This window comes from Dromiciops gliroides, chromosome 5 (assembly GCF_019393635.1).
Source record: "Dromiciops gliroides isolate mDroGli1 chromosome 5, mDroGli1.pri, whole genome shotgun sequence".
Classification (NCBI taxonomy): domain Eukaryota; kingdom Metazoa; phylum Chordata; class Mammalia; order Microbiotheria; family Microbiotheriidae; genus Dromiciops; species Dromiciops gliroides.
The window spans coordinates 91559197-92685912 of NC_057865.1; the positions used below are offsets into that span (position 1 = coordinate 91559197).

A 1126716-nucleotide genomic window follows, 5' to 3' on the forward strand; every position below is an offset into this window, starting at 1 on the left:
TCTTTATCCACTGTGCCACCTAGCTGCCCCCTACATATAAATTTAATGCAAAGTAATTTGGGGGAAGGGCAGTAGGGAAAAAGGTACTAGTCCTAGTTCAACTTCTTTTTACAGATAAAGGAACGGGCAGCTAGGTGGCACAGTGGATAAAGAACCAGCCCTGGATTCAGGAGGACCTGAGTTCAAATCTGGCCTCAGACACTTGACACTTACTAGTTGTGTGACCCTGGGAAAGTCACTTAACCCTCATTGCCCAGCCCCCCCCAAAATCAATCAGATAAGAGAACAGAGAGGGCAAATGACTTTATCCAAGGTCACAAAGGTAGGTAGAGGAAGAGCCAGAATTCAAGCTCAAGCTCTGACTCCAAGTGCAGTAAGTATATGAGTGCCATCTATGAGCATATGAAACCTTTTGTTTCTTGATCTTGAGCCATGTTTCCCAGCATCTTTTTGCTATCCTCCTTTATGTCCATCTTTGTAATTCAATCACTATTAAAGTAGGAATAATAGTAATAACAAGGGCCATTTATATTGTGCCTATGATGTGGCAGGCACAGTGTTAAGTGCTTTACAAACAGTAACTCATTTTATACTTACAACAACCCTGGAAGGTAAGAGCTTTATTATTCTCATTTTACATTTGAAGAAACCAAGGTAAACAGATATTAAATGACTTGCCCAGGGTCACACAACTAGTAAATGTATAAGGCTATATTTAAACCCAGGTCTTTCTGATTCCAGGTCCAGCTGTGTCACCTAAAGTATATGTTGATTTAATTTGGAGGAACTTACCAAGTTCTTTATGGAATTTGTGTATACAAAAAATGATTTATGGCTAAAAAACCTTAAGAACATAAATTATTTTACATGCACATACTAAGGTAAATGAGCAATCAACAAATGTTCAATCTATTAAATAATTAATTTCAAACCCACAAGATCCTTTTTTAAAATTGCATTACATAAACAAATAATACACCTTGGACAACTAATATATATTGGAAAGAAAGCAGATATGATTCTTATCTGTCACTATGACTTTTTTCCTTTTCAAATTCCTCTTTGACTGCTTTGTGGAATCCCAAGACCCCACAGAACACAATTTAATAAATACTGCATTACAGCATACTGCTTCCTAATCCTAGCACTGATCCTTGCGAAATTTTACTTTTTTACTTCTCTCTCCAAATAACTGTCTGTTTATTCTTACCCTTTGTTTTCTGCCTACATGCCAATTCCATATCCATGATAAAACATTCTTTTAATCTCACTGGAGACTCAATTTTTAAAACAGCCTTTGGTGTAGGACAGTATCAGAGGCTTTTCAAAAGTATAAAAAATTCTATATACTAGTAACTCTTTATCTACATATATTATTCCCCCCTGAAAACTTAACAGTCATGCTTTCCCTTAATAAAAAAAAAAAAAACCAATATTGGGGCAGCTAGGTGGCAGAGTAGATAGAGCATTGGCCCTGGATTCAGGAGGACCTGAGTTCAAATCCAGCCTCAGACACTTGACACTTACTAGCTGTATGACCCTGGGCAAGTCACTTAACCCTCATTGCCCTGCAAAAAAAACCCAGTATTTTCTCCAATTATTTATGTTGATCCAAGTATTTAATAAGTCTATCCTTTATTCCTATCTTTTTTCTTTTTCCCCTTTCTTTACTATATGCTTTTCTTCCCTTTCTCTTATTTTCTTTATTATTTTAGTGAAGAAAAAGACCTTTCAAAGTCCTCATTGCTTCCACTAGCAGGCATATAGCAGCTACTCCTTTCCCCCATGACTCCACCTGCTCTTGCTGTGAAAAATTCAAACATCTGAACGTATGTCACAATCAGGAAAACTGTAAAAACAAAATAGTTTGCATCAGGCAAGCTACAGGCTGTTCTGAAGGGTCAGGCCAGAATTCAGCAACTAGATGGTTAATCTAAGCTTGGACTCATTTAAGTAGTGAAGATGGAATAAGCCATGGGTCATTGGGTAGGGTGTTAGGATGGATACTCAGGGGTCAAATCAGCAAAATCTAAAACTAATAGTTTACCAGTATGTATATTGGGAATCTATTAAGTATCTACTATATGGTAGGTACTAAGCCATGCTTTAAAAATATTGTCTCATTTAAACCTTACAACAACCCGGAGAGGCAGGGGCTATTGTTATTATCCTCATTTTATAGTTCAGGTAACTAAAGTGGACAGAGTAAGTGATTTGCCCAGGGTCACAGAACTAGTAAGTATCTGAGGCCACATTCCTGATTTAAGGCCTAGCCTTCCATCCATTGGGCCATCTTGCTATCTCTAACCTGCGTTAGGGAATAGGACAAAGCCAAACAGGAAAACTGACCAGACATCAGTGATCAGAAAGTCAGGTGAGTAGGTGATAGAATTTGGAAACAAAAACACAAATCCATGCAAAATGATGTTAAGAAATTGGTCAAAGGAATCCAGGCAGTAGGAACAGGGTCTAAATAGTAAGAAAAAAGCTTGACAGGCAAAATTTGTTCCCCATATACTTCTGTGTTTAGGAACTTACCTTAGATCACCTGGTCAAATTGGGGAATGAGAAGTCAGTTCCTGACCATTACAGAGTAGAAAAGCATGGGAACTAATTGTATAGCATTTTCTCTATCTCAATCCATGATAATATCTAAGTGTGAATTGTATCACAGATCTGCCTGAATATGAAATTTCCAACTCCTTAACCTTGGAACAATGAAGTCAGAATCATTTCAGGGGCAGAGCAATACCAGACATTATGGGCAATCATTAAATAAATGAAGTTAACCTTTTTTTTTTTAAACACCATTTATTGCATTTTTTAAAAGTGCATTTCACATCTTTCAAAACACACAGAAAGCTCCCTGATAGGATTATTTTCTCAGTCTTCTAAGTTGTAGAATTTGAGGTAATTTTGATTTCTTCTTTATTCGGATAGGTTAATTTTCTTTAGAAGGGAGTGGAAATATCTCCAATTCTGGATAGATGTTATCCAAATACCACTGAAATGATTTGCAACCTAGTATTTTTCTCAATTCAACACGCTCACTGATGTTTCCATATCCTTTACTCCTCAGGTCAGGTCTCTGTAAAAAAAATTGCTCCTATATTGGAAAGGTGGGGAGGGAAAAATCCAGAGGGTTAAAATTAGGGTTAGTGTTAGAATTAGGATTAGAAATGAATTAAGGTTAGAATATAATTCTGATGACATGGAAAAGCTGGAGGGGGGTTATAGGAGATTAATCAGGATGTTGAGGGGACAAGAGACCATGTCATACAAGATTCAGTTGAATGAACGGGGGACTTTTAGCATGGAGAAGAGAAAAGTGAGGGGAGACATGAAAACTATCTCCAAGAATCTGAAAGGCTCTTATGTTGTAAGAAGCATTATATTTGTTCTGCTTGATCCTAGAGGGCTGGTCTAGGAACAACAGGTTTAGAGAGGCAGGTTTTAACCTGAGGGGTAGAAAGGGTTAGAGTTTTCTAAAGCAGAATATGCTGCTTCAGGAAGTTATAAGTTTTTCATTACTAGATCTCTTTGAACAGAGGTTGGTTGGGGATGTTGTTGAGCAACCTCTTGTTCAGGTACTAATTAGACTAGATGACCTCTGAGGTACCTTCCACCACCAAGATATTCTGATTCTGTGACATATAACCTCATTTTGAAAGTGAAAACATTAATATTGACTTTTAAACTCGAAATACTAATGGCTCATATTCACGTTCTTTGAAATTCCTTTATCTGACCATGATCTTTTATCATCCCATCCCTTCCAAGCCTAACCCTGTTCTTTGCTGTCACTATGATTTCCAATTCCTCCACTTCTTGGTTCTTTTCCAGGCTATCACCTCTATACTGACTATATATACTCTCCTCCCTTTCCTATTTGACTTCTTGATGAATACACCTCTACCCTAACTTGTTTTTTCTTTGTCATATAAATATTTTATTTTTTCCAGTTACATTTAGAGAGAGTTTTCAACATTTGTTTTTATAATATTTCTAGTTTCAAATTTTTCTCCCTCCCTCCCCTCCCTCCCCCCTCCCCAAGACAGCAAGTAATCTGATATAGGTTATATATGTACAATCACAATAAGCATATTTCTGCATTAGACATGTTATGAGAGAATAATCAGAGCAGTCAAAAAAAAATGTGTCATTGCCTTGCTGAAAATAACTGCGTGCTTCCCAGCAGATCATCTTACACTATTGCTGTTATTTTGTATACAGTACATTTCTCTCTGTCTCAGTTTATGTGGGTCTTTCCAGGTTTTTCTGATAGCATCCTGTTCATCATAACTTTTATATAGTACTTTTTCCATAGAAATATTTTATTATTTTCCAGTTACATTTAGAGATAGTTTTCAACATTTGTTTTTATAAGATATGTAGTTTCAAATTTTTCTCCTTCCCCCCCTCCCCAAGACAGCAGGTAATCTGATATAGGTTATATATGTACATCACATTAAACATATTTCTGCATTAGTCATTTAATGTGAGAAGAATCAGAGCAAAAAGGAAAAACCTCAAAAAAAAGAAAAACAACAACAACAAAAACAATAGAAATAGTATGGTTCGTTCGATCTGCATCCAGATTCAATAGTTCTTTTTTTTTTTTTCTGGATTTAGAGAGTATTTTCCATCATGAGTCCCCTGGAACTATCTTGGACCATTGTATTGCTGAGAAGAATCAAGTCTATCACAGTTGATCAACACACAATGTTGTCGATACTATGTACAATGTTCTCCTGGTTTTGCTCATCTCACCAATTATCAGTTCATGCAAGTCCTTCCAGGTTTCTGTGAAATCTGCCTGCTCATCATTTCTTACAGCACAATAGTATTCTGTTACATTCATATACCACAACTTGTTCAGCCATTCCCCAATAGATGGGCATCCCCTCAATTTCCAATTCCTTGCTACCACAAAGAGAGCAGCTATAAATATTTTTGTACATGTGGGTCCTTTTCCCTTTTTTTATGATCTCTTTGGGGAAAAGTCCTAATAGTGGTATTGCTGGGTTAAAGGTTACCCTAACTTTTACACTTAAATCCATTGCTCCCTTCTCCTATCGCTGATCATGCCTTTTCAAACTCAAATGTAGATTACCTAAAAGATTGACTTGCCTCCTTTGCTTCTTATTTACAGACTACTGAAGGGAGCTAGAGAAAATCACAGAACTACTATAAATGTGTTTGATAACCTTAACTGGACCCTCACTATAGCAAAGGAATCTTTTGACTTCTTAAATCGATTTGCCATCCTATGTGCCACAGTTATTCTAAACATTTTCATCCCTCCTCAAGGTTATCACAGTCTCCCTCCCCCAATCTCTCAGCTGAGGTCCTTGCCTTATATTTCACTAAAAAAAATTGAGGCCATTTGCTTAGAGCAGCTTCTTCTCTTTTCTTCTCCTATTGTTGCCTATCAGCATGTCCATGTCTTCCTCATTCTTAAAAACATTCATCAATCATATTTCTCTTTTCCTCCTAGGTTAAAATTTTGGGGAAAGCTATCTATATTCCCACTTCTCTCACTCATTTCTAAATCCTCTACAGTCTGGCTCCCAAACTAATAATTCAACTGAAACCACTCCCTCCATAGTTACCAAAGTTCTCTTAATTTTCAAATCTGATGGCCTTTCTCAATTCTTATCCTTCCTGACCCATCTGCTACCTTTGACATTGTCAATCCCCCTCTCTTCCTGGCTACTCTTTCTTCTCTAGGTTTTCAAGACACTGCTCTCTCCTCTTGTCTATGTGACCATTCTTTTTCAGTCTTCTTTGCTGAATCTTTAGTCAAGTTATATCCACTAGCTGTGGGTGTTTCTCAAGGGTCTTATCCTGGGTCCTCTTCTCCCTAAACCATCAAACTGGATGATATTATCAGTTCCCATAGAATTAGTCATCACCTATATGCAGATCATTCTCAGACCTATATATCTACCTCTACTCTCCTTCCTGAGCTCTAGCCTTGCATTATTGACTGCTTTTTTAATATTTCAAATTTGATGTTCTGTAGGTATCTCAAATTCAACATGTCTAAACCAAAACTCACTTTCTCCCAAAACTTCCCACTTTCCCAAATCCCTACTGCTGTTGAGGGCACCCATTCTCCTAATCAGCTAGGTTTCCAACTTCAGTGTCATACTTGACTCCTTTTGCTTATTCTACTTAATCCAATCTATTGTCAAGTCTTGTCATCTCTACCATCACATCATCTTCTCTTAGGCATGTCCACTTATCACCACCCTGGGGCAGACTCTTATCACTTCTTGCCTAAAGCCTTGAAATAGTCTTTTGGTTAGTCTTCTTAACTCAAGTTCTTCCTATTCCCATATATTCTCCACTCAGATGCTAATGTGTCGTGTTTTTTTTTTCTAAAGTCTGATCATGTCATCTTCCCTACTCAACAATCTTCAATAGCTCTCAATTACTTCCAAAATAAAATATGAAATGCTGTTTAGCATTGAAAGCCTTTTACAATCTGGATCCTTCCTATTTTTCTAACTTTTTGATACTTTACTCCCTCCACAAATTCTCTGATCCACCAGCCTATTTGCTGATACCAGCACAGGATACTCTATCTCCTAAGTCTATGCCTTTTTACTGTTTGTCTTACATGTTTGGAATACTTTCCTTCCTTGCCTCTGCCTCCTGGATTCTTTCAAGATTCAGCTCAGATCCCATCTTCTGCAGGAGGTGCATAAATATACTGTATATACTTTATATGTAAAATTTTTCTCATGTCTTCCCCATTAGAATGTGAGCTCCTTGAGAGCAATTACCATGTTTGTTTGTCTTTCTTTGTATCCTTTCTACAATTTTCAGAACATAATAAGCACTTGAAAAAATGTTGTTTGACTGATTCTTTCCTTTTATCAACTTAAAATACAACTGATATCCAGTTACTTTCCACATTTCTATTTATTTATCTGAAAAAATAAAAGGCCTCTTGGTTATAGTCCTAATGAAATAAAAACCTCTGTTTTCTGGGTGTGCATCCTATCCTGCAATGGCTGGGATTGTGGGCCTTAAGGGAATGTATCGATGGAGATGAGCATCTTGTTCACTTTTGATGCTGTCAAACTTTTGACTGTGGCTGAATGGAAAACAGGTCCTAACCAGGTGAGGAGCTGGCATTTTAAGGCATAAGAGGGCTGTGGCAGATACAAATCCCATTGGTCAAAACACCTCCTTCAGTCAGAGTCCTTTTGGTAAACCATAGCCATTTCTGTTTTATACTCTGATGACTTGCTTTTACTGGTTTTGCCTTTCTTGACTCCAGTTCCTCTCTCTGAATTATAATCCTGTTGGCTTCCATCAAGCCTTATTGACTTGTTAGACTTCTTCCCTAGGGTTGGTACTCTAGGCCTGTATCCTAACTGTGTTCCCATACTACCTTCCTTCCATCACATGGCAGGGTACATTCTCTAAGTCTCTTCCATACTCCTCATTCCCCATGGAGTGAAGTTTCCTTAGCACCAGCTTTTGTGGTCTTGCTTCCCGTTACTCCTTTGGCCATAGCCAAAACACCATCACTGCTGGGACATTGCTGCCCTCTGCTGGCTATAGAAAACTAGAAACATCAAGTCCCAAACCCTGTGTGTCCTCCCTTGGGCCCTGGCAGAGAGGAGATGGGAAGTGAAAACTAATTAGGGACCCAATAACTGATGGAATGGAGGTAGGCCATGTTGGCTAGGGACACGTTCATTTACTGTGGGGAATAGATCCAAGGGAAGAATGACAAGGAGAAATGAAGGGAGTAAGAGAGAAAAGGGACTCATATTGACTTTTGCCTGACTGACTTCTGGGGAATTTAAAGTTTCTTACAGAGTAAAGTGAAAATAAGAATCAGAATTGACAGGGAAGTGAATAATGAAGATGAATAAGTAGGAAAAATAATGAAACCTCCTCCCCAAAGAGAAGGATAGAAATAAAGAAGATGCCAATCAAAAGTGAACATAAATGGATTTGAAACTGGAAGAGGAAAGGAGCAGAAAATATACCTAGAGCAGTTACTGTGTTTATTCCTCTTCTTTTCAAATTAGGAATTAATTCTTACCTTATATTCATCCAACCAAACATGTGCCAGCCGCAGAGAGTTATACTGCAAAGAGTCCATGATTTCATGAGCTTTTTGTGGTAACACGTTACGGGAAATGTGTCCAACTCTAGAGCAAGGGATGATGAAGAGCTTGCCCCCACACATCCAGATCTAACCATAAGAAAAGGAACATAGACTAACATCTTCTGATTGTGAGATGCAATTACTCTTCTGAAATGACTGTGATACAGATCCTTATAAAACTTGGCAGACCATTTTACCTAATTAAATTTAAATATTATTAAATAATACTCTGAGGGTTGAATGCTCTTATATATTATCTTAATAAAATATTAGAGTTAGGAGGGACCTTAGATTTCATCTTTTTTAATCTCCCACCTAATGCAGAGATTTTCTCTGACAGAAGGAATTCAGAGCTCATAAGATTGCCCATTCCATTTTCAAATTGTTTCTAATTGTTCAAAAGCAATTCCTTATATTAAACTGAAATGTGCCCCCCACCCTTGTAACTTTCATTTAGTTTTGCTTTCTGCTAAATAAATTATCTGATCTTTCCTAAATATGACAGCTCTTCACAAAAGAGATTATTAATCAGGGTTGCCTTGCATAGTCTATCCGAATCAGGTAAGAGCTTTTTCTGGAAGGGAGGAGTGGAAAACAGAGTGACCTAGGGTACAGGACATATGGGATGGTCGTGGCAGTAATATATTTTTATGCAAAGTCCTGGAGCTCCAGTTGTCTACTCCTTTTCATTTCTGCTTCCAAATATGTCCCTTTCTTTCCACTCCTACCACAAGGATCCTGGTTTAAGTCCTTATCACTTTTCATCTGAAAATGAAAAGAGCCTTCTAAATGGTTCTAATAGGTTTCCTTTCTTATTCATCCTTTAACCTTGGTAAGCTGGTAATTTTCCTCATTCATGGCACTGATCCACTCCTCCACTCAAAAATCTTTACTGGATTCTCATTGCCTAAATGATAAAGTTATTGTCCCAGTGTAGCATGCCCCTTGGATTGCCAAGGAGGTAAGGATGAGAGGAAGGAATGACATGCTTCAGGCAGAAATCCCAATCTATGATTCTTCAGGCTTCCTTAATCTCCTTGGGAGTCACACTGATCTTGGAATGACTTGGCCAGATTTTTGGCTGACAAACTAGCTCCTCTCATCCTAAGGGTAAAGTCAAACCTGCAGCAGTTGTGAAGTGTAAGCATGAGAGAAGTGGGCAGTGAAAAAAGGCACCTTGAGAGTGGTAGACCTGGACAGCAGAAGCAAATGCCATTAAACTGATCAGAACTGCAGAAATAAGGTCACCAGTACTGGACTCCAGGGCAACGAAATTTATCTGGATAGATTCTATTTATGCTAAGCTCACCCAGAGGGGCAGACCCAAGGCTGGTGATTCCTCACTCCCTTCTCCGTTTTTAACCCTGCCTTTCCCTTCTCTGGAGAGCATGTGTCTGTTTCCAAAACTTATTTGTTTCACTATAATTGACTTGAATTCCTCTTCATTTTGTCTTTAGAGTCAGTTTTAAGATAAATATAGTTAACCATTGCATTACTGATCTATGTGTTTAGGATGTCATTAAGAAATGACAACTAGGGGGCAGCTAGGAGGCACCAGTCCTGGAGTCAGGAGAACCTGGGTTCAAATATGACCCCAGACACATGACACTTACTAGCTGTGTGACCCTGGGCAAGTCACTTAACCCCAATTGCCTCACCAAAAAGAAAAGAAAGGACTAGAGAGAGAAAGAGAGAGAGAGAGAGAGAGAGAGAGAGAGAGAGAGAGAGAGAGAGAGAGAGGCAAGAAACATGGGAAGATGTGTATGAATTGGCATAGAGTGATATAAGAACAATATATACATCAATAATGTAAATGAAAAGAATGCCAAAAGGACAGGAAAATCTGAGTAATTATAATGACAGACCTTGATCCTGTAGAGCAACAGATAATGAAACATACTTCCCTCCCAGGGGTGTGCTAGTAAATGTTTAACAACTGGCTGGGATGGGAGGCCAGGGGGATGTATGTTTGACATACTTCAAAGTTTGATGTACATTATTACATTTTCTCTATCACCTTCTTAAGTCTAGACAATCAACTAAATGATAGATGAAGCCCTGATTTTCCAAGGTGTAAATGATCCCAATGAAAATGTAACCACCATCTTTCACAAATCAGTATTGGTTCCAGCTCAGCCTTGCTTCCTTCTCTCAGGTCAAAGGTGGAACACTACATGCCTCCATTATCTTGTGACATTCTGGTATTAGATGCACATAAAGGATCAAAATTCACTTTAAAGAAATAAAAAAGCTTATTAACATTTTTGGTGGTATTATTGTTGTTAAATTAGGAAGGTCAGTTATAAGTATGAAGTAAAAAAAATGGCATCAGTAAAAGAAGTTACTTCCACTTGATTGAAAACACCATGTCTAATGATAGAGAGATAAACATAGATAATTAGATAGGTGATAGGTGATGATAGATAGATAGATAAAATGATAGATAAACAAACCCAAAATATCTCTCTATGAAAAGAAAAGTCTGAGTGGAGGCAGTTTGATAACAAGGGAAAGAGCATTGGATTTAAAGATACAAGACCTTGGATTTGAATCCTGGCTCCGTCACTTGTTTCCACAACCTTGGGCAAGTCACTTAATCTGTTTGGGGCTTCCTTATCTGCTGTCCCTTTCAGTTATAAATCCAATGATAAACTGTTAAGTAACAAATTATAGAACCAACTCTGACCTTGTTTAGGATCACTGTTAATGACCTCAATGCCAAGATAAGAATATTCTTTTTGTGACTCTAACATAGAGTTTTCCCTCTATTCAATAACTTTGGAGGTTAAAAAGAAAATTAACACTGTTTGTGATCCACACTGTGCATTTGTACAGAGAAATTTAAAGCTATAAGTATTGTTCCTAACATGTTTCTCTTTTTTTCTGTTGTCTTTGATATGCATTGATAATATTTTTATTATACATGATTAATTACATATATTAGTATAATTCCAAGCACCGGGCATCCACTAAACACATTTTGGTGATAATAATATGGAAAAATGGTTGGAACCCTGGATGACTATCAGATTCTATTTGCTAATATTGAAAATTATTAATTTAACAAACATAAAGTCTCAATTACCCTAAATGATATTTCCAAATTTTCTCCTCCCCAGATATTCATGCCATTGTCATACTGTCCAATTTCAAAGAAATAGCGTCTGTTTATAGCAAAAATACCTCCAGCCATTGTAGGGGACCTAAAAAGAGAAAATATTAAGCAGATTCCATATATATAATCATCATCTTGGCTACTTTTTACTTAAAAACTATGACTTTGTGGGGATTGATAGAAAAGGTAGATTACTACCATAATAATAAATTATGATTCTGGTTAAAAGCTTAGGATATTTATCCGGGAAAAGCTACCAAAATGTAAATAACCATCATTCAAACATAAATAGTTCCTTTCAATCAGCTTATATGAGATTCTATCAGAAAAAGAAATATTAATTGTTTTTGAAAAGTGGTTTCATTTTACAAATGAGGTCAATTTAAACAGCATGATAACATTCAGGTGATGATTCAACTGGCTAATCTCCCACCTCCACAGGCATTGGGGAACGAGGGCTCTGTCCCTCACCAGCTGTGAAATCTGGCAAGCCCCTTTTTACACCATCCATGAAATAAATGAGTGTGCGTGCATGGTGTGTGTGTGTGTGTGTGTGTGTGTGTGTGTGTGTGTGTGTGTGTGTGTGTGTGCCACAAACCAAGAAAACCGACCTCCTTCAGTACAGACAACAGTAGGCTGGCTAAACCTTTCAAGCAACATAGAAGTCATAATGACAAATTATATTGTTTTTAATTATTTTACTGCTGAATGAAATTTATTCACTATGAATTTTTTCCATTGAAAAAAATGTACCTCAAGTAGTGTTGAAAATTATATAGGATATATGTACTACTAGGAAAATCCATTAAATTTAGGGTTCTAATTTTCCCCTTAGTAACATAAGTTCTAGGCCTGCTCCCAGCTGCCACTGACTAGATGTGTGACATTGAGCATACTAATTCCTTTTTCATTTTCCTCATGTATAAAATAAGGGGACTACATTAGTTGATTTCAAAGGTTCCTTCTAGTGCTTAAATTCTATGCTTCTATGAATATCTAATAATAACTATATAACATCTGTAGAGTGCTTAAAAGCCATTTAAAAGAAGGGATAGTAATAATTATAATAGCTAACATTTATAAAGTAATTTAAGGTTTGCAAAATACTTTGTAAATACCCCATATTATCCTTCACAAGTACTGTTATTATCATCCCTATTACATGGATGAAGAAACTGAGGCAGAAAGAGGTGAAGGGACTTGCCCAAGGTCATACAACTACAGTCATCCCTTCCATATCACAGGGGCTGGGCGTGTGGTGCCCTGTGATCTGGAAAATCCCCACAAAATTTTGTCCCTCTCCCCATACCAGAAAAGAAGTCTGAATTATTACAGTATTAAAAGATAGAAAATGTTGAAATTATATAATACTATACCTATGTTTTATACATTTCTGAGTTTCTAAACTTTTTCTGTGTCATCTGCTGGCCTTCTCCCGTCATCTGCGACCTATACAAAACTCCCCCCACAAAAAATATGCCAACCCACAACATATTGGACCGTGATGTGGAAGGAATAACTGTATGGAGTGTCTGAAGCTGGGTTTGTACTCAGGTCTCCAAATCCATGAGCATAAATTCTTGAAATGATGAAGGGTGTACTTCTTTCTGTATGAGTACACATGCATTACATCATTTATGTATATTATGAATGCACAAAGATCGTTTTCACAGACACGTGAATAAAGGATTCTAAATGTCCTCTAAAGAAGGCTATCTAGATGCAATGAGCAGAGTCTCAGTGATTCAGAAGAGGTATGAGATTTGATTTTCTGGATAATGGAACTTTTGGATAAATGAATATTATTAATTTAATGTACCAAAACTTTAGTTTCAATTCTTTTTGATGATGTGTGAAGTCCCAATTTATGTTCTGAGTAGCTATGGGGGGTGGGGTGGGGGGCATTTTCACATGTGTTCAGTCGTTCAGGAAAACTCTCAATATTTAGTAAATAGTTTAGTAAATTCTCTGTGGGCCATCATTGAGTAAACATCCATGTTGCTTGTAATCCTGTTTTCTTAGGTGTTTTTTAACTTTGTGTGATTCAATAGAGCAGGCCTTTCAGACACACAGACACACAGACACACATAGACACACATACACACACAGAGAACAGGGTCTTTGGGTCATTACCAGAATATCTAACATGCGGGCATCCTGAAGGGCTTGCTTAGACATGTCCAGACTGAGAGAACAATGGCTAGATTGATAGATATCTGTATAAAATCATACGTGTATGTACAGTTATCCCTTCCACATCACACTTTCCCTATAGTGGTTTTGATATATCATGGATTGACATAAGAAATTAAATGGGAATTTGGGGTGAGTTTTGCAGAAGACGCAGACAACACATGAAGGCTAGCAAATGATCAAATACTTAACCCAAATTGTACAATAGGGTACTGTTAATACCCCATAAAAGAAAAAGAAAAAATTCAGACTTCTCTGGTATAAAGGGAGGGCCCCAAATTTTTACATGGGTTTTCCAGATTGCGGGGGGCACTGTGCCCTTAATCCCTATGATTTGGAAGGGATACCTATATATGTATATGCATATATACACAACACTGTAATGATTGGAATGACGCCACCTGCTGGAGACTTACTGTAGAAGAGTTCCGCCCATGAAGGGAAGGTCTTTGAGGGCAAGACCAGGAGTCTTTTCTTTGGTGTCAGGAAGTGACGTTGGCTAGTGGGAGCTACAAGGAAGAGACTAGCGCTCTGTCTTGTGCTCTTTTCCTGTGGATGCTGGTAGAGAAGGGAACTAGAAACATGCCCTCCCTTTAATAGATAGATGAATGTAGGCCTTTCTCTTTACCAAATTCTTATTCTCCTTAATAAATGCTTAAAAGCCTAACTCTTGCTAAAGCTTATAATTTATTGGTGACCACTCATTAGATATTTTAGACAGACTAGCTAGAATTTTAGCCCCTTAACAACACATATATGTATCTATGTGAATGTATATATGCATGTACACACATATATGTATATGTGTTTATATATACATATGCATGTGTGTAAGTTGCAGAATAGATGATACTTTGCGTTGATAGAGAAAATGTCCTGTTTGAGAGTTCCTTCCACCACTGAAATTACTAGTCTGGACAAAGAAAAAAGATGTCGGCATACATTATCTGAAGCATGTCTAGTTTGTTAATCACTTGAATAGTTTTTATTTTATATGGGGAAGACTAACTTCTACATCTCAGGGGCAAAACTGTACTCTAGTTAGGAAAGCATATAATGGCTGTAATATGGTTGCTCAAGATAAGGCTTACACCTCTCACTGGTACTCTTCCATTTATGTTAGACTACCTGGCTAAATGGATCTCATCACAGGCTTTTTGTAGCTTTTATGATTGAGGTGTGTGGGGGGGAATGTCATTCAACAAGAGGACATTTTTGCTTAAAAAAATCATCAAGGATCATCTCCAAGCCTAAAAATACTATACAACAGAGGGATCAAACTCATGCCCACTGGCCACATTGCAGCCCACAATACTCCCTGAGTTCTGCCCAAACCAGATTAAAATGTAATTCAGAAATATTTAACAAAATACAATAGAACACAGATAATGTTAATGTGTGGTTTTCTTAGTCAATGTGTCCCACAGGTATCCTGATATACATTGTGGTAGCCTCCATTTTTATTTTAGTTTGATATCTCTTCTTGTTCTTGTTCTTCTTCTTGTTCTTCTTGTTCTTCTTCTTCTTCTTCTTCTTCTTCTTCTTGTTCTTCTTCTTCTTCGGGGCAATGAAGGTTAAGTGACTTGCCCAGGGTCACACAGCTAGTGTCAAGTGTCTGAGGCCGGATTTGAACTCAGGTCCTCCTGAATCCAGGGCCAGTGCTTTATCCACTGTGCCACCTAGCTGCCCCCATTGATACCACTTCTGTACAATATCTAAATTTACCTGTTTTATACAGCAAAGAGCTACTTGTAACAAAACCACAGGTAACTTGAAATTTAAATGAAAATGGATGTGATGATTTAGATTGTAATGATGAAGCTAAGCATGACAAAATACAGTGGCACATTGCAGCCTATGCAGTTACTTATATACAACACAAGCTGAACAACAGAAACAAACATATCTTAGGAGCCACCTACTTGTGATATATATTAGGGACTTCTTCAGGTACAAGGGTTCTTATTTGTTTTTGTGATAAAAACTATGGACTTCTTCCCAGAATCATGATTTTTAAGTGCATAAAATAAAACACCAAGGCTTACAAAGTAAACAATGTATATTGAAATACAGTTATCAATATACTAAGTAAATATTAAAAAACAAGCTCAGGGGCCCCAGTTTAAGGATCTCTGAAAGTAGTAAAAGGCAAAAGACAAAAATACAAGAATATTGTACTTTATAGATGACTTGAAATGGCCATGCATAGAGTGAAGTCTTAATCTTATCAGTAAAATAATCATTCATCCATATTAAATGGTATCAAGACTTAGAAAGATCATCTTTCCAAAGGCTTTGTCAATGTTGCCTCATTTTGAAGATATTAGGCTGCTCTGCACCATAAATAAAGCTATATGTAAGCACCAAGACCAGGTTTTATATTAGTAATTCTCTGTTAAAAGAGAAGAAAGTTGCCCCTATCTTAGAAGCATTATGCTAAAGAAAAGACAAATGTGTCTTAACAAAACACGGTTGATTGAGACATTTTTTGAAGGGTGGCTTTGGTGTTTTAAATTGAAACTTGGCATTAAAAGGCTAGATAATGGCTAGTGAAAAAGTCACCCAACTCAAAGACCACAGAATGATTCTGTGACTTTTCTTTTTCAAAGAGCAGTCTGAACAATTTCATAAGGTAACTTATTTTTGAAAATGCTTGACAATTTCTATCTGGACAGGTACCCACAAATTGAATCTCCTTGGATTTAAACAGAATAAACTTGAAATGAGTATTGTATAGGCTAATGCTGCAGTTTACAATTAAATAAAACCCTTTTTTAAAAATGAAAATATCCGAAATGATGAGCAGAAGAAGTTCAGAGAAACCTGGAGGGTCTTGCGTGAGCTGATGATGAGTGAGATGAGCAGAACCAGAAGAACATTGTACACAGTATCATCAACATTGAGTGTTGATCTACTGTGATGGACTATATTCTTCTCACCAATGCAATGGTACAGAAGAGTTCCAGGGAACTCATGATAGAAGAGGATCTCCAAATCCAAGAAAAAAAAAAAAGAACTGTGGAGTATAGATGCTGAATGAACCATACTATTTCTTTTGTTTTTAGTGCTGGTTTTTTTTTTTTCTATTTTGAGGTTTTTCATCATTGCTCTGATTTTTTTCTCTTATAACAGGACTAATGCAGAAATAGGATTAATATTATTATGTGTATATATATATGTGTGTATAGATATATATCTATATATGTATATGTATATAGATATAACCTATATCAGATTACCTGTTGTCTAGGGGAGGGGGAGAGGGAGGGGAGGGGAGGGAGGGAGAAAAATCTGAAATTGTAAAGCTTGTATAAACAAAAGTTGAGAACTATCTTTACATGTAACGGAAAAAATAAAATACCTTATATGTAAAAAAAAATAGGTATACCCCCCCCCCAAAAAAAGAAAAAAAATGAAAATATCCCATCATCCAAGAGCCTTGGAAGGTATTATAAGTATACCTGTTGTCTACAGAGTATAAGCTAATACATGAACAAGCAAAGGAACAAAATATCTTTCCTGACTAGGTTTCTTTCTTTCTTTCTTTCTTTCTTTCTTTCTTTCTTTCTTTTTTTGCGGGACAATGGGGGTTAAGTGACTTGCCCGGGGTCACACAGCTAGTAAGTGTCAAGTGTCTGAGGCCGGATTTGAGCTCAGGCACTCCTGAATCCAAGGCCGGTGCTTTATCTACTGTACTACCTAGTTGCCTCTTCACTAGTTTTATTACCTTTTGGTACTTTCTGTGAAAGATCATTTCAGAGCCATATATTTAGCCAAGGATATAAAAACTATTCTCTTGTTAGATAATTGCCAAGCTAACTTTAAGGAAGCAATGTTATTGTCTGGGAATATATGTACAGGTATTTTTGTGTGTATATAGACATATACACATAACATGGGTATGTGTACATATATTACATGGCAATATATGTATGTATGTATGTATAATATATGTGTGCATATATTTGGATAGATGGATGGATGGATGGATAGAGATAGATAAATAGATTAATAGATAGATAGATCTTACCACTTTCTGTCCCCCTATATTTCTGGAGTGATGCAATCTAATGGATCAAAATGTTATTTAGAATATGAAATGTTATTTATTACAGAGGAGATGTGAACAAGTTAATTCAAACTACTGGACTTTGAATCTTGGCATAACATTAAGACATATCTTTAACATAATGTACTTTTTAATGTTTTAATATACCTTTAATGTTGCTTGTACCTGGAATTCTGTTCCAAATCACACATTAAAGAGAGCTTGGAGGAATTATGACCTGGCATCATGTTGGTAGAAGTATCAGTCAAGGATCATTATGATAATAATAGTAATAATAGTTCACATTTTATATAACTCCTTATAGTTTAAAAAGTCTTTTGATCACCACAATCTTGAAGCAGGTAGTATAAGTGTCATTATCCCCATTTTACAGATGAGTCAGCTGAGCACCAGAGAAGGAAACTGACTTGTGCATAATCACAAAATGTCAGTACTAGCAAGCAAACCCCCACCCTGTTAGTCCATGGCCAGCATTCTTTTTCTATTGTATCAGGCTAATGAATTTATAGATGTTATTATTATTATCTCCATTTTTATAGATGAGAAAACTGAGATTGAAGAGGATACATGACTTGCCCAGGGTCACACTAGTGTCTGAGGTGATGTTTGAAGTCAGGTCTTCCTGATTTTCTATGCCTGATGCCACCTAGGAGCCACCGTGTACTTTTTTGGGGGGGAGGGGCAGGCCAATGAGGGTTAAGTGACTTTCCCAGGGTCACACAGCTAGTGTCAAGTGTCTGAGGCTGGATTTGAACTCAGGTCCTCCTGAATCCAAGGCCAGTGCTTTATCCACTGTGCCACCTAGCTGCCTCCAACAATGTACTTTTTACACAGTGATTAGCATTCTTTTAACATTCCTTTATTTTAGTATCAGTAACTTCTATGATGTCCTTTTACAATGGCATTTTTTTCTTTTCTTTTCTTTTTTTTGGCGAGGCAATGGGGGTTAAGTGACTTGCCCAGGGTTACACAGCTAGTAAGTATCAAGTGTCTGAGGCCAGATTTGAACTCAGGTCCTCCTGACTCCAGGGCCAGTGCTCTGTCCACTGCATCACCTAGCTGCCCCTACAATGTCATTTTCAACTCACACTATATATATGTATGTATGTGTATATATGTGTATGTATTTATATATAAAATATGTATTGATTCTGTGGAAATTTATTTTGATTTGGGGACCCTACCTTTAGGCTGAGATTAGAAAGCCTTAGGCCCTCAGGGTCTCTCCCCCTCCTCCTCAGCTTCAGCTGAGGGAAAAAGCCCTGTGGGCTATACAAGACGCCAGGTCAGACAGCTGGGGGGTGGAAAAAAAAGCCCCAGCTCCCTCCGACCTGAGCGGAGCTATCTGAAAGATCCCGGATAACCTGTGCTGAGGCATGAGGCTCGAGAGCATCCCCCCCCCCCCACAAACACCAGCTGCAGCTCTGGCTGGCAGATTAGCTTGGTCTGTGGGGGCAAAGGAAGCCCCGAGATTTGAGTGGAAAGAAGAAAAGGTATATATAGACCTGGGAGTGAGACAGGAGGGAGGACAGACTAGAGGACGGGCTAGATAGACAAGACTCAGGGGTTTGGATGGCTGAGGAGACGGCAAAGATTGGAGACTAGAGATGGGGCTACAAGGACGCAGGAGAAGACGAGAAGGACTAGGAGCAGGCAAAAGAGAGGCCGAAGGGCAAACTGACAGAGCAGACAGACAGAAGGTTACAGGCCTAAATACAAACCAGGGAAAGTGTAACGTGCCCTGAGGCTGGAGGCGGCTAAGGCCCTTATTGTATTCAAGAAGTTCTTTGAGCAGCAAGTGGGAAAGAGACGCAGTGGAAAGAGACCTCAGGAAAGCAGTCGGGTTGTACTTTATTTCCCTGTATTCCTAATTTGAAATAGTATCTCATAAATAAACTCTGCTTTGATTATTTAGTTAAGAGGCTTCTTAATCCTGTGCTTATCAATTTGGGAGTGGAGCAGTGTGGTGGAACTTTATAAACGGCCCATATTAAATTAAACGCAGTCAGATAGCCAGTTAGTCACAAGTCCCCAGATTAGTCATCCATAGTTTAGCCCCCCAAAATTAGCCCTAATTAACAAAATATTTTCACATTTGAATGGCGACCACGAAGGGACTTACGGCCCACTTATAATTTTTCTAAACCTATAATTTTTCATATAATCATAATTTTTCATAAGTCCAGTTATATTTTTCCAGGTTAGTTATAGTTATTATTAATAATTAATTTTTTGTACAATTCTTTAAACTAGAAAGTGGGATGTCTTGCTTCATTTGGAGCTTGATACTGTCTTATTTTATGGGTAAATATCACCATTTTGTAAACTTTAAGGCTATTGCCACTAAGGACCATGAAATGTAAAGTTATACATACTTTTCATCTTTAGTCTTTCTTCATTTCATTTCAATTCAACCAAATATTTTGTTGAGAGACCTATATTAAATTGAAAGTGTGCCAAGAATATATTCCATTTGTGAGGTCACAGCATTTTGCACGCTAACCAAATGATACACACTAGATGATGAAAGCATCTTCTTTCATTGCCAAGTACCAGATAATAGCTCTTACTGTACCTTTTGGTTCACCATCATACTCTGGCAAGAATCTGAACTACATTAACCTGCTTTTAAAAGTTAAGGTATTCCATCCATCTTGATTTCAATCTATGTACAAAGCTTTGTGTTGAAGAAACAACCACACAGATGCTTCAAGATAAAACTGCCCGCCCTGCTTAGCACTGGAAACACTGGAAAGCAATGTAGGCAGCAAGGGCTCTTCAGCTGGAGGGGTTTAGAGGGAAATAGAAGTCAGAACCAGCTGCACATATACTAACATTAAAATGCACACTGTGCAAAATGCTGAGTACAGCAAACTGAGGGGGAAACAATTTGCATTCCCACAACCTGCTTATCTCAGTGTCAAACTCTAGAAGGCTGACTTCAAACACTTTGATGATATTCTCTCTAAAAAGTGTATCCTAATTTCTGAAATTATGAAGAGACAATTTTGTCTTCTAACTGCATGACTTTCCTGATTATGCTCTTCCTTTGCTCCTCAGTTAAAGAGGTTTCAACCTGCAGCATGGAATCCATGTCGACTCAACTTATGAGACATCTCACTCCCATTTCTATCCCCACTAAGGAATAGGACTAAGAAGAACAGAATGGATCATTCATTCTGAAGCAAAAAAGGCACCCTAAGAGAGTTGGGAGCAGCATGTACTAGGAGAATCATTACCTCAAACATCAACCTCCCATCAAGCCATGACAGAGATAGTTTAGGACCCTGAGTCAAAGAGTCTTGGGAATAGCAGTGTCCCACAGACTAAAAGCCCTTCTTCCACTCTGGGCCCCATAGTCATCACTGAGGGGAACAATCACTGGGGAGAAGGGTCCCACCTTCCTCCCAACACCAGCACTATTAACCAACTGCTACCAACAATTGCTAAGCCCAAGAGCCCTGAGAGTAGCACCCACCACCACCAGCACCACATTTGGCCCTTGCAGCCATCGTTCCTAGAAGCAACCTCTGTGGAAGTTCAACCTGGCAACTGATTCTGTGGGTGCCTCAGCCACTGCTTCTTCAACAGTCACAGGTAGGAAAGACCCAGAAAAGAATCATCTCACCACTAAGGTCCTTGGCATTGTCAAATGGTTTCACATTAGAAACAGACATGGTTTTATCAGTAGAAGAAGCATTTTTCCAAAGAGCCCTAGGAACCTTGAGAACTTTCCATATGACTTGAAGCTGAAACCTCTTATATGTGTTGTCTCCCCCTATGAAAATGTGAGCTCCTTGAGAATGGGGACTCTCTTCACTTTTCTGTTTGTACCCTCAGCCCTTTGCATAGTATTTTGTGCATAATAAACACAATTTTTTCATTCATTTATTTAAAAAGGCATTTTAAATACCTAATTTGTATACAACACCATATGAAGCATTGGGAGGGATACAAAAGAAATATAAGACACTAACTATCTCTAGCCTTCAGATGTGAAAAAAAAACAAAGAGAAAACATTTAGGTAATATAAATGAGGTTCTTTCCTATTCTTGCCACACACACACGTACACACACATACCATCTCAGACTTGAGTTATATTTTGTCTGGAAAAAATTTTAAATTATGTATTTTGATTTTTTTTTTTAACCTGACAAATAACATGCTTAACATAGGGATATTTCTATACAGCCTGTAGGTCCCTAAACCTTTGCAAAAAACCCTACAGCAGGAATGATCTCAGCAGTGGGTTGTAGAGGAGAGAGAACTTCTCTAAAGAATTAGAAAAGACCTGGGTTGGAATCTAGCATCCTCCACTTTTCAACTAAATGAACGAGACATTTTATCTCTCTAATCCTCAGTTTCTATGTGTGTAAGACAGAGATAATAATAGTACTTACAGGATTGTTGTGAGGATCAAATGAGATAGTAGTCATTAAGCATTATGTAAATCCCAGCATTATTGTATCCTGAGGATAAGCAATTCAGAACAATAATTCCCAACGATAACAGCAAGAAGCATTTCTCCCTCAAGAACACTGCCATTTTCACACCAGGATGAAGACAGTTTCTGTGTCATCTTTGCTTGTGAGCTTTCTTTGGTTGCTTTTGGAACTAGTGGTTGGTGGATGTTTCTCCCTATCCGTAACTAAACATGGAAAGACTGGTGCAAATGACACTTGCAGTAGTGTCCTTTTACTCCTGTAGAGATTAGAAATAATGAATTTACTGCTCTCCTTGCTTAAAAGTCTCAGAGAAGAAAATAAAATAAAATCTGTTATTGATTTTAGAGTTGAAAAGAAGTATAAACCTAAGTTTTCCTTAAGATCCACAAATGAGATGACATTTATTTATTGAAAGCTGAGAACTTAAGTTTATCTGAACTCTGAATATTAAACCAATATTTCATTTGCCTTAACATATTTTCAAAATTTATGTCAATGAAGTTGAATTTATGCAGACTAGATTTTTTAAATCTATTTTTATCTCATGTAAGATGCCATTGTTTATGTTGAATAAGCTATTCCGGATAAAACTTTAATTCATAACTTCTTCTCTCTTACTTGCTTTAGAACACAAAAACCCCCACTTCTGTTTGGAAATGATAATAGTACTAAATTCAGAAATACAATGACATGTAAAAAGGTAGAAGAAACCAAAATTTCAATTTTAAGAAATCCATCAAAATTATTAAAAAATTATTCCCATGAGCTATGAAAATAGAAGGTCAATGAAAGATACTTTAACATTCTAAATTCTGACATATTCACATTTTTATCTTTCAGCAAAAATAAAACTTCAGAAGAAACAGAAGCCACTGTTTAGAAATTGAGACTGGTTAGACAGCGTTCCATGACATAAAAGTTCTACTCAATGATTTTGGGATTCCCTCTTGTCCCTTCCTTTTCTTCCTGAGCTCCTTTTATGAAAAACAATGTGTCTGACATATTTTTCAGGATGTAGGGTCCTTTATAGTAATATTTCTCTTTGCTTTCTAATAATATTGATGATTCTTTCTGTTCTCAGAGTTTTGCCTACTTCTCTTAAATGGGCAAAACCACAAGGTACAAAATTCTCCAAACTTTGGCAGTTTATGACTCCATTTGTAACAAACTAAACAAAACATTTAAACACAAATTCCATTAGCAAATGTATGTTATTTAAATAAACTAATCCAATACTTCAAACACAATCATTTTATGAGCAAACTAAATTATGCCTAATGCATTTTTTATGTTTTGAAACTAACAGTGAATTTAAATCTGGACAGATCACTAAAAACATATATTATATATGTTTCCATTTCCCTCTCAAAATATGCTGTTTCTTTTTTTAACAACAACAAAATAAGAGTTATTTGTTTTTCATTGACTTCAAAATTTTTGAATATTTTCTATTTCTATCTAGTAAGGATTTTAAAAACCCTCCAAATACAGAATTTCCAAAGAAAGAATCTTTGCTTTCATGACTATATCTAAGTCCTCTATCACACTATCTAAAGCCATGGAATATGAGAGTTAGAGGGGATCTAGTCCAACCTCTACCTGACAAATCATTATTCAGTGTCCCCTTGAACACTTCTACAGACAGTGAACTCACTTCTTATTGAAACAATTTGTTTCCTCTCTGGCACCTTTAATTATTAAGAAGTTCTTCACTGAGTTAGAAGGGAACTCACAAGTTATATTCAGTCCAGGCTATACCTGAACCAAAATCCTACTATAAGATCCAGCTCTAAATGTATGGTATGATGACCCATATTAAGTGGTCATTTGCTACCTCACCCTCTTCACCCTTCTGTGCCTGAAGGCAAGATGGAGAGAACTACATTCCTCCTTTTTTTCCATTTATTTAGAATTTTATTTTTTCCAAAATTACATGTAAAAACAAATTTCAACATCGATTTTTAAAACTTCATGTTCCAAATTCTCTTCCTCCCTCCCTGCCCACCCCCTTAAGAACTCAAGCAATTCAACATAAGTTATACATGTGTAGTCATGCAAAACATTTCCACATTAGTCAGGTTGCGAAAGAAAACAGACAAAAAACTTTAGAAAAAGGAACTAAAAATATTATGCTTCAATCTGTATTCAGACACTATCAGTTCTTTCTCTAGAGATGGACTGTCTTTTCCATAAGTGCTTCAGAGTTGTCTTGGATCATTGTGTTGCTGAAAATAAGTAAGTCATTCACAGCAGATCATCTTACAATATTGATACTATTTTGTATATGGTACATTTCACTTTGCACCAGCTCATGTAAGTCTTTGCAAGTTTTTCTGAAAACATCCTGCTCATCATTTCTTATAGCACAATAGTGTTCCATCAGAATCTCATCCCACAATTTTTCAGCCATTCCCCAATTGATGGGCATCTCCTCAATTTTGAATTCAACTTTTAAAAAAAAAATCTCTTTTTGGATAACAACCTAGTAGTGGTATTACTAGGTCAAAGAGTATGTATGGTTTTATAGCCCTTTGGCCATAGTTCCAAATTGCTCTACAGAATGTTTGAATCAGTTTACAACTTTACCAAGAGGGTATTAATGTCTAATTTCCCCCATATCCCCTACAACATTTGTCATTTTCCTCTGCTGTCCTATTATCCAATCCATTAGTTATGAGGTAGTACCTAGATTTTTTTTCCCCAGAACTGTTTTGACCTGCATCTCTCCAATCAATAATGGAACTCCATTCCTTCTAAGGCATCCAGTTCTTCTTTTAGACAATGCTAATTGTTGGGGAGGTTTTTTGTTTTGTTTTGTTTTGTTTTGTTTTCTAAATCATTTGGAGCTGAAGACCTTGATGTTAACTTTAATCACTTTAGTTTATGCCTTCAATTTCACCAGGCTGTCACCAGATGGCAGTAATATGATACTCACTGTCATAGTTACATGTTTGGGGGTGAAACATGTAATTTGATATTCAAAATACTGGCACACTGGTTTACCACCCACATATTTATAAGCATTACTTTTCATGCCAAAAGAACATCCAAAAACAGACCTTTCCATTAAGAAAATTAAGCAACTTTAAACAAAATCTAAAAGGGAATCCTTTGGAGATAGTCAACCCATGCCATGCATGCTGAAGATAGTATATGAAACTATTTGGAAAAACATTCATATAGCAATCCAATTAATCTCCCATCCCGGGACAGGAAAAAGCACATGGTTTTATTTCATCCCTTATCTTGGAGTGATATGACTTTAGTCTCTGTTACTGTGCTGTAACAAAAAACCAAACCAAAAGAAACCAAAACAAACAAACAAACAATATCTCCCTGGTCAACTATTCTGCCAACCCCTCCAGGGCCTAGCATAGTGTCTTGGATATTTTAAATGTATGTCATTAGTAAAACATTTCAAGATGTTCCAGGAACTTTCCTCACAGCATTGTGAGGTAATTAGTGTACATCGCATCACATATCACTGATAAGGAAACCAATTCTGAGTTCAATAACTTGACAGCCCATGGTCAAATAGTTTTTGAGGGCTGGAAAGTGGGATTAGAACCCAGGTCCCTTGACTCCACCATTCGTTTCCCTAAGCCATGCTACTTCTAAGTAAATGTTGAAATGAAATGAAAATTGGGTTTAGAACTGAGTGCTAGAGATTGAGAGACAGAAAACCATGAAAAGTGGTTTATCATTCTAATATTATAGTTCTTTCCATGTTGGTGGCAAGGAAAAGCTTTTCTTTGTTGTGAGTTTGTCTTTGCTGGGAGTCGTGGAGGCAACTCAGGCTAGGAGACTAGAGAAATGAATGACTTTGTAAAGTCATGTCACTTTTGCCAGTGAGCCAGGAGTTGAGGCATATATATAATAGCAGGGATACATCCTCCACTGGCCCCCAAACCCATTTTGTTTTTCACCCCCCTAATTCACTTATCATGGACTGATACGTACTATATTAACTTAGGGGCAGCTAGGTGGTTCAGTGACTAGATCTGGACCTAGCATGAGGAAGATTCCTCTTCCTGAGTTCAAATCTGACTTTAGACACTTACTAGCTGTGTGACCATGGGCAAGTCATTTAACTCTGCTTGCCTCAGTTTCTTCATTTGTAAAATGAGCTGGAAAAGAAAATGGCAAACCACTTCAGTATCTCTGCCAAGAAAACCTCAAATGGGGTCTGAAGAGTTGGATATGATTAAAAAAACAACTGAACAAAATATATTTACTTATGTCTTATTCCCTTAGTATACTGTAAGCTTCATGCCAGGGAGAATCTGATCTTAGTCAATTCATACTTATTAAGTGTATAATAATATATGCAAGGTGTTGTGATAGATGGTGGGGATACAAGACAAAAAAAGTAACTTTTGGGGCAGCTAGGTGGCGCATTGGATAGAGCACCGGCCCTGGAGTCAGGAGTACCTGAGTTCAAATCCAGCCTAAGACACTTAACACTTACTAGCTGTGTGACCCTGGGCAAATCACTTAACCCCAATTGCCTCACTAAAAAAAAAAAAGTAACTTTCTCTATCCACAGAGAGCTTACAGTCTACTTCTAGAATACAACATTTACATAGATGAGTAAATACATAATTATACAAAATAATTTCAAAAATAGGGAGGGAGAAGGAAAGGATGTGGCAGTTGAGCTTTGCTTTGAAGAAAACTAAGGATTCTAAGAGGGGCAGATAAAGAAGGAATACATTCAAGACAGACATGGAGGTGAAAGATGGAAGGTTGTTAACAAGTCAGTTTAGCTAGAGTATAAAATGTATGAAAGAGAGTGATGTGAAATAATACTAGAAAAGTTAGTGGGAGCCAGATTGCTTGGTAGCTTAATTGCCAATGCTGAGTATCTTGTATTTACCTCTAGATGTTTGACTACAGTAGTGACATGATTAGGTCTGTGTTTTAGGAGTATCAATTTTGTCATTATGTTGAGGCTAGTTTAGGGAAGAAAGATACTGGAGACAGGGAGCCCAACTAGGAGACTAACCAGGTTCTGATTAGTAGGAATAATGAATCCCTCAAAGAGATCACATTGTTTGAACTTGCACTGCATATTCCCATTGGACTGGAACAATGATCATATTTTACATGATTATAACTTTGAATGGCGCAAATTCAAATACATACAACTACTTTCGAGAATTCATTATTGGCAGTAATCTTCTATTTGTCCAGTTGAGAGGTGATGAGGGCCTGAACTAGGGTGGCATGTTAATGGAGAAAAGGGGATATATGGAACAGTTGTTGTGGAAGTAGAATATAAAGGATTTGGCAATTGATTGGCTGGGGATGAGGGTGGAGAGAGCAATGAAGAAATGATAGCCTTGATAGAAATAGGGAAATCTGAAAGACTATTCTAAAATCTGTATCTTCCTCAGCACCTAGGATAGTGCTTTGTACATAGTTGGTGCTTAATAGATGTTTGTTGAATTAAAAAAAATGTTTACACTTTCTTGACAATACTTCTCTTATTCTAAGAGGAGTCATGCATAGGCCTTGAAGAGAAAAATAAGTTTGGGTAACTCTGCAGAGAACAAGCATGGGGAATGCATGCTCAAGGATCATAGTAGTCTAAAATTCATTGCCCTAGGCCATATTGTCTCAAGATATCAGAGTTCAGATGTTTGTCTGCAGAAATAATTGGAGAATCAAACTTAACCAGAAGGGCAAAACCAGTCGGAATAACCAGCTAACAAAGTTGCTTCAGGAAAATTTTAAAAATGGGTCAGAGAGCTGAAAAAACTTACAGGGAATAGTCAAAGAAAGCTCCAAGAAAGTAAACCTGGCAACTCCTAGGTTAGTGTAAAAAGACCCAGAGCCTGGGAAAGAATCTTTGTAGGTCAATAGGAAAAAAAAAACTTTTTCTTGCCCTGGGAACCAGAGGAAGGAGAAAAGGAAGGATAGTCAATTTACTTGAGTTGGGAGTCAAAGTTCTAGAAATGCATAAGACCAAGTCCTGATCAAGAAATCCAAGAGGAAAATTACATTTTCCTAGTCTATATTGGCATAGGAGGACAGACAAAGAAGTCTGCACATACTGGGGATAAGGTCTATCCAAAGGTATGCTACCTAGAGTATTCCAGTATCTCTAGAGACTAAAAGAGGACTGAGGTTATGTACCAGGGCAGGAAGAGGGGAATCCCCAACTAGTGCAGGATGTGAGTATAAGTGCCAACTGGTAGCTCTGTTGCTCAATACCCAGTTCCAGTTCACACATCCACAGTGGACTCAGGAGGGAACCTGCACTTAGGGATAGCATTTTAGGATGACGTGTGGTCATAGGCTATGTAGTATGCTATGTAATGATCACGTAATAAGTTTAGAGGCAAATAGTAATGGAATAGGGATTAATTTCTATCTAGCCTCTAGTCAAGTTTGAAGCCTGCAGTGAAATAACCAGAACAATTCCAGACCAAAAGGGACCTGGCAATTTGGTCACTCTGAACCTGCTTAGCTTTCCAGCTGACTGATAGTGGCAGAGTCTAGCAGTAATCTATTGGAACTGCCAACCAGAAATAAGTCCACAGACATTTTGCTCAGACTCACATCTGGATCAAGAACTTATAGAGTTCAGACCAGAAAGGCAGTGAAAAGAATTTGTCCCACATCACACCACTTTGAGATCACTGAAAGCTTGAAGGCTTTCAACTTGAACAGTTCCCAAGATCCTGAAATAACACAGCATTCAATACCCCACCAAATCTACAAAAGTACCCAAGAGGAAAAAAATACTCAGCTCAAGCACTGTTTCCAGAAGTGAGCAGAGCCTGGATCTACCATACAGTCCAAATCAGGAAGAATGTTGGAATAATGAAGGAAAAAACATAAAGTGCTATTATAGTGACAGAGATGCTTAATAAAAAACCCAGAGGAAGAGAATGACTTTTACAAGCAAAGCACAAATACAACTAGAATTCCTGGAAGAGATAAAGCAGGAGGTTTTTTAAGAGCCAAAAATTACTTTAAAAAAACAATTGAGAGTGCTAGGTAGAAAAAAGGAAAAGAAATGAGAACTATGGGGAAAAGATGTTGAAAGAGAATTAACAGCTTGGAACAAGATATATAAAACCTTACCAAGAAAAAACCTCCCTGAAAATTAGAATTAACCAAATAGAAGCTAATGACTCCATGATATGTTAAGAAACATTAGAGCAAAGTCAAAAGATTGAAAAAATAGAAGAAAGTATAAAATATCCCACAGTAAAAACAACTGACCTAGAAAACAGATCAAGGAAAGATAATTTGAGTTATTTAACTACCAGAAAAACAAACAAAAAAGCCTAGACACCATATTTCAAGACATCATAAAATATAACTGCCCAGTTCTCTTATAATCATAAGGCAGAGTCGAAGCAGAAAGAATCCACTGGTCATCTTCTGAATGAAACCCCAACGTGAAAACTCCCAGGAAAATTATAGCCAAAACCTAGAGCTTTCAGGTCAAAGAAAAACTATTGCAAGCAGCCAGCAAGAATTCAAGTACTAAGAAATTAATCAGAATCACGATTTAGAATCCATTAATCAATAGAAGCCAGTCAATCAATGAGCATTTATTAAGTGCCTACTATATTCCAGGTAGTGTACTAATCAATGGGGATAAAACAATTCCTGGCCTCAAGGAATTTACAATTTAATGGTGAGAAATCTAATCTGTATCACCATTATAATGAATTAGAAGGCTTCCAGAAGGCAAAAGATCTTGAATTACAGCCAAGAATAACTCAGTAAAACTGAATATAATATATTTTTTTCTTTTTTAGTGAGGCAATTGGGGTTAAGTGACTTGCCCAGGGTCACACAGCTAGTAAGTGTTAAGTGTCTGAGGCCGGATTTGAACTCAGGTACTCCTGACTCCAGGGCCGGTGCTCTATCCACTGCGCCATCTAGCTGCCCCAAAACTGAATATAATCTTACACAGGAAAATGGACATTTAATAAAACAGGACTTCTGGGGGCAGCTAGGTAGTGCAGTGGATAAAGCACTGGCCAGGGATTCAGGAGGATCTGAGTTCAAATCCAGCCTTAGACACTTGACACTTACTAGCTGTATGACCTTGGGCAAGTCACTTAACCCCAATTGTCTCACCAAAAAAACAAACAAAAAAACCAAGCAAACAAAACAAAATAGGACTTCCAAGCATTCCTGATGAAAAGGCCAGAACTATGTAGAAACTTTGAAATATAAACACAGGAAACTAGAAAAACTTTTTTTTTAAGTGACGCAATTGGGGTTAAGTGACTTGCCCAGGGTCACACAGCTAGTAAGTATTAAGTGACTGAGGCCGGATTTGAACTCAGGTACTCCTGACTCCAGGGCCGGTGCTCTATCCACTGCATCATCTAGCTGCCCCACTAGAAAAACATTTAAAGGTAAACATGGGCAATCAAAAGAGACTAAACAATGATATGTTGTTTATGCTCTAATATGGGAAAATAATACATGAATCCCCTTGGATCTTTATCATCATGGGTCACAGAGGGAGTCTAATTAGGCAGAAAGTCTTTTATATTTCAATGATCTTAAAAGAAGAATGGAAAGGGAAGGAAAGAGGGATGCCCTGGAGTAAAGAGAGAGAGAGGAAGGATGGGGAAAATAAAATCATCACACATTATTGGTGTATGCAAGTAGTCCATATAAATATGGAAGAAGTGGAGAGCAGGTGATACTTGCACCTCATTCAGAACTGGTCAAAGGAGAGAAGAATACACTCACATGAACATACACTCACTCAGAAATACATTTCACTAGACAGAACCAGGAGGGAAAGTGGGTAAAGGAAACTAAGGAGTAAGACGGAAGGCAACTTAAGGAAGGCATTAGTTGTAAGAAAAAGCAACTCTCAAAGAGAAAGTGGGAAATAAAGAAAAAGATAAGAGAGTAAGATGCAAAGAGATGCATAAAGTGCTTGAAAGATCTTATGAGGGCAATAGGAAGAATATTTGGAGAGCCAATCAGATTAGAAATACTTCAACAAGCCAAAGGGGACCACATCCAGAACTGAGGTTAGAAAGCAGATCTCTGCATGTCTGAAAAACTAGTATTCTTGTCAAATCAAATCTATTTTGGCTAAAATAGATGACTAAAAACCCAAGTTTGATTCACAACCAATAGGACCAATGGCTGGTCCTATAGACAAGATCTGAAAAAAGAAATAAAAAAAGAAAACCCAAATAAAAAAGTTAAGGTCTAGCTCACTGTAACTTTTTAACTTTGCCTTTTGTTTATTATGCTAGATTCCTGTTTTCTTGCAGTCAATAAAGCTATAATTTGCATAATATTTTCCTAATCAAAACATTTCACAATGTCATTAATTATGCTATAACCAAAACCCACAAACACTGTGACATCAATAGCATTTATGTATTTACCTTATTGAATTGACCCCTATAATTCTATTAATATATCATGTTTTTTTGTAGACCAATTAATGACATTAGATGGGGGTGATTCTGTCAGAGTAAAAGCCCTTTCAAGAAAAGTATTTAATACAGCAGAGCATGAAAGAATGGCAAAGCCTGCAATCCTCTCTTATAGGGAAAGCTGGGCATGTAAAGCTGCATCTTTTTCTCCATTCCATGCCTTTTCTTCTTCCTGCTAGCTGAGAGAAGAAAAAGAGTAAAGCTAGAATGATCCTAAATTAGCTTCGAACCCAGGAAGCCATGCTTTTGCCAAGGAGACTTTTGATGACCAACTAAAACAGTTAATTCTAACTTATGTTAGAAGAGGATGTAATGGCAGCAATAAAGCAGAACAAGGAACCAATGAACCAAATTTTGAAGCTTGATCTGAGTTGGGGAAGATCCTATGATAAATTAATTAGCATTTCTTTCTTTCTTTTTTTTGGGGGGGGGTGGGGAAATGGTGGTTAAGTGACTTGCCCATGGTCACAGAGCTAGCAAGTGTCAAGCGTCGGAGGTCAGATTTGAACTCAGGTCTTCCTGAATCCAGGGCTGGTGCTTTATCTACTTCACCACCTAGCTGCCCCCATAATTAGCATTTCTTTTTTTTGGGGGGGGCTAGGCAATTAGGGTTAAGTGACTTGTCCAGGGTCACACAATAATTAGCGTTTCTAATGGAAATGATAACAGTTTGAAACCTACACTTTGAAATCTACAAGCATAAAAGAATTTGGGATGTACTAAAAATAGCTCATGGTGGCTCTTCCATTATCCTGTAGCCTTGAGTTAAAATCATCTTCACTTCTGCAGGTACTGCTTCAGAATGTGAAACCTCCACTGACTTGACTCCTAAGGAGCTATCCTTGGTCCTGTTTCAGCAAGGTCTGTTAGACTAGCGCTTTTTAAACTTTTTCCACTCACGACTCCTTTTCGCCTGAGAAATTTCTACATGACCGCAGGTATGTAGGTATATAAAATAGGTATACATAACCTTTTACTGTTGCCAAATTTTTCACAACTCCCACATTCAGTTAAGAATCCTTGTGTCAGACTATCTAGCCACTTGAATCTAGCATTCACCCGGCATCATAGTTACTGCTTTGAACATTGCTAAGCCTGGATTTTCTGCTACTGCCTTAAACCATTTTTGCACTAGATGCTAGTATTCAGTACAGTGTATTCTTTGTTTCATATTTTTCTTCCACCCCTGTTAATTAGTTTTTCTTCTGCCATTTCTTATACTGACCAACTATATGGAACACACACACACACACACACACATGTTTCTGTGTTCTCCATTCTTGATTTTAAAACTGGATGAATTTATCTTTTAAAACAACAGTAGAAAACCCAAAGAACTCTCGCATTTTCCATTGCCATGGAGTATCCTCCTGTTATCTCCTTTACAAATGGGCTCTGTGGCCTAGTACCCCCTTCCCCCGAGCCAGGTCACCCATGATCGTCCGCTGCAGCCCACTGCCTGACAGGGCCTGCTTGGGAGCCGCCACTGAGGCTTACATCAGCACAAGAAGAAACAAGCAAGATGACAGCAATACTGTCCAGTGGTTCACTCATAGCAACCCATGACTACTACTGAAGTCGTCTGGGTTCCACTTCCAGCTACAGCTCCTGTGGAAGTGCTGAGTACTCTGGGAAAGTGATTCCCCCACCATCCTGGTCTTCCCAAATCAGACCCAGGCCACTGGTGGGCGAGCTTCTTCTTCAGGAAGTCGAGTCATCCATTCATGACAACTGGATTGGAATCCCCAGAGCACTCAAGAACTTTCCAGGTTGCTCATGGCACGATCACCTGTGACCTGGCTCAGGAGGCCATGAGGAAGCAGCATGTCAGTGAACCCAGCAAAACCAACACTGGACCTTCTGCATGAACAGCAGCACCCTCTGTGCTGCTGCCCTGCTTCTGAAGTGTGCTAGGCATCAGAGCTCATTTCCCCCTTCCCTATTCCCTTAGAATAGACAGGCTGCTTAAGCGTAGAAATAGTTGTGTTGTGTGTGTGGTTTTTTATAAAGGAAAACAAAAGCAAAACACCAAAAAAAAATAATGAAAAGAAACAACATTGTCATTGTTTGTTTTTTTTTTAGTATCCAAATCACCTATGTGCTTTCCAGAAGCCTCTGTATCTTTGTTTACTTTGTACTCAACGGAAACTAATAAACTTTGAGCAGTCTTTAAAAAAAACAGTAAAATTAAATTGCTTTTTTTACTTCAACATAGTTCTTTATTGATCTTCCTCCCTACCCCTCTTTGTGGATCAGATAATCTCTATAGAAAAGTTATGCCTAAAAATAGCTTAGAAAGCTCTAAATTATTTGTAATCTACTTACCCCCAAAAGATTACACACATTAACCAAAAAAACCCAAAACAAAACCCTACCAGTTAAAGAGTTAATGCCCATGTTTTATTAATTACTAGGGGAGGTGGTTTTCTCTTCCCCTCCTCTCTTTCTCCTCCCTTCTTCAATCTTCCCTTTCTACTTTCACTTCCACATTATAATATTACCTCCTCCCCACTCAATTTCCTTCTTCCCCATTCTCAGAGAGAATTGGGGGTGGGGCATAAAATGTAATATGTTGTTTCTTTCTCAACTGTCCTAAACTTTCTTTTACTTTCTTCTTTTACAGTTTATTATAAACCTCATCTTAATATAATGATCTTCATTAGAATTATCCTTTATAATTGATCCTGTTTTGGCTAGTTGTAAAAAACCTCCTTAGCATAAACTTGGCTTTCTGGGTTTGAGGCTAGCCTAGAATCATTACAGCTTTGCTACTTTCCTCACTTCAGCTATCAGGAAAAGGAAATTTTATGGGGAGGGAAGAAAAGATGTAGTTTTGGGGGCTGAGATCTCATATCCTTATAAGGAAAGATACAAAATCTCTTTCTTGCTAGACAATAAGCTCCTTGACCAATTCCACACAGTCAAAGATGGTCATTCCCCTGTGCAATATCTCTGACTTTTACTATTTTTTTTAAAAGAAAATATTCCTGACCCAATTACTCTGGTATTTGACTTAATCTACATATAGCTTTGGTGTTACTTAGCCAAGATTGCCCCCTAGCAATTGCTTCAGCTATAAAGTGCTTTGCTTTTTATAGTATCCATGAGAAGCTATTTCCTTCAGAAGCTTTCAGGAACAGAAAAATCACAAACTTCAGACTTAGACCATTTAAAGTGAAGAATTAGCAGCAAATTAAATTTGGTTTGTGTTTTTATATAAACATAAATTAATGTATATGTATATGTATATATGTACACATATATTATTAGAAACAAAAATTTTCAAAGACAAGAATTAGGAGTCATATTAACTCCAATTCAAACTCTAGACCATAAATTCTTGGTGAAAAGTTATTTTGTTTGACCTTGACAAAATGTTCCTGTTGTGTGGAATTATAAGCAATGGTGCCATATAATTAATTTGACTAATATGCTCATATGCACCTGAGTATAGGATCCAAAATAAAGGCAGCTAGGTGACATAGTGGAGAGAACATGCACTTGAAGCCATGAAGACCTGACTGAGTTTAAATCCTGCCTTAGACACTAGTTATGTGCAGATCACTTATCCTCTCTGTGCCTCAATTTCCTCACCTATAAAATGATAGAGTTGGACTCAGTGGCATTTTCCATATCTCAGTTGATGCTTTAATACCTATGAGATTAGATGGGAAAACCAATACCATGAATATTTTGGAGCATAATGGTCATCTTGAGTTAATGTGCAGAGAAATAAAACCTTCCAGGTGTCTGGCAAGTGATAGTTCACTGAATCTTTCTGGGAAAGATGTACACGAAAATTTTCAATAATAACAATTAATCTGGAATTTTAACACTTTCTATTCTTTAAGCACAAGAAACTGAAGGAATTGCCTCTGAAATAATCCATTCTTTCCTATAAGGCACACACTAGTTTTCTATATATTAAGAGAAATCTTACTTTATTGGTGCAGCAGCTCCTTCTGGTCCTAGTAACTTAGATGGAGGGACAAACTCCCATTTAAAGTGTAGATTCCAGGTGAACCCTCCACGAAGGATAGGAGATGGCTTATACTTGAGAGTGTAAGCATTGATTGCATCAATCAGGGGGGACACCACCATGCTGTAGTCTTTTTGGATCGCAAACAATAAGGGCTGTAGCCACATTTTATTCACCTCACAGTGACTGTCTAGGAACACAAGAACTTTTCCTAGAAGCATAAAACCAAAGGTCAAGTAGATCTTAATAACATTCAGCTTAGATACTAGTACTCTTTCAATCCAAAATACCCATGTTAAAATACAGTTAGATTCAATGGGCATTCTTGAGCACCTAGTATATGTTCAGCATTATCAACAAGTAAATCAACATATATTAAGCACTTGATGTATACCAGGCACTGTGCTGTTTGGGGATATGAAGAAGATAGAAACAATACCTCCCCTCAAGGAGCTCTTAGTGTTGTAAGAGTTTAAGACAAGTATAAGACATAGCCTTTGTCTTCAAGAAGTATGCAACAGTTAAATAACATAACAAATAATACAAAATTATATGCCATTAACAATAAGTTGCAAAAAATATCACAGACAAAAAAGGATTATAGAGTTTCAAAAAAGAGAGGTTACAGTGGACTGGAATGGAGGATGATGAAATGGAATTGAGTTAGCTCTTTAAAGATAGATAAGATTTGAGTCAATTAAATAATTAAAGAATATTGCCCAAGATGTACCAAACACCATGCCAGATGCTTTGCGAAATAGAAAAGAAGCTTGATAGGTCCTTGCTCCCAAAAAGTTCATAATTTAGTTATGGTGACATGATCAACACAAAGAAAACAATAATATTACAGAATAAAGACTAAACTGTGTGATATTACAAGTGATATAATATGGAAGGGAGAGATCACCACAATCAAAGGAGGTTTCTTAGAGGATGGAATGAATGAAAGAATGAAAAAGCATTAAGTATTATGTGCAAAGCATTGTGCCAAGCTTTGGGGATACAAACAGAAAAGCAAGGCCATTTCTGCTCTCAGGGAACTTGCATTGGACAAGAATGGAAGATTTAAACAGGGGCTTATAGGATGAATGGGACTAGTTAGATGGCAGAAGAATTCCAAATTGGGTAGAGAAGGGTAAAGAACATTTTGCATGAAGGAATGCAAAGGCAAGAAAGTGGGAATGAATTTACCTTCTTCTTCTTCTTCTTCTTCTTCTTTTTTTTTTTACTGGGCAATGGGGTTAAGTGACTTGCCCAGGGTCACACAGCTAGTAAGTGTTAAGTGTCTGAGGCCGGATTTGAACTCAGGTCCTCCTGAATCCAGGGCCGGTGCTTTATCCACTGCACCACCTAGCCGCCCCATGAATTTATATTCTTTAAGGAAAATCATCAGCAAAGTAGCCTGGCTAGAGTGTAGTTCATAGTAGGGAAGAGAGGGAGATTAAAAATAGGAGGCAAAATATGGAAAGTTTTGAATGCTAGATCAGAAGAATTTGAGCTTTGTCCTGTAGCTAACATGAAGTCCTTGAAAATTTTTTAAACAGAAAAGTGTCCTGGTTAATAAAATGTTTATTGTCATTCAACTGCTTCTATAGATACAACTCAGAGTAAAATGTTAAATATGAACGAAACTACCAATCACAAATCAGGTCCAATGTGGGAAGTTTAGTCAAAAATTCTTTCTGAATGGAATTGCTACAACACAAAAAGCTTACCCATATGCATACAGAACTCTTAAACAATTTAAGCCCCCTGCCACCTTCCAATTTACTTACACAGGCAGCCCTGTGTCTGATTCTTCCAAAGTTCCCATGGCAACATAGAGAGCTGAATGTGATTATCTCTGAGAACTAAGTGGCCATAGCAACTGGATAACTGGAAATATGAGGGATTAGATTAATTTGTTTGTAGCTATGTCAATCAATCAATCAATCAATATTAATTTATTAAATGCTTACTATATGAAAGGAATGGGACACAAAGACTAAACTGGAATAGTTCCTTGCCCTCAAAGAGCTTACATTCTAATGTAGGAGACAACTTATCCATATAAAGTATATGTAGCATATAGACAAAGTAGTTTGTTGAGGGAATACGTTTGTGGTTGGATGGGAAGGGACTAGAAAAGGCTTCATGAAGAAGGTGGAGCTTGAATGAGTCTTGAAGGAAAACAGTGATTCTGAGAAGTGCAAGTGAGAAGGGAGAGTTTTCCATCCATGGAGACTGGCCAATGCAAATACATGGAGGCTGTGTGTGTAGGACAGGAAGCAGGCCAGTAGGATTCTCTCTGAAATTTTTGGTGAGGCAGCCAGCTGAAGTACTCCCTGCTGTAATCTACAGTAAAAGCTCGACATCTTGGTAGATGTGGGTCCAATTTAGCTGGTGTTACTTTGAGTCAAGCTACCCCTTTCTCCAAGCTCCACAAATTTGTATAAATCAAAAAGCAAGATTTCCATGATCATAAAGCAACTCAATCAAAGTGGGTCTTGATTTAGGATTGTATTTCATAGGATCATAGATTTATAGTAAAGAAAGTACCTTAGGGATTATCTCAGCTGGTGGTACAGTGGGTAGAGGGCTGAGCCTAGAGTCAGAAAGACCTGAGTTTAAATCTGGCCTCAAATAACTTACTAGTTTTGTAACCCTGGGCAAATCATTTAACCTTTGTCTGCCTCAGTTTCCTCAAATGTAAAATGGGGATGATAATAGCACTTACCTCAAAGGACTGTTGTGAGGATCAGATGAGGTAAAATTTATAAAGCACTTACTTTTAATAGCTAACATTTTTATAGTGCTTATTATGTACTAGACACTATGCTAAATGCATTGCAATTATCTCATTTGATGTGACTGGTGCATAGTAAATAATATATAAATCTTTATTCTCTTCCCTCCCTCTTTTATTTTATAGATCAGGAGTTGAGGCCCAGTCAGTTCTTTACCATCTCAGTTTGGATGCAAGCACCCTTTGACAAATTATTCAATTAAAGTCAGCTGATTCTATAGTAAACTTTAGGCAGAATCTGGAATATATTCACGTTCATATACCATTGATTCCAGCACCAATTTTGGAGCTGTCAACTTCTCTGGTTGTCTGACTCCACATAAAGCTGTTGATAAAATATATCTCATCCTCATTTCAGAAAGTCCTCAAAGCTACCCTATGAGATAAGAAAATCACCATCTCAGATTTAGAGGGGACCTCACAGGTCTCTTTATCCAAAATGTACCTGAACAAGAATTCTGTCCTCAATAGTCCTGAGAAATTGTCATCCAGACTCCATTTAAAGTCTTTCCCCTACCTCCCAAGAGAATCCACTTCCCCAAGAGCTAAGATCAGTGTGGAGGGGGATCCAGAGAGGTATCAACAGCAATGATGGGGTACACTGGTCACTGCTACCCTTCCAGTAATTCTTGGAGGGCAGGGACTATGTCTCATACTTCTTCCTTGGTCTCCCTCATGTCGAGCACAGTGGATTGCATAAGGTAAGCACTCAAAGGTTTGTCAATAATTTATAATAGTTGAGATATTTCCTCGACTTGCATTATGTAAAACATATGCATTATGTAGAACATTACATCAACTATGCATTGTGTAGGACATAAATGATGTACCAACTCTCTTCCACCACCATAGTCAGTTAAAGGGGGTGCAACACAGAGTCAGTATTCAGAGAGGCACTATTCTTATCTGCCTAACAATGCTTCTAGATGTGAGGAAAATCACCTTTTATCTCACATCTGTTTAATTCTAGGGAGGTTCATTGTGCATTTGAAGTGTTTGTCCAAGCCATATTTGTCCATATGTATTTGTGAGTCATCTCAATGGGCTGTGCACTTACCTGTATATCCTGTGTTAAGGGCAATTCTTTGAAGTGGTTTAAATATTAAGGAAACTCTATAGTGTTCAGGGTCTTGATGCTATCAGAACAATATAATCTGCAAACAAGAGTGTCTGAAGGACCCCGCCAACTAAAGGGAATCCTCTCTGTGCAGGACATCCTCCACAACAGTGACAAACATATTTGGTAAGTGTTCTTCTCCCTGTTCTATAACTCATCTGTGGGAACAGTAGAGGAACAATATAAGGAAGGTGGAGCTAAATGGAAATTGAAAGAGGTTTTCTATGGAGAAGCAAGTAAAGAAGTGCATGGAGTTGGTTCCATTGTGAATACAAAGGTAACAACAAAAATCATTTCATAGGACACTTAGCCATCTTGCCTTGTAATACTCATTATGAGCATTAAGCCCAAAGGCCATCCAGAGGATCATTATAATTTACATATCAATATCTGTTGTAAAGGATGACAAGGTAAAGAAATGCTATGAATAACTCAAGGCCTTCTGGCTTAATCTAACCTAAGCTATGAAGCTTGGTGACTTCAAGACAAAGATGGACAAGGGAAGAATGGTGAAAATAAGTTCATAAATATGACTCAAATTCAAGAAACAAAAGAAGCAACTTGTAAACTACACAAAAGCTTCTTTACCCTATGTCTTTGGACTAGTAACTGAAAAATAAATGTATCTTCCAAAGACCCTAAATTATGTTGTGTTGTTGTTCAGTCATTCTGTCGTGTCTGACTCTTCATGATCCCATGGACCACAGCACACCAGGCCCTTCTATCCTCCACTATCTCTCAAAGTCTGTCCAAGTTCATGTTCATTGCTTCCATGATATCATCTATCCATCTCATCCTCTGCTGTCCCCTTCTTCTTTTGCCTTCAATCTTTCCCAACCTCAGGGTCTTTTCCAATGAATCCCATCTTCTAGTTATGTGGCCAAAGTATTATAGCTTTAACTTCCTTATTTGATTTTCTAGTGAATAGCCTGAATTAATTTCTTTAAGAATTGACTGATTTGATCTTCTTGCTATCCAAGGAACTCTCAAAAATCTTCTCCAGCGACACAATTCAAAAGCATTGATTCTACGGCACTCAGCCTTCTTTATAGACCAACTCTCCCCGTCACACACTGCTACTAGAAAAACCACAGCTTTGACTATCCAGACCTTATTGGCAAGGTGATGTCTCTGCTTTTTAATATGCTGTCCTGACTTCCTAAAGGTGGGGAAATCTCCCTTTCTCTAAATCCAAGGGAAGCAAACCATCCCTCACTCCTGAAATTCCTTCAGTTCCAGTCTCATTCACATTGCCACCTATTGAAATCATTTCCATCTTTCCAGACTCACTCAGGTGTTGTTTCTATAACGAAGCCCCTCAAATCTCTCATAGCACTTTTTCTTTTTTTAGTGGGGCAATGAGGGTTAAATGACTTGCCCAAGGTCACACAGCTAGTAAGTGTCAAGTGTCTGAGGCCAGATTTGAACTCAGGTCCTCCTGAATCCAGGGCGGGTGCTTTATCTACTGTGCCACCTTGCTGCGCCCCCCCCCCCTTAGCACTTTTTCAGGAACTTCCTTAGACACTTTCCAGTCAGTCAATCAGTCAACAAGCATTTGTTAAGCACATGCTATGTGTTTACAATGCCCCTACTATGTGTCAGGCACTATGTTAAGTGCTAGAGATACCAAAAAAAGGCCAAAAAGAGTCTCTCACCTCAAGAAATTCATAGTCTAATAAGGGAGACAACAAACAAATATGTATAAATAAGATATAGACAGGATAAATAGGAAATAGTTAACAGAGGGAAGCACTAAAATTAAGAAGAATCAGGAAAGGTTTCCTATAGTAGATGAGATTTAGATGGGACTTGAAGGAAGCTAAGGAAGCCAGGGGGCAGCGATGAGGAGACAGAGTATTCTAGGCATGGGGACAGTGAGAAAACGTCTGGAGGCAGGAGATGGAGCGTCTTGTTTTGGAACCAGGTCCTAATTTATACTATAGATATGCAGAGCCTTGTCATCTCCTCTACTAGACAGTAAATACTTTGAGAAAAGGGAATAGGGGGCAGCTAGGTGGCAAAGTGGATAGAGCACCGGCCCTGGATTCAGGAGGACCTGAGTTCAAATCCAGCCTTAGACACTTAACACTTACTAGCTGTGTGACCCTGGGCAAGTCACTTAACACCAACTGCCTCACCAAAAAAAAGAAAGAAAGAAAGAAAGAAAGAAAGAAAGAAAGAAAGAAAGAAAGGAAGGAAGGAAGGAAGGAAGGAAGGAAGGAAGGAAGGAAGGAAGGAAGGAAGGAAGGAAGGAAGGAAGGAAGAAGAGAAAAGGGAATGGGTTTAATTCATCATTCTATCTCTAGCACTTACCAAACAAATGTACAGGACTTAAATCCTCAATAAATGTTTATTGAATTTAATAAGAGTTGGAATTTGTTCCAGATTAACTTTTTGCTAGGAGAGGGAATAAATAAACAATACCAAAAAAAAAAAAACACAAACCAATAATTTTTGACTCATACGATTAAAGTCTAACCACATGTTGTTTTCACTGCCACAAATTAATGGGGCACTTTTCTTTTTCCTTATTTTAACCTCATCTGGTCTTGGTTAGACTAAGAGGGGGAAAGACTGATAGAATTTTATCTGTAGGGTATACTTCTGAAAATCAATTCAACATTACAAAAGAATTACTGAAATAGATATAGTCCCAGGTCTCTCTGTTAGCCCCCAGCAAGGAAAATTTTCAACGTTCTATTAAGAATATCCTTGGGGAATATCAGGATTCAAAAATACTTGGTGAAGGAAAATCAAAGAAACACATAGAAGTAATGGGGAGCACAGAAGTGGCTTTTAAGACACAGGATCATAATTTTCCAGTGTAATACTGGCATACTATTGTGGTGTAAGCAATGATAAGCAGATGGAATTCAGAAAAACCTGAAAAGACTTCCATGAATTGATGCTGAGTGAAATGAGCAGAAACAAGAGAACACTGTACACAGTATCAACAACATTGTGTGATGATCAACTGTGATTGACTTAACTCTTCTCAGCAATACAATGATCCAGGACAATGCCAAGAGACTTATGGTGGAAAATGCTCTCCACATTCAGAAAAAGAACTATGGAGTCTGAATACAAACTGAAGCATACTATTTTCACTTTTGTTGTTGCTTTTTTGTTATTCTTATTTATTCTTTCTTGCATTTTTTCCTTTTGCTCTGATTAATGTGGAAATATGTTTAACATGATAGTAATGTATAACCTATGTCAAATTGGTTGCTGGCCTTGGAAGAGGGGAGGGAAGGAAGGGTGGGAGAAAAATTTGGAACTCAAAAAATAGCCTTATATGTAATTAAGAAGAATGAAAAATTAAAATAAAAAAATGGCACACAGTAGATGCCTAGAAAATATCTGATTTGAAAAACTAAAATAAATTTAAGCCATTAAGAACTAGTAATTTTTCAGTTCTTTATTCTTGCTATTCAGGCAAAAAGTCATGAAGAGTATTCAGTTCAAATTCAGGTAAAAGATTCAAAGAAAAGCACCAGATGTAGTCACTCAAGTAAAAACAAAATTTCACTTAGTGTTAATTTATTTTCAGACTTATTCCTTCTTCTCCAATCTACCTCTTCCCAACCCAATGGAACAGAATCTGTCAAAAGCAATTTGTGTTTGGTACAGTTGGCAACATTCTTACTTATGACAAAAGCCAGTCCTATTTTCCAAAGTCTATTAAAATTAAAAACAGACTGAGTTAACTGTCTTCTGAAGTAAGTTTGGGGTCTCTGAATCCCAGGGCACAAGGATCAGTCAATTGTGCTAAAAACCTTACAATTATCTCTTAATCAGATTTGCATATGGGAGGAATCATGCCTTCAAATGGAAAGCAGATATCTGTAACATGGGGAAAACTGGCCCTTGATGCAAGGTCACAGGTTATACTTGCCATGTTTGAGCAGTGGAACACTCCAAATCAGCAAAATCAAAGCAACAATGTTTAGTCACATTTTGGTGTTAGCAGCTGCTTATTCAAGGCTGATATTATTTTAAAGGAAAATGATAAGTGGTACTGCTATGGTTGGCCATGTAACAAATCCTGATTAAACTCCCAAACATTTATGGGATGGGCAAGAAACAATTTTGAGCAATTCAAAGATTGGGTGCATCTCTCGTGACTGAATTGATGCCTGTCTCTTTAAACTAAGGTGAAGGAGGCACTAATGGACTTTGAATACGACCACACACTGTCTTGGTGATATATGTGGCCATTTCCCACCAACCCGCCAAAAAAGTACATGGTATGTTATACCTGTAGCATTAGTTGCTCCAATGATTCTTCCTCGAATCAGTCCCTCTCGTTTGTAATTTCTTAATAATTTAACATTCTCAGGAAAATTTTCCTTGATATAATTCCTTAGGTCTTCTTTCAAATAATCTAAAAATAGAAGAATCATCATGTATTTATGAGATACAACCACACAGATATTGACCCACAAGTATTTAATATTTGCTGGAATCTTTAACATAATTATATTGCTCCACAGATCAAATGGATGTTAATTTTGTATTAAGAAACTTTAATTTACTTTTTAAAAGTTTGTCGAATAATAACAATAAAAGCATTTATATAGCATTTTAAGTTTTGCAAACTGCTTTACATATGTTATCTCATTTGATCCTCACAGCAGTTCTGAGGTAGGTGACATTATCATCCCCATTTTACAGATGAGGAAACCCAACACTAAGAGAGGTTGAGTGATTTGTCCCAGGTCACACAGCTAGTAATTGTCCAAGGTAGGATTTGAACTCAGCCTTTCCTGCCTGAACCCACTGTACCATCTGGAAAAAGGGAGAGGAAGGGCAAGCTACCAGTGAAAACACTTCAAAAATTTATATATGTATATACATATGTATATATATATATATATATATGTATACACACACACACATATATATATGCACAATTTTTTTTGCATATGTAGCAGTTGTGTACTTAGAGGATTCAACAGAAGTCAGCAGTCCTCAAAGGAGTCCTGTTTATACTGGCTGGGGAAAGGCCTGAACATTCATGCACATGTAGAACCATGAACTGTGGCCATGGGGGTTAGAAACCTTGCTTTAAAGACAGAGGAACCTAGAACCAGTAGTAGTTACCAAGTGAAAACCTAGAAGTTTCAGAGCCAAACTGAAACCTTTAGGAGCTACAATTATGTAGAATTTCAAGCTGAATGCACTGAAAATTATAGGACGTACTAAGAGATATCAGCCAAGAGCCATTACCATGGGAGTGAGGCCGGAACAAGGGGACAAGGAAGAGCCATAAGGAAATAAGTATATAGAAAGACACGGAAGCTACCTTCCATCCAGATCCTTGATTTCGTTCACACTATTGGAACATCACCTACTGGTGCTGTGAGTTTGCAAGGTCTAAGATTGAACTTCTTGGGGAAAAAGGAAACTGAACTCCAAACCAGATGAAGGATTATAATCTGTGCTTTGTTTCAGGGGCTTTGATACTAGCTACCAATCTTTTTGTGTCAATAATCTTTCCTATGTTTATTGCTTGGGATCATTATGCTTGCAGAGGACAATTAAGAAACACAAACCAGATTCTGAACTTCAGAGAGCTGAGAACAATATACCATAAGTACATATATATATATATACATACATACATATACATACACACATATATTTATTGGACGGAATCCCTGAGATTATATTCGGTCCATCTGTCAGGGGAGAGGAGGTACATTGACATATAGATCATACATCATACCACAATTTTAATTATTAAAAGAATAAATAATTTTTTTATCTGTTCCTCTCATTGCCTACCCCATTAAACAAATTTAAAGACAAACTAAAAACAAATCCCTCAGTAAATATCTACTTAGTCTGGCAAAACAAATTCTTACATTAGTTATGTCTTAAATAATGTTTGTCCCTTTGGGCATTTTAACTTCTTCACCTCTCTGTGAAGAGTTAAGTGAACTGTTTCAGCTTCATTTTTTTTTTGAGCCTGTGGTTTATCATTGAATTGAGGAGAGTTCTAAAATGTGTCAAAGTTGTTTTTCTCTATAATGTTACCATTGTATAAATTGTGCTCCTAGTTCTATTCACTGTGCTTTGTATCCAGTTTTCTCTGAAATTGTCCATTTCATCTTCTCTTATGTCACAATTATAGCTCATTACATTCATGTAGTGCACTATTTCTGTACTCGTTTAGAGCACAGCCTATTAGCTTCCAATCTTTGGCTACCATGAAATAAGATACCATAAATATTTTTATACATCTGGATGCCTTCTCTCTGTGTGTTCTTTGGGGTATAAGTTTAGTTATATACTTGGGGGAAAGGGTGTTTGGAAATTTTCTGAGAATAGTTCCAAATTGCTTTTGGGAATGGCTGAACCAATTCATAGTTTTGCCAATAGTGCAATAATGTACCTGTTTTTCCACAGCCCTTCCAAAATTTGTCATTTTCTTTTTTTGTTATCTTTGTCAATTTGAGAAGTATGGGTTGGACTTCATAGCTTTTCTATTTGTAATTCTCTAACTATTAGTTATTTACAGAAGTTTTTTACATGGTTGTTGATAGTTTGGATTTCTTCCTTTGAAAATTGACTCTTCATATCCTTTGATCATTGAGGGATGGTTCTTCATCATATAAATTTGCATCAGTTCTTTATATATCTTGGAAATGAGGCCTTTATCAGAGAAAATTGTAGTACCCAATCTGTTTCACTGATTCACTCTCTTTTTATTAACCAACATCAAGACATTTTTAAGGATTGCCATTTTGTAATAAAGTTTCAAATCTGGTAGTCACATACCCACTTCCTTCCTACTTTTTTATTATTGCCTTTGAAGTTATTGGCCTTTTTTCTTCCATATAAATTTTCTTATTATTAACTCTATAAAATATTCTTTTGGGAGTTTGGTGCAGTACTGAATAAGTCAATTAATTTAGGTAGCATTATCATTTTTATTATATTAGTTTAACTTCCATATGAGCAATTAATGTTTTAAATTCTGCTTTCTAAATCTATTCTGTAGTCTTATCTCATTTTATAGGTGAGTTCATCCCATTCACATTCATGGTTATGATTGTTAATTGTGTATCAATTAATTGCTCAGTTAATTTAAATTTAACAGTTATGTCCATCCATCCGATCCTCTTGTGCCTTGTCCTCTCTTTATTCCCACCTCCTTCTTTATAAATGAGAAGGTAGTAAAAGTGAGGGAATATGCTTGATATTTATAATCTTGTAAAACAGGCTGTTTCCTCTCTTACACCTTTTCTTTTCTCCTTACCTCATCCCAGTTCCAGGTTTTTACTCTTCCTTTCCTTTTAATATTCCTTTCGTGTCCCTTCCCAAAATATGTTTTACTTATGACTATTCTGTTACTTCCCTGATTCCTTGCCTCTATCTGACATTCCTTACTGTCCCTCCTTTGTCCCTGTTCCTTCTTATTTCCCTTGAGAGTTTAATTTATTTCTATACCAAGATCTCTGTGTGTAGTTGTGGTAAGTATATTCAGTTTTCTTTTAATTCAAATGAAAATGAGGTTCGTGGGATGATTCTTACTACCATTCCTTCCTCCATGCTTATATACTCTTCATTTTATGTACCTCTATTACAAAATAGTAATAGTTTTCTTCTTCCTCCTTTCCTCCCCAGTGTAGGCCCCCTTCCTTCTATTTTTGTCTTCTCCTAAGACCACTAAACATAACAAAACCCTTGAAAGCTTCTGGCAGAAATTAGGCTTAGATGAACATCTTAAACCAAATCCTACAATATATTTAAATAGATATGTGACATTATTAAAGATCATATTACTAAAAAATCAGAAGAAAAGAAAATCATTTATCTCTGACAGCTATGGGTAGGAGATATATTCTTAGCCAAACAAGGGAGAGGATCAATTACAAAAAATAAAATAAATAATTTTGATTACATGAAACTGAAAAGTTTCTGTACAGACAACATTAATATGCCTAGGATAAGAAGAGAAGCAGTTGAATGGGAAAATTTTTTGTATCAATTTTCTCTGATGATAAAAAAAAACCAAAAAGTTGAATTCAAAATTAGGAAGATGCCCATCAATTGGGAAATGGCTGAACAAATTGTGGGATGAGGTTATGATGGAACACTATTGTGCTATAAGAAATGATGAGTGGGCTGCTATCAGAAAAACCTGGAAAGACTTACATGAGCTGATGCAAAGTGAAATATACTGTATACAAAATAATAGCAATATTGTAAGATGATCTACTGTGAATGACTAAGTTATTTTCTGCAATACAATGATCCAAGACAATTCTGAAGGACTTATGAAAAATGCAACCCATCTACAGAGAAAGAACTGATGGTATCTGAATGCAAATTGAAGCATAATTTTTTCTTAGTTCCTTTTTCTAAAATTTTTTTGTCCCTTTTCTTTCACAACCTGACTAATGTGGAAATGTTTTGCATGACTTCACGTGTATAAATTATATTGAATTGCTTGAATTCTTAAGGAGGGGTGGGGAGGGAGGGAGGAAGAGAATTTGGAACACAAAGTTTTAAAATTGATGTTAAATTTGTTTTTACACCTAATTTGGGAAAAATTAAATTAAAAAAATTAAAATTAAAAAATTCTCTGATAAGGGTTTGAAATCTAAGACATGTAAATTATTAATAAATAAATAAAGGGATAAATTTAAATATACTGCTAATAGAGAGGCAGTGTACCTTAGAAAACCTATATCCAGGGCAGCTAGGTGGCACAGTGGATAGAGCACTGGCCCTGGAGCCAGGAGGACCTTAGTTCAAACCTGGCCTCAGACACTTGCCACTTGCTGTGTGACCCTGGGCAAGTCACTTAACCCCAATTGCCTCACAAAAAAACAACAATAGAAAACCTAGATCCAAAAGATCTAGGTTTAAATTCTACTTCAGATACTTACTAGCTTTGTGTCCCTGGGCAAGGCATTTAACCTCTCTGAGCCTCAATTTACCCATCTGTAAAATAATAGATAATAGTATCTACTATACAGACTTGTTGTAAAGCTAGCATTTTAAGGTTTGGTGAAGCACTTTACATATTATCTGATTTGATCCATACAACAACCCCATGAGGTAGGAACTATTATTCTCATTTTGATAAGGAAACTAAGGCTGAGAGGTTATGACTTCTCCATCTGAGTCTGAGGGGAGATGGTCGTTAAGCAATCAGGACCTATCCCTTCACAGGTAATATGAATCATGTGGACAATATAGGTCCAGAAAGAAGGTGGGATCCACCGGAATGAAGAATTGCTTGATGGGGGCAGCTAGGTGGCGCAGTGGATAGGGCATCAGCCCTGTGTGATCCTGGGCAAGTCACTTAACCCCAATTACCTCACCAAAAAAATAATAATAATAATAATTGCTTGATGCTGTAAAGAGGAAAAGATCTTTCCTAACTATAGATTAGTATAGGTAATATTTCCATTTGTGGTTTTGTGAGGTGAAATAAAACCTGTCTTATGTCCATTACTTTATTAGCCTGAATGCTTGCATGATCCTTTTGGGTAGAGTTGTGAGTCAAATTCTTATGTCCAGGGAAATTGCTGGTTGTGGGGAAAATGAGCAACAAAGATTATTGAGAGTGGCCCCCAAGGCAGATCAGATCCATCAGTGTAAATAAAGGATTGGGATCCAAATGACAGAAAGGTGACATTTCTATTTCCCAAGAAGTGGAAACCTAGTCCTCTGTCATTTTTCCAATTTTCACTTCATTCTAAGTTTTTCCTCAGGGACCCTGTTTTGGGTGCTGATCAGATATCTAAGTGGAGATGTATACCAGGTAGAGAGTAATAAAGGAGTTGAGTCTCAGGAGAGAGATTAGTGCTAGATATATAGATTTGGGAGTTAATTACATAAAGGTGATAATGGATTCCATAGGTTTGGTTGAGTTCAAGAAAGAGAAGAGAAGAGAAAGAGAAGAGGACAGACCCTTGGGGGAGACCCAAGACCCTTGGCATATTTAGGGAGAATGGGAGATCCAGCAAAGTAGACTGAGAAGAAGAAATCAGTAAGGTAGGAAGAAAACCAAGAGAAAAATAGTGTCAGAACATTGGGGCAGTCAACAGAATCAAAAGCAGCAGAAAGGCCTAGGATTGAAATGGTCAATGGGTTGAGAATATAAAAGGCTAATGGTAATTTTTGTGAATTGTGGAGTGGAAAGACAAATTACAATGGACAAACTGGGTGATAAGAAAAAGGAAGTGTGGGGAAAATGCTTTCCTGGAGTCTTAGAAGTAAGAGAGAAAGGGGCAGCTAGGTGGCACAGTGGATAAAGCACTGGCCCTGGATTCAGGAGGACCTGAGTTCAAATTCAGACTCAGTCACTTGATATTTACTAGCTGCGTGACACTGGACAAGTCACTTAACCCTCATTGCCCTGCAAAAAAAAAAAAAGGCATAAAGGGTTTTGTTTGGTAGGTAGAGATCTTGAATTACAGGGTTTAGGGGAAGGATTGAGAGACAGGTCCTGAGCTGAAGGTTGAGTAGACCCACCCTCTGCTTATTAAAGCTGACCTCAGGCTAATCCATTGACTAATGTCTAAGAGTATGTGGTTAGGGCCCAAATGTGTCTGGCATTAGAGCAACTGGAGAAGATACAGTACACTCACAATGAGAGAGATTTCCCATAAACCATTTTAGTTTTAAAATAACTTCCAAGTTAAAAAAAAATCCTAATGTTTAACCAAAAGTTCCTTTGACCTTTCCTAAGTGGATAATCTTGACTTTGACCTAAGATAACTATTTAGAAACTGGTGTCCTATTATTACACTCTCTTCATTTTCTTATGTTAAATAAGCTAAACTTATCAAATCTCTCTTCATATTTTATGAGTTTGAGTTTTATGACTCTTTTGGCTGCTATCTCCTGGACCTCTCCCAAGATATATATGTCCTTCTCAAACACTTATTTCCTAAATTGCATACAGTACAATGCAGTCAGCCCACAATTTGCAAGTGGTTGTTGTTCCAAAAGTTTGTTTGGAAACTCAGAACAGATTTGTTTTTCTCGAAAAACCCCAATATTTTAAATAGCGAATCATTACTTAGCTACTTCATTAAAGCATATCTAACCCAGGATATAGTAGAAATTACTTAATTTTTTTCTCCATGAGTTGAGTCATCTATTGTCCCTACACTTTAAAATCCTTCTTTTTCTTGCTCCTTCATTCTTCTGTGGTTTCTCATTTTTCTTCTCTTCTGCTCCTCCTTCATTGCCTTCTCCTCCTTTTCCTCCCATAACACTTCGGGTATATTATGGGCTTTTGTGGGCTAGCCTGGGAACCTAACCTCCATGTATCACTGACACTGTTTCTATGTGGAAAATTCATTCAGTGTCTCAGAGAATGTTTATGGCCTTGGCCATAGGCATAGTATTATTCCCTATGAGGGGAACTCCCTTTCCCTCTCCATGGTTCCTGGGAGAACCCTAACTCATCCATAGCATAGACCAGTTATTTATTAAGTGTAGACGTTCACAAGCTGTGTGATAGAAACCTTAGCAGTTCTTGTGCCCTAATAGTAACATAGCGTGATGGTCATGGATGATGACAACGATGGTTATGATGATGAGGAGATACATTTAACAGGCAGTAAGTGTATAGAACCAAATTTCACAGGGTGTGCATGACACAATGGAAAGAATGCTGTCTTTAGAGTCAGAAGACCCATCTTCAAATACTGGCTCTGTCACTTACTACCTGTATGATCTTGGGAAAGTCACTTTACTGGATCTGTTCACTGAATAATAATAGCTAGAATTTTTTTATGGCACTTTAAGCTGCTATAAAATATCTTATAAATGTTATCTCATTTATCCCCACAAACAACCCCGGGAGGTAAGTGCTGTTATTACCTCCATTTCACAGATGTGGAAACTAAGACAGAAAGGCATTAAGTGACTTGTCCAAGGTCACACAGCTAGTAAGTATCTGAGACAGGATTTGAACTCAGATCTTCCTGACTCTAAGTCTTGTGCTCTATGTACTGGGTTATCTAGCTGCCTATAAAATGAGGACAGTTAGACTAGATGACCCTGCCAGTTCTGAATCTATGATACTAATAACTAAATACCCTGATTTCCTTAAAACTAGTATTTATTGGATAGGTAAGCTCTTAATTGTACCTGGTCCCATCAGAATCACTGTGCTGGCCAGGAGACAGTCTATATCTTCATTTATGCCAGCTGTGTGAATGTCAATTGTCAGAAGAAAAGAGAAAAGCCAAATGCCTTGGGGACATCACTGTCATCCAAGGTAGAAGTCAGCTTTCATTTTTAACATTGGGATTCCTTACCAAATTCACTGTGGTCATCTATCAGAATAATTTCATGAAGGAGATACTGTGGAGTATGATCAATGACACTGTGCACTGTCCGAAGCAAGGCAGAAAGGACTTCATTGTAGAAACAAATGATAATGCTGGCAACTGGGAGATAGTAGGGATAAGACTTGGCTTTACATCTGAAGACAAAAAATAAGAAGAAAAATATTCATTGAAAAACCTTGAATGGTTCAGGCTCTGATTTGCCCAATCTTAGATACCCACTTCTAAAATCCTCTGCTTGTCCTTGAGCTCATTATATTTACGATGATAAGAGAAGCTGACATTTGTACAGTAGTTTACAGCTTACTCTTAACAATCCAATGATGTCAGTGGTACAAGTATCAATATTCCCATTTTGGAGATAGGAGAACGTGAGGTGTAAAGACCTTAAATGTTTATGGTCACAAGTTAACCTAGGTATTTTGCTTCCTAAGCCCAGTGCCCCTGTGCCCACCATAGTTCAATAAATAATCATAGCTTATAAAGTACTGGAAGAAGTCAGGAAGCCTTGAATTCAAATCCTGCTTGCCTCAGACACTGACTATCAGTGTGACTCTGGGCAAGTCACTTAATCTGTCTGCCTCAGTTCCCTCAACTGTAAAATGGGGATAACAACAGCATCTACCTCCCAGGGTTGTTATAAAGATAAAAATGAGATAACATTTCTAAATCTCTTAGAAATGTGAATTAGCTATTTAATAAGTAGACCTGTTTAATAATATTTAATAATTCATAAAATAAAATTATAATATTCAGGTTAGAAATAGTTATTAATAATCATTATTAACAAGAATTTCTAAGAACTAGCTAGCTATGAACAAACTTAATAATTAGCTGTTTGTAGCTATTAAAAGATAAAGAATATAGGATCACTTAGCTTTTTCTAATATTTTCCAAATAATTTTTTTTCTTGTTATAACAATGCTGACTGTTTGGCCTTGTTTTGGGTAAACTTCAGCATTGGAAGGGACTTTAAAGATCATCCTCCCCAATCCCTCATTTTACAGAAGATGAAATTGAAACCCAAAAGAAGCAAATATATTTTGCCAAGAGCCTACACATTTTCATCCCCAACTTTTTGTTGTGATGAACTTCCTGTCTCATTTTCATGAGGCAGAAGACAATGGAAAGGTTATAGAAGGCTAACTAAGATATCCAGCAGCATGTCAGTGAAGTGTCAAGAAGAAAAAGCATCGAGAAGGAAAAAAATTGAATTAAAAAAATTTTTTTAATGGTTAATAAGCTTCAGTGTGGTACAGTAGAAAGAGTTTTGTAGGCTTTGGAGCTGGCAGGTTTGAGTTCCAATTCCTCTTTGGACATTTATCACCCTCGTGACCTTGAGCCAATCACTTGACCACCATGGGCCACAGTTTCCTCATCTGTAAAACGAGGGTTAGAAGAAAAGACCTCTGAGCTTCCTTTCAGCTCCAGCTCTGGAGCTGGAGCTACCGATTTCTCTATTAGTGTGTCTTCCTTCTTTCAGTCTCTGTCTTTCCCATTAGTTGCAAAGGAAAGGAATTTTATCTCTCTAGTTTGTTTTTCCTTCCTCATGTACTATGAAGAGGGATTCTTTTTCTTTTGACAGAAACAATTATTTCCTTTAGTGATTCAAGCATCCTCAAGATTTTTCTGCTTTCTCACTGTATTTGCCAATTACATTTTTCATGGAAAAATAACTTTTAAAAGAATTGTTTTGGTCCCTATTTAAAAATATGTTCTATAGTTCTAATGGGCCTTTCTCCAAATTGGTCAAAATTAGGGTAACTGGGTTTTATGTTTATGACTCATTTATAATTTGTATGTCACATCAACTTACAAACAAACTTTTGGAACATAACCCATTTTTAAGTTGGAGACTGCCCATTCTCATCTGTATCTAATTGAAAAGGTTTTTTACTAGGATATCTGGAAATTCTGGGGAAATGGCAAAGTAAGAGGTTGCAAGGAAACCAGGTTCCTCACATTGCCCTCAAAAACAAAATAGAAATTCAGAAAAGAGAGATGAAAATGAGTAAAATGAAGTGCCCTGATGAACACATAATTACCTTTAGAGAAACATAGATATGTATTGACTGAAGCATATACCAGAACAGTGCACAGAGACAAAGAGGCTGCAAAAAACATCCCAAGAGATTACCTCAGATGTGCAGATGATATATTTAATGAATTAAATAAAAAATAAACATTGGCAAAAAAAAACCCCAAAATAGATTTTTGAAGCTCTTTAAAAATCATGGTAAGGGGCAACTAGGATGCCATGGATAAAGCACCGGCTCTGGATTCAGGAGGACCTGAGTTCAAATCCAGCCTCAGACACTTGACATTTACTAGCTGTGTGATCCTGGGCTAGTCACTTAACCCTCATTACCCTGCAATAAATAAATAAATAAATAAAATTTAAAATCAAGGTAAGGAACTGAAGGGAGGAATTGAATGATGCTTTTTTCCTTTTTTTTTGCAGGGCAATGAGGGTTAAGTAACTTGCCTAGGGTCACACAGGATATCTTTTTCTTTTTTTTTTCTTTTTAAAGAAAAAGGATTGGGAGGAAATAATTTAAAAGGAATTAAGATTCTGGAGAAAATTTGAAAATATTAAGTGAGAGAATCAAGAGCAGAGTTAATATAGATGGAGATAAAGTTATAGACAACACAGCGGAAATGAGGAAAACCAAAAAAGCAATTCAGCTGTTGAACACATTATTTCTGGAGAAGGAAATGCAATTGTTAAGGGCTAAAATTCTAGCTAGTCTGTCTAAAGTATCTAATGAGTGGTCGCCAATAAATTACAAGCCTTAGCAAGAGTTAGACTTTTAAGCATTTATTAAGGAGAATAAGAATTTGGTAAAGAGAGAGAGAAAGGCCTAGATTCCTATCTATTAAAGGGAGAGCACATTTTTAGCTCCGCTCTCCACCAGAGTCCAAAGGAAAGAGCCCGAGACAGAGTGCTAGTCCCTTCCTTCTTCCTCCCACTACCCAACGTCACTTCCTGATGCCAAAGAAAAGACTCCTGGTCTTGCCCTCAAAGACCTTCGCTTCGTGGGTGGAACTCTTCTACAGTAAGTCTCCAGCAGGTGGCATCATTCCAATCGTTACACAATGTGTTAATGAACACTAGAAAACTTGCTCAAACTCTCTAATAATCTGAGGGATATATTTAAAATCACATTATGATTGTACCTCACACCTATAAAACTAGCTCCCTAAAGGTTTAAAATTATAAAATTCAGTAGGGATTCAGTTTCAGTGAAGCAATATAAGTTATTTTGCAGCACAATCCATGCTTGCAACTGCAACAGTCCAGCACACAACTGATCATCCCCTCTGACTAACCCAGAGATCCCATTTTATCTTAGGGATGCAGAGGAGGGCAAAAGATCTATCTGAACAACAGTGTTTATGCTTACTTTATTTATAAGAGCAAAATATTAGAAACAGACTGTTTACCTAATAACTTAGAAATAACAGAATAAAATGATGGTATATTACCGTAATAGAATACCATTGTACTGTGCACAATGATAAATATGAAGAATGCAAAGAAGTATGGAAAGATCTAGAAGCTGATGCAAAGCAAGGGCCATAAAATTAGAGCAACATACAGTATTCACTAAGTACAACCACTAAAAATACACACATAAAAACGGCAAAATTTTATAACTACAGAGATGGATTTAGAAGGTGATACAGAACAATCCCCAATTATTTTGTTAACACTTACATTACATCGTATATATCATATCATATTACATTGTTATTTTTCGTTACTTTGTTACATTGTATTATATCACATTATATGATGCTATATTATATCATATTATGTTATAACATTATGCTATATTATAATTTTTCCTAGTCAAAATATAAGTAGTTTAATTTTTAATTTTTTTTGGTGTTTTACAACATACATTGAGTTTAAAAAAATTTTTGTTAAGTGCATAGGCCCAAAAAGAGAAAAAGACCTATTTGTAAAAAAATATTTCTAGTAGATTGTTTTGTGCTGGCTAAGAATTGGAACTCAAAGGAATGCCCATTAATTGGGAAATGTCCAAACAAGCTGTGGTCTATGATGGTGATAGAATTTTATTGTGCTATAAGAAATGACAAGGGGGCAGCTAGGTGGCGCAGTGGATAAAGCACCAGCCCTGGATTCAGGAGTACTTGAGTTCAAATCTGACCTCAGATACTTGACACTTACTAGCTGCGTGACCCTGGGCAAGTCACTTAACCCCCATTGCCCCACAAAAAGGAAAAAAAAGAAAGAAAGAAAGAAAGAAAGAAAGAAAGAAAGAAAGAAAGAAAGAAAGAAAGAAAGAAAGAAAAAAAGAAATGACAAGCAGGATGATTTCAGAAAGGCCTGGAAAGACTTGTATGAACTGATGTATAGTGAAGTGAGCAGAACCAAGAGAACATTGTGCACAGAGACAGCAATGTTTGATGAAGAACTGTGAAAAACTTAACTATTTTCAACAGTACAATGATCCAAGACAATCCCAAAGGCCTATTGATGAAACATACTATCTACTTCCAAAGAAAGAAATATTGATGGGACACGGACTGAAGCGTGCTATTCTCCACTTTCATTTTTTTCTTTTAGTCAAGTTTTCTTATACAAAATGACTAATATTATAATGTTTTACACATTCATGCATGTATAACCTATATCTGATTGCTTACTACAACATGGAAGGGGAGGGAAGGAGGGAGGGATAAAAATTGGAACCCTAAACTATAAATAAAAATGTTCATTACCTTAAAAAATTTAAGTGTTAGTAAGTTTCTAGGGGGAAAACAGATCACTGATTTTGAAGGACACATACACATTTTATCTCAGAAGCAGCCTGCCGCTAGCCACTGTATACTACTAATTAGTGACCAGCATCCCAATTCAAAACCCTAGTACTTGGCAGTAATACAGTATGAACAGAAAAAATCTTAGATCCTATTAAGCTCTATGTCTTCATCACGCTGTATGGAAGGGAAACATTCCTTCTGGGAAAGGGTTTTCTACTGTATTAGACTTGTAAATATTTACATCTTTCTTGCACAATATGGTCGAGATATTTTTCAGTTAGGTTTAATGATCACCTTTCTCCTATTTGCCATCTAATGAATCACATGGGACATCTTAGAGATTTCTGGATTAGGGTTTCATTTGTACATTTCATGGTTTCGAATCATTCCTGCCCTGGTGCCATCCTGGTCCTGAGCTCAGATGCAAACCTCCTTGATAAAAGGGAGATTATCATCCCTCTTGAGTTGAAGACCACCAGAAACTACAAGGTGTTACAAGGAGGTATAAAGGTAGTAATCAATCAACAAGGATTCATTAAGGGCCTACATACCAGAAACTAGTGAATGTAATCATAAAAATTGTAAGAGCCTTGAAAAGGAGAGCTATATAGAGAAAAATGAGGGCCACTAATTTGTGTCTATAATAAATGAAATCAGAGATTTGAAATTAGAGGAGACCTTGGAAGTCATCTAATCGAAAACTTTTATTTTGCAGATAAGGAAACTGAGGTCCAGAAACGTCGTGACTTGTGTAAGGTATACAAGTGATAAATGGCAGAGCCAGGATCCAAGTCCATGTCCTCTGTTTTTTTTTTTGTTGTTGTTGTTGTTTTTAAGTGAGGCAATTGGGGTTAAGTGACTTGCCCAGGGTCACACAGCTAGTAAGTGTTAAGTGTCTGAGGCCAGATTTGAACTCAGGTCCTCCTGATTCCAGGGCCGGTGCTCTATCCACTGCACCACCTACCTGCCCCATCCATGTCCTCTGACCTCATGACCTCTTTTTCACTGGTCCACATTCTTTAAAAAAAAAGTTACATCTGAAAATATAATCTCAGATGATTTCACTTGAAGTACTACAGTATTGGAATTTTTTCTCAGAATTAGCTAACAAGGGGAGGCAGCTAGGTGGTGACACGTACTAGCTGTGTGACCCTGAGCAAGTCACTTAACCCCCATTGCCCGAAAAAAAAAAGAATTAGCTAACAAGTAATTGATGGTTAACTAGAAGATTTCAGTGCCACCCTCATTTGTAAAAGGCCCCCAAAAGCACAATGTTAAACTGCATTTACAGAAAATAGTGACATACTCTATGCTCCTTGTATCTGGCACGTCTCTATGATAGCTCAGTTGGTTACTGATAAATACGTTGAAGCCATGCTGTTCAAAGCCCAAGTCTCTGATCTTCCGATTGCTTTCATAAAAAATCACATCTGCGACAGAAAGTCATGAATCAGACTATATTATGGAAACAAAATCAAGATAAATTGACAAAAATAATTTGCATTTCTACTCTTGGGACCCACTAGTAGGAAACAGAGTAAGAATGGTCAGATAGCTCTCCAAATTATCATTCCTGAATATGAATTTTGCCTCAAGACAAAAGATATTCACTCAAGGAAAAATTATAAAATCCTTCCAGAAAAAACAAAAGATGACATAAAAAAGAAAGATATCTTTTTATTCTGAGAACTGAGAAATAAAGCTGAGAATATTATATGTTTAAAGATGATAACACTCTTGCAATTATAGATTTAACTTAACATACAAATTTCATATAATAAATTTAAAATAATAAAGTAGATTTAATTTAATATTCATTAAAATACATAGAATATTTTACAGTACTTGACATACTAAAAGTAGCTAGCTTTATGTAGCACTTTAAGGTTTGTAAAGCACTTACAAATTTTAGCTCCTTTTATCCAAACAGAATCCCCGTGAGATAGGTGTTATTTATTATTATTTTCATTTAACAGATGAAGGAGGCAGAGAAAGATTGTGATTTGTCCAGGGTCTCACATACCTAGTAAATACCTGAGTGAATATTTGAACTCAGGACTTCTTATTCCAGGTCCAAAATTCTATCCACTGAACCATTTAGCTGCCTATAAACTTTTTTTTTTTGGTGGGGCAATGAGGGTTAAGTGACTTGCCCAGAGTCACACAGCTAGTAAGTGTCAAGTGTCTGAGGCCAGATTTGAACTCAGGTCCTCCTGAATCCAGGGTGGGTGCTTTATCCACTGCACCACCTAGCTGCCCCTGCCTTATAAACTTTTGAAAGTGAAATGGTTCTATGAGAATAATTGTGCAAGTCATGTCCCACTAGACAGTGGCAAGAGGAGGTACAGGATGGAACAAAACTGTTTCCCCCTTCCCTTCTTCCCCTCTCCTGTTTCCCCCAACAATAAGTTGGCAAGAATATAATATAATTTTTAGGTAATGATGATGGCCTTAAGGTTTGGAATAAAAACAGGAAAAAAAATGATCAGTGGAAAGGAATATAGGTTCCAGAGATAGACTCAAACTTTCTAAGACCCTCAGATATGACAAAATAGAAGTAAAACAATAAGAATAAATATTGCTATAAATGGATAAGATTTGACTTCCTCATACTTCATTCCATAAACTGCAATAAATTTCAATTGGTCAAAGAATCAATTAAAAAAACCCAATATTTTAAAAAATGGAATAAAGTGAAATAGCATATTCATCTCAGATATGCAGGGGAGATTTCTGAAGATTGCAGGAATAGAAGCTATCAGACATATTCAGATATACAAATTAAAAGGCACAGTGGGGTTCCATAAAATAAATTTCAAAAGGAAAACAACAGAAGGCAGAAACTGGGGGAAATGAATCAAATAAATATTTATTAAGTGCCTACTATGTTCCAGGTACGGAACTAGGCTATAAGGCCACAAATACAAATGAATAAGGCAAAACCTACTCACAAAAATGATAAAAAGCTTACTATATAGAATAAATGGAAAACAAATATTTAAGGTCAACAATGAGATTTCACTTATCAATTCACAGAGCTATAAAAATGTCAAATCTGGAAGAGATCTTAGAGATGATCTAGTCTAGGAGTTCATTTTGTATCATGAATCCCTTTGGCTGTCTGGTAAAATCTGTGTATAACCTCTTCTCAGAATAAAATGCAGAGGGTTAAAAGAAAACCAATTATACTAAAACGCTGTTATCAAATTAAAAAAACAAACAAACAACTAAGCTCTTCTGATCTTGCCTAACCTCTGTAAGGTGAAGAAACTTGGCAAAGATTGGATAGCTATAATTGACATAGTGGGGAACAGACAGTTCACACATGAAGAAATACAAATAAATCTCCATGGAAATATAACATGAAAGAACATATGGCACTACTAGCAATTAAAGAAATGCAAATAAAATGAGATTTAAGGAGCTTATAAACCACTAAGCTAGAAAAAATAAAATGCTTAAAAACAAGACTGGCAAGTTTATAGGATACACATATATTGCTAATGGCACTGCGAATTATTTTATCTTTCTGGAGAAGGATCTTACAATATTTAGCAAGAGTTATAAAACTACTTGTTACCCTTTGACCCAGAAACCTACCTCTTCATTTAATATTTATTATGTGAAAAGTACCATACCACAGAGTAGGGAAGACATAAATATAAATATAATTATAATTAAGACCTGGCACCTGTCCTTAGGAGCTTCTTCTACCCTGAGGAAATAACCCAAAGGAGAAAGAAAAAAAGCTGATCATAGAAGAACTGTTTATAATTACAAAAACTTAAGACATAACACGAAGGCTCTATAACACAGCATTACAAAGCAAATTATGATACAGATAGCTCCCGGATCAATGAATGTATATGTATTTCTCCTCATTCATATTTCCAACTACCTATTGGACATTTTGGTTGGATGTCCCATAATTGTCTCAGATTTGGCAGGTCCAAAACAGAATTCATTATCTTTCTCCCCAAATCTGTCGTTTTTGTCATTGAATTGTCTCAGTCATATCTGACTCTTCATGACTGCATTTGAGGTCTTCATGGCAGAGATAGTGGAGTGGCTTGCTATTTCCTTCTTGCAAAATCTACCCCTCTTCTGAATTCCCCTCTTTCTTTAAAGACATACAGTTCAGTAAAGACTTAACAGTCACTCAGGTTTTCAAACTTGGAGTCATCCTCAGCTCCTCATTCTCTCTCATCTCATATATTCAGTCAATTGCCAGGTCTAGTGCCTTCTTCCTCGCTTCTGCCTGGTAGAATTCTGAGCTTTCTTCAAAGTTCAGCTCAAGCATCACCAGCTTCTAGAATAACAGTGTTGAACTTATTGCAAGCAGCAGGCAAAACTCAAGGCCGTGACCAGAACCAGATTAAAATGTAATTGGGAAATGTTTAACAAAATAAATAAAGATGCAACATAGATCATGTTAATTTGTTGTTTTCTAAGTCAAAGTGTGGCCTATAGGGATTTGTTTCTACTTGGCAATACTGTGCTAGAGCATCTTCCTCATGCTGCTTGACATTTACTTTATGTGTATGTGTGCACACACATGTAAATACACATACACATAAATACAAACATACATGCATATACACACATGTACATATATGCAATACATATTTGTATGTGCACATGTGGTTTTCTTGATAGAATAGAAGTCTGAGGACATAAACTATTTTTATTTTTTGCATCTCATGTGCCTGACATGGTACCTGGTATAGAGAAAGTGTTGACTGATTGATAATGTCATTTTACCTCTTAGTATCTCTTAAATGAGAAGGTTGTATTAGATACCTCTAAAAATGGTTTCTAACTGTAGTTTTCTATAATCTATAATGTTAAATGAGTAGAAAGAGGATTGGGTTGGGAGTCAGGAGACAGAATCTCTGGGTTAGGAGGGGCCTCAGAGTTCTGATCAACATTAATTAGGGTAGGGAATCACAAGAGCGGAGTCGGAAGGGACCACAGTGTCCGTCTGGTCCTACTGGTATCTGAAAAAGATCGTCTAATATGACACAGCTGTCAAGTGGTCGCACAGCCTCCCTTGGAAGACCTTCAGTGAGGGAGAAGCCAGTACCACCCTAGGCAACGTATTCCACTTTCAGATAGCATTTTTAAGAAAAGGGGTAACAAGGTAAAGTGGAAAGATAAGTTGATAGGATGTCAGTGAAAAGATCGCTGGCTTTGGAATCCTATGGTCTGAGTTAAAATCCTGCCTTTGTCACTTAGATGTAGTAAGGACAATTGGCCCTTACTACAAGATCATGGGCAATTCACTTAACCTCTTTTCTCGTCTGTAAAAATAAGAGCAAGTCTAGATGGTCTCTGAGATCACGTCCAGGTCTAAATACGTGATCCTGTGATGTAGAGGCTTTATGACTGATGTCCTGGTTTTCATCAGGGCTCTGCCGCTTCCTACGTGCACGTCTTTGGGTGAGTCACACACTTCTGTGTGCTTCAACTTCCTCATATGTAAAATGAGAGGAACAGATGACCTCTAACAGCCATTTCAACTCAAAATTCTATGATTTAATTGCTAGGAAATTTGTTCTTCCAGCCAGACTAAATTTGTTTCTCTGAAATGTGCATCTTACTGTTCTTAGTTGTACCATGTGAGGCCAGCTAGCCTAAGTATAATCCTTCTTCCTCATAATAGCTTTTCAAGAATGTTTTGTTTTATTTAAAATCTTTAAACTTTATTCAGGATGTCCCCAAAGTCTTTTTTTGTTTTTTGTTTTTTTGGTGAGGCAATTGGGGTTAAGTGACTTGCCCAGGGTCACACAGCTAGTAAGGGTTAAGTGTCTGAGGCCGGATTTGAACTCAGGTCCTCCTGAATCCAGGGCTGGTGCTCTATCCGCTGCACCACCTAGCTGCCCCATGTCCCCAAAGTCTTACTGCAGTTTTAAAATTTTTTTCATACCTTTAATTTTTTTGTCTTTAATAGTATTTTTTCTAATTACATGTAAAGACAATTTTTAACATTCATTTTTTAATAAAATTTTGAGTTCCAAATTTTCTCCCTCCTTCCCTTCTCCCTCTCTAAAACAGTAAGCAATCTGATATAGGTTATACAAGTGCAATTGTGTAAAACATATTTCCATATTTGTTATGTTGTAAAAGAAGAAACAGAACAAAAGAGAAAAAACACAAGAATAAAGTAAAAATAGTGTGTTTCGATTTGCATTCAGACTGTCAGTTCTTTCTCTGGGTGTAGATAGAATTTTCTATCATGTGTCTTTTGGAATTGTTCAAGAATGTTTTTGAAGACAGTTTTCAGGCATTGGGGGTGAGAGGTGGGTGTGGGAGTGGGTGGAGAGAGTGTGGCCTTTTCTTCTGCAAGTTCTTTCAACCAAACCTTGACATAGACTTGAAGCCCTTAGTCATCCTAGCTGCCCTCCTCTTGATATGCTCTACCTTAGCCTGGTCCTTGAACTGAAAACAATATTCCAGATAAGCCCTCTAATGAAAGCAAATGAATTAAAACTATCAATCAATCAATAAACATTACTAAGTGCCTACTTTGTGCCAGACACTGTGTTAAGCATGGTGAAAGCAAATATAAAAAAGACAGTGTCTGCCCTCAAAGAACTTAAAATCTAATGGGGGAGGACAATACACCAAGGGAAGTGAGCCCTGGGAAAGTTACCTTATAGGGAAGGTGGCCAACATGTGGGCATTGATGTAAAAGTCAGAAAAGTCTCAAAGTTGTGCGGCTAGATGAGAAATGAGATGTTCTTAGCTGAGCTCCCTCCTTAAATGGAGGTTTTGGAGTTCAAGGGTCTACCTGAGGGACAGGGTATACAATCAGAAGGACAGAGGTATACCTCTAGATGCCTGAAAGTTACTCTTCTCTTAATGCAGTCCAAGATTACAAGAGATTTTTTTGGTTGCCATATCACATTATCACATTAAAACCCTTAGATCTTTTCTCAGACGAACTGCTGTCTAACTAGGCTTCTCTTATGTCATTTGTGAAGACAATTCATTGACCCCCACATATAATACTTTACATTTATTCCTATTAAATTTCACTTTATTAGATTCAGCCCAGTTTGGGGGCTGTCAAGATTTTTTTTTTTTTTTTTGGAGTCTGTCATCCACTGGTAGCTGTTCCTTCTAGCTTTGCATCATTGGCAACTTTGATAAAGATGCCTCCTACACTTTTATCCAAATCATTGATAAAAAATGTTCTATAGCACAGGGCCAACCACACATCCCTGGGGGGAATTCCATTGGAGAATGCCTACCAAGTTGGCATGGAGCCATTAATGATCAATTTGAGCTTTACCATTCGACCATTTTTTAATCCATCTGTATTCTTGACACATATTTCCCCACAAGAACAGCATGAGATGTTTTATCACATTTTTTGCTAAAAACTAGATATCTCGGGGCAGCTAGGTGGCACAGTGGATAGAACACCGGCCCTGGAGTCAGGAGTACCTGAGTTCAGGTCCGGCCTCAGACACTTAACACTAGCTGTGTGACCCTGGGCAAGTCACTTGACCCCAATTGCCTCACTAAAAAAAAAAAAAAAGTCTAAAAAAAAAAATTAGATATCTCTAGCTATAGCATTCACCTGACCCACCTAATATGACCTATGGCATAATATAGGCCATTTAGGCTATTGTGTGAAGAAGGTAATGTGTAATAAATCTGGAAAGGTGGGCTGGATCCAGATTGTGAAGGCTTTAAATGCCAAGGTGATGCGTTTGTGTACCGTCCTGAAGGGTCTAGACCACTTAGATCTAAGACTAACTCTTAGACCCAAATCCAGTCACCAAAAATCAGACTTCACAGAGTCAAGTAGCTTAGACTATATGTCAAGAGAATATGAACTGGGGCAGCTAGGTGGCGCAGTGGATAGAGCACCGGCCCTGGAGTCAGGAGGACCTGAGTTTAAATCCGGCCTCAGACACTTAACACTTACTAGCTGTGTGACCCTGGGCAAGTCACTTAACCCCAATTGCCTCACACACACAAAAAAAGAGAATATGAACTACTTGTTAAAGTTTACTACTTGCAAACTACCTTCTAATTAATAATGATAGAAGATTTCATGTGCATCAACAACAAAAAATCCAGTTTGCCAACAGACTTCAAAGCTCTGATACTAAGTTTGCACCTTTCCAAAGTGATCAAGGCTAGACATACCACCTTCCAGACAGCATCCTGATAAAGACAGTGTTCTCCCAAAGGTGTTTTATTTCTTTTTGTTAAATTTCTTCAAAAGAAAATAACTGGACATTTAAAAGAAGACATCAAGCCAAACATGAAGGATAGAGACCTCAGAGCCAGGAAGACCTGATTTCAAATCTTGCCCTAAGACACTGGTTGTGTGACCATTGACAAGTTACTCAATATCTTTTAGCCTCAGTTTCCTCATCTGTAAAACAGGTAACAGTAACTAACATCTACCTCTCAGTATTATTATGAGTATCAAAAGAGATGCAAACCTTAAAGTGCTACATAAAGACTATTATTATTATTAATAAAATTATTATTATTACCAAAGATCACTGAGAATGGCTCAGCAATCAGATCTACCAATTCTTTCTATACCAGAGGAATGATATCTGAGCCAGGTGATTTGAATTCATCAGGAGCAATGTGGTAAAGTGCACAGATTGTTGGACTTGGAGTCAGGAAAACCTGGGTTCGAATCCAGACTCTGATCCTCACTCATTTGTACGCACATAGGCAAGTCATTTAATTTCGGGGGGGGGGAGGGTCAATTTTCTTATCTTTACAGTAGAGATAAAATAATAGTTATAGAATCTGTTTCACAGGATTATTATGAGGATCAAATGAGTTAATGAATGTTAAGTCCTTTGGAAACTTGAAAGGGCTCTATAAATGTCACTTGTTATTATCTCCTTATCTACCTTGGGCTACCCAACTTCCAATTTAGACATTGTTGTTCTGCCCTTTCCAGTCCAAAGATCATTTTCCACAAGAAAACCAGAAAATATCTATCCTTAGCTAAGAGCCAGAGGTGTTCTATTCTGTTTCTTTTTAAGCAGTAGAAGTGTGAGCAGTTTAGTATGTTCTAAAACCATATTTTGTCCACTATTTTAAATCATCCACAAGAGAACTAGAAAAATATCCACCCTTGGTTATTATTATCCAGAATTTTTCTACTGTGTTTCTTTAGAATAAGAAATCCCCAGCCTGCCTGTTCCTGGATACTTAGGGTGTATGAGAAAATAATATCTCAAAATAATAAAAGAATTTGAAACAGAAAAAAAATGTTTGCAAAAAGTATTTAAATAGTCTATCTGTAATTTGATGCAGAGATTTAAGTGCTTCAATATTAGCATCTTCAGCTAGGGGCCCAAACATACATACCCAGGAGATAAAAAATTTCAAAATACAAAATACTGTTGAAATACAGAAATTCATTTAGAAACCATTTAAACCTATCAGGAAAGACAAGGTAGAGTCTGTTTTCCAAAGTAAAATGGAATTTAGGGTAATAGAAGTCTAAAAGCACTTCTAGGAAAATAGTATTAGCTCTGCTACTAGACATGTGACCTTCAGCCAGTCATTTTATATCCTTGGAGCTCAATAAAGAGTTTAAATTAGGTGATCTCTAGGATACCTTGACAGTTCTAATAATCTATGAGTTGATTTCAAATTATTTTGTTAGATGGCATTTTGTTTTCAGTTAGAGTACATTTTTTTCTTCTCTGTTCTTGTAAGTTTAGGACTTCAATCTTCTGCCTTCAGGTCTCTCAAGGGCAAACACAAAATTCATTCTAAAATATTAAACCCAATTACTTTTTTTTTTTTTTTTTAGTGAGGCAATTGGGGTTAAGTGACTTGCCCAGGGTCACACAGCTAGTAAGTGTTAAGTGTCTGAGGCCGGATTTGAACTCAGGTACTCCTGACTCCAGGGCCGGTGCTCTATCCACTGCGCCACCTAGCTGCCCCCAATTACTTTTTAAAAACTAATTCTAGCATTCTTGTCTTTTACCTTACTATCAACATAGTTTGTACATAAACGTCAAAAGGCAAAACATGTTTCCATTATTATACTCCAGATGCATTCCTGGTAGTCTAAGAAGAAAACTAGTAGATACATGTCAAAATGTAAAGCAAGAAAATGGCTCCTATTGGCTTCTTCCCCATCATTAAATATTTTCATCTCAGCAGTATGTTGTTGTTTTATCCTTTTTTCTCGAAGAGGACCATGACATCTAGGTGATGTCATGACTTGCACTGAATTAGATTTAAATGAAGGAGGGGTGTGCAAAGTCACCAACCTCACTCTCTCCTCCAGAGCCATCTGGGTCCAGTGGCAAGAGATACATCAGGACAAGTGGAGGTGGCCCTGGATGTTTAAGGCAATTGGTTTTAAGTGACTCACCCAGAGTTACACAGCTAGTAATTTTCTGGGGTGAGATTTGAACTCAGGTTCCCCCAACTCCAGAGCCAGTACTCTATCCACTGTGCCACCTAGTGCCCTTTAAAATGTATAGAAAATGAGTAAATATCTGAGTTTATTTCTTGATAAGTGAATTAATATTCTAAAGAATAAGTTTATGCAATAACTATCCATGGAATAGAATGGTCTAGCATGTTGCCAGGAACTGAAGTCAAGCTCATTGGACTATAGTTTTCCAAAATCAGGTTATTTGCCTTTCTCCAGTCTTAGTGGCTCCCTTTCTCTATAATCTTTCAAAGATCCTTGACAGTGACTTAGCAACTACATCTATTACATCTTTCAGGACCCTGAAACATACATTAATACATATACACAATGTATATATGTGAATATATTCATGTGTTCATGAAGAGGTGTCACAGAAATGATAGTGCAGTTTAAAGCTTTAATAACCCTTTGAACTTCAGATAGATAGATAGATAGATAGATAGATAGATAGAGATAGGTTTATATAATAGCTGCCATTTTTGCTCCATTCTTTCTAATCCAAAGATCCTTCTTCATGTTCATCAGATAAGAGAGAATCCAATAATTTTCAAATTCTCTCTCCTGGATGTATTTTCCAGGTCAGCAGTTTTTCCAAGAAGATATTTCACATTGCCCTCTATTTTTTAATTCATTTGGATTTGCTTTATTGTGTCTTGTCACTAGCTTCCATTTGTTCACTCCTCATTCTTAGGCAATTATTTTCTTCAGAGAGCTTTTGTATCTCCTTTTCCATTTGACTTTTCAAGTTTCTGACTTCTCTCATGACTTTCCTGCATCACTCTCATTTCTCTTTCCATTTTTTCCTGTACCTTTCTTACTCTGTCTTCAAAGTCCTTTTTGAGTGCCTCTATGGCCTGAGACCAATTCATATTTTTCTTGGAAGCTTTTGATGTAGGAGCCCTGACATTGCTATACTCTTCTGAGGATGCACCTCAATCTTCCTTGTAGCTAAAGAAACTTTCTATGTTTCCCAACTTTCTCTTCTTGCTCATCTTGTCTGTCTTTTACTTGACTTTTAACTCCCTCTTACAGTGGGGCCCTACTTCCAAGCTACACTGTCCCAAGCTTCAGAGGGTCCCAGGGGTTTTGGTTTAAGGAAGGGCAGGTTTTTCACTTGCTTGGCCTGTTCTCTGGTCTGAAGATAACCTCAGGACAACTTGCTAATTAACCAGTCAGAAAAACTTTGTGTGCTGCCGTTGTTAGCTCTGAGGAGCCTGCTCCCTCCCCTACCTGGCCCTCCTGTTGTTCACAATTTCTTCCTGGTTCCCTGCTGGGGCAGGACTACCAAATTCCTCCTTAGGTCCTACAGACACCCCTGTATCCTCCCCACCCCCAGCCAGCCATTCAACCCTCTCACCCGACCATAAGCTTAGTTCCAGAAGACACTGGAGCTGCAATGGATTTGGAGGCTCAGGGGTAAGTTTCTCTAGTGCAGCATGCCTGGGACTGGATTTGTATCAGTGGCAATTTCAGGGTTGGACTCTTCTAGCTTCCCAGCATGACCCACTCTAAGCTGTCTTTGGCTGGAAAAATAATCTCAGCCCATCTTTTTGTGGGTTCTGCTTCTCCGGGGGTTGTCTTATGGCTGTGTTTGGAGTAATTGTGCCAGGAGCTCTGAGTGTTTAATGCTTTTCTTCTGCCATCTTGTCTCCACCCTGAGCTGCCCCTTTTGAAAGAATCCCAATAAAAGAAAATCAAAATTAAAGTTGAATGACTCTGTCTTCTCTTCACTGACTTTTATCATCATGCCATCATCTCTGGACAAGTGTTCCTGCCTCTTCTTTAATCCTTCTGTTTTCCAAAATAGTTTTAAAGTCAGTTTTCATTGACCATAACTTTCCCTCCTAGCCTCAGCTCTCTGAGTGTTAGTATTCCTATCACTTATTGCAGGAAGAAGCCACATTTTCATATTCCATGTCTTCTAAAAATTAAAACTGGTTTCTGAGCTCTCCATGCACTCATGTTAACATCTTTAAACATGCCCTCATTTTCCTTCTCATTAGAATTGTTTCTTTGTGTCTTCAAGATTTAATTCTTGAGCACATTTTACCCTTCATGGGATAGCTTCTGTAGAATTTTAGTCTGTTGGATCCTTCTATCCTGTCTCTGAACTCTTTGAAAACTGCTCTCCGAAAATCTAGAGTGTGTGTGAGACTATGCCTGGCTTTCCCCTCCTCTAATATGATTTCTAAGAGGTAGTTATCACTTCTCAAAGGTTTCTGCAATTTCTACCTCAACAACCAGTTCCTCCTGGCTGGTCAGAATCAAATTTAGAGGGGGAAGCTAGGTGGCACAGTGGATAAAGCACCAGCCCTGGATTCAGGAGGACCTGAGTTCAAATCCTGCCTCAGACACTTGACACTTACCAGCTGTATGGCTTTGGGAAAGTCACTTAACCCTCATTACTCTGCCAAAAAAAAAAGAAAGAAAGAAAGAAAGAAAAGAAAAGAAAGGAAGGAAGAAAAAAAGAAAGAAAAAAGAATTGAATCTAGAATAGCAATTTCCCTCTAAGGTTGTTCTGCCTTTGAAGTATGAACTTATAAAAGGAAGTCAGGAAATTATTAGCTACTCTGCTTTTGACAGAGAGAGAGAACTATGGCAAGTTTTTGGATATCTGAAACCCCCCGTCACTGCTATATCACACTTCCAAGATAGACTTGTGATCTTTTTCCTCAGCTCTTCTTCTATTTCCTCTGTCTAGTCAGTCTATAGTATATTCTGATGACTATCATGTCTATTTCTGTCTCTACTGATCCTTACCCAAATGCTCTCCACCATATATCTACCCTCTAATTCCTGTGTGTATATATACCTATGTATGTATATGTATGAGCATTATTACATGTGTATATATACATATACATATCCACACACATATATGTGTGTGTATATATATATATATATATATATGTATGTATACACACATTTATCTTCCCTCCCCCCCTTTTTACCTCTCCCATTCCCTTTGAATAAGATATACTTTTCAAGTCATATTCTAGTTATGGTTCTCATCCCACAAAATCTCAATGATATCTATGAGAGTAAATTTGCCTCCTAGATTTAGGATCTCTAGTCCACCTTGCTTGTTATCCACATTTTGTACATTTGGGTACAGACATCGAAGGTCACAGGCTTTATTGCTTACTTTCTTGAATTTTGTTTTGTGTCAATTTCTGGCTGTCTCGACTGCTGATCTTCTTACACTGTGGTAAAAAGATGTCGTTTTCTCTTTCTTCCTTTCTTTTCAGGTTAAATCCCCTATAAATGGATTTGTTAGAATCCAGGCAAATAGTTTTACCAGACTTTTCTGGGTGTATTCCATCCTTGGCCAAATATTCATCACTCCTATATTACTAGCTATGGTCCAGAAACCCAAGTCTCATTCTCAGATGCCATCTTCTTAATAAGCCCTTCATTTCCTCACTGTCTTTCTCATTTAAAGCCCGTGCCTTTGATTAGCAGCAGTGACAAAAACACTACATGCTCCCTGAAGGCCTTTGGCCTCTTGTTCAAGACTTAATGATCCTAATAATTTATCATCTCAAATTGTCCCATCACAAAGACACTCTCTTAACTATATTTTCTTGGTGATGCTATCTGACTACAAATCAGGGAACAGTCTAATATCAAAAGAATTAAAGTTATAAATAACTCAGAGGACAATGCAGAGATGCATGGTAGGTACGAACAGGCTGAAAAAATGTTACCAAAGATGATGTGCTTGCAGAAAGCAGCAAAGAAGAGATTACAGAGCATATGTATGACCATAAAATAGATTTAGCTCTGTCATGTAGTGAGAATGGACAACTCAGTATTTTTTTTTTGGTTTATCAATATTTTAAAAAATACTTAATAAGAGAGAAGGAAAACCTCGCCAGCATTTTAGTGTATTCTCTATGGAGGATTATGGAGGATGGGAAAACTTGGTCAAGATTGATTGATAAGGTGTAATCTGTGTCAAAGGGAGAAATGAAGTCACAGCTTATTAAAAGTACCTAATTAAATACGCTACCTAAATTATCACAGGTTCAATATAAGTTCAATGTCTTTTGTTCTACCTACCTCTTTGTCATAGGTCACTAAAGATAGTCATTAAATCATCTTTCCTCAAAAAATTCTCTTTTCCAACCCTTTATTGATTTTTATTTTTTTCATCTATATTCTTATCTAGTAGGGGCCAGGCTGACACTTGCCATGTGAGGTAGTTGGTAGTCTTCCAGGGTAACAGCTGAGATATCTCCTTGCCCAGCATCAGAATGTGTTTATTGCCAGATGCTAGGGCTTGTTTGGAGCAATTTAGGAGCAAAAACAAAAATTAAAATTGTAGGTAACTAATCAGCAAATGGAAAACAAAACAGGTCAAGAGAAGGGATTTAGCCCCATCTTGTTAGGAACTTGTTTGGACTGTTAAGGTAAAGGCCAGGGTCCTAGGTCTATTTCTCCCTTTCCTCCCTATACACTCCCTGCTGGAGTATTGTTATAAGTGATGTCACCTTGCCTTTCCACTCTTCAGAATGAGGGAGGGGAGAAGTCCAGTATATTAGGGTCAGTGGCACATTCATCAAATATCAAGACCAGAATGGGACACAATTCTCTAATTAGAGCATGATGTCTACATAAAATCATAGAAATGTAGTCATGTTACTGACAACAATATGAAATCTAATTTTTAAAAAGGTAAAATGAGTTTTTACTCTGACCAAAAGGCTAAAATCCTAAGCAATATTCAGTTGAAAATACAATTTCGAAAAGTATTTTTTTCTAAATCCTCCAATGATTAAATTATACTCTCAAAATAGCTAATAATGGAAGCTAAATCCACTTACCCAGTTCAGGAGAAATAACTATGTTATTTGTGACTTTAATATCGTGATCTAACTTATTCTTAACATCTTTGGTTTTTAACTGGGGCCTTATTTGCTTTGGGAAGTTGGAAAAATTGTAAGAGACTTTTGTAGGAAATGCCTGATGGGGTCCAGCCCTCTTGAAGGGCACATTCTTAAGAAGTTGTTTCAGTTCAATATAATTTAAATAAATAAAGAACAACACAGTCCAGGTCAAGGATGTTAAAAAGCAACCATGGCCAAAGAAGCGCTTGATATTTCTCATTGTAATTTCAATTTCCTGAAAGAGAAGGAAAGAAAAGCCTTTTTAGATGCTTAAATGTCTTTTGAAATAAGCCACTAGACTCCAATTCAATATTAAGGGGGGAAAAAACAAATAGAATTCTTTTGAAGTCAAATGAAAAAACAACAATGGTCCCAGGAAACAAAAATGAAAAACTCCCTAGCAGAGATGTGGGGAACTGTGGATAGACTGTTGTATACGTTGTCAGACATACTGCTGCATCAAGATGTTTTGCTTGGCTATTTCTCTTTGTTACAAGGGAAGGTTCAATTTCAGGGGGGTATAGTGTGGATGCAGTATATCCAGAAATGGTTGCAATGGAATTTATTTTAAAACACATGTACACACACACACACACACACACACACACACATCAGCATCCTTTTGAAACCAAATATTACCATATAACATCATTTACAAAACTGAAGGCTATTTTGGTTTCTATCTAAATAATTCTTCCCTCCTTCCTTCCCTCCCTCCCTCCTTCCTTCCTTTCTATCTATCCACCTATCTATCTACACACACACACACACACACACACACACACACACACACACACACACACACGGCATCTCCTATAAGCAAGGCACTAAATAAAGCTCCACAAAGGATGTAAAGATTACTGAGACAGCCCCTTGGGGGGCTTTATGTTCTAGGTGCATAAGGCAAGTACACAATTAACTGTATAGTACAAAGTGTGATGGGAAGCCTGAGCTCCCCTCAGTGTAGCCCCTCCCCCTTCAGCGATGCCCAGGTTCATGGTTCCACATTCAGAGTTCTGAACCATCTCCCCTACCACCATCACCAATGTATCTCTGTATACCAGACCATGTCATGTGACAGGATTAATTCAAAGCAAAATGTATGTAATAAAACAGGATGCCAAGGTAATAAGAAATTGAATTAGTCACATTTGCTCCATAAGCATATTAAGTGCTCACAGCACCCATTCCTTAAAGATTCTTAATGTCATACATGTCCCAGAAGTACAGCCCAAAGGTTTTTAACTTGTGTGTCTTGGCAATTTGGTAAAGTCTATGATGGGTCTTTTCTCAGAATAATGTTTTTAAAGGAATAACATGAAATATGTAGAATTACAAAGGAAAACAATTATATTAAAATACAGGTTTTGAAATATTTATAAAAACTCCAAGTTTATGGACCCCACGTTAAGAATAACCAATGGGGCACATTAATTCGTTCATAGAAAGGTGCTAGGGAAACTTGCCACAGCTGCAATCTTGGGAACACGGCTGCTCAGCACAGAAACTACAGTACATTGTAGAGATTACTTTTAATTCTTTTTGTTCTTAATAGTATTTCATTTTATTTTCCCCAATTACATTTAAAGATAGTTTTGAACATTAATTTTTGTAAGATTTTGAGTTCCAAATTTTTCTCCCTCCCCAAGACAGCAAGCAATCTGATATAGGTTACATACATACAATCATGTTAAACATTTCCACATTAGTCATGTTGTGAGAGAAAAATCAGAACAAAAGGGTAAAATGCAAGAAAGAAGAAAGAAAAAACTTGTATGTTTTAATCTGCATTCAGACTCCATAGTTCTTTCTCTGAATATGGAGACCGTTTTCTATCATGAGTCTTTTGGAATTGTCTTGGATCATTGTATTGCTGAGAAGAGCTAAGTCTTTCACAGCAATATTGCTGTTACTGTGTACAATGTTTTCCTGATTCTGTTCACTTCACTTGGCATCAGTTCATATAAGTCTTTCCAGGTTTTTCTGAAATCTGCCTGCTCATCATTTCTTACAGCACAATAGTATTGCATTACATTAATATACCATAACTTGTTCAGCCATTCCCCAATTGATGGCATCTTGTCAATTTCTACTTCTTTGTGACTTCAAAAAGAGCATGTGGGTCCTTTTTCCTTTTTTATAATCTCTTTGGGATACAGACCTAGTAGTGCTATTCCTAGGTGAAAGGATATACACAGTTTTATAGTTCCAAATTGCTTTCCAGAATGGTTGGGTCAGTTTACAACTCCACCAACAATGCATTAGTGTTCTCATTTTCCCATATTCTCTCCAACATTTATAATTTATGGAAGGGTCTTGGTCTCAACTTCAGAGTATACATTAATATTTTATGACTGATTCTTATTGCTGAGCAATATACAAAAGGCAACAATATGGCAAATCACACTGTTTCTTTCTTGGTGGTGAGTGAGGCAATAAGAGCTGTAAGCCTCCACATGGAGAGACAGTAATAGTAGTAGCAGCAGCCTCCTGCTATGTTCAGTCATGTCTAACACTTCATGATCCAATTTGGGGTTTTCTTATCAAAGATACTGGAATGGTTTGCCATTTCCTTTTCCAGGTCATTTTACAGATGAGGAAACTGAGGTAAACAGGATTAAGTGGCTTATTCACAGTCACACAGCTAATAAGTATCTGAAACTAGATTTGAACTCAAGAAGATGAGTATTCCTGACTCTAGGTCCAGTATTGTATTCACTGTGCTACCTACTTGCTACCTATTTCTCTACCCAGAGTAATAGGTGGACATGAATATGGTGCCTCTGCTTCTTTTTCTCTTTGCATTTGTTCTTTTCTGCTCTCAAGTGAAATGTCAAAGACAAAATAGACTATACTATATCCTTCTAAGCTTCAAAGAACTATTAGGAGTTCAAGAATTATAGTTCCTTCCAGAATTGTTCAGCAGCTAAGTCAGGTGGCAGTACCATACTCAGTAGTAAGAACTGTTATGATGAATATGTAAACCACCTGGATTTGATGGAGCAGCCTTATTATCCAAAAGAATTTTGTGAAACCTTGGATTAATAAGATCAAAATGCTCTCCAACTGAATGCTAAACTGAACCCAAACAATATACAAGTGGGTGTCAGGCAAATTACAGAGTTATTTGGGTGTTACATATCATTTGTCTCTCCAAATGTCTGGGAACTTTATAGCTAGCAGATAAGTCCCTATCTACTAACTTCCTTCCCCAGGATAATAAGTCTCTATCTATTGACTTCATTCCTCAGGATAATTGGTAGATTTTATGGTTCTCTAAGGAACACCTTTGTCTGCTGAACCCATCCTTGTAAAAACATCTGGGCATCCATGTCCTTGACAACCCCTTTTGAATCATATAATCTTATCATAGTGTTTGCTTTTAAGCTAAACTATCAAACTGATTTTCATTTCATACATTCTTGTTATAGTGTTTACTTTTAAGTTGAACTATCAAACTGATTTGTATATTCTTGTTATAAGGTTTGCTTTTAGGTTGAATTGTCAGACTGATTTATATCATGCTAATGAAAAACTGATAACACCATGTACCAAAAGACCTAGGAAAACCAAAAGTTAATCAATCTGGATCTGATTGATTTACCAATAGAGACCTAAACTAAGCTCTGTAATCACACACAAAAGAGTCTTCGAGCTCTTTCTTTGGAAGGAGTTTCCACATGTGCATGCTTTTTGTTTTGGGGACAAATAAACTGGTGCTATGTTTTCCTGTATATTTCTGATCTGGTTTTTCTCGTAGGAGACGGTATGAAAATAACATTCTCTGATTGGCTTTCTGTAGAAGACCGGCATGAAAACAAAATTTTGACAGAACTAAAAGTTGGGAAGACACAGATTACTAGTGGAACACTAGGACTGGTATATACACGTAATGTCATTGATACAGTTCCCCATGTGGAAGAGTCTGGAGAGCCTGGTTCTGAGAGAGACAAAATAGTATGTAATGAATGTGCCTTGGATAGACTTTGGACATGTGTAGATATTCTAGAAGTGTTTCTGGTATGCTAACCACAAAGTGAATGGTAGCTTCTTTGGAAATGGTGGTGCCTTCAAAAGGCATTAGTTGCTCTAGACCTCTCTGGGTTGAAACTAATGCTGTGGGGAGAGGCTACAGCCTTGTGAATACTGAAAAGTCAGAGGAGTGAGCCATTCAGGAGTCCAGGAATCCTGGAATTCAAGAGTTCAAGTATCTGGAAGTTGATTCTATGCTGGATAGTGCAATGTTCCAAGGATCAAGGAGCAACCTTTAGGAGCCAGGTCAGTGGTAGCTGACATGAGAACTCAACTGTAAGCAATGTCCCATTTAGACATAAATTTGGTGGCACCGATGGTATGTAGGAACTGTGCTAAGTCGATTCTACTCACTTGCCCCAGAGACTGCAGTGTTGGGAAGAAGAAATGTTTATACTTTTGTTCCTGCTATACCTTCAAAGTAAACATCCCTTTGTAAAAGCTAATTGATGTTAACTGATTAAATGGAATTTGGGTGTTAGTTACTAATGACTAATTATGGGAAAGACAGACCCACAATAAGGCTTGAGGTCATAGCATTAGAAAGAAGACACCCAACAGTCCTGGGGTATGCCTAAGACTCTAGGGGGAAGATAAAGTCAGCCTGGTTCTGGGATAGTGCTACAATAGGAGGATTCAGAAGAGGAAAAAGTGTAACATCAAGTTGGGTGGCTCAAGGAAGATTTTGTGAAGAAGGTAACAACTGAGCTGAGCATTGAAGGATGAATAAATTTTTGACAAGGAGAAGATATTCCAGACAAAGGAACCGCATGAGCAAAGGCATGGACACAAGAAAGTACACACTGGGTATAAGGAACTGTGAGTGCTCCAGGTTTTCCAGAATAGAAAATATTTGGGGAGAAAAGGTTGGAAGAATAGGTTAGGTCCATGTTGAGGAGAGTCTTCAATAAATTACTCTTTTTTTTTTTTTTTTTTAGTGAGGCAATTGGGGTTAAGTGACTTGCCCAGGGTCACACAGCTAGTAAGTGTTAAGTGTCTGAGGCCGGATTTGAACTCAGGTACTCCTGACTCCAGGGCCGGTGCTCTATCCACTGCGCCATCTAGCTGCCCCAATAAATTACTCTTAAATTACATCACAATACAAACTCATTAAATAAAAGATAACATAATTAGCTTTGGATGAAGAACTTTCATTTAAAACCACAGACACATTTGTTAGTGCTCTGGCAACCACATTCAGCAAAATAGATGAGTTATGTTCTTTCATGCTTGGTTGACTTCTGGTTTGTTTTTCTTTTGAACATAACATTTTTCAGAGGGAAAAATAAAAACATAATTGTTAATTTATTACAGTACTTAGTCTCTTTCCCATGGAACTCAAAGCACTTTGGTTTGGTTAGCAGTATCCTTTCCTAAGATATTCTTATATTATTAAAAATGAATAGGTATGGGGCAGCTGGGTGGTGCAGTGGATAGAGCACCGGCCCTCGATTCAGGAGGACCTGAGTTCAAATCCGGCCTCAGACACAACACTTACTAGCTGTGTGACCCTGGGCAAGTCACTTAACCCCAATTGCCTCACCAAAAAAAAAATGAATAGGTGAAAGAAAGACAGTCCCTGTCCTCAAGGAGCTTACATTCTAATAGAGGAAGATAACACTTAAAAGGGAGCTGAAGAGCTGGGGTAGGGCATGGAGTGAAGTATGGCTATTCAGTCAATAAATATTTATTAAATGCCTAGCTTAATAAGCACCATGCTAAGTGCAGAGGATACAAAGGAAGACAAAAGACAGTTCGTGCTCTTGAAGATCTCAGTCTGGTGAGGGAGACAACATGAACCTAACTGTAGAAACAAACATGTGTGTGTATTCTGCCACTGCCACCACCCTAGTGCACATACATACACACATACATACACACACACATGTATACATATATATCTATTCCAGGGTGGTGGTAGTGTCAGAGGGAAGAAGGCAAGGTATATAAGAGATGTTACAATGGTAAAATGGACAGAATGGTTTTGGGAGGAACTCACCAATGGCACTAGGGAGTCTCAGAGACTTCTAAAGCATAATGGCAAAGTCTGCTTAAGTGAAGCACATCTGGTCTGGGCTTTTCCCTCAAAATGGAGGGTATGGGAAGTACTCCTCAGTAGGAGAAGGTGGCTGCAGGAAAGTCAGTTTATGTGGTAACACATCAGGTAAGGGAGAAGAGAAATTCCAGGCTACTTGCTCTGACAAAGAGTAATTTGATTCAATTTTATTTAATAAACACAGAATGCTTATTATGTTCAAGACACTGTGGTAGCCACTAGGGATATAAAGTGGGGGGAATACCCACACATAGAGTCTCTAGACTCATGGAGCTTATATTCTAATAGTGGAAATACAACATATATGAAATAAGTGCAACACAAGGTGAAATATGACGAGGACAAAGGAGAAATCCAGACAAAGTACTCTAGGAAAATCTGAGAAGAGTCCTGTTTGTTTGGAGGGATCAGGGAAAGAGTCATGGAAGAGGTGACACTTGAGCTTCACTTTGAAAGAATCAGAGAATCTGGTGAAGACAGTATGTCCTAGCCCCAAGGAATAACATCTGGACAAAAAGAGGAAGGAGAGGACAGTTTGGAGAAGACGGCAGTAATGCAGTTTTGCTGAAATATAGAATGCATGAAAGGGAATCTTGAAATAAGGCTAGAGGGGTAGTTTGGGGGTAGAATTGTACAGCACTGTAAGTGCCTGGCTGAGAAATTTGGATTTAACCTATAGGCAAGTAGGGAGGCAAGGAAAGTATGGGGACAGTGGAATGACAGGGTTGAGTGTGCTCTCAACTAACCAATGAGATGGAACAAGACTAGAACTGTGATTTCATGGCTATAGAATTCTTCCGGAAGAAACTTCCTTTACCCATACAGACTGGCATCTTCTCTGCAAATTACAGGCTATTACAGTTACCTTGGGGCAGTGAGCTTGTGTTGTCCTGGATTACACAATTAGTATGTGTCAGAGGCAAGATTTAAACCAAGGGCGTCTTGACTCTTGAGGCCAGCTGTCTCTTGGAGAATATGGAGCACATAACAGAGTTTAATGCATGTCTGTTGGGTTTCTTCTTTCAATGCAGTCCTGTGATTGGGATTATACTTTCCAGTTTCCCTTTTCAATGTCATGAATATAGCCAAGGATATATAGCCTATAAGTCAGAGGTACCTTAAAAACTCAGAGGTTTGGGTGATGAAAAGATGGACAGGAATGCCCTCTCTTGATCAGATAAAATACATATAATTCAGCCCCTCAATATCTTACATATGAACCCTTGACATTATATACCAACTCTTCTAGGTTTTTTTGTCTTATCCTGTAGGGGCAAGGAGGAAGCTTCTTCCATTGAGAGTCCATCCTTTTGATTCAGTTATCAATCATTTCTGAGATAGCCCCAGTCTTTGGAGTTCTCTGTGTCATCCCAGAATTTTGTTTTTCAATTAGTCATGTCCAATTCTTCATGACACATTTGGGGTTTACTTGGCAGTGATACTGCAGTGGTTTGCCATTTCCTTATCCAGATCACAGATGAAGAAACTGAGGCAAACAGGGTTAGATGGCTTGCCAAGGGTCACACAGCTACTAAGTGTCTGAGGCCAGATTTGAACTCAGGAAGAGGAGTTTTCCTGATGAAAGGCCTGGTACTCTATTTACTGTGCCACCTAGCTGCCCAAAGTACTCTATACATATTAGTTATTATTAAGACGACTCCGTTAGTTATTATGGATATGCAAGTGTTCCAGGAATTCCAGGATAGAAACAAAGAAAATCACACTCTTCCTGCCCTCGAGAAGTTTATAGCCCAATAATGATATACAATAAGTTGGTGGTTGGTTGGTTGTTGTCCTTTGTTCTTGAAGAGGACCAAAATGACATCACTATGGTAGGGTCAAGTTACAACACGTCCAGCTGTGGCTGATCAGACAAATATGGACTTGGAATGCTCTACCACGGGTTGTTCACAAATAATCCGTGTGAACATTTGGGTTGGATTCTCTAAATTTGCACATTTCGTGTTTCTTTTGAGCCACTTCAATTCTGCTTTTCTCATACACAAATATGGGTGATATAAGGTGGAAAGTGACAGAGACCAAGAGAAATCCAGTATACTCCAGGAAATTTTAAGGGAGGAGTGTTCCCTTTAGGTTGGAGGAACTAGGGAAAGCTTTATGGAAGAGGTGAACCTGAACTTGACCCAGATATCACCTGGGTCAAACAATGTGTCCAACCAAAACCCAAGTCATCCAGAATTGTAGATTACTTTCAAAACGTGATATCTATCCTTTCATTAATTCCTCAGCGCAAGCCACAAGATACTTCATTCCTTTAATGAACCTACATGATAAAATCCATGCCTTAAAGATATAATACTGAAATCTCACAGAGGATACATTCTTTTAAGAGACACTACTCCTTAGTTCTCATTAAAAGTGCAAGGCAGCACCCTTGGCCTACATTGACCTCATTACTATTCCACTACAGAAGTTAACTCTAGGGAATAGAAGTTCTCTCAGAAAATGGAATATTTCTTTGAATTTAAATTGATCTCTTACTACTTAAGAGCCTCTAAGCTTCCTGAAATTTCTCTGGAGGGTCAGAGATATCCAAGCAAAAACTTTCAAACATAATTTCTGCTCTTAAATTCTATTAAGGAGGAAGTTTGGCACAGTGAATAGTGTGCTAGACTTGGAGTCTGACTATATGTGTGACCGTGAGAGGATCACTTGACTGCTATGTTCCTTAGGGAAGTTCCTAGGACTAACCTATTAAATCATAGACAAATTGTGATCTGCTTTGGCAGATAAAACATCCATGCTGGAGCTCCCGCAAGAGATCATTTGCATGGTGCCATAATTTCAGCTAATAAATGTCTAGTGCTAAAAGACAATTGTAGGGGCAACTAGGTGGCACAGTGGATAAAGCACTGGCCTTGGATTCAAGAGGACCTGAGTTCAAACCCAGCCTCAGACACTTGACATTTACTAGCTGTGTGACCCTGAGCAAGTCACTTAATCCTCATTGCCCCACCAAAACCAAAAAAGACGATTGTATATCTTGCACATAGTAGGTGCTTAAAATCTTGTTTCTTGAGCTGAAATATCTGAGCTATAAGTAGTATGGGAGTTTGAGGGGCAAAAAGACATCAAGAAATGGGTTACCAATACCCACCCCCTTTTTGAAACCTAATTGAGGCTTGAAGAAGAAGCCTAAGAACACGTAGAATTCACATCTTAGTTTTCTCATTTTATCAAAAGCTTCCAACATCCCTTTGGGGAAGTAAACGCTAAATCAGAGGATGTTATAGCTTCAATGATGCCAAACTTTTATTCTAAATATCCCTTTTTTGGGGAAAATGAATATATTGCAGTTGTGCTCTTTCAATTTTATCCCTTTTGTTTCTTTTCTTTTCCACCATAATTGCCTTCATAATACCCCATGACCTGGTCTCGCCCTGTTTTCCCTCCACCTTACCCTTGTTACTAAATAAATGTCAGGTTCCCTTAGTCTTCACTCCATTCCACCCATTCCTTTAAATTCTAGCTTTATTTTCTGCCACTTAAACTTCTCATCTAAATTATAGCTAATTTCAGAAACACTTGAAACACATTTTGGAAAACAGTAAATAAGAATATCATTTTGTAATCATTTAACCAGCAGCTTTAATTTTCTAAAACAGTTCTGAAAATGGAGAAAGGGGGATAAAAGGTTTTCTGAACAGTCATAATAGGGATCATAAAGTCTATGCTCTAAAACATACATTTTATTCATATAAGAATGTCTTAGACTAGACCCACCTGAATCAGTCTATTTGCTCCTATTTCACACACAATTCTAACAAGCTTGGTTGCTAGTTTCCCCAATTTGTGGCAGATTTAAAGCAGCAAATTATAAGGGGGAGAAATGCAACTACTAGTGGCAAACATCTGGACACCAGCAAAGAAGCAAAAGCTGACAGCAAAAGACACACAAAATCATTAGAAATAGACTGAAGAATTCCAAAAGCACAGTAGCCTGAGGCCATTTAGTAAAGACAAATTGCTCTCCATACCTCAATAGCCCCTGAGAAATATAAATTTATTATAGCACAATAAAATAATTAATGCTCCTAAGAATGATCTTAAATTCCCCAAAAAGTTCAAAGTATTTTTGGTATCCTTTCATTTTTTTTGAACTAACAAAGTAAAGTATTTAATGTGACTTGTTAAGATTCCCATACAAATGTTTTGAGATGTAGTGTTGGGTTTTTGGTGGTTTTTGTTTGGTAGAGTAATATTAGTAATTTTTTTATGTGCTTCTTTTCCCAAATTCTCTGGAGGACTAAATATACCTTTTGCAATTCTCTAGCATTTTTATACCTTTCAAAATGAGAAATCCTCAATATCAATTTAGAAACTTTGTGTGTGTGGGGGGGGGCAATGAGAGTTAAGAGACTTGCCCAGGGTCACACAGCTAGTAAGTGTCAAGTGTCTGAAGCCGGATTTGAACTCAGGTCCTCCTGAATCCAGGGCCCATGCTTTATCCGCTGAGCTACCTAACTGCCCCCAAACCTATTTTTTCTAATTAAAATGCTTTAATATAGATCCTCTTTCATGAGTAGAAAAAAAGAGGTATGACTGAAATGCAAAAAAAAAAATGTTTTAAAGGTGCGAGTTGGGGGGGGGGGCGAGGTAGAAATAACAAGGTCATGTTTGGTAATCTGCTTCCTTTCAGATGAAGGGAGGATTTGCCAACGGAAGTTTTGGTTTTTTTTTTAATCAGCATGGAAATTCTCTTGACCTTAGAGAATTACCTAGGGTGTTGAGAGTTTAAGTGACTTTTCCATGAGCTAGTAGCTTAGCCTCCTTGGGACTCATCTATAAAATGAGTTTACATTAGATGATCCCTAAGGCATCTAAGGTATCCATCTCTATATCTATGGTCCTGTAAAAGTACTTTGTGGGGCAGCTAGGTGGTGCAGCAGACAAAGCACCAGCCTTGGATTCAGGAGGACCTGAGTTCAAATGCAGCCTCGGACACTTGACACTTACTAGCTGTGTGACCCTGGGCAAGTCACTTAACCCTCATTGCCCCACTAAAAAAGGTGCTTTGCAATTCCCAAGTGCAATAAACTCAATCTCTTTTTCTGATTCAACTCTATGCCCAGCTCAGCTGAAATGCTTCTCAAGGACACATATCCAGATGGGCTAATTCTACCTGCTTCCCTGAGTATCAGTCATTTTCCACCTACATGGTTTTCCAATGAATATGATTCAACCAATTTCTCATGCATTATGATGAATTCTGCAGTAATTTTTTTGTAAAGTAAATGTAGGCACTTCCAAAAATTTGTAAGAAATCTAAAGCTAGGAGCAGCTAGTTGGTGCAGTGGTTAAAGCACTGGCCTTGGATTCAGGAGGACCTGAGTTCAAATGTAGCCTCAGACACTTCACACTAGCTGTGTGACCCTGGGAAAGTCACTTAACCCTCATTGCCTCATTGACCTGCAAAAACAAAAACAGACAACCAACAACAAAAAAGAAATCTAAAGCTATGTAGAAGCTTTGTTTTAAAAAAAAATGGACACACATCTAGCAACAAAACATCAGAATGTTCCTGGGAAAGTAAAAAACAAATTATTTTGCTTTTGAACCAGTGCCTTCAACCATTTTCATTGACAATTCTTTTTTTGTTTTGTTTTGGGTATAGGTGCATGTGTGTGTGTGTGTGTGTGTGTGTGTGTGTAGGTACATAAAGTGGATACACACACACATATACATACATATTGTGGTAAAAATTATTGGAGTTTTAGCTGACTGATTTGGGAGGGGCCACACCTGGCCCACCCTGAAGTTACATATGCTACTGAGGTCAGAAGGAAAACTCGCCATAGGCAGTTTCTGAAGGACCTCCCCTTTTGGGGGAGGGAAGAGTGAACATTCCCTAAAGGGAAGCGGAGGCACTTGCAGAACACTAGCTCTCTCTCTCTCTCTCTCTCAGACTTCTGCCTGTAGACTTTCCAGGTTTTGGTGAGTTAATTACAGAAAACCCTAAATTCATTTGAATTAGCTTAATTGGAAATGATCTGGGGATTGCATAGGCTAAGTTTAGAGTTAAGAGTATTTATCTGTATTTCTTTTTCCTATTTCCTTACCTTTGATTTTTATTAGTTTCACCTTTGTTGTTTAATTAATTCCCAAGTAATAAAATCTGATCCTTTTGTGAATTAAAGCTTAAAGACTCCTTTCTTATTGGCCTGGGAGAAATATTTTAAAAGGGCAGTTCAGAGGGGAGGGTGAACCTAAAAGGTCCCTCATATTTCTGGGACCCCAATATTCTGGCGAGTCACCCAATTAACACTCTGTATATCAAATTTTGGCCCTCACAATATATTCATATATTCATACACACATCTGGAATCCCAAGACCTTTGTTGAATTCAAGGTGCTGGTAACCCTCAGACAGGATTGTATCACATTGTGAATGTAAATCAAGAATGATCACCATCACTTACATGAACTGATGCTGAGTGAGATGAGCAAAACCAGGAGAACATTGTACACAGTATCAACAACATTGTATGTTGACCAACTGTGATAGACTTGACTCTTCTCAGCAATACAAGGTCCAAGATAGTTCCAAAGGACTCATGATGGAAAATGCTCTCCACACCCAGAAAAAAGAACTATGGAATCTAGATGCAGATTGAATCATACTATTTCTATATTTTTTTGTTTTTGTTTTTTCCTTTTTGCTCTAATTCTTCTTTTACAGCATGTCTGATGCAGAAATATGTTTAATGTGATTGTACATATATTACCTATATCAGATTGCTTTCCATCTTGGGGAAGGGGGAGGGAGAACAATTTGAAACTAGAAATCTTATAAAAACAAATGTTGAAAACTATCTCTACATGTAACTAGAAAATAATAAAATACTTTTATGATAAAAAAGAATTATCATCATCTTAGAATTGGGGGTGACACAAAGAACAATGGGAAGACACATGGTGGGTGTCAGTTGGCTATAGTATTAACAACAAGGACTTAGAGGAATTGCATCAGGGACAACATCCAGAAATTGTATGATTGGAAAAGGAATGAGAGCAAGGGATAATATTGTGGCACCATATTTCCCTGAGAATGCTCAAGGCCTAGAGCAAAGGTTTTAGTATGTTGGACAGGTCCTCTGTAATACAGATTGGGATTTGGAGCCAGAAGATCTATGTTTGATTCCTAGAACATGTGACCTTGAACAATTTACCTTACTTCTTTTTTTTTTGTTTTGTTTTGTTTTTTTGTTTTTGTTTTCGGTTTTTTTTAGTGAGGCAATTGGGGTTAAGTGACTTGCCCAGGGTCACACAGCTAGTAAGTGTTAAGTGTCTGAGGCCGGATTTGAACTCAGGTATTCCTGACTCCAGGGCCAGTGCTCTATCCACTGTGCCACCTAGCTGCCCCAATTTACCTTACTTCTAAAGGCCTCATTTTCCTCACCTGTAAAATGAGGGGTTGAACTAAGTGATCTCTAAAATAACTTCTGGATTTAAATCTATGACTCTATGATTTATGGAGGGGTATGGACAGGAAGGTGAGATGTGGATGTACCATTATAAGCAGTACCAATGAGATCATAGATAAATTATAATACACATATCTGGCACAGTAGTGAGAGAGGGTAGAGGGTTATTTCCCCAACATCTCTGCCCAACCCTCTCCACCACCCTGACCTCACTTACAGTTAAGGTGACTGCTTGGCTTGAAATTCTATTTTGTGATCAAAGTAATTTCCAAATGGGGTGGAGAACAGACATTAAGGGAACATATAGCATAAGATGCCAAATGTGATTTTCCCTTGGGTCCTGTGCTGCTGTCTCCTAGGACCCAAACAGATACTCTGTCTGTATATTTTAGTGGCTGACCCTGCCTCTGTTGTACTGGATAAAGCCTCAGGATCAGACAACCTCAGATGGCCTTAGTGACATCACAAAAGACATCCACAGTTACCAGAAGCCCAGTCCACAGGTGGAATCATATGGTATTAGAGATGGAAAGAGTCATTAAGAATTACTTACCGGGGCAGCTAGGTGGCACAGTGGATAGAACACCAGCCCTGGATTCAGGAGGACCTGAGTTCAAATCCTGCCTCAAACACTTAACACTCACTAGCTGTGTGACCCTGGGCAAGTCACTTAACCCCAATTGCCTCACCAAAACCAAAAACAAACAACAACAAGAATTACTTACCTTGGGGGCAGCTAGGTGGCACAGTGGATTCAGGAGTACCTAAGTTCAAATCCAGCCTCAGACACTTGACACTTACTAGCTGTGTGACCCTGGGCAAGTCACTTAACCCTCATTGCCCCACCAAAAACAAAAACAAAAAAAGAATTACTTACCTCAACCTCCATAATTTTATAGAAATGGAAACTGAGCCCCAGAAAATTTAAGTGATCTAGAACTAGAATCTGCCTAACTTTTTGAGTGGAAGAGTCCAACTAAAGCTAGCCCCCTCAAGTTCTTTGAGTCCCTATAGGAACATGATTGATCAATCAATCAAGAAATATTTATTGGGCACCCATTATATGCTTGGTAGTATGTTAGGTGCTATAGTGAAAACAAAGAATAACAAATTTAGGTTCTTGCCCTCAAGGAGTTTAATTAGGAAGACAAACCAAAAACACATAAAAAGATAGAGATAACTTTTCTTTCCTGTCTTCTGAAAGGGGGCACCACATCTAACATTGGACTTCCCTGAGGGATAGGGAAGAGTTATTTCCCTTAGCCTGCTGAAAATGATGAGCTGCTCACATATGGCAGCTAAAACATGTGCTGGCCTAGATGAACTAGAGACTATACTGCAAAGCCCTAGATATTCCTTCTACTTTGTTTCTTTCCTGAGCATAGGTACCTTTATGGCAAGCCAAAGGTACACATTTCCAGCCTTGTGTATTTGACAGGTAGGGGAAGGGGATTCTGGGTCCTTCAGCTGGTCCTGGCTACACTATGGAAAGTGCTCCCTAGATCCACTGTAGCTTTTTTTAGAGGAGAACATAACTAGTCACGAGGAAGAGTCTAAGCCATGCCTTGATGTGACAAAATACTACTAAGTCAGTTGGACAGGGCAGAGCCAAGGTAAAGGTGAAATGCCTATTCAGCATGCCTACAGAATGTTACATGCTTGGAAATTGTATGTATCAATCTTCTGATAAAGTAAAACAGGAATCGGAACTTACTGTCATGTTCTACATCTTTGTCCATATGTCTTTTCAATTCTTGTATTTTTAGGATTTCATCTGTGTGGAGGAAATAAGTAGCTGTGCTTTTCCTGGTGGGGGGGGGGCGGGGAGGAAATGACAGCACTAAGTTCTATAGCATTTTAATTTTTACAAATACCTTCCTCACGACAATCCTGTTAGGAAGACTTTGTCAATCTTATTATTGATATTTTACAGATGAGGAAACTGAGGCTCTGAGAAATTAAGTGAGGTTCAAATACTTCACCTGCTACCTATTAGCTACATGATCTGCAGCAGTTTCCCCCTAAGTAAAAAAAGGGTTGATCTAAATGCCTCCCTTCCACCTCAAAAGCTGTGATTCTTGGATCTCTATGAAGACTTCTGGTTCTAATTGCATGAGTAAGGGAACAAAGATGGTTTAAGGGGATAGGCATAGAACGAAGTATGGAACAAGGGGAGGAGAAATGGGTGGGTGGGGACCAAAGAGAACCAGAGAGAATCCCTAGTTCAATGATTTTGACAGATAGAACTACTGCAAGAGATACATCATTTTTCAACTTTATCTTATTATCAGTGATTGATACCTTTTATTTTTACACCACATTCATTTCCAAATATATTGCTCCTTCTGACTCTTTCCCAATAAGCCATCCTTCATAATAAAGGTATTAAAAGAAGGGGAAAAAGCAATTCAGCAAAATTATTCAAAATATCGACCATGCTTGACAGCATATTTTATCAAAATAATATTTCTTAACGTTAGATTTGGTCATGCCATTATTCTTCTCAAAAATATTCAGTGGCTCCCTAGTATATATCAAATAAAGCTCTTCTGCCTTTTAAGACCCTTCAAAATCTGGTCACCCTTCTCTTTCCAGGATTATATATTATTATTCCCCTCCACATATTATATACTTCAATCAAAGGATAGTCATCTTTGTTCCCCAAATATTCACTGTGTTTTCCCACATCTATGCATTTGCTCAGGCTGGGCCAGACATCTAGAACATACTCCCTTCACCTCTTCAGCTATTAAAATCCTATACATCCTTTTAATGTCTCAGGTTCTGGAGTTGGAACACTTGAATTTGAATTCTACTTCTAACGTTTACAACCTGTAAACCTTGGGAAAGCCCCTTAATCTGCATAGTCCTCTGTTTACCTTTAAAATGAATAATTTAAACTAGAGGGCCTTTGAGGTTGCTTCCAGTTCTGGATCTGGATCTGTGATCCTACAATGTTCCATGAAGCCCTCCATGCCCACCCCTTGATGGTAATGACCTCCCCCTTTGGCCCTCACATGATACCATTTAATATTGTGAATTGAAGTTATTTGTGCTTGCATCTTACCGAATGTAAGCTCCCTGAGGACAGGAATCATGTCTCATCTAAACTTTATATTTCCTCCCTTACATGACACAAAAAGTTTGTTATTATTATTGCTGCTGCAGCCGGCCACCCTCTGGTACAAGTATACACACAGCATATAAAAGACATAAAGGAAAATCAAGGGGTACAAATGATCTACACACAAGGAAAGAGCCCCTGAATAATACTTTGACCATTTTCTTTTTTTTTTTAGAAATTTTTAAATTTTTTTTTTTTTTTAGTGAGGCAATTGGGGTTAAGTGACTTGCCCAGGGTCACACAGCTAGTAAGTGTTAAGTGTCTGAGGCCGGATTTGAACTCAGGTACTCCTGACTCCACGGCCGGTGCTCTATCCACTGCGCCACCTAGCTGCCCCACTTTGACCATTTTCAAAGCGTTGTTCCATTAATTGATTTCAGCAACAGGTGAGCCACTGCCCAATCTGTAGATCTCAGGCCTTCCATAAGGGGGAGCCATAGAACATTACAGAAGAGTGTCAGGGGATGATGATAAAAAGCAATCTTTTGAGGTAGAAAGATGGTAAAAGCTTTCACTTGATCAAGGCTTACTTAGTTTCACTTCTTGCACTGCTTGCTCTAACATCTGAGCCCTCTTTGCAAGGTCACACAGCCACTGAACAACTCCTGCTGTAATAAGGAGAATGTTTATGGCAATGGTGAATGAGAGTTTCTGGTGCCCACCTGTTAAAACATTATTTTAGAAATTAATCACATCATTTCCCATTTATCTTCCATATAGTTTGTCTAGACATAATTATTTGCATGCTGTCTCCCTCGTCAGACTGTGAGCTACTTGAGGGCAGGGACTCTCTTTTACATTTCTTTGGTTCCTTAGCACTTAGCACAGTGCCAGGAATGTATTGAGTGCTTAATAAATGTTTATTAACTGGGGAAAATAATATAGATTAAACTTTTAAAAATTATATCAAAAATGTTTCAGAGATAAGTCATAAGACTAGCAGAAGATAGGAATCAAGGGGTACAAAGATAAAAAGATAGGGAAGTATAAGAAGGTTTTTCTATGTGAACAGAGCTGCAAAGGAGAAGGTTCTCCCAAGACATAGCACAATAGAAAGAGCACTGAATTTAGAATTAGAACACCTGAGTTCCAATACCTCACCTGGTGCCTACTAGCTGCATGATCTGGAGTAAGTCCCATCCTCTCTCTGGACCTTAGTTTCTCCATTAAAAAAATGAGGGGATTGGGGCAGCTAGGTGGTGCAGTGGATAAAGCACTGGCCCTGGATTCAGGAGGACCTGAATTCAAATCCAGCCTCAGACACTTGACACTAGCTGTGTGGCCCTGGGCAAGTCACTTAACCCCCTTTTCCCCGCTCCCATCCCAAAATGAGGGGATTAAGCTAGATGATATCAAAGGTCCCTTCTACCTCAAAAGCTATGATCCTGTGATCTCTAAGAAGCATTTTGCTCTGATTTCATGAGTTTATGAACAAAGATCAAAAATGGTTCCAGGGGACAGGCATACAGAAGCACAGAAAAAGGAGAAGAATAGGGGATTGGGGTGGGGGACACCAAAGAATAATAAAGTTACCCTAAATCTGTGAACTCATGCTCCTTCCCAACCCAAGGCTGAATAAGTAGATATTCTATTTTTCAAATTATAAAGATGCTATAGTGATTAATAAAATACAAATACATTTAAGAGCATTTTGTTATTGTTGTTCAGTTGTGTCTGACTCTTTGTAACCCTAATTGGGATTTTCTTGGCAAAAATGCTGGAGTGGTTTGCCATTTCCTTCTCCAGCTCATTTTACAGATGAGGCAGTCAGGTTGAAGTGACTTCCCCAGGGTCACACAGCTAATAAGTGTCTGAGACCTGATTTGAATTCAGCTTTTCCTGACCCCAGGCCCAGTACTCTATCAACTGCACCATCTAGCTGCCAATCTTAAAACCATCACTAAAGTCAAAATAGCTTTTCTTAGGCATTTTCTCTCAAATGTCAGGAATAAGACCCTCAGAGGCCATCCAGGTCCTACACAGATCTCAAGCCTCTTGACTCCTAGTCTTAGTTTCCAGGTTACTTGAGTTTTTTGAATGGGGTCAGTCTTAATGTCTGGAGCTAGCTGCTTCTGGAGCTAGAAATCCAATTTATCCTTTAAAGTCAGTAAACATTTATTAAGCATTTACTATGTCAGTCATAGGGCAGCTAGGTGGTACAGTGTACAGTGCATTGGGCCTGGAGTCAGGAAGATTCCACTTCCTTAGTTCAAATCTGGCCTCAAACACATACTAGCTGTGTAACCCTGGGCAAGTCATTTCACCCTGTTTGTCTGTTTCCTCATCTGTAAAATGAGCTGGAGAATGAAATGGCAAAGCACTCTAGTATCTTTGACAAGCAAACCCCAAATGGGGTCACGAAGTGTAAGACACAACTTAATAACTGAACTGGAACCTCTTGACTCCAGGGCTGGCACTGCATCACCCAGCTGCCCCAGGGTATAGATATGCCCACCATAATATTCAGGTTGGATACCACTGCACAGAAATGGCAGAATCATGTGGTTGGAGGTTGCAGGGTTTGGAGACAAAGCCTAGATTTGAATCCTAACTCATATCATCTTATACAGCTTTTTTTTTTTGGGGGGGGGAGCAATGAAGATTAAGTGACTTTCCCAGGGTCACACAGTTAGAAAGTGTCAAGTGTCTGAGGCAGGATTTGAACTCAGGTCCTCCTGAATCCAGGGCCGGTGCTTTATCCACTGCGCCATCTAGCTATCCCCCTGGACCAGAAAACTTTTTTTTTTTTTGGTGGGGCAATGGGGGTTAAGTGACTTGCCCAGGGTCACACAGCTAGTAAGTGTCAAGTGTCTGAGGCTGGATTTGAACTCAGGTCCTCCTGAATCCAGGGCCGGTGCTTTATCCACTGCGCCACCTAGCTGCCCCCGACCAGATAACTTTTAAGGTCCCTTCCAGCTCTAAATCTAATATCTTATGAAAACAACAATAATCATTATAATAACTAGCATTTATGTACCACTTTGAGGTTTACAAAGCACCTTACATATTTTTATTCCAATTCATCCTCACAACAACAATGTGAGATAGGGGCTGTCATCATCCCCATTTTAGAGATGAGGAAACTGAGGCTGAGCAATCAACTTGATTGGGGTCATAAAGCTAGAAACTGTCTGCAGCCAGATTTGAACTTAGGAAATTATAATGCTATTGAGCCCAAGAATAACTATGGCTATGTCCCAATAAAAGATAATAAACATAATTTGGAGCTGTATGGTTTTTTGTGGGGCAATGAGGGTTAAGTGACTTGACCAAGGTCACACAGCTAGTAAGTATCAAGTGTCTGAGGTCAGATCTGAACTCAGGACCTCCTGAATCCAGGGCCAATGCTTTATCCACTGCGCCACCTCGCTGCCCCTGAGCTGTATGGATTTTAAAGAAGAAAATTGTTTACTCCAAGTTTTAGTATAGTATTTCTCCACCCCACCCGAAACACACACACACACACACACACACACACACACAGAGTCTGGCCAAAAAAGTTAAGATAGGCTGACTACATCCAGAAGCTACACTCCAAATTATGTGGTAGAAGCAAAGAGCAAGGTTTCTTGGTTCCCATAATGTGTGCCAAGCTCTAGGTAGATTAGAGCCAAGAGTAAGTCCTGGAAAATATCAGGCTAACAGACTCCCATATAATGAATGTAGGCCATGGGGTACTGGAATATTACTATAATGCTATTAATAATTTTATTCCATTTGTGGGTTTTCTTTTTTTAGTGTTAATACCTTTGAAGTTCCAGTGGTTATAATCTGCAAGGGTGTTAACAATGGGAAGGATGGGCTCATGCAGACACATTCATCTCTGTCTGTTTACTCATGCCTCTCCCAAGACAGTCATGCCTCTGCCATATTTACAGTCACATCCCCTTTGCTTTGCCTAAGAGATAAATCACAAAAACATAAATCCTGCAGTCAGAAAGTTCTAAGGGTCCTCAAAGTCACCTAGTTCCACTCTCCTTTTTTTGGGGGGAAGGAATGAGGATTAAGTGACTTGCCCAGGGTCACACAGCTAGTAAATGTCAGGTGTCTGAGACCGGATTTGAACTCAGGTCCTCCTGAATTCAGGACTGGTGCTTTATTCACTGTGCCCCCTACCTACCCCCTACCTAGTCCAACTCTCAACCCAGTCATGACCAGAATCAACAACATCCCTGGCACATGGTAGGCTGATAGCCTAAAGAATTCAGTGAAGTCCTTTTTAAGACTCAAGTAGTCAAGTAGTCAATCAATTAATCAATTAACAAACATTATAAATAATTTCTCCCTGGGATGCACTCAGACCTTGTTTACTATGCCTCAGTTCTTCATCCTGAAGCCTCACTCCAACCCTGTAATTTATATGTTAGGAGTATCCTCCTCTTCTGCAGCCTATCCCTCTGATTGGATGGCTCCTCCCAGGACTTCCATTTAAGGAGAAGCCAGCTATGTCTCATTCCTATCCAGACTTCTTCTACCACGCCCCAACATGGGTTCTTTTTTCCCCCAACCCCCCCCCTTCCAGCAAACTTTCACATGTTGTCTTTCTCCATTAGAATGTAAATTCCTTAAGAACAAGGACTGACTTTCTTTCTACTTACAATTGTGTTCCCAGCAGTTAACACAGTACCCGGTACATAGATTTCCTGTGATGGGAAACTCACTACTTCATTGATTCAGCCCATTCTCATTTTAGACAGCTCTGGTTGTTAGGAAGAGCTAAAATCGGCCTCATTTAACTTCCATCCATTGGTCCTGCTTCTTTCCTCTGCAACCAAGCAGAAGAAATCAAAACCCTCTTCCATATGACCATACTCCAAATATTTTATCATGTTATCTCATCCTCTAATCCTCTCTTGTGTAGCATGGTTTTGAGTTCCCCTACCACCGGTGATAGAAGCAATATTAGTGGGACCCAATAGCAGTAGACCCTATTGTGTAACTAAAAATTCAACATAAACGGCCCAAGAAGAATGGAAGGTCCTTACCATCTAAACTACTTGGCTTGTTTGTCTTAAAGGCAACAAAGTCTTGAGACTTTGAGACTTAATTTGGTGCAGGACATTAAGGTTAGAACAGATAGTAGCTTCCTCGTTACCTAAAGTATAAAGTATTAAAGTATAAAACTCCAACCCATAAACAGTTGCCTCAGGCCAAGACTTCTTTTTGTTTTGTTTTTTTGTTTTTGGTGAGGCAATTGGGGTTAAGTGACTTGCCCAGGGTCACACAGCTAGTAAGTGTTAAGTGTTTGAGGCCAGATTTGAACTCAGGTCCTCCTGACTCCAGGGCTGGTGCTCTATCTACTGTGCCACCTAGCTGCTCCGCAAGACTTCTTTCTGATGACCAGGTGTGACATCATGGCAAATGTGTTGGCCAAGAAGAAATATGCCTCACAGAACCAACACTGTATTTTTGCTACATATCCTTTCCATGTTATAATAAACATCCTTTTACGTTTTGAAACAATTTCTAAATGTCTTATTAATTTATGGATTTATTTTTGGTGAACAATGTTATATGATCTGTAGAGCACAGTGCTATAGATCACATTTAATGAGAAGGTGCTGTGCTCACTGAACAAAGCAGAATTGCAGTAGCTCTAAAGAAATGTGAGATGTGCCGCCACTCCAAATGTTCATGTGGACTATTTGTGCCTGACCTATGATAGAGCTTTTGGAGCTTGTACTGTTCTAATTAACCATAGTCAGATACACCTTGACCCTGACATAGGAATGTAAATTTTGTCCTCTTTGAGCACAAAGAACAATCACTACCACCAACCAATATGATATGTAAATATCTGATTTGATACTAATCCTGAGCCTGAATCACTGGTCTGAGTCAGGCCTATTGTTGTTGCTCATTCATTTCAGTCATGTTCAACTCTTTGTGACTTGATCTGAGGTTTTCCTGGCAAAGATGCTGGAGTGGTTTGCCATTTCCTTCTCCAGCTCATTTTACAGGAACTGAGACAAACAGGGTTAAGTGACTTGCCCAGGGTCACCCAGCTAGTAAGTGTCTAGGAAGACGACTATTTCTGCACCACCTAGCTGACCCCCAAAACACTGCCTATGTGCACTTTAGCTTGTTAATGCTTTTCTTAAAGATTAGGAGCCAAATTTAATATTTTCCATGTGGTTATTTGGTCTGACCAGCACAGAGTATAGAAGGACTGTCACTTCCTTTGCTCTAGATACTAGATTTCTACTAATATGGTCTCAGATCAAATTAAGTCTTTTGGCCATGCTATTGACTCATATTGATATGTAAATCTACTAGATTTGCTAGGTCTTGTCTTTTTTTTTCCCCATGAAAACTATTGTATCCCCAGTCACATCACTCCAGTCCTGTGCATATGTGGTAGATTTCTTTCTTTCTTTTCTTTTTAAAATTTTTGTGGGTTAAGTGACTTGCCCAGGGTCACACAGCTAGTTAAGTGTCAAGTGTCTGAGTTTGAATTTGAACTCAGGTCCTGAATCCAGGGCCAGTGTTTTATCCACTGTGCCACCTAACTGGCCCCGGTAGACTTCTTTTTGAAGCCAAATGCAAGAGTTTCTACATATCCTTATTAAGTTTCAACTTGTTAAACCACCATCCCAGCCTATTGAGACTTCTGTCAACTCTCATTTGGCCATCCCTTCTTTTTCCCATCTTTTCCAGCTTCGTGTCTCCTGCAAACAGGATAAACATGATATCAAAGCTCTCAACCAAGACATTACTAACACTATGACCAGGACAGAATTTATTGAGTGAGGGAACTATCTCTTCCTTGATCTTCCCTTTGCTACCAACACAGCTTACAAGTCATTGGTATTGTGTTTTGCACTTAGCCCAGTGGGTTTTTGACTTCCCAACATCATTCTTATCACTCTTTTCTGTTTATCCTTAGTTCTCTGCCCTTTCCTCCATCCTTCTTAAAACCTGAGTTTTTCAATGTGACCTCGCTCTTTTTCTACCATTCCTCTTGCACTCAGCCCTACTTGACTGAAAGAACAAGGGGGTGGGGAGTGATGGTGGTGCCAGTGGGGTAGAGGTAGGACAGGAAAGGAGAAATATTATTTTTCTCCAATGGGCCTTATAAGGCCTCCTCCAGTCATAACATTGGTCCTATTTTCAGTAACCTACTTTTCTTTCCTACAACAGTCTCAAATTCTCACAATGAACAGTAAGGTAGCCCCTGCCACCAAATGTGATCTACTATGATCTATCAATTAGTGAATCAATCAAATATTTATTAAAACACTTCTTATGTGACAGCTACTTTACTAGGTCCTGGGGGTACAAGTACAAAGAAACAATCCTTACTCATCCAGTAATGGTGACAATTACCTGCTGCTACCTCCATGACTGACCTCCAATGCCACCCTTTCTTCCTTTCTTCTTCTTCCTTTTTTTTGGGGGGGGGGCAGGGGAGTGGGGCAATGAGAGTTAAGTGACTTGCCCAGAGTCACACAGCTAGTAAGTGTCAAGTGTCTGAGGCTGGATTTGAGCTCAGGTACTCCTGAATCCAGGGCCAGTGCTTCATCCACTGTGCCACCTAGCTGTCCCCCACTCTTTCTTCTTATAGAGGAAGTGGAGGGTACTTTTTCCCCCCTTTTGCTCCCATAATGGAGTAAAAAAGTGATACAGCTCCTTTTGGAGGCCCTCTCTGTTGAGTTTTTGTTGTTGTTGTTGTTGTTTGTTTTTGTTTTTTTGCAGGGCAATGTGGGTTAAGTGACTTGCCCAGGATCACACAGCTAGTAAGTGTCAGGCGTTTGAAGTCAGATTTTAACTCAGGTCCTCCTGAATCCATGGCTGGTGCTTTATCCACTCCACCCCCTAGCTTCCCCCCCTCTCTAGTTTTTCTACCAATTCTAGTTTTGATTTTATAGGGCAAAGAATATGTTGGTCACATTTACCTAATGTGAAATAATTTCTTCCCCTTTCTTCTAGTTGTATCTTTCTAAGAGTCCTTTCCTTTTAAGGAGAAAGTGGATCAGAGAGGGAGTCTAGGGTCCTTTGAAGTTATCACTTATTTCATTACATATTAACATCTGTCCTTGTGAGAAAAGGGCATTCTGTAAGTACAAGGGAAGCTAATTATTGACCAGGTTACAGAATCAGTTCGTTGATATGCTATGTTTCTTTTTTTTTCTTTTTTTCTTTTTTTTTTTTGTGTGTGTGAGGCAATTGGGGTTAAGTGACTTGCCCAGGGTCACACAGCTAGTAAGTGTTAAGTGTCTGAGGTCAGATTTGAACTCGGGTCCTCCTGTATCCACGGCCTGTGCTCTATCCACTGTGCCACCTAGCTGCCCCGATATGCTGTATTTCAATGTTTTGCTCAGGACGTGAGTGGAATGGTTAAACTTTCAGAAATCCAATTACTAAGATGTGTTTAAGTTGAAATGAATAATTAATATTTTCCTAAGAGAAACGGGATTTTTAGTTTGTTTTACTTTAACTAGCCTGTTCAGTGTTATACTTTCAGGTAGATAAATTAGACACTCTGTTCTCTTGGATCTTTTCCTTCTCTCCATACAGGAAGGAAACATACAGGTATTGATTTTGTCTTCTGTGACTACAGTCCAGCTACAAACATCAACAGACATTTAAGACAAATATCGTGGAGTTTCATTCTGCTCTTTGAATTTATGAGGGTAGTGCAAGATGTCCTTCTGTTTGTGGAAGAAAGAAACACTTCTCTCCGACTCCTCCAGTACCTTGTTTTCCCCAATTGTTGGGCTTGAGTGGGAAATAGTCACCCTCCTACTGAAATCCCAATCAGAGTATTTGGTGAAGTTGTTTTCAAAGCTGACTTCACCGAATTCTTGCTGTCGATATAACATTCGAGCAATCAACATGTACTTTTTTTTTGGGGGGGGGCAGGGCAATGAGGGTTAAGTGACTTACTTGCCCAGGATCACATAGCTAGTAAGTGTCAAGTGTCTGAAGCTGGATTTGAACTCAGGTCCTCCTGAATCCAGGGCCAGTACTTTATCCACTGTGCCACCTAGCTGTCTCTTCAACATGCACTTATTAAGCCTTTACTGTCTTAATTGTCAGGCATTGTGCCGGGTGTGCTAGGGATACAAAGACAAAAGCGAAACCATTCCTTCCCTCAGGGAGCTTACATTCAATAGAGGGAGAAAACATGTACATTAAAAAGCATATACAAAATCCTGGGATCAGGACTAGACTTGATGCGTTCCCCACTTTCTCTGTAACTTATAGTCTTAGGGAGTACCCTAGGACACTGAGAGGTTAAATGATTTGCCCATAGTCACCCATACAGTACATGACAGAGGCAGGGTGTGAATCCAGGCCTCCCTAATGCTGAAGCCACCTCTCTATCCACTATACCCCACTGTTGTTATTGTTCTGTCAATTAGTCCTGTCTCTTTGTGACCCTATTTGGGATTTTCTTGGCAAAGATACTGGAGTGGTTTGCTATTTCCTTCTCCAGCTCATTTTAAAGATGAAGAAACTGAGGCAAACAGGAAGTGACTTTCCCAAGGTCACACAGGTTGGTTATAAATGTCTAAGGTCAGATTTGAACTCAGGTCCTCCTGACTCTAGGGCTGACACTCTATCTACTTGCACCACCTAACTGCTTCTATACCCCACTGTTTTTCACAAAATATAGAATATATAGGAAATAAAAACAAGGTAATTTAGAGGGTTATGGAAAGGTGTACCAACCACTAGGCAAAGAACAAGATGATGGTCTACCTATGTCTAGTCACTAGCTCGGGCTATGGCAGGCCTTCTCCAGTACTTTCTGGGCTCTACGGATAGGAATAGGTACAAGAAAAGTCATTCTATAAAGATGCACCCCACCCACAGAAAAGCTTTGTCCCTTGCTTAAAGCAAACACCAGAACCTTATCACATGGTCTCTATGCTCCAGGAATCTAGGTGGTACAGCTGATAGAGTCCAGGACTTGGAGTCGGGAAGACCTGAATTCAAATCCTGCCTTGGTCACTTACTACCTATGTGACCCTGGGCAAATCACTTAAAAAAACAAAAACAACTCTTTGTGCCTCCGTTTTCTCATCTGTAAAATGGGGATAATAATAGCACCTACCGCTCAGGGTTGTTGTGAGGATCAAACAAGTGAATATATGTAAAACACTTTATAAACCTCAAAATGCCACATACATGCTAATAGCTATCAGCAGTAGTATTACTCTTGTCAAATCTTCATTCCTCAATACTTTCTGACCCTTTTGTGCACCAGAGACTTTGCACCTACCCCACCCCTCATTCATGGAATGGACTTAACCCAATCTGCTTTTTTTCCTTTTAAATTTTCTTTTCTTTTTAATTTATGGAATAAAACAAGCATTTCGATAATATAGTATAATAAAAAAAGGTGATTGCACAGGAAACCACAAGTCTGTTATGTACAATTTGCTATTCCTTTTAAATATATAATAAAATTATCATGTAAATTACCTTATCTTTTTTCCCCTTACCCACTTCTGTCCTAGAGATGGCTGCCATTAGAACTAAATATGTATATACATGTAAAATCATTCTATACATGCTTCTATTTATCAGTCCTTTCTGCTTACTTTTTTTTTTTTACATTCTTTCTCTCCTAAATGTTGAGTTCAGGAACCACCTCCCCCTGTTAGATGTTATCCTTACCTCATTTAATGTCACAGGTTATTCTGTTTGACCTTTCCTACGCACTGGATCATTTTTTAACTTGTATTACAGTTACTTGTACACATTTCATCTCCCCATTTACTTTTAGAAGGTGGTTCTACGACTCTATGAAATTATGTCGTTTTTTTCATCTTCATATCCACTTGCCTTGCCCACAGAAGATACTTAATAAATGTTCTTTTAATTGAGTTGTATGGAATTGAATTAGCAGCACTATTCAGTATTTACATAGCACTTGATATTTACAGAGCACTTTGTTCAATCTTATTAGAGGTAGCTCGATCTACTGCAAAAACAAAACAAAGGACTGAGCACTAACCAGGAAACCTTGGATTTATTCCCAGGTCTGCTGCTGACTTGTGTGATTTTATGAAGGTCATTTAAATTTTTCCTGTGCTTGAGTTTTCCCTATTGTAAAATAGCTATTGTGATACCTTCTCTTTTCTTCCTACATGGGGAAAGAGAAGTATTATAATGCTAAATAGATCATATCTATAAAGTGCTTTGAGATCCTAGTAATGGAGGCAAAGTATATACTTGTATCACTGCATTTCAATGAAATAAGTCAGTATCATGAAAACCATTTTATAGCTAAGGAACAGAAACATAGCCCTTCACCTGGCCCTAGTATATCAGAGAAAAGGCTAGACTTCAAATTCAACATTTAGCTTATCAGGATGATTTCAGAAAGGCCTGGAAAGATTTGTATGAATTGATGTAGAGTGAAGAGAGCAAAACCAAGAGAACATTGTGCACAGAGACAGTAATATTGTTTGGTAAAGAACTGTGAAAAATTTGATGTTTCTCAACAATACAATGATCCAAGACAACCCCAAAGGACTATAGACGAAACACACTATCTACCTCCAAAGAAGGAACTGATATTGATGGAACAGACTGAAGCATGCCATTTTTCACTTTCTTTCATTTTTTTCTTTTAATCAAGTTTTCTTGTACAAAATGACAAATATGGTGATATTTTGCAAAATCATACATGTATAACCCATATCTGCTTGCTACCTCAGGGAGTGGGGAGGGGAGGGAGGGAAGGAGGGATAAAAATTGGAACCTAAAACTATAAATAAAATGTTTATTAAGGAAAAAAATTTAATTAAAAAAAGACAAAGTAGGAGCAGCTAGGTGGTGCAGTGGATAAAGCACCAGCCCTGGAGTCAGGTATAGGGACCAATTTTTAATTGGGGAGTGTTAGCCAGGCGGCTCGCTGCAATATTGGGGCAAGAAAGGAGACCAACAGCCTCCCTCAAAACAGAGCAGGATTTATTTAACAAGAATGAACTTTAAAAAACACAAACAGGATTAGTAGGATTAAGGGAAAGGAAATAAAATGGGGAAAGGGAAATTATACAACCTGAACAACACCACCACCCAGGAATCAGCTGAGAACACACAGCAGCATCCTGTCACCTTCCAGCTTCAAGCTAGAATTGTGAAAAACCTACCTTCTTCCCAGCAGACCCCAGGCTGACCACACACAGCCCCCAGCCAATTGGTGGGCTGCTCTGACAGTCACATGACTGCCCTCACTGGGTTTCCAATCATTATAATTTTGCCAGGCCCATGTAGGCGTTGGTGAGTGGTGATGACGTGAGGTGCCAGCGCCATGGCGATGGCTATAACCAGTGGGTGGAGCACCGTGCGGTTTTCAGAGCTCCAGGCCAGTGAGTGGGCCGAGGTTTTTAAAAAAATTCTAGCCAAAAGATGGGGTCATAAAAACCTCAAATAACAATTAATTTTTCTCCGTATCGTTCCAATTTTAGTATATGTGCTGCCAAAGCAAGCACAACAATTAATTTTTTACACAGGAGGACCTGAATTCAAATCCAGCCTCAGACACTTAACACTTACTAGCTGTGTGACCCTGGGCAAGTCACTTAACCCCAATTGCCTCACAAAGAAGAAGAAGAAGAAGAAGAAGAAGAAGAAGAAGAAGAAGAAGAAGAAGAAGAAGAAGAAGAAGAAGAAGAAGAAGAAGAAGAAGAAGAAGAAGAAGGAGAAGAAGAAGAGACAAAGCTTAGTTTATTTTCCATTTTCCAGGGAGATCTATGGAGATGAATGAGACCAGGTAGCTCATTGTATAGAATAGGAAAGTCCTTCTGAGTTCCCTTTTGTTGTTAAGGGTACCACCCAGGTCCTAGTCTCCCAGTCTGAAAACTTTCTTTTAGTCTCCCTTTATCATTTAATCAATAACCAGGTCCTTTCAATTATTTCTTAAAAAGACATCACAGATTGTCCCCTTCCTTTGCATTCCCATCTCCACCATCTTAGTTCAGGTCCTTGTTACCCCATGCCTTCATGCCTGAATTACTGTAATAAACCCAGAGGATGGCAAACTATGGCTCTGAGGGACATATCTGGCCTTTTGCCTGCCTTCGTATGGTTGGCAAGCTAAGAATAATGAAAACCATTCTTAGCATGTCCAGCTATAGAAAAACAGATGGTGGGGTGGATTCGGCTCATGGGTCATAGTTTGCCAACTTCTGTATAACCTCATGATTCTATGGGTTTTCAATTTCACCTTGGGTTAGTCTCCCCTGTATAATGCTGAATCTTCCCAGAATATTGATTATTCAGAAATTTTCAATGGATCCATAGTGCCAAAATAAAGTCCAAACTCATTAGCTTGGCATTTAAGACTGGATATGCTAAAGACATCTCAAATTCAACATGTCCAAAACTGAACTCATTAGCTTTCCTCCAAAACCCATGGCTATTCTAAATTTCCCTATTTCTGTTGAAGGCACTACCATCCTTCTAGTTTCCCAGCTTTACAAGCTTAGCATTATCCTAGATCCTTCTCTCTCTCTCTCTCTCTCTCTCTCTCTCTCTCTCTCTCTCTCTCTCTCTCTCTCTCTCTCTCTCTCTCTTCTTTTCTTTTCTCATTCCACATAACCAATCAATTATCCAATTCAGCCATTTCCATCTCCACAACATCTCTTACACAGGGTCTTTTCTCTCTTCTCACACAAAGCTGCCACCTTAGTTCAAGCCCTCATCATCTCTTGCTTAGATTGTTGCAACAACCTCCTCATTGGTTTCCTTGCCTCAAGTCACTTCCCACTCTAATCTCTTCTCCACAAAATTGCCCAAAATGATTTCCTTAAGTGAAGATCTGATCATGGCATTCCCTGCCCTCAATAAATTCCAGTGGTTTCTTATTGCTTCTAACATCAAATATAAACTCCTCTGTTTCATTCTGAAGGTCTTTTACAACATGGACCCGCCTATTTTTCCAGCCTCATTTTGAACTGCTCCCTCTCTTGCATTCTGCAACCTGCCCAAACTAGACTTTTCTATTGAACACACACAGCACTCAAACCTCCCCCCCCCCCAACTGCATACCTTTGTACTGGTGTCTCCCATGCTTGGAATGCACTCTCTCCTCACCTCTGTCTCATCGAATCCTTCCTTCAAGACTCAGCTCAAGTACCATCTTCTACACGAACCCTTTCCTGAGCCCATCTGCTAGTACCAGAATACCTTGTAGTTAACTACTTTGCAATTATTTTGTATTATTATTGTATTGTCAACCAGGTGGAACTGGCCCCTAACTTGTGAATGGGTCGGAGCCAAACAAAGCAGGTTAGAGAAAAGGGAGTTAGGACTCCCAAGAAATTTAATTTTCAAAGTGAGGAAAATGGCTTGCAAGCAAGGACACATGTGCCGGGGGCCCACACCCTAGTGGGGAGGCATGGGACAATGTGGGGAGATCTCAATACTTATACTAGTGGCTGCGCAGTGAGCTGGTGAATTATGTGATTTTGCCAGAGGGTGAGATCATCCAGACAGTGATCACAAAGGATTGTTGTCTTGCCAAGCTCAGGGCACAGCTTGCTGGCTGGGCCTTAGTGCTGGAAAACAGGGGGTCTCCTAATATTTCATCAGTATATACTTCTATATGTTATATTACATATAATTATTTACATACTCACATATGTATGTGTGTTTTCCCCTATTAGAATGTGATTTTCTTATGAGCAGGGACTGTTTCATTCATTTCATTCATCCTTAGTGTCTGGCACATATAGGACCAATAGAGACTAAGGAAGGAGACCACTTTTGGTTTTATAACCCTGTTGAAATCTGAGGACTGATTCTAATGATGGTAACATTTCTTGTTTTCTTAATTTGGTATTTTATTTTCCCCCAATTACATGTAAAAACAATTTTCAACATTCATTTTTAAAACTGAATCCCAAATTCTCTCCTTTCTGCCCCACTCCCCTCACTGAGAAAACAAGCAATTTGATATAGGTTATACATGTGTAGACATGCAAAACATATTTCCATATTAGTCATGTTATAAAAGAAAATACAGACCAAAATGAAAACCCAAGAAAAGTAAAGAAAGTTTAAAAAATGTACTTCAGGGAAAGCTAGATGGCGCAGTGGATAGAGCACCAGCCCTGGAGTCAGGAGTACCTGAGTTCAAATCCGGCCTCAGACACTTAATACTTAACTAGCTGTGTGACCCTGGGCAAGTCACTTAACCCCAATTGCCTCACTAAAAAAAATGTACTTCAATCTGCATTCTGATACCATCAGTTCTTTTTCTGGGGATGGATAGCATTTTTCATCATGGTCTTAGATCATTGTATTGCTGAGAATAGATAATACAATTAGCTATTATATCCACAGCTGATCATCTTACATTATTGCTGTTACTGTGTACAATGTTTTCTTGGTTCTACTAATTTTACTTTGCATCAGTTTATGTAAGTCATTCCAGGTTTTTCTGAGGGCATCTAGCTCATCATTTCTTATATCTCAACTGTATTACATCACAATTATATACCATAAATTGTACAGCCAGTCCCCAATTGATGGGCATGGATGGCAATGTTTGTTAACCATTAAATATAAACATCTTCAATGTTTGTAGTCATAAGATTTTAGTTGGTTAGAAAATCTTATTCATGGATATAATAAGCCTCAAAAGTAAAGTCAAGTCCCTTCTGGGTTTATCAGGTTCTGTGTTTTCAGATCCATTCAGTAAAGTCACAGATACAACCAGAAATAGCCCCCCCCAACTGTCCCTGACTCCTATGGCTTATGAATTACTGTTTTTCAAAATGATAGAAGGAACTAGGGAACTAGGGTGAGTGAGTCAGGAGGCTGTGGAGAAGAACAGAGTTACAATTTATGGTAACAAAGTCTCATAGCTGTAACTAAGGTGGATTGACTGGGGCTTTCTTCCAGGGCACTGATTTTTAGAGGTGACAACAGGTACCTCCCTATATATGCCTTATGCATATACTTCTAAACCCTGTATCTCCTTAGTAATGGCTTATCTTTAAGGAGCTTAGAAACTTAGGATATGCTTCCTTCCCCTCTGGAATCTACACCTTAAATGAATATTCTCCCTCTTCTGTGTGCTCACTCCTTTCTCTTATCCTTGTTCTGCTCTCCTTTCCCTTGACCCCCATAATCATCATAATTTCTTGACCCAGGTGCAATATTTTCTAATTATATCACTGCAATATCTACAGGAAAAAAGAAATAAACATGGGAACATCTGGAGTCCTTGGGATACGGGAGACCTTGGGCTAGGACAGGGAGGTATTTATGGATTTTAAAGCTGGAGAACCATAGACTGTATCAATTCCTTAATTATTGTTGGGTTGTGTCAGTCATGTCTGACTCTTCATGACCTCACTTGGGGTTTTCTTGGAAGAAATACTGGAGTAGTTAGCCATTTTCTTTTCCAGCTCTTTTTACAGATAAGAAACTGAGGCAAACAGGGTTAAGTGACTTGCCCAGGGACACACAGCTAGTAAGTATTTGAGGCCAGACTGGAAATCAGGAAGAAGAGTCTTTCTGACTCCAGGCCTAGAATTCTATTCACTGCACCACCTAGCTGCCCCAGTTCCTTAATACCAAAACTTGAAGAAAGAAGTTCAAAAGCTTGGTGAATATTTTCTTAAAATCTCAACACAAGAATAAGTAGCCCCATAAGTACTGTGTTATTCATTGACTAAATTACCAGACAATGGCTGTACCTAACAGCATAAGCTCCCTCAAAGATGGTCATTTTCCTGAAGCATCTAGAAAAGTAGAATCAATGAATGCATTTCTGCTAAATGTTTGATTAAAAGGACAGAAAGTGTTACCTTTCCAAAGACTTCCTGTCCTAACCATAATTTGTTTGCCTTCAGAGTAAAAATGAAGCTGTAAGGCAGTCATTTTGAAGCCATAAGCAAGTCAGTAGACAAGGCCATGATTTGGAATGTGATTTTTGGGGATTGGGAAAGGGCCCTTGTGTACAAATCTGTGAGAAATCTCTGCAACAGGGGACAATGTCTTCTATACCACATAGACAATGATCCGCATTTTAAGTGTACAAAATAGTTAATGGACAGTAACTTTGGTATTACAGGTAGCACAATCCACATTTTACAGAAGAGGAAACTAAGGTTTGGAGAACTCAAGTCATAGCTGCAGCCACACAACAAGGAAGAGAAAGTCTGGAGTAGAACTCGGTTTCTTTTAAATGGAAGTCCCATATCTTTTCCTAGGGTTTTCTGGTTGGCCTATCAAACTGTTGACTCATATGGAGCTTATAGTCATCTTGCCACTGGACCCAGCTGGTTCCAGAGGAGAGAGTAAGGCTGGTGACTTTGCATAGCCCTGCCTCAATTAAATCCAATTCATAGCAAGTCATGATATCATCTCCATGATGTCATGGTCCTCTTCAAGAATAAAGGAGGGGGGGGGCAGCTAGGTGGCACAGTGGATAGAGCACTGGCCCTGGATTCAGGAGGACCTGAATTCAAATCCAGCCTCAGACACTTGCCACTTACTAGCTGTGTGACCCTGGGCAAGTCATATAAACCTCATTGGCCCACCAAAAAAAAAAAAAGAATAAAGGACAAACAACAACTATGACAGTCATCTAAAACTCCCAGATCCCTTTCAGACCAACTGTCTAACCATATGGCCTTCATCTTGAACTTTTTTTGAATTCAAGCATAAGCAACTTCTTCTTTTTCTGCTTCTTCTTCTCCTTTTCCTTATCCTCCTTCTTCTTGTCCTTGTCTTCCTTCTCCTCTTCCTCAGGCTAATACTTGGACAAAAGACATATAAGGCATGACCTGAGACATAACTGTTGTCCTCAGACAATGGATATGTAGGGGGTCATAGATGCTATGACCTTAACCAGACTAGTCCTTACACAATAGACACAGAGGGCATTGCCAGGTCATTTCCAGTTTGCTAAGACCTGTCAGAGCTGGCACTTCACTGGAATAGCTTCTGAGAATTCAGAGTCTCACCAAGCCACAATGAAACATCAGAGCAGGCCTTTACTGGAGGTTTTAAGACCTACAAACTTAAAAAAAAAAACCCAGACTCTTTCCCTTCCCTCTTCCTTCATTTTACTTTTTCAGCTCTTGAATCCTTCCTTCTCCCTGATTCCAATTCTCTCTCTGAGCTTCTGAGAGTAAGCGAGAAGGAAAAGACATTTGCAGTAGATAAGTTGCATGGTTTTGTCAGTATTCTCTACAGTTTGGGTTGGGAAATGCTACCCTAGCAAGTTTAAATATTGCAAGGAGTCAAACATTCCTTGAGAGTATGAGAATGTAGCCCCAGTTTAGGTAGTCAATGGCCTGTGTCCACACTGTAGGAGGATCCAGGGTGGGGCACATCATCATTAGAATTGCTTTCTGGGGCAACTCTAGAGGACTTTAACCAAGTTCCCTTAAAGAACTTTGGAAGTCCATAGCTACCAGCAGAGGGCGCAGCATGGATATGCCTATGAGCTGCCCTCCAGGGTGGTGCTGAGAAAGTGCCACTGAGCTGTCCAGGTGCTGAGGGACTAAGGAGTAGTTTGAGGAGGGGACAGTAAATGTCCAAAAGGAACCCTGAGGCATCTTGCTTCTGCCTTGCTTTGCCACAAAGTCATCAGGGGAGAGGTTTTTACCACTGCATAGAGATTGGAAGGCTTAAATCATCTATAGAGACTATAAACCATAACCCAGCAGTCCCACCCTTTCATTTCTCAGTAGAGAGCATGGTTGAGGAAAGAAGGTTAGTTACATTTTCATTTACTGAATGCCTACCATGTTCATAGCACTGTGCTAAGAGCCAAGGCTGTGACAGTATTTACAGGGAAATCTGGAAAGCACTGGGTGATGCAAGCCTGGAGTCAGGAAAATTCATCTTCCTAGTTCAAATCTGGTCTCAGACACTTACTATCTGTGTGACCCTGGGCAAGTCACCTAACCCTGTTTGCCTCAGTTTCCTCATCTGTAAAATGAGATGGAGAAGGAAATAGCAAACTACTCCAGTGTCTTTGCCAAGAAAACCCCCAATGGATTCACAGAGTTGGACATGACTGAAATGACTGAACAACAAAAATCCAGACCTTTATTTTACAGCTAATATGAAGCCCAGAGAAACAAAGTGATTTGACCAAGTCACACAATTTGTATAGCAACAGAGACCCCAGACTACCTTGTGATTGGAAACACAAAGTGTACACATATTAAATAGATCATGTAAGGCAACATGTGATATGGGTCAAAATTAGTGGCATAGTTAGTAAGGGTTATAGGAGTTTAAGGAAAGGGGAGATCATTTTGGGATGAGGAGGTGCAGGAGGGCCTCATCAAAGAAAGAGGATTAGGGCTGACCCTTGTAGAAATGCCAGATTTGGTAAGAGGACAGGATTCAGAGGGTCATTCCTGAGCAAAATTTTGGAAGTGGGAATGAATAAAGGGTTGATTGTGAAAATAAGAGGAGGTCAGATTCAACAGGGAAGGTATAACTAGATTCTGGAGGGCTTTGAATGTTAGCTAAACCTAGTACAAGCAAAGGTCATAGAAATAGTTTAAGTATCAGAGAAATAGAAACACATTGGGAAAAATCCAAATCCAGAAAATGTGATCCATGGTATTTATTACTGGGATTTATAAGTGTTATTGTTGATGGACAGGAAAAAAAAATTGCCTTTTACTTTTATTAATGCTTTAGCTGCTGATAACATGAAATCTAATAAATTGAAATGACATCCTGAAAATGTATGTGCAGAATACACTAGTAATGTGAGAATTTTATAGAAAAAATTAAGTAATTTTTTTTTAGTGAGGCAATTGGGGTTAAGTGACTTGCCCAGGGTCACACAGCTAGTAAGTGTTAAGTGTCTGAAGCCGGATTTGAACTTAGGTACTCCTGACTCCAGGGCCAGTGCTCTATCCACTGCGCCACCTAGCTGCCCCAAATTAAGTACTTTTAATAAGTAAAAGCAAACTTAAAAATATCTATGATGGTAAAAATATTGCTTTTATTATATATTTGCTTACAGAATTGCTAAATGTAAAAAAAAGATCTCACTTGATAGAAGAAAATCTGATGCTACTTGCAGCTATTGCCATGGTCAAAACAACACTTGGTAAATCAATTGTAAGCAGCTTTAAATGGTTCTGCTTAGAGATAATGTGGTTGGAACTGCCCACATATGTGAAGATCTTAATGATCAATTAATTGAGAATCTAAAATATTCCTATTTTGAATTTCAAGTGGAGAAAGCAACAGATATAGTTTAAGATGCTCTTTTTAATTAACTATTTATTTATTTATTTTGCAGGGCAATGAGGGTTAAGTGACTAGCCCTGGGTCACACAGCTAGTAAGTGTCGCATGTCTGAGGTTGGATTTGAACTCAGGTCCTCCTGAATCCAGGGCCAGTGCTTTATCCACTGCGCCACCTAGCTGCCCCTTGGATGCTCTTTTTTATTACATAGTTGTTTGTTTGTTTTTTTTTAAATAAATGTTAGGGAAGATTTGTTATACAAGCCTTTTGATACCACCTCAAGAAAAATTTTCAACATAAGCAATAGATTTTTTTAAAAATGAAAATTCAATAATGTTGGAGAATTGCATTGAATTCTGTAGTGGGCAGAGCTCAATCAGTATGAGGATGAAATATAGGTCTATTAGCAAGTCATCAATCAAGTCAACAAACATTTATTGAAAACTTACTATGTGCCAGGCACTGTGTTGAGTATGGGGGCTACAAAGAAACACAAAAACAGCTCCTCCTCTCAAGGAGTGCAAAATATAATGGGGCATACAACATGTAAACAACTATGCACAAACATGAAATCTACAGGATAAGTTCGAAATAATCTCAGAGAGAAGGCTCTAGCTAAGAAAGTGACTCCTCAAACAATGTTGGACATATGGTATGCTTATATTTATTTTACATTTATATCTATTGCTTATACTGAGAAAAATGAGAGAGAAACTATATATAGTTTTTCATGTTGCTACAGGAGTAACAATAGTCCAATAAAAGGAAGATCATTTGCAAAATTGTGTGACAATCTGGGGGCAGAGCAAAGGGCTCTTTTATATCATTGTGAAACTTGCTGAGGGTTTTCTTATCAAAGTACTAGCAAAGGTGTTTGAGCCAGAAGAAGAAATAGTCATTTTCTCTTAGTGAAAAGAATAATATGAAGCAAATTTATTTTATAACAAAAACCCCCTTTAATGCATAGTTTGGAAAAGATAGCCACTAAAGTCCCTTCCAGATTTCAAATGTAGTGATTATGAGATTCTATGATTTTTGCTGAAACTTTCTTGTTTGTTGGATAATTTTTTTAAAAATTGGGTACTATAAGTCAGTGCAAGATCCTCAAATTCATACTCTGATTCAAAAAGATACAGTAACTGCATTTATGGAAAAAATAAGCTATGGATAATAAACTTACAAAATAGCATTTTAATGTTTTCCAATTTAAAAGCTACTTAGACTTTCAAATGAAATTGAAATTTAAGAAAATAAAGAACAACTGGTTAATCACGTGATTGGCCTCCAGAGGTAATTTTCATTTTATTTTAAAAATCTAAATATTTTAACATATGAATGGATAAGGAACCTCATTTGTTATGGACAAATAGATGACATTTGGTGTCATTCCATCTGAACAAGAATGGTTATTAAGCTTGTGATGATAAATTGTTTTGTTTTGTTTTGTTTTTGCGGGGCAATGGGGGTTAAGTGACTTGCCCAGGGTCACACAGCTAGTAAGTGTCAAGTGTTGATTTGAACTCAGGTACTCCTGACTCCAGGGCCGGTGCTTTATTCACTGCGCCACCTAGCTGCCCCCTTGTGATGATAAATTGAAATAAACACTTGAACCTGTAAACTTTACCTTCCTTTCATAGAATCAATCCCTCACTTCTTTCAAGACACAACTCAAGCATCATCTTTTCATAAAGTCTTTCTGATCCTCCAATTGCTAGTACTCTCCATCTTAACCACCCTGTATTTAAGTACTTTACATTTGCTTTGTATTAATTCTCTTTATATTTAATCTTATATACTTGTAGATGCATACATTTTCTGAACCCAAAAGCTCAATAGAGTATGAATTGTTTCATTTTTCTATCTTTGTATTCCCAATACCTGGCATATAGTAGGCATTTGAGTGCTTGTTAATTGATGGATATATATATATATATTTTTTTTTTCCTAATAGTGAATAAAGAGTTCTCTAGTTTATTGGAGTGATACTGGATACTGATATTGGAGTTAACTGCTGTTCATAGTGTCTTATTTGTGTGAAATGGGGGTTTCTGCTATAAATGCTATAAAGACACCATATTTTGAAAAAACTTTGTGCCCAGTGATCACATTAGTAATATTATTATGGTTGATGTTTTTAAAATTTGTCAATATGAAAATCATAAAGTATTACTTTATTTGTATCTTAATTTTAAGATTTGTTTGTGTTGTTATAAGAATTGTGATAAATGTTTGATTTTATTTGAATAAAATATGAGCTATAAAAACTATTTGCATAAATTGTTTTATGAAAATTATGCTTAACAATAAGAGTTTTTAATTAAAAATTTGGAAAGCATTGCACTAGACAGTAGGAAAGGATTAAAGGATTTTGAACACAAGAATAACAAGAAAAAATCAGTGTTTTAGGAAGTGAGTTGAAACCCAGGGATGAGAGACTTGGAAATGGAAGTGCCTTAGGGAATTGTTACCATACAGCAGTACAAGTTGAGGAAAGACTAAACCCAACTTTAGTAGCACTGGGAACAGAAAAGAAGGGATATGGATGTAAAAAAAATTCTCTCATAAGAAAGGATAAATGTGGTGAATTCAGAAAATCCTGGGAAGATTGTTATGAACTGATGCAGAGTAAAATAAGCAAAATCAAGAGAAATTTTTTTTATCCCAAATCACAATTATATCAGAGAAAATATCTTTGAAAGGCTTCAGCACTCTGATATATTCAGTGACCAATTTTAACTTCAGAAGACTGATCAAGCCTCCTTTAAGCTTCTTTGCCGAGGTGTGAAGGAAGGACTAAAGGTGCGTGTAGTTTGAGACATATATTTTCAAACATGGAGAAAGTATTGATTTGTTTTTCTTAACTATATTTACTTAATACAAGCAAGAGCTTCTGTTTGGGGAAGGAGGTTAAGGTAAGCGGTTATGGATAGAGATCCTCCCCACCACTGCCAAATAGCATTATAACACTTAAAAATATACCTAAGAAAACAAAAAAGGGGACACAAGCAAAAAGAACAACTTTATTATTACCTTGATAAATTTAAAATACACTTTTAAACTACAAACTTGTATAAAAGAACTCTATGGTTTCATATACCAATCTTCTTTTCTGTTCTTTGTAGATTGAAATGTTTGTTATTGGTGATTGTTAACTTTCTAATAAAAACTTTTTCTTTAGAAAAGGGCCACCCATGAGAGACACTTCAAAGAATTGATGGGACTTAGTGACTAGTTGGCTATGCAGTTAATTTTAGAAGTTTTCAAGAATAAGGAGTTGAGGGGGCAGCTAGGTGGCATAGTGGATAAGGCACCAGCCTTGGATTCAGGAGGACCTGAGTTCAAACCCAGCCTCAGACACTTACTAGCTGTGTGACCCTGGGCAAGTCACTTAACCCCCATTGCCCTGCCAAAAAAAAAAGAATAAGGAGTTGATAATCCCTGGTTAGACTTCATCTAGAGTTCAAATGTTGTCACCACATTTTAGGGGAGGGCACTAATAAGCTGAGGGAAGCTAGGTGGCCCAGTGGATAGAGTACCAGCCCTGGAGATAGGAAGACATCTTCCTGAGTTCAAATCTGATCTCAGACACTTACTAGCTGTGTGACCTTGGGCAAGTCACTTAACCCTGTTTGCCTCAGTTTCCTCATCTGTAAAATGATCTAGAGGAGGAAATGGCAAACCCCTCTAGTATCTTTGCCAAGAAAACCCCAAATGGTGTCATGAAGAGTCAGACACCATTGAAATGACTCAACAATAAAAAACTGATAACTGAAGAGTGAGCAGGGAAGGACAACTTCAGAAGGGTGAATGACCTCTATTCAACACTATATGGGGAACAGCTGAATGAGATGGAATGTTTAGCCTGAAGAAGAAACTACTCAAGGGAGATATGATAACTGGACTACGGTATTGGAAAGGTTGCTACATGAAAGCCTTATAAATGGAAGTTCTAAAAGGTCCTGGAGTATAGAACTATGAGTCACAGGTGGAAGTGACCATAAAGATTTCAGAGTCAGCAACATGGAAGTTATCTCTGAAGCCATGACACAGCCTTAGGTTGAGGAGGAACAAAAGAGAAGAGCAGAGAACCAAGCATGAGACTTGGGCAATTGGCAAAGGAGACCCAGGAAGAAAAGTCAGAGAGGAAGAAAGAAAACCAAGAATGTCCAATGCTTTGGAAGTCAGGGGTAGAGAGACTTTAAAGGAGTCGGGAGTGAAAGGTGTAGCAATAGTATCCAATGTTGCAAAGAATTCACGGAAGATTGGGATTTCCTTGAGGAGAGTTTAGGAGACAAGACCATTAGATATGACAAAGAAGTCAGTAAAGTGATGAAAGTGAACCTATAACAAAGAGGGTAAAGAAATAGAGGCAGGTATAGACCAAAGCTTCTTAAACTGTGGGTTGAGGGGACAGCTAGGTGGTGCAGTTGATAGAGCACTGGCCCTGTATTCAAAAGGACCTGATTTCAAATCTGGCCTCAGACACTTGACACTTACTAGTTGTGTGACCCTGGGGAAGTCACTTAACCCTCATTGCCCTGCAAAAATAAATAAATGAACTGTGAGTATAGGATCATATAACTGAATTGGGAGCGGCTCACAAAAAATTTGGGAGTAAATGTTTAATTTGTGTACCTATATACACAGGGTTGCATAAAATTTTCTTGGGCCCAAAGGGGTCGCAAGTGGGGGCAGCTAGGTGGCACAGTGCATAAAGCACTGGCCCTGTATTCAGGAGAACCTGAGTTCAAATGTGACCCCAGACACTTGACGCTTACTAGCTGTGATCTTGGACAAGTCACTTAATCTTCATTGCCCTGCAAAAAAAGGTAGGGAGGTGTAACAAGTGGAAAAAGTTTAAGAAGCCCTGGTATAGACCACTCATTCAAGAAGTTTGATAGCAAAAGGAAGGAGGTAATTGGGAAAGCAGTTTCCTGGAAACAGTAAATGCTGTTGTTTTGGTTTGATTTGGTTTGGTTTTTTTGAATGCTTATTTTTATTTTTGTATCAGTTTTTGGAGACTGGGCCTGCCTAGGTGACCCAGACCGGAAGTGAAATAGGTACTCATAGACCTGATCCTATTACCAATGAGCATGGGAGTTTAGACCTGTTCCATTTGCAAGCTAGGCTGGCTCCTTAGTCAGCTAGAGCTCAACACCTCCCCATTGCCCAGCAGTTCAGTGTGGACATTCAATCAGCTTTGGGCAATTCAGCTCAGAATTTCAGTACTCTGGCTAATCCACCAGCCTCAGCCTTCCCAGCAGCAGGGATTAGAGGAATGAGCCACTACAAATTAGCTGTTGGTTTTGCTTGTTTATTTTATTCATGTTGGAAGGTAGAGGTGGGAAATCGGTGGTTAGAGAGAGATCAAAGATCCTAAGAGAAAGAGAATCAGCAGGTACCTGACCAAAAGGGGAAGACATTTTTTCAAATGTTTATGCGCTATTTCTAGCCTTGATTATGAAAGGCTATCGCAGCAGCTCTCCATTTCTGGACTAGTCTGCAACTGCTTTCTGAAGATACCCCTTTAGTCTTGCTCTCTTACATGAGATTCCAAATGACTAACCGGTGTTGCTATTTAAATGCATTTGTATCATCCACACATTTGTATCACTCACCTCCAGTGAAATCTCATGTGTGCTTCCTGCCTGTGCAACTGTCTCCCTGACTGGGTCCTTTTCTCACACATCCAGCTTCCTTGATATACCATCTCTCTGCTTTTTTTGGATATGTGTCAACTTCTTAATTCCCAATATGAGATGCTTTTCCTTCCAGGATCTCTAGAGATTTAAAATAGACTGCAATTAAATTGTCTGTCTCTCTGTAGAGCTGAGTGAAGACTGATCACCTAGTAAATAAGCAGATTTCAGGAAGACCTATTCATGAACTGGATGGCAGCATTTGGCTAGGAGTCTTGCTGTAGTCAGAGGAGAGAACTGATGTATCTTTTCCTGTTAATAGCTATTGCATTCCTATAAAATCAAGGATTTCAGAGAAATAAGTGATTTTTTGGGAGGGGGTTGGGAGTAAGGGGGATGCTAAATATGTGATTTCATCACTATAGATAGGGATTCTCCTCCCCTCCCCGGAAACTTTCTCTATCAAGGTCAATTAGCGATTTTTCTAAAACTTATAGGAAAATTTATAGACACAATAACCTTTAAAGTACCTGTATCTCTAAATCTGTGATTCCATGATCTTAGGCTACCAATGGGTACCATCAAGGAACTTAGAATCTAGTAGAGACATCTCTACACCAATGTTTGGCTTGGGGGTTTCAGAGAAGAGAGCACTTAACCAGCCCTTGAAATATATGGAAGGTTCAAAGAGTAGATGGGAGATCAGGGCAACACATAATTTACAGCTGGAATATAATTTAATTTATAATATAACTCAGGGCAGGATAACATAGAGCTATAAGGGAACTCAAAAATAATCTGGCCTAGCCCCTGCATTTTACGGATGAAGAAACTGAGACCCAGGTAGGTGATGTGACTGCTCAAAGTCATACAGGTAATAAGTCTCAGTCCCTGGGTTTGAACCCTGCTCCTCTGACAGCAAATCCAGTACTTTTTTTTTTTTTTTGCGGGGCAATGAGGGTTAAGTGACTTGCCCATGGTCACATAGCTAGTACTTGTCAAGTGTCGGAGGCCATATTTGAACTCAGGTCCTTGTGAATCCAGAGCCGGTGCTTTATCCACTGCACCACCTAGCTGCACCCGGCTCCCCCTTCCCCCTTCCCCAGTACTCTTTCTACTAGGCCATATATAAAGGCCTGAGTAAAGACATATTAGGGAGGTACAGGATAGACTGGTTTAGCCATATCATAAGATTTCTATCACAACGTAGATAAGACAGAAGAAAGCAATTTAGATTGAGATTGTGTAAGAACTTGAAAACCAAGCAAAGGAGTTTAGATTTCACCCTGACAACCATAGGGGAAACTTTGAAGGTTGTTTGTTTGTTTGTTTTTAAATAAGGAAGTCAATATCATGATCAAAGTGGCGATTTAGGGTAGAGGAAAGGTTGAGCTCACCAGCTGTCTCTTTGCTGAAGTCATGGCTGTTACCTTGCCTTTTCAATATTTCAGGCTGAGAAATGAAGGGGAGGGGGGGAAGGAAAAGAATGAAAAAGAAAGGGGGGGAAGTACTGCAGCCTGTCTGTTTTTGACATATTTACAGTGCAAAAGACTTATTCTGGAATTCACCAGTTGCCATGGTAATGTATAATCACCAGGTCTTTACTGAAAATGTGAACAGCTGCCCTCCTACTAATTATTGATCTACAAATCCTTCATTTCTTCCCCCACAGATGATTTTTCTTGAAGACAGGTATATCCGAGGGAAACAGCTTCATCCTGACAAGATTCATTCCCTCACTGTAAAACACATCTGTCTGCTTGGTTGAGATGAAGGATGGGAAATAAAAACTTCAAGGGAGAGACAATTGAAATTTGTTACCAAATGTGTTGAGTTCCTGGCTCCTGAAAATAGGCTACAGTGCCCAGGCATCCTAGTCAGCTCTTCCCATGCATCATCGAGTTTAATTTCAGACTCGGGTGCATTTACGTCTTTGCTTGACATCACAATACCATGTGACCATGCTGGGGGAAATGAATGTTTCCTCTGCAGCCTAATCCTACACTGTGCTTGGCTCCTACTGTTTACCTTCAGTGTCTCTGTGTAAGAGAAGCCAAGCAAAATAAATATGTTCTAGGTCATTTCTAAGTAATGCTGCAGAACTTTGAAAAAGGAGAGTTGACAATTAGCTGCAAAGGACAATATTCCCCAAATGAGTTGACCTAAATGATCTTGACTAGCAGTGTGATAGATTAATGAATCAACAAGCATTTATTAAGTGCCTGCTCTGTGCTAGGAACCTTACTGGGTGCAGGATAAGTTCCTGCTCTCAAGAATCCTACATTTTAGTGACAGCTCACATTCTACCATAGTATAGTAGAAAGAGTCTTGGACTGGGAATCAGGAGAGACCTGGCATAGACTCTCACACTTTCTAATTGTATAACCATGGGTAAGTCACCTAATTTCTCTGTAGCTGCTTTCTTTTCAGCTAAATGGAGATAAATGTCTACAGCATCTACCTGACAGGGTTATTGTCAGGGGCAAATGAGATCATGTATATAAAGTGCTTTGAAATCTTTAAATTGTTAAAATAACATAAGCTGTCATCATGATCTTTGGATGTCCCTTTCAGCTCTAACATTCTCTGAGTCCACAACTCCATGAAACTTGCTAAATAACATGGATTTTATTTTTTTTTTAAGCATTGGGATCTATGGTTCAGGCGGTGTCTTTGTGTCTCAGATAGGTTGGACTAGTTTGCAGCTTTCCTTTGTTTAGAATGCTAATGCTGCTGCTACTATTGTTGATCCTTCATTTTCTGTCTTTAAAAAATTTTTTTATTTTATTGGTCCATTTTCAGGTTTATTTTATTTTTTATTTTAATTTTTAATTTTTTGGTGGGGCAATGAGGGTTAGGGGACTTGCCCAGGGTCACACAGCTAGTAAGTGTCAAGTGTCTGAGGCTGGATTTGAACTCAGGTCCTCCTGAATCCAAGGCCAGTGCTTTATCCGCTGCGCCACCTAGCTGCCCCCTTATTGGTCTATTTTCAAAGAGGACCAATGACATCACACGGGTGATGCCTTGCTACCTTCCACCCCTAACCCATTATTTCTGTGATCCCAAATTCCAGTTAATCTGATACCACCTCTCATCCACCCCCCCCATCTCTATACCCACACACCCACACCCACACCCACACCATACAGTAGTAACTATATGGATGGCTCCATTGTTTTCCCTAGCCATAGGACAGGCCAAACAAACTATTACCCATTTCTTCTATTTGAATGGCAATGGATTGGACAACAAGAAACATAATTTTCCTGTGACATTTGGTCAACTCCAAATATCACCATATATTGCAGAGAGTAAAGTTAACTTAACAAGATCCATCAAATAAGGCCAATATTTTCTAGGGCTATGGAGAATTAAGGACATTATTACACTAGTGGAGGAGGTGAGACTTGATGCCATCTTTCTTTCTTTTTTTTTTTTAAGATAACTGACACATGTTTTAATTAGCCACACTTCTTTAAGAAGAAAAATACAAGTGCTTTAGGACTATAACAAATGTTCTTATGAGTATTTTCCTCTATAGAATGTGATATCAAAGAGTATAATATTTGCAGTTTTCCCCCTTCTAAGACATTTTAGTTGGAACACTATATTTAGCATTCCTAATCTACAAGGGATTTAGAAAAAATAATTCAAGGGCAAAAATGCAATTTAAGGGGGAAACTATAATTCTACAGTGTTGTTATCAATTTAAAATTTTATTTTTGCAAAGAGCAAGAGGTTAGTCCTGATGCTCACCCTAAAAACAAAAACACCCTGAAATAGGCACTTTCACAATGGGAAAGTTTAAAAAAAATCTGAACCACAAAGAAACACACCATCCCTGTGTATATATATAATTCACTCCAAAACCTCTTGACTTAAAAATAATCAAATGCCACATGCTGCAATATCTAGTTCCCTCTCTCCCATCCCCATATAAAATATATCTTCCCTGTTTCTCATTTTGATAACTTATCATCCTGTCTGTAGCATGTCAGTATGTATACTCATATATACAAACATTTGCATATATACATAATACATATGTGTCTGTGCACGTGTACATATACATACACGTATACAATACTATGCATTGGGTTGTTTGTGTGTATATATATGTTTGTATATGTGTATGTATATATACATATGCGTGTGTGTGTGTATGTGTATACACACACACATATGTATGTGGTCTGGACCTACATATCTACTTTGTGTGGGGAACTCTTGATGTGCAACCTTCATTCACAGAGGTAGTTTGACCACTCAGCTGTAACTTACATTGTTCAAGAGTCACATGTAGCACTGAGGTTAAATGAGTTACAGAGCTGGTACATGTCAGAGGCAGAATTTGAGCTCAGTTTTTCCTATACTTTATCCATTACATTTTTTGTTTGTTTGTTTTTCAGGGCAATGGGGGTTAAGTGACTTGCCCAGGGTAATACAGCTAGTAAGTGTCAAATGTCTGAGGTCGGATTTGAACTCAGGTCCTCCTGAATCCAGGGCCAGTGCTTTATCCATTGCGCCACCTAGCTGCCCCCCTATCCATTATATTTTACTGCCTCTCAAGTAGAACACTAAAAGAAAAAAGGAAAAACACCTATCTGTAGACACATTCACATTAGCTATATTTACAATAGCAAAACAAAAAACAAAACCCACCTTAGATATAATGCATATTATGCCCAATGATTGGGAAATGGCTGAATGAATTGTGGCCTATGAGCACAAAGGAATATATGTGCTATAAGAAATTATAAAGATGAAGTATCATGTTGAGTGAGGAAAGCAGGATTAGAGCATCATATAACCAGGTTATGACTTTGTTAAAAAAAAAAACAGCAACAAAATCTTAAAAAATAATACACAGGAGAAAATGAAATCAGCAGGGGATGTGGTCGAAACAAATACCATAGGATCTTAATTTGAGAGGTATCACGGACCTTCAATGTCATCTAGTTCAACTTCCTCATCTTAGATTATTGTCATTATTTTGTTAGAATTAATATATACTTAAAACCTATAAATAACTGGGTTCTGGCTTAATGTATAGTCATTTGTTCACTTGAATGCTTTTGTTAATATTTACTAAATTTAAAATAATCTGTTTGGATGTAATTTCATTCCAAATTCTTTGATACTCAATGACTTCAATATAAAACTGAGCATAGGGAAGGATGGTGAAAACTGTTTTGAAAAATACTTTCAAAATTGTTTATACCTTAAGAAGCATATGGAATTAAATAATCAAATTGATGTGAAATAAGGACTAAAACCATACAAAGATACTTAAAATGTAACAACATTTTAGTAGAGCAAAACCAAATAAACAAAGAACAAAATCATAGTGTGGACAATAGACGTTCATCTTCCTCCTAGGTTTTCCTGTGTAGATAATTAGGTCAAAGTCTTTTGAGATATATATATATATATATATATATATATATATATATATATATATATATATATATATATATATATATATATACACATACATACATACACACACATACATATATATATATATATTTTATTTATTTAAGAATCCCTGACATGATCTGCATCCATACAGATCAACACAATGAGAAGACCTTACCACCTAATGGTAATCCAGGACTTTATCGGTCATTGAGTCCAACCTACTGATTTTTATAGATGAGGAAACTGAGGGACAGAGAGTTTAAGTGGTTTGCACAATATCACACAGTTACTAATTATCTGAGACAGGATTTGAACTCAGGTCTCCCTGATTCCAGGGGCAGCTAAGTGGTACAGTGAATAGAATGCCCAGCCTGGGGTCAGGAAGACTCTTCTTCCTGAGTTCAAATCCAGCCTCAGACACTTACTAGTTGTGTGACCCTGGGCAAGTCACTTCATCCTGACTGCCTCAGTTTCCTCATCTATAAAATGAGCTGGAGAAGGAAATGGTGAATTACTCTGATGCCCTTACCAAGAAAACCCCAAATGGGGTCAGACATGACTGAAATGACTGAACAATTTCCTGATTCTAAGCCCAGTGCTCTAACCACTTTATCTTACAGGATCTTAACATACTTATAGGAGATGCTGTGTTGGAATAAGTGAACAGCCACAGAGTTAGTACATAAGCATATGTATCTTGGATGAATGTAGAAGATAGACAATGAACTGAGCCTAGCATTGAATAGGATGAGGACTGAAGGTTGAACTACTTTAAAAAAAAATGATACAGGGCTCTTAATTAGCTCAAGGTTCTCCTAGAAACAAAAGATCATTTTTATTAATCACCTAAGGACTTCTGGTGACCCTATATGGTTACTGGTCATAGACCATCAAAGACTGAAAAGAATTAAATTTGGATATCATCCAAAGGATAATGGAGGTCCATTGTGATTATGAGTAGGTTGTAGCATGCTATTAACAAAGAATTGAATGGATGATGTTATTGAAGACATATATAATGAGAAAAGGGGGGATGGATCAGTGTTATATTAAGAACAAAAGTTAACTGATGAACATCCCATGTGGTCTGTTGGCATCCACACAATGCAAGAGGCCCACTACATTGGATGGACTACCCCTTTCCCCCATGAAAGATTTTTGGGAGGACTTGAGGAAGAATACAACAGGCTTAGAAGTCACAGGTGACCATAATCACCTTACTGCCATAAATCCAACTTGGACAAGATAGATGTTTTTGATGTACTATTGTATTTTATTTATTTGCATAAATATTCACTAATAACATTAGTCTATAATTTTATTCCTCAGCCTTCCCTTTGTCTCATTTCAAGCAGTCTATATACTATTATAGTGGACAACTAGGTGGTTCAGTAGATACAATGCAGGGCCTGGAGTTGGAAACACCTGAGTTCAAATTTGACCTCAGACACTTACTAGCTGTCTAACTCTGAGCAAATCACTTAATCCACTGTTTGCTTTAATCCACTGCAGAAAGGGCAAACCACTCCAGTATCTTTGCCAAGAAAACTCCAAATGAAATCACAATGAGTCAGACATGACTGAAAAACAACATTAGCAACAACAAAATATACTATTATCCAGAGACCAATTTCTTTTCGGTGCCTTTTTTGATTTCTCTTTCTGAAATTGGGTCTATTTAGGGTATTAATTTCAGTATTTCATAATTTTAGTAATTGTCTTCCATTTCTTTTGGATTTCCAACTTTATTGACACAAAGCCATGTGTAATAATCTCATGTGTTTCTTGTTTTCTTTTGCCTTCACTGAAATCACTTCATTTTTATTTTTAATTTTGATCCTTGGGTTTCTTTTGAATTAGTTGTGCCAATTATTTATCTTGTCTTTAAAAAAATTGTCATTAGATCTATGAATTCATTTTCTTAGCTTCAAATGTATTAATCTCTGCTGATTTTTGTTTCTCTTGATTTTTTACACATGTGTATGGCTTTTTAAATTTTCCTAGGCTTTTAAATTACAAATTCAATTTTTAAATTTCTTTCTTACTTTCTTATTGATATAGGCATTCAGTGCTCTAAGTTTTCCTACAAGTATATTGCTTTGGCTACATCCCATAGATTTTCATATGTAGTATCTATATTCTCATCATCTTTGACATTATCTGCTATTGTTCTTCTGAACAGGAAACAAAATTAGTTGTCTTCAAGTACTGTATTTCTTTCTTTCTTTTTTTGGTTTTTGTTTTGGTGGGGCAATAAGGGTTAAGTGACTTGCCCAGGGTCACACAGCTAGTAAATGTCAAGTGTCTGAGGCTGGATTTGAACTCAGGTTCTCCTGAATCCAGGGCCCATGCTTTATCCACTGCGCTAGCTGCCCCAAGTACTGTATTTCAATGACTGCCAAAGGGGAGAGTCATTAACTTTGTTCTCTTTCCTTCCAGGGGACAGAACAAGGAAAATCCCATTGCCTTTCCTGTTCCATTGGTCTTTCATCCTAGGTTCCCATTGTCTTAGCACCACTCCTCCAGGGTTTGGAGTATACTCTGTGATGCCCCTAGCCTCTCCCTTCCCCTGCTTCAAATATTTTAGAGTTTACAAATCATTGTCATATATATTTTCTTATTTTATCCTTATTACAAGCCTGACATAACTAAGGCAAGGGTTATTATCTTGTCTTACAAATGAAAGAGCTAAGGTGTAAAGTTGTTAAGTCTTAGCTATTTTATTGGTCAGTCAATAAGCACATTAGGCATCTACTCTGTGTTGGGCACTGTGCTAAATCCTGGGGAGACAAAAAGAATCAAAAGTCAGTCCCTACTGTCAGGGAGCTCACAATGCAATAAGGGGACATGACAGACAAACACATATATACAGAGCAAGCTATATACAGGACAAACAGCAAATAATTAAGAGAGGGAAGGGATCAGAAATAAGAGAGGTTGAGGAAAGCCACATATAAAAGATAGGATTTTAGATGGGACTTAAGGAAAGCCAGGGAATGCATTAGACTGAGATGGAAAGGGAAAGCCTTCCAGGCATGGGGGAATAGTCAGAAAAAATGCTTGGAGCTGAGGGATGGCGTGTCTTGTACATGTAACAGCCAGGAGGCCAGTTTCACTGGATTGGAGAGCACATGGCGAAGAGTAAGGTATAAGAGCCTGGAAAGTTCAGAGGGAGCTAGGTTACAAAAGACTTTGAATGCCAAAGAAAGGATTATGTATTTGATCTTGGAGGTCAGATGGAGCCATTGGAGTTTATCAAGTGGGTGGGGGTGACACGGTTGGACCTGATCTTCATCACAATCACTTGGGTGGGAGGCAGCTAGGTGGCACAATGGATAAAGCCCCAGCCCTTGATTCAGAAGTACCTGAGTTCAAATCCGGCCTCAGACACTTGACACTTACTAGCTATGTGACCCTGGGCAAGTCACTTAACCCTCATTGCCCTGCAAAAACAAACAAAAACAAAATCACTTGGGTGAATGGCCTAAACTTTTTCTGTCAAATGAGACAATTCTCAGCAGAGGGTGTAGGAGGGGAAGCCATGAGAGTTTTCAAGAAGGATGTAAAGATTTGGTAGAGTTTTTGTGGAGAATGGGATAGTCGTTGATGAGGGAGGAATAATAGGATTGCTAAGCAAAAGTGAGGGTTGCTAAAAAGGATCGGAGGGCCTAGTCTTAGGAGCATCACATAAATATGTAGTGGACTCAATCAGAATGGTTGCATGATTTTCTCCACCTTTATTCAGCAGCAACTGTGTAGGAACAAATGGTAGGAATGGTCCAAGTTTGAGGCTTGCAGCCTAGGGACTTAAGGAAAGTGTAGAATTAAATTGGTTCACAGAGGGATCAGATTGAGGAAAAGAGGAGAGAGCGGCTAGTGCAGGGGAGATGGATCTCAAGAAGTGAGGGGTTGAGGGTTTGGAGGTCACACTATGGAAAAAGAGTAGGATTTGGTAAAAGAAGACAGAGGAAGGAGTGGAAAGCCAATAGATTAGTCAGATAAAGGGATTTCAGAATTCTCAAATATGGATGTGGTCCATCTGTGGGTGGCCAGCTCAAAGATAGGACCATATCTGTATGTGACTGAAGTGGGGTGGAGGAGTAGGTCATGGGAAATGAGTAGTTAGGGTGTTTGAAGGAGAGTCAGTACTTATGTTGAAGTCCCCAGTATGAAGGCAGGAGTTGGGGAAGAGAGAAAAATTGTGAAAAATCATCTGTGCAGCCAAGGCCACATAGCTTGTTAGTGGTTAAGATATCTGACTCCTAATGCAAGTGTTCTTTAGAAGGGTCCTTGAGAGGAAACAGAAAGAAACGAAAGAAGGGAAGGGAGCAGCTGAAAAAGAGGGGAATTAGAATTTTTTTTGTTTTGTTTTTGTTTTGCGGGGCAATGGGGGTTAAGTTACTTGCCCAGGGTCACACAGCTAGTAAGGGTCAAGTGTCTGAGGCCGGATTGGAACTCAGGTCCTCCTGACTCCAGGGCTGGTGCTTTATCCACTGCGCCACCTAGCTGCCCCAGGAATTGCAAATTTTCAGAAGCTACTATAAGCCTAATAATAAGGAAGAGAAAAGTGTATTTAAAAAAAAAAAAAAAGATGGGGCAGTGAAAAAAAGGACAAGAAATAGCAATGTACTATTGGGATAGAAAGAATGCAGAGCTGGGGTCAAAGAGAGACTAATAAAAGAATCCCCTAAAGTAAAAGGGAACAAAAAAGGGACTTTATCCAGACATGAAATAAATAGGAAAAAATGATTGGCTACAATGAAAGCTAGAGTTAGCCCTCAATTAAACCAAGGAATTATGTGGCCTTCACTTAGTTGTCAGTTATAAAATGTTGCTTGTGCCCTGCCAGGATTAAAGCTATGAAGGGTAGAGCTAGAATAGACTTTTTGCAATAAGAACAAACTAATCCTAGGAGATGATGAATTTGAATAGGACATTTCTTATTCATTTTCTCTACAGGGTGACAGTATTATGTTTAAACATTCAAACAGCTATAGTCTACTGTGAAGGAAGAATAATTAGCAAAATCACAGACTATTTTTTTTTGTTTCGTCTTTGATTCCTAAGTCTACTTTTCCCCATTTAAATAAATTAGGCTTCTGTTTGATTATATTTGTTAATAAATGAAAATGTATTTGGGTTTTATAGTAAACTAATAAGTTCCCAAGAACTTTTTTTTTATCACTTCTGTACTAGATCTATGTACGAGCAGCTCTTTGACATAATAGCCAGTCAACAGTTGGGGTTTTAGCAATTCGAATTTGGTGATTCATTCAGTTGCTTGTGGTGGTGGTGGTGTTATCTTTCAGTGATGTCCATGTCTGACTCTTTGTGACCCCATTTGGGATTTTCATGGCAGAGATGCTGGAGTGGTTTGCTATTTCCTTCTCCAGTTCATGTTACAAATGCAGAACTTAGACAAACAGCATTAAATGACTTGCCCAAGGTCACATAGCAGTTGTTTCTCTTTCATTCTCGAAGAGGACCGTGAAACCAGAGTGATGTCATGACTTGCACTGAGTTGGATTTAAGTGAGGGAGTACTGTGCAAGGTCACCAACCTCACTCTCTTCTCAAGAGCCATCTGTGTCCAGTGGCAAAGATGTACATCAGAATGCCTGGAGATGGCCCTGGATGTTTAAGGCATGTGGGGGTAAGTGACTTGCCCAGAGTCACACAGCTACTAAGTATCTGAGGGTGAAGTTTGAACTCAGGTCCTCCCAACTTCTGGGTCAGTGCTCTATCTACTTTACCACCTAGCTGCCCCCGAGTCACCTAGTTAATAAGTGTCTGGGGCAGGATTTGAACTCATAAAGACGAATCTTCCTGATTCTAAGCCCAATGCTCTATCCACTGTACCACCCAGCTACCCCCTATTTGCTTGTGGTAAACCTCAAAGTATACTGTCTAATTTCCCCTTCAAAATCATCATCTATGCATGGCTAATAATTCATATTTAATCAGTATAAGACTTATGTGGCTTAAACTTAGCCTTTTCCATGTTCTGTGGATACAGGTAAGGTGAATTAAGACTAAGGTATTGGTGAAGTTTGTAGAAGTGATATTGGAGTAACGTCAACCTAATGGCTTTTGGTCGGAAGATTCCCCTTTACAATGTAGGTATTGTCAACCTACCGCGTGGCTGACACCACACAGCAATTGGCTAAAACTTGAAAGGTTTGCCACCAACCAAGTGTTTTGTCTGTTGAATGCTAAATCACTGTTAGAACAAAAGTTCTTACCCAGAAACATGGAGTCCAATGGTCTGAGTGTGGTATGGATGTTTGGCTGAGCTTTTGGTTAGGGCAGGAGACCCAGGCTGTCCATTGCTGTCATGTGCAAAAGCTGACCACCCCTACCTCTCCATGAAGTGGGCGAGAGGTAGACTTAGGTGAGAGAGAGAGACACAGAGAGAGAGAGAGAGAGAGAGAGAGAGAGAATAAACCAAAGGGGAGATCCTTATCTCTGGGTTTTGTGTGGCAAGAGGAAGGAGGAATTTCATCAGGGCCACGTTCGGTGCCAGAATTATGTCACCGGAGAAATGGGTGGTTGTGGGGGTCCTTAGGTGTACCTCTTTAAAGAATTACAACCTCTTGCACACAGATCCAATTAGAATAAAATAATCTTTTATTTAGGTCCTAGAGAAAGTTGGGAAGATGGTTCAGAGACCTTCTCTGAGATACCTATCTCCTCGAACAGGAGAAAGGCTATAGCCTTTGTAGATGGTATATTGGGTGATCACCTGAGCCCTTAGTGGGGGTGGGATGGGAGAAGCCGGGCATGGGACATCGGCTCTGATCTCTGGAGCCATCTCCGTCTCCCTGGAGCCACTCAGGCAGCAGCCACACCTAACGGGCTTATCTCTCTTGCTTCTCAAGGTGGTTTTGTCCTTGAGTTTAACTGGCCAGTTTAAACTTTAATAGTCTCAAATTCCCGACCCCATAACAGTTAAGAAATGCATAAATATTAATAAATAGTGGCTGAGTCAGCGGCCCCAGGCTGCACCTCTGCCTGCACCCCAGGGCCTGGGGCCTGCCCCAGTAGTAGTAGAAAGGGGTGAGGGTGGGGTGGTTCAGCCTAGCCCTTGTCAGCCCACTCCTGTCTCTACCAGAAGAAACACAATAAATATGGTGCTTTACCTTGACAAAGATCAGTAGTTTACTTGTGGGTGGGAGCCGAGTTGCAGATTGTGAGCAAGATTGCAGAATGGGAAGTGGGGTAGTTTTCTGTATTATTGCTGTTTCTTGAGGAAGAAATCGAGCAAAAACAAACTCAAAATTTGACATGTGCTCAAAATGTTCCCTACTCTATCAATCAATCATATTGGCAAAATTCATGTTTTTGAAACACGTTATATATTATCACGTGAGTATTCAAATCCATATTTCTTGACTCCAAATTCAATGAGGAGTCTGAACCTGGGAAGCTCTCCACCCCTTCCCCTGCCACCTACTTACACTTTATGTAGTAACATTATTTTTGGAGGGGGAGGGGATTTGATTTGCTAACCTCAACTTTATTCGCTAATTGTATTCTTTGGGCAGCTCTCAAGGCCTAGTTCCCACAGGCATTGCTTTTTCCTCTATCAAAAATATGAGGTTTCATATTCTTTTACCTTAAATGATAAATAACTAGATAGCTAGATAATAGAAAGGATCTTATTATAGCTGGACTTCTTATTATTGTGTCACTACAAATATATCTCAAGTCAAATCTAGTCTCCAAAACACAACACATACAAACACTGGAACCATTATGGAGGCCCGTTGGCTTCTGGGGCAGATGTATTCCCATCCCCTAATGCCAGCTATTGTATAGAATCTCTTGGATTACATAGTGCACTGATGAAAATGTGGTCATTCTCTGGCATTGGGTTGATATGAGTCATTTTGTGATTTCTAATTAAGACAAACATGTTAGCTCTCAATTGGGCTGCTATAGTATTGATCGCAACTTGTCTAGTTTCCATTTGGAATGGGGGTTAGCATCTTCCTTACACATAACATTGTGAGGCAAGACCTAGCTGGTCCCTTATGCCCCATGGAGAACTAGAAAGGCTACTGGGGAGTTTGAATACTAAATGAATTAAAGTGTTGAGGTCTGTCCCAAATCTTCATCAGATTTCCATTTTTAAAAATTCTGCTACTGTTAACTCTCATGTTGTTACTAGATGGGACATTAACAGTCAATTTTTGCTTATACTCTGCTTTCTGGGCTGAGCCCACAGACTGTGTTCCCCCAGGGACATGTGAATGGATGTGATATTCTTTGTCATTGGTCGGACAAAACATGAGGCTCTTTGAGCCTCAGTTTTCCCATCTGAAAAGTGGGGATAACATGGCTTGCCTATCTCATAAGGCTACTATGGTGAGATTAGATTGTGAGCCTCATGAGGGCAAGAACTCTTTTTTTTTGTATTCCCAGTGCTTAATAGAGTGCCTGACACATGGTAGGCACTTACTAAATATTTACTGACCGACTGGCCTTGTGGGATAGGTAGAACACTAGAACTGGATTCAGGAGACATGGATTCAAATGCCAGCTCCAACATGTATAAGCAGTGATACCAGGACAAGTCACTAAACTCAAGCCTCAGTTTCCTCATCTGTAAAATGGGGATAATAATATTTGCCCTCTACCTCAACATCATTTTGGAAAAAGTGCTTCGCAAACTTTAAAGTGCTATAGCAAAATGGACTTACAAGATGTAGTATAAAAACCATCAACATGGAAATGTTTGCTCAGAAAAGAAAGTGCGTCATCTGTGTTGGGATGAATGGAGGGAGGGAGGGAGGGAAGGAGGAATGGGTGGAGGGAGGGATGGAGGGAGGGATGGATGGGTGGATGGATCGAGGGAAGAATCAAAAAGGATTTCTTAAGCACTTCCTATGTACCACGCTAAGTGCTGGGAAGAAAAAAAAAAAGAAAAAGCCAAAAACAGTTCCTCCTCTAGAGGAGCTCATATTCTTTTTGGTTTTTGGTGAGGCAATTGGAATTAAGTGCCCTGCCCAGGGTCACACAGCTAGTAAGTGTCAAGTGTACGAGGCTAGGTTTGAACTCAGGTCCTCCTGACTCCAGGGCCGGTGTTCTATTCACTGCGCCACCTAGCTGCCCTGAGGAGCTCATATTCTAAGGAGGGGATAAGATACATATGTGAGGTTTCATCTACAAATCAAATGGAAACCCTGTGGTCCTTGGGGTTTAGCTACAGGGCAGACGGTGATGCGTGTTCTTCCATGTTATTTCCCAGGATAAGGTCATATCCATTTCTGAGGTTGAGCCATTTATCAGTGCCAAAGGGAGTGGCCAGGTGGAATCTCTGCAAAGCTAAACTCCCCAGCATAAGGGATGGTTGTGGGGGCTGGGCTGGAATCATGACTAGTGGTGCAGAGGGTGGGGCTATTTCTGGGGCCCCTAGGCTGTCTCCATTAGGGTCTGAGAGAAGATGGGGACAGTGATTGGATTTTTTTGGTATATGCTGCCCACTGTTTCTCCCTTGAGGTATCTTGGTTCGTCAGCTTCAACCCTGTCTCCTGAAGACAATAGAGACAATAGAAATGACAACCCGAATGCTGCACTGGTGATCTCTGAATGGTAAAATGAAGTATTTGTGGGAGTAAGTACAGAGATAAGTATGACAAAGATAAGAAAACAGGGACAGTTTTCAATATATTCTAGTGAAAAGACTCTCCATATCAGGGAAATCTATCAAAGTTATGAAGGAACATGAGTTATTACCTGTATCAAATTGCCTGTCATCTCAGGGAGGTGGGAAAGGAGGGAGGGAGGGAGAGAATTTGGAACTCAAATTTTTAAAAAGCAAAGGTTTAAAAAAAAGTAAATGTTAAAAATTATTTTTACATTTAATTGGAAAAAATATTCAAAGCTTAAAAAAGAAACATGGGTTATTATTATTAAATGAAATAGTGAATATAAAAACACTTCATAAACTATAAAGTGCTATATAAATGTGAACTATTAATATGTGCCAGTTCTCTGGCAAGGCTTGGGCTGGCTATAAAGACAGTGGAAATTGTATTTTTTTTCCCAGACTAGGAAGAGAGAAAACTAAGATGAGATCAGGGCTGGAAGGTTGATATTTTCCCATACTCAGAAAGAGTTTTTAAAGAAGTTGTGGAGAAGGAAAGGAGAGAAGACAGTAAGAGGAAAAAAGATGGATAGTGGGATCTTCCCCTCAATACACTGAGCCATGGGGCTAGCCAAGTGAATAGAGACAAGAGACATCTGCATTACCTTTCTTCAGGCCAAACTTCTTCTTCTTCTTTTTTTTTGGTGAAGCAATTGGGGTTAAGTGACTTGCCAAGGATCACACAGCTAGTAAATATCAAGTGTCTGAGGCCAGATTTGAACTCAGGTCCTCCTGAATCCAGGGCTGGTGCTCTATCCACTGTGCCACCTAGCTGCCCCCCAAACTTCTTTAAGAGACTATTAGACATGAGCTCTATGGAACCAGAAGAACATCGATATTGTACAATGATCAGCTATGAATGACTTAGCTCTTCTCAGTAATACAAAGATCCAAAACAATTCCGAAGGACTCATGATGGAAAATGCTATTCCAGAGAGAGAACTGATGGAGTCTGAATGCATATTGGCACATACTATTTTCTCTTTATTTTTTATAGCTTTTCCCTTTAGTTCTGTTTCTCCTTTCACAACATGACAATTATGGGAATATGTTTTACATGATTGCATATATAACCTATATCAAATTACTTACTATCTTAGGGAGGGGGGAGGGGATGGAGGGAGTAAATTTGTAACTGAAAATTTTATTAAAAAATGAATGTTGGGGGCAGCTAGGTGGTGCAGTGGATAAAGCACTGGCCCTGGATTCAGGAGGACCTGAATTCAAATTCAGCCTCAAACATTTGACACATACTAGCTGTGTGACCCTGGGCAAGTCACTTAACCCTCATTGCCCCCCCCCCAAAAAAAATGAATGTTAAAATTTGTCTTTACATGTAATTGGAAAAAATAAAATTCTATTTAAAAGAAAAAAAGGGGGCTCAAAATAGATAAGAGGAGTATATCACTTTGCAGTTTGGGGTTTTTTGGGTTTATTTTTTTTTAAATCACAGGTAATCACTCCAGTGACAGGAACCCTGAGAGAAAAAGTCATAAGGAACAGACAGCCCTTACCTCTTCCCTCTGTTTTACTTCAAGTGCATGAGACTGGAACTTACTCCTAAACATGTCCTTATATTCTGTTAAAGGCTAAATTTGACTGATCTAATATTATTTCCCTGTGGTTGACCTTGTCCTTACATTTCCTTATGTATCTGATCATTTCCAGAATAAGGCCACAAGATGGCCAGTCACCCTGCTGGAAATAAGGAGTTTGCTCCCCCACCTCAAAGCAGAGGTTCCAGCAGATGAGGACTGCCCACCATCAGAGGATGAAAGAGACAACATACTCATTAGGATGGATGGTCCCTACAAACCCATTTTATAATCCCATCTGTCCATCAGCACTTAGTTCCAATGTTCCCTCCTCCATGAAATCTTCCCAGATCATTGCCGCTGGAAGTAATCGTTCTCCTCTCTGAACTCCATCAGGGGAGTTCCAGCTATTTTGGAACATGTCTATCTCCTCTGCTAGACTTTAAGCTCGTTGAGGGCAGGGGCTATATCTCACATATTTTTGTATCCCTCCCAAATGCCATAGAAGCCCAGGGCACACAGTAGGCACTCCATAAATTTTTGAATTAATTTTGTTCTAGACCTGTGGTTCTATCAGTGCAGAAACCCCTCTACCAGAGCAGATCAACAATTTGCCTATGCCTTCTTGTTGTCATGAGTCACCTGCGTGCCCTGAGAGGGTTAGTGGCTTTTCCATAGTCACACGGGCAGCATCTAGCAGAACTTGAACCCAGATTTGTTTGTTTGTTTGTTCTTCTGAAAACACTATGCTATGCTATTTCTCATTTGAAGTGGCATGTTTATTTGGAAATCAATGGCATAACTTTCTAATGGCTTCCCACAAAATTATCTGCATCTCGAAAGGATTGGAGGTCCTGGAATCCTGCTATTATGTGTTCCTTCCCATTTTCCCCATTGGAATCAGGGTTGGAAAAATGAATCAAGAGGAACTGGAGGCAGGGGGGCAGGGGCGGGGAGGGGGTGCTGTACTGGATAATCTTTTTGATGTCCTTCCAGCTCTCAGACCTCTGATTCTGTGAAACAGGAACTGAGAAAGGGAAAGAGATACCGGGGTCAAAGGAACTAATGAGGAGAGGTAAGAACAAACCCCATAGAACAATGGGTTCTTTTATAACAGATTCTGGTTAATTCTCCATGAAGTAGAAACTTGACCATTTTCTAACCATCCTCACAACCTAGTTGTCTTATCCTGCCTCTCAGTCCATATTCACAAGGCCATGAGTTCTCCAGTTACAGTGCCATGCTGTGGAATTCCATCATAAATAATTAAATCTAAATTATGTCTGGCTAAATAAATGAGCAAAGTACATTCGGTAAGACTGAAGTCTTAGCTTCTGTAATTGCTCTTGGGTTTTTTTTGTGAGTTTTTTTTTTCCTTCTCCTTAACTTATAAAGTTGCTAATGGACGTTGATAATCCCAGTCATTAGTATGCTTTAGTCAGGTTTTCTGTGACTACAAAGGGGAAAAATCTCTTCCTGTACAAGAGGATTTATGCACTCAAATTCCATTAACACCAATTAGCATCTAAATCCCCAGATGGAGCATACAAACATCCCATGCCTTTTCTTTAGTTGGGCCTCTTTCTGGAAATGACAATACAGCCTATACAAGATTCTTGTCCAGAAGAGAAGAGAATACAGGCTATGGGGCAGGATGGAGAGTCCAGAAGCCTTCTCTGCCCTTCTCAGCAGATGGATAGAACTGGCTTTGTTAGGAAACTAAGGTGCCTTTAAATAAGACTTGCCATGTTCAACTCTGGTCCCTCCTCTTAAAAAAAATTTTTTTTTTCAATAAATGAGCATTTCTTTTCTCTCCCTTCTCCCCTCCCCCTCCCCATGTTAAAAAAACCTAACCCAAATAATGTTTAATAAATATTAGTAGTCAAGCAAAACAAATCCCCAAATTGGCTGTGTCAAAAAACAAAACAACAAAAAAAAAGGTGTCTCATTCTTCACCTTGAACTCTAATCCTTCCCATGGTTGAAGGAAGAATTAAAGGGCATTGTATAAATAGTGGATAGAGAGGGGCTTTCTCAAAACCAGGAAGACTTCTTTTCAAGTTCCTCCTCTGATTCATTAGTGAGCCCAGGTAAATCACTTAATCTCAGTGTTCTAAGTCTATAAATTATGGAGGGAGTTTCCTCCTCTGGATGATCTCTATACTGGAGGTACCGAGCATGCTGCCTACAGGCCACGTGCAGCCCACAACACTCCTGAGTGCCTCTGGAACTGATAAAAATGTAATTGGGAAATATTTAACAAAATAAATAAAAATACAATAAAACATAGAAGATGTTAATGCCTGGGTTTCTAGGTCAATAAGCTACCTGCAAGAGCAGCTAGGTGGTGCAGTAGATAGAACACCAGGTGTAAAGTCAGGAAGATCTAAGTTCAATTCTGGCCTCAGATACTTATAAGCTGTGTGACCCTGGATAAGTCACAACACTCATCTGTAAAATGGGGAAACACTGGAGATGGAAATGGCAAACCACTCCATTACCTTTGCCAAGAAAACACCAAATGGGGTCACAAAGAGTTGGACATGACTGAATAACAATAGGAATCCTTATGTATAGTTTAGGCGATCCTTGCTTGTATTTGAATATGATACCACTGCTCTATACTACTAAAATCATAGGTCTAGTCCCTAACCTCTTTTTTTTGGTGAGGCAATGGGGTTAAGTGACTTGCCCAAGGTCATACAGCTACCAAGTGTCTGGGGCCAAATTTGAACTCAGGTCCTCCTGACTCCATGGCCTGTGCTAGTCCCTATCTTCTTTAGACACTCTGGAATAGAGATTTGTTCCCCCTTTTGCCTTCCAAAAGAGGCAATCAGCACAATACAGGATGGGTGGGTCATTTAGAATCCAAAGTCTAATTTACTATAACGGAAGGAAGTTGGGGGGGTCAGGCTATAGCAGATAAGTAAATTATCATTATTTAGCTCAGTCACAGATTCCACTTTTCATAGTTTAATATACAATACATTTGGCATTTTCACTTTCAACTAGTTTTATTTCCAAACTGCACAGCTACCATTTTAGTTCTGGACCCTGATGAAACTGGGGCCTTCATAGTTAAGATCCAGGCCCCCAGCTCCTCAGGTTGAAACTCAGATTGCATTCTCCTACCTTCGCACTGAGATTTTCCCCACCATAGACCCCTAGATTCTACACCAAGAAACTCTTGAGCTCTTCTATTTCCTGAGACCCTAAGACCAGTTTCACAAAAGTTATCTCCCCCTATCCTAACTCTAACTTGAATGCCTGGTCTTTCTTTTATCTTAATCAGAGTCATCATTAAATTTTTTTATGCCTGAACAAGTAAAACAAAAAGCTCTCGGGGCAAATAGAACAGAAACCAGCTTCTACCAGTGTGGGTGTGAGTAGGAGGGATGGGTAGGGAGGAGGTGGGTGCTTCCTTACCCAAGGCAAGAAGACAGAAATCCTAAAGCTGCAGCTAGGGAGGAAAAACAGTGATGGATGGGGGAAGAAGCTCACTCCAGCAAACCATTTGGTAGCTTCCTATATCAAATAATTATTTTTGTTAACTAAGTGCTAAGCCCTGTTTGCTTCTATGCTGCAGAAGGACTGCAAGTGATATCAATGCCCTAGAAAATAGGTGCCCTGGAGCAAAGCACCATTGCCTTGCCCTAGTTATGTTGTTTTTTTTTAATCTCTTTCTATGACAATTACTTTAATTCCTTTCTCTGGTTCTTTGGAAGAATCTAATTTCCTATTTTCTAGTTCTTCTGGTACCAATTAATCTTATTGTAGTTGTCCTCTCTCTCTGCCAGTCAGTATAGGTCATTAATTAAATGAGCCTCCCTCAAATCAGGAGCGTGTTAGTGAATGTTTAACAACTTGATCCCTGAAAAAGTACACACTTAGAAGTTTGATGTGCATAATTAACATTGTCTCTATTTCTTTTTTTTTCAAGGCTATCGACTTTATTGGTTTTAAAAAAAACTCTTTACAATGGCAGTGAGTGTCCTTCTGCCCTAGTTACCCAAATGGCATAAAAGAGACCAGAAGTTAGGGCTTAAGGGGTGGGGAAGTCACTCCAGAGACCCACCCAGGAAAGCTAATAACTATTGCCACTGGAATTTATGGGATGGGACGGGAAGCATGCTGAGGTTGAGTCAAAAGGATAATCAACAAAGCAATAATTCAAGCTCTAACTTAAAGTCTCTGATTTCCAATGTGTAAATGCTTACAGTGAAAATTTAACAATCAGCTCTCCCAAGTCAGCACATGCCTGCCTCAAATCTACACATACATCCATCATTTAACATCATATAGCTTTGTTCTGCAGAAGAACTTAGAGTAGAAAGGGGATGGTATTTTTTTTTTCTTTTTGGCGGGGCAATGAGGGTTAAGTGACTTGCCCAGGGTCACACATCTAGTAAGTGTCAAGTATCTGATGCTGGATTTGAACTCAGGTCCTCCTGAATCCAGGGCTACTGCTTTATCCATTGAGCCATCTAGCTGCCCCTCAGTTCTTTATCCACTATAGCACCTAGCTGCCCCCGGGACAGTATTTAATCACCAGCTTTTTAATCTGGAAAATAAGATCTTTATCACTAGTAGTGGGGAGGGGGATCACCATATGTGACCTCAGACAAGCTATTTAATCTTTCTGGGCTTCATTCTTGGATTAGATGATTTCTAACAAACTTTTCCAGTTCTAAATTCTAGGCTCTTAACCACCTCCATTCCCATTAGACTTATGTCTAAAGCTCATTTCGTCTGGCAACATTTGATGCAATCTGCCAGACATCCAATCCATGGCTACACTCTCCCATGGGTAGTGACTAATGAGGAGGTCTCATCTTTTTGCCAAGTGTTTCCCCAGAGGAAGACACCCCAGACACAGCCTCTCTGTCTCTAGGTATCAGGACACTGCCCAAGCGGACCACTTTAGTCATCTTATAAAAGGGAGTAGAGCAAGAGTTCTTAACATGGATTCCTTGAAGGTCCATTGATAGATTTCAATAAACTTGTTGTTGTTGTTGTTTGTTTGTTTGTTTGTTTTTGCAGGGCAATGAGGGTTAAGGGACTTGCCCAAGGTCACATAGCTAGTAAGTGTCAAGTGTCTGAGGCCAGATTTGAACTCAGGTCCTCCTGAATCCAGGGCTGGTGCTTTATCCACTTTGCCACCTAGCTGCTCCTGAACTTGTTTTTTAAGAAACAGTTTGATACCTGAATTTCAATATAATTGGTCTCCTTTGTAACCCTTTGTGTTTTATTTTATGCAGTCAAAAAGAATATTCTGAGAGGTGGTCCAGAGATAGAACAGTAGGCCTGGAGTCAGGAAGAAGTGGGTTAAACTCCTGGCTGTTAAACTGTGACAGTGGGCAAGTAATTTAACTATCTGCTTCACCTTCCCCAACTGTAAAATGTGGATAATAATAGCACCTACCTCCAGCATTGCTGTGAGGTTCAAATGAGATATTATTTGTAAAGTACACAGTAGATGTTTAATAAATGCTTGTTTCCTTTCTTCCTTCCATTGACTTTACCTGACTGCCAAATGGGGTCTGTAAGAACAAAAAGATTAAGAACTTCTGGTTTAGAGAAGGAATTAGAAGGTAAATTCTACTTTTAAACTCTGGGGTCCGTACCCACCATGTATTTTCTTAATCTTGGCTAGATCAGGAACTCACTGACACATCACTTCCTCAATAATAAGGGTTTTCTGCTGAGGACAGGGAGTGCTAGAAAGCAGTGCCCAGAGGCCTGAGGAAAAACCTGAATGTTTTGCGTTTTTCCAGAGGATTCAAACAAGCCACAATGACCTGAGCACCCACGACCTCTGTTTATTGGCCTGGTGCAGTGGGAATTTGTCCATCTTGCTTTGTGGACATTTTCTAGCCCTACCAGGGTGTCATTACCTTAAGCCTTAAAATCACAGAATCAGAGCATCGTTGAATTTCAGAGTTGAAAGAAACCTGGAAGGTCATCTCTTTCAACTCCTATCTTAAGCATGAATCCTGTCTACAATATACTGACTAGCTCAGTTGGGTTCCTAGAGACAGTAGGTCATAATTTGAACCCAGGTCCTCTGTATCCTAACCCAGTGCTCATAATGTAAGGTCTGGAATATACGTTGAGTTATTCCTTTGGTGGTGATGGGTCTGCATGTATCCACCTATATTCCAATTAATAATAACGACTCCCATTTATGTAGTGTTACATGGTTAGCAGACCACTTTATATGCATTATCTCATTCGAGCCTTAAAACAATTCTGTGTGGTAGACACAATTATCCACATTTTACATATGAGAAAACTGAGACTGACCAAGGTTCAGTTAACAAGTATCTGAGCCAGGAGTCAAACTCAGGGCTTCCTGACTTCAAAGAAAGCATTTCATCACTACCCTATTTATTGCCTTTCTGCAACCCTGTGTGAGGTCAGGCTAGTTAGCCTAGGTTTACATGTATAGCTTGGAGCCACAAATGAGACAAAGCCACAATACATGACTCTGGCCTATTCTGCACCAGGATACTCATTCAAGTTAACCACAGGTGAGCAGACATGTATGAACTCTACCTCAAGGGCGACCATTCGACCTCTACCCACAGTCTGAATGCAAAGGGAGTGTGTCAGCTCTGAGCCTGGGGCTGTCACAATATGTCCTAGAATGTCTTCTAATCTGTCCATCACTCAAGCAGGTGGGGGAGGGAAATAGAGAGGAGACAGACCTGGGATTTTTATCAGTGTAGAGAACTTCCAAACAGGAAATACCATCCATTGATTTAGATCAGAAATTCTTTCTAACTTGCAATATTAATCACCTGGAGAGGTAAGTGACTTCTTCATGGTCATATATATATGTGTATATGTGTATATATACACATATATACATGTATTTATGTATGTCTGTCTATATCCATATAAATAACACATGTGCATGTATATACATACACACATACATATATATGTATACATATACATAGAGAGAGAGAGATAAGCTAGGTGGCACAGTGGATAAAGTGCAGGGTCTAGAGTCAGGAAGACTTCTCTTCATAATTCAAATCTGGACTCAGATACTGACTAAGCTGTGTTACCCTGGGCCAGTCACTTAACCCTGTTTGCCTCAGCTCCTCAGCTGCAAAATGAGCTAGAGTAGGATATGGAAAACCACTCCAATATCTGTGTCAAGAAAACCAAATGAGGTCACAGAGACATGGCTGAAATGACTGAACAACAACAGAGTGAGAAAGAGAGACAGAGACAGAGAGACTGACAGAGAGAGAAAACTTGAAATCAAGTCTTCTTGACTGCAAGGTACCATGTTCCCTCACATTCAAGTGAACAGCAATGAATAATTCTGAAGTGGCCCTAGTCTTAGGGGAGGGGTAGAGATATTGGAAATGTAGGGGAGAGAGATTATTATTACAGAAAAGAGAACTAAGTACTGGGGACTGAGAGAGGAATATTTGTGGGGGCTTAGAAACAGAGTTATGCTGTATCCGTTTAGTAGTACCTGTGTGTGTCTTTCTTGCTGGTGACATAATCTACATTCAGGATGCTCTGTTTTCATGTATTACTTAGAGGCTAGATTCTTAGGCAATTTATCCTTGAGAGCAGAAACAGTTTTTGTTTTTTTTCTTTGTATCCCCAAAACTTAGCACGGTGCCCAGGACATGGTAGCACTTAATAAATGCTTATTGATTGCTTGATTGATAAGACTCAGTTTCCTCATCTGTAAAATGGGAATAATTATATCTGCCTCCCTTACCTCCCAGGGTTGGCACTAGGATTAAAGGAGATCAAGTATGTGAAAATACTGGGCAAACTCGAATAGAGATGGAAATATAAGGTATTCCCATGCTATTTTTTTTTTTGGCTTTCCAACTATGTGGCAAGCTCCTTAGGAGTGGGAGCCCAAACTTATACTTTGCATCAGAAAGTATTTATTTATTAATTAATTAGGAGGAATTAAATTTACTTGGTAAGCAATGCATATATAGCTTATGGCTTGAACTGAATTTCAATCAAAACATTGAATTCATAACCATCCAAGGGCCATGCCTATGAATTCTTCTACTTTGCTAGACGTGAGGCCTGAATTTCCTCCTCATCAGATGAGGTGAATTAGGGACCCCCCGGAAAGCACCGTTTCCTAAAATCTTGCATAATTCTACTTTTCAGAATGTGTGTGTGTGCGCACGCGCACGGGCTGCTAAAATGCAACCTTTTCTTATCCCAGACACAATAAAGAGCTTTGCAAACTTTACAATTTACGTAAAATTCAGGATTTTATTAAACTTATTATTGGTTATTTTCATCTTTCTGTAAATGAAGGAACCTGAAATAGATTTTGGGGTTTTTTTAGGGGGAGGGGATATTTGAGAGAGAATGAGCATTAGGGCCCTTGAGCCCAGAGAATGGGGAGGGAATCCCATCAAGTAAAGTACCATTCTATACAAAAATACGGAGCTTATGGGGAAATGGGGCACAATACTCAAAATTGTTGTCAGTGATACATTAAAAAAAGAACCTAATAAGTAGCGCAGTTTTTATACACATTAAATTGTTAAGAAATACAGAAATACTACAATAAAGTGGCTAATCAATGACTTTCTTCAGTTACTTGGTCTAGGCTCTGAGCTTCAGAGAGGCAGCCATGGTGGAAGGGGGTATGGGTCTGGATCTGGGGGTGGGTGGATTGACTGGGGACACAGGGGGTGTTTTGTACCAGCCTCCCTTCACCCACAATTCGTCTTGCACTGGGAGATATGCAATAAATATGGGTACTTTCCCTTGACAGAGCCCTGAAATTTGCTTGTAGAAGCAGGCATCAGAAGGGCTGCAGCTTGTAACCATGAAGTGCAGTTTTCTGCATTTCCACTGTTTCTAGAGGAAGGAAATTGAGCAGAGACAAAGTCAAAATTCAAGTTCTGCTAAAATGTTCTCTAATATATCAATCTCATGGGAACAAGTTGGCATTTTCAAAACATGATAGCAGAAGTGACTATGTCCCCAAATACCACCTGGGGGCAGTAGAGAAGGATGAAACAGAGATCCGGAGAAGCCTGTAGTAAATACATTCCCACAATTTGGGTACAGGGTCCAAAAGTGTTATTACAGATAAAAAGAATCTAACATCTGTAGGATGTTATCTCTGGAAATTGTCTCTGGACACAATCTGCTTTACAACAGAGGCGTGTTGGTAAATATTTAACAACAGGCTCACTAAGAAGTCAGGTATCCACAAGACATTTTAAGTTTACTCTGCATTATCAACATTTTCTTAACATTTTCGTAAGTCTAGAAATCAACAAAACAATAAACCAAGCCCTGATTTATTGTGCTTGTCGATTTCAGGTGTGGAAATATTCACATCGAAATTTTAACAATCAGCTCCCTTCAGCTGATTTGAGCTGACTCCAGCATACCCCTACTATGAGATAGTTTGTAAATGTGATAATATGAAGATTGGGATGTCCCTGAAAGATCTGTTTGTGAAGCAGAAAAAAGCTCTGTATTTAATCAGAGCACCCACTTTTGATTCCCCAGCGCTGCTACTAACTACCCATTTGGTCCCTGAGAAACTCTCTTTCCTCCTCTGAAGGCTAGTTGCCTCATCTGTGAAAGGAGATTGTCGGACCAGAAGTCCTTTAAGGTTCATCACATATCACAAGACTCTGAGCTTAAGGTATCTTCCTAAATGAGAAGAATGAACTACCAAAAAAAGTAACAAACATGAAATAAATTGTAATTTAATTCACTATAACATGGCTATCCAGAGGCAATGATGTAAGTCCCAAAGCGTCCGGTGACTGGTGAGGAATATTGAATAGGGAGGATCATTTTTTTTAAATGAATACCAAATTGATTGTCCACAATTGCCAATGGTGGGAGGAGACAAAGTCTTTGACTGAAGCAAGTAAAGGTCACTAGAAAGGTTCCTTATTTAGTAAATGAGGGACCATCCATCAAGCTCTGCCACAATCTGGGTGAAATATCTGATAGATGATTCAACTCCTGCTCTGATTTTCTTCTCACCAAGCAACCTCTTGATGACTAATTCCGTTTCCTAGATACCTTGTTGCTTGGAAGAGGCTTCCCTAAATAGCAGACATGAGAATTCTGGTCACTGGAGAGGTTTGTCCCGCCTTGTGAATTAATGCAGGTCATTGCCACTAACCCTGAGTGTTCCCCAAGTATCTGTCCATGGTTCTCTTCTCCCTCTATGCTCTCTCTCTTTTTTTTTTTTTTTGGTTTTTGTTTGTTTGTTTGTGGTTTTGGTTTTTTTTGGTGGGGCAATGGGGGTTAAGTGACTTGTCCAGGGTCACACAGCTCAAGTGTCTGAGGCTGGATTTGAACTCAGGTCCTCCTGAATCCAGTGCTGGTGCTTTATCCACTGCGCCACCTAGCTGCCCCTCTTCTATGTTCTCTTTATGGTAATGTCATCAGTTCCCATGGGTTCAATGATCAGCTCTACGCAGATGATTCCCAGATCTATATATCCAGACCTGGTCTCATTCCTGACCTCTAACACTGCATTACTGACTGACTTTTGGACTTCTCAAATCGGATGTCTCATAGGTATCTCCAATTCAAAATGTCCATAACAGAACTCATGATTCCGCCCCTCCCCAAACCTTCCCGGCTTTCCTCTTGCCCCCTGTAGAAGGCAACACCATTCTCCCAGTCACCCAGGCCTGTGACTTTGGTGTCATCCTCCACGCCTTACTCAGTCTCATGCCATCTATCCAATCTGTTGCCAAGTCTTGTTTCTATCTCCACAATATCTCTTTTATATTTCCTCTTATCCCTATTCACTCAGCCGCCAACTTGGTGTAAGACCTCATCACCTCATGCCTGCACTCTTGCCTTCTGGTTGAGCTCCCCGCCTTTAGTGTCTCTCCACTGCAATCCATCCTCCACTCAGTGGCCAAAATGATCTTCCTAAAGTGCTAGTCTGACCATGTCACCATCAGCCCACTCAAGAGACGCCAGTGGTTCTCTGTTACTTCTAGGAGCAAATATACAATGCTCTGTTTAGCATTTAAAGCCTTTCACAACTTTGTCCTTCCTACTTCTCCAGTCTCCTCTCTACATATTCTATAATCCAGCTACATCAATCTCCTTGTTCCTTGCACAGAATATTCCACCTCCTGACTATGCATTTTCACTGGCTGTCTCCTATGCCTGGAATGTTCTCTCTCTTCATCTCTTGACTTTTCTGGTGTCCTTCAAGACAGCTCCAATCACCTTCTGCAAAAGGCTTTTCCCATTCCCCTCCTACAACTAGTGCCTTCCCTCTAAGATAACCCTGCATTTTACACTATATATTTTGCATATGTGAGTAGCATATTGTCTTCCCTATTAGAACGCCCTTCTGGGCAGAGATTATGTTTTTTGCCTTTCTTTGTATCCCAGTCCTTAGCACAGTGCCCGGCACATAGTAAATATTTTAAAAATACATATTGGCTATATAATAAAATAACATTCTTGCTTATAAATCAGTTTCTTATGATCTTGGTTAGTTTGACTCATTTCCTCAGAGGGTGATCACCCATCCCTTGACAAAAATATAATAAAATTAAAAAGTCTGTTTTCTGAACCTGAAAAGCTCAGGAGCCAACACTGGACACATGGTGACTCTCTCAAGTTTCAGATACTCCTCAAAAGTCTTCCTGAAACTGCATTTCTTGACCCATATTAATTTACAACTGAAGTGAAGATAACTTTGCCTGTTTTGCAATTCTGCTGAGTAAAAAGCCATATTATCTACCTCAGAAAAAGTGGCCAATGTTATATGTAATGTAGTAGAGTGAGAAAGGACAGTGGATTTAGAGACAGGACCTAACTCTGCCATTTACAATTTATGTGACCTAGGACAAGTCACTTCTCTGTGCCTCAGTTTACTTGTTTATAAAACCAGTGGGTTGCACTAGATGGTCTCCAAGACCTTTTGTAGCTCTAAATCAATGACCCTACACCAGAAATTGTGTAATTCACCTTACCTCATGCAAAAATCTGTCCCTTTCAAAAAATCTTCCAAATAAATAGCACTTTGCTCCCATCTCAGTAAGTATGTTATAGTAGAAAGAAGACTTGGGCTTTAGGAAAATCATTTCACCTCTGTGTGCCTCAGGTTCCTCGTCTGTCAAAATAAACGAAGGGTTAAGGTCCACTACAGCTCTAGATTTTATGAGCCTATGAACTAGAACCAGGGTGGGACAAGTTCCAAGAGAGTTGGAAAATAGTTGCTCCAACAGGTCACAGGGAATCCAAGGCTGACCTTTGTAAATGTCAATTGTGCATTTCTGAATTTAAAAGGGTAAAAAAGCAAAGGGCAGAAATGTAGAAGAGAATGGGGATGAAGAAACTTTCCAAACTCTTGGGCCCTTCCCTCTCGGGCCCCCCCCCCCGCCCCCCGCCCCAGCCCTCTCCCTTCCCCTGCTCTCCAAGTCCTTCCTTCTGATCAGCAGTGTTATGGGAAGGAAACCTCTTAATAATCTCAAGGGTAGACCCTGACAGCTCAATACAAATCCCCTGTTTGGAAAGTACTCCCCTGTCCCCCATGACCTCATGCGACATAATTATGCTGAAAGCTATATTAGGAACTTTTTACCAAATGTAATGACATAAATGACCCAAATGACATAAATAGATCTGTCCACTACCATTGTGCTCTATTTGTAGGCAAGTTCCTTGGGCTGAGAATTTTTGCTGGCCCATTTTGTGGCACTGAATGGATAAGGAATGATTATTGTACAGAGGGACCAAGATACAGAAGCAGAAGGATAATTTGGCACGTCAGGGGCCTTGGTTTCCCTAAGCAAAACTTTTAAGGGTGGATTATGAGAACTATAAACTACTTTGAGAGTTGGGATAGTAACACACACACACACACAAACACACAAATACACACACACATACACACAAATACACACACACATACACTCAAAATGCCAAAAAAAAAAATTGTTCAGAATCTCAGCATACCACTACTGAGAGGTGGCTAAATCTTTGGGGTAGTGCATATAAATGTAGTATTTTGGTGACTTTTTGATGAATTAACATAACTGAAAATCACAGCCCAGATCACTAGATCTGGGGACTACTTAGAATATCTGTGTATAAGAAGAGGCAGCCAAATGGGTGCAGCTGCCAGGAACTGGGGCAAATGGAGATAGCTATATTGCACCCTTTCAACATTGCTAAGTGAAACCCCAGGGTAATTGAAGTGATCCAGGTACTGATTGCTGGAGGGCACCAATGGGAAATGAAAGGTTAGCAAGAAGGTAAAGAAAGACTTTAGCCTAAGGATTTTTTTCTGAGCTGTCTGGGTATGGTTATGGGCTCGACTAAGAGAGGTAATGGGGGCTAGGGGAGAGTCATGAGTGAGGGTGGAGGTGAAATAGATAATCCAAAACACTAAATCAGAGGTGTCAAACATACCACCCTCTGGCCCACAACACTGCAGTGTTACCTGAACCAGTTTAAACTGTAATTGGGGGGCAGCTAGGATAAAGCACCGGCCTTGAATTCAGGAGGACCTGAGTTCAAATCTAGCCTCAGCCACTTGACACTTACTAGCTGTGTGACCTGGACAAGTCACTTAACCCTCATTGCCCCACAAAAAAGAAAGAAAGAAAGAAAAAACAAACTGTGATTGGGAGATATTTTTAAATAAATAAAAATATGATGAAATATAGATAATATTTAATGCATGGTTTTCTAAGTCAATAAGGGCCCACAGGGATCCTCATGTCCAATTTAGTGGCCCCATTTCTATTTGTTTGGCACTACAATGCAATATGTGATCTGACAAAAAAACATTCATAAAACCATTCAATTCGATTCAATAAACATTTAATAAGCACCTGCTGTTTGCCAGACACTGAGCTAAGCACTGTAATGAGAGTCCAGACTTATTTTCTGCTGAATGGGAATATGAAGAATCCCAGATGTCTGCTGGGAGGCCAAAGGAAGCCAGTTTGGGATTCGGAATTTGCCACAAATAAGAAAGAGTTTGCAGTTTGTTTTTTTTTTTGGTGGGGCAATGGGGGTTAAGTGACTTGCCCAGGGTCACACAGCTAGTAAGTGTCAAGTGTCTGAGGCTGGATTTGAACTCAGGTACTCCTGAATTCAGGGCCGGTGCTCTATCCACTGCGCCACCTAGCTGCCCCAAGAGTTTGCATTTTTATAGTGGTTTTGCTTTATTGATGCTATCTCACTTGATTTGCCCAAACAACATCATTAGCTAGATAATGCAAGTAATGTTATCCTCATTTTAAAGATGAAGAAACTGAGGCTCATAGACTAACTCCTGGTTCAAAGCTGCTATGGACCAGAGGAACCTGAGCTGGAGGCATCTCAGTTGTCATTCTCTTAATCTTATTTTTCGACTCCGAGTTTGCCCAGAGAACATCTGACTCTGGCTCATCGTTAGCTCCCTTCTAGGGGTATTCACTTTCTTCCTGCAAACAACTGAGATCACCGGGTCATTGGAGCATATCAGAAACAGGAAGAGGAAAGGTGACAGGAAGTGAGTTCCACACTGAACCCACAGGCTTCCTCCTCCCGTGCTGGTCAGGTCGCAGTCAGCACAAATTCTTCAATACTAAGGGGTCAGGTGCGCTGTTATTGGAGGTGTTGGCGATGGTTTGGTTCGGCTGCCTCTGTTCCAGCTTTCACCACTTCCTATCCTCCTGCCCTGGCTTTCTTGTATCCAGCACCCAGCTGTGACTCGGGCATATATGGTCATTACCACCCCCCCCCACTACCATCACCTGTAGCACCTGTCCACTTGCCTCAGGCACCCCCAGTTGTTCATCTTTCAGCCACAGCCTTAGCCCACTACCAGCTGGCTCAGGGCTCCTTTGATTGCCACCATCTCCTGGAATCTTTTTCTTTTTTTCTTATGATTTTTTTTCCTTCAAGTAATTACTCCTCGGTGCTGTTCTGGGCATGCATTCTGAGTCCACAGCATTGCAGGAAACTGAGTCATGGTATCATAGGATCATAGTTTTAGAAATAGAGAGGAACTTAGAGGCGATCTAATCCCAACCCTTCATTTTACAAAAGCTCATAAAAGGGGAGGAAATGACAGAACTAGGATGCAAACCCAATTCTCTGACTCCAAATCACTCTTTGTCACATCATCTTTTCTTATCAATACATGAATCCTTCCACTTCTTTTTGCCACCTGCAAATAGGGAAAGGAGAAGAGAAAAGAAAGAAAGCACTACTTTTTGCAACAGAACCCAGGTGTTCTGATTGAGAGTTCCTAACATAGTTCTTATCACTACACTAATATATCCAAAACGAATAACTAAGTTAAGAGTGAGCTACTGAATTCACCAAATCCTACTGACCCGTGGTAGCATACAATAAATGAAGAAACCAAATCTCTCCACTTATAAAGCAATCTTCCATGCTCAAATTATCCGGTAACACCTCTTCTAGAGCTATGCCCCAAATTTGCACTTGTACTGGTTGTTGGGATGCCCAATGGGTGTCTGCTACTCATGGTTCTCATGGTTCTCGGGGTAAAGCTATGGGGCTGGGTTTCTAGTACAATCACTCGCAATTCATCACAAGTGTGCTTCCCATTGGTAATCAGCTAGACTAACTTCTCTCTCTCTCTCTCTCTCTCTCTCTCTCTCTCTCTCTCTCTCTCTCTCTCTCACACACACACACACACACACACACACACACACACACACACAAGTCAATGGGAAAAGAGGCTCTAACTGTCCAGAAAATATGTGGCCAAAAGGCAAATTTGCAACTGCTGGTTATTGGATGTCTTTTCCTAAATCCATAGCCAACATTCCTCTGTGGTTCAAGTTATTACATTCCTCAAAACTACTTCCTCTCTTGATTGGCTGTCCATCCATGTTTGTCCATCTTTGTCCTCAGTGATTCCTTCTTGAGTCTCTCCTCTCTTGGACAGATGGATTGTTTTCTATTGGTTCAGTCTCTCTGACCACATGGTTAATGGGGGGATGGGATCAATGAATGGGCTCACTTCTCTGCCCCACTCCTCTTTATTGTCCTCTGCTACCAGACCAAAGGTCTATCACATCAAGGAAATGGATTCTTCCACCTGTTGACCAGCTCTCTAATGAGCTGAGCTCTGCTGAAATTCCTTCAGCACCAGAGGTGCTGTTAGTAAAGGGTGAAGTCACCCAGAGGTGTAGTTAGCCTATTTGGTTAACCAATAAGCCCTTCCCTTCTGGACCTAATCAGAGGTTCACACTTTGTAAAGAAATGACAAGAAATCAACCATAATGTTTGTACATATAAAACTCAGTCATGCTCTTGTATTCTTTCTATTACATTAACTGAGGTGGAGGTATAAAACATCCCCTCTCTCTCCTATAACAGAACAACAGACTCAACATTGGAAGGGGCCTCAGTCATCATTTAGTTCAAATCACATCTGAATAGGAATCCTCTTTACAACATTGCTGACTAAACCCACATGGAAACTCTATAATAGTTGACTCAACAAAAGAACCCATTTCCAATCAGTGCTGCTCACAGTCACTATCCTTAGCAAATAAAGGAAGGTAATTGTTTGGGATTACTCATTCCTTTATTTAGCAAACAGATGCCCCACGGTTGTACAAAGCTGCCCAGCTTTCGCCTGTTTGCTGAATCAGACATTCTTCAAAACGGCAAAGTTTCTTTTCATTTCCAGAACTGGTTGATACACTTGCTTATTCCCTAAAGAAAATAAGTGGCCAGAAAAACCAACATTTGAGAGATTATCACGTATTTCACATTCTCGTGTTCATTATTGCTTCAGAATCACTGAGAGAGTTTCTATTCCCTGGGTCTGTGTAATACAACCAAGGCTGTTGATCAGGATGGCTGGTGTCTGGGATGGGTGGGAATCTGAGACAAAAAAGAGAGAAGGGGCCTACACAGCAAACCCTACAGAAAGTTAATGGCCAAGTCAGGACAACATCATAGACTGGTAATAAGCCATCTCTCTTCCTCCCTTCCCCCTACCCTCAATATTAATAGTTCCACTTACATAGAGGAAGGGAGGATATCAGGAAGGTTGTGCAAGTAATCAATGCTTAAGCTAGGGGAAAAATGACCCTGGAATCTGACTCTTAGTTCAATGTTCCAGTGATTAGATAACATTCCCTCCATTTGGGTAAGAGGGTATTATATCAAGTGGTTTATCAAAGTATTCACTAAGAGTACATAGCTTGTGTGTGGAGATGGGGGTTGTGGGTTGTTATTTTAATTTGTTGTTTTATTTTTCATTGAGTGGCTCTTTTCAAATATCTGATTCCTTCAGGATTTTTGTTAAGGAAACTTGGTGATACAGAAGGCTGCCTAACCCCATTTCCCAGGCAAACAGATGTCTAAGAAATCAGACAAGTTACTTGCTCAGGGTCATCCATGAATAACCAGTAGGTTAGAGTATAATTTGGTAGTTAAGGAGTTTCCTCTATGATTAACTTTCAATAGGCAGGGCAAAGTTGGCAAAAATTTGAGAGTAGACATTGCTCAGGAATGGAGAAAGAAGGAAACAAGCATTTTATTAAGTGTATATGCTGGGTACTGTGCTAAGTGCTTTACAAATATTATGTCATTTGATGCTCATACAACTCTGGGAGGTAGGATATATTATGAATCCTGTTTTAAAGTTGAGAGGTTAAATGACTTGTCCAGAGTCACACAGCTAGTGTCTGAGGCTACACTGGAACTCAGGTCTTCTTAACTTTTGGTCCAGCCCTCTCATCCTCAATGTGCCACCTATCTGCCTCTAGGACTTGAACCAGGGTAGAAGTTACCAGGAAGCAGGTTTCTGTTTATATAAACAACCTTCTGAATTATCCACTCTCATGACTGGAAGTATCCAAAACATAGGGTCACTGGATTTAGTGATGGAAGTGATATTAGAGATTATCTAATCCACTCCCCTCACCCTAATTCAATTCAACAAACATTTATTGGGCACCCACTGTTTGATAGGAACTCTGTTGGAGCTTAGAGACACAAAGATAAAAACAATACAGTTTCTTTTTTTTTTTTTTTAGTGAGGCAATTGGGGTTAAGTGACTTGCCCAGGGTCACACAGCTAGTAAGTGTTAAGTAAGTGTCTGAGGCCAGATTTGAACTCAGGTACTCCTGACTCCAGGGCCAGTACTTTATCCACTGCGCCACCTAGCTGCCCCAACAATACAGTTTCTGCCTTCACAGAGCTTACAAAAAATGACAACATACATATAGATGAGTTAACACAAAAAAACCCAACAGGAAATAGCAGGAAAGGTCTCATGGAGGAGGTGGCCCCCTGAGCTTTGATTTGAAGGAAGCCAGGGATTTTACAAGACTAAGATGGAGGAGACCTTGCAGATATAGGGGACGGCCCAAGCTGAAACATGGCGATGGGAGATAGGATGTCACATACTAGAATTAACAAGTAAGCCAACTGGACTGGATTACAAAGTTCATGACGGGAAGTAAATAGATCATCAACTTAAAAAGATAGGTTGGAGCCAGATTTTTTCATGGCTTTAAATGCCAAACAAAGGAATATATATCTTATGCTAAAGGTAAGAGGGAGACACCAATGCTTTATGGGCAGGGGAGCAAATTATCCTTTAGAAATATCAATTTACCAGATGTGTGGAGAATGGCTTGGGGAGGGGAGGACATGGAGGAAATGACTCTTGGCCATCAGAGAGGCGATGAGGGTCTGAGATCTGTGTGAGTGGAAAGAAAGGGACAAATAGGAGCAATGTTGTAGAAACACAATCAACAAGACTTGGCAATTGATTTAGATACTGTGGGGTGGTGGGGTGGAAGGGTAGAGAGAGAATTCAGAGTCGAGGATGATTGAGGCTAGAAACCTGAGTGACACATTTTTACAGATGAGGAAGTAAAGGCCCAGGGAGGTGAAGAAATTTCCCCAAGGTAAGACAAAAATATTTATAGCGAACCCCAGAAAACTGCTGTTAATTGAAGTTATTTCTGGTCTTCATTGACAATAAGAGCTAACTCAATGACAGTAGTTCTTAAGTGCCCCTACACTGACCCAGACCTAAAGTCTAAGAATTTAGCCTTACCCAGGCACCTTTGGGTGCCCATACCGTCACCTCCCACCTCAGACTCTAGTCTACCCAAGTTAGAATAGATAGCTTCTAAAATCCCTTCCAGATCAAAGATTCTGAATCCACAGGGCAGGCTTCAGTTCTGATTCTGTGAAAATGTCACTTCACCCATCTCAAAATTTTCCAACTTATCAGTTGTCTACATGGGTGAACCACGTTACCATGGGAGCCACATTCAGCATTGTGAGCCTGCCCACCAGGGACACTTTAGATCTTTCAGAGATTTGACATAAAAAGATTATACCTAAGAACTGCTCTCTTATCTCTAATTTTAGTCATTTATTCACCCTCTCTATTAAAGGCTTGACAGGAAGACTGGCTCAATGCTAGTCAGACAGGAACATGGCACCATGACCACCCTCATCACCTAATTCCTGGACTATTGCAATAGCCTGATGGTGGGTCTGTCTGCCACAAGTCTCTTCCCACTCCATCCCATCTTCCAACTCAGCCATGAAATCCATCTTCCTAAAATACAGATCTGACCATGTCACTGCCACTCCCCACCCCCCAAACCCTATTCAGTAAACTCCAGGGGAGGTCAAATATAAAATCTTCTATTTTGGTATTCAAAGCCTTCATAATCTGGCTCCCTCTTACCTTTCCAGTCTTGTTTACACCTTATTCCCCTCCCCATCCTGTACTCTGCCATCTAGCTACTACTACTACTACTACCACCACCACCACTGTCCTACTTGCTGGTCCTCTCATAAGGCACTGGATAGACCAATTTTCATCGGAGGTTCCCTGGAATTCTCCACTCCTTTTTTGTTTTTTGTTTCCTGGCCTCCTTGGCTAATTTCAAGCCTCAGCTAAAAATCCCATCTTCTGAAAGAAGCCTTTCCTAATCCTTTTTTATTCTTTTTTTCCTAATCCTTTTTTTAATGCTAGTGCCTTCTCTCTGTTGATTATCTCCAATTTATCCCCACATCTATTTAATTTGTATATGTTGTTTACATATTGTCTGTACAAGTTGTCTTGTCCACATTAGACTGTGTGTTCCTTTGAGAATAGGGATTCTAGTTTGTTTGTTGGTTGTTTTTCTTTGTATCCCTAGTGCTTAACACAGTGCCTGACACATAGTAGGCATTTAATAAATGCTCATTTGACTGACTGATTGATATGAGAGGCAGCATGGCATAGAATAAAGATCTGGGTTCGGTCTCAACTCTGCTATATACTAGCTGTGTATATTTGCACCCGGGGCAAATCATTTAACTTTTCAGTGGTCTAGGTCAAGACAACTCTCTAAGACTATAAATTGCAAATAAAACTGTCAACCTGAGGGGGTTCTCTCATTTAGGAGTTCTTTGTACCAAAGAAATCACAAGTCTAATTTTGATCCCTATCCCTCTATCAAAGGTTAGTGGGACAGGAGCAGTGGCCCATAGCATTCCAACTCAGCACACAGTGTTTTATATATGTATATATATATATATATATAGTAGGTGCTCAGTAATTACATGCAGAATTACTGCCACAAGGAAGGGAGTAGGAAGGGAGGGAAGAAGGAATAAAATTGGAACTCAAAACTATGGAAAAAAGTGAACATAAAAATATGCAGAAGGAATAATTGAACAGATGAATAAATGAATTGCTCAGAATGGTGTAGTAGAAAGAGCACTGACTCCGAAGTCAGAGGACTGGGTTTAAATCCCACCTTACATGCTTGCTGTGACCTCAGTGGGCCTCAGTTTCCTCAGCTGAAAAAAGAAGGGGTCAGATTATGTGGCTTCTCAAAGAACACTCATCTTCATTGAATAATATGGTTTCCTAGGATTTTGCAGCTTTGAGTACTCCTCCAACGTCTGACCTACGGGGGAGGATGTGACCACTGGTTCCAGAAAAAGATGACACAGTGCTCAGACTCTGGCAGGCCCAACACAACTGGAAAGACTTTAAGTAGGACCCCTTCCTATTCCTTCCCCTAGAAGCAGACCTGTTGAATTGGATCAAATTCCTGCCCCATACCCTGTCCAAAGGACTATAGCCCTGACAGATAACTGGGGAGTTGGGGGGTGCTCCCTCACTCCATAGACCATAAATACTTTTACTTGGATGATTTCTAGACTATCTAGACTACCAATGTTCCTACCTCCAGTGCCTTAGTGGAGAGAGAAAACAAGCTGTGATAACTGGCCATGAGGCAATGAGAAAGTCTTGCTTTTTACTGTGCATTTATGTTTTGGTGGGGAGGCAAGATGAGAAAGAAAGACAGAGAGACAGAGAAAGAGGAAGGGAGAGACAGACAGACAGACAGGGACATAATATAGGTAACACTATACAGGCCTCTACTAGGAAGGTCGCCGGGCTTGTTATGTGCCAGGTCCTAGGATAAACACTAGGGATACAAAGAAAAAGCTTCCCCCAAGAAGTTTACATTTTAAGGGTGGAGATGCCAGATACAAATGAAAACACACAAGATAAGTACAAAGGAAGTGGAAGGTAAACTCAGAGGGAATGGGACTACTGGTTTGGGAAAGGGGTAGGAAAAGCCTCTTTGGGGAGCTGGTATTTGAGTTGAGTCTTAAAGGAAGCCAAGGATTCTCAAAATGAAGAAACTAGAAGGGAGAGTATATGGGAGACAGCCAGTGCAAGGGCACATAGTCATGATCGTCGTTAACATTCCTATTGTATCTATGACTACCAAGAGCCCAACCAGTAGTGTCAAATTCAAGTAGAAAGTGGGCCACCAAATCATTCATAAGGATTCCTGCAGGTCAATATCGACTTAGAAAGTCACATATTAACATTATCTATGTTATATTGTATTTTAATTTATTTTGTTAAGTATTTCCCAATTACATTTTAAACCTGTTCTGCACTAGGACAGGCCTTTGCTCACAACAACCTTGGGAGGTAGTTGCTATTTTTATCCTCATATTGCAGATGAGGAAACTGAGGCAAACAGAGGTGAGCTGACTTGTCCAGGGTGACACAGCTAGTAAGTATCTGAGGCCGGATTTGAACTCGTCTTCCTGATTCCAGGCCCAGAACTCTGTCTACTGTGCCACTTTGCTGCCTAATAAGATAAGTGATGAAATATCTTGCATGAGGAATAGCAAGTAGGCTGTTATGGATGGATCATAGAGTGTAGAGATGGGAGTAGAATGGAAGAAGATTGGAAAAGTAGGAAGTAGCCAAGATATGACCAGTTTTCTTACTTTGAACAATGTTCTCCCAGTTCTGCTCACCTCACATTGCATCAGTTCATCTAAGGATTCTTAGGTTTTTATGAAACCATCCTTCTCCTCATTTTTTATAGCACAGTAGTATTCTATCTCAACCATATACCATAATTGTTTAGCCCTTTCTCACTTAATGGGCAACTCCTCAATTTCTAATTCTTTGCCGCCATATAAAGAGCTGCTATAAATATTTTTGTACATATAGATACTTTTCCCTTTTCTGTTATCCCTTTGGGATACAAACTTAGTAGTGGTATTTTTGGATCAAAGGGTATGTCCAATTTTATAGCCCATTGGGTATAGTTCCACATTATTCTTCAGAATGACTGGACCAGTTCACAACTCCACCAATAATGCATGCATGAGTGTCCCTACTCTTCTATATTCCCTCCAGCATATCATTTTCCTTTTCTGTCATGTTACCAATCTGATAGGTGTGAAGTGGTACCTCAGAGTTGTTTTATTTTGCATTTCTCTGATCAATAGTGATTTAGAGTATTTTTATATGTGACTATTAATAACTTTCAGTTCTTCTTCTGAAAACTGCCTCTTCATATCCTTTGATCATTTTTCAATTGGGTAATGGCTCATAAAGGACTTTTTAATTAGCTTCTGGAGCTTACTAAATTGGAGGGAGGGAAGAGGTGTGTTTATGACATGGTCAGATCCATCCTTTAGGATGGCAGCTGTTACATGGAATAAAATCCAACAAAAGAAGCTGAGAAGAAGAGATAGGAAAAGAAGAGAGAGCAGGAGAAAGCGAGCAAAAACCCCATAGTTCAGAGAGAGCACAAGAGGAGAAAGGTGAACAACAGTGTCAAATGCTACTGAAAGGAAAAGAATCAAGAAGCGGTCATTAAATTTGACAACTGGGAGATCACTTTTTACCCTTGGACTTCAGTTTCAGTTGAATGAAGTTGGAAGCCGTCCTACTGGGGAGAGAGGAAATGGAGGTCCCATTGTAAATGTTGTTTTCAAGGAATTAAATTAAGAAAGAGAGAAGAGGATAGAGGATGGTAGCTGGTGGGCATGGTAGGATCTGGTGATTACTGATATTTTGTACAAGTTTGATCCTATTTCTATTTATTTCCCGTTAAAAAACCAAACCTCAGGGGCAGCTAGGTGGTTCAGTGGTTAAAGCACCAGCCCTGTATTCAAGAGGACCTGAGTTCAAATTTGGCCTCAGATACTGGATACTTACTAGCTGTGTGTCCCCGCAAAACAAAACAAACACCAAAACAAAAGCTCTAAATAAGTCTCTTCATGTTTTAACTTTGCAAACCTGTATACTCATAATGTCTTCCATGGGAGGAGTACAGATATTGACATTCCCATATTATCTAAGTGGGGTCTACAAACCAGAAAAACTGTATTCAGGCTATATTGGAGGGGGGGGCCTTGACATAAAAGTTACATATTGATAAGTGATTCTAATACTTCAGCACTACGAGCATCTGTGATTTCATTTCCACCAAAACGGAATGAAACTCCTCTGGGCATCAATTGCTGTAATTTTTTTTTTTAAGTAAATCATCACCTGGCAGCCAACCCCTCTGCCTGCACCTGAAACGCTCCTGGTTCTTAGATGGCAGACGCTGTTGCCAGGGCAGTGCTTGGAAGCCTTCCAAGCTCTGTCTGATGAACCCAAGATTCCCCTTTGCTGACACAGTCTTTGAGTACCTGAGATACTCCCTGATGAACTGGGCAGCAGGATTTTCAGGGAGGATCCAGAAAATAAAATGTTTATAGAAACCAATTTAACAAAACAATGTAGCGACTTCTAGACAAAGCCTTATTCATTAGGACAGGCTCTAAGCAAAAATGTGAGGTAAGTAAACCTTTGGGGTCTCATCTTTAGGAAGCTTTATCTTTTCACTATTAGGTGGCTCCAAAAAATCACTGAACTGCTCTAGTAATATAACCTCAAGAGACCCTGTAAGACTCTGGGACTGAGAGGCTAAGACTACCTAAGGTCTAATAATCCCCTCTATACCACAGGGATCCTTCTTCTTTGGGAAGGGGTACTTTCTAAATTAAAGGGCAGCTAGATGACTCAGTGGATAGAGAGGTGGACCTGGAGTCAGGAAGATCTGAGTTCAAACACTTACTAGCTGTGTGATCCTGGGCAAGTCACTTGACCCTGTTTGCCTCAGGTTCCTCATCTGTAAAATGAGATAAAGAAGGAAATGGCAACCCTAGGGGACAACTAGGTGGCACAGTGGATAAAGCACCGGCCCTGGATTCAGGAGGACCTGAGTTCAAATCTGGCCTCAGACACTTGACACTAGCTGTATGGCCCTTTGGCAAGTCACTTAACCCTCATTGCCCTGCAAAAAACCCCCAAAGCCCCCCAAAAAAACAACAAAACCCCCCACTCTAGCCAAGAAAACCTCAAACAGGATCAGAAGAGTCGGACATGACTGAAAAACAACAACACCACTTTCCAAAGTAAGGAGCAACCAGATGGCTCAGTGGATAGAGCCTGGAATCAGGAGGACCTGAGTTCAGATCCAGCCTCAGATACTTACTAGTTGTGTGACTCTGGGCAAGCCACTTCAACCTTTGTTTGCCGTAACCCACTTTAACAAGAAATAGCTAACCACTCCAGAAAACCCCATTGATGGTGTATGTTCCGCAGGGTCACCAAGAGGCATAGCCAACTGAACAGCTTTTCAAATTTGTTGTATGGGTGGGAAGTTAACCAAATCAAAGGAAGCTGTTACAAAAGCTCTCAGATGATTTCCCTCAAGCTATCCCCATCTCTCCTCCCCTTAGCCAAATTTCTAGAATAAACAGTTATTTCCTCTCCTCCACCACTTATCATATTTCAATACCTTACTTTTAAGTTTCTATCCCACACTCTACTCTAAAACTGTTTCCCCCTCCCCCAGGGGCAGCCTCTTAATTGTCAAGTCCAATGAACTTAAATGTTTTTGTTTGTTTTTGCGGGGCAATGAGGGTTAAGTGACTTGCCCAGGATCACACAGCTAGCAAGTGTTAAGTGTCTGAGGCCCGATTTGAACTCAGGTCCTCCTGAATCCAGGGCTGATGGTTTATCCACTGCGCCACCTAGTTGCCCCCAACTTTTTTATTTTTAAAAATTAATTTAGTATTTTATTTTCCCCCAATTACAGGTAAAAACAATTTTGACATCTATTTTTAAAACTTTGAGTTCCAAATTCTTTCCCTTCCTCCCCTTGTCCCTTTGAAAAGGCAAGCAATTCAATATAGGTTATACATGAACTTTTTCTTAACACTTTATTCTTTTGGATTTAATATTTAATATTTCACACCCTTGACCAAGGGTTCTTCAATATTCTCTCCTGGTCCTTGGTTTCTGTGAGTCTGCTCTCTACTGATTTTCCTACCTGTCTTTCTTCCTCTGGTTCATTGTACTTCTTCTGAGCCCTGAATATACATGTCTCCCAAGACTCTATGCTTAGCCTTCTCCCATGTGTGTGTGTGTGTGTGTGTGTGTGTGTGTGTGTGTGTGTGCCCTCTCAGCTTTCTGGTCTTCAATTATCACCTCTATACAGAATGTTCTCAAATCTACATACACAGCCCTCATCTAAGATCTAAATGCAGTTCAGCATCCCTATTTGGATGTTCCACTGGTACCCCAAAAGGGAACTCATTAACTCCTTCCAAAAATTCTTGCCTATTTCTGTTGATGGCATTACCTTTCTCCCAGTCATGGAGGTCCAAGATCTGGGAGTCATCTTTAACTTGTCTCCAATCCTTATCCCACACATTCAATCAGATGCCAAATACATGCAATTCTCTGTTTCAATATCAACACTGGATTTACTGGAAAGGTACAGATGACTTAAAAAGTGAACCTATGAAACCTAGGTTCAATTCTAGAGGTAATGGCAGTCACTGGAGTTTAGTGAATGGAGGGTGGGGATATCATGGTCAGACCTGTGCTTTTGGAAGTGGGAATAATGTCCAATTAGGTTGGAAAGACAGATTAGGGCCAGGTTGTGTAGGGTTTTAAAAACTAAGTGGGGGGCAGCTAGGTGGCACAGTGGATAAAGCACAGGCCCTGGATTCAGGAGGACCTGAGTTCAAATCCAGCCTCAGACACTTAACACTTACTAGCTGTGTGACCCTGGGCAAGTCACTTAGCCCCAACTGCCTCACCAAAAAAACCCCAAAATAAGTGGGAATTTATATTTGATTCTTGAAGCAATAGGAAGAAAATGGAGTTTCTTGAGTAAGAGGGATGACGAAATTAGCCCTGTGGTTAAGAAAACCACTTGGTCAGCAGTGTGTAGGATGAATTGGAATGGTGGGACATTTATATCAAGGAGACCAATTAGGAGGTTGTTTTTAATAATCCAGTCAAAGAATGATGAGGACCTGAACTAAAGTGGTAGCTGTAAAAATAAGAAGGGGTCATACATGTGAGATGCTTTGGAGGTAGAAATGGCAAGATTTGGTAATTGATTGGCTATGGGAGGCAAGTTGAGTTGATGCTAAGATTATGAACCAGTAGACTGGAAGAATGTTGGTACCTTCAACAAAATAGGGACATATGGAAGAAGGGTGGGTTTAGGGGTAAAGTTCGGTTTGAGACCCTGAGTCTGAGATGTCTCTAAGACATTCACTTTGAAAAGTCCAATAGGCAATAAGTAATGGGGGACTAAAGCTTGGATAAAAGACTGTGACTGACTATATAGATCTGTGAGTTATCTGCATAGAAATGACAGCTAAAGCTGAAGGGGCTGATGACATCACCAGGTATAAGTTAGAAGAGTGTAAAGAGAGAGAAGGCCCTAGATCACCTACAGTCATGATAGAAATGAATTTGCAAGAGTGACTAAGGAGGAGTGGTCAGAGAAAGGAGCAATATCATGAAAAGCGACAGAGGAGAGAGCCTGCCTGGCTAGAGAGAGCGCTCAGCAATGTAAACTATTGTAAAGTCAAGAATGAAGGGGACAGAGAAAAGACCAAATTGGCAATTAAGAAATCATTGGTGGGGCGGCTAGGTGGCGAAGTGGATAGAGCACCGGCCCTGGATTCAGGAGTACCTGAGTTCAAATCCGTCCTCAGACACTTGACACTAGCTGTGTGACCCTGGGCAAGTCACTTAACCCCCATTGCCCCGCAAAAAACAAACAAACAAAGAAATCATTGGTAACCTCGGGGACAGCAGTTTCGATTGAGTTAGGAGGTTAGGAGTCAGCTGTTTCCTTCTGTCCACCAGGTTAGGTCTTTATTATTTCTTGCTTCCTCCCTGGTATCTCTACCAGCAATCTCTTCTTCATCATTCAACCTGATGTCCCCTGCCCCCACCTCCAGTCTTCTTCTGTCACTCTCTTGCTCAAATACCTTGGAAAACTATTGCCAATGAGGTATAATCCGAAGCCTTTAGCCTGGAATTTAAAGCCCTCCACAACTGGGCTCCTTTCCAACCTTATTTTACACCACTTCTCTTCACACTCTTATGTTCTAGCCAATTGGGTTATTAGCCATTCCCTCATCTCCCACTTCTGTGCCCTTTTCATTTCATCCCCTGTGTCTGGAATCTATTTTCTTTTCATTCAAAGCCCTGAGGCTACCTCCTTTAGGAAGCCTTCTCTGATTCCCCTCCCGCTGAAGTCATAGTCATAGAGAACTATATCTCCCCTTCTTTGCAGGGAAATGAGGGTTAAGTGACTTACCCAGGGTCACTCAGCTAGTAAGTGTCAAGTTCGAATTTTAACTCAGGTCCTCCTGACTCCAGGGCAGGTGCTTTATCCACTGCGCCCCCTAGCTGCCCCGAACTATACCCCCTTTTGTTCCAATTAATTTTACTATGGCATCATGATTCTTTATGTACATGCCCTTTTGGTTATGAGCTCTAGAAGAAGAGCTGGTTTATTTCTTTATTTTGTTTTGTTTTTTAAATTTTCTCATCTTTGAGTAGACAGTACTGTGGACAAGAGTGATACACTGGGTTGGAATTCAGACTGACACTTGCTGTGTGACCAGTATATTTATATGTACACATCTATTCATATGCATATATATTTATATACACACATATATTTATATAGTTAACTTCTGTGAGCATCAATTTCCTCCCAGGAATTAGAGATACTATTTATAATTGGGAGAAAAGTTAAACAAAGGATTATTTGTGAGCTATTTAATTTTGAGGTGGCTGCTTATCTTCAAGTACCTTACACGTGGCAGGTCCTTATTAAATGTCTGTTAAACCGAATTAGGAATGTGGAGTGGAAAAGGACGCCTCTAAAGCAGTATCTGCTTCTTACAATGCCCGAAGACTGCTAATATATGACCTTTGAAGAGCATCAATATTGGGCAAGCAGAAAGCTAGACTCCAATGCTACCTACGTTGAGGAAGCATCAGCATTGTGAATGAATCCAAATGTTTCTCCTCCCATGCCTGCAATATCGTCACCCAAAGGGATACCGTATAGGAGCACACTATTTACTTCTGAATGTCAGCTTTACGTTGCTGAATGAAGAGACTGCAGACTTGGCTTCGAAAGCCTTGGTGATGACGGGGTGACCTTTGGTGAGGGGGTAAACATCCCCCTCCCACAAGGGGGGAGGCCCCGGGGGGCTTGATTTGGAAGGTCGACTGCGCCAGGATGAATTTCAGAAGCAATGCGCCTCCCTCCCTCCCTCCTTCCAGACCTCGTGCCTATTCAGGAGGGCACCCCGCACATCTATGGTCTCGGTAAGTACGAAACACTGACACCTCCCCTCCCTCTCAGAACCAGGGAAGGAGCTGCGGGGAACGTTGCAGCCTAAGAGGTGGCAGCGGTTGCCGCAGTGTTAGCTTGGCAAACACGTGGCCCTCCCGGTCCTCCGCGTAGCACCAAAGCCCTCGTACCCTCTTGGGGAGTCAGCCCACCCCTTTCCCCGGGTGTGTTAGCTATCCCAGGGCTGGAGGGCGCCCACCCGCACTGCATCTTAGCCCACACCACAGCGCCGGGATGGTCACGTCGTGATGGATGGATTGCGCAACTGCTGATGGACCTCGAAGACCAAAAAAAAAGGGCAGAATAACAACGCAAGAGCCCCAGGACTTGCTGTACACAATTATATCCGCAGTGGAGGGGAGGGTGGGGGGTGGATTGGGGGAGAGGACACGTATTCGGGAAGGGGGGCATTCCAGAAAACTGAGTGTCTCTGCTACTGAGGTGAAGGACTGCAGCTGGGAGTGTGGGGGAGGCCTGGGTTATTATTAGTAGTGTTGTTGTTTGCAAGGTGTTGGGTTGGGGGCTAGGGGTGGGGGGTAGCGGGGCTCGGAGAAATCAGTGTCTCTTCTTCACAGCTCCGGATAGCTTGCAGAGAGGGAATGCAAGCCCAGAATCAACTATGCATCCTTCTCAGGAGTAAGAGCACAGCCAGGGAGGGATCCTCGGCCGCCCTGGCTGGGCTGCGTCCCCGAGGCGCCCGGCAGAAAAGCCACGACCTTGGGCTCGGAGGCTTCAGAGATGTTCCTAGAGGAAGGAGGCTGTCAGAGAGAAAGTTGCATTTTCTTCGGTGCACTTCCTGTAGCGCAGCCTGCAGTCTTCCAGCCAGGTTGCCTGGGTCCGCTGCACGCACCCCCTCTTCTGCTCTAGAGCCCAGGGCTTGTGTGCATGGTTGTTGCAGCCCGTGTGTTCTTTCCTTAGCTCGCTACTGGTCGCAGGCGCATTGAGGAAAGAGGCCGCTTAGTTGGCACTGAGCAGTTGCCCCGGGTCCCCCTCTCTCCCCTGAAAGCGTGAGTCCCCGCGGCTGCCGGAACCCTTCTGCTTCTAGCTAAGAGGTAGCCCAATTGCAATGAGTATTTGCATTCGCACCTCCTCCTCCTCCTCTTCCCCCCCTCCTGCCTGAGAAAGGAGGACGGACCCAATTTCAGGCACCGAGCTGGTATTTATTTGCAAACTGTCTCGCTGTCGCCAGATTTGCCAATTAAGGCATAGACGCTTGGGAGGAGCCTTTCCACGATTTTTTTTTTTTGGCACCTGTCTCCTGGAATCTGCTTTTGGAGTGGAGGGAGGTGGGGGAGGTGGCGGGGTGCAGAAAATGTAACTTAACTTTACTAGAGGGGAGGAAACTTTGTCACTCCGCAGGAGTCCGTGGGCATGTGCAACCTGGTGGAAGAGCTCCACGCGGAGCAGCATTTTCTTTGACTTTGTGCTTTGCTCCTGATGACCCTCGCGGGAGAAAGAGGACATTTGAACTCCACGGTGGTTCTTCATCGCCGCCACCTCGCGGGGTGACAGCAGCGGCGGCGAATTACCGGCCCCTGGCTCCCACTCCCCTGACAGCTTCCGAAGTCCCCAGTAAGAACGCACTTGCCCCCGGGCGGAGGGGAAGCGAAGTCAGAAAAGGGCACCCACGGAGCCAACCTCCCTCTGCAAAAGAAGCGGGCCGAGAGGGGAGGAGGGTTACGGGGGTGGGGTGGGGGGGAGAAGGTTGCTTGCTGCTGGATTCCAGGAACAAGTCACCCGGAATTAACTTCTCGTTAAAGTTATGGGAAGTGCGGCCATGGACACCAAGAAGAAGAAAGATGTTTCAAGCCCCGGAGGGAGCAGCGGCAAAAAGAGTTCGGGCCAGAAGAAGCGATCGCTGCGGGTGCACATCCCAGTGAGTCCAGCCCCCCCTCCCTCCCCAACCCCCCCTGCATCTGGCCCCCAGTGCCGTCCTGCCTCAGCTCGCAGAGTCCTGGCGAGCAAACAGTTAATGCAAAAGCGCCCGCGGGACTAGGCGAGCGTGACCCTTTGAGAAGTCCGCTCCGCAGCCTCTGGGTGCCAGGGATAAACCCTCTTCCCCCAACCCCGACCTTCCCCCAACGTCCACCCTTGACTTTAAGGTTGCCCGGGCCAGTGGTTCGCTCGGTGTTCGCGGTTTCTGATTGCAAAAAAAAGCTCGGATGCAGCGCGCGTGCGGAAGCGCGCCGGTGTTTGGTTTTGTTTGTGTGTTTTTGTTTTCTCGCTTGTGTATGTGTGTGTGTGTGTTGCCGATGCGTACGCGCGCACTACCTAGTGTGAGGGTGCGCCGGGGGTGTTCTCGCAGGCGAGTGGCAGCTAGCGGGCAGCTAGAAATGGCTGGATCGGGCGTAGCGGTGTGGAAGGGAGAGGGCGCTCGTGGGAGGCTGTGAGGTTGTTTTGCAGAAGAGGGTTTTGGCTGCGGTCGAAGAGGAGGAGGAGGAGGAGGAGAGGGCGGACGTGGGCCTGCGTACTGCGGAGGAGAGAGAGGTGGGGCAGTGGGTGGAGACGGGGAGAGCAAACTGTCCGGGCTGCTTTCGGCCTCCATCGGCTGCACCGCCCCTTTCTAACCTCCCTGCCTGCCTTCCTTTGTAGCCTGGGGTTGAGATGGGTGGGGTCGGTAGCCCCCCCCCCTTTCCCCCCGCCTTTGCCTTACACTTCCACTCTAGCTTCACTAACTCCTTGGAAGTTGCGTGGGTAGCAAACGCGTGCTGGCGTTACGCCCCTCCCCCTTGCGCCCCTCCCCCTCCCCGACTTGCCTGTTCGGACTTTGGTGGTATAGATTTCCTCTGGAAGCTAGACTTTGTTCGCTCTCGAGGTGAGGCCCTTGGGGCTGTGTGCCAGCGAACCCGTTAACCCCCCCCCCCACCCCCGAGCCACACACTTAAGTCTCCCCGCTGTCGCGGGAAGTAAAACTCCATACCTGGGCTTTGACTTCAGTCATTGTCAAGACTAAGGATGCTGGCGAGAGGAAGAAGGGAGCTTCGAGTCTTGCTTCCCTCCTTTGAGGAGCCTCATGATGTGACTGCAGACCCAGGAGTTAAACCACCTTGGTCCATCCATTCTCCACGTGCCCTCATCCTTCTCCCCTGTTTATGAGGTTCTTGGAAAAATCATCCCATCCACAAACTACCTTGTGGATAGGGCCCTGTGTAATAGAGGACAAAGGAGTAGGACTCCAGGTGTTTGCTTTGGTGGTGATACTTGGGGTAGCATGAAGGAATGGCACCATTGGACATCTCTTCCTCAGCTGGGAACCACGTGGAGGAGGCAGAACAGGTGAATGGGAGCCACCTTCCACCTTCCTGAGCTCTATGGCAGCAGTGCGACCAGGTGTGGACCACACAGTGATCCATGTGTGGGAGAATTTAGCTATTGGTGCTGACTTCTGCTGTTGGGTTGTTTTTTTAAGATAAAATATATGGTTTGCATGGGCATTGGAAATTGTAGTTGTTACATTGCAAACTTGGCCCGGTAGGAAGGTTCTGCCCAGATTTTTCTATAAGATGACAACTTTAGTTGGAGTAAAAGTACTAATTAGACTTTGAGCTCCTTCCTCCAAGGCAGAGACCACGTCTTCTCTTACATGCATCACAATGCCTAGCATATTGATGAGCATATAGGAGGTGCTTGATAAACTTTGGGGTGACAACTACATTGTCCTGTGGCAGAAATGAACTTAGAACTAGGTTCCCAGGGCACTGTCCTGTCAGAAGAATTAAACTAGAAAGCAAAATAAAAAGATGGCAAGGTAAAGACCAGAAGGTCAGGCTGTGCAAGTGGGAACAATTCTTTTGTGAACAGGACACAGGGGCAAGTTCCCTACTGCCTCCCACAAGACCCATAGCTGTCCAGTGCTGAATTCTTGGTGTTGTCCAGCCATCTTTTTTTAATTTTTTTCAGTGCAGTGAGGGTTAAGTGACTTGTCCAGAGGCACACAGCTAGTAAGTGTCAAGTGTCTGAGGCAGGATTTGAACTCGGGTCCTCCTGAATGCAGGGCCAGTGCTTTATCTACTTGTGCCACCTAGCTGCCCCCTACTCCAGCCATCTTTAAAGATGGCAGTTGCTTTTTGGTTTCAGGCTCTTTTCAGTCAATCAACATTTTTTTCTTCCCCAGCTAGGTACAAGGTATTGTGTTCCATTCTGGTGGTGGTGAAGGTGGGGTGGGAGGGGAACCTTTAATTCATTAAGCTTTTATGAAGTGCCTTTAGGACTCTTGAATCGGTTCTAGACAAGTAGAGAAGACTGTGCTACAAAGAAGTATTAGATCTAATCCTTGTTCTCAAAGATCTAGGGTTTAGTTGGGGGGTTGGGGAAAGGTAAGAGTAGCACAGAAAAAGATAACTAATTTTATCAGGTTGTAATACACAATAAGAACTATGGGAACCGAGATGAAGGAGCAAAAACTAGGGATTGAGGGTAGGTAGGGGGATGGAATCGGAAGGACTTCAAAGAAGAGGGCCAGTGGGCTCTCCCTGAAGCATATTGGATTCAGATAAGCAGAAGTGGAGCTGGATGGCATTAGTTGGGAGAGATTGAAGAAGAATGAGCAGACCACTGGAGATATGTGTGCCTGGTGTGTTCAGGGGACAATAAGCAGAACTGTTTGACTAGGAGTAGAGGTTTGGGGAGGTAAGCTGTAGGAGATAAAATTAGAAAGGCCTTGAATGAGGAAGGAGTTTGGATTTTACCCTGTAGGCAGTGGGGAACTATAGAAAGTTTTTGGGTCAGGGCAGAAGCATGATATTGTGGTGGTGTTTTTTAAAGACTCAATTTCCCTATAAAACTTCCCAGGTTTGGAGGCAGCTAGGTGGCACAGTGGATAAAGCACTGGCTCTGGATTCAGGAAGACCTGAGTTCAAATCCAGCCTCAGACACTCGACACTTAACTAGCTGTGTGACCCTGGGCAAGTCACTTAACCCTCATTGCCCCGCCAAAAAAACCAAAACCAAAAACAAACCCCTTCCTATGTTTCACATAAAGTGGCTGATCCCACTACTTGTTAGCATGAGAATTTTGACCTGTTCGTTTCTGACTTGTGGCCCTTTCTATTCTCCTTAGGCAACCTGGTGTTCCCCTATTCCTAGAAACTTGCTAAATTGATTTCTGACTCTGTGCACACGCAGTAGGTAGGCTTTGTCCTGTTAAGGGCTAAAATTCTAGCTAAACTGTCTAAAATATCTAATGAGTGGTCGCCAATAAATTATAAGCTTTAGCAAGAGTTAGACTTTTAAGCATTTATTAAGGAGAATAAGAATTTGGTAAAGAGAAGAAAAGGTCTAGATTCCTATCTATTAAAGGGAGAGCACATTTCTAGCTCCCCTCTCCACCAGCGTCCTCAGGAATAGAGCCTCAGTCTCTTCCTTCCTCCTCCCACTAGCCGGCGTCACTTCCTGACGCCAAAGAAAAGACTCCTGGTCTTGCCCTCAAAGACCTTCATTTCATGGGTGGAACTCTTCTACAGTAAGTTTCCAGCAGGTGGCGTTATTCCAATCGTTACAGTCCACTGCCACTCAGAACTCCTGAGCTCAAAAAATTCGCTCTTAGACTTTCCAGTAGAAGAGACTATAGGCCTGAGCGAGCCACCATGTGCCTCTGAGGCAGTATTTTAAGAAAAGTAATCTGGCAGGAATATGCGGGCTGTTTTAGCCATGTTGAATTTGAGGTGATCCTAGGCCACCTAGGTGGCAGTGTTATCTGCCTTCCCATGCAGCCAGCCACTAGACTTAGTGAAGAAGGTAACTGGCTTAGGTGGGAGAATGCCATTCCTAGAATAGGAGTCCAGAGACACCTGTATCCTGAAAGATCTGCCTCATGTATGTCGAGGCCTCAGCATTAGCATCTTACTGTGGCTTTGTTTCAGTGGTAATTTCCAATATGTTCTTTGACTAGGACATCGTGGGGCCTCCTGTCTCTCTGTGAACAAGTAGCTCGTACTTTTATTGAGAATTCTCCCTTACCCCTTCTTCTACCCCCAAGATTTTCATCTATATTTCATGGCAGCTGATCCCCATCTCCAGGCATAGGAACCTAGGGAGGGGAGTAAGTCAGGTCTTGTGATGGGTTTGGTAAAAACTGCAGAATCCCCCACCTTAGCCTCTACCTTAATCACCACCATTTATCCATCCTCCCTCCATGATATCCTTGATATGATATGTTTAGGGACGTAGGAGAGGAAGAGGCTAACCCATGGTACATAAACTTGGAGATGTGGAGTTAAATTTTATCCATGACCATCCTAAACATGATGGAAGTGAACTGAACTCAAGTCTGAATGTAAAAAGTTGGGGTAGAGGGGCAGCTAGGTGGTGCAGTGGATAGAGCACTGACCCTGGATTCAGGAGGACCTGAGTTCAAATCCAGCCTCAGACACTTAACACTTATTAGCTGTGTGACCCTGGGCAAGTCACTTAACCCTAATTGCCTCACCCCCCCAAAAAAAAACAGTTGGGGTGGGGGGAAAGCAATTCAGCATGAAGGGAGGAGAGTTAAGAGACCTGATTTTGACCTTTGCTTGGACCATTTTGAATCATAGCAGTAAGAAGCAGTGTGCGATATATACAATAAGCCCTGCACTTGGAGTTAGAAGTTCTAGGTCCAATCTTGATCCTGAACCATACTAGCTCTGTGGCCTTAGACAAGCACATAACCTCTCTGAACCTCAGTTGCATCATCCATTAAAAAGGGAATAATAATAATAATAATAATAATAATAATTAATAATAATAATAAATGCTTGAATTATCTACTCCAAAGAGCTTTTGTGAGGTTATATGTGCAAAAATGCTAGTACCTACAAAGTTCTATGTAAATGGAAACTCTTATTATCAGTTCCCTGGTCAGGGCCTGAATGTATCTTAGCTAGGGAGAAGTGGGAGAAAGGAAGAAGAAAAGAAAGGAAAAGGAAGAATACGGATAGAAGTACTATTCGTAGGGAGCTTTGGGGTCCTGAAATACTAGATGGATTTTGGCTAATACTTGTACTCTTTTTTTCTTCTCCTCCACCCCCTGCTCAAGGCTTTAGGTGATAATACTTCAAATATATTTTAAAAGGTGTTTTTCTTTCATAGGTACTTTTTGGTGATGGGGGTGAGGAATGGTTTTGGAGAGTAATTCTTGGTATAATAAATGTGTCTGCAAGTGAGGTTTGTTTGGCCGAGAGCAAATGGGTTCTCTCTTGTCCTTATCTGTCTTGTTGCTGCCTCTGGTGAAGGCAGCTGTACTGTTTACGGCTGAAATTCATCATATTACAGTCTTATCATTGTGGTTATTAATGACTGGGTCATCAGAACCTTGATCAAGGAGACTGGGAGTAGGAAACTGAGTGAGGAGGGAGAGATTTTGAGAGAAGGGGCCTTGGTAGGAGTCTGAAGGATGCTCAGGTAGGACCAGAGCACTTATGGCTTGGCTGAGTTTCTCATTTCTGCACCACAGGGCACTGCTGGCAGAATGCATAGGTCACTGTACCCGCCTGGGACAGGTGTTCCAGAAAGCCGGCATAGTCACTGAAGGGAAAGGATAAAAATAGACAAAAGAGCAGATGGTGGGTCAAGGAGTATGGACGAGGTACAATATTGGTCCAGTCTAACAGGGGCAGACTGTTGGTGGGGATGTGTGCCTAGCGTGTCTCTGTAGAGATGGCAGACTTCTTGAGGCTGTCAATCCTGGCCACTCTGTATGAGTTAAAGAAACAATAACTCCTGTCCAAGTAGTTCCTCTAGCCACAGTTAGAGTCCCAGAAAAGGGAGGGCATCTGATGTGGGCATTACTGGGACTGGGGCTAGGGCTGGGCCAGGGGGGATGGTTCTATAGTATTGTTGGATACCTGAAATAAATATTGACTTACATCACTACTCAGCACAATTGAGAAATGAATGAGATTGAATTTGGAATGGATATGAAGGAAAATAGCCATGGGGAAGAAACCAGAGTGGTGTCATTGGATTGGTGGAGTTCTTCTTCTTCTTCTTCTTCTTCTTCTTCTTCTTCTTCTTCTTCTTCTTCTTCTTCTTCTTCTTCTTCTTCTTCTTCTTCTTCTTCTTCTTTAGTGAGGCAATTGGGGTCAAGTGACTTGCCAAGGGTCACACAGCTAGTACGTGTCCAGTGTCTGGGGCCGGATTTGAACTCAGGTCCTTCTGAATCCAGGGCCAGTGCTCTATCCGCTATGCCATCTAGCTGCCCCCTGATGGAGTTCTTCTACAGGTTCTCTTTTTTTTAGGTTTTTGTAACACTGCACACTCTTGGTTCTCCTCCTGTCTGACCACAGCCTCTAGGTCTTGTCATGTCATGCCCCCAAGCACATTTTTTGTAGGTCCTCTACTCCTATAGAACCTCACTTGGTGAGCTGGGCAGCCCCGACAGGTTCAATTATCATCTCTAATCAGATGATTCCCAACTCTTCCAACTCTTCATGACCCCATTGGGGTTTTCTTGACAAAAGTACTTTGCCATTTCCTTCTCCATGTCGTGGGGGTTTTTTTTTTTTGTTTGTTTGTTTGTTTTTTAGTGAGGCAATTGGGGTTAGGTGACTTGCCCAGGGTCACACAGCTAGTAAGTGTTAAGTGTCTGAGGCCGGATTTGAACTCAGGTACTCCTGACTCCAGGGCTGGTGCTCTATCCACTGCGCCACCTAGCTGCCCCTTGTGTTTTTTTGTTTGTTTTTGTTGTTTTTGTTTTTTACAGAAGAGCAAATAGGGTTAATCGACTTGCTCAACATCACATGGCTAGTAAGTGTCTGAGGCCTGGGTTTGACCTCCACCAAGTCCAAGAGAAACCTCAGACCCAGGCAGAGAAATATTGACCATTTTGACAGAGCCTACCCATTTGGCCCAGTGTGTACCAGAAAGTCACCATAGTTAAGTGTATGGCTTTGAAGCCTGAAGAGATGGATTTGAATCCTGGCATTGTTACCTGTGTATCTTCTTCTTCTTCTTCTTCTTTTTTTTTTTTGTGAGGCAATTGGGGTTAAGTGACTTGCCCAGGGTCACACAGCTAGTAAGTGTCAAGTGTCTGAGGCCAGATTTGAACTCATGTCCATCCTTAATCCAGGGCTGGTGCTTTATCCACTGCGCCACCTAGCTGCCCTGTTACCTGTGTATCTTGAGCAAATGACTTAACTTCTCTAGCCCTCATTTTTCTTTATCTGTTAAATGAAGGGGTTGTTCTTTCCAGCTCCAAAACCTTAAGATCCTGTGAACTTGTCAGAGACACAATGAACCCTGGGCCCCAGGATACAGGCAAAGGGACCTATTTTCTTTTGTTGGTTCATGTCTTTCTCTGCATAAATGTGAGAGTCCCTCAGTTGAACCATATGGATTGTAGACTCTTTGGTTCTTGGGTTCAAGGGTAAGACCAGAATACGTTTCAGAACTACCTTTCGAATCATCAGTTCTTGATTGGCTAAGTGGACAATTTTTTTTTTCAGTTTCCCAAGTTTTATTGCATTACTGTGGGTAACCACAGGGAGAGAACCAGAATATTGGAAAGGTATCTCTCCCTAAGTGGACATTCATGAAGCCCAAAGCAAGAAGTATTTTTTTAATGCATTTTGCTTTCTAAACCTTATTCTATGCGTGGGGTGAGAGGTGGTGGGCAGATACTAAAGAAATGAATTTACAATCCAGATAGGGAGCCTGCCCAGTGAAATGATTTACATAGAGGGGCAGCTAGGTGGCACAGTGGATAAAGCACCTGCCCTGGATTCAGGAGGACCTGAGTTCAAATTCGGCCTCAGGCACTTGACACTTACTAGCTGTGTGACTCTGGGCCAGTCACTTAACCGTCATTGCCCTGAAAACAAAAAGAAAAAAAGAAAGAAAAGGAAAAAAAAGAAATGATTTACATAGAAATGAGTAAATTTATGAAGGGCCAGCAAGCCATTCAAGAAATTGAGAATGTGGTCCTTGGGCAGCTAGATGGCGCAGTGGATAAAACACCAGCCCTGGATTCAGGAGGATCTGAGTTCAAATCCGGCCTCAGACACTTGACACTTACTAGCTGTGTGATCCTGAAAGAGAGAGAGAGAGAGAGAGAGAGAGAGAGAGAGAGAGAGAGAGAGAGAGAATGTGGTCCCCAGGCTCAGACTCCCTCATCTCTCTCCTAGGAGAGGTAATGTAATGAACTGGAAAACAAAGAACAAAAACTAACAGTGGATTTGGAATCAAAGGCCCTGGATTCAGATTCCCTTTTAGCTTACTCTCCCATAATCTCTCACCCTCAGCTTCCTTATCGGTAAAACAAGAGGGGTAGACTAAACAGCCTTTAAGGTCTGTCCAGTTCTAAATATGATCCTATAATCCTATTATTCCTACTTTACAAATTTGTTGTTGTTCAGTCATTTCAGATGCATCTGACTCTCTGTGACCCCATTTGGAATTTTCTTGGCAAAAATATTGGAGTGGTTTGCCATGTCCTTTTCCAGCTCATTTTATGGATGAGGAAACAGAGGCAAACAGGTTTAAATGACTTGCCCAGGGTCACAGAGCTAGTCAAGTGTCTGAGGCTGGATTTGAACTCAGGGAGGTGAATCTTCCTGACTAATTTTACGAATAGGTGGTCAATACTAAATTGTCAGTTAATGGTCAGAGAGGATTGGTGGAGGATAGTGGGCTGGTCCTAGTATCAGGGGGTCTTGACTTAAATCCTGGCTCTGAGGCTTGCTAGCTGTGTGATTGTTTTTGAACCTCAGTTTCCTCACCTCTAAAATGAGGGTCATAAATCTCAAATGGTCAGTCAGGCAGAAAGCATTTATTAAGTGCTTAGTGTGTGCCACGCACTGCCTCCCACACAGGGTTATGGTGAAGAAAGCATTTGATTTTTTTTTTTTTTTAGTGAGGCAATTGGGGTTAAGTGACTTGCCCAGGGTCACACAGCTAGTAAGTGTTAAGTGTCTGAAGCCAGATTTGAACTCAGGTACTCCTGACTCCAGGGCCGGTGCTCTATCCACTGCGCCACCTAGCTGCCCCTGAAGAAAGCATTTGAATCACAGGACTATAGATCTAGAACCAGATGAATGTCATAGGTCACCTAGTGCAAACCCTCACTTTACAAGTGAGGAAACTGAGTGTGTAAGTGACTTCCTGGAGGTCACAGTAAGTGATGGGCAGGATAAGAACCAGCCTCTCTTTCTTCCTTTCCCTCTCCCTTGCCCCACTCTCTCTGTCTCTGTCTCTCCTTCTGTTCCCTTCTCTCTCTTCTTTTCTTCCCTCTCTTTTCCCCTCCTCTGTCTTTTCCTCTCTCCCCTCCTCTCTTTTCTATCTTTTCTCTATTCCCCTCACTTCTCCTCTCTCTCCCCCTCTCCTTTTCCCTCTCTCTTTTCTTCTCTCTCTCTCTCACCGACCTCCATATGTTTATGCAATTTGTTTTGAAATCTTTGGATGAACAGCATTTTGTAAAAACCACATAGTATTATGATTAATTCATTAATTTAGCTGCCAGAACATTTTTTCACCTAAGGGACAAATATTCAAAATTGAGCTATGCCCCAAAAGAAGGAGCAGTAGTACAGAATACACAATCTAGCTAGTGGCTTTTATGTTACCATTTTTTCTCACACATCAGAATCTTCTCCCCTCCTTTTATTGGCTTCAGACCTTTCATTAGGGCTTTTTTTTCGTGCTTGTTTTCTTTTGATTCCAGGATGTATCAAAGCATGTTTGAATATGGTAAGGACAACTCTGGATGTTATTAAGGATAATTGATCTCTTCCTCACTAGACTAAAAGCTTAGGAGTATTATGACTTGTCAATATCTTCTCTATCCTTTTAAAAAGTTCATTTCTGTCCATTGCTTCAACTATTAATCAGTTCGTATTTTTCTTAAGCGCTTGGGCAAATAAGTGTACTCTTGATAGTTCATCTTTATTTTGTTCTCCCTCTCATAATTTTATTTATCTTTCACCATCTGACTTAGACTGCCTTGCTGCTGAGAGAGCATTTCCCCAAGGTTACTGAACAGCCTGGCACTCTGAGCATTAGGCTGAAAAGATTCCACCATTTTCCTACCTTTCTCTTTTAGTAGTCTTTCTTTTGCCCCCAAATAAGCAATTCTATCCACTCAACCCAGTGCAAATTTTTGAGGGAGACCCATTTGAAAATGTATTGGCCATCGTTATTCTTCAAGCTATTCTTACCCTACAGTGGTGTATTGGATTTGTTCAAGATCTGTTAAACCTTATCAAGACAAGTCAGCCGCCATGTGCCATTCACTGTGCTAAGTGACATCAAAAAACAATCATGGGGCCCATAGATATGAGATAGGTGATCTGATGAGTTTTGAGTGGAAACAGAGGTCTCGGTTTGGTTGGCTAAGTAACTGTGACTTCTCTGTGAGACTGGCACTGTTAACCTCCCTTGGAGAACCAGATAAAGCCATCAAGCCATCAAGAAGCCATCCTCCCACCCATACCCACTCCCACCCCCTGCCCTGCCCATTTTGTTCTCCGATTATAAAGCAGTCTTCCAAGTGTGGCCATATTGACAATATGTTTCCATGCTGATCCATACTGCCTCCCTTGCTCTTGAAGTTAATATTTTATAAAATCACTGCTTATTCTACCAGGCAGGGCAGTGGTTAATCCTAATTTCACTCACCTCTTCCTTTTACCCACTTTGAAAATAACTTAATCTCCATTCTTTACTTCCTGTCGACAGGAAGCTCTCCTCTGCCAACTCTGGGTTTATCACAGGCTGACCTAGCACCACAGGGTTTCTGCTGGGGCCGCTGTGTTTGGACATTCCCCCAGCCTGGCAGAGAAGTTGCTGATGAACAGACAACAGAGGTCAATTTGCTTTTTGCTACCCTGGGTGTCCAATACCTTTTTTTTCCCAGTATTAAAACAAGAGGCACATTTAGGCCCACAAGGCTTCCAGCAGCATTTCCAGCCCTCTGTGGTTGAATAAGGCAGCGTCTTTGGAGCAGTAGAAATGGTGGAGGCTTTTGTGGATAGAAAATAATAAATCCCTCTTCATTTGAAAGCCTTCACAGCACCAAAGCTGGCTTGATATCTTGAGATAGCTAGAGGCCCAGTGGGTAAGGTGCACTTGACCTGAGGTCAAATTTGGCTTCAGATCTGAACTAGCGGCATAAGCTTAGACAAGTTCTTTAACCTCTGCCTCAGTTTTCTCAGTGTAAAAAAGGGTGTTATAATAGCAATCCTCCTCAGTTGCTGTGATGATAACATGAGGTAATATTTCTAAAGCGGTTTGAAAACCTGAAAGTGCTCTATAAATTATTATTATGACTATTGTGCTGCAGGCTGTGAGTATTAGGACACAGTTATGGCTAACTTCACTTGTGGATCAGTGCCAGAAACATCAATGAAAGTATTTAGAGGTGGGCCTGTGGCACATTTGCTCTGAGGTTCATGGTGGGGGTGAGGCGAGAGGAGGCAGAATTTAGGAAAAGAAAGAAGGATTGATCGGGGTTGTAGGTGTCAACTTGAAAATTATTAAAATGATCAGTATAAACAAAATGAAGGTCTTTAATAGGGGCAGAGGAGTTGTAACTTGTGATACCACCATAGCAAGTGCTAGGTGTATCTGAAGATAGGAACTGGGGACAGGGTTTGTATGGGGTACCAGAACAGAGACAGACAGACAGACACACACAGATGGACTGATGGATGATGGACAGACAGAGATTGCCTTTAGAAAGAGTAAATTTTTCACAGGTAGGTTCTTTTGCATAACAAGCTAAAGATCTGGAAGAAACCTTGGGAATCTGAGGAAGAAGAAAATTGGGGGGGGGTTTACAAAATAATCAGAAGCTGGAATATAATGCTGCATCAGCTCCAGACAATTCATTGACCCAGGAATGAAACCAGATGGTGTTCAATCAGTTCTCAGTCAATAGGATTTGTCATGGCTATATCATAGAAAATTAGAATTTCAGAAATGGAAGGGAAATCAAAATTGACAATCTTGCCCAGCTCCATTATTTTACAGATGAGGAAATGACAACCAGAGACACTGCAGCATCATAGATTTAGGACTGGAAGAGACCCAGCCCAAGTCACACAGCTGCTTAGGGAGGGGCTGGGACTCAGGTGTGTTGTTAGCCCCTTGCTAAGTACTTTTCTACCTCCTGCATCATTCTTTCTCCAGCTGAGCCTGTGTTTGGAGGGACACGGACTTGGTTTTATCTTGGGGTCACAGAATAACAGAATTTTGCGAGTTGGAAGGAGCCTCAGAGGCTACATGGTTCAACTCATAGCCCCCAAAGAATCCCGTCAACTACAACTCATTCTTTGAGTGGTCATTTGGGAAAAAAGTCACTTTTGCTTGAAGACTTGAAGACAACAATGATGGGTAACCACATAGTGGCCCAATCGATTTTTGGATAGCCCTAATGGTTGGAAAGTTTTGGGTCATTCCCCTCACCTTTGTCCTGGAAACCAAATCTATATTATAGCTTCTATCTATTGCTCTTGGTTTTTTTGGGGGAAAACAAGTCTATTCTCTCTTCAGAATGACAATCTTGTACATGTGTCTCTATAGGAATCATGATTCCCTCCTGAGTTTTCTCTTCTTGAGGCCAAAAATTCATTCCTTCAGCATTTCCTTCTGTTTGCCTTCCTCTGGACTTTCTCCAGCAAATCGTTGACCTTTCTGACCCCCACACTGACCACAGTATTTCAGATGGAATCTGATCAGCTCAGAGTCCATTGGGCCTGTGGCCCCTTTCTTTATTCTTGGAAGCTGCTACTCTTGATGGAGCCCCAACTCCTGTTAGTTTTTTTGGCAGTCATATCCCATTATTGACTTTGAGACTTTGAAGCGAGCTTGCACTTCACTAAAACCCCAGATCTTTTCCAGACAATCTGTTGCTTCTCTTAGCCTGGCATCTGTCTTCCCCACCTGCTGACACACTCAGATTTATTGGTGTGCTGTGCCTGGCAAAGCCAAGTTGGTACGGGTGGCTTTAGAAGAATGAGGGCCTGTGGTGGGGGTAGGGGGAGAGAGAGAGAGAGAGAGAGAGAGAGAGAGAGAGAGAGAGAGAGAGAGAGAGAGAGAGAGAGAGATGGCTGGTTTGGCAGTTCCTGGGCTCTGGCTTGCTCCAGTCTATTCATAACAGACTCTGCTCAGCTTAGCTTTTTCCCCTCTGGCCTATCACTGAGACTCAGTCTAGCTTTGCAGAGCAAAGAAAGAGATCTCTGGCCCTTTCAACCTTGGAAGGACTCATTTGCCAGGCTTTTGAACTTGTGGGGGTATCTGTCTGTTATGTCTGTGTGATGGCCCCATTGAGCACCCTGGGCTCATTCCCCATTTCTTTTTTTTTTTTTTTTACATATAAGGTATTTTATTTTTTCATTCCCCATTTCAAAGACAGGCATTTGGTTCACTGGGAACTCTTGGGATAGCTCAAGAATAGAAGTGGAGGGGTAGACTTCTGAGGTTTTGACTGGACAGGAAGCTTACAAACACAGGAACATGGAATACTAAATAGAATCACTTGATGGCTTGCCTTCCAGTACTGTGGATATCTGGCCACTATAATCTGTAGTAGGGTTTCCTAATCAGAGAGAGAGAGAGAGAGAGAGAGAGAGAGAGAGAGAGAGAGAGAGAGAGAGAGAGAGAGAGTGTGTGTGTGTGTGTGTGTCCTGGATCCCTCTGGTGAACTCTTCTTAGAACAATATTTTTAAATGCATAAAATAAAATATGAAGATTTACAAAAGAAACCAATGGCTGTGGAAATATTTTTTAAAACAAGTCCATAACTCCTAGATTAAGGAGGCCTATTCTATATTTGGCAAGCAGTTGTTTTTGCCAAACCAGCCAGCTTTCTCTCTCTCTCTCCACCAGCCCTTATTCTCCCGAAGGCCCCCAGGTACCAAGACCACACCAGCTTGGTTTACCAGGGATGGTACACCAATAAATCTGAGTGTGTCAGCAGATGGAGAGGATGGATGCCAGGCTAAGAGAACTGGCAGTTTGTCTAAAAAAGATCTGAGGATTTTAGTAAAGTGCAAGGTTGCTCTGGGTAGAAGACCATTAGAAGGTTATCCCTTGGGCTTCTCTAGAATAAATTGTCCCAGTTCCTTCAATATTTTGTTCTCTAGTCATTTAATAACTTGGGTATATCAGAAAGCACTCTGAATTGAGAATCAAGGGACCTAGGTTCTAGACTCAAATCTACAACTAAGAGGGAGCAAGCCATCCCTCTCTGGATCTGATTCAACATTTAACAGCCAGTGGTGCTTCCGAGGGCAGTTAGGTGATGCAGCATCTAGAATGCTGGGCCTGGAGTCAGAAAGATTCAACTTCTTGGGTTCAAATCTGGACTCAGACACTTATTAGCTGTGTGACTCTGAGGAAGTCACTTAACCCTGTTTGCCTCAGTTTCCTCATTTGTATAACAAGCTGAAGAAGGAAATGGCAAACCATTCTAGTGGCTTTGCCAAGAAAACCCCCAAATGGGGTCACAAAGAATTGGCCATGACTGAAACGACTCAACAGATGCTTCCAAAGCCAACAGCTTCTTTTTCCCTGATAGAGGAAAAAACGAGAAGTTGCAGTGAGAGCTGTTAGGCTTCGGGGAGAAAGTGATGGTTAGTAGAACAAGGGAAGTGACTTTTCTTTATATGCAATTCTGCATCCAGGTATGAAAAAAAGTCTCCCCTAAAGTAGATGGGAAGATGCCAAGCAGCAATGCTGAAATGATGTGAAGTAGCTTAACTTTGTACATAGTCCTGGGAGGTAGCTAATGCAAGTGGGATTGTTTCTCTTTGACAGACGAGGAAAGGGAGGCATGAAGTTTTTAAGTGGCTTGTCCTAGGTCCCATCAGCTCTAGTGGAAGAATTGGGATTATCACCCAAATCTTCTGACTCCCAATCTAATGATCACTCTGCTGCTTCTCGAAATAAATTGAGACAACAAGCAGCAGGTATCATTTGTCTGCTCCCATTAGGATTAGGTTAAACTTGCAGGGGGTGGCAAGCCCTGGCAGGCCCTCTCAAGACAAAGGGGCTCAAGGTATAGGTTCAATGATAGACCGTCACCAGGAGATGAAGTCTGTTAGCTATAGTCCTCATAGTAGTCATCTACCAAAGCATGATGGGGTGGTAGAAAGAAGAAACCCCATCATCCCCATGATCTACATTGGAGTATTGAAGGGTGATGCTTGAATGAACCTTTTACCAGGATCATTGTAAAGAACATGCTTTGTAAACTAGAACGACTTCAATCTTATCCAGAGCTTGCCCTATAAAATAAATCTGTACCATTATGATTCCTTCCTTCCTTCCTTCCTTCCTTCCTTCCTTCCTTCCTTCCTTCCTTCCTTCCTTCCTTCCTTCCTTCCTTCCTTCCTTCCTTCCTTCCTTCCTTCCTTCCTTCCTTCCTTCCTTCCTTCCTTCCCTCTCTCTTCCCTGCCTCCCTTTCTTTCTCCCTTCTTCCTTGCCTTCCTTCTGATGTTAGGTAAAGGCAAAGGGACAACAGATAGAGCTCTGAGCCTAGAGTCAGGAAAATCTGAGTTCAAATCTGACCTCAGACACTTAGCTGTTGTGATCCTGGGCAAGTCACTTCTATCTGCTTCAGTTTCCTCCGCTATAATACCACAGATTATGCTGAAGATCAAAGAATGTGTCATCTATCAATCAATCAATCAATCAATCAATCTATCTATCTATCTATCTATCTATCTATCTATCTATCTATCTATCTATCTATCTATCTAATCTATAAAGTGCTTGGTACATAGGAGATGTTTAATAAATGTTTAATAAATTTGTTTTCCCTTTCTCCCTTCTGGTGAGGGGAAGGAGGCAATGCAAAGGTGACATCTCAAAGATAAGTCATGAAAAGACCTTATTGTTATATTCTTTCACTAAATCTTATCCAATGGCATGTAAATTGATAATTCATTTATGAAATTATAAGTGTAGGCAGGCACTCGCAGTGGAAATGGAACGGCAGTCACACATTGATAAGCACAGAGGGTTTGGAAGGCAAAAAAGGACAGGAAGTAGTAAGACAGATGGTGAAAGGGGTATCGAGGCAGAGAGTGTGGGGACAGGATAGGCTCATGAAAGAAGATAGTATGAGAAGGAGGTTGGGGAGGGAAGAAAGGCAGAGAGCATCACTCATGTAATCCTCGGGGAGAGCTGGGAGCACCAGGCAGCATGGACCCTATACGGAGAGGGAAGAGTTCCTGGGCAAGAGTTTGAGATCTCATTGTTTTTTTGTTTGTTTTGTTATTTTGGGGGGGGGGAGGGAAGAACAGACTAAGTCTTATCTGTGCCACCTTCAGGTTAGTTTATTGACATATCAAAATCATCTCAAAGTTGTCAGTAGAACTTTAAAGCTAACATGTCCACATTCTCTCAAAATGATCAGTGTCTTCTGGTGTTCTGGGAATGTCTGAATTTGTCATATTGTAGGTTCAAAAACCTTGACATTAGAGTCTAGATATTGGCCCTGATTCCGTACATGTTGTCAGGATGGGATTTTTGGTTAATATATGACAAAGATCCAGGAGCATAACTTATAAAATGTCGTCTGGGTGTCCCTTTGCAATCTTATTTCTTTCCATTTCACTTTTATACTGGTTACTTCAAAATTTAATATACTGACTGAAGGTGGTGGGTAAAGGGGACCAAAATCAAGTATAATTTTAATACAACTTGTATTCTGAGGACAAGATTATAGGGAAGCACAAAACTGTGGTTCGGGAAGGCTGAGACACCAGGGCAGATAGGTGGTACAGTGGATAGAGTGCCTGGCCTGGGCCTGTGACCCTGGGCAAGTCACTTAATTACATATACCTCAGTTTCTTCAAGTGTAAAATGAGCTGGAGAAGGAAATGGCAAACCACTCCAACATCTCTACTAAGAAAACTCTGAAAATTCATTCCAGTAAATTTCCTTCTCCTCAGGTTAGTGTCCCACCTTTCCTTTAGGCTCAAGAATTCCTATTTATAGCTCTGGGGAGGATATAAGAAGCTTCAAATTCTTTTTCAAGTTCAAATTATTGAGGCCCATAGTTCCCTGGACTCCTAAATTTGGGCCTTTAGTTTCATGATCTCCACCTTTCCAAGGTGCAGCATATTCAGTTGCTTTAATAGATCCTTTTTAGTTCTCATTAAATTGCTGCATCCCATTTAGGAACAACCAAAGTCCTTCTTAGCCCAGTTTTCAAGACTGGGGTGTTAGAAAACCCCACAAGTGTCTGTCTTTACCAAAGGTCCAAGGCTTCCAGAGGTGGATGCTTTAAATGCAAATATCTATAAGGAAGGCTATTTATAAATATAAACATATATATATGTGTATATGAATATATATGTGTGCAGATATAGATATAGATACACACACACACACACACACACACACACACACACACACTTTGGTTCACACCATAGTGAAAGGATATCAGATACTTAGCTGTGGGGAATGTTCTGATATATGGGAAGAGGAATATTCAATCTGATATATTGTTCTGAAATTCATCCCAATAAAAGCTGATAATGATTTGCATGGGACATAATTGCAAATTTTTTAAAATGGGATTAATTTTTTTAAACTAATGTGACTGTTTAAGCCTTTTATAATATTTTTTTTTGTTACCAAAGTGAAGGGACATGTGCATTGAGATCCTTTTAATTCCCCCTCCCTTTGTTTTACAGTTTAGCCTGTAAAGCCTCAAAATGCTTGCATAATAGGAAGTAAACAGTTTGTAATTTTCTGTTTTTAGATGGGAAAAGGGAGTTTGAGAACAATGGGTATACTCAGAGTTGGGGTAGAGGCCCCTAAATAAGGAAAAGGGCCACCCTCCCCTTTCAGTTTTGAAGATTTCTACTTTGCTCCTAACCTACCCCTGGGCTGATGATAATAATGAGCCTAGAGAAGAGGGTGGTGCAGTGAATTTAATAGTGTGTTGTAAGTCTTTATAGAGAGTTGGACTGGGAGGCTCAGTTGTTGGAGGCTGGTGGAAATAAGGGCTCTTTTGAAAAACTGAGTCTATTACAGGCTGGTTTGACAATGCTCATGGTTTTGATCCAAAAAGGAGCAGAATTACTCTGGAATCTTTTTTTTAATAATAATTAATTCCTAAAAGAGCCAATCTCTCTCTCTCTCTCTCTCTCTCTCTCTCTCTCTCTCTCTCTCTCTCTCTCTCTCTCTCTCTCTCTCTCTCTCTCTCTCTCCCCTCTCTCTCTCTCTCCCCTCCCCTCCCAAAAACTGAGCCAAGTTCATTGAATACATTTAATAACCACCTGCTGTTTACAAAGCACTGCTTGAGGCCCTGGGGGTGATACAAAGCTTACAGTCTAGAGGGAGTTAAAACTCTAATAACTGTATTATAAAATACAGATAATATCAGAGAATTGCAAAACTGTGCTTTGTGTGTGGTACAGAGAGAAGAGCATTACCATCTGGGGATCCAGGAAGCCGTTGATGATGAAGGATAGTGTTCAGTTAGGTTTTAAAGCTTGGGTACATATTCAATAGGCCCCAGCAGTTTTCTCATTCTGGAGAGATCTCTGCCACCCCACTCCATCCCACCCACGTCCAGCTGCTAAGTTCTTCCTTGGAACTTCCATTTGAGGAGGTCCTCATACCAGGTATGCTCACCTGGTTCAGCTCCTGACTCTCCCAACTGCTTTTCCACCATGCCCCTGTGAGGGTACCTCTCCCCTCCTCTTGTCAATTCCTTTTATGTGTTGCTTCCCCTCACTGGATTGTAAACTCTTTGAAGGCAGGAATTGTCTTTTTGCTTGCATTTGTATTCCCAGCTCAGGACAGTGCCTGGATCATAGTTAGCTTTTAGAAATCTTTTATCTAATCTACTTTAAGAACAGCATCACTGGCCTAGGGAACAGCTGAGCACAGGACATAAGTAGCAGGTGGTAGGTCCTCAATTGTAGATATAAAAAGTGGCATAAGTGACATCATGAGCACATGTGATCCTCTGATTGGCATTCAGAGCCCTTTATAACCTAGGCCCCTCCACCCTTTCCAGCCTTCTTATACCTTATTTCCCACCACTTCCTGGCTGCTTTATGAAGAAGACACTCCGTTTCTCAGCTCCGTATTTTCTTTGGCTGTCCCCTATGCCTGGAATGCTCTGCCTCCACTATTCTACCTACTGACTCCCCTGATTTTTAAGTGTCAACTAGAATCCCATCTTCAGGAAACCTTCCTCAACCCCTCTTAATTCTAGTGCTTTCCCTCCGTTAATTATTTCCGATTTAGACTGTATATGGCTTGTGTTATACATGTTTGTTTGCATATATTTGTCTCCCCCATCAGATCGTAAGCTCCTTGAGGGCAGGGAGTGTCTTTTGCCTCTTTTTGTATTCCCACTGCCCACTACAGTTCCTGGCACATACTTGGTGCTTAATAAATGTTTGTTGATTGATTGGTTGAGTATGACAGAGATAGAGGGTGGGCTGCCTATGTAGTAAAAGTTAGGGAGAACACATGGATAGCCTGAATGCTGCATTAGTATCTAAAGAATTATTAACATAATAGGGGAAAGGTCTTTGGTAGGTTCAGTAAATTCTTTGTGTGAGATCAAGGAAGGACAGGGATGAGAATCACCCAGAATCTAAAGGCAGTTTTTGATTCGCATCAGTGGATGGTTGTTGACCCGCTGCCCAGCGTTTTGGGCTCTTCACAACATCTTCTGGCCTGAAGGATCTAATTTGACCATCTGCGCTGATCAAATCAACTGGGTAAGTACCAGTTTTGCCTTTCTTTCCCATGTTGAGTCTAAAGTGATACACTTGTGACTGTGTTTTCATGGTAGGGAGTCTACAATATTGGTTTTCTAAAGTTCATTCTGGTCCCTGAAAATATTTCTAATTATCTCTAAGAAGTTATCTAGTTAATATTTATTTTATTTTATTTAATAGTTATCTAGTTAAAATGTCTAGTTCTCTCCAAGCTTTTTTGAAAAGAGAAAAGCTCTTGTTAAAATACATTGCACTTCGATAAAAAACACAACACTCAAAATTATGCCTGATGTTCCCTTTTATTCATTTGTTTTAAAGTTGAACCTTATTATATAAAAAATAAATTCTGGATATGAAAGCACATATGTTTGTAGCATTTAGTTTTATAATCAAATAAAATTTAAAACAGTTAATCTGATGCCTGGATAATGATAGTATAGCTTTGCAATTTACTTTTCTCTTACTACAACCTGCTTTTTTAGTATCATCTCACGTCAACAATACCCTTCAGGATGCAGTTAGGTGGCGCAGTAGATAAAGCAACTGGCCCTGGATTCAGAAGGACCTGAGTTCAAATTTGGTCTCAGACACTTGACCCTGGGCAAGTCACTTAAGCCTCATTGCCCTGCAAAACAAAAACCAAAAACCAAAAAAACAATACCCTTCATATCCTTATATTCCTTAGGTTTCTTATCTGTAAAGTGGGGGAAGGAGTATTTTACTGCCTATCTTCCAAGATTCTTGTGAGCAGAACACTGTAAAAATTTGGTAAAGACAATAAAATGTGAACTGCTGTTATTGTAGCACTTTTTATACACATATTTATCATTGTAGTTCATATTCTACTTACCTATTTTGGAGCAGCTAGGTGGTATAATGGATGAAGTGCTGAGCCTGGAATCAGGAAGACCTGTGTTCAAATTCAGCCTCAAACACTTATTAGCTGTGTGACCCTGGGCAAGTCACTTAATCCTGTTTACCTCAGTTTCCTCGTCTATAAAATGAGCTGGAAAAGGAAATGGCAAACCATTCCAGCATCTCTGTCAAGAAATCTACACAAGGGCCCATAAAGAGTTGGACACAACTGAAAACTACTGAACAACAACTTACCTGGTTGAAGTGTCATTTGCCATATTACATTGTAAAGTTTTCAAAGACCAGGACTGGATCATAGGATCTTTATATCTCCACCAGTTCCTACCATGCAAAGCGGATCCTTAATAAGTGTTTGTTGAATGAATGCTGAATGCTGCATGGTAATTAGGCATAAGATGATAGCCATTCACAGGAAATTACTATAATTAGTATTTCTTTTATACAGATAAACAGGAATTTTAGGGTTTCCCCCCCTTTTTCTGCTTTTGTCAGTTTTTCGGCATATCTATAATTGACTAGAGTGAGAATAGACAGTTTCCCATGATGACATTCAAACATCAGTATATCATCTCACATAGCTGAGAACAATAAGAAGTCACAATTATGTAGCACATTGAATTTAACAGCTTCCCCCACAACAGTCCTGTGAGTTAGGGAATACAAGTATCCCCATTTTACACATAACTGATATTCAGTGCCATCCTTGTATATGGATTGACTTTTCCATGCTGGCCAAAGGACTTGGGGCTTTAGCATTCCCTTCTAATCATATTCTGGCATCTTTATCTAGGAGTACCTATCAATCATTACCTGTTATTCATCACTTCAGTTCCCACCCACAAGCCACTCCTATTTCTGCCATAGCCAATCTGTTGTTTCAGTCACTTGCAGCTTCTAGGTAGTGGTTAAACAAACAGTTTAATTAGATTAATAAAAAAACCCAGCACAGTAAAATCAGGAAGCATTATCAATTTGTAACATAAAATGCCACATTCCAGACACTTTGCAGCTTCCTCCCCCAAGGCAAAGGGCTGCCTCTCAGGTTGGAATCTGTTTCTATTCATAGTTTCCCAAGCTGAAAGAAGGAGAGTAAAGACAGACAGACAGACAGACTCTCAGGAAATCCATTGCTTCATAAAAACCTGCTATCTTTGCACACATTAGGGGTGGGGAGTTAAAACTATTTCATGCCAGTTAATTCAGGAACAGGGGGTAACAGCTTGAAGACTCCTCTTTTTCTCTCTGTGGGCAGGATAGTGTGTGCTAGTTACCACAGACTTCACATGCAACCTGTTTTCATCTATACCAGAACATATTTCCTACCACTGCTGTTTGTTCACTCCTGGGTCCAGCTTGTATCTGCAAGCCTCTACAGGCAAGTGGATTGGAGAGGAAGGATGGAAGAAAGGAAATAAGCATTTATTAAGTGGCTACTCTGTGCCAAACACTCAACAAACATTATTTCATTTATTCCTCACAGCACCCCTGGAAGGTAGGCGCTAGTGTTGTCTCCATTTCACTGTTGAGGAAACTGAGGCAGACAGGTTAAGTGACTCACCCTAGGTCAGGCAGCTAGTGTCCGAGGGTAGATTTGAACTTGGAACTTTCTGACTTCCAGGTCAGTGCCATATCTATCTACTCTATCACCTAGCTGCCAAGCCCAGTGCTGCAAGCTTGGGAATGTGGAGAGATGCTCCCTTGTTGCTTGTTTCTCTTTTGTCCTTCTGCACATCCCATGTGCAGGAATGTGCATATGTACAACATGCATGGCCTCTTGGGAAGCCATTCCCATGGTACAATGCCATCTGGGACACATAATCCAGAGGGGGAGTGCTTGCCAATCTAGGCATGGGTCTTCTTCCAAATCTTTTGGGGAATACTTTGCATATGGTTAGGGCAACTGAGGCTCCAAGAAGTGCCTTGTTAGTGCTGTTAGAAAGCATATGGCTAACCTTGTAGCATATAAGTAGTAATACTCATTTTCTTATTTATAATTGTGGTAGAGATTATTATAAATGCTAGGGAAATCACACTACTCTCCATTGTGCTCAAGAGTTCATAGATTTAGACTAGATGGGGCCTTAGAGGCTGTTTAATTCAACCCTCTCATTTTACAGCTGAAGAAAAAGCCTAGAGCAAAGACAAATTACTACATATCCCGAGATGATTTTTTCTTTATTGCCAGAAAAGTTTTAGTATAGATCTTTAAAAAAAACAAACAACAACGACAAAACCAAACAACTATTTGTTACTTAGAAAAAGCTCACAGGTATGGTGACTACATGCTCAAAAAATGATTGTTTTGTGATTTTAAAAATATTTTTGCTTTTTTGCCATTTTGAACTGGACAAGCATCAGTAAACATCAGCACTTCCATATACAAAGAACAGAGAAAGAGAATTGCATGTGAATGCCCCATCTACATTACATTGCTCACATTACATACTTACACTACATTTTTTCAAAATTACATGATGAATATAAGAAATATTGGTTTCAAAGCTTCCTTGTTTATCCATGCCTTTTCTACCTCCTTTTGTTCTATTTATTAAGAAAAAGGAGGCTCTGTTGACCATCTTTTGTTTTGTTTTGTGTTTTTTGGTGGAGGACATCATTGTCATTGATAATTTCCCTTTTCCTCTCAAATTCCCCTCCAATTAACAACAGCAACAAGATCAAAACAAAATCACAAATTGGCCAACAGATGTCTTAGCCTGCACCTGCAGTCACTTACCTCTTTGTCAGGAGGTAGGAAACATGCTTCATGATTACTTCTCTGGAATCATGGTTTGTCATTGCATCCTTAAGTCTTTCACAGTCATTTGTCTTTACAATGTTGTTGTCATTGTATCCATTGTCCTCGTGGTTCTTTTAAGTCACTCTGCATCTGTTCATAAGAGTTTTTTTTAAGGTTTCTCTGAATATACTCCTTTCCTCATTTCTTATGGAATAATAGTATTCCAGTATATTCAGACACTGTGATTTGTTTAGCCAATTTATGAATTAATGGGTACTCATTTTATTTCCAGTTCTTTGCTACAGCAGAAAATGCTGCTATGAATATTTTTGTATATATGACTCCTTTTCCTTTTTCTTTGAGCTCTTTGACATATCAGCTTAGTTATAGTATCAGTGATCAAAGAGTATGTACAATTTAGTGACTCTTTTGGGTATAGATCTAAATTGTTTTCCAGAATGGTTGGACCAGTTTATAGATCCATCAAGAATGCATTGATGTCGCTGTCTTCCCACAGCCCTTCCAACAATGACCATTTTTCTTTTTTGTCCAGCTGTTGTTACTAAGACTTATTTTAATTTTCCAGCAATAATTATTTGAAGTTGCCTATATCTCCTGATTTTTTTCTGATAGGCCATGCTATCTTTTTCACACAGGTTAAAAGAGAATGTTATTAGATCTTAAATTTCACTGGCTGGGATGCTTCCTTGTCCCCAAACCACCAACTATATCCTAAATTTCTAATACTTCACTCCTCCTCTTCCAGTTACTAAAGTATTAAGGTCCTCTTTATATCCCTTCTGCCTAAATATAGAATAAACGCTTCTCAGTTTCCCCTCACCCTCCTGCCCCTCAGGGTATAAGGTAAGGCTAGATCAATTACAGGCATGTTGGGGGTTAGAGGAAGCCAGATACATAACTACACTACCCTATTATCCTTCTTGACTACCAAACAACCGAAAAATAACTGAGATGGATTTAACTTCAGGTTTTGCTTTAGAGCTAAGTATGATTTGACAAAACAAAGGAAAAGCCCTCTTCCCTGGGGAAAAATAAAGTGTCTTTTTCTTACTAAAGAGGATCACAGAGATGTAGAAGATAAGGATTATCATCTTCATATTTTTGCTAGGGGCCAGCCCTGTTCACCTTCATCTCTGGTAGGGACAAGCAGAATCTGTGTCCAGAGGTTAGTGAGGAGTGTGATTATAATGACGTGTCAATTTAAAAAAAATTAAAATTAAAAAAAAACTTCACCCCAAACATATCAGAAAAGTATTGTCTTCAAAGTGCCCCTTGGTAGACCATATACCTGGATGTTGGGATTCCCATCAAGGCCTCAAACAAAATGTGTCCAGAATAAAACTTCCTAGTTTTTACCCTTCTTCTGCTTTCACCCATTCCATTTTTGGCATTATTGTTCATCCATCCAGTACCCCGTGTTTGTAACCTTGGAGTTATTTAAAATTTTTTTCCCTCTCTTTCACCTCTTATATCCAGTCGTTTACCTGAGTCCTGTCACTTTGCATGTAACCCCTCCTTTCTGTTTTTACTGCAACCATCTAGGTGGCACAGTGGATACAGCACTGACATTGAAGTCAGGAGGACCTGCGTTCAAACCTCAGTCACTTACTAGCTGTGTGACCCTGTGTATGTCACTTATCCCCAGTTGCCTTAAATATCCAGAGCCATCTCCAGTCATCCTGATGTATAGCTTACCACTGCACCCAGATGGCTCTGGAGGAGAGAGTAATGTTGGTGACCTTGCACAGCCCTCCCTCACTTAAATCCAATTCAGTGCAAGTCATGACATCACTCTGATGTCATGATCCTCTTTGAAAACCAAAAATACCGGAAACAAAACAAAAAAACCCAACAGCAACCACCTGAAAAGAGAACTTCATTGCTACTTTCCTGGAATATTCCAACTGCTTGGCAGGTATTTCTACATCCACTCTCTCCTTCCCAATTCACTGCTGCCATCCTAAAACTTTCTTATGCAGAGATCGGGTCATTTCCCTCCTCTCTTGGTAAGTTTTAGATGTCTCCCTATGACTTAATGAGCAGAGTTCACACTCATCTGGTTGTCACCCATTTCTCTATCCTGGTATGGCCCTGCTTTTCTAGCTTGATTTCCTATTATTTTCCTCTTAGCACTGTATGTTCCAACCAGACGGCACCACACTGAGCCTCAAATGCTATGTCTCCATGCCTTTGTTCATGCTGTTCCCTTTTCCTCTTCACCTGCTGAATCACTCTTTATCCTTTAAAGCCTGGCTCTGATGCCACCTCATCTACAAATCCTTCCCCGATTTGGTTATGACCTTCACTTAGAGTTTTATAATGATCAGTCGTCTCCTCTTTTCTGTTTTGCAACTTTCTAACTCGAGAAGCAGCCTGACATCATGGAAGAAGTGTTGCACTCCACCTTAGGAGAGGTGGCTTTGAATCCTAAATCAGATACCTCTGACTTTTTAAGTTCTGTGGCCTACCCCTGTGATAACTTCATTTTCCTTTTCTGCAAATGATACTTGAATTATTTACCTTGTATGACTGTTACTTTTCAAGCTCCAAAACACTATAGAAATACAAGCTATTATTAAAGAGAGGAATTGGACTTTAAATTTCATGAGTAAGAGGAGCTTCTGGGTAAAGACACTCACTTTCCAGGGCAGGTCAACACCTTTTCTGATACAGTCTATAGACCTTCCTGGAATGCTTGAGTGCCTTACTCAGGGTCCTATAGCCACTTTATGTCAAGAGCAGCACTTGAACCCACGTCTTTCTGGCTTCAAGGATGACTCTCCATCCATTAAGCCACACCAACACCTTGAGATATGATCATCGTGGAATATTGTATAGTCTAACTATTCATGGTGTCATCTCTTCCCTAGTCTATCAGCTTTGTCTTATTTAAACTTTGTATCTCCACCGGGTACCCTGGCACAGTGCTCTTTTTCTGCATAGTAGGCCCTTAGCATGTTTTTTGTTTGTTTGTTTGTTTGTTTTTGCCGCAGCTATTGTTTCAGTAATACTGTTATTGCTTAGAACCTGTTTGAGCTCCTCAAAACTTCCTTCAGGGCCAGTTTCAGAGCTGCCTGAGGTAAGCTGTCTTTTTACTTTATAATTATACCTTTAAAGCAAAAGTTTTTTTTATTATTTTTTTTTTTTTAGTGAGGCAATTGGGGTTAAGTGACTTGCCCAGGATCACACAGCCAGTAAGTGCCAAGTGTCTGAGGCCAGATTTGAACTCAGATACTCCTGACTCCAGGGCTGGTGCTCTATCCACTGTGCCACCTAGCTGCCCCTAAAGCAAAATTTTTAAAAAGCTTCAGTTATCCACTGGATCACTCACATTCACCATGTTCACCAGCCTTGGATCTCAGTGGTGTTTGGCTATTTCTAAAAAAAAAAAAAGAATTCATACTCAAAGGATGAAGATTTGCTGTTGGTGAGGTAGGGGAGAGGGAGCACTGAGCTGGAAATCAGGAGAGACCTGGGTTTGAGTCCTACCACTAACACTTGGTTAAGTGAGTGACCCAGGACAAGTCACTTAACTTTTCTGTGCCTCAGTTCACTTATCTATAAAATAGGCTAAATGATACCTGTAGTACCGAGCTTCCAGGGTTGTTGGGAAGATCAAATGAGAAAATGTATACAAAGTGCTTTATAAAGGTCAGTTATTGTTTTTATTGTTATTGAGAGCATTCACAAGAATATAACCTCTCTAGATTCTGAAGGTAGTTTCAGAAGATGAGTTTCCAAAATGCTTGGAATAGCAGCAACATTATTATAGTAAATGCCTGGCCTTTGAAAGGGACAATGCCCATTTGGATATATATTGGTGAATTTATTATAACAATATGTCATATTACCATGTAGAAGAGCCAGCATGAGCCATGTATATATTGTAGGCAAATCTTGAAAATTGTCAAGGAGGAGGGTAGAACACTTTACAAAATTGTACCTCCTTTTCAGCTTTCTGGTGGCCTTAATCCCTTGAAGAATTTGAGTCTTCACTATAACACACATGACTTGTGTCATCACAAAACACACCACAGAGAGTAGAATTTTCTTTCATTAAAATATCTTTTATTTTAAAAGTCACATTAAAGAGTCCCTTCTTACCAATGCTCTTGGGCCTCATTGATGACTTCTCATCTTCTGTATTCTTCATCGGGAATACATGTACTTAAATGGCTCTGTGGTTTCATTCATGTGGGCACAAGCGATAGAGATATCGATCCATCCCTCTTCATCTTGGTGTTCCCCCCCAGAAGTTCTCCAAGAGAGGGGCCACCCAGCATGGTAGGAACCTTTTCTCATTTCTTTTGTCTACTAGTGAAGCATACAGGCTGCCTAGTGGTTTTTCTTGCCTCATCATATAAGCAGCCTATCTTCATTTTTCGACCCATTTATCACTATGTACAATTCACATATATTTTGGGGGTAACTAGTCTTTTAACTTCCTTGCTATAGAGAACTCCTTCAACCAGTAAGGGTGGGCAACTGATAATTTCAGAGAATCGCCTGGGGCCACTGAGAAACCGAGTAATTCACCCAGGGTCATATAGCCAGCATGTGTTAGAGGTAGGATTTGAACCCAAGTTTTCCTGGCTCTTGAGGCTGGCTTTGGCTATACTATGACATTCTTCCTCTTTTACATAGAGGACTTTTTGGGAGGAACTTCTAGAAAACAGAGATGAGGTTTTGAAACTCCACAAAGGTTCAGCCCAGAGAGTGACTTAAATCCTAAAGTGTTAGTAACCATGCAGCTCTGGAGAGCTCAGACAGAGAATACAGAAGGGAGAGTTGAAACAGTTTTTCTGGTTAGTCTGGCTCTCTTGGTCTGGCTGTCAGAATTGTTCCAGGTCTTAAAAAACACATTGCTTTTTCTTCTTTCCTTTCTTTGAATTCTACAGATAAATTTTACACATCTTTGCTCTGGCTGTATAGAAACAACTTCAGGTTGACTTTTAGAGACAGTCCTGTCTATTACCTTCTCTGGCAGGTACTTCTTGGTGATTTAGTCAGTCAGCCAACATTTATTAAGTGCTTATTATTTCTTACACCTGGGAAGAGAGTTGTGGCTGGATCTCCCCATCTGCTCACTCATTTTTCCCTCACTGCTGTTTTTCATTTGAATTCATTGGGAACTCTTGCAAAGAAACTAGAATTCAGTTCAATAAACATTTATTATCTCTTGCCATTCAGTTAAATCCATCCATCAGACATTTATGAGTTAGAAAATAGTTCTGAAGGTAGCAATTAGAAGGGATTCAATCCACGCTACTAAGTGCAGATTGATGTAAGAGACAGAAATGGGCACATGATTTAGATATAAAGGGTGATACCATAAGCAAATTAAGGGAGTGTGGAAAATAATACCTGTTATATAGATAAGGGAAAATTTTGTGACCAAACAAGAGATAGAGATGATCACAGGAAGTAAAAGAGATAACTATAATTATATAAAATTTAAAAGTTTTGTCACAAACAAAACCAATACAGCCAAAATTAGAAGGAAAGCAGGAAAGTGGGAAAAATTTTTACAATAAGATTCTCTGAGAAGGGTTTCATTTCTCAAAATTATAGGGAACTGAGCCAAATTTTTAAAAAATCGAGCCATTCCCCAGTTGATAAATGGTCAAAGGATATGAACAGGCAGTTTTCAGAGAAAGAGACCAAGGCTATCAGTAGACATATTAAAAATGCTCTAAATCCCTGTTGATTAGAGAAATACAAATTAAAACAACTCTGAGGTACCACTTCATGCCTATCAGATTGACTAATATGACAAAAAATGAAAATTATAAAAGCCAGAGGGAATGTGGGAAAATAGGGATACTAATACACTGTTGGTAGAGTTGTGAGCTGGTCCAACCATTCTGGAAAACAATTTGAAACTATGCCCAAAGGGCAGTAAAATTTTGCATACCCTTTACCTCAGCAACACCACTACTAGGTCCTTGGGATACTCAAAGAGATCAAAGGAAAAGGAAAAGGACCTATATTTATAAAAATATTTATAGCAGGTCTATATGTGGTGGCAAAGAATTGCCTTCTCAGTTGGAGGGAGAGAATTTGGAAATCAAAATTTGAAAAATGAATGTTAGGATAAGGTCAAGGCAAAGGTTGTCAGTTCAATTCAACATTTATTAAGCATTTATCATGTGCAAGGCCTTTGTTGTTAGTAGGGAGAAGGGCTCTCTCTTCCTTTAAGACATAAGGAAATAAGAGGTCATTTAAATAGAGAGATTGTGACGGGAACTTGGGGTGGGCTAGCCAGATATACCCTTGGATAGAGAAATTGGGTTGGCAAGAAGGTAGGTTCTGTTGTGGGTCACATGGAAACTGGGATGAATAGACCCTAACTTAGAGCTTCTTGAATAGGAACAAGGGGATTCCATGGATAGTAGGGATTGCCTTTTTGTGGGGAGGAATGGTATCTAGATAAAGTTATTTTTAAAATTCCATGACCCTAAGCAAAGAACTTTGAGAAAAAAATACTGGGTATGTGTAGTGGCTTGACTTTCCTGAGCTCCCTGGGGAGGGCTTCTATGTATATCTCTGTTGGAATTTCATTAATATCTTCTGTATAGTCTATGTGTTAGATGATAATTGAGGATAAATAAGAGGCACCTCAGCAGGGGAGAGAAAATAACTCTGGGGATAGCAATTAGAGGGAATTCAGGCCTCCAGAACACTGGCAGAAAGAGTGTTTTAGTTAAGAAGAGTAGGCACTCAACAAGGAGAGACATTTCTCATATAAAGGGAAAAGGAAAGGGAGAATTTTTTAAAATGCCAGGGAAAAAAGGAATTTGGGCTGAAGAGAGATTGGCTCAGGATAGCTAGAAAGAATTATCCAGACCAGGGTAAGTCAATCAGAATTGTCTTCTAGACTGAATCCAATTCAGTTCAACTGTTCAATTCAACAAACATTTAATGCTATGTTCAAGACACTGTACTAGGTGTAGGAGATACAGAGATGCCCAAGGATATTATACCTCCCTTCAAGGTGCTTACAGTCCAGTAGGGTGATAAGAGTATACAGAAATAAATATGATTCTTCCCAAATGTGGTAAGGTCAAAGGGAAGATGCTTCATGGAGGAGGTGACAAGGTCTATCCTAAGGATGGAAGGCTCTTTTCATAAATGCAAGAAAGGAGAGATTGGGGAATAAAGAACAGCACAGTTTGACTGCAATATAGAGTGTCTGAAAGGGAGCAGAATGAAATGAAGTCACAGCTAGACTGTGGAGGATTTAAATGCCAGGCCATAGAGTTTATAGTTTAATCTTATGACCAATAGGGAGATATTAAAGGTTTTTGACTGTGGTAGGAAGAGTTTAATTATTAGACTTGTTGGTCATGTCTGCCCAGTGTCTCTCTGAGCTCTTCCTTCTCTCAATTTATTAATTATAGTAAAGCACTTGTACTCAGGGTGATTAGCTGGAGAGGCTGCTGTGGGGAGGACTTGTGCTTGTGGGGAAGGAGACATGAGACAGAGAGAAGAGAGTTCCAAATACAGTACTATAAGAGTAATACTTTATATTTGATGTTTTACAGTTTCTTCATATACATTACCTTCTTTATCCCTCCAAGAACCCATAGCAAGGCGGAGCAGATAATAATTATCCTTAAGTTAGAGGAAACCAATTCAGAAAAGTTACAGGACTTTCCTAGGGTCATACAGCTTGTCGGTAGCAGAGTGTAGACAAGAATTGAGGTCTTTTGACTCCTGATACAATGTTCTTTCTTTTTTGTTTTCAAATAAATGTTTTGTTAATGCTTTTTTACATTGCTTTCACTTCCCAGTAACAAACTAAAATATTAGTCAAGTCTGACCTTGGGTGCCTCATTCAACACCTATAATCCACCACTTTTCTGCCAAAAGGAAGGAGGTATATTTTGTAGTCGGCTCTCTAAAATTGAATGGTCACTGCATCAGACAAAAGTGATGTCTTTCGGCATTGTTTTTCTTTTATGTTATTGTGTAAATCATCCTCTTGGTTCTGCTTATTTTGCTTTGCATCAGTTCATAGAAATCATCTTTCCAGGTTTCTTTGAATTCTTCATAATCAGTATTTCTTACCCAGTGGTCCTTATACTATACCATGATTTCCCCTTTTTGTTTCTGTTTCTTTCCTTCTTTCTCTCCTTTCCTTCCTTCCTTCCTTCCTCCATCCCTTTCTTTCTTTCTTTCTTTCTTTCTTTCTTTCTTTCTTTCTTTCTTTCTTTCTTTCTTTCTTTCTTTCTTTCTTTCTTTCTTCCTTCCTTCCTTCCTTCCTTCCTTCCTTCCTTTTCTCCTCCTCCTCCTCCTCCTTCAACGAAGTTTATGGATCCCAGGTTTAGAACCTCTGCATTTGACTATCTGGGTTCACATCCTCCTTGTTACTACATTTGCCACTTTGGGCACGTCACTCTCTGGACCTCAGTTCCCTCACAGGTAAAATGAGGGGGTTGGAATAAAGGATCATTTAGATCCTTTCCAACTTGAAATTTTATAGTCTGGTGCAGTCAACATTCTTTATATCCAGTAGCTCAACCTAGTTTCCTTATTACTGGCCTTTGGATAAAGCTGCACCTCACCCTCTCCATCTTCCTTATTTCCCAATCCCCCCAACTTCCCCCCACCCCACCCCTCACTGGTATTGCAGAGTTTTTGCCCTGTGAAATTATACTGATCTTCAGAAGTTACTTGGAGATGAGGGTGGGGTAGAGTGGGGGATGGAGGGTGGGAGGAGATCTGTCTGAGAACAATAAAAGCCATGTTAGCCAGACGTTTCTACTAATCATTGCTGTGGATTGAGTTGCAGAAGCCTGAGCATTTAGGCAAATGGAGACATGTTTAGGGTGGAAACAAAAATAGAAAAAAAAATCTAGCCTGTACAGACAGGCATGCTGGTCATTGAACTGACATGCCACAGAAGGTCAGTCTTGGGACAATTGTCTGCTTGGTTTGGGCGTAATTGGATGAGTTGAAAAGTTCTGGGCTTTTGAGTCCCCAGATTTTGGTTCCAAGTCTTGACTAGACTATAGAGAAGGACAGGAAGAACACTTTTTTGCCTCACTCCAAGTTCTTCCTTAAGGAAAATGGATTGCACCAACAACTCCTAAGTTAGCTTTTAAGTTAAAAGTGTTGGTGAGAAAACAATCCTGGGAACTTAAAGTCTTAAGCCTTCTTTATCTTGGACAAAAAGCTTACTTTGGGAAAGTCAGTTCACCTGTTGTTGTTGTTTTTTTGTCTTCCTGAAGAATGGAATTTACCAACTTAATCTGTAGTATCACCTAGAGTGCCGGAGTTAGGAAAACCTTGATTTGACTCTGTCCTGTGACACTTACTAGCTTTGTGATTATGGGCATAATTATTTAGCTTCTCTGAGCTTCAATTTCTGCATTTATAAATTGGAGATATTAGTGCCTACTTCATACTTAGCATCAGTTTCATTAGATTGTAAGCTCTTTGACGGCAGGGATTGTCCTTTTTTTTTTTTTTTTTTTGGTGAGGCAATTGGGGTTAAGTGACTTGCCCAGGGTCACACAGCTAGTAAGTGTCAAGTGTCTGAGCCTGGATTTGAACTCAGGTCCTCCTGAATCCAGGGCTAGTGCTCTATTCACTGCTCCACCTAGCTGCCCCGGAGATTTTCTTTTACTTCTTTTTGTATTCCATCACTTAGCAAAGCGCCTAGCACTTAGTAGGCTATTAATATGTTTTTTGATTGATCGATTGATATTGCTTTTTATGCTTTTGTGTACATAGCTTTTCCATCAAACTGTATTCCTAAAGTGTCTGGGACTTATATTGTTTCTTTCCCTCAGACCTAGCATATCCCTTTAGGTGTAGTTGGGCATTTAATAAGCGTTTGTTATCGATGCTACTACTATGGCATTTAAAAAGTTCGAGAGATGTAATTTCTGGGTAATATAATCATTTTATTAGTAGTGCCAGCATTTTAGTAAAAGTACCAGTAGCGGTCTCCAATGCCAAAGACAATCCTGGCAGCAGGCAGATGGCTTATATGGAGTGTACATAAGTGTGGCAGTCAGCTCTGATCGTTAACAATTAATGAGAGATGGACTTTACAAAGAGAAGTGAGCTCACTCCAGTGGGGTTCTGAGAGTGATAGCATGTCACTCTTGGCCAGAGAGACTATCCCTATACCCAGACCACCTCCAATATCCAGTAATCTAGACCCAAAAAAATTTCTCTCCCCAACCCAAGCCTGAGTTAATTAGGTGGAATAGCAATACCTACAATGAGGAGAATGTCAGTCCTGTCTTCCATCAGCTCTATCCTTGAGAAATTGGACAAGGAAATAGAACAGGGGAAAAGGCTTGGGTCTCCCCAGTTTTAATGATTGTCTATTAATATGAGAGAGAAACAATAATTTTTCTCTCCACTGATGATAAAAATAGAAGCATGGTAACAGAGAAACCATAGGATCATGGATTTTGAGCTGAAAGCAGTTGGGGGGGAGGGGCAATGAGGGTTAAGTGACTTGCCCAGGGTCACACAGCTAGTAAGGTCCTCCTGAATCCAGGGCCAGTACTTTATCCACTGCGCCACCTAGCTGCCCTGAGCTGAAAGCAGTGTTATAGATCATCCAGTCCACCATGTTCATTTTACAGGTGAAGAAACCGAGGCCCCAAGAGCTTAAATGCCTTGGCCCAATATTATACAGGTAGCACAATCTAGACAATATTTTAGACCTCAAATGGATCAGAACGACCCAACTCAGAATAGTCTGTCATAAATCAGAAATAATTTCAAGTCTAATGAAATCCATAACAGTCCATAGGGAACACCATCAGCAAGGCTTTACTTTATTGGTCCAGGAATGATAATAATGTCTATTTGTTTGCTTTGTGCACATGATCGGCTGCTTCCTATTCTGTATGTTATTACATATGAACATTAAAACAATCCTTTGAGATAGGTAGAGCAGGTGTTTTTTTTTTTTATTTTACAGAGAAGGAAACAAAGACTTGACAATGGCTAGTCTAGAGTCACAAAGATATTGAGCAAAAAGCTGCAGTTAGAACCTGTTTTTCCGACTATGGCGCATAGCTTAGGGAAGGGCTAATTGCTAGGAAAGGTAAGAAATATGATTATCCTGGTACATTTTGTTTGCCCAAATCTTGCCTTAGAAAGATAGCTTGGCTAATTTTGCTATTGCTAATTGAATCATAGCAGCACCTTCAATATGCCAGAAGGCATTTTATTTTAAATAACCAATCATGGATTTGATTGAAAAAACAACGATAAATGAGTCTGGCACCTAGATAGATTATATGAATCAGCAGAGGGTAGAAGACAGACAGAATTATTGAGCTAAGAGTCTAGGGGGTCAGGCTGTCTGGTTTGGCCACCCTTGAAAATCTCAGGGGTCCCTTCTGATGACTTGGAAGTTAGTGGGAAGCTAACCTGTTGAGGCTATAAGTGGGACATGGAAAGCAACTGTATAGTAACATTGTCACTTACCTTCTATTTTTGTTTGTTTTTGTTTTATATATTTATGTGTATATATATAATAAACATTTTTATTTAAAGTTTTGAGTTCCAAATTTTATCCTTCCTTCCCTCCCCCCCAGGTGGTAAGCAATCAGATATAGGTTATACACCTTCCATTTTCTTAAAAACAAACAACATTAGAAACAAGTTATCCTTAAACTATCCTCAATAAGAAGACATTTGTGCAGTCTTTTTTGGCATTGCTTTTCCCTTGTTTGCCTTCCTTTACCATCTGGAAATTCTTCCCCATTTCTAAGCTATTACTCCTATTATTTAAGCTTGTTTTCTGAGGCCATATCCTTAGTTGAAATGGAGAATGGGTGCCTACTGAGAAGGAAGGCATATCCCTTAGGGATATGTATGTATACACACATATTTGCACATATGTAGACACATTCAAACATGCATATATGTGCGCATGTGTGCATACACATGCACAGACACACACCACATTCTCTGAATCTCTTCTCTCAACCTTGATTGCAGGCTGGGTCCCCAAAGTGTGACGACTATGTTCCCTCAGAGCTTGTGTGTGTGTGTATATTCACAGGTACATATACACACGTGTACACATATACATATATGTCACATACGTGTGCTGCATATATTTATATAGTATACACACACGCAATATATGTATATATGATATTTGTAAGGGTGAGGGTTTATCAGTTACCTCTCCCTATTTAAAGTAATTGAAAAGATGCTATGCACTGATACCTGAAAAGTACTTGAAAGTCCTTAGATGAACTGGAGGGATATTGCATGGGAAGTGTGAATTGGCAGAGGAAACCCGGTAACTCTCTGTGGTCAGCTACATATAATAATACATGGAGCTAGTTCTAGAATGGAAGGATTTGAGTGAGTGGCACGCCAGGAGAGAGCCGAGTCTCTGAGGAGTCATTTGGGGTGGAGGAGAGTCGTTTGGTCTCTGCCTTAGTATCCCCTTTCCCCTCTTTCCCTCCCCCCAAATCTGGGATGGAGGCGGGACTTTTGAACTTGAAGGGGGAAGAAGTTTTGGATTTTTCACTTTTCCTGTTAGCACCTTAGCATACTCCCTCAGGACAGCAGCAACTGACAGCAGTGTTTACATTGGGACGTGAGAATAATCCAGACACATTGAAAAGCAGATTCAGCGCTCTATGAGGACTCTGGCAGAAAAGCCACACTATACCTAAGGGGAATATCTTGAGGGTTTAAGCAGAAGAAGCAGCTATGCATTCTCCCTATGGCCAAATATTTTTTTGTAAGCTTGATCCCACTTTCCCTTGGACTCTGTTCATACTAGTTAGAGTGTGTCACAGATCTTTTTGGAGATGGGGAATGTTTTGTACCAATTATATCTAGTAGATACCCATTTTAAAAAGCTAATTGTCTGTCTGACTAATTGATATCAACAGTCATTTTCCCCTTTTATTATCCCTGCCAATCTTATGTTCGTGAAGTAGCATCTTTGGGTTCCTTTAATTTTCGTTTTTCTAATTGAGAGTTATTTGGAACATTTTTACAAGTGTTTTAATAGCTTGGATTGCTTCCTTTGAAAACTAAAACCATTTCCTTTTCATGTCCTGGGACCATTTATCAACTGAGGAGTACCTCTTGTTCTCATAAATTTGAATTCATTTCCTTATATGGCTTAGATATGAGAGCTTTATTAAAGAAACTTGCTGCAAAGATTTTCTCCCATTAATGTTTATTTTAGCTGCATCGGTTTTGTTTGTACAAAAGCATCTCAGCATCCAGTATTGAACTTGGAGTCAGGATGACAGGAATTAATTCAAATTCTGCCTCAGTTATTTACTTGCTTTATAGCCCTAGACAAGTCACTTAAGCTCTCAGCCTCAATTTCTTCATCTATAAAATGAGAATAATATCAATACCTACGGGTACCTCTCCCAAAGGGCAGTTGTGAAGACCAAATGAGACAATATATGTGATATGCTATATAAAATTTAACTGTGATTAATTTTATGTGATCCAGATTTTTCTCTTCCTTGATCCCCTCTGTCCCTTGTTTGGTCTTGAACACTTCCCCTATCTATGGGGGAATCATCGATTTAAGAGCTGGCTAGAAAGGACCTTAGAGAGAGAATGTAAGCTGTTTGAAGAAAATGACAGTTTCATTCTTTGTAGTTTTATCTCCAGCACTATACACAGGTATAGGTAATGCTTAATAAATGCTGATTAATTGCTTGATCAGTCCAATAACCCTCTCATTTTTTCCAGATCTTTCCACTAGACCATATAACCCCTTCCTGGATGGGCAAACTAGTGGTATACATTTATACCTCCCTCTGCTCTGTGTTCTCCATAGAATCCCAAGGTATTATTTTGTAGCTAATAGTTCTCATCTTTTCTATTCCCAGGGCCTCTTCATTACTATTAGGAAGACCTTTCTAGTAGTCAGGATGGGGAGATAAAAAGTTGTGGTTTAGGGGTACTATGGCTCCAGAGTTTTGAAGATATCTTTGAGCCCTAAAATCCTTGACCCATGCTCAATATTAGAAGTGTTAACAGCTGTGTTGAGGCTGCAAGGGAGGGGGGTGGCTTCGAAATAGCTAAGGAAGAAGCTGGGTTCTGTTAGACCATGTTTCATTCATTATTCCATCATATCAGATTTTCTCCCTTATTTCAGACTCTACTGGGGATGTCTCCCCAGCCAATCATATGCGACCTGCCCTCTCTGAAGGCTTGAATGTCACATTGACACTTTTCACTAATCTGTTATTTAGCTTGAAATCTCAGGGACCTGTTTTTCCTGAATCTGTTGTTTGACTGACTGAAGAGGCAGCTGGCTTCCAGCCAGCTCTTCTTCCCCGGGAGCTGGTTGCTTGGAGGCTTCTTTGATCAGAGAGAGGCCCTCTGAAAGCTAGCCTTTATCGAGGGAGGCCTCAGATCCAAGACTTTTGCCTTTCATGCCCCAGACTGGCAGAGGGGGAAGAATGCCCCCTTCTGAAGGGAACACAGGGGTCGGAGGGGTGGGGGGAGCACCATTAATCCAGTTTCTACATTTTGCCATGTGCGGCCACACCTCAATCTATCAAGGTGAACTTTCAGAAGCTCTCGCAGTGGAGACGTGTCACAGCAACCCCAGATGTGTTCTGGATCTGGCAAACCCATCTTCCTCTTGAAGTGAAGGGGGCAGGCTGTGCTGGCTCACTGTGCTGGCTCTGTTCCCCTCCACTAGGACAGTGTTTGTTTCTTCTGACCCTCAACTCTTCCTCACCTGGGGATAGAGTGTGTGTATGTCTGAGTTAGGGAGATGAGGGGGAAGGGCCCAATTTAGATCCAGAGTTCTTAGCTTTTTTTGTATCATGGACCTCTCTGGCTGTCTTGGGAAACCTCTGGACCTCTTCTCACCATAATGTTTTTAAGCATTAAAAAATGCATAGTATTACAAAAGAAATAGCTACCAAATTTTTTTTAAATTTACAGTTGTAGTCACAGCTGACTCTTTGTGACCCCATTTGGGTTTTCTTGGCAAAGATACTAGAGTGGTTTGCCATTTTCTTTGCCAGCTCATTTTACAAATGAGGAAACTGAGGAAAACAGGGCTAAATGACTTGCCCAGGGTCACACAGCTAGTAAGTATCTGAGGCCAGATTGGAGCTCAAGTCTTCCTGACTCCAGGCCCAGAGTTCCATCCACTGCACTACCGCAAAAGTTTACAGATCCTAGATTAAGAATACAGTAGACTGGGGCAGCTAGGTGGCACAGTGGATAAAACACCGGCCCTGGATTTAGGAGGACCTGAGTTCCAATTTGGCCTCAGACACTTAACACTTACTACCTGTGTGACCCTGGGTAAGTCACTTAACCCCAATTGCCTCACCAAAACAAAACAAAACAAAACAAAAAAAGAATGGGAGAATTGGGCCCAAGAGAGCAAATGTACTCTCTTTTAATTCCTTTCTAGATGATAAATTCTATGAAGGCAGGGACTGTGTATGTCCTCCAGCACCTAATGTATTACTCCCTGTACATGGTAGAAGTTTAATAAGTGAATGTTTAAATTTAGCTTTTTCCTCACCAAACATTGTACTGATTCAAATGTCACTCCCTCATCTCATTCTCTCACTTACTCTCCGCTCTCTAAGTAACAGCAAACAGGAAGACAAGGCTGTCCTCAGGGTGGCAGAGATCTCAAAAGTGTGCCTCCCTGCCTCTTTTAGATGGGAGCCATCTGGTTTAAATGACCATCAAGGGAAGTTCTGAAGAGAAGAGTTTTTTAGAAGGGTAACTCATAGCCTAAGGATTGTGGCTCATTGTGTCAGAAGCAGGGAGGGGTGTCCAGTTTTTACTCACCTGTATACTAGGCACGGTAGATAGAGAGGTGCTGTAAGGAAAACCCAAATTCAAGTCTCATTTCCTACATATACTCACTGTGTGCAGATAGATTAATTCCTCAGTGCTCTCCCCAACATTTTAAGACTAAGTTACAGAGGGGGCAGCTAGGTGGCTCAGTGGATAAAACACCGGCCAGGATTCAGGAGGACCTGAGTTCAAATGCGGCCTCAGACCCTTGACACTTACTAGCTGTGTGACCCTGGGCAAGTCACCTAACCCTCATTGCCTCACACAAAAAAAGAAAAGACTAAGTTACAGAGAAGATACATAGATATACCTCTCTCTCTCTCTCTGTATATGTATGTGTATATATATTTGTTTTGTTTTTGTTTTCTGTATATATATATATATATATATATATTTGAATGAAGTAATTCCTCCCATCAATGCAGGTATGTATGTATGTATGTATGTATGTATGTATGTATGTATGTATGTATGTATGTATGTATCTATCTATCTATCTATCTATCTATCTATCTATCTATCCATCCATCCATCTGCATTGATTGGAGGAATTACTTCCTTCAAACCCTGTCTCCATGTGAGCCTCCCATCTTCTTTTGGAACTAGCTGGCTGGTACGAGGTCAGATGTTTGTTCTCTTTAGCAGGTTAAGAGCCTCCCAAAGCACTGACCCCATGGTGACTGTCCTATTTTGTTCTACCCTGTGTATGACTGCTGTAAGATGATAGCAAGCTAAGTGTCAGAATAGATAGCTTTGGACTTGGAATGAGTAAGACTTGTGTTCAAATCTTGCCTGATACTTACTAGCCGTATGACCCTGGACAAGTCCCTTAACCTTGGTCTTGCTCAGTTTCCACATCTAGTAAAATGAAGATAATAATAGCATCATCCTCACAGGGTGGTTGTGAGGATCAAGAGAGATAACATATGTAAAGTGCTTTTTAAAAAAAAAGTGCCATAGCAAGGCTAACTAAATTCCCAGCTGGAAGTGATCTCTTAACAACCATGGTATCTTCATCCATCCTATTCATACAGAATATCTCCTTCGTTGTTTTGTATTATAGCTGTCTGTGGACAAGTCATATCCTTAAAGAGAAGGCAGTGCCAGACCACTGTGGTTTAGTAGAAAGAAAATCAGAAGATTTAGGGCCTGGTCTCACCTCTGTGTGGCCTTGGGCAGTTCTGGCCTCTGTCTTCTTATCTGTAAAAATGGAGAGGGAGGCTTGGACTTGATGGTTTCTAAGGTCCCTTTTAGCTTTGAAGTCCTGTATTTGCATCTGTCATAGAACCTAGCTCGGTAGGTGCTTGGTAAATGTTTGCAGACTATGTCCTCAGTCCCTATGCAATTAGAAGCTGACCGGCTTGAAAATTTGCTTTTAACAATTGACTTTAGGAAGTGACACTTCCTGGTGGAGTGTTCTGGACCGTATCAAACCCCTCCTACCTCCAACCCCCCCATTATAGAGCCTAAAGAAATATTGTGGTGCTAGAGGCTCAGGAATATAAACTTATTCTAAGTCTCTTCCCATTGGTGCTCTCTCTTCCTCACCTTTTCTTAACCCCTTCCCCTACCATAATCATTTTTCTCTCCTCTCATTTCTTCTTCTTTGTTGTTTTTTTCTCTACCTCCTTGCCCCTGTCTCTTCTTGTCTTTTCTTTTCTCCGGGGTTAGATAACACCCAGCTTGAAAAACCTGCCTCTTGACCTAGTTCTCTTCCAGCTGAACTGTGGCATCAGCTAGCAGGACACCAATGTGCTCTGCTTTTTTTTTTTTTTTTACTGGGACACTTTCACGAGCATTTAAAATAGAATATGCTAACACCTTGGGCCCCCTCTCTCCTCCTCCGTCTCCTTTTCCAAATTCCCAGTGTCTAATGTGTGAGGTCTCGGAGGGGGTGGTCAGAGTTGGGGACTGGGTCATAGTCCCTGATCTGAAATTGGAAAGGACTGCCAAAGCCACCTGATCCAACGCCATCATTTTACAGCTGAGGAAACTGAGGTTCATAGAACCTGAGACCAAGGTCAAGTGCCAGAAGTTGGATTTTAGCCCAGGTCTTTGGAGCTCGAGCCAAAGTTTCCATTGTGCCCAAGTCTTGTAGGCCTGATCTAGATTAGGTTGTGGTCAGAATTGGGGGAGGGCTTTAAGAATTTTGAGGTGTGGTAGATGAGGTATGATGAACCAGATTCCCTCTTCTGTTCTCCCCATTTTCCCCCTCCCCTTGTCCCCATCTTCCCCCAAAGTCATGGCCCTGACATGCACCTGATTCTCCTGCCGTCTTGTGGAAACAAAAACCAAAAAGGAAATAAATATTGTCTCAGGGTCAGCAATGTTTTCCTCCCAGCATCTCTTCCCCTCTCCTGCTAGGAGGAGCCTCCATAGTCAGCTTTAGCAGGGGCTGGTTGTAATTGATGAGTCAGGATGAGCTGGGGCGCCCCGCTGGTTTGAAGTGAAGCTGCAGAAATGGGCTGAAATGGCGTTTTCCATTCAAGCTGGGTAGAAAAGGAACATCACACTCACCCAGCCGACTGTCTCCCTGGTGGGAGGAAAGGCAGTGTCATGGAAAGAGCGCTGGTCCAGGGGTCAGCAGCCCTAGCTTCTGGTCCCAGGCTGTTCTTAGTCTCCCAAGTTCCTCACCTGAAAAATGGGGATAAAAAAGTCCTTTCTTGCCTTAATGCCCAGAGCTGATGTGGGGATCAGCAAATGGGAAGGTATGACACCGATGGAAAGTGAAAGCTAATTGAGCAATAGCTCTCCCTCCTTTTTGTTGTTATTGGTTTGTGCACTAATTTCAATTTTTTTTTCTACATGTTGCCCTTAAAACATTAGATAATAGTGGCAGGCCTCTTTGTTTTTTTTCTTTTGTGTCATAATGTTAAAAGGGTTCTTAGAATTAATCACCTTCCTGTTTGTTTCACCCAAGAGTCTCCCAAAAGCAGAGGCAGAACTAGGGCAGGGTAAATAGAGTTTTGTCCTTAGGAGCGTGGAATTTATTTATTTAGTGAGGCAATTGGGGTTAAGTGACTTGCCCAGGGTCATACAGCTAGTAAGTGTTAAGTGTCTGAGTCCAGGTTTGAATTCAGGTCCTCCTGAATCCAGGGCCAGTGCTCTATCCACTGCACCACCTAGCTGCCCCCTAGGAGCGTGAAATTTAAAGGATACTAAAATTACTTTCAGTTCTTCAGCAATCCAGAAATTTAGAGGCATCTGGATGGTGGAAGTAGATACAGTTTAGGATGGGGAGAGAGAGGAAGATCTGAGTTCAAAGCCTACCTCAGATACTTACTAGCTATATGACCCTGGGTAAGTCACTTAACCTCAGTTTTCTCATCTGTAAAATGGGAATAATAACTTACTTTTCAGGACTGTTGTGAGACTCAAATGAGATCATGTATATACAGTAATTTGTAAATCTTAAAGCACCATATAGATGTTAGCTATTCATCATCTTTTTTTAAAAAGCAATTGAGTTTAGTGCTTAGTTTGCAAGAACAGTAAGTTATAATAGAAAACTATCAGATAATATGTATTTCTTTTTCACCCAGTGGCCACCCTCAGCTCAGCTCTTCTCTGCCCTTCCCATAATAACTGGACTCTCCAGTGAATATTGGATTTTCTTCAGGAGTTATTTGGCAAGACACTTCTCAGCAGGGCCACATTTAATAAGACAAAATTAAATTGGGACAGATGTACGATTCTGAGCCTCAGCAACACTTCATTTGAAAAAGATGGGGATTTGCAATTTGACGTGGCAGCCCCAAAGTCCACTCAGTCTTGGATTTGCTATTAGAGGTATCATGTCTAGAATGAGAAACAGGATGATCAGCTGTTCTGTCACGCAGGCTCATCCAGAATGTTATGTTGAGTTCTGGGAGCCATGTTTTATGAAAGACACTGGTCAACTTGAGCTCTTCATATGCAAGCGATAGGGATGATGAGAGCTGAACCCCGTGCCTTCTTCAGCCCTGTTGAAGAGAGATCTAGCCGTGTTGAGTCTGGAGGAAAGAAAATTTGGGGGAACTTTGGCATTTAAAACCCTTTACAAGCTCAACCTTTCTTCTTCTTCTTCTTCCTTCTTCCTTTTTTGCAGGGCGATGAGGATTAAAGTGACTTGCTCAGGGACACATAGCTAGTAAGTGTCAAGTGTCTGAGACAGGATTTGAACTCAGGTCCTCCTGAATCCAGGACTGGTGCTTTATCCACTGCACCACCTACTTCACCACCCTACTTTCCCGTCTTTGAATACATTATCTCCCATCTGCACTGACCCTTCCCCATGCCTGGATTAGTCTCCTTCATCATCTCCCCCTCTCAGAATCCTTGGCTTCCTTCAGGACACATCATAAGCATCATCTCCTGTTAGAGGCCTTTCCTAGTTCTAGCTGCTAAGCCTTTTCCTCTAAGGTTAATATCTGTCCACCATATCTATAGATATCTATATAGATAGATAGATATCTATATAGATAGATAGATGGATAGATAGATAGATAGATAGATAGATAGATAGATAGATAGATAGATAGATAGATAGATAGATAGAGGATATATATATATATATTTGTATGCCCAGGGCTTGGCACATAATAAGAGCTTAGTAGATACTAGTTGTTTGATTTTCTGATTTCCTATTCTGCTAAATTTCTAGAATTTTTTTTGTATACTTATTTTTCCTTCCTCCCACACTGAGAAATCCTTGAGGATGAGCACCCTGGGTTATTTGTCTTTGGTTTCCCCCAAGTTGAATTCAATTTAATTAAATAATTATTGAGTTCCTACTGTGTGCAAAATATGGTGCCAGGTGCTGTGGGGATTCAAAGATGAACAATGCATGATCCTTTCCACTAAGTGGCTTTATTACAGAGTAATAGGGAAAGAATGTGTAGAGTCCACTGTGTTACAGTGAAGAATTTGAAAAGTACTATAGGACAGGTACAAATAAAGCAGTATAGCTACACAGAGAAAGGAGAGACCATTTTTAGCTGGTGCAATTAGGAAAAGCTCATAGAGGAGGTAAGATTTCAATCAATCCATACGCATTTATTAAGCACCTACTATGTGCCTGGGGCAGCTAGGTAGCACAGTGGATAGAGTGCTGGGCCTGGAGTCAGGAAGTTTTGTTTTGTTCAATCGTCTTTTCAGTTGTATCCAACTCTTCCTGACCCTATTTGGGGTTTTCTTGGCAAAGATACTAGAATCATTTGCCATTTCCTTCTCCAGATCATTTTACAGATGAGGAAACTAAAGTAAACAGGGTTAAATGACTTGACTTGGGTCACACAGCTAGTAAGTGTCTGAGGCCAGATTTGAACTCAGGAATATGAATCTTCCTACTACCTAGGACTACTGGCACTACCAAGCTGCCCTAAATAAAACAATTTCTTATTCGGTCAGACTCTTTGTGACCCTGTGAACCTCTGTCCATAGGGTTTCCTTAGCAAAGATACAGAAGTGATTTGCCATTTCCTTCTCCAGGGGCAAACAGATGTTAAGAAAAGTTGACCAAAGTCACACTATAGGAAGTTTCTGAGGCTGGATTTGAACTCAGGTGTTCCTGACTACAAACCCAGTGCTCTATCCACTGCATCACCTCATCTGACCTCAGACACTTAATAGCTATATGACCTTGGGGAAGTCACTTAACTATGTTTGCCTCCATTTCCTCATCTGAAAAATGCGAATAATAATACCACCTGCCTCTCAGAATTGTTGTGAGGAGGATAGAGCACCGGCCCTGGAGTCAGGAGTACCTGAGTTCAAATCCGGCCTCAGACACTTAACACTTACTAACTGTGTGACCCTGGGCAAGTCACTTAACCCCAATTGCCTCACTAAAAAAAAAAAAAAAAGAATTGTTGTGAGGATCAAATGAGAGATTCATGGAGTGCTTGGCACAATGTCTGGCTCATAGTAAGTGCTATATAAATGCTAACTGTTATTATTAGACACAGTACAGTCCTATAAAGGCAGAGTATAGCACAACCATTGCCTTCCTTGTTCTGGGTGCTACAGCTACTATGTCAGTGAAGGACTACCTCACATTAGCTTTGTTGGCATGCTGAGCAGTCCTTGAAAACACCCAGGCCTTTTTCAAACACAGCCCCACTTCAGGGCCTTAGCACAGTGTGCGGCACATAGTAGGTGCTTAATAAACGTCTGTTGATTTTCCTGTCTTGTACAAGCAAGTTTTTTTTTAAATGATGGACAAGATTTTATATTTATCTCTATTTCACTTACTTTTCTTGTTACCTTAGGTTTTTGTTTGGTTCTTGTAGTGGTACTTTGCAGAGATGTTAGCGTTCACAGTAGTTTTTCTGCAATGAAAGGGCTGCCTTGCTGAAGGCCTTCTGACTCTTGCTTTTTACTAATACCCACTGCATCTCCAAGGCCGAACCCTTCGTGTTTCTCTTCCCCTTCTTTGGCTTCTGTCTTTTTTTTTAAGCAGCTGGAGACCTTTCCTTCCTCTTCTGCACAATGCAGTCTGCTTTTAATAAGTGTGGCCAATTTGCCTGGCATTGTGGTACTTGCAAACAATGGGAAATACAGAAAATGAGACCCAGTTCGTGCCATGGAGGAGTTTATGTTCTCCTTGGAGAGACAATTAAGCAGACATTTATTACGAAGGACTTGCTATGTTCAAAGCACTACTTGGCCTTGGCGCACAAAGATGAAAAACGGCTCATTCCCTGCCCCCAGACACATGGAATAATTGGAGGATAACCAGACAAGAGTTGTCTTCTTTTCCAAATGCTAAGTCAAATATATTCAAGGCCTAGAATATTTGCTCCACAAACTTCTGCCTTCTGGGGAGACCTCAACTTCCCTTTCGGGTTGGCTGGCTAAGTTAGAGGTCCCTTGCCAAATGAGAGAGACATGTGCCATTTTTCTCCTGGCTAGGATGAGGACATTAGATGTATAAGGACTCTGATTTTAGACAAAATGGTATTGGTGGCCGTTTGCGTGGGGTGGGAAACCAGTTCCTTCCCACAAAGAGAAGGTATTTACTAAATAGCCCATGGTGGGGAAACAAAAATGCTGGACACAATGTGACCGCTTCTATAGACTGCTGCTTTAGGGAGGAGATGAACCAAGCTAGAGGTAGAGACAGGGAAGAGCTCTCATGGGGTGTACCTGCATTGGAATAGGAAGCCTGGATATCTCCTAGTATTGGGAGTCTAACTGATTATTCTTGTTAGCTAAGGAACAAAATGATCTATCAAAATGTAATGTAATAAATTAATTGTGCAACCTCTCATCATTTAACATTTTTGTACCCTCTAAATCTCACTGTCCTATAGAACAACCCTAGTTATCATGCTGTTGTTAAGGCTAGGGTTCTGTGACTCATGGTCACATAGCATTGCTGTCAGAATATTGGTGTTAAAAAAAATGGCTTTTGTGGCAGCGGAATCACTGTGCGTTGTTCCAACTGAGATTCAGCCCAATTACCTCTTGTTCAGTTTTAAGGCCGGCTCATTATTTATTCTCTGTGTCTGTCTCTCTGTTTTTCTCTGCTCCTCTCTCCATTTCTGTCTTTTTCTTTCTTTTACCAGATAGATACATAGATACATAGATATAGTCAGTTCAAGGGGATTCCTTTCCAGTTACATATAGTTATAATTAGGGTCATATGAGGCTTTCATCCATTTTGTTTTTACTGTGTGAATAATCTCTTTTGCATTACTGTATAAGTTCCCTGAGAAGACATTGTAATGTTCCTGCCTTGGAGAGAGTCCTAAGTGGAGTCTAAGACCCAGTATAAATCACAGAGTGTGATTTTCCTCAGCATATTAATTATACAGATGAAATCAACGTAAAAAGAATATTAAGGAGAGCCTTAAAGACAAAGAGAAATCACCAGAGTGTTATGGAAGATGATAGGGTTTTTCTATGCAGTTTTTCTTGCTGATTAGTTATGGTGAAGATTAGTTATGAACTGATTTTGTGTGTGCATGTGCACGTGCAAGTGCGTACCAGTATTTTTTGCCTTTTCATTCTCTCTTTAGTCTTTCTTATTGAGTTAATGCTGCATGTCAGATGGTATGGTAGGGAGTGGCATAGGTCTGAAAAATCACCCTGATTTATGGTGCCCTAGGGACAGCACTGGCTGGGTTCCTACTTTATCCCATAGTTATCACCTAGAAATTCAGGTCAACCCTCTCATTTTACAGATGAGGCTACAGAGGCTTAATAATAGAAGCCAAACTAGCACCCAATTACTCCCAGTCAAAGAGGGTTTCTATCACACCATGGTGAATCCCATACTTTCCCCTTGAATTAGTATATCTATATCTATATCAGCTGCTCACTTTACAACTTTGCCAAAGGCCTACACATTCCACATCCTTATTCCTTGGTTAAAACAAACAAACCAAAAAAGCAAAAAAAAAAAAAATCTCCCCAGTGCCCTAGCTGGTCATATTCAGATTCAAAAAATGTTTACTAAGTGCCTATCATATGGAAGGCACCCGTGGGTAGGTGCTGAGAATGCAAAAATAGATGATATACAAATCAAATCCTGTCATCAGGGGGCTTACAATTTAAAAGCTTATATATTATAACTAAGCTTATATTTAAAATCTTACATATATATATAATAACTAAGATTCATATTCTATAATACACAGTGGGACAAGATAAAGACAAAGGAGAGGTTCCTGTAAGAAATTAGATGGGGGAGAGTTCAGTTTCACCTGGGGAGAAAGGGAATCTGGTCAGACAATGCAAAAGATGGTACCTATGTTGAACCTGAAAGCAAAGGAGAGATTACAACAGATGTAGATTAATAGTGGTGGTGAATCCACAACAGGAGTGGAGAATGGCATAGATATGAGAGGGCAAGGTAAGAACTAGGGTCAGAGATTATTCTGTCAGCGCAGAATATTAATGTGAGGGTGGCTTAGAAATAAACTGTGGGGACTAGCTCGGTGGCGCAGTGGATAAAGCACTGGCCCTGGATTCAGGAGGACCCGAGTTCAAATCTGACCTCAGACACTTGACACTTACTAGCTGTGTGACCCTGGGCAAGTCACTTAACCCTCATTGCCCCACCCCCCCAAACAAAACAAAAACAAAAGAAATAAACTGTGGAAATCTTTCAGTGCCAAAGTAAAACAATAGGGAGCTGTTGGAGTCTTTTGAGTAAATGAATGTCATGTTCAGAATAATGCCTTGAAAATAACATAGTAGGAGTTACTCATAGCATTATAATAGCCAATCCACAAGTTCTCTTGTGAGTTAACTGTTTTATAAAATAATCTCCAATTTAAAGAGACTGATTTTTCAAAGAATATAATTTTAAACAAATTATTTAAAACATCTGATTGATTGTATAGGAAATATTTTGTTCCCTGTCTGTCTCCCTATGAGCACTGGCACTGGAATCAGGAGGACCCAAGTTCAAATTCTGCTTCAGACACTTGACACTTACTAGCTGTATGACCTTGGGGAAGTCACTTAACCCTAATTGCCTCAAAACATCCAGGGCCTTCTACAATTGTCCTGATGTACATCTTGCCGCTGGACCCAGATAGCTCTGGAGGAGAGTGAGGCTGGTGACTTTGCATAGCCCTCCCTCACTTAAATCTAATTCCTTGCTAGTCATGACATCACCTCCTGATGTCATGCTCCTCTTCGAGAATGAAGAACAAATAACAAGAATGACATTAGACTAGAGGAAAATGACCCATCCTGAGTCAGTAACAAGGATTTTTGGCTTTCTTTGGGTGGGAACACTTATTAAAATAAAATAATTATTTATTGATGTCTTTTGTTTCTTTACATCGCCAAAATTTTCTCTAGTATCTTTTCCTTACTCTGTTCTAGGGAGTTATCCCCTATAAGAAATAATAATTTTAAAGAAAAGAAGCAAGATTGATGGATTCTGGAGGATTGTGGAAGATTCTAGAAATATGTGCAATGTATCACACTGGTGGACTTCTGGGTGGGCATTTTTTTTTCGGGGCAATGAGGGTTAAGTGACTTGCCCAGGGTCACACAGCTAGTAAGTGTCAAATGTCTGAGCTCATATTTGAACTTAGGTCCTCCTGAATCCAGGGCTTGTGCTTTACCCACTGCGCCACCTAGCTGCTCCCCTTGGGTGGGCACTCTTAACCTGTATATTACTATCTTATAGAGTTAACTGAAGCTCAGAGAGATGAAATGACTTGCCCATGCTCAGATATTTCCCCAGGATATATCATTGCCTTTCTTGTGTTACTAATATGTTCATTTGAGTCTGCTTGTTTCTTCTTCTCCCCCTCCCATGCATCCCTTGTGGTTTCTTCAGATTTTCCTATCCAGTGACGTGGGCGTACTTTACTGTTCCTCAGATACAACATAGCATTTCTCCACTTCCCCGGAAATGCTTTCGCTCCTTATCTCTACAAGACCTCTGCAAGAGGTCTTTCAGTGTGCTTTCCACTACGAATGCCTTCCTTCTGAGATTACCTTCCAATTCTACTCAAGCTCAGGCTTAAGCCTAGAGTTTCATATTGAATGTATCTTGTATATACAAATCTTTTGCATGTTGTCTTCCCAGAAGAATTTCGGTCAAGGACCATGTTTTTCACTTTCTTTGTGTCCCCCAGCACTTAATAAATTCTTGTTGACTTACAGATTCTCGACAGGGGCTAAAGGAGCATTTTTTTAAATTATTTTTTTCACAATTAAAACTTTATTTTCTTATCACTTGTAACAAATTTACACAGTCAAGCAAAACAAATTCCCACATTGGCCTTGAGCAAAAAAATTTTTTTTTATTCTTCACTGAGTTCATTACTTCTCAGTAAAGAAATTAGTCCCCTGGAATCATATAATTGCATTGGGTATTGGAATCATGGTTGGGTGTTGTACTGATAAGTCTTTCCAAGTTTGTCTTTTCATTGTCGTTACTATATAAATCATTCTTCTGGTTCTGCTTACTTCACTCTGTACCAGTTCATACAGGTCTTCCCAGGTTTTTTCTATACACTAGTATTCCCATTGCATTCATGTACCACAATTTAGTCAGCCATTCTCCAATGGATGGGTGCCCTCCCTGCCTTAGCTTCCAGCTTTTTGTTACTACAGGAAGAACAGCTATAAATATTTTTGTACACAGGGTCCTTTTTCTATTTCTTTAATCTTTGGGGGGCAAAGGTCTATTTACTGTTATCTATAGATCAAAAGGTATGAACTGTGTAGTGACTTTTGGGCCAGAGAAGAATAAAGCATTCTAAAGCAGGGGAAAAAATTTTCAAGTGCCTTCTCTCGGTTGATTATCTCCAGTTTATCCTGTATATTTCTTGTTTATACATAGTTGCTTTCATGCTGTCTCCCACTTTAGCCTGTGAGCTTCTGGAGATGGGGGGACTATCTTTTGCTTTTCTTTATACCGTAGTTTGTGGCTTCTTAAACTTTTTCCACTCACGACCCCTTTTTGCCTGAGAAATTTTTACTTGACCCTGGGTACATAGATATATAAAATGGGTATACATAACCTTTTACTTTTGCCAGATTTTTCTCAACCTCCACATTCAGTTATGCAATCTCAGATGGGATCTTGACTCACAGTTTAAGAAACTAGGCTTTAGTCGCTTAAACCCAATGCCTGGCAATTGGATAAATAAATATTTATTGACTGAGTGAGGGACAGGGTCTTAAGATCAAGATATCAAGCTGTCCTTATACCTCCCTGGGCCTACCCTTTCTTCCCTTTCACCTGTCCCTCCCCAGGTATCAGCTTTGTGGGAGGCAGTATCAACCATAGCCCCTGCCTGAGATGACCCGCTGCAGCACCAGAGGGCACCTGAGCCCCTATGCAGGGCATGTGGTCAGAGAGCAGCTCTGGGGCCTGGTGCACTCCTAGGAGGTGGGGAGGAATAGTGAGTTGTAAGGTTTAAAACCAGTTTTCTTTTATCTCCCCTTATCCTCCTCCACAACTTCATCTTATATCCCTATGATAGCCTGGGTTCTCCCTCCCAGGCCCTCAGCCCATATCTTAGAGGAGGCAGAGTTTGGGTTTGGCCACTAAGCCCTATCCTCTTCCCCCGCCCCCGCCAAGTACCCATCTTCCCATAATGTCTTTCCTTTCCCGCAGTGATCCCTCACAGAGTCAGCCTGTACCCCACTTCTAAAGGACTCATCCCCCTCCCCCCATTTAGTGAAAAAAGTACTGGATTTTTGAGATCTGAGTTTGAATCCTGACCCTATAGCTTACTCCTCTTAGGACCTCAGCCAAAGTAATTTCCCCTCTCTGCACCTGAGCTCATTGGGCCTTATTTGGCCTCAGGGGGCGGAGCCAGTAACCATAGGTGGAAGTGGCAAAGGAAAGATTGAGGCTCGATGTCAAGAAAACTTTTTCTGACCATTAGTGATGTCCCCAGCTAGAAAGGGCTGCCTGGAGAGGTGATGCGTTCCCCCTTCTTGAAGGTATTCAAGCTGACTCAGGACAACCACTTGCAGGGTGTGTTATAGATAAAGAGGACTCCTTTTTTGGGGGGGGGGGTCAGACAAGATGACAACTGAGGTTCTGCGCCCTTCTCAGATCCTGGAATGCTTCGATTCAGTGGCTAGGGGACTTCTAAGAACCCTTCCAGCTCTAAACCCTGCGATCTTTTTAAATAAATACCACTGGCATGTGTGCCCTTGCTCCTGCATACACTGCTAGGTGACTAGCTTAGTCGGACAAGGCTAATAAACAGCTTGACTTGATAGCTGGAGAATCCGAGATCTTGGAGGCCATCCATTGTAGGGCTTCATAACTTGGGGTTGGTGACCCTGCACAGCCCTCCCTCACTTAAATCCAATTCACAGCAAGTCATGAAATCATCCCAATGCCATGGTCCTCTTCAAGAATGAAGGACAGGGGTGGCTAGGTGGCGCAGAACACCGGCTCTGGAGTCAGGAGGACCTGAGTTCAAATCCGGCCTCAGACACTTGACACTTAACCCCAGTTGCCTCACCAAAAAAGAAAAAGAAAAAAAAAGAATGAAGGACAAACAATAACAACAACTTGGGATCCATGGACAAGGGCTTTGTGGGTGGATTGCAGGAGATCTAAAAATTACATCTTTATTTTCACTCACTTCTAACTGAAATTTCACATTTTCTTTACAACATTATTCTTGCCTTATCTTATTGCCATAGAGGTCCATGATGCCAAAAAGGTTAAGAGCTTCCTAGCTAATCGAATCCCTTCATTTTGCAAGTGATGAAACTGAGATCCCGAGAGGGGAAAGTGCTTTACCTGAAGAGTGTCAGACCTGAATCCAAGTCAATTAAGTGAGTCAGGGTATAGAGTCCTGGGCTTATTACTTGCTAGCTGTGTGATCTTGGCCAAGTCAACACGTACCTCACAGGCTTGTCCTGAGGATTAAATGGGATAGTTGTGAAGCACTTAGCACAGTGCCTGGCTTAATAAATACTTATCCTCTCCCCTTCTTAGGACCAGGGCACATTTTTTTATTCTTCCCAGAGATTTGCCCATTTTAATTGGGAGACTCCTGGGGATGTGATACCTCAAGCCAAAGGAATGATTCATTAATAATATAATTTTATGAAGGTGTGTTTGTGTGTACATATATATGTATGTATTTATTTGTGTCTATATGTAAATACTGTAAATATTTGGTTGGTGGAGGGGGGTGGGTAGGGTTTTGAGCAGCATTCCTCAAATTACATTCCAACAGAGGAAGGCAACACCTATGGGGTGGTAGAAAGTGGGAGAATGAATAGGAAGGGAGGGAAGAGTATATCTTGCAAGGGCACGATAAGGTGAAATGCTCCCCTTTCAGAACCAGGAACTAGGGGTAGAATTCATATTTCCAGTGGGGTGGATGGAGATGGTTGTACAGAGTTAGGCAGTAGTTATGACAGCCAGTATTGGTCAGAGGCTGGATGCAAACCCCAGGTGCTCTTGATTTCAAGGCCAATGCTCTTGCAACTACCCTCCACTGGTGCTGGATCTTGATTTCCTGGCAGTGCCAGTTAGCACAGTGCTCTTTTCCTATTCCATAGGAAGTATCCTTCTAACTGACTCCAGACCTTTTCCACCTCTCCGTTGGCTTGGGATGGCTGGTAGCCATGTTTAGGGTAGAATTTCCGGTTTCTGACCCATAGTCAAGTGCCCTTGTCAGACGTCTTAGACGCCCAAGTACTCCAGAATCCCTTTTGGATGGAATCCCTGAGAGTTCCCTGCCCCCACACACTCAACTCGGTTTAGAAAGTTGGCAGAGCTGATAGAAAATGCTCTTGATGTCATTCCTCCGAAAGCTCTCTGATGCAATGTTCAGCTCAGCAAAAGCCATTTAAGGCCATAATCTGTGTGATACCAGAGCAACAGGTTTGACTTGACCTTTTACTGGATTAACTAAATTAACTAATAGTGTTGAGAACAGCCTGACTCTAGGTGTGTCTTTTGGTAGAGAGCTTCTGTTGCTGTTTCCTTTTTTGAAGGAGACACTAACTAGCTGTGGGACTTACCTTGGGCAGGAAAAATGTTTTATCTTTCTCAGCCTCAGTTTCTTCATCTTTGATACGAGGGATTTGGCCTCTAAAGTCCCTTCCAGCTCTTGATCTATGATTCTGTCAAAAGCAGACTTGTAGTTAATTTCTCTTTTGCTTGGAAGTCTATGGGTAGAATTCCAAAAATGGACTGTTTACTGCTCTCCCAGAACCTGCCTTTGATTATACTACTCACTCAAGCTGTCCTCCAAATCTCTCCTCTCTTTCACTATTAAATTTAGGAGAGGGACCGGACATGGGGTTTTTGCTGGCACGGGGAACCCTGGGTGAGAATATGCCTCTACCAATGTGGGTTGCTGCCTTTTCTGAAATTTATAGTCTTAGAGACTTGCTTAGACGATTGAGAGGTTCCGTGACTTGTCACTCAGCCAGTGTGTGTCAGAGACATCTTGAATGCCAGGCTTCCTGCCCTTTGAGGACAGGTCTTTATTTGCTACACTATGCTGTCTTTCAAATTTAGAAAGCCTTGTCAATATTCATCTTCTCTGACTCTTCACCACCAGCTTACCCCTCAGTCTCCTGCAGTCTGACTTGTGTCCCAGCTACTGAAATGGATTTCTCCAAGAATAACCCCATAATTACCAAATCAATTGGCGTTTTTTTCCCCATTCCCATTCCTCTTTAAACTTTGTGTTAGTCATTCCCTCCTTGATAATCTCTCCCTTCATGCCTTGCCTTCTATAACATTGCCTACTCCTTGTTCTCTTGTTTCTTATCTGACTGCACCATCTCGGTCTCATTACCCTCTTTATTGATGGCTCACCTACTGCATCCTCCTCTCTGTGTGTGGGTGTCCCAGTTTTACATCCTTAGATCACTTCTTTTATCTGGGGAAGGTAGGTGACACAGTGGATAGAGTGTGGAATTAGGAGAAGCTGAATTCAAAGATGACTCCAGACACTAGTTGTGTGATTCTAGGCAAGTTACTTAATTTGTTTGCCTCAGTTTCCTCATCTGTCAAATGGGGATAATATGAGCACCTAACTCCTAGGGTTATTGTGAGGATCAAATGAAATAATATTTGGAAAGCACTTAGCACAGTGCCTGGCACATAGGTGCTATGTAAATATTAACTTAATTATTAGTATCATCATCATCCTTATTGTTGTTGTTGTTGTTACTGTCTGTCTATCTGTACATTCACCAACCAGGTGTTCATTCGGCACTTCAAACTTAACATTTGAAGACCAGTCCTTCAAAATAAGGATTATTCTTCTTAGGCTCAGTGGCCAAGAACCCATAGCAAAAAATGGAAGTTTCAGAGAAGTAGACCTTGGTTCCACAAATGGAGAGATTTACTAACAGTTTAGAACTACCCCAAAGTAAAAGGAGCTGCCTGTGGAGGTAGCAGTTTCCCCTTCGCTGGAGGTCCTGAATTTTGTAGAGGAAGACCCAGTTAAGCTAAGAGTTTGACTAGATGACCTCATCAGGTCCCTTCCAAATCTTGGATTTTGTGATTCTTTCATGTTTCAAACTGAATTTGTCACTCTTTCCTCCCAATATCTCTATTTCTGCAAACAGTCCCATCATCATCCAGTTCACTCATTGCTCAAAAACTGAGAGTCATCTTCTACTCTTTCCTCATGTCCACTCAGTTACTCAGACCTATCAATTCTGTCTCCAGGATACAGATATCCCTTGCATTTTTTTTCTTCATCACTTACTTACATTGTCCGTAGCCTAGTTCATATTCTCATCACCTTTCACCTGGACAATATTAATAGCTTCCCTACTGGTTTTCCTGCCTATCTAGTCAACATCTTATTCAGTCTGTTGTTCACAATGCTGCCAAAATGAAATTTCTGGCCATGTCATTTTCCTTTTTTAAAAAAAACAACAACAACACTCCATTACTTCCTTATTGCCTCTGTGATAAAATAAAAATTCCTTAGCTTGGAAATTAAGGATGGCCATTATTTGACTCTAACTTACTTTTCTTTCCAGACTAATTTTATTTGACTTCCCATCATACAGTTTCTTAATAGAAAATAGCCAAACTATTTTGGCCTCCAAAATGAGTCTCCAGCCATCTTGCATCCTTTTTTCCCAGAAGGCCCAGGTCAGGTGTCATGACCTCATTGTAAGCCTTCTCTGATTCTTCTTCCTGAAAATAATCTCTTACTCAATTTTTAAATAGCATTTTGTTTAGAACTTTTTTTATTGTCACATTACATATTGCATCACTTATATATGGATATCTTAGCTTTATATTAGATTATAAACTCCTTGATAGCAGGGAGTGTATCATTTTTCAGAATTGTATCTCCATTTCCTTGCACATCATAGATGCTTAATATGGATTTGTTGAATTTGTCCTATTAAATTAATTGAAACCAGAGACATCCTAGGTCAGTACCTATAGATGTGTTTCTGGTAGGCTTCAATAAAGGCAATGTGGCGAAATGGAACAAACCCTGAATTGGATTTAGGAGACCTGGTATATAATTATTAACTTCTTCATGACCTGTCGAAGGTATTTGATATATTTGTGCCTTAGATTCTTCTTGGTCAAATGAGATAATCATCCCTAATTCATGGAGAAACAACAAAATTTGGCAAGGGATTGATTATTTGCAGTGAGTGAGAAGTCAATGATGACATTGAGATTACCCACCAGGGTGACTGTAAGAATGGTGATGATTTCAGTAGCAATAGGAAAGTTTGGAAAAGAGCTGGGTGCGGGGAAGAAGATGATGAGTTTTGTTTTGGATACATTGAATGAGATTGAGTTGGATATGGGCTATCCTGTTTGAAATATCCGATAGCCATCTGGTGACAAGGGACTAAGGCTTGGGAGAGAGGCTAGAACTGGGAATAGAGATCTGGCAGTCATCTTCTTGGAGAGGGTCATTGAACCAACCCATGGGAGCTGAGGCGGGGAAGGAGAGGGAGAAAGGCAAAGAGTTTTTGGTTTGTTTGTTTTTTTGGTGAGGCAGTTGGGGTTAAGTGACTTGCCCAAGGTCACACCGCTAGTTAAGTGTCAGGTGTCTGAGGCCGGATTTGAACTCAAGTCCTCCTGAATCCAGGGCCGGTGCTTTATCCAATTTGCCACCTAGCTGCCCCCAAGAAAGACAAAGAGTAAAAATGAGGGCCCAGGAGAGAGCAGAGCATGATGTGCATGAAGATTGGACAAAGGACTCTGAGGAAGAATGGTCACAGGTAGGAGGGGTACCAAGAGAGAATAGCGTCACTAAAACCCAGAGTCTCCATAAGGAAGGGAGATCAGATGCTTTAGAGGTCAAGGATGAGGATGGCAATTGGACTGCTTTTATCACCCTTGGTTTTCACCATGTATAAATACCCCGCCTACCTCATGGAACTGTTTAAGACTCAGTTGAGGTCAGGTATATAAAAACATACCAATTGGAAAGCACTGTTGGAAAATTATATTATTTTATTAGTCTGTTCTGTTACCAGTTAGCAAGGCTGTATTTGACCCAGAACTGGAAGATAGTTCTCTAACCCTTTCTGAAATACTCAGTAACTTCACATTGATGATGCTCTTCTTCTTCTTCTTTTTTTTGGTAAGGCAGTGGGGGTTAAGTGACTTGCCCGGGGTCACACAGCTAGTAAGTGTCAAGTGTCTGAGGCTGGATTTGAACTCAGGTACTCCTGAATCCAGGGCCGGTGCTTTACCACTGCGCCACCTAGCTGCACCCCCCCCCACCATGATGCTCTTCTAAAGCGAAATTTCACTCAACAAGCTTGCTCCAGAATGAGCCATTCTCAACCTACAGAGCAACTTAACTGGGCATATGAAACTCAATGACGATGCCAGCCAGTCATCAAGGAAGGACTGAATATCTGAGGCTCATGTGGGAGATAGACACATAGTAAACAGATCAAAGATTCCAACCCTGTTCTTTTGAGGTTAGATATGGTACTTCTTCTACTAGACCAGAGTACTATCTAACTTAGGGCTGGAGGCTGGCCCAGGCTCTGAAATTAGGGTTCACCCTAGGAAGGAAAGCCTCTCCATTTGATTTAGATTTAAGGTGTGACTGTCTTAAGCTACTGACACATTGTTGAACTTGAAAAGGCAGCACCTCCCCACCCACATGGAAGTGAGTAAAGAACAACAGAACTGGGAGCATTCCTTTGAAGATGGAAAAGAGACTTTGGGAGATGGAAAATAGAAGGTAAAGCTAGGTTCTCTCTTACTCTCACTCATATGAGAGATTTGGGGAACGGAGTGAGAAAGTGGATTCTTAGAAGGGACAGAGATTCTTATCCTGGGTGTTTGTGGGTTTTTTTGTATTAGGGATCCCTAATTGGCAGTTTGGTGAAAACCTAGGGACCCTTTTTCAGAATAATGTTTTTCAATGCATAAAAGAAAATACATGATAAAGGATGACAAAGGAAACCAAGTGTATTGAAATTCACTTAGCAAAATATTTTTCGAAGAGTTCAGGGACCTTATGTTAAGAATCTCTAGACCACAAGGAAAAAGAAAAGATAATTTTCTAGAACCTTTGGTCTGGAGAGTAAGGGGTTTTGTTGTGTTTTTGTTTTTTGTTTTTTGTTTTTTTGAGGAGGGCAAGAGGTACAGTTAATGAGTAACTGATTGGTTTTTGTGTTTCTCCCCCAGTAATTCATATCTGACACTTTAGACATTCCAGGGCCGTAGGCAGTGGGGCTACATTCCCTCAAATTATGGAAGAGTCATGGAGTGTAGGTAGGTAAAAGCACTCCTTTGGACGGTGATGGAGGAGTCAAAGATCACACAGTGTCTTGCTGTGTCCTCTTGGGCAAATTACTATACCTCTCTGGGTCTTAGTTTCCTCATCTGTTAACTGGCAGGTTAACTTTCTAGCTTTCACATTTTATGTCACCCCTTATTCAGGAAACACAGGCTAGTGGAAAGACAACTGCATTTAGTCAGGAGACCTGGTCTAGTACTTTTTTCAGCCGTCAACTAGAATGGCACTTCACCCTTTTCCTGATCTCAGCTTCTTCATTTGTTAAATGCAAGGACTAGACTTAAGATGGTCTCTGAGGTCCCTTCAACCTTTAAAATGAGGTGAAATTCCATTTGTGTACGTAAGGAGTTAATGGTTGGATAATGACATGGCCTCTGGTCTGTAATTGTTGCTGAAAGAGGGACTATGGAAATTTCCATTTACAGCAGGCTTTGAAAAGAAACAAAACAACAACAACAAAAAAATCCCCAGCCAGTCTGACAACTGACTTTCTTTTGTGCACATTTAGATCCAGATACCAGAATAGAGGCAGAGTCCAGTGGGTTGACTGTCATAGGGAAGGGCAGGACAGATAACCAAGGGTAGAAATGAGTAGTTTCCCAAAAAGGGGAAGCTGGCCTGGTAAAAGCAGAAGGCTTTTATTTATTTATTTGTTTGTTTTGGTCACAGTCCCTAAACCAATCCATCTTTGATCTGTGGAGGGGAGAGAACAATGAGGAAATTCACCCCCTCCCTCAGTTCCATAAAATCTTAATTTTTTTTGTCTTAGGGTAAGTGGCACCAATTTTTCCTTATCACAATCCAGTGCTTATAGCAAGGTACCCACATAGTTGTTTGCTTCTGTTTCCTCAGTAATCCTTTAAAAAATTTTAATAAAAAAAAATAGCTGGGTTAACAACTCTGGAAGGGAGGTTGTGGTTGTTTTTATCCCTCAGATAAAGAGGTTCAGAGACCAGGAACTCAAGTGATTCATGTAATTATAATAAGTAAGAGCGAGAAGGGGATTGGATCAACTAGTCTAATACCCTGATTTTATAATTATTCGAATCCTACTTTATGGTTTTCTAGTGGCTTTTGGGTTACACTGCCTGGCACATAGTAGGCACTTTAATAAATGCTTGTTGATTTGATTGATAAACCAATTGATGTTCATTATTTCATTTGACCCTAATGACCACCTGTGAGGTAAGTATTACAACTATTACTCAAATACTGTAATGGACCCATGACCTCATCGATTGGGATTTTTTTTAAGCCAACTGTGTCTTCTGATCCTGTGTAGCTCTGTTCATGTCCTCCTGTAAATTCACCTTGCAACCACTGCTATTTTTATTTCTATTTTACAGTTGAGGAAACTGAGGCAAACAGAGGTTAAATGACTTGATTGGGGTCATACAGCTGGTAGATGTCTGAGGCTGGATTTGAATTCCAAGTTCTGCTCTCTATCCAGTGAGCCACCGTGGTAGATTGATCTTCTACCAGTTGCTCCCAGAAGACGGTTGGTTGCTTTAAATGAAAATTTAAATTATATTCCTACATTCCTCCTTGCCACCACTTAAAAAACTTTGGGCGTTTTGTGGGAAGAGATCACCTTTGCAAAGAAAACCCCTCACCCTGAAGATCAGCAACAATAACAGTAGCAGCAGCAGCAATAATAACAGACTGGAATTATCTCAGGGGTCATGAGATGCTTTAGGTTTTAAAATTTGTTTCTGTCTTTTCTACTTTCCCTCAACTCCTGTTGTCAACATTATTATTGTAAGTGACCTCTGACTTTTCCCTATACCACAAGAGGAGAAGGAAACAGGGCAGAGTACAAACACAGAAATATGCTGTACCTTCCGAGCACTAAGTAACCTAATGACTATATGCGAGGTCAGCAAGGATTTAATGAGTCTATGTTCCCAGACCTATTCTAGTTCCTGTGGGGATAGAAGATTTGGGGAGAGAAGAAAACACATGAAACAGACCACAATTGAAGACAACAGCTAATAACAGTAGCCAAATTATGGTGAATAAATCGTAGACCAGCAGTGACTGAACAGACTTATAAAAAAGATCTAATCACTATCTCAGTTTTACATTGGGAGAACACTGAGCCCCAAAGAGGGCTATTGGCTAGGCCCTTATTAGTGTGAATATAAAATCCCCTGAACTGGTCCCATATTCCAATTTGCACCATTCCAAGTTATAATTATATAACAGCTGGTCATTGGTTCCAAGTTAATGGGAGTAGACAGTACCATTGGCACCAATTAGGACCTAGCTGTACATAATTTCACTTATATTTATAAGATCATAGAATTTTTTTTGGTGAGGCAATTGGGGTTAAGTGACTTGCCTAGGGTCACACAGCTAGTAATTGTTAAGTGTCTGAGGCCGGATTTGAACTCAGGTCCTCCTGAATCCAGGGCTGGTGCTCTATCCACTGCATCACCTAGCTGCCCCAAGATCATAGAATTTTAGAGCTGAAAGGAGCCTTAAATATCTTCTAGTCAATGCTTTCATCTTATGGAGGAGGAAAAGGATCTTGAGAAGAAAAAGGACTTTCTACCCATCATATAGGTATTAAGTAGCAGAACTCAGTTACCCTCCAGATCCCACCAGACAACTTGTCCGAGGAAACCCAGATAGTAGTAATCAGAAGATCCTGGCCTTTGGGACTGGGGAGAGGGTTCATTTCTTCTGAATCCAAATCCACTGGTCTTTCCACGAGCCTGCCTCTTTAAGTGGGGTAGGCATCCCTGTAAGGAGTCTTGGTGCCTTGTGTTGACAGAGCTGGCTACCTGGCAAGGGTATTTATCAAAGTGCTTTTCTATTCTTCCATTCCACAGAGGGAAGAAAATCAGCTCCATTGTCCCCCTTGTCCAAATGTGAAAAATGAGGCATACAGGTTTTTAATAGTCTTACTGTTAGGCAACAACTGCACTGAGTTCAGCTCTAAAAGAACCCAAATTTCCCAGATTCCGAGCCTGGTGTTCTATCCCTGATGCTGTCTGGTCAAACTGGTATCCTTGTGCTTTCCTGAACTCAGCATTCCGTTTTCCACTTCATTGTCTTTTGCATAGTTGTCTCTCACACCCGGCATATAATGCTTCCTCTGCCCTGCTCCTTAACTTCCTTCAAGGCTTATTTCAGATGCTCCCTCTTATCACATTGATTGCTCAATAAGAATTCATTAAGTTCTTGCTAGGTGTCATCTCCTAGTCCACCTATTTTTTTTCTAGTGATCTCTCCTATAAATATCTTGTATTTACTTATTTGTCAGCATGCTGTATTCCTCTGATAGAAGGTAAGCTCCCTGAGAGCAGGGGCTGTTTTTCTTTCTTTCTTTCTTTCTTTCTTTCTTTCTTTCTTTCTTTCTTTCTTTCTTTCTTTCTTTCTTTCTTTCTTTCTTTCTTTCTTTCTTTCTTTCTTTCTTTCTTTCTTTCTTTCTTTCTTTCTTTCTTTCTTTCTTTCTTTCTTTCTTCTTCTTTTTTTTTGTGTGTCTGTGTGAGGCAATTGGGATTAAGTGACTTGCCCAGGGTCACACAGCTGGTACGTGTTAAGTTTCTGAGGTTGGATTTGAACTCAGGTCCTCCTGAATCCAGAGCCAGTGCTCTATCCACTGTGCCACCTAGCTGCCCCCACTGCACCACCTAGCCACCCCAGATGTTTTTCATTTTTGTTCCTCTCTCCGCAGTGCCTAGCATAGTTTCTTAATTGTAACAAGTTCTTGATAAATACTTGTTGAATTAAATTCAATTGAACTGAAACCGTTGGGTTGCTTGCTCACCAGGCAGTTTAAAATTCAAGGAAGATGCTTCCATGCCACTTCCCTCCAGCTGGGAGATCCTTCCCACGTGTTTCTAATGCATGCTGGCCTGCTGGGTTAAGCCAGAAAGTTTCCCCCCAAGAACATTTCATCTGAATATCCTCTCCCTTAAGCAGCTTGTGTCTTGGGTCTTGTAACTGTGCCAAGGTAGTGGGAGTATTCACTCTTTTCTACTAACACAATTATAATTCTCCTGTTTCCATTATAACCTTTCATTCCAGGATCTCAAACAGCTTTCCAAACAGTAATTAGTTTAACCTCACAACACCCCCTCTATAGTCTGGAGATATTTTTTTCCATTTGACAGATCCACAGAGTTTTATGGGTTTTTTAAAATAAAATTTTATTGCTATCTTTTGCTTTAAGTTTCTCTCTCTGTCCCTCTCACTCCCTCTTTTCAGAGAATCATCCCTTATAACAAAATTTTTTTTGAGAACAAGAGAAAGAAGAGGAAAAAGAATCAGCTAAACTAATCAGTGCATTTTAAAAATCTGTCGGGGCAGCTAGGTGGCACAGTGGATAGAGCACCAGCCTTGAAGTCAGGAGTACCTGAGTTCAAATCCGGCCTCAGACACTTAACACGTACTAGCTGTGTGACCCTGGGCAAGTCACTTAACCCCAATTGCCTCACTTAAAAAAAAAATCTGTCAATAAATGCAGTATTCTACACCTGTCTCCCCCCCCCCTTCTGAAAAAGGGTAGAGAGAAGTCTCTTCTCATATATGTTCTTTGGGGACAAGATTGTTACTGGTAATTTTGCAGCATTAACTTTCGATTGTTTTATGGTGGTTCTTTCAATTTACCATTGTTGTAACGTATTGAATATAATGTTTTTTTTGGTTCTGCTTACTTCAGTTTGTATCAGGTCATAATCTTTCCATGTTTCTCTATATTCATTATGTTTTTCATGCAGATGTGGTGTCAATCTCACATAGAAACAGGGGGCTACTAAATCGTATATAAGGATCCCTATGGGCTTCATACTGACTTGAAAACTACATGTTAGCATTGTCTATATCCTCTTGTATTTTGTTCAATATTTCCCAATTAGATTTTAATCTGATTTGGGCCACACCTAGGAGTGTTGTGGACTGCATTCTTACAGCACAATAATATCCCATTACCTTCACTTGGCACAATTTGTTTAATTTCACTTTTTTGTGAGGCAGTTGGGGTTAAGTGACTTGCCCAGGGTCACACAGCTAGTAAGTGTCAAGTGTTTGAGGCCAAAATTGAACACAGGTCCTCCTGACTCCAGGGCTGTTGCTTTATCCACTTCGCCACCCAGCTACCCCACTTGTCACAATTTGTTTAACCATTCCTCAGGTAAAGGGCATTTACTTGTTATTCCCCAGTTCTTTTGAAGATTTAAAAAAAATTTTTAAATCTTCCTCTTTTTGAAAATGGAGATATTTGTCTTCTAGTTCTGCAATGTCTCTCATTCTCCATAATCTTTCCATGACTAATGATACTGGTTCAGCAGTCATAGCCACTAGTTCTTACAGGACTTTGGGATATAGTTCATCTTGTGACATTAGCTCATAAAGGGTATCTAGGTGCTTTCATGTTCTCTCCCTGTTCCCCTTGCGTATTAGCCCTCTGTTTACTTTTTTCCCCCTTCTGCCCTCCCTAGTCCAAAGATTATTCTCCTTGGCAGAGAAAACAGAGGCAAAATCAAAGCTGAGCATCTCTGCCTTCTTTCTGATTAAGAGACTAATATGGGCATATCAGAGTTTTAGGAATACTAATTCAGCAGTTGTGTGGAGGATAGAATAAAGGGGAGGGGGGACTGGAAATAAAGAGACTGGCAAGGAAGCTATTTCAGTAGCCCATGTGAGACGTATAGGGGCCAGTACCAGGCTAATGATGACCGTGTGTAACTGAAGAAAAGAGGACAGATGTTAATGATGTCTTGGAGGTAGAATCAACAAGCCTTGGCTACTCCTATTATGGAAGCTGAAAGAGAAGAAAAAAAATCAAAGTCAAAAAGACTTCAAGGTTTCAAACTTGGTGCTTCCAACAGAAATAGGAGAGTTTGGAACAAAATGTAGGTTTGCAGTTGTATCAAGTGAGCTTCAATCTGATCTGCATATAGGAATCCAGGTGGAGATCCCCAGTGACAGTCTGGTGAAGCCTATGTACCTTTTCTCAGAATAATGTTTTTTTAATGCATAAAATAAAACGCAAAGGATTACAAAGGAAACCAATTAGGCTGAAATACCGTTATCCAAATATTTAATTAAAAGTTCACTGACTGGGGCAACTAGGTGGTGCAGTGGATAAAGCACTGACCCTGGATTCAGAAGGATCCAACCTCAGACATTTGACACTTACTAGTTGTGTGACCCTGGGTAAGTCACTTAACCCTCATTGCCCTACCCAAAAAGGAAACAAACAAAAGTTCACTGACTCCAGCTTGAGAACCCCTGGTCTAGAGCAGGCCTTCTTAAACTTTTCCCACTCTCGACCCCTTTTTTGCCTGAAAAATTTTTATCCAACCCTGGCGTATATAGGTATATAAAATAGGTTTACATAACCTTTTACTGTTGCCAATTTTTTCATGACCCCCACATTCAGTTACATGACCCCATATGGAGTCCCAACCCACTGTTTAAGAAGCTAGGCTCCAGAGGACCTGGTGTTCAAGAAACCGATTAGGGTAGGAGGTACAGGTTCAGGTGTCTGCATAGAGGTGTTAACTGAATACATGGAATCTGATGAGATCACTGGAGAGAGTGTAAGGGGAGGAGGCCAGGGACAGAGGGTAAGGGACCTCTGTGCTTAATTTAGTGGGGACAGTCGCATGATTAACCAGCAAAGGAGAGGGAAAGAGCAGACAGACAAGGTAAGAGGAGAACCAAGAAATATGAGTGTAAACCGAATCTGAGGACAGCATGTTAACGCTGTAGAAAGGCCACATAGAATGAAGAATGGAAAAAGGCTATTGGATTTGGCTGTTCAATTGTGGGTTACCTTGGAGACAGCTTTTTCAGTGAAAGGGTCGGGGCTGAAGCCAGTGATTGGAAGAGAACCCTTCTCAATGTAGGAGATCCCTAAGGTTTTATCCTAGGCTTTATTCTCCTTCCATCAACTCCCGGGTGTTTAATTATGATTTCTGGGCAGCTAACTCACAGATCCCTATGTCCAGCCCCAGTCTCTCCCCTCAGTTCCAGTCTTGCATCTTCTAGCAACATGTCTAAAACTGAACTTGTTATCCATCCAACACCTTCCCTCTTCCAAACTCCTCCATTTTTGTTGAAGGCACCAATGGCCTTTCAGTCTCCTAGATTTGTTACCTCAGCATTATCTTCAGCTCCTCACTGTACCTTATCCCACCTATCCATAAGTCAGTTTCCAGACTTCTTCTCATTTTTATCTTAACAATATCTTTCATATCTCCCTTTCTCCATTCACTTGGACCTTAGTTCAGGCCCTCATTATCTCTTGCTTAGATATAGCCTCCTAACTGGTCTCCCAGCTTCAAGTCTCTTCCCATTTCATTTCATCCTACACCATACTCTACTTCTTTTTTTGTGAGGCAGTTGGGGTTAAGTGACTTGCCCAGGGTCACACAGCTAGTAAGTGTCAAGTGTCTGAGGCTGGATTTGAACTCAGCTCCTCCTGAATCCAGGGCCTGTGCTCTACCACTGTGCCACCTAGCTGCCCCAATACCCTACTTCTAAAACAAGTTTCCTTAAGCACAGATCTGACCATGTCATTGTCCTACTCAATCAACTCCAGTGTCTCTAGGATTAATTATAAATAATTCTGTGAAGATTTTTGAGCCCTTCACAACCTGCCCCACTATCTGTTTTTCTGACCTTTATTAATTCCCCATCTCCCACTCTGTGATCCAGCCAAACCTACCTCCTCGCTGCTTCTGGTACACAATACCCCATCTCCTATCTCCCTTTCCATTGGCCTTTTCACACACCTGGAATACACTCTCCCCTTTTCTCCACCTCATAGAAACCCTCTCTTCCTTTAAATGCAACCCAAGCAGCATCATTCTGTGTGAAGACTTTCCTGATCTCCCCATCCACTAGTGCCCTCCACTAAAATAACTTATAGTTAATTACTTTGTACTTTCTTAGAGTTATTCACATTAACTCTGTATATGCTTATACATTTTAGATTGTAAGCTATTTGTGAGTAGGAATTGTTTTATTCTTTGTCTCAAATCCTTAGTGGCTAGAACTGTGCCTGGAGCATAGTAAGCTCTTAATAAACTCTTGTTGATTAATTTATTTGGGAGAGGTGAGGAAATGGAGACAGTGAGGTCTTTTTCTGGTTGTTTGTCTCTGAAAGGGAGAAAAAATCTAGGATGACAGTGTGAGAGGATGTCAGGGGCAAGTGAAGTTGGTTTTTTTGTTTGTTTTTTTAAGGATGACTCAGAGTGGTTCAGTAACTCTTATGAGTGTCCCTGAAATCACAATTTTGCCCCAGGCCAGCTCCACTCACCAATAGCCAGTCAATTGTGTTCCAGCCCCTGTGCAGAGGAAAAATTATCAGCTATCTGAAGAGGACTGGTTTTGGTAACATGTGCTGGACCACACAACAAAGTTGTTGTTTTATGTGTGATAATCCCGCTTTGTTCTTAGAATTGCATCAGCCAGTGGTGTCTCTTCTCCCTTCTTCTCCATCCTCTCCAGCCTTCCCTCCCCCATTTAGGGTTATGATTTTCTTATAAGACCCCCAGAAGCCTTCACTTCCACTGGGAAATTTCCTAGTTGCTCACTGATACTTTCCCCTCTCCTGAACAGAAGAGGCATCCCAGCGCAGGGAGGGGACCTAGAATGGATGAATACATGATGTTTTCTCTGTCCTTTTTTTGTCGTCTTCCTCTCCCCTTAACCTCCATTGATAGACATTTATGAGAGCCCTAACTGACATTACCGAGAATAGTTTTCTAATAAGCAGGTGGTGACTTACGGTTTTATGTCTAAAGACTAAATCCCTTTGGAAAACAACAGGATCGCATTCCAAACTGTGGACTCAGAGAGGGGCATCAAGAGTGGTTTAATATTCAAGGACAGATTTCACTTTATATATACCACTTGAAGCTCCCCCTCACACTACAGAAAAAGCTCTCCTGGGTTTGATGTGTTCTATACATCAGTAAGCACTGAAAACCATCGTTCATGGGCCCTGGCTTACATATTTACTTTAACCCATTAGAGAAGACAGAAACAGAAGACATTTAATCAGTGATAAAAAAATCCTCCAAATGTGGTTAGTAACCACACACACATCCAGAGAATGTAGATGACAAGGGAACCTTTATGAAGGGCACACTCTTAGGGAATGTGTCTTATGGCCAGGGAGCATGTGTGGAGAGGAACATACTCTGAATCTGCATAGCTCACATGGAGAACACAGAAGTCATGATCCTGTGTGTCCAGGACACACACACACACACACACACACACACACACACACACACACACACACGGAGGTTATACATGTAGGAATCTGTGTGGTCCAGTTACATGAGACACATAAATGTACAGAACAGCTCATATCTCTCATATTGTTGAGCTCCTGATGTCCTCTTGGGATGCCATCACATTGTTCTTTGTTTGAGATTTCATCTCTCCTGCACGGTGCCATTTCTCTTGGGCGTGTCTGCTAGTCCCTTGGCACTTAAACTACTCTCTGCTACCATCTGCTGGACTTCAGCTCTTCAATTTCATCTACACTGACATCTACTAAGGTGCCATGGCTAAAAAGCTTCTTCCTGACAAAGGTAGACTGATGTTCTTTGTGTTTCTGAGTCTCAACAAAGTCAGCAGGCTATCCCAAACTAAGATAATTTATCCCTTTGACTGCCTCTGTCTGGTGGTGACTTGAGGCCTTTGGCCCTGACAGCTATCTGACTTGGTATTAAAAGATTGCTTGTTATGTTTGTTAAATCTCTACTTTTCAGTCTATGCTCTCAAAACCCATTTTGAGGAATCTGCTAAAAAAAACAAAACAAAACCAAACCCCAATGTATTGGAGGTGCATGGGACGTTGTGGTGATAAGGCCCATGTCAATTTTTTGACTAGCATACAAGTGAAGCTAGGAATAAGAATAAGGGCTAGGAGAAGCCGACTGGGTACATTCCTCGCCATTTTTATACATATCTGTCAGCAAAAAAATTACCTCTCAGTTTTGTGTTACATTCCATCCAGTTAACACTTCCCTTGTCTCCTTGCATATACGCCAAAGTGGTCCAGAATAATTGTAAATCTAATTTGTGTGATGTATAAATACTTAGAATGTACCAAGAGAAGGCTGTTTAATGTAATCCTGTAGAGAGTGTTTTTTACAAAGCGAAGAATCCATTTATCATGATGATAATAATCACCAAGTCTGCTTATTGGGTGTGTCTTTCCGTTGTTTTGGTAACCTCAACCAGAAGCAGTACTATCCCTTATATCTTGAATTTGTTTAAAATTCAATATATCTGTATCTCAGGGGTGTGATTGATATGGACCTCAGAGTAAATGCGGGGTTTTTTTTGTCTTTTTTTCTGATGTATCACCACACTTTTCACTTGGACCAGATTTACAGACCAGAGAGAAGAAGGGGAAAATGCGAGCAACTTTTAGGAATGGTGGTGAAGAACTCTTGTCAGTGTGTCCAAGAGACCTTGATCTATGTCCATGGTTTTCTGAAGGAATTTTGATCTCTTAAAAAGGGAAATAAATGACCTAAAAATAGGCAGGTTTGTCAAGGTTTTCCTTATATTTTGGCCCTGTTGATTTGGAAAATGTTTCTCCTACTACCTTCAGGGAATATTTCTGAAATATTATTTTCTCCTACCACCTTCAGGGAATATTTTTGAAATGTTAGTTATCTTTGCCCTTTACCTCTCTTCTCCTTATTCTCTATCCTACAAAACCAACCCCCTGGTAGCCAAACTCTTAGCTTCCCTAAAATCTAACCTGAAGATTATATCAGAGAGGTATTAGTAGGACCAAGCTAGTTTCCCAGAGGGCTTATGTTGTATTGTACAATGAAAAGAACACTCACTGGCTGTGGATTCAGAAAACCTGGGTTCAATTCCTGCCCTGGATATTGACCATCCATATCACCTTGGTAAGTCTCAATTTCCTCAGCTGTGAAATGAAAGGGTTATAGTAGAGATGGTTTCTGAGGTCCCTCCTATCTCTGAAGCTAGGAGGTCTTTGGTCTTGTCACTCTTGGGAGTGTTGGGATTTTAGAAGGGCTGATTATCTCCTTTCACTTTCCTTTAATTTGATCAGTCTAAGTAGAAATCAAGCTTCCATTGAAACCTGAGGGGTGTGAGGTGGGGAAAGTATAATTCTTGTCTGGTCAGACTAAGCATAGAAAAAGGCAAAACGCTGGAGGGAGAGATGGACATTTTTAGTCCTAGCCCGGTAATGGGATTGATTGGGAGGGATAATAATGGAGAGGAGAACTATGAGATGTAGAAGATAACAGAGGTGAGAAAATGAGCTTATTTCCAACACTTCCCCAGCATGAACCTTCAACTCCAGTCCTGCTTCTGTCATTGTTCTGTGTACATGTTGTTCTTGCTGCCCTACCTTGATTCATTCTGTTGTTTTCCTCTACCTAACCAGACCCTATTAGTCCTTCAAAGCCCCACCCAGTTTCCTTTACTAAACTAGCAAATCGTGATCTCATGGAATTAGAGAATTTTAGAATGTGGAGAGATCCTAGTTAAAAATCACCTAGTCCGGGGGGCAGCTAGGTGGCACAGTGGATAAAGCACTGGTTTCAGGAGGACCTGAGTTCAAATTTGGACTCAGACATGACACTTACTAGCTATGTGTGACCCTGGGCAAGTCACTTAACCTTCATTGCCCTGTGTGTGTGTGTGTGTGGGGGGGAATCACCTAGTCCAAATGCTGGTAAAACTTAAAAGCATTTCAGCAGAAATTAGTTTAAGACAAACCTCTTACATCATATGCCACAATAAACTAAGATGGATACACGACCTAAATATTAAAGGGTACGACATAATTTTAAAAATTAGAATAGAAAGAGATCAAGTACCTTTCCATAGGTATAGCTAGGGAAAAAATTCTTAACCAAACAAGGGATAAAGGCAATCACAAAAGATAAAATAGATATTTTTCCTGCATTACATTGAAAAGCTTTTGCATAAATAAAATCAGTGCAACTAGGGATAAGAAAATAGCCTAGTTGGGGGGAAGAACCCAGTTTGGCACCAAGTTATATGCTGTCTTGTGTTCTTCACGGTTATTTCATATGTATTAATATTATCTTCTTAAGTAAATTGTAAGCTCTTTTAGGGATTATGTATTTCATGTGTCTTCTGTATCTCCCCAAGTACATTCTTGCTACATAGATGGCAGCCCGCCAACACTGGTCAATTGATTTATTAAGTTGCGTGTTAATTTGTTCAAGTAGGTGCATAATAAAATTTTCATTTAATTGACAAAATTGCATGGAAAAGATTATATCTAGGTTTGGTTAAGTAGACTTCAAAGCATCTTTGCACTTATGTCTCTTTAGAGTGATTTATTTTGTTAAATTTTTTGGTGATGTTTACAGCTTGACAAGTGCTTTCAAGTACAAGTTTAATATGAGTTTATTGGGTCTTATCCTCAATAAGATCCTGAGAGAAATGTGGTAAGCTGTTTCAGATTCTGTTGAGCATTTCAAATAAGCTGCATCGGTGAAATAAATATAAAGAATTTCATTCCCCTCCTCTCTACTCTTTGGAAGAATGCCAAGGTATTTCTAATCTATAACTTGATGTAGTAGAAAGAACAATAGATTTGGAGTGCCAGAACCTAGGTTTGACTCTTCACTCTGATACTAAGTACTTCTTTGAACTGGGACATGTTAATGCTTCTGAATCATAGTTTCCTCTTCTGTAAAATGGAAGGGCTGGGGGGGGGGCAACTAGGTGGTGCAGTGGATAAAGCACTGGCCTTGTATTCAGCAGGACCTGAGTTCAAATCCAGCCTCAGACACTTGACACTTAACTAGCTGTGGGACCCTGGGCAAGTCACTTAACCCTCATTTCCGTGCCCAAAACAAAACAACAACAACAAAAAAATGGAAGGGCTGGACAAGGCAATATGTAAGGTTCTTCTTAGCTCTGAACCCTATAAACTCGGCTTCACAGTTTACTCATTTTTGGCTCTAGAGATTAGATAATGGCCACTAAAATAATGATGATGATGATAAAATACTTCAAGGACTTGCAGTTGCATTGGTGTGCTTACTTCCTCCATCAATATAGATTGCAGACCTTCATCAATACTCTGGTGTAAAGAGTCTTTAGGAGTGGCTGTGACCAAAAAAATTCGTCACCTGGTGGCTAACTTTCTGATGATGAAATAATAATAATAGTAACAATAATAATAATAATAATAAAGCAATAGTATTTAAATGGGTACTTCCCTCCAGTGATTTCTGCCCATCTGTATTTTCCTATCCTGTGTAAAGAATTAATTGTTATTTGAGGTTGTTATGCCTCAGTGCACACTGGCCTGGGGCTCCGCAAACCTCACGGTGCTCCACCCACTGGTTATAGCAGTTGCCATGGTGCTGGCACCTCATGTCATCACCACTCACTACACCTACATGGGCCTGGCAAAATTATAATGATTGGAAGCCTAGTGAGGGCAGTCATGTGACTGTCAGAGTGGCCAGACAATTGATTGGGGGCTGTGTGGTGTTTCTGGGAACAGGGAGAAGTCGCCTACCTCAAAGAACAATTAATTCTTTACACCTGTGTACTTCTTGCTCATGTTCTTCCATAAATCCTTTGTAGAAGATGCACCTAATGTTCATACCTGCCGTGGAGGGTGAAATACTCCAATGTTTTGTGTATAATATTGCAACACATAGGCCATTATTCCATTTCTTTGCTATATAACTGACCCACCTTGTTTTCCCATCATATATACCCTTGATGAGGTCTTATTTTTATATTTTAAAAAATATCATTTCTTGCATGCAAGTTATTGCTGGTTAAATGTTGCAACCTATTTATACCCACCATTTCGCTTTCCTACATTCTTGATTCTTGTGAGATAGTGGTCTTTCATGATTTCTAGCCAATTGAGCATCATTGGAGAATACTGATGTTAAACAGATAGGCCTTTTGGGAAGGAAACAGCTTGGCCTCATCAAGAGCGCTGTGCCATTTTCTTTCTTGGTATGTAACTCATTGTCTGTCTATAGGGCCTGTCCATATATATGTTCAACTGCATGCTATAAGGTCATAGTGTGCCTTCTCTATCCTCTTGTTTCCATTTTTAGATCAATAATCCCATTTCTTTTGAGTGGCTATAGATGCCAGTGAGACCTTGTAATAGAAGAGGATTTCCTTGGCCTCCCATTCCCACACAAAACAATCGATATAAAAACAATGGTGACAGAAGTAACTATATCATAAGCATCAGGCTTGTTTGGAAATTTTTTCAATGTCACATTCTTTAGTGACACCGTAATATCTGTTGACCTACCAAATTAGAAGTTCTTCTCAAGCAACCAGAGCCTCAAAGTTGACAAGATTTGTCATCAAAACCCCTCACGCCAGTGTCCTCTTCCTATCCCATTTCAGCTGCTCTGGACCTACCACTTTCATGCCAGGTATAGACCTGCCTTTCATAAGCACAGCCCCTTGCTTAGGATAGCAATATTTCCTTACCGGTAAACTTCCTCCCTGTGTTCTGCTCTATTGTCTGTTGATGACCTGATAAATTAATTACCTACAAGGTATTAGTGACCATTGAAATCTCAGAGTTTTTTACCTACCAGATTACACATTTGCATTTTAATTTAAGTCTTTTGGAAAGCAACAAATAATTTTGAGAATTTTTGGCAGACAGACAAGGTAGATATTTTGGAACAAGAGGCCTTTTCGTGGTTATCAAATTATGTCATCTTAGCAGTCACTTAGGTAAGACTGGTTCCACCCATTATTCATTAAGTCATAATTCAGTTAATATATTTACTCATTAGTTTGGTTATTCATTCAGTGCATTTTAGGGGTGGGCCAAGTCCTATGTGCTAGGCACTATGTGAGGTGCTAGTGGCATACAAATAAGAAGAATATATGACCCTTGGCTTCAAGGAGTTTATAACCTAATGTAATGGTGCCAAGCTCTAATAGAAATGGGAACCATTAATGCTTACATCATAAGGATCCCTACAGGCCACATATTGCCTTCATTTTTTTCCAGGGCAATGAGGGTTAAGTGACTTGTCCAGGGTCACACAGCTAGTTAAGTGTCAAGTGTCTGAGGCTGGATTTGAACTCAGGTCCTCCTGAATCCAAGGCCAGTGTGCCATCTGGCTGCTTTTTGCCTTCATTTTAAAATGTATTGCTATATGTATTTTATTATATTCCTATTAATTTTATTAAGCATTTCCCAATTACATTGTAATCTTCTTGGTGGCACTCAGTTTTTGGCTGCAGGTGCCCATATTTGACTCCTCTGTTCTGGTGGGTGTAGCAGGCTGCAGTAGAAAGAACACTGGCTATCAAGTCAGGGGACCCGCATTCAAATCCCACCTCTGATCCTGTGTCATCTTGGATAAGTCATATATTCCATCAATTTCAGCTGTATCATCTGTAAAGTGGGAGTGGTTCTACTTGATGGCTTCTGAGGTTCCTTCTAGCTTGAAATCTATCTAATTTTGCCAGGAAATAACTAATATGAAGCAGAATGCACAAGAGATAAAAAGTGATTTTAGAGTTCAGAGAAGGGAAAGAGCACTTCTGGTTTAAGAAATCCAGGAAGCCTTCGTGGAGGAGATGGCATCTAATATTGGAGAGCCCTGAAGGATAGGTAGGATTTAGAACAGCAGAGATGGAGGTTGGGTGGGAATGGAGGGATATCTCAGGTCTATGGAATGGTTTGAGCAAAGGGCCAGAGATAGAAAAAAGTATATTCAGGAAATGCAGGTAGTCCCATTTGTCTGGAACATGGATTCTATGAGTGTTACTGTTAGCAAACGACTTTTTCTTTTTCAGTTTAGAATGGTTTTTTTCCTCCTCTATATACTCAAACCTTGTTATTCACAGATATTTGCTCTCCATATGTCATCGCTGCAGCAGATATCAGGTTGTGGGGTGGTGTGATACATACCCTCAGCACAGAAGGGGCTCAGTGGAACACTGAGCATGGCAAGAAGGAGGAGTGGGGTGTTGCAATGGAGGGAATAAGCAGCATTATTGCCTGCAGTGGGATTGCTGTTGCAGAAAAGTTGTACACTTGCCTATTGGAGGGGGCTAGATTATATTTTTCCACCCACATTCCCAGGGTTTTCTTTTCTGTTAGTGTTTTTCAAACCTTTGCCTTGAAAAAAAATTGTGTTTCTTTGTAGTTTGGAAATGTTCTGAGCTTTTGTTGATTTAAAACACGCACACATACAACTCTTTCAGTCCTTTGATGTGTTTGCCAATTTACATTTGAGGAGTGACACAGATGGGATGTGGCAAGACTATTGACTTCCTCTGCTCTATACAGTACCCACTGTCTTATAAATCATTGAAAGGAAAACAACTGTGGTAAGAGCATTAGATCTGGAGAAGGGGAATCTCCATCCTCTCCCCTCCTCCACCTGCCTCTCACTTGCTTTCTGGCTTTGGGCTAACCTAGTAATTAGAGCTAGAAGGAAACATTGAATTTAACCATCATTCCCCACCACCACCACTTTCAAGACAAACAAACTGCTTCAATTCCTCCATCCATAAAATGAGAATAATAAATAACCAATCTCCATGCCTCCCCAAGGTTGTTGTGAGGCTTAGATGAGATGAGATTGTGAAAAGATGCTTTCCAGAGCATTATACACATGTCCTATATTGAGCGCTGGGAGGGACCTTGAGAATGTTCTATTTCCAGCTCCTTCCTTCTACAGATGAGAAGATGGGAACACATGTTTAACTTATATTGAATTGCTTGCCTTCTTCAAGAGGCTGGGGAGGGAGGAAGGAAGAGAATTAGGAACACAAAGTTTTAAAAATGGATGTTAAAAATTGTTTTTACATGTAATTGGGGATAATTAAAATTCTAAATTAAAAAAAAGAATGAGTTGCACAGCCATATTGAGGAGCAAAGTTAGCATGAGAACCCGTCTGTAGACTTCAAGTCAGTGCTTTCTTCACTTTCCATTGCCTTTCTCATAGAGTGCCCAAACATACCTAAATACCTATATGGTATAGGGAGTAGGTGGGTAGTCTTAGAGTCAGGACACTTGCATCTCAGTCCTACCTCTGACATATGCTAGCAAGGGCATCATGGGCGAGTCATATGCAACCTCTCAATGCTCCTGCTTTTCCAAACAGAGCTAATATTTATCATGTAGTTTCTTCCTTTACCACCATTTTCATATTCACTGTTTTGTTTGGGTTGGGTGGAGGTGGGAGGGCAGTCTCCTACAAGGCCTCAATGGCATCCAAGGCCACTCAGAAGAAACTGGCCTATTAATCAAAATAAGTAAAAGAGCCTCTGGTACTCCAGATGAGTTAGTTCATTGTATTGGTGGAGGGGGTTACCACACTAGGAGTTCCCTAGAGAAATGAAATCACAGGTCTGGAACAAAATCTATCTGGGTAAATGATAGGGGTAGTTTTCTATAGTTCTTTTCTGATACTGTGGAAAACCTCCCCCCACCCCCACCCCCGCTTTATTTTTTCTTGGGTAAAATTTTGCTCGCCTGAGCACTCAAGTGAAAAAAGTATACAAGGAGAGGAAGATAAGGAAACAGACTGAATAATATGTCCTCTGGCAAAATGTCTGTGGAATTGTTGTCACCAGGCAATGCTGTGCCATGGCCACTTGCTAGGTCAAGAAGCCAGCTATGATTTCAGGAAGCACCTTTGGCTTCTAGGCTGGACTGATAGCTCTGTATGTGAGGCTGCTTCCACACGGGCGACACTCTGAGGCCTAGTAATGTTCTTCTGGCTCCTGTTTCTGGAGTCTAGGGAATAATTCTTCCTCTTGGAAGCTTCTCTGGTAATCCCATGATTCATAGCAGAGCTTTTGGAGGCTTAAGGATATAGAACTGCAGAAAAAGTTTTGAACAGCCGTTAACCAGCTAATTCATTAGAATAAGCATTTTAGAGATGTGTTGGGAAATATTAATACCAAGGAACCCTCAACCTAAGGAGAATCTCCAAGACTAGCCTATCTGAGTAATACTCAACCTTTCCTCTCTTGTCTCCCTCTTTCTTCCTTTAAGCTTATTTTCCCCCTCTCCTTACTTGTCCATCTGCCCTACTTTCCTTTTTCTCTTTCCATTTTTTTTATCCTTCTCTCCCTCGTTTCTTCTTCCTTCTCCCTACTCCTTTATTTGGTCATAATATGAAATATAAATGTGTTTTAAAATATTTTTGGTATTTATTGATCAATATTTTATATTCATTTTTAAATTTTAAAAAATCAGGACTCTTGAAAAGAAAAAGAAAAAGCAGAAAAGCCCAAGTAAAATAATTTGTCATTTTTATGTATTTGAATTGAAAAAAGGCACACCCGTGCACCCCACTTCTCCAGTTGCCTGGATCATAGTTTAGTACTTTATATTCTGTCTTGTGTATTGACCATTTCATACGTATATCACACCTCTAATCTATCCTGCATATATCTGGTTTGTATAAAGCTATTTGCATGCTGTCTTTCCAATTCGAATAGAGGACAAGAACTGTTTTTGCCTATCTCTGTATCCCCAGTCTTTAGCTAAGTGCCTTATGAATGTTTATTGACTGAGTGGCCTATTAAGCTCCTTGAGGGATGAAACTGTCTCCTTTTTCTCTTGTATCTCTGTAGAGTTTAGCACAGGTATGGGCTCCCAGAGCCCACTCAGTAAAGACTGTTAGTTAGTTAGTTGGTAGATTCTCTTTTGGGAACAATGGAAGAGGCCTGTCTGCCACCTAGGCTTCTAGGAAAGTCATGACTATCAGAGATAACTGCTTAAATCTCCTTTAGCCAGCCAAGGATATTGGGTTCTGCTTCTCTCCCCATGGTGTTTATTTAAGTGAACTCAGGAATAAGGGATGCCCAAGAACCATATTCCACTTCAGAGTCTGCAGCTCTGCCACATAATGGGACTTTAACACTAGCCCCATTCTTTGACCTGCCCTATGTTGGGGAAGAAGAAATCTGAAAAGCTGGAACACCAATCCCTTTATTATGGACTTCTCTGTGGTTGACTGGGGGAATCGGATAGGGACTGAAATCAAATCATCATAGAGCCCAAGCTAGAAAGGACCTCAAAAGCCACCTAGAATTTGCTACCCAGAAAGCTGAGATATAGAAGCCATTGGGTGGCCTTACATTTTCTTCTTGTGGTAAGAAAATTGGTATTCCATATGTGTGGGTGTTTTTGGCAGAAGGTGGGGAAGTAAGGAGGACCTTGTGATCTGTGGCTGTTTCTAGTGCATCACTGAGAAAGACAGTAATTGGAGGGAGGAATTAATAGTACAACAAATTACTTCCATCTTAGCCTAACTCTTTAAGTAGGCCCCCTGACAAAGGCCTAGTGAAATCATCTTTCACCTTTGTGTCCTCAAAGTCAAAAGGGGCTCTTCACTCAGCCCAGAGTTGCTGCACGCTATGGCTTAATCAGCCAGCCAGTCAATCAGTAAGTCTTTATTGAGTGCCGGTCCTATTTTAGGCACTATGGTGAATACAAGGCCCCTGTTTTCAAGGAACATTTTTAGGCTATTTGGGGAGTTACATGAAGGGAGAATTAGCCACCCAAGTCAGTGCAGACTCTGACAATGAGTACAATAGGCAAGTGCTATTAGACTGCAGGGATCAGGAAAGCCTTCATGAAGGATGAAACTTTATTGAATTAAATTAATTGGCAAATGTGGAAAATTGATCAACCACCAGGTTGGGCTGAGCTAGTTTTTGTGTGTGACTATAAGAATTGAATTCCAAGGGACTTCCAAACCCATATCCTCTTGCCAGTACAGATTTAGTGGTAACATTTAATTCAATTAATAAACATTTATTAATTGCCTACTATGTACATGATGACGGTGCTTGGCATTGGAGATATACAAAGAAAACCAAAATGGTGCCTGTCCTCAATGAGCTTATATTCCTACGGGGAAAATGCAACAACATGTACACAAATTAGTGTACAATAATGTATGGTTGGTTGTTATCCTTTGTTCTCAAAGAGGATCATAACATCAGGAGTTGATGTCAAGATTTGCATTGAGTAGGATTTAAGTGAGGGACGGCTGTGCCAAGTCACCAGTCTCACTCTCTCCTCTGACCCATCTAGGTCCAGTGACAAGATATATATTAGAATGATTGGAGATGGCCCTGAATGTTTAAGACAGTTGGGGTTATGTGGTTTGCCCAGGGTCACACAGCTAGTAAGTGTCTGAGGTGAGTTTTGAACTCAGGACCTCCCAACTTCAGGGCCAGTGCTCTATCTTCTGCCCCACGTAGCTGCCCTGGTAGGAGATTAGAGAAGGCTTGGGGAGGGATGCCTAAACTGAGCCTTTAAGGAAGATGAGAGGTACATGGTGTGGGGAGGTGGGAAGATGGATGTTGTTTGGGAAACAGTTTGTGGGGGTGTAGTACAAAATAAGGATGGAGAGATAGGTTGGAGTCAGAATGTGAAGGGTCTTCAATGTCAGGCTGAAGGGAATTTGCATTTTATTCTAGTGAAGGTTTTTGAACAGAAAGTAACTGGGTTAGACCTGTGCCTTAGGAAGATTGCTTTGGCAGCTGAGTAGAGGGTGAATTATAGTGGGAAGAGACTAGGGGTAGAGAGATCAATTAGGAGGCTTTTATGATTATCTAGATGAGAGGTAATGAGTGCTTGAACTAGGGTGCTGTTTTTGTGGGTGGAAAGACAGGGATAGATAAGAGTGATGTTGTAGAAGTAGAATTCATAAAATACATTAGATGACTGGCTGGGGGAAGGTGAGTCGGGTCTGGGATGAAGCAAGGGAAAGAATCAAAGATGACAGATTACACACCTGGGAAGATGGTGTTCAACACAATAGAAACAGAAAGAGGGAAGTAGGGAGAAGAGGTGGTTGTGGGGGGATGGGGAAGGTGGGGGTATATGTGCAGAGAGAATCAGTTCTGTTTTACCCATGCTGAGCCTCTCAATGCTTAATGTGATATCTGGGTAATATGGATGGGTGGGTGATTTGGGCTTTGGGGAAAACTATTCTGTGACTGAAATCTCTGGGCTGTCCCTTCTAAGGCCTACCAGAGGGATAGCCAGGCAGGCAGAGCCATCCCTGGGGTACGGCAAATTGGAATGATTGTCGTGGCCCTTGTGCTTTTGAAAGGTCATGCAATTTGTAAGGCCCTGTGTTGCTATAGGGACCAGACATGCAGACAATAATGACGCAGGGAGGCAATGGGAAGAAGGAGGAGGAGGCTCCCTCCGCTGGTCTGAAAATTGATCCTATGCTCATATATACACGGGCTTTTAAGTGATTATTGTCCTCCCATTCTCCTCCACCACCCCCCTCCCCCCATCATTTTCAAGCAGGGCTACCTAGGGATTTTGATGGACTTCATGCCTTTCCTAATCCCTTCAGCTGTACATACCTCCCACCTTTAAATTACTTTGTATTCACTTAATATATTTGTCTTTTATATACTTATATTATATACTTATATGTACTGTATTCCTTTAGATAAAAATTGAACACCTTTAGGTTTGTTTCATTTTTATCTTTATGTGCTCAGTGCTAATAAATACTTGACGGTTGATTGACTGGTAACAACTCCTCCCTACTTTTCCTCCTGTCCCATTCCTCCCCTTCCCCGACCCCAGCTCATGTTGTCCTTTTATAATTTAATTTCCCTTCCCAGGCTGCTCTTGATATTAATTTTTAACTATTTAACTTGAAAAATATACGGGAAAATTAATTTAAATGTAAATAGTTAAATATAATCTAGTAAAAGCAGTTCATTTAAAAATATCCATATTCAGGGGCAGCTAGGTGGCGCAGTGGATAGAGCACCGGCCCTGGAGTCAGGAGTACCTGAGTTCAAATCCGGTCTTAGACAATTGACACTTACTAGCTGTGTGACCCTGGGCAAGTCACTTAACCCCAATTGCCTCACAAAACAAAAAACAAAAAACAAAACAAAAACAAAAATATCCATATTCAAATTAATTCACATATTTTTCTACATTCAAATTAATTTAAATATAATCTATATTTAAATTTGCTTATGTAAATGTAAATAGTTCTACATGAATGTAAACAGTTTAGTTGTTTGTATTTATGTTCGATATCCCATTTATAATAGGGATGGGGACTGAACCTGTGATTTTATTAGTATAGAAAATTTCCTGGGTAAACAATACTCTCTACGCATGCTGGTTTTTACCTTCTCTCCAATTTAGAGTCTTAGAGAATGTCCTAGAGTATGGAGAAATTAAGTGACTTGCCCAAAGTCACACAGTGTGTATCCCATGTGAGACTTACACTCAGGTCTTCCTGGTTCCATGGCTGGTTCTTTATCTACTCTGCCTATCAAGTTTATAATAAAACATCTAATTGATTAAAAAATATGAGAGTGAGGGGGCAGCTAGGTGGTGCAGTGGATAAAGCACCAGCCCTGGATTCAGGAGACCTGAGTTCAAATCTGGCCTCAGACACTTGACACTTACTAGCTGTGTGACCCTGGGCAAGTCACTTAACCCTCATTGCCCCCCCCCCAATATATATATATATATATATGTGTGTGTGTGTGTGTATATGTATATATGAGAGTATATACATATATGAGAGTGGGACAGACACACTTTGAAATTTCTTGGACCCTTCACTCTTCTAAGGGATCAACTTCTAGTCAGGTCAGATCAGGCAATAGCTCTTAGTCTTTCTATAGCCATTATTCTCCATAGATTTTCATTCCGTGACCTCCGTAAGGGGTCTGCTAAACTGAGTCTGGCTCAATGTTCCATATCACCATAGGAAAAAATTTAATTTACTGGACCTGCTCAGTTCCTCATAGCTGTTAAAGATCTTAGTAGCTGAATGGGAGGAATCTTGGGCTCTCAGAGCTGGAAGAATTCTAGAGACAAAATCTCATGTCTGCTGCTTATCACCACTGAGTAAGTTGCTTGCCCCCTCTTGAGTGTCATTATCCTTAATTTAGAGAAGCAAAGGGTTAGACCGCATGATTTCAAAGATCCCTACCATCTCTGGAACCCAAGATCTCATAATGTCACATAGATCATAGAGAAAAGACCTAAGATTATAAGTGGTGAGATTTGCCCAAGGCATCACCATTGTTCACTGACTCATTGAGGTTTCCCTGACACAGAGCTCTCCCATCTCCGCACTCTGACTCCCTTGGAGCCTCCTTGTGACCTCTTTGGCTGTTCTGATTCTTCTATTAGGAAGCCCCTCTCAATAAGAAAGGCAGGTTTCTTTGTCTCTGAGTTTGCCGGTGTGTGTGTGCGTGCGCACATGCATGTTTCCATCTTTTCCAATCTAGAATACAATCAGATGTTATTAAACTCATCAGATGCACATGCACATCACATCCCCTCAATTCCAACATCTGAATAAAGTGGCAGCATTTTGTACCAGCTAATCAATGAATCCATTTCATTCATTTCCTTTTTATTTTACAGAGGGCTTAGAGTCCCTGGGCAAAAAGCACCATGTAATTATAAGGTACTGTGGTTGGTATTATTCTGATATAAATGAACTGGCATTCATTTCATTTTATTCCTCAAGATTCAAGTCAGGACAATCTGGACTCAATATGCAAATGTACTTGAACTGCCAGCTTTTTTGAAATTTTAGAGGTCAGTCTTGTTTTGTGGGGTTTTTGTTTGTTTTGTGTTTTTTGTTTAGTAGGCTTGAACAATTGGGGCTAAGCATTGCGGCTGGAAGTGCCCAAGAGACAAGAACATTGGTGGAAGGCTATTCCAAAGGGAACAAGATTTGATCTAAGAATTAGGGAAGCTAGACTCTCATTCCTGTCACTAACTTGCTCTGTGACCTTGGGCAAGTCATTTATGTCTTAGACCTTCTCCTCCCTCATCCCATCTCTCAAATTAGGGGGTTGCTTAAATATCTTTCTACTCTTGAGTCTTAGGAAGAGGAAATGACAATGCTAAGTACAGTATTCATTTTATATTTTTTCTATGCTAATTTGTGGATGTAATATCTTTAGCCCTCCAACACTCCCCAGCCTACATGTACATTGTGGGATAAATAAAGATTGTCAAGTACAGAATCATTTTTCTTATTTTGTTTGTGGTAAAATGAAGATGGGAAGAAGTTAGATGATTTTCCCAAGGTCACAGAGTCAAAGTCAACTTTGATTTAGTGCCCCAAATAATTCCCTGTTCTACTAAATCTCACTTCTTCTGGCCATATTATCAGCATCCTTACTGCACCTAGGTGACTCAGTGGATAGAGTGCCAGACCTGGAGCCAGGAAGACTAATCTTCCTCAGTTCAAATCAGGCCTCAGACACTTACCAGCTGTGTGACTCTGGGCAAGTCACTTAACCCAGTTTTTTTTTTTATGGGGCAATGAGGGTTGTGACTTGCCCACCTAACCCTGTTTGCCTCAGTTTCCCCATCTGTAAAATGAGCTAGAGAAGGAAATGGCAAACCAGTCCAGTATCCTTGACAAAAAGACCCCAAATGAGGTCACAAAGAGTTGGACACAACCAAAAGAACTGAACAACAGCAACACTGTATTACTCATCACGTACCTAACTGGGGGTGGAGGGGTTGCAAAGGGACAAGAGAAAATGCTTATATCAGATTAAGGATTATTAAAGGGGAAGCACTTAATAAACTAAAATTATTGACATGTTAGGCACTTATTAAATACTTGCTGATTTGTTGATTGATTGGTAGCAGAGCCGAAGAGCAGAAGACTAAGCTAGAGGAGCAGGGTTTCATCCTGGATTCTACCATGAACTTGCTCTGTGACCTAGTTGTTTCTCCTCTCTAGGCCTCAATTTTCTTATCTGTAAAGTGACAATCAGTCGATCCATAAGCATTTATTAAACTCCCACTATATGCCAGACACTGTTCTGGGCAACGAGGATACAAATACAAAGAATAAAAAAACAAATCCTCCTCTTAATGATCTTCTGCCCAAATGGTCTGCAAGGGCCCTGTCATCTCTGACATCATGAGACTGATTTGTAACATAAAGTACAAGTTTACTTAATATATTGGTAGGCTCCTTACCCATCCAGATGTCATCTTCTTCAGATGGTTCTTCATACTCTGACAGTTGGATATGGATGGGTAGCTAACAGCATCAATCATATATAATCCTGAGTTGCTTTCACAGTAACGTGGCCATTTGGGATAGAGTCTTATTAGAGAGCCCTAGGTTCTTGTCCTGGCTTCTCCACTGTGTGAGTTATGTAGCCATTAGATCATAGCATCATGCATGTAGAGTTGGAGTCGACTTTAGAGGTCTTTGGGTAATCAAGTCACTTCACCTCTGTGGGCTTCAGTTTCCTCTAATGCAAAATGAGGGGTTGGATTAGATCAGGGGTCCTTAACCTTGTGTGTCATAGACCCCTTGTCAGTCTGTCATGCTTTACGGATCCCTTCCCAGAATCATGGGTTTTTTAATGCATAAAATAAAATCTATAGTATTACAGAGGAAGTTGATTATATTGAAATATAGTTACTGATATTTTTAAGGTGCTTGGACTCTAGGTTAAGGACCCCTGAATTAGATGATTTCTGTGTTCTCTTCTAGACCTAAATTTCTATTCCAAAGTGCTCATTTTCCTCTCTGACAAAGCTAGAGGAACAATTTACCTCTCCACGTTGGTTTTCTGTTGGATAGCAAACTCAGAGCTGCTTAGAAATCCTTTGATGCATTCTTTTTTTAAATGTATTTTTAATTTATGGAATAAAACAAGAATTTCCATAGCATAGTGCAATAACAAAGATGATTGTATATGCAACTGCAAATCTATTATGCAGAACTTGCTATTTTCTTCAAATATACAACAAAATTATTATGTAAATTTCTTTTTTCCTTCCCCACCCTTGCCCTAGAGATGGCTTTCATTAGACATAAATAGGTATATACATGTAAAATTATGCTATACATACTTCTATTTATTAATTCGTTCTCTTGATGCAGATAGCATCTTCATATGTCATTTGTGGCTAATATGAGAATTTATAATAGTCAAAATAACTTATTCATTCAAAGTTCTTAAAACAATACTGTATACAATGTTTTCTTGTGTAATGATTCTGTTCATTTCTCTTTCTAACTCTGATGCAATCTCAAATGAGGCGAGTATCTTAATAGCATCTGTTGGAATTAGAAATTTTTTACTACATAGGGATGGAATGAGCTGTCAAGTATGTGTCCTATGCGACCACTTCCCTTCCTGGGAATGGTTATCTTAACTAGCCAAATAGCTTTGCACTTTTCTGAGATGCTGATTTGAACCTGAGATGAGCTAGTCTTGTCTGTCTCTCACACTGCTTTCCTCTCATGCTCAGTGGAGTAGGAATCAGGAAACTAATTAAGCCCTAACTCCTCCATTGATCTGCTGGGTAATTTTGGTCAGATTACTGTGTCTCTCTTTAGTGTCAGCTTCTTTGCATTTCAAAATAAGGGAAAGGCCTGTCTCATCTCCCATTGTCCAAGAATGTTGTGAGAGTGAAGCAAATTGATTCGGGGGGAGGTTGGAGTCTTTGGGGAAAGGTGTTATATAATTAATAATACATTGTAGTTGTTGTCTGCATGAGAACTTGCCTGCCATATTTCAGTGGGAGTAAGCGTGGAATATTTAACTGGTTTTCCCACTGAGAATCAGGTCTGTGCTTGGCAAGATCCTATAGCTTGAACCCAATAGCTGTCAACAAGAAGTACTAATTATGTGCTTAGAGCATGCATGGTCCCGTATCAAGTACTGACAGAGTGAGGGGAAGATGTCCTTGCTTGTAAGGCGTTTACAATTCAGGGGCAGGCAAGAGTAGTCACCTAATACCACCCAGATGGAACATGAGCTCTTCTTAATCTGTGTCCCAGTTTTCAGTGTGGCTTGTCTGTCATCTTGCATCCAAAATGCCCTTTGCCTCGTTGTTTATACAGTATCAAGACTAGATTTCTTTCTTTCTCTCTCTTATTTCCCTCCCACCATCTCTCCTTCCTATCTTCCTTCATTCCCTCCCTCCCTCCCTCCCTCCCTCCCTCCTTCCCTCCTTCCTTTCTTCCTTCCTTCCTCCCTCCCTCCCTCCCTTCCTCTCTTTCTCTCTTTCTCTCGCTCTCTCTCCCCGCTTTCTTTCTTTCCTTTCTTCAAAATCAGATCTTTTGAACATCAAGCCCAGTGTTTTGGTTCAGTGGAAAAACTGCTGGGCTTGATGTTCAAAAGATCTGATTTTGAATTCTGCCTCAGTCACTTATTATCTGTGTAACTCTGTCCAAATCAGTTCCCTTTTTCCAGGCTCAGACTCCTTTGTAAAATGGGGAAGATAATTGCACCTCCATCCCACAGTTGTTGTGAGGATCAAATGAGATAACATGTATAAGGTGCTTTGCAAATTTTTAAATGCAACTTAAGTGCAAGATATTATTGTTGTTTTATTGTTGTTTTGCTGCTTGTGTGACCACGATCCATTTGTTTTCTTAGTAATTATGGTTGGTATTTATCACCGTAGCTATATTGATCATTCTGTGATCCATATCAGTCATTCACAATGGCCAAGAAAAAATGTGGTACGATAATATTTTCATTTGCTATATGTAGATCATAATAGCTGATATGCATGTAGCACTTAATGTGCTACATAACACGTCATATTCATTGTCTCATCTGATACATCTTAGGTGTTGTTGTCTTTGTGGTTTGTCTTTCATTCTGGAAGAGGACCATGACACTGGGGTGATGTCATAGCTTGCAGTGAATTGGATTTAAGTAAGAGAGGGTTATGCAGGTCACCAACCTCACTCTCTCCTCCAGAGCCATCTGGGTCCAGTGGCAAGATATACATCAGGATGACTGGACATAGCCCTGAATGTTTTAAGGCAGTTGGGATTAAATGACTTGCCCAAGTAGATAAGGGCACACTACCCAAGTGCAGCTAGCTTCACATTCACACAAATATCAGTCATTCAGTCAGTCCAAGCACTTATTAAGCACCTACTATATACCAGGTATTGTGCCAAGCACTGGTTATACAAAGAATGGCAAAAAAAACCCAGCTCTTGCGCTCAAGCCACTTGTAGAAAGTTTCCCATTTTCAGATTGGCTGGTTAACCCAAATATGCTCTACTCCATGGTCCAGTTTCTGGATGGGGAACATGACAAATAGAGAAGGGTAAAACAGTTGAGTTGAGGTGAATGGTTTGTACATAGAATATTTGTTGTTTGGGGCCAATTTTACAGACCAGGAAGATTTCCTGGAGGTGAAATTTCTGGGCATATGGCCAGCCTCTAGGTTAGCGTGGTGCCCAGCAGCTAGGGCACATGGTCCAGTGGGAGTTTCTAGGACAGGGAGACTTGTGTGACCTTAAGTTATGGGGGAAAGAGTTAGATTACAAGAGGATTGGAGGTGGAAGTGCATGTGTTAATTATATGAAAGGAGTGATTGTTTTGAAAGTTAAGTGTGACACTCAAGGCCATGTAACATAACAAAGAAGTGGCAAAAGCAACACTAGAAATCAGATCTCTTGACTCTTTGTCTTTATGCCCCAGTGCCTTGGATTGATGGCTTATTGCCCAGGATATGTGCTCAAGGAAGGAAGCCTTCCTTGACTAACCCTATCCAATGCTGCTCCTTCTTGTATTCCATACCATCTTGGTTTTTACTACTCTACAGCATGATTAATTGGGATTGTACTCACAATGACTTTGTGGTATCTGCAAAGAAGATGGGCTAAAATTCATTCTTGCTTAGTAAACCACTTTTTTGTCAATTTCTCTATTTTGTAATAATTTTGTATAGTCCCAATAATGGATGGTATGTATATTGTCCAAGAACTAGAGCAGCTAAATTCAGAGAGACTCATGACCAACCTGGTTTTAGGGAGATTAAATTTTTGGCCCACTTTTAAAGAACTTCTCTTGAATCATAGAGAAATGTTAAGTCATAGGGTAATACTGGCAGGCTGCAGTAATGAAAGGGTATCTAGGTGGCACAGTGGATAGAGTGCTAGGTCTGGAGTCAGAAAGACTCTTCTCCCTGAGTTCAAATCTGGCCTCAGATATTAGCTGTGTGAACCTGGGCAAGTCAGTTGATCCTCTTTGCCTCAGTTTCCTCATACATAAAATGAGCTGAAGAAGGAAATGGCAAAACCACTATAATATCTTTGCCAAGAAAAACCCAAACAGTGTCACAAAGAGTTGGGCACTAATGAAATGACTGAACAACAATAGTACTGATGAAATCACAGGTGGTAAGACATATATTAACATATTAGAAGCTTAATAACATGCTCAGTGAATGCAAATAAACAACCCAACAAAATAGAGAGTAAATCTACAAATAAAACCTTTCCATTCAAAAGGTATCATTATTAGAATAATAAAAATGTGATACACATTTTTAACAAATTAGATAAGATCAAAATTTATTAAGTGCTTATATGTGCTAGGTTTTGTGCTAAGCACTAGGAATACAAATATAAGACTCTGAACCTCCCCCAAAACCAGACCCTATCCTTAAGAAGTTTACATTTTAGCGGAAAGGAAGACAAACCATAAAATGGAGCCAGACAGGAGCAGGGGTTGGGATGGGAAGGAGTTAACCACCTACATTAAGGGAGAAAAAGTCCAAAAAGTAAGAAGAGCTGGGAGAGGAGTGAGCATGAATGAACTGAGCTCTTCCTGAAATAGTGGTCCTGAGCAGGAACTTACTAATCACAGAAGGGGCTACAGGAGTGGAGGCATAGTAATCACTTCTTGTTGTTGTTCTGCATCCTATTCTGAATCTATGTACTTATAAAGCTTTGTTAGCTTTCCGAACAAGGCTGTGCTTTAATGGATCTGTTGTTCTCATTCTATTGGCATCATATTTGTATATGTTTTCCCATATCTCGTTGTGTTCTTCATAGTTATCATTTTAATGGCCCGATAGTATTCCATTCTATTAATATTCCATAATTCATTCTGCCATTTCACAGTTGTTGAACATAAAAGTTGCTTCAAGTTTTTTCACAGCTAGTACAAATTAATAGTAAGAACAAAATTTGTGAGTTTATATTTGGGGAAGCTGGTAAAAGGACGATTGAAGAGAGTAAAGAAACCAAAATATTTCAGAACGCCTCAGGCAATTTAGAAGTTGCTAACTATATATAAATAATTGATATCATAAATATAAATTATTTTATCTGTTTGTTTTAGCAAGTCCTCTAGGATGTAGGGATGAGGGAATCTCCGGTAAGCAAAAGGATATGACTTTAGTTTAGATGTTGTTTCTACATAAAAAAAGAATAAATTTTTGGAAAAATATTCACTAAGTCATACTTTTCTTGATTCCTATCTGCCTTTCCCTCATCAGAATGATAACCTGTGAGTGTCAGATGGGGTATCAGAAGTCATCCCATCCCCCATATATTTACAGATAAGCAAATTGACACTCATAGATCCAAAGTGATTTGATGAAGGTCATAAGTATCATAACTTAGATTTGAACCCAGCTCCTCTGATTCTAAATCCAGCATAGTCTTCCCCTACCCCAATCCCTTCACCATGCAGTCTTTCTGGAGAAGAATTAAATCAGTATTTTTGGACCTCTTTTGCAAATAAAACAGATGTGGTAACTACAGCGCTAGGTGAATGACCCTGAACCCAGAGGTATTGATTATGGCCAAAAGAAAGTCAGAGACTTGTAGATGACGATCGAGCCAGGGCCAGAGATGTTAGTTAGAATTACCTCACAGGTTTCTGGGGAAGAGACATCCTATTACCAAATAGCAGATTGGTAAGAGAGCCTTGAAAAATAAAGTACTTCAGCTTCTTAGTTAAGTTTTGATGTTGTTTTCATCATCATCATTATCATTTGATTATTATTATAGCACTGGTATTATTGTGCTTATTATGATTTTAATATTGAGAAGCAACTGATGGAAATGGAAAGAGAACCGAAGGAAGACCTGAGTCTGAATCTTAGCAGTTATATTTATGTGGATATATGACCCTGGAGCAAATTGTTTGTCTTGTCTGTATGAATTTATTCATCTGTAAGATGTGGATTATAATACTCATACTATATATCTGATAGGGTTATTATAAAAAAAGTTTTGTTAACCTTAAAACACTATATAAATATGCATATTATTATTACTATGATAAGTAATAATAACAAACATTTTATTTTCTAAGCCCTCATCAGATTCACTCCAGAGATGTTTTCAGTGCTTGGTGGTTGCTGTTGTTGTAGAGTTGTATCAACTCTTTATGACTCCATTTGGGTTTTTCTTGGCAAAGGTACTGGAGTGGCTTGCCATTTCCTTCTCCAGCTCATTTTACCTATGAGGAAATTGAGGCAAAGGTTAAATGACTTGCCTGGTCCCAGCAATACCACTGTTAGGTCTTTATCCCAAAGAGTTCATAAAAAAGGGAAAAGGATGCACATGTACAAAAATATTTATAGCTGCTTTTTTTTTGTGGTGGCAAAGAATTCAAAATTGAGGGGATGCCCATCAACTGGGAAATGGCTAAACAAGGTGTGGTATAAGAATGTAAGGGAATACTATTGTGCTGTAAGAAACAACGAGCAGGCAGATTTCAGAGAAACCTGGAAGGACTTACATGAACTGATGCTGAGTGAGATGAGCTGAACCAGTAGAACATTGTATGCAGTATCAACAACATTGTGTGATGATCAACTGTGATAGATTTTTCTCTTCTCAGCAATACAGTGGTCCAAGATAATTCCAAAGGACTCATGATGGAAAATGCTCTCCAAATCCATAAAAAAGAACTGCGGAATCTAGATGCATATTGAACCATACAGTTTCTACTTTTTTTGTTTTTGTTTTTTGAGGTTTTTCCCTTTTGTTCTGATTCCTCTTTCACAACATGACTAATGCAGAAATATGCTTGATGTAATTGTGTATATATATAACCTATATCAGATTGTTTGCTGTCTTGGGGAGGAGGGAGGGAAGGAAGGGAGAGAGAAAAATTTGAAACTGGAAATATTATAAAAAACAAATGTTGAAAACTATCTCTACATGTAACTAGAAAAAAATAAAATACTTTTATGATAAAATAATAAATAAATGACTTGCTCAGGGTCACACAGCTAGTAAGTATCTGAGTCTGGATTTGAACTCAGGTAGAGGAGTCTTAATGACTCTAGGCCCAGTGCTCTATCCACTGTGCCACCTAACTGCCCTCAATGCTGGGTACTGTCCTGATCAGAAGGTCCCTGATTTCCAAAAGAATATCAAAATCCCTACATTGAGTTAGCCCTACCATGGCATCTCCATGGACTCACCAAGTTTTCATCTCCAAGAGGGGCATTAAGAGACATTTGTGAAAAGGACTGATTTTTCTCATTAGCATCAGACTTAGAAGTAAGGAATGTATCCCAATATAATGGGCCTTTTTGGTTTACTTGTTTCTGTAAATGGAATTTTATTTTAATATACTTGGAAAACTTGCCATTTAAAGCAATTTGTTGGTGGACCCTTCTGTAAAATGCAGTTATTTTGAACTGTGGAGACTTGGGTTTGAGGTGCAGTGAGAAACGTGCAGGATTTGGAATCAGAGGCCCCAAGTTCAAATCTTTATGTGACCTATGTGACCTTGGGCAAGTCATTTCTTTGAGCATCAGTAAGCTGAGGGAGTTGGACTAGACCTCCAAGGTATCTTCTGGCTCTAAATTTAATGTCCTCTTCCCAGAATTTATCTCTCAGTTTCTTTTGCTTGGATTTTTATATAACGAGTTTGTTTTTTGCAAAGTTCAGCCCAGCTCTACAGAAAAGCCACAGGGTATCCAAGAGTTTGCTTTAGACAAATGTGATTCAGGTACTGTGCTTTGTGCTTGGCCCTCCCCAACGGTCTAAAACTATTTAGAGAGATCTAATAATCTTCTTTCATTTCCAGTTGAACCTTATATTCTATTGGCTGAATTGTTGCCATCTTGAATTTCGGCACCTTTTTTTTTTTTTTAGTCCGTGCCTGTTGCAAACTAAATCTGGAATGGAGACAGACTGCATCTGGCCCCTTCATTCCTCAAACCTCTTTATCAAGTTGGCCCTAACTGCTTCCTACCACCTACCAGTTGCCATTTTTCTCTTCTTGCTGTTTTTGTGCCTTAGAAACTGAAACCAAGTTAAATATTGACTTTCTCACTCCTTTGGCTTTAGAAACCTACTTTTTTCCTCTTATTTATTAGCAAGCCCCTTGATCCCTGCCTCACTGTCTCTATCCACACTTTCTAGCCCTGTGAGGATCTGAAGGCTTAGAAGACATACCCTGACCCAGAGAAGAGGCCTCTGCAGGGGGCGGGGAGGGGATAGGGGATCGTGGTGAGATAGCTGGATGCTTGTTTTTTGTCCTTGCTTATGAGGCATTCTGGAAGTATACTAGGCCATTCCCAGCTCTTTGGAACATCTGCATATGGGTACATCAGAGAAGTAGAAAACTCTGCCCTCATTAAATTACTTTTTTTAAAGCCAGTACTCTTTGATACAGAATCTCCTTTGCACTTTTCTGAGTGTATAATAACCTGGAGATTTTTCTGCAAAGGCCCCAAGTCAGACCCACTCCTCTACGCCATTAGACAGTCCATTAAAGTCAGCTAGAACTGTGAACATAAGGAAGGATTTGGCTTTTAACCTCTCAGAAGTGTAAAGTGTCCTTTTAGCAAGTTCAGAAGGATCCAGTGGTTGTCTTCCTGCCCCCTGAGGACATCTTCAAAAGAAAGTTTCAATTTCACTTCATAGAGGTGAGTAGGAGGGGATAAGGTCTCACAGCTCAAATGTGGTTTGACAGGGTCTTGGAAACATCTACCTGCTCTTTTGTGCCTGCACTCTCCAGCTTTCCTTTGCTCTTTGATCATCCCCATTCCCATCAAAAATGCCTTCTCTTTCCTTTTTCTCACTGAGCCTTCAAGGTCAACTTTGAATGCTACCTCTTCTAGGAAGGGATTAGAGACCCAAGAGATGGAACAAGGGAAGGAAAAGAACTAGACGCCCTTTTGTGTCTTGTGCTATCATTGGAAATTCAGAAACTTGCTATGGATCCAGGTGTTGATAATACTGAAGCCAACCCTCTACCCACTAGTCCACCCTACCTTTCAGCTGTCATATATCTTGGTCTCTAACTGTTTCATGTAGGTGGTTCTTTGACTGTATTGTGTTTTTCCGACTAGAATAGAAGTTTGTTGAGGGGAAGGGCAATGTTTCATACGTCTTTGGAACTGCCAACTACACCTACCATAAAACACATTGGTAGAATAGACAACTTAACTAGCCCTCCTTAGCACCATACTCTTCTGACTAAAGAGCTGAAGGAAGTGAGATCGTATGATTATTGAGAGAGAAAGTTGGGTCGTGTTATTGTTAAGAAGCAGATGAATTGGGGCAGCTAGGTGGCGCAGTGGATAAAGCACCAGCCCTGGATTCAGGAGGACCTGAGTTCAAATGTGACCTCAGGCACTTGACACTTACTAGCTGTGTGTCCCTGGGCAAGTCACTTAACCCCAGTTGCCTAATCGAAGAAGAAGAAGAAGAAGAAGAAGGAGGAGGAGGAGGAGGAGGAGGAGGAGGAGGAGGAGGAGGAGGAGGAGGAGGAGGAGGAGGAGGAGGAGGAGAAGGAGAAGGAGAAGGAGAAGGAGAAGGAGAAGAAAAGAAGAAGAAGAAGAAGAAGAAGAAGAAGAAGAAGAAGGAGAAGGAGAAGGAGAAGGAGAAGGAGAAGGAGAAGGAGAAGAAAAGAAGAAGAAGAAGGAGAAGGAGAAGGAGAAGGAGAAGGAGAAGGAGAAGGAGAAGGAGAAGGAGAAGGAGAAGGAGAAGGAGAAGGAGAAGGAGAAGGAGAAGGAGAAGAAGAAGAAGAAGAAGAAGAAGAAGAAGGAGAAGGAGAAGGAGAAGGAGAAGGAGAAGAAGAAGAAGAAGAAGAAGAAGAAGAAGAAGAAGAAGAAGAAGAAGAAGGAGAAGGAGAAGAAAAGAAGAAGAAGAAGAAGAAGGAGAAGGAGAAGGAGAAGGAGAAGAAAAGAAGAAGAAGAAGAAGAAGAAGGAGAAGGAGAAGGAGAAGGAGAAGGAGAAGGAGAAGGAGAAGGAGAAGGAGAAGGAGAAGGAGAAGGAGAAGAAGAAGAAGAAGAAGAAGGAGAAGGAGAAGGAGAAGGAGAAGGAGAAGGAGAAGGAGAAGGAGAAGAAAAGAAGAAGAAGAAGAAGAAGAAGAAGAAGAAGAAGAAGAAGAAGAAGAAGAAGAAGAAGATGATGATCCTTAGGCTCAAAAGGAACTTAATTGAATTGGGCCTCATCTTCTCCTTACCCCCTCCTCTTCTCATCTCCAACACACCCATATCACATGTGCATGTGCTTATGCCTGATCTCAACCAGCCTTGGTTTCTGACTTTTTTTCAAGGGTTTTATTTTGAGCCCTGACCGTAACTTTGTTCTTGCTTACATGTTAATTTTGGAAGTGTGGTTAGAAAAGCGTGCAAACACCTTTTCTGGATAGATGCCAACCTGTGTGTGAAGAGGGGATGGGCAGAGCTAATCAGAAACTTGAAGACTATCCACAAGGCCTCACGATTTCCCTTAGCGAAGGGGAGGCAGCAAGTTATAATTATGCCTGCTATACATATAAAGATGTTATTTTTTTTTAAAGTTCTATTCTTTTGAAAAAGCAATCTACAGTTGGGAATAGAGAAAGTGAAAAAATGCAGCCAAAATAATAATAATCTTTCATATTTGTATTCAGTCATTTTTGCATTATCCTCTCCCATTCCATGAACCTTCTCTTGTGACAGAAAAAAATATTTAAGCAAAACCAACCCACAGACACCTTGTCGCACATAAAATGCAACACTCCACACATCTCTGGTTCCCTATGGAAAAGAAGGGAGGTTCATTTCCTCATCTCTTCTCTGAGCCAAGATTGGTCAACCATTATGGATCATGACTTTTGCTTTCATTTTGTTGTCTTTGTTATTTATGTCGCTGTAGTTGCATATCCTCTTTTCCTGGTTCTGTTTACTCTGTAACAGTTCATGTAAGTCTTCCCATGTTCTTCTGAATTGTTCATTTTTATCACTTTTTATGCCACAATATGATTGGATTATAGTCACATATTTGTTCACCCATGCATGAACAAGTGTTTTTGAGTTTTTAATTGAAGAATCAAGGACTCCATACACTCCCCGCTCCTTGCCCCCCCAATTCTTTGCTAAAACAACTGTGACTATTTTGGTATATGTAGGAGCTTTCTTTCTGCCTTTGACTTCCTTCTTGTATTTTCCCAGGAATGGGGTCTTTGGTTCAAAGGATCTGAAAAATTTCACCTACATTTCTCACGTAATTCCAGATTGTCTTCCAGAATCTTTGGAACAGTTCATAGCTCAACCAGGAATGTATTAGCGTTAGGCTTTGTACTTTTCAAAACACTCTTTTTGTATCCATCCTCTTATTGAATTCTTATAGCAATTTTTGAGGTGTAGAGGGCAGATATTCCCTTTTACAGATGGAGGAACTGAGGTACTGAGAGATCAAGTTACTTGTCCAAGGCTACACATCAAATTAGTGATTGAGTTATGATGTGAATGCAGCATCTCCTTACTTCTAGTCCAGTGCTTTTTTCTAAAAGACACAAACTGTATTCCCTACTCCTTTGTCCTGCCATGATGCATTCCTAGGTCAACTTGGAATCACAGTCTTTTAGGATTATCTTGGTGGCAGTGGGAGTCGGCTGAGAGTACCCAAACTTTTCTACTCCCATAATCTATCAGGGACAAGAGTCTTCCAGTTTTCTTTAGGGTTTTGGTGACCTAAACTCAAGATAGCCCCTAGATTCTTCTTTGAGATTTAGAAGGCACCTTGAAAAGTCATCTACCAGTGTATACCCTTTGACCCAGCAATATCACTATTAGGTCTTTTTCCCAGGGAGATCATGGAAAAGGGAAAAGGACCCATATGTACAAAAATATTTATAGCTTCTCTTTTTGTGGTGGCAAGAAATTGGAAACTGAGGGGTTGCCCACCAACTGGGGAATGGATGAACAAGTTGTGGTATATGAATATAATGGAATACTATTGTGCTATAAGAAACAATGAGCAGGAGGAATTCTGAGAAACCTGGAAGGACTTGCATGAACTGATGCTAAGTGAAATGAGCAGAACCAGGAGAACATTGTACACAGTATCAACAACATTATGTGTTGATCAACTGTGTTAGACTTGATTCTTCTCAGCAATACAATGGTCCAAGATAGTTCCAGGGGATTCATGATGAAAAATACTCTCCAAATTCAGAAAAAAAAAAGAACTGTGGAATCTAGACACAGATCGAACTATACTATTTCTATTGTTTTTTGTTGTTGTTTTTCTTTTTTGAGGTTTTTCCTTTTTGCCATGATTCTTCTCTCATAACATGACTAATGCAGAAATATGTTTGATGTGATTGTACATATATAACCTATATCAGATTACCTGCTGTCTTGGGGATGGAGGAGGGAGGGAGAAAAATTTGAAACTAGAAATCTTATAAAAACAAATGTTGAAAACTATCTCTAAATGTAACTGGAAAATAATAAAATATATGAAAAAAATATATAAAATATATGAAAAAAAGGAAAAGTCATCTACTACGATGGTTTCAAAACTCAAACTGGATATTTGTTTCAGGCTTATGACATTAATTTGTTTATATAATTATCTAAATCTTACATCCTTCTTAATATCAACAAAACTAGGTGTCACCAAAACATAGAGTGGTGAGGACTCAGGAAGTCCTGAGTTCAAATCCCACCTCATACACTTACTTAACCAGGTGACCTTAGGCAACTGACTTAACCTCTTTTTGCCTAAGATTCTTCAATTGTAAAATGGGGATAATAACAGCACTAACCCTGGAGGATTGTTGTGAGGGTCAATGAGATAAAAATCTTATAGTTCTAAGCATGGTATGTGGAACATAGATGCTAGCTATATAATAATAATAATTATTATTTTATTATAATTAGGTGGAACACTAAGCATGTAGGGAAGTGGCAGTAGTTTGATATGCCTGATTCTGGTCCACTTCTCTGACTTTGGATAAGGTCAAATCCAAACCATCCACGATTTAGTGAGAATCTATTCTTTGAAAAACTCCCTCCTTTTCCAACCCTACCTTCAATTAATTAATTAATTAATTAAATATCTTCAGTTAATCAATTGTCTCATGACCTTCAGTTACAAGAAAGTATTTCTCATCAAAGCCCTCCTACAGTAGCTGAAGCCCATTTTAGTCAATAAACATATAGTGAACACTTGGTTTGTATAGAATTAAGCACTATGGGAACACAAGAACCAAACTACTCAGCAAGCATATGGTCAATTGGACAGACAGAGCAAACACATGAAAAGATAAATAACAGTACGTTTCAGCATGACATAAGTGCAAAGTAAGTGATCCAAAGAAGTGTTTGCTCTAGGAGCCCAGAAGAAAGAGAGATGAGCTATGGGTGAGTGCGGTCAAAGCAAACTTCATGGAGGAAAGAGAACTTTAGTTAGACCATGGAGAATGGTTTTAATTTGCGACCATCTTTGGGGTAGATACCCAGTCACTAAGAAGGAGGGGTTTCCTCACTGAGGAATGTCAGTAAGCAATGCTGAGACAAAAATGAAGAAGAATTCTTTGGTGCATGTTAGGGTCCTTTCTGCTTGGTTTTTCTTCATTGGAGATGGAGAATGACTATCCATTCTGGTCAGTCCACTTTCACATCTTTAAAGATCAGTATTAAGTTTGGGGTTATTTTTCTCTCTCTCTCTTCCTTTCTTCTTCCTATCTTCCCTTTTCTTTTGTCCCTCTCTATTTCCTTTCTTTTGTCATACCTTTGGGTATCATGCCTGTCTCCTTGGTAAAATATAGTCATAGAAGGCTGAGAGGTGGTGACGTCTGTGTCTGGTCCAGATCTGCTAATAGTCTGTGAGCCTCTGAATGAAGCCATTCTCTAAAACACCCAGAGGATTTGAATGATGTCATTCTTGTGTAGGTGGAAGGAAGTATGGCACCTTTCATGTGTAGGCTGAAGGAAGTATGGTCTGATGGTTAGCACAGTGGAGAGGAAGCCCAGTGAGTTGGACCATAGATCTGGAATGTGCTCTTAATTCTCAGGATGATTTTTGCTTTTCTTTCATCCTCAGTTTTTCTGTACATTGGAAAATCCCACCATTGCCTCTAGCAGATTATATGTCCCAAAAAGTTAAAATATCAAATATTCACTGTACTACAGGACAGTGCTTCTCAATTTTTTTGGTCTCTAGACCCTTTTAACACTCAAAGATTATTGAGGGTCCCAAGGAGCTTTTGCTTATGTGGATTATATCCATCAATATTTACCATAGTAGAAATTAAAACACAACATTGAAAAATATTAATGTATTAATCCACTTAAAATAACAATGGTAACATCTTAATGAAATATAACAATTTTCCCAAAACAAATTTACTGAGAAAAGTGGTGGTTTTGCCTATTTTTGCAAATCTCTTTAGTATCTGGTATAATAAAAGACAACTAGATTCTTATATCTGAGTCTACATTCAATCTTCTGTGATGTCATTTTAGCTGAAGTGTATGAAGAAACTCTGGCTTCACACAAATATGTTGTTGGAAAAGGGAGGAATATAATAGGCAAATAACATCTTAGGGTTATCATGAAAATAGTTTTGACTCTTCTAACTCCCTGAAAGAGTCTCACAAACACAAAGGCCCATGGACCATTGCTATGGAGCATCAGAGTTTCAGGGCTTTTTAGAGCACTTAATAAGAGTGGCTACGATTTGGTTTGGTTTGGTTTTCTGTTTGTCAAATCTATATTAGAACCTCTCAGTGTTACTGTTTTCTACAGAGTAAAGCAGATAGGGGCCGACTCAAAGAGATTTAGTTGCTCAGCTACTTAGGGGTTCATATTGAATTGTGGTCTCATTGGTCAGATTGTAGCATATAGGCCTTAAGATGGCTACAGGACTTTAGTCATCTGTATGTGAATCTAGACATTTCTATAATTGGGGACCACTCTAAGCAGAGTTTCAAGTGGGTGAAAAGTAGACAGCTTCTCCTTTTATGCTCTCTTTCTGGCCCATTTTAACTTTAAGTTACAACTATTTTTTCCCCTACCTGGGCCCCATCCCCCAAATTTACTATTTTTTTCCTCTTCCCTTATCATTACTTGCTCTCAGGCAAAAAATTTTAATGAAGTCCTATAAACAAAGGTATGCATGATGTAATGCATTATTAACTTTCTCTTAGAGATAGTTATATTTTATCTGGAATTTCAAGCATGGGGAACAGGTAGATCCTTATTTGGGAAGGAGGAGAAGATAACAGGAGCCTTTTATAATGCCTCTTGCTGGAAGTTGTGTTCTATCTGGAAGCCCCCTTGGTAGGAAACCAGAGAGGCTGAGTCACAGCTTATGGGAAATGCAGTACCTCATAGGATTTTGTGAAGAAATTGTCTTGTAAAACCCTTAGGGGTTCTGTAAATATGGCTTATTATTAGGTACTGCATTGTATTACCATCTAGCATTTTTCTCTGTGTACATCTTGTTTTCCCTGATGGATTGTAATCTTTGGAAGGGCAGAAACTGTACCTTCTCCTCTATAGCTCTGTATCTAGGGCACCACACTGGGCAAATTGTAGGTGCTCAGTAAAGATACACTGACTTTTTTTCTACCAATATATGTATATTTATTAATTCTGTACACATACTATATTACAATGTTTTATATATTAAAACATATTGTATACATTTGAAATGCATTTAATGCATGTCTATTTATACCTTTAATACAATATATACATTTGAAAACATTCATAAAATAAAAGATGAAATGAACAAATTTAAAAAATAATTTTCCAATTTTCCTTATTAAATGGTACAAATAACTCTTGGCTCTTACTAAAATAATAATTATTTACATGTTAAAATATTATAGATAACACTAGCATGCTTGAATAAACTTCATTATTTCAGAAAATACTGACAACACTTTGTGATACAGCAATGCAAAGGTGGGATTCTAATTTGGTACTTGGTTGTTGGTTTGTGTTTTGTTTTGTTTTTTTGATAAAAGTATTTTTTTCCAGTTACATGTAAAAATAGTTCTCAATATTTGTTTATATAAGCTTTCCAATTTCAGATTTTTCTCCCTCCCCCCTCCCCTAGACAGCAGGTAATCTGATTTAGGTAATATATATATGTATATATATATATATATGTGTATATATATATATATATACACATAATAACATTAAACATATTTCTGCATTAGTCATGTTATAAGAGAAGAATCAGAGCAATGAGGAAAAACCTCAAAATAGAAAAACAACAGCACCAAAAGCAAAAGAAATAGTATGGTTCAATCAGCATCTCTACTCCACAGTTCTTTTTTTTTTCTGGATTTGGAGATCCCCTTCCATCATGGGTCCCCTGGAACTCTTCTGTACCATTGCATTGGTGAGAAGAATCTAGTCCATCACAGTAGATCAGCACACAGTGTTGATGATACTGTGTACAATGTTCTTCTGGTTCTGCTCATCTCACTCATCATCAGTTCATGCAAGTCCTTCCAGGTTTCTCAGAATTCCTCCTGCTCATTGTTTTTTACAGCACAATAGAATTCCATTACATTCATATACCACAACTTGTTCAGCCATTCCCCAATTCATGGGCAACCCCTCAATTTCCAATTCCTTTCCACCACAAAAAGAGCAGCTATAAATATTTTTGTACATGTGGGTCCTTTTCCCTTTCTTATGATCTCTTTGGGAAAAAGACTCAAAAGTGGTATTGCTGGGTCAAAGGGTATGCACATCTTTATAGCCCTTTGGGCATAATTCCAGATTGCTCTCCAGAATAGTTGGATCAGTTCATAGATCCACCAATAATGCATTAGTGTTCCAATTTTCCCACAGCTTCTCCAACATTCATTATTTTCCTTTTTTGTCATATTAGCCAATCTGATAGGTGTCAGGTGGTATCTCAGACTTGTTTTAATTTGCATCTCTCTAATCAGTAGCGATTTAGAGCATTTTTTCATATGGGAAAAGATAGCTTTGATTTCTTCACCAGAAAACTGCCTGTTCATATCCTTTGACCATTTCTCAATTGATTTAGTTCCCTATATATTTTAGAAATGAGACCTTTATCAGAAGTACTGGCCATAAAAATTGTCTCCCAGCTTTCTGCATTCCTTCTAATTTTGGATGCATTGCTTCTGTTTGTACAAAACCTTTTTAATTTAATGTAATCAAAATCATCCATTTTGCATTTCATAATATTCTCTATCTCTTGTTTGGTCATAAACTGTTCTCCTTTCCAAAGATCTGAAAGGTAGACTATTCCTTCCTCTCCTAATTTACCTACGGTATCACCTCTTATGTCTAAATCATGTATTCATTTTAACCTTATTTTAGTATAAGGTGTAAGATGTTGGATTATGCCTAATTTCTGCCATACTATCTTCCCGTTTTCTCAGCAGTTTTTGTCAAATACGGAATTCCTATCCCAGAAGCTGGAGTCTTTGGGTTTATCAAACACTGCATTACTAATGTGATTTGCTACCGTGTTTCCTGTGCCTAGCCTATTCCATTGATCCTCCACTCTATTTCTTAGTCAATACCAGATAGTTTTGATGACTGCCACTTCATAGTAAAGCTCCAGATTTGGTACAGCTAACCCACCTTCCTGTGCATTTTTTTTCTTTATTTCCCTGGATATTCTTGACTTTTTGTTTTTCCAGATGAATTTTTTTATTATTTTTTTCTAGCTCTATAAGATAATTTTTAGGTAGTCTGATTGGTATGGCACTGAATAAGTAAATTAATTTAGGTAGAATTGTCATTTTTACTATATTAGCTCTGCCTATCCATGAGCAATTGATATCTTTCCAATTATTTAGATCTGATTTGATTTGTGTGAAGAGTGTTTGGTAATTATGTTCATAGAGCTACCATCTAGCATTTTTCTCTGTGTACATCTTGTTTTCCCTGATGGATTGTAATCTTCGGAAGGGCAGAAACTGTGCCTTCTCCTCTATAGCTCTGTATGTAGGGCACCACGCTAGGCAAATTGTAGGTGCTCAGTAAAGATACACTGACTTTTTTTTAAACTTGATTCTCAGGCCAGGAAATACTGCTGCAGGCAGGGTAGAATGGGCTGAGGATGAGACAAGGCTCCAGAAGAAGGTAGGAGGAGTGAAGAACTTAGTGGCTTCTTTTCAAGTGCCTGGGGCCCTAAAGCCGACCATCTTTGGGGTAGAAAGCTACAGAGGCTTGGACTGGTGCCATCCAATGAATCACCCAATCACTAAGCAAGTAGTTGTTGGCACCTATCATGTTTTCAACATTGTGGCAGGTTCTGTGAGGCATCTGGGAAAAGCTGGAGAAATATATACTCTCTCAACCAGGGGAACTAGACACTTTCATTTGAAATGTTAACAAAGAAGCCTAGACTGTTATATAACTAAAATCTAATCCATGGACGCTGCAGGCAGAAGATCCCTATTGACTAAAGGAGTCATAGAAGTTTTGGTTTTTTTAGAAGAGAGATGATTGAGAGAGTAGTTGTGCGATTGTAATATAGGGAAGAGAATGCTGACTATTGGAGGCAGGAGAGTTGTATTCAGATCCTGGCTCATATAGAAATGCCCACTCTGTGCTATCTCATTTAATCCTCACAACAGCCCTGAGAGACAGATTCCATTATTATCCCCATTTTAATGGAAACTGAGGCAAACAGGTTAAATGACTGCCCAGGGTCACACAGCTAGTAAGGGTCTGGGGCCAGATTTGAATTCAGGTCTTCCTGACTCCAGGGCAGTTCAAGTTACAGTGTATGGCTACAATTTACTGTGTAACCTTAGTTAAATCACTTTACCTCTCTTCATCTCAGTTTACTGATCTGAAGAATGGGGATCATGACAGTAACTACCTCACATGGTACCTTGTGAGGAAAGCATTTTGTGAAATTTAAGCATTTACATTAACTGGAGTTTTATTATGATTTGTGCCGGGCCTGAAAGGATGGACAGAATAGATGGACAGAAAGGATGGACTAGGTATAGAGGTAAGGAGACTTACTCTAAGTCCAGGTGGAAAGAACAACATAAATTAAGGCACAGAAGCAGAAATGGCCATGGTTTGATTACTAGAAAGATAAGGGATTTGTCTACTTGGAAATGAGGGTAATTTTTAAGACACACTGAGGGATGGGTTAGGGAGACCTCACTGCTTACAATCCTTTTATCCTTCCTTAATTGACTGTCCCAAGGGAAGTTAGGTGTTGCACTAGATAGAGTCCTGGGCCTTGAGTCAGGAAGACTCCTCTTCTTGAGTTCAAATCTGGCCTCAGACACTTACTTACAAGTTGTGTGACCCTGGGCAAGTCACTTAACCCTGTTTGCCTCAGTTTTCTCATCTGTAAAATGAGCTTGAGAAGGAAATGGCAAACCATGCCAAATATCTCTGCTTAGAAAACCCAAAAGTAGGTCACAAAGAGTCAGACACAGCTGAAAATGACCGAACAACAACAACAGATTGACTGTCATAGTGTCCATTCCAGCATCTATTTCAAATATTAATCTCTTTCCTCAAGTCTCCCTCCTTACTCTCTCTTGGCAGAGGACTTCACCTCTTGCTTTTCTTGGAAAAGAAGGAGCTATACTTTGTTAGTTCTCTCTTTTCCCCTATTCCACACCAACTGGAACTAACTCATTATACTTTCATCCAAGTCCGCCCCTCTTCCAAACTTCCCTGTTGAGGGTACCACCCATCCTTCTAGTTACCCAGGTTCACAACCTTGATGCTGTCCTTGACTCCTCCCTCTCTCTCACTTCTCTTACCCTGTTAGTTGATTCTACCTGTAAGGCATCTCTTACAGCTCTCCTATTCTCTCTGCTCATATTGCCTCCACCCTATTATCATCTTTAGACTATAGCAGTGGTTTCCTATTTGGTCTACTTCCATTTGCTCCCCCTCCCCAGCTGCCAGATCGATATTCCTAAACTGTACATTTGACCATGAAATTCCCCTATTCAGAAAATTTCAGCGGCTCCCTACTGTCGGTCTTTGGGATAAAATACAGACTCTTCAGCTAGCATTTAAAATCCTTTACAATTTGGTTCCCACCTACTTTTCCTGTCTTGTTTGAAGTACTTTCTCTTGCCAGCAGACTGGCCTGCCAACTGTTCCCAGAAAGGGACATAACATCACCTGTCTCCTATCCTCTGTAGAGGTTGGTTAATGCTTTCTTCTTAAAATTTTATATATTTTTGGCTATTTTCTATATGCTGTACCTTTGGTAGAATGTAAGTTTCTTGAGTATAGAGTCCATTTTGGTTTTGCCTTTGCATTTCTAGAGCCTAGGACATTGCCTTGCAACATAGCTCACACTTTAAAATACTGAATTTTAATCATAATAGCTAGTATTTATTTGTTTGCTTGCTTATTCATTCATTTATTCATTTATTTATTTATTATTAATAGCTACTATGTGCCAGGCACCATGCTAAGTAAGTGTTTTACAAATATTATATCATTGGATTCTCACAAAAACCCTGGGAGTTAGACACTGTTATTACCCCCTCTTTTACAGGTGAGGAAACTGAGGCAAGGTTCAATGACTTAACTCGGGTTCACACAGCTAATAAGTGCCTGCAGTCACATTTGAACTCGGGTCTTCCGGACTCCAGGCCCAGTGCTCTATCCATTGTGCCACCAAGTTTCTTACAACTGAATTGAGTTGAAAGTAAGATAGTCATAACTATTCTTCTGTAACCTAGATTTGTCCTTTAGAAAACCTAGCCTTTTGACTGAGGCTATTGTACTAAACTGGAATGGGCAAGGCTATGGATGAGCCACTTGGAGATTCAACTGGTAGGGGACCCAGGGGCCTGGAGTCAGAGAATGTAACGGATTCAAGTAACAAGAGAGGGAATTAGAGCCATGGAATCAATACATGAAGGAATTAATATGGGCCAAGACTTGTACTATGGATTTTATCATGGGTCATGGGTAAGAACTGCATGCCCATTCTTATACATATAGTACTACCCTTACCAAATCTTCTTGACTTTTGCCAGTTATGGGACCTAGACTGATAACCGTGTAGAAGAGATCATGTAATAGATTAGCAGTAGACTGGTCAGCTAGAGGTTACTGTCTCCCTTAGTGATGTCCCTTGAGAGGAGAGGCTGAAGGGGTTTCAAAGCCCCACTCACACAAACATTTCACTAGCCTTCTCTGAATCCATTTTCATCAGTAGCTTTTATCCCCTAACAGACTGATCACTTCAGGCCAGTTTCCTGGTTATTTTCCATTTATACCAGTAGATTCTTTTGCCAGGGAATCTTGGCTTTCTGGGGAAACACAAGGACCAAACCCATGTCCTTTGTGCTTGTTCTTAATAGACTGAACTCAAAGGGAGATGCACAAACTCATGGACCAGGCCAGTTGAGGGAGAGATCCCAGATCTTATAGGAAGGGAATTCCCTGGAAACACCTGGTACTTTATGAGTACACCATAATAGTGCACAGCATCCCTACACTGTAAGAAACTGTCTGAGTTCCCTCACCTGCCGAATGAGAGAGCTGGATAAGATAGATGAACCCAGAGGTCCTGTCCAGCTCAGCCATTTTATGCTTGTGGATCATGGCAAGGCATCCATATCCTTGTAGGCTACTGAGCCCTGCACAAATGAGGCAGACATTCAAAGCAGAGAGTTCCCAGTAGTCCTTGAGCAAAGAACATGTCACTTTGGTGCTTGACCCCCTTACAGAATTGATTCTAGCTTGTTGAATTTCTCATACTTTCTGGATTCTGCCCAACTAAGTGACTCATGTTCTTGCATTGGTGCTTCCAATTTGTATTTTCCCCTTCTGTACCAGATGAATTGACTCCCAGTGGAATACCATAGCTTGAGCTTGATAAACCTTCCCTTACTTCCTTCAATTTCATTCTTAACTCAGACTCCTTTCTACCCCAAGGCGACAGTAGCAGGTACATGGGGCCTATACCTTGACACAAGGATATGTTGAAAGGCAGCTCACTGAGGTCACCAGCATTACAGGAGTCTCTGATGGAGACACTTATAGGTTACCTCCAAAAAGAGATGGCAGCTGAAGAACCTGCTCTAGCCATGCCCTCCTCTGTGGTTGCTTAGATTTTGCAGAGAGCAAGGGTTTGTTTACTTCCTGTTATATGTCCATGTTCGGGAGTGCTAGGGAATTTCCCTTGACGAATTCATGTCTCTGACAGCCAGCCACAAACCGCTTTCAAATTTGGCCTACCCTCCAGTTTCAGTAACCAGTGCTCAGACTTCCCCTTTGCCAAACTTAAAGGACAAGGTTTTATTCTTCCTATTTTTGAAACTTAAGCAGATTTGTAAAGCATCCAGTCTTAACAGAGAACTCTACAACTAACTCCGAGTCAAAATAATATGATTTTAGAGAATCCCAAATTTGGAAGGGACTTGGGATATCTTTTTGTTCAACCCATATCGAAACAGGAATCCCTTCTATAATATTTGCAGGAGAATTGCATCGAAGAGTACATTAAATCCCCAGGCATCCCATTTTGTTTGGGGGCCGTTTGAATTGTTAGAAAAATTGTTTTCCTTAGTTAGAGAGGCATTGTGGGGCTATTGATAGGGTTGAACTGGGTTCAGGTCCTACTTCTGACTCAGAATAATGGACCTTTCAGTGCCCCAGCTTTACCTGTGGGCATACAGATCTTACCTGTTACCCATGATAAAGTATACATTACAGTTCTTGCCAGGATTAATTGCTTCAGGGATTGATGGTTCAGTTCCTATTAAGATCTCTAGGACCCTACACTACGAACAAGTTGTCTACTGTGATGAGATCACAGCTTGGGTCAACTCATAAAAAGAGGAACCCAAGTCTGAGTCTTTTCCCAGTGTGCCCTGTGATCCATCAAACAGAGGCAGTGCTGGTCTAAGTTGTAGATGGATGCTAAAGTTACCCATTTTCTTTTGTGTGTTTAATTCAACTGATATCAACAATAAGGCTTCCATATGATCACTGCATATGAATAGCCTATACAAAGAAGTAGGGGCATGGTTCATCAGAATTCAGTATCATAAATCCTAAAATATTTATTGTATTAACAATTTATGGTATTAACAAACCTGCATAACCTCAGTAGTCTGAGTGTTTATTTCAATTTACTATCTCTGAATTAGCTTGGATTTGTTGTTGTTTTCCAGGAATTTGGCTCAGTATAGGCAATTTGGGATTCTGGATTGACCTTAAAATTCTGTTAAGGGTATTTTGGTCTATTTGTGCCAATTAATCTGTTTTTCAGATTGGGAGAATAAATGGAAAGCACTGATGGATAAGATTGATATAAAAATGACACTTGCTTTCCTTATCTGTAAAATGAGCCCTTCATCTCCCAGCAGAGAGAGAACATTTGCTTCTCTTTCAGGTGCCAGATAAATGAAAGATTCTATCATGAAGTATGTTAGGCAAATGACTAAGCTTTAAAGAGGCATCTCATTCAACCCCCTCATTTAGCAGACAAGGAAACTGAAGCCTAAGGTCATGCCCAGTTAGTAAGTGGCAGAACTGAGGCAAAAGTAGACGTCACATCTCCTAGTCCCTCTTCTTTCCTCAATACTCTCCTCCTTATTAGCTATGTGGTCTGGTTGGACAGGATGCTAGAGTTGGAGTCTGGAAGATCCTGCCCCAGAGACTTATTTGCCATGTGACCATGGGCAAGGCACCTAAATTTCTGTTTGCCTCAGTTTCCTCATCTGTGAAATGGGGATAATAATAGTACCTACCTCATGGGATTGTTGTAAGGATCAAGTGAGATGATATTTGTAAAATGTTTTACAAACCTTAAAGCACTATGTAAATATTAGCTGTAATAATAATACTGTATACTATATAAATATTAGCTATAGTAATGACACATTTTATAGCAATAATAATGATTATTATTATTGTCATTAGGAATAAGTCTCTAGTGGTTTAATGATAAAATGAAGTCCATTGCCTAAGATTTTGTCTATCCTTAGACATCAGTAAAAGCACAAGTTATATTCAGATTTCCTCATAACCTTCCTTGGTCACATATACCACCCTCCTTAAGTGGATTACAGTAAAAACTGTGTGACTACTCTCTTTGAAAAGCTTGATAGATAAAAATACAAACACTGAAGATTGAGAAGCTTGGAGGTGGTTTGTCTCATTACTAAAGGACACAAAAGGATTTGCACTGCAGGGTTTCTGTGAATAGTAAATCCTTTAAGGGACTTTGAGATGCAGTCCATTTTTTACAAAAAAAAAAGATCGATAGCGTTTCAGAACATAGGAGATGACAGTCCTCTTCAGTTAGATTTGTCGCAACTTAGATTATTCCAGAGACAACCTTGAACCCAGAAGTGAGGCTTCTCTCTAGGGGAAAGCTAGTGCACTTTTTCCCAGATGAAGGGGATGTAGCCATCCTCAGACTCACACCCCAGATTTAGAATTGTAAAGTTAGGCCTTAGTAAGGCGGGTTATTAGTTTTCTCTTGGCAGCTATCAGTTCATGGGTTAGAAGGAGTTGCAGATAGGTTGTGTGTTTGGAGAAGTGATAGCTAATAGCAGACATACTAACAAGAAACAGCTGACAGTGAGGGAGAAGATAGAGGAATAAAAAAAAAATTGGTGCCTGCTTTGTGTAGGGCACTGTAATAAGAGCCACAAATTGTAGTCACCAACACTTAGAAAAGCTGGGTAGTCAAGAAGGCCATGCTAAACTCTAGACATCTCAGTAGCCAGAGAGATCCAGGTACCACCATGTTGTGTTACAACAAGTCCTGAGAAGAAGAGAAGTCACTTATTTTAAACCTTACAGTGAGTCAAAAAGTAAAAAAAAAAAAAAAGTTTAAAAAAATGAAAAGAAAAGTAAAAGTGGACTTGGATATCCAGAAAGGCAGTTCCAGGAAGCTAATGATGAAGGGCTTCCTTGTCTTTGCATCTGGAATGTCCCAGTTCTATAATGCTCAAAAAGTAGTATAATTATGCTATCTAAAGACCAAGAATCATTCAGTAAATCAATAAATATTTATTAGGCACGTGCTACATGCCTGACACTGTGCTAAACACTGGGCATACAAACAGCAGGAAGATAGTCCGTGCCCTCAAGGAGTTTATAATCTAAGTGGGAAAGACAACATGAAAACAAAGACAGATGAAGCAAGCCATATACAAAGTAAATTGGAAATGATTAACAAAGGGAAGGCACTAGAACTAAGAGGGGTTGGGGAAGGCTTCTAGGGAAAGATGGAATTTTAGTTGGGACTTAAAGGAAGACAGGGAGGTGAGTAAGTGGGACAGAGGAGGGAGAACTTCAGGAGAAGTGGGGTAGCTGTCCTGACCCCTCTCCATCTCATTTCTCCTGGCTGTGGGAATAGTGAAGGGAGAGGGTGGAGTCAGAGCAGAAAACAAAGTTACTGTGGATATTTCTAAGGCAACTTCAGATGTTAACAGTGATACTGCCAGGCTTGGCAGCAGGTCAGCTTCCCCATGCTGATGAATTGCCGGAGGTTCTTCTCTCTTTTCTTTCTTCCTTTTTTTTTTTTTAAATTAAGGCTGAGAATTTTCCATTGTGAATTAATTAATTGTTGAACCCACCCCCTGTGGACTGGGCCTGTTTGTGAGAAAGAAGGGAAGCTGAGTTGAAATCTGTTCAAAGCCATACCACACAAAACCCGAGGGGTCTGCTCATCCTCTATAATGATTCTTTGTGTTGTCCCCTCTAGGCCACCATCTCTCCTTCTTCCCTCAGGCCCACCGAATGGCATCCTAGGCAGGCTTTCTGCCTCTGTTCTCTGGTCTGACCTCTCCACCCCCATCCCTTCTGCACATTGTAGCCAGATATTCTTAAAGCATGGAACCAATTTCATTACTCACCTTGCTCAAAAACTTGCAGTAACAGCTTATTGTCAACATGATAAAATTCCAACCATTTAGCCTGGAATTCAGGGCCCTCCACAATCTTGCCCCAGTCTATTATTCACTTTGTGATATGCCTCCTCCCTCCCTTCCACCCCTGATCTACTTGGCTTCCCTAGAATTCAAACATTTATTGAATATCTGCTATGCATAAGGCACTGTGTTAGATACCAGGCATAAAAAGATATGAAATGGGGCAGCTAGGTGGCGCAGTGGATAAGGCACCGGCCCTGGATTCAGGAGGACCTGAGTTCAAATCCGACCTCAGACACTTGACACTTACTAGCTATGTGACCCTGGGCAAGTCACTTAACCCTCATTGCCCTGCCCCCCCCCAAAAGATATGAAACAACCAAACTCCCTTACCCTTCACTGTGCCTTTTTTCATGCTTGGAACACTCCACCCCTTCCTTACCACTTATCAAAACCCTACCTATCTTCCAAGACTTGGGTTTGTATCTTTTGCTCTTATAAAAGGTTCTTTACCGTCTGCTCTTCCCTTTCCTTTCTTCCACAATCCATGGCCCTATTTTTTCCCATGTCAGTGGCTCCCAATTGCCATCCTCTCACTACTTCTGACTGTAAGAATCCAGTCATCTTGTTGTAGACATGCCTGAAAGAGGGAAGAGCTTGGAATGTGTTGTTAAGGCTCCATTGTTGGGGTGGGATAATTCTGGCTGTGCCAGTCCAAAGGGTAGGGCCCTGAAAGATTGGGAAGACAGTGAGCCTGCGTCTGAAGGGGGAAGGTGAAGTTCTGAGCCTCATGAGATTTAAAGGCCGTTGTTATTCCTCTGTGTCCCAATAGAGTTTATCTGCTATTTAAGATCCAACTTGTCCACTCCATCTACCATCTCTATGCCTTTGCAGTTTGTTCTCCATGTTCTTGTTCTTGGAGTGCTCTGCCCCCTCACCCTCACCTATAGTTTCTCTGGCTTTCTTTATGACGTTGCTCAAAGTTCACCTTCTATGGGAGACCTGTCCTTGTCCACTTAGCTTTCAGGTTACCTTCCATCTCTCTCTCTCTCTCTCTCTCTCTCTCTCTCTCTCTCTCTCTCTCTCTCTCTTCTTTCTCCTCCCCCTCTTTCTACTTCTCCCCCCCCAGTTATTTATATGTTTGCTTTCCAATTACAATATGAGCTCTAAAAAAAATAAAAATAAAAAACAATATGAGCTCTTTGAGGGCTCAGGCTGGATTTTTGTCTCTATAAAAAAAAAAATTCCTCAGTACTTAGCAGACTGACACATTTTGTTTTGAGGTTGTTTCAGTTGTGTCTGACTCTTTGTGACCCCATTTGGGGTTTTCTTGGTAAAGATGCTTGAGTGGTCTGCCATTTCCTCCTCCAGCTCATTTTACAGATGAGGAAACTGAGGCAAACAGGGGTAAGTGACGTGCCCGGGGTCACACAGCTAGGAAGGGTCTGAGGCCAGATTCAAACTCAAGAAGATAAGTCTTCTTGATTCCAGGCCTGGTGTTCTATCTGCTGCACCACCTAGCTGCCCACTGTCTGGCACATAATAACTGCTTAATATATGCTTCTTGACTAATGAACTTTTCTGTGAAGCGTTCCTTCACTGTTCTGGCCAATAAATGATCTCACTTTTCCTCAATTCCTACATTATTGACCATCTGTACCACACAACTATTACTTACGGTTTTGTATTGTTCACTGGCTCTTCTAAATTTGTATATCTTGTTTCTCCATTTAGATTGTAAGCCTACCACAGTTAAGGGACCACGTACTATAAATCTTTGGTAACCTCTTGCAGCCCCTAGCATAAGACTGGGGCCTAGACCTAGAATAGGGTATTTGTATACTTTAGGCCTATTTAAAAACTTATGCCTCCTCTAGGTTACTCTACCATTCTTTATAACAGTGGGTATGACTTGGTCAGCTAGGTGGCACAGTGGATAAAGCACTGGCCCTGGATTCAGGAGGAACTGAGTTCAAATCTGGCCTTAGACACTTGACACTTACTCACTGTGTGACCCTGGGCAAGTCACTTAACCCTCATTGCTCTTCAAAAACACAAAAACAGTGGGTGTGACTTAATGTGTGCCACAGTATAATATTACTGCATTAAAAAAAATATATACACATATATGTGTACATATATATACACATATATATGTACATATATATACACATATATATGTACATATATACACACATACATATGTATAGTTATAAAAATGTCCCTCCTTGTACTCTGGAATGTTAATAACAACTGGCATTTAATTATTACCTATCTATATGTATGTCTGTACATACATATATACATATATAAATCACATTTTACCTTTGCAATAATCCAATAGGTTAGGTGCTATTATTATTTACATTTTACACATGAAGAAACTAAGGCTCAGATAAGTTATGTGACATATCCAGGCTCATAACTAGCTGAGGCAGAATTTGAATTTAGGTCTTCCCAGCTGCCTCTTGTCTACCATTCTAGGCTGCCTCATAGGTTATTCCAGAGATGGCTGCCTACTTTGCCAACTCTTTGTAGACCCATAATAAAGGTTCAATAAATACCGATTGAATTGAATAGTAGAGTTTAGAGATTGAATGGCCCATAGAGACTATCCCTCTCATTTTATAGATAAGGAAACGGAGGTACAGGGATTCAAAATACCTTCCAAAAGCTGAAGGATAGAGAAAAGGGGATGCATGTTCTGGGTTGTAGAAGGGCCAAGACCAAATGAAGGAAGAAGTAAAGCTAGCGGGGGATGTTTCTATAACCAATTCTTCTAGAATTTCTTTTAGGCACCTTCTAGTAATGCCTTACCTGAGGATAAAATTTAGGGAAGGGATCTACTTTGCTCCTTTGAGCCAAATTAGGAGATTACTATGAATATCTCAGACTTGACAAGATCCGGAATTAATGTTCTCATGGAATATCAACAGAACAACCTCTAAGTCAGAGGGAATATTTACTTCCCTTGCTTCTTTGAATAGTGCTTCCTAAACCAATAAATATTAATTGAATGCCTATTATTCATTTCAACCTTGCCAACGTGTATTAAGCATTTGTTATGTGCCAGGGGCAGAGAATACAAAAATAAACATGATGGTTCTTGCACTCAGGCTTCTCATATTTTGTTGAAGAGATAGGATGTTTTGAACCCCCAGCATTTAGCTCACTGCTTGGCACCTAGTAAGTGCTTGATAAATGCATGTTGACTGATTGACTCCTTGTATATAATATAGGATAGGGGATCAAGGAGATCAAAGGAGAGATCCAGGAAAAAAATTCTCTAGAATAATTAAGGAAGGAAAGAATACCTTTAATTGGAGGTATCAGAAATGCTTTCACAGAGGAGCCTAGCACTGAAGAAAGGTTCTGATAGATAGAGGTGGGGGGAGGGGGAAAATGTATTCTAATCATGGACAGCCTACATGAATTCAGAGGCAGAAGACAGCATGTTCAATCCAGGGAATAGTTAGCTTCATGGCCAGGAGAGCATATGAAGGAATGATGTCATGTAAAATAAAGCTGTAAGATACTGTACCAGATGCTGTGAGGAAAATAACAAGACATGGTACCTGCCCTCAAGAAGCTTATAGTCTAATTGAGGAAATAAGATATGTACACTTGAGAAGTCAGATAGTGACCTGAGGTAATTTGGCCAGAGATGGGACAGGGTAATCTTTGTAAAATGTCCAGTGAATGGTCTAGAAAATAAGCACTGTGGTAATTCAGAGGGGAGGTCACTTTGATTAGCTTGAAAGACAGAAGCATAATAATAATATCTACCATTCATAATAGAGCTTTAAGGTTTGTAAAGTGCCTACAAACATTATCTTATTTTATCTTCACAACAACCCTGGGAGATAGGCACAATTATTATCCCAATTTTGCAGATGAAGAAACTGTGGCAGAGGTTAAATGATTTGCCCAGTGTCACACAGCTAGCAAGTATCTAAGGCTGAATTTGAACTCAAGACTCTCTGTCTCTGGGTCCAGTCCTCCATCCAATCTTGTTATTCTGATTGGTTAATCCTCCTTATCTGAAATAAGAATCAATTCATTCAGTGACTTTGAACGGCCTTAATATTTTTTTTAAGTCATAGAATTTTGTGGTTAGAAGGAACCTTAGAAATGATCTCTATGGGTAACAAATGCTAAGTATCATGTAAGCATTCAGTCCCTCAACAAGCATTCATTAAAGTTCATTTATTATGTGCCAGCAGATACTGTCCAAAATAGAGATACACATCCAACAAATGAAATGATCCCTACTTAGAGGAGCTTACACTTTGGTTGGGATGACAAGTACATGAATAAGTACATACAGAAAAATACAAAGCAATTAAATGTGACGTAGTTTGGGAGGGTCAACAGCATGCAGAAGATGTTGCTTAGGCTGAATCTTGAAGGAAGATAGGTATTCTGTGAGATAGAGCTGTGGAAGGAAGGTATTCAGGTATGGGTGACAACTGGGGCAAAATCACAGAGGTGGGAGATCAAATATTATGTATAGGGAACATCAAGAAGTCCACTTTGACTAGATTTGGCTGGATCACAGAATCCAGGAGGGAAAATAATGTATGACAAGGTTGGAAAATAGGTCTGGACAGGATTATGAAGGGCTCTAAAAGATAAACAGAGATCTATGGATAGCAGAGGAGCTCATACCCAAATAAGAGATAAAGAGGATCACAGAAGATAAAATTGAAATTTTTGATTATATAAAATTTAAAAGGTTTTGCACAAACAAAACCAATGATACTAGAATTGGAAGGGAAGTAAGTAATAGGGGGGAGAGAATCTATGCAGAAAGTTTCTCTGATAAATTTATCATATAGAGAATATATAAGGAACTGATTCACATTTATAAGAATAAGAGCCATTTCCCAGATGACAGCCCAAGGATATGAACAGGCAGTTAGTTCTCAAAGGAGGAAAGCCAAGCTATCAACAACCATATGAAAAAACCCACTAATAATTAGAGAAATACAAATTAAAGCAGTTCTGAGCTTCCATTTTGCAACAGTCATATTGACAAAGTTGACAAAGAAAATGACAAATGTCCATGGGGCTCTGGGAAAGGGTGCACATTAATATACTTTTGGTAGAGTAGTGAATTGGTCCCACTACCCACTACTCTATCCAAAAAGTTACTATATGTTTATATCCTTTGACATGAAGCAAAACTACTAGACCCATATCCCAAAGAAGTCAAAGAAAGGAAAAGGAACCATATGGACAAAAATATAGCACTTTATTTGTATTGGTAAAGAATTGGAAACTAAGGAGGTGCCTATCATTGGGTGAATGGCTAAACAAATTACCACATTTGAATATGGTGTAAGAAATTATGAAAGGAATGGCTTCAGCTAAACTTGGAAGGACTTGCCTGAATTGATGTGGAATGAAGTGAAACAATGGGACAACAATGTATACAATAACAATTTTGTAAAGACCCAAAACTTTAAAATACTTAAGAATTTTTATTAATATAATGACCATAATGAAGCATGCAATCTATCCCCCCAGCAGAGAAAAGGTGGATTCAGGATGCAAAAATGAGATATATATTTTTAAAATATGACTGTCTAATCAAGGGGTTTGTTTGACTACATATATTTGTTACAAGGGTTTTCTTTTTTCTTTTCTTATACTTTTTTGTGAAGCAATTGGGATTAAGTGACTCACCTAGGGTCACACAGCTAGTAAGTGTCAAGTGTCTGAGACCTGGTTTGAACTCAGGTTCTCCTGACTCCAGGGCTGGTTTTCCATCCACTGCACCACCTAGCTGCCTCAATTTTTCTTTTTTTTCAATGAGGGGGCAAGATGGAAGAGAGAAAAAATAGATTTTTGTTAATGGAACAATGAAATTAAAAAAGAAAAACTAAACAAAGTTTATATTTGATCCTAAAGGAAACCATTTGAATTGATTGAGCAGGAGCATGACATGGTCAGACCTGTACATAATGAAAACAACTTGGCAGCAGTATGTAAGGAGAAACTTGAGGCTGGAAGACCAGTTGGAAGGCTATTGGCAAAAATGCTAACAAGAGGTGATGAGGACCTCAACTGAGGTGCTAGCCTTCTGAGTAAAGGGAAGGGGTCAGATGTGAGAGATGTGGAAATAGAAGCAGTAACATTTGGCAATTGGTTGGGAAAGTTGCAAGAGGGAGTAAGAAACAGGATAATGCTTAGGTTTTGAATGTGGGAGACTGGAAGGATGGTGGTATCTTCAATAGAAACAGGGAAGTTTGGAACATGAAGAGTTTGGGCAGAAAGATAATGAGGCCATTTTTGACAAGTTGAATTGAGATGACTCTGAGACATTGAATTTGAAATGTACAATAAGCTATTGTTTAGGACCTCAGGAAAGAAACTAGGACTGGATTATATCAGTCTGTGAATTATCTGCTTAGAGATAGTAATAAAACCTTTGGAGCAACCAAAAAAGTGAAAGGTAGAGAGGAGAGAAAAGGTTCCAGGACAGAGCCTTGGAGAACAGTTAATGTGTATGATTAGCTATTAAAGTAGCTAACAAAGGAGTGATCATGCAGGTAGAAGGAAAATCAAGAGAAGAGATTCATGTCATGAAAACCCAGAGAAAAGAATCTAGGAAGAAAGGGTGGTTCACACTATCAGATGCAGCAGAGAGGTCAAGAAAGGTTGGGGACGGAGTAAGGACCATCAGATGTGGTCATTAAAATATTATCAGTAACTTTGGAGATCGATGACATAAATACATTATTAAGGCAGGGCTAGGGCAGTCAGGAAAGGCCCCATATTGTTAGGACTTGAATTTGAACTTGAAGAGCAGGTAGAATTTAGGTGGAAAGGAATGAGGAGGACATGTCAAATCCAATAGAATCCAATCCAACAAGCATTCATCAGGCATCTACCATTTATTAAGTACTAGGTGGTGCAATTACTTACTAGCTATGTGACCCTGGGCAAGTCACTTAACCTTGTTGGCCTCAATTTCCTCTTCTATAAAATGAGTTGGATAAGGAAACAGCCAACCACTCCAGTGTCTTTGCCAAGGAAACCCCAAATGGGGTTAGGAAGAGTTGGACTGAAACTACTGAAAAACAACAAAGGGATAGCGAGATACCATCACTTGATTATCATTACAAGTACTGGGGACAGAAAGACAAAAACAACAAGAAAACAGCCTTTGTTCTCCATAAATGTTATGTTCTTCTGGGAGCAATGAAGAGACCAGCATGGCTGGAGCTAATGGGCTATGTAGCTGAAGAGCGAGACAGAAAGAGTATGGTATTTGCAAAGTGGTATTTTAGAAGATTAACTGGAATGGAGACTGAGTTATATGGTAAGTAACGCAGGGCCTTATGCTGCATCCACTGATCCCTTCTGCTTCCAAGGACGCTTTTTCAAAAAGGAAGTAGTAGACCAAAGGTTATGTCAAGTCCCATAAATGCCCATGACCTGCAGCAGGTATGATCCTGACTTTGTCCCTTAAAATAGTTAAGCCACACTGTTTTCAAACCGAGAAGGCAAGAGACAAGTCATGGGTCCAGTAGAAGTAATGAGAATCTAGGTCCTGGTGACAGAAGAGTGGAGGACTGAGAGAAGGGGACACAAAAGAGAATGCCAGCCATGTTTGCTGCATTGGAGCACAGTTGTTTGTGCTTCTAGTTCTCAGATGAGTAATACTGGGTACCTAAGACATGAGATATGTTGGCAACCCAGTAAGTAATTAACACCCCATATGTCATTCCCTGGACTTGCTTTGGATGGTAGAAAACCACGGTGTACTTTTGGATAACAGAGTTCACTTCCCTGGCATTTTTTTAGCTATTCCAAGCAAAACCAATTAGGGTTTTGTTTGGTTTTGTTTTGTTTATGGCTTATTTGTTTGCCTTGGAGCTAAGCATGCAACCAGTAACCAATCCTGCAAAAACCCAGATACAAATTCCAGAGCCAGAGGAAGAAAATATTATGATTGGCAGGAACTTTGGTGGCCTGCTTATGTTGGGGGTCTTTGCTCACAGTGGGATGTTGGATCTTTGCTGTGCTGTTATTCAATGGTGCTGACTTTTTGCTGAGTTTTGGATTTACTCAACTACCACCCTCTGCTCCCCTCACAGCCTCTTGGATTTGTAGAGGGCTTTTCTTGTTTATTATTTCTTGTGATCCTCATAATACCCATGGATAGAGTGAGTATTGTACCCATTTTAGGTGAGATGAGTAAAGCTCCAAAAGCCCTATCAACCCCACCCCCAAAATGTCACAGGTCACCTTAGTGGCCGAGCCAGGACCCAGTTCCTTTGGTCTGGTGCTTTTTATTTTGCACCACATTTTTTGATCAGGGCACAGGCATCATTGGAAATGGAACAACTTGACTTTGAGAAGAACTGAACCTTCTCAGATACTTTTCTTTCAAGATTCCCAAGACAAATAGATCAGTGATGGAGAAAGCAGTAGCTTCACCTCTTTTACATTCTGCCTGACTTCTTATGCAGAGAGAGAGAAAGTTGTTTCTTCTCTAAGCTCAGCTATAACCTTTCCCTACCTCCATTTTGTTTTCTAATAACCTATAAGGAAAAGAAGCATGTGGCATCCCTTTCTTATGTCTCTTGCATGGAGCCTTCACTGACTTGCTCTGATGTACTCTGCTGCTGGTGCAGTGGATAGAATACTACACTTGGAGTCAGGAAGACCCAAGCTAAAATTCTTCCTCAGATGCTTGCTAGCTGTATGACTCTGGGAAGGACACTTAACCTGTCTCTGCTTCAGTTTATTCATTTGTTAGATTGAGGAATCATAACAGCACTTACCTCACAGGATTGTTGTGAGGATCAAATGAGATAACATTCATATAAAGTACTTTGCAAACCTTAAAATGCCATAAGATGCTAAGCTATTACGGTTATTACCCCACATTGATCTCTTTCTTACCATCTGCTCCCTTCTACAATCTTGATGAAAATGCTCTCTTATCTGCTAAATCCAATGGCTAATTCTCATCTTCTGACTTCTACTTTTTGACACTGTTGGAATTCCTCCTCATTGGATACGTTTTCTTTCTTTAGCTTATGGGATGTTGCTCTCTCTTCATTCTTTTCCCACTTGTCTTACTTCTATTTATCAGTTTCCTTTTTCCCCATCCTTCTATTCCTGAAGTATGGATCCTGTGGTTGTATCCTGAATACTCTTCTCTTCTTGATCTGTAGCCTTGTATATCTGAAGTCTTAAATGATAAACTGTTAAAGGAAATGACAAAGGAGTGATGAGGCAGGTAGAAGGAGAATCGGAAGAGATTAATGCTATGAAGACCCAGAGAGAAGAGAGTATCCCAGAGGAAAGGATGATCAAACGTATCAGATGCAGCAGAGAGGTCTAGAAGGAATGGGGACAGAGAAAAGACCACCAGATCTGCAATTAAAATATTACCAGTAACTGGAGAGTGAGGGTTCAGAAGGTGAGCTAGGGCAGCAAGGAAAGGCCTCACATTGTAGGGACTTGAATTTGAAGACTAGATAGATCTTGGGTCAAAGTAATGGAGAGGATCTATCAGGGTTAGGGGTGATGTGATCATCAACTAGGGGCTCTGTTATTGTTTGGATATAGAAGACTACTAGATTTATACATCTAACCCAGTCTTTCTCCTGAAATTGAGTCCTGTGTTACCAAATGTCTATTGCTTATCTCTACCTGGATGTCCCATAGGCACCTCAAATTCATCATGTCCAAAATTGAAGTCATTCTCTTCTTCCCCAAACCTGCTTTCCTTCTAACTTTCTTGTTTCTGTTAAGGGCGCACACTGTCATCTTTCCAGTCACTCAGGTTTATAGTCTCAGAGTTAATCATGTTTTCTCTTCCCTCTTCCCCACCTCCCATATTTAATCAGTTGCTAAATCATGTTAATTCTATCTCCTTGCATCTATCCCCTTCACTCACACAGCTCTCATCACCCTTCATATACATTATTGTGATAGTGTAGATGAATAGATTATTATAATATTCTCCTAATTGATCTCCTTGCTTCCAGTCTCTCCTTTCTCCAATTCATTCTTTACTCTACTGCCAAAACAATCTTCCTAAATCTTAGCTCTGACTATGTCACTCAGCTCTGCTGAAAACAAAAAAACCAACCTTAGAAGTGCATTATTTTGTCTAGGATAAAATATCAACTCCTCAACCCATCTTTTAAGGCCTCTGGCTCTAACCTACCTTTCCAGCCTTATTTCATGTTACCCATTTTAATGAACTCTTCCTACTAGGGACTGGAAATGCCATCTCCTACCTCTGTTTGTACAAACTTCCCCCAATGCCCCACCCACTCTGCCTTGGAATACATCTGCTCAGTCATTCCTGCCACTCACAATATTTATTTTACTACAAGACTAAGATCATATAATAATATTAGCAATAGTTATGATGATGATATAGCTAGCATTTATATAATGCCCTATAAGTGCCAGGCAATGTGCTAAGTGCTTTACAAATATTATCTTATTTGATCCCCATACAAACTTGGGGAGGTGGGTGCCATTATTATCCCCATTTTACGGTTGAAGAAATTGAAACAAAGGTGAACATTTTGCCTAAGGTCTAGGAAGTATCTGAGGCTATACTTGAACCAGGGTCTTCCAGACTCAAGGCCCAGCATTCTATCCACTGCACCATCTAGCTGTTATCTCTTCCGTGAAACTTTCATCACCTTGCCCTCCCAGCTCCCCTTTCCCAACTCATACCCAGTGATTAGTGTTCTCTCCTTCCTGAAATTACCTTGTATTTACTTTTCAGAGTAAGTATCCACCCCAGTAGAATACTATATACTTAAGGACAAAGACAATTTTATTTTTGTTTTTGTACATTTGGTTCTTAACACAATGCTTTGTTTATAATAGGTATTTAGTAATTGCTTGTTGAATTGAACAGAATTTTCTGAACAATTGTAGCACTTACTGTCCAAACCACATAGTAGCCTAACTTAATCAAATATTTAAAATCATAATATGATTATATAATCTAAGAACCAGAAAGGACCTTAGATGCCCTCTAGTTCAGCCTCCTAACCATTTTAAGAATCCATTCTCCAACATCTCCGTGAGACATTATTTAAGCTTATACTTGAATACCTGTAGTGATGGGGAGCTCACTGTCTCACACTCCATTGCTGGATAACTCTAGTGGTTTAAAAGTGATTGATCTTTGCATTTGCCTTTGGCAGTTTCTTCTGTATCAATCAGTCATTCCATGAGTCTTACCTTTCCAGATAAATTATAAACTCCTTTGAGCAAGAATTTTACCATATACTATTTCCAGGCATAGCAGAAAGGTTGGATTTGATGCCAAAGGGAACCTGGGTTTGAATCTGCAATTTATTATTTAGCAGTTATCACCTCATCTCGGGTCAACCACTTGATCTCCTGATCTGCAAAATGATGAAGTTGAATGTTGTCAATTAATTCATTCTTGTCTGACTCTTTGTGACCCAGTGGATGGTGGATGAGATTACCTCTCTCATTATATCTCTCTCTGTAAAGCCCCAAATCTATGATCCTGTGGCTATTTTCTAATTGTTGAGTTGATTGGTGTTTAAGTGTCTGCCTGGTCTTAAGGTTGGGGGTGAAAGGGACCTGCTATGATATTTTTTAGCTAGAGAGAATACTGAATATTTCAGAGAGTATGCTCTGGAGAGATTTCAGATTCTACAATCTAAACTTGCTCCAGCTCTGAGCCTAAAATCCAATTTAAGGCGAATGGGTTATGATAGATGGTACCGAGCCTGGGGAAATCTTAAGGTCCAGATGTCATCAGCTGCCGCATCACCATTTTTGCTGTTTGGCCGCCTTGGTGCCTGTCTTTTTAAGAGATCCCAGCCCTCCCTGCTGCAGACATCCCCAGTACAGCGAGTAGTTGCTTCTCCACCAGCCCCGACACAGGTAGCAATGGTAGCTTGCTGCATTCCCCCCATCCACAGCTTCTGCAGATGGCCCCGGGGCATCTTGAGCGGGGACGCTGCTGGCTAGAGCCTTCCAAACCATTGCCTGTGATGTATCCTGGGTCAGCCCATGCTGCTTGCCATCCGCTTGTTGCGCTGCATCAGGGACCAGGAACACACCCAGCTCTAGTCCCCATCTGTTGCAGTCGTGCGGCAGCATTAGCATTGAATAGCAGCCGAACCTTAGAACCTGCTTGTACAAAGGAGGGGGGGCGGGTTGGAAAACCCCTTCTCTTATGGACCTTTCAAGAGAGGCAGAAGGATTTTTCAGAGCCGTGAGTGCTGTTTGTTTTCCATTTCTAGTGTTTTGTCATTTGGCTTTTTTTTCTGCTTTTTTTTTTTCTTTTTTACAGATCATCACTTATTTTTGTTAGCATTCAGAGAAAGGAAATGTGCTGTATGGTTTGGGGCTGAGTAAGCCAGCATTCTAGGAGCTTAGATTTGAAATGCATGGTGGTTGCGCATTCTGATTCCCCTGCGTCCTCCCACCCCCCCCACTCCCCATAAGATGTTTTGTCTCTTCTGCATGCAAAGCTGACAATGAGTTGTTTTGATGTCTAGGACCCCCTTACTAGGGTAGATCTCCCAAGGTTGAACAAAATGTTCCTTTTCCCCATTGGAGCTATATTATTTTTCCTTACATAACTTTTGCCTTGATGATTTAAGAAGAGATTAACCAGTGGGAGTTGGGGATGGGGGGGTGGCTCAAAGTGCTTCTGAAGAGGACGTGGGTAAGATTATTTAATTTCTCTTCTGTGGCCCGGGTTATACCTTTCCTTTATAGCCGAGGTGTGAGGCTGGTGTGGGCTTGGCCCTAGCAATCACTCATACAGGTGCTCCATGCCGCTTTACACCCCCTCCCCCTCCTTTTCTTTCCATCCCACCCCGATTTAATGGAAAGTTTCCTCACTGACATTTTCCCCAGTACATATTTGGTGCCCCTTCCCATCCTTGAAGCCTGCTCCTTCAGACGGAAATTCCACAAAGATACTAGCCAGGGAGCCTGAAGAGATTTGGAGAGAGCTCGGAGACAACCCGTTTTACCTATTTGGATTCTCCGTCTGGGGTGCCGTGCATCACTCTGCTAAATTGTCTCTTTTCTGAATTTTCCTCAGCTCTGGCTTCATAACACGCACCTGTTGCATGTTTAACTTGTAGGGAGAATCTTGAAAGAGAAAACCAAAACAAATGGGGGCTTGCATTCCTCCCTTCCCCCCCCCACTAGTAAACAAGCGTTCAGATTATTCCATCATGCCTCACTTTTTGTTTGATCTGTGGTAAGGGATGGAAAGTGGCCCAGGAAAATGGTCATATTCCTCAGGAGCTGTAATTAATTAGGCATTCAAACAGTGGAGTGGCTCGTGGGATTGTAAGCAATGAGTAAGAGTCAGGAATTCTGTGTTTTAATTTTGGCTCTTTCTCTAATTCTCTATATCCTAAAGTAAGATGTTTTAACCTATCTGGGCCTCAGTTTCCTCCTTATGTTACATGAGGAGGGGGGAGACTAGGTGATTTCTAAGGTCTATCCTGGTCTTCAGTTCCTGGGATTCAAAACAGAATGATGATTTTTAGGAAGAGTGGAGGGAGGGGAGGGAGAAGTGGAGGGGAGAGAAGGAGAAAAATTTGGAACTCAAAATCTTGTATAAATGAATGTTAAAAATTGTCTTTACAATTTTATAATTTATAATTGTCTTTATAATTGGGGAAAATACTATTGTATAAAAATAGAATTATGATAGCTAGCATTTATATAGTACTTTTAAGGTTCACAAAGCACTTTAAAAATATTATATCATCATCCTCATAACAACCTTGAGAGGTAGATTTTATTACTATCTTTGCTTTATGGATGAGGAAACTGAATATAGCTGCTAGTAAATGTTGAAGGCTGGATTTGAACTCGGGTCTCCCTGACTTCAGATCCAGTGTTCTATCAACTGCAACACCTAGCTGCCCCTAATATATTTAACTGAGCAGCTTACCATGTTTTTCTCTGGCTGTGATAGGATGTAATCCTATGGTCGGCCATTATTCTGGTGAATTATCTCTATTCTGAATCCTCTCAGAAGATCTAGCTTCATGACATGTACTTGTTGCATGTTTAACTTATAGTGAGAATCTTGAACATGTGACAGCATTCTGCCCTTAAGGAATTTACAATCTATTTGGTAAGATAAGACTAATAAAAAACATTTTAAGGGAAAAATACAAAGCTATATAGCATTAAGTACCAGTGTGTGTTTTTCTATTATATGTTTTAGGGAGATGGTGTCAGATATGTGTGGAACAATTCTCAGTTGTCACCCTCCCAACCAGATTAAAATCGGGAAATATTTAACAAAATCAAAAAGAATACACTGCAAAATAGATAATGTTAATTTGTGATTTTCTAGGCCATTATGTGGCCTGCAGGGGTTCTTATTAGTTTAGGTTTAGTGGTCCCTTTTCCATTTGAGTTTGACGCCGTTGCTTTAGATCAGACAAAAGGAAAATTGAAGCAGTCTGGAATAGTTGGGCAAGGCTATGTAGAGGAAATGGGATGTGTGAGCTGGGATCGTAGAATTTAGGATGTTAAAATTAGTAAGGACCTTAACAAACATCTGCTTCAAATCATTCATTTTATAGATAAGGGGACCGAGGCCTAAGGACTTGCCTAAGGTACTATGAGAATAAGAGCCAGGACTTAAACCTGGGCCGCCTGTCTGCCAGCACAGTGCTCGTTCTAATGGGCTTAAGCTCTGTACGCTTTAAAAAAAAACTGGTTCAAAATCCACTTGATTATACTCTGATCTAGCTCACATGCCCCCATCTTGTCTATAGGTTAATATGAAATAGAGAGACTCGGCCAAAGGCTTTGTTGAAATGCAAGTGTATCGTCTTCATAGCAATCTACAAGTCAGGTAACTGTCCAAAAACAAATAAATAAGTAGTGAACCATAAGCAGAGACATAACCAGAAATTCTGGTGCCCAGGGCAAAATTGGAGGGGAGGTGAATGTGGAGGAAAATCCTCTAGGCCATGGCCACAAAGGGCTGTGGGGTTTGAGAAGTGGGTGGTGGAGAAGACAGTTTGCCCACATTGGTTCAGTTTCACTTGGCAGCTCCCTGGAGGAATTGGGGATGGAGCAGTGTCAGGCAGGGGGTATGGGAATGGGACAAGAAAGGGGGCGGGGGCGGGGGGGGGGGGGGGCAGCTAGATGGCGCAGTGGATAGAGCACTGGCCCTGGATTCCAGATACTTAACACTTACTAGCTGTGTGACCCTGGGCAAGTCACTTAACCCCAATTGCCTTATTAAAAAAAGAAGGAAAGAAAGAAAGAAAGAAAGAAAGAAAGAAAGAAAGAAAGAAAGAAAGAAAGAAAGAAAGAAAGAAAGAAAGAAAGAAAGAAAGAAAGAAAGAAAGAAAGAAAGAAAGAAAGAAAGAGAAAGAAAGAAAGGGGGCAGGGGGACCCCTGAAGAGTGGTGGAACCCTTCTGGCAAGATGCGCTCAACCCAAACATCCCTTCAGAAAGGGATGGGTCATCGCAATGGAGTGGGACCTTCAAGGTGCATTGGTGCACATCACCCAGAAGACCATTAAGCTTTGAATAGGAAGGAAGAAGCTAGCCCACATCAGGTTGGCACCCTGGATCAAAGTTGCAGCTGCTCCTCCCTAGTTGCTTTTGTCTTTCATTGTATAGGTACCTGATAACAGGTATTCTGATAAAATTCCGTTCTAGGTTTCTAATTTGACTAAGGGGAGGGAAACTTAGAGAGGAAGGTCATTCATTTCAGTTCAGTTCTGCTCCTCTATTAAGTAAAATATCTTTTTCTTGCACTTTCTGTCATATTTGAACCTAAGTTTGCCATTGCCTGGCTGACTGATATCTTTATGTGGCTCTGCTGCATAGTTCTCCTGATAAAGGTCACACTGCTAAGTATTTGTTTAATCTGATAAGTATTCTTTTAATCTTCATAAATTCCTTCCTTTGGGGAAGCCACAGGGCTTAAAGGAAGGAGGGGGCTGAAGGAGGAAAAAAAAACAAAAAATGACAAAGTCAGACTTTTGTTTTCTTTATGGTTTGATTTGCTTTGCATTCGAGGTAAGCAGGAGTAAGATTTTATTGCTTAATGCATGTTTTCAAGAGAATCCTCCATCTGCCTTGGTAATTAGAGCTCTAGCTCATTAGTCACGGTATGTGAGGACAAGACGTGTGTAGGTTCCAGTAAACAACATAACACCCGTATTAAAATAGCGTGAGGGGCTGTCAAAACAACCTTCATCAGTATCCAGCAGCTTCACTAATGAAGCTTTCCTTGATCCCCCTTGCTGGTAATGACCTTATCCCAAGGACCTCACATGTTACTTCATTCTTCACCTGTCCAAAGCACTTTTCACACAGACTGTTGTATAGTATGGTTAGCTCTGTATTTATCTAATTCTCCCATTAGACTGCAGGTTCCTTGAGGGCAGGCATCTATCTTATCTAAATTTTTTCTCTCCTCAGGGGCATAGTTTGAGGTCTGCACAAACTAATGTTTGTTGAATGGAATCTTTTCACCACAGTATTTGGGATTTGGTGGCATGATGTGAGTTTCCTTCACCAGATAGCATCCTCTGACTATAGAGAGAGTTTGAGGAGCTGTCTTGATTGGTCCAGAGAGCTTTGGCTTAAGGAACAAGATCAGAGGTAGAAACAGGCAGGTTCTTCTTTGACTGGGGGTGGGGGGGAAACACTATCATTATATAAATACCTACCAGGATAAGGCTTTTCTTGCCCTTGAGAAGTTTCTTACAAATCTAATAAATTTCATTGTTCCTTCCAGAATGTGGGGCCCACCAAACCAGGGCTGGACTTCTCTGTGACTCCTCTCCCTTGCTTCCTTATACATCCTCACACCTCCTTCTTACTGGGTGAGAAATTCTGTAGGGAGTCCCTTTGGTTCCCATGGGACTTGTTGCCTTGTTTTTTCTCTTGAAGAACAGGTGGCATTGCCACGCTTTACCGGTAAGAGTCTTTCATAGGTCAGAACAATGAGGGTTTAATAGCTAAGATCGAGCTACTCAGCCTGACATTTAGTGCTCTCAACATCTGTCCCTGCCCTGCCTGTTAAAATGGATCTAGGTAGGACACTCTTCTTTCTTTCTTTTGGGTAGATCGTGCTGGCACGGCTAATGCCTTGCCAATGCAGAGAATCCTGGCTGAAGTCCTTCCTCTCCTCCACCCCAAACCATCCAGACCCTGGATGCCCATCTCAAATCCTACCTCATGACTCAGCCTCCTTGGACTTATATCATCTCTGCCAATTTCCTTTTTTCTCTGAACAGCATTCTAGTTTCTATGCTCTAACTCTGGATTCTATGTTGTCATTCATGTATCGGGATCATGGGCTCTTAGAGTTGGAAAGAACCTCTGTCCAACCCCTTCATTTTTACAGATGAGGAAAATGAGATGCAGAGCAGTGAATTTGTTTGTTCTAGGTCAGATGAGCTGGGATTTGAACTCAGACTTTAATGATTCTCACTCCAGTATTGTATAATTCAACAAACACTTAATAAGCACCAACTGTACACCAGGCGTGTACTATGTGCCATGTTTCCAAAGTCACACAGGTGATAAACAGCACAACTGGATTTGAACTCAGGCTGACTGATTCTGAATCCAGTGTTGTGTAGGTCACCAAACATTTATTAAGCACCAGCTGTGTACCAGGTACATGCTATTGTGATGTAGATACAGAGAAAATAATTAAAGTTGTCACCACCCTCAAGAAGCTTGTATTTTAGTGCATTGTGATATCTCATCTATTCTTCCATCGTTTCTCGTGTGTTATTTTCACCTTCTCCGGAAGAGTGTAAGTTCCCCAAGGTCAAAGATGGCTTCTTTAGACCGCACTGTCATCCTCTATGGGCTCTGACAGCATCAGATACATAGTAGCCATTTCATGGATATTTACTGACATGTAGCCATTAAAATTTCTTAGGTTTGGACTTCATGTTAACAGTAGTGCCAATTAATTCTCTCTATGGGGGGCACCTAGGTGGCACAGTGGATAAAGCACTGGCCCTGGATTCAGGAGGACCTGAGTTCAAATCCAGCTTCAGACACTTGACACTTACTAGCTGTGTGACCCTGGGCATGTCACTTAACCCTCATTGCTCCACAAAAAAAAAAAAAGGAAAGAAAGAAAAAAGAATTCTCTCTATGAATAATCTGTACATTCAAAATTCTGATTGACTTTTCTTGAAACAAGGGTTATCCATGTATGGTATAGACAGGGTGTCCCTACCATATAGATAGCATGCAAGATAATTTTGAAATGTCAATGTTAGCAGTAGGCAAAGTTTGTCTGTGTTGGCCTTTATCCCTCTCCTGCTTCCTGGTAACCACCTCCCCAGACAATCTGTTCCTCCCTCTTTCCCAAAATGGTCCTTGCTTCTAAATTACATTTTCCTCAACTCAAAACCCCATTCCCTCTATATGGCAGATCTCCCTTAGATGGTATGAAATGAAAGTAATTGAGTACTGAAGAATAAACGATGTGTAACCCCCACTCTGGGCTCATTTCCCCAACTCCCACTCTCATTGGAAGCTTGGATCTCTAGAAGACAGGTGGCTTCTTCTTCCCTGAGGGACTTACGGGTCATTGGGGGAGCAAGGGGTTTCTAGTACTGTCCCCATGAACCTCCATCTAGTGTGCTCCCCATTATCAGGCAAGCAGTACAACTTTAGTGACTTTTACAAATTAGATTTACTAAAAAAGGCATTGCAAGAATGGTCATTATAAAACTTTCTCCCCAAACTGGGGGTCTATTCTTCTCTTGCCCATACAAGGGGAGAGTGGACTCAGAATTAAAGTATAGTGGTAATTACATGCAGATGTAGGAAACAAATGGAATAAATACCTCCTGACTCTTGGACAGCTGAAGCTGTTGCCATCCTTGGGGGAAGCCATCTTTCCACCTCCATCTCTATCACTGACCATTCCATTGACCTCCATGCTACCAAGTGGGTGCTCCCATCTGTTTCATCTAAGATGAAAACCGAATGAGAACAAGAGAAGTGGGTGCTCTATGCCCACAGCTACATTCTTGGCATGCTTCTCTGGGCATATGTTTCTTGTCCTTTCCCTCACCCAGTGGCTCATGACAGTACTGCCTCCATCACCAGGAAGAAGAAGAAGCACAAGGGCCAACAAAGGCGGGTAGATCACACCTTTTGTATGTACATGCACTTCTGTCTTAGCAACTATCATAAGTCCTTCTGGCTCCTCAGTCAACCAGAAGACTTCTTCATCGTGACACAGAACCAGCCCCTTAGTCACTCATGACCAAGCCATTCCGAAGCTTGTCAAGCCTCTATGAGTAGTTGGACTGGAAAGAGGCAGAGAGTATCTCCATATGCTCTAATTCCTGAAGTCAATCAGGGCTATCTCTGCCTGGTCCCTTACTGATGGACCAGTCCCCTCAATACACCAGCCTTAGTCTTACCAAGCAACATTTGCCTTTTAAAAGAGAAGTTCTTGGCAGCTGGGTGGCACAGTGGACAAAGCACTGGCCTTGGATTCAGGAGGACCTGAGTTCAAATCCAGCCTCAAGACACTTGACACTTACTAGCTGTGTGACCCTGGGCAAATCACTTAACCCCAATTGCCTCACCAAAAAAATAAAAATAATAAAAATAAAATAAAAAAGAGAAGTTCTTTAAAAATCAAAGTGTAGGGGCAACCTAAGAAACACACAGTTGTAATAGCAAATTTTAGCTCAATACGTAGATTAAAATTATCATGGTAGGAAAAGGCTTTTTCTAAATTAAAAAATTCAATTAAATTTAAAAAATAAAACAAGGAAATTATTTTTTCAAAGGCGCTTCAGAAAACTTGGTGGGGTTTTCCATTTTTGCAGCTCCAATAACTCACAACATGTTTTTAACCGTAAATCCAAAATTGTCCACTGCTGTAAACCACATGGGATTAGGTCACATTCTAAATCACATTTTCATGGCTGAGCAGAAATGAAATTTTTGTGGTGGAACCCGGACATACCAGATGACCCCAAGGCACTGCCAGAAGGACTGGTCAGTACCAGAAAAACGTGGGTCAGCTGACAGGGTTTAGAGGTGGAGCAGTTTGGATCTGTTTGGCTAAAAAATACATTGAAGTGGCTAAGAGGACTCTGATAGCCAATATTTCTGGGTGTGGTCAGAGGATACAGGAAATGAAATAGCAAAAGCATCATTCCCTCATCTGATCATAATACAGTTTCTGTTTGTTACCTGGAATGCCGATAATAGAGTCGTACTTTTTTAAAAGCACTCATTTTTCAGAAGAAACACAGGGCAACAAACAAGAAAAAACATTTGTTGTTTAGTTCTGCCCAACTTCTCATTGTCCCATGGACCATACTGTCTATGGGACATTCTTGGCAAAGATACTGGAGTGGTTTGCTATTTCCTGTTCACTGGATTAAGGCAAACAGAGGTTAAACGACTTGCCTGCAGTCACACAGCTAATAAATCATCTGAGGCCATATTTGAATTCAAATCTTCCTTGACTCCAGGTCCAGTGCCATATGCCCTGAGACTAATGGTCTTCTAGGCAAACAGAGATTCAATGACTTGTCCAACCTCACACAGCTAGTGTCTGAGGCCAGATTTGAACTCAGGTCTTCTTTATTCAACCATGACTAGCACTCTGTCCACTATCCACTATCCATCTAACTGCTCCAAGAAAAACATAAATTTAGAGTGGGTTAAGGATCTTAACAGCCATTTAGCCACACCCTTTTATTTTACAGCTAAGGAAACTGAGGTTCAGAGCAGGTAAGGGACTTGTCATGGCCACACAGCCAGAGGCAGGATTTGAACCCAGGTTTTCCTGGGTTAAGGGAAAGCACTTTCCTGTGCTATGCTATTTCTCACACATGCCTAGGACATTAGAAAGGATCCTGGCAATGGATTCAGAAGACTATGGTTTTAAATCCTGACTCTTCTGTCTATTCCTCCTGCATGTGTGATACTGGGCAGGGTGCTTCACCTCCCTCAGCCTCAGTTTCTTCATCTGTAAAAGAGGGTATTGGACTATATAAATTTTAAGATCCCTTATATCTCCAGATCTATCATCCTGTGATAACCCTAAACTGGTTTCAGGGGTTGAGTCTAAAAAACAATGGGGGGGGCAGCTAGGTGGTGCAGTGGATAAAGCACTGGCCTTGGAGTCAGGAGGACCTGAGTTCAAATCTGGCCTCAGACAGCTTACTAGCTGTGTGACCCTGGGCAAGTCACTTAACCTCCACGGCCCGCCAAAAACCAAACCAAAACAAAACAAAACACAATGTGGAACGGATGATGGTCTGAATAATTTAGCCTAATCCTTTCTGCCTTCTGAGTCTATCTACAGTTCCAGACAAAGAAAATTCATATTCAGAGTAACCATCTCAATCAGTTTTGTTAACTGGGCTCTTCATATTTTATAAAGCAGGAAAACAGCCTCTTACATTTCAGAAATGTTTGTTCAGGCCTTAAAGTTTGGGAATTGGCGCAGAGGGAGTAGGGAATTGTTCTGGCTTATTCTCAGCTAAGGAAAAAAATTAAATTTACCAGATCTCCTTCATTGTGGTCAGTTGAAGAGGGTTATTTTCCCCCATATTTTCCATTTATTGTAATAATCTTAATACTTCAATTTCCCAACATTGTTGGTATCGTAGGAACAAGTGGACAGGGTGTTGTGGGTCCCCCCTTGGTGTTATAGACCCCTTTTTCAGTCTGGTGAAGCTTTGTAGGTGCTTTCTCAGAATGTTTTTAAATGAATAAGATAAAGTACATGGGGTTACAAATGAAACCAATTATATTGAAATGTATATATATATATATAATTTTTAAATTTGGGGGGTGAGGGGGAGCCAGGCAATGAGGGTTAAGTGACTTGCCCAGGGTCACACAGCTAGTAAGTGTCAAGTGTCTGAGGCCATATTTGAATTCAGGTCCTCCTGAATCCAGGGCTCATGCTTTATCCACTGTATCACCTACCTGCCCCTAAAATATTTTAAAAACAAGCTTAGAGACCCCAGGTTAAGATCCCCTTATGAACTTAAGGACATAAAAGTCTTCTAGTTCACCCCCTCCTCATTTAAATGGTTTGTTCCATATTAATGAATTTTCCAGGTAACTAAAGCGAAGAAACTGCATTATTATTGTAACCTGCTTTTTGATGTAAATCCTTCTAAAATGAATTACATATTTCTCTTGAAAATAAGAGTATACTAAAAACAACTTAACCTGTGCCCTGATGACTCAGGATCCTTGTAGCTGTCAGGAGCAGCTATAGTATAGGGAATGATTTGCCCTACCTAAAATGAACTGCTAGGGGGTGCAGTAGATCTGGTGTCAGGAAGACCTCAGTTTGAATCCTGTCTTGGACTTCTGCTGGCTTTGTGACTCTGGACAGGTCACTTAACTTCTCTCACCCTGAGTTTCTTCATTTGTAAAATGACTAGATTGGCTTCTAAAGTCCCTTCAGGCTCAAAATCATATTTATTTCATTTGATTTTTAATTTACAGGATAAAATGAGCATTTCTATAACATAGTACAATAAAAAAAGATTGTACATGAAACCTAAAATCTGTTATGTACAACTTGTTATTCCATTAACATATATAATAAAATCTTTGATCGTATGACCTTAGGTTATTACTTTGCTTTTGAGTTCTTCTGTCTAGAAGCTTTTCTTTTTCCTTTCTTGACGTCTGATTGTCAGCTGTCATTTCTTACTACTGTGAATGAACCTTCCTCATACTGTGTGAACCTTCCTTTACTGCTTATATTCTGCTGAGTTGGGATCCAGGTAACCAAGCTTCTTAAAATAGTTTGAGGTGAGGATAAATGGTCTCTGAGCAAGATGCATAAGGCCCATTCCTGTTTCTAAAGAATGTCCCACATTTCTATAGCTCTTTGCTTCCAAAGCTCTTCCCTCACAATAACCCAGTGAGGTAAGTCCCGTGATTTAGAACTGGAAAAGACAGAGATTATCTAGTTCAACACCCTCATTTTTACAGCTGTGGGAAACTGAGGCTCATCACAGGGAGGTGACTTGCTTTAAATCACGCAACAGCTGACGCAAGTTCTCTAGTTACAGATCTAATGCTATTTCTAGTATGTCCTATGTTATTCCCCTTTTATATTGAGGCTCAAACACTTGCCTGAATCAAATGCCAAGTAACTGTTGACTGTCAAAGTAGGAAGTCTAACCTAGATTGGTTTATTCCACATCCAATCTTCTTTCTGGTATATTGCTTTGTATTAATTTTGTATATGCTTTATTTTGCTTATCTGTGCATGAGTTGTCCTTGGCCACCCCCAGATTAGAATGAAAGTGCCTTTAGGGCAGGGATGGCTTGGGTTTATCTTTTATCCTCAGTGCTTAGCACAGGGCCTGGTTCACTGTAACTACTTAATAAGTATGCTTATTGAATTGGTTATCAGCCTGTCACCCTGCTGCAGGAAGTTGAACCCATGAGCTTTGTGGCCTCTGTTTTGGTTGTTCAGAGGCCTTTTGGACTATTTCTGGGCTCTCTGCAATACTATAATTAGTTGAACTTGCTCCATAAGTGATCTCCGAATATATGGGGCTGGATCCTACTTCCCATTTAAATGTATTTTCCGACATTTTATTATCTCATTTCATCCTCCTGGCATCCATAGATGGCCAGGAGAGCATGTGTGGTTATTACCACTTTGTAGAACACTTGGACCTCATTTTGTACCTATCCCATAATGCTAAAGTATAATTGTCCTTTGTGTGGGTTATCCCCTTAGGAGATCTTAAGCTCTTTGAAGGCAAGATATGTGTCTTTCATCTTTATATTCCCTCTTACACATGGTAGATGCTCAATATTTGTTGAATGAATGGATGATTATTCCTATTTGACAGATGAGAACACTGAGGCATAGAGCTAACACCCTAGGGCCACTCTGCCAGCTTAGTGAATCCAGGTCTTCAGACTCCTAGATTTAGGATCTCGCTATTAGACCATTTGGTTGAAATATGGCATATGATCGTCTATGAAATTCTCATTGCTACCCTTTGGAAAGATATAGGGACAGAGAAGGGCAGCTGAAATGAGCAAGAGAATAGGGTAAGAGACACAGAGTGTGTTGGGACTGAGGTTGGGAATTGAGGTTTAGCAGTATAAGAAGTGACTAAGATTAAGACTCATTATGGGAATTTTTCCATGACCACTCATGTATAACTTATTTTGAATTGCTTGAGTTCTTGTGGGTGGGGGGTAGGAAAGGAGGAGGGAAGAGAAGTTAGAACACAAAGTTTTTTAAAAATTGATGTCAAAATTTTGTTTTTACATATATTTTGGAAAATAAAATTCTATTAAAAAAAAGGACTCATTAGTCTGCAAAGAGGAAGGCTCAGGGTAGGCATATAATAACTAAAGCCTACTGAGGCCCAAGTGGTGAGGATTAGGTAAGCACAGACTTGTTCATAAAGCCCAGGAATTTCAGAACTATGCTCCCAGAACTAGTGTCCTGAACAAAGAAGTCATTTTAGGGCAAACAAAAAGAAGACATACTAAAGTACAAAATCAATATGGGGTGATTGACCTCCAGAAAGGACAGAGCTTCAAAAATGGAAGCACACTCAAGGAGTATTTAGAAACTCAACTGCAAGAGGTAGGTATGTTTGCAGGGCATTATCCTTAACCTTTAGAGATTTGTCAACAGGAAGGACAACTGAACCTTCCCACAAATAACCCCTGGGTAACCCTGTCAGAAACAAAACACAGGGCTGATGGTCTGACCTGGCCTAGAAATGTTTACATCTTTAGTCCTGTTGTTTATTCCCTTAACCAGTCAATCAACAAGCATTTATTTAACACCTTTGTCGATGCTCAGTCCTGTCTCTTTGTGACCACATTTGGGGTTTTCTTGGCAATGATACTAGAGTGTTGGCTGTTCCTTCTCTAGTTCATTTTACAGATGAAGAAACTGAGGCAGACAGGGCTAAGTGATGTGCCCAGGGTTACACAGCTAGTAAGTGTCTGAGGCCAGATTTGACATCAGGAGCATGAGTCTTCTTGACTCCAGGCCGAGCAGTCTACCCACTGCACGACCTAGCTGCACCATTTAACACCTACTATGGTCTATTTTCCCAGTGTAAACTATTCTCAATATTAAAGGTAGAGCTAACCCTGCAAAAAAAGTTGTAAAGAGGATAAAATCTATCTTTGGTACCTTCTTTCAGGGTTCCTTTCCTTCAAGTCCTCCCCTTTTTTGGCTCTGCTCCTTCCCATCCAAAGAAATGATTTTCTAATTTTGGAACTTCAGGGGCAAATACTAATAATGCATATAATTGATTTAGCTCTTTTAAGACTTACAAAGTTCTTTACATATAATTCATTGGATCCTTATAACAACCCTATAAAGTAAGTGCTGTTATTCCTCCCATTTTACAGATGAAGGAACCAATGCTGTGGGAGATTAAGTGATTTGTATAGGCTCACATAGCTAATAAGTACCACCTAAGTGCCTAGATACTTATACTCTGCCTAAGACCAGCTTTAATTCATACTTTGTACAATGCTGAAAGGCTAACCCTAAGAATCCTTTGTACAGAAACTGGCGATTGGTTGGGGACAGGGGGAGAGGAGAGGGAGAGAGCCCCAGTCAGGTGAACCAAAACTCACTCAGAATTACATTTCTTCTACCCAGAGCCCTTCAGCTCCTCGAGGGACAAAGCTTTTTAATGCTACAAGCCAATTGCTTAATTAGATTCGGCCAACCTTGGCATAGCCAGAGAGCTAGCTTTGTACATCTGTCACTACCCACTCCATATGAGTCATCCCCAAACTTATCAGCTCAGATCACAGAGCCTTGTGAAGCAATTACCAGTCCGTCTTCCAAGAGGAGCTCTAGACAAAAACAACATACTGGCATAGAAGAGGAGGAGGAGAAAAAGAATAAAGGAAGAGAAGGTTACAAACAGAGCAAAATGGGTGGGCTTCAAACAGGGCTTGATTTAAATGACTGTCCCAAGGACCCATGGAAAAACCCAAGATCTAAAGTCCAGTGGTTCAGCAAGTAGAACACTCATTGGGCAGCCTCACAAACCTTGTTGAAAATATCTCTGTTTACAGGTAAAGGATGGGAGAGAATAAGGGATACAGAGTAATTCATATGACAAAGATCCAGAATTTTTAGTGGACTACAATCTTAGTGGGAGTTGACAATGTGATATAATGTTAGTGTTTTTGGCCATCCTTTAGGCTGTTTAGAACAATAGACACAGTAGTACATATGTACTATACCCACACATACAGAGTATTGTTGTCAGACCTGGGTGTACTACATTTTAAGAATGGCACTGGTAAGTCATAATATTTGCAAGAGAAGTGACCAAAATAGGATATGAGGAGTCCAGAGAGAGTATTATGCAAGCATTGATTCAAGAAAATATTGAATTTGGTAGGAGAGCTAGGAAAACTTTACGATCTGGCCTTAAAAGTTTAGTAAGCTCTAATTGGTATATGTGCTCATGGACAATCTTTCTGAGCCCATGACCGATCTTTTGGGTAACTGAATAGACGATGAATACTTTCAGTGGTTTCATTAAGAGAAGGCTGTTAGGGGCAGCTAGGTGGTGCAGTGGATAGAGCACTGGTCCTGGAATCAGGAGGACCTGAGTTCAAATCTAGACTCAGACATTTGATACTTATTAGCTGTGTGACCCAGGGCAAATCACTTAACCCCAATTGCCTCACAAAAAAAAAAAAGAAAAGAAAAGAAAAGAAAGGAAGAGAAGGCTATTGTTTGGATGGGACAGTCTGTACTGCACAGTTTCTCATAATTAGCCTAAGGATTCATTCAGTAACTTGGAAGGTGACCGGTAGCTCAAGGTGGGCAGCCTGACCAGTGCAGATGCTAATGATTATCCTGAGAATGACCTTGAGAAAAGCTACCATCATCTTCAAGTTGCAGGAGAAAATCTAATTAAGACTTCTTGCAGAAATTTACTCAAAGGGAAAAATAACTGTTGGAATTTTAGCCTGAAAATATCGAGATAAAAAGCCACTGAATTTCAAAGAAAACCTTTTAATTCAACGTGCAGGCAAATGGGGGTTGCTTTTGTGTTTTCGGTATACAATAAATAATACATGAATCCAGTCTCATGTAGGAGCTTGGTCCATCGTTTAACCTTATTTGTAGAAATTCATACTTCACTGACACCTTGATTTGTGACATTCAATCACATAAGTCCAATTACAGAGGGCACTCAAGATGTTGACATTGGAGGACAGGGATATACAGGTTGAATTAGATTATCTCTAAGGTCCCTTCCAATCATGAGACTCTGTGACTCTTGTTGCCAACCTCAAAGTTCCCAAAGAGCCCTTGAAAGAGAGACTTCTTGTTAATAATTGTCTCACTTCTTTCTTCTTTGCTTATAAACTATTTTTTTATTGGTGGCTCTGGGCTTCTAGCTCCCTACTAGGGAGTTAGGGACTAGGGCTAATAACTTGTGCAAGAGATTTAATTCAAAGAAATTAAGTGCCTGCTTTATGCAGATATGAGGTTTAGATAAGACAAAGTCCCTACATTCATGAAATTTACAGTCTTATGGGAAGTGGCAGTGGTAGCTTTGGTCGTGACAAAAACACAGATAAATGTAATACACAGTAATACATAATAGAGTCAGATAAGTGGTACAGTGGATAGAGTCTAGACCTAAAGTCTTGAGTTCAAATCCAAACATATATATGTATATATAATATAGAAATATAAATAATAAACATGAATAAATATGTAACATGATATATATATATAAACACATATATACATATGCACACATATTTGTTAGCTGTGTGATCCTTGCAGGTCACTAAAAAAGCAAACAAACCCCTGCCTACTTCAGTTTCCCCATCTGTAAAATGCAGAGAATAAAAGAACCAACCTCCTGGGATTGTTATAAAGACCACAAAGTTCTCAAGTTTTTCAAGGTCATTTGTATTTGCAATGTTATTGTCATTGTACAAACTGTTCTTCTGGTTCAATTCATTTCACAAAGATGGTCTTGTTGGTTATGAAGCTCCATCAAAAAGCCCCCAGCCCATCAGCAGATTGGGTCATGTGCTCCCTTGTGCAGGAAATGCTCACTTGGATGTTCAAGTGGCACACTCAAACACAAATATTCACAAAACCGAACTTATCTTTTCCCCTAAACTGTCTCACTCTGACTTTACTGTTTCTGATACCATCAGAGACCCTTTGCCTGGGTCTCTGACGTTTTTAACATCGGAATTGTTTTCAATGCTTCCCCCTTTCTCTCCTCTCCTATCCAATGAGCCACCAAGTTCTGTCAATCCCACTTCTGCCACGTGTGCTCCCATCCATTTCCTCCCACCCAAGCCTTCAGCATCACTGATTTCCCCAGTTCTGCTGCATGCTGTGTGTGGGCTAAGAAGCAACATGAATCACACCCCTAGACTGATGCAGACATCTGTGAACACCCCCGCACTCTGCAGTAGAGGACACCAGGGAGCAGACACCGAAGGGACCGCTGTCACTGCTTCTCCCATCCTCAGCCAGCCTCTCCTCTGCATCTTCTCAGCCATAAGCCAGCTCTGTCCAAGACAGGTCAGCTTCCTCCCTCCCCACTGTGTGGCTTCTAGAACAACCCTGGCAGAAATGGTGGAGTCTCAGCTCTGGGGAGCATCCCATCATCCCAAAAGAATTTCTTGTGGGTAGCAACACAAACTATTCTACCTATGGTATAATTCAACTTCTGAATTTTAAGGTGCTTCCCACCCTCAGAACCAAAAATTATATGTTTTCAAATCATAGGTGGAGAGAATCCTATTTGACTTGGTGGTGAGTCAAAGTAGCTAATTGCCTTATTTCTGAAATGATATCGTCATCCTAAATAGAATTTATATAGTGTTGTAAGGTTGGCAGATGACTTTGCAAATTTCTAATTTGATGCTCACAAAGACTCTTGGAGACAGGTGCTATTATTATCTTCATTTTATGAGAAACTGAGGCAGGCAGAGATTAAATGACTTGCCCTGCTAAGCATTGTGTTCTGGTGGCATCAGAAATAGTAAAGTCAGAGTGAGACGGTTTAGAGGGAAAGCTAGGAAGTGTCTGGGGTCCAATTTGAACTTACATCTTCCTCATTCCGGCTCCAGTTCTCTATCCACTGCACCACCTAGCTGCCATCTTATTTCAGAAAGCAGAATATATCCTGGGAAGAAATGTCAGCGTGCCCGTTGAGATCTTAATGGAGGCTACTACTCCAAAAGGTCGGTGGCATAGTAAAGAATTTTTGTGAACAGAACACTAGATTTAGAATCAGAAGCCCTGAGTTTGAATCTTCTTACCCGTGTGCCCTCCAGTGTGGCCTTACTTTGTCCTCAGCGTCCTCTTCTGCAGAATAGGGTATTGGACTTGGTCTCGGAGGTCCCTTCTAACTTTAAATCTTTGACCCTATGATCAACCCTCCTCTTTATTCCTGTTGATACTCCCATACAGCCCTCCTCACCACCCTCCCTCTAATGGGGTTCATGCTATCACTTTTTCCCCACCTTTTTTTTCTTTTCTTTGTGGGGCATTGAGGGTTAAGTGACTTGCCCAGGGTCTCACAGCTAGTAAGTGTCAAGTGTCTGAGGCCGGATTTGAACTCAGGTCCTCCTGAATCCAGAGCCAGTGCTTTATCCACTGTGCCACCTAGCCGCCCCTTCCCCCACCTTTAAGGTATTTTGCTGATCTACTGATTTTTTTTTAATCATGTAAAGCTCTGGTCATGGTATGCCTCTGCTCCAAAATCTTCAGTAGGTCCCTGTTGCCATGTCTTTTGTTTCTTGGCAATCGAAGGCCCTCCATTATGTAGCTCTACCCTCCCTTTCTGGCTTCATCATCGGATAGTCTTGCCCTCTGTGCATTCTTACCAGGCTCACTCTTTCTTCCCCAAAGCATATCCTGTACCCTCCTGCCTCTCTTCTTTTCTTAGCCGTGTTCCCCTACCTACAGTGTGCTCCCCTCATCTCCTTGCTTGTTGGATTCCTCCTTATCCTTTGATGTCTAATCCTGAGCATCCCCTCCTCTATGAAATCTTCCCTGATTCCTCATGATTTTTGCCCTACAGATTCGCATGGCACTTTGCTTTGTAAATCTCTAATGCAGGTATAATGTATTATTATGTACCATAGTTAACAGAGGAGGCTACATCAGTGGGACTCAGAACAGCTGAGAAGACCCATGGATAGCTTCAGGTTGTTTCTTTCCTTCCTAACCCACCACCTGAGGCCCACAGACTTCTTTGTTATAAAAACATCAAAAGGAGTTATAGCATGAGGTCATTTGATCAGTCTGCCTTAAGGAAACTGTCCCTCTCCCTAGCACTCCTGAAAGGACACTTTTTTTCATGACACTTTGGGAGAAAGGGAGAGGGATAGGGAGGAACATATGTTCTTACTGGATTGGCCATGTGTCCAGGACCTCATCGGGACAAAGAGCAGAGATCTCAGGCCTCAGGCATTCTGTGATATTGGCTGAAATGGGCCAACCAGGGAAGTGATCGAAGATAAACACCATGGCAGATGTTCCTGAGAACAAGGGAAGGTCTCTGAGTCGAGGCACCTTTCATTCAGTCTAGTTGTCTTCTGTTTTGTTGTTGTTGTATTTTTTTAGTTGAAATAAAAGGTCCTTAATCTGTCTAAAGGGAAATAAAGATAGAAAGCACATGTATAAGGAAATGTTTCTCCTTATAGCTAAAGGCACGTGGTCATGTGGCCTAACAGCAGGTTTGTGCCATAGATGGGGTTCTATCCCCTACACGGTGCTAGGATATGCCCAAAGCCAGATTTGCATCACAACAAGGGAGGGTTTATCCATCTTCTAAGAGAAGAGGAATTGAGCTGGATCGGAGAAAAATAGGCTTTACATTTCTCTATCTTATGTATATACATACATATTAGGTATATGTATATGTGTGTACATACATGTGTGTATGTAGTTTTGTTTGGCTTGACTGCCAAGTTGTTGAATTGCTTAGATATAAAAACATAAGTTGTACATAATAGAATTTGCATTTTCATATACAGTCATCTTTTAAATTATACTGTGTCTTGGAAATGCTCATTTTATTCCATAAATTAGAAATAAAATAAATTTTTTAAAACTTTTTAAAAGAGATAAAAAGATCTGAGCTCAAGTTCCAGCTCTGTCATTTACAAGCACCATGGTCTTAGACAAGTCACTTAACCCCTGAGTCTCAATTCACTTTATAAGGTTATGAAAAAAACAAAACACAAATGAGGTCATGCATGTAAAGTACTTTGTAATCATATTAGACCATATAAACTAATATTATTATGACTGTCATGGTCTTTATCTTTTCTCTCTACCTTGTTTCTTAGTTCTTTACTACCACAGAGTGCTGCTGTGAATATGTTGGTTTATTGGACATTTGGACAGGTGATGTGGTATAGTCGATTGAATATGGACCTTACAGTTGGGAAAACCTGGGTTCAAATCCTGCCTCTAGTCTATATTGTCTGGATGACTTGGGCAAATCACTGTAATCTTTCAGTGATCCAGAGAATCTGCTAATCTGGTGATTTGCTTTGGTAAGAATGATAGTAATAGGGGGCAGCTAGGTGGCGAAGTGGATAGAGCACCGGCCCTGGATTCAGGAGTACCTGAGTTCAAATCCAGCCTCAGACACTTAACACTTACTAGCTGTGTGACCCTGGGCAAGTCACTTAACCCCAATTGCCTCACTAAAAAAAAAAAATTTAAAAAAAGAATGATAGTAATAATAGCTAGCATTTATATATCACTTTAAGGTTTGCAAAGTGTTTTGCAAATACTGTTTCATGCTAGCCACCCAATCACCTTGGGAAGTAAGAGCTATTTTTAGCCTTATTTTAAAGATGAGGAAACTGAGGCAGATAGAGGTCATGCAGCTATGAAGTATCTAAGGTCATTTTTGAACTCGGGTCTTATTCACTCCGTGTCCAACACTGTGGCTCCTAGCTGATATACAGGAATAGCCGTACCCGGACATGGCTACAAAAATGAAATCATGGAGTCTATAAAAAACATCAATTGCACCTTTGTACCCTGTAGTGCAATTGCTCAGACATAAACCAATCCCCTCATCCTACAGGTGAGGCCTCACAATTTATTAGGACTTGACTTGGACCTACAGTTCTGATCCAGTATGTGACTTAGGCAAATCATTTAACTATTCTGGGTCTTAGTCGCTTTATCTGCTAAGCGAAAATACTGTATTATTCCTAAGAGGCAGGCAGGCAAATTAATTGCGGGGTAGGGTGGGGGTTAGCGGAGGAGGAGGGTGGTATTTATTCCAGCTGTGAGATCTGTGTGATTCTGAATTCCGTCACTAAACCCTTATTTCAGCACTCCCCTCCCCATTGTGTGGAAATAACCTCTAAATCTCCAAAACAGTCAAACACAAGCTGTGCTTGATCATACCCTGGAAAGGCAGCCAGGTGGAGCTCTGGGTGGACAGCCAGTCCTGGACACAGAAACAGTCGAGTTCAAATCCAGCTGCAGACACTAGCTGTGTGGGGGAGTGAAGTCACTTTATGTGTTTTAAATTTCCTGGAATCTAAAAGGGGAATAGTAATCCTAGCACTTGCCCTTGAAGATTGTTGTGAGAGTCAAATGAGTTATTTGTAAAGCACTTTGCAAACCTTAAAACTCTATATAGGGGGCAGATAGGTGGTACAGTGGATAAAGCACCAGCCCTGGATTCAGGACCTGAGTTCAAATCCAGCCTCAAACACTTGATACTTAGTAGTTGTGTGACCCTGGGCAAATCATTTAAACCTCATTGCCCCAACAAAACAAAAACAAAACCCTCTGTATAAACACTGGCCCCAAATAAAATGGGCTTTGAGTTCAGGCTTGGTGACAGATTGCGTTCTTGTCAAAAACCAGCCCGGAGTCCAGCTCACCACCAAAAAGTCAGATGGGAGGGCTATGAATTTTTCAGCCATAGCTATTCGCAAAGATGGAATTGCATTCTCTGCAGCAAGAAGGGTACAGGGAATGTCCTCACTGATGAAATCGTAGATTCAGAGACCATAGGAGCCTAAGTGTGAAGGTAGTGAGCCTCTGGCTCTCCGGCCTCCTAAAGTGATTACACCCCAGTAGACTGCTAGTAGAACTGATAGGCCAAGCTCAAATTCTCCTGTAAGTGGACCCCTACATTATGCAGAGTTTTTCCTCCCTTATAGATTGTAAACTCAAAGGCAGGTGCTCTTGGATGTATCTCTTTCAGCTTCTAGCCAAGGTTCTAGCATGCAGTCTGGTTGATCACTTAGCTGGTGGGTGAGAATTGAGATTGTCCCACTTTGCCATTGTCAGTTATCATATGGGTTTACAAGATTAGCACTGAAGAAGAGGACTTTGTCTGCACATGGGGTATGCTGCCACAGGATGGCAATAAGGCCTTATTATATGGGCATTTTCTCGGCAGCTGCCTTTGCCCTAGTTTTTGTTGGAGGTTTTTTTAATCAAGAGTCAGTGTGACACTGTGGAAAGACTAGTGATTCAGGAGGCTTGGCCCCAGTAGTGAAAAGTACACTGTTCTCAGAGCTAGGAGACGTGGCTTCTGATCCCAGGTCTGATTCTCCTCAGCAACCTACATTACACTCTTAACAACTTGGCCATAACAGTCAGAAGCTGCTCTTGGCAGTTTTCTGGTGCAGCTTAGCCACTAACTAGTTGTATGATCTGGGATGTCATTCAGTTCCTCTGAGCCTCAGTTTCCTTATCTGATTAATGGGGAGAATGAGCCCAGCTTTATCTCACAGGGTAGTCATGAGGATAGTGTGATATGATGTGCAAAAGTACTTTTAAAAATGGTAAAATGATATACAAAAGTAAATTATTCTATAGAAGAACAGAGGAAGTCAATAGCCAATAAACATTTATTAAGTGCCTCCTATGTGCCAGGTACTAAAGAAGATGAACCAGTTTATAGTTGTTCAGTCATTTCCAACCTTTTGTGACCCCATTTGGGGTTTTCCTTGGCAAAGTAGTTTGACATTTCCTTCTCCAGCTCATTTTTTTTAATAATTTTTTTTTTTAGTGAGGCAATTGGGGTTAAGTGACTTGCCCAGGGTCACACAGCTAGTAAGTGTTAAGTGTCTGAGGCCAGATTTGAACTCAGGTACTCCTGACTCCAGGGCTGGTGCTCTATCCACTGTACCACCTAGCTGCCCCGCCAGCTCATTTTATAGATGAGGAAACTGAGGCAAATAAGGCTAAATGACTTGCCCAGAGAGAGTCACACAGATAGTAAGTGTCTGAGGCCAGATTTGAACTCAGGAAGATGAGTCTTTCTGACTTCAGGCCAGGTGCTCTACCCATTGTGTCACCTAACTGCCCTCAAGAAGACCCATAGGATCATAGATTTAGAGCTGCAAGGGACCTTAGAAGTTATGGGGTCGGGGGCAGCTAGGTGGCACAGTGGATAGAGCACTGGCCCTGGATTCAAGAGGGCCTGACTGAGTTCAAATTCGGATTCGGAAATGACACTTACTAGCTCTGTGACCCTGGACAAGTCACTTAACTCTCATTGCCCCACAAAAAACAAACAAAAAACCAAAACAACCAACCAACAAGCAAACAAAAGCCTATGGAGTCCACCCTTTCCTTTATAGATCTGGAAACTGAAGCATGGAGGGAGACTTTAATTGCCTTTCCCGAGGTTATCCAGGTAGGAACTGTTTGTTAGATGACTCTAGATCCAGGGCTCTTTTCATTGCTCCATATTGCCTTAGGAGCGGTGGAGGAGCAATGAGATCCTAGAATCCAACTCCATCATTTTCCTGATGAAAAATTACGTGTGAAGTCCAGGTTGGTTCAGGGGGCGTGTCTAAGAGTCATACAGATGATCTGTGACAGATGGCTGTTGTCAAGTTCCCACGGCAGAAAGGTTGTAGGAACCAAAAAATCAAGACCAGATGAGGTTGAAGAGGAGCTCACTAATATCACCCCCTAACTAGAGACCATGAAGCTCCTCAGATATTCATCTCTTCCTCAGGGAGGATACAAATCACAGTAAAATGAATGATTTTTTTTTTAAAGCCATGATATGAATTTTTCACTCCAAAACTGTGGATGACCGACCACACTGGAGGTAGGACCTTTTATGTAATCTAATTCTAAACGGATCCACTTGCCCTAGATGGGCAAGCAAACCGCCAGTGTAGTTGGAGGAATCTTCTCTGGGCACCTGCTCTTGCTTATGCATTAGTAGTGGGGCCCTGAATGGGCATTTGGATCCATGAGTGGCAGTAGTGAATTTTCTCCCAGAGGACAAATGCTGAGGTTTTACATGGTCTAGGAAATCATTTTTATGAGGACGTATCTCACCAGGTAAGTGTTACTGATCATGGATGGAGGCCATGCTGGTAAGAGAGTGGTAGAGGCTTCTGGGGAATAACAGGCACAGATTATTCTATCTGGGTAATAGAAACATGCAGGCTAAATTAGGCTGCAAAGAGGAGCTAAAAAACTTGATCAGCTCATTTGGGAAGAAAAAAAGAGCTGTGTTCTACCTTTAAGGGAAAGACGAAAAATCACCCTGTACCAGTCTCTAACTAAAAGATAGCCTTGTTTTCCATTTATAAGTGGAAGGATCACTTTCTGAATTGGAAAGTGGTCCTACCTCTACCACAAAAGTGCCTTGTAACTATATTCAGTTGTTTCAGTCATGTCTGATTCTTCAAGACCCCATTTGAGGTTTTCTTGGGAGAGATACTGGAGAGGTTTGCCATTTCCTTCTCCAGCTTTTTTTACAGATGAGGAAACTGAGGCAAATGGAGTGAAGTGATTTGCCCAGAGTCACACAGCTACTAAGTCTCTAAGGCTGGATATGGACTCAGGAAGATGAGTCTTCCCTACTCCAGTCCTGGTACTCTATCCACTATGCCACCTAGCTGCTCTTGTAACCATAGACAAGTCATGTATAAGGTCATAGGGCATTGGGAAGCAGGATCATCTCATCATTCCCTGTGCTTTTATAGATGTGGAGGCTGAGATCCACAGCTAGCAAATAGATATGGCATTCAAACCCTGGTCTTAGGGCCCTAAATCTTTGTACTACACTCCACTGCTCTCAAACCCTTCTCGGCCTCAGGTTCCTCATTCATAAAATGAATGGCGTGCATCAAATGCTCTCTAAGGGCTCTTCCTACTTTAAAATTCAGTAATTCCAGTTTCGGTGGTACAGTGGGTAGAGTGCCCTGCCTGGAGTCAGGAAGACTCATCTTACTGAGTTCAAATCTGGCCTCAGTCACCTATTAGCAGTGTGACCCTGGGCAAGTCACTTCACCCTATTTGCCTCAGTTTCCTAATCTGTAAAATGACCTAGAAAGGAAATGGCAAACCACTGCAGTATCTCTGCCAAGAAAACCCCAAATCAGGTCACAAAGAGTAGGACAGGACTGAAAAGCAACTGAAGGACAATTCCATAAATCTGTGGTCTAGGAATCAGAAGACTTGAGTTTTAGTGTCCTTTAAAACTCTAACTCATGATGCCCGGGCAGATCGCTCAGTGTCTCAGGGCAGCAGCATTGTGACAGAGCTCACTCAGGTTGGCCAAGAAACTGCTGAGGCAGGTGGCTAGCTGCCTTGGTGCTAGGCCATCCATCTAAGACAGGGTCACTGTTGAATGAAAAGAGGCAGATTCATGCAGGCATCTACTCATTATAAATAGCAGTTGTAGCTGCAGTGCAGGAAAGGCTCGGTTATGCAGTAAGTGTTCCTTCAGCTCCCCCTGCCATCACAGACTCTGCTCAGTGTCATTGCAAGGATCCATCTAGCATCAGAAAAGAGATGGAGCTGCAGAAGAAGCCAGCAAGCCCTTTCCTCACTCAGCCTTGAACTGATTAACCTGTGAGACTTGAGGCCAAATGACTTACTTTCTTCTTCCATTTAGTGGTAATTGTCCCACCTGCTCTATCTACCTCACAGGGATGTTGTGGGTCTCAAATAAAGCAATAGGTGTGAAAACACTTTGAAAGAGTCCATCATGTCATACAAATGCAAGGCACCATGATGATGATGATGGTGGTGGAAGTGACGAATGGTGGTGATGGTGATGCTGATGGTGGTGGTGGCGGTAAGGATGGTGATGGTGGTAATTGTGGTGGTGATGGTGGTGGTGGTAATAGTGATGGTGGTAGTGGTGCTGCTGCTGGATGATGATGAGAATAAGGATGATGATAACACTAATATAGCACCTGTCCATAAGGACTCAGTTGCCAAGTGCTCCCCCCCCCACCTTTGGAATTATGTAAGTAGGTCAGATTCTTTCCCAAACTCTTTTCTAGCTATACCTGTTTGCCTGACTCAGTTCTTAGCCCATACCTGTAAGCCACTTCTAACACAAGAGCTGCAGGAAGCATTTGAATTGACAAAGGACAGTAGGAGTGAGGAGATAGGAGTGAATTCTTCTAGCAGCTTGCCTCTCAGACAAAAGTCTTACATTTTTAAGTCTGCTGTACCACCTGAGTCTGTGTACTCTTGACTTGGTAGCCTAGGATCAATGATCTTGAGTCACATGATTCATCACCTCAGCTAGTTAGGAGCTTGTTAAAGTTAATAAAGCAAACCAAATAAAATTTGGTTCAAATGCAAGCTAGAGGAGAAATGCTAAGATTTGGGGGCTGAGTTTCAAGCCTTGGGCCTGTTTAATTCTTTGCCTTAGTTCCTAGTGCCTTCCATTGCAACCCTCCCTATATGCATTTAATAACAGACATGAGTCACATAGCAGTTATGAACGGTCATAGATTTATATGAAACAACAAGAATTAAAAGCAACTTAAGAAACAGAGGAGCCTTGTAGGAAATGTCTGCTGACTGCAGGTATAGGGGAGGAGTTAAACCTTCACCATTCTTTCCACTGATCTCGAGGAATGACAACCATCAACAGCTTCTACCCATTCCAGGCAAACCCATCTGTCTTTTCTAACAACCAGAGGCTGTAGCCACTGGAGCCAAGCTTTTAGTCTTTGAATCTGCATAGCAAAATAACTTCAGACATAATTGCTACATTTTCTGTTGTTTTCCTCTCCAAACCCCAAACTGAATTTTGTCCCCAGCCTATCTCAACTGCTCTTTTTCCAGGAAACCTTCACAGTCCATCTCATTCCTTTGTCCTCATAGTACTTGGGAGCTTAGCACAGACAGTGCTCTTTTCCTTCATTTTTTACCATCTATTTGGAATCAATCATGTACATAACATCCATTGTTACTTTGTATTGTTCTTTAGCATCTGTATTTTCATATGTGCTTTATTTCACTTTTAGTATCTTGGAACCAACATTGTCTCTTGTTTTTTACTTTACTTACATTGCCTTTTAGAACTGTATGCTTGGGGGAGGCTAGGTGGCGCAGTGGATAAATCACCGGCCTTAGATTCAGGAGTACCTGAGTTCAGATCCAACCTCAGACACTTAACACTTACTAGCTATGTGACCCTGGGCAAGTCACTTAACCCCCATTGCCCTGCAAAAAAAAAACAAAAAAACTGTATGCTTTGTTGTGGCTACTGTGTATATCATTCTTTGGGTACTGATTTCTTCCCCATATCAGTTAAATGTATATCTTCCAACAATTCTAGAAATTCTTCATATTTATTCTTTGTGTTGTGATAATATTCCATGAATTTTGACAGAATACAAATTCCTCGGGCACCGAGATTTTCATTTTTTATTCCTGGTTTATGGCACATGATTGGCACTGAATAAATACTAGTTAAATAATAGATAATGCAGTTTGTTCAGCCATTCTCCAATCAGTGAGCACATAATTTGTTTTTAACTTTAAGAAAAACATCTCTAGGCTTATTTATGGGTTAGTGGACCAATCACTAAATCTATGTAATTCTATACTCTCTCCATGAGGTATTATTAGGAATGGGTTGATGATGGTCTAGAGAAGTTGCTGTTGAGTTTTTAGATCAAGGACATTTGCAAAAAAACAAAACTTGGTTGGAGTACCAGACCAGGTGTAATAGCAGGAAAGGAAATAGGGGAGAGAACTCTGGTCCCTTCTGAAAGCATAGATCACTTTTTCTAAGTAATGTCTTTTGAGATTCCTTTGTAGAGTTTTGTTTTTTGATATTCTGTACGTGTCATGCTAAGAAGAGTCTTGGAATGGAGTTGAGTTCTAGTGTTGTCATTGTTGTCTTTTCTCAGGCTCCCCCTCAAAGTGTAGTTTACAAAAAAGAGTATAATAACATGGGTAAAAGGAAGAGGGGGGTCTTCTAACCCTTCTGACCTTTGGACAGTGTTTTCACTAATTTGTGATTTATTTGCTTCTTCAAGTCAGCCAGTCAGCATCCTCCTAATTATATGGAAATGCTGCCTGAAATCCTGTTTTATTTTATTTCCTTAAAAATAAATTTTTGTGGATGTATTTTGCACTTTTACATGATCATAGTATCCTATCTAACAAATAGAATTTTCGCATATCTAATCAGAAAAAAGTCTAAAAATATGTGCAACATACAGCACTTGTGGATTTCCCATTTCTGCAAAGTGTTGGAATGGCAATGTCTTCTTTCTAGCCATGCTTATTTGTTATAATGCTGCAGTATTCCCTTTTGATTTTTCAGGGAGATGGGCTTTTCATTTACTTTGTTGTACTTATTGTGCATATTATTTTCCTCGTTCTCCTTACTTCACTTTGCATCAGTTCATGTAGATATTTCCACGCTTCTCTGTATTCATCACATTTTCCATGTCCTGCAGTACAGTAATAATATTCCATTCAAGTACCACAATCTGTTTAGCCATTCCCCAATTGAAGGTCATCTATTTTGTTAAGAAGTCTTTGCTAACGCAAAAAGTGCTGCTATAAATATTTTGCTATATAGGGGAATTTTATTCTTATTAGTGGCCTCCTTGAGATATAAGCTTGGTATTGTATGAAAGGGTATGGACTACTTAGTCACTTTATTTGCATAATTCCAAATTGCTTACCAAAATGGTTGTGGTGATTTTAGTCCCACCAATAACATATTAGTGTGCCTATCTTCCCATAACTCTTCCAACATTGACAATTGGCATCTTTTGTCATTCTTCCATGTTGCAGTGTTTGAGGTGAAACCTCAGAATTATTTTGATTTTTATTTCTCTTATTATTAGTGATTTGGAACATTCTTTCATGTAGCCTGGTTTTGTTTTCAATTTCCGCAAAGTACAACCTAGAATAATTGGAGTTTTGTTCTTTGTTAGGATCCCAACACCTCTGAGTATCAGGACCCCACAACCCTGTAAAAGGCACACCTGAGGGAATAGGGAAGAACTCAGTAGGTTCTGTCAGGACAAAATCATCATGGCCTACTCTTTCAGTGTTCTCTGTTCTTGATAAATTGAACAGCTCTTGATAGTGTGGTAGATATGGATTCTCTAGGGACAAATGGCACAAGAACACAGAGACACATAGGGAAAGGGTTGTGGAAACCCCTCGCCCCCCCCCCAAACCACACTGTTCTGCTACACAGAAGTCTCAAAAGACTTTCTTGCCCTCTCTCAAAGACAATCAGCTTTGCAACTGGTATGCAATGGACCAACATAGGAATATCATTCAGGAGGATTGAGCTCCCCCTTCTTTTATGTGCGTGCTGCAGACCACCCCAGATTAGAAGAGAAATGGGTTCTCTCTTTATGGCCGTTGGCAGCGGGTGTGGGGTTTCTACCCTCCCCTTTATCCCCCTCCCAAGGAAAATTGTCTTTGTTTCTCTAATGTGTAGTAAAACTGGCCAAGTAGCTACTTGGAGAGGAGTGGTCAGACACTTGGTAAGGAACAGAAAGGACTTAACATCTTGGGACTCTGGGATAGACCTCACTTCATCTTTTCTTATTCCTTAACTTCTTTCTTGTGTATAGGAAAGCATAAAGGGTATGTAATTTAAGTCATCTGGGTAGGAGCCAAGGTCAGATGCTCTACTCTCTCCATCCATTCACGTGTCACTCAAAAAAATTGTTAAATAGTAGAATGGCTGATGCTCTGGTTTTTGGTTTGGCATTTTGTTGGTGGATAACCCCCAAAACCCAGCATTCTATGCTGCCCCTTCCAAAACCCTCTACTAGTTAGAACTGCCATGGTTTTACTATGATGTTTTAGAGCTGAAGGACAGGGACCCTAGGTCATTCAGACTAGGGGTTTAGGGCTTGGGGGTCCATGAATTTTATGTGTGTGCATATGCACATATATATATATATATATGCATTTCACTTAACAAAATATTTTAAATGTTTTTATTTCCCTTATAACAAGATAGTCTTATTTTTAATCCACTTATAACTATTATTCTCATAACAGATACATAGGCTTCCTCAGATTTCCAAAGGAATCCATGATACAAAAAAGGTCAAGAATTCTTGATTTAGACCAATTCCTTAATGTGAGGAAACTAAGGTGCAGAGTGGCAAATGACTTATCACAGCAAGTCAGTAACAGAGCTGAAACTAGAACTCAGTTTTCCTGGCCCCGGGTCTAGTGTTTCTACTCTATCACGTTGGGCAGAGTTGGTGGCTATGTTGTGATTTAGGGGACTTTCCAAAGACCAGTGCTGCTCTAAGCACTATCTCTTTACCCATTTCCCCACCTCACCTTTTGAATTTCATTTACTAATTGTCAGAAAATCTATCTCCATATGTATATAAACATATACATATATGCGTGTGTATTCTGTATACCAGATATGCATATAATAGACATACATACTCTATTATCTACATACCGCACTATGCTGAGACATAGAAAATGTAGATAATAACTCATGTCAGTAAGGCTTTAGATGAGATACAAACGCTGCCTTTGTGGTGGTGATGTTGTCTGTTATCATGGAACTGCTCCTGAAATTACTCACTGTGAGTTTATCAGATCCCTTCCCAAGAGGAGGTTTTGACAAGAGGGGAGGGAAATTGAAAAGGAAGGTATGGGGGCAGCTAGGTGGTGCAGTGGATAAAGCACTGGCCCTGGATTCAGAAGGACCTGAGTTCAAATCCGACCTCAGACACTTATTAGCTGTGTGACCCTGGGCAAGTCACTTAACCCCCATTGCCCTGCCAAAAAAAAAAATTTTTTTTTTTAAAAAAGAAAGAAAAGGAAGGTATGGGATACCTGAAGAAGCTAGGGAGTCATTTCCTCTAAGAAGGTCAAAGGTTAAGGAGTAGGTAAACTGAAAGGGGAGAGGAGGGAGCTGAAGAAAAGCTTTGCTTATGTTATTTTCTTAAGTAGGACTAGAACTGTTTGGTCATCTTCCAATCCAGAATCTCATTCTCTCTTCCCTCCCCCATGATAGTAATAACCAAAATGTATATATAGTCCTTTATAGTTTGCAGACTGCCTCATATAAATTCTCTCCTTGATCCTCACAAAGACCTGTGAGATACCACATTTTATTGTTGAGGAAACTGAGACTCAGAGACCCGTCTACGGTCAAACAAGCTATTAAACGTCAGAGGCAGGGGGCAGCTAGAAGGCTCAGTGGATAGAGCACTGGCCTTGGAGTCAGGAGGACCTGAGTTCAAATGCGGCCTCAGACACTTAACACATACTAGCTGTGTGACCCTGGGCAAGTCACTTAACCCCAACTGCCTCACTAAAAAAAAAAAGTCAGAGGCAGGATTAAACTTGGCTCTTTCCCAACTCCCAAGCCCCATGCTCTTTCCATTATGTTTCCTCCTGTTAGATACGTATTTAAGAGGAGGAACTGAAATTGTGATATATAGGCAAACTCCTACACTCTCTATGGGGTAAGCAGAGTGTGGGAGGTGAAGGATATATCGGGACAGGTTCTCACTTCTATCATGGCCTGAAAATAGCAGCTTAGGGGACTGTACCTCCAGAAGCTTCTGTTCCTTGGTGATGCCCAAAGCCCATCTTCTCCCACAGACAGATCATAATGTCTCACCCTATATTTGGTTTTTAATGAATGGCTGTGGTTTGGAGCTGATCCAGCCACTAACTGGGCAACTTGGGGTGGAAGTGTTTAGGAGACTGAAAGAACTGTTTACAGGATTAGGTGCCTAAGTGGGGGAGGGAGGGAGGAAGGGAAGGAGGGAGTTGAGTAGATTGCCTATTCTAGGCTTTTGGAAATTCCCTCGGTAGCTCTCCAGATTTCCCTCCTGGCATTAGCAACTTTCTCTTGGCCACCTCAGGATGAGTCAGACACAGATTGGCTCCTCCAGTTATTGCTGCTTGACACTCAAAGGGGGCATGTTTTTGTATATCGTTTCCAATAAAAATCTTGTTGGCACATTTGCCTGCATTTATTAGGTGAGTTGAAAACCTTTTCTCCAAATAACAAGCTACAGGCTGTCAGTGTGTTCAGAGCTGGTCACTGCGCAGAAAAAAAGGGAGGAGAATGTGAAAAACAGCCCTGGGCAGGGCTGTTTGCTCTGTGTTTCTCACTCATGTTGTTTTTCTTGCTCAACACTCCCAAATGAGGGTGTCAAAAAAGGTAGAACTGGGAAGAAAGATAAGCCAGGCGGGCAGCTGCCTAGACTCACACAACATCCAAAGAGACAAAACAAGGGTTGTGAGATTTTTTTTTTTTACTTTTGAAAGAAATTTCAGTATCTTTTGTTATTACATTACCTTTATTTCTCACTATATCCCACCGCCTTAGGCTAGTCCTGGGAACCATCCAACAAGGGGAGCTTTTAAATTTGAGTTTTTATAAATGTACATATTTTTAACGTCAAAAAATTCTGTTTTCCATGCATGGTACCTAGATCCGGTCCATGTTCTGATGAAGGCTCACAGACTCTGGTAGACTAGTACCATTGGTAAAAAAAAAAAAAATTCAAATGAACAATTTTCAAACCATCCATAGGCAACTCTTATGACTTATCCTAATCTTGCAAAGAGATGCCTTAAAGTGAAAACCCCAGAAATGGTTAGTTTCTGGGATGAAGTGGTTCCATCCAAATCCTACCCATTCATTCTTCACAACCCAGTTCAAACCTCACCTTTGAGCCTTTCCCTCACTGCTTTCACCCACTATAAACTCTGCCTATCGGGGCCACCCATTTCTACCTCTCATTTCATACTTATAGAGTAAGCACTCATCAAAGAGGATTGCTTAACTGTTCCATCTCTGTTCCCCAGCTATAGCATGATCTTTTTCAGCTCATCCCCAGCACTGTACTTGATGTACCACAAATGGTCAGCAAATTCTCTTGGCATGAATAAAGAATGACCCAAATATATTGAGAAAATATGCTCCATTTCCTTAGCTTGTCCAGGTCTGTGAACAGAGGCAGCCTCCTGTACTCGGGAAGCTGTTGCAGAAACAAAATGCAGGTTGTACAAGAGCCAAATCACTTCACCCTTCTGGGCCTCAGTTTCCTTATTTACAACATGAAGGAATTAGATTAGATGATCTCTAAGAAGTACCTTCTAGTTGTGACATTCTGTGAGTTCGTGATTCTGCAATTTCAACATGTATTGGTATCGTCCTAGCTCACTTTCTTCCCTCTCCTCCATCTTCTGGTTCCTGAGGCTTCTAGGCAACCCAGTACCCTCACAATGTTCCAGTCGTGATACTTACAATTACCCACCTAAGCTTGCCTCCTCAGGAAGTGCCTCTTGTTTCAACATGTTCCTTCCCTGAAGCAGTTCACAGTTGCTATGGAAATTAATGAGAGTGGCTGTGGCAATGGCTAGGTTGGAAGGAATTTAGGAAAAGCCGGAGGGTGTGGCTGGAGCAGCCTTAAAACCCAACCTGATTATCTCGGCAGTCTAGTCTGTGCAACAAATTGGAATTGTACTGATGTGATTTAAAATTCTCCTGCTCAATCGGCCCCAGTCCTTTGACTCATGAATCTCAACTCTGTCTCCTAATCCTACCACTCTTCCCCACACTTAATTTGCTACTGATTTTTAGCTGATATCCTCCTCCAGCATGGCTATTTCCTTGGACCCATTTGGTACCTTGACCAGCAGTATTGGCTACAGATGTTGGCTTCCACTTTGGTCGTCACTACCCACCATCACCCCTGTGATTTTCCTGTGATATCCTGATTGAAATTTTTTCCATAATACATGGGAAGGCTTGGGTCAACATCATGGAACTTGACTACAAGCCTGTTGAGTCCTGTTGTGTTCCTCACCCAAAGGTGAAGAGTGTATAAGTTAGTTATTTCCAGGCAAGACTCAGGAATTAAAAGAGAAGAAATCAGATTATTTTATTAAAGGAATTAACAGAATAAAAATTCAGGACTCCCTAATTAAAACATTGTATTTTCAAAGAAAAGCACCTTAATCCAAATGGAGGGCTTAATTGTCTGGTAGGGAGGCAGTGTGATGGGGCATTTTTGGAGTCATGAATACCTTGCCCAAGTCCCACATTTGACACAAATTGACTGTAATAGTAGACAAGTCATTTAGCCTCTCAATGCCCCTGGGTAGTTCTCTAAGATTAGAATTTTCAGAGGATGTGCTGAGGGAATTTTCTTACCAGGAGTTCCAATAAAATCACAGATTCCTCCCAAAGGGGAGGAAAATGATGATGTGTGAGGGATGATGAGATATGATATACTCATAAAATGAGATATGCTAAACTTTCCCCCCTCATTTTTTCTTATTGGGGCTCTCAGAAGTGGATGGGGAGGGGCAGCTAGGTGGTACAGTGGATAGAGCACCGGCCCTGGAGTCAGGAGGACCTGAGTTCAAATCCGGCCTCAGACACTTAACACTTACTAGCTGTGTGACCCTAGGCAAGTCACTTAACCCCAATTGCCTCACCAAAAAAAAAAAAGTGGATGGGGACAGAATGCTAGTCAACTTCCACATCAGAGGTTCAGCCTATGCTGTCCCAAGAAGGCCTTCTCACCTCAGATTTATTTTCCGTAAGTCTGGCCACCAGCCAAGGGGTAGATGCCACTTAGAGCAATGCCACAAAGATCCCTGGGAAGAATAGAAACACAAACACTCCACATAGTTCCCTTCAACATACTTGAGATGCACATGGTGAAATGAGAAAATCAAGTAAGGCACCTGGGGAATACCAAACTCAGGAGATTGTTTCCTGTCACTGTTTTCTGACTATTCTTAGCATTTGTGAAATCTCCTCCCCCCAGTCTCCATGCCCATTATGTCTACACCAAGGAGTCACTTGTGAGTCCTCGACATTGTGCCTTGCCTTAGCACTCACACAACTCTCTACACCTCGCAGTGTGACTCCCTGTTTCCAGATTCTGGTGCTTACATTTGCTGAACTATTACAGGACAAAAGAACAGGGGTCAGCAAGTCAGCATCACCCTCGGGGCCGAGCAGCCAGGGAACAGTGAAAAGGCAGTAGAAGGGAGATGGTGCCAAGGGACATGAGAGGGGCAATGAATTCAGGGATTGGGGAACAGGAGAAGGGAATAAGCATTTATATAGTGCCTCCTATGTGCAAGATATTGTGCAAAGTACTTCACTAATATTATGTCACAGCATAGCCAAGGGTTCTTAAATGGGGACCCATGGACCCCTGTGATAGAGTTCAGGGGGTTTTCAGGGAAGGAAAAAGACAGTTCTCAAAAAGCAGGAATAAGTTAAATTGGCTTTAACTCTTCCCCCCCCCCCATTTTAAAATCTGATGCCAGACCCTAAGAAAGAGGCTGATTTGATTTCAGCGTTAGATGGTGTTCAAGGTAGGGTAACTCTTGTGAATATTACCTGACAGTATGTCAGAGTGGACAGGTAGCTGTTTTCAGAACTAGGAAAACCTGGATTTTAAGTTCAGCCTCTGAAAAACATACCCCTAGTAAATCCCTTATCCCTTCACTGTCCTGGGCAAGTACCCAAACTCAAGTAGAAATGGGACCACCAAACCATACATAAGAATTCCTGACTTAGTTTTTTCGTTTGTTTGTTTGTTTTTGTTTTTGTTTTTTTCGGGGCAGTGGGGGTTAAGTGACTTGCCCAGGGTCACACAGCTAGTAATTGTCAAGTGTCTGAGGCCGTATTTGAACTCAGGTCCTCCTGAATCCAGGGCCAGTGCTTTATCTACTGCTCCACTTAGCCGCCCCCCTGACTTAGTTTTTAAATGCAATATAACCTATGTTTATTCCATTTTCATTCATTTTGTTAAATATTTCCCAAAGACGTTTTAGTCAGTTTCAGGCTGTACTTGGGAGTATTATGGGAAGTATGATGCGGGCAGCCACATACACACCCTAGACAACTCCTTAAGGTTTGAAGTATTGTACCTGTCCTGGTAGAGGGTGTTTGATAATCCTGGAGTTCCATATGCCAGGAAAATTCCAGGTTCAGGCCCCTCTCAATCAATCACACTGTTACCCTCTTTGTGGCAGTCTTGCATCCTATCTGTCCATCTACTGTATACTTTTCAAGGGGATGTTATCTCATTTCATTGCCATTGTTCCTCACTGGAAGAGCCTACCCAGGTTACCAGAGACCAAGCAAGAATTAAAATCCTCATTTTTCAAATGGGGAAACTGAGGCCTGGAGAAGCACCCAAGGTCATATGGCACATTAGTGGTAGAACCAGACATGGGATCATGGACCTAGTTGCTAGAGAGTGGCCTTAGAGGCCATCTGGGTTCTTTGTACTCAGATCTCAGGCCTCTTGACTCTTCATCTTAATTCCCAGGTTACTTGAGTTTTTTGAGTGGGGTCAGTCTTAATGTATGGAGCTAGCTGTATCTGGAGATAGAAATCAGTAAAGCATTTCTTAAGCATCTACTGTGTGTCAGGCTTAGGGCAGCTAGGTGGTACAGTGCACAGCACACTGGGTCTGGAGTCAGAAACACTCTATCTACTTCCTGAGTTCCAGTGTGGCTTGAGACACTTCCTAGCTATGTGACCCTGGGCAAGTCATTTTACCCTGTTTGCCTCAGTTTCCTCATCTGTAAAATGACCTGGAGAAGGAAATGGCAAACCACTCCAGTATCTACCAGAAAACCCCAAATAGGGTCATGAAGACCCTAGAACTGAACAATGTGCTAAGCACAGGGGATACAAAAAAGGGCAAAAAGCAGTCACTGCCCTCAGGGAATTTATGATCTCATCAGGGAGACAACCAGCAAACGAGTAAGCACAAACTATATACAGGATAAATAGGAATTCGTTAACAGAAGGAAGGAGGGGGTGAGAAAGGCTTCCTGTAGAAGATGGGATTTCCTTTGGGACTTCAGGGAAGCCAGTAGGCAGATATACAAATACCGTCTCTTCGAAGAAGTCTTCCCTGATCCCTTAGTCTCCCTCAGACCCCACTAATACTTTGCTTTTTAAGTATCTCATGCACTTATCAAGTAACAGCATGTGTTACAGCTATCCCAGTTGGTGTCTCTTCCCATGCTAGACTTATTATGAAGAGGAGGACAGATGACTATCTTCTTTAAACTTTACACCTTTATCAGATCCTAGGACTGTAATCTGGACACTTTAAGTGATTAATAAAGGGTTTTTGTTTTTTTTTTTTTTGTAATTTATTCCTCCTAGTGTAGAAAAGCCAACAAGGGTTGGAATTTGCCTTGAATAAATAAAGAATGCAGGTAGGATTGGATTGTTTCGTCTTGTCTGATTCTTCATGACCCCATTTGGGGTTTTCTTGGTAAAGATACTGGTAGGGGCAGCTAGGTGGCACAGTGGATAGAGCACCAGCCCTGGAATCAGGAGTACCTGAGTTCAAATCCGGCCTCAGACTCTTGATACTTACTAGCTGTGTGACCCTGGGCAAGTCACGTAACCCCAACTGCCTCACCAAAAAAAAAAAAAATATATTATCAGGTAAAGATACTGGAGTGGTTCACCGTCTCCTTTTCCAGTTCATTTAACAGATGAGGAAACTGAGGCAAACAGGGTTAAGTGACTTGCCCATGGTCACACAGCTAGTAAATGTCTGAGGCTGGATTTGAATTCATGAAAATGAATTTTCATAGATTCAGGCTTGGCACACTGTGCCACCAAGCTGCCCATGGGGGTAGATTATGGATTCCTAAAACAAGAGTTAACTTGGAAGGTTGCCTGCTTTTCCTGAAAATAGGGGTACTCTTCATCCCACTGTTGCCGATACTCTTGCCTTTTTTTCTCGTTTCATAACTCAGCCTCTACCAAAGGCCATACGGGCAAGGGTTTTTTGCAGGGTGGGAGTGTCAGAGGGACAGGGGACTAGGGAGTGGAGTGGGGGGAAGGGAGACAGGGACTCCTTGATATAGAAGCACCAGCTTTGGGGAGGCAAAAGAAGAGAAGAAATGCCCATATTTAAGACTATGTCAGGGAATTTGGGCACCAGAGAAGTCCTGGTTGAAAAATAAATTTGGAAAGTGCTTTCCCTATTTTGGCCACCATTCCTTCCCCCCGTCTAGTTCCAGTAATTCGGTGTTTGTTTCTTCCTATTTGTTTATTTACTTCTTGGTAGATGGTTATATAACGCGAATAATTTTCAGAGGTTCAGAATAACTGTGAAGAATGCCTACTATGCCCCCCTGCTCAGTACCAAGAATTGCCTCTTTAGGGGAAGTTCTTGAGGGAATTGTGCAAGGAAAATCAGTTTGGAACAGCCTTCCTCCTGTTTCCTACCTGCCATACTGTGCCAAGTGGCAAAGTTCAGCCCTCAGTTTAGATTCAGATGTCAATTGAATTGGTGAGGGTCACATACCAGCCATGTTCATGATTGGGATTACTATACTGAGAGTCCCCAGGGATGTGGGGAGAATTCCAAGACAGGATAAGGGTGAGATTAAGTTATAAGGGTGGAGATCTGGGTGGGGCAGATGCCTTTTTTCACTTGTTTCTTTTGGGTGAGTCAACCACAGGACACATCCTTGCCATTTCTAAATGCTTCTTACCAAAGTGGTTGGACCCATCTCCTGCATTGGGTTCCGTTCTGGGTACCATGTTTTAGGAAGATCATTGGCAAGTGGGAAGAAGAGGGGAAACACCTAAAATTGTGTCATATGAGTAAAGGTTAAGGAATTAAAGTATTTTCTCTGAAGAAGACTGCTTGGGGGAGGGGGGGGGTCCTGGGTGGTGGGGAGTGAGTTATGGAATAATAGCCATGTGAAAGAGGGAGAAGATTTATTCTATACTGGACTAGAAAAAGTGAATGGAGGCTACCATTAGACACAAATAGGTATACACACACACATATGTGTGTGTGTGTGTGTGTGTGTGTGTAAAATAATTCTATATAAATTTGTATTTATCAGTGCTTTCTCTATGCAGATAGTGTCCTCCTTCATATGTCTTTTATAGTTAATTTGGATAATTATGACTTAGGTAAATTTTGACTCAGTATAAGGGTGAACTTCCTGACAAGCAAGCTAATAGCTATCTGGAGTGAGTTCCCCATCACTGGAAGTATAGAAGCAGAGACTAAATAACAACTGGACAGAAATCTGAAGAGTATTCCTACATTGAATATGGGGTTAGATTAGATAATGATAATAATAACATCAGCTTCTATTTATATGATCTATATAATTTACAATTCACTTTCTTTCACCAATCCTCAGGTAGATAGTGAAAATATTATTGTTCCTATTTGACAGAAAAGGTAAGTGAGGTCCAGAAAGGAGAGAGGACTTGACCCAAGTCCCACGTGGTTAGTGGTCTTCCTGAGACTAGAACCCAGGTCTCCTGATTCCCAGCCTATCCCTTTTAGCGCACAAATTCTCCAGATCGTTCCCTGAATTCCTCTTTGGTTGGAGGTGGGTTTCTGCCTTCCCTGGCTTACACTGTAAGCTCATGGAGGGGCAAAGACTATCTTTTGCCTCTTTTTGCATTCCAATGATTAGCACAGTGCCTGGCCCATAGGAGACACTTAATCAATATTGATTTGTTTTGCTCAATTTCACACAAGGGGCATGTGGAAGATCTGGGATTGGAAATCTTCTAACTACAAATGCCCTGCTCTTTCCACTACAAACTGTGAGCTGCTGCTCCAAGGCAATTAAATCATTTGGTCAGAGAATGGTGTGTAATAGGCTAAGGCCAATTCAGATTAATTAGTTAAAACCTATAGAAAAATCTTGTGTTTACAGACTACATCCCACCAATAGAATTCTAGGTTAGTCAAAGGGAGTATATTGCTTGGCACAAATCCATCACTGTAACTGATAAAACCAATGTAGCCCGACCACCTCATTGCTGAAAGAGAAAGAAACTAAGACCCAAACAGGTTTTGACTTGCCTGTAGTTACACAGAATATTAATGAGAGAAATCGATCAATCAATCAATATTGATTAAGTGTCTCCATTGGACTTGGAGTCAGAAAGACTCATCTTTTGAGTTCAAATCCAGCCTCAGACACTTACTAGCTATGTGACCCTGGGCAAGTCATTTAACCGTGTTTGCCAAAGTTCCTTATCTGTAAAATGAGATAGAGAAGGAAATAGCAAACCACTGCAGTATCTTTGCCAAGAAAGCCCCAAATAGGGTTTTGACAAGTTAGATATGACTAAATAACAACAAAAAGAACAACAATAATAATGGAGAGCTTAAATCTCAGGGTCACACAGCTGGTGTCAAAAAGGGAGGCTTAAATCCAAAGGTCTTCTTGGCTCCATTTCCCATCCTCTATCTTCTTTGCCAGATTGATTCTCTAATAAAATATATGTTTTTGCTGATAGCCTATGTTTTATGTGTTCAATATTTTTGCTTATTCTAAAATGATAAGTGATCTAAAAAAATCATTTTTCATAATTGTGCTTGGGTCAGTTGTGTGACAACAAATAAATACAGAAGGGAACGTATACTTGAACATAGTCAAGAATTGACTGAGAACTTAAAAAAAAAAAATGTTTCTTTATCCAACTGCATGTGTGGTAAATGTCTCACTATTTCAAATATGCAGTGGCCAGTATAATCACACCATGAAGGATAAACAAAAATTCAATTTGCTGGGATAAACAAGAGCAAAAAGTGTACTGTTTAATACTTGGCTGAATTTGGCTCTGCTGTCTACAGTGGGAAGCAGACATCGTTTGTTCACCCTGGAACAGCATGAACATTGCCATGGCAACGGGGAGATTTGCTCAAGATGAAATGAAATTGTTCTGGGAGGCATTGTTCTAAGCATCATTTTCACAGGAGTTTGCTTTGAAGATGTTTAAAGACATTTTAAAACCTTAGGTTTAACTATTGTTGGTATTGGCCTCTCCAACTAGATCAAAGACTGGATTAAAATAACCAACTTCATTCACTTTTTTTTGCCACCTTACCCTGTCCTGGCTTAATGGTCCCATCTCTTGTTCCTCCTTTTATTTATTTTTTAATTTTAATTTTATTTTTAAATTTATTTTAATTCTTTTTCCAATTACATGTAAAGATATATTTTTTTAGTTCCTGACGTTTCTCTCATCCTCCCTTCCTCTCCTCCCTGCCCATTCCCAAAGCCAGCAAGCAATCTGATATATGTTATATATTACAATCACGTTAAACATATTTACACATTAGGCGTGTTGTAAGAAAAGAATCAGAACAAAAAGAAAAAAATGCAAGAAAGAATAAACAACAACAAAGCAACAACAAAAGTGGAAATAGTATGCTTCAAATCTACATTCAGACTCCATAGTTCTTTTTCTGAATGTGGAGAACATTTTCCACCAAAAGTCTTTTGGTATTGTCTTGGATCATAGCATTGCTGAGAAGAATCGAGTCTATCCACAGTTGATCATCGCACCATGTTGATACTGTGTACAATGTTCTCTTGGTTCTGCTCATTTCACTCAGCATCAATTCATGTGTCTTTCCAGGTTTTTCTGAAATCCATCTGCTTACCATTTCTTACAGCAAAATAGTATTCCATTACATTCATATATCACAACTTGTTTAGCCATTCCGTAATTGATGGGCATCCCCTTACTTTGCAATTCTTTGCTACCACAGAAAGAGCGGCTATAAATATTTTTGTACATGTGGGTCCTTTTCCCATTTTTATGATCTCTTTGGGATATAGACCTAGTAGTTTGTTCCTCCTTAATGTTCTTGAAGTAGTAAACATCCTTGTCTTAGCTATTTCTATGGGAGGGGATGTTAGAAGTAAAGTAGATAGAGGGTAGAAAATATGAGCAATTTCATCCACTAGATTGGCTGCTTTTGGTCACATCTCGCTTCTCCTTAGCCCAGGGAAGCTAAGAACACAATATTGTTTTGCACATTCTTAGGATTTTTCTAGCAATTGTCATTTGTACTGAACCATTCACATACTTTTAGCTCCTTAGTCTCAGCTAGAGTAGTCTATAAAATTTCTGGCTTGGAAAATATGTAGACCATTCTGGTGCCCATCTTCCAAGGAGTTTCTACCCCTGGTTCAAGATACTCTGGGTTTCACATATCCTAAAACCACAACTCATGAGCCCCAACTAATGTGTTTACCTTTAATGTTCAGCCAGAGGACACCATTAGTTTAAAGCAAAAGTATTTAATGAAATGGAATAGTAAGAAAAGCATCAATAAAAACATTTTTTTCTCTCCCCAAACCTGATGAAATATTGCCATGCTTTTTTAGCTTTGAGCCCATGGACTTTTTTCCAGCTCTTTAGAGAAGGCACTGTCATGGACCATTGAAATAAGCCTTCCTTGGTTCATCTGACTTGTTTCCTTAAGAATCTTGGTTAGTCTTTTTCTCACCAGGAGATTTTCAGCAGTGGTACTAAATACTTTATAGCAAAGGACAGGGTATTACCAGCTATCTGGTACCCTAGGGCTTAGTTTTTTTCTTTGAACTAAATTTCCTGGTTGTAGGTATTGGGATCTCCCAATGTAATTCATGGTGAGCAATCCATGTACCTCCCAATTTTAATCTCTGAAGGCTAGACTATAAACCAGATAATAATTGCTTGCTCAGTAACTAACAATTAACTTTGGGGTTCAGAGCTAACCTAGTTGGTTTTTTTTTTTTATGAAACTCTTAAGTCTCTTCCATTCTCCTATATAATAAGGGGATGAGGAAAGACAGCACCAAGCCCAAGGGACAGAGACATGTTTCTTCTACCTTCATAGCCATTCCTGATCCTTTGATATATAAATGGGGCCAACAAAGTCTGATGGGGCACTGGATCCATGATACTTATTTCGTTTTGTCTTCATGCTATTCTGACTGAACTAATATGGTAGACATAGGAAGTGAGATTGGAGCTCCCATACTTGACGGTGATTGTAGTTGGTTGAAACACTTGGATGTGCTTAAATTAAGAGGGAAACATTAAATTAACCAAACACATATAATTAGTGTAGCAAAACTCTCATTATGTATTCCAAAGCCAAAACCCAAACAGTTGTTGGATTTTTTTCCCCTGCTGTTTTGAAGAACCTCATGACTGCTTTCCGTTTGTATGAATAATCAAGTAGTCTGAAGAGACTGGGGAGGTTTTAACTTTTTTTTAAATGTAAAAAAAATATCAAAAATGAGGAGTTACTGTGGAAAAGGAAGACTTGTCCCTCTAAGCCAAAACTAAAACTTTTCTTCCTCTCAGTTTATTTGTTAAAACAGATATTTTGGATGATAAAATATTTTAAGACTTGTTCAAAAATGCTACAAATTTTACTTTTCCTTGTGGTAGCAAATTATGAGGGGGGAAAGTGGACTTTAAATTTGTTACAGCTGGAAATAGCGTCTACTAATTTTGAAACAAAACATGGGACTCTTTTATTTAGAACTCAACAAATTCCCCAGGTCTCCCCCTTGGTGGAACAACTCTAGATTTTGATATGATTAAATGGATGAGGCAGGAAAGGAATAACAAAAGACCTGGGTTTGAAGCTTGACTCTGCTACTTATAATAAAACATAGCAAACATTTATTAAGTCTCTACTTTTTGCAGAGAGCTGGAGCTAGGTCTTAAGAGTTATAAAAGAAAGTTCTATCCATCCAATGTTGAAAAATTCATATTGACAAGACGGCTTATGCCCCACTCTGTTCTGAGTGCAGGAATGGGGGTCTGCACATTTTGGCCAGGATTTGGCAGATGATAGAACACACGTCTTTCAGCGTTGCCTTCTGTGGCTCTGATTAACTTAAGGACAGTGTAGTAGAGTGAATAGATGGAGGGCTAGACTTTGAGTCAGAAAGGCTTGTTTGTTTGTTTTTTGCAGAGCAATGAGGGTTAAGTGACTTGCCCAAGGTCACACAGCTAGTAAGTGTCAAGTGTCCGAGGCTGTATTTGAACTCAGGTCCTCCTGAATCTAGGGCTGGTGCTTTATCCACTCAGCCACCTAGCTGCCCCAAGTGAGCATCCTTTATAAACCTTAATGCAGTAAATAAACGTTAGCTCTTATTCCGAGGGAATGACTTTTCCTGCCCTCAGTGTTCATTTTAACTTGATTTCAACTGAATAAACAGGCAACAAATGTTTATGAAGTACCTGCTGTGGAAGCACTGTGCTAAGCACTTTATAGATAGCTCATTTGATCCTCACAACCATTTTACAGTTGAGGAAACAGAGGCAGGCAGAGGCTAAGTAACTTGCCCCCAGGGTCACATAGCTAATAAGTGTCTGAGGTCATATTTGAACTCAGGTCTTCTTGACTCTAAGCACAGTGCTCTATCTGCTGCACCACCTCAGACATCAAGGCCACTACATATGACTTGTCTCTGATTCCCATTCTCTTAGGGGTTGTTCTTGGGCTCAGATCACTTGAGGAAGGTCTTGAGTGAATGAATGTTAGTGAGGGCATGAAAATAAAGAGGAGGAAACAAAGCAATCCTTTTAGACAGTGGCTCCCTGTTAGTATCAAATCCTAATTCCTCATCCCAGTATTCAAAGCCCTTCACCATCTGTTCCTACCTGATGTATCTGACTTCATCTATCACTCCTCCCCAGTATGAGACTCCACTTCAGTAGATTATTCTTCCTCACTGACATCTACACACTTGCATACTCTGTCTAGCTCATATTTCCTCAAGCTGGAATGCCTAAACCTCCCACCTCATCTCTGATTGTACAGATCCATCCCATTTTCCCCATAAAACCTATGCCAATTACTATAACCACCTCCTTTGACCTCCCAGACACTTAGAGGTTGGGTGACATCATTTTGCCTTTGATTACATAGTCCTCTTGTAGTGTTTCATGTGTATTCAACTTATCTCCCTAACTAGGGTGTTATTCTCAGAGTGTTCCAAATCTGTTTATCTTATCTTCCCAACTAGAGTTTAAGTTTCTTGAAGGCAGATATCACATATTTTGCACCTCTTGTATACACTACTCTACAGTACCCAGCACATTGACCAGTAGTAGGAATTTTAATACTTTCTTACTGGTTGATTGATCAGAGAGATTAAGGCATAAGAGGAAAGTGAAGCACACATGAATAGTTGCTAGCAGGAAAGAATTTAGACCGTGGTCACAGGACCAATTCCAGCAATCCAAGACTTTTGGAATGTTGTCAGGTCCTAAGTTGTGAGTACAGTATCACCCAGCATCCCAAGGGCAGAGTGTTTCTGGGTGAGCCTTGAAAGATGGGTGGCAAGATTAGAACAATGGAATGTGCCTGGAGGCAAAAACAGGGGCCTCTAACCCCTAGCCCAACCAGGGACTTCCTGGAGGGATGCTTGACCAGGCAAGAACCTTGCAATTTGTGTCCACATAGGACAAAGTGAAAGGACCATGGCCCAGTGATCAGGATGATTTGATCAGTGTTGACACTTCTAATGGATTCATTTCAGCCAACGATATCTGCATGGAATCCACTGTAACTACATTTTCCAGCAGTTGTCCACGGCTGCAGCACCTGTGGAATGTGGTATGGAGTGTCCTGAACTGGGAATAGAGCCCCCAATTTTGTCACTGCCTTATGTCACCCTAGACAAGATATAGAATCCCAGCGTCTTCAGGGACTCCCGAGGCCATCTAGTCTATGCTCTGCCCGAACCAGGTACAACACCCTCAACAAGCATTTTTTAAGTGCCAAGTACTGGGCTAGGTGCAGGGCATGAAGAGAGGAAAATGGAATTTTTCCCCATGGTCCTCAGGGGACCTTACACTCTCTCAGGAATAAGTAATGGGAGTTTGCCTCACTCTTTAGTTAGAAAATGAACAGATCCTAACCCTTGTCCCTTTCCTAGCTTCTCATGACACACACAGAATCAGAGAATCTGGGATTTGGTGGGGACCTCGGGTCATTTAGTCCAACCTACACTTAACCATTTGTTGAGACCTCAGGTTCTTCTTCTATGAAATGGGGGTAATGAGCTCGGCCCGATCTGCTTCACGGGGATAGCATAAGAATAATATGAGTACAGGAAAGTGTATAAATGTACAAATATACAAGGAAACAGCTAGCTGGTAAAGTGTGTAGAATCCTAGACTTGGAGAAAAGAAGACCAGAGTTCAAATCCAACCGTAGACACTTACTATCTGTGTGACCTTTAGCAAGTCTGTTCACTTCTGTCATCTGCAAAATGGGATAATAATAATGCCTACCTCCTAGGGTTGTTGGGAGTGTCACAGGGAAAACAAGGGGGCCCTTAGGTGTTCCTCAGTAAAGAATAACACTTTCAAACACAGTCCAGTTAGAATTAAAGTGGTCTTTTATTTATTTGGGGCTAGAGAAAGTGATGGAGGGTTAAGTCAGAAACTTCACCCCTGGGGAGGAGGTGGCTTGGAAACATTCTCATCCCAGAACAGAAGAAAGGCAAAAGCTTTTAGAGAGGATAGATGGGGTGTCTACTTGAAAGTGGAAAGTTCCTTTTGGGGTGGGGTGGAGAAAGTCTGGATGCTTGTCACATTCCTGAGAGTCGAGGGGGATTTTTCTTTAATGATGGTCCTGACCTCTGGGGTTATCTCTGTCTCCCAACTCCAGTCAGGTAGTAGCCACACCTAAGTGACTTTCCTGCTATAGAATTTTATGTCTCCTCTTGGGTCTTAGGTGTGTCTGTACTGATATCTAGTTGGTCAGTCTAAACTTTAATAGTCCCCGATTCCTCCATATGTCTGGTTATCTTTGGTTTTGCTTCTCACAGGAGAAACTTCTTCTGACTTCCACTAAGCTCCATGTCAGGAGGATCAAATTTGTTGTCCAGTGCTTTGCAAACTTTAAAGCATTCTATAGATATTAGCAATTGTGATTATATTGGGAACATAGGAAGAATTTGCTCAACATGCACCAAAGGAAGGGTGTGGGTATATAATTCTGCCCCTTACTTCTTCAGATTTCACCCTTGAAACTTCCATTCCCTGGAAAGTCAGTTACTCTGTCTATATGACCTGCACCTCTTGGAGGGGTCGGGAGGGAAGGTGGGAACAGGCAAGCCTTGTATTAAATCAAGATGAAGGTGGGGGATACCAAAGACAGGGAAGCCAGGTTCCCTAATCTTAAGAAATTTACAATCTAGTTGGGAATGTCCAGCACACCAGCAGAACACTCCTAAAGTTACTCACATGAATCTGTAATGAAACTCCTTGTGGTGTGGGAACTCCCTCTACAGCCCACTATGTCTGTAGCTAAGCCCTGACATACATAAAGACTTTACCAGGCTTATTCAAACACTAAGTGTCAGAGACTGGGTTTGAACATGGATTTTCCTGACCTCAGACCCTATGCTCAATCCAGCACTCCACTGCTGATCTGAATTATCCTGTTTATTGTTGTTATTCAGTTGTTTCATTTGTGTCTGACTCTTTGTGAATCCATTCGGGGTTTTCTTGGCAGAAATACTGGAATGGTCTGCCATTTCCTTCTCCAGCTCATTTTACAGATGAGGAAACTGTGTCAGAGTTGCCCAGGGTCACACAACCAGTAAGTGTCTGAAGCCAGATTTGAACTTAGAAAGATGAGACTGCCTGACTCCAGGCCCAGCGCTGCACCTAGCTGTTTTAGTGCTTTACATGGAAATACCTGACAATTAACCAGTCTGCTTTGCTAGAGGCAACTTGGAATAGTTGATAGAGGAGCCAGCTTTGGAACCCAGAACAGGGCTCAAGTCCTCTCTCTGACGGATATATGACCCTGGACAAGTCATTTAACTCTTCAGTGCTCGCGGCAACTTGCTAAGATGTGGATTCCTTAACCTTTTTTGTGTTTGTGTGTATGTCATGGAATCCTTTGGCAGTCTGGTGAAGCCTATGGACCCCTTCTCAGAATGAGGTTTTTAAATACATAGTATTACAACAAAAAATGATTGAAATACAGTATAAAATATTTTTTAAACAAGTTCAGAAATCCCAGGTTAAGAATCTCTGCTAAGTCTCTAAGTTTCATAGAGGGTGCCAGGCTATTTTGGTAAAGAACATTTTCTTATCAGAGAGTTTGCTGTGTCAGTGACATTGCAGATTCCATCTATCCCTAACCCACTTTGCTTCATTCTATGTAGACACAGTCCTGCTATCTGTCTGATACCCCGTAGCTCTTCTAAGTCTTGCCTTTTCTCCCATCTTGCAGGTTTCTAATCCAGAACCTTGTCTGAGAGGTGAATGTATATCTGGGATACCTTCCTATCCCAGCACTTTTTTGGGGGGGGGCAATGAGGGTTAAGTGACTTGCACAGGGTCACACAGCTAGTAAGTGTCAAGGGTCTGAGGCCTGATTTGAACTCAGGTCCTCCTGAAGCCAGGGCCGGTGCTTTATCCACTGCAACACCTAGCTGCCCCCCCCCAGCACTTTTATTTGAAGGTCTAGACCCATCTCTCTTCTTTCAGTAGCCCAAGAGCATCCTAGAAAAGTATTTCTATCTACCCATTTCTATCCACCTCCTCAGCCTCTTCCATTCTCTTTCCCTTCTTGGTCCTCTCTTCCTTCCCCTCCATCTTTCCCTTTTCTTCTGTTTTCTCACTTCTCTCTCTCCTTTTCTTTTCTTTGTGTTTTGGCTTCTTTGCTCCTTTCCTCCTCCACTCGCTTCAGTGCTTGGGGCAGGCTGATGTTGTTTTGGGTGGTCTGAGTACTTGTAGGGGTGGGCAAGTCTTTCCCAAATCCTCCCATTTTCCAATTTTTCCCACTTGAAGCATCAAGGTATGGTGGACATAATAACTGGATTTGAAGTCAAAATAACTCGGCTTCCATCTCTATCAGTCAAGTAGAGTCTGATGTCATCTAAGTCGCTTAATGTCTTTATAATTGTTTACTTGTTAGAAAAATTGGACTCAGTCTCTAACAATTCCTATAATTGTTTTTGTGTGTGTGTGTGTGAGTCAATTGGGTTAAGTGACTTGCCCAGGGTCACACAGCTAGTAAGTGTTAAGTGTCTGAGACCAGATTTGAACTCAGGTCCTCCTGAATCCAGGGCCGGTGCTCTATCCACTGTACCACCTAGCTGCCCCATATAGTTCTAAACACTGGGTTTCTAAGCAATTAAATCATCCCTTGTTCCCACTCAGTATCCCTCAGAACCCAAACCCTATAGTTGTGTCCTTCAAGATAGCCTGAGGCCTTCCTTACTTCAGATGGGCTGTTGTTGGGTAAATAATCTGTGACTTGCTTGGTGTGATCTCTGTTTGTTGGGGGAACGGGAAATTCTGGAACCTAAAAGGTCTTAGGTCATGCAGAATTCTGTGGAACCATTTAATATCCTCCAGAAAAGAAGCCAGAGAAAGGCGTGAGCGCCGCCATTGCTAACAGGCGTTTTCTTTTTTGTTGTTCTAGGATCTTAGCTCTTTTGCCATGCCGTTCTTAGATGGAGACCTGGAAAGCTCAGAAAAGCATGCTTCCCGGAAGGTAGGACCATCTCATTCCCAGCTTGTGAGTTTCCTGGTTGGAGGGAGGGAGGCAGGTGTATATGTGTGTGCCCTCAAGTATCAGTCGCACCCTGTGGTCTCATGGCTACAGGATGGGCCCTGCACCTCCACACCCCCTTAAGGATGCTGCTCATGTACCTCTGTATGGCCTGGGACTGATAATTCAGGTGGTAGATTATCCAGGCCTGGTAGTTCTTCTTTCTCCCTTTTGTCACTTACATTGGGGCACTTTATTAGCCGCAGTGTTCAAAGTCAAAAGGAATGAACATTAAATTCACCTCTTTGGTTAAACCCTATTAGCGATCCTGGGCATGAGAGAAAGGTGGTAGTGAATATGAGGTGTGGGTATTATCCGCAGGAGTGATTTAATTAAGAAAACTCTGCCCTCACTCTCACAAAGAACTCAAAGTCAATTTCAACCCTGAAATAGTCCAGATTTTGAGATCTTTTTTTCCCTGTCTTTTGCTGTGACCCTCACTCTTTCTTTCTTTCTTTCTTTCTTTCACATTCCTTTGCTCTCTGTCTTCCTCTCCTCACCTTTCCCTTCTACCTCTGTCTCCCTTTCTCCCTTCTGCCCTCCTTCCTGCTTTGTCTCTCTTCCTGGCTTCCTCTCTTTTTTCATTTCTCTTTTCTTTTGACTTTCTGTGTTCCTGCTCCCGCTCCCATTCTGTGACTTTTTGAACAATTACACTTAATTAGAATAATTTTTTCAAGAGAAGTTTTGTCCAATGCTCATAAATAAGAAATTCTGTGTTAAGTGTTTAATGAAAATGAAATGAAAATGAATGATGGAAACCTCAAACTTTGTCATCTGTTAAACGCCGGTTTTTCTGTCTTGCTATAATGACCTTTCATTTTGAAGGATGTTTGTGTTGTAGATAATTGCTCAAGTCTGGTGTTCAGACATCACAAAATGGTAAATTTCTTTAATTGATGCATTCCACTATTACCTGTAATGGTGGGAATGCTCAGATTTTGTGTACTGTGTTCTAAATTATATTAAATTAAAAGAAAACTATTGCTACTACAAAAAAAAAAAACAACGTTTCCTTTGAGTTTCTCAAAATCCTCCTCGATTTTTCCAGCTTATTTGTAGGCCTAAGAAATTCCCTAGGGCAAAATCACTGGGCCCCAAATCAATTATGAGGTCCTCATCTAGCTAGCAAGGTTCTAATTTTTCCTCCTCCTTAGCTTCTTCATCTCCTTTTCCTAAATTGCTCTTGTCCTCCTCCATCTCCTATTCCCTCTTCTCTCCTCTTTCCTGTCCCTCTCCTTTGTCCCTCTCCTCTCTTGTTCTGCTAGATCAGTGGATAGTGTTCCACTCTCAGAGTCAGGAAGACTCATCTTCCTGAGTGCAAATCTGGCCTCAGACACTCATGTGACCCTGGGCAAGTCACTTACCTTTGCTTGCCTCGGTGTCCTCATCTGTAAAATGAGCTGGAGAAGGAAAAACAAACTACTCCAGTATCTTTGCCAAGAAAACCCCAAATGGGGGTCATGATGTGTCAGACACGACCGAAAGGATCGAACAACAGCAGAATTACTTGAACTCATGTAACTCATCAATGACTCAGAGATGCCATCTGGGGTATGAGTTTGGAGACATAAATCTGAGTCAGAGCGGGCTTTGGTGGAGGATTAGGAGGGGAAACAAAGCAGCTGTTTTCCACGCTGTGTGACAGGGCTGGCAAAGGAGGCCTGTGTTTCTCTCCTCCAGTGGAAAAGTGAGTTTGTGACAGGAAGCTGGGGATGGAGCAGTTATCCCAAAGCCTATTATTCCCCTGACCTGCAGACACCTGTCTGGAGTAAATTGAGGAGTGTGGTCTGAACCTGAAGATACCAAAATAATCAGACAAGTTGCCTTGAAATGTGATTCTTTTGCTCTGAATGCCTGTAGGAGCTGGAATCACCAAGAGTAACAATATGAGTAATGGTAAATATTGTTCAGAGGAAGTTAGTCTTTGCTCTGAGGATTTTAATTAAATATAATTGAATCAAACTAATTAATTAATACAGGCCTGTGGGGCTCTTTTCTTCTCCCCCTTTATCTTCTCTCCCTGCCAAGAGTAGTTGGCTTCACTTTAACCAGCCTTATTAGTAGCTCTTGCAGCCTAACTAGATGAGAACCTCAAAACGGGGCCCAATGATTTTGCCTCAGGAATTTCCTGGGTCTATAAAGAAGTGGGGAAAAGTGGAGGAGGATTTCGGTGCTTAAAGGAAAATATTTCAAAGAAACTCAAAGGGAAATCTGGCTCAAGGACTAAGATCATAAGATGATCATTACCATCAGGGAACATTTACTGAGTACCTACTTCATGTTCAACAAGGTGCTTGGCACTACCCCTGCCTTCCACGAACCTATGATGCAGTTGGAGAGAGATCTGTGACCTAGAAGGGATTCAAGGGCAGGGCACATGTTGATTTTAACTATATTGAACTAACCTGTTTGTACTGACATCTAAATGTGTGTTTCTTTCCACAAAGATTTGTGAATCCTGACACATATTCCTTGAACAAGGGGATGTTTTGTATAATATAGATGGGGGAAGGGGTGGAAGGTGAGGATGGGTTTGAAGATGCCTTGTAAGGATAATAAATACTCTAGGAGCAGATGGGAGACCAGGGGTCTTATAGGGAGGGCATTTATCCTAGATAAAGCCCAAGGTCATCCATCTCTAATAACAGCTGCTGTTCTAGAAGGGGGCAGCTCACACCAGCAGGGCTGGAAGAAGCGGATTGCCCCTGGCTATTGAGTTTGGTAATCTCAATATTTGATCCTGCACTTTGTATATCTTTCTTTCCCTAGAAAATTTTGTTTACTTTCATTCCTGACGTTGCCTGAGCCTTTCTCAAGTGCTTCCAGACTCCCTTAGGCATCTCTTTTACCTCTCTGAATTTTGATTTGTAATGGAGCTTGCTAGAAGGAGGTTAACCAACCCCCAATCTCAACAAACTGTAATTAAACCTGCCGTACCCTAGACCTGTCGAAGGCCAGGACTCCTGGGAACTTTAAGTCTTGGACACAGAGTAGCAGCAAAGCTGAACTCCATAAAATCACACAGACACACACACACACACACACACACACACGTATACACACATGTTCTTCCTCAGTCATGTCTGAGTCTTTGTGACCCCATTTGAGGTTTTCTTGGCAAAGATACTGGAGTAGTTTGCCATTTCCTTCTCCAGTTCATTTTACAGATGAAGAAACAAAGGCAAACAGGGTTAAGTGACTTGCCTAGGGTTACATAGTTGGTGTCTGAGGTAGGATTTGAACTCAGGAAAATGAGTCTTCCTGATTCCAGGTGCAGCATTCTATCCACTGTGCCACCTAGCTGCCCCATATATTTGCTTGAAAAAGCATGAGGTTTAATGGGAACTATCAGATTATAAAAGAAATAACTTACTAAATGACCTAGAAATCAATCAGAATTTACTCCTACAGAATAAAAAGAGCACCATTAACAATAAACCTAAACATATAAGACTCATAATTATTCCATATCTGTCCTGGACCCAATAGGTGCTGCCCGGACATGAGGCCATATGGATTTGCCAACTCCTAGAGAAACACGCATATATGTACACACACTTTTGATTGCTTCTCCACCCATAGGAAGTGTTTTTCTACCTGAGTTCACAGAGAAGTTTAGGGGGAAGAAGGTGCACTTTAGCTCCCCTGCTGCTCTTTCACCCACTGAAGAGAAATCCAGAATCAAGAGAGTTCAGGCTATTGTTGTGCCATGTCCAACCAGAAACAGAGAAGGAACAAGGCCAGGAATAAACACGCCAGAAGACCTGGATGAAGCTTCCTATATCCAGTCAAGTCAGGTTTCAAGTCGGGTCTCCCAGCCTACTCTTGGGTTCATCTTCAAGGGTGCTGCCACCTCCTATCGTAAGCTCCACCACTTAATGCACAGAAAGAGACCTCCTTCCATCTCTAGTCCACATGACTTGTTAGAGAAGGGACAGGCTGCCAACCCTTCCCTATTCAAACATGTAGAGGATACCATTGTCAATTATGACAGTATCAAGATTCTGAGCTCCAAGGAGGCCTCTCTGGTTGTTTAGTCTTATGGCTCTGCATATCCTTATATGTATTTGGTTCTGTATTTCTGGTATTTTCAATAGATCTCCCTCATTTCCTCAGATTTTCTTTTTTTTTCTTTTCTTTTTTTTTAAAGTAATAAACATTTGTATTTATGGTTTTGCGTTCCGATTTTTATCCCTCCTTCCCTCTCCCTCCCCCATCCCTAAGGAGGTAAAACATTACCATATTAGTCATTTTGTACAAGAAAACTTGAATAAAAGAAAAAAATGAAAGAAAGTGAAAAATAGCATGCTTCAGTCTGTGTTCCATCAATATCAGTTCTTTCTTTGGAGGTAGATAGTATGTTTCATCAATAGTCCTTTGGGATTGTCTTGGATCATTGTATTGTTGAGAATAGTTGTCATTCACAGTTCTTCATCAAACAATATTGCTATCTCTGCACAGCATTCCCTTGGTTTTGCTCACTTCACTATACATCAGTTCATACAAGTCTTTCTGGGCTTTTCTGAAATCATCCTGCTTGTCATTTCTTACAGCACAATACCCTAAAATTTTCAAGGTAGATTCTTACCATGGATGGCAACCCAGTTCCTGCCCACTTCTGGCTCCAGCCTGGGTGAAGCCAAGTGAGACAGAATAGTGACAAGCCTTCTTATTTTTTTTATTTTAATAAACATTTTTATTTAATGTTTTAAGTTCCACATCCTGTCCCTCCTTCCTTTCCTCCCCCACCCACCCCCCCACCTGAGGTGGTAAGCCATCAGATATAGGTTATAAATATGCAATTATGTAAAACATTGCCATATTAGTCATTTTGTATAAGAAAACTCAAATAAAATTTAAAAATGAATGAAAGTGGAAAAAACAGCATGCTTCAGTCTGTGATCAATCATTATCAGTTCTTTCTTTGGAGGTGGATAACCTACTTCATCATTAGTCCTTTGGAATTGTTTTGGATCATTGTATTGTTGAGAATAGATAAGTCATTCACAGTTCTTCATCAAACAGTATTGCTGTCACTGTGCACAACATTCTCCCATTTCTGCTCACTTCACTATGCATCAGTTCATGTAAGTCTTTCCAGACCTTTCTGAAATACTCCTGGACAAGCTTTCTTATGACTTCCGAGATCCTTATGTCTGGATTAGCTGTCCTTGTTCCCTCCCATCCTTAAAGAGATGTCTCCTGGTCAACTCTTAAGCCAGGATGAACCCTTAAGGAACTTATAATATCCTTGGGAATACAAGATAAACCAATGTATGAAAGATTTAAAGATGATTTTTCAAAGCAGTGAAAACCAGGGCAAATTGTAGGCATGTGTGCTAAGGGAGATTTGTGGTACAGGCATACCTTGGTGATATTGTAGACCATCACAATAGAGTGAATATCACAATAGAGCGAGTCACACGAATTTTTTGGTTTCCTGGTGCATCTAAGTTATGTTTACACTATACTGTAGTCTATTGAGTCTGTAGTAGTATTATGTCTAAAAACATGTACATACCTTAATTAAAATATTTTATTGCTACAAAATGCTAACCATCATCTAAGCTTTTAGTGAGTCATGATCCTTTTGATGTTGATGGCTGTTGACTGAAGGGGGCTGCAGCAATTTCTTAAAATAAGACAATAATGAAGTTTGCTGCATTGATTGATCTTCCTTTTATTTGAACACTTGGAGACCATTGTAGGGTCAATTATTGGCCTAACTTCAGTGATATTGTGTCTTGGGGAATAGGGAGACCCAAGGAGAGGGAGAGAGACCAGGAACGGCAGATTGGTGGAGCAAACACACACAACATATATTGATAAAGTTCTCCATGTTATAGTGGGTTTGTGGTGCCCCAAGACAATTACAATAGTAACATCAAAGATCACTGACCACAGATCACCATGACAACTATAATAATAATGAAAGTTTGAAATTTTGCAAGGAGTACCGAAATGTAACATAGAGACACAATATGAGCATGTTCTGCTAGAAAAATGGCACTGGTAGATTTGCTCAACAAAGGGTTGCCATAAATCTTAGCTTTGTAAAAATGCAGTATCTTCGGAGCCCAGTAAAGCAAAGGGCAATAAAACGAGATGTGTCTATAAAGGGGTGGTGCTTTTCTAGGGTGTGTCAGTAGGGGAAAATTACATGAACAAATCCATTTATCTCCACATTCCACCTCCACTTTACAATTTATGAAAAACAATCCTTTTTTTCCTTAGAAATGCAGACAAACCTCTGATACCTTTGTTCACACAGTTCCTTCCTCCTCCACACCTGAAAGATTTTCTTCCCACTTCTAGATCTATGTGAATACTCATTCTTCAAGACTCAGCTCAACATTTTTCTCTGCAATGAAGCCTTGCCTGTCCCCACTTTCCAGCCCAATAATAAAGGGTAATGCCTTTCTTTGAATACATATGGTGTTTATTATTCAGATTGCTCATACTGTTAACTTAAATTTTTGTGAGCTTATAATCAATCAATAAACATTTATTAAATACCTACTACGTGCCATGCACATAGAGGCGGCAAGTTGGCTCAGTGAATAGAGCACTGGACCTGGAGTCAGGAACACCTGGGTTCAAATCTGGCCTTAGACACTTACTAGCTATGTGACCCTGGGCAAGTTACTTAAGCTCTGTTTGCCTTGATTGACTGAAGGAAAAGGCAAACCAGTCCAGTATCTTTGTCAAAAAAAAACCCATGGACATTATTGGCGTGCTCTGGTCCACAGGGTCCTGAAGAATGGGACACAACTGAATAACAAATATTCCAAGAGCTGTGCTAAGTGATGGGAATACAAGAAGAAATTAAAAACAACCTTTTCCCCCAAGGAACTTGCAGTCTCAAAGTTGGATTAGCCTCTCTTATAGTTGAACTGGAATCTCTTCCATATCGCAGTGTATCATGCTTCGTAGGTGTAAACACTTATTGAGTGGTTAGGACATATAACCCAGAGTAGATCTACTAAATAATAACACTTGGTTGCCTGAATTAAATGTAGGAACTCAGGTAACTAACTATATTTTAGTTTAATTCATCTGTGCTTATATCTGTAGTTTCTTAATTTTCCAGTGTTTCACTACCTTCCTTTTTCTTTTTCACCTTTTCTTTTTCTCCCTCTTGTACCTATTTCCTCATCAGTAATAACAGACAGGTAGACTTTCTGTGCTCTAAAGGCCCTTCCATCTCTAAAATTCTTCTTTTCCATTCTTCTCTAGCATTTTACCCTTTTCTCTCATTTCCCAAGCGAATGTCTCCTCTTTTGCCCTCTTTCTTCACACTTGCTTTGTTTTTCTTATACATGGCCTTTCCCACATTTCTTAGTGTTCTCTGTATGGTTCTCTATGTTTTTGATGAGGATCTGCCATTCTCTTTGGCCTATCTGGCACCCCTCCTCATAGTCAACCTAATGCACATATTTTCTTCATAGAATTCATCTGTGTCTATCCCCAAGTCTTGAACTAGCCACATCCTAAAATTATAACAGTTTTCCTATAGTGGAGAAAATAAATTGCCAGAATTTCAAGGTCCCCACTTAACCAGCAGCTCTTGTGGGATTCTTGTCCTAGCCCCTGTCTTCTCTTGCCCCTTGTCCTCCTTGGTTCCTGGCAATAAACTTTGCTCCTGACTTCATTGTCAATCTGTGTGTTCCTGCCTCATTAACTGTTTTATAAACCCTAGGTCAATCTGGCTTCCTTGTGCTTTCTGGATTGAGATAGCCCCATTGGCCCCTCCGATTTTGTTCGTGCTTTCCTTGTCCATTAGTTGTCTATCTTACTTACTATTCTTCCTAAACCTTTGAGTGCTGATGGGGGCGGGGGAGATCACAAAATTATGCTGACCAGGTCCATCACAGATATATTCTGTCCAATATTAAATGGGTCCTCATTGCTATATAATAATCTTTTTTTCATTTCTTCTTTACTTATCACATTGCCTACAGAGGCTGTGATTAAGTCATAAGGCCCCAGCAACTCTGGAGAAAATGACCTTACTAAAAAGTTTGAGATAATCCAGTTCTAGCTCCTCCAAATCCCCCCCCCCACCTCAAAACTTTTTGGTCTTTTTTCTCTCTGTTTTCCTTCTCTTTAGTTCCAGTGAGTGAGTTATCCTTTATTCTTTCCATGTATAACTCCCTCATCTATGGTCTTTGTTTATTTTTCTTTTATTTTTTCTTTTAATTTTTTGTGTGTTCTTATCTTTTTTTCTGCATTAGTCATGTTATAAGAGAAAAAATCAGAGCAATGAGGAAAAACCTCAAAATAGAAAAACAACAGCACCAAAAACAAAAGAAATAGTATGGTTCGATCAGCATCCATATTCCACAGTTCTTTTTTCCTGGATTTGGAGATCCTCTTCCATCATGAGTCCCCTGGAACTCCTCTGTACCATTGCATTGGTGAGAAGAATCTAGTCTATCTATCACAGTAGATCAACACGCAATGTTGATGATACTGTGTACAATGTTCTTCTGGTCCTGCTCATCTCACTCATCATCAGCCCATGCAAGACCCTCCAGGTTTCTCTGAACTCCTCCTGCTCATCGTTTCTTACAGCACAATAGTATTCCATTGTATTCATATACCACAACTTGTCCAGCCATTCCCCAATTGATGGACATCCCCTCAACTTCCAATTCCTTGCCCACACTGTTTTCTTTTATTAACATTTTTATTTCAAGTTTTGAGTTTCAAATTCCATTCTTCCCTCCTTCTTTCCTTCCTTTCCCCCACTCCCTGGGACAGTAATTTTCAAAACTTTCGTACCACTGATTATCCCTTTTCTTTCATTCATCTTCAGATCTCTCCATCTCTAAGACTCCTCCATCCTTTATAACAGTAGTCAGGTCTACCTAATCCCAAACAAACAAGCCATAAAAACACCTTTTACTGACTGTAACTTTTGATCAAGTTATCCCATCTTTCCTCACCACTTTTAAACTTCTAGGAAGAGAAGTGGACTGCACTCCTTGTTTCAATTTCCTCATCAATCATTCACTTCTCAACCTTCTGCAGTCTGACTTCTGCCTCTATCACTCCACTGAATTTTCTTGCTCCGAGGTCACCAGTGATGTCCCAATTGCCCGACAAGTCAATCAACAAGCATTTAATAAATGCTTGCTATATTCCAGGTAGTGTGCTCTGTGGTGCTTATACAAAGGCAAAAGTGAAGCTAGCAGTACCCAGTGTCAAGAAGCTTACATTCAAATGGGAGAAGTTGGAAGCCAATGTACAGATTTAGTTATAGACAAGATACAGTATGCTGTAAATAGGAGATAATCTTAAGCAGGGAAGGCATCAGCAGCCAGGGGGACTGTAAAAAGTCTGCTCAGAAGGTCAGCCTCACTCTCTTGAGCTGAGTCTTGAAGGAAATCAGCAATTCCAAAAGGCTCAGGTGAGGAGGGAAAGGGATGGCAGATAGCTGGTGCAAAGACAGTTGGGAAATGGGATTGTGGGAAGTATGTGATGGTGTGGCTGGGCCATCATTCCTCATCTCTCAGCAGCATTTGACATTGCTGGCCATCCCCATGTTGATCATTTCTGGTCCCTTGGCTTCTGTTACACCACTCTCTCCTCCTTTATGCCTCTCTGACCCCGCTCCAGCTCACTGGCTTCTTTTCTGTCCTCAGGCCATTTGCATGTCATATACCACCCTCATCTCCAACTCAGGATATCCCCAAACTGAACTTATTATTTCCCTTTCAAAACCATCCCTTCTACCTTTCCTGTTTATGTTGAATGCAGCAGCATCCTCCCCGTCACCCAGGTAAGTCGTTGTCTTTTCTTTCCCTCTGTCTTCCTACTTCTAATCGGGTCCCAAGTCCTATAGTTGTTTCTCTGCAGTATCTCTCCCATCTGCCCATCTTGTCACCACCCTCTTATTAACTTATTAACTTCTTGTCTAGGGTGCATGGAAGGGAGGACTAACACCTCTGGTGTGTGGGCTTGTGAACCCTTTTCAGGGCTGCTCATCCACCTTTGGTGTCCACCCTCACCCAGCTCTCCCCTGTGGCTCCAAGAAGCTGTAGCATGCACAGCAACCACAAAGCTATCTCAGCAGATGGTCTAAACCAGGTTGAGGGTAACCAAGATGCCTCAAACCTGATGGTGAGTTAAGGAGATATTTATTCCAAGCGTGTGAATATTTCCCTTGTGGAATGGGCAGGTGAGAATAATTTGTTCCAATGGTGGCTGAAGCAGGTGCTCTGATACACTAACAGCTTAGTGAGACATCAAAGATGCCAAGGTTGGGGCAGCTAGGTGGCACAGTGGATAAAGCACTGGCCCTGGATTCAGGAGGACCTGAGTTCAAATCAGGCCTCAGACACTTGAAACTTACTGGCTATGTGACCCTGGGCAAGTCACTTAACCCTCATTGCCCCACAAAACAACAAAACAAAACATAACATAACAACAACAAAAAACAAAGAAGCCAAGGTCATCCATGGCATCCCGGGCCTTTGACAGTCAGCCCTGACTTTTGTCTTGCCACTGAACTATAATGACATCACTCCATGATGTCACTGGTATAATAACAACTTCTCATCTAGGGTATTTTAATCACTTCCTAACTTCTTTCCTTGTCACTAATATCTCCCGTCCCCAATACAACCTTTATACCACTGCCAAAGTACTATTTCTACTGGGCAGGTCTAATCATGTCACTCCCTATTGCCTACTAACATGCAAACTCTTTAGTCTGGGCTTTCAAGGCCTTTCATAATCTGACTCTGGGCCCCATTTCCAGCCTTATCTCACATTCCTCTCTTTCACACACTGTATTACAACCCAAGTGAACCACTGCCTCAATTTTCTATCTGGGTCCGCAGTCCTTAGCACAGTGCCTAGCATATAGTAAGTACTTAATCTATGTTTTCTTGGCTCATTCCATTCTACCATTACCATTTGGAATCCTTTTTGTCTTTGTACATTGTGACTTTGGGGCTGTAGCCCAACATCTTTATCTTTGTTCTCCCCTATCTTGTCTTATAGGTTGAAGAGTTAGGCAGGAAGGGTGTGGTTTAAATGTATGTATGTATATGTGTATATTCATATATGGATATGTGTTTAATTATAGCCTCCTCTAGGGCAGGTGGGCAAGGAGGGAGAAAAAAATTAAAAGTGCACAGCAGAGAACAAAAGAAAACTTAGAAGGAAACACAAAAAAGCAGGGTATCTTTGAAAACAATGCATAGTATTTATTGCATAGTTTAAAAAAGTAAACAGTCTGAAATGGAAATTCATAGTTTTATATTGAATTCTCCCTTTATGTTCTTCTGTGTACATGGAAATGTTCTTTTATTCTCTTGTTGTTTGTCCATTGTACTCAAAGAGTATTTCAGTTTTTAAAATGAATAACAATTTAAAAAAAGGGGGGGGTAACTAGGTGGCGCAGTGGATAGAGCACTGACCCTGGATTCAGGAGGACCTGAGTTCAAATCCGGCCTCAGACACTTGACACTTACTAGCTGTGTGACCCTGGGCAAGTCACTTAACCCTCATTGCCCTGCCAAAAAAAAAAAAAAAGGAAAGAAAGAAAAGAAAAGAAGAAAAAAGGAAGGGTAATTATAAGTCAACTATTTAGGGTACAAAGCCTACTTTAGCACATTGGAGGAAAATTTGAAAAACAAACTATATATTCCAATTCAATCCAACAAGGACTTTTTAAGTGCCTACTATTAGCAAGAGTGAGAGGCTCCCCTAATCTCTCCCATCTGCCCCTCCTGTCACCACCCTCTTTTAGGGCCTTATTACTTCTTGTCTAGTGTAATTTAAAAGCTTCCTAACTGATTTGCTTGTCTCTAATCTCTCACTTCACCAGTATATCTTATACTACTGCCAAAGTGCTATTTAATAGAAAGAGAGCTAGCCTTAGAATTCTGAAGATCCATATTCAAGTCTTGTCTCTGACACTTATTGTCTGTGGACCCCTGAGCAAGTCTCAGAACCTCTCAGTGCCACAGGCAACATTCTAAGACTCTCCATTGCAGAGAAGGTGCTGATCCACATTGGGAGAGGGTGTTCCTCAAGGCTATTGCTATATACAGCAATGAAATCACAGGTCCAGTTAAAAACAAAAATGAGGCAGGTCCCGTTGTGTGGTAAGTGCTGTTAATGGTAGCACTATTAGGCAAGGGGTCTTTCCATCAAGGGAGCCCCTTCTTTCTGGCAGAAGTAGGGGCGGGGGCAGAGGGGGGATAGGGGAGATGTTGAAGGCCAGAGTAGGCAGACACAGCTAGGTTTAGGGCAGGAACAAAAACTCATGGGGCAGCTAGATGGCGCAGTGGATAAAGCACTGGCCCTGGATTCAGGAGTACCTGAGTTCAAATCCGGCCTCAGACACTTAACACTTACTAGCTGTGTGACCCTGGGCAAGTCACTTAACCCCAATCGCCTCACAAAAAAAAGAAGAAGAAGAAGAAAAACTCATTCAGAGACAAGCTAGGGTTCTGAAGTAGCAGTGGAGGAAGAATAAGACAGGAAAGAGCACAAAGCTGCCGATAAAATGATAATCTGCCATACATATTAAGCTTGTGCTTCAATATAGCATCCTCTTAACAGTGGGTCACACTTCTGTTTCTTTTTTTTTTGGGGGGGTGAGGCAATTGGGGTTAAGTGACTTGCCCAGGGTCACACAGCTAGTAAGTGTTAAATGTCTGAGGTCGAATTTGAACTCAGGTCCTCCTGAATCCAGGGCCAGTGCTCTAACACACTTCTGTTTCTTAAAGGATCTATTTTCTATCAGGATCCCCTGTTGGTTGGTATAGCTTAATCCAGAAGTCTGAGTTTTTCAGTTTTTATTTGTTTCATCTTCGAGTGAGTTAGAGTATCTCTCAACCCCAATTTTTGTACTAAGGGACATCAGGGTTCTTTTTGCCCATATACCATGTTCAAGGCTCAGGTCTTAAGTTGAAACTGTTTCCCATAGTTTCTCTCTCCTCACCTCAGCCTTTGGGAAGCCTTTCCTAATCCCCTCCCAATTTGTTCATTCCCTCCCAAAGCTATCTTGTATTCATTTTGTATGCCTTGAATATGTACTTATCTTTATGATGTTTTTGCACATTAGATTGTAAACTGCCTGAGGGCAGGGACTTTCACTTTTGTCTTTGTGTCCCCTCAGTTTAGCTCAGTGCTTAGTAAGTGCTTAATTATTGCTTGTTGATTGAAGTACTAAAATAACCTCTCTGAGCTCAAACTTGGGTCCTCCTGACTGCAGGTCCAGTGCTGGTTCCCCTACACCACCAAGCAAACCCACACCAGACAGCAATAGGCGTGATGTTATTACTCTTTGGCCATTGTAGCAGGAGAACAAGGTTTTCCTCATGCCCCCACTCCAGTGCTCTGCCTCTCACTGTGCCTGCAGAAACAGTGTCACTACTAGCTCTTCTGAAAGGATGAGGAACAAAAGCCCAACTCAAACTGCCAGCCTTCCATTAGCTTCCATGTAGTCAAGCAAACTCTTTTGCTCTTCTTAGTTCTTTTGTTCCTCAGAAACCAGGAAATCATCCAATTAAGTTTATCAAAGCCCTCTCTCCCCGCAGCTCACAGCCAGTGCAGAAATCAGCAGTACCCTTGGAATCGTCCATTGCCATTAATTACATTTGCCCTTCCCAGCAAACAGTGAAAGAATATTTTTCTTTGAAAATCTACCCTAATTTTCTTATCCTAAAACAGTATAATGAAGCCCAGGGAGATTTCTATAAGAGAATGTTACACTGGGGCCTAGTTTCAGCTAGACTGGGGCTGTTTTCAGTGAAAAGGGAGAACAGCAGGGTAGTAGCTTAATTGTTCTTATCAATTTCTACTTTCATGCATTCACGTTTTACCTTTCTCCCTTGGTTTTTATTTCCTAATACCCAGTTGTTTTCTGCAGAGAATTCTGATTTCTTCTTTCCTTTGAATTCCATTCTGTTGAGAATCCTGGTGTTTGCCTGTTAGGTCAAGTCCAAACTTATTAGTCTGGCATTCAAGGCCATTTTTAAAAAGAGTATTTTATATTTTTCCAATTATATGTAAAGTCCATTTTTAACATTATTTATGTTAGAAGAAACACCCAAAGGAAAAAAAAAACAAGAAAAAAAAAGTGAAAATAGTATGCTTCAATCTGCATTCAGACTCCATCAGTTCTTTCTCTGGAGGTAGATAGCATTTTTCATCATGAGTCCTTTGGAACTGTCTTGGATCATTGTATTGCTGAGAAGAACTAAGTTGTTCATGATTGATTATTGTACAGTATTGTTGTTACTGTGTACAATGTTCTCCTGGTTCTGCTCACTTCATTTTGCATCAGTTCATGTAAGTCTTTATGGGTTTTTCAAGACCATTTTCAAGATTACATCCTTCTCCCCCACAGAAGTCCTGGTGATATACTTTATGTCCCTCAAACATGCCATATGTATTTTCCTACCTACCCACCTTTGCCCATATGCCTTCCCTCTTCCTGAAATTTATGTCCTACCCTATCACAGCATATTAAAATCCTGCTTATCTTTGAACGTCCATCTCAAATGCCACCTATTCTCTGAAGCTTTTCCTGATTTCCCTAGCCAGAATCTATCCTCCCTCCTTTGTACTCATGTGTGAATTATTATCTGTTCAACTCATGCTGTGTATTATTCACGTGCCTTTTCCATCTCCCCAACTAGACTAAAATTTCCTTAATCTTTGGATCTCAGACTGAATTCAGCAGGAGGCCTTGCTCAGAGTTGGTGTACAACACTTTGAATGAGTGAATGAATGAATGAATGAATGAATGAATGAATGATTCCAACTGTGCCCTTTGGTGGAACAAAGGTAGGGAGAGAGATTGCATCGAGATGGTGAAAAGAACACAATTAGAGATGGAAAAATTCTCTTGGGTCAGCCAAAGAAGATGTGTGTGTTTGTGTGTTATTGTTTAGATGACAAAATTTTTTCAGCCCACAAGATTGGCTTCTCTTATATTTACTGGTGCCATCTGACCCTCTCTTCTTCTCAGCAGTCCTCCCTTTCTGCCATTCCTCAGATCATTAAGTCACAGGAACAGAAACATCTTGTCTATAGTACACACACTAAGAGTCCTAACACTACTATATAATCCTTATTTGTTTTACAAACACTTAGTAACAGGTCAGCTAGGTGGCACTGGCCCTGGATTCAGGAGGACCTGAGTTCAAATCCGGCCTCAGACACTTGACACTAGCTGTGTGACCCTGGGCAAGTCACTTAACCCTTGTTGCCCCACAAAAAACAAAACAAAACAAGACAAACACTTAGTAAGCTCCTGCTTCATTCATAGCCTGTATAAGCCACTAGGCCTGGGTGCTGAGGTATAGGGCATATGGAATAGGATGAAATACAAGAATAAATAGAAGGGTTTTTTTCTTGCCTCAAAGTGTTTACATGAGCATATTTAAAAGTGGGGGCATGGGGGCAGCTAGGTGACACAGTGAATAAAGCATCGGCCCTGGATTCAGGAGGACTTGAGTTCAAATCCAGCCTTGGACACGACATTTACTAGCTGGGCAAGTCACTTAGCCCCCAGTGCCTCTCAGAAAGAAAGAAAGGAAGGAAGGAAGGAAGGAAGGAAGGAAGGAAGGAAGGAAGGAAGGAAGGAAGGAAGGAAGGAAGGAAGGAAGGAAGGAAGGAAGGAAGGAAGAGTAGGGGTATGTACTGGAAGGGAATGGCAAGGAGAGCCAGTATTTAAGATGTTGCTGCCTAATTTTTACTCCTTGCCTGATTTCCTTTAGCCCTGAGGCTCAAGGTCATGCGATCATTTCCATGCCTGCCTTAGTTTACCTCCTATTGGCAAATTAACTGTTCTTTCAATCTAATCAGCCAATCAGTAAGCAGTTATCAAGTACCTACTCTGTGCCAGGCACTTGGGATTCAAAGATCCCTGCTCTCAAGGAGTTCATTAGAAGAGATGATGTGTGTGTATGTAAGAATATGCAGAATAAATATAAAATGAATGCGTGATAACGTAGTGAAGGGGGGCACGAGCGGTTGCAGGGATCAGGAAAGGTTTCCTAGTGATTGAGCTGAAATTCATTTTGAAGGAAGGAAGCATTTCATCCAAAGAATGGAGATGGGAGATGAGGAGCAATAGAGCCACTTTGGCTGGAAGAGTATGGGAAGAAGAAGGAGGAGGAGGTGGAGGAGGAGAAATAATGAAGGTGGAGAGAGGTAAGTGAAAGTTAAGTTTAAGTGCTTTGAAAACCAAAGGAGTAGATGTCTTATTCTAGAAGCAGTAGGGAGTCACTACAGTTTATTGAGGAGGGGAGTGACATGGTCAAACCTGCCAAATTACTTTGCAGCCATGTGGAGAATGGCAGGGAGAGACACGAGAGAAGACAATTTAGGAGGACATTGCAGTAGTCTAAATAGTCTGGTGAGGGCTTTGAACTAAGGCAATGACTGTAGAAGAGAATGGAAAAGCACTTATTAAGCAGTTACTGTTTACCAAGAACTGTGTTAAGTGCGGGGAATGTGAATAGAAAAGCCAAGCAGTCCCTGCTCATTGGAGAGTTTAGCTTCTGGGCCAATGGCAAGACTCAAGGATCCTTAGGTTGGACCATTGGGAAGAAGTATGATTTGTTTGGCACTCATATATTGCCTTCTATTGTTGTTTGGCAGTATGTATGTCTGTATGTATGTGTATACAATGTCAGTCTTTCTGTCTCTGTGTCTCTCTGTTCAACTAGACAGTAAGCTTCTAAAGGGTAAGGTCTGTTTCTTATACTTCCTTAACTTCCACAGTGCTTTATCAATTGATTTGATTAGACTTGTTGGTTAAATAATGGATGTGTGGAAATATACAGATTTGTTAGATAAATAGGTTCAAGAATCATGGCTACATTTTAAAGAGATACTGAATGGAGGTCCTTTAAAAAGCCCTGACCCTACGGGAGTGCCAAGTAGGTGACTCTCACTTTGTCTCCCGTGTGGGACGTGGGATGCAGAAGGTCGAACTGTGTGATCTCTAATGTTAATCAATCAATCAGCACTCGTTAAGTGCCTACGTTGTGCCTGTCAGATACATGACAAAAATCAATCTCTCATTTCAAGGGACTTAGGTTCTGCAATTAGGACAGGATGTGGCATATGGTAGACTCCTAAGAAATGTTCGATGATTGATTGAAAATGAAGACAAGTACATACATGAGTGTATAGGGAATATATACAGAATACATACACTCTCATTTTGGCTGTCGAGGCACTAGCAGCTGCATTGATCAGGAAAGGCATTGTCTAAGAGGTGGTGATTTTGTAGGAAATGTAGGAGGAGCTAAGTTTTGCAGGAAATCAGAGATTTTAAGACATAAACGTGGGGGGGGGGGCGGTGCATTCTAGGGATAGGGAACAGAGCCTGTTCAAAGACAAAGAGATGGGAGATAAAATCTGTGCATCCGAGAAACTGGAAGAAGGCTGAAAAGGTAAGTTAGAGGTTAGAGCCAGGTTGTGAAGAATTTTGAATGCCTAACATAGGAGTTAACATTTGATCCTAGAGGCAATAGTGTATTGAGAAGTGACATGGGACCAACCTGCTTTAGGAATATCACTTTGGGATGGTAGATTGGAGGAAGCAGAGAGACTTGAGACAAGGAGACCAATTAAGAGGCTATTGCAGGGGGCAGGTAGGTGGTGCAGTGGATAAAGCATAGGCCCTAGATTCAGGAGGACCTGAGTTCAAATATGACCTCAGACACTTGACACTTACTAGCTGTGTGACCCTGGGCAAGTCACTTAACTCTCATTGCCCCCCCACCCCCCATGAGGCTATTGCAATAGCCCAGGCAAGAGGTAACAAAAGCATCAAATAGATTGGTGGCCATTGCTATGTGACTCTGGGCAAGTCACTTAACCCTCATTACCACCCCCCCCAAATGAGACTATTGCAGTAGCCCAGGCAAGAGGTAACAAAAGCATCAAATAGATTGGTGGCCATTTGAATGGAGAGAAGGTGATAATGCCATTGTTAGGTTATAGGTTTTAGACTCGGAGGTCTTAGAAATGATTTTGTATCACTCTCTCATTTTATAGATGAGAATACCAAGGCATATAGAGGTGAAGGAACCAGCTTGGGGGGGGGTATATAGAAGTGGTTAGTGAGTTCCCTGCCATATCAAGTGTTCCTACAGAAGATGAATTATAATAGTGATTTTCCATATAAGAGGGTTGGAGTAGGTAAACTCTACACTCCCTCAGAACTCTTAGGTTCTATGGTTATACCATGCCCAAAGGCAAGAGTTTAGCGTGGGCTGGAATCATGAAGAAGGGTATTAGATAAAAGATGGAACTTAAAGGAAGGATAAGATATGTAGAAGTGGAGGGGGGCATTCTATTGGGGAGGGGGTTAAAAAGAATTAAATTTGAATAAAAAATTTAATTTCCTTTAATAGATACCTTTGGAGGCACTCATCTATTACAGAACAGGAAGTTTCCCTGTGGGTGATAGTCCTATCAGAGATAAATTAAAGGATTCAGGGTACTTAAAGATCCTAAAGTAATCCAGCTTCTCATTTACAGATTAGGAAACTGAGGTAAAGAAGAGTTAAGTGACTTGTCCAAGGCCACATATTTAGTAAGGAACAGAACCTGTGTTTGAACTCAGGTCCTCTGAGTCTAAATCCATTGCTCTTTCCACTACACTACACTGCCCCCTGTGATGAAATAATGGGATTTAGCAGATACTCAAAGACCCACCTGGAGATTAATCTATACTGATTGAATCAAGTGAGAGTGATTGACTGCTGATTAAGCCTACTTTAAGTTAACTGGATTGTAATCACACCTGGCTATCCCTTAAGAAGGTATTGTTCTCAGAAGCTAGACTGTGAACTCAACTTGAGAACACCTTCAAAGCCAATGGATTTGTATAACGCCAACCAATCATCTTGAAGCAGTGTGTAAGGACCGCCTCTGTTCCAGATCTATAAAAAGCTTCCACAAACAGCTTGCTAGTGTGTTCCTGATTAAAGCAGGCTCGTGGAGGAGGACTTCAGGAAGAACCCAACCAGGCTAGAACTCTAGGCTAGACTGGTGCTAAAGCTTCTGATTTAAGGCGACCACAATTTAGATTTTAAACATCATACCCCTAATGATGCTTGCTGGCACATACCTAAAGTGGTCCCCACTTAGGAAAAGGGGCAGAATAACAATCATGGAAGATTCTTGGCATCTTAAAGAAAAGGGGGACCAGCTGTCTCCCTCAATTCCCCATGAGCCTAACGCTGCTTGGTCCATCAGTAGCCATGCCTAGGCAGGGTTCAGAACACCAAGTGGGTATGGTCTGGGAAAGGTCAAGATTGTGGGATTCCAAGACGGAGTAATTAAATAGGGCAGCTAGGTGGCACAATGGATAGATGGATGTTGGGCCTGGAGTCAGGAAGACTAGAATTCAAATCTGGCCTCAGACACTTACTACCTGTGTGACTCTGGGCAAGTCACTTAACCCTGTTTGCCTTGGTTTCTTCATCTATAAAATGAGCTGGAGAAGGAAATGGCAAACCACTCCCAAGAAAACTCCAAAGGGGGTCACAAAGAATCAGTCTGAATAACAAGAATACCTGCCTTGGCTCGAGAGACGTAATACTCTCTGCTAATTCTCCTTTCCACTCTCCTTACACCTCTCCAACATCTCTTCTTCCTCCTTCCCTGATGCCTCAGTCTTTCTTCTTGACCCCCTGAAGGTGGGTGCTGTCCAAGGTTCTGTCCACTTTGGGCTTAGCCATTCAACCAGTTTTGGATCCCCCTCATTTTATACTATCATCTAATCTCTCTAACTTTCTGTCTGGTTCACAGAAACAGAATGAGAGACTTATTTTTTAGTAAACATCTAGCTAAACTATACCCGTTGCTATCCATGATTGATAAAGAGAAAAATTCTTTCCTCCATTAGATTGTAAGTTCCAAGAAGTCAGGGGCTGTCTTTTGTTTTGTTTCATCTTTTCATCCCCAGCGCTTAGCACCTTACCTGGCACAGGGCTAGTGCTTGATAAATGTTTATTGATTCACTAATTCTTCTCTCATGACCTCGATGAAACACCAAGACCTGGATGTTGAAGAGGAAAATGTCAGGTTATGAGTAAAACTATCCTTCCACTCCTGCAGGGAAGATTGCCTATCTGCATGTAAGATTGTGTGAAGGGAGGCCCTTTTAACTTTCAGTCCTGTTTCCTATTCCAAAGAAAGGGGCCAGTATGAGGAATTACATGTGAATAGAGGTTGGAAGAGGTCAGAAATTATATAGGGGTAAGTGTAGGCTAATAGCACAACTGGTTCACAACAGCAACAATCAAAGCAACTAGCATTTACAAAGTACTTTAAGATTTGCAGGGCAGCTAGGTGGCACAGTGGATAAAGCACCGGCCCTGGATTCAGGAGTACCTGAGTTCAAATCTGACCTCAAACACTTGACACTTACTAGCTGTGTGACCCTGGGCAAGTCACTTAACCCCTTATCGCCTTGCAATTTTATTTTATTTGATCCTCAAAACATGTTGATTACTGTATCACTGGGCCCATTTTGCAAATGAGGAATCTGAGGCTCAGAGAGGTTACATGATACCCAGGTTCACACAGCTGGTAAGGGTCTGAGGTCATGGTTGAATCCATGCCCTACTGACTCCAGTATCCCATGCTCATGCTTCATAGGAGATCACACTAGTCTTTTATTGTCATTCCATATGCCCTGAGAAGTGATCCTAGCCTTTCTTTAATTCTCTCTTTTTTCTCCCAAACCAAAAATTCCTTTCTTTGTTGTCCTCTGCTTTTATCGCTAGACATCTTATGCTGAAGGTTAGAATTCCTTTTATGCTGTTCTTCCAGGACTGCGCCATGCTTTTGTACTCAGCCTCCATTATCCTCCTTTGCTTTCATCTCCTGTTCATGTATTTTCAGAATTGGTTTGATCACTGACTTCCCTGTGGATCTACATTGGCTCTTCTAGGCAACTCTCCTTTTTCCTCCTCATCAGAATTGTTTCTCTTAAAATTCAATTCTTCAGAACATCCCCTCCTTCCTAAGACTGACTTCCCCTTTAGAATTTTAGTCCAGGGGAGCCTACCTACCCTTTCTTTGAGTTCTTTAAGATGTGTTTGCCCCAAATCTGGAGTACATGCTATATAATTATTATTATTACTGCCTACCTTACAGGGTTGTTGTGAAAATAAAAAGGTGTAATCATCTTGAAAGGGGGAAGAGGTTTTAAAAATTGAAAAGGGCAATATGAATACATTATCATTGTTATAATTACATATGACATTTTGATTTGTTGAAAGATCATCAAAGTAGAAGTCATTGGTCAGGCTTTCCCATTCTCCCTATGAACACTTTTTATTAAGTTGGAATCATCATTCAATAGTGTGTCCCTCCATTCCCTCTTTATCCAGCACTTATTTCTGATTATTAGCTCAGATTTTCCTATATTCCTAAACTTGCTTCTGTCGATTGCCAAAACTGCCTCCTTGCTCTCATTTTTTTCTTTTTCTGCAGGGCAATGAGGGTTAAGTGACTTCCCCAGGGTCACAAAGCTAGTAAATGTCAAGTGTCTGAGACTGGATTTGAATTCAGGTCCTCCTGAATCCAGGGCCAGTGCTCTATCCACTGTGCCACCTAGCTGCCCCTCCTTGCTCTCATTTAAACCTCATCAAAAGATGTAATTCTTCTAAAAAGTTTGAAACCTGACTCTCCTACTTAGGATTGTGTGACATTGGGCACATCATTTAATTTCTTTGAGCCTCTATTTCCCCATTTAGATAATGAAGAGATTGTACTCAGTGACCTCTGAGGCTCCTTCCGGCTCTGAATCCAGGATCCTATGGGTCTTCCTAAAGTGACCGATAAATGAGCAAAGGAAGGGAGAGGAAATCATAAGTCTTCTTAATCAGAGCTGAGCACTTTACCCCAATTTATCCCCACCCCCAAATGCACATTAGTGCATAATTATATCCTTAGCATTTATAGCTTTTGATGTGGCCTTGTATTTGGCAGAGAACCTAACATAGTTTCCTAGGGTGGGGCTGGAAAGGGTGCAGATTAAACCAAGATTTATTGGTGTGGTTAGTGGCATTACTTGCTAAATAATCAGGGTTGACCCTGGGCAAAATTATGAAGTCTATTTTTGACTCTCTTATTTTCTCTACCTTTGCCCTTTTCCTGGTACCCCCTCCCACCCACCTTTACCCATAGTGCTCTATTTATCCCATTTCTAGAGATCCTTGCTTTCAGTTGACCTTCTGTAGACTGGCAGCTGATTCTGGATAAAATGTGCATCATTTATTGTTGACGTGAGAGAACCAGGAAGGAAATAGGCAAGCCTTTTGGCAGCAAATATTAACATTGCAAAATCCAAGAACTAAATTTTGGGGCTGGTTAAACCCTCAAAGTAATACAAATGATGATGACCACAGCAGCAGCAGCAACAGCTAGCATTTATACAGAAAAGCTTTGTACGATTTTTAAGTTTTATAACATATAGCCCTTTCAGATTTGCAAAGTATGTTACAAATATTATTTTATCCTTAGGCAACCCTGAGAGGTAGATGTTGTTATTAGTATTGTTATTATCATTTATTTTACAGTTGAGGAAACTAATGTTAAATGAATTGCCAACAGTCACACAGCTAATAAGTATCTGAGGTCAAATTTGAATTCAGGTCTTCCTGACTCCAGATCGATTTTTCTCTCCATTGTACCACCTAACTGCCACTAACCTAACAAATAATCATTGATTACTTATTTAGGACAAGGCACTGTTTTGCCTTTATTATATTATATTATTATATTACCTTATTCACCTTTATATATTATTATAGCAAGTTTGCGTTATCTGGATTCTTAAGTCATATTAGACTAGAAGTGGCAAATTAGAAGGAAAAAGGTTCTGTTGGAGGCAGGGATACTGACAGCAACAAAATCTATAAACACTGACATATGGAGACTTGAAATGCATAGAGAGAAAGTAAATGGATATGTATGGACAAAGAATATTAATGGAGACTTGGAGGAAAGGACTGAAAAAGTGTTAAGATACTTTACATGTTGAAATTAATTTAAATTAAATGGTTTGGTGGTAGGGAAGGAGAAATGGTTAACATTCTCATTACTAAGAATGGAAAAGATCCTAGTGTCCATAACAACACATGTACAGTTGAGAAATTCTTTGTTACAAAGGAGGAATTAAGAGAGGATGATGGGGTCATTGAGAAGTACCAAGAACTTTTTTTTAAGTTCCAAAAAAGAGAAATTAATTTAAATATAAATAGTTGATGGGCAAATTTAATGGTATGTATGGATGATTAATGTTTCTAGTAAAACATATCATTTTCTTTTAAGACAAATTTCTCTGGGGCTATTTGATAGGGAGGCAAACTATCTAGCCCATTTTAATAGCCCCTGATCATAATGATTGTATTTCAGCTTGGTCTAGTGATTGACCTTGGGCAGGCCGCTTATTTAACTTTTCAAGGCCTTAAGACTAGAGAATATCAAAAGGTCTTCCACCTCTAAAAACAAAACAAAAACCTAACTTTAATTTGATTGGATATAAGGATGACCCCACAGAATCATGAACTGAATAGATTATAAAGATACAAGAGATCTCCAGGGGTCATCCAGTCCAACCTTCCCTGAAATATAAGTCCCCTCCACAATATTCCTGACATGATCTTTCACTCAAAGATTTTTGTAGCAGGTACCCATTGTCTCTCAAGGTAGCCAATTCCACTTTTCAGCAGCCTTAATTCTCAGGTTTTCCCCTTAAGTTGTACCAAAATATGTCTCTCTGTCTCTTGGATAGTTAACTACTCATGGATTTTTTGTTTGTTTGGAGTTTTTTTTTTTTGTTTGTTTTTGTGGGATAATGAGGGTTAAGTGACTTGCCCAGGGTCACACAGCTAGTAAGTGTCAAGTGTCTGAGGCCTGATTTGAACTCAGGTCCTCCTGAATTCAGGGCTGGTGCTTTATCCACTGTGCCACCTAGTTGCCCCTACTCATAGATTTTTAAAAGTATATATTTCGGGGGCGGCTAGGTGGTACAGTGGATAAAGCACCGGCCCTGGATTCAGGAGGACCTGAGTTCAAATCAGGCCTCAGACACTTGACACTTACTAGCTGTGTGACCCTGGGCAAGTCACTTAACCCCCATTGCCCCACAAAAAAAGTATATATTTCATTTTAAAAGGCAGAGAAGTGTGTAAAAGATTTTAGAAATGTACCATAGAAAAGAAGAAACATTTTTGAAGGTTTTGCCAGAAGTTGTAACTGTTAGCTTATAGAAAACTAACTTAAATAGAAGAACTCATTCTGTTTTCATGTGAGATAAATAAGATGTATCTTTCTCATGTTGTAATGAGAATACTAGCACCAAAGGGACCATGACACTCCCGGTACTGTATCAGCTTTCTGTCATGGATCCATAGCTTAAAGCTAGAAGGGACTTTATAGATACTATTCAGTTTCCTCCTTTTAGAGATGAGTAAACTATGGCTCAGAGGGAAAGGAAGTGACTTTCCCAAGCTCACACAGCTAGTAAATGGCAGAAGTGGAACTTGGATGCAGGTCTTTTGACTTGGATCATGGACAACTGAAGAGGTACAACAAGACGGGAGAAGGCCAAATGTTATCATGGCTTTCAAAAAGGGGAAGAAAACAGGGTCTGCAAAGCATATGCCAGTGAGCTTGAGTTGGATTCTTAGGAAAAATTCTAGAATGGATCATTAAAGAGCGTTGGTACATATCTACAAAGAACCAGCATGGCGTCATCAAGAATAGGTCACATCAGACTAACTTACTTTTGGCTTTTTGTTTGTTTGTTTTCTGGGGCAACCGGGGTTAAGTGACTTGCCCAGGGTCACACAGCTAGTAATTATCAAGTGTCCGAGGTCAGATTTGAACTCAGGTCTTCCTGAATCCAGGGCTGGTGCTTTTATTCACTGCACCACCTAGCTTCCCCTCCTTTTGGCTTTTTAAAACAATATTGCTAAACTAGAAGACAAGAGGAATGCTGTGGATATAGCTTACCTGAATTTTAGCAAAGCTTTTGATAAAATATCCAGTGGATTCAGAGCTGGTTAGATGGCCGGACTCAAAGAATACTTCTCAGTGATTTAGTGTCAGCATGGCAAGAGATCTTCAGTGGAGTATCCTGGTGATCCATGCTGGGCGTTGTGCTATTTAACATTTTAATCAATGACTTGGATAAAGGCATGCTAATCAAATCTGAAGCTCACACAAAGGTGGTACAGATAACTAGCACACCAAATGATAAAGTCGTGTTTTGAAAGGATTTTGTCATGCTAGAGCATTGCCTGGATATGAGAAGATAAAATTCAGAAGGGAATAATAAAAAAATCTCGCATCTGGGTACAAAAAGCCAACTCCACAACTATAAGATGAGGGATGCATGGGGGAAGGGAGGATGCAAGCATTTATCAAGTGCCTGAGCACCTACACTATGCCAGACACTGCTCAGGCCTGGGAATCATCAGTATATTTGGGAAGACCATTTAAGTCACTGGATGAGGCAGACATCTTATCCAATGTAATTGGCAGAGATTGATGGTCTTTTCCTCCCACTTCAAGTCCTGTCAGCCCTGGATAATGCATGTCTCCCCAAGAGGCTGTGAAATTAAGCTGAAGGCACATTCCACTGTAAACTCCTGGCTCAGGAGTTGTCAATTCAAGGAGAGAGGGCTGGAAGCCAACTCTTATTCTTGAGCCTGATCACCCATACATTCACCAGCCTGAGTGAATGGCCTTTCATCGCCATTAACCATCTGCTGTCTGTGGTCTCTTGAATTCTTCCTCATACCTCGCATTGTACAAGGTTTCAACATCAACATTAGATGTCTCATCAGAACAGAATGTGGCCTCCAAAATGTCCTCATCAGTTGTGAATAATAGACTTATCTCCTTAATGCTCTGGGGCTCCTGTCAGTGTTCCTGAAGCCTTGGCAGGTTCCCCTTTAAATATGCACTATTTGTCTAATAAAAAAATATTATCCCATTTGATCCCATTTGATTTGATTTGGGGGTTTTAGTGGACTTGGAGCACAATATATACCAGCAGTGTGATGTGGCAGCCCAAAAAGCTAACAAGATCTTGGGCTGTGTTGAGTGGGACACAGCTTTGGAAATAGGGAGGCGATACTCCCACTTGTTTGGAGTATTGTATTCAGTTCTGGGCACCATGAGTCAAGAAGGACATTGATAATCTGGGGAGTGTCCAAAGGAGGGTAATTAGGATGGGGCCTAGTCCATGGGAGCCATGGCCTTGAATCCATGGGCCTTAATTTAAGTCCAAGACATCCGGAGACCAGTTGAAGGAAATTGGTGTATTTACCCCCAAAGAAGAGAATGTTGGTGTGGACATGATAGCTATCTTCAGGTATTTGAAGGGCTGCTGAGTGGCATTGGATTTGTTCTGTTAGGACCCAAAGGGTAGAAGCAGGAGCAGCAGGCAGAATAGGCAATTTTAAGGCTGAGGTCAGAAAAACACCCAACTGCCTAATCATCGGAGCTGTCCAAAAATGGAATGTGTTTCCCTGGGACATGATAGGTTTTACCTCCTTTAGGTAGAAGGTGGACAACCATTTGGCAAGTATGTTGTAAGTGGGAATTCCACTCATGTGTAGGTTGGACTGAGTGACCGCTGAGGTCATTTCCAGTTCTCAGATTCTGTGAGTCTATAACTTCTAGCCTTAGGGCTTTCTTTCCTCCCCTTCAAGCAGCTGCTTCCAGAAATCATCAGGGAAACCCTTAGAAAAAGCTAAAAGGTCTGCACATCCATCCACAAAAGAGGCCTTTTACCTACAGTAATAAATTGGCCGGCACCCACAGGTTTTTAATTGCTTTTATTTACTGATTTGATTTACATTAAAATCAAACTTAATAGCTCAAAGTGTCAACAATTAGGGGATTTTTTACTGGCAGAATTATAGGATTTCCATGCTCAGCTTTGCCCCCTAGTGGTGAAAGACTTTATTCAGTCCTACTGGTTTCCTCTATCACAATTTTTAACCTTACCTTTTTTTTTCCCCCCCCACCGACTTTAGAGATACAATTTTGGTACTGATACTCTTTTTTTTTTTTTTTTTTAGTGAGGCAATTGGGGTTAAGTGACTTGCCCAGGGTCACACAGCTAGTATGTGTTAAGTGTCCGAGGCCGCATTTGAACTCAGGTACTCCTGACTCCAGGGGCGGTGCTCTATCCACTGCGCCACCTAGCTGCCCCTAACCTTACCTTTTTAAGAGGGTAGGGAGTAGGGGTGGCAAATGTAAAGGCTCTGACCTTAACCTGAGAGATTATGTTCCTGATCCATTATCAGTAATATAGATGTTTTGCTGTATTTTCACAGCGATAATGACAGGTTTGTGGAATACTTTTATCTCATTTCTCTGAATAGTGTCGTGTCATGGAAAAGAACATAGGATCATACATTTAGAGTTGGAAGGGACCTTAGAGACCATCGAATCCAACTCCCCCATTTTACAGATGGAGAAATTGAGGCTACAGAGGCTAAGTGACTTGCTCAGGGAGCTTGAGGCCAAAGTTTGAAAGCAGAACTTCCTGACGTCAGGTTCAATGCTCTATCTACTACATTATGCTGTACTGAATTGGGAATCAGGAAGCCTGGCTTCTAATCCCTTAATGGCCACTGACAACTTTGCAAATACAGGCAAGTCATTGCACCTCTCGTCCTCAGTTTACTCATCTGTAAAATAAATTTATTGAACCAGATGGTCTTTAAAGTTCCTACTAGATCTATGGTTATGTAAAGGTATACGAAAAGAAAAAAAATATTCTAATAAATAATCCATTTGTGTTTTTGTAAATGAACAAGAATGTTATAGCAATTTCTACATAATGCCATATAACTAACGATAATTTTAAGCATTTTATTCTTCTGCTTGATTGTAAGCCCCAGGAGGCCAATTCATGGCACCACAGTGTCTTAGCACAATACCCAGCACACAGCAGGTACTTCGTAAATGTTTATTGAGTTGCATTTTAAGTAGTTTGAAAAAAAGATAAAGGGTATCCATTTTAGTGAATAATCTCCAGTCCAGTCATTTAATGAAGCAGCTGGATAGAGGAATCCTTAACCTAGTGTCCACGGGCTTCAGAGAGAGAAACTTTAAGGGAGTCTGTGAAATTGGATGAGAAAAAAATTACTCTTGATTTTCACTAAAATTAACATTTCCTTCAATGATAAGTTTTTTTGAAAAAAATATTTTGGGAAAGGGTCCACAAACTTTACCAGACCTGCCAAAGTGGTCTCTCTCTCTGTCTGTCTCTCTGTCTCTCTGTCTCTCTCTCTCTCTCTCTCTCTCTCTCTCTCTCTCTCTCACACACACACACACACACAGAGTTAATTAAGAAGCCCTGAGTTAGAAGATAAAATTTCTATGTTTTCAGATCCCAACATGCATCCCTACAGAATTTAATCACTGACTTCTACCGAGATCTCTACCTCTGTCCTCTTCCATTTTTGTTGAATTTGTATATATTTCATATTAATTGATCTGTATGGATGCTATTTCTGCTCTATTAGAATCTATGCTCTCTAAGGGCAAGAGCTTTTTAATATTTATCTTTGTATCACCAGTGAATTACACATAGTAGGTGTTTAATAAATGTTCATGGGATTGAATTAAGAAAATATAGCAAGGGTGGGGGTGGGTGGGAAGTGAAGCTGGGCTTTAGACTGTGACCCTTGGGACAAAGTTGCTCACCAGGATTGAACCTGTGACCTCAATCTCTGTTGTTCAACACAACAGAGTTAAAGCACTAAGTTTCAAGCACATTCTGAAAAATCTTACCATAATTGTTGAATGGAGGTCACCTGAATGACAGCATGACTCCATGTACATTTTCCTGCCCTTCTCCCTCACAGGTGGACAGTCCTTTCAGTTCTGGGAGTCCTTCCAAAGGGTTTTTCTCCAGAGGCCCTCAGCATCGGCCCTCCAGCCCGGTGTCAGCCCCGGTGAGGGCCAGGAACAGCCCAGGCTCTCCCAAAACGGTGTTCCCGTTCCCCTACCAGGAGTCTCCTCCCAGATCTCCTCGGCGCATGAGCTTCAGTGGCATCTTTCGCTCCTCCTCCAAAGAGTCCTCCCCGAACTCCAACCCATCTACCTCACCTGGGGGGATCAAGTTTTTTTCCCGCTCGAAAAAAAGTAAGATATTGATCATACGGTTTCAGGTGGCTGTGGGTAAAACCATCCCTAGGTCTCTTTGCTAAAGAAGAGTCCATGGTGATGTTAATGCATCTGGTGACCGCTCTGTGCAGATGACATAGTAGCTAACAGTGACACAGGGGTCTGCTTTTTGGGTATGGTGAGAACAACAACAAAAAACTTTCAGAAATGGAAACAATTTTCTGCTAATGTTTCTTGTCTTTAGTTTCATACTGATAGGCTACATGTATCTCCTATGATTCAAGCTCTGTGGGTTTAGCTGTCTACATTTACTTTATAGATGTGTGTGTGTATATACATATATATATATATATACACACACACACATATACATATACATATATATATTCTATGCATATAGGTATACAGAATGGTTTTTAAATATTCCCCCCAGAGCTGGCAAAAAAAGTAAAGCCTCCACCTATTTAAATCCAGGTGTATCTGCCTAGGAGCAACCAAGTAAGAATCTGCCTAGAATTCCTATGTTTTTCTCTCTCACCTTTTTCTTCCCTTTTCGTTTGGCATTTACCAGGATCTCTGAGGGTAAGAAATACAAGCTAGGTTGGCATGCTCTTAACTGAATGCCCCAGACAACAGCAGAAGGGATGGGGGGTGGGGGGATGAGGGAAGGAAAGGGTTGCCAATGGAAATGTGTTCAGTATGTCAAGAGCCCTGATAAATATTCAGGCTTAATCTAATATTCATAAACTAAAAAAATTTTAATGCAAGTTTTTCATATATTCAAGGCTGGAAAAATGTCGATTACAGAGGATTAGTCCGAGCTAAAATTGTGAAGTAAACATGGTCTGGATTTTGTTTTTCCCATATCTGCTACTCCCTTTAAACGCCATTGCAATCCCTCTTCTCTCTAACTTGGCAGCCAGTGCTTTATCATTACTTCAGTTAAAGACAGGATCTTATTAAATAATTCACATATCAGCCCAGCCAGGAGTACTTGCTTTTGAAAAAAAAAAAAAGGACCTCAAAGGGAACATGTGCTTACTCAGAAATAATAAATAATGGCAGAATGATAGACCCTGGGGCAACCACATTGGGAAGAGATTTTGTAATGGGAAGGGAAAGCCTTCTTGAAGCCCTGTAATAATAAGGCATAGGCAAGTCATTCCTCTGAAGGGCCACCACGAACTCACATTCAGCAGAATTTACATGGTCAAGGTATTATAGGTACAGAGTTTGAGAGCTGGGAGAAATGGCCTTTCCAGGTGATGTATTGAGCATCAGAACCGCTCATTTCAGACCTAGACAAAAACAAAAAACAAATCTCTCAGGGACATAACCTGCTTGGTTGGGAACTAGCTATTTAATGTAGTCATTTATCATCCTGGTTTTGTGATGTAACAGATGGCCCCAGTTCTAATAATAGTTATTAAGTAATCAGCGAAACAAAAATTTTAAAATTTTACTTGACTTTAAAACACAATGATACATTCCGTGCTGCTTTTAAGAAGGATGTCTTGAAATTGCTGCAATTTCAAAAAGACTCGTTTCACACCAGAGGATAGGTGATGGTAGGATTGAGCTGTGCAGGAAAGGTCAGGAATGGGAATCTGCCTCTTGCAGGTAGGCAAGAGGCTGAGTCCAGGAAAGTTAGCTGAGGATGGGAAGGAACTCACAAGCATAGTCTAGGAAGGCAGACTCAAGAGCCAAAGAGATCAGGAAGGATCATTAAGAGCACCTGGGCCGATGCTGTCTGCTTATCGTGGGTGGCCAAAGGGAGGTCAGAAGCTTGGAGGTGATTAAGCAGCTGGGATGTACTACTACGTTTTGTGATGGATGCAAAAAGACAAAAACAACCACAAAAAATCCCTGCCCTCAGGCAGCTTACACTTTTCCAGAAGGTAATCATCAGTAACAGGGCTGAAGGGTTGGAAAGAAGAGTTTTCTTAACTCTGAGGAAAACAGTAAATCATAAGTATTCTGAATCTGCTTCCATTAAGTCCAGTTATTTCCCTCTGAGTAAGTAGCTGGTACTCCTGAGACTGAATTAGCCATTTGACTGTCTTATTTTTTCAACTGAAACACTTTCTCTCTTGGCTTCAGATTCAAGGGAACAAAGGAGCCACACAGCTGGGTTCAGATGTCCTTTGGGAAATTAAGAGGAATTGCATGGTGTGGTAAATGTTCCATTTACTAAATACTCAGAAGACTCATGGAACACTGGAAACAGAAGGCACCTTTAAGATATCATCTAAGCCAGTGGCATAAAATTCAAATAGAAACTAAACCATGCATAAGGATCCCTATGAGTGTATATTGACTTAGAAAACCACATGTTGACATTATCTATGTTTTATTACATTTTCTTATTTTGTTAAAAATATTTCTCAATTATATTTTAATCTGGTATGGGCCATGGGCTGCATATCTATCACCTCTGATTTAAGCCAACCCCTTTCAATTTTATAGGTGAGGAAATGGAGTTCAAAAGAGTAAGTAACTTGTCCGAGTTCACATGGATGATCAGTTGCTAGAACAGGGACTAGAATCTGGATCTCTTGACTAAGTTCAGTAACTCCTGTGCTCTTACTATTAAGCCACAATGCTATAAAGGAACCCACAAAAGAGCCCAGCTCATAATGTCTGTCTGTCTCTTTCTAGAACATGGAGCCATATGTAAATTTAATCCCCAGAAATATTTTCACTTTCACTTTCTTTCTGCTATAAATACAATTTTTGGAAAGTCTTAGCACTCACTGAATAACTTTTCACTGGACTTTACATTCATAGCACAGAGCTATAGGAAAAAAAATGCCTATTCTTGATGAAGTCAGTGTTGCAAAGGGAGTTAAGATGCCTGTTCTCCCTCCCCTTTAGCCTTGTGTAATCAGTTTCTGGTGATTAAGAGTCCAAGTATTTGTTCATGGAAAGGAAAATAGACTATATTTCCCAAGATCACAGGCGCCTCAACCAAGTCAAACATATTAATAATAGAAACAAGGATCTCATCTGTCAAACACACTCCATCGATCATTAGTTTGGATCCTTGGCCTGGAACTCTAGTATCGTCCACGGAACTCGTTATCTTCCTTTTATAGATTGCCCAAGAGGGAGGTGTCCAGTATTTCCTCCCAAGGGTTGGTCTGTTCTCCAGTGGTTCCATCTGGGCTATTTGTGTTGGTGGAGGAGGTTCTCTCTTGCCATTGGGACTTGAAGCCTAGTGTTCTCACCAAAGGACTTCCTCACTTGGGACAAATCATACTTGTATACCCCCAACTCCCATATGTATGCCAGTGAAAGTAGGTTATAATGAACTTAAAGTATTTACCTCCCTCATGTCTGTCTCCTCAATCTGTTCCATCCTCCATTCAGTTACCAAAGTGATTTTCCTAAAGTGTGGATCTGACCAGGTCATCACTGTACTCAGTAAACTGTAGTGGCTCCCCAGGATCAAATATGAAATGCTTTGTTTGGCTTATAACGACCTTCACAAACTGGCTCCTCCCTCCCTTTCCACTTTTTTTTGGGGGGGGGGGCACTGAGGGTTAAGTGACTTGCCCAGGGTCACACAGCTAGTAAGTGTCAAGTGTCCGAGGCTGGATTTGAACTCAGGTCTTCCTGAATCCAGGGCTGCTGCCCCACCTCGATGCCCCTCCTTTCCACTCTTCTTATACTTTACTCCTATCATCATACTCTGCAGTCCAGTGATGCTAATTTCTACGCTCAAGACATTCTATCTCCAGATCCTGGACATTTGTCACTGGTTGTGCCCCATGCCTGTAATTCTCTCCCTCCTGGCTTTTCTGGCTTCCTTCAAGTCTTGAAACCTTACTTTCTGCAAGAAGCCTTTCCTCATCCTTCTTAATGCTGGTGCCTTCCCTTTGAGATCACCTCCTATTTGTGTGTGTGTGTGTGTGTGTATTTGTAGTGTATATGTATATATAAAATATATTTAATTAGTGTATGTATATATGTATATACACATATGTACATCTCTCTGTCTATCTATCTTATCTGTACACAAACATGTTGTCTCCCCATTAGAATGTGAGCTCCTTTTACCTTTTTTTGTATACTCGGCACTTAGCACACTGCTTGACATGTAATAAATGCTCATTAATAAATGCTTATTGACTGACTAACTGAACTTGAAGGAGACATGGGATCAGAAAAAGGCATCCAAGATGACCTGAGAGGTATATGTGTGTAGAAATGGGAACGTTTATATGAAAAAAAAAAACAACTAGGATGTTCATTGTGGAGAAGAGAAGACTTAGGTGGACCAGAATAACTGTGGTCAAGTGATGGGCTATGTCAAGGAGAGATTATACCTGTCTTATTTAGCCACCAGAGGGCAGAACCAGAAGGGATGGGTGAAAATTGGAAAGTTTTAAGCTTGAGTCCAAAATTGCAATGGGTTGTTTTGAGAGCTGGTGAGTTTCCTCTTTTCCTAGGCCTTTCAGATGAGGCTAGATGACTTCTTGTTGGGTAGAGATTGGACCAGATAGCTGCTGAGGTCCCTCACAACTCTCAGAATTCTGTGATTCCATGAAATGAGGAGAAACAGTTTCACCTGACTGACTTTGATGACCGGTAGGGGTATTTATAAACTGATGTGCAAAAAAGAATCAGAGTTGTTGTTTTAAGCCACAGCCAATCATATTTTCCTTCTCATCCACGGCTTCCTAAAGTATAGCATAGGATCCTCCTGAAGAGCAAGGTCAAGTGTAATTGTTTAAATAGATCGTGCCCTTGGGATAATTCTGGTTTGAAATGGGGTTTGTGTTCTTGCCAGCTTCCAAGAAGAGATTAAGACCAATGCCATTCTGTTTTTCTTTTTTCCCCCCATAGGCTAGGGGTTGCTATATTTGTTTCTTATTCTTCATCTAATTTATTTCTTTTTATTTGTTTCATTTATCTCTTCGTCTAATTAGTAAGGACAGAAGAGAAGGGGGTAATGACAGAGTCTTGGAAAGCACCTTTGTTTAGGGGTGGGAGAAAGAAGAAGAGCCGATGAAGTAGGAAAGTAACAAGAAGAGAACCAGGATGGATAGTCAAAGGGCAGGGGTGGAAACTGAACTGTAAGGGATTAAGAAATGAGAACTACAAAGGAATTGGAGGTAGGAAGGATCAACTTCCCTTTGAAGAAGAAAAAGAGAAAGAAAACAGTGACTTGAGGGTCAGGAGAAACAATTTTGAGGCTAGGGGAGATGTGACCAGAGACATCTCGGTGGCACAGTGAATAGAACTCTGGGCTTGGAGTCAGGAAGACCTGAGTTCAAATACAACCTCAGATACTTGCTAGCTGTGGGACCTTAAGTAAGTCACTTAACTTGTCTGCCTCAGTTTCTTCACCTGTAAAGCATGGATCATAATATCACCTACCTCAGAGGGTTGTTGTGAACATCAAATGAGATAATATTTGTAAAGTGCTTAGCACATAGGCAATTAATTACACTTAATCCCCTATTCAAATACTTATTTCTTTATTCAAATGTTATTCCCTTAATAAGAAGGAGGCAGCAGCAGGCAGAGAGAGGTTGAAGATACAAAAAGGAATGATTACTAAAGCAATGCTCTGTGGAGGCAAGGAGAATGGGATCAAGGACAAATATGAAGGATTTAGCCTTGGTGAGGCTGAGACATACTTTTTATTCAACCAGACTAAAGGAAGAAAGAGAAGGTGAGATTTTCAGGGAGAAAAGAATAGAGGTGAGGGTGTGCACTTTAGATTCTTTCTAACACAGAAGGTGAGCTCACCTTTAAGAATCAGGTGTTAGAGCTGGGACAGAGGTAGTCAACTCAGATAAGTTGTTTAGGGTGCAATATACATAGGGGATCTGGGAGGGGACATATATCTATCTCTTCTTTATTCAAACTCATTAGCTTCATCTTCCAGACCTATCCCCCCCTATAGATAGATATAGATATAGATATAGATATAGATATAGATATAGATATAGATATAGATATAGATATAGATATAGATATAGATATCTTGTTTGTACATACTTGTTTGCATCAGGGCGTGAGCTCCTTGACAGCAGGGACAGTCTTTTGCCTTCTTTGTATCCCTCATGCTTAGCATAGTGCCTGGAATATAGTAAGTGCTTAGCAAATGTTTAGTGACTGACAGTGTAGATCACCCTTCCTTTCCAGTCTTATCTCATACTACTCAAAATAAATTGCTTTTAGGGGGCAGCTAGGTGTAGCAGTGGATAAAGCACTGGCCCTGGATTCAGGAGGACCTGAGTTCAAATCCAGCCTCAGACACTTGACACTTACTAGCCGTGTGACCCTGGGCAAGTCACTTAGCCCTCATTGCCCCACAAAAAACAAACAAAAACCCAAAACAACAACAACCACCAAAAAAAAAGAAACAAACAAACAAAATAAATTGCTTTTAGCCAAACTGGACTACTCACAAGCTGTAGACAGTACTGCTCTACCTCTGTGTCTTTGTTCATACTGTTCCCCATGACTGTTTTACCTTTTTTTTCTGCCCTCACCTATGCCTGTAGAAATCCTTTTGTTCAGTCCTTTCACTCAGGCTAACTTTTCATGATCTCATTTGGGGTTTTCTTGCCCAAGATTACTAGAATGGTTTATCATTTCCTTTTCCACCTCATTTTATGGATGAAGCAACTCAGACAAACAGGGCTAAGTGACTTGCCCAGGGTCACACAGCTAGTGAGTGTCAGAGGCCAGATTTGAACTCATGAAGATGAGTCTTCCTGATTCCAGACCTGGTACTTTATCCACTGTGCCATCTAGCTGCCCACAGAAATTCTACCCATCCTTTAAGACCTTGTTCAAATGTCATCTCTTTTATGAAGCCTTCCATGATCCTATTCTTCAATATTAATCATTTCCCTTCAGGCTCCATATTGTACTTTTGGGGGCGTCCCTTTGTTAGACATTTGTGTATTATTTTGTATTGTAGTTATTTACACATATACACACACACATATATGTACACTCACATATATACATATAAATATATGTGTGCATCTATATACACACATGTGTATACATGCATATACATGCACATACATACATACATACATATCATTTTGCCAGGTTGTGAATTTCATGAGAGCAGGGATCATCTCTTCATTCACATTCCCTTATCCCTAGAATACTAATGCAAAGAACTAGCTTGGTATAGAGGAAGAATGCTTAACTTGGAGTCTGAGAATTTTTACTACATATGCATATATGTTCATATATGTATATATGTACATGTGTGTTGACAACAGTATATTTCCGTTTACTTGGTTTCCTTTTTAATCCTATATATTTTGTTTTATTCATTTAACAACATTATTCTGAGAAGGGGTCCCTAGGTTTTACCAATCTGCCAAAGGGTTCCATGATGTACACACATACACAAAAGAAGCTTAAGGAATCTACATGTTAGAGAGTTAACTGAAAAGTTAAGTGACTTGCCCAGGGTCATAGAGCCAGTACCTATCAAAGGAAGGACTTGAACCCTGTCAAAAGGCAATCACGACATCTTGAGACTTATATGAAAACCAGGTTTATTATAAGAAAAAAGCCTTTTGACAACCCTGATTCCAGGCGCGCGCGCATGTGCGCACACACGCACACACACACAAATGGGGAAGAACCCCCCAGTATAGAGAAAACACAGCTGGACCTGGAATTTTAATCCAAGCTCAGACATTTACTTGCTGTGTGACCAAGGCACATCATTTAACCTTTCTGAGCCTCAGTTTTCTCATAGGTGAAATGGGAATAATAATGCTTCTAGGATCTTAGAATTTATAGCAAGAAGAGGGAAGAGAAAAGAAGAATAGAATAAGCATTTATAGAGAGCCTACTACATGCCAGGCACTGTGTTAAGCACTTTACAAACATGTCATTTGGTCCTCACAACAACCCTAGGAGGTAGCTGCTGTTAGAGACCTCATATGTTACCTGGTTCAGCCTCCTTATTTTATATGTAAATGAGGATACTGAGCCCTTAAAAAGTGAAGTGAAAAATGCCCAGGAGAATACAAGGCTGAAGTGACCGAGCCAGGACTTTTGGCTTCGGATCCATTGCTCACATGCTGTCTGCCTCCCAGGCATGTTGTGTGGGAAATGTGCTTTCTACCCTGTGGAAGTGTTAAGGGTAGATGACAGTGCAGCCACTGGTGGGGGTGTTGCTGTTTTAGTAGGTACCTAACAAATGTTTGAGGTTGTTGTTCAACCTGCTGAATATCTGTTTATATCCATCCAGTAGTTGCAATTTCACCTTTTAAGAGTGGATGTAATTTCGGGAAATGGTCAAATCAACTAGAGCCACATCTGGTGAGTCAGGTGGTTGATAAGTTAGGCAGCTTCATTTTGAGGTAAAAAGCAAATTCGATACTAGTGTAAAGCAGTTCTAAACCTGTGATCCATGAACTTGTTTTTTAAAAATATTTTTTATAATTGTTTCACTATAATTGATTTCCTTTTCTTCTCTACATGCGTTATACATTTCAAAACATTATTCTGAGAAGGGGGTCCATAGGCTTCACTAAATTGACATGAAACAGGATGAGAAGCTCTGCTCCAAATTAATGAGTCTGATTTTATTTTTTTGCGGGACTCCTTAACCTGTTCCAACTAGGAGGCTCTCCCAGTAGCAGCTGTGCAAAGAAAACTGACTAACCCAAGGGTGATCAGGGTTGGATCACCATTGCTGTGTGTTCCTTTGAAGGACCATAGCTAGGATCTTAGATTAAATCATAGAATCTTAGAATTGAGAACAGCAAGGAACCTTAGAGATCAGATTAACAAAAACTACACCCCCCCCAGTCCCAGTGCCATAACCCCAAAGCAAGAAACATTTCTAGTGTAGCCCAGCCAAGAACTTCTTATGTGACCCAGTTCAGACAGAAAACCATCCCTTAAGTATGGTTGTCCCCTGAGGCTTTGAGTGACAGCAGGTAACTGAAAGAGGAGGTAGCAAGTGAAGGCTGTTGAGACCTCTGTCATGGAGGGCAAGGCAAACCAAGGCTTTCCTCTAGACAGACAGCTTATGGGGATGGACCATCTAAGTCAGACTTGGGCATCCTCTGGCCACCACGGAGAGAATTCAGCCAGGGTAGATTGCCAAGAAGCAGAAAGCTCAGGTCCCAGAGACAACGAATGGTGATGTTTATTAAAATCTCCTGCAGGCTTTTCTCACAGCATTTCTCCTGTTCTTTCTTGGTCTACTTACCCCATACCTTGAGCTCATTCTACTTATTCCAGCATCTACTCTTAAGACAAGGGAATGTGTCTTCTGCTATTCTTTTGTCACGGTATCATGCCCCTTGTCTAGTCTAGAGCATCCCTTAAATGCCCCTGTCTAAATCCTGCTCAGAGAGCCCCAAACCACCCTCCCTCCCCCCATTTCCTAGATACATAATGCTTCAACCAGAGCATCGCAAAAGCAACCAAAACATATTCTCTCCCTCTCGGGTTCTGCCCACACGACTTCAGCCTAGAACCATTTCGAGCCAAACCTGCGTTGTAACAATTGGGACAGAGGGCCCCTCGGGCCTTGGAAGGTCTCTTCCAACACAAGTCCAGCCTCTGTCCCAGCCTCACATGAGCTCTCTCTCTTTGGCTTTCCTGTAGTACTTGGTATAATATTGACAGGGTATTTAGTATAGGCTACCTTGTATCGCTGGTTATTTTATTTATGCCCTATTAACCCTGGCTAAATTGTAAACTTCTTGAAGTCATGGATCATATCTTAGACTCTCGATATCCCACAATTCCTAGCATAGTGTTTTATGCACAATTACTTAATGACTCTGGGTTCGATATATAGAGAACTGAAAAGTTTTTTAAATAGTGGGACCCTCAGGCTCAAAGAGATTGACATCCTTCTGATTGCCTTTATGTAACTCATCTTAGGCATGTGGTAGATGGACAGGGGGAATGAGAAGTTTCAATGGGAATATTCCCCCTAGGGTATACTAGCACACCCAGCCCACGCTTTTTGTGCATCTCTGTAATTCATCTTTTCTTTCTCATTTAAGGACCATTATTGAACCTTTTGTTTTTTCTCATCTTTGCTTCTGAAGGGGGGCTGGATCACACTTAGCCTGTAGCCTAGCAGAAACTAGAAACATGCATGCAAAAGCAAATGAGTAGGTTGGACTCCATCTCTAAGGTCCCTTTCAGTGTTAAATCCTGTGAGTCTAGGAATCTGCGCATCTGCACTTTGATCTCTCTCCGTGGATAGAGCTTCCCGAGGTCTGCCCAGCTGCCCTCAAGACAGACATGATTGCGTGAGACAGGGCAGGGGTATCTGCCCAGATGGGTATTAATGAGCATCTGTGCTGCACAGCTGCCCTGACTCACCTTATCTTCATACAATCCGTCTAAGGCCTGGTTTGGAAGGGAAGCAAATGGGACTCAACCCATGGAGCAAGAGAACCTGGGAACCTACCTCTGACCACCCCAGGATGTTGGGAGGAAGCCCAGTTCAGAGGACACAGCCAGCTTTTCTTTATCTTTCTATGCCAACGAGCGGTGCCCCTGGCAGTTTGTGCCCAGTGTGTCTCTTGGCAGCTGCCCCCAGTGTTACTGTTGGCTTCAACTCTCTCACCAAGGCCTATTTGCGCCAGTGGCGGGTCTTCCTGTTTGGTCTTCTGGGTATGTCATACATCCCTGGGAGCCTCTCTGTCCTGGTGGTCAGCCTACCCCCAGCCAAGCAAAAGAGCCAGTGGGGCACTCCCACACATGGCCCCAAACCAGTCATTGGCTTGGCAAGACAGCTCGGAGCCATTTCTGTGCCCAGGGGTTCTGTTGTCAGCATACAAGCTGAACTCAGCTGGGTTCCAGACAGGGCCCCTGTTGGCAGAAGTTGAGAATAGAGTGTAGTTTGGCTGCTTTTCTGGGTTACAAGTCAAAGGAATCTACATCAAAGTCAATGTGGAGAATTCCTACCTTATGGAGGAGCAAAGCATTGTCAACTCAATTGGTAATGAGGAAGTGTACTGTCCACATCAGCCAAAGGCAGTGCCAGAGTAGGGACTTTCTTAAAGACCAGGGGCCTCTTCCAGATGAGGAGATGCTTTTGAGTTTCCCCAAGCTTAAGATCACTGACAGTCAAAGGTGGCAACCAAATTGGAGAATGACTAGTTAAAACACGGCAGTTGATCAGTATGATGGAATCAGCTAGTCAGAAGCTTCTATAATGTCAGCCATTAAGAAGGATTAGTAATAAAATTACATGTGTGTAGGATTTAAGGCTTACCAATTGGTTTACATGGATTATTTCATTTGATGAGAATGGTACACTCTGAGTCATTGGATGTGAAACATCTGGATGATTCCTTTTCCTTCAAAGTCAGTTCCTTCCCAAATCAGGTATAGACAACTGTAAACACAGACTACAAAGGGAAGAGAGAGTCAGCATAGGCTGGCATGGTCATGGAAGTCTTTAGTAAATACTTAGAATCAAACTAGGACTTGGAGGATGAATAGTGGGAAATAAATGGGGGGGCATATGCCAGGTAGGAGAGGCGTCCTATTAAATAACCTATCTCCCAGTGTATTTTAAATTTAGGCTAAATTAAATTTACTACAACAACAAAGATTTATTCAAGAGCATACCCAACTTTGAAAAAAACAAAACTAATCTTAATGATCCTTTTAAAAATATCAGTTATTTCTGGACATTACACCCCCAAACCACTACTACCTTTGTTTAAAAAAACCAAATGGACAACCAACAGACACACTGACCACACCTGACCTCAAAGGGCACATTTCACATCTTCAAGTTATGTTTCATCAGTTCTGAAAGACTTAAATTGTCTGTTATAGTTAATCTGCGTTAGAATGCCTTTTAGTGTTACTTTAATTTATATTATCATAGTTTATGTGTATTGTTCTTCTTCCTTTGCTCTGTATGAGTTCATACAAGCCTTCCTAGTGTTTCTTTCTTTTAGCACAATACTAATCTGTTATATTCATATATTACAATTTGTTCAGCCATTCCCCAATTGACAGTTACCCACTTTTCCTTCATGTTTTGGGTACCAGAAAAAAGTGCCGCTATGGATATTTTTGTATGTATGTGGACTTTTCCTCTGTCCTTAATCTCTCCTTGGAATTTATACCCAATAGTGGATTACTGGATGCAGGGATACGAAGAATTTAGTGACTTTTCTTGCCTAGTTCTGAATCATTTCCCTGAATGGTTGGACCAATTGAGAGGTACACAGTGTATTAGTGTACCTATCTCTCTACAGCTCATCCAATATTGATCCCCCCCTTTTATTATGTTTGCAAATTTGCTGGTTCTCAGGTCTTAGAGTTTCAAATTGCATTCGTCATATAAAATATTTTAAAATATGGTTGTTGACAGTTTACATTTCTTCTTTTGAAAACAATTTTTATATCTTTTGACTACTAATCTATTGGGAAATGGCTTTTGGTATTATATATGTGTCAATTTCCTACTTATTTTGGATATCCAACATATTTGATACAAATTTTTTTTCAGAATAGATGGACTCTGCTCTTATTCCAGATTTGGTTTGTAATAAAATAATTTAATGTGTTGGAAACTATTTTGTTTTTTATCATCCACTGTCCCTTGTATTATTAAGAATTTTTCCCTAGCCATAATTATGATGGATACTCCCTTTGTTTTCTCCTTTTTAAAGAAAGCTACGTTCTTTTATATTAAGGTCTCATATCCACTTTAAAGTTATTATGGCATATGGTATAAAGCGCTTCTTTAAATCTAATTTCTTTCAAACTGTTCTTTAGTTTTCTTTGACATTCTTGATGATAAGGAGTATTTCCCTAATAGTTTATGTTCTTGAGTTTATTAAACTTTGGCTACCATATTCATTTGTTTCTAGGTCTTGCTTATTTAGTCTGTCCTACTGATTTACTTTTCTATTTTTAATCAATACCAAATAGTTTTTATGATAACTGGTTTGTAATATAGTTTGATATATAGAAATGCTGTACTTCTTAATTCTAACTTTTTTCTTCTATTTCCCTTTAAATTATCAATTTTTTGTTATTCAAAATTCATTTTATTTTGACTAGTTCCAAAAAGTAAGCCTTAGGTAACACTAAATCTATAAATTAACTTATGTGGTATGATCTTTTTTTCATTGTATTGATATAATCCACTCATAGAACAATGGATATCCCTCCAATTTAATTTCCTTTAGTTCTTTAAAGACTATTTTGGAATTGTATTTATATAAATTTTTTTGTATCTTGATAGATCGATTCCCCTATATTTTATGCATTTTGTAATAATTTTGAATGGGATTTCTCTTCCTGTCATTTCCTCCTGGTTATTGTTTTTACCAAATGGAAATGGTGATAATTTTGTGGATTGATTTTGTATCCTATTTTCTTGGAGAAATTGTTTTGATTAATTTGTTTCTTTATTGGCTCTCTATCATCTATAGACATTTAATTTCCTTTTTGTTGATGTTTATGGCTTTAATTTGTTTATTTTGTCTTTTCTATACATGTTATTTTAAACACCATTTCAAATAACAGTGGTGAGTGGTAAGATTCTTGTTTTATCCCTATATTTAATAGGATATCTTATAGTATTTATATATTGCAAATAACAGTAGCACTTTGTGTTTTGGAAATGGCCTTTCCATATCTATGTTTTTTATGGTAGCATAAATATGCGCTATTTCATATCAAAAGATTTTTCTTTATTTATTGCCACACTTGTGTTTTTTTGTTGTTTATATGATTAAGTAGGTTGTTTTCATAATGTTGAACTATCCTTACATTCCTGGCATCAGTCCACCTTTTACTGATATAAATTGCTATAGTGGGGGCAGCTAGGTGGTGCAGTGGATGAAGCACCGGCCCTGGGTTCAGGAGGACCAGAGTTCAAATCCGACCTCAGACCCTTGACACTTACTAGCTGGGTGACCCTGGGAAAGTCACTTAATCCTCATTGCCCTGCCTCAAAAGAAATTGCTATAGTTTTTCCCCCTTAGGATTTTATTTAGAACTTTTGAATACATATTTATTTATGAGATTATTCTATAATTCTATTTCTCTGGTTTATCTCTCCCTGGTTTGTATATCACCACCATATTTGTCTTATAAAAGGCATTTGATAGAGTGCTTTTTTGTGTTTTTTTAATCAAATGTTTTATTAATTCTTATTTTTGTTTTATAGCACTGTAAATTCCATTTTAGTCTATTCTCAGTTATTGAGAACACTGTAGCACGTGTTATTTGCTTTTAAAATATTTGATATCATTAATTTATAAATCCAGCTGGACTAGAGTTTCCCCCTGCTTTTGGTAGGTCAATTATGGCTTTAGTTTTTCTTCCCCACATTAGATTAAGATCTCTATTTCTTGTTAATTTGAGGATTTTGTGTTTTTATAGGTAATGATTTCCTTTAAGTCCCTAGTTTTGCAGGAATGTAAGCTACATGTAGTACTTTCTGATCATTCTTTTTATTTTCTTTCTGCTCATTGTGAATTCACTTTGTCTTTTATTTTAGAAATTTGATTTTCCTCTTTAGAAAAAAATCTAGTGAACTAAATGAAGTTTTATTGAATAACCTTTAAAATAAAATCATTGTTATGCTAATAATATTAAAATATTTTTCTGTTATCTACTCATTTTAAAGTTTTTTTCTTTTGTACTTGACTAATTTGTTTATATTTTAGGTTTTATTTCCCACTGTTCCTTAGTTTATTCATCTTCTTTCTAGTTTGTTGAAATTTCCTCTGAAGATTACATTCTAGAATTTTGGGTATAGTTTCATTATCATTCCTGTTTATATAGTTATTGTTAATATTATTTGTTCTTTAACCTAATCATTCTTCATAGCCTATATTCTCTGTTTATGTTCCTTTTATCAGTCACTTTTATCATGCTGTGCTCTGTAAAGAATGTTTAGTACTTCTGCCTCTTTATAACTTCTTTATGCCTTAACACAATCTGTTTTTGTAAAGATGCTGTGTGATGTTGCATAATCTGCATATTCTTTAATATCTTCACTCAAAAGACACCACAGTTTTTTTAAATAGTGTTTTTCTGATAGACTGTGAAACTCTTTTCATTTAATTTTTTTCTGTTAACCTTGTAAAAATCTTAGGGAAGAACATTAAAAACTCCTACAATTGTATTTTATGTCATTTTGAAATTTCATAAGTTTTTCTTTTATGAATTTAGATGCAGTATCGTTCACTGTGAATTTGTATTGTCTGTTATCATAACTGCTATTCCAGCGTTTTTGGAATCTACTGATTTAATAGTAAATTTTATACCAGCCTCCCATTTTCATTTTTCATTACTTTCTTTGTATAGCAAATAATTGCATTTTGTTTTCTTCTCAGTTCTGCCATTCTCTTTTGTTGGAGAATCTAATCTATTCACATAATGATGGTTAGGGTTTTTTTTTTCCATCTAATTTTTTTGTATTTATTTTTTCCTTTTTTTCCCACTCCTCTTTTAAGTCAGTTTTTGATCCCTGCAATTAGTTTTGCATCTGCTATTTTTATCTAGGTCTCTTCTCCCAAACATTCTCCGTCTTAGTCTCCTACACCCACTTTAATATCTGTTCCATGGCAAGTTCTTATTAAGGTAATAGGGTAATACGCATTTATATAGAACCTACTATATGCCAGATACTCTGCTAATTTCTTTACAAATGTTATCTCATGGGGGCAGCTAGGTGGCACAATAGATAGAGCACTGGCCCTGGATTCAGGAGGACCTGAGTTCAAATTCGGCCTCAGACCCTTGACACTTACTAGCTGTGTGACCCTGGGAAAGTCACTTAACCCCAATTGCCTCACCAAAAACAAAAACAAACAAAAAAACAAACAAATGTTATCTCACTTGATTCTAGGAATAGCCCTATGGGGTAGGTGCATTTATTATTCCCATTTTCAGTTGAGGAAAGTGCCGCAAACAGAAGTTAAGTGGTTTGCTCAGGGTTACACAGCTAGTAAGGCTCAGAGGCCAGGTTTGAATCTCAAGTCTTCCTGACTTCAGGCCTAGCTCTTTATCCACTGTGCCACCTAGTTACTTCAGTAATTATTACACTCTCTTTCTATTAATTAACTTATTTTTTGTGTTCCATTCTTGATTTTTCCCTTTCTTTGTGCAGATAAGAATAAAAGTCTTAAAATCCCTGTCACTCCCTCTTGGGAAAGGAGCCTTTCCTAACCCCTCTCAATTTTTGTGCCTTCCCTCTCTTATTGGTTTATATGCTTATTGTATATAGCTTATTTTATATATTTGTTTGTTTGCTTGTTTTCTCCCCCATTAAGTTGAGGGTATGACCTGTCGTTTTCATTTTTGTATTCCCAATACTTAGCACAGTTCCTGCCACATATTAGATGCTTAATAAATGTTTATTGACTGACTGACCGAGTCAGCCTTTTAACTTTAATAACATTCATGTGTGGCACTCTTTTTCAAGAAGTAATTATTTGTCTGATTCCTTATTTCTTTCTTCTCAGGGCTTTTCTGAATTTTATCTCCCAGTTCATGGTATATATTCTTACCTATATATTCTTTATTTTCTCTTTGTCCATTATATGAGGTAGGGTAAACTAAGCTATATACAAGATAAAGAAAAAATACAACTATAGAATGCCTGGTCAAAAATGCCAATGTTTACAAGTAAGGATGGATCCTACTGGCTTTGAAATCCAGCATCTAGCCCATATTTCTTGAGTAGGTTACAGTTACAATTAGAGTTAAGCCATGTCAAAAACGGGGAGTTGATGAAACTCGTGTTCGGAATTACCAGTATATAGATACCCCCCCCCCCCCCACACACACACACACATGCATCCTTAAAAGAAACAGCAGCAGCTTGGTCTCTTCCTGCTCAGGGCTATAAATAACCCCCAGGACTACAGATGATAGTGTGCCCAAGGCTGCTTTTGATTCCCCATTTCCTCCTTCACTTTTCCCTTTCCTGTGGACCTTGGGCCCTGACCTGTCCAATCTATAAGCATGCATATTTCTCTCTGACAAATACAGCTACTTTGATGTGTAGATGAGGAGCAGGGCAAAACTAGCAGCTTATTTTTCACTTGGACAGCCATGAAAAGCAGTGCTCAGATAGATGGTGAAAGCAATAACGCCTGTCTTAGGGAAGCCTTCAAGGCTTTTGTGGTAGTTAGCCTGGCCTAGACTTATAGCCAGCGTGTGTTTTGGTGGCGCCTGTTTGAGGACCAGTTAGCTCTAATTTTTCTCCCTTGAGCACTGGCTTTTCTTAGAGCTTAGGTGTTCACACTTGTGTCCTCTTTCCTCTTCCCTTTCCTTTTATTGTCCCTGTGCCATTGCTTTCCTCCCATCCAGGGAGCAGCCAAATATCCCACCTAAAAAGTCAAGGCTTGGGGGCAGCTAGGTGGCGCAGTGGATAGAGCACTGGCCCTGGATTCAGGAGGACCTGAGTTCAAATCCAGTATCAGACACTTCACACTTACTAGCTGTGTGACCCTGGGCAAGTCACTTAACCCTCATTGCCCTGCAAAAAAAAAATGATTAAAAAGTCAAGGCTCACATCAACGTTTACCTCCTCTGGGCTTCCAGACTATGGTAACTCCTTTTGATTTCTCCACACTGTGAACTACATAGAGAGCCAACAGTACCATGCAGTGTGGCTCTTAATTGTTTTCTCTAAGGTTCAGAAAATCAAATACAGTCATATAGTAGGAGGAACATCTGATTTTTAAAATGGTTTTTTATAAAAACTTAGTTCTTTTTTTAGTTGATTGGAAGGTTGATATGAGCCACAGGAGTGGTATGGTTTCCAATAAGTAGTAAACAAGAGATGATAGTCCCTAGAGAGGAAATAGTTGTTCGGTATCTGGCAAAATAAATCTTGAAAACTGTTTTTGATCTGTGTATATCATACTTTAGGTTAACATTGACCAACTGGAACATGCCCAGCAAATGACCAGGATGAGACAAGATGGATAGATCTAGAAACTAAGTCATATGAGATTTGGTTAGAATCACTTCTAGGAACGTTGGTTGGTTGTTGCCCTTCATTCTTGAAGGGGACCAAAATGACATCACTATGTTGGGGTCAAAGTACAGTGTGTCCGACTGTGGCTGGTCAGACCAGTACAAACAGGGAAGGCTCTGTCACAGGTTGGGCACAAATGGCCAATATTATCATTTGGAATGGAGATGTCTCTAAATGTGCACATCTCACGTTTCTTTTGAGCTACTGCTTTGCTCATAGAGCACAGGGCCTTCTTTGACGTAGAAACGCCATGCTGGATGGTCCTGTGCCAGTGACTCCTATGTCTCACAATCAATTCTAGAGTTCTTCAGAGAGACCTCGAGAATGTCCTTGTATCACTTCTTCTGACCTCCATGTGAGCACCTGCCTTGTGTGAGTCCTCTGTAAAATAGTCTTTTAGCATTTCCTTGGAAAATAGAAGACTAAAGGAAGACATAGGGTTAGGTACCAGACTTGTTATTTCACTGCTAAATAAACTTCTACTAATGTACAGTCGGCACTTTTTCTGCAATTTAGTTTTGGAGAGTTGCCTAGAGCATGAAGAAGATAAATGATGTGCCCAGGGTCACGCAGCTAGTGTGGGTCAGAGGTGGAACTTGAATCCAAGTCAACTATCTCCAAATATTTGAGGGGCTAGCCTATGGAAGAGAGATTAGACTTACTCAGGGGCAGCTAGGTGGCTCAGTGGACAAAACACCAGCCCTGGATTCAGAAGTACCTGAGTTCAAATGTGGCCTCAGACACTTGACAGTTAGTAGCTGTGTGACCCTGGGCAAGTCACTTAACCCTCATTGTCTGCCCCCCCCCCAAAAAAAAAGCAATGGAGGAAATGCAGATAAAACTTAAAAGTGTGTGGTGAAATTAGATACTCTGTGTAGCTCTAAATGAAATAATTAGGACTAATGGATGATATCCATTCAAGGAGACACATTTTGTTAGAATTGTACAACATTAGAATCTGTTATTTTACAAAGTAATGAGGTACTTGTTTAAACAGAGACTGGGAAAACCACCCATGAGCCATGTTGAAAAAGACATTCATGTAGTGGGAAATTGGATTAGATAAACGTTGAGGAACCTCTAGGTGCCTTCATTTGTCTTGTTTTCCCAAAAAGGTTTTAAAAGGTGGGGCAGCTAGGCGGCACAGTGAATAAAGCACTGGCCCTGGATTCAGGAAGCTCTGAGTTCAAATCCAACCTCAGACACTTGACTTTACTAGCTGTATGACCCTGGGCAAGTCATTTAACCCTCATTGCCCCACAAAAATAAAAAATAAAAACAAAAAGAATAACAAAATAAAAGCCCTTGAAGGAAAGAAACTGTTCTTTGGGCCTTGTATTCCATCCGTGGCCTCTACCCTCCAGTCCAGTTATATGCCTGCCATATGCAAGTTATGGTACTAGGGGCATGAAAACGAAAAAAAACACCCTTTCTGCTCAAGAAACATATACTTTACTGGGGAAAATACATGTAGAACAGAGCCAGCCTGGGAAGGGCTTTGAATGCCACACTGAGAAGTCTGCATTTTATCACAGTAGCCACACAGCAAATTATTTATTGGGAAAATCAGGCCCTGTAGAAAGATGATTTGGGCAGCTGTGTGGAAGATGGATTGGCAAGAAGAAAGGCAGGGTTCCAAGAGTTCAATTAGGAAGCTGTGACAGTAGTGTGGCTGAGAGGTGATGAAGGTCTGAAATAGGTTGATGGTTGTGTGAGTGGAAGAAAGAGAACAGATGGAAAGAAGTTATGGAGGTAGAATTTAGAAGACCTGACATCAGACTGAATATGGGAAGGTAAGGAAAATGAAGTGTTGAGGGTGACTGAAGTTGAAACCTGACTGTTAAAAGGTTGATCCCCTTAACAGAAATAGTGAAATCTGAAGGAAGAGTATATTTAGGGAGAAATAATGGCAACAGCAACAACAGGCAGCATGGTAAAGTAGATACAGAGGTGGTCTTAGAGTCAGGAAGACCAGAATTCAAGTCTTGCCTTTTATGGATGAATAAATATTATCTGTGTCAAAAGCAAGTCAATTAACTTCTCAGTGTCCCAGGAAAGTCTTCAAGAATGTAAATATAGATAGCATTTATGTGGCCCAATACAAAGCACTTTATCTGTTATCTAATGTGGTCCTTACCATAGCCAATTGAGGTGGGTGCTGTTATTATCCCCATTTAATGGATTAGCAAACTGAGGCTCAGAAGAAAAACAATTTGCTCAGAGGTCACACAGCTAGTAAGGTAATCTGAAGCAGGATTAAAATCCAGGTCTTCCTAAGACTTCAAATTCAACACTTCAAAGCTTCTTAAACTGTGGGTCACAACTCCATATGGGGTTGCATAACTGAATGTGGAGGGGTCACAAAAATTTGGCAACTGTAAAAGGTTAGGTATACCTATTTTATATATCTATATACTCAGGGTCACATAAAAATTTCTCAGGTGAAAAGCGGTTGTGAGTGGAAAATGTTTAAGAAGCCCTGCACTATACCAAGATTCTGGAAAATTGGGGCATGTTGAATCTGAGGTACCCACAGGATATTTGGATGGAGATCAAGTAGGGCTGTTGGTAACACGGTTGTTCAGTTACGGATAGACATAGATTTAGGAGTTATCCACATAGAGGTGATCTTTGACCCACGGTAGCTTCTCATAGGAGGCACAAAGTGATAAATAATGGAATGAAGAAAGTGAAACATGGAGAGGCCAAGTTGTACATGCATGTTATCATCATCATCATGATGGCAGAACTTAGATTAAAACACTGGCCTTCCTAACTTGTAGCCCATTACTCCAGAAGGCACAAAGGAGTTTCAGTATTTAATAACTCCTTTATTTTTTGTTTTTAATTTACAATACCATAGCTTCATATACAGCATATATAGGGAATGCATTTAGATATGAAAAAGCAAATCTCATGGAGAAAAATAAAGAAAAATAATTTTCAAAAAGTTATTAAAACAGCATGACTTTTGGTCTACACTGTATCACCCTGATTTTTCAAAAATTTTCGATGGATCTCATCTACTAGTGATGACTAAACTGTGAACACCCAGTATCCCCCGGGAAATGAGGTGGGACTGCCCACTCCCCTTCCACACTTTCCTTCCTGCTCTCCTTTTTGCGACTTCTTTTCCCCTCTAAAACTTCCTTTGATGTTCATTTCAACCTGACCTTACCTACATACAAATGTTAGGGGGAGGGAGAGTCACAAGGGATGTTTTGACCCTTTCTCAATACAGCTTTCGAGTATCTACCCACACTTTGTCCCTAGTAGACATACACATCTCTCCCCTAAGCCAACTCGTCGGCGTTTTCGATGACCTTGTGGCAGTGTGGTCGCTAGAGGGCAGCACAGCGACACAGTCTAAGATCAGATAAGCAGTTCAGGCCAGTGAGGCCAGTCCCTTGCTTTGTTAGAGCTCAGGGAAGTACCTGAGAGAGCTCACTGTGGGGAGAAGGAAGAGGTAGTTTATAGAATGAACAAACTACCATAGCAACATACCTCCCAGCCAGTCAACCCAGAATCTCAGGGACCCAGCCCTGTAGAGAACAAAGAAGATCTGACAGAGCCTTTGATTCAAGGGGTGGGAGGGAAGCTATATGGTTTAAACACTCCAGGAAGGGGGTGGCAAGTGTAGATCAGCCATAGCAACTGAGAGCTTCTATCGGGGCTCCTTAACGTGACAATTAAAGATCTCTACATTCTAGTCCCTTTCCATACTTATCTCCCACTGCTGCTCTCTGCAAACCCTCTAAAAGCAGGGGGCTCTCTGGCAATCCGGTGAAGCCTTTGGACATCTTCTCAGAATAATGCTCTCAAATAATGGAAGGAAATGCTCATTTTCAGTTAGAGGTTAATGAAAGTAAAATTGTATTTTTCCTGGCATTCAAGTTCATGAACTTCTTGAAATCTGTTGACCGCCCCCTTGAGGGTCTCTGGACCTCAGGTTGCTTAGACAAAGTGGTTTATTCATGGTCCCTCAGAAAATTAGTGGGCAGCTCAATTCCCTCATTGGGCCTTGATTTTCTTATGTGTAAAATAAAGGGATTGGTCTAATCTCTAAGGTCCTCTTCATCTCCAAATGCTTTGATCCTTTGCTTCTTTTTCTATCCCAGGTGAAATGGATGAAAATGTGTGGTTTGAGGTCAGGCTATAGTCTTGAGGCCCAATTAAGAAGGATCTGAGGGGGCAGCTAGGTGGTGTAGCACTGGCCCTGGTTTCAGGAGGACCTGAGTTCAAATCCAGCCTCAGACACTTGACACTTACTAGCTGTGTGACTCTGGGCAAGTTGTTCAACTCTCATTGCCCCACAAAAAAAAAAAAAAAGGATCTGAGTTCCCTGATTTGCCACATTCAGCTTTCTGAAGGCATATGTATGATTTTGCACCTGCGTATATGTTTGTAGGTTTCTGTTTAGATTTCTAGATATATTTGTGAGTTTCTAGCTAGTTTCCCTGATTTAGTGCTGTGATCGATTATAACTTATTAGCAGTGTTTGTAGAAGGTCAAATTGGAGAAATCTCAGGACACATAGAGTCATTTGGGAGGAAGAAGGCTCAAGAAATTGGATTGGCATTGGAAGTGATGAATGATAAAATATCAGATTGCAGGGCTAGGTTAGATTAAAGAGTAATTGGACAAAGGAGGTGCCTGACACTCAGCCCACACCTAGTCCTGAAACAAGCTACAGGCAGCATGAAGTGGTCCCCTCCTCCCCTCATGTATAACCCATATTTAAACCCCTTCCCTTTGATAAATGACAGCCATTCCCTTTGCCCCCAACAGGAAGTACTTTGCAAAAAGACATATCATATGTGCTGAAGTAAAACTTGGGTTTTGAAGCAGGTGCACTCACACTGTATTTATGCATTTTTTCCCTGAGATTAGATAAAACTATTACTAACATACCATGTTTAAAAGTTTGAAAAGTAATAGTATACACTATCTCATTTGAGTCTGACAAGAACACTCTAAAGTATATATTACATGTATTATTATCCCCAATTCGATCAGAATACAGTATTAGTCGAGGTGGTATGATATTGCTAGGTATCTTTATGAATTCTTGACATGAATTTATTTTCTTCTTTCTTATAGAAATGAAAACACTTAAAGTTATTTTCTCAAAGGCATTGATGCCAGCTAAATTGCTTAAACCTTGTAATAAAGAATATTAAGGTCCTTTTAAATCCTATGGAACTCCCTCCAAGTTTATTTCATTATATAGTAGTTGTTTTGTGCCCTTTTTACATTGGCTATTGGTAGACTGGCTCTTCTCTTACCTTCAAATGCCTTCAGAGTTTATTTTAAAAGTTTATCTGGGGGCAGCTAGGTGGCTCAGTGGATAGAGCACCGGCCCTGGAGTCAGGAGTACCTGAGTTCAAATCCGGCCTCAGACACTTAACACTTACTAGCTGTGTGACTCTGGGCAAGTCACTTAACCCCAATTGCCTCACTAAAAAAAAAAAAAAAAAAAAGTTTATCTGCCTGTGACATTGTAGAGGTTTCATACTATGTGTGATTTAATGAATCAGGGCCATTTCTTTTAGAAACTCATAGTCTTTAAGGGGCTCCTAGCTATTATCTCCCTTCTACAGCTTGCTTCCAAAGAACAGACACAAAGCAGTTTGACAGCTTTTGAATACCAGTAGGACCCATTGTACCTAAATATAGGGCAGAACAACTTAAAAAATAGACCAAGACCTGAATATTTTTGTATGTTTAATTTTTTTTGCCTAGGGCACCAAGCTGGTACCAAACTGCTTAGTGATTTGGTAAGAACTCTCATCATCTTATTTTAGGTATGATCATTCACAGACCAATACGTTAGAAAGTACTTTATAGTTTTCTATTAATGGAATAGAGAGGAACCTAATAGAGGTTACCCCTACATTAAAGTGGCAGGGAGGGGCAGCTAGGTGGTGCAGTGGATAAAGCACTGGCCTTGGATTCAGGAGGACCTGAGTTCAAATTCTACCTCAGACACTTGACACTTACTAGCTGTGTGACCCTGGACTTTATCCCAATTGCCTCACCAAAATAAATAAATAAATAAATAAAGTTGCAGGGAAACCCCATTATTTGGTACTTTGGCAGTTAACTACCAAACAAATCATGAATTTTAGGACTGAAAAGACCTTCACATGATCATCTGGTCTGACCCACTGCCTGTAAGCAGGTAAGGTATTTTCTCTATTTTACATAAAAGGCAACTGAGGTTCAGAATAGACAGAAGTCATTTGAGAAAGGTCTCGTGCCCGTCGCTTATGGTACTCTTTTGTCTTCGGTACCACTGATGTCACTGGTAGTACATGGTCAGGAGAGGAGAAAAGTCAGAATAGAGAGGAAGAAGAAAACAAAAGAGAATTGAGAGAGCTAGAAGAAAGAAAAAGAATAGAAACTTTTTAAAAAGCGAGTGGCCAAAAAAAGTCACTATCAATCACCTTGCTGGTTCTGAAGGACCTCAGTGCCATAGGTTTCCTGACCCTATCCTAGAGGTATATCCATAGCAAACTACAGCAGCACCGTGGCAGTTAGTCAACGAACAAGTATTTAGTGAATAGAAGAAAGCAAAAATAAGTTCAGAAAGAGACAAACAGGGCAGTTTTGTTCTTTGTTAAATTTAATACACACTTTAGAAAAGACATTAGGTAACAGAAATTCACAATTTCATGTTCCAACCCTCATGAACATCAGAATGTTTGTGTTTGTTGATGATTTTTAGTCATAAATTTTTTTCATTTTTTCATTTTTCAAAAATCACAAATATTTTAGTGAAGACATACTCCCGGCTTCCCACTAAGCTGGCAATGGAGGAGCAGGAGGATGTGTGATCAGTACTCTCGAGGAGCTTTCTGACCAGCAAGGGGAACAAGATACACACACGTAATAGAACAGTCAAGTCAAGGAGACAAGCATTTATTAAGTACCTACTATGTGACAGACCCTATGCCAAGCCTCAGAGGCACTGTGCCAAGCAAACAATAGCAGACAGTCTTCGATTAGGAGCTAAGGCATACACCATAGCCCACATATGTTGTAGGTGTCCAGCTGTGCCAATAGTCTAGGGAAGGTTTCATGGATTCTCAAGTTGGGCCTTGAAAGCTTCCACCAGGCAGCACAGAGGCAAAGAGGTGGTCATTCAGCCCCTCCTGGGAGAGTCCCACTGACAGATAATCTACCACTTCCCAAAGTAGTCTTTTTCACTTTTGGAATACTCTAATTGTTAGGAGGTTTTTCCTGATATGATGTCTTAAATAAGCCTCTCCCACAACTCATCCATTGCTCTTCCTGTCATCCCCTATGGCCAACAAAAATTAGGTATCATTTGTCCCTATCGGAAGTCAGAAGTTGTTAGTCGTTCAGTTTTTTGTTTGTTCGTTTTATGAGGCAGTGAGGGTTCAGTGACTTGCCCAGGGTCACACAGCCAGTTAAGTGTCAAGTGTCTGAGGTCAGATTTGAACTCAGGTCCTCCTGAATCCAGGGCTGGTGCTTTATCCACTGTGCCACCTAGCTGCCCCTGTCGTTCAGTTTTGATAGTTCTCAGAAGGCTTTTGGTCAGTTTGTGGGTACGTGTCTCAGGAAGACTGAAGGCCTCTCTTGCTTAAATATTAGGCCTTGGTTCTCATTCTTCGTTTCTTCCTCTAGCCATTATTGGATAAATTTTCACCTGATGGCATCTGGGTAGCCACATCATTTATTCCATGTAGCACCAGGGACAGCCCAGCTCCCTCCCTTCCCCTCCCTTCCCCTCCCTTCCAAGAAGAAGCTCACACTTATTATATAATTTCAGATAGTCAGTGGTCCTCTTTCCTCTCTCTCTTTCTCTCTCTCCTCCTCCTCCTCTTCCTTGTCTTCCTCCTCGTCCTCCTCCTTCTTCTTCTTCTTCTTCTCCTCTCTCTCTCTCTCTCTCTCTCTCTTTCTCTGGCAACATTCTTTTTTCCTGACACACATAAGAATTCTATTCTACTTTTTTCTCTCTCTTTCCCTCTTTGTAATACTTTTTCTTGTTCTTTTAATATACACTTTGTTCTCAGAAAATGGAAATGCGTTCCTCTAGCCATTTAACTTTCTGGTATATAATGGGGACCGGCTTCACCTTGTACATGCACATGCGTTACATGGTCTTGACGAAAACATCAGTAGAGCGCATGCATTCTCGGCAGGTCACAGCAAAACCCTCTTTCCCTCCACACTTGCTGGAAGCAAGCTCTACAGTCCTCTGTCTTCTCTTGGCTAGCCCTGGTGGCAAACCACCTGCTTGCTCAAGATAAATACATAATGAGATCCACCCACCTCCTTTTACTTTGTCACATTCTCCAGATACTTCCCTGGTACTAAACAGGCACTTCGAATGAGGAGGAGGACGGACAGACAAGACAAAGTCCAATTATCTAATCTAATGAGACCTACCCACCTCCTCCTTCTACCTCACCACTGCCCTCCAATATCTTCCTTCTGCTCTGGTCCTAGGATCATAGACGGCTGGAACTCTAAGGGACCATAGCTACCACCGAGTCCAAGTTCCTCATTTTACAGATAAGACAGTTGAGTCCTAGATTGAGGAAGTGATTCACCCACAGTCACATGCCTGGAGAGAGCCTGAATTTGAAGGCAGATCCAGGAAAGGGGGGACGTTCCAGATGACACAATGTAAGGAGGTAGGAATCAGGATAACTTGTAGGTAAGAAGAGATGCTCAACTCTGGCAAGCTTCTTCCCTCACAATGAAATTCAGCTAAGTCACAGTTCTTCCTCTTGAATCTGGTGCTCACCTCAGAGCCACCAAAACTAAGGTCACCTTATGGCTCCAGCCTCTGATTGACTATATAAAGATTCTCTCTGTTTCATCTAATTCTGGTTGATTTCCAGATTGCCTTTTAGAAAGCAAAGATCTCAAGCAGAAACTGCATTCCTAACACTAACAGCTGGGTTTCCATTGGCACATTTCTCAGCCCCTTGCAAACACCCTAGGTCTTGTGGAACAGAGTTCATTCAGCCTCTGTATGGAGCCTCCTGGATCTTAGCGGCTGCTGTTGTCTGAAGTTGAGGCCTAACAGGGCTTTGAAGGAAAAAAAAAAACCATGACTCATCTTGCCTGCCCACAAAAAAAAAGGGAGAACTATGTGTGGCATCTAAGTTTCCGGAAAAGTTCAGCCAACTCTTGTTGTGTTATATGGACTGGCATTCAGAAAGAGTGATCTGCTGGGTGGGTGCCCACTGGTGGGTAGTATGCAGAAGGTTTTTTTTTTTCCTCTGAGACCTATAAAAGGAAACAGCTTTCACTTTAAAACTTAGGCTACCTTGAACCTATGACTTCTTTAGGCATTAGAGATCCCCAGAGACAAAAAATGTTAGAAAGTGGCTCCCCCTTAACAATTTTTAATTTGAATGAATGAAAAAACATATAATGATTACTGTGTGCCAAGCACTAGTAATACAAACACAAAATTAAAATATCCCTGAACTTGGGAAGCTTTCATTCTGATTGGGGATATAGACAACACATGGAAAAGTAGTGACTGGGTAGGGGTGTTTTGGTTTTGAAAGGCACAGGGATGGTGAATGGAGCCATAAAGATTTGATTACAGTTACAGAGATAGAAAATTGCTGCTGCTGTTCAGTCATGTTCAATTCTTTGTGACCCCACTTGTGGTTTTCTTGGCAGAGATACTGGAGTGGTTTGCCATTTCCTTCTCCAGCTCATGTTACACATGAGGAAATGGAGAAAAACGGAATGAAGTGACTTGCCCAGGGTCATACAGCTAGTTAAGTGTCCAAGGTCAGATTTAACTCAGACTCCTGACTCCAGGGCTAACACTGATCCATTGTGCCACCTAGCTGTCCGAGGAGGAGAATATACATGGTAAAAGAATAAATAGCAAGATGTCCAAGGTAGATTGTGAAGCATGGCTGGGGCACTCACCAGTCAGCACAGCATGAACAATGGCCAAGAGTTCCTAGAACTAAGTCCCCTGGAGATGGGATGGGATGGGATGGGATGGGATGGGATGGGATGGGATGGGATGGGATGGGATGGGATGGGATGGGATGGGATGGGATGGGATGGCAAGTCAATGACTCAGAGATTTCAGCAACAGGCATAGTGGATGGCATGGAGTGTGAAATATGACTAGGGATTCACATTTTAAAAAATAGTTCTCCAGCCCTCTACCCCTTCAAAAACTTTTATTGGAGGCGAGGCATTTGGGGTTAAGTGACTTGTCCAGGGTCACACAGTTAGTAAGTGTCAAGGGTCTGAGGCCGGATTTGAACTCAGGTCCTCCTGAATCCAGGGCTGGTGCTCTATCCACTGCGCCACTTAGCTGCCCCAAAAAACTTTTAGTAATCTCGACAGTTATTTAGTTAATAACAAAATCCATTTTATACATCTCAAGTATTGGTCATCTGAAGTTTAACGAAAGGTTTTGTCTCCCCAGTATAAAAGCAATTAAGATGTGAGAAACGTAACGATGTGTTGGCTTTGATTGTAAAATGAATGGAAAGTGAAATTTCAGTCTGAGGCCCTTGACTTTTTTTAACCTATTTGTATGCATTTGGCCCTAAAGCTGTTGAGGTAACATTGGGAGAAAGGGGGAACAGCTCTTGGTTGTAATTTAGTGTTATTTCCTCCTTTCCCACTCCTCTCTTCCTAGACTTCAGAAAGGAAGGAAATAAAACATTCATATTATAGTTGAAAATAAGGGGGGGGGCGGCTAGGTTGCGCAGTGGATAAAGCACCAACCCTGGATTCAGGAGTACCTGAGTTCAAATCCGGCCTCAGACACTTGACACTTACTGGCTGTGTGACCCTGGGCAAGTCACTTAACCCCCATTGCCCTGCAAAAAAAAAAGAAAAGAAAAAGAAAAGAAGTACTATCTTCTTTGCTCTAAACCTACAATCAGTCAAATTAGTGGTTTCATAAACTTTTTGATCTCACAACCCCTCTAACATTTAAAAATTATTGAGGATGCCCCCAAAGAGCTCTTCTTTATGTAGGTCATATCTACTGATATTTACTATATTAGAAATTAAAGCCTCACAGCATCATTATAAAAATATTTTTTATCTCATGGATACACCAAAATGGTCTTGGGGAACCTCTTGGGGTCCCGGACCACACTCTGAGAATTGCCATTTAGGACAATTGCCTGAGAAATTTTCACAGAGTATCTCTGCTGTAATCTAGTTTTTGGTTGGAGTTTTATAGACATCTGTTTCTAGGGGAGCCAAGATGGTTAATGGAGAGGGGAATCCAGAGTGGAATATATCTGTAATAGATAAGTGCCTAATCTAAACATTTCCAAGAAGTAACTTTTCATTTTCCCAGCTCCTTGAAATCATAAGGTGGTGAGCTTCTCTTCACCCCACCCCAAAGGCTGACAGTGAAGCCTCAGTAGAAGTGAGGTGCCCCTACCATCTACTCCCCTTCCCAGCGAAGAGGACCAGCAAAATATTGATCTGCCAGATCTGGCTTCAAAGGTCTTTTGAAAGAGCCCGATCTACAAAATGCCTGTTGCCCTAGATTAAGATGGAGACAGGGGAAGATAAGGAAGACTGCAGTTACGTTGAAGGAAATGGGTAGGGCCAAAATCAGATGAGTGGTAAAAATCATCGTGTGGCCTAGTGATTATAAAACTATTCTTGTTGTTCTATACTGAGTGAACGAGCCTTGAGATTCCTAGAGCTCAAAGGGAGTCTTTCAAAGCCACAGGGAACTGATGTAGCCCTGAATCAAGAGAACATTTAAATAGTGTCAAAGCCAATAAAAAACAAAGCAAAACTGTGAAGAAGGCTTCCAGGACCCCTCACCCACCCCCGCCCCTTCTAAGTACCACCTGCCCCAATTAGTGCAATTTCTCCCTCTCCATATAGCTCTCTAGTGAGTGTTTTCATGTTCCCTAGGACCTGCCCAACCCAACCCAACTTTTTTGGGCCACAGTCCTTTCTGTTACTAAAACTTGTCCTTACATCTGTGCAATTGGAAAGATGACAAAATCAGAGATTTTAGAGCTAGAAGAGACCTTAGCAGTCATCTAATCCAACCCCTCTTTTTACTGATGAAGAAAATCAAGCCCCAGGAGGGGAAATGACTTATTCAAGGTAACACCGTAGTAAGCAATAGAACTAGTCAGGAAACTCCAACTTCAAATAGCCCTATTTCCACATCAACAACAGAGTTGATAAACTTATTCATGGGGGGGGGGGGTTAATGATCAACAAGGGCTTAAGTCCTTGTATTTTAGTGAGCATTTTAAGTACTCAAATACTTGGTGATTTGAATAAAGAAGGATGCTTTAATTTTTCCAAAATGTATCTCTAATAGTAGCTTATAGATCTAGAGGTGTGAGGGACCTAAGATAGCATTTGATCCAAGCCTTTCATTTTATAGATGAGGAAATTGAGGCCCAGGGAAGGCCAATGACCTGCCCAAGGTCACATAGTCAAAATCAGAGAAGGGGAATTGAGCTCCTCTGACTTCAGAGACACTTCCTCTTCTTCTGCTATACCAGTATGACTCCTTTAAGAAATGTAAGCTTCGGGTGCAGCTATGTGTCATAGTAGATAAAGCACCAGCCCTGGATTCAGGAAGACCTGAGTTTAAATCTGTCCTTAGACACTTGACACTTACTAGCTGTGTGACCCTGGGCAAGTCACTTAACCCTCATTGCCCCTCAAAACAAACAAACAAAAGTAAGCTTCGGGAAAAGGATGGTAGGGAAAAGTATTTGGGAGCACAGGATTCTCCTTGGGTTACGCTAAATTGCAGGTATCTACTCCAGCCTTTCTCTTGGTGAGAAGCCTGCTGCATTGGACAGGGCCTTGCCTATCATGTAGCCACAAAGTTCTGGGTTCAAATTCTACTTAAGATAATCACTGGCTGTGTGACCATAGGCAAGTCACTTTATCTGTTTCCTTATCTGTAAAATTGAAGGGGTTGCATTCAGTGGTCCTTTCCGGTTCTAAATCCCCTGTAAGTCTTCAGGGAAGGAGGCTTCAAGGCTTCTCTGAATTAACTTATCCCAGCATTTTATCATCCTGAGAATCAAGACATCTTTTCAGATGCCCATCTGCAGAACCTTATGCTTGAGCAGAACTCTCATGAAGCCCCTACTAGGTGTGGTCACCATCTTTCCTGGGAAAATACTTCCTGGGCTCCCTACCCTTCTGCTCCACCCTCCAGGGCCCCTGATTCTGATGTTCCAGGAATTCTGGAGAGCAAAGAGTTGCTATAGCTTCCTAGTCCTTGAAGAAACCAAAGACAGAAAAAAAAAACCCTGTCAATTATTAGTAGATTCTCATATTGGCACCATTGAAAGAAGGTTGGAAATAAATATTCCAGTCCAACCTTTCTTGCAAACAAAGGCAGAGAGCGTATCAAGAAATGTCAGTTCTTTTTCCCAGTACTGTTGAGAGAAGGGAACATTTTATTTTTCAAGGATACTCCTGTTGACTGAAGTAAATGTCACCCTTTTATTTTTTTTCCTAAATAAATATGCAAAACCTTCAAATGTAGTGATGGCAAGTGAGGTTAATCAAGACCATTGGTTGTTTTTTTTTTTCCAAAATGTTATTTTTATATGACTGATTCATGAGGATAGGATATTCAAGGGAGGTGGTTAGGAAAACAGACCAGGGTCAAGGGAAATTGGACAAGAGATCAGAGGCCCTGGTTCCACAGCTCCTGATTTATTAGGGAGATTTACATACACTGCAGAAATCATTGACCTCTCTCCCTTTTAATCCTAATCAGAGTTATCTTTCCTGGGCCTTTGCCTTCTTCCCTTGGCTTCCTTGCTTTAAGTAGGCATAGATGGGATTTTTGCCCTGGTCTCAATTAATCAACAAACATTCATTCATTCATTCATTCACTCATTCATTTGTTTATACTGTTTACTATGTGCAAGGCTCTGAACTGAGAATACAAGGACAATAGAAAAATACTTACCCTTAAGGAGTGATTTATACACATATATGTGGAGAGAAGAGTATTAAAGAGAAGACCCCCCCCCCATCACTTGAGTTCCCCAATCTCCTTGATATTAAATTGTAGGCTATAGAATTGGAGTGTCTATTTGCATATGAAAGGATCAAGAAGCTAGTTGAGTTTGGCAGAGACAATGGATTTGCCCATGGGACATGGTATTGCCTTCCAGTCTTTACCCATGCAGAGGAGAAAAGAGACAAAGATTTTTTTAAATGGGATAAGCTGGAAAATATCAGCTGCAATCCTAGAATAAACACAAACATTTATCCAGTGTCTCCTATATGCAAGGGCACTATGCTAGGCATTGGGAATGTTATAACAAAACAGTAGTCCCCCTCCTCAGGGAGCATATCGTATACTGAAGTATTTGTATGTGTGAAACATGAGAAAGGTGATTTTTTTTGATTCATCCCTTTTTAACAGCTATGTTAGGCTCTCTTATGCCCTCTTGTCAGGATGGATGGATGGATGGATAGACAGACAGATATGTATATACTCACTTATATGTATGTATATGTATGAGTGGAGAAAGCATATGTGTATGCATACACACACACACACACACACACGCACATACATACACAGAGTGCACCGCTCTTTTTTGCTGTAACCATTTTATGGATGCTGTGTGTAATTGAAGGTATTTGCAAGTATAAACTAATAGTGGATATGTGAGCCAGGAGACTACCTGGAAAGAAAACTCAGTGATAGATAAAATTATTTGGAGCTGGGCATCTAAGATAAGGGAATGTTGCTGGCTGAACAAGGAACAAGAAGGAGGAATGGATCAGTAGGAGGATGAATCTGTTGAGAGAAGCTTGAGGAGAAAGAAGCAAATTTATGGATATTTCTTTAAACAGAAGTCCTAGAATTTGGAGTTCTGTCCAAGTAGGAATTGTTTCATTAGTTGTATTTGGATCCCCAATATGTGGATCCTGGCACATAGTTTTTCACTCGAGTTTTCCGGGGGATTGACTGCCTGAAGTGTGGTTTAGCCTGAACAGAAGTCCCGGTCATATGAATTAATGCCACACCTGTTATGTGCAAGATGAGAGGCCTCATGATGTAGTGAATAAGAGGATCGGGTCAGCCTTGGAGACAGTAAACACGGGGTTCCAGTAGCTTCTGACATTTACATTCCCTTTGTGACCTTGGGCAAGTTATTTAACTCCAGGCAACTCATGAAAACTCTAAATTGCTGAGTAGTTTCTGACCTGCATTGAGAGAGTTTCTTCTAAGGAAATTACAAGTCTGATCAAAAGAAAGATGCTATTGCTCAAGACAGCTTCTTAATGAGGTGTTTGTTGGAAGTAGAAAGGACTACTAATTTGAGCAGAGAGCCACAGAAGAGGCAGCATGGTATAGTGGAGAGCTACCTTTAAAGTCAGTCAATAAACATTTATTAAGCATCCAGTAGGTGCCAGGCACCATGCTAAACAGTAAGGATACAAAAAGAAGCAAAAGATAGTCACTGCCCTCAAGGAGCTTACAACAAGGAAACAAAAGTGTACACAAATAGATATTTATTTATTTATGAGACAAACAGGAAATTGTCACAACAGGGGAGACATTAGAGTTAAGAGGGTTTGGGAAAGGTTTCCTGTAAAAGCCAGAAAGACCTGGCCTCCAGTTCTACTTCTCACACATATTGGCTGTGGGACTCTGCATGTCACTTTTAACCTCGAGATGCCCATGTCAACTAAGAATTGAAATTACAGAGAAGGCTCAGCCCTACCTTGATAGATACACAAATAAAAATCAAGTCAGTAGTTTTGTTTTCAAATACACAGAATAACAGTCAACCAAAAAAAAAAGTAATTATTCTGAGTACCTTTAATTACTTAGGGGAAGGAGGTGAGAACCCAGGCTTTTAAAAATATATATTCATCTTTTCTTAAGTTCCAAATTCTCTTCCTCCTCTCTTTCCCTCCCCCACCCAAAATAAAGGTAAGAAAACAAAGCCATTACAAATATGTATGTATAGTCATGAGCATCTAGGTTGTGAAGTGGACAGAGTTCCTGTCCTGGAATCCAGAAGACTCCTCTTTGTGAATTCAAATCTGGCCTCAGACACTTACTGGCTCTGTGACCCTGGGCAAGTCACTTAACCCTGTTTGCCTCAGTTCCTCATCTGGAAAATGAACTGGAGAAGGAAATGACAAACTACTCCAGTGTTCTTGCCAAGAAAACTCCAAATGGGGTCACAAAGAATTGTACATGGCTGAAAACACAACTCAACAACACGTATAGTCATGCAAAACAAATTCCCCTATTAGCCATTTTAAGTGAGAGAAAGGGGAGGAGAGAGGAAAGAAAAGATGCTTCCTTTTGCATTCTAAGTCCATCAGTTCTCTGTCTGGAGATGGGTAGCATGTTTGATCATGAACCTTTTGGAATTGTAGTTGGTCATTGTGTTGACCAGAGAAGGAACCCAGTCTTCCTTCTTTAGGTAGCATAAGCTGCTTGTCCAAATGCAGTGGCTTGGCGTGAATAATACCTCCTCATAGCAGATGGCCTTGGGTCTTGGAAGGCAGAAGGTCTGATCCTTACACTAGGGTCACGTGCCACCGACGGAATTTACCTTGCTGCCAACTATACCAGGGAATGACATTTGAGCTTTCTTTTTAAGCCAGACATTAGTTAACAGCCAAGGAGATAATACCATGGGGAGATCAGATAAGGAATCCCAGCTTGCATCACAGGACCTTGGTTTGGGAGCATCTGGCTGCCACACTCTGTCAGATGAGGCCTTGACTCAAGGTGACGCACAGTGGCGGTTGCTTTGGATGGTTACAAGCAGGTAGTGTTCTAATGACAGGTTGTAAATCACGGCCTCTGGGAGCTGAAGACTTCTGAATGAATTCTTAACCAGAATGAGGGGCCCTACAGGAAGGTGAATTGAATTGTCCTGTTCTGATTCACTTGGAAAAGAGTGGTGGTTTGATTCTTGTGAAAATGTGTTTTTAACCGATATGCCAGAATTTGTGCATACGAGTAAATCTTTTGTATTTGTATCTCCGGGATCAACGCAGAGCCTGCCACATAGTAAACACTTCATCAATATTTGCTAATTGATTGGTTACCTTCAGAGCCACTTGATAAGGCACACAAGACCATCCGTTTCATTGCTCTATAATCTCATTTTATTTTCAATTTTTCAACCAAAATCAATATTGCAGTGCCTTGCAAGAGACACTTATTAAATATCATTTGAGTTGAATTGAAATGAATGAACTATGATTATTTCCAGAAACCATGCCCACCCTTTGAGGATGAATAGCACCGTTGACCAAGAGCATGATATAGGCACTGTGCCAAAAGAAATGTTCTGAGTGATAGCACCATCATTGGAATAATTCTGTGGCCTCTTAAGATGATTACTCTGAGGGGACCAGACTTATTTATATGTAAAGCTCCAGGATGTTTGACTAAAAGCAGAGTCCCTGTAGGTTCCTTTTTTTTTAAAGTCATATTGCTTCTCTCTCCCTAGTCTTCAAGAAAAGAATACTGTAGTGTAGTATATATACACATACACATACACATACGCACATACACATGCACATACACACACATACTGGTGGGAGCAGGGGCAGTGGTATCAGTAGTAACTACCCCCATAGTATGTCCTATCTTTCTTTCTCTCTGTATGTTTTGTGAGCAAATAGGCAAATTTTTTTTTAAGTGAGGCAATTGAGGTTAAGTGACTTGCCCAGGGTCACACAGTTAGTAAGTGTTAAGTGTCTGAGGCCGGATTTGAACCCAGGTACTCCTGACTCCAAGGCCGGTGCTCTATCCACTGTGCCACCTAGCCGCCCCAATAGGCAAATTTTTAAATGAAGAGAGTTTTTCCCCTCAACCAGTCAACCAAACATTTAGTCTCTATAGATTTGGCAAAATGGAGAGGTGAAGATGCTACATTTTGTTGGTTTGTATGTTTGCTTTATTGATGCTTTTGTTTTTACATTACATTCATTCCCAAAATATCCTTCCCTATTTCCTTGAACAGAAAGCCTTCACTTGTATCAGTGACTTTTTTTAAACAAAAGTTGACTAAAACCAGCCAACACAGGAATCATGCTTAATAGAATATTTACATTTGTATACCTTTAATCCCCCACCCCTCATCAGTGAAATCAGGGGCTAGTCTTGGCTATTATAATTACATGGCATTCAGTTTCCTCTTAGTGACATTTCCATGTTTTTTTTTTCCAATCTTATAATTTTTTTTCCTGGTTTTGCTTACTTCATTCTGTATCAGTTCATATAAATTCATAGGATCATAGTTTTAGATTCGGAATATATCTTAGAGATGAACAACTTCCTCATTTTATAATTGAGACCAAGCTGTTAAATGACTTGCCCAAGGTCACAGAGTTTGTTGAAGTTGAAGCCACTTTGTTGACAATAGCTTATTGTTGTAGGGAAGTGGGAGAGGAGTCACTTTCTCCTGGACCAAGATTTCCAGAGTGTTAGCCCCAGTAGCCTAAATTCACTTGATAACAACCCAACCATTCATTTCTCTGTCCAATAATAGACATAAACAAGAAGTACAAGGTACCTACAGGTATCCATATTCTACATCACAGATTTCTCCAACACAGTTTTGATATATGCAGGGTCACCATAAGAAATTAAATGGGAATTTGGGGGGGAGTTTTGCAAAAACCACTGATGACACATGAAGGCCATCAGACAACACAAATGACCAAATACTTAGCCCAAATTTTCCAATAAGGTACTACAAACACCCCATAGAGGAAAAAGAAAAAATTCAGACTTCTCCCATAGGTAGGGGGGGCCAGAATATTTTTACTTGGATTTTTTCAGATTGCAGGGGCACAGTGACCCCCACGATGTAGAAAGGATAACTGTAGTTGGTTTCAATCCATGAAGGTCAAAGTTCTGGCTGAGGTCCGACGTATTATGCATTTATAGGAAAACCAGGGTGCCACTGAATCCAATTTAGCCTCAGAGGGTACCCTTTTTTGCTTCTATCACTTGTATGATTTAATTCAACAAGTGTTTACACAGACAGCACAAGGTACATGGTAAGAAGTCCAGGAAGGCAAGCAGGGGAAGAAGGTTCTGGTTGATGTGTTGATTTAACTCAAGTATGGGTGCGAGATTCCATTGCCTAAATTCTGAGGGAATTGACTGGGTTGGCCAGTATCTTTTGGGATGTTTTCTCTTGGGGCAGAAATGAATCCCAGGGTTAGCCATGGTAGACTGCAGGGGGTCACCATCAAGCGGGATTGAGAAACATGGCGTTAAGCACAAGGGTCCAAACTAGAAGGGAGGGTGCTGAGTTAGAGCCTGCAAATCCTGATCCTAAATGTAATAGATCTACAAACTTGTAGATAATCTCTGTTCCTTAGCTTCAGTCAGGCCTCTTCACACCTTCAAACCATAGAGTCTTCTGTTTACCTTCCTCGACACAAACATTGTTGTTATTCATATTGAGATGCGACAAGTTAAAGCTCTTATGGCTTTGTGGAGTATTTCCAGTGTCCCCAGCATCATCTGGAGGCCTTCAGAGACAAAAGTGAAATAGAAGACACAGGCCCTTTGTTGAAGGAACTTGGATTTTAATTCGAGGAGACAACACCAAAAAGGAAGAAATAACACGGTCCCCACCTTAATTCATACTAAGTCTCCCATTTTTCCATCTTTATGAAGTTAAAGTGTAGAGAGGAGAAACTACAAGCTGGAACAACAATAATGACTAACGTTAATAAAACACTAATTTATGGTTTGCAAAGTGTCATCTCATTTGATTTTTCCAGCAACTCTATGAAGGAGGTACTTTTATTATCTCCATTTTACAGATGAAGAAACTGAAGCCTAACAAAGGTTAAGTGACTTGCCCAAGGTCATATAGCTAGTGTCTCAAGCAGGTTTTAAACTCAGGTCTTCCTGAATCCATCATTCTATCCACTACACCACCTATGTCCTATAGAGGCAGACCAGTGAGGCTGTTGCAACAATCTAGGAAAGAAGTGAAGAGGGCCTACACTAGAGTGGTGCTAGTTAGCTGGGAAAGGAGGGAACCATTAAATATATTTTTTTGGCGGGGCAATGGGGGTTAAGTGACTTGCCCAGGGTCACACAGCAAATAAGTGTCAAGTGTCTGAAGCCGGATTTGAACTCAGGTACTCCTGAATCCAGGGCCAGCGCTTTAACCACTGCACCATCTAGGTGCCCCAGGAACCATGAAATATTGAAGATATGTAGAAATAGAAGCAATAGGATTTTCCAATTGACTGTATATGCAACACAAGGGAGAGAAATGTCTAGGAGGTAGCTGGTAGAGTGGTGGTACCATAAACAGAAATCAGGAAGTTAGAGGAGGTTTTGGAGTGAAGGCATTTAGCTCCCAGGTGGACCCTATTGAGTTTGACGTGTTGGCAGGCCATCTAAGTGGAAGTGTTCTTTAGGCTAATCTCTTTTTTTTTTTATTTTTTATTTTTTGCAGGGCAATGGGGGTTAAGTGACTTGCCCAGGGTCACACAGCTAGTAAGTGTAAAGTGTCTGAGGCTGGATTTGAACTCAGGTACTCCTGAATCCAGGGCCAGTGCTTTATCCACTGCTCCACCTAGCTGCCCCTTAGGCTAATCTCTTGCCTGAAGTGGTACCTAAATTGCAATTTATGTTCTTCAGCACTTTAATGAATCCAGGATCTCATTGATGTATGAATTCCTCCATCAATGCAGATCACAATCTACCCTCAGCTTCTCTTGCAGGGCAATTCTTGTGTATTGTATTGAACATTCCTTTTGTATAAGGGTCAGACTAGATGGCTGCCGAGATTCTTCCACAAATCCTCCATTTTCTGAAGGCCTTGCTCTGAATCTTTTCACATAGAATGGGTATCAGTGAACTCATACTCAGTGTTTTCAGTTTGCATTACCTTTAGCATGGATTTCCTTGTCGTATGCTTGGTCTGGGTCAGCCATTCTTCCTGATATCATCTTTCCACCTGTCACTTCTCATTTTTTTAATAACACATCAGATGTTTAATAACACATCCGAGTGTGATGGTTTCTTTATCACTAATGATGACAAAGTGATTGCTATGGAGCATTGATAAATGTGTTATTTTTTACACCTACTTGTTGTCCTTCTTTCCAGGTTCATCTATGAATATTCTTGGGGTTCTATGGTTCCTCTGGACCTTACATCAAGCTTTCCTTAGATTTATTTGGCTTCTGCTGCTTTTCATTGCAATACTACTCATAATTAATTATTCACCCTCTTTCTCTATAGTGTTTTACAAATGAATTTCTATTACTAATTGGTGGTGACCTTGGCCACTCTTGCTTTCTGCTTGGCAAGGCTCTCAAGTATTTGTTTCCGGGGTCATTTGGCCTCTTTATTGTGGCATTTGTTTTACATCTGTCAAACCTTTGTATGAAATGGTGACAATCAAGGTCAATATTTTTTCCCGTTGTTCAGTAATATAGTAGCCTCTGTTCAGAGTGGCATTTTTGTTTGTTTGTTTTGGTGAAGCAATTGGGGGTTAAGTGACTTGCCCAAGGTCACACAGCTAGTAAGTGTCAAGTGTCTGAAGCTAGATTTGAAGTCAGGTCCTCCTGACTCCAGGGCTGGTGCTCTATCTACTGCGCCACCTAGCTGCCCCTCAGAGTGTTTTATTTTCCTCTTTGGCCTTCTTTTTCTAGTTTAATGTTAATTTTTACCTTTAACTAGTTTATGGCCTGACTACACATAAACAAGGCAGCTAGGTAGCACAGTGAATAGAGTACTGGCCCTGGAGTCAAGAGGACCTGAGTTCAAATCTCACCTCAGACACTTACTAGCTATGTGACCCCGGGCAAGTCACTTAACCCCAATTGTCTTAAACATATGGGGACATGTCCACTTGTCCTGATATATATCTTGCCACTGGACCCAGATGGCTCTGGAGGAGAGAGTGAGGTTGGTGACCTTGCACAGCCCCATGACATCACCTCAATGTTATGGTCCTCTTCAAGAATGAAGGACAGGGGCATCTAGTTGGCGCAGTGAATAAAACACCGGCCCTGAATTCAGGAGTACCTGAGTTCAAATCCAGCCTCAGACACTTGCTACTTACTAGCTGTGTGACTCTGGGCAAGTCACTTAACCCCCATTGCCCCGCCCCCCCAAAAAAGAATGAAGGACAAACAACAACACATAAACAACTGATTCTCATATGATTGACCATTGGTATCCAGGCATTTTCTTTCTGTTAAGATATAGTCAATTTCTTTTTTTCTTTTGCTAATGTTTGTTACTTGTCATGTCTACTATCTTTGAACACTTTTTTGGAAGAAAATGTGGTTATATAAGCCTTAGGCCTCTTTATTTTTCTCAAATGCAAACCGTATTTTCCAGCATTTTTTTAAACCATCCTCTCAGCAAATGTTCACTAGTTTTGGAGAATCTTGTCAAGTTATTTGCAGAATTTTTCTACTTCTTCGACCTTTTCAGCATTTTGTGAACTATAAGCTGCAGGTATCTTCATGTAGGTATCTCATTCAACTGAGTCTTTAGACCATTTCTTAGAAGGGTCAAATAGGTAGAAAGATTGAGATGGGGGTGAGATGGTGAAACTCAGAACAACTTACATAGAATTACAGGGAGAAAAAGACTTCTGTAATTCACAAGCTGGGGGTGGGGAAGGGGGAAGAGGGGGAAATTGTAGCTCATCAATTGCTAGGTTTGTGTAGAGTAGAATGAGTGTTATGAGCCCTGAAGAGAATATACAGTCATTGTGGCTTTATGTCAAGTTCTTACCAAGAATCCTCCTGATAATATACTTTACTCCTGTGAACAGGCCATCACTCACTCTGAGGGTCCAGGGTTGCCACAGCTGTGATGGGCTTCTAACTCAGGCTGAGGTTATGAGAACTATCAATGTTTAAGAGTTGGGAGGAGGACTGTGCTGCAAGCATGCATAGGGGAGGGCAGCAGAGAAGGGAGGGAGACCCATTCTCCATAGTGATAGCCTCACAAATAGTTCTCAGGAAAGAGACATCCTAGATGTTGATGAGATGACCTAGTCATCTCACTTAGTACATCCAGCGCAGAAATGACCTTTAGATTTTTCCATGAAACATGACACAGTATTTTGCAACCAATATGTGGCAGCCAAAGGGAGAGAGAGCTATGGCCAATGTGTGCTTGCTCATGTTACTTCAACGGCCTCCAGCTCTGTAAGAGGGGTGGTGTACCCTCTTAGGTAACAGAATTTTTTTTTTTGGATCATGGCAGTCCTTCCAAGGATTTCTGAGAACTTTTCAGGCATCATCACATGAATGTCCAAAAAGTTTTGTAGTTAGCTGCTTACTGCCGTGTCTCCCCCACCCCAACATTCTAACGAGACATAGAGAAGGCAGCAGGATTTCGTGGAAGGACATCAGAAGAGCTGGCTTCCAGTCCCAGCCATACAACTGACTTCAGTCAGTCAGTCGATAAACATTTATTAAGCACTTACCATGACATATAAACTCATTGAATTTTGTTGTTGTTGTTTTTGGTGGGGCAATGAGGGTTAAGTGACTTGCCCAGGGTCACACAGCTATTAAGTATCAAGTGTCTGAGGTCCAATTTGAACTCAGGTCCTCCTGAATCCAGGGCTGGTGCTTTATCTACTGCACCATCTAGCTGCCCCCAAACTCATTGAATTTAATCTGTCTCTTTCACAAAGTTGTGGTGGGATCTTAAAAGGCAATAGGTGTTAGAGCTCTTTGAAAACCACCTGAGAGGCTGGTACAAGAATCCATATCTTTAGGTCTCAGAAAGAGCAAAGTCACTAACCAGTATTAGCCAATACTGGTGTATGCTGATTAGCTTGTGTATGGGTGCTCTAGGGGCTTAGGGCTTTTCATCCTCTCTGTATTGGTTGTTCTGATCTTCTCCCTACTTTCCTACTGCCAACAGATTGGGCAATCCTGTTTCTTCTTCCTGTGGCTTACAGCTCCTACTCTTGTAATTCTCAAGTCTGATCCATCATGGCCTTGTTCTTCAAAGATTGGTAGAGTTAGTCTGGTCCTGAACACAACTGCGTGCTGTTCTTCATATAACTTCTCACTCAGCATTGGAGCATGTTGATTCCTGCATGCTCAGTAGTAGAGATGATCTGCCCTGGGCCATGCACAAATCCTTTCCTATGGGTCCCCTAATGACCTAATGTAAGATGATTAGCCACAGTTAGAGGTAGACCCTGGGAGACAGTAAAGCCAGCTAGACTCTTAGAACTTGACCTCAGTTCTCTGTTTGCTGTGGGAGAGGTTTTTGAGGTAACCTTTCCTGCCCCTCCTGGGAAGAGCTTCTAAGAAATTGAACTGGTTGACCATGAGTTTTAGAACCTCTAGAATTACTCAAGAGCCCTCAAGAGGTTGCATAGTTTGCAAAATATTGGAGCTCTGTATATCATAAATTTTCTAACTTCCCACTAACTGCTTGTTTTCCTTTTCTACTTCTCCTGCCCCTGATCCAGTCAGCAAACATTGATTAAGCACTTACCATGTTCCCAGGCTCTGTGGTAGGCACCGGAAACACAAATACAAGGAACGAAACAATCTTTAGAGGCAAGGAGCTTGTATCCTAATAGGGAATACAACAGGTACATGTCTAAGTAGGTACAGAACAAATGTCAATTACATGGAAGCTAGTTTGGGATAGAAGGCACTAGCACTGAGCGTCTCAGGAAAGACTTCATGTGGAAGGTGGTGCAGGAGCCAGGTATGGAAAGAAGGTTTCGTGACACAGAGTGAGGAGGGAGTGTGATCATTTTCATCTGTGCCACGCTGGATTTTCATATAATTGCATTTAACAAAAATTTGCTAAGCACCCACTGTTTGCAAAATTTTGTGCGAGGTGCTGAAAATCCAAAGATGAGTAAGACCTTGCTACCTACAAGGAGTTTATAATTTAAGATCAGAGGCATGCCGGCAAGAAGTCTGCCCAGCCATCGAGATGTTTCCAAGTATTCAGATATTATATGTCATAGAAACCAAAACATCTAGTAGAAAATAAGAGATTTGCATGACTGGCTGGGTTTCTTTGTTGGTGTCTTGTCATTTTTTTGGGTGTGGCTGCGTATGCAAATTGATGGGTTTCACTTGGTTGGAGGCCTAGTACAAGTATTAAGGCATTTGCTAATGCCAGAAACACCTGAGGGCTGGCTGGCTTCAGGGGAGTCTCTGTTATGGAATCTCTTATATCAGTATGCATCCCCACCCATGTGATTGTAAAGGCACCCCCCCAACTTCCAATTCCCAAGGGAATGAGGGGCACCATTGTACTGGCCTGACATTAGGGGCTCTGTGGCCTGAGGTACTCTTAGGCCCTTTCCCATAATCTCCTAAACAAACATAAACTGGAATGCATTTTTGCAACCCAGTGAATACAGGCTCAAAGTTGAGCCAAATAGTTTTGCTTTTTCTGTAATTTCACATGATAACTGTGTTTTTCCAACACAGTTGTGGGTTCACGGCCAACTCATGGCAGAACCATATAATTATCTAAATCTCTCTTTACTGTACCCAGCCTCTGCTTTCTGTGTGTCCCTTTTCCCTACTTTGGGAGGACCCGCTTCACCCCTCCTTTCCATCAACAGAAACCTAATGCCTTCATAATTTCTCCTTTTCTATTAAAAACCCAGTGGAAAATGTCTCGTATCAATTAATTGCATTTCAACTTGAATCTTAATTCCTATGTTTCCCCTTCCACATTTTAACTTTTTTTTTGTAATTGAGACAACCAGCTGTAACCTTTTACCCATTAACGTAATCTCAAGCATACTAGTACAGATAGAATGTCATCCTCCTGAAATCACGCCGTGTATGCACACACCTCCTGGCCTTATGCCAGATGAAGTTCAAATAAGATATTACCATCCGTGGGAGAAAGCCCTCCAGTGACATGGGTTATTACTATATTTGTACTGGCCACAGAACTTTAATTTAAAGTCATGAATCGAACCTTCAGCTCTGAAAAATTTTAGCCAGCCAGTCAGTAAGCATTTATTAAGTACCTAGGTACTAGGCACTGTGCTAAACCCTTACTATTGCACAGAACCTTTCTATATCATCTCCCCTAATTTATTAGACATTTAATATAGGCATGTTGACTGTCTTGCCAATAGACTGTAAGCTCTTTAAGTACAGGAACCATTTCATTTTTGTCACTGGATTTCCAGCACCTAGATATAGTGCCTTGCACACTGCGGATGCTCCATACATTTTGAACCATTTTCCTCTGCATCTGATCAGGGTGGATGACACAGGAGTAAGATGAGGATTCTGACTCTGAGACTTAGGAGTAAGATGAAGATTCTGACTCTTTTTTCCCCTTCATAACAGGATAAGAATCTGACCTTAGTCATATAATTCTTGACTTGGCTTTGTAGAAATCAGCACACACTCAGTCTCCTCTCCAAAAGCCAAGACCAATTGAGGCATTAATTATTTATTGAGCTCTCCCTTCCAGGGGCTGCAAAGCACCATGCCCGGCATTGGATTCATCTGGGTTGTTTTCATGCTGAGTTCAGTTCATAGCAACTGATAAGTTCTGGCCTTGCAGCAGAGAGAAAACTGTGTTGACTTTACTTCTGCCCCTAGCTGGGATTGGAATGTTTTGGACTGGATTGAATGAGTGAGTGAATGAATGAGAGAATGAATGAATGATCAGACACAAAGAGAAATACATATAAGTTAGGACATATATATGTTTGGGGTTTTTTTGGGAAATTCATATGTATTTAGACTATTTTACTTCCTTTTAGACTAACTTTGAGTTAATAAATTTGAAGAGTGTGTTATATTTCATAGAATCCTAGAATCATAAAATGTTAATATTAGAAGAAACCTAAAATATGATCTGGTCCCACCTACTCATTTTTTTTTAGTGAGGCAATTGGAGTTAAGTGACTTGCTGAGGGTCACACAGCTAGTAAATGTTAAGTGTCTGAGGCCAGATTTGAACTCAGGTACTCCTGACTCCAGGGCTGGTGCTCTATCCACGGTGCCACCTAGCTGCCTCCCACCTACTCATTTAAAAATGAGCAAACAGGCATAGAGAACTTTCTTCCCATATAATTGATAATACAGTATCATGATGTAAGATAATATGAACATTGTCAATATATAGATGAGGGCGAAATGTACTTTTAAAAATTAAATTTACTAGTTTTTATTTACTGGCATACTTAATTTGGAGGTATTATCCTAAGGGAACATGTAAGCTTTTTTTGTTAAAAAAAAAGGGGGGGGCAGCTAGGTGGTACAGTGGATAAAGCACTGGCCTTGGATTCAGGAGGACCTGAGTTCAAATCTGGCCTCAGTCACTTGACACTTAATAGGTATGTGACCCTGGGCAAGTCACTTCACCCTCACAGCCCAGCAAAATAAATAAATAAATAAATAAAATTCTATTCTTATTGACATCCATTTGTTTACCTAGTAAGAGTGAACTCTAAAAATGCTTGAGCTACCCCATGTCAAATTTTGGTTAAGATCTGAGCTTCAGGCCTTGACAGTACTGGCATCTATATTATACTTTTTGGAACTAGGTTTTTTTCTCCTGATGGGACTTGCAGTTTTATGCCATCCATCTGAACATAGACTTGATTGATGTGTTCTCCCATTTCCTCTTTAACTGTCCAAATCCCACCTAGCTTTCATGACCTAGAATCATGACACAGGTTTAGGAGTACAAAAATTTAAACCTAATGTGGTCCACTATGTCAGAGAGTGCCAGGCAAGTATGGTGGGTTAAGGCAAGAAGAGGCTCTAGGATGCAAGAGGTCAGAATCATCAGAAGCAGAGTTTGTGGTGATATCTGATCATGGGGTTATTTATTTGCTCACTGCTCTTTTTTACATGGCCTGTTCAGTGGAGGTGGTTCTGAGCCAGGAGGTATCAAATGTAGTAAGAAAAGCAAAGGCCTACAAACGACTGTGGGCAAGTTACTTAGCCACTCTGAACTTCAGTTTCCTCCACTCTGAACTTCAGTTTCCTCAACTGTAAAATGTAAGTGTAACCCTCAGGTCCCTTCCAACTCTTAGATATATGGTCCTATATAAATAGGTTAGTTTCCCATTTCTTGGTTTTCCTTTCTGTTTTTCCAATTGAGAGAATATGATTTTGAGAGTTGAAGCTATTATCTTATTAAAAATTGATTTAGGGGCAGCTAGGTGGTGCAGTGGATAGAGCACCGGCCCTGGATTCAGGAGAACCTGAGTTCAAATCCAGCCTCAGATACTTTACACACTTACTAGCTGTGTGACCCTGGGCAAGTCACTTAACCCCAATTGCCTTACCAAAAAAAAAAAAAAAATTTGATTTATATGAAATTTTTTTGGGGCGGGGGGAGGATTTTGAGAAGACTATTATTTCCAAAGACAATGAGTCAGTCAGTAAGTGGCTCTGGCCACCAGCAAGGGAAGTGGGAAAAGAAAGAAAAGGAAAAACGTGGAAACAAGCTGGAGTGCAGTTGTACACAATGGATGGGTTATTTTTTTGCCTCTTAGCCCTGGCTCTGCCAGAAATTTGCCATCCCTGGGTTGTTTTCATAGCTTCTCACCCTGCCCCTTTGCTTCCAGACGCACTACAGATTAAAGTCAGACATGCCAGAGATAACTAACAATTATGTTTTCATAACACATGGCATTTTAATTTTGAAGATTTCTCCTGTGTCCAAATAATGTGCAGTGGGTAAAATCCAAGCAGTTGATTTTCTCGTTTTGATGATAACTGATCTGATATGGTGTCACACTCAGCTCACACGGTGATTGAGAAAAAGCAACAGAGAAAAAGAACCTTTTTTAAAAAAGATCTAGGTTGGGGGGCAGCTAGGTGGCGCAGTGGATAAAGCACCGGCCCTGGATTCAGGAGTTCCTGAGTTCAAATCCAGCCTCAGACACTTGACACTTATTAGCTGTGTGACCCTGGGCAAGTCACAACCCCCATTGCCCTGCAAAAAAAAAAAAAAAAAAAGATCTAGGTCCCATTAAAACCATTATAACAGAGATTTTAGAGTTCATCTAGTGAAAAAACTGAGATTAAAAAAAAACTGAGGCTCAGGAAGATAACACATCTTCCAGCTAATTTTTAGAGGCTGAGCCAGAGCCAAAACCTTCCTGACCAAAGCTTTTGCCAGTGTGGTGTATCATATGGAACCAAGAGCAAATAGACCTGAGTTCAAATTCAGTCTCCCCACTGTTTCTAGCTGCTTGACCATGGCCAAGTCACTTGGTCTTTGAGCCTCAGCTCCCCTATCAGCAAAATGTGGATAAGATTACTTGCCACCATCTACCTCACAGAGTTCAAGTGGGGGGAAAGCACTTTGTAAACCTTAAAGCATTATACAAACGTGAGTCTATATTAGTATTCTGCTGAAGGTTTAAAGTCAGTTTGGCAAGTGGCAAAAGTATTCAGGGATTTCTTGCAAACATCTCTCTCTCTCTCTCTCTCTCTCTCTCTCTCTCTCTCTCTCTCTCTCTCTCTCTCTCTCTTTCTCTCTCTCTCTCTCTCAAAAGTCAGTCTTCTCGGGGCAGCTAGGTGGCACAGTGGATAAAGCACCAGCCCTGGATTCAGGAGGACCTGAGTTCAAATCTGGCCTCAGACACTTGACACTTACTAGCTGTGTGACTCTGGGCAAGTCACTTAACCCTCGTTGCTTGGCAAAAAAACCAAAACAAAACAAAAAACAACAGAAAAAAAGTCAGTCTTCTCAAAGCACATTGTGTGCAGGCTAGGAAGATTTCCTAAAGTCCAGGCCACTGGGGAATTATGCATTTACCGCAGACACCAGTTCAATGTCATTGGGCAACCCCGTGTCCCTCCATTAAGGAATTATCTCCATTCCTTCATTGACTGGATGCCCAGCAATTTCCAGATTAGAAACCAGTTACTTCTTTCTTTTTTTTTTTTTTAAGTGAGGCAATTGGGGTTAAGTGACTTGCCCAGGGTCACACAGCTAGTAAGTGTTAAATGTCTGAGGCCGGATTTGAACTCAGGTACTCCTGACTCCAGGGCCAGTGCTCTATCCACTGCGCCACCTAGCTGCCCCAACTTATTTCTTATTTCATCAAGAAGCAGCCCTCCTATTCCGTCTCAGGGGAGACCTAGAATACATGAATCAAAATAGTTATGTGATGTCATATCATAATGGGAATGTGCTGCAGCCAATTGGTGCCAAGAATTGTCTGTACAGGGTGGTTTCCTTTTACAGTCTTTTTAAGGAGACATCATGCCCAACTGCACATGACAGTTCTCTGCAAGAGGGCTTGGGCTTCCTTTGCCTATTTAGTCTTTACCACCCCCTCCTTAAAAAAAAAAAAATCCTGGAGCTTATCATTGAGTTCCTGACCTTCGCTACATAAACAAATCTACCCGGTGAGATTCAGCTTGAGGTGCTGGCAGCTTTTTGCCTACTTAAGGAGAAGACTGGCTGCTTCAGTCAGTAGCCTCTGCGACTGCTGCTGCTGCTGCTGGTGGTAGGACAGCACAACCAGTGGGCATTTCAAACTCTTCTTGCCCTCTGCAGATTCCTGGCAGTACAGTAAGACCTGTGTCCATACCTTGGCTACTGGCTCCGGTCTGCTTCCCCTTCTTTCTTTCTGGGTTGGTCTAAAAAGCCCCTCCAGTGGATCCTTCTCAATTTGACAGGTTATCACTTGAGCAGAAATTGCTGTTGGGAGACTTGAGGGGGTGGTGCATGTGTGTTGGGGGGAGGGAGCCTGTTGCCTTCCCTCCCTGCTCCTCCACGTGCCCCTGGGGGGGCTACCACTGGGCAGCCCCAGGCTCTCCACCACTTTTTCCAGCACTGGATATGATCTCAGGCTGCTGGTGCAGCTCATGAAGCGTTTTGGCAGCCTCAGGGGGAGCAAGAAACGCAAGGACCAGAACCGAAGTACTGAGAGGCGCCAGTCGGAACCCCATGGCCTTTTCGGTAGGAACCCATTCCATTCCCCAGTCCTTGATGCCCTGTGGTGGGCAGCTGGGATGAAACACTGAGGTTCATGCATGTGCAAAAGTCTACTACATAATCTCCACTTGCTCTGTTACTCCTAACAAGCCTTACCTTAGAGGGTTTTAAGTAGGCAGTCCTTAGATGAATAGTTTGAGGAGTTTCTTTCTGTCTGTGACGATTGGGGTACACCCAGTGCAGTCACCATGAACTGTGTCTAAAATGATGTGTTTCTGAAGTGATTTCTCATTCCCTTTGCCCACATGGTCCTGGAAGAATCTGTCACAGTACTTGGCGAAATACAGATTTCCAAATTTTTTGCCCTTGACTTTCTTTTAGAAGAAAACAGCAGCTTGGGGGCTGAGGGTGGAGTTTTAATGAATGAGTGAATTTGATATGTTTTAGCTGTTGTTTTGTTTTCTTTAAGAGGTATATTGTGTAAAGTGGTTAAAAATAATGCATATTTTAGGATCTCATTTAGTAATCAAATTGAGAGAGAATGAATCTTGAAGTGGGGGGGGCAGCAAGGAGTGGGGGAAGGAGGAAGACAGGAGTAAACCAGCCACAAAGGAGAACAAGGCTTAAAATCCGATCAACTAATAATATAAAAATTTACAGCCCCTTAATCTTGAGGTAGTTTTGGGTTTTGTTTTGTTTTTTTTTTACTGGAGTCTGAAGAAATAGAATGAATGTAAAGTATTTATTCAGTGCTTACCATGTTCAGACCTTTAGAAATACAAATAAAAAAGTATTTCTTGCCCTCAGGGAGCTTACATTCTGATAGGGAAAGACAAGTCACATGGGAGTGGTGGCTGAGACATGGTGAGTGGATTCATAAGGGATTTGATTAGCACATCCTATGCAGAAGCATTTGAGGTATCAATTTATTTGGGCACATTCTCAATGGCAGGGCAAATGGATGGCTGGGATTGGATACTTGTATGGGATATGAAGCATCATATGGTCTGAAGCAAGGTAGATGTAATGGGTAAGGTGAGTTTGTACTCACCAATTAAGACAGCTTGGCCCCAGGGTCGCGGGGCTTTTTTTTTCCTTTTCCTTCTTTTCTTTTAAATAGTATCTTATCTTTTTCCAATTACATGTAAAGACATTTTTTTTTAATAAAAGGCTTTTTATTAGGATTGTGGGGTTTTTTGTTTTGTTTTTTTGGGGTTTTTTTTGTGAGGCAATTGGGGTTAAGTGACTTGCCCAGGGTCACACAGCTAGTAAGTGTCAAATCTCTGAGGTCAGATTTGAACTCAGGTACTCCTGACTCCAGGGCTGGTGTTCTATTCACTGCGCCACCTAGCTGCCCTGTAAAGACAATTTTTAACATTTGTTTTTAAATAAAAATTTGAGTTCCAAATTTTCTTCTTCCCTTCCCACCCCCTCCCAAAGACAGTAAGCAATTTAATATAGGTTATATATGTGCAGTCATGTAAAACATATTTCCATATTAGTCATATTATGAAAGAAGAAGCAGAGCCAAAGGAGGGAAAAAACTTACAAAAAAGAAAGTGAAAATAGTATGCTTCAATCTGCATTCAGACTCCATCAGTTCTTTCTCTGGAGGTGGAGAGCATTTTCCATCATGAGTCTTTTGGAAATGTCTTAGATCATTATATTGCTGAGAAGAGCTAAGACAATCATAGTTGATCATCACACAACGTTGCTGTTACTGTGTACAATATACCATGCTGCCTATTTCCTTGAGGTACTTATTCCAACGGGTTGCAGAGACAGTTTGAGAAAGAAATGGTCTCACCCAGGGGAGGTCCACTCTTGGCTGTCTCTAGAGTTGCAAAGGATATCACGAGGCTAGCTTCCTATCCATGTGCAAGGCTGCAAGGCCTCCAGTCCTCCTCCCCACTTCGGTTCCTTATGTTGTAGAGTTGTTGTGAGCAAAGTCCTTTCTTTGTAAGCCTTAAAGTACCCAGACAGTGAAAAGAGCACTGGATGTAGGGTCGGAAGACTTGGATTCAGATCATGCCTCCAGTGACCTTGGGTAAATCACTTGACCCATCCTTCAGTTTCCTTGTCTGTAAAAGAAAGGGGTCTCAGTTTGATATCTAGAAATGAGAATTATTATCATTATTAATTATATGTTGTAGGCAGTCAGGAGAGAGAGTAGTCAGTCTTGTATAATTACACAATATGTAATGATACTACATTATAATTATATCATATTATTATATTGTATAGAGTCATTACATGAGATCTATAGAGAGAGCTATTTTGTGAGGCTTCATGGAAAAAGTGAACACCAGATTGGAAACTCGGTGAATGCAGGGAATGTTTCTTTTCTAATCTTTATGTTACCAGACCCTAGCACAGTGCTCTGTACCTCTGTAGGTACTTAATACATCTTTGTTGAGTGAATGAATGAACGTATTTTCCCTGTAGAAACTTGCTCTTTGCTTGGAGAGTACAAGATACAGGAAACCTTCGAGACCATTTTTAGAGTCTTTGTCATTCCATTAATTTTGATGTTTAATTACCCTGTTAGGCAAGACCAAGAATTGGAAACCTATTTGTCAGGAAGACTTTTCTCCCCTTAATTATAATTGGGTCATCTCCCTGCTTATAAAGATCCCCACGTAAAAATCATATATACCTGCCTACCTAGTGTTGGAAGTGCCCATACTCGAAAGTCAATTCTGATCTTGGAGTTAGGAAAATCAAGACCTTTTCTGGAATTCTCTGGTATTCCCAGGGGAGTCAAAGGCTCAGTCACCTGCTACTGCAGATTTGCCCTCCCCCCCAATAGAGTTCAAACCTAGAACCAGAGTTCCAGAGTTTTTGGTAGGATTTTAGCATCTGAGACAGTCGGTCAGGAGCCAAGACTGAAGTGAACCTGAATGCCCACACTGCCTCTGATATTTAGTACCCGGGTGATATTGGGCACATCATTTAATTTCTGTGGTTGGGTCTGATTCCTCATGTATAGAATAAAAAAGAGGTCTCATTCTATGATTACATTTCATCCCAAGTACTCTTCCTTTATCCCCCTCTCTAAAGTGTTTTTCATGGTAAAAGGTGACTATTTCCCAAGCCTTCTGTTCTCTCAGGGATACACTCTCAGTAACTGTCCATGTGCCCCCATGGTTAAATTCCTGCCTAGAAGAATTTGATATCTGACCTTCCTTTTCCCCTAGAACTGCCTCCCGTAGCTTGAGAACATCTGTCTTTGGCCCTTCCCAATGGGAGTTATACTCAGTTCCCTTTCATCTATTCAGTATGGCCTCGCCAGGAATGGTATTAATTCTCCACCCCCCCACCCCCCGATTCTCCCTCTTGTATCCTAATCCTAGGTGGGAGAGAAAAAACAAATAACATGACCTTTTTGAATCCATATCATATACATTCTCCAGGCTAGTGAAGGGAAAAGTGATGTGGAAAATCCCAAATGGCATAACCCCAAGATGGTTGGTTCTGGAAACCTCTTACATTTGAAGGTAGGGGTTTTATATGCTGGGAATTTACAACACTTCAAACAGTACAGTTATAATCCCCTTTGAATTATGGTCCTCCTCAGGAAAAGTTATCAAGCTTCCCCTTCCTGCTCCTCTGCCCAGTTTCTCTCTTGTACCCATTACATGCCAGGACTGAATTATATCACCTTTCATACAGGTCCAAAACATGAGCCCAAAGGGGACCTACCTAAACTTGCCGGTCCACACTTTCCTTAGGGTACTAGGTAGGGGGGCAGGAAAGATTTTGGTTTATAATCCCTTTTCTCTAGATGTTGTCTAAGTGAGAGTAAACCAAGATTCTGTTTATGTCAACAGAAAACTTAGTCTGTGATAAAATTGCTATGCACTTAAAAGAAAGATTATGGAGGGATAATATTAATACAGTTGGGTAGGTTAGAAAATTACTAAACAAGACCAGTGGGTTGTCTTATTTCCTTAGGCACTTCTTTAGATTATGGCTTCTTTGGATTTCCTACAAGTGCACGGTATTTTGTACTTTAGTAGGCACTCAATAAATAGTTAATTAATTAGTTGATGGTTTGTCTCCTGGCCACCCAATCTGTTTCATCTGACACTCAGTTGAATTTTTCTAGGTGGATGTAAATGTTAAAATGTCATTAAATTAAAAAAAATTATGTCAAGAAATATGAAAAAGGTATTCTTCCTTGTATAGCAAGAGGACCTCCTCCATTGCCAGAGATTAGCCAAGGGGCTAGGGTACAGATCAATTAACTCCTGCTATGCTCTTTAAAACTTGGCTCTTCTGGGGGCAGCTAGGTGGCTCAGTGGATAAAGCACCAGCCCTAGATTCAGGAGGACCTGAGTTCAAATCCGACCTCAGACACTTGACACTTACTAGCTGTGTGACCCTGGGCAAGCCACTTAGTCCTCATTGCCCTGGGGGGGGGGGAGGTTGGTTCTTCCTTCTCACTGATAATGTTGTTATCCATAACTGCTTGACCAGTATTCTAATGGCTTCATTTTTTTTTTTTACCTTAGTACATCAGTGGTCACTCGGAATTTTTAAAAGTACCTATTATAGTAGTGGTATTCTCTTTTATTAAAAGTTTTTTCAGCAAAAATCTTTCACTAAACCAATAAAATAAAATCGATTGCCTGTGCTTTTTTTTTTTCCGGGGCAATGGGGGTTAAGTGACTTGCCCAGGGTCACACAGCTAGTAAGTGTCAAGTATCTGAGGCCGGATTTTGAACTCAGGTACTCCTGAATCCAGGGCCAGTGCTTTGCCTGTGCTTTTTAATCCAGGCAGTGATATGGATACAACAGAACAGTGAAGTCAGTCTTTTGTGCTCTTTCCCATTTCCTTTCAGTTCTCCCTGCCTGTCACCCTAAATCACCTAAGTAGCCAGAATATCCTCTCTAGGGCCTATTGCTTCCCCCAAGTCAAAAATTCCCTACCTTGTGTCTGCTCCCATTACCCCAGTCCCTTATTTTTTAGATAAGACCAGGAATCTTAAGAGTATAGATTTAGAGATGCAAGGGACATTAGAAATCACCTAATGCCACCAGTCATTGTGAAATACACAGATAAGGAAACTAAGCCCATACAGTTGAAGCGTGCCTCAGTGTCACAGGTTGTTATTCAAAGCCGAGTCTTCTAACTTCAAATCTAGCACTTTCCACTGTACTGTACTGCTAACTAAACCTTTAATTAGCCAGGATTTTCTTCAGTCTTCTACTCTTGGACAAAATAGACAAATAACAAGGAAGTAAGTTAATAATAGGAATTAGAAACAAGCCACACAGGCTGCCTTGGCTCACTACAAATTCAGTCCATACTCTTACAGCACGTGCACCGAGTCCTAAATAATCAGAGCTTTGTGTTTTAAAATCAATGTGTGGAATTTATTATACATTTAAAGAAAAAAGTGATATGGAATATTCATAGTTTTATATACAATATTATTTTTTACATTCTGCTGTATATATGGAAATACTGTTTTGGGGTGTTTAAGTTCAATTTTTTTAAATTAAAATTAAAAATATGAGATCATGTTTGGAATAATTGCAAGAATTGCAAGTTCTCTTTCAGATAAAAAAGTTCAATTATCAATTAACCAATGAATTTCTTCTCTGTAAATGGGAGAAAATGGGAGACAGCTAAATAGTACATTCTGTAGAATAGTACAGTAGACTTCTGAGCTTAAAGCCAAGAACTAAATTCAAATCCTACCTCAGACAGACCATGGGCAAATGACTTCACCTTTCTCAGCCTCAGTGTCCTCATCTGTAAAATGAGGAGGTTGGACTTAATGGTCTCTACATTCTTGTACAACTCTAAGTTTATGATCTTGTGATTCAATCATCTATAAGGTTCCTTCCAGCTCTAAATTTATCATCCTAAATGTTTATTGAGAGTTTGCTAAGTATCTGGTTCTGCAGTAGGTTCTTTTTTTTGGGGGGGGAGTGAGGCAATGGGGGTTAAGTGACTTGCCCAGGGTCACACAGCTAGTAAGTGTCATGTCTGAGGTTGTATCTGAACTCAGGTCCTCTTGACTCCAGGGTTGGTGCTCTATCCACTGCGCCACCTAGCTGCCCTACTAGCCTTCTTAAAGAACCTACTGCAGGGGGCAGCTAGGTGGCGCAATGGATAGAGCACCAACCCTGGAGTCAAGAGGACCTGAGTTCAAATCTGACCTCAGACACTTGACACTTACTAGCTGTGTGACCCTGGGCAAGTCACTTAACCCTCATTGCCCCACCAGAAGAAGAAGAAGAAGAAGACTAGTAGGAAACATGAGTCCTGCCCTCAAGGAACTTTCATTCTAGTGGGGAAGAGCAAGAGAGACATATGAAATAATTAGAAAACAGTACCATGTGGTATTCAATCAAGTCCTAAGTCATGTTGAGAGTGTTCTATCTAGTTCACTGTCCCCTAGACTATATTTATAGGAGAGAAAAAAATGTAGTGGGACATAGAAAGATTTTCAGTGAAGGGTGAAGCAAAATAATTTTTCTGCCCTACCCTTAGTTGATTGAAAGTTGAAATGACAAATCTCCTGTCTTCCCACTTCCTGACAAATACTGTTCGTCAATATGTTGCAGGATGAATGGCAGGGATCCAAGAATGCCTTACCATATAGAGCAAAGATTAATGTCCTACCTAGGAAAATCAAGTGACATAGTGTCAGTTTCCCTTCCTGCCCTCTTTGTGCAAAAGCCATCAGAATGGTCTCTGCCATTCCGGTAGGAAATTCATTTTACCTAGAGTCTCTACTCTAGAGGAAACAATAACATGTGAGCTGCCAGATGGATTCCCGACCTGATCCAGGACTTTCCCTGTGATTCTCCATTCTCTGACCAGCTTGCACAATAATGTTGTTCAATTGTTTTCAGTTATATCTGACTTTTCATGACCTTGTTTGGGGTTTTTTTTTTTTTTGGTAGAGATACTGCAGTGGTTTGCCATTTCCTTCTCCAGCTCATTTTACAGATGAGGAAACTGAGGCAAACATTGACTTGCCCAGGGTCTAATATCTAGCGTCTAGGGTCAGATTTGAACTTAGATCTTCTGGTGCTTTATCTACTGTGCCACCCAGCTGCCCACAGTAACAGGCAGGGCTCTTCAGTTGGATGGTTTTTACCAATTTGAGACTGTTATCCTCACTATTTAAAGGATATCTTGTGTTCAGGGGGCCTTGGAGGAGAACAGTGGATCCCTAAGCAGAATGATACTTTTCCTCGGAAACTATTAAAAAAAAAAAAAAGGAGTTGCTCTTTTTGGAGTCCTTAGCCAAAAATGCTCCTAACAATGGCCGGCAGAGAAGCAATGAGATTTACCACCCTTCCAGTCCAGATTGCCATCAAAGAGCCTCAAAGACCTTGTTTTAAGAGGCAGTTGGAGCTATTGAGTTTAACAAGTGTGTTGAATTGAGACTGGACTGAATGACACAGAGAATACAGATGTACCGGATGTCCTAAAAGTTTTAGTGCAGTTTTAAGTGTTAATAGCTTAAACCATGGGAACTTTGGGGATACTGTTAGATTTCTACCCCTGCTTTATAGGAGTTTCAGTTCATTTGGGGAGAGAAGACTTAAATGTGAAACAACTATCATAAAATGGTTCCTAATAAAGTGGTAAATGTAATGTAGAATAAATATAGCTTTATATAGCACTTGAAGGTTTGCAAAGACTTTCCCCATATTATCTCACTGGAGCTTCACAGTAAACCTGGGAGGTTGGTACTACAGGTGTGTTATCATCCTCATTTGTTAGAAGAGGAAACAGAGCAATTGCCACACGGGTAGTAAGATTTAGATTTCAACCCATCTCTTCCTGATTCTTAAGCCCAGCACTCTTTCCCCTGTGTCAGTATCATGAAGCATCAAAAAGATTTCACTTAGACAAGCTGTGCCCTTGGGACATAATACTGGGGAGAGAAAAATGTGGCCTAAAGTACTTGAGGAAGACTTCATGGAGGTAGTTCTCGAGTTGGACCTCAGAGGACTATCATTCCCATCACTGGGCCCTACATAAGAAATGAGGAGCAAAGGGCAGCTAGGTGGAGCAGTGGATAAAGCACCCGCCCTGGATTCAGGAGCACCTGAGTTCAAATGTGACCTTAGACACTTGACACTTACTAGCTGTGTGACCCTGGGCAAGTCATTAACCCACATTGCTCCGGAAAAAAAAAAGAAAGAAAGAAAGAAAAGGAAAGAAAGAAAAAAGAAATGAGGAACTAGGGCATTCCGAAAGGGCATCTGGGCAGATAGGGTGTATGTATGAAATAGCGTTGAGTGAAGGTAGGAAGCAAAGATGGTCAGTGCAGTGGGACCAAAAGTCCTTTGTGGAGATATAGAAGGGAAGTAATATTGGATCAGTAGGGTGGAATGCAGTGGTCTGAAAGGCAGACATGGGAGGAAACAGAAGTTGAGAATTGCCCAAGGTTACCCAACAGCTAAGTGTCTCCTTGGTGTTCTCACACCCGGATGCCATATTGTCTTTTCAGTGGATTGAAAGGAGAAAGTAAATAGCCTTTAACTTCACTGATTCTTTGACTAGCCTCTGCCGAATTGTTTATGATCAGGCCAGGTCTGTTCAATAGAATCAAACTAGAAACTAGAGCACTTTATCTGGCAATGTAGACAGTAATCTGTTCACGTCATTCTGTTGTAGATTAGATAGTGGATTATCTAAATTGGTTGTCTATAGCTTTTTCCACTCAGGACCCCTTTTCACCTGAGAAATTTTTACTCAACCAAGCAATTTTTACTGGATCCCTACAGGCCACATGGTGACTTATGAAACCACAAAATTAACATTATCTGTGTTTTATTGTATTTTTATTTATTTTGTTAAACATTTTTCAGTTACCTTTTAGTATGGTTAGGGCTATACCAAGGGAGTTTTTTTTTTAATGTACTAAATAAAAGGGCTTATTGCCTTTATTTTACTTTTTTTTAATTATCATGAATTTATTTTTTTATTCTCTCACTTCTTCCTCCCAAATTATTTTATTTTATTTTTTTCAACCTAGTCAATTTTGAAAACATTACCATATTAGTCATTTTGTATAAGAAAACTTGAATAAAAGAACAAAAATGAAAGAGGGGAAAAGAGCATGCTTCAGCCTTTGTTCCATCAATATCAGTTCTTTCTTTGGAGGTGGATAGTATATTTCGTTGATAGTCCTTTGGGATTGTCTTAGATCATTGTATTATTGAGAATAGTTAAGTCTTTCATCAAACAATATTGCTGTCTCTGTGTTCTCTTGACTTTGCTCTCTTCACTATACAACAGTTCATACAAGTCCTTCTAGGCCTTTCTGAAATCATCCTGCTCGTCATTTCTTATAGTACAATAATATTCTATCACCATCATATACCACAGACCACAGGAGTTTTGAAGACAGGGAATTGGACACCCCTGGCTACATTGCTCCCACCTTCACCCCTTGAAATTTCACTTGATAATTCTGCAGCCTTCCACCCATTTTGGTTATGTAGATCTGGTCTTAAAATAGTGAGAATCAAATATTTTCTATCAGTCCTGTCATACCATCTTTCTCTCCCTAGCCGAAATCTGTGGTTTGTCTTATATACAGACACCCAAACAGTACACACCCTTAGACTTCACAAATACCCAGACATTACAGTCATACATCAGTATCCCAACCCATCCTCTGCCCTACCCTGCCACCTACCTCATTGTTGACAGATGTTTGGGGGCTTTTTACAGAGTACACCCATGCCTCCTGATGGATCAGAGGGATGTAATGAGAAAAATCTCTATCCTTTGCTCTGGGAAAGAAATGGATCACTAAGTAAGCTAGAATTTCTCTGGAAGGAGGAAAGGAGAAGTGGAATGAAGAAATTCAGTTCAATTCAATGAGAATTTAAGTGTCTCTCATGTACAAAACACTGTGATAGGTGATGGGATAACTGCCTTCAAAGAGCTTACATCCTAGTGGGGAGATATAGCAAGGAATCCTATAAGTATGTAAATAAAAATGTGGTGAAGGGGAGAACACTACCAGATAGGGAAATCAGCAGAGCTTTCCCATAAAAGGTGCCGTGTGAGCTGAGGGCAGACACAGGAAGGAAAGAAAAGGAAGGAGGGAGGAGGAAGGAAGGAAGGAGGAAAGAAAGAAAAAAGGAATGGAGAGAGGGAGGAAGGTTGAAGATGTGGAAGGATGGCAGGAACACAGGTTATGCCCTGCTCTGAGAAATCAAGGAAGTGATATGGTGGAGTCAGAATAGCTGAGATGAACAGGGTCATCCACCTTTGAAAGAGCAAGATAAAATTTGCCTGTATAGGAGCAGGTGAATAGTATAATGTTACCTGCTGTGACTGACTACTGCAGTTCTAGGAGCATCAGTTTGATAACCTTCCTGGAAAGTGGGGTTTGGGTCTTTCTTCAAGACTTGTTTCTCCCTGGTTTAAGAAACATCACTTAGGGGAACAATAGTCTGTGACAACATCCCAATGGACTACGAGTCCATTCCCTTCATCTTGACTTCCCAAAAGACAAAATAACAAAATGATACAACTGGAAGAACTTCAAAATCATCTATTCCAATTTTCTACCTTCCCTCTCTCATTCCCATCTTACAGGTAATGAAACTGGACCACCTCTGAAGGAAAGAAAATGTGATTTCCTCAGGGTCCATACACCTTTAGTTTGTGACAGAGCTGGGATTCAAACCTGGGTCTCCCAGTTCCAGTGCCCTCTCCACTTTAGTACACTGTCACTAGACTTTACTTCCCTGAAGGGAGCATTAATTATCCCTCCCTAGTTATCAAGGTAAAAGATCATGGGAAGTTCTTTTCCCAGCTGGCAAAGTTGTGCTTTTGTAGACATGAAAATAATGCCAACTGATGTCACCAGGGGATGCTTATTGTTACCACTCCAGGGTATTCAACACTATTTTGTTCTTCCAGGGTGGGATAAAGTGAAGCAAGGAATCCCATAGCAAAGGGCTTACAAGATTTACCCTGTAGGATTGTTGTAAGAAAAGCTTTCGGGGGCAGCTAGGTGACGCAGTGGACAAAGCACTGGCCTTGGATTCAGGAGTACCCAAGTTCAAATCTGGCCTCAGACACGTGACTAGTTGTGTGACCCTGGGCAAGTCACTTAACCCCCATTGCCCCGCCAAAAAAAAAAAAAAAGCTTTCTATCAATCAAGCTTTTATTAAGCATCTAAGACCAAAATAGTTCCTGCTGTCAGGGAACTTGCATAATATGGGGGGGCAATAACATAATACATACACAAGGATATACGAAATAATTTAGAAAAATAAACATAACATAATTTAGGGCAGGGGAAGGCGCTTAGAGCTGGAAAATCAGAGAAGATGTCATTTTGAAGATGGAGCTCAGTGTTTAAGGAAATGAGTAATTCCAAGAGGCAGAAGTGAGGAGAGGGTGACTCTCCAGATCTGAGAGTCATCTGCATAGGGATGAGAATTTAATCCACGCTAGCTGATGAGGTCACCAAGTGAACTAGTTTAGAGAGAGAAGAGAGCCCAGACCAGATCCTGGGAACCCACCCACTTTTAAGAGACATGATATGGGGGCAGCTAGATGGCGCAGTGGATAAAGCAATGGCCCTGGATTCAGGAGGACCTGAGTTCAAATCCGGCCTCAGACACTTGACTCTTACTAGCTGTGTGACCCTGGGCAAGTCACTTAACCCCAACTGCCTCACCAAAAAAAAAAAAAAAAAAAGAGAGAGAGAGAGACATGATATGCATGCCAAACCTGCAAAGGAGACCGAGGAGTGCTCAGACAGGTAGGAGGAAGACCAAGAGAAAGCAAGGATATGAAAACTTATAGAAGATAGAGATTTCCAGGAGGAAAGACTGATTTCAGTGGACTCAGATGCTGTAGAGAGGTCAAGGAGATGAGGATAGAGAAAAGATCTGGCAAGTAATGGGTCATCGGCAAGTTTGCATGCCCTCCCTTGATTTCTACCTCTACTACCTTAGAAGCTCCAAACTAAATCAGAGAGAAAGAGAGGTGAGTGTGGAACGGATTCTCAGAGGCAGAGATGAGGGAATGTATTTCAGGCATGGGAGACATCCAGGTCAAGGTCAGAGGCCAGAGATAGAGTGGCATGTGTGAGGAGGAATGTGCCTTGTGCCTAGGAGGAATCTAGCAAAACCTGCTTACCTCCATGGCTTGATAAGGGATCAAAATAGGAGTTAAATAGAGAGGGTGTGTGTGAGATATATGTGTGTATTAGATAGACATATACATATATGTATGTATATGGGCTGTGTGTATACTATATCGTAGAATATGATGATCTGTATGTATAGATTATACTTGCTGTAATATGATACATAGTATAATACTATAATTTTATATATTCTACCTAGTAAAATATATATAATGTACATGCATGCATATACTGTGTGTGTGTGTGTGTGTGTGTGTGTGCTTGCAAGTGAGAGAGAGAGAGGAGGTACTTTGAATGATTGGTTATCCTGGTTGTATTTTGTACTTGATCTGTAGAAGAGTAGAGGGCTTTAAGGCAGAAGAAGGCGTATTCTGTCTAGCAACAAAAGACAAAGCTAAGACCAACTGATAGAAGCCCAAGGGAGACAAATTCTGGCCCATAATTAAAAAGAGCTTTCTAACAATTAGAATTCTTAAGTACTAAAGTCACCATGACTGGAGTTATTCAAACAGGTGCCAGATGATTATCTGTCTGAAATGTTCCATGGGAATACCATGTTTTCTATTTATGTAGCACCACATCGAATTGTCTTGGAACATATCCTTTTCCCCTTTGGTGACCCAGGCCCAGGTGCCTTCCTTGCCACGAACTCCTCTTCCTTTGTCCCTGCTCCCATCATGCCCCTAAGTATATAAAATTCAGCTTTCTATCCCCCTTAGTACAAATTAACATACACCTTTAATAAAGACCTGTTACTTTTAGCATGGTAGCCTGAGACAATGTGGCACAATGGAAAGAGCACTGACTCTAGAGTCAGAAGTTTTTCTGTGACACTTAGTACCTGGGTGACTTTAAGGCAAGTCACTTAACCCTTTAGACTTTAGAGGGAGTTGGACTGAATCCTAGCTTCTTAAACTGTGGGTTGTGACTCCATGTGGGGTTGTGTAACTGAGTGTGGGGGTTGTGAAAAGTTTGACAACAGTAAAAGGTTATGTATACCTATTTTATATACCTACATACCCAGTGTCATGTAAAAATTCCCCTGGTGAAAAGGGGTCACAAGTGAAAAAAGTTTAAGAAACCTTGGACTAGATGACCTCCTGAACTTTTCTCTAGCTCTAGTGCTGAGAGTGAATAAAGTGTAAGAAATAATGAATCTAGAGATTTAAACATTCCCTACACTATTCATTTTAATCATCCCAGAGTTGGCCTCTGACTGTTGAATTCCTCTGTTTTCCTGTGTCCAGCTCTAGGGTATTGTGATATTGTTGTTCATCCTTCGTTTTTTGAAGACCAGTGACATCATGAGTGATGTCTTGACTTGGATTTAAGTGAGGCAAAGTTATGCAAAGTCATCAGTCATAGATGTTCAGTGGCAAGACAAAAGTCAAGATTACTGACCATGGCCAAGGATGCAATAGACGACTGTGGCATCTTTGATGCATGATCAAGCTCTAAACCACCTTCCTGATCATTGGGACAAATTGTTCTCAATCATCCAGTCTCCTGGGGGAAGTCTTCACATGCTTGGGATATACTTCCCCCTAACTCTAAAACTAACAGGTTTGAAGCAGGTCAGTTACCCTCAGCTTGATTTAGGCCATTTGCTGAGATGATTTACCAGGGTATAGCCCCTGCACATGCCAACAGCTTCTTGGAGTCACATGTGAGAGCTGGGTGAAGATGCACACCAAAGGTAGATAAGCAGCCTTGGAAAGGGCTAAGCAAACCCTCTTACCAGAGGTGCTAGTCCTCCTGGAGCCAAGGGGGTAAATATAGCCTAAGCATGTCCCTTAGGGCTTGAGGACTCAGGGAGGAAGGAGAAGGCTCTCTTCTCACCATAAGATAAGGATATTGGGGCTAGGGAGTGGGATGAAGTAGACCATCACAAAATTCTGCTTTTGCAAGTATCTCTTGAAGATCTGGCACCTACATTTATGGTGGTCTTCTTTTTTAAGGTTAAGATCATGGGACAATATCACCAGATAGTGTATCATGATCCACTTGTAAGCAATAGATAACAAACTGCCTTTATCTCTGACCTTCTCCCCACTCCAACCAGAGCACCTTCTTGACATCTTCTAATATAAGGAGTTCTTAACCTGGGTGGGGGTCCAAGAACTTGTTTGGGGGTTTTTGAAAGTATTTTGGTAACTTCAATTTCAATATAATTGTTTTTTCCTTTCTTATCTTATATGCTTTATTTTATGCATTTAAAAACATTATTCTGAGAAGAGGTTCATATTCTTCATCGTCTGACAAAAGAGTCCAGGGCACAAAAGGACAAAGAACTCCTAATTTAATTGGACTTAATCTGTTCTTATCTGGGGGACTCAGGTCGACCACACATTTCATAGGCCTGGCTACTGTCCTAACAACAACAACCACAACCACCACCACAACAACAAAAGCATAGAGTTGGTCTAAAGTAGAAGATTCCTCACTTTCAAGGGCTCCTTGTCATGAGCACCTCATGTCTGATGTTCTAAATCCTTTCCTGGTTCCAGACCTGCTGACTTTGCTTGACCTGGTGTGATAATAAGGACTTGGAGTCAGAAGGCTCCTGTCACTGAGTAGCTATGCCACCTTACCGAGTCACTGAAGGATATAGTAAGAACAGCAGCTACAAAACACTAGCCGCATAAACCTGGAGTGTGTCCTACCCCAAAGACACATAAGATCATCTGGGGGAAAAAAAAAAAGAAACTCTCTCGGGGCTTAATTTCCTCATCTGTAAAATAGAAGTAATAATATACTTCCTACATCATAGGCTTGTTTTAAGGATCACATGTACCAAAGATATTTTTAATAGCCATAAAATATTATATAAATGAAAATGACCATTATGATGATGGTGATGCCCAAGTAGCTACAATAGGACAGGATAACAAACAACCTAACACAAATGTCTTAGTTGCTCACCTGGCCACCCTCTACAGCACCCACTGAGAGAGAAACTAAAATTTCCTGTCACTTCTTTAGAAAAAAAAAAAAAACGGTTGGGGGCACTATCAGCAAAAACGTTTCCTTTTCTTGTCTTTCTTATTGAAAGGGCTTTTTTTTTTCCAGTGAGTCAATTGGGGTTAAGTGACTTGCCCAGGGTCACACAGCTAGTAAGTGTCAAGTGTCTGAGGCCGGATTTGAAATCAGGTACTCCTGACTCCAGGGCTGGTGCTCTATCCACTGCCCCACCTAGCTGCCCCGAAAGGGCTTTTTGGTTTCAGTGTCAGGGAATTCATCACTTAGCTTAATAACTACCACAGTTGACTGCCCCCAGGGAGCTTTTGGTCTGTGTTACATCTTTCTAGAATAGCAGGCAGCCACACCCTAAGTTATTGTCCCCACTCCAGAACAAAGAGTAATGATGCCTTGGAGGCTAGAATGTGAGCTTCAGGTGAGAAGGGATTCTTTATCTTTATCCCCAGTGTCTAGCCCAGTGCCTGGCACACCTTGGTGCTTAATAAATGCTTGCTAATTGATTGAATGCTGGATATTTTCTGTTACCAAATGACATATGATCCTTAATCCAAACAGGCACTGCTTGGATTTGTTTAAAGCTGTGTGTTTAGGCTGCTCTCAGGAAGCTTCCTTTTCACCAGCATTCACTGGCCACCCCAGCCCTCTTGGGTCTTTCCTTCTCCTGAATTCCTCAGTTAGCTACATCATGCCTTGTATCCCCACCACTTAGCAGAGTGTCTGGCACATATAGTAGTAGTAGGCCTCCATCAGTCGTGGACGACTATGGATCAGCGACTTGAAGAGCCACAGGCCACAGTGTGGCTGTGCTGGAGTGTCCTCTCCAGGGCGCTGGCCTGGGCAGATCAATATGGAAAACAAGCTGTTGCCCCTGCAGCAGGTTTTCCCTCTCCGAGACATTGGTGGATCCAAAGGAGAGGCAGAGCCAGTACAGTTTGGCACCAGTGCCTCCGCAGGAGTTGCCAGAGGGATGTGATGTCCAACATCCAACTGCCTAAGGGACTCTGACTCCTGATTTTTCCTCGGGGTTAACTCCCAAAGCCTTTCCTATATATGGGTATAGCCACAAGGCAGCAGAGGTTTAAAATCGGGGTTCCTTCCCCTAGGCGAGTTGCCTTCCAAGGCTGACAAGCTGCACCTGCCCGAAGGGACTGGTTTTAAGGCGGATAGAAAGAGCCTAATAAACACTGATTGATCAACTGATTGACTGACTGATTGAAGCCCCAGCCCAGTCAAATTCTTGTCTATACTATGTAGCCAGATAACCAATGCGTCAAAAATCAGCCCATTAATGAGCATCTGTTGGATGGCTTATTCTGTGGATATCATGGTAGATTAAAGCCAGGAACGACACAAGCAAGTGTAAGACGTGGTACCTCCCTTCGAGAAGTCATAAAGGGTGGATGGAGGTTGAGTAGGTGAAAAGCAGTACGAAAGGCATGAAGAATGAAATGGGGATCCAGGGTCTGTGAAATGTCAGGAGATCTAGAAGAAGGCTCCTAGCACATGGAATGCACCCCTTTGTGTAGTGTTTACATGATAGTGTGGGCAAAAGTAGCTCAAGATTGATTGGCATTTACAAGTTGAAGTCTACATTGTTGGGAGGAGCGTTCATATCAGTGGGACGATAGAACCATTAATGCATGGAAATACCAAATCTTTTCCAGGATATTAAATCATCATCTATGACTGTCATTTGAGTGCCCACTACATAGTGGGCTCTGTGCTAGGTACTGTGGGGATATAAAGAGATATGATATGGAATCAATCATAGATTTGTTGCTAAAGGAACTTAGAGGCCATCAAATCCAACTCGTTCATTTTACAGAATAAGGACACTGAGGCACAGAGCACTTAAATGATTTGCTCAGGGTCACATTCCTGGTAAATGTCTGAGATGGGATTTGAACTTGAGTCTTCCTGACTCCAAGTCCAGTGACCTCACCATTAATTCATGACTGATCAAAGTATATATATGCTGAAGATCCTAGAAGTGTGGAGCAGCCCTGCAATGAAGGGGGACAGGGTGTTGAGAAAATTTGGATCAAGTAGAGGAAGTTAAACCTATTTTCATACAAAAAAATTGCTGCCTCTTAACAGTTTTTGATACATCAGAATAATGTTGTTCTACTGAAGGAGGTACAACTCTCTGAAACTTTGTTTTTGAGGGAACACAAATAGCAATTTATAGAATCATCCAGATAAAGCTGGAAGGAACTTCTCTCCCTCTGTCCCAACCCTGCATTTTCAGAATTTTCACCCAAGCTCACATAAGTAGTGTCAATAGTAAGATTTGAACTCAGCTCCTCTAGACACCAAGAGCCAGTCCATACCATACCATACTCTGGCCAAGCTAATGAAAAGTGTTAATACAGAACTTTCTTCCCCTGACCATTGGGTTCTGCTACTGGTGTTTGGTCCCTCAGCCCAGCCTGACCTTCCCCCTTTCTAAGACCCTTCCCCCAGATTTGGCAACAGCCATGTCTTTGGCTCATGCTGAGATCTTTGCTTCATTAGCAGTTGCTCTCCCCTCTCTCTTGTCTTGGTCCTTTGCCAATGGTCTCACCATTGCTGCTTCAGTGTTTGCTGCTTCTGCTTCGGCAGCCAAAGACAAAAAACAACTGCCCCCCCCCCCAAGATCTGTACATATTAGCCCCCCCCCACCTATTCTTTCCCTTCCTTGGAATTAGGGAAGAGAGAGAGAGCCTTCTGCCTCTGTGTGATTAAGAATTACCAGCCTCTGACATTTTCTCACCAAGCTCTTCTTACCCTTCAGAAAACCAGGGATGTTCAGAAAGAATGACCTCTAGCCTTTTAAAGGCTTTCTTTTGGGGCTCCTTACAGTGGGGTTGGTCGTCTCTCAACAGTCCCTGGTGGATCAGCATTTATGATGTATAGCTTCTTTCTCTCAGGCTTCCGAAGGCCCCTTAAAGCTTCTTCTTAATGACAACAGGGAATGGGATCCACCCACCCAATCTCGGACCCCTTTTTGCAAGTTTCCTACAGTTTGGTGAGGGTCCACGGGGAAATCTCTGCTTCCCCATGTCAGAGGGGCTCCGTTTTGGGGTTTGTGCTTCACTGAGACGTGGTCCATGGACATCCCCATCTGCCCCTACCCCCCCCCTCCACCATGCATTTCCCTAGGGACCACAAGTTAATCGCAGGAGGGGCAAGGTTTCCCAATGCGATCTCTCAGGCTCAAGCTCTTTGGATTTATTTACCAACAGGAGGAACTACAGCAGGACTTGGTTTGTGGCAGCCGGCTGTCGCTATAGCAACTCTTCAGCTGCATCAGTGTCTCTTCTAAAAATAGATCACCTTCATCCCTGGGATAGATAATTAGGGAAAAATCAAAGGGTCCCTGTTTGGGGAAAAGGTTGTCGAGGCACTGACAGCTTCCAGGGAGAGCTCTCTTGTGCTTTTGATTTCCTTCCTATAATACCTGACATGCCCGTAACATTTTAAAAGGCTGCAGAGTGCTTCACATATGTCAGTTCACTTGATTCCCACACCAACCCTGTAATGCTGGTTTTACAGGTATAATCGCCCCTCCTTTACAGATGAGGAAACTAAAACTCAGCAGTAAAAACGACTCGACTGTGGTCTCACAGCTAATATGTGTAGGAGGTAGGATTTGAACCCAGGCCTCTCCTGACTTCAAATCCAGCGTGCTTTCCATTACACCATGCTGTTTCCCACACTCCTTTTTAACCCACTAAGTGACAGATTTAAAAGCAGCAGGGGCAGAGATGAAGTGGTAAAGTCAGCTATGGAAGTGTCACAGCCAGGCTCAAGTTCCGAGGACCTCTTGGAATCCCAGTCCAGCCATGCTAGCCTTTGATGATCATCCTCAAGGAGGACCTACATCCTGAGCCAGATTGGTGCTAATGACACCTAGAAACATCATATTCTAGCTTTTCTTTTACTGAAATCTTGGGCCCTCAGTAACAGGATAAATTTCTCAAGGTCAGGCAGATAGATTGTGTGTGTGCTGGGGCGGGGGGGGGGGGGAGCACCCATGCACTGTGCCCTTGCACAGTTACCCCATTGACTGAATCAACAAAATGAGTCAATTTGATAGGAATAATCGATGGACATAGTTAAGGGTCCAGAGGCTGTTGATTGAACTTAGATTGAAAGGAAATAAAGATCTTTAGATGAAAGCAAAATGGTCCTCAACGTACTACCTTTCACCAGGTCCAGGAGATTTCTGGAGACCCTTATTGTGATTCTCCTGGGGGTGGGGAGGAATAGTTGTCTCCTCTGAGGCCCCTGCCTTTCCCGTGCAGTGCTGGGAAGCCTCTGAGGTCAGCCTGCTTCCCTATTCTCACCCGGGTTTCATTCATTCCGTATGTACTGAACATTCGCTCTGGGTAGCACTGCCCTCATTGCTCAGGTGTCCGGAACAGATCTTTCTCACCCATATAGGTGAGGAGACAAGGCACACTGCACTTTTATGTAGAGACAGGATGGCAGCTTCAGAAAGGTCAGAGCAAAGAGAGAGGTGCAATCAAATGGCGAGAGAGACAGAGACAGAGACAGAAGAGAGACAGAGAGAGACAGAGACTTAGACTTCTAAATGGAAAATTTGCCCCAGGGACTGGAAGCTCTGACAATTCAGCCTTAAACCCTGGGGGAAAATAAAAGAGAGTGGTGGCTAAAGCAGACAGTGGGATTGCCTGGGGTGTCTCTTTATGAACTCAGGTTTATTTTGTGCAAGGTACTACATATATTAGGGGCTGTCGAGGTGGTAGGAGAGAGGGGAGGGTGTGCAAAGAAGTCTAAGACATGGTCCCTGTTCTAAAGGAGTCTGTGGCTTTGTATGGGGCTCACAACATGCCTGGGAGGGGTGGGGAGAAAGAAGGGAGGGCATGGGAAAGGATCTCATGCGATTACAGTGGCAACAAGATGCAGATAGGCAGCCCGGGATTCTATCCGAATTGCCTCAACATCACAGATCCTGCCCGTGAAACTTGCCCCCTAAGTCGCCCTGTCCCCGTTCACTGAGGGGGTAACAGACGCAGCTACAGCTCACCAGACCTCAGAGGGGAGGGAGACACAGACAGGGAGTTATTCCCATATAAGGGAAATTCCCTTGGAGACCCAGACAGTGAATGTCACTGCCCCCTAGAAGGCCCTAGAAGCTCCCACAGGTCTGATTCTGCCTCTGCTGATAGCCAAATATATTCTAGAGTGGCAGGGTTGCAACCAGTCTAATTATCTACCAGCAACAGTCACTGTCCTTCCTTCTCCTTAAACTTTCCTGCTAAATGCTTCTCCCACATGCCAGTCATGGTGGCACAATTACTGTCTGCATAATCCTGCTAGCAATAGTCACGTTCCTCATCCCTAACTGTCTCAGCCAAATGCCACCCCTGTGCTCCCACCCACCCACCGTGCTGTCACTTACAGTATGGGTTTAAATAACAATCCAGGATCACCATCAGTCAGTTAACCAGTCAATCAGTAAGTATTTATTAAGTGTCTAGTAGGTGCCAGGCAGTTTGCTAGGAGCTGGAAATAAAAGTCCAAAGAACAAAACGCCATATTCTCAAGTTTATCTTCTAATAGGGGAGACAACAAGTACACGCGTAAGTATAAGCAGCGTGAATATAGAATGAATAAATGCACATGCATACAAAGCAGTTAGATGTGAAGTAGTGTGGGAGGCAGAGCGCTAACCGCTGGAGGAATTAGGAGAAGCTTTAGGCAGAAAAATGGTGCCTGACTTGCATCTTTAAAAATATGCACAGCCAAAATTGCCACATCGACCATGTCCAAAAATATACATCTCATTCTACACAGGGAGTCCATCTATCACCTCTCTGTCAGGCCGTGGGTAGCATGCATCATTATTAGTCCTCTGGAATCATGGTTCATCTCTGTATTGAGCAAGGTTCTTCAGTCTCTCAAAGTTTATCTCCACAGTGTGGTTATTATTGTGTAAATTGTTCTCCTCATTCCATTCTTGAACCGCATCTTTTTTTTATTTAAATATTTTTTATTTAAAGTTTTGAGTTTCAAATTCCAATCTCCCTTCCTCCCCTCACCCCTCCCTGAGGCAGTAAGCAATCAGATTTCGGGTATACATGTGCAATTATGTGGAACATTTCCATATTAGTAATTTTGTACAAGAAAACCCGAATAAAAGAAAAAAATGAAAGAAAGTGAAAAATAGCATGCTTCAGGCTGTTTTTCATCAAATCAGTTTTTTCTCTGGAGGTGGATATGCTTTATCATGAGTCCTTTGGATTGTCTTGGATCCTTGTATTGCTGAGAATAGTTAAGTCTTTCACAGTTCTTCATAGAACAATACTACTGTCACTGTGCACGTTCACTATACATCAGTTCATGGAATTCTTTTCAGGTTCTTGAACTGCATCCTAAAGGAAGAGAGGGACTTCATAAGGCAGAGGTAAGGAAGAAATATACTCCAGGCCAGTGCAAAAGTTTAGCCAGTCAAGTCAACAAACATCTATTAAGTGCCTATTATATGCTAGGTGGTGCAATGGATAGAATACTGGGCCTGGAGTCAGGAAGATTCTTCTTCCTGAGTTCAAATCTGGCCTCAGACACTTACTGGTCTTGTGACCCTGGGCAAGTCACTTCACCCTGTTTGCCTCAGTTTCCTCATCTGTAAAATGAGCTAGAGAAGTAAATGGCAAACTAAACCAGTATCTTTGCCAAGAAAACCCCAATTGGTGTCATGAAGAGTTGGCTATGACTGAAAAAATGACTGAACAATGTACACTTGGGATTCTGCTGAGCAGCAGAGATACAAAGAAAGGGGAAAAACAGTCCCCACCTCAAGGAGCTCACAATATAATGGGAGATGAGTTGTGACATATTGGAGGGGAGCAGAAGAGAACACAAGAGCCAGAGAGAGAAAGAGACACACACACACAGAGACATAGAGAGAGAGGTTGAGATTGCTTGGATTGAAGAATGTGAGAGGGGAAGTACTGTTCAGTGGCACTGGAAGGATAGGTTGGGATCAGGTTGTGAAAGGTTTTAAAAGCTAAACAGAGTTTATATTTGATCTCAGAGGCAATAGGAATCCACCAGAGTTGATTGAGTAGGAAAGTCACACGGTCAGTCATATCAGGGATTAAGAAAAAAGACTTTGGCAGTATTGTACAGGATGGATTGTAGTGAGGAGAGCCTTTAGGAAGGAAGACCAATTAGGAGACTGTTGTAATAATCTAAGTGAAAGGTGATAAGGGCCTGAACTAAGGTGGGAGGTGTGTGAATGGAGAGAAAGTGTAAGCTATGTGAAATGTTGTGAAAATAGAAATTGTATGGCTTGGTCACTAACTGGATATGTGAGGTGAGAGAAAGTAGGGATTTAAGAATAATGTTGAGGTCATGAACCTATGAGAAGGATGGTGGCACCTTTGATAGAAACAGGGAGTTTGGAAGAAAAGGGAGTTTGAAGTAAATGGGTTTAATTTGGGGCATTTTGAGTTTGGATATCCAGTTTGAAATTTCCAATAAGCAATTGATGATGTGGGATTGAAACTTATGGGAGAGACTGAAGCTAAATATAAATCTAGGGGTTATCTACATAGAGATGATAATTAAATCCATGAGAGTTGATGAGGTGATCAACAGGAAAGTGTAGAGAGAAGAGAGTAGAGGGTTTAGGACAGAACCTTAGGGAACACCCACAATTAGGGGCCATGACATGAATGATGACCCAGCCAGGGTGATGGATGAGTCTTTAGACAGGTAGAAGGGAACCAGGAGAGAAAAGCATCACAAAAAGTTAGAGAGGAGATTATATCTAGGAGGAAAGAGTGATCAGCAGTGTCAAATGCAGCAGATAGGTAGAGGGGGACTGAGAAAGGGGCCTCAGATTTGGTCATTAGGAAACCACTGGTAACTTTGGATAGAGCTGTTTCAGTTGAGTGAAGAGGTTGGAAGCCAAGAATGCGATGGGTTGAGGAATGAGTAAGAAGAGACAAGTGGGAGACAATGAATATGGATAACTTTTTTAAGGAGTTAGAAAAAGGGGAGATATAGGATATCATCTCGAGGAGATGATAGATCTAGGGAAGATTTTTTTTAAAGAAAGGAAAACTCGGGCATGTTAGAAAGCGATGGAGCAGGGACCATTAGATTGACTGAGACATTGTTGGAGTGAGGAAATGAATCTGGCAGAGAAGACAGTAGAGGATAGAATCAGGTGCACATGTGAATGAGTTGACCTTGGCAAGGAGATCACCTCTTTTTCAGAGAGCATGGGAAAGGAGGGAGTAAAAGCTAACACCAAAGGATTTTTGAAAGGGAGAAGAGGGAGCTAAGAATGGCATCAGTTTTTTTTTTTCAGTAAAGTAAGACAAGATCATCAGCACAAAGAGGAAAGGGGTAAGAGGCTTGAGAAAGGAAGAAAAGGTTTGTAATAGCTTGGGGGTGGGGTGTGAAATAGGGAATAAATAGGAAGGAATAAAAGGGCCTACTTCAGGGTGGATAATATAAATTTGTAATGTACCCAGTCAGTGAGGTTATAAGTCTTCCTCCAGCTCTGTTCAAGGAAGAGTGGCTTGTGGAAATAGTCCAGTGGTTTTAGGACAAAGGGATAAGAAATTTGAAAACCGATGACATCATAAGCTTGGAATGGCTAACCTTTGGCTGGGTTGAAATTGGAGAGGGAGGAAAATAAAGTCACAACAGAAATAATGGTCTAGAAAGTACTATGGAATGGAGGGCTTGGAAGTCTTGATGAGTGCAAACAACAAGTTTGAGAAGGAAGGGCGGAATAATAGGAAGTTATGATCACATGTGGAAATGCCAAAATTTCTAGTCAACAAACTACAGCACTTTATGGGTAATGGTGAGATCTGGAGTGTGTCCATCCCTGTATGTAGTTAAGGTGGATTGAAGGAGGAGGTCATGGGATTTAAAGAGACTGAGGAACTGGGCTATTGAGTCATCTCTTTAGAAATGTAGTAAGAGGGGGCAGCTAGGTGGCACAGTGGATAAAGCATCGGCCCTGGATTCAGGAGGACCTGAGTTCAAATCCAGCCTCAGACACTTGACACTTACTAGCTGTGTGACCCTGAGCAAGTCACTTAACCCCCAATGCCTCACAAAAAAAGAAAGAAATGTAGTAAGAGAGGAAGCTTCATGGAGGAAGGGCCTTGAAGAGTTGATGAAGAGAGAAAGAGGCAAAGATTTAGATGATTTGATGACGAGGAGGAGGCAAAGGTTTAGAGACAGCAGTACACGTGGTATACTGAAGCATAGGAGTAAGATTTAGGCTTGGAAATAGGTAGGAGACAGATTGTGTTGCCTATAGGGATTTCATTGATTTCCTGTTGATTCACCCATCCCTTTGGGAATATACCCATGTCCGGCAAATCTCAGCACATGCTGAAGTGCAGGGGATACATTGGCCCTGTCTGCCGAGGGTTGCTTCTCTGTCCCCTGCTTTGATGCTGCAAGCTGTTGGTCATGATAAGGGAAGTTATGAGGCTCTAGGATAGGTCAGAAGCTGGAGCACCCCAAGGACCAACCACCCTAACTTATATATGTATTTTTTTCCTTTTTTTTTTTTTTTTGAGGCAATGAGGTTAAGAGACTTGCCTAGGGTCACACAGCTAGTAGCTGAGACTGAATTTGAATTCAGGTCCTTCTGACTCCATGGCCTGTGCTCTACCCACTGTGCCACCTAGCTGCCTCATAACTTACATTTAGACAAAATAGACACCCACCCATCTATTATGCATTGAGGTTCTTTGGAAATTAATGTGGGACAAGTAAATCTGAGTTTGGAGACTAGTAGAGGGAGTGGCCATGTAGGACACTGAAGTTTGTGAGGCCCTAGACAGCTTCCAGGATGGGAGCATGAGGTTACTGGGTTCCTAGAGAGGAGAGATGGAAGAGAAATACTATACAAAAAGGGAAATGAAAGGTCGCCCCACCCCCAGCAAAACCAAAAATAAACATCAAACAAAAATAGCAGCTGCTTCACAAAGGTGCCTGCCTCCAGGAAATTCTTCCCAGGATTGTGTTCAATTTTCCTTAGTCCCCGCAGCCCCGAATCTTAGAGCAGGCCTGCCTTCTTCCCACAGAGTGTGTCCTTATGCTCTTGCCTCTCAGAAGAAGGGTGGGGTACCTACCCATTGGAGTGTTTACAAACATCAGGTCAGACTGGGTTGCCCTGACTTATTTATGGAGAATCACATTCCTGGCCCTGCCAGGAGGATTTCGAAGGGCCCTACAGTGGAAAGAGAAAAGCAGGCAAGGCAGGGGGCAAAAGGATGCTATGAATAGCTCACTATCACTGGAGGAGAGGATGGAGTCTGAAGACAAGAATGATCTTGGAACCATTTAGCAACAGGAAAGGTTGAGCTAAATGGGGGAGGAGGTCAGAAGCGGGGAGCTGTGTTGTTGTTGTTGTTTTTTATAAGTATTTGTTTTTTAAATGAGGAAAGTGAAGAATGCCATTTAATCAAAACTTCCCTGGGCCAGCCCCTATCTAATCGGTTTCCGTGAGTGTCAGCAGCACACCCATAATAAGCAACGGCTGGTGTAAACCACATTCGGTGTTGACCTGTCGACTGATGGCAGGAAGGCTCTACGGCCTATTCTCATGTTCTCTTGCCATTACAAGCCCCTTTGGAGAGCACCAGGGCCCATATTTTGTTCAGATGTTCTCTCCAGACCCCTATTCATGCTTAGGTGGAATAAATAATATAGAAAATTAATCCCAGTGACAGAACTGACCTAGCCAAAGATCACCTGTGTAGTATGATTTTAGGTGTCCAAGGAAGAGATACCTCTCCCCTTGCTGCCTAAAATCCCTTTAATTGGGTACACACTTATATTCTAGGCTTAATATGCCAATGTCCCTGGGGGAAACAGGTCAGGGATTTCTTTTCTTTTCTTTTCTTTTTTTGGTGAGGCAATTGGGGTTAAGTGACTTGCCCAGGGTCACACAGCTTATAAGTGTCAAGTGTCTGAGGTCAAATTTGAACTCAGGTCCTCCTGAATCCAGGGCCAGTGCTCTATCCACTGCACCACCTAGCTGCCCCCAGGGATTTTTTTTCACACTCAGGTCCTTGGATTATAGGTTTCTTAGCCAGAAAAGCTTTCAGAGATCATCTGGCCTCATTTCAGAGATGAAGAAACTGAGGTGAAGTAAGTATAGTGACTTGTCCATAGGTAACCGACGTAGATAGCAGAGTTAGGATTAAGACCCATGTCTTCTGACTCCAAATTCAGCATTTCTAAAGGGGGAAATCAAGAAAGTTCAGGACACTGAGGGAGTGAAGAGAGGGGTTTAAGAAAGTGGCAAGAAGGAAAGCAGGCAGTGCTTCAGACAGACTTTAGAGGGCCCCCTGCCCTTGGGCTTCACACACCACACATGCAGGTTATAGCATTGGAAGGAAGCATTTAGAAGCCATAGAGTACAGCCCCTGAATTTTGCAGATAAGGAAACTGAGGCTGAAAAACGATGAAGTGACTTATCCTGGGTCGTACACCTAGTAAGACTTACCAGTGATATTTCTGCTATCTGGTTCCTACCTTTTTATAAGGAAGGCTATGAGGACAGGTAAAGGAATCAGTAAATCAAACCACCAAGGGATATGTTTTGAGTGCTTACTAAGTGTTTAGGCCTTTGCTAGAGGGATTTGTAAAATCAAAAGATCAGTACAAAAGTCCTAAGACTTCTGAGGTTCTGCCTTATAAGAGCTTATGGTTGTTGACATGTTAACAGCAAACAATAGAAGGCAGTGTTGCATGCTAAATTGTGTAATCCAGATGGTAATTGCTATGAGAGGAAGGGACCAGTGAAAGCTAAAATAGGCTCATGGAGCTAATGCTTGAAGGGCCTTAAAGGTCAGCTCTTACAACCTCCTTTTACAGATGGGGAAATCGAGGCTTAGAGAGGTTAGAAGAGATGCCAGTGGTCACATGGGTACTAAGTGTCACAGGTGGGATTCAGACCCAAATGCTCTCACTCTACTGAGTTAAAGAAGGTCTTAGGAGGAGGCAAGGCCTGAATTAGATGGACAGAGAGGAGAATAGAAAGTTACTTCAGAGTAAAAAACAAACCAACCAAAACCATGCACACACGAATGGTAGACACAGAGGTGGAATGGTATGGCATGTTAATTAGTTAATAAGGATACTGGCTTATATAAATATAAATGTTTACATTGGAGTGTAATTTGAAATAAGGATGAATGGGTAGGGGTATGCCCCAATAATACAAATACATGTGATTTCTAAGTAAAAAGAAAAGTGCTTTATAAAAGCAGTGTGTCATTTAATTTTAACTGTAAATCTTCAATCCCAAAACATTGAGTCACTCAAACCATAAACTTAATCCACTGTGTTGTGGATTGTTGTTATTCAGTCACGTCTAACTCTTCTTGACCCCATTTGGGGTTTTCTTGGCATAGATACTGGAATGATTTGCTGTTTTCTCCTTCAGCTTGTTTTACAGATGAAGAAACTGAGGCAAACAGGGTTAAATGATTTGCCCTGAATCACACAGCAAGCAAGTATCTAAAGGCAGATTTTAATTCAAGTCCTTCTGACTCTAGGCCTGGAGTGCACTACACCACCCAGCTGCCCTTGGTGGATAAGAACATAAAAATTCACTTAATAGTTTTAATAGTTTCCATTCCATAGTTCTTTTTTTTAGATGGGGCAGTGAGGTTTAAGTGACTTGCCCAAGGTCACACAGCTAATAAGTGTCAAGTGTCTGAGGCCAGATTTGAACTCAGGTCCTCCTGAATCCAGGGCTGGTGCTTTATCACTGCACCACCTAGCTTCCCCCATTCCATAGTTCTTAAAAAATGTCTTCCCTATTCCATCTTCTCCTTCTTACTCCCAACACAAAGAAACCACTAACTGTCACTAGATAGAGAAAATGGAGTTGGTTTAATTAAACAGACAGTCATGATATTTCCTGTCTTTCCTTGGGGAGAAAGCATTGGCATATTACCCAGTGCTCATGGGTGTAATGTCCCAGAACAAAGGAAAATCTCAGAACAAAGTGACTGAATGGTTGAATTCAGCTTGGCCATTCTGCCAATAAACCTGTTAGTTTCGGCATTGATCCCATCTTTGGTTCAGTGACGTCCCTTGGGCTTGGTTTACATAGAGTGTCTCAGTGAATCCGCAGTAGGGAGTAAGTCTAGAAAGAGAGAATGCTGACCCAGAGATGGAGAAGAACACTTCCTCAGAGGAAACAGCAATAACCGGGTTCCATCTTCCAAGTTCATAGTCTCTAACCACTGGACACCAGAAATGGTACTTCAGTATATATGCACACCCCCCCCATATTGATTGTGTGAATTACAACCCTCATTTAAGGACACTCCTATCTTTGTAACTTCTACTAATGTACAAAATTACATTGAACTCCATTAAAAATCTCATCAGCTATGACCATTTAGCATATATAATTGAGTAAGTGGCTGCTGTTTTCTTTCAAGAGGGTAGAATAAATCACAAGTGCAACTTAAAGAAAATCTTGATCACTTGATTCAACATTCAGCCAACATTTATCAAGCATTTACCACATGGCATTGTGTTGGGTGCCAAATGAGATAACGTAGTCGTACAGAATGTGGTCCCTTCCCTCTGGGAGCTTGAAACACCTTGTAAAGGAAATTAGAGTAACACACAAATACCTATAATACAAGGCACTTTGTGAGAAGTGCCACTGATCTTGACATTGGGGACCCCATCTCCTGTACATGCTAGCTTGTAACCATGGATGAGTCACTTTACCTGTTTCTCCTTTGAAAAATGTGTATATTACTTAAACTTGAAAAAACACAATACTTAATTCAAACCTAACAGGTTTGTTGTAAGGAAAGTGTTGTGTAAACCTTAGAAGTGGTGTGTGTATGTACATATGTATGTGTTTGTATAAATTATTGAAAGTGATACTAAATCAGTTAACTCCTTAGAAAGTCATCATGGAAACCAAGATATAGTGGAACAAGAAGAGTGATGTAGAAGGCTTAGAAAGGTAAGAAGGGCCTAGGTTGCGAAGAGCTTTAAATGCCAAACACAGTTTATAGTTGATCCTAAAATAGGAAGCCGCTAGAGCTTCCTAAGCAGGAAGGGTGATGTGGTCAGACCTCCACTTGGGACAATGACTTTGTCTGCCATGTGGAGGATGGATTGGAGTGAGGAGAGACTCAAGGAAGGGCATCCCACCTTCATTCTATTGCAATAGTACAGGGATGAGGTTATGAGGGCTTCAATGAGGGTAGTATCTGTTTGAATAGAAAGAAGAAAATTTTTACAAGAGGTGTAGTGGAGACAGGAACTACAAGATTTGGCAACTGATCGTTGGGGTGAAGGAGAATGAGGAGTAAAGGATGATACAAAGGTACAGAATTTGGATGACTGGAAGGATGGCAGTGCCCTTGACAAGAATAGAGTCATTTGGATGAGCAGTGGGTGTCTGAAGGAAGATAATGAGCTCTTTTTTGGGGACATGTTGAGTGTGAGATGTCTGTAGAACATCCAATTTGAAGTGTCCAATAGGCAGTTCACACTGCCTTGGTACACTATGTTCCCATGAGCTACTTACTTCTATGCTATTTTATTTCCCACAATGAAGCCTCTCTGGGAAGTCATAAATGCTTGAGAGAGATATTCCTGTTAACGAGGGAGTTTATTATGAAATTTAGATCTGTAAACATGCAATTTCTCATGGAGACTGAGTGCCTGTACTCTTACATAAAGAGATAAGACTTTACAGATCTCAGTCTTCTACATGATAAAAAGATCCCCATGGTTTCGGATATATGAGTGATTTTTTTTGGGGGGGGACATAATTCCCATGATACACGACTGGGAATATCATTGCCATTTTAATCCCAACTTGTTTATATAACAGGCTGCCAGACTCAAAGGAAAATACTCATTGTGGTAGATAGTAATTTGCTCTATTTACCTAAAATATAGGTAATTGGTTCTAGAGTTTTTCTAAACTATCAGAACATTCAAGGTCAGAGGTGAGCCTCGGGTCCTACTTACTCCTAAACAACTTGGTACATGGCAAAACTTTTTTCAGGAAAGAGGAAATGCAATTTATCGAGGAAACAGAGGTGGAATGTGCCTGCTCACAACTTGGCCTTTCCCTGAGGGACTGAAGACATATTCCTTTTTGTTCTCTGGTACATGATTAAAACTTTTTTTTTTTTTTGCAGGGCAATGAGGGTTAAGTGACTTGCCCAGGGTCACACAGCTAGTTAAGTGGCAAGTGTCTGAGGCTGGATTTGAACTCAGGTCCTCCTGAATCCAAAGCCGGTGCTTGATCCACTGCACCACCTAGCTGCCCCCCTCTCTGGTACATGATTAACAAATATCCTCATTTGATTATGTCTTCCTCAGTTTTTTTTGTTTTTGTTTTTTTTCTGACACCTCTGCTACATTCTTGTGCCTTGCTCTCAACCTTCTCAATTCCACTTACCAAGTCCAAAGTACTGCACATCTTGATTGCAAGGTACTACAAGAATAAAAATCCCCCTCCACTAGCAACAAGACCCTTCTCTCAGATTCTCTGAACTTCATTTTTTTTAATGTCACTAAAATTTGTTTTACATTAAATAACTGATTAGGCACTTCAATTTGAATAACATGCATAATATTTTAAAATTACTTTTTAATTTTAAATTAATTTTAAAAATTAATTAAAACATTAACATAATATGCATAGCACCTTGTTAATTAATTTATTCCTTCTGTCACTTTCCATTTTCTTTCATGACCATGCATTTCTTTATTTGTGTAGAGGCTTCCTTTTTCTTTTTTCTTAAACTTGGGCTTCATTATTACCTATAAAAGGTGACAGAAGAGGCATAAATACCTACCAACCATTATGCCTACTTTCTTGTCTACATAAACTTTTGGGGGGCAGGGTGGGGCAATGAGGATTAAGTGACTTGCCCAGGGTCACACACCTAGTAAGGGTCAAGTGTCTGAGGTCGAATTTGAACTCAGGTCCTTGTGAATCCAGGGCTGATGCTTTATCTACTGTGCCACCTAGCCACCCCATAAACTTTTTTAATTGAATTTTTTATTCTAAAGGCAAACACCCCTAAAAAGAATTACATTCAGCAGAACCTAAAAGAGAACTTTATATGAGACCATTTTAAAGTATATAATAAATTCTAGACCTTTCTTCAAAGCTGTCTTCTATGTCTTTGCTTCTTTCTAAATTTCCTTCTTTTCTCTTTTGTACATTTAAAAAAAAAAGTTTCAATGGTTGCCTTTTTTTTGTATCACTGTTGCTAAGTAATGAGGATAAAAAAAATGGTCCCTGCCCTCAAGGAGCCTACATGTTAATAGAGAGAATAAAATATGAGTAAATAGCTATATACAAGATATAAACAGAGTGGACACAAGGTAATGTTAAAGGGAATGGCACTAACAGTTGAAGACAATGAGAAAGAGTTTGTGCAGAAAGTGTCATTAAGCCAGGGATTCTAAGAGTTAAAGGTGAAGATGAAGAGCATTCAGGGCACAGGGGATTCCCAGTCCTCCAACTACTGAACAATCAGGTTATTTCTATTTCTTTGTAATTAAAAATGTTATGTTTCTGTAAATATCTTTGGATTTCATTGATGGCAGTTCATTATTTTGGGTTTTTATAATCCTCTTAAGGTATATTTCTGATAATGGGTCAAAAGTCATGAAGTTTTTTTATAACTATTAATGTGTAGTGCTGAATTTCTTCTCAAAAAGACTCCTCCAGTTTGCAATTCCACCAGTAATATATAGGCTCAACTGTTTTTTTTCCACAACTCTGTCAGCTTTGAGTTTTGTTGCTTTAATTTTTTGTGTTCCAGTTAAATAAGTGTAAAGTGGTACAAAGTCATTTTAATTTGCATTTCTTGAATTATTACTAAAGTTCACACTCTTTTCAAGTGATTATTATACCTAAGTCCTTTTCTGCAAATTCATACCCATTGACCATTTATCCAGCTAGTATGATTGTTACTTTCAAATATTTATATAAGTTCCTGTTAAATTTTCAGAGATAAATTTATATATCATAATTGCTCAAACTATTTTCCCCAGTCTATTAAATTTATTTTTATCTTCTCTAGCTTGTTTTCAATTTTTTTTTTTGGAGGGGCAGTGAGGGTTAAGTGACTTGCCCAAGGTCACATAGCTAGTAAGTGTCAAGTGTCTGAGGCCAAATTTGAACTCAGGTCCTCCTCAATCCAGAGTCGGTTCATTTTTTTATTCATGCTTCTTAAAGGCAGGTCTTCTAAGATGGTTATAAATTGTAATGAAGGTTGGAACTTGATTCTAAGGTGACAAGTTCTGACTCAGGTTTTGCCATGTTGAGAGGAATGAAGAAAGGGTTTCTGCACTGGCTGTAAATGGGAGTGGGTGGTTGTTAATCATATCACATTGATATATCACTTTATGGTTTACAAAGCACTTTCCTCATAACAATCCTATAAGTTAGACTAAGTATTATTATAATTTCCATTTTCCAGATTAAAAAAAATACAAGCTGAGGAAAGTTCACTGATTGATAGTGGGCATACAGCTAACAAGTGTTCATGCTTTTTCTACTACCCTTGGTGCCTGGAATTTTTGTTGTTTAGTCATTTTTCAGTCACGTCCAACTCTTCTTGACCTAATTTTGGGTTCTCTCGGCAAAAATACTGGAATGGTTTGCCATTTCTTTCTCCAGCTCATTTTACAGATGAGGAAACTGAAGTAAACAGGGTTAAATGACTTGCCCAGGGTCATACAGCTAGGAAATATTCCAGGGCCAGACTTAAACTCAGTAAATTAAGTCTTTCTGACTTCAGTCCCAGCACTCTATCCACTGGGCCACCTAGCTACCCATGGAATAATACCCCATGATAAGGCAAGGTGGAACAGCTTGAGAAAACGTTCATTCCTCAACCATTTAAGAGTTTACTACGTATTAACATTGAAGGGAGTTTCAGAATCTCTGCACTCATAAAGCCTTCATTCTTTTGAGAATATGAGTCAGTCAATAAAGTCAATAAACATTTAGTATTATAGTGACAACCCCCACTTTAGTGCAGTGGTTTGCAAAGTAGGACCTGGGGAACAGCAGTGACCAGTATACAGTCCCCAGGTAGACCTGTCAGCTGGCTATGTACAAAAATAAACGTATAAGACAACAGTGTTTATGTTTCTATTTCTGGCAAGAATTGATCCCTTTCTTATTACAGTTAATAAAAACTAGACATTGCCTCACCAGCTCTCAGCAAAGACAGCGTCAGAGGCCCCATTCACATGAGTGAAATCATCGGTGTTGTGGCACTGCCCCAGGCTTCCATGGCCCTTGAAAATTGGACCTGTGCCAGTGTGGTTGGTACAGTGGAGAGAGCCCAGTACCTGGGCATGAAGCTTGCCTCTGCCAGTTACCATTTGTATGACCTTGGGCAAATCCCTTAACTTCTCTTGTCTTTGGCTTCCTCACCCACAAAATGGGGGCAAGGTCTTTTCTGTCTCTCAATGTATGATCCTTGTGTAGATGGTTTCAATTGAAGGCCCTGAACATCTTACTAAACACATCCTTTGTGACAGAGCAGCTATCATACCTTTTTCCCACCTTATGAGTTCCATCTAGGGAACTACAACTTCTATCAGAGAAAGCCATTAAATACCCCACCTAATACCAAAGACAATCAGTCATCTAACATTTATTTAGCACTTATTAGGTGCCAGGAGTTCTAAACACTTTGTTGTTGGATCTGTTTTTCAGTCACATCCAACTCTTTATGACCCCATTTAGGGTTTACTTGGCAAAGATGCTGGATGAGGTTGTCACTTCCTTTTCCAGTTTATTGTATAAATGAGAAACTGAGGCAGTTAAGGTTAAGTGACTTGCCCAGGGTCACACAGCTAGTACATGTCTGAGGCCAGATTTTAATTCGGAAAGATGACTCCTCCTGACTCTAGGCCCAGTGCTCTATCCACTACATCACTTAACTGACCCAATGCTAAACACTAGAGAAAGGCAAAGGAAAAGAAAGGCTAAAAAAAAGTCCCTGCTGTCAAGGAGCTCCCAGTCTAACAGGGAAGACAATATGCCAACAACTATGAATAAACAAGCTAAATACAGGATCAGCTGGAGATAATTCATGTGGGGAAGGCACTAACATTAAGAGGGATCAGAAAGAGTTTCTTGAAGAAGGTGGGGTCATAGCTGAGACATGAAGAAAGCCAGGGAAATCAGGAGACAGAGAAGAGGAAAAAATGATTAGAACCCAAAGGACAACACTGCTTACACAAGACAAAAATCACCTTTCTGCAGTGGTGTCAAACTCAAGTAGAAGCTGGAGCCACTAATCCGTGCATAAGGATCTCTAAGAGCTGCCCGTTGACTTAGTTTTAAAATGTAACATTGCTTATGTTTTATTGTCTTTCTTCATTTTGTTAAATATTTCCTAATTGTGTTTTAATTTGGTTCAAGCTGTACTGTAGAGTGTTGTGGATCCAAGGGCAGCAGGCTTGACACCTTTGCTCTTGCAAATTCACATGGGAAGATCATCGGACAAAATACTGAGCATTATTTGGCTAAATACTCAATGATGAAGAGATTTGTCATTTGTATTTACTTACAGAATTCTCTGACTTCCATTTTGGTAAATATTTTATTATTAAGATGGTATTTGAAGGGCAGCTAGATGGCTCAGTGGATAGAGCACTGGTCCTGGAGTCAGGAGTACCTGAGTTCAAATCCGGCCTCAGACACTTAACACTCACGAGCTGTGTGGCCCTGGGCAAGTCACTTAACCCCAAAGGCCTCACACAAAAAAAAGATGGCATTTGATGAGATAAAACAATAGCTATATCTGCCTACTTTTCCTGATCGGAAGGCAGATGCCACAAGGCCCTGTTTACACTGTACCAAAATAACCATTCACTTTTGTCATGCCTTTGTTATAAGTAGGGGAGAAGGCAGATCAGCTAAACTATTGCAGGAAAGGAAAAGGATTCAGTTTTAGATACATTGAGCTTGAGATGTCTCTGGAACATCCCATGCCAGGCAATATCCAATAGGCAAAATATTTTAGCAAATATTTACTGAGCACTGTGTGCTAAATGCTGGGGTGGGATACATATTCACATACACACACACTCATATATACATATATACATATACATATACACACAAACACACACGTGTGTGTGTGTGTGTATGTGTGTGTGTGTGTGTGTGTATGGAGAGAGAGAAAGAGAGAGGAAAGCTTATCTCCCCAAAGAGATTAATGTACTTTTTGAGGCAAGCACAAATGTATATATGTATTTGTATATGTATTTATAAATACATGTGTGTTGGGCCCTAAGTGGAAAGCTAGGTAGCATAGTGAATAGAGAGTACTAGGCCTGGAGTCAGGAAGATCTGAGTTCAAATCCAGGCTCAGACACTTAGTGTCTGCGTGACCCCAGGCAAATCACTTCACCCTGTTTGCCTCAGTTTTCTCATCTGTAAAATGAGCCAGAGAAGGAAATGACAAAGCATTCTAGTATCTTTGCAAAGAAAACCCCAGATGGGGTCATGAAGAATTGAACAAGACTCAACAATAACAACAAAATGTGGGCTTAAAGCTCAAGCGTGAGACTGAGTCATCTGCTTAGTGGAGTTTATGAGGTAGGTTACCAGTGGAAAAGTATAGAAAGAGAAGGAAAAAAAAAGTCTGACAACAGAACCTCAGTGAAAATTTACATTTAGGGGGCATGCTATGGATAATGAGTCAGCAAAGGAAGCTGAGGAGTGGTCAGACAGATAAGAGGAGAACCAAGGAAGAGCAGGGTCACAAAAATCCCAATGGAAGAAGAACTGGTCAACAGGGTCAGATGCAACAGATAGTTGGAGAACAGGAGATTAAGAAATGACCATCACAAAGCTAATGAGTATTAGAACTAGGAGTCAGGTGAAGGTCTCCTAATTCTAAGCCCAACATTTACTCCACTATAGGACAGCTTGTCTCCCCAAAGAGATTAATGTACTTCTTGGGTCAAGGACTATTTCTTGTTTATATATATATTTACATATGTACATACATGTAAATTATATATGTGTGTGAATATGTATCCCACCCCCAGCATTTAGCATAAGATTGAGCACACAGTGCTCAGTAAATATTGACTAAAAGGACGTTTTTGTGTTTGGAGAACTATTTCAGAAGAATGCAGCTAAAGATACTTACATAAGAACCCAGGACTTGTTCTTTTGGGTCAGATCCTGGATCCATTCAGGCCAGCTTCATGTCTCTGCTTTTGGAACCAAGGGATTTTTTTTTTGGAGGGAAGACAAAAAAGGTACTCCGTGCAGGGTGACCTCAGAAGTTTAGTAGTGACCCAGAATATTGACAAGCTTCCCTTAATTAATGATGGATCCATCATCCATGAATTCATCAAAAATCTCATCAACAGATATTTATTGGGAAGCCTCCTATGTATAAGGCACTAGACTTGGAGCTATGGGGAAAATGACAGTATGAGAGGTGAAGCTTGTAGTCTTGCCTGGGAGATAAGACATATACAAAAATGCTAGGTGTCAGATAGGTGTTGTCAACAGTTAGTACTCTAGGAGTGCCGGTGAGAGATATTGGCTCTCCCTATCTGTGGGCTGAGATGAGATATTCCTCAGGCTTCTCAGAGAAGAGGGATATCATTTCAAGCAACAGGCACAGCATAAGCAAAGGCGTGGAGGAGAATAGGCATGTGAGGCAGTCTACTGTTGTGCATCATAGATTAAGAACCTCAGAGGACTTCCAGGCTAACATTTAATTTTGCAGATGAGGAAACTGATCCATGGAAGTTAAATGGTTTACCAAAGGTCACAGAAGTAGGCAATTTAAGGGACTTAGTGCTAGGCCTGGAGTCAGGAAAGCAGCGTTTGAAGCCAGTCTCAGACCGACTCTTACGAGCTGTGTCACCATAGGTGAGTCAGCCTCTCAGAGGTTTTGGAAAAAGGAAATAATAATACTTTCTCAACCTAAGTAATGAAGTTGTTGTGAGGAAAAATGGTTTGCAGACTTTAAAGGAGGTATTATATGGGAAGGAATATATATTTGGGGATTAGTGAACCTGAGAGAGAGAGAAAGAGACAGAGACAGAGAGACAGAGAGATAGAGAGAGACAGAGAGAAATGCAAAGAGTTTAATTGGAGTCAGACTGTGAGGAGCCTGAATACCAAGTAAACACGTCTGTGCTTTAGTCTTAATGGTTCTCTCACAACCTGGGTTCGATTCCTCTTCAAGAAATATTCATTTCCTCAGTATACTGAAAGCTAAATAAAAGCAGAAACCACGGATTATTCAGCGCGCGCGCGCGCGCACACACACACACACACACACACACACACACACACACACACACACACACACACACAATCCCCAGGGCCTAGCATAGTGCTCTAAATGTTCTATTAAAAATTGTTTATCAAATTGAACCGAACAGAACTATACTGGCAATTCTGTTGAAGGTTTTCCCAAACATCTGAAAACCACTGTTTCAGGAGGATTCGTTTGGCAGAGGTGTGCAGCATGGGGCAGAGGTGGGGAGGCCGAGGCTAGAATAACACGGTAATAAAAGGTGTACCTTGATTTCTAAAGAGCTCTCTCTTCCCGATGTCACCACTGCTGGCTCTCTGTTTCGAAATAAAGCATTGTCCAAGCACTAGGAAGTGGTGTGCTTAGAGGTAAGAAGGGCCAGAGATGTGTCCAGGAAAATAGAGAGAGCTACGAGGCCTGCAGACCCCATGACTTGGCTGCAGCTAGATCTGTATCCTGCCAAGAGGCATCAGAAAAACACCTGGCCAGGGAACAAGCCCCATCAAATCCCTAGAGGTCAAATCTGGGGACCTGGCCTTCTCCTCTGGGGCAGGTGGTATTGAACAGCAGGGCTGGGAACTCTACCCCTTTCCCTTCCTCCATGACTTGCTGAATTCCTTTCCACAGCTGTCCATCTGGCCAGGGCTCTCAGCCCTGGAGGATTTCATTGTAAGGTGTCAATTGGGAAGGACAGAGGCTCCACCATGGCCAAATTATTTTTTTGGGGGGGGTGAGGGTGGAGATTTACTACGATGATGTTATTCCCCTTGACAGAGTACCCTTGCTCCTAGCTCTCTATGGCCACCATTAAGAACATGACCCCATGTATTTTTGTTCTGTAGTTTGCTTTTGAATTCTGTCCAGGAGCAGATAGCAAATAGGAAGAATGTTAGCATTTTCAAAGGCATACTTATGTTATTTTTTATGTGAAATCATGATTTTATTTTAAAATAGGAACCGTAGAATTTCAAGGTAAGAGGGCTGGGAGAAGTCATTTAGTCCAACCCTTTATTTTATAGATGAAGAAGCTAAGGCTGAGAGAGTTTAATTCCTTAGTCCATGCCCTATGACCACTTGGAGAAACTTCTCACCCTTTTTATAATCCCCATCTAAGAACCAGACTGAGTTATTTCTATGAGCTCAGGAGTTATTTGTTCTCATTTAGGTCTTGTGATGAGAAATATTTTGAGCTTTTTTGTTTTGTTTTGGTTTGGTTTTTTGGCAGGGCAATGAGGATTGTGACTTGGCCAGGGTCACATAGTGAGTGTCAAGTGTCTGAGGCCACATTTGAACTCAAGTCCTCCTGAATCCAGGGCTGGTGCTCTATCCACTGTGCCACCCAGCTGCCCCTTATTTTGAGATTTTTTTCTCCCATTAAGTTTTATTTTCCCAAATTGCATGTAAATATAAATTTTGACATCAAAAAATTTTTTTAAACTTTGTGTTCCAAATTCTCTTCCTCCCCCCCCCATCCCCTCCAAGAACTCAAGGAATTCAATATAAACTATACATGATCAGTAGGCATACTTATATTATGAACTCATCAGGCTGAAAGAGACTTTAAATATCATTTGGGGGGCAGCTGTGTGGCGCAGTGGATAGAGCACCTGTCCTGGAGTCAGGAGGACCTGAGTTCAAATCTGGCTAGCTGTGTGACCTTGGGCAAATCACTTAACCCCAATTGCCTCACCAAAAAAAAAAAAACCCAAACCCCAAAACAAATAAAAAGTAGAAATATCATTTGGCCAACATCCCCCCATTTTAAAGATTTTAAAAAGGAGACAAGTGGATAAAGCACCGGCCCTGGATTCAGGAGTACCTGAGTTCAAATCCGGCCTCAGACACTTACTAGCTGTGTGACTCTGGGCAAGTCACTTAACCCCAATTGCCTCACCAAAAAAAAAAAAAAAAAAATGGAGACACCCAGATAAAGTCACTTGCCTAAAGTGCCAAAGCAAACTCAAGACAAGCTGGAACTGGAACCCAAGGCCAGCACACCTTCCATCATTCCACTTTTGAGATTTCCTCTTAGCCCTGGTCCCTCATAAACCACTCGACAGCCTCCATTTCCATTCCCTGTGCCTGGAATGCATTCTTCCCTTGATCTCATAGAATCTCACTCTCCCTTCCAGACTCAGCTCAAGTACCATGTTCTACAGGAGGTCTTTCTTGGTCTTCTCAGTTGCATATGCTTATTCATTCACTTGTCATCCCTAGTAAAATACAAGCTGCCAAATTAGGATTGTTTCATTTGCATCCTTGGGGCTACAGTGGATAGAGTGCAGGGCCTGAAGTCAAGGAGACTCATCTTTGTGAGTTCAGATCTGGCTTCAGACACTTGCTAGCTCTGTGACCCTGGCCAAGTCACTTAACCCTGTTTGCTTTACTTCTCCATCTGTAAAAATAAGGTGGACCAAAAAAAAAAAAGATGTGAAGAAGGAAATGGCAAACCACTCCACTATCTTTGCCCAAAAAACTCCAAATGGGGTCATGAAGAGTCAGACACGACTGAAAAATGACTTGGCAGCAACAAAATTTTAAGTCCTTGACTCCTCATGCTCCCTCGTCCCACGTATCCAGTCTGTTGCCAAATCTTGCCACTTCTCCCTCTAGTGATATCTCTCACAGCTGACCCCTTCTTTATAGTCACTCAGCTCTCACATCAAGGAGGGCTCTCATTGTCTCTCAGCCTAGACTATTTCAACAGTCTCCTCATGTGTCTCCTTGCCTCAAATATCTCCCTACTCCAGTCTATTCCACACATTGTTTGCAAAATGAAATTGAGGTTTACATATAACCCACTTTAAAAAAACTACAAAGACATATCTATTGAACCATCCTTCATTTGGTCCTATGCTTTGGATTACTTCTCTACAACTGGAGATAGATGTGCCCTGGTTCATGGTGTTTGCTGGATAGCACTGCTGTGTCTTGCTCCCTTCTGTGGGACACACAAAATCCTAGCTAACATAACATGGCAAAGGGGCAGCTAGGTGGCATAGTGGATAAAGCACCAGCCCTGGATTCAGGAGTACCTGAGTTCAGATCCGGCCTCAGACACTTGACACTTACTAGCTGTGTGACCCTGGGCAAGTCACTTAACCCTCATTGCCCTGCAAAAAACAAACAAACAAACAAACAAACAAACAAACATAACATGGCAAAAACTCAACTGCTGGTGCCCAAAATCTGAATTTGCTCCTTTTAAGGAAGCCTGGAACAGGTACCGGGAAGCATGATCTCCCTCACGTCAGTGGGTGTGCTGAGGGGTTTGGAACATCAGTGGGAAGGCTTGATTGATGCGGCTGGCTCTTACACGCCAACGAGTCTTGGGTAAGAAGGGCTTTCTCTCAGGTGGATCCAAGGCTTAGATGGGGGCTAGATTTTGCATAGCAAGGAATTCAGCTCTTTGCAACAAGCCAGAAGGAACATTTCCAAACTCTCAGGGCTAGCTTGATGTGTAAACAGAGGGTGATTTCATTCATAGTGCCCAGCTCAGTGCCTGACACACATTAGGTGCTTAAAAAGGGTTTATGGATTGAATGGATTGATTATACTTTATTGGTTTTATGAGTTCACTGATGTTTGTTCTCTTTCCATTACAGTAGGTCATGACCTACCCACACACAATTCATCCCAAATAATTCCTGTCCATGTCTTCCTATAAATCTTCTATAAAAGTTCAGATATTCTGCCCCTAGGACGGTGGTTCTTAACTTAAGATCCATGTACTTGGGGGAGGCAACTAGGGGGACAGAGTATGGGAGCTGGAGTCAGGAAGACCTGAGTTTAAATACTGCCTCAGAAACTTATTAGTGGTGAGATTCTGGGCAAGTCACTTAACCTTTCTCAGCCTCAGTTTCTTTATCTGTAAAATCAGGATTATAATAGCACATACCTCTCAGGGCTATTGTGAGGCTCAAATGAGATATAACATATGTAAAGCACTTTGCAAACCTTAAAGTACTGTATAAATGCTAGCTATTACTATTTTGATAATTAGGGGCAGCCAGGTGGCACAGTGGATAAAGCACCAGCCCTGGATTCAGGAGGACCTGAGTTCAAATCCAGCCTCAGACACCTGACCCTTACTAGCTGGGTGACCCTGGGCAAGTTACTTAACGCTCATTGCCCTGAAAAAAAAAGAAGGAACCTATTTTGATAATTAAATATAATTAGGTTCTTTTATAATCCCATGTATTTTATTTTGTGCAGATAAAATTAATATTCTGAGAAGGGGTCTATACCAACTGCTAAAGGGCATCATGTTACAGAAATGTTAAGAACCCCCATTCTAACACTTTTTTTTTAAATCGTCATATTATTACCAGTGTGATACTTGAGATGTCTGTGTAATCCCATGATCTTTCTATATGACCAACCTACCTCCTTCTCCAATCATATATTTCCAAGGTGAGATATTTTATGCTACTTCTTACACACAAATGATCACTTGTAACACACCACCTATTTTCACCTTCTATGTCTTTTCATGGTCCTTTGCCTCATCCACAATTTAGATTCATTGGAGAGTTTGACATTCCAAGATTTGTAGCCATCTATCAACATGGCTACATCAGTGTACTCTAAGATTCTACAAAACCACAAATACCTCAGAAAGGGGTGCCATACTGACAAACCAGTTCACACTAGAATGTGAATGGATGATATTAGATCCATTCTTGAAAGTAGGTTTTGATTAAAACAGTTGGAGAAAATATGAGGGTCCTAGGTCTGTCAAGGAGGAAGAAGTATTCAGAGAAGGGAGGCTAGTACCACAGAAGACAATCATTTCTAGAGGCTGATACTGTTTCCACTTTGCTGTTTCATGTGAAGAAAAGGAATTTCTTGCTACAGTAGACATGAAAGCTTCATAATATTATCCTTGCTATAGAGTCAAGGAACCATCCTGGAGGCAGCTCTAGTGTTCAGAGTAAAAAAACCAAACAAACAAACAAAATAAAACCCTGGGTTCAAGTCTTGGCTGAGCCATTTGTTAGATGTGCGAGCTCAGAGAAATGTCACACTTTACATGGTGACATTGTGTGCCAAAATTTCCTCATCTGTTAGACAGGGATAGTGATACTTATGCTGCCTCTCTGACTAGGGTTATTGTGAAGCTCAGATAAGAGGATGTATATAAAGCATCAATTGTTAGTAGTAATAGTATTAACCCACCCTGAGAAGGGTTGGTTTGTTTGGACTTTTTTTACACTAAGCTGGAATGAGCATATTCATTTACCAAATTCTGAGAACTCATCATTGCGGTTAGATGGATGGGTGGGCGGATGATTAGATGGATGGATAGGTGGGTGGATGGATGGATGGATGGATGGATACATACATACATACATAAATACATAGTCATAGAACTTAACGATGTATTAGATCAGAACCCAATCTCCTGCCAGGTTGGCACTGAGTCCCTAGGAAAGTATAATAGCTCATTCTACCTAATATTATCCTTGATAGAAGAAAGGTCATGGAGAAGGGAATGAATCCCTTTCCTCCCCACAGTAATTCAAAGACCACTTACCCTCCCAAAAAGTCACGCTTTTAACAGCTTTTAACAGCTACCTCTTTATTGCTGAGTGATAAAAAATCGTAATGTCCCCTATGATAAACTCAAAAATGCCTCCATAGAAAGTATGAGCAAGTTTGGGTTAGGGATGAACTCCCCTTCAGGACCATCCCTGTCATAATCAGTCAGTCAACAAACATATATTCAACACCAATTATGTGACAAGCAGCATGCTAGAAGGAGATACAGATACAAAGAATGAAACAAATCCTACTTCCAAGGAACTTAAATTCTTTTGGGGGGGGGCAAGGCAATGAGGGTTAAGTGACTTGCCCAGGGTCACACAACTAGTAAGTATCAAGTGTCTGAGGCCAGATTTGAACTCAGGTCCTCCTGAATCCGGGGCTGGTGCTCTATCGACTGCACCATCTAGCTGCCCCTGGAACTTAAATTCTAATAGAGATGAGAGGTACCTATGTGCATATAAACAGAATAAATATAAATTGGGTGAATATAGAGGAGTGAAATGTAAGACAGTTTGACAGGGAGAGCCCTGCTAGGGCAGCTGGGGAATCATGTATACAAGGCTTAAGAAATGTAGAAGATGGCACTTGAGTGGTTTCTTCTAGGAAGAGTGGGGGACCCCATGGAGTAAAGATGAGAAGAGAGGGCATTCCAGTTAGGGAGATAGGAGACAGAGTCCACCATCACTCCCATGTGAATCCATTGTTGCAAAAATGCAACATCATTAAGAAGTTCTTTACTTTCCTTAAAGATTACAAAATGGAAATGTTATATGCTCTCTTTTCTCATTCCTCTTCTCTCTTTCTCTCCTTTTCATGCCCTTTATCCCTTCTATGTGTCTCTCTATGTATGTTTCTGGATATTAAAGCCTAAAGCTGCACCAAGACTTTGGGGATACCCTGTGTTTAAACTTTTTATTGGTGCCTATATATGCTCTCTCTGCATACCTTCAGATATACCTCCTTTCTCTATGTCTGTTATTTCATCTCTTTTTTTTTCTATTTTCCCTTCCTTTTCTCTCATCTTTCCTCTTGATTCTCTCTTCCTTAACTCAGATCAATAATAACTAGTATTTATGTAGTGCTTTATTTAAGGTTTGCAAAGCACTTCATAAATCTTATGTCTTTTGAGCCTCACCACAAACCTGGGAAGTTTTATTCCCATTTTACAGATGAAGAAGTTGAGGTTGACAAAGGTTAAGTGACTTGCCCAGGGTCAAACAGCTAGTAATTATCTGAGGCTGGATCTGAAGTCAGGTCTTGGTCTCCAGGCCCCGGGTTCTATCTCCTGCACTACCTAGCTCCCTCTGATACAAGACTAAAGCAGATTTTGTTTTGTTATTTGTTTAATAAAATAGAGCATTTCAGACATCTTTAATTTACAAAGCAAATGTGTGGAATGCTTTCTATTACCAGCTCTAGTTTAATCAAATTAAATTATTAAATTAAATTAATTATTAAATTATTAAATTAAAATTTATTGTTATTATTATTAAAATTTATTAAATTTATTATTAAATTATTAAATTAAATTTAGCTCTAATTTAATCAAATTAAATTATTTTTTATTTCTAAGACTTCTTGATCAAAGTTGTTTTCTTCTGAATTATTAACCCTCAAAAAGAAAAAGAAAAGAAAAAGGTTCCTCACTCCAGGTAGAGAAGTCTCATTCAACCAACCAGCATTTTGGGGGGGGGGGTGAGGCAATTGGGGTTAAGTGACTTGCCCAGGGTCACACAGCTAGTAAGTGTTAAGTGTCTGAGGTGGGATTTGAACTCAGGTACTCCTGAATTCAGGGCCCATGCTCTATCCGCTGCGCCACCTAGCTGCCCCCCCAACCAGCATTTATTAAGCACCTAATACTTGCCAGTCACAGAGCTAGGCACTGTGGACATAAGTAGAGCTTGACGAGGTCTTTTACCTCATCTAACTCAGCTATTCCATTTGACAGCTGAGGACTGTGGCTCAGAGAGCTTGCGACTTTCCCAGGGTTCACTGTGGGATGAACAGTTTCATCCCCTGTCAAAGCTCTCTGGTGCATAGTTGCCCTAATGGTATTAGGAGAATTCAGTGGCTGAATCATCATTCTCATGTACAAGTGAGAAAGCATCCGGCATGTTCTTCTCCCCCTACTCCCGTCCCTCCTTGATCTAGCCTCTCTAATTTTCTCTAATGGACAATTCACTAAACAATTTGAAAGCCAGGGATGAGCCCCACAAGATCAGTATTCAGATCAGTGCTTGGGCTAGGGAAGAAGGGGACAAAAGTGGAGGGGGAAGGAGCTTGCCTTTCGGTTTTCTTTTTTTGTTGTTGTTTGTTTATACAAATGTGGTGATTTCCATCAGGCACTTCCTAGAAGGCACTGAAGAGCATCTGTGTTTGAATTTGCAAACCAGCATCTCCCATTTCCCAGACACAGGGCCCAGAATTCTACCTCAAATGACCCATGTCCTCTAGGGATTTTTGTCCTAGTTGCTTCATTCCTCAGTCCCGTGCTGTACACTTCATCATTAGTATACCCTCCTATCACTCCACTGTGTTTTGAGAACACAAATGAGAGAAGCCAGAAGTAGCAGGCTTGGGCTCCCCTCCCAACACCACCATCTTTTGGTCTTTTTTGTCTTAGTAAACCCCCTCCTCCCTCCCCAGCCGCCCTAGAGCTGAAGCTACGTCTCCTCGATTTGCTCCACAGTGTAGTCCTTGTACCTTAACTGCCATTTGTCATGGGTATTGGGAATTTTCTGGAACTATTTCAAACCTGTCTGAGTGAGAGATAGACTTGTTCTGGAAATTATAAATAATTGCATGATGATGTTGCATGACTAGACTATTTTTCCACTTGCAAGCTCCAAACGGACTTCAGACCTCAGGCAGTTTGGTCTCAGAACTTCCTCCCATGAATGAATAATAATAATAAGAAGAAGAAGAATGGGGGAGAGATGAGCTGTAACATCCACTCTTAGGAAGCTGGGCCCAGAAGAAGTTCCAAACACATGTGGGAATGGAATGCAAGGTTACTTGGCCACATCTACTCAGTCCACTTCAATTCAAGGGTGATGTGGCTGAAAGAGTTTCAGAAATAGGATGCAGAAGAATTTAAGGACTAGTCCCAGCCCTTCCACTGGATAGTGGCAGAGCCTTCAGTAAATAAATCAGCTAAGTTCATTCATCTGTAAAATGATGGGGCTGAGTGATTTCTCTGGTCCCTTCTAGCTTTCAAGGGCGTGGAAAGGTGTGTTGGGCACTTCAGGGGAGATTCAGCATGAGGTGAAAGAAAATTCATTGTTGGATGGGAAACAGAGGGCCTGGGACCCCTGATCCCAAGTTCATGTCTGTGTGATTGTGGACAAATTACTCAACTCCTCTGAGTATTAATTTCATCATCTGTAAAAAAGGAGATATTTTTGTTTTGTTTTGCGGGGCAATGAGGTTTAAGTGACTTCCCCAAGGTCACACAGCTAGTAAGTGTCAAGTGTCTGAGGCTGGATTTGAACTCAGATACCCCTGAATCCAGGGCCAGTGCTTTATCCACTGCGCCACCTAGCTGCCCCAAAAAGGAAATATTAATACTTGTACCACCTACCTCATGGGATTTCTGTGAGGAAAATGTTTTGTAAACTGTAAAGTAAAATAAGAAATGGGAGATATGCAGGACAGTGGATAGAGCACTGGCCCTGAAGTCAAGACGACATATGTTCAAATTTGACCTCAGACGCTGGACACCTTACTAGCTGTGTGACCCTGGACAAGTCACTTAACCCCAGTTGCCTCAAATATACAGGGCCTTCTCCAGTCACCCTGATGGGTATCTTGCCACTGGGCCCCGATGGCTCTGGAGAAGAGAGTGAGGCTGGTGACTACCTCACTTCAATCCAATTCAGTGCAAGTCATGACATCACCTCCTGATGTCATAGTCCTCTTTGAGAATGAAGGACAGGCGCTGGGGATCTATTTAAAAAGCAAAAGACAGGCCTTGCCCCCGAGGAGCTGACAATCTAATGGTATAGATGTAGATCTAGATTCTCCAAGGTTGTGCCAATGTCAGTAAGCTAAGCCGAGTGCTTCTAAGCTGAATGGGATCCTCAGCTGAGATAGACTATATAGCTCTTGTCTGAGAATTCTCTGTCTTTTGTCTCATTAGATGCACTGTAGTGCAGTGGAAAGAAATGCTTGGCTTGCAGTAAGAGGTCCACATCTGCCACTTATTTTTTTTTTAAGTGAGGCAATTGGGGTTAAGTGACTTGCCCAGGGTCACACAGCTACTAAGTGTTAAGTGTCTGAGGCCGGATTTGAACTCAGGTCCTCCTGACTCCAGGGCTGGTGCTCTGTCCACTGTGCCATCTAGCTGCCCCCACATCTGCCACTTATTACCTGTGTGATCTTAGAAAAAAATATTTCAACCCTCTTGGTCTCGTTTTTCTCAAGGGAGTTGTACTATCAAATGAGGTATCATGTAAGTTGCTGTGTAAACCTTGAAGTGCTATATAAATGCTAGTTGTTGTTATTGTTATTACTAGATGACCTGTGGGGTCCCTTCCAGCTTCAGGTCTATGATTCCACAACCCTACCACCCTGGGTAAGTTCAGAGAGGGGACGGTGACCCGGTTGGCCACATGTTGATGAAGACTGAGGTTCAGCAAACCGTCTTAAGAGCATCTCTTAACTTGTGGAAGGAATCTACTCTGTAGAGTATGTGCTTCCAAACTGAGGAGGTCACGGAGCCTTAAAATGTTCAAGTATAAGACTTGGCCCCTCTTTCTGGCCGGTAAATTCCCTTCACTTCCTTCCCTGATTGTTTGAGACTCAGTCACCATTTGCCAGGTGAAAATCCCTTTCTTCCACTTCCCGATGGCTCATCTCCCCGTACCTTAGCCTCGCCTCTCCCAAGGTCCTTAGCTTCCCTTCCTTCCCTCCATTATTGTCCTAGCCTTCTTATTGGTCGCCTGATTCCCCAGACTCTTCTGCACTCCAATCCATCTTTCACCTAGCTCACCAAAACCATCTCCCTTAAGAGTAGGTGTGACCACCTTGCTCAGAAATTTTTAGTCACTTCCTACAACCCCTCCTTATCTTTGATAAGATAATAGTAATATCTGGTATTAATAAAGCCCTCCCAGGTTTTCAAAGCACATTACATAAGTTATCTCATTTGATCTTCACAGCAACCCTTGGAAGTAGACACTATTATTATCTCCATTTTACAAATGAGGAAACTGAGGCAGAGAGAAGTTAAGTGACTCACTTAAGGGTCACACAGCTAGAAAATATCCAAGGCAGGATGTGACTTGAGGCTTTCTGCATGCCAACTCTATCACCATATGTCACTTAAATGCCTGACATCTAAAGCCTTTCATAATCTAGCTCTGGCCCACCTTCTCAGACTTACTATACATGACTTCCCTTTGTTCATTCTACATTCCATCCACACTGGAACCATTCCCATATCTGGAGTGTACTTCCTTTTCCTCTCCAATATCCCTTGCAATCCTTAGCTCCCTTTAAGACTCAACTTGGGTACCACTTCCTGCAGGAAATCTTTTCTTATCTTGGTCTTATTTAAGTTGTTGGTTCCCCTCTCCCCCCTTTCTCTCCCCACTCCTTATATTATCTTGTATTTACTTATCTGTTTACTTGTAGACCCCTCTAAAATGAGCATCAAATAAATATGTAAAAAACTTTGAAAAATTTAAAGTATCATATGAATGTTAGTTATTATTACTATTATATTCCTTTACTACTATATCCCTCCCTAAAATATAAGTTCCTTGAGGTTAAGGACCATTTAAAAAAATGTGTATTCCCAGTGCCTAGCATTTGGCACATTGTTGTTTAGTCATGTCTAACTTTTCATGACCCCATTTGGGGTTTTCTTGGCAAAGATAACTGGAATGGTTTGCCTCTTCCTTCTCCAGCTCATTTTACAGAGAAGGAACTGAGCAGTCAGCATGAAGTGACTTGTCCAGAATCACACAGGTAATAAGTGCCTGAGGCCAGATTTGAACTCAGGAAGGAGTCCTCCTGACTTCAAGCCTATTGCTCTATTCACTGCACACTGAGGCACTTAATAAGTATGAGTTGAATTGAAGGGACTTGTAAACAAAACGTAGCCAGGAAACAAGCAATAATAGGAAACAGACATCCGTGAACTCTACCACTGGTACCTCCAGTCTCTCTTAGATCCTTTCAAGGTTCCCCAAAGCTCTCTGCTGCCACCCCCTATCAGGTACTAATGCTCCCTAGTCCTTCATCAGAACCTGTTCTCAGGAAATGCTAACAAGCAGTGAATTATTTTGTCCATGTGTTTTCTCCTCCAAGGGTATTTGCATGTTGTCTTATATCTGGTGTTGTTTGAGGAATTAGAGGCATTAGCCTGCAGATAAGGAAAGTGATTTTTGGACAGGAGAGGACCTTTTCAACATCTCTAAATCACACAGCATATATGGCCAGCCACTCATTCCAGCTATAACTAAGACCAAGTGTTAGCTAGTATGTATTCAATAGTGGATGGGGGCGGGGGGGGGGGGAAGGAAGGGAATAAGCATTTATTAAGTCCGATATGTGCCAAGCATTGGGCTAAAAGCTTTAAAAATAAGATTTCATTTGATCTTTACAACAGCCCTGTAAGGTAGTGTCAGATCAAGTGGCAGAGACAATTAAATGCTCCAGGAAGTCTGGGAGGAGAGCAGTCACCCAGGGCTGAGTCATTCCTCCCTTCTCTGTGGCTACCCATACCACCCTGCTCCCATATGCCTCCTTGAGTCCAGGTGTCTGTATGTTACTTGAACTAACAAGAAAGTTAAATCAGTCAGTGAGCCTTCTGAATAGCAATGGAGTAGAAGGGAAGTGGAAGGCAGAAGAGGCAGTGGAAGGTGGGGAATTAGGTCATAGCTCTTCCTTCCTCGGTCACATTCTATAACGGGCAGAGGAGAGTGACAGGTGGCTCCCAAAGCCTTCCTGCCTGACCCTCAGCTGCATTTCTCATGCCAGTCACACACTGATACTGGATCTGCAGCAAAGACTGCATCATCCAAAGGGGATGATTTGGCCCACCCACCCTAGTCAGTGACAGAAATAGCCCAGGAGACATCATCAGGAGAAAGGTCCAGAGGCTGGGGCCAAGGCTGGACCACTGGCCAAATAAGGTGGGGTTGGCCTCAGGGGAATGGTACCAAAGTAAAAGTGTGCCCCTTCTGATTCTATTCCTGGTTCGCATCAGTGATGCCTTGCTGACCCTTGCAGATGCCCCATGCGGATGCCTGGGCAGCGGATAGCTATTTTGCACCCAGAAGAGGGCATGCCCCTCTTAGGCAAGGACGCCCCTAGGGAGGAAGCAGTTGAAGCACATTGGAGGTGTGTGAGGGAGGGAGGGAGGGAGGGGAGCGGGTCAAGTTCGAATGAACAGGAATGGACAGGAAAGGAAACAAGGAAATCATCATTAAATGCCCACTTTGCTCTGGGCACTATTTTACAAATAGTGCCTCATTTGATCCTCACAATAACACGGGGAGGTAGGTGCTATTATTTCCCCTATTTTTTTTTAGTGAGGCAATTGGGGTTAAGCGACTTGCCCAGGGTCACACAGCTAGTAAGTATTAAGTGTCTGAGGCCGGATTTGAACTCAGGTCCTCCTGACTCCAGGGCTGGTGCTCTGTCCACTGCGCCACCTAGCTGCCCCAATTTCCCCCATTTTTCAGTTGTGGAGACAGGCTGGCAGAGGTTTAGTGACTTGTGCAGGATCACACAGCCAGTAAGTATCCGAAGCCAGATTTGAACTGAGGACTTCCCGGCTCCAGGCCCAACCTTCTACCTACCATGCCACCTATGAGGAGGAGTGAGACTTAGCTGTAGACTCCGGCTTCCTCAATAAATCAGTAGCCTGGCAACAACAGTAGCTGTGAAAGTTCGTTGATTCCGATGATCTGAATTAGTCACTTTTTTTTTTTTACATATAAGGTATTTTATTTTTTCCGTTACATGTAAAGATAGTTCTTAACTTTTGTTTATACAATCTTTACAATTTCAGATTTTTCTCCCTCCCTCCCCTCCCTCCCCCCTCCCCTAGACAGCAGGTAATCTGATATAGGTTATATCTATATATCTCTATACATATACATATACATATACATATACATATACATATACACACATATATATATATACACATAATAACATTAATCCTATTTCTGCATTAATCCTGTTACAAGAGAAAAAATCAGAGCAGTGATGCAAAACCTCAAAATAGAAAAAAAAAAACAACAGCACCCAAAACAAAAGAAATAGTATGGTTCACTCAGCATCTATACTCCACAGTTCTTTTTTTTTTCTTGGATTTGGAGATCCTCTTCTATCATGAGTTCCCTGGAACTCTTCTGTACCATTGCATTGGTGAGAAGAATATAGTCCATCACAGTAGGTCAACACTCAATGTTGATGATACTGTGTACAATGTTCTTCTGGTTCTGCTCATCATCAGCTCACATAAGACCCTCCAGGTTTCTCTGAACTCCTGCTCATCATTTCTTACAGCACAATAGTATTCCATTGTATTCATATACCACAACTTGTCCAGCCATTCCCCGATTGATGGGCACCCCCTCAACTTCCAATTCCTTGCTACCACGTAAAGAGCAGCTATAAATATTTTTGTACATGTGGGTCCCTTTCCCCCTTCCATGATTTTTTGGGAAAAAGACCTGAATTAGTCACTTCTAATCCAACCTGCACTTGTCCAGAAATCCCTTCTACAACACTGCCAGCCAAATGGTCATTCAGCCTTCACCTGGAAACCCACATTAGGGGAGAGCCCACTGCCTCCCAAGGCAGTCCATGGCACTTTTTTTTTAAAGTGAGGCAATTGGGGTTAAGTGACTTGCCCAGGGTCACACAGCTAGTAAGTGTTAAGCGTCTGAAACCGGATTTGAACTCAGGTGCTCCTGACTCCAGGGCCGGTGCTCTATCCACTGCGCCATCTAGCTGCCCCCATGGCACTTTTGGTCAGCTCTAATTATTAGGAAGTTTTTCCCTATGTTAAACCTAAACTTTTTGAACCTGGACAGACTGTCTTCTTTGTTCTCCATGACAGCCTTGCTTGGAAGACAATTATCATACCTCCATAGGTTTTTACTTTTCAGATTAGGAGAGGAGGCAGTTACTCATAAGACTCAAATCTAGAATCCCAGTTAGATTTTTTTTTTTGTGGGGCAATGAGGGTTGAGTGACTTGCCCAGGGTCACACAGCTAGTAAGTATCAAGTGTCTGAAGCCAGATTTGAACACAGGTTCACCTGAATCCAGGGGTGTTCTATCCACTTCGCCACTTAGCTGCCTCCCACCCCAGTTAGATATTATAGTGCATAGAGTGCTGGACCTAGAGGCAGGAAGACCCGAGTTCAAAACTAGCCTCAGACACTTACTCTCTGTGTGACTCTAGTCCAGTCACTTGGCTGCTGCCTGCTTCAGTTTCCTCAACTCTGAAATGAGGATAATAATAACATCTATCTTCCATGGTTGTTGCAAGAATCAAATCAGATAATATTTGTAAAGTGCTTGGTATATAGTAGGTACTTAATACATGCTTGTTTCCCTCCCTACCTCTATGACCTTGGACATGTCACTTAACTTTTGTTGGTCTCACATCTTGGATGTGTATAATTCTTTTAGTTTCTATTACTGTGATCTTATTCTGGTTTGAGGATATAATTCAGAGCTGCTCCTCTACTTTGTGAGCACAGCTCTCACAGAAAACAGATAGTATCACATATCCTTTGACAGTATCTAGAAGTGATTCAGAGTCCAGGAAGGCCCAAATAAAGGATATTTTAATGATGGTTGGCACTGGAGCCGTCATCCAAACTGCTGAATGTCAGCATAATCTGGCTAATCTTCAGATGAGCCAGAAGCAAAGATCCAATTGGAAGCTCAGCAGTATTATCTTACTCAATTAGTATCAAGGAAGGACAACCTTACAGAGAGATAGAGTTGGTATTTGCTGTAATAACTAAGGAAGGACCCTCATCATGATAGAAATTAAATTGATTCTTCTTGGCTCCAGAAGACAGACACAGGACCAATGGGTGGAAGTGACAGGTTAAACAGACAGATTTTAGCTCAATGTAAGGAAGAACTTTCCAAAAATTAGAAATATCCCCCAAATGGTTGGGTCTGCCTTTTGGAGTAAGTTCCCCATCCTGGGAAATGCAAGAACAGAAATTGGATATCTGGCAGGGATATTTGAAGGAGGATTCACACATCAGGTAGGGAGTTGGGAGTAGAATGTTTTTTTTTTTTTTCAGGGCAATGAGGATTAAATGACTTGCCCAGGGTCACACAGCTAGTAAGTGTCAAATGTCTGAGGCTGGATTTGAACTCAGGTCTTCCTGAATCCAGGGCCAGTGCTTTATCCACTGCACCACCCAGCTGCCCCTGGACTAGAACACTTTGAAGGGTCGGGAAAATCTTGAGATTCTGTGTTTCTATGATGGGGGGAAAGGGAAAACAAGTATTTGTTAAGTACCTGCTATATATCAGGCACTATGCTAAGTGCTTTATAAATATTATCTCATTTGATCCTTACAAACCAAAATATTTGTTTTGTTCCAGAACATGCCTCTAATTCTACTAATAGACATTAATTCCTTTGTGTCAAATATTGTCTTCTTCTTTGTCTTCTTTTATTTTTAATTTGTGGAACAAAACAAGCATTTCAACAATAAAAAGATGAGTGCATATGAAACCACAAATTTACTATGTACAACTTGCTATTCCTTTTAAATATACAACAAAGTTAGGGGCAGCTAGGTGGTGCAGCAGATAGAGCACTAGGCCCTGAAGTTGGGAGGATCTGAGTTCAAATTTCACCTAAGATACTTACTAACTGTGTGACCCTGGGCAAGTCACTTAACCCCAATTGCCTTAAACATCCAAGGCCATCTCCAGTTGTCTTGATGTATATTTTGCCACTTCACCCAGATGACTCTGGAGAAGAGAGGGAGGGTTGATGACCTTGCACAGCCCTCCCTCACTTAAATCCAATTCAGTGCAAGTCATGACATCACCCCAATGTCATGGTCTTCTTCGAGAAAGGAGGAACTAACAATACCAAAGTTGTTGTGTAAATTCTTTTCAAATATCGATATCCTAGGGAGGGACAAACTTTAAACCACTGACATCTTAGTTTAAAATAGATCGTTTTGAGCAGCTAGGTGGCACAGTGGATAGAGCACCGGCCCTGGAGTCAGGAGTAGTACCTGAGTTCAAATCCAGCCTCAGACACTTGACACTTACTAGCTGTGTGACCCTGGGCAAGTCACTTAACCCCAATTGCCTCACTAAAAAAAATAAATAAATAAAACAAAACAAAAATAGATCGTTTTTCTCTGCTTTCTTAAATTACTAGAGGGATTTGAAGCAGAGTAGGGCGTAGACTACTGGCTCAGTTAAGGGCATAGGGACATAGAGGTTGCTGAAACCTGGTAAAATGATTCTTAAAGGGCATTGAAGGAAAACTTGGTCACTTCCCAGTTTTGTCAAGGGCCGGGTTTGGCAACAAAAGTTTTTAGTTCAAGTTCATGAGTGACAGCTTTTGCAACCCATTTAATGAGCATGTTTTCCCTGATTGTTCACAAGATTAGCCAGAACTCTGGGGGTGATGTTAAGATCATACAGCTAATTTTGGTATCAACCAAAGACAGGTATCTAGAGCACTGTATATACCTTTACTGGTAGCACTTGCTACCTGGTCTCTTCCCTGGGAGCAGTGGAATATCTCTGAATGGTGTAAGTGGCATTCTGTTTTTGCTCCCTGGGGAAAGTTCACTTTTGACTAAGCTTTGTTTACCTTGGCTTTTGGTCCGGCTAACTCCATTCTCTCTGGGTCCTTTGATTGCCTTGGGAGGTGGGGTGGGGCATGGGCAAGGAAGGGCAGAATGGGCCTCCTATGGCTGATTCCTGATTTCCATTGGCTCCCACATGGAGACTGAATGTTCGGGTTCGCCTTGAAGCAGCATTAAGTGGCTTGATTTGGAAAACTAAGTCATGAATCATATTACACACTCCAATTCCCAAAGGCAAAACAAATGAATAATGACTGTGGAGGAAACAGAAATTTATGGCAGCCGGACCTATATTCCATTCCCCTGGAGTCACCACCTCGATCCTCTGAGCTCTGGGGTCTTTGGGGAGATTAATATACATGGCAGAGAGTATACGAGTTGGATAGTCCAAGACCTTTGTGTAGTGGTCATCTGTATAGTGGGCTATTTTATAGGAGCTGAAGATCCTATGCCTATTTGCCAAGGAGCATGAGAAGTCCTTCCCCAATTGAGGAAAGGCAGCAGAGGCTGGGGTAGCCACGCGTGTCCCCAGAGCAACAGTAGCCCAGCAAAGGAGCTGCCCGGTGGATCACCAGGGAAGCTGCTTCCTTGATTGTTTGGCTCAGTTACTGAATGAATGCAGCTCTGTTTCTATTCTTCCTTCCACTTGGGCAGAGTATGCTCAGTGGCCTGGCTCCTTGACCTGAGTAGTACCCCCTCACACTTGCAAAGGAGTGAGGCACAAGAGTGTCCCAGTTGCCATATGCTTTAGAGGAGTGGGAATGGGGCCAGGCCTTTGGGCTGCCATGTGACCTAGTGCCAAATGCTCTGGGGTGAATTAAGAGTTATGGGGAAGGGGTGAGAATGGAGAGAGGGGGAATTCTTTCTCTTGCCTGGTATAGGATATTTAGGGCCTGGCTGAGCCACACTTCTCATAGATACTAGGGATCAAAAAGGACCTCCTGGGGGGCAGCTAGGTGACACAGTGGATAAGGCACCGGTCCTGGATTCAGGAGGATCTGAGTTCAAATCCGACCTCAGACACTTGACCCTTACTAGCTGTGTGACCCTGGGCAAGTCCCTTAACCCTCATTGCCCCCCCCCAAATAAAGGACCTCCTGAGCTAACCCCAAGACAAACTTCATACCAAGAGTTACAGATAAATTGCTGTTTTTAAACATATTCTTGGGGCAGCTAGGTGGCACAGTGGATAAAGCACTGGCCCTGGATTCAGAAGGACCTGAGTTCAAATCTGGCCTCAGACACTTGACACTTACTAGCTGTGTGACCCCGGGCAAGTCACTTAACCCCCATTGCCTCACCAAAAATAAATAGATAGATAGACAGATAGATAGACAGATAGATAGATCAAACAAACTTAAAACATATTCTTTAATCATGTTCTTTTTTTAGCTATAGAAAAAGCTCGCCTTCCTCTCTCCATTCTTACTGCTACTAGCCCAGCCTAAACCCTTATGCCCTCAGATTTGGATGGTTAAAGTAACATGTCCATGCTTCTTCCTGCTTCTAGTCTCTACCCCAGGGCCCCTCCAAAGTATCCAGTGCAAGACTGCCAGACTTAAAGCACCACAGTGACCTTTGCTCAAGAACTTTTAATGGGATCCTCATTGCCCACCATATCAAGGCCAAGCATCTCTCTGGCTTTTAAGACCTAACCATAAATTCCACTGTTTTCCCCCATGCAAATCCTTTGTTCTGATGAGGACATTCTCCTCACTGTCCCTCACAAAGCAGTGCTTGTTCTGTATTTTGACCTCTTGATCATTCTATTTTCCCAGCCAGAGACGTCCTCCCATCTCTATTCCATTCACCTAAATCTCTCCGGGCCCAGCTCAAATCTTCTCTTCTCTATGAAGTCTTCTCCTCCTGATCTATCTAGCCCAAAGCTTCTTAAACTGTGGGTCACCTATATCGGTAACAACAATTTAGCAACAGTAAAAGGTTATGTATACCTGTTTTATATAACTATATACCCGGAATTACATACAAATTTCTCAGGCAAAAAGGGATTGCAAGTGGAAAAAGTTTAAGAAGCCCCAGTCTAGCCCATTGTAACTGCTCCCTTCTCTGAAGCTCTATTACACTTACTCTTTCTTTCTTTCTTTCTTTCTTTCTTTCTTTCTTTCTTTCTTTCTTTCTTTCTTTCTTTCTTTCTTTCTTTCTTTCTTCTTTGATTCCTTCCTTCCTCCCTCCCTTCCTTCCTTCCTTCCTTCTTTCCTTCCTTCCTTCCAAGGCAATTGGGGTTAATTGGCTTACCCAGGGTCACAAAGCTAATAAGTGTCAAGTGTTTGAGGCTGGATTTGAACCCAGGTCTTCCTAACTCCGGGGTGGGTGCTCTATCCACTGTGCCATCTAACAGCCCCTGTTCTTACTTCCAACATAGAACTGTCCTTTATTTGTGTCATGTATGTTCAGGGTGCAGTGTCTCTGGAGTCAGAGAGCTTGGGTTCAAATCCTACTTGTGATGCTTCTTATCTGCCTGTCTGTGGACAAGTCATTTAGCCACCCCAGGCCTTTGTTTTTCTGCATGTACAAAACTTGGTTTGGGGGTGCTGCTAGACGGCCTCTGAGGTCCCTTCCAGTTCTGTATACGTGCTTCTACAAACCTCTTCTCCCCAACTAGATTGGAAACTCCTTGAAGGAAAGGACTGGCTCTTCCCTTTCTTTCATATCTCCCACAGTCATGGGCACAGAATAGGTTCTTTAAAAATGTTCTCCCTGATTATGTGAATTCAGTCATTTGGTAACTAAAAATTTGTATCAGCCAAAGGATCGCTCGAAGATAGAAAAGAAGCCTCAGGGCTAAAACAGACCTAGGTTACAGCAAACGGGGGATCAGGGGAAAAAAGAAGAAAAATGAGTATAGAAAACTAGGAATTAATCACAGAAGGAACCCAGCCAGTTGTAGCAACAACTCAAGACCAGCGACTTACAGAAATGGCCGTGGAATGCAATCCTAAAGACAGGTGGATCCCAGAGATCCCGAGCGTGGGCATCAGGGAAGGACAGCTTTGGACTTTCAGGGAATTGTAGTGAAAACAGTGATGACCTGAACGCAGGATTTGTAGTCAGAGACCACCCAGAAAGGACGGTGCTTTCTTCAGACAAGGACTGAGGGTGACAGGGCGAAACCCTAGCTTCCATGATGGAGAGCTGAGTCCAGAAGCCATCGCTGTGGTTTAAGCTGGTTAGAACTTGGTCATCCTGCTGTGTGCCTATAATTTGCCAAATTATACAGTGTAGAGGCAGCTAGGTGGTACAGTGGATAGAGCACTGGCCCTGGAGTCAGGAGGACCTGAGTTCAAATCTGGCCTCAGACACTTAACACTTACTAGCTGGGTGACCCTGGGCAAGTCACTTAACCCCAATTCCTCACCAAAAATAAAAATTAAATTAAAAAAAATTATACAGTCTGTACACCCAGGTTTGCTCACACTAAAATGACAAAACCAGAGGACATTGGGACTGGAAGGAACCATAGGGATCATCTAGTTTAACTTCCTCATTTTACAAATGAGGAAATCGAGGTCCAGAGGCCTGCTTGCCCAAGCTTAGTGAATTGCAGAGCTAGTGCTTAAACACAGGTTTTCTGACCCTAAATTGAGAGCTTTAGCTCATGCCTCTGAGAGGCTGCTTAAATGCATGCTGTGATCTATTTTATGTGTGTGGCATTGATAAGGGAGGAGGGTCATGGCTGCAGCCTCAAAGTCGGGATCAAAAGAAAAGACTGTCCCTTTATTCCCTGGGTAGTAACAGTAAGCAAGAGCAGTGAACTTGGGAAGCCATCTATTTTAGGAGAGCCCCTGGGGTTTTGTCACAGATTTGCTTTAAGTATAGTCACTGGGTTGTGGAATTTCCCCTGCTCTGTGTTATTTCCCATTGTCCCCTCTCCCCAATTCCTCTTCCTTGAAAGTCTCAGGAGTCTAGGAAACTGATGCATTATTCATTTACGCAGTCAACCTCAAGCGCCTATGAAGACAGAGGGCTCTCCTGGGTGCCGTGGAATAAGGAAAAATGAGATTGGAGATGTATAGGACAGGACTCTGACCTTGGGGAGCTTCTAGTCTAGTTGTCTCAATCATGTCACATATGCGCGGGCCTTCAAACCCAATCTATTCCACCTGCACCCTGGTGCCTATCTATGCAGATTTGAGAAGCCAAGGGAAGTCATTGCCAGGCCAGGCAGATTGCCCTTTTGGTTCAGTTGGCTGTGGAGGGCTCCGTCCGGTAGCTGCACCTGACAGTCCCATCCAAATGCTGCACCCAACACTCCATAGACACACCACACATGTCTTCAACCTACTTCTGAAAGTATCCCCTTGGGAAGATGTCAGGAAAACCCCGGTCCGCAACGTTGTCATAATAATTTTACACTTCAGCTCTGTGGCATTCATTAATGAAGTATTTCAGAGCTGGTTGCAAACCACTCAAGGCTTCCATCCCTTGCCTCGCATGAATATTAGTACTTCTCATTCTACAAATGGGCTCAATGAGAGACGCAGGGAATGAGTGCTCAGAGTCAGAGAATGTCTTGCATGGCTTTTGGGGATCCTTGAGGGCACGATCGCTGCAGTGACCCTTAGCCCAGACGGTGGGCAAAGAATCTGATTTCATAAGGTAGCCCTAGAATTGTTGAAATCAGGCTTCCAAGTAGGTGATGTCAGCACTAATGATGACAAAAGATTCTTCCTACCTCCCAATTTTGTCATCACCCACATAAAGTAATGCATCATTTTTTTCAGCATATAATTTACCGGATCATTCAAACTATACACTTTTCATCAACAAAACGATGTTTATTTTAACCATTTGGCATGAGAATCTTATAAACTGGGTTCTATCCTCCCCTTTCTTGGAGAAGGCAGCTCAGTGGTACAGTGGAGAGAACACTGGGCCTGGAGTTGTGAAGACCTGAGTTCAAATACAGCCTTAGGTACTAACTAGCTTTGGGATCCTTGGCAAGTTACTTAAACCCTATTTGCCTTAACTTCGTCATATGTAAAATGGGGAATAATAACAGCATCGACCTCCCAGGGTGCTTGTGAGGAGCAAATGAGATAATATTTGTAAAATGCACTTAGCACAGTTCTTGTTACATAATAGGCACTTAATAAATGATTGTTTCCTACCTTCTTAAAAAGTATGAATATGATTTAACCTTTTCATAATGACTCAGGGACATCATTATGAAAAAGATTATTTTACTGGATCTGATTTCTAGTTTTGCTGTCACTTGTCACTTTTTGTGTTTTGGGTTTTTTGGGTTTTTTTGTGGGGCAGTGAGAGTTAAGTGACTTGCCCAGAGTCACACAGCCAGTAAGTGTCAAGTGTCTGAGGCTAGATTTGAACTCAGGTCCTCCTGAATCCAGGGCCAATGCTTTTATCCACTGCGCTACCTAGCTGCCTCTCAGTTGTCACTTTTTAAGGGTGTCGCTGTGTCTGCTTCTAGAACCTCCTCACCTTCAGATGTCCTGCTTCTAACCTGTGGGCCTGGAAACCAGGGAACTAAACTGGCTAGCCATGGAAAACACTGGGGGTCTTCGTCATGCTTCTTCTTCCTCTTTGAGCAGCTTTCTTATTCTCCTTCAAACTCTGTGACTCTGATTCTTAAAGTACAAGGGCTATTGTAAAAACAACATGAGCTCAGGGGTTAGAAGATGTGGGGTTTGGGGGCAGCTAGGTGGCGCAGTGGATAAAGCACTGACCCTGGATTCAGAAGGACCTGAGTTCAAATCCAGCCTCAGACACATGACACACTTACTAGCTGTGTGACCCTGGGCAAGTCACTTAACCCTCATTGCCCTGCCAAAAAAAAAAAAAAAAAAGATGTGGGGTTTGATCATCTTGGAAATCTGATGCAGAAATCAGCCATTGGACTCAAAGTTCTAAGAAGGTAGAGTCTGGCCAAGTCTGACTCTTTGTGGTATGTCCCACAGTGCTTGGGGGGAAGGGGGAGTTGCTATTCATAGGAGGGGCTACAGTAGGCAGGCACTCAGTAGATTTGTTGAATTGAATTTAATCTAATCTGATTGCAGTCCAGAAATGTAAATAGATTTGCCAAAGGTCACAGTTGTATACTGTATGAAGATTTCTCCTATGGCACACCGGGATGATTTCAAGACCATAAATTGCTATTAATATTAATATTTATCTTGTGATCATACCTGACTTCATTGGTATAGGAAACTTCTCAGTCAGTAGACATTTATGAAGTTCTTGCTCTGTGTTAGACATTGTGCCGCATGCTAGGGATACTAATTCAAAGAATTAAGCAATCAAGAAGAGGACATGCTATTGGGGAAGACAACAGGTACATATTTAAGTATATGCAGAATAAATATTAATAAAATAAATACAAGGTACTTAGTGAGAATCTTCCCCAAAATGGTGCTTGCACTGCAAATGAAAGGGGGAAGGAGTGAATGTTCTAGACATGAAGGATGACTAAGACAAAGGCATGAAGTGCCATGTGTGAGGAACAGAAAGAATTTAGCTGGATCATAGAGTATGGGAAAAGGAATAATAATATATAAGGAAGCTGGAAGAATAGTTATCATCTTACAGAATTGCCAGGGTAGTCAGAGATTAAGTGACTTGCTCAGGGTCTCACATACCCAGTATATATCAGAGATATGACTTGAACCCAGGTCTTCCTAGTTTGGAGGCCAACCCTCTACTCACTATGCCATGTTATTTCCATTTTTAATATTAAGTAATAGGGGGCAGCTAGGTGGCGCAGTAGATAGAGCACCGGCCCTGGAGTCAGGAGTACCTGAGTTCAAATCCGGCCTCAGACACTTAACACTTACTAGCTGTGTGACCCTGGGCAAGTCACTTAACCGCAATTGTCTCACTAAAAAAAAAAATATTAAGTAATAAAATGGAGTAAAAGGACTTTACAGACAATTGATTGCTAGCTAGGCAGCACGAATGGTCTCATTTTGCAGTTGGATTTGGAGGACCCAGGCTTTTGATTCCCGACTTGTTTATTACCTACATAACTTTTAATAAGTCACTTAACCTTTCTGGCCCCCAGTTTCCCCATATGTAGGAAAAGGAAATTGGACCATATGATTTTCCTTATAGTCCAAATTTTCTAATCAATGACGGCTACCTTTCACATAAGTCATTTCTTTCTTTCTTTTCTTTTTTCTTTTTTCTTTTTTTTTTTTTTTTTTGAGGCAGATGGGATTAAGTGATTTGCCCAGGGTCGTACAGCTAGTAAGTGTCTGAGGCTGGATTTGAACTCAGATTCTACCGGACTCCAGACCTAGTGCCCTAGCCACTGTGCCACCTAGCTTCCCTCGCATAGGTCATTATTAAAACTGGTATAGTTCTTGTTCTGGGCTCCTATGAGATTGAATGGTCACTGGAAATACTAGTTTATTTTATTCCTCTTGATTCAGACCTTCTGTGACTGTGACTCCTATTTAAGGGGTGTTTAAAGGAGAAATTTGAGGTATTAAGTCATCATTATTTCACAAGGTGTGAGAGGTATGGGCGGAAAAGGTTATGGGAGTAAGTTTGTGCATGGGAGTTGGAGAAATCTTGACAATTCATAACACGTTGGTTATCTTGTGACACACCAGAAATAAACAGCTTGGCTTTACACGTCTCTATCAAACCAGCTGATACTTTTTTTTGGAAATCACAAATTTGTATGCAAGACGACAAAGTTGGGGTGAGCAGAGGAATGGCGTGGTATAGAATCACAAATCTTAAAGCCAGAAGAGACCTGCAGGGTCATCGGATCCAACCTCTTACCTATACGGATGAGGAAACCAAGACCCTAAGACTCAAAGTGACTTGCTCAGGATTTACACGGATTGTCATTTGTAGGTCAGTGGGATTCAAATCCAGCATTCTATCCACCACACCATGCTGCCTCTGCAGAACCTTTGTGCTCTGCATCAGTAGTGTCTGAGCATTGATACTGTCAGTTTTGGAAATGCTGAAGTAAGTTGAGCCTTAACTCCCAGGGCTCAAAGGAGACTTCATACTGGATTTCCTTGGTAAATGGGCTTTGCCACTTTTAGATAGAAAAGCCCACGTAATATCAGTCGAGCGATTGACAAGCGCTTCTTAAGTTCTTACTGTGTGCCAAGCACTGTGCTAGGAGCCAGGGTTACAGATCTAAAAGCCGAAACAATCCCTATTTTCAAGAACTTCAAGGGTCTATCATTTCATCAATATGGTGGAGTCTCTCTCACTCCACTCTGTGCCTTAGTAGATGGCCTCCTACAATTGTTGCTAGGGTTACAAAAATGAGCCAGCTAGTATGAGCCTTACCACACTCAAATGGCTCCTCAGACAATGTATGTTCCGTATCCTGGCTCTGTAGCACTTGCCAGAAGTAGTGCACACAATAAAGGTTTGATCTTTGAGGACCCAAGTGTCACCTCCATGTCATCAAGACATCAGGGCATGATTGTAGTAGGGGATGCTGCTGTGACCTTGGCCAACCCACTTAACTGCCTTCAGGTTCCTGATATGTAAAATGAGGCGGGGTTGGACCAGAAGGGTGCTTTCTCAGCTCTGAGTCAGGGGTTCTTAACCCTGTCTGTGTCCTAGGAGGCTGGTAAAACCTATGGACTCCTCAGAATAAAGTCTTGACATGCATAAAATAAAATGCATAGGGTCACAAAGGAAACTGGTTATGTTCAAATGTAGATTTCCAAAATATTTTTTCAGGTTAACCATTTTTATTCATATTTTTCTGTTCCAATCTCTATCCCTTCTTCCCTCCCTCCTCTTTCCCTTTCCTGAGGCAGCAAATAATCTGATATGGGTTATACATATATGATCATGCAAAACACCATCATATTTGTCACTTAATGAAAGAATGTGAAAAATAGAATGCTCCAGTCTGTTCCATCAATATCAGTTATTTTTTTTGGAGGTGGAGAGTATGTTTCATCAGTATTCTTTTGGGATTGTCTTGGATTAATGTATTGTTGAGAATAGTCAAGTCATTCGCAGGTCCTCACTGAACAATATTGCTGTCTCTGTGTACAGTTCTCTTGGTTCTGCCTTCTTCCCAATACATCATTTCATACATGTCTTTCCAAGCTTTTTTGAAGTCATCCTGTTTGCCATTTCTTACTGCACAGCAATATTTCATTACCATCATAAAGCACAGTTTGTTTAGCCATTCCCCAGTTGGATGGGCATACCTTTGATTTCCAATTTTCAGCCACCACAAAAAGAGCTGCTATAAATATTTTTGTACAAATAGGTCTTTTAATCTTTTGGGGATGTCTTTGGGATATAAACCAAGTAGTGGTATTGCTGAATTTTAATTATTGTTTTAAAAAAACAAAATCAGGGACCCCAAGTTAAGAACCAAACTTCTAGACCTATGACCCTACACTTAATACCAAAGAAAATGGAAAGAACCTATGCCTCATGGACCCTATGCATACTGTATGACAGTAAGGGGGCGTCCTGGCAGTCCAGAAAGTACGAGACCTTTAGCATACCAATTGCCCTGATATGGAGTTGGCCCTCTTCTCTTGCCAGATACATCATACTTTGGAGGAAAGGTCAAGCGTCTGCAGATTTGCTGGCTATTCACCCTTCCCTAGGGGCCTTCCCCCTTTAGCGTGAACTCTTTGGGTGTTGGTTGTGTTTTGCCAACTTTCCTGATGCAGAATGTAGTTTCTAAATATTCTATTTAAAGTTGTTTTTCTGTATTTCTTTTAAGACCAGACTGAGTTTCTGGGCCTCTATGGTTAACTGGAAGAAATTTGCTATTGTTCTGTAGCAATGGAAATGAAATCCAAAACTTCTAATGGACTATGATTGTTATTCCAGTTACTAGGAGGTTAAACAACCTGGACACCTCACCCATAACAATACCTCAACTCTGGGCCACCCCAAGTATAGTCTTATTCTGTTTACTTGGTTATCAGTGATCTTTGAGGGGCAGCTAGGTGGCGCAGTGGATAGAGCACTGGCCCTGGATTCAAGAGGACCTGAGTTCAAATTCGGCCTCAGACGCTTGACACCTACTAGCTGTGTGACCCTGGGCAAGTCACTTAACCCCAACTGCCACACACACACACACACACACACACACACACACACACACAATCAGTGATCTTTGAAATTCTGCTAATTCCAACTAGGACCCCTTTAAGGTGGTAAAGAGCCTATTATGGGGGTGGGGGTGAGGGGAACTGTATGGAACTTCAGAAGACTCCCTCCATGCACATTAGCCACTGGTCCTTTACACACCTCTTGTAGCTCCAGACCTATTCCTTTCCTCATTGCCCTCTTTAAATCTTTTCTATCCAAGGCCCATTCTCTCAGAACCATGCTGAGCTGAAGTCATACTAAGGTGGTGGGGGCTGATTATTATCACATGATGCTCTTCCCAAGGGTATTTTAACAAGAGCCAAAAATACTTCAGCCCTAAAGAAATGACACTCTAATGGTGGAATTTTATGTCTTTAGATACGTGGGTCTTTTGGCAATATTCCTCAAACCATGGAATCTAGGAGACTACCCACTACTTATGCATGTGGGCTTCACCAAGGGAGAATTGGAGACTATATCTTACAAAAGTTGGTTGGAAGGAATTGGCAATATTGGGGGGGGGGCAATGAGAGTTAAGTGACTTGCCCAGGGTCACACAGCTAGTAAGTGTCAAGTGTCTGTAGTCGGATTTGAACTTAGGTCCTCCTGAATTCAGGGCCAGTGCTTTATCCACTTTGCCACCTAGCTGCCCCAGGAACTGGCAATATTTAACCTGGAAAAGAAAAGTCATAGGGAGGGAAGTGATTGCTTCTGAAACAACCTGTAGTCTGTAGCAATCTTCAGATATTTGAAAGACTAGCCCATGAAAAGTTCTAGTCTTGTTCTGCTGAGGTCCACAGGGTAGAACAGGGAGCAACAAGTAGGTGGCAGTTGCAGAAAGGCAGACATTGACTCCGTTTTAAGAAAAGTTTAAGAGTTGGAATTGTCCGAACTCAGATGATCCTGGCCCGTGCTGATATTCAAAGAGAGGTTGGGATTCTCTTTGTTCAGTGGAGGCTACTCTTTGAAAAGGCTACTCCACACCACTTAAGGAATCCACTGAGAAAATGCCTTTCTGCCCCAAGGGCTACGTCAGTACACAAAGGGAGGAAAAAGATGCTTAGACTTAGAGAACAGGTAGGGGGAGAGCTAGGGTTTCTAAGATGGGGGAGAAAACCTCAATCAGCAAATATTGAGTCCCTATTCTATGCAAGGCATTATGCTGATCACTTTAGGGGATCCAGATGAATAGAAAACGTTGTACGGTCACTCTCCTCCTGGAGCTTGGAAGCCAAGGAGCTTGCTAGGGAAATAAGAAAGAGGCGTAGGAAAAAAAAAACAAACAAACTGAAAACAAGGCAGTGTATGTTTGATTGCCTGAAATCCTGTAGTCTGTTTTGCCAGGGCTAAACTTTTTAACCACCACAGCCCTTTTTGTTTCAACTCATTTAAAAATCTGTGTAATATAATAAGGGTCTGTGTGAGCAGTTTTGAATGATTGAATCTTTTTTTGAAGATTGAGTATATTTTTTAAATTGATTTACTGACATATCATCTAAATTTCTCCCTGTGGCCACTCCTCCCCCTTCCCCCCATCCCTTCTGAGAGCCATCCTTGATAACAAATGATTTTCTTTAAAGCAAAGAGGAAGAAAAAAATTCAGCAAAACGAATTAAGCTGAAAAAAGCTGATGTGTACAGTGGACCCACCCCCAAAACACATATCCCTGCAAAGGAATGGGAAGAAGTGTCTTCTCATGCCTCTTCTTGGGCACCAAGTTTACTCTTTGTAATTGTACAGCATTCATTTCTTACTGTTTTGTGGTGGTTGCTCATTCCATTTATGCTGCTGTATTGGTATATTGCTTTCTTGACTCTGCTTATTCCACTTTACATTATTTTGTGTAAATCTTTCTTTCCTTCTCTGCCTTCTTCCTTTTCTTTCTTTCCTTCCTTCCTTCCTTCCTTCCTTCTTTCTTTCTTTCTTTCTTTCTTTCTTTCTTTCTTTCTTTCTTTCTTTCTTTCTTTCTTTCTTTCTTTCTTTCTTTCTTCCTTCCTTCCTTCCTTCCTTCCTTCCTTCCTTCCTTCCTTCCTTCCTTCCTTCCTTCCTTCCTTTTTTTTTTGCGGGTCAGTGAGGGTTAAGTGACTTGCCCAGGGTCACACAGTTAGTAAGTGTCAAGTGTATGAGGGCAGATTTGAACTCAAGTCCTCCTGAATGCAGAACTGGTGTTTTATCCACTGTGCCACCTAGATGCCCCCCTCTTCACTCTTTCTTACAGAAGACTGTGTATCCTAGAGGACCTTAGTGTCACTTTATCTGACATAAATTCACACCATACAAGAATAGAAACAGAGATGTAGAAGCTATGTATATAAGGCCAGACCAAATGTGTATGAAGCCCAAGGCATCCCACCACTTGTCCTTTGTCTTTCCCTTAAAAACCGACTACAAAAGGTGAGATTAGTAGACATGGAGAAGTGGATTTCTCTTAATTAATGTTTATATTTAGAGCTGTCCCCAGCCTTACTGTGACTAAGTTGTTCAAGGAGGCAGTCAGTAGAAGATGGTAGCTCTGACAGCTCTTACAAAAAAAAGACCAGAGGCCATCCCTACCATACCTTCCGTAGGCTCATAACTTTGTCCTGCTGCTGCCTTACGAGATGAAGAGAGTTAGTTGCCTTTTCATTTTAATTTCTGCAAAATGTGTTTTCCTTCTCAAGGCTGTCCTTGATTATGTTAACACTATTTATCCCATATGGACAAATGGGTGATGTGTACAGTGGTATTCATTAAAGTTAGTTAGGCCCTTGCTAAATGAAGTTGGTACATAGCAAGCCTATTGCATTACTCCAGAGCAGCTGGGAAGTGAGGGGGGAGGGTGGGGGTGGGAAATCCAAGACCAATATCTCACATCAGGAAAGGTTAAAAAGCAGACAGCTGCTGCTTTGCCTCACTTGGTGAGACTCCTCACAGTATATCCCAGGAAAGGTCTTGATGAGTGCAAAGAAAATGGCAGCCAAGGGAGGAACAGGCAGCAGCCCCTAAGTCAGTCTGGTTTTGTTGTTGTTGTTTCAGCTAGGGACCAAACGCTTCTTTTAAATCTTTTTTCAGTAGCTACAGCCTTCACATTATACTCCTGGTTGCCTCCTGACCTTTCCTACAAAGACGTAAGACAAGATTGAGCAAAGGTTCAGAGGTGCAGGTTGGAAGAGATTATGGGAGGGCTCTTTGGAGAGTCAAACTTATTGAGTGGGATTGTTTAAAATTTGCCACAAGGGGGTGAAAAAAGCAATTTATAGCTATAGGAAGAAAATTTTCCAGTGTAATAATGATTGAAATTGTATCCTTTTACCTGTGTTTGCTAAGCACATTTCCTCACTTCTGCATTGGTTCAAGTCCCTGTAAAACTGCCAAGGACACTCAAAGTATACAAACCTCACATTCAGATGTCATTCTGCACAGAACCCATTTTATAAATAGGCAGAGTAAATGGTCCCTAATACAGTAGCATTCCAGGGATGCTGGAAATCTCCACAACTCAACCCCCTCCCCTACACACACATGCCTTCCGGGTGATTCCTGAAATTCCTAGAGACAAAACTTTGTAATCTCCAAATAAAGATAAGACTACTCCAGGTATGTGTGTTTGCTACTTCCATTGGGAAGAAGAGACCCTGAAGAAAGTGAAATTGATATAGTTCAGATAAGCAGTGCTACACTGAATGTGGTTTCAATTCCAAGCTGCTGAACAAAATATATGCGCCTGTGCCAACTTAAAAAAAAGTTAAATTATTTATTATAAAATAACATTAAATATAAACACAGTCAATTAAACTTGCTTTGCATCTGTTTACATTTAAGCAAGTTAACTTCAGTGCCTGCAATACAACTTTTCAGTTACTCCCTCCAGGTCTCCATCTGGATTCCTTGTCCATTCGTTCCCATTCATTTTTCCTTATATGATATTTACTTTTGAAATTTTCTTTCTTTCTTTCTTCCTTTCTTTCTTTCTTTCTTTCTTTCTTTCTTTCTTTCTTTCTTTCTTTCTTTCTTTCTTTCTTTCTTTCTTTCTTTCTTTCTTTCTTTCTTTCTTTCTTTCTTTCTTTTGCGGGGCAATGAGGGTTAAGTGACTTGCCCAGGGTCACACAGCTAGTGAGTATCAAGTGTCTGAGGATGGATTTAAACTCAGAGCCTACTGAATCCAGGGCCCATGCTTTATCCACTGCGCCACCTAGTTGCCCCCTTTATATGATATTTACTCTCTGCTTCTGATTTTTTTTTTTTTTTTGCCTTGCAAAATTTCATAAAAGTCTTTCTGTGTTTATTTCTCACATTGTTAAACTGATCTCATCAGCATCCATGGGTTTTATTGTCATCTCCTTACAGATAACTTCCAGTGCTCTATATCCAGCCCTGTTCTCTTTCTGAAGGTTTAATCTTTTTTTTTTTAAGTGGGACAGTGAGGGTTTAGTGACTTGCTCAGGGTCACACAGCTAGTAAGTGCCAAGTGTCTGAGGCTGGATTTGGACTCAGGTCCTCCTGAATCCAGGGCCGGTGCTTTATTCACTGTGCCACCTAGCTGCCCCCTCTGAAGGTTTAATCTTAAATCACCACCTGGGCAGCTAGGTGGAGCAGTGGATAAAGCACTGGCCTCGGATTCAAGAGGACCTGAGTTCAACTCCAGCCTCAAACACTTGACACTAGCTGTGTGACCCTGGACAAGTCACTTAACCCTCATAGCCCCACAAAAAAAACAAACAAACAAATAAAGGATGAGAATCATAGTTTAAAAAAAAACTTTAAAAAAAAATCTTAAATCACCAACTCTCTATTGGATATTTCAAACTGAATGTCCTATAGACATCTCAAACTCAACATGTCTCTTTCCCTCTCTCAAACCCAGTCCTCTTCTAAACTTCCCTATTTCTTAGAAGTCAAAGGGATCACTATCCTTCCAATCTATTGAGTCTTCAACATCAACATTATCCTTGATCCCCACTTTCCCGTGTGTGTGTGTGTGTGTGTGTGTGTGTGTGTGTGTAAACTATCAGTTGCCAAATTCTGTTATTTCTACCTCCACTGCATTTCTCACATCTGACCTCTTTTCTGTATTCACATGGCCACACCCATGTCCAGTCCCTCATCACTTCTTGCCTGTCTCTATCTAATCTAATTAGGGCAGTAGATGAGAATGGAGAGATTCCAATGGAACTGCAGTAAGGAAGACCTAAGTTCAAATCCAGCCTCAGACACTTAGTAGATGTGTAACCCCACACAAGTCATTTAACCATAGTCAGCCTCAGGTTCTTTAACTGTAAAATGAGGGTAATAATAGCATCTACCTCCCAGGGGTGTCATGAGGATCAAATCAGATGATATTTGTAAAGCGCTTACTACAGTGCCTGGCACATAGTAGGTGCATAATAAATGCTTGTTCTCTTCCCTAATCCATTTTCCACACAAATACCCAAGTAGTTTCCCAGGCCAGTCTTGTTGCTCCCCTACTCAATACATTTTCTCTTGCCTCTTGGATAAAATACAAACTCATCTGTTTTGGCATTTTACAATTTGGACTCAACCTACTTTTTTAGCCTTGTTTTATACACACACACACACACACACACACACACATATATACATAAAATATGGATGGATATTGCCTTCCTGTACTCAGTGCTCAGTCTAACCGGACTTATTTTGTTTTTTTGTTTGTTTTTGATTTTTTTTTTTTGGTGGGGCAATGAGGGTTAAGTGATTTGCCCAGGGTCACACAGCTAGTAAGTGTCAAGTGTCTGAGTCTGGATTTGAACTCAGGTCCTCCTGAATTCAGGGCTGGTGCTTTAACCACTGTGCCACATAGCTTCCCCCTCTAACTGGACTTCTTACCATTCTTCAAATATTTAAAACCCCTTACAACATGGACCCAACCTACTTTTTCAGCCTTATTTCATATAGATATAGATATCTATATATAGATATATCATATTTTCTTTCATATTCAGCTATGTGTATAATGTGTATATATATACAAGGTGGGTACAAAGTCATGATGTTTTAATAACTTTTTGAGAATGATTTTTCTTTATTTTTTGCCATTTATGATATTTGTTTTTTCACACATAGTATAAATTCATTTCCTACATATTCTGTTTATGATGCTATGGTATTGTAAATTAAAAACAAAAAATAAAGGAGTCATTAAATGTTGAAACTTTTGGCCCACCCTATATATATGTGTGTGTGTAGACGGACAGATGGATGAACAGACGGATGGATGGAGGGATAGATAGAGATAGGGATATCCCTTTTCTGCAGGCTAACTGGACTTGTTACCATTCCTCACATCCCCATCTTCCACCTTTGCACGGGTGTCTCCCATCCCTACAATGCTCTCCCTACTGACCTCTGACTCTTCAATTCTCTTGTTTCCTTCAAGACTCAGTTCAAACACCACTTTCTCTTTTAAGAATTTTTTATTCCCTTCTGCTCCAAAATATCCTTTTATTTTTCTGTATATTCTTTATAAACTTATTTATGTATATATGGTTTCCTCCAGCAAGGGGTATAAACTCCTTCAAAGCAGGGACTATTTCATTTTGTCTTTGTATCTCTAGCACCTAGAACAGTATCTCATGTAGTATATGCTTAGTAAATATTTGTGGGTTGATTAATTGCATCATAATATTTGAATATATTGACGTACCACAATTTATTCAGTTCATCTTCCCCTATTTTGGGGTCTGTACTTAGGTTAATTTCTTCCAGTTTTTTCAATTACAAATAAAACTGCAATAAAAATCTTTGAATAGCTAACTCTTTTTATGGTTTTTGATAACACTTTGTAGATATAGTCCCAACAATGAAATGACTGGATTAATGGCCATGAATAATTTTGTAGCTTTTACTGCATTCTACAAATTTGCTCTCCCAAAAGATTCATGTTTGCAACTCTACCAGAAAAGAATGAATGGGGGGCCTGTTTTTCCAAAACTCTGCCAGTGTTGATTTTCATAGCTTTCAATTAACTTTTCCAATTTGATGAGTATGTGGTGGCATATTAAAGTTGTTCTAATTTGCATCTGTCTGATTATTCATGAGGTTAAAATGCTTATTCAATAAATTGAAATGAATAGATCTGTGGAGAGAACTAAATGGGAGAAGTTGGCAATACTGAGTCTCTTCAGATATACAGAGATCAGTCACAAAATTGCTTGTGTATTAGGTCACAGAGAAGTTCTATGTAAATTCAACATGGCAGAAATTATGCATGCATCATTTCCCAACTACTAAGTAATAAAATAAGAATCAAATTGTTATGACATGAGCAAAACTTATAATACTACATGAAAATTTAAAATAAAACAATCTAACAATTAGGCTAAAGAAGAAAAAAAAATGTTTAATCACAAGCATTTAAAAGACAGTACCAACAATAATAAGATATATCAATATCAATGAAATGTAGCCAGAGCAATTCTTAGAGGCAGACTTATGCCCCTGAGTGTGAAAAAGAGAAAGGGGGATTAAAAAATAGATGAATAAAAGATTGTACCTAAAACACAAGAAAAGGAACAAAGTAAGCAGTTTGAAAGGGAAAAAAAATTAAGAGACAAATAATAAATGACTATATAAAGAGCAGAAATAAAATAATAGATTATGAAATAACAATTGGTAAATAAAACACGAGTTTTTAAACAGTAAAATTGACAAAGTATTAAATGAAAAAAGAATCCAGAAGGCATATATTTAGCAAAATTACAAATGAAAGAGGAGAGATGGTAACAAAGCTAAGAATATTAAAAGTGAATATTACTAAAGTATATTCTAATAAATGAGAGCACTTGAAGCATGTAGATTATTGTTAGCAATAATAAAAGGATACAGAAAGCATTTATTAACAAAATTACAAATGAAAAAGGAAAGGTCGTAGCAAACAAAAGAAGCTAAAATTAAGTGATACTACTACTAAAATATATTCTAAGAAATGAAACAACTTAAAACATAATATATAAATTATCAAAACCTAATGTGTAGATAAAGCACCTACCCTGAATTCAGGAGTACCTGGGTTCAAGTCTAGCCTCAGACACTTGACACTTATTAGCCATGTGACCCTGGGCAAGTCACTTAACCCTCATTGCCCTGCAAAAGCAAAACAAAACCAAACCTAATGTGGAAGTTAATAATTTATGTAGGCCTAAGAGGCATGCAATCCAATAAATATGTATTCAATGTAGGGCAACTGGGAGATGCAGTTAGATAGAAACTTAACCTCTATTTGCCTCAGTTTCTTCATCTGGAAAATGAAGAAAATAATAGCACCCATCCTCCCAGCATTATTATGAGAGTCAAATGAGATAATACTAGTAAAATGTTTAGCTCAGTGCCTGGCACTGAGTTAGTTGTTGTTGTTTTTGGTCATTGCTGCTGTTATACAGAGAAGAATATGTGTAAACAGTGTAATATATTGGTTAGAGAGCTAAACTCGAAGGAAGACATAGATTCCAGTTCAGCTATTTGACCCTAGGCAAGTCATTTCCTATCCAGTGGTGCAGGCCCAGGCAATTAATTTTCTTTTCTTTTCTTTCTTTTTTTTTGGCGGGGCACTGGGTATCAAGTGACTTGCCCAGGGTCACACAGCTAGTAAGTGTCAAGTGTCTGAGGCCAGATTTGAACTCAGGTACTCCTGAATCCAGGGCCCATGCTTTATCCACTGCACCACCTAGCTGCCCCCTAGGCAATTAATTTTCTGAGACTCTAAGTTGCAGAGAAGGTGCTGACCTGAATTGATAGAGGGAGTTTCCTTACCTATACTAATGTAATCACAGGTCTGGTCCCTAGCCTCCCAACAATCTGGGAGGCCAGTGTTAAGCCTTAACAGCGAATACCTTAGATATCAGAGTTGGGGAGATGAGGGAGAGGTACTAATGAAGATGTGGGGATATAGTTGCCACATAATTCTGGTACGCAGAATTACCTGTGTGGTATGAGTGTAGGATCACTTAGAAAGAATCCGGAAGCCCTTATAATATTTCCCTCAAACTGTTCAGCAGGGCATGAAATTCTATCTTTAGAGCTTCATTCCTTTAACTTTAACTAATCTTGGATTCCCCTTAAAAATTGAGATCCTCCCCTGGAATGGGTAATGCTTTGCTTTTATTTTCTTACGATAGACCCATCTTAAAGTGGACGAAGTCCACTTTAAAAGTTATTTATATTACATTTCATATAATATAAACATTATACTCAATAAAATATTTATGTCATATAGAAATGCATTTTAATTATATCTTATATTTATATTAAAGTTGTAAAGCACAATGCTTTTGGGAGTCACCTACAGCTTGTTGTGAGTTGTAAATCCTTTCTTGACTATAAGATGCCTGAAAGGGAAGGGAGGGAAGGAAGCAGGGAAGAAACAAGGGAACACCAATGAAAATAACAGGATTGGGCAGCTAGGTGGCGCAGTGGATAAAGCACCGGCCCTGGATTCAGGAGAACTTGAGTTCAAATCCTACCTCAGACACTTGACACTAGCTGTGTGACCCTGGGCAAGTCACTTAACCCTCATTGCCCTGCAAAAAAAGAAAGAAAATAACAGGATCAAGAATTGAAGTCACCAAATGACAAGCTTCACGTATTTTAAGTTGTCAACATTTATTATGCACCTGCTGTGTACCAGACCCTGTTCTAAGTAAGAGCCATCTTGTTGAGGTTGGGCACCTGCTCCTAGGACAGAGAAAGGAGACAAAATGGCAAGACGTGCTTCCTCTTCTTTTCCCATGAATATATATCCATCCTGAGTCACGTCTTTAGGTTCTTCAGGGCTCTCAGTAAAAAAGTCACTGCAGTAGGGGGAAAGCCCTTCCAAACAATGCCACTGAGAGAAACAGAAAACATCCTGTGGCTTGCATGGAGATAATCATCAGAGGGGATTCCTTCTGCAAGTTTAGAGAACCCTGGCCCCAGTCTGGGAAGAAAGACATTTGGGCTCCATGAGAATAGGTATTGTTCAGGCAGGTTATCAATCAGCAGGGGCTTAGAGACCTTATTCCTTAGTGTTTTCATCAGAGGCAGCTGCCCATTGCTCGGCCAGCAGAGAGGCATCGTCCCATTTGACAGAGACATCACTGGGGACTCCTGTGCTGCTGGCTGGGCAGTGCTACTGTCCAGGAGATGATAGAGGGACCAGTGACGATAAGATAGCAGTAGCTCTGACAACTGTCACTAAAAATGACAGAAGATGATAGGGTTTAGAACTGGAAACGGACCCTCGAGGTCATCCAGTCTAACTGCCTAATGGAATAGCTGAGGAACCTATTACTTAGGGTCACCCAGGTAGCAAAGGTAGCATTTGAATGCAAGTCTTGACCCCAAATCCAGGGTTTTTTACATTGCACCTCACTGACACCCATGAACCCATGAGATGATTGGCCCTTGTTTCCCCCTTCTTCCTGAGACTGCCGGTTGTAACGTTGTTTCCCCTTCAAAGCCGTTTTTGAGATTTATTTTTGCCCCCACCCCTTCAAATTGTAGAGGTATACAAAGTGATATGCCTTCCCTGGGGAAGTCTGGGGAACAGTTTTTTTAAAAATCCAACACCACGACAAAGCATTTGGGCAGCCTATATTAAAGCTTGCGTTTGTGCTTCCCACGCTAAATCACCCTCGGTAGCTAGGGGGATGAGGAGGGGGGGGTGGGCAGCAGGAGGGAGGGGTGGGGGGTAGTGATGGAAGAATGTTTCCCAGTACAAGCGCCTGTTTGTAGTTCCTAAGTTGAGCAAGGGAAGGATGAGAAGGCTTGGGGCTGCTGTAAGCAGCAGGAGCTCAGACCTCTGACAGACTGATTGGTGCAGAAGTCTTGGCTCTGGACCAGAAGAACTTTCTACCGCCTTCCCCTCCCCACCTCTTGCTCCCTCCAAGATAGCAGCTGCTTAACTACTTTCACTGACATTCAGGAATTCCCTGGCCATCAGTAAACTAAGACTATGTCAGGGAGCCAGGGTGTTGAAGGACAGTGGTCTCCCAGGGATGCCACAGACTGGGGAGGACCGCATAGTCGTTTGTTAGTCTGCAGGGTGGCCGGCAGACAATTAGAAGGCGCCAGTCCTTGGAGAGTTTTATTCATGAGCACTGAGACTTAGGCTGGAGCCTGCCTTAGATGCACTCTGAATGTTAAGCAGTGAGAAAAGAAGAGTGGGTTTTTAAAAATGCTTAAAACAGAGACTTGCAAGACTTTTGGATAATCTTGGTTTGGACTAGGAATAAAGCATTTTACATTAGTGACCCAATCCAGTCACCCAGTGCAGGCTCTGAAAACCCTTGGAAGTCGCTGGTACCAACTCATTAAGAGACTGAAAGGGAATCATCTAGATGTGGACTTAAGAAGCCTGTGTATTTCTCTGGAGAGTGACTACATATCTCCTGCCTATGAATGTCTGAAAAGCTCAAAGCCATTTAAGTATATCTAGGACTCTCCAGGGCCCACCCCAACACCACCCTCAAGAGAATTGTTTTGAAGGGTCTTCAGGCCACTAATAACGGGAACAAGTGTAACTGATAGAACTGTCTGTTCTTTAGGTTAAGGCCTATTTTGATTCACTCTTAACAATTAAAGCAATCCAAAATTCAGCTCAATTCACCAGTTACTCATTATAAGTATAAATAACCCAATTTCAGAGCAAGAAGCCAAAAATTAACTTACAACAACAACAAAAAACAAAACTCCAGGACCAGATGGATTCACAAGTGAATTCTATCAAACATTCAAAGTACAATTAATTCCAATATGACATATACTTCTTGCAAAAATAACAAAAGAAGAGATCCCACCAATTTTTTATCGCCTAGATACGGTTTGGTTATTAATACTGTAAACAGGATTTATTGTCAGTTACAGGTTGGACCAAGTGACCTCTGGAGTACCTTCCAATTCTGATTTTGTAGGATACAAAAAAGGGGGAGACAAGGAACTTACAACCTAGTTGGGGAGATGGAAAATGACTGTCAAACAACTGTAATGCCAAGTAGGATGTAGTAGGAAGTATCTGAGAAAGGTAGAACATGACATGGAAATTTAGAGGAAAGCTCACTTCTAACCAAGGAAATCAGGGAAGGCTTCCTGGAAGAGGTAACATTCACACTGGACTTTGAAATTTAGGTAGGATTTCAACAAGTGAGACTAAAAAGAAGTGATGTGAATAAATACATGGAACTGGGAACTCAAAGTGATAGTGAGAGCATAGCTAACACTTCACTTTAGTCAGAATATTATGTAAGAAAGTTAAGCCAAGACCAGGTTATGCAAAGCCTTGAATTTCAGAACTTTGGACCTTATTTGTATTGGATAATGGGGAGCCACTGAAAGTTGGGTTTTTTACTTTTTTTTTAAATTTTTTACTGGGGGAGTGACATGATCACCATTCTGTATTGGGAAGATTTTTGTGGCACCAGGCAATTGGAGCAGGGATAGACTGGAGGTAGAAAAAACCATCATAAGGCAAGTCTTATAGCCTTGGGGCAATGGGAAGACAGGAGACATTTGTCCATTGCTGATTTTTTTTTTCCCCTTGGAGTTGAAGTTAGTTAAGCATTGCCTTTATAAGCCTTCTTTTAAAAAATGCAAACTCTTCTGGGAGTTGGAAAATCTTCAGAAGGGACATTTTGATGTTTCTTAGCTTTTTGCCAACAGGAGAACTCAGGGTCCCATAAGAACATGTGACCTCAAGATCAAGGGGGGCACTCATGGTTAAACACAAATAAAGGTTAGAAAGCTAGCACATAAAACAAGTTTCACTGACTTAACAATTTTGCAAAGAGACTGGGGGGGCGCTATATACTTGTTGGTGCAAGATAGGAAACAGTAGTTGGGATGAACAGGTGACTACTTGTGTGATTTAAACAATGCTCCACGAAGGAGGCTTCCTGGACATAGTGGGTCCTTGTCTACAATCCACACCCTGCTTCCCCCTTCCCACCAATTTGGTAAATTCCGTGGTATGTCATGAGGGCACGTGATCGTAGCACCAGTGGGAGTAGCCACTAGGTAGCCCAGCTTCTTGCCAAGACCTGATGTGCTGCAAGTGTCCCAGTTGCCTTTTCAGTAATCCAGAGCTGCTCAGATAACAAGAGAAACTAGACTACAGAACGGGAAAGGACTTTAAATATCTCCCTGGAATGATTCCCCTTTTAGTGCCCATCAGGGCTATGGTAGTAAGCAACATTAGCCTAGCAGCAGCCTCGTCCATAGCCACTCCCTAGGAATAAAATCCAGGGTGCCCCTGAGCTCCAGAATAAGAAGGTTGGTTCCTGTGACATCTTTAGCAAATTCATACCATACTTTGTATTGATCATTCAGTTTAACAAACAGCAGCTGCCTGCTGAGTGCAAGGCACTTTGCTAGGAGCTGGAGATATACAGAAATGAGAAATAGTTCCTACTCTCAAGAAACTTATATTCTACTGGGATCTAACATGTAAAATTATATTATTATAAATAATTATTTATTATAATTTATATTATTATACCATCATATAATAAAATAGCATCATAATAACAATGATAAAATTAAAATATTATATAAAGCTTCTATTCTACTGGATCTAATGTGTAAACAGATAAATAAGCACAATAGAGTGAGGAAGGAGAGGACTCTAATAACTAGAAGAATCACGAAAGGTTTCATGGAGCAGGTTAACTGGGTGTCATTCCATGTCTTGCTGTCCCCTCTCCCTGGGATGCCTTCTTTCCCCACCTTTGGCTCTTGGCTTCTCTGACCTTCCTTCAAAAGACACCTCAAATCCCACCTCCTGCAGGAATGTGGGGGTCACAAAAATTTGGCATAAGTAAAATGTTATGTATCCCTATTTTATGTATCTGGGGTCGCATAAAAATTTTTCGGGCAAAAAGAGTGGAAAAGGTTTAAGAAACCCTGGTATAGTGGAGAGCCAACCCCAGAGTTAACAAGATGTAGGTTCAAAGTCTTGTCTCCAACATATTACTGGTAGTTATAAGAACAGGCTCAGAGACATTTAATGATGTCATTTCAGTAATATCCAGCTCTTTGTTGACCCTATTTGGAGTTTTCTTGGCAAAGATCCTGGAGTGGTTTGCCATTTCCTTCTCCAGCTCATTTTACAGATGGAGAAACTGAGGCAAAGGGGGTGAAGTGACTTGACCAGAGTCACACAGCTAGAAAGTGTCTGAGGCCAGATTTGAACTCAGGAAGGCAAGTCGTCTTGACTCTAGGCCTGGCACTCTATCCATTGCACCACCTAGCCACTCTACTTAACGATGCGTAAAACGAAGTCTAAAATAGATACAGTGGTGTCATTCCCACCAATACTACCTAAACTCAGCAGCCTTTCTTTGGGCTATTGTAAGATAATATTTAAGAAAGCACTTCAAATCCATGCATATAGAAAGACACACACACACACGTATATATATATAAACATATTTCCATATATATGTGCATGTATCTATAGAGAGATACACATGCATATATGTATGTATATATATTTATGTGTATGTATGTGTATATACGTACGTGTGTGTATATATATATACACACACATACACACACACACTTACAGCCAAAAGCATATATTTATAGCAGCTCCTGCTCTGAAGGAGCTTTTCTACCTGGCGAGTTCAAGGCTGAGGTTCATTGAAGCAGTTCTGTGGAGGCCGTATATTTCCATAGAATGTTAAAATTGGAAGAAAACCTTAGGGACGATCTAGTCCTAACCCCTTCCCTCCCCCCCCCCCCGACTTTGTATTATTATTGAGGAAATGCAGACACACAGACATGGAGTAACTTGCCTGAGGTCACAGCTAGTTGGAAGCCCAACTCTACTGCTTGGGGCTGCTGGGAATGGGTCCCAAGTCCTGCCTCCCCTTGGCAGGATTTCCCTGGGCCTCTCCCTGTAGCCTCCTCCAGGGCTGCACTTCCTCTCCCCCCAACCCCAGCCTCCATCCTGAGGAAGTCACAACTGGGCAGGCAGCTGCCGCCTCAGGGTAGGGAGGGGACAAAAGGGAACAGAAGCACATGTGATGATTCTACCAGGTGGCAGAGCTTTGAAGGCTTTTGGTGCCAAGTCGTCTTGTACTCTTCCTGTTCCCCTACTCAGCAAAGGCAGCTCTGTTCATTCATTCGTCAAGGGTCTCCCATGAGATTGATTTCCTCCATTTGTTGCTCTTCCTACAACATGTATTAAGTTTATCAGGTATTATCTACCTTTTGAAAGAATCCCTTTCAAACCTTTTAGCCTCCCTACCGTTAGGGCGATCATTAGGCACCTACTATTTATCAGGAACTGGGGATACAAAGTAAAAAAATCTAATAGTCCCTGCCCTCAAGGAGCTCCTATTCTGCCAGGGGGAGAAAGTATGCGCATATAAGTGTATACAAGACATATACAATATAAACGTAAGGTGCTTTGGAAGGAAGGGAGTCAGGAAAGGCCTTATGTAAGAGCTGACAGATGAGTTGAGCTTCAAAGCTGAAGTAACTAGGGGTCAGGTACATTTATATATGCACATGTGTATGTGTACATGAGTGTTTGGCCATGTATTTTATCTCCCTTATTTCATGATAAGCACCTGGAAGGCAAGGATAGTGTCTTATTCTCCTTACACTGAATTCTACTATACCTCGATATATTTGTTCCCCGAAAGCACCTTGATATGCAGAATTGCACAGTAAAAACCCCAGGGCTTTGAAGGGAAATGAGGTCAGGGGCACATTACTCAAATACTTCATCAGGGACAGATAAAAAAAAGATAAGTACCTAATTAAAATAGTAGCAATTTTATGTGTGTTAAATGATAAAGAAGTGCATAAATACTACAATAAATAGTAGAGGCATCCATGGCTCAGCCTCTGTTGAGTTCCCACAGGGACCAGGCTGGCAGAGTCTCATGGAAGCTGGGCGAGTAGGTGATGGTGGAAAGTAGAGGGGGGCATGGTGCAGACCTTCCCTTCTCTACCCTCAGCTACTCATGCATCAGGAGACATACAATAAATATGACACTTCACCTTGACAAAGACCTGAAGTTTTCCTGTGAAAGTGGGCATCAGAAGGGTTGTAACCTGTGAATGATGAAGTTTTCTGTCTTCTCTTAGAAGAAATTGAGCACAAGCAACCTTGTGCTCGGATTATTCCCTAATACATCAGTTGTGCTAGAACACATTCACCTTTTCAAAACAGGTGCAATAGTCAACCTATTTCCCTTCATTATCTGACGCACTGCTTCATGTAGGCACTTAATAAATGTTTGGTGATTGAACAAACCTGGATTCTTGGAAGGACTTAGAGAGGGAAGAGATTCAGGCATAAGGCTGTCCCAGAAGATTCTTTTCATTGGTTCTGGAAGACTAGATGGAAGGTCAGTAAACCATATCAGGGCAAACAGAGCTGACTTTAGCTGGGTTGAACTATGGGGGCTTCTTATCTCTCCTGCCTTCCTCTTCATCTCATCCTCGTCCCCCTGCTCATTTGAAATATTCTTCTATTCTAGAGTTTGCAGAGACAACTTGTGAAGTCAATAAGGTTTGATGTTCCCAGATTCCTCTTCCTCTATAACTTTCCCCCTTCCTCATTATCAAAATTTATTCTCTGCAGAGGGCCTTATATCATCCACCTACACCTTATTATAAATGAGACTTTAGGCTTCCTCTCCTAAACAGGGTATTTATATGTTAAGCTTTTCTTCTCATTGTGAATTCAAAGGCTTACTCCCTGCCCCTCCCCCTCCCCCTCCTCCTCCAGTTAAAATAAGTTCAGGCATCAGGGAAGATGAAGGGAAGGATGCGGAGGGAGAAAGGCAACTAGAGTGACCTACTACTGGTCTTAACTCTTATAATCTTTGTGTATTTGAGTGGTGAGTGTATCTGTAGTCTACCTGTAAACACCGGGACTTGATAAGTCAGGAAGGATAGTGGAATCACCATCTTCGGGAATCTTCAAAAGTGGACGCCCAGCTGGCTGGAAGAGTTTGGTATCATCACTCATGGGGACAGGGGGATGGACTGGATGGCCTTGGATTGTTCCCTTCTGCCATGGCCTGTTCCTGTGCAGAGACGCTTGATTCCCTTCTATCTGCAGCTTCCCAACTGGCCCACGGCCTCCCCTTTTCCTTCCTTCCCCCCCCCCCCATTACAGAGAATTTTACAAATTAATCACTAGGGACAGATAATTCACAGAACTCTCTTTCTGCATGATGTGAATGAGAATAGTTGAGATGCCCAGAACAGCACCATAGAAACAAGCCCCGGTGATGGCGACAGAAACAGCAGCTTGGACTCGATCCCAGTCGGGAAGGCCCCTCTGGCTTCCTCCCCACTTCTCCCTCCCCGCTTCACACATGGACAGGTTTCATTCAGTCTCACCAAGCATTACGTGCCCAGGGTGCCTGACGAGGGGGGGAGATACCAGGTGGTGTGTTGAGTCAACAGAGCCAAGGGCCTGTGTTCCCATAGCAGATGACTGTAGCCAGCACCCCATAAAGGGACATCCTAGGACTGCCCTTCTCTGTCAGGCAAGGACTAATAGGCATGGACAGGATGAGAGGTATGACAATCTCCTTGTCACAGTGAGGGAGATGGGGGCTCCAAGGGTCCCATGGGCTAATGTTAGGGTATATCCCTCAGTGTATCTCTGAAGTTTCTTTTCTACCTCCTTCAGGCTCTACTTGCATAATAACTAGGGGCAGCTAGGTGGTGCACTGGATAGAGCACTGGCCCTAAAGTGGGAAGGACCTTTGTTCAAATCTGACCTCAGATACTTACTAGCTGTGTGACTCTGGACAAGTCACTTAACCTCAATTGCCTTGAACATCTGGGGCCATCTCCAATTGTCCTGATAATAAATCTTGCCACTGGACCCAAATGGCTCCAGAGGAGAGGGTAAGGCTGGTAACTTTGCACAGCCCTTAAATCCAATTCATTGTAAGTCATGACATCTGTCATCGTCCTCTTTGAGAACAAAGGACAAACAGCAACAAACATAAGGAACATGTTTATAGCACTTTAAGATTTACAAAGCACTTTACGTATATTATCTCATTCGATCCTCACAACAACACTGTAAGGTAGATAATATTATTATTCCCACTTTACAGATGAGGAAACAGATTGAGGTCAAGTGATTTGGTCATACAGCTAGTAAATGTCAGAGGCAGGACTCGAACTCAGGACTTCCTGACTCCAAGCCTAAGACTTTATCCATTATAACACCATACATAACAGTAATACAAAGGGAACCCCTGTGGCTACCTTCTAAAATCATGCCCCAGGATCCATTTTCTCCCAATCCATACTATAGAACCATATTTCTCAACTTTTCCAGTCTAAGACACACCTGGGAAGATCCTGGGACATGGTATAGAGGCCTGGCAATGCTTTTCATTCAGAAGCCACCTTCTATCTCTTTATCCAGCCTTGGTTAGCCAAGGTGATTTCCTTCCTTATTTGGATAGATTTACCTCCGGCATACATTTGAATTCAGGCCCTGTTTGGGGAGCTGGTCTCAGCAACTATTAAAAGCTAAAAATGAGGTTGGTAGACAGCTGCTGGGGATGAAGGAACAGACAGTCTCATGCCAGAGATAGAGTGCTGTTGTGAGGTACTGAAGTGGCTGGGAAACAGTGGAATTAACAACTGGAGAGTCTGAGAGAAGCTAGGGACAAGAGAAGGAGGCTGCTAAGCCACAATGGTCACAGGCCGTGAAGCTGAGGAGTCAGCAGACCACTTGTTCTTGTGGACTGTCGGACCTACAAAGGAACTCAAAGGTCCCCTAGCCCAGATTTCTCATTTCATTGATTAGGGAGCAGCCCTAGGGAGGTTGAGTGTGTCATGCCGCAATGCAGTGGCAGAGCAAGGAGAGATAGGTCTTCTGGTTCCCAGCCCAGTGAGTATGTCTCTGCATCATGCTGTCTTCATTTCTAAGCCTTCTACATCCAGGTACTAATAGCCCTGCGCAGAGCTTCCTCTCAATAAAATATCTGCTATAACAGGGAAGGCAGGTCAGCCATCTCATGTTCTCTGGTTTCCTATCTCCCAGCTCACCTTAATCCTGAGTTTACCCCCAAACACAATTTGGTTTTAATAATAATACTGCTTGTTTTTAACAGACTGGCAAGACTCTTAAGTCCTTTGTTATAAACAGCTCTTCTAGGGGGAACAGGAGTTTGGTTTGTTAGCCTGAAATCATGCAGAACTCCAGGTGCTGACCGAAGAACAAAGCTGAGTGAGGCCGAGGCACTGAGAAGGCCTTCCCTACCTCCCAGTCCCACTGCCTGATGCCTGAAATTCCAGCTAGAGAGCATTACACCAGAGGATCACAGATCTGTTTCTCTAATCTAACAAACAGCCTAAGACCTTGGTCCCTCTTCAGAAAGACGCTATACTCTCGGGCGGAGTAATTTTAAAAGTCATGAATACCTCACTTTATGAGCTTATCAGATCCTTTTCTGAGGGCAAATTTTGAAAGAGGAGAGAAAACTTGAGTGTTGTTGTTGTTCATTCAGTCGTGTTTGACTCTTCATGACTCATGGACCATAGCACACCAGGCCGTTCTATCCTCCACTATCTCTCCAAGTCTGTCCAAGTTCATATTTATCGGTCCCATGCCATTCTCTATCCATCTCATCTTCTGCATGCCCTCCTTTTGCCTTCAGTCTTTCCCAACATCAGGGTCTTTTCCAATGAGTCCTGTCTTCTCGTTATGTGACAGAAATATTTAAGCTGAATTCAGCTTCAGCATTTGACCTTCCAATGAATAGTCTTAATGGATTTCTTTAAATATTCTTTAAATATTAACTGATTTGATCTTCTTGCTGTTCAAGAGACTCTCAAAAGTTTTCTCCAGAACCACAACACAAAAACGTTGATTCTGCAGCACTTAGCTTTCCTTAAGGTTCAACTCTCACAGCAATACATTTGCTATTAGAAAAACCATAGCTTTGATTATACAGACCTTTATTGCCAAAATGATGTCACTACTTTTTATTATGCTGTCTAGATTTGCCATAACTTTCCTTCTAAGGAGCAAGTGTCTTAATTTCTTTTTTTTTCTTTTTTTTTTTTGGTGAGGCAATTGGGGTTAAGTGACTTGCCCAGGGTCACACCGCTAGTAAGCGTTAAGTGTCTGAGGCTGAATTTGAACTCAGGTCCTCCTGACTTCAGGGCTGGTGCTCTATCCACTGTGCCACCTAGCTGCCCCCTTAATTTCTTTTTTAAAATGTCTTTTAATTTCATGGCTGCAGTCACTATCTGCAGTGATCTTTGAGCCCAGAAATACTAAATCTAACACTGATTCCATTTCTTCTCCCTCTGTTTGCCAAGAAGTGATAGGACCAGTTGCCATGATCTTAGGAGTTTTTTTTTGTTTTGTTTTGTTTTTAATGTTAAGTTTCAAGACAGCTTTTCTACTCTCCTCTTTCATCTCATCAAGGTTTCTTAATTCTTTTTTACTTTCTGCCATCACAGTGATATCATTTACATCTCTGAGATTGTTGATATTCCTCACAGCAACCTTAATTCTAGCTTTTGATTCATCTAGCCTGGCATTTTGCATGATGTGCTCCACATACAAGTTAAATAAATAAGGAGACAGTGTATGTATAACCTTATTGCTGAAGCCTAACTTGCAAATCTTAAGCATAACTTTTCTGGAGTGTACAGTAAATGCAATTATTCAATAATTTGAATATTCTTTAGCATTGCCCTTCTTTAGGATTGAGATGTAAATTGATCTTTTCCAATCCAGTGACCACTACTGAGTTTTCCAAATTTGCTGGTGTATTGAGTGCAGCACTTCGATAATAGCATCATCAGTTAGGATTTGAAATAGCTCAGGGGCAGCTAGGTGGTGCAGTGGATAAAGCTCTGAGTTCAAATCCAGCCTCAGACACTTAACACTTACTAGCTGTGTGACCCTGGTCAAGTCACTTAACCTTCATTGCCCTGCAAAAAAAAAAAAAAGAAGGAAAGAAAGAAAGAAATAGCTCAGCTGGAATTTAGTCACCTCCACTAGCCAACTAGCAAGGCTTCCTAAGGCCCACTTGACTTCATTCTCCAGGATGTATGGCTCTAGATCAGTAACCACACTGCTGTAGTTATCAGTGATGTTAAGTTCTTTCTTGTATTGTTCCTCTGTATATTCTTATTTATCCTTGCTATTCTCTGGAATTCTGCATTAAGTTTGTATATCTTTCCTTTTTACTTTCCTTCTTTCCTCAGCTATTTGTAAAGCCTCATCAGACAGACATTTTGCTTTCTTGTTCTTTTTCTTTGAGATGTTTTTTGTTGCTGCCTCTTTAGCTCATAATTTCATTGAGCAACAGAGGCCCCTCTGCCATGACTAGGCAGTGATCCAGGATGAGGAGTAATGGAATATTGGATACTTTATGAGGTGGGAGTAGTATGGTAAAGGAGAAAGGTCATGGGACTTGTAGTATGAGGACCTGTGTTCAAATCCTGCCTCTGAAATCTGCAGCCTGTGTGATCTTGAGCCAGTCCCTTAAATCTCTCTGTGACTGTTTTCTCATCTGCAAAATGAAAATAATTAAATTTGGTGATCCCTAAGGTCTCTTTCAGCCTGGAATCTGTGAGTATGTGAACCTTCACAATCTGTCCCTTATTTATTTCAACATTATTTCCCATTACCCTTGTTAAAGAAATAGCCATCATAGCTAAAATATATTTCTTTTACTGGAAAAGATTCAGTGAGACTGACGAAACCGTTCTGAACAGTAGGAATCTTTCAATAGATTAAATAAAGTAAGCTTACACACATACATATATATATGCACACATAACACAACATATGTGGGTATATGCATACATACATATACACATAACCTTAAGGAAACAGAATCAAAAGAAGGGGGTACATTACAGAAATATAGGCAACACATAAAGGAAGGACAAAGCACCAAAATCAGATCTATTGATAGAGCTGTAGAACTGTTCACATAACTCAAAAGCTGACTACTCTTCAGTGGGAGCCTCCCGAGTATTCAAAGAAAGGCAAAATATTAATGGATCTGGATTATAAAACTTCCACAGCCAAGTAGGCATGACTTTCATTGTTAACCCAGGGGCAAGTGGGCTTTTCCCATGTCCTTCTAGGCTGCAATATCTAAGATACTTGTAGCCCTTTACACTAATGCTAAGTTTCCAGACACAAAACAGAACAGACTTAAAATCTAGTAGGCCCAGTATTCTGAACCTATATCCCCTACTTCAATCAAATTGGTGAATTAATATTCCTTAAACGGACCCGTGCACATATCCTGCCTCATTTTTGTATCATCTGTTTCCCACAGTTCCTCCCATCTAGTCATGGTTAAATTCTACCCTTTCTGTCAAGTCCTGTCTAATCCCAGAAACCTTCCTTAATGAACACAGTCAAAGACTTTAGTGTAGTCAATGAAGCATAAGTAGATGTTTTTCTGGAATTCTCTTGCTTTCTCCATAATCCAGCAAATGTTGGCAATTTGGTCTCTAGTTCCTCTGCCTCATCTTACTTGTCTTCTTAGTGCTGGTCAAGAAGCAACAGTTATAACCGAATAAGGAACTAGATTGGTTTAAGATTGGAAAAGAAGTATGACAAGGTTGTACACTGTCGCCTTATTTATTTAACTTGTAAGATGATCTGGTACACCCATTTATTTGAGGACTTGGCATCATCCTGCCACTCTGCCCATCCCCCAAAATGCCTCTTTGAAAATCAGCCTGTCTTAATCAATCAACAAGCATTTATTAAAGACTGTGTGCCAGTCGTTGTGCTGGACACTGGGGGGGGGGGTAGAAAGACAAAATTGAGACCATCCCTCTTCTTAGGAAGCTTACATTCTTTTTTGGGGGGTGGGCAGAGTGGTAGGATGATGGTTAGATTATGTACATATAAAAATACATCTAAATAATTGGCACCTCAAATTGTTATTTAACTTTTTACAAAGGTATTTCTTGTTTCCCTAACTAAACTGTAAGCTCTCTAGGGGCAGGGGCTACATCTTGCTTGTCTTAGTTTCCTCTGATGTATATGGAGTCTAGGGTCTCATGTACAATGAGACCTCTAGGAGACAGAGTGGATAAAATGCTGGATTTAGAATCAGGAAGTCCTGACTTCAAATCCTGCCTTGGATTTATAATAATAATAATAATAATAATAATAATAATAATAATAATAATAATAATAAAACAATAGCAGTACCTCACAGGGTTGTTGTGAAGATCAAATGAGTTAATATATGTAAAGTGTTTTCCTAACCTTAACACAATATGTAAATGTGAGCTATTATTAACTAGTACTTTATAAATGTTGAATGTGATGATGAAAATATGCCCTAGGGTAGCCTAGGATCGATACTGTTTCTATGATTTGTTCTTTGACCTACTCATTCTTTTTTGTTTTTGTTTTTGTGGGGCAGTGAGGGTTAAGTGACTTGCCCAGGGTCACACAACTATTAAGTGTCAAGTGTCTGAGGCTGGATTTGAACTCAGGTCCTCCTGAATCCAGGGCCAGTGCTTTATCCACTGCTCCACCTAGCTGCCAAGCCTAGGATTAATAAAGATAAACTGAGCTGACTAATGGGGCAGCCAGGGCCAGTCCCAAACTTAATATGCATTCATCATACTCCTCACTATACCACATTGTTGCAGGAGGCAGCATAGAGGAATGGAAAGAGGAGGTTGAATTTGGGATCAAAGGATATGGTTTCCAATACCAGTTCAGCCCTTTAACTACCTGTGTGACCTCAAGCAAGTCACTTCATTTTTATAGAACTAATTTCCCTCATTTATAAAAATGAAACAATTAGACTAGAAGACCTCTGAAGTCCCTTCTGAGTTTAAATTTCTGATCCTTTTGCTTTCTAGGGTTAAATCTGTGAACCCTAAGTCAGTCAGTCCTGTTGAGTATGAAAATCTGGTTTATTTCTGTTAACCTAGATCACCCTTGTCACTGATTTGCATTTCCTTGGTTACCACAGTCTAAAAACAAAACAAAACAAAACATCACATTACCCAGGGTAGAAAAGACATGAAAGGAAAAAAGTGTCAGTATGAAAATCATCATTTCAAAGAAGCAGAATTTGGGGTAGTAGAAAAAACCTTGGAATAAAAGCTGAGACCTAGTTAGAGCTTTGCCACTATCTAAATGGGCAAATCCTTTCATTCCCAGGAGGCCTAGTTTATATACCTGGTTGATCTCTCTTAAGGTCAGATTCCCCAAGATTTTAAAGCTCTGTACAAATGCTAACTATTAGAGACAGCTAGGTACACTAGACCTAGTGTCAAAAAAACCTAAGTTACAAACCTGGCCTCAGACAGTTTTACTTTGCTGTGTGACCCTGGGTAAGTCACTTGACTTCTGCTTCAGCTGTAAAATAGGATGATAATAATAAAAACAATAGCAACAATACCTGTCTTCCAGGGTGTTTGTGAAGAGCAACATATATTAACGTGGATGGTGCTTTGCAAAACTTAGAGCACTATATAAATAAATAGAGTTATTATTATTTTCTTTAAGGTCTCTCTGGCCCTGAATCTTCCATTCTGTGATTATTCTAAATCACATTCTGTGATTCTAGGCTTCTGTAAATGAATGGGTTGTCCTGGATAACATAGGAGAAGAGTGACCAGGATGGTTCTAGGGAGAAGACTTTTGGAACCCCTTATATGGGGGAGATGGCTGGGGAGTGGGAGAAAATATTCAATCAGGAATGGAAACAGCTAGGGAAAGGCATCTAATTGGTTGCTGTTCAGAACTGTATTTCCTCAACAAGCATTCCAACAGACCAAATTCAAACTTTTAAAAATATTCCAACTCAACTTCAAAGCCTTTGGAATATAATTGATCAGGAATTTCATGAGGGCCCATCTAGTAGGACACAGTGCTAATAAATATCCCTTGTATATGAACATATACTGCTGTTGGCCCATCAATGAACCATATGTTTTTTGTGTGTGTGGTTTTTTTTTTTTGAACCATATGTTTTAAGCTGATGCTTTTCCAGTGATGGAGATGGGTTTTCACTGAACTGTCTACTCTTCCTTGCCCAACTCCTCTTGAGACTAAAGCCAGGCATGGGCCAAGTCCAGTCTGAGTTTGTATACAGAGCTCAAGGAGCCAATTAAAACCAAGTGTTGTGATTGGACATTCAACCTTGGCCTTATTCAACTGAACATTTACTAAGCATCCACCAAGTATATGTCACTGTCCTAGGTGCTGAGGATTCAAAGTAAAAAAAAACCTAAAACGACAATAATGACAAAAATAATCCTTGAACTGGATCAGTATACAAATTCATATCACACAGATTGCCAACATACTGAGGTGAAAGGAAACTACATCAGCCTATGCAGATTAGGTCCAAGTATCATCTTGATATCCTTGTTAAAAGGTAAAAACAATGATTGGCTGCTCCTACAGGTCCTTAAAGTTTGGGCAACAAGCTGCCTTAAGGGATTAGAACTCTCCTGGTTATTTCATTAACACTTTCCCACTTGAATCCAATCCTACTAACAATTTTTAAAGTAACAACTAGGTTCAAAGTCAAATACAGTTCCTGCCCTTAAGGAGTACGGGGAGAATATAACAAAGAGATAAGGAAGGATAGGAGAAGAAATCTTTTTTATTTATTTTTTTTTTTTTGCTGCGGGGCAGTGAGGGTTAAGTGACTTGCCCAAGGTCACACAGCTAGTAAGTGTCAAGTGTCTGAAGTCAGATTTGAACTCAGGTCCTCCTGAATCCAGGGCCGGTGCTTTATCCACTATGCCACCTAGCTGCCCCAAGAGAAGAAATCTTAAGGAAGGAAATGGCATGAACAACTCACCTGTAATTGAGGGTGTGTGTAGAAAAGCCTCCTAGAGGAGGTGATACCTGTCCTAAGATTTGAAGGAAGCTAAGGATGTTAGGAGGTGGAGGTGAGGAAGGGGAATGAATTCTAAGCATGAGGAAGAGCCTAGGCAAAGATATGAAAGCAGGAGATGGAATGGTGAGTTTGGGAACAGCAAGTCAACTAACTGGGCTGGAACAGAAAATCCAAGAAGAAGAATCGTGCAAAATAAGCTAAAGCTCTCCAGTTGTCTTTAGGTTTGGGTCCTCCCTGTTGGGGCTGACTTTAAGCCTAGATGAAGTAGGTAACCCCCTCTACTATGAGATCTGAAGTGCTCCTCCAACCAAAAAGATCTCCTTCATTCTTTCTCTGTTAAGACCCTTTCCCCTATGAAAATGCAAATAAATGCCCTTGGGAAGGAAGAATTAATCAACAAGTTTTCATTGAGCACCTATGCTCAGCACTGTGCTAAGTATTGTAGAGTACAGAAAAAGTATAAGAAGACATAGACCTTACCTTTAAGAGTTATAAGCCACTGGAGGAGACAAGCCAGACACTCATGAAATTATTAGAGAAAACTATGAGGCAGTGGGTAATTAAATGGTAAATTGGGTAGTACCAACAAGAAGGCTATAGGTATGAAGAAAGGGAAATTAATTAGAGGCTAGTTTTCCTCTCAGACACAAAGAGATGACTTGGACTGAGTCACCTAGAGGTTATTGACAGAGTTAGACAGTAAGCAACCAGAGGAGACAGTGCTTGAGCTGGATCTTAAAGAAATGGCTGTGTCAGTGCTCACGTTTTAGAAAAGAGGAAGAAAGGAGGTGATTGGAGGAGGACAAGAGGCAAACCTTCCATGAGTCACAAACCTCAATGGGGGTGAATCTTAGAGATTCACAGATAGGTCCATGGAATTCGAGGGGTGGAAAGGACCTTGGAAATCATCTGCTCCAATCTCCTTGTTTTACAAAGAAGAATGCTGAGGCTCTGAGGATGGATTCCTTTTTCTGACAGTAGCCATAAGTCATTGACATTGAAGTTTGGTGGATAAGGTGAAATGTTCAAGCTGGGAGATACCATTTCAAATCAGGAACACCATGTGACTAGAAAGTAATAAGAGACTTATTTTCATCCGTTGACTGATTGATGAAGATAAGGTCATGAGATTTAATCCTCTCCGGTCTGGACTGGTTATATTCCATAGCACAATCTATAGCCTTCACTCCAGCCAACCACCTTGCAGATCGTGTGCCTTTGGTCACAAGGGAGCCTGAGCCAGAGTGTAGATGACTCAGTGCTAATTCATCCCACTCCTAGAAAAATAGCTCAAAGGACACGTGAGTCAGGAATCAGGCTGTATGGGAAGAAGAGCACATAATGGACAATAGGACACACACATATTACATAATATATATTTCTTCTTCCAGATACCAAGCAAGAAAACCTTTTTTTCAGTTCTTTCCTTCCTGCTTACCAACTCTCCCCTAGGGGAATATAGAATGTCATGTATACAGTATGTCAGAGCTAAGACAATGGTTGACAAAAAGGGAAAATACAAGTGATTGGCAGTCGGGACACCTGGGCTCTGATTCTGGCTCTATTATTGTCTATATGACCTTGGGAAAAATCACTTCTCTCCATGTATCAGGTTGGACTAGATAGCCGATCCAGATTCAGGTTGTGGAGAGTGTCCAAGTCTCTTCCAAAAAAGAAACACTTCTCATCCTTCTGGCCCATTGAGGAATAGGCAAAGGGACTTTTTTAAAAGGTGTGAAAAGAATGGCCCCTAGCATCTCAATTTGGCAAGGTGAGTGAGGAAGAAGAAGGGAAGTAGGGGCAGGGTTGCTTAAAGATAAATAAGAGAAGGGAAGGTCATTGAAACATGGTTTTTTTTGTTTGGTTGGTTGGGTTTTTTTTTAGTAAGGCAATTGGGGTTAAGTGACTTGCCCAGGGTCACACAGCTAGTAAGTGTTAAGTGTCTGAGGCCGGATTTGAACTCAGGTACTCCTGACTCCAGGGCCGGTGCTCTATCCACTGCACCACCTAGCTGCCCTGAAACATGTTTTTTAAATGGACAGAAAAGAACAGGAGAGAGGCCAGAAGGAATCACAGACAGGCAGGACAGCTTTGAAAGCAATATGATGAGCTTATATGATGAGCAAGATGTATACAATAGAGATTCACAGTTTCATGAACAAACTTCTCTTTGTGTTTTCTTTTGTATATGGATATTCTCATTTTAGTTCAGAATTTTTTTAATGGGGGGGAGGGGCTTAAGAGGAGGAATGAAATATGCCTCTCACCTTACAGAGAAGTGATAGACCCAAGGTGCTGAATGAGATATTTTTGGATACAGCAAATGTGTGGGATTGTTTTGTTTGACGATGCTTATTTGTTACAAGAATTATATCTTTCCCATTTTATTTGAGGGGCAAGGGGAAGCCAGTGATAGTGTTCCAAAAGTAAAAAGAAGAAATAAAAGAGAGCTATTAAAGTATCTCAAAATGCATAGATGGGAACAGAAAGAAATTCAAAGATAAACCAAGGCAAGCAGGACAGTTCTGAGGGTAATATTTTGTGTTTATGACAAACATTTTTTTAAAAAGCTTTATATAATGGATATTAGTGGTTGTTCTACTTTGTAAATGGGAATGTTTTCTCTTTTTTTGAGTTGCTGATTAAATTCAGGAGAATTTTTTTCTAAGAAATAGTGCCTATGTATTTAAATTCCCCTTCAAGAATTGGAATCATAAAGAAACCTATTTGTGTCCTGTTTAGGGTCAAAAAGATTTTGTACTGGACAATCTCCAACTTCCCTTACATCCCCCAAATCCTATGATTGCATGATCTTAGGAGAATTTGCCTGATTCAACCCCCATGGGCAGGAAGGCAAATCTTCATCAGGAGCTAAGGGCATGAAACCAGACATCATTACTTCTTCCAAGAAGTAATCACAGGCTTCTTCTCATCCCCTTCTCTTCACCTCAACAAGGTTTCTCTGTGCCTTTTCAGTCTTCTTCTTCCATCTCTTGGGAGCGAGGCCTGCAGCCCCTCAGAGACAATCTCTCAGTGACCATCTCCACTTCCTGTCTGTGCATGCTTGAGGGTGTGCGCGCGCGCACACATAACAATCGTGAGTTGCAGCAATGAGTTTAGAGAAATAATGAAAGGGCAAAACAACTGTTAAAAGAGCTGCCACTGAGGTATAGGATGAGAAGCAGGCAGCCTTCCCTTTTCTCTGTTCTCCCCTCTCTCTTCAGTGTCATCAGATGACTTGGATCCATTCAGGACCCAAGATTAAAAGACAACTTAGAACTAGATCGTGAGAATTTAGAGCTTGGATGGACCTTAGATATCATTTAGTCCAACCTTTTCCTTTTAAAGATGAGGAAACTGAGGCTAAGAAAGCGGTTTGTCCAAAGTTGTACAACTCTCTAGCCGCCTAGCTAAGACTATAACGGGCCTCTAGACATCATGTCTGATGCTCTTTCCACCATGCTGTGTGCCTGATTAGAAGCTCAGCTGGGGTTCTCCTCTCTCCTGTCTTTTCCTTCCCTCTTTTCTTCTGCTCCCTTTCTTCCCTTTTCCATCCACTCTGCTCTCAGCTTTCCTTTCTCTTCCCCCTCCTCTTTTCTCTCTGCTCTCTCTTTTGTTGTCTCTTCTGTCCTCCGTTCTTCATTCTCTTTCCTTCTTTCTCTCCCACCTCCCCTCATCTGGCCTTATTTTTATTCCTTCCTCCTCCTTTTTCAGACAAAGCACAATTTGGTCCTCTTTGGTCACTGGCTTGTGGCTCCCTTGTGTCTGGAACCTCTCATTTGGCACCCTCTGAAGCAGCCAGGAGCAGTTTCTGTTGACTCACTGAACCTATTAACTTGTCTTGGCTGTAGGATTTAGAGAATCAAAAGGCATTGTTCACCCTCAAAGGCTTTACAGCTCTGTTCCTAAAATTAGAAGAAAAAGCATTCTCTGCAGAAAAAGAAATAGGCCTCCCTTAGAATAGTGTCTTCTTGGGTTCCTGTGGACACAGTATACTTTGTCCTATCTAGATAGGGCTTTAGAAAGGTAGGTACACATGTTGTTGTATATGAATGTAATAGGATATTATTGTGCTATAACAAAGGGTGAATAAGAAAAATACAGAGAACCTTGAGAAGATTTGTATAGATGAAGGTAGAGCCAAGAAAACAGAACCAGGAAATTTTTTTCTACAATGGTATAAAAGAAAACAACATTGAAAGACTTCAGAACTCTGATCAATAATCGCTTTGACATTTCTGACTAATGGCAAAGCATGCCTCCCACCTCTTTATAGGGAGGTGGTGGGAAATATGTGCAAAATGGGGCATGTTAGACACGGCCAATATGTTGATTTGTTTTAACTGCCCTTTTTCTGATATAAGGGATATTTTTATTGGGCAAAGGGATGGATAGTCATTGGGGTTTTTTGTGTGTATGTGTGTTTTTTAAGAGCATAGGGGGAGCACTGGCTCTGGATTCAGGAAGACCTGAGTTCAAATCCAGCCTCAGACAGTTGACACTTACTAGCTGTGTGACCCTGGGCAAGTAACTTAATCCCAATTGCCCCGCAAAAAAAAATTAAATTAAATTTTAAAAAAAGAGCATAGGGGGCAGCTAGGTGGCACAGTGGATAAAGCACCTGCCCTGGATTCAGGAGGACCTGAGTTCAAATTTGACCTCAGACACTTGACACTCACTAGCTGTGTGACCCTGAGCAAGTCACTTAACCCTCATTTCCCTGCAAAAAAAAGAGTATAAATAAAACATTTTTTAAAAGAGTTGGCAAATCTCTCTTTAAGGGAATCAGGACCCCATCTCAAATGCCTCTTCTTTGAGGCCCCCATGGACCACTCTAACCCACCTCTATCTTCTCCTCTATACTCTTCAAACTCCTATACAAAACTACTGCCTCATATCCCATACTACCTTATATATTTTATTTTGGTTTGTCTCTTGTATCTTGTCTCTGCAACTAGACTGTAGGCTTCCTGAAGACAGGGACTTGGTTTTACTTTCCTGCTGGCTCTAAATTCAAGGTCTCCCACATAGGTGCCCAATACCCACTGAATGGCTTGGGACCAAGGTCAGTAGTAGGGGTACAAGGAGGGAGGGAAAGAAGTTGACAATTTATCTCAAGTTTTTTTGAGAAAAAATGTTTTATTTGAAATAAAGGGTATTGAATATGCCAGGACTGTTTCTTTTCCTCTATATTATGCAATCTCAAATGCAGTAAAAAAAAATCACCCTAAAAGGCTCACAAGCACCAGTCTGACCTTCTTTCCCATTCAGTCATTGTTGTTTCACAGGCATTTCTGTTGTTAGCAACAACATTTCAGAAAAGCCCAGTTATCTTGGCTCAAGGACTGAACATCTGACCAGGCCCTTGAGAGTTGATTTTTCACACACACACACACACACACACACACACACACACACACACACACACACACACACACACACACACACCCCTGAGGCTTGTGTGTATACATCATATATATGCATATATGTGTATTTTCAATTTGCTTTTAGAAACTGGCTTTCAGGTCTATAAAAAATACCTAACATTTTCAGGAGAGGTATATGCTTAAGATAGAGTCAAGAGACCCGAGTTCTAGTTCTGTCTTTGCCACCAACTCACTTTGTGACCTTGGACAATTTACTTCCTTCCTCTGGGCCTCAATTTCCCATTTATAAAATGATGGTGTTTAGACTATATTGATCATCAAGCTCCTTTTTAGATTTAACATTCTACCATAAAGTTCAGGCATTGATTTCCTTAGTAGAAATGTCCTTACTTAGGTGGAGTAGGTGACTTCTTACATGTTATGATTTGAGAGGTATAAGAAAATGCTTCTTGCCCCAAATATATTTCCTATATTTATCTTGGATTCCTGTATTTCCACCATTAAAATGTTATTTCTTTGGGGTACCAAAGCATCAACCAGTGCTAAAATTCAAATTTCTTTCAAAAGGATAAGATCTTTGTTATCAACTATTAAAACCTTAGTGAGAATGAGTTTATCGGACCCTTTCTACTCAGACCTACCAAGTAGAGAGGAGCTTTTGCTGAGGTATCTTGGAGGTCCAAAGTAGGAATCCTATCTTAAGAAAACAGGGGCAGTGACCTTAGCCAGTATAATCAGAAACGAAGGCACCGGCATAGCCACCTTCATTCCCTTCCATCTCCACACGCTGCCATGTTTGCTTCCTGTACTGGCAAAACTGTCCATTTTAGGAGAGTGAATTTCAAAGAATCCTGAGGTAGAACAGGTATGATCCTATGGCCCAAGACTCTAAGGGTAAAGTTAGCTCGAGAACAATAAGAGGGTCTGATGAGGCAGACAGGCAGAATTTCTTCTGATGAGTAAATAAGGGGGAGAGTTCCCAAAGACACTGCTGTGGGTGAAGGGGGAATTCGTGGGAAGAACTCTTGATTTTAAAGGACATGTACAGGAGATACAAGTTAACCGAGCATGAAGATGTGAGAGTGGCAGAGATGGACGTTAACTGAGAATAGCATGAAGACTCAGAAAAGCAAAGGTCCAAGAAAAGGCTCGTGATACATGTTAAAGACAACGAAAAGGGCACTTTTAGTTACATCTATCGTTTGGAATCACACAGTATCGATCAATGGATTTAAACTGAGGCAAGAGGTCAGGTGTGAACCATTCTGCCTCATCTTCCTCAACTCTAAATATATCATAATCTCTAACATGCGATAGAGTTAGGATCCAGGACACCCACGTTTTGGTCCTGGTTCTGTCATCTAAATGAACTCAAGCAAGTCACTGAACCTTTGTAGGTGTCTTCATCTAGAAGAAGGGAATAATCATACCTGCAATACTCTATCTCATGGAAAATTGTGAGGCGACCCGAGTTCTTCTAGCCCTAACTCTGTCACTATATACCTTGATGACATTGTGCACTTCATTTTGAGCCTCAGTTTCCTGTCCTTGTGTATCTTGTAGCCCAGATGGGGAAATGGGATGCATTCACAAAAGGAAAAAACAAAACTATAACACAGGGTACAAAAATTATATTATGAGAAGGAAAGATCAATTCTGACTGGTGATATTAGGGAACACTTCTTTTTTTTTCTTTTTTTTGGCGGGGCAATGAGGGTTAAGTGACTTGCCCAGGGTCACACATCTAGTAAGTGTCAAGTGTCTGAGGCTAGATTTGAACTCAGGTCCTCCTGAATCCAGGCTGGCACTTTATCCACTGAACCACCTAGCTGCCCCCAGAGGACACTTCTTAGGAGGATAATATTTGATAGGTGACTTGAGGGATAAATAGGATTTTAACAGATGAAGACTGAAGGAATGAGAGGGAGGATTACTCCAGACATAGGAACAGTGTAAGTAAAATCAAAGTGGCTAGAAAATAAATGCAGGATTTAAATGGGGAAGTCTTAAAGCTGGAGCAAACCAAAAAACGATCATCTAGTTCATGGTTTTTTAACCTGGTGTATATGAATTTAATTTTTCTAAAATATATATTTTGATAACTATATTTCAACATAAATTATTTCCTTTGTAATTTCTATAGATTTTATTTTATGCATTTAAAAACATAATTCTGAAAAGGATTCCATGTACTTCACCAGACTATCTAAGGGGTCCATGACACAAAGAAAATTAAGAACCCTTGATCTCATCAAATCCCCTCATTATTATAAATAAGAAAACCAAGAACTGAGATACAGAGAGATTTTGCTTGAGGTCACAAAGCTATTCGAAGGTGGAGCTGGGACCATTCATTCATTCATTCATTCAGCAAACATTTATTAAGGGCCTGCTCTGTCCAGTACCATGCTAGACACTAGGGACAAGAGACAGAAACAAAAGCCAACCCAAACTGGGGACTCTGGGGCTCTTTCTGTTACAGCTTCCTTTGTCCTCTAGATGTCATCTGTGAGGGAATCCCTGATTCCTTGAAATTAAGGAGCTAGAGATAGCTTGGCCTTCAAGACCATCCACGATCTGCTTCTAACCCACTTTTCTGGTTGACTCCCCTACGTGATACAGCTGGTTTAACCAGCTGTTGCAGAACAGCCTTTGTATTCTTCCACCTCTATGCCCATGCCCGTATGCTCTCTGCAATTCCCTTCCTTCTCCTCTTCACTTGAAGGCCCAGTACAAGCCATGCCTCCTACATGAAGTCTTCCCTGGTCACTACAGTCCACAAAATTCTCTCCCTCTCCTAAAATGTATCACATTTATTGTCTGTACCAGTCACTTATTTCTAAAACATTTATTTATTTGTTTGTTTATTTATTGCGGGGCAATGAGGGTTAAGTGACTTGCCCAGGGTCACACAGCTAGTAAGTGTCAAGTGTCTGAGGCTGGATTTGAACTCAGGTCCTCCTGAATCCAGGCTGGCACTTTATCTACTGAACCACCTAGCTGGTCCCCCAGTACTAACACATTTAACACCTAAAAGAACTATTCACTTATTGTCTAGTATTGCTGCTAAACTCATTGTTATTTGACCTTCTTATGTATGCTTGGGGTCTCCTCAGGTAAGTATCATGCATACAGAGCACCATGATACTTTTTTTTTTTTTGGTGGGGCAGTGAGGGTTAAGTGACTTGCCCAGGGTCACACAGCTAGTAAGTGTCAAGTGTCTGAGGCCAGATTTGAATCCAGGGTCGGTGCTTTATCCACTGCGTCACCTAGCTGCCCCCCCATGATACTTCTTTGTATGCCCTATAACATCCTGCAAAGAAGAGGGCATCAAAAATATGTGTTGAATAGGGATGAGAGAAATACTGGGATTTGGTGAAGATGTGGTAACTGGAATCCTTGGGGGTGGCATGGGGAAGGGGATCCACAAGGAGCCCTCTTCTTTAAGGTGATTGGTATGGGCATAATTTGTGAGTCCTTGCAGAATTATTTTCTTCCCAGAAACAGAGAATTTGATCCAAGCCACTAGCCCTTGGGAAAGCACAGATTTTACCATCTGCTCTACTCAGTCAAGGCAAGCTTTCTCATAGCCCTTGTTGTTTCTCCTCCGCAGCCTCCGGCCTTTCGTCTTCACCATCCACCCCTACTCAAGTGATCAAGCAGCACACTTTCCCTCTTGAATCCTATAAGAATGAACGTGAGAGATTAGAAACTCGGATTTATGCCTCCTCTTCTCCCCCAGACACAGGCCAGAGGTTCTGCCTGCCTTCCTTCCAGAGTTCCGCCAAGCCTCCCTCTGCAGCCTCAGCTCCCTGTGCTACCTCCACAACAGTAAGTTGGGTATTCTTTCTTGGGATTCCAGGCGGGGCATACCATGGGGAGAGGCCTCTTCCTTAAAGTCTTTTCCACTGATAAAACGCCATCAGTTTCTGAGATTGAGCCATTTTACAATGTCCTTTGGTGGCAGGAGTTTTTCTCTTTAGGAGCGATGGCTGTAGCATCTGTGGGGACTCTCACAGCCCCACAAGGGTTGCTTCCTAGGATCATGGCTGCAGGCACTTGACAGGAAGCATTGTCATTCCCAAGGCTTCTGGGTTCGGGTCCTGAGCTGCCTCCATTGGAGTCTGAAAGGAGATGGAGGTGCTGCTGCTAGTGGTTTGACTTGCCTGGCACATTCTGTCTCTCCCCCAGGGTGCCTCATATTGTCTTAGCCAGGATGGTGCCCTATGAGCAGTAGATTGGCAGTTGGTAACCATGGCCATCCCCTTCTCCACAGAAGTTGCTTACCCAGATGATGCCACAGTCTTGTTCATTTCCCTGTTTACTGACAGCCGGATCATGCAGTGGTTAAAGTAGAGGATTTGGACTCAGAAAGATCAGACACTGACTAGCCATATGACCCTCAGGAAGTCTCTTAACTTCTCTGGGTCTATTTCCCCATCTATAAAGTGGGAATGATAATTGCACCTACCTCACAGGATTGTTGTGAGGATCAAATGAAAACCTTAAAATGCTACATATATGTTGTTGTTGTTGTTGATGTTATTTATTATTATTATTTTTTTTTTTTTGGTGAGGCAATTGGGGTTAAGTGACTTGCCCAGGGTCACACAGCTAGTAAGTGTCTGAGGCCGGATTTGAACTCAGGTACTCCTGAATCCAGGGCCGGTGCTTATCCACTGTGCCATCTAGCTGCCCCGTTGATGTTATTTATTAATATTATTACACCAGTGTCTGCTGCCCAGAGATCTTGGGTTCAATCAAAAGCCTTTCTTCTTTCCATTATCTCCCTTCCATATTCCTCCCTTTAGCTAATCTCATTCACAAACACTTAGCAAAGAGTGAACATGAAAATCCTGCACTAGTGGTGTAGATATATTTTCAACCTGATCTATAAACCCAGAGGTCATTGAGAACACATGTATTGTCTTCAGCGGAATGTTCACTAAGTACACTTATGAGGCTGTTGGTGCTAGCAGTTGTTGGGGGGATGGCAAGAAAAGAATAGGTGGGAGCTGATATTATGGTTCTCTCAGGTTCATATGAGTTATGACTGGACAAAGGACATCAAGTCTCTCGGTCCTGTTCTCACTATTGTTGAGGGCTCTTTCAGATCTAGTCAAGTTACTTAGGTTCATCACCCTTCTGTTAAGGAGCTGAATCCTTAGTTCCTGCTCAGTAAAAGCATCCTCAGAACTTAGAGAACCCTAAATATATTCAGGTTGAACTTCCCAATGTTAACAAAAGGAAGGAAAGTTGAGATTCCATGAACAATCATTGCCCGTATCGTAGTACTAGAAGTCAGTCAGATGCCTTTGGGCTGGCCCGCCTCTACCTAGACATGAGATACTGAATAAGTCACTCAACGTCCCTGGGTCTTTAAAATGGAGAAGCTGAACTAAATAATCTCTAAGATTGTCCAGTTCTGAATCTTATAAAATTATCAAAATTATTTCAGTCAGTGCTTATCATGCATTCCAGAATGCACTGTTGAGTCCTGGGTGATTTTAGAATGAGATTGCAGTACTAATGAAGCTTGCTCACACTGAGTTTAGCATCTAATTTAGATGAGGCAGTCAATAGTTTAAGAATATGTATAGATATAGGCACTTATATGTATCTATATCTATTCACGTATGTATATATCTACATACACACCACATATATCTTGTTAATAGACATTGATGTAATTATACAGGATGAGACATTTTAAATGGATAAGTTGAAAAGGCATTGTTGATTTTGTGTTCTTTTTTAAATAGAGAAGTGTGGACTTTATGAAAAATTGTCAGACAAATTTGGGACACAGGTTACCTTCCCCCCTCACCCTACACGTACCTTTTAGACTAGCTGGATTCTAGCAAGATTGACTGCCAAATGAATTTCTATAAAGGAAATTATAGAGATTTCTTGATTTACAGTCTAAAATGAGAGGTAAATTCCCAGGGGCATGAACAAATCCTCTAATAATAGTTTAAGTTGAAATCATCTGGTGGCTACTAGAAAAATGGTCAGAACTCTCCTGATTTCTCATCTGCTGTCAGCGGCACTCATCCGGACTGTCACACTCCTCAGACCCAAAGGATTTTAAGAAGTGTCTGAAGATCACCTTGCTGCTCTCAGAACTTTAGTTTAGAGATTGACAGTGTCCAAAAGAGCAATGCCACAATTTACCAATAGGAATTTCATTCTGACATAAGATATACTTATAAAGTTCCCTAAATTCTAGGCTTCCATTCATGTGAAACCTGTTTCCTACTTTATCATTATCTATAACCTTGAAATTCTGTACATTGAATTAAAATGGACACCAACACTATTCTTATTTATAAGGCTGATGTCTGCTATACAATGAGCTCAGCTGTGAGCCCGCTGGACAGTTGGGACTGAAAGGAAACCATTCTGTCTTGCATGTGCCAAGGCAGCAGGCATCAGTGAGCAATGAACTGGAAATTCCAGGATTAGTTTTTCCATAGCTTGGCTATCTTGGCCCTGCGTGAGTTAACAACTTTTTGGTTCAAATCTCAGTTCTAACGCTTACCACCTATCTGACCTTGACCAAGTCACTTAGTCTCCTTGGGCCCCAGTTTACCCATCTGTAAAATGAGAGGGATGGACTGGATGGCTCCTGAGGTCCTTCCAGGGCTATATCTGATCCCACGATCCCTTGGTTTCCACAGCTGAACTGGAAGAAAACCACTAAGTTGTCTCCAGGATTGTATTTGGAATTAGGAACCAGAAAAGATGATAAAACATGTTAAAATGCATCATAATTTCTCAGTGTTGTAGAACACTCTAATATATACTATTTTATATTAATCTATTCAGGTGCACTGCTTTAACTGAAGCAAAAGCCAATAACCAGAAATGGCCCCAAACCAGCTAAACTGCCTTTTATTCACCACAGATCGGACATTTTAAAAATAGACTTTGTGTCCAGTTGTGGATGGAAAAGATTTGCAATAGATCAAGGAGCTAGAGCTGAGAAATCAACTCCGGTAAAAGTGATTCATCTTGGAATTAGTGATCGTTACAGTCAGTGTTTAGAGAAGTGTTATCTTTTTGTTGAAGCGCCAAGCAAAGGATATCCATTCTCTTAGCTGTCAAAGGGGGGATGATCATTGGCATTCTTCTTTGCCTGCTCTGCTGAAGCCAGTAGAGGACGTGCAGAAAAGAACTAGGCAGATAGACCAGGAATTCGTGCTCATTTTGTACAATTGAGAGACGCTGCATTGTCTCTAGGTATGAGCAGTGAATGAGACCTTAGGAGACCTTGTTTGTTGTTTCCCAGAATAACCGAGTTCCAGGAGAAGTTATTGAATCTCCCCTGCCTCAGGTGCCTAACTTGTAAAAATGGGCTGCCTCTATTGAACGCCTAGAGGCCCAGAGGAAAACAAAAGAAGTGAAGGCTTTGAATTTCCTCTAGAGCATGTGGTTCTCAAACTTTTTGATCTCAAACACCCCTTTACCCTCTTAAAAAGCGAAGGACTCCTGGTGACTCCCACTTTGAGGACTGCTGCTATGGTGTTCTGTATACGGATTATTGGAGGAAAAGCTTAACTGAAGTCTTGCCCTTCTCCTTACAGACTGGTTGCTTATGAGATAGAGTTGAGTTCCATTGATTATTAAGCTCTCAGAAGGCACACAGCCCTGTATTAGGTATGGTAGTTGAGAAGGGGGATTAAAAATCAAGGTAGGGAATTTAGATTTCCAAGCCATGGTGGCTTTACTTATCTATCACCGGGGACCACCATGGATCCAGTTAAACTGGCTTCCCTTGACTATGTGATGATCACTTTGAGATTCATTATAAACTTCTACATCCCAAAGTGATAGCCCAGAGTTTCTGGTGGCCCTGTGCTACTGTGGGAGAGAAGGGTTGGTCAGTTCATCATGGTTACACGATGCTGTTGGTATGTCCCTGTGATTATTATGTTTAAGCTCTTCCACAAGATGATCATGTCTTCTCCTAGTGTCTCTTTTATTGACAAGTTCTCAGCGAAAGGTGTAGTAAATGCTAAATGATTTTCTTATTTGTTGAGAAATCATATTGATCAGAATGCTGCCAATTACTCATACTTAGAAAAATAGGTTATGATTGAGTACAATATCTGAACATTTTAAATGAGGGCCCAAGAGATGCTAGCATGGGCTTAGTATAATACTTTGGGTCTATAACACTTAATAGATTGTGTTGTCATTGGAAATATTTCAACATTTTTGTTGTTACATTTGGTTTTCTAATCTTAAACTGTATTGGGTCGATCTGGGGGCCCATGTGTCTCATATTCTGTCAGTACAGTATATTAAAAGGCAAGGATTCTTAACCTTTTTGTGTGTATGTCCTGGACCCTTGGACAGCCTGGTGAAACCTATGGATCCTTTATCAGAATATTTTTAAATGGATAAGATCAGAATGTTTTTTAAATGAATAAATCAGAATAATATTTTTAAATATATAAAGTAAAATATATAGGATTGTAAAGAAAATCAATTATATTGGAATAGTTGTCAAGATATTTTTAAAAACCAAGTCCACAGACCCTAGGTTAATAAGCCCTGTCTTAGAGGGAAGAACCTGACACTGGGAATTAGAAGGTCTAGGTTCTAGTCCTAATTCTTCCATTAACTACCTGTGTAACCTGTTACCTGTTTAACACCAGTTTTGTGCTAGTTTCTGTATTTGTCAAATGTAAATGGTACCTTCCAGACCTATCTCACAAGATCAGTGTAAGAATGATAAGCTCATAGATTTGAGCCAGAAGGGCTCTTGGACATCATTTAGTCCAACCTCCTGCATTTTGCAAATGAAGAAATTGAGATCCAGAAATGTTAAGGGACTTGCCCAAGGTTACACAAGTAGTAAGTAGCAAAGGCAGAATCAAAAGAGATAAAGCACTTGAAAAAGTTAGATGCTATGTATAAAGTATTGTGTAGTTTTAAGAGCAGAAAAGAGGAGAAAGGGAATAAAGTTTCTCTCAGATTTTACTTTTCAAAACAGACTGCATGTGGAGACTTTAATGAGCCAGACAGCATCTGACTGAATGCCAAAATCAATACAGATTTCCTCTATGCCATACATTAATTCAGTGCCGAGCTGGTAAATCTGAGCTGTGGGGAGCCTGCAGCTTCTGGGGAAGTCAATGCCATCACATTAGCAGAAGCCTACATCCTGTACAAAGGGAGAGAAGGAGCTACACCCTCAGGGAATTGGGGGGACATGGAGATAGGGGTGCAGAACCAAGAAGAAGAGAGGGATAGTGGAGGGAGAGAAAAGAAGGCTGAATATATCTGACGGGACAGCACCAGCAGGAGAATGATTCACCCCACTGAGGGCCAGGGATCAGCTTCAGAGGACAAGTCAGTTGCTTTCCACTAGGCCCAGGAATCAGAACCATCACGTAGGAATTTGGCATAGCTCCCTGGCACTGTTCCAGAGAGAGCCAAGCCTTCAAGACTACCTTCCCCTCTCTCCTCTCCCCATACAAGGCTTAAGGGGTTATATTATGGAGATTATGTTCTGGCTGTCAGCTTGGACAGAGGTATTTCTGTGAGGACTGAAAAAAACAATCCTTCTGTAGATGCCCATTAAAAAAAACAAAAAACACCTTTCCTTGTACTCTGGGGGACTCACAGTAAAGATAGGGGCAAGAAAATGAATAAAGTAAGGTAAAGACTCACTGGTACCATGTGTAAAAAGAACCTTACAAATAGGCCTGTGAACTAACCATCTGGAGAGCTCACATGCATGCACGGATATGGAAAACCCTGGAACAGGGGGAAGAGCATTAGACCCTTGAGAGTTGGAAGAGGTAGGTTTGAAGTCCACTTCTGATGCTTCACTTGCAGAAGGATTGTGGGCAAGTTCCTTAATCCTCTGAGAATCTTTTTGTACCACTATAAACTGCACATAGTAAGATCATTTGACAGCAGACCCCGCAGGCCAAGAGAGGTAAGCATGCCCAAAAGCACACAGGTTGTAAATGATAGACCTGTAACTGATAAACTCACAGGGTTGTTGTGAGACAGGAGCTTTGTGAATGATACATGTGAGCCATTACCATCCTAAGTGTAAAGTGGAAACTCCTTCTTCCTGCTGGTACTTTCTTCCTTCATTCCACCCCCTCCAGCCCCAACACAGCATTGCTGGGAATGGAGCTTTGAAAGGAGGTTAAACTGCCACTTCCCAAATGAAAGACTCAGAGTCTTTAGCTCTTTTTTGAATTAGTAAAAAACTCAAATAGAGCTAAGAACCCCTTGATGTGGATGAATGTCTCTTCCAACGATGAAGGTTGGAACCCACCTACACCCCAGCACTGCACAATGCCTGCCCATTCTGGGCAGGACTCACACTTCTTCCATCATAAGTTGCCCATGGAGGACCCTCCCCCATTTCTTCTGAGCTTCCTCCAAAATCTCAGGGATACCAGTGGAGTATATGGGAAGATAAATATACCCTTGCCCTTGGAAACTGGTTCTGCCAATATTTAAAGAAGAGGTTCTTCACCTGAAGTTTGTGAACTTGCTTTAAAAAAAAAATCACTCGTTGCATTTCAACGTAATTGGCATTCAGCATAAATGGCCTATGACTTTTATGCATTTAATAGCGTTCTTCTGAGAAGGGGTTCACAGATTTCACCGGAGGGTCTGTGGCACACAAAAAAAGAACCCCTGCTTTAAAGTCATCAAACACAGCCCTTAACATTTTGTAATTTCTCTTCCAAGAGATTCATTTTTTGACTTATCCACTTAAAATTTACGCTTTTTTATTCACTTATTCCAAGTCAGAGGTGCCAGACAGTTGAAAATGTTCCCAAGGACTCATGATTTTCAGGATGGTTTTGCCTGGACACCTATATATACAAACAAACATATCCTCCCCACTCTGTAGATTATGAATCATCATTTTTCCTGAAAACATATTCCTCACAAAGAAAATTAAGTTAGAGACAAGTTTAACAAGGAACTAAAGCTCTTTTGCTAATTAAGCAGCAGATTCTAACATAAAAGTAATATTTGCAATATATTACCAACTAATTAATATTAATCAGTTATTAAAGATAAACTGGTCAAAAGAATTTGTAAACTTTGTTAGCCATACTAAGGAAGCCATATAAAAGTAAGAGGTGGGGCAGCTAGGTGGTGCAGTGGATAGAGCAGCGGCCCTGGATTCAGGAGGACCTGTGTTCAAATCCAGCCTCAGACACTTAACGCTTACTAGCTTTGTGACCCTGGGCAAGTCACTTAACCCCAATTGCCTCACCAAAACAAACAAACAAATAAATAAAAATAAAAGTGAGAGGTTTTATGGGCAGCAAGGGGAGAATTATTGATAAATAAACCTTTCAGTGACCTGAATGAATAATCAATAATCTAGGAGTCAAAAATCCTGACTTATATAAGATGCAGCATAACATCAAGATGGGACAGAATTGTGAAAATGAATTTCATTCATAAGCTCACCTTGGAGCATTTTCTATTTATACATATTTAAAACATCTTTAGGCTGACAAAGATGAAGAAAGGCTCAACACGTGATCTTTAGGAAAATTACACCAAAACTATCAAGTGTTCATCCTCTTCTAAATAGGACATCTCTTAAACTTTTGTCACAGTGAAGCTCCTACCCTTAAGTTTCAAAGAAGAATTTTAAGGTTCAAGAATTTAAACCAGCCAGGAAAGATTATAGAAGCCATGAAGACTAGGACAGGTATGAGTAGGCAAGGGCTGAATGTGGCAAGAGCCAGGAAGTCTGATTTATCCTTTCAGTTGGAAAAACGCAGCTCAACTATCGATACCAGAAATACTTTTAAAGGCCACAAGATGAAAGTACTCCACAAAGGGAGACAATGCCATTTTGTGCAAATTTTAGATAGGAATTTAAAATCTTTGTGACCTTAAATTCTGGCAGTTTTACCCCTTTTCAAAAACTTAACTTTAAGAGGAGCTATTTCCCCCCAAAGAGCAAGGTTAGAGCTTTGCTTCTCAGAGCATTATTGCCAACATTAAGGCTATTTCTGTATTTTCTTTCCCTTTCTCCAAACAGGGAAAATACCAATGATAGATATATAGAGATACACACACACACACATATACACACACATGTACATATATATATGTGTGTGTGTGTATGTACATATCTATACATATACACATACACACACACATATCTCCCTGTCTGTGGCTTTCCTATTTGTGAACTTAAGAACCCAGCTTTTAATCTGCTTCTGATGCCCTACCTTCTTGCCCCTAGTCTACTATTTATATTTATTACTATTAATTGAATAGAGCACTGGTAGCACAATAGATAGGGTGTCAAGCCTGGAGTCAGGAAGACCTGAGTTCAAGTCCAGCCTCAGATGCTTACTAGCTGTGTGACCCTGGGCAATTCGATTAACTCTGCCTCAGTTTCCTCATCGGTAAAATGAACTGGAGAAGGAAACGACAAATTACTCCCGTATTTTTGCCAAGAAAACCCCAAATAGGGTTCCAAAGAGTTGGACATGACTGAATAACAACACTGAACAAGGGGGCAGCTAGGCGGTACAGTGGATAAAGCACCGGCCCTGGATTCAGGGGTACCTGAGTTCAAATCCGGCCTCAGACACTTGACACTTACCAGCTGTGTGACCCTGGGCAAGTCACTTAACCCCCATTGCCCCGCAAAAAACAAAAAAAAACCCAAAAAAACCCTCAATAACAACACTGAACAGAGCTGTGTTCCCTATTCTTATTTTTTAAAGTAAGTTGATGGGACAGTTTTATGTATTCAATTTTTAAAAACAACCAAAGTTGTTTTTTATTTATGGAATTATAGGGATGTTAGCTCCTCATTCACGGATCAGTGGTTCTCAACAAATAAGTTTTCTGAGCCCTGTGTGATAGGTATAATTTCATAATATATTCCATTAAGTAGTCTTCTTTTTGTCCATTTCAGTTTTCGCCTTTTTTTTTTCGGTCAAGAAAAATTAAGTTCCTAAAGGGCCAATAATACTTTAGCCTTCAGTGATTTTCCACCCATCATAATGTTTTCAGAAAAAATTACATTGGTGAATTCTGATTGAGGGTGTTCCACTAATGCTACAGTTATAGGAAAATGTATTTTTAGTGTTGAACATTAAATAGTGGAGAAATTACTACATATGAACTACTCATATATTCAAGATGGGGTTTCCTTGATTTGCATTTAGATGGGAATTCCTTCAGCTTAGATCCAGAATTTTCCCTCACTCAATAGTCTTAGAAAAGCATTAATTTTTACTGGTGAAGTACCAATATACACTTGTACAACTGGAACACATCATAACACTAGGATGAATAGTGTTGTCTTCATGAGCAAAAGTTAGTAATCGAAATGTTCAAAAGGTTTAATACAAGCCTCCTTTGATATCTCTCCAAGAAGGCAGTGCACTCCCATCAACACCAGATTGTTCCAATATTTCTTGCAATGGTAACACAGTTTCAGACAAGCAGGTGTGCTGCAATGGCTTTTTTGTTTCTTTCTTCAGTATTTGTAGCTTAGTACACAATCCAAACAGCACTGCACATTTATATTTTGATAACAAGTGACAGCTGCTCGTCCTTAGGCGTGTTTATGTGTAGACATGAAAGTTAAAGCATATATTGCAATAAAGGTTATCTCTGCAGCCACATAGAGAAAAAAAAGCTAATATGATTTATGTATGTCAGCCAATGACTGTTCTGTGAATTAACCTAGGGATCAAGTTTCCTACCTTTTTGACTCCATCTGGGTTGACCCATTATAATGAATAAATATAGGCTGTCTCGTTAAATATCTCTAAACCAGCACTTAGCACAGTGCCTGGCACGTAGTAGGCACTTAATAAATGCTTATTGTTTAATCTCTTCTGTTTGCTTCATTTCCTTTGCGTTTATTTTTTAAATCACACATCATATGCATCTGAAAAGGTCCTCAGTTTACTTTTTTATTTACACATTTGTTCACTGGGATGGTCACTAAATAATAGGTCTCATTTTCACAAAGTTCCCAGGATTGAGTAGTTATACAGCATTTAATTATCACTTCATACCACTCAAAATTATAGAATCAGAATGCTCAGTCTAACACAGTAAACTGAAAAAAATTATACAAGACTTTACCACTAAGATACTAATAGCCCAGAGTCGATTTCTAATGTCCCAAACACCCCCAAAAAGCAACGAATAAAGGCTGAAGTGCTTACTAAGAGCTTAAGCACTTTAACTGAGGTGCTTATGGGACACTCCTATGAAACCTGCACCCCAAGAAGCCTCACCTTTCTGAGCTATTTTTAGTTTTTCAAACATCCCTAACCCTTGTCTCCTCCAATGAGTTTATTATTTGGATAACAGAAAGAAGAGAGTCAAAGGAGAGGTTTTTTTTCACCTCCTTAACACTCTGTTTTCCCCCATCCCCTCCATGCCCCATTGTTGTTGGGTTTTGACTCATAGAGGGCTGTTGTTGAGAGTTGCTAGATGCCAACATATTTGGCCACCCATACTTCAGAACACTGGGATTCTCGTGAGTTATCAGTGTGGTTATTTGTTCTATTGTTCCAATTAGAGGGAATAACCCTCTCTACCAGCCCCTTCTGGCATAGCTGAGAAAAAATAAGAACATATTCATTCATAATGTCCCAATATGCAAGGCCAAAGCTCACACACTACTCTCCATAGTGGGCAAAAGAAGGAAATAACCCAAATAAAGATTCCTTTATGTGATGAAGTCCTCAAAATAGAGACCAGGCCTTCCCAGCTAGAGTCCCTTGTTACCTCCATTGCTTCCAGAATACACTTATAAAATGCCCACCCATTGGTCAGGCAAGGTACAATGTGTTTCATTCTTCTACCCAGAGGAAGCCTGACAATAAAAGAAAACCTAATTTTCTTTACCACTCCCCAAGCATAAATTATCAGACCTGGATGAGTATAGTTATTACTAGTCATTTACTATATGCATTAATGTGACATGCTACTACCTTAGCCATGCTGGGATATTTATTATTCAGTACAATGAGGTCTGCACACCAGCAAAGAACAACTCTAGCATATGATGAACACCTTACAACCAATGTGAATAACTGTCATCTTTATTTTAAGGTGGTAGAAGCAAACAAAGGGATTTTAAAAGCTGCCTCTGAGCCCTTATCTCCAAGGACTGATGGCTCATCTTGACACCCACCATTTCCAGAATTGCAATTTACATTCCATAGACTTTTAATGTAAGAGAACAAAGTTAATTCTTGATTATCCTGAGAAATGTAGGGCAGAGGCAAAAGGGGTGATGGGGAGTCCTTGTAGAGAGCAAAAACACAAATAAGAAAGGAGACCCATTCAAAAATACTATTAGATTAAATAGTCTATTTAAAAGTAGGCCACCTTGCACAAAATGTAAGTATTTTGAGCTACAAATACATACATAATTAGTATATTTACCTTCAATAAACAAACACAAAACAAGGTAATAAGTCAATTTCGGCTCTAATAGGACTGCAACAGATTCTAAACATCCTAGAACTGAGCAGGAAGGGACCCCTGAAATCATTTAGTCCAAACCTTTCATTTTACAGATGAGAAAACTGGGGCCTGGACTTATTTATTGGTCAAAAAATTGGTAACTGTTACTCGTTCCATTGACTCATTTTCCTTTTTCCTTATTGTTGTACGTAGTCGGTGAAGGACTAGTTTGTCAGTCATCAGCGAGTCCTCTTGCTGCTCCAAATAGTCCAGCAGGATTTCCACATAGTTTAATGCAGCACTGTGACTAATGTGACCCTCCGGAATTAGTTCCTGCTCCTCTCCTTCACTTTCATTCAGTTCAACTTTGATTTCTTCGGCTCTTGTTATCATCTCATTGTCGTCCAATAACTGGTTGCCAACTTCATGGTAATTGATCCCCTGCCTTTGTTCCACATGTGCAGCACGGCTCTTTTTGGGACTTCTGGACTGCTGCTGCCCATCTCCAAGTAAACTGGCTGATGGAATCCCTTCTTCATCTGGGTCAGAAATAATTTTGCGCCATGATCGTATGATTGTAACTGGCTTCACTAAGTTCCATGCTCTAATCGCTTGAGTGATAGCATCCTGAGCTGTCAGATTCGTCCCAAAGGATTTTATGTCATGCCCCTCTTGCACATGCTTTCTTAATAATCCTGTTCTGTAATGTCGCTTCATACATGCTATCACGCCCTGGTCCATAGGCTGGATTAGAGCAGCCACGTTTGGGGGCAAGTATTTCACAAAAATGTTGCCATCCTCAGATTTCAGAAGACCTTCATTGGGTTTGGAGGGGGCATAATCTAGAAGTAGCACAGCTCTTTCTGGAAGGCCTTTAGATCGTAAGTGCTCACGGACCTGAGGAACAAATTTCTTATCAAACCATTCTTTGAAAATTGTGCAGTCCATCCAAGCTTCTTTGTGGTTAAAACAATCAACTGGCATATTTAATGGATTAGCTTCTCGAAGCAAATGCAGATGCTCAGCTTTTCCAACCACACACAGTCTCAGTTTGTGAGAACCAGTTGCATTTACACAACACAACACAGTTAATCTCTCTCTATTGAGTTTGTGACTTGGAATAGGATGTTCATTCTCAAAAGCCAATGTCCTTGCTGGTAAGGATTTCCAGTAAAGCCCAGTTTCATCAGCGTTGTATATCTGCTCTGGCTGCAACCTTTCACTGTCTGTAAATTCTTCAAAATCTTCACGAAAATCAGCAGCAGCTGACTGATCACCATTTGATTTCTCACCTTGGTAATTTAGCTCTCTAATCCCATGTCTCTGCTTAAACCTAGTAAGCCAACCAGTAGAGGCATTAAAGTCCCCTTCCATTCCTAATGCATTAAAAAAAGCCTTTGCTTGTTTTGCACAAATTATCCCAGACACTGGAGTCCCTTCAGCTCTCTGCTGATTAAACCATTCCAACATCGCTCTATCCAGCTCCTTGTAAGTAGACTGCTTCATGGACTTGCGTCTGGCCAGAAGTGTTGCAGAGCCCGAGCTAGTTGCGTATGAAAGTAGCTGTGCTTTTCTTTTTTTTAAGTCACGAACAGTCTGTTCACCAATTCCATACATGATGGAAAGTTGCCTTGTGTTACCACCTTTTTCCAGTTTTTCAATGATTTCCAGCTTTTCCTGGATCGTAAGCACAACTCGTTTACGCTTCATCGCTGCCATGGTCAAAGATGGTCTATGTACAGCACTGGAAAAAAAAAGGAGAATCATAGTCCTCTGGCCTAGAGCAATAAACAACACACACACAGATCTGGCATTATGGCATAGATTTTATTTTTTTAACGGTAAAATTAGCAACTTTGATAGTCTGTCCACAGATAATTCTTATTTTATATGGTACTCTATCAGATTTCAATGCTCTTAAGAAGGAAAAAGACAAAAACCCAGGACTGGCTCATGGCTTGCTTGCCTGCACTGGTCTCTCCTCTTCTACCCAGAAGTTGGTGCAAAGGCTGGTGGGAGTTAAGACTGCCTCCCGATGTATCTTCTTTTGGAGCTCTTCAAGGGTATAAACTAATACATTTGTCTTCTTTTCTAAAGGAGGATGCCCAAGGAAATAACAACTGCTAGTCACTTCGTGTTACTGTAGACAATAAAGTTGCAATTCTCTGTCTACTTATTTCCTGAGCAATACCCAAATGACTCAAGTCAGTCTTTTCCTCTTCAAATACTAGTGTTGAAAAGGCAGGGCCATTTTTTTACCATTAAAGTAGTAGTATCCTATTATAATATGATTTGCTTTTATACTGATTTGTATGTATAGTGGACAGGTGCTAGACTGAAGTCATGAAGTAGAGCTGGCTTCAAATCCTGCCTGTGACATTTAACTGCCTATCTGTGATCATAGACAAGTCACTTACCTAAGTCTCAGTTTCTTTATCTGTAAAATGGGGGTAGTAATACAAGCAACAGACCTCAAAGGTTCTGTTGTAAAATTAAAATAAAATGCACATAATGTACTTTGTAAACCTTAAAGCACTATATAAAATGTCAAATATTATTTTTAATATGCCTCAAAAGGTAACCATATAGCATAAAACACTAATACAATAAGTTCCTATGATCCATGCCTTAATTCAGTGTCCTAGCATGAGAACTATAAAAAGGTTCCCATTGTATACTCCCTTGAACATATCTTAGCTTAACATATCAACTCAAATGTACCCAGGGTCTATGATGGACAAAATGTTTAATTCTCCAATAAACTGAATATAAGATGGAGGATTTTAAGGGATTTTTTAAAAATCAAGATTCTAATATGAAACTCAGTTTCTTGATTTCAATGGTGAGAATTTTCCACTGTAAAGAATATTATTTATGGTCTAAAATCAAGGGTAGTTACTTTTACATGGTAGTTACTATAACTTACATTTCTATAGTCATTTAAGCATTAGAAAGCACTTTGCTTGCAATTGTCCTGTGAGAGAAGCAACACTTTATAAATGAAGAAAGAAGGCTTTGAGAAGACAAGGGACTTAATAATGATCACCCAAGAAGTTGTGTAGTGACAGCTATTAAGTCATGTAAAATACATTAGTATTCTGATGCATGTTTTTAAGCTCTGATAGAATATTAAGGGACCAAGAAAAGTCTTTCTGCATTAGAACTGTTCATGCCTAAAACCTAACCCTTCCAGGAAGCGCTTCAACTCAGGCTCTACAATAAAATGGAGATAATTCTACTCTGCATTAAACTGAGGTTCTCTGATTACCTACGTATTTTTTTGTCTGCCCCTCCCCCAGACTCATCCCTCCTTTTCACAGATAACAGTGATAATAATAGCTGGCACTTACACAGCTCTCTAAAGTTTGCCAAGCATTTCACATATGTTATCTTGTTTGATAACTCTGAGTTGTCATTAGTTCAGTAATGATTATTATCTTTCTTTTAAAGCCTAAAAGGACTCAGTATTGTCAGGTTGCATTTTAGTTGTTTTTTTTTAAACAACTTTTGCTGAAAAGCTCTTTTACTACATAATAGAACCACAGTATCTCAGAGTAGAAAGGAGGCCGTCTATTCCAAATTTTTGCTAGGCAGGGATCCCTTCTATAGCATCCAACAAGTGGTTACCCAGTTTACACTTCAAGATCTTCATAAGTCCCTACCTCCCAAGGCTGCCATTCTACTCTATTTTTCTGTTTTTCTCATATAGGATATATGTATTATCCTACCTGTGTTCTCAATTAATTAACTTTGAGAATCACTAAATATTGCTGTTAATATTAAACAACATGAAATTACTGTTGTGAACACCATGATACCTCACTGCTCTGAGTCAAGGGTAGTAAGGGGTTAAATAGAATAACAATCTTTGATTCCGGGACAATAGAGTATTTAAATAGCTTTTTAATTGGCTATAAAAAAGGCACAAACTGTGGTTAAGGCCATTAAAAATAAGCAACACAATCAAAAGAAATCTGATTGCTGCACTGCATTCTTTTCAGCAAAGTTATAAAGCAGAACTGTTTAACAGTTAAAAAACACAATCTTGATTTTTTTATAAGAAAAAAAAAACCGAGTTAAGAAAAAGCAGGTGACAAAAGGCATAGATAACAAGGTTCCTTGAAAAAGCTTTTGAATCTTATTTACATTCACGTTTTTTACTGCTTTTGTTATCCTGTGGACCTCCTTTTACTGGCTTTCCTTTCCTTCCATAAAGACTTCAATGGCTATATTTAAGGGCTTCCTCACATCAGTAACTTGGTCATATGCATCTATTTTTAACTGGTTATTACTCACATTAAAAAAAAAAAACACTTTCAACCGAAATCCTTCTACAGAAAGACTAAACTCAGATTTGCCTTTTCAAAATAACATGGGGGGGCAGCTAGGTGGCGCAGTGGATAGAGCACCGGTCCTGGAGTCAGGACGACCTGAGTTCAATTCTGGCCTCAGATACTTAACACTTACTAGCTGTGTGACCCTAGGCAAGTCACAACCCCAATTGCCTGCCCCCCCCAATCTCAAAATAATATGGAAACTATGGGTTTCTACTGCCTAAAACTACCATTAGATTTGGGGGGGGGGGGGTGGAGCAATGTGGGTTAAGTGACTTGCCCAGGGCCACACAGTGAGTGTCAAGTGTCTGAGGGCAGATTTGAACTCAGGTCCTCCTGAATCCAGGGCTGGGGCTTTATCTACTGCATCACCTAAGCTGCCCCACCATTAGATATTTTTAAGGGGCATCTCCATGGTATTCAATTTATATTAAACCCTAGGATATATAAATAATTGTTCTTTAAGATTAAAATTAAATCTAATTCACAGCTTTGTCATTCTACTGAAACTATTCTGAGGTCTTCTCTGGCTTTTTTTTCTTCTTTTTTTCTAATTCTCATCATCACCTTCAGAAACCCTCTGCCACACTCAAGCCTGCAGACTATTCTCTCCTTTGCTGGCTCGGGACACCAGTCTTGATGATTCTAACCCCCTTTCGTTGGCTCCTCTTCTTCCTTGCCTAACATTAACCAAGGACTTATGCTCTACTTTTCCCCCATGTCATCAGAGTCAAAAATCTCCATTTCAACTATCAGCTTTAAATTGAGAGGAGATACATATAAAACTCCAGTGCTGACTCCATCTCTCCAATCCTTTACAAGACTTTTCTCCAGCATATCCCATCAATGGTTTTGTTTAGTTTTATTTTTTAAATCAGCACTGCCACTTCAGTGTAGAAAGCTCCCAGTGAGAAACTTCCTGTACTAATAAAGATAAGAAACTTCCCTACAACTTGTCTTAGAGAATTCCCTGGGGACATTCTATTAAACAATTCCACCAGAGTCACCCAACCAGTATATGTCAGAAGCAGAACTGGAACTCGGGTCTTCCTGACTCCAGCTTTGCAGCCACTACAAGCCCACTCTACCCAGTGCTCCCCAGAAGGGTCGAAATGTTGCAAACTGAGCTCTCCCATTACCACCAAGAGCAATACTTGAATCATTTCCCTCATTAGCAGAATTACCAGATCCTGGTCCCTGGGCTTCACAAGTCAACTTCGACTCTTCTTGCTCCTCCACTTTCTCTATTGAATCTGATACCAAATCTCTCTCCAACTTTGTTCTGACAAAATCCTTCCAATTTACTCATTTTATTCCCATGGGCACCACCCATCACCACTCATAACAGTTTAAATGGTCTCTACAGAATAACTAATAACAACTTTCCTAACATCTTTGCCTCTATCAGACACCTATTTCCTTCCATATAAGATTGATCTACAGATTCCTTAGTGGGGTTTCCTAGACTTCATACAACTCAATCATGTCCTAAATCTCACTTTTACAGTAATCAACTACAGTACTTCCTTCCACTCATCGAGTTCATCTGCTTGCTCTGAGCACGTAATTTATAAAAACACATTTTCTTACTCTTCATATAAAATGCTCCTCTCCATCTCTACCAGTTGACGCCCATCCCTCACTTTCTTCAAATCCATCTTATTATACCTATTCCAGAAAGCACTCTCCAAATGACTACAGCTGACAGTTCAAGCCTCTACTCGGAGCATTGTCAGTATATATAGTACAAAGTTCATGCTGTATTCTTTTACTGCATCACGTTAAACTGCTCTATAACTATACCTGTAGGTTGTTTCATAGGCAGAGATTTGGTCTCCCTGAGACTGTACATTCCTTGAGGGTAGCAGCCATGTCTGATATTTGTTATGTTCCTGAGTATCTGTGTAGAAGGGTTTTAGCACAGAGAATGGCTTAATTTGTCTTGCTAACAAGAAAGTTACAGCTTCTTTTTTTTTTTTTTTAGTGAGGCAATGGGGGTTAAGTGACTTGCCCAGGGTCACACAGCTAGTAACTGTGAAATGTCTGAGGCCAGGTTTGAACTCAGGTACTCCTGACTCCAGGGCCGGTGCTCTATCCACTGCACCACCTAGCTGCCCCCAGTTACAGCTTCTTTTAAGCCAGAAAGTATCATCCTGCATACAAGATGGAGTCCATAGTTAAGAGAGCAAAGTAAAGTGTTTCTCAAGCCCAGAAAGGGAATTTAGAGCTATAGCTTGAATGACAGGGTCATGCTTGCCTCTTCTTAAGTGATGTCTGTCCTCTTACTACCAAGAGTAAACACCTACCAATCCCTTGCCAATCACACTGTGTTCTTAAGAATGTCATATATTAACTAGAACACAACTAATAAAAAAAACAAAATGGGCTCATCTAATTTAATCCATTTTCTCCACTTTTTTTATTTACCTGTCACTTCCTTAGAAACAGGTTTTCAGGAACTTGCTGAGGTGTAGGAACAGGTTGCCACTCTGTCTGAAAATCTACTGCAGGATAATTGCCTATTATAAAGAGATTACAACAAGTTTTAAAAGAAAGGCTTTTCTTTTTCAGGCATTTAAAATGGTAACTTGGAAGGGAAGCAAAGTGAAGGCCACGTCATTTTCCCCAATTATTATGGTAAAGATAAAAGTGTTCATTAGCACAATACATTTTTAATTCTGGGAATCTGACAAGGGAGCATTTTCCATAGTATCATCAATAAGGATTACTGACTTTTTTTCACAGTGGTAGAAGCTGAGTTCTTTGGGTGGTGATGAGAAGAGGCAGTGTGGTTCAGTGGAAAGAATAATTAACTGCAGATCAGAGGGACCCGGGTTTAAATCCCACCTTGGTCATTTACTGCTTATGTGACCCTTGGGTAAGTCCCTTCAGCTGTCTGAGCCTCACGTTTCTAAAAAAGATGAAGGTGGCTTAGATGACCTCTAAGGACCCTTCCAGCTCTATCTCTGTGATCTTGGGGCAGGACTTTTGACAGTTCATACCATGAATTAACCCACCACTCTTGAGTTCTTGCTTGGATCAAGGCATTGCTTTATTCTTACCACTACAGGCATAGAGTCTGAATGTTTTGAAGACTTTCTCCTGGAGTCAGGACAGGGCTAAACTTTTTATAATCTTTTGAGAATATTCAGAAGAGGGTGATGTAAATCTGGAAGATAAATGAAGCTATAAAAAGTGAGAAGATATATACAAAGTAGAGTCAAGGAGGCTCAACAGGTGGGTAAGGTAGAGGGGTTGAGACAGTCTGAGATAATTGATTATAACATGTGGAGCAAGTGCCTTCCAGTGCTATACATAAAAACTGTACCAAAGGTGAAAGTACTTTTTTATATGGTCTTTCAGGATGGCAATACCTATAGTCTACTTCTGCAGTAAAGCTCTATACTAAAAAAAAAAAAAAGAAGAAGAAGAAGACAGGCCTCGAATTCTAGTTCTACACTATTATCAATTGAAGAGAAATCATGAGTTGGTAACTTTGCCATAGACTACTAAAACCAGACAGCTTGCTGCCAGCCATTTTTTAAGGCATTCATAGTGCTACTATGCAAAGTTCTCAATGCTTTATGGGTAAGTAGTTAGTTTCAATTTGACTGTTAGTAGTAATGGAGAAAGGGGGATATAAGTGAAATGTGATATTCAACAAATTTTATTTAAATTACTACGGTTCAACTTCTTAGCCAGTAAGACTCTAAATCAAGCATTTATTTAAGCAAGAGTTCTTAAACTTGGGGAAGAGTTCTTAACCTTAGGGCCCAGGTATTTTTTTTTTAATTTGTTAATTGTATTTAGACTAATTGGCTCCCTTTGTAATCTTATATATTTTTAAAGTCTTTAAAAACATTATTCTGATAAGTCTATGGGCTTCACTAGACTGCTAAAGGGGACTAGGAACACCAACAGATTAGAATCCCCTATCTAAAGGGATTTGCTAATGAGAACACCTTTCCTTTGTGAACTAGCGTGATTTCACCTCCTTCCTTTTTACATTTCCACCATCTGGAGGATGTCTAACTGAGCCAATGAAACAGTCCAAGAGATGGCAGCAGGAAGGAGAAGCACCTCGATATTTTATACACTGGATAAGTAGCCTCTAAATAATTTAGAGATGATTGTACTTGCTTGCATCAGCTAGTTTAAAAATTTTTTCTTTAAGCTTAAGTAAAAAGTTGTACTCTTGTGTTTGCATAAAGTCTTAAAATAATTTTTTTTTACTAAATTTGCTGCCTCTTAACTTTCAAACCCCTTCCCACACTTTATAATACAGCATTTTGCTATGTTGGAATACAGTTGATTCTCCAACTCTTTTAACAACCAAAAAATCATCACATGTGTAGCTTCCATGGCTAATTATGCCTTAGAGTTCCCTGATGGAATAATAACCTGATTATCATTTTTAGTCATTTCCACCCATGCCTTTAGTCTCAGGTTTATTCGACCCGACTCTCACCATTTCTCCACAATCCAGTAAAACCAGACTTTTGTTGTATAAGCTACCGAAGAGACACACTGGATTTGGAGTCACAATACCTGAGCTCTGCTACTTATTACCTGTATGACCTTGGGCAATTCATAATCTCTTTGAGCTTGAGTTTCCTCTGGAAAAAGAAAAGGTTAGACCGCATGACCTCTGAGGTCCCTCCCCAGAGGCTGTCATTATGTGAACCAGGCTTCTTCATCCCTTCCATCAGAGCAGAGGGTTTATCTTGGAATGGACTATATATGAGGCAAGTTCTGTTAGTTCCCCTCATAGAGCTTGGTATCTCCCTGTCACATTGATTTTCTCCAGTTGTCTGAGGGGATTTCTTTCTGATATCCAGGGGTGTGTTTCAGTTGTATTTCAACAGCAAACCTAACCTTTAGCATATAAGTCATTTCTGTAGAAACATTTCAAATATGACTGGGGGGCAGCTAGATGGGGCAGTGAATAAAGCACCGGCCCTGGATTCAGGAGGACCTGAGTTCAAATCCGACCTCAGACATTTAACACTTACTAGCTGTGTGACCCTGGGCAAGTCACTTAACCCCAACTGCCTCACCAAAAAAAAAATAAATAAATAAAATAAAATAAAATATGACTGCTCTGGAGGAACTTTTACAATCAACAAACAAAAAAAAACAGATTGGAAACGCATCTCTTCTTTTGTGTCTATAAACTTTAAAGAGATATAGTATAAACATTTCAGCTATTAGTCTTCTTTTCACTGTACTCCTTTTCTGAAAGGAAGGCATAAGGAGCCAAGAAATGGGTAAACTATGGGCTGAGGAAACTTCCTCCTATTCATTCAATTCCACTGGTTTCTTTACTTCCAGGATCAAATGTAGCATCCTCTTTGGCTTTTAATCCCCTTCATAACCTGACTCCTTCCTACTTTTCCAGTCTTCTCATACCTTACTCCTCACTCCATAACTCTGCTGCAGTGACACTAGCATCCTTTCTGTTTCTTGAACAACACAATTCCACCACTCCTTCTCCAGACTGCAAACTCTATCCCCACTCTCCTCATCTCTGGCCTCTTGGTTTCTTTGGATTCTTTCAGGTCTTAGCTAAAATCTCATCTTCTGCAAGAAAGACGGCTCTCCCAATTTTCCTTAACCTTAGTGCTTTCCCTCTCAGACTGCTCCAATTTATCTTGTATATATCCTGTTTAGGTGTTGTCTGCCTCTTAGGTTGGTGAACTCTTTGAGAGCAGGCACAGTACTTGGCACATAGTAGGCACTTAATAGCCAGTTGACTTATTGACTCAGAAAGAGAGAAGGAAAAAAAATGCTCTTAATGTCTTAAGGAACTGTAAGATCTGGTTCATTTACCACCCCCCCCCATTACTCTTCCCTTCTCTCCCCCACCCCAGAAATGGCTGAGGGCTGCAGAGAGAGACAGGGAACAGTGACAGCTCCTCGAATCAGGGTGACAGGGCCCCTGGATTCAGCAAAGGAGACAAGATATGGTGCCCACGGGCGAGAAATGGGCAGGTTACACACAAGAGGTCTTCTGCTGGGGTAGTCTGCCTCTCTTTTTCCTTGCCCGTCTCAGCTTTTCCAGCCACTCAGATGCAGCAGCATCGATGCCTGCCAACTCCACTTGGCCTCAAATCCTGCAGATGCAGGGTAACAGGCGTGGCCTGGACAGATTTAGATTTGTTAGGGAGACTAAGGCTTGGGCCCACTTTGAAACTCCAGGTCCCAAGAGGCCTCGTCAAACCCTATGGATCTGGTCCCCGTGGGACCTGGGGGCGGGGGGAGTGGAAGGTCACAGGCTGGGTAAAAAAGGGGAGTGGGATGAAGTGCGGGGCAGGGTGGGAGGGCTCAGTTCAGAGGGCTCACAGCATGGTCAGTTCTGGGAGGAAATATAGGGTTGGCGGGGAAGGAAATTTAGGGTGGGTTAGGGCAGTGGAGTTTGGGGTGTCCTTTCCAAAGAAATGGTAGAAAATGCAGCAGCCTTACCCCCCCCAAGTCCCCAGCTCTGACAGCATTAACCAACCCCTCCCTTCCCAAGGCCTCCCTACTACCCCATCACTGTAACCTCCAGCCCTCCCTCCTTTCAAATGGTTTGGGCCGATACCAGGGGAGCTGAAACCTACCGGACCGTACCACCCGCGGGCGACAGGGAAGAGAGGGGGAGCAGTGGTAAGAAAGGGGCTCTGGCTCGCTCGCTCTCCCTCCTACGACAGCGCCAGCTCCTGCCTGCCCAAGGAGGAGGGGTTGCGGAAGGACCGGCCGAACGGAAGAGGCCAACGCGGAGACGCGGTCCGACCAAGTCAGCACGGCCCCCTGCCACGGCCCTTCCTCCGCCTTCTCTCCACCTCCACCCCCCCAACCCACTCACCCAAACATAGTCCCGCCCACTCCCCCACTTTCACTCTCACCGTCTCCCTCCTCCCCCCCCCATGGGTAGCTACCAAAAGCACGGGGTGGGAGGGGGGCAGGCTGAGCCCACTGCAGCAAAACGGACCGTTCCACCCGGGGGAGAACGGGGGGAGCGGAGGAGGGAGGGGAGCAAGGCAGAAGCCCCGGGGAGCGGGGGGGAAGTTGGGGAGGAAAGGGGTGTGAAGTCTCCGTTGGTGGCCCCGGGTACCTGCGGCGGCGCGGAGCGACCCTTAGAGCTCCGGGGGGGCGGGGTTCCCCGCGGTGAGGAGACCCGGCGGCGACACCCGGAGGAGGCTCGCGGAGGGGAGGAGGGAGGTGGACTGTCCGGAAAGGGGGCGGGTCCCCAGAGCCCCCCTCCCGCGGCGGCGGCGGCGGCGGCAGCGGCAACAGCGGCAACAGCGGCGCCGCGCCGCGCTGGAGAGCCTGGCCGGGAGGTGCCGCCGGTTCCCCGGCTCCGCCCTCAGGGGGCGGGGGCGGGGCCCGGGGGCGGGGCTCGGGGGAGGACCCGAGCCCCGGAGCCCCTCCCCTGACCCGGCCCCGGCGGGTGAGACCGGAGAAATCGAGCCCTGTCAGGCCGAGCCCCGGCCGCGGCCCTCCCCCGCCACCCCCTCCCCGCCGCCCAGCCCACCTCGAGTCCCCGCCGGGCGGCCGCGGCAGGTCCCCGGGACTTCCTCCAGCCTGGGTCTGAATGCTGATCCTTCTTCTCCTCTCTCCCCTCCTCCTCCTCCTCCTCAGGCGGCTGTAGCAGCGGCCGCGGCGGCAGCAGCAGTTGCAGCAGCAGCAGCCCCAGGAACCGCTGAAGCCGGCATGCTGGAGAAATTAGAGTTAGAAGAGGAAGGTGAGTGAGCGGGCGAGCGAGTGTGTGCGGCTCCCGACCAACTCCCGCCCTTTCCCCCACCCTCCCTCCCCTCCGCGGTCGGGGGGCTTTTCATTCCTCCGGGGGATTGTGGTCCTCTCCGACACCCGCGGATGCTGGGCGAGCCGCCGGGGCTGAGGTTGCAACTTCACCCCGGGGTCCTCCCGCCCCCCCGCGCCGCCTTCCTTCCTCCCTCCCTCCCCTCGTGAGGATGGCTGAGAAGGCGAGGCGGAGAAGGGGGCTGCTGCCGGGCTTCGAACCGCCGACGCCGGTGTGGAAACGAGAGAGGGGATGCGGTGGGGGCGGGGGGCCGAGGGGAGCTACCCCACCCCGCCCTTCCCCCTCCCTGGGCAGAACGCCCGCCGGTCCAGGGATGCCCGGGAGCTCGCTCATCACCTTGAACCCCTCGCTGGCCAACTCTGCCGCTGTTGGGCGATGCTGCCTCCTCCGGGGGGTGCCCGGGAATCTGGGGATGGAGAGGGCACAAGTATGGGAGAGAGCGATGCCGGCGGGGGCAATAGCCCTCGTCTTTCTAACCGGGGAGATCAACACTGGCCAATTTTCAGGAGCTGGGAGGAGGGGTGGTGGTGATGAGCGATCCGGCCACCTCAAGCCAAGTGCTTTCGGTAGGTCCTTTTGTCCTTTACTGCCGGAACAACTCAAATGATGACTAGATACCGTGCAGTTCGTTTCTGTATATGTCGTCATTTAATACTTAGGTGTCCTCGCCCTAGCTTTTTAAAGCTCATACCTATAAATACACCGAGCTGTTAGGTTACCTTATTTGTGATAATACAACCCGTGGGTTGACCCCTCCCCTTTTAAAGAGGAAAATTCTCTAAGGGAAAAAACCGTAGTGTCTTCGTACTGAATTGTTTTCTAGTTTACTTGACTCAACCCCCGCCCTATTGCTTCTCCACATATTACTCATTTTTCCTTTATTTTGACCTAACCTCCAAAACAGTTCCTTGGATCTTTTGCTGAACCTGTCAGGATTCAAAAAGAATGAGCTCTTATTCTGTTAAAAACTAGTTCTTATTACTGAGCATGAAAGGATCAGAGTTGGACAGCATTTTTTTTAAAGTCTGGGCATCGTTTTTAATATCATGGCTTTATACAAAAAAAAATCTTGACAGTATGGGAAATTAAAACTAATATTATTCTTCCATTATAAATATATTCTATATGGGGTTTATATTTTCTCCCCAAAAGCTAATATACTGAAGCCCTGAAACAAAGAATGTGCCAGCCATGTGGATGCTGTCTCGGTGCCAACTTTACTTTGATCCTGTTCATTCACTGTCAGATGATTAAGTAAACTACACATTTTATTAGCCTTATGATATTAAGCAGATCCCTGCTTTTGTTTTTTCTTCTGGTTTTAGCCACATTGCAGCAATTCCACTGACGTATCTCACTGAGTATTGTTTTATAATAAGGGATCATAAAATTTGAATTTCTTTATTTGGTGTCTTCAATGGGTTGAAATAGCATAGTATTCTTTTTTGTTTTTTTGTTTTTACTATAACTTGATTATTACATCCCGCTGAAAAATAAGCTGGCATTTTCAATATGAAGAGTAAAATGTCTTTATATAGCATATTGCCACAGCATAGATTTAATCATACTTCAAGTCAAATTGTGACCCCTGTGTGTAGAATGATGTATAGCTTAGTCTCTCTCGCTAGGGCTCTATAAAGCCAAAACAAGAGTTACCTTTGTTCCCTGTGTCATAATCTGCATCCTCTATATTTTTTGTTTTCAGAGTATCGAAGGGAGAGAGAGAAAAATAGAGAAACATTTTAGTTAAGAGCACCATTAATTATTGTACCAAATACACAGGCCTCTTGAGATTGTTGTTTGTTTTTTGCTAAAGAATACACAACCAATTTAACCAGTCAGGATCTTCCTAAACTCTAACTAGTTAGATTTTCTCTTTATTTTTTCAATGATATAATTATAAGGCATTTCCAAAAACAAGTTCATGTGCTGTTTCATTGAACTGTCTCAGTTCAATTTATAGAACATCTATTCCTTACCTTCAAAGAGTATATATTCCACCTTCCATTCTACTGCTATTAAATTCATTCTGTACCTATTGACTTAAGTAATTGGTTGGAATACAGGTTAGGAGTTTAAGATTTCACATCTAGACAGTCTCCTTCTACCTGACTCATAACTTTCCCAGCAATAGCCCTGTCCAACTTTTCTAAATTTTCAAGGAGAATTAAACAATGATTTGTAACAGAGCTAAGCCAAAAAGGGGCAGTGTGTTGCTTTGTACTTGAGTACCCTTTGCAGTGGTGGAGTGATTGAGTCTTTATAGCACTGCTTTGTTTCCATTGAACTTTTAAATTGCTTATTCATCCAAAATGTGTGGGGGAGAAGGGGGGGGAATGAACATCAAACAGAATTTTACATTTGTTTAGACAAAAAACAAGTTTTACAGAAGAAGCTGGACATTATACTTTTAAAATATCCTGAGTACCAATGTTGCCAATGTGGATAATACTTTCACTTCTGTCCAGGAGGTCTCCTTTTAACCTTTAAACTTCTTTTTGTATCATGTATTAATATATTTCATGTGTCTAAAACATTAGGTACAAAAATACACGTGCAACCCAACATCAAATGCCTGTTACCAGAAGTCATATTTTCTCCCTCTTAATTATTTATGAATGTGCCCAGGAATTGGGGGTGGGTTGGAGTAGAGAGAGAAGAGTAGGAGGGATAGGGAGAATGTTCTTTTAAAATCTGTTTTAAGAAGAAGAAATAAGAAAGCTTCACTACGAAGCAACCAAGGATATATTGAATTCCAAAATGTCTTTTTGAACCCCTATTCTGTTTCGAGTCCTGTGCCATTTATTTCAGAGGATTTCATAGACTCAAGGCCTTTAGAGCTGGAAGGGACCTTAGAGCTCTAGTTGAGCTCTCTTCTTTTATAGACAAGGAAACTAAAGCCCAGAACTTGCCCAAAGTCACACTGGCAGTAACTCTTTTCTTGGGGCCACAGAGAAATCAAACTTTGGCCGCTTTTGGAAAAACCAAAAACATAAGCTTCTTGAAAAGAGGGACTTAACTGAAGATTTTTCTATCTCTAGGGCCTAGCACAATGCCTTGTAAGTTGTAGGTTCTTGATAAACATTTGCTAACCTGATTTTTAAAGAAACACCTGTCACTCCATATAAGGGTTTAATTTTTTTTCTGTTCTGTTACTTATCTGTCTTAGGTTACAAATTCATTTCAGGGCATGGGTCTAGCTCTATATTCTTTGTTCATCATCTAACCACAGCATTATTCATTGTAGCATTATGGATTTAGAACTAGAAGTAACTTTAGAGATCATATAGTCTAGCCCCTTCATTTTCTATATGAGGAAACTGAGGAGCAAGATGGCTAAGTGAACTTAGTCACTCAGTAGTGACTAAGAGTCAGACTCAGGTCCTCTCAACCTACAGCAAATATTCTTTTCATTGTACCATTTTGCCACTTTTAAATAATCAACCAACTCTTTGAGGCTGATGTTATGGAATCGTGGTCCAACCACATAGGTGATAGAGTACTGGGTTTGGAGTCAGGAAGACCCCAGTTAAATTCATTCCTTTGACACATTAATTGTTTTACCTTGGGCAGGTTTATGTGCCACAGTTTCCTCATCAATAAAATGGCAGTGATAATAGTACCGGGAATACCTACCTCACAAAGTTGTTATAAGGCTCCAGTGAACTAATGTGGGGAATAAGGTTTCAAAGCCTCAAAGCAGTAGCTAAAGTCAGCTTTTCTCAAACTACTAGTCTTCGATAGCCGCTCTTTTTCCTTGAAACATCTCAGTCGTTTTCTCTCGCCATCTCAGCTACCCTTAATCCTAGGGTGTTTTTTTTCTTCTCTGTTTCTTACTTCTGAATTTTTCATCCTATATTAACTTCAGTTTTGGAGGCAGCTTTCCCACACTTAGGAAAGAACTAAAATAAGTGTCAAAAATTAAAGCTATTTTTTAAGCTACCCATTATTCTAAGTCCCTGCTAACCAAATGCTGTCTCAGTTGTATCCCTCTACTAACTAGTCTTCCTCATTAGTAATTAATCTCTTCCCCTCTTATCTATCTGCACCCATCATACTGTCTCCCATCATATGAAAAAGGATATTGATTGACTTAGCTCCATCCATCTCAAATAGCTTTCTTACCTTACTCTTCCTATTCACATGCAAGATGATTGAGATCACCGTCTAAAGCTATTAGATAGTTTAAGATAAGGTTTGGATTAATCCATCATAGCTCTATAAATTCAGTGGAGACTGGGAAGTTTTGAAATTTGACCTTTGGCTTTCGATTTAAGGAAGACAGCTATTGCCATCCACAAAGCATCTCATAAAACTTGACTGATGAGAACAAAATTCTATTATTTGGTCTAACATCAATTATACTAGTTAACTGTATGCAAAAGCTTAGTCTACTTTTATACCACTTGACCTTTCTTTTACAACTGACACATTTATCTTCTGATCCTCAATTACCCTTTAACTTGAAACCCCTTTTTCTTCCCTATGACCCCAAATTTTCTCAAATCTTTTAGATTTCACATAGTACAGTGGAGAGAACACTGGACCAAGAATCAGGGGACCTGGATTCATGTCTCAACTGTGCCACTAACTGGAGGCACTAGTATGACGCTGGGTAAATCATTTTACCTTTTAGGGTCTTAGTTTCCTCATCTTTAAAATGGGTTTGGACCAGATTACCAAGGTACCTTTGAGTTCTAAATCTATGAATCTTCTAGCTGAGATAATGTTCCAATGATTTTAGCTTTGCTTTCTTTACAGTAAGAGTAAGTCTTCAATTTACTTTTATCTCCTTTATTTCCTTTCTCCAGTTTTGTCTTTTCTAGTCTTGCTTCCTTCTTGGATACTTTGCAACAGTAACAGTCCAGAATATCATAAAAATCACATTCTTCACCTTTCAAAGCCTTTTTCCTTTTCCTGTATCCATGATACCTTTTCCTTTACTTGGTATCCTGGTCATCTCCTGTATGAATAATTATAAATTATCATCTACTTTATTAATATCTACTTTTACAACTATCCTAAAATTGTATTTCTTTTTTTCCTAACCACATCATTCTTAGATCAAGTGGATAATTGTTGTTTGTCCTTCATTCTCAAAGAGGACCATGACATCAGGATGATATCATGACTTGCAGTGAATTGGATTATAGTGAGGGAGGACTGTGCAAGATCATGAACCTCACTTCTCCAGAACCGTCTGGGTTCAGTAGCAAGATACACATCAGGATGACTGGAGATAGCCCCAGATGTTTAAGGCAATTGGGGTTAAGTAACTTGCCCAGGGTCACACAGCTAGTAAGTGTCTGAGGTGATATTTGAACTCAGGTCCTCCCAACTTCAGGGTCAGTGCTCTATCCACAGCAATACCTAGCTGCTCCTAGATCAAGTGGATAATAAGATATTTTGAAGGAGTAAAATCCTATTTTTACAATCAGTGGAATGTTATGGAAAGTTAGTCATCAGAATGCCACCAGCTAGAGAATGCAGTATAATGACTGACATTGAGTTTGATTCCATAAGCATTTATCTATCACCTCCTGTGTGTAGGCACTGCACTAGGTGCTGCCATTTGACTGTCCTTGCTTTCAGGAGCTTTGGTTCTACTGGGGAAAACAACACATGCCCAGATCAGTAAATAAGAAATGCATACAAAGTGGTTTTAGAGGCTGTGGAGGGAGAACTCAAAAAGGTGGGAGGTAATCAGGAAAGCCCTCGTGAAAGGATGTAGCACTCTAGCTAAGCCTTAAAGGGAGCTGGGGATTCCAAGAGGTTTTGCCTCACCTTTATGCCCTTGCATGCTCTTTAGTATTAATGCATTTATTTTAGTCTACCCATTTGCCTCTGTCCCCTCTCATCTACCAATGGGACTTAGACCTGGAAGGGGCCTTGTAGCCCAGTCCCCTTTATGCCAGGTAAACAGACCTTCACCCCCTGATGTTCCATTCTTTATCCATAGGCTGTTTTGGTGCTCTCTCATCTAACATTTCCCAATCCTTCCCCTTCTGCTCAATTACTTTTGTTTTGTTTTCAGGACAAAACTTCTTTATTTTCTTTTCTTTTGAGCAGTCATGCAAAAACATTTCCACATTAGCCATGTTGTGAAAAAAAAACAAGGCAAAAACAAAACTTCAGATAAAGGAACTAAAACAAAAAAAATTATGCTTCAGTCTGTATTCAGACACCATCAGTTCTCTCTCTGTAGATGGACTGCATTTTTCATGGGAACTTCAGAGTTGTCTTGGATCATTGCATGTCTGAAAATAGGCAAGTCATTTACAGCAGATCATCTTACAGTATTGCTGTTATTTTGTATACAGTACATTTCACATTGCATCAGCTCATATAGGTCTTTCCGGGTTTTTCTAATAGCATCCTGTTCATCATTTTTTTAAATAGTAAATGACATTTATATAGTACTTTAAAGAGAGCTTTACTTACAATAAATCCATGAGGTTGATTCTTTCAACAACAGTAATAGATAACATTTATATAGTACCTTATACCTGAAAAAGAATTTTCTTCACAATAGCCCAGAAAAGTACCTTAAGTTTTATCATCATGATCAAATAATTCTCATCCCCAATCAGTCCTTATTGTCATCAGTCAATCAATCATCATCATCTTATATACTCTTGCCTCTGCTTCACAATTTTTTCACAGTTACTTTTGTTAACTGTTTCCCTCCATCCTGTTTCCTTCCCCATGATATTTACTCTATTTTCTATCTTCTTTCACCCTATCCCTCCTCAAAAGTGATTTGCTTCTGACTTCCCCTTCCCCCAATCTGCCCTCCTTTATTTCACCCTTTCCTCCTTATCTCCTTCCCCTCCTACTTTCCTGCAGGGTTAGATAGATTACTCCACCCAATTGAGTGTGTATATTATTCCCTCCTTGAGTCAACTCTGATGAAATTAAGGTCTTTGTGCTCAATTACTTTTTATAAATCACTTATTTTTAAACAGATTTTTACAGCAAGCTTATCCAACTCACTCTCTCCTGACCAGTGGGTGAGAATAGGATAGTGGACATATTATTGTACCAATAAGACTTAGGGTCTCACTCAGATGCTAACCAGCTGTGTCACCTAAGCTCCCTGGGCCTCAGTTTCCTTATCCATAAAATAAGAGAATTGAATGAGAAAATCACTAAAATGTTTTCTTTTTTTCTTTTCTTTTTTTTTTGTTTTGTTGTTGTTGTTGTTTTTGTAGGGCAATGAGGGTTAAGTGACTTGCCCAGGGTCACACAGCTAGTTAAGTGTCAAGTGTCTGAGGCTGGATTTGAACTGAGGTCTTCCTGAATCCAAGGCCAGTGCTTTATCCACTGCGCCACCTAGCTGCCCCCACTAAAATGTTTTCTGACTCTAAAAGTGCTGTGATTCTTTAGGGGAAAAATAGGGAAGATGCTACTTATCCAAAACAATATCATCAATAGTAGTTCCTCTACTAGATTAAGGAGCACACAAAGAGATCTTAATATTCATCATGTTTTCCTTAGGGCAGGATTACCTCCTTGTATATTAGGTGTGAAACTATTTAATTTCCCTCTTCATAGACCTTTTACAGGCAAATTCAGGATAGTGAACGGTGAAAGGTTATTGGATTTAATGTGAGGGGTAGTGACCTCTGGTGGGCAGAGCTGTTCCGAGGATAGAAGTCATCACATCTTTATAGAATTTGTGAGTAGCACAACCTTGGACTGTTGTTGGAAGGTATGGGATGTGCTGGTAGTCCACTGTCCACATTCACACGCTCCTAGACTGGTTATAGAGATTCACTACTATCATTTTGGCCAAAACACTGCTCCTGGATCCAAGGTAGTTTGACTTTCTTCCATAGCTAGCTGGTTTCTTTCTTTCTTTCTTTCTTTCTTTCTTTCTTTCTTTCTTTCTTTCTTTCTTTCTTTCTTTCTTTCTTTCCTTCCTTCCTTCCTTCCTTCCTTCCTTCCTTCCTTCCTTCCTTCCTTCCTTCCTTCCTTCCTTCCTTCCTTTCTTTCTTTCTTTCTTTCTTTCTTTTTAGGGTTTGTTTTGTTTTGTTTTGTTGGCTGGGCAGTTGGGGTTAAGTGACTTGCCCAGGGTCACACAGCTAGTAAGTGTTAAGTGTCTGAGGCCGGATTTGAACTCAGGTCCTCCTGAATCCAGGGCCGGTGCTCTATCTACTGCGCCACCTAGCTGCCCCTCTTTCTTTCTTTTTAAATAAAAGTATTTTATTTCTTTCCAGTTACATGTAAGGATAGTTTTCAACATTTGTTTTCATAGGATTTTTAGTTTCAAATTTTTTCCCACCCTTTCTTCCCTCACTCCTCCCCAAGACAGAAAGCAATATGATATAGGTTATATATGTACAATCACATTAAACATATTTCTGCATTAGTCATATTGGGAAAGAAGAATCAGAGCACAAGGGAAAAACCTCAAAAAAGAAGGGGAAAAAACCAGCCCCAAAGTAGAAACAGTATGGGTCAATCTGCATTCAGAATCGGCAGAGGGTTTTTTTCCTGGATGTTGAGAACATTTTCTATCATGAGTTCTTTGAAATTGTTTTGGATCATTGCACTCCTGAGAAAGCCAAGTCTATTACAATTGGTCATCACACAATGTTGCTGTTACTGTGTACAATGTTCTCCTGGTTCTGTTCTTCTCATTCAGCATGAGTTCATGTAAGTCCTTCCAGGTTTCTCTTAAATACTCCTGTTCTTCGTTTCTTATGGCACAATAGAATTCCATTACATTCATATACCACAGCTTGTTTAGCCATTCCCCAGTTAATGAGCATTCCCTCGATTTGCAATTCTTTGCTACCACAAAGAAAGCTGCTATAAATATTTTTGTACATGTGGGTCCTTTTCCCTCTTTTATGATCTCTTTGGGATACCAAATTAGTAGTGATATTACTGGGTCAAAGGGTATGAACAGTCCCATAGCCCTTTGGGCATAGTTCCAAATTGCTCTCCAGAATGGTTAGATCAGTTCACAACTCCATCAGCAACGCATTAGTGTTCCAATTTTCCCACATCTCCAACATTTATTATTTTCCTTTTTTGTCATATTAGCCAATCTGATAGGTGTGAGGTCATACCTCAGAGTTGTTTTAATTTGCATTTCTCTAATCAATAGTGATTTAGAGCATTTTTTTCATATGGCAATAGATAGCTTTGGTTTCTTCATCTGAAAAGTGCCTGTTCATATCCTTTGATCATTTCTCAATTGAGGAATGACTTGCATTCTTATAAATTTGATTTAGTTCCCTATATATTTTAGAAATGGGTCCTTTATCAGAAATACTGGCTGTAAAAATTGTTTCCCAGCTTTCTGCCTCCCTTCTAATTTTGGCTGCATTGCTTCTGCTTGTACAAAAACATTTTAATTTAATGTAATCAGTTATCCATCTTGCATTTCATAATATTCTCTATCTCTTGTTTGGACATAAATTGTTTTCCTCTCCATAGATCTGAGAGGTAAACTACTCCTTCCTCTCCTAATTTACCTATGGCATCACCCTTTATGTCTAAGTCATGTATGCATTTTGACCTTATTTTGGTATATGGTATAAGATGTTGGTCTGTGCCTAGTTTCTGCCATACTATCTTCCAGTTTTCCTGGAAGTTTTTGTTAATTACTGAGTTCCTATCCCAGAAGCTGGAGTCTTTGGGTTTATCAAACAGTAGGTTACTATAGTAAATTACTACTGTTCCATCGATCTGCCACTCTATTTCTTAGCCAGTACCAAATAGTGTTGGTGACTGCCTCGTCATAGTATAGCTTCAGATTTGGTACACCTAGCCCACTTCTTGTGCATTTTTTTTTATTAGTTCCCTTGCTGTTTTTGACTTTTTGTTCTTCCAGATGAATTTTTTTATTATTTTTTCTAACTCTATAAAATAATTTTTAGGTAGTCTGATTGGTATGGCACTGAATAAGTAAATTAATTTAGGTAGAAGTGTAATTTTTATTATTAATATTAGCTCAGCCTATCAATGAACAATTGATATTTTTCCAATTATTTAAATCTGATTTCATTTGTTAGAAAAGTGTTTTGTAATTGTGTTCATAGAGTTTCTGGGTTTGTCTTGGCAGGTAGACTCCCAAGTATTTTATATTATCTACAGTTACTTTAAATGGAATTTCTCTTTATATCTCTTGCTGCTGAGCTTTATTGGTCATGTGTAGAAATGCTTGTGATTTATGCCGGTTTATTTTATATACTGCAACTTTGCTAAAGTTGTTTCAAGTAATTTTTGAGTTGATTCTCTACCATTCTCTAAGTATACCATCATATCATCTGCAAAGAATGATAGTCTTGTTTCCTCCTTGCCTATTCTAATTCCTTTAATTCCTTTTTCTTCTCTTATTGCTAAAGCTAACATTTCTAGGACAATATTAAATAATAGAGGTGATAATGGACATCCCTGCTTCACCCCTGATCTTATTGGGAAGGCCTCTAACATTCTCATAACCTATAATGTTTGCTGATGGTTTTAGGTAGATGCTGCTTATTATTTTAAGGAATGCTTCACCTATTCCTGTGCTCTCTAGTGTTTTTAATAGGAATGAGTGCTGTATTTTGTCGAATGCTTTCTCTGCATCTATGGAGATAATCATATGATTTTGGTTAGTTTTGTTGTTGATGTGGTTGATTATGTTGACAGTTTTCCTAATATTGAACCAGCCTTACATTCCTGGGAATTGTTCTAATCTCCTTGCTAATATTTTATTTAAGATCTTTGCATTGATATTCATTAGGGAAATTGGTATCTAATTTGTGTCATAAAAGGAATTTGGTAGAACTTCTTCACCTATTTTTCCAAATAATTTGTATAGTATTGGAGTTAATTGTTCTTCAAATGTTTGGTAGAATTCACTTGTAAACCCATTTATCTGGCCCTGGAGATTTTTTTCTTAGGGAGTTCATTGATCGCTTGTTCAATTTCTTTTTCTAAAATAGGCTTATTTAAGGATTTTATTTCCTCTTCAGTTAACCTGGGCAAGTTGTATTTTTGTAAATATTTATCCATTTGATTTAGATTGTCAAATTTATTGGCATATAGTTGGGCAAAATAACTCCTAATTATTGCTTTAATTTCCACTTCATTGGTGGTAAATTCACCCCTTTCATTTTTTTTTTTGTAAGTGCCAAGTGTCTGAGGCCAGATTTGAACTCAGGTATTCCTGAATCCAGGGCTGGTGCTTTATCCACTGTGCCATCTAGCTGCGCCCAATATTTTAGTACTTTAGGGTTTGTTTGTTTGGTTGGTTGGTTGGCTTTTGTTTTCGTTTTTGTTTTGAGGGGCAATGAGGGTTAAGTGACTTGCCCAGGGTCACACAGCTAGTGTCAAGTGTCTGAGACAGGATTTGAACTCAAGTCTTCCTGAATCCGGGGCCAGTGCTTTATCCACTGCACCACCTAGCTGCCCCCCACCCCTTTCATTTTTGATGCTGGTAATTTGGTTTTCGTCTCTCCGTTTTTAAATCAAATTAACCAAAGGTTTCATAAAACCAGCTCTTAGTTTTATTAATCCTATAGTTTTCTGTCTTTCAATTTTATTAATTTCTCCTTTGATTTTCAGGATTTCTAATTTAGTATTTAATTGGGGATTTTAAAAATTTCTTCTTTTTTCTAGCTTTTTTTTTTTAGTTAAATGCCCAATTAATCAATCTCCTCTTTCTCTTTTTTATTCATGTAAGCACTTAGAGATATAAAATTTCCCCTAAGCACTGCTTTGGCTGTATCCCATAGGCTTTGGTATGTTGTCTCATTATTGTCATTTTCTTGGATGAAATCATTGAATGTTTCTATGATTTGTTGTTTGACCCACTCATTCTTTAGGATGAGATTATTTAGTTTCCAATTAATTTTCAGTCTACCTTTCCATGTAATTTTTATTGTATCATGATCTGAGAAGGATGCATTTACTATATCTGCCTTTCTACATTTGACTGTGAGGGTTTTGTGCCCTAATACATAGTCAATTTTTGAGTATGTGACATGTACTGCTGAGAAAAAGGTATATTCCTTTCTATCCCCATTCACTTTTTCCCAGACATCTATCATATCTAACTTTTCTAACATTCTGTTCACCTCTTTAACTTCTTTATTATTTGTTTTGTGGTTAGATTTATCTGATTCTGAGAGGGGAAGGTTCAGATCCCTCACTAGTTATAGTTTTGCTGTCTATTTCCTCTTGTAACTCATTTAACTTCTCTAAGAATTTGGATGCTATTCCACTTGGTGCATACATGTTTAGTGTTGATAATACTTCATTATCTATCATACCTTTTAACAAGATGTAGTTTCCTTCCCTATCTCTTTTAATTAGATCTATTTTTGCCTTTGCTTTGTCTGAGATAAGAATTGCTACCCCTGCTTTTTTTACTTCAGCTGAAGCATAATATATTTGGCTCCAACCTTTTACTCTGTGTGTATCTCTCTGTTTCAAATGCGTTTCTTGTAAACAACATATTGTAGGTTGTGATTTTTAATCCACTCTGCTATTTACTTCCATTTTATGGGGGAGTTCATCCCATTCACATTTACGATTAAGATTACTGTTTATTTCCCTCCATCTTTTTTTCCCCTTTGTTTGTACTCTTTTGTTTCTTCTCTTACCCTATTCCTCCTCACTAGTATTTTGCTTCTGACCACTGCCTCCCTCAATCTGTCTTCCCTTTTATCAGCTGTCCTTCCTTTTCTTTACCTCCTTTTTCCCCTGCTTCTGCTCTCCCTTTTATCCATAGCACCTTTTTCCCTTACCCTTTTACTTCCTTAAAGAGTAAGCTAAGTTTCTTTAGACAAATGGGTATATATGTTATGCCCTCCTCAGACCAAATCTGTTGAGAGTAAGGTTGAAACAATGTTCACCCCTCCTTTCTTTCCCTCTATTGTAATAGGTTCTTTCTTTGTGTGCCTCTTCAAATGATGTAATTAACCCCATTCCACCTCCTCCCCCCTCCCCCATTCTCCTTTTATTCTGCTCCTTAAGTTTCTTTATATCATCACATCAAAGTCAATTTAATAAAAATACCTTAATAGAGATATAGATCAAGTTAAAAGTATTATCCTCCCTCATAGGAATATAAACAGTTTAACCTCATTAAACAAGCTTTTTTCCCCTCTGTTTATCTCTTTATACTGTTCTTGAGTCTTGTATTTGAAGATCAAATTTTCTGTTCAGTTATGGTCTTTTCTTCAGGAAATAAATAAAATAGGGGACCTATTTTATTGAATGTCCATCTTTTCCCCTGAGAGATAATGCTCAATTTTGCTGGGTAGTTGATTCTTGGTTGTAATCCAAGCTCCTTTGCCTTCTAGAATACCATATTCCAAGCCTTGTAATGATCCTTTAATGTTGAAGCTGCCTGTGTAATCCTGACTGTGGCTCCATGATATTTAAATTGTTTCTTTCTGGCTACTTGGAGTATTGTCTCCTTCACCTGATAATTCTGAAATTTGGCTACAATATTCCATGAATTTTTCCTTTTGGGGTCTCTTTCAGAAGGTGATCGGTAGATTCTTTCAATGATGATTTTATCCTCTGATTCTACAATATCAGGGCAGTTCTCCTTGATAATTTCCTGGAATATGGTAACTAGACTCTTCTTGATCATGGCTTTTAGGTAGTACAGTAATTATTAGATTATCTCTCCTGGATCTATTTTTTAGGTCAGTTGTCTTTCCAATGAGGTATTTCACATTTTCTTCTATTTTTTCAGTCTTTTGATTCTGCTTGACATATTCTTGGTATCTCAGGGAGTCATTAGTTTCCATCTGCCCAATTTTAATTTTTAAGGCATTATTTTCCTCAGTAAACTTTTGGACATCCTTTTCCATTTGGCCATTTTTTTTTCTCCCATTTGGCCAATTGTATTTTTTAAGGAGTTGTTTTCTTCAGTCAATTTTTGTGCTTCTTTTTCCAGTGTAACTAATTTCTTTTCCCATTTTTTTCTTCTACCTCTCTCATTTGATTTTTAAAAGCCTTTTTGAGCTCTTCCAAGAAGGCTTTTTGGTCTTGAAACAAGATCATATTCCCACTTGAGTCATATACGTGGAATGTTGTAGGAACTTTGATATTCCTACTAGCATCAATGAGACCTTAAATTCCATGAGGGCAGAGGTGAGTCCCATGTGATGTGGCAGTGGTATGTGGATTTAAGTACTAACTTTGTTACATCCTAGCTGTATGACTATCAGTGAGTTACTTAATCTTGAGCCGTAGTTTTCTTCTCTATAAAATGGTGAGTCTTGTCCATTGTCCCTGTCCAACATCTCTTGCATCTATTCCCATCTCTCTACTCGAACAGTCTCTAGTACACTTGGTCTGTATCACATCTCTCCTGAACAATTGCTGTAACGTCCTGGTTGGTCTTCTTGCATCTAAACTCTTTATTCTCCAATTCATCTTCTTCCACACAGCTACCACACTGATACAAATTATAGGTTGAGAATTAGAAGGGACCTTGGAAATCATTTACTCTGACTTCTTCATTTTACAGATGAGGACACTGAGACACAGAGAAGTTAAGGGACTTCCCCACAGTCACACATGGGTAATAACATAATCAGGATTTAAACGAGGGTCCTCTAACTCCAAACCTTGCACTCTCTCATCTCTGCCTGACCACATTACCTGGTCTGCACTAAAAAGTCCTCAGTGACTCCCTATTCCTTCCAGGGTAAAAAACCTTTCAAGTATTAGTTACTATTACTCCCATTCCCATGCCGTCTTGGCCAGTCATATGGGTTTGCTAGTTGTTACCTGTACATGATATATCATTACCTTCCTCTGCAACTTTGCATGGATATTTCCCACATCTGAAAGGTGTACTCCCTCCTCAACTCTACCTTTTATAGTCTTTCCCTACCTTCAAAGCAGAGCTCAGATGCCACTTCCTGGGCAGCCGGGTGGCAAAGTAGATAGGGCACCGGGCCTGGAATGAGGAAAACTTGAGTTTGAATCCAGCCTTACAAACAATTTACTAGTCATTTGACCCCTGGGAAAGTCACTTAATCCCTGTTTGCTTCAGTTTCCTCATCTATAAAATGGGGATATTAATAGCACATACCTTTCGGGGGTTGTGCTGAGGATCAAATGAGATAATAATTATAAAGTGCTTAGCTGGGCACATATAAGGACTATATAAATGCTAGCTATGATTACTTGAGGTCTTTTCTGATCACTCCAGTTGTTAGTGCCGTCTTCCTCTTTAAATTACTTTGCATAACATTAGATCTATTTTGCAGATATAAACTCTTCAAAGAGAGAGACTATTTTGTTTCACTCTCTGTATCCCCAGCATTTAATACAGAATGGTCACTTAATGATATTGGATTGAATTCTAAGTTCTGAAGCATCATATAAATGTGAGCTATTATTAGCTAACCTTTTAAAAATTTAGTTAATTTATTTTTAACATTCATTTGAAAAATGTTGAATTCCAAATCTTTCTCTCCCTCCCTCCTGCCTTCTTCCCCACCTATTAAGAAGGCAAGCAATACATCATCTAATCTTTGTATCTCCTCCAGTACCCAGCCGGGTACTTTGAGCATATTAGGTGCTTAATAAATGTCGAAGTGACTTCTTTCATGTGATCCATATGCATGTAGTTATAGTAATGCCATACTAATGATTTTTTTTTCATACTAATGATTATAATGCCTCCTTGTCTCTCAATGGCATTTTCCACTTTTTCAAAGTACATTTATGTTCATTTTAATTGCACGTAGTATATTTTAGGCACAATCTTTTCATAAGTGCATGAAGCCTCATATCCATCTTCTAAATGGATCACGTCCTTAAAAAACAAAATTGGCAGTGTAAATAAAGTTGGAAGAATAGGCCGTATCCCCAGAGTGGTGAGAAACCCTTCACAACTAAAAATGTAATTTGCTCTAGCATCAGAAGACTAAAAATATACCCAATAAGTAATTGAAGAACTGGAAGGCAGTTCTTCATGCAGAGGAAATGTGGTGGCTTGCTTACAATGTACATTATCTGAGTGGAAAGGCTTTAAGATTTCTCTTTTGTTGCTGTGATAGCACTTGTGCTAATGTTAGGGAAAAGGCGAGCTGATTGAGCTCTAATTATAGAGGGCGAGAGTCGTGTTGGAGGAGGGGACAGGTTGAGGATCCAGTTTAATCTCAGGCTACATTTTTATAGCTTTCATTTATTGCTTTCCAGTACGTCTCTCTTCAAGCCCATTCTCTCAAATGTCCTTGTGGGAACTCAATTCCTATGGCTTAACACTAGTCATCTGAGTTTAATGCCACTCAGCTCCTTATTGTTTTTAAGTCTCTTCAGTAGGTTTGCTTGTATCAAGAGATCGTTACCGTCCTCTGCTTCGTTTTCCTTAAAATAAAATTTTTACAACCTGTCAAGAACATGACCTTTCATGTCCAGCTGTCATTTGTTTTCTGATTTTTGAGGGGACCTTGGTAGTCTTTAAACTGGTCACAGATAGCAACTTTGTAATTGTTTATGTGGTACTTTTAGATTTTCAAAGCACTTGACATTTATTATCTTAGTTGATCCTCATAACAATAGTCTTGTAAGGTAGGTGCCATTGTTATCCTCAACTTGAACTTGAGGGGTTTTTTTGTTGCTCCCTCTTGAGGGAAGCTAACCTATGCTTTAAAACTATTTTATTGAAAATTTTGCTGACTTGGTTGGACCAGCTTGTGCTTTTGCTTAAAAGAAAGGGATAGTAGTCACAATAATTTTAAAGGTTTGCAAAGCAGTTTGCATATATTTTCCCAACAACTCTGAGAACTAAGCACTTTTATTACCCTCATTTTACAGAAGAGGAACTAAGAGTCAGAGAGGTAAAGTAACTTGTTCCCATGATTGTACAGGTCCTAAGTGTTAGAAGGAAGATTTGAAGCCAATTGTTCCTAACTCAGCCCAGCAGCATGGGCTGCTTCTCCAGTATCAATCATCTAGGCATCCTGACAGTCCAGGCCTATCATTTAGAAGCCCTTTTTCAGCCACTAGCCTTGGAATATTTTCTGATCCCTTTCTTTTGGGGCCCTCAGTTGTTTCTTTGCTAATGTTCTGCCCAGTCATCAGATGCTATTGATTCTTCCAATATGATGTTGCTTACATCTATGCCTTTCCATTCTGATGGTCACAACCCTAGATCAGACCCATACCTTTGCCTAGATTATTACAAAACTTTCTTCCTAAATTCTCTGAATCAGCAGCTCCCCACTCCTTCCTCCCTTTCCTCTCCTATCTAGTTTCTCTCTCTTATTACCACATAAGTTTAACATTCAAACATTTCACAACTTTGTCCCTGCTTTATCTCTACTATACTTCCCCTATGCTTTAACCAAACACTACCATTACATGAACACCATTTCTGTTTCCCTCTTTTGTGCCTTTATTCTTTGTATTCCTTCCATTTAAACATGGACCCCCGTCTCTCCCTTGAATCCCTCCCCGTTCTCCACGTTTAGAAATCCTATCCATATTTTAAAGGCCCACCCTCTACGGTGAAGTCTCTCCTGATTATAACTGCAGGAAGTAATCATTTCTCCTCTAATTCTTATAGCACTTTATGCCTTTTTTATGGCAATAGTATGCATTGTTTTGTGTCAATTGTTGTCTTTTGTGCTAATTGTTGTCAATTATGTGTCAATATGTCTTTGCTCCTCTTTGAAATATAGGTCATGTGTAGATGAGTAGGTATATAGTAAGTACTTGTTGAGTATCTATGCCTTATATTTCTGCCTCACAAAAATCATCTCAGCCCAAATTAACTAGCCCCTCTTCTATTTCAATTCTGAATCCCCACTTTTGCCATTTGACTACTAACATCAGCTGTTCTTCCTCAGTGTGAACACTCTATACTAGGTGCTTGGGCTTACAAAGGCAAAAACAAAATAGCCTCTACCCTCAAGGAGCTAACATTTTTCCATCTATCCAGAAAGGTGTGGCATTTAACCAAATGAGTAAATACAAAGTTTACACAAAGTTTATGCAATATAAATTTAAGAGGGAGAGAGTACTAACTTCTTGGGTGTGGTGTGTTCAGAAAAGGCCTTGTGTAGGAAGTGGCCTCTGAGGCCTCCTCTGAAAGAAGCTAGAAATTATTAGAGCTGGAGGTGAGGTGAGCATGTTGCAGACTTTGTGGACTATCTGTGCAAAGTCCCAGAGGAAAGAGGTGGAATGTCATAAAGAGGTAACAACCAGTAAGTTTATCTGACTGGCCTGGATGGCATAATAAATGGAAGTAACTAATCCTAGAAAGGTAGATGAGATACATATTGTGGATGGCTTTTAATGCCAGGCTACAGAGTTTAAAAAATTTTATCCCAGAGGAAATAGGGAACCACAACTCAGAAACACACATGGAGAAATGCAGTTTTGCACATGTAGGACATAGGTCCCAAGGCTCTGGGGCCATGTAAGGTATTATTGAGAGTTGTGGTCTAGCATCCTAACAGCATCAGAATGCATACTATATTTCTGAATGTGGGGGTTTCAGTTCTCACCTAAACTTCATGATAAAATAAACTGTATGGTGATAATGAGATACAGAATTAGGAAGGAAGGAAGTTTCAAGAGAGGGCACTGACCCTTCCCAGCTAGCATTTAATGAGTCATGTTACTAGGACAGGATCAGGAACCAAATGCTAATTAGGGACAATTAATACAGAAATCAAAATCAGATTATCAGACCAGGAACACAAAAATGAAAGGAGTTAAGGTAGAACACAAATGGTTCAAAAACAGCTAAGTGGGTTATACCATAGTAATAACAACAAAAGCATCTTGTGCTTATGAGTGTGAAGACATACCTGGCCAGCTTCACTCTGTTGTGCCTTGATGCTTAACCCCTGCTCACATAGACAGTTTATTTTCTTTCTGAGCCCTGACAAAGAAGAGGTGCAGACTTGTGGTGGAAATTTGGGGTGCAATTCCAAGTGACAACTATGTAAAGCAAACCAAAATCTGATGGGAACCACTTATGGTTCTTAATCTACTGACAACTTTATATGTGCTATACCTTTAACTAAGAAAGGGAAGGAAGGGAATAAGCATTTATGAAGTGCCTGTTCTGTGCCATGTACTGTGCTAATGCTTTATACATATTATCTCATTTGAACATTTGGACTAGTTTTGCAGCCTTGCAGTGTTAGTTCTATAGTGTTGCCTTGATGCTACCTCTTTTTTATATTTCCTTTCTAATAATCCTCTCCTCTATTGTCTTCTTTATTTCTAAGGTAAGAAAATATAAGCTTTTCACTGGGCATGCCTACCCAGAATTCATCAATAAATATAGATATCCATGAAAATCAAACACAATGAAAACAGAAAGAAATATATTAATTTTTTTTTGGTCTGCTGATTAATAACCATTACTCTAATGCAGATTTGATTGGGAGTTTAACTTACGGTTATTTTATGCCTATTAAGTACTTTAAACTCATACTTTTACTATTTTAAAAACTGTACTCTTCTCCTTATATACTTTTTTTGAAAGTGAAATTAAAATTTATTGATTAGTCATATGACTAATTCATGACAAATAATTAAACAGCAAGATACATTCTGTAGTTACTCCTCAAGACTGGGGTTTTGGTGCCTCTTCAAATTTGGGGTCTTCAAATTTGAATGTTGGGAATGTATTCATATCTGCTTTACCATACATCTGCTTAAGCTTGAACAGTTCCCTGTCCAGATCTTGTTGATATTCAGGACCTATATCAACAGGTCCTCCAGCTGCCTGTCTCTTGGATTTATATTCTCTAATTTTGTCTACAAAGAGTTTTTGAACAGGATCAAGTTCCTTGTTAAATGCAACAGCTGTAATACTAATGTTCCTTCGAAAATATACTGAAGTTGTGGACTGAACAAAAGATAAAAACCTGGAAAGCCTTTTAAGAGCCATGGTAATCCTGGCCCCCACCGTTCAGTCCCAGTCACCTTCCTTATATACTTTTAACATGCATCATATTTCTCTTTTTTTACCCCAAACATCAAAAAAGAAATAAACTTACTTTGTTTTTACATTTTTATTTAAAGTTTTGGGTTCCAGATTCTATCCCTCCCTTCTTCCCTTTCCTCCCCCCTTCCTAAGATGGTAAGCAATCATATATTAGGTCATACTTGTGCAATTATGAAAAACATTTCCATATTATTCATTTTGTACAGGAAGGCTCAAAAGAAAAAAATGAAAGAAAGAAAGTGAAAATAGCATGCTTCAGTCTGTGTTCAGTCAATATCGGTTCTTTTTCTGGAAGTGGATAGTATGCTTCATCATTAGTCCTTTAGGATTGTCTTGGATCTTTATATTGCTGAGAATAGATAAGTCATTCACAGTTCTTCATCCAACATTATTGCTGTCCCTGTGTATAATATTCTCTTGGTTCTGCTCATTTCACTTTGCATCAGTTCATGTGAGTCTTTTCAGTTTTTTAAAAAAAATCATCCTGCTTGTCATTTCTTATAGCACAATAATATTCCATTATATTCGTGTAACACAGCTTGTTTAGACATTTCCCAATTGATGGGCATCCCTTCAATTTCCCATTCTTAGCCACCAGAAAAAGAGTTGCTTATAAATATATTTTTTACAAATAGGTCTATTTCCCTTTTTTGGATGTCTTTGGGATATAGACCTTAGCAATAGGATTGCTAAATCAAAGGGTATGCAGAGTTTTGTAGCCCTTTGGGTGTAGTTCCAAATTTCTCTCCAAAATGGTTGGATCACTTCACAGCTCCACCAACAGTGGTGTCCTACTTTTTCCACATTCCCTCCAATATCCAACTTTTTCCTTTTTTGTCATATTACCCAATCTGATAGGTACCTCAGAGTTGGACATAAACTTATTTTAATTCTTTCTTTCTTTCTTTCTTTCTTTCTTTCTTTCTTTCTTTCTTTCTTTCTTTCTTTCTTTCTTTCTTTCTTTCTTTCTTTCTTTCTTTCTTCCTTCCTTCCTTCCTTCCTTCCTTCCTTCCTTCCTTCCTTTCTTTCTTTCTTTCTTTCTTTCTTTTTTTGTGAGGCAATTGGGGTTAAATGACTTGCCCAGGGTCACACAGCTAGTAAGTGTCATGTGTCTGAGGCCAGATTTGAGTTCAGGTCCTCCTGAATCTAAGGCCAGTGCTCTATCTACTGTGCCACCTAGCTGCCCTGGACATAAACTTATTTTTTAAAAATACATAATGTGAAAGCACTGGCCCTGGATTCAGGAGAACCTGAGTTCAGATCCGCTTCAGACACTTGACACTTACTAGCTGTGTGACCCTGGGCAAGTCACTAACCCTGACAAAAAAAAATACATAATGTGAATGCATGGCTTATAAGTGACATAAATTACAGCATTGTGATGAAATTTCTATAAATTAAATTAGAGGATAGTTTGTATTGTGGTAGTTTTAGTTTTGTGTTTTTCAGCAGCTCTCTTTAATATATAATCTGCTTTAAACCTTTCCTATCAAATACGTTTATGAGAGGAGGAAATATGAAATATGTAGATTTTTTAAAAATAGGATTTTGAGCTAGAAGGAATCTTAGAGATTACTTCATTTAATCTCATTTTTACAGATGAACAAACTGGAGAGGTAAGTGATTTCCCTGCACAATTTTCTTGGGAAAATTGAACTATTTAATCTGCTTATAGTTCAAAAAAAATTTTATCTACTGCTTTTGATAACATTTTAACCTTAAATAACATTTTACCAACATGGCAAAATATTTTTTTATTAAAGTATTTTATTTTTTTCCATTACATGTAAAGATAGTTCTCAACTTTTGTTTATACAAGCTTTCCAATTTCAGATTTTTCTCCCTCCCTTCCCTTCCTCCCCCCCCCTCCCCTAGACAGCAAGTAATCTGATATAGGTTATATATATATATATATATATATATATATATATATATATATATATATATACACACACATATATATATATACACATATATATACACATATATATACACACATACACATAATAACATTAAACATATTTCTGCATTAGTCATGTTATAAGAGAAAAATCAGAGCAATGACAAAAAACCTCAAAATAGAAAAACAACAGCACCAAAAACAGAAGAAATAGTATGGTTCATTCAGCATCTATACTCCACAGTTCTTTTTTTTTTTCCTGGATTTGGAGATCCACTTCTATCATGAGTTCCCTGGAACTCTTCTGTGCCATTGCATTGGTGAGAAGAATATAGTCCATCACAGTAGATCAACACACAATGTTGATGATACTGTGTACAGCGTTCTTCTGGTTCTGCTCATCTCACTCATCATCAGCCCACGCAAGACCCTCCAGGTTTCTCTGAACTCCTCCTGCTCATCATTTCTTACAGTACAATAGTATTCCATTGCATTCATATACCACAACTTGTCTAGCCATTCCCCAATTGATGGGCATTCTCTCAACTTCCAATTCCTTGCCACCACGTAAAGAGCAGCTATAAATATTTTTGTACATGTGGGTCCCTCTCCCCTTTCCATGATCTCTGGGAAAAAGACCCAAAAGTGATATTGCTGGGTCAAAGGGTATGCACAGCTTTATAGCCCTTTGGGCATAATTCCAAATTGCTCTCCAGAATGGTTGGATCAGTTCACAGCTCCACCAACAATGCATTAGTGTTCCAATTTTTCCACAGCTTCTCCAACATTTATTATTTTCCTTTTTTGTCATTTTAGCCAATCTGATAGGTGTCAGGTGGTACCTCAGAGTTGTTTTAATTTGCATCTCTCTAATGATTAGAGATTTAGAGCATTTTTTCATATGGGAATAGATAGCTTTGGTTTCTTCATCAGAAAACTGCCTGTTCATATTCTTTGACCATTTCTCAATTGGGGAATGACTTGGATTCTTATAAATTTGATTTAGTTCCCTATATATTTTATTTGGTTTTTTGTTTGTTTGTTTTTGCGGGGCAATGGGGGTTAAGTGACTTGCCCAGGGTCACACAGCTAGTAAGGGTCAAGTGTCTGAGGACAGATTTGAACTCAGGTACTCCTGAATTCAGGGCCGGTGCTTTATCCACTGCGCCACCTAGCCGCCCCCTCCCTATATATTTTAGAAATGAGGCCTTTATCAGAAGTACTGGCCATAAAAATTGTTTCCCAGCTTTCTGCCTCTCTTCTAATTGTGGATGCATTGCTTCTGTTTGTACAGAAATTTTTTAGTTTAATGTAATCAAAATCATCCATTTTGCATTTTATAATATTCTCTATCTCTTGTTTGGTCATAAACTGTTTTCCTTTCCAAAGACCTGAAAGGTAGACTACTCCTTTCTCTCCTTATTTACCTATGGTATCACCTCTTATGTCTAAATCATGTATCCATTTTGACCTTATTTTAGTATAAGGTGTAAGATGTTGGTCTATGCCTAATTTCTGCCATACTATCTTCCAGTTTTCCCAGCAGTTTTTGTCAAATACTGAGTTCCTATCCCAGAAGCTGGAGTCTTTGGGTTTATCAACCATTACATTACTAGTGTCATTTACAACTTACTGTGTTTCCTGTGCCTAGCCTATTCCATTGATCCTCCACTCTATTTCTTAGCCAGTACCAGATAGTTTTGACGACTGCCACTTTATAGTAAAGCTCCAGGTTTGGTACCGCTAACCCACCTTCCTGTGAATTTTTTTTCATTATTTCTCTGGATATTCTTGATTTTTTGTTTTTCCAGATGAATTTTGTTATTATTTTTTCTAGCGCAACAAAATAATTTTTAGGTAGTCTGATTGGTACTGAATAAGTAAATTAATTTAGGTAGTATTGTCATTTTTACTATATTAGCTCTGCCTATCCATGAGCAATTGATATCTTTCCAATTATTTAGATCTGATTTGATTTGTGTGAAGAGTGTTTGGTAGTTGTGTTCATAGAGTTCCTGGGTTTGTCTTGGCAAGTAGACTCCCAAGTATTTTATATTATCTGCCGTTACTTTAAATGTAATTTCTCTTTCTATCTCTTGCTGCTGGACTTTGTTGGTCATGTACAGAAATGCTGATGATTTATGTGGATTTATTTTATATCCTGCTACTTTATGGCAAAATATTTTTGCTCCCAAAAGACATATTCAAAGCTCTTGGTCCACTCAAACGCAGCAAAATTAAATGCTTTTCTACTTTGTAGGAAAGGTTCAGTCATTTTTATTTGTCCAAAAGTATTGTCTCACAACATGGTATGAACATATTAATATTTTTAAATCCCCTCCAGAATTCATTTCCCTCCACATGAAAAAAAATAGAAATGTTGAAACTTCTTTAAGTATTCTGGCCATCACTGTAATCTTATATTCTAAAGTTGATTATTTTTCAAATCTACTAGAATAATTGTAGAACAATTCAGTCTTCTCAGTTATATTAACCAAGGAAAGACTTACCATAGTCTGAGAAGTAACTAGATTTCTCAAAGTGTCTCCTCATTGCTGTATGGTTTTCCTTGAGTGCCCTTTCAGGACCTGACTAGAGTCCTTCCTTTATGTGACTGAAGCAGCTTAAATACAATTTAACTATGTTCAATATACATAGGATTCCTGAATTTAATTTTCAATTTCTAATCATCTATTTTCATTTCATTATCTCTAAATGTTTCTTTGATATCTCTTTCCAACTTTTACTGTACTGCTTTAAAATGGGGGGAAGAAATTCTTCAAAATGCTTTTATCTTCTTCATTCAATATTGTTACTTCTTTTCTCTCCCATTCATGCCTTCAGAATGTTTTCTCTTAAATCTAGGTTGTTAACAATCCAGTTTCTTCATATTATCTCTTAAAAACAAAGCTAAACGGGTGTTCTCTTTTTCCATCCACACCTGACAAACCCCCACCCCCCACCCCCTTCCCTTCCCCGGCCCCACACTATCAATGTTCAAAGCCTGTAAGTACACAGCCAATTAATTCATGGTAATAAATATTCCATCCCTCATCTGGCTAGCTGTCTCGAAAATGTATATACAAGTCAGAAAAGTATGGAATGTTTAATTCAAATCTAGCATCACTGGTAGGAAAACAACTGCAACTATTATGTGCTTTCCCAAAGTGGACCACTGGTGCTTTCTTTTTGTGATATGAGCCTACTTTGCCACTACAATCATGTTACTCCAGACCACTAAACTGTATCTATAGCTCTATCTATAGTACCATAGACTTAGAAGTAGAAGAAACCTTAAAAACTATGTAAGCCAACCCCCTCATTTTACACATTCAGGAAATCGAGCTTTAGAGAGGTTAATAGAGTTGACAGAGAATCTATACATAGTAAGTGGCATACCCAGGTCCGCTGAGTGTTCTTTCTACTGCAACCCCCAGCTTCCTGTAATACTGTGTCATAAAGAGCTGGTTTATCTCTTTTTAGGACCTGTGGTGAACATGAATACCATTTCCTCTGCCAATATATTTATATCAGAGTTATAACCTTCATGTCCCACCCCCACAGTCTGTAAGAGATACCTTTAATGTATGTGGATTTGGGAATGCTAATTTTGACAGAAGCCAAGATATGACTGATAAGCAAGAAAATGATGGTGGAACCATTAAGTTAGTTACTGATTGAGGAATATGGGGAAAAAGTTTAGTTGAGTGATAAAAGAGGCATTACTGTTTTGGTAGGAAGAAGGATAGTGGAATGCTTTTGTGGGATTTGCCCTAGCTTGGAAACCAGGAAGAAGCTATTAAGCAGGAAGAGCTATTTGACCTAGGACAAACGAGAAAGGACTTTTATATCTTTGCTGCTTGGAAACTGGAAGTAGATCCTAAACAAGCCTGAAAGTGAAATAGGGGAAACAAATCAAAGAAGTCAGGAAGAGTGAGAAAAGCTGATTGAATTTGACATAGTGTCAAGTAGCTAATAGATAGGCATCAAATAGACAAATTAATTTTACTCTTTCGGGGACTGAAGCTAATATGGATGCTGGAATTAACTGTTATAAGTTTGACATTGACTGATAGACTAATAAAAATCTGTGGGTAACATTCTTTTTTGAATAAATAGTTCTTTTTATCTGTTTTTAAAAATACTTTTGAAAGAAATATTAAAATTCATTTTATAGAACATTGAAATTTTAGCATGTGCACTTTAGTATTCTTTATTATTGCCTTAGATTTTTCTACTGTAAATAAACATCTGTTTAAAGCAGTTATTTGTGTGACATCTCCTTACTAGACTTTAAGTTTCATGAAGACTGAGATTTGTCTTCTCTTAACTTTGTATCTCCCCAGTAACTAGCACAATTTATCATATATAGGTCATGCTTAAAATTTTAATTAAAAAAACAAAATACATTTTTAAAATTTCATATCAGTAACATGGTAATGTTGTGTTGATTTCCCTCAATACTAGTTCACTTAATGCATTGATTTTGATTGAGAAATTATATATAATGAAATTTACTGTAGAAAATAAGCGCTTTCATAGAGCAGGAGAAATAGTGCAGATTTATGGCATTCAAGTCATCAAAGATTCAATAAATACCTTCTTTGTGCAAGGAACTCTGATAGGTGCTGGGGATATAAAGATTAAAACAGACATAGACTTTGTCCATAAGGAGCTTAGACAATAATAGGGTCGTCCAGAATTGTACATGAATAAGAATAATATTAGGTAGAACAGGAATGAAAACAAAAAAGTTCTACACAAAGTGCTTATAAGGATATTTTAGAAAGGACAGATGAAGGGTACAAGAAATATTAGGGACAGTACTTGATAATTGGCTTGACTTTTCTTTCTTTCTCACCTCTTATATTAAAAAATAACTTTAGACTAATGCAGAAATAGGATTAATGTTATTATGTGTATAGATATATCTATATCTATATAGATATATAGATATAACCTATATCAGATTACCTGCTGTCTAGGGGAAGGGGGAGGGAGGGGAGGGAGGGAGAAAAATCTGAAATTGTAAAGCTTGTATAAACAAAAGTTGAGAACTATCTTTACATGTAACAGAAAAAATAAAATACCTCATATGTAAAAAAAAAAATAATAACTTTAGTAGTATCACAAACTTAGGAAGCTTGGTGATGGAATCTTCCATAGATAGAAATGGAGAAGGAGGAGCAAGTTTAGCAGGACAGATAATAAGCTTGGTTTGGGCCATATTGCATTTTAGGTGCTTTGTTGAGATACCTTATGGGTAGTTGGAAATGTAGGTCTGAATTTCAGAAGAAAGAGAGGTCAGAAAAACAGATTTAAATTTAGGAATAATCTATGTAGAATGATGGTTAACACCATGGGTGTGAATAAGATTGCCAAGGGAAAGAATTTAGAGAGAGAGAATAAAGGATGGCTAAAAAAAAGACCAATTTAAAACATCCATTTTAAACTCAGAGTCAGGAAGAAGATGAGGCTCCAAGTAAAGGAGATTTAGGAGTGGCTAGGTGACAGAGGATGGAAGTAAGGGAAAAGTAAGTTTCTAGTAAGAAAAAGGAGTAGTCAATGGTATTAAAAGCTACAGAAATATTAAGAAGGATGAGGACAACTGAAAAACATTTAAGTTGTTAAATTAGAAGTTTATTAATACTTGTGAGAGTAATTTCAGTAACATGTTTATATTTTATTCTATAGGCAGTAGCGTGTTGGAGAAGGCTTTTGGTAGGTGAATGACAATCAAATTTTTACATTAGGAAGTTTAATCTAGCAGAAAGACTGGAGGCAGGAAAGACCAGTCAGCTAATTTGTAGTCATCCGGATCAAAGGTGAAAAGGGCCTGAACTAGGGTGGTGGCAGTGTGAATGGAGAGGAGGGGACATATGAAAAATATTTTGTGGATGTAGTATTCACTGGATTTGCCAACTGAAGTGGAGGAGGGTGCAGGTGTTTTATATCCACTGAGAGAGAAAGAACAATCAGAAAATTACTTTGAAGTTTTGATTCTGGGTGGATCCAAAGTTAGGGAAGTTGAGAGGAAGGGCAGATTTTGGAGGAAAGATATGTTCAGTTCTGGACATGTTGAGTTGTTCAGTTTGATGTATCAGTAAAATATCCAGGTGGAGCTATCCAGCAGGCAACTGAAAATGTGGGACTGGAGCTCAGGAGAGAGATCAAATTTTTTATTGCAGTGGAAAGATTGCTGGCCCTGAAATCAAGAGGATCTGAGTTCAAATTCAGCCTCAGACACTTGCTAGCTGTGTGACCCTAGGCAAGTCACTTAACCTCTGTTTGTCTCAGTTCGTCATCTGTAAAATGAGCTGGTGAAGGAAATGGCAAACCCCTCCAGTATCTTTACCAAAAAACCCCTAAATGGGGTCAGAAAGAGTTAGACACTACTGAAACGACCAAACAACAACTCCTCTTTGCCAAGAAAACCTTATTGACAAAACAACAGCAACAACAATAGATCTACTGGCCCCGGGGGGGGGGGGGGGGGGGGGGATTGGGTGTTCTCTCAAAGCTTAGGTTTGACCCATTTCTAGGGTTTTCCCAAAAAAGGATTAACAGAGTTTCTTCTACAAAGTAAGTAATGCCTGTATAGGACAGGTATCTATTTCCTCCACCACAAAAGAAATGCCGTAAAACACAAAAGACATATAAATGGGGGTGGTGATTGGTGATTAAAAGCTCATCAGTGACCCTGAAGAGAGCAGTTTCAGTGGAGTGGTAGAGATGGAAGCCAGATTGAAGGCACTGAGGAGTGGGGTAGTGAGGAAATGGAAGCAGTGACTGTAATCAGCTCTTTCGAGATGTGAGGTGAGAGAGAAAGAAAAATAGCAAGAAAGAATAGGTAGGGTTAGGTTCTTTTTTTAAATGGAGAGTCTTTTACATATAATAAACAAAGAGGAAGGAGCCTGTAGAAAGGGGAAGACTGCAGATGAGAAATAGATTGACTAATTACCCTCCTCCCTTCCCTCCCTTACACACACACACACACACACACACACACACACACACACACACACACACACCCCTTCTGTCTTTGTATTCTTTCCCCTGCTGCCTACAAATGCTCCAAAGTCTCCCTCATCCTAAAAAAGTCTTCACTATGCTCTACCATCCCCCATTAACTATTATATAGCTTTCCTTCCCTTTTCAGCTAAACACCCTTAAAAAGCTGACACCCAAAGCCTCAGTGTCCTTTTCTCTCACAAGCTCCTAAATCCTCTCTGCAATCTGGCTTTCAGCCTCCTCGTCCAACTGAAATTGCCCTCTCCAAAATTACTAGTGACTTCTTAATGACCAGCCAGATTTAATAGCCTTTGCTCCTTCAGCATCCTGACTGACTCCACAGTGTTTGACAGAAATGACCACTTAGCCATCTGGAGACTTTCTCTTCTGGGTTTTGGGATCCTGCTCTTTCTTGATTGATTGGTCCTTCTCAGTCTCTTTTGCTGGATCTTTATCCATGTCGTGCTCTCTAATCATGCTTGTCTCCCAAGGTGCTGTCTTGGGCCTTCTTTTTCCTCTGCTCTTTTTATGACTGCACTCTCCCTTAGTAATCTCATCAGCTTCACTGAGTTCCATTATTATCACTATTCAGTGGATTCTCAAATCTAGCTCTAGTCTCTCTCCTGAGTTCCAGTCACTGACTCAGTAAACATTTATTAAGTACCTACTATGTGCTAGGCACTGTGCTCAGCACTGGGGATTCAAAGAAAGGTAAAAGACAGTTTTTCTTGAGGAGTTCCCAGTCTAATCGGGGAGATGACATGCAAATAATAACTATAGACCAACAAGCTCTAGAAAGGATAAATTTAAAAATAATCAACAGAGGGTAGGCACTAGAATGAAGAGAAATCAGGAAAGGCTTCCTGGAGAAGGGGAGCTTTTAGTTGAGACTTGAAGAAAACCAAGGAAACCAGAGGACAGGGACAAGAAGAGAGAGCATTCCATGCGTGGAATCAGCTAGTGGTGGGGTGTAAGGCATAAGAAAACTAGAAAGGTATTGGGGCAGGGGCACATTATGAAAGGTTTCAAATGCCAAAGAAGATTTTATATTCGATCCCAGAGGTGAGAGGGAGCCACTGGGGTTTATCAGGTAGGAGAAGTGTCATGATAAGACCTATGCTTTAGGGAGGTCTCTTTGGTAGCTGAATGGAGGTTGGATTTGAATGGGGAGAGACTTGTGGCAAGCAAACCCACCAGCAAACTGTTGAAGTAGTCCAGGTGTGGGATGATAAGAGCCTGCACCTGGGTACTGTCAGTGTCAGAGATGAGGATACCACCTGGGTGGTAGCAGTGTCAGAGGAGAAGATGGGGCATTTGCAAGAAATGATACAAAAATAAAAGTGACAGGCCTTGGCAACTGTTTGGATAGGGAGAGTACGAGTGAGGAGTTGAGGATGACATCTAAGGTTTGAATCTGGGCAACTGAGAGAATGGGAGATTGGTTCCCTCAGCAGTAATGGAGAAGTTTAGAAGGGAGGAGGAGGCTTTAGGGAGAAGATGAGTTTGAGTTTGGCCATGTTGAGGTAAAATTCCTATGGGAATACAATTCAAGATGTCTTATAAGCAGTTGGAAATACAAGACTCGTGGTTACCAAAGACGTTAGGGATGAATATATAAGATTTGAGAACCATCAGCATAGAAATGATAATTAAATCAATGGGAGCAGTCATATAGAGGGGGAGAGGAGAAGAGCCCTGTGGGACAGCCACCATTAGTGGGTGTGACCTGAATGAAGATACAGCAAAGAAGACTAGGAGACTGAGAAGGAGAAGTATGATAGATAGGAGAACCAGGAGAGTAGCATCCCAAAAACCTAGAGAGAAGAGTTTCAAGAAGAAAAGGATGATCGGCAATGTCAAAGGCTACGGAGAAGTCAAGAAGGCTGAGATTGAGAAAAAGCCATTGATTCTGGCACTTAATGATTTGGGAGAGAATAGTTTCAGTTGAATGATGAAATTTGAAGCTAGACTACAGTAAGCAGTAGATGACCTTCTCAAGGAGTTTAGCCACAAAAGGTAGGAATGATGTAGGAGCATAGCAGGGTTGGACGGATCAAATTGGGTGTTTTTGAGGATGGGGGCGAGACATGAGCGTGTTTGTAGACAATAGGGGAGGAACCTTTAGATGGGAAGAGGTTTAAGAGTAAGTGAGAGTGGGGATAATAAAGGAGGCAATGAGTGGGAGAAGATGGGATAGAGTGTGACCCATTGTACAAGGAGGAGGGCCACCTCTTCATAAGACCTGTTGAACACTTCAAACTGAATGTCCTGCAGGCATGTCCAAAACAGTTCATACATTTCCCCAAACGGACCCCTTGCCCAAACTGGCCCATTACCATTATGGGTACCTCCATCCTTCTAATAACCTAGGTTCAAAACCAGGGCGTCATCCTCAATTCCTCACTGACTCACCCCATGTATCCAAACAATTGACAAATCCTTCATTGGTAGAGTGAGTTCCCTCCACTGGTGAAATCAAAAGTCTGGGCCAAAACAAAATACAAACTCAGTCAGGTCTGGGACTAAGATAATGGTTGTGTGCAAGTACTTTGTTTCAAATCTGCGATTTTAATCTACTAGTGCAAATCAGCAACTGTTTTATAGCTTACAGGGTTTGATAGTTAACCTGGGCCACTAAGAGTTTAAGTGATTTAAAACCCCCTTATTACAAGGGGAAAAAATTAAAAGTAACCTGGGTCAGGCTTTGTCAAAGACTTGAACCCACATCTTAACAGTTTATCCACACTAAGCCAGGATATCTCACTTCTATAAAAGATACTTGGGAAGGAAAGGTTTGAATAATAACAAAGTGGAAGTGATGCAAGAATCACAGCAGATGGATTTATTAGGATTTTACAAAGCAAACTTTTATCCAAATATGTGTGTGCATACACACATACACATACATATCATTACTGTCATTTATTTTTCTTCTGTGGCTATTAACAAGGACTTAAAATCCATAGATACCTAAAATAAGGTTTTTTAAGCCTTGTCCACTAAGCAAAATCAGCTTGATTTCACCTCAACCATACGCCCTTCTGCGGAAGTGATAACAATCAGTGTAGTTACCACAACAACAGAAAAATGAAGTCTTTATTGTGACTGAAATTAGTTTATGGTGTTGCTGATAGTTTCTAACTATGGGACAGACTATATGTGCTCCATGGTTTGCTGAGGCTGAAGGTACACAGGAAAATAAATTCTTAATATCATCAGTTGGGGAGAAATATAACTTTTTCCCACATCCCTTTCTTTTTTAAACTAAGAACTATTTAGCTATTAACTAAGGAGTTAAATGTACTCAGAATATGTTTGGTACATTCTACCCTACGGGCATCCCTATAGTAATAACTGTTGGTTGTAGGGAACTTAATGTTTATCCATCTGATAACAAAGAATTCTCTACATACTTTACATTGGAAGCACTGCCACTACAATTTACCTAAATCAAGAATCATTGCTGGCTGCCAGCTACACTACAGAGGAGAATGAATTTCAGTCCGTTGTTTTTCTGGTTATTGTTGGCCTTGAAACTGAGGAAACAGCTTCCAACAGTTCTGGAGAAACAGGCTTATCAATTGCAGATCCCCTGTGGCCAGGACACCAACTGAAAGCCATAGTTGTTGAAGTGTACCATATTTTACACCCCTTAAATACTGTTAAGCTAATTTAGTATGAGTGAATTTATACTCCTGTGGGTTAATGCCTTTATTTTGAGATTAATGTCTTATGTGCTAAATTTGGTTACCTTTTCTCAGTTGTCATCCTCTTCAGCTTTTGACACTGTTGACCAACCCTTCCTCCTACTTTTCCTCCCTTGACTTCCTTAACATTGTTCATAGGATTTTCCAGCTAGATTTGGAAGGGACCTCAAAGACTATCTAGTCAACCCACCTCATTTTTACAGATGAAGCCGAAGGGCCCAGAGAGTTTATATAAGAGGCAAGATTTAAACTCCAGAACCTGTGTTTCCACTGTGCCACTGCCTGACTATTTACACTCACTTGCCTTTACTGTATCATCATCCATCTCGCTCCTGAGCATACAAGTCCCCAAAGGCTTTGTCATGAACTCTCCTCTCTTCTATGCTTTCTCTCTTAGAAATCTCATTTGCTTCTATAGGTTCAATTATCTTATCAGTACAGTTGAGTTCAAAATTATATGTCCAACTTGAACCTCTTCCCTGAACTCTTAATTCTTCACTCCCTGCTCAACATGTCCAAAACTGAAGTGCATAAACATTAACCCTTCCTCCTAAATTTCTCCATTTCCGTTGAGAATGTCATCTTCTAATCACCCAGATTTGAAACCTTGGGATCACCCTTCATGCTTCTCTTTCCATCACTGCCTATGCCCAATCAGTTGCCAAACCCTTTCTTATCTACTTTCACATCTCACAACTTGCAGAGCCACCACCACAGTTCAACAGAATTTGCCTGTGGTCTGGGCTATTGTAATAATTTTGCAACTCGTCTTTGTGTTTCTATTCTTTCTTCTTTAGTGTGCCTTTACTTAATTGCCATCATTTTCCCAATGTAGAGGTATGCCAGCGTCATGGAGCCTTGCTCAAAGACTTTCAGGAGTACTCTGTTGCCCTCTGCCTATGGAATAAAATTCAAACTCCTCAAGGCCAACATTAAATAACATGAAATGTAGTCCGGGTCATAGCAGTAAGAGCTAATAATTAATTTTTTTAAAGTTAACAAGTACTCACCCCTGCTAAAAGAACTGGTTAAAGCATTTAAAATATTACTTGAAGCTGTTTTCATGTCCATGAAAGAACAAAATGGATGAGATAAGAATGGGAGAAAAGTGATCACAGATTTGTGTTCACCACTCTTAGCAAACAATGTATTGACTAGACTAATAGATTACATATTTGATTAATAAAATGGTTGTTGAATTAAGGTTGCATAAGTATGACTATTAGAATGAAATTATCTTCCATTTTAAGATGCTAGATAAGAATGGTGTATTCCTGAAGATAAAGTGAAGCTATTTCACGACAAAGTAATAATTCTTTACATTTTACTGACTGATCCACATGAGAAGGTATTTATTTTTTCTTGTAAATGATCAAACATTCATAGTAATTGCCAACGTTTATGTAGCTCCATAAGGTTTATAAAGCTCAATACTCCTTGTATGATCTCACTTAATCCCCATGACAGATATATGAGCCAAGGACTCTAAGGATGGCTGCCCCTATTTCACATAAAAGGAAGTTGGAACTCAGAGAAATTAAATGACACGTCCATGGTCCCCTCTGGGCAGTTACAGAAAGTAGCTGTCAGAAGGGGTTCAAATGCAGATCTCTTGTGATTCCAAGTCCAGTACTCTTTTTTCAACCAGTTTTGTGTATTATCAGTTATATGTCTCTAAAACTAATGCCCATTTTTCAGTTCTCTTTTTATTTTTATATTCCATCACCATCAACTATTTATTGAGGATTTTCTGCTTGGATGGCACTGAAATTGAAGTCATGAGACTTAAACATTTTTTATATTTGTACCACATCCCTAAGAAACCTTACCATTGTTAAGGGCTAAAATTCTAGCTAAACTGTCTAAAATATCTAATGAGTGGTTGCCAATAAATTATAAGCTTTAGCAAGAGTTAGACTTTTAAGCATTTATTAAGGAGAATAAGAATTTGGTAAAGAGAGAGAGAAAGGCCTAGATTCCTATTAAAGGAAGAGCGCATTTCTAGCTCCCTTCTCCACCAGCATCCTCAGGAAAAGAGAGAGAGACGGAGTGCCTGCTCCCCCTTCTTCCTCCCACCAGCAAACATCACTTCCTGATGCCAAAAAAAAGCCGCATGGCCTTGCCCTCAAAGACCTTCCTTTCATGGTGGAGCTTTTCTACAGTAAGTCTCCAGCAGGTGGCGTCATTCCAATCGTTACACCATCTAGCAGAAATACATAGAATTGACAGATTTAAGATATTTTATTTAATTCAGTCAACACTTCTTAAGTATCTAGTCTGTGCAAAACATAGTATTTGGCACTAGAGAAGATATAAAGTTCAGATAGGACCTGGTCCCAGCCCTCATAGAAATTATAGTCTAGTAGGAAGATATGATGCATATACATATATAAAAAATAATTTATAAATGTATAACAGAGATACATGGAGAGTGCTATGTGAAGTTTAAGGGGGGAAGATATGGCAAACAAAAAGAATGTGAAAGAACAAAAATTGATGTAACAGAAACCAAATGATTAGAAGTGATAAAATTCCATAACCTGGAAGAAAAATAGTTCTAATTAAGTGAAATCTGTTTTTAAGCAAACATAAACTAAATGATTAGAATTGATAAAATTCCACAGCCTGAAAGAAAAATAACTACAATAAATTTAAATGTGTTTTACCTAGGGAAAAATATTTCTGGCTTAAAGGATACAACCTACTACTTTCCTGGTCTTTTTTAGCGCAAGTATTTTAATGGTGGATCTGAGTGAGAAAGCCAAGAAAATTGTCCTGTCATTGTCCTCTGAAGCCCCAGTCATACCTCCAACCTTGAACACTTTGATCAAGACTGCTCTCCTTACAGATATCCTCCATCTAGGGTAGTAACACTGTAACAACTACTACTACTTACCGTTCAACTTAGATACTCCAAGGGATCTATTGACTTCATCAGTGTAGGTACCCAGTCTCTCCAGCTGTGCAGAACACATCCCATCTAAGTCTGTTCATCTCAGACAGCTCTACTCCATGTCCTTCCTTAAATCCACTATGGAGAATCCACCTAACATGTTTGGAGCCTTTCTTTACTTCTCCTGACATCATGAAGAAACTATTGGAGGACATGGGCTAACCTAAGTTAATAGAAATTTTAGAGTTTACAATTTGCTTTCCTCACAACCTTGTGAGGTAGACAGTACAAATATTATCCCCATTTTTCACATGAGGAAACTAAAGTACGGCGAGGTTAAAATATTTGCCCTGAATCCCACAGTAAGTGTCCGAGCCAAGACCTGAATTTAGATTATCTATCTACTGTAGTGGTATTCCTTTAAAAAAGATTGTGCTTACATTCTTTAGCAGTTTATAGTTCTAAAAGGACTATTTGAGGAGCACAGGTATTGTTTCCCCAACTGATGTGTGAATAAAACAAGACACAGAAAGGTTAGGTATAAACATAGTAGTGAAACTATTCTATCAAATATTTTGATCTTGTACCATTTGCTTTTCCAATGTAATATCTGCTTCTATCTTCTCAACATAATTTTCTTTCATCAACAGGTAATTATATAAGCCATTTCCCCTACATGTGACATCCTCTTCTTTTCACTAAAGTTTATCCTTTCCTTCTTTCAAAAGACTCATTGCAACTCTTTGTAGGAAAGTCAGGTTGGGTCCTAGCACAGGATTCACTATGGCCTGACTCCTTCCTGAATCTGTACATACAGGGAGCCTTGGGATGTGTCTTATGGGGCTACAGATGGTGCTCTCCTTTCCCCTGCTCGAAGGCTCAGCTGTCCCATAGAGATACTTCATAGGTGGCACAGTGGATAGAATACCAAATCAGGAGTCAGGAAGACTCATCTTCCTGGGTTCAAATCTGACCTCAGACACTTACTGTTTGGGTGACTCAGGGCAAGTCATGTAACCCTGTTTGCCTCATTTTCCTCTTCTGTAAAATGTTGGAGAAGGAAGTGGCAAACCACCCCAGTGTCTTTGCCAAGAAAACCCCAAGTGGAGTCACAGATTCGGACATGACTGAAACGACTAAACAACAAAAATAGGATCTGCTTCAGACTTTTTGCTTGCTCAGCACCAGCTGCAGAATGTTCCCATTTGCCATCTTTCTATCTGTGTAACTTCAACAGACTTTCATAATGGAAATCAGAGTTATGGATTTCTAGCTAGAGAAACACCTGGATCACAGTCTTTCAATAATATCCAGAGAGCTGGCTATGCCTGCAGTTGAACAGAGCACAGGTGTGCTTTTAGGCAAAATTGGAACGTCCCTGCCAACAGGAATGCACCATTGCACCGTCCGACATGGGCAGTTAAGTCATTTTAAACTAGAAGTAGCAGCAGCTTTCTAAGACTGTGGAAGGAGAACCTAGTTTGTATTTTCCTCTCATAACTCCCCTCAGCTTTCAGTGAGCAGCCAGTGTTTTAAGTAATGGGCGGGGGGGGGGGGGCAGCTAGGTGGTGCAGTGGGTAGAGCACTGGTCCTGGATTCAGGAGGACCTGAGTTCAAATCCGGCCTCAGACACTTGACACTTCCTAGCTGTGTGACCCTGGGCAAGTCACTTAACCCTCATTGCCCACCCCACCCCACCCCCAAAAAAGTAATGGGCAGGGCTGAGAGATCTTGGGTGTATTCTTCCCAGAGTCCTCATTGCAGAAAAAACAAGTGCCACAATATGGCAGAGGAAATCTACAAATGGAAAGATGAGAAAAGAATCAGACGAACTGCTTCAGTCCAGTCTGCTTGAAAGTAGTACAGCCAGGGGCAGCTAGGTGGCACAGTGGATAGAGCACTGGCCCTGGAGTCAGGAGTACCTGAGTTCAAATCTGGCCTCAGACACTTAACACTTACTAGCTGTGTGACCCTGGGCAAGTCACTTAACCCCAATTGCCTCACTTAAAAAAAAAGAGAGAGAGAGTAGGAAGAGAACTTTGGGGGCAGCTAGGTGGTGCAGTGGATAAAGCACTGGCCCTAGATTCAGAAGGACCTGAGTTCAGGTCCAGCCTCAGACACTTGACACTAGCTGTGTGACCCTTGGCAAGTCACTTAACCCTCATTGCCCCGACAAAAAAAAAAAAAAGAAAGAAAGTAGTATAGCCCACTCAACCTCCCAAGCAAAAACCCAGAGGCTGATTTATTCATGGAGCTGCTCCTTCCTTAACTCGCCCAGATATCAGTGGCATATATTCCGGAAACATGGATATAGGAATAGACCCTCAAAGCACTTTTGGACCAAGAACTCTCCAGAAATCTGACTCAGACGGTTTTAGCATTGAGTCCTACGAAGGGACTCCAAAGCCGTCACCAGTGCTCCAGGATTAATAAGAATCTCAGTGAACCCAACAGCCGTCAAGCCACCAAAGTGGACTTTCCTGTGATAGGAGGGAAAAAACAACTTCCAGGGCTCATAACTTCAAACTGAGGGATATGAATGTGTTGATACCCAGAGGGTTTTGGAATCCATTTTTCATATGACCAAAGTTGTTCTCCTATTGTTGTATAGGGTATCAGACACTTTGTTTGCTTCCCATCTATCTACCTTGCACTTGACATAGGAAAGATGTCACACATTCAGAATCCTGCTCAAAGCTAGATTATGCTTGGGGAGATGGTGACTGGCTCTTGAAATGTTTGTAGCAAAGCTTAAATCCTTCTCTTGTAAGAAGACCCTTTATATTTTTATATTTTTATTTTTTTATTTTTATTTTTTTTTTATTGTGGGGCAGTGAGGGTTAGTTAAGTGACTTGCCCAGGGTCATATAGCTAGTAAATGTTGTGTCTTGAGTCCACATTTGAACTCAGGTCCTCCTGAATCCAGGGCTGGTGTTTTATCCACTGCACCACCTAGTTGTCCCCAGCCTTTTATATTTCTAATGATCCAAAATGAATCTGAATAATTTCTATGAGTATAGTTGAACACAAAAAACTAGCAACTTGTAGAACCAGGCTGAAGTAGCTAAGGAGAACAATTAAACCTATGTAGACTCTGTTTTGAACATTTATCCAAGATTTTTTTTTAAAGACTCAATGCTCAAGACTCACATATGCATATAGGTCTTTCCCTATCTTTTTGTCCATCCCACTTCTGTTTTATTAGACTGTATATGGCGAGAAACTGATTTTAAAATGAATACCTTTATAGCATCAATTTCTGTATGAAAGAGGATATTTGCATGTTTTGACAGAAAGCCCATTTCAATAGTGTTTTGCTGATGGTAGCTAGAAGGAATTTTGTTCCAATAAGAAAGCCCATATGACACATGCTTTCACAAGCCTTTATCTATTTAGCAGTCAGTATAATTATTGTCCTTTTGACAAGGAATTTATGGAAAATAACTGCATTTGAACATTGTAAAGAAGCTTCATGGATTCAGATACTTCTGGGATACCTCTACCAACCCAGTTCTGCAGGAAGCAAATGCTTCAGCTAAAAAGCTTCTCTACAAATCTGCCTATTCAATGCCCTTTCAGTTCTTCAGATTGCATCAGAGAAGGAACCTCTAGTGGGCCCTAATCTCTTATTAACGCTATATCATTTACTCCCTAATTGAGGGCTTGTCTCTATTTACCTCAGATATAGTGTGCAGTCTGCTCAGATATTTGAGTCAGCAAAATGATTTTAAAATTTATATAAAGTTTAAACTTTATAGTGCTTCCTGGCTTTTAGTGCCTAGGCTGGTTGATAGACTCTGAAGATCATCAGTAGCTTTGTGCAAGTAGATTTCTACCCTGAGTTGACTGGTACCCTAGAATTCTAGCTCCTATCAATTATGGAACCAACAGCCTAGAAGTACTCTAGAGGGAGACAGTGGCCAGAAAGTGAAAATATGGCGCCCAAGGGGCAAAGGAGGGAAAGGGGCAGCAGCTTCTGGAAGTGAGGGTGCATAAGAAGGCTCAGGGTCCTAAAGGTGGTGGAAATGAAGTAAAGGTCCGACATATTCTGTGTGAAAAGCATGGTAGAATCAGGGAAGCCATGGAAAAACTCAAGTCTGGAGTGAGATTCAATGAAGTTGCCTCCAGTACAGTGAAGATGAAGCCTGGCTGGGGCAGGAATTTGGGCTAGATGACAAGAGGCTCCATGGTGGGCCCATTCCAAGAAGCAGCATTTGCCTTGCCTGTCAGTGGCCTGGACAAACCTACGAACACAGATCCTCCAGTGAAAAGAAAACCAAATTTGGCTACCATATTATCATGGTTGAAGGGAGAAAATAAACTGTGATAAATGAATTGATCTTTATGAGCTTCAAAAAAAAGAAAAAAAGAAGTGCCCTAGAGCTTCGTTTTAATTTGTATGTTTGTGAGGGGCAGTTAGGTGGTACAGTGGGAAGAGCATTGGCCCGGGGGTCAGGAGGACCTGAGTTCAAATGTGGTCTCAGACACTTACTAGCTTTGTGGCTCTAGGCAAGTCACTTAACTCCAATTATTGTTGTCCCCACCCCCACCCCCACCCTGACCAAAAAAAAAAAAATTGTGTATGTGTGGAGAGGCTTTGGAAAGGTCCTTAGATATCCTATTCCAGCTTTTTAGCATTTGCTTCTTTTTTAAACTTTATTTTCAGTTACATGTAAAGATTTTTTTTTGAGTTCCAAATTTTTCTCCCACCTTCCCTTCCCCCTTCCAAGGCCAGCAAGCAATCTGATATAGGTTATACATTACAATCATGTTGAACATATTTCCACATTAGTCATAGCATTTGCTTCTTGTTGAACTAGGTTGATGGAGATGTAATCTCATTTTAATAGATGATGAAATTAAAGGAAAAGTGATATGTTTAGAATTACTCAGTCAAGTCCTTATGTGGCAAAACTCTAACTAGAACTGAGATTTCCTGACTTAAAGGCCAATGGTTCTTCAAAGCAAGGCACTTTACCTCCAAGTCTATAGATAGTCATCATTGATAAAGGGGTTGGTCCAGAAGTTGTCTTATTTTTTCACCTGCTCTAAAAAAATCCTGTGATCCTATTCTGAATTATAAATTCTTTTCTTTTTTTTAATGTATGAGGTATTTTATTTTTTCCGTTACATGTAAAGATAGTTCTCAACTTTTGTTTATACAAGCTTTACAATTTCAGATTTTTCTCCCTCCTTCCCCTCCCTCCCCCCCTCCCCTAGACAGCAGGTAATCTGATATAGGTTATATCTATATATCTTTATACATATACATATACATATATATATATACACACACACATATATATATACATAATAACATTAATCCTATTTCTGCATTAATCCTGTTACAAGAGAAAGAATCAGAGCAGTGATGCAAAACCTCAAAATAGAAAAAAAAAACAACAGCACCCAAAACAAAAGAAATAATATGGTTCAATCAGCATCTATACTCCACAGTTCTTTCTTTCTTTTTTTTCCTTGGATTTGGAGATCCTCTTCTATCATGAGTTCCCTGGAACTCTTCTGTACCATTGCATTGGTGAGAAGAATATAGTCCATCACAGTAGGTCAACACTCAATGTTGATGATACTGTGTACTATAAATTCTTTTTTAAAAACATATTTCCAGGGCAGCTGGATGGTGCAGTGGATAGAGTACTGGCCCTGGAGTCAGGAGTACCTGAGTTCAAATCCGACCTCAGATACTTAACACTTATTAGCTGTGTGACCCTGGGCAAGTCACTTAACCCCAATTGCCTCACCAAAAAAAACCCAAACAAACAAACAAAAAACCCCAACATATTTCCACATTAGTCATGTTGTAAGAGAAGTATCAGAACAAAAGGAAAAAAAAAACAAGAAAAAATAAAAAACAAGAACAAAAAAAAAAGCAACAACAAAAGTGAAAATAGTATGCTTCAATCTGCATTCAGACTCCATAGTTCTTTTTCTGAATGTGGAGAGCATTTTTCACCATGAGGCTTTTGGCATTGTATTGGATCATTGTATTGATGAGGACAGTTAAGTCTATCGCAGTTGATCATCACACAATGTTGTTAATACTGTGTACAGTGTTCTCTTGGTTCTGCTCATTTCACTAAGCATCTGAATTATATATAAATTCTTAAAGAACAATGAAAATGTTTTCAAAAACCAGATTTAATTTACTCCTTTTCTTTTTTATTATAAACTTGATTACCAATAAACATGTCAATTTACAAAGAACAAAAGAGGATTGAATATGAAACCATGAACTTCCATTATGTACTGTTCATTTTTTTAAAATGTATTATAAATTTAACAAGGTAGTAACAAAATTGACCTGTCTGTGTCTCCTTCTGAATATTTTGTTTACTTTTTTTTTTTTGCGGGGCAATGGGGGTTAAGTGACTTGCCCAGGGTCACACAGCTAGTAAGTGTCAAGTGTCTGAGGCCGGATTTGAACTCAGGTACTCCTGAATCCAGGGCCGGTGCTTTATCCACTTCGCCACCTAGCTGCCCCTCCTTCTGAATATTTTAAAGTGTTTTACTGATGCTTTCTTTTTCCTATATCTATCACAGCTCACAAACTTCACCCCAACACGAACACAACTTTATAATAAATCAATATACGGAAGCAAAACAAATAAACATAATTGGTCAGGTTAGAAAATTAATATACCACATTTAATTTTTTTAAATTAATAATCTGTTATGTAACATTAAAACAGTTACCCTGCTTTGGAAACAGCAAAAAAAGAAAGAAAAAGAAAATTCTCTTTTCTGATATACATTCATTTCTTATTATTTACAAATATGAAGGATAGTAAATATTTGTTTTATACAAATAGAAAAAAACTATATCCCATCTCTACCATAATAAGTTTCTATTTTTAATAAGTTTTGGATATAATGCAGCAGGTCTTATGTTATTTGCATTCATGCAATCCATTCTCCATGCCTCAAGTACACTCCCATCTCTTTACCTCTCAAAATCCCTAGCTTTCTTTATGACTCAATTCAGGTACTTCTTCCTATGAAGATTTCTTTGGCACATCCCTACCAACTGTTAGTGCCTTCTCCTCCATGTTTTCCTCATATTATGATTATCTATATACATTTGTTGTAATATCCCAGGAGAATCAGTTAACAAAGATGTATTAAGTGAGTACTATAAGCAAAGACAGTAGAATGTAAGTTTTTTAAGAGTGGGACCCAAATTTAAAATTTTATTTTGTGTTACCAGAGGCAACATGATGTCCTAAAGAGATAATAGATCTCTAAGGCCCAGAAGTCTTTGGTTCAAATCCTGACACATACTGGCTGTGTGACCCTAGGTAAGTCACTAACTTCTTAGTGCTCTAGGCAGCTCTTTAAAACTAGCTGCAGAAAAAGTGAGCACTGGTATTGGTAGAGGGAGTTTGATTATCTAGGAATTCTTTGTACCAATGTAATAACAGGTCCAGACTTTATTCCCATCTTTTGTTGTTGTTGTTATTGTTGTTTTAACATCACCTTCACTTTCCAGTATTTCCTTCCTTCTCCCTCTTCCAGAGGATAATCTGTTATAATGGAGGGGGAGTTCAGCAAAACCAACTCACACATCAACTAAATCCCACATTATATGCAGTATTCTATACTAACCTAACTAGGACATCAAAAAAATCTGACATACGAAGTATTTCGCACCTGTAGTGGCCCACCTTGGCAAAGAAGGTGGGTGGGGTCCCTTCTCATATCTCTTCTTTGGGGCCAGTCCTGGTCATTATAATATAAAGCCTCCAGTTTCAGTGATTTTGCTGTCATTCTTCTCATTTACATTGTTGTAGTCATTGTGTATAGTGTATATTGTGTATATTGTTTTCCTTATTCAACTTACTTCACTTTGAGTCACAGTCAACTAGAATTTATTAAGCACCTGCTATGTGACAAGCACTGGCAATACAAAGAAAGGCAAAGTTTTCTCCAGAAACTCACAGTTTAAGGGGGAGACAACATGCAAACCACTCTGTACAAACAAGATATAGACAGGATACATTGGGAGTAGTTTCAGTGGGAAGGTACCAAGATTAAAAAGGACTGGGAGGGGGCAGCTAGATGGCGCAGTGGTTAAAGCGCTGGCCCTGGATTCAGGAGTACCTGAGTTCAAATCCAGCCTCAGACACTTAACACTTACTAGCTGTGTGGCCCTGGGCAAGTCACTTAACCCCCATTGCCCCGCAAAAAAAAAAAAAAAAAGGACTGGGAAAAAGGCCTCTTTCAGGAGGAGGGCGGGGCCTTAGCTCAAGAAGCCAGAAGGCAAAGTACATTCTAGGAATGGAGGACAGCTTGTGAAAATGTTCAGTCTAGATATGGAGTTGTTGTTGATGATGACAACGACGACCCTTCTTTTCTAAGAGAACCAGTGACATCATGGGGTGATGTCTTGACTTGGGCATGAATGGTATTTGAGGGAGGCAGAATTGTACAAAGTCATCCGCCTCACTCTCTCTTCCTGAGCCATCGAAGTCCAGTGGCAGGACAAAAGTTAAAATGACTGGCGATGGCCCAGGATGCAATGGATGACCTTGGCCTCTTCAATGCCTGACTGAGGTCTAAGCTCTCCACAGCATAGGAATTACGACATTTAGTAATGAATTAGATACATGTTGTGAGTAACAGTGATGAGTTGAAGATGACACTGAGGTTGTGGATTTAGGTAACTGGGAGGGTGGTAATACACTCAACAGCAATAGGAAATTGAGGAAAGGGGTGGGTTTGGAGAGGAAGATAATTCTGTTTGAGAGGACTACAGGATATCTATTTTAAGATGGCCAAGGGACAACTAAAGATGCAGTGACTGTAGCTCAGGAGAAAGATTAGGACTGGATGGAGATAATCTGAGAATCATCTGCATGGAGATAATTTTAATCCATGGGAGCTGATGAGATCACCAAGTGACATACTATAGAACAGAAAGAAGAAAGGGACCCAGAACAGAGTGTTTGGGAGACACCCACATTTATAGAGTGTGATGGGGATGAAGAACCAGCAAAAGAGACTGAGGGTTAATCAGGAGAGAAAAATGCCATGAAATTTAAGAGAAGAGAATATTCAGAAGGAGGTGTTGATTGGCAATGTCAAAAGCTGCAGCAGAGGTCAAGGAAGATCAGGATTGAGAAAAGACCATTAGATTTGCTTCCCACAGTTGTGGGAAATACAATATGGCATCATAAAGTGGACTGAAGGGATTGTTAAGAGCACTAAGGGTCCAACCAAGATAAGAGCTTCAGCCCCTTCATTTTACAAATGAGGTAACTGAAATCCAGAGAACATTAAGTGATTTTTCTGAAGGTCACACAAGTAGCAAAGCTGGGATTCCTTGCCTTCCAAAAATAAAACTTTTGAACTTATTTGTGTGGCAAGTCACAGTCACTTTTATTTTCCCTGGCAAATGGAAATATAGGAATTCTATGAAAATTTGATTAGTACACAACATTTTAAGTTGATGAATTTCAAGTTTTAGAAAGGCATGAGTCTTCTAAAACAGAATGAGAATATTGTTGTAACTGTTGTAGTATTAATTCAGCTTATTTCTCTTAATGTGTAATGTTGGTACACTGCCCCAATAAAGCTTCTGGATAGGTTTCTCCAAATGGCAGCTATATATGTGCCACCACCTGTCTCTCTTATCTCTGTTCACCTACTCCAACTCTTGCTGGATTAACACAAAGGATAGCATCACCACCTCTGGGGCTGATGGTGTTTTTTACAACATATACACTATAAGGTGAGAAAGGAAGATATTACTAGTTATAGCCCAGAACAGACTATAGACTATAGAACAGAATTTCATATCTCCTTTGTGTTTCACTATAGCTCCACTGTCAAGACATTTCTCTTCATTTTTTTCTTGCCATCATAAAATGTCAAAAAAATTTCTCTCTTGACTTTATAAAAACACTATAGCATATAAAACATCTGTATATTCATTAAACATTTTTCTTAGAAGTAATTCCTTTTCTATTTTCTCTTTATTATGTAGAAAGAGGGAGAAGTTATGACTGAATAACAGAGCATTGTACCTGCCAATCTGCCTCTACCATTTTTAAGTACAATAAGGATTTGGGTTGCCATCAAGAGTGGACAAACTGGAGCAGTTTTTTAAATTTCAAAAAACCTCCTCCGCAAATAGTTAACCTAATAATGTATTACCCCAGGCTAAGTTCTTCTTTGGGCTTAAGTTTCTGCATTCCCTTCCAACCAAACCCTCTCCCAATCTTGGTTCCAACCTATACAACTTCTTCCCTTCGCTTCAGCTTATTCACTCAAGGTAAAGCCAGGTATGTGAGAGAATCTAGACATGGAGGCCAAGAAGCTCCTAAAAGAAGGAAGCTGTAAGAGAAGAATCTGCGTAAGGCAAGAGGATAAAAAGCAAGCCAGTCTTAAAAAGGGTGGTTCTGGGCTTTGATAAAAGAACAATAAAGTAAATAAAGTGACTTTAAGGATGATACCTGAGATTGGTCATAAACTTTAGTCCATCTGATGTAAATTTGACTCAGCTGAGCTAAGCTTATTTTGAGTTTAGTCCCTACTATATCATTTATAACCCTTGCCCCTCAGTTTCCATCTCTTCAAGATAAAAAAGTGAGGCATTGAATGAAAGAATGAATAAAAAACTATCAAGTGTTTACTATGTGCGAGTTACTGGCGGGATGTTCCTTGCTCTCAAGGACATCACTCTAATTAGGGGAAGCAACATAAATAGGTTTTAGCTACAGAGTGGATGGAAAGGCCAGATGACTTAAGTATATGCACTTATACACACATGTATCTGTGTGTGTGTGTTTAATTTAGAGATGGAAACTGAAGTATAGAGGTTGTAACTAGGAGCAAGGAATAGAAGTTGCAAAGAAACAAATACTATAGCCCTGATGTTAAGAAAAACATCCTGTGTTAGAACTATCCAAAAGTGGAATTGTCTACCCTGGAAAAGAGTGGGCTTCTCCTTGTTAGAGGTACTTGAGCAAAGAAAGGCTTGATGAGCACTTGTCAGATATATCATGGTCATACTTTTGGGGTTATGGGTTGAATTGGGTGGTTGCTGATGTCCTTATAAACCCTGAACATTATGTGATTCTGTAAGTGACACTCAGAGACTCAACTTAAAGAACTGACTTTCACTTCTTTGTTTAGTCCATTAGTCATTCTGCCTCAAAGTAAACTGGAAAAATGGTAACTGGTACCTGGTAACAATGAGCATTCGAAAGTAGGTTCACTATCATTTAAAAATGTTTCCACCAATTATCCTGCACTAAACCATTCAGTGCCCCAGGCAACACTCATAGACTGAGTAGCTGACAAGCTACCTTCTACATTGGTTCTTTCACTGATGAAACAGAAACTGTATAGTTAAATATTGAACTGGAAAAAGAAAGCTATCTCTATAGTGAACATTCCTGAACCATCCTCACTGCCGTTTAAACATTTTTTCTCTTATAAAATAAAGACATTGGAGTTGTACAACCTACTTGTTTTCCTACTTATAAATAAAAGTTGCATGCTCTTGGAACTTAGCAAGAATCAAACAATTAAGGTCTTAGTCAACCATTCTTATACATAAACACATCTCTAAACGATAAAGATTTTTATTTGTACTTCATTCTTGAAGAGGACCATGACATTGGGGTGATAACATGACTTTCAGTGAATTGGATTTAAGTGAGATGGGGCTGTACAAAGTCACCAACCTCGCTCTCTCCTCCAGAGTCACCTGGGACCAGTGACAAGACATACATCAGGACACCTGGAGATGGCCCTGGATGTTTAAGGCAGTTGGGGTTAAGTGACTTGCCCAGGGTAACACAGCTAGTAAGTGTCAATGTTCTGAGGCCAGATTTGAACTCAGGTACTCCTGACTCCAGGGCTGGTGCTCTATCCACTGCATCACCTAGCTGCCCCTGGCCCTGGATGTTTAAGGCAGTTGGGGTTAAGTGACTTGCCCAGGGTCACAGTAAGTATCTGAGGAGAGATTTGAACTCAGGTCATCCCAACTTCAGGGCCAGTGCTCTATCTACTGTGTTACTAGCTGCCCAAACTATAAAGATAATGGACTTCTGTAGTATAAAATCATATCAAGGAGAATGCTGATGTCCTCTCATATAACTGCCACTCTGGGAATTAGACATCATCAAGGAGAGTAATCAAGTGAACTACCTCACTAAGACATAAGAGTAGATTAAAAGTCACTATCTGAATAGTATCTTCAATGTGCTGAGATGCCACTGTGTTAATGGCACATTCAGAAGACCTTGTATGTAGAATTGCTGTTTTAAGGGATATAATTTGACCTGTGATACATCAAAAATGTTATTTAAGGGGAGGAAATTTGGTGTCAGATGACAATCTGACTTCAGAAGCAAGAAGAACTGGGTTCCAGTCCTGCCTTTGTTTACATACTGGCTGTTTAATCCCTAGCCAGTCACAACTATTCAATACCTTGGCCAAGTCTCATAGACTAAATTGCAGAGAAAGTGCCAAATACATTGGTTACTTCACTAGTGAAATTATAGGTTCAGATATTCCCTCCAAAAAAAATTCAAGGAAGAGAAGAAGGAAGGAGGAGGAGGAGGAGGAAGGACAACAATGAAGAAAATAGCATTCTTTCACAAAAAGGGACAAGGGACCCAAATAAATGTTGCATGCAAAGATATGCTAGACTAAGGCCCAGAATGCTTAAGTACTCTAGATATTAAATCAGGCATTTTCTCATTAGAACAGCAAGCTTCTATTATATTTGACAGTCATCTTTAAACATTCAAGATACAACAAGTTATCAAAATAAAATAGGGAGCAATTCAAGAACCCAGGCATGGAGTTGAGGCCACATGGTATAATAAAAAGAGCACCAAAGTTAGAGTCAGAGCCAATCCCTGGGTAAATCATTTAACGATTCTGGTCCTGAGTTTCCTTATCTAAAGCGAAGAACTTGGACTGATCTCTAACGTCCCTTCCAGATCTAAATACCATGAAATCTACAGAACATTTTATAATAATTAGGTGAAATTAGTAGTGTTTTGGGTAGTTTTATGCTGCCTTTTGTTTTATTGTCCCACACATTTGTTGCTCAGCCCATCAGTCAAGCCCTCACGTGTAACAGAGGAATAGAGTTAAAGCAAAACTAGCCATTCCAACAACCCCATTTGATGGCAAATACAATGTTCCACAAGGAAAAGAAGGCACATTTTCTCATTCTTGTATCTGGGCCACAATGGATCATTACAATATTATAGTTTTGAGCTTCATTTTAGTGGTGTCATTTACATTACTGTTGTCATGTATATTGTTTTCCTGTTTCTCTGCATCATTTTATAAGTTCATACAAGATTTCCCAGGTTTCTTTTAAGTCCTCATAGTCATCATTCCCCCCCCACGTTTTTTTTAGTGAGGCAATTGGGGTTAAGTGACTTGCCCAGGGTCACACAGCTAGTCAGTGTTAAGTGTCTGAGGTCGGATTTGAACTCAGGTACTCCTGACTCCAGGGCCGATGCTCACATATTGATTTAGAAAACCACATATTAACATTATCTATGTTTTATTATATTTTTATTTATTTTGTTAAATATTTCCCAATTACATTTTTTTTCTCTTTACAGATTTATTTATTTTTTTTTTTTAGAGTGGACTGTGACCTGTACTGGCATGGTTTTTTGGGTTTTTTTTTTTTGTTTTTTTAAGCAACAAACATTTATTTTATTTTTTCCAGTTACATGTAAGGGTAGTTTTCAACATTCATTTTCATAAGATTTAGAGTTCCAAATTTTTCTCCCTCTCTTTCTTCCCCCCTCCACAAGATCACAACCAGGTTATATATGTACAATCCACAAGTGTTCTTTTTATCAGTTCTTTCTATGGGGGTACATAGTAAGTTTCCTCATTAGTTCCTTGGGATTGTCTTGGATCATTGCACTGCAGAGAGTAGTTAAGTAATTCACAATTGCTCATTGAACAAAACTGCTGTCACTATGCACAATGTCCTCCCAGCTCTGCTCACTTCACTATACATCGATGTTCATTAGTCTTTCCAGGTTTTTCAGGGATCATCCTGTTTGTCATTTCCTGTAGCACAAGACCATTCCACTACAATCATATAGCACAGCTTTTTCCATCATTCCTCAATTGATGGACATTCCCTTGATTCTCAATTCTTAGCCTCCACCAAGAGTTGCTATAAATATTTTTTGTACAATTTTTCCCCCTTTTCTCTTTTTCATGATTACTATTGTAAACTGTTTCCCTTCCATCCTATTCCATTCCCCATGATATTTATTCTATTATCCATCTTCTTTTATCCTATCACTCTTCAAAGGGGATTTGCTTCTGTCTGTCCCCTCCCCCACTCTGCCCTTCCTTCTTTTGCCCCTCTCTCTTTATCCCCTTCCCTTCCTATTTTCCTACAGGGTTAGAGAGATTACTCCACCCAATTGAATGTGTACATTATTCCCTCCTTGAGCCAATTCTAATTAGATTGAAGTCTTTGAGCCAATTCTGATGAGTGTTAGGCTCATTTACTGCCCAGATTAAATAGATTACTCCACCCAGTTGGGTGTGTGTGTGTTAGTCCCTCCTTGAGGCAGCTCTGATGAGTTTAAGGTCTTTGAGCCTTTTCTGATGAGTGTAAAATTCATTTACTGCCCTGCTCCTCTCCCATCTCTTCCTCTACTCCAAAAGCCTTTTTCTGTTTCTTTCATGTAGGATTTCACCTCTCCCCTTCCCTTCCCCCTCCCCCTCCCCCAGTGAATTCCCTTCACCCCTCAATTTAACCCTAAAGATGTCATCACCTAGCTAGGTGACCCAGTGGACAAAGCATCACCCCTGGACCCAGGGGGATCCCAGACAAAACCCGGCCTCAGACACAAGACAGTCGTCCACTGTATGACCTCAGGTATGTCCCCCCGCTCCAATTTTTTATGGTTCTCTAGGGTCTTGTATTTGAAAGTCATATTTGCCATTCAATTCAGGTCTTTTCATCACAAATATCTGAAAGTCTTCTTTTTCATTAAAGTCCCATTTTTTCTGCTGAAAGATTATGCTGAGTTTTGCTGGGTAGATGATTCTTGGTTGTAATCCCATTTCCTTTGCCCTCTGGAATATCATATTCCATGCCCTCTGGTCCTTTAATGTAGAAGCTGCTAGATCTTGTGCTATCCTGACTGGGACTCCACAGTACTTGAATTCTTTCTTTTTTGGCAGCTTGCAATATTTTCTCCTTGACCGGAGAGCTCTGGAATTTGGCTATAATATTCCTAGGAGTTTTCCTTTTGGGATCTCTTTGTGGAGGTGATCAGTGGATTCTTTCAATTTCAATTTTAGCTTCTTCTTCTAGAATCTCAGGGCAATTTTCCCTGAGAATATCTTGGAAGATGATGTCTAAGCTCTTTCCTTGATCATGGTTTTCAGGTAGACCAATAATTTTCAAATTATCTCTCCTGGACCTATTTTCTAGGTCAGCAGTTTCTTCCAGAAGATATTTCACATTGCCCTCTATTTTTTTATTCATTTGGATTTGCTTTATTGTGTCTTGGTTTCTCATAAAGTCACTGGCTTCCATTTGTTCAATCCTCATTCTTAGGCAATTATTTTCATCAGAGAGCTTTTGTACCTCCTTTTCCATTTGGCCAATTTGACTTTTCAAGCTGTTGACTTTTTTCTCATATCTTTCCTGCATCACCCTCATTTCTCTTTCCATTTTTTTTCTCTACCTCTCTAACTTTATCTTCAAAGTCCTTTTTGAGCACCTCTATGGCCTGAGACCAATTCGCATTTTTCTTGGAAGCTTTAGAGATAGGGGCCCTGATGTTTACATCTTCCTCTGAGGGTGTCCCTTGGTCTTCCTTGTTACTGAAGAAACTTTCTATGGTCCTCCCCTTTCTCTGTCTGCTCATCTTACCTTCCTTTTACTTGACTTTTAGCTCCTTGAAGTGGGGCACTGTTTCTAGGCTGCAGTATCCCAAGCTTAAGAAGTCCCAGGTGGTATGATTTAAGGAGAATCAGGTTCTTCATTCGCCCAGCCTGTTCCCTGGTCCTTAGATGACCCCAGACCAACTTGCTAATCAACCAGCTTTGTGTGTTGTGGTTGTTAGCTCCAAGGAGCCTGTGCCCCTCCCCAACCTGGGCCACTGTACTCAAGTCTACCTCCTGGTTCTCAGCAGGGGTGTAAAATCTAAGTTCTGCCTTAGCACCAGCATAGACCCCTGTAGTCTCTCCCCTGCCCAGGACTCAGCCCTCTCTCCAGACTGTGAGCTTAGTTCCAGATGACACTGGCGCTTCAGCTGATTCAGAGGCTCTGGGGGTCTCCTTCTCTGATGAGGCCTTCCTGGGACTGGATCTGTGTCAGGGTGACTGTGGGGTTGGGCTCAACTCCTGTATCAGCAAGCAGCTCCCTCCTTCTGACCTTCCAAGCCATTCTTGATTAAAAGATGATTTCAGCACATTCTTCTGTGACTTTTGCTGCTCTGGACATTTTCCTATAGCGTTATTTAGATGTTTTTTTGAGCAATCATGTCATGAGTTCAAGAGCTCACTCCCCAATTACATTTTAAATCTGCTTCAGGAAGCACACTTGTTTGATACCTCTTACCTAAAGCCAGAGTGAGATTAAACTTCTTATCCAGGGTATACCACCTATAAACACAGCTACCAGGAAAGCTGAGCAATTTCTTGAGCTCAGCAGTTCTGAACTGCATTGGAATATGCTGATTGGGGGTCCACACTAAGTTTAGCATCATATAGTGAGCTTCTAGGATCGGGGATTTACCAGGTTGCCTAAAAAAGGGTAAACCAGCCCAGATAGGAAAGAGAGCAGGTCAAAACTTGTGTGCTGATCAGGAAGGTGATCTGTCCTACTGAGTACAGCCTCTAAACTTTCAGCCTGTGAGAGATGCAGTAGTTTAGTATTTTTTTTAAAAGCAACTTGCTAAAAAAAAGTACAAAAAAAAGCAACTTCCTCAGGGCCAAGAAGCCAACATAGGTCAGAGGCAAACAGCTCAGTGATTATGTCACACTATGCTGCCTGTCCTGCAAATAATAACAATCAAAAACCAAAGAATAGTCTTTACATGCAGAGTACATTCAAAGACTGTTGGTCACCCAGAGCTCTTTTTATCCCTTCATTTCCCTTCATTCATTGATGGTGATCAGTAGTGTCATCTTTAGTGATGAACAACAATGATATGTAATTATATCCCTGAAATTTGTAGTTTACCTACAGAAAAAGCATACATTTTTCAGATGCAGCCAAAAAGCGTAATTTGGGGGATAATTGTAATCAGACATAAATACAATAGAACCCCATTATAACATGGTTCATTATTATATACTTTGAATATACTACCATCCAAATCATAGTCTTCAAAGCATATTTTATACATACACAAAAGCCTGATGTAACATTCAATTAATTCCATCACCTTCCAAAAAAAAAATTAAACAGGAGTCACTCCACAGTATATGATAAGCTTCTATCCCCCCTGTATAAATAACAAAAGTATAGAACACCTAGCTGTACATTAAAGATAAATGGAAATGTGGTCCCTACTTTTAACCTACAAATAATTCATAAACTGTTTTAAGTATTAATCAAGTGGGATGCAATAAAATTACATTTAGCTTGGTTTTTCACTTCATTTTATTGCTCTATTGTAATGATATTTGGAGTAAGGAGAAAACAGATAGAAAAGGGATTGAGGAAAGAGGTAAGGAGGGGCAACAAAAAGCAGGAGAAATAAGAGCTTCTTGAAAAAAGGGTCAAAGAAAATGCAAAGAAGTGGAAGTGACTTGTTAATAGGAGAATGAGGTAGACCTGAAACATAGTCAATCTAAACCTAAGCAGAACATTCTAGCCCTGTTTTGTTTTAACTCTAACCCTTCCCAATCAGGTTCAACCTTTAGCTGTTACAATTCAAAGGATGTGACCCTGACACCCATCCCTGTTTCTCTTTGATCTACCTGCTTTTATTCCTTGCCCAGGGTTACTTCCTGTACATGTAGTCTCACTTATACATCTGGTGGCTCTGCAGTAGACTTGGGTACTTAAAGAACTGACTGCTGGGATTGCTGAAGCATTGTAAACAGTCTTTAAAGTAAGGACGTAGGGAGAGTATAGACAACTGGGGAGGTGCTACAGAACTGGAGAAGGTCAAATGTTGACTCCCCCCCCCAAAAAAAAAGAAGAGAATGGAGTCTGTAGACTATGGGGGATTCTTGGTGAAATGTGAGAGCAGATTAAAAGGATGGTTAGTGAATATCTAAAAGAAAACAAAACAAAGAAGGTATTATAAAAAATAGCCAGCATAGCTTCACCCAGAATAGCCCTTGTCAAACAAAGAAGCTTTAAGGAGGACTTAGAGAGAATGGCTGAAAAAATGTTAATTTAAGTCATTTAAGTTAATTAAGCAAGTTTTGTTGTTGTCCCATGTTAAATTTTTAATAAAACATTGATTTTTTTAAAGAAAATTAGTCATGCTGGAGTAACCTCATTTCCTTTTGATGATGGCATTACCAGACATAAATTGAAAATTCTATAAGCACAGCTTTATCTAGATTTTAGCAAAGCATGACAAAATTTCTTATACTATACAAGGCATGGCATAGTATAAAGAGTGCTGGATATAAAGTCAAGGTGTTTCAGTTCAAAAAACCTGACTCTATTGCTTATTGCCTGTGTGACTTTGGGCAAGTCACTTAGTCTCTTTATTCCTTAGTCTTTCACTTCTAAAATGATCTGGTTGGACTAGAAGGATTCAAAAGTCCTTTTCATATCTCTATATCTATATTCCCATGAGAATAATGCAGTTGGTTGGATTTGGAACTGGTTAAGATGGCCAGACCTTAGAGTGGTCATCATCAGTAGCTCACTGTTAAGACATCTCTGGTGGAGTGCTCTAGGTATATGCATTTTAGCCTCTTCTCCTTAATATTTTTACCAAGAACTTAGATAAAGACTATGGGGGTGTGGGGGTAGCTAGGTGGCACAGTGGATAAAGCACCAACCCTGGATTCAGGAGGACCTGAGTTCAAATCCATCCTTAAACACTTGACGCTTACTAGCTGTGTGAACCTGGGCAAGTCACTTAACCTCAATTGCCTCACCTCACAAAAAACAAAAGCAAAACAAAGAAATACCATCTCAAGTGGTCATCACACTTAGGCTTCATTGCCTAGAAGAAAAAAAAGACTATATGGGATGTTTATCAGATATGCAGATAACCTAAAACTAGGAGAAACCACTAATACAACGACTGGTTGGCTGATCATAACAGGACTTATAGTAATGGTGGTTGGAAGGTTGTATGGTAAAGGAGACCAGTGATGCTAGTTGGTATGTGGTAAATTAGCCACTATGTTATGCCACTCTCCATGTCAGTTATTAAGAGAGAAATGATGCCAGGGTCAGGAAGATTTGTAGAGTGGCTGCCAGGAGGTCTTGTGAGGAAAGTCCTTAATCCCAGCGAACAATTAGCCACTTGGCACTTGGCACTTTTTCTTTCTTTCTCTCTTTCTTTTTTTTGGTGAGGCAATTGGGATGAAGCGACTTGCCCAAGGTCACACAGCTAGTAAGTGTCAAGTGTCTGAGGCCGGATTTGAACTCGGGTCCTCCTGAATCCAGGGCCAGTGCTCTATCCACTGCGCCACCTAGCTGCCCTTCAATCATTTATTTTTGTACAACGCATTATGCTGAGCCATGGTGATACAAAGGCAGAAGTTAACTAGTCTTTGCCTTCAAGGAACTTGCCTTCCTTATTTTTTTTTTTTTTTTTTTTTTTTTTTTGGTGAGGCAATTGGTGTTAAGTGACTTGCCTAGGGTCACACAGCTAGTAAGTGTTAAGTGTCTGAGGCCGGATTTGAACTCAGGTCCTCCTGACTTCAGGGCCAGTGCTCTATCCACTGCGCCACCTAGCTGCCCCTACTTGCCTTCCTTCTAAGGGTGGCAGCAATGTGTGCACATAGGAGTATCTATAAAACGCATACAGAGCACACAAGGTAATCTTTTTTTTTTTTTTTTTTTTTGCGGGGCAATGGGGGTTAAGTGACTTGCCCAGGGTCACACAGCTAGTAAGTGTTAAGTGTCTGAGGCCGGATTTGAACTCAGGTACTCCTGACTCCAGGGCCGGTGCTTTAACCACTGTTCCATCTAGCTGCCCCACAAGGTAATCTTAAATGGGAAGGCATTAGCATCAGGGACATGGGGAACCAGGACAGGCTTCTGTAGAAGGTATCCCTGGAGCTGGCTCCTGAAGAAAACCAAGGATCCTAAAAGCAGAAGTGTGGAAAGAGACAGGAGATGGAAGGTCCCAAGTTAAGACCATCAAATAGGTCAATATGGCTGTGGACCTTAAAGTACATGGAGAAGAGTAGTGTATAAAAAGTCTGGAAAGCTAGGAAAGAGCCAAGGTGCCTTTTCCTAACCCTGGGGCCCCTCCCTCCCCATAACTGGAGAGTAGAGAATTTGAGAGCCTCTTTCAGAACCTCTTTGTAAAGACACACCCACACCAGCCCTCTTGGCTGAACTCCTCTGGACTTCTCCATCTCGGAGGGATGACAGGAGAGGAACCTCCTTCCCCCTGCTTTTTAGCATCCTTTTATGCATTGTCTTCCCCCATTATACTGTAAGCTCTTTGAGGGCAGGAACTGTCTTTTGCTTTTCTTTGTATCCCCAGGACTTAGCACAATGCCTTGCATTAAGCTAGAAGATGCTTAATAAATCTTTATTGACTAATTTGACTGAAATGCCAGACAGAAGAGTTTATGAAATTTGATTCTAGAAGTTACAGGGAGCCACTGCAGTTTATCGAATAGGAGGTGACATGGCAAAGCCCGGTGCTTTGGAGAAATCAATTTGGCAACTGTGTGGAAGACAAATCAGAATAGGGAGACACTTGAGGCAGGGAGACCAGTTAAGAGATTATTGGGAGTCACACCAGAACGGTTGCCTCCAAGCAGAAGTAAAAATGACAGCGCCTTCCATGAAAGAAAGGCAAGCTTGCTGGGGAGCTTGGGATGACTACTGAAAGTGCTTGGATGAAAATATTGATGATGCCTCTAAGTATAAAAAGTTAAGAAGCATTTTTGAATCAAGCTGCCCCCAGCATTGGATTCAATATTTTGATAAAAGAAGAGATTTCTTAAAGTTCAAAGAGAAGTTTGAAGCGGGACAATTTCAGCCTTCAGAAAGTACATCCTAGCTCTTTGTAAAAAAAAAAAAAAATTTTTTTTTTTTTTTACAATTACCAAGACTATTTGTGGACATCAGAAAATATTCCTTTGAATACCAGATTTCCTGAATTATGAAGTATGATAGATTGGCCTCATTGTCAGCACCGCTTTCCTGCTCTCAACAGTACTGGAAATGATCAAAGAATTCATCAGGGTTAGAATGTTTCATTCATCCAGGAAATAACTTGAATAAAATAGTGTAGAACACTTAATTTCTATTGTGGAAGTGGGTTTTATTGTTCATTTTCATAACACAAAATAAATATAAAAAGCTTTTTTTTCTTTTCCACATGAACTACAATTTAATTTGATAAAAACTGTTTTAGAATGATACTTTTAAGTGTTTATATTTATGGCATCAATATTTTAGAATGAAATGAAAAGTGAAATAAACACTAAGATATGATACAATGTAAAATTTTGAGGGGACAGAGTTTACATTAGAGTTAAATTTAAGTATTTTGCTACATGTGATAGTAAACAGTTAATTTGTAAATAATGTAGTCTCAAGAAAATAGAAATCAAGAGGCCATAACCTGGCCACATTGTTTTATTTCTGGTTCTATGACTGTCACATTTGTGCATTCATTCATTCATTCATTTATTTTTCATTTACTTACTTACTTATTTATTTTAGTGAGGCAATTGGGGTTAAGTGACTTGCCCAGGGTCACACAGCTAGTAAGTGTTAAGTGTCTGAGGCTGGATATGAACCCAGGTCCTCCTGACTCCAGGGCCGGTGCTCTATCCACTGCGCCACCTAGCTGCCCCACATTTGTGCATTTATAAAACGGAAATGTTTGATGATTGTCATAATAAAGTCAAGGGAAAACAAACAAAAAAAAGAGATTATTGCAGTAGTCCAGAAGAGAAGTGGTGAGGGCCCGAGCCAGAGTGGTGGCTCTTTGAGTGGAGAGAAAGAGATGTAAGTGAGAAATACTTTGGAGATAGAAACTACAATATTTGACAACTTATTGGATATGTGAATTGAATGACAATGAGGCTCAGAGAACAAACCGAAGAGGGGAAAGAGAAGAAAATCAATTAGAGGCTTTAGAAGTACAGGATTGGACTAAGGTAAAGGACTTGTGAGTGGGGAAAAAAAAAGAATAGATACAAGATGTGTTATAGAAGTAGAATGTATAGTTATTTGTTGTCCTAATTCTAATTCTTTCCCTCTGTATCAGTTGGATGTCTTCCTATGCTTTTCCAAATTCTTCATATTGTTTCTTACAATGAGTGAGAAATTTCCATTAATTCCTGTACTATAATTTTCATAAGCCATTCTCCAGTCAATGGACACTTATTTTGTTTCCCTCTTTTTGCTACCACAATAATTGTTGCTAGAATATTTTGGGTGTATGCATGCATGCATGCATGCATGCATGTATGTATGTATGACAAGACTGAGTTTAAAGCAGGCTTATGAAAAAGAAAACTAGTCTACCTCCTTTTTTGTAGTACAGTCAATAATTCAAGAAATGTTTAAGTGCCTACAACATACTAGGTGCCCAGGAACCAGATGAAAACAAAACAGTTTATTCACTCAAACAGCTAACTGTCAACTAGTGGATGTGCTGAAACTTGTTTTGTGCTGTTTACTCCTACAATTAATCTCTGTCAAGTTTCTTCAGAGATTTATTGCTTAGAAAAACCCTGTAGAAAGCTCTTAATTGTGAGTGATTCCTCACTAATGAGCAGGCAAGATTTGTTTTAGAGGTTTTTTTGTGGGTTTTTGTTTTTCAGAAGTATCAGTGCTACTACTAGTTATTCTTCTCAATTTAATCTTGGTTTATCTGTAACCTGAAACAATGCTTAAACGTTAAATGCTTAAAAATTCTCTCTTTCCCTCTACAATCTCAACAAAGCAGGCTTCTCTCTGCTCCTTACACACTCCATCTTCCATCTTCATACCTTTGCTCTACCCATCTGTCTGAAAAACACTATCTTCTTTCTTTACTTCATTTAATCTCCCTTTAACCCTTTAGAGTGTGAAAATATTTTTACTGAACTCGGCCTGATTTGGGGCGGGGGGGGGGGGGACACTGATCTATGGAGGACTAATCTGGGGACCTTTGACTAACTAGCTATCTGACTGCGTTTAAATTAATATGGGGCATTTATAAAGTTCCACCACACTGCTCCACTCCCAAATTGATAAACAAAATATTAAGAAGCCTCTTAACTAAATAATCAAAGCAGAGTTTATTTATGAGATACTATTTAAATTAAGAATACTGGGAAATACAATGTACAACCTGACTGCATTGCAGTGCGTCTCTTTCCACTGCATCTCTTTTCCCACCTGCTACACTTCGAACTTCTTGAATACAATAAGGGCCTTAGCCGCCTCTCGCCTCAGGGCACATTACACTTTATTCACTTTCACTTTGTAAATCCCCTGCTTCTAACTTTTCTGTCCTCCTTACTGCCACCGCTGAACCCGTGTTTCTCTCTCACCGACCTTCTGTCTGCTCCATCAGTCTGCCCTTTGGCCTCTCTTTTCCCTGCTCCTAGTCCTTCTTGTCTTCTCCTGCGTCCTTGTAGCCTCATCTCTAGTCTGCCGCGCTACAACCTTTCTAATCTTGCCAGCCGCCTCTTGACCTCTTCTCCACCCTCTGTCAGCAGCCCCTGTTCCTTCTCAGCCCCGTCTTTCCTTTTCTGAACCAAACTCCTCCATCCTTGTCCGTACCCCCTTGCTGTCTAACTCCCAGGTCTATATATACCTTTTCTTCTCTCCACTCAAATCTCAGGGCTTCCTGCGCCCACACACCAAGCTAATCCGCCAGCCAGGGGCATTGCGCTCCAGCTTCAACACAGGCTATCCGGGATCTCTCGGATAGCTCCGCTGAGGTCGGAGGGAGCTGGGGGCTTTTTTTTCCCCCCAGCTGTCTGACTTAGTGTCTTGTACAACTCATGGGGTTTTGGGGCTCAGCTGAAGCAGAGGGGGAGGGGAAGAGACCCTGAGGGCCTAAGGCTTTCTAATCTCAGCCTAAAGGTAGGGTCCCCAAATCAAAATAAATTTCCACAAGAGGCAGCTGAAACATCTTCCTCTTCTTGAAGCTTTTCCTGATTCCCCCAACTACTAGTCCCCACTTTCTAAACTACCTTGAATTTGACTTTGTTGTTGTTCAGTTGTCAGTCATGTCTGACTCTTCCTGACCCCATTTGGGAGTGGTTTGTCATTTCCTTCTCCAACTCATTTTACAGATGAAGAAAGTGTCTGAGGTTATATTTGAAGTCATGAAGATGAGTCTTCCTGACCCCAGGTCCAGCATTCTCTCAACGTTGACACCTAGCTGCCCTGTATTTAATTACTTGTATATACCCTCAAAAGCTTCAGTGGCTCCTTATTGTCCCTGGGGATAAGAAACAAATTCCTTCGTTTGGCATTACAATCTGCCTCCATCCTACCTTAGGAGCCTTGTTGCACATCACTCTCCTTCCCACATTTGATGTTCTAGCCAAATTGTCCTATTTGCCATTGCTTGTACACAACATTGCATCACCTTTGGCAATCTCTCTGCACAGGCTGCCTCTCATGCAGAGAGTGCCCTCTCTCCTCAGTTCCACTTATTAAAATTCCTACCTCAATTCAAGGTTTAGGCATTTGCTAATCCCTCCTCTTCCCCCACATTAGTCAGTGCTCCTTCCCACACAATTGCTCTCTTTAATTTCTTAGGCATTTTTTGGTGTCTTTTTTTGGAGGGGCAGTGAGGGGTAAGTGACTTGTCCAGGGTCACACAGCTAATAAGTGTCAAGTGTCTGAATCTGGATTTGAACTCAGGTCCTCCTGAATTCAGGGCCAGTGTTTTATCTACTGCACCACCTAGCTGCCCCCTTCTTATGCATTTTGTATTGACTTATCTGATTATATGTTGGATTGCTTCAATAGAATGGAAGCTCTTTAAGGGCAGACAGTGTTTTGCATTTGTCTTTGTACTGTCTTTTCCTAACAGAGTATGTTAGTGGGCATTTAATAGATGATTATCTGGACAGCTACACAGTATATGGCTGCATGGCTACATGGCTGCACGGTACATGGCCACATAGCCACACGATACATGGCTACATGGCTACACGGCTAGACGCTACATGGCCACATGGTACATGGCTACAATGCTACAAAGCTCAAAATAATATCCATAATAATTAGTGATAATAAAGGAACCTTCAACTTCAGTGATGTAGATCTTGCTCATTTTAAAGTATCCAACACCCCCTGACTTCACATTATGTGCATACCTACAAGACTACATGGCTACATGTACATGGCTATACCCCTACATAGCTAGATGTGGATACACAGCGACATGATAGATGGATACATGGTACATGGATACATGCTACATACTATATAGCTACATGGCTACATGGTACACAGCTACACTGTACATGGTACATGGCTACATGGTACATGTCTACACGGTACACAGCTACACAGTACACAGAACACAGCCACAAGGCATATGGCTACAGGGTACATGGCTACATGGCTACATGGTACATGTTTACACAGTACAGGGCTACACCATACACTGCTACAAAGTACACAGAACATGGCCACAAGGCATATGGCTACACGGAACATGGCTACACAGCACATGGCTACACTGCTTCAAAGCCCAAAATATGGCATCCATAATAATCAGTGATAATAAAGGAACCATCAACTTCATTGGCTATAGCTCTTGCTCATTTTAAATTATCCAACACCCCTGATTTCACATTATGTGCATATCTACAAGACTACATGGCTACATGTACAGGGCTATATACCTATATAGCTAGATGTATAATACACAGCATGACAGATACATGCTACATGGCTACATGCTACACTCTACACAGCTACATGGGACATGGCTACATGGCACATGACTATGCAGCCCATGGCTATGGCACATGGTACACAGCTACATGGTACACAGCTACACTGTACACAGTACTGGGCTACCCGGTACATGGTACATGGCTACACAGTACATGGCTGTACACCTACATAGCTAGATGTGTGATACACAGCTATGTAGTAGATAGATATATGGCTACATGGCTACACCATACATAGCTACACAGTACAGGGCTACACAGTACATGGTACATGGCTACATGGTACACGGTACTGGGATACACTGCACATGGTACTGGGCTACACGGCATGGGGCTACACAGTACAGGGCTACACGGCACAGGGCTACATGGTACACGGTACTGTGCTAAACGGTACATGACTACACGGTACACAGTACATGGTTACACAGTACACGGCTACACTGAACACGGTACTGGGCTACACTGCACATGGTACTGGGCTACACGGTACACAGTACTGGGCTACATGGCACAGTGCTACACGGTACACGGTACTGGGCTACATGGACAGGGCTACACGGCTACATTACTATATAGTACATGTTTACACGTCACATGGCTACATGGTACATGTTTACACGGTACACGGCTACAAAATACACAGGCCACAGCCATAGGTCACATGGCTATACAGCACACGGCTACACTGCTTCAAAGCCCAAAATATGGCATCCATAATAATTAGTGATAATAAAGGAACCATCAACTTCATTGGTTGTAGCCCTTGCTCATTTTAAATTATCCAACACTCCTGATTTCACATTATATGCACATCTACAAGACTACATGTACAGGGCTATATACCTACATAGCTAGATGATAGATACATGCTACATGGCTATGTGCTACACACTACATGGCACACGGCTACAAGTCACATGTCTACACGGCTACATGGTACACTGCTACACAGTATTGGGCTACACGGTACATGGTACATGGCTGTACACCTACATAGCTAGATGTGTGATACATAGCTATGTAGTAGATACATGGTACATGGCTACATGGCTGCACTGCTACATGCTACATGGCTACACCATGCATGGTTACACAGTACACAGCTCCATGGTACATGGCTATACCGTACATGGCTACAAAGTACACATAACACGGCCACAAGTCACATGGCTACAGAGTACATGGCTATACACTACACAGCTACATGCTACTTGGCTACATGCTACACAGCTACACACTACATGGCCACACATCTACAAAGCCCAAAATATTGCATCCATAATAATTAGTGATAATAAAGGAACATTCGGCTTCAATGGTGGTAGCTCTTGCTCATTTTAAAGTATCCAACACCCCCTGATTTGACATTATGTGCATACGTACAAAACCACATGGCTACATGTACATGGCTATACACCCACATAGCTAGATGTGTGATACACAGCTACATAGTAGATGGATACATGGTATATGGCTCCACATCTATATGCTACATACTATGTGGCTACATGGTTACATAGTACATGGTACATGGCATATGGCTACACAGAACATGGCACATGCTACACTGTACACAGCTACATGGCTACAAAGCCCCAAATACCTACATCCAAAGCTTCCAAGAAAAAGATGAATTGGTCTCAGGCCATGGAAGCCCTCTAAAAGGACTTTGAAGAGAAAGTAGGAGAAATAGAAGGAAGATTTAGAGAGGAGGAAAGAATGGAAAGAGAAATGAGAGCAATGCAGGAGAGTCATGAGAAAAATGTCAACAGCTTGAAGGAGACAAAAGGTCTCAGAAGAAAATAATTGCCTAAGAATTAGGATTGAACAAATGGGAGAAACCAAGACAGAGTAAAGCAAATCCAAGTGAATAAAAAAATAGAGAGCAACATGAAATATCTCCTTGGAAAAATAGCTGACCTGGGAAATAGATGCAAGAGAGCTAATTTGAAAATCATTGGACTCCCTGAAAACCATGACCAAAATAAGAGGTTAGATATCATTTTCCAAGAAATCATCAGGGAAAATTGCCCAGATATTCTAGAAACAGAAATTGAAAAGAATCCACCAATTACCTCCTGAAAGAGATCCCAAAAGGAAAACCTCCAGGAATATAATAGCCAAATTCCAGAGCTCCCAGGTCAAAGAGAAGCAAGCATCTAGAAAAAAGGAATTCAAATACTATGGAGCTACAGTAAGGATAAAACAAGACCTAGCAGCATCTACACTAAAGGACCAGAGGGCATGGAATATGATATTCCAGAGGGCAAAGTAACTGAGACTACAGTCAAGAATCACCTACCCAGCAAAACTGAGGATAATCTTTCAGAGGAAAAATGGGACTTCAATGAAAAAGAGGACTTCCAGGCATTTGTGTGGTGAAAAGACCTGAACTGAATGGAAAATTTGACTTTCAAATACAAGACCCTAGAGAAGCATAAAAGGTAAACAGGAAAAAGAAATCATAAAGGATATTAAAAGCTTAAACTGTGTACATTCCTACATGGGAAGATAATACTTCAAACTCATAAGAATTTTCTCAGTATTAGGGCAGTTGAAAGGAATATATCTTTTTTTGTTTTGTTTATCTTTGTTTCTTGTGGGGCAGACAGGATGGGGTGGTTTATTTCTGGGGCCAGATTTGGGCTCGGGTCTTCCTCAGTCCAGGGCTGGTGCTTTGTCCATTGTGCCACCTAGCACATGATGACATCTGCAATATAAAGTTAAGGGGTACAAACAAGGCACAAAAACAAGAATAGGAAAGGGACAGGGGAAAAGTAGATAACATAAAATAAATAAGAAAAAGCTTAAGGACAGGAGGGAAAGAGAGGGAAGGAGTGAACCTTACTGTCATCAGAACTAGATCAAAGAGGGAATAACATACATACTCAAGTGGGTATAGTAGTATATTTTAGCCCTGAGGGAAAGTGGGAGGGGAAGGAAGGAATGGCAGATTGGGGGAGGGAGCAGTAAAAAACAAAACACTTTCAAGGAAGGTGAAGATGTTACCCATAACTGCATATGTATGACATATTGAATTGCTTGATTTCATAGGGAGGGTTGAGGAGGGAGGGAGGAAGAAAATTTAGAGCACAGAATTAGCTCAAGGACCTTAATCTTAGAGTTGGCTCAAGGAGGGAATAACATACACACCCAATTTGGAGGAGTAATCCATCTAACACTACAGGACAGTAGGAGGGGAAGAGGATAAGGAGAGAAGGGTGAAAGGGGGGGCAAAGTGGGGAGTGGGCAGTCAGAAGCAAAACACTTTTGAGGAGGAAGAGGGTAAAAGAAGATAGAAAATAAATATCATGGGAAAGGAAAAGGATGGAGGGAATTAGTTATGATGATTGATTATAATGGCAAAACGTACGGTACCTACTTTGCTGGGATATTATGAAGAAAATTCTTTGTCAAGATTAAGGTACTGTATAAAAGTTATGATGAACAGGATGTTATCAGAAATACCTGGAAAAGACCTACATAAACTGAAGCAGAGTGAAATGTATTGTATACAAAATAACAGCAATAGTGTAAAATTGTCTACTGAGGAGCACGTGGTTATTTTTAGCAATGCAATGATACAATATAACACTGAAGGGAGAGAGGAAGAGCAGTTGGAACACAAAGGTTTTTAAAAATCGATGTCAAAATTTGCTTTTACATATAATTTGGGAAATAAAATTCTAAACAGAGAAAAAAAATGAAGTATCCAACACCCCTGATCTCACAGTATATATATATATATATGTGTGTGTGTGTATGTGTGTGTGTGTGTATATATATATATGCATTTGTGTGCATGCTTACAAGATAGTGATAATAATCTTCAACATCAATCTCTTGTATATCTCGTTCATTTTAAAGTATCCAACATACAGTTAAAATACAAAAGAGTGGCACTTCAGAAAAATCAATAAATTAATCACTCTAAATAGAACCAAAAAATAAATTTTTCAAAATCATAGGAGATACAAACACTCCACTCATTAGCACACATGTGCTGCACTGGGTTCTAGCTTTACTTTCTGAGAACATGAAAGTATTGTGACTTTCCCATTCTTAGAACTCATAACAAAAGAGGTTTCCTGGGCAACCAATATAAAGCCAAAATTCATCATAAAAAGCATAAAATAAGCCATCTTCAAACACCTTGTGGAGTCCAACCCAGTCTTAATTACTTAGCCAGAAATTCTCAATGACTTCGTTGGTCTTCGTCTTCTCTGGGTTCCTTCAAGACCAACCCTAGGCACCATTGTGAAGTAAATGAAGTTTGTTTTGAGGGCAGCCTGTTCATTTTTGTTTAACCTTTGTTTAACCATCCCAGCAAGGTACCCAGTGTTTTCCCAACTTCCCAAGTCTTGCTTGGTATGTGGCCCCTCTGGGCAAGCTTGTGATAAAGGCATTTACATTAGGGTGTTGATGACTTAAAGCTAAACCAAAGTTAACTTTATTATTCCTCATATGAATTTTTATTTTTAAGAAGGTTTTTATGGAGTCTATTTTAAATCCAAAGGAATAATTTCCAAAAGTTAAATTTCACACTTTAGTGGAAGAGAGATATTTGGCATTTTGGTGGAGTAGCCTTCTCCCTGTTCTACTCATGTTATCCTCATGTTGAGGATTTGCTCCTTCTCCTACCTGGTCAGTCTTGGAGACACTATAACCAGAGCTTTCAGGTCTGAGTTTCACAGGGTAGAAGCAAGGCTTTCTAGAATAGACTATCACTGAGCACACAGAGCTAGAGAGAAACATAAAGAAAGGCTCTAGTTTAACTTCTTTGAACAATCTTCTAGCACAGTGGTTGGCACATAGGGTGGGAACTTAACAAAATTTTTTGATTGATTAGCTGAGTCTGATATTTCAGTGAAAAAGGCAGAGGCCTACAAAGCCAAAGAATCTTGCCCAAGATTCCTGATTATCTTGTTTGTTTTTCTTTTCAACTAAAAGATTTCCTGGACCACAGAATACAACTTCCCTATTATGAGTAGGGGGACTTACTATTCAGAGAACACAGACAGCTATTGAAGGGAAGAGAGAATCCAGTTAATTTTCCAGGATAAACTCTAAGTTGCTCCAATTCAATTACCTTTAGGTTATCAGCGAACTTACAGCATCTTGCATAAAATGTTCAGGGAAAATCTCTCAATACTATTAACACAGACAATATTCTTCTCCCAAGTTTTCCCTCTCTCCTTTGGGAGAGTCCCTTGATCTCCCTCTACCTCAGTTTCCTTTTCTGTGAAAAGAGAATGTTCAATTATGGTTTCTCATTAGATTGTTAGCTTCTCAAGAGTAAAGACTGTTTTTTTCCTTTCTTTTTAAACACACCACTTAGCACAATGTCTGGCACACAGTGGGTTTCTAATAAATGTTTATTCACTGACTCTGGGGTTCCTATTAGTTCTAGAACAATAATCCTTTTTAGAAAAAGCAAAGGAGAGAGAAAAAACACCAAATAAGATCAACTGCTCATTACTACATCATATTTTTCTTTAAATAGCTGGATAAGTCAACTCACCTCTCTGGACCTCAGTTTCTTCATCAATACAATGAGGAAATTGGATGCAATTAACACCAAGACTAACTTCTCTAGCATTCTCTGATGCTGTAATATCATTCAGCTGCAATCAGAGTCTAGAGCTGAAGGGGTTATTCAAGTCTCCTCAGTCTGCGCTTCTGGTCTACTGAGTCTGGTCACAGACCATGGAAAGGTGCATAAAAAGTATTTTGCAAACTTTAAAGTAACATACTGATGCTAACTTCTCCTCTCCCCCAGTTGACCCTGATGAATGAGTCGTGTGGAGACTCTTCTCTTTTCAGGGCTTTCCTCAGGGTTTTTGTTGGCACATTAGTGATTACTGCTACACAGATCCTCTGATTATCTAAAAGAATGTTTCAAGTTGTTGTGAACCATGTGACCCAGGAATATAAATGCAGGTCCTCTTCTGTGCCTAGCGAAGATGATTGTATTTTAAGGAGCTAGAAAGTATCATAGAAGATGTGCATCAGAAAAAGGTTCTAGTAAAGGCTGACATTGGAGTTGAACTTTGAGAAAACTAAGGATTATAAGGAGAGGTGAGAAAGGTAGTTCTTTCCAAGCATGTCATTAACTGTATACAGATCTTCTCGCAAGTGTTCATCTGGTTTCTGCTTAGAGATTTCCAATTTTTTACAACCTATTGAGATAGACCATTCCACTTTCTAAATTAATCAGAAGTTTTCCCTGATATTAAAGTGGTACTCTGTGTTTTGGGAGGGGGAGAGAGAGGGAGGGAAACACTGGCTTTATAATCAAACCATCTGGATTCAAATTTTGCTTTTGTTACACAGTGATCTATAGCAAATCCCAACCTCTGTAAACCTCAAGTACCTCATCTATTAAATGAAGGCATTAGTTAGACTAGCTAGCCTTTAAAGTGCTTTCACATTCTAAATCTATGATGCTATGATCTCTGAAGGCTAAATCTGGCTCTTGGCAACTTCTACTCCATGCTCCTAGTTCTATGCAGTAGGGCCAAGCAGTAAAAGTAGAATCTTTGGTGCATACTTCATAGAGTATCAAAAATGTGTCAACAAGTATATAGAACTTCCCTCCCTCACTCCCATGCTACCAAGTAGCTCCCTCACAGGTCGGTGAGCCTCTCAGAATATTTACCACCAATGGGGATGATTTTTGGACCAAAAATCCTCGATTCTGATTCCTAATCCTTTGCCTTAGCATTTTCATCACCTGTTTGCATACTAGATGTTGTACCCCTAGATGTCTATTTGAGATTAAAAACAACAATACATGGCAAGTGTGAACAATTTTCTTCTTTCTTTCATCTATCTCCTTCTCTATCAGTGGGTTCTACAGAGGTTGGGTTGTACGAAGAGTTTTCCTTTTTCCCCTGCTGTCCTCAAGGTGTTGTCAGCTTATTAGACAGCACTGTACTGCAATATATAATTTCTGACTCTCTAGAAAGATTTTTTTTAATTTAATTTTTTTTATTTTTTAATTTTTTTTACATATAAGGTATTTTGTTTTTTCCGTCACATGTAAAGATAGTTCTCAACTTTTGTTTATACAAGCTTTACAATTTCAGATTTTTCTCCCTCCCCTCCCTCCCCCCCTCCCCTAGACAGCAGGTAATCTGATATAGGTTATATCTATATATCTCTATACATATACATATAGATATAGATATATACACACACACATATATATACAAATAATAACATTAATCCTATTTCTGCATTAATCCTGTTATAAGAGAAAAAATCAGAGCAGTAATGCAAAACCTCAAAATAGAAAAAAAAAACAATAGCACCCAAAACAAAATAAATAGTATGGTTCAATCAGCATCTATACTCCACAGTTCTTTTTTTTTTTTCTTGGATTTGGAGTTCCTCTTCTATCATGAGTTCCCTGGAACTCTTCTGTACCATTGCATTGGTGAGAAGAATATAGTCCATCACAGTAGGTCAACACCCAATGTTGATGATACTGTGTACAATGTTCTTCTGGTTCTGCTCATCTCACTCATCATCAGCTCACATAAGACCCTCCAGGTTTCTCTGAACTCCTCCTGCTCATCATTTCTTACAGCACAATAGTATTCCATTGTATTCATATACCACAACTTCTAGAAAGATTTTTCAAGCCATATGACCAAGGAACACAAATGCCTCCTCTTTGTCAGAGCTGCCATTTAAATATTCTCTTTCCTTTTTCTTTTCTGTTTCTTGCTCAAGGAGCCTTCTTCCTTCCAGAGAACAAGAATTTTCTGGCCTTGAGTTTGGACATCAATAACCTACTTATTGGGTTACCATCCAAAAACCAGTTAAGGGATAGGATAGGCCCAAATTTCTATGATACTATAAAGCTTGTTTTGTTTTGTTTTTTAAAAAAGATGCATAGAGGCAAATTGCCACTAATCCTTTTCATTGCTGTATGTAACTTTCTACTGTGATACATAAACTCTAACTCTGACTCTCTGAGGTTAAATGAGAACTTTCCTGGGCTACAGATGGACTTCAGAAACCACAAGAGTATTGCCTGCTCCAAGAAGTATTCAATCAGAACCATTTATTTATTTTATTTAAATTTTTTTCCAATTACATGTAGAGATTTTTTTTGAGTTCCGAATTTTTCTCCCACTTTCCCTTCCCTCCCTCTTCCCGAATCCAGCAAGCAATCTGATGTAGGTTAAACATTACAATCATGTTAAACATATTTCCACATTAGTCATAAGTTATAAGAGAAGAATCAGAACAAAAAAAAAACTTAAGAAAGAATAAACAACAACAACAAAGCAACTACAAAAGTGAAAATAGTATGTTTCACTCGGCATTCAGACTCCATAGTTCTTTTTCTGAATGTGGAGAGCATTTTCCGCCGTAAGTCTTTTGGCATAGTCTTGGATCCTTGAATTGCTAAGAAAACTTAAATCTATCACAGTTGATCATCACACAATGCTGTTGATACTATGTACAATGTTCTCTTGGTTCTGCTCATTTCACTCAGCATCAATTCATATAAGTCTTTCCAGGTTTTTCTGAAATCCATCTGCTTATCATTTCTTATAGCACAATACATTCCATTACATTCATATACCACAACTTGCTTAGCCATTCCTCCATTGATGGGCATCCCCTCAATTTCTAATTCTTTGCCACCACAAAAAGAGCAGCTATAAATAATTTTGTACATGTGAGTCCTTTTCCCCTTTTTATGATCTCTTTGGTATTGCTGGGTCAAAGGGTATGCCCAGTTTTATAGCCTTTTGGGCATGATTCCAAATTGCTCTCCAGAATGGTTGGATCAGTTCACAGCTCCCCCTATAGTGTATTAGTGTTCCAATTTTCCTACATCTTCTCCAAATTTATCATTTTCCTTTTTTGTTATATTAGCCAATTGGATAGGTGTGAGGTGATACCTCAGAATTGTTTTAATTTGCATTTCTCTAATCAGTAGTGATTGAGAACATTTTTTCATATGGCTATAAATGGCTTAAATTTCTTCATCTGAAAATTGCCTGTTCATATCCTTTGACCATTTCTCAACTGGGGAATGACTTATATTCTTATATATTTGATTCAGTTCTCTATATGTTTTAGATATGAGGCCTTTAACAGAAACACTGTCTGTAAAAATTGTTTTCCAGCTTCAATTAGAACCCTTTAGCATATTGTGTATATATGTTAAAATATATATGCATGTATATATAAAATCTGATTTTATATGTCTTTAAAGTAAAACATTTGGTATTTTGCTCTCTCTATAGCAATAGAAGAATCCGAAAGTGATATTTACATGCGATTCATGAAGTCACACAAGTGTTACGACATTGTTCCAACCAGCTCGAAGCTTGTTGTCTTTGACACTACCTTACAAGTGAGTATATTCATTTCTCATAAACTTTTATGTAATTTAGGTTCTTTTATAAGATCAGTATCCTGAAATACTTAGTAGCATCCACAGTAAATTAATTAATAATAATACTGATGGAGGGGGAAATGCTAAAATTTCTTCTGGAAATTATGAGCAATAAAATGATAAATCATCATCACTACATTAAAATGTACATAAAGTATCTGTTCACAATTTTTAATCATTCTCCTTATACATGTCAAATGACTTATGTTGATTTCTTTAATAACAAAATTTGAACATGGTCCTTTGGAGGCTTAAGTGTGGTTTATTATGACCTAGTCAAGCTTTTTTTTTTTTTTTACCAGGAAACCAAGCTAGTTATGGAATTATAACATGAAAGAAAAAACAGTGACACATAAAACAAACAGAAAACCTTGCTGCAATGACTCCAGACCATTTCTCAATTGGGGAATGAATTGTATTCTTATATATTTGATTAAGTTCTCTATATATTTTAGATATGAGGCCTTTAACAGAAACACTCTCTGTAAAAATTGTTTCCCAGCTTCAATTAGAACCTTTTTGCATATTGTATGTATATGTATATAAATACATGCACACAAATATATACATACACATACACACTTATGTGTATATGTATATATGATAACTATATCAAAAAATATATATATATAGTGTCTGTATGTTGTTGTATTTTGTATGTTCATGATGCCTATCTCTTTAGACTGTGAACTCTTTGAAGGCAGGAATTATATATCACTTATAGCTGAACCACATTTTTAGTAAGTCAATAATGTGGTAACTGGTTTAGATTTTCTCCCCCTACCTTATTTTTGGTCCTTATGTCTGTACATAGAATCACCAGGTTGAAAACAATGTACACGGTACATGGTATGTGATACATGGTACATGATACACAATACACGATACATGCTACATGACATAATACATGATACATGGTGCACGGTACAGGATACATAGTACATGATACACGGTATACAGTACATGGTACACGGTACATGATACATAATACATGATATACAGTACATGGTACATGTACATGGTATATGATATACAGTACATGGTACATAATACATGATACACAGTACACAATACATGATACATGGTACATGACACACGGTACACAGTACATGGTATATGGTACACAATACGTGGTACATGGTACACAGTACATGGTACATGATACATAGTACATGGTATGTGGTACATGGTACATGACACATGATAAACGATACATGGTACACAGTACATGGTATAAGGTACACAATATGTGGTACACAGTACATGGTACATGATACACAGTACACAATACATGGTACACAGTATACACTACACGACACATGGTACACGGTACACGGTACATGGTACATGATCCATAGTACATGGTACATGGTATATGATACATGATACATGGTCCACAGTACACGATACACAGTACACAGCATACAGTACATGATACATGGTACATAGTACATGGCACATAGCAAATGGTACATTGTACATGGTACATGGTACACGATAGGTAGGACTCATTTGGAAGTCGGGAGACCCCAAACCAGGATGGGAATCACATTTTAGGAAAAGCACTGTGCATATCCAGAGAATGGCAAATGAAATAGTGGAAGGTTTTAAGATTATGCCAACTAAAGGAACTAAGAGTGTTTAGCCTAAAGAAGATGCACAGTACATGGTATACAGTACATAATACATGATACATGGTACATGATACACACTACATGGTACATAATATACAATACATGGTGCACAGTACATGGTACACAATACACAGTACAGGTACACGGTACATGGTACACAGTACATAGTCCATGGTACATGGTACATGATATATGGTACACGGTACATGATACACAGTACACACTAAGATTAAGGAGTACTAGGGAAAGGCTTCTTGCAGAAGATGGGACTTGAAGGAAGCCAGGATAAAGAGGGAAAGCATTCCAGGCATTAAGGATAGCCAGAGAAAATATTCAGAGTCACAAGATGAAATGTTGTGTTCAAGGAACAGCAAGGAAATGTATTCTCTGCTCCCTGGGAACCTAAAGTATAAGAAAAATGAATATATGGTATGTGATCAAAGTAGTAGGGCAATACATAGCCAGATGATAAAATGAAAACTACTTGTCACTAGGAAGAGTTCCTAAAGGAGTTTTAGTCGTGGAAGAGAGCCAGCCATCTTAACACAAGCAAAATTCTAGAACAGGTTATTAAACTGTGAGGGCCAAAATTTGATATACAGAGCATATTAGAGTGACTTGCCTTAATATTGGGGTCCCGGAAATATGAGGGACTCTTTTAGGTTTAATCTCCCCTTCAAACTTTCCTTTTTATGTATTCCTCCCAGGCCAATAAGAAATGGAGCCTTTCAGCTTTAGTTCATAAAGGATCAGGTTTTATTACTTGGGAATTAATTAAACCACAAAGGTGAAACCAATTAAGGAAATAAGGAAATAGAAATACAAATAGATAGTCTTAACTCTAAGCTTAGTTCATGCAATCCCAGAGCATTCCCAATTAAGCTAGTTCAAAGGAATTTAGGATTAAACTCACCAACCCCAGTCAGTTTACCATTGCTCGTAAGAAATGCAGTCCCCCAAACGGAGCAAAACGTGTGCCTCTGCCAGGTCCCTGAAAGCCAACAGACTGATTTCCAGGCCGAAAGATCACGAACTCCTTTGAACACGCCCCGCCTCCCAGAAGTTCCCTTCCTTCCAGTTGCATTCAGTTTTTTCCTCCCCCAAAAAGGGGAGGTCTGGTGTCCCATTTTTCCTCCTCCAAAAGGGGATGTCCTCCTCAGTAGCATACTGATCTCAGGGTTGGCCAGGTGTGGCCCCTCCCAAATGATTCAGCTAAAACTTTCAATATTAATATTTATCACAAATATTTTTTACCACATTACCCCCTTTGTTTCATTTGTTTGTTTGTTTGAAACAGCCAAAAATAACAGAATATAATATCCTATGCTAACTTAATATCAATATGGAAAAGGGAGAGAGGAAAGTTTTGTCCGGAGGGGCATGAATGTGATGCGTTGACATTGGTCTTGCAGAGGGTGGGCCTCTGCAAAACAGTGTGAGCACTTAGAAAAAGAAGATGAGGTAGGAGCCAGCAAGGATTCCTAATTCAAACCAAAGTTGGTTCTCTTTCTTTCTTTGTAAGGTGAGTAGGCTTGCTGTTTTAAACAACAGTATATCTTGATTTCAGAAAAGTATTTTATGTGATAGGCTTTTGGAGATAAAAATGGGCTATATAGATCAGAGGAGTCCAAGCTACTTGAGCAGCTCTTGCAACAGATTATTGGTTAGTGGATCAGTTAGTTACAGCCAAGGTTGCCACACTCCAGCCTTGGATTATTCTCACTATCTGCCTCCATCGCACCTACTTATGTGGTTCTGAGTGAATGGAGCTAGTGGAAGTCACAAATCTATGTTGATAGAGTTCACAACAAATTCATATTACCTAATCACTGCAGTAAGACATTCCTTCTACTCTTGCCTAATGTTATCTTTCCCACTCACCACCACAGCTATTCTGAACCTTCTCTTCTTTCCCCAAGCCTCTGACAGTTATCTCCTTCCCCACTGTCTCTGCTAAGAATGTCACTCATCCTTCTCTGAAAAAATTGAGACCATTTGCCATGAGCTTGATCATGTCTTTTCTCATCTCACATTCCCCTGATATCACCCCCCATTATTTCTTCCTTCACTCCAGTCTCTAATGAAGAAGTGATCCTCCTTGCCAAGGCCAACCTCTCTATGTGGATCTTTAATCCCATCCCTTCTCCCCTCCCTCTAATCATCATTCTCTCCCTGTCTACTGGTTCCATTCCTGTTGGCCTACAAATAATCCCTAGCTTCCCCAAGCCTTAAGAAACTTATACTTGCTATCATCCTATGTCTTCCTCCCCTTCTCAGCTCAACTACTTTAAAAAGCTCAACACTCCATAGAAATGCCACTCTTTGAAGCCAACCTTTCCTGGTTTCCCATCCCCTCTGCTTAAAAGTTACTGTTTTCCCACTCTGTGTGGATCTGCTATATACAGTATCTATTTTTATGCTTGTTATCTCCTTATCCACGTCTTGAAGGTAGGAACTATTTTTCCTTTTTCTTTGTATCCCCAGGATTTAGCGTAGTACCTGGTATATAATAAGTATTTGATAAATGCCGGTGACTGATTGATGACAGGGATACTACTTATTGAATATGGAACCTTGATCAAGTTGTTTAATCTCTTTGGACTGCAGTCTCTTCATACTTAAAAGCGTGAATGATAATACTTATCCTATTTGCATCATAGGATTGTTGTGAAGGTCATGACATGTATGTGAAAGTTCTTTGTAAAAATATGAAAATCCTAAAATTACAGCATTGAAGCAGTTAGCACAGCAGTTGGCACAATTTGTAATTCAAGCAGCAGTTACCTTATCAGGCTCCCCATTCCATTTATAAAATTTAAATCTCTGAATAATCACTTTGGTATTGGTAAGAAGTACACTTGAAGTAATTCCACAAATCCTTGTGTCTTAGTTTGGGGCAAAGTAAGGAGGTCATAAGAGATCTTTTGCCAGATATTCAGGCACCACAGACTCCCAGGAACATGGGACCTGTCTGGTCTTTCCCATTTGTTTGCTTCAAGAGAGACAGAAGAACTTTCTGTCTGTGAGTCCTAGGAAGCTGACTGACTGAGATCAAACTGTACTATAACCCAGTGCTGCTATTTGAAGCACAGAGTCTGCCCTACGTTGGCGTGGTAGAGGCCACATTCACTGCCCACCAATAATACTTGAAAGTACATTGACACGCGTGCAGTTGCCCAGCTTTAACAGGATTCTGTCCTTGTTCACTATAAAGTGCATTGTTTTACCTATCAGAAAAATATGTGAGGAATAATGAGCAACTCTTTAACATGACAGTATTTCCATTGGTATGAATAATCTGAACAAACCACAACCTGGAGTCACTGCAGCAAAACCTCTTCAAAGGAATAAAAACACTAAAAATGCTCCCTGGCATATGCTAAATGTTTAAGTTTTCCATCAATTTCAACTTAAATATATCACAATTGATTTAATTACTTCAGTTTAAAATTAAAATGTACTGAAAGTCATGAGTCATCAGATTCTAGTTTCCTGAAACACAGATGTCCCACTTCACATACATTGCCACAACCTCTTCTGTAGCAGCTAGGTCCTGATTAGGTTTTCATCCAATTAAATAATGTTTCTAGATTAAAACTTTGTTGTCTGTTTTTACTCATCTAATCAACATATTAATATCTGGATGCTTTATAAGTCTTTAAAAATTTTTAATTTAAATTGGCAGTGGTTTGGGCAGATTGCTTGTCAGTTGAGAAGAAAGGAACCCTTATAGACACCCAGTCACTAACCAGGAATTTTCCCAGCTCTCTTAAGTGCCAATTAGAACTAGGCCAGACCAGTTTTTTTCTCTGTTTCTTGGTTAATTGGTAACAGCACAACCCCTTTGCTGTTGTAAATTTTCTGAGTGGTTTGTAATTCTCCCCTAAAGCAGGTTTTATGTGTGTATGGGCATATAAATCTATAAAACAGTAATCTTGGTGTGCACTAATTTTGTTTCCCCATGAAGTCTCTATGTTATTATTATATAAGCTATAAGTTGCTTTTCTACTCATTTTTTTATCACAGAAATAACTTCTCCATAATATCATCAGTACAATCTACAGATAAATGTTCTAAAACAATCATGTAATTTTAGGCAAAAGCTTCAAAATTTTATTATTGATAAAAGTCTTTTCTATCAAAAGTTTTAACTTTTTTTTTCATCTGAGGAAAGGACAACTGAGAGTGCCCCCATTGCCGTGCTCTGGCTGCTACTGTAAAGGTGCTTTAGGTCAGATTCGTATTCAACTTCTCACTCAATTTAAACTTCTGCCCTTTAGGAAGGTTAAAATAAATCAACTAGAATAGAATATCATCTAGTAACACCAGAACAAAAACTGAAATTTTTGAGGTTACTGGAATTATTAAATATTAATTTTTTAAATTAACTTGAAATAACATTATGAAACCATTTGGCAGGAATGAGACCCAGAAACTATTTTAAAATAAATTTTTTATAACTTTTGTTTTTACATCAATTATATTTCCCACTTTATTTCTCTTTCCTTCCCTCTTCCCAAAGAGCCATCCCATATATATATATATATATATATATATATATATATATATATATTTGGTGAGGCAATTGGAGTTAAGTGACTTGCCCGGGGTCACACGGCTAGTAAGTGTTAAGTATCTGATTTGAACTCAGGTCTTCCTGACTCCAGGGCCAGTGCTCTATCCACTGTGCCACCTAGCTGCCCCTAAAATATATTTTTAAAAGATGAAGAAAGGAGGAAAAAGAACCATAACACTAATATAGACAAAAAAAAGCCTGGTATTGTATGCTCTATTCCCTACCCATGGTTCCCCAGTTTTGCAAAGAAGTGGGGAGAGGTGTCTTCTCCTATCTTTTCTTTGGGACCCAGCATTAGTCAATATGGAAATTCAGAAATCCTTAGTTTTGTTTTTTGTTTTTTTCTGGTTCTAACAGTGACCAATACCTTGAGAAAATTACTCATTTTCAGAATTGCTTTGCTTTTAAAGTAGAGATGATACTCCTGGCCTGCCTCACTTCTACATTAGGAAGAATAATTTCAAAACAAGTAGAAAGTGCTACTTCTTTTTTTTTTTTTTTGGTGAGGCAATTGGGGTCAAGTGACTTGCCCAAGGTCACACAGGTAGTTAAGTGTCAAGTGTCTGAGGCTGGATTTGAACTCAGATCCTCCTGAATCCAGGGCCAGTGCTTTATTCACTGCACCAACCTAGCTGTCCCAAAAGTGCCATTTCTTAAAATAATAAATAATAGATATTGAGTATATCCACATTTTAAGTCACCTTCCAGAATATATATATATATATATATATATATATATATTCTATATGTCTATACACACATAAACTCAGTCTGGATTTTTTGGGGAAGGAGTACATGCTTAAATTTTGACCTCATACAGTGCTAACATATAGCATGCACTTCATAAGTTTTGAAATCAACTGAATTTTGGTTCATTATCTTTTTTTCTTTTTCTTTTTCTTTTCTTTTTTGGTGAGGCAATTGGGGTTAAGTGACTTGCCCAGGGTCACACAGCTAGTAATTGTTAAGTGTCTGAGGCCTTTCAGGTCTTTCTGAATCCAGGGCTGGTGCTCTATCCACTGTGCCACCTAGCTGCCCCTCATTATCTTTTAAGTGCAATTTTTAAAGGTCATAAAAAGCTTTCTTGGGAATGTAAAACTTATGTACTTTTTTCTAAAATTAGGAAATTATGTCCCAAGCCAAGTTTGAGAATCATAAAGGATAGTTTTTTTGTAAAAATCTTCTTTGTTTGGTTTACCACATAAACTAGGATGTATTAGTCCATGTCACTTTATATTTTGGGAGGTGAGTGAAATAATTCTATAAGTTTAACCTTAATTTGATTTCACCTAAGTAAAAAAAAATAAGTTCTCAGACATGTCAGTTTCTGTCAGCATTGAGAGTGTATGCAAATTATTTGAAATGACCACAAGAACCCAAAGTCCCTTCTCTTTTCTCTCCCCTACCCCCATTCACCCTCTTCTTTCTCTTCTTCCCCAGCACTTACTGCAGAAAAGGTGGCTTTTTGCCTTTGTGAATAGAGCTGCCATTGTGATCTTCCTGAAACCAAGCCAGGAAGAGCAGGCAGCAAGTGCTGGGGGCAGGGGCTGGGGAATGTGAAAAATCTCACCTCATGAAACTCCTGGTGCCATGGTATACTCTGAGAAGCACTGCACTAGATAGTTCAAAAAAGGAACAGGTCTGTTTCATAAGGACCAACCTCAGTGGGCCACTACTTTTTATCCTCATTTACGTCTTTGTTGCAGCAGTGACATCACTACAAAACACACTGACAATAATGCCTGTATACTGTCTTTTTTAATTCTGAACTCCAACTTTTTAAATTTTATCTCTCATGAATATATATTCAGATACTTATATATTACCACTGACCCATTTATGTTTACTTAATTTCAGCAGTATATTTCAGGTCACAATTAAGCAGATGTTATCCATTTCTAAAGATTTATATATAGCATGTTTGCATAATTATGATACACCCAGATGAAATTGGACCACTTCTGTGCAATAACATTCTTTTTATTTTTGGGACAGCAACCTTGAAAAATAGTTTAGTAACCTTTAGATTGCTTTTCTGAACAGCTTTTAAGGAATTCATTAATTAGATAGAGATGCTATTCTGGAGAAAGTAGAATTAGTTCAGATAAAATACCCCTTCCATAATAATAATAATAATAATAATAAATGTTTCTTTAAAATTTTAATATTACCTCAGCTTGGGATAATTTAAAATACATCAATATATACATCAATCATATTTCCCATTCTATTTCTCTCTCCTTACCTCCTCCCAAAAAGCCATCCCTTATTTTTAAAAGATGAAGAAAGGAGGAAAAAGAACCATAAAACTAATATATCCAAAAAGCCTGGCATTATATGCAGTATTCCCCACCCATGTAAAAGAAGAAGTAAAAGATTACTTTCTGGAGATAAGTATAAAACTTCTCTATGCCAGAACTTTATATGGTCACTTTATTCTAGGTATAAGTATTCCAAATGCATAAGGTCCCTTCACCAACTTCATCTCCATTCTTAAGAAAGCTTACACTCTACTTCTTAGATAGGCACCATTTACTTTGTAGAACATCATCATTCCTAGTTTTCCTGAAGCTGGCTGAGGATCCTCCTAGATAAAACCTATCTCACATTTTCTTCCAGAAGCCCCTGGATAAAACCTACTGAGGGGAATTTCCTTACGTGCTTCTCCCTCTTTGTCTTTTAACCTAAACTCCTCTTGCAGAAATCTTATCTCACATCAATTGCTGTTCCTGAATAGAACCAAGCTCCAAGGAACATGACTTTCTTCATTTACATCAAGATGTAATTATTATAAGTACTTGGCTTGTGTGAGAGAATGAAAGTATTCAGTAGTTCAGGTCACTGTGAGTAGAACAGTAGACATGTCCTACATAAAATCACTCAGATTTGCTTTCTTGTGGTAGTGATGATTTTACAAGAGAAAAGACACATTTATGACTTTACAAATGATGCATTATTAAATTAAATGTTTAATTTGTATCTGACTTCCCTTTTCATCCCTCTCTTACCTTTCCTACCCAAACCCAAACCTACTGTTTCAATTTGCGATGGCTTTCAGGTTAGAAATTGGCAGTTCTAAGCACATAAACAAGTAACACGTTGGTTTGTTCAGTATAACACATTATCAACCTGGGGAAGCCATCTGACTTTTCCATCTGCTATTCTATCACTAGAATGACCTGGCTGGTTTTTTTAAGTTCCCATCTACTATCCTAAAGTCTTATTCTCCTTTACCTCTCTGAACATCATGTATAAAATGGGAATGATGATCATCATCATAGTATCTGCCTCACTGAGTTTTAATTATTGATGACTTGCTTTTATATAATAGGCATTTACTAATAAATCCCATAACCAAAGAAAAATAGTTAAAATAAAATCAACTAACTGCACCACAGAATTTGACAGCATCTGCAACATTTTGTTCCCATAAACTCCATTCTTCTACCAAAAGAAGGAAAATGTGTTTTCTCCTCTGTTTTCTAGAAGTGAGCTGGATTATTGCCATTCATTTGAATTTGGCTGCTTTTTAGTGTTATTTTTGTTAATATTCTTGGAGTCATTATGTTGTTTTCCTGCTTTTCCATTTATTCAGCCATTCACCACTTTATTTCCAATTCTTTTGCTATGACAAAAAAGAGCTATTGTAACTGTATATAAATATGAATACACACATACGTGGTGAATGGTTGAATAAACTGTGGGGTAAGGCAATATGACCACACTATAAGAAACGACAGCTATGAGGAATTCAGAGAAACATGGGACAACTTGTATGAACTGATACAGAATAAAGTAAGCAGAACCAGGAGAGAATAAAACACATTTCCTTCCTTTTGGTAGAGGAGTGGAGTTTATATGTTTATATACATGCACATGCACACATACACACACATTCTTTCTACCTTTGACCTCTTTGGCATACTGAGATTGGTGCTTCAAAGGACATGAACATTTTGACGACTTTTCTTGGATAATCACAAATTGTTTCCCAGCACAATTGGACCAATTTACAGAGGTATTATGATATAATGTATATAAAAATCTTTACAGAGCTTGAAATGTTATATAAACGTAGCTAATATATTGATATTATGGCTTCTCTTTTCCACTTTCAGAGAGAACATGCTTCTCAGTGCAGGGGAAGCTTACATCTCTTAGTATACCAAGCACATACCTGCTGCATTAGGAAATAAATTTCCTATGGGCCAGTGAGCATTTAACCCTTCACGGGCTAGGATCATGTTTGTAAGACTATTTTCAGATAAATGTACTATGGTTCTTTCCCTTACCTCTGAAATTGGAGATTTCTTAAGTCACCTTAGATCTACATGTAATTAGAACAAATGAAGAAAAGGAAAAAAAATACACATTCTTTATCACCATTCATTAAATGAGTGAAATCCCCCCCTCTTCATTTTCAGCATAGTCTCAAGAAAACGTATGCTGCCAGTAACTTAGAGGATGGAGAGCAGCCCCAGATAGCCATGGCTTTCACCTTCATCCTCGACCCCCCGACTGCAAGCTTTTCTCACCTTGACAATTTCTTTATTTCTACTGACTCATTTTCTCATGAGTTCATCTGACTGCCAGGTCATCCTGCCTATCCACAGATTTGTACATAAAATTAAACCTTTACTTTATAGACTTGGCAAGTAGATGAGTAGCTATTTTACAATTTGTAAAATTGATAAATTTTAATGCCTAAAATTTATTTTTTCATTTCTAGTATTAAGAACCTTTATCCACATAGTACGTTAGCATAGAAAAAGATAAGAAAAATCATTGTTCAAGTGATTTGTTTTTAGAAGATTTAACAAATAATACTATTTTTTAAAAATTGACTTTAAAATCATGCATGCCAAGTAGATAAAGGAATGTGATTCTCTGAACTCTATTAGATTTTAGGTATAAACACTTGTCCTATTTAAAGTTGTGAAGGTAGATTACACAAAATGTATTTAAATAGAGTTACATTTCTTTCTCCTAATGTATAAACCTTTAAACTATATGTACTGTGTCTTATTTTTCTTCAGGTTAAAAAGGCCTTTTTTGCCTTGGTAGCAAATGGTGTTCGAGCAGCGCCACTGTGGGAGAGTAAGAAACAGAGTTTTGTAGGTAAGGCATTTAGGATGGAAAAAAGACAAAAAGCTAGAAGAAACAAAGACAGAAAATGTTTTTATTATTTATTTAAGTGGTGTCAATTGGAGACTTCAGGTGATCTTCCAAATTAGTAAAAATACTGATGAATCTAATTTCTGTTTTAATTTCATTTTCTGAATAATCAATGTTTCCAGGGAATTGAAAGCACTTTTTTGACTTCTCTCAAATTACAAAAAGTTCTCATTTATTTAATGACTTCTGGTTTCCTAATAGATATATGGTAGACCTACTGCCAGTGCATATAATTCCAGGAGCCAGAAAACTAGTATGAAAAGTCACCACTTGCATATTTAGTGTCCACCCAAGATGTAATGCTTCATTTTAAATTTATTTTTAATATAAGTAGTTGGTTGGTTAGTAATTATGATAACTAGTTTTTGTTTCTCTCATAAGAGTATTTTGGAAGTTTTTTCCCCACCACATAATCCTCCCCCCACCAAAACAATCCCTCATAAGAGATAAGCAGTCAAGCAAAACAGATTCCCATATTGGCCATGCCCCAAAGTATGTTTGTCTTCTACGTATATTAGTTTGTAAACTCTCTGTCAGAAAGGGGGTAGAATTCTTCATCATCAGTCCTCTGGAATCATGGGTGATCGTTGCACTGATCAGAGCTGATAAGTCTTTCCAATTGTTTGCTTTTACACTCTTGATGTTATAGTGTAAATTGTTCTCCTGATCTGCTCACTTCACTCTGCACTAGTTTATATATCTTCCCTGGCTTCTCTGAAACTGTCATCTTCTCATTGTTGATAGCACAGAATTCCCCAGTTGATAGGCAGCCTCTTAGTTTTCAGTGCTTTGCAATAACAAAAAAGCTGTTAGAAAAGATTTTTGTAGGTTCCTTCCTTTGATCTCTTGAGATTTATAGGCCTAGTAGTGAGTGGTATTGCTGGGTTAAAAGGTATGCATCATTTAGTAACTTTGGCAGAACCAGTTCACTTGCTTGACCTGTTGGTGCTAATTTTCCCAAAGCCCCTCCATCATTTATCATTTTCCATTTTTGTCAATGCTGCCAATTTGATGGGTGTGTGGTAGAACCTCAGAGTTGCTTTAATTTATATTTCTTTAGTTATTAGTGATTTGGAGCACTTTTTTCATATGGCTATAGATAGATTGAATTTCTTCCCTTAAGGACTACCTGTGCATATCCTTTTTACCATTTACCAATTGGAAAATGGCCTTTATGTTTATAAATTTGAATTCATTGACTTAGGAGCATTTTTAGAAAATACCTTTTAAAAATTTTAGGTAACTTAAGATTATAGTAACTTTCTAGTAACAATTTCTTGTCTAATAAAGCAATAAGTGAAATAATTTCCCCTTTGAAGCATCTGTTTTCGTGTACTTCTCCCCAAAAAAATCTCCATTGAAGTATCATATTTCTAAAACTGATCAAATTTCTTATTATACAATGATACAAAATTGCTTTTACCTACAGAGTATACTTTATGACCATTTATAAAGATGTCAAGAACAGCTCTTCCTTCATTCATTTGCAAAATATCATTTCCACTTTCCATTTCTTATATAAGAGTAACTTGGATTTCAATTGAATTAATGTTCATTTGGGTGCAAGCCTAATTAACAAATGAATGAAATGCAAAATAATGTATTATATGTTGTCAATAACATTTACAACTAATTTTAAGAGAACTTTTTATGTATCCCAAGTTCTCATTTATCATTTGAGGATTTTTTTCTTGTAGATGTTCATTGTTTTATTTTAACATGTGATTCTTTGTTCCAGGAATGCTAACAATTACAGATTTCATAAATATACTACATAGATATTATAAATCTCCAATGGTAAGTGACACCATCTGTATGTCAATAATTCAATAAGTATAAATAAAAATCTATCCTAAAAAGTAAGACTGTGTTTTTAAGTAAAATATAATTTACTAATTATTTAAATATATGAAATTTTAACATAAACTCCATTAGTGCAACTGAAATAATTATTAGTACTAGGAATTATCCTTTTTAAAGCTTTAAGGAAGTGGTTTTAGGAAAAATGAAAGAAATAACTTCCTTACATAGGCATTAAACCTATGCAATTAATCATTCCAAGAGATTATATAGGATGCAAATATAAACAGCTTCCCAATCACAGCAGGTATGAAAGGAGAGTTAGTGATTGTAAGGATATATTTCAAACCATTGAAGATAATGCCATGAAGAACAGCTCTCAGAGTACCTATTAAAAGCATTCCTCAGAGCGACTGCCAAAGATAGAATGAAGAGCTAACTGGACCGGGGGCCAGACTCAGCAAAGGACTTCTAATATCTTTAAAACATGGCTGATTATTCAGGATAAGAAATAAGAGAAATCTCTGTGGGATTTCTTGTATTTCTTAAAAGAATCACAGAATCAAAGCTCTTTAAAGAGAAAGGAACTTTAACAGTTGTCTGATACAAGTCTTGAATGTTATAGTTGAGGAAACGAAAGCCAAGGTAGGTTAGTTTATAGGCTTCTGGAATAAGAACTGGAAGGAACCTCAAAGGTCATCTAGACCATCTTACTGAAGAAGAAGCTGAGGCCCAGAGAGGTTAAGTGACTTGCCCGGGGTCACACACATGGTAAATGGCAAAACTGGATTTTGAACCCAAATCCTTTCCCTCCAAGGCATGACCCTGGGCCTTTCACCACCTACTTTCTAACTTATCAATGCCCTTCCTATAGTACCCAGAACAAAAGTCAAAATACTCCAGGTGTGTTCTGACTAGGGAAGAGGATACTTTGGCTATCCTCTCCCCAATCTTGGGCATGATGTCTCTAAGATGAAATTTGCTTTTTTGGCTAAATAAAGGACTCTCCCACTCTCCAAACTTGGGAGCTCTCCCAGAGCTCTGTCTTGGGCCTTCTCCTTTCTACATTTCCTCACTCCCCAGCAAATGAGACACCCATTCAATTCAATTCAAGCACCTGCTGTGTGCCTGGCACTGTGTTAAGCAATGGGAACACAAATAAGAAAACCCTTTGAGGAGCTTATAATCTAACAGAGAAGATAGTACACAAAAGGAAGCTCCAAAGTGTACATGGGAAAAAAAGTACATGTGAGTGAGGAGAGGGAACAGACACTGGGGGCTATCTTGTTGTGTGGAGTTCAAACTGAGCAGAACTGCAGATGCATTGCAGAGTTGAGCTGCACTGTCAAGGTTCTGCCCTCTATAAAGGATGGCTTTGGGTGGAGCCCTCCAATCAGAAGGGAAAAGAGACTGAGGGAAGTAGGAAGGTTTGAATATCCAAGGCTGAATGAGGAGCCTGGTAATGAAATCAGAAGTGATAACCTAATTCTAGGAGGTGGCGGGCATCTTTGTGGAGCTGAAATAGGCAGAACAGCAGATGGAAGGTAGAGTTCTGTCGGGCATCTCTTGCCTCCACATCTCTCACATTCGTCCCTTTTATTTATTTACACGGCTGCTGACCCACTCAACTTCAGATTCTCACTAGCACTCACCTAGATTACTATTATATATCTCTTATCATATATATACTATCATGTATCCCATATCATTACTATCATATATCTCTCAATTCTCTTGCCAATCAGCTTCATATAACTGTCAAAATAGTCTTTAAAAGATTCTTTAAGAATAAAATGTCTTATTGATGATTTTACATCACTGTCTTTTCCCAATGCACTACTTTCCCCTCACGAATCCTTTGTAAAAAAAAAAAAAAAAAAGAGGTTAAACATAAAACTCTAACGATTGGCCATCTTGTGCTTCATTCTGTACCTGTAGGTCACACCTGTGGAAGTGTGGGAGGGATAATTTGCTATCAGGCCTATGAAGTCAAAATTTGTCTGTGCATTGATAAGAGTTCAGATGCTTTTCAGTATTGTTTTCTTTTGTATTATTAGGGTTAGTATATGTTGTTCTCTTGGTTCTGCTTAACTTTACATAACATAACATACAGATCTTTCTGGTTTTTCTGTTTCTCTGAATTCCTCTTATCTTTAAGCACAGTGAATTCCATGTCATTTACACACTATAGTTGATTCTGCCATGGATTCCCCATTTTATTTTCAGTTTTGTTGTTGTTTTTGCTACCACAAAAAAATGCTGGCATGACTGTTTTTGCATTTATGGGACCTTGCCTTCTATCTCTGACCTCCTTAGGATGTCAGCCCAATAGTGAAATGAAAGCATGTAGCTTAGTGACCGTTCTACCTTAGATCCAAATTGTTTTCCAGTTGATGGGATGAATTCACAACTACGCCAATGATGCACTAGTCTTCTCAAAACCTTTCTAGCATTTACTATTTTGTTTTTTTAGAATTTTGCCAAACTAATGGGTGTGAATCTCAGAGTTATTTTCATTTTAACTTCTCTCAGCTGACTACAGCATGATGTGAGGGAGGAAGCACAGAACTAGGAATAGTGAAATAGGGATTCTAGGCTAGAATTGGATACTGATTAGCTGAGTAATCTGGACAAGTTACCTTATCTCTCTGGGCCTCAAAGTTTTTATCTATAAATGGATGTCATTGGCCAAGATAATCTCTCTAAAACTCTATAAGCCATAAAATCTTATTTTAATATTTCTATTATTAAGAATCTTTATGGGGCAGCTAGGTGGTGCAGTGGATAGAGCACCAGCCCTGGAGTCAGGAGTGCTTGAGTTCAAATCCGGCCTCAGACACTTAACACTAGCTATGTGACCCTGGGCAAGTCACTTAACCCCAATTGCCTCACTAAAATAAATTTTTTTTAATTAAAAAAAATCTTTATACAGGTAATAGCTTTAGGTAATTTACCACAAGCTCCCTCTTCTCCCCTTCTCTTATCACAAAGTCTTCATATCATCACCTACTATTTCTTTCTTTAGCCCAGTCTCTGATGACTAAGTGGCCCTTCTCCTCAAGGACAGCCCATCTCATGTCCCCTTAATTGCATCCTCTCTTTTCTCTCACATTGCCCTGCTATCACTCTCCAGTCTTCAGTCTCTCCCTGTCTGCTGACTCTGCCTCCTATCAACAAATATTCACAAATCTCCTCTGTCCTTAATAAACATTCTCTCATCTCTGCAAGCTGTATTCACAAAGTCTTTTGAAAAAGTTGTCTACTTCTATGGCTTCCATTTTCTCTATTCTCCAAAGTCTGACTTTATATCTCAGCACTCAATTGAAGTTGTTCTCTTCAAAGTGGTCTCTTAACTGCAAAATCTAATGACCCTTTCTCAGTCCTTATCGCCTCTCTGCAACATTTGCCCCTGCTGACCACCACTTTCACCTGGATATTCCCTCCTCTCCCGGTTTTTCATGACACTGCTCTCTCTTGGATCTCCTTTTACATTTTACATTTTTCAGTCTCTTTTGCTGGCTCTTCATTCATGTCATACCTAGTAATGGTGGGTGTCTTCCAAGACTCTGCCCTAGAGCCTCTTCTGTTTTTTCTCTCTCCTCCTTCACTTGATGACTCCCATAGTTTCAGTTAATCTCTTATAGATGATTTCCAGATCTATAGATCTGGTCCTAGTTTCTCTCCTGTGCTCCCGGCCCATGTCACCAGTTGTCTATCAGACATTTCAGACTGATTATATTGTAGGCATTTCAAACTTAATATATCCAAAAACAGGACATAGTATGTTTTCCCTTCTTTCACCCTTTTTCAAATTTCCCAATTATTGTTAAGGGCATCACTGGTCTTTCAGTCACTCCGGTTCTCAAACTCATTGTCATCCTTGACCCTTCACTATCATTTTTACTACATATATGTAACCAGTTGACATATCTCAGCTTTTCTCTGTCTACAACATCTCTCACTCAATGAACTTCCAAATTCATTCAATGGTGTCTATCCAAATTCAGGACCTCATCACCTCTGCCACATCCTCTGAATTGGATTCACTGGCAAGTCTCTACTCATTCTAATCCATTCTCCATATAGCTTGCAAGGTGATTTGTCCATGTGACACCTCCCCCAATTCAGTTACTTCAGTGGCTCCCCAATTCCTTTTAGGATCAAATAAAAATTCCTCAGATTGTCACAACCTAGTCCCATCCTACCTTTTGAGTCTGTTACACATCTCTTCTTCATGCACTTCAACCTGTTCCTCCCACATGGCATTCCATCTGCCATGTCCTGGCCTTTGCCTTGGCTATTTCCCATACCTAGAATTCACTCTGACTTCCTTCAGGACTCAGTCCCAGAACCCACCACCTTTTTCATGAGTTCTTTCCTGATTCTCCCTGCAGTTAATTCCTTTCCCCAACGCAGTTACCTCACCTTAATGTGTTTTATATATACCTATATATGTGTATATTGCTTCCCTATTACAATATGATGATAGTGTAGAATTTGAGGGGATTGTTTTGTTTTTGTGTCCCCAGCAACTAGCCTGGTATCTGACCCTAATGGATACTTAATAAATACTTGATTGCTGATACAAGTGGGACAATCCATCAAAAACCTTTTTTTCTCTTTTATTATAGTTTTATCACTGGTACCTTTACTATCAGTAGATGAAATATTCTTATCCAAACAGTAGATTTTTTCCATTTTGGAACTGTAACCGATAGTTACTTTCTAGATGAGTTATTTATACCTAATCTTTAGCATACTACAGTAGATCAGTTGCTATTATATATTCAAGATATTCACCATTGGCTTATGGAGCATTTCCTACCTCTTCCAACTTTTCTAACTCTTCCCCTGTCTCCTTGATTTGTTCTTCTTCCTTATTTGCTCGAAATGTATATTACTGAAGTCTTAGCCCTCTCTCCTCTTTTTTCTATATAGTCTCCTTTGGAGATCTTAATCTACTCTCATCATTTAATTTTCTTATGACTAAAAATATAGCATCAAAAATTATGCCCTCTCAGTCATAGTCTAGCACCATGTACTTAGACTCACCTCTCAGGCTTTTCAAGATTTCCCTAATTATAGTCCCTATTTTATCCTTTCTTTCTCCATGACAAACCCTCCATGCTCTATAGTCAGTCTGATTTCCTCTCTATCCAAAAAACATCCCTTTCTTGTCTTCATCTTCCTTTCCCAGGTGGCCTGTCCTTAGTCCATTGTAGTCCAACACTTCCTTATGGTCCTCTTTGATTACCATAATTCACACTTATTTACTCTGCTTTGAGCTTCTATAGTATTTAAAGTATATACTACATATATTAAAGCATAACTATGTTGTTCCCAGTGCTCAAGACTAAAATACTCAAATGGATCTGTGATCTCATCGGTTCATGAGTTCCCTCCAAAGATAAAGCTCACAACTTATCCATGCCTGCCCATCCTGTGTGACTCTTGTCTCTGTCCTCCCATAAGTCCCATGCTGTCAGGGCTCCCTCAAATTCTCCTAGCCTCTGGAGATTATTTCATGTGGGTATATCTTGTCTCCCTGCCTCAGTTTCCAGCTTCTTAATATTAGAGAATATGCCTTTTGCTTCCGTAACCTCCTTAGGAACTAGAATGGTGCTCAGGACATAGCAGATACTCAGTAAACACTTGTGTGGTTGATAGAGCCCACATAGTAAATAACGTGTGTCCCTAAACTCACTCTCAGCCTCTGACTTAATAGTAATCTTCCATGTCCTTAGAAAAAGGCACAGTCAAGACTATAATTCATATCTAATTATGGTAGAATATTTTGTCATTTAAAGTTTATATCACAAGGTACTGATTTACTATGTATGCTTTAAATATAGAGAACATCTTCTTAAACAACTCAAAACACTTTATATGCTTCTCACATCATCACACAGCATTCCTGAATTTTTATCTTAATTAATTCCCTCTGCTAAATTGTTGGTGTCTAATGAGTTTGTTGCATCTATCAGAATTATCCTTTTTTTCTCGTTTAGTATTTTCCATATATAAATACACATTTACAAAAGACAGTTTTTCTTCTCTTGTTTCAGGTACAGATTTATGAATTAGAAGAACATAAGATTGAAACGTGGAGGGGTAAGCATCATTTTTATTAGCTAAAAATATAATATTATGTAAAAAAAAATTTGACTTAGGCTATGTATATAGACTTTTCTCTCTCCCCCCCCCTTTCCTCTTCTCTCTATTCAAGAATAAAACATGTTAATGAAAACAGTGGGGTTTTTTCCTTCAGAATAGAGGTTTCATTGGTACGTAGCAGAAGGCAGAAAAATCTGCTAAGCAACAGATTCAAATTCAGCAATGGTTTCCTTTGTTATATAACCTTGAGCAAGTTATTTGAATTGCCTTGGCCTCAACATTCTGTGTGAAATGGGCCCAGCTCACTCAGCTCTTTTCACAGAGTGATTGCAGAGGGCTTTGTAAGTCATGTTGGACGTAAATTTTCCTGTAATTGCCAAGCAATAAGGTAGGTATTTCTTTTGGGAGAGTCACTTTGGATTCTCAAATGTAAAGGAGTAAGAGATCACCTCCTTCACTGGGCTATTGCCAAGATCAATTAAGATGGATAATATGTGTAAGAATATTGCAGACCTTAAGTGCCATGTAAGTGTGGTCATCATTGTTAGCATCATCATCACTATGAATCTGTAACTACTTTTAATACATAACCTTTTATTCCAGGCAATTCTTATACTAAATCTATATTCTCAGATTAAAGTAATAATAGCTCACATTTGTATTACACCAGTTTATAAAGCACTTTCCTTGCAACAACTCTGTTTAGTATAGAGTGCAAATATTATCCCCATTTTTCAAATGAGAAAACCAAAGATATAAAAGAAGGCAAATGACTTGTCCTTGGTCCAGAACACCATACTTTCCACAATACTATACTAGCTGCTGTTACCATTAAATGTTTCTCTTTGTTCTGAAGGTGTAGAAAGAATAGTTGCCTTAGAAGAAACACATACATTATTTTTATTTAAAAGTTAATTATCTTTTAGGGGCAGCTAGGTGGTACAGTGGATGGAGCACCAGGCCTGGAGTCTAGAAAACAAACCTTCCTGAGTTCAAATCTGGCCTCAGACATTTACCAGCTGTGTGACCCTGAGCAATTCACTTCACCTGGTTTGCCTCACTCAGTCCCTCAACTGTAAAATGAGCTGGAGGAGGAAATGGCAAACCACTTCAGTTTCTTTGCCAAGAAAACCTCAAATGGGGTCATGAAGAGTCGGACACAACTGAACAACAATTATCTTTTAATTTAACATAAAAAACTAGACAAATGAACTCCAAACTAGGTTGAGTCATGTTACATGATATGTCTTTTCACCCTTAATATAAACTTTCCCCAAGAAGAGCTTGTACTTGAAGTTTGTTTGTTTGGTTTCTTTTGCCGTATCATTCCTTGCTAGAACACACTTATCTGATATAAACCATTTGTAAGGAGATTAGTTTCATAACTGTGAAACTATTCTCTGTTAAAATCTTATCAGAACTACATTACTTTGCTTCATTCGACAAGCATTTGTTGTGTCTGCTGTATGTAGGAATATAGTTTGGGGGCTATGTAGAGTACAAATGACGTACTAGAAGATGTGATCCCATGAATTTGCTAGGGACAGTTCATGTTGTCAAACTAAAGAAATTAATCACATCTACAATTATAATGCTATCCTTGGGGTCCAACTAGAGCAGTTCTTTCCCTTTTTTATGTCACGGATTCTTTTGACAAACTGGTGAAATCTTTGGACTCCTCAGAATAAGATTGGTTTGTTGTTGTTTTTTTAATTCAGTTGAAAAAAATCCTAAATTTCATTTAGAAGTTAGAAAAATTAAAGATCTAATTTTTCCCATCAAAGTTCATGGACTCTCAGAAATCTATTTAGGGACTCCAAGTTAAATCTCCCCTGTCCTGGAACCATCTCAACAGCAAAAGTTGAGTCAATAAACATTTATTGAGTGTTTACTATGTGCCAGGTACTGTGCTAAGTACTGGGGAAATGAAGAGAAAAACATGCTGTGCCTTTAAGGTGTTCTGGTTTTTAATAGGAGAGACAACATGCAAATAAACATGTACATTTAAGAGATATACTCAGAAAAATTAGGATTAGAAACTTAAAAGAAGCTTGGGAAGCTTGAGGGTGGAGATGAGGAGGAGAGATTTCCTGGGTCTGTGAGACAACCAGTGAAAAGTCAGGGAGTTGGGAAGTGCTGGGCCCTGTTACAGGTGCAGCAAGCAGGCCAGTGTTGCTGTATTGTTGAGTTGAAGGGGGTAAAGTATAAGAAGATTGGGCCGAGTTAGCATCTAGGTGGTGCAGTGAATAGAGTACTGTACTTGGAATCAGAAAGATCTGAGCTCAAATCTGGTCTGACTCATAAGGGCCCTGTGACCCTGAGCCAATCACTTAACCCCTGTCAGCTTCAGCTTCCTCATTGGTAAAATGGGGATCATAAAGCACCTTCTTCCCAGTATTGTTGTGAAGATTCAAGGAGATACCTGTCAAGCACTTAGCACAGTGCCTTGTATAGAGCAGGTGCTTAGACATGCTTCTTTACTTCCTTTCTTGGAAGGGGCTTTAAAAGCCAACAGAGCATTTTATGTTTGACCTCGGATGTAAGAGGGGTGGAGGAGCATGACATGGCCAGGCCTGCAATTTAGGAAGATCACTTTAGTAGCTGGAGAATGGACCAGACCAGGGAGAGGCTTCAGGCAGGGAAATGGGAAAACTGTTGCAGTAGTTCATCTTTGAGGGGATGAGGGCCTGAACCAGGGTGGCAGCTGTGTCAGAGGAGAAAAGAGGGGGTATACCGGAGATGTTGTGAAGGTAAAAATAACAGACATGGCAAGAGATTGGACATGTCAGGAGTGAGTAAGAGTGAAGAGCTGTAGCTGACACCCAGATGGAGAAGCTTGGCTAACTGGTTAGGATGGTGGTACCCTGGCCTAGACAGTATTAGGCAAGTTTGGAATACGGCAAAGTTGGAGAGAAATGATCATGAGAATTATCTAATAGCCAGTTGAAGTTACAAGACTAAAGGTCAGGACAATGCTTAGAACTGGATAAATTGATCTGAAAATTGTCTGCATAAAAGGTGATGGTTGAATCATTGGAAGCTGAAATAGTATAGAAGGAGAAGAAAAGAGGTCCCAGGACAAAACTTTAAGGGACACCTATGATTAGTAGTCATTACCTGGATGAATATCCAGCTAAGGAAACTTAGAATAAATGGTAGAATGAGAACTGCTCTCTAGCAGTGTCACAAAAACCTAGACAGCATGACCTGCATCATCAGAAGTTCCAGAGAGGTCAAGGATGAGAACTGAGAAAAAGACATTAAGGGACCATTGATCATTTGGAAAGACACTTTACCTGGATTGTTTTGGTACTTTTATAATTTAAGCCCTAAGACAAAGTCTCTATATACTAAATTCCAGTATATAGAATTTTGGATTTAGGAGGAAAACCTATTATAAGAGATATCACAGTGAAAAATTGTGGTAGGAAAAAAATCTCAAGGCCCAGCCCATGGCCACTCATTTTGAATAATATTAAGTAAAACAAAAGTCTAGTACAGCAAAATACTTTGCTACTTTGATGTTTTCTATTACTGAATTTGGTCTAAAATTTGATGCTTTTAGCCTACAAATTTTTAGTGCAGTAATTTCCGCCCCCAAGATATTACTTTATGGAGTTCTACTGACCTCTGCTGGTATGACTCTTTATCATATTATTTGATCTTAGTTCCATATTTTTAGAGTCTATTGTGGTATTGTTTACTTAAATATTTCATTTTCCTTTAAAAGTAACTCACCAAAGCAGAATCTAGAAGGTTTTTTTAATAGTATATAAATATAATTAATACAGAAACTTTGAATGAGTTGTGTTTCTTTGATTGAAGCTATTCATACTTTTAATTTTAGTCCATGAATTTACAGAGATGCTTAATTTATGTGCTAATAATAAACTGTGTAGACCATCTTAATAACTACATATTTTCTTTTCCTAATTACAGAACTTTATTTACAAGAAACATTCAAACCTTTAGTGAATATATCCCCAGATGCAAGGTAAGCTTATTTTTCAATTTTTAAAAAATGCTCATTCAGTTTTATCAATTTTATCAGTAAGGCCTGAGTGTAGATTGAAGCATCATTTTTCACTCTATTTTTGTTGCATTTTCTTTTGCAACATGGATAATATGGAAATATGTTTTGTATGAATTCATATGTATAATTAATATCATATTGCTTGCCTTTTCAAGGAGTAGGGGAGGACAAGGGAGGGAGGGAATTTGGAACCCAAAAATCTTAGAAATAAACGTTAAAAACATTTTAAATGTAATTGGGAAATATTTAACAAAATTGTCAAATATATCAGAGAAAAAAAATTTAGTAGAATGATAGATTTACTGTCATATAAAACCCACCATTAAATTCTAAAGGCATGTCACTAGCCAAATTGAAATGATAAAAGTGAGTAAACTTAGGGCTGCTGTCCAGTTTGACAAAGAGGAGGCACCAGAGCATGGTTAGATAGTCCCTTCCATGTTTTAAGGACATCAGCTTTTGCTGCCCCAAAGGCTTAGTGATGGTCGAGGAAACCTGTAGTTGTGAAGCTGTCAATTCAGAAATGAACAAAAGAACAAGCTGCTCTTCATGTAACATTCTCGGGAATGATTGTGTTTATAAATCTGAGTAAAGAGGTACACTCACTGGCTTTCTTATAGGCAGCCTTAAGAAAGGCAGAGTTGGGGGCAGCTAGGTGGCACAGTGGATAGAGCACCAGCCCTGGAGTCAGGAGTACCTGAGTTCAAATCTGGCCTCAGACACTTAACACTTACTAGCTGTGTGACCCTGGGCAAGTCACTTGACCCCAATTGCCTCACTAAAAAAAAAAAAAAGAAAAGAAAGAAAGGCAGAGTTGAATATGAGGCCTATACATACAGGGTATGCCCAGGTTCCTACCAGGTCAGAGTTGAAACCATTAACTCATTAATCCCAAACACCTGTTCCTTTACTATCTTGTGTGCAAGTATACACACTTAGTCATTTTCAGATGAAATTATGGACTAACTTTAGAAATTCCTTGTACTGGCTTCCCTATAGATGGTTGAATTTCCATGATTCCTCTTTCTTTGCTTGCATCTGAGATTTATTAACATGCCCTGTGAAAAATCAAGTACTATCAATACTTGGGTTCCATGAGATAGATATAAACAAGTGGATTTGCTGTGATCTTCTCCCTCAGTATAAAAATTTTTCAAAACCTGTTTAAAATCGATTTGTATTTTTATTACTGTGATAAGCATTGGGAATGCTTCTCTTTCAGTGATGCTCCAAAAGTCTTGTGATTTCTCCACCATCAGAATCTGCTAATAGCTTTGATGGTTTTTCCACAGTCTCTTCGATGCTGTAAACTCATTGATCAAAAATAAAATCCACAGATTGCCAGTAATCGACCCTGTCAGTGGGAACGCACTTTATATACTTACCCACAAAAGAATACTCAAGTTTCTTCAGCTATTTGTAAGTAGCTTTTAGTATTTCTATAAGACATAATTAGTTGCATTTGCTTCAACTAATTGACTTCAAGTAAATAAAACCACTCACCATTAATAAAGTAAACTGTTAGTTTTGAAATCTTCATTTCTAAACTTCAGTTTTTCACCTCGCTGTAAAAACTTACTCCATACGCTCAGATTTCTTGCCAATAAGCAGTGGAGCCTTTCCTCTTGCAAGTATGATCGTATGTATAATTCTCCATCTAATTTGAAATATTTTCCTCTCCCTCATACAAAATATGTAGAGAAACAGAAGAGACTTGAAAAAACCAGTTTCTTTAAGGACATGGAAGTATTAATATATGGGAAAAGTAAGCTGATTATGCAGTGTTTTATAGTGCTCTGTGAGGCTGTGTTTTTAGAAATATCCATACAGAAAGACATTCTAGCCAGAGTTTCTTTTTAAAGCGGAATGGAAACAGAGAAATCCAAAGAGAGCAAAACTTTTAGGAAATAAAATGTCATCTTGGTCCAAATTTAGGGCTGTATTTTCTGTGGGCTACATTCAGTGGCCTTTGAAATGAGATGATCTCAATTCCAGAGACATTGCCCAGTACTAACCTCCCTCACAATTATCACTAACTGGCCATTTGGTTAGCAATCCCAAGAAAAGCACAGAAATAAACCGGGAGCTTGACTAGTTATGAGTAATTTTTTGGAAAACCTATCATTAAATTTGAAAATATAAGTCATATGTTAAGCAGAAATAATGGCAGTCTCCATGGTGTTTCAGAAGAGCTAATCTAAGTCAGGAGATATTAATCTACTTCAGAACTGGTTTTCTATCCTTTTTCACCTCAGCTCCATTGTAGGAAAAAAGTCCATCAGGTCAGGGTGAGGGGAAGCAGCCAAAACCCCTCTCTCTCCCCAGGACCTTTCTGGTTATCAGTTACCATTAGGGTTGGAGGCTTAGTGCTTGAGAGAACTGCTGTAAAAGGCATTTTGTTACTGTTCATAATGATAATCAATCTCACTTAAGTAAAACTTGTCTGTTCACAAAGCTCTTTTCTCACATCCATGTGAGGCAAGTAGTGCAAATATGTGCCCCTTTTACATATTGAGGACCCTGAAGGTCAGAGAGCTTAAATGGTTTGCCCAGATTCACCCTTATATAAAGCTCTACAACTTGAGCTCATCTTCTGACTCCAAGGCCTGTGCTTTTTCACCCTTTTTCCCTTGGAGCCTTTTTGATTTGCTTGTGTTTCAAACCAAGCTTGTGACCAAAACCTGCCTTGACTTTTGCCATGACTTGACTAAGAGCTCAGTTTGCAAATTCTGCTTTTCATATTTAAATGGATGCTAAAAAGGAAAGTGGGAGGGATTAGAGAGATTTGAAGAACATTAGGCTTAATAAAGAAATGTGATATTTTTAAAAAATTATACAGGGAAAGTAGACTCAATATTCCTAAGAGAGTGTGCCTCTCTCCTGATAAGCAGGCTTTTTTCTGTCATGTTCTGAAGAACACAGTAGAGCTTAGTAGTTGAAGCCCAAAGTTATAAGGTGCTTTGGGAGCAGTAGCACTGTGAAAGGAGCAAATCAAGGTTTAAAAGTCATTTTACATGAAATACTTATACTGCCTTATATTTGGGCCAACTTGGTAATTAGTAATCGTGGTTTTAGAATTAAAGTTAGCAGTTAGACAAAATACAAAAAAAAAAAAAAAGAAAATGGAAATCTAATGAAACATTTTGAGCCTCATCTTTACAAAATATGAGATAATTTTCTTTAGATGATATTACTCCTTCAGATATTTACCCAAAAAAGCCTAAGGTAACATATAACATAGGGAACAATTCCTATACTGAGTTGGACTAGATGACCTAATAGGTCTTTCTTTTTTCTCTAAATTTCTAGGATTCTCATGCTTTGAATATTGATGAACTCTTTGACTTGAACATTTTGTTTCTTCTAATTGTTCATCTTTTCCTGATAATTATAAGGTACACCAGGAGGATGGAATCAACTGTACCCTTTCTAAAAGGTGGATTTTTGAAACAGTAGACCTTATTTTATTATAGTCAAAAATACCCCTAGGCCTTTCTCTTCTGATTTCTCCCTCCTCCTATTATCCCTTTAAAAATAGCCCACCTTGAAAGAAAAGTTATTTTTTATGTCCTGTTCTATTCTCCAAGGCAACTAGTTCATCCATGTTTTCTAATGGACAAAAGCTAATAGCATGCAGAAGAGAATTCAGGGTATAGAGGTGGAGTGGTATGAAGATTAATTTCATTTATGCCTAGAATAGCCACCAACAGATGCTTTGAGTAGTAGGTATGTGGGCCCTTACTAAATAATATTTGATGCTGACGTGACAGCAGGACAAAAATAGAGTAAATTCTTAGCCACAAAGGAAAATTGGTGGCCAACAGGTCTTAATTTCACCTGTTGCTTCCTTCTCCCACCCACCTTTATTTAACTAAGAGAGAGGGAGAACGCAATATTAAACATCTGATTTTATTCAGTATTTTATAAAAATGTAACAATACCAAGTATCATTACTTAATTTCTTAATATAAATTTGAATAAAAATAGAATTTTTACATGTAATTTTTTTCATGTTAATTCAGACTTCCAGTTAGATTGTTAGAAAAGACTAACTTCAATTTGCTTATACCTACTTTTTCACTCATATCTGGGCATTTGAACACAAAGGCCAATTTTGGTTTGCTAGAGCCTCTACATTTATCTTCCTGTCTAGGTGTCTGAGATGCCAAAGCCTGCCTTCATGAAACAGAACCTAGATGAACTTGGAATAGGAACATACCACAACATTGCCTTTATACATCCAGACACTCCTATCATTAAAGCCTTGAATATATTTGTAGAAAGACGGATATCAGCTTTGCCTGTTGTGGATGAGTCAGGTTTGTACATTTAACCATGGTAATGTGAATAGAAAAAACTTTATTATCTGCAATTGGAAACCAAATGTTTAATTTTTGGCCACTTAGTTCAAAGTATCCCTATGTACTCTTAGTACAACAAAGAAAGATTTATTAAATATATGTAGAGCATGAAATCTGTCAAATATCAAATGAGAGATGCTCAATCCCTTCTCATATTACATTGTATTTGTGTGCATATTACATTCCTCACAGTGGAATGTAAGCTCTTTGAGGGCAGAATCTATTTAATTTTTCTATTTGTATACCCATAGCCTAGCGCAGAGTTTTATACATAAGGAGTTTGGGGGGGGGCGGTTCTTTTGGGCATGTAATTTCATTGGCATATGGAATTGCAATGAAGAAATGTCCTCTACCAAAATAGATTGACAGCTGCTTAACTTGTAGTCTTAAAATGTTTTCCAGGGTCCTGAGAGGTTAAATTGACTTGCCCAATCAAGGTCTTACAACTTGTACATGTCAGAAAAGAACCTTGAACCCAGGTCTAAATGATTCCATAATTTTCTGTCTACTACCCCCATGACTTTGCTGCCTTATGGGTATTAAATAAATGTTTAAGTAAATTGAATTAAACTGAAAATCAGATTTATGTGTGTTAAAAGTAAAACCAGGAAAATGATCATATTAGCTCCTTTATTTCTACATTCTCTATTAGAATGCGTAATTTCATGACCATTTAAATATATTTAATGTTTTATTCCTAGTTGATCCTATTTTGAATATCATATTGATTATTAAGAAAATGACCTTCTGATTTGTTTCTAAGATATTTTTTCTAATGTATATTTTTATTTCTAGGAAAAGTTGTAGATATTTATTCCAAATTTGATGTAATAGTAAGTATTTTTTTAATTTTATCACAACTCATATGTAGAATGCATTTTAAAACCTTATCTAGTCACTAATTTGTTTTTTGATATTTACTTCTTTTCTAAATGAAAACAGCCAATTTTATTAAATGTAATAATATTAAAGTCTATTTGTTTAGAACTCATGTTTATGTTTGATAATCCATTTCTCTATGCATCCTTTGCATTCTTTCTTTTTATCCTTTATGAGAAAGGGGGACTGGCATATATATATTCCATGAGATGCTATAATGGGACACCATTTTCAGTTGCACTGTTGGCTCTGGTTAACCAACAGAAGGTTGTCGAACATACCTTAGCGGTTTGGTAGCTGTCAGGCTTTCTGGCTAAACTCTGAGACAAGTCTTCATTGATGTGGATTCAAACCAGGGTGAGCCTTAAAGACCAGAGCTGATCAGGGAACCACCTCCAGGTACTTTATTCTCAGTTAGTCTAGGAAACCCCAAGGTGGTTATAGGCAAATTTCTCCCCATCCCTGTGTACTCTCAGCACTAAAATTTTAGTCTTGCTTTGCTAGGAGCTCTCTAGAATTCATTAGAAGCTTCTAAGGTCATTTGGGTCTCTGGGAATTCCCTCCTGCCCTTAGCATTATTGTTGACTGGATGTGGTTCCCCAAGCCCTCCACAATGTAAAACAGGATCCTTAGAACAGTTAAAATATTCCTAGGCAGATGGATGATCTTGCGGCTCTTTAGCCCTATCACAGCCTTCTAGCTAGTTAATCGTATGTATAACCAACTGCTCCCCCAGTCCAGATGCCAGAAAGGTTCTGCTCCTTCAGAGTAAGAAGAAACATTAATTTGGGAGTAGGGGGCACAGAGTTGCATCAGTATAGGGCACAAAATCATATATTCTTTAGTTATTACTGATCACAGCCAAGCAGTAATGATCATTTTGGCTGTATTCTAAAATGGTAGAAACATTTTGTTCTGCTGTGGTGTTTCATCATCAAAAAGCTGTTGCACGTGTAGTTTGGTCTTTTAAAGTTACTAATTTTTACCGTTAGAGTGATTTGAAATCAAAGGATTTGACTGCCTTAATTGCTTTATTATAGAACCTTGCTGCTGAAAAAACATATAATAACTTAGATATCACAGTGACGCAAGCCCTTCAGCACCGCTCCCAATATTTTGAAGGTGTTGTGAAGTGCAGCAAGCTGGAAACACTGGAGACCATCGTGGATAGGATAGTAAAAGCTGAGGTGAGATCACTTCGTCTCTTTCTGTAAGGCCTTTTTCCCCACTTTAGGTCAGAAGGCAGGAGGCGATACTAAGTAGTACTTCCATCCCAGAGTACAGGAGGTAACCTTGAAAGTCAGTTTGAGACAGGCCTTTTTTCTTCTCATAACACAATTGATCCAAAATATTTAAAAGATTATTTTCACAGTCTTTGAGGAAAATAGTTACAGCACATATATATATTGCATCGTGATATTTAAAAATTACAAGACATAAAATCTCAGAATTGGAAGATAACTTTGAATCTAGCTGCGACCTAAAACATAAATGCCCAACAAGTAACCATTCAAATTCTGTTCAGAAACCTCCAGTGGTAGAGAGCTTTAATGCATATGGCATTCACTAAGTAAAGAAGGACCGGGGCAGCTAGGTGTCGCAGTGGATAAAGCACCAGCCCTGGAGTCAGGAGTACCTGAGTTCAGATCTGCCCTCAGACACTTAACACTTACTAGCTGTGTGACCTTGGGCAAGTCACTTAACCCCGATTGCCTCACTAAAAAAAGAAAAAAAAAAAAAAAGAAGGACCTAATCATTTTCTGCATTCCCGCTAGTTTCTTCACCTCTTAACGTGGTGTAGTATACACTCCTGCAATTTAGAAATTCCGTGACACTCAGCAATCGCCTAGGAATCTAGAGAACCTTTTGGATTTTCTTTCACTTATGTGACTTTCAAAACACCACTCTTTTCATGCCAAACCTGAGAAGAAATTATGTTTTAGTGTATCAGAATTCCATAATTCTAATTTTTTTTTTACTTTTATTTTGGGAGGGGGGGGCAGGGCAGTGAGGGTTAAGTGACTTGCCCAGGGTCACACAGCTAAGTAAGTGTCAAGTGTCTGAGGCTGGATTTGAACTCAGGTCCTCATGAATCTAGGGCCAGTGCTTTATCCACTGTGCCACCTAGCTGCCCCCTAAAATATTCTTAAAGTATAGCACTGGAGAGATAAGACCTTCTTATCACCCTTTAGGGGTATCTGTAACAATCTGTAACAATCCATGAATTAGACAAAATAAATCATAATAAATGACATAGTATGCTGTTTAGTCTGCTTTTGTATCTCACTGAAAATGCCCTCCATCACCACAAAAAATAAGACTAACTTCCAAATGGAAAAGTAGCTAATTATTTTTCATACCAATAGCTTTACATGAAGTTAACTTTTTAAATCCATCCCTAAAAATGAAACAGAATTTATGCTTTAGACCAAGCTCAATCATATCTTTCAGGAGTCTTTTACAATCTGTCTAGAAATCCATCCAGTACACTTAATAATTTTCATGAATTAACAAATGAATGAACATGAATTTTATGAACTTACTGTGTACCAAGCACTTGCATGTCTTCAATACACTCAATCCAAATTTTCTTAGTTTGAAGTATTTTCATGGTCTTAAGTTCATCTTACTTAATGTATGTAATGATAAATGGTATGTGATATTTTCCTTTGTCAACTTGAACCCAGTGCCCAAAGTTACTTTCCATTAATTTTCAACTGACTAGGGTTATATCTTAATTTTCATTAATGTCCTCAGAGATCTTGGCATTAAACTGAAAAGAATATGGCACCCCTAGCTGTTTGTAAGAACAGTAGCTCATTCACAGATTCTCAGTTGGAAGGGACCTCAGAAAACATCGAGGCCAATTTCTACCAGAGCAATAACCCATGTCTGCAAAACACTCAACAAGTAGTCATCTTGTCTTTCTTAAGGACTTCCAGTGTGAGGTAGCCCATCGCTGTGCAGGCAGCCCAACCCATGTTTGAACCCCTCAGATCATTTGGAAGTGTTTCCTGACATTCAGGCTCCATTTTTCTCTTTACAACTTCCACCTGTCACTCCTAGTTCTGTCCTCTACTGCCCAGCAAAATAAATCCATCTTCTCTTCTGTATGGCAGCCCTTCAGATTCTTAAAGACATTGCTATCTCCCTTACGTCCACCTCCCACCCCCATAAGTTTCTTCATTAATATTAAATGTCCTCTGTTTCTCCAAACAATCCTCCTATGGCATGAACTGAAGGTCTTCCACTGTTCTGATCATTCTTAACCAATTTAATATTGCCCATCCTAAATTGTGGTATCCAGAACTGAACACGATATTCTAGAGCTGACATTACCAAGGTGGAGGACAGTAGCACTATCACCTCCCAGGCATTGACAGTATATTCCACCTGCTTTCTTGGCTTCCAGATCACACCATTGACTCCTATGGAGCATGCAGTCCACTAAAACCCCAGGACCTTTTTCAGACCAACTGTCTATGCAAACCTCCCCCTGTATTTATACTTCTGAAGTTATTTTCTGAGCTCCTGTATAAAACTTTGTATATTTCATATTCAATTTACTCTTACTAGATTTATCCCAATATTCTATCCCATCAAGATCTTTTTGAATTTTGACTCAGTAATAGGTTACATTAATATGACATTTTAAGGATTGCAAAATGCTTTTCCTATATTAAGGGCTATTATTATCCTCATCTTATAAATGACGAAACAAGCTTAGGGAGGTTAAACAACCTGCTTCACTTCCTTAGCTAGTAAGCCTCTGAGACAAGATTTGAACCAATGTCTGAGACTCCAGGTGGAGTGCTTTAACAATTATACCAAGCTCTCTGTTACTGAGTGTGTTGGCTGTTCCTCTCAGCTTTGAGTCATTTGTAAATCTGATAAACATGTCGTCAGTATCTTTATCTCTGATAAAGTGTTACACAGCACAGAGCCAAGCACAGATCCCTGGAGCTCTCCATGGGAATAGATAATAATGTTCATGACCATTCTTTGGGTCTGCCCATTCAACCTACTTGTGCTATTGTTTAGTCTAGAGTCTTTGTCTTGTCCACAAAGGTAGCATAAAAAACTGTTTTAAATGCTTTGCTTAAGATCTAGGTAAATTGGATCTGCAATATTTCCCTGATCTACGAGTTGAGTAATCCTGCAATAAAGGACATTATATTGACATGACTTGTTCCTGTCGAAGCCATGCTAGCACTTTGTAAACCCTGCTTCTTTTCTAGATGTTGTTCCCTTTAATACATTTCCAAAATTTGCCAGGAATTAGAGTCAAGTCTTTACTTTGCAGATTCTATCATCTTCCCTTTTTTTTGAAAATTGAATTATCAATTACCTTTCCCCGGTTCTGAGGAACCTATACATTTCTCCAGGGGCTTTCAAAGGTCGCTTTACTCAAGAATCAACTTCAGCCAGTCCCTTCACTGCCCTAGAATGTAGTTCATCTGGGTCACATGACTTGAGAGCATCAAGGGTTGCTAGCAACTCTTTTTATCTTCCTCCTTCTCTTGGGCATAAACTCTCTTTGTTAGAGAAAACATAAGCAAAATAAGAGATGAGGTGTTCTATCTGTCCTTCCTTGTCCCTTATCATTCCATCCATCCTAACTAAGCAATAGCAGCTCCTTTCTGAATGTCCTTCATTTTTCTAGTTTCAACTGAAACATTCTGAGTTTTAACCACTCCTGTCATGCTATGTTTTTATATTTATCCTTAGCTAACTTTTTCCATCTTCTCTACATCTTTAAAATCTAGGTTGGTGAGAAAAGAGAAATGCTTGATAATTGCCAGGGCGGGGGGGGGGGGATTTAATTTTTAAAAATCTAATTTGGTAGTTGAATTTCTTGTGCATCCATATTGTTATCTTTATTTTTTTTAAGTGGAGCAGTTGGGGTTAAGTGACTTGTCCAGGGTCACACCGCTAGTAAGTGTTAAGTGTCTGAGGCTGGATTTGAACTCAGGTACTCCTGACTCCAGGGCTGGTGCTCTATCCACTGCACCACCTAGCTGCCCCCATATTGTTCTCTTTAAATAGTTACTTTTTTCCTCATGAATTTTTATCCTTGGGATTCTACCTTTCCTTTCTTTGAATGTTTTGAAATCTCTCCCAAAATATCAGACTATATATCTCTAACTTTTCTCTCTCTCTATTACAAATCATGTGATGGAATTGTCAGTTTTCCACAAGATTATCATCATTATCACTGTAGCAACCAGTTTCTCCTGATTTGCCCTTATTGGTTCCTTTATCTTTTGAAGTATGAAAATATCAGCAAGGCCAGTTAAGGAATTATTCACTCTTCTGTTTTGGTCAGAAGCTCTGGCAGGTGTCCAGGTGATTAAAGATGCCTCTATGCCGGCCCTTTGATCTGTTTCCCAAATGCATGTAGTTCCTCTTTCTGCCCAGGTGGTGGTACACACTGATGACAATATCACTTTGGTTTCCCCGTCTTGATCTTCACCGAAATGCTCTCTCTAGTGTGCTTTTCCAGCTCTGACTGCTGGATTTTTTCACAAGTAGATCTCTTTAATATATAATATTCTTTTTGCTCTCCCCCTCCACCTCACAGTTCTGGTTTTTTTGGAATGGCAGGTGCTTTTCTGTAACTGTCTTCTAGTTATGGGTCTCATCCCACTTACTAGGGCAAATTTGCTCATCAATTGCATTAAGATCTTTAGTTCGCATTGTTACCTGTACATCTGGGGCCCCTGGCTCCTCTTTTGGTGTTTTTATATACTGGGTATTTCTGGGTATCTCTACCACTCTTTGTCTTACTACATTGTTGCTAATCTCCATGGTATCTAGCTTGATGAATACATTCACAGACATTTTTTTTTCCATTTTTCTTTCCTTTTCAGTTTGAAGTCTTTTTTGATAAGATTTGCAAGACTAGGAAAATGTATTTTTACTAGCCCTTGTTCCCTGGCCAGGAACCTATATTAAGCATATTGTTCTTCAATTGATGATTTGTTTTGGGGACTTCTAAACTTTCTGCAAGATAAAATTCACCAGGATAAGATATCTTAATAAAACTTACTTTTAAAAATTGAATTTTTGCCTAAAATTAACAACCTTGTCTTTTACTGCTTTAAAACCTTTTCTTCACTTTGTTGATGAGCTAGAAAAAGTAACTTTGCAACAGTAATTTAATTTCTCATCGAGTTGCTTGATTTCCACAATTTGAAATACTACATTTCAACTGAGTAACTTATATTCTTAGATGTCTATATTAAGATTGAATATCTGGCCAATCTGTGAATATTGAATACGTGTGAATCTAATATTATGAACATGGAAAATTCCTAGCTTGGATGAAATGGATGAAAATAGGAAATCTATTTTGCAGTCAACTTTAACTAGTGACATAATAAATTATCTAACTGGGACACTTACTTAGGACTCTTAAGCTTATTCAAAAGGATAGTTGCTTTAAATAATCATTATGGAATCCTCAAATAGTCTACTATGGGGAGACAATTTAAAGTCTTCTTAGATCACTTCTGTCCTTTCAAAAGGTTGTTGAAAAGCTTTAGTTTAACCTGACTTCTTACTTTTAAGATGAACTTAAGAGAAATTTTATGGTATTTGGCATGAGAAAGATGACCAAGTGATTAAGTATATTTTGCCACCCCCAAAAAGAAACTATTATATCAAAAGCATCACCAATATCACATTATTGGAGAAAAATATATAAAAAAAAGAATTTCCCCCTTTTTCTTTCTATCTCTTTCCTGTGTTCCCCATTTTGTATCAGGTGGGTATGACTGTTCAAATACAAGAGAAGAGGATCTCTAAGGTACCCTGACTGGTATGTAGTTACCTCAGTCCTAAAGTCTTAACAGTTCTTTGAGTCAGAAGAGAGTTAGTGTTTTGTACTCCTGTCCTCATTGGTAAGGATTTCTTTATTTTAAGTAGCACTTCAAAATATTATCTAGAACCAGGAGAAAGATTTTAGATAGTTTTTTGTTGTTATTGTTTGTTTTCTTAAGACATAAAAATGGAGGCCAATGTAAACCATTTCACTTCCTAATGGTTAATCAAACATCTAAAGAATAAATATCAGAGAACTTATTCTCAGTGAGTTTCTTGACAGAAAGGCAATGTAAAATTAAATAATCTATGGTATTTGATTTTATTATTTACTATTTCTTTCCTATGTAAAGGGGTATATTGCTGAAGCAAGATACCACTTCATGGAAATTAATAGAATACCTGCATTTCAAAGAAAGATAACTTTATCTTCTTTGTTCTGTGTATTAAGTTATAATGTATATCTCCTTTGGAGTTTCAAGGAATCTCAAATATAAATGTTAACCACATACTCCTGGCTAATTTTCTTACAAATAATTCAAGTAATCAATCAGCAATACCCTTAAACATGAAACTCTTTCTTGTTCTGTGAGCTGTGTTCCTCTGAGTTGGTGGGAATGTGTTTACCAGACTGCACTGGACTAATGAATTTCTTTTCATTATTACATATTTTAAAAATAAAAAATAAAGTGCCAGCCCACGAACCTTTCTTTTTCTTGTTTACAGGTTCATCGGCTGGTGGTAGTAAATGAAGCAGATAGCATTGTGGGTATCATCTCACTGTCAGACATTCTACAAGCCCTGGTACTCACACCAGCAGGTATAGATGCTGACTTTTGCCCTTTCTCATAAGTTTGCAGGTATGACTGAATGTAGCATACCCTGGTGATCTCATATTGTTGTAGCAAATAAATCAAACCACCTATTAGTTGTTGCTTTACTTTGACAAGATCCCAAGTTTTATCAGTTTTCTCATTCTTTTGAGTGCCACACTTTATACAATGTAAAGCAAAGACTTATAAAGAAATTTAAATTTTCAAGTGTTGTGTTGATACCCAGAAATTCCTAGGTGGCCTAAAACAGTTCTACCATCATACTCATTCCCATTAACAGTAACTCACCTTTACATAACAGATAAAGGTTTACAAAACACTTCCCTTACAACAATCCCGTGACATGAGTGGTATAAGTATCATTGTCCCCATTTTTACAAATGAGACTAAGATGAAATGATTTGTCCAAAGTCCTATACTTGTAACATAATTTTCAGAGCGCAGGTCTCTATGTGCACAAACTTTCACTATTTCCATGAAGTCTTTAGTTTTATTTCACTTAGGAATAAATACTAGTCAGAAAACATAAAAACCAAACCTATTTTTTACAAGAAAAAAATGACTTGGTATATAATCAGAATGTTTAAATGCTAATATTTTTTTCCATAATAAAATTTAAGGTACCTACCAGACCAGAGATAATTATTACTTATCTCAGAAATCAGTCTCCTTTTCTGGAGTAGCAAACAAGCAAAAGGGAGGTGTTGGAAGAGAATTGGTTTTGTCTTGTTCCCATAAATTTAAAAGCAGAAGAATGATTTTAGGAGTCAAAGACCACCAGATCTTTCTTTCCCTCACTTTCTCCACTCCTGTATCAAACTAAAAATAATTCTAAGACCCTACAGTATGTCCCCATTAGTCATAATTGTAAAAAAAACCAAAACAAAAAAACAAAAAAAGTAACATGACAACAACTTCATAGAGGTCAAGGGTTTCTATATACTTTTATAGCATTGTTTACCATTTGTTAGCAAGTCGGTAGTAAATTCAGTACAGTGACTTTAGACTCCTAATTATTAACAACCCTTATATGCAAATGGATGGCAAAGGAGCCCCAAATCTAAAGACCTATTCCTAGTGGAGGCAGCTGCCTTTTTGTTGCCAGGTTTGTTACTGGAGAGTAAATGACCCAGAAAGGTAGAAAGTTAATCAGTTAGTGATTTTTACCTGGAATTATTTACTATCCTTCCCATCTGGTAGCACTCAAAACCAAGGGGAATCATGTGCCAATAGATGGACCTTGAAGGTATTTTTCTTTAAGAAACAGTGTTTTGAAAAGTGTTTAAGAAAAGGTAAAATAGTATCATTAACATTATTATTTTAGGTACATTATGGATTAATTAGGCTTTTATAGACTTCACTGGAAACCATTATGTATAACATTTCTATAGGAAAACAAGTTCCATGTTCATAACGCTCTACTTGAAATTAATTTAGAGAGTAAGAACCACTTGTAAGTTGTGCATTGCCTATGCTGAACTGGCATACCCTTTGGTGGTAATCATGGTTATAAATCTTTTGAAGAGTATCAAGCACTATGCTCATCTGAGATAGTATTTGATATGGCAAATGTACAGCATGCTGACACATGGTAAACAATTAAGGTCTGTCGAATTGAAAGGAGAAGTACAAAATTTATAATTCTGTGTAAATTTCATGCTTTTCGCCAAAATACACAACATTCCAACCTACCCCTCCACCATAGGGTTGCTCATATAGGCTAGCCAAGTTTCCTTTTTAATTTTAAACAGAATGTTCAGAAGTAGGGCAGGGAAGAGAAATTATTTGTCAAGGTGCTTTTAAGAAGTAAAGTTTTTTGCCAGAAGGTGTTATACAATGGAATAGCACCTTTATAGTGTTAAGGGCTAAAATTCTAGCTAAACTGTCTAAAATATCTAATGAGTGGTCGCCAATAAATTATAAGCTTTAGCAAGAGTTAGACTTTTAAGCATTTATTAAGGAGAATAAGAATTTGGTAAAGAGAGAGAAAAAGGCCTAAATTCCTAGCTATTAAAGGGAGAGCACATTTCTAGCTCCGCTCTCCACCAGAGTCCAAAGGAAAGAGCCAGAGTCAGCGCCAGTCTCTTCCTTCCTCCTCCCACTAGCCCGCGTCACTTCCTGACTCCTGGTCTTGCCCTCAAAGACCTTCGCTTCATGGGCAGAACTCTTCTACAGTAAGTATCCAGCAGGTGGCGTTATTCCAATCGTTACAGTCCCCCCTGTTGTTCCTCAAGAAACAAAATGTTTCCTTGACGGAACAGTAAAAACAATATAATAACTATTGCTAACTAATAATATGTGAACAACAATATAGAAAAGGAAGAGAGGAAAGTTTTGTCCAGAGGGGCGATTTTTTTTGTCCTCATGAACCGACGCTTTGACATTAGTCTTGCAAAGGGAGGGCCTCTGCAGAGAATACATGTTACAGATGGTGTATATTATAACAGAAAGAGAAAAAAAAAACAAAAACAACAAATCAAAACTGTTCATTTAAAGTCTCTGAAAGTCTTTTCTCAGATGTCCTCTAGGTGTAGTTGTGGAATAGAAGTCTTTTTAGGGGTTGATGTGTGGATGCTGGTAATCAGCCAGGAAAATTTCCTACAAAATTGAGCTTAACACAACTTTAAAATAGCTTTGTCAATAATCAAATCAAACAATGAAAGTTCTCAAAAACATGTCTAAGGGAATACAGAATCTTAGTTGTTAACACGTGAAACATACAATAAAACAAAAATTGAACCATTCTTTAAAATTATATTATTATTATAGTCCCCCCTCATGGAGAGTAATTGAGAAGACAATTGCTGCGATATTAATTTTTAAAAATAATTTTTATCTTTGTTTCATCACTTTTTGCATCATCTGCCTAATTATCCTCATGCCATTATGAGAAATTAGAAAATCTAATATAATTGGTAACAGGTGTCAAGGCCAAATTCAACACTGTATTTATCATGACACCTGAGATAATTATGGGGGTTACCATAAAAGAACAGAGAAATGATGGGATATGAGCATTCCCACACTTGAGCAATATGTACTGCCCATGCAGTATGCTAGGCTTAAAATAGGTGGATGGAATATATGTCCATGCCACCAAACATATTGGAAGAAACTGAGTCAGACTTAATCAGATGCATGGGATTGAGATGGTCCATGGCATCAGGCATATAGGAGGGAGCATAGAAGCCAGGTGTAGAAGTGAGATGGGTGGGATCAATACTTCCAGCCATCTGTACAATATTGTGGGGAAAAATAAAATAAAATATTAAACCAAGAGAATCCAACCTCAACATTTGTCAAAAGCCGTTCCCTTGGCCATACCTTGACTTCATGCATGTCTCCCCTCATGTGACAGTTCAGTGTCTGCTCTTGCATGTATTCCTCTTGTGATTGGATGGCATCTTGGCCAACTGGCATCTGATAACTCAGAATAAAGGCAATTAATGTCTTAAATGATAAGTTCCCATAATCCAAGTCTCATATGGATTTAAAAATTGAGGATAATAAATGATTGCAAAAAATGTGAATACATCTTGACTCAGAATATAATATATAATTATGCAACAATTTCAAATAATACCTTTTTTTTACTTAGTATACAATTACTTTTGTGAAAAATCAGAACATATTTAAATACAAGTTAAAGCACAACAGAATCTCAAAGAAAACTTTTTTTTTAAAAGAAAACTTTTACAAATGTTCCCCTCTTTTTTTTTTTTTTTTTGGAATATGCTTATCAAAAATAATACTTGTAGAATCAATTTACACTTGCCATGGCAAACAATTTGCCAGGGAAATGCTTTAAAGAGTTTGATCAAATAATCAGTTGAGAAAAAATAACAAAAACAAACAACTCAGAATATGGGAGCACAATACTCCTAGAATTAACATTGTATAATAAAATCAAAACCATCTTGCAATGTTTCAAAATTAGATAGACAAATGAATAGAAGAAAATACACATGGAACAATAAAATACAGTGAAATTCAAACTAAGGAAATCTAAATGAATATGAACTTAATATCAATAAGAGTATTATAAAATATAAACTTGATCACATGACTATAAAAAGCTTTTACAAATATTCTCCTTGTTTTAAAAACTAAGTATAAAACACAATCTCAAAAGCATGAAAATCTCTATGAAAATAAACCCATACCATTAATTTCAAAATGTAGGTGTAATAGCATAGAAATCCTATGTAACCTCTGAACTGACATTAATACTCTGAGTGAATTCAGAACACTTTTGATTCCGATATCTAAAATCCCCAACACTCATATCAATACCTTGCTGCTTACTTCTACATTTCTCTAAAATATATACCCTTCCATGGCAAAAGAAGCAGAGTCTTGAACTATGTTGATGGTTGTCATTCTTATTCAGCTTAAGTTTTTCTTCTTTAACCCCTCTATATTGTCTGTCAGTCTTTTCACCATACAAATGCTTTATAAGATTACTAATTAAAGACAAAAGCAGGTTAGCAAAATTATGAACAAAACGAGTATATCTGGAATTTAAAGGGTTTTCTAAGGTTGTCTCAGAAGCACAGCCAGCCTGGGGAAGGGCTGAGCCTGAAGCTGCAAATGTAGTTAGAGAAAGTTGCGCATGAGCATTAGATCTCTGGACTTCCCAGGCAGGGGAAGCAATGGGCTTAGCCATGGGAGGAGTAGAGGGTGGGGTCTGGAGAGGAGGGGAGGGACCAGAGCAATTTGAATCAGACTTGATTTTGAACTCAGGCCTGGATTCCTCTTCCCCCACTTTGCCTCCAGGTGCTAGGGGATTAAAAGCTTCTAGAGGGTGGGTCATTGCCTCCAGGCATGCAAAATTAGAGCAACAATTAGTGTTAGAACTGGGAAAAGCTGCAGGAATCTCTTCAGGTTTCTCTGAAAAAGCATGGTTGGGAGAGGGAGAGATATTTCCTTGTGTGAGTAAGTTGCTGGCTCTTTTAACAAAAAGAAAAAGAAAAATAGAAAATCCACAAAAACAAAGCATTAACATGATCTTATCTCCCATTTGTCTGGTTAAACAGACTAAAATCAAAAATAGGGTAATTAGGGAGTTTAAAAGGTCCATTCGAAAAAATTTAAAGGGAAAACACAGCCAGTGTGCCAGTACTTAGCAGTTTAAAGGGTAGGGGAAATTTCTTACCCAACCGGAAGATCAGAAGTGAGGTTTAGCTTTCCTCTTCGTGGTCAGCCATCTGTTAAGGGCTAAAATTCTAGCTAAACTGTCTAAAATATCTAATGAGTGGTCGCCAATAAATTATAAGCTTTAGCAAGAGTTAGACTTTTAAGCATTTATTAAGGAGAATAAGAATTTGGTAAAGAGAGAGAAAAAGGCCTAAATTCCTAGCTATTAAAAGGAGAGCACATTTCTAGCTCCGCTCTCCACCAGAGTCCAAAGGAAAGAGCCAGAGTCAGCGCCAGTCTCTTCCTTCCTCCTCCCACTAGCCCGCGTCACTTCCTGACTCCTGGTCTTGCCCTCAAAGACCTTCCCTTCATGGGCAGAACTCTTCTACAGTAAGTATCCAGCAGGTGGCGTTATTCCAATCGTTACAATAGCCTCACCAAAAATCTCTACTTGAATGATAAGAAACCTCTTAACTCCTTGAGCTGTCTCTCCTGCTTTTGGACAGCTCTAATTATCCAGGGAGAAGCTAGGTGGTGCAGTGGATAAAGCACTGGCCCTGGATTCAGGAGGACCTGAGTTCAAATCTGGCCTCAGATACTTTACACTAACTAGCTGTGTGACCTTGGGCAAGTCATTGCCCTGCAAAAAAAAAAAAACCCACACAAAACAAGAAAAAACAAAAACAATGTCATCTAATTATCCAGAAGTGTTTTTCCTTTCATCCAATCAAAATGTGCCCCAATGCTGCTCCCCACTGTTCCTAATTCTTCTCTTTGTGGCCAAATCAAATAAGTTTAAATCCTACTCCAGTTTTTCAGATGCTTTAAGTAGGCTAGCATGTTTCCCCACTCTAAATCTTCTTTTCTCCATTCTAAACATCCCTGTTTCTTCCCCTGTTCTTTGTATGATTCAGTCTCAAGTTCTCTGATTTCCTTCATCATCATTCTCTGGATTTAATCCAGTGTTTCATTGCTCTTTCTACAATGTGGAGCCTCTAACCAAACACAACGTTATAGCTGTGATTTGATTAGGGAAGAGTAGACCAGAAATATTACCAACTACCTCCCCACATTCCAGCTCTGGACACTACTTTTCTATTTATGTTGCACAGGTTGCATTGGCTTTTTTGAACTACCATGTTACATGCTGTCTCATATTGAACTTGCAACCCACTAAAAACCTCAGGCCTTTTCCACATGATCTGTTGATTAGCTTCTGTGCCCTATCATATCTGAAATTGATTTTTTAACCTAGCTGAAGAATTTTGTCTCTTAAATCCAATCATTATTTCATTAAGGATTTTCCCTGGGATGGTCAACATTTTTTTTAATCAATGACTTGATAAAGGCACAAGTAGCATGTTTGCCAAATTTTCAGGTGAAACAAAGGTAGGAAAAATGCCTATTTCATTGCGTGACAGAGTCAAGATCCAAAAAGATCTTCACAGGCTAGAATATCTCAGTGCAAAGGACAGATCCCGAGGGCATTCTACTAGAGATCCCCCAACAGCATAACAGCAAACTTTGAATGACTAATCTTTGGATCCAGTCATGTGAACAGTTCTAAATCCACCAACCTATAATATTATCTATATCACACTTCTCCATCTTGTTCACAAAGATGTTATAAGATATTTTTGTCAAATATTTTGCCGAAATACATGAATACTGTGTCTATGGCATTATCTACTAGCTAACCTCACTTAAGTCCCATTTTGACAGGGTTATTAGATATAATTTGTTCTTAAAGAACCTATACTTATACTTACATATAACTGCTTCCCTTTCTAAATGGTTAGAAACCATCCCTTTATAATATGTTCTTTAATTTTTCTAGGAACCAAAGTCTAGTTTACTAGCCTATAGTTTGAAGATACCACTTTTTCCTTTTCTGAAAATCAGGACTGTATTTTATATACACATGTGATACATGTTACATATAACTAATTTAAATATATAATTATGATGCCAGATAGGATGTGAAAGTACAGTAAATGAATACAGAGTCCTCTGGCAATTCAAAAGAGGTAAACATTACCTTCAGTTGGAGGGATCAAAAAAAGTTACAGCAAGGAGACAATTTTGAAATGCTCTCAAAAAAGAGAATTAGATAGATGAAGCTGAAGTTAACAGGGGCATGAGTGAGAGACATCCTTCCAAATAGAGAAAACCATGAAAGCAAAACTAAACAAAAGAAAACATAAAGTTTTATTTTACAAAAATGGATGGGGAATCAATTTTGAAAGGGAGGCTAGACCCAAATCATGGAAGGCCTTGAATATCAGGTTTAGCAGTTAGTTCAATATTTGGTGGGAGGGGGAGCCACTGAAAGTTTTTGAGCAGGGATTGACATGACCAGAGCTATGCTTAAGGAAGCTTAATCTTGCAGAGAGGCCATTTTGGAGGCTATTTGAAACATTCCAGATGAAAGGCAATGGGAGCGTGGTCAGTGGGGAATATATAGAAGCAGATGGATGTGAAAGATACTGCAGAAGCACAAAAAGGACTTACAAGATCATGGAATATGGGGGTTGAGAGAGAGAAGGGAGACAGAGAGAGTGCCAAGGTTTGAGCCTGGGTGCCTGGGATGCTAGAAGTGATGTAAATAAATGTGTGTGTTCACATTACTTAAGAGAGTCAAGTCATCATTGATGTTCATACAACACCATAAAACGCATTTTCCCTGTATAATAACAGGTGCCAAACAAAAGGAAAGTGAAGCAGAATGACCACGGTGAACATAGAAGCCTTGAGTGAATGTAGGAGAACATGAACAAAGTTTCTGGGTCAAGTTTTTGCCTCACGAACACTGACTGCAATAGAAGAGAGTAATGGTTATGAGAATGTCGATCAGGATAGAGTGTTGGGTAATGAATCTTATTTTCCCCAGTGATGTCTAAACTAAGCATGACAGAGAGAGCTTGATAGGTTTAAAGATTGTCATATTAAAATATATATCTCCAGACCTTTTCTGAAAGATTTAATATGCTATCATCCTTTAAATTTGTACTACATCCTGAAATTCTATCACTTTTTGCAACTGAAAGAGCTCATTGATAGCTAAGTAACAGGTAAATGTGACATAAGGTGAGTGTATGGCATATTCCTAACCTAGTGCCTTATGTCAGAATACAGCAATATGTCATCACTGTTGCCCATCACTGTTGGAGAAAGTATTTGTGTGAAGAGAAAACTGTGTTTGAATGTGAAAGTCTTTGAACCTATTACCAAATCAGTTTAAGTTGTCATTAGATTTGTCATTAAAGCTGTACTTTGAATATAAATAGATTTACTTTAAAACTTTAACGAGTTTTGTGTTTAAATGTCGCATTCTGGACTAAGATGTAAAACAAGACCGATTTTAAAAACAGCTTTATTTATTTTTACTTTCATGGCAATTTTTTACACATCTTTTGGTGGATAGTTAAAACTTCACCATATCCATTAATAAACTGTTGATTGTTATACAAAAACATGGCAGATTTCTCGTTATTTGTTTGGACCTGAAGAGGATATGGCTTCTTGAATAGCCTTTATTAGACTTAAAAAGTTAAAAGTTTCTAAAAGCATGCATTGAAACCTAATTACTCTGTACTGTATTGTAAATAGGCAGCGGTTATCGAGGAAATGAAGTGCCAGAGAAATGTCTATTTTTTCTTGTGTATTGCAATGTAAAATCATGACGTTTGTATGACTGCTGATACAACTTTTTTTTTTTTGTAAATTTTATTGTGGCATATACAGTATTGTCATATAGTTGCAAGGAGAGAGGAACATTGCCTAATGTAAATGCTCTGAAAATGTTGAGACTATATAATTGTAGATTTCCTTTGCAGATTGAAGAAATTAAAACAAGTCCTACTATCTTTCATTTTGTTAGAGGAGTTCTTAAAAAATATCACGTATTTCTGCATGTATTGAATAAGATTCTACATGCCTTTTTTCACTCAAATATCTATCTCCATTTAAAGCCGAATGAATACTTTTGTCCTCACCCCCTCCATCAAAAGAACTTTTTTATTGATTGCTTAATTCTTAGTTTCTTTACCTTCCCATTATAAAACATGATTATATTTCATTTAAAATTGCCAAGAACATTTTCTTGTAATAAGGTGCCAGTTTTTCTTTTCTTAGTAGAGCAAATCTTCTATTTGTGTCTCTGTTCCCAGTTTGTGTCTGTCTGTGCACATGTGTGCATGTTTGTTTTCACCTATGCATTAACGCTTTGGAAAATAATCGTAGCTATTTAGGCTGCAGAGCAGCTGCATCACTTATTCAACTTGTGGATCACAAAATACCCATGCCACGCTTTGTGAAAAATAACATTTTTGTTTGTACAATCGGGCAGAGGCTGTATGGTCCATCATTTAAATGTTGACTTTCCTTCAATGAGAAATGGTAGAACTATGGGGTTTTTTATTAGCTTTACTTTTTGGAAGGAGGGAGGAAGCAAGAAAGCTAGGAAGCTGACACTTAACAACATCGTCTTGAAGCCTGGACAGTGCCTTAATCCAGATTTACTCCTGTGACAGCATTACAAGTGCCCCTCTCCCCCCCACCACCTCATGCCCCTAAATTGATATTGCTCAGAGCCTCTAGTTCTTGTTCTTTAGGAAACAGCTGATGGTGATTTCCCACTGCTGCTGAAGTAGGGAAGAGTCTTCACATCAAAAAACAGCAGCCAGAGCCATCTGAACATTCCTTACCTTTCACATGCACATCGCATTCAGCAGAGGGCTTCTATCTTCTCTATGTTTAAAGTAGTCATAAGATCTAGTAGTTAAGAGAATGGCAGGTTCATGTAAAAGTATAATGAAGATTTGCAGAAGTTATTCAGAATTGTTTTTAAAGTGAAGCACATTTTTTTGGAGGGGGGGCAGCATTAAGGTCCATATTATGAATTAGCTACTGCTTTCTTTCTCCAAGAGTAGTAAGGTATGCCACATAAAAAGTGTAAGGACAAGGCATTTTATTCATATTGTTTACCTGTGCATCTCTGGAAGTAAGATGGATGAGCTCATAAATATCTGTGTCTCCCCCCCTCCGCCAATAGTGTTTTGAGTTATTTTGGTTTATGTATAGCCCTATGTACTTAACATAGCTAAAATTATGATTGTATGTTACAAACAATAGTTGCTTCCGGGTTTTTATTTTTTTTATTCTGTCATCACCACCTTTCTTAAGCAACTAGGACAGGGATTCATAAGCTTTTTGTGTGTCATAGATCCTTTTGACAGTCTGATGAAGTCTATGGACCCCTCCTCAGAATCATGTTTTTAAATGCATAAAATAAAATAGGTTTACAAAGGAAACCAATTCTATTGAAATTCAGTTATTAAAATATTTTCTTAACAAATTCATAGACCCCAGGCTAAAAAGCCCCTGGTCTAGGGTCTTAAAGTACATATTTTTGAAGACTTGTGCAAAAAAGTTCTGTGTGTATTAAATACATTCTTAGTCACTCCATAAAGGCAGGCCTAGAGAGAGCAGCTGGAAGTCAAGTGTTGTAGTTCCCTAGTGAAGCAGGGCTACAGAGAGGGTCACCCAAGTTCTTGTTACCAACCCAGAAAGATGACGCACTTAGTCAAAAATAAAAGTTCTCACCATTGCCTTTAGCAACAGAGCATAAAGAAATGGGCATTGAATCCTATGCCAAACAAAGATCAGATTACTCCTGTGTCTTGTACCCTTTCTAACTTGTAAAACTTGTGTTTCCTCTCTGAGCCTCAGTTTTCCCATCTATAAAGTGAGGAAGTTGTCCTAGATAACCTCTTAGGTTCCTTCCTGCTATAGAAGTCTGTGTGATAAACTTCAGTGTGTTAATAATGGTTTTGATAATACACATCAAATCAAAATGTTCCTGAAATAACAATATAGGGACACATACAAACCATGGCTTTCAATACAGAAATCGCTCGGCAGTCTCTGGGGAATGACGTTGCACCCTAACTACTCAGCTAAAAAAATGCACTTATCCTTGGAGGGAGAAAGCTATCAGATAGCCTCTAAAGGCAATGGAGTCATTGTGGGAACAGGTCAGTGATGAACCCTCTGGGTTCATAGGGTCATAACCCCTTATGTGCTTTCCTGTTCTCTGAGTACTTTCACAGGATTTCTACCCTATGCATTTCTATATAGAGACAAATCTTTCCCTGTAGTATGGACACACTCTTAGGAGAAAATTTCCATCTGCAGCCAAATCCTTTGGGAAATCTCTGGAAAACAGCAAATTCCACTCTACAATATTTTTGCCTTCATGAAATACTATAAAACAGACACAAAGATTGTTTTTTTTTTCCACACAAGATTACATTGCAAGAGTTCAGTTTGCTGATTTTTAAACAAAGTAGACTTGTATTTACACAGCATACTTTTAAAAAAAAAATCCCTTGAAGTTTTTTCTTTTGCGTAGTAAAGTGATAACATAGTTCCCTTTAATAAAGGATGTTCATACTTTATTCTTGGTTATGTCATTTCTTTTCTTGCACAAAACAGTATATTAATTTTTTTCTCTTTTGATGGCCCCGTTATTGTGATAACTGCTTCAAAATTATGTTGTACAAATATTCACTAATAAAGTGGAATGAGTTAAAATTATGGTAAGGCTTGTTTGGATTAATAAATGTGAACAAATGTATTAAATGGAACTCACAGAAGGTATCTAGGCTCCTAGAGAGGAGATCTCAGTAAATAGAAGAGGACTTCAGAAGGCCTTTAAAAGGTATGATATAAATAGTAAAAGGGTTCTCCCTAGGTGCTGCTGAGAAAAAGGAAGTGTGGAAGAGTATCAGCCTTGGACCTTGTAACTCCACTTAGAAACTTTTTGTAGGCAGAAGTCATATACCAGTCACCTATTAAATGAAGGATATTCTTCTTGTAGGCCTGATGATATTTTACAAAGTCTAGGTCCATTTCCTATCCAAAATACTTTTCACTTTCTCTCAAAAGGTAATATATTTCAAAGATACCTCAGATTTTTCCTTAGGTTCCCACTGTAAATGCTAAACGTTGTTGAAGAAAGAATTATTAGAGATAATGTGATGATAGAAGTTAGGACTTCCTAGTGAATTGGTACCAGCTACACAGAATTACTTTCCCAGGAAGCTTTTCATCTGAAATTAGAGGTTTTTAAAACAAAACAAAACATGGAAGTCTCAGAAATTACACCAGAGTGGAACATTCAATGAAAAACTTAGCAGGCCTTATCATAACCAATATGGAGTGCCCAGGGCTCTTTCTTAGGGATACACTTCCTGCCTCAGCACTAGCTGCTAGATTGCTGGATACCTCGCCCAAACCCACACCCATTCCAGAGCTGTCATCTCCCCCCACCCCAAGTTACCACCCTCATGACGTGCACCATGATGAATACCTAAATCAAGGTCAGAAATCACAAAGAGGGCATATGCTGGCTACAACAGATGTTGCTACCTTTCTCCCTGTGGCCCTAATAGTAAACTCACTACTACTCTGCCCTAATCCTACTGTTTCCCCTACACCGCCCCCCATACTGGCGCAGTGGAAAGATTATTAGATTTAGGGTCAGAGAAGCTTACTATCTTAGGCAAATAACCTTTTGGGAATTTGGTTTCTTCATTTATATAGTAAGAGGATTCAACTAGATAACCTCTATAATCCCTTCAACCTTTGAATCTATGTCCCTAGAATGTATGCTCCTTCCTTCCATATTCTGGTGCTCACAGAAACTTAGCTTTCCCCTAAAGATGCCACATTCTATAGCACGGCCCCCTCGTCCACTCTGCCAGCACAAGGCTTCACATTTATCCCCGTCTCCATTCACACCACAGCCCCCATAGTTCAGGCTCTCGTCACCTACATCCTGAGCTACTCTAATAGCTTCCTCCACACAGCACAGGCCAGACGTCCAATATCACACCCTGAGCTCAAAAAGTTCTAGGTACTCTCTGTGGCATCTAGTCAAAAGTAGAATCCATTTGACGATTTCTCCTCAGCTTAACTTTCTAAGATGTCACACGCCGACACAATCTCTGCACCTTTGCCCAGACTTTCTTCTGTGGCTAGAGCGTACCCCTCCCTTAGCTCCACCGTCCTAGAACCCCCACCCTTTTTCAAACCTCAGCTTGAGTCCCTTTCACCCTTCCAGATTCCCTTGTGCTGACTTTGTATGTATTTTGTGTTTGCTAATATGTATACAGGTTGTCTCTTCCTGAAGAAGGTCAGCTTCTTGAGTCCAGGGGCTACTTCCTTTGATGCCTTTTATGCCCAGCAAGAAGTGCAGGCCTTGGGGCAGCTAGGTGGCGCAGTGGATAGAGCACTGGCCCTGGAGTCAGGGGGACCTGAGTTCAAATCTGACCTCAGACACTTAACACTTACTAGCTGTGTGACCTTGGGCAAGTCACTTAACCCCAGTTGCCTCCCTTAAAAAAGAATTTTTTTTTTAAAGAAGAAGTGAAGGCCTGGCTGGGTGTTTAAACACCCAAGACCTGGTTTAAAAATGTTTCCCGATTGATTGACCCAATGCTAATGGCTCCTTTACTCACCTGGCCCTGATAGCCTGGGTCGAGAGGAAAAGCTGACGCCTTCCTTGCTTCTCCCCTATGACATTTTCAGATCTTCCGGCACCATCACCCAGCAAACACCTCTCTTCCTTTAATACGTGTTCTATCTAATCCATAGCTTGTTGCTGTGGATCATGGGTCTCCCAATCTACCTCAACTCAGGGGTATGCTGGCCAAGGTCCATGGCACCACTTCTCTGTTATTCTCGACCATTCACCACCAAGTTGGGCCAAATAGAGCTGAATGCTCCAGTCAATCAATAAGTATTTATTAACCTCCAACTATGTGCCAGATAGACAGATGTCCTCAGAATCAGGGAGTCTTATATACTCTCTCTCTCTCTCTCTCTCTCTCTCTCTCTCTCTCTCTCTCTCTCTCTCTCTCTCTCGCACGCACGCACACACATAAACTCACACTTACTGAGTATTCCTGGATAAGTCCCTTAAGTCTGGAGGCCGTTCTCTAAAATAGACCAATTGCTAAGGCATTGGGAAAGCAAAGATGAAAAAAAAACCCAACAGTTCTCACCTTCAAGAAGCTTACATTTTATCAAAGGTGTACATATAAAAAAGAACATGCAAAATATATACAATGTGAATACAAGGTAATTTGGGAAGGAGGGTGTGGATAGCTGAGGGGACCAAGAATGTCCTCATGTGGAAGGGGTCACCTGATTTCACCAGATTCTCCTTAAAAATCTACTTATTCTTTGAGCATGTTTAAGGAGGAGGAAGTATGAATTATTGCATAGATCCAAATGATGCCTCACCACTCTTTTCTTCCAATGACTTGAATAGAAACATAAATTCTGACAATAAAGGAAAAAGATCAAAAAAGCAACAAAGGAAGAAGTATCCTTGGGTCTGAATTTGGGTCTGAATATAATATTTGGAGAGCAAGATAACATGTTTCCCATGCAACCGAACTTCACCTTCAAAAAAAATTTTTCATAAAGTAGGCCTGAGACAGTAATTAATAACTGGCTAAATGAGAGTTTGGACTTGAGACTTTCGTGTGATTGTGATCATTTCTTCCTTTTCTACAGCCACAAAATACTATCCCACATTTACATGAACTTTAAAAGGTTTGAAAAATGCTTCCCTAACAACCCTGTGAGTTAAAGAGTATTCTAATTCCTGTTTTGCAGATGGGGAAACAGCATCAGAAGAGGCCATATGACTTAGCCAGGGTCACACAGCTAGTAAGTAGATTTCTGAACTAGGACTCAAGCCCAAATCTGTCTGATCAACAAATAAATTATTACTTGTTAACACCTTGAAAAGAAAGTTGTTGAGTTTACTATTTTTTAAATCCTTACTTTGCTGATGCATTATACCAAATCAGGGACAGAACCGTGTCCTCAAGAATTGCATAGTTTAGGTTCATTCAAGATAAATACATCATACATTGAAACACTTTTTTAATGAGCAGTAACTTGGGTACATTAGAAGACAGTGCACCTGGAAATCCTATTTATTGTCCTATAAATTAGTTGTCCAGTCTGTTTTTTAGAAGAAGAGTATGTAGGGGTTTCCAAGTATTATTTTTGAAATGAGTGCAAGATGTACTTTCTCCTAGTATTTTCAACAGGCCTGGGAAAAAAGGACATTGCTTTCTTCCAACTGTGGTAATAAAATTATAGTCTTAGTAACTAGGGAACAGACTTTGGATAAGATAATGAGATGCTGTTCTAGACAATTGTTCCCTCAATAACTGTTTCCTCCTGCTACTGAGATCGCTGCCAGCACTGCAGCTTGCTTTCAATTGAGTAATTATTTTAAAATGTGAGCTCTGCTGATCTCCTTGGGTATAATTCATTCAACAATAAAGAAACATTTAATATTAGCACTATCACTTTGTGTGACCTTGGGCGAGTCACTTCATCTCTCTAGGCCTCAGTTTCCTCATCTGTAAAATGTGGAGGATGGACAAGATGACCTCTAAGGTTCTCTTAAACCCTCTATTTAGAATTAGAAGGGGCCTCCACCTAACTCCTATGTACAAGTCAAAAAGGCAAAAGGCATTGGGCACAGTGAATAGAGTGACAGCCTCGGATGGACAGACAGCCTCAGAATCAGGAAGTCTTGAGTTTAAGTCCTCTCTCTCTGTCTCCTCACACACACACACACACACACACACACACACACACTGTATTCCTGGATAAGCCCCTTAATTGTCTGAGGCAATTCTCTGAAGTGGAACAATTGCTAATCTACATGGGTAGAAGAATCTTCCTCACCAGGAATTGTACACCATGAAGTCACAGGGCTGAATCAAAATTTTAAAATGCATAAGGCTAAATATGTGGAGGGAAAGTAAACAGGTGAGCCAGACGTGGCTCCTGCCCTCCCGAGGGAAATGTCAAGTACACAAATAATTATAATGCAAAACAAATCATGGCATACGCATATGAGAGAGAAGTGAACAAGGGATAATATTAAAATGCGAGGAGGGGCAGCTAGGTGGTACAGTGGATAGACCACTGGCCCTGGAGTCAGGAATACCTGAGTTCAAATCCGACCTCAGACACTTAACACTTATTAGCTGTGTGACCCTGGGCAAGTCACTTAACCCCAATTGCCTCACTAAAAAAAAAAAAAAAAAAGAAAATGAAAATGTGAGGAGGAAGAAATCATTTCTGACTAATGGGATCAGAGGAGGCTTCAGATATGATGTGCTAACAGAGCTAGGGACCTTATTCAGTAGACAAATAGGAGATATTAAATGCTTTTAAATAGAAGGGTAATCAAATCAAATAAAAATTATACATTAAGAAAATTAATCTGGCAGTACTGCATAGAAAGAACTAGAAAGGAGGTATTGTAATAGTCTAGGCAGCTAGGTGGTGCAATGGACAGAGCACTGGGCCTGGAGTCAGGAAGACCTGAGTTCAAATCTGGCCTCAGACACTTACCAGCCATTTGACTCTGGGCAAATCATTTAACCCTGTTTGCGTCAGTTTCCTCATCTGTAAAATGAGCTGGAGAAGGAAATAGCAAATGACTGCAGTATCTTTGCCAGGAAAACCCCAAATGGGGTTGTGGAGAGTAAGTCATGATTGAATAACAACAATCTGTAAGGCAGAACATACGCAAAACCTTAACTATGGCAGCAACAGTGGCAACAGAGAAAAGGGAGATTTAAGAAACAGTTCAGGCATAGAATTGTCAAAGTTTGATGGCTGGATGTGAGGAATGAAGTAAGAGTCCAAAATTATTCTGAAGTTTTTAGCCTGGGCAACTGGGAAAATGACATCCACAGAAATAGGGAAGTCAAGAAGAGCTTTGTCTCCCAATATGCTGAGAATGAGGTGCCAGTGGGACTCAGGCAGAAATGTCCAGGAGGCAGTTGTAAACAAAGGCCTGGAGCATTGGAAGATTAGAACTAGCAATATCAGTTTGGAAATCATCCACATAGAGGAATTAACTAAAGCCCTAAGAGTAGGTGAGATTACCACAAAAGAGGATATAGAAATGAGATCATAATCTTGGGAAGTATCCACTATATGTTGTTGTTTGTTCTTCATTCTTCTTTTTTTTTTTGTGGGGCAATGAGGGTTAAGTGACTTGCCCAGGGTCACCCAGCTAGTAAATGTCAAGTATCTGAGGCTAGATTTGAACTAAGGTCCTCCTGAATAAAGAATGAGAAATGGCTAATGGATACGGCTGGTGCTTGGGAAGGTATTTTTGACCTTCGAGTGAGCAGGTTCAGTAAAATGGTGGTAAAAGAAGCTAGACTGCAAAGGATTGAGAAATGAACAGAGACTGAGGCAATATAGCCATCTCAGTGTATATTACTCTCACAAGAAATTGGGGAGTGAAAGGAAGGAGTACTGGACAGTAGCTTAAGAGAACAGCAGAGTCAAGGACAGATGTTTTTAAAATACTATAATTATATGAACATACCTATCATGGAAGGAAAAGAGATTGTGGAGATGGAGTGAAGATATAAAAAGGGATATTGATCATGGCCTTGATGAAGCCTGGTCCCAGAGGAGCTAGAAGATGAGTTCAAGGGGACAGAGAAAGAAATTAGCCTTAGACAGAAGGGAAAGATGACAGAGTGGGTGAAGACAAAAAATCAGCTTTGAAGAAGGGGGTCGAGGAGAATAAGGCTCATGATAATAAAAGCTAACATTTTACAGATGAGGAAACTGAGGCAGACAGCATTTAAGTAATTTGCCCCGGGTCACACAGCTAGTGGCAGAGGCTGGAATTGACCTCAGGTCTCCCTGACTCCAGGTCCAGGACTCTATCCACTGTACTACTCAGCTGCCCGAGTGATGTTTCAGCTCATCTGCTAAAATTGTTGGGGGCAGGGCTAGGATTGGGGATCTTAAGACAGAAGGTTTGGATTAGACATGATGGGGAAGGGTAGGGCCAGAAACTTAGGCTACAGCAAATTTCCTTTCAGACCACATGGGCTAAAGCCACTATACCAAGTTAGCTATTAACTCCACTGAAGTTTGATTCTTATGCCTTGTTGCAGCAAGGAGGCAATGCCAAATTATGTGAGTACAACCTAAATTCTGGCAGCTTTCTAGTAGGGGGACAGTAATGGAGGGCATTTCCATTACCCAAGGACCAGGCCAGCTAACTTCAAACTGTCTCATTACCAGAAGTTTTGCCAGGAGGCAGATTTTCTTTTCTGTTTTTTTTAAACCCCAGCACCTCATGACTCTACTTACTAAGGCAAGGAGGCATGTCATCTATTTCTATGGAGAGCGGGGCTCATGTAGATGAAGCCATATGTCCTTGGCGTACTGACATTTTAAAAAATGCTTAATAATATCCTATGGACCTGGGCAGTCCTCCTCTCAACCACAGCTCAGCTGATGAAATCACAGAAGAGAATAGGCAAGAGAGAAGAGGTTTCAATGTGGCAAACAAAGTCTAAAGATATGACTGTTAACCCTTTCCCAAATGTCAAAGAATTATCTCTGATGGAATTAGAGGTTAGCTGGCCATTGGTGGGCTAAAACATTAGCCATTGCCCTGGTGACCTTACAAAGCAATCTCATCAGCCCTGAGATTTGGTGGAGACAGGAAGCAGCTTTGTGGATGGTGATTTCTGTGTCTCTATCAGAGGGCAACTGGGGACACAGGAATTTCTCTTTTTCCCCTTCATCTTGTAAACAAAGGCACTACTTGACCAGTAAGAATCATTATATTCAGTTCTGATGTCAGAAGGAAAAGGGGGAATATGTGGGGAGAGGACGACTTCAAGGAGCATGACTCCTGTCAGCAGACCATTCAAAAGAGAGCTGATCCTGGTAGTTGGCAGTCATAGAAGACACTGTAACCTACAAGGCACAGTCCCAAGCAGAGGAGGTGGCACTGGGGCATGTGACCGTTGGCATCAGGGAAGAGAATCAGTTATGGAAGAAGGAGGGAGTTAGTTTTGGGAGCTGTGGAGAGGATGCATCTAGGGAGCCCAGCTGAGTGACTTGTCCTCCAGAGATGTTATGGGGGAGCCGCATGAGGACCCCGCTGAGGCAGTGCATGCTTGCCTTGACCAGGTGTGCTCCCCCCTCACTCCCAGCCCCCTCTGTGTGTCCACTCATGCCATGGACAGACAGCCTGTGCTTTTGTGGGAGAGCATGCCCCTGAATCATTGGGGACAATTGTTTTGTAGCTACTGTTCTTATTACACTATCTCAACAAATGCCTGTGCTTTGAACTCTTTGTATCTATCACCTGGCTGTTAAAGGCCGGTGCACTGTGGAAGGAGGACACCCAGGAGTGAGGACACACAGAGTACCTGACACCTGAAGGAGTAGCTTCTCTGGACACCAAACCTGCAACCAGTGTGCACCATCTTGGGGTGCTGCCCTTCAATTTGAATCTCACTCTACTCTTCTTAGGGCACTTTCCTCCACACTACCCTCCCTCCCAACCAGCCTGGGGGTAGGTAGCTCAGAGATTATCCCTGTTTTCTGAGTGAAGAAACTGAGACAGCAGCAAGTGAAGGGCCTTGTCTAATACCCCGCAGCTTGTTATGACCAGGGTCATAGCGTATTAGAGCCGGAAAGGACCTTAGAGATCATCCATGCTAACACCCTCATCCGACACTTAAGGAAAATAGGACTCACAAAGGCCAAGTGATCTGCTTTAAGTCACTTAATTAACGGCAGAGCCAGGATTAGAACCCAGGTTTCCTGACTCTAAGGCTGGTGTCCTCTCTAGGACACCATGATGCCTCCATACTCCTACCTCTATCCCAGGTCTTTTCACTCCTCTCCTTCTGTTCTTTTCATTATACCACCCTCACTAAGATCATTTAGACTAAAGCTCCATATTGTTAAATACTTTCAAAATACCATTTCCAATTTTATGTAACCAGCGTCTTCAACTATTTGGAAAGAACATACCTTCTTTGGACAGTCGACCAGCATAACGAGTTTTTGCTCTGTTCCATTTCAAGGCTTCCAAGTTTAATAAACCCTAAACAGAAGGCAATTATGATAGGAAATGTAAAGACAGTGGAACTACTGTGTATGTGCACGTGTGTTGGTGGAGGGGGGGAGTGCAAAGAAAGGCTGTTCACGGACTTGGATGTTGTCTTGTATGGGCTGACTTCACAACCAGTTGCACAGAGTGCTTCTTCTACCAGTATGACTTCTTAATACAGCTGGCAGCAAAGAAGATCCAACTTGGACAGAGGGTGAAGGAGGAGGGGAAATTTAACAACTAATCAGAGGGAAACTAAGAATGACAGTAGAATTTGCCTGGTGGTGAATCATTTGAACTTGCGTGCACTGACGTGCTCCAGCTTTGGTTTCATTGATGGGAGGCCAAATGTGGTATTTCAATAAAAACTCAGAGGTAAGAATGTATCAGAAGATTTAACAGTCAAATAGCTTTTTTACCAGAACATTTGTAATAATTAGAACAAACTAGTGATAATCAAGACCTTTCTCCTATTATCCCCACTGACAAAGATGTTTAAAAGCTGAAAAATTAAAAACTGGGGAAGGAAATTTAAGGGTCTTTGAATTCAGGCTATCAGGCCAGGCTGATCTCTTTATTGTTGGTTCATTTGCTTTTTATTTATTGCAAGTTTTAAAAATATTAACCATACTTGTCCCTTGAAAATATTTCTTTCTGAAATTTTATCCTGAATGATATAGGAAGAGTCTAAAACAACTTTCCCAGGTACCCAGAACCTGTAGTTTCAGGTAAACATACAGACCACTTTTATTTCCCCTCTCATTCCATCCAATGTCAAATTATATCTAACAGGCTGCATTTAAATTTATTCAATTCTCCCCTGACCTTTATTGTTGTTCAGTTGTTTGGTCGAGTCTTACTCTTTGTGACCACCATTTGAGGTTTCCTTGGCAAAGATACTGAGGCATATAGGGTTAAGTGACTTGCCCAGAGTCACACAACTTGAAAGTATCTGAGGTTAGATTTGAAATCAGGAAGATGAGTCTTCCTCATTACAAGCCTGGCACTCCATCCACTTTGCCACCTCCCTGCTTCATTCCTTGACTTTAAGAAATCTCAACCTCAGTTCTAAATTACTACCATCCCTGTTTCCTACCCCAGGACAGGCATGTTAACAGAGTATGCCATTTCTTATCTATCTAGGAAAACATCATGTCCTTCCATAGGGAGTACTGGACTAGTATCCAGGTTTTTCTAGTCCTGGCTGTCACTAACAAGTCATGTGACCTTAGGTAGATCACTTCAACCCTCTGGGCCTCCAGTCCTTAATAAAATGAAGGGATTAGGGGCAGCTAGGTGGCACAGTAGATAAAGCACTGGCCCTGGATTCAGGAGGACCTGAGTTCAAATCTGACCTCAGACATTTGACACTTACTAGCTGTGTGACTCTGGGCAAGTCACTTAACCCTCATTGCCCCGCAAAAAAAAAAAAAAAAAGAAGGGATTAGACTTAACGAATGTCCTTTCTCTACCTTCTTCAAAAGGTAGAGAAACCACTGTGAAGAACTGCTATGCTTGACCTGATTCTGACCATTCCTCATTACTTTGCTTTCATTGTCTGAACATATCTTTCTGAAATCTAATTTGATCAATGAATTCCCCTTAAATATGCATTATTCTCTTTAGACAGTCATCCCTTTTTCCCTCACTTGAATTCTTTGTGTTTATGTCATTAGAATTTTGTTGTTATGGGCATCTCATCCTTCTTGGAATTACTTTCCCTATAGAATTTTAGGCCATAAAATCCAGTCTACATTTCTTTTAAACTCTTTGAGATTCTTTCTCCCCTTATGCAGCATGCATGTCAGACTTTGTCCACCATTCCTCTCCTTATCACAAATTCTAAGATGGAGTGTCAGGGTAATACAGGAGAAAGATTTGGATTTGGAAAAAAAAATGGCTCTGTCTCAAAAATCTATGGAATAACTGGATAAAGTAAAAGGCTTCTTCACACATCAGTTATGGAAAGCAGATAGGAGTTCTATTTTCTACTTCCAGGGTCATGAAGTTCCAGTACAAATGAAGACTCAGTAATTCTGAACTGAAATGACTGTTCCGCTTAAAGATTTAGGTTTCATAACAATCATCTCATTTCAAAGAACCTCTCGTTTTTTTATCTCTTCCTTTGGTTTGTCTTCCTTCTCCCAACCTCTAAGTGTGGGTCTTCCAAGGCGAGGTCTTTCTCTATCTATACTTTGGTCATTTTATCTACTCCCAGGGCTTCAATCAGCATCTCCAAGAAGATGATTATAATAATCCAGTCCCACATGTCCAACCACTTGCTAGATGGCTACACCTGGACTTCCTACCCATATCTCAAATTCAATATGTCCCAAACTGAACTCCTCATAAATCTGTTCCTCTAACTGGTCTATTTCTGTTGCTAGCATCTGCCGCCGTCCTTCCTAGTCACCCAAGTCTTTGAATTATCTTTGATTTGTTCCTCATTCTCACTTCACACACTCATGATTATTGGTTGATAACAATTAGCTAGCCAGTCTCAATTAGCTTTTAGAAAGAATTACTAAGGTGGTATGGTAAGAGTTGGTATAAAATATTCCCCCAGAGGTCTACGACCCACTCTTCCAACAAAACGAAGAGTCCAGGGGATAGGGGCTCAAGCTTAGGGGGTGTATGAAGCAGCTTCTCAAAGTCCTTTTGCTGGAATATAAGGAAGTTCCCCTCAAGGATATATGGTGAGGTTTTTCCTCTGGGCTCTTGGGGGAACTTGGATTCTGCTTTACTCATCTTATGAAGTCCATATTTGGGTCCCAGTGCAGATACTGCCACCAGCTATTCTAGGGACACTGCTTAGGGTGCTGGTGAAGAGATGGGCAGAGCTCACAAGGACTTCTGACCAAGGAAGTGCATAGGTGACCGTGGTCAAAGCTATTCCTTTTCAGGGAAGCTCTCTCCTCCCCCATAGTGGACACTCAGATTTTGATTCTAACCGGGTTTTGTGCAGGTTCCAGAAGGAGCATACTAGTCCCTCAGCTAATCTAAACAGACCTCCTATAATACCTAAGGAGGAGACCAGACTATAGTTCACACCTAGTGAAAACATGAGCTGTGTTCTCACTAGGTAAATGTATCTGGGCTGAATAGGGTGACTAAACAGGGTAAGCTAGGTGAAAGAGTGGAAAGAGTGCTGGACCTGGAATCAGAAGACTCTTCTTCCTAAGTTCAAATCTGACCTGACGCTAACTGGATGTCACTTAACCCTGTTTGCCTCAGTTTCTTCATCTGTAAAATGAGCTGGAGAAGGAGATGGCAAACCACTCCAGTACCTCTTCCCAAGAACACCCCAAATAGGGTCAGGAAGAAGAGTTGGACATAACTGAAACAACCAAACAACAATTTCAAGACCACCCTCACAGAAGTACCTTAAAGATGTTATGCCTAGCCAGTGAAGCACCTAGGGGGGACCATAGTAAAGAGAGTAATGGCATTAAATCTGAGCTCAATCCAGCCTCAGGTGTGTGCTGGTCATATGACCCTGGACAAGTCACTTAACAGCTATTTGCTTCAATTTCCTCATCTGTAAAATGGGGACAATAATAGTGCTCACCTCCCCGGATTGTTGCGAGGATAAAATGAGATGGTATTTGTAAAGCTCTTTGCAAACCTTAAATCACTTTATAAATGCTGGCCTAATTAATTAATATTACATCTAGATATGCCCAGAGGAACAGTTAAATAAGGATGTTTCTTTTCTTTTTAAGTATTACAATGGTACAGACTATGGAAGCAAATATTTAGTAGATGTCCCAGGTGGCATTTGGGGCACTGCAGTAATGAAACCAACTCAGATCAACTTGACTCTGTAAACCTACAGAAAGAAAGGGTGTTACTTTACCATTAACCAGTAAGAGAGTGTAGTTTATAATTTTGCCTACCAGGTGTTATGCTTTGATGTATATCTATGCAAAAGATCCTCTCTATGCACACCTATAAGCAGCCCTATTCCTCCAAGTCACTTGGTTTCAAAGAGTTGGAGAAAAAAGAAACCCTGGGTAAGCCAAGTTCTGAATGAATCTAGGGTATCATGTGAAATATGGCTCAGGATTATTAAAATATGCCTATCTCTACAGCAGCAGCCCCTACTTTGCCTTAGGAAATCTACTCTCTGTCCACTCTCTATATTGATGATTCACAAGCAGTTATTCTGTGGCCACATGGCTTACTAAACATTGTAAAGTGAAATTCCAAATAAAATATTAACCACCTTGAAACCTCCTACTTACCCTCCCATTGCTTTGGTTAGTTTAGGGAACTCCTTATATAAGTAATGGAAGGGATAAGGAAGATAGATGACACAGGACCACTCTTGAGGACAGGAACTGTACTAGAAAGCAGGGCAAGCCAGAGAGAGGTGCCAGGGGTTGAAATGGTCTCTGAACCTTTGCCCCGGTCACTTTTTGAGAACTACTCCTGCTCACTATCTGGACTTAGCACTCCACACTCTGATTCCCTACTGGCTGCTCTATTTCCCTGTCTGACCTAGCTTTCTAGCCAAAGCTCTCAGCATGGACCAGATGGCTTATAGGAACACAAGTCCCAGTAACCACTCAGGAGGTCAAGAACTCCTAGCTGGACTTTGAAGTCCCCGAGTCCCAGTTCCCAACATCTGTTGCTGTTATCTGAAAAGGACCATTCAGTGGCTCACCTTCACCAAGCAGCAGCTAAGTACATCCATATCACCCCGACCAGACTCTCTACCCCAGGCAAAGAAGAAAGTACAGTCCAATCCTCAAGAGGAAACCAGAGGAAGGAGACAGCCTTCAAACTGGGTACACCGACATACAGGCTTTGACAGGACGCTGTGACCAGAATTCAAATCTCTACCTCTCTCCTGCACCAGCCTTTCTCAAGATTTTTGTCAAGGTCAACATTAACTCTAAGACTCTTGGGTAGTGGGAAAAAATGACACCAGTCAGAGACCAGACACCTGATGGGTGGGGGGAAAGGGTGATCCTTGGTAGCATTCTGTCAGTTATGTTTCCCCAAAACTACAGGCTCTGGAATAAATGATGATTAAGAAAAGATAAGGAATCCTGGCAGGGGCACCAGTTAATAAGAGTAAAGTAGAAAATGAATACCTTCTTCCTAGAGAAAAAGGAGTGGGAATTATGCTATTCACAGAGATGCTGGGCATGGATTTTCTTTTTCTTCAATCTATGGCATAATGGGGGAAGAGAATAAGGCCTAGGAAAATAGAGAGGAAAAACTGTATCTTTTCTTATGACAGAGATACAAGTGTACTTCTTGTAGCTAATTGAGGGAAAGACTGGGGAAGTACAGCAACTGCCAACAGCTGAGTAAAGCAGATATTAAGTTGGCTTGAAGTCTCAGGAAGATTTGACTATAAGATATTTGAGTATATAAGATTTAGAGTAAGTTAGAAAGGAGCATTATTTTTTTTTAGCAACAAACATTTATTTTATTTTTTCCAGTTATACGTAAGGGTAGTTTTCAACATTCATTTTCATAAGATTTAGAGTTCCAAATTTTTCTCCCTCCCTTTCCTCCCCCCTCCACAAGATTGCAACCAGTTTATATATGTACAATCAGAAAGGAGCATTATAATAAAAATCTGGAGTTATGGTGTTTTGTAATATAAGTCTGGAGTTAATTAAATGGTGATTGATAATGATTAAGGATTAGTAGAAAAGGTATTGAATTATATTTAGTTGTTCATTTCTTTAAAAAGTTTCGGTTAGGAAGCAGCTAGGTGGCACAGTGGATAAAGCACCGGCCCTGGATTCAGGAGGACCTGAATTCAAATCTGGCCTCAGACACTTGACACTTACTAGCTGTGTGACCCTGGGCAAGTCACTTAACCCTCACTGCCCCGCAAAAACAAACAAACAAAATGTTCTGTTATACAAAATCACCCATTTGGCTGTTTAATATTTATAAGCCTATTTCAAATAGTTATATATTTGTATAGCACCCCCCTTTAGACTATTCCCCCAGTTCTGCAATTGGGTCCCAGAAGGTGGCTGCTACCTCAAGTTCTAAAAGTAAACCTTTGGGTCTGCACTTCTAACACTATATAGTTCCTGAGCCACTGTCAGTGAGTTTTCCATTCACAATAAGTCAGTAAACTCAGGGGCGGCTAGGTGGCGCAGTGGATAAAGCACCGGCCCTGGAGTCAGGAGTACCTGAGTTCAAATCCGGTCTCAGACACTTAACACTTACTAGCTGTGTGACCCTGGGCAAGTCACTTAACCCCAATTGCCTCACTAAAAAAAAAAAAAAAAAAAAAAAGTCAGTAAACTCAATTAGCTCCTAGCCAAGTAAGAAAAGTAGTTACAAAATATTCTGCTCACCACCACTCCCAAACACTTCCACAAATGTAGAAATCATCCATGGAAAGAATGAGCTAAAACTTTGAGGCACGCATACAAGATACACGTAGAAAAGGCAAATGACACTTTCTGATACTGCAGGACCTGGATGTCCTTCCTTTCTTCATAGAGTCCTTGGGTGCAGCATTCCTGGTGGGCTGGCTGCTCATACAGGTTCTCTCAGGCACTGTTCTCCCTAGTCTAAATCTCTTCTCTGCTTCCAGTGATTGTGTATGTTCCTTGAAGCTGTTACCTCCCTTGAGTGTCTGTCTGTCTCTCTATATTCCTATCTGCCTGGAGTATATGTCTTTGCTCCCTGCTGGATGCAGCGTCTGAAAATGGTCCAACAGTTCCTCCTTCAAAGTTATATGGCCAAGATGCAGGGAGATAAAGAGAATTTCTTTCTTCCCTTTACAAGGGTCTCAAAATCTCCACAGATAGCTCTGGCTTGTAATCTCTCTCACTCTCAAACTGTTGAACCTAACCCAGGGTTTAAATATTTAAAGCCTTCAGAGTTGTAGCTAATGTATTTCATCAGCCAATCATATCTCTCCCTTCTTGACTCAATTCAAGAGAATCAACTGTCTCATAAAGGGACCATGGGGCATTATTTCTTGTTTAAATCTCGACACTATGTCTTATGAGGGCCAAAATTTGATATATGGAGCATTAATTGGGTGACTCGCCTAAATATTGGGGTCCCGGAAATATGAGGGACCTTTTAGATTCACCCTCCCCTCCGAACTGCCCTTTTTAGATCTTTCTCCCAGGCCAATAAGAAAGGAGTCTTACAGCTTTAATTCACAGAAGGATCAGATTTTATTACTTGGGAATTAATTAAACAACAAAGGTGAAATTAATAAAATCAAAGATAAGGAAATAGGAAAAAAGAAATACAGATAAATACTCTTAACTCTAAACTTAGCCTATGCAATCCCCAGATCTTTTCCAATTAAGCTAATTCAAAGGAATTTAGGGTTTTCCATAATTAACTCACCAAAACCTGGACAGTCTACAGTTGCCCGAACCACCGAAACAACAGTCGCCAGAGAGCATTCCGGAAGCATCTCTGCCTCCCTTCATGGAGCATTCAATCTTCCTCCCCCAAAAGGGGAGGTCCTTCAAAAACTGCCTATGGAGAGCTCTCCTTCTGACCTCAGTAGTATGTGACTTCAGGGTGGGTCAGGTGAGGCCCCTCCCAAATGAGTCAGCTAAAAACTGCAATAATAATTTTATCACAAATAATTTTTACCACATTCTATATTCTATAACTACATCAGGTGGTAGGTGGCAGGGTAAGAAAATAATCACCCCCTCTTTCCCTTACATTTACAAAAGAAGAACAGTTTAAAAAAATCCAAGTTGAAATCTAGATTTCTGGTAAAACATGCATGTTGAAGTTCTGAGTGCCTGAAAGTAGCCACAAAAGCCACATGATGATAATTTACCCTAAATGTACCTGGAAAGTTAGGATGGAGAGGAAGCAGGTTCTCAAATTCTAAAACTGCAAATGTAAAATTATGAAGTGGCAGCAAATCTCATAATAAACATCTCTTATCAAATAAAAAATTATTTTAATAGAATTCCAAACTTGGGCAGCTAGATGGTGCAGTGGATAGAGCACCGGCCCTGGAGTCAGGAGTACCTGAGTTCAAATCCGGCCTCAGACACTTAACACTTACTAGCTGTGTGACCCTGGGCAAGTCACTTAACCCCAATTGCCTCACTAAAAAAAAAAAAAAGAATTCCAAACTTAAGAAATTAATAAGTTAAGGTAAAGATTCTAAGAATGAATACTCCTGAAATTTACACAATGTAAGGGTCTAATACTGCAGTGTCATTCCTGCTACTAACTGCTAGCTAGATTTCCCAGTTCTCCATAGTGTATATGTTATGGTTGTAATCTTTCAATGTCAATGAACAACACTTTGTCAGGCTCAACAAACAATACTAACAAGACCCTAATGAGGACATCAGCCATCTGTTAAATAAATAAACTATTTGGTTGGGAACAAAACCAAAAATATGGACAGAATATAGTAATTTCCAGGCTACTCTCTACAACATGGCTCCAAACTACCGTTCCATACTCATTTCACATTAATTTCTGTTCACAGTCATTACAGTCCAGATAAAGTGGCTGATTAGCTGTTCCCTGAACAAAGCATCCTACCTAACATCCTCATGCTTTTCCATAGGCTGTCTCCCAAACTGGGTATGAAATCCCCTTTTCCTTGTATATCTTAGAATCCCAGTTTCTCTGACTCCAAGACTGACAAAACACTGTACATCACAACCTTGGAATTGTGCAGTCAAAAAGTTCGGTAACATCTTTGCAAAAATTATCTACATATAAGTCAAAGATACTCAATGAAAATATTAGAAGGGAATAGGCAAGTTTTCAAAAACTATTTTCTTAAGCAAACCACTCAGTTGCATGATGACCAAAATGTATAGAGAATATATATATATATATATATACAAGAATCTGTTGTGCTGATTATCTGCTAATAACTTAGAATACTGAAATATAGCCTAAAAGATCCTCCTCTAAAAGCAGCCTCCTATGCATATGTAGAAATAATATAAGATCTTGAAGAGGTCAAACCAAGTCGATAACTTGGATTAATGATCTGCTCATTAGTATCAAGCAAGGCATCAAATACAGGGATGCATGCATGCTAAGTGTTCACCACTGACTTAAAGTATTCCGTCACTCAAAGGTCCTCCTTTTCCTATTCTGGAAAGATATTATGTAAGACCCAGAATACAACAGGGGCTCTTCAATGAGATTTGCTCAGATGCGTTCAACACAGGAAAAACCAAATGGATAATGAAGGCTTATTGTCTAGACTACAAAATGCAGTTAGATGGGCAGGCCATTGAATTAGGCCATTGGCACATTTATCTTGGGCAGTCACTACTAATAGACAATGGGCTCAGAACTGAATAGAAGGAAGAAAGTCACTGGATTGCATTTAGAAAATTATACAGCAATTTTAATAATACCAAGATTCTCCCTGACATCGGCAAAAAAGAACCCAACAAACCCAAGACCTTTTCAACAGCACTTTTCCTGGTGATGCTATAAAGCTATGAATCATGGAACAGTCTTTGAAGAATCAAAACTGCAGGTGATCCAAAGGGCCAGAGAAGAATGTGGGTATAATTAGGTTTCACTACATTACCAACATTGTCTTGCATGGGAAAAGAGGCCTAAAAGATATTATCTAGGAAATATATGATTAGAAAAAGAGATGGACTCATCATTTAGCAAGGGTAAACAGTAACAATCCAAGTGCCACTTTGGTATTCACAGAATATCAAAAAGTAAAAAATTTCTGAAGGTCTTCAGAACCCTCTACAGAGGATTTCTGGGAGGATATGAACATGAGTTTTAAGGGATGAGCTGCAGGTGGTTCTAATCTGCATTGTTGCAAGAACTGCCTACATGGATAAGATCGTAGACCCACTGAGGTGCCAGCTGATAACTTTCCAGTGGATTTCTGTCTAAGCAAACACTGAGCAGCATTTCATTACTGCTTTTATTAGTGCCTGTGATATCTAAGATGTCTGTTTCATATGTTTATTTCTTTGCTTGATTCATTCATTTATGATTTATAACTCTCACCTACTTCCAATATGATTTCAGGCAGCAGGTGGAGTCAAAACATGTAAAATGGATAAATTAGAAAAAAAAACAAAACCACAACAGGGCAAAATGCAGTCCAAAGAAGCCAAAATATGTGTGTCAGACATCTGGAATGATTTAGTAACTGCAAATGAATACCGAATTTAGTTTTGAGCCTCCTGGAAGCTGAGGCAACTGAGGTTATATAGTTTTTATTGACTGTTAAAAAGAAAGCATACAAGGAAGTGCATCTGAGAGAAAAGTTACACATGCTATTGCATTGTTCAATGGGGGAACGAAGTTTAGTAACAAAATTCCCTTGTTCAATTATTTTACAGCTCAATAACTTATAAAGGTGCTTTTATGGCACGCCACATGCCAAATTTTCTGGAACTATATACAGTTGGATAATATTTTACTTTCAATTAAGTTTGAAAGTCTAATCCTTTTGGGAATTGACAGCCAAAATCTTTTATAAAACAATAGCCAATTTATAATCTCTTATTTGAATCATATATTTTAAATTAAAATTAATATTCATCTCTTCTATTAGTATATCAGGGCATATCACTACTTTCCATCTCAAACCTATTCTTGTTTGACCTTAACATTGGATATTCTGGCATTTGACTCAGTGAAGACTTACAAAGCCAGCTTGGATCTGCTGATTTCAATGGAAGGCTCTTTGTATAGAACACTGAAGTTACTCTGCTTTCTTCCACTGACCTTGTACTGTCTCTAAGACATTTCTTTGGTTTCTCTCCAATTGGCTGTACCCCTCTCCTCTCTATAGCTGGCTCTCTTTTCTTCTGGGCTGCCTCTTTTAAGGTCAAGGTGGTAGGAAAACTTCTATCTTTAGTAGTATAGGTTGGAACCTACAGTTTTTCCTTTAGAGCTAGAAAAGTGATTGGTATCTGTTTTGATTTGTTTTTTTTTTTAATTTAAAAAGAAGCTTAGGCAACATTTTCTTTGTCAAAATCAGAGGCACAAGAAAATTGTATAGGCATAAAGCACATAAACTTGAAAATGCACACACCTTCTCTGTAGACAAACTGAGAAGAAATAAGATACTACTTAAAAGAGAATTAAGTTACATGGAATATTCTGAAAACCAAGTCTAGAGGATATTTCAAAATCACAGTCTTATCAGATATACTAAGTCTTACCATTAGGAAGAATTCAAACATGTAAATCAAATCCTTCTAGTCTTTATTCTAATAATTTCTGGAAAATATCCAATGAAGAAGTTATGACTTTCCTAACAAAGTGTTTTGTGAACTTAACTGACATAACTTTCAAACTTTTGTTTCAGTGTTTAAAAACAAATACCTTTTGTTGAAGTTTGAACCCACCATATCTTGTCCTTCACTCAGACTTGGCAAATAAGTGACATGCTTTAATCCTACCCGGAAAAAGTGAGAGGCAATGCCTGTCTACAGACTTTACAAGAATACTCTCTCCTAGCAAAGTCTTTTTTAAAAATCTTAGCAAGTGAGTTCACAATGAAAATGAAGACTTTCACTTAATGTTTTTTCTTAACCTCATATTAAGCCTGTTCTAACCTTGCTTTGTAAATGCAGATTTGAAGATAATTTGCTCCATATTCCAGTTATTCCAGGGGACCACATACCAGGAATTTGTTAGCATTGCTACTTTTATGATCACAATTAAACTGCTAATCCTAGGTCATGAAAAGGTCTGGGTGGAAAGCTATAGAAAGATTAGTGCAAATATGGCTCTGCTACCAAGAAAGCAAATGGAAGGTTGAAGCTAACTGACAAACATCCTACTTGTATACAAAAGATAGTATATTATCAGATCAATTTCACTTGTTTTCAATGAATTTATCAGACCTGTTAAAAGTTTAAAGCATAGTACATCTACCTTCAGTAAGCAAGATCAGTTCTTTCTAAAACAAATTAAGCTTGACATTATTTGTTTTGACCAACTTGTGTGGGCCATTAATTTAGCACTTTGCTATTCTTCAGTTCCTTGAAAATTGATTTTCCCCAAATTAATTGCCATAGACACTTTCTAGTTATAAAAAAAATCTGCCATCTCATTTCATATTGTCTTTTTTTTTAAGTTATGTTTAGGGGCAGCTAGGTTGTACAGTGGATAGAGCACTGGCCCTGGATTCAGGAGGACCTGAGTTCAAATCTGACCTCAGACACTTAACACTTACTAGCTGTGTGACCCTGGGCAAGTCACTTAATCCCAACTGCCACACACGCACACACACACACAAGTTATATTTCGTTACCATCTGAGATGAAGTCAGTCTTCCACGATTCAATTCAATCCATACATTTTCATTTCCCATTTATGAGGAAGTGTGCTAGGTGCTATGGGGGATGCAAAGAAGCCTTTATGTTCCCTGATCTCAAGTGGTTTACAACCTAAATAGGAGATAGAAAGTAAAAAGTGAAATCACACACACACACACACACACACACACACACACACAAAGTAAACAACCATTAAGGGCAAAAACAGAATAGAGGCTATAAGACATTATATGGATAATAGTTGTTCTCACTGGCACATAGCAGGGCACTGGTAAGTGCTTCATCTATAAGAGGTTGGAGAGAGGAAAAGTCACTTCGTTCTAGGAAAAGCTTTCCTGGAGAAGAAGAGGTATTTGAGGTATGGGTTTGGAGAGATGTGTAGCATTTGGTTAAGGAGGAAAAATAGCATCTCAGGTGGGTGGAAGAGTTATAGACAAAAGCAAAGCAGCAGGAAAGTGGAATTCTGTTCAACAGAGTGTGTGGATCAGCCTGGTAAAGAGTTTGAGAAGGGGAGAATTGGAGAGAAAAATGAAGAGGACAAGGTAGAACCAGGCTATGCAATACTTTGCTAGGATTTAATGAACACATTGAAAATACCATTTTATTGATATCTTTTGTTTTCATATCGCCTGCATTTTCTAATGTATTTATCCTCTTTCTCCCTTGCATCCCTAATAACAAAGAATTTTTGAAAGGGGTAGGTAGACTCATGGCAAAGGAAGTGTTGAGTAATAAGTAGAGCATAACTTTGACACTATCTCTAAAGTTAGTTTAACGGCTGCAACATCAAATGTGAGATCTTAGTCCAACAGTGAACAGGTTGGCATATTAATGACAGAATTTAAAAAACAACTATATTGGCATCCTCATTATAAGTGAAACTAAAAGACAATAAAGAAGTTGAAACTAAATGAAAGATGAGTTTGTTTCATTGAGCACTTAAAGGCAAATGGAATCTCATTAAATGACACTTTTGGTCATCTCACTTTATGAAAATAAGTGAAAACAACACTATGAAAACAATTGCAGCTTATGCAGCATCTATTACAGAAGATGAAAAAGGAGCTAGATTCTACAAAGAACTCAACCTAAAAACCCAAGTCTATTTCTATCTCTAGTTACCTGGTGAATTCAAAACAAAGTTGGGCATAGGGTGGGCACAAGAGTGAAAGAATATTGGAATATATATGTGGGGTTAAGTGCAGAAAGGAAAGGTCAAAGATTTATAGACTAAGAAGTTTCATGTCTGCGTGTCCCAAATGTTATCTTCAAGGAAAAAGTAAGAAAGTGCTGGACATGGCAAATATATTATTATTGATGTGAGAATAATTTCCCAATTAGTTATCTAGGTGAAGTCAGATCATCAACTAACAAAGGTCAAATGAAACATCAAATTAAAAGAATGGATAGAGGTGTGTACAAGGTACCATTGTTATCTCAGGTTCAATATATAGTGTTTTGGCTAATTGCATTTACTTAACAGTGACTCAGTTAACAGAACAGCAGGAAAATGATCATGGCAAAAAGTAACACAGAATAGTCTGCCTCTATCTGTTAAAAAATAGGTGAGAATAGGGGGCAGCTAGGTGGCGCAGTGGATAAAGCACCAGCCCTGGATTCAGGAGGACCTGAGTTCAAATGTGACCTCAGGCACTTGACACTTACTAGCTGTGTGTCCCTGGGCAAGTCACTTAACCTTCATTGCCCCACAAAAATAAAATTAAAATGAAGAAAAAAATAGGTAAGAATAAAGACAAAGCTGGGATATTACTCATATTAATAATTACTGATCAAGGGCGGCTAGGTGGCACAGTGTATAAAGCACTGGCCCTGGATTCAGGAGTACCTGAGTTCAAATCCGGCCTCAGACACTTGACACTTACTAGCTGTGTGACCCTGGGCAAGTCACTTAACCCCCATTGCCTGCAAAAAATAAATAAATACAGTAATTACTGATCAGATCCAGAACTAACTTCTGAGTCAAATGTAACAGAAAATGAATTTATTAGTTTCTTAAGTGAGAATTATGTAATGAAAAGCCCCTCAAAGAGAAAGGTAATATCTAAAGTTAGGAAAGTAAAAGGGTAAGATTTTAAGAAAACCTGATTCCAGAAATCCCCAGACTAATACTGGAAACAAACTTCTTTAAAGGAATTTCATCAAAGCTGAGAAAAACTGTAGCTATCAGCAGTCAGGGGTCTGTAAATATGATGAAGGCATAAAGGTGATTTTAGTGTGTGATTATGCTAATTTTCTGGCTCCTGGTTTCAGCTTAATGCTCTGGTGCTGATGTATCAAGTAATGAAGATAATTCTAATAATCTCTAATGCCACCAATCTTTATTAATCAATCAACAAGCATTTATTAAAAATCCACTCTCTGCCAGACACTGTTATGAGCTGGGGGTTGGGGAGAAGAAAGCAAAATAGTCCCAAGAGAACAAATAGTTTAATATTGTAATCAAATTTAGGTCTCTGTACATTCAAGTCTGGATGAAATTTAGGGTAACTTCTGTGTACTAGCTCCCTCTTTCCTTTCCCCCACCCCTTTTTCCTTTCCCAGCCCCAAAATATAACATTTCATTATCTACCCCCACCCCCACCCCAAAGAAATCCTCCCTAAATAAGTTAGGAACAACAACAACGAAAAAGAAAATACTTCAGATGTTTTGGTTGTTTAAGTATACTGAAAGATAAAGAATTTACTTTCACTTCTACAGTGTCATAATTCTATGTTCTTCAAAGAATGGTTTTACTATGCAGGTTTTTAAGTAAGAACGATGACAGCAATGATTATAGATTTTTCTTTTTTGTTTTAATCCAGTCTAATAAAGAAAGTTCAGGGAACTGTCTCTTGGATTCAGGAGAACAATATGTCGGAACCACAATTGTTTGCATTGATTACCAAAAAATTTCAAAAGAAAGTAACAGCATTTCTTTTCTTCTAATGGTTCCTACCCACCCCAAGGGCATAATTTCTCTGAAAGTAGCCTCCCTAAAGACTTAGTGCCCAAGACAATGAGAGGGCTAAAGGAAATCAACCATAAAGTGACAGGAGTGAAGTTCTTCCTACGAATCTCAAAGTTCTGTAAGTCCAACAAAGTACATTTACAGATTGGTATTATATGAGTAACTTCTAAGTCTTCATTGCATTATATAATATCTATTTACTGATGATCAACTATTGATTTATTTTCAACTATGACAGCAAAAATATTTACTGATCTTGTAATTCTGGTCTGCATGGAGAAAAAGCAAAAGAGTGGAAGATTAAGAGTCTAAGCAAAGGAGACAATCTCTTCCAGCCAGCCATGTGTTGTTTTTCTTGTCCCAGGGGTAAATATTGCCCAGCCAACCTCTGACCTGAATGGGTGGAATGGGTTGAGATAGGGTAGAGAATAAATATGTGGATTTTGCATCTGACAATGGTTAACTTCTGAAAGTTTTAGTTTGTGTGTGTGTGTGTGTGTGTGTTTGTGTGGACTTTCTATCACCCAGAAAAAGTCCCTACACTACCTCTTATTTTTTACAGTTATGACCCTATTCAATTAAACTAGTATTTATTAAGTATATACTATGTGCCAGGCACTGTGTTAAGCACTAGAAATACAAAGGCAAAAGCAAAACAGATTGTGCCCTCAGGAAGCTTATGGTGTACTGCGCAGAAACAACATACACACATACAGTTAAATACAAATACACAGTAATTTCCAGGGAGAAAGCACAGTTTAATATGAAGGCCAGTTTATTGACAATAGAATAGAAGTTACAAGAAGCATGATGAAAGGGTAGAGTGGGATAGGGACATGGCAGGATAGGGATAATATGGATGAGTTTGAGGTAGTGGAGAGATATAACCAATGAAAAGATCTTTAATCTAGGTGTTAGACAATAAATAATCTGAACTGCAAAGATTCTAAGTAGAGTCATAGGGGAATAGATTGTCATCAACTTCACAGTAGCAGTGGTAACAGTGAGAAATTCTGTATAAATGAAGAAATTTCAGCAGCCTGACCTAATTAAACAAGCTGTTAACAATGAAAAAATAGGAAATGGATAAAAAAAATAGGAAATGGATAAAAGTCCTACATTGATTGAAAGTCATCATTTCCTAAAAACAAAACAAAACAAAAAACTAATGAAAATCAACAACCACAATGAGGAAATCAAAAGTCTAAAAACCATCTTACCCAACAAACATTTGATGTCCTTGCCAATTGATGAGATATAGCAGCCAAGGGAAGTATTGGTATAGTACCCTATCCTGGTACGTTGCATATCTGGAGAAAGATGTGATTTCAGACTGGCTGAGACACACTGGAAAGGAGAAAAGTGGAGTGAAGAGCTCGGGGGAAAGGAGCAAGAAACAAATTGTAAATGGCTAATAAGAGCCATAAAAAGCCAGAGTTATAGGAAAAAGCTGGCATCCCAACATATCCCACTGCCTATGAACCCAGATACTACTAAGAGCAGACTTCTTGAGTGAGATTATTCTCTTCTCAGGAGCCCTTTTACTTCTATGTATTTTATTGTCTAAACTAATCTATATAATAATTTTCCCAATTACTATTTCACTGCTTTTCCATTTTCTTGCTATCTATGATTATCTTTTACGTGTAATATGGATTTGGTGGGAGGGAAACTAAATGGGCCAAAATTAAACTGTTACCCTTCTGGACTGAAGTGGGACTACTTCCTGCCAGTGCTTAGCACAATGTCTGATAGATAGCATTTCATAAGTGTTTACTGACTGATCAATTTGGAGAATCATATCCTTACACCAAAAATATCTGATATGTAATTTTGTTGTTGTTCATTTGTTTCCATTGTATCCAACTCTTTGTGTTCCATTTGGGGTATTCTTGGCACAGATAGTGAAGTGGTTTGCCATTTCTTCTCCAGCTCATTTTACAGATGAGGGAACGGAGGCAAACAGTGTTAAGAGACTTGCCCAGGGTCACACAGCAAGTGTCTGAGGTTGGATTTGAACTCAGGTCTTACTGATTCTAAGCCCAGCACTCTATCTACTGCACAAGCTAGATGCTCTCTGATTTGTTATTTGAAATACCATCTTGAAAATAGTGGAAAAAAACCACTGTGTGGCCCTGGGCAAGTCACTTAACCCCCACTGCCCTGCAAAAACCAAACAAAAACGAAATGAAAATAGAAAAAAAATCAATAGTCATAATTATCTTACTACTCTCCATAAGGATGGAAATTGCAGTCTGTCTTGGAGAGATGGAGTGTGGCCTTCCAGAACATATTTAACTAAACAAATCCCTGCAACATAGGCCTGTCTGATATCTATGGCCCTGTTTAAACTTTGACACTGATTTAGAATATAGACTCATTGTAAAAATCTTTGGGCTTCTGCTAAAGCAGTCTTAAGGGGAAAAAATGTTTTCTCTGAAAACATGTATTAATAAAATAGGAAAAAGAAGACTAAGTATCAAGAATACAATTTAAAAATAGAAAAATCAACAAATGAACAAACCTAAAATAAGAATATTTTTAAATAGATAAAAATTAAAAATCCAGAGAATAATAAAACTAAGATCCGATTTTTGAGACTAATAAGATTGATAAAATGTTAGCTAGTAAGAAAGGGGGAAATCAAATTTTCTAAGTAAAAAAGTAAACAAGACAAATACACAAAAGAGGAAATTAAAATAATTATCAGATACTATTATATACAATTTATGTCAGTAAAATTGAGAATTTAAAAGGAAATATATGCATATGTACCCAAATATAAAATACTAAATTAACAAGAGAGATCTTTTTTTTTTTTTCTTAGTGAGGCAATTGGGGTTAAGTGACTTGCCCAGGGTCACACAGCTAGTAAGTGTCAAGTGTCTGAAGCCGGATTTGAACTCAGGTACTCCTGACTCCAGGGCTGGTGCTCTATCCACTGCGCCACCTAGCTGCCCCGTCAAGAGAGATCTTAATTCAATCTAAGAAAGAAAAATTCAATTAAATTACAGGATAACTCCTAAAGAAAATTACTCTGGACCATATGGATTTCACAAATGAATTCTATATATAAAGCTTTCAAAAATAATTAATACTTGTACAAGTCATTCTCAAAATTTGAGAAAGAAGGCATCTATCAAACCCCTTTTTATGAGACAAAAATAATCCTGATGCTCAAAATAAGGAGGAAACCACAAACCAATTTATTGAATATTTTATTATTTTAAATATAATCTCAGCATAAAGACTATAGTCTTTTATTTTAATCAACATTTTTATTTATAGTTTTGAGTTCCAATTTTTATCCTTCCTTCCTTCCCTCCCTCCCTCCCTCCACTCACCCCTCCCTGAGGCAGTAAGCAATCATATATGGATTATACATGTGTGATTATAGACTATAGACATTTCTTACAGCTTATGGAAGAGAGTTATTGAAGATTATGAGTATTATACCCTCATAACTGAGAAGTGGTAAAGGGAAAAAAGTTTAAAGAAAGCACGGCAAATGACCCAATTAAGCAAAATCACCTAGAGAGTATTTAACAATGAAACTAGGAGGACAAAACATTGATTAGAAAGTGGAAATGAACCATCAAGATTAATATAGCAAACTATTTTCTCTGTCAATGACAATGGATCTATCATCACATGTGAACTATAACATCAGTCTCTGACATAAGGCCAGAAGTAGAAATAGCACCAAAGAAAATGAAGATGGGAAGAGTAGCTGACAAGAACAAATTATAAACAGAGGAGGTCAATGCTGGAGGCAACACAATTTTGACGGTGTTGAGGGATCAGTTCTATAGATCTTTGGAAGATGAGAGGATACCAAAGATTGAGGAAAATCTCATTTTTTTTTAAGGCAACTGAGAAAATGTCAATAATTTTTTGTTGTTGTTCGGTCACATCCAACTCTTCACAACCCCATTTGGGTTTTCTTGGCAAAGAGACTGGAGTAGTTTGCCATTTTTTTCTCCAGCTCATTTTACAGATGAGGAAACTGAGGCAATCAGGGTGAAATGACTTGCCCAGGGTTAAGTGTCTGATGCTAGATTTAAAGTCTGGGAGGTGAGTCTATCTGATTCCAGGCCTGACACTCTAGCCACTGTGCCACCTAGCTGCCTCAATAATTGTTTAACCATTCTTATTTTCCCATTTCTACGTAATCTTTATAAAAAGAAACACATTTTGAGGGCATTCTTGATGAAGGTCTGAGAACAATAATAACAGCATTTATATGGTATTTTAAGATTTACAAAGTGCTTTACTTTTCCATTTATTTATCTACCTATCCATTCATTTATGCATTCATTCATTTACTCGTTTGTTTGTTTGTCATCTAATTTTATCCTCACAATAACCCTGGGAAGTAGGTGCTATTACTATCCCTATTTTACAAAGGAGGAAATTGAGGCAAATGGAGGTTAACTGATTTGCCCTGGGTTACACAGCTCAAAAGTGTTTAAGGTTGGATTTGAACTTGGGTCTTCCTGCCACAGACTTTTTGCAAATAGTATTTTATCAGTTCACATCTCTATATTCATTGAATTGACTGAAAGGTGCAAAGAACGCAAGCTCTCACTGTGCTTATTTGTTGACTGTTTTAAAAGCATTTCATTGAGTAGAGCGGAAAAAAATATCCTACAACAAATTTTCTCTTATGCATACATTAAAATAAAACAAGATTTCCTGAAAGATGTAAGAACAGTGCGCATTCTGATTATTAATATCCATTAAGGCATAAAACAAAAAGACATGTTTATGACAAAGGTGTTCCCTACCTACCCTGAAGGACATCTAGCACAAACTCCAAATTGAAAAGGGTTTCTCTACTGAAGGCTAGTTCCTCAAGATTGTGCTGATTATGTCAAACCCAAGAACATTAAAGAGCCTTCTAAATGATATTAATAACCACTTAAAAGAGTTTGGCTTAACCATTCACAGAAGAAAAACCAAATGGATGAAGAATGTCCATTTTCTGTAGTGATGAGCCATAGAGGTAGTCCCTCAGTGGACAAATGCTGAGATTAAAGAACTGGCCCCAGAAAACATCAGGCTGACTTTCATTTGGAAAATTACAGAGTCTTTTTGAAATGATTCCATGATCCTCCCTGAAACAAAAGGCAACCATTTCTTATTAATCTCAATATCATCCTTCAGTGATGCTGTAACTCATGGAATATCATGGTTTCTAAAGAATTCAAGTCATTGACCATGTGAAAGACAACGGAGAGGTGCTCTGCTGGGCATAAACAGGCTATGGCATATTACCAACAAAAACTTATGCAGGGGAAGTGGTGTGAAGGGTCTCATCATGTATGACCCGATGAGAAGGATGTAAAGAGAGCAAAAGATAACCGATGGAAAAATCTGTGTGGTTCACTTGTTTCTATAATATCAAGAGAGCTGGAGAAACTCCTCTATGTCATGAAGACAAGAACAAAAATTGCACAGGATGAGATAATGTACCTCTATTTACAAACTGTAGCATTGTAGGAAGTTCCCACCAATGAATCACAGATCCATTGAGGTATCAGAGAGTATTCGCCTTTTAGGAGTGGCTCTCAAACCTTTTGGTCTCATGACTCCTCTACACTTTTAAAAATTATTGAGGACGGGGGCAGCTAGGTGGCACAGTGGATAAAGCACTGGCCTTGGATTCAGGATGACCCGAGTTCAAATCCAGCCTCAGACACTTGACACTTACTAGCTGTGTGACCCTGGGCCCATCACTTAACCCTCACTGGCCCACAAAACAAAACAAAAAAATTATTGAGGATGCCAAAGAACTTTTGTTCATGTGGGTTATATCTAGCAATATTAACCTATTAAAATTAAAACCAATAAAATTTAAAGTTATTTCATGTTAAATAATATTCATGTTTTGATATAAATGTTTTTATGAAAATAAGCATATTTTCATAAATTCATGAGCCGAATGGTATTGTTTACATATTTTCAAAATCCTTTTAATGTCTGGATTAATAAAAGCTAGATTTTCATATCTGCATTCATTCAATATGTTGTGATTATGTTGTTTTGGTTGAAGTATATGAAAAAAATCTGGCCTCACAGAGATATGTAACTGGAAAAGGGAAGAGTATTTTAATAGACAAATATGTCTTCATATTATTGTGAAAATAGTTCTGTACTCAAGGATTCCCTGAAAGGTCTTGGGGACTCCAGACATGTACACTTCAAGAACCACTGTTTTAAGATAAAACTTTACACTTTCTCTATTGCTCTTGAGACTGCACATATTTGGCTTCCCTTCATTTGTTCTTTATTTGAATTATGTAATTCTGACTCATTCTTACCATATTCTCTCCTGTGCTACGTGAGAAAATGCAGTTCAATCAATTTAATTCCACAAACATTAAGTATATACAGAGAGCAAACTATTCTGGTAACGTCTAGTTTGACACAACTAGCACTGATATAACTCTTTATGCTTTGCAAAGCATTTTACAATGTCCTGAAAAAGATTATAATCTAAATGGAGGGAGAGAATGGAAAGGGGTGGTGTAGGGGGCTGAGAAAAGAGAAGTCCATAAATATTTACATGCAGAATGTAATAAATGCCACGAGAGGTACAAAGTGCTTCCGGATTCCCATAGAAGGGAGAGATGATTTGTGACTGCAGCTCTATTATGGAAGACTCCATGGAGCAAGTAATACTTGAACTGTTCCTCTGAAGAATAGATAGGATTTTAACACCTGAAAAATTTCCAAAAATGTTAAGCACTCCAATCCAAGGGAATAGCAGGTGGAAAGGCATAGAGATTGAAAAATGTTTGGGAAACAATGAGAAGTCTGACTTAGTTTCATAATTCTGGAATACACTTAGCATGTAGTAGTGCATATAATATTAGCTACCTTGAGGATAAACAATGTGTTTCCCATCTCAATACTCTAACTAGCCCCAGGGCCTAAAAAGATTTGTAGATAGAGTCCTGGGTCTGGGGTTAGGCAGATTTATGAATTCAAATCTGACCTCAGACACTTCCTAGGTGTGTGACCTTGGACAAGTCACTACACCGTGCTTGCCTCAGTTTCCTCGTCTGTAAAATGAGCTGGAGATGGCAATGGCAAACCACTCCCGTATCTCTGCTAAGAAAACCCTAAATGGGGTCATGAAGAGTCAGATACAACTTAAGCACAAAGCGTTTAATCAATTTCCTTTCATTGTACGTAGGGGGCTGGAGGGGAGGGGCATAAATTTAATTTAGGGTTATTGGAGGACTCAGTTTTTGGGGTTTATTCAAACCCTGAAGGTTTGACAAGAGGGAAATAACAATAGGAATTCTCGTTTTAGGAAGGGTAGTGTGGCAGTGGCAAAGGCATTACTGGGCGTTCAATGGACAGAAGGCTGGTGAGGTGGGCCCGGCACTAGACCAGGCTCAAGTTAAAGAGCACTTTAACTGGGGAGTAGGGGAGCTTCTTCTGATATAGTTGCTGTTTAATGGCAGAACTGAATTAAGCGGTCAGGAAGAAGGCCTCCTTTGGGAAGACAAGGCTTTGGGGGCCTTTTTCTCTTCCTCTTGCACCTGCTGACTTTTACATCTCCACGAGGTGACTCCGAAGACGCTACTTCCAGGTGTCCACATAAGCCTAATGTGGCCTAAGCCAAGATCCGCATTGGTCGTAATCGGTATTCGTAAAATGATTGAATAGCGCCATTGCATCTCCTCCCACTCCCCTACAGCCAAAAGTCTGGGTCTCGGGCTTGCACACGTAAACCGATTATTTTTACAAAACAACCACCCAATGACCGAAAGCGTCCTGCTCGTAGGAGCCGCGCGCCTGGAGCCTTTTATGGGCTCACCTGGCGCGCGCCGAACCAACCGCCCAACATTCCTCTCCAACCACCGTCGCGCTCGCTCCTCTTTGCCCCGCCCCCTCCGCTCTCCTTTTACCAATCCCAGAGGAGTTCTTTTTTACCCCGCCCTTCCCTCTCGCGTTTCAAAGCCTACTAACGCCACCGGCGCCCCACCGCGCGGCTGATGCCAGGAATTTATTTTTAGCTCGGAGGTGTCGAGACCAACTCACCGCCCAGTCCTCCGACACCGCCTCCTTTCCGCTTGGCCTCCCCTAAGGCCAATCGGAGAAGGAGTTTCCGCCGCGTCATTGCTCAAGTGGGCGGAAGAAGGTCCAATCAGCGCTCGAAAAGAAGAAGCGTAATTAATAAGCGGCGGAGAGGAGGGGGGGGCGGTTGATGACGCAGCGAGTTTTAGTCGTGACTTTTTCGAGAAAATCTTAAGCAGCTTTTTTTTTTTCTTTTAAACCCAGCCCACCTTCCATTTGGTGGAAGAGGAGCGGGCAGGGGAAGAACGATTGAGTTGCGGTGTGTGTGTATGGTGGGGGAAGCCTGACACTCGGGTCACGTAGGGGAGGGGCCTAACCGGGAGGGAGAGGGTGGTGTCACGTGTGTGTGTTGTGGGGGGAGGGGGGGTCGGTGTCTCGCGGTCGGTTCCGGGCGGTTGGGGGGGAGTGAAGCGGGGGGAACTCAGGAGCGGGGGAGACAGACCCAGCCCGAGCCCGCGCCAGCCCGCCCGCCGTCGCCGCCGCTTCTTCTCTGTATGTCGCTCGCCCCGGCCGCCGCTGCCGTCTCCAGCACCAGCAGGAGCCGCCGCCGCCGCGGTTGATGTGGTTTGGGCCGGGGCTGTGGAGTGTGAGAAGATGCCGCAGTCCAAGTCCCGGAAGATCGCTATCCTGGGGTACCGGTCCGTGGGTGAGTCAGTCACCGATCTTGCCCCCTCCTGCCTCCCGTTATCTCCCCCTCTCCCGGCTCTGTGTGTGTGGGGATGGGGGTGGTGGGGGTGGTGGGGGTGGTGGTGGCGGCGGCGGCGAAGGGGGGTCCTCTCGACACTCCCGGCGCCCGCCTCCTCCTGCCTCCGATCCCCCGGAGGCGGCGTTGGCGACCCCCGGGAAGTTTGCAACCGCGGCGTGCCCATGTGCGGGGCGGGCGGGTGGGAGCCGAGGCCGCTTCCTGCCTCCACCCCCGGGCGGGGGCTGCAGCGCGTGTTTCATAACCAGGCAGCCCCGGCGGCCACGGCAACCACCATTTTGAGGGGAGAGTGGCCGCGGCGGCCCCGGTTCGGGGGGAAGGGGTGGATCCCGCCCGTGTTCCTCGGCTCCCCTGCACTTCCTCCCCGTCCCAGGGCCGGGGAGCTGGGCAGCCCTGGGCTCCTTCCGCCTTTCCTCGCGTCTAGCCAGACAGGTGGCGGGGCCGGCCCGGGTCGGCCTCGGGAGGCGGGGTGGGAGGAGGAAGAGGATGTGTCCGAGGAAGGGGTGGGTGTGGAAGAGGAAACTGCGGGGGGTGGGGGAGGGAGGCGCGTGGGTGGTTAGGGAGGGCTGGCGGAGGCGCTCGGCTCGAGCTGTCTCGGGCACAAGGATTCCCACCCCCCATCTTCCTGCTGTTTGTGAGTTTTGGTGTTTCCCAAAAGGAGGAAATCACATTTGTGTTCGACAGACCCCTTCCTCTGGACCCCACTCTAAAATCCTTTTATCCCTGGCGACTGCTAATAACTTTTTAGTTAGAGAAACCTGCAGGATTTTAACAAAGATCTTTGTAAGAGGTTGGAGAGAGGGACATGTGTCCATTGTAAATTTAACAAATTAAAGTGACCTGAGACTCTGCTTATATTAAATAGCCCTTTGGCCATTGTACTGGTTTGGAACCTATTTCCCAGCCCCATCAAAATCCTTGCTAGATCTTTAGAATAATTTGTTTTTAACCAGAGAACTACTTGGACGCTGCCAAATTTAAGAGCTGTATAATGTAGAAATACTTTAAAAAATCTGGTATCTAGATTAAATTAAATCTTCGAATGACACTATAAATTATTTTTTCCTTAGAATACTTTAATAAGGTCAGGTGATTGTAACCAGGTTGACTTGAAATATTTCAAAAGTTATTTTTAAAAGAGAAGTTGACATACATTTGAATCTAGTTCTGGAAGTTGCCTTCTTAATGAAGCCAGTTTGTGCGTAGGTGCTGAAGATCAGAAACCAAACACGTTTTCTACCTTCATGAAACTGATGTTTTAAAGTCAAAATTTTAGTATGGTTGTATAAAAAATATTCTCTGGCTTAAAAAAATATTTACTTGAGCACAGAGTTTGAGTTCTTTAGTTTACAACGGTAACATTGTTGGAAGAAAGCATGTAACTGGTTCTCTTGTTCATTGGATGAACTTATCTTGGTGACAACTTGATAACTGATTTCTCTCCCCTTCCTTTTTTACTCTACTCCTTCTCCATAGTTCTCTGGGTTCATTGGCTAAGATATGCTATTCATAGTTATGCACTTTTCTCATCTTTCAGTGAAAGTGACCCCCCTCACACACATTTATGGTGGTGTGTTATATCATAGGGACTTAGGAGGAATTGATTCTACAAACCTCCATGTTTTCTTTTACTTGTCTATCATAGAAAAGAGACTTAGGTTGCAGCCTTAATTAATCCCTAAAAAAATCTTTCAGGGTTCTTACTATAATCCAGTCAGTCAGTAAACATTTATTAAGCACCTACGATGTTCAAGGTACTGTGCTAAGCCCTGAAAATACAAGGAAAGGTAAAAGACAGTGTCTGCCCTCAAGGAGCTCACAGTTTAATGGGAGAGAATGTGCAGAAAACCATGTACAAACAGTGCACCCTGAATTCTATGAGAACTGGGGTTCTAAATTTCAGCAACCTGAAACACTTAGATACCTAGAACTTTCTTCTTTGAACATTGTTATTTTCATCTTTTCTCTCTCGATTGCATTTAATCGGTGACACTAAATTGTGTAAATTGTGTTACTGTTACTTGTGAAGTGGCTTCCAGTTCACTTCCTTTGTTCCATTTAATAGATACGGTCCATAATTAGATGTATAGTCTGTTTTGGGAAACCACCTGAAGGTGACATCAGAAAATGATGAAGTTAGAAGAGACTTCAAGTTTTTCTGACCCAGCCAGCTTTTTGCCCTAAAGCAAATCAGTGTCTGAATGATGTGGTATTGATGCTTCCCTTCCCCCTCTTTGGAGCACAAAGTACTGGAGCTTTCTACAATATCTCTCTGGAGGCCATTTCAGGGTTTTAGCATGCTGATGGTTAAGTACTTTATTTCCAAGGGTAGTATCTTCGGTTTCAATTTATACTATTTCTGATTCCTAGGTTTTCATTGAATATGTAAAGCCAATCCTCATAAAAACCCAGATGGTTTTTTTATTCTCTATTCTATGGCATTTGAGAGCCTCCTGTTTCGAACAGTACAAGGCACTATGAAGAATACAATAGGAACTATAAGACCTGTTTTCTGTCCCTTTACATTTTTGTCAAGTATCTTGGGACAATCTCCAGTTTCTCTGTATCCTTTTTCAAGTTTGATGACTGAAACTGGATTCACTGTTATAATAAAGTATTGACTAATCCCATACCTTGCATTCAACTAGTATGTTCACTTAAGATACACACTGATATCCCATGTAATTATTGTTGACCACCAACAAAAATGTCATTTTCATGTAGCAACTATACCAAAAATAGTTAAGAGCTGTGGACTTTTTGGGATTCGCTGACATTATTTGCTAATGACCTATTACTGGAGAATTAACAATAGTGTTTCTTACTGTTTTGTAACACAGTAGTAGTAGCAATAATGTAACATTGATTAGGAATATTGCTTTAGGAATAGTCTCCTTTTTAAAGGTCAGGTTTAACTAGGCAAGTTAATTTCCATAGAGTTAGTAAAAGTAATGACTTTGAGTTTAAGTTCTAAATATTGTTTCTTTGATTGTTACTAATTATGGGGGGAAAGCACATCAGTAATTTAAACATTGCCTTTTTTCTCTCCAAAGCTAGCCAACAGCCATACCTTATTTACTAATTTGATGTCTTTTTCTCAATCCTTGTTCTTTTCTACTTTTCTACATTTGATTTTCTTGGCCACCCTCTCCGAGGTACTCAGTAATCTGGGTTTTTATGACACTGCTCTTAGTTCTCTTACCTGTCAAGACCACTCCTCAGTCTGCTGTGCTAGATCATTAGCCCCGTCACATTTCATAACTATGGGTATACTTTATGAGTCTGTCCTGGGTTGTCTTCTTTTTATATTCTCTGTGATCTCATTAGCTTCCATGGCTTTTCAATTATAATCTATGCTGTTGATTCCCATATATATGGGAATATATGTGTGTGTGTATGTATGCATGCATGCATGCATGTATGTAACACTAGTCTCTTCTGAGCTCCTATTGGACATTTCAAAGTGATTTTCCTGTATACATTTCAAATTCATTAGGTCTTGAGTAGAATCCCTTCCCACAACTTCTGTGCTTCTGTGTAGGGCACTGATATCCTTCCAGTCACTGAGGTTTGCAACTTCATTGGCATCCTTGAATCTTTACTCTCACCCAGCCCACATATCTATTCATTTGCCAAATCTTGTTACTTATTTCTCTCCACTGTCTCTTAAAATTGACTTTTCTCCATACTGACACCATAGTTCAGGCCCTTAGCTGTTCTACAGCTAAGATTTCATTCTAATGCCCTTCTTTTTTTTTTTTTTTTTAGGGGCAATGGGGGTTAAGTGACTTGCCCAGGGTCACACAACTAGTAAGTGTCAAGTGTCTGAGGCCGGATTTGAACTCAGGTCTTCCTGAATCCAGGGCCGGTGCTTTATCCACTGCGCCACCTAGCTGCCCCCTCTAATGCCCTTTTTTTTTTTTTTTTTAGTGAGGCAATTGGGGTTAAGTGACTTGCCCAGGGTCACACAGCTAGTAAGTGTTAAGTGTCTGAGGCCTGATTTGAACTCAGGTACTCCTGACTCCAGGGGTGGTGCTCTATCCACTGTGCCACCTAGCTGCCCGATCTAATGCCCTTCTAATGCTTTCCACCATAATTCAGACCCTGATCATGCCTTGGCTTGTCTGTTGAGATAATATCTCTGTCTTTCCTCAATATATCCTCCACAAATCTGTTAAAATGTTTTTTCTAAAGCATGGATCTGACCAAGTGCCCTCCCTGTTCAATAAATTCCAGTAGGTTCTTACTGCCTCTAGAATGAAACTTTTCTGTAGCATTTAAAACCTTTCACAATTTAGTCTTAACCTATCTTTCCAGCCTTATTATCCATTACTATAAATAAGTCTTCTTCATGGTCTTGCCACAGTGTACTCTCTCTCTCTCTCATCTCCATTTGCACAGTCTCTCATGCCTGCAATATACTACCTTACTTCCCACATCTTAAAATTCCCTTTCATACTTTTCTACATACCAAGCCTTTTCTGACCTCCCTAATATTGTGTATGATATACATACACTTAAATGTATGTGTCCCCAAATAGACCATAACTTTCTTGAGAGCAGGGACTATTTTGTTTTTTGTCTTTGTGTCCATACTGTCTGGCAAGTAAGTAATAGGGACTTAATAAATGCTTGTTCATTGACATGTAAAGTTAGTTTTCAGTTCACCTAAAATTGTGAATTTCAGCCTGTGCTTAATTGGTAGTTGCCAAATTTACCAATCATCTTTAGTATACCCAAGTACTCTAGTACTCTTAAGTAGTTGATATCCTTCTATGATGTTAGAGAGAATGAGATGTTACAGAGAACAAAGCTTAACTCATTCCCTCCCTAACTCCTTGTATTAAAGAAAAATAATTAAGTAAAACAAATGGATAAAGCTTATTTGATGTTTTTACATAACTCATCCACAGAGGTTTCATTTAATGTATTGGAAGCCTACCTCAGGTCCTTTCAACCAGTTTAACTTGTAATAAGGTTTATTAGAGGCAATATTCACAGGAATATGAAAGATAAAGGATGAAATGTAGTGAGATCCTTTTTTCTTAATTTAATTCAATAAACATCAAGAGCCTACTATGTGACACTTTGCTGAGTGCTGGGGATATAAAAAGCAAAAGACAGTCCTTGTCCTCAAGGAGCTTTACAATCCAATGAAAAATTAGCCCTCTCTTCCCTCAAATTACTAAAATTATTAGCTTGCAAAGAAGACCAAAATGAATCCAATTGTAGGAGAATCTGAGAGTAACACTGACACAGCAACACGTGGATATGTTATTAGGGCCCATATTTTACACCATACGGACTCTTCTGAAGTTGGTAGGTGATTGAAGAGTATTGTAATCTTATTGTGGAAAATATCTAATAACATTTCTCATGTTATTCCATACCTTTCAATTACATATTTCTTTAAGTGTCGAAAGATGTTCTTTACTTTGTGTAATAGTGTGTGTGACAGGAAAAGCTCCACAGCACAGACCATTAATATTTTTCCAGAGTGTATTATGCTGTTACTTTTATCATAAAGGAAACTGTTCCTGTAGGCTCTTCTCCCTCCTTATACACAAAAGATGTGACCTTTGGTATTAGATCTTAAGATTTGCCATGGGGCTAATCGGACAAATAGAGATACAGGTGATATGGATAGCAGTGTTCTGAAGGGCTAGACACAATTTAGAGTTTTGGGGGTTTTTTTGTGTTTTTTGTGGCTTTTTTTGTGGTTTTGCTTTTTTTTTTTTTGCAGGGCAATGAGGGTTAAGTGACTTGCCCAGGGTCACGCAGCTATTGTCAAGTGTTTGAAGCCTGATTTGAACTCAGGTCCTCCTGAATCCAGGATCAGTGCTTTATCCACCGAGCCACCTAGCTGCCCCTGGTTTTGGTTTTTTGTTTTTTTAAGTTGAAAAGTTGCTCTTAACTCTGCCAGCAAAATATTCTTTATAGTGGTTGGTTGGATTTTAAAGTGTTGTATTAGATAGTTACTTCTCATCTGATGTTTTTGTCACTACTTTAGTTTCTTAATGGGGAACTGAGAAGATACTGGTATTATGTTGCTGAGTATATTTACCTTCATACAACACTTCATACAGTTAGAAATCCATTCTACCAGGTCCTTTCATGGTAAAGACAAGTTAAACATAGTGTCCCATGTTATCCGCTTATGTGTATGTACCTAACTTCCTTGTTGGTATCTGCCAAGCTTCCTTTGTCCTGATTGTTTACCACCTACCCTTTTCCCCCCACCTCCAGAGTATCCCCAGCCCTCTGGAGAAGCCTTATAGCAGTATACTAGAACCTCAGCAGTCTCTTAACCTAAAGTGCTTAAACTCCAAATGTTAAATTTGAAAAGGAACTTCTAAATAAGTCTACTGTCTTTTTAATAATCACAAGTCATTTCTCTTTCAGATAGTAACTTCCTGTTCATTCTATACAGCAAGAAGAAATAGCCAAAGAAAGGGGTAGAATTGTTATCCCTAAATTTTAGCTAACTTTAATTTTGCTTCTGACTTGAGTATAACTCTTGATAAGTTACTGTTCTTGGGAAAATGGGAGTAACAATCTCAGATTAACAAAAAATTTGAAGGATGGCACTACAGCAAGACTCAATATAATTTTCCTCTCCCAATTTTAGAATGAAAATTTTAGGTGGAAAAAAGGGTGAGTTTACTCTTTACTGTGGAAAGAGCTAGATTCAGAATCTCAGTATCTGAGGTCAAATCGTAGTCCTGTCATTTACTGTGTGATCTTCATCTGTTAAATTAGGGGGTTGGATTGGACTCTGATGTCTCTTCTAGCTCCAAAATCTGTATGAGAGTCAAGTACAATAACTTAATACACATCTGAAAAGTGGGTGCATCTGGCTAGGATGTAATTTGTGACTTCTTCCCACCAGGAATATCCAGCTCACTCTCTCTCCTTGATCACCAGAAGCCATCATCATCTTTTCCCTCACCATTAATCCACTGAGCTCTAGGTTGTTGCTTTGTAAATTAATCAAGGGATATGAACAAATAAAAAGCATACTTCTGTCTTGCATTAACTATGAAATCAATACTTTTCTAGGACTTGTAAATTTTGTTGTTGTTCAGTCATTTTAGTCATGTTTGACTCTTCATGACCTCATTTCAGGTTTTCTTGGCAAAGATGCTGAAGTAGTTTGCCATTTCCTTCTCCAGCTCATTTTTACAGAAGAGGAGCTGAGGCAAACATGTTAAGTGATTTACCCAGGGTCACATAGCTTAGTGTCTGAGGTTGTATTTGAAGTCATGAAGATAAGTCCTCCTAATTCCAAACTCTGTGCTCTATTCTGGCCACTAAGCTGCCAGGCCTTGTAGAGGGACCTTTTTTAATGTCTTCAAAATATTTTCCAAAAGTGGTTAGTTAGTGTTTTAAATCCAGAAAGATACCAGGGCCAATGCTTGAATAACTTGAATCTTATTCTTATGTTCTGTGCACCTTTAATAAATGTTTATTGAATAGAATTTTTTACAAATGACCTAGATTAAGATGTGAAAGACAGGTTTATAAATTTGTGGCTTTGTTGGAGGGAGGTCAGTAGCAATATAGGTAAGCCCAAAGGATGCTGATGATCCAATTTTAAAATCTCAGCAGGCTAGAATAAAACACTACCATCAAGAAAATGAACTTTAATAGGGATAAATGCAAAGACCTGTATTTGGACTTAAGGAAAAAGGACCGGGGGCAGCTAGGTGGCGAAGTGGATAAAGCACCGGCCCTGGATTCAGGAGTACCTGAGTTCAAATCCGGCCTCAGACACTTGACACTTACTAGCTGTGTGAACCTGGGCAAGTCACTTAACCCCCATTGCCCCACCAAAAAAAGAAAAAGAAAAAGAAAAAGAAAAAAAGGACTAGGTATGGGAGAACCTGTCTTGGTTTGTGAGACCGTGTGATTTCACTTAATAAAAAGTTATTTAATTCACTACATACTTGATAAAATGCCTCACTGTTCTAGTTATAGTCTCTGCCCTCAAGAAACTTAGATTCTGTTACCATTTGGGTAGTGCTTTATAGTTTGCAAAGCACCTTCATATATAATTTTCATTTGAGCCTTCCCAAAATCTTGTGAGGTAGGCAGAGGTATGTAAAGATACTAACAACTTAGCTCACAACATACTTCAAGATTTACAAAGCACTTACTTCACAAAAGGCATTTATTAAACACCTATTATGTACCAGGAATAAAAATACAAATAAATATTTATTGACTAAAATACAAAAATGAGACAATCTCTGCTGTCCAAGAACTTACATGGGAGAAGAAGGGGGAGAAGAAAAAGATATTCACAAATAAATATAGCCTGTATATAAAGTAAATATCTGGTAATTGGTGGGTGATGTGGGGAGGAGGCAGTAAAAATTAGGGGAATCAGGAAAGACTTTTTGAAAGAGTTGAGTTGAGCTGCATTCTACGCCTTATCTGTGGAGCCTTTAGAGGCCTGGAGGAGGGAAATAGGGTGTAGTGTAAAGGGAATGACAGGTTGACTGGTACACGGAGTGCATGATGGCTGTAATAGGCAATAAGCCTAAAAAGGTAGACATCACCAGGGATACAAAGAGAAAAAGTGAAGAGAGACAGTTCCTTTTGTTGAGCAGCTCACACACTTAATCATGGGGACAGCACATGAAAGAATTCAGCTGCAGGGCAGATGAACAGGCTAGGAACCCAGAGCCAGATTCTCAGCGACTTTAACCTTGGTCAAAGCAAGGGGGGGGGAGGGAGGGGGGGAGACAGACAGAGAATGAGAACACATGCACAAATACATATGGACGGTGAAGTGCCTCTGAACTTTGTTGAGCAAGGTCTGACTTGTACTTTAGGAATATCACTTTGGCAGCTATGTGGAGGAAGGATTGAGAGGTGTAGAAAAAATATTAATATTTTTCTCTACATCATAGGCACAAATCAGCTAGAAACTTTCTTAGTTTAACTTTCTAAATTCAAATATTTCGAATCCAGTCCACTATAGTCTCCTTCCTTGCCTTCACCCACCCCACTCTTCTATGTCCTTGGCCATCTTTCTCAAGACAATTTTCAGTAATATTATGAGCATCATGAAGAAAAATCACAATATGTTAAAATAAAGTTTTGAATTAACATTTGAGAACAATAATCACTTGCTTTGTAAATTACTTAAGGAATAGAATAGGTACAAATTACACTATGGTAAATGACTATAGTAATCTAGTATATGATAAAACCAAAGATAGAAACTTTTGGAACAAAAACTCATTATTTACTGCTGAGAAAACTAGAAAACAGTATGGCAGAAACTAGGTATAGACCAACATCTCACACCTTATACTACAATATGCTCAAAATGGGTACGTGATTTACACATAAAGGGGAGTAAATTAAGAGAGCATGTTATAGTTTATCTGTCAGATTTATGAATAGAGGAAAACTTAGGATCAAAAAAGATATAGAGAACAATACAAAATGTAAAATCGTTTTGATTATATAAAATTAAAAAGTTTTTGCACAGACAAAACTAATGTAACCAAGATTATAAGGGAAGCAGAAAACTGGGAAAGAATTTTTGAAACAAGTATCTCTGATAAAGGCCTCATTTCTCAAATATATAGAGAACTGAGTCAGATTTATAAAAATACAAGTCATTCCCCAATTGATAAATGACCAAAGGATATGAACAGGCAGTTTTAAGACAAAGCTATGTATAATCATATGAAAAAATGCTCTAGATCACTATTGATCAGAGAAATGCAAATTAAAACAACTCTTGAGGTATTACCTCACACCTATCAGAGTGGCAAATTATAGGAGAAAAGGAAATTATTGGATATTGGAGGAGATGTGGGAAAACAGGGACACTAATCCACTGTTGGTGGGGTTGTGAAAAGATCCAACTATTCTGGAGAGCAATTTGAAACTGTGCCCAGAGGGCTATAGAATTGTGCATGCCCTTTGATCCAGCAAGACCATTGCTAGGTTTATATCCCAAAGACATCCCCCAAAAGAGAAAAAGACCCTATTTGTACAAAAATATTTATAGTAGCTCTTTTTGTAGCGGCTAAGAATTGGAAATCAAAGGAATGCCCATCAATTGGGGAATGGCTAAACAAGCTGTGGTATATGATGGTGATATGAAATATTACTGTTCTATAAGAAATGACAAGCAGCTTACTAGCTGTGTGACTCTGGGCAAGTCACCTAACCTTCATTGCCCTGCAAAAAAAAAAGGGGGGGGGGGGAAGAAATGGCAAGCAGGATGGTTTCAAAAAGGCCTAAAAGACTTGTATGAACTGATGTATAGTGAAGTAGAACCAAGAGAACATTGTGCACAGTGACAGCCATGTTGTTAGATGAAGAATTGTAAATGATTTAACTATTCATGGCAATACAGTGATCCAAGACAATCCCAGAGGACTAATGATGAATTATGCTTACTATTCTCCAAAGAAAGAACTGATATTGATTGAACACAGACTGAATCATGTTATTTTTCACTTTGATTTTTTTCTTTTATTCAAGTTTTCTTTTATAAAATGTCTAATATGGTAATTTTTTGCATAATTGCACATGTATAATCTAAATCTGATTGCTTACCACCTCAGGGAGGGAACTGGGAAGGGAGGGAATGAGGGATAAAATTTGGAACTCCAAACTTTAAATAAATTTGTTTATTATTTTAAAAAATAATCACTTAGTCTTCAACTAGAACTACTAAATTCTTTGACCACTCCCCTCTGTAACTGAAAGGGTCTCCTCCTTGGGATATTCTGAACAAAAAAAGGGGGGGGGGCTCCCTCTGAATGGAAAAGAGGGTATTCCCTACACCTTTCTCTCTAGGTTTTCATGACATTGCTATCTCTGGTGGTTCTTGCTCTTCCTGGTGAGTCTTCCTTTGACCACCCTTCTCAAGTCTCCTTTCAGCAAATCTTCAATATCATAGGCAAAGAAAGGCAAGGTTCTTAAACAGACAAGGGATTTTTTTCCCCTTAATCCTTTTGTTCTTACCCTAACCCACCTTTTTTTCCCAAAAAATTTTAAAATATTTTATTACATAATCTTTTCATGGCACCATCAGGAGTAACAGAAAATGTTATTCCCAGTTTCTAAACCACATCCTGAAAAATATACATTTTATTTATATATTTATATTAATAACACCCCACCCCATAATCCCACCACCTAACTAGATCTTTTGCTTAAAGCAAGAAACTTCTCTTCAGTAAGAAAATATATATATATATGGACGCTAAATGAAAAATACAGTTAGAAGAATTACTGGAGCAGCTTGGTCCTGGGAAGGGGGAAAGGGGTTAAGTCTTTAGGTTCAGCAGGATGTGCAACTGCCTAACCCACCGTTCTAAGGGGAAGTGTCTGAAAAGAATTTTAAGTAGAGAAATATCATCTATTTCTTGATATTTATAGAGAAACTGAAAAGGAGGTTTCTACAGAGAGGATATTGGGTATGGGAAGACCAATTAAGAGGCTATGACTATATACCAGGTGAGAATTGAAGAAGGCATGAGAAAGAGTGGTGGCCCTATGAGTGGAAAGGAATTGATGGAAGAGAGAGGGGCGGTAGACTTGCGAACGGGCAAGTAGTATGAATATAAGTTATGATTATTAAGATGAGGACATTGAAACTTAAAAATTGTGGCCTGCATATTGCTGCCTCGTTTGTTTCTTGTTAAAGCCAAGACTCAAATACAGGTTTTCTGACTCCCAAGTCCTGTGCTCTTTCCACAAAACTCACACTGACTTACATTTCTGTAGAGGTGAGGAAACTGAGGCTCTGAGCAGTTAAGAAAACTTGCCCAAGTTAAGATTGCAAGTATGTGTCAAAACTGGGGCTCAGTCCTGGGCCCTCTCCTCCCTCAGTACTCCTTGATCTCATCGGCTTCCATTGTTTCAATTACAATTTCTATACAGTTGACTCTCCTATCTATCCACTCTAACCTCTCTCTTGACCTCCAGTCTCACATCTCAAATTGCTTATTAGACAGTGAATTGGAGATGCTATAGACATCTTAAACTCAACATGCCCAAAATGAAACTCATTAACTTTCCTTCCCCTTTTTCTAGCTTTCCTGTTACTGTTTAGGTTACCACCATTCTCCCAGTCACCTAGGCTTGAAACCCAGGTGTCATCTGAAATTCCTCTCTCCTACCCCGTCCATATCCAACCTATTGCCAAAGCCTGTTGATTAACCTTCATAATATTTCTCATGTGACCCCCTCTTCTCTTACACTGCCACCACCCTGGTGCAAGCTCTCATTCCCTCAATGCCTAGACTATTGCTATTTTAATAGTGCCTATTTATCGATCTCTCTGCCACAAGTTTCTCCCTGCTAATGTGCAGGTCTGATTGTTACTCAGTAAATTCCTGTGGCTCCCTGTTATCTCCAGGATCAAATACAAAATTCTCTGGCATTCAAAGCCTTTAAGGACCTGGTCCCTTCCTATCTTTCCAGTCTTCTTCCACCTCCTTTCCTCCCCTGACCTACTCTAATCCAGTAACCAACCCTTGCCTCCTCGCTATTCTTTGAAGGAGACACTCCTCCCAACTGGGAGTTTTTACTGGCTATCTTTACCTCCTGGCTTCCTTCAAATTTCAGCTACAATTCCACCTTCTACAGGAAGCCTTTCCTGGTCCTTTTTATTCTAGCACCTTCCCTTTGTTGGTTGTTTCCAGTTTATTCTGTATCTATCTTTATTCATAATTCTTTTTATATTGTCTCCCCCTTGGACTGTGAGCTCCTTGAGGACAAGGACAATCTTTCCCTTTGTATTTTCATTGCTTTACCACAGTTCCTGGCACATAGTAGGTGCTTAATAAGTACTAGTTGATTATTTAATTCTGACTTGAAGTCCAGTGTTCTTAACTACTTCTTATTCATCATTTGCTATTTCAGGCTCAGTTAATAGATGTGTTAACTTCTAGAACAAGAGTTCTTAATTTTTTATCTGTCATTGACCCAGTTCATCAATCTTTTGACTTGTCAGACTATTTTATTAGAAATTTCAAAACTGAACAAAATGCAAAGTTTAATTAGAGGTCAGTGAAAATTAAAATGTAATTGTTTTCCCATTCAAGTTCATGAAACCCCATAAATCTATTTATGAATTAGTCTGTGGACCCTAGTTATAAACTTATGATCTATATCATCCTTCTATGCATCACCATTTTCCCCATCCCTGGGCTGCTCCAGTCATGAGATGGCTAGACAGGAAATGCTTGCACACCACAGTTCTATAATCCTTCTAGTAAGGTACAGGACCACCAAGTGTCCTGTCACTGGGTCCATTCAGCAGCTGTCATCTGCCCTACCACTACAGCCTTAAGACTGATGGGTCTTTCCATCGACCCTGAAGGTGAACTCTCTGATGTGTTGTCCTCTTTTCCACACCCCCTCCCCTATTAGGGTGTGAGTTCCTTTAGAGACAGGGACTGACTCACTTTTTTCTGTCTTCCACAGTGCTTAGTATGTAGTAAGCACTTAATGCATGCTTTTAAAATCATTCTTTGGATTCCTTTTGTCATGTTTCTAGTTTTCAGTCATAGGCTTTCCTTTTGGGGGTGCTGATTTGTACTTGAGATGCCATTTTGTTGTCTCATTCTCCTTTCATGACTACCATTTAATGAGAAGAGAAGACCTGGAGTGATTTTGGTCTGTATTGATGTTTACTAATGCTGATATAATCAGGGATCTTTGGAATTGCTAATGAATTTTAAACTGTGAAACTCATGTCTCTTAATAGTAATAATTAAAATTCATATAGTGTAGTGTAATGGAAAAGAATTTATTAAGTACTTATGTGTTAAGCACTGTACCAGGCACTGAGAATTCATATAGAAGAAATAAGACAGTTTCTGTTCTCAAAGAGGTCACATTCTAGTTGGAGGAGACAACCCATTGGAGAGTTCAACTGCAGAGGACCTGGGAGGGCCTGGTGATCCTTAGACCACTGGTGATAAGGCCCAATGGTTCTTTGGGCTTAGTTTATAAACTACTCTCCCTACAGTTGATATATGGTAACGATAATTAGTCAAGCACCCCCAGAACCTGACATCAATACTCTCTACTCAGTAGGTATTTAATGTAAATATCGGTTGAATTGAATGACATAATTTGAAGACCTCCTTGTTCTTTTCCTCCCCTTTACTCTTTTTTTTTTTTTTTTTTTAGTGAGGCAATTGGGGTTAAGTGACTTGCCCAGGCTCACACAGCTAGTAAGTGTTAAGTGTCTGAGGCCGGATCCCCTTTACTCTTTCAATCCAGCAATTGTCATTCTTTAGCATAACTAAAATGTTTAATTTTTAGAATAATGGAGTCAGGAGAAATCTACAGAGATTATCTTGTCCATATTCTTGGCAAGTGTTCATCTTTATTCTCTTAGATGACTATCTTATTTTAAAGGCTCTGGGAGATGATTCCACAGTCTTTCTTGGCAATCTTTTTTCAATGTTTAACAAGATTGACAATAAAATTCTTCCTCTGATCTAACCTAAATTCTTCATACTTCAGTGTAAACTCATTTTCTTTTATTTTTCCCCTGAGGAATGTAGTATACTGGGTATACTTTTGTCACCAGGAATTTAAAGGTAGGTACTTCACTATGGTGCCTCAGGTTTTTTCTTCATCTTTAATAATCAGAACTCTTAATATTTACCTATCATTGTATTTTTCAGCCTTTAATAATTTTTCTTATCCCCTGTGGATATATTTTCCACATTCTTTTAGGAAAAAATAGCTTTTGTCTTCACATTCCTTTTTAGTTCATAAAAATAGAGGATTATAGAGCTGAAATTCCTCACAACCACCTTATGAAGTAGATTTTATTATTATCCTCATTTTACAGTTGAAGAAACAAGCTAAGAGAAGTTAAGTGATTTGCTCAGGGCCACAAAAATGAATCAGGATTTGAACTCAGATCTTGATTGCAGGTTGTCTCAAGTGCAAGGAAGTTAAGCAAGTGATGTGTAGCTGTTTCCCTAAGTTCCAAGTAGATTGGTATTTTAGTTAAAGGCTTTTTCAGCATTGAGTGTATTGAATTACCTCATCATTCATCTGTTTACATAGCTCATTGTTGCTTTTTAAAAATACAGAAGGATTCTGACTTAAGGAGCTATCTCCTAATGAACCTTATCTCTCCCCAATTCCCTACAGTTTCCCCAGATTGGCCTATCATCTTTTGGGTCATCTGATTACATCCTGTACTCCTGTATGTGTTGTAGCCTCCCCATACCCACCATACACTTCCCTCTTGCCCTATGAGTTATCTTCAGCTTATGGGTTAGTCATTTATAAAACATAGTAGAACAATATTGGTGTTAATAAGATGGACCTTTTAGGGAGAAGCTCCAGATCCTTAAAAAGAACATGGCTATTTCTCAAAGGCAGCCCAGCCTACATTCCTCCTTTGGTTCACCTTTGGACCTAGCTAATTGACCACTTAGAGTGTCTATACTCACTACATGTAGTGATGGATAAATTACAAGGATTTTTCATCTAAACTACATGTCATAGGCATTCTTCACCCACTTGGTATTTTCTTTTGTGTAGAGTTAAATCACACACTTTTATTGACTTTTATGACTATGATTTATCTTTGTCATTTGTCTCTGAAGTGTTCTGGGACTTTCCAAACAGGAGCATCTAGAGGACCTTACTATGTGTAGGTAACCTCTTTAACGTGGACTCCATGCTGACACCTTATTGGAGGAGTATGTTCCAGGCTCTGTGCTAAGCACTGGGGATACAAAAGAAAAGCAAAATGGGGACCCTGCCCTTAAGGAGCTCACATCCTAATGGGGAGACACTGTATAGACAAGATGTATACAGGATCAGTTTGGAAGTGATCTCAGTGGCAAGGTGCAGTCAATAGAGAAGAAGAGATGGGGACTGGGAAAGTTTTCTTACAGAAGGTAAGTTTTGAGCAATCCAGCAGGTAGAAATAGGAGAAAAAGCATTCCATCCAGGGGAAAGGCATTCAGGCCACAGTCAGAGAAGGGCAAAAGATAGTCCCAGCAAAATTAAAGCTACTCTGAGGTACCACCTCACTCTTAGCAGATTGGCTAAAGTGACAGAAAGGGAAAATGATAAATGTTGGAGGGGATGTAGGAAAATTGGGGAATTAATACACTGTTGGTGGGGCTATGGACTGATCCAGTCATTCTGGAGAGGAGTTTCAAACTATTCCCAAAGGGTCATAAAACTGTGTACTCTTTGATCCAGCAATACCACTGCTAGGAGGTGGGAGGAAGGACCTATTTGTACAAAAATATTTATAGTAGCTCTTTTTGTAGTGGCTAGGAATTGGAAATTGAAGGGATGCTCATCAGTTGGAGAATGCCTGAACAAGCTGTGGTATATGGTTGATGGAATATTATTGTACTATAAGAAATGACAATGATTTTAGAAAAACCTGAAAAGACTTACATGCTGATGCAAAGTGCAGTGAGTAGAAACAGGAGTTGTACACAGTAACAGCAGTATTGTATGATGAAGAACTGTGGATGACTTAGCTATTCTTAGCAATATAATGACCCAAGACAATCCCAAAGGGCTAATGATGAAGCATACTATCTATTGGCCTCCAGAGAAAGAATTGACAATATCTGACTACAGACTAAAGCAGGCTATTTTTTTTTCTTTAATTCTTTTTAAAAATTCTAATCTTGTACAAAATAACTAATATGAAAAGGTTTTACATAATTGCACATGTATAACCAATATGTGCTTGCTTACTGTTCCAGGGAGGGGTGAGAGAAAGGAGAGAGGGATACATTTGAAATTCAAAACTTAAAAAAAAAAAAACCCACAAAATGTTTAAGAGTAGTTTTAACATGGAATTAGGGAAAAATAAAATATTATATATTAAGGAGAAAAAAGATGAGGCCTTGGAATGAGATATTATGAAAAAAATCAAAGTCCACAAAATCAATTTTTATTTGTCTCTACATTAAATCACTATCAAATTGGGGTGGGAGGGAGTAACAAGGCCTGACATTTTTTTTTTCAAGCATTTGGATTTTTTTCCTTTTTCAGATACCTTTAGAATTGATCCTTTACTGTCCTCAAAATTGCCCCCTCCAGCTTAGACCTTCTTAATGTCTGATAATGTAGTCCACATGCTTTTCCCATTTTTGTTCAGGGCCTTTTTCACTTCCTTTGACAAGAAGAATAATTGAAAAGGGGGGAAAAGTTGATAATGTTTGAAAAATCTGTACTAAGTTGTTTCCCTCCCCCCCAGTCTGGGAAAAAAATAATAAGTGTGCATTTTTAAACTTCTGTATGGGTATCTCCCCTCTAATGCCAGAATAACTAAAAATTTGAACTATTATGAATTTACATGGTTTGGCTACTATTCATTAGGACTGGTAACATAAATCATAAGGAGTAAAATGCTATTGTTTATAATTCTTACAGCACAGAACTATTTAAAACGTTAGAAGTACAGAATAATGGCTAAAGATGAAAGGAGACAAGCAACTATTTGAAAAAGGACATAGTTATTTATTCATGAACAAGTCGTTTAAAATTTCACGTCCTCAGCTTCATATTGTAAAAGAAGGGGGCTTGGACTAGATCAGTGGCATCAAATTCAAATAGAAAAGGGGAACTTCTTTTCTATTTATTTATTTATTTATTTTTTGGTGAGGCAATTGGGGTTAAGTGTCTTGCCCAGGGTCACATAGCTAGTAAGTGTCTGAGGCCGGATTTGAACTCAGGTCCTCCTGAATCCAGGGCCGGTGCTCTATCCATTGCACCATCTAACTGCCCCAAAAAGGGGAACTTCTAACCCATACATAAAGATCCCTGTAAACTATATATTGACTTAGAAAACCATATATTAACATTATGTTTTATTATATACTTATTTTGTTTACTATTTCCCAATTACATTTTTATTGGTTTGTGCCCATTCAGGAGTGTTGCGGGCCAGTCAGCCTGATCTAGATGACATGATGTACAAGACGTCTTCTGGATTATTTTACATTATACCGTTAGTTTCATTTTTTTTTTTAAGATTTTTTTTGTGGGGTGGGGGGAATGGGGGGTTAAGTGACTTGCCCAGGGTCACACAGCTAGTAAGTGTCAAGTGTCTGAGGTCGGATTTGAACTCAGGTCCTCCTGAATCCAGGGCCAGTGCTTTATCCACTGCGCCACCTAGCTGCCCCTGTTAGTTTCATTTTTAAGAGTATATTAAAAGAAAGGGACTCTGTCATAAGAATAAGTTTCATTCCTGGATATAGGACCTTAGATACCATTTAGTCTAATTCTCTCATTTTACAGATAAGTAAACTTAAAGTTTCTTTAACTTTGAAGGAAGAATTTTGGCTTTTGCAGTTAAGTATACAACTGATTATTCTTCACACTTAAGCTCATAGATATACTGCTTTAAAGTTTGCCAATCTCTTTAAATATATTGTCATTTGTACTACAGCTATCATCTTCATATTTCACACAGAAAAACTCAGGTTGTGAACTTGTGCCACAGTCAGCATCACAGGTGGGAACTGAAACCAGGTCTTTTTCATTACAAAGCCGACAATCTAAACTCTGAATAACAGCTTGGTGTAGGCAATCTTAAAATACGTTTGGACTGAACAATTGGCTTTTCAGGATTTTTCATCTGTTTGGTAAAAATTTAATCAACTTTGAAAGCCAGCTCTTTGTCTGTATTGTCTGTATTACGTGCATGCTCTTGATTATCAGAGCCTAGAGGAAATATAGATACTCAATAATTGATGATTATGAAAATGTAAGTGGGTTATCAGTGATACTTTTTTCTTCTGCTTTTCTCTTGTCTCAGTGCCTTGGAGAAACCTCTGCCTTTAGGTCTCACTCTCCTAATTGATAATTTCCTAATAGGGCCACCATTTCAAGAAGGACTCAGTGATGTTTCATTTACTTCACTTAAGCTTCTCTTTCTCACTACTTGCCCCCTAGCCACCTTCCCTTCAGCTCTATTATATGCATTATCTTTCCCCATTAGAATATAAGCTCCTCGAGGGTTGGTATTGACATGTTTTTTATTATAAGTTCATTATTTATTATCTGTTTTCTAGAAACTAGTATAAGGAACCATTGAAAGGTATTAAAAATTATGCTTTTGAGATAGGAGGAAAATATCTTATCTACTTAAATTGATTAGAAAACATTAAGATAACATCCTTAGAACTAATTGATGAAATTTCAGATTGCTTTAAATTTTTTCCTAGTCACTTAAGATGACTGCTTTGGAAAAACTAAAAATGCGCCTTTTTTTTTTTTTTTTTTTAAAAACAGAATGACCACATATAGGGGCAGCTAGGTGGCGCAGTGGATAGAGCACTGGCCCTGGAGTCAGGAGTACCTGAGTTCAAATCCGGCCTCAGACACTTAACACTTACTAGCTGTATGACCCTGGGCAAGTCATTTAACCCCAATTGCCTCGCCAAAAAAAAAAGAATGACCACATACTTAAATGTTCCCTTTTTGGCCTTTAATTGCTAGGACTGGTGTATATGATATTTTAATTAGCTTTGTTAGGAAGTGATGGAAAACATTCATTATTACCCAGACTAAATTATAAAACTATTTTTCATCTCGTGATGCCAGGAATCCTACATTCTGAACTACCAACAGAATATATGGGGTGTTTTTCAAGTTCTCAGTTTAAAGATGTGATTTGACATATTTTTCTTGGCTTATAGGTCCACCTTAGAAAAACTTTGTAGTTGTTTGATGTGAATAACTTGAGTCTCTTTTCTTTTTAAAAATATTTATTTTGGGGCAGCTAGGTGGCGCAGTCGATAGAGCACCGGCCCTGATTCCAGGGCTCTATCCACTGTGCCATTTAGCTGCCCCCAGTGTTCTTTTTTTAAAAATTTTGAGTTTCATATTCTCTCCCTCCCTCCAACTCTTCCCATACTCAAGAAGGCAAGTAGTATGTTATCAGTTATACATGTGAAATTATGTAAAACACTTTCCATATTAGCCATGTTGCAAAAAAGGAAGGGAAAGCAAGAAAAATAAAGTGAAGAAAAAAATATGCTTTGGTTTGTACTTCGAGCTCATCAGTTCTCTTTCTGGTGGCAAGGAGTATTTTTCATTATTAGTCCTTCAGAATTGTATTGATCAGAGTAATTTGTGTTTCACCGTTGATCATCGTTGCAATATTGTTGTTACTCTGTACAATGTGTTCCTGGTTCTGCTCACTTGACTCTGCATCAGTTTATATAAGTCTTCCCAGATTTTTCTGAAACTGTCTGCCTCATAATTTAATTTCTTATAGCATGATAGTATTCCATCACAGTCATATACCACAACTTGTTGAGCCATTCCCCACTTGATGAATATCCTGTTGATTTCTGATTCTTTTACACCACAAAAAGAGCTGCTATAAATATTTTTGTACATATTCCTTTTAGAGTTCCTTTTTAAAAAAATTTTATTTTGTCAATCATTTCTCTGATTAAGTTTTATTTTCCCAAATTACATGTAAATACAAATTTTGACATAAAAAAATTGTGTTCCAAATTCTTTCTCCCCCCTCCCATGCCCCGCAAGAACTCAAACAATTCAATATAAGTTATACATGAGCAGTCATGCAAAACAGTTTCACGTTAGCCAGGTTGTGAAAGAAAACAGACAAAACAAAACTTCAGATAAAGAAACTAACAAAAAAAATTATGCTTCAATCTGTATTCAGATGGACTGCATTTTTCATAGGACCTTCAGAGTTGTATCATTGTATTGCTGAAAATAAGCAAGTTATTCACAGCAGATCATCTTACAGTATTGCTGTTATTTTGTATACAGTACATTTCACGTTGCATCAGCTCATGTAGGTCTTTCTGGGTTTTTCTGATAGCATCCTGTTCATCATTTTTTTTTTAATAGTAAATGACATTTATGTAGTATTTTATTTATTTATTTGTTTGTTTGTTTATTTATTTAACAGGGTGATGAGGGTTAAGTGACTTGCCCAGGGTCACACAGCTAGTAAGTGTTAAGTATCTGAGGTCAGATTTGAACTCTGGTCCTCCTGAATCCAGGGCCAGTCCTTTATCCACTTCACCTAGCTGCCCCCTATATAATACTTTAAAGAGAGCTTTCCTTACAATGAACCCATGAGGTTGATTCTTGCAACAGCAGTAATAGATAACATTTGTATCTTGTACCTGACAAAGAATTTTCTTCACAATAGCCTAGCAAAGTAAGTACCATACATTTAATCATCATCATCATCAGCCAGCTCTCCTTCTTATCAGTCCATCCTCATTGTCATCAACCAGTCCCTATCTTCATCCAATCATCATCAGTCCATCCATCAATCATCATCAAAATCTTACACTTGCCTCTGCTTCAAATTTTTTTCACAGTTACTATTGTTAACTGTTTCCCTCCATCCTGTTCCCTTCCCCATGATATTTACTCTACTTTCTTTTACCCCATCCCTCCTCAAAAGGGATTTGCTTCTAATTGCCCCCTCCCCCATCTGTCCTCCCTCCTTATCCCCTTTCCCTCCTACTTTCCTGCAGGGTTAGATAGATTACTCCACCCACTTGAGTGTGTATGTTATTCTCACCTTGAGCCATCTCTGATGAGATTAAGATCTTTGAGCCAATTCTGATGTGGGTAAGGCTCATTCACTGTCCCACTCTTCCCCCCCTCCCCCACTTCATAAGCCCTTGTTTCTTTCATGTGGGATTTCACCCCATTCCACCTCTCTCTCTCCTTCCCCCTCCCCCAGTACATTCCTCTCACCCCTCAATTTTACCCTAAAGATGTCATCATGGGGCAGCTAGGTGACACAGTGGACAGAACACCTGCCCTGGACCCAGGAGAACCTGAGCCCAAATCTGGCCTCAGACACAAGACACTTGTGCTTGCTTGTTCCCAGGCATGTCACCCAACTCCAACCACCCCACAAAAAAGAGATAAAAAAAAAAAAGCTTTCCAGACATCATCCCTTTATAATCAGTTCCCACCTGTGTCCTCTGTCTAAATTTATTTCTATCATCTGCCCTAATACTGAGAAAATTCTTATGAGTTAGATGTATCATCTTCTCATGTAGGAATGTAAACAGTTTAACCTTTTAATATCCCTCTTAATTTATTTTTCCTCTTTACCTTTTTATGCTTCTCTAGGGTGTTGTATTTGAAAGTCAAATTTTCTATTCAGTTCAGGTTTTTTCATCACGAATACCTGAGGGTCCTCTTTTTCATTGAAGTCCCATTTTTTCCCCTGAAAGATTATACAGTTTTGCTGGATAGGTGATTCTTCGTTGTAATCCCACTTCCTTTGCTCTGAAATATCATATTCCATGCCCTCTGATCCTTTAATGTAGAAGCTGCTAGATCTTATGTTATCCTGACTGTGGCTCCACAGTACTTGAATTCTTTCTTTTTGGCTGCTTGTACTACTTTCTCCTTGACCTGGGAGCTCTGGAATTTGGCTATAACATTCCTGGGAGTTTTCCTTTTGGGATCACTTTCAGGAGGTAATTGGTAGATTCTTTCAATTTCTATTTTACCTTCTGCTTCTAGAATATCAGGGCAATTTTCCCTGACAATTTCCTGGAAGATGATGTCTAAGCTCTTTTTATGATCATGGTTTTCAGGTAGTCCAGTAATTTTCAAATTATCTCTCCTGGCTCTATTTTCCAGGTCAGCTGTTTTTCCAAGGAGATATTTCACATTGCCCTTTTTTTTTTTTTAATTCATTTGAATTTCTTTATTGTGTCTTGATTTCTCAAAACATCATTCGCTTCTATTTGCTCAATCCTAGCTTTTAAACAATGATTTTCTTCCGAGAGCTTTTGTACCTCCTTTTCCATTTAACCAATTTGGCTTTTCAAGCTGTTGGCTTTTTTTTTTTTCATGACCCTCCTGCATCACTCTCATTTCTCTTTCCATTTTTTCCTCTACCTCTCTTACTTTATCTTCAAAGTCCTTTTTGAGTGCCTCTGTGGCCTGAGACCAACTCATATTTTTCTTGGAAGCTTTGGATGTAGGAGCCCTGATGTTGCTATCTTTTTCTGAGGGTGTACCTCCATCTTCCTTGTTACTAAAGAAAGTTTCTATGGTCCATATCTTTCTCTGTCTGTTCATCTTGCCTATCTTTTCCTTGACTTTTAACACTCTCTCTCTCTCTCTCAAAGTGGGGCACTGTTTCCAGGCTGCACTGTCCCAAGCTTCAGGGGGTCCCAGGTGGTACGATTTAAGAAGGAGCAGTTTCTTCATTTGCCTGGCCTGTTCTCTGGTCTGTATATAAACCTAGATAAACTTGCTAATTAACCAGGCAGCAAAACTTTGTGTGATGTGGTTGTTAGCTCCAATGAGCCTGCATCCCTCCCCAACCTGGGCCACCGCCACTCAAGCCTGCACCCAGGTTCCACCTCAGTGCCAGCAGAGACCCCTGTAATCTCTCCGAGGCCAACCACTCAGCCCTCTCACCAGACCGTGAGCTTAGTTCCAGAAGATGCTGTTACTGCAGCTGATTCAGAGGTTGCAGGGGTCTCTTTCTCTGGCACGGCCTGCCTGGGACTGAATCTGTATCAGCGTGACCACGAGGTTGGGCTCCACTCCTGTCCTGGCACAGCAGCCCCCTCTCGCTGATCTTCTAAGGCATCTTTGGCTGGAAAATTATCTCAGCTGTTTTTTTGTGGGTTCTGCTGCTCCAGGAATTGTCCTATGGCATTATTTGGAGGTTTTTGGGGGCAATCATGTTGTGAGTTCAAGAGCTTACTGCCTTTCCTCTGCCATCTTGGCCCTGACCCGGAAATCTCCTAGAGTTCCTTTTCCTTTAAAACAAAATAAAACAAAAACTTCTGTAGTTTTACTGTTTGGCCTCTTTACTTTCTTAACTTTAATTTATCAGATGCTTATTTGGAGATACTGTGACATAGCATAGTAGCTAGTAAAATTTTAAAAACAAAAATCCATAATCAAAATTCCAGGTAAATACATCATCTCTAGTTACTTGCTGCTATTAGGAGGAAGCATGGTATCAGGGATATTGCAATAATTTTGGAGTTAGAGGCTCCTGCCCTTTTTGTTTACTTACCTTTGTGACCTTGGACAAAGAATTTAATCTCCGGTCCTCAGTTTCTTTTTCTATAAAAAAAAAAAAGTTGGGCTGAGTAATCCTGCTTTCTAGCTCTAAATCCTGTGAAAGCCTTAAAAAGGAAGTGCCTTTGAGAATCCCCTAAAGGTCCTAGTGGTGTCCTCTGAGGTTAGTAATAAACAGAACAAAACAAAAGAGACCAAAACCTAACCCTAAGTGGAGGTTTGCTTTCATTTACCATCCCTTTGAAGTCATATTCTAATTGTTCTCCCAGCAACCTTTCCTAGTCACTACCTTTCCCATCATTAAATTCTTTCAATAGAGGGGGCAGCTAGGTGGCACAATGGATAAAGCACCTGCCCTGGATTCAGGAGGACTTGAGTTCAAATCCGGCCTCAGACACTTGACACTAGCTCTGTGATTCTGGGCAAGTCACTTAACCCTCATTGCCCCACAAAAAAAAAATCAATATAATGGTCACTGTTATTGTAAGCAATACCTTTGCTAAATGTTTTTATTGCCTCCTAAATATTACCGAATTTGTAACTAGTGAAAACATGTTCTTTAAGGTAATTGAGATCATGAAAATTCTGTTTAGGCAGGACTCAAAGGAAGGAGGAAATTCTGAGAACATTTTTAAAAATAGTAACTAAAATAGTTCCCATGAATTACTGCCATAGTTGTGATTTCCTTTTATTATTTCAAATGGCTCCTTTGTTAATTAGCCTGGATTTTTAAAAAATTTATTGTAACTATTGAATTATCCCCCAATTGTGTAATTTTTTGGGTCACTATCATTTAAGAAATTTCATTCACATAGTCTTCTGGTATCTGATATATAGGTTTTTACTGTGGTTCTTTGAAGACCTTAAAGCAGACTTATTTTTAATAAATTCCTTTCTTGGTTTAGTGTTATAAAATATATCTGATGTTTTCTATTACTTTTAGAAACTACTGTTTCCCTTGAATTAAGTAACTGAGTTTAGTATTCTGTTATTTTTTTTAAAGTGAGGCAATTGGGGTTAAGTGACTTGCCCAGGGTCACACAGCTAGTAAGTGTTAAGTGTCTGAGGCCAGATTTGAACTCAGGTACTCCTGACTCCAGGGCCGGTGCTCTATCCACTGTGCCACCTAGCTGCCCCCTTCTGTTATATTTTTTGACAGTGATTGTCTTGTTTTGATTTTGGTTTGGTAGATAAAAACACTGAATTGAAATTAGAGAGACTGGATACTTCTGTATCATCTCTGCTATAACATTCAGAGGGGAAATAGAGACTGTGAAATGGAAATTTCCTATAGTTATGCTGTGAAGAATTAGTATACAAAGTACTTGGTATGCTTAAAGAGGTAGAATATACTCTTTGGCTTTATCATTAGGCTGTATTTCTCTTATAGGTCACTTCCATTTAAAAGTACCTGGAAAAAGTAAACCTGGGGTCAAAGACCCTAGACACTTAATAGTTGTATGATCCTGGGTAAGTAACTCAGCCTCTTTGAACCTCAGTTTTCTCATATGTAAAATAAAGAGAGTTGGATCAGATGGCTTCTGAGGTATTTTTCAGCTCTAAAATTTTAATTCTTTAAGACAGATGAGCTTTATATACATCCTTGGACTTTGGCATTTTTCTTTAATTAAATGTCATTTGAAATGAGTTATGTGGTGAATCAGCGTTAAATTGCAATTAGCATATTAGCAAAAAGGGAAGTTACAGAAATATGCAAGCTTATTGGTTAGATACCAAGTTATTCCTAAATCAAGATTTGACCATTTCAAGAAATCTTTGTAGGGCTAGCTAGCAGTGGATTAAGCACCAGCCCTGGATTCAGGAGGACCTGAGTTTAAATTCGGCCTCAGGCACTTGACACTAGCTGCGTGACCCTGGGCAAGTCACTTAACCCTCATTGCCCTGCAAAAAACCCCAAAACTTAAAAAAAAAAAAACAAAGCAAGAAATCTTTGTATGAAAAAGGAGGTATAAAAATTGGTAATGTAGTGTTGGTGTAGATAGGAATACTTGGATTAAGTTTTACTTCTTACACAGACTAGCTGAAGGATCTTGTGCAAGTCATCTGAAACTTCTAAGAAAAGTCCCAAATCTGCAACTAGAGACTTCACAGATTTGGATCAATTGAAAAAGTCTTGACTAATGGAAATTCATATTTGAATTTCTTGTGAATTGATACATTCTATGGACCGTGGGTATTTAATGCTGCTTTTAGTTTCAGTTTCCTTTTCTAAAAAATGAAGAACTGGCACCAGCTACCTGATTCACAGAGTGGTTGTGAGGAAAGCACTATAAGCGTTTATGTACTATTTAAATAAATTAACGATAAATCTCTATATTAATATAGAGAGGAGTTTCAATACCCTTTGGAGGGGGGCGGGGCAGTGAGGGTTGAATGACTTGCCCAGGGTCACACAGCTAGTTAGTGTCAAGTGTCTGAGGCAGGATTTGAACTCAGGTGCCCCAGAATCCAGGGCTGGTGCTTTATCCACTGTGCCATAACTGCCCCATAATAGCTTTTTTAGGAAAGGCATAACAGGCTATATACATAGCACTTTATTCATTAAAATTGTAGTATAACAGAGAGGCAGGTTGGCCTAGTGTAACTCCTCTCTCTCTCTCTCTCTCTCTCTCTCTCTCTCTCTCTCTCTCTCTCTCTCTCTCTGTCTCTCTCTCTGCAGGGCAATGAAGGTTAAGTGACTTGCCCAGGGTCACACAGCTAGTAAGTGTCAAGTGTCTGAGGTCAGATTTGAACTTGGGTCCTCCTGAATCCAGGACTGGTACTTTATCCACTGTGCCACCTAGCTGCCCTCATGTAGCTCTTCTCAAAGTTTTTGGTCTTAGGTCCCCTTTAACTTTTCTTAAAAATCATTGAGGACTTCAAAGAGCTTTTGTTAATGGGGAAGATTTGTCTGTATACACACACACACACACATATATATACACACACACACTTATACGTACATATATGTGTGAATGTGTATACATCCACACATATATGTAAATATACAGTATTAGAAATGAAAACTGATATTTTTAAAAAATTCATTTAAAAATAATAAACCCATTATATGTTAACCTAAATAATATTTTTAATTTTGAAAAATTTCCCAGAATAAAAAAATTAGTGATAAGTGGCACTCTTTTTCAAATCTCTTCAATTTCTGTCTTAATAGCTGGATTATCATGTCTGCTCTTACAATTTAGTCCATTTTGACATGTTATTTTGGTTGAAATATATGAAGAAAATTTGGTCTTAGAAGGATAATGTAGATGAAAAATGAAGGGATATTATAATAAGCAAATAATGTGTTATGTATGTACAAACCAATAACCAGGCAAAGTTTTATTAAAAGGAAGGTATTTTTAAAAGTTGGCAAAGATGTACATTCTGATCATATAGGAGTCAAACCAAAAAACCCCCAAACAAACAAAAAACCCTGCATCATTCTCAAATGAAAGGTCCTGAGATACCAGATACCAAGATAATTCAATAGCAAGGCTTTACTAGACAAATTGTCGTAATGTGGCCCTACATCCCTTCTTCTAGCGGTATGAATAAAGGAAATATAGGTGTAGATTTTCCTTGTATATGTAGGATTTCTTGGTCTCTGATAACCAATATGGACTTGGAGAATATATCAGAGTAGAAAATGACCTTTAGGTGGAGATCAATCAGCCTGACCTCCACTTTGAGGTTAAGAAAATAGAAGTCCAGAGAGAGAAAGTAATGATCCAGCAAACACCTGCTTTGGGCTAGATGGTCCAGTGAGAACAAATATGAAGTAGCTTCTTAAAAGGAGCTTATATTCTTTTGGGGGAGATAACATGTCCCCATGTAAGGAGATGAATGTCATTTTGGAGGTGAGGTGGTAGCAGTTGGGAGGATCCAGGAATATCTTCAGGTGAAGTGACTTTTAAATTTTGAAGGACACTTTGTTTTCCAAGAGGCTGTGTTATGGAGGGAAGGCCATTCCCAAATCTTAACTGTAACCAGAAGATCTTCTCACTCCTGGTTCATTGTTATTTCTATTTTATAAAGACAATTGTTAAATAATGAACATCCTTCCACAGAGACATACCATAAAGGAGACATTCCTTTAGATTCAAAATTAACTGTAGTCAAAATGACTGACAAGACTTATTTCCCTGACACCATCTAAGCAAATGGACTCTGGAGAGGAATCTACTTTTATTTCCATTAAGCAGAACCAAAACTGGTTGATATTTCCGTTTCTGTCAAAGATGACCAACAAAAATGTCTTGTGGGTCCTTGAAAGCCAACGGTATTAAGTTTGGCTCACTTTGCCTATTGGGTGTCTATCACTGTTCCACTAGCTCTGAAGCATTGTAACTTATCTCCCCAAAAAAGCAAACATTCTCCCCAAAAGTTGTCCTGAATTTTCCAGTTGGTTGCTACACACAATACTTGGGATAATAGTCTTATTTTTATAATAGTCTTATTTTTAAAGGCAAGTCTGAATGAATACATAGGTAGGATAACATTATTAGGATTATCTCTGCATTTTCCATGTCTAAAAATTTGCGTTTCTCTAATCTACTTGGACAGAGACTTTGTTGATTTATCCACCTGTTTCTGGGTCACTGAGAACTTTTTGAGTTCTAGAAGTTCCTGGAAAACCAGTTGGACCAGAATGTGCCTTTTTACTACATAGTGCTGATGGATCTTCTCTTCCAAGAAGTATAATCCACTATCATGAAATAAAATAGGTTGTGCTGGGATATCAGAAATTGTTGAGAGAGAGAGAGAGTGTGTGTGTGTGTGTGTGTGTGTGTGTGTGTGTGTGTGTGTGTGTGTGTGTGTGTGTGTGATGCAACAATTAGCTACTTTTAAAATATTCCAGGAGTTAATGGCAGCTGTTGTTATTAGTTTGATATTTTGAAAGATCCATGATTTCATTAGTGTGGACTCCCTCCATTCAGTAAGCAGTCTATCCAAATTTCATGAGTAATGTGACTGAAAATTGCTGACTTTTGATGACCCTTTCCATACTTATTTGGGGCAGCCCCCCAACTCATAGCGTGTTTTAAGTCTGGCAGAATTAGTGTTAAATACTGTTATACCTACCAGAGCTTATGCTCCTCTAACCTAGCCTTTGAGTAACCAGTCATTTCAGCACCACTGGGTAACATTGTCTTCGGACTTTAGAACAGGGGTTCTTAACCTTTTTTGTATTTTTGACAGTCTGAAGCTTATGAATCCCTTCTCAGAAGAATGTTTGTTGTGTATAGCTATTAATGAAGAAATCCTAAAGTTCAGTTGTTAGTGAAATTCAGCTTCACAAACCCTCTGAAAATAAATTTGTGGACACCAGGTTAAGATCCCTTGCTTTAAAGCATAATTATTATATATTCAAATGAATATGGTGCCTTTGAGGGGATACATTGATTCAAGTGACACTGCTGTTCAAAATGTTTAAAGACTTGCCTTTAGAGCCTGTTGTATTTTTTTGGAAATCTTTTTGGTGGTAGCAGATATTTATCCTTTGGAGTGAGTGTTATTTTTGCAAATAACCAAGTTATTCTTAATATTTGTAGGCAAGATGTGTAATTAGGCCAATTTTAATTTGGAAAAAAAAAGTTATTAGGATTAATTGGATACTTAATTTTCTTGTGGTTCTCCTGTCAAATCCAAAAGTAGAGTTCCAGGGGCAAAACAGCAGCAAAATTATTAAAATAACTGTTTAGTATCCCAAGGCAGTTATATTGGATTTTTTTGGTTTGTTTTTGTAGGGCAGTGAGGACTAAGTGGCTTGCCCAGGGGTCACACAGCTAGTAAGTGTCAAGTGTCTGAGGCTGGATTTGAACTCACTTCCTCCTGGCTCCCAGGAGCCGTGCTCTATCCATTATACCACCTAGCTGCCCCCAGTTACATTGTTGTTTTTTTTTTTTTTAAATAAATGATGCTTATTTGGGAAAATGTGTTCTAGGGTGTTTTGTTTAAATGAAAAGTAATACTTATGTGAAAAGTAATCCGTATGTTGAGAACAGTCATTATGCTCTTGAAAAACTTTGTTTTAAAATTGTACTTTATGGACTTAATCTTCAATCACAAATATTTAAATATACAAAGAAAAAAGATTGCATCTGAAATTGAAACTTTGTTACCTGCAGTTTGTTTCAGAAAGTATATATTATATTCAACAAGATTGTAACAAAATTGCCTTGTTTGCACTTTTGCTTTCTTCTATGTATTTTTTAATTGATGTTTTTGCTTTAATTTTTCTCTTGTCACATCTCATGAAGTTATCTGTTCAAACCCTAGTAAAAGCCACTTTTCCTTCTAACAATGAATAAAGTCAAGCAAAAAAAAAAAAACAAGGCCTCATGCAGAAAATAATGCTTGAGCTGACTCTTAAAGGGAGGAACTCTACTCTGTATGGGGAGGTAAGAATTAAGTACATTCTAGTTATGTGAGGCAGTGAAGTACATAGTCACAGAGGTGGGAAGTGTAGTGTCCTGTGTGAGAGAGAGCATAATGTCCAGTGAAACCAGAAAAATAGGTTGGGACTGGATTGTGGAGTTTAAAGCTAACAGTTTGTTTTACCTAGAAGCAATAGGCATAAGTCACTAGAGTTGATTAAATAAAAGAATCATATGGTCAGATCTGCACTTTAAGGAAAATCATTTGTCAACGCTGCATCATTTGTACAGCAGTGTCAGTGTATGTATGGACTGGAGTAATGAGAGGCTCAAGGTAGGGAGACTATTTAGGAGTCTCAGAATAATCTGGGCTAAAAGTAATGAAAGCCAGAAGTAGGGCGGTAGCTTGTGAATAGAGAGAAGGGGTCTTATGCTGTAGTTGTGGAGGGAGAAAGGGCAAGATATGGCAATTGAATGTAGCCTGACTCCAGGCCCAGTGCTTTATCCACTGTGCCACCTAGCTGCCCTTGTGCAATTTTTACTTTTATCCTTTTGTAATTCTTCCAGAGAGCACCTTCTCATTACACTGAAGGTTTTCTGTTGATTCCTCCTAGTGTTTTAAACATATCAATGTAGCAGTCAAGGAAGTGATTTCTTCTCTTGCTATGCATGACCTTGCTATCATTTATGCCATTTCCTATTCACAAGTCATCATTGTTATATGCTACAATCTATTTTAACTCACTATGTCTTTTTCTTGTCCTTTGGATCACTTGCAATTTAGTTTCTTCTGAGATCATACCATTATATGACTTGTAACCATATAGCATCATTAAAAGAAGTGTTAGAGGCTATTGCAGCAGGGAAGAGAGTAGAATCTTTGAAAGCACTGTCTAGTTTTCAATGCAATCCAGCTTGATCCTGACAACTACTTTCTCTGGGTACAATTCATATTGTAGCCTAGCCATTGACTTAGTCCAAAGCATGTATTTATGTTGATATTGATGGACTGAGTGGGTTTTCTGTCTAGTCCAGGGATTCTTAACCTGGGGCTTTTTAGTAACTGCATTTCCATATAACTGGTTTCCCTTGTAATCATATGTATTTCCTTTTATACATTATTCTGAAAAGGTATCTTTTGGTTTCACCAGACTGCCAGAAGGGGTCCATGACACAAAAAGGGTTAAGAATATCTGGTCTAGTTGCATTGTTTAACAATTTGTAAAAGTTGAAGACCACAGGGACCCTAATACTTCATATCTTTCCCAGAACAGGTGACACTAAAGCCTAGGAGTCATAAGAATAACTTAAAATCCTTTAATAGTAACTGAGTTTATTCATTAGGGCACTAATTATCAGCTAACACTGAATTTAGAAGGTTTCAGTGCCAGTTTCACACATGAAGGACTAACAATTCTGCCTTTTAGTGGGGTATGGTTGAAGGTGATATGCAGCAGAAAAATGACATTCTCCATCCCACTAACCTCTGTGGAAATGTAGGAGAGAGCAAATGCCACCTTCGGTTCTACTTTTATGTTAAGTGTGTAGTGCTAGCTTTTTGGAGGAAAGACCAAAGAAGGAGAACCTGAAATTCCATTCTGTATCATCTGGACTCAAATTGTTATTGAGAAATTTAGGACAGTCTTTCAAGAAAAAGTCTTGTGTTCCTGTGCTCTGATTCATTCATGAGAAATTCTCATTAGCTCATCATAACAACATGGTCTCTGTTAGGGTGGATTATCTTCTATGGCTGGTATTGCTGCTTATTGTTTTCAGGGTACATGCTTGGTTTTTGCTGCCTGAGATCTAAATGGGCATTAGAACCATCATCTTCCATAGGTTCATACCTAAAAGGATTATGTACTGAACCTGTCTCATTTTGGCATTTAATCATATGCAGATTTTCATTACTCTGTCATTGCTTTATGTTTGTATGTCATCTCAAATTGAAGTATACTTTTCCGAGGATGGATAATGTTTTATTGAGAAACTCGTCAAATATTGAACATCTAGTAGGTAACTCCTTTATAGTAATGACTGATTTATACACCATTTCCTCCTACCTGCTGAAAGGGTTCTTCTCTCTTTTCCATCCCAACTTAACTGGGCTAATGGCTAGTCTTGTGAATTCTTCAATCTTATATTTCTTCTTTACCACCTTCCCGCCCCCCACCCCCAGGATAATCTCCTTTATGTTAGGTTCTCTTATTCCTTCTTTGCTGTGTCTTTTGCTACTTAAAGTTTAATTCTGCCTAATGAATTCCTTCTTGTACATACACTGTCTTGTTTAAATCCTTCATTACTTTACTTGCTTCTTACCCAGGCTTACCAAGCGAAAATCTGTTCTCTGTCTTCATCACTCATTCCTTTTTCCTGACCTATTTTGTGGGCGGGTAAATGCTAATAATCTTGGCTCTGTGGTATCCTGTTATAAGGAAGCTGAAAGTTGTTTTGTTTTGTTTTGCGGGGCAATGAGAGCTAAGTGACTTGCCCAGGGTCACACAGCTCTTGTCAAGTGTCTTAAGCTGTATTTGAACTCAGGTTCTCCTGAATCCAGGGTTGGTGCTTTATCCACTGTGCCACCTAGGTGTCCCCATGCTGAAAGTTTTTAAAAGCAAAATTAGACATAACAGAAATCAGGGCCAGTAACCTAAATTAGGTATTTCAAAGGGGCTAAGAAGTGACAGAAGTCTTAATTGGTTAACGTGGCTCTTGCACTCTGTATTCTTGCACAACTGGCTTACTTACTATTCCCTGTATATGCCATCTTCTACATCTAGACTTCAGCATGGAATGCTTGGAAAGCCTACTTTCCTTCAAGGCTCAGCTCATGATCCATTTTCTTCAGGAAGATTTTCTTGACTCCCTGGATTGATATTTGAACTTTACCCTAATTACTCTGAATGAATTTTGTGTAGCTGCTGTATCATCTTTGAATGTGTATTCTCTCTCCATGGGCCCTCCATCCCCACCCCTAGGGTGGGACTGTTTCACCTTTGTATTTGTGACCCCGATGCCTAGCACACATAGATGTTTAATGCCTGTTTATTGATTTATAGTGAGAGAAGGGCAGTATTTGCCAATTTATGGGGAGGGAGTGGCAACACTGTCTTTCATGTCACCTAGGTTCCTGTCCTTGCTGTCATCCTCGACAACACATCTCACCCCCATAAACCAGAAAGTTGCCAAATTCTGTTGTTTCTCTCTCCACAGCATCTTTTTCTTCTGTCCACTTGTCTTCACTCACAAAGTTACCACCCTAAGTTCAGTCCATCATCACATCTTGTACTTTTGCAATCACCACTTCATTGGTCTTATTTTCCCATTCCATTCTCCACACAGCTGCCAAGGTGATTTTCTTAAGTGCAGGTCAGATCATGTTACCCCCTTCTCAGACTGCAGTGGCTCCCTATTACTTCAGATATAAACTTATATCTTTGATATTTAAAGCTCTTCACAACCTGGTCCTGTCATACCTGTCCAACTTATTACATTTACTCCCCTCCAGGCACCCTGCCATGCCAGCCTTCTCACTCTTGATCACATTTATTATTCTGTCTCCAGGCTCTTTTTTGGCACTGGCCAAATTCTGTGTGTCTGCAGTACTCTTCCTCCTCACTCTGACCTGTTGGAATCTCTGGTTTTCTCAAAGATGTTAACTTCAAATACTACCTTCTGGTTAAGGCCGGTCCTTGTTTGCCAAAAGGATGGGGCGTTTTCTCCTAAGGCTGTCTTGTATCTATTTTGTGAGTGCTTTGTATATACCTTTATATATACATGTCTCCTTATTTAGAATATAAACTCCTTGAGAGTAGGGACAGGTTCCCTTTTGTCCCCTCACCCCCTTCCCTTCCCCCACCAGCACATAATAAGTAGTCACTTAATAAATGCTTTTTGATTGAGTGATGCTTAATTCTGTAGGATATTAAGGTACTTTATGATGGAGTTTCACTATATTTTAATTGCCAAATTCATGCAATTTTCCCCGAACATTTCCATTACAGTTATATAAAAGTGAACTATTTTCTTACATCTATTAAATTCTAAAATATAACCTTTTAACAGAGAACTCAGATTGTAACCACAAGAGGAAATTTCACTTTTATAAATGTGTTTTGAAAACATGAACGAAGTTCTAATTCTGTTCATCTTTAACACTTAATGTTGGAATTGTTACAGGAACAAATGTGTTCAGTTAAATTTGGCTCTGAAGTATTGCCCGTATAAGCTGACTCATGAAGGAAATGGCACAAGTTATAGCTAAAATCTCCAATGAAAATATGAAGTAGAACTTAATTTGCAAGAATTTAAATTACAGTCATAAGATAGTAATGAATTGTTAAGGCTTTTACAATATGTATTTAGTTTTATTTCAAAACATAAGGACTCCAAGTGTTTTTTTATCTTAACAGCCATCTTAAAAACTAGGCCTTATTGAGCTAGAAGGCTTGGTTTCTATTCATAAGAATGAGGTTTCTTGCTGTATAATCACAATGAATAGATACTCATATGCAAGATTTTAGACATGCCACTCAGATTGTTTATTTAGACCTAAAAAAATTGGTTTACAATTCATATTAGGTACTTGAAGTGCCTGTCAGTCAGAATTCTTCATCTAAGTTGTATAACTTAAATATTTTTAAAGGGGTTTTTTTGGTTGTTTTTAACTTTAGAACCAAAAGGTAAGAAGTGTAATTATTTATGTTATTTGTTTGCCTTATTCAATAAATGATAATAGAATCTTCTGATTAGCTTGTCTTCATCTTTTCATTAATAAGGTATGGTGGACAAATTGAAAATTGTGAAGTATAGCTTACAGCATTTTAAAAAATAATAAACTATTTTCTTTTATAGGGAAATCCTCATTGACAATTCAGTTTGTTGAAGGCCAATTTGTTGACTCGTATGATCCAACCATAGAAAACAGTAAGTAGTATTTGTAAGTATTTATAAAATGAGAAGCCTATTCTTTTGTACACAATTCTGAAAAGAGCCATCATTTTTTTCTCTGGAATTCTAGAATCTTAGTTGACTAGGTGTGAACATCTTAACCTGAGCATCAAATCCCTCACTAACACTTGAAGTAAGATACAGTCTTCAGTGACAGGGAATTCATTACCTCCTAAAGCCACTCTCTTCATTTTTCCATTATACTAAATTGGAAGTTTCTACCTTAATAAATGAAAACTACTTACTTACTGGTAACTTCAGCCCATTGTTTCTGGTTTCACCTTCTGGGGCAAAGTACACTAAATCTAATTTCAGTATAATAATCCTTAAAATATTTAATGGAAGAAACCATGCTTTCCATCTCCAGAATATCTTTTTTTTTTCTTTTCTTTTCTTTTTTTTCTTTTTTTTTTTTTTTGGTGAGGCAGTTGGGGTTAAGTGACTTGCCCAGGGTCACACAGCTAGTAAGTGTTAAGTGTCCGAGGCTGGATTTGAACTCAGGTACTCCTGACTCCAGGGCCAGTGCTCTATCCACTGCGCCACCTAGCTGCCCCCAGAATATCTTTTCTAAGCTAAATATCTTCAGTTTCTTGAACTGGCCTTGGTATCACATGGTTTTGAATCTCATTACTATTCTGTTTGTGTTCTTTACTGTAGACACTGTTCTTCTGTGAATGCAGTCTAAGATCACATTTGCTATTTTTAGTTGACATGTTACTTTGTTAATTTGCATTATGCTTGTAATCGACTAAAATTTTTTCTTTTCATTGTTTGGAAAGTTATTGATAAAGTCTTGTTTTGTCATAGCAGATACTTCCATAAAAAACCCCCCACGAAGAAGCAACTCCTTGGAAAGGAAAGGTTATTTTGTTGGCTTTTAACAAAATTAAGGGAGATATACTTTAATAGTATGCTACTTTTTTTTTTAATCATAAAAGTATTTTATTATTTTCTAGTTACATGTAGAGGTAGTTTTCAATTTATTTTTATAAAATTTCTAGTTCCAAATTTTTCTCCTTGACTACCCCCTCCCCAAGACAGCAAGTGATCTGATATAGGTTATAATATGATAGTACTAACTTGTAACATTATTTGAACAAAATTTTATTATTTTTCTATGTTGTCTGTTATTAACATTGTTGTGGTCCTGTATATTGTTTTGCTTATGCTTTTTTAACTCTGTTGCTCTGTACGTGTCTTTCTGTATGTCTCTGAAATCTTCATTGTTCCTTAGGATATAGCACTATTCCACTTAAGTTCACATTTTTCCCCCCAAGTAAAAATTTCCCCCAAATAAGAATCAAAAATAATCTATAAATATTTGTATACAATAATTTTTTCTTACTGTTAACTTTCATAGGAGTAGTACCTCAATAGTGGGCTGATCAGTATAACAATTTAGTAATTTTTCATGTATAATTTCAGGTTTTCACAGAACAATTAAGCATTTCACATCTCTTCCATGAGTGAATTAATTCAATTCAGTAGTATATCTAGAATCGAGTATTTTTTAGACGCCTTGTTAGCTGGGATACAAAGATAAAACTGAAGTTGTCATGAGGGTTCTTTGTCCTCAAAGAACATACGTTCTAGTGAGGTTGGGAGAGGTAGAGTATGCACGTAGTTAAAAGGGAACCTCTAGAGCTAATCGAGCAGAGAGTTGATTTGGTCAGTCTTAAGATTTAGTAATACTATTTTGGCAGCTATGTGGATGATGGATTATGGGGAGAGACTGAATTAATGGAGAACAATCAGGAAGGTGTTGCAGCACTACAGTATTATAGATGAGATGTGATGAGGTCCCAAACTAGGATGGTAGAAACATGATATGGCAAGAAAGGAATGGATATATCATGTTGTAGATATAGAAATGATGGTTTTGAAACTGACCGTATATGGATGTATATGGAGGGTGAGAGAAAATGAGATTTGAGGATGACTCCAAAGTTTTGAAACTTGGTAATTGGAAGGATAGTGGTGTCCTCAACAGAAATAGGGAGAGGAGGAAGTAGGGCAAGTTTAGAGGGGAAGTTGAATTTTCTTTTGGGCATGTTGAAATAGAGTTGGTGATATAGGAGTAGAGTTTGGGAGAGAAATGAAGGCTATATATGTGGATTTGAGAATCATCTGTATAGTGATAATTGAATCTCTTTGAGGGGTAATGAGATCCCTGAGCAAAGAGAGCCCCAGCCATCTGTGATGATTGTACAAAAGATACTAAAGAAAGCGTCCAGAAAAGTTAGGACAAGAATCAGGAGATAAATGTCATGAAATCTGGGTGAGAAAAGAACATCCTGGAAAGGAGGGTGAGTGAAAAAAAAGTGAAAAAGAAAGATGATGACTGAGAAATTGGATTTAACTTAGTGTACCTACTTATCTTTTCATAGCCCCAGAATGAGTTTGTAATATCTCTTTCTTATTTTGAAAATTGTTAGTATCTCCTAGGACTTTGTCATTTTCACATGACCTGTTGTTAAGGCACCATATCCCTCACCCTCTACTTAATGCTGTTAACTTTTTTTTTTAAGTCTGGACTTCGGCTTTTATCATTCGTAAATTTCGTATCTTGTCAAGATCTCTCCTTTCTCTCTTATGCACTGTAAGCTGTCTTTCCCATTCTCTGACATTTGATAAGCACCACATCTAGATCTTCATGTCATTGATTAAAAAGTGGATAGTAACAGGGCCAGCCTTCTCTTCTTTGCAGAGTGGGAGGACTATGGGGGTGGGACTCTGCATATAGTGCCAGACTTGATATGTTGATATGTTGGTTAGTCGCTGAGCTTCTTTCCCCCTCCCTTTTATATCTTCTGTATAAGATGGAGGAGGGAGAGAGATTGTGTATTGAAAAAGGAACATGATATAAAAACAAAAGATAGTAATACCTTTTTTGAAGCACCTGATACTGACATGAATTTATTATCAATCTAGGGGAGTCAGATTCCAAAAAGAATGTTCCACAACGAAAGAACACTGGATTTGGAATTGGAGAACTTGGGTTTGAGGCCTCACTCTTCTACTTAAAATTGTGTGATCTTAGCCTCTCTTGAATCAATTTTCTTATCTGTACACTGAGAGGGTTGAATTAAATGAACACTAAGGGCCCTTCCAATTCCAAATCTATAATGTTATGATCATCCTTTACTGTAGCAGAATTCCAGCACTTGAATTTAATGTAGGAGTTCATATGGCCTAAGGCCTACATTGGCTCCTTTATTAGAGTAGTGTGCTTTGTTGCAGTGGCGTTCCCTTTCTTCTTCCTGGACCTGATTTCCTTTTGAAGCATTGAAGTGAAATGTAATAAATGCTATAGAAAACTGAGATTCACATCCCACCTCTGATACTGCTTAGCTGTGTGCCCACAAGTAAATCATTTAGGATCAAAGACTTAGAGCTGGATTTGTTACCTCCTCTGTAAAATGGGAATGATAGTAACCTCTTTAATACTAAATGACAGCATTAATAAGGTTTAAGAGAGTGAGAGTAGGCCCAGACTTGGACAAAAAAGACCAAATGGGTGTTCCTTGGTTTATCTCCTTCCTTTAGCACCTCAATTTCTTTATATTGGTCATGTTTCACTTTTCTTTTATTCAAACATAGTAATATTCTATTACATTAATAAACCGTTATTTGTTTAATTATTTCCTAGTTGATAGATATCAACTTTTTTTCAGTTCTTTGCTACTACAAATATTTTGGTATATAAGAAGTGGGGTGGTTTTTTTTTGTCAATGACTTCCTTGGACTTATGCCTGGGAGTGGAATCTCAGTCAAAAATGGTATGAACATTTTAGCTACTTTATTTGCATAATTCCAAATTGCTTTCCAAAATAGTTATACTCATTCACAGTTCAGTCAATAAAAAAATCGTTACTTGAGGTAAAACCTCAAGGTTGTTTTATTATTGTTGATTTTTAAATTATTAATGATTTGGAATGTTCTTTCATAACATTTTTAATAATTGGCAATTCTTCTTTTGAGAACTGTGTATTCACATCCTTTGACCACTTACTTATTGGGGAATGGCTTTTGATCTTAGATGTTTTTGTTAGTTGTCTATATATCTTGTGTAACAAGCCCTTACCCAAGAAATTTCATAAAAATATTTTTTTCTAGTTATCACCTCCCTTTCTTACCCTATATATATATATATATTTGTTTGTGCAAAAGCTTTTCAGTTTCATGTCATCAAAAATCTTTCTTTAATTTATTTTTGATAATGATCTTTTACATCTAGGTCATAAATTTATCATGGATCTTTTTGTAGTATATTTATGGTATGAGATGTTGATCTAAACCCAATTTCTTCCAGACTGCTTCAGGTTTTTTTCAATTGTTTATCTCAAATAATGGGCCTTACCCCTCTAGTTTGAACTCCTTGGGTTTGTCATACCCTATGCTACTATGATAGCTTCTGGATCTTATGTGCCTAATTTGTTCTGTTAATTGACTTGTCTATTTTTTTAAACTACTACTAGATAGTTTTGTTGACAACTGCCTTGTTCAATAACTGGACATTTTGTAATGCTAGGCTCCATTCCTATCAAATTTTTTTCATTATTTCACTTGAGATTCTTGACCTTTTTTTTTCTCCAGATGAATTTTACCATTTTTGGCCTGGTGCACAAGTTTCTCTGCTGCCAACATTCTTGGCATCATTGTAGTGACCACTGCACAAGCTTGGGGAACATGGGGTGGTGGAAGATTATTGATTGGCAGGGTGTTAAGTAAAGGCAGCTCCATCTCTTAGGGAGGTAGATTTTTTTTTAAGCTCTTTTTTTCCTTTCTAATTCTTTTTAGAACATAATGAGCCAATTGGGGTAGGGATAGGCTACCCACAGAATCTCTGGTTAAAAAAATATTTTCAATGCTAGTGTCAATTGTCTGAGGTTGGATTAGAACTCAGATGCTCCTGACCCCAGGGTTGGTACTCTATACTCTGTGCCACCTAACTGGCCCCCCCCCCCCCCCCCCCGCCTTGCTTTTTTTTTTTTTTTTTTAAGTGAGGCAATTGGGGTTAAGTGACTTGCCCAGGGTCACACAGCTAGTAAGTGTTAAGTGTCTGAGGCCAGATTTGAACTCAGGTATTCCTGATTCCAGGGCCAGTGCTCTATCCACTGCGCCACTTAGCTGTCCCCCCTTTGCTTTTTGATAATAAAAAGAACCATATTTTACTTTTTGAAGTTTCATGGACATAGCAAGACGTACAGTTAGTTGAAAATGCTCTATTATGTAATACAGTGGTGATAAGATTTAAAATATGATTTGTTCTAATAAACAGCCAAGAGTTACATTTTTCTATTGTGCAGATTAAAAATGTGATGAGTACATTAAGGATCTCTGAATCCATAACTCTTTTTTTTTTTTTAATGGGATTAGGCCAACATTTTCCTCAAAGGAAATCTGTCCTTTAAAAACACAACTGAATTGTATCCCCCAAATTGCTGATCTGTTTGGGAATTTTTTTCCCCAAAAGAATCATTATGCCCAGAAAATTCTATTTCTTTTATAAACTTTGTACCTTTCTTATCTTTGTTAATTCCCTTCTTAATTAGTCCCACTTACTGAGATTTCTGTTTTACTTCCAACAGAAGTATTCCTCAAATATTCTCACTTATTATCTGAGGATTATGTGATCCTCACAACTCATAATGGTTAGAGGATACTGGCTTTCAAATCACTACTCTTAACATTTTTTTCTGTCCCCATAGTATCTATGTGACCAGGAACAAGTAAGTCACTTAACCCCTTGCTCATTTTGTCAGACTGTAATTAATAGATGGGTTGCTTAACTGCATTCTTAGAGAGAATTTCTTTCTCAGAGTTCCCTCCCCGAATGTTGCTGTTACTGTATACAGTGTTCTCCTAGTTCTGCTCAGTTCACTTTGCATATATAGGTACTTTCCCCTTTTTTATGATCTCTTTGGGATATAGACTTCATAGTGGTTTTGCTAGATCAAAGGTATGCACAGATTCATTGCTTTCCAGAATGGTTGGATCATTTCACAACTCTATCAACAATACATTGGTATTCCAATTTTCTTATACCCTCTCCAACATTTATCATTTTCCTTTTCTGACATATTAGCCAATCTGATAGGTGTGAGGTGCTACCTCAGGGTTGTTTTAATTTGCATTTTTCTAATTAATAGTGATTTAGATAATTTTTTCATATGACTATAAATCCCTTTGATTTCATATGAAAACTGCCTGTTCATATCCTTTGACCATTTATCAATTGGGGAATGACTTATATTCTTATAAATTTGACTTGGTTCTCTATATATTTGAGAATTGAGGCCTTTATCAGAGACACTGTAAAAATTGTTTCCCAACTTTCTGCTTTCCTTTTTTTTTTTTTTTTTTTTTTTTTTGGTGAGGCAGTTGGGGTTAAGTGACTTGCCCAAGGTCACACAGCTAGTAAGTGTTAAGTGTCTCAGGCCGGATTTGAACTCAGGTACTCCTTACTCCAGGGCCAGTGCTCTATCCACTGCACCACCTAGCTGCCCCTAAAAGAACATTTTTAAGGAAGCAAAGTAAAGGGAGCAGAAACCAAATTGCAAGGGCTTCGGGATAGATAGATTGGTAAGGAGGTGAAGGCAGAAATGAGTGTGGGAGAGTGGAGAAAACATGGGCTTGAGAGAGCCCTCATTGTTGTTACTTAGCCACTAACTAGCCTTGTGAGCTTGAGCAAGGCTCTTGGATCTATCTGCTTCACTTTACTCATCTGTAAAATGAAGGATATTTTTTTAAAGAAAAAGTAAATCCATACTGTACTGTTTTAGACACAAATCTGCCAGAAACAATTTTTATTAATTTAACAATATTTGTACCTTAGAGAGAGAAATGCCTAAACTGATAAAGTTCTCCCATGTTTTAACACATTTCTCGACCTCAAGACAATTTGAGGTAACATAAGAATCTTGAATAAGAAAAAGGTAACAATATATTAAAATCTAGGCTAGGGTTAATATTTTCCTGTGTAGAATAATAGTCACTTTAAATCTACTCAGTTCTTTTCTTGACCACATTCCCATCAAAGATTGAAAGGGCTTGCTTCCCTGAGAACAATCTTAATCCTTTCTGGCCCCAAGGTGGGTCATTTAGCCATATCATTTTAGGAGTAGGGAAGGCTGTGGCCTTAACCAAAGAAGAATTAAATTGGGCTACCACCCATAGTTGCTAATCCTGGAACCCTAGTCCTTGTTAGTGACCTTTTACAAATCTTCGTAAAGGGAAAAGTCTGGAAAGAACTAAGAAATATGTATTCTTTAATATTTTCAGTTGAACTAAAAAGGGAATTGTAAAGTATAAGCATACTAAAAGGGATTGAACTAAATCAGCCCTTTCTAGCTTGGAAACTCTAGGTCTGAGATTCAGGGGGGGTTTGTACATCTTTTACAAGATGTATATAGTTTAGGAAAAAATCTTGAGCATGTTTTGAAGGTAGATGTTGATGAGAGAGATGGTATAAATATTCAAATATATAAGTAAATGTTTAAATAGAAGAATTAGGTGATATCCTGCAGGAGATAAGGTTAACTTTAGAAAAGATATGCTTCCTCTGAGTCAGGAGAAGGGGCAGGGATGGGTCAAAAAGAAATTTTGAGGAGTGCAAGGAGAGAACTTGAACTTCTCCCTTGGTGACCTTGTTCTCAGTAAGTACAGGAAGAATCCATCTTGTTTACCTTTTGAGTTCGAGGAGTAATATGGTTCAGGATTTGAGGAAAACAGAAAAGGAATGTGAAGAATGCTAGTAGGATGCCAGTGAAATGAATAAAGAGATTGCCTAGCAGCCATGAAGACCCAGCAGAGGCTTACATGAATTAGAAGTGAACTCCATCAACACAGTTTTACTTTAATGCTATTTGAAAATTTGGAAAGAGCAAAGAAATGGTAGGATTTTTTCAGGGTTGGTAACTGGTAAGACAGGTGATAGATGAAGAAGAAAATGATAGACTCCTAGGATGCTAATTAAACATCATTGCAGTGATTGGCCTTGGGGTCTAGGCTGGGTAAGAAAGCTTAGGAAACCAGAAAGGGAATGATGGAGTGGGAGAATAGGTAGGAGTTTGGAACTTTGAAGGTCATGAGGAGGGTCAGAAGTGGGTTTGATAGGAATGAAGGAAGTGGGAGAGAGGGAAAGTAAAGACAATGAGGTCAGAGAAGGGAATCTTAGATCTTGAAGGTGGAACTATTCTACATGATGACAAGGTCCAAGGTACCACTAGATGGGGGGGTAGAAGGAGCTGCAGTTGTCAGAGAGGGTTTAAGAAGGCACAGGAGTGAGGAAGGGGAAACCAGGTTTCAGCTAAAGTGAAGTGGAATAAATGCTTATAGGAAAAAACAAGGTAGAAGGATTGGATGAAATTGCTCACAAAAAATTAGGGGGTTTTAACTATGATAGTCATAGTTTGGCTCTTGTGTAGATCAACAAGACATCTAAGTTTAAGAACTATTTTGAGTAGATTTGAACTCAGGGCTCAAGATTGGATACTTTGATATCAGCAAGAAGTTATTCATGAGTTAAATTTTGCTTTACATCATGTTATGAGAATGAGGTATGTCCTCTACATGGGAAATTCCATCTTCCTGCTTTATGAAGGAGAAATTCTATCCTGTTTATTTGCAAAAGTATCAAGAGCTTATTAATGTTTTATATTTTAGGTTGTATAAAGCACATTACCATCACTGAAATCATGTAATAGCCATTTAAATATTTGACTTGAATTTTGAGTATTATTTTAAAAGATGTAAAGGTTTTGAAGAACTACTCTGAAAATTAAGGAAGTTTGTAGTAGGATGGATTAGCAGCAGTAAGGGCCCATTTGAGGTTATGTAACATAAATTTGTGGTGGACTGCATCAAAACAGTTACAGTGATTTTCTCCACCTGCCTCCATCAAAGGCGGCAGATGAAGGAGTGAGACAAGGCTGAAGCTTGGCAGGGGGCAGTTGGGGGTGTGATGAGGGGACCAAGGACTCAAGAGGAAAGGACAGTGTAGAGTTGAACTGGTTCACCAAGGGAGAACTAAGAAGTCAAAGGACTTACAATCAATTGTATAACCTTAAGGATTAATATTTATCCTTTATCCTGTGTTGAAGTACTGCGAAGTGGTCTATGGAGAAAGATCTCATTGACAATGAGAATGATTCTACTATGTGCTGAAAAAATGTAAAAAGTTTGAACCTTATGCTGTATACCGCATAGCACAATACTAGGCATACAGTAGAGGCCTCAAAAATATTTGGTGGTTTGGTTTTTTTCTTGCTATCATATATCATGCTTTTTGTCTGAGGTGTGAATTCCAATTAAGCTACACTTTTAAAAAAATCTTAATGTTAGTTCTACCATAAAATGGCTCAATGTATAACCATGGAGCAATTTATTTTGCTTCATTCTTTTATCTGTAAACTCTTAACTAGAGTGCTTAAAATAAGGTTCTGGTTAATTGAATGTTTTAAGTTTTCAATGTGGTTGAAATACTTTACAAAATATTGGTGAAAATTCCTTTTTTTAATTGAATTTTTCCCTTGGGGATAATTTTGTGTTACTTTAGAATCCTTATTATGAAGATCAGTTTTAAAGTTTTACATGCAGATATAGGTGTATGATACTAGACTAAGGGCACCTGTTAGGTTCTGAGTAACAGAATTTTATAATATATTGACTAGGCCCTCATGGGCTTAAAAACTATATTGTTGGGGGCATCGAGGTGGCACAGTGGATAAAGCACCGGCCCTGGATTTAGGAGGACCAGAGTTCAAATCCTTCTTCAGACACTTGACACTTATTAGCTGTGGAACCCTGGGCAAGTTACTTAACCCTCATTCCCCCCCCCCCCCCAAAAAAAAAACCCCAACCAAACACTGTATTGTTAAAACTATATTGGAATGCCAGTTGACAAATAAAACAGTTCAGATTCAAGAACAACTTAACTTATAATTGATTTGGGAATAGCAGTTCAAAAATCTGTATGTTATAGTACTACCTTATTGATTCTGGAATAAAACAGAAACTCTATCCTGGCATTTAAAGCTCTGCATAATCTAGTTTCTTTGCAGATTTATTTCATTTTCCTCCCCTTACTGAACTCTGTTCGGGCAAATTGGTATTCTCTCTCCAGTCTCCAAACCTTTCTACCTACTCTTCCTCTATTTAAGGAATTGAGCAGGTAGAGGGCTTAGATAAGGAGTAAGGCCATTTTTATTTCCTTCATTTCATGTCCTTTTTCACCTCAGCCTCTTAGACTGTCTAGTTTCAAGATTTAGCTTAGTTATCAAAACACCCACTTCCTTCTAGAAAGCCTGTTTAAAAAAAAATCTCTCTCCCTCAATCCCATTAATATCTTTCCTTTCATATTGCCTTGTATTCATTTATCTGTATATGTTATCTCTTATGTCTCTCAGTAACCCCCCCCCAACCCCCCAAATAACCTAAAACTCTACTGAAAGCAAGGTATTGTGTTCCTTTTGGCTCATTTCTGTACCTAGCACAGTGCTTGTGCATGGTAAACCCTGAGCAAATGTTTTAATTGCACACTGCCATATTAAAAGTAAAAGACACAATAGTAGTAATTCAGTTCTGAAGAATAAAGGTTATGAATAACCTCTGCTTAGTCATCCTCATGAACATTTATTGAGTGCCAATAGGGTATATCGAACAGTGCCTAGAAGTATCAGCTTTGTTAATCTGTTTTTCTTAATCATTTCATAATATTATACCTTTATATAATTAGCATTCTTTACCCAGCATTTTACAAGTCATTTGTTCAGGCATACAAATTAATGTTTGTGTTAAGTCTCTGTTCATTTCATTACTTTGCAAATACTAATTTCCTGTCCAGCTTTTCCCCTATGTTACCTTTTCTTTGTGAAAGCTAGTGTGCTGTTTTAGCATTAGAAGGAATTCCGTGCAACATGCAAATTGTTTGGACATAATGAAATTTTGAGTTGTTATATGCGTGTGTATATAATTATGTATATATATATATATGAATATAGGTTTATATGTATGTGTATATGTGTATCTATCATTCTGTATGTGTGTGTTTTTGTAGGCCTGTATTATGCATGTATGTATTTTATTGCAAATATAATACATTTATATGTAAATAATATGTGTATGTTTGCAAACAGAATGAAGCAACTGTTTAGCAGCTCATATATCCCTTCTCCATTTAATATCCTCACTTTGCAGTGGTGGTTGTCACAGTACAATTCTAAAATAATTATTTTCAGTCTTTGTCTGGAAGCTCTTGGTTATCTAAAATTTTAACCCCTCTTTGAACTGATTTTATGTCAATTTTTATTAGAAAATCAAAATGAAGCTAGGATCTTAGATTAATTATAGTAGAAGAAGGATTAGAATCTAACTCCAAATCCCACTATACATTCCCGACATGATGGTGGAGCTTTAAATATTTAATAAATGCAGACAAAAAAGTAGAGATATTACATTTGGTATGTCCTTAGAATTCTTGATTTTAAAAAAATGTACAGGAAAATTCTGGTGGTTTTTTTTTTTCCCCTTGATAAAGAACTGTGACAGAATGCTTAGTGCTATTATTAAGTTGAATAGAAATGATGGCCCTAACTCAGAATTTCCATTCCTTTTGCACTTCTATCATAAAGTAAAAATCTTTAATCCTATTTTGGTACTGAACATTCTTAGCACTTCAGTTAACATGGGACTTTGTGCTTGGAAACCAGACTTGATATTAATGAATAGTTTTTAACTGTCTGAATTAACATCAAATTTTTTCTTTTATATAAAAAAGAATGACCACAAGTAAGTCTTTAATAGTTTTATGAGTTATGGATTGGACCATAATTTGCAAATTAAAAAAAAAAGATTCAAAGTTTTTACAAGTTTATTGGTGATTTGATGTGTAAAAATGTTCATAGTGAATAGAATTAAATGATGAAAACTGGGAGAAAGGATGGTTTTCTTTTGTGTTGAGCTCTTTTAGGTACTTTATGCTTAATTGTTCATCACTGATGAAGCTTCAATAAAGTAACTGTTCTGCGTGGAGTTTTGTTTTTTTTAACTGTAGATTAATATTTGATTCCTTTTGGGGTTTTTTTTTTGTAGCATTTACAAAATTGATCACAGTAAATGGACAAGAATATCATCTTCAGCTGGTAGACACAGCTGGACAAGTAAGTACTCTCTAGTGGCTTAAAGATTTGCAATGAATTTGTCCATTTTGGTACTAGTTTTGATTATTTAATGCTCAAGAATTTGGATATGTTATGTATGCTGAACATATTAATATTACCATATAAATTTTATATTTCATTTTAAAGAATTATGGTTAGTTTTTCCAAACAAAGTTTGCATTTTTTTGTGCCTTTCAGAATCTAACCTGTCTACATGGTATTACATTCTAAACCTTGTGATAGTCTCAATACCTGTGTAAATGTAAATGCGCGTAGAGGGTGATCTAATCACTCTGAGATTTTGGCACTCTGAATGTTGTTAAAAAAAAATTCTGCTTGCAAATTTTTCACTAAAAGTACTCCTTGTGGAATAGTAGAAAAAGTTATATCTTTTTACTGCTTCCACGGAAAATGTAATAGAGGAATAGTGACTTAAATTGTATGACAATTCCATGAAGTCAAATTTGAGTTACAGTTTATCCTTTGGAGCCAGTAAAATAAAAAGATGGAAAAAATACTCCCAAGTAGCATCTGTCTTTTAAAATTATTTTAAGCAGCCTTGATATCTTTATTCTGCTTAAGGGTTGTTGATAATGGTTTTTCTTTGGGGATGGGGAGATTGGGGGAATAGATTTTAGCCTTTCCTAATTAATATGACTGAGTATTAAAGGGACAGGAGTAAAAGTTCTACCCCTGCTTCTTTTTGTGTGTGTAGAGTATAAATTTATAAACTTAGTAATATGCGGTTTCTGTTTTTTAGTTCATTTGTGAACATCTAAATTTAAAGGCTCTCTTCCTGTCCATACATTAGATTTTAGTTTCTTGGCCCTGTGATAAAGCCAGGTCATATAATCAGACTCTCATTTTTATACATGAGGAAACTGGAGCCCAGGGAGGTTGTGACTTCTCCAGGGTCCTACAGGTAGTAACTGGTAGAGTCAGGATTTGAATTCAGGGCCTGTGACTCTAGGTTCAGTCCACACTCTTTCCAGTGAACCACTGGGAAAACTTGTTTCTAATTTTGTAATTAATTGGACTGGGGTTTTTTTTTGGGGGGGGGGGGTTAAATTAACATGTTGGGGCAACTAGGTGGCACAGTGGATAGAGCACCAGCCCTGGAATCAGAAGGACCTGAGTCCAAATCCAGCCTCAGACACCTAACACTTACCAGCTATGTGGCCCTGGGCAAGTCACTTAACCCCAATTGCCTCACCAAAAAAAAAAAAAAAAATTGTGTCAGTGTCCTTTGCCCTTAGGAATTAAACTTCAGCAACACACATCGTATATAGAACACTCTCCCACTCTACTTCTTTCTACCTCTTACTCTAGAAGCAGTTATCAAATCCTATCATTGCTTCTGGAAAGAGCAAGACAGTGGTTTCACTCACCATTTTGTGATTCTTCCTCTTCCTTTTCCTCATTCCCCAAATAAAAACTCCCTTTTTTTGGGCCCTGCTCCCTGATGGTATTTATTGTCTCCTACTATTAGAATCATTCAAGGCATAGACTATTTGACTTTGGTATTTATATCCCTCACACAGTTTCTTATATAACGTAGATGCTTAATAAATGCTTCTTCATTTGCTCACACAACAAATAAGATGTCATCCCTCTTATAGGAAGAGGAAAAACCTTAAAACAAAAAAAAGAAACGTGAATTACAAAACAACAGGAAATAACATGCAAGACAACATGGTGAAAAACTATAAAGGGAATGATCAGAGCATGGTATTGATAAGCAGTTATAAAATGCCATCTATCTTCAGAGTACTTTGCTATGTGTGTTCAAAGATGTACAAGGTTTATATAAGACAGTTTCTACTCTCAAAATTGTACAGTTTAGTGGGGAATTAAACAATGGAGATAGCTACGGTTCACAGTCTGATATGATAGCTACATTAGGGAATATGTGAAGTCTGAGGGACAGGGGGGTTAACAGTTTGGTGGGTAGTGAATCAGGAAGAAGGTATCATTTGATTTGGGTTTTAAAGGATTTATAGGAAGGGTCAGGAAATGGTTCTTAAAAGAGTTGGAAGTGGTAGAAAAGGCCTGCTAGATAAGAGAAGACATACAGAAGTAAGAATGGGCTTGGGGCATCTTGGTTGAGAAAGTAGATGATGAGCAAAACTATAGCAGAGGAGCTAGTTAAGTGCCAAGTTTTATGAGTGAATAAATGGGGTATATCCTATTGAAGTGGATCTTAAATACTAACCCAAGAATTTGTGATACTAACTGTTCTTGTGACAGTATAAAAGTGAGCAAAGGTCTGTGGGAAAAGATTAATATGGTATGAAAGACTAGAGGTGTAGGTTTAAGGGGATATTGGGGGGAGTGAATCCTTTACTAGACTCCAGCTGTACATCTGATGTTAATGAAGGGACCAGGTAAGCAGAATGAGTCTGATTTGGCTATAAACTGGAGGTTTTCCTTATTTCATTTTTTGTTTTAGACTGAAAAATCAGAGTGGATTGTGCTGAGGGCCTTATTGATTTAAAGTCATTGTGCCTAATTTTGTTATTGTTGTTCAATTGTGTCCAACCCTAGGTGATCCCATTTGGGATCTTCTTGGTAGGGATACTGGAATGGTTTGCCATTTCCTTCTCCAGCTCATTTTACAGCTGTGGAAACTGAGGCAAACAAGTGACTTTCTGAGGGTCACAGAGCTAATAAGAGTCTTGAGGCCAGATTTGAACTTGAGAATATGAGTCTTCCTGATTTCAGGCCCAGCACTCTATCCACTGCTCCCCCTATCTGCCCTGTGGCTGATTAATATGATGCTATTAATATAAATCTGAAGTCAGCTATTACTCTCTTCCTCCCTGCTTTATGGTGTAAAATGAATATGGAATGATGGTATAATTGATCATGGCAGTGGGTCAATGGCCATTTTGAGTTTTTGCAAAGTGGATTGGGCATTGGGGGAGAGGGGAGAGATGAGAGATTTCAAAACTTGGAGCTTTTACTTCCTGCTGGGTAGGATGAGAGTTCAGTCTTTCCCAGGCCTTTCCTCTTTCCTCTCTTTATTTCTGGAGAATTCATCAGCCATACGGTTAACAACAGTTTGCTTTTTAGCTTGGGGGCAATAAAATGGCCCTCAGGGTCCCAGTTCACTCCTGTTTTATGGAGTTTATCAGACAAAAAAATAGTAGTACAGTGTCAATAACTGATCCCCCAGTTAGGACAACCCTTAACATTCAGACAGGTTTGGCAATGCTTAAATTTACAGTTTTGTTTTATCTCCAGACAGTTCGTGACCTCTTTATATTTGAAGCAAAAATCAAGCTATACGTAAAAGCTGTGGGTAAAAGAAGCAGGAAGACTATATTATAGAGTCTGTTTGTAAAGAGACAGAGATAAAGGAAGTTATAGGAGGAGGAGAACAGAACTTTTATTGGAATTCATTGGGTAGAACTAGCAGCTTCAGCCTGAGTCATCTGCGCTAAAATGGCTGTGTAAGGATCTGATGGCCCTCCAGCTTCTCTCTTCTCTGCCACAGCTTAGCTCTGCTCTCAGTCTCTCCTTTTTCTTTCTGCCCCTTTGCTTTGGCTCTTTAAGTTCTGGGAAGAATGGGCTAGTTGGAAGCAAGAATGATGGCCGAGGATACTGTGTCCCCACTGCTGCTGCCAATCAGCATCGCTTTCAAGTGTATGCCTGCCAAACTATGGCCCTTCAAGAACTCCCAGATAGGACTCTACCTTCTGCCTCAAAGATGAAGATAGTCCCCTTGCTTTCATGACCAAAAGGGAATGTTTGTCCCTCTGAACTGCATAAATTCTCAAATGCCTGTTCTTCTGTAGTGCAAGGACTAGCTCACTTGTTAGATTTTTATTCCCTTTGCCAGGAATAGTGACACTTGCAAAATGTTCATTCGTTGAAGCTTTCGTTCATTCTAGATATCTTTCTTTCACATTATTTCCTTTTTGTCCTCATAGATAAAATCTGTCTCTCTGGAAAACATATTATCCCTGGGCATATCTTTCATGTCCCATAGCTTGGCTCTTAAGGCAGGCTCTCCATCTAACTTTTCTGGCCTTATTTCTCATTTTCTTTCTATTCTTATCCTTTAACTCCCATTCCAGCTAAATTGGACTAATAACTATTTCCTGACCTCAACACAACCTCCTGCACAAGCAGTTTCCTATACCTAGAATATACAATCTCTCCATCTCCATTTCAGAATCTTCATCTCCCTTCAAGCCTTATCCAGGTTTTACCTCTGGGAATTCTTCATCCCCTGAGTATATTAATGTACTGTCCTCAAATTATCTTGTGTTTACTTATCTATGCATGTGTTCTAAAATGCAGGCTGGTGTTTTCTTTTTTATGACTTTCTGTAAATAACTTTATTATGTCTTAAAGCCATTTCTATATAAATTCAGCACCTAATTTTTATAAGAGAACACACAGAAATCTGTGTGATAAATTTTTTTTAAGGTGCTGAATTTATATAGAAATGGCTTTAAGATTTGATCATGGTTCTAAAACTTGAGGGACTGTGGCTGCAAGGCTGCTAGTTAGGCTGTTGAAAAAAAGGCTCAAGAGTAGGGAGTGAATTAAAACATGGCTGGGCTCTCTTTGAAATAGTGATCCAATGATGCAGCCACCATTCAGGACAGTGGGGCCCCAAGACAAATGTAACTCGCTTGAGAATCAGATAGCTAGTTAATGGTAGAGCTCAGACTAAAAATGATAGTCTTCTGACACCCAGTGTGATTAATTGCTTCCTTCTCAGAAATGTGGGGGAAAGTCAACAATTAACTCATCTTAACCTGTTAGCAAAAACCAGTTTTGTAACATAGAATAATACAATAGTGGTTAGAGTGCTTGGTTTGGAATAGAGTAGATCTGGGTTAGAATACTGTGGTTACTAGACAAGTCACTTAATCTCTGAGCCTTAGTTTTCTCATATGTGAAATAGGAGCATTACCTCTGGTGAATATATCACAGAATTGTTGTGAGACTTAGTTGATCACAATGTAAAGCACTTTGTAAACCTAAAGATGGTGTATAAGTGTCAGGTATTATTAATTTTCTACCCAGACTAAGGGTATTTGCTTTTAAAATATGTCCTTCCTCACTCTCCACACACGTTGCTGCCACAGCCTTTTCTAGATGCATTTGATAAGTAGAAAGTAATAGCATAGTTTAGTGGTCTTGCTTTATAGTATAGTGAACTAAGTGCATCATCCATTTATATTTTTATTTCAGTGTAATAGTTAATATCCTTTGGAGAAATGTTGATGGTGATTGCTTTTTATGTTTCGTAATTTCCTTGAATATAATTGTGAGTTTTTTTCCCCCCACAGGATGAGTACTCCATCTTTCCTCAGACGTACTCCATAGACATTAATGGTTATATTCTTGTGTACTCAGTTACATCAATCAAAAGGTAATAAGTTCTCATTGCTATTATGTTAGCTGTACCTGATAAAGCTGCTATTAGTCTTTTAGAAAGAATTCATTTAAAGCTTATCCCCAAAAAAACTTTTGTGGGACTAGTACTAAGGAGCCATTTAGAATGATCAAATGGAACACTTTTTTTTTTGTCCTTTAAGTCAAATAGGCCATTAAACAAAAAAGATAGATATTTGTTAATATATTATTATATATAATACCTAATATTAATTATTAATATTATTGTAATCATAGAATTAATAAAAAGTATTTATCTGTTGATTCTTCACATCATTTGCCTTTCTAGTTTCTTGGACCAAAATAAATAATTGAATATTGATTAGACGAATTTTGTGCTTCTTTACTAGTTTAAACATAAATTTTCTGGTTTTGTACTTAATGGTGCAAAGTATTGTATGTTCTCTTTACACACCTTATGGAATATATTGTTTTTAATAATACTTTGCAGTGCACAAAAAAAGAATACCTTTCATCCATCAAAAAGTGCAAGGCATATAAGTTGGAGTTAGGAGATGTATGTAGCGGAAGAATGGAATGAAATTAAGCAATGCATAGAAGGATCCAGTTCAAGACCTTAGCTTTGTTGGCATGGTTTTCCAACAAGTCAAGTAGACCTGGGTTTATCTTACTGGAAAGACATATTATAGTCATATTTCACTTACTAGTGGAGGGAAACATTAGTGTGGAGAACAAGAATGCCAAATGCTCTACTAGTTTACTGGTGTATGTAGCCTTGTTTACCTGGCACAGGGTAACATTCGTGCTATAAAGAGTAGAGCTTTGACCTTTATCATCTGAAGGACCTGGCAGCTTGGGGCAAAGGAACTCCTTGGCAGACTTTCTCCTCCCTGGATCACCCTGAAAGTTCTTAAAACTCTTTTTGTTAGGTAACAACTGAATTTGAAGACTGTAGGGTCCCAGGTAAGTTAGGCTGTTTCAGGGTCCAAACAGCTTCTCATGCTTTAACTATTGAGAGGGGCATTGAAAAGAATTATTTTGAAAATTACTTTTGATTTTAAGAAAATCCAAACCCTAGAAGTTACTGTTTTCATCAGTTGCTAGCCTAGCACGTGAGAGGCAAGTCCACATTAAAACATTCTTATTCCATTTGGAGCTTTGGTACCACAACCTTGCCAAATATTGCTACTTTTTTATTTTTTTGGTTAACCACTGCCCTCTCTTCCTAATCCATGGAAAATTGTTACTGATATGTCCTTCAAGCCAACATCAGTCTCCTTTGAAAGGCAACATGTTGCTAAAAAATTTTTTCCAGGGATTCCTATTGTTAACTCAGGCTAGGGAACCTTCTGTTTTCCATCCTACAAATCTACCTTTATGTAACCCATTCTCCAACTCAATAAGACTAAGCACTGTTGTCCAGCAAGCCTGGTACTTTTCCACCTCTATACCTTTTCCCTAGAATACCCTTCCACTCTTCCTACTTCCCCCCAGCTCTGCCTATATTTGTTGAATTAATGAAAGGCAATAGTACCACCAAAATGTCAAGGACCACTGCATCCTGAGCTGGTCTTAAACAACTTTGCAAACTAGGAAAAATTTGTTTTCTGATGCCCCCAACTTCCCATTTTATTGTGAACCCCTTTTTGTTCCCTTTCCATCTTTTCCTCTCCCAACTTTTTTTTTCCCTTGGTATAGAATTTATTTATCCATGTGAAGTGTAAATTACTGTAGACAAATGAAATTGTTTTCTAAACAAATTCCACAGAGCCCATAAAGTAGAAGATGGAAGCTTTAACTGGAATTTCTTTTAAACATTGTGTTGGTTTAGAGGCTTTGAGTTTTTTGTGGGGTTTGTTTTGGGTTTTTTGGAAGGGGGAGGGAGAATCTTGACATAACATGAAAATAGCACAGGACTGGGAGTCAGAAAGTCTCAGGATCATAAAGAGTTGGAAAAAATCCTCGCCATCATTTAGCCCATCCACTGCCCTCGATTTGCAGATGAGAAAACTTGGACATAAAGGTTGTGATCACACAGCTATTACTACGTGCAGATTCAGGATTTGAACCATTTTATCTAACTCCAAACCGTAGTTCTGCTTCTGCTACTTACTGATTTTAGAAGTGGTACCCTGGGCAAGTCCATTTAATTTCACTGGGCCTCAGTTTTCTCGAGGGCATTTATAGTCATCTCTAGGCCTTTCTGACCAATAGTTTGTGAACTTGGTTGCCAATGTTTATGGGGTAACACCAGATCTGATTGTAGCAATAAATTCTGAAAATCTTTTCAGTTTAATTTGTGTCTGCCAAATATTGTCCAGAATTTACTCAATCTAATATGGACAGTAATAGAAGGGCATATAATTTTATTGCTATTATTTAACACCATATTTGTTTGGAAAACTATCATTTTCAGAAGTCACTACATCATGTGTTAAATCTGTTTTGTATATTTTTCCCTTCTCCCTTTATGTTAATTACTGTACAGTTAGCTCAAAAGAACTGAAATGTCAGGTAGAGCATTCTTAGCTCTCAGCCAGCAGTTCTCTCTTCTGGAAGGGTCACATTGTCAAATCTGTATTAAATAGGACTTGGAAATCAAGCTGAAAAATGTATTTTTTGTTTCTAGGAAGACCTTAAGAAATTGAACAACAGCTAGATTTGAAAACGTGGATTTGCAATTACCTAGGGAAACTAGGCTATATAACTTTGGATTAGGAAACTAGCATAGACTTAGGTTCTGTCTTGGGATAGGCAAGTTCTCTTCCTGTTTCTCCATCAACAAAATAGTCGCGATATTTTTTTTACAATGTTTTTTTTCTTTCATCTGTATAATTCCAAGGCTTTAATGGGCATTCTTGTTAAATACCAAAATATCATGGAGTCTAAGAAGCAGCAGGTTGTAAGGGCATAAATTCTAGCTGGTCTGTCTAAAATATCTAATGAGTGGTTGCCAATAAATTATAAGCTTTAGCAAGAGTTAGATTTTTAAGCATTTATTAAGGAGAATAACAATTTGGTGAAGAGAGAGAGAAAGGCCTACATTCATCTATCAAAGGGAGAGCACATTTATAGCTCCACTCTCCATCTGAGTCCTCACGAAAGAGAGCCAGCCTCGCCCCTTCTTCCTCCCACAAGCAAAGGTCACTTCCTGATGCCAAAGAAAAGCCACATGGCTTGTCCTCAGGCGCCTTCTCCTCCTGGCAGAGCTTTCCTACAGTAGCTCTCCAGCAGGTGGTGTCATTCCAATCATTACAAGGTGGTATTTTATCTGTGTAAATTGATATCTGTAGTAGGTCTGAAGGTTACTTGAAACACTGTCTGTGGAAATGTTTCTAAATTGTCATCCTATGGTCTTTTTTCATGACTCAGAGAAATTGGTTGAAATTATTCTCAGCCTGAATCATAAACCATTGAACATTATTTTGTGAAATGAGACAGTAGTGTCAGAATGGTATAATTTAAACAAACAGGAATGCTATAAAAGCCATCCAACTTGAACATTGCATTCTCTAGGATTAATTTCAAATGTGGTGTGACAAACAAAGACACTCTAACCCTCAAAGAATCCCTGATTTCACTGGAATTGGGTATTCCCTCCACCGATGGGGAGATAGACCTCTTCTATAACTTAGCAGTTCTCAAAGAGAAGCCTAAAATTTTTTGTGATTCTGTGTTCAGCTATGGGAAGAGCCTTTCAAAGTTAGCTAGGCTTGTCTTTAGTCATCAAGCATTGGTTAAGTGCCTAGCTCCAGTTCTAGTTAAGTGCTAGGGATACAAAGAAGCCTATATTCAGTCTTTGCCACCTGGTAGGATTCCCTAGAGCCTGTGCTGTTGTAGCATAATAGGAGCACCTCCTCAACAATGACTGAGCTGCTGAACCAAACACCCGTCTTTGGTGGAAAAAGTCTACTAGAGAAATCTTTTCTCTTTTGTCCTTCTTTTCCTTCCCATTCCATTCTTAAGTGTGCTTGGCATCACTTGGTTGTGTCTCTTACCAGGCTTTCCTTCTTTTGCTTCTGGTTTCTGAAGTATTATTACTTAAAATATTCCGTATTTCTCTGTAATATTTCATAAATGCGTTTATATGCTAAATATATATTTCCCTTGCTGTCTTTTTCTGCTTGGAAAGTATTTCCTGACTAAGATAATTTGGATGTGACATCAGACTGGGTCTCTATTATGGCAGTTGACTTACATTGGTAAAACTTCTGTTTTACTGATGAAATTGCTCTAATTGGTATTACTAATTCATTTAGATAGATCAGGGTACAGTTGTTTTAAAGTGTACATCATGCCATTCACATCTCTTCTTTTAGCTTTGTTCAATTTTTATCTTTGTTCTGATGACTTTACTAGACACAGATAACCAGTTCAGAAATGACTGCCCTATCAGGCACTAGTTATTTCCTGACTGCTAAAATATAATAAATTTAATTTTTGTTTTGCTTTTTAGTGCTTGCCAAGCACCAGTGCCTTCCGATTCTTTTTTTGGGGGGGGGGTGAGGCAGTTGGGGTTAAATGACTTGCCCAGGGTCACACAGCTTATAAGTGTCAAGTGTCTGAGGTCAGATTTGAACTCAGGTCCTCCTGAATCCAGGGCTGGTGCTTTATCTACTGTACCACCTAGCTGCCCCGCCTTCTGATTCTTGTTATATTCTTTTTTTTTTTTTTAGTAAGGCAATTGGGGTTAAGTGACTTGCCCAGGGTCACACAGCTAGTAAGTGTTAAGTGTCTGAGGCCGGATTTGAACTCAGGTACTCCTGACTCCAGGGCCGGTGCTCTATCCACTGCACCACCTAGCTGCCCCCTGCCTTCTGATTCTTAAAGAAGGTACTCATGATTATAAAAGCATGGAACTTTTGTGTGGTCTTCAAGGTTTTAGCAGTTGTGGAGTATTGATCAATCACCCAGGGTCATCTTGATTCATGCATGGTTTTCTGTAGCCAAAGAATTCATCTCCATACTTAGCTAGGCTGGTCCCTGAAAAATATTCTGCTGCCAGAAGCCTTTCTAGCATAATGGAATCAGCTCAGTATCACCTCCACATTTTGAGGCATCACAAGAGGAGTCTGTGAGGATTGTCAGGTTTATTTTTTTTTCCAATTTTCACCTTAACAGACATCAACAGAAATAAATAAGCAAATGTAACAAATTATTGTTCAAAAAACCATAAACTTTGAGTTATTTACAACCAGTTCTTAAAGGTTTTATTAATGCACTTTTTTTGGTAGGGTTTTGGTTTTGTTTTTTAAACATCAGTGATTTCCCAACGTACCAGGTCCCCTTCCCCCCCATAAAATGCCCCCTATTTCATTTGTTTTTCTTTCATTAAAAAAAAAAGTCCACAAAGCAACCACTTCTTATATCTCATCCTAGTAATACCCCAGTTCTCTGAAAAGAAGGGAAATGGGACTTTTCTCAGTTTCCCTCAACCTGAGATGGATCATTACAATTAATCTAAGTTCAGCTGCCTTTTGGTGTGATCATTTACATTATTGTAGTTTTCTATTCCTTTTCTGGTTCTGCCTTTGATTTGTATAAGTTGAGACCAGTTTTCTCTGTAATTTCTTTATAGATGATGGTTTCATTTTTGTATTAGAATCCCCAGTGCCTAGCACATACTAGGTGCTAGCTTGTAGCCTAAGCATATTTGTCACCTTTTATGTAACAAGTCCCGTTCCATTATATTTACAAACCATACATTTTCTAGTCAATGAGCAACTTTCAGGTTTTTTTCTTATCACAAAAACTCTGGCTACAACATTTATTTGAAGCTCCCCATGCCAGTGCAGATGGCCACTGCTCTTTCCCTTCTGCTTGTGGAGTACTGAGAAGTGAAATGCCTTGACCAGAGTCAAAGGCAGGACTTGAGCCCCCAGGTCTTCCTGATTTTGAGGGCATGTTGCTGTGACTATTTTAGTACATAGAATTATACTATATAGTATATAGAATATAGTATATAGAAATCTTTATTTCTACCTTTGTTCGTACAGAGATCTGTATATCTAATCTAAACCCAAGTGTCTCTTTTTTTTTTTTTTTTTTGGTTGTTTTGGTTTTGGTGAAGCAGTTGGGGTTAAGTGACTTGCCCAAGGTCACACAGCTAGTAAGTGTCAAGTGTCTGAGGCCGGATTTGAACTCAGGCACTCCTGACTCCAGGGCCGATGCTCTATCCACTGTGCCACCTAGCTGCCCCCCCCCCCCCAGTGTCTTTCTAATAGGTTGGAGTAAATCACGTCTCCACCAGTAGTATATGTATTTTATACTGTGTCTCTCCACCACTGACTGTCTTCCTCTTGCATCATCTTTACCAATTTAATGAATGTGTGATGAAATGTCAGAGTGCTTTTGAATTTGCATTTCTGGGTCATTTGTTTTAGGGGAAATTGGGCCGAGTTACATTCTTAGACACTTGAAAGTAGTAAATTTGCCATTGTAACAAAAAATACCCTCTATTATGCTGTCAAGTAAAATGTTTTAAAATCTGTTGAAAATATTTTAAAATTTAGGGTAGTTTGGTTTTATTCTGTCAATATTCAGAAGTTGAAAGGAAATACTGTCTTACATTTGATGCCCAGGTGCTTGTTAATATAAGAAAACAATTTAAATCCACATCACGCTTTATACAGGTATTTCCTAAACACTATCAGTTTACCTTTTGAAAATTAAATCACAGTTTAAGTGAACTTCAGTACTTCCTGTTTAAAAGGAGCTTATGGTTAATTTTTCTTTCTAAACAATCCAGCATCAAAATAGTAACTAAGCTTTATTTTGTAAATGTGTATATGTTCTTCATGTCATTTAGTTTCTCATTTGCTTATTAAGATTGTACTTGGTTTCTAAATTTCTCTTTGTTAAAAAAACAAATCAGAGAACACTCAAAAACAGGCAGAATTAAGTGCTTCCCATGTACCAAGCAGTGTGCTAAATTCTGGGGATACAAAAAAAAGGCAGAAGACAATCCCAACCTTCAAGGAGCTCACAGTCTCTAATGGGACATAACAAGCAAGCAGTTATGTACGAACAAGCTATATACAGGGTAAATAGGAAATAATTGACAAGAGGCACTAGAATTAAGAGGGATTGGGAAAGGTTTGCTGTGGAAGATGAGATCTTAGTTGGGACTGGAGGGAAGTCATCAAACAGAGATGAGGAGGGAGAACATTCCAGTCATGGAGGACAATCAGAGAACATGCCCAGAGCTGGGAGATGGAGTGTCTTGTTCAGTTTATCACAAATCAATCAACTATTTATTGAGCAACTAACTAGTTCTCTTTGGGGGAAGGAGGAAAATGAGTAAGAGAACTTACAAAATTTCAGATATTATCTCTGTTCTCATAGAGTTTATAATCACTTATGTCTGGAAAGAGACATAATAATAGCATTTGTATAGTGCTTTATGTTATCTCATGTTGTCCTCACAACTTTGGGAGGCAGTTGCTGTCATTATCCCCATATTACAGGTGAGGAAACGGAGGCTGACACAGGCAAAATGACTTACCAAGGGCCACACAACTAATAAATGTCTGAGGCCAGTTTGGAATTGAGAACTTTCTTACCCACTGTACCACCTAGCAGCCTCAAAAAAACCAACCCCTTCATTTTACAGATGATGAAACTGAAGTTGGGGTGTTAAATGCTTTGCTGAAGATCACAGAGAACCACCTGTCTGTTGATACAGTGTTTATGGCTCTAGACGATCTATGTGTCAGCTGCTGTTATTGTTGATGTGCTTTATTTAGGCTGACAGCGCACTTTACAGACACTCTCTTCATCTTCACAATATCCCTTGAAGTAGGTACTTTCAGGTATTATTGGCCCCATTTTACAGATGAAGAACCAGAAGCTTTGAGGAGTATCTTAACCCATGGTGTCTCACACACAGCACTGGTGCCAGAAGCAGTGTTTGAGCCTGGTTCCAGCCCAGTGCTCTTTATCTGATGACTTGAAAGCCACATTACCTTTTGGTTTAGGTTTTCCAGTCACACCTAATTTCTTTTTTTCTATAGTTACCTCTATTTTCAAAACAACAAGTAAACCTTTCTGTAAAGACACATGCCTTTCTCTAAGCACATCAAAAGCAAAATGAAGTTGCTGTGTTAATATATTCTGTGTGTGTGTTAATATATTCTACATTCAAAAATCACAGTCCTTTCCCGTAGGTTATTGATTAATTAAATGTCTGATTGATTGAACTCAGTGGCATTTCATTTATCTCTTGTTGCTTTCCACAATAGGAAGTCTGCACATCTGAATAAATTTAGTGACTACCAAGCTAGTAAAAATAACTAAAGTCTTTACAACTAATCTTAGCTTCCTAAAGAATGGTATTTTGTGGTGATTTTCTTACTGTGACTTCGTTTTCCTAGGATGTCTGTAGAACTCCTCGAAAAAGGGGGGAAGGAAACATGGCTTTGCTTTCTAAGAAATTACCAAAAAGAGAATGAATGGTATTATGGGAGATAGCTTTCTATGATCATTTGCATAATTTTCTTCACTTTGCTTGTTGTGTTTGGTGTATTTCTTTGTCTAATAAACTATTTGCCTTTATTTGCTGTTCTAATTTTTAAAATTTGGAATACAAATCATTGGGACTTTTTTTTGTCCTACTTTAAATAGCTTTTTTTTTTAAGATGACCTTTAAAATATCAAAGTAAGGTCTATTAAATTATTAAAAGATTACCTTTTTCCCCCCAAAACACTGAGAAAAATTTGGGGGCTTTATAAGAGGATTTTATATTCCCATATAATTTAGGAGAGAGGGAATGTGGAGCTGAGCCTTATGAGCTGCAGAATAATTAATGGTAATCCTGTACATTTCCGAATAATGATAGTGTTCTATTATCTTCCCCATGGTATTTCTACTACTAGACTGAGATCTCAAACAGTAGTGTGGCAAAATAAACGCAATTGTTCTCTCAAGTTACACCAGGGATTTCTCCTGTTTATTGCAGGACTCTGTAGATTGTGCTCAAAAAACATTGAACAGACTCGTTAGTCATATTTGCCTTTTATTTGGGAAGGTGTAAAACTTACTTCACATGTTATCTTCAACGAAGAGTGGGAAGTAAAACTTTGGAAAATAGGGTACCGTTTTTGTTCTGCCATGGTTATGGCTTTTTTCTCATCTTATATGAACTACTTTTCTCAAGTTTTCCATCAGAATTATTTGATTACTTATTTAACATGCACTTATCAAAGTGTTGGGGGGGGTGTTCTAAGCATAATGCTATAGCTCTCAAATTAAGTGGTTTCCAAGTAATTTTGGGTTTTTTTCTATATGAATTTGGAGTTTAAAATGTGAAGTACTTTATGACATATCTTTTTGTTTTTGTTTTGTTTTTGTGGGGCAATGGGGGTTAAGTGACTTGCCCAGGGTCACACAACTAGTAAGTGTCAAGTGTCTGAGGCCGGATTTGAACTCAGGTACTCCTGAATTCAGGGCCAGTGCTCTATCCACTGCGCCCCCTAGCTGCCCCATGACATATCTTTTAAATACCACAACCCTAATAAAATTGATATGTGCTTTCATCTTTTTTATTTTTTAGTTTTGAAGTGATTAAAGTTATCCATGGCAAGTTGTTGGATATGGTGGGGAAAGTCCAGTAAGTAGTAAATTTTATCCTGTCTCAAATTAAATCTTCACAGTGTATGCATTTTCAAGATAAAATTTACAGCTTCAATAAGTTTTGTCCTCTTTTTTTAAAAATAGAATACCTATTATGTTGGTCGGGAATAAGAAAGATCTACATATGGAACGGTATGTAATTAACGGTGCTTTATGAATTGCAAGTTAGATGTTAATCTCTAAAACATGTGCTTTCCATACTGTAATTTTTATAACAGTTGTGTTTTTAAAATTCTTAATTTAGGGAACAGTATAATAATTTACAAAGTACATTTACAATTAAACACTTGAATAGGATGCTCAGATCACACATTTACTGGAAACCATTCTTCCTTTGTTCTTTAATTTTGTCTCAAACTAATAAAATATCTTGGAATTGACTATAGATATTGATCCAACAAAATTTTATTGCAGGAAAATTGTTGGAAATTTTGTCTTTTATTGTATTTACAATAAAATTTACCTTGAATATGGATGGGAAATACCATTGTATAAATAATGTCCCCTATTAAAATGTAAGTTTAAAATGTTAAAATGTAAAAATATGAAATCACTTGGCTTATTAGTTATGATTACCAACTAGTGTAAGAGTTTACGCCTAAACTTCTTTTTAATAATGGTACTGAATATTAAAGCTCTTATGCTTTTTAAAAGAATGTTGGTCCATAGCCCATTGGTAGACATTATATCTTTATCACTTACTGTCTTCTTTCTCTTTCACTTTTTACCCATCTAGAGTGATCAGTTATGAAGAAGGGAAAGCTTTAGCAGAATCTTGGAATGCAGCTTTTTTGGAATCTTCTGCTAAAGAAAATCAGGTGTGTCACAGGTGTTTTGGTATTTTTTTTAAGTATACTGATAACTTCAGATTTTATTGTTTAAAAAATCATAATCACTATAATCTTCAGTTTTTATTCTATAATATGAATTTATGTTTTTATCATATTTTAATGTGAGATTCCTTGAAGGAGCAAAAAAACCCTTTGTTTTTAAAGTCATTATTTTAGCCAGTGTAATAATACATTACACACAAAGGCACCTAATAGGTACAAACTCCTATTTTAGCCATTTTACATTCTTTACAAGAAATCTACTTTTCTAAGCTTACTAGACATGACTCCCCTTCTTATATTCTCTGGTCCAGCCAAACTGGCCTCTTGCTGTTCCTCATACACCACATTCTCCTGTCTCTGTATCTTTGGACAGTCTGTTCCCCATGCTTGGAATTCACTCATCTGTGTGTTTTCAAATTCCTAATTTCCTTCAAAGTTCAGTGTAAGTACTACCCCTTACATGCCTTTCTGGATCTCCCCTCCTCCTAGCCAGTAGTGCCTCCCTCCAATCCTATTAACTGGTAGTTATTTTGCATATGCTTTTCTATGTACATATAGTCTCTCTGAATAGAATAGTAAATTTCATCAAGGCAGAGAGCTTTTACTTTAGTCCTTGTGTCAGTTGTAGATGCGAAAAATACTGTTCTAGTGGCCCAAAATAGTTTAATCTTCTTTAAATCTCCAACTTATTACAAAGTAGTATGGGCTTTGGGTTGGAAGGGGAAAGGAAGGGAATAAGCATTTACTAATCACCTACTATGTGCCAGGCATTGTGGTAAGTGCTTTATAAATAGCTCATTTGGAGAGAGTGGAATAGTAAGTATAATTGAGAAATATTCTAAGTGCATCTCTTTGGGTTATTTTAATCAAAGCTTGTGCCAAAAAATAGGATACTTATTCTTTTATTATTAGATGTTTCTCCTGAATACTTAAGTGGTTAGAAGTTTAGTTCGAAGTTATACCTGCCATTAAAATAACATTTCAAACTTTCACATGTATTAGATGTTTATATTAAATCCATTGAACTCTCAGGCCTGAATCCGTTTCCCGGAGAAATATATTTTTATAAAATTGAAGATCAGGTGGCTTGAATGAATCAATGGCTTATATTCTTAACACATTCCTTTGAAACTCTCCGTCTGTTTTTTACCTCTTTGAAAAGAGTAGTGAAATCATGGCTTTTTGGTGTGAGCAATTAAAATTAGGACTATGAAATCATAGAAATACATACTGAAGATGTTGAAGACAATGACTTTTTCAGAGGCAATGGGGAAAGTATTCGATTTGGAATTAAAGGACCTGAGTTCAACTCACAGCTCTACCTTTGTGGCCTTGGAAAAATCATTTCACCACAGTGGGCTTCAATTCCTCCTTTATGGGGGCCTGAACTAGATGGCTTCTAAGGTTCTTTTTAGCTCTCAATCTCCTGCCTACCTGAAATGGGGAGAGAAGGAGAAATTGGATGTGATCTCTGTGTCCTTTTCAATATTGAACACAAGCCCACATTGTTAATAAAGTGTAGGACATTTTCTAGTAATGGTTCCATTATAGTATTGAAAAGGAGATATGTTTTAGCTTGACTCAAAAATAAGTAAAATTACATTATGAAAGCCATCCTTAAAGAAAACGAATGATCTTAGATTTGGAGCTAGAAGGAACCTTGGAGACAAGAAGTCCGGCCTCCTCATTTTATGGATGAGGATACCAAGGCCAACTCTCTCAAAGCCTTTTAACCATAGTAGGAAAAGATGAAGCAAAGATTTCAGATGGGAAAATGTATACCTGCTTCATTATTTAATCTTCCTTTCCATTAATGGAATGTTGGGTGATTCTTTAAAGGAATGTTAATATAATCAAGATTTGAGGGCAGGGGGCAGTGAGGGTTAAGTGACTTGCCTAGGGTCACACAGCTATTGTCAAGTCTCTGAGGCAGAATTTGAACTCAGGTCCTCCTGAATCCAGGGCCCATGCTCTATGCACTGCGCCACCTAGCTGCCCCTGTAATCAAGATTTAAAGAAAGAAAAATACCTGGATACTTGCTTTAATCTAACATCCTTTGTTATACATAAATTCAGAAGTACCAATCTGTTCATTTACATAGTTCATGAAATAAAATTTTACCCAAAAAACTCAAAACACATGCTATTTGTGCTTAATTTTTATTAATTTCTATGCTTTTCCATATACCACCTTGCTCATTTCTTAGTAAGCTAATAACTACTAAATTTGACTATACCTGGAAGCAATAAGTGTGTATTTATCAATTAAGTCATTGCTTTCTTCTTTTCCAGACTGCTGTTGATGTTTTTAGGAGGATAATTTTGGAGGCAGAAAAAATTGATGGGGCAGCTTCACAAGGAAAGTCTTCATGCTCAGTAATGTAAATTCCACTGTAAAACCTGAGGACACTGGGAATATAGTCTACCTGAAGAAGCAAACTGCCCATTATCCTTTAAGATAAACTATGCTTCTTTTTTTCTTCTGTTAACCTGAAAGATATCATTTGGGTCAGAGCCTTTTTTTTTCCTTCCCTTCAGATTATGTTCAACTCTGACTTATGTCCAAATGGCTTCACTTCCATTTTCAAATTTTAAGCAATCATATTTTCAATTTATATATTGTATTTCTTAATATTATGACCAAGAATTTTACTGGCATTAATTTTTCAGTGTAGTTTGTTGGTTAAAATAATGTAATCATCAAAATGATACATATTGTTACACTACTCTTAACTAGGCTTGGATATCAGTGTTTCTTTCATTGTGTTAAATGTATACTTGTAAATAAAATAGCTGCAAATCTTATACATTTTGTTCTGCTTGATGTGATTTTTAAATACAAAAGCTACCCTAACTCATTCCCAACTCGTGACCTTCATGAAGTGTTTGGGTTTGGTTTCCAAGAACCTGTGGAAGAATGAAGGAAACTGAAAGAAGGAAAAACATTTCCTGGACCATAGCACTGGAAGACATCAGAGACAGTTTGATGATGTTTGGTGGCAAATTACAGAGGAAGAGCAACTTTTGTTGGCAACTGGATAATTTGAAAAGATACGAAAAACTGAGATGAGTAACAGGCCTTAATAAAGATGAATTACTTTGTTTTTAAATTGGATTTGTCATAGTTTCTCTTCTTCATCTATAAAAACCAGGAAGTTGATTTTAGGCATTTAATTAATATTGTTATAGTTGTCACTTTCAGATGTTTCTGAATATTTTTCTTCCTAAGATTTATTGAAGATTTTTACTAAATATTACTGCATAGACTGGCTATCTATATATACACACATACAACATATAATGTTTTCTGCCCAATAAGTTAAGGGATCATTTGACATAGAAGATTTTTCATTTGTTTCAGTAGTCAAAAATTGTTCGTTTGGACATGGATTGGAGAACTAATTGTAGTTTATTGATGATGGGGGAGCTTGATTGTTATGTTGGGGATCACCTTCCTATCACCTGAGAGGGCCAAGCTCTAGGAATGAATATGTATACATATGTGTGTGTGTGTGTGTGTAGACACAGAGAAATAGAACTTTTTCTAGAGGTGCTTAATTTATAAACATCTGCTATGAAGTTGAATCTTGTGAATATTTTCCTTTCACTTAAGAACACAGCACATGATTTGATTTGATCTAATTTGTCATAGTGTAAACATTTAATTTCTCATTGAGAATATCAGTTTAACATGAAAATTGTGACCTTAATTTCATATGGAGATTTTAGATCTTAGTATTTTTGTCTCTCATTTATAATATGAAACTATTCTTTACAGATAAAAGTTAAGTACTTAACTTTTCTATTGTAAAATCTCAAAATACTGGGCAAACCAATCTAGATGATGTAGAACATGTTAATGTTGTGAAAAATGTGGCATCATCCCCTTCCACCAAACAGATTTAAGCTTGACGTTTCAAGAAGTTTGAGTATTTTCCAACTGTTTTTACTTGTCTCTGTCTACTTTCTGAACCTTATTAGAAAAATTCACCATTGATTTCCTCAAATGTTGTTTAGATCATAGCTTACATTTTTAAAAATTACATTTTTTAATGGGAAGAGAAAAAAGTGTAAACTGTAATTTATTATCCCACGCGGGGTAACCAGATTGAATCAGAATCTATTTGAACTGATATTAGACCATTTACACTCAAGTAAATTTTCAGCAGTCTGTCCTTGGTGAAAAATTCCACTTGCTGATTTGACCCATGACTTATAGAACTTTAGTTGAAGCAGAATGACATGGCCATTTTGGCTAATTTCCCACTCAGAGTCCAAATCACTTCTACAGCATTCCTCATTCATTTCCCTAATTTCTGCTCTAATATTAATTGGGACAATAGCTTTCCTTTTCTTCATTTTTGAAGTGAATTCTGGTTTCCCCCTAATGTATACCGTTAGGTTTCCATTCAGAGTATGAGAGAAAGAGAAAGGCATGTAAATGATAATTTTGGGGTGTAAGTGAAGCATGTGCTTAAAGATCTATTTTCTCATAGATGTGGCTACTCCTAACCTCATCTTATAAAGTCTCTTTAAAGAATCGACTGGGGGGGGGGGGGACAGCTAGGTGGCACAGTGGATAGAGCACCGGCCCTGGAGTCAGGAATACCTGAGTTCAAATCCGGCCTCAGACACTTAACACTTACTAGTTGTGTGACCCTGGGTAAGTTACTTAACCCAATTGCCTCACCAAAAAAAAAAAAAAATCAACTGGGGCAGCTAGGTGGTGCAGTGGATAAAGCTCTGGTCCTGGATTCAGGAGGCCCCTGAGTTGAAATCCAGCCTCAAACACTTGACAATAGCTCTTTGACCCTGGGTAAATCACAACCCTCATTGCCCCGCAAAAAAATAATAAAATAAATTGAGAATCAACCCAGTACTCAAAAGGTTTTTCATCTAGTTTTAATAATTTGAGTATCATCCATGTCTTTCATTTCTTACTGAATGATTAGCCCACCATTTCAAGTAGTACAGGGCAGGTCTGTATATTTGATATTTGGTTACAGATGGGTTAAATGTACATAGCAGACTAGTAGGATATAAATGAACTAAAAAAGCACTCCCTCTTTTCTGTACCTTGTCACTTCCACAGCAGAGCCATTCCTAGTCTCTCCCTTCTCCTTAACTTTGCAACCAACTTCACTTTTTCCAAAGTTGTTTTTTTAAGCTGTTTGAATGTTTTCTTTGGCCCTATCACATCTTACCTAGCATCATACTTAACTATGTATGTAGATATCACATCTCTTCCCTGCCCTCCCCCACTCTACCTCACTCTCTTTCTTGAAGGCAAGTATTATCTTGAAAATGTTTATTTCCCTAACACCCTCCACAATGCCTTTCATGTTCATAAATGTCTTTTGAATTTGGAGAACACATTCTTAATTTGGGTGTGCTTTTTCTTCTATTCCAGGTAGCTTTTTGAATCCAAATATACAAATCACTCAACAAGCATTTATTAAGCACTTCCCATGTGTGTGCGAGACACAAACACCTTCCTTGCACTCAGGGAGCCCGTTCCAACAGAAGCAGTATAGAAGGGAAATAGAGAAGGGCTTCAGAAGGTAGGGTTTGCCCTAAGCCTTGAAACCAAGGAAGCTAACGAGTGGAGGGGAGGGAACATAGTGTTCTAGAATGGGGCATGGTGACATGTACAGCATTGGGAGGTGTAGACTTGTTTGTGCAGGGAATAGCACAGAGATCAGTGAAGCAGCTGATCATAGTGAATGGAGAGGAGGAAAGCCTAAGACTGGAAAGGTAGGAAAGGGCCAAGTCGTGAAGAACTTGAAATGCCAGAGATCTCTATTTGATCTTGGAGGTAAGAAGGAACCAGACCCCTGCAGTCTGAGGAGTGAGTGACAAGAACAGATCTATACTTTTAGTAAAGTCCTTTTGGCAGGGGAGTGGAGGTTAGCTAGGAATGGAGGGGGACTTAAAACAAGGGAACCAATTAAAAGGTTATTGCAATGCTGTAGGTGAAAGGTGATGAAGCTCTACTGGGGTAGTGACGGGATAGAGAGAAGGGAATAGGATCGTCATTTTCAAATCAGACTCACAGAAGAGGGCCTGGGTCCATCCTACTGGGCCCCAGAACTAGAGCAATAGAGAATGGTTTTAAATACAGATTTCAGCTTAATATAAGAAACACTTTAACAATTAGTTGTCCAAAAGTGGAATGGACCGTTTATAGAAAGTAGGTTCCCCCATTATTGGAAATCTTAAATAGCCACCTAGTCCAACTCCATTATATTAAAGAACTGAACTTGTATGGAGTCATACCAGTAGTGATTAGCAGGGCTGGGATTTGAACCAGTCTTCTGGCCCCACATCTCCTGGTCTGCTACATCATAGATGCTCTTCCTCTGGTCCAATGAACACAACCTGTTGGAGAGAATTTTCTAATATATTTGTAGCTATGTAAAAATGCATTCTGAATTTGGGTTCAGTGAAGTCTCCCCTTAATGCAACTTGCCAAGTGTATATGCTTCAGTGGATCTCTACTCTCATAGATATGCCCTCCATTGGTGCAGATTACAGCCCATCCACATCCTATCACCCTGTATGATTCCTGTCTTATGTTCACCCCTAGAGCCTCCATAGGGGATCTACACAATGTGCTGTATTTTAGCCAAAGTACAATGTGAATAAACTTGTGAAATAAGTCCTTTAAAAGAGGATCAAGAGAAGTAATTATGTCAAATATGTTATAAATTTTAAAGAATTGGAGTATTGTATTCAATTCCAGGCATTTTAAGAAAAATGAAAAGATAGCTTTCAGAAGGAGACTAGGATGGAGAAGTAACTCTATCATGCCATAAGAGGATTACCTGAAGGAAATGGGGGTGTTTGATCTGGAGAAATCTTAGGGGGAACCTGGTATCTATCAAACATTTTAGGAGTTTTCATGTGGAAGAGTGATCGATTGTTCTGCTTAGCACCAAAGGGCAGAATTGGAATCAGTGGGCAGAAGTTGGAGAGAGACAGATTTAGGATTGATAAAAGGAAAAACTTTTCCTATGTCATATCTATGATCACTCAAAAGCTTAATCCAATTATCTATACGGGAAAAATCAAGCACATGAAAAGTGGCTACCGTCATATATGTAGCTGAATGGACAACCTAGAGGAGAGAGTTGGTCCACCAGCACATATATCTTGGACAGACACTACAGATAGGCATTGAACTGGGTCCAGATAGGCTAAGAGAACAGGTGGAATTCTTGCATAATGCTCTTAACGATTCCCTAACTTCTCTTCATAACAAAGGCTTAACATCGCTAATTTTCTGTTGATGCTATGTGACTGAAATATGGAATAACCAGTCTCTGAAGAATTAAAGTTTCTGGTCTTTCAAAGAAAAATTGATGAGGGAATGGTGAGCATGAGTATTATTATCAAGACAAATGCACAGTAGAAGTGTTATGAAAGATAGCAGAAATACATTCCTGCAAAAGGAGATCTATCAATCATGTATCCAGAACATGGAATAATTAGAGGACCTTTCATGTACTTCATTGGTAACCATATTGTCAGGAGGCCCCCTGATTGAGGGGACCTCCTGTGGAGCATTTCCCAGAAGATGTGAAGAAGGGTTGTATAGGATGAAAAGATTGTGATGTGTTAAAAATCTACATTGCTGGATGAAATATCCAGATAAATGAGATCACAGAACCATCAAAGTATATAAAACTTCTTCCCTATCGTTAAAGCTATCCAAAAGTGGAATAGGCTTCTTTGGAAGATAGCAGATTTCCCACTCAGCTGAGGTCTTCAAGCAGTGGTTGGATAACTACTCGTCAGGTATGATGGAGATGGAATTCTTGGTCAGGTTGGACTAGATGACCTTCAAGGTCCCCTATATGTAAAAAACTAGTTCCTATCCTAAAAGTGCATACATACTACTGGGGAAATGCAGCATATGAAAAGGTAGTTATATACATGATTATTCTTAGAAGAGAAGAGCACTAGCAATTGGAGGAATCATTAAAAGGCTTCCTGGGGGCAGCTAGGTGGTCCAGTGGATAAAGTACTAGCCCTGGATTCAGGAGGATCCGAGTTCAAGTGTGACCTCAGATACTTGACACTTACTACCTGTGTGACCCTGGGCAAGTCACTTAACCCTCATTGCCCCACCAAAAAAAAAAAAAAAAAAAGGCTTCCTGGAGGAGACAGCACCTACCTTGAAGGAAAGCAAAGTACTCTTTTTTCCCCATTTATAATTTTTCCCCAATTACATGTAAAAACCATTTTAATGGGGGGCAGCTAGGTGGCACAGTGGATGAAGCACCAGCCCTGGATTCAGGAGAACCTGAATTTAAGTGTGACCTCAGATACTTGACACTAGCTGTGTGGCCCTGGGCAAGTCACTTAACCCTCATTACCCTGCAAAAACAAAAACAAAACTATTTTAATGCCCATTTAAAAAAAATTGTACTCCAAATTCTCTTCCTTCCTGCCTCCCCCGCCCCTTAAGGCAACTAATTCTGTGGGAAAATTGGAACACTAATGCATTGTTGTGGAGCCATGAACTGATCCAACCATTCTGTAGAGCAATTTGGAACTATGCCCAAGGGCCTATAAAACTGTGCATACCCTTTGACCCAGCAATAGCACTTTTAGGTCCTTGTCCCAAAGAGATCATAAAAAAGGAAAAAGGACCCACATGTACAAAAATATTTATAGCTGCTCTTTTTGTGGTGGCAAAGAATTGGAAATTAAGGGGATGCCCATTAATTGGAGAATGGCTAAACAAGTTGTGGTATATGAATGTAAGGGAATACTATTGTCCTGTAAGAAACAATTAGCAGGCAGATTTCAGAGAAACCTGGAAGGACTTACATGAACTGATGCTGAGTGAGATGAGCAGAACTAGGAGAGCACTGTGCACAGTATCAACAACATTGTGTAAGGATCAACTGTGATAGACTTAATCTCAGCAATATAATGATCCAAAATAATTCCAAAGGACTCATGATGGAAAATGCTCTCCAAATCCAGAAAAAAAGAACTGTGGAATCTAGGTGCAGAATCAACCATACTGTTTCTACTTTGTTTTTGTTTTTTGAGGTTTTTCCCATTTTTTCTGATTCTTCTTTCATAACATGACCAATGTAGAAATATGTTTAATGTGATTGTACATATATAACCTATATCAGATTGCTTGCTGTCTTGGGGAGGGAGGGAGAAAAAATTGGAACTAGAAATCTTATAAAAACAAATGTTAAAAACTATCTCTACATATAACTAGAAAATAATTTTTTAAAACTCATAGCAAAAAAAAGAAAGAAAGCAACCAAACCAGTATAAGTTATATATATTTAGTCATGCAAAAAAATTCCATATTAGGTAGTGAAAGAAAACAGACAAAAACCCCTCAAAAATAAACAAAAATTATGCTTCAATCTGTATTCAGACACCATCAGTTCTTTCTCTGGAGATGGATCGCATTTTTTATTGTAAGTCCTTCAGAGTTGGCTTGGATTTGTAATGTTTGGAATGACGCCACCTACTGGAGACTTACTATAGAAAAGTTCAGCCATGAAGTGAAGGTCTTTGAGGGCAAGACCAGGAGTCTTTTCTTTGGCGTCAGGAAATGACGTTTGCTTGTGGGAGTAAGAAGGGGAGAGCCTGGCGCTCTGACTGGGGGTCTGACTGGGGACTCTGGCGGAGAGTGGAGCTAGAAATGCACTCTCCCTTTAATAGATAGATGAATCTAGGCTTTTCTCTCTCTTTATCAAATTCTTATTCTCCTTAATAAATGCTTAAAAGCCTAACTCTTGATAAAGCTTATAATTTATTGGTGACCACTCAGATATTTTAGACAGTTTAGCTAGAATTTTAGCCTTTAACAGATTGCTAAGAATAGCTAAGTCATTCACAGCTGACTATCTTACAATATTTCTGTTACTTTGTATATAATACATTTCACTTTGCATCAGCTCATATAAGTCCATGTTCTTCTGAGAGCATCCTCCTCATCATTTCTTATGGCATAATAGTGTTCCATCATAATCACATTCCGCAATTTGTTCAGTCGTTCCCCAAATGACAGGCATCGCCTCAATTTCAAATTCTTTGAACTAGAAAAGCGCTGCTATAAATATTTTTGTACATATAGGTCCTTTAACTTTTTGGTTTGTATCTCTTTAGATATTGACCCAGTATAGTGGTATTACTAGGTCAAAGAGTATGCATGGTTTTATAGCCCTTTGGCCATAATTCCAAATTGCTCTACAGAATGTTTGAATCGGTTTACAACTCCACCAACAATACATTAATGTCTCATTTTCCCTATACCCCCCACAACATTTACCATTTTCCTCTGCTGTCCTATCATCCAATCTAATAAGTATGAGGTACTACCCCAGAATTATTTTGACTTCTATCTTCCTAATCAATAGTTACAGCATTTTTATATGACTATAGATAGCTTTATTTTATCTGAAAATTGTTCATATCTTTAGATCATTTATCAATTGGGGAATGGCTTTTTAATAAATTTGACTCAGTTCTCTACACGTTTAAGAAATGAGGCCTTTATCACACAAACTTGAAGCAAAGTATTCTAAAAGGAAGGAGTATATTCTAGGCTTGAAGGACAGCCTGTACAAAGGTGGAGGTTGAATGCCAACTTGACAAAATAGCAAATGGTCCAGATGAACTGCAGTGTAGAGTGTGTGCAAATGAATGATATAAAATGGGCCTGGAAAGGTAGGCTGGAGCCAGGCTGTGAAAGGCTTTGAATGCCAGGCTTAGGAGTCTGTATTTTATCCTGAAGGAAATAGGAAGATTCTGAAAGTTCTTGAGCAGGACAGCAGCACAGTCAGACTTGAGCTTTTAGTAAAATTAGTTTGGCAATCGTATGGAATATGGGTTGGAAAAGGGAGAGGATTCTGGGAGTTCAATTAAGAAGCTATTGCAGTGGTCTGCTTAGTAGGGGAAAAGAACCTCTCTAGCTTGAAGGGGTGCAGACAGAAGAGATACTTCAAGGAGCTAAACCCAACAAAACATAACCAATTGGTTCTATGGAGTGAGGAGGTGGTCCCTTCTAACCGTGATTATCATAAGCGCTCCATAAACGTCAGCTTCTAGTCCAACCCCCTTATTTTACAGATCCAACTGAGGCTCAGAGGCATTTGCCATTCATAGAATGAGAAAACTGGGTTTATGGAATTCAGGCTCAGCCCTAAATCGTCCCCTGGGGGTGGTTGTGATGGTGACAGATCTATGCCAGTACACCTGCCCAAAAAAGAACCTTAGACTATGAGTCAGGAAAGGCAGTTATCTTTAACTAGCTGTATGATTGTGAAAAGGTCACTTCACTCTTTCAATGTCTTCATCCTTGGGAGGTAAAAGCTAAATGATCCCAGAGGCCCCTTTCAATAGGATCAAAGGTCAAGAGTGCAGAGGCCATCTGGTCCAAACTTCTCCTTTTGCAGTTCAGGAAACTAAGGCATGTGGAAATTAAGTGACTTATTTCCCCAGGGTCACAGGAGTAGGAGGCTTTAGAGGTGGACTTTAAACTCAGGTCTTCCAATTCCACTGTTAATGCTCTTCGCACAGGGCCACGATCCAGCTTTAAGACTATATGGTAGGGGGCAGCTAGATGGCACAGTGGATAGAGCACCGGCCCTGGAGTCAGGAGTACCTGAGTTCAAATCCAGCCTCAGACCCTTGGCACTTACTAGCTGTGTGACCCTGGGCAAGTCACTTAACCCCAATTGCCTCACCAAAAAAAAAAAAAAGTAAAAGACTATATGGTAAGCTCTGAAACGTTCCTTGATTTTATTTATTTATTTATTTATTTATTTATTTATTTATTTATTTATTTATTTATTTTAGTGAGGCAATTGGGGTTAAGTGACTTGCCTAAGGTCACACAACTAGTGTTAAGTGTCTGAGGTCAGATTTGAACTCAGGTACTCCTGACTCCAGGGCTGGTGCTCTATCCACTGCGCCACCTAGCTCCCCCCCCCCTTTGATTTTTTTAAAGACACTTTAGTTTTCTTAGAACTAACTCAGAATCCTGAAAGGATTATAACTTTGGTTATCAAGACCTTTCACCCAGTTCTTGCTGTTGCCCAAGTAAGGCAGAGAGCCCGTGCCTTCCAGAAGAAAACAAGAGGCAATTGCTTGCCTCCTATCTGTCACAACAGGGAGGGTATCATTTATTCTGTGCTCATTTTCTCTGCCTGGTGCTTTGCTTTGGCCTTTTATTACACTCGACACCCCACCCCACCCCCAAATGACACATTACTATTAGACTGGAAAAGGGCTCAGACAAAGCAAGCCCTGGGTTCTGTGCAACCATTTCCCTGTTAGGGAGCTTAGGAACACTCTGGAGTTAACTTTAAAGAAGTGGAGCAAATGGCTGATTGGCTGTGAACAGCTGCAGACGTTAGAAAGGTTACATTCTTTAGTTCTGACTGAAATTTTCATCCTGGCCTACAACAGAAATGATTGCTAAGGCATCTATCTCTCCCTCTTCTGTTTCTGGGAACCAATGTAGGTAACCACAGAATTGCATTCAATTGTTAAAAAGGAAAAAAAAAAGAAAAAAGATGATTCTGATAATAACCAGGAGTTAAGAATTCATGACTCACATTCTCCTAATTATTTAAAGTCCCTCAAGATCTATCTCAGAACTACAGGAGGCTCACTCCCTCAGAGGCAACTGTGGCTAAGGGGCAAGAACCCTGCACCCAGAGGCTGAAGTCAGACATGGGTTCTAGTTCTTCAAGGTTCTACACTAACCTTCAACTTCCCTGGAACTGTTCAGTCAACTGTTAAAGTGAGGGGGTGGGCCTCTGGCTGTCTTCTGGGGTCCTTTCTAGCCCTAGATCTAGGATTCTTTTATTGTGACTAGCTTTCACCCCAGGCAAGTCAAACTTCCTGGACTCAGTTACCTCCTGTATAAAATGAGGGTCTTAGGGTCCGTGTGCTTTAAGCTGCCTTTAGCTTTAACAATCTCAGGCCGGCTCTAGTTCTTTCTTGTTAGTCTTGTGACCGCGGGCAAACCGCTCCACCTTTTGAATCTTCAATTTTCTGTAAAATGGTAATAACAATTAAAACTGAATACTATATAATTTAATGACCGAGCTTAGGACCACAAGAAATAGGAGAATGCACTTCCTTCTTTGCACAAGGGGGGAACTCTGGAGGTATGAAACACCAACACTAATAATGACAATTTACATAGCACCAACTATGTGCCGGACTGAATGCTTTACAAATCTTACCTCATTTGATGCTCACAATCCTGGGAGAGCAGGACTATGATAACCCCATTTTACAGATGAGGACACATACAGTTGGACTTGAATGATATCATTTTGCTGACCTTTTTTTTTTTTTTTTTTACTCTTTGATACAAGGGATAGATTTCTAGTTCGTAATAGAATGTTCTATTAGGAAATGAAGATGATGCCAATAAAATAAACATCAAATGGGCAAAATATTTGCACTAACTACCTGGTTCTAAGGAGTACTTTGTAACCTTTAAAAATGTGAATTGTTCCTAGCATTATAGGCTAAAGTGAAGAGATCATGTAGTCCAGGTGTTTTTTGTCCCAGGTTCCTTTGCAGTCTGATAAAACCTGTGGGTGAACCCCTTCTCAGAATAATGTTTTCAAGTGTGTAAAATAAAACGCATAAGCTTGCCGAGAACAATTTTTGTTGAAATGCAATTGAGATACTAAAAGTTCCAAGTTCACAGAACCCCCTGAAATTTAGCCATGGACCTATTTAGAGAGTTTATGAAACCCAGGTTAAGAACCCTCAACATAGTCCTCTAATCTTTCCCCTGTGCTGTTGCTGTTATGCCCCTTTGGTGCCAGTTTTTACTCCATTATGTTTCGAGCTTGAGAAAGGTTCACTGCTGTGGATAAATCACCTTGTGAAATGCATTGTGGCATAATGCATAGAGTGCTGGGATTCTGGAGTCTCATGAATAGCAAGGTTCAAATCCTGTCTCTGACCCTTATTAGTTTTGTGACACCAATCAAGTCCCTTAAACTCTCTGAGCCTCAGTTTCCTCATCTGTAAAATAGAGATAATAACATTTGTAGCACTTATCTCCCAGCGTTGTCATAAGGATGAAAGGAGATAGTTTTGGGAAACCTAAAAGCCCTATATAAGTGCCAGCAATTTTTATCATTGTATGATTGCATTAACGTCTTTCAAATGAATGTCAGTGAAGTAATGCAGTGGTTACAGCACTGAACCTGGATTTGGGAAGACCTGAATTCAAATCCAACCTCAGACACTTGATGAGCAGTGCAACCCTGGACAAATCACCTAACCCCTATCAGCCTCAGTTTCATCATCTGTAAGATGGGAATTATAACAGTACCTGTCTCCCAGGGTTGCTGAGAGGATCAAATGAGACAATATTTATAAAGTGCTTTGCAAACTTTGACGTGCTGTATAAATGCTAGCTGCTATTATTTTATGATCTCTTCTATCTTGGTAACCCCAGTAACTCTGGAAGATTTTAAAGTGCTAAGTAGGAGATAAAGAGGGCAATAGGTAAGAGTCCTGTCAGTTCCCAATTCCTCATCAGGTATGTAAATGGTGCACTTGGAATCCTAAGCTCTTCCTGAATGATGCCCAGCACCAAGCAGGTGCCCAGTGAATGCTGAATTCTTCCTGCTCTGCTCAGTGACCCTTCACTGTCATTCCTGCTTCTTCATTTACTTTCTTAGGTTTCCAGACTCAGGGGAACAAAAGGTTAACCTGACAGCCTGAATTCTAACATCCTATGCTTCTGGAGTTCCCGGGAGGCAGATGAGCTAGGAAAAAAAAAAACAGTAGGAGCACCTCCCAGAATCTCTATGGGCACTGAGATGCAGTGCCAGCCGATGAGATATAGGTCAGAGCTGGGATAGTGTGGGCAAAGCTGGTGGGAGCTCTTTGTTACCTTGTAGCCTGCAATCAGGCTCCAGGAAAAGATGGGTCAAGGCTGTGTACATGACCCTGGGAATCAGGGAGAGAAATGAGCATTAGACTTCAGCTGGAGGCAACCTCTGAAGTTTGAACCCAGCACATTGTCAGGGCTTGATAAATGCTTTTTAAATTGGATTGAATTGAAGAAGGGGCCTGGAATTGGGGGCATAGGCTTCAATTTCTTAAGGAAGGAATCCATGGATTCCCCCATCCCCCCCCAATCAAATCAATAAGCAGTTATTAATCTTCTGCTATGTGCCAGGCACTGTAGAGTTTATGTAATGGGAGAGACAATACGTAAACAATTCTGTACAAACAAGATAGATAGAGATAGATGTATGTATGTATGTGTATGTGTGTCATACCTATCAGAGTGGCAAATATAACAAAAATGGAAAATATTGGATGTTGGAGGGGATGTGGGAAAGCTGGGACGCTAATCCACTGTTGGTGGAGTTGTGAAAAGATCCAACTATTCTGGAGAGCAATTTGGAACTATGGCCAAAGGGCTATAGAATTGTGCATGCCCTTTGATTCAGCAATACCACTGCTAGGATTATATCCCAACAACTCCCCAAAAAAGAGAAAAAGTTTGTGCAAAAATTTCTATAGCAGCTCTTTTTGTGGTGGCTAAGAATTGGAAATCAAAGGAATGCCCATCAATTGGGGAATGGCTAAACAAGCTGTGGTATATGATGGTGATGGAATATTATTGTGCTATAAGAAATGACAAGCAGGGTGGTTTCAGAAAGGCCTGAGACTTTATGAACTAATGTATAGTGAAGTGAGCAGAACTAAAAGAACATTAGGCAGAGACAGTAATATTGTTTGGTGAAGAACTGTGAATGACAACTATTCTCAACAATACAATGATCCAAGACAATCCCAAAGGGACTATTGATGAAACATACTGTCCACCTCCAAAGAAAGAACTGATATTGATGGAACAGACTGAAACATGCTATTTTTCACTTTCTTTCATTTTTTTTCTTTTAGTTAAGTTTACTTATACAAAATGACTAATATGGCAATGTTTTACATAATCGTACATGTATAACCCATATCTGATTGCTTATTGCCTCAGGGAGCAGGGAGGGGAAGGAGGGAAAAAATTGGAACCCAAAACTATAAATAAAAATGTTTATTACTAATAAAACATATATATGTACGTATATAAACCAAGATATATATATAATATAAATATATATAAAGCCCAAGATATGTATGTGTGTATATACATATATGTCTATATCTTTCTATGTCTATGTCTATGTCTATGTCTATGTCCATGTGTGTATATATACAGATAGAGATATATGAAAAAATCTCAGAGGGAAGCACTAACAGCATTTAAGGGTATTGGGAAAGGCTTCTTATGGAAGGTGGGTAATTGAATAACCTGGAGAAACAAGGAGGTATTAGACCCTGCTAGGTGGCATAGCTCTATAGCCATGGACAGGGAGTCAGAAAGACTTGAATGCAAATGTTGCCTCAGGTTCTTAACTAGCTGTGTGATCCTCAGCAAGTCATATAACCTCTGCCTCCGTTTTTTCATTTATAAAATAGAGATAATAGCACCTCATTCTCAGGGTTATAATGATCAAGTGAGATGACACATAATGTGCTTACAAACCTTAAAATTTATTTAAATGCTAGCTATTTTTATTCAGTTCAACAAAGGTTGACTCATCTTCACCCATTACTTTGAAGAAGTAAGAGACTGCATTGCAGTATTGGCTGGCTGTAAAGGTAGAAACAGTGAATTAAATAAAGTGCCCTCCTGGAAACTACTGCCAGAGAATTATACTCAAAGTGATGAGTCTTCTCTCTCTGTTATCTATTGTCACAGCATTTGTTGCTGAATGTTTACAAAACTTCCAGAGATCCTTGGGAAGATAAGCTTTCCTAATAACAACCTTGATGCTTTGGTTAAGCACTGCAGACTCTTTCAAAGATCTTTGGCCAAATATCATAATGACTTATTCCCTGCGTCTGGGTAGGTAATGTCTTCTACAGAAGCAAAAATCCCTAAGAGCAGCATACCAAAAGTAATGTTTTTGGAGTTGTGGTTCTTAGAGACAAATAAGGTCAATTAAATGGGGTCTGGGGCCTTAAGCAACTGACAGCATAGTAAAGACTTCTATCCTGTAGAGCTACAAGCAGGGTCTGCCCATGACAAAATTATTGGGCTATTACAACATCCTCCCATGTTCCTCCTCTGTGCCCTACTCCTTTCCTCCTGGTCCCCTCCCTCCCCAAGGTGCTCTGTGTCCTCATGTAACCCCACTGTAATATTATACATCTAGGTCATTGCAAAAAATAGCAATAGTAATAATAACTCATCTTTCTATGTCACTTGAAGGTGTGCAAAAAGCATTGCTACTAGAAAGTCCCTGATAATCTGCCTTAGTCACCATCCCAATGACTTCCCAGACAAAACCCCCTTCTCTGCCTGCTACTCCCCTGTGTGGTGTCTTCCCCCATTAGAATACAAGCTCTTTGAGGGCAAGGACTTGTTACCACTTGTTATCCCCAGTGCCAAGTCCATTACTTGGCAGGTAGCAGAAGCTTCATAAAAGCTTATTCATTCATCTAATCACAATTTATTCCCCAGTACAGTGTAAGCTCTCTAAGGACTGGGACCATTTTTGCATTTTGTTTTTGTATCCTCAGTGCCTAGCAAATAATAGGTGCTTAATATGAATGCTTGCCAAATTTATTATTGTTGTAAATCTGGCTCTGTAAGGTGACTCTATCCCTTGAGCCCCCTCCTCCAGGCATTGAGTTCCTCCCAAAACCTTCCTGCTCTACTTCTAACTCTCTGGTCTTCTCCATTCTCCAGCAGCCATCTATCTCATCCTGGAAGATGCCTACACCCCTGTGGCTCCCTCCTTTAATTGGTGAGTTCCTTATGGAAACTCCTCTTTTGAGAAAGTCCTGAGGCCAGCCCTACTCCTTCCCTCCCCTCCTGGCTCAATTCCTAACTGGACTTGTCCATCATGCCTCCCTGTGGGTACCTTCTCTCTGCCTCACTCTCCTTCCCTTGTAGGCTTCGTCTTCGCCTTATTGGAAGGGAATCTCATTTAGGCCTGACACATAGCATGCAGCGCTTGTGGACTTGATTTGTTGGATTAGAAAGGATTTAACCTCCTTCCTTCCCTACAAAGTAGGGGAGAATAATATTTGCATCCTGTGGCTTGTTGGCTTGAAGGCTTTGCAAACCTTCAAGCTTTTATGTGAACATGAACTGACTTATTCCTGTTAGCATTTCTAGTTGCTAGTTAGTTTCAGAACCTAGAGCCTAGAGAGCCCTCATCCCTAGTCCAGGGCCCTTTCCACTGAAGCCTCCTGTTAGGTTCACGAACTTTTTAAAAGCTTCTCTGGCCATCTGAGGAAATCATGACATCCTAGTACACTCCAGACATACAGTAGTACTTGCCTGCGAAGACTTTCCAAGTGGTCCACAGAGTGCTCTCCCTCTGGGTTGATGTTTATGATATTAGAGGAGAGAACTAAGTAGAAATTGCAGACACCTCCTCACAGGATTCCCAGATCATTTGGCCCTTGAAGGATCATGGCCCTGGGCAATTCCATTATGAGAAAGTTGTTTGTCTAAGATCAGGAAAGATCAAACACAAAGAAACAGAGTTGGCCCAGAATTGCTAAGGAGCACCTTTTCCCCTCCTAGCTAAAGAAGCAATTCAAAGTCATCCTACCTCACTTTCTCAAAGGAAAGAGATTGATGAAGGGGCGGGGTTTCCTTTGTATGCCCACTGAGTTCTGGTTCAGTAACCCCGGTCTCAGTTCAATAACCCTTAAATCATCAGTTCTCTTGGCTCAGCAGTCAATTAGAGAACTCTTCATCATCTCCCCCTACAAACCCCTGAGTCATCGGGGCCAGAAGCAGGTTCACCCAAAACTTCCATGCTGTTGCTTGGATGGGAGCTAGACAGAGAATATGTGTGAATGTTCTAAGAACTGGATCCTATAGACAATCCCCCTAAATTACAATAACAGATATACAGACCCTGCTTTATTCAAGCCAATACAGTCCCCTATGTACTGATAACCACTTGGGAATGGCTACCCCAACCAGGAATTCCCCTTCCCTTCCCAACTGCTGACATCTCCTTTTTCTTTTTTCTAAGGACTTTCTTCCACACTAGATCCTCACTTCTTACTCTACTAGTACCACTTTGGGGACAGGAAGATGAGTTGATTAGTATATAACTACAACTAGTCCCATCCAGGTGTTGCTACTTCCCCATCTCCAGTGCTGGTCAGTAATCCCAGGCCTCTTCCTCACTCAAACCTTCCTCAGAGTCCCTTTCTTGTTCCTTATCCCAGAGTCTAAACCCTAGCCCTTGTGATAAGTTTGTCCATATAGACAATCCCATTTTCCTCTGAAATAAATATAACCCTACTTCTCTGCAACCTGGGACAGGTTTTCTGAAAGTAGCCTAAAGGTGTTGTGTTGCAAATGTATTATCAGATATTATTCATGATTGGCTGAGAGAATGCTGAGCCACCTTTGACCTAGCAATACCACTATTATGTATTGATCCCAAAGATATCAACAAAAAAGGAAAAAGACCCATATGTACAAAAATAGAACAGTTCTTTGTGTGGCACCAAAGAATTAGAAATTGAGGGATACCTATCAGTTGAGGAATGGCTGAATGAGTTGTGGTAAATGGTTGTGATAGAATACTATTGAGGGGGTTCCTGGTTCCCCCAAAAACCTGGGAAGACATATAAAATGATATAAAGTGAAGTGAGCAGAAGCAGAAGAACATTGTACACGGTAATAGCAGTATTGTAAACACAATCAACTGTGAAAGATTTAGCTGCTCTGATCAAGACAATAAAATGATTCCAAAGGACTCATGATGAAAAATGCTATCTACCTCCAAAAAAGAATTGATAAACTCTGAGTGCAGATTAAAACATTTTTTTCACTTTCCTTATTTTTCTTGCTTTTTTTGGCAACGAGGCCAATATGGAAATCTTTTCTATGATTTCACATATTTAATTGAGTATCATATTGCTTGCCTTCCCAATGGCTGGAAGGAGGGAGAAAATTTGGAACTGAAAGTTAAAAAATTTTTTTTAAGATTTAGAAGAATGAAATGTCAACCATATGCATTTTCACAAATTAAGACTAAAAATATAATTCCTTTCTCCTTAAAATAAAAAAAAGAGAGAGAGAGAATGCTAAGCCTCAATACGGCGTTAATGGAATAGAGACTTACTTTGGTTTATTGAACTTAAAAGACAGGTCAAGAGAGAGGCAAGAAGGTCTTTGAATTGCAGACTGGAGCCCCAGTGTTGCAGGCATGCATGGCTCTTGACTTCCAGGGCTTGTAACCTTAGAGATTCCTGATTGTGGACACCTCTTAGTAAGGTGATTCCCTCTTTGGTGCGTTGAGATGAAGTGTTTTAACTCATTCCTAACCAAAGAGTTCCTTTACCATTCTATATTCTCTGTTCTATTTTTCTCTGACATTTGTTAACTATTTTACTTGGACAAATGGGCTTACTTGTTCAGGATTGTGATGGTCTTTTACTTATCTGGTATTTGGTGTGAGGGAGGGAGTTAAGCAAATAAATGTGAGCTAAAGGCTACTCTCCCATCCTCCTTTGAGAGTAATCAGAGAAGCCGCTTTCACTCTGAATCCAGACTTGTATCTGTAGAATACAGATATTTGAGTTGTGGTAGATATCTATATCTAAGTTGCTATCCCTCTTGGAAACTTGGAGGAGAGGTGGGTGGCCCAGCCTTGAAAATCCTAGATCCTGTTTGCCTCTTTCCCAAAAAGGAAAGCAAGATCCCAGCTCCATGCCAACTGTGATCTACATATTTATATATGCTAGACAGCTCGAGCACACACACACACACAGTCCTTTTTGTATGGAAAGACCTACCCAATAATTACAGGTCATAATAGCTCATTTACATGGAATAGAGTCTTTCCTCACAACAATATGGTGAGGTAAGTAATGAAAGCATTAGAGCAGTGGTATTCCCATTTTACAGATGAGAAAACTGAAGTTCAGGGAGAAAGACAGCATGGTATAATAGAGAAATGGGATTTGGATTCAAAAAAATTTTGGTCAGGTTTTCTGCTTAAATAAAACAACAGACATTTGCTAAACCCTTACTATGAGCAAAGCACTTTGCTGGTTGCTGAGCGTATAAAAACAAAGATGAAATAGGCACCACTATCCAGAAACATATGCTCTACATCCAGGAGACTTGCCCTGCACACAGAACAATAAATGCAAAGTCATTTTCTGAGGGAAAGAGCACCAGTACATGGTGGGAATCAGGCAAAATGGGGAAGGAGGGGACAACGAAGCAGAGCTTTGAAGAAAGCCAGTAATTCTAAGAGGCAGGGAGTGCATTCCGGGCACAGGGAACAGCCTGTACAAAAGCAATCAGGAGCTGGAGAGATGAGTTATGGGAATAGCTAATGGACCAGTTTGGCTAGAATGTAGAGTATGTGAAGAGGAGTAATAGGTAGTGCTTGGAAAAGTAGGTGGGGCACACATTAGAGAGGACTTTAAGTGGCAGGCTAAGGAAATGGCATCTTATTTTAGGGGCCATGGGGAGCCACTGAAGATTTTTGAGCACCATAAGAACATGGTCAGGCCTGTGCCTTAGGAATATTGATTTGGTAACTGTGTGGATGGGGGAAGGGGAGCAGAGGGAAAAGACTGGAAGCAGTGAGGTGCCTTCAGAAGCTACAAAAGAGCCTGGGCAAACACAGAGGGCTGGAAACAGGGGAGAAGCTATGTGAGTGTTAGAGTACTGGAATTGGAGTCAAAAGATCTGAGTTTGAATCCTGGCTCTTCCACTTACTGAGTGATCTTAGACAAGTCACTGAATCTTTCTGGGCCTCAGTTTCCTCATTTGTTAAGTAATCTAGATCCTCTTTATAGTTCCTTCCAGCTCTAAACCTATAAGCTTATGATCAAGCAATCAAATAAGCATCTATTAAGTACCTGCCACAGGCTAGGTGTTGTACCTAGCCACGACTATAAAAAGGAGACAGGTCCTGCCTTCAGGGAACTTACATTCCTTTTGGAGGATGCAACACCCATCCAGGAGTGGTGCCTAGGGAAAGGAATTTTGGTCTAGGTGGTCACAAGGATGTGATTTGGATCCATGGGGCAGTAGATTATTAACCTTTTTACAGGAGGAAACCATAAAATGAGTGTGGGTGATCGAGTAAGAAGTGATGGGCTCCTCTTATTATGTTTGAGGTGTTATTAATAGACATTTATGAATCTTTGGGGTTTTAAGCATTTATTTTATGGCAGAGGAAATATCTAATTATTATGTACCTGATATGTACTTATTTTGTACATGGAGCATCTGTCTTGAAGGAACCCTGTTAATCCTTTTGAGAGATCATAGACATGAGGGATCATGATGCTTTCTTTTAGAGATTTTCCCCTAAAGTTCTACCCTGGGATAGGGGGCAGAGCAAGCCAGAAAGAAAGCCAGTGAGAAAAGCTTGGCTCCAGGCTTTGGAGTCAGCTCATACCAAGGATGAGTTTGGCTTCATGTGAGGCCAGAACTGGGACCTCTTGTGGGAGGGGACTCACTGCCCTGGGTCATAAATGATATGACCCTTTCCTGAAATTTGGCAGTGAAAATCAAACTGACTGTGTGACCCTGGGCAAGTCTCTTAACCTCTCAGGGTCCTAAGCAACCCTCTAAGAGTAAATTTCAGAGAAGATACCAATCTGCATTATGGAGAAAGTTTCCTCCCTGTATGAGAGTGGACAAAAAACAATAACAAAAACTTTGATGTTTACTTATTCTCCCAAAAGAATGACAGACACATCTTTGTAGTCCTAGTACCTGGCACAGTGCCTTGCCAAATAAATATTTGCTATTTTACCACCAAGCACTGTGTTCAGTTGCTTGACCCTGTTGTGTAGTAAGGACAAGGTGCTGTCCATCAAATGTTCAGCCTCCATCTGTTATCTTCCTGACTCTCTGGGGCCCTCTCTGAATCCCAGAAAAATGGCTGCCTCTTACGCTTCGGCACTGTCCCTTTGTAGGTGGTGGCGTGTGCCTCATTAGACAATGGGATTATCAGGGATTTACACCACTAGACCTTGTCTAATCCCCCATCTAACTGTATTTTCCCCCTTGTTACATTAGTGGCTGTGTACTTCATTGATTCACTTACAAAGCATATTACATGGGCAGCTAGGGGGTGCAGTGGATAAAGCGCCGGCCCTGGATTCAGGAGGACGCCTCAGACACTTGACACTTAATAGGTGTGTGACCTTGGGGAAGTCACTTAACCCTCATTGCCCCGCAAAAAAACCAAAAACCAAAAACCAAAAAAACCACCAAAGCATATTACATACAATTTTTATCTGAATAACAGGAATGAATAAAGTAAGCAACCTTAATGTGCCCAGCTCTAACCTGAAATCCTCCTTACACCATTCATTGACCTTCCCTTTGGCAGGTAAGACAAAGAAACAAATTTTTAAAAACCCACCACTAAACTCTGTTCTTCCCAGTTATCTCTAGAGGGAACTAGCGAGGAATCCACTCTGGAGGGCTTTCTACTCATGGCAAACACTCCTGAAAAGTCAGTATCCAGTCTGTTGGGGGAGTTTCGGGAACTCCCTGCATGTCTGCAAGTCCCTTTCCAGGCAATATGAGCTCCGAAGGCAAATGAGCTTTGTCACTATGCTCACATCTGCATAGACTATAGGGCCTAGGCTGGAAGATCAAGGCGATGAGGGTGGAGATGGTGACTCCAGAAGCTTAGAAGAGGGAGAGTGAAGGGGAGCCAGTGCCTCCGGATGCTGGCGTTCTTGGAGTTACTTAGGTTAGTTTGGGGCTGGTATGTGTTGTCAAGTAAGTACAAATCCAGCCAAGGTATTTGAATCAACACTGAGTGCAATATCTGAATTAGCCTCTAGGTGACACTCTACTCAAGCTATTCCCCCGGTCCTGTTTGGGTCCAACCACTTGTAATGCTGCTTCCCCAGCTCAACACACCTGAACGAGTCTGGGCTGCTTTCCTCTCCATTCCCATTCCTCCTCCCCCTAAATGGCACCAGTTTTGATGGAGGAAGCATTTCCCTCTCCCCCCCCTCCCCCGCCCCGCTCCTACTTTAGGAAATTAAATGAAATATTAAATTGTTAAAATGTTACAATTATTTGTCTCTGTCCCCACCCCTCAGTGTCGTTCAGGTCTTTGGTTTTCTACCCTAAAGACCATTAGATTTAAACAAACAGTATAGAGGTTCACTGCAGTTTTAACGTACATAAAATACAATGATAAAAGAAAGCATATACATTCTCCTCCGCATCAATAGAGATAATCAGAAATAGTTGTCCTTTTGTAAGACATGTGTGGGATTTTCATCTAAATAAAAAGATGACTAGGCTCACCTGTGGCATGGGTAGATAGGAGATCTAGCCCATCTTAGTCTCATATCTAGCCCACCTCTCTCCAAGGGAGGACTGCAGCTTCCATCTTTGTGGGGAACAAGACGAAATTGGTGGCTGGGCACCTGCTTCTTCCCTCACCTATCTCCAAGATGGTGTTGGACTAGAATTATATTCATCTATCACCCTTCAAATATCTGTAAGTCTAGGATTATAATGGGTTCTGAATAAAAGCTCTCTCTAATTGCTCTCAAGAGGAGCGTTGTGGTTTTCTATGGCCTCCTTAATTTCCTCTCACCAAACACTGGATATGAAAAAGAGCAACATGAATATTGAAAACAAGTACACTTATTTAACCAAGCAAAATAATCAACAGAAGTTGGGAAAGTCGTACAAATTAGAAGGGATGAAAGAATGCCCAATAGTAACAATCTTTAACTGCAAGCAACATAAACAGCCTGAGAAAGAACTATCTCACCAAGCGGAGTCTGTCCTTAGCCGTCTCCATGTTTGCAACCACTGGAAATCTAAGGTCATGTTGGTCAGGGTAAGGGGGAGAACAGTTTCCCTTGCATGCCAGTGGTTCTGATGGTCTGGTAGCTGTTCAAAAGTTTGTACTTGCAAACTGACCACCTCTCTTGAGTTCCTATTTTTCAGTCTCTACCTCTAATCTACCATCATATCTCCCTCACTACACCCCTCATTCCCAGCATCTGCATCAGCATTAACATCAGCATCGAGGGCTGAGAGGTCTCTCAGGCAATCAGGAGTCACATCTCCTCACACATATTCCACCAAACCTAGGGTGGGGTGGGGAGAATTGTTATAATTTCTTGTCCCTCTCCTTCCCCAATCTTCAGCATAGACTGTGTAATTCTCCAAGCATAAACCTTTGGGGCTTATAAATGAAGAGCTTTCTCTTCTCAAAGATAAAGGAATTTGGGAAGAGAGAAAGCTGCCCATGGGTCTCCATGATTAATAGGAGTTTAGAGTCCTCAGCAGACTTTGTATACTATGTCCAGTGGCTTCTCTCAATAAGGTCCCAGGTGATGCTGCAGTGTTGAAGAGAGGCTACAAAGCAAAACCAGTATTACTTTTTTTTTTTTTGGCAGGCAATGGGGGTTAAGTGACTTGCCTAGGGTCACACAGCTAGTAAGTGTCAAGTGTCTGAGGCTGGATTTGAACTCAGGTCCTCCTGAATTCAGGGCCAGTGCTTTAACCATTGCGCCATCTAGCTGTCCCCAGTATTACTTTTATCCTGCTCTCTCTGTCTCACAGTAGTTAGTGAAACTTAATGGGCAAGCTCATGTTCTTTAGAAGTGTCTTGGCATCTGCTCAACTGGCCTCCTCTGTGACTTGTCCTGGGCCTATGGGCATTTTACAGAGACCTGGAAACCAGAGTTAATATTTATAACAAAAACAATCAAATAAACACAGAAAACAATGGGGTACAATCTTGCCTCAACCTCTAACTTTCAACAGGGCAAAATAAAAAAGCTGACAAAGAAAGAAAGCAAATGCTTTGGTATTTTGTAGCTAGGTGGCCCAGCAGTTAGAATGTCAGACTTGCAGTCAGGAAGACCAGAATTCATTCATCTCTTGCCTGAGCTAATTACTAATGTGGGGCTGTGGGCAAGTCACCTAACCTTTCTCAGGCTTAACCTGTTTCTTCATCTGTGAAATGAGGGTGTTGGACTTGGTGGCTTCTGAGATATAAGCTTCCAACTCTAAAGTGATGATCATTCCAGGCCTGTGGGAAGTTCCTTCCTTCTTTCTAAAAATTTTTTAAAAAAGAATCAGAGGGAGGAAAAATTACTTGTTCTAAGTTCCACAGTTAATGAGGAGAGGGTTCAAAAGCAGACCTTCTGATGCCCCCGAACATCCCTCTTTCTACTGTACCATGCAACCCTGGCTCTTTTGCTGTCCGTGGCTTAATTGAGGGGGGTCTGGATTTGATATTTCATCAGTGTAGGAAACTACCCATAGGGAAACTGTGATGATATATTTCCCCATTAGACTAGATGCCTTGGGGGCATCTAGGTGGTGCAGTGGATACAGCACTGGCCCTGGAGTCAGGAGGACCTGAATTCAAATCTCACTTCAGACACTTACTAGCTGTGTGACCCTGGGCAAGTCACTTAACCCCAAATGCCTTAAACATCTGGGGCCATCTCCAGTCTTTTTTTTTTTTTTTTTTTTTTGGCGGGGCAATGGGGGTTAAGTGACTTGCCCAGGGTCACACAGCTAGTAAGTGTCAAGTGTCTGAGGCCAGATTTGAACTCAGTACTCCTGAATCCAGGGCATCGATTTAACCACTGCGCCATCTAGCTGCCCCCAGTCTTTTTGTTTTTTGGTTTTTTTTTTGGCGGGGCAATGGGGGTTAAGTGACTTGCCCAGGGTCACACAGCTAGTAAGTATCATGTGTCTGAGGCCGGTTTTGAACTCAGGTACTCCTGAATTGCCCCCAGTCTTTTTGATATATATCTTGCCACTGGACCCAAATGGCTTAAATCCAATTCACTGAAAGTCATGACGTCACCTGATATCATCAATATCATCAAGAAGGACAAACAACAATAGCATATATTCCTTGAGGGCAGGGACTGTCTTTCTTTCTGCTCCTCTTTGTATTCCCAGCACTTAACACAGTGCTTGGCACATAGTAAGTGCTTAATAACTGCTTATTGACTGATTGACTGATCTCCCAGCCCATGCACTGAACATCAGCATCAGTGATTTAGAGCTAGTCCAGCTCCCAGTGTTTGGCAGGTGTGGAGATGGGAGGTGGGAATTCAGAGAGGTGTGTCCCTGATATCCCAAGTCGTAGTTTAAGACCCATTTCCCCTTAGAAACATCGTTTTACACATTCAGTAGACTCTGTAATAGTAATCATTAGTGTTGTTCTTTGCCTCAGGTACGTGATGGGTTAAACTTGGCATTCATAGGCGAATGAAACTTTTATTTATAACATTGTGTCTCTAGGGAATGTGTTCCCAGCACCAACCAATTAAAAAACAAATTTTGGGAATACAACCTGTTCCTAAGCGGAGGGTCTGCCTGTATTTGAAGATCTATAAGACATAAATTAGGGGTGGTGAAGCAAAGGAATTTACCAAAGAATTCTTTCAAACAGCAACCTTGCCTGGGACCTTTAAAATTGGATTGGATTTGCAGAAATTCAATTTGCACACAATTGCTTTTAAGCATATCTGTGGGGTAAAGGAAAGTTGCCCTGTCTTTTCGGGCCTGATGCACAATAATAATTCATATACAGTACTGAGTCTGATGTCATCTTCCTGAGTCGTCAGACCAAAAAAACCAAAACAACAACGACAATAACAAACAAACAAACAAAAAAAGTAAAACATAAAAAACTTTCAAAATAAATGACATCAAGTCCAATTCCTCATTTTTATAGATGAAGAAACTGAGATGGGTTAAGTGACTTACCCAGGATAACCCAGTTTAGTAAGTAGTTCCTCCCCTCCCCTCCCCTCCCCTCCCCTCCCCTCCTCTCCTCTCCCCTTCCCTTCCCTTCTCTTCCCTTCCCTCCCCTCCCCTTCCCTTCCCTTTTCTCTTTTTTTGTGAGACAATTGGGGTTAAGTGATTTACCCAGGGTCACACAGCTAGTAAATGTCAAATGTCTGAGGCTGAATTTGAATTCCAGGACTGGTGCTCTATCTACCACCTAGCTGTCCCATGTAGGTAACAGAATTACACTGCTTCTTATACAATCTTTTTTCTGGTATTTCTTTGCATATTGAAAGATATTTCCTCAAATCATCATGATACAGCTGAGGTCACACAGCATACTGGAAAGAGTACTGTACTTCGAATCACAAGACCTGACTCTTCATTTTGGTTTACTGCTCAGTCACTGCATCTTCCACAACTCACATCCCCTCTCTAGGTCTGGATTTTCTCTTTGGTAAATGAAGAGGTTGGATTATCTGCTCTCTAATGTCCCTTCTAGTTCTGACATTCTAGATTTTACTACAAAGCCATAACTAGAGTGGAACAACTGGGGCTTTTTTCGAGGGTGCCAAATTTGGAGGGGTCACAAAAAGCTCTTGCCATTCTTCCTTAGATGAGCTCCTCCCTGAACTTTGTGACTTCTCCAGAAGCAGCAGTGGGGAGGGGAGGGGGGAGCCTCTTTCTCTTCCACAAAATGAGGTGGCACCTGCCTTCCACCTGAAGATAAATTTTGTGCTTCTTGTCTCCCTTATGACTTTGTTCTACTCTATTCCGAATCCTAACCACCAGGGTAGTCAACCCCCTTTTACATCTGTGCACAAAGCCAGACCTGCCTCTATGCATTTTCTTTTTTTAAAAATTTTAAATATTTTTTTTAGTGAGGCAATTGGGGTTAAGTGACTTGCCCAGGGTCACACAGCTAGTAAGCGTTAAGTGTCTGAGGCTGGATTTGAACTCAGGTACTTCCGACTCCAAGGCCAGTGCTCTATTCACTGCGCCACCTAGCTGCCCTGCCTCTATGCATTTTCAAGCTGGTAAAGGCCTAAAGGTTGCTCCCCGTACTGTGTCCCTTGGTACTTCCATCCTGGATATTTGCCATCACAAACTTGGCACGCGGACCTGAAGAAAACCCAAGAGGGAATTCTAAGGGAAGATGGCAGGTAGTGGTGTTGGCCTGGATGACTTGGGAGTGGGAGTAGTGGAAGAAAATCTGATTGCTACTTCATGGCCTCTACTTTTCCTGGGATAATCCTGTTCCCCTATTTTCCCTGGGATAGAAAGCCTAATTCTATTTCCTCTGCATATGCTGCTGGGAAAACTGACCTGAAATAACCTGCATTTTTCTTTCTTTCTTTTTTTTTTCTTTTGAGATAGATTCATCTCAAAGCCCAGAGTGCTGTTTTTGAAAATGAAGTCAGAGGTGTGACCCAGATACAAGGCCTAAAGGCTCCCTGAGGGCTTTTCATGGTGGTGTGTGAGTGTGTGTGTGTGCCATAGATATTTCTTAATAACAGCTCAGATGCCTGACTTTCCCCAGGCATATTTTCCTGAGTGCTCTTCAATGGGGAGCAATCTGTGTTTCTAAATCTGATAGTTTCTTGAACAAGGCCATCTGAGGCAATCTTCCATTCAGACGGCCTCATGTGGCTCACCCACCTCCAAGTGCAGGAGAATCTAGCAAGGGCCAGGATGGGAGAGATCAGTCTCCAAATAAGGGATTGCAAACGCATCAGACTTTTTAGCTCTCTGTCATACTTCCAGGGGCCTCAGACACAGAGTTCCCCATAGAAGTGACAGAGCCAAATAAGAAGCAAGAAGTCATCTATAAAAGACTCCTAGATGATCAAGCGAGGGCACTTTATTCTCCATTCATCTGGGATGCCCTGGAGTGGGAAACACTGTGTCTATCTTGGTTACAGTGTGCTGCCTTCAGGGGCTGGCTGGTTGTCACAGGATACAAAGTTCAAAGCCCACCTTCTAAGAAACATCTTCCGAGAGTTGAGTTTCAGCTGAAAAACTTAGATTGGAAGTCACTGAAAATGGATTCAGGCCTTTGCCAGGATGTTCTTCCCCTCAAAAAATACCCAGATCAACTAAACAAAAAGCAACACCTTCCAATGTGGAGCTAGAAAAGTGCTGGGAAAAAGTTTGAACTGAAGTCAGGAGATCTGGATTCTAGTTCTGCTCCTGACACTAACTGAATGATCTTGGACAAGTCACAGCTCCTCTGGCCTCAGTTTCATCGTTTGCAAGATGAAGAGAACACCTCCCTGCCCTACCTATCTCATAAGACTTCAGGCAGTTAGTGTAAGAGCAGGAGTCTCCTGATTTCCAGTTCAATATGATCCCTATTCTATTAATCACTTAGTCTATGCTTCAGTTTCTCCATCTGTTCCATTGAAATAGTACTTGCTTTACTTCTATCATTAGAGTTTTGTGAGACTCAAATGACAAAATAAATGTGAAATTTCATTGGAAATGAATTTTTTCCAATGCTGTAGTGAGGTAAAGGAAGACGATCCCAAGGAAAGTGATAAGAACTGAGAATAGTGTATTGTGGGTGAGATTCTTGGTTAATATCCTTACAAATATTAAAGTTCACACCCGAGTGTATAAAATCTCTTCCTTTTTTTTCCCCTCTCATATGTTTTTGTGGCTTTCCTTCAATTCACCAGGTCTAAAGGATTGGTTAGGGAGGGAGCACCAGGAGACATGGGGTGGGGGTGGGGGTGGAGGGGTGGGGAGGCGGTGTTAACAGAAGCAAGGATAGGGAAAATCATGTAGTTATAGATGATGACCACTGGGGGCCAGGCTTTAGCATCTGTCTGTCAGATTTACCAATTAAAGTTAAACTGGACATGAAGAAAGGGAACACTGGGACATGATGCAGCGAACTGGTAACTGCTGGAATTCATAGGATTAGAAATGACCTCAGAAATCTTCTGAGACAACTCTTTTATCTTACAGATAAGGAAACTGGGGCACAGGCAGGTGCACCCCTATGGTATACAGCTCTGAGGGAGTATTTGAATCTAGAACCCTCTGGTCCAGAGCCATACTCGGGAGGAGCAAGCTTGGGAAGTCTCATCTGTATCCCTCCACGGCTCTCCTTTCACATTCTCCATGACTCCAAGACCACCTCATCCCCTTTCTAGCTGGGGGAGGTGTAAGAGATGGCTGGGGACCTGAAAGGACCAGAAGAATCTGTGTAGAGAAGCTTGTGACCTTGTTGAATGTTTTCAGCACTCCTTACGCAGAGCTCTCTATAGGATACAGCAAATCCTTGAGCCCTGGGTTTTGGTTGCCATGTCTCCAGCTATTGATGGTTGGGCAGCTGGTGAAGAAGGAAGAAGGTTCCACCAGCTAGTGCTGAAAAAGACCTAAGATGATTAGCCCATAACTATCTCTCCTCATTTACTCTGTTATCATCGAGGCAATAAAGGTGAACCTTATTCCTTCTTCTTTCACATTATTTCCCCTCTCTTCCAGGCAGTCGTTTTGTGGCTTTTTTAACCTAATGTCATGTGTTCTAGATGGAGTAAACAATATGATTTGCCCCAGGCTCCTACCTCTCTCCCTGTTCTGAGATTCTTCCTTCCTTCCCTCCCTTCCTTCCCATCCAATGGGAATTATCCCATTCAGTATCAAATATGCTCCTGCTGACACACACAAAAAAAACCCATACAAATTGCCCTTGTTTTTCCTCACATGTCACTGAGAAAAGTTTTCTGAGTTCATTCACATTGTGTTGTTAAGGACTTAAAGCATCATCCCTATAAGCAGTATTTGCATTTTTAAAAGACCAAGTAATGCTTTAGTGCAAAGAGATAGCTAATGGCAGAATCTCAGGCAATGAGAAGAAGAGCATGGCATAGGCACCATTTTAAAGTAATGGTCCCATCCTGGTACTAATCTAGACAAACTTGTCTGAGTTCTTGGCATTTCTGAGATTTCTTTGCTGAGTGGCTCAAGAGTTTGACTTCTCTAATACCCCATACAATGCCAAGCAAGGAGTGCAAAGAAGAAACTAAGAAAATAACCTATTGTAGTAACTACCTGACTGGAATAATTGCTACAATTATGGTTCTATGCTTGGCCAGAAGGCAGTGCTACTAGAATAGGATTCTCCTTGAACTTCTCTGCTTGACCATGTAAGATCCCAGGTATGGGCAGCCTCACACAGCCTAAGGGGTGGCTACAAGATCTAGTCCCTGAGATCATTTTCAGAAAATTTAGTGAGAAAGACCTCATTGTGCAAGCATGTGGTCTCTCATGATTCCCGGGAGGGACCTTCAAGGTCTTCTAATACAGTGTTGTGCAAATGTTTTGCAGTGATGGAATCCTTCACTTTAAACAACAGCCTTACAGTTAAATCTTTGAAAATAATTTTTAATGCCCACTGATGATGCCAAAAACATACGGTTGAACAAAAAAATTGATTATGAAGGTGTGGTCCACTGCCAAAACCATGGGTTCATGTGGATTACATTCAACCTTGAATGCTTCTTAACAAAACCTATGGCTCTTGGGAACGTCAAAATTTTGCTCATATGTAACCCCTTTCCCACAGCCCATTGGTATGGGACTCTCTCCTTATTGGCAGAGATGAATGTCCTACCCCAAGAAGGGCAGGGCAGAATTGGAGAGAAGCCAGAGAACTCCGGGTTTCACCAGCCCATCTTTGTGACTCTTCAGGGTCAGTGCTCTTTGGGATTCATTAAGATTCAGGCTCCTTTGGGTGCTTCTGGCTTCCAGTTTCCAGATAGAAGATGCAAGGGTCCAACCCCAGTTCAGCTTACTGAAGGTAAGGACTCTAGGAAGACATGAGGAGAGCCAGCAGTCTTCATCATGTCCCTATTCCAAGCTTGTTACTCTAGATGCTTTGGGGAGTTTCCCCTTGGGTGAGATCAAAGACTCTCTCTCTCTCTCTCTCTCTCTCTCTCTCTCTCTCTCTCTCTCTCTCTCTCTCTCTCTGGCAGGGCAAAGAGGGTTAAGTGACTTGCCCAGGGTCACATAGCTAGTAAGTGTCAAGTGTCTGAGGCTGGATTTGAACTCAGATCCTCCTGAATCCAGGGCCAGTGCTTTATACACTGTGCCACCTAGTTGCCCCCAAGGACACTATCTCTTGGGTGAGCTGAGTTAACTCTCAAAAGGAGAGCTCCTTTACTCTTTATTGTTTGGCACATATTTTCCTATGTATACCTTCTCTGATTTGTGTTTTGTTATAATTCAAATACTGGATTTCTTTACTATTTGCTATATGTGCTCATTGTGGAACTGATATGAATTTCATTTTATTAAATTTGACCCAATGCTCTAGTCTGTCCAGATCTTTTTGAATCCTGACTCTGCCATACAATATACCAGCTTTACAGATGAGGAAACTGAGCCAATCAGAGTTATTGACTTGTCCAGGGTCACACAGATAGTAGAAGTCTGAGGCCAGATTTGAAATCAGGTCTTCCTGATTCCAGGCCCAGCACTCTAATTATTATTCTTTCAGTTGACCCATCCAACCAATTTAGAATCCATCTGATTGTTCTATTATCTTGTCTGCTTCTTTTTTAAAAATTTTAATTATTTGTTTTTGGTTTGGGTTTTTTTTTCTGCTTCTTGCCATCTGTTCCACAGGAATGGTATGAAATACTTTATCAAATGCTTGGCTAAAATCAAGGCAAACTAGATCTAGGAAATTCTTTTGGTTTATCAGTTTAGTAAAATTGTTTTTTTTTTTTTTTAAGAAGGAAATGAGGTTATTCCAGCACGGTATGTTCTTGATGAAGCCATGTTGATTCTTTGTAATCACTGCTTTTTCTAGATATTCATTGACCATCTTTTCAATGATCCACTCTAGAATTTCCCTGGAAAAAAAATCAAATTTTCTGGCAAATAGTTTGCTGACTCTATTCTCTTGCTTTTACAAAACTGGAAAAACATTTTAATTTCTCAAGTTTTATACCTCTGTTCTCTATGATCTTCCAAATATGGTTAGTTCCAAATATGCTTAGTGCATATTTGCACTCCAGAAACTTAAAATTCAGGGCCACTCAAAGGGCAATAAAAAGACCCAGAGTAGATGAGAGGAGGCAGTGATTCATCGATCCCATCTGCCAGTTCTACCAGTACCCAAGAATATGGAATATTTGGACCAGGTGACTTCAATTCATCAAGGACAGCTAAATGCTCTTTTTACTACATTCTTGCTTACCTTGGGATCAACTCCCTGTTAGCAATTCTTTGTTTTGCCATTTCCAGTGCAAAGGTCATTTTCCTTGGCAAAGAAAATGGAAGCAAAATGGGAAGGGAGAAGCTCTGCCTTCTTTCTGTCATCAGTTATTATCTCATCCACCCGAGGTAGCCGTATTATCTCTTCTTTGATCGCCTTTTTTATAACTTAAAAAAACCCCTAAGACTTTCCTAAAATCTAGACTAGGACATATTTTCCTTTATTTCTATAATAAACACTGTCCATACCCTTTAACCCAATAATACCACTACTAGGTCTATATCCCAAAGAGATCATAAAAAAGGGAAAAGGACCCACATGTATTTCTATCATAAACTCTATGAGGAGATGTTTACTTCACCTGGAAGTTCTCATCATTTCCCCCTTAGCAAACAGTTCTTTCCCATTAATAAGAATCAAATCCAGAATTAAATTTTTCCTTGTTGGTTCCTCCAACTTTTGAAAAATGAAGTTATCATTATGGCAAGTTAAAAAGCTATTAATTGCTCTGCTTTTGGAAAAGAGAGAGCTTATGTCTTCATTACTGTATCATGCCCCTGTGTCCAGTTTCTGATCTTTTCCCTAAACTCCTAATTCTATTTTCTTTCTTCTTAGGAAGGGCAGATTGGGGTGGGGGGATGCTTCCATTGCCCTCTTCATTGTTGTTGTTTATACTTGTTCTGAAAGTAGACTGTGACATTGGGTTGATGTCATGACTTTCAGTGAAATGGATTTAAGTGAGAGAGGGCTGTGCAAGTTCACCAGAATCATCAGGGTCCAGTGGCAAGATATACATCAAGATGACTGGAGATGGCCCCAGATGTTTTCTGTTTAAGGAAATTGGGAGTAAGTGATTTACCCAGGGTCACACAGCTAGTAAGTGTCTGAGATGAGATTTAAACTTTGGTCCTCCCAACTTCAAGGGCAGTGCTCTATCAACTTTGCCACCTACCTGCCCATCTTCTTCATTAATCCTTACCCCAATACTCCCCATCTATAATGCAAGGATTCCTTCGCATGAATATACTTTCTTTTTTTTTCCCTTTTTTTTTTTTTTGCGGGGCAATAAGGGTTAAGTGACTTGCCCAGGGTCACACAACTGATAAGTGTCAAGTGTCTGAGGCTAGATTTGAACTCAGGTCCCCCTGAATCCAGGGCCAGCGCTCTATCCACTGTACCACCTAGCTGCTCCAACATATTTTCTTAATATATAGTGCCATAATATGATCCCATCCTCCTTTTACCTATCTTGTTTCTTTTGAATATGGACAACCCCATATTATAATCATGTTGTCAATTCCCTAAGCCTCAGTGATACCCGTGAATCAAATTTGCTTCCTTGTATTAAGAACTCTAGTTTATCTTTCTTTTTGCTTAAATTTTGGATGTTTGAGGAGAAACATTTGGTGCCAGGGATTTTACCATTCATTCTTTTTTTATTATTTTCCATATCCTCAAAGACATTTACTACAATGCAAAAGAAAATAGAAGTAGCTTTCACCATGCACACTCGAAAGAAATAGGAGAAAAAATACATATATCCCAGAACATAACATTGAGTTAGCCTATGAGTACATGTATATATTGGATAGATGCGGCAAATAAATAGACATTGCGATTGAAAAGCAGGAGACTGGGTTTGATTACCTTCGAAAAACTTCACAGTGCTTTCAATGATCCCCACATTGTCACAAAAACACCAGCGTTCTACTGGTGATGCTATGTGGCATCAGGGAACACCGCAGCCTCAAATAAATATGTAGCATATGTTCTGGCCTTACTCTTCCAACTCCCACTTGCCCTGGCAGGTTGGGTGAACAGATGGAGGCTACTATGTCTATTCAGCGCTCTACTGGAAGCCCTAAGGGGGTGGAGAGTATCTTTCTAATGCTGTAGAACTCAGAAGCTCCTAGCAGTGTATCAATTGGTATCAGTCGGCCAGTCTTGTAGAAAAAGGTATTTACTAAGATGGCGTACTAAAAACACTTGGTACAAAACATGCCCACCAAACTCCCCAAGTCTATGATATATTTTCCTACTACATACAGAGTTCCAGGGAAAGTGGGCTTAGACTTCATGCATGACAAAGAGGGTTACTTTCAGCTCCTAATTGCTGGATATTCTTTTTTTCCTTTCCTTGGGGAACTCATGAAATTCCCCTCAGGCATGGGGTGATTTTTCTGAAGACTTTCTTGTGGCATCTTAAGCCTGCCTTTTCTCTTTGAATCTAGTTTATTCTTGGCTCTTTAGGTTACCATTATCCTGCGGCCTGCCAGGATCTCTATCCTTCCAAAGTTCACAAGGTCTTCCTCTGTCAAATGGGGAGGAGGAAACTGGAGCCAGGACTGGAATGCTTCTCCTTCCCTCCAAGTGATTCTTTCTCAGAGACTTAGCTAGGACGGTTTCACCCTAAGATGTCAGATGCTTGAATCCCGGAATCCAAATTGGTGATCTGTTTTATAGGTGGCCCATGTTTCTTCAAATACTCTTCCTGTAAAACATCACTTCAGTTCATCCAGCGACTTTCAAGGACATCTGAAGGACTTTTCACATTCAATTTAAAACCTATGATTGATAGATTGATTCAACTGAGAAGAGTACTCACCTGGTAAGTCAAGACCTGTCACTTACTTTAGATGAGATGGGGTAAGTGGTTGATGGACTCGATCAAGCTTCCCTCCCCATTGCAACTGAAAATTTTTTTTTTTTTTTTTAGTGAGGCATTTGGGGTTAAGTGACTTGCCCAGGGTCACACAGCCAGTAAGTGTTAAGTGTCTGAGGCCGGATTTGAACTCAGGTACTCCTGACTCCAGGGCCGGTGCTCTATCCACCGCGCCACCTAGCTGCCCCGCAACTGAAAATTTTTAAGCCGCTCAAAGGGCAATGAAAAGACATGTGACATAAGGGGTATAAGTAATATGGTATAAGTAAGCTATAGCAAGTTCCCAGTGATCACTTGTATAGGAGAAGTAGAATTTCAAAGACGCCTGAGGTCCTAAAATCAGGGTTAGTAAAAGCAAATTAGGTTATTCCAGGCTCTTACTATCTTTAGGATGTCTCTACCTGGATGCCTGGCCAGCACCATCCAGACTCAGTGTGACTCCAACCTGACTCATCTTTACCCCCAAACCTAACCTTCTCGCTTCTCTCTTTCTGTTCACAGATTTAGTTATCCAAGATCAGGATGGTGAAAGGGGACTTTTTCCTCCATACTATTTCTATCTGTTTGTCCCTTATTTCCCTCAAGGACCAACTTGGTTGACCACTTCATTCAGGAAACTTTCCCTAAAAGAAGGAGGCAGGGATGGTGCAATGGATGTGGTATATGAAGCTTTGAGTTCAAATTTCAGTTCTGGTACCTACTTACTACCTTTGTGACCTTGGACAAATGTTAACTTTTCTGGGCCTCAGTTTCCTCATATGTAAAATCAGAAGGCTGTACTAAATAATTACTAAAATCCCTTCCAACTCTAAATCAATGGTCCTATAAGCCTTCCTTCCCTTTCCCCTCCTCCCCTAGATAACAGTGACTTCTCCCTCCTCAGATTTCTCATAGCAATTTGCCTGGATTTCTCCTTTACACTTATCTCACTGTTCTTGTTTCATAGTTATTTCTGTACATGTCTTCCCACCCCTATTATAAACTGCTTGAGACAGGGTAGATGGATCTCTGTATCCCCAGTGATACACAATACCATGCCTCGTCGTCTTACACACAGTGTGTACTTATAAATGTTTGTTGAAAAGAATTAAATTAGGATGGTCATATATGAAAAAAAGAAACATAGGCAACAAATAAAGATGACACAAAGGAATCACAGAGATGACAGGGTTATTTGTTCTTTTGTTTCTTTATTGACTTATTTGCAGATGAAGAAACTGGGTCCTATGGAGGCAAAGCAGCTTCTCATGAAGTAGCAGATCTAGTTTAATACCCAGGTCTTCTGAATGACCCATCCATTGCTTTTCCCAATACTACACTTTGATGAATCTGTGATCTCATCTAAAAGGATACTTACTTTGTCACAGGTTAAGAATACAACCCATACACAACTTTTCATCTTGTTTGACTTTTGTTCTTGTCTTCCTGTAAATCCTTCGCATATAGTCCACCCAACAAGATTGGGAACTTTCTGTAGGTTCTTTGATATTGCATGAATCCAAATGGAATACTGGGCTGTCAATCTGTTCTCCTTCCATTTCACTGCATGACCAACTTGTCTGGTTGATCTATCTCTGATAGCATCTTGTTTAACCTTTCTCTTGCCCAATGCTCCATTGGTAGTATGTGGCTGTCTACTCTCATCTACTCTGGGTCTCTTCATTGCCCTTTGAGTGGCCCTCAATTTTAAGTTTCTGGAGACTGTAACTAGACAGAGTCTAGTCTCCTGCTGGATATGAGGTTTTCTTAAATATTTCTTTTCTTTATTTCTGTTCTTGGACAAGAACTGTGATCCATAGGCCTCTCAGAAAAGAAAATGTCAGGAAAGTGCTCCAGAAGACTAATGATGGAGGGTACTACCCACCTCTGATAAACAGGTGATATACTCAAAATGAAGAATGAGACATGTTTTCACACATAGTCAATGGGGGAATTTGTTGGGGGCGGGTGACTATGAGTATTTGTTACAATAATTTTAATGGAGTGAGAAAGAAGGGATAAAAGGGATGGTGAAAGGGTTGTGTCTCCCCTGCATAAAAGTCAAGTCAACAAGCACTTATTAAGAACTTAACATATTTCAAGCACTGTGCTAAGCACTGGGAATAGAAATAGAAGCAAATGAAACACAATCCCTGACCTCAAGTAGCTTACATTCTAATTGGGAAAGATAACACATAAAATCAAGAAGAAAGTGAGAGGCACCCACCCAGGGACTTCAGAGAGTCAAGAGCAAAGCCTGCAGAAGAATAAAGGAGTTGTCAGGGGGGAAATGGTTGGTATGGGGGTCCTTAGGAATTCCTCTTTCAATAATTCCACCTTCTCACACACAAATCCAATTAGAATAAAATAATATTTTATTTGAGCTCTAGAGAAAGGAAAACTTGAGAGCAGTTTCAAGGGGAGATAGATCTGGACATATGGTTCTCTGAGATACCTATCTCTCTGAACAGGAGAAAGGCTGAAGCTTTTATAGAGGACAGATGGTGGTGGGACCAATGGGTGATCATCTGACTGTGGAAAGTTCCCTTTGGGGGTGGGGAAAGCTTGAGTGAAGGCTTGAATGAAAGGACTTTTGGAGTTATTTCTGTTCCCTTGGTGCCACTCAGGCAGCAGCCACACCTAATAGGATTGTCTCCCCAAGAGATGGGGGAGACTGGCCTTTAGGTGTGTCCATCCTTTGATTTAGCGTCTCAAGGAGAAGGTTCCCTGACTTCCCCCAGAAAACTTTTGAGGTACCCCAGGCCCATACCAGAGTGAATATGGCTCCCTTGAAATATGGAGATTCTGGGAGGAACTAACCAATTAGAGAAAGGGGATACAGGGGCAGAAGTATGTTTCAGGGTGAGAAGATCACAAGACAGAAGGAGATTCTAGGGTCAAAGGGTTCCTGGGTAATGGTAGAGCAAGAAGTCCAGAGAGTCTAGAGTTGAGTCTAGAGAGAAAAGGAGAAAAAGGAAAAAAAGAAAGAAAGAAAAGAGGGTCATTGAAGCATGTTTTAATGCACAGAGAACAGAGAGAAGGCCAGAAGGAAACACAGATAAGAAAGGTAGCTTTGAAAAATTATGTGTTAAATTTGTTATAAGCTGAAAAGGAAAAGCAAGCTCTACATAATAGAAAGTTGCATTTTTATATACAATCTTTTCTGTTCTATTTTGTACATGGAAATGCTCATTTTAGTTGGTGTTTGAGTTTGGAATTTTTTTTTTTAAATGAAGTGGCGAAAAAGAAAAAAGGTCCGGAAGCCCTTACCCCCAAGACACATACCCCACCCTTTTTTGTTGTTGTTGTTGGAGGGGCAATGAGGGTTAAGTGACTTGCCCAGGGTCACACAGCTAGTAAGTGTCAAGTGTCTGAGGCCCTATTTGAACTGAGGTACTCCTGAATCCAATGACAGTGCTTTATCCACTGCACCACCTAGCTGCCCCTAAAAGTCCCACAACTAGTAATTGTCAGAGCAGGAATTCAAACCCAGATAACTCCAAAGCAACTCTCTCTCTTTTTTTCTTTTTTTTGAGGCAACGGGGGTTAAGTGACATGCCCAAGGTCACACAGCTGGTGAGTGTCAAGTGTCTGAGGGCAGATTTGAACTTAGGTCCTCCTGAATCCAGGGCTGTTGCTTTATCTACTGTGCCACCTAGCCGCCCTGCTACCCCACCTTTTTGTGAATTTAAAAATTCTGAATTCTGGTCCCTTTATTGCCTACTCTCTTGCTGTTTATTCTTGGCCCAATCAGCCTCTCTAGGTCACAGCTTCTTTCAAGGGTCAGTTCCTAAAGGAGGTTTTGATGAAAACCTCTACTGAATTTCTCAGTTTCCCTGTCCCTAAAATGGGGGAAATCCTATTTCTCCCTTCTTAATCTGGATGAAGACTGAGATCTAGCAATGCTGCTTGGTCTAAAGAGGGCTACCGGATTTGGAATCAAAAGACCTGGGTTCGAATCAGCACTGTGTAACTCTACTTATTGCCTATGGGACTCTGAACAAGTAACTTCCCCTCTCTTGATGTCAGTTCTTTCATCTGGAAAATAAAAAGAGAAGATGAAACTGGATGATTTCTAAGGTCCCTTGGAGTCCCTGTGAACCTATCAACATTTGCTGGTCATTGCTCACTAAAAAGAACCACCACCACTTCCTCCTCCTCCTCCTCCTCCTCCTCCTCCTCCTCCTCCTCCTCCTCCTCCTCCTCCTCCCTCCCTTCCTCCCTCCCTCCCTCCCTCCTCTCTCCTCCCCCTCCTCTTTCTCTTCTTCCTCCCCCTCCTCTTTCTCTTCTTCCTCCCCCTCCTCTTTCTCTTCCTCCTCTCCCTCCTCCTTTTTCTCTTCCCTTCCCCCTCCTCCTCTTCCACCCTCCTCCTCCTCCTCCCTCTCCCTCTCCCTTTTCCTCTCCCCCTTCCTCCCCCTCCTCCTTCTCCTCCTCCAGGGGGTGTCTACCCCTTGCTCTCAGCCAGCTGTCTTCCTCAAATGACCCCCCCCCACCCTGCGCACACATACACACCCCTGCCCCAAGTATTAACCAATAACTGTTTCTTTTAGGGATCATTTACATTCAAACAGAGGATTATTAAAGGAAAGCCATTGGGACCCAAAGGAACAAAGCTTCCTAGGGAATTTTGGGAACCTAAACTGCCTGTGTTAGTTATGAGAGGAGGGGGGAAGGACTGGACCCTTCTGGAATCACTCTCCCGAAGCAACTGCCTGTTAATAAGGCCAACCCTGGGTCAGGGAGAAGGGAACTTTGGATTGGGAAGGAGGAGAAAGAAAGGTGGTTTAAAAAATACTTTAGAGAAACCTAAGCCTGTCTTCCATTTTAATAAGAGCTTTGATTCTGAATCCAAAGGGAAATACTATTCATGCCAAGCACTAGGTCCTTGGCCGGTCATTTTTCATGTTCACTAAAAGTAAAACAAAACAAAACAAAAAACAAACCCCCAAACACATTCGCTTCTGTTTTGAATTCTTCCTGCTTTGCCTGGTCTTGTCCCTTAGCCAGAGAAAATCTGTCGGCCCAGTTCTGCCTAACCTGAAAAGTGCGCTGCCTTTTTGAGGGCAGCCTCAGAAGGGTGTTATTGGCAACGTTTCTTAGATACAAAGATAATATTCAAGTTGCTTCATCTCCAAAAGAGGAACCATTATAATAGTTTATCCTCTAAAATCCTCCTCAGAAACCTCTTGGTGGTCTGGAGATTACCTTGTGTTCAAGGCTCTGCTGACTCAGGCTGGTCCATCCGTCCGGGTTCAGGATTAGAACAAAATGAAATCCTTGAAGACCAAACAAATGGAAGAGGGGATGGCCAGGGAGAGCCAGGCTTCTATTGATTACTGCTCTGGGGCATACTTTGAGACCTCGCGCTGCAGGCTCCCTTTCTTTCCCACTTTTGTTGTCGTGGTTATTTTACTTTGAGATTCTTGACCTTTGGTTCCTCCAGAAGAATTTTGCCGTCATTTTTCATTCCTTAAAGTAAGTCTTTAGTAGTCTGATCAGCATGGCACTATGTGAGTAAATTAACTTAGGTAATATTGTCATTTTTATCATATCCATGTGGTCCCCACCCTGAATAATGACTATCTCTCCAAATTAAATTTATCTTCATTTCTGCCCAGAGTGTTTTGTTTTTGTGAGGGAATGAGGGTTAAGTGACTTGCCCAGGGTCACAAAGCTAGTGTCAACTGTCTGAGTTCAGATTTGAACAGCTCAGGTCCTCCCGAATCCAGAGCTGGTGCTTTATCCACTGCGCCACCTAGCTGCACCGCCCTCCCCCCCCCCCCCCCCCCCCCCCCCCCCCGCCAGTGTTTTAGAGTCATATTTACATAAGTCTTGAATGGGTCTTGGTAAGTGGACTTCCAGATGTTTTATAGATTTCTGTAGTCATTTTGAATGGAATTTCTCTTTCTACTTGCCCTGCTCTATTTTGTTGGTAATATTTGAATCATAGGCTGGAAGGAACTTTAGGGGCCAGCCACCAGTTTCAACCCCCTCAATTTTACAGATGAAGAAATTGAGAACTAGGGAATTTAAGTAATGTGCCCAGGGTCACAGGTAGTAAATGTTTGGAGGGTTTATTTTATATCCTTCTGCTTTCCTGAAGTGAGTTATTGTTTTGATTATGTTAGCTTAATTTTACAGTTCTCTAAGTAAACCATCATATCATCTGCAAAAATAATTTTATTTTCTCTTCGCCTATGCATATTCCATCATTTCTTTTCCTTGTCTTATTGCTACGGACGGCGGGAGGGGGATATTTCTTAAATTATATCAAATAATAGTAGTTTGAACATCTTGATCTTATTGGAAAGGTCTCTATTTACCATAATAAGGAAGGCTCCATTTATTCTTGTGCTTCTTAATGTTAGTTTGGGTTTGTTTTTTGGGGTTTGGGTTTTGTTTTTTAATATTTAAGGGGTGTTGTATTTTATTTAAAAACAACTTTTTAGGAGTAGCTAGGTGGCGCAGTGGATAAAGCACCACCCCTGGATTCAGGAGGACCTGAGTTCAAATTCGACCTCAGACACTTGACACTTACTAGTTATGTGACCCTGGGCAAGCCACTTAACCTTCATTGCCCCGAAAACAACAACAACACACGCAAAAAAAAAAACCCACAACTTTTTCCGCATCTCAAAACTGGTATTCTTATTGCTTTTGTTATTAATGTCGTCTATTATATTTATAGATTTCCTTACATTGAACAATCTCTGAATTCCTTATTTAAGTCCAACCTTGGTTATGATGTGTAATTTTTAAAATATGTTGTTCTAGGGGGCAGCTAGGTGGCACAGTGGATAAAGCACTGGCCCTGGATTCAGGAGGAGCTGAGTTCAAATCTGAACTCAGACACTTGACACTCACTAGCTGTGTGACCCTGGGCAAGTCACTTAACCCTCTTTGCCCCGTCAAAAACAAAAACAATAAATAAATAAATATGTTGTTGTAGCATTTTTGCTGAAACTGTTTAGTTTTTTAACTGTTCGATATTTTTCAGGTATTCTGTTAGTTCAGTAAGGCTTTCTACTTCTAAGTTATTTATTCTCCATCAAATTATTTCTTGATCCAGAGATCTTAATTCAATTCTAATTACATTTTAAAAATCTCTTGCTTCATTTTTCTTTCTTTCCCTTCCTTCCTTCCTTTGTTCCTTCCTCCCTCCCTTCCTTCCCTCCTCCTCTCCCTTCCCCCTCTCTCTCCCTCTCCCCTTCCCTTCCCCTCCCTCTCTCTCTCTCTCTCTCTCTCTCTCTCTCTCTCTCTCTCTCTCTCTCTCTCTCTCTCTCACCCAGGCTGGAAGTGCAGCAAGCCACTCAAGGGCCCAATCCCACTATTGATTTGTATGGAAGCTTTGACATACTCAGTTTCTGACCTGGATCACTTTGCCCCTCTTTTTGCAATCTGGTTGCCCCCCCCCCCTCCAGTCAGTGCAGAGACTTGATCAACTTCAGTCTGGCTGTAGCCCAGAACCTCCAAACTCAAATGGCCCACCAGCCTCAAAATCCCCAATAGCAGGGATGTACCACCACTCTTGTGTAATGATTGGAATGATGCCACCTGCTGGAGACTCACTGTAGAAGAGATCCGCCCATGAGGTAAAGGTCTTTGAGGGCAAGACCAGGAGTCTTTTCTTTGGTGTCAGGAAGTGACGTTTGCTTGTGGGAGGAAGAAGGGGGGAGCCTGGCACTCTGACTCTCTCTCTTTCCTGTGGACTCTGGCGGAGAGGGGAGCTAGAAATTCGCTCTCCCTTTAATAGATAGATGAATGTAGGCCTTTCTCTCTCTCTCTTTACCAAATTCTTATTCTCCTTAATAAATGCTTAAAAGCCTAACTCTTGCTAAAGCTTATAATTTATTGGCGACCACTCATTAGATATTTTTGACAGTTTGGCTAGAATTTTAGCCTTAACACTTGACTCTTGTTTCATTTCTTCTAGCTATTTGTGTAGTCCTTGTGGCCAAGTCATTTTTCTTTTAGCTTATGGATTTGCTAATGCTTGTGTGGAGTCACTCTTTTCATTAATGCCTACCTCTTGGGTTTCTTTTAATCCATAATATTTCTTCATTGCAACTGGAGTTTTCTTTTATTTACTCATCTTTTCCCTGGCATGGCTTCTCTTTTATTATTCACAGGCTTTAGGTCCATTTACCATGACTTTGTAGGACTTCTCTGGTGGAAATTGTCTCCTAGTTTTCACTGAATTCTGGACTTCTCTTCTTTCAATTCTTAACTGAGTAAAAGAGCTTACTTTTGTTATTTTTTGTTTTTCTTTTGCTAGATTTTTATGTAGGAGATCTGGGCTCCTCTTTAACCTTCACATTACCAGCTTAACCATATATATGAGATGAGGGAGTAGGAAGTGGGCCTGGGGCATCAGCAGGAGGTGGTCTGGCCAGCCCAGTCCTGAACAACTCCAATACCTCCTGAGGGGTGGGGAGAGAACGGAGAGGCGGAAAACAGACTCTATAATACTTAACAACATAAATATATTCAACAGCTTGGAAAGTATACTTGACAAAGATGCAGTGTTGTTTCAGGGGACACAGTTCCACTTCTCTGCTCCCCCCCAATCCCCATGAGGGATGTGTGTGTATGTGTGTGTGTGTGTGTGTGTGTGTGTGTGTGTGTGTGTGTAGTTTGAGCTCATCTTTGCAGCACATGGCATGGATGGGGAATCCTGGGATCCAGCTTTTCTGCTTAGCATTCTGTTGTTAGCAAGTAGCTCTGACTGTTGTTTTCACTTATATAAAGGGGAGGGAGTGAACTCTACATCAGTCCCTAGAAAACAGAAGCCTGGTATTGCCATTCCACCCAGTCATTTCTAACCTAGCCTTTCAGTTCAAATTTCTGACAACCAGGAGGTATGCCACGTCCTCTCTGTCCCTTTAAGTCTTTGTGGAATCTCCCCTTTGCTTCTGTCCATTTCTTAGTCCCAAGCAGACAGCCGAAGGCTGTTGCTCTGCATAGTCAGGGAAGACTGAAAGGTCAGATCTGCTCATAAAGGCAAATGTTAGTACTGCACCTTCCCTCTTTCACATTCCACTGACTGTCTTATTTGGGGGTTCTTTTTCCCCTTTAAGGCAGTCCTTGACGTTAATTTTAACCAGAGGTCATTCATTCAACAGCTACTTAATGAGAACCTACTACTACCTACAAACAGGCAGTTTTCCATTCATTTAGTTTTTCCATCTGGATTTTCCTCTTTTGAGGAATCATGGATCTCATTAAGGAGGCTCTGTAATGCTCAGGGGCTTGATACAATCAGCACAATATCTGCAAAGAGGATGCTATGCCATTGGAAGGTCAGGCCATTGAGTTCATCTATTAGTTCATGTATCTGGGACTGGCACTGCTCATGGGAAATGAATCTGACCCAAAACTGAATAGGAGAAAGAAAGCAAATTGGAGTGAATGTAGGAAATTGTGCAGTGTTTTTAATGCTCCCAAGCTGCTCCCCAGCACAAAATAAAACAAGAAAGACATCTGTTAAATGCAACCATTTTCCTGGTGATGCTTTATAACTTGTCACCACTCTTGGAATGCCACAATCTTCAAAGGTTCAAAGTTATGAGTAGCACAAAGGCCAAGCAAAGGGGTGGGTGTGACTCCCAACATATTTCTAATGATGACTGATGTGCAAGAATAGGTAGGTCACAAGGGATAACATTCTGATTGGAAAAGGAGATGGGTTGATGATATAGTGAGGAGGGTTAACAAAAAGATGGCTGGCGTGCTGGACTAGTACCCATACAACTTTTTTTTTAAGCCCCAAACTGGAGGGAAACTTCTAGCATGTTGGGTAGAACCCCTATGGAGGTCTATGGGAGAGCATGGACAGAATGAGAAGGCCCAGAAAGGCTATGAAGAAAATAGACATATGAATGGATAAGACCACTCATATATTGAAGTATACTGTGGGCAAAGCACTGAAACATACAAAGATAACTAAGACCTGGTCCTCATTCTCATTAATTTACAATCAATGGCAACTAGATACCCATGTGATATAGGGAAGAGAAACCAAGCATTCATTTTTTTCTTTCATTTAACCAATCTTTGTAAAACACCTATTACATAGGAGGAATTATCTAGGATATGAACTTTGCTCTCAAGGCATTTATAATTGAACAGAAGGACAAGAGCTATTGAAAGAATTGATGTCAAAGGGGGTGAAATGGTGGGAATAGAAGTGGGGCACAGTGGAAAGAGCCTAGATTTGAACTTGAAGGACTGGGGGGTTTAAATGCTCCCTGTCTTACAATTTGAGTGACCTCCAGCAAATCACTTCATGTCTTTTAACCTCAGGTTCCTTAAATGGAGGGGTTGAATTAATGATCTCTAAGGAACCTTCTTGCTTCAGATCTATGATCCCGGGTGCCAAGGAGAGGACACACAATGTGGGCACACACGATGTGACTTCCTTGGGCAACAGCCCCTTTCCTTTTAGGGTAGCCCTGAAAACAACCTCCCCTCTTCCCTTCAGTCCAGATACAGGCTCTCAGAATAGACCTGGGAGGCTGTTTGATCCTCCCTCTTCATTTTGGAAATGATCGCTGGGGTGTGGATTGGGGGGGGGGAGGGGAGCAGGACCTGGAAAGGTCACACAGCTATTTCTGTGGCAGACCTCCTGACTCCTAGTTCAATGGGTTTTCTTTTCCGGAGAAGGGCCCTGGTGAAAGCAGGGTCAATGGGGCAGCCCCGGGCCCTCCCCTGCAAAAGACGTGCCCAGATGGCAGGAAAGCACTCATCGTCACTAATAGGTCGCGGCCCAGGCCAAGCAAATCTTTTGTCCCACTATCGGCTCTCAATCAAACCCTGGCATCAGCAGGGCCCTGGCAGGGGCAGGCTGCCGACGAAGCACTAGCTCTAAAGCCCTGGGGGCCGGGTCATTGTCCCGAGGTCCCAGGCCCTGAGACGGCGCCTCCCCGCCCCTCTATATATTGGGGCGTCCAACTACCCGCACGTCGCACGTCACGGCGGACTCTAGGGGTGCATCTGGGGCTCTAGACAGCTGTAGGAGGAACATGTCGCAGTATTCCGGGAAAGTGAGTACAGACTGGGGCAAGCAGGCGCTGTGCCAGGGCGGAGGTGGGGGGAGAGCAGGCGGAGGGGAGGGGGGAGGTTGAGAGAGGCCAGCCTAACTGGGGAGAGAGGGAATGGGGTTGGAGCCCAGAAAGTGGGGAATGAGGTTGAGGCTGGTTCTTCTGTAGTCTGCTCTTGATGCAAATAGAGTGTCGCGCGCGCGCGCGCGCGCGTGTGTGTGTGTGTGTGTGTGTGTGTGTGTGTGTGTGTTCAGGAAAAATCAAGTACACATCAAATTTTTGTAAATCGGGTCGCATTTTAAATGCTGTAGAGAAGTCCTCACTCTTAAAAAGGAAAACTTTTGAATAGTGAGGAATCCTTGTGTAATATGAACAACCACCCTCAGCCCCCAGCCCCCCAGTTCAGAGTTTTTTAGACTTCTAGTAGGCTGACCTCCTGGGTGCAGATCCCTCCCCTATCAGTTACTGCCCATGTGACCTTGGGGAAATCGCTTAACTTCCTTGGGTCCCACCTTCCTCATCTGTAAGATGAGAGGGTTGGACTAGTGATGCCCAGCCTCGGTTCTAGGAGTCCATCTGGTCAATTCAACTTGACCTAGGACAGGTTTGTTTAGGGAGCTGCATAGGAAAGAACAGTTGGGTCTAGAGTTAGGAGATCTGTGTGCCCCTGTTGGAAAGTCACTTCTCTGGGCTTCGGCAGCATAAAGTGACCATTTAATAAATGCTTGCACAGTTGACTTTGTTTGCTTACTCTGCCTTTCTTTGTATTCCCAGAGCTTAGCACAGTGTCTAATGTGTATGTAGCAGGTCCTTAGTAAGTACTAGTTGACCCACCTACTGGTTTGTACTATGAGGGGTTGGACTATAGGACTAAGATCCCGTGGACCTTTAGTAAGTGACCTATACTCATTTGTCTACTTTGTCTTTTCCTTCTTCTAACTTCTACTTTCTACCTCCTTTCCCCCCTTCCCCTCTCCAAATCATTGATCACATTCTATGGTTTAAAAATTGATCGCAATAATTCATAGCTCCACCAACAATGTATTAGTCGGTCTGACTTCCTGAAACTGGTCCAACATTGACTATTTTTGTCTTTTGTCATTTCCCCCCAATTTTCTGGGCATAAGGTAAAACCTTAAAGTTATTTTATTGTGTACTTTTCTTGTTAATGATTTTTATCCATCTTTTATGTATGTCTTGATATTTTCTATTCCTCCTTAAGAAACATTTTATTCATATCCTTTATTCAGTGATCTACTGGGGAGAAAATTCTTGCTTCCATTCCCTAATCTGACCCATTTTCCATTAAATTTGCAGATAATTTTCTATGAGGGCAAGTACTTCACTGGTCGGAAGCTGGAGGTCTGTGGGGACTGTGACAACTTCCAGGACCGAGGCTTCATGAACAGGGTCAACTCTATCCGAGTGGAGAGTGGTGCCTGGATTTGCTTTGACCACCCAGACTTCCGAGGGCAGCAGTACATCCTGGAACGTGGAGAGTACCCTGACTTCTATCGCTGGAACGGTCACAACGACCACATGGGCTCCTGTCGGCCAGTGGGAATGGTGAGTGCCTGTCGCAGCTTTGCGAGTACGGCTTCCTAAGCCCAAAGGTGTTAGCAGATGCACGCCCAGTGTGATTTCCCAATCCTGTGGTGGAAGATGATGGCCGGCCTTCCTAGGGTCTTCTCACTTAAATCAACCGTCTTAGCACATGCTGTCCAGCTGTGAGTCTTGTGTCCTTGGAATGGGAGCAAGAGGATTTGCCCAGCTGAGCAACCCTGAGCTCACATTGCCTGAAAGCCCTGACAAATCTCTGGGGATCAGGGGCCCTAGAAGCCCCTCTGTATGTTGGATCCTCTTTTGACCCAAAACTGCTGCAAAGCCAGCTGCACTTTGGCAGCGCCAATGGTTAAAAATGATTTCCCAGCATCTCAGCAAGGCCACGGCTGTTGGAGAAAAGAATGAAAATTGTTGGCACCAAAGTCAGCATAATGCTATTTATATGAAAAATATACTAGGTATTTTGTGAATGCTGTTTTCACAAAAAATATCCATGGGGCCAACTTGCATCACAGATTCATGTGCACCCGAGTCCAGAGCTTCCCAAAGGAATTTACTCTAACATTGAAGGACCCTTAGGGCCTGGATATTGGAACAATGTTCTCTCTTTTTCCTCTGAATATGCACATTATCTTACAAGGATATGTATTTCCTGCTCCAAGTGAATGGTGATGCAAATCCCAGTGGTGGCTTCAGCAAAAAAAGATGTTTCTTTATTGCCTATTTTATATTTTTGGCTTTGGGTTGGAACAAAAGCTTTCTATTCTTTTTTTTAAAATTTAAACAATCCTGGGCCCAGTACGATGGGTGGTATGTGGCCTTCTTGGGAAAACAGAAAGGGACATGTGCTGGTTACAACACCACTAATAATTCACATTTTACTTGATCCTGATCTTGGCAAGACACTTTCCTCACAAAAGCCTGGTCAGGTCAGTACTGTGGTGTTAGTGATGAAGATGGTGAACTTGACAAATACCAAAAAAAGACCATTTTTATATTCAAAGTGGAACAGAAAAAGATTATATATGTTAAACTTGTACATTTTACTAGGGAAGAAACTAAGACCTAGAGAGATTGCGACAGTCATATAAATAGTAAGAATCAGAGCCTATTGATTCCAATATGCACTGCTGTGCATGAGTGTGTGTGTGTATGAGTGTGTGTGTGTATATGAGTGTGTATGTGTATGAGTAACACATAAGAGACAGATCCCTTGACTAGAAGTTGAGAAACCTGGGTTCTAATCTTGTTTCCGGTACTCATTTGCTGTGTGACAATGATGATGGTGGTAATAGTTAACAATTATATAGCACCCTGTGCAGGGTACTGTGCCAAGTAACCACTTACATTATTAACTTCTTTGATCCTCACAACAATCCTGAGAGGCAGGTGCTATTATTATCCCTATTTTACAGATGAGGAAACTGAAGCAGAGGTTAAATGTGTAGTCTTGAGTTAGTCTCTTGCTTTCGGTTTCTCCCATTCATAAGACTAGGGATAATTCTCTGGGGGCAACAGTGGGTACTATAAGGAACAAAGAAGATAATATGTATGAAAACACTTTGAAGGGCAGCTAGGTGGCACAGTGGATAAAGCACTGGCCCTGGATTTAGGAGGACCTGAGTTCAAATTCGACCTCAGATATTTGACACTAGCTGTGTGACCCTGGGCAAGTCACTTAACCCTCCTGCAAAAAAAAATATATTCATAAGAAAAAGCAAAAAGACCAAAATAAGATATTAATAATATCACCACATTTGACTTTTTTAAAAGTGAGGCAATTGGGGTTAAGTGACTTGCCCAGGGTCACACAGCTAGTAAGTGTTAAGTGTCTGAGGCCAGATTTGAACTCAGGTCCTCCTGACTCCAGAGCTGGTGCTCTATCCACTGCGCCACCTAGCTGCTCCCACATTTGACTTTTTAAAGCACATTTCCTTCTCCTGAAGGCTCCTACAACACTTGCTTTATTGATAGCAGTATGTGGTAGAAAAAGCTTTAGATTGAAAGACAAGAGGTTCTGTCACTGACAAGGTCACTGTGTGACCCTGGGCAAGTCATCTGCCCTCTCTGGGCCTTATTTTCCCCATCTATCAAATGAGGAAGTTGATATAGATCATCTATACTTATTGCCTAGGTTCTTGGTTGGGGAGGGAGGCACCAAAAACAAACCCAAACCCTAACACCTTCGCTGTTTCTTTCTTATCCTCTTTTCTTCCGCAAATACTTCTGACCTTGAAGCATGGGGAACACTACCGCTTGGAAATCTTTGAGGGTTGCAACTTCACAGGTCAGTGCCTGGAGTTTACAGAGGACTGCCCCTTCCTTCAGAGCCAGGGCTGGGCCAAGAACTGTGTCAATGCTGTCAAGGTGTACGGGGATGGAGCGTAAGTACACTAGAAACTGAAAGATCTGAAGTCTGGTTATTGCTTTAGCGGCTCCTATTGTGTTTGGGGGTAGATGAGGATCTTTGGGGTAGGGGTTCCCAAGCTGGGCAAAGAGGTTGTCGTACCCATAGAAAGAGTAGGTGTTACTTGAAGGGTTCACCCAGGCATTATTTTCCCTTGTTTGGATCACTTGGGCTACTCTGACAACCTTCCTGCTCCAGTGCGTAAAATTCCACTATTAGCAAGTCATTCCTTTGGTTGAGACATACCCTGATAAAGTGCTTATCCTCTTGAGAGAAGAACACATTAAGCTGGTATCAGTCATCCATACCTTCCTGGGAATTGTCCTTTCCAAAGGGACAACTAACTGAAGCCAAGTCTTGATGATAAGGAGGAGAGATGAATCTATAGCACAGGCCAGTGTGAAATAAGGGCCGTCCCGAAGAGGAATTTTGCACTGGGGGGGACAGCATAAGGGCATTGAATACCTTGGCAGAAAAGAGGGGATCAATGCCAGGACAGAGCAGGAGGTGACTCACTGAAAGGGAAGAAAGATGGGAAGACACTAGAATACTGTCCTGCTTTACCTTTTGCCTCATGGCTGGCCAGAGAAGGTAGGGAATTCTTTGCAAAGCTTTCTTTGGGGGGCTGAAATTGAAAGTGATGACCTTTTAGAAACAAGGAAGGAGGCTTCAATACATGGGAGAAATAACCCACACAATTATACACAAAGAATATTACCCTCTTAGAGCAGGAGTTCTTAAGTTGGGATCCATGGACCTCAAGGACTCCATGGATGGATTTCGGGGGCTCCATGAACTTGGATGGGTAAAAAAAAAATCACCTCTTTATTTTCACTAACCTCTAAGGGAAATTTAGCATTTTACCTTCAATTATGAATGGAGACAACAAATATGATTCTGAGAAGGCTTCACCAGACTGCCAAAGGGTTTCATGAAACAAAAAATGTTGAGACCCCCCCTCTCTTAGAGGGAAGATGTCATGTGTATCAGGTTAGCAGGGAGTTGGGGCAGACAGGGACTCCAAGGAAGGTATCTTACATTCCAGAAGCTCTCAATTCCTCATTGTTCCAGCTAACCAGGTTGGATAATGTCAGATGAATGTATGCCTACAAATCTCTGTACTATGGCTGAGCAAGGTGGCGGCTGGCTTCTCTTGGACTTCCTCCTATCCAGCAGAAGTTAATGGCAAATGAGCCCCTCTCCATACTCAAAAGATAAAGTATTGTGTATAGTGGTGGGGAAAGGAAGGGTTGGATACTGTTGCATGCGCTAAGTGATAATTACTTCCTGGGGACAACATACCTCATCAAACTGTGGATTGGATAGACAGACAGATGGGTGATATGTAGAAAGATAGATAGATGATAGAAAGAAAAATAGATAATGGATGATAGCTATATAGAGATGATAGAGATAGGTGATAGATGATAGACAGATAATAGATAGATAGATAGATAGATAGATAGATAGATAGATAGATAGATAGATAGATAGATAGACAGATTGTTGTTTGTCCTTGGTTCTTGAGGAGGACCAATGATATCCTGAAAGTGATGTTAGATAGATGATGGATGATTAACAGACAGATAGATAAATAGATAATATAGATGATAGATAAAGCCTTTATTGAATGCTTGCTTTGTGCTACATATTGTACTATATACTAAATATAAACACAAGCATGCCAGTCCCTCTCCTCAAGGAGCTGCCATTCTAACAAGGAAATAGAACATGTAAAGGGGAAATAGAAAGTGAAGGAAGGAACAGGGACAACATATGTCATGGAGCAGGCCAAGAGGTGGTGTAGCTGCCTGGTCCCTGGGAATTTAAGGAAAAGATAAAATAAGAATTTGGATAGAGAACCGGGAAGGAAGGAGGAAAGGAGGGCTTTTTAGGCATAGAAGGCATCTTAGGTATTGACCTTAGGGTAAACCTAGGAGGCTTTGAATGGAGTTAGGGTCTTTTCTTCTGTACTCTAGCCTGGGCTCCTGCACCATCCCCATATGTGTGACTACCCTGCCCAGAAAATATATATCCAATAAGCCTGTGTGCTATAATACCTAAAATTCCAAGCCATTTCTTTGGCTTAGATTTTCCTATAAAAATGTATGTGCCCTTGAAATCAGAACATAATTAAGCTGATATATATCAGTCATCAACACCTTACCATAATTTGTACTTTCTAATACTATGGAAGGAACATCTACGACCTGTGATACCAATACAAGAGGCATGGGGAGGAAGGGATTAGCAACTAGGTAGTGTAGTGGATAGAGTACTGCACTTAGCATCTGGAAGACTTGAATTTAAATCTTGCCTCAGATACTTACTTATCTCTGTAACCCTGAGAAAGTCATTTAACCTCTCTCAGTCTCAATTTTTTCATCTCTAAAATGGGGATAATAGCTCCTACCTCACAAGGTTGTTGTGAGGACCAAATCAAATAATATATATGAAGCACTTTGCAAACCTTCAGGTTCTAGCTACGATTATTATATTAGTTCATTGGCTTAAGGGAAGTTATTGAGAGTTGCCAATATCTAGGAAAAATCATCTGCCAGGGTAGGACGTAAAAATAGCTGGAGAAGAGACCTCCCAAGTCACCAGGGGACGCCTGCCCCTGTTTTCTTTATCTTGTCAAGTCTAAGGAATTTCCAGATGGCAAACCACGCTCACCACAAGAACTGGTGATGGCCTCTCCCCACTACCACCCAGGTGAAATAGCTTCCTAGACCTACTCTGAAGCTCAAGAGTAAGGGAAAGAATGGAAGTGGGTTTTGAGGGTGAGTGGGGAGAGATGGCTTGAAAAGTAGCATCGTGGGATAATCAGAGTTCTCCAAGGGACCTAAGAGGTCATGTAGCCCAACTCTTTCACTTTACAGATGAGGAAAATCACACCCATGGAGATGAAGTGAGTTGCCAAAAGTCACTCATTAGGGGCAGAACTGAGACAAGAATTTAGATCCAGGGTTTCTCAATCCATTGTTCTGTTAGGGAAAGCAAGAGATGACTCTGAACCAGATATTCTGAATTCTAGACCGGACACTCAAAATTATTGAGTATTCTTTTTAAAAGTCACATAACCTTTGCTTTGAGTATTCTTCAACATGGTTCCCTGAAAGCAATATATGCATAGAATCAGAGTTCATATGTCAGGAGCCTTGGAAGTTAAATCCAACCACCTCATTTTTCAGCTGTATAAACTGAGGCTTAGAGAGTTGAAGTGTTTTGTCCAACTCACATGCTTGTTAAGTAGCCAGGATTTGCACCCAGGTCTCCTGACTCCCTTTGGAATGGTCTTTCCTTATGAATTTTAGGAAAGCATTTTAAAAAAATGTCTCATGATATTCTTATGGACAAGATGCAGAAATATGCACAGGGGTCCAGCCAGGAAGCCAGATCCAGCCTGGGGCCTGTTTTTGCAATAGTCCATGAGCTAAAAATGTTTTTTCCATTTTAAAATACAACAAAACTTAATTTTTAAATGACAGAACCATTCTTAGGTCTGAGATATATAAAAACAGGTAGTGCCTACAGGCCATACTTTGCCCACCACCTCTTCATTACTGTATAATGGGGTAGATCTGGCTGGTTGAATGAACAGACTCAAAGAATATTGGTCAATGGATAAAAGTTCACTGTGGGGTGGCCAAGGTGGTAGAGTGGGTAGAGAACTAGGCCTGAAGTCAGAAGACCTCAGTTCAAATTCAGCCTCAGATACTTACTATATGGTCCTGGGCAAATCGCTTTGTTCCTGTTTGCCTTAGTTTTCTCATCTGTAAGATGAGCATAAAAATAGCACCTACCTTCCAGGGTTGTTGTGAGAATCCAGTGAGATAATAATTGTAAAGCATTTAGCACAGTGCTTGGTACATAGATAGCATTATACAAATTATATATAAATATAATATAAAATATATATATATAATATTATATACATGTTAGCTATTATTATTAGGATCAGTCTGGAGGGATGTATCCCATGGAATACCATAATGTTCTATGCTTGGCCCTGTTCTGTTAAATTTTATCGTTGTTATTAATCAATGATGGGGACAAAGATATATAGATAGCATGTTTATTGAATTTATTAATAATATAAAGTGTGAATGGATAACTAGTAATTGAATGTCAGCATCTGGATGTAAAAAGACCTGAATCAGTAGTGATAAAATCAAATATAATGAATATTGAATATAACAAATAAGCTGTGTACAAAATCGAATGTAATGAAATTCAGTAGAGACAAATGTAAAGTACAATACAGGTTCAAAAAGTCAGCTTCAAAAGTATGGAATAAGGGGGCTATGGTTAGCTAGATAGCTGTTTCTAAGGAAGAAATGAGGACTTTTAATGACCTACAAGTTCACTGCATCAGCAGTATGATGTAGCTACTAAAAAAGCTAACATGATGTGAATGGAATGAGAGTATTCAGAACAAGAGATGGAATAATCCCACTGCACTCAGCATGGGTCAGAGCACATGGGGACTATTGTGTTCAGGTCTCCATAAGATGAATGATAGAAGGAATCAGGAATATTTATTTGGGAGAACAGAAGTTTTAGGAGGACTGGGATAATGGCTTTCAAGTATTTGAAAGGCTTTCCTATGGGGGAGAGATTAGACTTGGTATGTGTAGCCCTAGAAGGGAGCTACCAGTGGATGAGGGGGTGGGGGCAGTTCAGAGAGGCAAATGTGGGGTCAATATAAGAATGAACTTGTTATCAATTAGGGGTTACTTGAAAATGGAATGAGTCATCTTGTTAGGTAGTGAGGACCCCATCACTGGAAATGTTCAAGCAGAAACAGGACACTCATCTGTCAAGGATGCTAGAGAATGGGATAATTGGACTAAGTGATCTCTTAGATCTCTTCCTTAAATAAATCTAATGATTCTAAGGCATAATATTACCATTTGATCAGGGCAAGGCAATGATGTCTCCAATGATGTCCTCTTTCCCCTTTTCAATCTCCCCTTCAAAGTGTGGAAGTGTGCCCAGCAGGAGGACTCCCCCTTACTACTGAATTCAATGTCCTCAACACCTGACCCCTTAGGAGAGGCAATTGTGAGGGAGTCCATTTCTTTCTTTCTTTTTTTTTTTTTGCAGGGCAATGAGGGTTAAGTGACTTGCCCAGGGTCACACAGCTAGTTAAGTGTCAAGTGTCCAATGCTGGATTTGAACTCAGGTCCTCCTGAATCCAAGGCCAGTGCTTTATCCACTGCGCCACCTAGCTGCCCCCCCATTTATTTCTTAATACAAGATTTAAGGTCTAACACCCCCCCCCCACACACACACACACAAAGAAACTGGATGTGTTATTCAACTTAGCAGACTTTTGAGGGAATTTAATTACAACAACAATGTCCCTGAATTCCGTGTGAGGAATGCATTGCTTACATTCTCCCCTTCTCTTTGCTTGTCTTCTTCCCCCACACTATCTCACTGTGTTTTCCTTTCTCTATACTGATCTCTGTGTTTCTTTCTGGCTTTGTTTCTTTATCTTTCTGAAGCTCTGTCTCTTTTTCTGCCTCTACTTCTGGCTCTCTCCTCTCTCTTCCTCCCCATGAGGTAGCCTATACCCAGAGGTGATGGAGTTTAATTCTTCAGGACTGGAATTATCTAATTTGCTAGGGATATTAATTAGTCAGCTGAGCAGCATTTTTTAAAAGCCACCTCTATCACCGGGCCCCATACGGAAAGCAACTTGAGATTCCCCCATTGATTGTCTGAATGAGCCACCAAGAAATGATGTAGAAATAAATGGATTAAAATTTATTCAAATGAACAAAAAAGCTCTCAAAACCTGGCACAGGCGAAAGGGTCAATCTGGAAAGAAATGTCCCACAGGGTAAGCCCCAGAAGGGGGTGGGGGGGTCTCTCGGGTGCCAGAGATATTTTTTCCCCTCTGGATCAACAGAAATGAATTCCAGGAATGACATCCCAGAAGGCTGGACTCCTGGGAGAGCTCAGTATGGGAAATGCTTTGCTCTGGCAAACACTTTGCTAACCATTCTTTTCCTAAACTGCCCCCTGGGATAGAGCACTGGAGGATTCTGTGCTGGTGGGTAAACTGGGGGAGTTAGCAAAAGCAAAACAAAAAAAATGGGCATATTTGTAAGAGCTTTGGCTTCTAAGATGAAGTTCTGGTGAGGATGCTCCAATGTCTTCTGTTTGGCAGCCTGGGGGAGGGGCGGGGGAGTGGACCGTGAGTATCCCAGCTCCAGGCTGCCCACCCTTGGCTCTTCTAACCACGATTCCCTCAAGCCCAGCTCCAGCCTCTTCACCAACAGCGTCCTGCTTTCGCGAGGCTGGTGTCCCTTCCCCCAAACTCCCTTTTCTTCTTCCAATCCCTTTTCTATCCATCCTCCTTACTCTCTCTTCTCCCACCCTTCCCCCAACCTCCCTCTTTTCTTTTACCTCCCCCTATTAATCATAGGGCCATTTGTAACTTGGGGGGAGGGGGGGAAGAGGAGGAGAATATGGTTCCTTCAGGTTCCAGCCCAGTTCTCAACGCACTTCATTCACCTTGAGAGCCATGCTCTGTCTCAGGGCACTGCTTTGGACATTCCCACATTAAGCACCCCCCCATTGGTTCATTGCAGGGGAGAAGGGGATAAAATGGAGTCCTTTGGGGGTCGCCCAAAGCCTGTGGTCGTGGGTGGACTTAGGGCTTATGGAAATGAGATGATTGCTCTGGCTTAAGGCCGGGGAATGCAGCCAACTCCCTGTGAGCTCTCCCCACACTGGAGCCCTCTGGTTATTCCTTGCTTGATTTCTCTCTGTCTCTGTCTCTCTCTGTCTCTGTCTCTGTCTCTGTCTTCTCTCTCTGTTCCCCCTTCCCCTTTTCCTGCCTTTCTTCTTTCCATCTCTTCTTACAGATGTCTGAGTCGAGAAGGTCAGTAATGCCCAAGAGAGCACAGGTAAAGATGATGAGAAAAATTTCTCCATTACAGTTTTCTGTCACCATAAGCAGCTTCCTCAGGGCCAGTATTCATGGCTTCTTGTCCCTGGTGGGTTGGAGGACAAATCCAGTGAGACTGGTGGAGTAAGTATTACACAGAAGTAGTCAAAGGAAGGAAAGTTAAGGAAACCTAGATTTTTGTTACCATCCTTCATCCACTTTCCAAATTCCTCTCATCAACCCTGGACAGCTTGGAATACAGAGGAAAGGGACTGGGTTAAGAGTGAGAAGACTTGGGGGAGGGGGGGAGAAAAATTTGAAACTAGAAATCTTATAAAAATAAATGTTAAAAAAACTATCTCTACATGTAACTAGAAAATAATAAAATACTTTTATGGTTTAAAAAAAAGTGAGAAGACTTGAGTTTTAGTCCAGGTTTAGACCATTAATTAGCTTTGTGACCTTGAGCAAATCATTTTCTGCTTCCTCATGTGAAAATGAGGTTGGACTAGTTAGGCTCTAAGGTTATTTCCAACTATAAGAGTCCATGTTCTAAAAGATGGTATCCACTGTTTATCCAAGAGCCAAAGGTATTTGGGAATTAGTAGGTTCAGTGGGTATGTATATGAGAGTGAGACACAGGAAAGTGGTAGAGGCTAGAGAACTGTATAATGTGAGAACTGAGAAGCAGCTTAGAAGTCATCAGTTCCAAATTCACCCCATTATAGGTACATGTTATAGGAAAGAACACTGAGGCCCAGAGAGGGTAAGTAACATGTATCAGGAAGTAGTTGATGAAGACAGTCAGTTCTGAGGAAATTCATGAAGTAGGCAAGGTCAAAATTCATTGGCTCCAACTCATTCCCTTCTGGTCCCACACCAAGGTACCTGATAGCCTCATTGTCACTCTGGTGGCTGCTTGGGACTTCCCTCCTTCTGTTTCCCCAGTATGCGCTATACTCTAGACCTTCCCTTTTTTCTCCCTCCATCAAAACTTATTGTGCCCCCTCTCCTCAAGGCACTGATGTCTGCACTGGGATATAATGTTCTAACCAGAGAAAATGACCCCCTGCTCTTGTTAGCTAATGTTACCCCAGAAAATCAAGGAACATTAAAGACAGGATTGGGGACATCTCAGAAGAATGTTGAAATCCCTCCACAGGAGTGGCTGGCAGGGATCCAACCCAGTGGGTAGGGTTGGTTCTGAGTGAGTCTGGTTGGAGAGAACATGACAAAAGTGAGAAGAGTCTGAGCCTAGGGCCCTGTCAGGAATCCAATTAAATGGTAAAAGTCACTACCAAGAAACTATTGGCCTTCCCAATTACCAACCTATACACACCAACCTCTGACTCTGACTCTATCTATGTGGGCAACTATTTAGCCTCCCTAAACCCCAGGTAATTCTCTAAGATTTACCTAGTCAGGTATAGGCAGTCTCACTCAACAAAATTCTAGCTCTTTGATATGCTGACTATTACTCAACACCTACTTACCATGTCATTCCCAGTTCTGTGTTTGATGCTTTGCTGGAGACACGAGTCCCTGCCCTTGGAATTTTACAACTAATTGGATAGAAGAGTTTTACACTGATAAAATAATTAGAGAAAGGAAAAGTTAATAATCAGGTGCCCAAATGTGTGGCACTGGCACAAAGTGGTATGGAAATCCAGGAAGGAAGCAGATTAAAGGAAGGCTAGAGAAATCAAGGATGGGTATGTAGAAGACCCAGGAATAGGGAATATCATCTGAGTTTCAGATGACTTGGGGGATGGGAGGGACAGTGTGCCCCAAAAGGCAACCTTTGAGTTTGCTTGGCAATGAGCTCAGGAGAGTTAAGAACTGAGGCATCACAGTACAGTGAAAAGACAATGGATTTGGGGTCAGAGGTACCCAGGTTCAAACCTGACCTCTGCCATTTACTACCTGTGTGACTTTGGGTAAATCATCTAACTTCTCTGGGTCCAAATTTCTTCATTTGTCAAATGAAAGGGTTGGACTCAATGACCCCTAATGTCTTTTTCAGCATGAGATCTGGGATCTTAAAATGTTGTCTTTCCCTGTCCTGGTCTGGGTTTTCTTGGTCTAGGACTTTTCAGTTGGTACTGTACAGCTGTATCAAAGGGGAATCAAATAGGACAAACGAGTGTGAAAGAATGACTACCAGGCTACAACCACCCTCTTGTCTGTACCCTCATGTGCTCTGACCCTTCTACCTCCCTGCAGACTCCGTGTGAGCTTTTTGCCTATTAAGACCCCCTTGCCTTGAGGCTAAGGGTCTTAGTTTTCCCTCTTTCTCAAATTTTCCATCCTTTCACCACCCACACCTGTTTCCTTTGTCCTAGGTGGGTGCTTTATGAAGAACCAAACTACCGGGGTCACATGTATGTGGTGGAGAGGGGAGATTACCGAAGCTTCAATGACTGGCAGGCCCACAGTGCCAATGTTCAGTCCCTTCGAAAAGTTGTCAACTATTTCTAACTTGGACCAATGCTTCTGCTACCATCTGGGATGGATGGATCTCCAAGGGAACACCGGAGAAGTGTCCTGGTCTCCCCAAGTCAACACTCCCAGGAGACAATGGGGAATAAAGGCTAACGAGTTGAATGGGGTTTCTGAGTGTTTTTCTCTTCTGGGTAATAGAATCCTTTGAGAGTAAGGAAAGTGTAACCTGGCTCATAGACAGGTTTGGGTACCCTTTGGGTAATTGGAGGCTCCTCTCTTCCTGTCTCCCAACCATTTCTCTTCCTTTACCCTATGTGGCCAATCTCAAGCATCTTCTATATCCTTAGCTCTGCCCTGTGTCCTATGTGCTGCTAAGAATCAACCTTGGAGAAGAACAGATTCCATTTCTTAGGCCCTTGTCCTCCAAGGAGGTGACTGACACTGCAGCTGGGTCCCTTGATATAGATGCAGGACTGGGAATCAATTAACCAATGAACAAGCATTTATTAAGTGCTTTGGCAGTCTGAGGATCTATAGAATTATGCTTTTAAATTCATATATAACAACAATTATATATGGGGATATATGAGTTATGCTTTTCAATACATATGTAACAACTACTACTCCGGCCTGAAAGCCTGGTGTTACATTTAAATCCTTCTCTGGGGTTCTCTGCTACCTATAAAGGGAGTTTAGGGGTGTCTAGTCTCTACATCATTGGTTCAAGCCCCTACCAATTGTGTTCTTCTAATTTAGGGGTCCCTTGCACACCAATTGCGTTCTTCCAGTTTAGGGGTCCCTTGCATACCAATTGTGTTCTTCCAATTTAGGGGTCCCTTGCACTCCTGTTCCATTTGACCACTTAACAGTCAGATGAGCTTTTATAAAGGAATATTTGCTTCAAAAGTATAGCAAGAACAAATACACAGACAATCCCCTTTCCTACCCCAACACCCAAGGTGGGGTATAATTCTCGGTCTCTGGGAAGGAGATGGAGATTAGGTTCACAGTTTAGTTCTGTTCTTATGTAGCATGCCACCCCTGCCCCAAGTTGCAGGTCCAGTTCCTAGTGCCCCTGATATGGGCAAACTAGACCTTCGCCCCCTGGATGCTGCCAGGAAGAGAGAGAGAGAAACACTCTCCCAGTCTGATAGTTGTAAAGGCACAGCCTGTTCAGGCTATGTTCCCACCCACACTGCAGAAGAATGCAGAATGTTTTCTCCCAGAAGCAGGTCTCTGGCATTTCCCCATGGGTGCCTCCATCCTAGGTGATCTGGGCATGCACAAAGCACAGTCCCATTACACATGAAATAATGTACGGGGGAATCACTAAGGCAGCCTATCATGTTGAAACACAACTAACACAATATCTAAAAAAAAACCTCAAAACAAGCTCCCCAACCCCCCACCCCGTAAGAAACCTTGAACTGGAGGATCTCTGAGGTCTCTTTGAGTTCCAGATCTATAAATCACCTCATTTTACTGAGGAGGAAACTAAGGCATAGACAGAAGAAACTTGTCCAAGGTCACAAAAATAGTAGTGTCAGAGCCAGAACAAGAGCCAGGTATCCTGACTTCCTGCACTTCTCAGAGTTTTTCCAGTAGATGATAGAATCTTTCCTACACATCTGGTGATTGCCTGTGGAACTGAGAACTGGGAAGCACTGCTGTATGTATGCATCGGGGATGGGGTGAGGAAGGGCAGCGGCCATGAAGCTGGGACAGAGGAGAGGGTATGGGATGGTGCTTAAAAGAAATCTGGGTGGATAGAACACCAGCCCTGGATTCAGGAGGACCTGAGTTCAAATCTGGCCTTAGACACTTGATACTTACTAGCTATGTGACCCTGAGCAAGTCACTTAACTCCAATTGCCTCACCAAAAGAGAGAGAGAGAGAGAAGAAAGAAATCTGGGTTAAGATTTAAAGCAGGAAAAGTTTCCAGAATGTGTTGAAGCCCTGAGTCAGCAGTGCCAGATGTGGCTTTCCGGCTCAGCCAATGGCCTGACTAAGGGCTTTCCGTAAGCTGGGTTTTTATCAGCGTGGTTTATCTTGGTTTCAGTGTTTATAAAGGAGGCCCCTCTGAAAGTCTGGAAGAAGGCCCCAGATCATTGTTAGAACTTGGGTTCATAGTAAAACTCTGTGTGTGTGTGTGTGTGTGTGTGTGTGTAGAGGGGCAAGAATCAAGTATGAGAGATTGAAACAATGCTGATGCAGGGTTGATGAAGCTATAATGAGAGAGGGTTGGGAGAGGGTCAGTACCATTAATGAGTGGAGGGCATGAAGGTGGTGGTAGGAGAGAGGAAGATGCAAAAAGCAAGTTGGAAGCACGGAATGTTAGAGCAGGAAGGGACCATAGGTCATTTAGCCCAAACTTTATCCTTTTACAGATGAAGAGCCTGAAATAAAAAGAGAATGAGTGAACTGATTCCAATTGTCCGGCTAGTCTGTCAATCGGCAAGCATCCTCTTAGGGCTTGCTATGTGCCAAGTGCTATACCAAATGATAGGGATGCAAAGAAAGGCAGCACACATTCCAGTGTGGGAGACAATGGGTCCTTACAAGAAATAGATGCAGAGTAGATGAGGGTAATAACAGGAAAGGCATCAATAGCTAAAGGATTGGGAAAGGCCTCTTAACAACAGGGCAATCTGAGCTGAGTCTTGAGGCAAACCAGGGGAACTAAGAGGTGGAGGCAAGGGGCTAGAACAAATAACGGGATGGCTGGTACAAAGTCAGATAGAAGAAAGATGGAATGAAGTATTAGAAGAATTGCAACTTGGCCAGTGGATCTGTATCAGGGTTTGTGGAAGGCAGTAAAATATAAGAAGTCTGGAAAGGTAGGAGGTGGATAAGTTTTGAAGTTTTAAATGACAAAAAGAGATAATAGAAAGCCACTAGAGCTCATGGAACAGGAGGGGGTGGGGGTGGTGACTGGATCAAAGCTATACTTTTTAAAAAGTTTTAAATAATATTTTATTATTTCCCCAATTACATGTAAAATACCATTTTTAGCATTCTCTTTTTTTAAGTTTTGAGTTCCAAATTCTATCCCTCCCACCCTCCCCTCCCCCTTCCCAAGACAGTATATAATCTCATTTAGGTTATACATGTGTAATTATGTAAAATATTTCCATATTGGTCATTTTGTCCAAGAAAACTCAAAGAAAGAAGAAAAAAGAAGGAAGGTAGGAAAAGAAAGAGAGAAAGGAAGGAAGGCAGGAAGGAAGGAAAGAAGAATTATGCTTTGGTCTGTATTCAGGCATTAGTTCTTTCTCTAGAGGCAGATAGCATTTTTCATCATGAGTCCTTTGGGATTGTCTTAGATCATTGTATTGCTGAGAATACATTTACAATTGATCATTATACAGTATTGCTGCTACTGTGTACCATGGTCTTCTGGTTCTGCTCACTTCACTTTGTATCAGTTCATTTAAGTCCTTCTAGGTTTTTCCTGAAATAATTTTGCATGTCATTTCTTATAGCACAATAGTATTCCATTACAATCATATACCACTATTTGTTTAGCCATTCCCCAGTTGATGGGAATCTCCTAGATTTCCAATTCTTAGTCATCACAAAAAGACCTGCTATAAATAATTTTGGACAAATAGGTTCTTTTTTCTTTTAAAAAAATCTCTTTGGGATACAGACCTAGTAGTGGTATTACTGGATCAAAGAGCATGCACAGCTTTTTAGCCTTTTGAACATATAGACTTGCACCTTAGAAATATAACCTTGTTAGCTGAGTGGAAGACAGACTGGAGTTGGGAGAGACTAGAGGCAGGGAGATCAGTTAGAAGGCTATTGCATTAGTCTATGTGAGAGGTGATAAACTAAACATTATGACTATGTAAGTGAAAAGAACTAGATTACAGTGTCCTGTCTACCAGTCCTGGGCTCTCTCTATAGCTCCCTGCCCCCCAGCCAATCTGTTACCTCAACCAGCTGTTGTCATTGTTGTTGTTATTCCAGACTTGTGATTTCATTGGTGTAGGAAATTGTTCCATCAATGTAGCCACAGCCCTAGAGAGTTGCTTCAGTAACTGAAAAGTGAAATGATTTGCCTAGGGTCATAAATCATGTATATGCCAGAGGTTGGATGTGAGGATGCCAAGGTTGGCTCTCCCATTTGTTGTGACATAAAGACACTCATTTGTATCATTGTCTGCCATGTACTATATGTGGTATAAGTCAACCATGATGGATGGAGACTTGACTTTGAATTCAGGAAAGACTAGGATTCACCCACATCCCTCCTCTGACACATACTGGCCATGTGACCCTGAACAAGCAATTTAAGTGACCCAGGCAATTCTCTAAGACAACAAACTGCTAATCTTCATTAGTTGGGGGGTAATTTCCTTGCTAGGAGGTCTTTATACCAATAAAATCACAGTACTAGTCCCCCCAAGATACCATACCTCTGGTAGCAGTAGCAGGTATAAACTTTGTTTTGGACATCCCCATCTGCTGTATGGAAGAGTCCATGGGTGGACTACTCATCCCTTAAATAAGAATAAGCTCAGATGAGACTAAGTAGAAGATTTCAAGAGGCCCAGGATGGTCTCTCCCTGCTCCTGGGTACTTGTAAAAAAAAAGGAATAGAAAAAGATGCACTTCAATTGGGTCAGAACCTTTCTGTGCTAATGAGAGAGAAAAGGCTTCAAAGTGCAGATACTCCTGGGAGAAGGGACAAACACACTTGCTGGACAGTAAACGGTTAAGTTGTTGCTCCATGCCTTGGGCTATCCAGGAAGAGCATGGCGTCAATGCCAAGATGAGAATAATCCAATATCCTTCAGAACAGGGATTTCATAGGGCCAACATAAACTGACCAGAGCTGTATGGACAAAGATAGATTGAACGCCTTTGGCCACCGCAATAGTGAAGGAATTACCGAATAGCCAAAGATAGATTATATTCTTCCAACAGAAAAGGGTTTAGCATTTAGGGGTGGATTATTTAATGGGATGGGAAGTCAGTTAAGTAAAGGGGAGTTTTGGGGTATGAGTTATAGGGGAGGAATCCTGGGGTTTTTGAAGAAAAACAAAACAAAACAAAATAGATGAACTCCCTGGCCAGTAATGTGTTATTTCTTGTACTCTCAAGCAGAAGGATCAGAGGCTAGTGAAGCATCTCCTGGGCCTCATTTTCTTCATCTGTATAACGAGGTGGGTGTATTAGGTGGTCTCTAATGTCCTGTCCAGTTCTAACATCTCATGGTTCTATGATTCCTCTTCTCCCTTGGGTGGGGGTGGGGGTAGAAGTAGGAGAAAGATTGTGTATGTAATAGGGCTGAGCCCTTCTCCTATTAAGAATCCAGAGCCTTTGCATGTTGGTTGAACCTTCCAAAGTTTACACTCTTGTGCTTGCCAAGCAGGAGACTCAGGCAAGGTTACCTCCACAACCCAATGAGCATCAGAGGAAGACCTAATTGAAGCTGGGCCCAGCTTTTAACAGGATGAGGAAAGTGGGTTAGATTTTATTTGAGAAACTGGCAAGTGCTTTCAATGACCCTCAACTGATCCCTGTCATAAAAGCTAGTCTTAAAAATGATGTATTACTGCCTTTTGCTTTTGCATTTAGTCATTTCTGTAAACATTCACCTTCTTCTCTTCTAATTAAACTCTCTTGTTGAAAAACAATGAGTCAGGGGCAGCTAGGTGGCACGGTGGATAAAGCACTGGTCTTGGATTCAGGAGGACCTGAGTTCAAATCTGACCTCAAACACTTGACACTTACTAGCTGTGTGACCCTGGGCAAATCACTTAACTCTCATTGCCCCGCAAAAGAAAGAAAAGAAGGAAGAGAAAAAGAAAAGAAGAAAGAAAGAAAAACAACAGGTCAAAAACACCTGCTACAATAATTCCATCCAGATGAAGGTTTCTTTATTAAAGGAAGCAGACTTTTTCTAGCTATTGGTACATCTTGTCTGCAAGTGTGAGGATGGCACAGGTTTTCCCAAATGGCCAGGATAATAATAATTTCAGGTAGATTTCTTTATTAACCCAGGCTTTAAAAAAAAAAACCACTAACTTCTATCACCTGGCGGTCTTGACCCATCCTGGGAAACTATAACCTCTCCACAACATTAGCTCAGTCCATAAGCCAGCAAAATCTTTAGAAATTAATTTCACCTGGTACGTTATTAATATCAGAACTGTAATTAGCACAAGTGAGCTGGGGCTTTTTTTCGAGGGTGCTGATATCAAAGGGGGGGCAAATTGCATCCCTCTCCTCATGGTAATGCCCACCTCTGAGCCTTGCCCTCAGTTCCCCCGAGTCTTCGTGGCAGGAGGATTGTTCACAGCGGGTAAGTCTCCTCTGAGCCTCTAAACCGAAGGGTGCCATCCTCTCCTAGGATCCCTTTCCCCTAACCCGAAGGGGTCTCAGTCTCTGTACTCTGGGACATAGTTCAACTCCTCTCTTAGCATAACTATAATCCTAGATGGATCGACTTTCGTGGTACCATGCTCATCATATGCTTTTCTCCTATCCCCACAGCTAAATTTGTCTCAGGACACAGTAATTCCTACTTTTAGCTCTCCGTAGTAGAAATAATGCTTTAAATTTCCAAAGCATTTTTAGCTTTCCAGTCAATTAGTTGAAATCCCTTTCACATCTATTGAAAATCCTGGACTGGGAATCAAGAGACCCATTGGATTCTAGTTCCACGTTGGCTACAAACTAGCCTTGTGACCCAAGGTAAGTCACTTTGTCTTTCAGGGATTCTGTTTGTTTCCTTCTAGAAACTGAGAGAATTGAATTTGAACTTGGACAGGTTAATCCTAAGGTTCTTTCCAACTTAATAGTATGAGATTCTATGACCTTATTTGACCCTAAGTACAGCCATCTGAAGTAGATATGACAGATATATTATGTCCATATTATAGATGAGAAAACCGAGACCCAGAGAAATCAAGTGATTTGCCCAAGTTCACCCAGAAAGTGACTACCAGTGCTGGGACAGGAAGCTAGGACTCTTGAATCCAAGCCCCAGGCTATGTAGCTGCAAAGGTTTTGGTGGCTGTTCCCAGCCTGCAAGTCATGTGTTCATCCAAACTTTTCATCAGTGCTTAAAGTGCCAAGGCTTTGAGGTGGCTTATTAAACATTAATATTTCATGAATATACATTATGCTCCTCACTGACCTCCTTCTCTCCCCCCTGCCCCAGCTCTTGTAATCTGTCTGCAAATCAGCATTTGTCTGGAAGGAAGAAAAATAAGATTCCCGGTAGAGCATGGAAAGTGTTTTGCAGACTGGGTTGTAATTTATCTGTAGTCAGTCCGGGGGGTCTGTATATTGAGGCCAGGGCAGTGAACGCCTTCGGACATGAATGGCCATACCCACAGATGTTTCAAATATCTTTGCTGAGGGCTCTGTGGTTTGGGAAATTGGGAATTTTGTAAACTTCATCTCCTTGGCATTCTTAGTACATCTATCTCGGCTCCCCTCCTCCTCAGAGGCCCCTCTCCCCCTCCCCACTTCTCTCTCTCTCTCTCTCTCTCTCTTTGTATGTGTCTCTCTCTTCATTGCCCCCCTCCCCCCAAACTTTCCCCTAGTCTGGCTCAAATTTTTTGAGGGGTTCAGGGCCAAGTTGACCACCGGAAAAAATATTCCCTTTGTTATCTCCCTCAATTGTTGCTCCCTTCTGACAATGCCATGATCAGAAACAAAGGTGAGCTGGACAAAGCATACAGTCAGAGCAACCCTATTCTCTATTCCTGGAATGCCACCTACCTCTCTCATTCATTTAGCAACCATTTATTAAACTCTTTCTGTGTTGTATGCAAGGCATTGTAAACATACACACATACGCACATATATGTCTATCCGCATGTACATGTGAGTGCATATATGTTTATGTGGAAATATATACTTATATATCCAGATGAATACAAGGTAGAGTGAGATACCTGCGAAGGAATGGTACAGGCAAAGTGCCTTGGGGGGGGGGTGTGGGGGGAAGGGGAGGAGATTTCAGGAAAGCTTCTTGAAAGAAGTGATGCCTAAGCTCAACCTTGAATAAGGGTAAGGACTTCAAAAGATGAGTTGGGGAGGATTCCATTCCAGATGCAGAGATAAAGCAGGACAGGATGAAAACAAAGGATGTTTTTTCATTCATTCATTCATTCATTCATTCTATGATCCTATGCTACAGCTTCATGTGTTTAACAATTCTTGCACGTGTATACTATTCACAAGTACTTTCTTTTCCATTATTTCATGTAATGTTTACAACAGCACCATTGGGCAGGCAAGTAGGACAAACATTATTGCCCCTGTTTTACAGATGAGGAAACTGAGGAGGTAAATGATTTGCCCAAGGACACACAGTTAGGAGTGACAGAGTTGGGGCTAGAACCCAGGTCTATGGGGTCTGTTGTTCAGTGCTTTTCACCCTGCACCATGATGCCTGGGTTTTTTTGGTGAGGCAATTGGGGTTAAGTGACTTGCCCAGGGTCACACAGCTAGTAAGTGTCAAGTGTCTGAGGCCAGATTTGAACTCATGTCCTCCTGAATCCAGGGCTGGTGCTTTATCCACTGTACCACCTAGCTGCTCTGATGCCTCTTTCAAAAAGAAAAAAAATCACTAAATGGAAGTCATACAATAATTGGATTGACTGGCCTTGGACCCATATAGAATGATGCTGAATTAATGTGCAGTGTCTATCCATAGATTAATGCCTATAGCACTGAGTTGGACTTGGTCATAAAATCCATATTGGAAAGGAATGACTACACCATTTTGCTGGGCTTCTAGACAGTGTCTAGAATCAGTGAAAACAGATGCCTCTGGTCAAACTCCATGATCCTCTATCCTAATAGGAAAGAAAAAGGAATTCAACGGGTTTTCTTATTGAGTCAGATATGGATAGAAACCTTTGATAGGGAGAAGAAGTATGTGTGTGTGCTTACCTACATCCACATGCGTGTACATACTTCTACACATCTTGTCCCGAGATGTTGAGTAGGGAAAAGAGAGTGCTATGGCCTCCCAAGCACTAGTGGACATCAACTTGTTTTCTAAGCTACCTATTAGGGTCAAGTTCATACATAAAGTCAGTGGTCCAATTTTTCTATTCTTGTCTATAGACTGAATTTTAGAATGTTCCATTTGGGGCAACATTGAGCCTCTTGCCAATGTTCTTTCTTTACAGGGAAATGAAACGGAATTGGGAAGTTTATGTCATTCTCTTGGGCTCTTGTCCAGTGCATATCTGAACAGGCAGATTTGTCTCAGTTCTCATAGTTCTGCCAATCACCTGGTTGGTCAGAACCAGCAGATGGATCCCAGTCATTTCTGGTTATTGTCTCCATACATCCAGCTACTGCAATGTACACTGTCCCAAAGCCTCCATTGTGCTTGCCATGGGTTGTGTGTCAAGACCAATGAATGGAAAAGACTGAACCCCAGTAGCAACAAGAACTCCATTCTTCCTACCCCTCATATTAGCTTCATAGGCTTTCCCAAGAGCCATGGGTTTTGATTGCCCAAAAATTCTGTACAAATCTCTTAGGGAACAAGGTCTCCTCTTGTTGTGGAGGCTGTTAGGGGTTAGTGGTTTTCATTGGGGAAGAGAATGAATGGGGAAAGAGGTCTTAGAGTGTTAGTAGAGCCAACATCGGATTAGCAGTCCATGAAAAAGCTCACAAACTCTAGTCTAACTGATCTGTGTGAGACCTAACATTTACTTGGGAAGAGAACAGAGAAACTGACCAAGAATGTCAATAGTTTTTTACTGTCCTAGGGACTAGGGGATGGACCAAATCTATTAGGCCATTCCAAGGTTCAACCTTCTGATTCTAAAACTCTCCAACATCATAGATATGGAATTTATCAGGCGGCATTCATTGTCAACAAGGTTCACATGAGCTTTCACAGAATGACAGAATCTTAGACTGGGAGAAGATTTCAGAGGCCACCTGGTCCAACCATTTCTGTGGCAGAAATTCTTGTACAATATTCCTGAAAAATGGTCATATCACTTCAGCTTCAAGACCTTCACTAATGGGGAACTCCCTACTTCCCATCCAAAAGCAATTTGGTCCACATTGGGGCAGTTTTAATTGCTGAAGAAACTTCCCCTTTTTCCCAGATGAAATCTCAATATAAGGTAACTTCCACTCAATTACACCTAGTTCTGCTGCCTAGAGTCAAGAAGAAAAAAATCCCATCCCTTTTCTACATAAGACTGCTACTCTCATGTCCTAATGTAATTCTTCTCTGGGTTAAAAAATTTTCCTTCAATTGATCCTTGTAAGCATGATTTCAAGTCCCCCTCCCCACTCTGATTACGCTCTCTTCTGGACAAGCTCTAACTTGTAAATCATCCTGAAATGTGATGCCCAGAACTAAACACAATACTCTAGCCTCATAAATAGTCACTCTCCCACTAGCTCAGCATAGAGAGGGAGTAGAAGGCCTAATTGTGTTGATTTGGCTTACTACCATCACTACCACCTCGCAGGGCTGGCTGAATTTTTTTAATTAATTTTAATAATTTTTCAATTTATCCAATATGGGTTGGTTCATGGGATCATAGGGTTTAGAGCTGGCAGAAACCTTAATGGTCATGTAGTCCAACCACTCTTTTTACAAATGAGGAAACAGACCCTGAGAGAGTTAAAGGATTGTCCAAGATGACAGAGGTGGTCAGTAAAAAAGCCAGGGCTAAAGCCAGAGCTGACCAATGCAGATTGAAACCCCTTACAACATAAGAGTTGCTATGACCATAAAAGACGTCATCTGGTGGCCAATGGGATGACAAACCTCTCCAAACCTAGTTAGGCTGGTCCTCAGTCAGTTGATAAATATTTATTAAGGACCTACTATGTGTCAGGCATTGTGCTAAGCTCTATGGATACAAATATGAAAAAGAAGGACGTAATCAAGGAACTTATGATCTAATGGGGAAAGACAATACACAAGAGGAAGCTGTGAAGGGGGAAGGGAAGGAAAGATACTCACATGGGGGCCTGATGAAGAAATCCAAAGGAGTGGTTTGGTGGGAAATGAAGAGATATCTGGCCTAGGAATGTCCTTAACTGAAAGTTATGGGAGGGGCAGCAAGTTGGTACAGCGGATAGAGCACTGGCCCTGGAGTCAGGAGTGCCTGAGTTCAAATCCGGCCTCAGACACTTAACACTTACTAGCTGTGTGACCCTGGGCAAGTCACTTAACCCCAATTGCCTCACCAAGAAAAAAAAGAAAGAAAGAAAAGAAAAGAAAAAGAAAGTTATGGGAAGTACTCTCCAACTTCATCCTCTATTCAAAGGGTACTGATGAGGAGGTTCCTGGGGGCATCTGATGTCCAAAGGAGTGAATGCACTTTGGAAGGATCTGTTCATTTTCTGATAGCAGAGACATTGGGAACCCAGGTTACCTCCATGCCATGGGTTATTTATTTATTTATTTGTTTGTTTGTTTGTTTTGCGGGTCACACAGCTAGTAAGTGTCAAGTGTCTGAAGCTGGATTTGAACTCAGGTTCTCCTGAATCCAGGACTGGTGCTTTATCCACTGCGCCACCTAGCTGCCCCACATGCCATGGTTTTTATAGTTCATTGGCAAAGCTTGATTACCCATCGTCAGAATTAAGGCTTGAGGGCAATCTTCCTGGAGAGATTTAGGAGCATTGAAAAGTAATTCCTGTTAAAACATACAAACAAACCAACAGACAACAAGCCCAAATGCCTTTCATTTACTCCCTATGGGCTTGAATCCCTTTAACAGAGATTCTGAGGAATTGAAGAATTGCTTCTACTCCTTAAGGGAGGAAGAAGACATCTGACAAGAGGCAAGTGGAAAGGTCTTCAAAGGATGGAATTGGGACTTGAAGGATCTGGGTTTGAATTTGGTCGCTGGTACTAGGGTCAGAGAATCACAGGTCTAGAGCAAGAAGGGAGCCCAGAGAGGTGATCTAGTCTTAGCTTCTTCATTTTTCACATAAGGAAACTGAGGGTCAGGGAGCTAAAGTCACTTGTCCAAGGTCACTTGGGCATTAAGCCTCAGAACTCATTACTGTTATGACTTTGGACAAGCTGCTTCACTTCTCTCTGGGTCTCAATTTCCTCATTTGCAGAAAGAGGTTAGACTAGATATATCTAAAGGCAAGGGCAATGGATAGAGTGATGGGCTGGAGTCAGGAAGACCTGAGTTCAAATCTGACCTCAGATACTTACTAGCTGTGTGACCCTGGGCAAGTCACTCAGCCCTGTTTGCTTCAGTTTCCTCATTTGTTGTTTGTTCTTTGATTTCGAAGAGGACCATGACATCAGGAGGGATGTCATGTCATGCAGTGAACTGGATTTAAGTGAGGGAGGTCTGTGTAAAGTCACCAACCTCACTCTCTCCTCCATGTGGGTCCAATGGCAAGATAAAGATCAGGACAACTAGAGGTGGCCCTGGATTTTGTTTTTTTTAGGCAATCAGGGTTAAGTGACTTGCCCAGGGTCAAATAAGTGTCAAGTGGCTGAGGTTGATTTTTTTTTTTTTTTGGTGAGGCAATTGGGGTTAAGTGACTTGCCTAAGGTTACACAGCTAGTAAGTGTCAAGTGTCTGAATCCGGCTTTGAACTCAGGTCTTCCTGAATCCAGGGCTGGTGATCTATCCACTGCACCACCTAGCTGCCTCTGAGGCTAAATTTTGAACTCACATCTTCCTGACTCTAGCGCCACTGCTCTATCCACTGCACCACCTGGCTGCCTTCCTCATCTGTAAAATGAGCTGGAGAAGGAAATGGCAAACCACTCCACTGTCTTTGCCAAGAAAACCCCAAATGGGGTCAGGGAGAGTTGGACACAAGTGAACAACAGCAAAGGCCTTTCTAACACTTAATCTTATAAGCCTGTAAACCTCTGAAAATGCACATCGTCCTGGGAGAAGGATCACTGGGATTCATGGTCCCCCTGAGAGTAACAAATGCTTTTTTTTAACAGAGAAGTAAATAGCATTTTTATATCTGGAGTAAGCAGCATGAAATGGAGCGTAGGGCAAGTAGAATAAAAGATACCCTCTGTTGTTGCTGGAGAGGCTACTTCCTGAGAGATGTAGTCAGTGGTAAGGGTAGTGTAATAGTGGATCATTTGATAGTTTCCTATTTTAACTAATTAATCTTGTTAACTAGGCACTGAGGAAGCTAGGTGGCAAAGTGGATAAAGTGCTGGGTCTGGAATCGGAAAAATCTAAATTCAAATCCAGCCTCAGACACTAGCTGTTTGACCCTGGGTAAGTTACTTGACCTCTGTTTGCCTCAGTTTCCACATCTGTAAAACAGGGATAATAATAGTGCCTACCTCCCAGGGTTGTTGTGAGGATCAAAGTAGACAATAATTATCAAGTGCTTAGCATACTAAGTGCTATATAAATGTGAGTTGTTCTTGTCGGTGTTGTTATCCAGCCACTAAGCTCCATTAATTTGATGCTGCCCGAAGATTTCAAGTGTAGTCAGCATCCTGAGGCAAAGCTCCTGTCACCCGGGCCTAATTATGGTTCAGCTTCCTCGGAAAAGAGCAAAGTCTTTCAGTAGAGCAAGTTTTTTGGGGGGATTGAAAAGGAGAGTTCACTGAGACATTGAATCCTGAAGGTCTCAATCAAGGTAGGGTCTGGAAGAGGAGTAAAAGGGACAGAAAGAGGAGGCAGGCACTGTTGAAAACCAAATTTGCCGGACTTCACAGTTTTGCAGAGGGCTCGCCCTCTGTGTGAATTCTAATGGAGGCCTACTCCTTTGATGTGTGAGATTGTGTATTTTTTCCCTTAGGATTTGGAACTTGACAGTCTTTAGGGGAGAAACCGAAGCATCCCAGGGAATGGTTTGCTGCTGGAGGCAGTACTGAATCAATCTCCAAGGAAGATTGGTTTGGGGGCTATTTTTGGAGAAGGGGATTTAGGATGTCACAGGCTGTGGGGGAGGTGTGGGGTCATGATAATGTTAGCAAAGTTTGGGGCCCATTTTGAAAGTTGCTTAAGAAACTGGACTCCTTTTGCCCAATTAATTCCTCGATATTTCTCTGGAGCTGCCGGGAAAAGCCTGTGGGGAGGTGAAGAGGAAATTCCAGGTGATGGGATGATCTCCAGATGGATTTCATCCTGCAAGGCATGCCATCTCTCTGCTGACATGACCACAGTGAGAAACCCATCTCCAGGAGAGACCTAAACAGTTTATGACCAGCAGGATGCCAGGCTGGGGCAGCCAGCCATTTGGCCATTCCCTATCCCCCCAACTCTGGCCCGGGTTGAAAGTGTGTTGTGACCTTTGACCTCTTAGCTGGGCTCCCTAGCCAGAACCCCTTGGCGTCTCTGTGGCTTGGAAGGGAAATAGTTTCCAAGGGGAAGAGGAGGCCAGCGTTCTAAGACAGTTGCCAAGAGTAGCCAGTTCAAAGGGGATTTTCTTGGCATGGGGCTGTGGTTTCCGGCTTCTGAAACCCAGCTTACTGTTGATCCTGAGTATGATTAGAGAGGACAGTGCCCACTGGGACCCTGAGTGAGAAGCTGATGATACAGAGAGGAGACCCCTTCTGTGGAGGAGGGAGGGGGACAGGAGAATATATCAACCTCTTTTCATCTCATCTTCCCTCCCTCATGGCTTGTGGTGAGTATCCTATCCCAGGGTTAACCCCCTAGGAAGATTTCTGTTCCTTTCTCCATTTTCTGAATTGCTACAGTACTTAGTCTGAACCACATAAACTAAAAATGATTACTAGATACTTTACCTCCCAACTACGATAAGGATGATAGAAATAACAAAAAATGTTTTTACTATTCTCAGACAGTGTGGTTAGCAGATAAAGAGCAGCTTCTTGACTCAATAAGGCTGGCTCTGACACATAGTGTCTGTGTAATCTGTGGCCAGTCACTTAACCTCTTAATGCTTGTGAGATTTAAAATTGGATATTAGATCATAAATCTCCCCTACTTAACCTTTCCCTTAATTTATCTCCCAGACTAGTAAATGGAAGAAGCTTTTGGTTTTCTAGATAGACCTTTTATTGTTATGGTAGTCACAAGGTGATGTTGATTAGAAGGATAGGAAAGTAGAAACACAATACAAATCGTCTTAAGTCTAAGCTTAGTCTATATTCCTTATAAAAACTCACCAAAACCGAAGGCCACCTTTGGAGAGAGAGAGAGACCGTCTGTGCAGCGCAGTCAGGAGACCAGCAGAGCAGGAAAAAGCCCCACTTCCGTTCTCTCTTTGTCTTTTAAGCTTGCACCCCAGAAGTCGAGTGCGTAGCAGGCAGTCTGACGTGCGCAGCAGGCGAACTGGCGTGCGTAACTCATGCCGTTGGTCTCCTCCCCAAAAGGGTGGTCCTTAAGAAAAACTGGCGTCTTTCAGTTATCCTAACCAACTGTTAAAAAACTTTCATATTTTTTTTTACCACATGCTCTAGACTAGATTCAAGTTGCAGAGTAGATGCTGGCCTGAATCAGGAAAATCGATGCGTTTCCTCACCAATAAAATCACAGGTCTAGGGGCAGCTAGGTGACGCAGTGGATAAAGCACCAGCCCTGGATTCAGGAGGACCTGAGTTCAAACAGCTCTGTGACCCTGGGCAAGTCACTTAACTCTCATTGCCTGGCCAAAAAACAAAAAACAAAACAAAATCACAGGTCCACTCTCTATTCCTATTCTTCTCCTTAAAAATAAGATGGGGTCTTCATGGAACCTTAGCATTGTTAGAATTGGAATTAACCTTGACCATCTAGTCCAACCCCTTAATTTTACAAGCAAGGACACTGAAGTGAAGAAAATGGAAATTCTGTGCAAGGTCACACAGCCAATGAGCAACAGAGCCAGGACCAGAAAATAGGTGTCCTGACTCCCCATCTGCTGTGCTTCCAACTATAGCATCTTGCCTTTCTTAGAAAGTCATGGGGGCAGCTAGGTGGCACAGTGGATAAAGCACTGGCCCTGGATTCAGGAAGACCTGAGTTCAAATCCTATCTCAGACACTTGACACTTACTATCTGTGTGACCCTGGGCAAGTCACTTAACCCTCATTGCCCTGCACCCCCACCCCCAAAGTCATGGGGGGGCAGCTAGGTGGCACAGTGGATAAAGCACCGGCCCTGGATTCAGGAGGACCTGAGTTCAAATCCGATCTCAGACACTTGACACTTACTAGCTGTATGACTCTGGGCAAGCCACTTAACCCTCATTGCCCTGCACCCCCCCCAAAGTCATGGGGGGGCAGCTAGGTGGCACAGTGGATAAAGCATTAGCCCTGGATTCAAGAGGACTTGAGTTCAAATCCAGCCTCAAATACTTGACACTAGCTGTGTGACCCTGGGCAAGTCATTTAACCCTCATTACCCCACAAAACAAACAAAAAAGTCACCATGAAAGTTTTAAACTTTTGAATTTTGACCTTTGGATCTTTAATTCCTTAAGTTATAGGGATGATAAAAAAAACAGATCGTAACAATCTGTTGAAAAACTGAGATTTTGCTTTTTCTTAGTTGATACATATGTAAGGAGCAAGGGGGAGTTGGTTCAGGCAATCCTTGATCAATCCCCAATCAGTCCAATGAGTTTTCAGGGTGTGGACCTTGAGAGGCATCACCTCAAAGAGAATTGACATGTTCATTGGTATACTTTGAAGACACTTGCTTGGGACACAGGAGATCAGATTCTTATTGGAGATACTGTTCCCATCCACGGTCTCTTTGTTCTCTTTGGCTTCCTTTTGTAGCCTTCATAAAACAGTCAAGAACTCAACAGATCAGGCCCTGGCCCTGGGAGGAAAGAAAGTTCGGGGACTGAAATGTACAGTTTAGGCAAGAAACACATGAGAGTTCTATGTGCTGGCTCATAGCTTCTGAGGACAGACCAGAGGCTCGAGTTTCTAGTTCCTGAAGATGGATTTTGCCAGCCTAAGAGATGACAAAAGCTAAGGCACTGCCAGGCAGGGCTCCTGCAAAAGCACAGGGCAGTTACATATATTCACACTCACACTCATACACTGAGAAGAGAGATTCTGAGAGTGGACTTTCTGGGCTGACTGGATGGTAACAACCTCAGCAATGAGAGATCTGTAGAAGCACGTATCAGAAACAGACAAATAGGTTCAGCTAGGTGGCGCAGTGGATAGAGCACCGGCCCTGGATTCAGGAGCATATGAGTTCAAATCCGGCCTCAGATACTTGACACTTACTAGCTGTGTGACCCTGGGCAAGTCACTTAACCTCAATTGCCTCACCAGAAAGAAAGAAAGAAAGAAAGAAAGAAAGAAAGAAAGAAAGAAAGAAAGAAAGAAAGAAAGAAAGAAAGAAAGAAAGAAAGAAAGAAAGAAAGAGAGAAAGAGAGAAAGAGAGAGAGAAAGAGAGAAAGAGAGAGAGAAAGAGAGAAAGGAAGGAAGGAAGGAAGGAAGGAAGGAAGGAAGAAAGAAAGAAAGAGACAAATGAATGCCCACTTAGCCTGAGAGGGAGCTGCAGTTTGGGGGGTTGCCTTGAGTATAATTTAAGGTTTGAGACTTTGGGGAGAGGACCTTGCAGAGAGAGGCTTTATTTATGCAGCATGCCCCTTGCAGAAGGATGAGCATCATCAACATAATTCCTGAGCAGTACCCTATTCAGAGAGCAAAGCCAATTAGTTATTCAGATGGGCAAGTTTGATAGGAAGGGTATTACTTATTTGTTCAGAGGCCCATAAAGCATGGTTTATTTTCTAAGGGAGAATCTAAGCCATAGGGTGGCAATATGAGTCTTAGTGGGGATTGGATAGATCTCTATGAGAAAAAAGGGAACTCATAGGGATATCACAGGGTTGCCTCAATAGCAACCCCAACTTCAGTTTCCTCTGGGGTAGGGGGAGGGACTGATGACTCCTTTTCACTATGTGTATTTTTCTATCATTTTATCAATGCTACAAGTCGTTTCCCTTTTTGCTATGGGGAAAAATAAAGACTATCCCATGCCTAATTTGCATCTGCCACTTTGGGTCCTCGTATGAGAGCTGGAGACCCTTGTACACACATTTGGGGAAATTTAGATATGAGCTTTTCCATGAATAGATTAGGAAATTTTCTTGGAGTCACTCCAGGTGAGGACAATGAGCCAAGAAAAGAAAATTACCCTCTTGGCATTAGCCTCCAGGACTGAACTTGTTTTGTGTGAACCCAGAGGCTCCATGGGGGGTCCTGAGCTGTTTTGGGGACTCAACTAGGATGTGAGGTATTGACTTCTGATTAACCTCCTATACCTAATCCTTTTTGAGGAGACCTCTTGTATCCTTTGTGATCACCTATATTTTTTTAATTAGATCTAGTCTGCATATGCTGTTATTTCATAAATCTACACAGCCGATCTGGAATCCTTATGACCTTTGGTTCTATAGGAACGGAGTTACCTGATGACTTAGAAACTTAAGTCCTTTCTCATTTTTGGAGGGGAAACAAATTTTCATTAGAGGGAAAGTGGCTGATTTTCCATCTTCTCCAACTTGTCTCAATCTCCACTTTTGATTTCAGGAATCCATTGGAGGGATATTCATCTAGAATCCTTTCATTTCTCACCTTCCAATTGTCTTCAAATCCTAAATTATTATTGAGAGCCTCACACACCATGGGAGCTCAGTCAGGAAAAGACTTCCCCTCTGAAGAGGGAAGTTTGGGTTTTCCCCCTCTCTTTTTATTTTATAATTTTTTTGTTATTGTTAGTTGTTCATTTAAAATTTTTTCTTCTTTCCTAATTTTTTTTTAAAGTTGGGACAGTCTCTTACATACAAATGGTTTAACATGTTATCAGAACTAGAAAGGACCTTAGTGATCACTTAAGTGCAACCCCTTTTATTCTACAGATCCAGAAACCAAGACCCTAAGTGGGAATAACTTGCCCAAAGTCAGACATCTTGAAATAGGAATAAGTATGTTAACTTAGCACAAGCAGCTCCATTTTAAGCCTCCACTTAAAAAATTAATTAATTGGTATCTAAGGGACTTTTTTGAAATAAGTTCTTGTATATAGCTAGGCAATGGCATATATATTCCCCAAATATAGTAAACAATCCCTGATGACATGTATGTTTCCCAAATCTGATAAATAACTACTAAGCCAGATTCAGGAAAACCCACCAGAAACCCCAGCTATCAGTCTGCTTCTGGGTAGCCATCAGAACTGACTCCTTCATCTCCTATATTCAGGGATTGGAGCATCACATATCCTCTTGAAAGCAGTGTGATGACCAGAATGTCAACTCAGGGGGAGACATAAAGCTTTAGGAACCCAGTTGGTGATTTATTCCTAGGGGGCTTTCATATTATTATTTAATAGATAGCTGCATGCTGTTGATTAATAAAGAGTGATTGCATGCACTGATGAGTATAAGTCTGATTTAGTGTTTCCATTACACTAGTTGACATATGTAATGCTAAATCACTTTGATGCCTGTGCTATGCATTTCACACCCACTAAATGGTGGAAGTGGGAGTCAAATCTAGGTCTCTGGGGAGCAGCTAGGTAGTGCAGTGGATAGAGCACCAGCCCTGGAGTCAGGAGTACTTGAGTTCAAATCCGGCCTCAGACACTTAATACTTACTAGCTGTGTGACCCTGGGCAACTCACTTAACCCCAATTGCCTCACTAAAAAAAAAAAAATCTAGGTCTCTGCCTTTAAGTTCAGAGTTCTTTTCTCTACATTATGAGCTTAGCAGTAAGGTGGTATAGTGGAAAGAAGACTGGATCTAAAGTCAGAAAACCTGGGTTTAAATCCTGGATGTGCTCCTTAGTACCTGTGTCAACTTGGACAATCTACTTCGTGTCTCTAGACTTCAGTGTTTTGTTTCGTTGTGTTTTTTTGTAAAATGAAGACATTAAACTAGAATCCTAAGCTTCAAGGTATATCTCACAGATCTCCGGTTTGCCAGGAGAAGGGTTCAACTCAATTTAATGAACATTTGTTAGGTGCCTACTATGAGCAAAACAGTTGCTTAACTCTTTCTCTTCTCCACCCCTCCCTGCTCTTCCTCCAGTTAAGACTCTGTTCCCTTTTCTATAGAGTTCAATGAAGGAAGGACAAATGATACTAGCATATATTGCTGTATGTCTTCTCCTTTACCAACCCTTTAATCCTTTGGGTCCTGTGTCTAACACCACCTTAAAAACTCTCCTCTAATTCAGAGAAGCATGAGAAGGCTTATATGAACTGATAGAGAGTGAAGTAAGCAGATGTAGGAAAATAATATGCAAAGTCACTACAACAATGTAAGTGAAAAAGACAATAAAATAAAATTGAATATTATGTAACATGACCAAGCTTTGAACTAGAGATGAGTTGAGAAAAATGAAAGTCCCTTCCTTCATTGCATAAGTGTGAGACTATGGATGTGGAATATCAATACATTGTCAAGTGCAATTGATTTGTTAGTTGATTTTTAATGAACTGCCTTCAAAAAAACACAACAAACCTCTTTTCAAATCACTATTATAAAGGAGGACTCAATGGGAAGGAATATATTCAGCAATGAATATTGTAAAATTTCCCAAAGTCTGAAATGTAACCATTAGTTTTATTTGTGCATTTGATTCAATTTGTCATGTATTTATTGAGTACCTCCTGTGTGCAGACAGCTAGGGATATGACTTCCCAAACAAAGACAACCCCTGTCCTCAAGAGATTTGTTTTCTAGTAAAAGGATGAGACATATACAGAAATAACTTACAGGACAAGCTAATTCAGGGACTTGAAGCTTCAGCATTTGGGTAGGGTTGTCCCTCTCTTAGATGAAGCAGAGGTGTCTACACTGGGAGCAGCTTTAAGCTTCCCCTCCTCCTACCTCAGGGGCAAGTAGGTGGCACAGTGGATACAGCACTGGCCCTGAAGTTGGAAGGATCTGAATTCAAATCTTACCTCAAACACTTACTAGCTGTGAGACCCTGGGCAAGTCACTTAACCCCAATTGCCTTAAACATCCAGGGCCATCTCCAGTAATCCTTTTGTATATCTTGCCACTGGATCCAGATGGCTCTGGAGGAGAGAGTGAGGTTTGTGACCTTTCATAGCTCTCCTTCACTTAAATCCAATTTAGTGCAAGTCATGACTGATGTAATGGTCCTCTCCAAGAATGAAGGACAAACAACAACAACCCTCCTACCTCCATTCTAATGCTTTGCTGAGATAGCTCCAGATGGCAGGGCAAAACCCAGTGATGCAAGAGGAAGATAGGGATTAGAAAAAAATGAGAAAGAGGGTAGAAAAGTCTTTTTAAACTCCAAGATTCAATGAAATATCCTGAAGGAAGCTGCCTAGAGGCTGGGAAGAGAAGTAATTCAGACCAAAGTGAAAGTGGAGCATCAGGCAGCAAAGAGAGATCCTATTGTCACTGGTATTATTTATACTTCAGTATGATTTTTAAGTGGAGGCCTTCTCTCTCCCAGGTGCAAATGCATTTTAAGTCATTTTAAGCCCTTCTTCTCATTGTGGAATAAAGGGTTTTGTTCCCTATTCAGGCATCAAGAGACAGGAGAAGTGGATAGGAAGGAAGGAAAAAAGGAAAGAAGGAAGGAAGGGAGGAAGGAAGGGAGGAAGGAAGGAAGGAAGGAAGGAAGGAAGGAAGGAAGGAGGGAGGGAGGAAGTGTCATGGGGAAATAGGTGGTGTGAGGATCCTTAGGTAATTCTTTGAAGAATTACAACTCTTGCACACAAACCAATTAGAATAAAATAGTCTTTTATTTGGGCATTTAGAGAAAGTGACCAAGAAGAAAGTCAAAGACCTCCTCAAGGGGAGAGGAAGTGACTTAGAGACATGATTCTCTGAGTTACCTTTCTTCTCCAACAGGTGAAAGTCAAAAACTTTTATAGATGGTAGATGGGGTGACTACCTGACAGTGGAAAGTTTCCTGAGTGGTGAATGCTCGAATGAGGGGTGGGATGAGGTGACAACCACCTGACAATGGAGGGGTGGTGGTTCTGACTTCTAGAGTTATCTCTGTCCCCTGCCACTGCTCAGGCAGTAGCCATGCCTAATGGGCTTATTTCCCTTATTTCTTAGGTGTGTCCTTTTTTTAGTTTAGCTTCTCAAGGAGATTTACCCCAGACCCATCTCAGTTCCCCATTTTCTCTAATATCTAAGGGAAAAAGGGGCAAAGATTCTTCTTCTGTAACTGCTTCAAGCTGAATGGGGTTGAAGAAATCACAGGGGGAGGAGGGGCCTGGTCCAGAGGGTGAGAAGAGATGTATAGGCATGGGCCATAGCTGCTATGAGGTCGAAAGCCTTGAGCCTAGATGGGACAGACTTTAACAAGAGGTTAAAGAAACAAGGGAAAAAATCAAAAGGACTTAAGGTGACAAGAGTGCATCTCAAATAAGTTGTACTTAAGGTGTTTCTGATTCCATTTTAAAATGCATAACTAAGGGGCAGCTAGGTGGTGCAGTGGATAAAGCACTGGCCCTGGATTCAGGAGTTCATGAGTTCAAATCTGGCTTCAGACACTTGACACTTACTAGCTGTGTGACCCTGGGCAAGTCACTTAATCCCCATTGCCCCGCAAAAAAAAAAAAGAGTAAGTACTAAAATGCATAACTAATAACAGTCAGATGACAAAGCCAGATGCTTATACACTGTAGTTGTTTAGAATATAAAAAGGACTAGAATTTTTAGGTTAAATAGTTTAAACCTTATATCTGTATCTCACTATAGTAACCTATTTGCAGTACTAACCTAAGGGATGATGAGCCAATATTGTGTTCATACTGATCAAATGACATGATTATAAGAATTTGCCATAAAAGAAGAGGGACAAAGCTCTCAGGGAATAGTGTTTCCCTAAGTTTCATGAGCACTCCTGGCAGAAATTGTATAGATAGCCCATTACAATGGGCCAGGCTTAAAAGAAGCCAGGTGAGATAGTTTTCATTCCATGTGTCATATTGGGAAAATTAAGTCAGGAGACTCCTACCTCAGCCCTTGCTAAAAGGTCATTCTCCCAACCTTTCCCATGACAATCCACCACTTGCAAAAATCCCTTAGGGTTGCTGGTACCAAGGCTCATTGTCTCAGTGGATGATCATACCTGGAGTTAGACTCAAAATAATGTAACAGTCTCATAATGTCAGATGCTTTTCAGCCTTAAGTTAGTATTACACAAATGAATGTTGCTTTAAGATGCTTAACAACAAACAAAAGAGTTGGGATAAGTGTATTGCCTTCAGAATTCCTTAAAACAGTGATAACATATTTAAGGTGACTCAACTAGTTTGCAATTTCACAAACGTTCTAATTCCAGATTAAATAACAAACATAGGTAAACTCGAATTTCCCATTTTAACAGAATTTAAAAAAATTTAACATCCAGATATGAGAAGGAAGGAAGGCTTAGGAGGAGAGAAGGTAGAAAAACCTTGCAGACCCTAAGACAATCCCACCTAAGTGACTAAACACTCTGCCATACAGTATCTGACCCTTTATTTAGGCAACATAGACTTGAAACCTTCCTTGTCGGAGTTGGTCTAGGGAGAATACATAAAACACTGTCTGGAATGCTTGCCAGCTATTGTGGGAATTCATTTCTATTTCTTTTGTTCTCCAAAAGCCCATCCCTTCCCATCCTGTAACACTTCCCAGATCTAGGCAAACCACAAGTTGACCTATTCCTGGGATGAGAAACTGTGGGTGCCTGAAGGAATAAGACAATGGGAAGTACCATGTGGAAGTCAGCAAACTAAAGGCAACACAGCCTGTGAAATCAGGGAAGAGAGAGACTGACAGGGGGGAGAAAATATCCAGAAGGAGGTCAGTATCAACAATAATAATGCACATTATGTGGCACATTAAGGTTTATAAAGCACAAAGGCAACAACTCAGGTAGTGCAAATATGATCATCCTCATTCTTCAAATGATGAAAATGGAGACTTAGACAATTTGTTTACAGTTACACAGCTAGTTTATATTGCTACAACAACTTGAACTTAGGTTTCTGGATTGAATACCCGACTCTTTCCCCCACACCACCACCCTCCATTCTGTGTAGTGGCAAGTGCTGCAGAGGGGTTAAAAAAAAAAAAGGAAGAATGTGAGCCATTTAATTTGGCCATTGGGATTTCACATGAATTTCAGTGGAGTGGTAGGGAGGGAAATCGGTTAGGCAAGGGAACTAAGGAGAGAAGAGGTGCTAAAAAAGTCTATGTGTGTCCTAAAAAAAAAAAAAAAAAGACAGGGTCATGCTAGACAAATATATTTTCCTTTGGCTGACAGGGTTACTAGATTGGGAAGTAAAAAAAAATATCTCTCTGGATATGCTAGAGATAGATGAATGGATGAATGGATGGATGGATGGATAGATAGATATCTTCATATATGTCTATCTCTATCTGTCCATATCGATTTCTTTTTTTTTTCTTTTTTCTGCAGGACAATGAGGGTTAAGTGACTTGCCCAGGGTCACACAGCTAGTAAGTGTCAAGTGTTTGAGACTGGATTTGAATTCAGGTCCTCCTGAATCCAGGGCTGGTGCTTTATCTCATGCCCATGTTTTGCATCCTTCCTTTTTCCACTCATTCTCTTGTCAATTACTGCAAACATTTTCTTGGTACGCTGAAGTCTTCTTGAATTCTGGTCCTTCTAGTGTTAATTCAATCCAGTTCAATGTGTAGTAATCACTAGAACCTGAAGATACAGAATAAAGATGGACCAAAGCAAAGCCTCTGCCCTCTAGCTTGGAGTTTACAATTTAGTGGGGGTAGGATAAGAAGAAGACAAATACACAAATGGTTATAAGTGTAAAGATGTTCAAACAGTGTTTGGTATGAGAGATTTGAGAAAGGAGGACTTTCACCTGGTGGAATCAGGAAAGAATTTATGGATAATGAGACAACTGATCTAGTCCTTGAAGGAAGTGAGAATTTCACCAGGTGATTCTATTTAAGGCATGATGAGCATGGAGGGGGGGGAAGCACAGTATGGGAAAGGATTGAAAGAAATCAAGGAAGGTGAATGCAATCAGAGAAGTCAAGTAGTCTGGGTGGAGCAGACCTCAAAAAACTGGAAATATAGGCTTGGATGTCAGACCAAGGAGTTTGTATTTTAACTGGTAAGCCACAGAGAACCTAGGAAAAAATTGTTTTTTATCAGGTTAGTGATGTAGTCAGATCTTCTCATTAGGAAGATTTCTTTAGCAAGTGTGTGAAGAATGAATTGGAAAGAGGGAAAACTAGAGAGGGAGGGAGAGACAATCAGATTAGAAGGAAGGCACTGGTCTAGGCAAGAGGTAAATAAAGTCTGCTATTAGAGTGATGGCAATAAGAATGGGAAGGAGAGGAAAGATGCCCCTATAATAAAAGATATAGTGGAGAATTGATTTTTTTTCACCAATATTGTAAACTCCCACAAAGATTGGCTTCAAATCCTATCCCTCCCAGTAGCACTTAGCAAGGGATAGGTACCTTTTAATAAAGATCTGTTGAGTTAATTCCTCTTTCCTTTTAAGTTCCTTATGTGCCAAGTTGGCTTCAGTGCCCAATGGGACCTTGCCATAGGATCGTTTTGGGAGGAGTTCTTGGGACGCCTTCTCTAGGGTAGAGAGGTTAGCCTGGTCTTTTGGTGGAATCATTAGGCCCCTCTCTACTCTCTAGATTTTTGGGAAGGGGCCAGAAAGGATTTGAGAAATAGTGCTACCTTTAGGACCTAGAGGGATCCTGAGGCGAGTGGGTCAATTCCTTCCCACCTATCCACTCGCCGCTGCCCTCCCTCTTCCTCCATCCTGCCTTGACTGGGGGTTGACGGACTGAGCTGAGCCCCTGCTGCCTTAATAAGAAACGGGAAAGAAGCTCTGGGAGAGGGTTGAAGTGACCGGGTTTTGGGACTCCTGCAGAGACCTCAGCGGGCAGATCAGATGGAGCTTGAAACCTTGGAGGGGAGGGGAGTAGAGGAAGGAAGGGATGAAAGGAGGAGGAGCAGCACCAGCAGCAGGAGCCACGGGGGGTGGGGGAAGTTCTAACAAAAGACCTGGGTGCCAGGAGCTCCTTCTTGACTCTTGATTTCAATACGAGCCCGTATGCCCACACTAGTAACCCAGTCTTAGGCTCTGCTCGTCCTCTGGCTAAAAAGCAAGCGTCCCGAGTCCTCCCTGGAAAGCAGAAACTTAACAGCCAGTCCGTGCTGGGGGCGGAAAGGACCATGGAGTCCAGTGGTTCTTAAAGTGTGGTCCAGGGACCCCTGGATTAATTTCGAATTCAGGAAATACAGAAAAATAGAACCCACAAAAACTCGAGGGGGGGGCTCAAAAATTTTAAAGACTGTAAGGGGTTCTCAGACCAAAAAGTTTGAGAACAGCGGATCTAAGTCCAAACTCCTAGTGTTGGAGACGAGACTCAGAAATATACAGCGATTTGCCCAAGGTCATGCAGCCACTAGCAGCTCGCTACCTCCACCCCAATCTTCCAAAGGTGAAGGGTACATACAGTATGTAGATCCAAGCTCTGAGAAAACTACCGAGGGTGGGGGGCTGTACCTCACCATTCGGTACAGTATTGGGGGAGGGAGGAAGAAGAGAGAATGGACTTCGCTCTGGGAAGCAAACTTCGGACTAAGGATAACCTTTCCTCTCCTGTTCCCCACCTCCCCCGTAAAAGCTGGATGTAGCACAGTTAAGTGGGTGTGTGTGAGCGTGTGAGTTGCCTAATCCGAAGCTGCCCGTCCCCCTCCCCCGGCTCCCCGGGGCAGGAGGGGGTGTGGCTAGGTTTCAGCCTGTTTAGCTGCCCTTCCAGGGGTGAATTTCTCCCCCTCCCCGGGGACGGAAGGACCGACCCCCGTCCCCCTTTTCTCCTTCTGTCTTCCTCTCCCCTCCCAGCCTTTGGGAAAGGTGAAGGGGTGGGGGCACTGCCTGGAGCCCGGGCTGGAGTGGCCTGGAAAGGGTCAGAGCGGGTCGGGGAAAGTTTCCACGTGGAGCCTTCCTCGGGGGAGGGGAGCGGGCGGAGAAGGAAGGAGAGAGCGTAGAAAGGAGCTAGGACGGAGGGGGCGATTGGGGGTCCGGCGCCGAGGGAGGGGAAGGCACGAGGAGGGAGTACGGAGGAGTTGGGTCCCCTAGGGAGGGAGGAAGCTGGGAAGTAAGGGATAGGGGTGGGGAAGCAGCCCCGGAAAAGTGGGAGGGGAAAGGTTGAGGGGTGGTCTCCTAGGAGGAGCCAGCCTGCACTTTATTGTTCTATAGCCCTCCAGGACCGGGAGTTGTGAGTTGAACGAGGAGTAGAGGGGCTTAGGGTCGTGTAAGAGAAAAGACCCCCGTCCCTCCCATGGGCTCTAGGCAGGTCTTTGAGCTGCTGCACCTTGGGGTGAGGCTGAAAGCTTTCTCTTTGGTTTTGGTTTTAAGTATACCATGGGGTGGACGGTATGGCAGGAGGGCGTGGGGAGAGGTGGAGAATTTGGGTCAATCACCTTTCACCTAACGTTTTACGTCTCGGGGTGGAAATCCTCTGGTGGAAGGGTTAGGACTTTGGTAGCGCTGGGTGACAGACAGTGGGTTCAGCTCAAATCGGGGACCATCCCCAACCAGGAATATGCCCTGTGGAGGGAATTCCTCCTGGGTAAAAAGGAGGGAGTAGTGTAGGGAGCTAGGGGTGGGTGGGGGAGGGGGAGGGGATTTGGTTCTTCTCTAGGCAACGAATTCCAGTTCTAAACCTAAGAACTGGGGTGAGGTGCAGAAAAGGGTGAGGAGGTGAAATCGCATTTTTCTGTATCTAGTTTTGATGGCTATATTCAATCACATGGGTTGACTTTCTCTTGAGTTGTTTTTCTGAATGAGTAAGTAGCGTATAGATAAGAGGGACTAGATTAAGGGGTCTGTTCTTGTTAGGAGCAGGGGTGCTTCTACAGGACTGAGAATAATGCATTATTTGTGCCCTCACGTACACGATACCTTTTGCAGGCTCTTGGGGTATAATTCCAAAGGCGATGTCTGGAGGGAGTTGCTGGAGGAACCTACCTTCCCTTGGCTGGGGAGTCCCTCCCTAGAGGGGACTCCCTCTTGGGACTCCTCCCTTAGTGTGGCAGAATGGGGGGCAACGGCTCCGCTTTGAGAGTCTGCACAGATCACAAAGGAGGTATCAACTGGCTCAGCCTGAGCCCCGACGGCCGGCGGCTGCTGACAGGCAGCGAGGATGGCACCGCTCGCCTCTGGAGCACAGATGACAGCCAATGTCATGGACACTTCCAAGGTAGAGAGTGCCCTCCAGCCTGTCTCCTTGCTCCTCCCCTGTCTAGGAGCCTTTTGGCCTCCCAGGAGGTGCCACATGGCCCCTTAGCCCATCTTTCCCTTCTTCCTCCAGCCTCTAGGGCTTTGCAGATAGTGTCTCTCCAAATACTAGGATAACAGTGGGACCTTCAGTTTTCCCATCCTACAAGGAGTTTTTAAAACAGGGCCACAGCTATCTGAACACACAGAAGTAGACTTGGCTATTTTGGACAGGAAATGAAACCTCCTGGGAGGTAAGGAAGGCTATATGGAATGGATATGCCTGACCAGTGTGGGAGACTTAAGTAACTGGGAGCCAAGCCCATGTAGAACATTTTTCAGCAAACTGGAATTTTTTTTTTTTTTTTTTGCGGGGCAATGGGGGTTAAGTGACTTGCCCAGGGTCACACAGCTAGTAAGTGTCAAGTGTCTGAGGCTGGATTTGAACTCAAGACTCCTGAATCCAGGGCCCATGCTTTATCCACTGCGCCACCTAGCTGCCCCCTAGCAAACTGGATTTTGATAAGCACTGAGCAAGGCTTTTGATAAGCACCAGAGTCTAGTCTTGACCCTGCCACAAACTAGCAGTGTGACACTGGGCAAGTCATTTCCAGCTTTGATATCCCATGATTCTGTGATTTTTAAGCCAAGCAAGTAAGGTCAGTTACTGAGGGTGTGTCCATGCTTTATCTGTTTTGTGGCTTTAAAAAAAAAATCTTCCATGTAGGGAGTTCCAGGTAAGGAACTCTTTCTACCAATTCATATTTATTGAACCTACTGTTCAACTTGCTGTTTTCCTACTGCCCTCTTTTGGAGAGTTGTGGCTTCAAAGGTTATCCTTAAACAATTTATATCATTTTTGTTCTGCACTCTCTTACAACTCCATATCTCCCCACCCCTAAATTTAAAGACATTATGAAGGAGGATCATTAAATTGTAGATCTAGAGTTTGAAGAGACCTCAGATGTCAGTTTGCCTAACCCCTTCATTCTGCATTTGAGAAAACTGAGGCCCCAGGACGTTAAATTGATTTGCCAAAAGCTAATAATCATTCACCAGTACCTGTTTTCACTGGATCATGTTTTCTCATTTTGTTTTGCTGAAGAAAAAAAGATATTTTCATGAATGATCAGGCAAACAGAAAATAACTTTGACTTGTCTCATATTTGCTAATATTCCTACTGACAATTGAGATTTTGCTACAAATGGAAAAAAATACAACAACACAAAAACACAAAATAACCAGTTGCTTGTCTGTAGCCAAAAGTGAACTGTGATTTACTCTAAGCTTTAGACCTCAGAAGGTCTTGACTTGAGTGGAGCCCAGTCTCTCTCCTTAAAGTTGAAATATTTTCCAGAATCTACACCAGTTTTAAGAACCCATTGTGATTTTTGCACCCATTTTTGTATCTGTATTCTCATAAAAAACAAGTGGTAACATTTTATGGGTGATTAATACCACTTTTGGCACAGCTGAGTCTCGTATTCCCATCCCCCAAAGTTTCCCTTTGGAGACTCCAATGCATTGTTCCTCACACTGGGTCCATTTTATCTCCTCCTTTTGCCCAGTCATCTTTTGTCCCTTCTTCATCACCCTCTTCCCCATTCACAACTGCTGCTGCTGCTTCCACCTGACTTCTCCAGCTTGATTCTACTTAAACCTCATTCTCAGGAAGGCATCTGCTCCTGAGTCCTTAGTGCTCTTGATTTAAGAACTGATACTACTCAACCAAAAATTTCATGTGTAAGAATGAAAAATGGCTACTCTTTCCTTCTCAAATTTTTCCTCTTGGTGGTTGGGATTTCAACGGGGAGAGAGATAATTGTAAATGCTAAATGGGGGTAAATACTAAATTTTCATGTACTGGGAGGGTGAATATGACTCAATGGTACCTGCTGGGAAGATAGTTAATCTTTTTCTTTTTTCTTTTTTTTCAAAGAACATACCTCTTTGAAATCGGGGACAATATGCACTATTACTTTTGTAGCTGCCTACTAAGGCGACAGTCAGGAATCAAAGAAAGGAAGCTACCTTAGATGGGGAACCACCAATGCTTCCTCCATCAGATCCCTACAGGATGGATATTAGGGCTGCCCCTTTCAGATTTCAGGGCACGTAGTGAGCACACAAATACTGGTTCGTTGATTTGTGATTCTCAAGACAGGAGAATTGGTAACTTCTGATATACTGTCTTCCCCTGAGCATTTGATTCAATGAAATATTTACCGCTGTACAATACTGAGGGTCAGAGAGCCTGCCCCTTTTATAGGTCACCTGTAGCAAGGAGTAGAAAGTGTTGAGACCAGCTATGGATGAAAATGTGATTCTCTGGTAGCAGAAAGTTACAGTAGGGGAGGGATCGGGAAGAATGTCCAAGGTAGTAAAGAAGTGAGAAGATTGAGTGGGGAATTACTGGCTGTCTGGATCTAGAATCAGAGAATGGGGACAGACTAGGATAATCTCCTATTGTCCTTTGTATTCCTTGGGAGAAGGTGGTTATAAAAACAAAATGGACAGGTGCCTTACCTTATTATAATCACATTACTGAGTTGTTATACTGAAATCAGATTTTTTTGGTAAATTGGATATTTCAAGTATATACAGTAGATTCTCTATGAAAAGCAGCCTATAATTCATAATCCTTCTGTAAATTAATTTCTCAAAAAACATTTTAAAGTAATATTTTCCACAATTACATGTAAAAACAATTTGTAAATATTTTTTAAAAGTTTTGTGTTCCAAATTCTATCCTTCCTTCCCTGAGATGGTAAGCAATCTGATATAGGTTATAAAATATAATCATATAAAAGATATTTCCATATTAGTCATTTAAATCAAAAAGCATTTAGTAAAAACCTATTGGGGCAGCTAGGTGGCGCAGTGGATAGAGCACCAGCCCTGGAGTCAAGAGTACCTGAGTTCAAATCCGGCCTCAGACACTTAACACTTACCAGCTGTGTGACCCTGGGCAAGTCACTTAACCCCAATTGCCTCACTTAAAAAAACACAACCTATTAAGGGGCAGCTGGATGGCACAGTGCATAGAGCACCGGCCCTGAAGTCAAGAGGACCTGAGTTCAAATCCAGCCTCAGACACTTGACACTTACTAGCTGTGTGACCCTGGGCAAGTCACTTAACCCCCATTGCCTCACTTAAAAAAAAAATACTGAATACAAAGACTCATAAGTGCATGTTGACAAAGACTCAGAATAGTGTACAGCAACTTATATAAGTAACTGTTATAATTTTCCAGGAGGTTGATATTCCAAACAAGATACCATGCAATTTGCAAAATCTTATTACTAAGCATTTTATATTTCACTTTGACCCTGTACTGTCCAAACAATTCCTTCCAGGTTTATGTCTTTTGTCTAGGCAGGTCAGGGATTAATCTCCTTTCTTTAGTGGTGGTGATCTTCTCTGATGCAGAAACTCCAAATTATAAAAAGAGTATTCACCTGTGTTTCACCTTTTGAATATCCTGACATAAATCTGTTAGGGGAAACAGAGTCAGAGGGTGGGTTACTCCCTTTTAAAGATCCCTTAGAGTCTGCAGCTCTTCTTTCTCAGAGGCCAATAAGGTTGTTTTGTTTGTTTGTTTTTATTCCAAAGTACCCAAGTCCTTCAACCACGACCAATTTCACCAGAAGTACCCTGGGCACAGGTGATCCAATGTGTATACACCAGTGCAACCCCTGCTACATAAGTAAATGCAAAATATATAGAATGTGTATACAAAGTAATTTCAAGGTCAGGGAACTAATTGGGGGGAAGGGAAGGAGAGATTAGGAAAAGATTTATATGGTGCATGAGCTTAGATTTGAAGGGAAAAAGAGGGTAAGATCTTAAAAGAATAAAGAGATCGGAAAAGTTACCTTTACCAGGAAAAAAAAAGCAACCAAGAAGATGGAAACAACTGCTAAGTTCCATTTGCTTTTCTCATCTTTATAATCTTTAAAAGAGTGGTCTGTATCATTGAGATGGATACAAACATGAGGAAGGGGCCTGTAAGCCCTCCTTGGATAAAACAAAGGATAATTTGAATCCACACAGAATCTTGAACTGTGATCCATTTCTGACCTGGGTCAAGTTGCCTCCTCTTGGGTAACTTGAAGCACTCTCACCACCTGCCATTCCTGGAGCTTGCTGTGTTAGTGTAGACACCTAATCAGCTTAGCTCACTGCAGTCCAGAACTCCTGAGTTCAAGAGATCACTGGCCTTTGCCTCCCTAGTACTTGAGATTACACCCAACTGAGCTAAATTTAGAGAGGCTTCTCAGAAGAAAGGGGTTCTTGACCTTTTCTGTGTCATGGGCTTCTTTGGCAACCTAGTGATGACAGTAGACCCCTCAAAATAATGGTGGTAAGTGCATAAAGCAAAATTATAAGATTACAAAGAAAGCCAATTCGAATACAGTTATCAAAATGTGTTGTGTTTTTTTCTTTAAAGAAGCCTTGTCTGAATTTTTCACTTGAAGGACCTATACTTCAGGCTAGACTCCAATCAGAGTTTTAAGATCCCAGCTGCCAGGCTACTCTTTCAGAAACACCCAGCTCCACGATATTTTCTGTGGCCAACACTACAGTGTAGATCCCAGGTCTCCTGGTCTGGGAGCTATTGCTGAACCATTCCACCACTCAAAAAAGAATTGTTAGAACCTGCAGTTGTTGGGGGCAGGGATGAGAACAATTCTGGGAGGACAGAGGAACAGGAAGAAAGCAACAAAGAGGAAGAAAATATGACATCCTTGGTAGGAAAACCTTTAGCCTCAGTTGTGTTTCTCCCACCACTGATTCATGGGATTTTTTTGTGTGCCTGTCGACAACATTTCTCAGGCTCCTGTTTGTGCAGAATACTGTACTAGGCATCACTGGAGGATGCAACACACATGATAGTCTTTTCAGAGCTTCCAAGCTAGTTAATTCATAAACATGTGAAAGGACTTAACACTTAAAAAGTTAAGAGCCAAATAATATTGAAGCACAATAGAATGCAGACAGGATGAAAAGATAAAGGAATATATAATGTCATAGAGGAGCTAATGAAGGCCATTTATTGAGCCTGTTATCATGATAATGTCTTACATTGGCCTACATGGTCACTTAGGATGTTTTTAACTCTCCTGTGATTTATCAAGTTGAGTTCTGAATATGATAGATGAACTGTGTTGGTCTTTTTCAGGAATGTCCATGCTCTCCTACCTGAAAATTTTCAATATTTAACAGATCGTTACTGAACACATACTACATGTGGGAGCATAACTTACAAACATGGTCCATTACCTCAAGAAACTTATAGTCCTTTGAACTGGCTGTTACTCGACCCTGGAAAGCATTCCTATTTTACCCCCCATCTCTTCAAATCCCTTGTTTCTATCAAAACTCTACTCAAGCTTCACTCTGCTCAAATATGAAGGCTTTCCTGATATTCTCCCATAAATTTATGTTGTATGTATTTTGTACATATACATGTGTATATGTACAAATATATATGTATGTGTGCATTTTATATATATGTACACACACATATATACTCATGACAGGATGTAAGCTCTTTGAAAGCAAAGATTGTTTCATTCTAGTCATTGTATCCCCATGGTCTAGCAATTAGCCATTATTCACACATAGTAGGTACCTAATAAATGCTTGCTGATTGATTGGGGATATTCAGGAGTCATAGGCTCTAACCAAAAGAGGAGCTTTGACCATTTTTGAACAATGGGGAACATCACTGGGCTAAGTAATAATAATAATAACAATATTTACATAGTGCCTACTAGGTGTTAGACACTGTGTTAAGCCCTTTAAAATTATTCTCTCATTTGTTCCTCACAACAGCCCTGAAGAGGTATTATTATCTTTCTCATCTTAGTTAATGAAACTGAGGCAAACTGAAATTTAGTGATTTGTCTGAGTTAACACAATGTACAGGGAATTATATTTATGTAAACATGTTCCTGTATGAGTTTGTGTATATGTGTTTAAAATGAAATAGTTACTTTATCATTGCACAGTTACAGGTACAGCATATTCCTCAACCTTAGAGACCCACAGCTTATCAAATCTTCTCCATCCCACCATATTATGATGACTAATTTTTCTGCCCCCCCCAAGAAAAAAATTGCTTTTGGCAAACATAATTTTCTTAAAACAGTTGCCTAAAGCAAACAAAATCTCAAAAATCTCTCTTCATACTAGAATGATATTTTCACTTGTAGTTTAAATTTAAGGAAATAACTCTCATACTGTATGAATTTGACCTCCTCCACCAACTTACTTTCCAAAGCAGCTAAGAAAACCGAGTAGGGATTGATTTGTACTTAATCAATGCTACCTTTAAGCCAACTGCTGAGCAGTGATATAATAAGTCACTGCCTTTTTTTTTTTTTTTTTTGGTGAGGCAATTGGGGCCAAGTGACTTGCCTAGGGTCACACAGCTAGTAAGTGCTTAGTGTCTGAGGCTGGATTTGAACTCAGGTCCTCCTGACTCCAGGGTCAGTGCTCTATCCGCTGTGCCACCTAGCTGCCCCAAGTTACTGCCTTTTACATACATTCTCCAAACCTTCAAAGCCGTTAATTATTCAATTTGACATTGATGGATTTGTAGGCTTCTAGAGACAAGAGACCCACCTTCTTGGCCTCTGTGCTGGTCTAGTGAAAAGAGCACTGGATGGATTAGGGCTCAGAAGATCTGACTTTGAGTCCTTGCTCTGCCAATTAACTCTAAGTGATCTTGGACAATCTAACTCACCACCACCCCTGGCCTCAGTTTCTTTTTTGGTAAAATGAAATTGGACTAGGTGATCCCTAAAAACCTCTCTCAGCTGGAAATCTCATGATCTTCCCTCCATCTGCGGTGCTGGGTGGGCAGCCACTTGTTTTCTCTTATCCCTTGTTTAATTTCCTTAATCTATTATGTTGCCATCATTCTGTTAGGACTTCAGAAGTATAGTTCAGAGGACTTAGATCCTGACGCAATCTACATGAGAACTCTGCTAAGCCCCAGCATAGTCAGAGATCCCACTGAAAAGCTTCCCCAGTGGCTTCCTAGAAGGTCTTCCTAATCACTGTGGGATTTGCTTCTTGTTGATGAAGTCCTCAAACCCATGAGTCATTGCGGGTTCAGTTTTCAGATGTGGGGTGGATGGCTTTGTCAAAGAAAAGCCTCAGGGTTCAGCTCCAGATGGTCCGACCATCCTTGAGGAGAAGTGGGTATAAGGGTGGGAAGGAAGGAGTTTCTTTTCAACCGGGAGAGTTTGCTGACCTGGGAGTGGGGAGGAGCAAAAGGAGTGAATTCAAGCACAGTTTAATAGATTTAATGGGAAGATAAAATGTGATCATACAAAACCCAAAGTCAGTCTATGAGATGTGGACTTGCTACATATTCTGCAGTTCATAGATTTCGAACTGCAAGAGATCCTTGAGGCCATCTACCCTAAGCCCCTTACATCAGAGAAGAGAAAACTGGCAACCAAAGAGATGATAATACTTGCCTGAAGTCATACAGGCTGGAGTTGAACTCGAGCCTCTGCTTCTAAATCCTATGCTCTTTGATTGCACTCGCCAGCCTTTGTACTCAGCTCACCCACCTCCCTCATTTTGTACTTGGAGAAACTGAGGCCCAGAGATGGGACTTACACAAGGTCACATAGGTAATAAGTATCAGAGATCCCCCTGCACTGCTCACTTGTGCGGCTTCATCTCCCCTGCCCCAGTTTACAGTGTCCTTTGTTCCTTCTGCCCCTTCTCTCTCCATCAGCAGTTAATGAGAAGCACCACTACAGTGTTAAAGTTGTTGCTGCCTTCTCTCTGTTGGTATTCTGGGACTGTCTGATTACTGAGCCATGGGGGGCAGGGAAAGGGAGCACGGGGACAGATTCAGTCTCAGGAAGGATTTGTTGACAGTCTCCAAGTGTTTTGCAAATGCATCGAGGCCGATGGGGAAAACAAAACAAAACAAAACGCCCTGACCTGCATTTTGCCAAACACATTTTGCCATTAACTTTCCAGCCCTGTGTGTATTTTAAGGGAAACTTAATCTGTAGGGTTTTCTCACATGTTTACTTAATTCCTGCAAACGTTGTTTTCTTAGAGGCCTGGTATCTGCTGTCCAAGGAGATTTAAGCATTTCTTTAAAAAAAAAATAAGTTTTCTTCTCTCAGAATCCAGGAAGTTGAGAGCTTCCAAGAGCGATTGAGCTCAAACCCAGGGAAAATGTGTCAGGCAGCTTGAAACTGGACCCTGGAGGTTCTGAGACCCTGTCTGGGTGATGTCAGGCATGCAGATGAAAAGACAAAAATTCAGTAAAAAACAGACATGTTTTATCCATGCGCTGCTGAACAGCTGAATGCATAGACACATTCTGATCACTGGCAGATTTTTTATTCATTACTGTATGGTGGAAAGAGATCCCGAAGAGGAATCTGGAAATTCTGGTCCTGCCCCAAACTACCCATGTAACCTTGGACAAGTCATGTCACTTATTTAGTCTTTAGCTTCCTCCTTTATAAAATGAAGTCAGCTGGATAAGATGATCTTCAAGGCCCTTTATAATTATTAAGACATTGTGAGTTAGTGATTCAGTGTTCCCCAAGTTTGTGGTCCTGTAGCCAGGGCTGTACTCTCCAGATCTATGCTGCTATCTGATTTGGATACACCTTAACCAGCTAAGGCCGTGCTTAGCAATATCACCAGTCAAGAGTGCTACCAATGTGTCCTGACAAATGTCTGTGGGTGCTTTTGACTTTGGGGAGAAGGGAAAAAGGGGAACAGGAGAGGGAAGAGGTGGGGAGAGAGTGAGTGAGTAAGAGAGAGAGAGAGAGAGAGAGAGAGAGAGAGAGAGAGAGAGAGAGAGAGAGAGAGAGAGAGAATGCAAATATGAACACTGGAGGTCGGAAGAGAGAAAAGGGCCTCTATCCTAAGAAGAGGAAGAGAGAGCCCCCATCAGTTTCTGAGGGAGGAGATCCTCTGAGGGATCCATCCTAAGCCCCTGTCTTAAACATAGTCCACTATGGATTGTTGTTTTTTTCTTAAAATGTCACTCCCTTCAGCAGCCCTACCACTATCCATCCCTTTCCCAGTGATTTCTTTTTAAGGGAAAAATGATAGTCAATGTTTCTCGTGCTTCTCACCCAATTCTCTCTTTTCTCCTCAGGACACGAAAGCTATATCACTTTCTGTCAGTTGGAAAATGAAGCTGCCTTCACCTGTAGTGCTGATCACACCATCCGAAAGTGGGACGTGGTGACTGGACAGTGTTTGGTTGTTTACCGAGGACACACATCAATTGTAAACAGGTTTGTTCGACCAATACCATCATCCCAACAATGGAACAATTGCAGGTGTCCCAAAAGGCACCTGCTCTGTGTATAACACTATGCTGGGCACTGTGGGGAACAGAAATTCAATTCACCAACCATTTATTAAGTGTCTAATATGGTCGAGATGCTGGGTCTTCGGCATTAGACAAAGGAAAACAAACAGCCCCTACCCCTAAGAAGCTTCCCTTCTTTTGTACAAAGAAATAGAAAGAAGACAAGGTCTCTGCCCTCGGGGAGTTTATAGAGAGAGCGAGGTACAGTGGAAAGAATGTTGGATTTGAAGTCTGAGGACTTCAGCTTTGCTTGTTTTGCTTATTACTTGTTTGAACTCAAAATGGTCAGTTCATCTTTCTGGGTCTCCCTTTTCCTCGTCTATAAAATGAGAGGGTGGAGTAAATGATTTCTAAATGTATTTTCCAGCTCTAAATTCCATAAGCCTTCAATCTGATTGGGGAGATAAGGCATACATATATGCAAAATTGTAATAATAATAATAATAATAATGAAGTATGGTGTGGCATAATGGAAAAATTGCCAGACTAGAAGTTATGGGACCAGATTAGATTAATAGCTCTGGTACTTGACTCACTCTCTAACCTGTGATAAGTCACAGCCACTTCTCTGAGCCTCACTTTCCCCATCTGTAAAATAAAAATGATAATATGTGAACTACCCACCTCATATAGTAGTTGTGAAGACCTTTGAAGCATCACCTGAATGTGAGACATTATTTTTAGGGCTGAAGTAATACGTATAACAGAATGATGAGAAAGACATCACCAGGCTGAGCATCAGCCAAGTCCCTGGTGCACAGTCCATGCTAAAAGCAGCTTAGAGAAGAGGAAGGTGACTGGGTGGCTGGGGAGGGCAAGGGTCTCAATTGGAGTTGGTCTTGTCCAATGGCTCATTTAGCTATTGACACGAAAGCAGACCCCTTCAGTTCCATGTGCCCCGTGACAGCTGAATTGGCTGTTCAAGTAGCAGAACCCTGCTTCTGGGTGCAGGATGGGAGAGGAACTGGAAAGCCCAGCGCTCCCACTGGTGGGAACAGAATTCCAGAGGAAATGGCTTAATTGATAACTGATGCTTAGCTGGGGGTGGGAGGGAGGTTGAAGGAGGAGGAAGAGAGAAGCGGCAGTTGTCTGTTCTAAAGATGGAACTAAGAATTTTTTTTAAAAAGCTAAACTCTTTCTCTGTTGAAAATATTCCCCTTCTTTTCTGAGCTGAATTCAGGCCTGCCAGCTGGCTCTCAAGGTGGTCCCCAAGGCCTTCACCATTCAGTTAAAGTCAATAGGTGCTAATTGGTTGCCAAGTAGCTACCTGGCCCTGTGCTAGGTGCTGTGAGGAAAGTATGAAAATTACAGAAGATTGAATTTTTCCTCCAGAATCATATAGCATAATAGCAGTGAGAGCACAGAACTTTGTTGGGAATCAGGACACTGGGATCCAAGTCGTATCTCAGACACTTCCTAGCTGTGTGATCTTTTTTTGTTTGTTTGTTTTTGTTTTTGTTTTTGCAGGGCAATGAAGGTTAAGTGACTTGCCCAGGGTCACACAGCTAGTTAAGTGTCAAGTGTCTGAGGCTGGATTTGAACTCAGGTCCTCCTGAATCCAAGGCCAGTGTTTTATCCACTGCGCCACCTAGCTGCCCCCCTAGCTGTGTGATCTTAAACAAGTCACCTAACTTCTCTTGGCCTCAGTTTCCTCATCTGTAAAAAAGGGGGTCAGACTAGATGGCCTTTGAGGTCCCTTCCAGCTCCAGAGCCATGATCCTGTTATCCTAAAGTGCTGTGATGACCAGCAAGACACTCAAACTCTTAAAGCCAGAGTATCCTTATCTGTGACATGGGTACAATACATCTTGTATCACTTTCTTCTCAGGATCATTGTAAGGAGAATGCTTTATAACCTATAAAGCTCTCTATAAGTGTGAGCTATTATTGCAAAACTTTTATGATTCAGTGTCAAATGAAAGGGGGACTGTAAGTGCTATAGGAATTCAGAGAAGGCTGGGAGAATCCCATGGCTGCCTGAAGGAGGTGGCATGTCAAATGGTTATTGAAGGTAGAATTAAAAAGGTAGGAACGAACGTAGCCTTTTTGTGCAACAGTGAACAGAGCAACTTAACTAAAGTAGAGTTTAGATTGGAAAACAGATACACATGAGAACTTCTGGGTAGCATGTACCCAATATACCTCCAAGGTCATTTAGTCCACCTGATCAGATGTAAAATCTCTACAGTAACTCTGAGAAATGGTTTTTCTATCTTTTACTTGAAGACTTCCCCCTATAAGAAGGAACGCCCTACCTGATGAGGTGGCCATGCTGCTTCTGAAGAACTCTCATTGTTGAGGCACAGACTTGACCATAGTTCCCACCTGCTGCAATCCAAATAAAAAAGTTGTAAAACAAATAGTGAAGTGCATGAACACGCTCTCAAAAGACAGGTGAGCAACAGCAGAGGATCAGATTGAGAGTTGTTCCTACCAATAATTGCTCCGGATCTTTAGCTCCTCTCCCAGCTGGTAGCCAGACACCGAGAGACATGCATGCCTGATGGAGAGGCAAGGATGAGCACCACGACTATGTATTGAGCATTTGTGACTCTGGTAGAATTTTTGCCTGCAAAGTGGGAGGTTTGAGTCTGTTTCCACCCAGTGCAATTTTGGAAGGCCAGATTGGAAGTTAGAAGACTTGGGTTGAAATCCCAGCTCTTCTACCTAACCTCTCAAAACCATTTTCTTCATCTTTAAAGATGAGGGGGTTAGACTAAATGAACTCTAAGGTCCTTTCCTGATTGAATTCTTCCCATGAGCCTGTTAGGGGCACCCCTTTGCATGTAGACGATCAAATGAGACAAAGAGTGAGCTATAAGTCAAAGATTTGGGTACAGAAACTAGACCTGTGATTTCAGTGGTAAAAGGAACTCTTAAATGAGTAACTTAGGGTCACACAGTCAGTATGTGGTCACAGGCAGAACTTGAACACAGTTCTAGAACTACATAATCAATTCTGTAGTTCTTTGGTGATTCTATATTGTATTAAGAACAGGAATTGGGGGGCAGCTAGGTGGCATAGCGGATAAAACTGGATTCAGGAGGACCTGAGTTCAAATCAGGCCTCAGACACTTGACACTAGCTGTGTGACCCTGGGCAAGTCACTTAACCCTCATTGCCCAGCAAAAAACAAAAACAGGAATTGGAAAAGGGACTTGACCCCAGGTCTTGCTGGCTTTGAAACTGGCTCACCAAATCATAAATTTAGATTAAGAAATTACTTGGCCTAGCCTTCTGCCTTAAGGCAAATAAGGTATTATTTTCCCTATTTTAGAAGTCAGGCAACTTTCTGGTCTTCTTACATTTTTCATGGCGTCTTGCTGAAATTGTCACAGGACAAGCCATCTCCCAACTCCAGACATTTTCACTAGTTTTCCCTTATGCCTAGAATGTTCTCCCTCCATCTCCTGGCTTCCCTGAAGTCAGAGCTAAAACCTCACCTCCTACAGGAAGCCTTTCCCCATCATCCCTTCATTCTCTTGCTTATTTCCAGTTTGTCCCATCTATATCTTGTTTGCCCACAGTTGTTTGCATGTCGTCTCCCCGACTCGACTGTGAACTCCTTGAGGGCAGTGACTATCTTTTTACCTTGCTTCGTATCCCCAGCACTTAACACAGTATCTGGTACATAGTAGGTACTTTAAAAATATTTCTCTCCTGACTGAGAAATTAAATGACTTACTCAAAGATACACACCTAGTGAGAGACTAGAATGACCCAGGTCTAGTCTAGTCCTTTTTATATTTCATGACACTGCTTCTGAAGGAATTAATAAGTAAATGAACAAGCAAACAGACTTCCTTTGTGGAAGAGACACAAGAAAGTGTCAGATATATGGAAATTAAGGAAAACACATTTGGACGGAGTCTAAGAAAGTCATATTTGCAGCTGACCAGTTTTGACAGTGTTGCCTCAAATGCTGGTTTTCATTTACTATGTCACAGCATGCTGACTGTTGGCTGTCTGAAAAGCAAAGCAGAGAATTCATCTCAGAAATCATCAGTTGTCATTTTTAAGTTCTTGGAAATGAAATTTTCTTCTTTTTTTTTTTAACTGACACTATTATAAACTAATACTTCTGAGCTGACATGTGAACAGCTGTGTATAACCAGATCCCAACTGCCCAAGATTAATTGTGGAACTAATAAAAGATGTGCACTTCAAAGCCATTCTGAGAGCCTTTGAGGATTTGGTGTTGGGAGATTATGGTCCTGTGGCAGGAAGGGGAAGTCAGACGTTTAGCCTGATAGCTAGATAGCATTTATATAGCGCTTTAAGGTTTGCAAAGCGCTTTATGTAAATATTATCTCATTCAGTCCTCACAACAACCCTGGGAAGTGGTTCTTGTTATTGTATCCAATTTACAGATGGGAAAACTTAAGCTACTAAATGACAGGCCAAGTTTGAACTCCGGTCTTCCTGCCTCTGGGGTCCAGCGTTTTATCCACGGGACTTCCCATCCCTTGTTGTTGCTGGGACATCTAGAAAGAGGAGTGATCGGTTTGTGATCTTCCAGAAGGAACTTAAAAAGGGTAAATGTATGAAGGAGAGGGCAGCTGGAAACCAGTCGTAAGTGTTGTGTGTGCCATAGCATTGAAGGAGAGACAGGGGTCTTGGGGAAATTGTGCTTTAGATATGCCCTTAGACTTGAGTATCTGAGGATGAATATGGATCCTGAGAACCCATGGTATTATGGGGCTTCTCAAAAAGCTTCCTTCCCCACACCCCTGCATGTGGCCATTAGGGTTAGGAATCAGGGAGTACGCACAAGAGCTGGATCTGTTGCCTAATTGCCCAGTCCCCCAATACGATGTGCCAGGATGGAATGAGCAATGAGGAGAGAACTGTGATATCAGATGCTAGCTGATACAGAAGATGTGAATCAGAAGTACATCTGAGCTTGCCTCTGGGCACACTAGGAAGGAATGTGTGGGATGGGGGGGGTGGGAGTACTGGGCAGTCCTGATTCTCCGAGTTCCCCTGAGGTGTTTTCCCCTCCACCCTCACTTCCAGTGATCCTAGCCTCCCCACTTATCTCCTCTGCCTCTCTCAGAACACCATAGATTGATATCACAAATCATTAGAACAGCCTAAACACAGGCAGTTTCGTTTGACAACTGACACGGAGTACAACTTGCAGTGACATCGAGGGAAGGCCAGCTGAGTGAGAGGTTTGAATGAGAAGATGTTTTAAAAAGAGATTTCATTTCTAAATCACAAGAATTCACAACTGAAAGGATCTCAGAGAACAGCATTTATTAAGTACTTCCTGTGTGCAAGGCACTAGGAATACAAATACAAGTAGAAAGACAGTATCAAAAGTTTCCATTCTAATGGGGAAAGATATATAAAAGGAAGCCACAGGGTGTAGGGTAGACAGAGGTACCCGGCATGGGAGCAGACATGGCAGAGGAAGTCTGGAGCCTAGAGAGGAACGAGGCATCACAGGCCTGGGCACCCTCTTTAAATGGAGGTCCAGGAAGGAGCCATCCAATCTGAGGCAGAGGCATGATGGAGGAGGTCTGGATTGTAGTCCCAGCTCCTACATAGCACGGATCCCACCAACTTCACGCCCACAGGTGGCATCTCTGCCATATCAATCCTTGTTTCAGGCTTTATTGGCATGGGTCATTCCCAAAGATAGTAAGTCAATATATTGTATTAAGTGCCTACTCTGTGTCAGGCACTGTGCCAAGTGCTAAGCTGAGGATACAAGCACGAAAAAGACAGTCCCTGACCTCAGGGAGCTTACAACCGAATGAAAAGGTGAAAGGAGGTACCTGGTGCAGGGACATGGTGAAGAAGTCAAAGAAATAAAAATAAAAAATGAGTGTAGCCGGAAGAGCCAAAGAATTCCAAGGTAAGTGCTATTGGATAGGAAATGAGACGTCTGTCCTGTCTCCCCTCCTTAAATGGAGAGTGAGGAGTTGATGGTTCTGCCCTCCAATCAGAGGGTGCTGATGAGGTGTGAGTACAAAGGCTGATGGGATCTTGCAGGATGATATTTTCCAATGAGTTTACTAGAGGCATGGTGCTCACCTAGTCCAGAGGCGTCAAATATGGAGGCCACAGGTGACTTAGGACGCTCTGGTCCCCCAACATTCTCAAGTGCTGCTCAAACCAGAATAAACTGTAATTGGGAAATATTTAACAAAATAAAGAAAAATACAATATAACATAGATATCACATTTTAAAATTCAATATTTTGGGGGGCAGCTAGGTGGCACAGTGGATAAAGCACCGGCCCTGGATTCAAGAGGACCTGAATTCAAATCTGGTCTCAGAGACTTGACACTTACTAGCTGTGTGACCCTGGGCAAGTCACTTAACCCTCATTGCCCTGCCAAAAAAAAATTCGCATATAATGTAAAAATGCAAAATAGCCCCTAACTCTTAGGGTTCTTGTGAGTTTAGAATGAGACAATATTTGTAAAGTGCCTTGCACACCTTAAAGCACTATATACCCTCATTGCCCCATAAAAAAAGAAAGAAAGCACTATATAAATATTAGCTGTTGTTATTTTCACCAAATACACATTTCTAATTCTATGTTATCTGTTCTTGTGCTTTTTCCCCCTGTGAGACTGTATGCTCTAATGAGCACAGGGATTATGTTTTGTTTCAACTTTCTATCTTCCACAGCACCTACCGTGGTGCTTTGCACATAGCTGCTTAATAAGTTTTGCCAAAATGTATCGAATCAGTAGAGATGAGTTTGAAGCACTTCAAAACTGTGTGTTGCTGCAGCTACTATTACGGGCAAGTCAGTTAACTGATCTTGCTTCAGTTTTGTCATCTGTAAAGTGGAGGTAATAAACCTTATACATCTGTCATGGGTTGTCATGAGGATCAAATGCTAACGTATACAAAATGTTTGTAAAACTTTAGAACACTAAACATTGGTCATCCTCATCATCGTTACTCCTCTAAACTCCTCGAGGACTTGGTTTCCCTTGTGTATCACCAGCCTTGGGAAAGAATTCATCAAGTCCATTACCTCCTGTTCCTGTCCTTATAGTAAGTTTTCTCAATAACAATATTCTCAGGTATATCTTAAATATAATAGTACATATTAACAAAATAGCATAATTAACAATTCTACAAAGTGGTACAAAAATATGCAAGAGAAAGGTAATGGTCCTTGGTAACAGGGTGTTCAATCCAACAAGCATGTTTTTTATGCACCTACTGTTTTGTCCAGGCTCTAGGCAAGGTCCTAAAGACAGAAGCAAAAGAAGACAGAACTCCTGCCCTCATGAACCTGGCAGTCTAATAGAGGAATATTATACATTTAAAGTGTTATGAACATTTTAAGGCTAGGGAGATCACTTGATGCTCTACTTCCAAATCACCTATGCTTGGCTCAACTGAGCTCATTCTATGAAGTCTCTCTCTCATGAACCCAAGTTTCTACTTCATTGTGTCTTCATCAAGATGCATGGCTTCCAATATAATCCATTTATTGAAACAAAGAGTTGTTCTGTCTCTGGGGTGGAGAGAGAGGGAATCTTTTCCATTTATGCATTAGAACTTAATTCTCGGCAATTATAAAATTACTTAACATTTATTTAACAAGATGTCTTAAAAGGCCTTACCCTCAGCATATGCAGTGGGATTTGGGGAAGTAAGAATGGGAGTGGGTATCAGTTTGCCAAACTCAATGATAGTCTTGAGACTCTCTATAGACTGTTTGGGGAACTGAACTTTGGGCTAGTCTTTGACCCCAAATTTGTTGCCAATAGGATCCTAGTTGCCAAAGACTACCTCTTCAGTGGCTCCTATGACCGAACAGCTCGCTGCTGGAGTGTGGACAAGGAACGGCAAATCCAGGAGTTTCGAGGTCACCGGAATTGTGTCTTGACCTTAGCTCACTACTCCTCCAAGGACATCCCAGATGCATCCTCTGAGCAAGGAGAGAAGGCCAGCGGAGACTTCCTGGTGACGGGCAGTACAGATGGCACAGCCAAAGTTTGGTGGGTGTCCAGTGGGTGTTGCTACCGGACTTTGAGGGGCCATACAGGAGCAGTCCTGTGCCTTGCCCTGGATGAACTCAATCAGGAGCTCTTCACAGGCAGCACCGACTCCACCATTCGAACTTGGAACCTTGTGACTGGGGAGCCTCTAAAGGTGTTGAAAGAGCATCAGGGATCAGTGATCTGCCTGGAGGTAAGAATCAAGCGACTTACTTGTGGAACATGTAGAAATATTCTGAGATACTCTTATCCCTGCTTTGGGTCACTTTAGAAAACACATAGCCCATTGGGAAAAAATATGCTTTTTAGTAAAATGTAATTTAAGTAAAGAACACACAGTCTCTTCCAAAAGTTCTGCTTAATGATCTGGGTCTTAATTTCCTGTGCATAACCTTGGATGAATCATGTCTCAGAATCATAGAATCTCATAAGTCTTCTAATCAGATAAATACCTAAATAGGAAACCCTTACAGTGTTTCTCACTGACAATTGGTTATACTTTTCTTTTTCCCATAACAAAACCTTGAGGCAAATAATGCAAGCTGCCTTATTCCCATTTTACAGAAAGAAAACTGAGGCTCACACAGGGAGAATAATTTGACCACGGTCTCACAGCTATGAAGTATCAGAGTCAAGACTCCAACCTGATTTTCTGACTCTTAAGGTCGATGCTTTTTTCCACCTTACTGAGATACATCTGGTTGGACAGTGCAACGACCCTTTGTCTACTTATGCCACTCCAGTGTGCAAGGACACCCCGAGTATATCAAAATACCAGTGAATTACTGACCTTTGCTGTTATACAGGCTTGCTTTATTTTGTGCTAAAAAATTGGGTATAAACCAATTTTATTTATTTAAATTTCAGAGGGGTGATTGATCTGTATTTTGAACACGCTTATGAAGAGAACTCTGTGTTGACCATCTGAAGCCTTCTCCTCTCTGGGCCTTAATTTCCTTTCAATAGACTAGATGTTCTCTAATGTCTCTTCTAGCCCTAAATCCTAGAGTAGTCCTGGCTTTTGGTCCTGGACCGATGAACAATTAGCTGTGTGACCTTGGTCAAGTCACCTAACTTTCAAAGTAGGTAGACTAATTGACAGACTAGCATCAGTTTCCTTGTGGTCAAAAGGGGGATTATTTCATGCACAAGTTAAAATATGCTATACAAGCTGAACACTATAGTGAGTACTTTGAAAAGGTTTATGAAGAATCCATTTAGAAAACAAAGGCTCCCTCTATTCATTTATCCTTTGTGCACTGGACTTCCTCCACAAGTCCATCATCGATGCTTTAACATAGCAGGTAGGTGACCCTGCATTCTCAAAAGGCAGATTCTACCAAGCTAGAAGGGTTTTGAACCTGGACTCGATGATATACTGAGACCTCTGGCTGAGGACCAGCTTAGCAAAGCTTATCACAACTGAGTATGTTTCCCCAGGATTTTTAGGCCTGCTCAATAACAGACCATCTATATTTGTTGGAGGAGCCCTTCTCTGTTGGGGGTAATGTACAAGGGGTTGTCTTTATGGTACATCTCGCAAAGCTATTCTTTGAGTCTGAGTGCTGCTCTTCCAGTGAAGGAGTAGGGATGGGTCTGAAGTATATTTTTGTCAGAGAGCAGGAGAAAGACAAGGCCGGAGCAGGGAGGCAGAGCGACAGCAGAGACAGAAGAAAGAAAGGGAAGACAGGCAAAGGAAAAAAAAGAGACAAAGAAGACAGAGAAATGCACATGAATCCGAGGTGACCATGGGATGACCCAAAACAGGAAGGGCAGAGGCTTGGATGGTGTGGTTTGTTTGGGTTTTCATTCCTTTTGAAACTTGAAAAAACAAGCAAATAGCTCAAAGGGCACATCTTAAAGGGAGAGATGTACAAAGAAAGGGAAAAATGGTTTGAAGGGAAACTAGGTGAAAGGTTAGGAAGTTGTGGTGACCAACATAGCTTGCTCACCAACCTAGTCAAGCATTAAGGATTTCTTGACCACCCTCTGTCAGATGGTGTTTGGGGTACAAAGGAAGGCGATATTTGAGTCCCTGCCTTCAGGAAGTTTGAATATACTTGAGGAAAGCAAGACTTGCATATGGGAAATGGCAATTCAGAAGTCTAGTAGCAACCTGTAAATGTTGTATTCCCCTAGAGAATCAGTCAGTGAGTCAGTTTATCAACAAGCATTTAGTAAGCATCTGGGTTTGGTCCTGGGATACAAATACAACGAATTAAACATGTTCCTCCATGTAGGAAGTGGAACATGAAGAGGGGCCTTGAGGAGGGGTAGAATGTATATTGAGAAAATTCTAGTCTCAGGGAGTAACGTTAGAAGGGGTACAGATTTTGGGCTGAGCATGGTTTGGAGGAGAGGTAGGGAGCAGCAGGGAGGTAGAGATTCAAATTAGAGGATAGGGGGCAGCTAGGTGGCACAGTGGATAGAGCACTGGCCCTGGATTCAGGAAGACCTGAGTTCAAATCCAGCCTCAGACACTTGACACTAGCCGTGTGACCCTGGGCAAGTCACTTAACCCCAATTGCTTCACCAAAAAAAAAACAAATTAGAGGATAGGAGGTAAAATGTCATTGGGATAGAGGGCATTGAGCTAGATTGCATGTGGCCTAAAAGCTATAAATGCCTATGGTGGTCTAGCTTGATGCAGCAGGAAATTCAGAACCATTATAGATTTAATTGAATTCCATTTTATAAGTAAATAGTATGGAAGGCAACTAGGTGGTACAGTGGATAAAGCACTGGCTCTGGATTCAGGAGGACCTGAATTCAATTCCAGCCTCAGACACTGACACATTACTTAGCTGTGTGATCCTGGCAAGTCACTTAACCCCTCACTGACCAGTATAAAAAAATAAAAATAAGTAAATAGCATGTGCCTGACAGGAATGACATGAATTGAAGAGGAGATGAATGAATGGATTGTGGTCTTCACTAATGGAAGAATACCTGCATAATAATAACATAATAAATATAATGTTATTTTTGTATTATTATAGCTAGCCTTTATGCAGTGCTTTAAGGATTGCAAAGTACTTTACAAATATTAGGTCCCATTTATCCTCCCAACATCCCTGGGAAGTAGGGTACATTATCATTCTCATCTTTCAAATGAGGAAATTGAGGCACATAGCTAGCACATGTCCATAGGTGGACTTGAACTACTTGAACTACTTCTCAGACTTACTACAATACAATAACATCCTGTCTGGCTACCTATTATCTATAGCTTCAGTATTAATACCTGCTGTTTTAAGATCTCAAATTCAGACAGATATTGGGTTTATCCCATATTTTAATAATGTTATAACTGTGTTAACTCTCTAGACTCTTCTCACAAAGAGGAGGCCTTCTTTCAATGTATTCCTTTATCAAATCTATCAAAATATACCAAAGTTCCATGCAGTGACACAAGGCTTATTTTGAATCATTTCTCTACTTAATATAACAACATAATTACAGGTCACATTCCTATTCTGGACAAGTTAGATTTAGTGACAATGGGGATAAGGAAAGTGTGGTCTATTCTTGAACCAATGGGATATTATAACCTAGCTTGGCAAACGTTTATTGCCTCAAATACTTAGTACCTGTGTGACCTTGAGCCAGTTATTAGCCTCCCTTAGTCTCAGTGTTCTGAATTATAACTACATAACAACATAACATAACATATATATGATATATGTAAATATAAATATATTTTATATATAAACCCTATTGTTTATATGTCCAAAAATGTGCTAAACAGGGGGGGGTGTAAATACAACCCAAGCTATATATACCAACACTAAAGTAGCTTATATTCAAATGGGGGAGGACAACACTGGGGATTTGGGAAAGGTAAAGGGAGGGAGTGATAGGAAGTGTGATGTGGCAATGGTGAGTGGTTCTAGGGGCAGAATTCGAGGCTCAAGTAGTGGGGAGAGACAAGCCACGAGGGGATGATGAGAATGATGGTAGGAGTCTAGTACAATAATGGAGTATTTTATTATTAGAGAAGAAGAAAAAAAGCCTCTTTTCATTTTTAGGTTCTTAGTAAATTTTCCAGTAAAGCTACCAGTGCCAGAACCCTGCCAAAAACTGGTGAGAAGAATTGTCTGCATTATTGCGTTAATGACTAAATTATACACATATATGCACTTGTTGTAGGGCCTGTTAAACTGTTACTGCCGCCATTAATTTCGTGCTATCTCATTTGTCATTTACATGCCCTTTTTTAGGCTATGTATAAGGAAACATTTGCTTCTTGGAATTCTGTAACTACAGGTGCCATCCTTTTTCTGGGGAATTAAATAAATTGATATTGTCTGATAGAAAATAGATACACACAATATGCAAAGGGTCGTATCAATAAGTAAAGCCTTTGTTCTAGTGTTAGCATCTTTGTGTCTTTATTCCCCTTCTCCTCTAGAATCCAAGTTAGCACTTGTAGGTAGAATCACAAGGGAAAATCCATAAGCATCTCTACAAAGCCTTTGATCCTAACTCAGAGAGAAGAACCGAGGCCATTCTCCTAGCACTAGTCATGCAATTCAGAGGCAGAATTCTCTGGGTAGACCTATGTTTGCAAAGACTGGCTACCATCTGTAAATTTATGTAGTTTTAATTGTTCTTGCTTTCTTTTGTTTTTACCACTGAAAACTAACCAAGAAGGCATCCCTCATTTACCCAACTGCAGCTTGATAGATTTGTTAGTCTAGGCCCAAACAGTTCCAGAGCACTTGACCTTGCAGGTAAAATCCCCTGGATATCTCTTGTTAGCCAACCTCCAGTAAATAAAGAAATATTTCAATGCCATGCTTTCGTTGTCTTAAAACAAAATTCCTGCTCTCTCAGAAATTCCAAAGACAAGTTTTCAAAGTCCAAGTGAGCAACTACACCTTGCTTCCCCACGAGCACTATCCCAGAACCCACTGAAAATAAATCAGAATCTCTAACATTCATCAAAGGTATGACTTTTCTTCTACAAAAGAGAGAGCTGTAATTGTAATTGCATATTGGGACAATAGCCCCCCATTTCCAGCTCTAAGTGGCTGTAAAGAATCTCCTCTCTAATAAATTTCTTTTGGAGATGATGTTTTGTGCCTGCATTCTTTCCTTTTGTCCTGTCTAGTGTGAATAACTAATTTTGGGGGAAATGACCAACAATTGTAAGTGAAATGGATAGGATAACTGATCGTGCCTTTTTCTTACTTTGAAGTTCTTCAAAATTCTCAGAGATAGGCCTTGCTGAAATTGCTACAGTGAATGGTCCTAATTTAATTCTCTAAGGAGTGGAAGAGCTTGCTGGTGTGAGCATTCTACTACCAAGGGAAGATCATCATCCCTCTATACCTTAGGGAAACAATCTTCATTAATTACTGTAGCTGAAAATTCACTAGCATATGGTTTTATTCTATTTGAACTTAACTAACATGTTTCTGAAATGAAAGCAAAATCATCTGTCACTTATTCAAGCATTATTGGCAGGATATATCCCCCAGGGCGTATGCACTTCTCATATCAGCTTTGGGAGCTCAGTGTCACTTCACACCATGATTAGTTATAAAAGTAGGATTTAAGGGGAGGTGAGCATTATGTTTGTTGTGTCTTTAGATTGTATAACTATAATGTACACACGTGTATAGATAACTAATGGATGGATGGATAGATTAAATATATAACAGATTTTAATTATATACATATATATATTATATAGCTATAGATATAATGGATATATAGATATAATTCAAAGCAAAATACTTCTTTTTTGTGGGGCAGTGAGGATTAAGTGACTTGCCCAGGGTCACACAGCTAGTAACTGTCAAGTGTCTGAGGCTGGATTTGAACTCAGGTCCTCCTGAATCCAGGGCCAGGGCTTTATCCACTGTGCCACCTAGCTGCCCTGCAAAATACTTTTTAAAAGATCCAGAAAGCTGTTAATCTAGCTAGAAACAAACTTACAAAGAGCTTTGATCTCACTGATGTGTGTATTCTGTCTAGTTGACCGCCAAGTCCAGTGCTCTAGCTGCTCTTCCACCTTGTTGCCCATAGCATGATATCACAAATCCTTTCAAGTATTGAAGTGTGCAGAGCAGAGTGCTAGGGGCTAGAGTAGGTACAAAATTTAGATAATTCCTTTATTCGTGTACTAACTGCTTGAGCAGGAATGTGACATAACCCCCTCACAAAAACCCTCTTCAGTGTCTGGAAATAATGCTATTCAGTAATAGAAGGAGGCACCATTAATACAATACATTCTCATTTTCCCTGAATGTTTGGGGGTGGGGGTAGAGAATGTCTGCTAATCTGATATTGTGATTTAGAGGTTGGCTGACCATCCATTGGGTCAACAAGCATTTATAAATGTGTATTATGGGCTATGTGCTAGGCACTTGTGCTAAACACTGGGGATACAAAACAAAGCAAAAACAAGGTTCTTGCATCTGTATCGTACTTGGGATTGCAGTTTTCAAAGAGGCAGGTTATACGTTCAAGGACACGACACTAAAATTCTTCTAAATGCAAGCAGGGTTCTTCTGACTGAAGACCTCTCCGGTTCCTTTGCCGTCCCAAGAACCATCACAGGGAATTTCAATCCATCAGGATTGATTGAACACCTGTGTGCTCCCCTGCCGAGGCTAGATCTTTCAGGGGAAAGAAGAGAAATCAATGTCTTAACAAGGGACCATGTTCCCAAGCCTAATTAAAAGGCAAGATTAATACCCAGGAATTAATATAAAATGGCATGAGGCTACATGTTCTTGATACTCAATTGTAGTGTGGTACCATCCAAGAGCCACAGGAGTTTGGGAAGGGAAGATGTCATGAAACAGGCTCTTGCAACACAGGGAAGCAGGGGAGAAAAACCAGGAAGCCTTGTGCAGTTGAGCTTTGTGGATGTTTGAGCTTCATAGAAATCAGATGTCTTGTTTTTTCTCCTTAGTTACAAAGTTAAACCCCTAATTTAACCTTTAGTCCCTTTTTTCTTTTCTTTTTTTTTGGGGGGGGGCAGGGCAATGAGGGTTAAGTGACTTGCTCAGGATCACACAGCTAGTAGATGTCAAGTGTCTGAGGTTGGATTTGAACTCGGGTCCTCCTGAATCCAGGGCCAGTGCTTTATCCACTGTGCCACCTAGCTGCCCCACCTTTAGTCTTGAATGACCCCTTCCATTCTTCAGCTCCTATCCTTGGCCTTGGAGAGAGAGTCAGGAAAAGTTGGGTCCTACCATGAGGGTGCTATTTCTTCCCATCTCTCCTCATCTCTTTACCCCATTCCGAGGAGCTTCACTGAACCTTAGCTCCTGTGGGAAAAGGAAGGCGGTATAATGGCCAGGAAGGTAGAAGTGATTTAAGCTGCTCGAGTTAGGCTTGTTGCCTGATTTCTTTTCAAGCTGCTGATCTGAGAAGCTGGCACCCAAACTGCTGAGGGGGAGTAATTGCTCACAAGTGTGACTTCCTCCTCTTGGTGATTTGCATGGGACTTTCATTCATGAAGCATCTGTGTTGGCCTTGGATTATGAAGACTTCCAGGAGACTTGAAGCTCTAACTCTTCTAAGAGGAAGATGACCCCACCTCTTTCTTAGAGGAGGCAGATGTGGTCCTATTACTACTAATAATTACAACTAGCATATCTTTGGCACATTGAGGTTTGCAAAGCACTTTACATGTCTTTATCTAGTCCTCACAACAGCCCTATCAGGTTGGTGCTATTATCCCCATTTTATACTTAACAGGAACTGAGGCAGAGGGCAGTTAAGTGACTTGGTCAAGGCACTAGTAAGGTTACTAGTAGGCTAGTCTCTGAGGCAGAATTTGAACTCTGGTCTTCATGACTTCCAAGTTCAGCTCTACTGATGGATTTACCCACTGGGCTGCCTAGTGTCCACTACTAGAAATGAAACAGTTTATCTGAAGCATCCTACTAAGATGGGATTCAAACACGTAGCCCTTGAATTCCTAATCTTTGGCTTAGAATGACCAAGAGAGGGCAGCTAGGTGGCGCAGTGGATAAAGCACTGGCCTTGGATTCAGGAGGACCTGAGTTCAAATCCAGACTCAGACACTTGACACTTACTAGCTGTGTGACCCTGGGCAAGTCACTTAACCCCCCATTGCCCTGTCAAAAAAAAAAAAAAGAAAGAAAGAAATGACCAAGAATCAAGAAACGCATGATGCAATGGAAAGAAAATTTAGCGTGGAGTTGAGGGGTTGGAATCCCCACCTATTCTGCTTGCTTTGTAAACTTTGGGCAAGTCACTTGCTTCTCTGGGACACTTTGCTAATTACTAAAATGAAACACTTGGTCTAGATGATTTTTCAAATCCCTTCCCGACCTAAATCCCAATATCCTATGGGTCTAGTCATAGCTCTGTCTCGGTTAGTGGTGTGACCCTTAGGCAGATCACTCAAACCTTTTGTGTGCCTCAGCTCCTTCATCTATAAATGGGGATAATGACAGCACCTACCTTATGGGGTGGTTGTGAGATAATATGTGCAGAGCTCGGTGAAAACTTTAAGTGCTATATAAATCCTAGCTGCTGTTATTATTGATATTCATCATTTCTTACAATGCAGTAACAATATTCCATTTGATTCATCTGCCACAGTTGGGTTTATTATTTCCCTTAAACTGATGAGCATGTGTTTTGTTCCTGTTCTTTCTTACAGAAAGTGACGCTATAACTATTTTGGTGTGTATGTAGGGCTCTTCTTTTTATAATTTAATTTCTCTTATAATTAACCTAGTTTTCCTGTAAGTTTCCTGAAGTTCTGATTGCCTGTTGACAGTATATATGGACCTAACAATAAGATTTCTAGGTCAAAGGGTAAGGACATTCCAGTCTCAGTTTTCTTTTTTTAAAAAATTTCTCTTTTTATCTTAACTTAAACACCCACATACACAAAGCAGAATTTCCATATACACTGGCAGATCACAGAGGATTATATATAAAAGCATGAATCTCAACTTCATATCACTTGCTTTTAAATATATGTACATCTATTTAAAATAAAATAAATTCTACATGCTACTTTCTTTTTTTTTCTTTTTTTTTTTGGGGGGGGGAGCAGGGCAATGAAGGTTAAGTGACTTGCCCAGGGTCACACAACTAGTAAGTGTCAAGTGTCTGAGACCGGAATTGAACTCAACTCCTCCTGAATCCAGGGCCGGTGCTTTATCCACTGCACCACCTAGCTGCCCCTATGCTATGCATTTAAAAAAAAATGTTTCAGTGGTCCTCTTTTGTCATCACTATTACTAATCTCTTGGGCAGCAGGTGTCAAGATGGATAGAGTCCTGGGCCTGGGGCCAGGAAGATTCATCTTTCTGAGTTCAAATCTGACCTCAGACACTTATTAGCTGTGTGACCCTAGGCAAATTACTTAACCCTGTTTGCCTCAGTTTCCTTATCTGTAAAATAAGCCAAAGAAGGAGATGGCAAACTACTCCAGTATCTTTGCCAAGAAAATCCTTAATAAGGTCACAAAGAGTTTTATGCAACTAAAATGACTCAATAACCACAACAAATTGTTAATCCCCCTTCCTCCAATAGAACTCCCCTACATTGACTGAAGAAAAGAAAGGGGTGAGGGGGACATGCTTTTAGTAAATAAGCATGGAATGAATCCACACAGTGGCCAAATCCAAAAATGTATTTCTCTGCCCTTTGTTTCCATTCTGTCTCTGTCAGGAGGTAACATCTTCATCAGAGGTGCCCTTTGGAGATACGGTTGGTCACGGCTTGAATCAGAGTTAAGTTCTTCAAGTTTCTGTTCCCGCACAGCACTATTTTCCTTTTCTAAACTGTTCCAGTTCTGTTCACTTTACTTTGTGTCAATTCATACTACCCAGGGTTCTTTGAAATCATCTCTTTCACAATAATATTAATGCTGATTAATATTATTAATATAATGAGAGAGAAGAATATAATTGATCTGGGAAGCAGAGGTAGGGAGTAGGGGATGGGGGTATCTGTGGAAGGAGACTAGAGTCAGATTGTTTTAAGCAAAATAAACTTCAGGGACCTAGGACCAACTGAGGTTGGGGGGAGAGGTAATGTAACAGAAACACAAACTTAACAACTATAAACTTAAATGTTAATGGATTAAATTCATCCATAAAACACAAGAGTGGAGAAATGGAATAGAAGACATAATCCAACAATTTTCTACATATTAGGAACACAATTTAACATAAAGATACACACAGTTAAAATGAGGGCTGGAATGAAATTTATCAGGCTTCAGGCAAGTTCAAAACACTTATAGACTGCATTAGAGAGGGTATGGTTGATTTCTTCCTTATAGTTAATTAACAGTTACTGTTTCCTTCCTTCCCAACAAATCAGTTGCCCTACCTTCCTGCCTCTTCAACTACTCTGCCCTCCATGAACTTGAGTCTTTTACTCCAAACAAACTGATATAATCTGTCTCTAAAAAACACCTTAAATTATCCCACTTCTGTGCTTTTGCATAAACTCTTCCTCCCACCCCCAACTGGAATGCTCTTACCCAACCTTCTGCATGTTCAAATAATATTCCTCCTTCAAGGTCCAGGTAAGATCTTCTGCATGAAGCTATTCTTGACCATATCACTGGAAATGATCTCTTACTGTTCCAAATACTCTTTGTATTTGTAGTCTGTTCTTGATCAATCTCAGATACGAGTCTTTGGACTGACTTAAAGTCTATTCTGGTTGGTGGCTACAATAGCTTAACCAGCTCAGAATTCATGCCAACAAACCTTCAAGTGAGCGTAGCAACCAGAAATCTGAAAGGAATTCGGCTCTCTCAGGGACAAAAAAAGACAAGGTCTGGATCCCTTGGAAGTAAGTCCAAGATACTGGCTCTGCAGGAAGTATAAAGACTCATGATGCAGGAGAATGGGTGCCTAGGATATTCCACGCACAGATAGGGTGCCATTGTAGAAGGAATCCAAACATGAGCTTCCCGGGAACTTTATTCCTCAAAGGCAGGGATTGATTATTAAGAGCTTTCCAACAGGTTGGAAAACAGATGGGTCTAATGGGCAAAGAAGGGGGCTTTGTGCTGGGCCTTATCAGCTTGATGGTGAATTTGCAGATGTGGGAGGTTGACCTGCATGATCCCTACAAGTGGATGGCCGGGGGCAGCTAGGTGGCACAGTGGATAGAGCACCGGCCCTGGAGTCAGGAGTACCTGAGTTCAAATCCGGCCTCAGACATTCAACACTTACTAGTTGTGTGATCCTGGGCAAGTTACTTAACCCTCATTGCCTCACTAAAAATTTTTTAAAAAATTTAAAAACTTTCAAGAAAAACCAAAACAAGTGGATGGCCTATTATATAATCCTTCCAAGGTTCTTCCCTTCGGTGGCATCTTAGAAAGTGAAAGGCAGCTGGTGTAACAACTTCCTACATTCCTAGGTTTAGATCCCTAAGAGACTTTAGAAATCATTTAATACAAAGATCATTTTACAGCTATGGAAAATAAAGCCTAGAATAGCGATGTGACCTGCCTACCGTCATATACCATATATACTAAGTGGCAAAGTCATGATTCAAACCCAGATGCTCTGACTCTCCAAGACCATTTCTATTAGACCGTGCTGCCTCAGGGTGTTCCTCAGGGGCAGCTAGATGGCTCTGGGCTAGACTGCTAGGCCTGGACTCAGGAAAGCCTGAGTTCAAATTTGGCTTTAGAGATTTACTACATTTATGTCCCCAGACAAGTCACTTAACCTCTGTTTGCCTCAGTTTCCATATCTATAAAGTTGAGATAATAATAGCACCTACCTCCCCGGGTTGTTGTGAGACTCAAATGAGATGATTGTAAAGTACTTAGATCACAGCGTCTGGCACATAATAAGCTCTTAATAAATGCTTATTGCCTTCCCTCTTCCACAACTCATCGTCATTTCTTGCCCTTGTTTTAATGTTTAATGACACACCAAGAAGAAAACCTGACTTTGCTCCATTTAGAAAAAGATATTGGCTTTCTCAGATGCCTGGTATTCCCTAAGAATTGTGGAGGAGATAGGTCAGTAAGTAGTCAGTGTGATGTTGATGATTGCCATTAGTGTGTTATCGTAGTATTATTAGTGGCAAAAATGTATGCTGAAATATAAACTGGAAACTCTTTGCTTTATGAAAAGACTCTAGTTCCCTTAGGACATTTGAAAGAAATTTAATTACCACAAATTTTATTGACATTTTTTTTTAGAAATGTATCAATGGCAAGAAGCAGGGTCTGTTTGGGATGAAGTAAAACACATATAAAATCATAGCCCTTGTGTTCACTCGAGGCTGTTTTCTTTTAGTTTATCCCATCGCACCCACTCATCCAGCTTGGAGACAAAAGAGAGTGCCTGCAGACTCAGGGGCTGAAGGAGAAACAGCTGTTTGTCTGCGGTTTTCCATTCAGATCAACTGGGGGTGTTTGTTGGAATCCAAGATTGCATATTTAGATAAAGGGACAACTATGTTGGGTTTTTTTTTCCTGGAGAAGTTATATTAACACCATGTTAAGGTCATTACAGTCCAACTAGAGTCGGACAATTCTTTTTTGTTTCTTCCTGCCACCCCCAACATATTGCATGTACAATGCTGTTTCATGTCCCTTAGAGAAAGAAATAAAATGCTCTGGTGGAAGGAAGGAATGAAAAGTCACCATGTGGATAGGGACCAAGCCATTGCCACCCCATTGAAATGATCCTCATTCCTCCAGAGGCTATCCAGTTTTAGCAGCCCACTTGGGTATTCAGAGAAGAGCTCCAGACCAGATAATCCACTAGCCTGAGCAATTTAGGGAATCAAACATGCAAATTGAATAGTTTGGGCCAAAGGAACTATGCTGTGCAATTTATGCCTCCAAGGAGGAGCAAGGGGGATAAAGCTTTAAACTTCCCTTCTGAAGCCCCAGAGAGATTCTGATCATCAGAAATGCTATCAGCTAAAGACCTCTGAGGAGAAAACCTGCTACCTCCTTTGAATGCCCGTAGTGAGGAGGAAATCTCCAGAGCTTCTTTTGATCAGCTCCATTTATTAGGAAGTTTGTCCTTTTACATTAAGCCAAAATCTGTCTTTGCAGCTTTTACATATGGTTCCCCGTTCTTCCCTCTGCAGCCAAGCAGAAAAGACTGATCCCTCTTCTCTGTGGTGGCCCTTTAAGTACTTAAAGTGTACAAAGGCAGATTGAAATTGAAATCTCAACATAGGAGTTGGTTAGGTTGGCAAGGACAGACCTGGAACCTGTGGGCTAAAAAATAAATACTCTGGTCTCCCCTTCTTAGCTTCAGTATCCCTGGACTCTGTTGAACTCTGTGCACAGCATCTAGAAGATAAGGTGTGGCCCCAAGAGCAGCCCAGCTCACCGAGAGAGAGAGAGAGAGAGAGAGAGAGAGAGAGAGAGAGAGAGAGAGAGAGAGAGAGAGAGAGAGAGAGAGAGAGTGAGAGTCTTATTTATGCTTGGATTAGTATGTTCAGAAACATATATGTCCAGCTTGGGGCGGGGGAGTTATTTGTGCAGAGACTTCAGCATAACTAGCTTCACGTACCCTCGCTCATTGAGGATCTTCTAGATTTGAGAGGCTAATTCTAAGGAGTGGAGACATGATTAGGCTGTCCTGCCCATTCTCTAACATTAAGCAGTTAAGACTTGCTAAAAGCATTAAACATTACCTCTGAGCCACTTTTTAGTGAAAGCAAAACCAAACACACAGTTCTCAAACGTTCTGGTAAGATTTATTGAAGGATGTGAGTTATTGTAGGATGAATTATAGCTGGCCAGATCTTGGATGGATAATGAATATGGGGAACATGAGGAAGGGCAAACTCTTCTAGGGCTTCAAAGATTCTTCTGGTTCTTTGCCAGCTTCTTTCAAGCTGCTGCAAGTTAACTGTATCTGTGCAAGGGTCTCAGGATGAGTTTTGGACAGCAATGTGATTCAAACTGGGATGTTGCTGCAAATGTATTGGAAAAAAAGCTTCCACTTCTAACATTAATCCTTATCAATAGTTACCTGACCCTAAAAATATTCTTGAAGACTTAGCACTCGTTGGTCAAGGTGAGCTTGTAGACAGTCTTTTCTGAGGGCGACTTGGCAAAGACACATAAACCTAGTTCTTAGATGGTGTTTCCCACACTTATGTTTGCTCCTGGAACCAACTAGATCTTGGTTCCTATTTAAAACACTCAAAAGCCTTAGGTGTAGGTACCAATTGTCTGGAAAAATGCCTTTGGTGGATCAGTTCACATAATTAGCCTAAGGATGGTATATGGTCATTGGGATAGTATATGACATATACTATCCATCCATCTTAGGATGGATGGTTTTGCCCAACTTTAATACTAATATCCTGATAACAAGCTACTGTTTCTTGGAATGGGGGACAATAATACTGGATTTATTCCTCACTTAGCCTCCCTTCTACAGGTTTAAACATTCATAAATCAGTACCACTTCAAGTCACTGGGTGGGTCACAGCAATCAAAATAAGGCACCAGCTGATGAAAAAAAGACTAGGTCCAGCTTCCTCCATGCCAAAAATCTAATGTCTAGATAAGCCAGCCCTCTGAATAATCAAAAAGGGCCCAGGCTAGGACTGAGCAGCATGTCTGTTTATCGGATCATTGAGTTTAGTGTTGGAAGGTATCTTAGAGATTCTCTTATCTAACTCCTTCATCTTATAGATAAGGAAACTGAGTCTGGGAGAGGTTAATTAATAAGAAACAGAGGCAGGATTCAAACCCAGATCCTTTGATTTGAAATGCAGTATCCTTTCCATTTTGCAGTGTTGCCTTTTTGCCTTTTTGATAGTAAATGTCTAGGGATTGTGAAATCATGGACAGGAAACTGAAAGACTGAGGGACTTGCTTGGTATATGAATTATTACTGATGATTGAAGGTAGAGGTTTTAGAACAGAAATGAGTTTGTGGGAAAATTAGTAGCTAAGCTAAGAAGTTATTGTGAGCAATTGAGATTTTGTTTTCTGGGCTGTGGATTAAGATATGAGAGTGATTCTTGGCCAGGAATAGGCTCTTTGCCAGCAATGGAGTTCATTTAATGAGGACCAGGGGAAAAAAAAGATTTGCCTGGAGACTTATTGATCTGATTCAAAGGACTTTAAGTAAGTGTAGAATGAAAAAAATTGCCCAGATTTCCCTGCCAAACTAGATACTAAAGGGAACAGCAGTAAAATAATGGAAGAAAAATCGCAGTAGATGTTTCTAGTAATTCTTAAGAAGATATAATGATAATTACAATAAGGAAGAGGAAGCAAAAGCAGTAATTGTGGTCTCTTAGATGAAAGTGCATAAAACCAGAGATTTTAATATTAAGAGGATAATATGAACTTGTAAATATCATAGAGACTTGTTGGTTGTGACTGATCACTATAATATGCCTGCAGAAGGGTAGACCCTTTTATGATACATGAATATTTCTCTCTTATATTGAATAATGAATTATTCTATTAGGACCAGGTTTTACCCCATTTTCTATTTTCTCATCCAGAAATTAACCATTGTGGGAAATCTCTCTTAAAGATTTACCTAGGCCAAGATCTAATCAGACAATAAAAGATATTCTAATTTTAGGCTAATGGATTATATTACTGCTCATTGTGTTTGCTCAGACAAGTCCTGGGAAAATGCTGGTTCTCCCTATTATCAAGCTCAGGTGACATGGAAATTGATGTCTCTTTGACCAAGATTTGAGTGACCTAAGTCACAGTACCCAAAGATTTGGGTACTCCCATTTGATTAACTAATCAGAGGTGATTAGGTATCCCTCAGGAATACCTCCTCTTTGAAGGGCATATAAACTATGACCCCACCACCATTAGGGATCTTTTGATCTAAGAGAGATGGACAAATGACCATCCCTTTATTAATAAGATGACAAAATTACCCAGAAACTATGTCTCTTGAACATTTTAAAATGTCACACTCTTTAAAAGGAATTATGTAGATTGAAACTAATTATGGCTTTTGATACTGAAAAATATGATTATCAAACCATTGTTAGTGATCTTTGAGAAATCATGGAGAAGAAGAGGAGTATTCTGAGAATGGCAATTACCAGAGGTCTTGGATTTGGGACTGGTTAAATAATTTGATGCAGAGAGTATTGGTCAGTATATCAGTATTAGCCAGGAGTGGGTTGCCTAGTAGAGTTCCAACAGACAGTGTTCAAAACTCTTATCACTGACCTGGATGAAGTCAATAAAGACACGCTTAGTGAATCTTTGGATGACCCAAAGCTGAGAGAGAGTGACTGAAGGATGGAATTGGGAACCACAAAGACATTCACAGATTAGAATATTGGGCCAAATATAAGGTGATGAATTTTGTTGGCTGGGAATGTAAAGTATTGAGCTTGGGTTAAGTACAGAAGAAAGTACAGGAGAAAGGAGCACCAGCTAGAGAACAGCTCTTGAGAAAAAGACCTTGGTGTTTTCATGGGTTGTAAGCTCCATGTGAGTCAGCAAAGTAATATGGCAGCCAAGAAGCTAATTTGTTTTCGGTCTGTATTAATGGAATTATAGTGAAGCGTAGTTTTCTGAATGAGAGAACTACTACTGTTTTACTCTGCCCAGGTCAGATCACATCTGGATTATTGTGCTTGGATCTAGCTCCCATATTTTAGGAGAAGATAAAGCAGGACCAGGGGTAGTGACCAGGATAGTAGTTGACTAGAAACTACACCACGAGAGAAATAATGAAAGGAATTAGGCTATGATAGAAAAGGCGCTGCATTTGGAACCAGAAGCCCTAGGTTTGAATTCTGGATCTTTTGTTCAGTGCTTGTGAAGCTTTGGACAAGTCACTTAGACTTTGTGCATTTCATCTAAAAAGATAAGGAGTTTCCTCATCTAAAAGATAAAGAGTTTGGAGTGGATGATTTGTAAGGGCCTTTTAAACCCTAAAATCCTCTAATTCTTCTGATCTTAGTTGAGGACATTTAGCCCAAGGGAATGGAAACTTAGAGGAAATTCGATAGCTGTCTACAAAAATTGGAAGGGTTGTCAGCCTTGTTTTCCTTAGCCCCAGAGGTCAGAAATAGAAAAGGGGGGTTGACATACCAAAGAGGCAGTTATCAGCTCTATATAAGGAAAACCTTCTTAAGAATCAAAGCTAGGGGCAGCTAGGTGGCGCAGTGGATAGAGCACTGGCCCTGGATTCAGGAGGACCTGAATTCAGATCTGGCCTCAGACACTTGACACTTACTAGCTGTGTGACTCTGGGCAAGTCACTTAACCCTCTTTGCCCTGCAAAAAAAAAAAAAAAAAAAGAAAAGAAAAAGAAAGAAAGAAAAAAGAAATCATGAAGAATCAAAGCTGTCCAAGAATGCAATGGGCATCAGATGATGCAAGAATGCATCAGATAGGCAGTTTGTCATCATTGGAGGTAAGAATTGATCTAGATGGCCTCTGAGGTCCCTTCCATCCCTAGGAATCTATTAGAAGAAAAGGGTTGGGGCAGCTAGGTGGCGCAGTGGATAGAGCACTGGCCCTGGATTCAGGAGTACCTGAGTTCAAATCTGGCCTCAGACACTTAACACTTACTAGCTGTGTGACCCTGGGCAAATCACTTAACCCCAATTGCCTCACTTAAAAAAACAAACAAACAAAAACAAAAACAAAAAAAGAAGAAGAAAAGGGTTGGGAGGGAGAGTGGAGAGTGTCGGAGAGGCAGGTTATCAGTGAGACTCAGATTATTTTAGAGCGAAGAGAGATCTTTTAGATAGATCTAAAAAGTTCTAGGGCATCTAGAGGTAAGGTAAATGGTCCTTAGGCACAATTCTGGAATGTAGGTAAGGCAAATACTCATTTTACAAGGGAGGAAACTGAGGCCCAGAGAAGCTGTGGTTTGCCCAAGGCCACACAGATAGTTATTAGCAGAGACAGTGTGAAAACCCATCTCCATGGGTTAGTCTCCTGGAGCCCACTGAGTTCACTTTGCCTTGTACCACCCTGCTTATTGGCTGTAGTTAAGCTCCTACTACCCGCACCCCTAAAGGAGTGCAGAATTTGTACTTGAGGCTCCAGCATTTAATTTTATTTGTGATAGCTTCTACTCTCCATGATCATTCACTGCCTGGGACGGCGAGTTCTCATTTTTCAGCTCACCAGGGATGGTATCCATAGAATATAAAGTGGGGCAGTGCCTGCTGTGTATCTGAGGATTAGCAGACTCTCACAGGGCAAGAAGGGTGCAACAAAATGATCAATGGATCTGTGCCTAATGGAAAGGCACTGCCTCCCCATCCCCCTTAGTCATGGACTGCTGGCATGAGTCCTCTGCTGTGTGAAGGAGAGGGATTGGTGTTCTATTCCATATTTCCTTTCTTCATCTCTCAGGCTCCCTTGGGCCACTGTCAACTAAATAGGAAATTAGCCAAAATGAACAGAGATGAGCCTGAGTTAGCCAAGGAAAATATTTCACTGAGCCTCTCTTACTGAGCCCCAGATCCTGGTGGATCAGAATTTGTCATTGTTACCTCCTGATCATTTTCAAAGAAGAGAACTTATAAACACTGGGTGGTTTGGAACTAGAAGGTAGAGAGAACTAGAAGGTTTTCTCCTTCATTATCATCACTGTCAATGAACATTTCTTGAGTGCAGAACCTGGTGTTAGATGTTAGGAATATAAAGAAGGTCCATGCTCTCAATTAGAGTCTAATGGGGAAAAAAGAACATACTTATAAGAACAAAAAGTAACACATATTAGTTGGCAAATAAATAAGAGACCATAATAATGCTACTAGTTAGAGGAGGAAGAGACCCCTGAGTGATACAAAGCCAGGGAAGGCTTTGTAGAAGTAAGGTATGAGCTGGGCCTTGAAGGATGAATAGGCCTTAGCTGAGTAGAGAGGAGTAGGGGGGATGTTCTAGGTACAGAGAATAGTATGAGCAAAAGCGTGAGAGAGACAATATGAATAGCGTATTTGAGGATGGTCAGGAGACCTCTTTAGCCCCAGAGTAGAAGGTTTGTGTGGAGGTATGGTAGGAGATCAAGTTGGAATGATGAGCTAGACCAACACTGTTGTTGAAAGCTCTGAATGGCAAGCTCAGGAATCTGGTATTTATATTTTAGGAAGCAAGGAACTATCAGAGCTGCAATTTGTATGGAATGAACAAAGTTCTGCCTTCACAGCATTGTCAACCAGAGACCCATACTTCCTCACGTGGTCTGTCCCCGTGACTCACTTTGGTGGCATAGCACATTCACACTTCGCCTCTACGCTGAAGCTCCTATCATGGTCCCAGCTCTCTTCTGGGGTCCCCTTCTTCCCAACCCGCAAGGGCTCAACAGCCCCCTTCTTTGGGTAATGATCACCCCTGAAGTAGTACTGTCCTATGCATTGCTTCACCACAATGTCCTCCACCACAAGAGATTTTGTTCCAGGTACAATTGTGGTTTCTTATGGCTTTAGAAGCAATTGAGGGTTTTTGATCATAAGATTATAAAAAACAGTGATCAGTTTTACAGCAGATTAATTGTCATTAAATAAAGTCACGGCCAAGGGATTTGTACCCTCGGTGGTGACAAATATCCCCTGGACTTTGGAGTAACCAAGTCATCAAGAAAAGCATTTTAAGTTTTCTCTAAATCAAAACACTGAACCATCAATAAGAAACAACAGATTTTGGAGTCAGAAAATCCAAGTTCCTCTCTGGACTCTCTCCTTATCTGTGTGACTCCACCTTACCTGAACTCAGTTTCCTCCTCCAGACATATGATGCAAAGATGGCTTGGGGGAACAGTAGGAAGAGCCCAGGACATTGCTAGACCTGCCTTTATGCATCTGTAAAATGAGTTGAACTAGATAGTCTCAGAGATTCCTTCCAGCTCTAGACCTATAAGCCTATGGTCAAATGATTTCCAGCTCTCTTCCATGAGCCTGTGAAATATTTATGAGCACCTACTGTGTGCTTATCCCTGTGCTAGGCATCATGAAAGCTACTGATTAAAGTACCCTAGCACACACATGGTCCATGGAATCTTGGCACCAGAAGGGACCATGGAAGCCATCTAATCCAGAGGAGAAAACTCAGGCCTAGGGAAGTGACTTACTCAAAGTCATGCAGCTAAGAAAAAGAGTAAGGATTTTAACCCAAATCCTCCCACTCCAGAGCCAGTGCTTGCATCCTCAGCCTCAAAGGTCTTACAATCCAGTTGGAGTGATAAAATACATTCATTGAGAGCACAGCAGGAGAGGAGGCCAATGGAAACTAGACTGGGAAAGGTGAGGTTTGAGATAGACCTAGGAAGAATGGAAAATATTCACATGAGTAATGGGGCTGGGAAGGAGTAGAGTAATGAAGGAATTCTGGGTTAGAAAGAAATATGAGTGGGGCAGCTAGGTGGCGCAGTAGATGTAGCACCAGCCCTGGATTCAGGAGGACCTGAATTCAAATCCGACCTCAGACACTTGACACTTAATAGCTATGTGACCCTGAGCAAGTCAACCCCCATTGCCGCCCCCCCAAAATGCCCCACAAATAAAAATAAATATGAGTGAAGAAGGAGGAAATAACTATATTTGAAAGGACAACTATGGCTTCCTTTTTCAGACAAGATCAATGTTTGAATTTCTTCCGCTTAACTATACTAATTTATCCCAAAGGGGAAGGAAGAGACTTTCATTTCTGGAAGAAGGGCCTTGAGCAGGGAGTGGGAGGTAGTAATAGTGATGTCATTAAATGAAAGAAAGAAAAAAGCGTCAATGTCCCATTTTTAAAATATGCTGGAGGAGACATGCAAGCAGAGACAAATTGCTAGTACTGTGTTCAATTTAATGTATGCTTAAGACCAAACAAGATATCCATGATGGAGGATTTTCAGAGGATGCCTGGAAACAATTTGGACAGATGCTCGCCTGGATTTTCTGATGGACATGGCCCTGAAACCACATGGCTGTGCCCATTGTGAAGGTTTTGAGTGCATCGCCCTCCACAGATGCTCCAATCCTTTAAGTGGCCAAGTGCAGACAATGTGATAGCTTCTTGAACCAGCCAGTGCATCCCCGACCCTCTGCAATGAGATGATGTTTCCTGACATTCCTCTCCCAGGGAGCATCCCGGGGTGGGAACAGCACTGTAGAGTGCCCTGGCCAGACTGCAGAGGCATCCGGTTACCAGTGTTCCTGGTGAATGGTTTCTTTAACTGGGGCTCCTGCTTGGTCTGGAAATGTTTAGTCTAGGGATGTTTTCAAGAATTATTTTCACAGTCTCAGTATTTCTTCAATAGGTCTTATACAGGGCAACAAGTCTCAGGGATAGAAAGGGCTGTGACCAGAAAGCAGAGAAAAAGCTGAGTTTCGATACCTTTGTACCAGTCTTCTAAACTCTCTTCCCTGTATCCCAGAGTCCCTCTTAGTGGTTCATCAGCAGAACAACTCTGTGTCAAGAAAAGCAGCGATTCAGGCAAAGATTTGATTGAGTACCTCCTCCCTCCCTCTCCAAGTGTCCTCCTCCCTACTCATCAACTCCTTATTTCCTCATCTCTCACCTCTTGCCATGGTGCCCAAGAGTCTCAGGCCACAGCCCCTGGCTGTCTACATTTCCCTTTCCCCAGCTCTCCACTCTTACCGCCTTCCCTGATCCCATATGAACCTATTCCTTCTCTCCCTTCTCCCCCAACATAAACCCATTTCCATCCTGTGTTCCCATTCTCCCACTTCCCTGTCTTCTTCTAGGCACAAAGGTTCTTAACCTTTTTTTGTATCATCCCAGGGGCTCAGGAAGTGCTTTTTCTTGCATTCAGTCATTACCGTTTTCAGGTGCCTAGTTAAGTGGCTTTACAGAGTATGGGATCGCCTTTTAATTACCCTGACTCTCACAAGAAGGCCAAGTGGCTTAAAAAGATTCCTGCAAAGAAACGGAAAATTAAAGACACATACTCTAATGCTGGAATGGATGTAGAACCGCCATTTCTGCTCCTAGTGTGATGTCTTTGTGAGCCACCTTTAAATAAATTATTTTGAAAATGTTTGTCATCTCTCATTCTTTTTTTTGGGGGGGGGCAGGGCAATAAGGGTTAAGTGACTTGCCCAGGGTCACACAGCTAGTAAGTGTCAACTGTCTGAGGTCGGATTTGAACTCAGGTACTCCTGAATCCAGGGTTGGTGCTCTATCTTCTGCGCCACCTAGCTGCCCCCCCCTCTCATTCTTTTTAATGTCTATTTTGTATACATTTTACAATGTACATAATATACTCATCTAGCAGTATGTGTATAACATAAATAGACATGAATAGAGAAAAATAAAATTAAAATTAAACAAGTTTATGTATATTGGGGGTTTGGACCCCCAAATTCCTTACTGATGGTGTGGACAATCAAAAACAATGAAGAGAGGGCTGTGTTCCTGTTGGTGCTGATCCTTCTTCCTCCTCCTCCTCCTCCCTTGCAGCTGGTGAATCGGCACTTGTACTCGGGAAGTGCAGACAGGACAGTGAAGTGCTGGCTGGCAGACACTGGGGAGAGTGTGCGCACGTTCAGAGCCCACAAGCATAGCGTGAGTGCCCTCAAGTACCACGCCGGCACCCGTAAGTGGCCCTTCTTCCTGGCTGTCCCCTCCCCTAAGCAGCCTGTGCTATTCTCCCTCTCCCAGGGAGGTAGGTGGTCACACTCCTCAGAATCTGAGGTCATTCCCTTTGTTAGACTTCAGAGCACGTGACCTGTGACCTTGGCGCTGGTCTACTCCGTTGCCTCTTTGTAACCAGAGGAAGGAAGTGCACTTAATCTGATGCACAGCTTCAGGATAATTATTACTGTTTCTGGTAGTGTGGTGGGGGAGAAAGAATACCTACACTTGGTATCCTGACTCTGAGGACCTAAGAGCTATGGGGCTTTAGGTGCATCACTTAAGGCATCTGAGCCTCAGTTTCTTCTGTAAAATGATACAGTAATACTTAGGCTACCTACCTCACAGGATAGTTGTGAAGAAACCATCCTGGTAAACCTCAAAGGGCTATAAAATATGAATTATTGCAACTAAAAGGTCATTTTTTTTTTTAGGCAATTGGGGTTAAGTGACTTGCCCAGGGTCACACAGCTAGTAAGTATTAAGTGTCTGAGGCCGGATTTGAACTCAGGTCCTCCTGACTCCAGGGCCGGTGCTCTATCCACTGTGCCATCTAGCTGCCCCTAAAAGATCATTTTTACATCCAGTCATTCTGTTTTCAGTTCTTAATCAATTACTCCTTGGGGGAGGAACCTATTGGAAAGCTTGCTTGTGCACCACTGCCCTCCACACAAACTTGCAGCTAACTCCTGGCAAGTGCTTGGAAGTTTCTATTGAGTGCTCCCCTTCTCCCTTGTATCCCTAAAGGAGTTAGGTGGTAGATTGGATAGACCTCTGGGTCTGAAGTCAGGAAGAATAGAGTTCAGATTTAATCTCCGACAGACTAGTTGTATCTGTGTAACTGAGCAAGTCACTTACCTGCTGTCTACCTCAGTTTCCTCATGTATAAAATGGGTTAGTAATAGCACCTACCTCCCAGGGTTGTTGTGAGACTCAAGTGAGATATTACTTTGAAAACCTTAAAGGGTTATGCCAATGCTAGCTATAATTTTTCTTAATATTATTATTATTATTAATTATTTAAAGCTGAAAGGGATCTTGGGGATAATCCAGTCCAGCCCTCTCATTTCACATGTAAGAAAACTGTGGCCTCAAGAGGTTAAGTGATTTACCTATAGGTCATAAATGGCAGAGCCAACATTTGAACCCAGAACCTCTGACTCCATTACCTTCTCCACTGCGTTGTTCTGTCATCCCATCCCATAACAGAGCACAGTTAGGATTTCTGCGTGTTCTGACCTCTCAAGCTGAAAAGCAAGCACTAGGCAAGGATAGAATTCTCATGATCCAGGATCAGACAGAGAAGAAACAGTGTCCTCAGGGCCCCCAAAGGAAGCAAGCATTTATTAAGCACCTGTTTTGTACCTGGCATGGTGCTAAGTGCTTGAGAGATGTTCTCTCATCGACTATTAACAATCCATTCTACAGATGAAACTGAGGCAGAGAAAAGTTAAGTGACTTATCCTGGGTCATACAGCTAGTAAGTATCTGAAGTTGAATTTGAACTCGGAGCTTCCTGACTTCAGGACCAGTGTTCTCTCTACTGTGTCTCTAGCCCATGCATCATACTTGGTTAAGTCACAAGCACCTGCTATGGATCCAAACCTGTGCTAGGTGGGATAAGGGGAGAAGCGAGAAGAAGATAAGCGCTCGTTTCTATACCTTCAAAGATTTACAAGGCACTTTCGTAACCACCTTGTGAGGTAGGTCATTCAAGGAGCAAACTGAGGTTGAGAAGCTAGGTAAGTGCCCACGGTCGTGAGACCATGGTGTGAACCCAGTGGGTCTCAAAGTTTGCACTTAAATCTGGGTCCTCTGACTTCAAGTCTGACATGGTCCTCACCCTCCAGAATTTTCCTATCTTGCCTCTCATGACCTGTCAAACCAATCATCTGTTTGCTTGCACATCACAGGTACACTCCATGAATCCATATCTGGGTAGGGATCCTCAAGACCACCTGACATATTTTCCACCCAAACTTTGCTCTGCTGTTCCTTGGTCTCCCCCTTCCCAAAAGTCAGTTCTCCATCCCTCTCTATCACTCTCATTCCTCATCCCTGTGGCCCTAACTCCTGTCCCACCTTCTCAGATTTCCTGCAAGTTCTGGCAAGAAAGAAAAATGACCTTTTGAGTACACCTGTGAGAGTCCCCTACCTTGTCCGCACCCACACCCCAGCCCCACAGCTGGGGAGAGGAAGGAGGAGGTGGCTGCTGACTAGGTGACAGGGTCAGGCTCACAGGGGAATCATAAAATCCATTTTCACAGTCAGTTTCAGAGGTGTCAGATGGGGATGGCACTGATGTCTGAGAATAGAACCCAGACTGCTCTCAAGAGGCAGAGGATCTGACACAAAAAAAGAGGATTTGCTCTTTTCTCCTTCCTGTGTCACAGCCAGTGGGTGTGATTGACTCTGCTCCCAAACCCCAGTTTAAAAATCAGAACACTTGGTTCCCAGAGGTCACTTGAACAGCTTATTTTTTTCCACTTAATAGTATTGTATTTTTTCCAATTACGTGTAGATAGTTTTCAACATTCTTTTCATGAGATTTTTAGTTCTTATTTTTTCTCCTTCCCTCCTTCCCTTCTACCCTCCCCAGGACAGCAAGCAATCTGATATAGGTTATACAGTACAATCATGTTAAACATATTTCCACATTAGTCATATTATGAAAGAGGAATCAGAAAAAAAGGGGGAAACCTTGAAAAAGAAAAAAGAAAAACCCAAGTGAAAATAGTATGTCTCAATCTGCATTCAGATCCCACAGTTCTTTTCTCTGGATGTGGAGAGCAATTTCCATAATGTGTCTTTTGGAATTGTCTTGGATCATTGTATTGCTGAGAAGAGCTAAGATGATCATAGTTGATCATCTTACAGTGTTGCTGCTAAACGGTTTATAAGAAGCTGACTAATGGCTGTAAATCAAATCCATCTTCAGTTGCTTCATGTTGCACCACTTCTACCCACAACACCAGCACCAGTGTGTCCCATCTATGATCCCTGCAGCTTGAAGCAAACCTCACTGTCTTTATCCATGATGTTGATGGATAAAGAGCCTATGCTATTAATTCTTTTAAATAAGGACCCAAATAAGGCTAGTCCTTTTACATCACATCTCTGACCTCAGATAGGAAGCATAGAATTCTGTGTTTGGTAAACAATGATGTGATACCAATAGATCTCTGTGCTTTGAGTCAGTTTCTTCCTGCCCCCCCCCTCAATATTTTAACATTTTTATTTAAAGTTTTGAGTTCCAAATTCTATCCCTTTCTCGCTCTCCATCCCCCTCCCTGAGATGGTAAGCAATCAGATATAGGTTATACAGGTGCAATTATGTAAAACATTTCCATATTCTTTTGTACAAGAAGACTTGAATAAAAGAAGAAAAATGAAAGTTAAAAATGGCATGCTTTGGGGCAGCTAGGTGGTGCAGTGGATAGAGCACCGGCCCTGGAGTCAGGAGTACCTGAGTTCAAATCCGGCCTCACACACTTAACACTTACTAGCTATGTGACCCTGGGCAAGTCACTTTAACCCCAATTGCCTCACTAAAAAAAAAAAAAAAAAAAAGGCATGCTTCAGGGGCAGCTAGGTGGCGCAGTGGATAAAGCACTGGCCCTGGATTCAGGAGTACCTGAGTTCAAATCTGGCCTCAGACACTTGACACTTACTAGCTGTGTGACCCTGGGCAAGTCACTTAATCACCATTGCCCCACAAAAAAAAAAAAATGGCATGCTTCAGTCTGTATTCAATCAATATCAGTTCTTTCTCCAGGAGCACATAATATGCTTCATTGTTAGTCCTTTGGGATAATCTTGGATCATTGTATTGCTGAGAATACCCAAGTCATTAAACAATATTGCTGTCACTATGTACAACATTCTCTTGGTTCTGTTCACTTCACTATGCATCAGTTCATGTAAGTCTTTCCAGGTGTTTCTGAAATCATCCTGTTTGTCATTTCTTATAGCACAATAATATTCTATTACAATCACATACCATAGCTTGTTTAGCCATTCTTCAATTGAGCCATTCACTTCCATTTTCAATTCTTAGCCATTTGGGTCAGTTTCTGGGTTGGTTTTTCTGGAATTGAGAGGCAGGAAAAGTGAAGGATTTTCGACATAAACTCTTTTCTCTTCTCTGCCTGTTAAAATATTTCTTTTCCTTCGAAGCTCAGTTTAAGTGACTAGGGACAGAACTAAGACAAGAAGCCAGGTCTTCTGACTGTTGAAATGGAACCTTCCCCATTACATCATGATGCTTTTTGTGCCCAGGCCAGTAAGAACTGTGCCACATTCACATAGCTCTTTAAGGTTTGCAGAGGAATCTTCCCGTAATAAATCTGTGGGGATAGCTAGGTGTAGTGGGAAGTAAGGAAGACTTGGAATCCGAGGAACTCCGAATCCTGACTTTTCTATTACGGTTGTGGAGTTGTTTCAGTTGGGTCTGACTCTCCGTAACTGCAGTTGGGGTTTTCTTGGCAAAGATACTAGAGTGGTTTGCTATTTCCTTCTCCAGTTCATTTTACAGATGAGACAACTGAGGCAAATGGGGTAAAGCGAGTTGCCCAGGGTCATACAGCTAGTGTCTGAGGCCAGATTTGAACACATGAAGAGGAGTCTTTCTGGTTCCAAGTTCAGTGTTCTATCTACTGTGTCCCCTAACTGCCCTTTCTATTACTATTACTAGTCCTACCGTATTTATACTAGTATGGCCCTGGGAGCCTAGGATTCTTCATCTGTAAGATGAATGTGTTAGACTAAGGCCCCTTCCTTCTTTAAATCCCATGATTCTAGGTGGGTGGAGGGAGGAGCTTAGTAAGCCTGGGGGACCAAATATTATCCCCATCGGGCATTATCTGCACCGTTTGAATAAACTCCCCCTGGCACTGTTGCTAGGAGCGGGGACTAGAGGCAGGAGGAGACAGGGATCTAATCCAATCCCAACCAATGAGCACTTTATTAAGCCCATTTTGTGCAAGGCACGAGCACTCAGGTGCCAAGGTGATTTTTCTAAAGCATAGGTCTGATCATGTCACACCCCTGCCCCTGTTCCCTGGGTGCCTATGGCTCCCTATTACCTCCAAGACCAAGTCTAAAGCCCTCTGCCATGTAAAACTCCTCATAACCTGTCCCCTTCTTATCTTTTCCAATCTGAGGCCTCTCCACAAACTCTGTGATCCAGCAACATTGACCTGCTTTCACTTCCTCAAACATGATGATCCATTGCCATAATTTAATGTATCTGTGCCTTCTGTACCCCACACTGAGAATGCTTTCCTCACCTCTAGATTTCCCAGGCTTCCTTCAAGATTCCACTCAAATACCACCTTCTGCTGAAAGGACTTTCTCAAATCACCTCCCATTCACTGTGTATATATCTTGAATGTAGCTGGTTATTTACAGGTTGTCTTCCGCATTTGAATGGAAGCTCCCCAAGGTCAGGGACAGTGTTTGTGCCTTCATTTGTAGCCTGGCACATAGCAAGAACTTAATGAAGCTTGTTTTTTGCTTTTTGTTTTTTTGTTCTTTTTAAATTTAATATTCATTTTTATATAAAATTTTGAGTTCCAAATTTTCTTCTTCCTTTCCTTCCTCCCCTTCCCCCTTTCTAAGATGGCAAGCAATTTGATATAGGTTATATATGTGCAATCATGTAAAACATATATCCATATTCATTATGTTGTGAAAGGAGAACAGACCTAAAAGGGGAAAAGCACCCAAAAAAGAGTAAAGAAAGTGAAAGTAGTATGCTTCAATCTTCTTTCTCCGGATACAGAGAGCATTTTCCATCATGAGTCTTTTGAACTTGTCTTGTATCATTGTATTGCTGAGAAGAGATAAGTGTGTCATAGTTGATCATCATACAGTGTTGCTGTTACTGTGTACAATGTTCTCCTGGTTCTGCTCACTTCACTCAGCATCAGTTCATGTAAGTCTTTCCAGGTTTTTCTGAAATCCACCTGCTCATCATTTCTTGTAGCACAATAGTTTAATGAATTCTTGACTGACTGGGAGTACAAAGACAACACAAAAACCAATCCCTGCCCTCAAGGAATTTATATTTTTCTAGCATAATACAGATATCTAATATATATAACACATATGGTATATAATATTTGTATGCATATGTATATATGATAATTTGAGGAGCAAGTGAGCACTAACAACGGGGGGGGGGGGGGGGGGAAGGGAGTGGTTAGGAAAACCTTCCTTAGTTGAGCTGACCCTTGAGTGAAACTGAATTTCTGTCATTCTCCTCTCACAGAGGTGAGAGGAAGGAAGTGTATTCCAGGCATAAAAACATGGAATTGGGGAATGGAATCCCAGGTTTGACAAATAGTAAGCCCCTTGTCTGGACCACAAAGTGAGGGGATACTAGTAATGTTTAATAAATCTGAAAAAGAAGGCTGGAATGATTATGAAGGGTGAAACTGAAGTTTGTGTTTTATCTTTGATGTTAAAAATAAATTTAAGTTTATTTTAAAAATAAAATAGGAATAATCATCTATCAGTTGATCATCCTGACAATATTGCTATTATTGTGTGCAACATTCTCCTGATTCTGCTTACTTAACTTTGTATCAGTTCATAGACTTCTCAGGTTTTTCTGAAACCATTCTGCTCATTATTTTTTATAGCACAATAGTATTCCATCATACCATGTACCACAACTTGTTTGGCCATTCCCCGATTGATGGGTGTCCCCTCAGTTTCCAATTCTTTGCCATCACAAAAAGAGTTGCTATAAATATTTTTGTACATATATGTCCTTCTTTTTCTTTGGTCTCTTTGAGTTACAGATCTAGTAGTGGGATTGCAGGATCAAAGGGTATGCAGGTTTTTATAGCCTTTTGGGCAGTGTTCCAAATTGTTCTCCAGAATGGTTGGATCAGTTTATAACTCCACCAACAGTATGTTAATGTCCCACTTTTCCCACATCCCCTCTAGCATGTCATTTTCTTTTTCTGTTAAGTTAGTCAATCTGATACATGTGAAGTGGTACCTCCGAGTTGTTTTAATTTGCATTTCTCTAATCAACAATGATTTGGAGCATCTTTATGATTACGGATAGCTTGGATTTCTTCTTCTACATACTGCCTGTTCATATCCTTTGACCTTTTGACATGGTGAATGGTTCTTATTTCTATATGCCTATTTAACTGATGCAGAAAATGAAGTCTGGAGAGATAGAAGCCTTCTTGCCATCCAAGTGTAGTCTGTTGTTAGCCAATACCTACATGTGTTTATATTTGCAGTGTTTACAGGCAGTGGGGATGCCTGTGCCCGAGCATTCAATACTGAGTCCGGTGTGCTACAAAGGGTATTCCGGGGCCATACCTTCATCATCAACTGCATCCAGGTAGGGCCAAGAGACCTTCCAGGCTTGGAAGCCTATTCATTTGGTTATTAGAGGATAGAAAAACAGTTGTGGGCTTACTTTAGCCTTAGGAACAATTTACCATCTTCCACGTTCAGCCTCATAATCTCTCACAGACTCCCCTCTTTAGTTTTTTCATTTAACCCTTTAGTGTATGTATTATGGACTAGGCACATTCCCCTCTGAAGCTTTGGCTCTGATGCATAAACATGTAGATTTCTTTTAGGGGTATGTTGAGTTTTTATGGGGAATACCCAGTTTGATGAAATCACAGGCCATCAGAGTAGGGTCACAGAATCATAGACTTAAAAAGTACCAAACAAGCATATTGGGTTGACCAAAATATTCTTCCTAATAATTGAATCTGGCCACATTACTCCCCTTTCTCAAAAATGTTAAGAGGCTCCCTATTGCCTGAGATAAAATACAAACTCCTTGGCCTAGCATCGAAGGTCCTCCACATTCTGACCCCAATCTGCTTTTCTATCTGTATCTCCTGTCACCACCCTACCTCCATGTATTCACACAGCCATTCACCATGCAGGGAATGCAGTGCTTCCTCATCTCCACTTCTTGGAATTCTCATCCTTCAAGTGCCACGGCCTTCATGAAGGCTCTGATCCCCCAGCCGAAAGCAACCTCTCCCTCCTCATGTTTTCCTACTCTGTTTTGTCTGAAACTCTCTTTTGCTCTTATAACACTTGGCCTCATAGGTCACTTATATTTGGGTGCTTACGGTGTCCTCCCTACTTCACTTGAGCTTTAATGAGGTCAAGCCAATAGGAGCTTTTTCTAGGATGATAAAATTTAGAGGGTACAAATAATTTCAAGATTGTGCAATTTAAACATGTTAGGTTTATATTTTGACAACGGCTCTCATTATTTTCTTTCACATCATGAATTTCCAAGTTGATTTGAGGGTCATTTTCATTCTATTTGCTCCATTTATGACAAAGTTGCTAGCTATAACTCTGCTCTCCCTGGGTTACGGTCATAGCTCTTTGTTGGGAGAGAATGCATTCATGCTCCCTTTTGGTATCCCTACCACCCAGCAGTCTTATATAAGCACATATAAAGTGCTTAATAAATGTTGGTTTACTTGATTTGAATTGAATTGATATCTCTCTGCTCCCTCACGATGGTATATGATTAAGAATTTGCTATAGGAGAATTTCTACCCCCTGCCCCAACCGCCCCCTTAACCCCCATCCTGCCATGTGCTTCCTGGTATTCTGACCCAGACGAACAAGATGAAATATGACCGTGTTATTTCAGGTTCACAATGAGGTACTCTACACAGCCTCCCATGATGGCACCCTGAGGATCTGGGACATTCATGGAGTCTGCAAGCAAAATTTACGTAGCCGCCCCAAGAGGGAGGTGCTGACCCAGAACCGCAGCACCCCCAAAAGGAGCCTCTCCCAGCTCTTCAACAACAAAGTTGGCTGCACAGTGACTCCACCCCAGGGTGGGGAGTGTGAAACCATTGAGCTGCTGTGACCATGGAGTACAGAAGGGACCCTAGTTAGCCATTGGTTGCCCAAACCAAGCTGTCCTCTTGTTACCCAGCAGGAGGGAAGACTAGATGGTCCCAAGTTTGTAGTTTTGAAACTGTTCACAGTGAATGTTTGAAAATCCATTTCCTTGATGAGCTCAGGAAATTGAATATCTTGTGTGGTCATGCTTCATGTGGGTCATGATGGTGCAGAAGCCCAACTTCCTTGATTCATGTGCCTCTGGGACTTCTGGCTGGGACTAACAAAGGAGCCTGTAGGACTAGATGAGTCCCCTCAGTATGCTTATATAACTGTAATTTTAAACTATTTTTAAAAATTCTCTGCAACTAGCTGCTGCCCAGCACTAGAACCTGTTCTCAAGAAAACAAGAAATTAGGGGCAACTAGGTGGTGCAGTGGATAAAGCACCAGCCCTGGATTCGGGAGGACCTGAGTTAAAATCTGATCTCAGACACTTGACACAAGTTGTGTGACCCTGGGCAAGTCACTTAACCCTCATTGCCCTACCCCCCAAAAAACCAAGAAATTAAGAGAAAAGCAGGAAGATTCTGCCTTTATTAAGTTATCTAGCAAGGGATGAGGTAACAGAGGCTGCACTTTTGCTTTGGGAAGTTTCTGTCTCCCTTTTTCTCCTCTCCCTCCTCCCTTTTTCCTGCCCTGCCTCCTCTCTACATTTTCTCCCATTCCTCTCCTTTTCCTTTTTCCTCCATGTCGTTTCCTCCTCCATCATCACTATCGATTTCCCACTTTCTTTTCCTTTTATTTTTATTCTCTCCATCTGTTTCTCCCTTTCCTCTTTCCATTTCATCACCTTCCCCCAACATTACCACTGTAGATATCCAAGTGAAATGTTGCCGGGAATACAAGATTAAGCCTTTCTTGTGGGTGAGATTGGCTGCTGCTCCTTAGATACTTTAACTTGGCAAACCCCAGTGTCTATCCCTGTCATGGATCAACAACCTGATCTCTTAGTCAGAAATTCTGCTTGGGAATAAGGGATCAGACAGCAATTCCTCTACTCCCTGAATCCCCAAGTGAAGCCAGAACCTTAACCCCTGAGCTCAAGGAGAAGAGAGAAGGGACATTACATATATTTTTAAACTATTTCAAAAGAGAACCCTTGAGCCGTGGTTATGTATGTGATCACTGTCATGTTTCCATTTTGGTCAGTTTTCTGTGATGCGGGAACTTGAGAACTGAAATACATAGCATTTGCTAGTCATGCTCTTGATTTGCTTTTCTTTATTTAATCCTTTACAACTATAGTGGTAAGTTCTATGTTTTGTACAGAGGAGTGTAGTAAACACAGCTTAAGGAAGGCTGGGTGGTATGATGGCTTTGGAATCTAATCTCTTCCACTGGTCTGTTTTAGACCAACTTTTTTCATTTAACACGTGGGGAAATAGAGGCTCAAAGAGAAGTCCAGTGTCACATCATAAGTAATTAGGATTAAAAACCCAGATTTCTCCTGACTTTCCATCATACTATCCTGTGTTCCCTAATATCCATTCTGACTCTAAAATTCTATTTCATGATATCTTCCTCCCAGACTCTTCGGTTTGGAGCAACATTTGGCTTGTACTGGATCTTGTCCCTTAGAATGATCTAGCTACAAGTTCAGGACTGCTCTCAGCTTGATGCCCGGCTAGGTCTCTCAGGACACCCAGTTCTGCTTGTGTGTGGGTACCTGGAGTGACCACTTAACTAATCTGTGAACTACCCGCACAACCACGCTCCTCAGTTCATGCAGATTACCAGAGTTGATGAGTTTTGGTGATGTGGACATTTCAACAGGACCTGGAGGACTGTGTGTGATGACCACCAAATCCAGGAGGAAATGAAGGTCTGAAAGAATAAGGGATAAGCACTATAGTTTCCTGATTTGGGGTGGGGGTTCCCTTTGTTTTGTATGGGGAATGGAGAAATGATGAAGCGTTCTCTGCACCTGATAGGGAGACAGGCTGGCCAGACCCTTCCTTCTCCAGGGTCCTCAGTCAACATTTTTAATAGAACAATAATGTAACAAAGGTAGGTCATAAAATATAATAATCCCAACCTTCAAGGAATTTAGAACCTAATTGAGAAAGTTCAATGTACACTTTAGTAGATTTAAATTGTGCAGTTTATTAAAAGATGAGCAATAAGCATTGGGGTTTAGGGCAGAAAGATCTTTGAGGGTCAGAATGACTGGGGAAAGCTTCATGAAAGAATTGGGTCTCAAAGAATTGGGAGGGAGAAGAAGGGGTGGCTACATTGGTCCCCCTGGAGCAGGGACTGGGTCTGACATATTTTGAGGACTTTAGGTGCATCGTTCTATGTCAGGCACCATGGAGGATGTGGGGGCGAAAAAAGAGACTACTTTCAAAAAATGTACAAACTTGCTTATTGATGGGTAGGAGACATCTCAACATTTATTAAGTGCCTACTCTATGCCAGGCACTGTCTTATGAACTTACAGCTTGGAGTTGGCAAGAAAAAGCAGGGCAGAGCTCTGCCCTCTTGGATATCTGAGGCATAGCAGCTCGGGCCTGTGCACAGGATGACTGTCCATGGATCACCGTGGAGGCATCAAGCTGCTGTTTACTGTACCATGGGAGGTAAGAGGAGTACGTGGTGTGAACTCTTTGCCTCCAGCTGCTCAGGCCGCAGGCCAGTCAGAAAAGCACAGCAGAATGGGGTTGTTAGGGACCTTTCAGCTACAGAACAACTCTCTTCTCTTTTCCAGAACCTAGAGCTGTTTGGTGCTAAGGAATGAAGGCAAAAATTCATGGGTTATAAGTGTGATATAGCAGTGTCACACATAATACAGTATTTCCATCATCATCTGGATTTGTCAGAAATAGCCACGTGGATCTGCTGCCTCTTGAACAGGGAAGTACTCCTAAGGAAGGGGCTTAAAAACAGAACCACAGTGACACAATGGAGTGGTTACTGAGTGGCTCACCAAAAGAATAAAACAGGAATAATACTGAAAAAGGCATCCTTTCCAACCACAAGGCTGGCATCTGCGACTTCATGCAAGGTTCCAGCCAGCCTCTTCCACTCTTTTTTCCAGGATCGCATAGTCATTCATGTACTTGCTTAGGTTAGTCCTTTTGCCCACCTTTCCCCCTTTTATAGAAATTCTACCTTTTCTTAAAAGCCCAGGTTAGGCTCCTTTTATCCAAAAGGGCTGCTCCATTGGGCCCCCAATCTCTTCCTCTCTTCTTGATTATAGCATGGTTTCTTGAGGGGCAGTGGTCTTGTCTTAGGCCTCTTCTGTAGTACTTAACAGAGTGCAAAGAATATAATGGGCGCTTAAAAGACATCTGGGACATAACTGAAGGAACCAACGCACTCTTTCTCTTATGCTTTGCTAGGAGAAGGAATTCATTTACTCAGCTCCCCAGCTGTTGATTTTCTTTGGAACAGGAACTGAAAATGCACTTCCTAAATGGTTTAGAATGTCCAATTTTCTTCCTGACCCACTCATGCAACTGGAATGGGTCGGCCTGCTCCTTCCTCACCTTTCATCCAAGGTTCTTTACAATCCACATTCTTGCACCAATCTGAAAGGCAATTCATTATTCCAATAACCTGGTCTCTATTAAGATGTTAAAATATATAAATAAGTAAAACTGGTCCAAAAGAGCAACTCCTAAATATTGAAGCAAGTTCTTTTTCAAGGAATAGGCATTTCTTTATGTTTTGTTCTCTGTCAAGCCCTTTTGTGGGGCAATGCAGTAAGGACGGGAACAGGCTAGCAAAGTATGGCAGCTCTTTTTCCATTACAATTAAAACAGCATCTGTGAAGTTTTTATCTGTGCACTTTCCTAGCCCCAAGATGGAAGGCAATATGGAAGTGGCTTGTAAGCCGAAAACCTCGAAATAACTCAAAATAATTCCTTTAGGGTTTATGACAGTGTCGTGGAACAAAGAATGCTTATAGGCCCATTTATAGATGTGTATACTAGAGACTTTCCTGACTGTGGGAGCTTCCTCCAACGTTCTCCCAAACAAAATTTCTCTGTGACATACACTGCTACCACAGCCAGTTCTGAAGGTGCGGCACAACAAATCTGAAAAAATTCTTTTCCTTTTGGCTTGAGATTATATGAATTCCAGACCTGCAAAAAAAGTATAAAACTAAAACCTTTCCTCAGTTCTGATTAAAGATGTGGGGTCAGGACAAAACACATGAGGAAGACACAAACTTACAGCAGTTTAAATGAAGCTATGATTCATCCAGGAGCCACAACCCTTAATAGTTTTCAAGGCAGGGCCTTTCCCTCCAACAGTCTTGAAGGGCTAAGCTAATGAGACAGAAAGATCTCTCCCAACTTTCTTGTGATGTTTAAAGTGAATGACAAGTAATGGCCCTCAATCAAATTAAACCACTGTCCCAGCTGTTGTGGTTTCTGTCTCTTGACAATAACCACTGGGCTTTGGGGGCGGGGCCAACATTTTCCCTCAATTTGTGTGGATCCTACTGACTTTAAGAAGGCTGAGATGAGCCCAAGGCCCACCCATGTACTTGGTTTCATCTTTATATATGTTACATATGAACTCCTGGTGTTATGAAAATGATTTATTCATTCCTCTAAACATATTAACCGCATACCCTAAGAAATAAACTCTGAAATGTAAGTATACAAAAAAATCTATCATAAAATATTTGTTTCCACTACATAGTTTTCTCTGCTAGCAAGGACATGAAATGACAGTGCAAATTTGGAACAGATTAATTTAAAATGGTTTCTTTGCTTTCCATTTAATAACTGAATAATGTTTGTGTAAAGAAATTGCTGAATGTGTAAAAACTGCTGACCTGAATCTCAAATGTACATTTTACTATATAATCAAGGTATTTAAAAGCTCCAGACATTTACCATTATTGTATTCTCTCCCTGCAGCCCACTCATCTGCTCTTTTTTGCACATGGAATAGAGATTTAAAACACAATTTTAGTGACAGTAGCAGCCAAGTTGATTCAGGAAGGCACAAGTGCAGAGAAGGCAAGGACAGGTACTATGTGAAGAAAAGAGTCCAGAGCTCAGTCTGAGAGGAAGGAAGGTCAAGGTCCACAGCTACAAAGCCAGAGACTGTACTAGGGGTGGGGGAAAGCCTGCCTTTTCCAGACAGCATTCTCTAGCACGGTGGCCACTTTGCAAATTAAGCATGTAGGGAAAAGGAGGTGGGGAGGACAAGCTTGAATGAAGTCAGGAAATGGCAAGTTAGGCCAGAGCAGTCTCCTTTCTTTATGTGCCTCCCCCTGCTCCTCAACTATGAAACATTTTAGGGATTTTCTTGGTCCCTCCTTTATATTCCCTGTCCCCCTAGCCTGGGAATGATCACTCCAGTAGTCAAAGCAAGCAATAGGGAGGAATGAAAAAAAATGAAGGACTGTATTGGGGTTTTTTTTATACAGATAGAATTTATAAGCACAAAATTAAGGTACTTATTTCAATTTGTCATCTACTTTTTCTGGCTTGTTGATTTTATATTTTCTACATAGGATAAGTACTCGGCAATAACCAGTGCTTCATCTTCTAGAGTTGAGTCAAGATAATCTTCTTCATGTTCTGGAATATCACCCAAGATTTCATTGACTGCCTCTGTTTCCATATCTTCATCTGTTGAGGCACTAGAAGTACCTAACATATTAAAATGGGATAAAAAGGGAACAAAATCAAACAATGTTGGAGTCTGCTAATCCCATTCTCCTAAGTAATCAATGACTGTGCAAAGCTGAGAGGGGAGGTCCAACCTCCCCCCTGCAGCTTCTATTTCTATTGCTGCCAATACCAAAATCATGCTTCAATTCTCCTTTCTCAATAAAAGCATTTCCCCCTAATTAGGGGCTAGACCATAGTCTTACCAGCAGAATCTGAAGGGGATTTTGTGGATGAAGTTGAAGAAGAATCTTCAGATGGTATTTGTAAGTCAGGGGGAAGCGTTCCTTCATTATGAGCAAGTGTCTGAGCAGCCAGTTGAACATTTCCTCTAAATATCCTGAGAGCTGTCTTGGCTGTCTCAGCTTCAAAACCCATATATACCAACTAAAGCAGAAAAAAGGAGAATTACAGATGTTGATTAAGACCTTTGGATTTCTGTTTGGTGGTTGCTATAGAACTTGCTTATTTTTTTTAAATTTAAATGACCGGACCTTTTGTTCTTTATACTCATTATTTCCTGATATATCCCTATTTCCCCTCACTGAACACTCTGCTGTATGAATGAAAAGTTGACCCAAACTAGCCAACAGAACCACCATAATCTGACAGAATGTACACCATTCTGTAATGTAGGTCTCATCTCCTTATACTAAAAGTAAGGAAATAGGTTTCACTACGTCTTCTCTGGGACCACAACTGGTTAGTTCTAGGCTTATTTTAAAGGGATTTTTTTAAAAGATCGGATCATGAACATCAACTTTTCTCCAAATCATTGGTCTGAATTCTTATGCATCTGACTTCAAATAACTCAAATGGTGAATACATTCAAGTCAAGCATCTTAACTTCCCTTAGGAAGTGGAGTAGTTTTATCACTGCCTCTGGTTCTTATTCATTCACTATACAAGTGTAGTAATATTTTTGCTTAATTTATGAATACACTAGTTGCTTTCTTAAGTAAATGTGTACATGACAGGATAAAGTCATAAGTTGCTCCCTTGGTTTCCTCCTGCCAGGAATACACCCTCCATAGCTTCCCAATAGTTGGCTGTCCCCAAGGACAAGGGGCCAGAAGATATGAGGTACTGGCTCTGTCTGAGTCCCTATCTCTGCAACTCAAGAGATTCCTGCATGCTTCAAGGGACACAAAGGCATTAGCACTCACCTTATCAATATTTTCTTGAGAAACATGTTCCTGGTTGTTGCTAGTCTCAGGATCTGCATCATTTAGCCACCACATCTGAGGATTACTGAGAAGAATCTAAAATACACAAGAATAACAAGCTACTAATCCATAAGGAATATAAATGTCATTCCCCCATTTCGGCTCTAAAGCAGAGATCACAACCTAGAAGAAGCCACCTTTATATTATGCCCTTGGCAATACAAGCTTATTCATTCTAATCTTTTTTTAAAGAACTTTATCCAGTCTACTTTTAAAATGTCAAGCACTGAGGTTGACTACATTTTATAACTCTACAATACACGAAATGCTCCTGTTTCCAATGGCTTATAGAATAGAGAGTTTTTGTTTTTTAAACATATTTTTGATTTGCAAAGCTTGTCCTTCATGACTGAAGAGGACCAAAATTACTGTGATCAATGTATAACATACCTGCTATGGCCGATCATACCAATATGAGCTTGGAAGGCTCGACCACAGGTCAGGCACAAATAGCCTATGTGAGCGTTTTGGGAGGGAGACCTCTCAATCTGAACATCTCATGTTTTTGTTGTTTTTGAGCTACTACCATGTTGGACAGTCCTGTTCCAGTATCTCCCATGTTTTGCAATCAATACCAAAGCTCTTCAGAGAGACCCTGAAAGTGTCCTTATATTGTTTCTTCTGACCCTCATATGAGCACCTGCCTTGTGTGAGTTTTCCATAAGACAGTCTTTTAGGCAAACATACATTTGAACAACATGACCAGCCCATCAGAGTTGGGCTCTCTGCAGTAGTTTGAATGCTTGGCAGTTCAACTCAAAAAAGGACCTGACCAGGGGTGGCTAGATGGCATAGTGGATAAAGCACCGGCCCTGAATTCAGGAGGACCTGGGTTCAAATCCAGCCTCTGACACTTACTAGCTGTGTGACACTGGGCAAGTCACTTAACCCTCATTGCCCTGAAAAGAAAAAAAGAAAAAGCAAAGACGGACCTGACTGCAATATCTTATCTTGCCAGGTGATCTTCAGAATTTTCCCAAGACAATTCAAATGGAAGCAGTTCAGATTGCTGGCATGGTGCTGCCAGACTGTCCAATTTCAGAAGCATACAACAATGAGGACAGCACAACAGCTCTGTATACCTTCAGTTTGTTAGGCAATCGACTACCTCTTTCTTCTCTTCCACACTTTATTTTAGAGCCTCTCACATGCTGAGCTAGCTCTGGTAATGTGTGTATTAACCTCATCATCTATGTGTACATCCCTGGAAAGTATACTGCCAACAAATGATTTTATCCACAGCATTAGAAATTTCTCTATTTGTTGTAACTGAAGGTACCACATATGGATGGTGTTAGTGGAGAACCTCTGTTTTCTTGTTGTTACTTGTTTAGGCCAAAATTAGCACAAAGCAGCAGAGAATCAATCTGTACTTTGCTGCATCTCAGCTTCAGAGGCTGCGTCGAGTACACAATCATCTGCAAACAAAAAAAATCACACACCAACTCTCCCTCCACTTTGGTCTTGGCTTGTAGTCTTTTCAAATTAAATAATTTACCATTGATGCGGTAGCTAACCTTGATACTGTTTTCATCCTCGCTGAAGGCATCTGACAACATAGCTCAAGACAACATGCTAAAAACCATTTGACCAAGCACATAGCGCAGCTTCACTCCATTAGTGACTGTGAAAGTGCAAGAGCATTACCAGAACCTATGCAAGCATGCCATCATGAAACTGCTGGATAATACTGGTGGACTTCACCAGGCAACCAAATTTGGGCATGACCTTTTTAGAGGCCCTTGTGACTGACAGTATCAAAGGCCTTAGTTATAGATAGACAAACACTGTATGCAGAACTGTTTAAAAAAAAAATGTTGGGGCAGCTAGGTGGTACAGTGGACAAAGCACCAGCCCTGGATTCAGGAGGACCTGAGTTCAAATCCGGCCTCAGATACTTGATACTTAACTAGCTGTGTGACCCTGGGCAAGTCACTTAACCCTCATTGCCCCACCTGCCCCCCCCACCCAAAAAAGTCATTAGTTTTTAAATTGTACATCTTGCTAATATTAAGGGATCCCTAATTTCCTTATCTCTGTTCTAGAGACAAGAAAGATAGAAGGGGAGATGGGTTTCTTGATTAAGTATAAGGCTAGGTAAAGGAAAGAAATAGGTGCTGAAGGTTTAGGGTTTTTCTGGTGTTTTTTTGAAAGCCTATTTGCTTACAAACTAAAATAAACACCAAATGAGAAACAAAGTTTATAGAAAGCTTTAAAACCCTCAAGAAATTTTCCACTTGAGTTAATAGAACACATAGTACTGGATCTCCCAGGGTGGGTCATTTCCAGAGCTAGGTGGCCAAGTGTCCTTCAGTATAGTATGACATTTTAGAGAATGAGGCCTGTGAGGACCATATAGGATGGATGAATCCTTCCACTTACTTTGAGAGCTTCATCCAGGTTTCCTCTTGCCTGGTGGAGAGCTTCTTTTGCAGCGTGAGCTGAGTAGCCCATTCCTTTCAAAGAATTTATGTTATCCAGTCGTCTTTTTCTCTTTTCTTTTTCCTCTTTCTTTATCTGGGCAATTTCCTTTAGGAGACAAATCAAACACAATGCAGTTACAGTGACCAATAAATGTTCAGTACCATTCTTCGTGTGCCTAGCACACTAGGCACTGAGTTCAACTGCAACTCTAAATCTGAATCCTTTCCAATTAGTGTTCTCAACACACACAACCTCAAGAAAAACTATGAATTTCCTATTTATTTATTTATTTACTAAATGTTCCAGAAATGCTCATTATGAGTACCCTCACGTGAACAGACACTACAAAATTTTTAAAACCTTATTCTACTCCCTTTGTGTAGGATGGACTGGGGGAGGAGAAGGGCATACAGAAGATATGTCGGAGAGAATGGTTGCTTCAAAAGCACATAACAAGAACTGCTATTTAAATGTTTGTCATTCAATAGATAATCCTCACCAAATCTCCCTATTTCAGGCCTAGCCACCAGTATAAATTCAAATAGTTGAAATCATAAAGAAACTGTCCTTATCTTTTTCTTTCACAAGAGCAGACTGTATAACTGGGATCTTAGGAAATTTCCTATGAGGTTTTCTAAATCCATGCTCTATAATATAAATCTATGATTTAGGCATCCCCTAGGTTGCCTGGCAATGTAAAACAAAACAAAACAAAACAGCAGGGCAGTGTAAACCTCTCTTTACCTAATCTCAGTCCAGCCATGTTCCATGAAATACAGATATAAAGTAATAGACTTAATCTGTATTGCTCCAGAGAGCAGAACCAGGACTTGTTCCTGAAGTAATACAACTGTGAACATAAAACCTCAAATTAATCAAGTGATTCAATTTAAAAATGTGTGTTTTTCCTGTCGTGTTCTAACAATACATTATGATTAATATCTACTAGAAAACCATAATAATTCTCCACTCTTCTGAATCCAGGAAACAAGTCAAACAGGATAAACATTTCTCCGACAGTGATGGGGGCGTACCATTGTTCTGGTCTTAAATCTCGCTTCCTGCCCAAGGACCGGAGGGCAGAGCTTTGACAAACATACGAGCAGAGAATGGTACCGTACCTCTCTTCGGTTGGTAATGTGAGTGGCAGCATGATCTACATTCCCATCACAAGCCCTCAAGCCAAGTCGAGCTTCCTGTGCAGTAAATCCCAACTGTAACAAACTGTGAACTTTTAGAGGATCTATAGACAGCTCTTCATAGAGTTGTTGTGCCTATCAATGGGGAAAAAACAAAGTAACAAAATGAATATAAGAATGTTGATGCTTAACACAAATGTAAGGCCTAAAAAGAAGTTAGACCACAGAGCCAAAGTCAACTGGCCTTGGTGCATCTAAGAATTGGAAACATGACCAGTCAATGGTACATTATGAGCACCTAATATGTACAGAGCACTATGCTGGCCACCATGGGGAGTTACCACAGAAACTTGGGACACTGTATCTGCTACCTAAGCTTATGACAGAAGAAAAAGAAGTTGTGCTTGTCAGATCTATGTAATTCACAAGTAACAAATAGTCAAAAACAATCAGTTTCTAGGATCTTCCTGCCCTGTACTTACAACCTCATTTTCCACAATTTTTATAAATCTTTTCTTCTCTTCCACACTCCAACCTCATTTCCCAAATGTATGGCGAACCTACTTCACCAAGAAGACTGAACCCATTTCATGAGTTTCTTAGCTCCCATCCTTTGACTCCTTAAGCCTTTTTAGCATCATCTCCCACTAGCCCAAACTTCACTCAAGTGACAGAAGAGATACCCCCACAGAAAAAGCTAATCCTTCTACCTGTACCCTTAATCCCAAATTCCTTTATACTTCCTCTAGATTCCAGCTGTCATCCTCTCACTCACATCTCTTCAATATCTCTTTAACTGAATAATTTCCATCTGTGTACAAATAGGCTTGAGCTTCCTTAGTTCTTTAAAAAAAAAAAAGCTTTTGCTCAAAGCCCATCCATTTTCCATTTCCTCTTTCTCCTCCCCTCAATGCTAGACTTCTTGCAAATAATTCACATTTATGTACCACTTGAAGGTTTGCAAAACACTTTCCTTATCCCAAGTAGGTAAAAAGAATAATACTATGATCTCCCACTTTATAGAGAAAATGGAAACTAAGACATTAAGTGATCTCTCTGGGTTCATACAGCCAGGGTGACTAAGTCAGTATTTGAACCCAGGTCTCCTGACCAAGTGCAGCATTTTTTCTACTACACCTCAGTGCCTTAATTCACCGGCACCTTATATCTCTTTCTTCACTACCCCCTATCTCTTCAACCTCTTGTAACTGGGCTTACCCCGACCCCTATCTATATAAATCTACTGAAAATGCTCTAAGTCACCAACGACTTTCTCCTTGACAAATCCAGTAGATTTTCCTCAATCCTTATGCTCCTTCAAGCCCTCTCTCTGTATCACCGTCTCCTCCTTCACATCTCATATCAGTTACTAGGTCCTTTTGATTCCATCACAGTGATATCCCTCACATCTATCCTTTCACCTCTCACTATCACCACCCTAATTTGGGATCTTATTACCAACCATTTAGACTGTTAATAAGGCCTCCTTACAGATCTTTCCACCTCCACTCCCTCCAATATATTTATCATACTACAGCCAGAATCATCTTGTAGATCTGGTAGTGTCACTCCCCTACTCAAAAGTCTTCAGTGACTCCACTATGCCTCCTAATTATGCCTTTGCCTACAATCAAGACTCTCCCCAAAATGGTAGAACCTTCTCTTTTCAGTCTTATATCATTATTTCCCTCCAGGTATCCTGCCTTAGAATAGCCAGTCCTCTTTCCTACCCCCAGTCCCCACACCCTACGTGCCACATGCCTCTGTTCAAGCTCTTCTCCAAATTCCTTCCTTTCTAATCTTTACCTGTAAAATTTTAAAGCCTAAATCTAATGTCACTTTTCCCAGGAATTCCTCCAAGATCCCCCAAGTTGCTAATGACCTCTCTCCTCAGACCTAAATAAAACTTTGTTATGTGACTCTGTAATGCACTTATCATTTTACCATTATATTGTTATCCATATCATTGTCTTTTTACCCAACTAGTCTTTAAGCTTCCTTAATATAGTCTAATGTTTATTGACAAAACAAATAGTAGCTGAGTAACTACAAAGTGTTTCTCTTCTTACCTTATTGAGATATTCAGAAGCTTCCTCCCCATTACCACTATGATAGTTTCTTATTCCTTGAAGCAAGTAAAGTCTTAAAAATAGTACCTTCTCTCTCCCATAACTTCCCTGAAGGGGGAAAAAAAATATCCAAAAGTTAAAACGACTCTTTTACTTCTATAACTAGACATGTTAACACTTCCATTTAAATTCCTTTTTTCTTCTATAATAGCAAGAAACAAAGTTAATTTAAATACACTAAACCCTGTTGTCTCATTTTAATCAGAGCTAATAGGACAGAAAGAAGACAGGACTGATGGTTAGGAGATAACGATTCCCATTCCAGGTCTGCCACCAGCTAGCTGTGCTAGCTTGGGGAAATCACAATCTCCCCGTCTCATCTTCATCATAAGATGTAACACAAACTCGGTTTGGTTAGATTGAAGCACAACAAATTAGTTTTGCATCTGGGAGACAGATGAATGAACTTTTTAGCTTTTAAGGAGGAAAGTAGAGTGGGATGTGGAAGAGCAGTTGCACATTGTTGGTGAGGCACAGTGGCTAGAAGATGGACACTACATGAGGATTAGAAGGACTAATGAAAAGTCTGGAAGAATTCTCTAGAAAAGCTCAACCATTCAGTCTGAGCACTGGCTAAGAAGCAAAGTCTTTGGCTCTTTTGGGTCCAATTCCCACCTACCCTTCTTCTTCTTCTACCTTTACATTCAGAGAATAGAGCCAAGACACACACAGTGAAGATGTAGAAGCACACAAAGTCCTTAAGTGACTCCCCACTTGTGGGCTGGTCTAGGGTTGTGAACTTCCAATTATGATTAAAGTAAAAGGCTCATGGAAAAGGAAATTTATAGCTTTTCATATGATACTAGGAAACTAGTTTCTCTAAAATACTAAGTATCATAATGAAGCTCCCAGACACTATGGAAACCTGGTACTTAGAATTTGTCAAACCCTGAAGTAATGAACTCTTAAAGGTCCCTAGTAGTGAGGGCAAGACTAGAACCCAACTCTAATTTCTAGATAATGAAGATATGATAACTTCAAAGTACTATTAGCACTTGGGGGCAGCTAGGTGGCTCAGTGGATAAAGCACCGACCCTGGAGTCAGGAGGACCTGAGTTCAAATCCGGCCTCAGACACTTAACACTTACTAGCTGTGTGACCCTGGGCAAGTCACTTAACCCTCACTGCCCCAAAACAACAACAACAAAATCAAAACAAAGTACTATTAGCACTTTCTGAAATACCCAAGAAAGATAAAATTATATTTAGAATACTTTTAGTGTTATTTTACTGCATTCTGTTAATTCTTTAAAAATTGATCACCTGCATATTGCAGATATGTGCATTATCATTACTATCACTCAAAACAATTACTTTTATTTTATTTATTACTATTGTCATAGTAATAATGATATATTTTATTAATATAACATATTAATGTACAATTTATAACATAATTATATTATTTCTTTAAATATTACTAAAAAATTACCAAATATGGCCAATACAAATGTTAAAGACTTGATTTAAGGATAGGCTAACAGGAAGATGAAGAATTCAATAAAATTCCAATGCAAAAATGTAATGGCAGGATCATCGTTTGTGTTTTTTTTTTTTTTGCAGAGCAAGGAGGGTTAAGTGACTTGCCCAGGGTCACACAGCTAGTAAGTGTCAAGTGTCTGAGTCCGCATTTGAACTCAGGTCCTCCTGAATTCAGGGCTGGTGCTTTATCCACTTCGCCACCTAGCTGCCCCCATCCCTTTCCTTTTTTAAGGATTCTTAAAGATCATTTACTGCCATCTCTCCTTCCACCCCCCACACCCTCCAGAGAGAAATAAGACAGATTAAATGATGGGCCCAAAGTTACACTGGTGTAAGTGGCAGAGCTGGGACACAAACTCAGGTGCTCTGATCCACAGCCAGTGTTCTTTCCATGACACTATAAAGTCTTTCAAGCTCCTAAAATGGAGAGGCTCCATTTTGTAGTTAGTCTCCCTGCTATTCTTATGAGACAAAAAGACTTAGGTGACTGCTGTCTCAAAATACCTGAAGGACTACCATGAATTCAATTTTATACCTCACCAGAGGGGAAAGCTAAGACTAACAGGTTCTCAGTATATGGAACCAGATTTTTAGAAGCAAGAACTAAGAAATTAGAGTTAGCTAAAATGTCACGGGCTGCCTTATTAGGTAATGAGTGCTCTTTCCCCGAAGCCATTCAAGCAAAAGCTATTTGTTGGAAATACCATAAAAAGGCTCCATGTACTGGGCAGGGTTAGCATAGATGACCACTAAGATTCCTTTCAACTCTGAAATTCTGTAACCTAAGTAAAGCCAGTAAGATAGAATGGAAAGGGCACTAGATCTGTAGTAAAGAGACCTGGGTTTGAGTACAAGTTCAGATGCTTACTAGCTATTTGACCACAAGCATATCACTTAACTTATCTTAAAAAAGTTCCTGGGTCAGTAACTGAGTTCCATGGATCTAATAGCTCTGCACAGGGTTAAACCCCAAACCTCCACATGTGCAATATATTGTTAAACTTTAAAAAATTATTTTCAAATGTAGGCTGCTTATTTGTAAAATGGGGATAATTAATAATCCTTCCACTACCTACCTCACAGGGTTGTTATGAGGAAAGCACTTTGTAAAAGTGCTATGTAAATGTGAACTATTATATAAATGAGTTATTATAATAAAATAATATTCCTTGAAGTGAAGTAGTAGAAGAACTGTTAACAGAACCCAAATACTCTCCCCTTTGCAAGTCTGTGAGAAAATAGGGAAAAGAACAAAAACTTAGGAATTATAGAATGGGATAGAAAATCCTAAGCAATATCCTAGGAATTAAATGAATTTGTCTTAGGGAAAGTTAAGCAATAATTCAGTTGGTTAGTTTAAGCCAGTAACACCCAGAGTTGAGGCATATGTGACATACAGACTCCACAGGGGATATAAAAGTCACATGTTTCTTTTGGCTAATGGTGATTGCAAAAGTGGTCCCAGAGTTACATAACTGTGAATATCCTGAGTCTGAGTTCTGCATAGACAATAATAAAGACCAAAGACCCCACATATGCAAGATATTTTAAAGCCTTTAAAAATTATTTTCAAATGCAGTCAGAAATTGCAAGAGACTGCAAACTACTATGAAGCACTTCTGAACTAGATATGGTCTGAATCAGACATATACCCAAATTCTGTACCCATATCTAATAATATGCAATATAATCCCAAACAAACCATAGTTCAAATCAACATACTTTTATATGGACTAGTCTTTGATGGTTTTCCCCATAGCAGTTTTTAAAGCATTTTTGGGCCATATTTAGCTTTCTTTCTGCATCATCAAGGCATTCCAGCTGTCCCAGATGGAAGTAACACCACACTATATCCAGCTGAAGCACTGCATAATTATCTACTGTATCCAACAGTTCTCTGCAACATTCACTGTAAAAGAGAAAATAAATATCACTAGTCATCTGTTTTATGAAGATTGTCATGAAGTCAAGTTTTATTGAACTTTTTTCTAAATTAAAGCAGAAAGCAAGTTTATGGACCTTCAACTGTGTTTGTGAAGACCGGATATTTGTTCTCAACTATGATGGGGCGAGTTCTACTCCTTATGCAAAGCATCCAGGTCAGCTGTGGCTATAAGGTGGCAGGGAAAGCAGAGCTGGACTAGTACAAGGCGCCAATAATCTCTCAAGGTTCTGGTACCTAGTCTGCCACACTGTGCTCCACAATCAATCCCTTAGGATCTTTAAAGATTTTCTCTGTACCACTGTACTACATACACAGAAGTTAGGGACCACGGATTACAAGAATGGATTAGATCAAGATTTCTTAAACTTTTTTCCATTTCACAACCCCTTTTCACCTGAGAAATTTTTCTGAGACCCCAGTATACAGCTGTGTAAAACAACTATACATACTTTTTTACTGTTGTAATTTTTACCCCTTTAACTGTTGTAAACTTTTTGCCACTCCCCATTCAGTTACTTAACCTCATATGGGGTTGTGACCCAGTTTAAGAAGCTAGGGATTAGATGGGTAAACTGTGAGAAGATGTAGGTTGAAGATAGAAGCTTAAGAACAGGAAAGAACAACAACAACAAAATATATATATAGTCTAACCCCCTCAATTCCAACTAATTAAACAAAATAAAGAAGTGAAATAATTTGCTCAAAATAATACAGGTATTAGAAATACAGCTGGAATTTGAACCTAACTATAAATCCAGTGCTTTTTCTTCTAAACCATGATTGCCTCTATTATTCTAGTTCTGATAGAAAATATTGTGATCTAAAAAGTACTTATTTTCAATTTAACAGAAGGACCAGAATTTAAGAATATCTCAAAGGACTGAGCTGCATCAAGTGCATTTTTTTAAATCCATAAGGCAAAGAAAATAGAGATGAGGACAAAAATTTGTATTTCAAAGTAAAATTATTATAGTTTTGCATCAATTGATACACCCTTCTAGTGTTAAGTGATTACTAGATGAAAATTTATAATGCAAATCTAGGCTACTGGTCAGAATTCTCTTTCTTCAATGTCCAAACTATTATCTTTGTTTCAAGTTTTAAGATAATATTTTTTTAACTTAACAGATACTCTACTACAGATAGTGTCATCCCCTAGGCAAAATGTTAAGACTGACTTCATACTCTCTTCAAACACCTGTCAATGATTTCCTCCCATTTCTAGTACCAAATAATTTAGTGTCTATGATTTACACCTTCCATTCTGCTGTCTCTCCTGGGGGATGGGCAGTTAGATGGAGATATATATCAACAAGTGTGGTAAAAATTATTTGTGATAAAGATATATATTGGAAGTTATAGCTGAATCATTTGAGAGATTGCACATGCTACTGAAGCAGCTTTTGAAGGACCTCCTTTTCTGGGGAGGAGAATGCAAGGAATTTCCAGGACTTGGACTTAAAAGTAAGGGCAGGAACAAAAGTTCTCTCTCTCTGGCGATGGAGTGGGATTGAAAGGAGTGCACATGGTTTGGTGTTCGGTCTTTTCAAGGGTTCGTGGTCTAGCGGGCAGTTTGGGGATTTGGTGAGTTTTATAAAAGAATAGACTAAGCTTAGATCTAAGATTATTCATTTGTATTTCTCCTTATTTCCCTAATTGGTTTCAACTCTTGTTTAATTAATTCCCAAGCAATAAAATAAAAAACTGATCCATCATAGATTAAAGCTCAGTGGCTCCTTTTTCTTAAGGAAAGTTAAAGGGGGAGATTAATGCTCCGTATATCTAATTTGGCTCTCACACAAGCATTTATGAAGGACCTATTATGTGTCAAGCACTGTGCTAGGCACTGGAGATATAGAGACAAAACCAGAATCATTCTCACACTCAAGGAGCTAACATTCTTACTTAACTTACTAAAGCCATCTGCAATGCAACTTACCAGCCTAACATAGATTTAAATAATTATGTAGTCTTTTAGTACTAGTTTTTCTTGTCCTTTGGAAGGACCTCAAGTTCATCAAGCACCTAGAGTGCACCACTCTTTTTGTTGTTGTTGTTTGTTTGTTTTTTGCAGGGCAGTGAGGGTTAAGTAACTTGCCCAGGGTCACACAGCTAGTGTCAAGTGTCTGAGGCTGGATTTGAACTCAGGTCCTCCTGAATCCAAGACTAGTGCTTTATCTACTACGCCACCTAGCTGCCCCCAGCACCACTCATTTTAGCTTCTGATTTGGAATGCTTTGTGCTAGGGGCAGCTAGATAGCGCAGTGGATAGAGCACCGGCCCTGGAGTCAGGAGTACCCAAGTTCAAATCTGGCCTCAGACACTTAACACTCACTAGCTGTGTGACCCTGGGCAAGTCACTTAACCCCAATTGCCTCACTAAAAAAAAAAAAAAGGAATGCTTTGTGTTGACCATGTATTTGCAAAGAAAACTCTAATTTATAAAAACAGTTGGGAAATAAAATAATGCTTCAAAATATTAACCCGACTCTACAGACCAAGCACAGCTACAAAGGGAAACATTCTAAGGGGAAGAGAGGAACAGCCAGTAGAAAGGCACAAAGTTTGGAGATGATGTGTCCTGTATGAGGAAAAGTAAGGGAAATAGGGCATAATTAGGCTATAAAGATAATTTACTGGCAAGTTATAAAGAGCTTTGAAGGCCAGAGTTTATGTTTGATCCCAGTGGTGGCAGGGGGTAGGGGGTACACTTCAAGAAAATCATGTTGGTAGCAGTGTGAAGGATGGATTAGAATTGAGAGAGACTTGAGGCAAGAAGACCAATTAAGAAGCTCTTGAAAGTGAGATGAAGGCCTGGACTAGGGCAGTGACAGCATGAATGGAGAAGGGGATACTTAAGAAAGATAGTGTGAAGGTAAAAATAGCAAATTTGGCAGCGGATTGGAGATTCAGAATGAAAATGTGGGGTTTACAAACCTGGGTGGAAGGAGGGTGATGCCCTTAACAGGAATAGGTACATATGCCAATTATAGTAATAAAAATATATTTGGTCCAGACCAGGGATTTCATTTTAGGAACTACTGGTAGAAAATTTTCTTCCACTAATAAAAATCAATACTTCATCTGTAACTTAATTATTTTATGTCCTAATATGAGTCAAAGGGAGAACCTGAACCCAAGGCAGGCCTTCTAACCATTTTGCCTAGCTGTCCGTTTCCCCCTTCCACACACCTCCTACCTCTCAGGGAGAGGCAGTATATATACATTTTAACCCTGAGCTTCAATTACAGAATAAAAGGTTTTGTTCTCTCTCAAAGGTAAAGTCGGCTATGAGTCTCTATTTTGGAGAGCAAGGAGAAAAAAGGGAGGAGGAGCCATTCCTTATGCGTTAAGTATACTCAATAAGGAGCTGACTATCCAAATAAGGCCAATCCTGGGTGAAGTCATTGGATGTTTTTTTTTTCTACCAATGTAAAACATAGGTTTTCAAGTCTATAAACTAAATTGATTGCTATATTCATGATTTAAAGCTACTCACTGTATTCCAGAGCATTCATTAAATATACTGATATTCTAGGTCCTCTTCTTTTCTCCCTCTGTTATTTCACTATCACTTCTCTGGAGATGACTCTCCAATCTACTTAGCCAGCTCTAACTCCTCTCCTAAGCTCCAGTCTCACATCCAACTGCCTTTTGGTGTCTTGAAGGGGATGTTTCATAGATACCTTCAACTCAACATGTAACATCTTTCTCCCCAAACCCTACCCTCTCCCTAATTTCCCTGCTACCACTATCCTCCTGGTTACCCAGACTGGAAACCTAGATATCATTCTTGACTCCTTCACTGTCAAACTGATCTTTGTACAGCAGGTCTGTGATCATATCACCTTATTCGATACGCTCAGGTGGCTTCCTATCAATTCCAGAATCAAATAGAAAATACTCTGTTGGCTTTTAAAGCCTATCATAACCTGGCCTCTTGTTACTTTTCCACTCTTATGATTTCTTCCCTTCAAATACTGTGATCCAGTGACACTGACCTTGTTACTCTCACAAGATAACCATTTCCCTACTCCAAAGCTGTCCCCAATGCTTGGAATTCTCTCCCTCCTCATAGTCTTCATTTCCCACTGGCAGTGCTCCTTTGATTTTTCCACCTTGCCCCCATCTGTCCTAATACTTTCTCTCCAGCCCCACCCCCACACTTTTCAGTTCCTTTTTGTATGTTATTTTCCCCCATTAGACTGTAAGTTTCTTGAGGTCAGATTTTCTTTTTCATTTTGGTATCCCCAAAGTTTAGCAGAAAGCCTAGCTTTCCTCAGGTCCCAATACTGCTTTCTTTTTTTTTGTGGGGGGGGGGGGAGAGCGGGGGCAGGGCAATGAGGGTTAAGTAACTTGCCATGGGTCACACAGCTAGTACGTATCAAGTGTCTAAGGCTGGATTTGAACTCAGGTCCTCCTGAATCCAGGGCGGGAGCTTTATCCACTACGCCACCTAGCTGCCCCCCCCAATACTGCCTTCTACAAGAAGGGTCTTCCAATTCCCCTTAAAGCTAGTGCTTTCCCTCTAAGACTACCTCAAATTGATCCTGTATATATCTTAGTTGTACAAAGTTATTTGCCATGCTATCTCTCCTGTTAGACTGTAAGCTCCTTGAGAGCAAGGACTGTTTTTTGCATTTCTTTGTAACCCCAGTGCATAGTGCTTACCACAGTGCATTGCACACAGTAGGTTCTTAATAAATGTTGAGATAAGCAGGCAGATTTCAGAAAAACCTGGAAAGACTTACATGAACTGATGCTGAGTGAAATGAGCAGAACCAGGAGAACACTGGACACAGTATCAACAACACCGTGTAAGGATCAACTGTGATAGACTTAACTCTTCTCAGCAATATAATGATCCAAGATCATTCCAAAGGACTCATGATGGAAAATGCTCTCCACATCCAGAAAAAAGAAGTGTGGAATCTGGATGCATATTGAACCACACTGTTTCTACTTTTTTGCTGGTTTTTTTTTTCTTTTTTGGAGTTTTTCCCCCTTTTGTTCTGATTCTTCTTTCAGAACATGATTAATGCTGAAATATGCTTAATGTGATTGTATATATATGAGTGTGTGTATGTATATGTATATATGTGTATATATATATATGTGTGTGTGTGTGTATATGTATATGTATATACACACATATACATATATATATATATACACCTATATCAGATTATTTGCTGTCTTGCGGAGGGAAGGAGGGAGAAAAATTTGGAACTAGAAAATCTGATAAAAACAAATGTTAAAACTACATGTAATTAGAAAATAATAAAATACTTTTATGATTAAAAAAGTTTGTTGACTTGATTTAATGTATTTGAATAAGAATCAAATGCTCTTGGGGGCAGCTAGGTGGTGCAGTGGATAAAGCACCCACCCTGGATTCAGGAGGACCTGAATTCAAATCCGGCCTCTGACACTTACTAGCTGTGTGACCCTGGGCAAGTCACTTAACCCTCAATGCCCCCCCCCCACAAAAGAATCAAATGCTCTTTACAAGCTTTATATTTAATAGAATTTTTATGTGAAAACATAGTAGGGTTCAGGAACCTCTGTTCCATGGCTAAGGCCTTTAGCTACATCTGACTGTTCTTTCCAAGTAATTCAAGGTGATATTGCTCTAGCTGAAGCAAATGCACACCACACAATACATCGGGAAGGTTGATGGGGTACCCATCCAAAACTAACAATTTTATAAAAGCTGTGAACTTTTCTGGTAATCAATCTTTCAAAGGGCAATTCTAAAAGGTTACAATTTACTGTTTATTCTTAACATAGCCCAAGTGAAGTCCAATACACTACAAAAAGAGTTCAAATATAGCTAAGCCAAAGACCTTAGAACCTATGAATCTGTCTCTCTCGCCTTCATCCATCCATTCACAGGGCTGCCGTGTGATGCAAGGAATAGTGTGACAGATAGTCAAACGACTCCAGATGTGACCCATGTTCAAATCCCACCTGACACAAATGACCTTGGATAAGTCCTTAGAATTCTCTGAGCCTATTTAACTAGAACACGATGGGGTTGCCCTAAATGTTCTCCAAGCTCTGTTCCAGTTCTAAATCTATAATCCTATGATCTCTATATAACATATTTCTCTCATCCTCCCTGTCTCCAACTCTTTTCTCTTTTTTTCCTTCCTGTTCTAACTTTCCTTTCCCTGCTTCTCTTCCCCTCACTAGCTGATACAATGGAACTGAAGTACACATTTTATTACACATTACTTATCATAATTTCATGTCCCTTGTTCAGTGTTGATTTTTACTATAATAATTCTCCTTAAGTGTGACAATTGATCCATATTTTTATGTGAGGAAAGAGACTTTTTTTTGGGGGGGGGGGAGCACAGAGCAATGAAGGTAAAGTGACTTGCCCAGGGTCACACAGCTAGTAAGTGTCAAGTGTCTGAGGCCGGATTTGAACTCAGCTCCTCCTGAATCCAAGGCTGGTGCTTGATCCACTGTGCCACCTGGCTGCCCCAAGGCAACAGACTTTTATAGGAAAAAAAGTTCACAACAGTCTATAAAGTGTGAAACAATAGATTCCAATGACTAAAAGCTTTTATAAACTTATGTAGGCTAGCCCCTTTTTATGGACAATTACCTATACCATAATCATAAAATAACACATACACATATATTATTGCTTTGAAATAAAGAAAAAGATTTTATAACCTGCACATTGCCTCATGGTACAAAGTGAAGGGACTTTGTCACATTATTAGCTCAACTACTCTTGGAATGCCAACTCATAAGCCTAACCAAAACAACCAAAAAGGTAAATCTGTTGTAAAATCATTCAATTTATCCCAAAGTCATAAATTTAGGATTATCCACATCACTATTCCTTTCATTCATCATGGATAACTGAAAATTTACTATATGTGTTACTTCTCAAGTGGCATATTATAACATTTGGCATTCATCCTCTTGGCAATTATAACCCTGAAAAACTTCCACAAACTAAATGCTGGTGAGAACTAACATGTGATGTTGCATAAAGCATATATAGACGTAAAAATAGAAATGGCCTCTGTACCATAGAAACTTTTAACTTAAAACTAACAATATTACAGGTACAAAAATACTTCCCTGCTGTTTTTCATTGCTTCTGCTAGAGCCAAATTTCTAAGGTTTCTCCCCTTACATCCTAGCACAGATGCCAACTGCTACCAATAAGGTGAAATTCCTAGCCAGCAATCTGGATCATCTCCAGAGTGGCTGAAGTCACATAAAGGCTTGTACTGGAGACATATGGCCATTTTTCAGAATGAGCTCCAGGTCTAAGATACAAAGAGTCTTGTTCTGAATAACCTCTGACCTTCTGATATGCTCAGAGGAATCCCATATAGAAGATGATCTTATTTGGAATTCATCTACTCTCCTTGTAGAACAGGGGGTCTCCTACATACTTAGAACAAAATGAAAAAGTTTCAGACAGGAGACCTGGGAATTGCTACAGGAGTAGAAAGATGATTTTAAAACCCGATATACCTTAGTGAAATAGTACCGATTCCTCACCAGTATGTGTCCAAAAGCTGTTCCAGAATTCAAGATGATGAAGAGGTACCAGGTATCCAACTAGAAATCTCTATTTCTTTTTTGTAAGTTTATTCTTAAGCATTATGAGTGAGTTTGTTTCAATGCTTCAGTGCCAGTCAACAAGCAAAAATTAAAGATGTTTTACGTTTGATTTTTTTCTTAGAAAAAAGAAACAGAAACCTTTGGGTAATTAATATTCAATGGATCCTTATTACAACATTGTTCTCTGGATCCAAGATATGAAACCATGTTATGGTCAAAAGCACATTATTAATAATAATTTCTGAAGAAAGTTAATTCAGGTTTAAAGAAGCAATATTCACTTAAGGGGCCCACTTCACCACTATGTAGGTATGAAAAGAAAATGGAAGAAAAAAGTATTGTCATTTCTCTTAAAATTAAGGAGTCCAAGGATTCTTACCAGAAGTATTTGTCAGCATCCAGAAGACAGGGCAATGCTATTCCATACTCTTTCCTTTTCAGAAATGCACGACCCTTTTCATGATATCCCATAGCTAACATAAGGGCCTAGAGGGAAAAGGCCACTTTTAATTATAATTCAGGACAATGGAAAATTTCCATTTATATTTCTAAAAAAAGGTAAAAATGTATCTTCAATATCAACCAAGGCAGATCACAAATAAATCTAAAAGCCAAATGAAGTAAAAAGAAAACTGATTACAGAATTTATTTTAAATATTAAAATATCTCAAGAGATGCATGTCATAACTTGTTAATACATTTTAAAAAACAGCATTCTCAGTTTAATCAGGCTCATTATGGAAATAGCAAGTAATCACAACAAATATTGCTAAATTTTATTTTATAAATTAGCAAAAGCTGTCCCTTTATTCTCATCTTTTTATTTCAGTATGATATGTATAGCCTAAGTTTAAGATGCTATGTAGGAACACAAATATGAAAAACCTGCTAAAAATACTATAAAATATTTGGGGAGTGAATATGTATTTCAATTTCTTGTTCTTAAGCACAAAATTCTGTTTCTGGATTTCTTATTCATATTTAATGGTATTTCCAATCTCAACTAAAAAGTTCTTTAGAAAACGAAAAAATAACTATCTAAATGGAAAATTTTCATGCATCTTAACCTGTTTTAAAATTCAAGCTCATGAGCTCTCTCATGTGGGTAAATGTGCTGAAGAGAATTTATCTATGTAAATCATTGAAGCCCTCCACTACTAAATTCCTCACAAGTATAGACAATATTAGAGGGAAAGTACCTACATTTTCTGTTCCTGGATTAAAAAAAACTAGAATTAGTTCCTACTGGGAACAGTTCCACATTACAATGATTATATGCCCTATTTCTGGGGCCATGAATAGAAATATATTATTTGATCCTGTGTATTATACAGACACCGATCTGAGAATAAGCCATGAAAGCCCTGGTACTTACTTTTTTTTCAGCTGTGGGTATTTTGATTGATCTGCCTGTCTGATTAGCTATTTCTAAGTATGGAGTTGTTTCAGGATCCACAGTTTCAGCTGCAACAAAACAAAAATAAACTTCCACTAGGTCGTAGTCAACAATGGTGATATGAGACAATGTAGAAACCAAACTACCAAAGACAAAGAGTTCCAAAAACTAGAAGGAAGATTCAAACATGCCAAGCCATTGAAATGTGCTTGTGTTTGCTTTATTCTTATCAGCAGATGGTGAAAAGCAGATACTCATATGCATACCTCTCTGTGCCAGTATTTCTAGGCCTCTCTTTGTCCTCTGCATTCTCTTTTCTTTTTTGTCAGCTTCATTTTGCTCTAGTTCTTCTTCCTGAAGATTTCTCCGGACATCCTCTTCTGACTGCTTGAGTTCAAGCACCAGAGCTTTCACATTATGTGTAACTCCTTGCTCTTCCAAAGTTTTCCCTACAGAATTGGAGTTACAGATGAGGAGAAACATTCAGTCTATTGGCTCATAGACCTCCCATGAAGCTCAGCAGCTGCAGAACCTCCTCTTTGAACCTTAGCTTCTTCACCTATTTTTTGTTTTGTTGTGTGCAGTCGTGTCCAACTTTCTGAGACCCCATTTGGGATTTTCTTGGCAAAGATACTAGAGTGGTTTGCCATTTCCTCCTCGAGTTCATTTTACAGATGAGGAAACTGAGAAACAGGGTGAAGTGACCTGCCCAGGGTCACACTGGCACACAGCTAATAAGTGTCTGAGGCCAGATTTGAACTTGGGGAGGTGAGCTGTCCTGACTTCAGGCCCAGCACTCTATCCACTGCACCACTTAGTTGTCCCCTATAAAGTGAAGCTTATAATGTCTACATTAAATATTTAATAAGATTTTTATAAGGAATGTGCTTTATAACTTGAAAGCACCCTAAAAATGTGAATGAATGAAAAAAGCAGCTAAGTGGTACAGTGGATAGAGCTGGGCTGGCATCCAGAAGACCTGAGAACAAATTCTGCCTCTGACTTGCCCAGAGTCATATGTGTCTAACAACCTCTATCCGACTCAGTTTCTTTATCTTTAAAATAGGGGTAATAAGAGCACCTACCTCCCAGGGTTATTGTGAAGACAAAATGAGATTATATTGTTAAAACACTTCACAAACCTAAAAGCATTACATAAATACTAGTTGTTGTTATTGTTACTAAACATTGACTATACGTCAAACAGCCAGAGTTAGAAATATAAAAGCAAAGATAGTCTCTGCCCTCAACGGATTTGCATACTAATAGAAAAACAACACAATATATATGGGAGAAGTGGCCAGGGAAAGATATTTTGTTTTGGAAAGTTACAGGGAAGATGAGTGGAGCCAAAGTGGAGTGATACAGCCTTTCCAGGAGGGATCACTGGGTAGATCTGATCACGGTTCCAAGACTGGAAAATGGAGGAGATGGAAAAGACAAAGAAGAGATAGCCAGGAAGTGAAGTGAAATGTGGTGATAGCTCAGGCCTAAATGTAGTGGGTGACAGAGGCAACTATCAATCAAGAAAACATTATCACAAATTAAAGAGACACTTTGAGAGTTACACTAACCTTCAAAAAACCATTATATGATAATTCTGCGATGAATATGTTTGAATTTGACTTGTGACAATGGTAATATTCAACAGATATTAACCTTAACAGAAAAGTAAAAACATTAAGAAACACTGTATTTCTATTTGGGGGAATTTAGCTGATCTAAAAATCAATTTATTCTTTCAGTAATTCTTTTCAAAAAAGTAGTTGGGATTTTAAAATATCCAACAAAGTGAACTGAGCTTTACTAAGTCCCTGCAACGTTCCGGGCATTATGCTAGACCCTATGGCAGAAAATACTATGTTGGCCTTGGTAGAGTAAATGAGGTACAAGTGACTCATACTTCCTTCAAGAAACCTACAACCTAGTAGGGAACATACAACAAGTACATTAGGTTAGATTTAAACATGACAATAGAAAATGGGATGGTATAAGTTAGCACAAGTAAATGATACACTCCACAAGTGCTGTAGATTCTGAGTATGGAAAGATCACTTCTTTAAGATGGAGTCATGAGAGAATGCTTTAGAGAGGAGATGGAATTTCAGATCTTAAAGGCTAGGTTGAATGTATGGGTAGAATAAGGCAGAGCATGATGTTATGAAGGTAGAAAGCAGAAGGAAGATGGGAAGTGCATGGTGTGTTTGAAAGTAAGGACACCAGTCCAGTTGGAATGGCTTACATAAAGAAGTAATGGGAAATATGACTCATACAGTAGACTGAGACATTTTGAAGCTCAGATTTTTATCTAAGGGAAATGGGTAGGAACTGTTAAGTTTCTAAGCAATGGAATAACATGATCAAAGTGATATTTTAAGAAACTTAATCTGGCAATTACATACAGGTTAGATGAGAGAGAAATGCTAGTTAATTATTGCAATAATCTACATAATCCTAAATGGATAAAAGTTTCAACTAGATTTCTACTTATGGGCATGAAAATGGAAGGGCTATTGTGAGGAAAGCCACAATCGGAGTTGGTAACTAACTGTCTAAGGAGGGTAAGGGTAAGATAAAGTTGTGAGACTGGACCAATGAGAGATGTGTATCATTCAGAGCAATAAGGAAGCAGAAACTTGAGCCTATCAAGCAACCAGCAGACAGATCAGGTCTAGAGAGAAGGACCTAGGGGCCATCCAAAGAAGTAACAGCTAAAACTAGAGGAATGAATGAGAACACTAATGGAGAAAGAGAGAGAGAGAGAGAGAGAGAGAGAGAGAGAGAGAGAGAGAGAGAGAGAGAAGTACAGATGATTAAAAAGTATCAGGGGACTATCAGGAGGAGATTTGGCAAGAGGCACAAAATGAGGGAAAGAACCAGGCTAACATAAGATCATGGGAAATAAGGGGAGGAAAAAAGTAGAGTCTCAAGAAGACGGGAGTAAATAGTACCAAATGTTGGTAAAACTAAAAGCTCTTCAGGGGAAGGGCTATTCGTGTGCTTTTGTACCCTAATACTCAGATCAGTGCCCTGCATACAGGAGGAGCCTAATGTTTATTGACCGGAAGTCAAAGCAAGAGAGAACTAAGAAAATTACACGGACTACTGACTAAAAGAGGCAAGGAAGCTTCAGAAGTTCAAGTTCAGTAGAATGAAATGGTAGAGAGCAGAGAGAGTTCTGCCTGCCCCTCTTCTTCATGTTAGAGATGGTCAAGGTGATTTCCATGAGGAAGAAAAAGACTGACCTGAGGTATTAACTCTTAGCTCATTGATCCAGGACATGTAACCAATGAAGAGGAAAGATTCAAAGATCTAAATTTCTACATTGTTTAGGGCTATAAATTAATTTTTTAAAAACCCTATAGATTTCATCAATACATACCTAATTGAAGCTGCTTCTTATTTATAACTATTTTAATGTAGTTTTCTTGAAATCCAAAGGTTTCTGCTATTCTACAAAATAAAATGGATAAAAGTCATGTTTATATTATGAAACATTTACATTTATTTACCTATGAAACATTTCAATTTTCACAAATAGAAATACAGGCTACCAGAGGGGTAAGTTTCGATTTTTGTGAAAGACAGAATCAGGAAGAGTCTGTATTACCCTTTTCATAATGAAAAACTGGACTTTCAACATAAGGACAGTAAGGCTAATCAAGACCTTCAAGATGATAGGCCTGGGCAAGCCACTTAAGTTCTGTTAAGTGAAAAAACTAAGGTTATTTTGTATGAACTGTTTTGTATGGTGATGTGATTCGAATTAGAGTATTCTATATTAAAAAAAACACTTTACAACTATAAAGTGCTATGTACCTATCAGTAGTTGTTTTCATTATGAAAACTAAAAACCAAAATCCATCAGGAAAAGCAATTAGTAAATCTATTTATCAGAATTTGTTTAATCAAACAAACCCTTACTATATACCTTAATAAATCAAAATATAGAAGAAAATTCAGACATAGATGCAAGCACATTTCAATTTAGTATTCCTCTATGATACAAAAAAATATATAGACACAGGATAATTCATGAATTTACTATCATCATCCTTGTAATGGCCAGTTAGCAGGAGTATTAAATATGTGTGTGTGTCTGTGTGTATACACACATACATCTAAAATACTTTCCCTTTTCAACTGAAACCAACAAGCAAAATACAGAAAACACATAATTGCTATCATTTATTTATATTATAATTTTTTTCAAAGTCATTTTAAAAACAACAATTTCATGTCATCTAAAACATAATTCAAATTAAATGTTTTATATGATTATACATGTATAACCCATATCTAATTGTTTGCTGCCTCAGGGAGGGGGGAGGGGAAAGAGGGAAGGAAGGACAGAATTTGAAACTCAAAACTTTAAATACAAATGTTAATAAAAGAAAAAAATTCAAATTAAAAAACAATTTACAAATAACTTTTCAGGGTCACTTCTGCATAAAAGGTACACCTAAAACAGTTCCTGCTTTTCACTATTTTGCTTTCATAAATTCAGTCACAAACACAAATTCAACCAGTATGAATGAATGTCACCTAGTGTCAAAAAATGGTAACTACAGAAATTTATTGTCCAAAAAAGTCAAGAGCTCCCTTTGAATCATTTTTACCACAGATTTCTAGAATGCTTTTCATCATAAGTCAGAGACCACCTATAGAGCATTATCCATTGATAGGTCACATAACTACTGTGGAAGCTGACTAAAACAATCCTTGTTCCTTCTTTTAGAAATATTAAGAAAGCATATTAAAATTATCCTGGTTTAAAGCCTTTGGACTAATATCAGTCTTTCTTTAACTATCAATTGTGAAACAATGTCCTCCCCCCACTTTCCAGATGAGCCTTGGAAAAGAAGATTAGTTCTTCCTTAAGTAATTAAAGTGGTGAGCAGACCAAAGAGTGCTTGACTTATCTCTTGCCCCTTCCTCTTCCTCTCCCCTTGATGCTTAAATAGTCTAAATTAATATAAATTATTTCTAGTAAACTTTGGTCTAAAACCCAGAGGAAAGGATTTAAACAGGAAGTGGTTAGCTGATCAGTAGGGAAAGTTACTCCTGCCTTTTCTAATTTCCCAGAGGAGCCAAGCTATAATGGAGCTAACTCAATGCAACCTTCCACTGTTTCTTACTGGAATCTAACTCTAAATGTAGGCTACTAAGCAGTGGCAGATGGTGGGGAAAAAACAAACAGGAAAAATGTTTTAAGAATGACCACCTGAGGGGCAGCTAGGTGGCACAGTGGATAGAGCACTGGCCCTGGAGTCAGGAGTACCTGAGTTCAAATCCGGCCTCAGACACTTAACACTTACTAGCTGTATGACCCTGGGCAAGTCACTTGACCCCAATTGCCTCACTTAAAAAAAAAAAAAAAAGAATGACTACCTGAGACAGAGGGGAGCAATGGCTAGAAATAGAGAGGGCTGGCCACTAGTGTCAAGACCTTTGTTCAAGTTTTACTTATGACTCTAGGCAAATCATGTAGTTCTCAGTATCCCAGGCAGCTCTTTAAGACTGTAAGTGGTAGAGTGGGTGCTGATTTGAATGGTACAAGTTCTTTACCCAGAGCTTCCTATACTTATGCAATTATATATATGGTTGAAAATAACAACCATTAAAAACAACAATAACCCTGCCTCACTTTTTTTTTTAATTGTTTTTTTTTTATTGTGGGGCAATTGGGGTTAAGTGACTTGCCCAAGGTCACACAGCTAGTAAGTGTCAAGTGTCTGAGGCCGCATTTGAACTCAGGTCCTCCTGAATCCAGGGCCGGTGCTCCATCCACGGAGACACCTAGCTGCCCCTTGCCTTACTTTTTAAAGAAAGTATTTAAAGTGTTTAGCATTCAAAAAATACAAATAAATAAAAATAACCTATTAAATTTTGACATGCCCACAAGTTAGGATCTTGGATTTAGAATGTGAAGAGACCCTTAAAGATAAGAAAAATAAGACTCAGAGAAGTTAAATGACTTGCTGAAGGTCACAAAGGTTCTGTCAGTGGCAAAGTCAGGACTCTAGTCCTTTGATTCTTTGGTTTTTTTGTTTTGTTTTGAGGCAATGGGGGTTAAGTAAGTGTCAAGTGTCTGGGGTCATATTTGAACTCAGGTCCTCCTGAATCCAGGGCCGGTGCTTTAACCACTGCGCCATCTAGCTGCCCCTAGTCCTTTGATTCTAATCAAAGATTCTTCATGCTGAACAGACACCACTGTTTTCATATTACAAAGTCCAAAATGGGCAGCAGTTGAAACACCTGCCTCATATTATACAGGAAACAGCACATAATCCAATCCAATCTAGTGGAGTCAGAGTACAAAAATGTACCAAAACTTCTTCAGAAGAGTGGATAAAAGACTTTCTGAACTTACTGTGACCTCAGCTCTTTGCCGGTAATTTGCAGTTTGGTTTCCAACAAGGTTTTCTTATCCTAATAAAAAAAAAATTTTAATTACAATTATGATTCCTCTGTACTTAATTTTGCATTTTCCTGATCTATTCTTTTATGTTAAGAAAGCCTTATATCAAATGTGACATTTGTCGCAATGGATATGGATTAAAATTATATATATTCGGACTTCTAACAAAGTGTTTAGAATGCAACTCTGTTGCAGTGCCAAGAACCAGAGCACCAAAGATTTCAAGCAGACAGCTAACTGGAAAGTGCAACAATGTTATGGAAATCACAACATATTAAACTAGTGCTTTAATTTATCCCCTGGTACCAAGGCAAATGATTTAAGGAAGCTCATCAATAAAATAACCAAGAGAAAGGAGATTAACAAACTATTAAAATCCACCTTTCTGGCACCTGTCCTAGACCAGAACAGTAAAATGTCTGTGACAAGTATTAGAAATTGATAAATGGGGCAGCTAGGTGGCGAAGTGGATAGAGCACTGGCCCTGGAGTCAGGAGAACCCAAGTTCAAATCCAGCCTCAGACACTTAACACTTACTAGCTGTGACCCTAGGCAAGTCATTTAACCCCAATTGCCTCACCAAAAAAAAAGAAAGAAAGAAAGAAATTGATAAATGGAAACATCTCCATGGAGTTTCAATTTTTCATTAAAAAAAACAACTAGAACTATATATTTATGAACTGAAATAGTCAAAATCCTCAGAATAAATGCTTTGGTTTCCCCACTGACCTCTTTAAGGTATACTGGAAGCTCTTTAAAATATTGGTTTGGTTGTACATTAACAAAAGCACATTATAAGAGGTGGGAATACTTCTAAACTGCTTATATCTGTAGATATCTGGCCTATGCAGGGTGTGGGCTTCCCTTAGAAACTCCAAAAGGAAAGTTCTATGTATTGAGCAGCTACCATAGGAAACAGAGAAGTTCTTGTTTCCATTACATTCTTTTTGGAGCAGATAATGGAAAACTAGCATTAGCAAGATGAGGTAAGTTTCCCCAATCAGGTACTGGAATGAAGGGGTGCCATTCCTTTATCTGTCACCATGAGGAGAGAGCATCTTTTCCTCCTCTCTCTGAACTTTCTTCTGGGGAGAAGGTGGGATTCGCCCCACACCTATTCTTTCTTACACTGCTTTTTATTTATACAAAGAAATCAAATTTATAAATGATATATTTAAGGGCTTCTTAAACTTTTCCCACTCACAGCCCCTTTTCACCTGAGAAATTTTTTCTCAACACCAGATATATAGATATATAAAAATAAGCATACAAATCAAAATATTTACTGACAAGTTTTCTGCAACCCCCACATTTAGTTACGTGACCCCAAATGCGGTAGTGACCCACAGTTTAAGAAGCTTTGATCTAGTTCAACTCCCTCATTTTCTAGATAAGAAAACTGGGGAACAGTGTAGTTAGGATTAGTAAATGTCAGAGCCAGAATCTGAACCCAGGTCCTCTGACTACAACTATATGCCCTCATCCCTCTTTCTGGCTATCTTGGATTCCCTTCTTTGTATTCTTTTGGTAGTTATACATTTTCAACAGTGCTGTTTTCTACAATTTTTCACTGTAAAAGTAGAATATTTAACCTCTATTGTGGGTTAAGACTTTTTTGTGGGCTAATTTTAAAACTTTACCACCACTTGTAATACTATTTCTATTAAAAACATGTATTCCAAGTTTCAAACAACTGACTTAGAAACATTTGGCATATGATCTGCTTGTAAATCAGGGATTTCCTATATCAGCTATCAATGGCATAAAGATCACATCATAACTTCCATTGTAGCTAATTCCATCATATTTGACCTTTAGGAAACGGAAGGGAAACTTGTTTCATTATTTGTTTAGGATGTCACTATTATACCAGCTTTTATACTATTACTCAAATTTTAGTGACCACTAAAATCAAGTCCTCTTAGGATATCTTTATTTTTTTTATATATTTTTAGTATATCTTTAAATAAAAAGTTGTTTTCCCAAAATTTGAAATATTTTAATGACAACTTTAGCTACTATAATTTCAAAATCACAATTAGTTTGACCATTGAACAAATAATGAGCAGATGCTCATGTATATTAGCAAAGATGATTACTTACTTTTCTTAGTCTTGGAGGCAAGAATATCTCAATTGTAGCAACACCTGTGGTTTTAAAATTTTCATTTCCTGTTCCACGTTCAATTGCTTTACACCGTATTTCTTCAATAATTCTTTCTATTTCATTTTCACAGCATTCTAGTTTGTCTGAATATTTCTTTGCAAGTTCCTGTCAAAAATGTACAAAACACAGCTCAATGCAAAGCTGCTAAATTTTAAATAAATAATGTAACAGGGGAAAAAAAATCCCCAAAGAAACCAAGAAGCTAGATATTAAGAGAAACAAAATAAGCAAGAACTATGTAATATTCAATTCTGTTGAGCAGCAGTCACTTCTAGTGACTCACATTTTGAGATACAGAGAAAATTTAAGAAGGATTCAGGAATAAAATAAAAACAACTAAAGAGATATGGCCTACAAGGAAAACTCAAAACACCTCAGATTATTCAGAAAAGAAAGCTAAGAAGTGTCTTAACTGTCTTCAGTAATATAAAATATTATTTTAAGGAAGGTGGTGACCAAGTGTTCTCCATCTTCACTAAGGAGAAAACAAGAGAAAATGGATTTAAATTACAATGAAGTAGGAACAAGTCAGAGCATATGTAAAAAACAACTTTCTTATCACAATAGTTCTAAGATAATGGAATGAATGATAAAATAATTACCCAAGGAAAACTTTAAAACTGGAAGAAAAATGACCATATGTTTTAGAGGTTTCTCTGAAGACAGCTTAGAAGAAAATGTATTAGAAGAGTTCAAAGCTCCTTCCATTTCTATAATCCTGTTTGCCAAAGATTTTCATTTCTTATTTTAAAAAATATTTCCCCCTATGCCCAAAGGGCGATAAAGCTGTGCATACCCTTTGACCCAGCAATCCCACTTTTAGGTCTTTTGCCCAAAGAAATCATGGAAGGGGGAAAGGGACCCACATGTACAAAAATATTTATAGCTGCTCTTTACGTGGTAGCAAGGAATTGGAAGTTGAGGGGGTGCCCATCAATTGGGGAATGGCTGGACAAGTTGTGGTATATGAATACAATGGAATACTATTGTGCTGTAAGAAATGATGAGCAGGAAGAGTTCAGAGAAACCTGGAGGGTCTTACGTGAGCTGATGATGAGTGAGATGAGCAGAACCAGAAGAACATTGTACACAGTATCATCAACATTGAGTGTTGACCTACTGTGATGGACTATATTCTTCTCACCAATGCAATGGTACAGAAGAGTTCCAGGGAACTCATGATAGAAGAGGATCTCCAAATCCAAGAAAAAAAAAGAAAGAAAGAACTGTGGAGTATAGATGCTGATTGAACCATATTATTTCTTTTGTTTTGGGTGCTGTTGTTTTTTTTTTCTATTTTGAGGTTTTGCATCACTGCTCTGATTCTTTCTCTTGTAACAGGATTAATGCAGAAATAGGATTAATGTTATTATGTGTATATATATGTGTGTGTATATATATATCTATATGTATATGTATAGATATATATAGATATAACCTATATCAGATTACCTGCTGTCTAGGGGAGGGGGGGAGGGAGGGGAGGGAGGGAGGGAGAAAAATCTGAAATTGTAAAGCATGTATAAACAAAAGTTGAGAACTATCTTTACATGTAACGGAAAAATAAATTAACTTTGGTGTAAAAAAAAAAAAAATATTTCCCCCAATTACATGTAAAAACAATTTTTAACATTCATTTGAAAAATTTTTTAGTTCCAAGTTTTTTATGTCCCTCTTACTTCTCTCCCTCCTCATTGAGAGGGAGAGTGTTTTGATATAGGTTACAAATGTGCAGTAATGCAAAACATAATTCTAGATTAGCCACACTGTGGGGGAAAAAAGACCAAAAAACTCCACACAATCCAAAAACAAGAAAAATAAAGTTGAAAAAGTATGTTCAGTATGCATTCAGACTCCCTCAGTTCTTTCCCTGGAGAAGGATAGCATTTTCCATCATAAGTCCTTCAAAATTGTCTTGAATCATTGTGTATAATTTTGAAAATATAATATAATATAATAGTGAATATTTTGCAGAGATTCCATTAAAAATGTTTAAAAATTAAATTTCTCTGCTTAATGAGGTAAGTTTCAGTTATCTCTGTGGAACAACTCAATCTGAGAAAAAGCTAAATAAATGAAATATTACAATAGTTATAACAATTCCAAGGACCTTTCATCTCATTCATCTGGGGTACTCCCTTGGTACAGATGAAGGCACATCTGTAGCCTCTCATCCAGTCCTGTTAAGGACATTTTCCTTCTTGATGTCATTGCATGAATATCAATGGAGCTCTTGGAGTCAACCCTCTTTTAAAATATTTCCCCTCACAGTGGAATAATGCAGATCACAACCCATCCATACTTTTATGAATCTCATTCATCCATGTCCTCCCAAAAATCTTCCAGAAAGAATCTACTTAATGTATTAAGAGGCCTCTAAAAGGCACAGTGGATAGACTGCCATACCTAGAGTGAGGAAGACTCATCTTCCTGAGTTCAAATCTAGCCTCAGATACTTATTTATACTGTGTGACCCTGGGAAAGTTACTTCACTGTTTGCTTCGGTTCCTCATCTATAAAAATGAGCTGGAGAAGGAAATGGCAAAGAGACTGGAGTGGTTTGCCAAGAAAACCCAAAGTTGGGTCATGAAGAGTCTGACATGACTGAAACAAGTGAACAACAAAGTCTTTTAACATTCTATATATACCAGATGAGAAAAATAAGTAGGCCATCTGAAGGCTAGTGTACAAAAAATTAAAATTCATTTTTAAAGAAACAGCTAAGGAACCATCATTTTAAATAATTCATCAGTAATTAATTAGTAATCGACTGTGAGCTGTGATATCAGTTTGCTATTGTTTAATTTTCTTTCAATATTCATTCCTTAATAAATTGGGCATTGTGTGTGGGGGGGGAGGGGAAATCTTAATTGTAACAACTTTTTTTATACTGTTATAATTTATTATCATATAAAACACATGAGAAATCAAAGACTTCATTGTCATTATAGATGGGGTCTTACTGAGAAGCTTCATAAAGACAAGAATGTTCTATGGGAGAGATGATAGCATTAAGATGGGACCTGCTTATCATTAAAACTCTAAGAGACTGGGTATTTTACATGGTTATGATTCCGATACTTTTTGGTATCTTCAATAGTCACTTCACCAGACAACAGATATTAATCATTGACCAGTTTTGATGTTTTATAAGAAAAGTTAATACCTTTAATACCAAACCAGCTTCTTTGTTCTCAGTTGTATATGGAGGTTTCCAAAGTTGAATTTTGTCTTCCCTTAAGAAGTGGGTCAGTTTTGCTTGTAGGTATTTCTTTTGTGCCATCCTTTAAAAAAAATATAAAAACATTTAAAAGTGTAAATAGAACTTACATAGTGTTGGTGCTGCTGTCTTTTTGGTCTAGAATAATCAGTTACACACTCCCAGTCAATATGAATTAGGGAGGTGTTATCATTTCAACTTCTTTCCTTTACAAACTTTTTTATTAGAGCTGCTAACAAGTGGTAAGATTTATAGGTCTGAGTTTTTTCTCCTTTGGATTCCCTTGTTCACCCTCTAAATTTTTCTGTTTTCTATCTTTTTAACCCACCATTAGATTCAAATTACAGTAGGAAAAGGAAGAGATAAATTCCCTTAGAAGACCAAAATATTAAAAGAAAAAAGTAAAAAAAGAAAATATATTAAAAAAAAAAAAAAGAAAAAGAAAGGGGGCAGCTAGGTGGCGCAGTGAATAAAGCACCGGCCCTGGATTCAGGAGTACCTGAGTTCAAATCCGGCCTCAGACACTTGACACTTACTAGCTGTGTGACCCTGGGCAAGTCACTTAACCCCCATTGCCCTGCAAAAAGAAAAAAAAAAGAAAAAAAAAAGAAAACCAAAATATTTTAGACTTCTTTCTTAAAAGAGAACTGTTTATAAAAACACAAAAAATTATCTATGTAAAGTGACATATCATACAAACTTCATTACTTGTTGCTATTCTCTTCTGTCAGCATGCCTACTGCTTCACAAAGTAAAACAGTATGTTTTTTATTAATCCTTATATGAAAGAAACAGAAAACTGAATAATTTGCTGATGTGGGTAAAGTTGTAGAAGAAAAGTGAAAAAGCTGATAAATAATGATTGAATACAGAGGCTCTATCCAAGTGCCACGCCCTACCAAAGGACGATTAGAAGCAATAAGAGATAATCTTGGTTCTTTTATCTGTGTGGTTAACTGTTGATATCAATGATGATTCTCAAGCCTCTCAATTGATGTGTTTTCTATCAAAGCCATTCCAAAGACCCCACCCAATACTCTAAAGGGCTTTCTTTCAAACTATTAAAACATATTTTTTTATGTGTTTGGGTTTTTTTTGGGCCGGGCAATGAGGGTTAAGTGACTTGCCCAGAGTCACACAGCCAGTGTCAAGTGTCTGAGCCAGATTTGAACTCAGGTCCTCCTGAATCCAGGGCCAGTGCTTTATCCACTGCGCCACCTAGCTGCCCCAAACTATTAATATATTTTAATATTTTTTAGTTCACCACTCAGGCACCTTTTTCCTCATTTTCCCTACATGATCAAATAAGGAGATGTGGTAGATATAAAATGTGTAGAGAAAATATAAGGATGGATGGATGACAAGTTATCAGTGTGTACATAATCAAGTCTAATTAAGGAATAAAAAGAATTCAAAAAATGAAGTGAAACTTTTCTATCTAAAATTGGATTTAAATTACCTATTAGTTGAGGTAAAGGAAGTTCAAAAAATGAAAAGGCAATTATTTTTATGCCCTGACTACATTCAAGGCACCGTTCTAAACAATGGGGATACAAAAACAAAAGAGAGGTAGTTCATGCCCTCAAAGACCTTATTTTCTGATGCTGAGATCAACACATAGAGAGGACTGGTGGACAGGGAAGGGTATTTTGTTCCACAAGTCATAAGTATGGTAAATGGAAAAGATGTGGGAGAAAGAGAAAAAGGGTAAGAAATGGCTAAAAAGAGAAAGGAAAGAATAAGAGTAGAGAAAAAGAGAAAGTTATAATAGAGAACTGGGGAAGGGTAACATATCTGAAAGACATGCTCAGTGAGTTTTAAGTGGTTAATAAGTCACTCCTCAAACTTGAAATAGCTTTATTTAGAGCATTATAATCTTTTTCAACTGACTTTAAAAATACCAGTTACCCATTGCTCACAGCTCTTCGACTGTCCTTATGGTTTAAGCCTTCTGAGACTAAATGGGTATCTGTCAAGCAGGCAAATTTGTCTGGATCAAATTTTTGCCTGTTCAAAAAAAATTTTTTTAACTACTAGAAGACCTTCTCAAAACACTTTAACACTGTCCTCCCTGCTTCCTGTTCCTATTATTATTCCCCCTTCTACCCTACAAGTTTCCAGCTTGTCCACCTAGGTTGCAGTAAGAGAATTTACATAATTTATCAGTGACAGCACAGTCTGGGTTGAAAGATGGGGATGTAAATGGAACTTGTAGAGTATACCAGGTGTAGCGAAGAGGGCAAAGATTACAACCTGAAGGAGTAGCAACTCTGAAACCAGTGGAAGAGAGATAATGTGCTAGGGGAGAGGGTTATCAATATTGTGAAAATCTGCAGAGGTCAAAGAAGATTATAACTGAAAGAAATGTTACCAGATTTGGTGATTAGGTAGCCACTGGTGACCTTAGAGCAGTTTCAGTAGAGTGATCAGGTTGGAAGCCCAGTTAGAAGGCAAGATGTTCAGGCCATTATTACTACCTGCCTGAATCATCTCCTTAGGGGTCTGCCTAGGGACCCCTTAGTCCTGCACTTTCCTCTTTGTTGCTGGCAGAATAACTTTTTTTTTAAATGCATAGATGTGGTCATAAGCTTTGTTTGAAAATTTTTTTATAGTTCCTTATCAATTATCAAGTAAAGGTCAGACTTCTTTGCTTAGCATTCAAAGCTCTCCAAAACTTGGTACCATCCTAGCTTTTTCTCATATTATCCTACCTCCATTATACTATACTCAGCAAATTAGATAATTATTTAATCCCCCAACACTGAATTCTCATGACGCCACTCAGGCTGTTTGCCCAAAATGCCCTCCCTTCTTTTACCTGTTGATTTTCCATCCATCCATCCAAGTCAAATGCCTCCTCTTGTAGGATGTTCTCTGATCCCCCTCCTTGCAAACAACTTTCCTTCTCTCCCTTCCCCAACTCACACAGCACTTTCTTTATCTTATGACTCTTTAATATCTGTCATGTAATACTGGGTATTGTGTTCAATTGAAAATAGTAAGAAATAAATATTTCTCTAGTCTAAAAAAGCTCTTTCTAGAGTTTTCTGTATGAAAGTGTATGGAAGGAAGAAAAAAAAAGAAAGTGTATGGAAGGTCAAGAACAGGCCTCTCTTAAGACAAAAGGATTAAGGATGGTAACCAAATAACTTATCTAATTAGGATCACTGCCTCACCTAGAGATTTGGGGACCCAGCTGAGTGCAGTGTCCCCTTTTGCATTCAAAGTTAAGATACTTATCACAAGGTAAAAATTCTTTTTAATTCTTAAGTGGAGTGGTCAACGTGGAGTAGTAGACAAGTGTCCCAGGATTGAAGTCAGGAAGATCCAAGTTCAAATCCAGCCTCAGACACTTACTAGTTGGGTGACCCTGGGCAAGACAGATTACTCCGTTCCTGATACAGGACTCTGGAGCATATCACAGTTGGGTTGGGTGTATTTGAGGGATTTTTAAGAGATTAGTGAGCTGACTCACTAACGCAAGAGGAAATGAGGGGGTTCCGGGGGACTGGAAAGATTGGATACATGGGTCACACATTAAACCTAACAAAGCTGCAATACAAAACTGAAAGTGAAATTTCTTTAAAGTGCCTTTTTACAGCCAGGAATAAATAAAGAAAGAATACTTAAGTTTTATTTTCCCACATCTACCTAATTCTACACCTCCTAAAATGCTCATACTTTTACTTTTCTTATGAAATTCAACAAATACTTTGAGAGGAATGGGTAAAGAAGGGAATCTAATGCCAGGAAGTTAGGATTTTGGAAAAGAACATCCGCCTACCCACCTACTGAACAACAAACGATGGAGACAACTCCAACAGAACCTGTTAACTACAGATAAGCCCTAAATGACACAACTTGTAGTTTTCATTAGAAGTCTTTGATTTTAGTTACAATTTTACTTTGTTTTGGGTTAAATTTAAATGAGCTATGTATGCGCTTATAAAAAAGGCTTAACCAAGTACCTCCATCTATCTTATTTGTCTGTGAGGAGGGAGTAGTAGTGACATACCTTCCCCTCACACCCCACCCCACCCCCTCCTCACCGGGGTTTCACAAAGAGATGGTGCCCCTCCACAGGCCAAAGCCTCGGCCACTGGCACTTCTGGGCCACCCACCCCACTTCGTCCTTACCCGAAGCGAGCAGCCGTGCCTGGGTAACCAAGGCTGCGTGAAGGGCTCGCTCTCTGCGGCGACTACCCCCTCCTTGGTACCCGGAGGTCTGGGAGGAGGGGGACAAAGCGAGACGGGTCTGGTTCGGCAGACAAGTGTCAGAAGAGATGGAAGAAAAGAGGGATGCGCCTTCTCGCAGCCCTGCCCCCCCCCACACACAGACGAGAAAAAGAGGAGTGCCCGGCCTGCCCGGCCTGCCCGGCTCCGGCTCCGCCCCGCCCCGCCCCGCCCCGTCTCCCGGGGGGACTGTCAGCTAGCCCTGGAGTCACCTTTGCATCCCTTGCGCCGGTGCCGTAGCCCCTCACACCACAACGGGGCCCAGGCCTCCACTTTCCCGCTGGTCCCCAGGGGCCGAAGGAAGCCCCGGTACCCGCAGTCCCGGGAGGCTCCCTGGAGGGCGGGGCGTGCCCACGGGGCGCGGCTGGTGCCGACCCTTAGGGAAGCTGGGCTGACCGGAGGCAGGGAGGCAGGGAGGCAGGTGGGCCGGCGTCCGCCCCTCGGCCTCCCTAGCTCAGCCCAGCCCAGCCCGGGCTGGGCCGAAGCCTCACTCACCTGAGCGGCGCTACGGTCAGAGCTCGCCAGCGTTCCGGAAAGTCCCCGGATGGAGCGGGTCGCTGTTTGTTTTCATTCCGGGTGAAACCGGCTCCTCCTCCTCCTCCTCCTCCCCCGCCCCCCCCATCCTGCCTCTTCTCTCACAGCCTCGTGCTGGTGCCCGGCTGGGTGGGGGCGGAGCCCAGACCAGGCCTGGGCCTCCTGGGCCGGCGGAAGACATCACATGATTCCTCCGCCCGCTTCTCCCTCCCCTCTCCCCTCCTTTCTTACCAACTTACACCCCTCGCACCTGGCGTGGGGCGGTGGGCAAGCGGAGGCCTGGAGGATTTTCTTTCTGCACCCCTCTTCCTTGTTCCATGGGCTGTCAGTTTTAGGAGTCCCCAGGTTACCTCTTCGAGCCTCAGTTTCCTCATCTGTAAAATGAGCTCCAGATGCTGTGACTCTGGGCTTAGGTTCAGGGTCGGAGCTTAAAAATCTCACCTTCCACAAGAAGTCGTCCTTTAGTGCTAGCACCTGCACTTTTCCCCTTGCCTCCCTTTGCCGTATAGAGGGCAAGTCTGTTTATAGAGATGCTTCGTGTGGAGCCTTTTGCAGGGTGTCTCCCCCATTAAAATGTAAGCTCCTTGAGGGCAGGAACCAGATTTGCCTTTGTGAGCCCCCCCCCCCATGTAGAGGGCGTCAGGCCTGCAGTCAGCAAGTCCTGAGTACCCCCAGCAGGGTAGCTTGAGACTAGCTGTGTGAACCTGGACAAGTCATTTAACTTCTGCCTCAAGTTCCTCCTTCAAAAAAATAGGGATAATAATATTCTCTACCTCTTGGGCTTGTTATTACTATTTGTATTGTTTTTAAAGCCCCTGGTACAATAGATGCTATATTAATGCTTATTCCCTTCCTCTCCATCTTCAGTACAGTGCCCACCACTTAGTAAATGTTTGACTTGAGTAGGTGTTTTCCTTATGAAGTGGGCTTTAGCCCCTCAAAGGCAATGCTTCCCATCCAGGTGACTCTTCCTACAGCTGGGGCCCCTGATGAGCCTCCTACAATTGCAAGGACTGTCTCCTGGCTAAAAGTTGAAGGCAAAGAGGCAACTAACTGGTTTTGTGGTTGGGAAAGTGAGAGAAAGGAAATGGTGGGATATGATCCACTTTTCCTTCACCTTCAATTCAATTTGACAAGTATTTAAGTTGAATTTGCTACTTCTGAGGGTCTTAGGAAGTTGAGCCCTTTGGAATCTGGCTCCCTCAAAGCTCACCTAAGTGCCATCTATAGGAGGAGTTTGCCTTTCCTGATTACCCTGTTATTAGTGCCAGCCCTCTCCCACCCCAACAAATAACTTCATATTTGTTTTGTATATATCTGGTGTATATACTGATCTATTAACATAGTAAAAACACACCACCATGCCCAGTAGAATATAAGCTTCCTGAGGTCACTTCTGTTTTTGTTGTTCCTGGCCTGGTAGAACGCTTGGTACCTAGTATTTTGTTGTTTGTTTCAGTTGTAACCAACATTTCATGGCCCCATTTGGGTTTTTCATGGCAAAGATACTGGAGTGGTTTGCCATTTCCTTCTCCAGCTCATTTTACAGATGAGGAAACTGAGGCAAACAGAGTAAAGTGACTTGTCCAGGGTCACAAAGCTAGTAAGTGTCAATTTGAATTCGTGAGGATAAGTCTTTCTGATTCCATGTATGGCACTCTTATCTACTTCTACTCGTAGCTGGCCTGGTACCTAATAAGTTGGTTCCAAATTCTAACTCTTCTTCCCTCCCTTCTTCCCCTCCCCCCTTTCCTGAGACAGTAAGCAATCTGATATAGTTTATACATGTGCAGTCATGTAAAATATTTCCATATTAGTCATTTTGTACAGGAAGACAAATTTAAAAAAAAGAATGAAAGAAAGTGAGAAAATAGGATAGTTAAGTTTGTATTGAGACAGTATCAGTTTTCTCTGAAGGTGGATAATATGTTTCATCATCAATCCTTTGGGATTGTCTTGGACCATCATATTGCTGAGAATAGCTAAGTCATTGCTGTTACTGTGTACAATGTTCTCCTGGTTCTGCTCACTTCATTTTGCATCAGTTCATACAAGTCTAAGAAAGACTTGTTATAGAAGTGGCCCTTGAAATGAGATATGAAAGAATTTGGAGAAGCAGAGGTGAGGAGATGGAACATTCCAGCCTTGTGATGAATACCCATTTAGTTGGAATGCATGGTGAGTAAAGGGGTGAAATGTGAAATAAATAGGGGAAAATGATTTGAAACCAAATGGTTGGTCCCTTAGAGTAATGCCTTATAAATCAATCAAACAAATATCTACTAAGGCCTCATTTGTGCCTTCTGTGAGCCTTCTCACTATTCTCAGCTCTGGCCTCCTGAGATCTCTCTATATAACTTATATTTTGCCTAAGAAAAGGATTTTCCATTGCTAGGTCGTGTGCCTTCACCTACAGTGCTATTTCATGGACCAGAAGCTCACCAGGCTGATGCAATATCCTCTAGCTTTCATGGCAGTAGGAATCAAACTAAACTCCAATGTCAGCCACACAGCTGCAACAGGTGGGGAATCTGCTCATGCTCCTCAACCCTTTTACAGGAGGCCCTTTTTCAATCCCTCTTAATTCTAGTGCCTTCCCTCTATTGATTTTTCCCCTATTTATCCTATATAGCTTGTTTATAAATATTTTTTGCTTGTTGTCTCCCCCATTAGATTGTAAGTTCCTTGAGGACAGGGACTGTCTTTTCCATCTTTTTATCTACTCCTTCCTGGGATGTCACCAGTCATCTTGACTTTTGTCCTACCACTGAATTTTGATCATTCAGAAAGAGAGAGTGAGGCTTATTACTGTGCAAATCTGCCTCATTTAAATCCAATTCTCAAGCAAGTCATCACCCATGATGCCATTGGTCCTCTTAGAAAACAGAAGCTGGGCAAGCTAGGTGGCACAGTGGATAAAGCACTGACCTTGGATTCAGGAGGACCTGAGTTCAAATCCAGCCTCAGACACTTGACACTAGCTGTGTGATCCTGGGCAAGTCACTTAACCCTCATTGCCCTGCAAAAAACAAAAACCAAACAAACAAATATATGTATATATGCATATAAATATACATATATATATACATATATACATATGGGCTGAAAATAATGGTATCCCCATGCTTAGCATATTAAAAGAGCTTAGTAAGTCTTATTGATTGACTGACAGGTATGTTCAACAGTAATAGGAAAGTTAGGAAGAGGGTTGTATTGACTCTTACAACAGTGGGAAGTCAGTCAAGACTGAGGATCACCCACTACTCATGCAATGGACTTTTTTGTTTTAGGTGACAAGGAATCTTTGTCAGTGAAGGTTTGAGCCTTAGTCCTCTAAATCAATTAAATCTTATAAACAGCTGTTTGCCTTTTCTGGTTAAAAACTAGTTTATATATTGGGGATCTTCCAGTCTTCCTGCCATGAGTCCCAACCAGATTAACAGCCAATGTTGCTCCTACTACATATCCATGTAGTTGGATAATGGTCTAACTGTAGAGGAGACAGATCAAAATCCAGATGAAGAGGAAATTGTTTGTTGGCACTCTTTTGCAGCATGGGAGAACCTACTAAGCTTTACCCAACCTGAGGAATATTGTGGAGAAGAGCTGAATCTAGAGGTTGCCCTTTTCCTGCTTAAAATGTCAACTGTGGAAGCCTTAAGGGAATTGGGACCACTGGAGATAGTGGCATTCAGGCTGGGTCATCCACAGATCTCAGATTGGAATTAAAGGCCATTGGCATCTGAGTATACTGAGGGTTCAGAACTGATGGTAGGACACTACAGAATTCCTAGGGCTAGCCAATCATTGACCAGACCTCATACATAATGCTTCAAGGGTAATGAGTGAAGAAGTTCCACATGTAGCCAGATGGTACCCACTAGTGGTAGATATATATGTATTTTGTATGTAACCCTAAGATGATATTGCCTGTTACATATGACCTCTATAGTTCATCTGCTACACATTATATAATGCTTTTACTATGTCCATGAATGTTATCTCTGTGTTTGATACATTGTATGAAATTCTAATTTGTGTACCAGGTACTGTATGCCTGCAAATATCTAAGTATCTGGGGTAATGTGTATGTTACCTTACTATATGAAATTTAATGGATATCTAATGTGTATTTGCAGAGTGTACTTGTGCACCTGATGTTATATACAGGAGCTGCACATTTTTATTAGGAGGAGAATTTAAGGGATGCAAAGCTCTCAGCCATAACAAGCAGTAACTTGGGACAAAGATTGCCAGCTCCAACCTCTCCCCTCAGGTTTTACTAAGTGCCTCTTTGAGGTTTATCAGAACTCCGTGGTCATTTGGTTGGTCTTGATACTAACTGTCAGGGGCATAAGGAGAAATGAAATTCACTCCCTGCTAATTCACCCATTTGAGAACTCTTGGGGGCAGGGAAGGAGAAGCAGACACAGTGAGTAAAGTGTAAGAAATCTGTTTCAGCTGCTTCTTCAGTGTGTTTCCTTGGATCTCATTTAAAATTTTTCTGGTTATTTAACTTTTCACATCATTATAGCAAGTCTCCTGACCTGGATGGAAAACTGAACTGCTTTGTATAGACGCTTCCCAACTGCCATCTTGAAACATTGCCTAGGGGGCAGCTAGGTGGTGAAGTGGATAAAGCACCAGCCCTGGATTCAGGAGAACCCGAGTTCAAATCCAGCCTGAGAAACTTGACACTTACTAGCTATGTAACCCTGGGCAAGTCACTTAACCCCCATTGCCCCACAAAACAAAACAAAACAAAACAAAACAAAACAAAACAAAACAAAAAACAATGCCTAGCACAATGCCTTGTTCATAAGAGCTCAGTTCATATTAATTGATTTGATGCCAGATACCCAGGCCTTCTGGAGCAAAGTGGGTAGGATGGCAGTAATTCGAGGAATTTTAAAGTGGAAAACCATGAAAACTCTTTCACTAGAAACACAGCCACCATTCCCTGAATCAGCCCTCTAGAATTATAGCACCTAATCACAGGACAAAGCATAGCAACACTTTTCTACATACAAAGATTGTGCAGACTTGATGAATGTATAAACTATTACTCATTGAAAGGGGGAATTTCCAGTATTCTGTACCCTGATTATTAAGGAAAAGCAAAATCCTAGCCTAAGTCTTGGTTATTTGCACAGAAAACAGAGATCACAAGAGAGTTATAACCTTAACTATTTTTGCTTGATTAATATAACCCCCAAAGCAATGACCATTGGTTTTTCTGTTAGGCAGGTGAGAAGGGGAAAAGCATTAACTCCATCTTTTGACTGTTCTACCGACTGCCATCTTTCTCTCTAACTTCTCCATCTCTCGGCAGTGTTCAGTTTTAAATCCTTATTCAGAGTTTTACAGTAGCCCGCATTCTCATGTTTAGTACCTTGACTAACCTTATTTTAAACTAAAATTGGCTGTTTAATTTGAATTTTTTACCCCAAATTCCCTATATCATCCCTCTGACCCAGATGAACTGGTATCTATCCCCGTCAGGAACTGGCTTTACAACCCTTGTTTGCCATAATGCTTTTGCCTGGAATCCTCCTCTCCTGCTTGCTTCCTATCTAAGACTTTTCCTTCCATCAAAAGTCAGTTCAAATCTTACCTCCTCCTTGAATCCTCCTTGTGGATCACCCAAAGTGATCCACCATATTAGTCATTTTGTACAAGAAAACTTGAAAAAAAGAAAAAAGTGAAAATAGCACTTTGTTCAATCAGTATCAGTTCTTTGTTTGGAGGTTGATAGTATATTTCATCAATAGTCATTTGGGATTGTCTTGGATCATTGTATTGTTGAGAATAGTTGTCATTCACAGTTCTTCACCAAACAATATTGCTGTCTCCCCCTAATGTTCTTTTGGTTCTGCTCACTTCACTATACATTAGTTCATACAAGTCTCAGGCCTTTCTGAAACCATCCTGCTTGTCATTTCTTATAGCACAATAATATTCTATCACTATCATATACCACAACTTGTTTAGCCATTCCCCAATTGGTGGACATTCCTTTGATTTCCGATTCTTAGCCACCACAAAAATAACTGCTATAAATATTTTTGTACAAATAGGTCTTTTTCTCTTTTTCCTCCTCTTAATTCTTTTTTCTTTGTTTTTGTTTGTTTGTTTTGCTTTGTTTTGGTTTTTTTGCAGGGCAATGAGGGTTAAGTGACTTGCCCAGGGTCACACAGCTAGTAAGTGTCAAGTGTTTGATGCTGGATTTGAACTCAAGTCCTCCTGAATCCAGGGCTGGTGCTTTATCTACTGCACCACTTAGCTGCCCAGCCCTCCTCTTAATTCTTAAAGTACTCATTGTCCATTTAGAATTTAACAGGTGAATCCTTATCTTTTTTTAATGTATGCACAATCTCCCTGAGTAGATTATAAGAGTTAATGTCTTCTACTTATTGGTATCTCTGGTAACTCAGAGAGGATATATATGTAGCTGTTGTTTAATATACTTTATGGTGATTTGATTTAATGATTATTCAATCTAAGTGTTATAAGGAAGGCAGACAAATCGGATTATGAGAGTGCAAAGGCAGAAGTTGTTACCAATAGTTCTGAAAAAGACACTGTCTTCTCTCCCATCCTGAAACTGTCTAAACCCAGCAGATAAAAGCAGAAAAAAGCAGGACTTCTTGGCTGGTGTTATAGTATAGTCTATCATACTGTTGGTTACACAGTTGATTGTCTTTGAAAGAGGTGTGAGCCAGGCAGTCAGCCAGTCAAGTGAGTAAAATCTGGCAAAGACAGTGAGGCTAGAGAAGTCTGGTGTCCCTGATTGGCTTTCCCTATTCATGCCCCCTTGTGTCGTGTGTGTGTGTGTGTGTGTGTGTGTGTGTGTGTGTGTGTGTGTGTGTGTCCCTAGGGAAATAATACTTGGTGTGCTTTATCATACCATAATGTCTAGAACTGAAAGTGTATGGGGCCGTGGTGTAAACTTACTTTCTTTCTTTCTTTCTTTTTTAATTTTTTAGGGGCAAGGGAAGGGAAGGGAAGGGAAACCAAGAGAAATCCTTGGACTTCTCTTGGGGAGAAAGGTACAAAGCACGTGGCTCTGAGGTACCAATCTCCTAAACTTTCTTAAGATACAGGATACAGGGGACAGCTTGATGGCGCAGTGGTTAAAGCACCGACCCTAGATTCAGGAGTACCTGAGTTCAAATCTGGGCTCAGACACTTGACACTTACTAGCTGTGTGACCCTGGGCAAGTCACTTAACCCCATTGCCTGCAAAAAACAAAAAACAAAACAAAACAAAAAAGATACAGGATACAGGGGGCAGCTAGGTGGCGAAGTGGATAAAGCACCGGCCCTGGATTCAGCAGGACCTGAGTTCAAATCCAGCCTCAAACACTTGACACTTACTAGCTGTGTGACCCCGGGCAAGTCACTTAACCCTCATTGCCCTGCCCCCAAAAAAAGATACAGGATAAAAAAAAAAAAGCACACTGAAAAGGTTGGGTGGACATGTCACAAGGTCAGCCACAGGTGTGGCTTCCATGTTGTCTGAGCCTTTCTTTAATCTCTCAGACGGGTCTGGGTCAAGGGTCATGGGACCCTGTTGTAAAAGTAAACTTAATGAAACCCAGACATACACATCTCCCCTGATGAAGCCCAGAAAGTGTCTGACTAGGGAAATCTCAGGCCTGTGATTGAGGAGAGCCACTCCCTTCATGAAATCTGCACAACAGAGCCAGCTGTCAAAACACTGAGACAGAAACGAGAATAAACTCACTCTGATCTGGAAAGGGAACCAGTTGTAGCCACATAGCTGCAACAGGTGGGGAATCAGCTCATGCTCCTCAACCCTTTGTGAATGGGTGGAAGCCAATAAGTTTGGTGGCAGGCAAGAAGCAATCCTGATCTGCATTGCCTGGCAGGTTGCTATTATATTAAATACAGTGCACTCCACAGTTTTGAGGAATACAAGATTATAGGGACTGGGAAACTCCCTGCCTGTAGCATCAGGGGACTACCCCCCTATTGTACTACATTTCTATGAATCATTGTGGTTTCTTTAGCACTTACTCAATTGGTTTTGGATTCAGGGAAATGAGTTGTGTGCCCAAGGAGAACAGACATCCCACAGAAAGATACCTGAAATTTCATGTCTATTTGTAGGCAGTAGAAAGAACCTAAGTCAGAGGAATACACGCTGATTCCCCAAACTCTTGAGCAGATATTCTTAACCTGGGGACCGATTTCAGCAAGTCTGGGAACTTGAATAGGAAAAAAAGTGACATCTTTAGTATAAGTACTTTCTTTTGTTATCTTCTATATTTTATTTTATGCATTTTAAAAACATTATTCTGAGAAGAGATCCATAGACTTAGCCAGTCTGCCAAAGAGCTCCACCACACAATAAAAATCAAGAACCTCTGTTCTTAGGTCATTGAAATCTCTCTTTCCCAGCTTTTCTCTTCTTTCCTTTTCACTGCTCCCTATCTTCCTACATTCTTTTTTCCTATGTGGCAAATAGAGAGGAGTCTTGGACCTAGAATACAGCCCAATCTCTTCCCCACCTCCCAGTACACACATTCTTATTCCAAGTTGCTCTGGAACTGTTGGAGCTGAAATTCTAGCCTTAGTTCACACTGTATCTTCTCAGCCTCACCCAAACTCATGGCCTGTCACTCTCATGAACATCAGTTGTAAGAACACTTCCCAGCCTCTTCTTAAACACACCAGGAAGGTGTCAGCTGCAACAGTCTCTGTGGCTCTGCCACCTCCCACACGCAGCCATTTCTTTCCCCCTTTTCCATCGTGCTCAGCCTCTTCCAGTCATCACTTTGGAAACATGCCTTCGTTCTTGGCCACAGGGTCTGAGATAGCATCTCTTAGGTACCCCTTCTGTATGAAGCACTACTTCTAGATGACAACCATTGAACAAGTAGAAACACTCCCATAAACCAAATTACCCTCTCAAATCAAGTCCAGAATGGGCAGGTGGAAAGAATGCTAGACTTTTAGAGGCAGGAGACCTTGGTTCCAGTCATTGCTCTGTCACTACACTAGCTCTATGTCCTTGGGCAAATAAATCATTTTACTTTGGGTCGAAGTTATCTTCAAATGAGGGGGTTGAATCACATATCTGTTTGAAATTTCTTTTTAAAAATGAAATTCTCAGGGCAGCTGGGTGGTGCAGTGGATAAAGCACCAGCCCTGGATTCAGGAGGACCTGAATTCAAATCTGACCTCAGACACTTGACACTTACTAGCTGTGTGACCCTGGGCAAGTCACTTAACCCTCATTGCCCTGCCAAAAAAAAAAAAAATCAAGTCTCTCCCTCCCATCTCTTCTCCTTTCTCTTCTCCCCTGTTGAGAAAGCAAGAAAAACAAAACTCCTATTACACACATGCAAAGTTAAGTAAAACAATTCCTTCATTAGCCATTTCTAAAAAGATTAAAAAATCAGTCAGAGCCCTATCAAGAGGTGAATAGCACATTTCTTCCTGAGTCCTCTGTAATTATAGTGGGTCATCACATTCATCAAAATCCTCAAGCCTTTCAAAGTTATTGGTCTTTACAATGTTGTTATTGTTTAAATTGTTCTTCTGGTTCTGCTCACTTCATCCTGCATCATAAACCATATGCAATCAATCCTCACCTTTCATGGAGATTATGTTCCTAGAAAACAATCCCAAACTAAAACCAAACCAAACCAAACCAACAAACTCAAATGTTGACACATTGAACCTATGAAGAAATAGGAGGTTAGATTCCCTAGACCACCCGAAACTGAAATCTTTTGCTAGAGATTGCTGAAAATACACAAAACATTAATTCAGATGATACACGTTTTTCCTAACACAGTAACCATGAAATAACCCACAAAATGCAAGGGAGAGAGGAGAGGGGACACTGGACTGGATAGGGAAGGACAGGGCCTGCAATGTCAGAAGAACCTGAGGTGAGAAAGGGAAAAGGGCAACAACCATCTCTAATCTCCATTTTGGCTCTGTGGTTGAACTATTTCCAGATGAAAAGCACATGCCTGGGGTTGGGTCCCACTCTGTCTGAGCTCCCAACTCCCCTGTTGGGCAGGCGTCGAGGCAGTGGCAGTGGTTGGGCTGGCCAGAGGGTGGAGGTGACCTCCATCTCATTTACCCACAACCTTGGTCACTTTTCCATTTTTTCAATTCTCTCACCATGCACTTGAGAGGTTATTTTAGCACCTTCTGGAGTAGATTCACGAACACTTTCATGAGTGCTTTCCTCCTTTTTGTGGATGTAAAATTGCTTACATCCTGCCTCTTTTTTTTCCTACTGTGCAGAGACGGGAATGTGAGTTGCCATCTTGAAATTGAAAGTGAGGTTCTAATAAAATCACTTTAATGTTTGAAGTAGTGAAAGTTAAAGGCAGCAAGGTTGAAGATTCACTGTATCTCTTAACCATATATCTCTTATGCATCTATGTGGTTCAATGGATATAACTTCTAGGCAGAATGTGACTAGACTAGAAGGGAATTACAACAAGCCTTTGGGAACACAGGAGAGGGAGGCATAAGGGAATAAATACTGACTAGGGAGATCAGGGGAAGCTTCATGGAGAAGGTGCCATTTGATCTTGGTGTTGAAAGATGGATAGGATTTTGAAAACCTTGCAAAGGAGGGAATTGTTTAAGCATAACTCATGGTTACAAGATGACAAACTGGCCAGTTTGGGTGGAATGTAAAATGGGTAAAGGGATGTAGACTGGAAAGTTTGGTTGAAGCCAGAACATAGATAATCTTGAATGCCAGGTTAAGAAATTTGAACTTTATTCTGTAAGTATCTAGGTGGTGCAGTGGTTAGAGAGCTGGGCATGGAGTCAGAAAGATCTGAATTCAGATCCAACCTCAGAAACTTATTGTTTGACCTTGGGCAAGCCATATAACCTCTGATTGCCACAGTTATTCTCATCTATAAAATGGGGATAATAATAGCACCTACCTCCCAGGGTTGTCCTGAGGATCAAATAAAATCATAATTGTAAAGCACCTAGCATAGTCCCTGACTTATAATAAGCACTATAAAAATGTTAGCTTTTATTAGTTATTACTTAAGGTCCTTTGAAAGTCTAACATTTTAGGCTCCATAATCTAGTCTTTTCAGGTACTCAACCTCTTTTCTGATCAGAACATCAGGGACTATTCTAATCACATATCTTGTAACTGAAAATTCATTTTCTGTACTTCCCAAGCACAATTGGCTTTTCTAATAATGTGCACATCTTTTCAAGTTAGCTTAAACATTAATATCAAACTAAAGTACAATTTCTCAAACTGGGTTGCATAATTGAATTTGAGGGAATCAGAACTTTCACTCCCCCTTTTCCCCCTCAGAACTATACACTCTGGTGTTTATGAGATAGAGACCCAAGTGATTCTTGGGTAAATCTGGGCTTTGTGACCATGGGGTGATGTATAATGTATGGTGTATGTATGAATGAAAAAGCGAATTCACATCAATAAGTATCTGTATCTATAAGTGATTAGTACCTGCTCAGCACTAAGGTAAATGTTTCCTGCAAGATACAAAGGAATTACAAGTGCTCTTAACCTTTCACTGCTTCTATGTTATCAGGCTGTAACAAGTTGATCCATGCTATTGCTGAAGGGTAGGGCAGGAGTAGAGTTAGAACCCCAAACTCCAGTTTTTGCTGTAAACCAGTCTAGGGCCCCAGCTGCAAGTCCAAAATGGACTGAGATAGGAGTTGGAATGAATTGTTTACTAGTGATAGAAATCTTGGTAGCTGTAAAGAAAAGCTGGGAAGGATCTAGGGAGAATAATAGACCAAAAGATTAGTTACATGAAGGCTAAAGAGGCATAGGCATGGGGCAGCTAGGTGGTGCAGTGGATAGAGCACCAGCCCTGGAGTCAGGAGTACCTGAGTTCAAATCCGGCCTCAGACACTTAACGCTTACTGGCTGTGTGACCCTGGGCAAGTCACTTAACCCCAACTGCCTCACTAAAAAAAAGGGGGGGGCATAGGCATCAACAATGAGTAAGAGGATTCTGAGAGGCTAGTGAGTAAGCTGTATAATTCTTTGAACTCTTACAGTACTCTGTGGACTGATACCTTTGAAAGGTAGTTCTTATGAATCTGCTGACATTCATTCAACACCCCTCAGTTCAGACTAAAACCTCTCACTTTTCTGTGTCTTTCCCCTTTCTCTAGTTTTTTTTTTCTTTACAAGGTAACAAGAAATATACAGGTAGAAGATAGGCACCCTGTTTGGTGCCAATTCTATTTAATTCAAACAAGTTGAATGTGCAAGACTAGTCACTGGGAATATAGAGATAAAAACAACACAGAGCTTGTCTTCAAAGTTTCCATCCTCAAGGTGGAGATAGGACAGGCAAAAGAGAAAAGTCCTTTCAAAGTGATGTAGGAAAATTAGAGGAAAGAGGGAGCCCTTTAACTGGTTAGAGAATGGGGTGGGCTACAGATCAGGAAAGGTTTCGAATAGGAGATGGCATAAGGTGTGCCTTGAATAAAAATAAAGATTTTGAGAGAAAGATAAGAGATGAAATGTAGAATCTGGGAAACATAGTTTCCCAGTTTGGTGAGGAACACAGTGCATTAAAAGGAACACTATGAAATTCCTGAGAAGGCAGGTTAGAGCTAGATTGTCAAGGGCTTTAAATGACAGACTAAGTAATTTGTGTTTTATTCTGGAGTCAGTAGGAAGCCAGTGAAGATTTTTTTCTAGCAGGAGAATGACACAGTCAGATGTGTACTTTAAGAAGGTTCTTTTAACAGTGTGTAGATGTGTTGGGGAGGAAGAAAGAATGGAAACAGGAAAAGTCAATGAGACTATTTCAGTAGACGAGAAGCATGTGATGAGAAGCCAAACTACGGTGATAATGGTGTGAAAACTGTTGTGGAGGTAGAATTGGCAGCACTACATGACTTCAGATTTTACTGAACTACTTATCTAGTAATACATAAAAAAATAACTATACCTCAGTGTTCCCTATTTCTATCAAGGGCACCATCACATTTCCAGTCACCCCTGTAACATTGACTCTTCCTTCTTCAGCCGCCAGATCCCATCAGTTGCCACTTCTTCTAGATTCCAACCATAACAATAAGTGGGGCTTGTGGGAAGTGATTGACCCCTATTGAGAGCTAAGGTGAACTCCAAGGGGTAGAGAGCAAAGAGCAACAAGAAACATCAAACCCAAGCCTCTGCCACCTTGCAGGAGCCACACCCAGGTCAGTACTCTAGGTCACAGAGGCTATACAGGCCTGTGGAGAAGGTTATTTTCAGGGGTTCCTTTGACTCTTTTTTTTTTTGACTGGGCAATGAGGGTTAAGTGACTTGCCCAAGGTCACACAGCTAGTAAGTGTCAAGTGTCTGAGACCGGATCCTTTGACTCTTTAAGACCTGGAATGTGAATCTTTTTTGTGCCCATCAGTTTATAAATTAAACTTTTGTGTTTTGAGCTTTGCAAGCCATTTTATAAAGGGAATTTATGTCTAGCCTTGGGAGAGCATCAGATAGTAACAGTCTCAGGGCCCACACTGGTGGGGACAATGAGCCAGAAAAAATAAAATGTCCCCGAAGGAGAGAATAATTGAATAACACTTTTCTTTTCCATTGTTTTTGCCTAATATTGGGCAGTTGTGCTTGTAACTTTGAATAAACTGAGGAGAGAAATGGTGAAAGGTATAGATGTTAGATTGGCCTTTACTATTTTTACATTGTTTTTCAGTAGAAGAAAAAAATATCACAACCACCATCAAACATTTAAACATCAGCTACTTTCAATTTCACTTTAATGTCAGTGAAATGATTTTTGGAACCTCACTACTACTACAGGGAGATGTTGTTTTTTTTTTCAGAAAATTTTTGAAACACCATTTGTGCAAACATTTATTAAGCACTTATTGCATACTAGGAGGATAAAGGAAGATGAAGGTTTTCCGGTGGCCAGAATATATCGCCAAATGAAGGGGCTCTGCGGCTGACTGAGTTTGCCTAATAAAGGAACTAATGTGGGCAGAGGGGAAGGGAACAATGACCTGCCTTTTGCTCTGGCTCTGATTCATTTGTATGCTAAGCTAGAGAGGACCTCGGGAATATCTAACCCTAAGTGATGTAGTTATCTGGAAGAGAGCTATAGTTATCTGGGCTCTAGCTAAACCGTTAAAGCAGAAAGGCTTCCTCTTAATATGGGGCCTCTCTGCCTGACTTTTCTTTAGCGGGGCTTAACAGCTATGCCTTATCAAGTCCTTATTAAGAAGTGCTAGCCTTTATCTCCCTGATGTGGTGAGGCTGACAGCTTTGTCACCTAAAGTTAGACATTCCCAACATCCTTTCAAGTTTAATATACACATTTTGAACCAAAGAGAAAATAAACGAAGGAGGTAAGATCATTTTTGTCTTGTCACATTACTGCTTTTATTAGCTTTAGGGATATATTTTGGCCCCAGAAAAGCCTTGCTCTCTCTCCACAGGAATACGAGGCATAGGAAGACAATTGCTCTGGGGAAGCAGTATTGTGGCTTGTTTTTGATCCCAAACTGCAGCTTCTGCCATCTTCAATGGAGTGTGGAGGTGGGGCTCTCAGAAACTCCCTTCTCTTTGGTAGCTCCTAGTTCAAATCATTTACCAGAATTAACTCCCCTCTGTTTTGCTTTCTGTTTCCCTTCTATCTTAGCTTTCTAACTTAGCCTTGCAATCATAGGTCCCAGTGTCCTGCATTAGTTGGGTCAGTCCTTCTAATTAAGTGTAAGAATGACCATGAGTCATCTGGAGTGCCTAAACTAGACTGTCTAGGATGTGGTCGCCTCCTTTTTGTCTTCTCTTTAGTACAGCACCTTGTAAGAACTCAAAAGGTCTGCCTTTTGGTTGTAAACAATATCTCCCACTAGCAAGGCAGCCATAGCAGCCACCAGGGCAATTGTAACAGCCATGGGAGCAAACCAGTGGTAAGCAAGGAAAGACCTGGCATCAGAGAGAAGTTCCACAAGAAAAAAGATACCAATTGGTCTTTAATAAGACAGTGCTCAGTAGAGATATAAGGTTAAAATGGCTAATTACCTTGTAAAAAATGGTGTCTCTGCAAGGTTTGAATATTAGGCTCACAACAGATTATGCTAGTGGTGATAAGTGAATCATTTTATTATGCATGCTAGGATTCTTCTATATTTAGATTTCTAAGGATGAAATTGCATGAGCTTCCTTTTTCTCTGTGAGAATAGAACTGTTCCATACATGATTCACATTTTTACATCTAGTTACTTTTCACTTTGCCCCCTTCTTTGGGGAAACTCTAGACAAGGACCAAAGGCAACAGGTGGAAGGTGATTAACCAATGAAATTGAGAATCAAGGAGCCTAATTCTCCTGGCGAAAGGTCAAATTCCCTCTGAACTAAAATTGGGCAAACCATAATGGCAGATAATGGATAAAGATTGGCATAGGTCACCAGTTCCTGTCATCTCAGCCTAATGGTACCCAATTAGCCACTGTTAGACTTAGATGAAGTGGTACAGAGCAAAACTAGCAGATTTAAGAGTACAATGTATGGATAGAGCACCGGCCTTGGAGTCAGGAGTACCTGAGTTCAAATCCAGTTTGCTTTGTGTATATGGGTTGGTTTTTGTTCTTTGATGTATTTTGTTCTCTTATTGATTTTTGATGTATTTTGTTCTCTTATTGATTTTTGTTGAAGAAAATAAATAAATTTTAAAAATACTTATAAAACTCTGAATCATACTAATTATTCTAAACTCTAAGAAAACAACCAAAATTATTACTTTTAAGAAATTTGTCCATTAAAATGTATTTCTATCAAGGCTAATCTGTAGTAAAAGGATACAGCCAGAAGATATATTATGCCTGTCAGTTCTACAGTTCCCCTGGCTTCCACAAACTTATCCTGATCCTGGCATATAGTAGACACTAAATAAATGCTTTTGGCTTTTGAGAAGTGTTGTGTAACAAACGAGCTCCAGGAAATAACCAATCATATGCAGGACTACTGACTAATTTGGAGTGCCCTTTGAACATTGAGCCTTATATAATTTTATTCTAAAGAGTAAGCAAAGGAAGCTTGTACCTTTTCTGAATGTACTCGTGAAAGGTAAGAGAATTCCTACATCTATAGAAGCATCCCAAACACAGGCAGATCAACTGCAGTGAAACTGAATTAATCTATCTGATGGAGCCGATCCCCAACATCCTTGGGGTTGACCTATCCTGATTCCAGGTTATAATGTAAGGAGACTTAAGGCCTGCTTCCAGCCACGTGTGATTAAGGGCTAAAGGCTTTGTACTTTGAAATGGTGAAATCACTTTATTGCCAGGGAAATTGGAAGGACTGATAACTCAGTGGGTATATAAATAGTAGTGACTGCCTTCTCAGTCTTTCTCTACACTTTCAGTTTCGATCCTGTCAGGATTATTTCAAGTGGCTTCCCAAGAGGGGGTTGTGAAAAGGCGAAACTTGCCTCAATTTCCACCCCACCATTGATGTAGCCATAAGCATACAGCATTTAAAACCTAGATCCTGCCTAGGTAAGGCTGAGCCTGGATTTAGGCTACCTCTCTTGTGTTCTTTCTTTCCTTATCTTGGGTGAATGAGTATCTGCCCTGAGATGGCTATATCATAGTTTTAAGAGATGACCTTCTGAGTTTGAGGTGTACAGAGGACCTGAGTCCCATTAGGCTGGAGCTAAATAGCAGCAGGAGAGAAGTCTCTGGCAAATCCTCCAGGACTCTTGGAGAGAATGGCTATCAATAATAGGATTACCTCGGGCCTGGCGATTTTACCAGTAGAATTATTTGTACAGTAAAAAGCTGAGGTAAAATGTAAAATGCCTGATTAGTAGTCCAGCTAGCTGCACTATGTTCTGGAGAAGTTTAAGTATCAGCCTTCTAGTAGATTGTAACAATAGTTACAAATCAGATTACTTAATCCTGTTTTAAGTCATTCTCTTAATGTATACTATGAGTTTAGCCAGTCCCCAAATCTGTTGTCAATCACCCACATGGTAAGCAGAAAGTCCCAGCCAGTTAAATTCAAGGTGACTCATGCTAAGCCCCTTATGACTCTGATCTCCTACAAGGTGAGCAGGAAGTTCCAATCTCAAGGAAGGAAGGGGTTCCCCAGACCTATATGGCAATGAACAAGTCCCATATCCCTCCAACTTATTCCTTCTTATGCACATATACCCTCATTGTCTCCTGGTTCAGAGAAATAGGGATTATCAGAAACTCTACCAGGTTTTCTCTCTCTGAATCATCACTATATTTTTTGGATGGTGGGGTATATATATAATATATATATATTATATATATGTACATATATATAAACAATTTTTAACATTTTTTTAAAGTTTTGAGTTCCAAAGTCTATGCCTCCTTCCCTCCCTCCCCCCTCTCCTCCCTGAGATAGTAAGCAGTCAGATATAGGTTATACATGTGCAATCATGTAAAACATTTCTACATTAGTTATTTTGTACAAGAGGACTTGAATATAAGAAAAAAATGAAATAAAGAAAGTGAAACATAGCATGCTTCAGTCTGTATTCAATTAATATCAATTCTTTCTCTGGAGGCGGATAGTATGCTTCATCATTAGTCCTTTGGGATTGTCTTGGATCATTATATTGCTAAGAAAAGCTAAGTCATTCTTCATCGAACAATATTGCTGTTACTGTGTACAATGTTCTCCTGGTTCTGTTTACTTCGCTATGCATAAGTTCATGTAAGTCTTTCCAGGTTTTTCTGAAATCATTCTGCTTGTCACTTCTTATAACACAATAATTGAATCATCATTATCTTCAGGATCAGGGGAAAGCAATAATAATTCAAATAGATAAGAGCACTGGGTGGGCATAGGTTACACATAAAATGAGTGAGTTGGATTAAGGTCCCTTCTATCATTAAATTATATAATCTTGTACAACAGAGGTGTTAAGAGCTAATTCTACTGGTTGGCCATTCTGGAGGGCAAGAGGCTCAGTTCCATGTAAATTATAGATCACAGTTTAAAGAGTTATCTTTCACAGGGTTTGTATTTAAGCAGAAGTTAAAGCTTTAACTATAATAATAATAATATAGCTCTAAGGTATTAGCTACTATAAGGCTCAAGTGAAGTATTTGTGGGCCAGTAGGGCCTTCCTTGAAATCATGTGAATTCCCATGGCCTGCCAGGGTTCTAGAAACTGAGGGAGGCAGGGGCAAAGAGATATATAGACTGGGTAAAGTTGGCAGTAAGTGAGGTCATATGTTCACATGCTCAGCTAACTACAGAAGCCTACACCCTGGAGATAAGGATGAATATGAAAGCCAAAGCTGTCCAGACAAAATCAACTGTGAGTCATTTCCTAAAATTCCCCTCAAAGCCCAGCTCATAACTGCTTCTCAGGAAGTCCCAGATATTTCACCCACACCCAGTCATTCACAGGAAAATCAAAAGAATTGATTTGGGGGTGGGGGTGGTTATTGAAATAATAGCCTCAAATGTAAAAATAGAGCTTATTTCTTACACTTAGTCATGTAGCTTATTACCATGCTTTTATAGTTGCTGTTAGCTACATAATGTCAAGAGAACTAAAAATATAGTTGAACCACAAAAACCACCTGCTAGTTTTCACTTCTCTACAAAGAATTGAGAAAATGCAGTCTCACACTCTACATATACAAGGATTTGGGTTTCGAGTTTTTGTTTTTGTTTTGTTTTTTGGTTCTTTTTATTTGAAGAGGAAGAAGGAAGGAGAAAAAGGAGTGGAGGAAACCACACACACACAGAAAGCTACTCCAGGTTCAAGGCACTTTGGGGATCAGCATCCACTCTTAACCATAGTTTATGAGGCTCCATTGCTGTTTCTTTTACTAACTAGAACAATTAGAGACCTATTGATTTAAAATAAAGACATTAACTCAAACTGCAAAACAAAACAAGTGAAAGATTCTTCCCCCTTGTCCCAAACACAAATACAGAGAGTCAGGTACCCACTGGCATACCAGCTGTGAGGGAGGGTTCACCTATAGGGAACTCAGGTCACCTGGGTATTTGTATGCAAGAGCACATTTATAGGGAACGTGTATGACCAGGGAAAACTCACACCTCTGATGTTAGCACAGTGCTTGGCGCATAGTAGGCATTTAATTAACGTTTAGTGGATTGGATTGAATTGCTCAACTGACCATTACCATTGTTATTGAGCTGCTCTCTGCTACCATCTACTGTTCATTAGCTATAAAGTGGCTTCTTTGCTAAGCACAATTGTTCCCCTTTCTAGGATCTCAGTTTATAGTCTCAGGCTATTTTATGCATTTATATATCTGGTATTTATATCTGCCTTTTTGAATTGTCTTTTCTTCTCTGCTGCTTTTTAGATTTTTTCAGTCCAAATCTTAACTGAGTCATTTAAAAAATTTGATCTGAAACTGATTTTATTAGTATTGAAACTCTTGGAAATTCCTTCCACAAATACAGATTAGCAACTATTCTAAAATTTATAACCTTAAAGATTTGCCTGGGGACACTCAGAGGAAAGTGACTTGCCCAGGGTCTCATAGCCAATATGTGTCAGAGACAGGACTTGAACCTAGAGCTTTCTAACTCTGATACTGGTTTTCCATCTTCTCCATGCTCCCTTTCTTATCCTAGGCATGATCAGAAAACTTCTTTTAATGTATAGAAGATAGAAGCAAGGCCAGGTTAGAAAAAATAATATGAGAACATGGCAAAATACTATCAAAATAGTTTCAGAAATGCATAAAAGCTCAGAATAAGCTGAAGTTAGTGAGGGAAACTAAAGGGGGCTATTTCTCCTTCTGGGAGAAAAAAGGGAGGATTGAGGAAAGAATAGAAACTTTGCTTGAGATGGATAGGAAAATAATAACTGATAACAGAATGGAGAGCTGATCAATTCTATTGTTTTTTTCTGTATTTTCTGCAAAGAAGAAATGGCTTTTACAACAAAAATGACCAAACAAAAATGTCTAATGGAAACCTGATATTCAGGAAAAGGAAAGAGAGAATTAAGAGAGTACCTAGCTCACCCTGATAAACCCAAGCCACTTGACTCAGATGAACTACATCCTCTCATCCTAAAAGAACTTGTAGATATGAACTGGGCAATTGCCTAGCTACTGTCAGAGATTTTAAAAGAACATGGAAAACGGGAGGGGTATCACAATGTTGGTGAAGGACAAATGTCCTAAATTTCAAAAAAGGGAAGAGACAGACTATAGTCCAACGAGCTCAACTTCAATTCCTGGGAAAATTCTAGAACTGGCCACTAAAGGGATGGTTGGTGAACATCTAGAAAGGGAAGCAGTAACTACAAAAAGAGAGCTAGCAGGGCTCCATCAAAAGCAGGTCATTCTAGACTAACCTCATTTCTCTTTTTGACAGGATTACTAAACTAGCAGATGGTGGGGTTGCTATGGATATAGTTTATCTAGATTTTAGCAAAGTTTTTGATAAAGTTCCTCAAACTGTTCTTATGGAAAAAGTGGAGAGATATGGAATAGTCAAGAGAAAGGAATATGCATTCATATAGCACTTGCTGCGTGCTAAGTGTTTTTTTTACGCATATCTCATTTGATCTTCACAACAGCTCTGTGAGTTAGGTGCTATTATTATCCCCATTTCATAGTTGAGGAAACTGAGTCAAACAGATTCTAGCTAAGTGTTTTTTGTTTTGTTTTGTTTTGTTTTTGTGGGGCAATGAGGGTTAAGTGACTTGCTCAAGGTCACACAGCTAAGTGTCAAGTATCTGAGGTTGGATTTAAACTCAGGTCCTCCTGAATCCAGGGCCACTGTGCCACCTAGCTGCCCCAGATGCTAGCTAAGTGACTTGCCTAGGGTCACATACCTAGTGTCTGAGGCTACATTTGAACTCAGGTCTTCCTGATCCCAGGCCCAGCACTCTATCCACTGAACCACCACCTACCTCTGACTTGACAACAATTTAGTCAGATTGATTCAGAACTGGTTGAACATCTGGGCTCAAAAAATAGTTGTTAATGGATCAATGTCAATGCAGCCAGAATTCTATAGTGGAGTGCCTTGGAGCTCTGTGTTGTTTAACAATTTTATCCATGATTTATGTAATCCCACTTCTACCAGTCTCAGGGAAATTTTCTTGAGGGACAGCTCTGTAAAACTGTCTGCTATGTATGCAAAGGGAGATGTGACCCTTGATTGACAGAGAGAGCTCCAAGCAACACAGTGGGTGTCTGTGTAGAGGGCAGACATTTCGGAGAAAGAGCTCAGGAGAGACAAACAAACTTTTGAATGGCAGACTGGAAATCTTCCTAGAGTCACAGACATGTGGGGAAGTTCCCCCCAGTCATGTCCCTTGACTTTCAGAACCTGCAGCCCTAGGGAGCAGCTAGGTGGCGCAGTGGATAAAGCACTGGCCCTGGATTCAGGAGTACCTGAGTTTAAATCTGGCTTCAGACACTTGACACTTACTAGCTGTGTGACCCTGGGCAAGTCACTTAACCCCCATTGCCCCTCGAAAAACAAACAAAAAACCAAGAACCTGCAACCCTAGAGATTGTCTAAATAATGTTGTAGCTTTATGTAGTTTATGTCGTTAATATTCTACTCTTCTTGAGTGAGGAAGAATCTACATCTTCCCCTCATGGTCCTAGGGATACCGCCTGAGGGGCTGGTGTTATCTTTCTCTTGTGCCTTCTGTTCCAGCCCTCCTTCTAGCTGTGTTCCTCTCACTGTTGTCCAACATGATTAGCACCTCAGTTTTATTTTTACTAATTAACATCAATTGGGCAGAGGAAAGACATTAAACAGAGGGCTTCCAATACAATCACCCCAAAAATAGCAATAAAAGAACCCTTGGGGCAGAAAAACACACAAAAACATGGGCTGAGAGTTTTCTCCAGCTGTAGATAGATTTCAGGGGGCCGTGCTGGGCAACGAATAAAGCCTAACCCTGCAATCGGGCTGACACACCAGACACCCACCAGAGGAATTTGCCCCCAGTGCCTCTGAATTGGCTGCAGCACTGGCATCTTCTGGAACCGAGCACGTGGTCGGGCCGAAGGGGGGGGGTGTTAAGTGCAGGGGTACCAGTGGACGGGGGGGGGGGGGGGGGGGGGCGGGGAAGGATTTGACTGTCCCACCCCAGCGAGCAACCAGGAAGAAATCCTGAGTGGCAGGAGATCCAGGTCGGGGAGGGGAACAGGGGAGCAGTCTCATCAGAAGCTGAGAACCACACTACAGAAAGCTTTGCTGGTTGGTTTCTTAGTAAATAGGCCTTAGGTTATCTCTAGACCTGAGAACAGGCCAGATGAGATTAAAACCTGCCTCCCCTCAACCCAAAACACCTGGGACCCTCTGAAGCTGAGAACAGGAGCAGAGCCAAGAAGCAGCACGCCCCCCCTCCCCATCATCCACCAGTGGAGAGTTTAAAATCAAATGAAAGTGAGGCCAGGCAGGCTGAGAAGAAGCCCAACTATCTCCTGTGCCACACTGTAGCTTGAACAGTGTATCCTGGAAGCAGTGCCACACTTTAAGAAGGAAAGCCAAGAAATAGTAAGCCAGGATGAGTAGGCAGAGAAAGCAGAAGACCATTGAAAACTTCTTTGGGTGTAAGGTAGACCACAATACAACCTCAGAAGAACAACATAATAACAGGGTCAAAGCTCCAACATCCAAAGCTTCCAAGAAAAATATGAACTGGTCTCAGGTCATGGAAGCTCTCAAAAGGGACTTTGAAGAGAAAGTAGGAGAAATAGAAAGAAGATGTAGAGAAAGGGAGGAAAGAATGGAAAGGGAAATGAGAGCGATGCAGGAGAGTCATGAGAAAAAAGTCAACAGTTTGAAAAACCAAATGGAAAAGGAGATTAAAAAACTGTCTGATGAAAATAACTGCCTAAGGATTAGGATTGAACAAATGGAAGCTAGTGACCTTATGAGAAACCAAGACACAGTAAAGCAAATCCAATTGAATGAGAAAATAGAGGGCAGTGTGAAATATCTCCTTGGAAAAACAGCTGACCTGGAAAATAAATCTAGGAGAGATAATTTGAAAATCATTGGACTACCTGAAAACCATGACCAAAACAAAAGCTTAGACACCATCCTTCAAGAGATTGTGAGGGAAAATTTCCCTGATATTCTAGAAGCAGAAGCTAAAATAGAAATTGAAAGAATCCACTGATCACCTCCTGAAAGAGATCCCAAAAGGAAAATCTCCAGGAATATTATAGCCAAATTCCAGAACTCCCAGGTGAAGGAGAAAATACTGCAAGCAGCTAGAAAAAAGGAATTCAAATACCGTGGAGCTCCAATAAGGATAAAGCAAGATCTAGCAGCTTCTACATTAAAGTACCGAAGGGCATGGAATATGATATTCCAGAGGGCAAAGGAACTGGGACTACAGCCAAAAATCATGTACCCAGCAAAACTGAGTATAATCTTTCAGAGGCAAAAATAGGATTTCAATGAGAAAGAGGTCTTTCAAGCATTTGTGATGAAAAGACCTGAACTGAATAGAAAATTTGACTTTCAAATACAAGACCCTGGAGAAGCATAAAAAGATAAACAGGAAAAAGACTTCTTGAGGGATATTAAAAGATCAAACTGTTTACATTCCTACATGGGAAGATAATACTTTGAAATAATAAGAATTAACTCAGTAAGAAACTCAGAGAAGACACAGGTATGAATTGAATATGAAGGGATGATATCTGTAAAGCATTTTTGTTTTGTTCTTTGTGGGGCAGACAGGGTGGGGTGTCTTATGTCTGGGGCTGGATTTGGGCTTGGAACCTCCTGGGTCCAGGGCTGGTACTTTGTCCACTGTGCCACCTAACTAATCCATGATGACATCATGAAAATAGGGTTGAGGTGTAGGAGGAATAAACTGGGGGAGGGAGAAGGGGAGAGATGGTCTGGGGAGAGGTAGTTCACATGAAAGAAACAAGAAAAAAGCTTATGGAGGAGAGTAGAAGAGGGGGAAGGAGTTGGGGAGTGAGTGAACCTTAATATCAGAATTGGCTCAACGAAAGACTAACATACATACTCAAGTAGACATAGTAATATATTTTTGCCTGGAGGGAGGGGAGGGAGAAAAGGGAGGGGGGAGAAGGGAAGGAGGAAAGGGCATATTGGGAGAGAGAGCAGTAAAAAGCAAAACACTTTCAAGGAAGATGAAGATGTTCTGCATTACTGCACCAGTATGACATATTGAATTGCTTGATCTCATAGGGAGGGGTGAGGAGGGAGGAAGAAAAATTTAGAACACAGAATTAGCTCAGGGACCCTGATCACATTGGAGTGGGCTCATGGAGGGAATAGATTTCATACCCAATTGGAAGGAGTAATCTATTTAACCCTGCAGGAATGTAGGAGGGGAAGAGGATAAGGAAGGAAGGGTGAAAAAAGGGAGTGCAGAGTGAGGGAGAGGATAGTCAGAAGTAAAACACTTCTGAGGAGGAATAGGTAAAAAGAAGATGGAGTAAATGTCATGAGAAAGGAGTGGGATGGAGGGAAATAGTTATGATGATTGATTATAATGGCAAAACGTATGCTACCTACTTTGCTGGGCTTTTATGAAGAAAATTCTCTGTCAAGCTTAAGGTACTATATACAAGTTATGATGAACAGGATACTATCAGAAAAACCTGGAAAGACCTACATGAACTGAAGCAGAGTGAAATGTACTGTATACAAAATAACAGCAATAGTGGGGGATGATCAGCTGGGAAGCATGTGGTTATTTTCAGCAAGGTAATGATCCAATATAACCCTGAAGGACTTATGAAGATTGCAGCTCATCTGCAGAGAAAGAACTGATAGTATCTGAAAACTGATGGAAACACATTAAAATTTTTTTTTTCTTTTCTTCTTTCACAATTCCTTAATCTAAAGTTTTGGGTTTTTTGACTGTTTTCTCTCACAACTAGCTAATATGGGAATTTTTCTGTGACAACTCATTATAACTTATTTTGAATAGCTTGAGCTCATGTGGGTGGGGGTGGGGTGGGAATGGAGCGGGGAAGAGAAATTGGAACACAAAGTTTTTAAAAAATTGATGTTAAAATTTTGTTTTTACATATATTTTGGAAAATAAAATTCTATTCAAAATAAATAAATAGGAAAAAACATCAATTGACTTTACAAAGGGAAATTCTTTTTTACAAAGAGAAATTTATTTTGTAGATATACTAAGAGCAGAAGTACAATCATTTTCCTCTCACATGCATATATTCTGGGGGCACACAGTCCCCTATAACACCTTGGTCTCTGGGGAGAGTAAACTCAGATTTAATAGTTTCTACATAGCATTGGTCCCACCAAGTTCACATCCAAATGTAGCATCACTGCTGAATGAGCAGTCTAAAATAAGCTGGGTCCTGAAAGTTGTTCCTGTCTTCTTGGGAACTCAAGGCTGGACCAGATAGATGAAACACATGGCATGGATTCAGTTCCTGAACTTCTTAAAGTCTACAGTGTCTTAGTCTCCAATCTCCTTCACCCAAAACAAAAGAAAAAAGCTGAGGTAGAGACCCAAGAATATCCATAGGCCATATGTTGACCTCTTTGGACATTGAAATAGTAGGAACAGTCTAAATCAGTTCACATGCTGCCTTCTTTAATCTTTAGCAAAGGTAGCATGCCTCCAGCAAGGGAGTGAAATATCTTAGTTGTCCACCAGGTAGCGCTCTCCTTGAGCCACTAGCCTAATAGTCACCTGAGTTCTTCTGACATATTCATGGTATAGCCTGACAAAAGACTGGTGTATCCCAGCTCCCCACCAAAAGGTGAGCAACTTGAAATACTTAGCCACTGAATAACTATCCCTCTCTCCCAATATCAAGCCCTGCCGCACCAAGATATTAACCTGTTGGGGTTCAGAATTTAAATTTGTATTTAATACGAAATATGGTACAAAAGTAAGACTAATGAATTACATAGAATATTGCACAAGATGTTTTTTAAATGGATGACCTATGACTAGTCCCTACCCCACATCTAAGATCTTCTCTCAGTTAAAATGGCCCTTCACAATCTTAGGACACAAGTACTCAACGTACTATATAGCCACATAGTTTATTGTTTATTGACAATAAGAAAAATGAAAGGAAGCACTTCAACATGAAGCCCTCCTCTGATCTCCTGAAACTCCCCCCTTTTAATCTTCAAAATATTTGAGGTTTGGGGGAATAATACCAAACCACCTACTCCTACTGTAGGTCATGGATTAAGGAAAGGGTTGTGTTTGGGACCCATTCCCCTGAGGGTTAGGAGCTATACAAATGGGGAAACCAGAAAAGAACAGTGGGAAAGAGGTATCTTCCCTTTCTTTTCACCAGTCTGTGGGATTTTCAATAGCTACCAGTCCCTAATATCCAGGTTAACCTCTACTGTGATGGCATTTGCCAGTGATTTGAGTTCCATGAATCTGAGAAGAGCCCTTGGCTCATCATTCTTCGAACCAAATAACTAGTAGTCTAAGATATGGCACTTTGCAACCACCACAATCTGGCAAAAATCAGTTGCTGCTAATATCAGTTGCTGCTAAGGCATTCAGCAAGCCTGCTTCCAGTCACAGCTACAGAACACCCAAATTTTCCATGTGACAAACAGGGTACCTGAATTTCAAGAGCTCAGTTCATTTGCGTTGTTTGCCTTTCCTTTATACCCTGCATGACATCTAGGAAGTCTCACCCAAGGGCAGTGAAAGAAAAGGGAATTCTAGATCTCTATAGCCACATGCGATTCTCACCATTTCCCTGTCCTCTTTCTGTCCTACAAACAATTGGTAGAGGGACAGTTATTTTACAGTGTCTTAAAATACTATTTCTACCCTATGGAAACTGTTGATGTTCCTTGGCTTCTCGGAGAGATGAAATAACCCTGAAAAAAATGTAATTTTATTAATTTAGTGATGATCACATAGGAAAGAAAGGTGAGTATGAAGTAGGAGTGAATATAATTGCTGCTACAGGGCTATTGAATTGGGAAATCTCTATAGAAAGTTGGAATGGGGCAGCTAGGTGGCACAGTAGATAAAGTGAGTTCAAATTCGACCTCAGACACTTGACACTTACTAGCTGTATGACCCTGGGCAATTCACTTAACCCTCATTGCCCTGGGGGGAAAAAAGCTAGGTGCTTGTGCACTGGTCTGCTCATATCATTCTTCCCTTTAGAAAGTTGGAATAATTTATATACCCTCTGCACTTTGTTATATGACTAGTTAATTACATAAGAGTTTTGAAGGAAGAAAAATAAAGAAATCTCTACCATCACTGTTGTTAATAATAAAGCTCACTGATATAACCTTAATTTTGAATAATTTTCAATTCAATGTTGAATTTTTCCCTTAATCCTTTGATGGCTCTTCTTCTACATTTGTATAATTTTCTTACATACCCTACTTATGAGAAATATCAAGTTCCGTCCCCATCGTCCTCCTTTCTACACCACTATAATCCTCCTTTTACACTCTTCTCTTTCCCTTCTTGTAACCCAAAGAACAACCATCCTTAGGACCTCTTTTTTTTTTTAAGGGCAACGGGGGTTAAGTGACTTGCCCAGGGTCACACAGCTAGTAAGTGTCAAGTGTCTGAGGTCGAATTTGAACTCAGGTACTCCTGAATCCAGGGCTGATGCTTTATCCACTGCGCCACCTAGTCGCCCCTCTTAGGACCTCTTTTTATCTTATTTAACTCCCTCAGTAACTATTAAAAACATTAATGTTCTGAATTAAAGTGTTAGCACAGTGTCATTATGCAATTCCTTCCACTTGCTTAGATAAGTTTACCTTTGTAGGTTTCTCTGGATTCTTGTGTTTGTATTTCAAAATTCCTGCTCACCTCTGGTCTTTTCATCAAAACTGCTTGGAGGTCCTCTTTTCCATTAAAGGTTAATTTCCCCCCTGTAGGATTATATATGACTTTGCAATGTAAGTTATTTTTAGTTGTAAGCCTAATTTTTTGCCTTTAAAATATGTGTTTCAAGGGCGCAGCTAGGTGGTGCAGTGGATAAAGCACTGGCCCTGGATTCAGGAGGACCTGAGTTCAAATCCAGCCTCAGACACTTGACACTTACTAGCTGTGTGACCCTGGGAAAGTCACTTAACCCTCATTGCCCTGGGCGAAAAAAAGAAAAAGAAAATATGTGTTTCAAGATCTCCTCTGGTTTATGTAGAAGCTGTCAAATCTTGTATGATCCTGACTTTGATATTTGAACTGCTTTTTGCTGGATACTTGCAGTATTTTTCTTTAACTTGGGAGCTCTGGATTTTGGCTCTGATATTCCTGGTATTGATAATCCTGGTATGGTTTCTTTTGGAGTTTCTTTTAGGAGGTGATCAGTTGATCCTTTCTATCTTGACTTTGACCTCTACTACTAATAGCTTTGAGTAGTTTTCATTTTGAATTTCTTGATATACTCTATAGTATCCAGGCATTTTTAAAAAATCATGGTAGAGGCCAGTGATTCTTTTTTTTTTTTTTTTTTTGCAGGGCAATGAGGGTTAAGTGACTTGCCCAGGGCCACACAGCTACTAAGTGTCAAGTGTCTGAGGTCAGATTTTGAACTTGGGTTCTCCTGAATGCAGGGCGGGTGCTTTAACCACTTCACCACCTAGCTGCCCCCTAGTGATTCTTAAATGATCTTTTCTTTACATGTTTTCCACATCAGTCGTTTTCTTATATCAGCTATTTTATGTTTCCTTCTATTTTTGCAGTCATTTGATTTTATTCTAATATATTTCCTAATGGAATATTGTATAATAGAGTCACTGATTTCTGTTTGTTCTATTTTAGGTTTCAGGGATCAATTTCTTAGGTAAGATTCATCACTTTATCTTCCAACCTACTTATTCTCCTTTTAATTCTTTCTTCCAAAGCTTTTTTTTTTTTTTAAATCTCTCACTTCATTTTATCTGGGTACTTAAAACTCCATTTTTCCTTTGAATTTCTGCTTTCAATTGCTACAAAGTTATTTGCTTTTTCTTTGGGGAGACCTCTGGATTTGCAATCATTTATTGTACTGGTCAGTGTTTTCCTTTTAAAATCCACTCTCTCAGCTTTAGTCTATGAATTGGGGTTTTGTGCCAGGTCCAGTTTGCTGCCTTTCTTCTCTTTTGACAGTGTGGTTAGCTCTGCTTGGTCCTACCTTTGGATTGTTGTACTGACTTTTGCCTCCTAGAATCAGACCCTCCCTGGACCTTTGAGATTCAGAGCCCTCTCCGTCATCTCATGTCAGAGTGTGACCAATTTTGGAGCCCTTGCACCTAGATTCTGCTAGTCTGACCACCACGGCGCCCTTCTGGTCATCACCTGTTGTCTGTTGCCCTCTGTTACCCCTTGAGGTTTCCAAGGTCCAAGCTTTCTGACCACCCTGAAGCTTTCGTAGGGAAGCCCTTCACTCTTGCTATCTCTGAACTCAGGGCTTTACAGGCTACATGTATCCCTGGCCAATCTCTGGTTGTTCAGAGACCTCCCAGATGGGTTTGCTGGCAGCCCTCTGTCATATTGCCTGCAGATGGCTGTTTGTGCAGTTCTGGGGTGGAAGAAGTAAGTTACTGTAGTTTCTCATTGGATTTCTTGATCATTATGTGGTCTGGTGCAAACTTCAGGGTTTTGCTAGAGTAAATATGTAGAATCTGGGAGGTCGGCCTCTTGTTCCAGCAGCCATCCTGGCCAGAAGTCAGGATGGCCTATACTGGAACAGTGAGAAAAAAAATGACTTATTTCTGATGTGAGTCTTTTCTGAATCATCTATCTGTGTGTAGTTAAACTGCTAACAAGTTACATGTCAAAATCAACACCAAATCACAAGGAAGAATAAAGGTGAGATGCTGCTGCATGTGATTACAGCAGCTCTTACCTGACCAATTTAAAGAAACTGACTCCGAAAATGGACAAAAGTAAACATATTTACTCCTAGTATTAGTCCAGTTCTTAATCTCAAGGAACAGAAACACAGTCATACCCACCTCTAACATAATTTCAGGGTTTATTAATAGCATGTGAACCAAAAGGGGAACACTAACTCACTCAAAAAGGGATACAAGGAGATGTTTGCTTCTACCTCACCACTCCCCTTAGGGATGAGTTTTAGTTTGGTTCTGGGAAATGAAGCTGAGCATTTAACCACAGCCCAGGAAATTGACTCTGCTCAGACTATAGACTACTTCAAAATGGCCCAAGCAAAGAAATATCTGTGAGATTTTATGATGGTATAGAAGAAGAGAGCTTGAGCTGTTTGTAGCTCCTCAAATCTAGGCAGATCCCCAGGACTTTTGAATATACTAGAAATTAATAGGTCACGAGAAGTAGCACGGCATAGTAGCTAGAAAGCTAACTTTAGAGTTGGGAAGATCCGAGTTTGATATCCACCTCTGATACACTCTGGCTGTGTGACCCTAGACAAATCAATTGCCCCTCAAAGGATGTGGCTGCCAGGATGATTCCTTGCTGAGCTGGGTCAAGCAGGTTGTTCCTCACTGCAGTCAGGTATTGCCGATACCTTTCCAGTTGTCCTGGCTCTTTAACCCTTCAAAGTTCAAAATTATAACTTGGCTTCTTTCATTTCTGGTATTCATTCACCTAAGCTCAGGACAGAATAAATACAACAGAAATAGAAATAGCAGAGGCACTAAGGTTTCATGGACAGATGACAGCTGGGTATCTTGATTCCCCCCTTCCCCCCTCCCAAGCCTACAGTTGTTTTCCCTTGACTTCTTATCAGTGAAGGGAGAGACAGAGTTCATGCATCTGAGACTTTTTTTAGGCACACTCAGTTCCAGTTTAGCATCCAATTAAACGGCTTTTAATTGCCAAGCAGTAATCTGACAGGAAATAGTCAAGGGATACCTGTTTGTCCTCTGTAGCATAGTGGGAAAGCCCCATGAACCCACTCATTGACAGAAGCAGCCTCATCAAGCCTCATTGTGGATTGGCAGCAAGAAGTATTTGCTTGGTCTTCTTTTCTGTGTTTCCTCTACATCATAACATTTCATCGACACTCTTTTCTTTCTGTCTCACCATTACTATCTCCTCCATTCTGCCCTACAGCTCTCCCTCCCTTAAAAAACTGAGTGTTCCAAAAAAAACCCCACAAAAACAAAAACAAAACAAAACTGAGTGTTCCTTTGTAAGAGATATAAAACTATTTCACTAGACTCTCCCACAGAGACTGTAGATACTTTTACCGTCTCTTTAAGAGCCAAATGGAGTGTTGGGGAAAGGGCAGTTTAGTTGTGAGTTTGAAGTTACAATTATAACTTTTATTTTATGAGGTGCTTTTCCCTATGGAGACAGGGACAGTGTGTCAGGGTTAAACTTTTATCCATGAGTAACATATGGAAAAAAACAGAGAGGAAAAGAGATTGAGGAGAAACTTCTTCCTTGTTAAAGCTGTCTTCAATTATTTTTAAAAAATATTATAAAGAGAATTCTATTTTAGTGAGTGTCCTTACCCTTCACCCTCACCCTTCATTAGAGATGTACATCTTCCATTCTGGCTGGCCATAAGGAAACTTTGGAGGGGGTTGGTCAGTCAATATTTATTAATTGCCACTATGTACCAGGTATTGTGCCAAGTGCTAGGATACAAAGAAAGGCAAATGACAGTCTCTGCTCTTGAGGAGCTCACTATCAAATGTGGGAGACAACACGGAAACAAGAAATATACAAGATAAATTGGAGATAAATAACAAAGTCCTCCAATTGACTGCTAAGCTGTAAGAGCTGATGATGCTGCGTGCCACACCTGGTAGAAGAGGAGGTGGCTTCCGTCTGTCAGTCTCTCTCATATGCAGTGCTCTATGTGACAAGATGCAATTTCAGTGAGAGGTGGAGAAAGGCCATCTTAGTGCTAGCTATATACTATGAATAGTCTGTAAGGACTGGCATTTACAGTGCATTTTGGGAAGGCTGAAGAGAGAACCAAAAAAAAAAAAAACCAAACCAGACTAAAATAACATTTCTTGACAGACCAAATTTAACTCTTGAGGAGAAATATGAAGAAGATTCTTGAGAAACTTTAATTGGTATATTGAGTGAACTGAATGATAGAACTGTGTTTCCACCCAAATAGATGACTGACTATTCTCAGAATTCTAGGAATAACCCTGTGGGACTATACTTTTAACACTGTAGCTTCTGAATACTCCCTGGAATGCCTCCAATTTTAATTAGCCAGGAGACTAAGCTTTTAGCAAAGGTGTTTACTAAGATTGTATAACAAAAATAGTTTATACAAAACATTCTCTCTCCCTTCTTGACCTCCAACTAAGTCTTAAAGTGTACTCTTCCACAAAAACACACAGGTCCTAGGGAAGAGATTACTCAAACTTAAGAATGCAATGGGAATGATGTGAAAATGAAGGGAACATGTGTAGAAAAGGATAACCAACAACTTCTGTTTTTACCTTCCCAACATATCATGTATATGTCATTCCCACAGCCAACACCCTCATACATTCCCTCATCACCTCTCACCTAGACTATAGAAACAGCCTTCTGATTTAGTGTCCCTGTCTTGAGTTTTTCCTCACTCCACTCTAGCCTCCATTCAGCCGCCAAGGTGATCTTGCTATAGCATAGGTCTGACTGTTACACCTGCCACAAAATAAACTCCAGTGGCTCTGTTTGGCATTTAAAGCCTTTCACAACCTGGCCCCTTTCTACTTTTTCAGGGTTTTGTTGTTGTTGTTGTTGTTTTTTCAGGGCAATGAGGGTTAAGTGACTTGCCCAGGGTCACACAGCTAGTATTTTTTTAACCTTTTATTCCCTTTGGCTCATCCTACAATCTAGTTCCACTTGCTTTGTTACTATTCTTTACACAAGACGCTCAAATCTCCTGACTTCGTGCATTTGCACCATCTGCCTTCCCTGCATGGAATGCTCTTCCTCCTTAGGTCCAACTCCAAGTTCTTTGGCTTTCTTCAACATCCAAATCAAATCACACATTCTGCAGGAGATCTTTCCTTCATCCCCATTCCTTCTAGATTCCTGTAAGATCACCTTTCATTTACAATGTACATATCTTGTCTACAGTACCCTGGGTTCCCAGGCAATCTCCCACTAAAGTACAAACTAAGCTTGATCCTCCTTAGCTTCTGAGAGCAGAAGAGATAGGATGCATTCAGGGTGGTATGGCTGTATCTGCCCCAGAAAGTGAGATCCTTGAGGACAAAATGGTTCAGGGTTTTTTCTCTTTTCTTTTTTTTTGGGGGGTATTGTTTTTGGTTTTGTATTTCCAGTGCTTAGTGGAGTTTTTGGAACACAGTAAATGTTTAATAAAATGCTTGTTGACTGACCAACTGACTGACCGACTAGTACCAGAAATCTTTTCTTCTATTAGAGACTTCATGCAGCTCTCATGGTCACATGAAGGCTGAGTAGGAGACAGGGCAGTCCACTCTCTGGATCCTCTGAAGACACTAGCTTAAAAGAACCAGCTCAAAATAGTCCCCATCCTTCACAACTGGAAGAAGAGGACTCCAAAAGCTCTGTGTCTTACTTTTGTGTGTCCCCTGAGTCATCAGTTCTTCCAGCTCAGGAGCTGAAGAGGGGACTTGTCATTATTATACAGTGTGAGCCCCTTCTTATGGCTAGAAGGGGGTGCCTCTGAGCTTCCACGAATTCGACTGGAACCAGACAGGCAATATCTGCATTCCAAGAACCATGGACATCCAGTATGACACATTCCAAGAAATAACTGCCTTTATAAGACGTTGATTCATTTTACAACTGAAGGTGATTTTTATTTAATTGTTTATTACTGTTAGGCTATTTCATAATTAGTTTAGAATGATTTGCTAAACATAAATTTTGTATTATCACTAAAGAGGTATATAAATGTTTATTATTATTATGGGTTTTATTATTATTATTATTAGTAGTAGTAGTAGTAGTATAATGGGTTTTGGTCCAGAAATTCACAGGGGGTCTTATGATTTTAATAGTGGACCTAGAAAAATAAGGACATTATAACAATATTAAAGAGAAAGGTCAAAGAATTAGAAGGCAATTCATAGCAGGGTCAGCTCTAGGAAACCTACTTAGTAAGCTTGGTGGCACAGTGGATAGAGTGATAGAACTAGAGACCTCAGTTTACGTCATGTCTCAGACATTAACTTAACTGTGACCCTGGAAAGTCATTTTTGTTTTGTTTTGTTTTGTTTTTTTAAGTGAGGCAATTGGGGTTAAGTGACTTGCCCAGGGTCACACAGCTAGTAAGTGTTAAGTGTCTGAGGCTGGATTTGAACTCAGGTCCTCCTGAATCCAGGGCCGGTGCTCTATCCACTGCGCCACCTAGCTGACCCCCTGGAAAGTCATTTAACCTCTATTTTCTCATCTGCAAGATGGGTATAATAATAGTACCCAGGATTGTTGCAAGGATAAAATGAAATAATATTTGTAAAGTGTTTAAGAACTGTTTGCTATTGTTATTTATTATTCCGTGAATTCCCTGAGCATTCAAAACCACCAGATACTTTGAACAGTAGAGAAGAGTGCCTGGGAACTGATTTACATATCCGCTTTGGAGGAGGAAGGGAAGGAGGAATTAGTCAAGAACATAGAGGCTTTAATAAGACAAGAGGGTCAAATAGCAAGAAGGTTAAAAAATTTCAAGTCCGGGCAGCTAGGTGGCACAGTGGATAGAGCACTGGCCCTGGATTCAGGAGTACCTGAGTTCAAATCTGGCCTCAGACACTTGACACTTACTAGCTGTGTGACCCTGGGCAAGTCACTTAACTCTCATCATCCCGCAAAAAAAAAAAATTTCAAGTCCAAAAGAAACAGCTTACCTGTAAGTAGGAGAAAAGCTAGGTCTCTTACACTAGAAAGTGATAGCCTTCCTTTGCGTAAGGTCAAAGCTAGGTCCCCTGTGCCCCCAAATGGTAAAATACCATGACATGTTATAGCAGTAGAAATATCACTAGCTTAAATTAAGAATCTGCTCCATGTCCTCCTAGGGGTCCACTACAGGGAAACTTGATTATCCACGTTCCTGCAGCATGGATAATTAAACAAAAACAGTCAAGCAAAAACACTTTCACATTTTGGCCACCTTTGAATATACTTATTTCATTTTGCACTTGTAATCCATGCCCTCTCTGTCACAAGGTGGGAAGTATCAATCAACCAATTAATAAATAAACATTTTAAAGTGCTTATTAAGTATGCTATATTAAGTATTAAGCACTATGCTAAGCACTGGGAATACAAAAAAGGGGGGGGCAGGACAGTCCTTGCCCTCAAGGAACTTACAGTCTAATGGTAGAATTTAAAATCTAAGCTTCAACATGAGCTTTCTGGATTTGTGACTGGTTGATACATTTATTACTATACTTAAGTCTTTCAAAATTGCTTCTTAATAAGTGAAATCATTGTATATATTTTTCCTCCTGGTTCTGTTCCTAGCATTCTATATCAGTTCATATAATTCTTCTTGGTTTCTTTGGCTCTCATAACCTCACAACTGTATTATTGCAATAGTCTGCCTCAATTCCCACCTCCAATGCATCCTCCAATTGAGCCACTAAAGTAATTTGCTTTTTTTAATTAGAATTTTATTTTCCAAAATATATGTAAAAACAAAATTTTAACATCAATTTTTTAAAAACTTTGCGTTCCAATTTCTCTTCCCCCCTCCATTCTCACCCCCCACCCACAAGAACTCTTCTTTAAGAAAGGTCTGATCATGCCACCCCCTATTCAATCAACTTCAATCGCTTCTTCTCACCTCCAGGATCAAATACAAAGTGCTCTCTTTAGCTTTCAAGCCTTTCATAAACTACCCCCCAACCTTTGCAGCCTTCTTATACCCTCCTCCCTAACATGTCCCATTTCATCCATTAAACGCTGTTCTCCTGGTGTTCCACAAACACGACACTCCATAGCTTAGCTCCAGGTCTTCTGGCTGGCTGCCCCCCATGCCTGGAATGCTCTCTCTCCTCCACTCTGACAACTAACCTCTCTTTAAGTCCCAAATAAAATCTTCTCTTCTACAAGAAGCCTTCCCCGACCCCTCTTAATTCCAGTGCCTTCCCTTTTTAATGTATTTCCTATTTATCTTGTATATAGCTTCCTTCATATATATTTGTTTGCATGTTGTCTCCTCCATTAGACTGTAAGCTCCTTGAGGACAGGAATTCTCTTTTGCCTCTTTTTGTATCCTTAGTGCTTAGCACTGTGCCTGGCAGATAGTGTGCCCTTAGTAAATGTTGATTGCTTGATTGAAATCCATCCTTTTGTCATTTCTTTTTATAGGACAACTGAACTTTTTTTTTTTTGCAAGGCAATGAGGGTTAAGTGACTTGCCCAGGGTCACACAGTTAGTGTCTGAGGCCAGATTTAAACTCAGGTCCTCCTGAATCCAGGGCCAGTGCTTTATCCACTGTGCCACCTAGTTCCCCCGGTTTTGTCATTTCTTATGACACAATAATCTTCTGTTATATCCATATACAGTAATTTCTAACATAACTTTAAAAAAAGATGTAAAGAATTAATTGTTATTTGAGGTTTTTATGACCCCATCTTTTGGCTAGAATTTTAAAAAAACCTTGCGTGGGGCTCTGCAAATGTCACGATGCTCCACCCACTGGTAGTAGCGGTGGACATGGTGCTGGCACCTCCTGTCATCACCACTTGCCGACGCCTACATGGGCCTGGCAAAATTATAATGACTGGAAGCCCAGTGAGGGCAGTCATGTGATTGTCAGAGAAGCCAGACAATTGGCTGGGGGCTGTGTGTGTTCAGACTGGGGTCTGCTGAGAAGAAGGGAGGTTTTTCGTCATTCTAGCTTGAAGCTGGAAGGCGACAGGACGCTGCTGTATGTTCTCAGCCGATTCCTGGGTGGTGGTGTTGTTCAGGTTGTATAATTTCCCTTTCCCCATTTTATTTCCTTTCCCTTAATCCTACTGATCCTGTTTGTGGTTTTTGGTTTTTTTTTTTTAAGTTCATTCTTGTTAAATAAACCCTGCTCTGTTTTGAGGGAGGCTGTCGGTCTCCTTCCTTGTCCCAATATTGTGGCAAGCCACCTAGCTAACGATCCCCAATTAAAAATTGGTCCCTACAAAGAAATAAATATAAAAAAGAAAACCCCTTAATATTTTATTGCCCATAGCATTTATTCAAGATTTAGGTTGTATAAGTGGAATGAACACTGGCTTGGGAAACACTATCTGGGTTCAAATCCTCCCTCTAATATTTGCTGCCTGCACAGTGAGCAAGTCACTTAACCTCCATAGGCCTCAGTTTCTTCATCTGCAAATGAAGACACCAGACCAGACTGCCTTAGAAGTCTCTTCTAGTTTCACATCTATGACTGTAAGATTATACTTGACTATTGTCATGTTTAAAATCTGATTGTTGTAACTAAAATCTAATGTGTGGTCACCTTAAATTAGAAGCTTATAAGGGCAGCTAGGTGGTGCAGTGGATAAAGCACCGGCCCTGGATTCAGGAGGACCTGAATTCAAATCCAGCCTCTGACACTTACTAGCTGTGTGACCCTGGGCAAGTCATTTAACCCCCATTGCCCCCCCCAAAAATTAGAAGCTTATAGCACCAGTCTTTGGGTATTAAGCATTTATTAAAATATATTAGAAGTTAGCAAAAGAGAGAGGAAGAACACGTGGTGTTCAGAAAAAAAAAAAAAGCCTAGCTATCCTGGAGGAGAAATGAATTCAGCCTGGCCTCCTTCTTCTCCCAAGTTTTTCTGCCACCGCCAGCAGTCCCAGCAACCAAAGACAGAGATCCTCGGTCTTCCTGAGTGGAAGCTCCCTTCGGGCCAGGAAGAGGGGTGGTCCCCACACACAACTCCAAGCTAATTGACTGGTAGCATTGATTGACATGACTTACAGGCAGTTCTATGAATAGTGATCATTTCCGGGCCAAGCCAAGCCACATGTTTGCTAGGGGGCGGGGCCCTGGTTCTCACAATGTCTTTCTCAGCAGGGGGTGACACCCTGGTTCTCACACTATTTTTATAGGACCCGGCCATTCTTTTATCTTTATCGTGTAATTTGCCTCCCTCATATGTTTCCTTTTAAATCTGAATCTGTTGATAAATTCAGTGCATAGCTACATAATTCTCTTTATATACTTCCTCCTTTTCTTCATCCTTAGAATCACCTGCAGCTCTCACCTGCACCAGGATTTCATTCTTGAGTTTCCTGACCCCCTTGAAATAACTTCCCTGCCAGAAAGAGCCTTCTGTCGTGGGATCCCAGCCATCCTATTTGTGAACTCTAAAACCTTTAAGTCTAGGATATTCTCCCAGGATTAGTATGAATTTACCTAGGCTCTTATTAAGAGTCAGGATCCTCTGGGACCTTGTTCACAAACATCTCTGGGTGTGCCATGGCTCTGTGTTAAAAGGGCCCTGCAGCTGAGCCCTAAAATAGCTACTTGCCCAGATCAGAGTAAAGACATCACTTTGCTCCATTAGTTCTGCTAATAACCTCTGGGACGCCGCAGCAACCTCTTGCTTCCCACAAAGTCAGGGTAGAAGAGCCATTGTGCTTGAAGCAGAGATGGGAGGGGAGTGCTATCGGATGTGCAGTGGAGGAAGGAGGGGTGAGCTTTAACAGATCATGGATCTGCAGAATTAAAGCAAAAAAAAAAAAAGCGATTAGTCCAGAGATCCTTGCTCAAAAATTGGGAGGCATTTGCCTACCCCATTCCCCAAGCAAATTGAATTGAATGAATGACTATATTGCTCCTATTTCTGCCTCTGAGCTAGTAACACATGTAAAGTTGACTCAAGTAAAGCATTTTGCAAACCTTAAAGTACTATATAAATACAGGCTATTGTGATTATTCAGACCGTGCTATATGGAGCAGAACCCAATGGGAAACCCAAGAGTGTAGACAAGTAGAGGCCAGTTCTCTATGTGATAGGATTTGAGGGGTGTGGAGAAGGCCTTTTGCTCCACAAATACTCCTGTACCAGCCTCCTACTGTGCTTGAAATTCCACCATCAGAAATCTATTCCTTAGCCTGAAGGCATTCGGATTCCAAGAAGCCCACACTAACAAAGCAGATACCTTTTTTTTTTGGGGGGGGGGAATAACAGAGGAAGCTGCTCTCAGCTTAGTATGAATTAGTTGATCAAATTGGAAAGAGAACAAGCCCTTCCTGGAAAGGGACATTGGACAGATGAGGTTTGCTTTTTTTTTTTCTTTTTTAGGAGAGAAAAGACAGAGAAAGAGGTTCAGAGTATGAGTCATTGCCTGGGAAGGAAAGGCCTGGGTGATATTCTACAGCAAAGGTCTCTGAAAGTGAGACAGAGAAGCTTTGCCTTGTTGCAGAAGTAGGGAGCTATTGCTTGCTCTTAAGCAGAGGAATTATATGAGATAGTGCAAGCAAGTAAAAGCGCTCTGGGATTCCCATTCTCTGCTATTTGCTTACTTGTTATGTAACCTGGGGCAAGACACTTAACTGCATTTGATCCTCAATTTAATCCTTTTGTAACAATTAGAGTGATGCCACCTGCTGGAGAATTACTGTAGGAAAGCTCCACCATGAGGAGAAGGCATCTGAGGGCAAACCATGAAGCTTTTCTTTGGTGTCAAGAAGTGACGTTTGCTCGTGGATATTGTCCATCAAAGCTACCAGCCAATTAGCTTGGAGCTGTGTGTGCCTGTGGATGGGGGATGTTCCCAGTTTCACAAGAGGCTTCTGGGAGGAAGGAGGAAGCCTTGAGTCCTTTTTGTTCCTGACCTCACCATGGCGGGTTGGATAATGGGGTCTCTTATAAATAGATTTTTACCTTTCTCTCTGATCCTAATGCTTTTTAATAAATGCTAAAACACTTAAATACTCTTGATAGAGCTTATAATTTATTGATGACCACTCACTAGATTTTAGATAGTATAGCTAGAATTTTAGCCCCTTACAATTTTTATTTATTTATTTATTTGTTTGTTTATTTGTTTTTTTGTTTCTTTGTTTGTTTATTTTGGTGGGGCATTGCGGGTTAAGTGACTTGCCTAGGGTCACACAGCTAGTAAGTGTCAAGTGTCTGAGGTTAGATTTGAATTCAATTCCTCCTGAAACCAGGGCTGGTGCTTTATCCACTGTGCCATCTAACTGCCCCCTCATCCTTTTTTAATAAGAAGGTTGAACTCCACATGATCCTTATGGATCCTTCCAGCTCCAATTTATATTTCTATGTTAGAAGTGACATTCAAGTAATACTATATCCATTGGTGATGGTGCAAGCTACATTGGAAGGGGGAATTGTATGGAGTTAAAGAGGACTTCAGGCATGTGAGTATAATGACTTGGAATGAGATAACAAGGGCCAGGAATTGAGAGAGAGAGAGAGAGAGAGAGAGAAAGTGATGGGTGCCAGAGATTTGTTTGGGGAAAAGCTATGGAACTTAATGATTGATCATAAACAAGAAAGAGACAACCTTCACCTGCTTTATAACAGTGCCTTGGGTCAGGCCTCCACATACCCCATGGAGGAGAATCAATGGGACCATTTCTGAATGTGTGGTTTGGGCCCCTAAAAGACAGTTCTCCCGAGCTTTGGGTCTAAAGGTAGTGTGAGTTTAGGACTCTCTCTGGTGAGATTCAGATATGCGTTGGATCACACTGACCCAGACATAGCCCAAAACAAATCCTCTTTGAAGATTGTAGCTTCTGAGCTTGGGATTCCCCTACACATTTCCAAACACCAATCTTATGTGGGGATAGGAAAAAAACAAAACAAAATGTGCCTTGGCGTTACTGTTGTTCTTGAAGAGGTAATGACTTTCATGTGAGTTGTGTGTGAGGCAGAGCTGTGTGTCAGCCTTGTGTGCCTAGTGATTAAGTGGATTCAGAATGAACTTGGGAAAAGCCATTTCTCGCATCTGTGTGATGAAGATAATTTCTAAGATCCCTTGATGAATGTAAGCTTCTTGAGGACAGGGACTGTCTCCTTTCTGTATTTATATCCCTAGTACCTAGCAGAGTGTCTGAAAAGTAGGCACTTAACAAATGCTTGCTACTTGACACATCAATCCATTCTAGTTCTAAACCCCCTAAGTCTGTGTTCTTGTGTGTACTCCCACTCTGGGCAGAGCCCAAAGGGAACCAAGTAGCTGGCACTACCACTGATGGGTGTTTTCTTTACTCAGAGTCCCCTAAACTACAGCGACCTTTGACTTAACATGGGGAAAAATGAACAGTGAACTACGAACCTTGACCTTGGAAGAGGTTTGTGGTGTGGCAGGTCTTCCTCCCTGACAACACTTTGATCATGTCCCGATATTCTCTGCTTATTTCCAGGGGAAGCCTACTTCTGGGGATCCTGAGGACTCATTACTTGGGCCTGTGGGGATGACAGACTCCCTGGCTGTTCCTGTCCATGATGTGATAGACCATGAACGTTTCTTTGGTCATCCTCTGGCCCAGGGCAGCAGCAGGGAGGTGGGGTGCTGCATATGATAAAAGAAGAGACCCTTATCAACCAGGGTCTTCTTGTTGGTATCCCTTGAGATGAGAAGAAAAAACGCCAATAAAGGGTGGATTCTCCAACGCTGGGGACCTAGAGACCTCACCTAGATGATGACCAGTACATGGGGATTCAGCCAGGGGAGCCTGCCCTGGCACTTGGGCCACTTTTGCCTCCCCTCTTTCGTGTTCCCTTCTCTTTAGTAAGCAACCTTGGAGCATCAGAGGGTCTCAGAAGGCCCGTGGGTGCTGGTGGCTGTAGTGGTCCTAGGATGGCAATGGCTGATGACTGAGAGAACTTTGGAGAAAGAGGAGCCATAGGAAACATCAAGCTTGGCATTTTATTGATCTCAGAAAGGACCTATGGCATAGTTAATTGCTATAGCAAAAAACTGCTTTATGTTCAGAAAATGAGGCCTAACAATTGACCCGCCCCTCCAGTTAACTGCTCCTGCAGCGACAATGGGTTAAGTTACTGAATCCTGTTTGCATTGTGATAATGCCCTCTCTGCTTCTCATATGTTTGTCATTGCTTTTGTTTAGCAGTAATAAATCACCTGTCCTGTACTGAATTCATGGTTGTACATAAAGCGCCTTGTTTACTTCCTTCCTTCTTGAGAAAATCCCTTAGACTTCTGAACTCACAATTATTTCTTTTTTTGTTTGTTTGTTTGTTGTTGTTGTTTTTTGGTGGGGGCAATGAGGGTTAAGTGACTTGCCCAAGGTCACACAGCTAGTAATTGTCAAGTGTCTGAGGCCGGATTTGAACTCACGTCCTCCTGAATCCAGGGCTGGTGCTTTATTCACTGCGCCACCTAGCTGCCCCCACAATTATTTCTATAAATAGCAACCTTCATTGGGGCAAGGGCAATGGGACAATAAATGAGGGAAATGGGAAACCTACTTCTCTGTTGGGGCAGCTGGGTGGTGCAGTAGATAGAGCGCCAGGCCTGGAGTCAGGAAGATTCATCTTCCTGAGTTCAAATTTGGTCTCAGAAACTTATTAGCTGTGTGACCCCGGGCAAGTCACTTAACCCTGTTTGCCTCAGTTTCCTCATCTGTAAAATGGGCTGGGAATGGAAATGGCAAACCACTCCACTATCTCTGCCAAGAAAAACCCATATAGAGTCATGAAGAGTTGTACACGATTGAAAACAACTTGAACATTCTCTTTGAAGTCAGGCTTCCCCTAGCAATGAATTTGGTCCAACCACACGGATGGATTAGAGAATAGAATGATTTGGGTGGCAAGTCCTATCATTCCTAGCTGAGTGTTGTGTCTGGACCTGATGCTAGAGAAGAGAGAAGCAGAAAGTCTTCACAAGCGAGAGATGTGGGAGGTCTAGGCAGAGTGAGTGACTATGAGGCTGTGGGACAGTCTAAGTATGGAATATGATCTGGATGAAATCCCAAGTCTGAGCTGGGAAAAAATTCAATTCAATTCAATAAACATTTTTTAAGTGCTGAGGATACAAAAAAATAAAAGTTCCTGACCTCAAGGAGTTTACAATTCAGTGGAGGAAGACTAGACACAAAAGGAAGTTGAAAAGGTGGGGAGGGGACTTCCCTTCTCCAGGGCATGATGTTCCATAGGACCCAAGCAGGCTTGCTGATGGAAAAAAGGAGAGTTACCTGGAAGGTTCTGAGTTCTCTAGAAAGGAAGGCATTGGGAGGAGTTTATTGCTCCACTGTCCCACTTCCCAATTAGTGGGGAGGAGGGAGTTGAGAAGGTGTTAAGTACCAAAAGCTGAGTCAGACTGTATGGTGGTGATATTTCAGGTGATCGGTTTGTGCTGGGGGAGACATGATATTCCATATCCCTTCCCTCTTTTCAGCAGGAAACTGAATGTCCCAGTGGGTCATTTATGTAGTCTCTTCCCCTTCCCTTCCTTTTCTACTTTCAATTGTTTTGTTCTCATTGTTTGAAAAAGCTTGGGAACTGGGAATATGGTTCTTTCCCTTTAAATGTTCACCTTGAGGTGCAGTTAGGTGGCACAGTGGATAAAGCACCCTGGATTCTGGAGGACCTGAGTTCAAATCCAGCCTCAGACACTTGACACTTACTAGTTATGTGACTCTGGGCAAGTCACTTAACCCTCATTGCCCCACAAAAAAACAAAAACCAAAAATAAACAAATAAATAAATGTTCACCTTGGCTCCTAAACTTCTAACATGTTTTTTTAAAAATTTTAATAAACATTTTCATTTAAAGTTTTGAGTTTCAAAATCTATCCTTTCCCAACCCCTCCCTGAGATGGTAAGCAATCAGATATAAGTTATATATGTACAATTATGTAAAACATTTCCATATTAGTAATTTTGTATAAAAAGACTAGGCAAGTCACTTAACCCTCATTGCCCAATAATAATAATAATAATAATTTTAAAAATAAAAGACTTAAAAGAAACAAATGAAAGAAAGTGAAAAATAGCATGCTTCAGCTTGTGTCCAATCAATAGCAGTTCTTTCTTTGGAGGTGGATAGTATGCTTCATCATTAGTCTTTTGGGATTGTTTTAGATTATTGAATTGCTGAGAATAGTTTAAGTCATTCATAGCTCTTCATCAAACAATATTGCTGTCACTGTGAATAACGTTCTCCTGGTTCTACTCACTTCATTATACATCATTTCATATGTGTCTTTCCAGGCCTTCCTGAAATCATCCTGCTTGTCATTTCTTATAGCACAATAATATTCCATCACAATCATATACCACAATTTTTTTTTTTGCAGGGTCACATAGCTAATAAGTGTCAAGTGTCTGAACTCAGGTTTGAACTCAGGTTCTCCTGAATCCAGGGCTGGTGCTTTATCCACTGTGTCACCTAGCTGCCCCCTACCACAATTTTTTTAGCCACTTCCCAGTTGATGGGCATCCCTTTGACTTCCAATTCTTAGCCACCACAAAAGGAGCTGCTATAAATATTTTTGTACAAATGGGTCTTTTTCTCTTTTTTGGATGTCTTTGAAATATAAACTTAGCAGTGGTATTGCTGGATCAAAGGGTATGCACAGTGTGATAGCCCTTTGGGCATAGTTCCAAATTGCTCTCCAGAATGGTTGGATTGTAAACTTTTAACATATTGGCCAACACAAACCCAAACTGTTTATTTTATTTTACTGTTTACTCAGATCTAGAGATGAGGAGGAGAAGGGTAGGGAGTGTATTCCCCTCTATGGAGAAAAACCTTAGCTGAGTTAGGTTGAGGGTTTGGGGGCAGTAAAGAGAAAGGAATGCATTCTTTATTCAGAAATGGGAGACTATTTGCTCAGCAGTAGCTGAACCAGGCCTCCCTCATCCCCTACAATGTTATATATAGCATGTTTGACAAAGAGTCTGAGACCAATATACTCCTAGTAAAAATGTAAGCCAGTAGAGGCTCAGAAATGAGAAAGAAAGGTAGCCATTGTACTCTTTGCTGTGGAGTGCATTGAGCCTGAAAGGAAAATCACTTCTCAGAAGGGAAGTGGGTTGCTAGGGAAGTTCTGCCCATGCATGAGAAGGAAGAGAGGAGTGAGTTTTCCTTATATCTGTGACTTAGAAGCTCAAACTCAAGGGGGATTGACAGCATGGTTCTCTTTGCTTGCCAACACCTGTGGTGGTGATGTGCATAATTTCTTTCTTTTTTTTTTTTGGTGAGGCAATTGGGGTTAAGTGACTTGCCCAGGGTCACACAGCTAGTAAGTATTAAGTGTCTGAGGCTGGATTTGAACCCAAGTCCTCCTGACTCCAGGGCTGGTGATCTATCCACTGTGCTACCTAGCTGCACCAGTGATGTGCATAATTTCAGGCAGTATTAGTGCCAGCTAACGTGTGCTCTATCCTTGACACTCCAGCCCCACTGCCAACTCACTCTCTTACTCAATTAACTTCAGTGGGCCTCTCTCTAGGACCAAGGATAAACTCCTCTGTTTGACATCTAAAGTTCTTCATAACCTCGTATCTTTCCAGTCTTCCTCCTTGAACTCTGCCATCCAGTCATACTGGCCTTTTCCAGTTCTGCACACTCAGTTCCCCAACTTCTGTCTTTGGCTGTCCCCTACACCTGGAACACCATCACCTTTTGGTATTCCCAATTTCCTACAAGGCACAGTGTAAGTGTCACCTACATGGAAGCTTTCATAACCACTATTCTACCCCCACCCCACCATTTACTAATACTTTTCTTTCAAAAATTTGCTGTGTATTTTTTATAATATATAATGGGGATCTGGTACATGTGTGACCCCATTGGGCTGCTCAGATGGTGTCTCTCCATGTGGAGGATACTAGGGAGATGGCTTCTGGGAGAATCATGATGATATGTAAAGGAAGTGACTTAGACTGTAGGGCCTACAGAGACACTCTATTGGTCCCAGTTGGTTAACCACCTGGTTGGGAGGAATCTTTTTTTTTTTTTGGACTGTGTTGGATTTTCCAAAAAAGCCTGAGCTTCCACGCCCTCTGCTTCATTTGAGTCTGGGGGCCTTTGGTGACTAGTGAGAGATCATGTGATAAGGAGAAGGGTCTTAGGGACTTCCCCCTCTGAGACCATATGACCCCCAGGAAATGGGACCTCCTTGGCCTCTTCATTCGTTTTTTCCCTTCTAGATGGAAGGCTCTTCAAACACAGAATGGCAAGCCACAGGAATCTGGGAGTTGAAATCCAAGCCAAGTGTTATAGCAAGCCCTACCATATCATATATACCTCAAGCAGCATGGCGCAAGCTAAGGGAGTGACCTTTGGGACACTAGCCCTGTAGAAGGGGGCATCTGACAATCAAGCTATATGTGGATATGAATTTGGTGGAGCCAGTATTATATAGAAACTGATCCAGGTTTAGTGCCTACTCCTCTATCCCCTAGAAACCAAGGTGGTATAGCACCCTCAAGATATTGGGTGGAAATGCTTCTCCATTTGTTCCTGCTACTTCTTTGAAGTAAATATCCCTTTGTAAAAGCTATTCACTGTTAAACAGTTAGCTGGTTTCTGGTTATTGGCCTCTAACAAATGCAGGAGAACACAGCTGGTAGGGGGTTCAAGGTGATAGCAGAGAACAGAAACAACTCACAAACCCCTCAGGATACCCTGAAACCCTAAGGAGAAGTGTAGGCAGACTAGCTCTGGGAGATCCAGGGTGTGTGTTATGTGTGTGTGTGTGTGTGTGTGTGTGTGTGTGTGTGTGTACACACGCATAGGCATATATATGTGTATATATGTGCATGTATAGCACCTCCTTTGATGCCACTTTTTCCAACTTAAACTTGCATTAGTCTGTTGCGGTTCCCAGAGGGTTTGTTGACTCTTCTCTTGGGTTCCTAGGGGATAATACCGAGGGACTGAGTTTCTAATACTATTGACCCTAAGCCCCCACCAAGGTGCTGTTAGCAACTAGTCCATTAGACTGAATTTCCTTTTTAGACAAGGTATTTACTGAAAAAGTATAGCAAGAATAGTTGATACAAGAATACTTATCCCCGCCCCAAACCCAAGGCACACTATCCCACAAATGTACATGATGTATGTGGAAAGGTGGGCTCAATCTTTTTTTTTTTTTGGTGAGGCAATTGGGGTTAAGTGACTTGCCCAGGGTCACACAGCTAGTAAGTGTCCAGTGTCCGAGGCCAGATTTGAACTCAGGTCCTCCTGAATCCAGGGCTGGTGCTCTATTCACTGTGCCACCTAGCTGCCCCTGGGCTCAATCTTAAAGTGAAATGGTAGTGAAGTACACATGGAGAGAGCACTTGACAAAGGGACACCTTCCAACTTCTGACTCTGGAAAGCCTTTTCTTCCTCATGAAGTTCTCCTTGGGTGTAGCTACCTACTGGGTGAGCCTCTCAGCTGGGCTCCCAGAGATTATGCTTTTTTTTTTTTTAAGAGTTCAGAGCAATCACTTCTCTTCACTATGAGGGGTCACTCTCCTTGAAGCTGTCAGTGTCCTTTGGGGCCATATTTCCACTGCCATCAGATGGACACTATAGCTCTGGTTGCCACTGCCACCATTTAGCTCTGATAACTAATGAGACTTGCTGGGGATCTCTGGATTTCCTGAACCCACTAGGTTAGTCTGGACATGTCTACCTTGAGGATGCTATGAGGTCACCAACTCAGGGAAGCAAACACAAAGAGTTAGAGACAGGGGCAGCTAGGTGGTACAGTGGATAAAGCACTGGCCCTGGATTCAGGAGGACCTGAGTTCAAATCTGGCCTCAAACACTTGACACTTACTAGCTGTGTGACCCTGGGCAAATCACTTAACCCTCATTGCCCCGCAAAAAAAAAAACCCAAAAACCCCCTACAAAAAAACCAACAACAACAACAAAAAGAGATAGAGACAGCTATGTGCTCATGGCTGCCACTGGTCAGGTAGAAGACTGGGCTATTGCCCTTCCCCTATCTGCCTCTCTAGAATGCAGTTCAAAGCAACCTTCACATTTCAGACGAGAGGCAGAGAAAGAAAGAAATATAGACAGGCTACTACTTTTGTAAGCACACTGAGTTACAGCTTAGCGATCCTGAGTCAAGGCTCTGCACCCATTAGGAGACCTTTCATCATAGCAATGTACCAGCCTCTCAGTCACACATAGCCAGAAAAAGCGTCTTCCCAAGTTTCCATGGAATCACTTTGACTAGAACCAGGAAGGAAAGATCTGCACATACTTCAACTCCCTGTGATTTTCCCTATGTAAGCTCTTTTAAGATGATTCCATTTCTGTCTTTGTGTCTCCAACACCTAGCACATAGTAGGCATTTAATAAATGCTGATGTATTGATTAAGAGAAGTCACTAATGTTCAAATATAGGCGATAATAGCTTTACTATATGTATCTGCCCCAATCAAAGGTCTGCTGAAGTATTGTGTTCAGTGCTGGACAGCATGTTTTAGGAAGGACATTGACAAACTAGAAGCCATTCAGAGGTGGGTGGCTAGGATGCTGAGGGAACTAGAAGCTATGCTACACAAGTCTCAATTGAACTGGGTTATTTGCCTTGAAGAAGAGAATATGCAGGGGCAGCTAGGGGGCGCAGTGGATAAAGCACCGGCCCTGCATTCAGGAGGACCTGAATTCAAATCCAGCCTCAGACACTTGACACTTACTAGCTGTGTGACCCTGGGCAAGTCACTTAACCCCCATTGCCCCGCAAAAAAAAAAAAAAAAGAAGAAGAGAATATGCAGATGGAACATAGTAACTTTCTTAAAGTTTTCCAAATTGACATGTGGAAGAGGTTTTAGACTTTGTTGGCCTTGGTTTGCCTTCAGGGCAAAACTAGGGACATCTGTAAGAGAATGACTAAACAAAATATGGTATGTGAATGTAATGGAATATTACTGTGCTATAAGGAATGACAAATATGATTAGTACAGAGAAGCCTGAAAAGACTTATACAAAGTGATGCAAAGTGAAGCAAGCAGTCAAGAAATCAATATACATATTGATTGGGGGTGGCTAGGTGGCGCAGTAGATAGAGTACTGGCCCTGGATTCAGGAGTACCTGAGTTCAAATCCAGCCTCAGACACTTGACACTTACTAGCTGTGTGACCTTGGGCAAGTCTCTTAACCCTCATTGCCCAACCAAAAAAAATTTTTTTAAATATACATATTGATTACAACAATGTAAAGGAAAAGAACAACCACAAATATGGACTTTGCAAAATTCCAGAGAACAAGCTTAGTCCCAAAGAAGAAATCTTTCTTTCTCTCTGCAATCAGGGTTAAGTGACTTACCCAGGGTCACACAGCTGCTAAGTGTGTGAGGTCAAATTTGAACTTAGGTCCTACTGACTCCAGGGCCCTTGCTTTAGTCACTGCACCACCTAGTTGTCACCTCTTTAAAAAAAAAATACAACCAAATTTATTAAGTGAGATGGGAGGGAGGGAGAGGAGGGATAAAAGAGGAAATTCAGGTGATGCAAAAATATATATTGAAAAATTTGTTTTAAAAAACTGGGGGCAATTTTTTGCTTGAGGCAATTGGGGTTAAGTGTGCCCAGGGGGCACAGCTAATAAGTGTCAAGTGTCTGAGCCTAGATTTGAAGGCAGGTCCTCCTGACTCCAGGGTAATTCTTTGAAGAAGCAAATTTAGGCTTAATGTTAGGGGGTAAAAAAGAAGGGCATCTAGGTGGTGCAGTGGATAAAGCACAGACTCTGGATTCAGGATGACCTGAGTTCGAATCTAACCTCAGATACTTGACACTTACTAGCCATGTGACCCTGGCCAAGTCACTTAACCCTCATTGCCCTGCCAAAAAAAAAAAGAAAAAAGAAAAGAAAAGAAGAAAGAAAAAAACAAACACCTTCCTAACAAAATTAGACCTATCCTGAGGTCTACTAGGCTGCATCAGGAGACAGTGGGTTAGCTCCCATTGGAAGTTGTCATGTGAAAGTTGTATGGCCATTTGCTGGTTGTGTTATCAATGTCATTCAGCTTTGGATTGGTCAAGGTCCTTTCTGGTGTTCAGATTCTCAGGTTCTGTTCTCTGAATCTTTAAGTGTCATACTAAATAATGGCAAGAAATAAGAAGTGTTGAAAACAAAGATAGCTATAAAAAACCCCCTGCGACCTATTTTAGGGCAGGCGATGGCTAAGTGAGTTCTGTACGATCCAACTCTTCTTTCCCCCATTCTCACTCTTATAGAACAGGGAGTATAGAACAGGGAGAAGAGGGTGGTCATACACTCAAAAGCCCACCAGGTGGCACTAGAAAGTCACACACACACACAGCTCTGACCTACTGTTAATTGGAGTTAAATGTTTAATGAGCACCTATTAGGTTTGTAACTCTGGGCTCCTGTTCATTTGTAGGAGACTGTCCTCATTGGTGAGGAACAATTACTAGATATCCATACCTGCATGAGAAGTGGAGCTGGGGCAAGAGCTTGGGAGAAGAGAAGTCTTGGTTTTCTGAATGCCTAGTTAACATATTAGAACTTTATTCTATAGGTATCTAGGTGGTACAGTGGATAGAGTGCTGAACCTGAAGTCAGGGAAACCTGATTTCAAATCCAGCCTCCGATACTTACTAACTGTGTGACCCTGGGCAAGTCACTTAACCTGTTTGCCTCAGTTTCCTCAACTGTAAAATAGAGATAAAAATAGCATTTACCTCCTAAGGTTGTTGTAAGGATCAAATGAGGATAATTGTAAAGTGTTTATTACAGCGCCTGGCTCATGGTAAGCACTATATACATGTTAGCTATTTTTATTAGGCAATAGGGAACCACTAAAGACTTTTGAACAGAGGAATGATATGATCAGAGTCACTCAGAGATGGCAGGAAGAAAGTGAGAGAGAGAGAGAAACAGAAACAGAGACAGAGACAGAGAAGGAGAGAGACAGAAGACAGAGAGAGAGAGAGACAGAGACAGAGAGAAAGAGAGAGAGAGACAGAGACAGAGACAGAGAGAGACAGAGAGAGAGAGAGACAGAGAGAGAGAGAGAGAGAGAGAGAGAGAGAGAGAGAGAAAGAACTTGGACTAAGACAAGAACCCCAAAGTCCTGACTGTCGGCTTCAGATTTTCCTCTTGGTTTGAAGGACATCTGAAATTTGGAGGCAAAGAAGTGAAAAGTAACGAGGACTCAATCACCTGTCTGTGTCCATCTCCTTTGCTTTCTGTTCTCCTCTCTTTTTCCAGCCATTGTCATTGCTAGATTCTCATTATTTTTTGGGAGGGAGCTGGGCAATGAGGGTTAAGTGACTTACCCAGGATCACACAGCGAATTTGAACTCAGGTCCTCCTGAATCCAAGGCGGGTGCTTTATCCACTGCGCCACCTAGCTGCCCCTAGATTCTTATTTTTCAAGGAACAAGAGACATCAAAAATAGGGGAAGGAACTCATACATGGACACTGATACCTGTTGGCCTAAACAAGAATTTCCATTGAGATTCAGTTTCTGGCTCCATTGTCCTCTGACACTCCACTCCTTGATTCTACTAAGATCCCCATCCCACACTCCTGGACATGAGCTTTCTAATACAGGTACAAAGAGACTGGACCATAGGAGCTAGCCCTACCCTACTGCCTAAAGAAGCAGAACTCAGGAAGATTAGTGTTCTTGGTGTACCTCTTAACATAGTGGTTCCAGCCTAACTGATAACATACTTCCTTTCCCTTTGGCCAAAAAACCAGCACACACACACACATGTGCACAGGGGCACAATGCGCGAGTGCGGACACACACACACACACACACACACACACACACACACTCCTTCCAGAAACAGAGAAATATATGGATGATCTGGAAGTCCATTTCTTAAAGTGTTCTAGTCCTTGCACCTCGAGAATCCAGCTCCTTCCTACTATTCCTGATACCCACCTCCTCCCCAGTGTTCTGCACATAGTAAGTACTCAATAAAAGCATGCTGGCTATTTTCATCTTGTCTGGTTCCCCCAAACCTCTTTCAGAATCAGTAAAACCCTAAAGCCAAACATGCTCGTATTGAATCTTATCAGATTTTTTACCCCAAATCATGGAGTTGAGAATGGGGTAGGCACTCAATAAGCTCTGGATTGATGTACAGATGAAAGAGTGCCACATTTTAGGAAGGCAGACATCCAGAGAAGGATGAGCAAGGTGGTGAGAGGGCTGCAGGTCATGCCATATGAGGGTCCAGATGAAGAAAGTGGGAATGTTTAGCCTGGAGAAGTCTTAGAAATGGGCCCTAACAGGTGTCTTCTTTTACATGGAAGGGTGATCAGATTTGATCTCTTTGGCCTCCAAGAGCAGACCTGGGAGCAATGGCTGGAAGTTGAAGAAGCAGATGTAAGCTCAAAGGACAGACTTCCTGAACAATTCAGGCTATCCAGAAGCGGGAGGGGCTATCTCGGGAGTCAGTAAGTTCCTCTCTCACTGGAAGCTGCATCTCTCTGCCTGTGTCTCCTCTTTCACTTCAGATAAGAGTGGAGGACTGAGTACCTAGTCAGTTTCCACTACAGACTTACTGCCCTGGCCATTCTAAGTGCTAGAAGAGCTGCCAAATGAGAACAAATTGAACATAGAGCAGGATTGAAGCACCTGGATCATGGATTTACAGTTGGAAGGGACCTTAGAGGTCCTCGAATGCAACAGAAACAGGTAGATAGCACAGTGGATAAAGTGCTGAGCCTGGAGTCATGAAGACTTGAGTTCAAGTCTAACCTCAGACACCTATTAGCGATGTGAATCTGGACAAGACATTTAACTGCTGCCTGCCTCAGTTTCCTCAAGTGTAAAATGGAGATAATAATAGCACCTACCCCCAAGGTTGTTGTGAGGGCAAAATGAGATATTAATAAAGTGTTTAGTCCAGTGTCTGACACATAGTAGAAACTTAATAAAAGTGTATTTACTTCCAACACCCTCATTTTGCAGATAAAGAAAATGAAGTCCAGGGAAATGAAGTGATTCACCTAGTCCCAGAACTCTTTGCCACAAAGTGTCAAAGGCAAATTTGAAGCCAGATCCTCTGGCTTCCACTTCAATCCATTGCTCTTTCCTCTGATCTAAACTGGGGCTAATCCATGCCCTTTCCCTTTCTTATCTGAAGAGAAAGAGGATATAGACTCAGGTAGACCCAGGGTAAAAGAAAAACAAAACCAAAAATATGCAAATTACTTGTGCAGACTAGGGGCAAGGAGCTAGGTACATTTGAGCTAATTCTAACTCTGCAGGGAGCCATCAACTGTAACCAGTCCAACAGGAACTGGGATCTGCTTCTTTGGTATCAGCCCATTTGACCCCTGAATATAATGGGTGTACAGTAAATGATGTTTCCTGACTGAGTCATTGAACTTGACCCTCGACCCTGCTGTTAAATGTAGCCCTTAACTCTGCCCACTATTTGTGCTCTCATAGTTTCCTCACCCCAATCTAAGGTTAAGCCCAACTTCTGAGGTCCAGCCTGTACTGAACTGGGAGGAGTCAAAAGAACTAGTTCTCTGACCTTTTGACTTGATTGTTCAGACTTCCTTCCATCTCCTGGAATTCTCCACCAGGCATCCAGTATCCTCATGTTGCTCTTGTTGGGCTTCCCTTTCCATTTACCTACCTCCATTTTCCCCATTTACCTTCCACTTCTCCATCTACCTGCCTTCCCCCCTTTTGAAACTTACCTGATTTGTATCCCATTCCCTAAAAAGTTTTAAGAAAGCTATCCAATTAAAAAGAATCAGATAAGGACCCATATATACAAAGATATTTGTAACAGTTCTTTTTGTGGTGATAAAGAAGTAAAAAAGTAAAAAGTAAGGAGGTATCCATCAGTTGGGGTATAGTATAGTATAGTATAGTATAGTATAGTATAGTATAGTATAGTATAGTATAGTATAGTATAGTATAGTATAGTATAGTATATACTTAGAGTATATGAATGTAATAGAATACAATTTGCTGTGGGAAATTATGAAAGGGGCAGTTTCAAAGAAACTTTGGAAGACATGAATGAACTGATACAAAATGAAGTGAGCAGAACCAGGATAACAATTTATACAATAAGAATAACATTATAAATATAAAAGACTGTGAAAGACTTTAAAACTCTAATCAATGCAGTGACCAACACAATTCAAAAGGACTGATCATGAAACAAGTTGTTGTTGGTCTGTTTTTGAAGAGGACCATGACATGGCGGTGATGTCATGACTTGCACTGAATTGGATTTAAGTGAGGGAGGGCTGTGCAAAGTCACCAACCTCACTCTGAGAGCCATCTGGGTCCAGTGGCAAGATATACATCAAGATGATGAGAGATGGCCCAGGATGTTTTAAGGCAATTGGGATTAAGTGACTTACCCAGGATCACACAGCTAGTAAGTGTCTGAGGTGAGATTTGAACTCAAGTCCTCTTGACTCCAAGGCCAGCACTCTATCCATTGCACCACCTACCTACCCCAACCTCCATGAAACAAGTTACCCACCTACTTTCAGAGGGGTGATGGATGAATAAAACATTTATTTTGGGCCAATGTAAGGATTTGTTTTGCCTTTGTATTTTTGTTATGAGAGGTTTTCTTCCCTTTTTTTTCAACATGTGTGGGAGAAGGCAAGAGGAAAAGAAAATGGATTCCTATTCATTTTTTAAAATTTACTTTTAAAAGAATGATAGACATCCTAAGGTAAATTGCTGACTTACTGTGTTGATTGTTGGGAGGTGAGGATGGGGGAGGATACTTTAAATCCAAAGGGAACTCTTAAAGACCCTTAGCTCAAATGGATAAAAGAATAATGATGGGATTATAAACACTGGCATAGATTGTTACAATAAACGTATTTTGGGGGTAAAAAAACCTCTAGCACCCTTCAAATCACACGACGTAGGTACATATAGCATCCTTTAGCAGGGGTTTCCTCTGGACAAAAACCTTTCCCCCAATGGCCCGTAAATGGCATCCCAAATACCACGTTCATTCATTTGCATTTCTAGAAGCCCTCTACTAAAATGTCAACACTCTGAGGAGGAGTAAGCAACACAGGATGCCGTTATCAGCAACTGTGTACTACAGGCAGAATGCAGTAGTTTATTATTTAAGCTTTAGTGATCCCCCTAAGAGAATAATAGGACATAGGATGGGTAGATTTTGAGAGGAAGAAAGGAAGAGTGAAAATGTAGAGATAATGGATGCTGCCTAGGTAGGGCAGACCTTGATGGGGCCCTTCAGTAGAAGTCAGAGGGAGAAATAAAGCAAAACATGAAGGTAGCATGGGACGGAGGTAGGGGGAGAGATGCCGGAGCAGGGAGCGGGGCTCCCTTCTGAAAGACTGGGGCAACAAAGAAACATTTTCTGACTTCATGATTTTTCCCAGGGTGAGGAGTGGCTAAAAATCTTTGTCACTTTTATCATACATAATTGGACTATTTAAAGGTATTAGAGAACCTAATACCCTGTTCTGCCCTTGCCCACTGGAGGCTTACACACTAAAACTGACAACACGTCCCTTTGTAATAGCTAAAGGATCCTGGATCTCCCAATTAGACTATGAGGTAAAGTGGAAAAGAAATCCTGCAACTTCATAAAGGAGATCTGGGTTCTAACTCAGCCTCTCCCTACTGTCTGACCTTAGGTAACTCAACCAAACTCTTGGAAGTTTCGGCTTCCATGACTGTAAAATAAAAATTAGGATTGTAGTTTTCTGACTAGAAGAGGTCTTTTAAAGGCCATTGAGTTCAACCTGCTCGTTTTACATAGCATGAAGCAGTTAAGTGACTTGCCTATACTCCATAAGTGTCAAAGGCGGAATTTGGACCCAGATCTTCCTCATTCTGAATCCCCTGTCCTCATAACTAAACCAGTGCTTCTTCAATGTTTAGAACCCCTTTATATTCTTAAAAATTATTGAGCAAGGGGCAGCTAGGTGGCGTAGTGGATAGAGCACTGGCCCTGGATTCAGGAGGACCTGAGTTCAAATCCAGCCTCAGACACTTGACACTTACTAGCTGTGTAACCCTGGGCAAGTCACTTAACCTTCATTGCCTCACCCCAAGAAATTAGTGAAAATAAAAATGTCATTTTTTCCCAGCTGGGTAAGTCACTTAACCCTCATTGCCCCATCAAAAAAAAGAAAATAGAAGTAAATATAAATAACATAGTTATGTAAAATAACTATATTTTCTAAAACAAAAACAATTAAATGAGAAGAGTGGCTTTGTTTTACACATTTTTTTTTTGCAAATCTCAATGTCTCCTTTGTTTTTGTTTTTTGTAGGGCAATGAGGGTTAAGTGACTTGCCCAGGGTCACACAGCTATTAAGTGTCAAGTGTCTGAGGCCAGATTTGAACTCAGGTCCTCCTGAATACAGGACCAGTGATTCATCCACTGAGCCATCTAGCTGCCCCCTCAATGTTTCCTTTAATAGAAAATAGCTAGATTCTTATATCTGCTTCTGCATTCAATCTGTTGTGATATATGTTTTAAACATATGAAGAAAATCTGACCTCACACAGATATGTAATTGGGAAAGACAGGTAGTATCTTAGTATTAGGAAAATAGCTTTGACCTTACAGAAAAGAAGTACCAGGACCATACTTTGAGAATTACCACACTATTCCATGATCCATGAGGCTGCCTTTTGAAGTTTCCTAAATGTGGACATACTACCTGCCCTGACTCATCACAGGGAGGTCTGTGAGGAAGATCAGATGGGATGAACACAGGCTTAAAGAACTTTTTATATGTGCATTGGTTAAATGGATGGATGGATGGATGGGTGGGTGGGTGGGTGGGTGATGTGTGATAGAATCTATCACTAACAATACAATGCAGCCCATAATTGGGCCAAATGAATGTTTCAGACCATGAGGGCTAGAGCAGCTTCTCCTCAAATGACATCATCTAGGGCTATAGAGGTCAGGGAGACTTCATGGAAGACAGAAGATCTGAGCAGGGCCTTGAAGGATGAATAGGATACTGATCTTTTTATAACAATGAGGGCCATCATTATCTCTCTGGGGCAACAGGAATAACTATAGATCTCCATATAATAATACTCACATTTGTATAACATTTTATATGCCCTGCCTTTGGCCATATCAGCAGACTCTAAAACTTGGGCAAACCATCTGTCCACCAGGTTTACCAGTGGGAGGCCCCAGGTCTATCTGTTCTTTTCTTTCTTTTTTTTTTTTTTTTAGTGAGGCAACTGGGGTTAAGTGACTTGCCCAGGGTCACACAGCTAGTAAGTGTTAAGTGTCTGAGGCCAGATTTGAACTCAGGTACTCCTGACTCCAGGGCCGGTGCTCTATCCACTGCACCACCTAGCTGCCCCAGGTCTATCTGTTCTACATGGGTGTGGTCAATGGCAGGTTACAGTCACATTACAAAACACTTTCAGAGCCATTATATCCTTTCATTCTTACAGTGCCCCTGTAAGGTATCAATATTTTGCAGACAAGAGGTTTGGTGATTCTTCTAAGGTCACATAGCAAGAGATTATCAAGACTGGAACTATAATTCAAGTCTTCCAAGTCCTCATGTAGTACCTTTTTCACTTTTCATATTGCCTCTGTGATTGTTTATACACAACTCATAAGAAAAATCTACCTTTGGGACAGGGATTCTTAACCTTTTTTTGTATCATGGACTCTTTTAGCAATCTGGAACCCTTTCTCAGATTTTAAAAATTCATTAAATAAAGGAAAAGCAAAATGTGTTAGAAATTAGTAAAAATAAGGGCAGCTAGGTGGCACAGTGGATAAAGCACTGGCCCTGGATTCAGGAGGACCTGAATTCAAATCCTGCCTCAGACACTTGACACTTACTAGCTGTGTAACCCTGGGCAAGTCACTTAACCTTCATTGCCCCACCCCAAGAAATTAGTGAAAATAAAAATGTAATTTTTTCCCATGCAAGTGCATGGACCCCCTTACATCTACCCACAGACTCCTTGGGGTTTCTAGATCCCAGCATAAGAATCTTTGATTTAGGGGTGCACATTAGTAGGGCTATAACTAGCCCAGCAGAGACATGACTAGACATAGAAAAAAATTATGGCAGAATGGATCTACCCATTCCATGGTACCTTGTGTCCAAGAGCTGCCCTCAGGTCCTTCCTACTCCTCCTTTACAGGGACCCAGGCTAGGAAATTTATCTTTTACTAACTCCCATCAAAATTTACCTGAGGGGGGGCAGCTAGGTGGCACAGTAGATAAAGCACCGGTCTTGGATTCAGGAGTACCTGAGTTCAAATCTGGCTTCAGACACTTGATACTTACTAGCTGTGTGACTCTGGGCAAGTCACTTAACCCCCACTGCCCCGCAAAAAAAACAAAAACAAACAAACAAACAAAAAATTTACCTGAGAGTTCCAAAGAGCTTGGCTCTTTGTGGGTATAATCTGCTTGATTAACTTGAGCTATAGTGTCAATAGCTACTATGTTGTTCCTCTTCTTAGGTAACACTTTTTGTTTTAACTGACCGTCAATGCCTTTTCCCTAAGAAGTTAGTAAGGTGGGAATTTCAGGAAGACAAGGCAAGAAAGATATTTTGGGCAGAGTAGCTTTCTTTATCAGTGTGCATATTGCCTAAAAAGAGCCCAACATCTGAAGAATCTGGCTGACACAACTAAGGCAGCCATAGCCCATTGGTTGTGATTTTCCTGGCCTAGCCTGGCAGCAGCAGTCCAGCATCAGGGTATCTTGCTGGGCATATCCAGCACTACCTACCCAACAGCAGAACAGCCTTTCTGGCCCAGTGTAGAAGTATCTCAGTGGACCAGTGTTCCTGGTCTAGTTCAGTAATATCCAAGCCCAGTGAAGAGACAATTCAGTAGCTGAATGAACTACTTAACCCAGCTCAGCAGCATATTGATCCATTTTCCACGAGGAGTAAGCCCAGTTGAGCTGCACATTCAGCAAAGATACCTTGCTTTTTGAAAAGCTAACTAGCTAAGTAAGGAAGGAACTTATCCATTACCAACTTAACACTCATCAGTGAACTTCTTTAAGATCCTTTATAGAAAGGAAGTACATCAAGGTCTTACAGTTCTGCAGTCATGAGTTGTTTTGACCATGTGTTGCGTCCCTTGCATATATGCCTCGTTACCAATGCATTTTAAGTTTTCAGCCCCTGTTCTCTCCCCACCCTGTCAAAGACTCTGTATATATCTGTGAAAGAATAGACCCCGTGTTTCTTGGGAAAAATGTTTAGTAACTTCTGTTCTTCTACCATTTGAGTAAATGCCTTTGCTGAGAACTGAGTCTTATGGCCTGTTAGGAGGAAGCCCACTGGTGGGGATTTAAGAACTACTGTGTAAGAATAGCCACCCATAAGATTACCCCTACAACTCTGAGAGTAGTAGCAGCCACTTTTGGGGGACCCAACCTGCCAGTGCCAATATGGATTGGGGAATGAGCCCAGAAGGAAATTTTATGCCTTGCATCCTCTGTAGAAAATGGACCAGGCAGCTAGGTGGTGTAGTGGATAGAGCACCGGCCCTGGATTCAGGAGGACCTGAGTTCAAATCAGGCCTCAGACACTTAACACTTACTAGCTGTGTGACCCTGGGCAAGTCACTTAACCCCAATTGCCCTGCAAAAAAAAAAAAACAAAAACAAAAAAAGAAAATGGACCTAAAGCACCAGAAACATTCCTCTTCTACTTTAAAAATTTCCAGCGTACCAGTGCAGTGATGAAACCATTATCCCTTGTTTTCACTCCATAACCAGCCCTTTTCCGGTCATATGCGTCCTTGATTATATTATTTTATACATCTTTCCCATGCAAGCCATCACCGGCCATGTGCCTTGCAAGCTTCAGTCCCCGATATATAGATATTCAAAGAGTAGCTGTGTTATTTATTCCTACATATTCTTTCTTTTGTGGCTTTTAACACATTGCGGGAGAATTACTGGCAAATGAAGATAGAGTATTTCTTGGCCTCAGTTTCCGTGCTTGTGAAATGAAGTTTCCCAGCTCTAACTCAATGATTTTATGTTCATTTGAAAGTAATGGGTTGTTTTTTTAATGTGGTCATAGTGAGGAGATAAAATGCTCTTAGCAATCTAATAAGAGATAGATAAAGAAAGGCAGATTATATCTCCATAGAAGAAGGAATTTCCTAATTAGAGCCTTTTGAAAGTAGAATGGGCTGCTATGTGACGTGCTGAGCTTCCTGTCACTGAAAGCATTCAAGCAGAAGGACCTCTTGTTAGAAAGGTCGTAGAGAGTCACGCTTTGGGAGGAAAGTTGGAGTAAATGAACTCTAAGGTCATTAGTACGCTGTTATTATATCTAATCTAAGTCCATGGACAAACATTAATCATCTACTATGTGCCAGGCACCAGGCTAAGTACTAATCCAAGGGGAGCAGGATCGCTCCTGGCATAAAATAAAAGCGATTCTGTATTAGGAAGGAGGCGATTCTGACCAGATGACCTCTGACATGCATTCTTAGATTCTCTGATGCTGTGTGCTGAAAATATCTCATCCTAAGAATGTAATGAAAGGACCTTGAAGAAAACCCTCACAAATACCTGCTCGGATAAGGTCATTGTGTCACACCTAGGAAATTGGGCCAATCTGTTAACTTGAGCCAGTAGGTTAGGCTAAGGGGAGCCAAGCCTCCAGATGTAGATGAGCTTAATGCCCAGGCCAAGGAGACAAGCAGATTTTGGTAACAGGAACAGGAAGCAGTAAGGTTGGACCCCTTTCCAGGGAAGGGAAGACTAGGGTGAGAACATCAGAACCAGCCAGGTTCAGATCAAGATGGAGAGTCATTTTCCTTCAGGCAGCTGATAAAATGAAAATGATGAAGGAAAATTAAAAGGTAGCCTAGGGGCAGCTAAGTGGTGCAGTGGATAAAGAACCTGTCCTGGATTCTGGAGGACCTGAGTTCACAGACACTTGCCATTTATTAGCTGTGTGACCCTGGGCAAGTCACTTAACCCTCATTGCCCTGGGGGGGAAAAGGTAGCCTATGGGCTCAAGGCAAGAGTCAGCCAAAAAGAGTCTGGGAGTTCTCTATTATTGAATTGAACTAAGCACTCCCAGAGTGCAGAAAAATAAATTTAATTCCTTGCATGTGCATAGAGTTTTTACAGTTTACAAATCACTTTCACATGCATTCTCATCTGATCTTCATAACAACTTTGTGAGGTATTACAGTATCAGAGGATGTTAGGAGGGGACCTAAAATGTACCTGCTTCCACTACTAGTTATTCTTCTTTCTATTTTAAGGTGAGGCAACCATGGCTTAAATAAATTGAGTGATTTACCCAAGAACCTGGGAACCCAAGAGCCAAGGACTCCAACCCCAGTCATTTGCTTTTTCTATTCATATAGGGAGAGAAGTAGGACAAAGATTTAGAAACAATTTTGTATCTAGGGAACAGATAAAGCTGTTTCCCTCTAATTGCAGTAGGGTTCCCCTCCTCCCCCTTTGTTTCTTTTAATAAGTGCCTTTAAAAATCATCGCTGTTTATGGGTGGTCTGTGTGTGGTCTCCCAAGGAAACTGGAAAAGTCTGTAGGCATGGCAGGGGAATAGAAAATGAGAGAGCCCAGCTTTAGCAAAGGAGAAGGGTGCTCTACCCAGGACAGAAATTTTTACTGTGCTCCTGCTAAAGGTAGGAGGCCAGGCAATTCTGGGTCAGGGAGCCAGAAGCAACCTTGGAACTAGAAGGGAGGGAGTGAAGATGGAGCTGATAGCAGATGTTGCTGCAATTTGCAGCTGTGACACAGACTCCCTTCATGGAGCCCCAACCAGCACTGGCTACCCAGTTTACATAGAACTCTCCCTACAATCACCCTAGGAGATGGGTACCTACCACAAGAATTGTTTTCCCTATTTTGTAGAGGAGGAAGCAAGCTTGGAGAGGTGATCCAATGGCCCAAATCAATTGGTTTGTAAATCTCCAGTTAGGACTGAAAGTTACCTTAGGGATCATATGGGTAACCTCTTCTCTGTATAAATGTAAGAGTAACCATTCCATAGAGCATGATGCATCACCAGCGGTGGTGAGAGCCCAGGTTTATCCCCATATATGCTCTGTAGGACAGCCACTGTCACATAGGTAAGGAAACTGAGACAGGGAAAAGAGAAATGAATTACTTAATACCTTTCCCTGCCAAGAGCTCCAATATTGTGGGATGCCACCTACCCCTCCTACTCATAACGCCAGCCCTAGTCCCAGCTGTCTGGGGCTCCTTAGGGTAGCAAAATCCATTAGGTAACTTCAGGATCCCTAAATCAGGGCACTGATCCAGCAGAGACCTAGCTTCTTTCGATGGATAAACCATCACAGTCACTGACAAGCCATGAAAGAAGCCTTCTAATAGCCAGGCTCTGTCTTAGACTACCGAGGTGGAAGAGGTGGAAGGGCGTGACTAAACCCCGGCCAGAATCCCAACCTGAAGGTCCCACCCCAAAGGTAGCCTTTCCTTCCTCCAAAACTATTTCTAAATGACTGATTGGGAGTGAAGTGGTAGGCTGTAAGTCTGCCCCAGTGGGTGCCTGTGTGAGAGTGTTTGTCTGTGTCTAGGGATGTGTGTGTTTGTCTGGGTACTGGCTTCTGAGCTCCTGGATGTGTGTCTATCTGTGTGAACGTCTGTGTTGTTACCCCGATTGTCTGCAAATGGGCACGTGTGGATCAATGCGGGTGTGCATCAAAATGGATCTGGGCAGGGGCTCCTGGTAGATTGCAGCGCCCCATGCAGGAAAATAATACATTGTGAGCAAGGAGATGGGGGGCTCCCCACCACTGCTCCCCGCTCCCTGCTCTGATCCCTAACTCGCCGCACTCTCCACGCTCTTTTCAGACGCTCCCTGCGCCTCCCCCGCTCCGGGGCTGCAGCGGCGCAGGCGCCCGGGCTGGCCGAGCCTGAGCCCAAGCACCAAGCCGGGGAGAGGGGCCAGGGCCAGAGCGCGGGGCTGGGAGTCCCGGGGCCAGAACCGGAGCAGCTCCGGGAGCAGGTGAGCCACCTGGGCGGCCCGGCCCCTGCAGCCCCCTGCTTGGCATCCCCCACTCCTGACTGGCGTCTTCCCTCCCCTCCCCTCTCTGCCTGGCAACCTCCCTCCCCTCCCCCCGGCATTTCCCCCTCCTTTCCCCACCTGGCATCTCCTCATCTCCCCCTTCCCTCCCGGACTGGCATCGCCTTCCCTTCTGGCATCACCCCCTCCCCTCCCTGCCTGCATCTACCCCTCCCCTCCCGGACTGGCATCTCCCTCCTGGCATAGCCCCTCCCCTCTTTGCCTGGCATCTTCTCATCTCCCTCTCTCCTCCTATACTGGTATCTCTCTCCTGGCACATACGCTCCCCTGGCATCTCCTCCTCCATTCTTCCACCCCTGTATCATTTGTTCCCAGTTGGCATCCCTTTAACCCCTCTTCATGGCATCCTTCTTGTCCTGAACGGGCATCCTCCTCCTTCTGCCTGGCACACCCCTCCCCCACTTGACATCTCCCTCCCTCCTCCTCCCCCTCAGTCTTGAAAAGCCTCCTTTCCCTAATGAAAATGCCTCTCCTTTTCCTTTTACAGCTTGTGCACTCTCCCAGTGTTCTCTTTCTGCTGGCATATCCCATCCTTGACCCTTTAAGCCCTTTCCCATTTCCCCATTCTCTTCACTCTTTACCTAATACAGCCCCCCTCGGCGCCCCAGCTTCTTAACATCGCCTAACCTATTCTTCCTTCTCTCTCTCTCTCTCTCTCTCTCTCTCTCTCACATACACACATACACACATACACACACACACACACAGATAACATACACATACATTCTTCCCATCCACAGGTACTCTTCTGATAACACCCCTCTCTGCTTGCCTTCCCCACTACTCCATGATCTAGAATCCCCACATATACACATCTCAAGCACTGACTTCTAAGCCTGACCCCTTCCACGAAGATTAGTCTAGGACCCAATAGCCTGTTAGACTATTGAAAATTTTGGTTAAAAAATAGATAGCTAGATTCTTAGAATTTGGAAGCTAGAAGGTATCCTTAAAAAACATTTAGTTCAACCCATTCATGTTAGAGATGACAAACTGAAGCCAAATTACTTATCCAATGTCACATAGGTCTTAACAATGAAAATTTGACCCCAGGTCCTCTTTCCACTACACCATATTGTTTATCTTCCACCAGGGCAAGACTAACTCCTTGAGACTCCAGCTTTTCTTGTCACCAGATGTGAATGTAAACCTGAGATGCAAGGTGGGGGAGGGAGGGTAAGGGTGAGAAGTAGCATTTAACCTGTCCAGGTGTGACCAGGAAAATCGTGGGGCTCTCCCTCAGAGGAGCCAAGCTGGAAGCTATGACCAACTTTCTCTGTGGTTGTGTGGACAGTGGGCTTCACAGGGGACTTCAAGATCGAAAAACTGGTGTCTTTTAAACCTGGTTTCTTTCAGTGGCACCGTCCCCAGTACTTCCCATCTAATCTACCCCTCCTTTTCCTCCTCTCCATCACCACTAACCTACCTGGACAGATACAGGCTTAGATTTGCAGATTTCCCCCTGACCTGGCCCCATCAGTTTCCCCTGCACTGACTCTGCCCCGCCCCCACTTTGCACTGCCTCTGTCTCCATCCTTCCTGCACTGGCCCTGCCTCTTGCTCCCTCCCCCCCCCTACCCCCGCTCAGTGTCTAAGTCCCTCCTGCACTGCCTCTGTTCCCATCCTCCCTGCATTGGCTCTTTCCCTCCCTTCCACTTCCTCTGCTCTGGTTCTCCCTTTACTGGCTCTGCTCTCTTTCTCCCCACCCCCCCCCTCCACTCCACACTGCCTCTGCCTTTGTCCACCTCTTGTACTGCCTCTATCTCTAGTTCTGTACCGACCCCCCCAACCCTGCACTGCCTCTGGTACTGCTTGTCTTCACCCAGCCCCTCACTAGCTCTGCCTCATTCTCCTCCTTTCTGCCACAGGCTTTCCTGTACTGCCCTGGCCTTTCTCCCTTGTACTGTGTCTGCCCCTGTCCTTTCTGCACTGTCCCCTTTACCCTGGCTCTGCCCCTGATTCTCCGAACTCCCTGCCTGCCTCCCTTCCCCCTGTACTTATGGTGCCTCTTGTCCCACCCCCACCCCTCCTCCACACATAGCTGTGCCTCTCTCCCCCTGCGCTTGTAGTGGCTTTGCCTCATCCCCTACCTCTGTACTGGCTCCATCTCCCTGTTCTCCCCACATTCCTCACCTTCCCCTATTGCCCCTGCCCCTCTGGAACTGTCTCTTCTTTTGCCTCAGTCTCTGCTGTACTGGCTCTGCCTCTGTCCTCCCTTAACTGGCTCAGCTTCTGCCTCCACCTTCCCCTTTAATAACCCTCTTCTTACCCATTGTATGGGCACAGCCTCCAAAATACCTGTAGTATCTACCTCATGGGGTTGCAGTGGTGCTCAAATGAGGTAACATATGTAATGCTCATTGCAGATTTGAAATCTGCATGTACGTAGATTTGTATGAGATCTGTTACTATTAACATGATCTTTACTGTTATTATCATTCCAATGCTGCCTCTCTCTGCCCATGGAGCCTCACATGACTCTTAAGCCTGTAAATGCCCCGGTGCCCAATTCAGCCCCTGTCTTTACCCTGGCAGGACTTAAGCTAATATCAGTTTTGGAAACTTCCGCTTCCTAGATATTGTTCCAACTTGTGACCTTGTATTGTGATGCCCAGCCCCTGGCCACTTCCAGTCTGTCCACTCCCTCAGACTTTGACACTGCCCCCTTTATACTCAGCGGCCATTACCTCTCTCTGGCTAGCCCCATTCCCTGCTTCCTTTTCGTATTTTATCTTTTCTTCTCTCTGTGACCTGCTGCCTTCCCTCCCCCACATCCTACTTCTTACTCTCTCTTCTTCCCACCTCCTCTATTCATTGACCTTAACTATGTTTCAGCCTACGCTAAGGGAACCAACTGTGGTTTGCTAAAAAGAGCACTGGATTTGGAGTCTGGGATTAGACTTCAGAACAGAAGGCCTGAATTCAAATCCCAGTTCTCCTACTTACTTATTGTACGACCTTGAGCAAAATGTTGAATCTCTCTGAGCCTCAGTTTCCTCCTCTGTAAAGTTGTGGCAAAAATACCCAGACTACCTCACAGTCTTGCTGTGACAAGCTAATACATATTACATATATACATATATGTCATCTAGACATACATATGTATATGTATTTTGTCTATATCTCCAGTATATATCTAAAACATTTTGTAAATGTCAGCTGATGTTATCTCACTCAGGTCTCTTCATTCTTCTCTGTTGGCCATCAGCAGGGGCGAAAGCCAGTGGTCTTCCTCCAGCTTCTACCTTGTTCCCCTCTGGTTCCTTCTTGATTGATCCTAGGTATATGGTGATGAGCTTGGGGGAAGGGAGTCTTAGCCCTTCCCACCTTCCCATCCTATTCTTTCAGATTCTCCTCAGAATGGCCCCTGGTGCTGGAGGAGTGGAGCCCTCAGGAACAGGGCGCCAAGGGGGCACTGGATGACTCCCCCACCAAGGGACTCAGCCATCTATGACTCCAGGCCTTCAGCACCCGCCCACCGTGGTACAGGTAGGTTCTTCCTACACTTAGCCCAGGGTCAAGGTTCTCGCCCTCACATTGGCCTTGCTCTAATTACTCTCTGGGCTCAGGGCTGTACACTGGTTTGCCTTCTTTAGCTGAACCAATTTTGCTGCTCATTGGATATGGACCATTTTCTGTTTGAAGTGTGAGCCTCCCATCTCCTCTGTGCCTTCTGATGAAGCAATGCTAGCCTCTCTGCTCTCCACAATTGATTTCTTCTAAGATTGGCATCAACTACGTTCCCTTCTTCCCCTTCCTACCCTGAGCCAAGGAGAGAATGGAGTTATGGGGGCCAGGTTTTCTATTCTATTAATGTTTAAATATTTGAGAATTCTGACATGTTTTAGTCCAGTTCCTATGTGCACAAACACATCTTCTCCATGCCTCTTCTTCTTTCTCCATGCACTCCCTCTCCTTTCCCACCCCCAGGACACGTACTCATTTCCCTATACCAAAACACATTCTCTCTATATGCCTGTACACACATGTATCCCTCTGTTCACCTGAAGAGAAACCCGGTCCACATACACTTATGCACGTGATCTCCTTGGACATACAAAGCCCTCCACACACCTGCCATCTTCCCACACATGTTCTCTCCCTTCACATACATGTTTACTCTATGCATACGTGTGCAGATCTTTTCTCTGAACCTGGAGATTGTACACTCACTCCCTCTGTGCACAAAAACATGTGTCTCTAGACCCCCAGACCTTCTTCCATCACCAACAGACATTCACACATGCTCCTCACACCCACAAACACCTTTGTATGACCCAGGAAGGGGGAGGGACTTGGGGGAGGGGGGATAGACGAGAAGAAAGAGGATGGAAGGGGGCAGTTTTGAAGCCTCAGTATATCTAAGGGAGTCCCCTGCAGTAGTTTCTTCCTCAATAAGGTAAATTCTCCCATGGAAACCTCTAAGGAGGTTGCTGTGGTAACCAAAGAGCTCACAAGGACTGGATCTTCATAGGCACTCAGAGCCTATCCTGGCCGCTGGCTCAGTCATCCCTGTACTCAAGAAAAAGAATGGATGTTCCCAGTTTATTCCCCCATTGTACATAAGGCAATTCCAAGGTGTAGAATGGTCATTGGAACTCCTTTTCCAGAGTCACACACAGCAAGGTGAAGGCAGGGGATGTCTTCCCTCCTCACCCCCCACCCACTGGACCAAGATGGATCCCAGGTGTCCTGGATCACCATTGTTTTTGCCAGACCAGATGTGCCACTTCCCCAGCCCCAGACCCAACATACCGACCAGGCTTTGTGGTTTATCTCTCAGGATCAGCTTTTCAATCAACAAATATGTTTTGAACCCTGTTGTGTCCATGGCACCGAGCAGGGAGATATTGGGTGTACAAAAAACAAGCATAAAACATGGTCCCTGGCAGAGCTCAAAGTATTTCCATGCCCTAGGCAAGGTTTGAAAATTATCAACCCTTTCTTTCTTGCAGAGGCATTTGGAAACAGTCACCTGCTACCAGGGGTGCTAAGCTGTAATTTATCATGAGAAAAGTTCCCATGGGCCCCAAAGAGTGGAATTTGCTGGCATTAAAAATATATATATTCCTAAAAATTGGCCCACTTTGTCAACTGTGGATTTTAGTTCTGGTGCTTTCCCTCCAGAAGTTTAGGGTATAGATCTATCCCAGGGCATCAAAGGTATACTTCAAAAGGTAACTGACAATACTAGGTCATACATGAGACTTGACAAACCATGGTACAGGGCAGTAAATGCTGCCTGAAATCCAAGGAAGGAGATTCCAATTCCTCTGGGGCTGATCTTCTCCAAAGAGCTGTGATTTAAATTGGATTTTCTAGGACCTGTGGCGGTACAGACGTGTATGTGGAAGGGAGGGGGTGCCCTTTGGGGACCGTCTTCCTTCCTGTTGTGAGAGAGGGAGGGGAGGAGATAATAGAGATGTGTCTCAAAGAGCGTCCTGTCCCAAGCTGGTAGACCTTGCCAGGTAAGTGGGCAGTCTGCAAATGCCTGCTTCCAAGCCTAGTGCAGGATTCTGGGGATTAGACCAGCATGGGGTAGTGACCAGGCTAACCAGTCACCATGGAAACACAATGAGATACTGTCTGTGCCCGGCCCCAGTGACTTGCTTGGAGGGCCAAAGGCAGACTGCTCTTGAGGCATGGATTGGGGAGAAGGGCAAAGCCAGCTTTTCTTAGGCAATCCACATGAGGTTCATGATTTGAGAGGAACTAGGAAGGGCCCCTTCCCCATAGCATCTCTTTCCACTGGTCTGTATCTGAGAGCTGAAATTCTACCATTAGGAATTCATTCCTTTGGACTAAAAATCTGCCTCTCACTTTTTCTTTTTTAAGATTCAGGAAGTCTTGGGGAAGGGGTGATGCTTTTGTTTAAACTGAACTAGTTTATCAGTTGCTGTCTTCCCTGATGCGAGGCAGGACCCCGCTACCAAGCAGACGGTATGATAGCTGTGGCTCTGGTGCTTGAGTGGGGAGCTTAATTGGGGCATTATTGGGAAAAGAGATGCATTGCATGAGGTCACTGAAGGCAAATTTTGAGAGGGTCAGGTTTCTGTTGTACACTGGGCCCCAGAGAGAGTACCCTTTTCTGTTAGATCTTTCCTGGGGGGGTGAAGAGGGAGCAGGAAAGATGAGAGTCACAGAAACTATCCCTAGTAATACCTTGGGTATTTGCCAGACCTTCTTGGAAGAGATGGTCCAGCTTTGGGGGAAGAGGGGGAGGCCTGGAAACACTAATGGTAATCCGCTGTCTCCACTGAGCACCTGGGTTACAATAGGCCTAAAAAATGTCCTCCACTGGTTCCCGGATTCTTAAGGGAACGTAGGCCACTTTTAATTCAAGGAACATCAAAGCCAATGATCATGGCAGAAGTGGAGATGTGCTGCCTGATGTCTTGAGTGTTTTATTTTGGGGTTACATTAGCATAAAATTGGCCTCCAAGTAGGTTATGGGGCTGGGGTGGGTTTTTTTTAAACATTGTTTTGGCAGAGAGAGAGAGAACTTGCTCAGTCATTGGGATGCTGACAAGCCTTCCCCCTCTTCCCCCTCCCCCCTCCACGGCGTCTAGACTGCGCTTTGGGTCGGTGAAGTGAACGGTGGCACTTGGCATCTGGCACCCATCTTTCCACAGAGTGTGCGGGTGTGATTGTAAGTGAGTGCTCATTAGCCAGCGCTAAGTGGCAGAGTTAATGAATTTGGAGGTGTCACCAGAAGGAAGCTGAGCTCCAGCATCAACGAGGTTGGGACAGGCAGGCGGCTGCCCTGAGTGGGTAATGATGATTGCTGATATCCCAGCAATATCGGGTCACCTGCTGGGGTCAGCCCTGGTTGGCAGCCTCATGAGATCCTTCAGCTCAGGGTTGGGGGGTTTTCTGATAAACCTGAGGGGGCTGTTCTGGGAAGCATTGTTCATACCTCCCTGATGTCACCCTTAAACATTTAGGGAGGGGCTCCAGAATTCCCTGACTTCCCTTAGTAACCCACCAGGCATCTGTCAGCAACAGATTTATCTACCCCAGCCTCTTTTGAAGCTGTTAGAGTCTCACTCTGTATTATTTTGTGGGGACTTCCTGAAAATGTTCTGTTTTCTGTGAAACCTGAAATTTTAACCAATCAACAGAGCACTGTGCCGGGCATCTGTCATAAACACTGGGGATATGAAGGCAAAAATAACACCTGCCCTCAAGAAACGTACATTTTAGTGACTACTTTTTAGTTATCCTAAAGAAATCTTTAAACTTCAAAGGAAGGGAGACTCCTATTCTGGGATTTGGCCCTTTCCCTCTCCTTCTAACTCATGGGAGTTTAGATCACCTCCCCATTCAGCCTCCTCTTCCTAGACTGAAGAGGCTGGTTCTTGTTGGTGGGTGTGTGGATGGGTTCTTTCCCCCTCCTTCCTCCCAGTCCCAATCTGTCATTTTAGTTGCCCTTCCACAATCTTTCCCTAGCTCCCTTACATCTTTCCTGAGGGGCAGCAACCAGAAGTACATATGGCCTTGTAGTTGTGGTTATGAACCTGCTGTGGCTTTCAACAGGGGAAAGGAGAATGTTTTAGGTAGGTTGCTAATCCCCTTCCTGAAGATGTTTTGAATTTGTCTAGCCTTGGTCAGACTAATGACTCTAGGGAGCAATCATCAGTGAGGGCCAAGACTTTCCTGGGGTTGGAGCTGATGGCCCAGAGCCCATCATCCCATTAGAGCTTCCTCCCTTGTGCTGCAGCCGTGGCTAGTGTCAGTGTGGGTGTACTCAGGGCTGGAGATGGAGAGAGGGGAAGGTCACACCTGGCTAAAGACCCATGGAATACCTGGTGGGTCAATAATGAACAGTCCACCGGATTCTTAATTTTAATCAAGCCTTGTACCCTTGTAGCATCCACCCATTAGCCCCAGTTCTGTCCCCTAGGGCCAAGCCAAATCAATCTGCTCCTACTTCCCATGAGACAATCTTTCAGATACCTGAAGATGATACTATGACATACCACCTCGGTCTTCTTTTCCCCGAGTTTAATGTCCCTATTTCCTTCAAATGATTATTATATGGCAAGTTCTTTGGTCCCCTCATCTTTTTGGTTGCTATCCTCTGACTGTTTGTCAATGTCCTTCTAAGATGGAAATGTCTAAGGTTTTATTTTTAATTGACTTATCATTAAACCAGGTCTTTTCCCATTTACACAGTTGATCTTTGAACCTCAATGCATCGTCTCTTTATATTTTTCCCTGTAGAATTTAATCTTGTTAGGTTGAACCAATTTTTCCATGCTGTCAGGATTCCTAGTTCCTAGTGCTAGGGATACAAGTTCTCCCAACTTAGTGTCACCTGCAAATTTGATAAACGTGTATGTCTTTCTCTGGGTCACAGATAGAAATGTTGAACAGAATAGGGCTGGGAAGAGCCCTCTGGCACCCCCTTAGAGACTTCTCTCTAGTAGAAGGAAGAGCTTGTAGTGGTTTTCCTCCACAGCTGAAATGCCACCTCCCTCTTACCGCTCCTTCCCCCAAGAACAAAAAAATAGGAATATTCTGAATAGAAGCCTGACTTTGCCTAGGCCAGAGGTCTCTGGTCAAAAGACATAGCCTAGTCTCTACCCGTTGGTGTTACGTTGTTCCAGTCATGTCTGGCTCTTCATGAGCCCAATTTGGGGTTTTCTTGGCAAAGCTACTGTAGTGGTTTGCCATTTCTTTCTCCAGCTCATTTTACAGACGAGGAAACCGAGACAAACAGGGTGAAGTGACTTGCCCAGGGTCACAGAGCTAGTAAGTATCTGAGGCTAGATTTGAACTCTGGTCTTCCTGACTCTAGCCCCTATCCTAAAGTCCTCCCTGGCCTGACTTGCTATCCTGAGGCTCTTTGAGCCCAGAGGAGCAACATTCCATCAGCTCACTTTATAACCTCACAAGAATACCTCCTCTTTAGAACACACCTAACCTGACACGTGAGCCATCTAAACTCAGCATGCTGGTCCATTCTTTCAATCCCAGGATCTCTTCCAGCCAATCAGGAAGGTTCCTTGTGGAATGGTAGCCTGTTGGTACACCGTACATAGTGCTACCAAATTCCTTAGCTAACAAAAAGACAAACCTCAGTTTGTCTAATTGCATCCACCTCCACCAAAAAAAAAAAGGAAAAAACTACAAACAAATAAACAGAAGAGCTCCTTCCCATCTCCAAAAATCAGAACCATTTAATTTGACATTCGATTCATCCCCCAAATTGAACTTCTTCCTTCTTGCTTTTGATATACTAGTTTATACTTATCTTAATTGCCCACTGTTCCCACATGCTTAGGGTCCCACCTTGACCTCCACCCCCTGGCAGAAGCTTACGTTTGAAGCCTTTCTTTCACCCTATCCAAAGGTATTTGACCTGTGTGTGCCATCCCTTCAGAACTACTCTATTTCTTGACATTGAAGCAGCCACGTGATGCAGTGGATAGAGCACTGGGTCTGGAATCAAGATCTGAGTTAAAATCTGCTCTCGGACAATTACTAGGCCCTATAACCCTGGGCAAACCACTTAACCTCTTTGCCTCAGTTTCCTTTACTGCAAAATGGGGGCAGCATCTGCCAGGTTGGTTGTGAGAATGAAGCTTTTATCACTGTATCTGGTACATAGTAAGCACTACAAAAGTGCTTGTTCTCTCCCCCATCCCCATTGAGCTAATCTGATCAAGTAATCCTAGTTTGCTAGCACCTTTCCCACCCCAAATGTCATGTTTATGGGTTTTTTTTGTTTTGTTTTGTTTTTCGGGTTTTTTTGGTAAGGCAATTGGGGTTAAGTGACTTGCCCAGGGTCACACAGCTAGTAAGTGTTAAGTGTCTGAGACCAGATTTGAACTCAGGTCTTCCTGACTCCAGGGCTGGTGCTCTATCCACTGCACCACCTAGCTGCCCCTCATGTTTATGTTTTAATAGGACTTTCAGGACCGTTGGTGAGATTTTTGGACACTGTAGGAAGGCAGGAGGGAGGAGGTCAGGGGAGCCTTTTAGCCCTCTGGTCATGCCCTTCAGGTGTTTACCTGTGTGTGTGTGTGTGTGTGTGTGTGTGTGAGAGAGAGAGAGAGAGAGAGAGAGAGAGAGAGAGAGAGAGAGAGAGAGAACCATCCCCAACTATTCTTTCTCTTGTTTTTCCATTTTCTTCCTTAGAAATATTCCCATTTGAGAAGCTTTTCACAACTGATTTATTTGCTACAGACACAACTGACTCATTCTTGGGAAGGAAAGTAGGGGGATTGGTTTGGAGGTGGATCTCCTGATGGCACCAACCCTGCTATTGGCTCCTTTTCACATGATCTGGTTTGTGGTCTTTTGTCCCAGGAGGAAGCTCATAGTCCACACCTCTTTTCAGCCCAAGGATAAGCCATTACTTCTTCCTCGTTCCATGTCAAGGCTGGGAAAATACCTACCCTATACAAATGTAGGCACCATACAAAGAAAGGATTCTCAGTGATTAGAGTTGTCCAAAGGTGGAATGCGATGACTCTAGAGTGGTGAGTTTCCCTCATCAGAAGGCTTCAATCAAAGGCTGGATAACTGAGATGGTAGCAGTGTGGTTCAGTGGAGAGAGGCTGGTACTGATGAGAAGATCTAATCCCACTTCTGATACTTAGTACCTGTGTGGCTGAGGTGTGACCTTGGGCAAGTCACTTAACTTGGTGGGGGGAGCCCATTCATGGACTTCAGAGTTTCCTCATCCTCATCCTTACATCTATAAAATGAGAAGGGGGAAAGGTTTGAACTATGTGGGCTCTGTGTTCCCTTACAGCTCTAGATCTATGACCTTATGGGTATGTTGTGCCGAGGAAGGGGCTCCTGTACAGGTGTGGGTGGGACTAGCTGGTCTCTGAGATGGTTCTATAATTTTTGTAACTAGAGGAGAGCTGGGAAATGAGATAATTACAGCCCTGATGCAGGGGATCTGAGAGAACCCTGCACCCAATCCATTGAGCAGAAGAGGAAACCACCCCACTTTTCTTTTTAATCCCAGGTCACAGTGAGAGGGAAGGGAAGCCTTCCAGAATTCCAGCAGAATAATCAGACTCGGTGCCTGGCCCCATAGACCAGAAACCTTGCTCATCTTACACTTCCCACATTCTGCCAACTCACCCCCTACATACAGAACTTTCACTCTCCACTACTTCATTCTCCCTTTTTCTGCACATCCCAGACCAAAGATCTGTGCCGCAATCAAATTATTCAAAAAGTATTTATTGGACACCTACTGTGTACAAGACAATGTTAGAGACTGTGGGGGAAAGGGGTCGTAGAGTAGTGGAAATAGCACCTGATTTGGAATCAGGGGGATCTGGGGGTCTGATGATGGCTCACGGTGCCTGTGAGGCCTTAGGCAAGTCCTCAGTTTCTTCATCTATAAAAAGACCTTTACAGAGAAGGAAATTAAGATGATTTCTAAGGTCTATTGCTGCTCTGAATCCTATAATCCTAGGTAAAAGTCATAGTCTCTGCTGTAATGAGCTTTAGAACCAGATTGGAAGATATTCTCATTCTCATTCTCTCTCTCTCTGTCTCTCTCTCTGTCTCTGTCTCTGTCTCTCTCTCTCCTCTCTCTCTTCTCTCTCCCCCCCTTTCTTTCTCTCCCCCTCTCTCCCTCTCTCTCCCCTACCCCCTACCTCCCTCCCCTTCCCCATCTCCCCTTCCCTTTTCCTTCTCTCCTCCCCCTTTTCTTCTCCCCTCCTTTCCTCTCTCCCCTTTTCTCCTTCTCCCCTTCCACATTCCCCTTCCTTACCCCTCCCCTCCCTCTCCCACCCAATCCTGTGTCAAAGGTAAGACAGTAAGCATTGCTATAGGAGTTCAGAGGGGAGGTATAGTCATGGAAGACTTTCTGGAGGAGGTGAGATTTGAGTTGGTTTTGAAGGATGGGTCAGAACTGGAAAATGAAGAGAAGTTTCTGGCCGTGGGGATGGTGTGGGCCAGTAGGAGGCAGAAATAGTCATGCCTTGCCTGGGAAATAGTGGCAGCCAGCCTGGCTGGAGTAGAAGGGGTGGGCGTGGGCCTCCTCTTCCCTCTCGCCCTTCTCATTTGTAACCTCATCCCTGATTTACAGCCGCCTGGGTTCCTTTGGTCCATTACTGTTGTATCAGCTGGTAGTTCCCATGTTCCCACCCCAATTCCCCCAGGGCCAACAGCCGGATGTCTCCGGGACAGTCTCATTCCCTTACATCCTGTCCATAGCTGCAGCTTCAATCTGCCCGTGAAGTCTGTCCCCACGCTCCCTGCCTCTAGCCCAAGTGAGGAGTGGATCTCCCTCAGCCGTTTCTGAACCCCTCTCAGAATCATTCGGAGGCATTGTCAGCTAGTCTCTTACCCCATCTGCTGTGTGGACAAGAAAATCACAAGAGAGAGAGGGGCATCTTAAGACAGTGATGGGGCAGACTGGGTGCTTCCTAGGGGAGTGCAAAACCACTGTCCACCCTTTGTCTGATGCTCCTGTCATTCTCCAGACCCTCAGCTTCTCCTGTGGTGGGGCTGCTCCTTTTGCAAGTCCTGTTTATTTAGAGCCAGCATGAGGTGAGTGAAAGCCTGTCTCAACATTAGGAAAATCTGGGTTCAGGTCCCTCCCTCTTGACACACCCCCCCAGTGTGATTCTGGGTAAGTCATATAACTTCTCACTGCCCCAGGCTACTTTCTAAGACTAAAAGTTGCAGAGAAAGTGCCAGTCTGCATTTGTGGAAGTTGTTTCTCACCAGGAGTTCCCTACACCACTGATGAAATCATACTTTCTGATTGGACAAAAAAAGAGAATATAAATAATACATTCAGGGGCAACTAGGTGGTGCAGTGGATAAAGCACTGGCTCTGGACTCAGAAGGACTTGGGTTCAAATCCGGCCTCAGACATTTGACACTTACTAGCTGTTTGACCCTGGGCAAGTCACTTAACCCCAATTGCCTCACCAATCACAATAATAATAATAATAATACATTCATATTTGTATAAATAAATAGGAAGCAATTAGAAGCAGTGATGATGATGTAGATTCAGTATTTACAGGTAAGGTGATCATAGATTGTAGGAGACTTTAGAGATTAACTTGTCCAACACCCAAATTTTAGAGGAAAGTGAGGCCCACAGTGACTTGCCCAAGGTCACACAGCTTGGAAATAACTTGCAGCTAGATGGGATGACAGGTAAGACTACTGGAGTTGGAACTCAGATACTCACTAGCTCTGTGACTGGGCAAGTTACTTAATCTTTTTTAGCATCAGTTTCCTCATCTGTGAAGTGGGTATAATAGCAACTACCTTTGTGTTGTTGCGAGAATCAAATGAGAAAACATACATACATATAGAACTTTGCAAAACCTTAAAAAGTGCTCTATAAATACTGGCCACTAGTATTTCTCTTGTGCAAGGTCATCTACCTAGTAAGGGACTTTCTTAAGGTCACCCAGATAGTAAAAGACTGAACTAGATCTCAAACCTAAGTCCACTGCTTTTTTTTTGACCGTGGACATAGATATAGCAGCTATATCACCTATCACTGTGTGTGTGATGTGTATTGTACACACACATATACAGATATCTTACATATCTCTATAGTGTCTGGACTGGATATAGCATCTGTCACTGACTTAGGAGTGAATGCTGTTTTTACTGATTTCCTTCAGTCTAATCATCAATATCTCCAGTCCCCAGAATCTAGGCCATTCTCTCTCAGGGCCTTCCACCCCCCCAACTCTCTGAGAAATTGGCATTCCACCCCCCACCCCTTTCAGACTGAGCTGAAATTTACCACTCTCCCTCAGTAGTTCACACCCACCTCCTGGTTCCTACCAGTCTCAATTCCTCACTTTTTGTTTTTTTAAATCCAGGCCTTGAGGCCTACCCTTGAGGAGACAGGGAAGGCCCCCTTTGTTCCCTCAGAAGCAGTGATTCCTCTCTGTAATCTCTAGCCATCACTTAACACACAGGCTCAGAATCCATCACACATTCACTTTACCTATGTCTGGAGGGACGGGGCTGCCTAGCATTGCTGTTCATCACATATATGGAAATAATTCCCTGGCTGAAGACTTGAACAAACAGTGGCTCTTGGTTGGTCCCCAAGCCTGCATAGGCTTTTCTGTGTTCAGAAGCCCAGTTAGAGCCCTGTGTGTCACCCAATAGCTTCCTGCCCTGATTGCACCATTCCATTCTGACCTATTGTTTAGTCCAGAAGGTCAATTTGGAACTTCAGAAGATTCCTTCAGATAATAGCAACTGACACTTAAATAGTGCTTTGAAGTTCCAAAGTGCTTTCCATACATTATTTCCTGGGAACCTCATAACAAATCTGTGAAGTAAGTGCAATTATTTCCCCCATATTCCCCCTCCTTGGGGAAACCGAAGAAGAAATGTTAAGTGACTCGTCTGAGGTCACTTTCCCACGACAGATTTTAGGATTATGGCAGGGAGCCAATATGCATTTGCCTCTGTGTATACCTAATGGGTGGTTCCTCTTCAGAGCCAGGGGTGTCTGGGGTTTCCTCTTACCACGTGTGCTTGTCATATGGAGCCATCACTCAGCCTCTGGAAGCACACTAGCAATTCTGTCTTAATTCTATGCAATATCTCTACTCGTTTGTACTGCTGTCTGAGGCCAACAGCTTGTGTGTGTGTGTGTACTTCTGCCTGTCCACAAACAAGCTTATGTATTCTGCCTCCAATCTCTATTGAATGCCTCAACACCAAAAACTTTGAGTTGTTGACACAGGATTTCTTTTCCTCCGTGTAATTTCCCAGCTGAGGTGAAATGGATAGAGAGCCAGTTTCTGAGTCAGAAAGATGTGGGTTCAAATACTGCCTTAGGCAGGCAACTCTGAGACTATAAATCTCAAAGCAGGTGCTCATCAGTCTGATTAAAAAAAAAATTTCCACATCACTGACCCTTTCCCCTAAACAAGTTATGTGTGGCCTGGGTGGGGAATGGATGTTGGGGGTGGGGTAGGGATGGGAGGGGGGGTGACATGTCAAAGAAATCAGCTACTGCGGATTTGGGGATTTACCTGACCACTTGCCAGGAAAGTCAAGAGAGAGAACAGTTAGAGAAGAAAAACAAAACAAAACAAAATAAAAACAAGCAAGCAAGCAAAACCTTAAGGTAAGAACTCGTTTTACTAGTCTACTGTTGACTTTTTTCCTTTCTTAAAAAAATTACCCTATGCCTGAATGTGATGGCATATGCCTGTAAACCCAGCACAGTGACCTGGAGTCAGAATTCAAATCCCACCTTAGACACTTAGTAGCAGTGTGACCTTGGGCAAGTCACTTAACCCCTGTTTTCCTCAGTTTCCTCATCTGTAATTTGGGAATAATAACAACATCCACTTGCCACTCAGGATTGTAGTAATGATAAAGTGAGATAATGTTTATTTTTTTCCAATTATATGTAATAACAATTTTAACATTTTTTAAAAATTCTGAGTTCCAAATTCTCTCCCTTTATATATGCTCTCCCTCCTCATTGAGAAAGCAAGCAAATTAATATAGATTATATATGTATAGTCATGCAAAACATTTCAAGTATTAGCCATTATGAAAAAAACACAGACCAAAAAAAAAACCCCAAAACCCAAACAAACAAAAAAACTCAAGAAAAATAAAGTTTTAAAAAGTATGCTTTCATTTGTATTCAGACTCCATCAGCTTTTTCTCCAGAGGTAGAATATCATTTTTGAATCATTGTATTGCTGAGAGTAATTCACAGTTGATCATCATACAATATTGATGTTACTGTGTTCTCCTGGTTCTGTTTATTTCATTTTGCATTAGTTTATATAAGTCTTCCAGGTTTTTCTGAAACCATCTATAAATATTTTAGTACATATAGGGCCTTTTCCTTTTTTAAAAAAATCTCTTTTGGGAGCAGTTAGGTGGCGCAGTGGATAGAGCACTGGCTCTGGAGTCAGGAGGACCTGAGTTCAAATCCGGCCTCAGACACTTGACACTTACTAGCTGTGTGACCCTGGGCAAGTCATTTAACCCCAATTGCCTCACCAAAAAAAAAAAATTTCTTTTGGATACAGACCTAGCAGTGGTATTGGTAGGTCAAAGGGTATATATGCACAGTTTTATAACTCACTGGGCATGGTTCCAAATTGCTCTGGAGAATGGTTGGATCTGTGTACAACTCTACCAACAATGCATCAGTTTTCTACATCCCCAGCAACATCTGTCATTTACCTTTTCTGTCATATTAGCCAATCTGATATGTGTAAGGTGGTACCTTAGAGTTGTTTTAATTTTAATTTCTCTTATCAGTAATGATTTTGAAAATTTTTCCATATGACTAGTTTTGATTTCTTCTGAAAATTGCCTGTTCATATCCTTTGACAAGTTATCAACTGAGGAATGATTTATATTCTTATAAATTTGACTCAGTTCTCTATATATTTGAGAGATGAGGTATTATTTATCAGAGAAATTTGCTGTAAAGATTTTTTTCCTAGTTCTCTTCATTACTTCTAACCATGGCTGCATTGGGCTTTTTTGTGCAAAACCTTTTTAATTTAATGTAATCAAAACCATCCATTTAAGATCCTGTATTGGTCTCTATCTCTTGTTTGGTCATAAATTTTTCCCTTATCAGATCTGTGGATCTGACAGGTAAAGTATTCTATGTTCCTCTAATTTACTTATCATGTCACCCTTTATATCTAAATCAGGTACTCATTTTAACCTTGGCATATGGTGTGAGATGTTGCTCTAAACCTAGTTTCTGCCAAAATGCTTTCCAGTTTTCCCAGCAATTTTTGTCAATTAGCGAGTTCTTGTCCCCAAATCCAAGATTTGGGGGTTTATGAAACACTAAATTAATATGATCATTTACTTCTGTGTATTGTGTTCTGAATCTATTCCACTTATTCACCACTCTGTTAGTCAGTACCAGATTTTTTTGATGAATACCTCTTTGTAATAGTTTGAATTCTGGTACTTATGGGCTACCTTCCTTCACATTTTTTCATTGATTCCCTTGATATTCTCAAACTTTTGTTCTTCAAGATTAATTTTGTTATTTTTTTTCTAGCTCTATAAAATAATTTGTTGGTAGTTTGTTTGATAAGACACTGAATAAGTAAACTAATGTAGATGGAGTTGTCATTTTTATTCTATTGACTTGGTCTGATCATGAGCAATTAATATTTCTCCAGTTATTTAGATCTGACTTTATTCATGTGAAAAGTGTTGTATAATTATGTTCATATAGTTCCTAAGTTTGTCTTGGCAGGTAGACTCCCAAGTATATTATATTGTCTGCAGTTATTTTAAATAGAATTTTTTTTCTATCTCTTGCTCCTGGATTTTGTTGGTAATATATAGAAATGCTGATGATTTATGTGGGCTTGTTTTATATCCTGCAACTTTGCTAAAGTTGTTTTTTAGTTGATTCTCTAAGTATACCATCATATCAACTTCAAAGAATGATAGTTTTGTTTCCTATTCTAGTTCCTTCAATTTATTTTTCTTGTCTTATTGCTATAGCTAGCATTTCTACAATATTGAATAATAGTGATGATAATGTTCATCCTTGCTTCACCCCTGATCTTATTGGGAAGGGTCCTAGCTTATCCCTCTTACTTGCCTATTCCCTAATGCTTGCTGATGGTTTTAGATAGATACAACTTATCAGTTTAAGGAAAGCTCCATTTATTCCAATGCTTTCTTGTCTTTTTGATAGGAATGAGTGTTGTAATTTGTCAAAAGTTTTTTTTTTCTGTATCTACTGAGATAATCATGATTTTTGTTGTTTTTTGTTATTAATATGATCAATTATGCTGATAGTTTTCTAATACTGAACCAGCCCTACATTTCTGGTATAAATCCCACTGGGTCATAGTGTAGTATGATCTTTATGATATATTGCTGTAATCTCCTTGTTAGTATTTTATTTAAAATTCATGCATCGGGGCAGCCAGGTGGCTCAGTGGATAGAGCACCCGCCCTGGATTCAGGAGGACCTGAGTTCAAGTCCGGCTTCACTTACTAGCTATGTGACCCTGGGCAAGTCATTTAACCCCAGTTGCCTCAAAAAAAACAAACAAAAAATTCATGCATCAATGTTCATTAGAAAAATTGGTCTATAGTTTTCTTTCTCTGTTTTTTCTCTTCCTAGTTTAGGTATCAGCACCATATTTGTGTGATAAAAGGAATTTCATAGGACTCCTTCTTTGCCTATTTTTCCAGATAGTATATACAGTATTGGAATTAATTGTTCTTTAAATGTTTGGTAGAATTCACTTGTCCTAGAGATTTTTTTTTTCTTAGGGAGCTCATTTATGGCTTGTTCAGTTTCTTTTTCTAAGATAGGGCTATTTAAGTATCCTATTTCCTCTTAAGTTAATCTAAGCAATTTATATTTTTTGTAAATATTCATCCATTTCATGCAGATTGTTAAATTTATTGGCATGTAATTGGGCAAAATCACTCCTAATAATTGCTTTAATATGCTTTTCATTGGTGGTGAATTCACCATTTTCCTTTTTTTATACTGGTAATTTGGTTTTCTTCTTTTAAAAAAAAATCAAATTAACCAATGCTTTATCTATTTTATTGTTTTCCCCCATAAAATCAGCTACTAGCTTTATTTATAAGTTCAATGGTTTTCTTGATTTCAATCTTATTAATCTCCCTTTTGATTTTCAGGATTTCCAATTTGGTGTTTAATTGGGGATTTTAAATGTATTCTTTTTCTAGTTTTTTACTTGCTTACCCAATTCACTGATCTACTTTTTCTCTATTTTATTGAGTGTTTAGAGATATAAATTGTCCCCTAAGTCCTGCTTTGGCTGCATCCCATAAATTGTGGAATGTTGTCACATGGTTCTCATTCTCTTTAATGAAATTGTTTATTGTTTCTATGATTTGTTTTTTGACCCATTCATTTTTTAGGATTAGATTAGTTTCCAATTAATTTTAATCTATTTTCCACAGCCATTTATTGAATGAATTTTTTATTGAATTATGATCTGAAAAGGATCCACTTAATACTTCTACATTTAATTGCAAGGTTTTTATGCTCTAATACATGGTCAGTTTTTGTGTAGGTACCATGTATCATTGAGAGAAGGTATATTCTTTTCTATTTCCATTCAGTTTTTTTATTCACTCTTCTAAAATTCTATTCATCTCCTTAACTTATTTCTTGTTTATTTTTAGTTAGATTTATCTAGTTCTGAGAAGGGAAAGTTGAGGTCACCCACTAATATAGTTTTACTGTCTTTTTCCTCCTGTAACTCATTTAACTTTTCCCTAAGAATTTGGATGCTGTACCATTTGGTGCACATACGTTTAGTATTACTATTACATTGTTATATATGGTACCTTTGAACAAAATGTAGTTTCCCTGCTTATTTATCCCTTTTAATTAGATCTAGTTTTGTTTTTTGCTTTGTCTGAGATCATGATTGCTATCCCTGTTTCTTGTAAACAACCTTTTGTTAGATTCTGGTTTTTAATCCACTCTGTTATCTGCTTCCTTTTTATGGGTTAGTTTATTCCATTCATATCTCCAGTTATGATTATTGTGTACTTCCCTCCAGACTATTTTCCCCCCATTTCTCTCTCTCTCCTCTCTCTCTCTCTCTCTCTCTCTCTCTCTCTCTCTCTCCTTTTACCCTGTCTGTTCTTAACAGTCTGTTTTGCTTTTGATCACCACTTCCCCCATCTGCACCCCCTTCTATTAGCTCCCCCACCTTCCCATCCCAACATAGCTAACTCACACCCATTTCCTCTCTCTACGTATACTCCTTCTAACCACCCTAATAATGATAAAGTTCTTAGGAGTTACAAGTATCATCTTCCCATGTAGGAATGTACACAGTTTAACCTTATTGAATCCCTCAGAGGTCATAATTCTAAACCAAGTGGTGCTCATGGTAAGTGCTGTCTGAGGCAAAATGAGAGAGTTGACCTGGCATCCCAGAATTTAGAGCTAGAGATCCTCCAGTTCCAAACCTCCATTTTATAGAGAAGGAAACAACCCTGGAGAGATACCATCATTTACCTAAGACCAGACAGGTAGTGAGTGGCCTAGGTGATCCCTAAAATCCCTTTGACCTCCAAATCCAGTGATCCTGCCCCTGAGGGGCTTAGATTCTAGCTAAGAAAATAAAAATCCCTGTATACTCAGTCTGAAAAAAAAACAATTTTAAAGTAATATGTGAAAAATAGTGCTGTGGTATGCATTAACTGGGTGATGGGCTAATTCTAGAATGTCCTCACCTCTCTCCTCCACCTCTTCAAACCCTACGCATCTCTCAAGGCTTTTTCCTGATCAACCCAGCCTGAAATGACCTCTTTCTTTTCTAAACTGGAGCACTTTTCTGTACAACTCACTTGGCACTTCATATTACATCACCTTGCCTCACTGGTTAATTTTGTGTGTGTGTTTATTTCTTGTCTCCTTAAATAAACTCTTTGAGGGCCTATAGGATACCTCACACATCTTCCAAAACCCCCATTGTACCTAACAGTGTACAGCCTGGTAGAGTAGGTACTCAGTAAGTAAATACTGGCTTGATCTCATAGAAATGGATGTGTTAATCAGGGAAGTCTTCCTGGAGAAGATGTGCTCCTAACCATGGGAGAAAGGCTTCTTACTGCCCTCTCCCCCACAAGTGGTCTGGACTGCCTGGTTTTTTTTTGCCAACACTTTTCTTCTTTATCACAGGTGTGAAGATGGAACATCTGACCCGCATGATCATTCACAGGAGCCCCATTTAGTGTTTCCCATTTCTATAAGGTGTACCTAGGTCCTAGCTTAGTTTCTTTTAGGTCCCAGGCCCATAGGCTTGTGCTAATGTGCACGGCTAGTAGCTCCCTTAATTGGTAATCTTTAAAGCACTAAGATCTTTTTTCTTTAAAAAAAAAATTTAACATTCATTTTTTTTTAGTTTCAAATTCTCCCCTCCCCCCACCCATTGAGAAGGCAAGCAATAATGATACCCATTATATATGTGAAGTCATGCAAAACATTTTTCCATATTAGCCATGTTTAAAAAAGAAAGAAAGAAAAAGAAAATGAAAAAATGCTTCACTTTGCACTCGGAGTTCATTAGTTCTCTCTCTGGGGGTGGATGGCATTTTTCATCATGACTCCTTTGGAACTGTGAAAGCACTGAGACCTTAATGACCTTTTCCCTCTCTGCCCCTCCCTTCCCAGTGATTAGTATATGTGAATGGCCTGTTCAACTAAATTGTAAACTCTTGTAGGACAGTTTAGTTCAATTGGAACAATATTTATTAATCTGTGCATAGGCACTGGAATCATGTCTTATAATTAGAAATGATAGTAAGTTCACATTTATATAATAATAAAAATAACAACAAAACAAATAAAAATAATAAAATCGCTTTTATATAGCATCTGTCGACGTATCAAATCCTAATTTAACAAGTGTTTCCTCCACAGCAACTCTGAAGTAGATAGTATAGGCATTGTTATCTCCATATTACAGATAAGAAAACTGAGGCTCCAGAGGTTGATTTGCCCATGGTCACTCCACTGAGCAGAAAAAGCAGGTCTTCTGATTCCAGTCCTTAAAAATCTATTGTCCAGGGCAGCTAGATGGTGCAGTGGATAGAGCACCGGCCCTGGAGTTCAAATCTGGCCTCAGACACTTGACACTTACTAGCTGTGTGACCCTGGGCAAGTCACTTAACCCCAACTGCCTCATTTTTAAAAAAATCTATTGTCCAACTTTTTTTTGCAATATTCCTTATACTTTTATTCAATATACATGTATACATACATACATACATACATACATACACATGCACACATACATGATAGAAAGAAAGAAAAACTACCTCAAGGAATAATAGACTCCATCAACTTATGCTCTAATGTATAAAGGAAAAGGTTTCTTATTTAATTGGTATGAAATTACCTCCATCAAATTTCAAAATTTGTTCCTACCTTTCCCCCAGTTCCTGGGTCCTAATGTTCCAGGACTTGATGAACTGGTCAGTTCCGACTCCCCCCCCCCCACTTTGTGATTTTAGACTTCAGAAATATCCCTTCCAGGCTTCCTATTTCTCGAGTGAAGAGGGCTTCATTTTCCATCTTCCTAGGTAGCCTTTCTTTATCTCCCTCCCCCTCCTTCTTCCCTCCCTACCAGCACGAATATAACAATAGTATCTTGGAATGGGGGGTGGGGGGAGGTCCTTAGAGATCATCTGTTTCTTGAGCTCCTACACCATCCAAGAATCCCCTAGAGAGCATCTTTGACAGGTGGTCATCTGGCCCCTGCTTAAGCACTTCCAGGGAAATGTTCAGATAGATCCGAAGACGACTGAGACACATTTATGAACAATAGCATCATAATGAGATATTGAGAGAATCTAGAGTGTTGGGGGCACATCCTTAATCTTCTGAATTTGACATCTAAGAGAATAATTACTCCTTCCCATAATCCATCCCTTGCTGCCCTGTCGGATACAGCATAATGATGATTATAATTATTCAGAGTGCTTCTACATACATTATCTCATTTGATCCTTATAATAGCCCTGTGAAGGCTATTGAATAGGCATTGCTATCCCAGTTTTACAGAAAAGGAAACTGAGACCTGCAAAGGTTAAGAGACTTGCCCCAGATCAAACAATAGGGGTTGAGGCCATGCCAGGGTTAAAATCCAGTCTTCGTTTCCTTCCAAAACAGTGCTCTGCATGGACTTCTGAACTGACCCGGTGTGGTACATCCATATAGTTTTATGTCCAGGAGAAAATGATTCCCAGATCTCACCATTTTTACCTAGAGATGAACTATAGTGGAGGTGACCTGCTCTCAGACTCTTGGAGTAATCATTCCACTGCTTTGGGCTTCAGGTTTTACAGGGCTGAATCACCAAACTCTGCCCCTTGGGTGGTACCACCTAATACACACCTGTGCCAGGAGGTAATTGTTTTTTCCTCATTCTTTTAATAAAAGCCCAAAATACCACTCGAAGACCAGGGTAAAATATACCAGTGTTGGAAGTGAGGAAAAGAAGAGGCCAGAGCGTATTCTGGCTTCCACCTAACTAGCTGTGCTATCATCACCCTCCTTAAGAAAGGAGGAGAAAGCACCATTGCATCATACAGAAGAGGAGACTGGACACATAAGAAAGGACTTCTTTCCTATAGGTGTCCCCTCCCCTCCATGAGGTTTTGTTTTGTTTTTGGGGGGAGGGGCAATGAAGGTTAAGTGACTTGCCCAGGGTCACACAGCTAGTAAGTGTCAAGTGTCTGAGGCCAGATTTGTACTCAGGTCTTCCTAAATCTAGGGCCGGTGCTTTATCCACTGTGCCACCTAGCTGCCCCTCCTCCATGAGTTTTAAGACCTGAAGGAAGCCAGTTAGCTATCTAGTTCTTAGCTTCCATGTCAGATCCTCTGAAGGAAGGAGGAGATAAAGACCTTGACAAGACCACCTATGAGAATGAAGAAGTGTCAAGAATTAATCAAGGAGGGGGTGGCTAGGTGGTGCAGTGGATAAAGCACCAGCCCTGCATTCAGGAGTTCCTGAGTTCAAATCCAGCCTCAGACACTTGACACTTACTAGCTGTGTGACCTTGGGCAAGTCACTTAACCCCCACTGCCCCACAAAAAAACAAAAACAAAACCAAAAAGAATTAATCAAGGATCCTCAACAGGGAGTCCCACAATCTGGCTATACTGCTTTTTTTTTCCATAATGGAAATAGCACTGGACCTTGAGTTAGGCGATCCAAGTTCAGATTTCATCTTTGTCTGACTGGCTACTCATCCCGAAATTCCCTGAACCTCCATTTACAGATTTATAAAATGGGGGTGGGGGGACAGCTAGGTGGCGCTGTGGATAAAGCACCAGCCTTGGATTCAGGAGAACCTGAGTTCAAATCCAGCCTCAGACACTTGACACTTACTAGCTATGTGACCCTGGGCAAGTCACTTAACCCTCATTGCCCCACAAATAATAATAATAATGATAATAATAATAATAATAATGGGGATGGTAATACTTGAAATGGCTACCTCACAGGGTTGTTTTGAAGATCAAAGAGAAAAAAAGAAAAAAAAGATCAAGTGAGATGACTTGATACACTTTAAAGATGAATATAAATATAAACTGTTATTCTTTTTCTGTCATCTTATTTGATGCTTATAATATATTTATGCAGGAGATAGGACAAATATTGTTACAGCCATCTCTCAGAAAAGGAAACAAGCACAGAGAGGGTAATTTGCCCATGACCATGCAGCTAGTTAATGGTCGAGCCAAGAGCCAATGGTAGAGGTTAGGTCATAGAATCATAGACTTATAGTGGGGGAAGGCCATCAGAAGCCATCCGATCCAATTTTCTCATTTTATAACAAGGAAAGTAAGACACGGTGAGGTTAAGTTTTGCCCAGGTTCACATGGCTAGGAAGTATCTGAGATCAAATTTGAACCCAGGTCTTTCTGTTTCTTAAAATCAGTACCCTAGATCACTACCACAGTCCCTATAACTTATTGCCTTCCTAATCTCTAGGAAGAAATGTCACCAACAACCTCAACCCATAAATAATGTCTATATGAGGACCTGGGGTTACAAAGACAGAAACAAAACAACCTCAGGCATCAAAGAGCTTACATCCCATTGGGGAGAAATTCTTGTTGTTGTTGTTATTTGTCCTTTTTTCTCAAGTAGGACCATGACATCCACTGAATTGGATTTAAGTAAGGAAGGACTGTACAAGGTCACCAACCTCACTCGCTCCTCCAGAGCCATCTGGATCCAGTGGCAAGATATAGATCAGGATGAGTGGGAATAGCTCTGGATGTTTAAGGCAATTGGGTTAAGTGACTTGCCCAGGGTCACACAGCTGAGGTGAGATTTGAACTCAGGTCCACTCCACTTGAAGGCCAGTGCTCTGTCTACTGCACCACATAGCTGCCCCATTCCAGGGAGAACAACATATGAGCAGTGTGACCACACATAATTTCTGGACAGAAGGTCCCCTAGACCTTCTTGTGGCAGTGTAAGCAATGAGGGTGTTTGGTTTTGGTCCAGGGAAGAAAGCAATGTTGTAAACCAGGGGTTCTCAATCTTTTTGTAAGTCCTGAACCCCTTTACCATTCTAGTGAAGCCTATGACCCCTTCTCAGATTTATATATATATATATATATTTTTTTTTTTTGCAGGGCAGTGGGGTTTAAGTGACTTGCCCAGGGTCACACAGCTAGTAAGTATCAAGTGTCTGAGGCCAGATTTGAACTCAGGTCCTCCTGAATCCAGGGCTGGTGCTTTATCCACTGAGCCACCTAGCTGCCCCCAGATTAATATTTTAAATGCATAAGATAAAGTATATGGGATTACAAAGAAAACCAAGTGTTTGGAAATAGTTATTGAAATATTTTAGAAACGTTTGAAGACTCCAAGTCAAGAACCCCTGTTGTAAATGGATATTTCCTTCCTGCTCTGACTGAAGAGATGATCTAAAAGGCTAAGAAGGACTCAGGACAGGGTTTGGGGGAGTTTTCATAAGCGCATGCCCTTAGAGAGAGGGTGGGTATTAGGCTTTGAGGAAGTAAGGGTCAGGTAGAAAGTGTGCTGTTTATCTTGACCTTGATGGGTCTGTAATTCCTTAGCACATAGTACTAGCAAGACTGAGATCATGGGTTCATTCATGTGACTTCATGTTCTTCTATTCTGCCAAGGAACACACAGCTAGCTAGGAAGTATCTGAGACCAGATTTGAACCAGACTACACTCCTAAGTCACTCCATTAGACAATATGTAGTTTTGAGATCCTAAGGGAGGTTGGACTAGAGCCTCATCCCGTCGCCTGGAGATACAACTTGTCATCTACTTCCCACTGATATTGGGTCACTTCCTAGGTAAGGATGGCTTCTCAGTCTGAACACACAAGACCTCTGTTGATATATAGCATCCACCCTTCAATTGGATTGTATAAAGACCACAATGCCATATTGTAATAATAATAATAGCCAGCATTTTTATCATACTTCAAGGTAAGCAAAGCAGTTTACAAAGATCGTTTTTAGCTAGTCAATATTTGAGTCAGAATTTGAATTCAAATCTTCTTGGCTCCAGTTTGAGTATTCTCTCCATTGTACCATCTAGCTGCCTAGACCTAATCTTTCTCCTGAACTCAACGTTCTTTATTACCACATGCCTGCTGGGCATCTCCATCCCAATGGATATCCTGTTAGCATCTTAAACTCCACAGGTTTGAAACCAAATTTATTCTTTTCTCCAAACTTCCTTCTTTCCATGGAGGACATGACTCTCATTCTACTCATCTAGACTTCTGATCTTGGAGTCATCCTAGGCTTCTTCCCCTGCATTATAGTCCATATCCAGTCAATGACCTACCTTTTCCCTTGTGTCTTTCACCTCATCTCTCCCTTTGTCCCCTCCTCTCCATTCACATAGCCACTACCTTATTGAAAGCCATCATATCTCACATGAACTAGCTTAATAGCCTCCTAACTGGTGTTCCAACCTCTAGTCTCTTTCCTTTACAATCCATGCTCAATACAGTCACCAAAAAACTCCCCACAAAAAAACCATCCTTAGGCACAGGTCTCTCCATGTCATTCCCCTGCTCAAAAGTCTTCAGTGCTTCTCTGTTGCCTTGGGTATAAAATAGAAACACAATCTGGCCATGACCCACCTTTCCAGAGAGATTTCATATTGGTCAACCAACAAGAATTTTTCAAGCACCTCCTATGTGCTAGGCACTGCACTCAGTGGATATGAAGGGATGCAAAGAAAAGCAGAAGCGCCCTTCATATGTTCGATGTTCCAAACAAACTGAATTAAGAGCTTTACCTTGAATAGAGCTTCCCATCTCCATTCATGCCTTTGAACACACTATTTTTTCTACATCCTCCAAATACATTCCCTCCTCACTCCCACCTCATAGAATCTTTATCTCCATTTAAGGTTCTGTTCAAGTACAACAACAAAACCACTTGCTTGCAATCTCTCCCTCCTTAAATTATCTTGGGTTCCTTTGTTTATGTACATTTTGTATCCCTCAGTAAAATGTAAACTAATCGGGAGTAGGGATTACTTTGTCCCAGTGCTTTGTGCATGTCGTCTTGATCCCAGTAGGTGCCTAATAAATGTTGATTGAATTTAGCTGGATTCCATAGCATCTATACTTGAGTCTTACTATGTAGGTTTCAAAGTCATTAGTATCTATTTTAGTGCTTGGGCAAGAATCCCTGAACAGGTCTTCAAATCACTTTTTATTTTAAAAAAATTTTTTTTGAAAACAATAAACATTTTGATTTACAGTTTTGAGTTCCAAATTCTATCCTTCCCTCCCCTCCCCACTCCCTGAGGTGGCAAACAATCAGATATAGGTTATACATGCTCAAATCACTTTTTAAAGACAAATGCATTTTGGGGAAAAAAGATCCCAGGGCACTGCTCAGTTGTGGGGAGATGGAGCTGTAGTCTAGTCCATGGCTACTCTTGGGGAGGCTGTCTGCTAGAGGGTGAGGATTGTGGGTGAAAAGGAGCTCACTTGAAATATAGCCATGGGGAGACAGCTAGGTGGCGAAGTGGATAAAGCACCAGCCCTGGATTCAGGAGGACCTGAGTTCAAATCCAGCCTCAGACACTTGACACTTACTAGCTGTGTGACCCTGGGCAAGTCACTTAACCCTCATTGCCCTGCAAAAAAAGAAGAAGTATTGGTTGGAAACCCATTGTTGGTGCCAGTACTGTGCTAGGATTGTTCCTTAGGTTCTGACCTCCTCACTGCCCATCTATTTAGAGGCTTTCTGATTGGAACATCTAAAATTTGGAGTAAGGGTATGCATACACATGATGATCTAGCACAGCAGTTAACTGTGAGGTAGTTATTCTCTTTACATGAAGGAAACTGGGATGGAGAAGGCCAAGAGAGAGGCAGTGGCCAATTCAAGGACATACACATGATGAGTATAAAGTTGATAAGAGGATCTTAGGTCATCCAGCAGCCCAGATTGTCCTTAGCATCTGGATGGCTTATGGGCTCACTTACTCTTTCTTTTGCATGCCCTCTCTCATTTTTTTATCCCTCTGGTGCTCTCTTTATTATAGAGAATAAGAGAATATTAGAGCTGTAAGGAACAGTCACCCAGTATTCACCTTACCTTACCTGAAGAAACTAAGGTTCAGATAAGGTAGAAAGACCAGCTATCTCAATCTCCCTTGCTGAATCTGTCTTTTTGTTCCCCAATCTCTCTCACCTAGACATAGAAACACACAGCACTCTGGTGACTTAGACATACATACCCTCTATCACACACAAAGAAATGTTGAGACTGACCTCCCCCTCAAAAAAATAACCCCAGAAAAGCATATACTCACTCCTCCAACCTTAATCATGAGTCATCTAGGAAGACCCCTAGGAAGAATCAGAATATGCTATGAAATTTCCATTTCAATTCCTCAAATTCCCAGTGTGAAAACATTTCTAAGAAGTCAGATGACTCCAGGTAGGGTTAGAGGCAGACTCTCCTAGATGCAAGGATCAGAGGAACTGTCATCTCCAAGGTCAAAAAGGTCCTCCCCATGGGCAATGTCTGATGAGTTCTAGAACCAGGCCACGGAAGTGAAGGACAGACTAGGCAAGATCTCTTTGCCCCATCCTCTTCTAAAGAGTAATGCTTAGGGGGCAGCTAGATGGCGCAGTGGTTAAAGCTCTGGCCCTGGATTCAGGAGTAACTGAGTTCAAATCTGGCCTCAGACACTTGACACTTACTAGCTGTGTGACCCTGGGCAAGTCACTTAACCCCCATTGCCCTGCAAAAAAAAACAAAAACAAAAACAAAAAAAATAAAGAGTAATGCTTGAAGCTTGTGCATTTTAGTAGCTTCAAGGGGCTTCATATTCTTCTTTATCTCCTTCACTGTCTCAATTTCCCTTCGAGCCTACCTGTCAGTCATTTCATTTTCCAAGAAAGCCTCCATCCTAGGGAATGAGGGTGGCCGGGCATGGAAAGAGAAAGAGATCTCCCCCTATTTGGTTCTTCCCATCTTCTTTTCTTCCTTTCCTCCCACTTTCCTTCCCCCTTTCTCTTTTTCTTTCCCTTCTTGTGACCTTGTATCTGCCTTCCCAGCATCTTTCTCCCCTCTTACCTTTCTGTTATTCCTTCCTTCCCCAATAACATAAGCTAAAAGCCCCTGTAATGGGAAAGGCTCAGAAGGAATCTAGAGAGTAAACCATCAGACTCCACCCCAAAGGAAGCATCCTCCCCAGGAGGGTAAGAGTTAAGCTTTCCTCCCTGCATCCCTCTTCCTCCTCCTCCTCCTCCTCCTCCTCCCCCTCCTCCCCCTCCTCCCCCTCCTCTTCCCTTCCTCCCTCCCTCTACTGCCTTTGAGTCCTGCAGCTAGGCCCTGGGCTGACCTTCACTGGCTGGGAGGACATACTGCGCATGCCTAGCCCTGCTCCCGGCTCTCAGCTGCCCGGGGACCCTAGAGCTGAGGGAGGGAGGGAGGGAGGGAGGGAGGGAGGAGGCGGCGGTGGCAGCGGCGGCGGCTGCTGCTGCTGCCCTGGAGAGATGTGTCCCCCCACGCACACATACTGCACACCCTGCCTCCCCTGTCCACGATGCCAGGGGAGGGGGAGGGAAGGCACGCCTTCCACGGGCTGGAGCATCCAGGGACCCTAGCCTCTGCTTCACGGCTGGGGCTGCATCTCTCTCCCCTGCATGGGGAGAGAGAGAAGCTTTGCCATTTGGTGCTTGAGTGAGTGAAGGAGAGATGGGGGGACGGCAGGGGGGACTTCGGCTTCGCTTCGGGCCGCCGCCGCTGCCGTCCGCTGCCGCAGCAGAGCATGGGAGGGGGGACGGGGGCTGAGGGCCTAGATCAGGGCCTCTCACTAAGCAAGGGTCCAGGCACAGCACCCCCACCCAACCCCCGTACCCGGCCCCCCCCCCAGGCCTCACTGTGCCCTAGCAGGGTCATTCCGTGGGGGCGATGTCCCTGAAAGATTGAGAAGAAGCCCCCGAAGTGATGCTCGGCTTTCTGTGGTACCCCCTCTCCATCCCATAGGGCTGAACCTGTAGGACATCCATAGCAGGGCAAGATTTCAAGGCAGGGGCGGTGTATAACCTGGCTCTGAGACTCAGCCCAGTCCAGGCTTTCCTGGGAGCCTGTCTGAAGAAAGTGTGGGGGAGGGGGGGCAAAATGGCCACGTGTGCCCATATATATGCCCCAGTGACTGGCTGCATCCTAAGGGTGTGTACTTCCTTCTGTGTGCATGTGTGTGTGTTCCACTGGGATTCACCTATGAATACATAATTCATAAATACATCCATATGTACATTCAAAACTACTTATCTGTAGTCATGTGCTCTGTGTTGAGTTATGTCTGGACTGGGGGCATCTCTGAGTGCCTCTGTGCTACCTGTATATCCATGTGTGATGTATATGGTGGTGTGGCCCAGGGAATGGACCGAGGAGGCTCTGGAATATTAGAAGCTTCCTATAGTGGTAGCAGTGGTTCTAGGAGGAAGGACTGGGGCCTCTGACCTCAACCCAGCCTCATCTACCTGTCCATTCTTTACAGAGGAGGAGCTATTATATCAAGGCTTCAGTCCCTTTAGCAACTGAATATACCTTTTCTCAACAAATAACCAATGTTTCTCTCCCTACAAAAGCCTGAATGTCTCTCTGTTTAGGGTTGGGCATCCTTTCCCTCTTTGTATTCCTCCCCTCCTCTCCTTTTTCCTACCCCGCCCCAGACAGAAGCAGGAATTTTTTTTTTTTTGGTCTTCTTATCCCCATCACTTTGCACCATTTCGCACATAGTAGGCACTTGACAAAGTTCTGTTGAATTGAACTGGACACATCCCATGGTCTAATACTCCCTACCCTAGGAGCCTCCCATAGCTTAGTTCAGTATTCCAGATGCATTTTCATTGTGCATAAGAGAAGGGGAAGATCAGGGAGAAATGGGGCAGTGCTAAATGTGTACTTGTGAGCATTAACGTGTGCTCTTACCAGCATGGATGGTATTTACCCTCAAGGATGAAAAGTACTCTCAACAGACTGTATCTCAGTGCTATGAAACAGAGAGCTGGCTCTGGTGTTAACACTCCTACCACATGCCTTGAATGAACTCCTTTATCATTTCCTTCAAGGCTCCCTTCAGGTGTCACTTCCTACATGGAACCTTCCCTGATGCACTCGTTGGTGCTCTCTCCCTCCTCAAATGCCTTGTATTATAATTATTCCTGTACATAGTGTGTCTCTCGGATAGAATGTAAGCCCCTTGTGAGTATATAGACATTGAAGGGGGTGGTGAGATATAGAAGGCGACCCCCCTTGTCCTGAAGGCCAGTTTTTGAGACAAGATAGACAAGATTTAATCACAGATAGTGAATGTAAAATGGGACAGAGAGAGGAGAACGCTTAAGGCTAGGGAAGTCAGAAGGGCTTCAAGGAATAGATGGATCCTGAATTGGGCCTCAAAAGGGAGGCCAAGAGGAGACAAGAGACCATTACCAGCAAGGAGAACAGCATGAATTTCTCATGTGAAGGTAGGAATGGGGTTGGTGTGTTTGGGGGGACAAATGGGGAGATTGGCCTCAATGGTACATAGGGTTTTGTTGGGAGAAAGAAATAAGATGTAAGGGAGAGGAAGACTAGTAACTCCTATTCTCCCTAAGTCTCTGAGGGAAGGGTAGGAGAGAGACTATAAGAAGTAACCTTTTCTTGCTCCAAGGTTCTTGATCTTTTTGTGTGTGTTAGTTTCTTTCTGGAAATCTGGTGGAGACTCCCCTCTCAGAAAAATGTTTTTAATTATTGAAGGAAATAACAAATTTCTGTGAAGACAGTTTGACCCCCCGCCATCCAAGTTCACAGACCCCTGAAATCTATACAAAGCACCCTTGGACCTCCTGATCCAGTCCAACCCCTGTGTTTTCTACACTGCCATTGTGGCTTTCACAGGCTGAAAAGTATTCGCAGGAATGATTGTATTCTGACTCGAAGGGGGCTTCTAAGTGAACAAAGAAAAAGCCCTTTGGGGGAGTCTAGGATTCAAAGTGTCCAAGTGTCCTGCTTCTTCCTCTTGGCATTGGCACAGCTGCACATAGAAGGGACTGTGGCAACTATAAATCAATGTCTGCACACACAGACACTGTGGATGGACAAGAAACCAGGCAACAGCAGAAGGAAGGCTAGGCAGTGGGCGAGACAGACTAGACTGACTACTAAGCTCTTTGTGTGTTGTTCTTTGACTGTAGGGTTAAGTTGGAGCACTTAGATGGGAGGCCAAAGTGAAGTAGGTTTCGGCTTGATTTCCCCATGTTAACGGTCCCTATCCTCAGGTTGATTTAGGATGTTAGAGAGCCTTGACAGGACGACCCTTGGTCCTTGGTGGCTCTGGCAGAGTGTTCTGCCCCTTAGTACCGATGATGGGACCAGGGGGTGGGGAGTCAGGGGACCAGGGAAGGGCCAGAGGCTCCCCTGCAGAGGTTGGAACTCACAGATTGGTTCTTCCCGTTTCCTGTCCTTCTTCCACTCCATGGCCTCTCCCTCCCACATGAATCCTTTTCTCAGGCTCCCTAAGACTAAACTCCACCTCCTGAGACAGATCTTCTATGCCTTTGGAACCTACAGCTGTCCCAGTGGGACTTGGGTGACTGGGATGGCAGCTGCAGTGTCCACTCCACCATTCCTCTCCATTCTCAGGCCCCCCAAGGCCAGAGCTAGGACCTCCAGAGGTCAAGGCCCTCCTATTGCATGGCAATGTCATCCTTCCTGCCCACCCTGCCCTCTTCCCCCTCTCTGATTCCTTCACATTATCCTTTCTTGTTCTCAGGCCCTCCTCATCTCTTTTTCCTAAGTGTTTCCCTTAACGCCCCCTCTTTCTTACATAGAGACACCAACAGAGACTTACAATTCCAGAAATAGATACATACTTACAAACAGACAGAAATACACAGCACATGGTCAGTCTCATACATGGACATCTGAACAGACACACAGACAGACAGGCTCACATACATAGTTCTAAGCACAAAGATAAACACAAAAAAGCACGTAGAAGCATGAACAAGGCTTCACGCATGCACAAAGGCACACACACACACACACACACGCACACAAAGGGGATGCATTCACCAAGATCTGTGCACACACAAGGATACACACGTTCATCCACGATTTCTCCCACACAGCCCTGCACACCACCCCCTGCTGCCTCCCTGCCCTGGTGCGGAAGGGGCTCTTCCAATCTTGGTCTCATGCTGGAATCTTTGCCAGTGAATGTTTTCCCTGCTTTGGCCTGCCAGGTCTCTGGGGGAAAGAGCCTTAGAAATGCAGCAGGAACAACTTGGGGAGGGAAGGGGGGGAAAGTTGGAAATGATTGTTCTTCGCCTGGCTCTCTTGGCGAATTCCCTAACCCAGAAACTATTTGCGGAGACGGCCCCCGGGTGGTTGAGCCCCGGTCCCCCAGCCTCCACTCCCCCGTCCTCCCTCCCAGCCCTCCCCTCTCCTCTCCCCTCGCCCCCTCCAGCCAGGCCTCGGAGCTGGCGGGCGGGCGAGCGGGCGGGCAGGCCGAGCCGAGCCAAGCAACAGACGGTATTTTCAGATCGCCTCCCCGCTTATCGGCGCTGTTTGGACAGCGAGGTTTAAAAAGGCAGGATTTTCTGTCCCCGCCGAGTAAACAGCCAGACCCCGGGCAGCCCGGACTATTTCTGTCTTATCAGTGCAGGAATGCGGCAGCGGCAGCGGCGGCGGCGGCGGCGGCGGCGGCAGCAGCAGCAGCAGCGGCAGTGGTGGCAGCAGCTGAGCTGGAGCGGCGTGGGCCGTGGGCCGTCAGGGCAGCCCTGAAGGGGCCCCCCTCCCCACTCCGCTCTAGTAGAAGTGTGAGAGAGCCCAGCAGGACTCAGAGGGGAGAGTTGGAGGAAAAAAAGGCAGAAAAGGGAAAGAAAGAGGAAGAGAGAGAGAGAGTGTGTGTGTGAGAGAGAGGAGCGGCTGAGCCCACCCCGATGGCCGCGGACGAAGTTACCGGAGGGGCGCGCAAAGCCACGAAAAGCAAACTTTTTGAGTTTCTGGTCCATGGGGTGGTGAGTGGGGGAAAGTTAGCGGGGGAGGGTGAGTGAGCTGGCTCCGGCTGAATGGAGGGATGGCCGGGAGGGGCCGGGCGGGCTCTGCCCTCGCAGCCCCTCGGCTCCGGGGGTGGGGGGCATGCTGGACCCGCGCCCCGGCCCCAAGGCGGGCTGTGCCAGGGAAGCCTCAGAGCCTGGACCATCCTGGGGTGGATGGGGATGGGCAGGCAGGGAGGGGGCGAGGCGCCCACTCACGTTCTCATTGGAGACTTGGGGGATACTTGGGGAGAGGGATAGGGGAAGATCTTGGGACAGCCTCAGGTAGTGGCACCCCCTGTAACCCCAAACTCAGTCCTTGACTCCAACCACTCTTCCCCTCATGGCCCGGGAGAAAATAAGGTTGTCGGAGCTGGGACATCAGCTTTGGGTCTCACTGCTCCTGGGACTCGGGAGTGAGGAGCAGGTGACTTTGAGGGAGCCGTGAGCGGGAGAAATTCCCAGTACCCAGAGAGGCGTCCGGGCTAGGCCTAGGCAACCCCGGCAGCTTGGCAAGAGGGAGGGGAGGGGAGAGCTCGTGGAGCCCCCCGCCCCAGGGGACAGGGAGAGCCCTCTCACTGTGGATGCCTGCCTTTGGAGATCTGAGACTGAGATTGGAGAGTTCTCTAAGCAGACTGGAAGATGTTCCCAGGTCCTCAAAGGTGTGAAGAGGTGGGGCCTGATGGGGAGTGAGACTTGGGACCTGGAGAGGGAGTGAGAATAGGGTCACCATCCAGAGGGGAGATTGTGATGGGAGGAGCAGGAGGAGGGAAGATGGAATCTCAGAAAGGATGGGGTATAGCTCTGAAGGAATGAGGCTCCAAAGAGGTCAGGGAGTGGGCTGCAGGCTGTGGACTGTGGAAAACTGAGTCAGTACAGGGTGTGTGTGTGTGAGAGGGGAGTAGAGCAATATGGGGACTGATGGAGATGACTTGGGGTTGGGGGGGGGTAAGCATGGCATCTCCTAGTGGGAAATAGGTGATGGTGATAAGAGAGGGAGGTGTATTCAGGTCTCCTCATTTTTTTTAGAGGAAATTGATTTTAAAAACCAAATTTGGGATTTGCCCCCAGTGGAAATCCCCTTTTAAGTTATGGCAAATTCTCCAGAATCTAAGTGGTTTTCTTTGGCTCCTTGGGGAGATCTGGGGCTACACAATTCTCTTGGGGGGGGGCAAAGGAGGTCCCCTGACAAAGGGGGAATAAGAATGAATAGCTTTGCCAAGTGCCTGGGATGGGCTTCAGACTTAACTTCTGTGCTGTTCTGTTTCTGGAGCTGCTCACCCTCAGGGTATTTGGAAGAAACTCACAGGGGGAACCCCCAAGAATACTTAAGCCTCAAGCCCATTTCCAACTGAAACCCCAATAAGAAAATGGGCATGGGAAGTGTGAATAATGTGTATAACCAGAGAATGATATGACCAACTTAGAGCATTAACTCTCACACCGTGAGCTTCTCAGGGTGTTGCCCAGTGCCCTCAGCCTTGCCTCCCTCCACAGAGCCCAGGCAATCCTCTGTGAGTCTGCTCTGTGGGTGGGGAAGGGGAATCTGAGGTTCCCAGAAGGACTTGCTCTGAATATCCATGACCAAGCAACCCACCTCAGAAGTGTGAGTGACAGGACCAACAGGGTCTAGGAGTGTGAGAGAAGGGGGGAAAGAGAGAGCAGGAACAGGAGGAAGGGGCTCTGTTGTAGGGAAGTGACTACCCTCCCTCCCTCCAGGATTCTCTCATACTGAGTCCTTTTAGTATCTTGGCCTTAGGAGAGATGGGCAGGGACAGCTGGCCTCAAGTAGGGGGAGGGGAGATTAGGGTTAGGGATATTCTGGGGCAGAGGAGAGTTGACTGTTCATGGGGCATCAGGCTCAGTCTATAGGCTCTTCCTTGTGACTCAAAGGCAGCTGTACTCCTCAGAGGGGAGGACTCGGGCTAGAACTGGTAATTTCATGAGAAGATGACAGGTGCAAAGAGTCCTTAACCTCCCTCTGTCTTTCTATGACCCTGACTATCCCCCTTCTCCTTCTTTGTGGTCCCTGGATTCCCTTGCTCTCCTCTCCTCCCTCCCCCACCCCTTTTTCTAGGGCCTGGACAATTGGGGTTAATGAGCATGTGGATCACTTCATTCACTCATTTGCATCTCATTTGCATGCCATCTGACCACCTAGGGACATGGATGCTGATTTCTGCCTCTTCTTCCCTGAGGCCCCTCTGACCTCTCACTGTCTTGAGTGGCAGGTCTTTGATTCATTTGGGTGCTAAGGGTGGGGAAGGTGGTTGGGGAACAAGAAGGATCCTAGGACCTTTGGAGGAAGATGAGGAAAATGGACAGATTGGGCCTGTAGTCCCCAAACATTCCTTCCCACCTTGTCAAAGAGTGGTCCTAAGAGAAGTGGCCATGGGCAAGGGCAAGGCCTAACCCTGAAGCTTTTACATACAGTGCCAACTTCCAGCTCTGACCTGCCCCAGACTCTTTCTTTGACCCAGCATTCTGACCCACCCTAATACCACCTCTGACCTTGTCTCTGACTTGGATACTATCTTCCATCATCCCTAGGTGAGAAAAGCAATAGGAAACCCAACAAGATCCCATCTCTGATCCATCCTCCAGTATGTTCAAAAGAAAGCTGCTGGTCTCCTATCTCTCTAGGCTCCTCTTCTCTCAGAATACAGATCAGGATTAGAGTAGAGGGTCATGTGGAATGTACAGTTTCAGAAAGTAAAAGAGCGGGGATTTGAATCAAATGATTTGGAGCCAAAGAGGAAGAAACAAGGTCCAACAAGGACCTAGAAGTAGGGTTAGATGAAGGGGCAGGAAGCATGCCATTTAGGCTCCAGTATTGGACTTTACACCAATCCGAATGCCAGTCAGTTTCCAGGGGCAGCTTCTCCAAATTTAAGGAGTTCAGGGAACATATTCAGTAATAGGACTTCTACCTTTCACTACTTTCTAAACTTCCCTAATCACTGACCCCAGTCAGAAGCACAGAGCTTCCCAACCTTCTTGGCTCACTAAGCTTTCTTAGTTTCTGGGATTCAGAGAACTGCCATATCCAATCTCTAATTACCTGCCTGCCTGCCTTCCTCTGCTAATGCCACCGTTGCACCCATTTCCCTCTTTTCCTTCTACCCTCTCTAGACCACAAGAGTGCATTTTCTAGGATTTATTTGCAAAGAAAAAGAGAATATACAAATTCAAAAATAATATACCAGGGCAAGGTAATTAGAAGGATGTGCAAAAGAAATCAACCCAGTCCCAGACTGAATGGCACCTAAGTTTTCTCGTCTAATCCTTAACTAAAGTTCCCCAGGCCTAACCTAGCCCATGATTCCTTCTCTGCCAGGAACCCCCAAACATAATGTCGTATTCTCCTCATAGCCCCAGATGAGGATGCCATTGCTTAGAACACACCGAAGCCAATTTGGTGATTGACACACAGGAGTATTCTGTATTCACTCATTCATCCATTCTTCTGATCCCCAGCTCAGCCATCCAATTACTTTGTAATATTTCAGTAACTACCTTCCTCCCTCCTCTCTAACAAGGGGAGACTGAACAGGGCCAGAGTCCCTATCCCCTCTAAAAAAGACAGCCCCTGGGGGCAGGTAGGTGGCGAAGTGCTTAAAGCACCAGCCCTGGATTCAGGAACACCTGAGTTCAAATCCAGCCTCAGACACTTGACATTTACTAGCTGTGGGACCCTGAGCAAGTCACTTAATCCTCATTGCCCTGCCCTGCCCCAAAAGCAAGCCCCTTTATTTAGAAGCACAGAGCAGATAGGCTTAGGAAGTAGGAAATTAGGAGGCAAGGTTAGATAGGGCTGGGGATGGAGATTGGATTGGAGTCTAGCCCCTGATTTTAATAAGGAAATCACAGAGATATAAGTCCTGCCTTTGCCACGAACTAGCTGTGTATTCTGTAACTTTCCTCTCTGTCAAATGGGGAGTTGGACTCGATCAGTGGCTTCGTAACCATTTTTTGTGTCCCAGACACCTTTGTCAGTCTACTGAATCCTATGGATCCCTTCTCAGAATGTTCTTGAATGCATAAAATGAAACATAATATTACAAACAAAATCAGTTATATTGAAATAAAGAGGTATTTTTCCCATCTAAGTTCACAGACCCCTTGAAATCTATAGGTGATCTATCTCTTCCATCTGTCACATTCTATAATTGTATGACCTCAAGCAAATTACTAAACCTCACTTTCCTTTTTTGTCAAATGGGCATGGGTAAAACTTTTCCTACTGAAAGCATAAAGTTGTTGTGAGGATCATAAGAGATTCCTTCATCCAGTAAATATTGATTAAATCCCTACTCATGCACGACCTCTACAGAAGTCCCACCAGGATGCATCATTGTGTTACAGAGGTGACCCTGGGTCTTGAAAACTATTCCAGCCAAGTATAAGCTCTGGCATGGCCTATCAAGCTGGAGAATCGTTGTGTAGGGGGCCAGTGATTGACATTGTATCTACCATCCAAGCACGACCCAACCAAATGCAAAGAAGTTCATTGTCAAAGGGTTGACTGCCATAGCAACTCATGTTGATGCCTTCTAAGGCTAATGAAGGCCTAGGAAGTGCACTGGTGAGAGAGGACCCACATGAAGATGATCATAGATCCTTGAGGTGTATTGAAGAGAGGTAATGGCCTGATAGTTGGTCTCTGGGTCAGTAAACCCTGGGTTCAGCTCTTTCCAATGATACATACTGATTGCATGATTCTGGGCAAGTGACTTAAACTCTTGGTACCCCAGGCAATTCTTTAAGACTATTAGTTGTAGTTCAGTGGTTGATCTGCCATGGTAGAGGGAATTTCTGAAACCTGTGAAACATATGTCCTGATCAACATACAAAGCACTATACTGGGTATTGTAATAATGAGTGTGAAAAAAGTTTAGGTATTATTATTATTTACTCTTGTGGATCCCAATCAAGCCCGACACTAAAATAGAGCATATTTCACACCACCCACCCCCTTCATCCCTCTCATTGCTAGCTGCCTAGAATGCTCAGGATCATAGCTGAGGGGTCTTGGACTTCTGAAGGTATTTGGGAGGTGGGTGGCAAGGACTGGTATGTTGGGTGTATCCAGATGTTGATGTGGCCAAATGAGAGGTTTAAATCTTAAATGAGCTTAAATGAGCATGCTCTAGGTGTGATCTCTGGAGCACAGAGTCAAAGGCTGGCTGCTCCAGTCTGACTGGCTCGCCATGTCTCTGCTCCCCAACCCAGCGCCCCGGGATGCCGTCTGGAGCCCGGATGCCCCATCAGGGGGCGCCCATGGGTCCCCCGGGTTCCCCGTACATGGGCAGCCCTGCCGTTCGGCCTGGCCTGGCCCCAGCCGGAATGGAGCCAGCCCGCAAGCGAGCAGCACCCCCACCCGGGCAGAGCCAGGCGCAGAGTCAGGGCCAGCCAGTGCCCACAGCCCCTACCAGGAGCCGCAGGTGAGTGAGAGAGCTACCTGCAAGTGGAGGGAAGGAGGGGGGCGGAGAGTGACTGGCATTGGGAATAGCCAGTCTTAGGGGCACAGGTTTTAGCTAGGAAGGCATAGTCAAGATGGAAGACTATGCCCGCCCCCCACCTCCCATTCAAGGTGATTTTAAATAGGTGATGGAGAAGGTCAGTGGCCTTCCTTTAGGCTTTAGCCTTTGGCTTTTCCCATTTTTCTTCCACAGTTCATTTATGAAGTGATGACATCCACAGCTTCTGCCTCTTCCCTGCATTCCCTTACATGCTTTCTTCCCTGCCCTCCTCCTATCTTGTTCCATACCTCTTCTCCCCAAACTTCCCATCAGTATTGTTCCCCTGGCTCTCACTCCCTTATATCTGCTCCGTTAGTCCTCTGTCAGATCTTGGGGGTGGAGGGTGTGGCTCAGTTGCTTATAGTCCTGGGAGGGTCTTAGAGGCCAAGGGAGGTGTGCCATGCCCAACAGATCCGGTGTGGTTCCATGTCCTCTTGGCCAGGCCAGTCCCACCAGTATCACCTTCCTCCCTGCCATAGACTAGGCTGTAAATACAAGACTCTCCTTAGGTCTTTGGTTGTCACTGAAATATGGAAGCCTTACTTTGCACAACAGATGAATTATGGAAAATAGTGGAATTAGAATTTTTGTAAAATATCATTAATGTTCAATTGAATCCTATTTTAAAACACTTAAAAAAACAAAAATGAAAAAAGCACTTAAATTCACTCCTTAAAGCCTCAGTTTCCTTATCTGAAATGAAGGAATTCACTAAATCACCTCTGAGGTCCCTTCCAACTCTAAATCCAGTGAGTCCAAAGGGATCTCATGGTAAATACTCTGGCAAAGTAAATAATCCTAAGCCTAAACAGCATAATTTATCCCTAATTTATCTCGCGTAAATCTGGATTTTCCATATAGTGAGTTAGCTCAAAGTGAGGTACACCTGTGATAAAAGAGACCCGCCCCCCCCCCTTCCCTGGGGTGGGTGGATGAGGTTGAACCGGGAGCTGGGCAATGGGACAGAACACCACTTAGGGGCAGTGTGGAGCTACCGTCCCCGTACATGCTCAAACCAGCCTTTGACTTCCCCAGCCTGGGTTTAAGAGTAGATCCTACGACTGTATAATTTATAGTTGGAAGGAATCTTAGGGGTCATTTAATCCTATTTGGTGGCCGGAGGCAGAGACCTCATAAGCGAAGGTTCAGATCTTTGTCCCTATCCCCAAGCCCTAACGTGGCCTCGATCCCCAAGTCCCTAGTTGCTAGCCCCACCTACCTCACCAGATATAATACTAAATGATGCCCCTACCACGGGCATACAAGGAATGTAGGCGCGAGTGTCCCCAGATCATGCCCATCTTCCCGGTTGTGCATGCATGCGTAGCCTTTGAACACCCCATGCGCAGATACAAGCTGGGGCATATCCTTACCCCATTCTCTTGTGACTAGGAGGAAAGCAGCCTCCTTTTCCTTCAGCTTAGGCCACTGGCCTGAGCCCCAGCCCGATGCCTTCTTCCCCCAAAGTTAACCTGGTCACCCTTGGAGCTTCCTGGTTCGAATTCCACAGCCCTTCCCTGCCCCCATCCCTGGTTTTCTCTCCAGTCCAGGCTTCCCACAAAATCCCAGCCAACTAGACCTTTGAATACCGCTCCCTCTCCTTCTCCCCCAAGTCCAAGTTGTTCCAGATCCTCCCTAACCCCGTGGATGTGGTGGGAGGGAGGGGGATTCTGAGGCTAGGGAGTGAGCAGGGTCAGCCCCGTCCCCCAAGAAAGGCCACAGACCCAGCCCCGCTGCCTGGCCGCTTAACCCCTCAGGCAAGCGGGCAGCCTGTGGGAACCCCAGCCGGGCGGGCGGAGATGTCGGGATAATTTAGCAGGTGGCCTCGTTACTCCCAGATCTGTCGCCATGGTAACCTGGTTTTTTCTTTAAAAAATGTACAGTGCCAAGAGGAGGAAGATGGCTGACAAAATCCTCCCTCAAAGGGTGAGTGCCTTTCACGGCAGCCCCCCTGCCTGCCCCCCTCCCTTTCTGCTCCCCTCCTCGGCTGCCCCCCCCCACACTGCGATACCTCCCCCTCCTCCCTCTGGGCCAAAGCTTCTTCGTCACAGTCACTTTCACTTTTTCTCTAAAAAGCTAATTAAGAAGTGAGGCTCCCCAGGCCAGCGGGTTGGGAGGGGGGGGGGAGGGGGACAGAGGAAAGACGCAGAGAAATGAGGGGCCCGAATGCCGACTGGAGCTGGGGAAGGTAGGGTTTCAGTGAATCGAAGTTAAGGGATCCAGAAATAGAGACTGGGGATAAAAGGGGGTACAGAAGCTTTGGGGGGCAGGGTTGAGGGGAATAGAAACTGGAGTCTGGGCTAAGCAGGGAAGTAGGATACTTCAGAGAGCTGGCATAGTAGCTGGTTGGAAGTATAGGGACAAGGTACTGAATAGACTGGACAGGATAATTGTCCCACTGTTAGGGTGAAGGGCAGGAGCCAGCAGTGATTAAGTCACCCAAATGCCAGCAATCTGTGCACTATGAGACCAGGGTCTGACCCCAAGGTACCCAAACCTATGGCTGCTGGCTCTCTCAAGGACCCAAGGAGCCCCCGACCTCACAGTGATCCCTGGGAAGCCATCATGTCTCATTAGAATCCCAAGCTTCAGTGACTTGGTGACGAAGTTAAGGGTAAAGTAGGCAGCCTTTCTCCTTTCTGGTTCAGTTTGCCAGCTGATCCCACCGTCCCTAATGACAGAATGGATGGGAGAGATAATTCCCTAACTTAATATGTGAAGTCTTTACTAGCAAATATAAAGTTACTGGAGTCTCCCCACTTCTCAGTCAATTCCATGCCCCAGGATTGACTGAGACCCTCCCATTCCATACCCAGAACTCCAAAGTCCTGGGATAAGATGATACCTCTACATTCCATAGCCCAGATTCGTCGAAGCCCCTAATTCTCTGCCCCTTCCTTCCAGATCCGCGAGTTGGTCCCTGAGTCCCAGGCTTATATGGACCTGCTGGCCTTTGAGAGGAAGCTGGACCAGACCATCATGCGGAAGCGAGTGGACATCCAAGAAGCCCTGAAGAGGCCGATGAAGGTGTCGTGGGGTTGGGAGTGGGACCCCACAGAGTACCCTTGGGCACATGGCATCTAGTCACCAGAAGATACAGTTTAAGGAAGCAGCAGTGGTGTGGTGGAAAGCACTGGATTAGAATTGAGAGGTCAAGATTCACATCCTACCTCCTAACACCAAGCAGCCATGTGACCGCAAGCCAGTTACTTAACCTTCAGTTTCAGCTTCTGTAAGAGAGGGCTAATACCTGAAGCAACCATCTCATAGGACCATTGAGAAAGGCTTCCATAAAATGTTTGTAAAGGGCCTTGCAAACTTTAAAAAGCTCTTTATAAATGTTAGCTATTATCTGCCCTGGGGGAGTTTGGTATCTGCCCTCTGGACATCATAGCATTTGTTCTAGGGTGGATGGACACATGGTACCCTCCCTGAAGAATAACATGTTGGCCCTACAAGTTGGTTATCTGCTTCGGGGATCAAAGGCTTTTCCCCGCCAGCTCAGTGGTGGGCGTGTCCCTTTCTCCTACAGCAAAAGCGGAAACTTCGGCTCTACATCTCCAACACATTTAACCCTGCAAAGCCAGACGCAGAGGACTCAGATGGCAGCATCGCATCCTGGGAACTGCGGGTGGAGGGGAAACTGCTGGATGACGTACGTCCTGGCCCAGGTCTCTCCACGGGTCCTGGGGTGGGTATGGACTTGCTGGGAGAGATGCAGCAGCTGTCATCAGGGAGCAGGACAGAGGCAATGGGATAGGATGGGATGGGGGTGGGGCATGGACAACTGGGGTTGCTTATGCAGAAGGAACAGTTCTAGGGAAGGAAGGGAGGGGGCTGCATCTGTTCATGCTGCCCCATCCCGCCCTCAGCGACTTCATCCTGATAGCCCCCTCCCTTGCCTGCTCCCAGCCCAGCCTTATTCTACTCCCCCCCCCCCCCGTGGTCCCTGTTTTGCCCCCACGGCCCCTGTTCTGCTCCCACAGCCCAGCAAGCAGAAGCGGAAGTTCTCTTCCTTCTTTAAGAGTTTGGTCATTGAGCTGGACAAAGACCTCTATGGCCCAGACAACCACCTGGTGGAGGTGAGAGATCCTATTCATTCATTTATTCATACAGCAAAAAATGCCTTGTTATTGTGCCCCCCCAAGTCCTGCCCTCTCCGCACAGAGCCCAAGATCCACCAATTTTAGCAAACATTTATTAGGCACCTACTGTGTGCAGCACTCTACTTGCAGATGGATCCTTGACCAAGATCACCACCATTCCCAGGCTGTCTCAGCACTCATCCTAAGGAATAGCATCCTGGAGCTCAGTCACTCAAAATTCAGGAGGGTCTGTGGTGGTAACCTAGCTCTTTATCTCCTGGACAGTGGCACCGGACACCCACAACACAGGAAACAGATGGATTCCAGGTAAAGAGGCCAGGGGACCTGAGCGTGCGCTGCACCTTACTCCTTATGTTGGACTACCAGGTACATCTCCCTTCTGCCTGCCTCACCTCAAAACCACATCAGTGCCCTTGTCCTCTGCGGGAAGAGGTCTGAGAGGCCCCCCCCCCCCCGATTTTTCTCAGACATACCCCCTCAGGCCTCTGGGTTGAACCCCTTGGAAGCCCTGTCCTTCTTCCCTGAGTACTTTGGAAGATCCCTATCTCAAAGGAGCCCCTTCCCCATGGTCCCTGGTTCCAAAATGTCTGCCTGTCTGCATCCTTTATCCTCCCCTGCACCTGTTCCCACAGCCTCCCCAGTTCAAACTGGATCCTCGCCTGGCTCGGCTGCTGGGGCTTCACACCCAGAGCCGCTCAGCCATTGTACAGGCCCTGTGGCAGTATGTAAAGACTAACCGGCTGCAGGATTCTCACGACAAGGAGTACATCAATGGGGACAAGTACTTCCAGCAGGTAACCTCTCCCCTAAATCCAGGGATCTGAGGGAGCAACGAGTAGGGACAAAGACTTCCAGTAAGGTAACTCGAACCTAAAACTCTCTTGAATCTCAGTTGCATCTTTCAAATGGGGATGCTACCTCTTCTCCCTACTGCCCAAGGGCATTAAGGATCAAATGAAATCATTCAATAACTTCACGGGTATTTATTGAACTCCTACTGCATGCAGGCTCCATTCAAGCTTCCTGGAAGGCAAGAAGTAGATATTCATTGGAGGCCATGTGTGTAGAGGAAGGAGCAACAGCCCTGGGACAGGAAAACGGGGTTCTGATCCTGACTTCAACACTAAATGCCTGTATGGACAGAGCCAAGTCACTTAACCCACCTGAGTGTCCTCAGCCAGACCTAAAGCCCTTCAAAATCCCAGCTTTTTAGCAGCTTGGGTTCTGTGGGGGTTAGGAGTCAGGAATCCTCTTTGTAGCCCCAAGATCTGTGACCTTGAACAGATTTCTCATCCTCCACTCAGCCTAATTTTCATTGTTTTTGAAAGAGAGGTAATACCAGCCTCACCTGCTACATAGGACTTTAGTGGAAAATATCCAATGCATGTCAAAAAGCACTTGGAAAAATAGAACTCTACCAATGTGAGGTTATTGAGGTATCACTAGTCTCAGATAATCTTAGATGAAGAGGCCTGTCTTCAGTCATCTCCCCAGGCTCCCATCTCCACTGAGTAATGATGGCTGGTCTCAGCTTCCATAAGGGGGGTTTTCTGGAGTTGAAAAACTGAGATGAGGACCCCAACTTCCTCAAGCACACAAGGGTGATTTCCTTCCTGTGCCCTCCCCTTTTCCCCTAGATTTTTGACTGTCCTCGGCTGAAATTTTCTGAAATCCCCCAGCGCCTCACAGCCCTGCTACTGCCCCCAGACCCAATTGTAATCAACCATGTCATCAGGTGAGACAGTTCCTCTCCCTCTCCCTCTCCCCAGCCTGGAATTCTCCAATTACTTTCCTCTCCCTGCCTTTAATTTTTGGTCTTTCCCCGGCCTCCCGGTGGCCCCTTTGCCTCCTATCCCAAGCTCCCTAGGCCCTTGGGCCCTGGAATGTAAGGGTTCCCTTTCTCCCGGTAGTGTGGACCCCTCAGACCAGAAGAAGACAGCATGCTATGATATTGACGTGGAGGTGGAAGAGCCACTGAAGGGTCAGATGAGCAGCTTCCTTCTGTCCACAGCCAACCAACAGGAGATCAGTGCCCTAGACAGTAAGGTAGGGTCGGCACCCAGAGCTGGCATTGAGCATGAACCCGGAAAACAAAATGCAGGTAGAGAACGAATGACTTGGAACATAAGCAGATGGTGACACACTTATGTCTTTTCCCCTTTGCTTCCTGAACCTCAGTATCTTCCTGTACCGCTACCCTCTCTCCCCCTCCCCCAAGATCTCAAGAGGGTTAAAGGATGTATGGGACTTGCCACCGGGGAAGCACAGGAGCATAAAGGCACACCCCACTCCCCATAATTTCCCTTTCTCCCACCTAGATAGGTTCAGAATAAGAAAGCCCTTCTATTTCTGCTTCTAGATCCATGAGACGATCGAGTCGATAAACCAGCTCAAGATTCAGAGGGACTTCATGCTGAGTTTCTCCAGAGACCCCAAAGGCTACGTCCAAGACCTTCTCCGCTCCCAGAGTCGGGACCTTAAGGTAAGACGCTGGGATGGAGGAGAGGCTCAGCGCTTGGGAGTGTGGGGGATGAGAGAGATCTGAGTGGATGCTGAGTGTTAGGAAAATGGGTGAAAAGGAAGACGGTTCTGGGTTGAGAGGCTAATGACTCCTATACTCTCTCCTCCAGGTAATGACAGACGTAGCAGGAAATCCTGAGGAGGAACGTCGGGCAGAGTTCTACCACCAGCCCTGGTCCCAGGAAGCTGTCAGCCGCTATTTCTACTGCAAGGTACCACAGTAGTTCCAACCACGTACACTCTTTCCTTTTCCCATCCCATCCATTCCAGGACAAGTTATTAAATAGATAGATAGATCTGTATCTATATCTATCTACATATATTAAGATATCTTTAACTCCATCCCCCTGGAGAAATCTCTCCCTCTTCAGCCCCCATGGTACGGTACCTTCCCCTCTCCCATCTAAACACAAGAGACTTGCTCCCAGGATTCCCCACCTCCCTGTGAGGTGGCCCATGTGCTTGCGGGTGGGCTCTTCCCTCCCCAGGGGTGTGGCACCCAGTACTGCTATTCCTTTCTGCAGATCCAGCAGCGCAGGCAGGAACTGGAGCAATCCCTGGGTGTACGCAACACCTAGGGACACCTCCTTGGACCAGACACCACCATGGACCTCCAGGGCCAGTCCTCTGCCCCCCAGGGACCTCCCCCTGGGCTGTAACATCACTCCTGAGATATTTTCCATGTGGGGCTGGGGGGACCAGATTAAAGGTCATTGAGCTACCAGGAACTGTGTAGTTATTGGGAACTGGGAAGGTGTAAGTGGCAAAAGACAGTGGCTCAATTGGGCAGGAGAGACTCCCATTCCTTTCCCCTCCCTCACCTGCTTCTCCTCTCTCTCAGCCCTGCCTCCAGACCTAACGATAATTTGGTAGAAGAAACTTTTAATAACATTTTCTCATTTAAAAAAAATACAGTAACAATTTCTCCATGTGTCTCAGACCACGTTGCCTTGCCCGTCCTGGGGCAGGGATACAGAAGTACCAGTGCAGGCTGAAGTGAATCAGGTACTATTGGCCTGCTCTTGTTCAAAGAGCGCCATGGCGAGCTGAGCCCGGCTGCCCAATCCCTCCAGATTGCTGAGCCGACAGCGATGGTAGAGTTCCTCGCTCAGCCTCGGGCTGCAATCCCGAAGGGCAAACCTCTGCACCAGGCCTGGCTCAACTGCACGAAAAAGGTGCAGTCCAGAGAAGCGTAGAAAAACATCCAGCACCTCTAGCCCCTCCAGGGCCTCTTCTTCTTCCTGTCCAGCCAGTTCCCCGGCCAGCCGGGCACGTGCTGCTAGGTAGTCAGCATTGTAGAAACACCCCTCCGAAGAGGCCTGCCGATCAAACCGGCCGCCAGCAGAGGCCCCCCGGGGCTGGTCAGGACCGGCAGGGGAGGGTGGATCAGGGCCAGCCCCGGGAGGCCCCGCGGCTGATTTCACCGGAGCCAAGGCAGGATTGAACTCCTGGAAGTGGACAGGGAAGAAAGCCTGCCAGCCTGAGATGGCGTTCATGCGGCAGCGGTTGAGAACATCAGGCCCGGGCCTAGTCCAGACAGTAGTTAAGAAGAAGAGGGTATCTACGGGGTGTTTTTTTGAGACTACATCCATGAGCCTCACCTGGGAGGGCGCCTCAGCTCGCACAGCGAGCCAGGCCAGTCGTGTCCCGGGGTGTCTGCGCTCCAGCTCAGTCGCTGCCGCCTTCACCCCCGCAAAGGGGTCTGGGGCCCCTCGACCACCCTCCCGTGGCCCATAAACCAGCAGTAGGGTCAGTAAAGCATGTTCCCTTGGCTCTAGGACACCAGCTGCAAAGGCCTCTAGGAAGGCAGGGGCAGCGGCAGCTTCTGTAGGCAGGAGTGGCAGCACTAGCTGTACCCTCGTGGCCTCAGTGACATAAGGCATAGGTAGGATTTCCACTCGGCTCAGTGGCCGAAGTAAACTGACTCTTCGTGCAAGGGCCCGGCGGTGCCCACGTTGGGTCACAGCCTCCAAAAGAAGGTCCAGAGTGTACTCCATGCCCCGTGCCGGGTCAAAGCGGCGGTAACCATTGAGGAGCCGCTGTTTTCGGAAGCGTAGGCGTGGCTGATAGCGTCTATTCAACTGCTCCATGAGCGGTCCTCTTACAGCATCGCCCCACATCTGCCCGCTGGCCCCCCCGGAGGGGACATTTGGGGGCCCCGTCTGCACAGGAGAAGATGTGCTGCTCTGTGAAGTAATCCCAGCCCAGCACCTCAAAGCGGGACCGTGGAGTTGAAAGGGGAGGGAGTCCACTGGCCAGCTCACCCCTTGCTTCACCTTCTGGGGTCAGTACTGTCAGGTTTTGGATCTGTGCCTAGAGAGAGACCATACCCAGTCAAAGCCTGATGCAGGGCCTTACAGAAGCTCAATTTCACCTTTCGAGTTAAGAGTTAGGATCCCTGAGTTTCAAGCCTGGCCCCGCCATTCACGAGCCAAAGAAACTTGGGCAAATAAATCATGATACCTTTTTCCCCCATCTGTAAAATGGAGTTAATAAGACTAACCTGAACTACTTCACAGAGTTGTTTTGAGAGTCAGATGATAGAAATGAATTGTTTTGCACAAAAATTAGGAGCACTAGAAAATAGAAACTGTATCAACCTTCTCTCCCTCATTCCCAAACCCAGTAACCCATTCCTGTCACAACCAGGCCCTGTTCTTGGCCCTATTTTGTCTCTATTGGCCTATATATGGTTTCTACCACACCTGTACATTAACTATGATATCTGGTCTCAGGCCTTTGCTTCCTTTGGACATCTTTTAAGGTCACAAGTCCCCAAGAACAGGAACAAAAACATAAGATGGGCTGCTAGCCTTCCATTCCATGTAGTATATGGCATTCCTATATCCAAATCTCCCAGAGAGTTGGCGTTGTAGTCCCTTTGGCTCCACACAGAACCTCAGGCCCTTGAGCTTGTCCAGCAGCTTTCTCTCTCTCCTTAGACCAAATCCCCCTCCCCTGAGGATGGTGGAAAATCAGATTTGGTCACCACCTTTTTCATTTAGCCCAACCCACTGCTCCAGCTCATGTGGATGCCTTCTCATTGGACACCATTTCAATTCCTTTATCTCCCATCTCCCTGTGATGACAAGTTACCACCTTGTAAATGAGCCCCAATTTTCTGACTCACCTGCAGCTGCTCTATCTCACTGTAGGCCCGATCCAATTCTAGGGCACTGAAGCGCTTGTGTAACCGATACATGAGTGTCCCATCAGAGACAGGGTGCACAGCAAAAGCACTCAGGAATGCCGAGCTTCCCTCCTTCTCTGGGTCCCTGTTCTTGGCCAACTCAAAAGATCGATACTGCTGCCCCTAGAGAGACCAGAGGGAAGTCACTGTTTCCTCCAACCAACTTGTATCTATCCCCACTGCATTCTAAACCCATAATAAAGGTGCACACTCCCCCACTGCTCTATCAGAGTCTCTTACCCAAGAACCTCCCTCTCCCCTGCGTGATTACTCATCCCTGGTGCTCCAAAAGAGGTGGGGGAGGGCGCTGTAAATTCACTCCTGTTTGTACCTCACCCTCTGTTCTGATCTCAGAAGGGAGAGGTCAGTTGCTAAGAATACCCAATTCCCTTAAATGGGCCTCCTATTTCCCCAGGGAATATCCCCATCTTACTGGGCTGGAAGGGTGGAACATATCCAGGAACTGTCTGAACACATCCAGGAACAGGGCTGAATGTGTAACATACTTCTCACTCTCTGGGAGAACAGATGTGTTCAGTAAGGGAAAATGATGGCTCTTTTCTGTGGTAAAGGCCATGTCTAGCAAATGCCCGGCTGTTCAGTAGTGTTCCTACCACTCTTGGTCAGGGGTCTCCTGCAATAGTTTTATAACTACTGCAGGGGAAGTGCAGATTGCTGCAAATGCCGACTGGAGGCAGGGATGGCTATTGCTGCAAATGCAAGTAGCCGCTAAGCTACAGATTGTGTTGGCAGCAGCTTTTGCAGAGATCCGCTGAATGGGGCCGATGAGCCTCCTGGAGCCCGAGGGTATGGGAGGGCAGTACCTGGTGCTGAGAGACACAGCCGATGCCTAGGGAGTCAATCAGGCAGCGCCCGAGCCATTCATCAGGACGGGCACTGAGGATATCTCCACGACAGCCGTCCAGGTGGGGCCGCAGCCGGAGCAGGAGGCTCCTGGACAGCAGGTAGCCAAAACCGCCGTGACAGTACCGGGCCTGCTCCCCTGCACCAATGAACTCCTCAGCCCGACCCAAGTACAGGTCCTGGTTGATACTAAGGTGGCCAGCCAGCGCGGCCAAGCGAGGGGCTTGGACATAGGTGTCATCCTGCATCACGAAGAACCAGTCATAGTCAGCGCCAAAGTGAGTGTGAAGGTGTCGCAGGGTCTCTGACATGAGCCACGCTGGGCGCTCATCCCCATGGGATACCACCTGCATCCCCGCTGGTGCCCTGGCACCTCGCTGCCCTGTGAAATACAGCAGCCGAGGAAAGTGGTGGGCCACAGTGCGGTTCACGGCCACTGCTAGCGTGGACAGTGTGGCCCGGGAGGTCAGGACAGCCACGAGCAGCCGTTCACGAGAGCCCAGTTCCGTCTGGATATACCGTGTCCTGCAGAGAGACCACCAAAGTCAAAGGACCGACTGCTCAACTCTCCAGAGTCCTTTGAGACTCGGTTTGCCCTTCAGGTTATGCTACCTTTGGATTAGGCTAGGGAAGAAGGAAGAAGAGACTATCTCTACTGACACTGATTAGAGAGGCAAGCTGGGAGAATAGTCAGAACTTGCCTAGGAGTCAGGAAGACAGGCTTAAATCTTGCACCATACAAATTAGCAGTGTGACCATGGGTAAATCAGTTAACTTCTCAGTGCCCCAGGCAACTCTCAAAGACTAATTTAACAAGTTGCCGATCTGTTTCATCCAAGGGAGTTTTCACATTGAGAATTCCTTACACTGATGAAATTATAGGTCTGGACCAAAAAAAAAAAAGACTGGATAACTGGTACTGTCAGTGTTTTGGTAGGTTTACTGAACGTGAATTAGATGTCCCTCTTGCCTTCAAGGAGGGTGCAAATTTGACCTCTTATAAAGCCAAAGTAGGAATCCTGTATCTTAAGGACTACACAGAGCACAACTCTCACCTGAGCACCTTCTTGTATGGCTTATTGGGATCCCTGTAGTATGGAACAATCCGGGGCTTGAAGTCTTCATCACTCTGGCCAAGCTGGGTCCTTGAATCCAGCTTCCGTGAGCCCCCAAGCTCCCCCAAAGCCTCCACACAGGGGTCATCACCCTCCCCCTGGATCCAGGAGACCCGTAAGAGGCTCAAACTGCACCCCAAAGACAGTCCTAGGAGGAGGGGAAGTGCTGGTCGCAGCAAAGCCAGAAGGGAGCTCAGTCGCATGATGGTGTGTCCTAGGGCAGAGATGCCTTCCCCCAACAAGGGGCACAGCCTCAGGGATCAACTGGGCTAAAGGTTATGTAGCCCGGGGCAATGCTAAACTTAAAGCTTTAGTTAAGAAACCTGGAGTCAATACGGTGTACCGCACAACAGAGTAGGTGTGCTTCCAGGGTCTAGCATTTCCCAGGAAAGTTCAAGACAAAAGCAAAACTCTTGAGCCTCGCCTGGCCTTTATTTTCTAACCCCCACTGACTCCCCAGCTGTTAGGACAGAAAAATCTAACTCCTGAACAGGAAGCAATTAGGCCTGCAATCAGCTTGCAAGGTTCCCCTGTTGTGATCACAGTTTGGTCTTTTGGTGAATGATGAGAAAACAAAACTTAAGGACTAGATTGCTGGTCCTGATACAAGAAAGGAGTAAGGACCACAAAAACCTAAAATCTAGACCTAGTGCAAGTGGTGGCCGTAACAGATAAAAGAAGGATAAGAGGAGAAATTCATGGCACCTCAAACCAAGAGCCACCAACCACAGTAACTAACCTCAGCCTCAATCCAGATCTGCCTATCTTGCAGAGTTCCAGGTTCTAAATCAGCCATACCCTAGAATTCTCACTTTGCCTATCCACTCAAGACTGATACAAGAAAGAGTGTCTGGCTCTCCTGGCCTTCCCTTCAGTGATGTGGAGAAAGGGTAGCTTAGAGTAGTCCCCGAGTCAAGAGTGACCAAGAGCTACTAATATTCTGCATCTGAGAACAGGTACATGAGTGAGATAGGCAATCTTGCTAACTGAGCACCCATACTGTCTCAAAAGAGCCCAACAGCGGATGGCATTTTCCTGGAATCTGGCATACCGTAAGGCAAGCTGTAGAGAATAGCTTCGCCTGGACCCTTTTTGGGAGAAACGGAAGAGCCAGGTTCCAGTAGTCCTTGCTGCATGGATTCTTGCTCCTTTACCTGGTCTACCTACACAGCTCTTGCTACTTAATAGCAATGCGATTTTAGAAGTCACTTCATCTCCCTGAGCCTCACTTTCCTCATCTGTAAAATGAGAGGGTTGGAACAGCTAAGCTGCCTTCTATCCCTAGACCAAAGAATCCAAGAAAGACTCAAAACACCAAAGAAAACAACGGAGGTGAAGGGGCTACTGAATCTTCCTGCAAGGCGAAGCCAAGCTCAGCTAGCGTTAGATGTACTCACATCCAAAGTAAGGAGCCAGTGATAAATGCAGAGGAGACAAAGATGAGTCTGAGTTTGTCCCGGGATAGGGCTGACAACCTGTTCTTTCAAGGAGCACCTGGGGAAGAAGCCCCCAAACAAACCCAGCTCGCTGAGTTATTTCCTTTTTTCCCCTCTTTGAGAGGAGGGAGGAAAGAAGGCAAAAGAAGGGGGGGGGCGGTCCTTACAATGAGACTCTTAAGGTTGAGCAGGAGCTTCGGGGAAGACAGAGGGCCTCCTCCCAGGACTCCAAAGTGAAACGGGTTTGACTCCAGCCCCACGGACCCGGGTAGAACTCGGCCTCCGACTTGTTAAGGACGGAGGCGGGGGGTAGGGGTGGGGATGGAGGGGGGGAGCAGCCTAATTTCCACACGCCCCAACGAAGGGCGATCCCGAGCAAAGAATGGAGAGGACCTGACGCTCTTCTAGAGGATGACAAAGCCCGAATCCCGGCCGCAAGACACGAACGAACCAGATCCCAAGTTTCGGAGACTTGCCGGCTCAGCTACAGCCGCCGCTGCCACCTCACAGCCCCCTGGGCCCGCTCCTTCCTCTTCCGCTTCCCCGGTCACTATGGTGACCGCATCCGGCTACTTGCTCCGGGCAGCCTGCCTTCTCTATGGTTTCCTCTGGCCCCATTACGCATGCCCAAAGGGGACAGAGAGGCCTTTCTTGGACAGCACAGCCCAGAGAGAAGAGCACCCCCCTTCGGGACCGCCGGGATCAGCACATCACAGAGAGGAGCTTGGCAACTCAATGGGGACAGAGCACCTCCGGATGACAGCTCAGCCCCTTGAGGACAGAGCAGCTCCTAGAGGACAGAGCAAGCCCGTGGGGCCGTCCTCAGAGAGGACAATGGGGACAGAGAATCCCGTGGAGACAGAGAACCTCCGCATGACAGCTCAGCCCCTTGAGGCCAGAAGAGCAACTCGAGGACAGAGCATCCCCGAGGACAGCCCTATGGGAAAAGAACCGCTACACTGAGACAATAGAGCCCAAGGAGGACATCGAAGCCTGATGAAGACAGCTCAGCTTGGCGCTATAAAGACAGAAGCACTCCAAGAGCACAGCGCAGCCCGCTAAGGACAGAGCTGCCAGACTGCACAGCACAGTCCTAGGGGACTACGCCGACAGGCCACATCATCCGAGCGCTTGAGAAACAGCTCGGGACAGCGCACCCTGGCGGGGACAGAGCAGCTCCACGAGGATGGCCTACCCGATTGAGGAGAGCCTATGCTTTCTGTACTAACGTGGCCTGGACACAGTCACTGTCCTTCTGCCTCTCTCTCCTTATTCTGCCTAGGATTCCCTTCCTGCTTCCCTTTCCCCACCCAATTGCTCCCCTAACTCCTTTCTCATTCTTTTTCCATAATTTATATTTAATTTTTCATTTAATTCAACAAAATGTATTAAACACCTAAACTACTATAAAGTGTTGGCAGCTAGGTAGCTTAGTGGCCTGGAATCAGGAGGACCTGAGTTCAAATTTGACCTTAGACATGTACTCAACTTGTCACTTGTCACTTAACTTCTGTTTGTTTCTCCACTGGGGAAGGAAATGGCAAACCACTCCAGTATCTCAGCCAAGAAAACCCCATGGACAGTATTGACATGCTATGGTTCAAGGGGTCACAAAGAGATGGACATGACTGAACAACAACAAGAACAAACATGCCAAGTACTGTTCTAAAGGCCTGGTAGACAAATATGAAAGACACAACCCCTCCCCATTCCTTTTTCCAACCCCAAAGCAGCTTAGTTTATACATTCTATCTCCTTTCCAGTCTTTCTTCCTCCTTCCCTTTTCTTCTCTCCTCTTCCATTCTTTCTCTTATTTTTCCCACCACTATTCATTTCACCTACCCTCCCTCTTCTATCCTCTGTTCTCTCCTTTTCCCTTGCCCCATTGCTTATCTTCTTTCTCCATGCTTTTTTTTGTGTGTGAGGCAATTGGGGTTAAATGACTTGCCCAGGGTCACACAGTTAGTAAGTGTCAAGTGTCTGAGGTCATATTTGAACTCAGGTCCTCCTGAATCCAGGGTCTGTGTTCTATGCACTGCGCCACCTAGCTGCCTCCTCCATGCCTTTCTATAGGCTGTCCTGTGTTTGAAATGTACTCCTTCCTCACTTCTGCCTTTTAGAATCCTTCATTTCTTTCAGAATTCAAATCAATCTCATGTACCTTCTCCATGAATATGTAGCCCTTTCCTCACCAGATGCTAATGCCTTCCACTGAAGATTACTTTGTATTTGTTTTTTCATATAACTTGTATATGGTCATGCTGTCTTCACTAATTGAATGTAAACTTAGGACAGGATCACAGTGCCTGGCACATAATAGGAGATTAATAGATGCTTGTTTATTGGTTAATTAATGATCTCATCAATGTGAATATTCCTTCCCACCATAATAACTGCACCTCTCCCTGCTTGTCTGTTATAGACTCTTCTGCATATCTCCCATAAATTCACTATAGAAGCATATTCTGAGCTTTACTCACTTTTTCTTGACTTTAGACAGTTTAGCTAGAATTTTAGCCCTTAACAACATCAATAGAGCAAATGCGTTATTCATTGGTTATTCCTTGTTCTTGTCATGTGAATAGTCCATCTTCTTTTTCATTCATACATTTCTTTGATGGCATCATGAGTTTTTCTTCTCCTTTTAATTCTCTGTAATGTGTTATAGTTTACTCATACCCAGTATGTACCTCTCTCCAGTGTACTCTGGGCAATGTTCATTTTTATTTCTTCAGAGACTGTAATGCTACGCATTTCAAGCCATACAGAACTGGATGAATATTGGTATTTTTTAAATTAATGTTTGTTTCAGGGAGAAGTTTCTGCTCCTGAAAAGAACTATGCAATTTTCCAAAGGCAATCCAGCCTGCTCTTCTCCTGTTCAATTCTGGGCTCCAATTCATCATCCATTTGCAGGCCTTGTTCAAGATGGATACTAATGGATTGGCTCTATAAGCTGTCCATTCAATTGTATATTACAGTTTAGATAATTGTTATTCTTTATCTATTTGGTTTTTCCTAAGTGGGTAATTAGGCTAAACTCTTTAGAATGTTTGTGGATCTCAGCTAGGAGGCCCTGTAATTTTCTGGGGCTTGGTGCTATCATCATAAAATTATCAAAAAACAAGAGAATCTAGAGGATTTTCTATAGGAAACACCTCCTGAATTTGGACTCTGTGCTGGATTTTCATGAAAGTAACAAAGACTTTTGTTGAGGAAATATTTCCCTGTTTTATGCTTGTTATTAATGAACAGTGGGATGTAGAACAAAGCTATCTTTGTTATATTTTTCTATATGTAATATAATCTTGACATATATAATATATCAATATATAATACATATATAATATATATAATCTTGATATACACATGAGAAATGCTTTGATAGAAGAGGACTAGTCATTTGCATCTACATTTAATGCCTTTTCTACTATATCATATGGTGATGACTGAGGGCTGGATACATATATGTGTCTTGGGCTTTCTTATCATAAGCCAACAGAACTATCTTTTTCTACCTGCCTTGTCTTAGACATGTGTCCTCTTTACAGATATGTACCAAGGACTATTCACTATGCTGAATTTAAAGTTCCCATATTTTTGGAATTCCTCTTTTAAAAAGGTTGGAAGGAATTGACTGACAGGCAGACTCATAGGTGTAACTGATGGCTTAATCCTCAGCATTCTCAAGGTTATTTGATTACAGTTTGCTTTTGAATGCTTATTAGCTATACAATTATCTTCATTCTTGGAAGGGTAGGTTTCAGTCTCATCAAAAACCAGAGGCATACCATTTTAAATCATAAGACATCAGCTCCTTCTACTATATTTTTGTCATCTAATCTCTCAGATGATGTAACTTTCTGAAATTTTACTCTCATTATGAAAAAGTGGGATCTGATGATCTTTCATTGTTGCCAGTATTAGCTACTTAACAAAATTCCTAGTTTTCCTAATCCTTAGGATCCCTTTTTAATAATATATAATAATATATAACCCAGATGGTGGTGGTAGGGGTGATAGTTTTTTTTTTAGCACTGGGTTTATAAGTGTAGTACAAGCTCTAAGCTTATTCTCCCAACCCATACTTGGACCAGCAGGTTGGGTCCTCATAGTATTATTTAATCTACTTCTCCCCTTAGAGTTCTAACCCTGAAAGGCTGGTGAGTTTTTGCTAGTACTAATACTCATGAGCCCCCATCTAATATGTTCCTTCAAAATCAATTGGCCAGGGGCAGCTGGGTGGCACAGTAGATAGAGCACCGGCCCTGGAGTCAGGAGTACCTCAGTTCAAATCCAGCCTCAGACACTTGACACTTACTAGCTGTGTGACCCTGGGCAAGTCACTTAACCCCAATTGCCTCACTAAAAAAATAAAAAATAAATAAATAAATAAATAAATAGACCAGTAACTATCTATTAGCTTTTACCAAGGGACATTTATTGAGAAGGTACAGCAAAAAGCAAAGTACAATAATATCCTTTGCAACTAAGGGTACACTCCTCCCTCTTTAACCCTCTTGGTTCCTGAGGACCTTGGGTAAACTTAAGGTTTCTACAAAAGATTCCTCCTTCCATGGAGGGAGAGGTGCTTCCTGGCACTAGGAGTCCTTTTTTTTTTTTAGGCAGCTAGGGGGCATGGTGGATAAAGCACCAGCCCTGGATTCAGGAGAACCTGAATTCAAATCCAACCTCAGACACTTGACACTTACTAGCTTTGTGACCTTGGGCAAGTCACTTAACCCTCATTGCCCCACAAAAAAAAAGAGAAAAAAGAGGGGTCCTTTTTTCTCTTCATGAAATCCCCAATAAGTTCATTTCTAGGTGCAGAAAATGAATGAGTTGCTCCCTTGCTTTCAGAAAACAGTGTTTGGGCTGAATTAGCACTGCTGCTTGACTACTTAAAGGTCTCTTCACTTGACTCGGCCACTGCAGCTCCTGATGGACACTGTTACCTGACTCCCTTTGCCGGGCCTTCTGATGGCTTTTTTCCTAACCTTTTGAAGCACACAAAGTTGTAACCTGCTATGTTGTTTCCAATACGAATTCACCTAAGATCAAGAAAGATAAATGCAAAGAGGCAAAGGAATTCAGATACCATGTGTGTATGGCCACAAAGCACAGACAGCAAAATAAGACCGTGACAGCAGCTTACTGCCACTACTTCTCCCCTCACTCAGAGGCCGGCTGTTCATCTGTTTGAACCTTTTGTATACATACTCATTTCCTACTTAACAACTAATCAAACATCTTTCATAACCAGGAAGTAAGCTGACTGGATACAGAGAAGACCTGTGCCAGAGGCTTGCTGGTAAATGTTTAACAATAGGTTTTCTGAAGAAATAATGCATGTATAACATACTTTTCAGTTAATTCTGAATTATTAACATGACAATCAACAAATCAAGTCCTGAGTCATTTGCCTATTTCCAGGGTACAAATTCTCACACTGGTACCAATCTGTTCAAACTGCTTCCAAAACACCTCTGCCAGTGTCTGTTCTGAAGATGAGGAAGAAAGGGCTCCTCCATCACTAATTTCTGGAAGCAGGCTTACTAAACCTTCGTGCGTATCCAAGCACACGCTTGAAGAGCTGGGTCCTTGCCGGGTCTTCCTTCCTTTCACAAGGACATGAATGTAAGTAGGTTTATGAAATGGTAATGAGATTGCTCATTCCTCCAACAAGAAGCAGCCATGGAATAGTAGTAAAAGCATTGCCCTTAAAACCATACCTGGGGGGCAGCTAGGTGGTGCAGTGGATAAAGCACTGGCCTTGGATTCAGGAGGACCTGAGTTCAAATCCAGCCTCACACACTTGATACTTACTAGCTGTGTGACCCTGGGCAAGTCACTTAACTCTCACTGCCCCACAAAAAAACCCCAAAAGAACAAAAAAACAAACATACCCAGGGGGCAGCTAGGTGGCACAGTAGATAAAGCACCAGCCCTGGATTCAAGAGGACCTGAGTTCAAATCTGGCCTCGGACACTTGACACTTATTAGCTGTGTGACCCTGGACTAGTCACTTAACCCTCATTGCCCCGAAAAACAAACAGACAAACAGACAAACAAACAAAAACCCAATGTACCTGGAGTCCCAGCTCTGTTGCTTACTAACTGCCTGAAAACACGTACTGCTACTTTACTCAGGGAAAATTCACTTTCTTTTTCTGTGAAGTGGGGATAAAAATCCTTCTACTGCTTTCTTCATAGGGTTGGTATATGGAAAGTACTTTTATGAACCCTAAGGTGCTGTGTAAATGGAAACTTATTAAATTGCTCTTGAACTTACTCTAAGTCAGAGTAAAAGATGCCAAGAAGTATAAGACTATCTTTAAATGGCTCATATTTTAATATAATGGACTCTAAAATTTTGAGCATGTAGCCACTATACATACACACACATAAATAAATAAATATATATATATATATATATATATATATATATACACGCGCACACACACACACACATATATGTTTATATTTAGAATTATGTAAAGGAGAGCTCAGCAAAGGTGTCAAAATGGGAAAAAGCAGCCCAGCCCAGCTCTTTTCTCATTGACAACAACAATGACCACCTAGAAAGAATACCAGACCAAATTGAGAAATCCAGTGAAAAACCACATTGAGTCATTTTTCCAGTCCAGGTCAGCATGGGGAGACAGAGGTCCTGCAGGCAATGGGGACAGGGTCTCCTAGGGAAGGCACTGCTCAGAGTCACTTTTACAGCAACCGAACTGGGACCTGCACAAATATACTTGAGCAAGAAGTGATAGCCTAAGAGGGGGAACAGACCCAACTGGCAGCTTTGTTGCTACTCCAGAGCAGGTTGCAGATTGGGTGTGGACTAAGAAGGGGACCTGTGACTTGGGATGGCCAACCTGTGGCTGTAGTTGTGGCAAGGAATGACCAGGTCTGAGACTGTATACTGGGGAAAAAGTAGCAGGAGTAGAAGAAAGGAGCACACACCTACTTTGTGGCTCATGCCCTAGAGCAAATTCTCAAAATCATTCCCCAGCCTAGTCAGAGCATAAATTGCTACAACCCTTGACCTAGAACCTAGACTCTGGAACTTCAAGTGCAAAGATATTTTCCATAGCTTTCAAACTCACAAGGCCAAAGATGCTCAACTCCCTTTGTCTAGAATGGGAAAGAACAAATGTGGAAGCCAAAGACTGAGCCTTATTTCTCAGGGACCCCATTCTCTCAAAGAAGAGAAGACCCTGAAGCTTCTTCCCTTACAACATGATCTCCATAAGCACCATAAGCACCATAAGCAAAAGTCACCAGGATTCCTTGAGAGCAAGTGAGGTAAAAAGACGTAGTGTCTGATGCTGATAAGATTTTTACATGCCTCTGAAACCAATCAAAGCACTTCCACTTCACTTCTTTTGATTAGCTAATAGAACCAATTACAGAGTATCTATGCATACAGCCTAGTTCTCCAAGCCACTTTCCTGACATGTCATCAGTATTTTACCCAAAGAAATCTCAACATGAAGAGGTTGCATCTGAGCAAGCTGATGGGGTCTGCACATGTCCCAGATGCCCGATACGGTACCTTCTTTTCTTATTCACATTTGGATATTTTAGTTGTGTTTCTATTTGAATGTGAGGAACTGTTAGCAAGAAGGTCAGTTTGGTTGAACCATAAAATGCCAGAATTGGAATAATATAAAATAAGCCTGCATAAGTTGGCCTCATGTTGAATAGAGAGTTTTGGTGTTTTTTTGTTTTTGTTTTTGGTGAGGTAATTGGAGTTAAGTGACTTGCCCAGGGTCACACAGCTAGTACGTGTCAAGGGTCTGAGGCCAAATTTGAACTCAGGTCCTCCTGAATCCAGAGCTGGTGCTCTATCCACTGCACCACCTAACTGCCCCTTTGAATAGAGTTTTAAATGCCAAATAGAGGATTTTCTATTTGATCCTTGAGGTGATAGGAAGGCATTGGAATTTGTTGCAATGGGGAATGATGTTATTTGACCTGACCTGTTGGAAAATCACTTCAGCAGGTGAGAATAGTGAAAGGCTTGAAGTGGTGAAATTAATGAGGAGGCCATTTTAACAGTCCAAGTGAAAGATAAGGAGTGGTAACTGTGTGAATGGATATTAGGTGATCATGTTGTTGAGAAAGAAATAACAAGATATAGCAACTGGGTATGTGGGTGGGTGAAAATGAGAAGGTGAAGTTTCAAACCTGGATACTTGGAAAATGATAGAAATAGAAAAATTTGAACGAGGGGTGGGGTTTTTTTTTTGGGGGGGGAAGATAATGCAGACTGAAACCTACATGTGCCTGTTCATCCTCTGTATTTACTCTGTCCACCCAAAATAAGAGGGAGTCTGTGGGGTTTTACTTACTGCTTGAGAGTACAGATCTGCTCTCTGAAGAGTGCTTGCAATAGCCATTATTAGGTCACCTGTAAGGCAAGAAATGGGTATGTTGGTGATAGGAGGGGAATACAATTTCTGCTGTGGGTCTCCACTTCCCGATTAGGTTATAACTGTCCTTCTGAAGGGTGATGCCTAACACATAAGGGGGGGAGCTTACACAGTTGGAGAGGACAGAGGAAGGAGTTGTCAGTCAGGTGGATAATGAGTGCAGGGGAAGTACAGCTATACACTTTGTCTATGATGAGAGTGCTCTGATTGATCATGTCACAACCCACTCATAAAGTTGTAATCCCCACCTTGGAAACCATTGTAGACAACGACCTGCTTGTTCCATTATGATCAATAAACATTTATTGGATGTCTTCTATGTGTAGGGTATTGTGTTCATCACTGGGGAAAGAACCATAACAATAAAGCATACACATGAAAGATAAATAGTACTAAAGGAATTGATACTTCTTCCTTGGTCTTTGCATGCACTTTGTGGGTCTCTTATGGTCTTATTTTCCATTTTCCATTATAGATGTATGGGGATAGCATAGCTACTGCATATTGTTTCATATGCCATACCCTGTTAGATTGTAGGCTCAAGGAAGGTAGGGACCATACTTCAATGGTCTTTCCTTCTCTCCCAATACTCTGCATAGAGTTTAGTAACTGATTGCCAAATGACCAAAGGAATTAGATTTCAGATAGAGAAGTCACTCTGGCCTAAGGTCACCAGGGACTTGAGGTAGGCTATAAATTTGATAAAGTAGTTCCAATAGAAAGAATTTCTTGAAGGTAGAGACTTTTCTTTGTATCCTCAGCATCTACAATAGCATAGTGCCTAAATACTTGCCCAATTTAACTTCATTTGGGCCAGATATTGGAAGGCCTAAGTGAAAGGCTAATGTTAACTCGTTTATGTGAAACTTCAATGGTGACATACCATTTTTTGTCTCACTTGATTCTAACAACTCTATGAAGCAAGGATTTGGGATTTAATCTTGTAAATGGTACAAAGCCATTTAAGGTTTTAGAGGAGTGAAATTATATATTTTATGTGTTGTTTAAAAATCTAAATGAGGAGGGGTGGCTAGGTGGCGCAGTGGATAAAGCACCAGTCCTGGATTCAGGAGTTCCTGAGTTCAAATCCGGCCTCAGACACTTGACACTTACTAGCTGTGTGACCTTGGGCAAGTCACTTAACCCCCATTGCCCTGCAAAACAAAAACAAAACAAAACAAAAAAATCTAAATGAGGGTACTAATCTGTCCCCCCCCAACCAGTTTCAGAGGGGAAACTGGCTAAAATCACTGATAAATTCACCAAGAGTTTAGGCTTTTAAGGGTTTATTAAAAGATATATGATAGTAAAGAGAGAAAGATTGAGAACAGATTTCTTATAGCATGGAAATCCTAGCCTTCCTAAGCTCCCACGTGAAGTCCTGCCACCCAGCTGATGTCTGGAATCCAAAGAGGAAGTAAGCCCTCTGCCAGCATCCGCTTCCTACTTCGTGTTCTCCTCCCAGAAATCAGAGGCTCCTCAAGTTGATTGGCTGGTAACTGTGATAGTACCCAAGGAACTTGACCACGTGGCTTGCCCTCAGAGGCCTTTTCCTCATGGCGGAGCTTTCCTACAGTAATTCTCCAGCAGGTGGCATCACTCCAGTTGTTACATTTAGCATATAGAATAGACTGGAGGCATTGAGAACAATTAGGTAACTGCAATAAACCAATATGGAAGTGTTGGGGAGGTTAGTGACTGTCAGGGTGGCAGTAGTGGAAATGTTAAGAGAGAAACAAGTATTGCCTGACTTCTCCCTTTCTATAACCTCTATTGAGTCTGGATACAGGGGCAATGAAGAGAATGTTGGTAGAATTTGCAGAAACAAGGAGGTCATCTCAGAGTTGGAAGGGACCTCAGAGACCTGTATTCATAAAAATGGACATCAGGTCTTTGCTTGAAGACCTCAGACGAGGGAGAAGCCACTCTCTCCCGAGGCAGCTCATTCCGTTTTTTGGATAGAGTGGAGTCAAATCAACAAGCTTTCATTAAGCACTTCACGATATCCTAGGTGCTGTGTTAAGTGCCGGAGATACACAATCTAAGCAGAAAGACAGACTGCCTGCCCTCAAGAAGCTTACATTCTGCTGGGGAAGCCAACACTAGCTGGAAAGGCTGGGGGAGGAGGAAGGTGCCCTTGGGAGGAAGGAAGCTTTTCCTGGCCTGGGCACTTTCCTTAACATGGAGATTCTGGGAAGTCCTGTCAGAAGAAGGCACCCCGGGGGCAGAGTCACTTCCAGTGGGACAATACCAGGGGCACAGGGGTATTCCAGGGTGATGAGGCTGGTGCATACAGTGGGTGGCCTTGGTATCTGTAACGTGTGCCCAGGTTCTAAGTGCTCCCCGGGATCTGCTTCAGCCACCATCACGGCCATTGGAGCAGACCCTTCTTGTCCACCCCGGAGGTCTTCGGACGCTTGGGTAGAGGGCACGCATAGAGTGGAAAAGGAGGACCCAGAGCAGATACTTGGGGGGGGCCACCATTACAGGGGTTTGGAAAAGGTTTAAGAATCCATGGGGACAGCAGGAGGAGGTAGAGTAGAGGGGTGGGAGAACCAGGAGAGGGGGGTGTCGGAAGCCGAACCACAGCACAGTCTAATGAGAGCTGCCATGGGTAGGAAGGCCCTAGGCTTTAGTGAGACCGGAGGCCTTAGGTGATCTCACAGAGAAGCTACGCCTCCCCGCCATGCCACGCCCCTCGGCATACCGCGGAGGGGGCAAAGCCTCAATCCAAGGAGGTTATAGATGGGCAGGAAGGAAGTGGAGGCAGGGGGGTGCTGAAAACTGTTTCAAGAAGCTTGGCTTCGTAAAGCACAGAAAAGCCGAAGTAAAGCATTTTTAGGCGCGGAGGACTGGGCTAGGGAAGCCCCAGTCTAAATCTCCAAGTTGTTTTAACACCTGGACTACTTCTTCAGTACCCGGGTTTGGTTCTTCTCTTTTCTCCGCGACGCCCCGCCCCCCGCCTGCAATTTGTGTCCGCTCAGCTCACTCTAGGTGGTGAATACTGGGAAATGTAGTTAGAGACCGAACAGTCTCTCCTGTTAGATCCCCTCCTGGAAACTCCATTTCCCGGCGTCCCTCGAAAAAGAGCGGAGGAAGGTAGGGGGAGGACTTAAAGACTCTACCCGCCTATGCGCACATTTTTCTGGGATTTGCAGTTCCTTGGACCTAATGTTGGCCCACGAGCGTGGGGCACGATGGACTACAATTCCCAGGAAAGACCGTGCTTCCCCCTTAGATAACGTCATCGCAACAGCGCTGAGGCCTCTGGGACCTGCGGTAGTTCACGTGCAGGGCCCTAGCTTTAGTCGGCCGCGCCGGGAAGACGACATTTCCCAGGTGGCTGCGCGGAGGAGCGCCGGGAGCGGGCAGGTGTTGTGATTGGCTGGCGAGCCGGCCGCACGCGGAGTAGCCGAAGCAGCTCTGTTGCGACAGAGGCCGAGCGGCGAGGCCCGGTGAGCTGGGGGAGGGGGTGCCGGCCGGTGGGGGCGGGAGAGTCGAACCGGGCCTGAAGGGAAGGCGAGGGATGGAGGGAGCGGGGAGACCCCGGGGACGGAGAGGAGGTTTGGGGGAAGAGGACATCTGGTGAGGGACGGTTGGTGAGGGGAGAGATCCGGGCCGGGGAGGGGGGGGAGAGCGGTGTGGGGAAGAGAGTCGAGGTGGGAGTTGGGGAAGAAGAGTTGGGGGAGGGGGGAAAGAGAAGACGAGAGTGGAGGGTTGGGGGGAAAGGGAAGAGACTAGCGGGAGGGGGGAGATTATGTTGGGGGAGGGGAGAAAGTGGAGAACGTGGGAGAGAGTGGGGAATGGGGAAGAAGAGGGGGATGGCTAGTGTGATGTGGGGGAGGGGCTGATGGGGGGAGAATGAGGGAATGAAGAGTGAAAAGTGACGGGTGAGAAGAGAGGTGAGAGCAGGGACTTGGGAGGAGAGACAGAGTGCGGGAACAAAGGAGAAGATAGGATGAGCAGGAGAGAGCAGAGGGTGCAGGAAAGGAGGAGGAGGAGAAGGGGTAGAGCAAAGAAGGAAGGAGAGGGAATGAGAGACGAGTCATTTAGAAGGTGAAGTTAAAGGGATGGGGGGAGGGTACTGGGGACAGGAGAAGTCTAGAGGGAACTTGTCAAAGGGTAGGGGAGCCTGAAGACCCTAAGAAGGGAAAGGAGTGAGGAGTAGAGTGGAGGGGTATGGGAGGTGAACTGAAGGAGGAGTTTCTTTTAGGGGCCAAAGCTGGAGACGTAGATTTAGAATTGGAAGGGACCTTCGGGGTTATTTGACCCAAAGTCATTTTACAGACAGAAATTTGAGGCCCAAAAAGGTTCAGTGACTTCCCTGGTATTGCTCATTCAGTGGAAAAGCCAAGATCCCAGCTCTTCATTCCTCAGACAGTGATGTGGGAATAGAGAAGGCTGCTAGACAAAAGATTAAGGGGCCTGTCTCTTTGTGGTGTGTAGATTTCTTTACCTTTCTCACTTCAGGTTAAGCTGAAAGAACTGTAACACCTGTGGCTCATCACCATGCCCTCTGATCTGGCTAAGAAGAAGGCAGCCAAGAAGAAGGAAGCTGCTAAAGCCAGGCAGCGGCCCAGGAAAGGCCACGAGGAGAATGGAGATGCTGTCTCCGAGCCACAGGTGGTAGAGGAGAAAAATGAAGAAGCAAATGGCAAAGAAACCTCAGGTGAGGTCGAAGTATCTTTGATGGGAGTTCTCTCATTCAGAGTTTAATGCTGTGTCATTCCTAGATGATTGTAGGCTTCTTTCTCCCTGGCTTTGTCAGCTCCTGGCCTGTCTACAGTGCCACAGTTTAAATGTCGTCTGATTAGTTTGATGCTATCATCAGCATCTGTCTCTCCATTAACAATAATCTTGATGATGGTAGTAGATGACTTTTATATAACACTTGGGGGCTTACAGAGTACTTTTTTATACATTTTCATTTAATGAATACAACCACCCTGTGGGGTTTTCTCCTGTAGGTGCTATTCCACTCTGGTGGAGAAAAATGATGCTCAACAATGTGAATGAACCCTGCTGGGGGTCATAGAGCCAGTAAGTTTGGAGGTCGAATTCCAATCTAAATCTCTCCTTAGAAATTCAGTGTTCTTTTCATCATATGACAAAGCCTTCATTGTAGGTGGCCCCCACATTTCTTCTGGATTTTCTCCACAACTTCCTTGACCTTTATCTTGCCCCTTTAAAACCTCATCTTCCTGCATCAGACCAGTTCTGTTATCCTTCACTAGCTGTGCTTCTGGATCACTTTTTTTTCCCAGTTCAGCCTCCACCCTTTTTCAGACGTTGTTAGTCATCCTCTAGGACTCATCTTCACATTCAGATAATTTTTATATTTTCAAAGCACTTTGTATCCATTCTTTTATTTGATCCTGGAAAAAAACCAGTGAACTCCAAGGTAGGTGGGGTAGAGATTGGTTACCCTTATTGCAGTGGCAGTGTGATACAGGAGGGGAGCCCCGGACTGGGGGGCAGGACTAGTGTCCGAGTCATCTTGCATGACCTGCTTATGTGACTTGGGACAAAACACATTACCTTTATGGACCCATTTCCTCATCTGCAACCTAAAGAGGTTAGATTAGATGATCACTAAAATACCTTCCAATTCTTAACATTTTATGACTGAGACAGAGAAGGCCAAAGGTAAATTGACTTGGCTAAGGTCACCCAGCTAATGAGTAAAAAGATAGCACTAGGGGCAGCTAGGTGGAGCAGTGGATAAAGCACTGGCCCTGGATTCAGGAGTACCTGAGTTCAAATCCGGCCTCAGACACTTGACACTTACTAGCTGTGTGACCCTGGGCAAGTCACTTAGCCCCCATTGCCCTGCAAAAAAAAAAAAAAAAGCAAGATAGCACTAGTTCCCAGGCTTCTGGATTCCAAAGCTAGTGTTCTTTCCACTGTGTTGTGTCTTCCAAATTTCTCCATAAGTTTTCCCACCATCCCCATTTCATTTTATTTATGAAAATCTCAGCTCTCCTCTCTGCCCTTCAGAATAATGATTTTGAAACTAAAATGGACAAGTAAGCTACCTATATCCCTGTTGCTGCCTCAGGAACCATCTTTGGAGGTTGGTTTGGCTCAGATGATATAAAGGGCCAATAACTATATGATTCACAAGAAACGATCTACCACCATCTGATGGTGTGGGCCCAGTTGTTGAACCTGGCTTTTTCCGTGGAAGTTAAATATAGTCATTTCCTCCTCAGGAGGATAATGATGACTTCAGAAATGACAAGCTCCTTTCATGCCCTCTTGGGGGGGAACATAGACCCTTATGACTAGCCCTTTCTGGACAGCATGGCTTCCTGGAAATAGGTGAGCTGACCATGTTCTGTTAAAAAGTATATTGAGGCAGCTAGGTGGCGCAGTGGATAGAGTACCGGCCCTGGAGTCAGGAGGACCTGAGTTCAAATCCAGCCTCAGACACTTAACACTTACTAGCTGTGTGACCATGGGCAAGTCACTTAACCCCAATTGCCTCACTTAAAAATAAATAAATAAACAAACAAACAAATAAATAAATAAATTGAAAAGTATAGCAACCGGGCAGCTAGGTGGCACAGTGGATAAAGCACTGGCCCTGGATTCAGGAGTACCTGAGTTCAAATCCAGTCTCAGACACTTGACACTTACTAGCTGTGTGACCCTGGGCAAGTTACTTAACCCCTCATTACCCCCCCCCCCAAAGTATATCAACCCTTCTTTCAAGGAGCTTACAGTCTAGCTAAAGGATTTTGACATGTGTAAAAATAATTATACAAGTTATAATGAAATAAATGCACTAGAGACATCACTTGGTAGAGTCTGGTGAGGTTCCATCCATTTCCATGACAAAAGCAAGAGAAGTTAGACATGTAGTACAAGTAGAATGTTCTGAAAAGCAATGTATCCAGGTACTAGGCTTTATGTGCCAGCCTGGAGTGGAGCCAGTTCGGATGTAGGAGGTTGTTTTTAATCACTATTAAACATTGTATGGTTGCTGCACATGAATTGAGTTCTGGTCTTTAGGAGCAATTGTGCCTTTTAATCGAGCTCATCTCATACCCCTTCCCCTTCTGTCTTTAGAAGTTGATTTGCTGACCAAGGAGCTGGAAGACTTTGAGATGAAGAAAGCTGCTGCCCGAGCTGTCACTGGAGTCTTGGCCTCTCACCCCAACAGCACTGATGTCCACATCATTAATCTCTCACTCACTTTCCATGGCCAAGAGCTACTCAGTGACACAAAGCTGGAGTTGAACTCAGGGCGTCGCTATGGTCTCATTGGTCTCAATGGAATTGGTAAGGCACTGGCATAGTGAGAGGGGTGTCTGGTTGGTTGCTTTGTCGGCCAGTATTATTTTCAGGGCATCTACTATATGCAGAGCCACAGTGCCAGGCACTGTGGAGGATGCAAGATTACTAAGACAATGCTCCTGCTTTTGAGGCCCTCACAGTAAGCAAGCAGAGGAAAAGGCAGATGAACAATATGAGGCGGAGCATGATAAGTTCCAGAAGAGTGGTATAGACTTCGGGTGTTTATAGATGAGAGGAGAGGGAAAATACTAGGCTAAGATGGCTAGGGGAAATTTCATTGTGGATTTCAGGGGAGGGTGAGCTGGGTCCTTTAAGATGGGTAGAAGTGAGACAGGCAGCACATAAAAAGAGTAGAGGCATTGCTTGCAAACTTAAGGTAGGAATGTCCCCTCTGGGAGAAGCCTACAACCAGTGCATTGGAATGAAGGATTTATATAGGGGAGCTGTGTGAGAGAACGTTGGAGCCAGATTGTGCAGGGAATGCCTATGTTGATAAATCCTCTTTCCCTTTCCATATCCTATCCCCTACTCCCTCCTCACCCTTTTCCTAAATTTCTCCTTCATCTTCAGGAAAATCCATGCTGCTGTCTGCTATTGGTAAGCGGGAAGTGCCTATTCCAGAGCACATTGATATCTACCACCTGACTAGGGAGATGCCCCCCAGTGACAAGACACCCCTGGAGTGTGTGATGGAAGTGGATACAGAGAGGGCTATGCTGGAGAGAGAGGCTGAGCGGCTTGCCCATGAGGATGGTACGCATAGAGGCCAGGGGCGTTGGGTGTCCTCGGGTAGCTGCTAGGATTTGACTCCAGGCACCATGACCCTCAGTCGTATGCTGTCCTTCACCTCTGCCCCCTCCCTGCCCCCCCCTTGTTCGCAGCGGAGTGCGAGAAGCTGATGGAGCTGTATGAGCGGTTAGAGGAGCTGGATGCAGACAAGGCAGAGATGAGGGCCTCACGAATTCTGCACGGTTTGGGCTTCACACCTGCCATGCAACAAAAGAAACTCAAGGACTTCAGTGGGGGCTGGAGAATGAGAGTTGCTCTTGCCAGGTCAGTCTCTCCCCACCTCAGTCCAACCTAATTTCCCTGAAGCAGATTATCATCTGGCTCCAGCTTCCTAGAGTTGGACCCCAACTACTCTGGAACCAGTTGTCTTAGAAGGAAGGTCAGCAGTGATGTGTGCCGAATGAATGATGGTTGAAAGAAGGCCCCTTTCTTCTCTGGAAGTACCTACCAGTCCCACTCCCTCTTTTCTGTCTTCTGATTCCTAATAATCTCTCCTAAAGAATTGACTAAGGTGTTTAACAGCTTTAGGGACTTACCTTCTATTACTCAGCCCTCTTAATACCTAGTCTGTTGGGTACTGTGGGTTGGAGGCTTCAGGCACTTCCTAGAGATATTCCCGGGTCAGCTTCGTTCTCTACTCTATCTGGACTGTTTTCACTTTCCTCCATCAAGGGAATGACTATTTAAAGAGCTGCCTTAGAAAAACTACCTACCGACTTCTGTCTTGGAACATTAGTGGGGAAGGAACTCTTACAATCCATCTCTCTGTCTCTAGACAGAAGAGTCCTTTACCCAGATGAGTTGGTTCTTCTTAAGAGGAAAACCACCCCAGGAAAAAGGAGCAGCATGTTCCATGTTCTTCTCGTTGCTGTGTCTGACAGCCCCATTATCACATAGTTCTTGCTTATATCTAACCTAGATGCTTTTGGCTGTTGCAGTTGATTTCTCATGTGCTTTGTGTAGGTGGAGACTTGTAAAAGAAGCATCAGCATCTTCATTAGGTTCTCTGTAGTCTCTTCAGGCTAAATAATTCCTTTGCTTAAAAGCCTTCGTTTTCAACCCCATAATTATTTTCTGTCGTTTTCTTTCACATCTCCAAGTTCTTCCCTTCCCTCTAAAGTTGTGGAGCCACACACTGCCTCTAGAACTCGGCAGGGCCTGACCCGGCGTGCATGTGGGCTACGTCCCAGCACAAACTTGAATAGCATCTCTTGTTCTTCTTGCTTTTCCCACCAGAGCCCTTTTTATCCGGCCCTTCATGCTGCTGTTAGATGAGCCCACTAATCACCTGGACCTGGATGCCTGCGTTTGGTTAGAAGAAGAGCTGAAGACGTAAGCGTGTGTGCACACGGACGGGAGGCTGTGGTGGGGGAGGGCATTGGATCGGGCAGGGGTGCCCGGCCTCTTTTGTGCCGTGGGCCCCTTCTCAGTGCATAGAATAACATGTATGGCGTCAAGCCTGAAATAGGTGTAAAATATGTTTATTAGAAGATTAGACAAGTTGATGGTGCCCAGGTTAAGAACCCATGGACTAGGGACAAGGTCAGAGGAAACCCCTCCAATGAATTCAGAGCAGATCCCTGAGCAGCTCTTCTGGCTAAGATCTTGGTTTCAACTTGAAGTTTTGTAAAGGGCAAAAGGAAGAACCCCGGAGAGGCCTAAAGAAATCCCTGATTTACATAGGAATTGCATCACCTTTGGGAAGGGCTTTGGTCAGTGTTTTCTACATTTTTTCCCCAGTCTTTCAAAACGGATTAACTTCTTCATTCTTCACCCATCCCACTTTCCTCCCAGCCCAGACAGCTGTCTGTCCATAGTCACTACCACGTTTTATTTTTGTGTGCACATACATATCCACCCCAACTGTCTTCCCCTTTGCTTCTGTGGTTACTGCCCCCTTCCCCATGCCTGATTTTGTAAGAAAATGGTTAAGGAAAATGAGAAAACTTGGCCTCCTTCATGAGTTCTTTGACTTTTCAGCTTCAAGCGAATTCTGGTCCTCGTCTCCCATTCCCAGGACTTCCTGAATGGTGTTTGTACTAATATCATCCACATGCATAATCGGAAGCTGAAGTATTACACAGTGAGTGGGCTCCTGCAGCCCCATCGGGGTGACTCCTTTCGTTTTAAGCATGTTACAGAGATTTGGTTTTGCTTTTTTCCATCTTTTATTTTGACATTACCTTCATTTTCTAACATACCTCTTCTTCCCTCTTCCCGATGAACTATGCTTATAGCAGATAGAGTTCTCTGTTCAAGACATATTTTTAAAGTTCTCAAATTTACTAGGTTAGAGGTCTACACCCTAATCCTCCCTATCAGAACAAAAGAACCGAGATAACCTTGGTGGCCCTTTTTCTTTTCTTCTCTTTCTTTTTTTGGTGAGGCAATTGGGGTTAAGTGACTTGCCTAGGGTCACACAGCTAGTAAGTGCCTGGGGCCAGATTTGAACTAGGTGTGTCTTCCTGACTCTAGGCCCAGTGCAGTCTCCACTGCGCCACCTAGCTGCCCCCTCTTTACCTGCTGTATAATCTTACCCAGCTAGAGGCAGAGTAGTCCTTCCCCTAAGCCCTGCCCTGCCTGAATGATTACAGCTTCCTATTTTCTTCAACTAATTCATGCAGGGTAATTATGACCAGTATGTGAAGACACGTTTGGAACTGGAAGAAAATCAGATGAAGCGTTTCCACTGGGAACAAGATCAGATTGCTCACATGAAGGTATAAAGGCTGTGGAGTCAAGCCTGAGCAAGGCAGTGAAAAACCTGCCTTTAGAAGCTTGGGTGTGGGGGAAAGAGAAGCAGCCGTGAGCCCCTACCCTGATGACCCTGGTCTGTTTCAGAACTACATTGCTCGATTTGGTCACGGCAGTGCCAAGCTGGCCCGACAGGCCCAGAGCAAGGAGAAGACACTGCAGAAGATGATGGCATCGGGGCTGACGGAGAGGGTTGTTAGCGATAAGGTAGAGGCCAAGTGGGCCAAGGGGACGTGTATTGCTGTGGGAAGTAGTGGGAAAAGGGCCTAGACCCTAGTAAATGTTCTGTGCTTCTTCTCTTCAGACACTTTCATTTTATTTCCCGCCATGTGGGAAGATTCCTCCACCCGTTATCATGGTGCAGAATGTGAGCTTTAAGTACACAGATGATGGGGTAAGTTCAGACTGCACTGGGTTGAGGGGCCATCTCATGAGGAGGGGGGAAGTGCCAGGACCAAGGGATGAGTCCTAGTTAGCTAGAGGCTGAGGCTGTTCTTCCAACCTATTGCCACTTATACTGCCTTTGAGAGTGGGGGAATTGACAATCTGATAGCTGGGGAGGGACTCCTGGATAAGGGATGGTGGCTTCTGTCACCTGTGGTCTTCTTCCCTCTCTTGGGGGCAGAGGTTAAAGAGGAGACTGCCTCAGTGGGACAGGGCACCAAGGTGTCCATGTTTCTTCCACCCACACAACAGCCCTGCATCTATAACAACTTGGAGTTTGGAATTGACCTGGATACTCGTGTTGCTCTAGTGGGGCCCAATGGAGCTGGAAAGTCAACGCTGCTGAAGCTGCTAACAGGAGAGGTAGGAGCAAGAGGGTCCCACGGGATGTGTATCTACTTAGGAGAAGGAGAAGCTGTGTTTGCTCAGGAGGCCTTCCCCATGAGCCACCGTTACAGGGCGATCTTCAGCCACTGTATTCTTCTTGCTTTGGTTACTGCCATCCCTTCTTTCACCTAGGCTCTTCTCCATCAAGAGCAGGAATCCTTTTGTGGTCCACAGATAGATTTTAAGCGGTCAGTGACTTTGACTGAGAGATCACATCTTTCTTTTTTTTTTATCTTTATTTCACTATAATTGTTTCCTTTTGTAACCCTGCATGTTTTATTTTATACATTTAAAACATTATTCAGAGAAAAGGGGTCCATAAGTATCACTAAATTTCCAAAGAGATCTATTATAGGTTAAGAATCCCGGAACTAGAGGCTGGGAAACTTCCTCCAAATGGCTGGAGGATGGAAGGCTATTTGAGGTTCTTTAGCCAACAGTAAGACTTGGCGGGGAGAAGGAGATGAGATTCTATCGGGTTTGCATTGCTTACTTGAGTGTGTTTTCAGAAGACAGCTGGTTTTCACTCTAAGCAGCAGACATGAAATTATCATCTATTTAATCTGAAAAGGAATCCTGTATGTTGGGGGCGGGGAGGGACAGGAGAGAGATACTCTGCTAAGAGTGTTATCTGTTGTGGTTTCTACTCCATCCATGCCTGTGTGTACCTCTCCTTAGGGTAGGGGGGTGGAGTTTATGTTCTCTTCCTAAATATATTTAGGGTGGCCAGGATACAAACATAAGTTTATGGGGGGCAGCTAGGTGGTGCAGTGGATAGAGCACCAGCCCTGGAGTCAGGAGGACCTGAGTTCAAATGTGGCCTCAGACACTTGACACTTACTAGCTGTGTGACCCTGGGCAAGTTACTTAACCCTCATTGCCCCCCCCCCCACAAAAAAAAAATAAATGAGTTTTTGGAGCTGCATTCTATTTAGCTGTGTGGTTGAAACCTCTAATTAAAGGAGTTTGGTGTGGGGAGGGGATGGAGAAATATTATCTATGTGTTCTGTGTGTGTCTACGTCCCTCAGAGGGGAAAGTTTTACGTGTTCCTCAGTTTTGTTATTCTTTCAGCTGCTGCCTACAGATGGGATGATTCGAAAACACTCTCATGTCAAGATTGGCCGCTATCATCAGGTACAAGGGGAAGGGAATGAGCATTTATGTGGTGCCTGCTGTGTGCCAGGCACCACACTAAGTGCTTAACAAAGATGATCTCGTTTAATCCTCATTATGACCCTGTGATGTCGGTGCTTATATTATCCCCATTTTACAGTTGAGGAAAAGGTGGCAGACAGAAATGAAATGTCTTGTAAAGACTTGCTCGGGGCACATAGCTAGTAAGTGTCTGAGGCTGGATTCGAACTCCAAGCCCAGTGCTCTATCCACTGTGTCACCAGCTGGGACCTCTGACTTTATTGCCTCCCCAATAAGAGATGTGCACAGCTTATCTAGTCTGTTCTTTTGTCACCTGCACCATAATGACACAAGTGAATAGCAGTGAATTTGCCATGCCTCAAGCAGGCGGCCTCAGGGGTCAAGGCTCCTCAAGAGCCAGGACCCAATGGTCATCACTTCAAGGATCCAACTCCGAAAGGGGTTATTAACACTCGACTTATTGCTGTTCTCCACATATAGCATTTACAAGAGCAACTGGACTTGGATCTGTCCCCCTTAGAATATATGCTCAAGTGCTACCCGGAGATCAAGGAGAAGGAGGAGATGAGGAAGATCATTGGTCGATACGGCCTAACTGGGAAGCAGCAGGTGAGCCAGGATGGCACTCCAAGAAGCTGAGAGGATCCTGAACCTTAAGGATTATGTCCTTAAGGCATGTCAGGGCATCATGTCCTGAACCCTGTAGTTCTGCCAGCTCCTGAGAATCTTCATGAAATCCCTTTAACAAAAAAACCCAACAAACCTACTTTATAAATGTTGGCTATTAAGTTGTCATTCTTCCTTCTCTTTCCTTTCCTGGATGTGAGAGAGCCAAGTAGCAGGGAAGGGACATCCTATTTGTCTCAGATGTTTCATTTGATTTTTCCAAACTGGTTTAGAGTTCTATAATGGGATGTGTGGTGGGGAGGGCTCACAACCTCCCATCTCTGCTCCTCATGTTTTGTGCCCTCAGGGCAGGGGCCTGATAGAAAAAGAGCTGCAAGACACTCAGATAGTCGTCGTAATCTCCCCTAACACAGAGCTGTGGTCACAGAAGAAAAAGAGAGGGGAGCACTAGAGACAGAGCCCAGGAATCAAAACTCCTGGATTCAGACCCAGGATTGAAGGCTCAGGGCTTCCCTGAACCTATTACTTGGGTATTGAGGAGAGTCTGGTGGGGGGGGGGTGGGGGGTGAGGCCACCTAGGTTTCTAACTCCACAAACATTTGTAGCTACAACTTAGGAATCCTGGGTGCTGGGTCTGACTGACACTGTGGCATATTGCTGCAAGGTCCACATGGATCAAAGGGTTGTGATCCCACACAGGTGAGCCCAATCCGCAACCTCTCAGATGGGCAGAAGTGTCGGGTGTGCCTGGCGTGGCTGGCGTGGCAGAATCCCCACATGCTCTTCCTGGATGAGCCCACCAACCATCTAGACATTGAGACCATAGATGCTTTGGCTGATGCCATCAACGAGTTTGAGGGTGGCATGATGCTAGTCAGCCATGACTTCCGGCTCATCCAACAGGTAGGAGCTCTTGTTCCTCAGGAGGAAGGGGGATGGGTGTTGGGGCAGCGATGAGAGCAAATACAGACACTGGAGGAAAAGGAGCCCCTGAAGGAAAGAGTTCTGGCAGTTCACTTCATTCGTTCCTGAAGGAACTTCAGCTGGGAAAACCCAGCCAGATTCCTGGTCTGACCACTTTCATAGGAGGAGAAGCTCTTACCTTCTTGGAGTCATTCCTACTATGGAGAGTGGGAAGGGGGGTAGGGGGCGGTGCTGACACTGCATAAGAGCCATTGCGTCACAGATGCTACATTAGGTCTGGGAGACCTCCCCCTCCTCTTATAGATGAAGAAACTAAGACCAGAGAGGTTAAGTGACTTGCCATGGTTTATACAGCTGAGAGAAAGGGGGCAAAGCTGGAGTTTGAGCCCAGGAGGGCCCATATTCTTTCTGCAGAACAGTGAATGGGGGTGGAGGGTACCTTGCTGGCCACCCCCGGGACAAAACCAATCCTGATTTCCTGGATTGGATGTTAAGGAAACTGAGGGCTGTGATTCTTCTTTCAGGTTGCCCAGGAGATCTGGGTCTGTGAGAAGCAGACAATCACTAAGTGGTCTGGTGACATCTTGGCCTACAAAGAACATCTTAAGTCCAAGCTGGTGGATGAGGAGCCCCAGCTCACCAAGAAGACCCACAATGTGTGAGCTGGCCACGACAGGTTTGGGTCAGGACCTTGGTCTGGGGACTGAACCATCTGCTACCCCGACCAGCCCCCCAGGACTGGACCCCCAGGCTATGCTCTTGCATCACTGCAATATTCCTCATCCCTTGCCATTTCTTCCCATTCCCCTCCCATTAACTCCCTCTTCCTGCCTCAGTAGCACTCTGACCTCTACAGACAGCACCTGTCTGTTTCCCACCCTCTCTCTGCTTACTTTTATCCCACGTCTGGACCACAGTTGGCTGCCCTCCCCCACCCCCACATTGTTTACCTTATCCACACCTGGATGTTGATGCAGTCAGGTCCACCTGGGGGCAGCCCTGGGGCCCAAACCTTAGAGTTGGGCCACAATAAAGGGAGCCTGGGTTCTGGGAGGTGTGAGGAAGGTTCCAATCCCTCCTCCCCTTCTGCTTCCTCTTCTTTCTCTTCTCCCCTTCTGCTTCTGATTCAGAGCTAGGAGCTGGGGCCCTGGTCCTGGTCCTGGTTGGTTTTTCAAGAATTATTTAACAGTGTATACCAGATCTGCCTGACACCCCTACAAAGCGTCCAATAAAGAAAAAGGAAAAAAAAAGCCAGAGCCACACTTTGCTTCCTTGGCCTAGATACTGTTCCCTTCTCCAGCCCTGCCCCAACACTGAGACACCCCCACACCCACTGTAGGATTGGGCCTGAATGGGGTCTGATCCTGGACTAGGCAGAGAGGTCACTGAGGGTCACAGCCCCAAGGGAGGCTAGACTGAGCAGGCTGAGTGTGAGTGAAGAGAATGAATGGAATTCCCTGGGCCTTTTCCCTGCACCTGTGAGTCTCTCGGGGTAATTCGATAAAGGGAATCCTGGATCACAGCAGCTTTTCCCTTAATTTTTTGGAATGACCTGATTTCTGTCAGGCAACCCTAGGCCTGTGCAAAGACTATTTTTTTGGTTTGGACTCTGTTTTTACTTCTGTCATTTATACCATCTGGCCCACTAGCAGCAGGACCCTTCAGGATTCCTTACCTCCAGGACTGCTGTGAACCAACATCCTCCCTCCTCTTCCCTGCTTCAGAAACCATCCTGTTAGCAAGGAGGCAGGCAGCCAGCTTGATGCTGCTCTCCATCCACAGGACTGAGCCTAGGGCTTGTGGGAGGGGCCTAAAAAGAAAGGGAAGCCCAAGTCCTGCCCTCAAAGACTTCTCTTAGTTGGAGAAATGGTTTTCAAACCGAAGGATTTGGGGACAGTGCCAGACAATGCGCTGGTGCAGACTTCGGCCTTCTGAAGAGGGGAAAAGATCATTCAGCCTGGAGTCAGAAGAGGTTTCAGGGAGAAGGGAGAATTTGAGCTGGGCCTTTAGAGACGCATGGGGTTCTGGAAAGACAGAGGAGCAGGATATTTCCAGGGGAGGGGAAAACAAGGACAAATGGAAGAAGTTCCATACTAAAGATAGTTCTGAGTGAAGAGTGAGGTGGACCGTGGTGGTTAAAGGGTCTCGCTACAGGCTGAATGTCTTCTCTGCTTGATAGGCTCAGAAGGGAGGGACTTTCCTCTGGGACTTAGGGAACTATTCCCCTTTAAGTTTGGCTGTTAGTGCTAAGATGCTCCAAGATGAAGATCACTCAGATGCTAAGGAGCAAAGCTGAGATCGGGACCCAGGTCCTCTTGACTTCACACCCAGGGCTCTTTTCACTAGACTTCCTGAGACCCTCAAGAGCTTAACTTCTACAGGGGTAGCCATATGGTTGAATTGAGGTGCCGAGAGCTTTCCCTAAAAATATTTTAGTGATACCTGAAATTCCATTTTTTGCAGTTGATTGCTTTGGCATAAGCATTGCCCTCTTCCTGTCAAATCCTTGCACATTAAGTCTCTTTCTTATTCTTATAAGTAGTGCGTTTCCAAAACCTGGTTATGAGATTTCCCCCCAACTTCAAGAAATTGACACTGTAAAGCTGACCAAAAATCTGGGCCAGCTCTGAGCTCTTTGACCCCTGGGGCCAAGCCAAAATGAAGAAATCAGTCAAGTTTTCATTTTTGCTTTTTCTCCTTTTTCATTTTGTCCTTCATTCCTTCTTTCCATCGTTCTTCCCCAAGTCTTCACCCCTTAGGGCTTCATGCTTTCATGCTCTCAAGTCTATAAATCAGTAAGTAAAAGGAACAGATGATGCATCCATGCCGTGGTTTACATGGGCTAAGAAGGTACCACTGTGTCGGGCTGCCTCTCAAAGTAGATGAGATGTGAAGAAAATAAAATGTGAAGTAGAGAGGATATATGCATTGAAGATGGGGAGAGAAACCCCAGTACATCTCTTCCTGTTCCCCCTGCTTCTGTACCTGTTCAAGTCCTAGCCATCTGTCTGGTCCTACCACTCCCTCAGCCTTTTCCAACTGTGCCAGGCCAGAGACCTTTACCAGCTTTTATTAGCATTCCAGTTATTGAGCACTCATTTGCTCTTCAGTTGTTGCAGGTGCCTTAGTTTTGACTCCCTAGGTAGATTGTAAGCTTGAAAGTATAGAGACAGTAGCTTATGCTTCTTAATCCCCGAATAGCACATGCTTGGCACATAGTAGGTATTCAGTAAATACTTGATGTTTATGACACTAACTAGTTTATGGACTTGAGGCATTTGATAAATTCACTGCTAAGAGCCCTATGTGAAAGGAGAGAAAATGCCTGGCAAGCAGGAGATTGTTGTACCCTCCCAGAGCAAGATTTGGAAACTTCCTCCTGATACTACAAAGGCAGGTACTATGATAAACATTAGGAAAAAAATATAAATTGTTCCATCCAATATGGAAAGCAATTTTTAATTATAGGACAGTGACAAATATCCCACTGTTAGGTATATACCCCACGGAAGTAAAAAGATAGACACCAAAGTAGTAATGGCAGCACTTTTTGTGGGTAGACAGGTACTAGGAAGACAGTAGACAACCATCAGGAATACCTAAATAGTGGTACACTAAAGGAATCTCATGATAGAAGATATGGTTAATAATGAAGAGTTCAGAGAAGCATGGGAAGACATGAACTGATGCAGATTGAAGGAAGCAGAATCCAGAAGATATATACAATAACTACAACAATGTTAATGGAAAAAATACAATTAAGCAGCCAAATGGCGGTAAAATTATAATAAAGTTTGGCACCAGAGAAAGAGATAGAAAAATGTACTGCTCTTTCTTTGAAGAATTGGGGAGTGTGAGGGTAGAATACTATACCCATCAAATCTGGTTGAAGTGTTGGTTTTGCTGTATTTTAAAATTTTTGTTACAAGGGTGGCTAGTTGGGTAGGGGAAGAAGGAAGGCTATTTTCCAAAACGAAGGTGATGTTTAAAGAATGAAAAAAGATAGCAATAAAAATAAACTTTTTAAAAGGAAAACAATTGTTCCTCATGTCTGTTACTGTTGCTTGGATGCTTTGTGTCATCACTAATATTTTTGACTTGACATTACAAAATAAGTACCTACAGAATAATAGCTAACATTTAGCACCTTAAAGTTTACAAAGCACTTTACATACTCATTTAAGTTTTGAAACATCTGTGTCAAGTACCACAGTCTTGTCCTCATTTTTACCGCTGAAGAAATGAGAGGTTGCACTATCCAACTCTTAAGTGATGCCTACAGTCAGTCATGCAGCTAAGTGGCATAGCGGAAATTCAAGCACATATCCTTTCCATGTACCATAGATAATGGAATCATTCATTTTAAAAAATGTATGCATTAGGGGGCAGCTAGGTGGCGCAGTGGATAAAGCACCAGCCCTGGATTTCAGGAGGACCTGAATTCAAATCCAGCCTCAGACACTTGACACTTACTAGCTGTGTGACCCTGGGCAAGTCACTTAACACCCATTACCCTGCCTCCCCCCCCCCCAAATGTATGCATTTATAGAAGTCATTCCAAAAATTGTCTCCTTTGCCCTCCCATGTGTGGTTCCTACCCCTAATTCTGCCTTTGCCTGGAAGTTTGGTAGGAAGGGCAGTATTTATCAACCCTTACTGAGGATTGTACCTAGGAGACCTCAGGTTGGAGTGGAGCTATGCTCCTCCCCCAATCCCCTGCCTCTCCCAGGTGCTCTCCCTCTCAGATGCATCTTGGTCAGGTGGGCTGCTCTCACATAAGTGGCTTCCCCAGAGAGGCTGGGGGAGAAGCTACCTCAAAAATGAGTGCTGAAGCTGGACAGCAACAGCAGCCACTACTGTCTGGGAGTCACCAGACCCAGGGCCGAGCCCCAGGGGGAAAAAAAGCCAAGCGAAGGGCCCACCGCAAGGAGACCTACTCGGTATATATCTACAAGGTGTTGAAACAGGTGAGAAATGTGGGCGCAGGAAGGAATTAAGGAATTGGGCTAGAGAGGCAGCTGCCAAGGAAAACTTACTACAAAGCCATAGTAGACTTGGAAGGAGAGAGGAAGAGAAGAATGGGAGGAAAATCTAAGCCTTGCCCTTTGCATCCTTGATGTAGCTTTCCATTTAATAAAGAGGTTAGACCGGGTGACATAGGACAACCCTTGCAATGTGAATATGTGAACTCAATGAATTCGAGGGCCTAGCAGCTATCAAGACCTGTGGAAGCTGTTGGAACAGCAGCCCAATAGGGAGCAGACTGGTTCCCTATTGCCTGTAGGATAAACTCCTGTTTGCCTGTGAAAGCCCTTCACCACCTGGCTCATCTTTCTACCACGCTTGTCTTCCTGTACTCCAGCCAAACCGGCTGGGGCTCTGATCTTCCCACATGATACTCCATCATGGCTCTCCAACCCTTTGCACCAATTCTCCCCTCTCCCTAGTAAGTGCTGCCTCCTTCCCTCTGCCTCAGAGAATCCCTCTTTCCTTAAAGATGTAAATCAAGTACCACCTTCCATAGGAAACACTGCCTCATTTCCCTTCCCCTCCTAACCCCAGCCTCCCAAACACCCACACTCTCAATGGCTAGTGTCCTTCCCTGTCCTAAACTACCTTGTATTTATTCAGTATCTGCTTACGTATTGTTTCCTCTGATGGAATGTAAATTATTGGAGATCAGGGATTGTTTCATTATTTATATGTATAGCTCCAGTCCTTAGAACAGTGCTTGACACACAGGAAGAGTATAAATAAATTTTTGTTGATTGACTTCAATTGAAAGAGTCTTAGAAGTCATTTAGGTCCAATCATAACTAACTTGGAGACAGTTTCTGTGCTGTGGGGGCTGTATTCTATCTGGAGAGAGCTATCATATGAAACAAAGTGCTCAAGGCCTGTACTAACTATAACCCTGGCATACAGTTAGTAAGTGCAAGAGCTGGGATTTGGCTGCAAGTCCAGCTCTCTTTTAGCTGCCTTATCAACTCCTAGCTCCATGTCCTTTCCACTAGTCTTCATTCCACCAAGATACAGGAAGACCGAAGTCTTGAGTGAAAACAAGGATTAGCCAGAGCCAGAGTAGTGGTCTCTCTTCTCTGAGCTCCTATAGTCATCATTGCCTGGACTGCTCATTTAGCACTTGACATATACTGTCTACTATTCTTTTTTTTTTTGTGAGGCAATTGGGGTTAAGTGACTTGCCCAGGGTCACACAGCTAGTAAGTGTTAAGTGTCTGAGGCCAGATTTGAACTCAGTTCCTCCTGAATCCAGGGCCGGTGCTCTACCTTCTGCGCCATCTAGCTGCCCCCTGTCTACTATTCTTTATCATTCAAGTCCTGAATTTCCACCACAGTAATCAGCTTGAACACTGGGACTTTATACTACTTTCTCCTCCCCAAGTTTAGGGACTAGGCATTCAGTAGGAGACTACAAATATGTGTCCTTCCTTTTCTCTAGTCCTCGGTTCTCATCCCCCTAACCAACTAAAATTACCTGTTCCCCCAAGTCCACAACCTGCCTGTAGTTTCTAACCCTGCTCTGTGTTAGCCATCAAAAGTAGATGGGAGCCACTCTTTTCAGAAAGCCCCAGTTAAAATGGACGCTGATCGGGAGAGGTCTGAACTGGTACTGGGTGTGCCACTTCATTAATAGATTGTTAACAAGGCAGTCCCTCTACCAACAAGTGAAGGCACCAAGAGAATTTGGGTTAGAAGTTTCTGCCCTGAAATGAAGAGGGCCTGTGGTGTTGGGGGCAGGAGGAGAGAATAGAACATTAAGGAACTGACCTGTGCCCTTCAGGTCCTCCTGACTCTATCCACTGTGCCACCCAGATGCCCTCATTTGCTCCTCTGTCTAAGCCAGACCCTTCAGGTCGTTTGGCTTTGAAAATCCCTCACAATTTGACCCCACCCTATTGTTCTAGGTTTATTGCACATTAGTCTTTCAGGCATTCCACTGAAATTGTCCTGCTTTGCTCTTCTCTATGGATGACATTCAATCTCCTATCGCCATGGCTTTGCACAGGCCATTCCCTATGCCAGGAATGCATTCCCTTTTCACCTTAGCCTCATTACCTTCCTTCATAGCTCAGCTGGATTACTATCTATCTCCTACAGCAGTGGTACCAAACTCAAATAGAAAGTGGGGGCCACTAAACTTTACTTAAGGATCCCTCTTGCTACCTACTGACAGAAAAATGCATATGAACAATTTCTATGTTCTAATGTATTTTTATTGATTTTGTTAAATATTTCCCAATGACATTTAATCTGGTTCCAACAGCACTGGCAATATCACGGGCTGCAATATTGCAAGGGCTGGTGTGTTTGACACCTCTATCCTATAGAAAGCTATTGATGATGTTCCTTTCCCCCAGAAATTACTTTGTGTGTGTATATATATATATATTTTTAAATTTAATTTTCTATGTACATGTCCCGTCCCAACAATGTTAACTCCTTGATGCTGGAATATCTTTAGCACCCAGCCCAATTCTAGCACATTAATAAATGTTTTTTGGCAGAATGAGAACAGCTGGGAGGAAAAAGAGGTCTACAATTTAGTCCACAGAAGGTCCGTGAGAAATGTAATTCCTTTCTCTGAGCTCATTGAAATGGCACCTTTCTAGAGCCCAATGAGCAGCTGTTTCCCATTTCCATCTCTACCACCATTGAGAAAAGAAGTAGAATGGATGGGGTTGTAACTACAGGAGAGATTTAGATTAAATCAACCCTTATAATGATACTTAAATCTCCCTCCATCCTTAGAATCACAGTATAGGGTAAGGGAGACCTGGATCTCTAGTAAATACACACACATAGACACATACATATGTTTTGAGCCCTTGAGCAAGCTGCCCACCTTCAATTTACAGATGGGGAAACTGTGGCTTAGAGTTAGCGATGCATGTCCTGCATGCCTTAAAGTGTGGATATGCTGAATAAATATTGTTAGAACTTTTAGTGATCATCTTATTCCACTTCCTCATTTTATGGAGGAGAAAATGGAGGCCCTCTCAAGGTGAAATGGTTTGCCCAGAGTTAGAGAGTGAACGCACATCTCCTGGCTATCAATCCCATGTTCTTTGCATCATGCTAGGCTGTCCCTAAAATGAGAAGGGATTCAAAGATGGCAAAACTGCATTAAGAAATCATCACTCAGGGGCAGCTAGGTGGCACAGTGGATAGAGCACTGGCCCTGGAGTCAGGAGTATCTGAGTTCAAATCCAGCCTCAGACACTTAACACTTACTAGCTGTGTGACCCTGGGCAAGTCACTTAACCCCAATTGCCTCACTAAAAACAAACAAGCAAAAAAGAAATCACCAGTCTCCTACATTCTCTGTCTCTTGCCTCCAGAAAGAGGTTGGCAGGTGGAGCCTTAGGACAGTAGTTGAGCTCTCTTTCTAGCCTCCCCCAGGTGGAGGGTATGGCTGGCCTGGCTAATGTCACTCTCTTTCATGTCCCTCCTAGGTGCACCCTGACATCGGCATCTCTTCCCGAGCCATGAGCATCATGAACTCACTGGTGAATGATGTGTTTGAGCGCCTGGCAGGGGAGGCAGCCCGGCTGGCCCAGTACTCAGGCCGGACTACGCTGACTTCTCGGGAGGTCCAGACAGCCGTGCGTTTGCTGCTGCCTGGGGAATTGGCCAAACATGCTGTGTCTGAGGGCACCAAGGCTGTCACCAAGTATACCAGCTCTAAGTGAGCTTAGGTGCTACCCCGTGGACTGGTTTGAGGGGGATGAAAAGGGATTGGATTGGGTGATTAAAAAGGTCCTCCCTCACTGATGTATGATGCCAGGAGCATTAATAAAGACTGGGAGGACCCCCGCTGTCTGCCTGAGATGATTGGTGAATGGGTGTAAAAGGGGAGTATTTACATTTTTATGACTCTGACTAGAAAGAGTAGTGAACCTAAGCGTGTATTTGGAAAAATCATTAGACATTTATAGCCCTCTGGTGGGGTCACAGAAAGATCACTAAAGTGGGTCAGGAGGAGATGACTAGTCTTGGTTCTATCATTAATTATGCCACTGATCACCCTTCCCAACCAATGGTTTCCTCATTTGTTACATGAGAGAGGTGGAGGTCTCTAAGACCTGACTGGCTGTGATCCTATCTGTACCCTGTAGCCCACAGCCCACCTGGCTCACCAACTGTCCCCATAACTAGTCTGAGCCTTTATTCTTGGGAACCTCAAGCTAAAATCTTTCTTCTCATTTATCCCTTCAGCAAATATTAGGTGCAACCCAATGTATTATGGACTTCTGAGTCTATCTGTGCCAAATTACCTAGGAGATAGAAACCCTCCATCTTCTTAGCAGTAAGCATTTATTAACTACCTACTGTGTGCCTTGCCGGGTGAGGTGTCAGGGTGGGGCAGGTGGAACTTCTGGGGTTTCTATGGAAACCACAATCACCGAACAAAGTACAGCTGTAGAAGAGAGAGGGCAACATGTCTGAGGGGTGAGTGAGTTGGGACGTGGGAAGAAAAACCCCAAATGCTGACCACCCCACCTCTAAAAAAAAACCAAAAGATCCTCTTCCATTTGCTGGTCATACTATGGTACAGACTCAGACTGAATCCTATTTGGAGCATCTGGGTAGAGGATAGGAGCCTTTTTTTTTTGGCCATGGTTTCCCCTGCCCCCCCCCCCATTATCTCCAACCCATTATCTTTTTTCCCACCTAGAAATGTTACTCAATCCTAAAGGCAGATGGAAATGGATAGAACCCTAAGGAATTTTTTAGCCTAAAGAAGGAAAAACTGGGGTTGGGGTGGGGACTGAAGGTCGGGCGCAGCAGCAATCTGAATTAACTTTTTAATGTGAACTAATGGTCATAAGGGAAGAGGGGACTCTGACTTGTTTTGCCCCAAAGGGCAGAAACAGCAGCAATGGGTGGAAGTTGGAAAAGGACCCATTTAACCTCCACGTTAGGAAAACTTCTGAACAAGTTAGAGCAATTGAATAATGGAATAGATGTCTTGGGAAGTAGTGAGTTCCTGTTTAACCGAGGTATTCAAGCCCTTGTTGGATATATTATAGTTGTCATTCAGCCCTTTTAGTTGTGTCTGACTCTCCTGACCATGTTTGGGGTTTTCTGGGAAAGGTACCGGAGCGTGGTTGCCATTGCCTTCTTCAGCTCCTTTTACAGATGGAAAAAAATTGGGGCAAACTAGGGTTAAGTGACTTGCCCAAGTTCCACACTGCTAGTAAATGAACTGAAGCCAGATTCGAACCCAGGAAGATCGAGTCTTCCTAACTCCCAGGCCCCAGCACTCTATCTACTGCACCACCTAGTAGGGATTCTTTTTGGGTGTAGAGTAGACTAGATAAGCCACTGAAGGTCCCTCACATGCCCTAAATTTTGTGATTCAAATAGAGTGGTAGTCAAGGGGAGACCCCTCTTCATGCCACCATATAGCCTAGCACCTCTGGACTGCATCCAGAAATGTCCCAGAGGAGCAATTGGTTTCCTGATTCCGCAAGGACACCCTCCCCACCAAAGAGCCCTTGATCCTTTGATTGACCCTTGTTCTCTCTCAGTTCTCTATAGGGTGGGGGTTCTTACCCTTTTTTGTGTTATGAACTCCTTTGGTGGTCTAGTAAAGCCTATGGATACCTTCTATGAATACGGTTTTTAAATAGCCATAAAATACATGGGATTACAAAAGAAAACTTATTATTTACAGAATTACTTTTTTGTTTTGTTTTTGTGGGCAGTGAGGGTTAAGTTGACTTGCCCAGTCACACAGCTAGTGTCAAAGTGTGTGAGGCTGGATTTGAACTTCAGGTTCTCCTGAACCAGGCTGGTGCTTTATCCACTGCACCACCTAGCTGCTCCTGGAAAACCTATTATTTTGAAATAAAGATATAATTTTTTTCCTCATCCACATTTATGAAACCCCCATGAATCCCTGAGTCCCCCATGGACTCCTTGAGGATCCGTGCTGACCACAGATTAAGAATTCTTACCTCTAGGGACTCAGGCCAAAGTGGCCCCCTGAAATCACTCACTGGTCCACTAACCCCCCGTATCATTCTCTAGATTCATCCCTCAATATTATCCCCATGGAGACAGACATAAGATTATAGAATCTCAGATAACAGGATTAAATCTGGAAGAACCTCAGTGATCATTCTGGTCTAACCCTGTTATTTTATTTATTTTATTTTATTTATTATTTTTAGTGAGGCAATTGGGGTTTAAGTGACTTGCCCAGGGTCACACAGCTAGTAAGTGTGTGTTAAGTGTCTGAGGCCGGATTTGAACTTCGGTCCTCCTGACTACAGGGCCGGTGCTCTGTCCACTGCGCCACCTAGCTGCCCCTAACCCTGTTATTTTAAAAGATGAGGAAACAGGTGGAAAGAAGTGACTTAGCCAAAGTCACACAGTAATAAATGTCAGAGCTGGGATCCAGACCCAGTTCTCTGACTCTCGTGCAGTGCCACTTCCCTTTGCCTCACACAACCTCACTCCACTTTCTGCCTCTCACCTCCCAACACTAATCTGCTCCTTGCTCTCCTCCCTCTCCCTCCACCTCCACCACCAGGACATACCAGCGGCTCTGGGTTTCCACGCATCAGACTCTACAAAAGTTGTTGTTCCAGGAGCAGTTCCCGCCAGACCCGGTGCCTGACCGAGAGCGAGGCTCCTTCATCTATAAGCTCTCTTCACTCTTTCCTGCACTACCTGGGCATGATGCGGCAGCTAGACATCATCTATGACCAGATGGTGCAAACCCCAGAAGCGGCGGCTGGTCCGCCGCCTGTTGGATGGGGTGGCTGGGCGGATTCTGGAGCTGAAGGAGGAGATGGTGCAAGTCGATCTATCTGAGTACCACTGCCTGGACCACGTGCTTCAGGACCTAAAACTCACACCGGTGCGGGTTGGAGGGCTGGGAGTCGGTTTTCAGAGAATGCTTCTCTGACTGAACCGACAGGAGCACGGCTGGAGAGAGGAGGTTTAGGGGAGAACAAAATGTGTGGCTTCACTTTCCTGATATCAGAGTTGGGCAGAGAATGGGAGATGACAGAGTGACTTTGGAGCAAAGGGATTGGTTAGTGGGGGAGACATCGAAGCTCTTATATGGAGCCCCCAAAGAATTCTCATGGCTGTATAGAAGATTCAGCCCTCTCCCACCACCACCCCTTACCTCTTGTTCAAAAGTTGCAGAATAGAGGAAAGGAAAGGGATGGGTGGAGCAGGGCAGGGGACTGGTTCAACTTTATTTCTGAATGCCAATAGTATGGTGTAGAGGAAAAAGCCCATAGACCTGGGTTCATATCTTTTGACACTTTTACTTGACCATGGGTCAGTTACTTAACTGTCTAAAGCTCAGTTTCCTCATGAGTAAAATGAAGGAATTATTTTTCAATGATCTCTTAAACTCCTTTGGGTTCTCAATCCTATGTACAAGAAGCAGGGTGTTGTTGTTCAGTTATGTTCAATTCTTTGTGGCCCCATTTAGGATTTTCTTGCAAAGATACTGGAGTGGTTTACCATTTCCTCCTCCAGTTCATTTTACAGATGAGAAACTGAGGCAAACAGGGTAAGTGACTTGCCTAAGGTTACACAGCTAGTAAGTGTCTGAGCCTACATTTGAACTCAGGAAGATGAGTCTTCCTGACTCAACACTCTATCCATCATGCAATCTAGCTGCCCCAATAACGGGGTAACAAACCCTATGAATGGTGCTTAGACTTGCCCAAGAAATGAAAGTTAGACCTAGGGAAGAACTTTTCCCTCTGAAATTAACCAAAAAATAGGGAAATATAGGTAGACTTGGCTTTTCAGCATATATATATATATATACACACATATATATACATACACATATATATACATACACATATATATATATACACATATATAACATATATACACACATACACACACACACACATATATAAGGGGGAAAGGGCAGTGACTGAAAGTTATATGGATGTTTTATGAGGGATCGCTTTTCTCCATGCACAGACCTCTAATGCCTAGTTAGAATTCCCTCATGGCTGGGAAAACCTTCAAACTGCTCCTATCTCCCACCTCAAAGCACTCAGAGAGTTATGTAGGAGTCATTCAATTCTGTCTTTTTTTTTTTTTTGTGAGGCAATTGGAGTTAAGTGACTTGCCCAGGGTCACACAGCTAGTAAAGTGTTAAGTGTCCGAGGCTGGATTTGAACTCAGGTCTCCTGAATCCAAAGGCCGGTGCTCTATCCACTGCGCCACCTAGCTGCCCCTCAATTCTGTCTTTAATGTGCCCATCCCCTACCTCCAATCTTATTTCTACCCTGGAGGCCTATATCATAGTCTTCTGGAAATCAGATTCATATGAGTGGTCCTGCTTGGAGGGATGAGAAAGGACAGGCTGGCTTCTGGTGAGGTCTTGAACACCAATACCGCTACCTACCCACCTAGGACTGCAGGGCTGAGAACAAAGGCAAAGCCACTGAAGGTGGGAGGATGATGAGATAGTAGAAGGTCCTGACACCCTGCTCTCCATACCTTTCCCAAAGGCTGACCTAGAAGTCCCAATTCCCAAGTACTTCATGTTGGAGCATGGGAAAATGCTCCAGGACCGGGAGTCAATGATAGAAGATATCCTGGAGAAAACTGGGCGAAAGGAGAGCAAAGGCGTGAGAAAAAGAAACCCTTCCATGCCACTAATTCCCCAAATGCCCCTTCCCTTTGCCAAGATCTTAACCCTACCTTGGAATATTCCTAACCTCAGCTTTTATATAAGCCTGGACCATACCTTTTGGGAGACCACAGTCTCCCAAAGTAAGGTATCCAGTCAGGGGAAAATCAGATTCCAATTGGTGTATATATATATATATATATATATAGTGAGGCAATTGGGGTTAAGTGACTTGCCCAGGGCCGGTGCTCTATCCACTACGCCATGTAGCTGCCCCAGTCTATATATATATATATTTTTTTTTAACGTATGAGGTATTTTATTTTTTTTCATTACATGTAAAGATAGTTCTCAACTTTTGTTTATACATGCTTTACCAGTCTATATATTTTTTAAAGAACTGAAACTTATATAGATACTCTTCCCCTCCCCACCCTGCTTTCACCCAACTCCTAAATTGGACTTAGAGTCAGACAACCTAGATTTGAATCTTGTTCTGGGATTCACCAGCTAAGGGAGGGACAACGTCATATTTTTTCTTATCTCTAAAATGAGGATCTACTTAAGGATGACCTCTAAAGTTCCTCCCAATTCTGAATCCTGTGAGCCTGTGTTATCATTTATATATGTGAATCAGTTACACAGTGCTGGGTGCTCCAGGAGCCATACCCCCAGGCCGAGCAAAGACAGTTGGAGACACCAGTGCCCCAGTGGGCCCTTGGCATAAGTCCATATTCCAGACCCTACCCTCCACAGGATAGGCTAATTTTAAACCAGTGGGATGCGATAACTTTGATCCAACGCGCTGAGCGAGCCCAGGCAGGGCCGCCTTCGGGCCAAGTTCATGAGAGAGCTTCGAAAGGATGAAGAACGAGAGCGAAGGGTTCGGGGAAAGCAAGCGGTTTGAGTCAATAAAGATCGGGCAGCTCTTATCATACAAAAGGTACTACCAGAGGAGTCTTCCCCTTCCCCATCCAGAGGAGGAATAGAGGAATGAAAGGTTAGATTGTGAATAGTGGACTGGATACCACCTAGGCTTAATGCCCCTGAATTCATCATCTTCACTTTGATCACTCACTGCCTTGAAGTGTCCTCAGGGTGCTTCAGTATAAAGTCTTTAGGAGCTCACAGCCTAGTGAGAGAGATGATGCCAGCACCCATGGAACAGAGAGAACAGACCAGTGAGGGGAGTGGCAAAGGCGGTCAGAGTTTACTGAAGGCTAGGAGAGGTCAGGAAAGACTTCTTTGAAGGGGTGGGACTTGAGCTGAAGGAGAGGTGTCTTGGTGGGAGATATACAGTGGAGAAAGCAGTTCATGTACAGAACAGAATGAACTGTGGGGTGGAAACAAGAATGATTCCATTCCTTTCCCTTCATCCCTGGCACCTACTACTGCCTTCTGTAGGGGCTCATTAAACGCCTCTTGACTGGTTGAGGGTCCTAAAAATGTTACTCCCAATATTCCCTCTTCTGTGGGAAAAGAATGACTATGGAAATCACCCCATCTTGATCCTCCTCCCAATCTCCCTAAGACAGTTGACAACTCTGCATCCATCCCTGCCAGATGGTAAATGTGGGAGATTACTGATCCCCTTTTTCTCTCCCTAACCCCAGATTTGGAGGGGTTACCTTCAGCGGAAGCACACTCGTCAGGAGCGGCTAGTAGAAATGGAATTCATCGGCATGGTGAGCCCTGCTTCCTGCACTTGCTCCCCACCCACGAGTTGTTGTTGTTGTTGTTGTTGAGTCATGTCCAACTCTTCGTGATCCCATTTGGGGTTTTCTTGGCAAAGATACTGGAGTGGTTTGCCATTTCCTTCTCTGGGTCATTTTATAGATGAGGAAACTGAGGTAAACAGGGTTAAGTAACTTGCCTAAGGTCACATGGCTAGTAAGTGTCTGAGGCCAGATTTGAACTCATGAAGATAAGTATTCCTGACTCCAGGCCTGGTGGTCTATCCACTGCACCACCTAGCTGCTCTTCTATTCCCATAGGATGAAATGTCTCTCAGGAATATACAGCAAGGTTCTCTAGAGGACATGGACCTGGGCTGATATCTAGAACGTGGGCCAAGATGCAGAGAATATCAAAGTAGACTGAGACTGAGACCATCCACAGGCTGCAGGTTATACATGTAGAGTTTGGAAGTTAAAGAAGAAAACTTCTCCCTTCCTTCCCCTCTACTCTCTCCAAACCTGATCACTTTCTCCCAACTCTGATTCAAGTCCCCTGTCCACCCGATGGCTTTGGGCTCTGGGAGAAAGGTGGAGGGGAGGGGAAAGGGAAAAGTGGGGAGCAGTGCAGGGGGAAGAAAGAGAAAGAGATGAGAAACTCCAGTGCAGCTGCTGGGCCAGAGCAGAGTCTAGTGAGAAGACCTGGGTTTGAACGCAGCTATGCCGCCACGGGGCTCTCTCAGCCTCAGTCTCCTCGTCTGTAATATGAAGGGACTGTACTAGATGATCCCTAAGGCCTCTCCTAACTAGAAATGTTATGATACAAAGTGAGGGAAGAGAAAATGCCCGACGGAAACTGCTGCTCTGCTTCTAATCTTCCTATACTCCTCGCAGTGGGCCATTGAATGGGGATGGGGACGGCGTGTAGAAGGGGGCTGGGACTAAATCTTGGAGTAAGACCTTGCAAGTCGGCAAGCATTTTTAAGTGCCCGGGATGCAAAGAAAGGCAAAGGACGATTCCTTCCTTCCCACGATTCCATTCTGAGGGAATCAGATACGGGCTGTGGGCATGGAACATGGGCTGGGCCTCAGAGCTGGAGACACAAAACAGCAAGGGCTGGAGCAGCTGCACTGGGGTAGGGGAGCTCCTCTGGAAAGACTGGGGCAGAATGGCTGCTGGCTCTCAGCTGCCTGCTCCTCAGCCTCTCTGAGAACAATCAAGTCTGCACCTCTGAGGACATAGAAGCTTCCTTTTTAAAGTCAGTCCCAGCCCCAGAGATCTCCTGCCTAGATGTGGTTACCAAGAGGGGCCCAGGGATGGACAGGTGGGCCTGGAGATGTCTTTTATTGGGTGGGGCTTGGGCCGTTTGAGTCAGGATGAGGGACTGCAGCAGTGAGAGCCCCTCTTCATGTGTGTGTGTGTGTGGGGGGGATAGTACTGTTTGAAGATTGGGGTCCATTGTGGGAGAACAGTAGGATCAAGGAGGCCATGGAGATGAGGGATAAGCAGGACACTGAGGCCAAGGAGGGCAAGGAAGGCAGGATGGGGAGCACGGGGAATTGAGGGGTCCCCGGTGGGGGGGCCGGGGGGGGGCAGCACAGTGGTGGTAGGTGAGGAATGAGCCTGACCACGCGGGCCCATCAGCAGTGTGAGCTCAGCGTTTTCAGTAATTGTCTCTGCGCACAGTGATATTTAAAATACATTTGGGAGCCAATGAGGCGGGAAAGTGGCTGCGAGTTGGGCCGCCGACATGGGGTGGGGAGGCTGAGGGGGGGCTAGAGGCCCACAGGGGAGTGGTGTGCAGGAGGAGGAGGAGGTGGGAGGCTGGCCCAGATGCATCTCACAAACTCATTATCGGAGTAATTTACAGAGATGAATTTCGGCTCCAAATGCAATTTCTCCTGATGCCAGCATGCCTGCCGCCGCTCTGTGTGTGTGTGTGTGTGTGTGTGTGTGTGTGTGTGTGTGTGTGTAGTATGTATGGTGAAGGGGGGGCGGTGTTCAAGGTAGTTTAAGGTGTACATGTGTACCTCTATCTGGTAGTTCGTATATATGGCACATGTATGTGTTATGTGATGTGTAGGAGGCTGTGAGTTTGAAGGGGAAGATTGGGGGTGGGGGTGGGGATGGGGGGGTATATGTGAGACAGTTTAGGTGTAGCTGGGTATGGATCTACATGTGATGTGTGAATATGTACAACCCCCAGGCCGGGTTCTGAATTCCCTTGTCCCTAGACCCTCAGTCAGGGTTAGCTTAGGGAAATGCTCCCCAGAGTTCCCCTTCCCTAATCCTGTTCCCCCCAGATGCCTTCTGCCAATGAGGCTGAGTACTTGTCAACCATGAAACGGGCCCAAAATGGGGAGGAACTGCGCCGACAGCGCCAGAAAGAGAAGGAGCTGGAATACCAGGGGGCAACAAAGAGGTTGGAGAGCAACTCAGGATAAAGAAGGGCCCCGACATACAGGAAGAGATGAAGGAACAGATCCGTCAGTGGTTCATCGAGTGTCAGTCAGTATCCCATGTTCCTCAGTCCTATTCCCCACTCCCATCACCTGTCCCCTAAAGCCCCATGTTCTCGCCAACCCTCACACCTTGTTCTTCCTTCTGCCCTCAGTGTTCCCACCAACTGTGACTCTTATTCTCCAGACCCATTTGAACCCTGATCCTGACCCTACCTTCTCCCTAAACCCTGGCCCTCCACAGACCCTCTTCCCTAGGGTACCTGATCCTATCCAGCTTCTAAATCTTCAGACTCTACCCCCAAAACCGATTATTCAAAGTGGAGGGGAAATGCCCATGATTCTCCTGCAGTTTGTCCCCCTGGCTCATCTATATTTTCTCTGTCTTTCTGTCTCTGTCTTTCTCTCTGTCTCTCTGTCTCTGTCTCTCTCCCTCCCTTATCATTCTTCTTTGCACTTACATATCCATCTATCCATTCATTATCTGTCTAATCAGTGACCTCACTGGCCAGTTCCCTGAATTTCCAGATGAAGAGATAGGTGGCTCTCGTGTAATCTTTTCAGACAAGACCCCGCAACAGGTACTCAAGAGGTGGGGAAAAGATAGTCCTTGGAGCTGTAAGAGATGTGGGAATAAAAAAATCTGTCCTAAGAATATGTAAAGCTGAGGAGCTGGCACTAGTGTGGAGGTTGGAATGGAGAGATCAGATATGGCCAAAGGAGGTGTGGAAATGGAAAAGAGATCAGATCTAGTTAAAGAGAAGGGATGGAACCAGAAAAATCAGTTATAGCAAAAGAATAGATTCTGTCCAAAGAGAGCAGAGAACAGTGGAAAGATGGTTCTGGTCTCAAAATCCATGAGCCCAGGAAAACCTCAAAAATTCTCACAGAAAAAAAACCAAAACATTTCTCTCTGATTTCCACTCCCCTTATCAGTATGTCTCCTTTAGAACCATAGGCTGAGATGTTTTCAGAAGCTCAGTCTCCCAGGAGCCCTTGCCAATCCCACCGAGCAGCCTTCAGAGTCTGGGACTTATCCCAGCATCAGGGCCAGAGTTTCTACTCCAATAAAGGAATATGGGGTCTAAGGGATCCTTGGGTCTTAGGTGAAAACAGAAATGGACCTTGTGGATGATGAAAATACCAAAAAGAAGGGGAAAGAAAAAACATCGAAGGAAAAGGAAAAGGAGAAAAAGAAAAAGGAGAAGAAAGGGAAGGAAGAGAAGCCTAGGAAGGGGGTGAGAATCCATCTAAGGATTATGGTGGGGAGGGGAGGGAAGGGGAGGGAAGGACAGGGAAGGCTTGGGGAGCAGGTGATAAGGGGGTCTGGGTTAGACAGAGAAGAAAATGAGGGCATCTGGGTGGCACAGTGGATAGAGTCAGGAGGACCTGAATTTAAACCCTCAGACCCTTATTAGCTTGTGTGACTCTGGGCAAGTCCTGACTACACCTCCCCCTGCCCCCCAAAAAGGCAAAATGAGGAGTGCAAGGAGATCCAAGTGGGTCTGAGACCAAGGGAGGGTAGAAGTGGGACAGTGAGAGTACCAAAATAATAGAGTTTCTCTTCTAGGAGGAAGAAACTATGTTGAAAATGGCACCATCCAAATTCGTGCCTGTTCTTAATGAGGGACATGAAGAGTACAAGAGTAAGGGGGGTCAGGGCTTGGGTAGAGTGTCAAGGATTTGCTGGGAACTCTGAGGATCTCCTCGTCTGGTGGGACTTTGGGTCCTATGGGAGATCTGTTCAGGGGGGAGAGGAAACAAAGGATGCCAACAAGGTACAATGTTGCTCTAGGCTCAGAGGACCTGCTTATTACTTGGGTGACTAGGCAAGTCCATAATCTCCCTGGGCCTTAGCTTCTTCATCAATAAAATGGGGGGGGGCATTGATGACCTCCGAGTTCCTTTCCAGCTCTAGGTCTATGATCTGACTATACTGGGGTGTGAAGATCTAGGAGATTCCAGTGTAGCCCTGGTTGACTGAAAAGATAAGGCTGTGGGGGAGGGGGCTTGGCGTTAGGGGTCTGGTATTGGGATTCAGGTCTCTGACTTTGTCTTCTGTTCATTTACACATCCAAGATTCTAATAACAGCAGCCTCCAAGAAAAGGATGCTCCTCTGTGGGGGGGGGGGAGAGGGGGGAGGGGAGGATTCTGCCTGGGGTGGGGATTGTGTAATCTGTCCCCCTGACTCATCTGTATATTCTATATGTATGTGTGTATATGACTGGGTTTTGAGCATCTACTCATCCATCTGTGGTCTATGGTCTGTACTCAGTCATGTGGGAGGCCCAACCAGTGCCCATGCACCCCAATCAGAATTACGATGGGAGATGGTGTGGAGCAGAAGAGGAAGGAGGTTGAAGCAGAGATCCGGATCAGGTTGGAGGATCTGGCCAACAGACTTCTTGCCCATTTCCATCTCCCTCTGCAAATTCCTGCATCTTTTTTCCTTTGATTCTCTCTCTCTCTCTCTCTCTCTCTCTCTCTCTCTCTCTCTCTCTCTCTCTCTCTCTCTCTCTCTCTCTCTCTCTCTTTTCTCTCCCTCCCTCCCTTCCTCCCTCCATCTAGCTCCTTTTTCCAATGTTCCCACCTCTTCATCCCCAAACTCCAACTCCATCCTTCCCAGGCCTCAACATTCACCATCACATTCCTATTCTTGCTCTTTTCCTGTTCCCTAATCCCTTGCTCCTTGTCTCTGCCTCCATTCCTTTCTCTGACCCTTCTTTGCCTCCCTTCATACTTCCATAACCCTACCTTCATCCTCATCTTCATTTCTACCCTATTTCCCCCATTCCCACCCCCATTTCTCTATCACTTCTTGTCTTCTTCATCCACAATGCCTCTACCCCATCTCTGTCTCAACTCTGCCCTCTGGCTCTGCTGTGCCTCCAATCTCACATTTCTGTCTCTATCTCCATCTTAATACCCTCCCTTTATATCCAGCCCTATCTCCTCCTATCTGTTTCCATTGGCTCCACCCCCATACTTGTGTTTCCATTCCGTAGTCTATCTTCTATTTATTCATCTGTTGTCCTCCTCGTGTTCTGGAGCCTCAGTCCCAATGCCCCAGCCATCAGGAGACATTAACAAGGGCTCAGCACAGATATAGAAGAGATGGAGAAGGGCTCAGATTGATTCCTAGACTAGATGCCTATGTAACTATCTGGGGAAACAAACTCATAAAGTAATCTAAATGGTCCATATTCCTAGGGATTGGAGAAACTACATACTCACCCTGGGAGTGACACTAATGACTTTTGCTCCCTCTGATTGGGAGCACTTTATTCTTAGGTCTTGTGTCACATCAGGACATAGGTGTCTTACAGGAGAGGGTTGGTCTGTCAGGGGTCAAGTCTTTGGAGAGAGTGGATCAGGCATCTAGGTGATCTATCCTATCAGAAGCAATTATATAGGGGGCAGCTAGGTGGTGCAGTAGATAAAGCACTGGCCCTGGATTCAGGAGGACCTGAGTTCAAATCCGGCCTCAGACACTTGACACTTACTAGCTGTGTGACCCTGGGCAAGTCACTTAACCCCCATTGCCCCACAAAAAAAGGGGGGGGAGAAGCAATTATATAGAAATTATGGTTTCAGATTTCACTTGGGGGGGTTCAAAGTTCAAAGTCAATTAAATGGCAATCATTTATTTTAAAAAATATTTTATCCCCCCAATTACATGTAAAAGCAATTTTAATATATTTTTTTTAAGTTTTGAGTTCCAAGTTCTGTTCTTCCCTTCCTTTTCTCTCTCCCTCCCTGAGATGGTAAGCAATCTGATGTAGGTTATACATGTGCAATCATGTAAAACATTTCCATATTAGTAATTTTGTACAAGAAGACTAACAAAAATAAAAGTGAAAAATAGTACGTGTAAGTCTGTATTCAAATGACATCAGTTCTTTTTCTGGAAGTGGATAGTATCTTTCATCATGAGTCCTTGGGGATTGTCTTGGATCATTGTATTGCAGAGTTTTGTATTGCTAACTCATTCACAGTTCTTCATTGTACAATGTTGCTATTACTGTGTACAATGTTTTCCTGGTTCTGCTCACTTCACTTTGTATCAGTTTATGTAAGTCTTTCCAATTTTTTCTGAAATCATCATCCTTGTGATTTCTTATAGTGCAATAACATTTCGTTAAGTCATATAGCACAACTTGTCCAGCCAGTCCCCAGTTGATGGGCATCCCCTCAATTTCCAATATTAGCTACCACAAAAAGAGCTGCTATAAATATTTTGTACAAGTAGGTCCTTTCCCCCTCCTTCTTTTAAATCTCTTTGGGATACAGACCTATCATTAGTAGGATATGCACAGTTTTGTAGCTCTTTGGGCATAGTTCCATTTATTAAACACTTCCAGGCACTGTGCTAAGTGCTGGAGACACAAAGTAAGGCCAAGAAAGTCAGACCCAAGTCTGAGGGCCAGGGATTCATGGTGATGGAGAGGGAATTTGGGAATAGATTCTTTAGCTATCTGTGGTTTGAAGCATAAAGGAACTATCAGTGTGACCATGGACAAGTGATTTCTACTTCTCTCAGTTTCCTTTTCTATTGGTAAAAAGATTGGACTAGATCATCTGTAAAACCCCTTCCATCTCACGAATACAAAGCAATCCAAAGGTCTGGAGGTCACCAAGTCAAGGCTAAGGTGAAGGAATATGTAGTTATCTGTGGTCAGAAGCAAGCAAAGAGGCCTGAAAAGAGGTCAGACAAGATTAGGAGAAACAACTAGATGTCAGAGGACAAGGAAGCCAAAGATCAAGAATACAGGAAGTCGGATGGGTCAAAATGTGACCGGAACTAGTAACTGGAATACAGAAGTGAGCCTGCTTTTGAGGTGCATGTTTTCCCTAAAAATTTCTTTAAACTTTATGTAAAAGTCAGAGATTAGTAACTAAATAGGACTGGACTCAAAGGTTCACCAAAAGAAGTGACTGTAGCTGGTTGAGGGCTATGACTGGAAGGGTACTTTAATCATGTAGGGTAAAGAGGGTCTTATATTTATTACTTTTTCCAAAGGTTCCATCCATCTTCCTTCCTGTCTTCTACTCTTGCTCACAATCAACCAACCAAATGAGTATGGGGCAATTTTTCTGGTCTAGTGTCTGCTCTATTCATTCTTGGTCTCTCTTACTATTTTGTTATACATGGCTACATCTCCATTTCTTCAGCTTGACCTCACCTCTCAGGCAGCATGATTTTGAGAGTGGCAGGTACCTTCCCAAGCTTCCAGAATTTCCCTCCAACTACCTTTCCTAGGGCCTAAACTTTCACCATTTAAAAAAAGTATGCTGGATCTTAAAGGCTTTTCAGTCTATGAGATTTCTTTGAGGAAGTGGGCAGCTAGGTAATGCAGTGGATAGAGGAAGGCCTGAAGTCAGGAAGACCTGAGTTCAAATTTGACCTCAAATGGTTCCAAGGCAAGTCACTTCATCCTGTTTGTCTCAGTTTCCTCATCTGTAAAATGAGCTGTAGAAGGAAATAGCAAGGCATTCTAGTATCTTTGCCAAGAAAACCCCCAGTGGGGTCATGAAGGCACAGATGGGACTGAAATGACTGAACAACAAAAGAAGTGAAAGAGCCCCGGGGAAGGGGCTCTAGCAAAGTGTTCTAGGGAGATCAGGATGCTCGATTTGGAATCAGATGACCTGGGTTGCAAATCACAGTTCTAGTACTTGGACAGCTCCTTGATCTCCCAACCTCAGTTTCCTCATTTGGAAAATGAGAGGGTTAGATTAATGTCTGAGATCCCTTCCAACTCTTAAATTCTGTGATCCTCTCTTGTCAAAACCTAATAACTTTCAAGGATTTATTCATGACCAGAACAGAGTAAGGCCCCGTGAGAATGAGACACAGGAAAGGTAGCCTGTTTTGGAGTGGGGCAAGAGAGAAGGGGATTTTCAGGATCAGGGAGGAAACTAGAGGAAGAGGCGTGAGAGGGCACCAGCTCTTCCTACTTCTATCACAGCTGGGTTTCCCCTTCCCTCGAATGTTCTTCTTCATGCTCATATCGCTTTCCCTGGCTCAGTCCTCTTCTCTCCAACATCTTCCCTGTCTCTGAATCTTCTTCCCTTATTTCTTTTCTCTCTCTATCACTCTTTCAATCCCTTTCCCTCATCTCTCCTACTGATGGTCAACCTCCGTGTATTCCAGGTAGACAAACTGATGCGTCAAGAGCTGCAGACCCTCCGCCTAGCTGTAGACAGGGAAGAAACGAGACCAGTCAAAGCGAAGGCCAAAGCCAAGGTGAGGATGGAGGGAAGGTAGCTTATAAATGATGGGGTCAAGGCTCAGGTTGGGAGGCCAAAGGGACAAGAGAGAACCATAACCTCTGTGTTTGCTTCCAACCGCAAGAAAGGGAAGAAAGGCAAAGGGAAGAAGAAGGACAAAGATCTGACCCCAAACAGGTACCAGACCCTGCAGCACCCACTTGGCAATGTAGGAATGAATCATGGGGAGAAGGCTGGACCCATCATTCAGGGCACCGAGATGTTAGTCACATGAACCTCATCCATCCAATGGGAATAATGCTATCTTACCTGCCCTGCTCATGGAGGTATTGTAAGAATCAAGTAAGAAAATACATGGAAAAGCTATCTGAAAAGGCAGAAAGCACTATGCAAATGAAAAGGTACAATATTATTATTATTATTATTATTATTTTGTGGGGCAATGAGGGTTAAGTGACTTGCCCAGGGTCACACAGCTAGTAAGTGTCAAGTGTCTGAGGCTAAATTTGAACTCAGGTCCTTCTGAATCCAGGGCTGGTGCTTTATCCACTGCGCCACCTAGCTGCCCCCTAAGGTACAATATTATTGATGTGAGGCAGCAAATCCCAGTAGATAGGGGGCCTGGATTAGGATCAGAAATGCTGGGGTTCAAGCCCTACCGCTGATACATATTGGCTTCATAACCCTGGGAAGTTAGATGCTAAAACTGGAGTCAGAAAGACTCATCACCTTCCTGAGTTCAAAGATAACCTGAGACACTTACTAGCTGTGTGAACCTGGGCAAGTCACTTAACCCTGTTTGTCTCAGCTTCCTCATCTGGAAAATGATCTGGAGAAGGAAATGGCAAACCACTCTAGCATCCTTGTCAAGAAAACCCCGACTCATGAAGAGTCAGCCATGACTGAAATAACTGAACAACAACAAAACCCTGAGAAAATCACTTAACATCTCCTTAAGAGGGGACCTTGGAAATGGTGCTTGGTGCTTCCCCATCCACCATATGCTTTACCCATGCTCCACCCCCCACCCCCAGCACATAAAGACACACTATCTCGGGGCAGCTAGGTGGTGCAGTGGATAGAGCACCAACCCTGGAGTCAGGAGGACCTGAGTTCAAATCTGGTCTCAGACACTTAACACTTACTAGCTGTGTGGGCAAGTCACTTAACCCCAATTGCCTCACACACAAAAAAAAGACACTATCTCTTTCTTTACCTAATAGAAATATACTAACTATATAGCCAGGAAGCAACATAGACAAGTAGAAAGCCCCATACAATTTTCCCCTCTCCACCTACATACAGTCACTCTGATTCTTTCATACCTCATCCCTGCCCTCTCCATGCTTTATTCAGCCACTTCCCTTCTCAACTCACCCCTCCTCATCCCATCTCCTCCTTGACTCACATCCCCCATTGCCATTCTTTTTTCCCCATGCCAATTGTACTCTATCTACCTCAATCTCTGTGTTCCTTGGGCTATTCCCTTCCCCCAATTGGTTCACACTGACTCCTCCCGCCCCCAGATCCTTGGAATCTCTGTATGAAGAACTGGTGGAAGAGGGCTTGATCAAGAAGAGTGAATATGTGAAACTGTCTGATTACATTGGTGAGACCCACCCCGTAAACCATAAATCCATTGAAATGTGAGAGCTATGACTTTTAACACTATTACTATTATTTTCCTCAAGTGATGACTTGTCCTTCCCCAGGTGATGATTACCCAGCTCTTCTCCCTACCCCCACCCCCAACCCCCCAATGACTGTCCCCAGTAACTCTCTTTCCTCAGGTGACTACTTATATCTTGGGTCTGCTTTGAAACTGGGAAACAGGGAACCAATGCCATCCCTATTCGACTTGAGGCAGAATGTAATTCTGTATGGGGTCCTGCGGCTTGGTGAGAGGGGACCTGGGGAGGGGAAAAAGGTGTGGGAGAGGAGGGTCTGGGGCTTGGAGATAGCTTTCAGTGAGGTCCTGTGCCTCAGTGGAAGGTATCTGGAAGTGCTGAACTTAGAGTCAGGAAGAACTGAAGGGAAATCTTGCCTCTGACACTTACTAGCTGTGTGATCCTGGGCAAGTCACCTAACCTCTCTCAGCCTCAGTTTCCTCATCTATAAAATGGGTAGAATAATAATAATAGCCCCTAATTCACGGGATTGTTGTGAGTATCAAATGAGACAACAGATGTAAAGAATTTTATAAACCCTAAAGCCATATATAAATGCTAGCTACTTTTATAGTGGGGAGGATTACTAGGGAGGGATGGCATGTCCCATGTGAGGCTTTGATTTCTGTGGGACATCCATAGATGAATCATTCTCTACTGACCTCTCTGGGAACTTTTGAAGGTCACAGAAAAATTGAACTGCCCCCAAGACCCCTTGGCCCCAATAATCTTTGTGGGGTGGGGAAGCCCAATTTCCTTCTCCCATCCTGTTCCCTTGATTATATTTTCTAGGAAGTTACCACTCCCTACAAGGTCCAATTCTGTTAAATCCCATTGTTTTCCTTCCTAGTGTTCAGAACAGGTATTGACAACTTTTCTGAGAGGATGTGCCAAGTTTATAATCGATTCCTTAAATGCACGGAGTAGAAACAAGGGTAGTGAGAGATGAGAGAGAATAGCCAGGCATAGGCCTATGTATCTGTCTCAGCCACCATGTCACTTAAAATGGTATCACAAGACACTCTGGACATGGTTGACAATGGTTTGCCAACTACTGTCCCCCAGATGTTCCACCTAATGGAACCTGGCATATTGGCATTTATCTGGCTGGTTAGTAGGCAGTTATAATCAGATCTGAGTCCGCTTCCTTTTTCCTCCCAAACCCAAGCACCTTGCTTGACCTTTCCTTCCCCACAATTCCTCCTCCATCCATACTATACATGTTCTCCCGCCTCTACTGGTCTGCTCCTTTCCCCCTGGCTCCTTCTTCCTATTCTCCTAGGCTCTGCTGAAATACATACCATGGCTCCCCATGTCCGATCCATTCTCCTGGCTGGTCCTGCTGGTACGGGGAAGAAGATGCTGGTCAATGCGGTTTGTACAGAGACTGGAGCTAACCTGTTTGACCTATCCCCGGAAAACCTGGAAGGAAAATACCCGGGCAAGTCAGGGCTGCAGATGATGATACACATGGTCTTCAAGGTTTGGAATCTTGATCCTCACTTTTCTCTCTTCTACCCTCCCCCCATTTCTCCATGTCCTCCCACCCCCCAACAGAAGACAGGCCTTTGTTCTTCCATGGAAGAACTTTGACTTTATATAGAGGCATAAAAGGGAATCGCCCTACCTGGTATAATTTCAGGAGCCTGGAAGACTTTTTCCCCCATCCCAGTATCTCCATTTGCTACTAGATGGTTCTTGAATGGCATCGTTAAATACTCTCACCAGATGGGATTCCAGACTTACATTCATCCTGAGGCATGGAGGGGTGAATGACTGAGATCAGTTTTTCCTGAGAACCATTATTGAGACCAGGAAAATTTGGGGGCACTCAGTAGTCTCGTGGAATAGAGATAGGGGTAAGGACTAGGAGTAGAGGGAAGAGGGAAGAAGGCAAGACTAGGGAACACTGAAGAGAAAAATTTTACTGGCTCTTCTTTTTGGCCTGGAGGTAGCCTTGATCAGGGGTCGGCTGAAACAGATTGTTCATTTAGAGGGAGAACAGGGTTCTAGGTCAGGGCCTGACCTCTGACCCCTGCTCCCTAACCTGGCTAGGTGGCTCGACTCCTACAGCCTTCTGTGATCTGGATTGGGAATGCTGAGAAAACATTTTATAGGAAGGTCCCAAAAGAGGAGAAAGAGGTAAGGGAGCTTTGGGGGAGTGAAAGGCTTAGCAGGGAGAGCACAGGACTAGGAATTAGAATACTTGGTTTCTAAGGCCAGCTTTACCACCCAATCATTATGTGAATTTAGAAAGTCATGTTATAATTTATTCACCTCTAATATTAAGATAGCAACAGTTTACATTTATATAGCACTTCGGAGTGGGATAGACAGCCATCCTTGAATTTAGAAGAACCCAGGTTCAAGTGTTACTCTGACATGTCAGCTATGATGGGATGTATGGATGTATGCTAACTATAGCCAAGCCACTCAGCCTCTCAGGGTTGCTAGCAGCTAGCTAAGATTTTGAGTTGCAGACAGTTGCCTATCTACATCAGTGGAAAGAGCATCCACACAGGAAGTTCCCTACACTGATAAAGTTGAGTATTTGGACAAAAAAAAATACGGATTGCACTTTACAGAGGGCTCTCCTGTCCAACAGCCTTATGAGATAAATAGTCCTAAGGGTAGTATGAGAGCTTGGACCTCAGAGAGGTTAAGTGATTTGCCCAAAGTTACATAGCTAGTAACTGTTGGTGCTTTGACACAGCCCCATGTCTCCTTGGCTCCAGGTCTGGAGTTCTTTCTACAGCATTGTAAGGAAGAAGCTAAAAAAGTGGTAGAGAGGGGCAGCTAGGTGGCACAGTGGATAGAGCACCGGCCTTGGAGTCAGGAGTACCTGAGCTCAAATCTGGCCGCAGACACTTAATACTTACTAGCCATGTGACCCTTGGCAAGTCACTTAACCCCAATTGCCTCACACACACACAAAAAAAGTGGTAGAGAATTAAAACAACTCCTTCAGATAAAGGGTTCTCTCATTGTTAACTGGGGACCCTCATGTGGGCGACATCCCTTTCCCCTCTCCACACCCTTACCTCTTTCCTCGGAGCAGATGGACCCCAAACGGGTAAAGAAGGACCTAGCAAAGGCTGTGCGCCTGCTGCGTCCTGGTGACCGAGTGATGCTCATTGGAACATCAGACCAGCCACAGATCGCTGATATCAAGGGGCTGTGCAAAACATACGAGAGGATCCTGATGGTGCCCCAGCCGGATTATGCCACCCGCTACCGTGAGGATCTGGTGGTCTGGGAGGGAAGAGCTGGCACATGGCCCAAGAACCGTCTCCTCTTTTACCCCTTTTCCCATTCCTGTGCTTGAGACCCTTATTCTTTCTATGTTCTTAAGGGAGCCTGGTCTTGGACTGCCACTCCATACTCTAATGATGATGATGATGGAGTAGTAGTAGTGGTAGTTGTTGTTACAGTAAAGTAACAATAACAATAACAAGCATTTCTATAGCACTTAGACACTTTACACATGTTATCTCATTGTTTCCTCCCATCAGCCCTGAGGGGTAGGTGCTATTATTATCCCAATTTTCAGGTGAGGAAACTGAGACAGAGAGAGGATAAGTGATAACCGGAGTCTTGCAGCTAATTAAGTGTCTGAGTCAGGGTTCTCATTCGGCTTTCCTGACTCCGCATCCAGCTACCTCATGGGAAGTGTACAGGATGAGGTGGGGGTGGGGGGCCGTCGGTGGTTTGGGCAAATTGCATAACCTCCCCAAAACGTGATAGTTTTCATATCTACAAAACAGGATCACTAATAATAACAACAATGCCTCTATTTATGGTGCTCACCTTCCTCACCACAACTCTGTGAGATAAATATTATTCTCCCCATTTTTAAGTTTCTACTGACTTTCAGAAAAGTCAGAGACCTGAGAAGCAATTAACCTGCATTAATTTGCTAGGGGGCTTTGGGCAAGTCTCAGTTTCCTCATCTGTCATATGGGATAATGATAGCTGCCCTAAACTATGTGCATCCCAGGATTGTTGTGAAAAGATAATGAAATAATGGTTATCAAATTGTTTAGTGAGTCATGGTACAAGTGCTGGGTGGCAGCAGCTGCCGCAATGGCAGCAGGAAGAGTAAGGATGTGTTCTGTCCCTCCCACTGCTCTATACTCCATGCCATCTGATCCCACCCTGTGCCCATGCCCTCCCATCTCCTTCTTGGGTCCTCTTTACCCTTGCAGTCCTCTGGAAGCGTCTGATTGAGCAGTATGGGAAGTCCTTACTAAACCATGTGGATATCAGCGGGCTGACCAAGGTTTCCGATGGCTATACCCCTGGAGACATAACTTTAGCTGTCCAGTCTGTGATGACTGAGAGGCGGAAGATCCAACTGACCAAACGGCCTCTGACACCCTATGAGTTTCTGGAGTTTCTGGCCAAGATGGACCCAGTATATGAGGAGGAGGAAGTGTCACTGAAGGTACCAGAGATGTGTGTAAGAGTGTTGAAGACAGGGCAAGGGTGGTAGTATGAGGAAGAAAACGGGGGAGCTTGAAGGAGCCCTTGGGAAAGAGGCCCAGAGTCAGCCCTAATAAGATAGGCTTGCCTCAGGGGAAAAGTCATTCTGTGGCATTGTGGCTTCATCACCTACCATGGGGCTATACAGGTGAAAACAACATCAAAGGTAGGCTTTAAGGGGAAAAGATAGGAGCAAATATAGGACCTTTGATTTCAGTGATACTGGGAATACCAAGTCTTTGCAATTTAGAGTGTTAGAAGATTGCCCCAAAGCCCTAAGAGGTTATGGGATTCTCCCAGAGTCCTACAAACAGCCTTGAACCCAAGTCTTCCTGCCCAGTTCTCTGCCCACTATACCACACTGTCTCTTTGAAAGGGAAAAGAAGTCACAGAAAGACTACATGTTGGTCAAGAATGTGTGTAGAAGGGCAGCGGGGCAGCTAGGTGACGCAGTGCATAGAGCATAGGCCCTGGATTCAGGAGGACCTGAGTTCAAATCCAGCCTCAGACCTTGACACTTACTAGCTGTGTGACCCTGGGCAAGTCACTTAACCCCAATTGCCTCACTAAAAAAAATTAAAAAAAAAAAAAGGGCAGCTAGGTGGTGCAGTGGATAGAGTACCGGCCCTGGATTCGGGAGGACCTGAGTTCAAATCCAGCCTCAGACACTTAACACTAGCTGTGTGACCTTGGGCAAGTCACTTAACCCCAATTGCCTCACCAAAAATAAAACAATTTTAAAAAGAATGTGTGTAGAAAGGGTAAGGGATAGGTCCACCCACTCTTCCTTCATCCCTACATCCCTGAGAGTGGGGACTCATCATATTTATAGCCCTTGGTGAGAGCTGATCATATGCATATGGCCTCAGTGCTCGCTCGCTCTCTCTCTCTCTCCTCTCAAACCAGCACACCTTTTCCTCCACTGTCTCCTTGAATGATTGTCAATAGTTTCGACTCCCTCCCCCACACCCCGATAAGGCCAAGGCCTTGATTCATTGACCATACCCAAAGGATGGTCTTGAGAGCATGGGAGCAGGGAGGGATGTGGATCCTAGTCTGTGGAAGGCACATGAGAGCAGGGGTCAGGGACACACAGCAGGACAATAATGAGATTTTATAGGAGGCCCACAGAATATGAGCAACCCCTACTTGGAGGAGGAGGAGGAGGAGGAGGAGGAGGAGGAGGAGGAGGAGGAGGAGTTGCTGCTGAGGAAATCTGGTGGCTGAGAGGCATAGGTGAGGTAGGGAACCAAGTCAAAGGATCCCTTTTATGGGGAGCTCTCTTTCTGCTTCTTCCCATTCCACACTCTCCTGTGCTTCCTTACCCACTCCATTCAGGATTGGTACTTTAAGACTCCTCTGGGGAAGAGGCATTTGAAAGCTGCTGAAGATCGAGCAGAGGAGGAGGCGGCAAGATTGGCGAAAGAGAAGAAGAAGAAGAAATGATGAAGCTCAAAGCAGGGCCAGAATGGGAGGGATGCTGAGGACTGGGGTGTGAGGGAAAGCATCCTTAGGGTGGATGAGCCATATGATAGAGGTATAAACACCCAAACAGCTGTAGGGATGATGGGAATTCGTGTGGATGTCCATCTCTATGTCCCATTTCCCCTGACTTTATTTCTCTACCCACAATTCTTCATCTTTTGTCTTCATCCCCACCCTACTTTTTGGTGAACGGGCCTTATGTCCATCTCTTGTTCCTTATCCCCCAATCATACCTGAATCCTTTCCCCTTGCCTTCTAAGACTTGTCTCTACCTTGATCTCTGTTTCTGCTTTCACCTCTGGTTCTCAGTCTCTTTTTCTGTATTCTTTTCTTCCTACACTCATGGGGTGAACAAATAGGGAGAGGGCATCAGAAGGATAGCAGGTGGAAAAGCAAAGAGATTAAGACATGCTGGCATGATGCAAGGAAGCACTAAATTGGAAGTTGGAAGATCTGGGTTCTGAGTGTCCTTGGGTAAATAACTTGGTATCTCTGGGCCTCAGTTTCTTCATATAAAAAAGAAGGAAAGGGGCTTAATTCTACAATCTTTGAGGTTCCTTCCAGATTTAGCATTCTAGGATTCTATCAACTAGGGGCACAGGGTAAGATAGATACTCTCTCCTTTAAAAATGTCCTTTTGTTTTTGCATTTCCTTAATTTTCCAATATATTCCTCTACTCTCCCTCTTCCAAAGAACCCTAACATCCCTGATAACAGAAAAAAAAGAGAGAAGGAAAAAAACACTTTAGCAAAACTAACAATGTCAATCTGCTCCAACATTATGTACAGTATAATGGTTCCCCACTTCTGCAAAGAAGGGAAGGAGGGAAGTGAGTGCAATCTCAGAGCTCTACTTTGGAGTCATACTTGGCTACCATAACTTTACAGCACTCAGTTTCAACACTGATGATGTTGTTCCTTCCATTTACATTGTTACAGTTACATATGCTATTTTCCTGGTTCTGCTTACTCCACTCTGCATCAAGTTCATTCTATGATTGGAATTGATTGTAACCAGTATTAATGTAATTATTATATCAGTCATTTTATTAATAATTTCGTATAGTACAGTGATATTCCGAAACTACAATTTATTCAACCATTCCCCAGTTGATGGACATCTACTTTGTTTCCAGTTCTTTGCTACCACAAAAAATGCTGCTATAAATGTTTTGTTATATATCAGATCTTTCTTTTTGTTATTGACTTTCTGGGGGTATATGTCTTGCTGTGGGACCTCTGGGTCAAAAAGTACAGGCTTTTTTTTTCACTTTCTTAGCATAATTGTAAATTGTTTTTCAGAATGGTGGCACCAATTTACAGCTCCACTAACAGGGTATCAGTGTATCTGTCTCTCTACAACTTGGCCAACAGCGACTTTCCCTTCTCCTTTTTCCTGGCCCCAAGCCTATTCTCAAATATCCAGCCCCACCCCCAGGTTTGGGTTCTGCTTTGGATGACAGCTGAGCCTGGTGCTATTTGTGGTCTCTATCTCAGCACTCTTCTCCCTCCCCTCTCTAAGCCAGATCCTGGATCCTGTCCAGCATCTGCTCAGGATATGGCCATAAAGCACCCTTAACACTGTTCTTCTGGACTGTCCCCCAGAAGTTCCCCTGAAAACTGCAGCCATGCCCAGAGAATCGGAGAGCCGGCGGCGGTCATCCTGGCTGAGCTGGCTTCCCCCAGCCTCCCTCCATTTAGGACGGGGTCCCTTGTCCCGAGGCAATCCTGCACGGAGGGTGCCCCAGCGGGCACCCCTGCTTAGCAGGGACATGGTTCTGCAGAATGCACTATACACGGGAAACCTGGAGAAACTTCAAGAACTCTTTCCCCCAAACAGCACTGCAGATCTGCTGCTAGAAAGCAGGGTGGCTGAGCCTCGATGGAGCAGCCACCAGAGGGGTGAGGGAGCAGGGACTTGGAGCCGGGAGATGGGGCACATGGGAGTTCAGGAGGGCCCAGTGGCCCTCGGGATGGAGGGAGGAGGAAGCGTAGATGGGATGGGAAGGGGGAGTGGACATGGTGGGGTGGGTGGGGTGAGTGAGAGGTGCTGCATAGGAGGAGACAGGAGAAGCCCAGGTTGTTTCTCGTCCTCAGGTACACCCTCACCCTGCCAGTACTGGCGCTGACCTGAAGTCATGCGGAGCCCAGAATAACTTCTGTGGAACTTAGAGTTAGAGCCTGACTTTTAGCCCAGGACTAACGGGATCCTCTGTCTCTGTCTGTCTTCATCTGTGGCTCTTTCTGTCCTTGTCCATGTGTCTGTCTGTCTTTGCCTCTCCCGCTCCCTCCCCTATCTCTCCCCCTCTCTCTGCCTCTTCTTTCTCGCCTCCAGTCTCACCTCTCCCTTTTCTGTCTCTTCCCTGAACTTGATTTCTCTTTCCTTTTTTCCACAATATCTATGTCCTCAACCCTTGAACCCGGTACCCTTTCCTTATGGGTAGCCCCTCGTCCCCAGAAGATTGCAGAGAGCTGGGGGGTGGCCCGCATAGTAGCCTTTGTGCCAGGTTGGTTGAGAAAGCAGACAAAGATCCTGGAGAGGGTCAGGGGCCAGGTCGTGGGCCCATAATTACCAGGACAGCCTCGGGGCCCACCTTGGAGTTCTGGCAAGCTGTGCTGGTCGGGGATGTGGCCTCTGTCTCCCATCTCTTGGCCTCCCCTGGCACTGGCCTCACCCCGGATGTTGTCTTTGACACCAGCGACCCAGAGAGATGGAGAGATTTCAGATTCAACATTCGAGCTCTGAGTATGGGCATCAGGGGCCTGGGTTGTTTGGGTGGGGGGCGGGGAGGAGGGGATGAAGGAGACCATAACAAGAGGTGGGGGAGGGGCTTCATTCACCACCTTGCTTCCTTGCCCACTTAGGGCTGAGTTTCGGACTATCCATTGGGGGATCTTGGCATTTGGGTTCCCTCCCCAACTTAAGGTCTCCAAACCCTCTTTAGGACTTTGGTCTCTGACCTATGTGGAAGAACTGACCACCCCGATACATGTAGCAGCCAGCCGAGGCCATGAGCAAGTTCTCCAGCTGTTGCTAAATCGAGGAGCCCAGCCAGATGCTGCCCCCGGGGGTCGCACTGCCCTGCATGAAGCATGTATCTCTGGCCATGCACCCTGTGCCCGACTGCTGCTTGTAGCAGGAGCTGACCCTGATATTCCAGACCAGGATGGGAGGCGCCCTTTACACCTGTGCCAGGGGCCTGGTGCCCTCCAGTAAGTGCCTGCCCTTTAGTCCCCCTAGCTCTAAGCACTCTCCCCCACTTTGCTCACCATAATCTCTAAATTTCTAGTCTCCACTTCTCCACCCATTCCTGGAAACTTGATGAAACAATTTCAAGGCATCACAGCAGGGGACATACAGTGGTAATCGAATGAGAGACTGAATAGAGGCAGGCACCAGCAAGCAACGAGCATTTATTAAGCACTCTCCATGTGCCAGGCACTGTGCTAAGTGCATAGTGAGGTAGCGTGGCATATCACAGTGCTGGATTTGGCCCCAGAGAATTTCTCCCAGCTCTACCTCTTATCCCCTGTGACTTTGGGCCCACCACTTCCTCTCCACTTGTTTTACAAAATAAGGGGCTTGAACTAGATCGGGATTCTTAATCTTTTCTGTATAGAAGCAGGTAGGTAACACAATGCCTAGAGGACTGGGCTTGAAGTCAAGAGACTTGAGTTCAAATCCTGCCTCAGACACTTACTAGCTGTATGACCCTGGGCAAGTCACTTAACCTCTGTCTGCCTCAGTTCCTTCAACAGTTAAATGGAGATAATAATAGCACTTACCACTCAGAATTGTTGCGAAGATTAAATGAGATAATGTTTGTGAAGTGCTTAGCACAGTGACTGGCACATAGTAGGCACTTAAAATACTTATTTCCATCCTTCATGGACCCTTTGGCAATCTGATGAAACCTATGGACCCTATTTCAGAGTAACATTCTTAAATGCATAGGTTGATAAAGGAAATCAATTGAGATACAATTTTATATACATGTATGTATGTGTGTATATGTGTATACATACACACACATATACCACATCTATACATCACATTTATATACATATATATGATATATATATATACACCACACACACACACACACACAAAACAACATACCCCAAGATCACTAAACCTAGTGAACTAGATAACTAGATAATCTCTAAGGTTGTTCCCATGAAGCTCATACTTAGGACAGGATTGTCTCAGTGCCAGGAGTGTGTTTGAGGTATGGGAGTTTGGGAGTGTGTACCCACCATAGTAAATGACACTGGCACTAATTGAGTATTTTCATAGTGGAACTTTGGCGATTCCTTTAGGAGAGAAGAGGTGTGTGTGTGTAATAAGGGGAATTTTCCCCTTATTACAATAAGGGTTATACACAAGAAAGGGTATTGTACACAATAAGAGACGGAATAGTTTCACTGAACTTTGCTTCGTTCACATCCCACAAGAAGCATTACGTTCAGCATTGGGTCCCATATTTTAAGAAGGGTGTTGACCAACCAGGGTACACACAGAAGACAGCCAGTATGGTCCAAGGACTGGAGGTGCTGCTACATAAGCATCAGTGAATAAAATTGTAATCTTTGGTCTGGAGAAAAGAAGATGGGGGTGGGGCTAAGCCATGTCTTTGGGTATTTGAAGGGTGGTGGTGTGGAAGAACGATTACACTTGTTCTGCATGGTTCCTGGGGGCAGACCTGGGAGCAGTGGGTGGAAATTGCAGAGAAGCATATATAGATTCAATGTAGGTTTTTGTTTGTTTGTTTGGTTTTTTAGTGAGGCAATTGGGGTTAAGTGACTTGCCCAGGGTCACACAGTAAGTGTCAAGTGTCTGAGGCCAGATTTGAACTCAGATTCTCCTGACTCCAGGGCCGGTGCTCTATCCACTGTGCCACCTAGCTGCCCCCTCAATGTAGTTCTAACAGAGCCTTCCAAATGTAGAATGGGCTGCCTTGAGAAGGGAGTTCCCCATCACAGGAGTTCTTCAAGTGAAGACTAGATGATCACTGATTGAAAATGTTGTATAGGGACAGCTAGGTGGCACAATGGATAAAGCACTGACCCTGGAGTCAGGAGGACCTGAGTTCAAATCCAGCCTCAGATACTTGACACTTACTAGCTGTGTGACCCTGGGCAAGTCACTTAACTCTCATTTCCCCAAAAAAAAGAAAAAGAAAAAAGAAAAAGAAAGAAAACGTTGTATAAAGGAGTTGTGTTCAGGAATGGGTCAGACTAGATAATCTGGGGGATCCGGGGATTTCCTCTCATTTCTTCCCATACTCTTTTCTTACTACCCAGTGTTAGGTGCACTCAGATTGAAAAGAAACAACAGATAGACAACTCATATCAAGATGTCACTGCTTCCAAAGACATTTACATCTTTCAGGGGAGCTTCTGACAGAATTTCAGGCAATATGGCAAATGGACAAGGGAATTATTTTGGGATAAGGAGGTTCCTAAATGCCACTCAAATCATATCTACTCAGCCTATGCATATGTGCCCAGCTGTCTGTCTGTCTGTCTTCCTCTCTTTTTCCCTCTCTGTCTCTGTTTCTCTCTGTCTCTATCTCTGTCTCTGTCTGTCTGTCTGTCTCTGTCTGTCTCTGTCTGTCTGTCTGTCTGTCTCTCTGTCTCTCTCTCTCTCTCTCTCTCTCACACACACACACACACACACACACACACACACACCCCTCTCCTCTCTCTGATCCCCAGGTGTGCAGAGCTGCTGTTGCGTTTTGGTGCCCGCGTGGATGGTCGATCTGAGGAAGAAGAGGAGACCCCTCTCCATGTGGCTGCCCGAGGAGGGCTGGTAGAGCTGGCTGCATTACTCTTGAGGAAGGGAGCCTGCCCAGATGCCCGCGATGCTGAAGGCCGGACCCCTCTTCTGGCTACCTGCTCAGTACCTTTCCTTCCCTCGGCTGAGGCTGAGGCTGAGGTGGCCACCTCCAGGTGTCTCCGCCTGTGCCACCTGCTTCTCTCTGCAGGCGCCGATGCAGACGCCATGGATCACGACAGGCAGCGGCCCCTGCATCTGGCCTGTCGTCGTGGCAATGTGGCTGTGGCTGAGCTACTCCTGTCCCGAGGGGTCAGCGTCAATGCCATGGACTATGGTGGCCATACAGCCTTGCACTGCGCCTTGCAGGGTCCAGCTACTGCCCTGCCCTGTAGCCCAGAACAAGTGGTCCGAGCACTGCTCAATCACGGTGCTGTCCGAATCTGGCCTGGAGCCCTTCCCAAGGTATCAAGGGATGCTGAAGTGAGGAGGAGCCCATAGAAGGTGGGGAGGGTTTGAACTAATCATTATTGCTCATCCTTATACTCTGAGAACCAGCCCTTTGTCTCCCTTCGTTTGCATAACCTGGAGAACTGGGCTGAAGTAATTCATTCGTTCCAGAAGCCTTTCCTGAGAACCTTTTATGCACCTGGTTCTGTGCTAGGGACTACTACAAGGATATGAGAGAAACCTGGGATGACGGAAGCCTTGACTCCAGGAGGTTACAGGGAACCGGGGGAGGAGGCAGTTCTAGTAAAGTCAACAAATATTTATTAGGCACCTAGCACATGCAAGACACCGTGTGTGGTGGGGTGAATACAAAGACAAAATCAAAACAATCCTTGTCCTCGAAGAGCTCACACGGAAGGGGTGGGGTGGACAAGGTACTATGTCAACAAGAAGTATAATACAAGAAAAGGGAGGGAACAACTAACTCCCTTCAGCAATGAGATGGCACTTGCACTAACTTTGAAGGAAGAGAAGCATGCTGAGAGGTGAAGATGAGGAGGGAGTTCATTCTAGGCACGGAAAATGACCTGTGCTATTTCATGGAGGGAAGAAATGGAATGCCAAGTACAAGAGCCATCTAGCTTTCCAGTTGGGTAGGAATGACAGGTCCTGGAAGTAATCTGAAATAAGTTTGGAAATGCGGGTGGGACCCACATCATGGAGAGCCTCAAAGACCAAGACTGGGGAATTTGTACTTTATACCATAGGCAATAGGGAGTCACAGAGGATTTTTGAGCAGAGGAATAACATCGTTGTTTAGACCAACATCTTAGAAAGATGATTTAAAAAAAATTTTTTCTTTGGCAGCTGTGTGGAGAATGCTTTAAATAGGAGAGAGGCCAGAAGCAGGGAAGATCAATTAGGAAACCATTTATAATATTTAGAGTATTGATGAAAGCCTGAACTAGAAAGGTGGTGATGAAAGGAGAAAAGGGGCTATAGATGCTATAGAGAATGGTATAGGGATGATGTACAGAAGGATTGATGCAACTGATAGGAGAGGAATTGGATCTGTGGTTTCACAGATAAAGGGAACTCCTGAATAAGTACATTTCTTCTCTCAATGCTATTTGGCACCTTCTCTGAAATTTATAGTCTTAGAGAATTGCCTAGGGCACTGAGAGATTAAGTGACTTTCCTGGAGTCATTTAGCCTTGGCAAGTTAGAGGCAGGTCTTGAACCCAGGTCTTTCTGATTCCAAGGCCAGCTCTCTTTACCCTACACCACACTGCCTCTTGAGGAGATCCAACTGATTTGATATGGGGGTTAAAAGAGTGTGCCTGGCACATAGTAGGCCCTTAATGCTTACCGAATTGAATCAAGGTTGACTTCTTGGTTATAATAAAACCATGATCAGGAAGGTAGTGGTACCCTTAACAGAAACAGGAGAGTTTGGTGGAGGAACGGGTTTAGGGGGTGAAGAAGAAGGTGTTTTGGACATGTTAAGTTTAAGATGAATCTGGATTATGCTGAAGGAAATTCCCATTTGGTTATTGAAGATGTGAGAACTGAAATTCAGGAAAGAAATTAAGGTTGGAGTAAGATTCAGAACTTGATTGTTGTGTAGGCCAGAGCTTTGGGAAACACCCAAAAGAAGAGGTCAGGAGATGCATGATGGTCCAACAAAGGAGATGAAAAAGAATCGCCAGGCAGGCAGGAGGAGAACCAGAAAGAGCCATGGCCTTAGGAAGCTGAGAAGTATAAGAGCCTGGTTGAGGGGGTGGTCAGCAGCATCAAAGGAACATGAGAACTGAGAACTACTTGATTTTTTCCTATTTCAAATATGGTTTTATTTGTTTCATTCAATATTTCCCAATTGTGTTTTTCAGGAAAAAATTAATATTCACTTAAAAGAAATTTGAGTTCTAAATTCTCTCTTTCCCTTCCACCCCTTGAGAAGACAAGCAATATGATATCCGTTGTACATGTAAAATCATGCAAAACATATTTCCATAATAGCTGTGTTGCAAAAGAAAATATACACACAGAACAAGAAAAACAAAGGAACTGAAAAAAGCATGTTTCTATCTGTACTCAGAGTTGAGAACTGCTTTAGCAGTGGATAGAGCACCGGCCCTGGATTCAGGAGTTCCTGAGTTCAAATCCAGCTTCAGACACTTGACACTTACTAGCCGTGTGACCCTGGGCAAGTCACTTAACCCTCATTGCCTCGCAAAAAACAAAAACAAAAAGAGATCATGGGTACCCTTGGAGGGAACAATTTCAACAGTCTAGCAGGTTTGGAAGGCAAATTGGAAGGGACTGAAAAGTAAATGGGATATGAGGAAATTAAAGGCTATGAATGCAGACGTCTGTTTTCTAAGGAGTTTGGTAGTGAAAGGGAGGAGAATTATATGACAACAGCTTGAGGGGATGGAAGGCCATAAGCTTTTTTTTTTTTTTTTTTTTTGTGAGGCAATTGGGGTTAAGTGACTTGCCCAGGGTCACACAGCTAGTAAGTGTTAAGTGTCTGAGGTCAGATTTGAATTCAGGTCCTCCTGAATCCAGGGCCAGTACTTTATCCACTGCACCACCTAGCTGCCCCTCATAAGCTTTTTTTTTAAATGTGGGAGATTTAGTCATGGTTATAGGTAATAGGGAAAGAAACAATAGATGAGGAGAGACTGGGGTAGAAAGAGAGAAAGGGAATGATTCATTTGTCAGTCTCCCCGAAGAAATTGAGGAGATGGGATTTAGGACACAGGTAGGGGGCAGCTAGGTGGCGCAGTGGATAAAACACTGGCTCTGGATTCAGGAGTACCTGAGTTCAAATCCAGCCTCAGACACTTGACACTTACTAGCTGTGTGACCCTGGGCAAGTCACTTAACCCCCATTGCCCCTAAAAAAAAAAACCACACACATTAAAAAAAAAAAAAGGACACAGGTAGAAGAGTTGGCCTTCCATGGGAGAAGGACCATTTCTTCATAGAGTGGTCAAAAGCAGAACATCTTGTGTAAAGACTTAGCAGTTCTGAGGTGTGGAACAGGAAATATGAGAAAGCACATTATGGGTGACTTCAAGTCTAGACACGCCAACAATAATAGTCAATAAACATTTAGCAGGTACTCCTTTGTGCTGGGCACCTTGCTAAGTGCTGAGGATACAAAGAGGCAAAAGACAGTCCCTGTCCTCAAGGAGCGCACAATCTAATAAGGGAGAGAACAAATAAACAACTGTGTACAAACTATATGCAGAAAAAGTAGGAAATAATTAAAAGAGGGAAGGCACAAGAATTAAGGTTTGGGAAAGGCTTCCTGGAGATGATGGGATTTTTAGTTGGGACTTAAAGGAAGCCAAGGAAGGCAGTAGGTGGAGAAGAGGAGAGTATTCCAGGCATGGGGGACGCTCAGAGAAAATGTCTGGAGCTAGGGGCAGCTAGATGGCACAGTGGATAGAGCACCGGCCCTGGAGTCAGGAGGACCTGAGTTAAAATCTGGCCTCAGACACTTAACACTTACTAGCTGTGTGACCCTGGGCAAGTCACTTAACCCCAACTGCCTCACTAAAGAAAGAAAGAAAGAAAGAAAGAAAGAAAGAAAGAAAGAAAGAAAGAAAGAAAGAAAGAAAGAAAGAAAGAAAGAAAGAAAGAAAGAAAGAAGGAAAATGTCTGGAGCTGAGACTTGGAGTAGCTTGTTGGTGGAATAGCTAGGAGGCTGGTATCATTAGACCAAAGAGTACATGGTGGGGTATAAGGTGTAAGAAGATGGGAAAGGAAGGGGGGGGGGGCTAGGTTATGAAGGACTTTGAACACCAAACACAGGATTTTGTATTGGATCCTGGAGACCATAGGGAGCCGCTGGAGTTGAATGAGTGGGGAGGGGAGTGTGGATGACATGATTGGACCCAAAAGAAAATTATTTTAGTGGCTGAATGGAAGATGGATTAGAGTGGGGAGAGGCTGGAGGTGGGCAGATCAGCAAGCTGCTACACTCATCGAGGCGGGAGGCGATGAGGACCTGTACTGGAGTGGTGGCAGGGTCAGAGGAGAGAAGGGGACATATTCAAGAGATGTTGCAAAGGTGAAATTGACAGGCCTTAGCAATAGATTGCACATAAGATAGTGAGACATAGTGAGAAAGCAGGATGGCCTAGGTTATGAGTCTAAGGTACTGGAAGACAGTGTTGCCCTTGACAGTCATAGGGAAGTTAGAAGTAGGAGGTTAGGGGGAAAAGCAATAAATTCTAATCTGGACATGTTGAGTTTAAGGTATCTCCTGGATATCCATTTCCAAATGTCTGAAAGACAGTTGGAGATGTGAGATTAGAGGTCTGCAGAGAGGTTGGGCAGGATAGGTAGATTTGAGGATCCTCGGCATTGAGATGGTCATTTAATGCATGAGAGCTGATGAATGGATGGATGAAATGAGAATGTTTGTAGGGAGTAGGAAAGGAGACAGTAGAAAGGGAGAAATTGAAAATAAGTGGGGGCACCTAGGTGGCGAAGTGGATAAAGCACAGGCCCTAGATTCTGGAGGACTTGAGTTCAAATCCAGCCTCAGACACTTGACACTTATTAGCTGCGTGACTTCAATAACTTTGGGGCAATGAGCTCCCCCCAAAAAAGTGATAGAGGGGATAATCTGCTGGAGGTGATAAAATGGAATGAGATTGCTTATGCAGGTAGAGGGACTGACTGGTCTTGGTAAGGAGTAGGGTCCTCTACATGTGAAAGAGGGGTGAAGGAGAAAATAGTGGCAGAAAGCATATGAGTGATATGAGATGAGGAAGAGGGGAGAAATGGGAGTTCATGGTAAATGGCCTCAATTTTCTCTGTAAAATAGGAGACAAAGTTTTCAGCTGAGAGAGCGGCTGAAAGATAAGCCATGAGAGTTTTGAGGAGGGATTTAAAAAAAAAAAGGTTTGGAAGAGCTGCTGTGGAGAGCAGGATGGTGAGTTGATGGGGGAGGTGTTGTAGGATTGCCTAGAAGCAGTGAGGGCCCAGATGAAGTTGTGTAATATAAATTTGTAGTGGACCCAATCAGAACAGTTGAGTGATTTTCTCCACCTTCACTCAGAAGTACAGGTGTAGGAGGGAAGGAGACAGAAGGTGGGAGTGACCCAATGCTGGGGCTTGGCAGGGCCCAACTGGCTATGTGACCAAGGAGCTAAGGACTCAAAAAAAGAGGAGAGTTGAAATGATTCACCAAGGGGTAAAAAATGAGAAGGCAAGTGCATGCAGGGTAGATGGCCTGGGAGGGAACTGAGGGGTTGAGGGATTGGAAATTATGTCACAGAGGAATGGTAGAATTTGGTAAGGAAAGGCAGAGGGAGATGTGGAGAGCCATTTGATTATGACAAGATAAGAGGATTTCAGAATTCTTGATTGCGGAGGTGGTGCATGTGTGGGTAATGGCAAGATCAAAGGTATAGCCATCACTGTGTGTTGCTGAGGTAGGCTGGAGGAATAGGTCATGGGAAATTAGTAGGTTGAGGAACTGAGTGATTAGGATGTTTGAAGGCGAGGCAAAATGTATGGCGAAGTCGTCTAGTATGAGAGTAGAAATCAGAGAGGAGAGAAAATTTGCTTTTTAAATAAAAAATAAGCATTTATTTATGGTATCTTTCTGATATGTCATAATATATAATCTATATACTAATATTATATGCATCTATTTATATTTATGTAATAAAATAAGCACTTATTACTACATGCCAGGTACTAAATGCTTGAGATACAAAAAGTGAAAGCAGTCCTTACTCTCAAGGAGCTTACAGTCTAATGGTGGAGATAACATGCAAACAGCCATGCACAAACAAGATATATGCAATTTTCTTCATAAAAGTAAAAGGTGGGGGGCAGCTAGGTGGCACAGTGGATAAAGCACTGGCCTTGGATTCAGGAGGACCTGAGTTCAAATCCAGCCTCAGACACTTGACACTTACTAGCTGTGTGGCCCTAGGCAAGTCACTTAACCCTCATTGCCCTGCAAAAAAAAAGGTAAAAGTTGAAGGCACCTTCTAAGGACAGAGTGGATTGGTGCTGGTGTGGGGTGGAAAGAGAGGGGGGATAGTTAATGAGAGAAGAGAAGTTTTGGAATATCCACTGAAGGGAATGGAATAGAAAATCACTCCAGAGAGAATAAAAGTATTGCCAGGTAGCAGTGAGGATTCAATTGAGATTAGATAAGTAGTGAACCCACCTGGCATGATTGATGACTTCCTTCAAAGGTAATTGGCAGCATTCTAGTAGGGGTGGAGAAACCCAGTGATGTGGGTAACCCAGGGCTGAAAACTGGCATGTGTAAGATGGAAGAATAAGAGGACCAGGGCATGAAAGGTGAAGGACAACATAGAGTTAAACTGGTTAACTACAGGGTCAAGATGGTGAAGGTTAAATAAAAGGGAGGTTAGAACAATGTCTATCAGCTATGGGAAAAGTAACGGATGGAGGGACAAGAGGTTGTGAAACTAAAAATGTTTAGAAGGATTGAGATAGAGAAAGGGAGGGAGAGAGGTAAAGAAAAATGGAAAGACAAGATTATTATTAGAGAGAGGAATTTCAGAGTTCAAAATTATGGAGGTGGCATAGATATGAGTGATGACTAAATCTAAGGTATTCGTGTAAGTGTCTAGGGTGGAGTGGATACACAGATCATGAGCTTTAAGGAGGTCATTGCACCAGGAGGCCAAGGAGTTTTGCATATTGAAGGTCCCCCCCCTCAAGCATGAGTCGCAAAGATTAGGGTAGAGTGGAAGACTGAGCCAGGAACTAATCTTCTTGAGAAAGGAGGGACAATGGGGCAGCTAGAGGGCAAAGTGGATAGAGCACCAGCCTTGGAATCAGGAGGACCCGAGTTCAAATCCGACCTCAGACATTTACTAGCTGTGTGACCCTGGACAAGTCACAACCCCTATAGTAAGGAAGGAAGGAGAGAGAGAGAAAGAGAGAGAGAGAGAGAGAGAGAGAGAGAGAGAGAGAGAGAGAGAGAGAGAGAGAGAGAGAGAGAGAGAGAGAGAGAGAGAGAGAGAGAGAGAGAGAGAGAGAGAATGAACAAACAGTGACTCACGGTCTGGTACATTATAGAAACAAGGATCTGGACCAGGTGATATAGAAGGATGGAGAAAACCTCAAAGAAAGAGAGGCAGAGGGAGGGAATGGAAATGGAAGTGGCAGTGGTGAGTAAAGAATCTGCTAATTCCTCCTCCTGGGTCTTTAGAGAAGAACCAACCTGTGCTGAAGAGTGTGATATCGGGGATGCTGTGTCTTCCAAAGAGAAGCAAGTTTTTATGAGGGCAGAAAGATAGAAATCATGTAAAAAAGTTCAGCTCCAGAATGAAGGGAAGTTTGTTAATAACAGGGATTCTGAAGGACACAATGGAATGAATGGGAGGGCAGAAAAGTAAAGGGACTGAGGATGGTTAGGGTTGAGTTGGGTAGAGATAAGTAAGGACTTTTGGTCTTAAGATATGGCTTATCCAGGGGCAGCTAGGTGGTGCAGTGGATAGAGCACTGGCCCTGGATTCAGGAGTACTTGAGTTCAAATCCAGCCTCAGACCCATGACACTTACTAGCTGTGTGACCCTGGGCAAGTCACTTAAACCTAGTTGCCTCACCCAAAAAAAAATAAAGATATGGCTTATCCTTTGTGGGGAAAAGAACTAAAGTGGGACCCTGGCTCAGAATTGAGGTCAATCATCCTCCTAGGGCAGCTAGATGGTCCAGGGGATAGTGTTGGACATTGGAACCTGTAGGAAGAGCTGAGGAGAAGAAATGGCAATCTACTCCAGTATCTCCAGTAAGAAAACCCCAAATGAGTTCATGAAGAGTCTCCCACAACTGATTCAAAGTCTGAAGACATACACCAGCCTGGCTCTCAGAGAGATAACACAATCCCACCTTTTCTTCCTTGTTAGGGAAGAGATCATCTCTTTTCTCTGCTCAGATTTTATCAGACCTTTTTGAGTTGCCTCCATAGTGGGCCCTTTTGTCTCTCTATCCCTTCTAGTAATCCTTGCCTATGTCTGGATTCCCTAGTTCCTCCCCATATTCTCCTGGTCTTAATGTGGGTTCATTTGTCGTTGATGTTTCTCTTCCCATAGGGGGCTTTTTTGTGGATGGTGGTAAATAAAAGTCTGGGGCAGCTAGGTGGCACAGTGGATAGAGCATCAGCCTTGAAATCAGGAGGACTTGAGTTCAAATCTGATCTCAGACACTTATTAGCTACATGATCCTGGGAAAGTCACTTAAGCCCGATTGCCTCCCACCCCAAATAATTAACTAATTAGTAAATAAAGGGCTACCTAGTTGGAGAGCTAGGAAGTGTCACTGAGCAAAATGTTTTGATGCTGGTCTCACTACAGAGACACAGTGGGGTCTCTGGACCATACTCCTGGGCTCTGAAAAGTTTGCTAGTACTCCTCACTTTGAGCATAGCCAGCTCCACTACTGGTGAGCACTGGACGTCAATCGTTATCAGATGCAAAAGATAGTGAGAGTATGAGACAGGGTCCCATTCAGTCAAATATTTATTTATTGCCTACTGTGATTCCAGGTACTTTGGAAGATACAAAAGTATTCTCTGCCTCCAGGTTGCTTCTAGTCTAATTCAGGGAACAAGATAGAAAATAAAGAACAATCAGTTGATCCATCCATGAAAATGTATTAAGCACTTCTTCTATGCCAGGCATTGTGGTAGACAAGAGGGTTACAAAGACCAAAAAGAATCCCTCCTCTCTAGAACCCTGAATTCTAAACATGTGGTCCTCAATTTACACACTATCAATGTTCAAAAAGGGAAAGGAGGAAGGAAGAATGAAGTTGTCACTGAAGAAGTGGGACATAAGTTGGCTCTTCAAGGGTGGATAGGATTTAAATAGCCTACCTGTGAAATGAGCAAGACTTATGCAGGCAGGGGAAATTTCAGACTGATTTGACTGTAACAGAGGTTTGAAATTCCTCAGGGAAATTAAGAGGGACAGGTAGAATGGGTCAAGCTTATGAAGGACCAGGAAGGGGATTTGGGACTTGACATGGTAGGCATTAGGGAGCTAATGTGGGTTCTTGAGCAAGAGAATTGCGTTATTAAAAAACAATGTTGGGGCAGCTAGGTGGAACAGTGGATAAAGCAACAGCCCTGGATTCAGGAGGACCTGAGTTCAAATTTGGCCTCAGACACTTGACATTTACTAGCTGTGTCTCTCTGGGCAAGTCACTTAACCCTCACTGCCCTGCTCAAAAAAAAAAAAAAGATTAAGGCCATGGAAGAGAAATTAATAAATTACATATATCCCAGAAGGAAAAGGAGAAATTCCATGTTTTATATGGTATTAGTATTTCCTGAGCATTAATAATATTCTAAGTATTGTTTAGTCCATGCACATGAACCAATCAAGACCTGCTCTCTGAGAGCTTATAATCTAAAGCAACTAGACATAAAGATACCATACTGACACATTTTTGTACATTCATTCAGCAATTATTGATGAGCTGCTCACTATGTACTAGAGCTGTGGGAATACCAATACAGAGTTCCTGCCTTCATGGAGCTTGCAATCTATCATAGGGGCATAAGATAAATAAAGAACTACAATCATAAGATTTAGAGTTGGGGGTGGGGGTACTTTATGGATAATTTAATCTAACCCTGTGCTTAGAACCCAGATCCTCAAATTCCAGGTGTAGCCCTGTCACTGTTATACCACACTGCCTCTTGTCCACAAGGCAGTGAGTGATGATATGGAGGGTCAGAGGAAGGAGACAGAATATCCAGTGATCTTTCAGGTAAAGGAGCAGAGAAACTTGGTGGAAGAGTGGATGGTGGGGCTGGAATTGGAGTTGGGAAGATCTCTGTCAGAATCATGCCTCAAACATTTTCTAGCCGTGTGACTCTAGACGAGTCACTTTAACTTTTTCACTGAGTTTCTTTTTTTTTTTTTTGTAAAATAGAGATGATGATAATAGCATCTGCCTCAGAGTTGTTGTGAGGATCAAATGAGATAATATATTTAAAGTGTCCTGTAAGTGCTAGTTGTATGATGAAGGGAGTGGCATTTGAGCTGGACCCTGAGGACCTGGGGCTTTCATAAACATCAGTTGCTTGGCAAGGTTCATTTTCGGTATGGGTTTTCCCCACCCCTTCCCTCTTAAGTTTTTTTTCTAAGTTGGTCACACTTAGCATCATGCTTGGGTGCTGACAGGAAGTAAGTCAAAGGGGTTAATGCTCTGGCTGTGTCCTACTGTGTGGCCCAGAGGGAGAAGTCAGGAGGACATTAGCTAATACACTGGGCATGTGCTCTAGAAAGAGATGACAGGCATAATGGGAGAGCTCCAGTGACCCTTGGTTTGGTCCCTACTAACCTGTCCCCTGCTGGGCCTTGCCAGGCCCAGGCCAGCCCCATCTCCACTCCTGTACACACACTCCTGCCTTCCCCCTTTCCTCTTTCCTCACAAACGGTTAAGCATCTGTCTGGATTCCCAGGCAAGACCAAATAATTAAACAGCCCGAGAGTTCGGCAGATTGGTCTCCCCTTTGGGAAAATACAAGAAAATCAACAATTAACACTAATTAATCTCCTATTAACACCAGATAATTAGGAGACAAGCAATTCCCTGTAATCTGACAGAGGCTCTGACAGCTAATGATTCCCCTAGCCAGGAGGGTGGGGAGGAATGGGCGGTCTCAGGCCAGCTGGGAAAATTGACAGCAGATGAATGGGCTGAAGCTCCACCCTGTCCAACCCCATCCAGCCTGGGAGTCAGCTGTCTACCTCTGCTATCTCCAGATCCCAGATCCTGTTAAGGAAACTTTGACTCACAAGATGTTTGTGTTCAACCCTTTCGAAGAACCCACTGTCCCCTGGCCATAACTGGTTCTGAGCCTCAAGTCTCGGGGGATCAAAAGGGGAAGAAGGAAGATGTCTCTTCCCCCTGAATCTCCAAATCCCTTTCATTGGCTTCATAGAAAAACCAAAGAAAGTAGGAACCACACTTTACTGGAAATCAGGAGACCATATGCTATTCCTTGGCAACTAAGCTAGGTTGCATAACGGATAGTGCTGGACCTGAAGTCAGGAAGATGAGCCTTCTTGAGTTTAAATCCGGCCTCCTCACTGTGTGACCCTGGGCAAGTCATTGAACCCTGTTTGCTTCAGTTTCCTCATCTGTAAAATGAACTGGAGAAGGAAAGGGCAAATCAATAGTCTTTACCAAGAATACCCCAAATGGGGTCACAAATAGTCAGACACAACTGAAGAACAACTAAACAACAATGGATGCTATTCCTAGCCTTTCCACTAATGAGCTATACGACCTTGGGATTCAACTCTCTGGGATCCAGTTTCTTTATCTGAAAAACAAGGGGCTTAAACTAGGTGAGGTCTAAGACTCCTATCATCTCCAACATAGATAGGTTCTGGAGATTTAGATCCAGAAAGGATCTCACCTACCTACTGACTGTGGGATGGTCTTCTCTGAACCTTAGCTTCCTCACCTGTAAATTGGGGACAAGAATAATTTCACTCCATACTTCCCAGGGTAATGGTGAAGCCAGTCCTCTGTTAGCCTTAGAGACACATAGATGTCAGCGATATTTCTATTATTGCTGTCTTCTGCCCCAAGCCCCACTGTTTAACCAAAAGGAAATTGAAAGGCAGGGAAATGATTGCATTCTATGACTCTGTGTACCTTTCTCCTCTTGTTGAATGTTACTGATGGGAATTCTGTTCAGGTGTGGGTTGGATTGGAGGCCAGGTTAGGCATGAGTATGTGGACACATAGGTATGTGCTGCTATGTGACAATGCATGGGATCAGGTCTGATCTCCTGCGACTTTCCTCCATTCCATCCAGACCAGTCTCACAGTTTCATCACAGTCTCCTCCACACCTTTTCCTCTTTGTTTCAGCCATACGGTTTCCCATGCCAGGAAGGCCATCCTTGCTCATTGGCAAATCTTGCCTAGTCTCCAAAACCCATCTCTTCCATGAAATCTACAGGGATCTTCTGAAAGCAATGCCTGCTCTCTAGAGTCTCTTACTGGGCATGTAACAAACGCAGCTTCTTATGATTATCTTTTTTTATGGTTATCTTTTTATGCACAATCCCAGTTTCTCCCAAATCAGCAAATATTTATTAGTCACCTGATCTGTATAAAGCACTATGTTTAATCCCCTATGCAAATTCTGGGATTATAAGCATAAAAGGGGTAGAGACCCTAATTTCAAGGATCTCACAGTCTATTCTCCAGAGGGAAGGTGGAGAGGTATATAACATGTACACGGATAAGTGTCATACAAGATAGGGAGAGAAGAGACCAAAGGGGAAAGGCAGACTAAATGCTCTGGGAAATTTTGAGGAGACAATAATAATAATAGTTATGTTGATGGAGAGGAGATTTCACTACATTAACTATAGGGCAGGGACCCTGCCACAAACCCTGCATATAGTAGGTGGATTATTTGAGGGTTAGCAGTAGGAGGTACGTGACCCTGTCGAATACACAGTGTGGTTTTGTCTCTTTCTGTTTCCCTTCCCAGGTGTTGGAACGCTGGTGTGAATTTCCCCGGATAATTGAGGTTTTGATAAATACCTACAGTCTTGTGAAGCTGCCTGGGGATGCAATGGACTTTATACCCCCAGAGGTCCTGCAGGTCAGTCAGACTCAGGGACTACCCAGAATCACCTAACCCAACCCTAAAATGACTCTTGTCATCCAGAGACCCTCCAATCTTCTAGGGAGAGGTTTCTAACCCTTTTTGGGGTCATGGACCTGTCTGACACTCTGAGTCCATAGACCCAGAATAATGTTTTTAAATGTATAACATAAAATATGTAGGATTACAAAGGAAAACAATTAAATTGAAATGAAGTTATATAAAAAAAATTTAAGTCAATAGGGGGCAGCTAGGTGGTGCAGTGGATGAAGCACTGGCCTTGGATTCTGGAGGACCTGAGTTCAAATCCAGCCTCAGACACTTGACACTTAACTAGCTGTGTGACCCTGGGCAAGTCACTTAACCCTCATTGCCCTGCAAAAAAAAAAAAACAACAAAAAACCATCAATAGGGCAGCTAGGTAGTGCAGTGGATAGAACACAAGCCCTGGAGTCAAGAAAATCTGAGTTCAAATCTGGCTTCAGACACTTACTAGATGTTCAACCCCAGGAAAGTCACAATGCTGATTGCCTTAAAAAATAAAACCAAGTCGATGGACTTTAGGTTAAGATTACCTGATATTTTTTCGGGGTGAGGGGTACCATTAAGTTCCTCACTCTTTATAGAGGTTCTCCAAAGAGACTGTTCCTATTCTAGAGAAAGAGAACTTTCTAAATCTAGGAGAGTTCCTCACAGAGAGGCTCCATGGAGATGATCCCAGTCCCTAGAAACCCCCATGAAGACTCCCTACCTGCAAAAGACTTTTTAAACATTCAATTTTATTTTATTTTTGGTATATGTTTGTTTGTTTGTTTTGTGGGGCAATGAGGGTTAAGTGACTTGTCCAGGGTCACACAACTAGTGTCAAGTGTCTGAGGTCAGATTTTAACTCAGGTCCTCCTGAATCCAGGGCCTGTGCTTTATCCACTACGCCACCTAGCTGCCCCACCATTTTATTTTTAATTCCGAATTATCTCTCTCCCACTCTCCCCTCCCCTACTGATTAACCAGGAAAAACAAAACCTATACAGTCAAGCAAAACAAACATCTACATTGGCCATTTCTCCATCTGCCCCCTGAGTCCACCAGCTCTTTATCTGGAGCTGGGTACTGAGCTTCATCAGGAGTCCTCTACGAGGTCTTTCAGGGTTGTTTGTCTTCACCATGTTGTTGTTGTTGTGTTAATTGTTCTGCTGGTTCTGCTCATTTCACTTTGTGTGTGTGTGTGGGGGGCAATTGGGGTTAAGCTGTGTGCCCAGGGTCACACAGCTAGTAAGTGTTAAGTGTCTGAGGCTGGATTTGAACTCAGGTCCTCCTGAATCCAGGGCCGGTACTCTATCCACTGTGCCACCTAGCTGCCCCTCATTTCACTTTTACAAAAAGATTCTGATAGACCTTTCCACTAACCCCCTACGTGGCATGATGGAATTAATTCGAGTGCAATTGAATCCCCATCCCTTTACTTTCTCCATGATCCCGGATGAACCCCTTCAACTTTGGCCCTGAATTTCCTCCTCTGTAAAACAAGGGGGATGGAATCTATATTTTTTGAAGTTTCTTCTAGCTAGAAGTTTTATCCGTTTTCAACCGTCCATGAACTATCCCCCTCCCCCCAATCCCAGCTCATTAATTTCACGTTTTCTTCTGAATCCAGAAGCATCGAGATTTCTACTCTTCCCTCTTCACCCTGGTGGGTCGGCCAAGATCCCTGAAGCACCTGAGTCGTTACGCTCTACGGTCTCACCTGGCTGGTTGCTTGTCCGAGGCACTGCCCCAGTTACCCCTGCCTCCTTGCCTCCTTCGCTACTTACAGCTAGACTTTGAGGATGTTCTCTATTAGGTGAGTCCTAGCATCTATGGCCAGTCAGAAGCTGGCTGAGGGAAGCCCAGGGATGGGTTTGTGTCTTGGGGAGGCTGGGGAGAAGCCTAGCCTTAGCAAATAGGGGAGGAATGAGGAGGGAATTGGAACCTGATCCTCCTAGAGATCAGTCAGCCTCCCTGCATTTGGTTTTACCCTCATCTCCCCCTTTCAATATTCTCTCCACTATTACTAACCTATCAGAAATTCCTGGAAAGATTACCTGGGAAACAGTTCATCCAGCCCAGCCCCCCCAGAAGCTGTAACTAGAGAAGTGGGACTGTGGCTTTGATTCCCGGGTGCTGACATCCAGGGATGTGCTTCCACGGTAGTCCAGAGACCAAAGATCCCAAAGTCCTTCACTTGCCTGCCCTTCCATCACTGGCCATTCTCACCTAGCCCCATGCTACTACCCACAAGGATTCTATCCCCATCGGTACCCCTCTCCCAAGGTCCCTCCTACGTCTAAGACCTTGAGGGGAAGTAGTTTAGACTCTCTTTGCCCCCGCTTTTAGCCCCGGGTGAAAGAATTCCTAGTTAGAATTGTACCTCCCTGGCTCCCTGCCTAAATCTGAGTCCAGGGAAACAGAGTGCCTGGGGCCAACTCTGGGCCTGGCTTGCCCTATGGAGAAAGATACTGGGACTGCAGACAACTGATACCAGAAGGGCAGAAAGATGCTGGCACTGGAAAATGGAGAGAAAAGAAGACTGTAACAGAATATTGATAGAGGAGGACGAAAGAGAACTTCATTTTGGGGTGGTTTCCCTCGGTATCTATGGGAGCTTTCTTCTTTGTATTCCCCTTTCCTTGTTGCAGTCTATCCTTTCCCCATTGCAGTGCATCTTTGCACATTCTCCTTTAAACTCAGGCTCTGGACGTGCATTAAAATGTACAGTGTTGTCTCTTGTTTATCTCTCTGTACTGGCTCGCCTGGAAAGGACATATGCACAAGTATTACATAAGAAACCTCCAGGGTAGTGCAAATGGTAGAGTGAGAAGATTTAGAATCAGAGGTGGTGGTTGTTCAGTTGTTTCTGACTGTGAGCCCATTTTGGGGTTTTCTTGGCAAAGATACTGGAGTGGTTTGCCTTTTCCTTCTCCAGCTCATTTTACAGATGAGGAAACTGAGGCAAACAGGGTGAAGTGACTTTGCAAACTTCTTGGAAGCGCTATGTGAATGCGCTATTATTATTATTATTGTTACTTTCCTCTTTTGGCTGCTGACAAAAGCTCACATACTGCTCAAGTTTTGCAAAGTATTATAAGACCCATTTTCCAAATGAGGAAACAAACTCGGTGATTTGCTCCTGATCCTGCAGAGGAGGTACTCCATGTGCTTTCTCCTAGCTACACTGAACCTCAACAAATGTTTGAAGGTTGGAGGATGTGTTATTGCAGAGCCTTGAATGTCCTGCCTGCCCTGTAACTAAGGCAGGGTGACTTGGGCTTTGGTTACTTAGATCTGTGCTCTTTCCCCTGGTGGTCCAGAGACTCAAGGCTTCAAGGTTCTCCACTGGACCCTTTCTTTTGTAGTTCCTGGGACCTTGATTCATAGGTCTGAGAGTTTAACATAGAGAGGTTGTTTGGTGCAAGCCTTTCTCTTACATTTTAATGGCAGAAAACCATATAAAGAAGAGCTTGGGGAGGCAGCTAGGTGGTGCAGTGGATAAAGCACCGAACCTGGATTCAAGAGGACCTGAGTTCAAATCTGACCTCAGACACTTGACACTTACTAGCTGTGTGACCCTGGGCAAGTTACTTAACCCTCATTGCCCTGCTAAACAAACAAACAAACAAATTAATAAATAAATTAGTAGATAAATAGATAAAAAAAGAAGAGCTGGAGGGAAGAGGGGAAGGTGTACTGGAAGTGGGGCCCCTTTTTGAAAGAGATAGCTCCCTGTTCCCTCACCAAAGAATTGTATGCCTTTCATCCTCTTCCCATCCACCCCCATCTTTTCCTGATACAGGACCCCCATACCCACCTTGAAGCTCCTTAACCCCCTGCCCTAATACTCAGAGCTCTCTCAGCTTCATCAGAGGGACCACTGCTACTGACTTCGGCCAGTTCAGGAGCTAGACAGGCTGGGAAGGTTCAGAGCTTCAACTAACCTATCCGGTCATCAGACCAGGCGGGATCCACGGCTGCAAAGCCCGCCCTGTCCTGTCTTCAGGGGATTTTCTGGGGGAAAGGGGCTGGGGTGGTGTGTGTGCATGTATAAAGTTTTGATGAGAGGAATTCTGGAAAGGTCCTCTGAATATTATGTCTAGAATTTTCTCTTTGGGAACTGTGATGGGGCGGCGCAGGAACCTTCAATTTGATTAAGTTTCAGGATGTATAAAATAAAATGGGTTTCCCCAACCTGAGAGGGACATCTGTTTCAAGAATCCTGGTGGATGTCTTTCCTGTGAGGTTTCTCATCCTGCTTAGTCTTGCTACGTAGGGGAGGGGATGGTGGTCCACTTTGGGAGAAGTCCTTTTGGACTGCGTTGTGTTTCCCACGGATTTAGGGAGTTGGAGGGAAGGTGCTTTAAGAGGTGACTCTCTCCTTGGGAGGAGGCTATCTTACGGAAGGTCTTTTCTGGGGTTAGACACCCTGAGACTCTTCCAAGCCCAGGAGCTCTCTCCCCGGCCTCTTCGCTGCTGGTCCCGCGGGCCCCAGAACCTCTCGCCGGTAATTGCTTTTAGTAATGTGTTTGCTCCAAACCAATTTCACGCCTCCGTGAGGACTCCGCCCTGCACCGGAGGCGCGGACCTCCCTGGCACCAACAGCGTCTCCTGGCTTGTGCTTGCACACAAATGCACAGCCGTCCTACATTTCACAATGCACAGCCAGACTAACTGGGCACAGTACGCATGGAAAAAACACACTACCTATGCGCGTATGTGCTGTACAGCACACAAACTCATGGTGATCGCCACCCAGTCTGCAAGTTCACAACGTGCACAGACACACACGTAAGCACAGACTCTAGGTCTCCTCTGTCTCCCCCTCCTCCGTCGGTGTCGTGACTACTGAATCAACACCAGGGGGCGCTTGCAGCACTCCTCGCTGTCATCCTCCTGTCTGCAGTTCTGCGCGGTTGCCACCAGAGAGAGCCCGCGGACAGGAGCCGGTCTGGTTCTCTGGGACCCCGGGGACTCGCTCTGGTTAGTTGTCCCAGGCGCCTTGGAAATAAGTCTTAGCTTCAGCTCAGAGAGGGCTTTCGTTCTTTCTCAGCGTCCCAAAGTTCTGCCTCTTGGATATGGGGTCCAGTTGGTGGTCTCTGATATTCAGGTGGTCACGGGACCACAGATTTGGAACTGAAAGGTACCCGAGAAGCCACCTAGTCCCTCATCATACGGTTGAGTAAACTGAGGCACACAGAGGTTAAGGCGACTTGACTGAGGTGACACGTATTCCTGAACCCCTTCCAGCAAGGCAGCAGGCAGCCCCTCAGAGAATTCCCCTTACAGGGGTAACGGTGAGAAACAAGTTAATTTCTGTCTAAATAGGCAACTGGATGAGGCAAGGAGGCAAGAATTGTTAGAAACTCCATCATATACTATGAGATGTGGCTCTCTCCAGCGATAGAGATATAGGAGAGGAACAGAGGGAACTCAGGGTATTGTGGGAAAATCCCTGAACTTTCGGTGTCAGAAGACCCATAATTACGTTCTTCCTGGCTCTTGCCATGGACTGACCTTGTGAGAACCATCTCTTCGAGCCTCAGTTTACTCATCTGTAAAATAGAATGAGTTACTAAATGTCCTGGGAGGGCTCTTCTACTTTCAAGTTATGTGAAAAGAGGCTGATTCGCTTTCACACATTTACAGCCGGTTGGGGGCTACGGCTTCTGTCCCTGGCCTTGGTACTGATGTTAGCGCAACCGCAAAGGATTGCTAGTTCTTGGGAATGTAGATTGTATTCATGTCCAAAAATATTTATCTAACGTTTACTATGTGCAAGGTACTGTGCTAAGCGCTGGAGATAGAGACAAAAATACGAAATGGTCGTCATCAGGGCGTTTGCATTTTATTGGGAGCTTACAGCCTGCTAGCTCCTTCTTTCCTGGACCTTAAGGCAAGGGAGAAGGGAGAATAAGCCTCAGAACATGCGGTATGTGGGATGGGGAGCGGGTGGCGGTGGTTCTAATGCACTACTTCAGATTTCTTAGTATTTTAACGAACTGTAGCTGTTCAATTGCATTCAGTACTGCAAGGAATGCCAGCTAATGTGGGGCGGGGGGGGGGGGTATGTGTAAAAAGGGCACATATCATGGGGATGTATTATGACAAGATATAAAAGACAGTGTCTGACAAACAGGCCACACATCATATCAGCATAATGTCACTGAGGTCTGGAATCTGCCTAGGTTTATTGTCAGTGTGGCATAGATTCTGAGCAATCTGATAGGCAATTTTGGCACTAGGTTCTGTGCCTGATCTGAGCGGAATACCACCTTACAAGCTACCATTCTAAGTGATCAGTTCTTGGCTTGTGGCTGATATAACTACATCTTCAAGGTCAGGCGAGTCCCTCACCATGAGCCCTGCTATACCCTCTGTCTCACCAAGGAATGAACACTCATTTAATAAAGTGGTCCTCCGTGCCTAGTTTGGTTGCTGCTGGAGCTGCACTCAGCTATAGCTTCAGATACTTTGGCCAATGTCCCCTTGCCACTCCATCAATTCAAACCAATAACTATTATTAGGGGCATAGTATTCAGAATGAGGGAGCCAATAGTTCCCTGGCCTATCATTCGCCCTGCTTAGCCCACTGTATTCAGTTTTGGGCACCATATTTTAGGGAGGACATCTATGAACTAGAGCATGTCCAGGGGAGGGGAACTAGGATGCTGAGCGACTTTGAGATCAAGCCTTAGAAGACTCAGTTAAAGAAACCGGGGACTTTTAGGTTGGGAAAGAGACAAATTAAAATGATAATCATGCCTGAATTGCCTACCTCACAGGATTGTTATAAGAAAAGCACTTTGTAAATTGTTTTTGAGCTATATAAATTGTGAGCTATTATTATTGAGCTGAACTGAATGTTTTAGCATATAAGTATTCACTTGAATGAGGTAGAGGAAGAGGAGAATATCTTCAAGACTGTCATCTAGGAGAAGAATTAGAGTTTTTCTGCTTGGCCCTAGGGGGATGGAACTAGGAACTACGGGTGGAAATTTCAGAAGGGCAAATACAAGCTTGATGTGAGTGAAATTTTCCTAATAATTAGATTTGTCCAAAAAAAATGGAATGGAGGTAGTGAGTTCCCCATCCCTAGAGATCTTCAAATAGAAGCTGGATGACCACTTGTTAGGTATGTTGTAGAAAAGATTTCTGCTATTTGCAACTTTGGTATTCTGTTTTGTTTTGTTTTAAAGCTTAGCAATTCCCTCTAGTCAGCAGTCAAGATACTTGACCTTTCAGCTTTTGGGAAGATATACTTGGCCACCTGATCAGGCTTTGAAGAATTAAATCGTACTTCTTCTTCTTTTTTTTTTTTTTTTTAGTGAGGCAATTGGGGTTAAGTGACTTGCCGAGGGTCACACGGCTAGTAAGTGTTAAGTGTCTGAGGCTGGATTTGAACTCAGGTACTCCTGACTCCAGGGCCGGTGCTCTATCCACTGCGCCACCTAGCTGCCCCTAAATCATACTTCTTACTACCCATGTGATCGTGGACAAGTCACTTATCTCTGGGTCTCAGTTTCTTCATCTATAAAGAGAGAGAGTTGGGTTAAATTACCTCCCAGCTCTAAAACTATGAATGTTATGAATTGTTATTCTTTCATTCAATCTACCATGTGGTGACTAAAATAAATTGAGAACTCCCTACAATGAATGTTTACTGGCTTACAAAGACTTCTGCTGGGCACAGCCCACTTCAACAGGGAATTGGTTTGCTCAGGCTTGAATTAGGACACCCCTTCCTTCTCCAATGTGACAACATGCTCCTATCCATACTGCCTGTTTAGATTCCACTGACTTCGTAAAACCTGGCCTAATTCAGAGTCATAAGAAAAGAATACTCCAGTCTCCCTGCACTTCACTCAGATGAATCCTGGACGGATTGCAGATCAAAACAGTTCAATAATAACAGCGAGCATTTATGTGGTGCATCACAGTTTACAAAGCCCTTTCCTCAGCACAACCCAATGAGGTCGGGAAGTCATACAAAGATTATTCTCATTTTCTAGATAAGATGTCCACTAAAATCCACCCCCAATGCCTTATCCTAGCATAGAGGTGACTCAAAAGCTATGTCAGCAGAAGACAAATTCTAGAAGGTTCTACCAAGCTGGAAAGCATGAGAATAGTAAGTCTTTCATGAGTGATCCAGTTTAGCCATATTCTGAGAGACTCATCACAGGAAGATGAATTCTTCAAATCATATCAGCTCTCAAAGACCCACTATTAAGTCATAAAGGGACGCTGATACCAATCAAAATATGTATACATGAGAATGTTGAGGTACAGAGGGGTTAAGTAATTTCCATATAGTTACACAGTCATGACAGATTTGGGTCTAGAATCCAAGTTTCCCATCTCCAAATCCCTTTTTTGTTTTGTTTTGTTTTGCATTAAGGGCCCATCAAAGCTGATCTTTTAAATAAAAGCTCCTATTATGTGCAAAATTTGCACTGTACTGATGCTGGCCAGAGAAAGATCACCCATCACACAGCTCTGCTTTGGGCCCACTTGGACATCGTCGTTTTCAAAGCATTAAGCCTCAATGAGTCAGCCTGGAGTCAACTTTCAAAGTTTCCTCTGGGCTAGTGCAGTGACCCCAGGGCAAAAAGACTGCTCCTGAGATCTGCCTTTCTATATTTCCTCAGCCTCCGTGTCTAGACCTATCCTATTTCTCTTGCTGTCTGACATCTAGGTCCTCATCTTGACAGAATACCCCTCCCCACCCTTGTATTCTAGATCTTCCTGTTCCTGCCTGATTTGAGCACTCCAACTAGCCTGTCTAGCTTTACCTAACCCTCAGCTTCCCGTTTCCGTGTGGATCTGCCTCCCTCACCCTACCTGGTTTGGCTCTCTTCCACGCAGTGTGCCTCGGGCTTTCCTTTCTGCATTAGGCTGGGATGCCCTTCTCCTTACCGGCCGTAGCCTCCCTCTCTTGCCTAGCCCTCAGCCTGGAAGCCCTGTCAGGCCGGAGTTCTCTGCCTTTTGCTCTGTGTCAACTCTATTGCATGGAGTCGCAAGGAGGGGGAAGGGTAAAAGGCGCCGCGGATTCTGTGCCTGAAAGCGGGGGGAAGGTGAGCAGAGTCATCTGCAATTAGCGGATAATTAGCGCCGCTGACCCTTGGGGCTCATCAGCGCTCGCAGGGCCGGCCCCCAGCAATCAGCCGGGGCAGGTCGAGAGTGTCAGGCCCGGGAATGAATAGGGCTCATCAGCGGCGGGAGCCAGGGAGCCAATCAGGGAAATTAATAGCAGAAGAGGGAGGAAGAGAGAGGGAGAAGGAGAGACAGAGACCGAGACTAGAGAGACAGAGACACACAGAGACAGAGGGAAGCAAGGAGAAAAATAGAGGGAGACAGCACAAGACAGGGGTTGGTAGAAAATATATATGATATAATAAGAGAAAAAGAGGTAGAGGGGAAAAGCCCGGTAAATAGGACCGAGAGGGAGAGTGGAGGAAAAAGTAGGAAAGAAAGATGTGGATAAAGACAAACAGAAAGGAAGGAAAGGAACATCTGTAAGAATAAGAGAAAGAGACTGGGCCCTGAACATACATTTTGGGATATAAACATAGCACATACAGGCCAAAAAGAAGAGAGGGAGAGGGGGGGGGAGGGAGAGAGACACAGAGAGAGAGAGAGAGAGAGAGAGAGAGAGAGAGAGAGAGAGAGAGAGAGAGAGAGAGAGAGATGGAAAGTTCCAAATAGATGAGAAATTGAGGGAGGAGGGGAAGAAACGATTGGGAGAGTGACAAGAAAAGATAAAGGGAGGAAGGAGGAAACCTGAGGAGTAGAGAGAATGAGAGATCGAAGGAAAAAGAAGAGGTGTGTGTGTGTGTGTGTGTGTGTGTGTGTGTGTGTGTGTGTGTGTGTGTGTAACTATTTAACTAGCACTCTAACTGGAGGGCCCGCTCTCCTCTCGCACCAAGCATCTATCTCT

General features: G+C 40.9%; 14 protein-coding genes and 4 pseudogenes across 46 annotated transcripts; 13 read left to right on the top strand and 5 right to left on the bottom strand.

Annotated features, from left to right (window-relative positions):
- Positions 1-2941: 2941 nt before the first annotated feature.
- On the bottom strand, positions 2942-71940 carry LOC122729469 (polypeptide N-acetylgalactosaminyltransferase 11-like). The gene is made up of 8 exons (XM_043968362.1): positions 71658-71940; positions 57697-57820; positions 51570-51736; positions 43535-43660; positions 35336-35585; positions 11220-11337; positions 8069-8221; positions 2942-3106 (listed from the first exon to the last, which is right to left on the bottom strand). Exons 1-8 carry the CDS (start codon positions 71938-71940, stop codon positions 2942-2944), a joined length of 1386 nt encoding a protein of 461 aa, XP_043824297.1.
- Positions 32918-33263, top strand: LOC122729470 (annotated as a pseudogene).
- An 87604-nt stretch (positions 71941-159544) lies between the features above and the next one.
- PRKAG2 (protein kinase AMP-activated non-catalytic subunit gamma 2) lies at positions 159545-652194 on the top strand. 13 transcript variants are annotated; one of them, XM_043966985.1, is made up of 19 exons: positions 159545-159800; positions 160460-160877; positions 161185-161397; positions 161586-161701; positions 331550-331621; positions 360574-360853; positions 509455-509672; positions 533252-533354; positions 604222-604331; positions 615620-615701; positions 617497-617555; positions 623624-623669; positions 627612-627666; positions 628998-629124; positions 631859-632024; positions 632862-632899; positions 633986-634132; positions 640494-640587; positions 648434-652194. In XM_043966985.1, exons 4-19 carry the CDS (start codon positions 161588-161590, stop codon positions 648463-648465), a joined length of 1743 nt encoding a protein of 580 aa, XP_043822920.1. In that variant the 5' UTR covers positions 159545-159800; positions 160460-160877; positions 161185-161397; positions 161586-161587; the 3' UTR covers positions 648466-652194. The 13 variants fall into 13 exon arrangements, 12 of the variants coding, with proteins under 12 accessions (XP_043822920.1, XP_043822922.1, XP_043822919.1 ...); XM_043966984.1 differs by lacking the exon at positions 159545-159800 and adding an exon at positions 159812-160157 and having other exon boundaries at positions 160401-160877; XM_043966981.1 differs by lacking the exon at positions 159545-159800 and having other exon boundaries at positions 160365-160877.
- LOC122730276 lies at positions 354745-354904 on the top strand (annotated as a pseudogene).
- On the bottom strand, positions 519270-533902 carry LOC122728398 (jerky protein homolog-like). 9 transcript variants are annotated; one of them, XM_043967002.1, is made up of 4 exons: positions 533769-533902; positions 533145-533326; positions 528059-528150; positions 519270-523041 (listed from the first exon to the last, which is right to left on the bottom strand). In XM_043967002.1, the coding sequence occupies exon 4, from the start codon at positions 523014-523016 to the stop codon at positions 521433-521435; it is 1584 nt and encodes a 527-aa protein (XP_043822937.1). In that variant the 5' UTR covers positions 523017-523041; positions 528059-528150; positions 533145-533326; positions 533769-533902; the 3' UTR covers positions 519270-521432. The 9 variants fall into 9 exon arrangements, with proteins under 9 accessions (XP_043822937.1, XP_043822935.1, XP_043822929.1 ...); XM_043967000.1 differs by lacking the exons at positions 533145-533326; positions 533769-533902 and adding exons at positions 528694-528800; positions 532725-532931; XM_043966994.1 differs by lacking the exons at positions 533145-533326; positions 533769-533902 and adding exons at positions 532231-532333; positions 532725-532931.
- Positions 552898-553347, bottom strand: LOC122728399 (ATP synthase-coupling factor 6, mitochondrial-like). Its single transcript, XM_043967003.1, has one exon. The coding sequence runs from the start codon at positions 553315-553317 to the stop codon at positions 552991-552993; it is 327 nt and encodes a 108-aa protein (XP_043822938.1). The 5' UTR covers positions 553318-553347; the 3' UTR covers positions 552898-552990.
- LOC122727918 lies at positions 571190-573205 on the top strand (annotated as a pseudogene).
- LOC122728400 lies at positions 589840-590085 on the top strand (annotated as a pseudogene).
- A 32258-nt stretch (positions 652195-684452) lies between the features above and the next one.
- On the top strand, positions 684453-750944 carry RHEB (Ras homolog, mTORC1 binding). The gene is made up of 8 exons (XM_043968068.1): positions 684453-684700; positions 720046-720117; positions 732235-732302; positions 737609-737691; positions 747227-747283; positions 747391-747438; positions 748043-748124; positions 750432-750944. The coding sequence occupies exons 1-8, from the start codon at positions 684649-684651 to the stop codon at positions 750522-750524; spliced, it is 555 nt and encodes a 184-aa protein (XP_043824003.1). The 5' UTR covers positions 684453-684648; the 3' UTR covers positions 750525-750944.
- A 44569-nt stretch (positions 750945-795513) lies between these two features.
- On the top strand, positions 795514-809354 carry CRYGN (crystallin gamma N). Of its 2 annotated transcripts, XM_043968433.1 has the most exons (5): positions 796720-796777; positions 797204-797452; positions 799688-799833; positions 806738-806779; positions 809103-809216. In XM_043968433.1, exons 1-4 carry the CDS (start codon positions 796736-796738, stop codon positions 806760-806762), a joined length of 462 nt encoding a protein of 153 aa, XP_043824368.1. In that variant the 5' UTR covers positions 796720-796735; the 3' UTR covers positions 806763-806779; positions 809103-809216. The 2 variants fall into 2 exon arrangements, with proteins under 2 accessions (XP_043824367.1, XP_043824368.1); XM_043968432.1 differs by lacking the exons at positions 796720-796777; positions 806738-806779 and adding an exon at positions 795514-795889 and having other exon boundaries at positions 809103-809354.
- A 26546-nt stretch (positions 809355-835900) lies between these two features.
- WDR86 (WD repeat domain 86) lies at positions 835901-887587 on the top strand. 3 transcript variants are annotated; one of them, XM_043965802.1, is made up of 8 exons: positions 835901-836051; positions 836345-836465; positions 837059-837347; positions 846521-846662; positions 854487-854910; positions 877096-877231; positions 884532-884635; positions 885929-887587. In XM_043965802.1, the coding sequence occupies exons 3-8, from the start codon at positions 837185-837187 to the stop codon at positions 886151-886153; spliced, it is 1194 nt and encodes a 397-aa protein (XP_043821737.1). In that variant the 5' UTR covers positions 835901-836051; positions 836345-836465; positions 837059-837184; the 3' UTR covers positions 886154-887587. The 3 variants fall into 3 exon arrangements, with proteins under 3 accessions (XP_043821737.1, XP_043821738.1, XP_043821739.1); XM_043965803.1 differs by lacking the exon at positions 835901-836051 and having other exon boundaries at positions 836329-836465; XM_043965804.1 differs by lacking the exons at positions 835901-836051; positions 836345-836465 and adding an exon at positions 836913-836934.
- Positions 887588-887838: 251 nt separating this feature from the next.
- On the bottom strand, positions 887839-927849 carry NUB1 (negative regulator of ubiquitin like proteins 1). Of its 3 annotated transcripts, none has more exons than XM_043965801.1 (15): positions 927102-927235; positions 922911-923028; positions 919682-919849; positions 917531-917589; positions 914540-914610; positions 911424-911606; positions 911137-911225; positions 910141-910247; positions 901943-902129; positions 898679-898786; positions 896592-896744; positions 895429-895575; positions 892987-893082; positions 892027-892207; positions 887839-891802 (listed from the first exon to the last, which is right to left on the bottom strand). In XM_043965801.1, exons 2-15 carry the CDS (start codon positions 923025-923027, stop codon positions 891624-891626), a joined length of 1845 nt encoding a protein of 614 aa, XP_043821736.1. In that variant the 5' UTR covers position 923028; positions 927102-927235; the 3' UTR covers positions 887839-891623. The 3 variants fall into 3 exon arrangements, with proteins under 3 accessions (XP_043821736.1, XP_043821735.1, XP_043821734.1); XM_043965800.1 differs by lacking the exon at positions 927102-927235 and adding an exon at positions 927693-927849 and having other exon boundaries at positions 887840-891802; XM_043965799.1 differs by lacking the exon at positions 927102-927235 and adding an exon at positions 927410-927686 and having other exon boundaries at positions 887840-891802.
- Positions 927850-990362: 62513 nt separating this feature from the next.
- SMARCD3 (SWI/SNF related, matrix associated, actin dependent regulator of chromatin, subfamily d, member 3) lies at positions 990363-1037523 on the top strand. 4 transcript variants are annotated; one of them, XM_043966397.1, is made up of 14 exons: positions 990363-990520; positions 993947-994087; positions 1029884-1030095; positions 1032057-1032099; positions 1033078-1033200; positions 1033706-1033844; positions 1034086-1034255; positions 1034544-1034645; positions 1034912-1035073; positions 1035917-1036014; positions 1036190-1036325; positions 1036639-1036761; positions 1036910-1037011; positions 1037324-1037523. In XM_043966397.1, exons 2-14 carry the CDS (start codon positions 994049-994051, stop codon positions 1037375-1037377), a joined length of 1503 nt encoding a protein of 500 aa, XP_043822332.1. In that variant the 5' UTR covers positions 990363-990520; positions 993947-994048; the 3' UTR covers positions 1037378-1037523. The 4 variants fall into 4 exon arrangements, with proteins under 4 accessions (XP_043822332.1, XP_043822334.1, XP_043822331.1 ...); XM_043966396.1 differs by lacking the exons at positions 990363-990520; positions 993947-994087 and adding an exon at positions 1024148-1024633; XM_043966398.1 differs by lacking the exons at positions 990363-990520; positions 993947-994087 and adding an exon at positions 1024162-1024633 and having other exon boundaries at positions 1033706-1033828; positions 1034160-1034255.
- Positions 1037524-1037664: 141 nt separating this feature from the next.
- CHPF2 (chondroitin polymerizing factor 2) lies at positions 1037665-1043968 on the bottom strand. Its single transcript, XM_043966395.1, is given in 5 exon segments — positions 1037665-1038913; positions 1038915-1039112; positions 1039930-1040112; positions 1040814-1041378; positions 1041909-1043968. Coding segments are annotated over 5 exon segments (2322 nt in total). The 5' UTR covers positions 1042172-1043968; the 3' UTR covers positions 1037665-1037800.
- An 11185-nt stretch (positions 1043969-1055153) lies between these two features.
- On the top strand, positions 1055154-1070242 carry LOC122728034 (ATP-binding cassette sub-family F member 2). Of its 3 annotated transcripts, none has more exons than XM_043966086.1 (15): positions 1055154-1055300; positions 1056316-1056514; positions 1058917-1059129; positions 1059715-1059897; positions 1060026-1060197; positions 1061170-1061265; positions 1061914-1062016; positions 1062558-1062653; positions 1062775-1062894; positions 1062992-1063081; positions 1063384-1063494; positions 1064591-1064653; positions 1065155-1065283; positions 1066001-1066204; positions 1066750-1070242. In XM_043966086.1, exons 2-15 carry the CDS (start codon positions 1056355-1056357, stop codon positions 1066885-1066887), a joined length of 1878 nt encoding a protein of 625 aa, XP_043822021.1. In that variant the 5' UTR covers positions 1055154-1055300; positions 1056316-1056354; the 3' UTR covers positions 1066888-1070242. The 3 variants fall into 3 exon arrangements, with proteins under 3 accessions (XP_043822021.1, XP_043822022.1, XP_043822023.1); XM_043966087.1 differs by lacking the exon at positions 1055154-1055300 and adding an exon at positions 1055312-1055430; XM_043966088.1 differs by lacking the exon at positions 1055154-1055300 and adding an exon at positions 1055313-1055440.
- Positions 1070243-1071045: 803 nt separating this feature from the next.
- LOC122728035 (histone H2B type 2-E1) lies at positions 1071046-1074936 on the top strand. Its single transcript, XM_043966089.1, has 2 exons — positions 1071046-1071192; positions 1074700-1074936. Exons 1-2 carry the CDS (start codon positions 1071046-1071048, stop codon positions 1074934-1074936), a joined length of 384 nt encoding a protein of 127 aa, XP_043822024.1.
- Positions 1074937-1075685: 749 nt separating this feature from the next.
- IQCA1L (IQ motif containing with AAA domain 1 like) lies at positions 1075686-1097830 on the top strand. Its single transcript, XM_043965061.1, is given in 24 exon segments — positions 1075686-1075696; positions 1077786-1077912; positions 1077914-1077973; positions 1077975-1078115; positions 1079749-1079868; positions 1080627-1080686; positions 1080688-1080813; positions 1081484-1081555; positions 1083848-1083959; positions 1083962-1084052; positions 1084500-1084584; positions 1085110-1085241; positions 1085574-1085649; positions 1086280-1086340; positions 1086342-1086379; positions 1090154-1090251; positions 1090360-1090412; positions 1091762-1091844; positions 1092026-1092133; positions 1093185-1093384; positions 1093958-1094044; positions 1094961-1095138; positions 1096108-1096346; positions 1097723-1097830. Coding segments are annotated over 24 exon segments (2466 nt in total).
- Positions 1097831-1100139: 2309 nt separating this feature from the next.
- On the top strand, positions 1100140-1119563 carry ASB10 (ankyrin repeat and SOCS box containing 10). Of its 3 annotated transcripts, none has more exons than XM_043968072.1 (6): positions 1100140-1100615; positions 1100815-1101082; positions 1103588-1104113; positions 1116633-1116746; positions 1118404-1118589; positions 1118812-1119563. In XM_043968072.1, exons 1-5 carry the CDS (start codon positions 1100306-1100308, stop codon positions 1118587-1118589), a joined length of 1404 nt encoding a protein of 467 aa, XP_043824007.1. In that variant the 5' UTR covers positions 1100140-1100305; the 3' UTR covers positions 1118812-1119563. The 3 variants fall into 3 exon arrangements, with proteins under 3 accessions (XP_043824007.1, XP_043824009.1, XP_043824008.1); XM_043968074.1 differs by having other exon boundaries at positions 1118407-1118589; XM_043968073.1 differs by lacking the exon at positions 1118812-1119563 and having other exon boundaries at positions 1118404-1118798.
- Positions 1119564-1126716: the final 7153 nt, after the last annotated feature.

Excerpts from the sequence above, each read along its gene's own strand:
- LOC122729469 (XM_043968362.1), bottom strand. The coding sequence starts at position 71,940 with ATGAGAAATATCAAGCGCTTCTTTGGCCATGGTTGCTTTTTAACATCC. Across the intron at positions 51,737-57,696 it reads CCAGATACAAGGAGCATAGA|ATGTAAAGCCAAGTCTTATC; the intron begins GTATGTCACTAT and ends TTTTGTCTTCAG. Across the intron at positions 43,661-51,569 it reads AGATGACCACAGTGAATTTG|ATTATTTGAAAGAAGACCTA; the intron begins GTAAGGAATCCC and ends TTCTATTTTTAG.
- PRKAG2 (XM_043966985.1), top strand. The coding sequence starts at position 161,588 with ATGGGAAGTGCGGCCATGGACACCAAGAAGAAGAAAGATGTTTCAAGC. Across the intron at positions 615,702-617,496 it reads TAAGAAACAGAGTTTTGTAG|GAATGCTAACAATTACAGAT; the intron begins GTAAGGCATTTA and ends TCTTTGTTCCAG. Across the intron at positions 640,588-648,433 it reads CCTGGTACTCACACCAGCAG|GTGCCAAACAAAAGGAAAGT; the intron begins GTATAGATGCTG and ends GTATAATAACAG.
- LOC122728398 (XM_043967002.1), bottom strand. The coding sequence starts at position 523,016 with ATGGCAGCGATGAAGCGTAAACGAGTTGTGCTTACGATCCAGGAAAAG.
- LOC122728399 (XM_043967003.1), bottom strand. The coding sequence starts at position 553,317 with ATGGCTCTTAAAAGGCTTTCCAGGTTTTTATCTTTTGTTCAGTCCACA.
- RHEB (XM_043968068.1), top strand. The coding sequence starts at position 684,649 with ATGCCGCAGTCCAAGTCCCGGAAGATCGCTATCCTGGGGTACCGGTCC. Across the intron at positions 684,701-720,045 it reads CCTGGGGTACCGGTCCGTGG|GGAAATCCTCATTGACAATT; the intron begins GTGAGTCAGTCA and ends TTTCTTTTATAG. Across the intron at positions 720,118-732,234 it reads TGATCCAACCATAGAAAACA|CATTTACAAAATTGATCACA; the intron begins GTAAGTAGTATT and ends TTTTTTTTGTAG.
- CRYGN (XM_043968432.1), top strand. The coding sequence starts at position 795,869 with ATGTCGCAGTATTCCGGGAAA. Across the intron at positions 797,453-799,687 it reads CCTGTCGGCCAGTGGGAATG|CATGGGGAACACTACCGCTT; the intron begins GTGAGTGCCTGT and ends CTGACCTTGAAG. Across the intron at positions 799,834-809,102 it reads AAGGTGTACGGGGATGGAGC|GTGGGTGCTTTATGAAGAAC; the intron begins GTAAGTACACTA and ends CCTTTGTCCTAG.
- WDR86 (XM_043965802.1), top strand. The coding sequence starts at position 837,185 with ATGGGGGGCAACGGCTCCGCTTTGAGAGTCTGCACAGATCACAAAGGA. Across the intron at positions 846,663-854,486 it reads CACACATCAATTGTAAACAG|GATCCTAGTTGCCAAAGACT; the intron begins GTTTGTTCGACC and ends TGTTGCCAATAG. Across the intron at positions 854,911-877,095 it reads GATCAGTGATCTGCCTGGAG|CTGGTGAATCGGCACTTGTA; the intron begins GTAAGAATCAAG and ends CCTCCCTTGCAG.
- NUB1 (XM_043965799.1), bottom strand. Across the intron at positions 919,850-922,910 it reads AAGCTGGTTTGGTATTAAAG|GAACTTGCAAAGAAATATTC; the intron begins GTATTAACTTTT and ends CATTTTTGACAG. Across the intron at positions 917,590-919,681 it reads TGCCTCCAAGACTAAGAAAA|GATAAGAAAACCTTGTTGGA; the intron begins GTAAGTAATCAT and ends TTTTTTTATTAG.
- SMARCD3 (XM_043966396.1), top strand. The coding sequence starts at position 1,024,556 with ATGGCCGCGGACGAAGTTACCGGAGGGGCGCGCAAAGCCACGAAAAGC. Across the intron at positions 1,024,634-1,029,883 it reads AGTTTCTGGTCCATGGGGTG|CGCCCCGGGATGCCGTCTGG; the intron begins GTGAGTGGGGGA and ends TCCCCAACCCAG. Across the intron at positions 1,036,015-1,036,189 it reads GTAATCAACCATGTCATCAG|TGTGGACCCCTCAGACCAGA; the intron begins GTGAGACAGTTC and ends TTCTCCCGGTAG.
- LOC122728034 (XM_043966086.1), top strand. The coding sequence starts at position 1,056,355 with ATGCCCTCTGATCTGGCTAAGAAGAAGGCAGCCAAGAAGAAGGAAGCT. Across the intron at positions 1,060,198-1,061,169 it reads ATGAGAGTTGCTCTTGCCAG|AGCCCTTTTTATCCGGCCCT; the intron begins GTCAGTCTCTCC and ends TTTTCCCACCAG. Across the intron at positions 1,066,205-1,066,749 it reads ACTTCCGGCTCATCCAACAG|GTTGCCCAGGAGATCTGGGT; the intron begins GTAGGAGCTCTT and ends TTCTTCTTTCAG.
- LOC122728035 (XM_043966089.1), top strand. The coding sequence starts at position 1,071,046 with ATGAGTGCTGAAGCTGGACAGCAACAGCAGCCACTACTGTCTGGGAGT. Across the intron at positions 1,071,193-1,074,699 it reads TCTACAAGGTGTTGAAACAG|GTGCACCCTGACATCGGCAT; the intron begins GTGAGAAATGTG and ends TGTCCCTCCTAG.
- ASB10 (XM_043968072.1), top strand. The coding sequence starts at position 1,100,306 with ATGGGTAGCCCCTCGTCCCCAGAAGATTGCAGAGAGCTGGGGGGTGGC. Across the intron at positions 1,101,083-1,103,587 it reads CAGGGGCCTGGTGCCCTCCA|GTGTGCAGAGCTGCTGTTGC; the intron begins GTAAGTGCCTGC and ends TCTGATCCCCAG. Across the intron at positions 1,104,114-1,116,632 it reads GGCCTGGAGCCCTTCCCAAG|GTGTTGGAACGCTGGTGTGA; the intron begins GTATCAAGGGAT and ends TTCCCTTCCCAG.